This window comes from Myodes glareolus, chromosome 20, assembly GCF_982192425.1.
Source record: "Myodes glareolus chromosome 20, mMyoGla1.1, whole genome shotgun sequence".
Taxonomy (NCBI): Eukaryota; Metazoa; Chordata; class Mammalia; order Rodentia; family Cricetidae; genus Myodes; species Myodes glareolus.
Window position 1 is genome coordinate 36,177,575 of NC_142045.1, and position 1,153,433 is coordinate 37,331,007.

Genomic DNA, 1,153,433 nt, shown 5'->3' on the forward strand with positions numbered 1-1,153,433 from the left:
TAAAGATTCAGACTTGCTAATGGTACTTCATCGGAATTGAACAATGAAGGGAAGTAGCAGAGAGAATGGAGCTAGCACCTCCTGTGAAGTGTGTAGTAATCACATCCAAAGCTTGGGTTCAGATGCCTTTCTCAGGGACCAGCCTTCACAAGGATGCCACTTACCAGGGAAGGAGCATGGGATTTGGGAAAATAAGTGATGAGAATGAAGATGCAAGTGAAAATAATAAAACCAAAGCATGTTAGTATCAGGATGGAATTCAAATGAGTACGGAAAATCTCCTGCATTCAATTCCCTTTTACTTAAACATCCTGACCCCGAAAGGTAGGTATAAGAAAACTGCACTAACATGATACAAAGAAAAAACAGAATGCTTGCCGGATTATGGACCACATTCTTAGTTAAACATATGCTTGCTAAAACAAGACAAATAGCGCTCACACTGTAGACGAAAACATTGTGAAGGCAAATCACTCCCTCGGTGGAATCCATAGTTATCTTCCTAACAGAGTAGGAATCTAGTTGGATCCTTAGATTTTGCTTGAGATAGAAGCAGTTCTACTTCTTAATACCTGAAATACCATGTCTGGATATTAGTCACACCTGTTGCCCAAACTGTTGATAATAACCTTGAAGGAAAAGAAGTTCGCACTCTAACCTTTAGTTAAGTTGAAGTGAACCCATACATATGGCACCTGTCAGCTCTTTCTTATTGCTCAAGATTGGTGTCAGTTGCCGTTTCTGTCATTGTGGAGAATAAGATCTTCCGATTAATGCATAGGTATCGCTTAGACAAAATAGACTTTTAAATATGGGGCATGGGTACTAATTCAACTCTCATTTACCTTCTTTACTTGAAAGGATATGGAAATTAGTTTGCTTATTTTGAAAAGTACAAGCTTCAATATATTTTGTTGGCTTGAATGTCAATTTTTTTTTATTTTTATTTTTCTTCCATTATGTTTCCCTTTACACAGTGTAAACTTAAAATGTCATAAATTCCTGATATCTGAATGAAATAATAAAATAAATATGTTAGTGATAGCTAATATTAAAACTCTTTTAAACTTAACTCATGCCTTTATATTTCAAAGACATTTACATTTCACATCAGGTCTTCTATATCTTGCCCATTGTCTCTAAAAAAACCAAAATCTGTCAACAGAAAGTTCAGTGTTAAATGTACCACTTCACTTATCTATTTGTTAGCTAATGGTATGTTTTGACAGATGCCAAATCCTGTATCTATACAGTCAAAAAATTCAAAAACATATTGATGAGATATTAATATCATTTAATTTTCAACTTCTAAGTACCTAAAACTCACATGTATATTTATTTTTGTTAATTTAAAATTGCTTTCTACCTCACTTTGCTCCACAAGAATTGAATTATGTATATAAACATGGCAAATTAGTCATAAAATATTATACATCTTAAAGCCAGAGCATTATAATCTGAAATACTGTGAGTTGCATTTTACTTTTATACATTAAAGTGTCATTCACATTTAAAGATGTTGGAATACATTATTCTAATAAGTAAAAATGATCAAATGAGATAAAATGGAAAAGTGATATGATATAACCTAGCAAAAAAGGAATAGTCGAGCAAACCTGAAGAGAAAATAAAAATTGAAAAGAAGAGAGTAGCCGTTGTGGCTTTCTACAAACTGTTGTCTACGGAGAGGTGATGGCTTGCCTAACACGGTTTCACTCTCCATGGGGTGAAGAGGTACAAGAAGAAACGCAAGCCATGGATGTTCTTACCAGTGAAACAATGACAGCTTTTACCTCTAATTTTCCATGTCATTGACTACACTAACATTCAAACTGAACTAATTAGACACATGCAAGCACGAAACAACCTAGTAAAATGCTGAAAATAGGTGACAATACAGTTCTCTCTAAAAATGTCCCTGCACTTACATTGCTGGCACAAATTTTACTAAGATACTGACTCGTGAGGTCTTAGATCAAGAAGTTTCCTATAAAATCTCCACAGTGTGAAATTAAATTAATGGAATTTTAAAACAAAACCAACAACACAACTCAGCAACTTCCTCTTTTTAGAGGTGGGTTGGCAGCAGATTGAACATCCTTAAACTGCAGACCTACGACCTATACCATGATTATTTGCTAGCCAGAGTATCTTAATTCTTTATAGTAGAGTACATAAGCTTGCAGGAGTAAAAACTGAGAAAAACTCATGTTGGAAACAGACAGTATATCATGAATTCACAAAGCCTTTGTAGCTAAGATACTAAAGTGCAGAAATTAGTAACTAGGTATCTAAAATTAAATTCAGAGCTAAAGTGACAAAAGGTAAGCATAATTTTCACAACCTAAACAAAGAAAGATTCTTAAATGAAATGAACTGACTCACTAAGCAATAAAATGTCCTTAGAAATGAAAGTAGAGCAAGAATATTTTTAGGCAAAATTACACAGTAATAGTAAAAGTATAAAGGGTGGTTTTTTTTTTTTTCAGGAAAAAGAAAATTATTCCCAGTGGGAGCCTTGAGGATACAGAAAGTGATAAATAGTTGTGACTAGGTCAAATTGTAACTATGTCTTTGCTAAAATAAGACATATTCTGAGTTTAAAATAAATGATGAATACAATTTGTTGGCACAGTTTTATGAAAACAAGAAGATAGAGAGTATGAATTCAAGTTAAATTAGATATTGCTAATTTAGGAAGCTAAATTAACATTTTCCTAACAATGTAAGAGTAGACCCACAACTAGTTTTTACCAATGTAGCAAAAGAAAAAAAAATGAAGTTAAAAAACATAATTAAAATTACAGAAAACAAGCAATCCTTGAAAGAAATGCTATGTATCATGTTAAGTTAAATGTAAGCTGATTATTGGTTTACTAGACAACAAATCTTACCAGTTGAGTCTAATGAGTGGCGCACATGAGTCGGAGGTATTAGGATTATGGATTTGAGGCCCGCTTCTCAAACAGTGAAAGGAAAAGGTTGTGCCACTTGCTTAAATCTCCTAAGCATATCCAATTACTTAATATTTAAAGGATGAGGAGGATCAAAATTGCACCTAGTAAATGAGACTCAGGGAATGATTACAAACCAAATATACATTGAGTTTAGTTGGAAGAAATTTGGGAATATTAAAAACATCAAATGAGATATCTGCATGAATTCAAGACATGGCATCTGAGATATGAAAACTGAAAGTGCAAACATGATATGAAAGGATAATGGGATAAAGAAAATAAGGCAAAAGTTCATATAATTGCATTAACCTACAGCAATGATAACTTCTGTGATCATGCTCTGGAGATAATGCTATCAAGACCTAAGTATATCTCATAAGGGAAATACTATGTATTTTCTCCTAAGATGTTTGGCTTGAATTATATCTGCAATGACTTGCATTTGTATTGGAAATGTTTAGCTGATCATTATTCTCACACATTCTTTCCCTGATTAATATGACCAGCGAAGTGAGACCTTAAATGTCAACAATGTAAATGATAGACTAAATGGCAAAAGATTAGAATAAGATACTTCAATTCCAAGTGAAATATGGACTTGAAATAATATGGAAAACAGTTTGATCAGACCTCTCTTATCTTAATGGAACTGCCAGCACCCAGTTTCCTCACACTGTTTAAGACAGAGCAATTAGGAAATGCAAAAATGTTCAATAAGTTAGATAAAGAAGTGACAGCTTAGATCTATGATAACTACCTTTCAGAAGAGTGGCTTTCAGAGTTAAGGACCCTAAAATTGGACAGAAGCATTCTATGAACACTTAACACAAGCATTTGCTGCCAACGAGTTTCTCTTGGGAGTAAAGGTGTCATGTCTGAGGAATTTATCATGTTTTTCCCTCTGTCTATTTCCCTGTTGAAAGGGGGACAGTATTTTAGTGGGTTCTCTGAATTCAGTGTGTATCCTGGAATCGTATGAATAAGCTATGTAAAGTGAAAATTGAAACACAAATCCATAAATATTGTTTTCATGTCGAGAAGGGTTGCAGGTAATTTTACAAGTAACAGATATAGGTGGATAAAGCATCCAAGAACAGAATATAAAAATGTGACTGACAGGAAGAAAAATCTGTAATTGCTATGAGACCATTAATCATATGCAACTTTCCCTTTTATAAAACTTAAGAAAGGAACAATTTTCATCTATGTATTAAGATTTTTACCATCTCATAAATGAGAATCAGTTTAATATAATACCACACTACTATGCCATAGATTATTTTAGATTGATTGTATATTAAATATAAACTTCATTACAATTATATTTAATATTGATATATTTCTTATATTTAAACTAATTCAATGTAGGCATTAATATGCATTATGATTTTTACATGAGTCAGTGCAAATACTGTCCTACGGAATGCAAAAAATAAAAGTAGATTATTTCACATAATATCTTTGCTGTACATTTTTGGTAAAACTTACCCTTCAAAATCTGATTAATATACTCCTAAATCTAAGCATGTCTATATCTGATGCATGTAAACTCTTGGATATCTTTTTTTTAACTTTTTTTATTTGTTGACTTTTTAAAACAATCTTTCCTCATTTTACTGTCCAAACCAGTTTCCTCTTCCTCCGTTCATCTCCCTCCACCCCACCTTCCCGCAGCCTACCTCTTACCCTCACATCAGAGGCTTCTCATGTGGAGTCAACAGAGTCTGTCACATCACTTTGAGGCAGGACCAAGGCCATCCCCACTATCTAGGCTGAGTAAAGTATTTCACCAAAGAAAATGGGTTCCAAAATGCCAGTTCAAGCTTTAGGGATAAATTCTAGTTCCTCTGCCAGTGGACCCACAGATTGCCCCAGCCATACAACTGCCACCCACATTCAGAGGGCCTAACTTGGGCGTGTGCAGTTAAGGCTCCCTCTCAGTCCAGAATCTATGAGCCCCACTAGCCAGATCAGGTGTTTCTGTGAGTATCATCATCATTGTCTTCACCTTTTTGCTCATAATATTGCTCCTTCCTCCTTTTGACTGAAATTTGGGAGCTCAGCCCAGTGCTAACTGTGGATCTCTGCATCTGCTTTCTTGGATACTTTTTATGTTGAATACACACACACACACACACACACACACACACACACACACCTTACTATCATCTAATTTATTTAAAATTTCATTTAACATTAAGAAATGAATCATTATTTTCTGTCTAACACATAATCTGGCAGAATTTTGAATGTGGAATAAAATGAGTATGAATTACAAGAACAATTTAGTGCTTTCCTTTGAACACTTTATGTTAATTACTAGTCTTACTGTTATTTGTGCGGAAGGAATTTTTTTGTGGTTACAGAAATGTTGCATTAGTTTATTTTAGTGAAACTAGATAAACATAAAATAAAACTAATAAGCTTTCCAGCAACAGCAAGAGACAATGACTTATTTTTGTTTCATTTTTATTTTTGAAAAAAAGTTAGAGACTTTATTCTGATCACAGTTTTTCCACCACAAACTCCTGCCAGATCCTTCCACCTCCCCAGCTACCCAACTTTATGTCCTTTCCCTTTCTTTTTGAAAACAAGTAGGCAAGTAAACAATATAAGAACTGTAAAATATAATTAGCAAAATAGGAAAAAACCACAAGAAAATTTGGGGGTGCTGCCCGACTCATTCATTTGTAGTTGGAAAGGAGGAGTGGGGATTAAGAAAGAAGTAAACAAGAGACAACAAGAGGGCAAACAAGAGGGCAAACAGTTAATGCTGTGATCTGCCCGAAGTTTCTTACTCAAAGTTCTCATATATACCAATCCAATAGAGAGGGGAAGGTAAAAGACTTCTTTACCATGATACAAAGAATAAGCAAAATAATTTCCTTCTCACTTTTCCAAACATCAAATAGACACACCCTAGGCCAAAATATCCTTCTGTCTAGGCAAAACATCCTATAGCCACATCTTAGGTCAAACATTCTGTTGTATAACCCTGAGGGAGCAAGAACAGGTCTGAACTTTCTGACCTTTAGTCAAGGTTGAACAGATTCATTCCTGTGGGCTCCTATGAGAAACACAAACACAAACAAATCTCATAAAAGCACAGAATTTGAAGCTATAACACACAAGCAGAAGATCAGTACGATAAATAATGTACAAACAAAGCAATATGAGACATAATGTATCTAGAATTCAGTTGGGTTCATTTTGTCTTAGCCATCTACTGCTGGTCATAGGACCTTTTTTTATCTTTTTTTCTTTTTTCTTTCAGTTGAGAAAAATAGCATTTATTATTATTATTATTTATATTTATTTTTTATTAATTTGTAAACGTTTCCACTTCCGCCCCTCCTCCCAAACCCTCCCATTTCCCCCACTCCCTCTCCTCCTCCCTCTCCAGCCCTAAGAGCAGTCAGTGTTTCCTGCCTGTGGGAAGTTCAAGTTCCTCCCCCCTCCCTCCAGGTTTAGTAAGGTGAGCATCCAAACTGACTAGGATCCCAAAAAACCAATACATGCAGAGGAAACAAGTCCCAGTGCCATTATCAATGGCTTCTCAGACAGTCCCCGTGCCAGCCACATTCAGAGAATCCAGCCACATTCAGAGAATTCGGTTTGATCATGTACTCTTTCAGACCCAGTCCAGCTGGCCTTAGTGAGCTCTCATTAGATCAGTCCCCTTGTATCAGAGGGTGAACACACCCCTCGCGGTCCTGACTTCCTTGTTCATATTCTCCCTCCTTCTGCTCCTCATTTGGACCTTGGGGGCTCAGTCCAGTGCTCCAATGTGAGTCTCTGTCTCAATCTCCATCCATCTTCGGATGAAGGACCTTGGGTGCACGGGGAGTGGGGGGTGGAAGGAAGGGGAGATGGTTAGAGAGAAGGGAGCAGGGGAGGATTGGGGATTGCTTGGGGGAATGGGATGTGGGGGGAGGATGGAAGGATGGATATGGGAGCAGGGAAGTATATATCTCAACTAAGGGAGCCATTTTAGGGTTTGCAAGAGAATTGATTCTGGAGGGGTTCCCAGGCCCAAGGAGAGGTCCCCAGAGTGTTCTCTGGACAGAGGAGAGGGTGCCTGAACCGGCCTTGGCCCATAACCATACTGATGAATATTTTGCATATCACCATAGAACCTTCATCTGGCGATGGATGGAGATAGAGACAGAGACACACATTGGAACACTGGACTTAACTCCCTAGGTCCAAATGAGAAGCAGAAGGAGGGAGAATGTGAGCAAGGAAGTCAGGATCAGAGGTCATAGGACTTTCTTAATTGTAGTTTATAAAACCAGTGAGATTCCCTTGGAGAAAAGCAATGTTTCCTTTTCAAATAGTTTCTTGGTTAGACATGGTAGCCTGTGTTCACTTCTCCAGTCAGTGCAGGAACTCTGTCTGCAATGGGTCCTTTGTGTATGTATTATAGTTTCCAGCTTAGTATTTTCAAGGGGTTTCTAACAGTGTCAACAAATGAGTCTCTGAATCCTTTACCTCCTCTTGGACTCTTTCCCCTATGTTGCTTGTTTTATTTAATTCTGATTAGTTTTCACCTTATTCTACTATCTTATATTTATTATATTATATTCCTTTACAAACTATTTTTTTATTTTCTAATGAGAGAGAGAATGTGAATGGATCCAGATCGCAAGGGAAGTGGAAAGGAATGGAGGGAACATAAAGAGGGAAACCATAATCAGAATAAGTCATGTAATAAAAAAATCAATTTTCAATTTAAAAAACAGTGATGAACTGTGCGTGCTGTCCAGTCTCTCTGACTTCATAAGTTCATCAGTCCTGCTGTGTCTGCAGACATTGTCTCCTTATGTCATCCGTCTCCTCTGGATCCTACAATCTTTCTGTCTCTTTGTCAGTTTAGATCCCTGAACCCTGAGGGGAAATGTTTCAGGACATCCTAGTTAGGACTGAACAGAAAATATGTTTCCACTTTTTTCCTTTTTTTGCATTTGCAGTATGATCATTACCACACATAAATTTTCTGAAACATGATCCACTTCTCAGCAGAACATCTTGCCCAGTGTTCAGTTTGGAATAGCAGTTCTTCCTAAGAAGTCAGATTCACTGCTTCCAGGTAATTCAAATTTTTAATAATGCCAGACTAATACTTTTCTTTCTGGCTCTAGAGAGTGTCTCTTCCACTGGCAGTGTCACCTCTGTGCTTTTGTCGTATTTATGGTTTTCCTTGCTTATTTATTATTTATTATTTATTTGTTTGTTGATTGATTGATTTGTGTTGGGAAAGCAAAATGTCACAGCACTTGTATACAGGTCAAATGACCACATTTATGAATCAGTACTTTCTGCCTCACTTGTGAGTCCCAGGAATTGAACTCAGATCATTGGGTTTAATGGCAATTGCCTTTCTCTACTGTGCCGTCTCCTAAATCCACACTGTTATATTTCTCTTCAGTTTTGTTAACTATCTTGCTTAAGTCATGTAACTGGATCAAAAGTTGACTTTTTTAGCTTCAGTATAATCCCTCATTACCCCTCCTCTAAGTGGGAGCATAGCTAATTTGTCATCACTGTGTCTCAAAACACTTACCAAACACTCACAATAAATAAACAAGAACACTCAACGTGAAAGATAGTTGGGTTCATTCAGCATTATACTTACCATCATAAAGCCTTTAAACAGAAAATACAGTTAAGATGTCAAGAACTAGAAAGAGACAGTCAATTCTGGGCCTGTAGCAACAGAGTCCATTGCCATGTGGTCAGAAGGCAAAAAGAAACAGCAACAGGTGTGACTTCAAGTGCTCAGCTACAATAATAAGCAAAATGCCCCTCATTCATGTTTACAGAATTGTTACTGTTGTCAAATATCATCAATCTAAGAATTAAACCTTTAACACATAGACTTTGGGCAGACATTCCAATTCAACTATAGCAAAATGATATGATGTTATGATTTTATAACTGATTCATTATTAAAACATTGTAGGTTCTGTCTTTCTGTGTTTAGCTTTAGAAAACAAGCTGCAGATACTGTTTACACTTCTTTGTGTCAGATAAGACTCATCAGTAGTCAGTCCAACTTATAATGCATGGTATAATGAATTATATGACTCCTTTATCTCTGAGAATAAATGATGGTTTAATCTTGGGATAACCTGTTCTAATTACAGATCCCAAAAGAGGAAGTTAAAGAAACATTGTTTGAGAAGTTAAAGAGTTAAGTTCAGATGCACTCACTGTCCCTGACATATTTTTGTAGATTTTGATGCAATAGACACCAGACATAAATTATATTTATCTATTAGTTAAGATAATATATAATAGACAATATGTTTTATTGTGCATAGGGTAGTATTTTTTTTGAAAACACATGTGCTTTCTGCCCAGAATATGGTGTTTTGAAAAGTGATCCAGATTTGCAAATATATTTGTCTCCATCCAAATTAAGAAATCAATTCATGATATTCTGTGTTTGCCTGCATTCTTGCTGTTATGTGGTGGTGTCACATTATAATTTTTATTACCATTGTCCTGTCAACTAACTTGGCTGGAAACGTTGTCAAAAATTTCTTGGGCTATTATTTATATTCTTTTGAGAGAAATGTACTCATATACATTTTTTTTACTTCTTTTTAAGTGCTAAGGCTATAACACAAGGTTTCATGTATGCTAGTAAGCATTCTACCAATCATCTATATTTCAGTTTTCTTTTCTCTTTTTCTTTCTTTTGTTCTTTCTTTCTTTCTTTCTTTCTTTCTTTCTTTCTTTCTTTCTTTCTTTCTTTCTTTCTTTCTTTGAGACATGGTTTCTCTGTGTAAATAGCCCTGGCTGTTCTGGAACATGCTCTGTAGACTAGGCTGGTCTCAAAAATCACCTGCCTCTGCTTCCAGAATGCTGAGATTAAAGGCATGCAGTACCATTCTTGCCTTCTTTTTATTTTTTTCTGAAACAACATCTTATTAAGTTTCCCCTGCTGGCCTTGAACATGAGATTGTCCAGATTTGGTTCTCTAAGTAACAAGGAATACAAACATGCAGTACCAGGCTGAAATCCTTATACATTTTAAAAATGTTATTATTTATCATGTTACTATTAGGTTCTATGTGACCGTTGTACATCAATCTGTTATCAAGCATGTGGTGCTGAAACGGTTTGGACATCTCTATATATTGCATCTCCTTTCTTGATGTGGCATTCCCCATTGTATGCTATGATATCATTGGTGAATAAAGAAATTTCTTAGAGCCAATAGCAGATCAGGGTAGAACAGAGACAGACAGGGAAAACTAAATTGAATGCTGGAAGAAAGAAGGATGGTGTCAGAGAGAATCTATGTAGTCCCACCAGAGACAGATGCTGTAGCTTTACACAGTAAGCCAAAGCCACATGGTGATACGCAGATTAATATAAATGGGTTAAATTAATATGTAAGAGTTAGCCAATAAAAAGTTAGAGCTAATGGGACAAGCAGTGATTTAATTAATACAGTTTATGTGTAGTTATTTTGGGGCTGAGCAGGTGGGAACCAATAAACAGTCTCCTTCAACACTTTCTATTGATTTTTTATTTTGCTTTTATGATTTTTCATTTTGGTATATTCCAATTTGGTTGTTTTCATTTATTGTCTATTATTTTAAGAATCTTTCACAACACAAAGCACAGTGTTTGAGAACAAAGACACAGAGCTTATCATGCATACTTTCATGTAATGTTTTGAGACTTCCAAGTCTTAGATTTTCATATTCAATCCATTTATTACAACTATTATGGAAAAAAATTGGAAATGCTATTAAGTACTGTTGACTATGTAGAGAAAAAGAAACACTTGCATATTACTGTCAGGGTTATGCATGTAGAAAAGACAATGGGGATTTCTCAGAAATTTCAGGTTAGAAGTGCAAATAATTCAGCAATTTCTAGTGATAGCCATCCTTCTGATGGAAACTATGATTTATATATCAGAAATAAATGTAAACTATAATGCTCAGGGAGTTGATAATTACAATAATCAGATATGAAATCCACTTAGACGTTCACCAATGACAGTATGCATGTGTATATGTAGCTGCATATTTTTTGTGAATATCTGTGTTTCTGTGTATGGAGTGAGTGGAGTTTATTCTGGTAACTTAAGATAAATTGCTAAACTTTGGGGAAATTATGGTAAATTAACAAAATAGTCTCAAAAGGCAAAATCAAGCATAACTTACTTCTCTGTAGATCCAGATATGCATGTCCTTAGGAAAAAAAACAGAGTGATGGAATAGGAAGTCATTATAAGTACATTCACCACTTGGTACAAAATTTCAGGTACAAAAGAAGATTTAGTTCAGAGAAACATTATATACTATGATGATTATAGCTAATAATAACACCTCATATTTAAATATTGCTGACATTAATTTCATTTTTCTGCAAATTAAATGTTAGATATTCCAAGTAATATATGTTTTGGTTATCCTTATTTGATCATTCTATTATGCAGAGCTATATATGGAATTATCCTGTAAATCATAGAAATAATAATGCAATTATTATTGGGCATAATTGCCCATAATATTGGGCAATTATATGTGGCAAACACAACTGTGGTCCCTTAGAGTTATATTGTATAAATAAAGGTACAGTTAACTTAATTATTATAATTTTATGGTACTTATGATGTACATAATGGTGTATTTTTGGAAATTATTTCCATCATTAAGAAATACATGAATATATAAATTAATTTATAAGAATTTTAAAGTGAGGCAGGGAGATTTCTGGCCAGCAAGGGGCACTGATCCTGTACCAGAAGATACAATGGAGGGGTAGGACTGCAGTCAGGGAGATTCCTGGACAGCAAGGGGCACTGATCCTGTAGCAGAAGATCCAGCAGAGAGAAGAGCCATTGGAGAGCATCTGAAGGAAGAAATGGGCAAGCGCCAAGTCAAGAATTCCTCAAACAATCTGAAAAACAACATGAAAACACCAGATCCCAGCAATCTTACTACAAAAGGACTTGAACACCCTATTCTGGAAGAAGTGGAAAACAGTGTCATTATGAAAGCAATAGAGTCCCTTAAACAGGGTATGAATAACTCACTTAAAGAAATGGAAGAGATATATAACAAAAAGATTGAAGAAATGAGTGAAAAAAGGAAGAGAAGTATAACAAAAAGTTTGAAGAAATGAGTAAACTCGTAAACAACACCCTGAGAAACCAAGAAAAAATAATCAAACAGTTAATGGAAACAGTTCAAGAATTGGAAACTGAAATGGAGGCAATGAAGAAAACACAAAACAAGGGCCGGCTGGATATGGAAAATCTAGGTAAACAAACAGAGACTTCAGGAACAAATAGAGAACTTGCAAATTAATAAGATCAGAAATGAAAAGGGGGACATAACCACAGACACAGAGGAAATTCCGAAAATCATTAGATCTTACTACAAAAGCCTGTATGCCACAAAATTGGAAAATGTTAAAGAAATGGAATTTTTTTAGATAAGAACCATATACCAAAGTTGATCCAAGACCAGGTTAAAAATCTAAATAGACCTGTCAGTCGTGAAGAATTAGAAGCTGTTATCAAAAATCTCCCTACCAAAAAAAGCCCAGGGCCAGATGGTTTCAATGCAGAATTCTACCAGAACTTCCAGGAAGAGCTAATACCTACACTCCTTAATGTATTTCACAATATAGAAACAGAAGAGTCATTGCCAAATTCTTTTTACAAAGCTACAGTTACCCTGATACCAAAACCACACAAAGACACAACCAAGAAAGAGAATTACAGGCCAATCTCACTCATGAACATCGACACAAAAATTCTCAATAAAATACTGGCAAACCGAATCCAAGAACACATTAGGAAAATTATCCATTATGATCAAGTGGGCTTCATCCCAGAGATGCAGGGCTGGTTCAACAGATGCAAATCTATCAATGTAATCCATCATATAAATAAACTGAAAGAAAAAAACCATACGATCATTTCATTGGATGCTGAAAAAGCATTTGACAAAATTCAACAATCCTTTATGATAAAAGTGTTGGAGCGATTGGGGATACAAGGATCATACCTAAATACAATAAAAGCTATTTACAGCAAGCCGACAGCTAACATCAAATTGAATGGAGAGAAACTCAAAACCATTCCACTAAAATCAGGAACACGACAAGGCTGTCCACTCTCTCCATACCTCTTCAATATAGTGCTTGTAGTTCTAGCAATAGCAATAAGACAACATAAGGGGATCAAGGGGATTCGAATTGGAAATGATGAAGTTAATCTTTTGTTATTTGTAGATGATATGATAGTGTACATAAGCAATGCCAAAAACTCTACCAAAGAACTCCTACAGCTGATAAACACCTTTAGTAATGTGGCAGGATACAAGATCAACTGCAAAATATCGGTTGTCCTCCTATACACAAAGGATAAAGAAGTAGAGAGGGAAATCAGAGAAACATCACCTTTTACGATAGCCACAAATAGCATAAAATATCTTGGGGTAACTCTAACCAAGGAAGTGAAAGACCTATTTGACAAGAACTTTAAGTCTTTGAAGAAAGAAATTGAGGAGGATACCAGAAAATGGAAAGACCTCCCTTGCTCTTGGATTGGGAGAATCAACATAGTAGAAATGGCAGTTCTACCAAAAGCAATCTATAGATTCAATGCAATCCCCATCAAAATCCCATCAAACTTCTTCACAGACCTTGAGAAAACAATAATCAAGTTTATATGGAAAAACAAAAAACTCAGGATAGCCAAAACAAACTTATACAATAAAGGAACTTCTGGAGGCATTACCATCCTGGAATTCAAACGCTATTACAGAGCTACAGTCTTGAAATCAACTTGGTATTGGCATAAGAACAAAGAAGTCTACCTATGGAATCGAATAGAAGGCCCAGATATTAACCCACAAATCTATGAACACCTGATTTTCGACAAGGGAGCTAAAGGTATACAATGGAAGAGGGAAAGTATCTTTAACAAATGTTGCTGGCATAACTGGATGTCAACCTGGAGAAGAATGAAAGTAGAGCCATATCTATCACCATGCACAAAACTCAAGTCCAAATGGATTAAAGACATCAACGTTAATCTGACCACTTTGAACCTGATAGAAGAGAAAGTGGGAAGTATTCTACAAGATATAGGCACAGGAGACCACTTCCTAAGTAGAACCCCAGTAGCACAGACAATAAGAGTATCAATGAATAAATGGGACCTCCTGAAACTGAGAAGCTTCTGTAAAGCAAAGGACACTGTCAGTAAGACAAAAAAGCTCCCTTCGGCCTGGGTAGAAGATCTTCACCAACCCCTCATCAGACAAAGGTCTGATCTCCAAAATATACAAAGAACTCAAGAAAATAGACACTAAAACTCTAATTAACCCAATTAAAAAATGGGGTACTGAACTGAACAGAGAATTCCCAACAGATGAACTTCTATGGCCAAAAGACACTTAAGGTCATGCTCAACCTTCTTAGTGATCAGAGAACTGCAAATCAAAACAACTTTGAGATACCATCTTACACCTGTCAGAATAGCTAAACTCAAAAACACCAATAAGAGCCTATGCTGGAGAGGATGTGGAGGGAGGGGAACACTCATCCATTGTTGGTGGGAATGCAAACTTGTGCAGCCACTATGGAAATCAGTGTGGCGGTTTCTCAGGAAACTGGGAGTCAACCTCCCTCAGGACCCAGCAATTCCACTCTTGGGAATATACCCAAGAGATGTCCTATCATACTACAAAAGCATTTGTTCAACTATGTTCATAGCTGCGCTATTTGTAAAAGCCAGAACCTGGAAACAACCTAGGTGCCCCTCAATAGAAGAATGGTTAAAGAAGGTGTGGAACATATACACATTAAAGTTTTACTCAGCAGTAAAAAACAATGACATTTTGAATTTTGCATGCAAATGGATAGAAATAGAAAACTCTTTACTGAGTGAGGTAACCCAGACCCAAAAAGAGGAATATGGTATGTACTCACTCATAAGTGGATTCTAGCCATAGTTAAAGGTCTTTGAGCCTTTAATTCGTGATCCTAGAGAAGCTAAATAAATAAGAAGGTGAACCTGAAGAAAATCATATAGTTATCCCCCTGAATATTGGAAGTAGACAAGATTGCCAGGCAAACTTGTGTGCACGGGGGGGATGGGTGGGTTGAAGTAAGGGGAGATGATGAGAGAGAAGGGAGGGGAGAGGAATTTATGGTGGGGAGGGAGGAAGGATGATATGGAAGCCATTTTAGGGTTTGCAAGAGACTTGATTCTGGTGTGGCTCCCAGGCCCAAGGAGAGGTCCCCAGATTGTTCCCTGGGCAGCAGAGGAGAGGGTTCTTGAACTGGCCTTGGCCCATAACTATACTGTTGAATATTTTGCATATCACCATAGACCCTTCATCTGGCAATAAATGGAGTTAGAGACAGAGACACATATTGGAACACTGGACTTAACTCCCTAGGTTCAAATGAGAAGCATAAGGAGGGAGAACGTGAGCAAGGAAGGCAAGACCAGAGGGAAACTTCATCCGAGAATGGATGGAGATAGAGACGGAGACCCACATTGGAGCACTGGACTGAGACCCCAAGGTCCAAATGAGGAGCAGAAGAAGGGAGAACATGAAAAAGAAAGTCAGTACCGCCAGGGATATGTTCACCCTCTGATACAAGGGGACTGATCTAATGAGAGCTCACCAAGGCCAGCTAGACTGGGCCTGAATGAGCATGTGATCAAACCGGATTCTCTGAATGCGGCTGGCATGGGGACTGTCTGTGAAGCCATTGATAATAACACTGGGACTTGTTTCCTCTGCATGTACTGGCTTTTTGGGATCCTAGTCTGTTTGGATGCTCACCTTCCTAGACCTGGAGGGAGGGGGGAGGAACTTGAACTTCCCACAGGGCAGGAAACCCTGACAGCTCTTAGGACTGGAGAGGGAGGAGGAAAGGGAGTGGGGCGAATGGTAGTGTATGGGCAGGAGGGGAGGATGTGGAAATTTTTATAAATAAATAAATAAGTAAATAAAAAAATTTAAAGCATACATACTACTGTTAATGACTTCATTTTGATTTTAGATGAATAATTATAAATAATATTTTATTGAAGAGAAATGTAAACATTTGATGATCTCATCTATATACTACAAAGTATTAAGAATCTTTGAAAATTATTCACATGTATTTGGATAAAAATTAAAGATTTAGTGATTGTCAGTGTAATGTCACAGAAGATCTGAGGCTTCACCAAGTCTTGATATATTATATGCAGCACATTGGACTGGGATATTTTTAAGTTGCTTTAAAATGAAAATTATTTTGTACCTCGTACTGTATTTCTTTCAGATCTTGAGTATTTGGTCAATGCAATATTCTGTTCAAAGTAAGAGAGTTTCAAATTGCAGCACTCTCTCTCTGACAAGAAAGATAACCTTTCTCTCCTCTTAAACAGTTACTCGCAATTGTTTGATAGCATTTATCTACTATCCACAGTGTTCAGACAGCTCTGGCATTTTGCCATGTTCACTGTACTTTTCACTAAGATGATATGTTAGTGGAAAACTTAGAGTCGGTGCCCCGAACTATGATGCTTAAAAAGAATACTGAAAACTATTATCGCTAATGAAATATATCAGAATAGACTTCAAATTATTTTGACTGATATAATTTTATTGAAATAATATTGAATTCCCAATTGACCAATAACATAACAATACTTAATATTAATTTAAATTGACATTATTGTTACTCAAATATTAATGGTATAGAATAAATATTTTTATACATAGTTTATATCCAATTTTTTAAACAATTTAAAAATTCAGTTTAAACTACTTTAAACTGATGAATTTATTTGTTTCTTTCACATATATATTATAAGCTGTACACAGTGAGCTTCATATGTACCTATATAACTATCCATGTAATATTGTAATACAGTGAATTTTGAAGCATGAAAATGCCTTCAAACATTTTATTTGATCTTTTAATTGTTTTAAAAATGTATCTATAATATCTTTTACGTACCTTATTCAATAATTTGAGTTTCATTTTTTAAAAATATTTATTTATTTATTATGTATACAATATTCTGTCTGTGTGTATGCCTGCAGGCCAGAAGAGGGCACTAGACCCTATTACAGATGGTTGTGAGCCCCCATGTGGTTGCTGGGAATTGAACACAGGACCTTTGGAAGAGCAGGCAGTGCTCTTAACCTCTGAGCCATCTCTCCAGCCCATTGAGTTTCATTTTTGTAGAATATTAAAGAATTGTTAGTTTTTAAAATAACGTTGTAAAATCGTAAGAAACATTATGGAAGCTTTGGAAGAAGATGACCCCCAACGGGAGAAGCACTACGAAGAGGTGTGGCTCTGCTGAAGCAAGTGTGTCACCCTTGGGGTGGTCTTTAAGGTCCCTTTTGCTCAAGCTTTCTTCAGTGTCAATTGATTTCCTGTTTTCTGCAAGATGTAGCACTCTCAGCTCCAGCACCCATCTTCCTGCACAACTTCAGACTCTGTGCCATGTTGATATCGAACTGAACCTCTGAAACTGTAAGTGAGGCACCCCAACTAAATGTTTTCTTTGACAGAGTTGCTGTGGTCATAGTGTCTTTTCACAAGCAATAAACACCCTAACTAAGACAATCTTATTTGCTTATGGGAGCAATTCCTTTTCTATCAGATCTTTGAATCCACAAACATGGATCTTGCCTTTGATTTTGTTAATGATCCCAGCTTACTAGTCATAGGACAAGTATAGTTAGAATAATCACATGTTGGGAAAGTTACTAAAGATTATAATCTAATTTGGAATGACTATTGTTAAGGAAAGGTAAACATATGTCTGTCAATCCTGCCTCATAGTCCATAACTAAACAGGAGGTTGTAAGGACATAAGACTTAGGGAGACTGGATCGAATTAGGGTCTTCTGAGCATATTAGGACCAACGCACTTAGAAACACACAGCCTCTGTCACTGCCTACCCAAGACCTGCTCCAGGTTAAGCCAAACACTATTCTAGCAGGCCTCCTGGATGAGCTTTCATGGCCCTGTCCTAAAGAAGGAGATTTTGACAGTTGATGGCTTCAGATAGGTGGCGGCTTCCTTTGTTTAACAGTTTGACCTCGGAAAGTTCGACATCAATACCGTAAATGGGCACACATTCATGTGTATGGGTATGGGTAGCAACTTATATGTATGTGTGTGTGTGTGTGCGTGTGCGTGAGTGTGTGTATTTTAATTCTTGGTGAGTCTACAAGGAAGAACTCGAAAATGGCACTTTTCCCCATGGACACAGCTGAGTTCTGAGTAAGTGTAGCATCTGTGGCTGATCTCTTTTATCTTCTGTTGCAGTTGGCTTCATTTTAAGAGCAATTTTTTTTTTTAGAATACAAGATGTTTTAGGCCAATTGGTTCATTTCACCGATTCTAACTATTATAAAATATATACAAAGTGTTCTATTATTTATACTGTATACTTTCTAAATTCATATATATTAATAGCATCAAAATTCTATTCCTATAAGGAAAAAACAGATAAAATTTTAATTTATGATTATATTATATTTATATAATTTCTTTTATATTTAAAAATTAATGAAAATTATATTATATTTATATAATTTATATGAAGTTTATGTGGTGATTACATGATCAAGCTATTACAAAAGCCATGGCAAATTTCATTACAAAATTTATATTTTCATGCATAATTGAGATATAGCATCAGTATGTTAATATAAATATTTAAATTAACAATTTTTGACATATAAATTATGCCAGATTTAAAACAAAGGAAAAATGTATTTATGTTTAATACAAGCATACATACATACATATATTAAACAAAAATAAATATAGTGGTTAAGTTTATGTGATTAATTCTTCCATCGAAAATTTCTGACTGGGAATTTATGTCTGGTTCCATCACTAAATCCTGCTAGTCTGACAGCTGCCTGGGCTTTGGTCCATGCTTGCTGTGATGTACAGCACTGCTCAGCACCTCTTACTGGCAAGATTAGTGAGATTGTGGTCCAAGATTTGTTGGAAGTTTTTAGGATGTAAGATAGATGGGGTAGACAAATCTACCCCTTCTATTACCTTAGTACATTATTTTCCGTCAGTTGAAGTCATCACATTTTCCAAGAGGCTGGCTTCTTTTATGAACGCTGATCTGACAAGGTACAGAAGTTCCTGAGATGGTAGACGTCCTGCTCCGGAAACATGCACGGGTGGATTTTATTAGATTTTTATTCTCTTCATTGTTAAGATAAATATCAATCTAATATTAACAAGCTTTAATTTTTATACTAAGGGCTTATCTGGAGAGATGATTGCTAGCATTTTCTGTCTTTTTAAGTAAGTGTGTGTGTGCACATACACATGTGCAAATATAATGTTATAGCAATTGTATCCACTTTATTGTTTCTCTTCAATGAGACTGACCTCAATATTTATGTTGATAACTCTAGGTACAAAGTTTCTGAGGTTCTCATTTTCTCTCTCTTGTCCAACTTTCTTAAGTTGCTTTTTTGCATATTTTCTTAATTAAGTTTGCATTTGAAAGTAAACACATTATTCTTTTACTTCTATATTTCTTTCACAAAATATCTTCTCCCTTGAATCCCCAAATTATTTGCTTTAGACTTTGACCCTACCATTTCCTGTTTCTTTTGGCATTTTTGGAGTTCTTTTCCCTGGTGTTACTTCTTGAGCTGTATCTCATGTGCTCTTCTCTGTGAAGTGTCTCCCAAAAAAACTGGCTTCCCAGTGATGCTCACATTTCACAGATTCTCCTGTCTATTCTACATAAATAATCCATATGGAAAATATTGCTGTAGGTACTGAGGAATGGTTAATGAGTGGGAGTCTTTTCTCTGAATGCATATGAATTTGAATTCCTGGCACACATATGAAAAGACAGTTAGTGCTGAACACAAACACTGGGGAGACAACGTAAGACCTGGAGATCACTTTCTAACTTGTTCAGCCGAAATGGAAGTTTCCAAGATGGTGAGAGACTTCTTGAAGTAATATTACAGAAAATTTTTGAGGTGGACACTCTTTCCTATGCCTGTACATGAATGGGAATACACATATTAACTAGCCAAAACCCACATGTTCATATGCATATACCATGCAAACACTGATACACATACATACACCTATTTAAGGAATTTTTGATTGAACTGACATGAACAGAAAAAAAAGTTATCTTTATTGTCACTATTATTTGATCACCAGAATCTGTTATCAATTTAATCTCCATGATTTTAGAAATTCATTAAATATTAAATAATTGAAAGGCAATTTTTTTTCTCATCAGACTTTTATGTGTTCTCCAAGACATTTCTGTATCTTAGCATAGCCCTGCTCAACCTACCATGATTATTTTTCCATGCAGGATTTCCTGTTTGTGTTGTATATTCTACATGGTAGATTTCAAATGAATACCATTAATGATATTTCATCATTTAGTGTTTATCAATGAAACTAGATCATGAAAATGCAACATGTTTGCTTAAAAATGTGGACTTTTTCCATTAAAAAAATGGACTTTTTCCATTACACATAAGCATAGTGTTTCTAAAAATATGTGTACCTACCTCCTCTATTATAATCTTTAAAAATAATTTATTAAAAGAATTTAACATTTATAAACACAGAGGTTCTTAATTTAATACAAAATATTTCTGGTTTTAGGATTTATCATTTTTCCTACAATCCTCTTCTTGACAATGTGGAGTCTAACATGATAAATATTATTGTTATTGTTTTATGTATATATGTGAGGTGTGTGTGTATGGTATTATATGATATTGTTGAAATTATAGACATATTTAAAATAACATGATCCTTCACCATAAAATACTTAAGCTGTTTTCACCTAAATGAAGGGTGAGTTTGTTCATGATATATCATGCTATTTTTTGACTTTTACAATTGAGATCTCTGCCAATTTTTACCTTGAAATTTATACTAACATTCTGTAATGTGTCAAAACCCTTTCCTTCATAGTGGAAAAAGCATTCTAAGTTAGATGTTGTTTAAAAAAAAAACTTAGTTTAAAGAACTATATCCAGCCTGGGGGTGGAGTTTCATGACATATAATTTGCCCAGTAGGCATTCATCCTGAATTAAGTCTTAAAGCAAATATATATATATATATATATATATATATATATATATATATATATATATATATATATATTCTGTAATGTGTTCCCATTAGTTCTTATTTTTTTATGAAATGCAAATGACTATCTACTGAAGTATGAAGAGACAATGTTTTTCAAAACTGTTTCCTATTGCATAACCATTTGTTCATGCGAGTAAAAATTTGAAACATCACATTTTAAACTGCATTGTTCTTTACGTATATTTGAAATGTTATAACACATATATTCCTGTTGAGTTATAAAAATATAAATAATAATGATAACCAACTTTGTAAGATATGATGTGTTACTTAAAACCTATTTTATCATCTCTTTTATAAAATTTAATGAAGGGAATCATAACTATATTTTTTCCTGCTCCAAATTTGAGAAATAATTTGAAAACCAAGAATGTCAAATAAGGAATAATGCATTCTGAAAGTTGATATTTGTTTTCTGACAAACTTGAAGTCACACTGAACAGTATAGGCACACACACACACTCAAAGCAATGAAGCAAGGACTTCAATTTCAGCTGTAGCAAACATTTTAAACAGTTTCCTTTTTGCTAAGGGCATAAAGGTAACATTTTGAAACAACGTACTCCTGTTTCCTTTGTGAACCCAATTAAATGTTTTCTCTTGAATATAAGCATCATTGGTAGAGAAATGGATAGTTTGGATAGTCTGGTGAATAATAAAGATGTACTAAATCTTGATAAACAAATGCCTTGTTTTGAAATTAAATTGTAATAAATTGATTTTTAAATATGAAGATCACTAATTCTTTAAAAAAGAAAAAAATCATTTTAATTGAGAATGTCAAATAAATAAAAACAGGAGCAACTAACTTGGTAGTGTGAATACCCCCACTTAGACTATGATGTCCATCTCTTTGACTTTCAGAATATTAATTGCTCATAAATGTTCATGGATGCTTGTGTCATATTAATGGGCTGGTTTAAATACACACAAGTTACTGATTATTCAACTGCCAGTAATTACACTCCAGGCTCTTCCTTCTGTACTTCTCCATATTATGTAAACCAGCCAATTTGGTGCCTTATCACTGATTTAGAATTCAGCTTTGAATCTAAAAGGAATAGTTGCTACTATAATTATAATTCAGTATTCACTTATTTTTGAAAACAAGAAGTGTGAGAGATATATTGGAATATTTAGATTCAGCCAGTGATGAGCATGAATATTTATTAGTTTTCTCTGTTTGTATAAATTGTCCAAAAATATGTATTGTTATTCATTGAAGTTATTGTATAATTACTGTGAGCCCTTAAAGGGTAGATTCAAAAAATATTGTTGCTCCATATTCACATAAAAAAATTAACCTGAACTTTTAATGAGGATATTTGTTACAGTGTTATTTTCATCATATATATATATATATATATATATATATATTGAAAAATTTCAAAATTATTCTCATTTAAATATACATTCTCAGTTAAATATAATATATATATATTTCCATTAATATTTTGATAAAAATAGCTTTGGAGTGAGATGTAAGTGTATTTGTATTATTATTTCTTTTATATTTCATTTCCAAATAATATTTAAAACAAAAAAGCAATGAGTTGCTAGGTCCTCCTGTGGCATTATTTTAACATATCAACCAGTGATATGCATGAATTACCTGAGTTTTTCTTATATGTTTGGTGTTTTCATGGAGTAATATGATTTTTTTAGTTTTTATTTTTCATATCTTTTATTTTAGTTGCATGCATTATACTTTGGGTATTTTTTTATTTTACCCAGAGTCACTTCAACTCCCATCCACTAAACCCCTCTTTCCAAATCCTCTATCCTTTTCCTATCTTCAATGTGTATGAATCACTTTGGTTAATTCAAGTTTCTTGCTACAGAGTGGGTGGAAGTTAGAGCAGGAACAACTTATGATTTTAAGGAAGGTTGCTCAATTTAAAAATATTGGAAAATTTCATGCACGTGTGCAATGTACTTTGTTCAAATACATTCCTCACCATCTCATCTCCCTCTAAATCACAACACTTTATTGCTATCTGAGAAGCTGTGGGCCCTCGATGATGGCCTAGATGGAGGGTCACTTTTCCTTGAGGGGATGGTCATTTATATGTTCCTCATGACTGAGAGGACTTCTCCATCCTTGGGGCATTCATTGGATTGAGAGGGGTAAAAGTGTTTCAACTGATTGGTTAATACTTTTAATGAACTTTAAGTTATTCTTTAGTAAATTAAATTTGAAAAACACATAACCACAGCATGAAGGTAGTAAATAATATTTCCTTATCTCTATTTAAAGGAACCATGAGAAACAAAATTTTTCTCTGAATCATTATATTATAGCTTGATGTTTATGAAGGTTCCTTCTGTAGGCCTCAGAATACTAGAAGCCACTACTGGGTGTGTATTTGTTGTTGTTTTTTTTTAATCTCTCTGGTTTTGTGTGTTTTTCTGTACATCAAGGTAAAGCCTGGGAATTCTGGTTTGTTTTATGCAGCATTTATTTAGAAATGAAGGCATATCATTAAGGAAATCATTTGATTTGGATCTTTATATTTATTCTCCCTAAGGAAATAGCAAGTATTTTAATTAATTAATGTTAAAAATCATTATGAGATTTATATGACAATTTGATCTAGATTATGCAAGCCCTGTCCCTCTTAACAAAGACTTTTTAGCAAGGATTTTCCACGTATCTATCATCTGAGCCCAGCTACAGCACATAAAGTAACTTTTTGTAATTTCTAATATTTGCTTCAGTGTTTATTAATCATTTAACTATAAAACACCATTGAGCATTGATTATTTGAAATAAGTAAAATCAAAATCACTTGTATTTGGATCAGTCAAGTCTTAGAAATGTTTATACACTCATAGTATATATCATGGTTATTATAGTGTTTGACGGAAAAGCTCATGTTTCTTACATACATGAGGACACAGAAAGGGTCACCATCTTAGACAGTCTGTTCTGAAATACTTATCACACTCCCTCTGCTAAAAGATTGAACTAGGATTTCTTGTCATAGAGAAATATGAGAAGAATACTTATTTTATATAACTTACATGTACATGGTATTTTGTTATAGTATCAAGAACATTCCAATTTCTTATTTAAATCACACATATGTTATTCTGTACTCAAACATTTGCACCACAATATCTGTAGTCAAGTAATGTTGGGTATAGGCTATCCTGAACAGAAATGAACCCCACAGCACCTAGGCAGAATCATCTTCTGCTTGATAGTTTATAAATAATTCCCAACATTCAGGTGACTCAATTTAACTGATTCAGCTTTGTTAATCTTATTATCTGTGATATCTAATTTAAAAAGAGACAGAAGGTTTATTTCGTTTTTGTTCAAATTGAAAATACAATTCAAAAGACAACTAAGTGATTACTATTGATTTTTGCAATCATATTTCGGAGTTAGATGAAAACAAATTTCAATCATACATACATAATCCCATAATGTGCCATGATCTTCCTATGAGAAAATGTTGATCACTAGAAACGAGTGTCCATGTATTCAATATTTAATAATTTAAATAACGGATAAGACAGTGTTTTATTCTATTATTATCTGATTAATGGTTCCGAGTGCTTAAGCAGCTAAACTGAGAAAATAATCTCAATGCAGGTACCTGAATGCTGGTTAGATTAAAATTTCTGTTTTATGGAGTTGCAGTTTTGCACTGGAACAGATTAATAGTATGTAACTCCTTTAATATTAATTCATATCTAACAATCTCCCACTGTATCTAAATTATACCTCCCAATATATGTCAGGAGATTTGTCAATTCATCAAAATCATATCAAATCTCTAACATTTCACCTTAGTCTGTTATAGGACTCAGTCAATGTGATCCATGAGTGCTCACCCCTACCAGTAGCTTTACTGTATTTGCTGACCACAGTTTCTTCAGTGCAAAAATGCAAGTCTTCCTATTATAGTCTATTACATATCTGTTAGAATATTATTGAATGAGTTGTTTCTATTGTGATTTAAATGTGCAACCCCTCCCCCAACACTCACATGTTGGAATACTTAGACCCCAACTGATGGTGCTATTCAGAAAGGCTGTAAAACCTTTAGTATATGGTATCTTTATGGGTTACATGAGTCACTAGGAACAGCCCTTGTTGATGCTGTATACACTGGCCACATCTCTTGCTTTGAACCTGCTTCATGAGTAGAGGTACAATGTGAAGAGCCAGTGCCTGACTCCTGTTTTTATGACTTCTCAGACTGATATTATATTTTCCCTGACACAGTGGATTATATACTCCTCTAATTTTAAGTCAAAACAAATTCTTCCTACCCTTCATCTCATTAGTATGAATATGTTTTATCACAGTAGTGAGAAATTTACTAAATTTATAATTTCTATTTTTTCATTACTCAAAGGTTTCATTATGGTATGGCTGAACAATATGATATTTTACAAATCTATATTTCTTAATCTTTACATTTCTTTCTTTACATAAGTTCAAGGAGGTGTTGAGACTTCAGTTTTTCAGAGTTATCAAATATTCAATCAAATTATTTTACACACAGTAATAGAACATTAATAACATTTCAAGGTGTTCAGTCAAATATAAAAATAAAGATGCTGGGTGATAAACATTAGTTTCTCCATAGTAACAAACAAATACAAAGTCTTTGGCATTAAAAGGTAATTCGCATTTCAAAACTTTTGTGAGTCAAAAGCTACTGAATGTTTTAACTAAGGCATCTATTCTCCAGGTGTCTGCAGGCTGATACTTAGATTACAGATATCCACGTCTTCTGGAGTAGTGAATGATTTCACAAAAGTATACTGCCTTATGTATTCTCTTATACATACATACATACATATATATGAAGTATATAAAAGTTACTTCCATTTATAAACAAAATGCATAGTTTCAACAATATATTTTTAAATCTGTGTCTATTATAATAGGCTAATAGTCTCAGGGAATTACATTTTTGTCTTATTTTCTCACATTTATCTACCGCATATAAAATGTGAAAACAAAAACAGCCGTTAGTGAACTCTGTCATATCTTTTTCATTATGCACTCCACTCTCAGTCTTCTCCAGGCTCTGACATGCACTTCATTTCCATCCTGAAGTGTGACACATTCCAGCACAGTTTAAAATAGTTATCTTCCAGCTAGAATGCAGGCAGTGATGGATGCAAGTTGTTTCCCTAGGGACCTTGTTAGAGAACATCACTCATATGTTCCGGGAGCGTTTGAACAAATGGACCTGCTGTACTACCTAATGCTGGTATAATTCCTTGATACATGGTCACTGCATGTGACAATTCAGACTGTCACTTAGAACATAAGCACATTTCTAAACTCATGATAAATGTTGCACGTTAATTCTTCTCAGAGAGTTTTTCATAAATAGAAAATACTTGGGTCTTGACAATCACTAAGTTAAAGTTGCGTATTATAGAGTTTCAGAAATCGAGACAATATTTTGGGTATAAATGCAAGTACATTTATGTGATCAGGGCATTATAGAAAACTCTACTTGAATGAGAAATACATTTTTTTACATTTATTGGTTTTCTACTAGAGGGCTATTTTCTGTTTATAGAACTGTATAAACATAAGAAAGAAACCAATTTTAACTTGATATCAAAGTATCTTAGATCATATTAATTTGGTCTTCATGTCCTACAAGTAAATAATCTGGATGACTTCTATAAAGAAAAGCATAAAAAGTTCTGGAAACCATCTCCATGATTAAAATTGTTATACAAACAACTGTGTATTTGTGTGTGTGTGTGTGTGTGTGTGTGTGTGTGTGTGTGTGTGTATTTAATACAGAGGTGTAACAAAAAAATCAGAGAGGGTATAACATATAGAATATGTTATAGACAGTTCGTATAAATAAACCCTACTAGCAAGCAGTTAATTTGATTTAAAAATTAGACCCTACTAGCAAGAAGTTAATTTGATTTAAAAATCCACTCTCTTAGGAAAAAGATGTGTCGGAAACAATTGTCAGACATTTGAAGACATGTTTAACACTCATGAAAGATGAACTTCACAGTGAACAACAATTGCTGCTCTTGAAGAAGACCTTGATCCAGTAAGTACATCTGGTGGTGCACAACCACCTGTAACTTCACTTCCAAGGTTAACAATATCCTCTTCTGGTTTCCAGATACTACATGAATGTGGTGTACATACATGCAAGCAGACACACACAGTTTGTTTATTTATACTATAAATTAAACTAATGTTAAACGATATACAATATTTTAATCAATACTAATGTAAGAGCATTATCAGTTATGTACATTTAAATTTGATACAAAATTCAATTGTTCTTGGCATTAGAACATCATTTGTTCAAGTTTGAGCAAGCATTTCTTTACTTGGAAACATCAAGTACATTACCATAAATTGGAGTTAATCTATAAACATAGTAAATGGCTTAAGGTGATGGGCAAAGAAATCAGTAGAAAATCATGAAGTAAAAAGACATAGATATTTTCAAGGAAGTCATAATAAAAGCATAATATTTAGAAACTTTAATTAATCATATGAATCATGAATAAATTAAAATTCTCAACTCAGGAAAATAGATTTTTTCAACTGTAAAACATCCATGTTTTTGAAGAGTCAATTTCAAAACTAACTATGTAAGTCTATTCTCCACCCCACTTTTTTAAGCCTCTTGTACCCCAAATTTTAGCAAAGCAAAATTGAGATTTAAAGGAGTATAGGATATGTGATCTTGTTATACGTAATACTCTCTAATATGTCCTCTAGAATACTAAAAGATGAAATCTGAATATGTAGTATGAGTTATGTGAGGTTCAATGGCAGCACTTAACAATGATGGAGCAGTGCCTTCCTTGTCATCACTCCTGTGACTTACGTTGTAGAGCGTGAAGTTTCAGAAGGATACGTGAGAGCACATAAGCTTTTGTAATAAGTTAAGGGTATAATTTTAATAGCAAATATTTTGGGAAGCTTGAAGGCTGTGTTATTTGAGAAATTTCTAAAAGCATTATCAATGACATGCAACAAATACATCCTACAAATGCTTGCATTTTGCCACTAAATTATAATAAATATGTCTATCACGCATGTATTGACCTCTTTGATAAAGTGATACAGGAATTCTACAAATAAATTTTGTGTTTGACTATAACCTATGACTTTAACTTATAATCACTCATTTTTCTAAACTTTGAAGACATTTTTGGTAATATAGCAAGTGATTTTCATCAGTGATTTCATCTCAAAGCATCTTACAGTCATGTTGACTGAAATCTGGTGTTCATATTTATTGTGCACACAACCTTAGAAGATATGGAGAATAATGTGGGATTCTCCTTTGTTTGCTGTGATTATAATTAATGAATAAAAAAACTTCTTTGGACCTATATCAGGACAGAACATATCTAGGCGGGGAAAACTAAACCGAATGCTGGGAGAAAGAAGCCAGAATCAGAGAAAAGCAATGTAACCCCATCAGAGACAGAAGCCAGAGCTTTACCTGGTAAGTCACTTCCACATGGTGATACACAGATTAATGAAGATAGGTTAAATTTATATGAAAAAGTTAGCCAATAAAAATCTAGAGCTCATGGGCCAAGGAGTGACTTAATTAATATAGTTTCTGTGTGATTATTATGGGGCTGAGCTGCCAGGAACCAACAAGTTCCTCTTATTACAACAAATTGGTGTGTCAATGTGGACTACTAAGATCCACTTTAAACCTTAGAGAGCCTGAAAAAAAATTCTAGACACTAAAAAACAAAGTTTAGATGTATTTATTTATTTGAATGGGCTTTGCTTACTGGTGGCATACTGTGGCTCCTTTAAGAGAGGCTTTCCTGATTCAGGATTAGCAGAAAAAAAGCCACACTGGTTTGAAACTGCAGCTTCCTGGGCTGTGCTGCCAGAGAACTCTGACAAGATCTGATTGGTTCAGTTAAGTGGGTTTTGTCAGCAGAGTGCTACAACCTACTTAATGGCATGGCATAGACCTGCCGTATTCCTGAAACTGGGGCAATATGCACAGCTTGCAGAGGTGGTGAATGGGCTTCCACCATGTTAAACTGGGCAGAGCAAGCAGGAAATCCATATTTGTACTAGCAGTGTCACAAATTAAGTTTTAAAGAAGTACTTAGCATTTTAAGAAGTGCTCCTGAACAGTAAAGAATTAAAGATATACAATAGGACTGATTCAGACATAAAAGACCTGTAAATGGGTCACAGTGTATTTAAAAAATGTACGTAGGCTTGGGAGAGAGATGATAAAGAATAGAGAGAATCATAAAAAAAAGTAAATGGCTTTTTTAAAAGGGCAAAGTCTTTAAAGAAACAGTACAGAAATATTAAAAAGTAATAGAGTAAAAAATAATAAACCACTTAAATATGGAAAAGACATAAAGAGTCTGTATTATGTATATTATTATGTTTTCTTTGGATTTCTTGACTGCAGAGAGACATTTGGTTCTGGGAACTGCTAAGATAAACCAAAATATATACACTTAAAAGGTTTCTTGATTTCAAAATATGGATCTAAGGATATGTTGCTGTAGAAAAGAGGTTCTTCTTTTGTTTCCACAGAGGATAGGAACCTGTGGAATCATTCCTGACTAATGTGGTTTGATGGTCCAAGATGTCCTGAAGGGTTGCCATGAATACCCCCCAAAACACTTCACTTAAAAAAAAAAAACAGGAGGCAGTTTGGAGAGAACTACACCCATATTCCCAAATATTGTTTGTAAATGTTTCTTTACATTTAAAGGGGGATATGCCATAGAGATTTGAGTGGGTATGGATCTTGGTCTATTGATACAAATTTAAGATCAATTATGTTATATTGTGTGTGTATATATATACATATATATATTTCTTCTCTTGATTAAGGTATTGTGATTGTGCAGCTCATTTAAAATGTAATATATGATTAATAAATATAGTTAAATAGAGTCATCTATAATAGTCAAGCTTGTAGTAATGTTAGTTAGGTTTTATAGATGTACAGAGATATATTTCAGATGGATAGACATTCTTCAAACCTTTCAAAGACTACAGAATAAGGCATTCAAAATGTTTTCAGGTCTTAGGACTTTCATGACAAAGAGACACATCTGCTCCTGGCAGCACCAATTAATTCAAGAAGAAGATGGGCATCGAAGAGGCTCCATATGGTGTTTGCTATCCATTTGGGGAAGAAATTGTTCTTTCCTGGACTTCTTGATGAACTGGACATGCAGGACTTGCAGTGAAATGACTGCTGAACTTGCCTAAAGATGAGACGATCCTTCTGGGTTCCTACTTCATGAAAGAGTTTGCCAGATAATTTGCAGGATAAGGAGGAAAGTTACTGACAAACTGTCAAAATAGGCAGACCTGTCTTTGAAATTTCCTGCTTCATGAAAAAGTCTGCCGGATATTATGGGCCTGGAGGCTGAAGATGGATGCAACAATGGCACAGAAGAACTTTGGGTGACTGTCTAGGCAGTAAGATGTCTCTGTCAATTTCAGAGTTTTGGAAGTTGCTTACAATACCTTTCCTATTTACTTAGGTAACATTATATCCTTCTGGAGTCTTTGATGGAGTTGAAGAGTAAATGGTTGTAGCTATAGTTTTGCTTAGTTATCATAAAAGATAAAGTAGATATAATTATTGTAACTATAATTCTTGCTTGTAAACCTTCCTTTTTATTTTAACAGAAAAGGGGAGGTGATGTGAGACTCCCCTCTATATGCTGCAGTTACCATTAATGAATAAAGAAACTTCTTTGGACAGATAGCTGGGCAGAACTTAACTAGGCAGTGAAAACTAAACTGAATGCTAGGAGAAATGAGACAGAGTCAGAGAGAAGCCATGCTGAAGATAGACACTGGAACTTTTTCTGGTAAGCCACTGCCACGTGGTGATACACAGATTAATGGAGATAGGTTAAATTTTTATGAAAAAGTTAACCAATAAAAAGCTAGAGCTAATAGGTCAAGCAGCAATTTAATTAATTTTGTTTCTGTATGATTATTATAGGGCTGAGCAGCCAGGAACCAACAAGCTATCCTATTACAACAGAAGAATTCCCCTTCATGGCAAAGATTGCATCTTTTTACATATTTTTCAATAAGTATACTATGTTCTTGCTAGGCAATAATTGGGAAGTCTTGCCTGTTATTCACTATGAAAGTCTAAAACCCATACAGTCAAGACTGGTTAATATATAATAATAGTAATAGTAATAAGAGATAGAAAAAGTGTCATTTAAAAGGTAACAGATAATTTAAATATTTTTCTCCAGATATTAATACCTAATTACACTTAAATATGACTGTTCTGAACCTCAAACAACAAAAACTTGAGGAATAATTTAAAACATATTGCTCATCAAAGCTCTCAAAACTCTCAATGTGAATTTGCTATTGAGACTAAGGTATCTGATACGATAAAAAACTCCTAGTCTGTGCCATGAGGAATTCAAGTTCTAAGATGGCCTAGGCTACAAAGAAAGGTTCTCTTGAAAAATAAAAGAACTTATGTTTAAATATTAAAAGGTGAGAAAATAAATAGAAGAAAAGAAAATATTTTTCACAGGCTTCCACTAGATACTGAAGGATGATAGTAATTTGTAGAACTTTTGTATTAACTTACTCTTAATATTAACAAGTGAATTGTAGCAGACAACAGTGTTTACTAATCTGTTCTTTTTTATATTTTATGCACTTTTCAAAAAATTAGTTGATTCCATTTCTATAACTTTTTAAATTATAAAATTATGTGAAAAAATAATGCCTTTTCCAAAAGGTAAGCATATAGTATTAAAGATTTGCCTGTTTGTTTTTGGTTTTCCTTTTATTGTTCTTTTTGGTTTTTGGTTTTCTGAGACAAGATATTTCTAGCTTTGGAGCTTCTCCTAGAACTCACTCTGTAGACCAGACTGACCTTGCACTCACAGAGATCTGCCTGCCTCTGCTTCCCAAGTTCTAGAATTAAAGGCATATACCATCACCGCCTGACACATTATTAAAGTTTGGAATGTATGCACAAACTATTTGGCAAAGTGCCATCGAGCCATTTCCACTTTAGAGAATAAAAATAATTTTTGTTCCTACAAAAATGTGAATGAAGAATTTCACAATGTAGTGATTATTATAACTTGTATGTTTGTATTTTCATTGCTGCACGTGTTAAAATTAGTGACAGTTTAATGCTATGTCTTTGTGTTATTAAATGTTTTATAAATGGGAAAATTACAGGAATAAAAGATGAGCTGCTCTGACAAACTTCTGATAAACATTGTTGAATTGTTTGCCAGAAACTTCGCTAATTTACAATGCTTCAACTATTTTGGAGGCAAGCTTATTTCAGTGCACAATTTTGTTATAAAAATCATTCAAGTACATAAAATGCAGCTTTTTTTGTCTTAAATTGCATTCCTTTGATTATCTGGAAGCTTGCTGTTTTACGAATACATATTTACAAATTTTCTCTTGTAAATTTTTCAGTTCACTGTAGCAGTCTACAGTTTAAGTGTGTAGTCACATAGATGGGGTGATGGGCAGGATTTTGTTAATGGTTTTAGTTTTCATTAACTCCATCTCTGTAATGAGAAGCATATGGGAAAGCAGCTACAGCTTATTGTAATAGTTAATTTACAGAATGAATATGTATTGAGGAACGACTGCTGTTACAATGATTCGAGAGCTCATAGCCATCTAAACATTTTCTAACTTTAACAACCTGCTAGCTAGTACCAAGGCTCTCCTGTACTAGAGAGCTGTGGGAAAGAAGAAAACTCAGCTGGCAAATCCACTTTCCTCAGAGAATCTCCAGTCAAAGGAGAAAGAGTCAAAGGTAAGAAAGGGATATGAAGTATCAAAAAAAAAAAAAAAGATCTTTCTTCCTGCTACTGATGGAAAGTCCTTTCTTCTCTCACCTTCCTTTGGAATCTAAATCCTGATACTATGAAGATGGACAAGAATATGTTTCTCCCTCCCAACTGAACTGTTTGTTTTCCAATGCTGATATGCCATTTGCCGTAGGATTTTAGAGAACACTGGTAGTAACGAAAGCACTATGACAATGACAACAGGGCTTATTGCTAAGAGTTTATCATCTGGAGCAATCAATGACATCAGATCCTATCATACTGATCAATGCATCAGCTAGTAGACTGGGGCTGCATTTAGTGCATATGACACACTGTGGTTTGTGCGTTTTGTGCATAGGTGGTGAAGTGTCAGATAGCCCAGATTAAGCTGTCTCAGTGAGTACTGTGGGATAAGGAACTGTAAATTTGCATAAAATGTGACATTAATAATATAATACATTTCTTTTAAAATCATGAATTGTTAGTTTCTCTCACTATAATGATTTTCTTTTCTTTTTTATTGTTTGTAAATCCACCCCCATAGAAGAATATTTCACCTGCTTTGTTTTACTCTTATTTTCTAATAGTTTTCCACTGATTTCTTTCATTTTTGTTATGTCATGAAATGCAATTTATTCTTCTTGGGAAAAAAAATAATTGAATATGTTATATATTTAGGCCATGTTCTGCAACTGTGGTTTTTCTTCTTTTTTTCTCTTTTTATTTTATATTTTTTTGGTTGTGTTTTTGTTGTTGTTGATTTTCTTTGGGATTTTTTTTTTTAAAGTTTCTGTTTGTGTTTTATGTGTGGGGGCAGTATATGACAGGATTTCTCTGTGTAGTCCTGGCTGTACTTGAACTTACTTGTCCTATCATCTTGGCCTAGAACCCAGAGAGATCTACCTGTCTCCATATCATCATCATTATTTACAACCTCTACCTTCTACAAGCCTACAGGACATTTTTCATCTATGTTATCTTACACTAACTCTCAGAATTTTCCTATTCTTAATAGCAGGAGCCTCATTTCTCCCACAACTTTAGTGAGCAAGACTTTAGCAGTCATGTATCATCACCAGGCTACTTACTTGGTATAACTGCTTTAATTTTTAATAGGGTGAGTTTTCCTAAAATACTCCTTACTGCTGAGTTCTCCCTAGCATACTCTCCAATATTTATGTTTAGAAAGTTTGTTAAACATTTCATAAGATTTCTTCTATTATGCTTTAAAAAAAGCACTTTGCCTTGTGCTTGTCACCAAATCTACACCCATTTCCACATAAGCAGAAGCTTCTTATAGATATGTGCTAACATTCATCCACATTTAGTAACTGGGAAAAAATGCAAGAAATAAGAGCTGAAAACATAGAATATGGTCAGTATATAAAACTACTATGTGTTGTGATATGGCAGTGATATTAAATGATCAAGAGCTACTGCCTTTCTTTTTTACATTTAAAAAAAATGTTTAAGGTAATGTCACTAGAAATCTGACCTGTTCTTTCTGCCTAATTAATTGTTACATGTCATGTATCTTGCTTATTGGGATATTTAGAGTTTCCCACATCAGCAGAATGTTAAAAAACAAAGTTGTGCTTCACTGACTACTTAATGTTATGTGCCAGGAGTATGCAAAGATGGCTAAAGTGTTCCTTTATTGTGGTATTTGATGGAATCGAAAGTGCTAAGGAATCAGTCCCAACAAGGGACATGTCATAGTTTGATGGCATTAATATGCAAACAAATGGGAGCCAGAATGTTCTTGGAGCTGACTGAAGCTCTCCTCTCTTCACAGATGGCAGCTACATCAGCACTTGTGGCTTTGGAAGACACATTCCTCAGAGCTTTCACTTTTGTCATTGGTAAACTGAATGATGAAGGGTACACCAAGGACTTTGATGTCTGGAACCAAACAGACCTTTGTATGATTGCCAATGCAACACGAACACCCACAATTCTTCACACATATATATCTGAAAACACACTCACGCATGCTAACACACACGTACACACATGCACACAAACATAAAAAGAAAAAGTCATTTTTCTCTTGTCTAATTGAGTTATGCAAAACATTTTAGCCAATGGTTTGTTCTGGCAAGGAAAGAAAATCTAATTCAGGTTAATTCCATAAAAGTAAATATTTACATTCATAAGAAATTATAAAATATAAATAGTAGAATAACTTCCACTGAAATACAGGAAATTAGTTTTAACTTCTTGTCAAAAATCTCTAATATTTGTAGTCTTTGCTTCCTGGTCATCACAAATTTACATATTGAATATTTCCTGACTTGACCCTCAGGTTCACAGTTAGCAGTCAACACTGCTATACCCAGCAAAAACATGTCCTAATTGAGTGAGAGAAAAAAGCTTTCCATGATATATATAGACAAAGGGACTTTTATGAGGCATAAAGCATTCTCAAAGATTGCATACAAATCCTATAGAATAAAGCAAAAAATGCATGATCTCTAGGAAAGAGAAAGTAGGTGGAAACAGTAGTAAGAAGTTGAGGATAAAGAAAATACTAAACACCATAAATTTATCAAAATGTTGGAATTCTAGTGATCTAAATCCTCAATCAAAAGACAGTTTAGCATACTGGTTTAGCAGGCAAGTCTTGGGGACATATTAATAGCTGAGCCCTCAGGAGCACTTGCTCTTTGCGCATAAAGTCACGATCAGTGTCCAACATCCACCTGGTTCCTCACCACTGTCTGTAAACCCAACTCACACAAGACAGTGCAAAGGTCCCTTCATCTTGTGTCCTTGCAGGGATAATGCCATACTTACCTAGAATCTGAACTTGATGAAAATCCCTTGGAAAACCACCCAACTCTATTTGAGGAACCCAAGGTCAAGATGTCCTAGCTAACTTAGCTTTTATTAAAGCTGCCTGTTAATGCAGAACACCACTTATCTAAGCTGCCTGGTTGTGAGCAACCAGATGCAACTAGTTTCTTATACTAGCTGTCTGTGTGCAACCCCCTCCAACTAATCACACTAGCCGTCTGTTTATGTACGACCCCCTCCAACTAACTAGTAATCATAGTTTCTATTAAAACTGCTTACTTCAAACTGCATAGCTTTGCAAAGCTCTTCATACAGCTGTAGAGCAAAATGTCATGACTTGATTTCTGCCTTTAAAATCCTCTTCTGGACACTTGGGGCTGCGCACAGGTACGTGAGCACTTGGGTGTGACCCCATCCAGTTGTCATAAAGACTTTAGTTGTTTATTTCTGATCGGAGTGGTGAGGTCCCTGGAACACCTGTGCCTTCACACAGACAAGTACAGACACCCATACATACATATACACACACACACATACATACATACATACACACATACATCCATAACAACAATGCACAGGATCCATCCATATCTGCCCCCACAAAACAGAAAATGTATAAGAACTACAATGAGGACAATATAAATAAAAGGAGGCAAACCTTTTCATTTTAAAATGGTAGTCTCAGTTAATAGATCCTGATTCTATAATTAAATGAATTTTTAGTAGTTATCTAACCTTGAATATTCTTGTATATTTTTCTTTTCTAAAACTTCTAATAGGAAAAAAGTGGGAAAAATAAAAATGAAACAATACCAGAGATAATATGATACACTTTGATTTACCATCCATCTCTATGGATCACTGTGAATTACCTATTAGAAAAAAAATGATTCCTTACATATGCAAAATACTAGTTATCCATCAAATCCATAATCTTATATTGACTATATGTTCAGTCTTCATTTCAGGGAGAAAAAAAACAATAGCCTACATACTCATATAATAATATCTTAAAGTAAAAAGGTTTCTCATAGCACATTACATAATAGACTAGGTGTGAAATTAGTTTTCTGGTGAGTGGATACCCGGAAGGTTTTTAGTTTCTTATTACATACACCTTTTTGTAAATGAATGCATTAGCATTCCCCTACAGATGAAATTAATGTGTTTAAATTAATGGCTAGCTCTGAATAGTCACTTAATACTTTTTCTGGACTGAAATATTTACTCCACTTTTTTGTTGCAATGATGTAGAGTGCTTTTCTCTGGGTTTTGGCTCTACTCACCTTAAGGATTAAAGTCAAAATAGGATACAGCACATTTACAAGGGAAAGATGCTGAGGAAAATGAGTTAGTGCACAATTGTAGTAGGATGTTTGCATGATCTACAGGAGAGTCACAACAGCCACATTTAATGCATGCCTGGTGATGTGTGCTTTCAAACTCAGTATTGGGAAGGCAGAGATAGGATAGAGTCACTGGTTGGCCAGATCAGACTAAGGCTAAGTATACAAACACATAAGCATGTGCATGCACAGAAACACACACATAGGAAAGTGAATGAGCACATGGGTGAATATATGAATAAGATGTTTATTTCCAATTCTGTAACTACTTTTATCTTATATAGAGTAATTTTAAAATACTGCTAAATTTTATCCATTTTTTTGTTGTGTGGGAGGGTAGGGCACAAGGAAAATTTTATTAACTGGTTAAAGAAAAACACAGAGCAAGCCAGGTGACAGTGGCTCTTTAGAAGAGGAGAGTGGTGAAGAGATGAAAAACAGCTAAGACCATTGATGCCAACGTAGACAACATGGATGGCAGACACACGAAGGGCTATTTGGCATGGAAGGAAACTTCCTGGATAGTCAAGAACTTCTAAGTATTACAGGAAAACTCCAGTTGCTTTTCTGAGTAACTTGGAAAAGCAGGAAAAGTTATAACTTCTGCCTGCTGATGGCCTGGAGCTTCTTTACTGGTGGCTGTGGTGCCAGTACAGAAAACTACAGTATCTCGTTCAGGAAATGAGTATTCTGCTCTGTCTCCCCGAGGGTGGTCTTAGCTGCAGTAACTGAATCATCACAGTTGGAATGGAAGAATTCCTCCCAAACAAGGAATTCTGTGCTCTTGACTATAGCTTTTATTTTGTTTCCTTTTGGTTTATTCTGTTTTTTATTTTTGTTTGTTTGCTCTTTGGTTGTTGCTGGTGTTGTTGCTAATTTGTTTGTTTGTTCTATTTTAACATACCTTCTTTGAGAAGGTAATTCTAAAATTATTTAGCGACCAACTTACAACTGCGAAGACTATTTGGTATCTTTTCTTCTGCATGAGACGTGTTGCAGGGATAACCCTTCTCTGTGCTGTAATATATATTGCTTCCATTGGTTAACAACACAAGCTGTTGACCAGTAGCCTGGCAGGATAGGATTAGACTGAACAATCAAACTGAGGACTCGCGTGAGGAGGTTGTGAAGTCAGGGGAGATGGTTGTGAAGTTGGGGGAGATGCAAGACAGCTCTCAAGGAAGCAACAAGCCAGCAGGGAGATAAAAGGCATGGCTACATGGCAATACATAGATTAATAGAAATGGATTAATTTAGAAGAGCTAGTTAGTAATAAGCCTGAGCAATAAACCAAACAGTTTACAATTAGTATAAGTTTCTGTGTGATTATTTGGAACCATGTGACTGGGACACAAAAGCTCTGTCTCTGTTTAAAGTGTGTTCATTCATTTATTATTGTTTTACATGTTTTATTTATAATTATTGTGTATCTTAGTTAGGGTTTATTATTCCTATGAAGAAACACCATGACCAGAACAACAGTAATACAGAAAATATTTAATTGAGTGTAGTCCATTTCTGGTCTCAGAGGTTCAGTCTATTATGGTTATGAAAGGAAGTATGGAAGCACAGATGCAGATGTGGTGCCAGAGGCGAAAGTGCTACATCTTACAGGCAACAGAAATTTGACTGACTGTCACACTGAGTGAAGTTTCAGAAAAGAGACCTTAAAGTCCATGCCACAATGACATACTTCCTCCAAAAAGGCCACACCTCCTCACAGTGCCACTCTCTTTGGAGACCATCATCGTTTAAAACACCACATTCTATTCGCTAAAACAAAAGCTTGTAGTCAAATCAAAATACAAAAACCCACATTCAATTCATCTTCAAAAATCCACATAGACTATAACAGTCTCAAACTTATTTCAAAATCTAAAGTTTAACGTCTCTTCTGAGACACATGACAGTCTTCTAACTATAATCATGTGAAAAAATCAAAATCAAAAAAGCAGATCTCATATTTCTAACATATAATGTCAAAAGATATACATTACAATTTCAAAACACAGGAAAGGGAGTATAGCAAGAAAACATTTGGACCACAGTAAGAACAAAAACCAGCTGGGCAGTCTCCAAATTTTGCATCTCCATATCTGATGTTAAAATTCTCTTTTAAGGTGTCCAATTCTGTTCAGATTTTTTGGCTGGAACATATTTCTTTCAGTTAGGCTGGTTCCTCTCCTTGTTAGCAGCACTCCTTGGCAGTTTTCTCACAACTCTGGCAACTCTAACATCTTGGGTTCTCCAAGGCAATCCAGACTGCAACTTCACAGCTTCGGACAGATATTGGAATTCAGTCTGAAGATAAGGAATGCAAAGCAGTCAGTCACTTGCTCTTACCTCTACCTCACATTGAAATGGTGATCCTGCCTCCACAAGTCTTCAGAATGAGAGTGAGTAGAGACCTGTCTCCTCCCGTTTTATATTCCTCTCTAGTGCTGGGATTAAAGGCATGTGATTACCTTGGACTTAGATTAAAAATGTGATCTACTAGAACCGGTATCTCTTTCTGCAGTGATCTTGTGTAGCCCAGGGTGCCCTTGAACTCACAGAGCGCCATCTACCTCTGTCTCTCAAGTCCTGGGATGAAAAGTGTGTGACAGCACTGCCTGGCCTCTAGTGGCTTATCTTTACCTCCAAATCTCAGGAAAACTTTATTTAGAAAACATAAATAAAATATCACTATATTTCCCTTTTTGTCTAAAAAAATCTGTAGCTAATATTAGAAAGGTATATGCAGTATGCACAATAACAATATACAACATATACAGGCTAGTCTAGTCTAGTCCATTTGCATTTGACAAATTCAGAAAATATACTTCATATCTATCTTATCTTGGTGAGTTCAAAGTCTTGTACCTAATTTACTTACTAACTAATTACTTTTGACCTTGAGAATATTTATTTGATTAGTACGGTAATTCGACTTCATTTACCCAGCAAATGAACAGGTTCACAAACATGCTTTATCTAAACGATTAAAATTCTCCCTGCAGCTAACTGAAACCTCCATTGTGACTGTTCACTGAGAAAGCTTCAATAACTTATGACACACTTTTCTGACTCATTTTATACTATAGTGAATAAGATTTAGCTTTTCCTCATTGATTCCATCAATCATTGTAGATGACACTCGTTTATCCATCAAACGTTTGCTAAATGTTCATTCTTTCAAAACTGCATAAACAACTGAAATTATACAGATAGACCTTGAATTCTAATTGTCAACGTATAGCCACTCTTGCCACAGACTGATTAAGAGTCTTGTTTTCTTTCATGAGGAATCCTCTTACAATAGACTGGAGGTTTTACTTCTTTTTTTTTCCGTTTATTTATTTATTTATTATTTATTTATTTAAAATTTATTTATTTATAAAAATTTCCACTTCCTCCCCTCCTCCCAATAACCTCCCACTCCCCCCATTCCCTCTCCTCCTTCCTCTCCAGTCCTAAGAGCAGTCAGGGTTTCCTGCCCTGTGTGAAGTTCAAGTTCCTCCCCCCTCCCTGCGGGTCTAGGGAAGGTGAGCATCCAAACAGACTAGGATCCCAAAAAGCCAGTACATGCAGACGAAACCCAGTGCCATTACCAATGGCGTCTCAGTCAGCCCCCATGTCAGCCACATTCAGAGAATCAGGTTTGATCACATGCTCGTTCAGTCCCAGTCCAGCTGGTCTTGGTGAGCTCTCATTCCATCGGTCTCCTTGTATCAGTGGGTGAACGCACTCCTCGCGGTCCTGACTTTCTTGTTCATGTTCTCCCTCCTTTTACTCCTCATTTGGACCTTGGGGGCTCAGTCTAGTGCTCCAGTGTGGGTCTCTGTCTCTATCTCCATCTATCGTCGGATGAAGGTTCCCTCTGCTCCTGCCTTCCTTGCTCACGTTCTCCCTCCTTCTGCTTCTCATTTGGACCTAGGGAATTAAGCCCAGTGTTCCAATGTGTGTCTCTGTCTCTATCTCCATCCATCGCCAAATGAAGATTCTATGGTGATATGCAAAATATTCATCAGTATGGTTGTGGATCAAGGCCAGTTCAGGCACCCTGTCCTCTGCTGCCCAGGGAACAGGTTTTGCTTCTAAGTTCTTCAAGAGTCTGACAAAGCTCAGAATGAAAATTCTACCTTCAGAGTCAGTGTACAGGCCCTTTTTGTGAGTGGATGCGTTACCTGGATTCCAGAGCTGAGAGCCCTTGCCTTTTCCCATGGACACTTTGGCTATAAAAACAGTATTATAACGTGTCAAGAATGATAGTATTAAAACTTAATGTGATTTACTCTCTATTTTTTAAAATCTTATTCATCTTGAATTTGGATATTTAATTTTTAAAGGATTTTCCCCTAATATTAGAGTCATTATTCTTTATATTTTGTAATGTTAAAAATTTAAGAAAGCTTCCTAACATTCTATTATACCTATTCCTAAACCCTACAAAGGAGAAAATCAAAAATAGTTCATGGACACCCCTCTGGAAATAAGTACTGAAACGTGCAGGCATTATGTCAGTAAAACACTTCTCATGGGCAGTTTCATTAGCTTCCACAATTGGATGTTTAAGAATAAATTATTTAAACCGGGTGTGGTGGCAGACAGATCTCTGTGAGTTCAAGTCAGCCTGGTCTACAAATAGCATTCCCTTAGAGAAAGGATGGTTACATTGAAAAACTGTTTCTGAAAACAGACAAGCAAAAAGTTATCTCCAAGAGCTCCCACCTTTAGCTGATGTACTAATGACATTTAATAGCTGACATAGGAGGGAGAGTTAGTATTCTTTAAAGAAGTAGGCCCAAGTAGGTCACCCATGCTCCAGTGGGTGACCCCAGACCCAGAAGGATATGGAGAGTGAAAACTATACTTAGTGTCTTATTTTAAAAAAAGATAAAGAAAATATGAATTTTGGGGGTTTGGACATTTGGGGATAGATCTGGAGGAAGCTAGGCATAAAAAGTAGGTGTGGGAGAATGTAATCAAGATAATTGATATTTTTTGGGGGGGAAATGAAAGTTAATGCTTCCCAGTTATCATTTAAAAGGAAAGGTTTCTGAAATAATTAATACACAGTATAGATGACTACGATCTTAAGAGAAATAATTTCCTTGTAATCCATGTAATTTCATGATTATGTGTTTCTTTATTCTATTCACTCTATTGTGTGATATATTATACTATAAGTGGATAAAACAGGCAGCATTGAAACTTTGGTTCTAAATAAATAGATACTGAAAGCAAATGGAAACATTGAGTTTTCTGAGACATTTAGGAACTACTTTGTGTAAGAAATATTGACCCTTTGCTTAATCGCATAAAAGAAGTAAATTTGAAATCTGTGCTTCCCTTCTTTGTTTACCTCTTTTATTTTGGGTCACACTGCTACTTGTGCATGTATGGCTGTATGTGGTACATGTGTAATGGTGTTGACATGTGTGAGTATATGTGTATGCAATGCTCTTGCTCATAATTGTTCCTGTGGAAGTCAGAGGTGAATGTCCAGGCAATTCCTCTCTCATTCTTAACTTTTTCTATCTAAAGTCAGCAAAACCCAGAGATTTTTCTCAGCCCCCCAAGTACTGGTGCTATATGGATGTTAGGAATTCAAACCGATATCCTCACAATTCTGTGATAAGTATTTTAAGCACCGAGTCAGCTTACCAGTCACAGAACATATCTCTTCATGCTGTATAGAGGCATGATAATTATTAAGATGTTTCAGTCTCCCTAACTGATCTAATATCTTTATGGCTGAATAAAAAGATAATCACTAATCTGAACCTATGGTTCTCTTAGATTCTAGCTACGTGGATTTCTCTTGGGTAGGCTACCGTCAGGATGAGATCAGTTGGCTAAATTGGAGAGGCTGTGACTCGAAGATAGTCATCTCATAGAAATTAGATTGACCAACCCCCCTCTTGTGATTAATAGATTAACAACTTCCTTGCCCATCTTAGAGAATATATTCAATAAAATAATGATTAGGAAAGTATCTTAATGAAAACTATAAGCTGCCCATAATTAATACATCGATTCTCTATTTGCTCCTATAGCTTATATCAGTACCCCAAAGACAAGCTCATAATAACTGACCCTTAATTTGTTCATTTTCTCGGAGCATGACTTAATTCCAGAGTTCTGTTTAACCAATACTAGTTTCTTCATGGGAATGAGAAAGCAATGACCAGCAATAGTTTATTGAGTTCCCAAAAGTTGAGATTTCTCTTGGAAAATACTATTCACCAAAGGAAATGCTTCTGGCTTCTATAAAAGAAAGGGAAAAAAAAATTAAGTGCATTTCAGCAGATGTTTCAATGAAAGGCTGAAGTTCTGCCCTTCTTCCATAGTTGAAATCTCCATCCTAGGAGATTTCCTAGTCATAGGAAAAGTGAAACATCATGAGTAAAGAGTAGCAAGAACAAACGTCAGATGGGCCGAAAATGAACAAAGGAAGCATGTTTCAAAGGCTTCGCTGAAACTCCATATCAATTGGAACCATGTTGAAAAGTCTACATACCTCTTTCTCTTCTGTTTGTAAGAAATAAAAAACAAATTTATTTGCAGCTGAAAGTTGACCAAATTGACCTAACATCAGTACTAGTATATTTTTGTGTCTAACAGCAGGCATTAGAACTGTTTTCCTTTAAGAAGATGACCCCTAGGAGAAAGACTTTCAATTAGAGACGATCCCAGAAACTTGAAATTGTCTGTTAAGATTAATTTGAGGTTAGGGAAGAGAAATGCTTATACAGTGATGAAAAGTGCTTAGTTATTTTTTCAGAAGTCACAGAGATGAGTTTATGGAGAAACAAGATGCCTAAAGAGCATCATTTTTCTTTGATTCTGTCTGTCTTCAATATTTCTGACTTAATCACAAACTTGGGATTTCTAACAGACCAAGTTTGTTTGGTATCCAGTTTTACTTTCTCTTGAGAAATTTTAAAGTTATTAGAAGTCATATGTTTAAATTGTCTAAGACCTTTTATTCCTTTTCTTTGTCCCTTCATATGATTAAGAATAAAAATCCCAATTAAGTGCTTCCTTCTGTATAAAAAAAAAAAAACAAAACACACAGGCAAATGTGATACATTCTAGGAAAGGCAAGTGCAGAGAAATATCTATTCTTATCCATTTTCAGTGTTTGGTATCACATTGGTGTGTTCCTTTTAGCTTTCTGCTAACTGAAGTCTAATAAAAAGGTCGTCATCTAATAAATTTATATTTCAATACTTTCATCAAAGGCTGATTTCTTATCATTTTCTTCCTCACAAAACTTTTACTTAAATAACATTAATATGGAAATACATTGCCCAAATCAGTGAAGGAGTAATATCTAAGGCAGAACCTTGAACTCTGTGGTTTTCACTGGCTCGAAGCTTTGGCTGATACCTTTTAAAGTATCATTTGACACTGGCAGAGGTTTGATTTGAAATCAGGAGAATAACACTGGAAATGTATGCCTGCAAATAAAAGCTTGGAACTTAATTATATTCACATATTAGGAAAAAGAATGAAGTCAATGAACAAATATGAGTCTGTTACTGAATGTCTGTGAACCTGGCCCCATCCATGAGCTTATTTTCTCATAAATATTTTACTGTAATTGGATATAGTGAATGGAAAGAATCTATGCTGCAGGGGAGATATGAATTAGAAACAACCCGAAAGTCCCAACATCTACATTCAGCAATAAATTTCAATGCTGGGAGAAATACACACACACACACACACACACACACATATAATTAAATATGTTTCATATATATATATTGAAAACGAAAGCAAAGGGGGAGCGCAATGCTGAGCAAAAACAATTAGCATTTCTGTTTTATTTAATTTACATATTAGTATGCAAAGTACTTCAGAGGCTATTTCACCTCAGCATCTTCTGTTTTTTGTGTCCATATGTGAAACTTTGCTATAAAGTCAAAGAAGTTTAGAAGGTTCTTTCTTTAAAGCCGGCATAAAGTATAGATTATTACCATCGCACAGGGGTCAAGGCAGTGAAAGAAATTGGAATATACAGAGAAAATACCAGATGGGAATGCAGCAAATTTTCAAACTTAATAATTATCATATCCGTATTCTATCCTTTCTTCCTTCCTTCCTTCCTTCCTTCCTTCCTTCCTTCCTTCCTTCCTTCCTTCCTTCCTTCCTTCTTCCTTTCCTTCTTTTCTTTCTTCTTTTCTTCCTTCCTTTCTTTCCCTTACTCAATTCCCTGTTCAACCCTCCCTTCCTCCCTCCCTCCCATGCCCTTGTACCTCCCTTTCTACCTTTGTATTGTTAGGAATGAAACCAGGGCTTCTAGAATGCTAAGGAAATAGGCCTTTATAAGAAATATCAGGCCAATCTCTAAACGTTATTTTCTTCTTTAGAGTACAGTTAAGAAAAAGCTTCTGTAAACATTTAATTGCAAATTAGATTTAATGTACCAAAGAATATTTTGTCCAACCACTAGGATTTGTGGATCTCTACATACAAAAAACCAAAAATTTCTAAAATTATCTTAACATCTAAATTTTGATCAATATGAGTAAGATTCTAAGCTGTCCTTTACACACAAAAGAAAAGTTTTTAGGTCAAAGTCAAGAACAGGCAGACATTTTGCTAGTTATTCATGATTTTTCCTGCAAATATTTTAGTCCTCACTATCATTCAATATAGGTATGTTCTCTCTGAGGAATGTAGTACATTGGCAAAAGACAGATGGAGAGTGGTGCCACAAGCTGAGGTGTGAATCGCATTTGTGATAATAAATTTGTATTTTCAGTATTTACTTAAAGCCCTTAGTACAGAGGCAGCTTTGAACATCAACTTAATGCTTGCAGAATCAGGGTATAAATTTCTGGGTAAGCTAGACGACACTTTGTCTAGCAGGCTTTCAAAATTAATTTTGCAGGATCGTAAACTGTAAAGGAAGGGATTTGTTACATGATAAGTACATTGTTAATTTCTAATTCCAATCATTAAAAAAGGAGTTTATTTTAATCCCATAAAGTGTGTTCTGAAGTGAAAACTTAGATTAAGTGGACAAGCAGTGACGGTACATGCTTCTAATCTGACCACTCAGAAGCAGAGGCATGTGAATCTTTTAGTTTGAGGCAAGCCTGGTCTTAAGAGTAAGAGGAGAGCCAGGACTACATAGAGAAAACATGTCTTGAAAACAACAACAACAACAACAAAAAAGACAAAGAAAAATGGTTAGATTAGTAGTCTTTGTTATCTATTAAAAAGAACATGATTTCAAATATAACCCCAGCAGCACAGACACTGAGATAAACAATAAATGCGACCTTTTGAAACTGAAAAGCTTCTGTAAAGCAAAGGACATGGTCAACAAGACAAAACGATAGCCTACAGAATGGGAAAAGATCTTCACTAACCCCACATCAGACAGAAGTCTGATCTCCAAAATATACAAAAAACTCAAGAAATTGTTCATCAAAACAACAAATAATCCAAATAAATGGAGTATAGACCTAAACAGAGAACTCTCAACAGAGGAATCTAAAACAGCTGAAAGACATTTAAGGAACTGTTCAACTTCCTTAGTCTTCAGATAAATGTAAATCAAAACAACTCTGAGATTCCATCTTTTTACGGGTGTAAAAATGGCCAAGATCAAAAACACTGTTGACAACTTATGCTGGAGAGGTTGTGGGGAAAAGGGAACACTACTGCATTGCTGGTGGGAATGCAAGCTGGTACAGCCCCTTTGAATGTCAGTGTGGTGATTTCTCAGAAAATTAGGAAACAACCTTCCTCAAGACCCAGTAATACCACTTTGGGGTATATATTTAAAAGATGCTCAGTCATGCCATAAGGACATGTGATCAACTATGTTCATAGCATCATTGTTTGTCATAGCCAGAACCTGGAAACAACCTAAATGTCCCTCAACCAAAGAATTGACAAGAAAAATGTGGTACATTTACACAATGGAGTACTACACAGAAGAAAAAAATGACATCTTGAATTTTGCAGGACAATGGATGGAACTAGAAAACATTATTTTGAGTGAGGTAAGCCAGACACATAAAGACAATTATCACATGTACTCACTCATAAGTGGTTTCTAATCATAAAGCAATGAAAACCAGTCTACAAATCACAATCCCAGAGAACTTAGAAAACAATGAGGGCACTAAGAGAAACACGTAGATCTAATCTACATGGAAAGTAGAAAAAGACAAGATCTCCTGAGTAAATTGAGTGCATGGGGACTTTGAGGGAGGATTAAAGGGGAGAGGGGAGAGGCAGGGAGGGGAGCAGAGAAAACTGTACAGGTCAATAAAAATCAACAAAATAAAAAAGAACATGATTAACTAAAGTCAATTGTTTTATTTGACCTTCAGAGAATATGTTCCTTTTTTTAAAAAAAGATTTATTCATTTATTATGTATACAACATTCCTTTTATGTATGCTTGCATGCCAGTAGAGGGCACCAGATTTCATTATAGATGGCTGTGAGCCACCATGTGGTTGCTGGGAATTGAACTCAGGGCCTCTGGAAGAACAGTCATTGCTCTTAATCTCTGAGCCATCTCTCCAGCCCCCAGAGAATATTTTCTACACAGACTGTCATTTGAATCTCAGAACCTCTACTACTTTCAGGGGCCATTGGATAGTTCTTATATTTGGTTTTACTTAACATCATCTATAAGATGAAAATATAAAAAACTGCCAGTAAAGATGAAAATTAATTGCAATATTGAAATATTAACAATATCCATCATCATTACGCATTTTGAGTTTTCTGTACTTATTACTCATTTTCTTCCAGTTTTAATTATTAAATTGATAAGTATAAGTCCAATATAATTTTAAATTATTTGAGATGATTTCTTGTTTTCTCAGTGTTTTTACCTATGTACTTGATAGATTTAATACAATAAATTTCTGTGCTTCAATAATTAATTTTGAAAGATACCTTGAAGTATTTTCAAGTGGTGTTGCATTTTATTTCTGCTTTTGGAAATCAAGATCAAATACACTCTATGTCCATTTCTCAAATTATATGAGTACCTTTTTAATAGTAAAATTTATACTATTGTATTTTGAGAAAAATTTCTCATGAAGTATTAACAGTCTTTTACATGTGAATATCTTGATATTCCACTGCCATTTGTTGAAGATGCTTTCTTTTACCACACTGCATAATTTTGTCAAAAATCAGGAGTTCATAAGTGTGTGGATTAATATCAGGGTATTTGTTTTGATTCCATTGACACATGTGACTGTTTTTATGCCAATACCAAGTTGTTTTCATTACTATAGCTCTTTAGTAGAATGTGATGTCAGGGATTGTGATGCTTCTGGAAGTTCCTTTATTGTACAAGATTGTTTTTGACTGTCCTGGGCTTTTTTGCTTTTCCATATGAAATTGAATATTGTTCTTTTGAGGTCTGTGAAGAATTGTATAGGGATTTTGATGGGGATTGCATTGAATGTGTAGATTATTTTGCTAAGATTGACATGTTATTATGTTGATCCTACATATCCAAAAGCATGGGAGCTCTTCCATTTCCTGATATCTTCTTCAATTTCTTTTTAAAAAGACTTAAAGTTCTTTTCATATAGGTCTTTCACTTCCTTGGTTAGTAATGTCCCTGAAGGACTGTCTCATCTTCTTTAGACAAGTTCATCAGTCATTTTTCTATGGGTCTTGCATATCCATTTCATACAGCATACCATCAAGCAGTCCAGGAAAAGCAGTACCTTTCTCAAATGGCTAGCCTTGTCACATTGAAGGCAAATTCCATAACATGTTTCTACAATGCCCATCAACCTCTTTGAAGTATTTGGTGCTGCTGGAAGAAGACATGTCTCACTTTTCAGAAAATTCTAAGTACATAAAACATTTTAAATGCCATATTCTCTAGGTCTTTCAAAGATTTGAAAACTATCCATACATCTTAAATATATCTCTATGCATCTAAAATGCCCAAATAACATGGCTGTAAGTTTGACTATTATAGATGACTATGTACTAATCCATATTTTTAAATTATACATTACAGTTTAAATGAGCTATATAAACATAATACATTAAGCAAGAACAGGAATACATATAACAATACTGACCTTAAATTAGTATCAATAGGCCAAGATTCATACCAATGCAAAGTATTCACTTCTATATCATACTTCCCTTTTTTTTAAAAAAAAAAAAGAGATTGACTGTGGCCATCAACAATTCATACTCAACCCATTTTATAATTAAAACAAAATTTATAAACAATAATTTTGATAATTTGGTGTAGTTTTCTATAAACTTATTCCTGCTTTTTGTTGGGTGAAATATTTCTAATGTTCATGGAGACCTTTCAGGGAATCATGCTCCATGAAACCAAATTAGCCTGGAATGGATTCCCAGGTTCTCATCTTCTGTGGAAACAATAGCAGAACCTCTTTTCCAAAAGTAACATATCCTTAGACTCAAATTTTGAAGTCAAGATAATGTTCTGTTAGCTTAACTTGGCAGTCCCCAGAATCAAATATCTCTCTGCAGTCAAAAAATTCAAAGAAAAACAATAATATACATAATCCAGACTCTCTGAGTATATTACATGGCTTACTTTTCTTTACTCCTTTAAACTACAACTGTCTCTTTAAAGAGACAGTTTTATTTTTTAAAAATTGATTCTTTTTATACCTATCTATACTCTTTTTATTCTCTCTCCCAAGGATACATAATGTTTTTAAAATATACTGTGACCTGTTTAGAATTTTTTTTGTCTGAATATGTCTTTGTTGCAGATCTGTAATCATTTCTTTAAATACTAAGCAGGCATAGCTAGGACCAACCCTGTGGCTCTCCTTGCTTGTTCCAGCCAGTTCATCATGACAGAGGGATGTTCACTGTCTCTGTGCGTTATGCTTATGCTTACTGACCCACCTCCAGGGATATAGCAGGGGTATGTTACTGTAAAGCAATTTGTAACACACTGCCCAGATCCTATTTAAGTGTAAGACCTCTGGAAAGAGCCAGAGTTCATTCTGCCATCATGAACCAGGAAGTTATTTCTTAATGAAGCCATGCAATACTTTGCACTAACATTGAGTCAGGAAGACTTTTCTTAAAGGAACCATGCCTCTGTTTGCAACCAGCATACAGAGTCTATCTGAAGAAAAATATGGCTCCAAGAAGCTGTGCTTAACTCTGTTCTTTTGTGTCCAGAATTTCTTCCCAAGCTCTCTTAGTTTTTATGTGGATGTAGTTGCCCACACTGACACCATTATGTAAACAGAGACTTCTTGTTTGTTTACCCACTGCTCTGACCCAAAAATCACACAAAAACTATATTAATTAAAACATTGTTAGGCTAATGACTCACACAGATTTTTAGTTAGCTCTCATGTCTTAAGCTAACCCATTTCTATTAATCTGTGTATTACACCAAGGCTGTGGCTCACCAGTTAAAGTTCTGGACATTTGTCTCCTTTGGCAGCTGCATGGCATCTTCTTCATTCTGCCTACTATCTTTTTACATCTCTGTTCAGATTTCCTGCCTGGCTTTATTCTACTAAGCCATTGGTGAAAACAATTTCCTTATTAACCTGTGGTAATAAAACATATTCACAGCTTACAGAGGGTAATCCTACATCAAACCATTGAGACTGCATTTTAAATTTTAATTTTCTTCTGCTTAGGTTTGACTTGATCTTCACTCATGTTTCAATTAATGAAGAGAAATATTTGTTCAAAGCACCTGTGGTGCTATGTACTTTCTTCAGCCACTGGTAAGCTCTTGAGTGTTGAAACTATTAAGTTATATATTGAACTACTCTGGTACTTAGGGACTTTGCCTTTGGAGTTTTTCTGTATATACTGAGCATTCCTTCCCAGAATGTTTTCTTTACCCAAGCCATATATTGGGTATTTTGTCTGTCTGTGTTTGGAAAAAGTCATAATGACAGTCATAATGACATCTCTAACTATAAATATTTTGCTAAGGTCTGATTGGTGAGGTTGGGCCACTTAACACTTTATGTCTATTTCAATGGAAACATTTCCAGACACTGATTAAGTTATATTTAGAGACTCTGTGGGCATGTCAAAGCACTTCCTTTTCTGTTGTGCTTAGCTGCTAGTGTTTGCTGTCAAATATCTTTCTCCAGCATACTTTCATTTATGTTTCTGGGTATTTATAGTAAATATCATGATAACTTCCTGTTATGCAAAGCATCTCAGAAAATGAAAAGAAGGAAATCAATCCCAAGGAAACAGCAACAGGAGTTAAAATGGTATTTTATTAAAATTAAAATAATAGTTGTAAGCAACAGAAAACATTTTTTTGTTCAACATAGAACAATAAGGTTATAGAAAAATTCTCCTATCTACATGAACAAACAACTGTTGTAAGTTTCTTTACCCATGACTAGAATGAAATCAAAGCTATCTTCCTTTTCATTTAAGATCATTGGTTGATTTGACAAAAGAAATCACATTTCTAATTATTCATATCCCATGCATGTAGCCTTATTGTTTCAAGGAGTATTAATTTTTCATATGACACTTGATTAAATATATGTCTGGCATGATTCGAATTAAAAATTTGCTCACATACTTAATCAAATAAAATCATTAATCAAATCTAAGTTCCATTTCAGTGCTATTTAGTGCTAAAATTTAAATTCTACCTAATACAAGTTTGCAGTAATTCTCAGAAGAAATGGATTTTGAGATAATTGTGTTTGTGAACTTATGTCACAATAGAAAATAAAATGAACAGAATCAATTGAAATTACATTAGTGTCGAATTATTATAATTCATCTGCTAAAGAAGAAAGGCAAGTGACTGTTCAAAATGATGGTTCTTTTGCTACATTCACAAGATTGTATTCATCAGGGTTCTAGGTAAACTTAGAATGTAACAAGTGATTATTAGTTAAGAACTCAAAGTATTCTTATTGAGAAGATGGTTCAGTTTGTAAAGCATATGTCAAAGAAGCATAAGGAAAGGAGTCTGGATCATCAGAGTCCACGTAATAATTGCACATGGTAACGCAGAACTTTAATCCCAGCACTGAGTGTGTGAAGGCACCCATGCAGATAAGGAACTGGGTCTAGTTGGCAAGGGGTTTAGCTCAAGCAAGTTTCAGTTTCAGTGAGAGACCATGTCTCTAAAAAAACAAGGTAGACAGCAACAGAGGAAGATATCCAGATGTCAATCTTGAACATAGTTGTTTTATGGGTGAGTGAGCTATACATATGCAAAACCATGTATCACTTACATACATAACAAATAAATAACAAAATAAATAATCTGCATATATATACATAACTGTATACTTAAATGTATTAATGTACATTATATGTATTTCAAGACTCAGGTGAATGAATACTGAAACGATACATATTCAGTTTTAAAATTATTTTTATGATAAAATTCATTTTAGTAGACAAATTTAAATAATTGACAAACATAACACAGAATGATTATTTTTCTCTTATTGAATGGCAGACATTGCTGAATATTTCTTAGTAATATATGCATGTATTTGAAAAAGCAAAACAGAAAGACTGAGAAAGTACACAAAGATTTATTATAAGAACATTGTTGAGGGTCTTTCATCTGTGTGTGTATGTGTGTGTGAGTGTCTGTGTGTGTGTATTAGTGTGTGTGTGTGAGAGAGAGAGAAACAGGCAGAAAGACATAGACAGAGAGAAACAAAAAAAGAGGGAAACAGAGAAAGAAAGACAAAGACAATGTAGGCACACGTGTGTAGAACAGAGAGTGACTGAGAATGTCAGTCTTCACTTCCCACCTTTGTTTGGCAAGGCGTCTTTTTTGTTCACTACTGGATTCAGCAGACTGGCTGGGTGTTTACTTCACTCTCAGTCTACTGCCTCTGCTTCTAATTCCCAATGGGGCAATGTGAGGACTACAGACACTTGTGCTGCTACATCATGCTTTTTTATGACATTAATTCTAGAGATACTTACTTGGGTCATCAGGTTTGATGGGTAAGTGCTTTGCCATTTAACCCTCCCTGAGTTCCAACATTACACATTTATAGGAAAGATGCTTCATAAGTTTGCATGGCACAAGAAAGAATAAAACATGGTAGTGTCAAAACCTTCATGGAAAGATTTCTGTCCCCCGCTCTGTGTCTTCTGATTCAGTTTTCCTTTAGGAACACAAGATTATAGATCATTTTTTTGTGTTTCATTTGAATCTAGCAAGTATTTTAGTTTTAATACTTTTAAGAGTTTCACTATTAGTTTACTTCACAAAGCAAAAGCTTTGTTTTGCTTTTAGTTTCTGAAGTGACAATAGATGATGCATAAGGAAGACAATAGCTTCTGATGAAGTAATTAAACACTTTATTATTAAACAGTCTATAAATTCTAAAAACATTCAAGTAATGTAGAACTCTTCATAATAATTAGAGGTAAAAGAAAGAGGTATCATGTATGATATTATCAGTGAGGGACTGTTCAGTGCTTCATTGGTCCAAAAGTTTTTATATAACCTATGATGGAAATTATATTATATTCATTTGATCTAATTTTTCCCTATTTTAAAGAAATGGCAGTGAGTTTTATGCCCTTAGATCTATGTCCTTCTTCTAGTTTTTAAGAGTGGTGATTACTCTGTGAGCCTCTTAAAGAATAAAATGTAAAATGTACTCAATTGCGATAATATGTAACTAATTTACGACTTGAAAACAAAAATACTTAATCTAGGAGAAGTAATACTATACTAAAAGAGAGGCAATGACTTAAGTAGGTAAATGGATAAATTGACATTAGACAGGGAGCATAGCATTTTCAGTTAGAAAAAAAATTATCTCTGTGTGTTAATGAAAAAATTATATTCTCAACCCTATTGCAAACTAAGTATTAGACAACTGTAATTTGTTTTTATGTCATATCTTATCTGATTTTAACTAATTTGATAATTTTAAGGTATAATTATTACATGCCAACCATAGTCATAAGTAGAATATTTTCCATCAAGATTTTGGTATTTTCACCAATCTATGAATCCTACCTTATAACTCTTCAATGAGTAACATGGTTTGTAAATAAGTGAAATCCCATGAAAAGGTGACCTTTAAGAGCTTTCAACAGCTTTAATTCAGTGAAAGTACAATTTATTTAACCTTTTAAAAAATGCTCATTTTTGACAGATTTACTTTTCAAAGTTATAAAATGATATGTTAGAAGAAGTGCTTTATATTTATTATTCATAACTTGCTGATAGAGTGAAGATTTTTAACCATCAACTTTTATTTAAAAATTTGGAATACATTTCATCTAAAAACTACTAATTTAGATTATATTGTCACTTAAACCTTATGTCTTATTATATGTCATATATATTCATATAATTGGGTATTTAAAATATTCTAGAATTTGGATCGTAATAAAATACATAAACAAGTTATTATAAAAGTATGTGTAAATAACTTATGCATAAATTTTAATAGTTACTTTGATCACAATGATTAATTATGGTACATAAACTTTTTCTTGATATTTATTTTAATTTCAGGAATTTTCAGACTCAGAGTTCACCAGTTAAGAACACTTTTTGCTCTTGATGAGGACCCAACTTTACTTTCCAGCACCCATGTGGGAGGATCAAAATCACTTTCAAAATAACCTGAAGCCTCTGGGCTCCTAGGCATTCATTTTCCTAGACACATAACACTGTACAAATACACAAAAACACATATAATTAAAAAGTTTAAATATATATGTCATGTATGTAATTCAAAACAATTTTAAAAACAATTTAAAAATTAAAAGTAAATTTCTAAAATATAGGAATTGTCAAATGTTTTTTTATTCTTAAATATTGACAATATAACATTAAATTTTTAGAGTCCTGTAAGCTACATGATTGTTTTGTATCCACAACTCATTCATAAAATTGATAAATGCAATGTTTTGATGTTGAAGTTTTCTCCTATTGCTGTTTAGTTTTTTCAGCTGATAGTCTTCGGTTATCATCACTAAATATAAACATTTTAACTATGATTAAAATGGCAGTATAATTTTTAATGAAGAGAAAGGAAAAAGATAAGCTTAAAACATACAGAATAGCATCCCAATATACACATATCACAAGGTACAGTAATACATATCTTAAAAATTATATAATAAATATCTTCCTTTATAAAATAATAAAGAATACTATCAATAATTATTTATCATGAATCTTTGACTTTAATGAGTCATGAAGTTGGATAAATGTCCATAGACTTGTGGTAGAGAAGAAATAGTTATACAAAGAAATAAATTGCTTTTTTAAAAAACTAAATAAAACAAAGTGTTTAAAAAGACAGAGTACCCCCCCATACTATTCTGTTATCTGTTTTATTATTTTCGCGTCTTCGTACTCTTTATTTATATTTCTAATCCCCATGTCCCTACCCTGGCAAGTGGTATTATTGTCGAGGCTGGTCCACCAGGTGGTAAAAATGTTACCACCAGAGCTCAGCTATTCTAGTTCAGTAAAACATGAATATACCAACATAGCTGATACACAAGGAAATGACCTTGTGTATCATTGAAATCTTTGAAAGATTTCAAAGGTCGTCAAAGAAGAAATTTGTAAATCCTTTAAAGAAATCTAGGAAAAGGAAAATAGGAAATGAATAATTAATTCTCCTTTTAAACACCAAGGAAAAACATCTGAAAGTAAAATAAATAAATATATAAATAAATAAATTTTTTTTCAAGACCTAAAAGTGAAAACAGAAGTAATAAAAAAAGCACAAACTGAGGAAATTTGGGAAATTCATTATCTAGGTAAGTGAAAAGAAGCTACAGATGCAAGAATCATCAGCAAGAGATGGAAGATAGGGTCTCAGGCACTGACATGATTGAAAAAATTACATCAGTCAAAGAAAAACTTAAGTCTAAAAAAATTCCTGACACAAAATAAGCAGAAAATATTTGACACTATAAAAAGAGAAAACTTAGCAATAATAAGAATAGTAGAAGAGAAATTCTTGATCAAAGCCAAGAAAGATTTTCCACAAAATTGTAGAAGTATTTTCTAACCAAAACAAGGAAATACCTTTAAAGGTAGAAGAAGTTTATAGAACATCAAATAGATTGGACCAGAAAAGAAAATCCCTTCACTACTTAATAATCAAAACACTAAACATAAGGAACAAATATTTAATGTCCTAGAAAAAAGATCAAGTGACACATAAAAGCAGAGCTATTAGAGTAACACTTGACTTTTTAATGGAGACTCTAAAAGTCAGAAGGGTCTAAATAGATGTTCTACTGACTCTAAGAAAGCAGTCTAAATTACTATATTCAGCTAAACTTTCGATCACCATAGATGATGAAAATACGATATTCTGTGGAAAGCAAAATTCAAACAGTATCTATATATAAATCTAGCCTTACACAAGATAATAGAAAGAAACTACAACCATGAAAACACAGGAAATAACTTCATACCAGTAAAACCAAAAGAAGGGAAGTACACACACACACACACACACACACACACACACACACACAAAGAGAGACACATACACACACACAAACACATACACGCTCCCCCACCACTGCCACCACCAACAGCAACAACAACAGAAGAGCAAGAATTAATACACTTTGATCATTGATTTCTCTCAATATCAACTGACTCAATTCCTGAATAAAAAGATACAGCATACCAGAATGGCTGGAAAAAACAGGCTTCATATTTATGTTGCATCTAAGAAACATGTCTCAACATCAAAGATAGACATAACCTCACAGTAAAGCGGTGGAAAAATATTTTCCAATCAAAGAGACAAAAGACACAAGCTGAGAATAGCCATTGTAATACCTTACACAAAAGACTTCAAACCAAAATTAAGCAAAAGAGATGGGGAAGGACATTTTCTTCTCATCAAGGGAAAAAAAAATCTACCAAGTTCACATTTCAATTCTTAACATCTATGCCCCAAACACAAAGCCATCCACACTTATGAAGAAAACAATACTAAAGTTTAAAGCACTCATGTACCCTCACATATTAATAATGGGAGACTTCAATACCCCATTCTCACCAATTGACAGATCATTCAGACAAAAATTAAAAAGACTATTACTGGATCTAATATATGGTATGAATCAAAGGAACTTGGCTCATATCTATAGAACATTTCACCTAAACAAAAAATAAAATACTTGCTTCTCAGAGACTCATGGAACACTCTTCAAAATTAATCACATTAGTCCTGAAGCAAATATCAGCAAATGTAAGAAAATGAAACATCCCTAATATATGGTATGAATCACTGAATCCGAAGCAGCAGAGACTCTGTAAGTGTCCAACCTGGGTCCTCTGCATAGATGTTATGGTTGTGCAGCTTCCTGTTACTGTGAGACTCCTAGTAACTTGTGCGGGAATGCCTTTGACTCTTTTGAATGGACTTGGGCCCCTTTTCCTCTTAGAAGGTTGTTTTGTACAACCTTAAAATGAGATATATGCCTAGTGTAATTGTAACATTTTGTGACATGTTTAGTTGATATCCCTAGGAGGCCTGTTCTTTTCTGAAGGGAAACACTAAAAGTGGATCTGGGAGAGAGGGAAAGGTGGATTGAGGAAAGACTTGGTGGAGAGAAAGTAGGAGAAAATGTGGTCAGAAATATTATATAAAACAATAATAAATTTAAAAAATATTCCACTAAATAGCCACAGAAGGAACCAGCAAATTTATCTTATGAGGCCACAGTAACCCTGATACCCAAACCACACAGTCCTTCAGTAAGGACAGAGAATTACAGATCAATTACCCTCCTGAACATATATACAAAAATATTCAATAAAATACTTGGAAACCAAATCTAAAAACACATCAAAAGGATCATATGATTAAGTAGGCTTCATTCCAGAGATGCAGGGATGGTTCAACATATAAAAGTCAGTCAATGTTATCCACTATATAAAAAAAACTGAAAGAAAAGGGTGATCATCTCATCAGATGCTGAAAAGCTTTTTAAAAAAATCCAACACCCCTTCCTGATATAAGTCTTGGAGAGATTAGGGCTACAAGGGAGATATCTAAACATACTAAAGACAATTTAGAACAATCCTATAGCCCACAACAAATGAAATGGAGAGAAGCTCAAAGCAATTTTACTAAAATCAGATATAAGACAAGATTGTCGACTCCACATCACTTCAATAAAATATTTAAAGTTCTATCTATAAGAATAATATAGCTAAAGGAGTTCAAGGGGATAAATTAGCAAAGTAGATGTCAAAGTATTATTATTTGCAGATAATATAACAGTATACATGAGTAAACCCAAGAATTCTACCAGAGCACTCTTACAACTGATAAACATCTTCAGCTTCAGCAAAGTAGCTGGGCATAAGACTAACTCGAAAATTAATACAGTTGCTCTCCTCTACACAAATGACAAATGGACTACTAAAGAAATCAGGGAAATGATACCATTCCAAATAGCCACAAATAATATAAAATAACTTGCAGTAATGTTAAACAAGCAGGTGAAAGACTTGTTTGATAACTTGTAGAAGAAAGAACTGCTTGTTTGGTTGCCCACTGCCCTGCTAGCTTAGAAATGAAATAATCACACAGAAACTGTATTAATAAAATCACCATTTGGCCCCTTTAGCTCTAGCTTCATATTGGCTAACTTTTACATCTTACTTTGACCCATTTCTATTAACCTATATATCACCACAAGGTTGTGGCCTACCAGCAAAGTGTCAGCTCATTTACCTCCTGCCATGGATCCATGGCGTCTCTCTCTGACTATGCCTTCTTCCTTGCAGTATTCCATTTAGTTTTCTCCACCTACCTTTGTTCCCCTACAGCTCTGCTATTGGCCCAAAGCAGTTTCTTTATTAACCAATGAAAGCAACACATAGACAGAAGGATCTTCTATACCAGTAACTTCAAGACTTTGAAGATAGAAGTTAAATATGATATCAGCAGACTGAAATATATCCCATGCTTACGGATTGGAAAGATTAACATTGAAAGTAAATCTATTGGCACAGGGCCCCAAGACCAAGTTCTCAGTGCAAAGGAGATTATCTGCCCCAGAGGGACAGAGGCCAGTGACAAAGAAAGAAGATAGAGGAAGAGGGAGAAGGGAAGGGATCAGGGAAAGGCACAAGATATATTTGTCCAGGAGGCACAAAAGACTGCCTCTGAATAGAGGAGAGAGACAATGAGGCACAAAGGAAAATGGCAGTTTATAAAGGTAAGAGTGGATGTAGGATGTTAGGATGAGGTGTTTAATTTTAATTGAGCATATTAGTTAATTGAGCAAAGGAGGCTTTTGATTGCTGGATTTCAACAGTTTGATACCTAGACCTTGGTAAGCAGTCTCAGGTGAGTGATTGACCAAATAAAGGAATGAACCTTGAGGACTTGCTTCTAACAGTTCTTTATAGAAAAGCAGAGGGAATTGGGGAGAAGGTCGATGTGGGTTAGTGTTCTCTCAAACAGTGTAAAAATGGCCATTCTACTCAAAGCAATCTACACATTTAATGAAATCCCCATTAAAATACCCACACAATTCTTTACAGATCTTAAAAGGACAATATTCAATTTCATATAGAGAAAGAAAACACTTTTAAGGACATTAGCTGTTATGTAAATGATAATCATGTTATAATCTACAAATCCAAAGATCTTGAGTAAACTGGAAGGCTCAAAGGAAGACAAATGAATCTCCCTGGGAAGGGGAAATTGAATAGATTTGGCAGGTAGACTGGAGACAGGTGGGATTAGGAGAGGGTGAGAGTCAAGAAGGTAGAAATGATTAAATTCAAGGGTCAGTCATAGAGACATGTGAAAGCCTAGTGCAGTGGAAACTAGCGGAAATCTAGGAGAGTGACCCTAACCAAGTCTCCTACACGGGCATATGTTTTTATTGTTTGATTTTTTGTTTTACTTTTTGTTTTTGGCGGTTCTTTTTGAAGGGAAACAGAAGGCGAGAATCTGAGGGAGAGGGGAAGTATGAGGAGTGAAGGGAGGGGAATTGCAGTCAGGATGTGATGCATGAGAGAATAATAAAATAAAAATAGTAATAAGATTAACAATGGTAGAACAGTATTAATTGGTTATGGGAAAGTCCCCAGGAAGTGCATTAAATGGAGAGAAACTATTTAAAATGCAGATGATTAACATTCTTCATACATTGCTTATCTCTGCTTCTCCATTATAGGCAGGAGGTCTTATCTTCAAGACTTAACTAGCATTTCAAATGCTAACTACACTCAGAGTACAGTTTTGCTTTACTAAACTACTGAGTAATCATCAGTTGCAAGACAAATTAACTCCTAATCAATTGAATGTTAGTATTTTATTTCTTGGCACACAATCATCTATTTAAAATATGGGACTGGGTCTGCTTTATATTTTAAAAATTAACCCCTGTCCTGTTAAATTGTCAGATTTTTTTTAAAAAAAAAAACATATTGTCTTTGCTATTATATAAGCTGTAGGAATTTCCTAAAACCATGCAGTTGGGAGTTATTTTCTGGTCTTACCTCTTCTTGAAAGAGCTTGCTATTCTCTCAATTGACTGAAGATAAGTCAATAATCAGCAGAGACACATACTGATTACAGGTGTTACTTATCAGCAAGAGATAAAAAAAGTAAATGGATCATTTTGGGAAATAATGAGTGTGAATGCATTCACCATATACAATGCGAACTTTGACCCGAGTCAACCGTGCCAAGTGATCTGAAAAGTTCAGGGTCTTGGAACCCAGGAGGAAATGGTTGCATCAGGAACAGCTGTAAGCTTTCACAATCAGAAAACAGAGGTCTAACTCCTGCAATATTCCCTCTCGATCCTATTTTCAAACAGACAGTCATGGTTATCATCAGAATTACATCAGCCTCATTTTCTGAATTTAAAATGATCCATTAAAAATGTACTTTGTTTATCGTACAAATTTGCTCTGAGTAATGATTTGATCAGACACACTGAAATAATTGCACAAGTAATTTCTATTGCAATCACTAAAGAATATGAAAATGAAGTTATTTCTGCTCAGTTTGTTAATCATCATCTGCTTAATTACATATTTGCACTTTAAATAATTATTGAACCTACTATGTACCAAGAAGTGCATAAAAGTAGTAGGGTTTTGCTTACTAAAATTTTATAAAACATATTTTTTTTCTGGGAAAAGGCACAAATGAGTGTACATATCAAAAAAGGAAATGCATTCTAAACTAAGTACGTATTACACATGGGAAGATGCATGAAGGTGGACTGTACATTTTATTTCACAAAAAAACATTCCACCACTGTCAATCAACTTGTCGGGAAAAAGCCTGACATTTCCCAAGAGTTGTAAAAGAAGAGAAATGATTGATGCTGACTATGTGTGGCCCCATACCATTGCTCTAGCATGGAATAATCTATCAGAATACCATCTATATCTGCCTCTGCTCTCTGATTGGTGACTCAGTGCACTATGCTTCCTCATGCAGTACAGTGGGTGCTGCTCCCTGGCTGTAACCAGACTACTTTTGTCTGGCATTTTGTTACATTAGTGAGAAAAGTAGTTAATCCAAGGAACTCATTGAATAAATGATTCCTAATCTAAGAATTTAAGAATGAGAAGGATTTAGATACACATTTGGTTGTTGAGGAGGAAACCACTCTACCTGCATTTCCCTAAAAGTATACAATTATGATTCCATTTTCCAGACTCGGAAACCATTTCAGGCAGCCATATCGCTATCTTTCCAAATGAATCAAGACATTATGGGAGAAGGTAGTATGGACAAATGGTATCAGAATGACATTAGAAACTATAACTTCTTGTCAAATATGAATCAATCTCTCCACACTTACACCTTCCAAAAATCTCCAAGATAAAAATAAAATTGTCAGATGCAGTTGTGCCAGGAAAATCCTGGAAGCGAGCCATCCTATTTTATAGCCCTGAAGAAGAAATCACTAGTGGGCAAGGGAAGGCTTACTTACTCCACATGGACAAAATGAGACCAATAAAAGTTGGGAGTCTTCACGCTCTACTTTGGATGACTGCGTTTCCCTGCTGTGGCGCTCTGAGGACCTATAACCAGATGTATCTCTGCTCCAGAGCCTGCATTTTCTCATAGAACTTTTACTACTGCTCCAGATGTTTAATTATGCTGGCTCTGACCACAAGACAGATTATACTGATAAAAACTCTGAGTTATTTCATAGTAACATCTATGATCTGTTTGTTTAATCTAATCTCAGGCAGTTCATCCATTGGTTAAAATTACTTCAAAACTTTATTCATGGACAAAGGTAAATTTTAGTCAATAAGAGGGATAGAAAGACATAAAGAATTAGGAATAAATGTTCGTCAGTGTTCTGAAATGTTAGTGACACAGAAAGTTTAGAGGTATAATAAGAAAATGGAAATTTGTTAAATCATAAAATCATTCCTTTCTGTGAAATAAGTCAAAATTTCAACATAGGAGGAACAAGATTAAACCAAGCTTTCTTCTGTTACCAGTGCTGAGTAATTTGTATTACATTGATGTAGTAGGAGATTTATCTCCCGCTTCTCAGCTCCTGAATAACCACCTGAGGCTTAACATTAATTATAAATATTTGGACAATGACACAGAGTTATTACTAGTTAGCTCTTGCATCTTAAACTGATCCATTTTTATAAATCTATGTATTACCACATGGCCATGCTCTTACAAGTTGCTTCTTGGGCGAATGGTTGATGTCTTCCAGATTTTGCCCTTCTTCTGTATCTCTGCTTGGCTTTCCCACCTGGCTCTGTCTTGCCTTGCCATAAGACAAAGCAGCATTATTTATAAGAACAAAATATATTCAGAGCATATAGAAAGATATTTCACAGTACACTGAAACAACTATTTCACCACATGATTCATAAAAACTATTGTCAATGAGGCAAACTTCTGCCTAAGTTCATACACTGTTTTATGAGAGAACAGTCATACCTATTTATGCTTATTGTTTCACCTACTTTCTGTTGTTGTTTTCCAGTAGAAACATGGCTATCCACTAGACATTATAGTTTGGAAATCCTGAAATATTTAGTGTCAGACTTTTATATAAAGTTTTATGACTCCTTTTAAAACTCATATTATATACATAATAGTCTTCACTTTCATCTTCTCAGGGATATGTTTAAAATTTGGTGTACCTGAGTAATTATTTTGGATTTTGATGTTTATTAAAATTGCAAACTCTTATGATTGGAAAGGGCTATACAGTACGTTTAGTACAACACCCCTTTCATGAAAAGTGTCTTTTGTTTCAGTTTGTTCCATTTCTGATAGATGCACATTAATGCTTTGCTTGAGTAACTCTTTGTCAGGGAATTAGATTACCTCCTGGTATATAATGTTGAATAGATGGACAATGCTATTTGGTGATAGATAAACTTTCTTGTTTTCAAACTGCATTTTTATTTATAAAACTTATTGATTATTTTAGTCTGCATAGACGTGGAAGAATAAAGATGCAGCTTCTATACCTTGGCCTTTAGCAATATCCTGACAAATGGCCTCTAGAGTCTAGATACATGCAGTAAACCAGTTGACATCCTCTTCACTGTTCCTGGATATTGACTCTATTTGTGTGATATGTAAATATGACTATAAAATTGTCAAAATGTGTATCTAAATAAAATATATCATTTCATTGATATAGGACAAGTGTTTAATTTCTTTTTTTTTTTAGTAATTTTATTAAATTATAAAAGATTCCATTTACGCCCCTCTTCCCAACACCCTCCCACTCTCCCCTCTCCCTCTCCTCCTCCCTCTTTGTCCCTAAGGGCAGTCAGGGTTTCAAGCCCTGTGGGAAGTTCAAGTTCCTCCCCCCTCCCTCCAGGTCCAGGAAGGTGAGTATCCAAACAGACTGGATCCCAAAAATCCAGTATATGCAGAGGAAACTAGTCCCAGTGTCATTGTCAATGGCTTCTCAGAAAGACTCCGGGCCAGCCACATTCAGAGAATCCGGCCACATTCAGAGAATCTGGTTGGATCACATGCTCGTTCAGTCGCAGTCCAACTGCCCTTGGTAAACTCTCATTAGATCCGTTCCCTTGTATCAGTGGGTGATAGCATCCCTCGCAGTCCTTCGTCATTTTCTTCCTCTTCTGCTCCTGATTTGGACCTTGGGGGGCTCAGTCCGGTGCTCCAATGTGGGACTCCGTCTGTATCGCCATCCATCGCCAGATGAAGAATCTATGGTGAAAAGCAAAATATTCATCAGTATGGTTATGGGCCAAGGCCGGTTCAGGCACCCTCTCCTCTGTCCAGAGAACAATCTGGGGATCTCTCCTTGTACCTGGGATCCCATATATAATCAAGTTTCCTATAAACCCTAAAATGACTCCCTTAGTTGAAATATATTCTTCCCTGATCCCATATTCATCCTTCCTCCCTTCCCCTCATCCCGGTCAACCGAGCTTTCTCCATTCCTCCCCTACTCCCTTCTCTCTAACCCTCTCCCCTTCCAACAACCCTCCCACCCACCCCCCATGCACCCAAGGTTACCTGGGACTCTTGACTATTTCCTACCTCCTGGCGGATAGCTAAATAATCTTCATCAGGTTCGTCTTCTTATTTAGCTTCTCTAGGATCACGAATAATAGGCTCAAAGACCTTTAAAATTATGGTTAGAATCCACTTATGAGTGAATACATACCGTGTTCCTCTTTTTGGGTCTGGCTTACCTCATTTCTAAATATTAAAACTTTAATAGCATGGAATGTTCTAAAAGTGAAATACACTGGCAACTTACAGGCTCAATGTAGAAGCAAAGACAGGAACTTGCATTAAGCCTTGGTTTTAGTTTTCTTGATTCTATGTTTCCATCCTGCCTTGCTCTTTCATTTCAGGTAGTGAGTTATATGTGAAAAATTATTTTGGCGTATTCTTTTCTTGAACATAGCTCATGGGTGAGCCCACACACTTCTAGTAATAATTTATATGTAACCAAAATAATACAAGGCAACAAATTCATTGTTTATACTTCATAGTCTATGAAAATATATGAAAACAATTGAGGGTATGATAATTATGAATAAATTTATGAATGAGTTTAGGTTTAATAATTTATAGTGTTTTCAATTCCCAAACAAGGTAGCTGAAAGATTCATTACATAAACTATTTCACTTAAAAAATTCAGTCTTTTTCAGTCATGTTCAATAAATATTTTGTTGCCTGTGGGGCCTAATGAAAATTATGCATTATAATTGTTTGTCTGATGGTGGTATAAGCACAGCTTAAGGCACAAAATGGCTTTTTGATGTGGCTTCCAGCAGCTTTTGAACTCATTCATACAATAATTAAATACCTTTTAAAGTGATTATAGATCTTTCTGATTACAACTATTCTTCAGACAAATAGAATTATTTGCTCAGTTTCCAGGATCTTCAAAAGCTGACGATTTTTTCAAATATACCAAACATCTTCTTAGTGTTATGTCTTGCAGTGAAATAAATTATCTGATTGACGTGTCATTCCATTATTATTTAAAATTATAACTTCTTCAGTTCAATTTAGCTTTTTTTAAAATTCATTTTGAATTCTTTTCAGATAATTAACTTGCCAGAAAGGGAGCCAGAGTGATGACTCAGGAGGTAAGAGAGCATGTTGCTCTTCCAGAAGACCAAGTACCATATACCAATGTCAGATGGCTTACAACTGCTTGTAACTTCAGCTCCAGGGAATCTAATGCTTTCTAGATACCACAGGAACAATGTATTCACTTGATAACACACTCATACACACACACACACACATGAACACACACAAGCCCACACACACAGACAAACACACACACACACAATTTGATCAGTTTCTAGTAACTTAAAAAAAAGCAAACAAGAAATGATAGAACTTTGAAACATAATTACTGTAATGGAGAGGAGCATGATTGAATTATAATCATTGCACCATTTCTTCTACTTTAAAGTCTTTCTCTTATGTAAGGACAGATTAAGATTTAGTATACTTCTAGAAAATAAATCAACTCAAAAAATAGGAGGTCTATGGTAGAAAGTATTTCTCTTTAATAGTCATAACTTCCAAATATAATAATGTATTAATAATGAAAAACAAAATTCTGACATCCTTTCAAAACAGTTGAAATTAAATAATGTGTAATTAGTATTACTAATTATAATGCATTAATTTATATAACACATTATAAATTATGTATATATAAAACAAAAAATGTCACAAAATCATTAGTGGTTATTTTTATTAGTGTATACTGCTAACTTAGAAAGTCAGATATATTTGAAAGTTAATTTACTCTTCTACTGCTTCTCCATGATCATCAAGGTCCATACTAAAGTAAGGGTCAAAGTTAGGAAATTTGTAAGTTGAATTTATTGCCTCTTATAACCTACTGACAAAACAGACTTTTCCTCTCAGTGGCCATGCATTGTTAAAAAATTGCCATTAAGATATTTAAGTGTACTTGTTTTCTTAGAATGAGAAAGAGAGAGAGAGAGAGAGGGGGAGAGAGAGAGAGAGAGAGAGAGAGAGAGAGAGAGAGAGAGAGAGGAGAGAGAGAGAGAGAGAATGCAAATATTTCACCTGTAATATTTTCAAGGCAGTGAAAGACGAGTTTCTTGAAGGCATATAAAGAAATGCTCTAAGGCAGGGATTCTCAACTTTACTAATTCTTCAATTCTTTAAGGCATTTCCTTATGTGATCTCCCCCAACCTTAAAATTATTTTGTTGCTACTTCATAACTGTAATACTGCTACTGCTATGACTTGTAAATATCTGTGTTTTATGGTGGTCTTAGGGAATCCCTGTGAAAGGGTGATTCAAACCCCCAAAGGGACATGGCCACAGGTTAAGAACCATTGCTTTGTTGCTTATAGAGTTGAGTCTCTATCTTATCCATAATTATAAATTCTTTTATATTTATTTATTTATTTATTATGTATACAATATTCTGTCTGTGTGTATGTCTGCAGACCAGAAGAGGGCACCAGACCTCATTACAGATGGTTGTGAGCCACCATGTGGTTGCTGGGAATTGAACTCAGTACCTTTGGAAGAGCAGGCAATGCTCTTAACCACTGAGCCATCTCTCCAGCCCCTATAAATTCTTATTTAGTATTTTCACTGTCCAGTGTTCCGGTATTTGTTACCTGTATGTTTTTATAAGAAATTGTTTGGCATGAAAGTCCTCTTATTGTTTTTATTTACTATCTGAAAATTTAATACAATATATTTTTTCATATGTTGACCCCTCACTAAACTCTTCTCAGATTCTCTTTCACTCCCTACTCACTCAAGTTCATGTTCATGAAAGTCATTCTTGCTGTACACAAGATGGACTCTTGAATCTTTTGAACTGCAAGTGCTACTCCTATTTAGAGTTCTTATTTCCTGTTTAATAGATTGTCATTGAATGTTTTCATAATTCAGAACTATCAACAGGGGTGCATGTGAATGCAAGAATGAATAAAAGTATAAGTAAACATATGACAATGAATAAATAAATATGAGTGAATGAATGATTGCTGCGGGAGCTCCTTCCGCTCCTTCAGCCAATCGCCGCTGAGTTACCAGCCCATTGGGGTGTGGTCTCTCTCTCTTTAAAAAATAGCAGCGGCTGTCCTCCACTCCCTCTCTGGCTTCCGGCTCCGCTTCAGGCTCCTAGACTCCTTTCCTGTGCCCGCGGAGGGACTGTTGTCTGGGACGATAATCTGTAAGTTTTTTCCCCTTTGAATAAATAACCATTCTACTAATCATAATTCCTAACTGGTGTGGGATTGTCTGTGACTTACTCCACCAAATGATGATTATCATTTATATAATTCCGATATATAGAAGAAACCTTCAGGGAAATGGATAGGATATACTTACGTTACAAGTATGTTACTGAGAAAATTTATTTAGATCTAGAAAATGAATTAGTGAACTTGAAACATCTGTGCAATTTTCTAATAATGAGACTATGTCTCACTTTTTCGAAGAAAGTAGATTGAAGAAACTATTTTGTTCTTTAGGGAAATTGAGTACAAGCCCTAGAAAGAAGGTAGAGTTAAACTAATAATAATAATTCTTGCTAATATATTACCACTTTTCATGTAGATAGAGCGAAACAACATTATTGTATGCTAACAACCCTGATAAAAATGAGCATCTACACTGTGATGTCTACCAAAGAGAGTCTTTTGTTTTTTAAATTTCAGATGCCAGGATGTAAAATTTATATTGCATTTTCTTGTCCCCTCATTTATCTTGTTTAATTACTTCTTTTCTTGTACACACACACACACACACGCACACACACACATATATATATATGCATAAATTCAGCTATAAATAAAGAACATTAAAAATCTGAAATGTACTTTTAAATATATTCCACCATACTTTCTCTACAGTCATTCATCATAAAAACATATGTAGACATATGTATTTATTTATTCATATCTACAAATAAAAATAAATAAGAGTAGTGGTTACTGGTGATTGGTAATTTGAGAAAATTTAAAAGGACCTGTGGTGAGGACTTTTGGACATGTCTATGAGATATATCCTGATTAGGTTAATGTTGTGCTATAAACTCATTATAATATTGGTGTGACTATCATTGACACTGACATTTAAAATTTTCTGTTTTATTTTCTTTTTTGGTTTCTATTAATTACTGTTTGTTTGAGTATTATCATAATCCTTATTGTTATTATTAATTATTATTATTCTCTCATACAACCCATTGTTACTGAAGTTTTCTGTCCCTTCACTCTTCTCAGCCTCCCTACCACATATCATCACCCCCAAATTTAGGCCTCCGTTTAGGCAACTCTGTCCAATTGTAGATGTGGCTTGAATTGGTATAATGCCCTGAAAAACTTGACTTCTCTGCCATTCATAATATTTTCAATTCAAAGTAAAGTTACAACTGAGATTACGTCAATGGGTTAGATTTCATAAATAAAAGCAAACCAAACAACAAAATTCTAGGATAAGAATTAGTTTATATAAAAACAATATTTATGGGATTAAAGTATGACTCAATGTTTGAATAGTTACCTGTGGGGTCCAGAGTTTAATTCCCAGAACTACAGAATTTGCAATAATTTTGAGTACATATACTGAACCATTTTATCTCTCCAAAGTGGAATGCTGTGTTGTTTTCTACTTAGTAAATTCCAACATTCTATGTTAAATTTTAGGAACTTGACTTGAATTTTTAAGTTCTTGGAATTAATAAATATTTACATTATTAATATAAGAATGTGATTTTCTTTTCAATTAACTAATCTCAATTTCAGGTTGGAGATAATCAGTTGTATTTACAGACATCTACTTTGTCTTTAGAAGCAAACATCCAAGAAATAGATACAGACTTGAGGCCACTTTATGGGATCTACATAGGTATATGATGCTCTGACATAAAACAGTAAATTCATCAGCCCACAAAATTAATCAAAATATGAAGAGAATTTCAATATTTAATATAATATTTATGTATACGAGCTTCTTTTATCTTAGTTTTGAGATGCGTTATGGTTATCTTGCTTGTTAACCAATTTATTTTTCAATGAAGCTTTTCTTGAAAGTCCTACATTTTCCAAACATCTGCATCGAACATTAAGACTATTAAAATGTATTATATCTATTTGCTTCTAACTACATGTATTTTATCAACTGAATTTTAAGATAACTCTATAAGTCAAGATTTCATTAGCTTGATCCTTGTTTCTTATTAGCTGTGTTTCTGTCTGTTCCAGAGAATGATCTCATATGCATACTTTTCGTTTTAAAGAGTGAGTTTACTAAGTGTATAGCTATCAAAAAAGAAAAAAAAAAGAACAAGCAGATAGGCAGACAAATTGATGAATAGAGAGACATATAGAGAGAAAAACTTCATGAACAGGAGTCCTCAGAAGCATCCAACAGAAACCAGTTAGGAAGCACACTGATATAGTCATCTGAAGTTATCTATAGAACTCATTTCTATAGTGAAGCTGCCATTACTGAGTTGTCTACATGTTATACTTGTATCTCTGTAATTAACTATTAAATTAATGTAAAATAATCTTTAAATATAAATTTTATCAAAACTGTCATTGTTTAAAAATCAAAATTTACCTCATTGATTAACCTCATTGACTGGTATAACACATGGTTATGAGGAATATAGAAAGTATGCTAATATAATAATAGGAGTTAAATGTCCTCTCATTCGAGAATCAGAACACATAAAGAGGTAAGGTAAACTCATGCAAAAATTCACATTGCAACTATAATCCATCACAACCATGTGAATGGCTTCTAATTCCATTCAGGTTTTGACAATAATATGATCTGGCAAGCAGGAAAAAGATTATTTTTCTCTACCCAGCGGCTATTGTCTTCAAACACATGCTACTTCCAAAGGCTTCCCAGACACATTTCAATTTAAAATTTCAGTAACTCTTTAATTTAAAGCTAGTGTCATTTAAACATTTAAATTCTCACTACATGCTACTCAATCAAGTCAACAACTAAAGTCACAAAGGAATCTCACAGAAGTTGAAACATAGCACTGCTACAGTGCCTACCTGATTTTCAAATCATGCCTTGATCATAATCCATTTATCAAGACTGGAAGCTCATGGGATGGCTTGCTTCAGGGCTATCACTACAGTCTCAGTATTAAAAACAAGCCATGGTGCTTTAGGGATATCTCTACAGTATCGATATTAAACACAAAGCCATGAAGCTTCAGATGAGTGAGAAATTCAACTCATATTCTAAATGTTATAAATAAAATATAAAACTATATTACTTCATTATAGTTATTTATTTGTGTGTGTGTGTGTGTGTGTGTGTGTGTGTGTGTATGTGCCTTTTCACATAAGCATTTATGCCAAGGTCTGCATATGCAGTTCAGATGACCAGTTGGCGGAACTGGTTCTCTATTTCCACTATATGATGTATGTCCTGAGAATTGAATGTTGGTTTTCAGAATTAGTGACATGCATCTTTCACCACTGAGCTATTTCCCCAGATCAATTTCCACTTTCCTTTATTCCCTCCTTCCCTCTCCTCCCTTCTTTCTTTCGTTCCTTTCCCTTTGTGAATATTTATTTTCTAATTTGGGGGTTGTGATGCATTGAGATGAAAACAAACAAAAACAAAAAACAGGTTGCAATAGTTGGTCCTTTCCTTTCACTGCAAGTGTACCAGCAATAAAACTCAGGTCACTGTTTTCCTCACAAAGACGAAACTTTTCTGTCTGTTCAAAGGCTGGGGACATAACTCAGTGGTGGAGAACTTGCATCCATGAAGTCTCTACATAGGAAAAGAACAATATGTGAGTTATACAAATCCTCGGAGTCCCCCAAAAACCAGCAAGGAAACAATGAACTCAAACTCTCAGTGTGTCCAAATACTGGAATAATCAGAGACTATCAAGCTCAGTTAGAGTTGGGCTTTTTATAGTAATAAAAGTAGGGGTGAGGGATTTCTAAGGTTCAGGATCCCTGATTGGCTGACATTTGTCTAGGGGTATCCTGGTGAATGTGTGCTGGCAGGTGATCCTATCTGCAATGGTTGAAACATTAGGAATTCCCTTTGAAGGGTCTGTTCCTGAGCAGTCTCAGTTTGCAGTCCTTCCTGCAACCAGGTATTACCTCAGGGTAAACTACTGAGACTCAGGCCTCAATTAAGCTTATCATGGTTGGATCCTACACTGGCAGGTGGTAATGGTTGGAACGTTAAAAACTTCCTTTCTATGGTCTATTATTATTAACCATGTTCCAACCCATGGTTGGATCCTATAAAGTGCTGTTAATATTTTTCACAAAGATCCTTGTTGGATAGGCCTTACTGGAGACTGAAATCTGCTCGTATATCCACACTTTTCAGGGGAAAATCGAGTATATCAAATACTTTGGGAAATCCTCAGACATCGCTATCTTTCGTCTACTCTAATAAACACATCCTTGTGGTCAACAACTTCAGGAAAGTTTAGAGTCACACATGTCATAGGAAATTATTTTACAAGATGACTTTTGAAGACAGTTCCAGTTAGTAATTGATGAAAATTTTCAAAGAAAAAGATTGTCTTCCCTTGAAGTGCCTTAATAAAGAAATGTCCTCTCCAGTGATGCTAATATACAATGACATGACTTTCCATTTCTTTGGGTTACTTTTACTTGGAGACTGCAAAAAAAAAAAATCATAAAGTAACATAGAACTAACCACTCACCAAAAGAGTGTCCTGAGACTCCCATGTCACATGTCACAGGATGATTATGATCCCTCAAGGAGCCCGTTTTACTATTCCTTCTTCTTTGATTTCCAGTCTTCCAGGTATTTCTATTTCTCCTTCTGAAACCTAACAAAGAATAAGTTGCTTAAGGAGGTGTGGTGGCACTTGACTTTGGTGCCAGCACTCAGAAGAGAAAGGCAGAAGGATCTTTGAGTTCAAAGTCAGCCTGGTCTACGGTAAGAGTGCCCAGACAGGATGGATACAGAGAGAAACCCTGTCTCAAAACAACAACAGCAGAAAACAGTACAGTAGTAGGCTGTGCTGATTTTTCTGGATCAGCATTTACAATCTGTTCATTTTGACTTACTAATGACTACAAAGTTCATTTTCTGAGAATTAGGTGCTAAATAAAACAGAATTATTTTTACTTAAAGTGAGGAATTGACTTGGCTAGATTATTAATTAGCTGGAAACTTTGTTTAAAGTAATATTTAGATCACAAGTACAAAATATATTCTTATCATGGTCAGGAAAACTAAAATAGGAGAATGCTAACAATTGAGAAATTGTCTAGAACATAAGGCAAATATGTTGATTGCTATATATCAAGGGCACACATACACACAAACATACAAAATACAAAAATATTTTCAAATACAACTATTAATTTGGAGGAATAAAATTACTTTTATGAGAGTATGACATGTTAGGGATTATGTGGGATGCATTCATGTATTGGTAACTCTAGTCTCCAAACATAACATTTTTTTCAAGAATTTGAAAATGAGACTAAAGGAAGCAGACAGATTTTGTCACTTAGAGTTGGGAGTTAACAAAGTTGACATTTCTTCCAGTCTGGGCCTGTGTCATTTTTACCTATTGGGCCTGACCTCAAAGCACTTGTTTCTCTAAAAAGTAGCCTGTCTTCTTGTTTTTGTCCCAGGCACACCAGTACAGTATCCAGCTGAGGCATATATAAGAGGCCTCTAATTTCATCGCATATGCAAAGCCTTTCTAGCAGGAGAGATGTCCCAGCTTGAACAGAGCATTCGCATTTCTCCTCATATTTATATCATTATCCAGTAAAATAACAATAATAACGTTAATAACAATATGCTTAGATAATCTTACACATGACACACTAAGAAGCTTCTTATGTTATTAGAACAATCTTTCACGTATAATAAACTTAGCTAAATTCTATGGGCATTATTTTGTCTTTTAACCTAATCAATAGCTTTTAAGTAAAGAAAAATTAATGCTTCTCAAATAGTTTGTTTATACTTATATCTTATCAATACCCAGTCTATTTTTCTAAATTTCCATTTCCTAATACTTATCACACTGTGTTGGTAAATTCTAATTGTTAATTTAGCATAATGGATAATCCCCTTTGAGATCAGCCTCTACACAACGCTATGGGGATTATTTAATTACACAGAATGAGGTAGGAAGACCAGTTCACTATGGGCAGCACCACTCCCTCACTAGGATACTGGATTAAGTAAATAAACCACAATCAGTGACAACTTGAAGCAAGCTCTCTTCCTTTGCAGATGTGAGCACCCTACTGCTTCCAGCTCCTATTTTCTTGACTTCCCTGACATTGTGAACTGGACCTTGAAAAGTAGGTTAACTCTATTGAGTTGCTCTTTTCAGGCTATAATATCACAACGTGGGAAAACAAAAATAAAGGCGTGTGGATTGAAAATAGAGCTCAAATGATTCTTTAAGAGAATGAAATACATGAAGTGTGAAGACAAATGGAAAATAAATTTGGCTTTCTACCTTTGCAGATTTACTGAGGTATTATTTTATAATTATTTTTTTTTATCAGTGATATAAACCTGAATCTACACCCTACCAGGAAACTGGTCCTTCTTCCAGCAGAGCAGTTACAGATCCATAAGCTATTGCAAGGTGATTTCAGTGATAAACACCATTATGAAAAACATAGCGAAATTCTATGGGCATGATTAGCTTCTCCCTTACAATCTTTTCAGCTCTCTATTCTCATCAAGAAGAACTGATTTATTGTGGGAATTGTGATAAGATGATCCAATGAAAGCATCTGTTTTCTGTCATAGACCACCATCTTTCTTCATCTGTTTAAATGTTGCATGTGCATCATTGTTCATTTTAGTTTTTACTTCTTTAACCTTGAAAAATATTATAATAGCAAAAAATTAGTCAATATTCACATTTAACTCTGAGATCATAAATATTTGATGCAGCCTTCTCTGCTGATTATAATAGACATACTGGCCATGAAGAAAGACTATTTAATATCACCTATGTATATTAAACATATATGCATTTAGATAGCTGTTAACTAGATAATTCTTTATTGTAGGACAAGCTTATTTAACTACAATTTATACCTCTTGCTAGTTCAATTTTATTATAATTAAATGAGTGGAATCAGGAGGGTATAGCTGGTATATTACTTTAAAAATATACATGAATAGATCTACATATGTATACAGGTATTGGTATATACATACACATGCAATCTTATTTAATTTTACCTAGACTCAACTATAATAAAAGGAAATTTCACATCAAATTACCCAGTGCCATAATTTCAGATGGCACATCTGGCTGATTGTCCTCGCTCTGTGCTATTATGGGATTCAGCACCTGGTCTGACTAATTCAGAGAAATACCAGGTAGTGGGAGAAGAAAGGAGTCCAGCAGGTGTTGGTAATTTGACGCAAAGGACACTAATCTTATGCTCAATTGTGGGCTGTCTCCTCACAGTGGGAGGGCTGTGCATAGGGGGCAATTCTACCCTCTTCGCCTTTACATTCAGTGTGCTCTTTTGTTTCCATGATTCTTTCTATTTTCAAGTATTTTTTTCCAATTTCTATTTACTCTTTTTCAATTCTTATTTCGTTCATTGGAAGAAGACAGATAAAGCACAGCCCTAAGAAACATGTAAGATACCAAATGAAATGCTTTCCAGTTAAATAAAGTCTTCAGGTCAGTTCAATAGTACAGTTGGGTTATGCATCTTGTCTCGAATTTGTTCTTTGGACTCCAAATTATTTGGTATATTTGTCGCTTCATTACATTTGACAATAACATGATGAAGTCAGAAAATAGATGCATCATAGATTCTAAGATATTTTTGATCTTCAGTTTCATCTTGACAACACAGAAGCCTCAACACAGGGGTACTTTTTTGCCTCAAATTTTCATTATCTATGTTCAAATCTGTGACTGTGACTATCTTGATAATAAAAAATTTGAAAACTTGTGTATTTCTAAAAAGATTCTTAAAAAAACTTTATATGCTAATCATTCTTAAAAAACTTTATATGCTAATTAATTGGCCTTTTAAAGATACAATTCTGTATTAAATTTCAGTCACATTATAAATGTTCATTATAATCAGGTTCTCTTCTAAACAATAGTACCTCAAGATTTCTTGGGAGCACATTGATATAATTTTCTATTTTACCTGTAAATATTCCAAAAGGAAATATCACAAGTTGTTCCAACCTTGAAAGTCTATCAAGTCTCTGTTCTGGTTTGTTGAATGCTGGTTCTAGTTAAGAAACAGAGGGTTTGATTTTAGCATGATTGGGATAGGGGTACTATAGAGAATACACTTTTCTTGATGCTGGTAAATACATCAGACACACAGCAACTTAAAGAAGGAAGAAATTTATTTTATTTTATTAACTTTTCTTCATTTATTTTACATATTGACCACATTTTCCCCTCTCTTCTCTCTTCTCATTTTTCCCTACCCTCTCTCCATCTCCATCCACTTCTCCTCCATCACCATTCAGAAAGTTGCAGTACTCCCACAGGCCCACAGACTGACCACTTCAAACGGTGGTAGGACACCCCCCCACACACACACACACACATAAAGGCTGAGCAAGGTAATCCAGCATGGGAAACAGGTTTCCAAAAGCCAGCTAAGCACCTGTGACAGGTCCTGATCTCACTGCTAGGAGCATTATAAACAGACCAAGCTACACAGTTGCCTCTCCTTCTACTCCCCCAGCCACACCCCACCTCACTCCTTTTACCCCCTCCCACCCATTCTTCCTCAATTTCTCTTCAGAAAGGGGCATGTCTCCCATGGATATCAACTTGTCATAGTATCAAGTTGCAGTGAAACTATTCAGCTCTTCTCTTACTCAGGCTGCACAAGGCAGCCCAGTAAAAGAAAAGGGTCTCTAAATCAGGTAACAGAGTCAGAGCAAGCCCCTGCTCCCACTGTTAGAAGTCCCTCATGAAGATCAATCTACATAACTGTAACATATATGCTGATTAGTTTGGGAAATAAATAAATAAATAAATTACCCCAAAAAAAGGAAAGAAAAGAAAAAATTCTATGTATTCTTTAAAATCTTCATTTACTTAACATGTTTGACACATTCAAATTAGAAATATTATTTATGGAAAGATACCCTTTATCTTAGTATGAATTGATGAAAATGACTACTACAATATTTTTGAATATGTGGTGGGATTTCTTTGGTACATTCTCTTTATCATATAAACAACAGCTGGACTCAGCAGAGTCATTAGCTACAGGAAAAGGATATGTGCAGCCTAGCTCTAGGCATTCCGGGATGTAAGAAACAGCCCATGGATGGAGAAGCTGTTCATGTAGAAGAGAGAATGGATTTGATGTGGACAGATTGTTTATAAATCTTCACAGTACAACAATACTTGTATTCTTTATAAGGTTTAAAAGTTTGCAAATGAAACAAACAAAAATTCAATAATAAGAAAATAGTGAAACAAGACAAACAAACAGAAAGCAAAAGTCCCCAACCTCTCTGAATCAAATAATTCATTTTGTTTTGGCCAATTACCTCTGACATTTGACATGTCTGTAGTGTGGTTGATATATAGCTAGATAGACTCATCTGAAGAAAATTTATTTTCCCTTTCCCAACAGGCATCAATTTCAAATATCTCATAATTAGGAATTTTTTGTTGAGATAGAGAAAGAGAGAGAGAAAGGAAAGAGAGAAAGGCAGAGAGAGAGAGAGACAGAGACAGAGACAGAGACAGAGACAGAGACAGACAGAGACAGAGAAAAGTTGGGTGAGTAGGTGGGTAGGTAAGTGGAGACATCATAAAGTGTGTAGGGGAGGGAAATAGGATTGAAGGGCTGGAGAGATGGCCAAGGGGTTAGAGTATGAACTGCTATTCCAGAAGTCCTGAGTTCAAATCCCAGCAACCACATGGTGGCTCACATGTAATTTAAAAAAATATGGTGCCCTCTTCAGGTGAGCATGTATATATATGTTCCAGCAGAACACTGTATATATAATAAATAAATTAAACAAAAAATAAGTCAAAAAACAGAAAATATGATCAAATATATTATTTAAAAAGTAAATAAATGAAGAAAACTATGATTTAAAAGCAATTATTCTAATTGAAAAAAATTTATATTCACATCATTATTTTAAAAATTAAACGATCACTATATAAGAAGTTAACACTCTAAATATCAACTAAATTAAGAGGACATTAATTATAATCAGTACATACATTTCTGTTTTAGTTACTTTTTATAGCCTACTTAATGTACAAATCAGATTGTTTCTGTACTAGAAATTTATTATAATATTTATTGAGTTAGGAATAAACTAAACTTACTTCTTTGTCTCTGTCATATCACTGAAGTATATTAATAGTATAATGGAAAGACAATTGTATACAGTGAGAAAATTTAATAATAGATTATATTTAAAATAATATCTGCTGATGGGACAAGCAGCCCTGTAATATTAAGAAGATGAAAATGAAATCTGCATATATTACAGCATATGATATTATAGAATAACAAATTATACATGATGTATAGTTTCCCTGAATATAACGATATATGCAAATGAGCTACCATAAAACAAGAACAATTTAAAGTTAAAAATAATATGTTTCCTTAATCGAGGTCAAGTTATAAGTGGGAGCTGACTTCATACCCTGATTCCAAATGTATACACAAGCGACTGGCAATGATTCCTGTCAGCTTTAAAACTAGTAGCATTAACTATCATATCACAAAATCATAAAAAGGGCAAAGTTGGAGGAATATGCAACTGTCACAAAATAAATGAATACATAAATAAATTTAGGATATAATGCATTTATAACTGTGAAAATATTCAGTATAAAAAAGAATCCTATGCCATGAACATATTTACACTGCACTTTCACAGAACTCACAAATTGAATAGGAAATTTATCTATTTGCCAGTCTTCTACTCATTATTATTTATCTATCAGCTACCTATCTAAAATCTATCTGTCATCTATGTATTACATATCTATTCTATATTATCCTTAATCAACCCTATAATTACCATGTGTCTGACAATCAACTACAAATCTCACATCTAGAGATTATCATTCATCTATCCTGTCCCCATCATTTACCTACTATTTGTTTATTAATCTATTTTCTATCTATTATCTATCAGTCTATTTTCTATCACCTGATATCTGTGTAGTTATCACCTATTTAGAATCTATTTTCTATCTAATATCCTTTTCCTACTATTTTCTATTGAGTATTTATCATCTATACATCTCTCTGTCTCTCTGTATGTCTGTCTACCATTTTTTATTATTTTGAGAAACCAGAAAAAATATACTGGACTTAGAGCATGTATAATGATGAACATGACATTAAATATATCAAACTTATTAAAATAATATGAATGTGTGATTCATCCCAAACTTTATGAAAATTTCAAACTATTCATTCTTCTAATAGAGGAATATTCTGGGATCAATTATTCAATAATCATCATATTTTTCTAAGGCAAAAATTACAATGGCCAATGTTAAGTGAGGAGTGATGATTTACTTAAGCCTGTGCTATCAACGAGAGAAAGTCAGAATTTTCAGAATGATACTGCAAGTTAAGGAAGTAGTAACTTCAAAGGTTACAGTGTGAGAGAATTCATATGCTAATGAATTTGTTAATTTGTCTCACAAAATAAAACACTGGTATAAACAAAAAGGAAAAAACAAAGCAAAACACACACACACACATACACACATATGCTTACACACACACACACATACACACGTACACACATACGCTTACACACACACACACTCACACACATACACACGTACACACATACGCTTACACACACACACACACACACACACACACATTTTCCCATACTTCTTACAGGAAGTAGTTTTATAACATACTCTGATGTCCTCCGATGTCAAGTTGCTCCTCTCATACAAAAACGTTATCTTTTAAATGATAAGACTGTACCTTCTTTCATTTTTCAGAATTATTTACACAAAGCTCGTATTCTGCAAATGAAAATCATTGTTACTCTCTATGCTCTTGAAAATTACTTTTAAAAGGTCTGACAGTTTCTCGGTGGAAATAACAACAACAACAACAACAAAACAAATCCAACAGTGATTTCCAACTGGAAAGAAGTCGAGTAAAATCTTGATTTCTAGAGTGTAAGAAACACTAGAGTGTAAGAGTGTAACTAGAATTTTTAGTTAGTATTTTTATAGAGTAAATATTGTAAGACTTAGCCACTGATTTACTTTTTATAGGGTCTGATGGAGACAACTTTGTCCCCACCCAGACAGCAAGAAGAAATTCAATGAACACAACATCCCTTTTTTCCAAAAGGTGGAATCCATGATTTTGTTTTTTTCTCAGGGCCATAAATAATTGTCATCGTAGGGGGTTGAATATAAGTTGTTATAAGTTTTGGGAAAAAAACTATAGATAGACTGAGGGATATTTTTTAAATAGAAATATGAGAATAGATATTATAGGATATAAGGTAAATTATTAAATATACTCAGAAACTAAAAAAGCAGCTATCAGTTTTAAATAATTTACATTGGTATGGAATCTTATATATTGATACAAATTAAAAGTTATTTTTGCTATTATATATATATATATATATATATATATATATATATATATATATGGGTGTGTGTGTGTATGTTTCTATTCCTGTTTAAGATACTTTTGAATATTGACACAATTTCTAAATTATTTTGTTTTATTGAATATATGTTTCCACTTATATTTAAGATATTTTATATATTAATACAAATGTTAATTTATTTTTATAATATTACACATATGTTTATACTTCTGTCAAAGATATCTTTGTACATTGTTACAAATTGAGGTTATTTTTGTCATATTACATTATACATGTCTACCTCTTGTTAAGATATTTTTGTATATTGTTACAATTTTGAAGTTATTACTCTTATATAGTCTTTCAGTTTCTATTTTCACATAAGTTATTACACCTACAGCTTATTTATTGTTATATGTGATGCTTTGATTCTTATGTTTTACAGGTCAATCAGAATTAGAAGTTAATTGTCACACATGTTTGTCAAACTTATAGTCATGTTAGTTAGATTTTCTAGGTGTGCAGAGAAATATTTGAAATAGACAGGTAATCTTCAAATAGTTCAAAGTCCTACAGAATATGTCATTTAAACAGTTTTAATAACTTGGATTTTTTTTTTTGTCATGAGATATGACTGCCCCCGATAGTACCAATCTTTTCCCGAGAAGATGATGGGCACATCCATATTGATGAAGATATTCAATATGAAATTTATTTTCTCTTGTCAAAACTGGCTATTGTGCATAAAAATCACACTTTCCTTGACTGCTGACAGTATGTTGTCCAATTTGGACCAACAGAGCATAAAGAAAAGCAACTGTTGAACTTTACCAAGACAGGGATGGACAGTCCTCCAGATTTTTCTACTTCTGGAAATAGTCTGTTAGATATTCTAGTCCTGAAAGCCAAAGTTAAATACCCCAACATTACAGAAGCACTTCTGGTGACTGTGCAGGCTGTCTGCTGCTTCTGTCATTTCTCATCCTTGGGAACTTCCTTCACAGGAAATGTTATTTCCCTTCTTAGGTCTTTGTTGAGCTTGAAAACTAGACAGTTATAATTAGATTTCTCCCAAATCTTAGCAAATGCATGTTAGGTATGACACTTAGAATCTTCAGTAAAGGACAAATAATAGAATATCTCTATAGTTTGCTAATTACCAATGGTCTGGACTTCCAGAATATTTCTTACTTAATATCATTCTTGTTGTTTGTAATTTCATTTTATTTAGATTATTGCCTTTTTTCTTCTTTTGGACAATGCTTGGTAGTAGTTCTTAATGTATGTAGCATTATTTTATTAGGATTAGAATCTTTTTAATTAGGCAAAAAGGGGAAAATGTTGCAGAAATTTTGTCAATGTTCTGCTAATCAATTGTAAGGAGTGGGTTGGCCCAAAGGGCAGTTTTCATTAGAGGGTACATTATGACAGATATTTTCAACTGAAGAGAAGGGAGGCTGAAGTAGTTAGTATATCAAATCTAGAGAAGTCTGGGTTATTAAAGTGTCAACAAAAACATATAGGCAAATTATACAGAAAATTTTAATATAAATGCATATGTATATATTATCTACTATATAATTAATATTAATATCAAAACAAAAATATTAGAATTTCAGCATTAAAATTTAGATGAATAATTTCAGCCTACTCTTTTGATTCTTTGATTCCAGAAAGCTCCTAAATGTTCAATAATTTGCTAATCTTAATGCTGTTTTGAGTAATACAATATTAAGAAATATAATTTATAACTTAAATTATTATTTTCATACCTACTAAACTATTAACAGTGGTTGAGCATGTTGTTTGCATACTGTAAGAATATTTCACCTGATGATTTTCCCATATAAAAGCTTGAATAGAATAATTTTCTCTTGAAAATGAGGACAGTGAAGACATGAAGATTAGATGTTAATACAGAGCCAGAGACATGTAAGCAGCAGGCCAGATTCCTGTCATACAGTGACTTTAGAATATGCATCTGCATATAATCTATCAGTAATAGTAATATTTTGCTCCTTTAGTTAGATAGATGCTCCAAAATCATCACCAATTACTCAGCATGCATTTTTCCTTGCAAAGACAGAACAGACTCATTACAATAAGAACAAACAAAGTTGCCATGTGTTCAGTGAAAACTACATTAGCTGGAAACTGCACCAAACAAATCATTATGAAGCATATGCAAGCAAGATAAATGCACACAGAGGGCAATTTGCAAGCATAAAGAAAAGACAGTCAGTCCAATCTTAAAAGTAAAGGAGGAAAATAAAAATAAAATCTGTCATGAAAGGGATGAAAACTTAGGCTTCAAAAGAGTGGGCTCCACGATCAGGAAGGAAAAGAACATTCACAGAAGAGAGATGGTAATACCAAAATACTCATAGCATCATGTTCTTATAACTGAAATAGTGTATTGAATGCTCAGTAATTATCACAATGAATTGAACTCACTAAAATCCAAAAAGCTACAACAGACAAATTTAAAAGTAAATTAAAACTTTAATGATTCACGAATGTTTGCTCATTTAACTTTCAAAATATGAATTTCACCCCTTTTGAAATTAATTTTTTACTTACTGCTTGATTTTGTTATATTTCATATGTAATTGCTGTCTGGCTGTATCAATACACTGTGAAAATTGTCTTAATGAGTGCAAATGAAACAAACCAATAAAATCATCTTGATTTTTAAAGGGAACTTAGGAGTCAAAAAATTAACTATAACTTATTCACTCGAGACATGTCAGCAGAAACATTACAGTGTTATAAAGTTTCAGTTTACACCCATAGGTCCACTGTTTTTGTTTTTATGTCATTCCCGGTCTAAACATTAAATTTTCTGTTCTTGATTTCAGAATGTCCCTTAAAACTGTGAGATGGACATTTCTCTTAGTTCTTACTCATTTTGTTTTCAGTTTATTAAATCTTGTCTATTCAAAACATACATATTTAAACTTTTATTTGTTTTCAAAAGGAAGACATTAAGCTTCCAAACTCTCAGAATACTGGAAGTCAGAAGCCTGCTTTTTTTTTTTTTTTTTACCATTACCAGACTTTACAAAATAGATAATCTTATAGAATTCACCAGGACACCAAGATTACAGACATAGTTTGCAGATTTTTTCAGGTAATCATTTAACCTATGCTCTCCAGGAAAGACAACAGCATTACCTGTGTTTCATTTTGTGGTCAGAGTCAGTAGCAAGGACCACATCTCCATTGAGCAATGAAGACTGATATCTTAGCAAATGGAAAACATTTCCTGTTCTGCTTTTGTTGGATTGTCCAAAGATTCTTAATGCAATTGCATGTAAATTGTCTCATCATTTTCCTTTTATGTAGGCTGCCTGGTTCCTTGCAGAAGAAAAGACACCAGCAATACATGAAACACTAAGCATGTATGTTGGTTGGAATAAATTTTCTGAAGATTTAATAGATTTTTTGGCTTTATTCATTGTACTTAAAACTAATTTTAAACAAATTTTAAATTAGTATTGCTTAACTGGTGCTTAACCTGTCTTAATTTTGGGAAAATGAGAGTCTGGATTAGATGTCTGACCATTTATCCTCTCAAAATTGAAAGTGATTGCTTATATATTCATTTTTGGAATATTTTATAATTTGTCGAAAATGAATCACCCATGTGATTAATAATGATACAAATGAATTGCAGAGTACCTTAGCGTAGAATCTGGTAGACATAAGATTCAGCATGAGATTAGATTTTTTTCTTTGATTTTTGTACTGGTTACTATCTTTTAAATTTTATCTTTACTTTTTATTAAAAATATTTTCTCATACAATATTTCCTGATTAGGGTTTCCTCTTCTTTTTCTCCCAATTCTCTTTCACATCCCCTCCACTTTGGTATCTAACCCCTGCTGTTTCTAATTGCAAAAAAAAACAGATTCTAAGAGATATCAGCAAAACAAAACAAAATATAATAAGACAAAACAAAAACCTCACCTTGAAGTCAGGTAGTGCAAACCAATAGAAGGAACAAAAAGCCTCAGGTAAAGGCAAAAGAATCAGAGACCCGCTTGCTCACACATTCAGTACTCTTGTAGAAATACTAAACAGAAAGCTACACACAGAGGACCTGCTTCAGATCAATGTAGGCACTGTGTTTGTTGCTTCTGTTTCTGTGAGTTCATTGGATCTTTGCTTGGGTGATTTAGAGTGGCTTGTTCTCCTGGTGCCTTGCATCTATCCTGGATCTTACACTCTCTCTGCTTCCTCTTCTGTGTGGTTCCATCAGATGGGAGGGAGGTATTTGATGGAGACATCCAACTTAGATGTCTATTTGCTCTCTCTCTCTTTCCCTCTTTCTCTCTCTTTCTCTCTCTCTCTGTCTCTCTCTCTGTGTCTCTGTCTCTCTGTGTGTGTGTGTGTGTGTGTGTAATATGCTGCAGTAGGTCTCTGTATTTGTACCTATCTGCTGTACGAAGATACTTCTCTGACAAACACTGAACAAAACACTGACCTCTGAGTATGACAGAATAGCATGACGTGCCATTTTATTGTTAAATTTTGCTTTATTTTGTTTCTTAGATCAGTAGCAGTTTGACCCGAGGTCACTTACCTTGCTCTGGTTCTTGGTAACCCAAGTAGTATCAGGTATGGGGTTCCATCTCATAGAGTGGGCACTAAGTTAAATCGGGCATTGGTTAGTCACTCCCCAGAGGGTCCATCTCATAGAGTTACACAGGTAACTCATAGACTTACACAGGTTCCTTCACATTGAGTGTACCCTAAGTTAAAGGAGGCGTTGGTTAGTTACTCCCACAGGTTTTTGTGCCGTATTTGTCTTAGCATGTTTTGCAGGCAGGACAGATTATAGATCAAAGGTTTTATGACTTGAATTGTGCTTATGTGTCATTTTTGGTAGTCTTCAGAGTATCTTACTATACCAAAGACACTGAATGAAGGAGATAAAGGTCTATGTAGGTACCAACTCGACTTCTCCATGTTGAATGAGTTGTGTACCCCAGCAATTCACCTTGCTATCAATTTCTGGAGAGCTTTGGAGATTTTTTTACATAGGACTCTTTTGACCAACGGCTGAATTGGATTTAACCCAGTCACTGTATTGGTAGTATCACTTGGTAACGAGAGGTGGCCAATTGGTACTCCATGTCCCTTATTTGGAGACTTCGTTAGGACTATCTTTATTTATTTTAAAGAATATTCACTAAACTTGGTTTCCATACTACTCCTCAAATACCCCCCTAATTCTAGCTGTCTCTCCCTATATTCTGTCCCTCAGCCCCATCTCCCCTTCTTCTACCTACTTGATTTTCCCATTCCCATCCTTCATTCCCTAACCACCCATACAATCTATTCTATTTTCACCTCCCAGAAAGATCCATGTGACCCCTGCTAGTCCCTCCTTCAATATCTAACCTCTTAGGATCTAGAGATTGTAGCTTGGTTATCATTTGCTTAATGGTTAACATCTTCATTTTAGTAAGTGAATCCATACCATATTTATCTTTCTGGGTCTGGGTTATTTTTCTCAGAATGATATCTTTTCAGTTCCATCATTTTGCTTGAAAATTTCATGATGTTATTTTTTTTATCAACTGAGTAATGCCCATTGTGTAAATGCACCGTATTTTCTTCCTTTCAGGCACATTTATGCTATTTCCAATTTCTGCTTATTATGAATAGTGCAGATATAAACATGGTTGATCAAGTATCTTTTTGGTATATGCCCAAAAATTTGGTATAGCTAGATCTTGTAGGTCTGCTCCCAAATTGTTGAGGAAAGAGCATCAATTTTCCCATACTGGTTATATGTCCATCAGAAATGTATGAACTTCTTCCTTATTCCACATCCTACCAACAGATTATGTCACAAAAATCAGTAATAAACCTATATACAAATGATAGGCAGACTGAGAAAGAAATAATGGAAATATAGCCTTATAAATCAAAATTAGAATTGTAAGGAACGACATTTGAAATGGTACAACAAAGGTAAAACTCACTGAACCATAATTCTGTAAACTGCAAGTAGTTACCCTTGGAGGTGAAAGCCTCAGAAGTTTTATGATTAACTCAGCTAAGAATTAAGAACGTAGTGGCTGGCATGGGGCTTAAGAACAGGGAAAATTTCATAATGAATGATGATGTTTTGATTTCAAAGAATCTCTAACTTCTTGTGAACTGCTTTGCCTAGATAATGATTAACTCATAACGAAAAAAATAAAAATAATTTTCCTTGTGTAAAATTTACAATAAAAAAGTAAGGTTTGAAGCTTAGGGCAGAAGCAGCAGCAGCAGCAGCAGCAGAAGAAGAAGAAGAAGAAGAAGAAGAAGAAGAAGAAGAAGAAGAAGAAGGAGAAGGAGAAGGAGAAGGAGAAGGAGAAGGAGAAGGAGAAGGAGAAGGAGAAGGAGAAGGAGAAGGAGAAGAAGAAGCAGCAGAAGGAGAAGGAGGAGGAGAAGAAAGAGGAGGAGGAGAAGAAGAGGAAGAAGAAGAAGAAGAAGAAGAAGAAGGAGGAGGAGGAGGAGGAGGAGGAGGAGGAGGAGGAGAAGAAGAAGAAGAAGAAGAAGAAGAAGAAGAAGAAGAAGAAGAAGAAGAAGAAGAAGAAGAAGAAGAAGAAGAAGAAGAAGAAAATGCCTGCAGCAGATAGTCCGTCAGCATGCTTCAGAATCCTGGATTAGTGTAGTCATTTAGACTTCCAGATATTCCAGATTTGAGACCCACTTCTCTGCTGAGGCTGGTCCCCAGAAAAACTGTAATAATCCTCTACATCCTATTAGACAACCAAGATTAAAGCTTGATTTCAACAACAACAGAAACAACAGAAAGCCTATGAACTCATGGAAACTGAACAACTTTCTTCTGAATAACTATTGGGTCAAGGAAAATAAAGAAATTAAAGATTTCCTAGAATTCAAATGAAAATGCTCTCACAGCATCACAAACTTATTAAACACTATGAAAGCAATGCTACTAGAAAAGTTCATAGCACTTCTATTATCCATAAAAAGAAAGGTTGGTGGTGCATGCTTTTCAATGCAGCACTCAGGAGGCAAAGGCAGGCAGATCTTTGTGAGTTTGAGGCCAGTCTAGTCTTCTAGAGCTAGTTCCAGGATTCACTCAAAAGTTACAGAGACACCCTGTTTCTGAAAAAAATTATTTTGAAAAAACAAAATAAATATTAAAAAAACCACACAAATAGAAGAGGTATGGAGACCCTGACTGCTCTTTGGAATGGTGAGGGAGAAGGAGAGGGACTGGGGGGAGCGGGAGGGTATTGGGAGGAGGGGAGGAAGTGGAAAGAGTATTTTCGGATACTTGAATAAACAAGTCTAACTGAACAAAAAATATTATAACTTAAACAAAAAAAAACCCCACACAACTAAGCAAGTTCATCCAAGAGGAGTAGGCACTAGGAAATAAAGTGAGGGCTAAAATCAAGAAAAGAGAAACAAAGAAAAGAATACAAAGAATCAATGAAATAAAGAGTTGTTTTTTGAGAAAGTCAAAAATATACATAAACCCTTACCCAAAAAACTAAAAAACTAACCAACCAAACCAACTAAAAGAGAGAATATTAAAATTAACAAAACTGGGAATGAAAGGGGAGCATAAAAACCAATTGATAGGTATCACCAAACTAAAACCGAGATCATATAAGCAACTTAAATGAACCAATAACCCTTAAGGAATAGTAGCAGTCATCGAAAGTATCCCAGCCATAAAGAAGCCCTGGGTCAGATGGTTTTAAAACAGGATTCTAGCAGACTTTCAAAGCAAAGCTAATGCCAATGTTCCTCAAATTATTCCACAAAATAGAAATTTCTCTGTGGCACACCACCCACAAACAACAAAAAGCTGTGTTAAACTATCTCTCCCTTTTAAGCCCTCTCAGGTTTTTAAGTGGATTTAGTTACCATGTTGGGTGCCACTCTGAAGTAAAAGGAGCCTCAGGCTGTGTTCCCGTTGCCCGGCTAACTTTATCCAAAATAATTAAATGGAAACTGTATTCATTTCAAACCATTTTTAATAATCTGTATGTCACTACAAGTTTGCGGCTTATCGGGAAAGATTTAGCATGTCTGACCTGGCAGCTTTATGGCAGGCAGCTCTCTCTAATTGCCTCCTTTCTCCCAGCATTCTGTTCTGTCTACTCTGCGTATCTAAGCTACTGTCCTATCAAAAGGCCAAAGCAGTCTCTAATGAAAGCAACATATAAAAAAAAGACTCTCCTACACCACAGAAGGAACTGCCAAGTTAATTTTATTCATCCATAGTAATCCTGATACCTAAACCACATAAAGGTTCAAAAAAAAAAGAATTATACACCAGTTTTCCTTATGAACATAGATACAAAAGTAATCAATAAAATACTTAAAAACCAAATCTAAGAACACATCAAAAGGATCATCCATCATGATCAAGAAGGCTTCTTTGCCGGAAAAGGAAGGCTCAAAGTAGCAAAATCAGTAAATATAATCCACAATATAATGAAACTGAAAGAAAAAAATACAAACATCTCACAAGATACTGAAAAGTCTTTAATATAATCACAAACAGTCTTCCATGATTAAAATCTTGGCGAGATTATGGTTAAAATGGACACATAAAACAAAATGAAGACAATTTACAGCAAAAGTATAGTCACCATCAAGTGAAATGGAGAGAAACGTAAAGCAAATACACTAAAGTCAGATATAAGGCATGGATAACTACTCTGTCTATATCTATTCAATATAGTACTTGAAGTTCTTTATTTTTAATGTTCTTTTTTTATTTAACTATCACCTTTTTCATTTATTTTACATACCAACTAGTTTTCCCCTCTTCCTCTCCTCCTGTACACTCCCCTTTCTCATCTTCCCCCTTCCCCATCCACTCTTCCCCCATCTCCATTCAGAAAGGGGCAGGTATCCCAAGGGCTTGCACAAAGCATGCCAAATCAAATTGAAGTAGGACTGATCTACTCCCCTTATGTCGAGGCCACGTTGTGCCATGTAATCTAGAATGGAGAACAGATTTCCAAATCAGTACATGGCAGGTAGAGGTACTGTTCTCAGTTAGAAGCCTTACTAAGAGACTAAGGTACATGATTGCCACATACATGCAGAGGACCTAGGTTGGTCCCATGTAGGCTCCCTGACTTTCCATTCAGTGTCCACGAGCTCCTGAGAGAACTGCCTCTGTGAGCTCCCCCATCCTGACCCCCCTCCCTTTCTTCAGCTAAACTCTTGGAGTTCAATGCAGTGCATGTCTGAGGACCTCTGCCTGTGCTTCTATCACTTACTGGATAGAGTCACCAATCTTCTTACAGTAGATGATGTGTTCAGGGTCCCTTTCCACTATTTCCAGCCATGAGACAACTGAAGGAGTTTAAGGGTGTACAAATTGGAATAGAAGGAGTTAAAGTATTGGTACTTGCAGATGATACGATGGTATACAAAAGCAACCTCCAAATTTCTATCAAGAAACTCCTACAGCTGATAAGCACTTTCAACAGAGTACTTGAATACAAGGCTAGCGAAAAAAAAAAAAAAAGCAATAGCTTTGGTATTTTTCTCATGACAAACAGCCTGAGAAAAAATAAAATATAAAATAAATAATACCCTTTATAACCTTTACACTGGCCACAAACAATATAAAATATCTTGTGATAACCCTAAGGAAGCAAGTGAAAAACTTGTAAGTCTTTCATGTCTTTAAAGAAAGGAGTTGAAGAATTTATCAAAGAGAGAAAGATCTCCCATGTTTCTGGAATGGTTGGATTAATCTAGTAAAAGTGTGCAACCTACCAAAAGCAATCTACAGACTTACCACAATCTCCATAAAAATTCAAACATAATTCTTTATAGACCTTGAGAGGAAATACTCAACTTGCAAAAATGAAAAACAAACAAACTAACAAGCAAACAAAGACCAGGATAGGTAAAATAATCCTGAACAGTAAAAAATGTTCCTGATTTAAAGCAGCAATACAGAGCTTTCATAGTAATAAAATTACTTTTATAGTAATAAAAGTCTTATGGTTTGGGCATAAAAGCAGACTCATTGATCAAGGAAATGATTTCAAGTACCAGACATAAATTTACACACCTATGAACATCTAATTGTTGAAGGAGGAGCCAGAAATATATACTAAAAAAAAGAGCATATTCATCAAATGGTGTTGGTCTAAGAGGATGTTGGCATGCAGAAGAATGCAAATGGAGGCATATTCATTATCCTGCACAAAACTCTAATACATGTGGATCAACATAAAACCAGATACACTGACCTTGATAGAAAAGGAATTAAGGAGTATCCTTGAACATATTAGGGTATGAGACAATTTCCAAACAGAATGCTGTTAGCACACAAGCTAACATCAACAATTAGTAAATGGGGCGTCATGAAACTGAAAACCTGCTGTAAAGCAAAGGGCCACATAAATAGGAAAAAATGACAGTCTACAGAATAGGAACAAGATTTTTAATAGCTCCATATCTGATAGGGGCCTAATATTCAAAATATATAAAGAACTCAAAAAACTGGGCAACAAAACTAAAACAATCCAATTAAAGTTAGGATACTGATCTAAACAGAATTCTCATTGAGATATCTCAACTGACTAAGGAACAGTGAAAGAAATGTTCAACATTCTTAACCATCAGGGAAATGTAAATCAAGATTACACAGAGATTCCATTTTTCCCCATCAGAATGGCTAAGATCAATAACACAAATGATAACTTATTCTGGTAAGGATTTTTGATGTATGTACAAGTTTGTACAGCTTCTATGGAAATCATTATGTTATTTAGAAAACTGAGAATAAGAATACCTCAAGTTCCAAATATACTATACTTGTGCATATAGCCAAAATATACCCCATCCTATGAGAAGGACACTTGATCAACTATGTTCATAGTAGTTTTTTGTTTCATAATAGCCAGAAACTGTAAACATCTTAGATTTCCCTCAACTGAAGAATGGATAAAGAAAATCTATTTATACAATGATTGGTACATTTATACAATGAGTATTACTCTACTGTTAGGAAAAAAAATCACTTCATGAAATTTGCATCCAAATGAATGGAACTGGAAAATAAATTTTCTTTAGTGAGGCAACACAGACTTAGACAAATCAGATGAGTACTCACATATTAGTAAATATTATCTGGTAATTACACTTCCAGAAAAGATTCTTGAGTTTGATATTAAATGCATGTATATTCAACATTAAAAATATATTTATACATACACTAATCACAATACTGTTAAAGCTGAACTAACCATTAAGTTCGCTTTTTCTTAAACATTTTACATGACAAGCACAGCATTGGATTTGATTGTGTAACTTTAAAACAAAATTTGTCTTTTTGCATCTTAATCCACCATTCTCTTCCAAATTTACTCCTTTCTCTCTATTGTGTATATTCATATGACAAGTTATATCTTTATATTTTATATATCTATAAAAACTCTAGGTTTTATATTTTGTTTTGATGATTTAATAGCTTCCCTATTTAAGTTTTCTAGTAATGTAAAGAAACACTACAATTAAAAGCAACTGAGGAAGAAAAGGGTTTATTTGGCTTATGCATTGATAGTCACAGTCCGTTGAGGGAACCCTGGGCAAGAACTCAAACTAGATAGGAACCTTCAAGCAGAGAACCCATGCACGGGCCATATAGGGTGAGCTCCTTATTGGCTTGCTTCTCAAGGTTTGCTAAGACTGCTTTCTTTTTTTTTTTTCTAGTGGTGTGATCTCTGGAATGTTTTTTTTAAGTAATTTTATTAAATTATAAAAGATTCCATTTACGCTCCTCTTCCCAACACCCTCCCACTGCCCCCCTCCCTCTCCTCCTCCCTCTTTGTCCCTAAGGGCAGTCAGGGTTTCAAGCCCTGTGGGAAGTTCAAGTTCGTCCCCCCTCCCTCCAGGTCCAGGAAGGTGAGTATCCAAACAGACTGGATCCCAAAAATCCAGTATATGCAGAGGAAACTAGTCCCAGTGTCATTGTCAATGGCTTCTCAGAAAGACTCTGGGCCAGCCACATTCAGAGAATCCGGCCACATTCAGAGAATCTGGTTGGATCACGTGCTCGTTCAGTCGCAGTCCAACTGCCCTTAGTAAACTCTCATTAGATCCGACCCCTTGTATCAGTGGGTGATAGCATCCCTCGCAGTCCTTCGTCATTTTCTTCCTCTTCTGCTCCTGATTTGGACCTTGGGGGGCTCAGTCTGGTGCTCCAATGTGGGACTCCGTCTGTATCGCCATCCATCGCCAGATGAAGGATCTATGGTGATAAGCAAAATATTCATCAGTATGGTTATGGGCCAAGGCCGGTTCAGGCACCCTCTCCTCTGTCCAGAGAACAATCTGGGGATCTCTCCTTGGACCTGGGATCCCATATATAATCAAGTTTCCTATAAACCCTAAAATGACTCCCTTAGTTGAAATATATTCTTCCCTGATCCCATATTCATCCTTCCTCCCTTCCTCCCATCCCGGTCTACCGAGCTTTCTCCATTCCTCCCCTACTCCCTTCTCTCTAACCCTCTCCCCTTCCAACAACCCTCCACCCACCCCCCATGCACCGAAGGTTACCTGGGACTCTTGACTATTTCCTACCTCCTGGCGGATAGCTAAATAATCTTCATCAGGATCGTCTTCTTATTTAGCTTCTCTAGGATCACGAATAATAGGCTCAAAGACCTTTAAAATTATGGTTAGAATCCCCAGCTGCACAGACAATAAGAGAAACAATGAATAAATGGGATCTACTGAAACTGAGAAGCTTCTGTAAAGCAAAGGACACTGTCAGTAAGACAAAAAGGCTGCCTTCTGACTGGGAGAAGATCTTTACCAACCCCTCATCAGACAAAGGTCTGATCTCCAAAATATACAAAGAACTCAAGAAACTAGGCACTAAAACTCTAATTAACCCAATTAAAAAATGGGGTACTGAACTGAACAGAGAATTCACAACAGATGAACTTAGAATGGCCAGAAGACACTTAAGGTCATGCTCAACCTCCTTAGCGATCAGGGAAATGCAAATCAAAACCACTTTGAGATACCATCTTACACCTGTCAGAATAGCTAAAGTCAAAAACACCAATGATAGTAAGACTGCTTTCTTACAGGACCCAGGACAACCAGACCCAGGCTAACACCACCCACAGTGGATTGGGGTCTCTCACATCTTTCACCAATAAAGAAAGTGCCTTACAGACTTTCATACAGAGCCTTATCCTGTGGAGTCATTTTCCCATTTTCTGTTCCCTCCCTCTGACTCTAGCTGGTGCAAAATTAGCCATCACAGTATTGTATCAAAGTTGTGAATTTGCATATAAATACTGTAGTATTAGAACAGTTTAAATTTGTGTACTTATGTTACCCTGAAATTTTAAGCTTTAATATGTTTTCATATAACCTATGTACTATGTTTGTCCTTTCTAGATCATAAATATTAATTAGAACTAATTATTTGTCAGTATAAAATATCCTTACAAAAATGAAATGGTCAGAATCTTTGACTTAAAACACCTTACCACAAATAAGTCTGGAAAAATTATTTTACAAATCTGTCTAACGTTGTTTTAGAACAATGTTCCAGATACTGACTATATAAGTGAGAAAGCATCACCATATGCATTGATGAAATTGTGATTTCTCTAGAAGAAGGGGCACATCAGTATGTAGAAGCATACTTTAATTCATGTATAAAGAATTATGTAAGCAAAGAGGTGCTCATGAGAGCACATGGCCACATAAGTAGCTTTTGGAATTTAACTAAAAGAATCACTTTTGTAATTCTTTCATATGTCTTCTTCAGTGGTTCCTACGGTATGGTGTTGAGTATTAACTGGAATCGTCTGGCTTCCTCAGCACCTACTGAGTCATCAATGTTAGAAGGGCTTCAAAAGTATCTATATCAATAAATTCTCTGCAGGATCAACTGACATGTGTTACATATAATGAATATAAATGAACCTTCCTCATTCCCACTCGGGGCTGGATCAGGATTATGGTCCTAGGAGACATAGTGGTGGGAAAGAGGAAGACTACTGGAGACTAGAATGCACCCCTATTCTGTCCCAAGAACTGTGAAAACTTAACCGAGAAATGCTCAAATTTGTTTGCGAGGGAGCTATTTTAACTAAGATTTGAGGAGATTGTAATATAAACCTGGGGGCTGAGCAACCAGGCCAGATTTAGAATGTCTAGAGAAATATTCTGAAGGAAAAATAAATAATTAAAAGAACCAAAGAGGGAAGGCTAGCTTTAACGTTCTTGAAAAAAAATCATGATAGAAATCTAGGTCATGCGGAAGAAAATGCAACTGATAGAGAAGACGTAGTGTGGAAGCCTTTTACAAGTTTGACCCACCTTGGCCCAGCACTTGCCTTTCTGAGCATTTGGTCTCTTCTTCAGTGTTCTGCATCAGCTGGATCCTGGCCACAGCACTTCTTAAAGGAAGGTTTGTCCCAGCTGGTGAAGGCAAGGCAGCAGATTCTTTTCTTGTCTGACTTTTGGCTCCAGATACAAAAATAAAAGAAGTGATGATTTCCATAGCAACTTTTTTTTTTTTTTAAAAAAAAAAAAGCTTAATATGCACTTGAATAATGGTGTTCTCAGGAATTGAAGATAAAGGTGCCGTGGAAACCGCGGTAGATGAACAACAGGAGAAATAGCTGTATAAGGCCAAATCTCTACCACTTCAGGAAGAGAGTAAAATATTCATTTATTAAGAGAAAAGTAGATGATCTTGATTGGGGGCCGGGGTATGTAAGTTATACCTATTTGTTTATCTGGGAAGAGTTGCTTCTGACTTGTTTGCCTAATGCCAGAAGGAAAGATCTCAGCATAAGTGTGAGACAAGGTGGAGCTCCTAGGGATGGAGAGGGACAGCAAAAGACATTTGTGACTTCATCACCAAGCTCTGCATTATAGAACAATGGTCACACAAAGAGCAGAAGCTACATTATAAGAGGGTAAATCAAACCAAATACTGCATCTTTCAGCTTAAGGTGAAATAATGCAGTTTAATGTCCTTGTCCTCAGCACACCATGTTTCTGAGAAACGAAACAACAAAAAACAAATCGAAAAATCAAGAGTTGTGGACATTGTAGAAGAAAAGATAGATGTTTACATGTTTGTGAATTCCTCTGCATAAATATGTATGTAATATATCTTTATGTATATATGGCCAGGAAAAGAAATTATTAATCCTCGATTATTTAAAAATGATGAGAAATTGAAAGAGTCTCAATAATACTTACTTTCCTTGGAAAACACAAAAAATATTGGTGTCTTTAATTTTATTTTTGAAAATTTGGTTTCTAGATAAATTTTTCATTTAACAGAATAATATTTAGCCATGTTTTATAAAAACTAATTTAGTTGCAGTGTTCAAAAAATCAAAGTGCTTTTCAATTCCTTCACTATTGTACTTATATTTTCATGTATATTTTTAAACAGTTGTCTGGATAACTCAGATTAGATTATTGAAAGTCTTTGGATGTTGTCTAGTTTCCCTTTTAAATTGAAAAAGCCATCTCTGATATGTTTATAAGAAGTTGGATCTACAGGTCTCACAAGTTTTATCATTATATATCTTGTGTTTTTATACTATAAAATATGGAAATTAATGATGACCTTAGGCAACTTTCTAGAGTGACAAGGAAACAAATTGACCTGGATATATTATTTCTGGGTATCTGAGTGAATTGGTTAATAAAATATTATAAATGTTTGTTATTTATTTTCAGCTTTGTGCTCTCAATGACTCATTTCTGAAACAACTATTTCTTTTGAATAATGAAAGATTATTGATTTTAACTCATTTTATGTCACTATACTATATGTTATTCAGAATATATAAAAAAGGCCGCAGTTTCTCACAAAATACTATTAATTGAAGGATTTGCTGAAGAATAATTTAAGTTTTCTGTTACTATGAATTCAAAAAAGTAAAACTATTGCGCGAATAGCTGCCATTAAACATTCTAGAAAATTCTTTACAAAGAACACTGATATTGTGGCTAAATTTGGCTTTTTTTGATTAATTCTTTCATTTTATAAGATGATAGCAGTACATTGTACAAGAAGTGCATTAAGATGCAAAAAATGTATGTGATATGATACATGTTAATATAAGAAATGGAAAATGCTAGGTGTTAACCTAAACTTTCTAGTATATATGTTTATACATAAAAGTGCCAAGCAGGAAAACCAGATGAGTCAGCCATACAGAGGGAATGAATAGCAGACCGTTGAGTTGGATTTAATTTGGGATTGATGTAGCCAGAGGAAGACAGAGAATAGATAAGGCCCAGGCCTGTTCAAAACAGAGAATTGGAAATGAGACTGCAGCATTAAATTAGATCTCTAGAAATCACGTACCTGAAGGGAATCCATTAGTTGAGAAAAAGCTTAGCTATCTAAAGAGATAAAGAAGAAACTTTTCTCTTTCATAACCTACATTCAGATAGGTAGAGAAGCGCTCCGAAAATGTATAAGCTAGGATGTATCTTAAGAGAAAAGATGAATAACTTTTGTTATTCTCTCTCCTTTATTATTTATTTTTATCTTATGTACATTGGTGTTTTGCCTGCATGGATGTCTGCATGAGGTTGTCAGATCTTGAAGTTACAAACAGTTGTGAGCTACTTTGTGGGTACTAGGAGTTGAACCCAGGTCCTCTGGAAGAACAGCCAGTGTTCTTACCTGTTGAGCCTTGTCTAGAAGTCTGCAACCATATTAATCAATTTAAAATTAATTTTATATGACAATACTACACAGAAAAATTGCAAAATTAACTTTTATACGTTATAAGAAAATTGTTTCAACTAAAATTAATTAAGAATCCCACTGGAATCCAAGATACCAATATAAGCATTGGATTTTCATTGAAAAAACATGACAATCTACAGCTATTTGTACATGGAGTTTGAAAGCAGATAGGATCTTTGGCAGTAATGTCAATATCAGGGGTGAGTTCTGATCCTAGACAGTGATAAAATTGCAATATATAAGGATATCATTAATTATACTATATATACAGAGTTACAATATTGAACTCTATGAGTGCATATGTGTTACATGCTCTCATAGTGACTTGCTGGAGGAGGAGAGGAGGAAAATGAAAAGGAGAGTGTGATCAGGGGAGATGAGAAGGGAGGACACAGACTAAGAAAAATTGACAGTTTGACTCACAAAAATATTCAGTAGAGAAACAGTATTTTATTGAACATGTAACTAGCTAAGTATTCAAAATTACTTCAGAATAAATTACTGAATTATAAATCTATGATTTTTCTGTCTCAAAGCTACATTTAAGGAAATCATATCTACTCATGGTATGGTAAGTACAGTGTGGGTTGCTCACAATGCTTGGTGTCTTGATTCATCTTAGTTACATAGTTATATTCAATGTGAACATGTGTCAGTGTGAAAATGTGTTCATAATTAGAGTGATTAGCAACAAACATTATAGATTAAATATGTGAAAAATTCTATTTTATGTTCTCAGCTTAAATTAAAGAAAAATTTTATACTAAGATTTCTTTTTACCTTAATGATTTCAAGTTTCACTGCTTACATTTTAATGTTTTATATTATATTTTATTTAACATATCTCGGAATTTTATATGTAGTTAAACATTCATTAGCTTCTATGGGAGCTAGTGAGGCATACTTTGCATTTGGGAAGTATTTAAAGAGTGGATAAAGAATTTGCTCTCAACATCTATACAGTAACCTTTTTCTGAAGAAGAATCAATTGGTATATAAAACATGAAAGCATGAAATTTAGTATGTGTTGCACAATGTGTAGTGACTTGGTTAGTTTTAATAAGTTTTCAGATAAGTGAGAAGGCATCCTGTTTCTATAATCTTACACTTGGCCATTCATTCAGAGTATGGATAACATGAAGCATCACATTTAATGCCAAACAGAAGAGTTATATGTGACAATAATGACTTCTCAAAATAACCGTATAGAAACCTACTAAAATAGAAGTTTCCTAAAGCATGAACATACATAGAGATAAAAAGAATTTGACGACAAAGTAGCAAAGCTGCCACTACACTCTCAGGCTAACAAATAAAATGCCTTAAATTGATAGCCTCTTTTAGAGTTGTTGGCCATTGAGAAGTCATAGACCCACAGATTATAAATTATTGCCAATGTTCTTGGTTACCCTCAAGAATTTAACAATTTAACTGTATACCTGAGTCACAGAACAGAGAAATCAAGTTGATACTGACCTAGAACCATCATTTCCATTGGGTATACTTGATAGAACTATGTGGTTCATTTCATACTACCAAAAGCATTAATAATTGGTTTTAAAATCTTTCAAATGACATTAAAATAAATTATAATTTTGATAGGTAATTAAAAACTTTAATAAAAAATTAAATCCCTTCTCCTTGTATAGGTTTCAAACCTAAACCATAATCACATGTGAACAGTGATTTTCTTATTATTAGATTTACTTAAGCTTGCAATTTTCTTGTATAGATGAGCACCTTCCTTATATTACATTTCAAAGTTTTTCTGTTCTAAGTTGTTTAGTTTTCTTAAAGTAGGATTTTTTTGTGCATGCACATTTGTTTAATTTCCATAAAGATGTCCATAAGAAATTATTCTGCATATATGTATATATATTCTGTTTTATATATACTGTAATATATATACACATACATATATGCATATATATGTATATATAATTGTTTCTAAGACAGAGTTTCTCTGTGTAACAATCCTGACTGTCCTAGAACTACCTTTGTAAGATCAGGGTAGTCTTGAATTCACAGAGATCCTCCTGCTTATGCCTCCCAAGTGCTGGGATTAAAGGTGTGCACCACCACTGCCTGACATATGTTCTATATTTTAAAGAGGGTACTCATTATAAGTTTTATCAGTAATGTTGATCAAGTGTCTATAAATATTATAGCTCCTTAAATTGCTAAATTAAATTCATAAATTTTTTCTTTTTCTGAAGTTGAAATAGTGCTATCCAGTTGTTCCGTCACTAACACCCATGGGAATATAATGGGAATAGAAAAAACATTGCAAAAATGTAGGAGAAATCAAATCAGACAGTGAAGGATCTGTGAGCTAATGCTAGGACTTTCATGTAAAATGTGGTTGTCCAGATATAAACGATTAAAGAATGTTGTGCACAATTTCATTGGGTACACTTGACAAGAGACTACTAACCACTGAGTGGTATAACTCCTAGAGCCAAATTTGATTTAGCAGCAATGCATAAATCATATCTGTGGCTAAAACATCTTATAGCATTATGTCTAAGATTAAATAGATATCCTAGATCACGTCTCAAATAAAACAATTTAGATTCAACATTTATCTGGTGCAAGATGTCCTGTTTCCAATTCTAAAGTGATTTGGCCTCTACTATGTATATGTGATATATCTTAAGATATAAGTTAATTCGTTCACTAATGTAATTAGGATTATTTTGTTGCATTTTAATATTTACTCTTAGCTAATACTCAGTGGTAAGTATAACAGACATCTTATGATTCAAATCATTTTCCTGTTAAAACTAAGATGTATTTTTTTGTTTTAAAGTTCAGAAAAAAACATATTTTATGCAAATGGGTAACTCATGTCAGAATGATTGGAGAGAAAATCCAAGTCAAGATAATTGTATTTTTAAAGGTGCCCCTGGGAATTTTTTTCCCTTTCATCTACACTGGGATAAAGATTAAAATAAAATCCTCTAAGTTCAGCGTAGTTCTCCCTCATAGCAAATTTCTGCTTCTGTGACAGGCAGTTATCATTCTAGTAAATTATTTTTTGCTTCTTGTTTTCAGTGGGTGCACCTGTCTTGTATGTGTCTTCTAAAGACAATGAAAACGACATGATTTCAGGACTGCTGGTTAGAATATTTTCTCCAATTACTGCTGTCAGCACAGAAATGGATAATGTTAATTTTGACCTAAAGATACGGTTCACAGATCTGTTCTTCATGAAGTCTCACTTATGATTCTTATTGATCTTTTTAAGTGAAGGCTAGATGCTGAAGGTTTGTTTCCAGGAAATCTATAATTGTTTAAGTTTTCAAATTCTTGCTGTGTCTTCTACCAAAAGTGATATTACACATAGCAGGAAATTGGTGTTGTTGCCCTATTCCTCATTATCAATGTGGATTTGGAAAACAACTGAGGATAAGTACAAGATTTCAAGTTAACTGTCAATTATATTCTCACTGAAAAGAATGAACATCTGGCTCTTACAACTGATTACACTCTAAGCCTCAGATAAATGTTTTAAAATTCAGTCTGGATTCATAGTTTTCAGTTACAAACATTAGATGTAGGCACAATACCAATTTGTAACCCTTATAAAAATGCTTGGTGGGGGAATGATAGTAACTTTTATTTATAGATAATCATTATTAGGTACAAATGTCAGCATCTAAATGATACCTAACCTACTTTAAGTTTTTCAGATAGCATAGAAGTTACTAATACCATGGTTTATTTTTTTGTTTTTCTTCAATCTCTGAACATTGAACTGAAATATTCTCCTAAATTGGAGCATTACAGAAGGAAAAAAAAATAAAATAAGACTTGAAAATTACCATATTTTCTAATCTTAAACAGAAAAGAATGAGTAGCAAGATGGTCTGCAAGATGCTTTATAACATCATTTGTAAAGTAATGATTACACACTCTCATAATTTACAACAACAAATTATGTCATACAAATTTTATCATGTATCTGAAATAAAATTTAGAGCCTTCATGAAGGACAGCATTATTTATTTTGTAAAAGAGACTTTCTTGTAAAATAGCTTAATGACTTTTTAGATTATGTGTAAAAAGTTACAAAATGTTATATCTAGGAAAGATCAATATAAAGTACAGGAGAACTGCACAGAAAATATGTTTATTGAAGAAGAATTAATATTGGGTTCCATCTATGTTCTGGTTGTGTGCAATAATAAGCATATGATGTTGCCAGAAAATGCAGTAATAATGATGATTGCAATGGTAATAGTAACAATCGCCTTTACATAGATACAATGTTTAGGTATAAGGTTGGCCACCTTGTTTTCGTGATCTCCATTTCTGTATTTTCCTAATTCTCTTTCCTGAAAGGCATACATGAAAACAAAAATAATTGATAAAACCTGGGTTTCAGATTAGAGAAATATGGACATGAATATACACCAGTACAAAACTTACTAGGAAAGATTAATTTAGCACATAATTTAGAAAATAAATGAAATGCTAATTTTGCATGTAACCTAAAATATTTTAAATCAAAAGATCACATATCAACCTAAATTTACAAAAATTATAAACCTATCATATTGTTGGATATTGACTGCACCCATCTGCATCCTACTACTTTTTTTTAAAAAAGTTCTTTGACAACTTCACCTCTTGGTGCTATAATATGGTATTTGCCAGCCTCAGGCAAGGGGCCCTGGAGATTTAAGCATACAGACAAACACAAGAACAAGGGTCATCCTTGAAACAAGATAGCCTCTTTTATTGTGTTCCTGGGGCAGCTTACATAGGGATAGCCACACCCCAGCCAAACCCACCAGAAACCACTCCCTTGTCATCAGGAACTCCTGAGGGTCTCGTTCTCAGATCAGCTGCAAGCATTGGAAAAACAAGTTGTTTACAAAAAATTCAGGGTCTGGAGGTCCACAGCCCTCAGCAGGAATTAAAGCAGGAACAGAAGCCAAATAATGGAAGAATGAACAAATTAATACTTCATTTCTGGCTTGTTTTCGGCTAGCTTTTATGTGTAGTCCAAACCTGTTCATTTAAGTAGGGGTGCCACCCACATTGGTCTGGACCCACCCATACTATTCATCAAGTGAGATAACTATCAGATATGGCCACATACCAATCTTATCTAGAGAATCCTCCACTGAAGTTCCATTTTCTAAGGGGACTCTCGGTTGTTTCAAGTTGACCATAAAACCTAATCAGGAAAGGGAATAGTTGGGGTTCTTTCTTCATATAAGCATCACCTAGAAGGAATTATTCACATTTGATGAAATGCCATGACTGTACCCAAGTCATTTGGATATGTTAGTCATTTTAAGGGACACCAGGTATCTGCCTTATCTTCTGTGGTGAATGACTTCATGGGGACTAAGAAAGTACTTTCAAAATCTATCTTCAGGGACAACAGATAAAAGGAGGTCTGTAATGCCCAGAGTCAGTAGCAGTGTCCAAAACAGTCCCACTCAGATTGTCCCCAGTGTGGGCAGAGAGGATCTGGCCATTCAGCTCTTGAGTCAGAAAGAGCATTTTACGAATCTGAGACTGAGAAGTCCCTATTCTTCAAGGAAGTATGTTGTATTATAAATGAAGGCTGCATCCTGTCCCTGTTCAAGTTTTTAGTTTCTACACTGTAGAGCCAAAGCAGATGTAGCCAGATATAATGTTTGATTACACAATCTGCTGATGTGGGATGTCCCTCTGTATGCTGTGATTACCATTAATGAATAAAGAAACTGCTTTGGATTTACAGCAGGGTAGAACTTAGCTAAACAGGGAAAAATAAACTGAATGCTGGGAGGAATTAATATGGAGTCCGGGAGAGGCCATGGAGCAGTGGGAAACAAACATGCTGAGATTTTGCTGGTAGGCCACGACCTCATGGTGATGCACAGATTAATGAAGATGGGTTAAATTGAGATGTAAGAGTTAGCAAATAAGAAGCTAAAGCTAATGGGCCAAGCAGTGTCTTAAATAATATGATTTCTGTGTGATTATTTCAGTGCTGAGCAGCCAGGACCCAACAAGCAGCCTCCTTTTACAACAATCTGCCAATCACACACCAGACTTTTCAAGGGAGGTTGAATGCTGCATTACATTTTATGAAAATAAGTCTCACATTCTAAGAGAGTGGAGCTCTTTTTGGGTCTCAATGGCATGTTAATGTTAAATCTTGAAGTCACTGAAAGTTTAAGTCTGGTATTGCTGTGTGCTTTTTCTCTTTCTCTTTTTTTAAACCTGTCCTTAAGCAAACAATGTAACAGACAATCTTTTCTTTGGCTCCCCCTTATAGTCAACTTGTATAACCTAAACTTGAGAAATCTTAAAAGCATTATGTGTGCGTGTGTGTGTGTGTGTGTGTGTGTGTGTATCTATGCATAGTATGGAAACTGAATATTTAAAAACAGCAAATAGGTAAATGTGACTTAAAATAATAATAATTCACCATACATATTAGAAACAGCATATGGACATTGCTTGTCATGATGTATTCACAATACTATTTCTCATCTGGATCTGTGTGGTCACTTTGAGTCAGTGATTAAAACACTAGGAAAATGCAGATAAGATTTCAATGAAGTGTTCCACATTCCTTCCGATATAATATTTTTATATACTGTTCAAAGAGAGAACAAAACCCTTTGTTAGGGACAGAAAGACTACAGGCAGGCAAACAGAGATATAGCATAATACAGACAAGCCCACACTTTTAAGTTTCAGACAGACAAAAGACATGGGGTGAGAGGGTGTTAAAACTTGATTTTACTCTTGGTCCAGCTAATTCAAGTGGAAGTGAATTGTTTTCTTTCTGAATGTGATGCTTATGAATGAGGTTTCTCTGAGGTTATTTCTAATGCATTTAACAGATGCAGTTGAGCAATTGACTGTGGTTCCCATGAAACTGTTCAGAGTTTAATCTTCTTAGTATTTTATATCTTGGCATGTTTACTTGATTTTTATTATTGATTGTCTTTGGTTTTAGAGGCAGCTTTATTATGTGATTTGAGCTGATCTCTTTTTATGAATATCGAGTTACAAACTATGGATTCCTGTGGCCATCTGTAGTGCACATTATGACCAGGTTGGTGGAAGGTTTAGCACTGGGCCATTTTAGAGGTGATATCTATACACATTGGATTTTTTTTTGATAGAATTTTTTTAAAGATACAATTGCTTAATTTTAGAATGCACTATAAAACTGAAGTCCTATTAATTTAAAAAATTGTATCTTTTAATTTTTGTTCCTCATTACTTATTCCCACCCTTTCTTCCTCCCTTCCTTTTTCCTTCCTTCCTTCCTTCCTTCCTTTCTTTTTTTCCCTTTCTTCCTCTCTCCTTCTCTTTCTCCCTTTTTTCCTTTCTTCTTCTTTTCCTCCTTCTATTCTTTCTTTCATTTTAAAATTTTATATAGATCCTAAGTGAGTTTCCCAGAGTCCTTTTGAACTTGACTATCCTGTTTTTTCATTCTGTGTGCTAGGATAGCAAGCATGAGCCCTCCATCCTGGTAGGGAAGGTAGATTCCAAAGATAGATTGTGCACAGGTTCAATGACTGGGAATATTTGAAGTTTAGTTTATTTAGTAGAACTTGAAACGATACAGTTGATAATAATGGCATACTATTAGGGTGGACAACTGTTGTGCTCTGAAGGACACGCCAAAATTAAAAACAGTCATTTTCTCTAATAAACTGTAGTATAAGTAGCAATGTGGGACACCTGAACTATACGGCAAGTGAGTGTGCCTCTGTATCGTTAATACTAATTATTAATACATTCTCCTAAACAAAGCAAGCATGTTGGTGAAGACATTCAATCCCAAGATTCAGGAGGCAGAAGTAAGAGGATGAGGAACTGATGGTCATTCTCAGATGAGGAGAAAGTCCAGGGCCAGCCTGGGATACATGAGGGTCTGTCTCATAGCAACAAGAGAGACAAAAAATAAATTAAATTGAAAAACAAATCCCCCAAAACACTAAAAAAGGCAACAAAACTGGATTATGTATGGGTGTTTAAAATGTAGGTATATTGACATATTCCAAAATAAGATTATGTATTATTTAATTTAAAATTTGTTATTTCTGAAATTTACAATTAAAATTAAAATCACTACTTAGAGTGAAAATATAGCCTAAGGATGTGTAAAATATTTAAAAGTTTATTTTTCTTGATGAAGAGTGAGAGTTACAGTTATCTGAAGATACAAGGGTAGGCATTTAGGAATAATTAGAAATTATGTTTGTTCAGGAAAATGACATTCAATGGCTTTCCTCTAAGGTATATTGTCTTCTTTGGCCATGGGTAGTTAACTAGGTTAGCAATATCAGGCATAAATTCCCTCTTATTGAATGGGCCTTAGGACCAGTTAGACTGTTCTAGATTGCTCCCAATAGAATGCCAGTATTTCTCAGTCAGAGATATAATACCATTCTACTTAAATTCCTAAATGCCTAAAGCCTACTGAAATATTTGAGTGGCATAATTGTTTAAATAACTTATCTGAATTTATTTCAAATATCTTATTTAAAGTAACAAATAATAAATTTTGGCTCTTTAATATGATAAAGTTATTAATTTGTTAATATATTTAATGACTGAAGAAATCAACAATTGAATATTTCCTTACAGAGAAATTTTAGATCTGCTAGAAACACTAGCCCTAACTATGTCATAAAAACTAGTAACAAATATCCTATTATGCAGTTCAGTTTTTAATCTTATGATTACTTAATCAATATTTGCTCCCAGATTAGAAAAAAAGACTGAAAATTAAGAATGAGTAGAATGGTTTAATATTGTAGATTAATGAAATATAATGACAGAGAAAAAATTTAGCCATTTCCCTGTTGTTGGTCATTCCTGATCCTAATTTCCCATCATAATCTTAGGTTAAGTATTGTAAAAAATCAATTTTAGGAGCAGCAGTGCTGCAGATTACTGATTTAGAAGTTCTGTAGTGGGGTTACCTACTGAGAGGTAATATTTCTTAGGTCATTAACATAGTTTTAAGAGCTATAGATAATATTTTTTTATTGTGACTTTTTTTTTTTCCGAGAAAGGGCCTCAAACTCACGCACCTGTGCCTCCCGAGTGCTGGGATTAAAAGGCGTGCGCTACCATTACCTGGTCATTGGACATTTTTTAAGGTCCCAACCACTGCTGTCTAGTCATACAGAGGCCCACGTTTTAGGTCAGCATTTCTTGGAGTAGAGTATCTCAGCCTCTTTATGAGATTATATCACTTAATCATTCTAGATAGGAAATCCTGGAGGAAATTCATGAAACAGATTATCTTCTCGTACATTTGTATTGGGACTCAAATTAACTGTCACACAACTTCCACTTGTGGATATGAACTATATGTCTATCAGAAAATATTTGATACACTTTCTCATCTTTGTATAGATACGAATAAATATTATTTTAACATAATCTTGCTGTAAAACTCAGATACACCTGGAACTTGCTATGTTCCAATGGTGGTGCTTTTACCTCAGTTTCCCAAAACCTCAGAGCAGAAATAATGAACTAGAATAAAGTATTTGAATACATCTGAGACATAAAGTTCTTATTCTTAAGGTATAAGTAGCCCTAGCAATTAAATGGTAACTATTGACTATTTTTTTAAACTGAGACAATGCTTCAATAAGATTTTTTCAAGCTTTTAATACATAAAATGACAGATTTTTGTTAAAATCATGCTCAAAACCAGTTCATGAGAGACTTAAAAATACTTGCAAAGGAGTCCACTGATATATATATATATACATATATATACACACATATATATATATATGTATATATATATATATCATAGAATTATACACTTCAAGAGCTGATAGATCAAAAGCTGTTTAAGCTATGGCTCTCACCAGAAAACTTTCTAATTGATATGGCAATAATACACTAGAGTTTGGAAGTTTCTCCGATCAATTGGTCTGTTTATTAGCCAAATGGACTGTTAGCTATCCAAATTTATTTATATCAAAACTTATTTATATCAAAACGTTATTTCTATAACGTTTCTTTGTATTTTTTCAATACTTTGGAAACCACTAATATGTAATTCGGTAGGTGAGTGTGTGAGTAAGTAAATAGGTAGATACCATGCATCCTGTCAGCGGGATACTATTATTGCAGATAAAGCATGGTACTCTACACCTGTGATTCCAGTATTTTGTCAAAGTGAGAATAAGAAAAAGTTCAAGGACAGTCCGGTTTACAAAGTGAGAGATTATCTCAAAAACAAGAGAAAATAGTCTCTTGCAAAAACTATAATAGTACATAATTAGTGGGAAAGGGTGAATTCAAAACATTTTTTCATTCAAATTCTGACATCACCTAAATGATTTAGAAAAACATATTTTAGAATGAAAGCCATTCAATATTAACATTCTGTTTCTGTCTTGGTGTCTTCTTTGTTGCTGTGATAAAAAAAATATCCTAATGAAAACATAATAAAGGAGAACGTACTTTCTTGGCGTTGAATTCCATGTTCAAGTCTGCGACGGTGGAGAAGCTGGGAGTTCGGAGAGAGCTTGAGAGAACTTAATTCTCTGACTGCTTTCCATCTCTTGGGCTGCTCTGGATGGTTGGAACTGGCTGCCTTTACTATGCCTTTCTGTGTACTCCAGCAATGCCACTGTCTCTCTGTTTCCTAATTTCGTCCTATAGGAATATTGGTGACTCTGCACCATGGTCTACACTAAAGCTTCGTTTTAATACCACTTAAGGGACTCATTTCCAAAATAGCTACATTCTATGTAAATGTCAAGGGTTGGATCTTACACACTCGAATGGGGGGCGGTTGCAGGCAAAGTTCAGTTTTCTAATTTAAGATTGCTCATTGTCATATCTTAGACAATAAGGTGAAATTTTTATAGTAAATGAGCTCATTTTATCCAGGTCATTTTAGATCAACTATATTATTTTATAATCCTTACGTTAAAACTCACAGCAGGGACGCTTACAGAGAAAGGGGATATGGAAATAAAAGGCTCATGGTTTTAACCTCCTAACAAAACTTTTAACCTGAAAATGCTGGTGTGCCATCAATTTTACTCAGCTCAGTGGCTGACATGAAAGTTATAGAAAATGATAATGGCCTTTGGAATGTTCTGCTGCGGCTCCTGTTAAAAATTAATCTGTTAAAGAAAAAAGCCTCTTTACAGAGTTTAAACAAACAAAAGGAATGATGGATCTTTGTCTTAATTCTGTCAGTTTTAGAGAACAAACACATGACCCACAGCCCACAAAACGTGGAGGCTGCAGTGACATTCTTTGGGCTTGCCTTTTCTATACTTTTCAATGCAATGCAGCAAAAGGTAGTGTCCTCATCGCACAGCCTGACTTGACCCATCTCATAGGACGTGGCAATATTAGTGTTTCAAAGGAACGTTTGTCATTTCAGATCACATATTGAGAAAGAAGTATAATTTGTAAAGGTTAGGCACCTTCTGCGATGTTTAAGCAGTAATCCTGAGTTTATATAATTGACAGTCTGAACGTTATTACAATGGGTTCACATATGGCTATTTTGTTCTTCCTGTGCTGTTGAAATTATTCCTTATAAAATAACTGAAACAGTTTCTAATATTAACTGAAATAGTGCTCATATTCCAATTAAAATAAGAATAAAATACTCTCATCTAACAGTTTCAACGTATAATCCCATATTAAGAAGAAACTTTTATTACTGATGATATATTAATAGCTAGTAACTTACATATTAATAAATTCCCTCCTCCATATGCTCTCAATGGCTTATTTGGCTATCAGTTTCAAGTGTTGAACATTTACTAGATTTCACAAAATAGCACAACAAAATTTTCGTGATAAATCTTGTTACTTTAAACATTTTAATGGATTCTGTATGGGTTCACAAATTCTATTAAAAGTAGTTAAAATTCCCTGTGCTTTATCTTAGTAAACTATTATTTGATCGAAGTATGTTCTCTGTTGCATTCCTAATAGACATAATCTCCTTCAGCAGTTACTGTAATCATTCTTTTACAGGGTGTTTTATACATTTAAGAAATAGTTCCAGTGCTAGCAGGGAATTAGATTTGCTCTTTTTGCAGAATATCCATAAATACAACTTCAGATTTTTTTATTTTATTGTTGTTATTGAACTATACATTTTTCTCCTTTTCCCTCTCCTCCTCTCCTCTCCCCTTCTACTTGCCTCTCTGATTCCTATGCTCCCAATTTACTTAGGAAGTTTTGGTTTTTTTTTTTCCTCCTTCCTATTTGAATCCATGTATATTTCTCTGAGGGTCTTCTTTGTTGTCTAGGTTCTCTGGGGTTGTGGATTGTAGTATGGTTTTTCTTTGCTTTATGTTTAAAAGTCACTAATTATTGAATACATGTTATATTTGTCTTTCTGGGTCTGGGTTACCTTACTCAATATGGTTTTTTTCTATATTCATTTATTTTCCTGCAAATTAAAATATCATTTTATTTTTGTTGTTGAGTAGTACTTCAGTGTATAAATGAATCACATTTTCTTTATTCATTCTTCAGTTGAGGGGCATCTAGGCAGTTTTCAGGTTCTGGCTATTAGAAACAATGCTGCTATGAATATTGTTGAGCACATGTCTTTATGGTATGACTGCAGCATTGAAAAGTGATATTTCTGGGTCTTTGGGGTAAGGAGAACACTTCTCCATTGCTGTTGGGAGTGCAGACTTGTACAACCCCTTTGGAAATCATTATGGCGATTTCTCAGAAAATCAGGAAACTGTGTACCTCAGCTTTAACTTCTGAACAGTAAAATTTAGTGGGTATGTTTTAAAATAGCCTTACAATTTTATAATTCTAATATATCCTAATAATAGCCTAATTATTTCCTTGATACTATACTTATAATAATCATCATGTCTAACAAGTAAAAAAGTATATCCTGAAATTTTCAGACCATAGTGTGTGTGTGTGTGTGTGTGTGTGTGTGTGTGTGTGTGTGTGTGTGTTCTGAGTGAGAGAGAGAATTTGACATGTGAATCTGTACTAGAATCTCCAATGGTAATATGTAAGCTGTTACTCTGGTATTATGATAAATAACAAGTCTGATTTTACCTGTATCACTAATATTCATTCTAAAATAAGCCTGCCTCATTAATTAAGGAAACTTCATATTCTCAATATTAATATAAGACAGCAATCAGCACAGATTCAGATTGAGACAAGTCTTCTCTAAGGAACTGGACCCTTCCTACTCTATCCCATGTTTCTTAGTATGGAACTGGACTTCTCCTTCCTCCATCCCATGTATTTTATTACAGAGCTGAACCTCTCCCCCCTTTATCTCAAGTATGTCATTATGGAAGTGAACCTCTCCCCTCTTTATACTATTTGTCTCATTATGGAGCTGAATCTTTCTCTCCAATATCTCATATATCTTGCCCTTTGTTTCATGACTGCATTGGGTTTTATTTTCAGTTATTTTCCAATTTCAATTTGCTTTTTCTCATAGACTGTGTCTCCTCAGAGAAAATATGTTATGTTGGCATATTTCCCCTGTGTGTCTCTGCCAGGTTTTCTTGCTGTCTCATTTGAGGAAGCTGAGTTTTTCCCCTGGGCACCCATATCCTCATTACACTTGGGCAAGTCATCCTTTGCTCTTTCTTTAGAGTCTAAGGAGAGACAGGCTTTTAACCCATTTTGATTTATTTAACTCGAAACAAATATGAACAAAAAGTTTTTAGCCACTCTAAGATATTCAAATAAGATTGTCACCTTGGGGATCAGAGGAAGTATTTTCTCAGTCCAAGTCAATATACTGCTTGACTCCTTAGAGAATGTTACATCAGTCTGAAATAATGGAATATTCCCCCACCCTTTTTATCACATACTTTACTTTCTGCAGATTTCCAAAAGCATAATTTTGCTTTGTGTTTGTGTGCTCCCTATATAAGATGCAGGTATAACCCAAGAGTAAAGGTTAAATCTCAGGGACAATATAATAAAAGATATCAAATACAGAGGTACATCATTTTGCAAAGTTGTTATAACTGATTCTGTCACTTGAAGATGTTGAAAATGATTATTGTTTTAAAATGACACATATTAGAATACAAATGGGATTTTCTTAGTTTTTCATTAAATATCTTTCCACTTTAACCAACTGTACCAATACTGGAAGGTCAATCATTTGTATGAATGAAACAGATACACCCTGATATGAGTTTTTCAAAGCAGAAGAGAGGAGGTTATAGAAGTCTTTCCCACAAAATCAAAGACCCTTTTCCAATTTTAGATCTTTCATAATGATTTGCCACACCATTACAAAAAAATTGTTGAGAACAAATACAGATTTTTCTTAGTTGCTACTCAGCCCTTTAAAGTTGAAAATGCGATTTCTGAGCTCATTAAGTTTTCTTCCATGTTCTTTAAAGAACCCAGAAACTACCCATTATTTATTAATTGCTTATCTTAAAATATTTATTGTCATTTTTATTCCATTTGCACAAGACCACTTCTCAAACAAAATATAACCAAAGGTAATAAGGTTAAGATGTTAAATGTCACAGAGGACAGTGTATTAAGTGCTGGGCCCACCGGTCTCTGCAAGTTTGGATAAGTAATGAAAAATTTTGAAGTTGACCCATAATGAAAAGAAGTTGAACTTTTATGGCTGAATCCTACAAGGGGATATTAGGTGCTAGCACCTGTACAATCCCTCTCCTTTCTCCTTCTCTCTCTCCTTCCTTCCCTTTTTCTCCCTCTCTCCATCCTTCCTTTATCCAACAATACAGGGAACACTCTTACCCATCAAGAGGTATTTATTTCCTATCAAGAGGCTATGCTATAACACAGGTCCAAAAGAACAGAACTAACATATCATAAACTGAAATATTTAAAACAATGAATATAGATAAATCTTTCCTTTTTCTAGCATTTTACCCAGGTATTTTTCAGATATAAAGATGAATAAATCAATACGTGTGCATAGGTTCTCAGCAGAGATAAAATACCCATTGAAATTGAGTCATCAATGAACTACAAAGGCCCAACCCTATTGAAATTTCCAAATCAGAGGTAATAAAAGTAACAATTCTACCTAAATTAGAATCAATAAAGTGAACTCAAATTTAGGATGCTGTTCACCTAGAACAAACTCTTTGTGAACATTTATTTACATCATAATTCTATAGCTATTTTAGAAGGGGAATGAGTAATAGATAAGGCATAAACATATAATGGAAAATGCAGGCTGCAGTAACAACTCTTGCAACAGGTATATCAGACATGTAGAGTTCTTTATGTGATTCTGTTGTTCATCTTATTTCCATTGACAAAGGTGGTTTGAATGAGACTAACCCTTATAGGTTCACGTATTTGAATTGGTAGTTCTGTTTGGAGAGGTGATAGAACCTTCAATATGTAGAGGTTTGCTGGAGGAAATACATCATCAGGCAAGGATTTAGACAGTTTTTAACCCTCTCCCCATTTTAGTTTGTCCTGCTTCTTGTTTCCAGTTGAGGTTCTTGCTTTCTGCTCCAGAAGCATGCTGCCATGTTTTCCCAGGATCAAGGACTCTCTCTAGATCTGCTAGCCAACATAAACTCTTACTTGCTAAATCACCTTTGTTAAATTGTTTCAACAAAGCAGGAAAAGTAACTAATGCATGATATTAACACAAAGAAGAAAACTATTTCCAACTCATTTCAGTTGTTATTACTGCTGGCTTCTACCTATGACAGGCAATATGACCTCTAACTTTTCGCTTAGTGGAACTTTGATTTGATTAATATCTATACTGCCTCCACTAGGGATTATTTCTCTGACAATAATTGTCCATTAGGTCCACATTTCCACAAAAATGTTTCCTTATTGATTTTACTTATCACGTGATGAAATAAATCCATATTCTCCAAAGCTGTCATAAGAAAGTTAGAGATCACTAACACAACTTTTTTGTTCTATGTATTTACCTTTTGTAGGTTTACTTTTCTTTACAGTTCACAGATTGCTTCAGAACAATTTACTGTACACACTATATCTGAACTTCTTTAAATAAAACAGAGGAATGGATCAAAGGCTTTAGTCCTTTTAGCCAGTTACCTACAGTAATCACCCCATTGGTATGTCAGATATCCTATTAAAACCACAAGCAGTAACATAAGCTAATTTAACTATAGTTGCTCATATTTTATATTTCCATATTTATACATTTAATCATATATACATATCTGAAAATGAAGGAAAACTGCTTAGGCATTGTGATTTGAGGCTCAAAATTGAAGAATGAAAATTTGATTAATTAGCTATAACTAACCTGTGGAATTTGAAAGAACCATATGCCTTGAATTAATGACACGATGATCACTTCATTATATGGATGGAAAAAAAAAGCCACATATTGAAAATGATTCCCCAGTGTTTCCAAGCAATGCCATGATCAGATAACTCTTTGATGCCTAGATGGTGGTGGTATTCACTGACAACTGATTACACCTTTCTAATTACACAGAATAATGATGCGGCTAGACATTCACATACAGTACCAGATGGAGTGAAGAGGGTTATCTTTAATTGACAGGAAAATAGTCTGTTCAGTCATTTGAAATCAGACAAATTATATTTTAGGAGACACCAATGAAATGCTTGAAGTTTCCTAAATTTATTTTATTAATCTTCCTGTAATGAATCCACTTGTTACTTCATACCCCATTTGAGATTTATATTGGAAGCACAGCCTTACATATTTCTGAATTTCAATTAATTAGTTATTAAAATCATTCATTTCCAATGTCCCAAATGTATCACTACATTTTTGAAGACAGTAAAAGGAATAAATGTGTAATAAATCCTATATCTGGCTGTGCCCATGGGGGAACTTATGTAAGTTTGTAGAGCATCTTCTACCTCTAAGGATAAAAGTTTTTATCTTATTTTCATAGTTGGTCATTATCCTCTAAAGCTTTCAATGATACACAGCCTCACAGCTATTGAGAGTCCAATTCCAACCTTTCAGATGATATAATTCTTAACAACTGGAGCCCGGAGAAACAGCCATTAGTTACTTTTAACACCACATAAAACTGAAATGTGCATTTTCCTGATGTCTGAGCTTTGTCTGCTGATATTTATTTATATATTTTTATGCAGCCTCAGTCTGTTGTTATTACTGATGAGCCACTTGTTTGTGAGAATGAAAAATGGAGCCCAGTTCCTAAATTATAGCACAGCATAAAAAGACTGTGAAAACACATTAAAATGGGAGAAATGAAGGATTTGTGCTACCCGACATTCTATCTATGATCTGTGAATAAAGACTGTGCTATTTAAGTATAAGCCAGTTAGCATCCAACCATTTGCTACACTGTTAAAAAAATAAGCAGTTTTCTGTGCAGAAGTTGAGCAGATTCATATAACTGTCACTTCAATTATTCTTGCCTTCAGCCTTCAAAATCAAATCGTTTTGGAAGCCTCTCTCATTCATATTTCTTCTTTTAAAATATGCTTTGTGTTTTTGGTAAAGATCTATATTTTTAATATTTAAAAAAATATTTGGGTACACTTCAGCTCCTCTAGATTTTCTTGGCAGATGCAAAATACCCTGTACTTGTCAGTGGAGACCACCACAAAATTTCATGGGTCCTCATTTGTTTTAAATGAGGTTTTTTGTTAGCAATTGAGTGTTACAGAATATTTTACATACAAATGAGCCTACTCCTAAGAGAAATCAGGGATCCTGTCACTCAAGGGTGGGGTGAATGGAAGAACTCTCAATGTGCTGGATACCCTCCACTGAATTATATAATAAGTGGTTGCTGAATTTGAGAGGAAGTAATGACAGCCTGAATGGAAGCCAGTGGTAGGTAACAGGGTGATTTGTGACTTTATCTGTGAATGACAGTGAACAGATTGGCTCACGTCATGAATAAAATGTTGATGTGGAATGCCTGGTGTTTATTTCTTAAGTCACTCAAAATCACCAGTGTAAATTACAGTAGAAATGTACCTCAATGTGTTATTAAAACCCAATATATGGTGAAAACATACAAGCATATACTTTTCACAACCCATAATTGAAATAACAGTAATAGTCTAAGCAATACATAGCCTTCAATTTTCAAATGCAAATTGCTAGTGGAAATTTGTGACATTAATAGACTATAACCATTCTATATATTTAATTGTGATGTATTGTTATGAAATGATAAGATTAATATAAGTGTGAATGATACAAATACTTAAATCATAAAAGAATATTTTAATATAATTCACATCATAGTTGAAAATATGCCATTAATTAGTAATAAGGGTTGTTTTCAAGAATTCCTTAACAAACAGAAACACTGTAATAAGTACGATAAGGGAAATAAAATGTGGTGTCCTCTTTTTTATTTTACATTGGAATATGTTTATGGGGAACTACTATCATATAAAAGAGAGAAGATAAGGATATGTACTCATAGAGGCCTTTTTGGAGCCCATCACAAGATGTATCAGAGCTGATTAAAAGTTGTAATATAGTTGCCCTTTTGCTATTTGTAGTAGTCTTGCAAAATGATTCATAATTTGAGTGGTACAGGCTTAAGATAACTGATCCACTTGTTTTACAGCAATTTCCATTCACCTTTGAGCCACACTGTAATGTTCTAACCATTCTTGACATCACAGGCATTACAGAAATTGGTAAACACTATGTGATGTTCACACCTAATGCACACCTCTGAAAAGGTTTAATTTGCAAGTGAAGCATACCAAGGGGACAGTAACAGTAAGGATAAGGTAGGGTAATAATAATAATATTCCACAATAACATCATTTGAAGCATATGAATTATTTATTTCAGATGTTTTACTTGTTTTTCCGGGCAGGATTTCTCTGTGTAGCCTTGTCTGTCCTGGAAGGCTCTCTGTAGACAAGGCTAGACTAGAAGTCTACTTGGATCTGTCTCCCAATTGTTGGGATTAAAAGAATGTGCTCCCATGATAGGCTATTTTTGATATTTTTGGACTGAAATTGACATCATGTACATCAAAAGACAGATCGTGAGATTAAAAGATAAGGGGGAGAATGTGTGTGTGTGTGTATAATTTTTGGTTGGCAGTCGGCTTTCTCTCATTTTCTTTCCTCTGTCTTCCTAATATTTCCTACTGATTAGCTGGCATTTGGTGAAAAGGACTTGAGGCTATATCTGAATAAATGAAAATCTGTGGAAAATATGTATCTACCCTATAAATTCATTCGCAAATGAAAATTACATTTTTAATGTGTGATTTATTAAAGTTAAGTGCTTTAATTTTTTTTAAAGTGACACATGGTTTTATAAAGAAACAAAGAAGTAAATGGCCATCCTTCAATTCTTTTGCACCATAACAATTGAGATATGGTGGACAGTAAAAAAAGTATTTTAAATTTCAGCTGAGTATCTCATTGTTCATGAAGGCCAGGGGATAAACAAGCCACCCTTGTTCTAATTGAATTTTACGGTGGATTACCATCATTAACAATAAAAAAGAACATTACAAAAAGCTAGCTTACTAATAGATGAAGCTTTAATAATTTTCATGTTTTTCCATAATCTATGTAATTATCTAGAAAACTTTTGTGAGGTGCTAAGGGAGCCAGAGAGGAGCCAGGAATACAGAGCAGAGTGAGACAATGTTCCAGTTATTTACACCACGGAAGGGAACCCTTGCAGGCTGCTTCACAATGGGGCATCCAGGGCAAGAGTGATGACATTGTAATGAATAGGAAGAAATGATCAGCTACTGTCCGGACACAGGTAATGGTGTTCTGGGAAAGAATTTTCTAAAATCATAGGAGAGGAGATCTTCAGAATAAACCTTCAAGAAAGAAGATGAAATAGAAGGGAACAAAGAGTCTGAACTAGAGGCTAATATGTTGTCTTTTTCAAAATCAAGTAGGGACTTTCTATGAGTTTCCTCGACATAATGACATGATGAATCTTGTTGATAGAATAACTTTCTTAATGAAAACACTGGATAATGCAAGTATTCTTTGCTTTCTAAGTTGTATACGTACATTTGGGATGCAGGATTTTCCTTTTCCATTGCATATAATCTGCTCCTTTCTGTTCTGCAATATCTTTTATTTCAATATTAACTCGATAAACACTTTTCTTTATAAAGAAAGAAATAAGTTTAGATAGAAATATATAATTTCAAAAATTATAGAACAATGGTTGATGATTCAATATGGAAAAAAGTTGTCCTAAGCAAGTCCAAAATAGAGTTGGCATGATCCTTAACAGAGTAAGAAGACCATTAAGTCATGAAATTCACTTGAAGTAATTTAGTCTTTATTTTACATGAATAGATTAGTTACTCAAACTATTAAGGTAAATTATTTTAGATTCTGCTCTATTTGTTACTTCAGTATAAATCATTAGCTAACACACTGGATGTGCATTTATTGGCTAGTATTTATTTTCCTAGGCCAACTTCATGTTAACAATAACACTTAAAGAAAAAATTACAATATAATGTAAATTATTTTTAAGCATAGTTAAATGCTTAAATATTAAAGGTAAGCAGCTTTTACTTCAGGATCTGAACATTTCAAAGTCAAATGCAGGGAAAATTGCCAAAGATGGGAAAGAACTCTTCCTAGAAGTGATAAAATATTCAAGGATACATTTTGCATAACCCATATCCTTGTGAAATTACTTCCTCAGCCAATGCTGCTTAATCATCACTTCATATTATAGCATATAAACTTGGTCGCATAACCAGAGGTGAATCAATATTGCATTTCTAGCATTTGGCACATATGATCAGATAATCTAAAACGTAGCCAATATCTCAAGCATAATCCCAAGTGCTATTTTCAAAACAGATATTCATCAAGTACTCAAGAATATTTTAGTGTTGTAATAAAGCAATTCTGCATATATACCTTATATTAATTATTCTATGAAATAAAACAATATCTAATAGAAACATTGAAAGTAATATCTTTTAATTCTTATATTTTGGATAAGATATTTGTGGGATGTGAAGAAAGAAGAAAGCTATTTTTCAGGAAATTAACATATTTAACAAAAATTCCAAATACCCAATTTATTTTGTAGGTTTTTCCCTTGGTCCCTTGGAGTCATAGCATGAACAACAAGAGGCTAGGTGTGTATTAACTGATGATACTAAAGTTGTTAGTAAATTTAGATGCCATGTTCCATAATATTTCTCTCTCTCTCTCTCTCTCTCTCTCTCTCTCTCTCTGTGTGTGTGTGTGTGTGTGTGTGTGTGTGTGTTAAAAATAAGAGTGAGACAGAGTTATGGATACACACAACTCTGTAATAAATGATTTTCAATCCAATAATCACCATTATCTCTTTCTTGAAAGTATCAGTCAAAAGCTGTCCCACTAGCTAAGCTCAGTTTTATAAGACTTGATAAGACTGACACAGAAAACACCCCATTATGGAGTAGGAGGGCTGCAAAATTTCCTCTTCTCCCTGAGCGTCTGTGCTTACTGCAGGGGGAAGACATATTTTTCTCTTGTGATGTCGCCCTTGTTCAGGTCCCGTTGCTCTATAACTATCCTTGCACCCACACTGTTCTCAGCAACCCTAAGGAAGCACTTTCAGACAAGCACAGTCATTCCAAATATAGACAGAATTATACGAGAGCGAGTTGAGGAGAGAAAGTAGGAGGGAGGAAACCATCAGTGATGAGGACTAGCATCAAAATACACTGTTTAATGTTAATATTTCATAATGAACACCATTAATTTTTCTAAATTATAAGTGCAGACTGATCAATGGTTTAAAAAGAGAGAGGTTAAATATGGTAGGTACTTAATTCTTTCTTATTGTAATCTTTCAAATGTGTAAACTATTTGCCTATTTAAATTAAGGAGAAAATATTTTGCTGTGTGGCAATGAGCATTGTTTTTCCCTACAGAACCTTGGAAAATATATAGATAGCTGGAAATATATTAAATTTGACTTAAACTAATCTTTATTTGTGAATAATATAAGAATAATCCTATAAACTGATGAATACATACATACATGTGAAAGATAATTACATACATTTGATTATAAAGATTCATATTTTATTTTAATTAAACAAAAATAAATAGAGCTTGTTATTTTTAAGTAAGTCCTAGTAAAATAAAATTCAAAGGGAGACCATTAAAGCAAACTTTCATGTCTTTAGGAAACAGAGGTGAACTGGTACTGCCCTTGCTTCTATGAATGTGGTTTTTCATGCAGCCTTCAGAGCCTTGCTGTGGTCTTATATTCACATGCTATATTTTTAAAGATTCTGGCTCATCCTTGACTTTCTGACAGAGTTTTCAAGCTTACTGTACTGCAATAAATACAAAATAGAATAGAATGGAGGCTAGAATAAAGATAGCATGCAGAAAAAATGTTATTCTGAGAATTCACTTAGACCTTAGAGATAACCATTTTTCTGCAATCACAGTAAAGCAATTATTTAATAATATTTTGACTGATATATAAATAATAATAAAACACTGTCATTGAACCTCAAGAAGGAAATTTGTTTTATCTTTTTGTATCACAATTGCTTTATACTTTTAAAAATAGATTACGAGATCAACTCCAAAAAATCAGTTGCCCTTCTATACACAAAGGATAAAGAAGCAGGGAGGGAAATCAGAGAAACATCACCTTTCACGATAGCCACAAATAGCATAAAATATCTTGGGGTAACTCTAACCAAGAAAGTGAAAGACCTATTTGACAAGAACTTTAAGTCTTTGAAGAAAGAAATTGAAGAGGATACCAGAATATGGAAGAATCTCTCTTGCTCTTGGATTGAGAGGATCAACATAGTAAAAATGGCAATTCTACCAAAAGCAATCTATAGATTCAATGCAATCCCCATCAAAATCCCATCAATGGGTGAATGCACTCCTCGCGGTACTGACTTCCTTGTTCATGTTCTCCCTTCTTCTGCTCCTCATTTGGATCTTGGGGCTCAGTCCAGAGCTCCAATGTGGGTCTCTGTCTCTATCTCCAACCATCCTTAGGACTGGAGAGGGAGGAGGAGAGGAAGTGGGGGGAGTGAGAGGGTATTGGGAAGAGGGGCAGAAGTGGAAATTTTTATAAATTAATAAAAAAATCGCATCAAAATTCTTCATGGACCTTGAGAGAACAATAATAAACTTTATATAGAAAAACAAAACAAAAAAAACCAGGATAGACAAAACAATCTTATACAATAAAGGAACTTCTGGAGGCATTAACATCCCTGACTTCAAACTCTATTACAGAGCTACAGTATTGCAAATAGCTTGGTATTGGCATACAAACAGAGAAGTCGACCTATGGAATCGAATAGAATAGAAGACCCGGATATTAACCCACAAACCTATGAACACCTGATTTTTGACAAGGGAGCTAAAAGTATATAATGGTGGAACTGATCTAATGGGAGCTCACCAAGGCCAGCTGGACTGGGAGTGATGGAGCATGTGATCAAAATGGACACTCTGACCGTGGCTGGCAATGAAGGCTGACTGAGAAGCCAAGGACAATAACACTGGGTTTTTATTCTACTGAATGGACTGACTTTATGGGAGCCTGGTTTGTTTAGATGCTTACCTTTATAGAACTGTATGGAGGGGGGAGGACCTTGGACTTCCCACTGGGCAGGGAACCCTATTGCTCTTAAGAATAGAGAGGGAAGGGAAGGTGGGGAGGGGGAGGGAAAAGGGAGGCGGGGAAGAGATGGAAATTTTTAATAAGGAAATAATTTAAAAAAAAAAAAAACAGACTGGGCAAGACAAGGGAAGCAAGTCAGTAACTCAGCTCCTGCCTCCTGCTTCCTGTCTTGAGTTCCTGCCCTCACTTTCCTTAGTGATGGACTATAAACTGTAAGGTGAAATAAACCTTCCTTCACAAAAAAAAATAAAATAAAAAAATAAAAATATACAATGAAAGAAAGAAAGCATCTTTAACAAATGGTGCTGGCATAACTGGATGTCAACCTGTAAAAGAATGAAAGTAGATCCATATCTATCACCATGCACAAAACTCAAGTCCAAATAGATTAAAGACCTCACATTAATCGGAACACATTGAACCTGATAGAAGAGAAAGTGGGAAGTAGTCTACAAGACATAGGCACAGGAGACCACTTCCTAAGTAGAACCCTAGTAGCACAGACAATAAGAGAAACAATGAATAAATGAGACCTCCTGAAACTGAGAAGCTTCTGTAAAGCAAAGGACACTATCATTAAGACAAAAAGGCTACCTTCTGATTGGGAGAAGATCTTCACCAACCCTTCATCAGACAAAGGTCTGATCTCCAAAATATACAAAGAACTCAAGAAACTAAACACTAAATCTCTAATTAACCCAATTAAAAAATGGGGTACTGAACTGAACAGAGAATTCTCAACAGAAGAAGTTCGAATGGCCAAAAGACACTTAAGGTCATGCTCAACCTCCTCATCAGGGAAATGCAAATCAAAACAACTTTGAGATACCATCTTACACCTGTCAGAATAGCTAAACTCAAAAACACCAACGATAGCCTATGCTGGAGAGGATGTGGAGTGAGGGGAAAACTCATCCACTGTTGGTGGGAATGCAAACTTGTGCAGTCACTTTGGAAATCAGTGTGGCGGTTTCTCAGGAAACTGGGAGTCAACCTCCCTCAGGACCCAGCAATTCCACTCTTGGGAATATACCCAAGAGATGCCCTATCATACTACAAAAGCATTTGTTCAACTATGTTCATAGCTGCACTATTTGTAATAGCCAGAACCTGGAAACAACCTAGGTGCCCCTCAATAGAAGAATGGTTAAAAAAGGTGTGGAACATATATACATTAGAGTTTTACTCGGCGGTAAAAAACAATGACATCTTGAATTTTGCATGCAAATGGATGGAAATAGAAAACGCTTTACTGAGTGAGGTAAACCAGACCCAAAAAGAGGAACACGGTATGTATTCACTCATAAGTGGATTCTAACCATAATTAAAGGTCTTTGAGCCTATTATTCGTGATCCTAGAGAAGCTAAATAAGAAGATGAACCTGATGAAGATTATTTAGCTATCCACCATGAGGTAGGAAATAGACAAGAGTCCCAGGTAACCTCGGGTGCATGGGGGGGGTGGGAGGGTCGATGGAGGGGGAGAGGGCTAGAGAGAAGGGAGTAGGGGAGGAATGGGGAAAGCTTGGTGGCCGGGGATGGGGGTGGGGGGAGGTAGGATGAATATGGGATCAGGGAACAATATATTTCAACTAAGGGAGCCATTTTAGGGTTTACAGGAGACTTGATTATATATGGGATCCCAGGTCCAAGGAGAAATCCCCCTAATTGCTCTCTGGACAGAGGAGAGGGTGCCTGAATCGGCCATGGCCCATGACCATACTGATGTATATTTTGCTTATCACCATAGATCCTTCGTCTGGCGAAGGACGGCTATGCAGTCGGAGGCCCACATTGGAGCACCGGATTGAGCCCCCCGAGGTCCGGAGGGGGAGCGGAAGGAGGAGGAACATGAAAGACGAAATCAGTACTGCGAGGGATGCTATCACCCACTGATACAAGGGAAAGGATCTGATGAGAGTTTACCAGGGCCAGTGGGACTGGGACTGAACGAGGAGGTGATCTAGCCAGATTCTCGGAATGTGGCCGGATTCTCTGACTGTGGCTGGCCCGGGGTCTTTCTGAAAAGCCATTGACTATGACACTGGAACCTGTTTCCTCTGCATATGCTGGATTTTGGGGATCCAGTCTGTTTGGACGCTCGCCTTCCTGGACCTGGAGGGAGGGAGAGGGAGCTGGAGCTTCCCACAGGGCAGGAAACCCTGACTGCCCTGGGGGACGGGAGGGGAAGGAGGGGGGGAGTGGGGGGAGTGGGAGGGTGTTGGGAGGGGGGGCGGAAATGGAAACTTTTATAATTTAATAAAATTTACTAATAAATAAATAAATAAATAAATTTATTTAAAAAAATAACGACTTAACTATTTGGAAAGAAAAATCAATCTAATCAGACCATAAACCAAAATAAGTACAGGTGGATTAAAGCACAAAAAATATGAAAATCATTGTATTATTTCACATATCACAATTGCATAAGAGTTATTTAACAAGTCTATGCCTGAGAAGATCCCCTACACAAAGCCTGTGCCATATCTATAGCATTAATAATTATAGATTTCAAAAATTTCCAAGTCTGCCATATTAACGATTCTCACACTGTAGGATAGTATTCTTTTAAAAAATAATTTGAAATTTATTTCATATTTATTTAGCATGGTGTTTTCAGAAATCAAAAGTTACTGCCACTAGTAAGACTATTACCCTTGCTAACGCTATGTGTGTCCTAAGGAATAAACTCAGGTCTTCAGTCTGAGCAATAAACACCCTTACCTATGAGCCATCTCTTTGACCCTTGCTGAAATATATTACATTTTAAAATATATTATTTGACAAATATTTTAATTTGTTTTCTTTCCTTCTAGTGTAAAATTACAGATTTATTATCAGCAAACATGATTTTAGGCTTTAGAATACTGTCATGTATTCTTTCTTCAATGCAACTTCTCTATTCTTAGTAGTCATTCCCATTTAATGAAACAGAAAAGTGATGACTGTCTTGCGGTTGGCCAATCTCTTCTCTGGTACCAACAAAGAACTGAGCTATCAGAAAAAGAAGACCAAGCCACAGAGAAATAGAAATAAATAGCTTCATTCTATAAGGATGAGAAAGGCCTAAGGCTAAAACCCGATGAATGGTTAATGTCTTAAACATTTTATGTTGCCCCCTGAGCCCTCTCCTTTCCACACCATCTTATTTAGGAAATATAACCTCCTCCATGTTTTCCCTCCTTTCTCTTTACAAAGCCTTCAGAGAACAATAAGCTCTTATCGCAGGAAGCCCACATCGTCTTTTCTATTCTAAGACCTTCTAATTCTCCTTTATTTATTATGATCAAGATATATAAACATTATTCCACAGTTATGTATCTATGCCCCAGGTATATTAACATGTTTAAGAATGCATTTGCATAAGTAGATACCTGTTTGTGCATCTTTAATCAATTAAAAGTTTGTAAACACGTCTATAAGCATATATAGGTATGCTGGAAGGCAGTAAGTTATAAACACACATTATGACAATTGATATTTTCAATTTCTGATAGATTAAGATAAATATTATTCATACATTAAAAATACTTTTAAGTGATGGTGATTTATTAGATACCTGTTCAGCTTTATTTTATTTCTTCCTCCATGTCTTAGTTGGCATAACCTAGGCATTTAAAAACAACCCAGATTTGTCTTGCTCTTTCTGATGGTGAGAGAGCTGTACAAGGATTAACTAGGTTATTCTTTCAAGCTCTTGCCATAACCTTTCAGGGTGTTTACTGGTGTGGAGTCCTGTTGCAATCCTAGCAGATGTTGGTGTTTGTGGCCGTAGGAATGCAGTCCTATTCCTATTAGAGCTAGGAATGTCTCTCGTTCCCAGTGTCCACCTTAAATTCCAAATAAATGACTGTGTCACACACAGTTCATTTCTTCAAAGCCCAAAAGGCAACATCTTTGTTCTCTAGTTTGACAGACAGGAGACTTTGAAAAGCAGTCATGGTAGTATCCATATCATCATTTTACAGTATGAGGCACCATCAATGGAGCTGCCATCCCACTAGATTACAAGGACACCCAATGTGAAAACCGGAGATTTTTATGTGTATTCTAGAGGTAACGGCCATCAAAGACCACCTCTCATGTGTCTGCTCTTTCAAATGGCTGAGGATAAAGTGAGCCTCCTTGCAGGAGTGGGACAAATGTTTTTTTTTTTTTTCTGTATCAACAAGATACTATTTAAAATTATTCCCTGGAAAATTAAATCCCCCATATAAATGCTGGTTTGCACAGTATTTGGCTATGCCATTCTATTTCCATCTATTAAAAGTGTACACAGGAGGGAATGAATGACCATGCAGAAACAAGTACTGCATTTCCTCATTTTGAATGGCTTTTCCTAGGTAGCTAAAATGATTTTGAGAAAAAAAAATGAACAGGAGTGTTTTCTCTGCTTCTTATATGAGGGGAACTTGCTTTGTCAAATTCTCATAGCAGAATCTCACTGTGTATTCCTCTATGTCCTCCACACTGGGGCAGATTTAAAATTCTTTTATGGCGTTGAATTCCAGTATCCTGAAAGCACCTGCCATTCTAAAGGAGGAGAGCTGAGGATAATGGGGATATGCCTGAAAGGGATGTTTTGTTATGAAAATGCCAATAATTTCAATGTGAAAAGATCAAAAGCTGCGTAGATCAATGGTATCATATAGAATTTTTAAAAATCAAAACTTCTTATTAATATGTAGATATCACCCCTTGTATTTCAGCCATAAAATAGGACACACTCTGACTTTTTGGCACTTCAATAATAAGTCAATCGTATTTTCTTTATGCCTAAAATTAATGGAAAATGGTTTATTCTCAAATAAGTTGTGTATTTATAATTTCAAATCTAATAAAATAGAAGATATGTTAGAAAGCACTAGACCTACTAACCATAATCTTATTGTTGCATTTTCAACTTGAGTCTTAAAGAAGTAATTTGCTATAGCAAACCTGCCGGACCTGTGAATGTCAGGAAACTGAGGACAGAGTCCACCAGTTTGCAAAATTCAAGGAGAATTCAGAATTCCAAGCATGTAATTTGTCTCCTTGACTATGCACTTACGTGTTATGAAGACTAACAAGATAGGTGAGAGAGAAAGAGTTTGAGACATGTGATTAGAATTAAGGCCAGTAGCCACTCAGCATTTCTCCTCAACTAACCAGAGTTTATTTTGAACCTGTATAAACTGTACACATGATGGCTTCATAAACACATGTTGCTTGAATTTACTAGTCTATCCTGCAGACACCATCGCATTGATCATGATCAAGAAGTATCTCATTAAAGAATGACAGCGCTTCACATTAGTTGCAGTCAAAGCTTCAGTGAGCACTGTACGAAAAAAAAAAACTCAAAAGACACTGGGTGTCAACACTAAAAAGCTTAGGGCAAAGAATTTTCTACAGACCTATGCAATTTAATTGAAATGTTGTAATTCATGAATATTAGAAACTAGATATTATTAAAACAGCATCAACAAGCAAATGCATGCCTTATAGAGTAACGAGCAATACAAATTTATTCATTCAAAACAACACTGAATTATTTAGAACTCTTCCTAAGCACAAGGTCATGGAATAATTTTGGCAAGTAGGCATTTTGTGCAATGTATTTCCATAATTCCCTTGAATCTATAAAGCTAATCACAACTTTGGCATGGTAACCTTTTCATGTACTCACAACTCTAGATAAAGACTTAGACTTAATATTAGAACTGAATTAAGTTAGAAACATAACATCCAACATAGAAAAAATGTGTGTATAAATGAAGAAAACCTATAGTAAATAGTAATTTAATAATTATAAATAAAATAAAAATCTATTGATTTCTTTGAAACTCCAATGCTAAATTCATTCCAAATTGAAGACAGTGTTTAGAAAATTGTATTAAATCCTGAGACTTCCACAAACTTCATGTTCAATTCTGAAACAGGCAATGGCTACTGTTCTGTTTGGAGAAAGAATGTGTGTGTGTGTGTGTGTGTGTGTGTGTGTGTACCTCTATATTCCATTTTTATGCTGACCTTATTCACTTGATTTGATGATGAGCACCTTTTTACATTAACTACCTCAATATACTAACCACATACATTTTAAATTTCAAGTTGAAAATTTGAATATATCAGATATACCTTGTTTATTGGGTCTATTCTTCTTCTGTCTCTTCAAAAAGTATTTTCTGTTTCTTTTAATGCCTTGTGTAAGTTTATTGAAAGTGTGATATCCTGGGTTAAAGGATCATAGGCTGAAGTAATAGAAACATTTCTCTGAAGTTCTATTTATGATTGCCATTCTTTGTTGTTTCTTTTTTTTTTCTTTATTTTTAATTTTTTTCCAGGACAGAGTTTCTCTTTGTAGTCCTGGATGTAGCTCTGTAGACCAAGCTGGCCTCAAACTCACTGAGATCCCCCTGCCTCTGCCTCCTGAGAGCTCAAATTTCATCTGTGTGCCATCATGCCCAGACAGTTTGCATTTTTTTTTATAGGTGTCACACACTCCATTTTGGTTTTCTACATTTTTTTTCCTCCAGAACTTAGTGACTTCCCCTAGAAACACCTAAACAAAGAACAAGCATGATTATCCCAATTATATTTCTGAGGGATGACTTCCTGATGTCACTATAAAATGCAGGGAGGGCTGCTCTTGAGCCCTGGGGTTAGGTCTATCTTTTTGAGATATCTTTATCTCTTGTTTTTTTGATATGAGGAAACACTTGTCAGCTTTGTTCCAATCCCTTCACTATATTCACAGAGCCAGGAATCATTTGATTAAAGAAGTAATGACTTAGTGGCCATAAAGTTTAAAAGAATTCAATTAAAATATAGAAATGGTAAGAAATAAAAATAAATCCATTCTTTCTATTTCCTGAGCTAAGTTTTTAATTCAGTTTACATGTTTACTGTTTATCACTAAGGTTGCCACTGAAGTAACTGAAACACCCCACCCCACCCTCAGCAGCATTGCAACCACAGCTGGATACCTGAGTTCATGTGCTTGATCTGCATGATAGAAGGAGAGAAATGATTTCTACAAGCTTTCCTCTGCTTTCAAATGCATATCTTTTCAAGTGTTCATGTGTGAAACACAAACAATAAAGACATATGTAGATAAATAAATAAATGCATGCAAAATAATATTTTTACTTACATTAAATGCAGTCATTCTTACTGACTATCAGCACAGCCTAACCTACTTTATACCTCTTAGCGCTTACATTTATATCCAGTTGGGCCAAGTTGTCTAAAATGGTGGTGTGTTTATTTAGTCTCTCACAAATTGTAATACTGTATCATGCAAAGAAGAAAATTAATTATCTAAAGCATGATTTCAACTGAATGTATGCCATTTCTGATTCATACTATGGAAAATATTCAGAGGTAGATTTCTTGTAAGCCAGAGACAATTTATGAACTCATTTCAAGGTTACAGGCTGCATTATAGTATTCAAACAAAGCAATTTAAATGAAATTGACAATATACATATAGTTTTCTTAGTAAACATATTCGAATATTTGTTATTTAGTTTTTATTTAACCAAATCTAAAAGAAATGGGAACTTCTGGAGACCAACAGAACCCTTGAGTCAGGTTAGCTTTGGTGGAATGTACACAGCTTGCTATGGTTTGGTGTTATTTTTAATCAGAGTGTAGTGATATTTTATTTGCATTTTAATAAGTAAAGCTTTCATGAAGGTCAGTGCAAAGCAGCCATACTAGTTAGCCCTACAAGTCAGGCAGTGGTTGCATACACCCTTAATCACAGAAGCCATATTAGTTTACCGAAGAGGCCAGGTGGTAATGGTGCCCAGCTTTAATCCCAGCATAAGAGAGGAATATAAGGCAGGATAAGAAAGGAATTCATATTCTTTCAGTCTGAAGATTTCAAAGAGGTAAGAGTTCTTTAGTGTCTTAGCTGCTTTGTTTTTGTGATCTTCAGATTGAACCCCAATATCATTCTCTGGATGTATATTATTTGTGCTACATTTGGGGCCCAGTATTTGATGTACAAATTCATGGAAAAGCCGCCAGCACAGGTCGGAGCTGCAAACGGGCTCCTGCTGGAGCTTCACGTGGAACTCTACAGTCTCACCTGGCTAGGCTTTCTTTCGCTTTTTCCTCAAGCCGCTGAAGGAGTTTGGCATTTTCATGTTGTAGCCTCTCTGAATCAGTCTCCAGCTGCCACCCAAACTCCAGAAACACCTGGACTCCTAACCCTACAGGACTCACTGACCCTAGACTAACTGGTTCTGCCTCCAGGAAGTCCTCCATCACACATGCCTTTTCCAAATCCCTGTGCATTTTTCAGACAGCTCTCTACCACCACCACCCCAACTCCATCATGGATTGCAGTCTCTCTGTGAACCCACTTCGTGGGCTGATTCAAACTAGGTATCTGCCTTGAAATCCAGTCAGGCTTTTACTGCTCTGTGCAGCAGCAGTAAGTCTAACATCTTTATCAATATCATCAGTAGATTTGATAAGAAAATTGGGAATTCTTAAAGGGAGGAATTAGTTAAAAGAGTTTTTTTTTTCCTACATTAAAAAAAATGAAAAAAAATGTTGGAGACATCTGCCTCTCTGTAGGATAATACACTAGACAGTTTGAAAATAATGGAATGATTAAATGAGGGGATAACTAATTTAGATGGCGTTATGTAATGCCAATTGTAAACATAATCAGCTTTATCATTTTTGTCTTATCACTTTTTGTCTTATCACTAAAAGTGTTGGTTAATCTGAGTGTTAAAATACAGGCCTGAGTAGACACTAATAAAACAGATCACAGAGAGATGCAGATCCAGACAGTGGAATTTAATGGAGAGCCAATTTCACAATTACATTATAAGAATAGAGAACAGCCTAAGGTTTTCAGATAATAAAACATAATATATCCAATAACCTTAAAGGAATTGCCAAATGGCAGAGGATCTGGTACAGATTACTGAACTTCTGTGGTAGTGTTAGCTTTAAGAGATTCAAGGAAACAATATTCTCATAAGGCATACATTCACCTTTGTGAAGCAAAGGTTAAACTTATGGTGAGTATGTAATAGTATTATCTCTAAAGACTGAATAGAATTGGTTAAAAGTGTTTCGGAGTCAGGTCCAAAATTATAATGGAGCATATGGTTCAGAGATGTGGCTAAGATTATTGAACAACAGAGTAAAGCTAGAGGAATCTTGCACAATATAATTCTTGGAGAAACTATGGAACTATAGAAAGGCAAGTTTTATATGATTACCACACCCTGGAGTAATGCAATGCAGCGGCTTTGACATTCTTGGGACAGATTTAGAGAAATAGCAAAGAATATTGAGTCATTTATTTAAGTTATCCAGGGCCCAAAGGATACCTTTAATGATTTCTTTCAATGGTTGACTTATGCAGTAGAGAGAATGATGACAAATTCAGAAGTGAGACAAATAATAATTGAAACTTTGGCTTTTGAAAATTCTAGTTATCTATGCAAATGATAATTAGGTCATTAAAGACAAGGTCAACACCTTTTGAGGAATGGACTCAATATACAATTAATATTGAATCTCATGAACATGATGATGCATAGATAGAAGTGCTTTCCAGAGGTTTCAGGAAAATCGAAATGTCAATTGCTATAATTGCTGCAAACAGTCACCTTAAAAGGACTTGTAAACAGGATTGTAAAATTTTAGAATCAATTTTTTTCTAAGAATAATCCAACATGAATGTCCCTTCCTTCTGGATTATGAGGAAGGTGTGACAAAGGAAGGCATAATAATGAATACAGGTCAATGAGGAATTCTCAGTGTAATCCTTTTCTAATGGGAAACATTTTGAGGGATGCTTCACAGGCCCCTATGAATCTTGTTCAGTAGTTTCCCGCAATCACACAGGAAATTCCTTCTCAATGCAATTAAAGAAGCTAATGCCTATAGTAAGAAACTTTATTGCTTTGGATAATAGAAAAGCTATAGAGGAGAGAAAAATGTCAGGAGAAACGATAAAGCCAGTATTTTGGCAAACTTTTATAAAAGAACAAAGACCAAAATTAAAATTGTGAATAAATGACTTTGTCACTGAAGGTCTGATAAACAAAAGTGAAGATGTAACAATATTTTCATAAGAATTTTGGCATTCAAATTGGCCTCTTCAGAATGTAAATGGTCAATTTTTAGGGAACAGAACTTCATCTCTGATACAGCATGGTGTGAAATGGGTTAAATGTATAGCGCCAGAAGGACAGAGGAGTATTAAAACAATATGTGGCCAAAATAGTAATGAATTTGTGGAGGTGTGAACAGTTACAGCAATGGAATACTAATCTTAGGATTCCCCCAATCTTAAATTATTGAATGTTTCTGGGAAAAATATTACATGATGTTATAAAAGACAGTCACCAGCCATTCAGACTGTGTAAGAACAGGCCACAACAGCTGCTGATACTCAAAGGCACCAACAGCCCTATCTTTAAAATGGTTGACAGACAAACCTGTATGGGTTAAACAAAATGACCTTTAACAATAGAGAAATAGCTGATACAGTAGCAAGTAGATGCTCAGCATATTGAAGAATCCACCAGCTCTTGGAATTTTCCTGTATTTGTTGTTAAAAAGAAATATGGAAAATGGAAAATGGTAAAACATCTAAGACCTATTAATAAGGTGATTCATCCAATGAGCTCTCTACAGTCTGGTATTCCTTTGCCCTTTCTGGTATTTCTGTTGCCTAAGGGATGTCCATTTATATTTAATGATTTAAAAGAGTGTTTCTTTACTAAATGTTTAAAAGAAAAAGACAGAGAAAAAATTATCTTCATAGTGTCCACTTACAGTAATTCTCAACCTGTGCAAGCATATCAATGTAAATTCTCTAACAAAGAATCTTAAAGAGTCCTACACTGAGCCAATGTTTTGTAAGTCGGCTATTGGAAATGATATGTAAGCAATTTCTTCAACTGATAGTTTGCTATTTCATGGATGACATTTTATTCTCTGATTCAAATGTAGATACTTTAGAAAGAATGTTTGAAGGACATTGAATCCCCTTGTTGGGAATTATAAATTATTCCTGAGAAAATACAAAGAGAAGATTTTATTAATTATATAGGACATATAATTAACTAACTGCTACTAACTACAGGAAGTAATGAAAAGGATACTAAAAGAAATGAATTTGACAGTTGGATGTGTTCAATTTTGTAGAATTTGGAAAACTATAACATGTGCATCACACCACTGATACCTATTCAGGTTTTCAATGGGCAACTGTTTTGAGTTCATAAAGGCTGATTCAGTAATCGCACATTTGCTAGAAGTTATGATCATCACAAGTATACCTGAACAAATAAAGACTGACAATACTCTAGCATATGTCACTAAGAAAAGGATTTTTCATTATAATATAAAACATATTACATGCATATCACACAATACTGGGCAGTCAGATATAGAAATCAAATTGGATGCGAAAGAATATGTTAAGTTAACAGAAAGGGGCAATAAATACTCTAGAAATCGATTGCATAATGCATTATTCACTTTAAATTTTCTAAATGCTGATGAGAAGGAAACAGCAGCTGTGGAGAGGTGATGAACAGGAGAAAAAACTACAAAATTAAGTCAGCCAATATTCTTTAAATGTGTACTGATCCCAGAATGGAAACAAGGACATGTGTTATGTTGGGGAAAGGGTTTTTGCTTTTGTTTCCACAGGAGAAGAAGAGCTGTGCATGTCATCAAATTGATAAAGATTGAATTTTAACAGGAGACATCTCTTAATTAGAAGAGATGATAGTTCATCAAATAGCAAGCCTGTTCAATCTAAACCTACACATAAGACTAATAAATGTTTTTTCTTTGATCAGATACAACTTGACAAAAGAGAATGTCCTCAATGTTAGAATTGGGGAATGGTTTTCATTTTGTATTTGCAGGAGAAGTAACACATTTACTTAAGGAATTTGAATACTACTGGACAAATGAGACATCTGTAAAAAAAGGTCAAATTATCCAGAAAAAAAATCTCAAGAAATAGTAAATTGACTTATTAGTATATCATATTTCCAACAGGATAAAATTTCATAGATCTTCTGAGATGTTTGTTTCTGCTGTTCTCTACAGACATATAATGCAAACAGTCTTTTCGTAGTTTCAGTCTAATTAAACATTAAATTTGGGTTTGGAGTTGGAGTGTGGCTCTCTCTTTAAATACAAACGTGTTTATTAAAGTGAAATGCAAAATCTGTGTCACATGTCAGAAGAGCCACTTGATACGGGACAGAAGAAAAATAAAAATTTAAGGGCTATTTTATTAATAGTAATCTCATAATTTTTTGATTTTATATTGACTTTTTAACAGCTTTTCTCAAGGTATAAGATTAATATACACTCATTAATTATTATATATTCAAACTTTCTCTCATGATATTAATGGTTATATACAGTACTAACTAATTCTAGAGAAAGGTTTCATCTATCTTCCTTTATATGATTTCAGGTTTTAGTCTTTATCAGTTTTCTGCAGTGAACCATGAGCATGCCTACCAATGAGTTTTGAAGCCTCCTTAAGTAGGATAGGGCTCCAGAAGGACAATTTCTTCAGGACTATGATAATATTACTAAGCTTAAAAATAACACCCAAATATCTGCTTTGGACTACAAATTCTCAGAATAATTTTGAGGTGGCTAGTTGAAATGATCTAGTCTAACAGACTACTCTAGCGTGGAACTTGAGACAAGTCCTGCACATTCACATTTCATAGAGACTGGACAAAAAAAATGATACATCTATTTCTCCCAGGACTTCAGAATTAATGCAGATTTTTCTTTTCAGGATCCTATAAAGATCCCATCACCACTAGACATCAGGAAGTAAATTTAAGAATATAATACCCACATTCCCAAGAATGGGGTGAGTGATTTTTGGTCGTTAAATGGGTTAGGAATATTTGCCATTGTTTACGAAGATTGGTTACTGTAGCATGACACCTACCGTACAAGCTACATGCTACCATATGGTTCAATAGTTAGGCAAGGGCCTGGAGATGAAACACACAGAGATACAGACACAGGTAATGCCAAGAATGCCTAAATGTTTCATTTATTGTGTTCCAGGGCAGCTTATATAGGATCTCCTTCCACACTCTAACTCTCAGCTGCAAGCCCACTAGAAATCACTCCCCTGCCATCAGGAACTCCTGAGGGTCTTGTGCTCAGAGCAGCTGCAAAACAAGTTGTTTGCTCAGAACAGCTGCAAGCATAGAAAAATAAGTTGTTTACTCTGGCATGCAAGGGGGGCGGGATCACAGGAAATTCAAGGTTTGTGCATCCACAATCCCCAGCACCTTGCTCTTTTCTATATAATTAGATCAAGGTTCTGACTGTCTTGGGTGTAGCACAAATGTGATGGAAGGAACTAGAGCAACCAACCACATGCAAATTCTCCAAAAAATCCAATTGCTTTTGTTCCCAAAGTCTCGGCCAGGATGGCTAGGCAGTTGTCCTCAATATCCGGATCCTCCTGCCTTTGCTTCCTTCAGCAAATGCTACTGGCATGCACCACCACAACCAGCCCGGGTGGCTCCACCAGTCTGGGCATTGACTGGCCAGGGTGAGATGCCTCCCACCAATGCTGGGAGCAGCGGCAGCAGGCAGACTCAGGTACCTTCCATGGCTTGTGTGGGTCATTCAGTCCCTACAACAAAGCCTGCCACTGGTGCCACAAACTGTTGGGTAAAGCCGGAGACTGCTGCCACCTCCCTGCCCTGCCACCATCTTCTTCATAAACCACATGTGAATGGGCAGCCTGTGGGGTCTGGGCAGTTCCGGCTCTCCAAGTTTCCATTACTTGTTGCCATGGTTGCTGTATCTCCTGGCACCGCCTCTGCCTACGGCATCCTCCTCAGTCCCACAACCTCCAGTAAACAATCATTTAGGAAATTTGGACATTGTTCTTTCTAAACTACTTTCTGCTGTTAGTGAAGTTATTATTTTGTGGTATTCACAACAACCTTGCAGGGGGTCTTAGTCCATCAAACCACATTAGCCTGAAATGATTCCACAGGTTCTCATCTTCTGTGGAAACAAAAGCAGAAAGTCTATTCCAAAGTAACAAATCCTTAGCCTCATATTTGGAAATCAAGACACCTTTCTTATACCCAGAATCATATGTCTGTCTGCAGTCAAAAAAAAAAAAAAACAAAAAACAAAAAAACAAAAGAAGACACATTAATATACATAATCCAGATTCTCTGTGCATATTACATCTATTCAAGGCCTTCAATTCACCCTCCCAGATCATCTTTACCAATTTCCTGCTGGCAGTTCTTCCGGAGGGTGTACCTTAGAGTGTCTCTAGTTCCTGATTAAAACAGTTGGTTTTGGGCAAGAGTCTGGGGAGGAAAAAGACATGAACACATACCCACCTACAATTCACTATCACCATTTCTGAGGATGATCTCTCAGGTATCCCTGGGTCCCGATCTTTTTGGGGGCCTCCTGCTCTACATGCTATGCGCTACGGTTCAGTTTGCGAGTAGGGCAAGGGCCTAGAGATTGAAACGTACGCAAATGCACAGAGACACGGGTAATGCCAAGAATGCCTAGAATGTTTCCTTTATTGTGTTCCAGGGAAGCTTATACAGGATCTCCTTCCATGCACTAACTCTCAGCTGCAAGCCCACCAGAAACCACTCCCCTGCCATCAGGAACTCCTGAGGGTCTCATACTCAGAGCAGTCGCAAAGCAAGTTGTTTGCTCAGAGCAGCTGCAAGCATAGGGAAACAAGTTGTTTACTTCACCAGGCAGGGGGTTCACAGGAAATTAAGGATTTGGGGTCCACGGTCCTCAACAGGTCACTGGTTTTATTGGTAATGGTCACGAAAAAAGCTAAACATGGGGAATTAGAATCAAAGTTTTTGTTTTGAAAATATAAAAGGAAATATAAATATATTTTGAAAATATAAAATATAAAATAGATATGATGGATAAAAGGGTAGATTACTGAATCTACTTTTATAAAGAAACTACTGATTTTAAATGTTTTACATTGGATTGGACGTTTGTATACTGTGTACAAATTTTGTATATTGATACAGATTTGAGATTCATTTTGTTGAAACCCACTGCACATATATTTTTACTCTTCTTAAGGTATTGTACTTATACACTCCATTTAACAATGTAATGCAAATTTCTTTTTAAATCAACTATTTTTTGTTGTTGGTCTTTTCTTTTCTTAATGCATACTTAATCCCCATAAAAACTGTTCTTTAGAACTCTGATATAGTAAAATTAAAACATTATATAAAGACTTAAATTGGCTGATGGAAGCAGGGGAGCTTTATGCAAGCTAATGTTTTTAAAAATAACAGGCTGGAAAAATGGTATAAAATTTCTTTAATCAAGCCCATGTCCAATCAAGTATACCTTGAATTGGAAGAGGTGTCTGCATATTTAGTTTTGTGTAGACAGGTGAAGAAATCTGCAACTTTTCAATAATGGAGAAGTATTCTCCATCAGGGTCTCTAGGATGTTATGGGAGTACAAAAACGAGAAAACTATTTCTGAGTTTATATGATGTTAATTTAGTGATTATCTTAATAATATTTGTCCAGTAAACTATGTTATTAAAGTTAGGTGGTGTTCACTGCTGATAAAAAAAGAAATAGTGATCATTTGAAATAGGGGTTCCCTGTGAGGTGTTTTGGTTGTATTTCATGCTTATTTTTCTATAGGACTAATTGCTACGTTTGATGAAAAAAAGAAAAATGTATTGACTACTCAAATTCATAGCAGGTTTGGTTTTGTAAAGCAGCCAGGTCAGAATTCTGCCTCTTGGTGTCATAAGAGTGAGATATTGAAAAAAAGAATGTGTTTAATCTAAAGTGGGCTTGTTGTCAAATGAAGACACAAATATAAATGGGTTAGCAAAGCCTAAAACATTGACAAGATAAACTATTTACCAGAGACAAAAATGAAAATGGGAAGCATCTGCTCTGACAGCACATAAGTTAAATCCAAGGTTTGGTGTAACATGCTGGCAATATGCATGGGAGAATAAGTTGCAGGGAATAATTTCCTGGTTCCAACACACAAACAGTGGGAACACTTTTGCCTGTTAGGTAGGTATATTCTAATTGATACTGAAATGAAATGGGGAAGCAAATGAGACAGTGTGGAATTTTAATTGAGTTGTCCACACAGGAGACAATCACTAAGTAATTTCATGACTGACAGAGGCTAAGGGATTGTCAGCACAGTTAAGAAGTACTGAAAACAAACAAGAAGTCTGTGAGGAACTTTACCATCTCAAGAAAGCCTTAGCAAAACAAAACAAAAAAAAAAAAAACAATGATGATAAGAGTACCTTAGTTTTGATCCTGGGCAGCTTGTAAAGAACACTAGTGAAACAGTTGACAAAATTTGTAGAAAATGATCCTAAACATTTACAAATAATATTGAAGCTGAATTCCTATTTGTCACTGAACTGTGATCAAATAACAGAATGCCCTTCAGACAAGCACACGTGTACAAAATCGATGCCAAGAAATAACTTACAATCTGCCATGGAGTGTCTGACAGTGTACGAGCTTGCTTAATTGCTAAAATGCATAAAAATAGGACTTAGAAAAGTTGTAAGAGTTTTCTTATATATATATTAAAATAATTTTTAAAATTTTAAAGACAACATAATCTGAGAGTTTATAGTGTATAATACAATGATATAAGCCTCCATAACACAGATGTCTTTTCACACAAAAGTGAAAGATTGCACTTTGGAAATAACATCACAACAGCAGGGACAATGCAGGGAGCCCACACTTTTATTTTATTTATTTATTTTCATTCTAAATCTCAATATAGGGAGGTGTCGAAAGTGATCAACTTTCTTCTGCGAGAGCTTAACCCAAAGTGTTGGATCCAAGAAAATATTGAGTTGAAATGATTTATTTTACAATTAAGTATGTTGCTACTTTTATGAATGGAAGAGGAACTGGCGTCTCAAAAGATAAAGGTAACCTTGTATGTGGATGAAATGAGTTTTCCCAGTTAGTACTAAAATTAAAGATACATTATACAGTAACCGCTCCTACGTGAAATTAAGTGGCTCCTATTGGGACTGGGCACATATCCTTGGCAACTGTAGAGAAATGTTCCTACCAATTGAGCCAAATGCCCAAGCCCCATAAGCCTGTAGTTCACAAACAGGGTGATTTATAATGTGCAACTGGGGAAGGGAAATTGATAGATTAGGACTTACATCTCTGTTTGGAAAACATAGCTAACTGAAAAACAAAGTGAATATTATACTTACATTTCACTGAAATGGTTTTTTTTTTAGATTTTACTCGCATACTGATGATGATATATTTTTTTTGTGTTTTCCCACTTTAAAAAAAAACAAAAACAAAAACAAAAAAAAACTAGATCTCATTACCATTTGCCAGTGGCCTCAACCACTAAGGCGCAAGAGATCTTTCTAACTTAGCATCCTTTATAGCTAGGAATACAGGTGTATGTCACCATGCCCGGCTATGAAATTTGTTTTAGTACTTTATTTGTATTAAATAATTGTAAAAGATAAATACTTGGCTGATAGTTATTTTAGTGAGTGTGTGTGCCCACTTATGATATTTGCTTATGGTTGGCAGACTAAAGATAATTTTTTGAGGTTAGTTTTCTCCTTCAACCATGTTAACCTGGGAATTGGACTCAGGTCATCAAAATCTGAGAAAAGTGTTTTATCCACTGAGTCATATCACCAGTCTTTCTTTTTAGATTGTTTTGAAATTTAATTACTAGACTTTTATTTTCATGTTATTTTTCTATCTTATTTGCCATAACAAATAAATTGAAGCTTGATGTTTAACGATTAAATGTAAACTCAACTGTACAAAGATAACAATGGGAAAAATATTTTTAAAATGTTTTTATTTGTTGCTAGTTAGAATACTTGATCATGGAAATAAACATTTGTCATTCAATACATTATTCCTGTTGATAAATCCCATTAATATTGATGTAACTTGAACAATGTATTTTCTGTTACTTGTTGATAAACAACAATTCTTGATGTTTTCATTTGTGTGTCATATTCGGGGGAAAATTCATGTTGGTAGTTGTTAACACATTCCTGCGTGGTTTCATGGACAGGTCCTTAGGTGCCTGCTGATATTGACTTAGATGTTCATTATGTCCATGTGTCCTCTAGAACATACTGCTAAATAAAGCATATGAGAGTTATGAAGGTGCAACAATAAACTCCCCAACAAGAGAAAGATGATATATCAGTGCCAAGTTGAAGAGGTTTCATTTACTTTGAAATTCACTATAAAGAATTGAAGGAGGTACCATGAAAACTCATGTTGCTTTGTAGATTCCTTGGAGATTAGACTATAAGAGACTAAAAAGAAGAAGTTAGGGAAGCTGGAAAATTCTCTGTGAATTTGTCATATTCATTCAAGCAGCAAAGCCAACCACTGTGACCTTGCTGGGCAGCGGTTAGAAGAAATTTCTTGCAACTTGCCACTTTTTGACCTTTTGGGTTCTTAGCTGAGACCCTTTCCTGGTGAAGCTCAACTGAAAGCCTAGGGGGCCAGGATTCCTGTGACGTGACCCTCAGAGGTGAGCATCCTGAGTCAAGAATAGTGCTAGCATGGGGAGAAAGCAAATGTAGGGGAGCAAGCAAGAAGGCTAAATTTAGACAGGTTTGAAGCAGATGCCATGTGTGCTGACTCACAACATGGTGAGAGTAGTATTGCTACAAAGCTGAGTTTAAAATTAATTTGGAAAAGGCATGCAAATGAGGGAGAGTTCAGCTACATGTTTTCCTAATACTGTCATTATAACAGAAATAACAGTTGGATTCTAAAACAGAAAAATGTATAGTACATGAATTTACATTTCAATGTATGATGAGTAAATTATCATAAGATGCATGGGATCTTTTTATTCATATTCTTTTCTGGGGACACTGAGAAGGTACACAGAGTGCGCAAAATGCACAGTGTGGATTTGTCCTCTTTGTATCTCACTAAGCTGCAGTGAGTTTCTGAATACGTCACAAAGGGCTACAGCAATTAATCTTTTTGGATGAGGTCACTACAACAAATGTTCCAGTTAGTATTGGTTGTCTTTGTTACCCTGAGGGTGTAGCTGTAGATGTTAGCAATTTTATTTAAGACAGAGACAGTCACCCTTGCCTGTAACTAGGTTAGAGAATTCATAAGTACATAAGTTACTGCTTAGGAAAACATTCTTATTACATAGCTTGCTATGGTTGATGCTAAATAAGTTATAGCAGTATTTGCTTAGGTCACCAAAAATAATCACAAAGCTTCAGATTTAACATAACTTCTATGACAGTACTTTTGAAACCACATACATGATTAATTAAGGTGATTCTTCACCTTATAGTAGGGTTCATATTAAAAATTTAATTTGGCTATGGAATGATTTTACAAGGAGTAATAAATTTATGATTAATTTATAAAATTTAAAATGCAAAAAAGTAATACATAGAAAAGAATTCAATTCAACAAATAGCAATTTTTTAAAGGTTGAAGAAAGTATGTTTATGCTATTGAAAATCTAGAAAAATTATTGTACAATTTAAGCGTAATGGCGAATATCATTTGTATAGAACTAACGTGGTTTAACTAAAGTGATCAGTTTCAAAATTTCTTAAAGTTTTAAATAAAAATTATTTCCAAGAAGTTTTGAATTTTGTTCTCAGTTTAAACTGAATACAAGCTTCTACCTACAAGCCATCTACCTATAAAAAACCTGTACATAGTCAACCTATTCACCAACCCAGTTTTTAAAAATGTAATATTTCAGCTTGTGGATTTAAATTTGCCATGGGAATTCCAACGTTTTTGCTCTTTATTAGACTCACAGTAGTACTTAGAGGAATGAAAAAACCTTTTCACTGTTTATATTTTTTATATTCAATCTTTTTAAATGATTCAAATTAAAAAAGCACCCAAATTATTAAATAGCTCAAAACTATCCATGAAATACAACTACAGAAAAATTATCCAAAGTCTAAAATATGAAAAGATGTACAGATGCATAATAAGAAAATGTTCTAGCAATATACGTTATAGCTGAGTAACAGTGACAGAGAAAGTTCTTCAAATTGCAATTTTTGCTACATTATCTCAAATGACCAACTTAGCTTATTGTATTTCATAGACTAGGAAGTGTAAAAACTCCAACAGCAACGGAGAAATTCTTATAATGAGGACAGTAGAACATATTGTATAATCATAAGTCCCTTTTGTTTATATTTTCTCTCACTTAAAGTAAAGTTAAATTCTATGTAATAGCTACTATGTATTTTAATACTAATCCCAGATTTCCTGTGCATTTTTGTGGCATTTGCTTATCCTGAGAGGTAGTTCAGTATTCGATTTATAGAAATTATCAGACACACGAAAAAATTAAATCCTTATTGGTCTTTAAATAGATCATATCTTGTCATAGAAAGAGATAATTTTACATGAATCACCTTCAAATGTATTTAAACTATAACTCTCACAAACTGTTTTGTTATCCAACCAAAAGAAAAAGAAATAGGATAAGACAGTGGCTTTTAAACAGAAGAGTGAAGAGAAGTGCTAGGTAAGTATCAGAAGTTCATAGCAATTTTCACATCACTTTTAAGATTGTGTCTGTTCAATACTTTGAGACATTCTGTTTTTTTTCCATGTTGTCTGTTTAGAGTTCTGTATAATTCATTATGAATATATACTCTTTCCAGGAAAAGTAAAATTCAAAAATGACTATATTAGGAATTGTAGCAAAAATATTTAACTATGTATGCTTTAAGTAAAGAAGTTGAAAAGTAAAATCATATTAAGCATAACTTATAAATGTCAATTTTTTTCATGACTTCACCTATCATAGCATGTGGAAATTAATCCATAAACATTTCCAAAAGAAAGATAATAAAAGACACAAATATTCTTACTTACAGACTTTTCAGTGGAAAGTCTATAAATTGGAGATTTAAGACTGGAAATAAAGTTTGAATGTAGGAATCCAAGCATTAGTAGGTGATCCATTTTGAGAAATGAGGAAACATTATATATGTATCATGAGTTTGTGAAAATCATTAAAATCATCTGCCTGAAACAAATCTTAATAGACTTTATTAATTGGCTTTGCCTGGCTAATTTGTTTCAATTTCATGAGCTGGTAAATCTTCTTTAGAAGTTGGTGATGTGCCGAACGTTACAGCATTTTATTTTCTTATTCATCTATAGTTTGACGGAAGTTTCTTTGAAACTTCACATGTTTACATCAGTGCTGGTTGCTCACAATCATTCATAGTCTTATTTGTCTTCAAATTATGTATTTTAATACCTTTAGACAGTTTTCTTTAGTTTCTTTTTTTTACTTTATTTCTTTTATTTTTATTTTTTTTATTTTTATTTTTTCAGATAGGATTTCTTTGTGTATCTTTAGCTGTCCTGTATCTCACTCTGTAGACCAAACTGGCCTTGAACTCATAGAGATCCACCTGTCTCTGCTGCCCAACTCCAGGGATTAAATGCATGTGCCACCATGCCTAGCTTAATTTCTTACTTTTGCAGTGAGTTTTTAAAATTGCACTTCCATTCTTTGAAACTTTCATATGTTCTATAGTGTACATCAACCATATCCATCCAAGATATCCATTCTCTCACACAGCCTACTGCCTCCCATCCTATTTCACTCCCAGTCTAATATCAATTTTAACTTTTTGATATTAATAGCATAGTGAGTTCAATTAATGCTACATATGTGTGTGTGTGTGTGTGTGTGTGTGTGTGTGTGTGTGTGTGTGTGTGTGTGTACAGGTTGGTTCCAGCACCTGTAGTCATAGAAACTTGTGGGGTGTAATGTGGAAACCAAATCTAAGACCTCCATTGATATGTTCTTAACTACCAAGCCATTTTTCTGGCCCCAGTTGTTTGTTTTTTAACTGTCATGCATTTGCAAACCAATATTATAAGGAGGAATCTTCAGAAATGATTAATGACCACAGCTGAAGAAATACTGTTTGAACTACATATTCTAATGAAGATTAACACAAAGAGAAAAAAAGTCCAGAGTCTATTGACACCTGAGGTCATAGTGCAGTTTCTAGAGTCTTTAATATTATATATATTTTTCATGGTAAAGTAATATTAGATGCATTTAATAGCAAAGAGGGGGTAAAGTAAATACATGAGCTCTAACTACTTGAGTGTTAGGCCATTTGTTCTCAATTTTATTAGACACAGTGTCAACATATTGTAATAAGCTTATTGTTGTAAAAACAACAAGTATAACTAACTTCACATTCAACTACAAAAGGTTATTTAATGGCTTTTTTAAATGAGTAGAAATAACAAGTTAGGCAAATATATTTTAAATTTCCAATTAACTATGAGCAACTAAGGAATATGAGAGCAACAGAAATAGCCTTCCCCATGAAAGAACACTCCAATTAGTTATGCAATACCAAATTATTGGCCCTGAAAACCTATATAAGAGTAACTTTATGCATACTGAGCAGTATGTGTCTGTGAACATATATGTATATACATATATGCATGTAAAAACAATCAGAGAAAAAAGAAACCATAAATTTAATAGAAAGCAAAGAAGGGCATCTGGGGTTAAACAGAGGAAAGGCTAGCAAGGTATAATGTAATTTTATTATAATCATAGATTTAAAGAAATAAAATTAGTAAGAATGTAGGTAATCAAATTCACATATGTAAATTTATGAGATTCCAGGTTGATATATTAAAAGCACAACTGCAACTGACCAGGTAGTTTAATGTTGACAACAACTGGAGAAATGAGTTTATAGAATTTTTTAAGACTTCTTTAGCATGTACTTTCAAAAAAGAGACTTTTCTCTATATAGTTATTTCCATGACTGAGAAAGTATATATGTTCTAATTGTGTTACCAACACTTATGATATTTATGTTAAAGTTTTATTTCTGGATTGAAGCAGTTATAAACAAATCATTATCTTATACAAATCTCTATCAGATAGTTCAAAACATGCACATAATGATAAAACCATTACAGGAATTTAAGTAGAACATTAAAATATACAAAACAGCCTAACAGAAGCAAAGAAAGAAGATAAATAATATTGAAATGTAAATAAATGAGAATAGACAGAAATATGGTAACCGTAGGGACCATAACAGCCTGCTTTTGCATAGTACAGATTATCTAGTATCTCCTATACACTTAAAAGCCTTTAGTCTTCCACCCCCGTGGGGCACCAAAATGCTCATGCAGATTTTTAAATGCCTCATTAGCTAATGTTTTGCTTCATTATGATAGTTCTTTCTGTATAATACCTTTCTGATGACTCAGCAGAGAACAGTTTTTATTGATGTTGTTCAAGATGTCTCCAAAGAGGGAAACTAAAATTTAACTAAGCATTTCAAGCCTCTTTTCCTGAGCAGGGACTCAAAAGAGCACAAGTCTTCTCTTTTCTCCCCTTCTTTCTTTTCTACCATCATTGTTTTCAACCCTTTCTTTCTATTAAATATTAGATAAAGTTGTTTCTATTTTATCATTTAGTTCTTCATAGTAGAAAGAAAAATAAAACAACTTCTAACAATTTTAAATCTTGTTTTAGGTGAAAGACTCCTTGTGGGGCCAAAATTATCTCAGGGCCTGTACCTCGAGGCCTATAGGACAGAAAAAGGCCTGACTTGAGTTCAAGGCCCAGACTTTGAGGCCTGTAGGACAAAGAAAAGCCAGGCTTGAGTTTAAGTGAGGATGAGACAGCAAAAATTAGATAGATGCCCCTCCAGTCAGAGGGAGGGTTGGGCTGCCTCTCATTGGGTGGAGGTGCTCACACATCATACCATGTCATTTAAGCTATATAAGCTGACATTCACATTAATAAACTGAGTTCCTGATTTGACTTGACTCCCTACCATGTTTGATCGTATTGCTTTGTGGGACTGGGGATCTGATTGTCCAGATTCATGGGGCTGCAGAATGGGCAGATAGTGCACTCACCTTTCTCTGAGGAGTAAGAGAGGCTAAGGAAGCCTAGCACTCCTAATAAAAGAAAGCATTTTAAACGTAAGTTCACATTTTTGTTATTTGCATTTGTGGTGTGTGTGTGTGTGTGTGTGTGTGTGTGTGTGTACTAACAATTCAACGAGTGAATCTATGACAACGAGAGTAAGGACAAGCAACAAAGAAAAACTAATGATGACAGGAGAGACAAACATGTCTGATAAATATTTTTATGGACAAGCTCTGAAGAATTTCTTAAAGAAGTGCTACTTAAAAGTTATGATGGCAGAGAGTAGATCTGAGGAAAGAGCTTTTTGGTTCTGAAAATCTCAGGTGAACTACCCTATGTGATATAGAAGCATGCCTGAGGATCAGAATACAAGTTGAGCTAAGGTGAGGTAAGTGGTGTGAAGAGCATTCAGAGATTAATTTGTCAAGGTCGTGAAACCCAGTTCACACAGGATATTGCAGGAGAGGATGCTGTACTTGAGAGCTTTAAGAAGCGGTGTTAGACTGTCGTATTTCAAAAGGATCACTCCAGATGAAGAGGTGAATGGAACTCTCTGAAATAGGAGATCACACTATTCAGGCTACATCTTGAAAGAAGAACAGACAGGATTTGATGATGTATTGGAGTGGCAGGAAGGGGAAAATCAAAAACTGTCGTGTTTGAAATGAGAGTCTGAGTGACTAATGGTGCCATTCCTTACAGGTCAAAAGTCAGGAGAGAGACTTGGCATAGGTCAGGGACATCTGGAGGAGAACCTAGGCATTTAGGGACATCACGCTTGAATTTTATATTAGCTATCCAAGAAAAAAAAATCAGGCATGAGGTAAAATTAAGTAGAACTCATTGATTTTGAGCTTGGACAAGGGTCATATCTAAAGATATAAATCTGCTTGTCATCTATAGGTTTTCTGTGTCACTTGGGAAATATGAGTGGGAACTAGAAAATAGCATTGGGTAAACAATAAAACCTTTTAGGAAATGGAAAATATTCAAAGGACTTTAATTTTGAAATTATGCAAGATTAAAAAAGGTATTCTATTTGTTTTTGGTATTGATTTGTCTAAGTAATAATAAACAATAATACTTGCCACTCAAAAATAGTTCGTTTAAGATAATAATTTAAAAAATTGTAAAAAGCATATAAAGAAAGTAAAATAGTTTTTTTAGATCTCATAGTTAGATAGAAAAAGAGCTTTCCTATGTCTTTAGTTCATCTATAAATGAAGTGTGCATTGCCTCCAATTGAACACAGCGCATTATAAAGGCTAGTCTATCAAAGACAGAATACCTGTCTAGAGGTATACACATTAGTAAGGCTGTTTATCAGTAGGACCATTGCACACAGAAGCATGTCCACCATCACAAGAGGTTAAAGACTTTCACAAGATCATGTCAAAAGCAAACAACCCCAATGTGAGTGTGATGGAACTTACTGTCTCACCCTAGCTGAGGAGCTTTAGGCAGTTGATGGATGCTGTTTCTAAGGAGAATCTGCTTTCCTCAGAGTCAGGATATGGGCAATGAAAGGGAGCTCACACCCTAGTTGAAAGTCCTACATGCCCAACACCTGGGGAGAACAAAAATGGGGAGGAAAAAAAAATGGAAGAATTTGAGGGGAAGAAATGGAAGTGGTTTTGATCAAAACAATGAAGATAAATGAAATCATCAAACAATAAAATAATTAATTGAAAATAATTGAATGTTTACTTTCTATTTGGGAACTCACATTTTGTATTTCTCTTTTTAGAATTTTATAAAATAATTAATAAATAAATCACAAATTAAAAGTTTTAAAGAAAACGAGTCTCCATTATATTTTCAGTAAATACAAAGCAGAAATACATAATGTCAAAGACTGAATAAATGATTTTCAACATAGACTAATAGTTGAATAAAGAACTCAGGAAAGAGAATGGAACAAACAGTTCTGAAATTCACAGTGGCCAAATATTCACTGGGTAATTTCATGAGCAGAGATATGCTTTATAACTTTCTAATTAATATAAAATCTGTTCATAACTTTAAAAATACATATGACAATAATTTGAAATAATAATACTTAGATAACAAAGCTGATAAATTTATATTATAAAAATTTTGTGTGTTCACTAACTGATGGGACCTATAGAGGTATACTCATAAATAATTATATTATGGTTATTACTGACAAATCCATTAAACAAACATTTTGGTAATTTAAATATTATTAAATATTTGCCTAATATTATGCAAAATTAAGAAGCTGTATGCCAATATTACCCAAGTTACCTTCTGCAATTGAACCCAGAACTTTCTAAATATTTAGGTTTCCATACATTTGCAGAGAGCCATCTGTGTAACACTCCCTTGTTTTTATTTAATTACTTACCAATAAACAGTTTTTAGAATACATGTGCTTAAATTGATATCTTTTATAAATGAATCTATTTTAATAGATATTTATTTTTATTCATATCTAATAGTATTTTTAACATGGAAAACCAGAGAAATTCATGAGCTAGCTGGTAAAATGTGATCAGCTTAAAATATAGTGTGTTATTAAACTATAAATATAAACTATAATTTTACATTTGAAAGAATTAAATAGTTTTAAACTTTAGTCGACTTATGACACTGTGGGAAAACAGAATTCTTATAAAGTGTGATCTGTAGATTCCAGGAGATAGCCATTGTAATTCCAATGGCATTTGTCACAGAATAGAAACAAAATAAAGAGGAAATGAGGCAAATGGCAAACTAAGTGGCCCAAGTAATCTTGATCAAAAGTAACACTAAAGGTGTTACAAGACCTGCTTTTAAATGACAGTATAGAACCACTGTAACAAAAAAAGTGTTTAGCTTCTATAGTGATAAACAGAATAGATGACCTAGAAATCAGACTGTGGCATCATTTGATTCTTGACAAAGGTACCAAACATTGGTTGGGAAACACTCTTCACTAAAATGTACTGTGATATGCATATGCAAAAAAATTGATCTTTCATATTATCTATAAATACCACAGCTCTCATATATTTCCTATATTTGTTACTCTGAATGTTTTAAAGCTTTATAAAGCTAAAATTTAACATAATATACTGAAAATGTAGTGATATTAAAAATTGCTAACATTCCCTAGCCTCAGAAAAACATATCCCAGCTACCTTTCAGTATTAAGGAGGAAGACAGGTTGGATTACATTAGCATCCTAATACGTGTGATATGTAATACAGTTAGCTACTGACACAGTCATTTAAGGGCATCAAAACTAGGTATATCAGTAAAATTTAAAATTAATTCCTCTTTGGCTTATGAAAACATAAAAAAGCACAAAAATTGTAAAACTTAAAAAATTGGTCTAGTAGCACTTGTTTGTTAAAGTGTCTCAATTACAGACTATCATATTTGTATTGTCGTTTGTTTCAAATAAAAAAAAATGAGCCGTGTTCTCAAAAAAAAAATAAAATGGTCCCGTAATTTTTTAAGTTCAGATATCATGTTTTCATGTGTCATTATAGAATGTAAACTGCTCCCAGATCTTCCTGTGCACAGGTAAGTCATACATCATGTAACATTGAGAAGGGTTTCAATTGGCAGGTATCACATGGAAGATGGAACACATACTGCTGATGGAGGCCTTTCTCTAATACCTCTTGCTGTTCTATTGAAAGCTTGAAGTAGAGAGACTTTTTCTAATACCAAAATCATGACAATGAAGCAATCACATTACTGTTTGCCACACATTACCCAAAAAAAGCAGTATAATCCCTGGCACTATTACAAGATTTTTTCCCTTCTGCATTCCTTTGTAAACATGACAATAATGGTTTATGAATGCATTGGAACACAGTTCAAAACAATAAAAAGCCACAGCTTTAAAAACTGTCTTTAGCATTTACTTCATGCGTATTTATGTATTTATGCATGTATGAATGTGCATCACTTCCATGACTAATGTCTGCAGAGGTCAGAAAAGGTCAGCAGATCTCCAGGAACTGGAGTTACAGGTAGATGTGAGACACCATGCTGCTTTTGGGAACAGAATCTGGGGTCTCTGCAAGAGTAGGCAGTGCTCTTATCTGCTGATCCATGTCTTCAGACTCTTAAGATATGCTTTTTAAATTTGGATTATGATTTATAGAACCAAGCAGTACTTGGAAGTGGCTAGAGGAGCTTTGGGGATATTAGTAATACTTTCTGTACTTGAACAGTAGTCAGAGGGTGTTTATAATAATCTATTATACATTCTAATTATATTAAATTATTTTATGATTTTTGTTATATTTCAATATTTAATATTAATAATTTATAAATCTTCTGGTCTGACATTTTAGTCTATCCTGTAAAGACAAAACTTGGAGAGTGGAGGCAGTTGGATCATTATTTACAATAATGAGACTCTAACCGAAAAGCAAGGCTATAGATTTTCTCACTTGAAGAGTACTTGCTTAACATATACAGGGCTCTGACATTTATCCCCAGTATTGGGATGGGGAGCTCCTCCAGGACACTTACACCTGCTTTTCCTGCCAGCTTGTCAAACAGATCTGTTAACTGTTAATTTGTATCTTTCATGTCAGCCTATCCCTCCTTTGGTTCATTATTCTAATCCTAAGATTCCCATAGAGACTAACCTAAGTATGTGGCAACTGTTCTCCAGATTTTCTTCATTCACCTGCTATATTATCAATTCTTTCTTCCGTTTCATTTTTTTTATAATTGGAAATACATTGCTTTTTTTTGTTTTGTTTTGTTTTTTTAGAATATACAAAGAACTCAAGAAACTGGTCATCAAAGGAACAAATAGCCCCATTAAAAAAAAAAAATGGAGTACAGACCTAAACAGAGAGCTCTCAATGGAGGAATCTAAAATGACTGAGAGACTTAAGGAAATGCTCAACATCCTTAGATCAGAGAAATGCAAATCAAAACTCTGAGATTCCATCTTAAACCTCTAAAAATGGTTAAGATTAAAAAAAATAAACACTGATGACAACTTATGCTGGAGAGGTTGTGGGGTATAGCGAACACTCCTACATTGCTGGTGGGAGTGCAAATGGTACAGCCTCTTTGGATATCAGTATGATGATTTCTCAGAAAATTAGAAAACAACCTTCCTCAAGACCCAACAATATCAGTTTTGAGTATATGTCCTAAGGACGCTCAATCATACCACAAGGACATGTGCTCAACTATGTCAACTGTGCTCACATCAGCATTGTTTGTCATAGTCATAACCCAGAAACAACCTGAATGCCCCTCGACCGAAGAATTGATAAGGAAAATGTGGTACATTAACACAGTGGAGTACTACACAGCAGAAAAAAATAACGACATTTGAATTTTTCAGGAAAATGGATGAAGCTAGAAAACATCATATTGAGTGAGGATACTTTCTCTCTCTCTCTCTCTCTCTCTCTCTCTCTCTCTCTTTCTCTCATTTCTGTCTGGTTGTGGGTCTTGGTGTTTTTTTCCCATCTGCTGCAGCCAGAATCTTTTATGATGATGACCACATAATAGACTGATCTATGATTATAACAGAATATCATTAGGAGTTATTTTATTGATGCTGCTTTTTTTTTCTTTAAACAGTAGTACTTAGACTTAACCTGGGTCTCTTAGATATCTAATCTCTGGTTCTTCATCACCCAAGCTGTATCAGGTATGGATTCCATCTCCTAGAGTAAACCTACAATCAGGCATGGGTTGTTTACTCCTACAACTTCCATGCAGCCATTGCACTAACATATCTTGCAGTCAGAACTGATTGAAGATGGAATATTTTGTGTTTGAAATGGTGTTTACTTTCTAATGTGGTAGCCTGCAGAGTATCTTCAAGCACCAAAGATACCAGAACGTAAGAGACAAAACTAAATTTTCATATTATCACTCCAAACCCATCAATTTCATCTGATTCTCCTGCATTTTCTTCCTCAAGCATATTTTCTCTCCCCGCCAACCTGATCCACATTCACCCATACAAGCCTACCCATTATATTTATTTTACTTCCTCAGGGAGATAGATGTGGCCTGCCCCCAGCCCCTCCCTCTATACCTGATCTCCCCAGGTTTACAGTTTCCAGCATGGCTATCATTTATTTAATGGCTAATAATCAACACTTAAGTGAAAAAATACAATATTTATCTTTATAGGTCTAGGTTACTTCACTCAGAAAGGTTTTTTTCTAGTTCTATCCGTTTTCCTGAAAATTTGATGATGTTATTTTTTAAAGATATGACTAACATTCTCCTGAGTAAATGTACCATATTTTAATCATCCCATCTTTTATTGAGGGGCATCTAGGTTGTTTCTAGTTTCTGGCTATAATACTAATCTAAGGATCATGGTTGTGTAACTGTCCCTGTGGTAGGATGAAAAATCCGTTGGGCATATGCCTAAGAGTGCTATAGTTGGATTTAGAGATAGATTGATTCTTAACGTTCTGAGGAAACACCATATTGATTTTAGTAGTGTCTGTATATGTTTTCAGTCCCACTAGCAATGGAAGAGTGTTCCCCTGCTTCCCATCCTCACCAGCACATGCTCTCCTCTGTCATATAAATCTTAGATATTCTGACAGATATAAGACAGAATTTCAAAAGACTTTTGATATGTATTTCCCCGATGACTAAGAATATTGAATATTCTTTTGAATGTTTCTCAGCCATCTGAGCTTTCTTCTACTGAGGATTCTCTGTTTAGATCTGTAGCCTATTTTTTAGTTGGATTATTTTTTTATATCAAGGTTTCTTAGGTCTTTATATATTTTGGATATTAGGCCTTTATCAGATGTGGTGTTGCTAAATTTTTTCCCATTTTCTAGCCTGCCACTTTGTCCAAATGACAATATCCTTTGCCTTACAGAAGGTTCTCAGTTTCATTAGTTCCTATTCACTAATTGTTGACTTTAATGTCTGTGCTACTACTGTCTTGTTCAGAAAGTCTTCCTCTATGCTCATGAGTTCAAGACTGTTCCCCATTCTTTCTTCTATGAGATTTTGTGTACCTGGTTTTATTTTGAGATTCTTGTTTGGAGCTAAATTTTGTGAGATTGATGGGTATGGATCTATTTTCATTCTTCTACATGTATATATCTATTTTTATTTATACCATTTGTTGAAGATGCTTTGTTCTAGGCTGTATGTCTCATTTCTTTATCAAATCTAAGGTGTCCATAATTATGTGGGTTTGTGTCTAGATCTTCAATTTGATTCCCTTGATCAACATGTTTGTTTTTGTGCCAATACCCTGTTGATTTTGCTGCTGTTGTTTTATCACTCTAGCTTTGTTATACAGCTTGAAATATGAAATGATGAGACCTTCAGCAGTTCTTTTATTGTTCAGGATTGTTTCTGCTACCCTATTTATTTTTTTTTAATTTTCTATGTAGAGTTGTGAATTGCCATTTTAAGGACTGTGAAAATGTGTTGGAATTTTGTGGGCTTGCGTTGAATCTGTGTATTGTTTTTGGTAGATAGCATGTTTTTACTCTGTTAAATCTTACTACTCCATAAGCAAGGGAGATCTTTGTGTTTTCTGATATTTTTCCATTTGTGTCTTAAAAAATTAAAATTTTTATCATACAAGTCCTTCATTTGTTCAGTTAGTTACCCAATCCTTGTGAAATTTCATCAAAGATCTACACCACTTTTGACTTTAAAGTTAGTGTGACAGTCTTCATTTCCTTCTCCAATCTTTGAATTGAGTGCTAATTTCAAGTGTTCTGGATTGTCTGTCTTACTCTGACGCATACCATGACCAAAAGTAACTTGAAGGACAAAATGTTTTATTTCAGCTTAAATTTGTAAGTCACATTCTATTACTGAGGAAAGCTGTGGCGAGAGTTCAAGCTGTAAACTCAAAAAGAGCTCATTGAGCAATGCTGTTTCCTCCGTTGTTTTTTGGCTATTCTGCAGCTTTCTAATCAGTCCAGGCTTACTTACATAGGACGGTTACTGCCCTCAATGGACTGGGTTCTCCCACCTCAAGCATCAATCAAGACAACTCCTCATATATATGGCCAAATAAAAAATCTCTCCTTAGTAATACCCTCGTTGACTCCGAATCAAATAAAGAAGCTAGAGTAGAATCGTTGTATATAGTATTATCACCAGAAAAATAACGAATGCTTTAGACCTGCATATAATGTTTGTTCTGCTGAATTGGCATTAGTGGGCATTGATATTGTTCAATAAATCTTTATGACTGTAGATTCAAATTTAATTGCTTCCTGTACTAGCAGAGTATCAATTCTGACAAAGCAGTTTTTAAATTTATTAAAACTTTCAATTAAATACTAGAGAAATTTGTAATTTCATAATATATATTTATATCCTTATTGGTTAATATATAGATTTTTAGATAAACATTATACAAGATTTTATAATGATTTTGTTAATACAATCCAGTCCTTTTAAACATGAATTATTTATGGTATTTGTATTTATAATATTTATACATACAGTAAACGCACCATTAAGGGTATCTTCTTTTCTCTTTGAAACTTCCATTATTTTCATCCTGAAGAATTTGTAAGTGCAGTTAAGAAAAAAGCTACAGTTTAAAAATCAAATTTGATTATCTTAGTAGCTCATATATACACATGACTGACCCACCATGTAACACAAATAAGATGAGAAAGGAGCCAAGAGAGATGAAATATAGATGCCAAATGGCTGCAAGTTTGTTCAAAATGTCAAATCTTTCAAGAAGATGAGAATGCATGCATGAGCTTCAGCTTACAACGCAGGTGGACCTTGAATTGCCCTGCCTCTGTAAGCTCTCATCAGGCCATCTTTGAATTATATCCATTTTCTTTGAACTCTTCATATGAAATATGCATACTGAATGTAAAATGAGAGCTAAAATCATCTTTCTTACCAGAAGCATGATGAATAACTTTGTTATTCTCTCGTTTCCAAACTTGGAGCATATGTTAATAGGAATAATCAAATTGACTTTGACCAAAACACAATTTTGTTGGGAGATAGAGGACAATGTCATGTTTATTCTCATCTGTACAAATCTAAAGAACCAGAAACAATATGTGATTTCTGCCCTCTGCCTGTAGAGTACTCCATTAAAATATAATTGTTTCAAACAGCTCCTTTGCTTCATCTTCAGGTTATCCTTTCTCATTTCATAACTAAGACAAATACCTAAGTAACAGCACTAGAAATAGATGTCATTAACTGAGACTGCTACCTAGAATGTCTATGGATTTCCTAGGGAAACATGTACAATGAAAACAAAATCAATCTATAGCTACTCTCACATTGTTCTACTACTCATAATTACCGCGGATTTGTTCTTTGGTTGTTTTCAGTACCCTTCACAGTAATATGTTCTCTGAGAAACAAGAGTACCAGGACTATAATTAGACTTGAGTAAAGTCGAATCCTGAGAAGGAGAAGCATACAAAGGAAAGTCGATACAAATCAACCTCATCACAGGAGAAAAATCATTTTACAAAACAATGAAATCAATGGGAATATCTTAATCCTGTAAGTTTATGTAAGTAAAAACATCATATAAAATGTATACACAACACTTTGTATAATTTAGAGGAATTTGAAATGTTGTATTGTTACTGTTATATTTGTTTGTTTTGCATTTTAGTCTCAAAAGATAAAGATCAATACAATAAAGGAAAGTATGTACAAAATTTTAAAAATTGCCATTTTGTAAAACAAAATAAAAATTCTCCCAAACGTATTTGAATCTTATGTTACACAATAAAATATTTTCTGAAAAAAATCTTCCAAATGGTAATTATTTACAGTTTTTTTATTTTTTCATTTTCTTTTCTTATTTATTTAAAAAGAAAATGAACTATTTTTTTACTTTTACATATTAGTCTCAGTTCCCACTCTCTCCCTTTCTCTCCTTCCCTCCACTTAAGGTCCCCACCCTACCGCCAACTGCTCCTCAGAGAGGATAAGGCACATAGCTTTGGGGGAGGTCCAAGACCCTCTCTACTATATCTACGCTGAGCAAGGTATCCATCCAAAAATGATAGGTTCAAAAAACGTCAGTGCCAGCAGTAGGGATAAATCCTGGTGTCACTGCCAGTGACCCAATAATCTGCCCCAGCCATACAACTGTCACCCACATTCAGAGGAACTAGTTTGGACCTATGCTGGTTCCTCCCCAGTCTGGCTTGAGTTGGTGAGTTCCCATTAGCGCAGGCAATCTGTTTCAGTGGTTCTATACATCATGATACTGACTTCTTTGAAAATATTCTCACTCCTCCCACTCTTCAACTGGACTTTGGGAACTCAGTCCAGTACTCCAATGTAGGTCTCTGTCTCTGTTTCCATCAGTTGCTGGATGAAGGTTCTATGGTGATATTTAAAATATTAATCAGTCTGACTACAGGGCAAGGCAAGTTTGGACACCCTTTCCTCTAAAGCTTAGGGTCTTAGCTAGTGTCATCTTGCGGATTTCTGGGAATTTCTCTAGTGCCAGGTTTCTTGTTAGCCCAATAATGGCTCCATCAATCAAAGTATCTTTCTTTGCTCTCATCTTTGTCTTTCCTCAATTTCGACTATTCTATTCTTTCGAATTGTCCTCCCTCTCCCTTTCTCCCTCATATTCCCTTTCCACCCTCCCCACTCCTCCCTCCCCTTTGTTCTCAATTTTTTCAGGTGATCTTATCTCTTTCTCCTTTCCAGGTGGATCTATGTATGCTTCTCTTAGCATTCACCTTGTTACTTAGCTTCTCTATGATCATGAACTTTGAAAATCAGTGTAGTGGTATCTCAGAAAATTGGGAATCAACTTACCTCAGGACCCAGTAATATCACTCTTGGGCATATAACTAAAAGGTGCTCAATCATACTACAGGGACATTTGTTCAACTATGTTCATAGAAGCATTATTTGTGATAGCGAGATCCTTGAAAGAACCTAGATGCCCCTCAACCAAAACTTGGATAAAGAAAATGTGGCACATTTACACATTAGAGTACTACTCAGTGGTAAAAGAAATGACATCTTAAAATTTGCATGTAAATGGATGGAACTAGTGAGGTAACCCAAACCCTGAAAAATGAACATGGTATGTACTCATTCTTAAGTGGGTACTTTCAGTAATTACTTACATTTATGTGTATTTGCCTCCATCCAGCATTTATCAAGCATTAATTATGTAGTTAAGCCTGTGGTTTATCCAGGGCCTGTGATTCCACTTACAGTAAGAGAGGAAGAAAGAAAATAAAAGCCACATGAACAAATTGAAGAAAGACTTTTTATATTAATAAAAGAAACAGACAAGAAAGCAGGAAGATAAAGAGATCATAAGACCAAAAGGTATTAATTTATGCTGATATGTTTTTTCAGTAAAATGAAAAATCATGTTGATTCTTAAAATGAACACATAATGATAAAGAAATAAAAGACCATGTCTTAAACCAGAAATTTAATGCAAAAAGCAGTCATGAAAAAGTTGAAAAATATTTTCTAATATGATGAACTATAAAGTGACAGATATATACACATGAAATTTGATGTATATGTATATGTGTGCATGCAAATTTGTGTGTGTGTATGCAGTAATAAATAAACAGGTTCTGATATTCTGATAAACACCTAAACTGGTAACTGTAATATATATTATGATAACTTTTTAAAGACTCAACGTTATACCAGGGACAATCACAAGGAATTAATACTTGCTGTTGGGAGATAGCTCAACAATTAATAGCACCTGATATTCTTGAAGAGGACCTAGGCTCAATTCCAAGCACCCACATAGTGGATTACAATTGCATAAATCTAGTTTATGTGTATGAATTAGTTTTCTGGAATCCATATGCACCATAAACATATATAGTACATATGCATACATGTAATCAAATATTCATATGCATAAAATGAAAAATATCCCCTGAAATGCTATTTTTTATATTCATCTTCTACCTCTGGTCCTTACATTCATTCTACTTGCACTTCTGTAATGACCCTTACTTTGCCTGCAAAGTGTAATTTTGATATAACTCTCTCATTTTGTGCTGCGCACTTTGACGTTTATTAATCTCTCCATGTTATATTGATCATTGATGAATCTCTGTGCTAATCACCATCTACTGCAAAAAAGAAGCTTCTATGAGTAGGAATGAGAAGTGTACTCATCTACGATAAATCATTATGTGTCTGTTTAAAACTGTTCATTTAACAGAATAATAGTAAGTTTTTTTTCTTAATGTCTATAACTTATTAACCACATGTTCTTGGTGTTAATATATGTTCTATCTTGTAGAGTGAGATTTAATTCAATCTAAAATTTTTGAATATTTCAAAATATTCTTGTCACTGTTTTGTTAGTGGCATATCTTGCTGGGATAGTTTTTACTGTAGGGCTCAGTGTTTATGGCTGTGTTAGACTGATGATTGCTTTTCTTCCATAATAGTTAGCTAATATGCATAGCATTGCTAGAACCATGAAATCTAGCTAGTAGGGAAGAAACTTCCAAGTTAGAAACAGTTTAGTTTTGCATGTGCTATGATTCATTAATATGGTCTTACCAAAAAGTAATAAAGGGTAACCAAGAGCACTGGCAATAACACGTAATGACTACAATATTATCTCATAGCCATGGTTCTAACATGCTCAAAACCTAAGCAGGAATTAAATCAGTCCAAATTCCAGGAAGGGTATGTGGACATGTAAGGTCATCCTTTCCTGATGATCTAGCTGGTCAGATAGATAGACTTTTATTTTAAAGATTATAGCCTTTTGCATATCAAATATACTGTAATGAATAGTCATACACTGAAGAGTATATGGCTTACATAAATTGGACTCAATGGGTTTAGAATAAATAAACAAGGAGATACAAAATTGAGGATATAGGGAGGTAGGGTCAGGTATGGAAGGAGATAGAATAAGGGATGCAGGTCCATATGGTCAAAATACATTACTGGAAATCTCATAAAATTAATTTTACAAACTACAAGTAACATCAGATTCTATGGTATTGTCACAGTACAATTATATTCTTCATCCCATAGAAGGAACAACAGAAAGAAAGAAAGAAAGAAAGAAAGAAAGAAAGAAAGAAAGAAAGAAAGAAAGAGAGAAAGAAAGAGAGAAGATGGAAGGAAGGAGGTGAAAGAAGAAAGAAGGAATGAAGGAAGAAAACAGAAAATAAAACTTTCAAGCACATCTCATCATTTTGTATGACGGTCAAGGAGATTGTTAAACTTTGAAGACAAATCATCTCTGTTGAGCTTACTCATCTCTGTACTTTAAGAATTAAAGCATCGGAGTGTAATTAATTAAATGAATAGGTCTTGTTTCAACAGAATCTTATGGATACAGATGGAAGCTGCATTTGTTATTTTCTGATTTAGAACCCAGAAAAGTCATGAAACCACATTATGCATATGAGTATGATTATATTTATGAAGAAAACCGCCCCAGTGCAAAAGGAAAGGCATCCTCATTATGTGGGGAACTAAGGCATGGAAAACACTTGGGAGACCAAGAAACTATTTCAGAACAAGCTACTTGCTGAAAGTGGTACAGGAGCAATGGGCAAGGACAAATGTAAATGTCTTACTGTAGTGAATTAGGTTGGTATGATAAATAATCAGGCTAGCTCAAGAACAGTAGTTATATTTTAATAGTTAAAAAGGGGAAATTCACACTATAAGAGTGGGAGGTCCAAATTTTAATAGATCCGGTGGGTACTGCATAGAGAGGGTGCATACCTGGATTCTCCCAGTATTTCTACCTGGGCCCCAGGTAGCCACACCCTAAATAGATGTGATTGGTTGATAGAATTTCCCCATCATCTCCCCATTTTGTCTAAACAAGATCGATCCAAACCCAATACAACTATATACAATAGGAACAGATACCAAATATAAAATTACAAATAATAAGCAATATTAAGCAAGGAACACATAACAAAAGTTTTACTGAACATTTTATTCCAATGAGTCTAAATATTGCGTTGAAATTAAGCTTGGCTAAATCATGAGGAAGGTAAGTACAATTATCTATTCTTTAACTCCATCAAAGAACTGAGAAGGGAAACAATATTACTTGAGTAAACAGGAAGTGTAATCAAGAAACTTTCAAAATGTGCAACAAATGACAGAGATAACTGACTACCTGGGCAATCACCCAAAGACTCATTTGCAATGTTTAAGCAACCAACTTTGGCTAAGGCCTAATATAACTGACATACCATTTTCAAAGGCAAGAAATTATTTTAAAAACTATCTTACTCTGTCTTGGCAGGATATGACAGCCCTGTTTTATCCATTTATGGATACTCTTTATCTCTGCTAGTGGTTGAGGTATGGGCATTTCTTTGCCCAAAGGCCAGTTCTGCCAAGAAGAAAGGCTCCAAGTGGAGTGTTTTTGGTGCTCTACATTTTCTCAGAAATAGATCAGTGTTGCCAGGAGCGATTGTGTCTCACTACCACGGAACTCTAAATTAGATTAAAGGTCATTTTTTACAGCTCTTTGAAGTGGTTGAAGATTATACTATCTGTACTGAATATAATCTCTATGTATCTAAAGAACCTGATTAGCCTGATTATAAATATGACAAACATAGATGACTATTAATCTATAATTCTCAATACCTATCTAACTTAAAGACTAAGACAATAAACAATTGTACAATAAATGAGGGCAATGACCTTCAAATGTAAACAGTATAAAAGTATCTTGATTAGAGGTAGTAATGTACACTGCAATATAGTAAATATATGTATCAATACATAAACAATGTTTTAAACAGAGTTAGAAGCATACATGTATACAATATTCAATATAATTTAACTTTGTATCAATATACAAGAATCGATACCAATATAATTGTCTAAAAACAATAACTCACAAATACCAATCTATTATCCCATAATCCAATTATCCCTCTTTTTAAAATAAAGATCCCTGAATCTATAAGATTCCTCCCCCATCCCTCAACAGTATACCAATTATAATCAACCCCTAAATGATGTCCCTAAGCCTGAGGGTAAACTTTCCTGGGAGACTGGACGTCGTCCTCTAATTGCTTCTAGCTGTCATGGGGCAACGTTCTTTCTAGGGTATCCTGTTAAAGTAAATGATGGTTAAATTCCGAGATAAATATTTGGTCTGGTAAAACTGCAAATAGTCTCTGAGTATTTTGTCGAAGTCTGGCCAGAATGTTGTAAAAGATGTGCACCATTTCAGCTAAATGGGCACCAAGTGTAGTGAATTAGGTCCGTACGATAAATAACCAGGCTAGCTCAAGAACAACAGTTATATTATAATAGTTAAAGAGGGAAAACTCACATTGTAAGAGTGGGAGGTTCGAATTCCAATCGGTCTGGCAAACACTTCATAGAGAGGGCGCGCACCTGGATTCTCCCAGTATTTCTACCTGGGCCCCAGGTAGCCACACCCTAATTAGATGTGATTTGTTGATAGAGTTTCCCCATCATCTTACAAGGTTCAAAAGAATGAAATCTACAGAATATTTTAATGGGTGGAGATGGGGTCAAGGAGAAGGTGGATCAGATTCCCTCTAAGATCTTTCTCATAAAAGAAGTAAAGAAGAGGGAACCTATTGACTTAATGTGCATGCATGCTAGTAGCTATGGTGTGGTAAAAACAATGGCACTATCATTTGAAACTTTTTTTACACTTTGATAAATTTTTCTGGTGATGAATTTTGACTCTGAGGAAAAAATTTGCCTGAAAAACGCAGTAAGCATTCTTTTGTATCCAGGAAACATTTGGTGGTGGTTGAAGTCACTTTCAGATGAACTGAAAAATGTAAGAGTTGAAAATGAAGATAGACAAGATGCTACATGGGCAAAACTATCTAAGGCATAACAGAGGAGGTATTGCCCAACAGACGGTGGAAGAAAATTGGCAGTCAAAGGTGTTTATGAATTACAAAGGGAATCATTAGTCATAAAACAGATGAATGGGTTGCTGTTAGCGTCTGGCAAAGTCACATAAAACACAGACCATTATTCTCCCTGAAGAAATGAACTCTGAAATCTTTACCTAAATAATGTTATGAGTTGCAGTAGGTTCAAAATATAGGTTGTTATCACTGACATTACACTTTAGGCGGGACATTATTTTTTGATTGTTAACTTAAATACAATAAAATCTAAACACTCATTGTAAAATGTTTGCATGATAGAAAAATGGCCCAAATACAATAATTAGAAATGATTGTGTCATTTGAACATACCTCATTGACTTGAGAATTAATCTAATTGTGTGGTGGGTATTTTGAAATACTGAAGAGAATAAAATAGGAATGTGTACTGACTTTCCAATTTCTACAAGTACACTTTAGGTTCCTCTTTCTCATTTCACCTTCTTCTGTCCAGGAGATCAAAGACTTTTGAAATGTTTATTTGTCACTTGGCTATAATTGTACTTTTGAAATATATGAAGTATGGTCCATTTTAACATTCTTGTGGTTAGATTAAATACTATCTTTTCCAAGTAACGATTTCTTTTTTTATTTTCCTAAGGATCATTCTTGTTCGTGCCAACACTAAAACATACATCTCCTTACGTTTTTCAGGAGTCCCTGCAGTGAATTAGAAGATGTATCCTTTTGAAGGTTTTTATTCTGTTGCCTTAAGAAAGATGCTTTCAAGTACTCAATGCAGAGCTGAAAGGATGCTTGTTTTCTGTCTGCCTCCTACATAAGGTGGGTTCCCCCTTCTGTCATTAGGGTACTAACTAGTCAAAGAGACACTGCAAGACATTCAGCTTCATCGTTGAATCTTCCCCACCCCAAACAACCAGGCTGAATTCAACAAGGCTGAATTGACCTTGTTGTCAATTCAAATTTTTTTCCTACAACAGCTTCACTATCTCAACCTCTCTCTCTCTCTCTCTCTCTCTCTCTCTCTCACACACACACACACACACACACACACACACACACACACACAAACACACACACACACACACACACATGTCCACACATACACTCATGTACATGCAAACAAGGAAAGGTAGAGAAAGACATAAATATAGAGAGATAGAGAGATACACATATGTGTCTTAAATGTCTTGACATAGAGAACAAATTTCAAAATCTTGCCCCTTGTATCCAGTGGAATACTTCATAACAATTTTTGCTGAGAACTGTTAGCAATACTGTTCAGTTGAGATTCTTCAAGACTGGATAGGGAAAGTGGTAAACATTGACAAAGCTACCTCACTGAACCCCACAGTCACAGCATGAGGGTAGACAGAGTTTACCTTAAAGACAATAATGAGACCATTACCAATTTGTTTTAGGGTTCAACCTTCTTCTTGCTGTTATGAACAAGTGATTTTAGTCATTTTCTGATGCAAGGCTATAAAAATTAATACTAAAATTTATTTTTTGTATTAGTAGTCAAAAGTGTAAAGGCAAACATTTCATATATGATGATTTATTTCATTTTAAAAATTATAGTTATTATGTGTGTGTGTGTATGGAATACAGAATTATTCCATTGTGTGTGATGGAAAACATCTGATATGTGAGATTCAGTCACCGCCTGCCAACTTGTATCTACACTTCATTTATCTAGTGGTACCCATTATTTTCAGGCCCAGAAGCTCTATCCAAGACTCTACCTTCTGCCAAATGACACTATTGCTTTAATGTAAATGGATATGACATCCATGGTTCTTGCATGTGTATTTCATTTGACTGTTCCTGCTATCAAGCTGTCAATATTGCTGTTTTACCAAATTGGCTTTGTGAGAGAAAAGAGAAACATACATTTAAGTTTAATTTCCTTTATTATTAAGACTAGCATTGAACTAAATATGTATATAATTTCATATAAAATTAAATTTTCTTATTTCATTTTGTTGATTGCAATGTTATGCATATCTACACAACTTACTTCCAAGGACAGCAGATACAAAGGAATACCACTTGGTCATGAAAGGCTATTAGCCTTGATACTCAGGAGTGAGGGCAGCTGCTCCCCTTTGCCGGTCCACTGTTTTTACATGTTTTCTAAAAGAACAAGCAATTATTACTAACAGAGTTGATATTAATGAAATTAATCAGTGTATTTCTAGGAATAAATCTCATCTATAAAGAAGTTTACATAAAAGTAATCTTTACCCTAGACTGCATTATTTATTAGAATGAGTTGGAAACTTAAAATTCTTCATAGAAATAAAAGTCTACTTTTAATATAAAGATAATCACACATAAAATTTAAGGCTTATTCTGCTTATGAAAAATAAGAGAAGAGATTCCCCCAAAAAAGCTACCTTGCTCAGCCTAGACATAAAAGGGAAGGCCTTGGACCTTCCCCAAAGCAATGTTCCTTACCTTCTCTGTGGAGTGGATGGGGGTGGGGTGGGGTATGTGGAGGGAATGGGAGGAGGGTAGGAAGTGGAAACTTGGATTGGTATGTGTAAGGAAAAAAAGATAGTTTGCATTCCTTTTTAAAAAATTAAAATAGAATAAAATTAAAGAAAAAGAAAAATGAGAGAGGAGCCAGGTGGTGGTGGCATATACCTTTAATTCCAGTCCTTTGGAGCCAGATCTCTGGGACACAGTTTGAGAGCAACCTGATCTACACACTGAGTTTCAGAGGAGCCAGAGCTGTTGCACAGAGAAACCCCATCTAAATAAAAGTAAACAAAAAGAAAAAAACAAAAGAAACAAACAAAAAATAAGAAAAGCAACAACTCAACAAGGCTCTTTCTGTCAGTAAGTTCTCTCTTCAAACATTGAAATAGAAGGACAGAAATATCTCCATAAAGTAGTCCTCTGAGCTTCAATAACACACCATGGCATATGTACAAACAGATCACAGACACTAAGCATCACACACACACACACACACACACACACACACACACACACACACACGAGAAAAGATGTTTAAAAGGAAAAGAAAAAAGAAGAGACATTTCCCTGATTTATCATTATAAATTGAAGTCATTTCTCTGTCATTTTGAAATGTATGACAATATTTTATTTTAATAGAACTAAGTTACCTTTTTCCAAAATGTCTTTCTCAAAGATAGGGAGCTACATCTTTGAAAATTAATCACCAAGGAAGATAATTTCTTGTCTCCTAGTTCCTTGTGGAGGAAGCACTCCACCTTCAGTGGAAATCCTATTTCTACAAAATTATATCTTTTTATAAGGCAATGAAAAAATATTTCTTCTTTGGATTAAGGTAATTAGCAAATATACAGGGCTGGATATTCAATTATCAGGTACATATATGATTAAGTATTCACGACAAATGGTGCTGTCATCTGTCTTGAGTGCTACTCCTTGTTCATCTTGGGGACACATGTGGCTAGTTTGTATCTATCTGGCTTTACATAAGGAGCATTTCTTTGTGTCTTGGCAGGCTCGGATAATGTCTCTGATACACTTAACATTCTGGTTTATTGCCTACTCATAATAATTATTTTCTTACAGCTCTGCATTTATGAAGAATTTTGCTGGGCCTCCATCAATTTTGTTAGCAATTATATTTTCTAGATGGGAATCATCTCATAAAAGATAAAATTCATCGTCCTTATTTTATAAAGACATCATAAGTATAAATTCAAATGTATGCTATAGCTATTTCATTCATTCTAATTCTTGGGCCATCTTCTTACACCGCTTAAAATTATTCTCCATTGTTTTTAAGTAGCTACTTCAAAGAGGTATTTATCTTTCATTGAACATTTAGATTAATATTGCTTTTGGTTATTTCCTATAAAAATGCATTGCATCTGCTGTTTTAAACATGATAGCAAGAACATCTCCCTCTCTCTCTCTCACCCCTTACACTTGATCAGCAGTTGACCGTGAATTGTTTGATGTGTGCACCGTGAAATGCTGGTATCTTCCCTAGGTCAAGACAGGAAGCAATGAAGCAGAGAAGAGGGAGAAGTTTCCACGAGCAAATTCTGCCCTGCTGCACATTTCCTCTGACATGCTTCACTGTGAGTGAGGGATGGACAGGGACGTGCGTGCAGGTCGTTTGTGGCAGGGAAAACTATAACACCGAATAACTGAAGTTAGAGTCAACTCCAAATCAATGACATTTATGCCACACATATTCATACTGATAATAGTCAATAAAGTTTTGTATAAAAGGCAGAATTCATATTTATCCACTCCTTTCCTGTAAAACATTGCGCATTACCCTGTATATTCTAAGAGCGATACCTGAAGAAATTTTTCACCTTTTCAGGTATATTTATGTACTTTTGGCTGCTTCATATAGTGAAAAGATAAAATAGAATATTTGTTACAGAATACTATTTCTGTTTATTTGATAAATTAATATTAGCTTTTCTATTGGATTGAATACTTGTTTATTGGCCTCCAAGGGAGAACAAAACAAAACAATGACATAAAGGCTAGGAATATAGAAAATAGGAGACTAGGAAACTAAATAATGCACTTAAAAAACACTGGATGAAATATTTATTTTCACTCTACTCTTACAAATAATGTTATAAACATTCAGTAAAAATAGGGATGGTTGAAATTTGCTTCTTCATCTTTACTTAAAATTAACATTACACAATAATTCTGACACCGTGATTCAGCTAAAAGTATCAGAGTTAATTTGAACAATATTTGCATCCTAAGACATAGAAAACCAGAAAATAATTAACAGTTTAATTATGATCCTGTTCTTGGGTCTTGAAATCAGCAATCTATCCGTCGAACCTAATGTAGCTCAATGTGTTGACATACCATGGGTGCTTGAGAGGTTATTCACCTCCCTGAATTCTAAATCCTACAGTCTTGAGGTAAGGAGACAACTCTCACTACTCTTTAGCCTGTAATTATTCTTTCTTTTGTTCTCACTGAAAGCCAAATGGGATAGTCTTGTATTTAAAACATTTGTGTGTGTGTGTGTGTGTGTGTGTGTGTGTGTGTGTGTGTTATGTATGCACATCAACGTTAGACATCAGTTTTCCTCAGTTGCTGTCCAACCTAAATTTGAGACAGGGTCTCTCACTTAAACTAGAATACTCTGGTTTTCTACACTAGCTGGCTAGTCCCTCCAGTTACCACCTTATCCACCATCCAACAATGTGAAGATTACAGGTGTCTTGCACTACAGCAACTTTTTATTTGAGTTCTGGAGATGAAAACTTCATTCCTAATGCTTCTATAGCAAGTCCTTTACCAAATCAGTCTTCACCTCAGCTGATATTGTCTTGGAGACTATGCTGAAATGTATAGCTGACCTCTACTCTCCTCTACAGCTGAAAGTATTGGGGCTTGTCCCTCTCTTTCCCCAGTAGGTACCTTATATTTCTAGACCTCTATCCATATAGATGGTTTTCTCAGAACCCCAACATTTTGTTGAGTTAAACATGAAAAAGGATAAAAACAAACAAAAAAACATAAGAGTTCACATTTATTACTTTACAATAAAAAAAGATATTTGGTACTTTTGGGATCTATAACAAATGCCTTCCTCATTCCTTCCAGTTTTTTTTTTTAGGTTTCAAAACTCTTCATGAGAATTTTCATATTTAAGCACAAGAACAATGTTTATACCCAGTCATATACAAATCAATTCTAGCAGGACACCTCAGACATGAAAGATTTCATTTATTTCAAAAGTACTGACCCCTCTCACCATGTGTGCTTGTGTGTGTGTGTGTGTGTGTGTGTGTGTGAGAGAGAGAGAGAGAGAGAGAGAGAGAGAGAGAGAGAGAGAGAGAGAGAGAGAGAGAGGAGAGAGCATGCCTTCTCTCTCAGCATTTAGCATAGAATAAGTGCTAAATTAATTTTGAATGGGAAAATGAAGACAGTGAACTGGTCATGATAACAGGCATTGTTGTCTACCATATTTAGTCAGTGTGAATTTCTATAAAAATTATCCTGTACTGGGTAGTCCACTGGTTAAAAGAACTTGTGACCTCTTCACTGTGTCCTCACATGGAAAAAGCTATAACCTTATACTCCTCAGTTCCTTTAGAAACAATCAGTTCCATTCTCAAGGGCTCCACACAACCACAACATACCCTTCCTGATACATCACAGTAGAAATTGGGTTCCAACACACCAATTCGGGTGTCACAAATTCAGATGATTGCACACACAAGCTTGTAGGAGAACCTGCACAGACCTCTTGACTAAGTCCCTTCAACAACTATGTCAGTGAATCTGCATAATGTGCAATGCTGCATCTGTGCTTTCTATTCCCAGAATCCATTGTGATAGTTTCAGAGTATAATAAAAAGGAAAAAGAAAAACCAAGTTAAAGCACTAAGTTTAAATATAAGCAAGAGAATGAGGACGAAATGGACAGCACATACTCATCTGTCATGGATGAATTTCTAATAATATTTTTGTTTTAGTTTTCCACGGGGAAGCGGAGAGGGTGACACATGATCCCTTATGAAACTGCTGTCTCTGGAAGAAGCTAGAATACTGTCTCCTCAGGGAAAGTGCATTATGCCCTACATATTTCTTCCAAAAAGTAAACAACCCAGAATCTTTACCTCAGGGTCTATCTGAGAAGTCTAGAGAAATAACATGTTTGGACAGCTTTTCTGCAGGTAATACAATCCCAAATTACAAATGGCCTTATTGTAGTAGAACTTTTTAGACAAAAACAAAGGGTTTAATACTATAACATATCTTAATAATTATATACGATGTTTTCTGAATTGTAGGTGTAAAAAAGAATTTTCTATAAAAGTAACTAGACTGGTTATTATCTAGATTAGTTAACATCCTAAGCTTTTGGAACATGAATAATTTCTTTAATTCAAAGTATTTTTTTTAAACTGAAGAGCAGCCAAGAATAGAATATACTCTGATGGAATCCTGTTACACTGACTTCCTGGGAAGCCAATAGAAAGTTCATTTGTGTAAAGTAGAATTTAGACACTGATTAAGTATAATCAAGATTTTACTGTGGATTGACAACTGATTCAACTTCAGCCCATTAGTGAAACCAAGGGGATCAGACTTTATGTCATGTTCACCTTTTTTTTTGTAAATGGACTTATTTTAAATCCCACTAGCTCTCAAGGAAAGTCACCTCGTCACATGAGAATGTTTCTGTCTGAACTCTGATTTTCCTATCCAAGTTGTCATACTGAACAACAACTGTTTTCTATGCTGAGCTTGTAGTTCCCTCTTTTGGAACTATGTGCTTATTAGGAAGTAAATGCTTAAACTAGTGCTTATTAGCAAATAAATATTTAAATTAGTGCTTTTCGAAAATAAACTAAAAACTGTATAAGCCAACAGAAACAATAATTGAATTCATCAAAGCACAATAATCCTGTTTGAAGGAGGAGACATAGTACTTTTGCTGTCTACAGAGTAGAATGATTTCACAATTGGAAAATACACAGTGGACAGGGACATTAGAGCATCATTTCTTTTAATGTCCTTTTTAATCATTAGTAATAGAGGTCACATGTTTAACACATATCAACATAAGGACAGGAGAAGTAACTGATACAACTTGTAGACAGGAAAGAAATGTATATATTCACCATTATCAAAGCAGGCTTCCCTGTGTCACCCAGGTGGTTAGGTTTAGGCAGCCTGCCTCCAAGTTGCATGCTGGAGGTGCAAGTCCATGATATTTGAATCTTCAGTTAGCCCAAACAACACAACACTTATCCAGACTTTAGGATGTCTTTAATTTCTTCCTTTATTTCTTCCTTGACACTTTGATGATTCAGGTGAGCACTGTTTAATTTCCATGTGTCTGTGGGTTTCTGAAATTAGCGTTGCTCTTGAATTCTAATTTTAATCCATGGTGATCTGATAAGATACATGATGTAATTCCAATGTTTTTTGTATCTGTGGAGGTTTCCTTGTTACCTAGTATATGGTCAATTTTTTGAGAAGGTTCAATAATGAAGTGCTGAGAAATACTTTTATATTTGGAAGTAATATTCTATAGATGTCTGTAGAGTCCATTTAATTCATAACATGTGTTAGTTCCCTTATTTCTCTGTTAATTTTCTATCTGATAGACCTGTCCAGTGGTGAGAATGGTATGTTGCAGTCTCCCACTCTTAGTGTGTGGGGTTTAATATGTGATTTAAGCTTCGGTAGTGTTTCTTTTACATATGAGGGTTCCTACCTATTTGGGGCATAGATTTTCAGTATTGAGATTTCCACTTGATGGGTTTTTCCTTTGACTAATATGAAATGTCTCTTTTGATTGATCTTGATACGAAGTCTATTCTCTTAGATATTATGATAACTCTACCACCTTCTTTCTTAGACCCATTTGATTAGAAAAAATTTCTCCAACCCTGTACTCTGAAGCAATGTCTGTCTTTGAGGTTGAGGTATGTTTCTTGTATGCAGAAGAGGGATAGATTGTGTTTCTATATACAATCTGTTAATCTGTGTCTTTTTATAGGTGAATTGAATCCATTTATATTAAGGAATATTAATGCACAGTTATTGCTAATTCTTGTTATTTTAGTTTTTGCTGTTGATGATATTATTGTGCGCGTTTTTCTGTTCTTTTGGATTTGCTGCTATGAGATCATCTATTTTCTGTGTTTTTGTGGATATAGCTAACTTCCTAGGTTTGGAGTTTTCCTTCTACTTTGTGTAGAACTGGGTTTATGACTAGGTATTGGTTAACTCTGGTTCTGTCATTGAATATCTTATTTTGTCCCTGTATGGTGATTGAAAGTTTTGGTGAGTATAGTTTTCTGTGCTGTCACCAATAGTCTCTTGATGTATGCATAACGCTTTACCAAGACCATCTAGCTGTCATTGTTTTAATTGAGAAGTCAGGTGTGATTCTGATAGCTTTGCCTTTATATGTTTCTTGACCTTTCTCTTTAGCAGCTCTTAATATTCTTTCTTTATTCTGTATATTTAGTGTTTTGATTATTATGTGGTGAGAGGAACTTTTCTTTGATCCAGCTTATTTAGTGTTCTGTATGCTTCCTGTATCTTCTTATCCTTATCTTCTTTAGGTTAGGAAAGTATTTTTTATGATTTTGTTGAATATAATTTCTGTGCTTTTGAGTTTGACTTCTATCCCTATTATTTTTAGGTTTGGTCTTTTCATGGTGTCCCATATATCCCAGATATTTTGTCATAAGCTTTTGTTAGATTTAATGTTTTCTTTTACAGATGAGTCTATTTCCTCTACTGCATCTTCAGCGCTTGAGATTCTCTCTTCTGTCTTTTGTATTCTGCCATTTATGCTTGTTCCTGGTAGTTTTCTCAAAATTTTCTTTTCTATAATTGCTGTCACTTGTGTTTTCTTTATTGTCTCTATTTTGGCTTTCAAGTCTTGAATCATTTCTTTCATCTGTTTGATTGCTTTTTTTTTTAGTTTTCTTTAAGGAATTTGTTGATTTTTACCAGTTTTTTGTTTGTCTTTTCCTCCATTTATTTTAGGGATTTTTCATTTCCTCCTTAAAGGCTTCAAAAATTCTCTTGAAGTTATTTTTAGGCCATTTTCTTCTCTCACTGGGGTGTTTGACTCAGACCTGTTCCCATAGATGTCCGTGGCTTGAGTCTGCTCCTACTGAAGACTCTGGCTTATGCCTCATTGGTGAACTATTCAGAAGCCATATAATTCCACCTCTTTTCCACTTCCCAAATAGGACATGGTAACTTTTGGGCTAATACAAAGATGAGCTTAGATTTATGTTGTCACTGTTCTTCCCTATCCTCTGAATGACTTTCGGCTTTCTTATCTTTCACATTAGCTCATTGCCACCTATGAGAAAGTTCTTTCTCACATTAGTAAAGAAAGCTATTTTTTTTTTACTATTTCTACATCATTGTTGCAGTTACCACTCTTGTACTTTTGCTTCGTAGTTTCTGTGCTGTGTGTGCATGAGTGTCTGCATGCTTCTCTTCCTCTTGATCCGGTCTTCGAAATGATAGTGAAGTAACAGTTGATTTTCCTGATTAATAGGTGTATCTTATTAGGAGTTTCTTAAAATTATTTTCTAATCACTATATGTGCTACTTTTTCATGTAGAATAAAGATGAAGATTATATAGTTACAACAATGATCCCAAAAATTATGAGAACTAATACAAACAAAGGAGTATGAATTATAAAGAAAGATAAGGTAGACCTCTACCTACCTATCCTTTTACCTAATCTTTTATGCTCCATCCTTTGAATCATACACATTAACAATTTATTAAACATCTTGCACTTCAAAGTGAAATGACATTGGATAAGACAAACAAAAAAAATCAGGGTCCAGTACTCATTGAAGTGGTAGTTTATGTAACAAAATCAATACCTCAATTAAGAAGTCACAGAATATTCATTCTTAAATAAATAACATGTCTTTTATATGTTTTAAAGTTTATAAAACACACGGAAACATATATTGATTCACTTAGCAATAGAGAAAATACATATAATGGCATTTACTTGATTCTTCTAAAAGTGTTATTAAACTTTCTGCTTCACAGGAAGTGTCTGTAAGAGCAGTATGTATGATTTAAAGGTCTGTGGTCTCAGCACTAAGACAGTCGCAAGTTGACTGGGAGAATAGGGTAAGTTTGACTCCATGTGAAGATAAAGCTGAATCAGGACAACATGGGCAGGTCCTGTATCAAAATTAGAGACCCAACAGGAAGCAAATAAACAAATATATATCTCAAATAGCTGTCTTTTGGAAAGAATACTATTTAGTTAAAGAAAGCTAGTCCAAACTATTGTATTTAACACAAGAAACTGTTTTAATCAGATGAATTATTCAACTTACCATTGCAAATTCCAAGATGATTTCATTACTGAAAAAAAAATTCCCAAATCAGCTCAAGAACTTTCCTGATGAGATTCATTATTTTTTAGAACTCTTTTCTGTCATAAAATATTTTCTTGTTTCCATATTTACATTATATTGAGTAAAAATGAGCAAAATTTACTTTTCAAACTGTAAATATGTTCATTTACAAATGTCACAACTTCTATTTTTTAATTGTTCCAGTTTTTAATGATTTTATTGAGCTATATGTTTTTCTCTGCTCTCCTTTCTTCCTCTTTCCTCCCCTCCAACCCCCTCCCATGGTATCAATCCTTCCATTTTAATTAGGAGATCTTGTTTTTTCCTACTTTGAGCATTATTTGAATATATACCCAAAAGTGGCATTGCTGAGTCTTGAGGATGGTTGTTTCCTAATTTTCTGAGAAATCACCATACTCATATCCAAAGGTGCTGCACCAGGTTTTACTCCCACCAGCAATGCAGGAGTGTTCTCTTTTCTTCATATCCTCTACAGGATAAGTTGTCATTAGTGTGTTTGATCTTGACCATTCTTATAGGTGTGAGATGAAATCTCAGAGTTGTTTTAATTTGCATTTTTCTGATGGCTAAGAATGTTGAACATTTCTTTATGTGTTTTTCAGTCGTTTTATATTACTCTGTTGAGAGTTCTTTGTTTAGGTCTGTTCCCCATTTTTTTATTGGATTATGTGTTCTTTTGATGACCAATTTCTTGAGTTCTTTGCATATTTTGGAGATCATCCCTCTGTGTGATGTGGGGTTGGTGAAGATATTTTCCCATTCTGTAGGCTGCCATTTTGTCTTTCTAAAATGTCACTTAATAATTGTTGAACACTGCAAAATACATGCTAAATAGTGACAGTTTATAAGTGTAAACATTGTTAATTCAAATATTTCTAAACTTCAATTGATTTCCTACCAATGTTAGTATCTAAAAATGAATTGTTGTTTCATAGATGTTATTTTAAAACTCCTCAGAATTATTTATGATCTATTAAACATCATCTATATTCCTTCTCAGAGAAAGTACCAGAATATTCAATTATTGATTCACTCAAACAAGGATTTCTGCTGCCTAGAAAAGCAGATGTCCCACGCTAGTGACTATGTATGTATGCATGTATGTATGAGTAAACTGAGTGAGTGCAGTTGACAATGGAGAATAAACTTGCGGAGAGTTTGGAGGTATGTTTAGGAGTGTATCCAAGGGTGTAAACCAGTGAACATGTGCTGATAATTTCAGTTCTCACTGAAAGAAGGAATGGACTGGTCTAACAGGACAATGAGAAAATGGCCAAGAAGACAGTGTAGACACCACAAAGGGCATTAGTATCTTAAGGGGAAAGAGTCAGGGAAGAAATTTTTAAAAGTTCAGTATTAGTGTTGTCAGCATCACCTCTCTACTCCTGCTTTTTATTGGCTTTAGGAAAAGCTAATGTAGTCATAGTTCAAACAAGTCAATATGATTCTCATTCCTCTAAATAGAGTCGTGATAAACCTTGATAATAATAACACGGTGTTGATTTTATAAACACACATACTTTATAGCCACACAAAGAACCACAATTGTCTTTAAAGTGTCCTACATAGTCCAGTTTCCTAGTGGTTTATGACAGGATAAGAAACATACAGTTCATTTCATGTAAATGACATAATGCATAAAATTAACTTGGACGAGATCTAACTATACATGAAAGGGGGACATTACAAACCTTCCCAAGATAAGAAGCATGTAGCAACTTTAGTCAGAGAAAATTTTATTCTCAAGACTGTAATAGTAAAGTCTAGGTGAGCCAAGTCCAGAAAATGTACAGAGGAGAGTTGATTGCCTCCCATCATGGCTTTGCAGCATGTGGGCTATGCAGTCCACGGAGACTATGCTGCAGTTGTAAGATCTTTGTTTGGAACTATAGGTCAGCTGATAGAGCGCTTGTTTCACATTCAGGAAGTCCTCTATTTATTCTCCTGTTTACCATAAAAATGTTTCTTGAGGTCAGTGGTTGGAGTACCAGCATTCAGGAAGGGAGATGGATAGAGAAAAATCAGAACTTGAAGCTTTTTAAAAAATTAATGAATTAGTTAAAAGAGTTTATGTTAACTTCCTGTCTAGCTTTGTGAAAGAATCTTTACTTTGAGGGGACATTATAATTAAACTCTTTCATATATAATTTTGTTTAATTTAATTGTAAACTTGAAGTTGATCCTGGAAAACATTAAGGTCGAAAGATCATGAACTTGAAACAAAGCCATGATAGGAACACTATTGATAAATAAAACTCTGCCTTGATTGGTTGCCTCCTGAACGACATGTGCATTCCCCAAAAATAGTTAAATCCACCCTACTTCTCCCTAACTTGAATTAAGGTCCCTCTCACATTTGGCTTCAGAGTTAGACTTCCTAATTTTAGGTTAATATATTTTTTCTGTGTATTAATTACTATGTACTTCCTATGACAGCAGGGTAAAGCCTATGCAGATGCAATATAATATAACAAAAGTAATAAACTGATTATTAAATTTAGTGAAACTAAAATCTCTGTCAGCACAAAGACTAGGCTTAGCTAAATTATTTAATAATAATTCAATGAACTTATTTCAGTGCACATATGCACACAAACGCATACACAAACACACATGCTTTTACTAGGTCTATTTTATTAATAATGTCTCTCAGAGGAAGAACTTAGAATGCAGATACAGTGATTGGCTCGCTCAAGGTCTTTGACACGAGAGCTCAGGATTAAACTCTGTTCCTGGCAGAATGCTCACCTTGTCATTCAGATGCCTAAACGTGCTTTCATATAGGTAGAAAATAACTTCATAATTTAATCATATAAAACATAAATATTATATTTATGCCAATGTATTTTCATTTGCGAGAATCTAAACATACTTAGATTTGTGACTGTATATGTCATCAAATGAGAACTTTTAACATCTTGCCCACCTCTCTACCACTTCCTGCTTTCTTGCTTGTTATGATTAGAGCCAGATAAATAACTCTCCTAGGACTGGAGCTAATGCTAGATCCAAACAAATACAAATCTAGCTTCTTCTTTGAAATTCTTATTGTAATGTAGGGCCCTTTTCTCTGTTTGTCACTGCAGCTGAGACTTGATTTTCTACTCTTGGGAGAATAATTCAAAAGATGGAAATATAAGTTTATCTAACACTTATATCTCTGTTTATGAGGCCAATCTATTTTAAAGTGTAGTATAACAAGAATATTGCTACATATAGGATTATAACATAAACATATATATTTTAAACTTACAGACAATTAAAATTTATAAAATTCCACATTCTATTTAAATGTATTACTATTTCTTTATACATTTCTATATTAAAGCTATGAAGAAAAATTAGAGTGCTAAGCATCAGAATATATCATATAATTATTTATTTCCTGGAAATAAAAATACTTTTGAACATATAAGCGCTTGAAAGAAATAAATTAATGTCATTCTCTTTGACATTATGCTTATGTTTTCAATTTATACTTGGAAGTTTGGAAACAGAGAAATAAATTATGTGCCTGCTTCACATTAGTGTGAAAACTCCTTTGACACTGTAAAAAATAACAACAGCATTAAGTTACTTAAATAATTTGTGGTGTTTGAAGAAAGCTCATTAGCACCTTGTAAATTTTCACATAGCTTGTGTTATAACTTCTTTTCCAGAAGAGCTATCATAGTGCAAAGCAAATCCCATGTGCAATTAATAACTGAAAGAATCGCTGAATGATTTTGAATAGAAGACAGTTCATAATAATGATTAAATTCTCAACTCGGAATGTAGGGTTGGAACACTTAATAGGAGTTATGCTTATCAAAGTTATTCTACTCTCTTTCTTACTTGTCAACCCACTTGAAAGTTGAGCTCTATACTGCAATTTGACACATTATTCTATTGGAAAACAATGCTGTTATTTTATGATTTCAGGTTATTTTTTTAATGTCAAGGCACTATTTTTGAGCAAGTACTTCTATCAGTTTTTGAATTAAGTAGTATAATATGTACCAAGATTCATTATTTGTCATCTATGGCATTTTTATTTAAAATTCAACATCTAAACTATGATGGAGTAGAGAGTTCTTTTTTTTCTTTTTTTTTACTTATGAGAGGGTTTGCAGAACTTCTGTATAAAAATTTGGACTCAATGTTGACTAATAGATGTTTTTAGTGATCCAAAAAGGACCATGGCTCAGTAAAGATGTAATAAATTTATTTCTTTCAATAACTCCATAACTCTGGCTCTCCATATTTCATGCCCACACATTTTAGAAAATTGATTGGAGAAGACAAACACGTGTTGTGGTTGAGAATTATTAACATAGTAACTGTAAATGTTTGAGGGAAAGGTGGTTTTCTACCATGCTGACAAGACAGGTGGTACAGAGATGACTGGGATTCCCTCCCTTAGCAGGGAGTTTTCGAAACTCCAGTCTTCAGTGGGAGTAGCAGATAATTTTACAGCTGAGAAAAACATAGTGTAGAAATCTCATCAGAACGAAGCCCTTCAAACTTAGAATCAAGAAAGATGAATGGCATCTAATAATTTTAGAGAAAATTCACAAGGACCACAATTATCTCCATAGGTCATGTAGGCTCAGATGGTGACACAACCACAAAGAATTAGTATGTGTCAAGGACACGGAGACGCAAGGGCTATTTAGACTGAAGCAAGTCATAGTCGTAGAGCAATTCGGGACGACTGCTATGAAGAAATCAGGCCACATCAATTTAGGAAAAAAATTCTGCTGAAAGAAAAACTTTAAATCCCCAAAGAAATTGTTATAAAATTCTTCAAAAATATCAATAAAATCGTATTGTATAGATGTAAGCTATATATCTATCAGGTATAGATCCATAGGATTTTAGCATGCCATATTTATGATATTGCTGTGTTGATCTTTATTGCTACACTAGTCACACTAGGCAATATATTGAACTAGGATGCCTATCTAGCCACACATGAATTTAATAAAATACATTTACACAGTAAAATTTTGTTCAAGACAAAAAATAAAACAAAGGTATGGCAGCTGAAGTAAATGGAGATAATCTTGTTAACAAAATATGACGTAGAGAAGAAAAATATTTTTTCTAACATGTTAATTATGGATCTCAGTATCTAATAGTGGATGTTGAGGTCTCAGAAAAGAATAATGGGTGTTCACCATTGGGTATAGAAAAAGCTAATGAATACACATCAGGGAGGCACCAGGGGAGACAGTCTGGGGAGTTTGAACAACTTAACAGTGGGAGAGGGGAAACAGGTGATAAAATTGTGATAGAAAACACAGGAATTCTATCCAAATATGTGCATGAAATGCAATAATGAAGTTCAATGTTTTGCTAACAAAATGGTGAATAAAAATTAGACTAATAAAACTGAAGTTTGAGCTGAAATTTTGCCACTTAACTGAAGCCTAATATATATTTTTAAAGCACTTATCATCTGCTCTTTTAAGCCAGGGAATAAATTCCTCATTGACTATTTATGCTTTAACTTTACAATTTTTTTTGTAATTTTATTAAATTATAAAAGTTTCCATTTCTGCCCCTCCTCCCAACACCCTCCCACTCCCCCCACTCCCTCTCCTCCTCCCTCTCCATCCCTAAGAGCAGTCAGGTGGGAAGTTCAAGTTCCTCCCGCCTCCCTCCAGGTCCAGGAAAGTGAGTGTCCAGATGGACTAGATCCTCAAGATCCAGTATATGCAGAGGAAACAAGTCCCAGTGTCATTGTCAATGGCTTTTCAGAAAGACTCTGGGTCAGCCACATTCAGAGAATCTGGCCGCATTCAGAGAATCTGGTTGGATTGCGTCCTCGTTCAGGCCCAGTCCAACTGGCCTTGGTAAACTCTCATTAGATCCATCCCCTTGTATCAGTGGGTGATCGCATCCCTTGCAGTCCTTATTTCCTTTTTCATTTTCTTCCTCCTTCTGCTCCTCATTTGGACCGTGGAGGGCTCCGTCCGGTGCTCCAATATGGGTCTCAGTCTGTATCCCCATCCATCGTGGGATGAAGGTTCTCTCTGCTCTTGCCTTCTTTGCTCACGTTCTCTTTCCTTCTGCTTCTCGTTTGGACCTAGGGAGTTAAGTCCAGTGTTCCCATGTGGGTCTCTGTCTCTATCTCCATCCATCACCAGATGAAGGTTCTATGGTGATAAGCAAAATATTCATCAGTATGGTTATGGGCCTAGGCCGTTTCAGGCACCCTCTCTTCTGTCCAGAGAACAATCTGGGGATCTCCTTGGACCTGGGATCCCATTTATAATCAAGTCTCCTGTAAACCCTAAAATGACTCCCTTAGTTGAAATATATTCTTCCCTGATCTCACATCCATCCTTCCTCCCTCCCCCATCCCAGTCCACCTAGCTTTCCCCATTCCTCCCCTACTCCCTTCTCTCTAACCCTCTCCCCTTCCAACAACCCTCCCACCTCCCCATGCACCCGAGGATACCTGGGACTCTTGTCTATTTACAATCTCCAGGCAGATAGCTACATGATTTTCATCAGGTTCACCTTCTTATTTAGCTTCTCTAGGATCACGAATAATAGGCTCAAACCTTTAATTATGGTTAGAATCCACATATGAGTGAATACATACCATATTCCTCTCTTTGAGTCTGGCTTACCTCACTCAGTAAAGCGTTTTCTATTTCCATCCATTTGCATGCAAAATTCAAGATGTAATTGTTTTTTACCGCTGAGTAGAACTCTGATGTGTATATGTTCCACACCTTTATTAACCATTCTTCTATTGAGGGGCACCTAGGTTGTTTCCAGGTTCTGGCTATTACAAATAGTGCTGCTATGAACATAGTAGAACAAATGCTTTTGTAGTATGATAGGGCATCTCTTGGGTATATTCCCAAGAGTGGAATTGCTGGGTCCTGAGGGAGGTTGACTCCCAGTTTCCTGAGAAACCGCCACACTGATTTCCACAATGGCTGCACAAGTTTGCATTCCCACCAACAATGGATGAGTGTTCCCCTCATTCCACATCCTTTCCAGCATAGGCTATCATTGGTGTTTTTGAGTTTGGCTATTCTGACAGGTGTAAGATGATATCTCAAAGTTGTTTTGATGTGCATTTCCCTGATTGCTAAGGAGGTTGAGCATGACCTTAAGTGCCTTTTGGCCATTCGGAGTTCATCTGTTGTGAATTCTCTGTTCAGTTCAGTACCCCATTTTTTAACTGGGTTAATTAGAGTTTTAGTGTCTAGTTTCTTGAGTTCTTTGTATATTTTGGAGATCAGACCTTTGTCTGATGAGGGTTTTGTATTGGCATAACAACAGAGAAGTCGACCTATGGAATCGAATAGAAGACCCGGGTATTAACCCACAAACGTATGAACACCTGATATTTGACAAGGGAGCTAAAGGTATACAATGGAAGAAGGAAAGCATCTTTAACAAATGGTGCTGGCATAACTGGATGTCAACCTGTAGAAGAATGAAAGTAGATCCATATCTATCACCATGCACAAAACTCAGGTCCAAATGGATTAAAGACATCAACATTAATCCGACCCCTTTGAACCTGATAAAAGAGAAAGTGGGAAGTATTCTACAAGATATAGGCACAGGAGACCAGTTCCTAAGCAGGACCCCAGGAGCGCAGACAATAAGAGAAGCAATGAATAAATGGGACCTACTGAAACTGAGAAGCTTCTGTAAAGCAAAGGACACTGTCATTAAGACCAAAAGGCTACCTTCCGACTGGGAGAAGATCTTCACAAAACCCTTAACTTTACAATTTTAATGATTTGGTTCATGGCTTCTCATTTTAAACCAGGTAAAGGTCATAGGGCTTTCTGGTTTTGCTCAAAATGTTTTCATCCATCTTAGGTCAAACATCATTGAGTTGACACTCATTCATTTATTAAGCAAGTGATTGATCACATTAAAGAGTAAAAAAAAATGTAGGCAATATTCAATGACAATAACTGTATAGAATAATTTCTTCCTATTTGAAACTCAAACAAAATATTATCTTATGTGTATTTTGTCTCTTGTATAGGAAACTTTGGTACAATTAAAGCCAATTTTATTTATTTATAATAAATATTAGTAGCATGGATTATATTTAATATTCATTGGTGCAGACTAACATTTATATCAGGAAGGCAATGCTGGTTTTTCATTTAGAAGTGCATAGTATCACAAATATTAACAGATATCATAATATAAACAAAGGATATTTTACTAACCATTCTTTTAATTCAGGTTTGTGGGTGATTTCAGAGATATTTGTTATAAGTATACTAGAATAAAATTCTGTAAGTTCTAGTTGGAATAAAACAATACATGTCAAAGATATTAGTAGTATAGACTACTTTTGGTTAAATCTCTAGAACAATAATACTATTGAAATAACACCACAAAGCAAAAATATTGCATATATTTAAATGTATTATTTCATGTACTTTGCTTATGAAGTGAGTTGGTGAAGAATATTTTCTAAGGAAAGTAATTATTTCTCAAGAAATGTGCAATTTGGGTGTGAAAAGAATTACACAGTTTTGTAGAAAGGTATGAGCAACACTTAACACTCAGAGAGTAGGTTATGTTTTTTATTTTTTTATTTCCTGCTTACATGAAAATCAAGATTTTATCACATGTGGATAATAAGATAATGTGAAGATCATTGGGAAAAATAGTATTCTAACTTAGTCAATGTAGCCATTGCCAAATGAAGAAAGACTTAGTCACAAAAACATGAACAAATATATGGTTCAATTTGTCATTTACCTTTGCAATTGATATGTGTTCTACTTAAAAGTTGTAACTGGACCTTAATGGTGATTCTGCATGGATAGTTGTAAACAGAGATTTTGCACTGGTTTCCCAATCATCCAGACCCAAATAATCACACAGAAACTGTATTAATTACAACATTGTTTGACCAGTGGCTCAAGCATATTCCTGGCTAACTCCTATTCTTAAGTTAACCCATTTCTATTAATCTGTGTGTCACCTACCAGCAAGATTCTGGCATCTTTCTCCTTCAGCAGCTACATGGCATCTCTCTGACTGCCTTTTTTCCTCCTCTATCTCCTCTTGGAAATCCTGCTTTGCTATATTCTCACTTGCCATAGGCCAAAGCAGCTTCTTTATTAACTTATAATAATAAAACCTTTTCACAACATACAGAGGGGAATGCTACATCATCTCCCCCTTTCTGTCTAAATAAAAAGAAAAGTTTTAACTTTAACATAGTAATATTACATATGATGAAACAGGTATCAAGCAAGAATTACAGTTACAATATTTCTTTGTTTGTCTAATGTTTTATAGCTATTTTTTTGTCTTTTATCATTACTAAGAAAAACTCTAAATACAACTCTCTGTCTTCAACTTCATCAAAGACCCCAGAAGGAAATAATACTTCCTAAGTAAACAGGAAAAGCAACTTGGAAAATTCAAGAACTGACAAAAACAACTTGCTGCCTGGACAGTCACCCAAACTTCTTCTATAACTTTGGGGCATCCATCTTCAACCTACAGGCCCAAAGTATCTGTCAGACATTTCCATCAAACAGAAAATTTGAAAGACTATTTCTCCTATCTTGGCAGGTTTTTTTTTCAGTCACTTTATCTGAGTCCTGTACAAAGTCTGGCAGTCACTTTCAAGAAGGAGGAAACCTGAAAGACTGTTTCACCTTCTTTAGACAAGTTCAGCAGTCACTTTCCTGTGGGTCTATGAAATTCTATGAATTTCTTAAATGCTCATCAACCCCTCTGAAGTAATTGATGCTCCAGGAGCAGATAATTCTTACAGTAGAGAATAGTCTAAGTTCTTAATATATGTTAAATGCCATATTATATAGGTCTTTGAAGTGTTAAATTTATGTATCTAATTGAAATAAAACTGTATATCTAGATAATCTAACTAATATGACTAAAAGTTTGATTATTATACATGATTACCTATTAATCTACATGTATTAATTATACATTTCATATTTAAAGGAGCTGCACAAACACAACTTAAACAAGAGTAGAAATATATATATATATATATACAGAGTGTAACAAAATTGACCTTAAATCTGTATCGATACACCAAAATCCATACCAATGTATTCATCTCTATATCATATCCCCCCTTTTAAAAAAATATTGAACCAGTATAGCCAACACTTTTAAAATAAAAGTAAATATTTACAAATAATCATTTTAAAAATTTGGGCATAATTTTCTCCAAACTGCTTCCTGCTGTTTTAGATGAAGAATTTTTAGGGTTCATAGAGATCTTTCAGGGGATCTTGTTCCATCAAACCACATTAATCTGGAAGAAATACATAGGCTCTCATCTTCTGCGGAAACAAAAGTAGAATCTCTTTTCCAAAGTAGCATATTCTTTGACTCAAATTTTGAAGTCTAGATACCTTTAAAATGAATATGTTGTTTTAGTTTAGCAGTCTCCAGAATCAAATATCTCAATGCAATAAAAAATCCAAAGAATACACAATAATATGCATAATGCAGACTCCCCATGTATTTTTCATCTCAATATGGCTTATTTTTAACTCTGGTACTTTTTAATATTTACTTTATTATCTTTTCTCCTTTAATCTATAATTGTCTGAACTCTTGTCTATAGTCTCTTTCCTCTCTTTCCCAAGTCTGCATACATTTTTTAAACACACTGTGACTCATTATGAGGTTCATTTTTGTCTGAATTTGTCTTTTTTGTGTATCTATAATAATTTTCTGACCAGGAGTGCTTTTATTTTTAATGCTTAGTGGGTGTAGCTAGGATCAACTCTATGGCCCTGCCTGTTGGTTCTTTTCCATCCATCATGGTGGAGGTACATTCACTGCCTCTGTGAGCCATGCTCACTCCCCAGCTCCAGGGACACAGTGGGTCTATATCACCATTAAGCAACTATTAGAACATTGTTCACAAACCCTGTGTCTTGTGTGGATTGATTTCCCAGAAGGTAGGGCCATTATGTAAATGGAGACTGTACATTGGTTTCTCAGGTGCTCAGACCCGAATAATCACACAGAAACTATATTAATTACAACTCTGTTTGGCCAATGGCTCAGGTATATTTTTTGCTAACTCTTATGTCTTAATTAACCCATTTCTATTAATCTGTGTATCACCACAAAGCTGTTACCTACTAGTAAGGTTCCAGCATCTGTCTCCTTTGGCAACTACAATACATTTCTCTGACTCTGCCTTTTTTCCTCCTATATCTCTGCTTGGAATTCCTATCTTGCTATATTCTGACCTGCCAAAGAACAAAGCAGCTTCTTTATCAACCAATCATAATACAGAGCATTATGTATTCACAGCATACAGAGGGTAATCCCACATCAGATAGTGGTTTAACCTCAAGGTTATAAAGTAAACAGTCTTTAGTGTTTTCTAATATCTCAAAGTCCCAAATTCTTTTTTAAATTCTCCAGTTTATGGGATGTATTGGGAAAAGTAGCTAAGATATTTTTTGTACAGTATCTAGCGTGAATCTTAACTACTTAGAACCCAACTTTCTTCAGGCCTCTTTCGGTGTTCAGTATTTCTCTATTTAGAAGAAAATATACTCCAGTTGCTTTCTGAGAAGGGATGGTCGTGGATGCTTTGCTTCTGTCTGCCTCATTACCCTACTGATGTAATATACAAAAGCTACTGTCGACTCCCCTGGAGATATTGGATACATACTGACTTTCCTTAACTATATGTATTTTGATCCAGGAATATGCTGTAACTGACATACAAATTGAAAAGAAATCTCTTAAAATAAGGAAGTTCACCTTTGAGTATCTAGTAAAGGATACCACAAGTGAGAGAGAAATATAGAGCTGAAAGTTGAAGTCATTTCAGAGATTATCTCTGTTTATGACATACACACACACACACACACACACACACACACACATATATATATGTATATATATATACATATATATATATATATATATATATAGAGAGAGAGAGAGAGAGAGAGAGAGAGAGAGAGGGAGGGAGGGAGAGAGAGAGAGAGAGTAAGGTTCGAAAAGATGGAGAGATGGATCAGTGCTTAAGAGCAAACAAAGTTCTAGTAGGAGACCTGATTTTGGTTCTCATCAAATACATTGGGTAATTCATAGCCACCAGTAAATACAGCTCCTGTGACCCTAGACCCTCTTCTAGCTTTCACACAGATCTCAGTCTTGTACAATTATCACATACAGACACATGTAATTAAAAGTAACCTTAGAAAAAGAAAAGAAAGGGTTTCACCTTTCTTTTATTTTTCTTAATGGTTTTTATTATTATTGTAATTTTGTATCCTGACCACATATTCCAACCCCCCCCCCAACAGATCCACTAGTTACACTCTGCCCTTTCCCTATCCACATCTCCTCCATTTCTATTTCTCATGGATATCAACCAAACATGGAATGTCAAGTTGTAGTCAGTTGAATGTACTTCATTTTTATCATTTTGAGGATAAAATAAATGTGAAGCATTAAATTAAAATAGGTTAAGAAAATTTTGAAGTGAAAGGGGAAGGAAAGAAATAGTCAAAGGAGAACTTACACCTCAATGGCCATTGTAAGGGTTGTGTGGAAATCTAATACAATAGAAGCTGCCTAACTGCCCCCCCCAGACATGATCTAAAGGAAATTGACAAATTATGGGGGAGATATAGAACCAATTGGCCGTCTCTTGTCACCAAATGAAACTTCCTGTCTCAGGATTGAGTTACATCTAAATGAGTTGATCAAAGCGGTATCATGGGAACCATCAAAGAAGAAAGGCTCTTTCAAAGACTATAGGATGCTGTAATGACTGGTCTTGACTTTCAACGTGATTATACCTGGAATGACTGTAGTCTCGAATTGGAAGGCACACTTGTGATCCAGGTCTTTAAGCAGAAAGACAACACACAGAAAGATCTATATTTTAAGCCTGAAATACACAAGCTTTTGATCCAGATCTTGAGGCAAGAAGGCACAAAATTTAATCTGGGCCACACCATCTATTGGAAGCCTATATAAGCACAGTAGAAAAAGGAAGAGTTGTGTATTGTAGGGTGCCTGTGCGTGTTCATGTATATAGAATACTAAATATATCACAGAGGAAATATACCCTCCTTTGGATTTGCCAAGTCAGTAGAAAAAACTCTGACCTGATATATTTTCAAGCTGTTTTGATTCCTTTTCAAAGCCATATGAATTAGCAGCCCAGAAGAGGTAATTGATATCTACTGAAATGATTCACATGTTTTCACCCAAAAAGGAACCGTCGAAAAATGTTTGAGACACTTTATGTATAACTGCCAAAACTTAAAATAAATAAAGATGTCATTTGATAGATTTGCAAATTAAAAACAGACTAGGAAGCAAACAACAAACAGCTCTGCAGCTGTGTGATATATGTGGTCAGTGATAGAGAAAAATCACTATCACACTACCATTTAAAAGACACTTTAAAACACCGATGACCTGTTCAGAGCTAAAATTATTTCAACTATAAAGTTTTGAATAAAAACATAAACTGGTTCTGAACATGTGAACACACACATATCAGGTTAAATTGTGCTTCGAGTGCAATTACTGGTCGTTGAGTATTCACACATACCTACATGGAATTGATTAATGGAGTTTAACTCAAAAAACTCATCATGCCCAAAGTAGAAACCACTTTTAGATATATGGCATACCTTAAAGCAATCTTGATTATTGCATATGTGTGTAACATTTCTGGTCTCATTACCCTCATCTCATTAAGCCACCTTCCATTTGTGATCTTTTCATTTTTCAAAGTGCCAGGAGAGCCAGATACCAAGATATCAGTCTGTTTTCATCTTTCTTCCCTTCACCTCCAAAGTCACAGGGAGTTGGGAGTCACTTCTCATTTGAAATAGTCTCAGTCCGTCCAGTTTCACTAGTGAACTCTGTGTCAACATAAGAGTTCATTTTTAACTCATGAATAAATGTAACATCACATTTTGGTCAACAAATTAAAATGGTACATTAACTTATTGAAATTTAGAACTCCTAATCTGGTACCAGTAGATGATAGAACAAACAGAAGCTCTCTGGTGCCTGTGTTCCTGCCTGTGCAGCACTAGATCTCAGGACATCAAACTGAGCACTTTCTTACAGCAAATTTGGTCATAGGCAAATGAGATTCAGAGAAACTGCCAATATCTATAATCATAAGTGATACTGAATTAATCGAGTTATTAATTTGTGACTAGCAATGTAAAACCATTAACTAATTAACATTATTTTCACTGACAGTGAAGCCACCAGCCCTTTGTTTCTTAATTTTCCCTCTTACTTCATCTCTGAAAAAGTGATTAAATAACTACATGCATATATCTACATAGACAAGCTTTAAAAAATGAAGAAATTAAGATATTATATTAACTCATTAGAATTAGATCTAGAACACACTTCCCCAAATCCCAAAAATCTTATTTTATAAAATTTCCCAGAACTTTAAATATATATATATTGATCCGAATCTCCTCATTCTTCCTCTTATGTCACTTAAAGAAAGCATTATGTTGACATTATTAACATTGAACTGTGTTAGTAAATTATAATTAAATCTATTTTAATTTTGAACTTCTGTAATATGTTAGAAAATTAAAAAGCTCAATTTGTTAAAAAAGCAAACTCACATTTAGAACAATAGCTGTATTACATAAAAATATGAATTCTCTCATTTGAGATGGAAACAAATTTCCCCTTCCTCTACATTAAGTGGAAATGAGAATGTAGCCATTAATTATCAAAGGTAAGTTGTAATAAAATGTGGCAGAAATGAAAATTAGTCTAAGGCTCTAATTTTAAACATGATTATTTTTCTCGAGGAAGTGAACATTCCATTAAAATTCATTACTCAATATTAATTATGTTTACATTTTTACTATGATGTTTCCAATCTGATGTGGCATTTGCACATTGGAATTTATGAAAAACTCTTCAATTTGAATAATACTTTATATCGAAGAATGGAAAATCATGGAACAATTTCTAATGTAATATAGTTTAGACCTAAGTTAAAGTAAATTAATTTTCCTGTTTCAAAAAGAAGAAGTAATTTTCTTCTAATTGCTAATAAATAAGTTAAAAATATATCAGCCTGATGTATGCATGAGGAAGAAGGTGACGAGAGACACTTGAGGTTGTCCTGTGACATCAGCATGCACATCACTGTCTGTGTGTCCAGAATTATGTGCACACACATGCACACACACACACGGGGTTTTTAAAAAAGTCTCTCAGTGAAAAGCTTCTTGAAAATGCTTGCAAGTAACCTACTCTATCATGTTATGAATTTGGTAAAATTAAACTACTATCAGCTTTTAGTGGATCTCATTCCCAAGAAACAATGACTCATAACATTTCATATGTGTACTATAAAGCAAGCACAAAATAGTCATCTAAGTTTTAAGAAGATTAGAAAATGTGATCCAACATGCAGAGAACAACAGAGGATTTATTGTTAAAACTAAGCAAGCTCTTTCTCTTCACGGTCTCCCTAACTTGTCTTCCTGTAAGTCATGAGCACCAGACAGGATGTTAAGCACTGTATGCCCAGTGATCTACTTGAACTTGAATCAAAATTTTGGATTGGCTTTCATTCCTTTCTACTTATCAGAAATATATTTTTTTTTCGTCATAAAACTCCTCCGCCAAGGTTGGAAATCTTATAATCTACTGGGGTTCATATTGAAGCACACTGACATAAGGAATGCTTCCATATGAACGTGGGGCATAACTATGCATAGCTATGCTTATAAAATTCCACAGGGGAATTTTCTTCTTCATGTGACTCGGAGAACACATTTGGGTCTCACAGGCCATCATTTCTCTTTCACCTGCTCATTTCGCTCTAACAAGTCCGTTAGTCTTATCTAGGTGAGGGATTTTGTAGTGTACTGCCTGACTCAAGTAGACTTTTTTAAAATCCTGTGTTAGAATTCATATTGATCTGATACAAAGATTCAAAACAATATATTTTCATTTTTAATTATTTCTTATTTTTAAATTATAGTTACTACATTTCTACCTTTCCTCCTCAAACCCTCCCATGTATGTATGTACTCATCCTCATTATCTTTCAAATTAATGAATACACACACACACAAACACACACACACAGAGACACACACAGACACACACACAGACACACACACAGAGACACACACACAGAGACACACACAGAAACACAGACACACACACAGACACACACACACAGACACACACAGACACACAGACACACACACACACACACACACACATATATATATATATATATATATTCCATATATATTCCTAAATGCATAAACACAACCTTCTCAGTCTATATAATGTTCATTGGTCATATGTTTTCAGGGCAGACCATTGAGCATTTGATAACCAACTACTGTGTTATTTCCTGGGAAAGACTATTTTTTCCTGTTTTCTATTTTGTATATAAAATATTCAAACTTGATTTTATGTTAGTAAGTTCTAAACTCTAATTGTAACAATATCTATTGACAATATTGCCAGTGTCTTGTTAACTTTCTAGGTGCCCATGAAGACCACAGTCATTTGCATCACAGTTTAAAAGGGTTATTTATGCTTTCTAATCCGTGTCTCTCTTGAACGCTGCTAGAAACAACACAACACCTTAAGTTACAGAACATGTTATGTGCTAGAAGTTTCATTTAGTGTTAAAGATAGGCAACTGTCTATCACCTGCTGAAACAGCTAGATATCAAAGCTACTCTCACATAAGCAAAATGTAGTCTTTTCATGAGTAAGCATAATTTGTAAAGAAAACATCTTTTATTTGAATCTTATTATATGTTTAATAATTTATAATAAATTATTTAAAGAGTAAAGTGAGTTATCTTTTCCCTGGAGTTTGGGTAACATCTTTCCTTGGTAAAATGTTACTAGAATTTTAACTTGTAATCATAAGCATCCATTAACCCACACATGAGAAGTGCTGTAATTTAATCTTCTCAGTCCTTACTACCAAAATGCTAAATACTGAAATCAATGCATATAAACTGTTATTTTTTGTTACTGATATGTTAAATTATTTAAGTTAATAAAATATAACTAATATTTAATGTTTAGTGTTAATGTATTAAAATTGTATTACCTTTCTTAATATGTTAAAGTGTTAAATGTCTTTTATAATAAATACAGTGTAATTAATGCCAAGTCACACATTTAGCAATGTTTATAATTTGAAACATTTAACACAATAGAATTCACTAGTTTTTTTCTCTACAGGAATTTTACAAAAGGGAACTTTTCAATTTGAAGTCAGGAGTGTTGTACCTTTAATTGTCTCGTTTTAAGACTATATATCTAAGCCCTTTCAGAGCATTGAGATACATCCACTAGGCTTCACTTTGTCAACTAAACCTGTTATTAAGAAAATTTGCAAGAAAGAGTATATTTTTTAAAGTGTATGTCACAGGCACTGTCAAAATTTAATAGTGCTGTGGACCTCTGTGCACACTGTCTGCCTGTTTACCCTCAAATTATAAAATTAAACCAGAAATAGAACTATAAAATTTGAAATATTACAACAGTGGAGTGTAATTAAAAATTTCAAAGGCACTAATCCTTTGAAAACAGTAAAATGTAGTGGAATAATTAATAGCGTTATTACTGAGTTGAACAACTTAAGTGGTCTTTACGTCAAAGCCTAGATTTTCATGTAGTATTAGAGAAATTTAATCATCATTTCCATAAAGGGTGTTACTAATATTCTCAAGAATATTGTAAGAAATTCTACACATTCATAAACACCAGATGGACAGTATAGATTTTGTAGACTTCCTGGAGTTTTGAGTTATAAAATGAAGAATGAAAACAAGTCAATATAACTCCAAATTCAACACACTTAATAGACAGGGACTATAGTATCTGGAAAAAAAAAACTGTCTCTGCTGAGAAAAAAAATCCTAGCTATTTGTCATTCAGCTATTACTTAAAAGCAATCATTGTGACACACTTTTACACAGTGTAAACAAATGCAACAATTGGATATCCTCCATTGGTGAGTGAGTTTGGGAAGAAAGACAGGTACTCTAAAAGTCAGAACAATCTAAGAGTCTTTGAATAGTTTTTATCAAACTGTAATAATAGGAATCCAGCCTTCAACCATCTTCTGAAAGCTCAAGAGGGTCAGCTACTACTGCATTTAATAAGAATAAAAGAGCTTAAAATAATTTGAAATTAGTAAAATGAAGGCTGCAAAATGTCATTTGTACAGAAGTGGGAGAGAGATGCTTTGACATTATTACTCTCAGCATAAACTACTGTGAAACTTGTTCCAGGATTCATTGTATTAAATGGTTCTCCATTTATGTTACATCCCTTCCAGCAATTCTTGAAACGAAATGATTCTAGCCTTATTATAAAAGAGTGTCATTAGGTCAAGTCACTGAATATCAAAAACTACTTCTGTGATAAAATAAACTATGTAGATACTAACTGGTAAATATATGATATCTATATACATATACACTATAAAATACTAAAATAATAATGTGCTCATATATTTAATAACAATATAAAATTGGAGAAAATACCTATTAGAGTTACAAAACTCAAGTTTACAATCAATAGCAAAGACAAAGCAAATATCTACAATTAGATTTGCCCACTTTTTTTCTGAATTAATCTCATTTCAATGAGCTTCTCAAAGTGTTCTGGCTATTTTCTTGGTGATGGAAACACAAACCACATTGATCCTGTGTGGATTATATTACTCTTGTTTTTCACTAATTTTAAAAAGATTAATGGTTCGGAAAATTATTGCTACCAAGAGATCTACAAACTGACTTTTTACACTCTAAACATATCACCATTTTTCAGCATGTATGTAGAATTAATTACCCGTGAAAGGTATATTGTTTACTCTATCCAGCAAAATCAACTTCTTCCTTTGTATACTGATACACACAAGAGGAGTTCCCATAGGTTTAGTGATTTTAGAACTTTCAATTCAGTAGAATAGTTGCTCTGTCTCACATTGAAGCATCATATACTCTGATTGTGTGATTTCTAAGGAAGATAGCACGTGGTGAAGGAAACAGATTGATACACTTTTGCAACACAACTATGATTTTGAACATTAAGCTATGTGTTATTCAATTTTAGATGTTGTCTCTTGGATCCATCACATTACAATGCCTATTAAGATAAATTTGATGAAAGATCTTGACCAGAATAAAGAATGCATTGATAGTTATAAAACCTCATGTCCCAGTGTGTCTGTCAGGTTATTTCTTAGGTGATTTTCCCTCAACCATGTAGATAGATCATCAAATTATTTGATAGCTGGAGGAGAAAGTAGAACCAAAGAAAAGGTTTTGTCTGTTATCCCCTTCTGAGAGAGAACAATCCCCATAAGATCTCAACTTTCTTCATAATGGAAACGTACTCTCCTTCATATCACCTGGGTATCCAGGTCAACAGAGATATAACTCATCAAACTGCCTGAGAGGATGGACATTTTGTGGTGCAGGATAATTGTCTGTAATCTGTCAATCATATTTTAAACAAACGCTGATTGGCCAGGCAGGAAATATAGGCGGGAACACCAGACAGGAAATAGAAATGATGCAATGAGAACAGAAGAATTCTGGGAAGGAGGAAGCTGATTCCTCCCACTCCTGCCCAGAGCACCAAATAAGCAGAATGTGATCTGCTCCATTGAAAAAGGTACTGAGCCACATGGCTACCATAGATCAGAATAATGGGTTAATATAAGCTATAAGCTCTAATAAGTAGCCTGACCTAATGGGCCAATCAGTTTTATAACTTATGGAGACCTCTGTGTGATTGTCTTTGGGGCTTGCTCACTGTGGGTTACCGGGTGGGACAGAAAACACAAACAAGCCGGCCCTCATGTTACAGTTCTGGAGATGGTTAACTGAGAGAGCAGCAATGGCACTTAAGGTGTTCTCATCATGGAATGTTTGAGTCTCTAGAAATCAATGACAGTTCTCAGACAAGGCCTACTATTGCAGGAAAATATTCAAATTATTTCATTTTCCCCAAAATATACTTCCATGGCAAATTGTATAGATAGTTATGAAAATCCCAAACAAAACACTGAGTTTCAGGAGTTCTCTCGAGAAAATCAAGCTTTGACTTCCTTCAAGAGATTTTGTGTTCCTAATTTGAGTCTGAGACTGAGTGTCTAGGTTGTATGAATGTAGTATTATTTAGGCAGGCTTTTGTTAACTGCCTGGAATTACGATGATGCTCCACTTTAAGGAACACTTTTATAGATTTCTTATTTCTTTCATTTCTCTCTGGTGTCATTCCTCTAGATGCTTTAATTTTGTTGTAACTAACATGTTTTCGATGCCCAGAGTTGAGGGAGGTCAATGCCATTGTGCTACACCCACTTTAGGATTCAGTTCCTCCTACACAATTAGGTTTTTCAGATCAGTGTATCAGCCTCCACTCAAAGTTCTAATCATATAATCATCTCTAACTGATAAATAGTGTCAATGTGTTGGATGATGGATTAAAATTCATTGATCTGAAATCTGTAAATAATTATAGAATAATGATTCTTGAGACTATTTCTTGACTTGTTTGAATGACTCAGTGGTTAAAGCACTTTTTATGTCCAGTTTTTCAAGACAGGGTTTCTCTGTAGTTTTGGAGCTTGTTCTGGAACTAGCTCTTGTAAACCAAGCTATCCTTGAACTCACAGAGATCTGCCTGTCTTTGCCTCTAGAGTGCTGGTGTTAAAGGCACATGCCACCATTGTTCAACTAAAGCGTTTTTTGTGAAAGCATGCTGGCTATAAATTGAATGCTTGGAGCCAAGTTAAAGCCAGGCTTACCTCTGTAAACCTCAGAATTCCTGTGTCAAGAATGGAGGTGGAGCAGGAGATTTTCCCATAGATGTTGAAGCAGAAAACTGGACATATGCAATAGTGACCACCAAATCAAAAACTAAAAACAACAAAATAGACACTGTCCCAACAAGGCAGAGGTGAGTTTTCAAAACGGATTTGATTTCCATATATACTATAGTATATGATGTGCCTACACTTAGACATGTGATACAAACACAGTCACTTACACAAAAAACCCATTTCTGTTAAAAAATATCTTCTGCCATTCTGTGTTCTCTGAAAAAGAAAAGCAAACTCGCAATTCAGAAATTGTGAATAAGGATAAATAAAAATAACTACAGCCCTTGTACTTTCTTTGGAAAATTAACAGAGACTTTCAATGTAAAAGGTAGAAATACATAAGTTTATTTTGGTACCATATGGCTTTTGGTAGAGGGGGCAAACACAAGGAGATATTTTTATCAAAAACCCTGAAATTGGGGAAAGAAACCTGGCAATAATTGAAATATCAGCATATTTTCTCATTAAACTCAGGGACTCAGAAGCAGGTTTGAAACTAGGTCTCTTCTTTTGAATATTATATTCACAGAACATTTATAGACCGGTAATTTAAGTGAATCATAAATTTTACTGTGGGTAATTACATCCTTATTTGAAGGACGTGGTCTGAATGAAATATGTTTATCAAGAATAATACAATAAAATCCAGAAGAACTAGGATATGCACCCGTTGTTACCCATCTATTTTCTACTTAAATTCGTGACATTTATTATAAACAGCAACTATTATTTAATATAAGCTTATGTGTTTGTCAGTTTTATGTAGATTTTAAATTGTATTTTTTAGTCTTCTGGACTTTTAAAACAGAAAAAAAGAAAGAGGTGAAAAGAGGACTATTAAAGAGAAAGAAAACCTCTCTGGTATTTTGTCAGCTTGGCATTCAGAAATCCTTGGGGGAAACCTGCCTTTTGAATTCAACTTAATAGAAAAGCCCCTATGAACTCTGTCATGAGAATAACTATTACAGAATTTGACACCAGAGTAGACAAGCAGAATCACTGCAGCAGAAAATCCTATGGCAATAAACCTAAAGTTTTCTGGACATGGAAGTGTAAGTTTGGTAACTAATTAAGCAGCTACATCTAGCTGATGGCAACATAAGCTTGACAAACAATTCTCCCCATGATAGAGAGAGTGGTAAAGTATCTCCACTCATGGTGAATGATTTCAATCACAAAAAAATAAAGCTATAATTGAAGTGTTACAGTCATTTCTGGAGTACTGCAAGTAAGATTTGCACGATAAAATATTGTGCCAGTTGCAATGTATTTATTTAAAATGCTCAGTAGTTATGGAATTACATGTGGATAACCCATCCCATTTAAAATCCAAAAATTGTTTACTAATGTTTCAATGTTAAAAGAACAAATAACCCTTACAGTGTGTATATTATGAAAATCAATAGATATTGAAGGAGAACAAACAGTAAGTTCCTATTCTAGTTAAACTTGAGAAAAATATGTTGAGTTCTGTGTTAGATTGAATAAATTTCTTTTCTGTAACAAATACAAGCTACGTCATTTGTTTTGTTTTTCTCACTACATGATTAGAAAAAAAATGAAGACAAAATATTTGAATTTGAACAAGAATTAAAGTGCCTGAAATTTTATTCTCCAAATGAGCTAAGTCATTGTGCTCCAGGTGCATAGATGCTGAAGAGGACTCCAGACTCACAGAGTAGGAACTTCAGTGCTCAGAGCAGTGACAGTAGCCATGAGATCAGTAATTTCCTAAATGGTCCCAATTTTCTCAGACTTTGTATCCACAGAGAAACATTAAAATGTCCAGGTGTCACCTGCAGGAATGTAGGTGGAATGAAAAGACGGGGACTCTAATTTTAGCCAAACTGGAAATTTTATTCAGAACTGAGGAAACCGTGCTTTGTTGCTTTGAAAGAAGACACTTTATGTATTGGGATGCTACTCATTTACTAAACACAGGTGGGAAAACGTGACAATGCATCCCTTCCCACAAGTATGTAAGAAACAGAGAGGCCTATAGAGAACTTGTCTGATGGCGAATGCATGATGCTCACCAGTTTATCCTTTGGCTGGATTGACGCTGAAATACATTTGAATTAATAATATAAAATACTGTGTTTTATATGGGTATTCCTGTCTTCCTAATGGTTCTGACCCATCTTTTCATCCCTGCATTGTTCTCAAAGTTAATTTTGAAGAATTGATTTCTATATTTGACTTCATAAAATTTTAACAACAAAGGTAATACACATGGGCTAAAATAACATGTATACCTAAATATAGGCACACTTTGTACATAAATGAGTATGTCACACTTGAATTATGTATATCCTTGTGGGGGGTGTGATGACTATAAATTGTGTTACATTGAATCAGGTATTATTTGTCTTGTTTCTATCTAGCAGAAACTAATAATAGTAAAGAAATTCTATGTAATCTCCAGATTAACTATATGACCAAATATTTAGATAACTAGCTAAGGAGGACTGAAAACTCTTCAGTGAATGGATATTATTGTCCTTATTTAATGGATGGAGGAAATGTAGTTAAGAAACTACCTTTTCCTATTCCTTAACCCTAGCAAGAAGAAAAGCAAAGTGAGGATCCAGCCTGGGAATTCACATTGAGTTTCTGTTGTCCTTAAACTAAACGACTCATACTCCAAGCTGGTTGAATACTTTCACTGACTCTGAAGCTCTAATTGACATTGACACAGAAGTAGAAAACCACATAAACCATTTCTCATTTGTGTGTGTGTTCACTCCTGACTGTGAAAAATAAAGGCACTTGTGAGCCAGAGTTCAAATTTTGTTATACTATTTCAGGTACCATCTGTCTTGTTTGCTGAAACAAGGCTTTTCACAGACGAAGCTCATAGATTAGTCTAGAGTGGAAAGCCAAGGAGACCCTGGGATCCACCCATTTCTGAATGCTCAGTGATGGAAATAGAAAAAAAAAATAATGGTTTCCCTTCTGGCTTTTATTTTTTCAAGACCTGGTTTTTCTGCAACTTTGGAACTAGTTCTTGTAAACCTGGCTGGCCTTGAACTCAGAGAGGTTCGCCTGCCTCTGCTACCTGAGTTCTGAGATTAAAGGAAAGCACCACCACTGTCTGGCATTTCTGGTTTTATGTAGATTAAAGGCATCAAACTCTAGTTGAAAATAAGGCAAGCCCTTCACTGACTGTGCTTCCTCTCCAGGCAAGTATAGATCCACCTAATTATCTGTCTGCCTGTCTGCCTGTCTGCCTGTCTTTCTCTCATTTCTTGGAATTGAGACAAGGACCTTATTCTTATTAGGGAATCACTCTATCACCGACTTTTATCCTAGAACTTAAAATGTTAAATTTTATTTCCTTCCTATCTTTGATTTTAAACAATATTTTGAGGATACATTGAAATAAAAATGTCTGTAAAAGAAGTGAACTATGTGGAGAAATTCGAGTAGAAAACCAGATTTAGATGTTTTTGGCTTATTATCAGATTATTTTAATATGGTAACATTTATGCCTTTTGTTTTAGCAACATCTCTAAGAAACACATTTTAATAAAACTATTGCTTTTGACAACATGCATAATCTTTGAACAAATGAACCTCTCATTGCAAATCGTGATTCCTTGAGTATTGTCCACTCTGTATGTTTTTACCAGAAAAACTAAGATTAGCTTAGTAAACACAGGATACTATATATTCTGTGGCAGAGGACATCATCCAGAAAGTTGTTAACAAATGAACAAAAATCACTATTTTGTCACTTTATACAGAGCTCAAAGCCTGTCACTGTATCATTAGGAAAGATTAATCATGATTCCAAAATACAGAAACAGTGTGAATCCTGAGAGGGGCTTACCGCCAATTGTTCTCCTATAATTTCCTCCACACTACAAAAAGCAGAAATCTGCATGGCATCACGCAGGTCCCTGCTTGTGCTCAGATGAATGTACATATTTTTGTATGGTAGTTGTTCTTCCCTACTGGTATTACTTTATGTTTTATTGTTTTAAGATGTAAGAGAAGAGTCATAAAAAAACCAATTTAAACATGAAATCAACATAAAAAAAGGATGAGAAAAAACATGAAAGACAATCTCAGGAAGTTCTGTTAGGGAATGTCGGAGCTGTCAGGGCTGACAGCATGGAGAATCCCCTCGGAGCTCTGCATTCTCTGGAATGTATAATAAAGAGAATGGTAGTGGTCACATCCAGAATGCAGAGCATTTCTCCATGGCACTACACCTAGTTATTGTCCAACCTTAAAATAAGAACTGATTTTAATTTCTCTCAAAATGTAAAGTTATTATGTACAGAAAGGTTTAATCATACATACTAACAAAGAAAACAAAACATATACTAATGTATTTACCCTGACTCCCATAAAGAATTAAAACACGGTTTCTCTCCTAGAAGTCCTGTTGGATTGTTACACCCTAACCAACAACTAGGAGGAAGTTGTAGGAAAACTATCATGCCACTTGTCAAACTATTCTGATTCTATTGATTACTTTTAAGTCTCAATTTCACAGGTTTGGAATTTAATTGATTTTAATAAATATAATTTTGAAAATATTGCATAAACCTTTTAAGAGATGGAAGGAAGTTTTGCCAGCTATTAGATGGAAGCTTTCAGACAACATACAGTTACTGTTTTATTGGGTCTGATATTCATACCAAATATGTCTCAGCTATGTAAAGGAACACGATCTTACCTATTTTTCTTTTGCTGTACTAAAACACCATAACCATGGCAACATACATGTAAGAAAGCCTCATTTATATCACAAGTCAAGAGAGATAAGAGATTCATGATGATGGGATGAACATAGCTGGCAGCAGATTACTGGGCAAACAGTTAAAAGCTCACATCCTGAACTATGAACAGGAATCAGGGACACATGTTTGTCTCTGCAAATGGTACATGACATTAGAAACCTCAAAGCTGGCCAGTTGTGACCTACTTCCTCAAACAAAACTAACACCCACTAAACTTTCTCAAACAGCACCACCAACAGTGGTCAAGTTTTCAGGTGCTTAAGAATATGAGGCAAATTTTATTCAAACCATACACAAAAACACATCAGTGTTACATCCCATGAAAACTGCTCTTAGAATACCTAATTTGATAAAATGAGGGCAAAAGAAATTCTTAATGGAGGTGATGAGACAAAAAATTCAGGTTGTTAGATAAAGGCATCAGCTGAGATCACAATGCACTAAGGAGGGAAAATACATCTCAAAGATACTTTTCTTTACAAATATATATTAAAAAAACAAAAGGTAAAGAAAGAAAGGTAATGTGAGCCAAGAAACAACTGATTTCTATGTAAGAGAAGGTTGCAGGCTTGTTGCCTTAGGTATAATGTGGAAGAGATCAATATTCTAGAGAATAGGCTTAGATAGATACACACACAGAGAAGGGGGTGATATCTTGCAGTCAGAAATATAAGAGAGTGGACTAATGTAAGGAACCGTCTGGATATCGCCATTACGAAATGGCGCTGGCGGTCCTGCAGCTTGGAGGTAAACAAATTCTTTTGATGTTGCTGCGTGGGCTGAGCACCCTTTGCCTGCATTTGCACAACTGAGCCTTGTCCCTGGCCAATCCTGAGGCCCTGATCACCAGCAGAATGGTATTCACCAATCAGGACAGTATCCGAGTCCCTCCACCCTAGAAATGCAGCTGCTGCTTGGTTTTTCGCCCCTCTCTCTCGCTTCCTCTCTCTCGTCTGCTCTTTCGCCTTTTCCCTCTTGCTTTCTCTCTCCCTCTCTCGCTCCCCGCTCTCCTTTCAACCAAGGGGCTCCAATAAAGTGTGATTTGGGAAGGATCCTCAACTTCATGGCCATTCTTCCTTGCTGGTCAAGGAGCGCGCCACAACTATCAGCCAATATGCTGCTGCAAAGGGTGACTCTCTGTGCCTCTAGGGGCTAGTTCCTTGCTTGTGCCTTGGTTCCAGAACATTGATACAAATATTTCACATTTGCCTCTAAATATGTGAGAAAATATTATGCTCATTGAAAGCCAATGAGCTTGTAATTTACTATAACATCTGCTATAAAAAATGCTAATGTTGATATTGACTTACCTGCAGGATAGCATATTTCTTCAACTTGGTATATTTACAACTCAGTATACTACCATGGAGAAGGCCCACACTACCATGACCAAACATGATCAAACATGACCAAAATTGATATTAATCTGTTCTATAGATATTTAAGACCAAAGGCTGTGGATAAATGTCCTTTTGATTGCAATAGTTATATACTATCAAGCAGATCAAATGTAGAAGGATGATTTTTGGGTGAAATTTTAGTGATTAAAAGGTCATTTCTGAAACAAAAATTCTATAATGGCTAGAGTCTTGGTTTGGTTAACATTAGAAGTGTTTCATTGAAAACCCTGTGTTCCTATCATCAATGAATAAGCATTAAGAGAATCTAACTTAAAATGAGGACAAAATCAGACATGAAGTGATGGGTATTATCAAATGAAAGGAGTGTTTGCAATTGTGATACGTATAAGTAGAATGATGTATTCCAAAACAGAATGGCGTTAGATGTATTTCAGAGATGGAACAGGAGACAATATAGAATGGACACAAGCACTATTGAACTCATACAGCCTAGAAACGGTGAAAATATTACTATAGCCTGTAATTTAATTCTAGTTGTATCTTTCAGGTCCAAGGAAGATTCTTCTGATATGAATAAAAATGTTCTTTTGTCAGTTTGGGATCCTCTAAGAAAACTTCCAAAGGCAGGTGAATTTACAGCAGATATTTATTTCTGAAAATTCTGGAACAAGCAAAGCCCCATGCCAACCCTCCCATTAACTCAATCTCACATGAAGTCTCTTATTTTTAGCAAACAAATGCCACCTCATATATTTACAATTCTAGGGAACAGAGGGAAAGATTGGAGCTTCTTCTACCCTCTCTGGTAATAAGGTTTCTCATCCAAGGCTTCCTGTCTCTACTTTCATGACCTGACTCCAGAAATTCCTTGTCTAAATGTTGTTTCATTTTCAATTGACATTTGCTCTGAGTTAGATCACTAAATATTCACTCCATAGCCAATGTATGTTCATTTTTAAAAGATATTTCCTACCTTTGCCTTAGTTTGTAGAATACAGAAAGATTATGCTTATCATGTCTGAAGCTATCTTTGACAATGTACGCTTAAAGCCACTGGGTTTATGTCTTCCAATTCATTGTGAGTTTTTATTTCTTGTTTTGTGTTGTATCTAATACTGAGCTTTTGCATTTTTTAATATAATAGGCAATAAGGAAGCATCCATTTGAGCAGTGAGTGGTTTTGGTTTAATAAGAATCTTGAGACCTGACTGTTCTATTATGTCACTCAGAATGGATTAGTCATAAAACACACCTAAGTCACCTACATAAATAAGTCTGGTAGAAATAAACAGCATGTAATAAAGGAAATAGTTTAACAGAGTACTGTGTGTGTTTAGTGTTACTTTAGAAATAGGGTTCACATACTTAAACAAAAGAGGGTATCATGGTGACTCACAGTTTCAGTCCCTAGCTATCTGGCTGATTGTGGGGTCAGTAGATGCACAGTGTATCGTGGTTCAGACATATTGATGGAGGATAACATTCTCAGTATCTGAGGTTGGAAAGCAGAAAATAAAGAGAAGGGTTCTTGATCCAATATTTATTTCTAAAATAGCTTTCATAACCCAAAGTTCTTCTAACAATCCTTACCGACCAAAAATCACATGTTTCCCAAAAGTGCTCTGTCCATGCCCAAAGCCTTCAACATATGGACTTTCTACAACATTCAAAGCCCAAAAAAGCAAAAGGAGATGAGGAAACTAAGGTGGAAACAGGGACCAATAGTGTTGCTTTCTACAGAGTGCACAGAAAACACTTTAAGGGGCAATTTAGCACATTCCATTATTGTGAAGATACTCTCATCAGAGTGAGTAGTCCCTGGGACAGACAATCTCAGTAAGGAAGCTCATGAGGCATTGGTTGGCAAACTGTGGGTATATGGGGAACTAGGGTGAGTAAGAGGGCAAGTCTGACTTGAGAGGAGGGAAGAGGTAGCAAATGAATGCACATAAGTGAAAGAAACCACAATCTGTTAATACTGTGCAGATTTTTATTGAAGTTCACGTGGATCAGCTATCAGATGGCTTGAGTAGAGGAGAGACTTGATTTATCCCTCGAAGAAACCACTGTGGTTTTTTTTTTAGAGCAGATTGAGACAAATCCTCAACAAAATAAAACCCAATTCAAATAAAAATAACAGTAAAACAGCAGTGTGCTATCTTCATCAGTATCATTCATTCATTCATTCATTCATTTAAGTGTTTACTTATTGAGACAGTGTTTTTTATTGGCCTGGAATTCCTCACTTAAGATAGAAGGCTGACCAGGAATTTTATTGTGCTTATCTCCCTATCTTTTGAATTCCATGTGTGTATACCAGTCTTTAGCTTTCTTTGTTGGCTCTATTGATAATATTCAGATAATAACTCAAGCACTTCATGGGCTGAGAAATATTCCTAGCTTTCATAAATTGTTTTGGACTTCTAGGAATGAAACTAATTGGTAGAGTATTAGGGGTCTTTGATTAACTCCCCAACACAAATTATCAAACAAGCAAGCAAACAAACAAGCCTCAATAATTTTTGTATTCCTTTCTTCTCATGTTTTATCAGTTGTTATTCATGCTTAACTTTCTTTCATAGACTCTACTGGTCTTATTTTATTCACTGATACTTTATATTAAATAAATAGAATGCAATCTAGGTATAAAACTCACCTCATGTCATTTTATTATAAGAAAATGGGTATCTCACACCATTTTACAATAAATAACATTTCTACACAAAACACAAACACACACAAACAAATATTAAAATTATGAGTACATGTTTTAATAATCCAATACTAAAACTACAATATTTAACCTTGCCCTCAGAGTTTTTATTCTAAAAGATTCACTACTTATATAGTAAATAAAGTGAGGGTAGCATGGGAGGTCCTTCTGTTTATGTGTTGCATTTATTGGTTAAAGAATAAAGAAATAGCTTGGCCTATCATGTGGGAGGAGGAAGACAGATTTAGGGAGACACCACGGAGCTGCTGCCAGAATCAGACATGCCAAAACTTTGCCACAAGTCACTGCCACGTGGTGATACACAGATTAATAGAAATGGGTTAAATTAATATAAGAGTTAGTTAATAAAAAACTAGAGCTAATGGGCCAAGCAATAATTTAAATAACATGGTTTCTGTGTGATTATTTGGGTCTAAGCTAGCTGGGCAGCTGGGAACTAACAATCGGCAGCTCGTCCAACAAACGTGGTGGGGGAAAGGACCAAGTTCCTTATCAACACACACACATATGCACATACACATGTTATTGGTTGTTTTTCTCTTTTTACACTAAGCTCTTTTGGATTTCTTGGGGGACTGTCATCCATTTCCCAAATACATCACAAACAGACTCTTTTTATTTTTTTATATCTGTGTGGCCTTTGTTTGACTTGTTTCTTGCCAGTTTGTCTGAACTTAAATTACCCCAAACACCTTTTGTCTCTGGTATTTTTTTTCTTACTTTTGTATGTCTTACTTTCACTCTTAATCTGTCGCTGACTGGGTGGTTGACTCCTGATATCTTCCTTTCATTCTTCTTTTGTTCCTTCATCTTTTCTTCCAGGTTTTTATCTATTTGTACTCACTGCCTGCCAGACCTGCCTATCCTTTCTCCTGCCTCGATATTGGCCATTCAGATCTTTATTAGATATTGGGCATTTTAGATAGTGAAAGAATCACAGTTTTACAAAGTTAAACAAATGCAACATAAACAAAAGCACCAAATATTTACAACATTAAACAAATGTTCCAGAGCATAAAAAAAAGTAACAAATAACATGCCTTAAAATAATATACAACAACACACACACACAAACAACAACAACAACACACACACACACACACACACACACACACACTGCTTTCCTGTTATCCTGGTATTTCCATGTCTTTTTGACTAGATACTATATGTAGTCAAGGAAATAGGCACATAATACTTGAGAGTCATATGTATTTCATGCTGACAAATTCTGATTTCATTTAGAGAAAAGAATCATAAAAATTATCAAGAATATGATGCATTTTGTGTAGAAATTGACCTTGTTTGAGGTTCTCTGAGATTTTTTTTTATATTTTATGATTTATTTTTAGTAAATAAACTTTTCTAAGAAAACAAATCCCCAGGGAAAAATAAAACCTAGCATTCACTTGTCAAAAAGAATTCCTTTCCTGAGGGAAAAACTGCTGAATTTTCAATGTGCTTGATTGGACTGTTTTCAGATCACACATTGACGTGCATTTCTCCGGGAGGATAGGATGGTCACGGGACTTTAAAATTCATAGATATTTTTCTCCTTCACTAGATGAAAAGCTCAGCATTGAACATTCCATGGCGGTCCATCCATCACCTCACCCTATCCCCAAATTTAAACATTCCTGTCTCCTTTCTTATAATGCAACTTGTACAACTTTGACAACTATTTTTTCACTTACTAGAATCTTATTACTATGAGACATGTCATACCATTTAATTTTAGTTCTGAAAAGAGTGTTGTTTTCTTGCATGCAAAACCTCTTTTTTTCCTGTGAATTTATGTAGTGGGAGGTGTCAAGCTGGAATTAATCTTTTGTGCTTCATGTAAATAAATACAGAATTTAAAGTATTGATACAAAATATTGATGTTTCAGTATCTATATATTTATGCAATTTATTCTTCATCATGTATATAATGGTGCCTTCTGGATTAATTAGATATGTTTGAATTTAGAACTAAATATTAAAGATTTGCAAGAAGTTATTTAGTAAGGTAAGATGTTTTTTGGTGGTACCTCTGAAGGGGTCACTATTTAAGAATTGTCTCTACCATATTTCTCTGAAACAGTTTGAAGAACAAATATAGCACTTATATATTAGAAAACACATGTCTGAAATTTAGTCCTCTGAGTCTTAGACCTGGTCTAACTGTATCTCACTCAAGTCTACTACAAGACTGCCTGATGCTGTTTTATTATGCATTTATCGCACCTAGTTTTACAGTGTGCATATGTTGTGGTATCATTTGCTTTTCAGAACAACATCTTTTCTTCATAATATCTATATCTCCCATTATAATTTATAATGTTTCCCATTCATCAGATTTAAGTATACATTTACAATAATATGAGAATAATCTTATATAGTAGTCCATTAATTGTTTGTTTGTATCAATTTTTGTGTTAAGAACTCTCACACATTTATTCAAACTGAATCCTGGCAGTTATATAGAAAAGCCCAGATTGATGCTATACTAACTTTCAAATATGCCGAATTGAAAATATGTGCAATGGAAACTGGATCAACACAGTTCAGAAAAACGTGAACACCATGATTCCTTTTAGGTCATATTCAGGTAGTTGGATTAGTAAAATATCTACTTGTTTTCATTATGGGTTGGCTTCTTGTATGAACAAGTGCTATGTAGAAACTTGTATGACAGCTTTGAAATCTGACTCTTGTGTTCTTTTAATGTGTTGAAAACCTCTGCGGGGATCATTTCTTCAGAAACATTGCTTTTGTCTTGTATGATGCAAGCATAGTTAACCTTCCTCTTTGAAAGTCTTCAAATGTGACTCAAACAATCACGCCAATCTCCTTTAGAGATGTGTATTGCTTTCCAGTGAGTCTCTATGAAATATTAAAGAACACAGAACAATATTTCATGTCCAAATAATAAACTCTGAAAAATTTTAGCTAAAATAAATATGGTACAGATTTTAGGAAAATGGAAAAAAGGAAGCTGTGGTAACTATAGGGTGAGAATCTTGAATGAGCAGCCCAGTGCTATCCCTCAAATGCCATAGGGATGCTCTCTTCTTTTGAAATGAGATGTCTCTGATTATCTTGAGACCATCAGAGAATGGTAAAACTAGAGATTCCGAATTTAGAATAATAAATAATAAGATACCTGTAGTGTTGAATTTAATTTTGTAAATCTAAAGAAAATATTTTCTACAAGCCTAAATGTCATCTAAAGATATGAGCTATCTATATAAATTAATATTTTATAGTTTTTTATTGTCTATTTTGTGTTATAATTTAAAAATTGCAAATTACCATTTTCTCCATAGAAAACATATATTCAGGTGTCACCTCTTAATTTCTATCTTTATAAACGTGATAAAGTTTGGATGTACAAGGATGTACAATTTACATGTGGGAAGATTATAAAATAAGCAATAGGATTCAGGAGAATGCAATAAAATAGTATATAAATCATGAACTGGAGATTAAAACAACATAACATGTCACTTTGAATTCTTGCCATGTTCTAGAATGTCTCACTACTACATTTTCACACCCTCATAGCAGGGTGAGGAGAAAAAGAGCCTGAAAGGTTTTTTTTTTTTTTATCTTCAGGAAAGCGCTGTAAAATCATATTTTTTTGGCCTTTAGTTTAGAATATTCTACAGAAAGAAAGATGAGGAAAGAACATTAATTCATTTGTAATAAACAGCCCAGTAACTTTTGGAATATTACTGTTAGAAATGTAAAAGAAAGATGATGAATAGATATTTGGGAACATCTTAAAAAAATTGCACAGGTGACACATGAGCTAAATATGTCTATATATCACATATTAATAATTATGGGAAATGTTTCTGTCTTTGCTCTACCAGCAACAATCTCTGATTTAATGAGCAAAACCATGTACTTGAGACACATTAGTTCTGTGTGTTGAGTGCTTGACTGACTAGAAAATATCCCATCATAGGACAGAACAAAGGTAAGATCGACATCTTGAGTGGTGCTGGGAATGCCTAATGTCAACACCCACCTCGTCTGTGGACACCAATGTCAGAGAGCCATCATATTGAATTCTGTTAATCAGAATGCAGAGAGTGATCCTCTGTAACTTCCCTATGTACACCTTTTTATGGAATAAAGTTTTGATGGGATGTCCTTCTGTATATGTGTTGCTTTGATCGGTTAATAAAGAAGCTACTTTGGCCTACCAGTAAGGTTTTGGTAGGCGGCTTGCATCTTTTTCTGTTGGCAACTACATGGTAGCATTTCCCTGATTCCACCTACTCTCTCTGCATCTCTGTTTGGATTTTCTGTCTGCATTTACTCTGTTAAGTCATTAGCCAAAATCAGCTCCTTTATTAACCAATAAATGCAACACATATACAGAAGGACGTCCAATATAAAAGTTTTAAAACTTTACTGGTATGATCACTTTGCAACACAATTCCTTGAGATAAAGGAGTGTTGTGTAAACAATAAGATGTTCAGTATATGTCCTGGTCTTCAGGTCCTAAATGACAGCATCACCAGCTCTTGGAAACAAACGTCCTTACATATGTCCTCTTGGTCTAAATCCTCTGAACCTCAGTTTCCCTTTCTCCCTCACAATGTTTCTTTGGTTTCCTTAGACAATTTCACTTCTTTTGAATACATGCATACCCCAATGAAAGAAGTACTTACTTCTTGAAGTTGGTTTAATATATTATCCCAAGTTTCACTTTCAACAAAAGATACTTTATTTTTTATTGACTGAACAATCACCATTTACATACCTACCAGATTTTCTTTGTTACGCTTAAATAAGTATGTATGACCTTAAATAAGTTTTAAAGTTAGTTAAGGCTCAGCTGGACGATAGTGGCATACATCTTTAATTCCAGCATTTGAGAGGCAGAAGCAGGTGGATTTTTGTGAGTTTGAGGCCAGCCTTGTCTACATAGCAAGATCCATGACAGATTCCAAAGCTACATAGAAAAACCTATCTCAAAAAACTATGAAACAAAAAAGTTACCTCAGACTCATAGTCCATGCATTGGGTATCAAATATACAAAGAAATCTCACTGCACTTGTTTTAATGTCTGTAAATACTTCAATCAACACTCATGTGCCTGAATAGAAGTCAGTCAACTTTCAGTAGTGTAGCTATAGCCAGTTCACCCCTCTTTGAAGTGACAAATTTGTTCATGTTTGTTCAGAAGCATTTTGTGCATCTTAAGTATGAGAATTTAGGTTTTGAGATGGAGTACTTCAAATTGATCAATTGTACAATATTGGGTTATGTGTAATAAACTAATATTATGTAGCATAAATCAAATAATAATTATGGTTTTGATTGAAAATAGTTATAACATTTAAGACATTTGTGTCATCGATATACAATGTTTCAAGAATTGCTTTTATTAGGTCATTTTGTCTATACATTAATTTAAACCAACAAATGTCAGTTTCTTTAAACTGTTACATTTGTATTTAACAAAAGGGACAAAAATGATAAATGTCTACAGATACTTAAACATTCAACAAAACTGTGTTTTTAAAAAAAATCTTTTAAATAAAGGCTTAAGAGATATATTAAATATAATACAATAGTAATAGCATTGGTCTTAATAAATTAATAAGTACAGTTTAACTGGTTGTGATAAATTTGAAGAAATTTTCCAGGATGTAGAGACTTATGTATAAATCACAAAAGTCCTGTATTTTGAATAGTTATCAATACAGAATGAAATTTAGTTATTTGAAAAAAAGGTGACTAATAGAAACATATGATTAGAATACCAAAAAAGTGAGATGAATTTAAACACAGATTTTTGACAGTCCCAGGAAAACAGAATAATATCAGTTTACAATTTGAAAAGTCATTAATCATAAGGGATTTCCCAGAATACATACATGTCTGTTTTTGGAAATGATTTTGATAATTCTATCCATATGTGGAGATACAGTTCATACCCACATACCACATTTTATCTAAATAGATAGAAAAAAAGGGAAAAGGAAAGAAAAGACAATGACATTATAATTGGTTTCTAGGGGACACTGAATATAGTTTGTAAGGTTGTTGGATTTTTTTATCTAAGTAATACTGAGTTAGAGAAAGTTATTAGGAAAAGAGTTTTGAAATAGGAACCACCTTGGTTTACATTATTACATTACTCTAGAAATTGAACTGATGTAAATGGAGGCTAAGGATGAAAGACCAAGTTAGTGAAATGAGACCTCATTCATTGTGTGTTTTGGCATATGAGAACTCTCTGGCAAACAAATAGACATTTAATTATTTATTGTTTATATGCAATTCAAAAGCTTTTGACTCACATCCTACTAGCTTCCTTCCCTGTGTCCATGACCAGACTATTGTTAGTGATGGGCTTTTAAAGTAAAATATAGTCTTTGTTTCTCAAATTGCTTTTGATCATACAGTTTGATCACAGCTATTAAAACCCAAAGATGGGAGGTATCTGGAATCTATTTAATTATTAATTTATGTATTTTTACATGTGTATAGCAATTAGCAAATTAAATTTTGTGTGTTCAAAATTTATTCCTGGTATTTTAAGCTTTCTTGGGATTCTACCAAACTCTACTGACCCAAGGCTTCAGAAACTGTACTAAAAGCCTTTGGGAAGAATGCACATTGTGAATGGCAAGCACCTGGGCAGATGACCTTAATACCCACGGAGATTCTGCCTCTGAACCAGTCATAACACTAGCTTGCACTCTGGGGTTGCTTCCAGGGAAGAACTGTTGCTCTTTGGATATAGATTAGAGCATCGAGCAGTAACAACTATAGAAGCTGATTATCGCACTGTGTGGGGATTTCTTCTTCAGATAAACAAGTTAGCTCCTTTTGAATTAAGTCTCACTCAAGTTCATAGACCATGAGCAGAGTATAGCCCGGACTTTGTCTGTATGTGTGGCATTGCTATGCTTTGACCCAGTTCTTGATAAAATCTGCACTCCCAGATATCTCACTAGCCTAGCTTCCACTTGCAATATTTTCTCTCTCATTGCATTTAGTCTAATTCCTGACTTTCTGTTCTGCCAAAATCCCACCTAAGTCGGCAAGTTGCAATATAAGCTTTTTATATATAATCTTCTATGCTTTTCTAACTTCTTCAGCAATTCTTGGTTCAAACCAATTCCAAGCCCTAATAACTACACAGTCAAGTTTATGTATTAATGGACACACCTGTGGTAGCAAATTTCTGAGCTAGGTACCATTGTGGTTTGAAAGAAAATGGCCCCCAAAGGGAGTGCCCTTGTCGGAATTGGTGAGGTCTTGTTGGAAGAAGTGTATCACTGTGGATATGGGCCTTGTAGTCTCATATGCTTAAGGAACACTCAGTGTTGTAGACCATTCCTGTTGCCTGTGAGAGACCTCTCAATTACAGTATCTGTATGCCTTTTGCCTTGCTTACTGTCATTAAGATAGTGAACTAATCATCTCCACTGTAAGTGAGCCACCACAATTAAATGTTTTTATTTTAATAAAAGCAGCTATATTCACAATGTCTTTTCAAAGCAGCAGAAACCCTAAGTAAGACAGGTACTCTCTCATTGATGTGATAAAATACTTCACCAAAATAGCTGCAGAAAGAAGGGTTTGTTTTGGTGTACTGTTTGATGTCATAGATGAGATGGCAACAGGAGCCAAAGAACTTGTCATTGCACCTACAGTCAGGAAACAGACATGATTGAATGCTGAGGATGACCTTGTAGTGTTGATTTTATTCAGTTACAGACATTAGTCTATGAAATGAGCAGATTTCATTTAGGATGGATCTTCCTATCTTCACGAACTCAATCTAAAATGTATCAGAGACATGTGCTTAGTGGTTTCTATCCTGGATAATTCTTGATTATTTTTAAAGTTGACGATCTGTATTAGCTATCACAAATATATGTGGACATGTTGGAAAGAGTAACAATATTTTCTCATAAACCATTTAAATCTTAACTTTGCATTTATCATTTTAATTTTAAGTGTAGAATTCATGACAGATACTAATATATTTAGACTCTACTTTTAGACTGAAGAATTTCAAGGCAAGAGTTCTGAATCAAAAACAGCTCTACAGTAGAAATATGACCTGTATAAAATCTCTCTAATGTTCTACATCAGTAGTAATATCAGTTCTTCAAAGCTGCATTTGAAAAGCCTACTAAAATCTTCAGGGATTGCTTTCCACCCAATTGGACAATTTAAAGAGTACCAATCATTTTAAGTTTGAATTTCCATCACCAAAACACTGAAACTATTTTAAATAATATATTTATATAATCTATAATTTATTTAGCTCCTGGTATAGTCTTAATGGTATATTTTAAAAGCTAAAGTCTATGTAAAAAATGTAACCTTAGATATCTGTCTATATTTTTGTCAAATGCTCTCTTGAGAGATAGTTACAAACAGTGTTTAAAGGATATCTTCAACCATTCTTTTGTTTAACCAAATTTTGTTTATAATTCTGAGAACAATTTAGAATCCCACAAGGTAAAACATGATTACATTATTCTGAATACCTTTTGTACATACCTCTTCCCAAATATGTGACATTTTTGAGTCATATTTGACATTTTAAACCCAGGTTACTAAATTTAAAAATGCAAAATAAATACCTTTATAAAAATAATCTATTATTTAAGTAGATTACTGGCGACACTAACATTTTACTTTTCTATATGAATTTTTTAAAGATTTTTGAGATGCTTATTGTTTATTATATTCATTGTCTAACTATTACTGATTTATCAGTTATTATTTATAACTATTTTATATCTAGTGAATCTACTGTACTCTATGGAGAAATAATTCCTGATGGAATGAGGTTAAGTTAATAGCAATGAAAAAAGCATATATTTAATAACATAGCAACTTCCATTACTGTCAATATCTGTGTGACTGTGTAGGAGTTAAAATAAGGCAAGGAGATAGAAATGGAAGAAGAAAGAGATAGAGGGGGAGAGAGATATTGTATTTTTGCTTATATTTATCAATGTAATTATTCATTATTTATATATGCATTTATTTAATTTGTGTGTGGGATGGACTGTATTGTGGTACATCAACGAAGGTCAGAGGACCACCTCTGGAGATGGGTTCTCTTCTTCTGCTTTGTGATTCCTGGTAATCAAACTAAGGTCTCCAGACTGATTGACAAATATGTTATCCACTTAGCCATCTCTTTAGCCCTTATTCTTTAATAAAAAGGATTATGGCCAAAAATAAATAAGTAAAACTTTAAGTAATAGGATAATAAATATTTCTTATTTCTGAAAAGTTTGAAAGTTAAGTCCTTGATTTTGGAGCTCCTGCAAGAAATGGACCAAAGATGTCAAATTCAGTAGTCCACTGGAATGTTGAACACCCACTTAACCACAACAATTACATATTTTTCAGGCTAAGACTTTCATATTCTATTCTATTTGGATGTTTAAAAATACATTTTCTCAGATTTCAGTGAGATGACATGTCATTTACAGAAGAATACTTAACAGAAAAAAGCCCAGTCTAACAAGATGACTTAGGAGAAATATTTTATTCTTGGTAGCACACCCAGAGACTTGATATTGAAGCCTTGACTCGCATAGCAGATGCAGAAAACAAACTCCCAAAAGTTGTCTTCTGACATAATTATGTAGGACTTACCCCAACAATACAAGAATCATTCAACATATTCAAAGCAAAATGAGAGTTAGCACATTAACAGAAGCTAGGTAAATCATATAATCATGGCATTAACATGTCCAGTCAAAAAGAGTTGATGATTTCTACAAATATTCACAATAAAACTATTCATAAATAATCTTCCAAAGGAAACACATATAAATCCAAATAAGAGAATTTAAGAAAAATAAAATCGCTTTTATACCACAGAGTGAAACAAAATAGAACACTTGTCCCTTAATATAGGAAACAAGTCCAGAAAGTCTACCCCCACTATTTTTTATATAGTGAAGTGTTGGAAGTCTGTGTCACACCAATTAGGCAATAGAAAGTATGCATTATACAAATTAGAAAAGTGTAAGCCTCATTTTGTCTCATTTCAGGTGACATGGTGTTATACATAAACCAAAATATTTATTAAAAAATTCTTAGGTTTTATTAGCAAGCATAAGATGTTACATGGCAGTATCCAGTTTTCATTACTTGTTGCTGTGATAAAAATCCCTTGACTAAAGAGTTTAGATAGAAATGGGCTTACTATCACTAAAGATTCCAGGTTATAATGCATCACAACAGGCAGGCTGAAGCAGCAGGGAGAGAATTATTTATCCCTGTGCTCAGATTATTTTATTAGCAGCTCAAGATAGCCTGAGTAGGGAATGGAAGACCACAAAGGGTGGGTTTTCCTACTTCAGTAAAAGTAATTTGGATAATCTCTCACAGGTATGCCTACAAGTCAACCTGATCTAGATAATCATACTCTTTAGTGTTGAATTACAGAAGATTCAATGTTGTGTTCAGTTGAAAATTTAAACTAATAGAGACACATACTAAAGAAAAATGCAGTTCTTGGTTAAAGCTACAGTGAGCTCAGAAAGCAATTAAAAAGTGTAGGCTGAAATTTCTGTCCAACCTGCTTCTACAGCCATTCAGTTCCAAAGAAACACACAGAGAATTATATTAATTATAAACCGTTTGAATTATTAGCTCAGGCTTATTATTAACTACCTCTTACGATTTAAAGTAACCTATAATTCTTATCTATGTGTGGATACATGTCTTGGCACCTTTTCTCAGTGCAGCATCTTGCTTCCTCTGTGTCTGGGTGGTGATTACATACTTAGTCCTCTTCCTAAAATTCTCCTAATCTGGTAACCCTATCTATATTTCCTGCCTGGCTACAGGCCAATCAGTGTTTTAATAAACAAACGTAAGCAACAAATCTTCTCAGGGTACAAGAGAATTATCCCACATCAAAAAAGGAATCTTAAATTCAATAATTACAAAAATTTCCTTTTTCATGTTCTCCCTCCTTCTGCTCCACATTTGGACCTTGGGAGGATCAGTCCCGTGCTCCAATGTGGGTCTCCATCTCTATCTCCATCCATCGTTGGATGAAGGTTCCCTCTGGTCCTGTCTATCTTGCTCATGATTTCCCTCCTTCTGCTTCTCATTTGGATCTAGGGAGTTAAGTCCAGTGTTCCAATATGTGTCTCTGTCTCTATCTTCATCCATCGCCAGATGAAGGTTCTATGATGATATGCAAAATATTCATCAGTATGGTTATGGGACAAGGCCAGTTCAGGCACCCTCTCCTCTGCTGCCCAGGGAACAATCTGGGGACCTCTCCTTGGGCCTGAGAACCCCTCCAGAAACAAGTCTCTTTCCAACCCTAAAATGGCTCCCTTACTTGAGATATATACTTGCCTGCTCCCATATCCATCCTTCCTCCCCCCATCTCATTCCCCCACGCCATCCCCAATCCTCCCCATCTCCCTTTTCTCTAACCATCTCCCCTTACATCCACCCCCCCACACACACACCCTCTGCCCCGTGCACCCAAAATTGCGTTGCAATCTTGACTACTTCCAATATTCAGGAGGATAACTATATGATTTTTTTCAGGTTCACCTTCTTATTTAGCTTCTCTAGGATCACGAATAATAGGCTCAAAGACCTTTAACTATGGCTAGAATTCACTTATGAGTGAGTACATACCATATTCCTCTTTTGGGGTCTGGGTTACCTCACTCAGTAAAACGTTTTCTATTTCCATCCATTTGCATGCAAAATTCAAGATGTCATTGTTTTTTACCACTGAGTAAAACTCTAATGTGTATATGTTCCACACCTTCTTTAACCATTTTTCTATTGAGGGGTACCTAGGTTGTTTCCATGTTCTGGCTATTACAAATAGTGCAGCTATGAACATAGTTGAACAAATGCTTTTGTAGTATGATAGGGCATCTCTTGGGTATATTCCCAAGAGTGGAAATGCTGGGTCCTGAGGGAGGTTGACTCCCAGTTTCCTGAGAAATCGCCACACTGATTTCCACAGTGGCTGCACAAGTTTGCATTCCCACCAACAATGGATGAGTGTTCCCCTCACTCCACATCCTCTCCAGCATAGGCTATCATTGGTGTTTTTAAGTTTAGCTATTCTGACAGGTGTAAGATGGTAAAAAGGAAATCAGGACCACCAGGGGTGCGTTCACCCACTGATACAAGGGGACTGATCGAATGAGAGCTCACCAAGGCCAGCTGGACTGGGTCTGAATGAGCATGTGATCAAACCGGATTCTCTGAATGTGGCTGACATGGGTGCTGACTGAGAAGCCATTTACAATGGCACTGGGTCTTGTTTCGTCTGCATGTACTGGCTGTTTGGGATCCAAGTTTTTTTGGATGCTCACCTTCCTAGAGCTGGAGGGAGGGAGGAGGAACTTGAACTTCCCACAGGGCAGGAAACCCTGACTGCTCTTTGGACTGGAGAGGGAGGAGGAGAGGGGGTGGGGGGGAGAGGGATTGGGGGGAATGGGAGGGTATTGGGAGGAGGGGAGGAAGTGGAAATTGTTATAAACAAATTAATTAATTAATTAATTAAAAAATAATTACAAAAATATATAAATAATCTTAAATAAGGAGATAAAAATGTCCTGCATAAAAATTATTAAACATTGGTTTAAAAAGTGAGATGAACTGAAAAAGAATAGCTCCCTCTGCCCAATGATTGGAGGAATATTATTGGTAGTTTGCCATAATGCTAACAGAGACATATGCAATTATGTTTCTTTAAAATATTAATGATATACCTTTCATATGAGTAGAAAAATCATGATAAAGAAAACCTCTGAATAACCACTATCAATTTGAACAATGATAACTGGAATATTATAATAGTTAATTTAAAATATCATACAAAGCAGTAAATATACAAACAACAAGGTATTCTCATAAAAAATTGCATATAGATTAATAAAACATAACAGAAACCTAATAAACAAACCATCCATTCATACGTAACTTGTTTACTTCAAAGCACAAAGGACATAAACAGGGAATATTTTATTATAAATTGGAATATGAATAAAACTTTTATATAAATTTGGGATTATAAAAAGCATATCTACGTAAAAAGATATGAAAGATGACCATTAGGTCTCATATATATCTCAAAATGGATTAAAAGATTTCAAATAAAACTGCAATTATAAAACCTCCATGGGATACTAATCTTATGGAGGCATTTTCTCAATAAAGATCTCATCTTCCCATATAGTCTATGGTTGCATCAAACTAACAATATGCAAAATGACAATTGACTTTTGGTCAACTCGACATACCAAAATATTACTAGTCAACCATAACCTTTATTTTCTGTTTTGTCTAAGGTGTTATTTTAATATTACAATATAAAACATTTCAACTTTTAAAATTTTCATGCTCTTTACAATTTAAAACATTAAGTGTTCAATCTCTTTTAAACATCCCATGTTTCTTTCAAATATAAAAGCATTTCAAAAATATCTAGAGTTTCTCTACTACATGCAGGCTTTCTAAGATTGTGTATCTCCAAATTTTTATAAGTATCTTAATGGTGGGTTCCTATAAATTCAAAAATAATTAATTTGTTACTTTAATCTAGAAGAATGGGTCTATAGTTACAAGCTAATCAAAGCAAAGTTGAAATTTAGTCTTACCAGAAGAAGATATTCCCATCATCATCAAAAAAACCTATTTATTGGGAATTTACAAAGGATAACAATTACATAGCAAAGTTAAAACCCAAAAGAAGTGCTAAAAACATAACAGACCTTTTTAGTGAGATTCTTCAAAAATCTCATTGTATGATCATGCTAGAAACACAAGACAAAATCCCATAGTCCTCTTCTTATATGTTCAAACCATGTGTTACCAACAGAGCAGAGTGATCACCTTGTCATATTGAAATGGATGAGACTCCTGGTTCCTCAGAAGAAACACAGGATAAGGCTGAGGAACATCTTGATGACATCACACACCATGACTACTTCTTATCTACCTTATACATATAGAAATACTTTCTTCTGGGGGGGGGAGTTGTTGACCTTTCTGAACACCAGAAGCATATTTTTAAGATGAGGTGACAAAAGCTTGCAGATTAGAATATAGCTGAAAGAATGAATATTAAAATTCAGAGGAATACTTCGAAAGTGGGGTAGGAGTGTGTAAAAAATAAGAGGTAATGTATGAAGATAATGACCAGCTCTCTAATGAATTCTGAAGATGGGGGTTGGGAGATCTCTGATTCTGACTGTTGAGATGTCATTATCGCAAAGCAAACTTTGTAACAAGTATCAACAGAAGTGTCAGACATTATTGACAGAGAAAAGTATACAAAAAAAACTGGTTTATCTTTCAGCAAATGATTCTATATCCTTGAAAAGTTTAATGTTTGAATATTGTGTTTGATATAATTGTATCAAAGTTCACAGTATATTGTATATCACATATTTTCATGTGGAGTGGAGCACACTGTTTTCTTTGTAAGATAAATGCTTTAATTTTCCTTACTCTTGCCTTAATCAAATAGTTTTGATGAAATCCCTATCTGTGACAGGACCATTAACAGAATTAGGAAGATTTATCTCCATCTTTTGAATGATAAAGGAAGCAATCTAGAGGCTGGTACACATGCTTACATGAAGGTACCGAGATGTAGGATAGGCAATACCTTGGGGACCCTAAACGATTCAAGAAGTGATTTCTTTTTACTGCTCCTGTAATCTGGAGAACCCTCTTATTTTCCTTTGACTAAAACAAGGAATGTTTTGAGAGGTCTTGGGAGGTGGAGGATCTTGCTGAAGAAACGGCAATATGCAAACCATCTGGCTAGATTTGAAGAGATCATAGGATCCTTGAATTTACCATTTGTTCACACATAACTAAGAGACATATATGACAGTCCTTTAGATCCCTAAGAATGGCAATGATCAATAACAGCCATAATAATTACACGATACATAGTAGAGGAGTTTTTATAGAGCAACAAGCACTATATCTGGCATGGTACTGTGTACCCCAGTGGAAGTATCATGATTACTGCCTATCTACTTACCCAAATAACCAGGAAATCGTTGGTGGAAGGTCACCTGGGAAAGTTAGGTTCATAACAGAATATGATTTCATCGAAGTTCTCTTCTGATGCAATATAAGTTAGATGTAAGAGGAGACATTCAGTAAGGGAACACTGTGTTAAACAGAAATATCATGCTTTTAGGAAGCTGCCACAACAGTGGCTCCAAAATTTTGGTGGTCATAACTGAGTTTGGGAAATTTCTTCCAGTACAAAGGCTACATAGAGATACTTAGAGCAAAGCACAACCATATCAATATCAAACAATCTGTTTTTCAAGTCAGTACATTTTCCAAGCATTTGGACTTGTGCAACTCAACCAAATGTGAGCACATCGCTAAAGAGGGTATTTCTATCAGAAAAAGTCATGGAATACCACTGAAGCTTTGTAAGAGAATGTCTTTCTTAAGAAGAAAGTTAAACACTTTTTTCTATTTTAAAATTCTTTACAAAATATTCTCAAACTACAGATCTCAACTTAAAAAATAAGTATAAAATTATCATTGATTCCATAAAAATACAAGGAAAGTAATAATTTAGAAGAGCTAGCAGAACAAATATGCAGGACCCAGTATGAAAAAGAAGACATAGAATAGCCTCCAAAGGAGTCCAGGTTCTGCAATGTAAACTACAGCTACCTCAGGAGGCTAATAATGGCACTTTTTCCAATCCAGAAGAGGGCTGCTCAAGTAATGAGTCCAGAGAAAATCAATTTAACATAAAACAGGATTATCTCATAAAACAGCACAGTGCCTTGAAAATGTGATGCAGTTGGCAATGAATAAGTTTGTTAGACACACAGCAAATACATTTTCTTACATGAATGAAGAGAAGATTAACAGTATAAACCAGACCATAGAAGCAATGACCATATCCACAGGATCCAATAACTATGTGACATAAATTCCAAGTACAAAGTACATTGTAGATCAAGAAAGCAACAGCCAAAGTAAAATTTAAAACAAAATAACGTTCTGAAAGGAAATAAAAGGTTCCACAACAAAGAGATCAATGAACAATAGTGTTAAGACAATGAAAGCAACTGGGTAGTGGTGGCACATGCCTTTAATGCAGCTCTCAGAAGGCAGACAGATCTCTGTGAGTTCAAGGGCAGCCTAGTCTACAAGATCTACTTCCAGGACAGGCTCCAAAGCTACAGAGAAACCAACTTTTTAAAAAATAAAATGAGAGTGAAAGCAAATAGCATTGTGTACATTATTCCAGCATACACACCACAAACACACACAAACACATACTTGCATTCATACTCTCACATCCACTTGTACACACAACACACATAAACATACTCTCATGATGACCACACACACACAGTCACTCAAACACATATATGTGCACTTATATAACTAAAAATACCCAGAGACACAAATACATAAACACCAAAACACAGCACACACACATGCATTTGAAATTCTCGCTCCTTGTGTTTAAAGAAAAATAAAGTCTCCATATGTCAAAAATGAATGTGATGACATTTTCAGTTTCTGTACTGAGTATTATTGATGAATTTATTCAAACTTGTCTCTATAACACTGTCTTTTTCATAAAAGAAAAAGCCAGAATCCAGGAAGGCTTTGTTTTTGTTTTTGTCAATTTGTTTTTGGTTTAATTAGTCTTATATTTGAGGAATTAGACAATATTTTACAACTTTTAAATAGATTAATAGAGGCAGACAAATATGGAGATCAAATATTTTTCATTAAAAACAAACTGATAATTGAGATTGTATACTTTATAGTTGTTCAGACTTTTTAAGTCTTTATTAGTTCAACTAAGAAAAATGGCACACAAACATGTAAAGAATATCCTTTGAGAGATATTAGATTTATTCCTATAAAGACAGAATATTTGACATAATTGCTGGGTCATCAGTACATAGTATTAAAAATTCATGTTTAATAATTTTCAGATATGTACATAATAAAAATATGTGACAAGTGAATGCATTATGTTTTACATTATTAAATATATTACCTAGAATTAATCAAACTATAATAATCATTAATGCAATAACATGAATCTCATCAACTAATGATGGTCTAAGGTCTAATTTGGCTCAAGACACTTATTTATTCTCCTCATGCCTAACCTTATTCCATGGAAGAACATTACAAATCTCCGGAATTTGTAATGTTCATGGGAATTTAGGTGTTTTTAGTTGAGACTTCAGTGACCAATTCACCTCACATTTCAATTTACCTCTCTCAATTAATGTGAGAAATCTCTGCCTCAGAGGAGACATATCTGCTTATCGCTAGCTCTGTCTACCCAACAGACCATTTATCTGCTCAAGTGAATAGATAATGCAAAAGTCACCAATGCTTATCTATTATTATGATTTCTGTTAATTTTCAAGGAAAGTAATCACCCCTTCCTAAATCTGTGTACTTCCAGACTTTCTATTTGGATTTTCAGATGTGTATATCAATGCGTGTTTGACAAGAATGACATTTAACAAGAAAAAATAATGTAGATATCATCAAAATAAGTTGTAGGGAATGTAACTGCCATTAATGAAAAAATCTTTTTTATTTTTGACTTCTCTAGAGTCTTATTTGCTCATACAAATTGGGTCATAAGAACTTAATAGTCCTGTTATTTTATTTGAAAATATACTAAGAAATTTGGGTTGCACTTCCACACTAATGCTAGTACTAACTCAAAACAGTTAAAAATTCAATTTACTAAACAATTTACATTACAAGTATACAGTTCATTTTTGTTGTATTTTGCAACATATATCACTAATTTCAGTAAATTTATATCTTCCATTTAAGACATATTTTCACTTTTCTAACTCCTGTGCTCACAATGATAGCTCCAGATAACCATTTATCTATGGTGTTTTGTGTATTTCAGATAATTGTGTCTGACTTCTTACACTGAGCATAGGTATACAGGGTTCATTGGTTCATTCACATATATGTGTACATTGTTCTTTTTTTTCTTTTACAAGTACATTGTTAGCTACTTTTTGTCTATGTATTGAAACGTCTGAGTAAAACTCTTTAAAACTAAGAATGGTTTATTGTTATTCTCAGGTTCCATGCTGAGCTGAGTCTTAAGAGAGGCAGAACAATGAGGACTTTGGAGTTTTTAGCATAGAAGTCAGGATGCAAAGACAGGGAGAGAAAGAGTTTGCTGATAAGGTTTGTCATTCAGACCCACACCTTCAGTGAGTCCTCCACCTCAGTAGTATCTGTTTCTATTTAACCCTGACATGCCTAGAACTCAGTATGTAGAGCAGATTGGTTGTGATGAACATGTTACAATCTTCATGCCTCTGTCTCTCAAGTAATATGATGATGGCAGAAGAAACAAAATAATCTCACACTAGTTCAGAATTACATATAATAAAGGGTCAATTATTTAGGGGAGACAAACAGATCATTGTCTTAGATCAAAATTCTCTGAATTAATGGGGAACAGGAACAGAGTCTAGCAGACAGAAGCAAGAGCTAGAAGCAAGACAGAGAGAATACACTTTACAGCTACATTTTTAGTATAAAACACCATGCCTAATTGGCCTGATATCTTAAAGGCTATTGGCTGAAAGAACAGAAGGAGCTCCCACAGCATTTCTGCCTTTTGTTTAAATAAGAGAGTTTCAAGCCTTATACAAAACTATGCACACTAGGAACAGATATCAAGTATAAGATTAGAATTACAACCAGCATAAACTATATTAAGAAAGGAACGTAAGCTAAATATTTTAGTAAACATTCTGTCATAAGGAATCTAAGTCTTGTAATAGAAATGGGTTGGCTAGATCATAAGAGGATAGTAACTATATCTGCTCTTCATCCCATAAAATGCCTGAGAAGGGAGATAATATTACTGGAGCAGACAGAAAGTGTAATCAAACAGCTTTCAAAATGTGTAGTAGATGACAGAGACAACGGGCTACCTGAACAATCACCCAAAGTCTTATTAGTAATGTTGATGCAATCAACTTTGGTTAAGGTCAAGAGTAACTGACAGACCATTTTCAGAGGCAAGAAAAATTTCAAAACTGTTTTACCCAGTTTTGGCAAGATTTGACAGTTTTTTTTTCTTGTATCCTGCTTGTCCAGTCAGACATCAGGTACTTTGTCAGTGGTGTGGCATGGGAAGTTTGTGAAAGGGCAGTTGTGCCAAGAAGAAGACAAACTCCAAGTGGAGTACCCTTGGTGCTCAAAACTCTCTCGGGAATAGATTGCTGTTGCCAGGAGCAATAGTGTCTCACATCTACAGAATAGTAAGTTATGTAAATGCCACATTCTACAGATCTTTGAAATGGTTGAAGGTTACCTATTTATGTAGAATACAATGTTGATGTATCTAAAGAACCTAATTAGTCTGACTAAAAGTATAGCAAACATGAATGACTATTGATCTATAATACTTAATATCTACATAACTTAAAAATTAGAACATCATATCACACTATTAAACAACCTTTAAACAACTGTGCAGACAATGACCTAAAAATGTAAACAATGTATAAATATCTTGATCAGAAGTAGAAATACACAAAGCAATATGATAACTATATGCTAAAATTGTATCAGTATACAAAATGTCTTAAACAGAGGTAGAAACATGCACACATACAATCTGACAAAGTAACATTGCATAGGTATACAACTTTGTAAACAGAAATAGGCACATACTCAATATAACAAATATTATTTGAACTTGTATCAATATACAAAAATCTATATCAATGAAAATTGTCCATAAGTAATATTTCACAAGTATTCACTCCTATATTACTCACTATTAATATTAGTGTGAGTAAGTTCACACTAATCTACCTATTATCCCACTCAGTTTTTCTTTTTTTTTTAATCTCTGGGATTACATAATTTCCACTCCAATCCCCAATGCTTTGTGAGTAATAATTGACCCCTAGACTTGAGGACAAACTTTGTTGGGAGAGGGTATGTCATCTTCTAGAATTGCTTCCTGCTGTCATGGGGTGATTTTTTTAATATGGGTTCCTGTAAAAGTAATATGACGGTTAAATTTCAAGATTGCTGTTTTATATAATTGCAAATGGTCTCTGAACTATTGCATTACTTTAAACACTGCTGTAATATTTTTCTATTCTTTTCAGAAATTTATGAGTATTTTGTTATTTTACATGCATGCCAATCATATTGGTGCTGTGAGTGTGGAATTACTAGTGTGGCAAGGTGACATCTCACAGCAGTTTGATTTACATTATCCTCATTTTATTGCTTTTAACCAATTTTCAGTCTTAATTTTCAGTACAGTATCTGAATCTTTGTCTAAAAAATATCTAAATATATCTTTGGTCCACATTTTATTTAGATCACTTAAATTGGTAACTACCTAACTTTTAGAATAAATTTTTACATCTACATATTTATTGCATGTAGCTGTGAGAATCACAAAGTTACATTTATATATGTATATCATGTTCTGTGATCTTATTAATTCCACTGAAGTTTCTATTTCCCCTTCTTATCTCTCTTACTACTCCCTATAATTTCCCCCAATCAGTCTTGCGTCTACTTCCACATCAAAAATATGCAAATAAATTTTTGGATTTTTTTTTAAATTGGTATGGGATTCCCCTCTATGTGCTATGAACATACTTTATTACCATTGGTTAATAAAGAAGCTGCTTCTGCCTATGGCAGGGCAAAATATTACCAGGCTGGAAAAAATAGAGAGAGAGAATTTGCAGAGTCAAAGGAAGCCCATGTTGCCAAGGTAGACAGACCTTGGAACATTTAACAGCAAGCTACAGCCTCATGGCAACACATAGATTAATAGAAATGTGTTAATTTAAGATGCAATAACTAGCTAGAATTGTTCCTAAGTCAATGGCTGAGAAGTATTGTAATTAGAATAGTTTTTATGTGATTATTTTGGTCTGAAGAGTTGGGAAATAAATAAACAATCAATTCACAATTTAGAAAAATAGAGTGCCAGCTTTTCATTTTGTCTATTTTTTAAAAAAAAACATTGAGATTTGTAATTGTACATATATTTTTCAGCATATGACAGTTTTTTCTTCTATATGATGGAATGAAACTACATTGAATTTATGTACCATATTACCTTTATCCTTTCAGCATGACAGATAACTAGGCTTATTTTGTAGCCTATCTCTTGTCAATAGTGCAAGCAATGAGCATAGATGGCAAGAATGTTAGTGTTCAGTTATTATAGAATTTTAAGTTTTCTGTAGATATAATTAGGCACTATTTGCTTATCAAATATTATGATTTGAAAACTGTTTTTTCCTCATTTTCTAGTTTTGACTTTTCTTTCTTAATTGATATTCTGTGACCTGAAGGTTTTGCTTTTAAAAAATCTCAATCATGCTTTTAAAAATTACTTTTATAACGGTGTAAGCATATGTATCTGTACGATGATCTGTCATATATGTGTTAGTGCCTGCCAAGACTAGAAGAAAACATTAGTTCTCCTACTGCTGAAGTTAGAGAATTTGTGAGCTATTAAAACTTAGTTGAAGCTAACTTCATATTTTCCTCAAGGGCAGTCCTTTCTTTTAAATGTTGAGCCATTTTCCAGCTCCGTTTGTACAATTAACTGTTTATTTTTTGGAGATTGTTTCCCTAAAGGTCTTCACTTGGTGTAACAAAGATGTATTTCTATATTTCATATTAAGAATTTTACAGCTTTAGCTCTTCTCTTTTATTATATGATTAATTTTATTAAATTATTACATGGTGTAATTTAGTGGCCCCAAGTCTCTCTTGTTCCAGAATAATATACTCCAAATTATATTTTCCATTATTGAAGTGTTTTGGAACATGGTCAAATATTAATTGACCATAAATGTAAGAATTTACTCCTGAACTTTCAGTTCTATGCAGTAAATTCATATTTCTCTTCTTGGTCCATTAACACACTGTCTAGGATACTGGTAGCATATTAAAATTGAAAGTGTGAGGGATATTCCTTTAGGTCATAATTTATTTCTGGGGTCCTTGCATTAGAGAATATACATTAGAATTTTCTTGTCAATTTCTTCAAAATATCTTCATAATATTTCTACAGTGATAGGGGTGATTCCTGTTTTGTTTTATGTAATTTTACTATATTAAATAAAACAACTTTCCTTTTTATTAAACAGAAAAAGAAAGGTGGTGTGGGATTTCCCTCTATATACTATGAATATGTTTTATTACCATTAGTTAATAAAGAAGCTGCATTGGGCCTGCACAAGGCAGAATAGAGATATGAAAGGAAAACTAAAATGAATGCTGGAAGAAAGTAGGCAGAGTCGGGGAGACAACATTTAGTTGCTACCAGGGACAGATCTCTCTGGTGAAGCCTGCAGAACTTTGCCAGCAGGCCATGACCTCATGGTGATGTACAGAATTATAGAGATGGCTGAGCTTAGGTTATAATAGCTAGCTAGCAATATCCTTAAGCTATTGGCCAAACACTGTTCTAAACAATATAGTTTCTGAGTGATTATTTCAGGTCCAAGCGGCTAGGAACAAAGGAACAAACTCCCCTAATACTACCCAGTGCTGAACTGTAGATCTCTGCATCTGTTTCCATCAGTAACTGTAGGAAGACTATCTGATGACAATTAGGATAGTTAACAATTTGATTACAGGAGCAGGCTAGTTCAGACACTCTCTCCACTATTGCTCAGGGTCTTAGCTGATATCAAACTTGTATATTCCTGGGAGTTTTCCTGGAACCAGGTTTCTCTCTTCTTACCCAACTGTGGCACTTTGTTGGCAGAAATCATTGTAAGAGGTAGACACCATGAAAGAAGCAATTCAATGGCATATCAGATAATTTTCATTGAAACAATTATTACTAATAATTATCTATCAATAATTTCTAGTGTATTCCACTTCAAAGAGAATACATATTTTCTCACAAGCGATTCCAGATATATTCTCATTTAGCCTGGCAGCCACTCACATTGATTACTTAGTTTATTTGGTTTTCCCAGGTGAGCCATAATAGAATAAAACACAGATTTAGAGAGTGTATATTAGAAAGTGCATTTTAAAAATATGTTAACTATAACTCTTTTAAAGGTATAATTGAAAATCCTAATATAAGAGTTTTAACATCAAGAGGTACAAACTGCAAGTTTCAATGGTTGTTGATGCATAGTAGTACATTTACAAAGCAGGAAGTTAAAAATAATTTAACTTCATGTAGTAAAATTTCCTTAAACACACATTTGAAAAAAGAATTTAGGATGTAATCTGACAAATTGAAATCCCAAAATGGTGTTACAATTTGTTTATCACTATCCAATATTTCATTTTGTTTCTGACTGGTAATCCTGCACAAGGAAGTTTTATTTAAGGATAATGCATGTAGATAGTTCAAACCCAACTCTTTCACTTATGAAATGCACCAAAATATAGGAAGCTCACAAGATTTAATGTGATTAACTGGACTCATGTCATACCACATATTCTTTTTCAGATAAGTCACACTTGTGTAAGCAACCTCAGGTGAACATTATTATCAAGACAATCTATTGATTCTTTCAATTTAGGATAAAGGAAATTTTAAACTTTGATAGCTGACCTTAAAGAATCTGGCAACATTGTGATTTCAAGCCATGTAAGATTGATACCTGGGTTACAAGTTTCATTTTTATTATTAGTGTTAGTATAAATTCACTGCAAGTTTGGAGAGTAAATAGCAATTTTGTTTTTAGAAATATCGGGAGTTATTTTTCAAAACATAAAATAGCTTTCTTTATATTTGCTTATCTATTTACTGACAAACTTAATGAATTCAATTCTATATAGAATGAATATCAAATATCACTTTTAAATCTGTTTGTGTGCCAGGCACTCTTTAAATAGTCTTTAAGTTCTGCATTTGACTTATGCCAATGAGGTGGTTATCATCAAGGTCCTCAAAGTATATAAGGGAAATTGAAGTGAGGATCAATGACCAAGGAAAAAATTGCTGTACTTTAATACAGGGATTATCACCTTTGAGTGACACAGGCTACTGCTGTGAACACTCATAAGTGTTGCTCTCTCTGTGGTTGCATTCCCATGCACAACCCTGATCTTCTGACCACTTAAGCCCTTAATTGTTTCTTTCTTCCAAATATTACTCACGTACATTTTATCTGTCTCAACTCTTATTCTTAATGAATTATTTTCCTTCAGTCCATTATAATTAGAGAATATCAATGATATATTAATGGTTTATCTTTACTATTGAGTTCTCCTTTACAGCAATAGAGCTGATTTGACTTATGTGATATACCAATCATTAAAACAGAATAGGCAAATCATAAGAATATATTGATAAGAAATTGCAACGTTATTCATTCTTCCCTTCTTCACTGGACACAGGCCAACTGGTCATTTATATATTGTCAACTGTAGAATAATGGAATTTACTTAATAATATATAGAACTGAAGGAATGGCAACAGGAATTTTTTTTTCTGAGAAGGAAATTAAGTTTAACCATAGAAAAATCTTGCCTGGTAATGTTACATACTGCAACACTGGGGGTACAAGAATAAATGAAAAGTTTTCTGAATGCATACAATTTAGCACATTATACAATAGGCCTACTTGTGGCAATGAAAGTAATAATGCCACATAAGTTACTTTTTATTATGTGCCTAAATTGTTCTAAGCTATAAATGAAGCTCTTGGGAATATTTAATGTTTGTTGAAAAGATGTGAAATTTTTCCATATAGATAATGATTTCCACATGATACCTCTTAGATCTCCCACCATGGATCCCTGACAATAGATGATCTCCAGATATGTTACATAAGAAGGAAAGAAAACAATCCTTTGATAGAATCTAACCTGTTTCCTTTTCTTATTCCCTGAACAATCAGTCCACTGAATACCTGGCAGAGTGAAGAAAAGCCAGGGATTCTTTCCCTTCCATATGCCTATAACTAGTTTAAAATACAGTAAGCTGAGATCTCAGGCACAGTCTCTCCATTTCAGAACCATTAGCACAGCTATAAAAAAGAATAGGGAATATCTGACTTTTCTGGAATGCTGCTTGCTGTCAAATGTTGACAACTGTTTTCTTTGAAATATGTTGAAAACTTTTCAGGATCGTTTTTTTTTTAACAATTTTATATAATGGTGACTCATATTATGGCACTTAAAACATTAAAGCTTGACTATTAAGAAACTAGTAATTTGCTCTCAGGTTCTGTGGCTTCAGTCCTTCCTGGAAGGGAGATTGGGGAAGCACAGCAGCATGTGTGGCCAAAGTCAGAGACAGAGAGAGAATGTGACAGCTGCTTTATGGCTGCATTCCCCCATTTATTTCCTCTGGCTGCACATAATTAAACCTTACCTTCCCTCCTTGTTTCATTCTCTCTGTGAAATACAGGGTTGAGCTTTAAGAGTGTCATAGGTGTTTTTCAAGTCAGTCTAGATTTCAACCAGTCAAAAAATGCCACAATACTAATTGCTAATTCAACTATGACTTCTAACAAAACCAAATTGTCAATAATAGAATATCATGTCAGATTTTGTCACTGATCTGACTGATGAAGATACAGTTGATTTAAAGGAGATAGTTATAGTGTATTTCCAAAAGTTGGATATTGATTAGCAAGTGGCATAGAGTTGAGATATATATCTACATTATCATCATTATCCCTCCATGATTCTGTTTGATGTATCACCTATATATCTCTAACTATATATTTATAGAGCTATATCTAGAACTACATATAAATAAATAAGTGTAAAGTTTTTTGAAAGTATTCATTATTTAATATGCCTACCAGTGACAATGATAGAGATAATACAACTTAAGTCCCTTTTAATCATGTGCTTACATCACTCACAGGAATATTTAATATTTGTCTAAAAACTATGAAACCTTTGTGTAGATATAATTGTTTCCACGTTAAAAAAAAGTTCTTACTTTCTCCAGCAATGCTCTCCAGTTATATTTCATAAGAAGAAAAGATAGAAATTCTGTGTCCTATATAATTATCATATACATATATAAATCTATAGATGGACATAGGTACTGGTTGATAGATATCAAGCAGAAACATGTAGGAAAATGAAGATAAATTATACAAAAATGTTTACATTATACTACATATTATATTTAATTATCACAAAACAAGAATATAAGATAGGATACTATACCCAAACTAAAACCCAAATTAGGGAGACAGATGTATTCAGTGTAACCTTTGTTGTTCCTCCAAAGTTGAAACCCCTTCTCAATATTCCATTTACCATTGCATATATATATATATATATATATATATATATGTGTGTGTGTGTGTGTGTGTGTGTGTGTGTGTGTGTGTACCAACAAAAACACACTCATAGACAGGAGAAACTTTCTTTTCTTTTGAATGCTTGTTCACAATTGTAGTAAAAGGAGCAGCGGGCCGCTTCCTGCCGCTCGGCTCCTGGCTAGCTTTACCCGAAATAATTACACGGAAACTGTATTCATTTAAACACTGCTTGGCCTCTTATTATTAGTTCTAGCCTCTTATTGGCTAACTATCACATCTTGATTTAACCCATATCTAATAATCTGTATATCATCACGTGACTGTGGCTTAACAGGAGAGATGCTGAAAATATGTGACCTGAAATTTTCTTTCCTGTGGTTTAGCTCTCATGGATTGATGTAAATATATTGTAAGAGAGTAGTGAAGAAAAGCAATTAAATAATCCTACCTACCTACCCACATACCCACCTGCAATACCTCTGAACCATGACAATTATCAGCCTAGAAAGATATACATAAAAGTGTCAGAATAGCCATTCACATGTTGGTTTCAAGCAATAGTTGTCTACTTGTCTAAGTTGGGAAGGAAATGGTTTACTTGGCTTACACAGCTACATCATTCTTCATCATCGAAGGAAGTCAAGACAGAAAATAAAAAGGCAAGGAACGTGGAGGGAGAAGCTGATGCAGAGTTTATGGATGGGTACTCACTACTTGTTTTATGATTCACTGACCTGCTTTATTACAGAACTCAAAAATCAGCCCATATATGGTACCACCAACATGGGCTAGGCCCTCCTCCATCAGTCACCAAATAAGAAAATGCCCTATGGACCTCCCTACAGCTGCAGCTCTTCTTCTTCTTCTTCTTCTTCTTCTTCTTCTTCTTCTTCTTCTTCTTCTTCTTCTTCTTCTTCTTCTTCTTCTTCTTCCTCCTCCTCCTCCTCCTCCTCCTCCTCCTCCTCCTTCTTCTTTTTCCTTCTTCTTCTCCTCCTCCTCCTCCTCCTCCTCCTTCTCCTCCTCCTCCTCCTTCTCCTCCTCCTCCTCCTTCTCCTGGACAGGTATCCCACGAATATCAATAAAACATGGTATATAATGTTGCAGTAAGACTAAGCATGTCCCCATGTATTTAAGCTGGGCAAATTGACCCAGTATGAGGAGTAGGGCCACAAGTCAGTAAAAGGGCCATAGGCAGCCCCTGCTCCACTGTTAGGAGTCCAACAAGAGTACCAAGTTACAGAACCATAACATAAATGCAGAGGGCCTAGTTCAGTCTCATGATGGCACCCTGATTGCCAATTCAGTCTCTGTGAGTTCCTATGAGATCATGTTAGTTGATTTTGTGTTTTGGGGGGTGTCCTTGACCACTATTGCTTCTAGAATCCTTTCATCCCCTCTGCTGCAAGATTCCCTGAACTCTGCCTAGTGGTTGGCTGTATGTATCCATCTGTTTCCATCAATTAGTCCATGAAGTCTCCCTGATGACAACTGTACAAGGTACCAATCTGTGAGTATCACAGAATATTATCAGGTATCATTATTTTGACTTATTTTCCCCTCTAGTCGTATCTGATTATATCCGCGTTCTCTGGGTCATTTAGTCAGTGGGTCCATTTGTTAGGAATGTGGGCATAGTATTTCAGGCTACTTCCTGCTGCTTGGGGGTGCAAATGGACTATGGGTATTTTCCTTTGTTTAAAAAAAAAGAGGGAAATGGTGCGGGAGAATTATCTGTATTCTGTCAATCATATTTTAATAAAACGCTGATTGGCCAGGCAGGCAGTATAGGCGAGAAAGCCAGACAGGAAGTAGAGGTAGAGCAAAGAGACTGGGAATATTCTGTCAAGCAGGAAGCTCCCTCCGCAGTTCTGCCCAGACCACTGGAGAGGAAAGATGTAAGCTGCCCTGCTGGAAAAGGTACAGAGCCATGTGGCTAATGTAGATAAGGATAATGGGGTAACATAAGTTATAAGAGCTAATAAGTAGCCTGAGCTAATGGGCAAATCAGCTTTATAACTTATAGAGATCTCTGTGTGATTGATTTTTTTCTTTGGGGTTTGCCGGTTGTAGGGTACCGGGAGGGACAGAAACCCCAACAAGCCGGCCCCTCATGTTACATATGGCGCCCAGACATGGATAACTGAATCCACAGAAAGCTTGAGAAAGCTTGGGAAAGAATAGAGTACTGCATGTTTCGTTGTTAGCAGCAATTTCTCACGTCTGTTCTTCTTGCTAGTGGAAAGCAAGTGCTCTCATTTAAGAGAGGCTTCCTGACTCAGCTTTAGCTGCAAGACCTTGCAGCTCTTTTCAAAGGTCCTGCTAAGAAACACTAAAATAGTATTGATAAAAAGTTGAACACATGCTTTTCAGTTTTCAGCCGTAGCAGGAAAGAAGCTGTGCTGTTTTAAAATGCCGGCTTTCTGGGCTGTCCTGCCAGGGCAATCTCTGACTCTTTCAGGCAGGCAGTCTGACTGAGTGTGGTCTGTGAGCAGATTGCTGCAGCTTGCTTGCTGACATGGACTTTGAAACGCCATAGAGTTGTGGCAAGAAAAATGTCTGCAGCCGGTACATCAGCCCCGAGGCTGGAAAGCTAAGGAATGGGCTGGATCTAACTGTCAAAGCCACGGCTTTAGTCCTACCCATTAAAGACTCATGTGGTCATAAAAAGAGAGATATACAGTAAAGAGAGATTCAAAGAGGAAGAAAACCTCTAAATGGTTTACTATGTGCTAAAAATATATGCAGGCCGAAGGTTAAAGTTCTTAAAAGTAAAAAAAGGAAAAAAAAAGGAGTAGTTGGGTGTGGTGGTACACACCTTTAATCACAACACAAGGGAGGCAGAGGTAGATTGACCTCTGTGACCTCAAGGTGTGGTAGTACACGCCTTTAATCCCAATGCCTGGGAGGCAGAGACAGATCTCTGTGAGTTCAAGGTGTGGTAGCACATGCCTTTAATCCCAGCACTGGGGAGGTAGAGACAGGCAGATTTCTGTGAGGTCAAGGACAGCCTGGTCTACAGAGTTATTCCAGGAGAAAGATGTGTACAGAGAACCTGTCTCAAAAAGCCAAAGTTAAAAGTAAAAATAAAAGAAATAGAGGTTAAAATAAAGCCGCATAAAGATGGAAAATAAACAGAGAATCTTGATACTATATGCTATTATGCTCTCTTTGAATTGTTTGAATGCTGAGGAAGGAGCAACAGCTGCTAAAAGACTTTTGTTTATAAATGCCGCTGAACTAACCCAAGATAGGTATTTTGAAAATACCTTGGCTTCAAAACTGAAGTCAAAAGGTATGTTACTTTGGAGAAGAGATTTTGCTTTTGTTTCCACAGAAAATGAGAGGTTATGGATTCATTCTGAATTAAGAAAAATCAGGTTCAACTAAGGGAGACCACCTGAACAATCTCTGGTAGGAACAGATGGCCCAGATGTCTTAGTTCTTCATCCAGAACAGGTTCAAGACTGCTGCCTGAGATGATCAAGACTCACATGATACTTCAGTCAGGACTTGATTATAACTCTAAATTTTCTTTAGGTCCCCATAAGATTATCAGCGCCCCCAACCAGCAGGAAGTAGCCTGGAATACTACACCCACATTTCCAACAAATGGACTATGGGTATTTTCCTTTGTTTTTTTAAAAAAAAGAGTGAAATGGTGTGGGAGAATTATCTGTATTCTGTCAATCATATTTTAATAAAACGCTGATTGGTCAGGCAGGCAGTATAGGCGGGAAAGCCAAACAGGAAGTAGAGGTAGAGCAAAGAGACTGGGAATATTCTGTCAAGCAGGAAGCTCCCTCCGCAGTTCTGCCCAGACCACTGGAGAGGAAAGATGTAAGCTGCCCTGCTGGAAAAGGTACGGAGCCATGTGGCTAATGTAGATAAGGATAATGGGGTAACATAAGTTATAAGAGCTAATAAGTAGCCTGAGCTAATGGGCAAATCAGCTTTATAACTTATAGAGATCTCTGTGTGATTGATTTTTTCTGGGACTTGCCGGCTGTGGGGTACCGGGTGGGAACAGAAACCCCAACGAGCCGGCCCTCATGCTAGAAGGCACTGTGTGTATTCCTGAGGCTTTCCCCTGTTCTGTGTACTCTCCTTTCCAGGACTGCAAGACATAGCCAATGTTTCAAGTGTTGTTTTCTCCGATATACCTAAATGTCTCTATTGAGTACAGAAAAGTTCCCAGGATGAGGAGTTGGAGCTAGTTATTCTAGATAAGGAAATTGAGAAGCATTTGCCCCTTGCTGAATCTTAGAGGATAATTTTGAAAAAAAAAAAAAAGTTCTGGGTAAAATTACAGCTGCTTCACACGTGACCAACAAAGTAAAACTAGAAATCATCCAAAGAATCAACAATATAATAATAGAGAAAAGAAACTGCAAGTTGCATGAATTATTCAAACTCCTCTGTTACCCATGGTCTACTGCTCCTTTGCAAAGTGAGCATCCATTTTGATGGTGCTGTGTACCTGTTGGGGAGGTAGTCATATGCTGATCCAAGACAAGGTTGCATAACTCCCAACAAGGTTCTCTCATACCAGAGGACTTCAACTTCTGTCAAATTTACATAAAACTATCCAACACATGTACTTAGTAAGTTCTTTTGTATAGTTTTTCTGAATTTATTGAGATCAATTTATGATGGAATGATAAAAGTCATTTGTCTTTAATTATAACCCTTTGAAAGAGTCCAGGTCATTAATGCTTGCACACATGTAACTTCAGCAAACAGTGTTCACCTTCTCAAGGAGGATACAATGTCTGAGGCTGAGTCAGGTATTGCCATCCACTAAGAAATTCACATGAAATGTATCCTTGTCTGTGGATTCTTGAAACAATTCATCATTCTTGAAGCAATTCATCTCAAATAGGTTAGAAAATGGTGTTCTTAAAGCCTCTTAATATTACCACACTTGAAGTCCCAACATGGAATCAGATTATTATAGAATTTACCCACATAAACAATCAAAAAGTTTAATTTATTTTTGTAATAGCTGTCAAAGGATTAAAGATTTTTTTTCCAAACAGTATAAACGTCAATGTTTCAGATACCTCAAACATCTATTCAGATACTTAAAATCTTTTGTTTTTCTGAATGTATTAATATTATAAAAATGTAAAATAAATCTAAGTTAGATTATTAATACTTCATGCATATGGTAATGCCAGGAGCTATTTTTAAGAAGAGAGACTTGATAGAATTTATTAGGGCTCAATTACAGGAAAAAAATTGCAGTAACCTATTATTCCTGTATCCTGATGACTGCCACGAGAATATGTGCAGTTAAGTGTTCTGTAGTATGGTGTGGAAGTGTTGCTGGACCCATGGTCGTTAGAGATCACCAGTCAGGAAACACTAATTTCCAGCAGAAAATATAATTAAAATCTTACATTTGACTTTTACTTCACAATGTATAGTTGTCCAACCACTTTCATAGTTAATTTACTTGACTATATATGATATTAGCATTCATTCTTGCTGGAAGAGATGAACACTATTTTGCCAATACATAAATTGCAAAATTTTAGTGTGAGAGAAAAAAGTGACTGAAGGAGGGAGAGCTGTACGTGTGTTCTGTTTTGATATTTAAAGACAGGGTTTCTCTGTGTAATGGCTCTAGCTGTCCTGGAACTAGCTCTTGTAGACCAGAATAGCCTTGACCATACATAGTTCTGCCTATCTCTGACCCTCGAGTGCTAGGATTTAAGGTCTGCACCACCACCACCTGGGCTGCACATGGAATTTCATGAAGTGAATTTTATGTTATATTGAGCTATAAATTGATTCTGAATTTTCAGAATAAACAAAAATTAAAGTTTAAATGTATTTTTCAAAAGAGAACATGATTCAAAACTTTTCATAAATCAGTTGAAACATCAATAACCTTAAAAAGCTAGAAAATATTTTTTGCACAAAACAGATTGTGAATAATATGCTCAAAACTAAAAGGAGAGCAAAAATTGTCTTCATATTGTGTGTCATTGCCTTAACATAGCTGTACAGTATAGAGAACAGAGATACCTTCGAGATCACGTGGAAGAAGAGGGGAGCCTAACTGGGACCAGGCTGAGGCCTTTTGCAACATAGGATCAAGGATTCTAGCACAATTAACAACTGTTTCATGTCTTTTTCCTTCTGTAGCAATAAACTTGCACTCTTCTCGAATTCTCACCACAAGCCCCACTGAAGGGGAAGAACGTAGAGTAAGTCTTTCCACAGGAGGCACAGCTTCTGCTCTCATCTAACTGGATTATAAATCCACACAAAGCTTGTGCAGGGCCAAACTACATTCTCTCTTATCGTTTGAGAAAAAGAAAAAGACCATAGCAACCCTTTAAGTATTAGTACTGTTTGACAGATGGCCAATGCTAAATCTTTCATTATTAATAATATTTAATTAATCTTTAAGAATTTTGTACAGTGTAATTTAAACATATTAATCCATCCTTCAACTCTTCTCGGATCTACCTTCTGGACTCTGACCTCTCTGCTTACTTGATTCTGAATCTTCTTCAGTTTGAAAATCATTGAATTCACTTTGTACTTCTCAACTACTCTATCGGAAGAGGGGCCTGCCATAATGTGTGCTTGAAATATCAGGTGTTATCCCATTAAAGAAATCTGATTCCTCCATGCCAAGAGGCAATCACATACCAATATCTCCTCAGTTAGTGGTAGGATATTATGCAAACCTACCCTTCCCACTCTAAACTTTGATTTTCAACCTAGTCATCATCTGGAAGCTTCATCACTATTGCTTAACTTTCATAGTAAAGGAAGGTGCTTGTAAAGCACTGGAGGAGAAAAGGAATCTTTATTTTCACCGAGTTGTGAACTTTGTGATCTACCACCAAGACTGACTTGACAAAATACCAATCTTGGTGGAGTAATGGAATTATTGTTATGAGAGTAACTAACCACTTTCTGTCTGGATCTAAGGCCTACTCCATGAGTTGAACCTCATTCATAGCATTGTTAACAGGAAGAAGGATCTAAGGATACATAAGTTGTAGGTCTTATGAGAGAGCCTAACATGATTATTACACTAAATGAGTGAAGTATTAAAATGGCTTGTAATAACTTCTTTTTCTGTTTGCAGATTATTCCATTTCCCAGCTCTCAACAGCTAAGTTTCATATTGTAGTAGAAGGGAACCAATTGGTCAATGTGCAGAGAATAACTGAATGGGATGCTCGGACCTAAAAAGAAGCAGCACCAAGCACCACATAGAGTCTGGACATCTTCATGAAAAGATGGGCAAGGAGATTGTAACAGTCTGAGGTAGTGAATACTTTAAGGGTTTTTCTGATACCACTGGGAAGTTTTTCATATGAACACAGTGAGTGATGTAACATTTTCACAAGATTTATGTATGCTTAAACTTAAGAACTTTTGAAATTTAATTTGAAGGTCACCCAAATTGTGTAACAGGCTAATAGTAAGAGAATTAATTGCATATTTTCCATTAGAGAGCTATGATCCAAACTTTGGTATTTCCTGCACCCTGCTCTTGGGGAGAAAGTGTTCCCATTTTGGTGAGTCTTATTTGCATTTGAGCATCCAGAGACCTCCTGGGTAAACTGGGGAAGGTTTGGGGTGGGAGTGGGGAATGAGAGATCCTGGGTTTGGTGTGCTGTGGCCTGGACAGAGGGGAGATGAAATAGAAATAATGAGAAATGTCTTAATGGGGAGAGGCATTTTGGAGTTAGGGAGAAATGTGGTCACGGGGAAACTCCTAGGAATCCTCAAGGATGATCCCAAATAAGGCTCTAGCAATAGCAGAGACGGTGCCTAATTTTGCCATCTCCTGTAGTCAAATTGGTGACTGTCACAATTGTCATCAGAGAACCTTCATTCAGTTACTGATGGAAATAGATGCAAAGATCCACAGCAAAACAATAGGCAGAGAACTCTAAACATCCTGCTGAAGAGAGGGAAAAAGGATTTTATGGGTCAGGGATGTCAAAGTTATCACAGGGGAACTCACAGAAGCAACTAACCTGGGTTCTTAGAAGCTCATGGACTACGGATCACCAGCTATGGAGCCTGCATGGCATTGACCAAGGACCTCTGTATTTGTGGGACTTGTATACTTGATTTGTTTGTAAGTTTCCTATCAATGGGATCAGGTCCTGTACCTAAAACTGTGTTTGGTAAGCTATACCCCATACTGGTTTGTCTCATTTAGCATTAATGCAAAGAATGAGGTTTAACCTACCTCAGCTTGATAGGCCACGCTTTGTTGACTCCCCTAGGAGGCCTACCCATTTCTCAACAGACACAGAGGAGGAGCGGATGTGGTGCATGTGTGGCAGAGGGGAGGTGGATGAGGGAACAGGAGCAGAGGAGAGTGGTGAAACTGCAGTCAAAATGTAAAATAACTGAAAATTTTAAATAATTTAAAAAAGCTATCATTAGTAAGAATCTCGCAATCTGTGTCATTAACTTTCTAGATTGTTCTAATTGGAGATTCCTAAATGTCTCAAGGAATTTCTCATGAATTCCATAGGATTGCACCATGGAGCTGAGTCTCTGTTCTCTCACAGTTCCCATAATGAAAATACAAAAATTTAGCAGTGAACTTATGAAAATAATTTGCTCATTCTGGCAGAAAAGTAAAGTTTTTGTTTGAAAATGTGAAGAAGAAAAAATATAAAAAATGTCTACATGACGTTTTTGAATAGACCACTATTTTTTTTTTATTTTAAGAAGCATTAGCTGGTTTTAAAATGGAAAGAAATCATTTCACTTTTGCCATATAGTTGGGCCTAGATAACAGTATAAGTGAGATCAATGTACCCAAAAGGACAAAGGCTACATAATAATGTGTACTTAAATATTCAACTCAAGAAGCAGAGCACATTAGTAATTTTCAGGGCAAGGAGAGGGACAATACTGAATTCTTCTCAAAGTGCTTGGATTTTCATCAGGAACGATGGAGTAGGCACACAGAGCCAAGCTAGGGCATCTTCCCTATCCTGAGTGATCATTTGTACTGTACATTAGACACTTTCCATGATGGCAGAACTCATATCTTTATAAGAAAAAATGTCATCATTGCAACAATAAAAGAAGAATATTAAGGAAAAAAATGTGGAGTTGGTAAATCACTACATGGCATGGATTATGATGATGGTTCTGTGGTGTGTGCCTATTTACAAATACATTGAGTTGTACACTTTAAATATGTAAAGATTTTTATGATGCTTATATTTCAATAAAGTCTTTCTCAAAATATATATAGAAAACCATAAACATATATAAGTAAATTACTACTTAAAGGAAGAACGGCTGATAAAAATTCAGGTGTTATGAAATTCATTTCTGCTTATCAGCTATGTTGTATGTACTTATAATAAGAAATAAGGCTTAACTTTCTATGACTCTTGCTGTCTTTGGTTGGTTTTATATCCTGTCAATGAACTTTCAATTGGTTTTCTTTTTCACTAGTGTAAAATTTGTCTTAGTTACCCAACTTTATAAATAGTCACTCACCTATTCACCATTTTTTTTTAACTTAAATTGCAGTTTAAGGCTCACTACTGCAAAAAACAAATCCACCATGGAAATGAATACAAACATGCTGTCTCTATGAACTATTATGGATTTTTTTAAAAAATAATAGAAATAATAATAATTTTTATTATTATTAATAAAATAATAATAATAAAAAAATAATAAATATTTTTTTAGAAATAAAAAAAATAATAGAAGGGTACTATGAAAATAAGAAAATATTTGTGTGTATTTCCTTTTCTTTTTAAAATATGGAATGCTTCTCAAATTTGTGTGAAATCCTTGCACAGTGGCCAAGTTAATCTCATCTGTATTGTTCCAAATTTTAGGATAAGTGCTGTTGAAGCAAAGATCTGTATGTATTTGTAATAAACTATTGAAGGAAAAAAAATAAGAAATAAGGCACTATGTATTATGTTAAATGTCTTGGAATCAGAAGGATTCATCCAGAAACAACTTCAACTGAAGATGAGCAGAGGCTGTAGTTTTGTCAAGGGTCAGGTTTATCAGTAAGAATAAAAGATAGCTGCCATCACAGAAAAAATATGATTACTGGGAACATCGTGAAAAGATGGGTTGAGAAAAACCATGGCCTTCAGTTTGATATATACAAGGGAGAAATGTGATATTTTTAGTTTCCAATTAATGTAAGTTGGAAAAGTTAAATTAACACATTATATAGATATTTAATTTAGCTATATATACATATATACATATGTATATATGGACATAGATAGATTTTCATACATCAAGTATAAGAGGCCTAAGTATATTATTACTTTTATATTCCCAACCAAATATATTGTTTGTGGATTTGTATGTTGGAGGGGAAAGGGATAAGATAAGAAGCTTTTGAAAATTACCTGAAGATGCAGAAAAAGCTCCTTCTTTATGTTCTTAGGAAAATTGATGATGGTTGTGTCAAATAAAATAATTTTTGGACAGAGGAAATTATAATTCTGTGCAATAATGATGTCCAGTTAAAGGAAAATTGGCCAAACATACTTGCTCAGATCATCCCTGCCTCTTCAGAGGTAAGCACATTCCTTTCATAAGGTACAGGACAAACACTTCCGGCAGAGAGTCTCATTAACTGGCATGGAGTAAGGTCAACACAAAATCTGACCTTTTTGTATGGAAGTAGATCTGAGGCAGGTGGAAATGAATTCAGCTGTTGCTGTCTTTTCTTTTTGTTTTTTTTTTTCTGAGTGCTAAACTGTCATAATTTGAGATTGTATGTTCTGAATTTCAACATTTTGGAGACTATTAATGACAGGTTTTTATATACATTCAGATGAACAGTACAGAGTAGATTTCTGTGTTATTTGCAATGGATAAATCTAAAGAAAGTTGGGAATATGTACATCACCCATAAAGAGAGCTTGTGTTTTCTTAGAAAGTGAGATTAATTTATACATATTAGCATAATTACAATTTCAAGTGGAACAAGAGCTATCTGATTTCACAGAAGGTAGAGTAACCACATATTAATGCATATAAAATTTGTCTGAGCAGTTAGGATAAAAATGTATGATTTCCATAGTCACATAGATCATATAGACCAACTTCAAATGTATTACTACTATCTTTTTCTGCACATGACCAAGAGCTAACAGATTATTTTCTAGAGATATAATTATAGCTACAGCATATTCTATTTCCATAGATATTGTAAAAATATTTTTGTTATCTCAGTTCTACCTATATATTGGTTTAATTTAATTATTTAAGGCATGGGATAATGAACATGCATTAAATCAACATTTTCTAATCCTACAAAGTAAAAACAGTTTTAAAATTTTTCTTCCTGACTGATGATTGAACAATATTTGGATGTCATGGGATGTCCACCAGAGAAGACTATATGGACATGTGTTTAAGCCAATAGATAGTCTTAGAAATTCAGCTACTACATTTGGGTGTTTGAAAACCCAATGTAGCTCAGAGCCTTTCTCAGAGTAAGTTTTAAGTAAAAAGATAGATAGAGAGAGGGAGGTGGGGGAGAGAGGAAGTAATATCATAGTTTTGCATATTTCACTTAGCAACAATCGATAGAAAAGCTGGAATTATAGAAGCGACAAGAACATTTAGCCAAAAGTGGGACTATAGAAGCCAAAAATCAAGACTAAGAACCAGTCCCTAGTGCATTAAGGGACTTTCTCAGAGCACTAGGCTTTGATGGAGCAAGTCTTTCTTTTCCTTCTGGAAGGTGTTGCTTCCTATGTGCTGGTTTTCAAGGCCTAAATGTAATTTCCATCATGGTGTCAGATGTGCTAGGATCTGAAGACCTTCTAAGGTCTACGTCTGTTATTAAATGGCTCTTAGTAAGAGCATAAATCACTGTCTTCAAATGAAAGACTAGATGAAAATTCTTTTATTACATGGGATACTGTAGAGTTTTTAAGGAGTCTCAAACTTGTTTATCCTTTTTAATTTCGTTTCTTTGAGATATTTGCATATGTACATCACACAAACACGTCTCTATCCCCAATCTAATCTTGTTTATCCACAAGAACATGCAGTCTAATGATGATAGTTTTGTATCAGACAGGCTAACCGATACTAGTTAGACAATCTATGGCACCTGCCACCGTAATAGCTAGAGAACTGGAATTTCATTATGATCTTGTTTTCAGAGTAACTGATACAAGTTACTAAGACCTAAAATGAAACACCCCCCCGACACACACACAAGACCAGCTCAGTTGCCACCCAGACACACATCCTGGGCCTTTGGGTGGCTTAACCTAACATCCACCTCATCTATGATCTGATGAAGTTTGTGAGGAGATTGATCCTAATGATAACCACAGGCTATCCAAGTCTCAGAACATCCGAAGGATATCTCAGAGAAGTTTCAGTGAGGCTTCAGAGATGACGGGGTGCCAGAGGCCTTGAGCCAGACCAATGATTCATTGCAACGACCAGTTTGAGTATGGAGCTGATTGGAAATATTTGCAGATGATATGATAGCATATATAAAAGACCCTTAAATTTCCACAGGTCCACTCCTCCATTGATAAACCCTCTCAGCAGAGTATCTGGGTGCAAAGTTAACTCACAAAATCAGTAACCTTGCTATATATAAATGACAAATGTACAGAGAAAATAATAACAAAATAACACCTTTCACAAATAGCCTCAAATAATATAAAATATCTTAGGTTAACTTGAACCATGCAAGTGAAAGACTTGTACGATACAAACTTCAAGACATTGAAGAACTAAATTGGAGAAGGTAGCAGAAGATGGAAGGATCTTCTATGCGCATGGATCAGTCAGATTAATATAGCTGAATGGCCATCCTACAAAAGGAATCTACAGACTCAATGCAATCCTCATTAAAATTCCAACTCAGTTTTTCCCAGAACTTAAAAGCATAGTTTTCAGCTTCTCATGGAAACACAAAAACCTAGTTGTATAGCTAAAACAGTCCTGAATTAGAACAATCACTCTTAGAGGTCTCGGCATTCCTGATTCAAGTTGTGCTGCAGAGTTATAGTAGTAAACAAACAAATAAACAAAAATAGTAATAAACAAACAAAAAAATTAAATACCCAAACATAAATCCTCACACCTATGAACACTGGATTTTAGACAAAGAAGCCAGAAATACACATCTTCAAAAAAGCAGTGATAGTCAAAGTGAGTGGCTATTATGAAGAAGAATTCAAATAGACCCATACTAATTGCCCTGTACAAAAGAAATTCTAAATAGATCGAAGACTTCCATATAAGGTCAGGTACATTTGAAAATGAAGGAAGAGAAAGGGAGAAATAACCTTGTACTCACTGGCACAAATTCTCTATTTCCATCTGTTGACAGAGGAGCCTCTGCCCCCAAACCAGGATCTGTGAATATGTGACTTTTTTGTTCTGTTCTGTTTCAATTGCATTTTAATACAAAATGTCAAACTGTGGGCTGGGAGCATAGCTCAGCTCATAGAGTGCTTGTCTAGCATGTGTGACCCTTGGATACGACCACTAGAACCACCCATAAATTGGGTGAGGTGTACATGTATGAAATCCCAGTACATAAGAGGTACAGTCAGGAAGATTAAAAATAAAAAAAAAAGACCAATCTTTTATTTCACATACCACTGCTCTCAAATTTAATGGCTCACACTTCTCTTTTTTCTTTTTTGGCAGTATAAGGAAATTAGCTCTGTTTCCTGGCAATTAGTTAGAAGTCCTTCATTTTCACTCTGTTGAAGACTGAAGGACAAATCAGTGATAATAGAATCTAGCACTTGGGTAGTCAGCTAAGATTCCTGTCTAGGAGTCATTTATCATGGAAATGGTGCCTGCTCTTTAAAAATAATGCAAATTCAAAAACAGCTTTCTGCATGATTGAAGCCTTTGTCAATAGCCTACTCAGCGTAAGACAAACGTTAACGTTATTCTGAAGTGATATATTACTTTGGGAATGGTATAATTAGCTGAATGTATGTATCTGTATATATTCCAAATCTTCTTTTCCCCATTTACATCTCATATGCATCTTATATTCACACTCTTGAAAGCTTAGTAGACTGAAAAAATTCATTAATTTCCTTTTCTGTGAAAAAACAAACTAGAAAGAATCTACAAAGTATATATGTTTTTGATTTTTTTAACTTACAATTTCATCAATGTCTTAAGAAAGTATTAGCACTCTAGCACACAGTCTACATTAAATATATTTATTAACCAAACTCAGAAATATAGGGCTGATTACATGTTGAAAGATAGGTGAATGGATACTCTAAAACAGAAAACGAACTTATTATTATTAGGGACAATTTCAAAACCTTTACATTTTTAAAAGTCCAAAAATGTAGTACATGAGTTTCAATGCAAACAATATTAAAAAATGTGGGCATACTCCTGTCAATGCTATTTCTAATCAAGCAAAAAGAAAAAAATGAAAGAAAGAAACTAAAATTCTATGAAAGGGTCAAGCGTTGGTAGCACATGTTTTTAATCCCAGGCAGATCTCTGTAAGTTTGAGGCTAGCCTGGTCTATGGAGCCAGTTCCACAGAGCTAGTTCCAGAACAGGCCCCAAAACTGTGGAGAAACCCTGTCTCAAAAAAAAAAAAATCTATTAAAGGGATACTGAACTTGTTTAAATGATGGCAAGACATCAAGAGTTACTGATTAATTATAATTAGGAAAACTATTTATGTTCACCGATAAAATATAGTTGGTATTTAAAATATTGTGATAAATTTTACATGATTTGCTATTTTACTTTGTCGTTATTTAATTTCTCATCAAGTTATTCGAATACTCTATTTCATTAAACCTAAATATAGAGCTGATCATAGAATACTATTATGTAGTTCTCAGGGTAATTAATTCTTTTTCTGTTAACCCTAAAATAAGCTAAATATTTATAAAATCATGTCAATAAGCATGTACTTGAGATGTCCCACCAGGTATTGAATGTGTGTCAGCTTCAAAACCTTCCTGGCGTCTCAGCTGGCCTCGCAGTTTGCTCATGCACATTTACTTCCCTCTTTCCTGAGTACTGCTTACTCTCCTGCTGGGACAATTGTACCCTTTATCCTTTGAGGCTCTCGCTGGCTAAGACCACACCTCTGAGAAGATATTTTTCTTTCTGTGTCAGTGGAGAGTCAACTTTTAGAGCTGACTTACCTTCAGGAATCTCCTCAGCTGTCACAAACATTTCACTCAAGGGGATGAAACACAGAACAGCAGAACAGCTTCACCGAGCTTCTCTGTGGATCCAACAATCCCCACTTAACAATGGTCAATGAGACTTTTGTTTTTCCACGGTTCTTTATGAGAACGCTACGCACACACCACTTCTTTCAAGTATTCACTCAAAGAGTTAAAGCATTCGCAGATTTTAAAAGAAGTTAGCTATTTTCCATAAACTGGTAGGTTGAGTTAATTATTGCCCTTCATATATTGGTTAGGAACACGTGGTATTTGTTCAGCGAATTTAGTGAATAGGCCAATTTCTTCCTCATTTACTGGGCATCTGTTACATTCATGGTATCTTTCCCAGTGTTGCTGATATGGATATTAGTGATATGCTAAAGGTGTAGGATTCATGCATTTGCTCTAAGTTCACAGTGGAATATTTTAGAATGTAGAAATGGAACAAGCAGTACTTGTACTGTTGTGACCTTACCTGCTATGGACGTTATTTAAACTGTGAGGGAGCGATGAGGTCTATAATAGGAAAAAATCTTTAATATGAACAGAGGGTGTTTGTCTGTTTGCTGTGATTCATGGAGAAAACCAAAGAAGGGAAGAAAAACAAGTTTGGTCTGTAGCGAAGCATCAGTGAGATGCTTTGATGTTCTTGCATTTGGATCATAACTGACTTCAGGCCACGCTGAGAAGGTAAGGTGGAGAGGTGAAAAGCCTTAGGGCAGGAAAGCGATGCCGAAGTTTTCAGAAATTCATTAATTGGCTTATCTACCCACATCCTGGAATATGATTTACTCCGCAGCAAAACACAGCTCATCCCTCAGTTTAACCGCTGAGCCTCAGCAACTGCAGCTGCCTTCGCTCCCGCAGCAAAGAGTGATAAGCAATGTGGCTGAGTACTCTGGGTATCTTAATATTCAGTTCACCTCTTTCACCCTTTGCCTCGGGGCAGCTCACATACTTTGCACAACCCAAACTTTAGCAGAATTTGGAAGAATTCACCTCCGGGAAATTAAAACTGCAGATCTAGTCAAGGGACCTATGATTACAAATAACTTACACTCTTCTGTTATTTGGTAATCGTTAGCTACAGTGGTGTAGCAGTACAGATTGGAACGACAAGGTTTTCTGGTAGCCATGCACACTGCAGTAAATTTAAGTGTGTCAACTCTTTAGCCCAAATCAAGCTCAATATGACACAAATAGATTTGCAACATGAGTACGGCATATTTTTATTATTTTCTTCCTTCTATCCTCCCTCTCTCCTTCTTCTCTTTTCTCACCATAGACAGGATCTCATTATTTTTCCCATGCTGGGCTTGAACTTGCCATGCTTCAGTTTTTAAAGGAGCTAAAATATTACAGATGTGTAGCACATACCCATTTGAGGGCATAGTTCTAAGAGATGGCATCCAATGTTCACATAATTTTCTTCCAAGCATGAGTATACTCATACACACACACACACACACACACACACACACACACACACACTCATATCACATTGGCGGATTTTTCTTCATCTATGTTAAAGCAAGGTAGATAGACCATTCTCAGAATGTATTTCTCTAGGTTCGGAACTCTTGACTTCTAGTAACTCTCAGGGGAGACGTGTCAGGGGACAATAGAGCACACTGGCTTGCTCAGGGCTATTTTTCACCTCACCTTTTTGTTTTGCTGTTTACACCCACAGACTGCACCTAAGAATTGATGTCCCCAGGGATCAACGATCATTTCGTTTGTGTAGGTTCTGGAGGGGAAACAGGCTTATATCCTATTTTTTCCTTTGTACAACAGTCCCTTCCTAGACCTCACAAGGTTTAGTCCTAAAATCCTTTTTTTTTGAAACAGATTAAAAACAAATTTCTGTTTTAGAATTTCATTCTCAGAAAGCCTAAACTATGTCACATAATCTGGTTTCCAAAACTCATCCTTGGAGTAAGGAAAAAGCAAATCCAAGTTCAGCCCTTTGTCAATCTTGTTCTATTTACCAAATTCATAATTTCTTTTGATGAAAAGAAGCAAAGATCTGGAAATAGACAGATTTCTTGAAGACTGGTCCTAAACAAGATTGTAAATAGATTAAAGCTTCCTAGCTATTCTTTCGCCTTAGTTATTGAACAATATATGGATTTTCATCAATTAAAAACAAAATAAATTATATATGTAATTTCTTTCAGAACATTTTCTTTTATTGTTTGTTGGGCCACTAATTTGCAAATTATAACATCTTGCAGAGTTGTAGCCTCTTGAAAGTACACATAACTTTCCTTACCTCAAAGCAATGACAGGCTCTTCAGTTTTCTGATATCTAGGACCTCAGAAGACCCTTAAGAGTGTAACATAGAACTCCAGGTACTTGCCTCCTAAAAATCTCTTACCCTTTGTGTGATCTGGATCAAGTGAAGATGACATACTGGCGACACTTCATCATTTCAAGACGAACACTAATACCCTGTGTTTTTTTTTTTTTATCTTTTACTATTCAGTGAGGATTAGGTCATAGTTTTTCATCACCCTACTTGGCAACTTTTTCCCAAACTTCTCTTTCTAAATTTCCTGTCAGAACTACTCTTCAAAGGAGCACGTGTATATAATAGCTAAGAGTATGAACTTGGAAATCAGTCATCCTCATTTACATTCCTCTTATACCACTTGCAAAATTAAAATTAGCATAAATTTTCTGTGAATTCTAAGAGCCCATATGTTCGTTTATGTAATAAAAAAGTCATGATTTGACCTAGTAGCCGAGTCTGACATAATGCTTCAACAATGAGACCTCCTAAAACCTTAAGTTTAATATTTAACATAGAACCACTATTTAAACAGCGAGCTACATGAACAAGAAAACAATGGCCATATTTATCTGTTTTCTTATATATTTTGACATGATTTATTATTTCTTTACATTTTCATTATGTGATACTATTTTCTCTTCCAAGGTAACATGTGAAACTTCATAGAATATTTTTTGTTAATTTAAGCCCCTTAAAATACTGGTTTTGTTTCCCTGTAACTCCTCCAGTTTTTCCTGGAGGAAATACATGAATAGGTCCTTCATGTATTCGGACCTATTATTAGTTTTCTCACGTCTCTTTTGTACAACACCCCTGCCAGACCATTCCATATCCAAATTGTTATGTAATTATGAATGTTCAATGTTCTTTCTGTTACAAACAATCCATACAACATAACTTTAGAGATTAACTGTCATTTCACATTGGTCAAATATTTAATGTGTCATCCTTTCATAAAGATTAAAATATTACTCAAATATGTTGCTACATATATTTTTCACAGTCAAATCATAGCAGGACAGGCTGTCAGTCTGTTTGCTCATCATTAATACAATAGAAAACTCAGTGATTGAGAATGTAAATTGATCCTTAAAAAAACTCAGTGGATCTTATGCTTCCAGTGTTATCAGCACACACTAAGGAGTGCTCTGGTGCTCTCCATAACTTATTTGTAAACTACTAGTGTTCATTTTCAGAAATGTCTGGTCATTATATAGGGTTCAGAATATTACTTACAAAAACCCAGGGATACAAATCAGTTTCATTTCCACTCACTCAAGTTTGATTTTTTTTTTTTTACTATGATGCCTTTGTCTACAACAAATCACAGTCAGATAAATATTCTGTTTACACGAGTGAAGCAAAGACTGTTTTGTGTATATGTTTATTTGTGGTACCCATCACATTTGGTGCATTAATTCATGTTAATCATCAGAATTGAAGAAGTCTAACACTTTATGCGGAGTCACAAATCCTTCTGCATACCTCTGCATGTGATTTGTGATTCTGCAATCCCTTTATCACTAGAAATATCTAATGATGCTATTGTACATGCAGCACTTCAGTGACCTGAGCAGATAACTTACGTTTATAAAATTTGATGCTATGTCAATGTCAAATTATATTGCTTTCATCTAAATTTATGTTCATTCAGATCAATACTATTGAAAAGTTTAGCACCAGTGACCTAGATCAGTGTACAAAGACACTTGCTGAAAAGTCTGAGAGCCTGAGTATCAACACTAGGACCTATGGTAGAGAGATTGATTGATTGATTGCTGCATATTTTAGATACAAACTCACACGCACACACACGCACACACACAAACACATGTGAGTTTAACAAATAAATACATGTAATTTAAAAATTTTCTGGTTATCTATTCACAAGCTGACACTGATAATCATATTTTAAAGTTTGATGTCTTTGGAAGAAGAAAGGAACCCTAAAAGTAAAATAACTAATAATAAGTAAATGAGTAATGATATGTAACTAATGATAAATAACTAATAAAAATAATTAATTTCATCAGCTAGTTACCCTCTCTTCATGATATTAGCATTCTAAAATAGACAAAATTAATATTTTTAATGAGTTCACCCAATTTGCAGAGGATGCATCAAAATTGTAGTGACTTATGCTTTCAGTGTTATCAGTCTTATTTAGCAAATAAACTCCACACACACACTTATACACACACACACACACAGAGAGAGAGAGAGAGAGAGAGAGAGAGAGAGAGAAAGAGAGAGAGAGAGAGAGAGAGAGAGAGAGAGAGAGAGCACATACCTTATAGACAATGCAAGTTGTATAAATAAGTTAGCATAACATTGTAACATGAGGGTCTGGCTTGTTGGGGTTTCTGTCCTGCCTGGTACCCCACAACCGGCAAGTCAAAAAGAAAATCACACACAGGACTCCATAAGGTTATAAACTGATTGGCCCATTAAGTCAGGCTTCTTATTAGTCCTTGTAACTTATATGAATCCATTATCATTATCTATGTTTGCCACATGGCTCAGTACCATTCTCAGGGTGGCAGCTCACATGTTACCTCTTCGGTAGTCTGGGCAGGAATGGCAGAGGGAGCTTCCTGCTTCCCAGAATACTCCCAGTCTCTTTGCTCCACCCCTACTTCCTGTCTGATTTTCCCGCCTATACTGCCTGCCTGGCCAATCAGTGTTTTATTAAAATATGATTGACAGAATACAGACAATTCTCCTGCATCATAACATGAAGAAAAAGATATAAGAAAATAAATGCAAGGAGCAGAGCATTTTAATGGAGGAATGTGTTCTGGGCTTATTACTGCCCTTATGGTTTTTATGTGTTATCCATGAATATTTCTCCATGCTCTCTCACAGTCATCACGCTGAATGCATACCACAAGTTGGATTTTGTCATGAAGCCCGAATTTTGAGACACGTTTCCTGGAGAATTGTAAATAAATGTTAATTCACTTCAGACAGGAAACTGGCAACATACTAATGTGACAATTCCACCAAAGTTCAAAAGCTATCGGAGAACCATTACTTACAAAAGTATGGATGATGTCTTTTTTTACAGTATTAAATGACTCATGGCAGCTGTGTCTCTAAAGGCCCCCAGCCCAGATGACATCTCATGAGAGCTAGAATCCTGGAGCTCTCTGCATGACTTTTAGAGAGCTAGACAGCTTGGAGAAACTTCTCTCCTTAGTTATTCTTACTGCTTATATAGCTTTAGAAGGTAAGAGACCTTGTAAATCCAGCACATTTCAGGAAATTCCTGAGAGCTGTGAATTTGTTACTTCTTGATTCTTAGTTAGAATCCTTTTAGAGCTTCCTGAGACTCAAGGAATGTTGCTCTAAGATGGAAACTTTCGGTTTGAAGACTATGGCTACAAACATGGTATTTTTAAAAAGGTAGAAACAAAATCCTTCTCATTAATTATCCTCTGGAGGCTTGCTGATAATAGACTGAAAATAGACAGAAATACAGGTCTCAATACTTGAATGTAGTGAAATATAAATCAAGATTAAACATGAATTAACAAACTAGAGAAAGTAATGGTAACAAAACATAGAAATCTATAGTTGGTTAAAAATGCGCTTAAGCCTACAAATTATAAGAAAAATTTATAGAAAATTTGGAAAATAAAATGTTTTCATTCAGGGACTAGAATAGAACAAAATTTGGAATGAAGTAGTAAGATGTAGAACATAATTAAACTTCTTTTAATCCAGTATAGTGAAGGGATTGTGGTATACATGTGTTTCAGGTCATTCACTTCCTTTTTTGAGACAGGGTCTCTCATTGAAAATCAAGCTTGCTAATTCAGCAAGACTCACTGACTAACATTCCCCAGGGGTCTTCCTGTCTTTGCTACTGTTAAGAGAGTTGGTCCATGCCCATGGTCTGTCTATTCAAATAAGTGCTGTGTCCAAAACCAGGTTTTCATGATTGCATGGCAGTCACTCAGCTGACTGAACCATCTACACAGCCCCACAATATAGTTGAATAAGAATTTCTATGGTTTTTTAATATAGTTTAAGAGAATTTAAAAAATAAAAACATGTGCAACATCAAAAATATATTTTGTTTATCCCTGAGGTCTTTGGTAACAAAAAGAAATACAGTTATGATTCAGATTTGACAGGTTTTCTTTTAACTTGAAAATAATGATGCACAGAATATGCTTAGATAACTTTCTGTTTGTGCCTTAAGCACTGTCTGATCACCCTTTGATTTCAGTGTCTCCAGCGAATGCTTCTTAGGAACCCATTTTATAGTTTAATTAATTAACTTAACTCATCTTGATAAAAATCCTGGATGAGAGATATTGGACATATTTTGGCACTCTTAATGTTACTGTGATCCTTAAAAGATGTAATAAATATCACAATTCATTCTATGAAAATTGTTTTATCTAGAAACACATGAAAAGACTTATTAGATTGTTTCAGTCTTAATTATATTTGTAAGCTAAATATAATGATTCTATTTGAACTATAAAGAAACATTCAAAACACAAACAAGATTTCCTTTATTGTTCTGTTTAATCTTTTATTTAGATTTATCTCATCTATTACTCATTCTATAGGTACTCTTGAGAAAATAGTGATACATGTGGTAGAAATACTTCTTAACAAATACAGAGTTCTAATTCCAAATGCACTTTAGAATGCAAGCAGATAAGTCAACAGATAATGCCTGGAGGAAAATGTAAAAATCACATTAATGCATTTCAAATTTTGATAGAAAAATAAGATGCCCAAAGCCTGATTTATTCATCCTCATAGCATTTCAGCATCATTATCAATCAGTATATACTTAACAGTGCTGTTTTTAAATGAATTACATTTATTATTTTGTTTTTTATTTTGGTGATACCCATCTAAAATGTTAGACTACATATCATCTATGTCTTCCCATTTAATGATCATTAGCAATTGGGAATGAAAAAGAGAATGTGTGAAAGGAAGGAAGGATTTCACTTGAAAAAGAACACACTCTATTAGAAGTGCCGAAATGGATAAAATAGTGGGTCAAAAAAGAAACGTACTTAAAAGATGATGTCATATCAGAATTAGAGACTGAGTTTTCAAATATACTGAGTAAGAATTATGAAAATCCAGTTTAAAATCCTCAAAAAGAATAAACAAATTGAGAAGAATAGAAACCAATTAGTCAAGGATGACACTATAAAGTGTGTGACCATTGGTTTTATAATATATTACTTTAGTATTCAGGAGGTCTCAAAAGATGACTCAGTGAGTATAGGCATCTGCTACCAAATCTGTGGACCTGAGTTCAACTCTAGAATATACACAGTTGAAGAAGGGAACTAATGTTCATGTGTTGTCCTCTGATCTCCACATGCATTGTGTGGCACATGCAAGCTCCATGATCATCCTCTTTCTAAATAAATAAATGTAAAAAATAGTTTGCAGTATTTTCTTTTCTAAAATTGCATTAAAATTTGAAACAAAACACTTGACTACAAAGCTGTAACATAATGCATAATTTAGAACATGCACAGGGGGAGAGATTGATATTCAACAAAAATCATAAATTTAGTTTGCTAAGACAAAGGTTAATTAGTGAGTATAGAAAATAAAAATTAATAATGGGTAGAAAATTAAATCTGTGATGGAAAGATCTATAAATGGTTAATAATTGCAATTTGAACGTTTTTATTACAGAGGGAAATCTGCCCCTATCATCCAGTGATATATCATTTTGGACATTATTAAAAAATATGAATGTATTTTTCAAGAGTTTCCTTCAAATACAAGATTGGTTTGGATTTGCCCTCCTTTGTTATTGTCAAATGTTATTGGCAAAATAAAGTTGCACTATGAGGTTTGAGAATAACAAAATAGAAGTAACATTGTATTGGCTGATAAGGATTGATTTTTTTTAATATATATGTGTTGTTTTTGAATTTGCATATTTTGCCTTTAGTAAAATAATACTCAAAATTATCAGTTTTTAATTCGTCTATTTGCTATTTTGTGTTATAATTTTTTTCTATCTTCTGGCATAGTTTTTTTTTGGATAAATTACTCAACTACTTGTACAGATCTTGATTTTTTTATTTCCTCAGTACTGTCTTTTGAAAATAAAGATTTTAATTTTGATGGTATTGAATTCTTCAATTTTGTGTTGTTTCTTTTTATTTTATATTGTATTAAGAAATATTTATTCAAGAAAAAAAATCAGCCAGATTTATTATCAGTTAGGAAAACAGGTTTTTTATTAGCGTTTTATTAAGTTAGCAGTGACACATAGGATATGATATTTTATGATTTGTTTTTCTTTATAGTGAATTAGACTATATTTCTTCTTCCAACAATATAAAATTTTCTAAAGATTACATTTTTAAAATGCTGTGCTTTCCCAGTATGTATTTTGTCAATATGTCGATGATCAGTATAAATTTTGTTTTTTTAATTATTAATTAAATTCATTCATTTCTTTTAAAAACATCCCCTCCCTCCTTGCCTCACATTCTCCCTTCCTGCCATCCATTTCTCTTCTGCTTACATTAAAAAGTGAGCAGGCCTCCCATGGATATCAACAAAGCATAACATATCAAGTTGAAGTAGGACCAAGCTCGTCCTCTTGTTCTAAGCTGGACATAGCAGCCCAGTATGCAGAAAACTTCCTAGAAGTCAGCTAAAGCATTAACAACAGGTCCCGTTTCCACCACTATGAGTCCCACAAATCAATCAAACTAGACAACTGTCCCACATATGTAGAAGGCCTAGGTCAGTCCGATGCAGGTTTTCCAGCTGAAGTTCAGAGTCGGTGAGCTATCATGAATCCAGATTAGTTATTTATGAGCATTCCCTAACAAGGACCTTGACATCCTTGGTTCTTAAATCTTTCCTCTCTCTTCAACAAGGGTCCTAGCTGGGTGGTGGTGGCACAGGTCTTTAATCCCAGCACTCGGAGGCAGAGGCAGACGCATCTCTGTGAGTTCAAGTCCAGCCTGGTCTAAAAGAGCTAGATCCAGGACAGGCTCTAAAGATACAGAGAAAACCGGTGTCAAAGATCAAAACCAAATCAAAACAAAACAACAGCAATAATAACAACAAAAACAAGATTCCTGGAGTTTGGCCCAGTGTCTGTTGATCTCTGTATCTGTGTCTATCAGTAACTGGATGAAGTCTCTCTAATCAGAACTGGGTTAGTCACCAGTCTGACTACAGGAGAAGGTCTTTTCAGGTACCCTCGTCACGGATGCTAGGAGTCTTACCTGTGTTCATCCTTATAAATTCAGGAGGATTTCCCTGCTACCAGTTTCTACCTCACCCCCAAATGAACCCCCATCAAGATGTCTCTTTCGTTACTCTTCCTTTCCCCCTTGCCCTTACCCAATACCTCATGTTCCCATCCCAATTGGGCCCCAGTCTACCCAGGAGATCTCTTCTATTTCTCCTTTCTAGAAAAATCCTTGTGTCCCTGTACCACTTTGGGCCCTCTTTGTTACCTAGAAATGAGAACTGATTCTTTTAGTATGATAAACACATTGAGTGTAAAGGGTTTAAGTATTTTTCTGATATTCTAAATTACCCAAAATGTATATGATTTTGATAATATGTGAAAATGACTTCATACTTAGCCAATGATTGGCCCAAGGTCATACTGATAACTAGAGTCTCAAGATTTGACTTTTTGATTAATTAATACTGAAGATGGTTTCAATTGAGGAGAAGAAAAAGTCGGTCTAGTGTTCAGCCGATGACGTGCATTCACTGTTTTCTGTGCTGACCTCTGAAAAGACGCAGTCTTGGCCATTTGACTTCCAAAAAATGCTATTAGAAATGGACTTTGATTTTAGGAGAACTGCCTTTGGCTGAATCTATTTCTGGCTTTCATCGTCAAATATGTGTCTACTGTGCCACTTTCTTGTTCCCACTTAACATCACTAGATGATCAATTGGCCAATTCTGCTTTCTGTGAGCTGGGCTAAGAAACAGATTCCTTCACACTCCATGTAAATTTAGCTGTCTCAAGTGACACCGTGGGTAGAATTTCCTCTATAAAAATTCAGGCCACGAGAATGTGGCGACCCGCCTATTCTCAAATCTACCCATAATGTAATCTCTGGGTCATCGAATGAGAAGTCAGGGTAAACATGAGTGGAAATAAAGCCACCATTGTTCACAGTGTTAGCGTCACACACAAAAAAATCTAGATTCTCTATGTCACAGAATCAGAATGATGTCTCAAGAAGAATTGAGGGCTCTTTCTGGACCTAATTTCTCCTACAGAGCCTAAGAGTAGGTGCAACAGACCTTCAGCTGTAAAAGAAGAACTCCCTTTATATATATACATACATATATATATATATATATATATATATATATATATATATATATAAAGGATCAGTGTATTTTCTAGTATGTTAGTTTCAAATCATGGTCTTTGAAGTCGATTTCCATTGGCCCTGCATTGGTACTTTTATATTTCTTGATTGACTTTTGTGACTTTATTATTGTGATGAGAATAATTAAGTTCTGATCATGTGTCATTTTAAAATAATTGTTATTTTATGAAAATATAACCCATGATCCAAAACAAAAAGACTGTCTCTCAAAGATTTGCTTATTAACAAACTGGAACTAGAAAATGGAACGAACGTCAGTGTTTCAGTCTAAAATGAATCTTAATTCAAGAGATCATGACTATTTATATAACTATTCTAATCCAATCTATGTCTTATGAGGTATACACATATTTCCCTCAAAACTCTGTCACATATCTTGATTACATATATGTTCTCATAATATTCTTGACATATTTCTCACACTATCTTCTTATGTATTCATCATAATTTGAAGAACTATGGAAAAAATCTTAACACTGCATAACCTTATACTCAGAGTAGCATTTGATGTCAGAAAACTGGTTACATTTCAAAGCAACAGAGAAGTTAAATATTAAAAGGAGAGAAATTGAATATATTTATGCTAGCAGAAGTTTCTGACATTCAGGCTACTCCAAAGTAGCCACTCAGAGGCTTAATATTAATTATAAATGCTTGGCCAATAGCTTAGACTTATTATGACCTAACTCTTGCAATTAAATTAGCCCATATTACTTATCTATGCTTTGTTTCACTGCTTGGTACCTTTTTTTTCAGTACCCATTTTACTTCTCTCTTAGTCTGCTGATGACTCCCTAGTTCCACCCTTCTTTCTCTTAGGATTATCAGTTTGGCTCTCCTGCTTAACCTTATCCTGTTCGACTATTGGCCAGTCAGTTTCTTTTCTAAACCAAAAACAGTGATGCATATTCATACAATATAAAAGAATATTGAACATATTTACTATCTAAAATCCTTCAGCAGTTTTTAGCATATATACACTAAATTATAAATACATGTAATTTTTTTGTAAAACTAACTAAATAAGAAAAACAATGACATAAGTATTAAGGAATCTTGAAAAAGTTAAAGAATATAAGCATTTACATAAATAAAGTTATAACAAAATCAATAGACATGCAAAAATATTTAAAAGCTTCAATTGAATATAAACATATGAAAATGAAAAAGTTCACAAACATTTAAAGAGAAAAAGAATCATAACATAAAATAGAATTCCGATATGTTGTGTTTTTAATATGCATGTGTATTCAATTCATGATATATAAATATCCAGTAGAGGATTTACAAAGCTTTATATCGATTCCTAACATAGGCCTTCCTAATTTTAATTTATTCCCTCTCTTTTTCACAAATGTAAATTCTAATAAACATAAGCCATCGTCAAATACTTCTGCTGGGAACATATGCCTCATTTGTAGGTGTTATTTAAGTGTTTTCTTTTCTTTTCTGGTGATGGTTTTACTATATGAAATAAGACCCATAAATTCAAGGAATTTTTAAAATTATGAATAATGTTAACTTTTAAGTATCTCAGGATATCTTGTTTGCTTTCATTCTCTTCTATACCAGGGAGTAAAAGTCAAAGAATTTCTCAGATTTGCTGTAACGATGCCAATTTCTTGTTCTTCTATGCATGGCTTTCTCCAGGGCTCGGAGCTCCCAGCTGTTCACCCATTTGGCCCATACTAAAAGCAAGTAGGAATTCATACCTCAACCCTGCCAAAATACTTCCCACTGCCAGTCCTTCTCAGCCAGTGATGCTGGGGATAGCATACGGTGCTTTTGGAAGACATAATTCAGAATATGCTCTGTTTTCTGGTGTGTATGCTGATACTTCACATAAGAAGAAAAATGTATGTGAGAGAGAGAAATATAAGAAGTGAAATTTTCCTGTGGAGTTTAATTTCCAAGGCCTTTAAAAATCCATTATGAATAGCAGATTCCCATTGAGAGACTATCTGGACCCTAGTGTGGAAAATAAATATAAACTATAGTATTCTGAGCTTTTAAAAACTTTTTCCCTACACAGTAAGTGTGTATAGAAAGTGACATCATTTTGAAAATTGTAAAAATGAAGAAGCCATTCCACCAAAACATTATAGAAATCACAGTTGAGGGGTGGTTACTGAACTAGTTAAGTGGGTCTTCAGAATGTTCTCAATGTTCAACGTTGAGAAGTGTGACTTGGGATACTGTAGAAACCACGGAAGTCCTTTGCTGAGGAGATAAAAAAATAACATTGAAAGGAAGTATTGAATAAGCGACCCCAAAATCTCTACCAAAGAACTCCTACAGCTGATAAACACCTCTAGTAATGTGGCAGGATACAAGATCAACTCCAAAAAATCAGTGGCCCTCCTATACACAAAGGATAAAGAAGCAGAGAGGGAAATCAGAGAAACATCACCTTTCACAATAGCCACAAACAGCATAAAATATCTTGGGGTAACTCTAACCAAGGAAGTGAAAGACCTATTTGACAAGAACTTTAAGTCTTTGAAGAAAGAAATTGAGGAGGACACCAGAAAATGGAAAGACCTCCCCTGCTCTTGAATTGGGAGAATCAACATAGTAAAAATGGCAATTCTACCAAAAGCAATCTATAGATTCAATGCAATCCCCATCAAAATCCCATCAAACTTCTTCGCAGACCTTGAGAGAACAATAGTCAAGTTTATAAGGATAAACAAAAAACCCAGGATAGCCAAAACAATCTTACACAATAAAGGAACTTCTGGAGGCATTACCATCCCTGACTTCAAACTCTATTACAGAGCGAAAGTATTGAAAACAGCTTGGTATTGGCATAAGAACAGAGAAGTCGACCTATGGAATCGAATATTAGACCTGGATATTAACCCACAAACCTATGAACACCTTATTTTTGACCAGGGAGCTAAAGGTATACAATGGAAGAAGGAAAGCATCTTTAACAAATTGTGCTGGCATAACGGGATGTCAACCTGTAGAAGAATGAAAGTAGATCCATATCTATCACCATGCACAAAATTCAAGGCCAAATGGATTAAAGACATTAACATTAATCTGACCACTTTGAACCTAATTGAAGAGAAAGTGGGGAGTAGTCTACAAGATATAGGCACAGGAGACCACTTCCTAAGTAGAACCCCAGTAGCACAGACAATAAGAGAATCAATGAAAAAATGGGATCTACTGAAACTGAGAAGCTTCTGTAAAGCAAAGGCACTGTCAGTAAGACAAAAAAGACTACCTTCTGACTGGGAGAAGATCTTCACCAACCCCTCAACAGACAAAGGTCTGATCTCCAAAATATACAAAGAACTCAAGAAACTAGAAACTAAAACTCTAATTAACCCAATTAAAAAATGGGGTCCTGAACTGAACAGAAAATTCACAACAGATGAACTTAGAATGGCCAAAATACACTTAAGGTCATGCTCAACCTCCTTAGAGATCAGGGAAATGCAAATCAAAACAACTTTGAGATACCATCTTACACCTGTCAGAATAGCTAAACTTAAAAACACCAATGATAGCCTATGCTGGAGAGGATGTGGAGGGAGGGGAACACTCATCCATTGTTGGTGGGAATGCAAACTTGTGCAGCCACTGTGGAAATCAGTGTGGTGGTTTCTCAGGAAACTGGGAGTCAACCTCCCTCAGGACCCAGCAATTCCACTCTTGGGAATATACCCAACAGATGTCCTATCATACTACAAAAGCATTTGTTCAACTATGTTCATAGCTGAGCTATTTGTAATAGCCAGAACCTGGAAACAACCTAGGTGCCCCTCAATAGAAGAATGGTTAAAAAAAGGTGTGGAACATATACACATTAGAGTTTTACTCAGCAGTAAAAAACAATGACATCTTGAATTTTGCTTGCAAATGGATGGAAATAGAAAACGCTTTACTGAGTGAGGTAACCCAGACCCAAAAAGAGGAATATGGTATGTATTCACTCATAAGTGGATTCTAGCCATAGTTAAAGATCTTTGAGCCTATAATTCGTGATCCTAGAGAAGCTAAATAAGAAAGTGAACCTGAAGAAAATCATATAGTTATCCTCCTGGATATTGGAAGTAGTCAAGATTGCAAGGCAAACTTGGGTGCACGGTGGGGGGGGTTGTGGGGGTGGAAGTAAGGGGAGATGGTTAGAGAGAAGGGAGAGGGGAAGGATTGGGGATGGCATGGGGAATGAGATGGGAGGGAGGAAGGATGGATATGGCATCAGGCAAGTATATATCTCAACTAAGGGAGCCATTTTAGGGTTGACAAGAGACTTGTTTCTGGAGGGGTTCTCAGACCCAAGGAGAGGTCCCCAGATTGATCCCTGGGCAGCAGAGGAGAGGGTGCCTGAACTGGCCTTGGCCCATAACCATACTGATGAATATTTTGCATATCACCATAGAACTTTCATCTAGCGATGTATGGAGATAGAGACAGAGACACATATTGGAACACTGGATTTAACTCCCTAGATCCAAATGAGAAGCAGAAGGAGGGAAAACATGAGCAAGATAGGCAGGCCAGAGGAAACCTTCATCCGATGATGGATGGCGATACAGATGGAGACCCACATTGGAGCACTGGACTGAGCCCCCAAGATCCAAATGTGGTGCAGAAGGAAGGAGAACATGAACAAGGAAATCAGGACCGCGATTGGTGCGTTCACCCACTGATACAAGGGGACTGATCTAATGAGAGTTCACCAAGGTCTGGGGACTTGAAGGAGCATGTGATCAAACCGGAGTCTCTGAATGTGGCTGACATGGGGGCTGACTGAGAAGCCATTGACAATGGCACTGGGTTTTGTTTCCTCTGCATGTACTGGCTGTTTGGGATCCTAGTCTGATTGGATTCTCACCTTCCTAGACCTGGAGGAAGGGGGGAGGAACTTGAACTTCCCGCAGGGCAGGAAACCCTGACTGCTCTTTGGACTGGAGAGGGAGGAGGAGAGGTAGTGGGGGGTAGGAGAGGGAGTGGGGGGAATGGGAGGGTATGGGGAGGAGGGGAGGAAGTGGAAATTTGTATAAACAAACAAATTAATTAATTAATTAAAAAAAAGAAAGGAAGTATTGATTCACTAACATCGCCTTTCTTTATTACAAGTCAATGCACTAAACTTTTTCTTGGTTTCCTTGGATATTCCAAGTGTGTTGTATTTCCATCTTGACTCTGCCTTGCTTGGAATTTTCTTGTAATCTGTTGGTGACATTTTACTTCCCTTCTTGTGGTTTTGCTCAGACCTCTCCTTGAAAATGTGGTGTCAACTAATTTTTCTGTTTATTATTTTAAACTACTTCACTATCTATTCCTGTGTGAATGAAAATTTTTTAAAAGATGCATCAACTACAGAGACTTACTGACTGATCACAATTTGGAATGTTGCAGGTCCAGAGCCTAATTACCTTATCTGGGGCTATGTTATGGCCCGCCAGAATAGCCAATCTTTGACTCCCTATGTGAAATGGAGGATCTGATATCTTTTGACTAAAAGATTTAAATCTTTTGAATCTATTAGCTTAGCAGATCCCTAACTTTTACCAAGTCAAATCCTGAGTGTTATCAAATAGAATCTTCACCCCACAGAAATCCCTCTGCTGTAACTGCCTCTCTGAGGTAGCCACACACGTATTTTTATCTTGTTCTTGTTTATGATTTTATTTGTACTGTAAAACTATGAAATTGCTTCCACATTGGAAAAAAGAATTTGAGGTCACCTAAATCTGTGATCCTGGCATATGTTTCTCCAAAGTGCTATCTCCTGCACCCTTTAAAATTAAGAGTTGTGACTTTCTAGTTGACCCCAGTTATGTTATTAACTGTATTCAACTTTTCATTCTACATGTGTAGTTTTCTTGTCATGTACCTGTTTTCTACATAGATATTATTTGTAATATTATTGTTTATGGATTCTAAAATCACCTAAGTTTTATAATACAAAGAACTCAACATAAAACAATTCCTGACAATAAGAAATTTATCTCTACTGGTCAAGTAACTAAAATGTCTCTCTTATAAAGTGACTTTATCTGATTTAATAGAAACTTTTTTCTTCAAATTAATTTGCTTTCTGTCTGTGGCTTAGTGGAAGCCACTTAATCCATCATGTCTATTGTTTTCCTGTATTTAGACTGATGAAAATCACCCAAATCATGTTTAGAACCGTTTCAGTTTATCTCAACAGCATCGTAAGCTAACAATTGTTTAAAGCAATACACAGATCTATTCAAATGCCTTTTATTTAATTTGTTTTAAATTCAATTAATGTTAAAATTGTAGTCTGACATAGTAATTTTAACTGAACCCCAATTGTGGTTCAGTCTCCCCTTTCTTAATTTTCTCTCTTTATATATTTTTAGACATTCTACATCCTTACATTTTTTGTTTTTAGTCCTTTCTTTCTTATTTGATGTTATTACTCAAGGGACTTGTCTCATATATTTGGAATAAATTAAAGCATCATTACTTGTAGGAATATTCATTGACTTTATTAGTTGGTTACTTTTGTGATTTTCATAGGCTTCTCTCTTATATAATTGGCCAAAATTAAAAATGGTAAAACACTCTCTTATATAAGGACAACGACATTTTTCAGGGTTATGATATAAGAGCATTATCGATGTCAGTGTCACTAGTTAGGACAAAAGTGATTTGGGCAGATCCAGAACTGAGTACGTTTTCACTTTGCTAATTTTATCTTAAAACCCTAAACTGACAGTATCTACAATATTTGGAACAGTTCCTTGCTATCTTTGTCATAACTCCTCTCTCTACTGTGGTGTCTCAGATTGAACCCAGAAGTACTGCTTATTTGTTCCTGAAGATGTTCATGCAGACAGCACTCCATGTTATTCAGTGTTTTAGGAGATTTGCTGCTGGTTAAAAAGGTTAGCAAGATTAAATGCAAACTTTTCCTTTAATTTGATCTGCTGTCTCTCTGGAACTTACCTTAGGCCACTTAATTCATTATTTATTTGCCTTTCCTCTACTAATCTGGAAGTATTTAACTTAGGTAGTCTTTAAAAGCTTATCCATCTATCTATTGTCTTTCACTCCAAAAATTTTTATTTTTTTAAAAATTTTTATTGAAAATATATATATTTTCACATAATATATCCTGATTGCTGTTTCTCCTCTTAATGTCCTCCTAGTTCCCCTACACTTCCTCTTCGTCAGTTCCAACCTCTTTCTATCTCTACCAGAAGACAAATAGGCTTCTGAGGGATAAAAATGCAATATTATAAGATAAAAAGTCTAACACTTCAGAATAGGATAAAACAAACAAAGAGAAGAAAAACATCCCATGAAAAAAGGAAATTAAACAGATATAGACACAGAGACCCACTTCTTTGCACACTTAGGAATTCCATAAAACACTGCACTAGAAGTCATAATAAATATGTGCAAAGGAACTGCAGAGTAAAAAGAGAGAAGATAAATATATGCATGTATGCATAATAATTTTAATATAAATGATAGCATTTAAAAATAAAGAATATCCCTGACATATTAAGACAAATAACATCAAATACGCCATTCAGTTCATTTTTCTGTTGGTCATATACTGCTGGACTTGCAGCCTAATCTTAAGAGTAGTTTGTTTCCCCAGTAAAGTTCAATTTTCAGTTTCAAGTGATTATGAATTGGAGGTGACTTCTGCTTACAGGATATGGCCATGTGTCTACTTTTTCTTTTACCTTTAGGATTCCACTGGTGCAGACTGTACAGGCCTTTAGCATGTTTCCTTAGTTTCTGTGAGTTTAAATGTGAATCTATCATGTTGATTTACACACAGCAATTCTCAATCTCTGGGTCATTACCTGGGTTACATATCAGATATTCTGTATATCAAATATTTATGTCACTACAATTATGATGTAGCAAAATGAATTTGTAGTTGGGGTCACCAAAACTGTATTACAGGATCACAGCCTTAGGAAGGTTAAGGATCACTGATGGAGAGTCACGTTTTCTTGATGTTCTCCATTTCCTCTGGCTCTTACACTATTTCTGTCTCCTCTTCCAAAGGCTACCCTGAGAACTGAGGGGTGGGATTTGTTAGACACATCCTGTTTAGGGATACATAGTCTAAGATCTTTACACTCTAGAGATTGTCTGACTAAGGGTCTATGTATTTATTCCCATATGCTATAGGAAAAAGTGTCTGTGATGATGGATGAGCAAGGTATTAATATATTAGTGTTATTAGAAGGCATGCTATTCCACTTTTTACAACCATATATATAAAATCATATGTGTTTATGTATATATGATTTTACCCAAGATTAGGGTAAAATCTAGTCTCAGGTTCTTTGTCACCCACTTTCAAATGTGTCTTACTATTATGAAAAGACTTAGGTTATTAAACATACTAAATGCCCTATTATGTCTGTCTTTGAAGCTCATCTACTATCTAAATATATCTATTTAACCTTGAAACCATGCCTAATATGACTATAAGTCTGGTTACTATAGATGACTAGCTCCCAACTTGTATACTTTAATTATACAACATATTTTAAATGAATTATAAAAGCATAATACCCAAACCTGAATAGAAACATACATATAGTCTAGCAAAAATAATTTTAAATTTGTATCAATACACCAAAATTCATACTGATGTAAAATATTATGAGGTTAATAGCTGCTTTTTGAATTAAAGTAGATTCAATAATCTACCCTTTTCATTGATCATGTTCTCTCTTTTTCCTTAAGGAAGAGATCTTTGATTGTAACTTTTCTGTTTAGCTTTTATTTTGTTGACTATGACCAATGGCAACATGTGTCCAACTCCTATAAACAATGAAAACATCCATAGTCTATTGAATCATCAAAGCTCACCAATACTTCATCTCTTGAAATAGTAGGAAATATTCTCTAAACTACCTCCTGTTGTATGTGGGTGCTGGTATCTTTGGGGGAACTTTTAAAAACTCAGGCTAGTTGTTGCTTTGACTGGAATATTCTGTTATGTTAAGTCATCAATCATCAGCCTCGAAAGCTGTTCCAGATGCTGGATCACCCCTCATTTTTATTGGGGTTTCGTGTTTGGTCCCCTTGCTCTGAATAAACATAAAACGTTAAAGGTAGCATACAGATCTTTATTATCCAAGTACTGACTGTGTATTGTGGACAAATTAATTATGGAATTTTTTTATGTTTGAGCAGGTAAAATATATGTTGCATGTTTTGTAGTATGCATAGGTTTATTTTTTTATGTCTGTAGTCAGTATTTTCAGGGGTCTTCCCTTATCACACCTGATTCATATCAACTGAGAATTAATCTATAGCCTCTCGTTTCCCGTGGAAATAAAAGCATAAGTTCTTCCCCGAAGTAACATATCTTTTGACTTCCATTTTGATGTCAAGACGTTTTTAAACTATGATTATTAGTTTAATCCAGCAATTTTCATAATCCAATGAGCCTTAGCAGCTCTTGTTTATTAGCAATCAAAATCCAAACATGACATTATAAAATAATATACAATATCTAGACTCCCCATGAATTTTCCATCTTTGTGTGGATTTTTCTTTTATCTTGCTTTATTCTTCCATTAAAGACTTCATTATTTTTTATTTTATCTCCCAAGCATATGTACATTTTAAAACATGCTGTGACCCTTTTAGAGGGTTTTTGTTTTCATTTTTCATCTGAATCTGTCTTTATTAAGGATCTATAACCTTTCCTGCATATATGAGCAAAACTTAAACCCACTATTTGGCTTAGTTCATGGCGGATTGACCGGGCTCACTCTAGTGGTGCTCAGACTGGCAGCTCAAACCCACAGGCAGCAGCTGGGAGATGCATCTCTGTATTGCTGCTGACATGAGAAGTATCAGTCTCCAAATAGATTTAAAACAATGGATATGTTGTATAAAGTAAACATGGAGAAATACTTAGAAATCAGGAATAACAAAGCAGCTATGAATTTTCAAAATGAGATTGAAAATGAAAGCATGTGGTTATTGAGAAATGCAAAGACATATTTATAGAAGTTGACACAAAGGACAGTATGGCAAGGGTTATTATAAAACTATAAATTCTTGGAAACACTATCACATTGTCTATCTTTTCTTCTTCCTTACTTTCTTGCTGTTTTCTTTTCTAGCTTTCTTTTTTTCCTTCCATTTTGAGACTGTATCTTTTTGTGTAACCCGTCGGACCTTTAAGAGTTCTCCCTGCCCCTGCCTCCTGAGTGCTAGGATTAAAGCCAGGCAAGATCACACCTGGTCTAATCAGTTTTTAAATATGATAAAGTAAAACTGTTTAGTTTCCTTCTCCAGCTGCCAAAACGGATAACATTAAATCTAGAGTTAAATTTTCTATTCCAGTTACAATACTGTCTTGTAGGTATGAAGAAATTGGAGAGGCACTAGTTTAAAAGGGAATAGCTAAAAGAATTTTCATTTTCAGCTCCAAGATGTAAAATATCTTGGGCATTAACAGAAAAAAAATGTTGGACACACTCAAAGTCAGTGTTTTTCTTGACACCATCCAGAAATTGAAGTTGTATGGCAAGCTGCCACTCTGCTATTTGGCTAACTTAGGCACACACAGAAATAGAGCAGCCAAGATCTGCTTGCCTGGAACTGACACGGCTGTTTCTGATAAGCATCTGAATTACTCTTGGCTGGAATATCCTGTTCAGAATGTAAATACTGCTTCCTTTTCTTCACTCAGTCAAGACATTCATCATCCCAACCTAGCATATAAGGAGCAGGCAAGGCTCACACCTTTCCTGCTGCATCCAATATGCTGAAAAGACGGACTACTGATTGATCAGCAAAATCTAGCAAATGTTAAAATCTTTTCATCCCAGATTAGAATTAGCAGCCTGACTTTAGACTTTTTTCTTTCTATAAGTAAAGTGGGGTCATGTGTATATGAAAATGAAGATCCCAACTGCCAGGTTCGTTAACCTTTGCTGCTAAGAGTGAGACTGCAAACAACAGTTTCTCAAAATCAGTTCCTCAAAGTGCAAATGATAGATGAGATCATGCTGTGATCAGGACATGCCAAAACATCTTAGACAGAAACATCTAAGACATGTGGTCATGTCTAAACTCAAATAACATAATTCTAACCTCTGTCCTACATGAAGAACTGCAAGCAAATAAGGAATGCTGAAAGTGTGAAAAATAGCCTTCCCATGGGAGGATCATACCAATTGGTTGTCCAATACCATATGATCAGCTCCCCAAAACATAGAAACATTTACCATCATATCTGTATGAAATAATCAACACCGAAATCATCCATGCAAGAAACATTACAAAGACTGAACAGATTATAGTCAGCAATATACCTGCATTTATATAATTGTATACATATGTAATTGGTACAACTAATGAAAAGAGAGCAAGAAGTTACAGAAGGGAGTGTTTGGAGGGAGAAATGGGAAGAAAGGAATGGGTTAACTATAATCTTAAAAATAAAAGAAATACAGAAGAAACAATGACAACATAAACATAGAGTGGATAGGGAGAGGGCTCCATGGGTAAAATAGTACTTTCTACCTCGCCCTATGGTAAGAGTTCAGTGGTTGAAAAAGAGAGTCACTTTTTGCAAAATGTCTTCTGACTACATATATGACATAGCACACACACACACTTCACACTGTCACACGCTTAACATAGACAGTAAGATTTCAAAATTTAAAAATTAATTTAAAATATTTCTGACTAGTTTGTTCAAGACATTCTTTCAGTATATGAAATATGTCAGTATGAAAAGTGAAAAAAAATAAGATTATTGATTTAGAGGTGTCAAAACATTAGTAATTAGAGAGAATCAATAAAAAGTAAATGATATAAGTAGTAATTGATGAATTGTTTTAAAATATGATTAATGAAATAAAATAAAGAAAAGTATTTCAGGGCAAATCTAAATTAAATGTATATGGTGGTATGAAAGGAAACGAAAGCGACAGACTCAAATAGACTTGGGAGACTTTACTCAAAAGGATTGCAGCAGAGAAGACAGAATTTACTCAATTGTACTTGAGAAAAAGTAGAATACTTATAAGTCCTCTAATAACCTTGGAGAAAGTTCTGGGCAATGATAAATGTGAATATGAGCCTGTGGTGTGGTTCTGTCTCCTTGGTAGGGTATTCTTAGTGAAGTTTTAGGTGTCGTCTCTCTCAAGTAGACTGAAGATAGAAAGTGTCATTCCAGATCATTACATTTCAAAGAGATTGCCCCCAGGTCTTTGAAAAAAAATGTCCTTGGAATTAGACACTTGAAGAAACTTTATGTCACAAGACAACAGAGAGAGAAAAAAATCTCAGTTGCATATTTTGTAAAATAAATGCACCAAAAAATGGCCTGGAGTCAGGTAGGAAGCTGTGTGATTTAGTATAGCTGACGGGAACTTTCAGGACATCTTGGTGGGTGTTATGGAGGTAGGATGCTTTGTATAATATTAAATGTGGCATTTGATGTAGTCCACACTGAGAAGACATATTGAACAAATAAAACATTGGGACAAGGGGAAATGTAGTGTAAGTGGGAGGGGAGAGAAAGGAGTTTCTAAGACAATGTATTGCCTGTCGTTTCAAGGAAAGCATGTGAGCTTACGGACAGCAGTAGACTGTGAAGCCAGAAAGCATTTGGAAAATGTAATCAAGAACATTTTGGGACTTTTCAGTTCTGCAAATGCATCATTTATATCTGCAAATGTTGAAAAATTTATACAATATCATTATTGCAGAATAAATAAAAAGAAAAAGAAAAAAGGAAAGAACAAAACAATCAATATATACAACAAAGCACGCTGTAATACTTAAGAACACTGGTCAAATAATAAAGAACAATAAAAGCATAAAATGTGCGTGAATAAGAAATGTGAATTTAAGAATTAGAAACCAAAGTGTTCTGAGTTCAAGGCCAGCTTAATCTGTGTAGGAAGTGAAAAGGCAGTATAAGATACACAGCAAGACCTTATCTCAGAGAAATGAGGGTTATATGTACAGTTTGCTTTAGCTGGCAGGACACTGGGTTCTGCACTGACCACATTCCAGCCCAAACAGAAAAAGGAATAAAATGTAAAACAAAAAATTAAGGACATAAAACCAAGAAATATTTATCTATAAATTATATTAAGCTTATCCAGCAGCCATGATAAAATAGAAAAATACATTTCCATAGACAACATTTAATTATTTACCTTAACCCAGATGAGGAATGATCATGATAATATACTCCTTTTAATGATATTTTATTTATTTTTCATGTTTTATATGAGAATTGGTTTGCATGTAATTCTCTGTGGAGGCCACAAAAGAATGTCCTCAAGTAATGTTCTAGAAATGAGCTAGTGCGTACATGATTGCTTTTAAAATGTTTTAGCTCTCTTTGGTTAACAAAAAAATTAAACAAAAATATTTGTTCCTATGGAAGAAGACTGAGAAAGACAAAACTTGGTAACTGAATATTAAACAAAATCTCGTGTTCTCTGGAATAAAAGAAAGCTTGATTTTCAAAAGGTATTTATGCATGAAGACATCTGCATTCATTAAATAATCATATGCATCTCACTTATAAACTTATTGTATTATTGATTTCATAGAAATTATAATTATATTATATGGTTGCACATACACACATATACACATATTCTATCCTATTTCTAATCATAAATTTTTATGTAATGTACTTTTAAAATTATTTTTAACTTTATGTGTAAGTTTTTTGCCCTATTGTTTGATTTTTTTGTGTAAGTTTATGTCTAACACCTACAGAGACCAGAAGATACCCCTGGGCCCTTAGGTAATGAAATAATGGATGATTGTTAACTGCTATGTGGGTGCTCGAAACTAACCCAGGTCCTCTGTAAGAACTACAAGTACTCTTAACTACTGAGCACTCTTCAAGTCCCCATAATGTGCTTTGTAATTTTAATGCATATTATAACATATAGAAGAAAAATTCAGAAATGTGCACAAGGGCACAGACCACCAACTCACTTACAGACACACACCACATATACTGCACAGAGACACACACACAGATAAACACATATATACCAATATAAAAGGTACAGGAGGGGCGTAAATGGAAACTTTTTATAATTTAATAAAATTACTAAAAAAAAAATAAAAATAAATAAATAAATAAATAGATAGATAGATAGATAAATAAATAAATAAAAGAAAGCTTGAAAAAAAAGGTACAGCAATTATTTTAATAATAAAATATGTTGCTAAATAGTTAAATTATATTGTGAATTTAACTTGATGTTACAATGTTTAATTAATGGTTAGGGCATTTTTAGTATCATCTTGCACTTTTAGATTCATTCTTATGATCAAACTCTTGATTTTTTGGCTTAATGCTATTTTACAAAATCTCTGGAATTAATACATTAGTGTTTATTTAATTTGCTTAATGGACACTTGAGTATTTAATTATAATACTTCTTAGTAAATACAGATATAATTCCCTGTGAATTGCAACTAAAGTATGTATGAAGATAAATACTCTAGATTATTTTAAGTTTAAATTGTTTTAATTAACCAATAGATGAGAAAAATAAGGATGGTATGTATTTAGATATGTATTTATGATGCCAACACACTCACTCTCAAAGTTCTCAATCCTCCTGACAAATAATTTCTGAATGCTAAAGTTGCAATCTGAGCCTGCATGTCGATTTAAAAACCTTTCATTGTGATCCCTTCTAATGATTGCCTTTTCTTTGTTGAGACAAATTTGTGCTGCTCAAATTTTCTTGGATGAGTGGTCAGCTTTCAAGTGGCTTGATACAGTTTTACAGAAAAGTTTCCTTCCCTTTCCCAACAGCAAACAAATGTTAATAGATCCATTGCCAAGAATGTAACTGTGTGTCCAGCTCCTCTCTTCTTGCTGAATTCTAGGTCAGGCTTGCACAGACCTTGGGCATGCTGTCAACCTGCTGCAAGTTCAAGACTGTAGTTGTCCTGATGCTCCCAGAACCACTGTTTCATGGTAGTAATTCACTGTCTCTGGCTATTCTGCTTGTTCCAACCATTGTCAACTATGATCCCCAGCCTCCGGAGGAGGGGTGCTGCTATAGAGACGCTATGATTTCACTTAGGGCTCAGAATTTTATTGTCCCTTATTACAGTTCTGTTACACTTCAGTCAGCTGTTAGTCTCTGCTTTAACCACTGTCTACTGCAAATCGAAGCTTCTACGATGAGAGCTAAGAGATGCATTGATCTGTGAGAATAATAAGTCATTACGAGTCAGTTTAATTAGTCTACTTGGCAAACTAATAAGAAAGATTATAGACTGTCTAGTCGTAGGTACTTGGCTAGATAATGTTGTCAGCTAAGGGTTTTATCTTGTAGGGCAATATTTCAGTGAAATCAGAACATGGTTTGTTAGTGCAATGATACTCATGCAATTATAGCACAAATAGGAGTGTATTGCTAGGACAGCCATTATTTTAGCATCCAGTGTTTCATACATAGATATAAGTGATGACAATTTTCATCCACTAGTAGCAATATGGATCCTTCCAGCACTCTGTAAGCTAACCAGTAGGATAAAGGTTCTGGTTCAGGACCAACCTGGTTCCTAAATTTTCTATAATTCAAATATGTAATGCCTTCAGAAATAAGATATTATTATCAAGTTCTTTACTGTAGCCAAGAACAATGGATATAGTTTGTAATGTGATCTTGGTGGGCTCATTTGTCAACTCTGAAAGAAAAATATCCCATTACTAAGAACTATTTTGTTCCATTTCTTGTGTGTCACTGTTGTCTAATGACAGCTTTATTGCCTCATTCGATTACTACATTTAGAAACTTGTTAGCAATTATGAATAGATGTATGGGTATATACAAGTACATATCTATCTGGAAGCTTCTAAGTAGTCGGTTTCCATATGACTTTTTCAGAAGTCTTTATTATTTTTGATGCCTATCTATTTTATCTCCTCAACTCTGCCCTCTACTTCTCTATCCATTTTACATTACTAATCCCCAATTCCACACTACATCTTTAGAATAGTGGATTCCATTTCATCTTTCAAAGTCCCTCCTCATGGCATTTTAACAATTTCCTACATCAGTTGTTCTTCCAAATGAAGCACACTTTTTGATGACTAAACTGTAATATGTAAATATGAGAGAGCATAAGTGATGATTGCATTTTTCGGTTTAATAATTGTTTCCAGCTCTGTCCATTTACCTGTGACTTATGTAGTTTCATTATTTTTCATGGAAAAGTAGCATTTCATTGTGGATATATACCACAGTATTATTATTCATTCTTCACTTGATGGACATCTAGGCTCTTAAAGATCTGTCTGTTGTGACTAGGCCAACAACAAACTTTGATGTGCAAGTATCTTTATAAGAGGAGATAGACTCTTTGGGGTAAATTCATAAGAATGATATAGTTGAATTATGCAGCAAACTATTTCCAGCTTAACTTTTAGAGGAAGTTTCACACTGGTTTCCATGATGGCTGAACCAGTTTCACTTCAGCTCACAAGAATAAGTGTTCCTCCAACTCCTTATCTGTAGACAGAGATGGCTTGTTTGTTTCCTGGCTACACAGACCCAAAATAATCACACTGAAACTATCCTAATTGTGACACTGTTTGGCCAAGGATTCTGGTGTATTTCTAGCTAGCTCTCACATCTTAAATTAACCCATTTCTATTAATCTGTGTATTGTCATGTGGTTGTGGCTTACCACTAAGGTTTTGCCCGGTGCCTGGTATCTGTCTCCTGCAGCAGCTACATGGCATCTCTGTGATTCTGCCTACTCTCTCTTCCTTATCTGCTTGGAATTCCTGCCTTGCCCTATTCTGCACTGCAATAGGTCCAAAGTAGATTCTTTCTTAACCATTGGTATTCACAGCATACAGAGGGAAATCCCCATATCATTTTTCCATGTCAGTATCTTGTTCTGCTGCTGCCCCAATAAACTATTCTGACTGGGATGAGATAAAGCCTTGTATGAGCTTTGATTTTCATTTCACTGATGATGAAATTAAACAAAAATAGTTATCGGTCAGTGTATTTCATTTTTTGACAACTGTCTGGTCATTTTACAGTCCTTCTTGAAAAATTAACTTATTTTCTTTGTGTTTAAGTTTTCAATTCTTTGTTTATTCTATATACTGAGCCTCTGTTAGATATATAAATATAATAAATGATATTTTTTCTTGATCTTTCAGCTACCTCTTTACTAGAGCAATGGTACCCAATACTGTCGTGAAACATTTTAAATTCATGAGGTCTTATTTATCAACTGTTGGTCTTAATGACTGCATAGCTGGTGGTGTGTCATTCAGAAAGTCCTCTTCTATGCCAGTGTATTAAGCATATTCCCTACATGGTCTTCTAGCATACTCAGAGTATCAGGCCTTTGTGGAGTGCTTGATTCATTTGAAGATGAGTTGTACAAGATGAGAGATCAGGATGGAAATTTATTTTTCAAAATAGATTTATCTAGTTTGATCAGTCACATTTCTGAAGATGCTGTCCTTTCCCCCCATGTGTATTGTTTGCCACTTTGTAAACTAAGGTGATGTAGGAGTGTGAATTCTATATGTGGGTCTTCATTTCTACTTCGTTGACTATTGAGTTTGTCCTCATGCTAGTACCATTCTGTTTTGATTTCTATAGTTGTATACTAATTTGAAATATCGGATACTATTTCTTGCAGTCATTTTGTTTTTCAAGATTGTTTTGACAGTTCTGGGTCTTTTGTATTCTAACATAGAATTATTTTTTTTTCAATTTCTGTTAAGAACTGTGGTGGAAAAGTTAAGGAGATTATGTTAAATTATGTTGACTGCTTTTGCTAAAATAACATTTTTACAATATTAATCCTCCTAAGCCATGAGCATGGGTGGTCTTTCCATTTTCTAGCATAGTCTTCAATTATTTTCTTTATGTTTTAAAGTCTTCAGTGTACCTGGTATTCATGCACTTAGTTATATTTACACCAAAATATTTTATTTTATTCTTTGAAGCTATTGTACATGAAGCTTTCATTAATTTCTATCTTGCTACATTTTGACATTTGTGTATGTGAAGGCTACCATTTGTGTGTGTTAATTTTGTTTCATCATAATTTTCTGGATATGTTTATCATGTCTATCATTTAAGAAAAGAAGGGTAAAGGAGGTTTTTTTTTTGAGAAGGGAGTTTTGTTTAAATATAATTGTCAGGGGAGAGCCCTTCATGGAGTTATGTCTATGTATGCACAGGAATTGAGCTTCAGGAATGTCCAGCGATTTAGTTATTTGGTAGTGCATTTGAAACATATTTCCTGTTATCAGTGACGACATATGCAGATGCAGGTTGTATTGCCATTAAGTCCAAGAAGTGCAAGGAGAAAGCCAAGCAGTACCTGGAGAGAAGAGTGCTAGGTAGCAAACACAAATGTAAGGTGTTTGAAAGAAGCAAATTAGATTCTTCCTTCTACCACACTGAACAGTCCAATATAAAGTATGTTCACAAAAAATATCAATTGACCTGAGAACACTATTCATTGACTACCATCTACTTATTATTCTCTTTTTTACATCTGAGAAAAAAAAATTCTATGCATTAATTGGTCTTACTATGTGGCTACATGTGTGTACTGCACAAAGAAGTTTTCTAAGAATGATTTATTAAGATAGGCTTGCTGAAATAGCCTAAGAACACATCTCTTGCAAATAACAGTAGCTTGTTCCTCTTCCTACTTACTTATGCTGTGAAACAGCCTATTAAAATGTGTCTGCAGTCTGGGCAGGGACGATCATCCTCAGAAGAAATTCAAACACATCTGTGTAGTGATTGAAAAATAAATAGAGCTGAGGTTTCTTTTGAGTTGCTGCCTGATTTTTTTTTCCCATCTGGGACTTTTAGCTCAATCAAAACAAAAGGGATGTTTTGGACAGAGAATTAAAGGAACCATCTGAGCTGTCTCAGATACACTGTCTGATTTTAACCCTTTTCAACTTTAAAGTTTCAGTCTTCTTCCACAACCTCAAAAATGTTCGAGGAGAATTCTAATTCCTTTTTTTTTTTTAATCTCGGTTTTTCTGAAAGTGTGTTTGAAATGTCAACAACCTTAACTAAGCTGCCAATTTTCAGGCAAAAATAACAGCAAGTTTTCTTTTGTCTACACTTTGCGGTGTTAGAGTCTAAGTGCATTTTGAGTAACTCTTTTCAGTGACCAATTACTGTTCAGAGACACAAGGAAGACTAAGTAAGAAAGCATCCTCCTCCTCATGTTATGAAAAACACGTGCTCTGTGTGAGCAAACCCCATGAAGTGCTGAAGCAAACAAGCACAGCAGACTCCTATCCTCTTGGTTATTCTGCATTAATTTCTTAATGCTTGGTTGGGTTTGCTGATGAGTGGCCTGTATCTCTCAGGTATTTTGGAACATTGATTTCCAAGCTAGCAGTGAATTATTTGTTCGTTTTCCCTTTGCGTGATTTCACAGTCAGGATGTTATGAAGAGATGGAGAGGAGGGGGAACCTCTTGAATAGATTTGGCCTATTTAAGATTTCTTATTTAATAATATTTTTGTGAATAGATTGTTTATTGAGGAAGACTTTTATTTAAGATCACTTTAATAAGATATTTTCAGTGAATATATAGTCTATACAGACAAATATTTCTAATTCGTTTGTAATCACTAGCCCAAATAACTCTGGTGCATTTTTGAAGAGCATTTCCTAAGTTGAGACAGGATTTCATATGAATGTTTGCTGCTTTATACCTCAAAACAATTCCTGAAAGTGACAGGGCTATGTTTTCAGTTCTGTCTGTGTTCTTATGGAACACATTAGTGAATATGTACTCAGCACTATTGCCTAACAGGCCAGAATAGAATGAAAGAACCATTTTATTTTAATATCTCCAAAATAATATCACATTTATTCAGACATAAGTTCAAGACACAAAGAACATAGTATCTACTTATAAGTCATGGCCCATTTTCAAAGGAATATTTATGTCACTTTGTTTAATCATGTATGAACCGAAACATTTTTCTTATAAAATCATCGATTTGTAAATCATACTTTAAAAATGTTCATCAATGATTTTGGGATCTCTGTCCAAATCATATAACATTTACCTATAAAAATCTCAAATATTTTAAAATGTTATTTGCTCTTAAATAGTGTTTCTAGAATATATAATCAATTTTGTATCACTATTCAATTTGTAATGTCACATTATCTTCTAATATAGCATGTCTTTTTAACATCAAATGTAGAATGAAATCTTCACTTATATCTCAAAACATCAATGGTGTGATAAAACATATGTGATATTTAAAGGAGACACATTTTCAGACTCAGAATAAAAAAAAATGAAAGACTTTTAACTTAATAAATGTGTAAGTGATGTGATTGGTTTAGATACATTTCTCCTTTATCTGAACATCTCTTGATAATGCAGTTTTCCTCAAATATTTTGTATATCTATAAAATTTCAAACCCCTTCTGACACAGAAAACTAACAAATTTATGCTTTGTATCAAAGATTCAGAAATCAGATAAAGTTGCATATTAATTTAAAAAGTGGTTAGCTATCCTGGATAGCTTTTTTTTTTTTTTTTTTTTTTGCCAACTTGACAGAAACTGACGTCAATTGAGAGGAGGAAACCTCAGTTAAGAAAATGCCTCCAGCAGGTAGTGGTGGTATGCACTTTTAATCCCAGCTGAGCTCGAGCCAAGTCTGGTCTACAGAATGACGTTAGAACAGCCAGAGCTACTCAGAAAAACTCTTGTCTCAGAAAACAAACAAACACACAAAAGGGAAAATAAAAGTAAAGAAAGAGAGAAAAGAAGGAAAGAAGGCAGGAAGGAATAAGGAAGAAATAGAAAGAAAGAAAGAAAGAAAGAAAGGAAGGAAGGAAGGAAGAAAGGAAGGAAGGAAGGAAGAAAGAAAGAAAGAAAAAGAAAATGATTCCTTAATGGTTTAATAAGTCTGTAAGGCATTTACTTAATTAGTGTTTATTATATACTACTGTGTGATGCCCCCCACAGGCTTCTATAAGAAAGCAGACTGAGCAAGCCATAAAGAGTGAAGGCAGTAAGCAGCACCCATCCTTGATCTTTTTATCAGCTCTTGCCTCCAGGTTCCTGTCCTGAAGTTTCTGTCCTAACTTTCTTCGATGATGAACAGTGAGATGGAAGTGTAAACCAAATAAACCCTGTCCTCCCCAATTTACTTTGGTCGTGATGTCTCATTAGAGGAATAGAAACCATAACTAAGATATCAGAAAGTTTATTTCAATTTCATAGAAAGCAGTAAAACGTAAAAAAGGAAGGGAATACTTTATATTTTGGTGAAGACCTTAAACATAAGAAATTTATCCTAAAGAAAAATATCATTGCAATTTTCCAGTACTATTGTCACCATAGATTTGATATTAAATTAAATGTCTAAACATTTAAAACTTCTGAAATTTTACCTAGTCTCTGCCAAATATTTCTGCCACTTGAATTTATTATATGCAAAAGGTAAATGTTTATGTTTATTACCTTTAAATAGTCAACTCATACTGGGAATTAATATTGATTTTAAAAAATGTTTGTAGATATTCTTATTATTTCAGCTCATGCTTCAAATTTTCTCACAACAATGAGGACATAGACATCAACAACAGCGGCTTCAGTTGTCAGGAAAAGTAGAATCACCTGTGCTTTTTGCTCTCTGTTGAGGACATGGGTAAATGGGTGTGGAGATGCAAAAGAGGCTGCTCAAAAACAAATTTATCATAGCACAGTTTCATAATTATAGATTTATTAAAATGAATTTCGTTTTTAATGGCCAGCCAATATGCCAAAGAGTATTTCTAATTATCCTGTAAATTGTTTGCATCTGTGACTAATTCTACTGCAATGAATCTTTGCCAATCAACTCATCCTTCCTGAAAAAGGCTTATTTACATTTTTTTGCCAGTTATAGCTGACATTTTACCACACACATAAAATTTTTTTAATTTTCATTAATTTTAATCTACCCTATCTTGTGTTACAATTGCTTTCTTCTAAAAGGTAAAACATAATTTTAATAACATTTATAACATCAGAAATTAAGAGCCATTCTAAGGTTTTTTTAATATATATTTTCAGGCTAGCAATTCTGCAATAATTTTCCATTGTAGGTGTTCATTTGCTGAAGCAGCATACAGAGACAGAAGTCTGACATTTAATAGATGTTTCTTTATTTGCTTGGCAACCTCTTTCTAGTGGGCATTTGAGGGGTCTGCCAGGGAAAAAGCTGGTTGTGACCTTATTTGGGGATGGTGTGAGGAGTTTGAGACTGGGGAGATCTTGCAGCATGTAGCCCACATTTTTCTTCTGCAGTCTCTCCTTCCTGAAATTGTTTCCTGAAGGTGTGAGAAGCTACCTTGGGAAACAAGTTATTTCTTCAAACATCCTTCTCTTGCCTGAAAAACAAAGGTCATCTGTCATCGTGTTAGAATCCTGTTCTGCTGTCTAGGCAATCTATCATTCTAAACCTGGAGGAATGAAACAAGAGGGATCTGGGGACATAGGTCCTTTCTTAGCTCCTTCCTTCAGGGGAGGGTTGTTGATCAAAGAACTGGTTCTGGATCTACTGAATAGAAACCTTTAAGTCACTTAACAGGAGGAGAGTTTTAACTTGGTCAGCTGCCATGGACCATCCTAAATTCCTGGAGATATTCTGGAAAAATAATCCTTAGAGGGCTGTAAACATAAAATTTAGTCACAGAGTAAAACGAAAAGAATTGCCCAGGAAGGTAGGGAGAAAGAAAAGTATGGAAGTGGGAGAGAAAGAATAAGTAGGTGCAATGATGGGTATATAGAGTTGATTCAGAGTCACAGTGACTAGTCCCTCTGCAGGGGTGTTCACCAAAATGGGCTACAGAAACAACATGGAGGTACAAAGAATTGATGGAAGGAAACAGAGAAAAATAGAGCCCAAATTTAAAGAATTGTATCTGGCCTGGGGTGAAAGTTGCTAGTAGCCAGAATTTCTCCACAGCATCTAAAATTCTTTGTACAGATGTATCAGAAGCAACTGGAACTTTACTGTGAGTGTCTCTATGCTAATCACCATCTGCTCAAAAATTGACACTCTTCTGTTCAAGTTTGATGGGTATAATTATAAGTTCTTCAGGAGTCATTTATTTACTACATCCATTTAGCAAAATACTAATAGTAGTATGTAATGAGCTAGGTCTTATAATCTGCCTACCACAGGTTCTTGATCTGATAATGGCACAAGGAATAGGCTTTTTCTCATATAAAGGGACTACAATCCAAGTTAAAAATACATGGTTACTAAAATAATGTCTGTGTCATTTTTTCATGTCACTATTGTTGGCATGTACAACCAGGCCAATATGCATTGTATTGCTGAGTTTACAGAAGGGCAAGACTAGTGATTACTTTTCTCCTCTAGGAACATGCATAGGACGTTGCTGTCTGAGATACTGGCATTTAAAATTACAACAGAATTTCCAATAATTTCTAAAATGATTACAAAAATATAATTCCACCATTTTAAAATGTGAAGAGTTATTTTTAGTCCTGATTGCTTTCATGTCAAAATATTGACTAACTCTGAAAGGCATTGAAGTTTATTTTCTGCAAAATCTAGCATTTATTCCTTTAATAAAATAATAAATAAACATGCCCATTTCATTAGTATATAAAGCTGCTTTAATCTTGAATAAATTGTCAAAGTTATGTAACAGAAGAAATGTTTTAAAATAAATCTGTAACATGAGGGCCTGCTGCTGGGTTTTCTGTCCTGCCCAGTTTCCACAGCTGGAAAGTCCCAAAGAAAATAACAGAAAGGTCTCCATAAGTTAAAACTGAATGGCCCATTAGCTCAGGCTTCTTATTATCTCTTATCACTTATATTAACCGATTATTATTATTTATGTTAGACACATGGCTCGATACCTTTCTCAGTGGGGCAGTCACATATTGCTTCTTCTGTGGTCTGCACAGGACTGGAGGAAATGGACTTCCTCATTCCTAGCATTCTCCTGTTCTCATTGCCCCACCTCTACTTCCTGCCTGGTTGACCTATTTATACTTTCTGCCTGGCCAACCAGCGTTTATTTAAAACATGACTGACAGAATACAGATAATTATCTCTCACCATAAATCAACTTATTATTAGTCATCAGCAAATGTATACATATTTATTATACCTATTCTTGAAGAGTTGGTCAAACTTTATATAGAAGAGAAAGTGGGAAGTAGTCTACAAGACATAGGCACAGGAGACCACTTCCTAAGTAGAACCCCAGTAGCACAGACAATAAGAGAATCAATGAATAAATGGTACCTCCTGAAACTGAGAAGTTTCTGTAAAGCAAAGGACACTGTCAGTAAGACAAAAAGACTCCCTTCTGACTGGGAGAAGATCTTCACCAACCCCTCAACAGACAAAGGTCTGATCTCCAAAATATACAAAGAACTCAAGAAACTAGATACTAAAACTCTAATTAACCCAATTAAAAAATGGGGTCCTGAACTGAACAGAGAATTCACAACAGATGAACTTAGAATGGCCAAAAGACACTTAAGGTCATGCTCAACCTCCTTAGCGATCAGGGAAATGCAAATCAAAACAACTTTGAGATATCATCTTACACCTGTCAGAATAGCTAAACTTAAAAACACCAATGATAGCCTATGCTGGAGAGGATGTGGAGGGAGGGGAACTCTCATCCATTGTTGGTGGGAATGCAAACTTGTGCAGCCACTGTGGAAATCAGTGTAGTGGTTTCTCAGGAAACTGAGAGTCAACCTCCCTCAGGACCCAGCAATTCCACTCTTGGGAATAGACCCAAGAGATGCCCTATCATACTACAAAAGTATTTGTTCAACTATGCTCATAGCTGCATTATTTGTAATAGCCAGAACATGGAAACAACCTAGGTGCCCCTCAATAGAAGAATGGTTAAAAAAAGGTGTGGAACATATACACATTAGAGTTCCACTCAGCGGTAAAAAACAATGACATCTTGAATTTTGCATGCAAATGGATGGAAATAGAAAACGCTTTACTGAGTGAGGTAACCCAGACCCAAAAAGAGGAATATGGTATGTACTCATTCATAAGTGGATTCTAGCCTTAGTTAAAGGTCTTTGAGCCTATAATTCGTGATCCTAGAGAAGCTAAATAAGAAAGTGAACCTGAAGAAAATCATATAGTTATCCTCTTGGATATAGGAAGTAGTCAAGATTGCAAGGCAAACTTGGGTGCACGGGGGAGGGGGTGGAAGTAAAGGGAGATGGTTAGAGAGAAGGGAGAGGGGGAGGATTAGGGATGGCGTGGGGGAATGAGATGGGGGGGAGGAAGGTTGGGTATGGGAGCAGGCAAGTATATATCTCAACTAAGGGAGCCATTTTAGAGTTGGAAAGAGACTTGTTTCTGGAGGGGTTCTCAGGTCCAAGGAGAGGTCCCCAGATCGTTCCTTTGGCAGCAGAGGAGAGGGTGCCTGAACTGGCCTTGGCCCATAACCATACTGATGAATATTTTGCATATCACCGTAGAACCTTCATCTGGCGATGGATGGAGATAGAGACAGAGACACATATTGGAACACTGGACTTAACTCCCTAGATCCAAATGAGAAGCAGAAGGAGGGAAAACATGAGCAAGATAGGCAGGACCAGAGAGAACCTTCATCTGATGATGGATGGCGATACAGATGGAGACCCACATTGGAGCTCCGGACTGATCCCCCCAAGGTCCAAATGAGAAGCAGAAGGAGGGAGAGCATGAACAAGGAAATCAGGACCATGAGGGGTGCGTTCACCCACTGATACAAGGGGACTGATCTAATGAGAGCTCACCAAGGCCAGCTGGACTGGGACTGAACGAGCATGTGACCAAACTGGATTCTCTGAATGTGACTGACATGGGGACTGACTGAGAAGCCATTGACAATGGCACTGAGTCTTGTTTTGTCTGACTGCTCTTTGGACTGGAGAGGGAGAAGAAGAGGGAGGAGGGGGGTAGGAGAGGGAGTGGGGGGAATGGGAAGGTATGGGGAGGAGGGGAGGAAGTGGAAATTTTTATAAACAAATAAATAAAAAAGGAAAAATATATAAGGAATCATCATGGGATAATAAAAGGAGAAAATAAAGAAACAAAGGGAAAATCCTGATTATGTAAGTTGATAATGTCTAGCCACAGAAAATGAGACAACTACTTACAATTGAATAGCCAAAGGAGTCAGTGATAAAGTCTTGTAAAAACTGCTTGTAAAACAGAAATACAGCCTGGGAACATTTCAGAAGTAACAGCAAAGATGTCAGAGATGCTATTTAAGGCAGCAATTTGGTTTCTTGATTTAACATCATTCTTGGAATAAAAGTAGCATGTCAACTATCTGTAAAAATACAGTTCATACAATATGTAGAAGAATGCAAAAAAAACCCATAAAACTAGCTTAGTATTAGAATAATGACACCTCAGAAAATATCAGTGTTTGGCTAGAAAAATGCATTCCTTACAGATGTGAATACTTGCCTTTAAAAATGAATAGTATCTCTTAATTTGTAAATGATCCTAATGGTCATATAAAAGATAGTATTTCCAGTACTTATAATAATTAAGAAAAATACATAATGAATATTTAAAGTAGGAGCAAGGAATAAGATCTTATGATTAGGTATAGAATACATAGCATTATTACAGAAATAGTTCCCAGCATTTTGAATAAAGTCTTGTTTCATTGCCGTTCATTCAGTAAACCCAACTTTAATTTCAGCCTTGTCTTCTGGATATGGTTACATGCAATGGCTGTCATCCGACAGATAAGCTGTTTCTAGAATCCATGTAGCTTTGAGCTTTCTACTTTCTCTTTCAAAGACTTCTGGAACAAAGTGAGAGATTATATGATCATCAGACAAATTAATTTCAGAAATGAGAGGTAATTATAGTTGAAATTTGAAAAATTCTGATGTCAAGTAGTATTTTTTAATGATACTAGAGATACTAGAGGAAATGACTTTTTATCATCTGGATGGCCACTTTGATAACTGCAACATTATACAAAATTTTCCACTGCTATGTTTCAGTCTACTCAATAATTGCTTCCCAAGGACACACTCCAAATTTTTGGCTCTGCTGATGTTTTAGGAAGACCAAATATAAATTAGTATAATGAGAGTTTTTCTAATAACCCACTGAGTTTTGTGTTATAAAAATGCGTTTATTTCTAGTTTCTATATAAAATTCATAAAATAATGAGTATATAAAAATTATGTTTCATTTAAATAAATACATGAAATAAGAATACAAAACAGGCTTGGCAGTGATTTCACACACCCTTATTCCCAGCACTCAGGAAGCAGAGGAAGGAAGATCACTGTGAGTTCAAAACCCACTTGGTTTGCACACTGAGTTCCATATAGTACAGGCTCTAAAGCAACATAGAAACCCTCTCTCAAAAAGCCAAAAAAAAAAAAGGAAAAGAAAAAAGAAAACAAATGACAAATAAACTGAGATAAAATCAGGGAAATAAAACCCTTCATAATAGACACAAACAATATAAACATTATAATATATATTTGGAAAACTCTATTCAAATAAGTAAAGGACTTCTTTGACAAAAACCCTAAGTCTCTGAAGAAATAAATTAGAGAATTTATCAAAAAATTGAAAGATGCCGCATGCTCATATATCAGTAGGATCAACATAGTAAAAAATGACCATCCTATGAAAAGAAATCTATAGATGAAGGTAATTCAAAACAATTCTTTAAAGACCTTGAAATGACAAGATTCAATATCATATGGAAAAAATATGCAAGTCAGATTATACAATCCTGAACAATAAAACAATTTCCAAATATATCACCATCCCTGATTTTAACTGCAAAAGAGAACTATAGCAAGAAAGACCATACCATATTGGTAAAAAAAAAAACCCAGACATGTTAATCAATGGAATTGAACAAAGACCTAGCTATGAATCTACACCTATGGAAACCTGTATATATATATATATATATATATATATATATATATATACATACATACATACATACATACATACATACAGGTATATATACAGGTATATACACACACACACACACACACACACACACACATATATATATATATGTGTGTGTGTGTGTGTGGTGTGTGTGTGTGTGTGTGTGTGTGTGTGTGTGTGTATACTGTAGAAGAAAAGGTATCTTCAACAAATAGTGGTGATCTAATAATATGTCTCCATATAGAAGAATGCAAATAGATCTATATCTATTACCCAGGACATAACTCAAATACAAGCATATCAAAGTTCTCAACATAAAACCATACACACTGAACTTGATAGAAGAGAAAGTAGGGAACTGAACACATTGGCACAGGAGAGACTTTCTGGAGAGAACACTGACAGTTCAGGGACTAAGATCAGCAATTAATAAATGGGGCCTCATGATACCATCATTTGGGAAAAGCAAGAGGTTCTTTAATGGGAAAATCTTTTACCAACTTCACATCTGATAGATGGCTAATACCCAAATATATAAAAATGAACTCAAAAACCTAGGTATCAGGAAACCAAATAATCTAATTAAAAATTGGGTACAGATCTCAACAGAGAATTCTCAACAGATGAATCCCAAATGGCCAAGAAACACTTAGAGAAATGTTCAACATCCTTAATCATCAGGAAAATGCAAACCAAAACTATTTTGAAATTCCATCTTGCATCTCTCAGAATAAATAAAACCAAAACTCAAGTGACAACTCATGATGCTCTGGAGGATGTGGAGCAAGAGAAAAATCTCCTCCATTGCTGGTGGGAGTGAAAACTTGTACAATTACTTTGGCAATCAATATTGCAGTGCCTTAGAAAGCTGGAAATCAATCTACCTCAAGACACAGCTATACCACTCTTGAGTATATACCCAATGGATGCTTTATCCTATGATAAAGACACTTGCTCAACTATGTTCATAGAAGCATACTTCATAATAGTCAGAAAATAGAATCAACCTAGATGTTCCTCAACCAAAGAATGTATTAAAAATATGGTGTGTATTCCCACACTGAGTATTATTCAATTGTTAAAAATGATCTTATGATAATCTTCAGGTAAATGGATAGAACTAGGAAAGATCATCCTGAAGTAACATAGACCTAGAACTGGACATTAGCTGTTTATTAAATTATAACGATGCTACAATACACTGAGCGAGAGAGGCTAAGTAACAAAAAGGGTTCTAGGGGGATACATGGGTCTCCCTGGAAAGAAAAAGTAGCTTAGATTTTAAAGGTGATGGTAAGCATGTTGGAATGGGGAGAAGAGGGGTCGGGTGAGAGGGAAGAGATGGAAGAAAAGAGTACAGTAAGATAGGACTAGAATTGAAGGGCATTGGGAGCCAATGTAGAAACCCAGTACAGTAGAAATTTTCAGGATTATATGAAGGTAAGCCCATAAAAAATGCTAGTAATTGAAGACATGAAGCCAGAACTGGCCATCTTCTGTAACCAACCAACTTCCAGTGGTGGAATTGGGTCACCAGGTCAATCATAAAATCTTTGACCTGTAATCTATTCTGCCCGCAGTTTCTTCTGGGGCAGTAGAGTTGCATAACTTGTGTTAGTGGTCAACTGATGACTGGTCTAATTTTTGGCCTATGCCATGAGCAGTAGCCAGTGTCTGACATTGCCTTGATGATCAAGAGCCTGAGGTTAGATAGCCCAGAGACCATAGGAAACAAACCAATAAAATGATTCCTGGAAATATTCTGCTATAGTCATAGATCAGCGTCTAGCCTAATCATCATCCAAGAGGCTTTCTCTTGCAGTTGTGTGTGGGGAGATCAGGTACAGAGATCCACAGCTAAACATTAGGAGAACAGAAAGCCCAAATTGGAGATCTTTCTTGGATCTTTCCACTTGGAACTAGGGGAGTGCCACAGAAAAAGAGGGAAGAAGAATTGCTGGAGCCAGCAGGGTGTAGGACACTAGAAGATCATGGCCTAAAAAAAACAACTAAGCAAGGCTCATAGAGGTTCAAAGAGACTGTAGCAACAATTATGGAGGCTGCATGGGTCTGTACTAGTTCATCTAGGTTTGTGTTACAGTTGTTAGCTTGATGTTTTGTGGAATTTTTAACAGTGGGAGTGTCTCTGAGTCTTTTATCTGTTTCTGAGAACCTTTCCTCCTACTGGGTTGCCTTGTGCAACCCTACTATGAGGGTTTATGATTAGTCTTAATGTATATTGATATGCTGTGTTTGGTGGATATCACTGGGATGTCTTTTCCTTTCTGAAGGGAAATGGAGGAGGATTATATCTGAGGATGATTGCTAGTAAGGGAAGAGGTTCTGGGATGATTGGAGAGAGGGGAAATTGTGGTCAGGATGCATTTTATGAGAAAAGAATAAACTTTTAAAAAGCAATACACCGAGCAGTGGTGTTATATGCCTTCAATCCTATTACTCAGGAGGCAGACACAGGCAGATCTCTGAGTTCAAGGCCAGCTGGTCTACAGAAGGAGTTCCTGGATATGCTCCAAAGCTACAGAGAGACCATGTCGTAAAAACTCCAAAAACAAAACAAAACAACAATACAAAAAACGAATAGAAAATATTAAGATAACCACTAAATTGTCTTTTCTCCTCTCTCTTTCATTAGCTCTTAATTTGCTTAGTGCTTCATCAAACTAAAATTGTAATAGAGCTTTATCTAAAGTTTATGCAGCCATGAAGCACAAAAGTGATAGCGTATACATGGACAGTAGATGTGACTAGGTATAAAGAGGTCTACTTCTGCAGAAAGTATTGTAACTTGTCAAAGAAAATGGAAAATTTCATAGTTTATGTTCTGTACAGCTTTCAATTATAACTGTTAGTTGCTGGTCAGTTTCTTTCACTAACCACAGAAAAAGGCAAGGAAAAATACATTAAGCATTCACAAAATATTTTACATTACAAGTCAGAAACCTTGGTACTTGGACCATATTCTGCTCCCATTGATTGCAAAAACTTTAGTGAAATTACCTGAACATTAGTCTGCGTCTTCTGTGTGGTTATTATTTGAGTTACTTTCTTTGTTAAAGTGACTGTTTACCAGAGAAAAGTATCTCAGGGATGGAAAGATGCTGGCTTGTTGTTTGAGGCTATCAAGACAAGAAAGGTATGGTGGTAGAAGAATGAGGTCTTGTTGAGTCCACAGTTAGGAAGCATGGACATGTGCAGATGATGGCGATAATTTCTCTTTCTCCTCTTTTATTGAGCACAGGTTCTAGTCATATCTGCTCAAAGAGGAACAAATTCAGTCTCCAAACCAAGGCTCAGAGGGTCTCATTGAATACCCGAGGAGAGCTTGTGAACTAAAATGGGCTTTCTCCCTCAGATGATCACTGTTCTGGAGACTGTTGTGGTGAGACTCTTTCCTCAGATTTTCTTCCCCAAATTAGACAAGTGTTGCTCAGATCTCTGTTATCTGAGTATCTTACTAGCCAGGTCTCTTTTCTTCAACAGAGCCTGCCCTGCATTGATTTCTGCAAGGAAAACCTCTTGTTTCCTTTTATCTACAAACTGAATTTATCTCAACCAATTTTATCTTGGAATCTTTTGGAGGACCAGCATATTTGCGTTTGTTCTAATCCTGGTTCACTTGCTGTATCTTATTACTCACTATGGAAAACCCAAGAAAATTGAAGCAAAAAGAGAATTATATGCAACACCAAGTGAAAATGCATGAGTAGTGATAGCTTAATTTATCAGGTTAATTTTTAATAAATTTATAAATCATGAACTCTACTTAGAAACATTTTTCTATAAATCTTGAATTACCATAACATTAATACGTAATGCAGGTTTATCTCTTCTGGATAGTATTCATTGGTGGAAAAATATTTTTTTTCTTTAAGTGTGAAAGATGGAAAAATTATTTGAACTAGTGACTAAAGAAAATGTCTCTGATGTGAACGTTGGGTAATTTTTCAAATATTCATTTGAAAGATCTTTTGGTTTCTACAATATTCATACTGTAATAATAGTGAAAAACAGTGTGTGTGCAAATGCATTTTTACTAAAGCAATGACTTAAATATCTTTTCAAAACAGTACATTATGGAACCCACCAGTAGTTCTAGGGCTTGAAAGTAAGTGAGGCATATCAGAAATCAAAGACATCTTCTACCTTGTAAGTTTAGAACAATGAGGTTCTTTCCAGATAAACAAATAAACAAAATTACAGTATTAAACTTGGAAAACTATTCATAAGACTTTTGTTCCATTGATACAATGTTTCCTATTATATCTCTGTGATGAGTAAATCTTTTGAATTTAATTATTCTTCGCAATTCAACTTCATGTATTGAATGTTGCTTTCTGGTTGCTTCTTTGAATTTAGAGAGACAGAATCATATTGATCACTGTGTCATCCAAACCCTGGCAGTTACACAAGAGCTAGCATTCCTCTGTAACTTGTGAAGCCAGTTCCACTCCACCAACAGAGTCAACTCCTTATCACTTGTAGAAGGGACAAATGGCTATCTGTGGTATATATCGGCATAGTAAAGTGCATGCTGATCTGCAGGATCGCTGAATATCACAAGCACACATCACACATTTCAGAGCCCATGCTGGCATCTTGACTTTTCCCATCGGCCCCTTTACCCTAATCTTCTCCAACTCATTCCCCGGTCATGCATCAACTTCACATTATCCCCATAACCCCACTCTTTCTGCCATCCTTCCATTTTTATTAATTTTCTTTCTCTCGTATTCCTCTTTCTGTCTTTCTCTCACTCTCTCTTACCGATTTCTCTAATGGCCAAGTCCTGTTGGGTGGTCATGCTCAGTCTACTACTTTCTGTCTCTGTTCTGCACTCTTTCAGATGCCTGTGGCTGGATTCTCCCTCGTATCCGCAGCAAAAACTTTTTCCTCAGCCATACCTTAGAGTCGTCTTGTTCTCAGTTTATATTACTGGTGTTGAGAACATCAGTTTATTCACCTGGTGCCCAAATCCTTAATTTATAGAATTAACAAACATGAACATTACTGAGTAATGCTGTTCTTATTTATGTATATATATATACATATAAGTGTGTGTGTATATATATATATATATATATAAACATATATATATGATTTTGACACCCTCCATTGTCATGATTCCCTAATCCCCTAGCTGAAATCTGGCTCCTTCTTAGCAGTCCCCTCATCCTCAAAGTCTTTCTTTCTGACCCAGTGAGTTCAATCATAGTTGCATGCAGGAGTATCAGCATGGGTTAATTTTTCTCCTTCCTCTTCCAGTGTTTCGTGAATCTTGGAGAGGGTGAAAAAGATTTTTCTTTGGGGACTTGCAGTTTCCGTTGGCTCTTGTTAGTAATGAATCTCTCTTAACTGTAAACCACTGCAAAATGAAGCTTCCCCGAAGTTGGCTGAACGCAGGGCTATTTTATGGTTTGAACATATGTGTTTTGAGTGCAGTTTGACCCATGTCCACTTAGCAACGGAACAGTAGTAAATGCTCCATTAGCACTTTGACCAGGTTTACAGTTTCAGGCAGGAGTTCTCTCCTGTGGAACAAATTAGCTGTTTCCTTGCCGTCATAGTCATGCTACTGTTGTTAGCATTAACTTGGTGGTCATGTCTTGCCAGATAGCTTTCTATTATAGCTCCTGGCATGCACAACCAGTTATAGTTTACTATCATAGCTCCTAGCTTCCACAGTCAGGTAGGACTGATGAAGGCTTTTGACCCTAAATTGCTTGTCTGGCACCTTCTGGCACTATTAAAGGTATCTAGGAGACAGAAAACTTCCATCTCACATCTTTTTTCTTTTTTCTTTTTTTTTTTTTTTTGGTTGCTCAATGCCATGTAACCCAAGTGTGAGCTGTCTTTAGCAACACAATCTTTCAATGCATTTCTATTCCATGACCACAGGCATTAATCATGACCTACAAGATTAACAGTTCTTACGGAGGCATCCCACCACTGGCACCGAGGGTTTCATGTAATAATCTTGTCTTCTGTGACAAAATTGTCTAACCATGTACAGTACCTCTATTCAGAAAGTTTTCTAACTTATATAAAGGAATCGTATATAGATTATATGATTTATATCTATATATCGTATATAGATTATAGATTATAGAGATTTTTAATACAACCCTTAATTTAGGTTAACCCTTTCAGTTATGTTTCGAAAATATTTTTCACTCTGTCATTTATATAATAAATAAACATATCGTTTAAGTTTCCTACATGTATACACCACATAACTTTGCTTTAGATGGATGCCAATTTGTAGTTAAAATCATGGCTCTATCAGAGACGACCGAATTGAGTGACTGAATTTAATACCTCATCGAGGAATGTTCTCCATTACCCTTCAGCACTTTAACCGCCTGTATGTGAAGCTCATGTTCAGTATGATGATTGCTTATGCTAATATAGCAATATAACGCAGTTTTCAGCAAGACAGGAAACAGCAAAATGAGTCTGGAGAGGACTCTGCAGCTGTGTGGATTGACTGTATGTGATCCTTGGGGGATGCGATTAGCAGACAACTGAACCATCATTAGGATAATTAGTGTGCCAGGCAACTGCATTAGTGGAATTATTGTCATTGCTCACAGCTTGTCAGCACTAGGTTTTTTTTTTTTTTTTTGGATTTGGTACGACTTGTTTCTACAAATGCAGCGAACTGTGTGGTTGAAATCAAAAGACGTAAATATTTCTACTGTCTTGATGCAGTCTCCTCCTTGAGAACCAATAAATGGCAGATGAAAACAGTCAAGCAAAGAGGAATCTTTTCTGCAAGTAAGTAGTTAAATTGAAACTGGCCTGGAGATAAATTTGGCGAATTTAAATGAAATATATTATTATGCACAAATTAATTATTTGAGTCATTTTCCCTACTGAGTGAGTTCCTAGTAGAGAACTACCAAGGCCTCCTTAATTCCTTCTTAAAGGTACTTTGAACTACCAGTGTTCCTATAGTGACAACTCACAAAGGGTTCTCATTCTCCAGGTTTCCATTTATAAAACAGTCTGCCTTCAAAAAGACAACATAAATTACCATGTGATGCTAATGCTCAGCAAGGCTGTTTTGCTTGTTTTGTAAGTGGAGATTCTGATTGAGGTTAGGTGATCTTTGATGATTCAGATGACAGAGTTGCAAGGGCACTTTACCTATCCTACCCTTGTAAAACTCACCAGACCTATCCTGGGAGAAAAAAGCCTTGATCTCCATGACATTCATTATTGTTTTCAGCAAAATAAACCTTGAAGCAAAACATTCTCCTGTTTATTTACAGTTTTGCTTCTTTTTTGGAATTAACAGTTCTGTCTGCTTCATACGCTGTGTAGGAAAAGACTTTTCTGCTCCTAGTCAAACCTCATCGCCTGTTTGAAGAAATTCTGTGCCTTCTCTCTTTGCCATGTTTGTATTTAGTTATTTTCTGTCAGACTTCGCTTTTCCCCCTTTTTTATTTTCGTTTACGGCTGCTGTGTTTGCTGTGTTTCCCTGAACTTCAGTGATTCACGGCATACGTGAGTGTCCACATGCCTGAGAATTAGGACGATTTTCATAGAAGTCTATGATAGTGAACTTCCTTCATCAACTTGGAGAGACTTAAAATGATGCAGGAGACTCACCTTTTGTATGTCTGTGAGGCTATCTCCAGTGGTTTTTCTATGGCAAGGAATCACACTGCGGTAACGTACAGCTTCATCTCATGGGCGGCTGTGGTCTTAGAGTCAATAAAAGAGAAAATGACTGGACCCAACATCTGCCTCTGCTTATGGACTGTGGATCCATGAGAGCAGTTGCCTCCAGTTGTCACCGTCCTGCCTTCCCGTCATGATGCACTGTACTATCAAACTGTGAACCAGAATAAACTACAAGCCTCTTCAGACAACTTTACACATCATTTTTCCTTAACAAGGAGAAAAGAAAAATAAAAAGGTTAAAAAGAGTACCCATTGACTTCCCATATTTAGAATATCTTCTAATACATGTAAGCTGCAAACTATTTAAATGTTAATATTTTACTCCTTCCTAAGGAAGGTCACAACAAACTAATTAATAAAGGATTACATGTTTACATCTTTAGGCTTTAAACTTTTGGCATCTCTAAGAACTTGCAATATGATACCCACTGAAACAACTTACCTGAGCTAATGGGAGTTCACCAACTGGGGAGAAGGGGGATGGAATTGAAGGAAGGGAGGGAGTGGGAACTGGGATTGATGTGTAAAATGAAGAAAAAGGTAGTTTTGAAAAAATAAAATTAAAAATAAAAAAGAAAAAGACAGACATGAAAACAAACAAACAAAAGAGTCTGCTTTACAAGAAAAATGTGAGTTTTTTTCTTTCCTTCTTCTTTAGGAATAATTCATCCTCTTGAGAAATCTCTCCTGTGCATGGACCTTGTAATTTTTATCCCATCCATTCTTTCCTTTGTTCTGACTGTAATGGGTAATGAATGAAGGTGGAAACTTATTTAACTTTAGTTCAAGTCCAAGCCTACAGAGAATGTGAAAAACTCATTGAACTGATATTATATATTGTGATTTAATGTATATAAATTGGAATTTGTAAACACTTGACTAAGTACATAATGTAATTAACAGAGTATCAATATATTATGAGCTAAACTTTCTAATTCATGTTATTATAATTTGATATTTTCTAACCGTAGTATTTTCTCTATTTCTTTTTCTTTTATTCTTATTTTTATTTTATTTCTTTCATTATTTATTAGTCTTATTCTTTGCATTTTGATTTATTTTGCTTGATTGTTCTTTTTTTAGTTCATGGTGACTTGGAATTCAGTCTGTTTCTCAATTTGTAATATCTAAGAAGGAATTAAACATGGTAACAGAATCAAAAGTACTTTACAATTTACTAAATGCTCATTGTCTGGTCAGTATTTGAATTATTTAGCTTTATGACTTCCGTGTCTGTTTGTAGTAAAAACATTTTCTCATCAATGAATTCTTATTGCATATAGAAGATCACTATATGTCCCTGAAGCTTGTTTTTCTAATTGTAGAATCTACACTCTGTAGAACCAGTCACTCAGGAAAATGAACACTTCTGTTATAGCTGAATATGCTTTCTCAGAAGACCAACATGTACCAGGTAGTAAGATGACCATAAGATATCGTACTTGTCTTAGATGGGCTAGCATTTTATTCTGATCTGGGATTTTGTTAATTTCTTACCACACCTTTTAAAAGGTTTTTACTCAAGAAACACATAAGTGAATCATCTAGAAACACAGACTTTTATAGAACATTGTATATTACCCGGAAACCCTGCCCCCTCTAGTAGTAAAGGAAATAAGAAAATGTACTCATGTAAATTAACTCTATGGGTTGTGCAGTATGTAAGATCTTCTAAGTTTTAGCCACTTCCTGAAATGAAGAAGTGATTTTTAAGAGATAAAATCTTAACAGCAAGTCAGAAAAAGACTGAAGGAAGGATGTCATTTTAAATGATATAATATATTTGTTGAATCGTTACTTCTGTCTGGCACTGTGATTCTAGAGTGCTTGGTGCACATGTCTAGGAAATAGATAGAAGCAAGGATGGCTCACTTAAATCCTCTCACCAGGGACTTCTTAAGCTTTCATCCTAACAACTCTATGTCTGTATCATGCAAGACCTTGATCTCCATGAAGGACTGAATCCAAGCAGAGCACAGAAAAGAAAGGCACTGAAGTATAATTTATGGATTTTACTTGGGTGCTTTGGATGTCTTATGTCCACATAAGAGAGGTAGAACAATTCAACTCTCAAGGGAATTTGTTCTGAGCAGCAGAGAGCCTAGAGCTCAGAATACACAATGGTGTCATAGAGAGTTGTAAGCTTTTCCCTGCTGATCAATCTACTTTTGTGAATTCTGGCATCTTTTATATCCCCTTTTAACTGACATTGATGTATTTAGTGGCACCTCTCCCGAAATAAGGAATCACTATCAGTATGCCATTTATAGATGAGTAAATATAGATGAATAAAAGACTGGTAAGTAAATGACAGGTAGATTAATGTATGTAATTAGATAGAAAATGAGACCAGTGAAGAATTCTATTTGAATATTTATATTGTCTAAATCACAGGACTGTAGTTTGAATGAGTATATTAATGCAACTCCAAAATATTTTTTTCAATTATTAGTATGTATTTTATAATCAGAATAAGTCAGAAAAAATTTGTAAACTGCTATGCAAACTCTAATTGTCCTCTTGGGATTTCATAATACTATAGTTTCAAACTTCAATAAATTAATTTCACATCACAATTAAATGTTTAAATCTATGTATCTTCCTTGATTATTAGTTTTGGTTAATAGAAGAATTTTTAATTACTATTTTTCTTATTTTTGAGATTATAATACAGTAGCTTATTCCCCCCTCCACTTTTCTTTCTCCAGACTCTCCCACCAACAAACAATTCTTACCGCTACATGTAAGACTCCCAGAACATTGTGGGAGAGGAGGAAGGAAGATTTAAAAGTCAGAGGATCAACAAGCTTTCTTTGAGAAAATGTTTTCTAGTAACATCAGAAGCTACACCCACAAAGTGTCATCACCATGACTGCCTTGACCTGAGCTGAACAAGGATGTCAACAGACATGGCAAACTGGATGGGGTTGAGAGAATATGAGTAGACCTCAACAAAGAATGACACAAAGACAACTAAAGAATGCAGAGAGTGGGAGAAACATACTTCCCTCAGGATCATCACACTAACATGTTGAGAGAGGATTCTGTCCCACCCAGTCCCACAGTCATTAAGTACCAAAGTTACACACAGAGGTCTACATTAACTGTAAACTGATTGACCTATTAGCTCTGGCTTCTTAACTCATAACTTATATTAGCCCATAATTATTGTCTGTGTTGCCACATGGCTTGGTAACTTTTCTGGCCAGGGAGTCATATCTTGCTTCCTCTGTGTCTGGATGATGACTGCAGATGCCTCTTTCCTCTTCCCAGATTTCTCTTGTTCTCATTGCTCCACCTCTATTTACTGCCTGGTCACCCCACCTATACTTCCTGCCTGACTACTGTCCAATCAGCACTTTATTAAAAATAATACAAGTGACAGGATAAAAGACCATTGTCCCACAGCACTCCCCCCTCTAAAAAAAAAAGAAAAGAAAAAAAGAAAAAAAAACAAGAACTCTGAATCTAATATCTTTTGTTTAGCTTTTTTTCCAGACCATTATTCATAACATCTTGTAACCAATATTCTAAACAAAGACAAACATATATAATCCATTTTTTGGGAATGTTGGTGTAGTTTTCTTGGCTACTTCCTGCTGATTGGGTGTACTGATAATCTTATGGGGACCTAAAGAAAATTTAGAATTATGATCAAGTCTAGACTGGAGTATTCTAGTAGGCTTGATCATCTCAGTTCTGGTAATAGAACTCAGACATCTGAGCCATTTGCTCCTATCAGAGATTGCTCAAGGGAGTCTTCCTTGATCAAACCTGATTTTTATTAACCCAAAATGTATTCACAGCTTCTCATTTTCAGTGGAAACAAAAGCAAAACCCCTTTTCCAAAGTAACATACCTTTTGAGTAATACTTTGAAGCCAAATCATTATCAAAATATGTATGTTGGATTTATCCAGCAATATTTATAACCAAATATCTTTTAGCAACTTTTTCTCCTTCCTCAGTCATCAAACAATTTAAAAACAACAAAATAACATACAGTATCTAGACTTTATGTGTATTTTTCATCTTTACATGGCTTTATTTTAAACTCTATCCCTTTTATTTTTAATTTTTGGCTTTTTGAGACAGGGTTTCTCGGTGTATCTTTGTCCTCAAACTTACTCTGTTGACGAGGCTGTCCTTAATCTCACAAAGATCTGCTTGCCTCTGCCTCCCAAGTGCTGGGATTAATGATGTGTTTCACCACAACTTTTACTCACAGAAATCCACCTGCCTCTGCCTTTTAAGTGTTGGGATTAAAGGCATGTGCCACCAGACCCAACTACTCTCTTTCTTTTTTTATTTTAAGGACTTTATCCTTTTCCTTTTCTTTCCCAATCTTACATATATTTTTTAAACAAGCTATAAACCATTTAGTGGGTTTCTTCATCAAAATATATATTTACTGTATCTCTCTCTTTTTCTGGCCACATGAGTCTTTAGTTTGCTAAATGATATGGCTAGGATAAAAGCCGGGGTTTGAAAGCTGGATGTAGCCCATTTTTTTAGCTTTCTGAAAGTCTAGCCTCATGGCAGAGGTACGGTCTGGAGCCATGTGTATAGTCAGAACTCTATGGAGTTTCAAGGTCCCTGCCACCACTGAGAAGCATGCTATCAGCTACTCATCAATACCATTTAAGTATTTGGTAGTGGGGCCTCTAAAAAGAGCTGCAATGTTTTTGCAGCTAAAGCTGAACCAGGAAGACTCTCTTAAATGAGATGCACTTGCCTCTAGCAAACAGAGCTTACCCAAGAAAATGCTGCTATCAATAAGCCATGCTTAACTATATTCTTTTCTGTCTAGAATTACTTCCCAAGCTCTCTTAGGCTTTATGTAGATGTAGTTGTCCACATGGGCACTATTTGTTGACTGAGATTTCTGTCCCACCCAGTCCCGCAACCATAGGTCCCATAGGTCCCACAGAGGTCTACATTAATTATAAATTGATTAGCCTATTAGCTCATGTTTTTTATTAACTCTTATAACTTACATTAGCCCATAATTCTTATCTGTGTTAGCCATGTGGCTTTGTACCTTTTTCAGCAAGGCAGTCACATCATGCTTTCTTTGTGGCAGGATGACAGCTGCAGATTGCCTGTTTCCTCTTCCCAGAATTCTCCTGTTCTCATTGCCCTGCCTCTACTTCCTGCCTGACTACTGGCCAATCCACATTTTATTAAAAATAAAATAAGTGACAGGATAAAAGACCATTGTTCCACAGCACCAAGTGATTATTCAATACCATTTTTTCAGTCCCCAAAACATACATATGCATAACTTAAACAGGTTTCAAAAGTAGGTGTGCACTCATGTGAAAGTCAGAGTTTGCAAATAAACTTAAAAAAAAACTGTCACGAAGCTGTTTGTTTAATAAGCATTTCTACAAGAGTAGTACAAGAATCTAATGTGCAAAGCTGTATTTTAGTAGTTTATTGATATGGTTGTTAAGAACTTATGTTCCCCAGTGTCATCTCTGCTTCATGAAAGTGTTTTCTGTTCTGTTTTGCAGAAAACGGCAAACATTTCCTAGTAAAATCATATGTGGGTCTGGGTAAATAATCAAAAGAACAAATAAATTAATATCTCATAACAAAGTATATACACTTCCCACTACCTTCACCCAACATCTGTCTCTACTCAGTGTGCTTAGAAAGAGAAAAGTCAACTTAGACACATAATGGATATATCAAAATGAATCTGCTCAAAACAGTCATTGTTTTTTTGTACTAATTATTATTTGAGCATTCAAAATGAGTTTCCAATATTAAATCAATTATGAAATGGCCATGAAAGCAGGATTAATTTGTTTTTATACATAAAAATGTGAGAATATACAGGTTTGTTTTAAAACTCTGATGAGGATGTAGAATAATGGTAAAAGTGTTTTCCTCCAAGCCTGAAGACACGAGTTTGATAACCAAAACTCACATAGTGGAAAAGGAGAATTTTGACTACTAATTGCTGTAATAGGATCTTAATATGTGTTGTGTGGTATACATACACACACACACACACACACATACACACACATACACACACACAGACATACACACACACACATACACACACACACATACACACACACACATACACACACACACATACACACACACACATACACACACACACATACACACACACACATATACACACACATACACACACACATACACACACACACACATACACACGAGAGAGAGAGAGAAAGAAAAATAGAGAGAGAGAGAGAGAAGCAAATATCCTCTAGTTCAGTGGTTCTCAACCTTCCTAATGCTATGACCCTTTCATACAATTCCTCATGTTGTGGTGACCCATTCAATAAAATTATTTCATTGCTTACTTCGTAATCTTATTTTTTTACCTTTATGAATCATAATGTAGCCTCAAAGGAGTCATGAACCACAGGCTGAGAACCACTTCTCTAGTTAAAGTTACTCAGACTTCTAAACCTGGTAACAAGAAAATATAAATATATTCCTTGGCTTTGATATGTTTTAATAATATATGTGAATTATGTTTACAACAATGAAGGAAAAATACGCTTTTGTAGTTTATAAAATTAAAATAACATTTTTTAAAAGTTGTTTAGATAATTTAATGTTATGATATACAAGTGGTAGTAATGTGACTACACTGCCTTAATAATATGATAAAAATATTGCAATGTGTAAAATAGTGTAATGTTTGGCATAGCTTATAGTCTCCTTAACTCCTTTGGTAACAGTTATTTACATTGTGTTTCTAAAAATGAAAAATTCAATAAATTCCTTCAAAGGTAACTAAATTTGATGTAATTAAGAGATTTATCCTTTAGTATTTTATATCATGAAGCTGGTTCTATATTCTATTGTGCACTTAGGCACTCAGGTTCCAGGTGATTTAAAATGCTTTATAAAGCCATGTGTATTGATGCTTTGAGAATGTCTTGGCAAGTGTAATGAATCCTGAACAACCTAAGCATGAGACATATACATTTAACTTCATTAAAATATGCTTTTAATCATTATTTATTTAAAAATATAAATACTGATGTTTCTGTGTGTGCCACTAGAGGCCATCATATGCTTTCTTAAAATAATAAGAGTATATGTAAGTAAAAGCCTTAATTTGAACAGCATTTACAAGCAGTGCAGAAATCATACATTCTATGAAGAGTATGCCCCATAGGGAGTAAGGGTGCAATGATCTTTCCTTGAGCTAGTTCACATGCTTGACTAGGCTGTTGTAAACAAAGTTAAGCTGGTTTTTTGTACACATTCTTCTAACAGCTAATTAAAATGAATGGGTAAGTAAACAAAGTGAAGTTAACAGTCAAACCACGATTCTGTCATTCAAACAATTTCATTTCTCACAACACATGGTAGAACAAGATATTGATTAAGAAATTAAACATTAGGTTCTGGAAGTAGCTTGTGTTTTCTTGATATGTTGGTATATTAATCGATAAGGTGGCATTTTTTGTTTTACATAGCAACAACCTCTTAGAATATTTTTAAAGACACACACAATACGTCTGCTCCTAATGGGAGAAAGATGAAAATATTTTAATACCAGAGGTTAGAACCAGTCTTTGTCTCAGAAAACTCATTTTTGAATCAATTTCTTTAGTGAGCTTATATTTTTTTCGTTGTTGTTCTTTTGTTTATTTATTTATTTATGGATACCACTCCCAGTTCCCTCTATCTCCTCTCCTCCTTTTCTCCCCACCTTTCCCCACCCCATCCCCAGCCACTATTCGCAGAGAGTAAGGCTTCCCCTGGGATGTCAATTAAGTCAGTCCCATCACCTCATTGAGGTAGGGCCAACCCCTGTCACCTGTGCCTAGGCTGAGTAAGGTATCTCTCCATAGAGAAGAGCTCCACAAAGTCAGTTTATGAGCTAGGGTTAGATTCTGGTCCCACTGTTGGTGGTTCTGAATACTGCCCAAGTTATATCATTGTCACTGGTACTCAGGGACCTATTTTGGTCCTGTAAAGATTCCCCAATAGTGAATCTGGAATCAGTGAGATCCCACTATTTTGGACCAGCTGATACTGTGAGTTTCCCCATCAAGGTTTTGGCCCTTTTGTTAATAGTATTGCTCCTCCCTCTCTTTGATTGCATTTTAAAACTCAGCATAGTGGTTAGTTATGGATTACTGCATCTGCTTTTATGCTCAGTATCCTTAGCCATTAGAGAAATACAAATCAAAACAACTCTGAGATTTCATCTTACACCAGTAGGATTGGCTAAGATCAAAAACTTTTATGACAGCTTATGCTTGAGAGAATGTGAAGTAAAGGGAAGACTCTTACATTGATGGCGGTAGTGCAAATTTGTACAGTGGAAATCAGTACTGTGATTTCTTAGAAAAGTAAGAATCATTATACCTCAAGACCCATCAATACCACCTTTTGACATATATCCAAAGGAGGCATACTCACACCACAAGGACGTTTGCTCAACGATGTTCCTAGCAATGTTATTCAAAGCCAGAACCTGGAAACAACCTAGATGCCCTTAGCCGAAGGATGGATAGAGAATATGTGGTTCATTTACACAATGGAGTACTACTTAGTGCAAAAAAAAAAAGACATCTTGAAATTTGCAGATAAATGGACGGAACTAGAAAAAGGCATCTTGAGTGAGGTAACCCAGTCTCCCAAAAGGCAAATATAGTTTTTATTCAGTCATAAGTAGATAACAGGCATAAAGTAAAGGATAACCAGCCTACAGCACACAACTCCAGGGAAATCAAAACCCTCATGCAGTAAGGTTTGCTTTTTATGGCTTGCATAATGGTCTAAGACAGGTTTCTACAGTTGATCTTAAAGTCTAAAGAGTTTTACTCTTGTATCTTGTTATTCAATGCTTGTCTATAGCTAATATTTAAGTAATTCACATGAATAGGTTCTCATCATACTTCATAATATTGTTTGTACTATGATGTCTGATTAACCCATATACTCTAATGAAAAAATTATAGCATTAAAAGCAGTACTCATTGTAATAAAATAAATAAGGAGTAGAATTTCATGGTCAGATTTAAAGAAATTATCAAATAATACAATAATAACTATCTTCAACATGATTAAAATGTTGTTGCAAAATATGAAATATAACTTGAAAACATGTAATTATTCTATACATTTGTAAACAAAGATGTATCACAATGCCCTTGATTAAGACTGAAAAAATAGTTGTCGCCATCATGATAATTTTATATCATAGGGATTTTGAAATAATAAATGGGAAAAATAATAGAGCCCATTTAGATAATTACAGGGGTTAGGGATTCAGAGTCCAAAGCTTACTCTTTTATTTGGGTGAATAGATCCAAGCAATTTAAAAGTAAAAGCTGAATTATATGAAGGAAAGAGGTCTCATAAGCTATTTTGTAACCTAATGTCAGAAGAAAAAAGACGAAAACTCTTCTCTATAAAATTATAAATCCATAAGAAATAAGCTTTACACCTGAACACAGTACTGAAGGTTTAGCTCCTTGGTAGAGCACTTGCCTAGAATCTGCATTATCATACATATCAAGCATTAAATATTCTGTCCCACAAAAAGTAAAAAATAAACAACAAACTTAAAGAGAATACATGTAAAATCTAATGCATTCATTGAGTTATGTAATATCTCTAATCATATATATATATATTCATAGTTAATGTGTATTAGCTTTATTAGATATTATTATATACTGTATTAAATATATTTATATTTTATAGCTTTTATATATGTTTATACACACAGACACACACATATGAAAAGAAGCCTGTAGTTCTTTATGTAGGGTTGAGGCCTTGTTCCATTTCCTTCTCCTATTTGCTATGTTCATTGGTGTAATTGGTGTCATAATTGCTCATCTTCTATTTCGAGAGTCATATTGATGAGATTTTACGTGCATAGTTTCTGATGTTACTGAGAGTTGCAATTTCATAGCAAACTCCCTGATTCTTTGACTCTTGCACTCTTTTTCTGCCTTCTCTTCTGCAATGTTCCCTGGGTATATTTAAAATTTGAACATCATATTGTATTCCATTTTTTTCTGATATAAACTTTAATATTCATAATGGTTTGGTACAGGAAATCAAGTTCACAATAGATCTTGTTGAATTTGAGTAAGAGCTGAAATATCAGATAAATACAATCATTTAAGTTATTTAACTTACATGAATAAACATCAATTTCTCTGTGATGCAACAGGCCTTTATATAAATCCATTTTTTGTATAAGCAGAATAAATTAACATAAGAAGCAGGCCATATTAAAGGAAATATTTTAGTCATATAAAAATGCAAATGCACCTGGATTATAATATGGTTAATCTTCATAAAGTACTCTCTGAGATGCATACCAGTGCACTAAATTTGTAAATTCTCAACTTTATGCTGTCTGAAATTTCATTGTCCATGAACATTCATGTATGCATAATATTTAGAAACATTTAAATCATTATCATTATTGATATATTTTAAAAGTCTAAAATCAATCTTAAATACCAAAACAGAGATGAAAAGAAAACATAAAAGTATCTTTTGTTTTATCTTGTTTCCATTTTGAACAATATTATCATTTTTTTCTGATAGTTTTCAGACAAATACTAAATAAAGTGAGAACATAGGTAGAGGATACTGAGTTTAACTCTATGGAGTACTCTTTATGTCAATTTTTTTTTGGTAAACTTTAATTTTAGTGACAAAATTCTTCCTCATTTGTCATATTTTATTATTTTAATGAAATAGTCCACCTGATTAATGAAATAGATGTTTATCATTTATATTAAAACATAAACCTTAATACAAGCAATTGCATACATAAACATTTTCTCTCCAGCTTATGGACTTCGATATGTAAATGAAATTTCCAAAATCAAAGTAATAATTTCGTACTTCCAAATATGTACTTTTTGAGAAACCATGCATTTCTTGGGGAACATGATCTGTATGTGACTTAGTATGGCAGTAAAATACATGGAACAAAATATTCTGTAAAGGCAGGAACAGCTGTACTCTCTGGAAATCTTACAGAACCAAATCTTGGTTCCGAACCAGTTTTTTCCTTCTTGTGCAACACCTTAACTTTTCCTGATAACCCATTTACCTCAGTTCTTAGAAAAGTTCTCCACCTGGTACCAGTGGGCACAACAACCTGGGACTCAGATAGGGGATTTTTACTCTCCTTTGTTTCTTCCATTAAGATGTCTCCAGTAGAACACTTGCGTATATCACTACACCAGCAGCACAAATTTTGTGGGTGCATTGGGGATGCGTGATACAGGAAGAATCAAGCAGAGGAGGGGAGAATAGAGAGAGAGAGTGCAGGGAGAAATGCCAGGCATAGGTGTGCATTTCGGGGCACTGTGGAAACATAATGCAGTGGACAGTTCCTGGAACCTATGCTTTTGCCTCTAGTAAGGACTCCCAGTAAAGCAGAATGTGGTGCCTGAACAGGCTGGACATCTTCTGTAAGAAGGCTAGGCTCCCAGTAGTGGGACTGGGACATTAACTCAGCCCTAAAACCCACAATCCATAACCTGGAAGATTCAATGGGGCAATGGTGGCTCACAGCTAGTAGGAGTGGTGAAACAATGACAGGTCAAACTTGAGGCCTGAGCCATAAGAGGAAGGCCATGGTAACACTTCCTGAATAGCCAAGATCCAGGGTCCAGAAGATAGCCTGGAGACGTATAGTAGAACCACAAAGGGGAAAAAAATAATTAATCAATTAATTAATTTAAAAAGTCATTGCAATAAATCCTTATGACGCTCTCTCTTTGCTATAATCAGATTTGTTAGTGATTAGCCCAACTGTCATCACAGAGGCTTCCTCCAGCGTCTGAAGGGAGCAGATACAGAGACTCAGAGCCCAACATTAGGTGGAGCTCGAGAAAACCTGCAGAAAATCGGGAAGAAGAATTGTAGGAGCCAGAGTGATCAAGAACACTAGGACAACAAGGCCCTATGCATACACACTATGGTTGTTTAACTTGGAGCTTTTGTTGGATTTCTAACACTGGGAGTGGGGGTATCTCTGACTCTTACCTAATTGTGGGGCCCTTTTCCTCCTACCCTTTCCCTAGCTTTGATATGGTGGTTTGTGCCTAGGCTTATTGTAAATTGTCATACTGTGTTCAGCTGCTATCGCTGAGATGTTTGTTCTTTTCTGAACGGTAATGGAGAGCAAGTGGATCTGTGGAAGCGGGAGGAAGTGGTAGGGGTAAGATGGAGTGGCAGTACTGCGAGAAGGGTATAGTGAGGAGACTGTGGTCAGGGTTGTTATATGAGAGAAGAAAAAAGGAAAGAAAGAAGATCTCAGTGTCACTGCAGGCCATTAACAGTCTGCTTACACCTCTCCTCTCAGCTCTACTCCACTCACAAGAGGCTCTGACTCTTGGCTCTTACCCAGACTCTGCTGAGACCTTTCATTCCTGTCTGTCCAGATAACTCTTTGTCTCATTGTAGTATACTTGCAGGAGCCTCTCCTCCCACTACATCTTAAACTCCCTAAGGAACCTCTGTCTTTGTGAGGACAGATCCCTTTAGTTCTTTCCTGGAAGCTCTTTCAGACTTTCCTACTAGCCTATCTCTATTTTTCTCTTCCAGTCACTGATCTGTAGAAGTGTACAGAAATCAGCAGCCACCACAATCTTATGAGATTCAGCGAGGGCCACAAAAATTAAGTAATGGAACACCCACACAAATTAAACAAGACATCAGACATCGACAACTAGAATCACCTCAATCATCATAACTTCAAATGCCTAGAAACTAACTCAAAACACAAATACTAACAGCCAAATCAATATGCCTCCACCAGAATCTGATGTTTCTACAATGGTAGGTCCTGGAAAATATAAATGAAGTCCAAGTCAGAGACTTCAAATAACAATTAAGGTTATGTGCAAATGTTTTAAAGAGAATATGAATACATTCCTTATTTGAGTCTGTGAATATACAAACAGTGGAATAAAATGAGGAAAACAGTTTAAGACATAAAACTGAATTATGAAAGAAAACCCAAACTGAGATAAAACTGGGAATGATAAATTTGAGGAAGTTAAAGAAAAGGTAAGACTCACCAACAGAATACAAGATATGATACCAAAGTCAAAGAAAATATATAAAAAATTCAGTCAAAAAGCATATAGGAAATCTAGAAACTCTGAAAAGACCAAAATTATGAATAGTAGGACTAGAGGAAGGAAAAGAATCCCTGGTTTAAGGTATAGAAAATATTGTCAACAATCATAGAAGAAAATTTCTCTAACCTAAAGAAGGTGCCTATGAAGGGCAAGGAACATATTGAACATCATATAGACTGGATCAGAAAAGAAAATCTCTTCTACAATTACCAATAAGAGAGTAAACACAGAGAACAAAAAAATGTTAGCAGTTACAAGGAGCGAAAACCAAGTAATTATAAAGACAGATAAATTAGAATAATTACCTAAGTTCAGAATGGATACTCTTAAAGGCAGAAAGGCTTGGATAGAAAGAAATTCAACAAACTCTATGTGATCACAGATACTAGTCTAACATAATATATCCAGCCCTAGATTGACTTGTTTATAGCCAGATTTTTTTCAGTTTTTTTAATTATTATTCTAGCCAGATTTTTTTAAACTTAAATTGTCCCATCTACCTTTAGTCTCTGGGCTTTTACCTTTCTCTATTCTATATATCTTTCTTTCCTTCATACTCCATGTCTGGCTGTGTGGCTGGCCCCTGGCATCCTCTCTCCTCCTTCTCTTGTTTGTCATTCTTCTTTCTGCTCCTATTCATTCTCTATGCCTTGCTTCCCTGCCTATCCCTCTCTCCGACCTAGCTACTGGCCATTTTACTCTTTTTTACCCCAATCAGGTGTTTTAGACAGGCTAAGTAACACAGTATCACGGTTAAGCAAGTGCAACATAAAAGAAGCAACACATATTCTCACCACTAAACACATTTTCCACAGCATAAACAGATGCAACACATAGTTAACTAATATTCCACAATGAACAATGGTAATTTTCTGCATCACCCGGAAGTGGACCTTAGTGTCACAGCATGAAAACGGGTTTAATTTTCTCTCATGCTACTACTTCCTCTAGTGCAGTTGGAATGACTCTTTGGCAACTTCAGAAAGCCTCCATTTGCATTCTTCAAACTTAACTCTGATAATGATGGATCTGCATGAAAATCAATTTCTGTCTCAGAAATTAAGTAAGAAAGGAAATACGAAAGTAAACATTAAGGATTTAGACCAACTGCAAGTTTTTATGGGAGGACACATTACAAAAGACCTAACTTGAAATTTCCTTTGTTTCATTTAAGATTGCCATTACTCTTGGATATATTACAGTAAAATAGTTTCAATACATGTAATAAAAAAAAACATTATTACATCTACACAATGACAAATGAAAGATGTGTCAACAAATTTTTATCGTTGTGTGTTATAAGAGGACCACTTGTTAGTTTCCTGGCTGCCCAGACTCCAGAAATAATCACACAAATAATAAAATAATAATATTATTTAAATCACTACTTGGCCCAGTAGCTCTAGCTTCTTATTGGCTAACTCTTATATCTTAATTTAACCCATTTCTAGTAATCTGTGTATCACCATGTGCCTGTGGCTGACCGGGCAAAGTTCTGGCGTCTGTCTCCAGTGGTGATACATGGCATATCTCTTGACTCTGCCTCCTTTCTCCCAACATTCAGTTTAGTTTTTCCCACCTAGCTCTGCTCTATCCTATCAACAGGCCCAGAAAGTTACTTTATTAACTAATGATATTTACAGCAAACAGAGGAGAATCCCACATCAACTCTGTGTCATAAAACACAGTGGAGATAGGAATATTTCAGGGATAAAACAATTTTATAAATGGAGAATATGAGCTAGGCAATACCAGTAGATGATCAAGTAATCCTAAAATTATACAAGAAAGCAACAGATCTGAACATTTAAAAACTAATTATGGATGAATATATTTTTTGGTTGTCATATTAACTATATCTGGAAATTTCCATCCAGGAATGGAGGATAAACCTGTGAGAGATTTTTTTTGTTTCATTTGAAATGGGTAAATCCATTTCTAGTCTGAACTTTAAGATAAGAAGACACACACCTTTAATCCATATCTTGAGGCATGAAGATTCAGTTCTTTATTTGGATCTTGAAGTGGGAAGACACACCATTAATCTGGACAACCCTTTTTACTGAAAACCTATACAAGGAAATGGAGGAAGGAAGCTTTTGTTATTTTTCTATTTGCTCTCTGCTTGATAGCAAGTCCATTTTTTATTGGCATTAAAACCTCCTTCTTCAGAATTCCAGAGTCTACCGACATCCAGATGAGAAAATCAGCCTTGTGGATTGAGAAACATCTATAGTCCTTGATTTTCACTCATAGTTCATCATTGCTGGGTTAGTTGGATCATAACCTAAAAGTGATTCTAATAAATTCCATTTATGTTCTGTAAAGTCTCCTACTCTAGAAAACTGAAATTCAGAATTATTATGCATTTTTTATCATAGTCTATTTTTCTTAAATATTTGTAATACTTAAAGCAAATCCCAAGCCATGATTCAACTTTAATAATGGCACTGAAATATTTTATCTTATTTTGAAGCTATTTTACTGTTAGTTAATTTTTCACATTAAAGTAGTTCCATTACAGAAGAAGGAAAGCGTCTTTAACAAATGGTGCTGGCATAACTGGATGTCAACCTGTAGAAGAATGAAAATAGATCCATATCTATCACCATGCACAAAACTCAAGTCCAAATGGATTAAAGACATCAACATCAATCTGTCCACTCTGAACCTGATAGAAGAGAAAGTGGGAAGTAGTCTATAAGATATAGGCACAGGAGGCCACTTCCTAAGTAGGACCCCAGTAGTACAGACAATAAGAGAAACAATGAATAAATGGGACCTGCTGAAACTGAGAAGCTTCTGTAAAGCAATGGACACTGTCAGTAAGACAAAAAGGCTGCCTTCTGACTGGGAGAAGATCGTCACCAACCCCTCATCAGACAAAGGTCTGATCTCCAGAATATACAAAGAACTCAAGAAACTAGACACTAAAACTCTAATTAACCCAATTAAAAAATGGGGTACTGATCTGAACAGAGAATTCACAACAGATGATCTTTGAATTGCCAGAAGACACTTAAGGTCATGCTCAACCTCCTTAGCGATCAGGGAAATGCAAATCAAAACCACATTGAGATACCATCTTACACCTGTCAGAATAGCTAAAGTCAAAAACACCAATGATAGCCTATGCTGGAGAGGATGTGGAATGAGGGGAACACTCATCCATTGTTGGAGGGAATGCAGACTTGTGCAGCCACTGTGGAAATCAGTGTGGCGGTTTCTCAGGAAACTGGGAGTCAACCTCCCTCAGGACCCAGCAATTCCACTCTTGGGAATATACCCAAGAGATGCCCTATCATACTACAAAAGTATTTGTTCAACTATGTTCATAGCTGCACTATTTGTAATAGCCAGAACCTGGAAACAACCTAGGTGCCCCTCAATAGAAGAATGGTTAAAGAAGGTGTGGAACATACATACGTTAGAGTTTTACTCAGCGGTAAAGAACAATGACATCTTGAATTTTGCATGCAAATGGATGGAAATAGAAAACACTTTACTGAGTGAGGTAAGCCAGACCCAAAAAGAGGAATATGGTATGTATTCACTCATAAGTGAATTCTAGCCATAGTTAAAGGTCTTTGGGTCTATAATTTGTGATCCTAGAGAAGCTAGATAAGAAGGTGAACCTGAAGAAAACTTATATAGTTATCCTCCTGGATAACAGAACTAGGCAAGACTGCCAAGCAAAGTCGGGTGCATGGGGGTTGGGGGGGTGGAAGTAAGGGAAGATGGTTAGGGAGAGGGGAGAGGGCGAGAATTGGGGATGGCTGGGGGGAATGGGAGGGGGGAGGGAGGAAGGATGGTTATGGGAGCAGGGATGTTTATATCGCAACTAAGAGAGCCATTCTAGGGTTTGCAAGAGACTTGATTCTTGAGGGGTTTCCAGTAAAAATTAAATAAAAAAAATAAATAAAAAGAAATATAAAAAAAAGAAAAAGAAAACGCTTTACTGAGTCAGGTAAGCCAGACCCAAAAAGAGGAATAAGGTATGTATTCACTCATAAGTGGATTCTAGCCATAATTAAAGGTCTTTGAGCCTATTATTCGTGATCCTAGAGAAGCTAAATAAGAAGGTGAACCTGAAGAAAATTCAGGTAGTTTTCCTCCTGGAGATTGGAAATAGACAAGAGTTCCAGGTAACCAAGGGGGCATGGGGGGTAAGGAGGGTAGTTGGAAGGGGAGGAGGTTAGAGAGAAGGGAGCAGGGGAGGAATGGGAAATGCTCGGGGGACTTGAAGGGGGGGTGGGAGGAAGGATAGATATGGATTCAGGGAAGAATAAATCTCAACTATGGAAGTCAGTTTAGGGTTTACTAGAGACTTGACTGTAAATGGGATCCCAGGTCCAAGGAGAGATCCCCCAGATTGTTCTCTGTACAGAGGAGAGGGTGCCTGATCTGGCCTTGGCCCATAACCATACTGATGAATATTTTGCTTATCACCAAAGATCCTTCATCTGGCAATAGATGGAGATAGAGACAGGGACCCACGTTGGAACACTGGACTTAACTCCCTAGGTCCAACCGAGAAGCAGAAGGAAGAAGAACGTGAGCAGGGAGGGCAAGATTAAAGGGAACCTTCATCCGGCGATGGATGGCGATGCAGACGGAGACCCACATTGGAGCACCGGACTGAGCCCCCCAAGGTCCAAAGGAGGAGCAGAAGGAGGAAGAACATGAAAAAGGAAATTAGAACCGCCAGGGGAGCGATCACCCACTGATATAAGGCGACTGATCTAATGAGAGTTCACCAAGGCCAGTTGACTGAGACTGAAGGAGTGCTTGATCCAACCCAATTCTCTGGAGGAGGCTGGATTCTCTGAATGTGACTGGCCCGAAGTCTTTCTAAAAAGCCACTGACAATGACTCTGGGACTTGTTTCCTCTACATATTCTGGATTTTTGGGGATCCAGTCTGATTGGATACTCACCTTCCTGGTACTGGAGGGAGCGGGGAGGAACTTGAACTACCCACAGGACAGGAAACCCTGACTGCTCTTAGGGATGGAGAGAGAGGAGGAGAGGGAGTGGGGGGAGTGGGAGGGTGTTGGGATGAGGGGCGAAAATGGAAACTTTTATATTTTAATAAACTTAAAAAAAAAGTAGTTCCATTACATTTCTCTTGACACTATCTCGAATCTAACTATTTGTCAGGTAATAGAGAATATAATTTATTGGCTTTCTGATTTATTGTTGATTACATGATCATAGAATAAGTATAAAAATTCCTAGAATTTTAAAATTGTATTTTATTTTATATTTTAGAACTTACCTTTTAAAACTCTTTTTGTTAAATGCTCCCTATATCAGTGTCTAACGCTACTTCTCTTCAAAATATTTTGACAATCCACTTCCTGTTTATAATCCCAATGTCTAATTTATAATCCTGCACCTTTAAAGATGACTCATTAACTGTTGCGTAGGAATAATATAGATTTCAGGAATTGCCAACTCCATGTAGTTTTAATATTAATCAATATTTGGGGCATATTCTTAATGTTTCTAGACTGTAAATTTTATGAACAGAAGCTCTAACGGGCTCTCTGCTGCAGTCTACCCATCGTGTTAGCAAACAGCTTCATACTCCAGCAACTGTTTTTAATGCGATAATATGCAATACTGTCTTCAAATACAGTCTTTATATCATCACTTTTGGGAGGATATGTGATACTGAAAACAATGTAAGGTGTGACAGCAGGATTCAAATGATGCCCTGACATGTGGCTTTCAGGCATATAATACAATGTTTTCAGCCTAGGCTTGTGTGACAATGACATCCACTTCTGGAGCTAAATGGTATCCCTACTCACTATCAGGAGATTTATCCCATCACGAGTCTAACTCAAATTCTTGATTTTAAAAATAATGGAATTAAACTTTTGAACTGTGTAATAATGCTTCTAAAATATATACTTTCAAATTTAAAGACTTTCAGGGATTATAATAAAAACATAATGTAATATTATGCCCTAAATACCCAATTTTCTATGAGAAAATAGTTTCTAATACATATTATTTCCATGTCTATAAGCAGTAAATTCAAAAATAGGGAGAGATAGATAGATAGATAGATAGATACCAAGAAAAAATAAAGAGAAGTAAGAAAAGCAAGGAAAAAAAAACAGTTCAAACAAAATCGTGCAAAAAGATATTGGGCAGGTCACTCTTGAGTTCATGGTGTCAACCACATTCTAACAGTATGCTCTTCCTTCATCTTATGTATTCTAACTAACTGCAACCCTGAAATAAGATATATTTTACAAGGCAATCATTTCCTTATGTGGCACTACTAGTAACAAACACTTTTTACGTGTTTATTATGAACAAATGGACTTCATAGCTGGTTGGTGCTAGTCCTTAGGAGTTGCCTGGGACTTGAACTAGGATTCTTTTGAGGTGCTCAAGAAGCCTCAGTGCCTTTCCCATTTTAAGAATATATCTTTGTTACCTAGAGTTGGGAAAATCTAGTATTGTGTCCCTACTATTCAGGGACCTTCAGAAGTCACCCCTCCTGTGGAAAAATCAGTGTCTTTCCTTGTCTGACTAACTTACGCAAGACTGCTTTTGGCAAATTGGGAATTCCATAGTTTGATTGTTTTCAACTGCTTAAAGTTTAGTTAAAAGATTATGATTCCTGAGCAGCATCATGCAGCTTTAGTCACACTAAAATTCTGAAGGGAAAATGTATTAGATACTTTATTAACTTTAATAGATGTGATCAGCCTGTTGAGAAAATCACTATCTTGATGCCTGGATCAAAAAATTAGAGCAAATCTACTCATAATCTAGGATTAAAAATCACTTGGTATAATGATTCTTCATATTCAGGATTAGAGAAATGTACATAGAATATAGAGCAGTGTTTGTTATCTTTCCTATTTTTCGGCGTGATATCTGGATGCATATGAAATAGGTATTTTTGAGCATTTGATTTTAAAGAGATGAGTAAAATATTTCCTCATGTAACCACCTGCATTTATACTGCTGTTTGCCAAACTCTGAATCACGTCTGATCTTACTCAGTGAGCTATCTGGAAGTTAGGGTTAAGCCATCAACAAATCTCAGGATAAACTAATCTGAAATGTATAGTGATATAGTAACCTCTGACAGGGGACCATGGACTTCTAATATGGGTGGCATGTCTGTCTTTTGCCCAGGGCAAGGGACTTACTGCCTATTCATAAACTCTGTGTGTAACAAAGTAACCAAGAAAGACGAAAGAGAAAACACAAAGCTATCTTTCTGCCTGGTTACACACATATGGGGTAATGTCTGAAACTAGCCTGGCCAGCAGTTTCTCACCCAAGTGAGAAGTGACTCCTCTAACTCTTGCAAATTACACTTTCAGATTACCACTGTGTCATCAAATCCACAGAGCAAGAGATTCTGTCCCTGCTGCTTTTCTCTTTATACATACCAAACTATCTTTTTTAGGGAAACAACTAAGCATTCTTAGTATCATTTGATATTCCCAAATCTCTTATCTTTTAATGCAAATTCTCATATTAGTATGTGAACAAAGCACCACTAATATCATGAAGGACTAACATTCTATATTCTGGAAACAAAAGGAGAAAAAGTAGGAAGTAAACCTGAAACTGATTTTCCTTTGGTAGAACTGTTCATTACAAGAGAAGAGAACTTAAAGAAAACATCATTTTATCACAGTAAAATTGCCATACCTAATAGGGCGGCTCCATGGACATAGTTGGCAGTCATGCAATATACATTCTTTTGAACATAGTTTAAGGTTTATTCTCTGACTTTCCAACATTCTCTAGGGGATGTGCTTCTGTGAATTTCTAATATTCAAAGACACCTGGACTTAGTGACTTATATACATAACTTTGGCAAAGTTTTATCTGTATGTTTCCCTAAGGCACACACTTCAGATTTGAGTACACTCGTGACAGTCTATGAGATATCCTTGCATAGAAATATCAAGACCATGTTCTAGAAAAAAAAAATCCACACACTGAATGCAATGGTAAATTATCAAGTTAATGGAAGTTTTATTATGGAAAATTAATCAACAAAGGAATCCTTAGTGTCTTGTTGAGACAGCAAAACTGTAGATCTTTTCTGATATGAAAAACTTTTTTCCAAACCAGTAACATAAACAAAGAAAATAATCATACCCTTATCATTTTTGAGAAATTATTTAGCATTTTATGGAAAATATTAAAATTATAAAAATGATGTGCAGTTAATTAAAATATATATATATATATACTTGAGGGTTTCTTTATGTTTTATTTTTATTTATTTTTTATGAAATAAATTTTGATCATATTAGTTTCTTTACAGTTACTGCATATTTAATTACATTACTTGTAAATTCTTAAGCATTAAACTGTCATTACCTAGTTATCTTTTATATTTAAAATAAAAACTGTATGAACTGCTACAATAGAACTAAACAAACATCATGTATTTCTATTGCTTGAGATATCATTTGATTCTGTATTCAACATATTCATTATTCTCTTATTGCTTCTCAGAGCCACTTAAGTTCATAATTGTCTCATTTGGACTCAGCATGGTTACCTTTTAAAAGTTTTTCCTTCAAGGTGTCCATAACGCTCGGTATAGCAAGCTGTTTGCAACTCGATGAAATGGAATGGCTTCTCCTTGAGTGGGGAGAGAGCGAACCTCAGCTCAATACAGAGCTTTAGGATGCCTGACTTTGCAAAGAAAAGACAACAGAGGAGATTAGCGACTGAAATTGTAGTTGTAATTTCAGCTTTTAAACCTTGTGTCCCAGGTATCTTAGATAGAAACTGTTAAGGCCGGTTGATTCCATGAAGTTAAACAATGACATAATGGGAGAATGCCTTTCATTAATAAATTGGTTATTTGTGAAGTCATAAAGTCAGATTAATTGTTTTGTATTAAGTGTTGCTCTGGTTATTCAGTTAGCTATATTTGAAGTGTGAACTACAGTTCTAGGGAACTTTAACCTTCTTCTCATGGAATTTCAAACATTTATTAAACCAAAAATGAGAAGTGAACTGTGGTAGTAAGGATAATTATACAATAGTTTTATGCTGTCATTTAGTACTCAGACTACATACAGTTTCTGTGTGCTTAATATATATTTTAAAGAACTCTAATTTTATACTTGAACATGATTTTTAAAGCAACAAAATGTACATTGTATTTACTTTAGAGATAGGAAACTTCATTTTCTGTACAGGCAAGTGTCCAGAGGACGTGAGAGATGGGCTATGGGAATGAAGGCCATTCTTGTTTCTGTGTTGACACTCATCTCTACTATTGTAGATGACTATATGTTATCTGTAAACATTTTTGCTGAATAGTGGCAAGTCAAGGTTATACCTGATATTACACTTAGAATGCAGCCATTCAGACCACAAACAGATAAAGGAAATTTAGAGGATATATCTTCATGTGTTCCTTTTAGATCTTGAAACTATAAGTAAATTTGAGGCATCTATGTAGATTCCCTGGTTCTCCAGAATATAAACCTCTCAAAATGAACAACATAAATCACACAGTGTCAGCTCATGCTGGCAATGATGTGGCACAAGGGGAAAACTTTTCCATTCCTGGTGGGAGTAGAAACTTGTACAACCAATATAGAAATCAAAATGGCTGTTCCTCAAGAAATTGGAAATCAATCTACCTCAAGACCCAACTACCACTTTAGGACATTGACCCAAAGAACATTTCAACCTTCTACAAGGACACTTGTCATCTACATTCATTGCAGCTTTATGCATGATAGCAAGAAACTGGAAACCACCTAAATGTCCCTCAAGTGAAGAATGAATAAGTAAGATGTGGTCCATTTACATAATGCAGTAATATTCAATTATTAAAAAAAATGGGACATCATGAAATTTGCAGGCAAATGCACGAAACTAGAAAAAGAACACATCCTGAGTGAAGTAACTCTGACACAGAGTGACAAACATGGCAAGTACTTCCTTATAAGTGGATATCAGCTAATAAATAAACGGTAACCAACTACAGTCCGCAGACCCAGAGAGGTTATGTGAAAAGCACGGCTCTAGGAGGATGAGTAGATTTCCCAGGGAAGGGGAAGTAGAATATAGATTCTGTGGGTTGACTGAGGTAGGTGGAGTCAAGAGTCAGAAGTATCAGGTGTGGAGGATGGAGAGAGTAAAGGAAGAGACAACTGAAATTCAGGGGGACATTGGGGGTGGAAACAAAGTGTTGTAAAAGCTTCCCATAACATATAAGGGTAATCTTAATGAGGACCCCTAATAATGGAGGATGCAGAGTTTTAGCTGGGCATCATTTGTATCCTGGCAAGCATTCCAGTGCTGTGCCAGGATTGCATTCAGTTGCGTTGTGGGCTAATGGGTTCCCTTGAAGATCTCCAAACAACATAGGATGATGCTAGCACAGAGGATTACTCTCAAAAAGCCAACAGTTGGCATTCAATTTCAGAAGACAATATCCATACAGCTCACTAAATGTAGAGAGATTGAGCTGGTGCCTGTATGGAGGCTTTACACCTATGATCTAGTATCTTTGGGACTGAACGATACTCTACATGCTGCCAAAAGAGAAACCTGGACAGGCACACAAACCCTGCCACAAAACCTTTGGTCTGCAATCTCTCCAACCTTAACAGATGTGATCAGGCCATGGTGGTGCTGAACTTGTGGGACTGGCCCACCAATTATCTGGTTTAACTTGAGACCCATACCAGAAGAGGACGCCTGCACCCTACACTGCCAGGATGATTAAAAACCAGAGACTGATTTCCTGCATTCACGTTCTCAGGGTCCATTCTCCCACTCCTACCACTTTAGGGCAAGCGATACTGTGTTGACTATGTGTAGTATAGATGCCACACTCCCAAGTGCTACAGCTGGTAATAGAGAGAAATGGATCTTGTGGTCTTATGACCTCAGGGCTAGTTCTCCCACCTGCTTCAGGCATTGATGAGCAGAAGGCATGGGTACTGCAGGGCATCTCTTCCCTGCCTATGCTGCCACATGACGGATGATTAATGGAGATAGCTCCCCCCATGCTCACAACTTGGGGGGGGCTGGCATGGTGTAAAAGACACAAAGAATAAATAAAAGAAAGTTAGAACAGACAAATAAAAAAATCTAAACAAAAGAAACAGAGATTGGGTAGAACCAAATATGACAGTCTAAATTGGAGGTCTACCTTGAGAGAATCCCCCGGAATATGGCGAAGAAAGATTGTGGGTGTTAAAGGGAATGGGGGAAACCAGGAGAATCAACAAAGTTTGGGCTTAAAGAGAATGAAGCAACAAGCACAGGGCGTACATGAGTCTGTACCAGGTTCTCCACATATGTGTTATAGCTGTTAGCTTGGTATTTTTGTGGAATTTCTAACAGTAAGAACAGGTAACTCTGATTCTTTTGCATCTCCTTGGGATTCTTTATTCCTTGTTGGTTGCCTTGTCTAATTAACTCACAATAATCTGTCTGCCTCTGCTTCCCAAGCACTGGGATTAAAGGCATGTGCCATTACCTCCCAGCTTTGGGTTACTGCATTTTGTTTTATAGTGTTTGATTGTTGCCTCTTGGAAGTCTGCTTTTTTTCTGATGGGAAATGGAAGTGAAGTGAATCTGGGAAAGAGGCGAGGTGGGGCAGAGGTAGGAGGAGTGGAAGGAAGGGAAACTGTGGTGGAGATGTATTATGGAATGAAGAATCTATTTTTAATAATAGTAAAAATTCCTGAGGCCAAATTTTGGTACGCTGGTATAGAATTAAAATGTAATCATCAGTGTGGAATAATGTGATAGAGGGTAGCACTTAGATTCAACTTCTACAGAGGGGAAAAAAAAAGAAAATCAGGGATGAACTTGCATTTGGAGAGCTTAAAATGGCCTGTGAAAACAGACTGTATAAGTAAGAGAGGACTCTGTCTTTCAACCAATTTAATTAGAAAAGAATTTCAAAAAAAGTAATAAAATAGACAGTTCAGGCTGTGGGTTTGTAGGCTATAACCTGTCACAATTTGGGCATGAGTTTGTAGGCTGGGAGAGCAGACGGGATCAATCTGAATGCTTTAGAGGAGGAAAACGGAGTCATGTATTCACTTCAATCTCTTTAGAATAAACACCACACAATCAAAAAAAAATACATAAACTTTCAAATTATAAATTTTGTGTACCAGGTTTGCCAAATGTTCCACTTCATTTATTTAAACAAAAGTATTGCATTTTCTACTTTAAAATATGATAGTTTGGAATGAACTCCGTAACACTTTATTTTATCTCTTAGTTGTCTCATTTTTATAAAATTTTCATAATTAATGACTCAATCATGACTGATTCTTCCTGATTTTCAGGTCTTGAAGAACGTACTATAGTTTCTGCTTCTTTTCAAAAAGTAAAATGTTAACAATGGTTATCAGAGTTATCTTTCCACGTTAGTATCTTAATACTCAGAACTAAAGGCAGTGAATAATATATGAAAAGTCATCAAAACATAAACTAAAATACTGAAATGAATTTTTAAGAAGATTTATTTTAGATTTTCATAATATCTACAGTAATTAATGGAAGTTATTTTTGTTGTGGAATAATCCTTCTGTACAACATGAAGCTGTGTTGCTTCATTGTTAGTAAAAAGTTAATTGTTTGATGTGTAGGCAGAATTTTCAGTGTAGAGATAATACTAGAAAGAACATGGTGGAGTCTGAGCAAATGCCATCAGACACAGAACAAGTAGAATGTAGAGTACATGCATGTGGTAAACTTTTCTCCAGGTAGCACATATATTAATAGAAATGGGTTAATTTAAAATATAGGACCTAGCTAAAAATGAACCTGCATTATCTTCTGAGAATTTAAAATTATTATTAATTAGAGTTTTAGTGTCTAGTTTCTTGAGTTCTTTGTATATTCTGGAGATCAGACCTTTGTCTGATGAGGGGTTGGTGAAGATCTTCTCCCAGTCAGAAGGCAGCCTTTTTGTCTTACTGACAGTGTCCTTTGCTTTACAGAAGCTTCTCAGTTTCAGCAGGTCCGATTTATTCATTGTTTCTCTTATTGTCTGTGCTGCTGGGGTCCTACTTAGGAAGTGGCCTCCTGTGCCTATATCTTGTAGACTACTTCCCACTTTCTCTTCTATCAGGTTCAAAGTGGACAGATTGATGTTGATGTCTTTAATCCATTTGGACTTGAGTTTTGTGCATGGTGATAGATATGGATCTATTTTCATTCTTCTACATGTTGACATCCAGTTATGCCAGCACCATTTGTTAAAGACGCTTTCCTTCTTCCATTGTATACCTTTAGCTCCCTTGTCAAAAATTAGGTGTTCGTAGGTTTGAGGGTTAGTATCTGGGTCTTCTATTCGATTCCATAGGTCGACTTCTCTGTTCTTATGCCAATACCAAGCTGTTTTCAATACTGTAGCTCTGTAATAGAGTTTGAAGTCAGGGATAGTAATGCCTCCAGAAGTTCCTTTATTGTATAAGATTGTTTTGGCTATCCTGGGTTTTTTGTTTTTCCATATAAACTTGATTATTGTTCTCTCAAGGTCTGTGAAGAAGTTTGATGGGATTTTGATGGGGATTGCATTGAATCTGTAGATTGCTTTTGGTAGAATTGCCATTTTTACTATGTTGATTCTCCCAATCCAAGAGCAGGGGAGGTCTTTCCATTTTCTGGTATCCTCCTCAATTTCTCTTTTCAAAGGCTTAAAGTTCTTGTCAAATAGGTCTTTCACATCCTTGGTTAGAGTAACCCCAAGATATTTTATGGTGTTTGTGGCTATCGTGAAAGGTGATGTTTCTCTGATTTCCCTCTCCGTTTCTTTATCCTTTGTGTATAGGAGTGCCACTGATTTTTTGGAGTTGATCTTGTATCCTGCCACGTTACTAAAGGTGTTTATCAGCTGTAGGAGTTCTTTGGTAGAGTTTTTGGGGTCGCTTATGTACACTATCATATCGTCTGCAAATAACGAAAGTTTCACTTCATCCTTTCCAATTCGAATCCCCTTGATCCCCTTATGTTGTCTTATTGCTATTGCTAGAACTTCAAGCACTATATTGAAGAGGTATGGAGAGAGTGGACAGCCTTGTCGTGTTCCTGATTTTAGTGGAAAGGCTTTGAGTTTCTCTCCATTCAATTTGATGTTAGCTGTTGGCTTGCTGTATATTGCTTTTATTATATTTAGGTATGATCCTTGTATCCCCAGTCTCTCCAACACCTTTATCATAAATGGGTGTTGAATTTTGTCAATTAAAAGATGGGGTACTGATCTGAACAGAGAATTCACAACAGATGAACTTCAAATGGCCAGAAGACACTTAAGGTCATGCTCAACCTCCTTAGCGATCAGGGAAATGCAAATCAAAACCACTTTGAGATACCATCTTACACCTGTCAGAATAGCTAAAGTTAAAAACACCAATGATAACCTATGCTGGAGGGGATGTGGAATGAGGGGAACACTCATCCATTGTTGGTGGGAATGCAAACTTGTGCAGCCACTTTGGAAATCAGTGTGGAGGTTTCTCAGGAAACTGGGAGTCAACCTCCCTCAGGACCCAGCAATTCCTCTCTTGGGAATATACCCTAGAGATGCCCAAACATACTACAAAAGCGTTTGTTCAACTATGTTCATAGCAGCACTATTTGTAATAGCCAGAACCTGGAAACAGCCTAGGTGCCCCTCAATAGAAGAATGGTTAAAAAAGGTGTGGAACATATACACATTAGAGTTTTACTCAGCGGTAAAAAATAATGACATCTTGAATTTTGCATGCAAATGGATGGACATAGAAAACGCTTTACTGAGTGAGGTAAGCCAGACCCAAAAAGAGGAACACGGTATGTATTCACTCATAAGTGGATTCTAACCATAATTAAAGGTCTTTGAGCCTATTATTCGTGATCCTAGAGAAGCTAAATAAGAAGACGAACCTGATGAAGATTATTTACCTATCCGCCAGGAGGTAGGAAATAGTCAAGAGTCCCAGGTAACCTTGGGTGCATGGGGGGAGGGTGGGAGGGTTGATGGAAGGGGAGAGGGTTAGAGAGAAGGGAGTAGGGGAGGAATGGAGAAAGCTCGGTTGACCGGGATGGGGGGAAGGGAGGAAGGATGAATGTGGGATCAGGGAAGAATATATTTCAACTAAGGGAGTCATATTAGAGTTTACAGGAAACTTGATTATATACGGGATCCCAGGTCCAAGGAGAGATCCCCAGATTGTTCTCTGGACAGAGGAGGGGGTGCCTGAACCGGCCTTGGCCCGTGACCATACTGATGAATATTTTGCTTATCACCATAGATCCCTCATCTGGCGTTGGATGACAATACAGATGGAGGCCCGCGTTGGAGCACCGAACTGAGCCCCCCAAGATCCAAACGAGGAGCAAAAGGAGGAAGAAAATGACGAAGGACTGCGAGGGATACTATCACCCACTGATACAAGGGGTGGGATCTAATGAGAATTTACCAAGGCCAGATGGACCGTGACTGAACGAGCATGTGATCCAACCAGATTCTCTGAATGTGGCCGGATTTTCTGAATGTGGCTGGCCTGCAGTCTTTCCGAGAAGCCATTGACAATGACACTGGGACTGGTTTCCTCTGCATATACTGGATTTTTGGGATCCAGTCTGTTTGGATGCTCACCTTCCTGGACCTGGAGTGAGGGGGGAGGAACTTGGACTTCCCACAGGGCAGGAGACCCTGACTTCCCTTGGGGACAAAGAGGGAGGAGGAGAGGGAGGGGGGAGTGGGAGGGCGTTGGGAGGAGGGGCGTAAATGGAAACTTTTTATAATTTAATAAAATTACAAAAAAAAAGAAAAAAAAATAAAATTATTATTAAGTCTCTATGTGGTTATTTGGGGAATGACTAGCAGGAGAGAGAAGTCTACCTACACATTTTGACACTTATATTAATAGGAATATATATCAGCTAATTAATGAATAGCAACAATTTCTGTTTCTTTTTTAACAAAATGCACATTACTATCTTATTACAAAAATCTCTGTTATGTTTTATCAATACTATTGTAAAAGTGATGTATTTAAAGTCTCTTAGCCATATTGTCTTAGCATATAAGCTATCAATTTGGAAAGCAAACTTCCAGCAATTAACCATATAAATATGCTTCAAGCTGAGAGAGGCAAATAAATTCCGTGTAACTCTTTCCCTTTCTCATTGGTCTACACAGAAAACTTACCTGATTTTGAAGTGAGAGACATTCTTATGATAAATGAACAATACTTACAGTTAAATGTATTGCTCAGTAAATTATTTCAGTCTCATAAAAAGTTGAAGCTTTTAAAATATATTTTGAAAATGATTTATATGATTTAGGAGATTTGCAGCTATCTGGTTTGAATGTATTAAAAGTAAAACCACATAAAAAATAATATCACTTGTAACCATGCACCCTATTCAGTTTAATTTTAATCCATGAGTAGTGTGGTGCTTCTAAGTATGTAGAATTCAAGATTAAACTATATATCATGTCACAGATATAAAATGGTATTTTCCACAATAATTCATAGTTTATATGTAGATTTATTTCTTGATGAATGGAATGCCTACATTATTATGCATAATTTCTGTATTGTCTGCAATTGCATTATTAAATTTTAACTTAGTATAATTCTACTTTATGGTTAAAATAAAATATTACTCAGTAATACCATTGGGAAAAATTAAACTTTACATATCATGTAAAATGTATTTCAGGATGAGTGAGTTACACAGTCATATAAAATCACAGTTCTATCTAAATTCATCTGAAATATAAATTTCTTTCCTTTTTAGACACATATGTGTTTAAAGTAATCAATATATTCTTTTTTCTATTTAAAGGTAAGTACTACTATTTCCAATCAGATCTTTTTTTTTTGAAAGTAAATTTTATTAAATTATAAAAGTTTCCATTTCCGCCCCTCTTCCCAACACCCTCCCACTCCCCCCACTCCCTCTCCTCCTCCCTCTTCGTCCCTTAGGGCAGTCAGGGTTTCCTGCCCTGTGGGAAGTTCAAGTTCCTCCCCCCTCCCTCCAGGTCCAGGAAGGTGAGTATCCAAACAGACTGGATCCCCAAAATCCAGTATATGCAGAGGAAACAGGTCCCAGTATCATAGTCAATGGCTTTTCAGAAAGACTTCGGGCCAGCCACATTCAGAGAATCCGGTCAAATTCCGAGAAACTGGTTAGATCACGTGCTCGTTCAGTCCCAGTCCAACTGGCCTTGGTAAACTCTCATTAGATCCGTTCCCTTGTATCAGTGGGTGATAGCATCCCTCGCACCACTGATTTCAAAGTAATATTTTTCTTTTTTTACATGACACAGATTCAAAAAGCACCAATGCTCCTTGAGCAAATGATGCCATTGACTATTGAGTGATTTTTGCCTGTTGCATAATTAGTATATATTATTTAACTACATAAAAAGAGCAATCGTTTAGTCAAGTGGAAAACTGAACTCTTGAAAACTGCTGCCTTGAAGTTAAGTCTGTCATACTTGATAGCTCTTTTGTTTTGAAAATAAATGAGTTTAAAGCAAACTAAATATTGTAGCAACTTCTGCCAGTGACTTCTAGAAGATGATTTCCATCTACAATTCTGAGTTATGTAGTTCATCTTTTCCGTACCAAGGCAATACTAACAAATTTTCTTCAGTATGAAATTATCTATTTCTTTGTTTTTGAGGACATTGCTTCTACCTGTATTATTTCCTTCTCAGTGTTGTATACCATTTCTATCATTAAAGTGGGGGAACACCTCATATATGATTTGTACTTTTCATTTTCTGCTTCTGACAAAGACTGCTCAAAGGAGTGACAATTGTGCCAAACTCAACCTGAACATTACAGTTTCTAAACAACGAGAGCTCTCTGTGGACTTCCTCCTGCCTCCTTAATAGGTTCTGATGGTTTAGAAAGGAACATCTTTGATACAGAATGCTTTATCTCCTAATGCATAGAAAGGCCATGAGGGTTTCTTTTAATTATAAGATTCCATGTGTCAACTACAAACATCTGGTTTTAGCATAATGATTAGGTTTTCATTTACTTGGGGGAGGGGATTTCATTCATGATCACTGTACTTACATCATTTCCACCTCTCAATTTCTCCTCTAATTATTCCTGTGTTTCTTCTCTCTCATACACACATGATCTCTTCTTCTAAAGTATTATTGGTGACACACACATACAGATTTTCCTAGATTTATCTGAACAGAATCCAAGTGGACCAATGCAATCATATGAGTCTGGTACTTGTAAGAAGGATTCAGGGGCTTTAGGTATGAGATGAAAAGCAATTGAATGTATATGTCAGTGGTGTTATTGATTGCTGACAGGATTCCATGAGGAGGGAAACAAACTCAAGAAGCTGATAGAAGCTAGAAAATATATTTTTCTCTAAGATATCACAAGCAATATCTCTATGAACAATTTGGTTGCACATTTTGACCTACTGAGCCTCGTGGTGCTACAGATTATTAGAAATGGGTTAATATCAAGATATGAGAGTTAGTCAGTAACTAACTCTCTAGAGATAATGGGCCAGGCAGTGCTTAAATGAATACAATTTGTGTGTTGTATTTTCGGGGCTAAGCTAGCCACAAAACAACTGAGTTACTAGACAGTAAACAAGTTGGTTAAAGCTGAAGAAAAAGACAAGGACAGAGAGACCAAGAAAGGAAGTTATACCTAAAACTGATTGCTTGACCAAGAATCTGAGACTAGTTACTTCATGGACCTATAGTAAAGCCAAAAAAAATATTATTGTCTAAAATCAACAAAAATCATATATACATACGTAATGATAAAATGACTCTGAATGATAGTCTACTATACTCATAAGCTGGAACCTCTTCACTCATTATCAGAGAAGTTTCCTCCTGCAGCAGATGGGGACAAATATAAAGACCTACTGCTACACAGTTTACAGACTCAAGATGTTAGAACACCAGTCCTAAATGAGATGACTCTTTCAAGTCCCTCCACCAGAGCTCAGAGTACCCTGCAAGAGAAGGCTGAAAGAATGTATTAGCCAGTGATTTAGCAGACATCAAACAAGCAAGGCCAACTAAATCAACCTGGGAAGAAGTCATATGAATTCACAGAGATTGAAGCAGCATGCACAGGACCTGAATGGGTTTTCACCAGATCCTCTGTGTGTATGTTATGGGCTCTAGTTCAGTGTTTTTATGGGGTTGCTGAATGTGGGAATAAATGGTTCTCTGATTCTCATGTCCTCTCTTGAACTTTTTTCTGTTGATTTGTCTTGTCCAACTTTGATATGTTAGTTTGTTCTAACTTATTATATTTTGTTTGGTTGCTTATTTTCTAAATGTATGAATGAAAACCCAAACAATTGGGTAAAGATAATGATTGAACTATCACTAATACCTCCTGGAATAGGGAAAACCAGCTTTTTTCAGTGGATTCACACTGGATATGCCAAGCACTCTAGGACAGGACTCCACAGTTTTTTTTTTCTTTTGTGTGTGTGAGAGAGTGTGGGTGGGTGGTGTGTTTTTATTTGATTACAGTTCTTTTGGGGGGATATGATATTGTTGTCACGCTTTGAAGAATTTTGTTGGGGGCTTTCTTTTTTGAGAGAGTGTTTAGTTTAAAGAAGGGAAAGAGAATCTGGAAGAACTTGAGGGAGGGAGGAATATGATCAAAATATATTTAAATTTAAAAATTAATTTAAATAATAAAACTGATTTAAAGAGAAAGGAATGGAGGAGGATAGCGTCTTCCTTGAGAAGGAACAAACTCATTTTACAGGGTAGGTATGCAAGTTTAGAATATTATATCCACAAATTCACATTAAAGTTTTGAAAATAGAAATTTTCTTTCTTTTGTGTTTTCTACCTGGGGTGAGTTCATCAGCATAGGACTTATTCATGAAATAAATGGCCCTCAAATAAATATTACATCATAAAAATTCTGATTCCTAATAATAAAATTTTTCACTAAACTATCTTTCATTTACAATTTGCAAGTTTTTGGTGTGTGAATGTGACTATATGGCTGTTCTCTTTCATATAACTGCTGGTAAGCTTCTGGTCTTATGCCAGGTATTCATCCTCACATGTTTCATTTAACATGTTTTCTACGTTCCATGCACTTTATGTATAGTGTCTTCTAAAACATTTTCTATATTCCCTAAGCATTTTTCTGAAAGAATTATTTCTTACCATTTCTTATTCTTAGAATTAATTTTTAAGGGTGATTCATATACTTGGACTTACTATGTCACTGCTCTAAAGCCTGAGTTTTATATATTTTAATAGCCCTTAGTTTCATAAACTGCAAAATTGAACATTTTAATTTAATATTTCTGATGTGTATTGTTCATCAACATATCATCATACACCAAACATATTAAGTAAAATTTGTGAAATTAATCATATCTTTCTAATTTACAATTACTTTGTTCAGCAATAGATTTTGACACAATTTTATAATGGAGATGACTACAACCAGTATATTTCATATTGCTTTGTAACACGGTTATGTCTCTTCATGAGAGAAAAGGGAAGGATGTGGTTAAAGTCCTTGATTGGGAGCTAAAGCACACTTCAGGAATAAATTCTTCTTCCTGCTGAATTCACGTTTCTATAAACTTTTTTCTGTTCCTCAACTCACTGTTTTCTATTTACTTTTGATACAAATTATTTATTTAGAAGTATAAGCTATTATATTATATGCTAATAATAATCAATTTGAACTATTATAAACTTCCCTAGTATATTCCCAGGATTTTATCTCTGTGTTCAGCAAAGAAAGGTCAAATATTGCTTCTTTTAAAAAGCTTATCATCATTTATAATATGTAGTGAAAGAATAGAACATTTGCATTATAACTGTGTCAAGAATCATGAAACTAAATGTAAATTAAATGCAGCATCAGGAAATAAATAGAAGATTGAAAATAAAAAAAATATTATAGACTTCCACATTTTCATTAACATACAGAATGAACATTGTGAAATGTTATAGTGTAAAATTAGGGTGACACATTAATGCGTTTAGTGCAAGTCACTATAAATATTTACATAATTAATATGTATCAATGGAAACAGTTTTATTTAACAAATTATAAGCTACTTATTAAAATACCATTGGATAAAGAGATCATTTGGACTTGCATTCAATCAGGTTAAGCAGGGTAAACTGTTTTGTATATCTGACAGAGTTAAATAATTAAATTGAATATCCATTAATATTGTAGGTTGAAGTTAGTTACATAAAGATACTAATTTCTACATTAAAACAACCAACAAACATTCTTAATTAAAAGCGCATTTAATTTGTGTTTGAAAATGAAGAAGTTAGCAAAAAATGATATTGCATATATCAAGAATTTAGAGCACTCAGTGGTATTTAGATGGTGCTACTCTGGTCAGAAGGGTCGTGAACGTGTATCCACCTATACTTGATGGGAATAAGTAGAGGAATAGGGTCAGATGGGTTCTGCCTTAGTCTGCGCAAAGCTAAATATATCTTCATCAACTGTCTCTTATTGCTGATGTGACAAATGATAGTTAGCAAGTCTACCATCTAGACACTAAAACCCCACTTCCATGTTCAATTGGAAAAGCAAGACCTTTCTAATTCCAGACTTGGGATAAAGAAATTATCAAACTTGTGGAAGACATGCCATCCAGGAAAAACATGTAGCAGGCATCCTTGTGAAACACTTCATTTCAGTCACAGAAAAGCGCCCCCAACTAATCCTCCAAAAATTATCCTAAATATTGTGATTGTCATATAGCTTCCTTAAGTTTTAAAGTATAGCCATATATTCTACCAGTATTGCTGAATATTTATAGCTATATTATATTCACCATGTCTTCTCTTAATGAAAACTGCACAGAAAAAGCGATTGCAAATTTTTTTAAAAAAGAGTATTTTTTAAAATTTCATCACATCAAGTATAATCTGTGTATACTGAAGTTTCCAAGTTTTGCTAAGGAGTTCCAGTTATTGCAGAAAAAATTGCTGCAACTTATACTTTTTGTTTTGCTTTGTTTGGGCTTTTCTATTTTCTATTTTTATTCTTTAAAAATATCTTTTCTCATTTTCCATACCAATTCCGGTACCAGGATGTTTTCTCCTAGTTCCATCCATTAGCCTGCAAATTTCAAGATGTCATTGAGTAGTACTCTGTTGTGTAAATTTACGACATTTTCTTTATCCATTCTTCAGTTGAAGGATTCTAGGTTGTTTCCAGGTTCTGGTTCTTGTGAAATAATTCTTCTAGGAGCACAGGTGAGCAAGTCTCCTTGTGGTATGAGTGTGCATTCTTTGATTTTATGCCCAAGAGTGCTATTGGTCGATATTAACTGAGAAACTGCCATACTGATTTCCAAAATAGCAGTACAAATTTGCACTCCTACCAGCAATGACAGAGTGTTCCCTTACTCCACATCCTCTCCAGCATAAACTATTATTATTGCTTTTGATTTTAGCTATTCTGACAGGTGTAAGATGGTATCTCAGAGTCATTTTGAGTTGCATTTACCTGAGGGGTCTCTGAAGAATTGTGTGGGTATTTTGGTGGGGATTGCATTGAATTTGTAGGTTGCTTTTGGTAGGATTGCCATTTTTGTTATGTTGACCCACCTATTCAAGAGCATGGGAGATCTGCTATTTTCTGACATCTTCTTCAATTTCTTTCTTTAAACACTTAATGTTCTTGTTGTAAAGATTTCCCACTTTTTTAGTTAATATTATTCCTAGATATTTTATGTTTTACTTGTTAACAACAAGTAAAATAACTTGTTGTTATTTTAAAGGGTGACAATTCTCTGATTTCTTTCTCAACCTTGTTATCATTTGTATATAGGAAGGCTATTTTTTTTGAGTTGATCTTGTATCCTACCACATTACTGAAGGTATTTCCCTGGTAGAACTTTTGGGGTCACTTATGCATACTATCATATCATCTGCAAATAGCAGAAGTTTGACTTCTTCCTTTCCAATTTGTATCCCCTTGATCTCCTTTTTTTTTGCTCTTATTGTTATAGTTAGAACTTTGAATACTAAAGTGAAGAGATATGGAGCAAGTGAACAGCCTCATCTTATTCTTATTTTAGTGGAATCATGTTGAATTTTTATCTATTTAATTTGATGTTTGCTATTGGCTTGCTGTATAATGTTTTTATTATGATTAGATATGTTCCTTGTATCGCTGACATCTCCAAAACTTTTATCAAAAAGGAGTATTGGATTTTGTCAAAGACCTTTTCAGCATCTAATGAGGAAATCATATGGGATTTTTTTCTTTCAGTTTATTTATTTGGTGGATTACATTGACAGCTTTTCATATGTTGAACCATCCCTGAATCTCAGGGATGAAGTCAATTTGATCATGGTGGATGATTTTTTGATGGGTTCTTGAATTTGGTTTGCCAGTATTTCATTGAGTATATTTGCATCTATGTTCAAGAGGGAGTTTGGTTTGTAATTCCGTTTCTTAGTTGCATCTTTGTGTGGTTTCACTATCAGGGTATCTGTAGCTTCTTTAAAAAAAGCGTTTGACAATTTTCCTTCTGTTTTTATTCTGTGAAACAATTTGAAAAGTATAGGTATTAGCTTTTCTCCAAAGTTCTGGTGGAATGTGGCACTGAATCCTTCTAGCCCTTAGCTATTTTGATGACAGCTTCTATTTCCTTAGGTGTTATAGGTCTATTGAAATTGTTTATTCAGTTTTGATTTAATTTGTTGATACCTGTTGGTAAAATTGTTCATTTCTTTAGATTTTTTATAATTTTGGTGAGTACAGATCTTTTGAAGTATTACCTAATGAATCTATGGATTTCCTCAGTGTCTCTGTTGTTATGTCTGCCTTTTATTTTTTGATTTGGTTAATTTGAATACTGTCTCTCTGTCTTTTGGTTAGTTTGGATAAGAGTTTCTCTGTCTTGTTGATTTTATTGAAGAACTACCTCTTTGTTTCATTGATTCTTTGTATCTTTGTTTCTATTTTATTAATTTCAGTCCTCAATTTGATTATTTCCTGTCATCTACTCCTCTTGTGTGAGTCTGCTTCTTCTTGTCCTAGAGTTTTCAGGTGTGCTTTTAAATCACTAGAGTGAGATTTCTCTACTTTCTTTATGTAGGCACCTAGTGCTTTGAACTTTCCCCTTAGCACTGCTTTTATAGTGTTTCATAGGTTTGGAAGTATTGCATACACAATTTCAATGAGTTCTAGGAAGTCTTTAATTTGTATATTTCTTCCTTGACCTAGGGGTGATTTAATTGAGCATTGTTCAATTTCATGAGATTGTAGACTTTCTGCAATTACTGCTGTTGTTAAATTCTAACTTTAATTCATGGTAATCTGATAAATTACAGTAAGTTATTTTGGTTTATTTTTTCTTTGTATCTGTTGAGGTTTGCTTTGCTATCAAGTATGTGGTCAGTTTCAGAGAAGTTCCATGAGATGCTGAGAAAAGGTTCTTCTGTATTTGTGTGAAATGTCTATAGATGACTGTTAAGTCCATTTGAGACATGACATCTATTAGTTCTCTTATCTCTTTGTTAAGTTTCTGTCTGGCATACCTGTACATTGTGGAGTGTTGAAGTCTCCTACTATTAGTGTTTGGGTTTTTATATTCAATTTAAGCTTTCATAATACTCTTTTAATGTGGGTGCTCTTGTATTTGGGGCATAGATGTTCAGGAATTGAGACTTCATCTTGACGGATTTTTCTGGGATGAGTATGAAGTGTCCTCCTCCATCTCTTTTAATTGATTTTAGTTTGAAGTCTGTTTTGTTAGATGTTAGTATTGCTGTAACCACTTGTTTCTTAGGTCCATTTGATTGGAAAATCTTTCCTTTACTCTTTACTCTATGGTAATGTCTGTCTTTGAAGTTGAGGTGTTTTTTACAGTATGTAGCAGAAGGATGGATCCTCTTTGTGTGTCCATTCTGTTAGCCTGTGTCCTTTTTATTGGTGAATTGAGTCCATTGATATTAAGCGATATTAATGACCAGTTATTATTAAATACTGTCATTTTTCATTGGTAGTGTTTGTTTCCCTTCATTGGGGTTTGCTGGTGTGCAGTTATCTGTTGCTTGTATTTTTGTGGGCGCAGCTCACTTTTTAGGTGGGAGTTTTCCTTCTTGTACTTTCTGCAAGGCTGGATTTGTGGGCAGGTATTGTTTAAAGATGTCTTTGTAATGGACTATCTTGTTTTCTCAATCTACGGTGATTGGAAGCTTTGTTATTTACAATTACCTAAGATTACATCCATGATCTCTTATTGTCTGCTGCACATCTGTCCAGGACTCTAGGTTTCTGAGTTCTCATTGAGAAGTCGGGTGTAATTATGATAGATATGCAATAATATTTTACTTGACCATTTTCCTTTGTGACTCTTAATATTCTTTCTTTATTCTGTATGTTTCATAATTTGAATATTATATCATGAGGTTTATTTATTTATTTATTTGTCCAATCTATTTGGCATTCTGCAAATTTCTTGTACCAACATAAGCATATCTTTATTTAAGTTGGGGAAGCTTTCTTCTATGATCATATTGAATATATTTTTGTACCTTTGAGCTGGAGTACTCCTCCTTCTATATCTATTTTACATAGGTTTGATCATTTTATGGTGTACCAGACTTCCCAAATGTTTTGTGTTAAAGATTTATTGGATTTAATATTTTCTTAGACTGATGAATCTATCATATTTTCAACTCCTGTGAGTCTCTCTTCCATCTCTTGTATTCTGTTTGTTAAGCTTGCATCTGTAGCTGTGTTCATTTACCCAGATTTTCTATTTCCAGAATTCCCTTGGCTTGTGTTTTCATTATTGCCTCTATTTCAGTTTTCAAGTCTTGAACTGTTTGAAGTGTTTGCTTCACCTGTTTGATTGTTTTCCTGATTTTCTTGGCTTTTATTAATATGTTTACTGATTTCTTCCAATTTCTGTTTGTCTTTTTTTCATTACTTTAAGTGTCTGGATCATCTTCAGAAAGTTATATTTAAGGTCGTTTTATTCTGCTTTTTCTGTGTTAGAATGTTCGGATCTTCCTGTAGCTGTACTTGCTTCTGGTTTTGCCATATTGCTCTGAGGTTGTTGAATGTATTCTTACCCCTCTTTCTCTGTGGGATGCAGGCAGTGCCTCTGCCTCTTGTTCCAATCTTTGCAGTCAGTGTCTATGTCTCAGGGATCCTGTCTTGAACTGATCATTGCTGTTGCTGTCTGTGTTTCAGGGAATTACTATTGGTCTAGTCTTTCCAGCCGCTGACTTTTTCTAGGAGAGCAGCTGAGGTTGTGATGGAAGAGACGGGTTTGGGGGCCGAGTGGGACTTGGAGATTACAGAGTCTTATGGGAGCTGTTAGATCACCCTGCATGCAGGAAACTTGACTGCTGACTGGCTAGTAGGTGGATGCGGAAAGTGCCCAGTGTTTTGCTTTAGGGCCTAGGGTCTATAGATTGGGCTGTTCAGCTGGGAGGTTGGTCACTTACTTCTTGGTCTGCTCTGTGCAGTCACAGTCAGCATCGCAGACAGCAAGTTATTCTTACAGACTTCACTGCTCAAGTTTTAGGAGCAACAATTTGTTATTTTTCTTTTTAGTTCAGAGTGTTAGTACACTTCAGATATAGAACAGAAGTACAAATGGTTGTATCTATATCATTATTCTTTTTTTCTTTTGAAAATAAAGTTTTTTTGTTTTATTTTTTATTAATTTATAAAAGTTTCCACTTCCGCCCCTCCTCCCAATACCCTCCCACTCCCCCCACTCCCTCTCCTGCTCTCTCTCCAGCCCTAAGAGCAGTCAGGGTTTCCTGCCCTGTGGGAAGTTCAAGTTCCTCCCCCCTCCCTCCAGGTCTAGGAAGTGAGCATCCAAACAGACTAGGATCCCAAAAAGCCAGTACATGCAGACGAAACAAGTCCCAGTGCCATTGTCAATGGCTTCACAGACAGTCCCCTTGCCAGCCACATTCAGAGACTCTGGTTTGAAAAAAACAATGACATCTTGAATTTTGCATGCAAATGGATGGAAATAGAAAATGCTTTACTGAGTGAGGTAACCCAGACACAAAAGAGTAATATGGTATGTACTTACTCATAAGTGGATTCTAGCCATAATTAAAGGTCTTGGAGCCCATTATTCGTGATCCTAGAGAAGCTAAATAAGAAGGTGAATCTGAAGAAAATCATATAGTTATCCTCCTGGATATTGGAAGTAGACAAGATTGAAAGGCAACCTTGGGGGAATGGGGAACGGGGGTGGGGAATGGAAGGGGAGAGTGTTAGAGAGAAGGGATTAGGGGAGGATTGGGGAAAGCTTGGGGGATTGAGATGGGGGAGGGAAGAAGGATGGATATGGGAGCAGGGAAGTATATATCTCAACTAAGGGAGCCATTTTAGAGTTTACAAGAGATTTGATTCTAGAGGGGTTCCCAGGTCCAAGGAGAGATCCCCAGATTGTTCCCTGGACAGCAGAGGAGAGGGTGCCTGAACTGGCCTTGGCCCATAACCATACTGATGAATATTTTGCATATTTCATTATTCTTTATATGAAAATTCTTTGATCAAAGTATTAGTCAATAAAGAGTATTACAACACTATAGTTGCTCTTAAAACCTGTGTTTTCTTCATGTTTCAGAAACTATACGTTTACCACATTGCCTAACATTATTGCTATTTAAATTTCAGGCCCTGTTCTCAAATCTACTTCCAACTCATACTTGGCCCTAGAAATTCCATTGTTTGATAATTTACAAAAATATAAATTCATATTTTATGTAGTTTATATTTATGATCAATGAAGTATAACAAAGTATTAAATTAAGTATAGTTCCTCATTCATAACTTGTTTCAGAAAAATATTGATGTCTGCTCTATTTTATATTAGGGATTCGCTGTGACAAACTAATAGCCAGAGGTTCTTTTTTTTAATATTGGCATCCTTACTACATTATAAAACATCATTGAAACAGGACTATTTTTTGTATGAATATCTACTATAATAAACTTGTGATGCAGTCTTAAAATAAAATCAGCTGGGCCAACATTTCTTTCTTTTCTTATTTTAAACAATGTTGAGTTTGCTGTTAAAATTGTTTAGAATTTTATGTTTTATTGAAAATAGATTTTTTATATATTTGACTGCAATACAGTCTTCTAAATTGTATATTTCCTGTAGACTTTGTAAGTTTATACTATACTAATATCTTTTAAATATTCTCTTTATGTTTCTTGAAATCTAAAATGTATTCACATAATTTTATATATATAGTCAATGTCCAGAGTCTCTATTAATTCTCAAATTTTTACATAGAGATGATATAGTATTTTAAATTTTGTTTTCAGGTTGATAATTCTTCAAGATTGTGTCTCAATAATGTATATTTTAATGGAAATTACCCATCTTTTCAAAAATGATGAATAGGGAAAAAATTGCAGATAACAGGATGAATATTGTTAGAAACTAAAAGAGTAGAGCACAATTATTCATCTTTAGAATGTGAACATTCCTGAAATTTTAAGGCTGCTTTCTCTCTTTATTTTTAATTATACCTCCTATACTTGTACAGATATTATGGCAAATATAGTTATATCACTGCATTTTTACATAGTCTTTTGTATATATATATATATATATTCACATGAAATAACTTCCTTTGTTTTGCCTGTTTGAAGATACAATATTACTTAGATTGTATAAATTACATGAAGTTGGTTAAATGCAAAAAAATGATATTGATTTTGTGATGGGATGAATAGTACCAATGTTCAATAATTAATTTACTTTCTAATATCTTTCAATGGTTAGTATGTTGGTTAGTATGTTAGTATGGGTGTTTTGCAATTATAATTAAATATATAGTCTTTGAAATGGTGAGATTATACACCTATCAATTGGTCCCAGCAGAATTATGAAAGTCCTTAACAACTGAGAAATTTCTTTGACTGCAGTCTGAGCTAAATGGTTATGGAAGTCAAAGTTAAGAGAGAATATCTAATGTACTCTTACTGGTTTGAGGATATCAGTGTAGGATATTTGTGTGGAAGCCACGAGAAGAGAATGAATGGATAGTACCAAACTCATTTTCTTGGGACTACTTTGAACAGTAGAAGAGCTACAGTACTATTCTTGTCTCAATTTTAGTTCTCTGAGTCCTTCAGCTAAATCCCAGCCCCCTTTACTACTTTTCTGACCTCTGACTCTTGTCAGATAATTCATGAGTATTCTTTTACATCGTGAAGATGAAATGATAAAGCGAAACAAGAGAAAATGAATGCAAATTGATTCCTTGCAACATGTTTTATTTTTCCTGCACATAATTCATTTAAGTAGTTGATAACAACACTCTGGCACTTCTATAGCTAATCATCAATCCTTAGTGAGTATGTACAAACCTCTCATTTATTTGATCCTAGGAGCAGTTCATCTGTTAATAGTAACAGTTCAACATCCACTTACAAAGAGAGGAGGTGTTTGGTGTAAGAATAGTAAAGATACAATGAATAGCAGATTTTTGTTCAGTTAAAGGTTATGCTATATTTCTTGTTCTTTGAGATGTTATACAACAATTAATTCCATTTTTCATCAATTACTTTACTTGTTTCTTCACATTTTGATATAATCAATTCTGTTTCTTGACCTCATTATTATGAGTTTTATGTCTATATTAGTATCTGGTTCTGATTTCAGTTTAATTTTCTTGATTACTAGTGAAGCTCTGAGTCTTTCTAGGAAGTGCTTTCACTGACACATTATAGAAATCCCTTTGGTTTAGTTATTTTTTATAATTATTTATATGTGTTTCTGCATATTCTAAGAATATTTGCTTTCCAGGTGTTGTAATTATTTCATTCTAATTTGTGGTTTTTATTTTAAATTTCATTATGAAATGTTTAACAGAGAAGGAAAGATAGATTAATTTTGAAAATACAGAATTAATTGTTACCTTTTCATACAGTTAGCTTTCATGATTCTCTTCAAAAAGTTGTCACTAAACTACCCTTATAAAAATAATCTTAGACATTATGTATTTTTATATATAAATACTGGTAACTCAGAGGAAACCAGTTTACATACCTGAATACTAATCTTTGGTCAGGTATGTTTATTTTCTGTTGATTTAATGTTATCAAATAATACTTTATAACATATATGTGAATTTACATTGCTTTTACATTTTGAGGCTGGTATTAACATAACAAGTTACAATAATTATCAATTGTTTTCATACTTAAGATTAAACACAATTACTATATGAACATGATTTCATAAATACAATAAATTCTATAATGTGTTTTTTCTGAATCATAAAATATTGATTCTGTTTATAATTCAAAGACATACTTATATTTAAAATTTTAAATACATTTTATATATTTTACATTTATTTTCAATTTTTATAAAGCATTTCTGCTTTTATTATAACCCTATCTATTCTATGCATGTGCATTTGAGAATATATACACATACATGTACATTTATACATATGTTTGTATTTGCACAACAAGGATTTTTCTTAATATGCCTATTCTAAGTAAAATAGTTTGAAATGAAATTTGATTCAAATATGTTCTCCCATATATTACACTGTTGTGCAAAAGTCTCACTTGTATTTATTTTCTATACATGTAGAAATTTATAATCTTCCCTTAGTCAATATTTCTAGTTTATCAATGGATTTCTGGTTTTATTTCCTTCTTATTCACATTTGTACCTCAGAACTTCCTTTATGATCAGTCTTATCATCTAAAATGTATCCTAGCACTCCGCTTGTGGAGACTTTGTTGTTGGAACCTACTGAGAAATTTTGAACTATAGTGTATCTTGGAACACCCAATTACTGTCAATAAAACACCATTCTATGGCGCCTTGGGAGACAACCCAGTATCTCATAGATTTTCATGCTGAAGCTGTGCTCTTGTCTCACTGTCTGACAAATGATATTTCTTGCAAACCACCTGTCCTGTTTGGCTGCTTTACATTTCCCCTTCTCCTCCTGGCAACACGTCAGTGATGGATGGATGCACTTTTCTTAGTGTTTTTCCAGGAAACTAAGCCTCCCAAGAAATGCCTTACTTATGCTATTCTCCTGAATTGATCATACAGTATTATCACCATGGCCAATTCAAGTTGTAAATGTTTCAAAAATCAGCCTTAAAATTTCTAAACATCTAACAATTAACCCTTGTAAGACATTGTAGCCTGGCCCCACACTTCAGTGACAACCATAGTATTTTTATATGAAGGATTCTTTAACTACCAGATTCCAAGACTTTGTGGGTTCTGCTTACATCTTAAAATCTTTCCCTTCCTTTTGCATTGTGTATGCTTATATCCTTACGAAAGGCACCAAGACAGTCAATAATGCTTTTAATTCTAGTCTCTATGTTTACTCTGTGACCAGTCATTTTTATCACATTCTGAATAATTAACTCAGAGCACATAATCTGCTGAATAGCCTGTTCATCTACTAGTCTGCATTTCATAGTTGTTATAAGGAGTCAATAGAGAATTTTCGCATCTTTATTTCACTTTCGGTATTTTTTGTGTGTGTCTTGTGTGTGTGTGCCAGTGTGTGTGTGTGTGTGTGTGTGTGTGTGTGTGTGTGTGTGTCTGCACTTGTATGGGAATTCTATAGTAGAGTGTGAAGTGCTGTTCCTCTAGTGTTGTCTTTTTTTGTTTGTTTATGTTTTCATTTTCTTTCTGCTTTGACTTGGGATTTTTCTTTGACTTGCACTTCACCACATAGGATAAGTCAAATTGCTAAGAACGTTCTGAGAATATGTTTGTCTTTTCTCTGAATCCTCACTCTGGGCAGGTGTGTATGCATGTGCATACACTTGGTTGTGTTTTCAAAGGGTTGTGAAAATTGACTCAGGTCCCCACCCTCTCAATACATGTGCTTTAAAAATGAACTACTTACTTCAGGTTCCCCTTCTTATTTAGGTTCTCTAGGATCTCAAATAATAGGCTCAAAGACCTTTAATTATGGCTAGAATCCACTTATGAGTGAATACATACCATATTCCTCTTTTTGGGTCTGGCTTACCTCACTCAGGAAAGCGTTTTCTATGTCCATCCATTTGCATGCAAAATTCAAGATGTCATTGATTTTTACCGCTGAGTAAAACTCTAGTGTATACATGTTCCACACCTTCTTTAACCATTCTTCTATTGAGGGGCACTTAGGTTGTTTCCAGGTTCTGGCTATTACAAATAGTGCAGCTATGAACATAGTTGAACAAATGCTTTTGTGGTATGATAGGGCATCTCTTGGGTATATTCCCAAGAGTGGAATTGCTGGGTCTTGAGGGAGGTTGACTCCCAGTTTCCTGAGAAACCGCCACACTGATTTCCACAGTGGCTGCACAAGTTTGCATTCCCACTAACAATGGATGAGTGTTCCCCTCATTCCACATCCTCTCCAGCATAGGCTATCATTGGTGTTTTTGACTTTAGCTAATCTGACTTTTATAATTTAATAAACTTTGAATTTAAATATAAAAAAATGAACTACTTCCCTAGGCATGGAATACCAGGTTGACATTCTCAAACATTGAACCTATGTTTATTCATAATTTTAATTTTATGTTTTATGTATACACAAAGAATTTAGATAGGGAAAGCTTAACTGTTTTTTATTACTTCATGTGTACAAGTTCAGATGTTTTGCCTGTGACCTTGCATGGGTGGCGCCAAGGGGAACCAAAAGGAAGCCACTTGTTTCCCGGGAACTGTAACAACAGACAGTTATGAGCAATCCTTTGGGTGAGGGAGTGGAAACAGTGTCATTTGGAAGAACAGACACTGTACTTGACCTCTGAGTCATCTCTCCAGCCTCTGAGTCATACATGCAATAAAATTATTTCCTTAAGTATTTGATAGTTTTTGAATACTGTCATTCTCTACTTATTATTGTATGGTTTATGTCCATTTTGATGTAAGCGTCATATTTGACAAACTTAAATTGAAGAAATTTATATGTAGATCTCCAAGCTGTTTTTCTCTGTAGAATTTTTTTTGCATTTATTTCTCCCAGGTAGTCAAAGATTAAACAGGAATCTGCAAATTGTTTACATGGAATTTGGGATTCTTGAATCATTTACATAAAGAAAAATAGGCATTCAACACATATGTGGTTAAGCTTGTATTTGCAAACCTTTAGAAGAAATCCTTTCATTAAACCCTAACAATTTTAAAATTGATGGTGCAAGATTCATTTAATATTTGTCTTATGCCAATTGCTTTTCCTTATATATTTTCAACTTTGGCAGTAATCTGGTTACATTCCTGAATGTTGTACACATTATCTGAATGCTGAGGGAACTCCTTCAGTCAACAGTCTTTAAGATACTCACACACTCTGGGCATGGCCACATGTACTATATAAACAGATGTAAAACAGTGCTTAGCCTCTTGGCCGCTTGATTCATTTTCTGTTCCCTCCTTGTGCAGAGGATAGTCGATGTGTGAGTCTACCCCTAAGTAAAGAACCCTTTATTGTACTCCATTCTGAGCTAGTGTGGGACTACTTTATTGTAATCATCTTCACCCGACTATCTTTCCAATAACAGTTAAATCTTTTGTTTTAATAGATCTTTACAATCAATATCCTGATTTATATCAGTATAACACTCCAGAACATCCTTTGGTGGCTGATATCCTTTGAACCCATTTATCCATCTCTTAACTGGCTTGTTGCTCAATGATTCTTGCTTTATTATTAATTTCAGGAAAGAAATGCACTTAAAAACATGTTTTAAATGCATTCAGCATTTCTAAGCATTTATAGTTGGATAGTCTTCAGAATATTTATTCAAATGCATTGCTATGAGTGGAAATAAATGCAAATCAGTGAGAGCGGAAATGAATTTGAAGATTACGCAGACAGTGACACAGCCAGTAAGTGATGGCGATGACAAGCTGACATGACAGAGATACATGGGAAGTTGGAATTGTTCATTTCAGCTGATCTTTCCATTATAGATCATGTCCTTGTAATGTTATAGTTAGAAATTTGACAGGTTACTTGACGACAGGCTACATTTATTTATTCAGAATGAAACACCCAAGTTATTGTCCATCTCAAAATGTTTCTGATGCCAACCACAGCAGACAAAAATAAATGGATTCATTTTTAAATCAGTGACAAAATTGATAGCTTGACAAACATGTTTGAGTTATGGTAAATATTTCCAAGAAAAAAATGTATATAATTATAAAATGTTCTATATTTTAAGAGTTTATTTTGCAGATATTTCATTTATGAATTTTTATTCCTTGCCTTTATATTTATATCAATCTCACAAACAACTTTCAATAAAAGTAGTCACAGTAATGTGTTATTCTAAATTAATGATATTTTGAACAAAAAAGTATCAAGTAGAAGCTAGATTATCAATTGCCAGTTTAAAATAAACACCATATTTGTATCTGGCAATATCTTAATGTATGTCTTAAAACTAACATTCAAAGAGATGATCTAATGAGGTAAAATAACTTTCTTCTGTTTGATATTTATCTTTCCTCATGGTATCTAATACAGCAGGACCAAAACAATGATGTGATTTTAAAATAAACTTAATGTTTGTTGAGCTGTTTGTGAATACTACTTGAAGATAATCCAAGACTATTTTAAAAGTCATCCACCAAGACACTACTTAGTCTTATTTTCACAGACTATATAATATTGGAACATAATGGTTCTCAAGAAAAATTCAATAAATTTTCTATATTTTAATTTAGTCTTCCTTGTTGCTCTTACTATTATTTTGATATCATGACTAGTATAAAATATTTTAAAATAAAAATAAAATATAGTACATTATGAACAAATTAAAATTATACACCAGATAACTATAGAAACAATAATATTATGATTTCACTGTAAATAGCAGAATGTACTGAAAAACCACGATTTTGTAATTTTAATAATATTTTACCTGAAATAGAATTATATAATTTTATTTCTTCAGTTTCCTCCCCATAACTTCTTCCTGCCATGTCCCCCCCCAAGCCCTTCTAATAGCAAGACTACCTCAAGTTGATTATTTCTTTTTCCTTTCTTATTATTGATATGTTTTCGTGTGTAAATATATGTATAGGTACTAACAAATATATTCTGCTCAATTGGTTTTTGTTGCTGGTGTGTACGAGCTTTCAGACATGTCATTTTTCAGGGAATCATAGAGCTATCTTGGTTTAGATGCTTTGAGAGGAATGTGTCAGCATAACAGGAAATATGCTGTGAAACCATCTCTTTTGGAAATAGCTGCAAAACAGAACTGAAGAAATTGGAATTTTCATTGATAAGTTAATGTAGAAGGGGGAAAATCATTACTTCTATTTCTGTACAAGAACTAAATGGACCTTTTGTAATTTTTCTGCCTCTTATTCTTTTTTTTTTATTTTGACCACTTCCTAATAAAAACTTCAACCAGGGTTTAACAAGGGCTCAATCACTGTTCTTTGAGAGACAGTTTTAAGTACGTCAGGATGCATAGGAATAGAGGTGAGAGTTGTGTATATGCCATTAATTGTGTTAAAAGAGTTCCTTGTGTTTCTGGTGCTCTGACTCCTTTCACCATAGAGAGCACTATCCATAAGCAACTTTGGCCAGTGATATTATATTTTAATTGACAAAACCATAGTTTGCACTCTCTTAATTGGAATTACCCTGGTTTATTTTACTTTATCCAACTTCTATTCTATGAATTTAAAAATCCTAACTGAATCATAAAATAGTTTGGATGAATTCTTTAATTTGTTCTGTTAATGGTTTCTTGAGTACATTTGTCTTATTGTTTTTAAGAAACAGTGTTGCAAGGGTCTCATATCTGCTGTTTTCAATGTCATCTCAATTTTTTTTTGGTAATCTATTTATTGGCCTCACATCTTCAATACTTCACTCTTATGAATTTAACTTTTGCTCGCATTGTGGTATTTATTCATTTAATTTTTGTATCTTTAAAATGCTCTCTTAATAGTTTGCATCCTTATCAAAATTAAGACTTTATATATATAACAGCACCTTGAATGAAATCTACTTCGCTTTAGTGTCACGTTCTCATCTCTTTGATGGTGCCTTGGAGACTAAAGTTGTCCAGTGTATACTAAATGCAAGGATTCTGTAACAAGCTTCACAACTGGTCAAGGCATAGAGAATAAGAGACAGAATTTAGCCTCAATGAAAATAAAATTTATCACAGCCCCTCCTTCATAGGCTCAGGGCCCATTGATCAAAAAGGGCTTAGGTTGATTGTAGGGAGCACAGACAGTGAATGACTACCAGGAAGCTCTTGTGAACGCGTCAGGGCCACTAAACATACGATCACAGTGACGGTGACAGAATACGAAGAACTCTAGACATCCAAAAGCCTTAATCCCAGCATGAAGGTGGGATTGGGCATGAAATGCTAACTCTAACTATTAATTTTAATTTCTTAATTTAGAATAGCAGTCAAAGAAAGTTGGATCCCTGGAAGTCATAGGGTCCTGATTTAGCTCACATAGGAAAGTTTCAAGCCAGTAAAAGATCCTGCTTTACACACCAACCGAAAGAAGTGTATCTCCTACGTGTAATCTCCTATCTAATCTGAGATTTTCCCTGGGATTTCCACTAGCACATGCATACAAATGCATAAGCCTCTCTTTTCACAGCTACATGAAATATCACAAATACAAAGAAATAACACAAAATTTAATGGGTTAATACATTACTATGACTGCATTAATAAAGAAGAGGAATGTTATATTTTTTGGGAGACAGAGTGTAGTTCTATTCTCTGTTTTTACACTTTTGCTATTGAGTCTACTTTTTATTGAAATTGCATATATATAATGTGAAAACTATGGAGAATGGATTTAAATATCAAACTTTTAATCTGATAGAGAATAGTGTATCATTTTCTTCTTGTGCAGGGAAGCCCAATTCTTTAAAATTCAATCAATAACTTGTAAATTTATTGAATTACTTAACAATTCACTGAAAATATTCAATCTAAATGAATTTAAGACAAGAATATAATATAATTAATGCTACATGGCAGTGACTTCATGTGTAATTAATTTAGTATCAATAAATTTTAATTGTAAGAAACACATATTTGACATTTACCATCTAAGTTACCATGCTATTTATATCAATTAACTCACTTATCAAGTGTCAATTAGCAGATTATGGATTAATTGCTGTGAAATTAATTTGTCACAGACTTCTTTTTAAATGTTAAAATATTAAAATTCATTAAAATTACAAGCCAAGTATAAAATTATTCATGTATAAATTATGTTATATTATTTGAGAAAAAAATCATTGGCAATTAATTTTTAACACAATGACTAGGTAACAGAAGTTGTTTTAAATAAAATATGATATACAGAATGATGTAACTTAAGAACTCAATAGATAATTAGTATTTTTAAAATTTTAAACTATTTGTTCTAGTGTATATGAAAATTACTATAGTTGCTATAAGAATGCACAAGGCAACATTTAAAAAAAATCAAAGATGCAGCCAGTGTTAAGATTAGATATTTTAAAAAGGTATTGATACGCAAAAGACAATTTTGATTTCAATTAGTAATGCTGTCATTGCATTTCACTTACCAGATGAGTGAATTTTATTTAAATCATCTGAATTTTTGTGAGAAAAACCTAATTCAGACTAGAAACTTTGCCAGACACCAGCGTCTGTGAATCTTCTTTTTTTGTAGTCAGTGTTGCCTCTACCTGTCTGACATCAAAACATCCTTATGGGGTTGGATTTACTTTTCTATTTCTCCATTTTCTCTTTCTCCACCCATTTTTTTTTTACCTCCTTGTACCTTTCATAGAAGTTTTGCTTCCTTTTGTTTTGTCATCACTCTTAACAAGTCTGTCTATGTGGTTTTTCTCTGATTCTACTTTTTACTTTCTTGAGAGTTCAAATATTTATTAATCTCATAAAATGAGCTACTATTCTACAAACTGAAGTTCCAAGAATATGAAGCATCATGCTAGTGTCCATCTATGAACATATCCCTGGGGCAGATAATAAAATAGTCTCATTCTGGAATGAAGTCCATTATTGCAATTACAGCAGAAGAAAGAAAGTGAGTCAAGAAAAAGAAGCTCCTTACAACAATAAAAAAAAATGCAACCTCATTTACAGATTTACCTCTTCACTATTTCTTTGTTCTCAACATTTAAATGGTTTATAATTCATATTGTAAATAGCCATACCAGTGTAGACTCATATTGAAGATTTTTCTGAATACTTTCCTGAAATAAGTATGTACACTAAGAAAACAAAAATGATTCTTGTCCACTACAAAAAATAGGTCATTCTGAGACATTTCTAAAGCCATATTCTAGAAACAATAAAGGATTCTTTGAGAAACAATAATATAAAAGATATCCTGTGGACTGCAAGACATAGCTACAGCCTACAAGCTGCATATTGCCTGCCAGTTTAAAATATGTCACAGACACTCCAAAGGAACAATAGTCATGAATTCACTTTTAAAATGTGCTGTGATATCTCTTGAGAACTATTGAAACGGGAACAGTGATCTTTGCCTCTGGCAATCGTCAGGCATAATTGACTGACAGCAGCCTTCAGAAGGTATGTCCATTAATTAGATAGCTCTGTTTAATATTACAACTCTTTTTCTCTGTTTATGTAGCAATCCACCAATTTAGGTTTTCAATTTTGTAATAGAAAAATATTTATAAATGTTTGTTTTTATCAAAAGAAGATAGAATGGGTCTGGAGAGATGGCTCAGCGACATAGAGCACTTGCTGATTTTCAGTTCTCAGCAAACAAATTGACTGATACACAGGCTCCCGTAACTTCACCACTGAGAGGTTCAACACCCTCCTCATATCTCTGCAGATTTTCACACACCTATTGCGTACCCACACACATACACACATATACACATGAATAAGATGAAAAAAGATATAAGGAGAATAGAAGAATATTTATTGCCTTTATGTGATATGGATTCAAATGTGGACTCTTTTCTACCAACATTTTAGGCTCTAACTTCGAATTGTATTTGGAGTTGGGCTTCAAAGTAAGTAATTAGGTTCACTGAGGTCATAAGAGCGGGACCTTCCCAAGGACCAGGTCTTAGAAACATTGTAGATGACTCTTAGTTCTTCCGGTCTCCATGACACAGAGAAAAGCTGGGACATGGAGAGGTGATTTCATTAGCAGGTTAATGAAAGAGACTCAGCAGAAATCAACAAGGACCCCTTTTCTTCAACTTCAGATTCCAGGACTAAGAAAATATGTGGCTTAAGCCATGAAAGACAAGGGCCGTAAGGTTTCTTTAATTTGTCAGAGAGTGGCTTGTGACACCATATGAGAGCCAGAGGATTTCATGTCCTACTTAAAACTGCTCTGTTGTAGTCTTTTGTGGTTATTTAAAACTATTGATAGTAAAGCTTTTAAATCGAGTGAGGTGAGTTTCTGCACCCATATTGTGAGTTCATTTCCTTTTCTATTTTTTCTGTTGATGGAGTTAATACCTAACATGTCTTTGGAGATTGTAAATATTTTGCTTGGGAGAAGCTGATTGTGTGTCTTTATATATAAGACCATTTTTATCCCCACAGTCATTTTTTGTATGTCTTCCCTGAAATCATGAAATGCATGTGATTTCTATAGTTCCTTTGATAATTGTTCTTAATATTAATCCCCATATGAGAGTATTTATCAATTTTCTTCTGTTTAAATTTCTTTTATGAGATTCCATATGAAATTATCCCCATTAAATTTTGTAAATTTATCTTGTCAATGCTTCAAGTTTATAAAGAGAGAAAATTGGTTCCTGCATGTCATTAAGTTATTTTTGAAAAAGGGAAAATAGAATCATTTGGGGACAAATTCTATTTTCAACAGAAAACCAAAAAAAGTATCATAACTGTGATCTAATCAGATCTACATATAAATTTACAAATCTCTCAAAGAATTTAATATTTGATTTGAAAAAACAAAGGCAACTTTGTCTGTTATTTAATAATCCTAGCACCGAGAGACAGAGGCAGGTGGATTCTATGAGTTATACATTATCCTGGTCTACAGAGTGAATTCAAAGATAGTCCAGGGTATATAGAGAAACACTGTCTCAAAATACAGCAAAAAAACCCAAAGAAAGCCAAAATGAACAATCAAAAAATGAGTATTTCAATACATGAGGAAATAGCTGAAACTATAATTTCACTTACACAGAAGTAAAATTTTTTCTTTGAGAAGTACTTAGAGACTGAAACAACAGTTCAAAATGTATAAACAATGTTATTTGGCAAGTATAAAAAAAAGAATTGATGAAAACCGTCACAAGTAGAATGCAAAATCAATATGTTGTAGAAGAAAGAAAACTCAAAAATCTAAGTATGTTTAAAAATTGAACTCCCATAAAAAGCATCAATAGTTTAGTTTGACAGAGATAATCATTAAACTCATATTCATTGTAGAGTATCCACAGGTCGTCAGAATTCCATAGAAATCATGGTTAACTAATGCTCATTTGAAATCAAATTTCAGAACCAAACAATATTGACCACATTGATCTATTGGATAATGATTGATGATAGTGGACCCTAGATTGATTGAATCCTTCATGTAATTAAAATTACATTGTATTGGAGTTTGTTCACTTATTTTTTAAGAGGGTTTTATATTTTTAGTTCATCCCAATTAAAGAAAATATGCAAAACACAAAATGAAAATGTAATCAAAGCAAAGAATTCACCACTAGATAGGTACGTAATTGATCAGCCAGACCAAGTAGTGAAAAAGTGAAAAAGGCCTTCATGACATAAAGCATGTAAAGTATAGAAGAAAGAATTCCAGGGCATCCAGAGGATTCTTTTTAGTGAAAATAATAGAAAGGTTTTTATTGGGGAAAACTGGGCATATTGGTATAGAAAATATTCCCTCCCTCCCCATCCTGTGTGGAGCAGTGCACATTCTCGTACGTGGTGAGTTCCAGGTTATATTTTTAACAGACTTGAATGACACTGTTGGAGAATTTAGAATTTTATTTAATTAAACTTGATATTGATTACCTGAAAAGAGGTAGTTGCCATGACCCAATAATTTCAATTGGTTTTTAGAAAGTTTATTTGAACAGTCTATGAAGGAAATGATTAACTTAAAGAAAGATAAAAATAACTTTGAAGAAAGATCATGAACATCATTGAATCAGATAAAGATTTTCCTACTCTGCCAGTAATGGTCACTTCCCTAGTATTCCTTCCAAAAGAGAAAAATTGGAAGTCAGATGTAGAAATCAATGTTAAGTCCTAGAAAATCAGGAGAAAAGAATGAACAAGAGTTAAGTAGGACAAATAGTTTTGGAGAATGACCAGAATTGGTAACAAACATAAGAAAAGAAGAGGAGATCCATAGCGTTGGTACTCTAAGAAAAGAGACCTCAGGTGTTTCTTAGAGAGCAGGCATATGGTTTTGTTTTTGTTTTGTTTACTTTTTAAATATTTGTATACATATATTGACTGGAAGAGTGGAAGATCTGAGTAAGGTTCATGTTTTATACACCACATACACACACCACACATACACACACACACACCACACATACACACACATATGCACACACAATATTTTTCTTTGTAGGGAAAATACAGTCTATAGTAAGTTTGTTAATTTTAGATATTTAAAGTTAAGAAGCTTGGACATTAACAAGTCGACCTGACTAGCTTTAGTTAACTACCACGTGTGCGGATGACTGTCATACTAGAATTATGAGAATAGTCAGCAAGAAACACAATGTACCCTGAAGATGAAAACAAGGAGGCGGCTACTGGCGGGAAATTGTAGGTTTTAACACAGATGGTATAATTATCTCATATACTATCTGTTCATTTACTGCCCCATTTAGTCCCACATCGTGGCATATTATTATTTAAACTAAACATGGCTTAGCTTTTTAATGTTCAGTAACATTTTTATAATGAAATTAGAAATTAACCTTGCCAGGAAAAAGAAGTTTACATTTTAATTTTATAATAATGTGTTTATATATAGAAAAATAGACTAATATCTTCATATTAATTTTATATATATTTTAAAAGTGAAGGGCTATTTTATATAGACCTTTTTCATAAATTCCTATTAAATTAAATTGTTTTTGTATAATGATAAAAATATATTGTAAGAAAAATATTTTTTAATGTTATACCAGAGACCACATATTATATCTTAAGAACAACTATAACCCTGTGAACATGCACATTTTAAATCCAGTGTGTAGGATGTGTGACTTGAACTTAGACACTCATGAGAAACACTTGCTATCTAGCTTTGACAACCCTCACAGCCTCTATGGTACAAAAATATTCCTAAGTGTTTCATAACAAGGGCAGTTAATTTTTTATCTTGTCTTATAGACAGGACAAGAGAGATATAAAGACAAAGACTGAGAGGGCAGAGGGTTCAATACGGAGGAAATGAAGATAACGTACATGCAGATATAGATGCAGATATGAACACTAGGTGACAGCTTGTAAGCCTTATTCTTATACTCAAAAGAGACAAACTGTCTTCATTAGAACTATTCCTCACAGACTTACCTTCTTTTTACAAGTTTCTAATTGACAATCTAAAGTACTTCATGCTTTGTCCATGTAAATAATCCCTACGCAATCAGTGCTTTATTAAATCAAATTGCTACATTCCAGAAATCCAATACAAGGTTACAATGAAGAAAGTACTACGATCATAGAATCTTCCAAAGAACAATTTTATTCAGTATTTGGAAATTGATAGGCACTAGAGTAAATAATGTAGTATTAGATAACTTAACAGGTCTTTGGGTTGTGTGCTACAATCTTCAATAAATAACACTTGTCATTGAAACTAGAATGTCTTCTTTCTGCCAGGAACAATCTATGTTTTATTCCTGTCAGAATCATTTCCACATCTCATAAATACCCACAAAAGAAATGAAATAGATTCATTTTCCTCCTTTTATATCTGTGCATTCCTGGAAACAGTTTCATCCTCGGTTTCCAGGCACTGGCTCCACCTGTCAGTTGTTTGTCATCTCCTTTTTATCAAAGCCCCTGGTTATTGGTGCCAAAACATAGATGCCTCAAATGCAAGTGACTCTAAAAACTTTGAACATTGTTTTTCTATCACAAAAACTGAACACACAGAACACGCAGTACCAATATATGTTTCCATTTATTTTACTTTTAGACTCGTCAGGGATTGTATGAATACAAATATTGACTTCCAAAACTGAGATTAAAGGAAACAGTTTAAATGTTTTCAAATTGTAGTATGATAGTATAAATTCTTTAATGTAAAGTGAACAACTAACATTCGAAATAGCGGATGTAAGTTGAAAGATCATTGCTGATAACCTTACATCAACACCAATTATATATTCATCATTTCAGTGGAGAAATGTCAGTAGTTTTGCTATTTGTTCTAACTTTTGTATCATTGGTATGCCACTCCACAGTTTTATATATAAGAAAGTTTAAAACCATTACTGAATTTTGTGGAAATGGTTGTATTTAATTTTTTTTAAAAAAATATTAAACGCTGATTAAAAGGGAAGATACCACAATTGCTTCACCCTCGGTGAAATTCCCTTTACCATATAGCTGTAAGGCATGTGTTTTAGGCAAGAATTGATGTGGGAGGATCCTCTGTATGCTGTGAATATATTTTATGGCTTATGGAGGAATATAGCAAGGTAAGAAATTCAAGCAGAGATATAGGAGGAAAGAAGGTATATATTGGCAGATGCTACAAAGCTGCCCAAGAAGCAAGAGGTAACAAACCACAAGCATCGTGGTAAAATATGAAATAATAGAAAAGGATTCATTTACGAGATAAAAGCTAGCTAGGAATATGCCTGAGCCATTGTTTCAAACAGTGTTATAATAATGAAGTTTCTGTGTGATTATTTGGGTCTGGGTGACCAGGAAATGAAAGTAGAGCTTCATAAAGGCACCCAATCATTTGGGACTAATCTACATAGCTAGCCTTCCACTTCAGTCTGGGTGCTTGTATACCGACTCAGGATTTGGATGGAAGTAGTTGAAAGCAGGCCAGAGGCTCAGCCCTTCCTGCCTGGGCTACTGACCAGATTGGGTATGCTAGGCATGCAAAGGCAAGAGAGCATTGTGAATTTCCGCCATCATACACAGCGACATTTCCAGAACATAAACCTACTGCATCGGCGAAATGGACTTTATTCAGGCAAAAAGGGTTTATATGCTGCATGCTGCTGACAAGACTTGAGGTGCTGAGCATGACTCCCACCCAGAAGTCCCAGAGCTGCTGGTGAATGTACCTCCCCCATGTAAAAAGGCCAAGAAAAGAAGAGACAGCATTCAGGGCTGTGGGGACCACACTGTTTACCATTTCAAAAGTACTCCATGTAAGAAAAGAATTTCAGATACACAAAAAGATAGATTCAGGCAGAAATAAACTTCTGAATAGATCATAGTGTGTTTTAAAAAACGTACATAGGCTTAAGAAATAGAGAAAATGGGTATAGGGAGTTATTGAAAGAAATAGTTTTAAAAACAAAACAAGGTTTTTAGGAGACAGTAAAAGTAATGTAAAATAGTACAGATAGTCATAGATTAAAGAAGTAAAGAATAATGTAAATATTAAAAAGTAATAGAGCTTACAAATCATGTACAGATGAAAATATACAAAGTATCTGGTTTATATTTACTATTATGCTTTTTTTTGTATTTTTTTGGCTGTGAATGAGCTAAGTACAGAGAGACATTTCCTTGGATGGGCTGCTAAGTTAAGTCAAAATATATTACATTTATCTTGACTTCAAAATTTAAATCTAAGGAAAGTACTTTTTAAAAGAGGTTCTGCTTTGTTTCCACAGAGAATAGAAAGCTACCAATTCTTTTCAGATGATGGGGTTTGATGCAAAAAGAAGCCCTGAAATGTCTCTGTGAACCCTAAAAATACTTCACCCAATAAATGACAGGAAGTAGTTTGGAAAAAACTATGTTCAAGTTCCTAAAATAATTGTTTATAAATGTTTGTTTTCATTTTTGAAAAGTTGATTATGAATGTGTAATGGTCATAGTTAATTTATTTAAAAAATTAAAAAGGATATGATACAAAGATGAATACTTTGCATTGGTATGGGTCTTGGTCTATTGATACAAATTTAAGATCAATTTTGTTACATTGTGTATATGTATTTCTGTTCTTGGTTAAGGTACTGTGTTGTACATCTCATTTAAAATATAATATAGAGTTATGAAATTATGATTAATAAATAATAACCCACAATAATCAAAGTTTTAATTATGTTAAAATTATATGTTAGGTTTTCTAGATATACAAAGATATATTTCAGTTACATAGATAATCTTCAGCACTTCAAAAAACTATAGAGTATGGCATTTAAAATTTTTTAAGAACTTAGAATTTTCTCTGCACTGATTCATGTCTACTTCTTGCAGCACCAATTATCTTAAAGATGTTGATAGGCATTGAAGAAACTCGTTATGAAATTTGCATTTGATGTGACAAGCCTAGCCATTTGGGCAAGAAACTGCTCTTACCTGGGACGATTGATCGCAGGCGATATAAGCTAGACATGCAGGACTCACAGGAAAATGCTTGCTGAACTTGCGTAAAAAAGTGAGACAGTCCTTCAGATTTCCTGCTTCATGAAAGTCTACCAGACATTCTGCAGGGCACAGAAAACTGTGACTAACGAACTTTCAATATAGGTGAAACAAGTTTGCCTGGCAATCTTGCCTACTTCTAATATCCAGGAGGATAACTATATGATTTTCTTCAGGTTCACCTTCTTATTTAGATTCTCTAGGATCACAAATTATAGACTCAAAGACCTTTAACTATGGATAGAATCCACTTATGAGTGAGTACATACCATATTCCTCTTTTTGGGTCTGGCTTACCTCACTCAGTAAAGCGTTTTCTATTTCCATCCATTTGCATGCAAAATTCAAGATGTCACTGCTTTTTACCGTTGAGTAAAACTCTAATGTGTATATGTTCCACACCTTTTTTTAACCATTCTTCTATTGAGGGGCACCTAGGTTGTTTCCAGGTTCTGGCTATTACAAATAGTGCTGCTATGAACATAGTTGAACAAATGCTTTTGTAGTATGTTAGGGAATCTCTAGGGTATATTCCCAAGAGTGGAATTGCTGGGTCCTGAGGGAGGTTGACTCCCAGTTTCCTGAGAAACCGCCACACTGATTTCCACAGTGGCTGCACAAGTTTGCATTTCCACCAACAATGAATGAGTGTTCCCCTCACTCCACATCCTCTCCAGCATAGGCCATCATTGGTGTTTTTGATTTAGCTAATCTGACAGGTGTAAGATGGTATCTCAGTGTGGTTTTGATTTGCATTTCCCTGATCGCTAAGGAGGTTGAGCATGTCCTTAAGTGTCTTCTGACCATTCGAAGTTCATGTCTTGTGAATTCTCTGTTCAGTTCAGTACCCCCATTTTTCAATTGGATTAATTAGAGTTTTAGCGTCTAGTTTCTTGAGTTCTTTGTATATTTTGGAGATCAGACCTTTGTCTGATGAGGGGTTGGTGAAGATCTTCTCCCATTCGGAAGGTAGCCTTTTTGTCTTACTGACAGTGTCCTTTGCTTTATAGAAGCTCTCAGTTTCAGTATCTTTCAGGTGTCTGCTTTATGGAAAAGTCTCTCAGATACTATGGGCCAATAGGCTGAAGATGGATGCCCCAACATTACAGAAGAACTTTGGGTGACTGTCCAGGCAGTAAGACGTCTCTGTCAATACTAGAGTTTTGGAAGTTTTTACAGTGCACTTCCAGTTTCCCTAGGTAATATTAAATCCCTCTGGGTTGTTTAATGGAGTTGAAGATGGATAGCCATAATTATAGTATTCTTTAGTTATGATAGAAGATGAATTCTATATGAAGCTTTAGACTCACTAAAAATATTGTAACTGTACTTATTCCCTGACACCTCTTTTGTTATATGCAATTTTACTATATTAAATTAAAACCTTTCTTTTTATTTAGACAGAAAATGGGAGATGATGTAGGAGTCCCTCTATATGTTGAGAATATGTTAAATTACCATTGGTTAATAGAGAATCCTTTTGTCCTATGGCAGAGCAGAATATAACAAGGTTGGAAATCCAAGCAGAGATAGGGGAGGAAAAAAAACAAAGCTAAAAAGACATCATGTAGCTGCCCAAGAAACAAGAGATAATAATAGAAATGGATTAACTTAAGATATGAGATAGCTAGAAATATGCCTGAGCCATTGGATAAACAGTGTTGTAATTAATATAGATTTTTGTGATTATTCAAGTCTGGACAGCCAAAAAACAAAAGGAGAGTTTTGATTACAGTTATTATATTTATTTCTCTTTTATCCTGTATTTGAATGGTGCATACCACATTATTCTCAGTACTCAGGGTATCTTGAGAAACATAACATCAAGGGATCTCACTTAGGGAAGTTTCTAATAATCATTTTTCATGTACATGTTAATATATACTTTGAGAAACATTCTTCCTCATATAGAAAACTTGGCACAATCAGGTGACTTTTGTTTGGAAAAAATTGAAGCATCCTCATCTGTACATGTTATGCCCTAGTGATCAAGTTTTTATTTTCCCATTGATCTTCTATTTTTTGAATTATTTTATCTATCTATAAAACCTTCACACAGGAATGGGTCTGTATGAGAACCCAATGCTTAACTGGAAAAGTGGTATGCAACTTTTTAATGCCATAATTATAGAAATATATTCAAATTATTTAAAATGTAATTTATTAGCATGTAAATATTGGGCAAATCGTGAATTTCATAAAGTTGTTTTTGTTCAAGTAAAATATGTACTTTGATTAGATTTATTCTCTGTTTGTTGTCCTTCCCTGAAATGCATAACATTCTCATTTCAATAATTCTCTGTTATATTTCTGTTTTATATTTTTTTAGGTTACACTTTTTTTTATTCTGAGTTTATTTCACAACCTAGCTTCAGTGAGCAACATGTAAGCAGTTGTTGTTGGTTATTGTAGCTATGTAATCAGGAATGGAATAACTGGATAATATGTAGTTTTAATATTTAGTATTGCACCAAATGAATATATAAATTTCATTTTTGAGTTAGCATTAGATATATGGCATGTTCATGTATATATATTTCATTGTACTTGCTTTAAGTATTTCCTCTTTTCTCCTACAAGTCCATTTGTCTCTCATATTTGTTCTGCATCCACATTGTCACCAAATAGTCATTCTTCCTTCATGGTCTTCTTTGATCATTTATGTTATAAGCGTATTTGATTTAACAATAGATTCCATATGTAAAGGATAACATATATTATTTAACTTTTTTAGTCTAGTTATATTGATTAACATTGTAATCTCTTTGTTTCATTCACTTTCATGAAAATGTTATAGGTTCATTTCCGTTGTGGATGTAAAGTATCCATATTTTATTTATCCATGATAGGACATATATCTAGGCTGTGAATATGGTAAATCTTGGAATCTTCAAGTAATTCACTCAGTTTTTCCTTCAATAATTAAAAATTTTCAATTTCAGGGTTTTACTGTTCTAGTTTATTGGCAGTTGGTATTTTTATATTAAATAGATTTGTTTTCTTGAGTTATTTCTCAGCTTGTTCATTTTGCTACATACAAATTGTTGATTTTTGAAGACTGGTTTTATATATTGCCAGTGTGATAGAAGAATATTCTAATCTAGTTTGTTAGTCATATCTTAGGGTTGTTAAACATAGGAATACAGGAACATTCATAATTAATGATTTTCTTTAGTATAACGGTTCAAAAAGCTTCACAGATCTTGAAAAGTTTGTTATAAATAAGGTCTGTTATTTGCCATTTTTAAGATTTTATTTGGTAATGTAGAAGATGGTTATTAAGAAATAATTATTTTTTATCTTTTCATCAGGTAATGTAAAAGTTTCTCAGTGATACTCATAAAAATCACATCAGTATCATTTAATACAATCACAAACATGATTTATCAATCTAGAGAATGGATAATTCTTATTAAATAATCAAGGTACAATAAAATACAATGGAACATATTAACTTTCCAATATGAAAAGGATAGACTATGAAACAAAATATAAGATAGATAGCACACATCTAAAAATCAAATTACTGTGTTGGACTCCTTTATTATGTCACTTAATGAGTGAGACAATCAATGTAAATTACAGTTCGTTATTTCTGAATTTTTAGAATGGGTTGACTTTTATCTGTTATTTAAGATGTGCTTGTATATACTCATATCTAAATTTCAAATGTTTTCAAATTTACCATATTGACATCAAATTGAAATAGAAGTCATTAAAGTAGATTTATGATGTAGGAGGTCCTTTTGCCTTTGTGTTGCTTTCATTGGTTAATAAAAAACTGCTTTGGACCTGTTGATAGGGAAGAATTTAGGTAGATAGGGAAGACAGAGCTGAATGCTGGGAGAAAGAAGGGTGGAGTTGGAGATAAGCCATGAATCTGCCAGAGACAGATGCTGGGAATTTTTCCCAGGTAAGCAATTGCCACGTGGCAATACACAGATTAATAGAAATGGGCTAAATTAAGATGTAAGAATTAGCCAATAAGAAACTAGAGCTACACCTTTAGCCCCCTTGTCTAAAATCAAGTGTTCATGGGTTTGTGGGTTAATATCTGGGTCTTCTATTCGATTCCATAGGTCGACTTCTCTGTTCTTATGCCAGTACCAAGCTGTTTTCAATACTGTAGCTGTGTAATAGATTTTGAAGTCAGGGATGGTTATACCTCCAGACGTTCCTTTATTATATAAGATTGTTTTGGCTATCCTGGGTTTTTTGTTTTTCCATATAAAATTAATTATTATTTTCTCAAGGTCTGTGAAGAAGTTTGATGGGATGTTGATGGGGATTGCATTGAATATATAGATTGCTCTTGGTAGAATTGCCATTTTTACTATGTTGATCCTCCCAATCCAAGAGCAAGGGAGATCTTTCCATTTTCTGGTATCCTCCTCAATTTCTTTCATCAAAGACTTAAAGTTCTTGTCAAATAGGTCTTTCACTTCCTTGGTCAGAGTTATCCCAAGATATTTTATGCTATTTGTGGCTATCGTGAAAGGTGAAGTTTCTCTGATTTCCCTCCTTGCTTCTTTATCTTTTGTGTATATAAGGGCAACTGATTTTTTGGAGTAGATCTTGTATCCTGCCACATTACTAAAGGTGTGCAATGGAAGAAGGAAAGCATCTTTAACAAATGGTGCTGGCATAACTGGATGTCAACCTGTAGAAGAATGAAAGTAGATCCATATCTATCACCAAGCACAAAATTCAAGTCCAAATGGATTAAAGACCTCAACATTAATCTGACCACTTTGAACCAGATAGAAGAGAAAGTGGAAATAGTCTACAAGACATAGGGACAGGAGACCACTTCCTAGGTAGAACCTCAGTAGCACAGACAATAAGAGAATCAATGAATAAATGGGACCTCCTGAAACTGAGAAGCTTCTGTAAAGCAAAGGACACCGTCAGTAAGACAAAAAGGCTACCTTCGGACTGGGAGAAGATCTTCATCAACTCCTCATCAGACAAAGGTCTGATCTCCAAAATATACAAAGAACTCAAGAAACTAGACAATAAAACTCTAATTAACCCAGTTAAAAAATGGGGTGCTGATCTTAACAGAGAATTCTCAACAGAAGAACTCTGAATGGCCAAAAGACACTAAAGGTCATGCTCAATATCCTTAGGATCAGGGAAATGCAAATCAAAACAACTATGAGATACCATTTTACACCGGTCAGATTAGCTAATATCAAAAACACCAATGATAGCCTATGCTGGAGAGGATATGGAGAGAGGGGAGCTCTCATCCCTTGTTGGTGGGAATGCAAACTTGTGCAGTCACTGTGGAAGTCAGTGTGGCGGTTTCTCAGGAAACTGGGAGTCAACCTCCCTCAAGACCCAGCAATTCCACTCTTGGGAATATACCCAAGAGATGCCCTATCATACTACAAAAAGTATTTGTTCAACTATGTTCATAGCTGCACTATTTGTAATAGCCAGAACCTGGAAACAACCTAGGTGCCCCTCAATAGAAGAATGGTTAAAAAAGGTGTGGAACATATATACACTAGAGTTTTACTCAGCGGTAAAAAAAAAATGACATCTTGAATTTTGCATGCAAATGGATGGACATAGAAAACGCTTTACTGAGTGAGGTAAGCCAGACCCAAAAAGAGGAATATGGTATGTATTCACTCATAAGTGGATTCTAGCCATAATTAAAGGTCTTTGAGCCTATTATTCGTGATCCTCGAGAAGCTAAATAAGAAGGTGAACCTGAAGAAAATCATGTACTTATCCTCCTGGGGAGAAATAGATAAGAGTCCCAGGTAACCTCGGTTGCATGGGGGGGGAGGGTTGTTGGAAGGGGAGAGGGTTAGAGAGAAGGGAGTAGGGGAGGAATGGGGAAAACTCGGGGGATTGGGATGGAGGGAGGGAGGAAGGATGGATATGGGATCAGGGAAGAATATATCTCAACTAAGGGAGTCATTTTAGGGTTTACATGACACTTGATTATAAATGGGATCCCAGGTCCAAGGAGAGATCCCTCGATTGTTCTAGGAGAGGAGTGCCTGAACCGGCCTTGGCCTATAACCATACTGATGAATATTTTGCTTATCACCATAGCACCTGCATCTGGTGATGGATGGAGATAGAGACAGAGACCCACATTGGAACACTGGACTTAACTCCCTAGGTCCAAACGAGAAGCAGAAGGAAAGAGAACGTGAGCAAAGAAGGCAAGACCAGAGGGAACCTTCATCCGAGGATGGATGGCGATACAGAGGGAGACCCACATTGGAGCACCGGACTGAGCCCTCCATGGTCCAAATGAGGAGTAGAAGGAGGAAGAACATGAAAAAGGAAATCAGGACCGCGAGGGGTGTGATCACCCACTGATACAAGGGGACTCATCTAATGAGAGTTCACCAAGGCCAGTTGGACTGGGACTGAACGAGCATGTGATCCAACCAGATTCTCTGAATGTGGCTGGCCTGGAGTCTTTCTGAAAAGCCATTGACAATGACACTGGGACTTGTTTCCTCTGCATATACTGGATTTTTGGGATCCAGTCTGTTTGGATACTCACCTTCCTGGACCTGGAGGGAGGAGGGAGGAATTTGAACTTCCCACAGGGCAGGAAGCCCTGACTGCTCTTAGGGATGGGGAGGGAGGAGGAGGGGGAGTGGGGGGAGTGGGAGGGTATTGGGAGGAGGGGCGGAAATGGAAACTTTTATAATTTAATAAACTTTGAAAAAAGAAACTAGAGCTAAGGGTCAAGCACTGATTTAATTAATACAGTTGCTATGTGGTTATTTCGGGACTAATCTAGCCAGGTAATTGGGACAAACAAGCACCCTTTTTTGTGCAATGAATGTACAAACAGATGTTTACATCCAGACATATAAAAATAGACAGGGAGAGATATTTGATTTTAACCTGATTTTTTATTTGCTAGCCGCTACAGTTTATCAAAAACATTACCTTTTAATCACAACTAGCAAAATAGTTCATCGGCTTTGTTTAGAATAGATCTTGCAACCCTCAATATACTAATTCAACTGGTTTATTTTGATCTTCATTAACTTTTAAAAAGCAACTATTTCAAGAGAAAATATCTAAGATTAAAGTCAAGATGAAAAATAAGATTTTGTTCCATATTCTCTTTGGATCAGGAAGAAGGCTCACTGTTCTTTTATGTAGAAACATTAGATTTAGAGGAAGATTGACTCTTCAAAGAGACAGGTGTAAAGGGCTTACAACATGACAATGAGGAGTCAACAAAGACTTGAGGAAGGAAAACCTGCTTTATCATTTCACTTTCCAAGCATTTTTCCTTTCTTCAGTTTGATGTTTTTCTTTTATCTTGTTTTTTTTTCTGGAAATTGTTCATCTCCCACTACTTTTACTATTTAAATTAATTTCCATCTCTTTGTGTGCTAAACATTTACAATGATATCACATTCAATTCTGTTAAGATTTTAAACTTTTATTCCAGAAAAAGGATTATTTCACAACTAAATGTTTCCATTGATTGTCACTACTAGTCAGTTCATTCTTATCTTTGAGATTTGATGAGAGTATCATACTGAATCTCTTTTACAGATTAACTATAACTTAAAATATTTTTACTTCCAAATTCTGGTCCTCTTTAACTATGTCTTTGCAGCTTTCCAAGTTATTTATGTATAATTGATTAACTTCAGGAATTTAGCTACAAATGAACAAATCTTTATGAGTAACTACTGTAAGTGAATATAAGGAAAAGAAAGGGTGTGGTATTTGAAGAAAGGTGAAAGAAAGAAACAGAGAGGGTGTCCATTCTTTACTGACATATGGGTTGCAAGAAATATTTCATGGTTTTAGAGTGGTTTTAGAGTGCTAACAGCTGGTTTATGCTGCTATATTAACTGAGCACAGTGTATTAGTAAATATTAACACTAAAAGAAAAGTCCCAAATCCAAGGATTATAAATAATTATTTCCATTTCTATGTGTGTGCTTTGTATGCCTACCACTCCCCCACAATCTTACTACACATTTTAGGCTTTAGTCTTTCCAAGAATAATTTTCTTATTGGTTGTCGTCAATTCTGAATCCATATGAACACAAACAACAAAAACAAACTCATTGGCTTCCATATTATTTCCTATATCTTCATTTATATATTCATAGATATACATAATTTTATATGTATGTATATATGAATATATAATAATAATTTAAAAGATATCAACTTCAGAAGGAGGTATTGGAAGTAATTAATGGAGAACAGTTGAAGTGATTGGATGTAGGCAAAGGGGACGAGAGAGTGATGCAATTCTATTTCAATTAAAACATATTGGAAAACAAAATAAATAATTAAGAAGAATCAATTTTGTATTACTTTGGGAAATATAAATGTGCATACACATAAAAAGGAAGAGATACATAAATTTTTGACAAATTTCACAGATTCTTGACCTAAAGCTATACCTATCTTATTGAACATGTTGCAAATTTAGCAAACATACTTCAGAACTGTAAGTCAATTTTGTCTTACAGTTACCCATTAAATGAAAAATCTCTGACTATTAACTAAATGTGAATGTATTTGATTTGGATGTTATTATATTGACAAAATTATACAGAAATTCATTTAGCATCAATCAGTCATAAAATTGCTACATTTCTTCAGTTTTCCTGTGTAGGAATTGCTTTATTCCCATGTGCTAGAATCTGTGGATAAAGTTAATGTGCCTTTTATTTTCTAAAGCCTCCAGACCTATACATAAAATTTTGTACATAATCTTTGGATGAAAGTTTTATTATTATGCTTATATCAAATAAGTAATGAATATAATACACTGTACATGTATAAAGATAAAATAAAAACAGAAAACATAAAATAAAAAAAAGTTTTCAAGTACGCCAAATTCCAACATGTTTGATATCTACTCTTGCTTACTTTTGGAGGGAATAATCTTTTTTAGTAAATGTGTATGTGTTGTTTTGTGTGCAAATGCAAACTGGTATGTCAGGGTAGGCATGTGGAGGTCAGAGCAGAAATACGGGGAATCAGTTCTCATTTTTTGTCATGAAGGAACTGAGATACAAACTCAGATGTGAGGTTGTATATGTGTTTCTCAAGGAGGCATCTTATCAGCATGGTTTTGAAACTTTTCATCTCATTAGTGAGTATGAGTAAATTGAAATCATGTTCAATAACAGATAGAGGATAGCTTTTTGACTAAATCACAAAATTTCACCAAAATTCATGCAGTTTTGAATAAAGTATGATTTGTCTTATTCTTTCATTCAAATGGTGGTGACAATACTAATAGAAGGCTAATATCCAGGGGGAAATGTCCAATTTGAAGGAATGAGCTCTAGATCTGAACTCTCCAGCTGTTTTGGGGAACTTTCAAAAAGCTTTAAACAAATCTGCTGCATGATTCAGCTATACCATCCTTGGCTTATGCTCAGTTTGCTCAACATCCTATTTCACAATTATTCAGTCAGTCATGCTCATTGCTGCTCTGTTCACAAGAGTTAGGAAGTAAAAGATCCTAAATGTCCTTTAGAGGATGAATAGATAATTAGTATGTGGTTTACATACACTGTGGAATTACAGGTAACTGTAAAGAAAAGTAAAATTATGAAATTTGCATTAAGGTTGATACAAGTAGAGAATGTAATAGTGAGAGAGAAAACCCAGGTGCAGAAAGACACACACCACACAAACTATCATCCAAGATTTCTAGCTCTATATCTCCAGATGTGAGAATATAACCTATAGTTACCACCAAAACCAGAAAAGTAAAAAGGTATCATTGATGCAGTGGGGCCATAAAACTTGGGAACAGCAAGGTATAATAAAATGAAAGGGGAAATGAAAAACTGGAGAGTTTTAGTTGTGGAGAATGGTGGAAGTTCAACAAAGAAGAGGGAGAAAGAAAGGAAAAATAATACTATGGATTCTTAAAAAGATTTATTGGCTCTCCTATTATTTTCCATATGAAGTTGAGTATTGTCCTTTCAAGGTCTGCGAAGAATTGTGTTGGGTTTTTGATGGGGATGGAATTGAAATCTATAGATTGTTTTTGGTAGAATTGCCATTTTTATTATGTTGATTCTACCTATGGGATACCATGGGAGAGCTTTTCATTTTCTGATATCTTCCTCAGTTTTTTTTCTTCAAAGACTTAAAGTTCTTGTTGAACAGGTCTTTCACTTCTCTGGTTAGTGTCATTCCAAGATATTTTGTGTTATTTGTGGCTACCATGAACAGTGATATTTTTCTGATTTCTTTCTCAGCTTCTTTATCATATGTATATGGGAAGGTTACACATTTTTTGAGTTGATCTTGTATCCTGTCACATGACTTAAGATATTTACCAGCTTTAGAAGTTCCCTAGTAGAGATTTTGGGGTGACTTTTGTGTACTATCATATCATCTGCAAATAATAAAAATTTGTCGCTTCCTTTTGAATTTGAATCCTCTTGATCTTTTGTTGTCATATTGCTCTAGGCAGAACTTCAAAAACTATGTCAGCTTGCTGTATATTGTTTTTATTTTGTTTATATGTGTTACTTGTATCCCTGATCTCTCCAAGATCTTTACCATGAAGTGGTATTAAATTTTGTCAAAAGATTTTTAAGCATCTAATGAGATGATCATATTTTTCAGTTTATTTATATTTATATATAAATATCATAAATTATATGTTTATATTTATTTGCATTGCCTCCCAAACAAGAAAAGCCCAGGGTCAGATGGTTTTAGTGCAGAATTCTACCAGAATTTCCAAGAAGAACTAATACCTATACTCCTCAAAAGTGTTCCACATCATAGAAACCGAAGGAATATTGTCAAATTCTTTTTGTGGGACTGCAGTTACCCTGATACCAAAACCACACAAAGGCTCAACCAAGAAAATGAATTACAGATAAACCTCACTCATTAACTAGATGAAAAATTCTCAATAAAATACTGGCAAACCAAATTCAAGAACACATTAAAAAAATTATCCACCATGATCAAGTCGGCTTCATCTCAGAGATGTAGGAATAGTTTAATAGATAAAAATCTATCAAAGTAATCCATCATATAAATAAACTGAAATAAAAGATATATGATAATCTCATTAGGTGCTGAAAAAGCTTTTGACAAAATCCAACACCCCTTCAAGATTAAGTTCTTGTAGAAATTACAGATACAAGAAACATATCTATACATAATAAAGGCAATATATAGCAAGTTGACAGCCAACATCAAATTAAATGGACAGAAACTCAAAGTAATTCCACTAAAATCAAGAACAGGAAAAGGCTTCCCACTCTCTCTGAATCTCTTCAACATAGTTTTTGAAGTTATGCCCAGAGCAATAATACAACAAAAGGAGATCAAATAGATTCAATTTCAAAAGAAAGAAAGCAAATTTTTGCTTTTTGCAGATGATATGATTTTATATATAATGTGTGTGTGTGTGTGTGTGTGTGTGTGTGTGTGTGTGTGTGCAAAAACTCTACAAGGGAACTCCTACAGCTAATAAATCCCTCCAGTGATGCAGCAGGAAACAAGATCAACTCAAAAAAATCATTAGTCCTCTTATATACAAATAATAAATGGATGAGTAAGAAATCAGAGAAACATCACCCATCTCAATAGCAAAAAATAATATAAAATATCTTTGAGTAACACTAACCAAAGAAATGAAAGACACATTCAACAAGAACTTTAAGTGTCTTAAGAAAGAAATTAAAGAAGATACCAGAAAATGGAAAGATCTTCCATGTTCTTGAATAAGTAGAATAAATATAATAAAATGGTAATCCTACCAAAAGCAATCTACAGGTTCAATGCAATCCCCATCAAAATCCCAACACAATTTTTCAAAGACCTTGAAAGTGCAATAATCAACTTCATATAGAAAAACAAGAATCAAAGAATCACCAAAGCAATCATGGACAATAAAGAGATACAAGAGATCACCATCCCTGATATCAAACCCTATTATAGAACTAAAAGTAATGAAAATACCTTGGTATTGGTATAGAATCAGAGAGATTGACCAGGAAAATTCAATTAAACAAGGATATTAATCCACCCACCTCAGAAAACCTGATTTTTGACAAAGAAGCTAAAATTATACAATGAAAAAAAAGAAAGTATCTTCGTAAATGGTAGTGGCATAACTGGATGTCAATATGTATAAAGAATGAAAATAGATCCATATCTATCCCCATGCACCAAACTGAAGTTCAAATGGATTAAAGACCTCAATATGTATACAACCACACTGAACCTGAAAGAAGAGAAAGTGGGAAATTGCCTTCAATGCATGGGCACAAGAGACCACTTCCTAAATATAACACCAGTAGCACAGACATTAAGTGCAACAATAAATAAACAGAACCTCCTAAAACTGAGAACCTTCTGTAAAGCAAAGGACAGAGTCAATAAGACAGGAAGGTAGCCTACTGAATGGGAAAAGATCTTCACCAACCCCACATCAGACAGAGGACTGATCTCCAAAATATATTTTAAAAAACTCAAAAAATTAGACATCAAAATTTCAAATAATCCAGTTAAAAATAGGGCACAGAACTAAACAAAGAATTCTCTACTGAAGAATCTCAAATAGCTGAAAGACACTTAAGGAAATGTTCAACATCCTTAGCCATGATCAAAACAACTCTGAGATACCATCTTACACCAGTCAGAATGACTAAAATTAAAACCATCAATGATAGCTTATGCTGGAGAGGATGTGGAATAGGGGGAGCACTCCTCAATTTCTGGTGGGAATGCAAACTTATGCAACCACTTTGCAAATCAGTATGGCAGTTTCTCAGAAAATTGGGAATCAACCTACCTCAGGATCCAGCAATACCACTCTTGGGCATATAGCATACTGTAAGGACATATGTTCAACTATGCTCATAGCAGCATTATTTGTAATAGCCAGAACCTGGAAACAACCTATCTTCCCTCAACCAAAAATGGTTAAAGAAAATGTGACACTTTTACACATTTGAGTACTACTCAGCAGTAAAAGAAAATGACATCTTGAAATATGCCTGCAATGATGGAACTAGAAAACTCTATCCTGAGTGAGGTAAGCCAAACCCAAAAAGATGAACATGGTATGCACTCATTCATAAGTGAATACTAGTTGTATTGTATGTATAGTTCGTGATCCTAGAGAAACTAAGTAACAAGGTGAACCCTAAGAAAAACATACATAGATCCATCTGGAAAGGCCACATAGACATGATCTCCTGTCAAAATTGAGAGCATGGGGGTAGGGAAAGTAGGGAGGGCAGAAAGAGAAGACAATGGCAGAAGGGGAGGCAGGGAGGAGAACTTGAGGGAATGGGATTATCAAGCTGAGAGGAAGGAAAGTGATAGTTAAATTGAAGGAGCCATTTTGGGTCTATCAAGAAACCTGGCACTAGAGAAATTCTCAGGAATCCACAAGGATGACCCCAACTAAGACCTTAAGCAATAGAAGAGAGGGTGCCCCAACTGGCCTTGCCCTGAAGACAGACTGATAAATATATTAAATATCGCCATTGAACCTTTATTCAGATACTGATGGAAACAGAAACGAGACCTGCATTGGAGCACTGACTGAGTTCCCAAAGTCCAGTTGAAGAGTGAGTGGGAAGAGTGAGAATATGAGCAAAGAGGTCAAGATCATGATGGGTACACCCACTGAAACAGCTCACCTGAACTAATGGGAGCTCACCAGTACCTGTCAGACACGGAACCAAACAGCTTAGGTCCAAACTAGTTCCTCTGAATGTGAGTGACAGTTGTATGGCTGGGGCAGACTGCAGGACCACTTGCAGTGGCACTAGGATTTTTCTCTACTGCTTGTACTGGCTTTTTGGAAACCTAATTTCTTTGTATAGATACCTTGCTCAGCCTAGATATAGAAGGGAGGGCCTTGGACCTTCCACAAAGCAATGTGCCTTACCTTCTCTGAGGAGTGGATGGGGTGGGATGGAGAAATAGGTGGAAGGAATGGGAGGAGGTGAGTAGGAACTGGGATTAGTATTTGAAATGAAATAAAAAGATAGTTAGTCTTTAGCTTTATTATTTTTTAAAAAGAAAACAAACTATCTTTTTATTTCATTTCAAATACTAATCCCAGTTCCTACTCACCTCCTCCCATTCCTTCCACCTATTTCTCCATCCCACCCCATCCACTCCTCAGAGAAGGTAAGGCACATTGCTTTGTGGAAGGTCCAAGGCCCTCCCTTCTATATCTAGGCTGAGCAAGGTATCTATACAAAGAAATTAGGTTTCCAAAAAGCCAGTACAAGCAGTAGAGAAAAATCCTAGTGCCACTGCAAGTGGTCCTGCAGTCTGCCCCAGCCATACAACTGTCACTCACATTCAGAGGAACTAGTTTGGACCTAAGCTGTTTGGTTCCGTGTCTGACAGGTACTGGTGAGCTCCCATTAGTTCAGGTGAGCTGTTTCAGTGGGTGTACCCATCATGATCTTGACCTCTTTGCTCATATTCTCACTCTTCCCACTCACTCTTCAACTGGACTTTGGGAACTCAGTCAGTGCTCCAATGCAGGTCTCGTTTCTGTTTCCATCAGTATCTGAATAAAGGTTCAATGGCGATATTTAATATATTTATCAGTCTGTCTTCAGGGCAAGGCCAGTTGGGGCACCCTCTCTTCTATTGCTTAAGGTCTTAGTTGGGGTCATCCTTGTGGATTCCTGAGAATTTCTCTAGTGCCAGGTTTCTTGATAGACCCAAAATGGCTCCTTCAATTTAACTATCACTTTCCTTCCTCTCAGCTTGATAATCCCATTCCCTCAAGTTCTCCTCCCTGCCTCCCCTTCTGCCATTGTCTTCTCTTTCTGCCCTCCCTACTTTCCCTACCCCCATGCTCTCAATTTTGACAGGAGATCATGTCTATGTGGCCTTTCCAGATGGATCTATGTATGTTTTTCTTAGGGTTCACCTTGTTACTTAGTTTCTCTAGGATCACGAACTATACATACAATACAACTAGTATTCACTTATGAATGAGTGCATACCATGTTCATCTTTTTGGGTTTGGCTTACTTCACTCAGGATAGAGTTTTCTAGTTCCATCATTGCAGGCATATTTCAAGATGTCATTTTCTTTTACTGCTGAGTAGTACTCAAATGTGTAAAAGTGTCACATTTTCTTTAACCATTTTTGGTTGAGGGAAGATAGGTTGTTTCCAGGTTCTGGCTATTACAAATAATGCTGCTATGAGCATAGTTGAACATATGTCCTTACAGTATGCTATATGCCCAAGAGTGGTATTGCTGGATCCTGAGGTAGGTTGATTCCCAATTTTCTGAGAAACTGCCATACTGATTTGCAAAGTGGTTGCATAAGTTTGCATTCCCACCAGAAATTGAGGAGTGCTCCCCCTATTCCACATCCTCTCCAGCATAAGCTATCATTGATGGTTTTAATTTTAGTCATTCTGACTGGTGTAAGATGGTATCTCAGAGTTGTTTTGATCATGGCTAAGGATGTTGAACATTTCCTTAAGTGTCTTTCAGCTATTTGAGATTCTTCAGTAGAGAATTCTTTGTTTAGTTCTGTGCCCTATTTTTAACTGGATTATTTGAAATTTTGATGTCTAATTTTTTGAGTTTTTTAAAATATATTTTGGAGATCAGTCCTCTGTCTGATGTGGGGTTGGTGAAGATCTTTTCCCATTCAGTAGGCTACCTTCCTGTCTTATTGACTCTGTCCTTTGCTTTACAGAAGGTTCTCAGTTTTAGGAGGTTCTGTTTATTTATTGTTGCACTTAATGTCTGTGCTACTGGTGTTATATTTAGGAAGTGGTCTCTTGTGCCCATGCATTGAAGGCAATTTCCCACTTTCTCTTCTTTCAGGTTCAGTGTGGTTGTATACATATTGAGGTCTTTAATCCATTTGAACTTCAGTTTGGTGCATGGGGATAGATATGGATCTATTTTCATTCTTTATACATATTGACATCCAGTTATGCCACTACCATTTACGAAGATACTTTCTTTTTTTTCATTGTATAATTTTAGCTTCTTTGTCAAAAATCAGGTTTTCTGAGGTGGGTGGATTAATATCCTTGTTTAATTGAATTTTCCTGGTCAATCTCTCTGATTCTATACCAATACCAAGGTATTTTCATTACTTTTAGTTCTATAATAGGGTTTGATATCAGGGATGGTGATCTCTTGTATCTCTTTATTGTCCATGATTGCTTTGGTGATTCTTTGATTCTTGTTTTTCTATATGAAGTTGATTATTGCACTTTCAAGGTCTTTGAAAAATTGTGTTGGGATTTTGATGGGGATTGCATTGAACCTGTAGATTGCTTTTGGTAGGATTACCATTTTATTATATTTATTCTACTTATTCAAGAACATGGAAGATCTTTCCATTTTCTGGTATCTTCTTTAATTTCTTTCTTAAGACACTTAAAGTTCTTAAAAAATAATAAAGCTAAAGAGGTAAAGAATTGTTTTTTTCATTTCCCCAAATGTATGCATACAACTTTATACAATATAAGTAACTGATTCTATATATGTTCACATACAGTTTAAATGAAGTTAAACCAGTTTGATTAACACTCTTCTCCTAAAAGCCATAATTTACCTATGAAAAATTCAAATATTAGGTCTGAAGATTACCCTCTTTTGTCGCTTGTGACCCTAAAAGCACTTTGATTTGTTCTCAAATTAAACTGCAATAACATATGCAGAACATTTAACACACGGCTATTTAAAAACCAAATAGCCTATCAACATTTCTGCATAAAACCCTAACAGGAAAATTAAAACAATAACCTGAATTTGTTCTCAAACAACAACAAATTCATTTTTTCCTTTTTTCAAAGTATTAAAACAATAATTCTTGGAACAATAGATGTAATATTGATTATTATATTTCTCACTGAAAGTCTTCACTTCTTAAATATCAAAATTTGCTTCTTTGTTAACTGTAAAATTTGAAGTAAAGATACAAGGTTCAACATCAATTCATCATTTTACTTTGTTTAGCTCATGGAGAAAAACAGACACATTAATGAGCATCCAATTTTTCACTAAGCATCACTTTAAAAGCCTGTGTTCTATTAAACCTATTCTCCGTAAATACACATTTTCTTTCATGACTTTGTAGTATATTGAGCACAGTTTTATCATTGTCTTCTATTATAGTTTTTAAAATCCACCGGTTATATTCTCACATATTGATATTGCTAAGGTTAGTGATCACAATGACACATATACTGCATGTTGAACAGGATATATGTATATAATTTTGCCTTAAAGTTTGTCCAGTAACATTTTAGAAGTATCATTGTTCATGAGTATAGCTGCTCTGATTTCCCACTAAACACAATGAGAGGCAGGGACACTGAAGCAGATCGCTGTGGAGTTCCTAGTGGCAACTTTCACATTACTGATTACTGGTCTACACAAGTTATAAGTATTGATCTTCTTAAAAAACAGCACCACATTCTTCAGGACAGTGGAGAATTTTGAAACCCCTGAAACCACATTACCTCAGCTTTATTTCTGTTGACTTTCAGTAGCAATTTCGCTCTCAGGTAGAGGTGGCCCTACTTTCCATCTCCTCCTCCTCACTCTAGCCACATGTGAAAAATGAATGAATTTGGAAAAACTCTTTAAATATACCCATGACTACACATGAAATTTCAACACATGCGACAAAACTGTGCAAAAGGAAAACTGCTGAAAAATGCTGAGAGAAACCAGGTTAATGTCAAAAATTCAAGCAGAAATTGATTTTGATTTTCTAGCATGTAACGTCCTAAAATTCCTCTTCTTGTATATCTGGTTTGTAAAGGACATTGAATATGCTACGAATTTGGGAGAAATACTAAATAGTTGTACAGCTTCACAAATAAGACCTGATGAAATATCAGTAAATAGTTTTTAAAAATAATAAAAATCAGATTCTGAATATCATGAGAGTAAATATTTATCTTTATATTTCTTTTATATAAAATGCTCCCAAAAATCTTGCTCATATTAAAAAACCCTCGGATATTGTCCCATTCTTCTAATCCTAGCACAAAGAAGTAAAGTCAGGAAAACTGTGTATAGAAATTAACCTTGGCAGAAACTTCCAAAAGTCTACAAGGGTGACCCTAGCTAAGACTTTGGCAGCAGTGGAGGCGTAGCTGAAACTGGCCATCTCATGTGATTTGAGTGATGATTGCCTGGCTTGTCATCAGAGAGCCTTCAGTCAGCGACTTCTGGAGGCAGATTCAGAGAGCCAAGGTTAAATACTGGACCTAACTAAAGGAGTTCCTCTGAGGAGAGCAAGGAGGATTATAGGAGCCAGGGGGTCAGGAACATAGAAGTAAATTCCACAGAAATGGCTAACCTTGTTCATGGGCATCCACAGAGTCTGAACCAACAATCAGGGAGCCTGCATGGTACTAACTTATGCCCTCTACATACATAAGACAGTTGTACAGCTTGGTCTATTTGTGAGACTCTTTGTAATTTGAGCAGGGGCTGTCTTTAGTGCTCTGACTGGCTCTTGGGAATGTATTCCTAGTTCTGGAATGTCGTTCCCAGCCTAAATGCATGGGGAGGTACTTCATCTTATGGCAGTTTGATATGACATGCTTTGCAACATTGCATGGAACACCTGCCCCTTTCTGAGCTATTAAGGAGTAGGGATGGATGACGGTGGTGCAGAGGGGGAGGGACTAGGAGGAGCAGAGGGAGGGGAGAGTGCAGTCAAGATGTAAAATAAATAAATATGTTAATAATTAAAAAACGAAATCAACCTTGGCTAAATAGCATGTTCAGAGCAAGACTTACCTACCTGTGACTGTCTCAACAATCTAAAACAAAATAAAAGTGAAACAAATTGTCAGATTATATATTAATAAAAAAATAAATTTTGGTTCAGAAGTTATAGTGTAGGTTGTTACAATATTCCAGCTACCATAAAAAATGATTTTGGAAGAGTATTTTATGACAATATAATTAAAATTTAAGTCACTGGGAAGAGGAACTTTAAGTTGAGAACAAAAACAAAACAAAAATACCAAAAGAAGTATATTCTATAAGACTGACATGTAGGTAAGTCTGTAATGCATAGTTTATATAGTGATTCGGGTAGGAATGCCCAAGACATGTATGGCATTGCTAAGGACAGGTCATGCGGTAAGAAAGAAGGCTGAGATAGACATAGTGAACAATTCAGGAAGCAGAGCTCCTCCATAGACACTGATTAAGCTTCTGCCTCTAAGTCCTTGCCCAGTTTGAAAACATGCTCTGACTTCCTACAGTGATATAGTGTGATATGTAATTGAAGTCTGAAACAAACACATTCCAATCCAAGTAGATTTTGGTTTGGAGATTTTTACAATTAACACTTTCTGAGAGTTTCTGAACACTATAGGATATTAAAGAATTATATATCAGAGACAGAAGATGGACATCAATAGATGTCCTTAATATTCTTTTTATTGATATTCTGAGAGTAATAAAAAATGTATATGCAATAAAAGAAAAGGTTTTGTGCTCAGCAAAAGAAAAGGAACTGGATATAATTCTATTTTGCATAAAAGTTAAGCTATGAGAGATAATAATTATTTTTCAATTTGAAAACTAATCACTGTGGTTGCAGATCATTGAATACAATGTTTATTATCCTTTTAATAATAAATTTTCAATGTATTTTATAACTAATTTATATATTAATAATTAGCAAAATTTGTATCTCTGTTTTAAGGGGATAATGTTAATATTTCTATTTTATTGAAAATACTTAAATATATCTTTAAAAGATATACTTTAGTTTAATTATGTTCTTACAGTATCCATTTTTGCTCTGATTAATGGGCAACCTCTATAACCTGGTATGACCTTAAATCCCTGACTCTCCCACCTTTACTTGATAAATGGGGCATTACAGATATGAATTTTTATTTACTGTATAATTAAGAAAAACTTTAGAAGTTGGCTGTGGTGACTCATGCTCATAACCCTGGTATTGAGGAGGTTAGGCGTGAAGATTGCTCTGAATATGTTGCTAGTCTGTGACACATAGTGAATCATAGAGCTTCAGTGCTAGAATATAAGACCCATTTTTTTAACAACTAGCCTTTAGACTTCTCACTTCTGAATGCCAATGTAGTATGTGCATAATTTTTCAAGTAATTCTTAAACTGCATGTGAAACATTCAAGTGTTTCAATTCTTTGATAAGAACAAATGGGAGAATATTTACTGGTAGATGACATTATTACAAAAACAAAAGTATATGGCTAATTATTTTTGCACATCTCAAGTTTCTCTCTTTTTATATAACCTGAAACTGTATTAAATCTTTATAGTCCCATGTTTTAGCTATGTGTACCAACCACAAACCCCAACAGCCAGACTTTCAGATATTCAGTGGCAACAAAGCCCAGGCTTAAATATCATTTCTTGTAGTCTTTGCAGCAACATGATCATGTATAGTGCCTGAGGCTCTTTGCAGGATTAGTTTGTTCAAATATGAGAAAGCCGAAGACTAAAACTTACAGTCTTGCTAAGAGCAAGTTTCAGTTGCTAACATAAGTACTGCCCTATGCTTCTATTAGCTCTGGACAAGAAGATCTTTCTAAATAACAGTCATTTATGCCACAGAGCCTGCTCTCTGACTAGAGAAGAGAGGAAGGAACTTCAGGGAATTCTGCAATAGAACAGCAGGAATAAAAGTCAATAAAGCCTTCAGTGATAACAGCAGGGTATCCTGTGAGTCCTGTGACCCAGATATCAGAATATGGCTGCAGAACTTACCCATGAATGTTAGCAGTTCTGCTTTATGGATATTGATGTGGCATTGGATGTGAAATTCTAAGGTGTCTTACTTATTTTCTTATTGCTATGATAAAATGCCAAGACCAAGAGAACTTACAGTAAGACTTAAGAGCTCAACAGGAATAGAGATACTTCATCACCAAGCTACAAAGGCATTGATGTTTAAGTTGTTGCTGAAAATTCACATCTCAGTCTACAAAAAAAGAAAACAGAGAAAGCAAACTTGAAATGGTTTGAGACTTTTGAAATCTCAATACCTGTCCCCAGCGACACACTTCTAGAAAGGGCATACTTACTAATCTTCCTCCAAATAGCTACCAACTGAGTGAGGCTCATGTGAGATTTCTGAGACTTTGTTGTAGTGGAATATCACATTAAACCACCAAGGTCAGAAAGTATTTTTGAGAGGCACATTTTATTTTATTTTAGAATGAAATGTGGGTCAAGTTTATTTGATTTCAATGACTATGATAATAAGCATTTAGCTTGTTTTGATATTTTAAGAAGCAGTCTTCAGTTCTTGCGAAGACTAGAGAAACTTCAGTGACATTTTCATCTTCTTAAGAAACCTCTAAATTTGAATTCACATCATTTCCATAAAATAAATTTTGTATATTTATTTATAGTTGTCTGACAGAAACACTTATAGTTCTCCTTTGAACTGTGCATAGATTTAGACATTAGCTAAACATATTGGTATGGAAAGCACACTCCATGACTACTTGTGGATCAGGAGAATATCTACCCAAAAATATATAACACCACAGGATAATCATATTTAGCTGAAATAATCTGAAAGTGCAAATGAAGTACTAGTCATCCCTTCGATGAATGTGCAAACTATATATTCATAAATGTTAAAAAGACTCAGACTGGTAACAGTGATGGGCAGCGAAGTCAGAATTCAATTTGAACACCATCAGGAAAAGATAGCCTACGTAAGCAAAACAAAAATGAAGAGTCTAAGTGTTTTTGGGGGCTTAACTAAAAGAAGAGGAGGCTCTAGTGCTAGACCGGGAATACTGCTGGTTATAAACTAATGTTGAATTTTTCAGAATTGCATCTAGTTAGTTGCCATGATGTCTCAAAAATTGATGTCAATATTAATGAAATGTAAAAGAATTAAAAGAGAATACTTAAAACTTTATAACAATTATTTCAATATATTGTATACTAATGTTATTGACCTTTATTCCACCAAGATGTGGAAAGTAAATCCCTAATGCTGAAGACACCATAAATTTCAGATACATGAAGTAGGTACCCATGAGCTGGAACTGATCTAGATGCCCCCTCTCTGACGACAGGTTTGTATGGTATGGATGGCACATTCAAGCTTCCAAAGGAGTGAAGAAACCAACAGTCCTTTTCAGTTATGTTGCCTATGAACCACAACAAATGCCATGGCACAATGACCCTATGGCATAGCAGTGGGACACATACATTGTTGTTAACCAAACATCTCACTAATTGGACCTAAATTCTGCTCATCAAGAGGGAAATCATGCCCTCTAATGGAAACCTAGCCTGCTACCCTGGGCTCAATAAATAAATTTATGATATTTTCCATTTAACTTTGTAATTATGAAATCACTGTGAATATTTATAGCTATTGAGCTTAAGACATTGCTAGAGTCATTATGCATTTTAAGAATTTCTTAACATTGTGCCAGCCACTCTGTATTTCAATGTAGCCATATGTTCCTTCCTCAGATTTTTTTTATTAACAGAAATTTAAAATGCATACTTTATCTAACCATAATTTTGCTCTAAAGCTTATTAAGATAAAGCTTATTTAAGTTTAATTTAATTAAAAAATAACTGATTGCAAATCCCCCGCACAAATACTATCAGTTAAAGATGCTGATTATTCAAATTCAGTGGTAAAATGGAACATAGATTTAACTATTACAAAAAAAATGAAAGCAAACACTCCCTGCAAGCTTTGCTTTTTGTGAAATATGCAAGAATACAAATGGATCTGAAACAGGAAAGTATAATATTAAAAGACAAAAACCCAACCAAGAAAGACAAAAACTGTGTGTTCTCTCTTACCCACATAAACTGACACACAAAAAGTCACACATGTGCACACTTGCTCAAATGTGGATAAAATCTAAGAAACTAAAAAGAAACTATGAGCAGATAGAAAAAAGTAACATTAGGTTTGACCTATAAACTGTACACCATATTTTCCAATTTTTGTGTATCAGAAAAAGACATTTAAAATTGTCCTCAAAAATTTAAGTAGAAAAATCATTTTGACAAAATACCAAAACCAGTTATTTTAGATAAATGCTGATTGGCCAGGCAGGAAGTATAGTAGGCAAAACCAGACAGGAAGTAGAGGTGATGCAATGAGAAATGGAGAATTTTGGGAAGGAGGAAGCTGATTCCTCCCAGTTCTGCACAGATCATCGAGGGAGCAGGATGTTACCTGCCAGCTGAAAAAGGTACTGAGCCATTTGTCTAAATTAGATCAGAATAATGGGTTAATATAAGCTACAAGAGTTAACAAGAAGCCTGAGCTAATGGGTCAATCAGTTTTATAACTTATGGAGATCACTATGTGATTTTCTTTGGAGCTTTCCAGCTGTGAGGAACTGGGCAGGACAGAAACCCTCAACAATCCAGCCCATTCATGTTACACAGTTATGAGACAAAAAGGGCAAAAAATTGTGTGAATCCAGGCTTTATTTTATGATCACGAGCCTTTCATTCCATGTTCATCACCACAGACTCGTTAACTTAACTCACTGTTTCAGAGCACATTGAAAAGATAGAGCCCAGGTTCCTGACTATTTCCATTCAGAGCTTGCTCTGGTGATCCAACATCATGTTTCCATCCTCCTCTCCAAAAGATTTAACTAGGTCCCACCATGCTATCACCTGGTCACCAGGCTTTTGTAACTTAAGTAACTCTGGGAGAGCACTCCAGATGCAGTCCATGACAGGCACAGGAGAAGTTAAATGTCTGTATTTCATGCACTCTTTTCTGTATTTCATATGTTTGTGTGCTTCTGTGTAATAAATGATAATAAAGAAAAAAATGAGAACACAGATTAGAGAAAGCTGGGAGAAGTTGAAAAGTGGGCAAAGGAGCAGAGGAAGTGAGGCATTGCAACATTCACTCATATACAGCTCAAAATATAAAAACCAATTAAATTTTAAAATTCATGAAAGAAAATGATAAACAAAAAGGAAAATATGTAACAACTGCTAACAACATGATATAAATGTAACTAAAATGAATATGAGCTAGGAAATAATAAACTTGAGACTTTAAAAATGCATACACCTAGACATTGTTAGTTAAATATGAAAACATAAAAATAGTTACATAATCAAATCCTCAGATGGAAGTTACTAATATATTTGTTTTAAATATATTACCTAAGAATTCAGAGTGTAAATTTTTATTGATCAAAATAATACACTAAAAATGAAAGTCATATTCTTAGAAAATAGATAAAATACTATAAGTATTTATGTTAATAATTTGTTTTATAACAAGTATACATTAACCTATTATCAACTTATGGAAATACATTGGAATTATGATATATATTATTTATCAATAACATCTGTTCTTCAGCTATCCTGACAGATAACACATTTGTAGTTGGAGCCAATGAAATTTAACCAGTTCACTCATGGTACATAAGGAGAAGTCCTGTAATTTCAGCTGAGGTAGACACTGAAATTGCTGAAGATGGTTATTAGAAACATGGATGATGTTATTACATGTATTAGCATAGGCAACACTTTTGTAATCATTATGCTTACATATTGGTATATGCTCATTGAATGTTTCAGAACATAAGTTACTACATTGTTAAGTAAAAATAAAATGTGAAGCATTTCCTATCGGAAAATATGATTATGACCTACTGTCTCTAAAGGGAGATGCAATACTTTCAACTAGAAAGTACTTCAAATACTCTAAAGATAATAGCAAAAAGATCTGAAATGATAGAGAAAATTACTGGAGCTGATGAGCAGCGAAAGAAGGTACAAGGAAAGGATTTAACATTGCCAGTAGCTACCAGAGATGAATTACTCAGGGCTTTAGCTTCCTACCCTGTAATCTACTCTGACATAGCATCAAGTTCTAAAGGCCCAAAATGATCCAAAGAAGGTAGATAAATACCTATAGGACTGAATAATCTAAAAGAAATTAAGCAACTTGTTTTAACTTATGGCTTGCTTTCTGCATTTGTTAGGGAGATGGTAAAGACGTGGGCTTTTAGCATTAAAGTGATGCCACATGACTGACTTCAGTTAATTTTAGCAGTCCTGGATGATGGGCCTCAACTCATGCTTAAATATTCTTTCAGGAAAGAGGCTAAATTTTAGAATAAGAGGGAAAAGCAAAAGGACTTGAGACTTCCCAAGATCAAATTCTTGGTGAGGGCACTGATGCTGACCCACAGGCTCAAGCTCTTTACAATGAACAAATCTTGTCCCTATGCCACAGAGCAGCCTTAAATGCTTGGGACAGGATTCAAGAACTAGGAAAACTCATTAAATTATATGCCAGGTTTAAACAGAGTCAAAGAGATCCTATTAGTGACTTTTAACAAAGATTAACTAAGGCTATACAAATAGGAGTAACAGACTCAGATGATAGACAACTACTTATTGAATTTCTGGCTTTTGAAAATGCCAACTTGGAATGTAAAAAGATAAAAAGGCCTTTAAAGGTTAGATCAGCACCTATGGAGGAATGGATCCTACATACAGTGAACATTTAGACATTTGACTATAACTCTGAATCTTGGGTAGGAGAAGCAATTCCCAAAGGAATGAGAAGACATCAAAATGTGAAATGTTTTAATTATAGTAGAATATGACATATGAGAAGGGATTGTAGATAAAGAATTCCTAGAAATAATGTCTGCTCTGGGAATGGCAAGAATAGGAGAACTCAGCTCTCAGGTATATATAGAAGGTGTGGCAAAGACTAATATTGAACCAATGAATGCAGATCAACAAAAGACAAACAAGGAAACCCGATATCTTTGGGAAACTCTAACAGACCCCCAAGTCAAAAGTGGTCCAGTCATTCCCAGTAACTCATGAGGAAAACTAAAAAAATTTAGAGCCTTCTGTAGAAAACACTACTGTTCTAGATGATGGAATAAACATGGAGGATAAATAAAAATTTCCAATAGGAAATAAGAAATGTATATTCTGACTGACTTCTATAAATGATCAAACACCAAAGCTAAGAATGTATATAAATTTCATTGTAATTGTGGTTTGATAGACATGGTGTGGACATGGGTATCATTACTCCAGAATCTATAATTTACCATTAAATGGATGACATTTTGCTATCTGATTCAAACATAGATACTTTAGAAAGAATGTTTGAAGAAATAAAATTTTGCCAAAATAGGAATTACAAATTCTTCCTGAAAAATTACAGAGGACATTCTGTCAGTTACCTAGGTTATAAAACAGGCTTACAGAAAATTAGAACACAAAAGGCACAAATAAGGAGAGACCAACAGCAGACTTCTAATGACTTTCAAAGATTGTTAGGAGACATTTCCAATCTCTCACCAGCTGTTGAGATAGCAAATGATCTAATAATTTATTTTAACAATACCTTAGATGGTGATAAAGGTTTGAATAGTCCCAGAGAGTTAAGAGCTGAGGCTGAAAAGGAATTGATAATTGTTGAGGAAAAATTACAGGAGTCACATGTGGAAGAGTGAATACAAATCTTAATTGTATTATAGTCATATTGCCCCCCAGAATTTCTCCTACAGAAATTGTAATAAAAAGGGATGAAATTATTTTAGAATGGATTTTATACCACATAAGGCAAGTAAAAAATTAAAAACTTATGTTAAAAAAAGTCTAAATTAATTATAAAAGGAAAACTGAGACTTTGTGAATTAACAGGTATAGACCCAACAAAGATTATAGTGCCTTATAGAAACAGAGAAAACAATCCAAAGAATCAATGAATCAAAAAGCTGGTTCTTGGAGAAAATCAACAAGATTGACAAACCCCTATCCAAGTTAATCAAACGGCAGAGAGAGAACATGCAAATTAATAAGATCAGAAATGAAAAGGGGGACATAACCACAGACACAGAGGAAATTCAGAGAATCATTAGATCTTACTATGAAAGTTTATATGCCACAAAGTTGGAAAATGTAAAAGAAATGGACATTTTTTTAGATAAATACCATATACCAAAGTTGAACCAAGAACAGGTGAACAATCTAAATAGACCTGTTAGTCGCGAAGAGTTAGAAGCTGTTATCAAAAATCTCCCTACCAAAAAAAGCCCAGGACCAGATGGTTTCAATGCAGAATTCTACCAGAACTTCCAGGAAGAGCTAATACCTATACTCCTTAACGTATTCCACAATATAGAAACAGAAGAGTCACTGCCTAACTCCTTTTATGAAGCTACAGTTACCCTAATACCAAAACCACACAAAGACACAACCAAGAAAGAGAATTACAGGCCAATCTCACTCATGAACATCGACGCGAAAATTCTCAATAAAATACTGGCAAACCGAATCCAAGAGCACATTAGAAAAATTATCCATTATGATCAAGTCGGCTTCATTCCAGAGATGCAGGGCTGGTTCAACATACGCAAATCTATCAATGTAATCCATCATATAAATAAACTGAAAGAAAAAAACCATATGATCATCTCACTAGATGCTGAAAAAGCATTTGACAAAATTCAACACCCATTTATGATAAAGGTGTTGGAGAGACTGGGGATACAAGGATCATACCTAAATATAATAAAAGCAATATACACCAAGCCGACAGCTAACATCAAACTGAATGGAGAGAAACTCAAAGCCTTTCCACTAAAATCAGGAACGCGACAAGGCTGTCCACTCTCTCCATACCTCTTCAATATAGTGCTTGAAGTTCTAGCAATAGCAATAAGACAACATAAGGGGATCACAGGGATTCGAATTGGAAAGGATGAAGTTAAACTTTCGTTATTTGCTGACGATATGATAGTGTACATAAGCGACCCCAAAAACTCTACCAAAGAACTCCTACAGCTGATAAACACCTTTAGTAACGTGGCAGGATACAAGATCAACTCCAAAAAATCAGTGGCCCTCCTATACACAAAGGATAAAGAAGCAGAGAGGGAAATCAGAGAAGCATCACCTTTCATGATAGCCACAAATAGCATAAAATATCTTGGGGTTACTCTAACCAAGGAAGTGAAAGACCTATTTGACAAAAACTTTAAGTCTTTGAAGAAAGAAATTGAGGAGGATACCAGAAAATGGAAAGACCTCCCCTGCTCTTGGATTGGGAGAATCAACATAGTAAAAATGGCAATTCTACCAAAAGCAATCTATAGATTCAATGCAATCCCCATCAAAATCCCATCAAACTTCTTCACAGACCTTGAGAGAACAATAATCAAGTTTATATGGCAAAACAAAAAACCCAGGATAGCCAAAACAATCTTATACAATAAAAGAACTTCTGGAGGCATTACCATCCCTGACTTCAAACTCTATTATAGAGCTACAGTATTGAAAACAGCTTGGTATTGGCATAAGAACAGAGAAGTCGACCTATGGAATCGAAGAGAAGACCCAGATATTAACCCACAAACTTATGAACATCTAATTTTCGACAAGGGAGCTAAGGGTATACAATGGAAGAAGGAAAGCATCTTTAACAAATGGTGCTGGCATAACTGGATGTCAACCTGTAAAAAAATGAAAGTAGATCCATATCTATCACCATGCACAAAAATCAAGTCCAAATGGATTAAAGACATCAACATTAATCCGTCCACTTTGAACCTGATAGAAGAGAAAGTGGGAAGTAGTCTACAAGATTTAGGCACAGGAGGCCTCTTCCTAAGTAGGACCCCAGCAGCACAGACAATAAGAGAAACAATGAATAAATGGGATCTACTGAAACTGGGAAGCTTCTGTAAAGCAAAGGACACTGTCAGTAGGACAAAAAGGCTGCCTTCTGACTGGGAGAAGATCTTCACCAACCCCTCATCAGACAAAGGTCTGATCTCCAAAATATACAAAGAACTCAAGAAACTAGGCACTAAAACTCTAATTAACCCAATTAAAAAATGGGGTACTGAACTTAACAGAGAATTCACAACAGATGAACTTCGAATGGCCAGAAGACACTTAAGGTCATGCTCAACATCCCTAGCGATCAGGGAAATGCAAATCAAAACCACTTTGAGATACCATCTTACACCTGTCAGAATAGCTAAAGTCAAAAACACCAACGATAGCCTATGCTGGAGAGGATGTGGGGTGAGGGGAACACTCATCCATTGTTGGTGGGAATGCAAACTCGTGCAGCCACTGTGGAAATCAGTGTGGCGGTTTCTCAGGAAACTGGGAGTCAACCTCCCTCAGGACCCAGCAATACCACTCTTGGGAATATACCCTAAAGATTCCCTAACATACTACAAAAGCATTTGTTCAACTATGTTCATAGCTGCACTATTTGTAATAGCCAGAACATGGAAACAACCTAGGTGCCCCTCAATAGAAGAATGGTTAAAAAAGGTGTGGAACATATATACATTAGAGTTTTACTCGGCGGTAAAGAACAATGACATCTTGAATTTTGCATGCAAATGGATGGAAATAGAAAACACTTTACTGAGCGAGGTAAGCCAGACCCAAAAAGAGGAACACGCTATGTATTCACTCATAAGTGGATTCTAACCATAATTAAAGGTCTTTGAGCCTATTATTCGTGATCCTAGAGAAGCTAAATAAGAAGATGAACCTGATGAAGATTATTTAGCTATCCGCCAGGAGGTAGGAAATAGACAAGAGTCCCAGGTAACCTCGGGTGCATGGGGGGGTGGGAGGGTCGATGGAGGGGGAGAGGGCTAGAGAGAAGGGAGTAGGGGAGGAACGGGGAAAGCTTGGTGGCCGGGGATGGGGGGGGGAGGGAGGTAGGATGAATATGGGATCAGGGAACAATATATTTCAACTAAGGGAGCCATTTTAGGGTTTACAGGAGACTTGATTATATATGGGATCCCAGGTCCAAGGAGAAATCCCCCAGATTGCTCTCTGGACAGAGGAGAGGGTGCCTGAATCGGCCGTGGCCCATGACCATACTGATGTATATTTTGCTTATCACCATAGATCCTTCGTCTGGCGAAGGACGGCTATGCAGTCGGAGGCCCACATTGGAGCAACGGATTGAGCCCCCCGAGGTCCAGAGGGGGAGCGGAAGGAGGAGGAACATGAAAGACGAAATCAGTACTGCGAGGGATGCTATCACCCACTGATACAAGGGAACGGATCTGATGAGAATTTACCAGGGCCAGTCGGACTGGGACTGAACGAGGAGGTGATCTAGCCAGATTCTCGGAATTTGGCCGGATTCTCTGACTGTGGCTGGCCCGGGGTCTTTCTGAAAAGCCATTGACTATGACACTGGGACCTGTTTCCTCTGCATATGCTGGATTTTGGGGATCCAGTCTGTTTGGATGCTCGCCTTCCTGGACTTGGAGGGAGGGGGAGGGAGCTGGAGCTTCCCACAGGGCAGGAAACCCTGACTGCCCTAGGGGACGGAGGGGAAGGAGGGGGGGAGTGGGGGGAGTGGGAGGGTGTTGGGAGGGGGGGCAGAAATGGAAACTTTTATAATTTAATAAAATTTACAAAAAAAAAAAAAGATTATAGTGCCTTTTACTACTGATTGTACTTCCTGCTTACTCAAGTAATTTTATTTCCCTTCTTGGGTCTTTGATATGGTTAAAGACTAGATAGTTGTAATTGCTTTACTCTCATGATTTGGCAAAGTTATTTATTTTACAAGACTTAAGCTACACTAGGATTGGATAATTATTGAAGCATGTATTACATGTTTCTTCCTTGATATTATTTATGCTGCCTGTAATTCTAATTTTTTATCTGATGTTTGTTTTTATTGTATATAATTTTGTATTAGACTTAGAATTTTCTTATTCAAACAAAATAGAGAGACACTATAGGAATTCCTATCGCCAGTAGCCTTTAAGTTACCTGTCCACGTGTGCAGGACCCATTATACTATATATGCCGATCTAAAGCATGCGCCCAGGCTCTTTTCCAGCTGTGAGATTTGGTTGTTGTTCCCCATTCCAGCAGAGGATTGTGATCTGTGATCTACCACTAAATAAATAACCCTCATAATACTCAATTCTGAGCTAGTGTCGGATTTCTTTTAAGCGTCCATCTTCATCCTCCAACGCTAAACTTCTGTCAGATTACACACAAACATATTATTTTCGAACTACAAATTAACAAAGAAGTAAAAGTGAATTTTCTTAATAAAAAAAATCTACTTGGGAACTAGAGAACAATAGCCATATTTAGCAGCAACAAATTGAAAAAGAGGTGTTGACATTTTTAAAAAGATAAACTGCCTGCGAAGTGGAGAACAATAACCTATGACTTTATTTTACTAACACCTTCAATAAGTTTATGCATATTTCCTTATTCTTAGGTTTTTAAATTGTTTTTGATAATTTAATATTTTTTGTACTTGTGAAATAATATAGCTACTTAAGTTTTTTCAGTTCAAATAATGAAAAAGAGTTCAGAGTAAAACCGTTATATTTATCTTCTTAATATATATATATATATATATATATATATATATATAATTTTCATCTAATTCAGAATAGTCAAAACAAACATTACTATACATACTTAGACAGTTCATTCTACATTCTCCTAAACACAAGAGTGGAATGGGCATCACTCAAAGATGACAATGAAAGGGAAATATATATAAAATCAAATATTCTTTCTTGTTAACACTATAGTGAAAAATTGAAGGATAATCAATAACTAAGGAGGATATATTTCTAAGAACTACTGAAAACAAAAAAGAAACAATAGAATGTATATATTTGAATACTACCCATGTCAGTAAGTGGATACAATTGTGGCTCTTGTGACATTGAAGACCAATATACAATTTTAATATATTAATTTTCATATAAATTACTTTATTTTTGAGTATTAATATATATATACATACATATATATATATGTATCTTGTACATATCAAGTGTCTACAGAGTGCAGAAGATACAGTTAGATTCTCTGAGATTAGACTTGTAGAAGGTTCTTAATCACAGTCCTCTGAAAAAAATGACAAGTGTTTTTAACCACGAGATCCATCTCTCTGGTCTTTATGCATGAAATTTAAGACGGAAATGTCAATAACATTATTAAAATTGTCAAGGAATACCAGTGTGACTAAACAAAAGTAGGACACATAAACAGACATGAGTATGCCTGTTGTATAGAAAATAGTTAAAAAGAATCAGAATCAAGCAAGAGAAGAAGATACATATATATCTGTTTATGTATAAAATCGAAATTAAAGTGAGTCACTTGCTTAAAATTTATATTGTTTAAATGAATCATATGCCTTTTCACTTTTTGTAAATAATAAACTTAGTTCATTCTTTTGAAAATACTGCTTTTCATTCAATAAACTTTTTATCCCATTCCACTTACAACTACTCTTAGATTCTTTCAATAGTAAATTGCTTCTAGAAAGGGATTTATGTCCTTTCTAATGTTAAGTCGAAACATATCTATCATACTTTCAGAAGTGAATATATATTGTGCCTGAACAAGAAAAGGTGCAAGTGAAATAAGTATGCTAAGAATACATGATTAACCTAAAATACATACTCAGATTACAGTCTATTGTATGATCTTCACATAATAAAATTTTCTTTTATACTCTCTGGTAGATTTGTATAATTCCATTTATTGTCAGGAGAAATATTGTAAAACAACAGGTTCCATACAATTTCTAGTAGATAAATACAGGAAACCAGAGTAAAATAGTTAATCTCAAACCATAGAAACAAACAAACAAACAAAAAAACTAGTTTTTGTTCTTGGATTTGCTTTGACATATTTTCTTCACCAATTCCCTAAGGTTTTCGTTATCATTAATGAGTACATTTCATTTTAAAAAAAAATGCAGAAAGTTCTTTTGGGGGAAGGGACATGAAGTTTTGTGACTGATATCAGATAGCATGCATGATTGATGTCAAACAGTTTGCAATGCAATCAGTCTCTCCATAATTTTCCATAGCTCTCTTAGATTTTTTCATTCCAGAAAATTAAACAGGAACAGTAATATTCTTCCACATGTGTCACAGTAAATTGATATTAAAATATTCCATTAATGGGGGTTGGGTAGAGAGCTCAATGTTTAGTACACTTGTGTCACAGTGTCTAGAAACCTACGTAATTGATGATCAGTATTGGAGGCACCTTCAATTCTAGCCAGAGAAGGCAGAGACGAAGGATCCCTAGATGAAGTTTATGAGCAAGCAAGAATAGGGATATATGAAGGAGTTTTGGGTTTGATGGAGAGGCACTTCTATCAATGAAGAAGATAGAAAGTCCTTTCAGATGATTCCTTAAGTTTCAAGTGCACACAGTGATATGCAGACCTACCTAGGTGAGGGGCAAACTGAATCAGGAAAAAGGAATCCAACATGCCCAGGACTAAAGACTTGAGCATGAGCAGTATTAACCTTCCATGGCCCATCCTAGGTCTGCCCAGAGGCTCCAACAGCTGCAACTGAGTCATAAGAGAAGATGGACTGGACCAGTCAGAGGCAGCCACAATGGTGACCTGACTTTAGAGCTGCTGTTCCCCTTCTTTGGTTGGTGAAGTGTATATAGAGATTTCCTTCTTCCTAAAATAAATGGATCATGTTGTTTGTCAGCCTGACCACCTGTGTCTACATAATTGACTCTGAGTCTACTTGCAACCTACATGGGAATCCTAAAGGAGCACAACAGCATCTGGTGCCCAATGACCTGAGACTGAAAGTCTCATTCTCTACCAATGGACCTAGCTCCATTAAGGGAATTGAGCCTTGTTGGGTCAGAATTATTGTAGTTTTGTGTGCTGTGTTCTTTCGGAGATTTATTTTTGCTTGTTTTTTCCACTGCTGTTTGCTATGCAAATAAGCTTTTTCACTTTTGATTTCTGATTTACTCTTGCTGGATTCTTTGCAGCAGTACAGAACAGTACCCCAACACTAAGTAGCAACCAGTAAGTAGGCCCCTCTATAGTCTTATGCTTTCTTGGTCTTCTGTTAGACCAAGTAGAATCCTTCTCTTTAACTCTATTGTCTATCTTGTCTGTGAATACATGTAGGCAGAAAGGCATACTCTCTTGCTCAACTGCTTGGCCTGACACTCCCAAATAAAGACTGACATCCCCCTGTCTCAGCAAAACCTAAAGATGATTTCCAATAGTCAAAAGACCGGATCCCCCTCTCCCCACTGCATGAGACATAAGGGTCCTTCACACAGTTTTGTTCCTGTTCTCTGTCCCCTTGGCTTGATCTAATCATGAGAAACTTGCCTTCCCATGCCAATGAGGCCCATATTGGGAATCTTAAGTCATTTTTGAAAGGTCAGGGCCTTAAGAATTAGTCTTCTGACCTTGAGAATTTTTGCATGCATGCTGCTAATATAGCCCCAGAAAATATGTGGAAACCTGGTCTATGGATGTGGGTTCTGTTTCTGGCCAGGAAAGGGGATGTATCTACAGGAACATTGCCTCCTCTTCATATTATTCCCATTCTGTTGGTTATAATTGCATGGTTGAAGTTCTCTCCAGAGGAAGTAATTGCAGATCATAACCAGTACTGCCAAGAACAACATAATATTAACCTGTCCATTACTGCAGTCATTACTTTGGCCACTGAAGGTGATAGGGTTGCAGAAACAAAGCTAATAAATTGTACTAAAGAAGGAAAGGCAGCAGACAACAGTAGAGAATGTCCTCACCCTATGGCCATTACCCATTAAGCCCCCTTTTGTACCCATCCCGTGAACCATGTCTTCCACTTCACTAGTCTTGAAATGAGCTACATTTTTGCATACCACCTGTTATTAATAACCGTTTCAGAGTTTTTCCTGAAACCAGGACCTCATCCTTTGGGTACAGACCAGGATGGAGGCATTCCCAGTTAGTGTGGGACACAATGGTACTAATCAACATTGGATTTCCACCCTGCTGATGGGATTTTCTTTAATACAAAGGTGGCCAATAAGTTGGACCCTGATTCTTCCAACTTTGAGCCGGCTTTGAGACAACGGTCAATGCAGTTATAAACCCGTTTTTCTTGGTACAATCTATTAAAAGCAGTGCTAGAACCTACTCTATCCCTTGACTGGAGATTAGAGTATGATGATCAAGCAGAGGCCCGATTACATCTTAATTTATAATATGTGATGTAGAACAGCTTCTACAAAAATATCACTTACCGGAATAGGGACATAGGGATCAGAAAAATATCAAAGAGGAGAAGATATGAATGAAATATATCAACAGGGCAGTATTGGGAAGCAGTTTCAGTGAACACAGAAATTCACCTGTGTTTAATTTTCCATGCAGGTTTATGCCCAAATATAACAGGGGGAAGAAGACAAAAGACTACTTTAACATGAGACAAAGAACAACTAGAATAGTTAGTTACTTGCTTCAATACTTAGCCATGACAAGTCATTCTGCTGTTTAGGCAGTGAAACCATGCTAAACCAAATAAACAAGTATCCTACAGGTAATGATTGTCAAGTTCAAAACTTCTATTTCAAAATAAGAAAGAGAAGTTTTCTTGCATATCCTGACAATTTGTCAGGCTGAAGTGTGTTGTGCCCGCCTCGACCAGCAAGGAAGACACAATACTTGACTCTTCTTTCTGTGGTTTATTCAGGAACCTTGAACAACCTTCTGACCCTGGGGAAATCCAGCCCACAGTTTAAAGAGCCTCTGGGTAGCCAACCCCAGCTTGCTATGTGGGAACTGCAGATAGGTCCAGAAACGCGGAAGCAAGCCAGATCCTTAGCCTTAGCCATATATGGAGTTGTTTACGACTGAGAGCACTCACCATCAGGGAGGTAGAAGGCGGAAACCAGTGCCATCTTTGAGGTGTGGCACTACAGCAGCTCTCTACAGGAGTGAAACTCCACATATGGGCCATCTTAATGTCAAAGGAACCAAGTAACCACATCCTGGGTCACGATGGATAGCCCTAGATTTGGTCAACAATTTTGAGACACCTCAAACTCTCTGGCCATCAGACAAGGTAGAAGTAGCCTTACATTTTTGGGCCTCCACAAACATTGTCAATCACCCTAGAGGTACTGACAGGTCTATGCTTATTACCAACAAGTATCTCAGATGGCATTCTTGTCACTCAGGTCCTGCACCCTGTTTAACTCTACAGTCTACTTTATAAACTTAGTTCAACAAGCAGGAGAGACTTTTACATACTTTCTAGCTCTAGTCACTGAGGCGGTAGAAAGGAAGGTGGAAAATGGCCCAGCTAAAGACATGCCCATAGAACAACTTACTTGGGAAGGCCTTAACACCATTATGCATAATTCAGTGGCAGCAGTCAGACATGATTGCAGCCACAAATGGGGAATTGCCACCAGAGATTAGACCCAAGGGTCAGTTCTACTGTAGCCCTTTCTATCTCCCTGGATGCCTTACTTATGACCCAACACAAAATTATCATTAGGGAAGGAATAGCCCCTTACAGAACATGTTGGGGATGTGAGAAAACAGGACACTTTGAGGAGGGACTACCCTTGAGCAAAGCCTAAGGCTAGGTGCCATAAATGCAATAAAGGCTTTCATTGGGCCAAAGACTACAGGTCTGCTCGGAAAGGCACAGAAGCTCATTAAACTCCAGGCAGGGCACTCCTCAGATATTAGGAAAAATATCTAATTCAAAAATATATTGAACATTGATAGTTCTTCCCCGCAATCACATGATAACTTTATTTTTGGATGTTAGCCCATAAAGAGCTGGTAGATATGGGTGTGAATGCCACTATACTTACTAAAAATGAGGCTCTTGGCTTTTCACACTGGCAATTCAAACCAGACCCGCCAATTAGTGTTTTTGGAGGCCAACAAAACTCAAAACTGACTACTTGCCCTGTACACTAAAAGTATTTGGACAGAAATATGGGTGTATTTCCACCTATTATAGCCAATATACTCTGTAACCTGTGAGAAAGAAATATCCTGGAAGACATGGGTGTTGTCCTCACAACAGATGACTATGTCTTTCATGATGATACCATGGTTTATAGGAAGGTGGGCATGGTAGATTGCAACCCTACTCATGACCCATTACCAAAATTCTAAGAACAATTGTTTTCCAAGATTTCTTGACATTCCACCTCTCAGTTCTATTGCTATTAAATGTCTCTCAGATCAAGACATCTGGGTGGAACAGTGGCCTATTATTGAACCCAATCTCTCTATATTAAAAAACTTGTTGACTAAGCAGCTAGAGCTAGGTCACACAGAACCATCCACTAGAAGAACCAACACTCCTATCTTTGCAATACCAAAGAAGTTGGGAAAATATCAACTGTTAGAATACCTGTGAGCAATTAATGCCCAAATGGATAAAATGGGATCATTACAGAACAGTCTGCCTCACCCAAGTGCCACCGCCCATCACATAGTTATCTTAAATATTGAAGGCTTCTTCTTTCAAATCCCCTTAATGCACAGGATATTGATTGCTTTGCCTTTACAGTTTGGAAACCTAACATGCATAAGCCTGCGCAGAGGTTTCAATGGATTATCCTACCTTAAGGAATAGTCCTTCCATATGTCAGCTATATGTCATCCAAGTTGATAAATATCCAAAGAATATTATCCTAGTCCATTACTGGGGTGACTTGGTGTTGGCTCACCCTAATAAAAATATTGACAAAAGACAGTTGATCTGCTCCTCCAGGACCTCGCCTTTATTAAGTTAATGGTAGCACTAGAAAAGATCCAAAAGATATCACCTTTCTCCTTCTTAGGATTTTCCATTACTAAGAATAGTCAGCTTTTTACCTTCAAATTTAATGTAAAGGATAAATATACCATCACAAAATTAAAACAATAATGTGTCACAATTATTGGCTTAAACCATTTCTCCTCATCCCTGAGCGAGAGATGTGACACTCTTTTCCCTTCTTGAGGACCAAATGTGCCCCTCAAAAAAAAAAAAAAAAAAAGATGACCCTATCTCAGGAAGCAAAAATTGTTCTGCAAAAAAATACTTTGTTAGCAACATCCAATTTGCAATGGCATAAACCAGAACACTGTCTCCTGGCACTGGTTCTTTGGATGCCTAAAGGATTCTTGGACACATTGTGGCAGGAAGGCCCCTTAATGTGATTTCATCAAGTCTACACTGATCTGTACAGTCTCTTCTAAATTTGACCTGACCTCCTAACTCAGGCTCAAGATGTGAATACTGTTCTAGAGAAATCATAGCAGGGAACCAGATAAATTAGTATTTTCCATTTCACAAAAGAAGGTTCAGGAATTATGGGCATATACTATATCATTACAGGAGATGGTCTCTGAGTTTACAGGAAGAATAAATAACCATTTTCCAAAGGATAAAATCCTGGCTGAACTCCCCTCACTCCTGATTGAGATCCCAATATATTCATTACTGTCATCCAAGTCCATCCCATACGTGACTTTGGCTTTCTCAGATGCAAAAAAATCTAAATATGGAATATTAATTAGAAGACACAATAAAAAGCACACAATTTATATAATACTGTATCCTAGGTCTGTACAATTAGGAAAATTGCTGGCATGCTTATAATTTTTGGTTGAATTTGATTGAAATGAGCCTGTTAACATATTCTCTGACTGTACAAGCAGCCTATGCCCTTGCTTTCTGAAGGATTAACGATTCTTTTTACACAATTGCAAGTACAATTAATACAAGATGTGTTAGATCAAAGTAATCAACCATAGTATTTGTCTCATATTTGATCACATGCAAAATTGCCACGAATCTTAGCCAAATATAATGAAAAGATCATAAGCTATAATAATGACAGCATTTAATGAACTACTAGAACAAACAAATTAACAATTTTGTCTCTATCCTATCCTCAGAAATTACACAAGCTCCTCCCTGAATTAGTGGTCTCCCAATGCAAATATATATACAAGTCTTGCACAAATTGCACACCACTTGTCCCTCTGGGGCCCCTCAAAAGGGCAGTGATTAACTCCCATGACCTGCTGCCTAAGGTGATCTGTCAAATGAATTTCACTCACCATGTACCCTTTGGCAACCTCAGATGACTTCATGTTGTGATTGATGCTTGTTTGGGCTTTATCTATGCCCTTGCACTGTCAGGGGAAAAGGCAATTAATTGATGTGGGATTCCACTCTGTATGCTGTGATTGCCATGTAAAATAAAGAACTGCTTTGAGTCTATTGCAAGGCAGAACAGAACTAGGTAGGAAACGTTAGACTGAATGCTGGGAGAAAGAGCACAGAATCAGAGAGATGCCATGTAGTTGCCAGAGGAAAAAAAACTCGAGCTGCCAGATAGAATCTTGCATGTAGGCCACAATCCTCATGGTAAAATATAAAAGAATGCAAATGGATTAATTCTAGACATAAGAGCTAGCTATCATTTACCAAGCAGTGATTTAAATAATATAGTTTTTGTGTGGTTATTTTGTGGTCTGGGCAGCCCAGAAAGAAGGAACAGCCTCCTATAATAATTAATGTTATTAAAGCATTAAAATTGGCAATGTTAATAATGGGCATTCCATGGGCCATAAAAATAGATAATGGCCCTGCATACACATCACAACAGTTCAATGATTTTGTGGGTCCTTGGAAACTCACTCATACTATAGGTACTCTCTATAATTCCCAGGACCAATCAATTGTTGAACATGCAAAATGCACCATTTATAATTGCTTGGCTTGGGAATCTCTCCAGACAAAAATAAGACAAAACAAAACAAAACATAAAACAAGGCTCTAATCTGCCTTGGTAGAAGTACTTTTCTTATAAAGTACCTCAGGTTTTTTTTTTTTTTTTTTTTTTGCCAAGACATATACCTCTGCCATGGATGAGATGGAAGATGGAAGGACCTCATCACCTTCAATGGCAACCCCTCGCTTCACTCCTGACTCAAGAGTAAGGGTATGCTTGTGCCTTTCCACAAGACACCATCAAACCAGTATGGGTACCTTCAACAGATATTCAGCTCACCACAGACAAGATATCCCTAAAGGAGAAAAAAGTGGAGGCCAGAGAATAGTAATGTACATGGTCTTGCCTCCTAATTATTCCTGCTTCAGCAGAAGAGCTGTGAGACAATGGTTTTACCCTCTAAACATTTGTTTCTTGTACTTGTTTAATAAAATGCTGATTGGCCAGTAGCCAGGCAGGAAGTATAGGTGGGGCGACCATGCAGGAAGTAGAGGCAGGTCAATGAGAACCTGCTTCATTGGGAAAAAGATTCTGCAATCTGCAGTCGTGACCCAGTCACAGAGGAGCAAGATGTGACCACCTTACCAAAAAAAGGTACCAAACCACACGGCTAACATAAACAAGAATTATGGCCCAAAGTAAGGTATAAGAATTAGTTAATAAGATACCTGAGCTCATAGGCCAATCAGTTTATAACTAATGTAGACCTCTGTGTGATTCTTTGAGACTTAACAACTACAGGAACTGGGCAGGACAGAAATCTCAGTCAACATACCCCCATCCTTCTACCTATAGCTCATGATACTCTAACCTTACCAGGCTTATATATAGCTAATATTACATTGGAGCTATGCTATGCATCCATGGTTAATAGTAAAGCCCCAATAAATTGAACTTGGTAGTTTAATCAGACACTTTACTTTGATGTTCAAATTCAAAAGAATTTGAATGCTTCTTCATGCATACTGCTATTAGGGATTTGTTCTGGGGACTGTCAGGGAAATGAAAGTGTGGGAACAATGAGAGGACTTAATGGTACCGCTGTTCTGTCAGATGGTATAGGAGAAGCAAAGGGAACATCGACTTCTTTACAAAACATAAATTGTCTCTCCTACAGCCTATTGTGTGGGATCACTGTGATCCAGTAACTCAAGCATTCCAGGTCTTTAATGCTACCAAATTATGATTATGTGAGAATCCTTTGGACTACCTTTTCCAAGGACTGGAAACTATGTGGAACTAATGCTTGTTTGGATTGTAAATCAATGTTATTTCTACAAGTTATGCAATATTACACTGATAGTTATACTAGTGAAAGTTCTTTTGAATCAACATGAAAATTATCTCTGAAAGTAAGTTAAACTATTCTACCTTCCCTGGTATGTCTCAAATGCCCATTATTGTTTATTATAACTAATGGTCTTTAGCCCATGCTACCATGTGGATCGATCATTATTAAATCACACTGTTATTTAACAGCCTATTGGCAGAGACAGGTGGATCTCTGTGAGTTCGAAGCAAGTGTGATCTATAAGAGCTAGTTCCAAGACAAACTCCAAAGCTACAGAGAAACTCTGTCTCAAAACAAACAAACAAACAAAAACAAAAAAATAAACAAAAACCCAAAAGCAAACAAACAAAAACAGGCTTATTGGAGGGCAAAAGATGCTTACTGGGTTGTACTGCTTCACATAACCCCCTACAAAGAAACAAGATCACAGAGTTCCTTTATTACTTTTCACATCTGAGCCAACAAATACTAAATTTAAATCAAACCCACGTTACCCCCAACAACTGTATCATTCATTTAATTTATGGGTTAAGTCTGGCAAAACATAAAAGTGTTACTTAACTCTTCATGGATATTAACATATGCCTTTCTGGGTGTGGTGGCACTCATACTTTGGGTTCTATTTAAGTGCCTCCTACAGCATATCAGGAATCAACAGGCAGCTTTTAAGGTGACCTTACAGGCATTAATGACTCTTAGACATCCTGAACACAACCCTCCAAAGGAGGTGATTCATTCATGCTTCACAAAAATTCAAAAGGCTATGGCCTGAGACCCCTGAGCCCCAGACTAGTACCAAGGTATGAGACTCTTAAGGAATGATAGTCAATGATGAATCAGAGATTGTCCATCAAGCCAACCAAAGAAAGGCACAGTTCATAAGGTTGACTCCTCCTGAGTTGGGTACAACAAGGTCAAAGCAAAGCACCATGAATCCCACTGAGTGTCCCATAATAATAAAATTAAAAGTGGTGTCTATGTTGGACAAAAATGATCAAACAAAAGGAGTCTGGACATGCCTGGATATGAATACTTGAGAATGTGCAATATTAACCTCCTGCATTAGCCAGTCGGGTTCTGCCCAAAGTCCACAACTGCATCTGAGTGATAAGAGAAGATGGCCTGGACCAGTTAAAGACAGCCACAATGATGACCTCAATATAAAGCTGCTGCTCTCCATCCCATGATGGGTGGGGTGCACAGAAAACTTTCTTCCTTCCTAAAATAAATGAAGCTTGTTGCTTTTCAATCTGATCCCTAGTGATTGTACCATTGACTCTGCATCTACTTGCCCCTGGGGATCCTAAAGGAGCCCAGAAACACCTAAGTACATGCTTACAAAACACATACCCATCACACACACATGAAAAATGGTGAAAGGAAAAACAATAATTTATTTGGTTAGTAAAAATAGTATGTAACTGAAATTTTAATTATTCCTAATGATGAATAAATATGTACAAGAGGCCCCCAGCTTGTCTATTGAGGTTATCGCCCAATATGTAAGGCAACTTGTATAAATAAAGTAGCCATATTAAAATAATAATTTTAATTATTTTAATAATTTTAAACACAGAAAAATGTAAGAAATATTATATGAAATCATTTACAATTTTAATTAGTTTTGCAATTTTCTGTATAATGTGTTTGTCTAAAGTTTGTAGGTTATTGAAAACAAGTTAAATCAAAGTGTGTACAATATGGAAATCTAAATTTTTAAAGGAAAAGGTGAATAGAAGCAAAAATGAGATAAGTTTTTACTTTTGTGTATACTATAAGGATCTTTGCAACTGTGAACATCCAATATTCTTTAATGTTTTTTAGGTTGATGAAACATTATTATTCTAATTTTATTGAAAAGCAAATAAGGTACAAATTCATTGTTTTCTACCAAATATCCTCATCTTACTGAAATTAGTGCATTTGTAACTGAAAATGATCTAAATGTTCAAATGCAATGTTTTCTTATGAAATCAATGTAAGTGACAGAATTTTATATGAGATTTAAATATTTCCAAAACTTTTTAGATACTAGCTCTATACAAGTTCCAGTTTTGACTTTTGAAAGCACGGCTTTAATCACTCATCAATAACATGTGAAGAGCTGAAGACCAGAAAGAGAATCAACTTCAAATTACCAAGAACATGGAAGATCACCAATACAGTTTTTGAGTGCTTTTAAATTATTATGTATACTTGAAAACTACCAAAAGTCATGAAAATTAGCCCCATAACACATAAAGCATGAATTGGTATAATACATATGTGGCATATAATACATATGTGGCATATATATACATATATATATATATATGTATATGGAACAACTCCTTATGTTGTATATCCAGGAACATCTTTTCTTTAATCCCTACTTCATTCCATGCTAATTACATCTTAATGTGAAGGGTTTATGGATGATTTTCCTTATCCTTTTAAATGTGCTTAGGGTACATTTTAACACTCTATGCTGAGTGTATATTATTACACAAAACCTAATTAGAACAGTGAGTCTAAGTTGGACATATGCACAGCTCCCCCACTTGTCTTTACAATTCTTCATTTTTTAAATAAAATAGCTATTAACAATTATATTTTTAATTAGTAGTTCAGCATTGATGTACCAAATAAAATTTTATTATGTTTTTTGTCCTGCTTTTTGTTAAATAAGAGATGGAAGAAATATCAAAGAGCATAGAAGATATTATAGTAATTTTTGATTGGAACTGAGTCATTGTCTTTATGGTGTGATGTTTCTAGAAGAAGCCTCCATACATTAATCCTCAATAAGTTTTAAATAGAGACCCACTGTGAGGTCTCGCTTTCCTCATAATTTATTATAACAGTCCATGAATTAAGTCATTTAAAATACAAATTTTGTTATGAAAACATATTTTATTTTTAAATAGTATTTTAAAGGTTCACAAGTAACTTTAATTTTTAAGTGTTTTATTTGTGTGCGTATATGTGTTTATGTCTATATGTTTATCTGTGATTTTTGTGTGTGTTTTCACAAGCAAGTGTTCACATTTGTGATATTTTGTGCATACCAAACATGGGCCATTGAAGTTCTGAAAGGGCATCAGATTCCTTAGAGCTGGAATTAGAGTTTTGAGAGATTCCCTGAATCTGAGTGCTAGACCCAACCTGTGTTCCCATGATTGAACAGAAATCATTCTTAAAATGATTCTTAATCTTCATAGGACTTGCAAAAGGGGGAACCCAACAGACTTGCTAATATGAAAGGGAGAATTGTTCATAGGAATAAATCTAAACAAATAATGAAAGAAAACTAAAGAATGTTGAAAGTAGAAGAAAATGATCCTCTACAAGGAAGAATCCCCAACTAGATATCTAATACCAAATCTTATATCTGAAATAACATTGGATTGTACAGATTATATTTAAGTATATTAGAAATATATTACAATTGTGAATATTTGCAACAAAAAAATTAAAGACAATTAGACATCAGGCTATGCATTTGAGAGAGAGCAAACAAGGGATCGGTACATAGGAGTGGTTGGAGGGAAGATTAAGAGTAAAATGATGAAAATACATTTTGGATTAAAACTAAAAATAGTAAATTTGGTTTTTTTGTTTTTTTATTTTATTAAATTATAAAAGTTTCCATTTCTACCCCTCCTCCCACCACCCTCCCACCTCCCCCACTCCCTCTCCTCCTCCCTCTCCATCCCTAAGAGCAGTCAGGGTTTCCTGCCCTGTGGGATGTTCAAGTTCCTCCTCCCTCCCTCCAGGACCAGGGAAGGTGAGAATCCAAACAGACTGGATCGCCAAAATCCAGTATATGAAGAGGAAGCAATTTCCAGTGTCATTGTCAATGGCTTTTCAGAAAGGCTCCGGGCCAGCCACATTCAGAGAATCCAGCCACATTCAGAAAACCTGGTTGGATCACGTCCTCGTGATCCAATTTAATTGAACTGAGAATCAACATGAGACAAGTCTCTTGTAAAAGAGTAAGTCACAAAACAACCCCACACCAGTTTGAAATTATGTGATCTAATTTAATTGAACTGAGAATCAACATAAAACAAGTCTCTTGTAAAAGAGTAAGTCACAAAACAACCCCACACCAGTTTGAAATTATGATTCACAAAAGGGTTATTTATTTAAAAGGAAAAACTTACAGATCACTGTCCTAGACAACAGCCTCCTGCACAACCAGGAAAAGTATCTGGTATCCAGAAGCGTCCAAAGCAATAGAGAGCAGAGGGCTGCTGCTGCTTTTTTAAAGTGAAAGATACCATGTCCCAGTGGACTGGTATCTCAAAGGCTATTGGTTGAAGGGGCAGAAGGAGCTCCCGCAGCACCTCCCCCTTTTGTTTAAGTAAGAGATTTCTAAACCTACTACAAAATTCTATACAATAAGAACAAATATCCTAACTAGCTTAAGTCTTGTATAATAAATAACTTGGCCAAGTCATGAGAGGAAAGTGACTACATTTATCTTGTTTTCAACCCCATTGAAGATCCGAGAAGGGAAATAACTTTACCTGAGTAATTAAGAAGTGCAAACAAACAACTTCCAAAACATGCAACAAATCACAGAGACAACTGGCTACCTGGGCAATCACCCAAAGTCACGTTTGCAGCATTTAAGCAACCAACTTTGGCTAAGGCCTAGAGTAACTGACAGATAATTTTTAAGGCAAGAAATTTTTCAAAACTGTCTTACCCTGTCTTGGCAAGATTTGACAGTTCTGTTTATCCATTTCCCGATACTATGTATTTTTTCAGTAGTTGAGGTATGGACAGTTCCTTGCCCAGAGGTCTGTTTTGCCAAGAAGAAGACAAGCTCCATGTGGAGAGTCTTTAGTCCTCAACAATATCTCAGGAATAGATCGGTGTTGCTAGGAGTGATTGTGTCTCACTATCACAGAACTGTAAGATTAAATTAAATGCCATTTTTTACAGCTATTTGAAGAGGTTGGAGATTATATATTTATACAGAATATAATCTCTACCTATCTAAAATCCCGTTTAGTCTAACTATAAATATGACAAACATTGATGACTATTAATCTATAATTCTCAATACCTATCTAACTTAAACACTAAGACAATAAACAAATGTGCAATAAATGAGGACAATAACCTCCAAATGTAAACAATGTACAAGTATACATTGCAATAAGGTGTATATGTGTGTGTGTGTATGTGTGTATTATGTATTAATACCTAAACAATATATAAGTATCTTAATCAGAGGTAGAAATGTACACTGCAATATGGTAAATGTTTTAAACGAAGGTAGAAGCATGCATGCATACAATATTCAATATAATTTAACTTTGTAGCCATATACAAGAATCTATGCCAATGTAATTATTCATAAACAATAACTCAAAAATACCAATCTATTATCCCATCATCCAATTTTCCTTTTTTTTTTTTCAAAAAGATCCCTGAGCTTATAAAATTCCTCCCCCAAACCTCAACTGTATACAAATTATAATCAACCCCTAAATGATGTTCCTGAGTCTGAGGATAAACTGTACTGGGAGTGGTGGAGTCATCCTCTAGAATTACTTTCAGCTATCACGGGGGCGATGTTCCTTCTAGGGGATCCTATGTAAGTAGAATGATGGTTAAATTTCAAGATTAATGTCTGGTAAAATTGCAAATAGTCTCTGAGTATTTTGTGGTGGTCTAGCCAGATGTTGTGAAAGATGTACACCATTTCAGCTAACCAAGTTGGAACTATCTCATGCAGCTGTTACCCAAAACAGGTCTTTTAGTAGCGCTATCAGTATCATGACATCATATCAACCTGGTAGATCGAGCCCAGCCACCATGGAACCAGCCACTAGGTCAGACATGCTGAATCTTTCCTGGTAAGCCACGACCTCGTGGTGACATACAGATTATTAGAAATTGGTTGAAACAAGATGTGAGAGTTAGCCAATAAGAGGCTAGAACTAATTGGCCAGGCAGTAATTTAATTAATACAATTTCTGTGTGGCTATTTCGGGGGTTAAGCTAGCCGGGTGGCAGGACGTGGCCCGCTCCTCCTAATACTACACTCTTGATATGTCTGTGAGGGAATTTCTAGATTAGGTTATTATAAGAGTGGGAGACACACACTAATTGTACTTTATATTGTTCCACCACGTGAAAACTTGGACTGAATAAAAAAGAAGGCAGGCTGAACACGAATTCGTTCATGTTTCCATAATTCAATACATTGGCCACTCTATGACCAACCTCATAATGGAATGATCACTTCAACTGTGAGCAAAGACAGTTCTACCTTTCTTTAGGTTGCTTCTGTAAGACATTTCATTTTAGCTGTATGTAAAACAAACAGCAAAAACATAGGAGATAATGTTTAAAGGGAAGGATTGCTCTAGCTGTTTAACTCCTCTTTTTTTTTTTAAGAACATGTTTTCTTCACTCCTGTTTAATTCATAGCAGGTTCAACTTCAAACACGGTCACATAGAAAAGGTCGGTGAACCCTTTACTTGTTCTTTTTTATCAGCAGGTTACTGTAGTAAACAAACATAAATAATGTAGCACATTGAAGAGCAAGTATAAGGCTGTGGGTCTTTCTAGACTTAACCAAAGGTGGAGATCGGTAAACTCGAAAAAGTCATTTGTAGTACTGATAAATTACAGGAATGTCAGGAGGTCAGGATAGAACACAGACATGTTATGCATTCTATGCATGTTGTGTTAATGGAAAATAATGTAAATGTCTCTTTCAGCTTCCAATAATTCCTGAATTTTTTCCCTGTAGAACATAATTTCTAATTTTATATGTAATTTGGTAAAATATGTATTTAAGTTTTTTAAAAGTACAAAACAGTTTTTATAATTTCTATGTACATTTATTTGTTTCTGATTGTATATAATATATATTATATATAAAATATGTATATTTTTGAGATATACATATATTTATAGTTTGGGATTCTAGAGAAACTAAGTAATAAGGTGAACCCAAAGAAAAACATATATAGACCCACCTAGAAATTGGAATCAGACAAAAATTTGGGATTAGGAGATGGGGGGAGTTAGAAGGGAGGGGAGAGGGGGTTGAGGAGAACTTGAGGAAATGGGATAGTCGAGATGGAGGAATGACAGATATAAGAGAAAACAAAGAAATATCTTGATTGAGGGAGCCATTATGGAGTTAGCAAGAAACCTGGCTCTAGAAAAATAGCCAAGAACCCACAGGGATGAACCCAGCTGAGACCCTAAGCAATAGAGAAGAAAGTGTCTGAACTGACCTTACCCTGTAGTCAGACTGATAATTATCTCAAATAACACCATAGAACCTTCGTTCAACAACAGAGGGGAACAGAGGCAATGACCCACATTGGAGCACTGTATAGAACTATCAAGATTCAGTTGAAGAGTTGAGGAAGTGAGAGTATGAGGAAGGAATTCAAGATCATGAGGGGGGTCATTCACTGAGACAGTTTGTTTGAGCTAATTGCAGCTCACCAACTCCAACTGGACTGGGAGTGAATGAAAATGGGAACAACCAAGCCCTTCTGAAGGGGGTTGACAGCTGGGATAGACTGAAGGGCCACTGATAGTGACACTGGGATGTGTCTATACTGCATATACCTGCTTCATGGGATCCTATTCTCTTTGGATGTAATCCTTGCTCAACCAAGATGTAGTAGGGAGGACTTGGACTTTCCACAGAACCAGGTGCATGGCACTTCCTTAGGCTTGGAGAGGTGGGGGAAGGGTCTGTGGAGGGAGAAGGAGGAGACTGGGAGGAAGGGAGGGAGTGAAAATTTGGATTGATATTTTTTTAAGTAATAAAAAAAGGTAGAAAAAAACAAATTTGGAATAACAACAACAAAAAAGAAAATCAGTGTGAGCATGGGCATAATGCAGTGAGCTTGTGGAGGTCAGAGAGCAACTTGCAGGGGCTGGTTCTCTCCAGCATTTGGGTCCCAGGGATCAAATTCAGGTCATTGGGCTTGGTGGCACCTACCCTTGCTGCAAGGCCCTCTCACTGGCCCCTGGGCATATTTTTTTTAAAGTCACTTAGAAGAAGTTTAGGGGAAAAGTAGCTATTTTAGTAGGCTGTTAGTAGTGAGAATGTTCGATAGTAAAAAAGTGAATATCTGGGATGAATTTAATCAAAATCCATTATACGCAAGTGTGAAAATGTCACAAGAAACCACATTGTTTTGTATGACTAATATACACTAAACCCAGGAAAAAATATGAATATTTTTGAGAAAATACCTTGACTGAATCATTGTTCTCTGCTTAGTCAGAAACCATTGTGAATGTAGGTATCAAATAGAAAAAGCAAAGAGTGCATTATTTTGCAAACTCTGAAAGAAGAAATTTAATTCTAGTCAAAGTATATAGAAATAATTACTAGCTGGGTTTACTTGCTAATAATGGATTAGTAACCAACATATGCATTCATAATGTGGATTTCTCTATAATCTTATATTATAATTTTATCATATTTATATAGTAGTGATCAACTCATTGTTTTATATAAGACATGTTTAATATGTGGTTTTTGTCTTAGGGGAATTTAATTGCTCTAGGAGGACAATTATCAACAATAGGATAAAAGCTTAATTTTTACAGAATTTTTAATAAAGGTGTGACTCACAGCAACAAAAAACTTCACTCAACTTTACATGTTTGACAACTATCATCAAAAAACATATTCTTAAGTAAAGCATGTAGAGCAAGGACTGAAGTCAAATGAACTATTAGGTTAAGGTCATCAACACCATTATGGAAGTCATTAGACTCTACAAATGGCAGGGAGTGTTTCTGTTTCAAAGCTTTTCTGATATATGAAACTAGAAAACAATAGAAGATTGTCAATGTACAGTTAAATTTTGATTTGATGGTATTTAAAAAATCTGTTGTTCGAGCACTAGCTGAGAGCAAAATTGAGAAAGGTTCTGGCACAAATGATTATGCCTTCAGTGAGAGTGACAGTAGTTTTGGTGGGATTTGCTACAATTTAAGGTTAGAAATAAGAGAATGTATGATTCTGTGACTGTAGTATTGACAGATGACATCTCAGTTTCTATATGTTCTACTATGTAAAGATAATAACTTCACATCAACAACAAATACTATAATAAATGTTTTATTGAAAATTTTTTTCTTTTGTCTTATGTTTATTTTAGAGCTCACAGGCAACTCAGTATTATAAATTATATAAAGATTGTCAAATTTTTTCTTTACCTTAATTTTGTCATAGGAGTGGAAAATTCTTACAAGATTATTCTACTAGTAATTAGTGTTTTAAAACACATTCAGAAACACACACTGTCTTTTAATAAATGTAGCATTATGAGAAAGATGAGGACTTGTAGCTTTTATGTCTGGAGAACAAAATGGATGTAGACCTCACATGCTTTCTTAAGTTTGGTTTATCAATTTCACACAGTATATCTCATAACATAGTGGAAAGTGATTGTACTCTTTATAGAATGAAAAATGTATGACTCCAGAATAAACCAATATAGATAATAAGGAGGTAAACATACATTCATGCACCTACTCATTCTCTCTCTCTCTCTCTCTCTCTCTCTCTCTCTCTCTCTCTCTCTTTCTCTCTCTATTAGTGAATCAATCCCACACCAGTTATGTTTTAAGGGGTTATTTATTAGGCGGGGGTAAAACTTACATACACCATAAACCGTCAGGAAGGGAGCCTAGTCACTGGAGCAGGAGCCGGGAGCAGCAGCCGAGACCAAGCACCGGAACCAAGAGCCGGAACCAAGAGAGCCTTATCCGGAACTGCTTCTCTTTTTAAAAGAGAAATATACCACGCCCCAGTGGGCTGGTATTTCAGCAGCTATTGGCTGACGGAGCGGAAGTCGCTCCCCGCTGCACTGTGGGCTCCTGCTTCAGTGATTATTGGTTGAGGCAGTGGAAGTTACTCCCACAACATCTCTCTCTCTCTCTCTCTCTCTCTCTCTCTCTCTCTCTCTCTCTCTCTCTGTGTGTGTGTGTGTGTGTGTGTGTGTGTGTGTGTGTGTGTGCAAGTTTCTGTGTATGCAAGGACTGAGCCATCCTACGAACCTATGCAATAATAATCTTGTTCAAATTATACCAGAAATTCTGAAGTACATCTAATATTTTCCAACAAATATCATGATATAAGTAGATGTCAGTTACTAAGGTTAGAAATTTGATTTTTTTTTCATTTTTTTAAAAATTTTTTTAAGGTTAGAAATTTGAATCATTGTTGTAGTTAGGACTACCAATATCATTGTAACATAAATCCATAAACTAAAGTTTCTAGACAAAAGCTACCTCTGTTAAAGTTTAAAAAAATATGTTTGACTCATTTATCTATGCTCTCTGATTGTGGATTAGATTGTTAGAAGATTACATATCTTAAACCAATTACTCTAGCTCAGTTCTATCTTACAAAATTATTGTAGTTTGTTTGGTCAGTGTTTTATGTAAACTCTAGGAATATACTAACAGACCACCGGATTTCATTGACTTGGAAGTAACAATGCATAACATGTTGAAGGTAGAACTTCATGAGTGTTTTCCTGCTTTCCTGTAACCCAGCATTCTGATTCCCCACGAGTACATTCTCAGTGCTTTGAGTTCTGAATTTCTTTTGCTCTCTGACTTTGAAAGTTCACAAAAATTCCTCCATGTTTATTCAAAATAACCTGGATTTTTCTTCTGGGTAGTCACTAATATTTGGATCAAAGTAAAATCTGTCCTTCCCCTTTGACACCTGCTGAGTTTTGCTATATGGACATACCAGCGTGCAATTATTTAAAGCATTGCCACAGTATCACTATCTATATAGTAAGCTGAGATGTAAAAACGACACAAAAACTTACTTTTAAACTGTCTCCCCTTTGAAATTGAGAAAATAAAATTTAGATTGCCAATTAAATGAAACTAAGTTACAAAAGCAAAAGCAGACATCCAGGGTAGGCCAGAAATATGATTTCAAAAGGAAGAAGATAGTTAATGTTTTAAAAATTGTTAATAACCAAAAAAGAGAACATAGAAAGCCAGACATTTGATACTTTTGATACAACAGGCTAGAGGTCACTGAAGACTTTGATAAAACCTCTTTCAGTCGTATGCTTTAAAAAAATATACTATCTCTTAAGTACAAACTTCTGGGTAAAAAGACTGATTTGCAGCTTTTGGCTTGTGACACAGTGAAGAAATGTTAAAATAAGTATGATCATGTTGGGTTTTGTGTATCTGTGTGTGTTTTGCTGTTGTTTTGTTTTCTTTTGATTATGTTTTTGGTTTTTGGTGGGTTTTGTGTTTTTGAAAAATCTCAGGTAAAAAGAAAAGAGCCCACAGCTTGTACAAGCCTCAAAAGGAATTGTAGGTTTTTGTTTCCAGCAGGGACACCTGTCTTTGTCTAGCTATTTATTGCAATTATAAAATACCATGAATGTAAATAGCAACTTGGAGAGGAAATGGTTTTTGTTTATCTGTTTCTTCATCTTATAGCTCTCAGGCCATATTGCACTGCAATAGTAAATCAGAGCAAGAATTTAAGGCAGGAACACGGAGGTACTGATAATTATGCTAAAATGAGCTACAATGGTGATCAGAAAATAAGGAATAATTATAGTCATAGAATGATCATGAATTTATCCTGAAGCAAGTTAAGTTATCCTTGGAGAAAGTTATGGAGAACTGGAAGAAAAAGGACAAGTTGAAGTATGAAGCCTTGCCTCAGAGCCTTGGAGCAGTCTCTGTCAACTGAGAAAGCTCTGGATATTGAAGGCTAGATTATCCTTTGGAGACATCTGTGTGCCATAGAATTCAATGGTAACACAGAAGCTACAGTGGGATGCTAGATATCATCGAAGCACAGGGATTTATAGGTAATGAGTTTTGAAATGCAAAGAAGTGACCGCCTGGAAAGATCTCAGCATACTCATATTGCCCTTCCTTCATATATCCTTCAAAGACACCAGAGTCTGGAACAGTAGCCCCCAGGAAGTACAACCCTGGGAGTCTGGAAAGGGTGGAAAGTCTTGCCCATCTTAAAGCTGCAAAGCTAACTTTAGTCTGCAGAGGCTGTGTTTGCAAATAAGGATAGATACTAAAGTTCTTGCCAAATACAGACATATTTCCACAACAAAACAGAAAGGAAAACATCCCACACATTAAGCAAATCTTCCCTCCCACCTTAGTATATAATCTACAGTCTCTAACTTTTGAAATCCAAAAATAAGTTGATATGACATTTTTTGAATACGTGTATGATTTTTATTTCCACTTCACCAGTAGGTCTTCTTTCCTTTACCTTTACAATGCTTTCAATGGTATATTTATCTCATTAAATTTTTATATTCACTTTTTATTACCTTTCTTATGTTTACCTGAATTTATTTATTTACCTGAAATATTTATTCAGCATTAAGCAATCTACTTTCTTTTCTTGTTCTTGTTTCGTTTAGTGATTTTTTTCCTCACAAACTTATATATGAGCACTATATCTACATCCCACATACCTCCCATAACTTTATTCTTTCAACTCTTATCAGGTTCCCTCACAAATTTATCACCTTTTTATTATAATTTCATGTGCATATACATATGTCAATTTGAAAATGAGAAATTTCCCATGACCCTACCATTATGTGAGGAGATAGAGGCAGACAGTGGCTGCTGAGAAAGGGATAATCAGTATCTTCCTAGAATGAGTTCCCACTTAAGTTGTCGAATTTCAGGTGGTCTGCCCTGGATACATGGAAATATGAGCTATCTTACATGAGTTGCTCATATAGGATACATGTGTGCTCATATAGGATATATATATGAAACATTAATTTAAACATATACAAGTTCATATAAGTTTGAATGCATATGTATATATTCCAGTATATAGGGTATGTGTGTTTATATATGTTTGGGTATATGTGTATATATCCTACATGAGCAGTTCATATAAGATATATATGATGTATATCTTATATATAAAATGTATATGTACATTCAAACATATCAAACAAAATAAAGTTCAGAAAAATTTTTTGAAAATGTCCAATTATTATTTGTAAAAAGAAAGTGTTCTATATATTTTGCAATCTGGGATATGCAAATTACTGCTACATTTACCCTCTCTTTCCCTCGTCAGAATGGTAAATATCAATAAAGAGACAGGAAAAGCTGATGGATATTTTATTAATTATTGGAGAATAAGATAAAGTATATTGCTTTTCAGGTTGTTGGAGAGTAAAACAATAACCATTACATTCTGCTAGAGACCATACATCTACAAAACTGAATGTCTAACAAGAGGTGCCCACAGACTCAATAGTGGCATGACTGCCCCTGAGATCCCCAAAGTTTTCAGGTTAGAACTGAGGGCCCACTCAACTACTGTTGTCTTGTGCCATGAACATGGTCAAAATCCTATGGTGCAAGGCAGACATGGAGGAAGAGGAAGAATACTGTGAATAACACCTTCTGATTATGATGTGACCATTTTTTCTCTGAAGACAGTATATCTCTAAACTCCTAAAAATGACCAACAAAAATAAGAGAGGGTGGATCCATTAAAGGAATAGGGATGGAGCTAAGAAGCAGGAGTCAGAATGTGTATGAAGAACAAAGTGAAGGTAATGGAGCTGGATGTGGATATGATCACAACACATCATATACAAATGTAATATGGTCCAAAATAAACATGTACATACTCCCACACATATACACATACCTCAAGATCTCCTAGAAATAAAAATTATTTTCAGTAATTAATTTATTAACAAAAGTAAAGCAGAATGGAACAATTGTTATATACTAATAAACTACACCTGACAGTGATGGTGTAACCTCGCACTGTATTTACTTTAAATGTACATTTTTATGGTAGTTCTGCATGTTTCCTTTTATGAAATAGCAACATAAACAGGAACAAAATGTAAGTTAAGCACAGTTTGATTATGTAAAAGACACTAATTGACAGAGAGTGATACAAGGGGTTCATGCAGTTAGTAGTCACAGAGGACTACCATTGTGTATTGGTTGTACCCAGAGGGAAGTGACAAAGTACAGTGGGATATGGTCCAGACAGCTGCTGCTGATGTTACTTTTCTGGTGTAAATTATGAAACAATATATGGGAGAAAAAGAAATAGGCTTTTTGAAATGATAATGAAGGACAGGGACCAGGCATTTGTTAGTGAAGGCTGCATAAGTTGATATGAGTTATGAAATGGATTTCTCTTTGGAAATGATGGATCCTGTGAACATCAGAGCTAAAACCTATAATTAAGGAGGATACATGGATGGACATTGGTGGGAAGTAAATGAATGTGGGGAGTCACAACTGAAGTCACTTGTCAATCCACAAGGCTGAAATTTGTAGAAAAAAGAGAAACAATCAAACTAGGCTAAACTTTAAATGTTTGCAGCAGGTCAGGATTTACATCAATGCATCTAAACTTAAGGTAAGATTAAAATGAATATAAAATAGTTTTGTTTATGGCCTCCTATAAATTACAGAGTATGGTTGAAATACTTGGACATTATTAGGTTATAACTCAAAGTTGATAAAAAGAAAAGAAACTGTTCATCTGTGGGGTAGTCTGCTAAAGATAACTGACCTTCACTTGTATCAATTCGGGGATTTGAATTTTGAATGAAGAGAAGGGAATGTAATGAAAAACTTCAATTTTTGTAGGATGTTGGCATAAATTCTAAGTCTGTCCTAGTTTTATATGTTTTATGAAACAAACAAAGAATAAATATAATGGGGAGATGGTACCCAGAGTCTTCAGGCCACTTCTTCTAAACAAAACCCTCAAAACTGGAAATTCACTATCTGCTTCACTAACCAAGAATTATCTTGACCCTCAATCTCTTTAACCTGCCCATATTCAGCTTCTCATATTTTCTGTCATTCGCTGGTGGGATCTTTCCCATTCCCTCCTCATTCCTAGTTTTTGGTTAGTGTCAAAAGATGATTATGTAAACAAGATTTGATTTCATTTTCAAGTTTTAATTTAGCACTTTCTGTTTCTCAATCATTCTTACATGATATCCATCAGTTCCAACTGAGCTTTCAGTGTCTATGCAATGGCTAATTCATGACTGGCTTTAAATAATTATACATTGATTATGTGAGTATTTACTTTACATAGCTATTAATATTTGTTAAGTAAGGCAGAGTACTAATCTATGGCCATGAATAATAAAAAGGCCAAGGGATTTTAAATATCTGATGTGGAAAGTCATTGCTTAGACAGAAGGACTATTTTACATCAAAACATACAGTTTTTTTATAGCATAAAAATGTAATGCTTCGTTGGAAGTGTCAGCTTCATGCTCCTTTTGGTATAACATAAGTTCCCCAGAGTATTTGAATTATCTTGAGAGATATCGTCTTACTGCATATTGTTTCTGAAAGCATGAAACTTATGCTGTTGTTTGGATATGAAATATATTTTACAACAGAGTTCATTATCATGAAGAAAACATTTTAAAATAATATATAATATCCTCACAAATACTAGCAATAATGCCTATCTGTGGTCTTCTGGGAGCTCAAAAGATTTCTAATTTGTTTTATTAGGTATCTAGTTTTTGTTTAGCTATTGTTTTTTATGTCACATAAATTAGATTTTAATGAGAACACTACTTATTTTATAGTCACAATTTTGAGCATGGCAAATAATTTTGAAAATCAATGTACTTTTATATTACAGAATAAAGGAAATATACAAAAACTTAAAAATTCATATATTTTAGTTGACCAAATTATTTCATACACTTGATACACTGATAATTTGAAACTTTTCTACACAAAAGTCTAAGAGTATGATTTCTATGTTGTCAGTTAATCACCATTCTACAAAATGTCAAGCAAAGTACTAACAGTTTTGCAATATTGTATTATCTTCAAATATATTTTATATTCAGACTTCATATTCATATACCATTATTCAACAGAGAAATAAAAAACATTAAATTCTTCAGCTATCCTCTTCTTATGAAATATATTTGCAATAGTCCTACAATCCCTAAGCTGCTTAGGCCAGTGTAGATTCTCATCAATCAAAGTTTATTAAATCTTTTGAGTGAGTGGCATTGGTGCATACACTATAGATTAAGGGAAGGTGGCAAGTAGATTCTAGAATACCACTGTCTCTACTATACCCAAAAGAAATGCCTCAGGGTCACATACTTCAGCTGTCCCTGTTCTGTAATGTTCCAAAAATATAGTACTTAGTTATTTTTATGTTTATTTAAATAGCATTTTTTTCATTTATAATACATAAAAACCAGTTGCCCTCCCTCCTTTCTTCCCATTCTGCTTCCCCCTCTTTTCCATCTGTTCCTTTCCCCATCCACTCCTCCTCCATCTCAATTCAGAAAGGGACAGGCCTCCCATGGGCTTGCACAAACCATGGCATCTCAAGTTGAGACAGAATCAAGTTTCTCCTCTTTCATGGTGGTGGGCCATGTAATCTAGCTTGGGGAACACGGTACCAAAAGGCAGCTAAGTTCCAGGCAGAGGTCCTGCTCTCAAGGGTGGAAGCCTTATTAAGATGCCATACCATGCCATACAAGATTGTCATACACATGTAGATTACCTAAGTTGGTTCCATGCAGGTTTGCTGAATGTTGGTCCAGTGTCCATGATCTGAAGGGAGCTCAGGTCAGCTGTCTTTGTGGGTTTTCTCATCATGATCCACCCTGGATAGTACAACAACTCCTCCATTTTTTCCTTCCGCAAGAATCTTGAAGTTCAGCACAGTGCTTGTCTATGTATCTCTGCCTCTGCTTCCATCAGTTACTGGACAGAGTATCTCTGATGGCAATTATGGAAGTCACCAATCTGCTTACAATAGATGACCAGTTCAGGCACCCTCTTCAGCATTGCTAGGAGTCTTAGTTGGAGTCATCCTTGTGGGTTCCTGGGGGTATTCCTGGCATCAGGTTTCCTCATAACCCCAAAATGGCTCCCCCATCAAGGAATTTTTTTTTTCTGTTATTCTCCCCTTCCCTTCTAGCTCCAACCTGCCTCCCATACCCAGCCCGCCTAACCCACTGCCTCTAGATTATATCCTTTCATTTCCCCAGTCCTGGTATCGGTCCCACTCTCCAGTTTACCTGGGAGAATTTTTCTGCTTACCCTTCTAAGGGGAGTTCTTGCATCCCTCTTAGGGCCCCTTTTGCTCCTAATAACCACCTATGAGTGAGTACATACCTTGCTTGTCTTTCCAGGTCTGGGTTACCTCACACAGAATGACTTTTTATTTTCTAGTTCCATCCATTAACATGAAAATTTCATGAAGTCATTCATTTTTTTACAGTTGGGCAGTACTCCATTGTTTAAATGTACCACATTTTCCTTATTCATTCTTTGAATTGAGGGGCATCTAGGTTATTTGTACATTCTAACTATTATATATAATGTTGCTGTGAACATAGTTGAGACAGTGTCCTTGTGGTATAATTGTGCAATCTTTGGGTATATGCCTAAAATTGGTATACCTGGATTTGACATAGATTGATTCCCAATTTTCTAAGAAACTGCCATACTGATTTCCAAGTGACTGTATAAGTTTGCACTTCCATCAGCAGAGTGTTCCCCTTATGTCACATCCCCTCCAACATTAGCTGCCCTCAGTGTTTTTGTCTCTTAGCCATTCTGACAGGTATAAGATGATTCCTCTTGTCCTTGTGTTATGTTTGTCTTTTTTGGTATCTACCCAAAAGTGGTATTTCTGGGTCCTGAGGTAATTTGTTTACTAATTTTCTGAGAAATCACCACACTGATTTTATTGAAAACAGTCTGGTATTGAAATAAAAGCAGACAGGGGGACAAATGGAAATGAATTGAAGATCCAGATATCAATTCAAACACCTGGAAACATCTGATATTTGACAAAGAAGCAAAAAATATAAAACGAAAAAGGAAAACACAAATAATGCTGGCATAACTGGATATTAACATGTAGAAGAATGAAAATAGATCCATATCTATCACCACACAAAAAAAACCCTCAAGTTCAAGTGGATCAAAGACCTCAACATAAAATCAATCACATTGAACCTCCTAGAAGAGAAAGTAGGAAGTACACTTGATTGCATTGGCACAGAGGAACACTTCCTACATATAAACCCAGTAGCACAGACACTAAGAGAAACAATTAATAAATGGTACCTCCTGAAACTGAGACGCTTCTGTAAAGCAAAGGACATTGTCATTAAGACAAAAAGGCAACCTACTGATGGGGAGAAGATCTTCACCAACATTCACATGTGGAACAGAGACCGAATAAATATCCTTCAGTTTGAATGGCAACATTTTTACACACTGAGCTATCTCTCTACCTCTCACTGTTATTTTTAAAATTCCCCTGTTCTGTATCTGTCCACTTTTTCCTGGTGCAACAAAGAAGGGGCATAAAGTGAAGTCCACTTTGAGATTTGTCTGAAAAATCAAGTTCACCAAGCAAGCCAATGGAAAGAAAGCAATAAGTAGCATTCCTCCCATTTCTCTGCTTGCGTTCTACCTTGAAAACCCTCCATGGTGAGCTGCATAGCGAAACAACCCATTTCTTTCCAGTTGATTCTTGTGTGTGTTTTATGACAGCAACAGAAAGTAACTAAGACAGATTGCGGATTTCTCTTTTTTTTTCCTTTTTTTTTTCGTTGTTTTCTTCATTTTATATACCAACCCCAGTTCCCGCTCCCTCTCCTACTACCAAACCCCTATATTCCCAATTCCACACCCATCCACTTTTTAGAGGGGGCAACACCTCCTTATCTGACATACCAAGTTGAGGCAGGACCAGGCCCCTACCCTCTGCATCCAGGTTGATGAAGGTATCCCACCACAGTTAATGAGTTCCAAAAAGCCAATTATTGCTCCTAGGATAAGTCCTGGTCCTACTGTCAGGGGCCCGGCAAATAGCTTAAGCCATACAACTGTCACACACACTCAGAAGGCTTTTTTTGCTCCATGAAAGCTCCACAACTGTCTGTCCAGAGTCCTTGAGCTCCCGAGAATATCGAAGTTTATTTGGGGATTAAGCCCCATTAAACCCTCAGGTCCAGTTAAGATTCGTTATAGCAAGCAAAAATCTGACCCCTACAATCTGAGGGTAAATAAATTTACTTACTTACCTTATTTCTACATGTTATTAGGCAAAGAAGCAGAGAAAGAAGGACAATCTATAGTCAGGTTTCTTGCTAACCCCATAATAGCTCTCTCAATCAAGATATCCCTTTCCTGCCGGGTGGTGGTGGCGCACGCCTTTAAACCCAGCACTTGGGAGGCAGAGGCAGGTGGATCTCTGTGAGTTCGAGGCCAGCCTGGTCTACAAGAGCTAGTTCCAGGACAGGCACCAAAAACTACAGAGAAACCCTGTCTCAAAAATCAAAAAAAAAAAAAAAAAGATATCCCTTTCCTTGCTCTCATATCTGTCCTTCCTCCATCTCGACTGTCCCATTCCCTCAAGTTTTCCACAACCTTCCTCTTATCCCCTCCTCTTCCCTTTCTCCCCTTCCTTCTAAGTCCCTGCCCCCATGCTCCCAATTTTGTCAGGTGATCTTATCTGTTTCCAGTTTCCAGGTGGGTTTATATATGTTTTCCTTTGGATTCACCTTATTATTTAACTTCTCTAGGATCATGAACTATAGGCTCAATGTCCTTTAGGATGACCCAGCTAAGACCCTAAACAATAGAGGAGAGGATGCCCAAACTGGCCTTGCCCTGTACTCAGATTGATGATCATCTTAAATATCACCATAGAACCTTTGTCCAAAAACAGGTGAGAACAGAGGCATAGACCCACATCAGGGCACTTAACTGAGCTCCCAAGGCCCACTTGAAGAGTAGAAGGAATGAGAATATGAGCAAAATGGTCAAGACCATGAAGGGTTCATTCACTGAAACAGTTTACCTGAGCTATGAGAACTTACCAACTTCCTAGACTAGGAAGGAACAAGCATAGGACCAAACTAGTCTCTCGAATGTGGTCGACAATTGTACGGCTGGGGCAGACTGAGGGGCACTGGCAGTGGGATTTATCGCTAGTGCTTGTACTGGCTTTTTGGGATCTTATTCTCTTTGGATGTTTAACCTGCTCAGTCTAGATGTAGGGAGGGCCTTGGACCTTCCACAAAACAAAGTTCCTTACCCTCTCTTAGGATTAGAGGTGGGTTGAGTAGGAGGTTAAATGGAGGGAATGGGAGGAGGGTGTGGGAATTTGAATTGGTATTTTTTTAAAATCTCATAAAAATAAAAAATAATAAAATAAAAACAAAGCAGATGAAGAAGAAGAAGAAGAAGAAGAAGAAGAAGAAGAAGAAGAAGAAGAAGAAGAAGAAGAAGAAGAAGGGCAATCTTCAATAGGTTTTTAGTTTTTACAGAATGGTTAAAGAAATCCATGGGAAAATTAATGATATCTATTGATTCAAAATCACAAAAAAAGCAGGTGGAATCTGGCAAAGCAGTTCTCCAGGAACAGGTGACAACATCCAGGAAGGGCCAGCATTCAAGGGGAATATCTGACATTCTAAACCATTAGATAAAAATTACTAAATGTACCTGAACCCTGGACTCACATGTATACAGATCTGTTCCTCTGGTAAGGGAGCAGCTGTCTTCCTATCTTTTTGAAATTCCTAAAGTGTTAGAACCCGCCTTCCAGTGGATACCCACACCCGATTCAGGCGCGCCTTCCCGAACTCGGGTCCACGAGAATGGACGATTGTCCTAAGGGTTAAAAACAGACACACACAAAAAAGAGTCCTTTGCTCATTTACCAAGAGTAAATGGCAACTTTATTAAACTCAAGTCGGGTATTTATACCAATGGGCAACCGGGATCAAAAGGGCAAGGCCTCCTCCCATCCAGGAGCAGGAGGAGAAGATTAAAGGCCCCAGTAAAGGAAAACTCCTCCCACCCAGAGGGGGCTGGGGAAACTGGCCTCTGTGGGAGTTTTTCCCCAGGCAGGTGGTCGAGGGTTCAAGGCAATGTCAGACAGGTTAGATGGGCCTTGGCACCTGAGCTTCTTTGAGGCAGGTTGAGAAATTACCATTTTAAAGTAAAATAGATCCCTCGGGCTAATGTATCAGGCTGTAGCAGAACCAAGGATGGAACTAGCAGGAAGCTTAGCTGGTTAGTGTAAACATTATTTGCATCCAGTATTTTGGTCTCAAGGATCAGGGAGGACAGGGTCCCACACTAAAGGGTTTGTAAACAAAGGCAATTGTGGTGGACTGACTTTATGTCAATTGGACTATTAGAACAAAGAGTGAGTGTGCTCACTGTAAGGCTTCATGGAAGGTCATTCCTTTGTCCAAGCAGAAGGAGGAAGTTAAGTCACTTAGTATTTTAGGAATGAATCCCATTTTGAAAGGAGAAATGCCATGATTTCTCAATGTTGCAGAATTGACAGTGACTTATCCAAAAGACAAGTGTTTCTACAGCTCTGCTGAACATGTTCTCCCTGTTGAGTGTCCATTCTTTTGTGGCTTGGTCTAATAGATCTGTCAGCTGTACATTTACTATATAATACTTGTAGGCTTGCCACACAAGAGTCCGGGTCAGCTGTCTCTCTGGTTTTCCCCATAATGGTCTTAATGCTTTGCTTGTATTATCCTTCTTCCCTCCCTGAACTGAACTGCAGGAGCTCAGTCTAGTGCTTGGCTATAGATCACTGCCTCTGGTTCAATCAGTTATTGGATGTAGGTTCTATGATGACAGGTCAGGGGGAACCATTATGAGGCTAGGGAGAAACCTGGTGCTAAGAAAATTCCCAGGAATCCACAAGGATGACCACATCTAACAACATTAACAATAGTGAAGAAGGTATCTGAACTGACCTACCACTGCAATCATATTAGTGACAAGCAGATTGAGAATTATTGAGAAAAGTAGAAAGGTGAGAATATTTTATTTCAATTCATATTGATAAAATTGCTTTCTAAATAATTTTATTTATTCTATACACACAAAATTTTGGGATACAACCCACACAAAAACCAAATACATTTCTAACAATGTATTTTTAGTATCTGTTAATGGATTTGAAAGCCTTAAAAGCAGGTATGTAACTTTTGTGACAGCTTTGAATCATTCTTGCAGATTTTACTCTGTCTAGTTTTTACATAGTCCTTGACTAAAGGCCAATTTTCAGATTTTCAAAGCATTCAGAAAGCCCACAAGAATAAAATCCTCCAGTTGCACACTAACATACACATATATAAACTACTACATGCCTTCACACACAAACACACATGCTTGCACACAGAAAATTAATACAAATTCCTATGAATATCCATAGCATATATTATAGTGAAATGCCATTTTAAAAATAACTTTCTATTTTGTGTTGTTTTTACCTCTGCATCTACTTACATACACACACACACACACACACATATGATTATCCATTCATGAACATCTACTCTCATGAATATGTAATATGTTAACTAGTATATAGTGTAGGAGATCCTTCTGTCTATGTGTTGCTTTCATTGTTTGAATAAAGAAATTGCCTTAGCATTTTGATAGTGCAGAACTTAGGTAGGCAGAAAAGACAGAACTGAATTCTGGGAAAAAGAAAGCAGAGTGAGAGAACCGCCATGGAGCTGCCGGAATCAGACAAGCTGAATCTTTCCCGGTAAGCAACAACCTCGTGGTAATACACAGATTAAGAGAAAGGGGTTAGTTAAATCAAGATGTAAGAGTTCGCCAATAAGAGGCTAGAGATAATGGGCCATGCAGCATTTAAATGGGTACAGTTTCTGTGTGATCATTTCGGGTGTAAGTTAACAGGACGGCCAGGACAAATAAAGGGACCCTCTCTCTTTACAACAAATATACATGATCTTTTGTATATAAAATATTAAATTAAGGTAAATATAAAGTATCTTGTGTAATCCCTTTAAAACTTAAATTATCACTCATTAATTCATAAAAATTGCAAAATACACAAATATTCTTTCATGTCATATATTTTGACATATGTTTGACTTTAACATATGTCAAAGTTTCACTTTAACTTAATTTATAACAAACCAAAGAAAACATGCCTAAATGACAAATAAATGACAATAAATGACAAATTAAACATCTTAAATTCTTTTTCTCAACAGAAATGGTTTCAAAATATTTAATTATCTTTTTTTGTGTATGTGTGTATATGTTGTTATATAAGTGTGTGATATCTGCATAGGTCAGAAGAAATCTCAGATCCTTTAGATTTGAAACAACAGAGTTGTTGCCTTCTGATTTGGATGTTGTGGAGCTAACTACTGTTTGATGCAACAGTAACACATGCTTATATCCCCAGATGTGTCCCTAGCCCAGAACAGTAACATCTGGTTTTTACACATACACAGGGCATCATCACATTTGATAACCTATGTCTTCAGTCAAATAGTAAAATATTTTTAAAATTATAGCCTTTGATATTGGAAACCACCTGAATACAAATTTAAGATTTTAATATAATTTGTTAAGTATGAAATGGTAAACTTTAGCATGATAGAAATTGTAATTTTGAACATTTTATATAAAACAACTATGTTTGGATAAGAGCAGATTATTGTGCATATAAATATCTGTAATATTCATTTGCATAATTGTTATTCATATTTTATAGAATATTTTATTGCTTTGTTTTTTTGGTTTGCTGATGTTTCTCTATCCAACCTGGTCTGTCCTGAAGCTGATTATGTAGCTCAGGGTCATCTTAAATTTAAAATTTTATATCTCAAGATCTGGAGTTACAAATATATACTCATGCCAAGCTTTGGGGTAATAAATATTTTTTAGTCAACATGTCACTAGGAAAATCAAGGATCTTATTCACAAAGGAGTGTTTCAGCAAAGGAGGAAACATGTTCTTTCCGTGCAGAGGGCAGGAGATAGATATTAATGCAATGGGTATGGTCTTCCTATCTGTAGAAACAGACCTCATCCACTTTGTGCAGAGGCAGAACACACCCAGAATTTTTATCCCAAGCTCTTCCTTCTCTAGACATTTATCTTTAGCTCACGGTTAATAGAACCTATTCTTAGGGGAGATTTTAGGTATTTTAAAGACTGTTGACCTCTATGATATTGGTTAGAGACCACCCTATCAAGCCTGTTTAAAGCTATAGACCAAACCCTCATGGTCATATGTACTTTGTGAAGGAGTTTTTAAGTTGTTATACTTTAAGTATTATTCTACATCTAAAATTTGAAAACTTGTGTGTCTGGAAACCTGGAATCAGAATGGTAGTTGCCTGAAAACTTTTTCTCAAGTTGTGCTGTGTTTTAAAAATCCTGAAAATAAACAGTCTAGCATCAGAATTCCCAAGTCGGATGTAGGTTGATGAAGTCAATCTTAGCAGTTTTCATCCTCATCTCTTTGCAGTTTATTTCCTGCCTGGTCACCTGCAGGGTGCCCTCACCAAGCCATATGTCCTTTTATATCATGAAATTATCTGTCGTGTTTGAATATAAATAGCAATGATATAAGCCAAGAATGAGAACAGTAACCTGTGTAACACAGATTAAAGAAACCAGTGGATATCCTCTGTCTAAATACAACTCAATTCCCCACTAAATGTCTGAGTTAAAAAGTGGAAATTTATCATAATATATAAGTTCATTATTACAGAGTATAAATAGTGAGTAATACTTTAGAAAATAGGAGCACAATTTCCCATTTTAAAATGTATTCTGAGATTCACATAGTAACTGACCTAGAAACTTGCTGGATTTGAAAGTTGAAGTACGATGGACAGGGTTTTAAGGCAGTTGAAAAAGAACAGGATGTCAACCCTCCTTGTCAGCCACGTTCAGAGAATGGCACTGGGTTTTGATTCTACTGCATGTACTGGCTTTGGGAGAACCTAGTCTGTTTGGATGTTCACCTTCCTAGACCTGGATGTGGGGTAGGACCTTGGACTTCCCACAGGGTAGGGAACCCTGACTGCTCTTTGGACTGCAGAGGAAGGGGGGTATGGAGGGAGGGGGAAGAAAATAAATGGAGGGGAGGAGGTGAAAATTTTTAATAATAATGATAATAATAATAATAATAACTGAAAGGAAAGAACAGCGAGTTAAATCAAACAGTAAAAAACATTTCAGACTTTACTCAATTTGATTTATACTTTTAGGGACATATATTGAAAACATTCAACAAGAGTGACTCAATGCTTTTTAACAGGCTATTGACACCATGTCAATAGTAGATCAATAGTAGGTCTTGACCTTAGGGTAACACACATCATTTGATTCAAATGATTTCAGAAAGGCAAGAGTGAAATTTACATACACATAAGGAGGACTGAACCGATGAATGGTGCCCCAAATAGAATAAGTAAATGATAAATGTTTCATTTCATATATTACTTTTAAATACTAATCTTTCTTCCTGAAGCAATATTAATTCAATTTATGAAAAATATTTTTCTGAAATCATCTACTTCTTCTGGTAAAGGTTAAACAGTTTCTTGTCAAATAAAAGCATGCTATTTCTTAAATAAAAGGGCAGGTATGTTAATATAACTTGGATTTACTTGCATATATGTCTTAAGTCTTACAGGATGATTGGAGGAGATGACCTTTATGACCATCAGACTTGAGATTTAGGATTGTATGATTAGATATTTTATATATTTTACCATATATTAAAGCAAATGTCATATAGCACCATTTATTCTAATTAATAAAGTTTTGTATTTTTATAGGAGTTAGTGGGTAAATAGGAATAACCACTTCCTACAGGATTGCATTCACTGCTAATAAGCAACATAATTTGAATATAACTTATTAGCATCAGAAGTTTCAAACTGAGAAGGATTAGATTCAAAAGTCCTTCAACAAATAGATAGACATAGATCAATATCCTATCATTCTTTACCAATTAATAATTCTGCATAATATAAATTATTAATTTTCTTCCTGCAGACAGTAATCAATACAGAGACCTATAATTAGTTGAAGTGTAAAGAATATGAGATTGTGGAGTGCTCAGCACTAAGTATGACATTTTTATCACACTCTTCAAAGGTATAGAAATGATTGCAGTAGAGAGGGTAGAAAGAGTGTTGAAAGCAGACACTCTGGACATTGCAGGGCAACTGCACATATGAGCTCACAATGATTTTGATAACATGAACAAAACCATTACAACCTCAAGCCAGAGAAAAATCCCTGAATGAAGCGGGGGGGGGGGGGGGGACAGGTACAAAGGCATACTCCTTAAGTTCCTCTAGGGAAAGTCAGTTTTCTTTAAGAGTATGATCTCTGCTCCAGTGAAAAATAACACATAATGGTTTTATTGGATATTTATACACTGTGTGAAGATATATTTGTTGTAATTGGTTCAATAAAAATCTGAACAGTCAATAGGTAAGCAAGAGGTAGGATTGGCAATAGGTATAGGTAGGATTTCTGGGAAAAGAACTGAAAATGAGAGAATTGGGGCAGGCAGGCTAGGCCAGTGGGACTCTAGAGAAGCTGAACATATGGTACAGATCAAAGGTGGGTTATGAAACCACATGACAAAAACAGGATAAAATAAATGAATTAAAAGCTAGGTAGGAACAAGCCTAAGCTAAAGGCTGGGCTTTTATAACTAACAAAAAGTCTGCATGACATTATTTGGCATCCTGTTGGCAGGACAGAAACTGACACCTTACATTTGTTGTCCAATATACCAACATGTATATCCACTTAGGACCTGAGAAAGTTTTTTGAAAAGTTTCAAATATACAAACACAAAGCCAAACATGGTTTTCCAGTCAAGCAATAGCTGCGGTGAGACACTTGATTATGAAAACTGATAAATTAAGCATATATATGCTTAATTTTATATATATATATATATAATGTGATCATTATTCCAAATTTCACAGGGTCTTGCAAAGATACTGTTTTACCAAGACAACAGGAAGCCTTCTAGAGAACACTATGCTCACATTCCCAAGAGGTGGGGTGGGTTATGGATATTTGTCATTGTTACAAAAGTTGGTTACAAGCTTATATTGGTAAGAGCTAGCTAGAAATATGCCTGAGCCATTGGTCAAACAGTGTTTTAATTGATATAGTTTCTATGTGATTATTTGGGTGTGAATGACAGGGAATGAAACCTTAGTTTTGTTTTACAAAATGGAACCCATCATCTGGAGCATGGGTCCACATAAGACCTAAAAAAAACTTTAAAAAAAAAAAGAAAAGGAAGAGGGTTTCTAAAGCCATAAAACCAGGAGCCAAGCTTAGCTTCTTATTAGTTGTATTTATTTTTTCCGATAGGCTGTGTTAGCTGCCTCTTCCAGGAAGTCCTGCTATGGAGCACTCATGGGGTTTGTGAGCAACATGTGGCTAGCTGATTAATGGTGGCAACATAGAACCACTGTATCGCTGGAGCTGGGTTGGTGAACATGGTTCTCATAACAGGCAATGTACTTACCTTGGCCATATTGAAAGGGTGAAATGGTGGAAGCAGAATCCAGGGCCTCATCAACCACACCACTTATCATTTTAAAATGTTCCTCCTCAGAAAAGGATTTCAGATATGCAATAGGAAAAATTTAGACATAAAAACCTCTAAACAAAATCCAGTTTATTTAAAAAATGTACATAGCTTTGGGAGAAAGATTTTAAAAAGGGTAGTAAATATGAAAAATAATACAGTAAAAAAATAAGACATATAAAGATGGACTATACACAGAGAGTCTAGATTATGCATATTGTGTTTTCTTTGAATTTTTTGACTATAGAGAGACATTTGCATCTGGGTACTACTAAGCAAAATCAATATAAAGGTATCCTGACTTCAAAATTTGAAAAGAGGTTCTGCTTTTGTGTCCAGAGAATAAGAGAACCTGTAGACTCCTTCTGGGCAAATGTGGTTTGATGGAACAAGCCCCCTGAAAGATCTCTGTGAACCCTAAAAATATTTCATCCAACAAACAGAAGAAAACATTTTGGAGAAAACAATGCCCGAATTCCCAAATTTATTGTTTATAAATGTTTCTTTTCATTTAAAGGGGGATATGATACACAGATGAATACTTCTCATTGGTATGGATCTTGGTCTATTGATAAAGATTTAAGGTAGATTTTGTTACGCTGTGTATATGTGTTTCTGCTTTTATTTAAGTTATTGTGTTGTGCAGCTCATTTAAAAATATACTGTATAGTTAAGAAGTACAGATTAATAGATAGTCATCAATGATAATTCAACTTTTAATTATATTCATTAAGTTTTCTAGATATATAGTAATATATTTTAGTTAAATAGATGATCTTCAACACTTCAAAGATCTACAAATTATGATATTTATTAGGTTTTAAGAATGTTGAATTTTCTTGTCAGTGTGATCTGTCTGCTTCTGGCAGCACCAATTACTTCAGAGAAGTTGATGGGTGTCAAAGAAACTTGTTATGGAATTTGATTTCAATGTGATAAGGCTAGCCATTTGGATAAGAAACTGTCCTTGCCTGGACTGCTTTATGGTACGCTGTATGAAATGGACATGGAGAACCCAAAGAAAAGTGACTGCTGAACTTTCAAAAAGATAGGATCGTCCTTCAGGGTTCCTACTTCACAGCCAAAACTACCAGAAATTCTGCAGGATACAGAAAAGAACGAATGATGAACTTTGACAGTACAAAGCAGAACACATCTTCAACTTTCATACTTCACTGAAATGTCTGTCAGATTTTATGGGCCTGTAGGTTGAGGATGGATGGCCTAAAATTATAGAAGAAATCTGGTTGTCTCTCCAGGCAGCAAGATGTCTCTGCCAATTCTAGAGTTTTTAAAGTTGCTTACAATGCACTTCCTGTTTGCTTAGGTAATATATCCTTCTGCGGTCTTCCATGGAGTTGAAGACAGATAGTTATAGTTATAGTTTTCCTTTGTTATGATAAAGGATAAACTATATTTGAAGCTTTAGACTCACAAAAATACATTGTAACTGTAATTCTTGCTTGATACCTGTTTTGTTATATGTAATTTTACTTTGCTAAAGTTAAAATCTTCCTTCTTAATTAGACAGAAAAGGAGAGTAGATGTGGGACATCCTTCTGTATTTGTGCTGTTTATATTGGTTGATAAATAAAGCTGATTTGGCTAATGGCTTAGCCCAGTAAAGCTAGGTGGAAAACTTGAACAGAGACGTAGATAGAGAGTAGGCAGAGTCAAATGACACCATGTTGCTGACAAAGGACACAGGTGCAGGAAACTTACCAGTAGGCCACAGTCTTGTGGCAATACACAGATTAATAAAGGTGGGTTAATTTAAAATATAGGTGCTAGATAGTAATATGCCTGAGTCATTGGCCAAGGAGTGTTGGAATTAATATAGATTATGTGTGATTATTAGGGCCCGGGTGGCCAGGAAATGAATGTGTAATTATCATCTACAGAAAGGTAAATTAAGTTGCCTCATACTTGTAACTCCAGTAACTAAGACACCAAATGAAAATGGAATTTTATTTATTTGTGGCCAGTGAGTACTACCTAGTTATTATTAAAAGGTTTGATTCAGAAGTTATGTTTGTTCCAGAGATGATAAAATCCTAAAATATAGTAAAAAAAGTGTTTTCAAAATTTTAACAAAATATATTTATTTATTTATTTCACATTCCAACCAGAGCCTCCCTCATCAAATATCCTTTTATTCTCTCCCTCCGCCTCTGCTCTGTGCCCCCTTAATCCACACTTCCTCCATAATATATGAGAAAGAGGCAGGCTTACCCTGGGAATCAGAAAATTATTGCTTGTCAAGCTGCCTTAAGACCAAATTCCTCCTATATTCAGTCTGGGGAAGGCAATCCAACACTAGGTACAGGTTCACAGGAGCCAGCCAAAGCAGTAAGGACAACCCTTCATCCCATCATCCAAAGACCTACAAATAGACCATGCTATACAACTGTCCCATATATGCAGAGGGTGTAGATTAGTTCCATAGAGGACCCCTGCTTTTTGATTCAGACTCTGTAAATTTCCATTAGCCAGGCTAGCCAGGCTAGCAAATTCTACGGGTTTGTCTCCAATGTCCCTGACCCCCTGGCTCCTATAATCTTTCCTCCCTCTCCTCAGAAAGACTCCCAGACCTGGGCCCAATATTTGGCACTGGGTCTCTGACTCTGCCTCCATCCATCGCTGAAGACTTTGATGGCAACCGGGGTCGTCACCAATCCTATCACAGGGGAAGGCCAGCTTAGGCTATGAAGCCACTGCAGCCAGGAGTCTTAACTGGAGCCATTCTTGTAGACTCCTGGGAATTTCCTTTGCATCAGGCTTCTATCAGAATCCAAAAAGCTCCCCTTTCCAGTCATCCCTCTCGGCACACTCCCTTCCATCTACCTCCCATCTGATCTCTCAAGTCTCATTCCACTTGCCAAGAGGCAACCAAAGAGATCTCCTTTTCTCCTACCCAGAGAGATCCATATGTTCTTCCTTAGGTCCTCTTTGTTGCCTAGTCTCTCTAGGAGTGTGGATTGTAGGATGTTTGTCCTTTATAGTTAATATCCACTAATGAGTGAATGCAAACTATGTCTTTCTGTGTTGGATTACCTCATTCAAGATGATTTTTTCCAGTTCCATCCATTTGCCTTCAAATTTCCTGATGTCATTGTTTTTGACAGCTGAGTAATATTCCATCGTGCAAATGTAACATATTTTCTTTATCAATTTTCACTTAACAATATTTTCCAGTTCTGGCTATTACAAATAAAATTGCCATGAATATTGTTGAGCAAACATTTTGTGGTGTGGTGCAACATCCTTTGTGTATATGTTTAAGAGTGCTATAGCTGGGTCTTTGTGGTAGATTTATTCTAATTTTTCTGAGAAAGAACCATATTGATTTTCAAAGAGTCTATAAATGTTTGCACTACCACCAGCAATAGAGAAGTGTTCCTCTTTCTCCACATCCCAACCAACATAAGTATCATTTGTGTTTTTATCTGACAGTTGTAAGATGGAATCTCAGAGCTGTTTTGATTTGCAATTCCCTGATGAGTAAGGATGAGAAATATTTCTTTAAGAATTTCTCTGCCTTTTAGATACTTCTGTTGAGAATTCTCTATTTAGGTCTGTACATAACTTTCTGAATAATTTTTCTTTTTTGGAATTTTTGATGTCTAGTTTCTTTAGTTCTTTATATATTTGGAATATTTGGAAGATAAGTCCTTTATCTGATGTGGGGTTGAAAATCATTTTCCATTCTGTAGGCTGACATTTTGTTTTATGGACAGTGTCCTTTGCGTTACAAAAACTTTTTAGTTTCATGAGGTCCTGTTTATTAATTGTTGATTAGTGTCTGTGTTACTGGAGTTCTATTCAGGAAATTGTGTCCTGTGCCAATGTGTTCAAGGCTGTTCTCTGATTTCTCTTTTATGAAGCTCAGTGTGACTATATTTACATTGTGGTGTTTGACCCACTTAGTGGTAAGAGTAAAACATCTTTTATAGCATAGAATTAGTCATAATAAAATAGTGAGCTGATTTCTACACTCAACTATTGCATTGTTACATGATGATCAGTCACCTCATTTTAAGAACCTTAAATGTTATTTTTATACATACATGTGGAACAACTATGTTATGGCACAGAAAACAAATAATGGTGACCAAGGAGATTCATAGTCTCTTTGTTTTATTTTAAAATGTTATAGAGTATTATCTTACATTAGTATATAAACAACAACTATTTTGTTCATAATATTTATGGAAGTTGAAAAGTATATAGTCAAAACGCTGGGACATTAACTTTTTCATAATGGCTAGGCAAAAGTATGCTTATCCTTACATAGTTAGACTATATTGCTAAAGACACTGTTTTCTGTGGATATAAAACAGAGGCATCAGCTTCAAACTGATCAGGAGACTCTGTCCTTATTTACTAGCTTACCCAGTGCCATACGGGCTAGTAGGGGAGAAAAGAATATATTTAATTAGACAGTTGTTCATGGGAATTTGATCACAAGGTCATAGAAATCAAGAAGTCTGTTGACTGCAGGTTGAAGGGCAGGAGAAGGCAATGGTACAACTGTGTATGTCTCTTTGACCGGGAAAGTGGGGAGTGAGTTTAGTGAAGTTATATTAGTCCAGTGCTGAAAACCTGAGAGCTTGGTTTTCTTATGCCTGCGGGGAAATAATATGAGAAAAGCAAGCTTCAAACCTTGTAGTGAATTCACTATGGCCTCCTGTATTCTGAGCAAGTCTCTGCCAGAATTGATGCATATTCACTCATACTGATAGGTATATGTCTTCCCATCTAATCTAGAGATATAGATTTCAGACTAACTTAAGGCTCCCACACTGGATTCTAAAAAAAAAATACTTTATCAATTATCTGACTGTTAAGTTAGTTGTGGCTTTAACATCTGGCCTTAACTAGTCCTATTGCTATTTGAAGTCAGCCTTTTCTTTGTCAGAGTTATTACATTGAATTAGAGAGACAGTCATCCATAGAAGTCATTAACTGTCATAATATCTGTTGTTAAACTTTTATCAATACGGCAATCATGATAGCATTTTGGGAATAATTATACTCAGCTGGACTTTTCTACATGTAACAATAAAATTCAAAGGCAATTGCTATCTATGCAAATGCCTCAGTATATATTAGATTTAGTAATAGTACCTTGAAATTCTTCTATTGAAGCTTAGATTTTTAAAAAAACTACTGAATATTTGATCATCCCAGATATGTTTCATTTTCTTAATTTTCCTATTTATAGTTCCACATTATGTAAAATCCATTCATTCTTTGTTTTATAATTTCTCCTTAATGTTTACCTTTATCTTTAAAAAATGAACCCCACTATTCTTGTGTCATACATTACATCCCAGTTGTAGTTTCCCCTCCTTCCAGGTGTCCTTGTCACACTCTAACTTTTTCTCTCACCCTATCCCATTTGCCTCCCCTCCAAAAAAATAGAAGGTCTCCCAAAGACATCCACCAGTCATTCCCTAAGTAGGTACTCTAAGACTATGTACCAACACTCATATCAAGACTGAGCAGGGCTGCCCAGTAAAAGGAAGGATCAGTCTCAGGTAAAAGATTACAGACACCTCTGCTCCCAAAGTTAGGAGTCCCACAAGGACAGCAAGCTACACAACCATAACACTTATGCAAATGACCTAGCTCAGATCCATATAGAGTCAGTGTTTGTCGCTTCAGACTCTAGGAGTCCCTATGAGTCCTTCTTAGCTGATTCTGTGGATTGTCTTCTCCTGGTGGATTATACGCCTCTCATAACAACATGAGCATAACAGAATATCATTAGCTATTATTTCATTTCATTTCACTGCATTTTTTTTTCAGTGATGTTTGGTTCTATCCTGTATCTCTGGGCTGTCCTGTGTCTAGTACCTAGCTATTCAGGCAGCATCAGGAATGATCTCCCTCTGGTGGCATGGGCCTCAAGTTGTACTTGTAATATGTTGGCCATCCCTACAAGTTCTGTGCTATCTTTACCCCAGCACATCTTGTATGCAGAAAAGAATGTAGATAAAACATTTTGTGGCTAGTTTGATGTCCCAGTACTATTACTAGGAGTCTTGCAAGGTTATAGAAGATGTCCACTTTGGACTCTGTATCCCCCATTATTATCAGACTTTTTTAGGGTCACTCTCAGAGATTCCAGAGAGTTTGCACTATACTAGGTATCTACATTGCATCCCAAATATTCCACAATTTCAGGGTGCCCTGTACTCTCTCCCTTATTTCCTCCATCCCCCTACCAGATCCCTTTACCAAATCCCACCTGTCCCCAATCCACCTGCAAATTATATTATAGTCCCCTTTCCAGGGAGAGCCATACACTGAGGTTGATTTGTTATTTAGCCTCTCTTTGTCTGTGAATTATCCTTTATTTAATAGCCAATGTACACTTAGGAATGAGTATATACCATGTTTGTCCTTCCAGGTGTGGGTTACCTCACTCAGGAAGATATTTTCTAGCTCCAGCTGTTTGTATGTAAATTTCATGATGTCAGTGTTTTTAACAGCTAACTAACATTCCTTTGCGTAAATGCACCACATTTGCTTTTTCCATTTTTTTGAAGGGCACCTAAGATGTTTTAAGTTTCCAGTGTTTATGAATAAAGCTGCAATGAACATGGTTAAGCAAGTGTTCATATAGTATGATGAAGCATCCTTTGGGTATATACCCAAGAGTGGAATAGCTGGGTTTGATGTAGGTTAATTACCAGTTTTCTGAGGAAGCACCATTTTGATTTTCATAGCAGCAGTGCAAATTTGCACTTCCATCACCAACGGAGAAGTGTTCTCCTTGCTCCACATATTTACCAGTATGAGCTGTCACTTGCGGTTTTGACCTAGCCATTCTGGTAGATGTAGGGTAGAATCTCCAAATAGTTTTGATTTTATCCTGATAGTTAAGGATGTTGAACATTTCTTTAAGTGTTTTTCAGCCTTTTGAGATTCCTCTGTTGAGAATTCCCTCTTGAGATCCATACTGTACTGGATATTTGGTTTGTTGAGTTCTACTTTCTTGAGTTCTTTATATATATTAGATAATAACTATTTGTCAGATATACATTTGATGAAAACCTTTTGCAGTTACGTAGGCTGCTGTATAATCTAACATATACCGTGTTTGGTGTCCTGTGTAAGAACCATTACAGATTATGTGTGTGTGCTTGGCTTACAGCTGTAGAGGAATTGTTCAATAAACATCTGTTGTGTGAGACTGACAGCATCATTAGTTTCCAATAAACATTGCATTGATATTTAGATCCATATATAAATTCATTGTTTATCATACTACATAGCAAGTGAATTTTTTTCTGACACGTTATAAAACCTAACAGAACATCAAAGATGTTACACTATTTCACTTGAGTATTGTTGCATGTTAGAAGCAAAGGCTTCTAAAAAAAACTCACCACCACTCCAGAGAAATATATATGCACTCTAAAAATCCTAATGAATAAATCATTCTATAAGAAATTTATTATATCTAGTTACTTTCTAAGTAGTAACATGCAGTAGATGAAGCTAGAATTGGTCTAAATCCCATGAATTAGTTTTACTTTAACAATCCAGAAAATTAAGACTTTCTAAAGATTTTGAGGAAATCTGAGTTTTTAAGCCATTGAGAATGACTCAATATACTTAATAATATTTTTTTACATTCAAGAGATAATTATTTGCTTTTTTGCAGACTTTGTTTTGTAAGATTCTTAATAAACATTTGGATTCAGGTGACCTACCTTTTTAGCACTAAAAAGTACTCTTATTGTACATTTTTAACTGTATAACAGATCTAGTGAAAAGTACAAACTCTTAATTAATTTTTTAAAAAATAAGCAAATTATGTTGCTTCTGTTACACATTCCTTTAGATAGGTCAGTCTATCTTAATTATAATCTAAGTATAGTGACACAAATTTCAGGAGATTGATAACCATCACTAATATTAATTAACAAACACAGTGGAAGGCAACTTACTACAACATTTCCTGCTAAAGTTTTACTCAAATGTAATTTCTTTTCTCAGTCAAATATTTGTTGAACTCCATCATGTATCAACTACTATTCTAGGCAATGCAACTTAGTAAGTTGAATGTGTAATTTTATAAAAAATATGATGAGCAAGCAATGAAGTGTATGACATTTACTTATTATAGAAGTGTTGGGACTATACGTTGTGAGATTATATTTACCATGTATTGGCTGAAAGAGGACACTAAGCAAATTATGCAATGGTGAAGAAGTCATTTGAATGCTGTTTACATATCTTAGAAACAGAGGCATGAGAGCATATAAAAAGGCAAGGTGAGAAACAACATCAAACACAAGATTTTCTTTAATATGGCATGTGCTATCCAAAAAGAAAGAAAGAATGAAACACATAAATTAGCTGCTTGTCAATGAGACGACTCTGATAAACTTTAGTTTGTGTGTGTATAGAGTATATAACACTTTCCCATTTAATAGGAATAACATCACAAACAACATATCTATATATAAATAATAAACACATAACAGGTTTTCTTCATTTCCTATCAAAATAATTCAAAGTGCTCCACAAAATAAAAATGGACCTTTTGTAACAATTCTAAGGATTAAAATGTTAGTCACTTCATATTCCCAACTGTTAGCAAAGCTTATTATTTTAAAATATGGAGCAGCTCAAACTTCTTAAAGTTTGTGTTTCAGCATAGTTTTTAGTCATCTACACATATTTGGACATGGGAAGAAATCATCTTTATAGATAAAGGAATATTTGTGCATGCCCACATGTGTGCATGCATACACATACATAAACACACTGTTTTATGTAATTTCTTAGAATGTAGACGAAGTTTATATGTCTGTGGCACTTTGGAATTTTACTTGTGGAAGGAAAAGACTACTGTCTATTTCTATGTACATTCATATGGCTCTACAGTCATATGAGATACTGCAATATCATAAAAGATATGGGAATACCCCATGCAAAAACAGCTACAGGACATCTACTCATACAAGAAGGGTACAAACACTGTCATCTCTGTTCTCTGGGATTCCTAGAGACATCCTGCCAGCTGTTAACATACGAACATGGCAGCAGTATCCTAGACTAGCAGGATGAAAGAGAAGGATGGATCATAGCAGGTGCTGTAGCTGACACAGGGAGACCCAGGTGCCACACTGGTGAGTGCTCATGCAAAGCACGATTGTGTCATGTGCATGTCATATCCCTGTGTCTAGACCACATCAAAAATAAAATTAAGAACTCTTTTATCTGTATTTTTTCCCAGTAGGGTCTGCTCCTTTGGAGCAGGTGGTAGATGGGAACAAGTAAACAAGCTTGAAATAAAGGCTTGTTCTGAGATAACATGATGATGGAATATTTGACAGCAGTCAGCATTTTAATTAAAAGTTATACATTGCAGCAACCGAACTGCTCTGAGAAAATGTTTGTTTGCATTTATTTATCAAAGTAGAACCCAAGACAAATTCCACTATTGGTAGGGAGAGAATATAAGAGGAAAGTGACTAGCAGGGAGGGTTATTGAAACAGCCATCTCTCTAGTTTACTGTTCTCTAAAATCACTGAGAGTAACATCAGCAACAATCATCAGCATATCAGAATTATTTTGGCTAAGCAGAGAGAAAATTGAATTACTTATAAATTAATGTGGATTAGTTTCCTGGGTGTCTGCTTTAATGTAGGTGCTAGGGAGTTGTAAGTTTTATAACAAATACATCCTGCTGTATGAGTGCAACAGTGATAGAGTCAAGAAAGCCCCGAGAAATTAATGCAAAAGGCCTTGGAAGTGAAGTTGGTTTTCCCTGTGTATCCCTGTCTGTCACTGCCATCAGATGGCATCAGGAAACTCAGTGGAAAGTGTGACTATACCAGGCAAATATCAGTTGGCTCATTCTCGAGAAAAATATGAGGCTAAATTCATAGAATAATGTATAGTTTTCATATAGATGGATGTATGTGTTTTGTCTATTGTTATGATTAACTACACAGATTCTATTTGAGATAGGGTTAAAAAATAGTTATGCATTCTTAGGATTAAAATATGTACTAAGAATACAAATTACGCTGGGTGGTTGTGGTACATACCTTTAAACCCAGCACTTGGGAAACAGAGGCAGGCAGATCTGTGAGTTGGAGAATAGTCCAGTCTACAAGAGCAAGTTCCAGGACAGACACCAAGGCTACAGAGAAACATTGTCTCAAATAAAACAAAACAAAACAAAACAAAATCAAAACAAATAAAAAAATACAAATTACTTAAAGTTATTTCATTATTCTGTTTAAGGCCTTGTTATCCCTACTTAAAAAAGACACACATATAAAATCTAAGTTTCTAATTTTTGTATCTAGCATGTAAGAATGACAATTAATATGAAATTTTCAATAACATCTGTTGTTATATTTACAACCATCTTAATTTATAAATATATTATATGTTCAACAACAAAGATGAGAAGTTAAAAATGATTTGAATGATGACTATTTTAAGAAATATACTTGCTATAAATGTAACATTTTGAAATATTCTCTTTTATGGGTTCATTAGTTTCCTCCAGCCATAGTGGGTTGATATGTCGTATTTTAATCTTTTTTAACATAAAACACCATTCAGAAATTTACACAGAATTTTTCTGCTAGCGTTCTTTAGATGTGCTTTTTGTTTCCCCATCTTATGACCTTTTCAAATAGGATTCTCTCTTTAAAGATAAAAACATTATGTATACATTCAAACTAGCCCCAAAAGGGATACTTCATCTGTTTCTTTAGGTAACAAAACCTAAGTTTAATATTTCCCTTTATCAGGCATCAAACGCAATAAAAATTTTAAATATACTTGTTAAGAGTAAATCTCTTATTTCAATATCATTGTCTAATTTGTAAGTCAGCTTCTCAAATTCTGTGAAATTTGCTTCATTATCCATGCATAACTGATACTCTTTGTGTGTCACAGATGAATCTGACAATCTGACAGTTTTATATTTTTTGTAAGTTTACCATCAACACATTTCATGGTGTCAGGGCACTGAAGGGCAAATATTGCAATAGATTAAGCGATTGTTGAAAAATCTTAGCAAAACATGAGTTGAAACAAAAACTTTAACCATGTACTGATAATTTCTGGATCTAGAATTTCTCAAATGTGTTCTGCATGCCAGATATTGCTAGTACATTAATATAGAACTAAGCTAATTTAATCTTGAAAACAACTTATTCATTCAAAATAATTATTCATTATAAATGATCATTAGATGGCAATACTTTGTGACTTTTAAGTAAGCATACCATCAATATAGTCAAAAAAGGTCCTGAGTGTAAGTCTGATAGGTTTACCTTTATAAGTTACTTGACCTTTTTTCCTTTGCAGCTCTTAATATTCTTTCTTTAATCTGTATGTTTTGCATTTTGATTATTATATGGCGAGGGGATGTTTTATTTTGATCCAGTCTATTCGGTGTTCTGTATGCTTCTTGAACCTTCATAGGAATATTGTTCTTTAGGTTGGGAAAGTTTTCTTCTATAATTTTGTTGAATAGATTTTCTGGGCCTTTGATCCGCAATTCTTCTACTCCTATTATTCTTAGGTTTGATCTTTGTATTATTTGTCCCAGATTTTTTGAATGTTTTGTGACAAGAATTTGTTGGATTTGTCGTTTTCTTTGATCAGAGCATTTATTTTCTCTAAATTAAATTAACCAATTATTTTTATTTTATATTTTAGCATGAGGCTTGTGGTTTGTTATCTCACACCTTCTGCTTTTTTTTCTTTTTTGCATGTAAATTTTGTTTTGTTTTTGTTGTTGGTTTTTGAGATAGGTTTTATCTGCAGCTTTGTAGCTGTCCTGGTACTAGCTCTTGTAGACCAAGCTGGCCTCAAACTCACAGAGATGTGCCTGCCTCTGCCTCCCAAGTGCTGGTTTAAAAGGTATGCACTGCCACTACTAGATTACATCTTGATTCTTGGATGGCTACATAACATTTGCCTGACTCCACCATTTTTCTCCCTGTATTCAGTTTAGTTTTTCCACTTAGATATATTCTGCTCTTCCATGGGCCAAAGCAGTTTCTTTATTAACCAATAGTGATAAAACATATTCACAACATACAGAGGGAAATTCCACATCATCTTTGTCTGTATAAAAAGGAAGGTTTATAATTTTAACATAGTAAAATTACATATAAAAACAGGTATCATGCATGAACTATGGTTATAATTTTAAAATATTTGTGTTTGGCAAAATTAAAATATTTTATCATCTATCCAATCTTTGTAAGTCTAAAAATTTTATATTTAATTTATCTTTTCTCATAGCTAAGGAAAACAATAATTAAAACTATCTTGTCTTTAATTTAATCAATGACCCCCCAAAGGATATATTACCTCAGTAAACAGAAAGTACATTGCAAGCAGCATCCAATACTTAAGAATTTACATAGATATCTCATTGCCTTTAAAGTCACCCAAAGGTATTCTGTAATGTTGGGACATCCATCTTCAGCCTACAGGTCCATAGCATGTAGCAGACTTATCAATGAAGCAGGAAATTCAAAGATCTATTCTGCCTTGTACTGACAAGTTGAATTATTTTGTGTCCAGAAGAATGTCTGACACTTTACTCTGTGAAACACAGATCCTGAAGGACCTACCTGTCTTATCTTGGCGAGTTTAGCAATAACTCTCCTGTAGGCAATGTATGTCCAGTTTATACAGCACACGTTCAAACTGTCCAGGCAAGAGTAGTTTCTTGCCCAAATGGCTACTGAACTCCATAAGGAGCCTTTTCAATGCCCATAATCCTCTTAAAGTAATTGTTGCCAGGAGCAGATGTGTCTCACTGTTATAAATTGCGTAAGTTCTTAAAACAGTAACACTAATGACAACTTATATTGGAGAGGACATGTGAAAAAGAGAATATTCCTTTATTCACTGCTGGTGGGAGAGCAAACTGGCCATGTTGGAAATCAGTATGGCAATTTCTCAGAAAATGAGGAAACAACCTACCTCAAGACACAGCAGTGCCATTTCTTGGTATATCTAAGGATGCTCAAGGACACCACAAGGACATGTACTCAACCATGTTCATAGCAACATTATTAGTCATAGTCAGAAAATGGAAACAACCTAAATGTTCCAAATTGGGAGTGTGGTGTTGATGGCAGAGGGTAGAAGAGGAGGGGGAGAAAGGGACAGGAGTGGAGAAAAATATATAGCTCAACAAAAACAATAAAAAATTTTTAAATGTCACATTGTACAGGACTTTGAAATCTTTAAAGATTATCTATCTAACTGAAATGTATTTCTATATATCTAGAAGGCCTAACAGGACAACAAATTTGATTATTATAGATGACTATCTATCAACCTGTATTGTAAATTACACATTACATTTTAAATTAAGTTGTATATAAATAATTTCTTAAATAAGAATTGAAATGCACATATAAAAATTGGCCTTAATTTTATATAAATAAACTGAAGTCCATACCAATGTAAAGTATTCATTTTTATAACATATCACACTTTTGTATTTATTTTTATATTTATTTAGAAAAAGTTTGACTGTGACCATTAACCATTAATCATCAATTCCTTTTATATAAAAACACTTATAAATAAGAACTTTTTGGGAATATGGGTGTAGTTGACATTTTTTGAAGTGCTTTTTGTTGTTTGTTTGCAAAGAATTTTAAGGGTTTATGGAAACCTTTTAGTGGGTCTTGTTCCATTAAACCTTATTAGTCTGGAAGGAATTCACAGGTTTTCATCCTCTGTGGATAAAAAAGCAGAATCTCTTTTTTAAAGTAACATATCCTTAGACTCAAATTTTGAAGTCAAGATACCTTTGAAATATATATGTAGATTAGGCTTAGCAGCACCCAGAATCAAATATCTCTCTTCAGTCAAAAACTTTCAAGAAAGCACGATAATATACACAATCCAGACTCTGCGTGTGTTTTTTTATTTTTATGAAGTTTTATATGCATATATTTTATTATTTTTAAAGATTTTTAAAATTATTTTAATATATGACTATTTTTACTCTTCTCTTTTTTGTAAGCATATGCATATTTACCAAACATGTTGTGGCCCACTTAGAGACCTTTTTGACTGAACCTGTCTTTACTGTGCATTTGTGAAGGATTTTTTGACCAGGAGTACTTTTAAAAATGTTTAGAAGCATGACTAGGACTAATGCTTCACCTTTGCCTATTGGCTCCACCATCCAACACGGCAGACATATATATATATATGTTGTATATATATGTGTTGTATATATATATGGTTGTATATATACAACCAGCTCTGCAAGCTATGGTCACTGCCCACGCTCCAGGGATGCAGTGGGTCTATGTCACCATAAAGTAACTTTTAGTGTTTTGCTCACAAACCCCATGTAAGTGCTCTGTAGCAGGACCTCCTAAAAGAATCAGAGTCATTCATGCCACCAGTATGAACCAGGAATCTGGCTCTGAAAGAAGTCATGCCTCTGCTTGTTTCTAGCAAGCAGAACCTAACTGAAAAAAAAAAATGAGGCTAATAAGAAACTCCAATTTTTGTGGGACTAGAAGCCCTAAAAACAAAACAAAACAAAACAAAAACTTCCTTAGGTTTTGTGGGGATGTACTTTGCCATATGGTGGGTGTCAGATAAAGCTACAAGTATTCTCCATTGCACTGGTCCCCCTGGACCAGTTTCTCAGTCTGCCTGTTCCCAAAGCTGTTTATAAAATAGTCACTCTGAAGCTAAATATTAATTACATGCCCTTTGACCTATTAGCTCAGGATTCTTATTAACTAATACGTACATCTTCTATTAACTCGTTTTTATTATTTTATATTTTACCGTGAGGCTCATGGTTTGTTACCTCATATCTTGCTTCTTGGGTGGTTGCATGCCATCTTTCTGACTCTGCTATTTTTCTCTCTGTGTTCTGTTTAGTTTTCCTGTCTAGCTAAATTCTTTCTTGTCATAGGACAAAGCAGGTTTTTTATTAGCCAATACTAATAAAACATTTTTCCTGAATACAGAAAGGAATCCCTCACCATGCAACAATCGAAAAACATTTCCTCTCATACATTCTCTAATATTTATTGGCATAACTTTTTTTAACCTAGACAACAAAGATGACACTAAGAGTCTTACATGGATCTAGCAAGCAGAAAAAGGCAAGATCTCCTAAGAAAATTTGGGTGTAGGGATCACAGGGATCATGGGAGATCTTAGAAGAAAAGGAGGTGGAAGGAAGGGGAGTGGAGAAAATTATATAGCTCAACAAAAAACAATTAAAAATAAACAGTTATTTTTGTTGCCAAAAATTAAATAAATCAAAGGGGAAAATTAAATATTAATAACTGACTCAGAATTTAAGAAAAATAGTGAATTTAATGCAGTAGAAATCTATGTACAATGTTTATTATTAATAAAGTCTGAACATCTATATTATGATTGTATAATATTTATCATTTAGAATATGAGGAATTTTTCTAATTTGAAAAATTAAATGCTTTGGAAATTCCATGACCTGGAAACTGTACAATTCAAATTATAGTCTGTAATATTTACATGCTAATTTAAAACATCCTGTGATCAAGGATGAGACAATCTCTATGTTATAAGAGTCTACTTGTAATTTACAACATTTGTGTTTATAACTCTGAATAAACATGTTCAGAACAGTATCAAAAGGAGCCTCACTGTGTTTAATCTAGTAGGGATTGATTATTTCACTTTTGTTTTGCATCAAAAATCAATCTACATACAATGGGCACATATTTATAAATATTGGCTATCCAATCTGGCATGGTCATAAAACCAATGACCTATGTATATACATATACTTTTACAGTGTATTGCCTTTATTATTACATTTTTTTATCTTTGAGCATCTCCATACTCTTGCTCTCATTATTGTAACATAGTAACCACAGCAGACATCTGTTCAAATACAATTCATTTTTTGTAACATTGAAAATGGTGCCACTGAGAGCTAAAACAAAGGTATGAATGAAAAAGAACTTCTGTATTAATCTTGAATTGGAGTAAGCAAGATTTTTGAGTGCAGAGTTAAAGGAGGATTACTTTAAGGCACAAGTTGTAGGCTATAGATTAAAATCAGTGGCAGAGTATTTGTCAAGAGTGAACAAGGCTTGGGGCTCAAGTCTGAACAACACAAATAAATTAATCAATAACCAAATATACACAGTGATGTTTAACCCTTATCTTGGTGAAATCTGGAAGACACTAAAGTCAACTTCCTGTGGTAGGTAGAGATATATTGTCATGAGGAAGAAGGAATGCTAAATCATCACTATCACTTCTTGTTGGTATTTATCCCTGTTACTATTACTGTTGCTGCTAGCCTCCAACATATGTATAAACCTATACATGCATACATAAAACAAGCTTTCTAGCTCAGGAAAACAAAGGAGAAAAGCTTAGTGTCATTTTGGGCTGGTCACCAAATGCCTCTCTGGTCACTGGAGATGGGTGAGTGTGAAGTGTGTGGCAGTGCTCCAGCCTTAGGGACTCCAGAGAGAAGTTTTATCTAGATTTCTGTTTCTGTTTAATAGAAATTTTTGAAACATATTCGACCCTATGCAGTATAAGAGATAAAGATTAGGTAGGGCAATGGCGAAGTTCATAGGTTTCAATGTGTCATATATAACATTTTTTTTGGGTACTTTAACACACTCTACTATCATTGTTGCTGACATTACCATTTATGTTAATGACAACTTCAAGACTTAACTAATTTGATCTCTTTCAACTAATCTTTACTTTTCAGGAAGGCAAAACTTAAAAGCTAATTTTGTGATTAATTGTTTTCTCAACATCTGTAACAGTTTGAACGATAGAAGTATTTCAAATGAGGTTTTTCTGACTTGTTTTAATTTGTAGTAACTTGCAGTTTTAACTCCACATTTTCAAATTTAGTTTCATATTTTCCTTTTAAATTTGAATTTATATTTTCATTGCCATTTATGAATCTTCACTGGAAAAAATGACTTGCTGGTATTTAGAACTTGTAGAAAACCTTTATATGCAGTCACTTTCCATTCAATATTCTTAATCTAATTCATGGCAAATATGTATCTAAAATAAAACATAAAAGTATTAGCCATAATCTAGATTTAGGCTATAGCAATGTATTGATTTGCTAAGCCTGAAGTCCTTTCTGCCCAGTGGACTTAGTTCTTATTGGGGACAGTCATAAATAACTTTAACATATTCCAATGTGATAAGAGGAACTGTGGATTGGGTCATTGTGGAATTACAGTCCCCTGCTTAATGATTGCAGAAAATTGCCTGGCAGTAGAACAAAGAGAAAGAGGGCGATGTGGTGAATGCTGGCTAATTAAACCAGTAATTGCTTCTTGTTGTGCACCCAGATAATGTGCCCCTGATAATTTTAAACTGAGTCTTGGAGCAGCGCTCTTGAATGAAAGACTGTGCCAGTTACAGCTTTTCTACATACAATTCTCCTTGTGCTTAGAGGTGGCCTACTTATCAGACTTTCGTGTCCTGCATGATTAAAAACAAAAACACAACAACAACAACAACAAAAAAAACTGTGGCAGGGGAGACATCTGTTCTTAGGTGTGAGGCTATCAGACAATAATCTTTGTTTGGCTGTTTTATTCCTTAAATTTAGTCATATTATTCATTTGAATTTGGAAAGTAATTTCTCTAACAGAAGAAATCTCACATGCATAAGTTTTGAAGAAAATTTTAGAATATTAAAATGTATTTATTTCAAATATCATATTATTCAACCTTATTTTATATGCATTCTATCCTGATATTGGACTTTTAGAGTCATAATTAACATTTAATTTTACATGCTTACACTTCTATAATATTTATGCTATTTTCAGACTACATAATTATTTATTTTCAATTTTAGTTAAATGCCAAAACTACATTCAAGTACTTGCATGTTTTGTTTATTTAATACTTATATTTTATTATAAAGCTTCTGAGTTCATTTTTCTAGACATATTTTCCACAAAATTTAAAATTTCAGTTTTATAGTACCAACACTAGTAACAGACTTTCTTAAGAAATAAAATTTTACAGTTCTAAATGGATGAAGAATGCTTTCATCTAGTGATTTCCCACATCTCATAAGGAATTATAGACATTCATTGTTTTCTATTTGGTTAGTATCTCACTCTGCTAAGAACTCAATGAAATATTTCAATTAATTCCTTATCAGTAAACTTTAAAATATTGATTATGATGAGGAAAAATCACCATATTTTATTTGCTTTCTCTACAAATATGGTTATTGTTTGAGTAAAAATTAAATATTATAGGCACATGATTCTATTTCATATGTTGCAGTTTTGTTGAAATATTAGATTCAAAAAATATTTCTTTATCATTATCACATTAAATTAAAGCATATGCTGTACATAAAAATGCAATTTTCTTAACAGTCATCTAAAATTACTTAAAATATCTTACTCAGGTAAAACACATTTAAAGTTCAAGTCCCCAAGTCTATTTACATTATAAAATTATTAGAAGTAATACTCATATATAATCCACATTATATCAATTCTCTGTTCATTTGTTAAGACAAGATCTGACATGTAACACTGTGATCCCCTCAAATTCTGGAATTACTGGTATTTGCTACCACATATTTTTTCCTAAGAAAATGGTTTTTAAGGTCTGCACATATTAATGTTTTATTATCTATGAAAGTAATCCTGAAACTCTATGCATTTTTAATTTTGACATGAAAATATATCAATGACATATTTTTGGAACGATAAGGTAGTCTTTTTGGAAAACAGAAAAATACTAGTATTTCATCAGTAGTTTACAGATCTGTTTTGTGTAGTGCAAAGCACAGCAGATGCTGTAACTTTAACCTTTAAAAGTCCCCCAAACGGTCTCAGGCCATACCATTAAGGTGGCCTAATGTTTAGTTTGCTCTATTATGTATTCTGTCATAAATAAAAAATGTAAGAAAATGTTTTTGTGAAGTGGAGAAACTGTAAACTGCATATACTTGTGTTTGCAATTTTACACAGAATTTCTATAAATTTAGAATAAAGTAAAATTGGATCAATGTAAAAAGGCAAATTTTTAATTTTATTAATACACAATATGTGGTTTTACTAATAGAATTTGTTTTGCAGATTTTTATCTGAGCTCTCTGAAAACCTATTTGATTAGAAATATTAGAAAATCTGACGATAAAAGGAACAGAATTAATTTTGTGTAACAAGGATTTATACATAATTTGGCAATGCAAAATACTTATTAAGGACTGACAGCTATTACACATAACTTACACTTAGTGTCTTGTTGCTCCCATTATCTGTTTTTCAGAGTGAAATCTCCTTGATGTTCTCCTGTTAATGTCATGGTGGCCTGAACTTCAAGCTTATATCCTATTTTACCGTAACTCGACCGATACGTCAATCCCATATTTTCTATCTGAGTTAAAACTGAGTGTAAGTGATTCTACATGACTTGACAATGTGGAATAGCCATTATACTGTGCATCTCACTATTCCATATATAGCATATATTTTTGTTATTGTGTATCAATGGCAACTTCTGCATTGATGTACTGTACAGGATATACAAGAAGTAACATATATTTGTGTACATATGTATGCATGTAAACATGCATATCATAGTCCACATATACATGAACGCCTATATGTCACTCCTTATATACATATTTTACATGAGTCCCATATATATGTTTATAAATATTCATATATATGGAGAGAGAGACAGAGAGAGAGAGAGAGAGGTTGAGAGATGTTACTCCATATTCATCATGTAGAATACACCAATGAATACATTGCCATTGATACACGATAGCAATAAATCCACTATATATCAAATTGGTATCTATGCATTTTCCTGCTTGTGAATTTTTCTCCGTTAAATTTCTTGTGAGAATTAACATTTTTAATGTTGTAATTATAAAAATGGGAAAGACCTGCATCTTGTATATTTTATTTGCACTATTATAATTTAGCTATATTGTATTCAAGCTTTAGAAATTCAGTTTATTGTTATTGTCATTTATTTTGACAAGTTAGATCTTCAGACTACACTGCAAGAATATTTATCTGAGAATACTATTTCTTACTATGCATTTGAACCATTTCATCAATGCTTATTTTAACAATTAAAAAATATGAAGCACATTATTAAGTAGAGTGAGGGCTTTCTTAGAAATAAACCATAATCTTTCTATACAGTTGAATATTCTTTAGAAACCTTTTTGCAGTAAGGCTGAAATATTTAAAATTATTCAAACCTTGCTTTTATATTTTTGTGATAAAGGTCACTTAAATTTTCTATGGGTATTTGTTTAACCAGAACATCAACAAGACTTGAATTTCCTAGTTCAAAATATGATCTCTAATTAAGATACCTTAATCTGCCCATTTTATGCCAGCATTTCTATGGTCTAAGCTTATTCCATTCAAGTTCTAGCTACAGTACACTCAAGTGGAATTTAATTTATTGTTCAGAATAATTCATTTTACTAGATCAATCGATAATTCAGAGAATGAAAGTGAGCCTTGAATACAGATTTCAGCCAAGAAGAGTTATAGCAATCTATAAATAGTATTATTGTTATTATTATTATTAGCAATAGTCTTTAAACTAAAATTCATATAAAATATTACCAAATAGATTTTCACAAAAACCAAAATTTTAAAATGTGCATTTGGATTTCAGGCTTTGAAAATACATATATATCTTTTAAGTCAGTAGATAATATTTCAGAAAAAAATACATTCAATATGCTTGAGTTCTCAGAATCTCACACAATGAAAGGCAATTTGGCCATGTAAAAAACATATTTCTATTTGTTCTCTGTCTTAAGCCATCTGTTTAAACCTGTAAAAATGGTCTGCCAATGCGTGTAATTCTTACCACCATAAATTACTTTAATACTCAAATTTTGGAGTATTGTGCTGATATAGATGATTCTAAGTGATGAATGAGTACACAGAATTACACAGTATGTCTGTTTGCAGTGAATAACTGAATATCATTAGTGTTCAGTGTAAAAGTATTCCACGTGCTCATTTCAGTTCCAGTTTCTACTATAAACATTTGAGTTTATTGGAGAACGTTTATCTTTACCTAAATCACTGTGTTTTGTTACATTTGTAGCATAAAATCTCAATATAATGAAATTTTAAGTTACTGTCAGAGGCATGAAAAATAAAAAAACACTTACCTGAGAATGCAAACTTTACTAAACATGATTTGACTTCTTTTCTACATTGTTTAACAAAATAATGCACAGAAGATTAATGATACAGTCAAAACAAACAACGCAATGATCATAACTCAGTAGTTCAGAAATATTCAAAATATCATGCAGAAGTAGTAAAATGTTTAAAATATCTAAAAGTCAAAGTGTCTAGCAATTCTCTTTTAAAAGGTCAAGTGATAATAGTAGTAATATTTGGTAGCAATCACTAATAGGAACAAATTTCCTGTTGAATTTGAATTAGATGATAACCTGGGTATTAATCATACAAGGAACTAATAACAAGAACTCTAAATAAAAGCTATTGGCATATGCAAAACTCAGGGATTTTACATACATAAATGTGTGGGTATGCATGTATGTATGTATGTATGTATGTGTATTTTTTTAAACAGTTTCTCTGAATAGCTTTTGTGCCTGTCCTAAAACTAGCTCTTTTTGACTAGATTCACCTTAAACTTAAAGAGATCCACCTGCCTCTGCCTCCCAAGTTCTGGGATTAAAGGCCTGCACCACCACCACCTGGCTTTTTCTCTTAAAATAGTAAATAGTGCCGGGTGTGGTACCACACGTGTTTAATCCCAGGGCTGGGGGGTCAGAGGCAGACCAATCTTTATGAGTTCTAGGCCAGCCTGGTTCTAGGACAGAGTTAGTTTCAGGATAACCAGAAACCCTTGTCTAGAAAAAAAAAAAGAGAATAAACAGTGTCCATATAAGTTCAAAAATTAGTAAACAAAATTAGTGTTACTGCTAAACTAAATTTACTCTCTGGGTCACAGTGAGTAAATACTAACGTATCTATGATAAATGATTAGAAACAAGAAATAGAAACTATTTAGAAAACATGAAAACACCATTTGTCTAAAGGCTGATGATGCTGTGTTGTCTGAGTGAAAGATAATAACTACAATACTTCAGTATTACTAAGTATAAGTCTTTATGTTTTAAAATTTTAAAAAGGCTTGAATTATTTCAGTGTATTGTGTGTGTATGTGTGTGTCTGTGTCTCTTTGTCTGTATATGTGTTGTTTGTGTTTCCCTGTCTCTGTGTCCATGACTGTATATGTATGTTGTGTGTGTGTGTGTGTGATTTGTGTGTTTGTAAGGTAATTGTCGGTGTTTCAGAAACATTGAACTTTACTTGGTTATAGCCCATGAAGCAGCTCCTAACCAGAAAAGAGCTTTTATGCCTACCCATCAGTAAAAACTTGGCTTTAAGCTGGAGCTTGTGAAATATAGCCAGATCATCATTTTCACTACTCTCCGTCCATGCTAAAGGCCAGCCAGTTCCTTAACATTATATTAAATCCACAAAAATCCTAAATTCTACTAGGTTTCAAAATGCTATTGTTTTTCTAAACTTTTTTAAAAGACATTGTTTTCTACATATATAAATTTCTGTGAAAGGTATTTATACATTATTTTAAAGAATTGTACATAGTATTCAAATATGCAGGAGCTGTGGTGTCTTTTCCCAATAACAAACAATACATTTCTGGAAATTACTTTTACAAAATGATAATAATCAACTATGCAAACATAAAAAATGTATTAATTATTAATCATAACTCTTCACTTATTCATTTGTAATTCAGAGCTATTAGAACTTCAATATAGAAGCCACTAGAATTACATGAATGGCTTAGAACACTTTTAGAATACATGTGAGATAAGGTTGTGATATTATCTTGAAGAGGAAGCTCCAAAGAAGAAAAGACAACAAAATATACTACTTTAGGCAAAATAATACTTTGGAGATTCAACAGGTATTTTGATTATTCCAAACTATACCTTTAAGTTGGAAAGGGCTTCAGTTTTGTATGAGCTTAGGTGGAAGCACATACAAGGTAAGATTTGTTATCATTCTGTTATAGTAACAGATATCGTAATGTTATCATTCTTCAGGTTATATGCCATTCCTAGACACACACCTTTGAAAATGAAGTTCTATAATTTCCAATTTTACATTGTCATATGTAATCCAGTTACAACACATGACACAGATTTCTCACTGATTCTCACATGCACATTTACTCAAGGAAAAATATTATTTTCTAATATATATCTTAAAATATTAACTCTTTTAAAGATTTGATGATAATTACTTAGTACTTTATTTGTGAATTATACAGGTGATCATGTTTAATGACAATGAATGAGTTGTCACATGTTTAGTAATCCCGCATCATTTCTCTAGTGAAATGTCTGCCAATATTTCCATAGGTGATATTAATTTGGAATGCTGGCTATTAGCTTTCTGTATATTTTAGAAACAGTTCTTTATCAAAAGTATACTTTAAACATATTTTCTGCTAGTTAAGTGTTGGGACCAATTGGAGTCCAGGCCTTCAGCTGCTCTTCCCTGCTAGAGCCTTCTAATTAAAGTTACTAAAAGCTGTGCCTTGCCTAGAGGATCAGAGGATGGGATTTTCACCTGTTGGCCATTGACTGCTACATAAAGAAATAGCTATAGGCTATCAAAACAGCTATGTGAGGGAGAATCAGTTTACTCCAAGGCTAAGCTCCCTAATAGTTCATGCATGCCAAGTAGATAGTACTGAACACATGGACATGCTTTTGTATTTTTTTTTTGAGAGAGGGTCTTACGTAAATATGAATGATCTCCAAGTAAGAGTATAGTTGAAAATTACCTTGAGCTCCCATAATCACCTTAGAGGCATTGGGATTACAGAGTTTGCTCACCTATACTCTCATCTTTTCTTAATGTATAAGTAAAATGTTACTTCAGAGCCATAGAAAAAAAAAGTCAAGTGAATATACATTTAATAGTTTACCTGTACTGATGACAGAAGGCTGATATAATCTTTAACATAAAGCCCAACATAATGACAAGTAAAATTAGAGCTATACAAATTTCAAATATGTATTATAGTGTTCATGAAAGATTACTTCAGAAAAAAAAAGCTCACCTTTTCAGTCACCTCCTGTTATTAAAGAAGCAGTATTTACTTGGGAGGTTCCCTAGATCAATTATGGCTCTCCTATCCTTATGTTTTATGATGTTAATTTATTATCTGAACTCTCATTCTTACTAGTAAAACAGAGATCCAATTTCATCATTTTCATAGGGCTATTTTAGAATTAAATGATAATATAAAATAAATTTAAGCTTACTATATTTGTCAATATATGTAAAAATTCATTGCCTTTATTCATTAACTAAATTATCTGTCCCTAAAATCCTAACATTATAAACTATTCTTTCCTTTTTTTATGAAATGCATCTCAAATATTGGATTTATTTTGTTTTTCAAATAATGAAAATGATAATACTGGTAAATCTATCCAATATGCCAAAACAAATCATGATACATGAGTTATTATACATGAGAAGTGAAATTCAAGTATCAGTTCCAAAAGTTTGTAAAACCATGAATATTGTAATAATTTCTTTAAAATTAAAATGCAACAATAATGCATATGGCCTTTCTATGTAAAAACAAAGAAAATTACCCATTAACTTGAAGAAACAGGGGAAAGGAAATCATAAGACGATGGTAAAATACTCAAGAGAAATATTGCCCAATATGGTGACTAAATAAATGGAATTATTTACTTACGAATGGAAATTCTCACTTAAAGTTGCAAAACTTAATTTTTATCATCTTTAACAAGAACAACAAAAAAAAAAAACCCTTTTTACTCCCTAAATGATTTTCTTCCATGAGCACATTCCAGCACCTTATCTTTATGAGGGTCATCTGTAAGTGATGGGTGTATTTGTAGCTCATGGGAAAAAAGCTTGGGAATCTGATTCCAGATCACTGAGGACCACATTCCTCTACTCACAGGTGAAAATTCCTGGCATATCCGAATGGGACCTAACCACTGACACACACAGACAGATATCAAACTGCACTGCTTTAGGAAAGATGGCACCAGCAAAATCTCTGTTCACTATTAAACATCAGCTTAAAAGCAAGTATCTAGAAAGTTCCATCTAAAACATAAGCATCAGAATTTGGAATATGTAGTTTTTAGCAAGTTGTGCTAAGCAATCCAGAAGTCATTTTTCACAGATGTTGATGTAAACATGTTTCTTAATGCCTAATCCCCTGTAAAAATTTTTATTAAAAATTTTGTCATTTGGCTTTTTACATTGTTTTCATTTTACTTCCATGAAATTTGTGTATCATACATATTATGTGAAGGGTTTTTTTTTCAATTTTTTATTTGTTTAGAATATTGACAAGCAGAAAATGATGATTTGGAGGGCTTTATAGTTTAAAAATATGTGTTTATATAAGAAAAGTTTGATGTGAAATTGACTCGCTTGCTCAGAAGCAGCTGTGATAAATTGTAAGGACGCTCCCAGTGTGCTTCTGCTTTCTCTACACTAGCATGTAAGTCTTAGACATTGTTATAACTTCCCAAGTTATTCTGACTCCAAATGAGTGTAATAGCATGGCCAACATGTCTTTTCTCTCACTGTAAAGAATTTATGATTATGTATATTTATGTGTATATGTATATAAATATATGCTTTCATAAAATGTTATTTAAGTGAACATTAATTTGTAAATTACCACCCTTTAAACTAGGCAATCTCTTATGATTGATTAAAATACAGTCCTCTTAATTTTGTTAATAAATCACTGGGCTATCACACTTTTTCTTTGTTACTCCTGTAGAATTGAATACCATAAATTGAGTCAGTAAACCTGCTTTGCCTGTGTGGGTTTAGATATGATATTATGCAGTACATCCTGGTCCAATAATCCAGATATAACTTTTTTTGTCACCTCCAGGCTGCTTTAACCACATCAAAGCAAGCAGTCTCCTTCCCCCTGCTGGGAGTGACTCCTGCTCTCCTGTTGTTCTGAGGCATAATCCCTGGTGTTACTTCACACTGAGTTAATCAGCGCTGATTTTGAGTGACTGTAGATTCCTCCCTTGTCTAGTCATCAGAGCTTTCATTTTTAATCCATCAAAGCTAGAATAGCTGGAGTGACTCTCTTCTCAACTTTTTAGATTATAAGGAATTTGGTTCCAGCAGATCACCTCATCTCCTACAGCCATTAAAACTGCAAAAGCAGTTGCAAATTCCTTATACTCTTTTAGTCATTTGAATACTTCTACCATCGTAGTTGCTTAGAAATGTCTCATTTTCAAAATTTTTATTTTTTCTTGATTATTTTGCAAAGCAACAATATCTTGGCTCTTTCAAATATGCAGGTCTCTTCAGTTTCCTTGGTTCAGACTGTGTCCCCATTTTTCATATCATGCCCACTGCATAAGTGTCTCCATGATGAATCCTAGAATTAGGATACCTTCTGAATCATACCACCAATTATCATTTGAATTAAAGACATCCAACTGATAAGAACTTGAACAAAGGTAAAACAACTAACATTTTAGCATCTTCAACTTTTATTTATCTGATAAAGATACTGAGGCATCTTTTCCAGTTCTTTGTAAAGTAACCATTTCATCTTATTTTATCTGTATCCTGTACTTTACACTCTTGAGATCATTCATTTCAAGTCATTTTGTTAATATATACACATTTGCTAATGAAATTTATCATTCTTGACATTTTTGCCATTTCAAATGAGAATGCACTCTTTTATATATCATTGTACTTTAGATGACAGATGTAATCAAGCTTTAAGTTAAAATATAACTATATAATTCCCACCTTTCCATGTTCTCTATTCAGCCTCTTCTATGTTCATTTTACCCAGCCTTCTGATGTCTTCCTCTTTCTTTCTATCAAACTGACGCTATCTTTTTTATTATTATTGCTACATATGTAAACATAAATATGTACATACACCCTACTGGTAGTACTGCTCCTATGTATATGTTTTCAGGGCTGATCAGTTGATTTTAAATAACCAAGCAGCAGACTCCTTCCTTGGAAAAATGAATTTTGTCCCTCCCAGTCATCATTAGCTACCTGCATTAAGTTCTATATATTCATAGAGGGGTGGCTCATGATATGTCTTCCTTCCGTAGTAATTTGTCACTTGATGCTATTAGTGCTTGGGTCTCATTTAGGCAGGCAAATAATTGAATCATTGTGTAGCTTCCCTGTAATTTTTAGAAGACACACTCTTATAGCAAATGTTCTAGTCCTCTGGCTACTATAATCCTTCATCACAGTCTTCCTTGATGTTCCCTAAATCTTAAGTGCAGGCGTTGTGTTATGAATATATCTACTGGGATATTTTTTCAGACTAAATATCTACGGATTTCCTCAAGCTTTTGTAACATTAAATATTAAATTTATTTGTCACTTCTAGTATGTAGAGATAGGGAATTAATTAAAAACTTAATGAAATTTATTATTATTATTATTATTATTTATCTCCAGACTGCACTTTTTCCTTTCTTCTCACTTCCCAGTCCCTCCCCCACCTCCACCCTGCCCCCATTCACTCCTCCTCCATTTCTACTGAGAGTCCCTGCCTCTCAAGGTTATAAACCAAACATGACTCATCGAGCTGCTGTTAGACTAGATATCTCCCCTCGTATTTAGACTGACAAGAAAACACAGTATGAGGAATAGGATCCCAAAAGCCCAGCAAAAGAGGCAGAGATAGCCCCTGCTCCCATTGTTAGGAGTCCCACATAAAAAACTAATTGTAACATCTATTCAGGGAACATAGGTCACTCTGATGCAGGCTCCTTGTTTGTCAGTTTAGTCTCCCCTACGAGCCCAAGTTAGTTCATTCTGTGGGTTTTCTTGTTTTGTCCTTGATCTCTCTGGCTCCTAGAATCCTTCCTCCCCATCTTTCGCAGGATTCACCAAGGAGCTCCACCTAATATTTGGCTATGGGTCTGGGCATCTGATTCCATCAGTTGTTAAATGAAGCCTTTTTGATGACAACTGGGCTAGGTACCAATCTATGGTCATAGCCAAATATCATTAGTCTTCATTACATTGTCGCCTTCTTCTTCTTCTTCTTCTTCTTCTTCTTCTTCTTCTTCTTCTTCTTCTTCTTCTTCTTCTTCTTCTTCTTCTTCTTCTTCTTCTTCTTCTTCTTTTCTTCTTCTTCTTTATACCAATTGTTTTTTATTCTATCCTAATCTCTGGAACACACAGCTTCTGGGTCCTGATACTCCAGGCAGTTTCAAATGTGGGTTCTCTCTTGTGGCATTGGTCCCAGGCTAGACCAGACATTATTGGGCCACTCCTACAATTTATCTGCTGCCTTTTCCCCATCACATCTTTCTTATAGAAAAGACAGATTGCAGGTCAAAGGTTATATGGCTGGGTTGGTGTCCTAATCCTTCCATTAGAAGTCTTGCTTGGTCATATGAGATGGCTTGTTCAGGCTATGCACCCCCTATTGATAGGAGTCTTAGGTAGGGTTACCCTTGTGGATTCCTTGAAATTTCCATTGTATTAGGATTCTACCTCACTCTGAAATAATCCCCCTCATTTCCCATAATCTCTTCCAGTACTCTTTCCTTCCATCTTCCTCCACCTGGTTCCTCCTATTCCTGTCCCTATCTGTCCCCAGTCCACCTATGACATCTATTATATTTCTCCTTTCCAGAGAGATCCAAGAGTATCCCCTGAACCCTTTTTGTTACTTAATTTTTCTGGTTCTGTATATTACAGCATGGGTATCCTTTATTTTACAGTTAATACCCACTTAAGAATGAGTAAATGCAAAGGTTGTCTTTTTGGGTCTGGTTACCTCACTCAGGATCTATTTGTCTGCAAATTTCATGATGTTACTATTTTTACCAGCTGAGTAATACTTCATTGTGCAAATTTATCAATTGTTTTTTCAATTTTTCAGTTGAGGGACATCTCCAGTTTGTTTCCAGATTCTGGTTATTATGAATAAACCTGCTATGAATATAACTGAACAAGTGTCCTTGGGGTATGATGGTGTACCTTTGGGTATATGCCTAAGAGTGGTATGGCTAAGTCTTGAGGTAGATCAATGTCCAGTTTTCTGAGAAATATCCATGTTTATTTCCAAAGTGTCTGTATAAATGTGCACCCCCACCAGCAATGCAGGAGTGTTTTCTTGGTTCCGTATCTTTGGCATCATGAGCTGTCCCTTGTATTTTACATTTTGGCCATTGTTACAGGCATAAAGTGGAATTTCAGAGTCATTCTAATTTGCATTTCCCTAATGGCTAAGCATGAAAAACAGTTCTATAAGTCTTTCTTGCAGATTTGAGTTTTCTCTGTTGAGGATTCTGTGCTTGAGTTTGTGTTCCATTTTTTTGATTGGATTATTAAGCTTGCTGATGTCTAGTTTCTTGAATGTTCTGCATATTTTGGATATTAGTCCTCTAATAGGTTGGAATTGGTGAAAATGTTTCCCCATTCTGTGGATGCCTTAGTGTCCCATTAATAGTCTCCTTTCCCTTACAGAAACATTTCAGTTTTATCAGTCCTATTTATTAATTGTTGATATTTTGCATAGGAAATAATGTTATTTTGAAACATAGGTAATTTCCTTCATTGTCATTCATATGTGTTTAATTTTCTTGTTTTTAAATAATCTGGGTATATGAACTTTAATGAATAATATTGGTGAGAATTATTATCAATATCTTTTCCTAGATCTGAAGGAAAACACTTTCAAGTTTTCTACAGTCAGAGTAATACTGACTGTGTTTGCCATAAACAAAATTTTCTTTTTTGGAAAATTGTTCCTTTCACATTTAGGATGCGATTTTTAACACTAGGGTTGTACAAAAATGTTACCAAATACCAATTTTGAATTTCTTGGGATTATATGTACCTGCTCTTTATTTAATTGTGTTGGATTAACTTTTATAAATTTATGCTCACTGAACCATTTTGTCATCATTCTGATAAGTGTCATAAACCATGCTTTATCATACTGCAGTAGATTCCTGGCATGATGTTTGGTTGTCTTTTGAGTTTTCTGTATAACTCTGCTCATTGGGGATGCACTCTCTGTTTTGTTTTGTTCTTTAAAGTAAAAACTCATGGAAAATATTTTCTCCACAATTTGAATTGATATCTTGCCTCTGTTTTTACATGACTCTATAATTAATGAGTTCCTATCATTTATTCAGTGATTCACTTATTTAAATGTTTATTCCTCAAGAGCATATGAGATGTCTCAGTGCTTAAGATACTTCTCACTAAGCTAGATGACCTGAGTTCAAGCCTCAAAATCTACGTGGTAGAACAAAATAATTGACTCTTGCCAGTCCTCTGATTTCCATGTATATGTCATAGCAATATGTATCCATCTGTGCACATATATGGGTATGGATATATGCACAGAGCCGCATACATCCAAACTCACACAGATAAATAAATAAAGGTATGAAACACAAACACACACACACATACACATTTACATTTATTTTTTCAAGACTGGGTTTCTCTGTATAACAGTTTTAGCTGTCCTGGAACTCTGTTTGGAGACCAGGCTGACCTCAAATTCACAGAGATCTGTCTTCCTCTGACTTCCAAGTGCTGGGAGTAAAGGGGTGCATGACCTCACCAGGTGCAAAGTATATTTTACTCATATATTTCCTTTTTGTTGTTGTTGTTTTGTTTTTCAAAACAGGTTTTCTCAATAGCTTTTGAACTTGTCCTGGAACACACTCTGTAGACCACACTAGCCTGGGATTCACAGAGATTTGTCTGTCTCTGCCTATTGAGTGCTGAGATTAAAGGTGTGTGCCACCACCGCCTGGCAAGGAAGGAAATAGATGAATAAATAGGCATTGAAAAGTATACTTCTCACCTGGCAAGGTCATGCATACTTTTAATCCTAGCGCTTATCTAATATTGATATTTTGTTTTATTCCACTGTGACCTGAGAATATAAAGAAATTATTTTGATTATTTTTCTTTGTTCTGATATATTTTAAAGCTTTAATTGTGTACTGTTTTAGAGAATACATGGAATGCTGAGAAGACTATGTTGTCTGCACTTTTTTGATAAAAGAGTTTGAAAGTGTCTGCTAGCTATATTTGGTGGATGATAAAGCTGGATAATAAAGTTTTTGTGGATAATTTAGTCTGAATGCCCTATCCACTAATGAGAGTGGGACACTGATGTCACTTGCTATTATTAAATTTTGATCTGTCTGGCCCTTTGTGTCCAAAGCGTTTCATTATATCTTTTCCAGGGGTTGTCCTCTTTAGTAACATGTAATGATATTCTTAGTTCCAACCCAGTTCTCATTAATTATCCTTCTGGTAAAATGAGGCTGCAGAGATCAGTTGTTAGCCTTTGTGTTAGACAACTTCAGACCATGAGCTCAATGCTGTATGGTCCTACAGCTATCATCAGGAGGTGCTCAAGAATGAGATTTTCCACACACTATCATTTTACTCGCCAAGCCATGCATTCTACCACTTGAACTATACCTGTTCCTACTCTTCCCAATAGCACCCATTACTCTTAAGCTGTTGCATGTTAATTCTAGTGTCCTTGAGTGTTAGCATTTCCCTGCACTAAGACCCCTGTGTAGTTTATCTTAAACAGTAAGTTCACTTCAAGATGTTAGGGTTTACAGGAGACTTGATTATATATGGGATCCCAGGTCCAAGGAGAGATCCCCCAGATTGTTCTCTGGACAGAGGAGAGGGTGCCTGAATCGGCCGTGGCCCATAACCATACTGATGTATATTTTGCTTATCACCATAGATCCTTCATCTGGCGAAGGATGGCGATACAGACGGAGACCCACATTGGAGCACCGGACTGAGCCCCCCAAGGTCCAAATGAGGAGCAGAAGGAGGAAGAACATGAAAAAGGAAATCAGGACTGTGAGGGATGCTATCACCCACTGATACATGGGAACGGATCTAATGAGAGTTTACCAAGGCCAGTTGGACTGGGACTGAACGAGGACGTGATCTAACCAGATTCTCGGAATTTGGCCGGATTCTCTGAATGTGGCTGGCCCGAAGTCTTTCTGAAAAGCCATTGACTATGATACTGGGACTTGTTTCCTCTGCATATACTGGATTTGGGGGATCCAGTCTGTTTGGATACTCACCTTCCTGGACCTGGAGGGAGGGGGGAGGAACTTGAACTTCCCACAGGGTAGGAAACCCTGACTGCCCTAAGGGACGAAGACGGAGGAGGAGAGGGAGTGGAGGGAGTTTGAGGGTGTTGGGAAGAGGGGCGGAAATGGAAACTTTTATAATTTAATAAAATTTACTTTCAAAAAAAAAAAAGATGTTAGGAAACCACAACATTACAATCTCTGAATGGTGGTGAAGTAAATGTCCTTCTACTGCTAAAATGTCATAATGGCAGTCAGATTCTGATGGCTGGATTGCACGAATTGTAGGCTATCAGCAGGACCCAAGTCTCTTTTAAACATGGATACCTGGGTACCTTTATGTGATTCTCCATTCTTTCCACCTACATTGACCTGCAATTTTAAGACATTTCTGTATCTTCCTGTTCTCTGTATCACCTTTCTTTCCTGCTCATTTCTGATGTCTCTAAGACCCTACATTTTCTGACATTCTTCCAGTCTTTTCCATTGCAGAAGAGCCTGTCTTTGTTTGACTGACTAGCTTGGTTACCACATCACTTGGCTCCTATCATACTCTCTTTTTATTGAATTTTTATTTCATAAAATATACTCTCATCATGTTCTCCTCTTTATCTCCCCAAATCCAGCCACTAAAAATGCTCTTTCTCTGTCTTTTTAGAAAATGGACAGGAAATAAATAATAAAAAATCTCCTCTATCACTCCCTTTCTGTATTTTTCACACACAAACACACACACACAAACACACACACACACACACACACACACACACACCACTCCACTTAGAGTTACACAAGAAACTCTACATCTGAAAGCATACTATACAAGCAAAGGACCAATATGACAAAAATAGCCAAAGTAATAAAAGACAAAGAAAAAAGTCTACGAAATGGATACACAGTCTTATTTCAGCTGCCCTCCTCTTATTGTTTTTCTGTTAAATGTCTTCACTATATCTTATTCTGTGTTTCATACTTTCATGGAATTTAGCTCTAAGTATTTTGTAGAACATAACTATATTTCAGTTTGATTATGCAATCAAAATTGGCTCGAATTGAAATACCTTCCTCAAAGAGGATCCACCAAGAATCTAGAGGAGAGAAAGGGCCTCTGGGAAACACTGTCTTGAAAACATGAGAGGTCCCTTGTACCCATGAAGTCACAGTAGCTATAGTTACACCCACAATATGTGCACAACAAAGTTTCATACAGAAAATATTTTAGCCTGGAGAGAGGAAGAACTCAGAACTCTATTCCCCTAACTGAGGGGCTATTGAATGTTGATGAGTAATGGAGAGTCAATTTTCCTAGAGGTGTTGCTCATTAAGGTTTCCAGTACTCTAGGGGATGGCCACACATATAAGGAAATAATTGGTTCTAGTACGTTATAAAGAGAATAATAGAATGTTGAATGTTGGTGGGGCTGTGAGGAGGAAGGACATAAAAAAAGTAGCAGGATGCAATAAGAAGTAGATATGACCAAAATGTATTGTGTACCAATATAGAAGTCCTCCAAAGAAATGTTTTCAAAGAGGCCTATACTGGCCCTTAAGATAATGAAAAAGAAAAAAAAAAAAGAAAAAGGAATAGGAAGGTGATTCCTTTATTTCCACTTGATAATCAAAACTTCATCTATATTCTGTTCTCAGATAGAATGTTCTTCCTCTAACAGTTCTATAAGTTTGTTGAATTGACAAGTATTTCTTTTTATGAACTGGAAACAGTGATAGTATTTCCAACACCCTCCCAACTTACATGGTTGAGAACCAGTTCCACTTTCCTTACAGACACAAGGATGTTGCTGACTGCATTTCGGAATGTATTTCTGTCCTTGCAAACTTGACAGTAAGGGTACATTTTACCCATGTGGAGCAAGTTGAATGTCTTTGGCCATGATTTTAGTTTCATTTTCCCTCTAAATTCTCTCAGCATCTGTAAGCATTTACTAGTTTGGAATGCATATTCACCTGCCTGAAGCCTTGACACTTGCATATCTGATAGTTTTTAAATTTCACATTTGATTATATTTTTGTAATACATTACTGCTGCCATTGAGTCACCCTTTATTCTGTGTTGGCATTTTGAAAAGAGACTTGCAAATTCTTCAGCGGAATTCACTAACTAAATAAATGAGTAAGCATAATAGCAATGATTATGTTTAACATCATCTAAGAATTATGAGAACTCAAGTCATTAAAAAGTGTTTTCACATAAAATTCTATTAACTATAAATTATACCCTAAGACATTGATTATAATATAGTCTATTATATTCTAATACATTTATCTCTAAGTTTATAATCAAACAAAATGTCATAAAATCTATCCCCTAATATTAGGAAAAAAGTAAGACAATGGAAAATGATTACCAATTTCAATGTCGAGAACATTATGGGTTTTATAAAGTGATGGAAATTTCCTGAGAAGGAAAGATGAATGAATATTAGACACATTAAAACCTGATCAATAAATTGTTTTCAGTGATGCGTTGCTGAAATCCATTTTCCCTGACTACTTAATCATGGCCTCAAACACAGAACAGTGGTATTTGGGAAGGATACATAATCAGTAATCATTATCAAAGCTGTATTATTTCTCCCACAACCACTTTACCATTTCGTAAAGTGGATTGTTACTTTAGATTCGCTAAGGTCAGAAAGCTCTGGGTTTGGCTGTCAGTATACTGTTTGACACTTAACATCTTGACATTCTTTCTCGCTCAAATTTGGTTGGTTTTGATATTCTTAATGTAGTGAAAATGATAGTCTTTCTTCTGTATTTCAATTATAAAATAAAATTTACTTTCTAAAGTTCTTGGCATTTAGTGATTGTGAAGTAACTGCTAATTCTGTCTCTGTTTTGCTCTATCTCTTTGAACTGTCAGAAGGAAATGTCACTGTTTTTTTTTTAAACAGCATTTCTCCCTCTTATGTTTTCATTAGTTTGATGATTATCAGTCAAGGTGTCTTTCTTTAATTTCCTACTTATATGTTAAAAACAGACAAAAGCAACTTAAGAGAGAAGAACTACTATAGACCAAAATTCGAGGTTCCAGTCCATCACTGAAGGAATGTGAGACAAGCTAGTCCCAGAGACAGCTTGAAAAATAACATCCATAATAAAAAAAGAGAGAATACCTTTACGCACTTCATGCAGGCTTACATTTAGTTCTCTCTTCCTTGCCCTCTATATCTCTATTCAGAAGTAAAAAAAAAAACATGGAATAATGGTGCATACTATAAGACAGATCTTCTGCTATCAATTATGCAATAAAATCATGTCCATAGATCATAGAACAGCCTAATCTACTTCTTTCTCAAGTGATTATACACTATACCAAGATGCAACTAGAAATAACATTCTCATAGAGTCTCATACATCTAATGTTGGCAAAAATTTCATATTAAAGACAAAATGAACTTGAACTTTTATTCTTTCCATTGCCACAATCTTTGGTTTACAAATGACACTGTGTATTCTAGGGGCGTATCTTTCAAATTGACCCATTCTTTAGACATGATGATTCGCATTACATTATTACTTTAGTAATAGTAGAATTTCTATTTTTAATGAAATATAGACATGCTTATATTATTTTTCTATTTAAGGAAGTATAAGATGGATGTGCCTAGTATCTGGAATTGTGGATAAACAGAGCTACAGAGAATTTCTTGGAGAAGGAAAACACTGAAATATAGTAGACCCATAAAAATCATATGGGGAAACTGAAATGGAAAAATTTATCCAAAAATATTTTATTAAAGTGCTTGCACACTCTTCATTTCTCAGACATTAATTATTGAAGGACATTATGAAAGAAAAATTCCAAATTGACAAATAAGAGCATTAGTGATAGAAAGCACAAAAATGCACTGAAAATTTAAATTACAGCATTCTTCTTTGTCTCATAAATGTTTAGGTTAGGTTCTCCTAGTTTATCTGGTGTGTGTGTGTGTGTGTGTGTGTGTGTGTGTGTGTGTGTATGATTGATTGATAAGGCTTAGGGTTCACTAATGCATCCCTATAAAACAAAAATAAAAACAAACAAACAAACAAAAAACCAGAGACAGATGCTGTGGTTCAACCCTGAAAACAAGAAAAGCAAAACTTCTCTTCCCACTAGAGAAGTTCTACCTCTACACAGGCTGGGTGACTGCACACTAAGTAGACTAATCAGACTAAACAGGATAAGCCTCTCTCTCTTCCCATTTTATATTCCTTCTAGCGCTGGGATTAAAAGTAGGAGCTACCACCACCAGAATTTGTTTCTGCATCAATCTTGTCAAGGTCACCAGAGTGACCTTGAACTCACAGAGATCCATTGACCTCTCTCTCTCAAATCCTGGGATTAAAGGTGTGTGTCACCACTGCCTGACCTCTAATTGCTTAGCTTTGCCCTTCTGATATGCAGGCAAGTTTTATTTATTAAAAACATAAATAAATATCACTATAGATTTCACTCCTAACTCCCAAGTTTCTGATTAATTGCTTTCTCTAAGTACTTTGTTTTCTGGGTTCTTTGAATATATGCTGTCTCTTTCTACCTCATGAACATTAACCTTGCTTTTCTCTCTTAAATATTCTTATATCCTTACTGTTACGGACCCTTGGGTCTTATTTCACTCATCATTTCTCATATAGCAATAGAGTTACTATCTCTCTAAAACTGTCCGTAGTCACATCAATATCTTCACTACTTTTATTTTTCATAAACACTAGCCATCATCAGTTACTATTTCTAAAGAAAATTTGTCAGCACTTTGAAGTAATTTCAATTTTATTAAAATGATATTTGGGGGCCAGTAAAATGGCAAAGCTTACAGAGATGCTTGCATCCAGGCCTTCTGTCCAGAATTCAATTTCTGGAATACTCATGGTGGCAAAAGAGAATTAGCAACTTCTCTGACATCCATACATATGACACACTTTAAGCTCTCTCTCTCTCTCTCTCTCTCTCTCTCTCTCTCTCTCTCTCTCTCTCTTTCCCTTGCCCCCCATCTCTTTTCCCCATTGTCTTTCTCCCCCAATAAAAATTTAAGTGTAGATATAAAGAATTTGGTTTTGCCCAGAGAAGCCAGGAAAAAGGAGAACCCTAAGTTAAACATACATGGACCCCTCTGGAAAAGAAGAAATAGGAAAAAAAAATCTCCTTAGTAAATTGGGAATATAGGGGAGGTTGGAAGGGGAGTGGAGTGGGAAGACATGGGGAGGAGAATACGAGGCATCAGGAAGGTTCAGCTGGGGGAAGGCCAGAGAGGGAGAGTAAGGAAAGAGATATCTTGAGAGAGGAAGTCAATATGGGGTTATCGAAAAACATGGCAAAAGGGAAAATTCCCAGGAATCCAAAATAAATAAATAAATAAACCCATATAAGAACCTAATAAATAATGGAGAGATTAAATAAACTGCTCTTTCCCTGTAATCAAATTGATGACTACTTTAATTGTGATCATAGAACCTTCATCCAGCAACTAATGGAAGCAGAGGCAGAAGTCCACAGCTAAGCACTGGGCTGAGCACCTGGAGTACAGTCAAAGAGAGGGAGGAGCAATAATATGAGCAAAAAGGTCAAAATCATGATGGGGAAACCCACAGAAATAGATGACCTAAACTAGTGGGAGTTCATTAAACTAGACCGACAGATGGGGAACCTGTCTGAGACCAAATTATGCCCTCTAAATGTGGGTGACAATTGTGTGGCTTGAGCAGTTTTGTCGGGCCACAGGCAGTGTAATTAGTATTTATCCCTTGTGCATGAACTGAATTTTTGGAGCCCATTCCCTATGAAATGGAGGAAAACCTTGCTCAACCTAGATACAGGGGGATGGCTTTGACCTGCCTCAAGTGATTTGACAGGCTTTGTTGCCTCCCTTTGGGAGGCTTCACCTCTCTGAGGAATGAATGGTGGGAAGGTGGGGATAGTGGAACTAGGGGAGAGAAAGGGAACTGGGATTGCTATGTAAAATAAAAAAGATATTGTTTTAAAACAAAATAAAGAAAGGGCTTTTGACTTGTAAACACTGATATGTGAATGCAATGCAAGAACTTGAGGAGACAGAGGACTGTGGAGTGTCAGTTTGAGCAGATCATGGATAAAAAGTAAAGTTTAAGTATTTTATGGACTGTAAACCGAGCCCTTACATCGACAAAATATAATGGCAACAATAACAAAAATAAGCTAAAGAGATTAGATACAAATTATTTGTCCAATACAAATGCGTCGAATTCCTGACCAGGTTTTCTCAATTAAGGCTTTATGGCATACCAGAAAGAAGCATCCCAAGTACTCTGAAAATAGGGTTACAGTTGAAATAAATAAATTAAGCAGATAAAGAACTCTGCTTCTCAATCAATTATTTATTCCCTTTTCTCACATTCTCAAGTTGGTCATTGACATATTTACTCAGAAATAATGAACTGAAAGGTTGAAAAAGAACTTATTTATTTCATTATGTGTTAAAGGCCAGTGTTCTGCAGAATACACGGAAGAACAGAGTTGCCAACTGCATTCAGTAAACATAATAATAATATCAGCAACATGTTAGCTCATTCTTTATTCTCTCCAAATTAAAAGAAACATTTGATGAAGGAGGAAATACACAGAGATTCCCCTAAGATCATTGGGAAAATTAGGAAGGTTAGCACTCCAGAAAGTATAACATTTACTTTTTTATCTCTGAAAAATTTTAAATGCATTTTTCAACTTTTTCAAGTTAAAGAACAGGATTTTCTTTAGTTCTCTAGGACATATTTTCAATTGAAAATAAAGTGTATCTGCATGAAAAACTAATGTACCATTAGTCAAAGTAGTGTTGTATTTATTGATAAGGCCTTGCTTTTCAATGAAATAAATTATATGTACTTCAATTACTGTATGTTCAATTTTAATTCTGTGCACAATGGTAAACTGTATTTCATGTTTGGAATAGAGAAGGAAGTAGAAACTTACTTGCTTATTGTAATGTATATTCATATACCTTTAAAGAAATCAAAGAGGAAATACTATGACAACCCCAAAAAACTAAATAAAATCCAGACATGATATTATGAAACATGGAATATGTAAAGATGTTATTGAGATTATTTTCTGAAAGCTGTCTCCTGCTGGGTGTGAAGTCTACCCTTAAGAGTGATTTCTTTCACTAGTGCAATAGAAATGTCCTTATATATATATGAAGGAGATTCTAATGAAACCTCCAAGTAATGAGGAAGCAAGTCATAACTGGCCATGACTTGTCACCCAACAAAATTTCTAGTAATAGGGTGTGACTTATCCATAGAGTTGCTGGCCCAAGGGGTTGCATGGAAATCTCCAAATAACCCAGTCTCAAGTCAAGACAACAGGCTACTCTTCACAAACTGACAGCAAGGCTCCTTTGCTGAAGATAACACCCACCCACCTCTTCAATATAGACAGATAAAGCTGGTGTCTACACTGATTCTTTGCCAATCCATCCTAGCTTCTTTTGAACTGGAAGGTAATCTGCAAATTATCTAAATTGAAATGTAAACACCAACCCAGTCACATATCCTTTGATATACAATACTGTCCTGACTGCAAAATATACACTTGTATATCCAGTATGGAAATCAGTACTGAACCTCTTTAGAAACCTAAAAATAGAAAAAAAAATTAACCTATGATTTAGCTTTAAAACTCCTGGGCGTTTATCTAAGGGAATCCACATTGTGCTACAGAGATACAATGGTGACTACTCTCAGCTTAACTTCATTTGGAATTAGCTAAAATTAAAAATGGAGGAACATGACCGATCTTTGGTTAATTTTACTCGGGAAGATAGATCCACTTCTAATCTCTATCTTTGAGGTGGAAAAACATACCTTTAATGCAGACTATATAGGTGGGAAAGTATATTTTCATTTATATCTTTTGAGTTGAACATATCCACCTCTAGTCTTGTGCATACTTTATAATAGAAGCCTACAGAAAGACATGGAAGAATGAAGTTTTTGCTCTTTGACTGCCTATTTTTACATAGCTAACGAGTCTATTATTTCACTGCCATTTGGTCCTACTTGTTCAGGATTCTTGCCTATTCAGACCAGCTGGGCCATCTAGTTTCATGGATGAAGCAACTTTTATATTCTTAGACTTTCTGTTCTTAGACATGACCACACCCTGTAAGTTGCATTCATACATATATGTTACCCTAGAGAATGTTTATTAATACACTTGTTCATATCTGTTATTGCAGCTATATTCATTATGTCTAGGAACTGAATATAGCCTAGATATTTACAATGAAAATGTGGTACATTTGCACAATGTGGTATTATTTAGCTAGAAAAAATTATATAGTAAATGGATGACAGACTAATGTTGCATGTTTCATTTCATTGTGAAGAATGGTTTTAGATTTTCAGATATGTATTTTTGCATTTGGAATACCCATAGATATCAAGAAAGAGGCCATGGAAGAATTGCAGTAAAGGAGAGAGAGAGAAAACACAATGATATTAAATGTCAAAAGGAAGAAGAACAGTTAAGTTTTTTTAACTTAAAATTTTCTTATTGTATTTTCTTCTTTTAGGCACTTGTGTATGCCTTTGTGTATATCTCTGTGTTTGTTGGGTTCACATGCCATGGTTTCTAAACATGGAAGGAGAAGGAATATATATAGGAGTCAGTTCTGTTTCTCCATCACATGAGATTTATGCATTGAATTCTGATCATCAAGCTTGGGAGGAAATAATGCAACCCAATGAATCACCTTGCTGGCCCTCTCTTCTATTTCTACTCTATTTCACTGACTTTTATTCTTATTACCCTCCTTCTCTTTGTTTGGGATTATTTTATCCTGATTTTTATAGTTCCTTGAAGCTTTTTATTCATTATAATAACATTTCATTTAAATATATATTTGGTCTATCAACTACAATATACATATTATATTATCTACTAATTGGAAAAATAAAAGATAACATTTTCCCCCAATATGATTCCATAAAAAAAGAAAACTATGTACTTATTTGCAAGTGCTTGTCAGTCAGATATTGCTTCTGCATTAAGAAGGAGGGCATCCAAAAATTCTATCAAGGAACTTCTACATCTGATAAATTCCTTTAATGAAGAGGTTGAACGTAAGATCAAGTCAAAAAAAAATAATAGGCCTCCTTTACATGGATGAAAAATGAGCCGAAAAAGAAATCATGGAAACAACAGCATTCACAACAGCCACAAATAATAAGATATGTTGGTGTAATTCTCAACTAAGCAAATGAAAGCTCTGCATGCCAGGAACTTAAAATCTTGGAAGAAAGAAATTACAAAAGATATTATAAGATGAAAAGATCTCACATGTTTATGGATTGGATTGGTAGGATTAACATAGAAAACTGGCTGTACTACCAAAAGCAATTTACACATTCAGTGTAAAATTCCAACACAAAATCCTTAATGAACCTTGAAAGGCCTAACAAGTTACAATAAGACCTGCTACAAACCGTCATATCAAGGTTGTATAAACAATGAAGCAGGCAGAAAAGTGTACCCAAGAATAAACAACAAAAGTCAGACACCTTTAGATACAGAGTTGAGTCTTATAAAAGCCCCAAAATAAACAACCACAGCAATGTATACAGAGGATCTAGGTCAGAACATGAGGTGGGGCAAGAGGAACTCAGAAGAGGAGGTAGAAGAGGAGGTTCTAGAGGGCTCAAGAACATCAAGAGAACTGGGCCCACAAAATCAAATAACCAGAGCTCATTGGGATTCAGAGAAAGTGAATCAAGAAACATTGAACCTTGTTAGGCCTTGTTCAGTGGATATCCCTGTGAGGCATTCTCTTTTTTGAAGGGAAACAGAGAAGGAGTGGATCTGGTGGAGAGGGGAGGAGACAAGGGTGATTGGGAGTATTAGAGTGAATGGAAACTGTGATTACTATATACTTTATAAAAGAGACAACAAAATGGGTCATCTGTCCACTTCTTTCAGCCCTAAGATTCCCTCTGGTACAGACCTCTGATGTAGGTGCCAATGCTATGTCAGTCCTTATAAATTCATGTGTGTCGATCCTATTGATGTAGAAGGGCTGCTTTCTTGGTGTCCTCCATTTCCTATGATTCTTAGACTCTTTCTGCCACGGCTGTCCCTTCAGCAGTGTTCATTGTGCCGTGATGGGAGAGGTTTGACAGAGATATCCCATTTATGTCTGAGTGTTCTGAGGTGTTTCATTCTATGTAATGTCTGGTTCCTGGTGTTTGTATTTCCTCCCATATATTTCAGGGGGAAGCTTTTCTGATAATGACTGAGCAAGGCAATGATTTGCCTCTCTCATGGTAGTGATCAGTATTTTTCAATATATCATTGATCACCTAATAATGAGGCTGAGAAATACTCAATAGAATGTGACAAGATTTAGAAATTATACTTTTGAGTTGAAATAGTGGCATGAGAAAAATCTGTGCAAACATGGTCCTAACATTCAGGGAAAACAAATTCCTATAGCCAAAGATGAGGCTCACAAACAATAAACTGACCTATTTTCAGAGATGTGAAGGGCGTAGAGTAATGACTTATGCAAAAGGAAATTTATACTGACTTTTATAGTATAAAATCCTATAAGAAACCCCATGTGAACTCAATACTAAGAATAAATAGCAATTATCATTCAAAAAGCCAACAGATGCACTCTTATGCAAAGAGTTTACTTAATGTGTGAGCATTGCAATTGAAGAGTGTTGAATTGACTACAAATGTACATAGAAGTTACTTTTAAGTGGGAAAAGGGGACATGTAATTTCTTATTCCTTTCTCCACAAATTATTATTAGTGACAGCTCACTATTCCAGACCACTGTCTCACTATCTCAGACCACCTTAGAGTACTATGAGAGAGCTTCTTTTATGATACTCAAAATCCTTCACAGTTCAGAGAATCATCCTAGTAAACTATAGAGTCTGGATCATAGGGAATTGTAGGTGTTATCAGTATTCCCCCACAACTTAAAATAGCCAAATTGTAATTCATTCTCTTCCTGTTTGCATTTACCAAAGTATTTTCTATCACAGTGGTAGCAGGTTTGGTGGAAAAAAGATGAGATTTTTCTGAAGGACTAGGCATTGCCATGACAATCCCTTTTCTAGAAGAATGTAATGTAAACTGGCCAGAGACAGGTCTTCAAGAGCACTGGGTAGGCACATATTTCTTGCATTAGTGAGACCCTTAAGGAAAAGCATAAGTAAAATATGCAGCATTTCAAAAACAACTTTAATTATGTGTATCCTTTGTGGGGATGATTCAAATAAAGTTAAATATTATTCTAAATGCATGTAACAGGCCAGTGTCCAAGTTTTTAAAAAGTATTAGGCTATCAATTGTTTGGTTTATGGGCATGGGTTCCATTTTCCTTCATTGTCTCAATATTTAGTTTTAGGAAATTTGCTATGTTATGGTTCTGAATTAATAGTTGCACATTGTGTTCTCAGAAATAAAAACTTACCGAGGAAGAAGTAATGACTACCTTAAGTGGGGAAGGGGGAACAGTAGCTTGCTAATAACATTTTCTGTACTAATGCACTGACCTGGATTTATATCTTTTATCTAGTGGGTAAATTTGCTCTGCCTGTAGGAACAGCTATTATGTCCCTTAGTGATGCCATTCAACCATGCAGAATTGCAGAGACCTTGAATCTGACTGCTTTCTCCACAGAGTCTATATTTAACCCACATCTCAGGAGCAAGCTGCACAGTTTCTCGCAAAAGCACCTGATTTCTACCTTTCTGGCTACCAGAAGCTCTGTAACCACACAGATTCACTCAAGAAAAATAAAGGAGAATTACAAAGCAAAAATAATAAAGCCACATAATTGAAAATTTAAATTGATCTAAACTCAATAGTAAATATTCATATTATAAGTTTTCGCCTTTTGTATTATATAAAATTATAGCCTATAACTTAGTGAGATTTGGTTGCAAGGTGATTCAGTTTTGTGTGTATGAAATATAAACTTGCAAATACATTGAATCAAAATGAACAATTTCTTTTAACATTATAGAATTGATCATTAGTTCATAAATGCCAATATAAATGTATTGACACAAACTTTTAAATTCTGTCATTCACTTATATTGGGATTTTAAAAATTATACTCACTTTCTTAATCTTTATTGTAAAGTAGTTTATGAGCAGTGCTGCTCTTATTGAAAACAAACAATAAATGTCCCTAAAGATTTCTCCTCATGATTCTGTCACTTATCAATGACAATCATTCAGTGTAAGATCAATATCAATGGAAAATTATAATATCTCAAGTTGGAAATGTAAGTCACCTCATGCACAGTCTCCTGAGCCTCTTATAGCAAGTGTCACTCCATGTATCCCAAGAAGGAAAGAAATAATGGAACATCTAGTCATATTAATTTTGAATAAAGTACTTTAGTCAATCACTTCTCTTATGGCTAGTGGAAATTCACTCATAGTTTATATAAATTCTATCATTTGATTACACGGATTTATCAAAATAGGTATTTACCTGGTTCATTGTTTGTAAGGTTTTGATGGTAGTAAAATGCTGATGGGAGAATGTTTTAACTGTTATCATTATATGTTATTGATCCATTAAAATCTAAATCAAACTTAATTGTTGTAGAATATTATTTAAAGGTGTACTAATTTTACTTATGCTGTGGAACATTGTTTTAATAATGTCTTTAAATATAAAGAGGTATTACTTTCATTTTTGCTTCATTTCTTTGCCTATCTAAAATACCTGATGGTCTAATAAAGAGCTGAACAGTTAATAGTAAGGCAGGAGAAAGGATAGGTGGGACTGGCAGACAGAGAGTATAAATAAAAGGAGAAATATTAAAAAGACAGGGGAGTGCTATAGGAACGAATCACCCAGCAACCAGCAAACCACAAAGTAAAACCTAAAGAAAAGGTATACAGAAATATAGAAAAACAAAAGATAGATGGAAAAATATAAGTTAGGAAAAGCAGGCTAGAAATAAGCCAAGCTAAGGCTGGGCATTTATAAGTAACAATATGCCTCCTCCATGTGTATTATTTATTTGGGAGCTGAATGTGGGTCCCTCTAAAATCCAGAAGAGTAAAGAGAGTAAAAAAAAACATTTAGGTACCCAATGTGTGGCATATTTCCACATGAGCCCTGAAAATGCTGAGAAAGAAAAAAAAATAAAAGGGAAGGGCTTCTTTTAAGAAATTCTGCCTGCTTGCAAGACCTTGAACAGCTAGTGTGTGAAGATGGAACAAAAATCAAAGTAATGATGCCTTCCACAGCACAGACACCAGAATTCTAGAGCTCTCGAAAGGTTGAATGCAGTTCCTCCTCATGCATCTCCCAACAGGCCCTGGAAGTGTTAGGCTTTACTTTCAGGACTTGACTGGAAAGCTGGAAGAGCCAATCTATAGAGCAGGAGAAGGACTGAAGTATGGTTTAAGAGCTTATGTTGGTTTAAAGTTTGTGAATTCTGGTAAACAAACAACAGCTTCTAAGAGACATGGGATTGAAAGAGAGACTGATAAAATAAACCAGCCTAGATACTTTAAGACTTTAGTAATTTTTAAAAAGTCAAAAAATATACTTATCAAATGGAAATCAAAAATACTTTGGAGGTTTGTTTCCATGGGAAAAAAAAGAAGTTGTGGATTTGTTCCACGCTGATCAAGGAAGACATCCTGAAACTTGACAGGTGATATCTATCAACAAAGATATTATTATCTCAAAATGTTCTCAGGGACACTTAAAGATGTTTTACCCACATTCAGCAGTAAAAGGTCTAGAGAAAACAATGTCCACATTCCCAAGAAATAATAAGCTTCTGTGTGTTTTATTAATTTCGGAGCTGAATGGCAGGCCACCCAAAAAGCCAAAAGATTTAAAAGAGTAAAACAAACATCATTAAATGGCCTTATTTTTCTATAGACATTATCTCCCAAACATGTGGCAAGTTATTTTTCAGATATAAATAATGAAAAAAGATTCATTAACCTTTCATTGGCACTTAAATAATGTCTTCATTTGACAAAGGCTAAAACTTTATTTTCAAAATCATGACAGATATAATATATTCTATTAAATTATTAATTAGAAAGAGAGTGGACTTCATATTTTTCATCATTAACCAGAAAGCAATTCCCTATACCATATTTCATATTAGCCTAGTAAAATAACAATCTAGTCCTTTTATGTTCAAACAACATTACCAAATTTAAAATAAAGGAATCCCCAAATATGAATAATTTAAAAGTTGATGGTTAATGTGAACACAGCAATTATTTTATTCATTTGATTTCCCTTATAACCAGAGAAAGGAAATGAAGGACAAAACACATGTTTGTATTTCCAGTATGAAGACTTGTCATATGGCAAGAAGAGGGGAGGAGGGAGGGAGGTGATATTAGAGTGAGAGAGAGGAAGGCAACGACAGCAGCCTCAGGATCTGGCCAGCATTTGAAAGAGACAGACAGAAAGCAAGAAGAAAAGTTATTTTCTGAGTTTGAACTGAGGGACCAGAGAAGACCAAATGAAGGAAATGGCAAATTTGTGGTAGCCTGAAGGGCCTGAGTTAGGGGCAGGAATTCTGGGAAGCAAAACCACATAGGGTCTCACTAGAGGAACAATTATTTTCCTGTGACTTTAGCAGGGCTTAAGGTAAACCTGTCTTCCTTGTGATGTTTCCTTGGCTGGATAATTTACCAGACCCAGAAGGAAGGTTAAGTCATTACTCAGGGCAGAGACTCTGTTCACTTTACCTGAAGGAATTTGTTTTACTTGTTTTTTTTCTTTTTTCTTTAATTTAGGGACTTTTTTCTTAATGATCCTTTATTATTGCTCTAACAAGATATAGTAAAGCTCTTCTGCGTTCACTTCTGAATAAAAGCTAAGCATCATTATAGGATTCATTTACTGATTTGTAAACTGTTAATCTTCTCAGTAAAATGAAATGTGTTCGGTTATTGCTCTCCTTCCTCAAATTTACCAATACTTACAAAAATTATGTTATAAAGATATTAATAAAAATGAATTTTTAAAACTTCTAGTGATGCAATAATTATTCATGCCATTATGCAGTCACTAACTTGGACTCAGATTTCAATAGAACACCTCAAGAAAAACAATATTTATGTTTCAATTTTATATATGGAAAACTGAGCTAAAATATCATAACTTTCAAATAAAGGTTTGAATGAGCTCTGAGGGATAAAAGTGATGTTTATAATTGACAAAGAATGCTATCATAAAAATTAGTTCTCATAATATTTTAAAAATTTCTCAAAGCATTTAATGAATATATGTTAGAGTTTATTCAAGAGATCATATAATATATCACAACTAAGAATATGCACATTAATATTTTACATACTAGAATGTGATGAATGTGTACATGTAAATATTTAACATATTTACTGAGATTTTGGACAGTATATTATAATTCTTGGCAGGAAAGAAACTTATTACATTTCATAATATCTTAAATATACTTCAGACCAGATTTAACTTTTAAGTCTGAAAATTTTATATGAAATATTAGACTTTTTTCACCATTTCCCTAAGTGTGACAATCTGAAATACTTTGCTTTATTTCAGAAGAATTGGCATCACAATGAATAAATATATCCAATAATTCAGTAGTACTATGAGATAAATTATTAGTTAAAAGGTTATCTTTGTAACTTTCTAAAGTGTACATTTTAATTGCAGTATACTAGATAAATAATGACTCAAATATAATTAATTTGTGTATTTTTATATCTCCCTATGCATAGAATTGATTAAAAGCCAACAATATATATTTAGATAAGGTTTTATCTAAATATTCAGAAGTTCTAAAAGACATTATTGCAATTCTTGCTAATTTGTATATATTATAGTTAGTGTTATTTTTACATGCACACAGCCCTACTTTCATGAAGTCACTTTCCTACTCCCCATATCTTTGAAAGATGATATTTTTCATATTGAATTATTCATAAAATCCTAAGGCTAATTTATACAAGAAAGAAAAGGAAATGCTACTCTTGCTTATAAATCTTTGTTTATGGACAGAGATCTAAAAAAATTTATAATCACTCTTTTATGGCAAGTTTCTATCCTATGGTGTATTAACATGGGAACATACCCTTAAGTCAAAAAGCAATGTAATCAGAGATGGATCTCAGGATATTTGGTTTAAAATAGTTCACAGAGTAAGAGCATGAACAACTCTTTAGACAGAGTGTGGTGTTTCTCTTTCAAGCTTCATGACGAGCTTAATGAGTTTTATGTTGTTGTGAGAGAATAGCATGCCTTTTTCCATTGATAGAGACTATGTGCACAAACCTTGTGTAAACTTAGGCAATTTGTACATGTGAGAGATGAAATCGACTATTCAAAGACAATGCTAGTAAATGAGGAAATTCTTCTTGATAACAAAATCTAAGAAAGACAGGCCAGGCCTTTATTAGTCTAATAAAATTAGATTTTATTAGCCAGTTATTCATGAATTCTATTGCAAGTTGGTGTGATTATGGTGTCGCACATTGTCAAGGTGGACTGAAAAAGACCATGTTACTCGGTGTTACTGAGTTACATGAATGTACTTAATCTGCTGCTTTTACATCAGCATGGTGTAACCTCTCTGCTTCTCATTCCATAACTATAGAGAAGATAATCATGACTGTTATGTTCCAGAGATGGAAAATGACAAAGTAATGGAGACTTGAGAATGGAGGTTTCACATTTGAAAGTTTCAAGGAAGGGCGGGTAGGAAATGCTGGAGAGAGACAAAGGGAAGAAAGGATGTAATTATATTAAAATTTAAAACAATGCAATTTTTGGAAAGTCATGTGAAATATATAGATAAAATCAAATTCTTGAAATTTACAAGTGATAAAATAACATTAAAAATGGACCTTTTATTTAACATAATAGAGAGCACACAACTCTTCAAATTTATGAAGTAGAATAAGTCATGACTTCAGGCAAGAGTATCAATATATCCTCAAAAGATATAATGCGTATACCATGTTTAGTGTGAGACAGTTAGTTCAAAGAGAATAGAGATAATGAATTATACTGATGACACAATATTTTTTTAAAAAAATGTTTTATTTTTCTTTTGTGAAGGCAAGGGAGATTTATTTCCTTCTCTCCTGGTGTTCCAGTGTGCTTAATAAGTTGAATAGGACAAAAAGATAGTAATGATTAGCATTCAAAGATAGGTGGGAAGCAGAGATGTATGGTTAGTCATAAATTAATGAGATCAGGGAAATAAAAACTCGGTTTTACAGATGGCAGGGGAAAGAAAGACACAGGCCCCTTACAATGATATTAGATCATTGTTAGAGAACACTCATGGACCAAAAACAAGACAAGCATTTGGTTTAAATTTCCCCTGGCATATGAGAAAGTGAGTATAGATTATTCTGAGAGCTAAGATCCCTTAGTCATGAGGTTCCCCTGCTGCTCAGAGTTTCACAAGTAGATGTGAAAGTAGGTTTAGGCATAACAGTACCTTTAAGGTTATTCTTGTTCCAGTGTATAGCTTCCCTGGGTTATGTGGGAAAAAAAAAACTCAGGGAAGGGTCTGGAGATGTTGTAGGTGGCAGCTAGTTTATTCCCAGCAGCTCAGACCAGAAATAGCCGCACAGAAAATGTATTCATTAAATCATTTCTTGGACTATTAGCTCTAGCTTCTAATTGGCTAGTTCTTAATTTAACCCTTTTCTATTAATCTGTGTACCACCACATGACTGTGGCTTACTGGAAAGTTTCCATCTGGCATCTGTCTTTGGTGGGCTTACATAGCTTCTCTCTGACTCTGCCTTCTTTCTCCCAGCATTCAGTTTAGTTTTTCCTGCCTAGCTATATTCTATTAAGCCACTGGTCAAAATAGCTTCTTCATTTTTTAACGAATAAAAGCAGTGCATATACAGACGAACTTGCCACACCATTTTCCATTTTCTGTTTAAATAAAAAGAAAGATTTTAACTTTTACATAGTAAAATTGCATATAACAAAACAGGTATCAAGTAATTATAGTTACAATATTTATGTCTACTTTATCCTTTTATCACAACTAAGGAAAACTATAACTACAACTCTCCATTCTTCAGTTCCATCAAAAACTGCAGAAGGATATAATATTACCTAAGCAAACAGGAAGTGCATTGTAATTAACTTTCAAAACTCTAGAATGGATAGAGATATCTTGCTGCCTAGGCAGTCACCCAAAGTTCTTCTTTACCATTCGTTCAACTATCTTCAGCCCAGTATAGAGCAGATTTTTCCATGATTCAGGAAATTTAAAAGGCAGTTCCATCTATAGTGACAGTTTGTAGTCCTTTTTTTCTGTGTTCTGCAGAATGTCTGGCAGACAGACTCATTTTATTCTTTGATGAAGCAGGAACCACAAAAAACTGTCTCACCATCTTTAGGCAACTTCAGTAGTCATTTTTCTGTGGGCGCTGCGTGTCCAGTTCATACAGCATAGCATCAAATAGTTTAGGCAAGAGCAGTTTCTTGCCCCAATAGCTATCAAACTCCGTGAGGATCCTCTTTGATGCTCATCATCCTCTTGAAGTTGACTGGTACTTCCAGGAGCAAATGTGTCTAATCAAGGAGATAACAGAAAAAAAAATGTGACCTTACCCTATATCACATTTGTAGATATAAAAAAAGTACAAAAATAGTTGAGAAAGATACCGGTATACTTCATACTTGATGGAATTTGATGAAGGCAGTCATTTCATTTAGGTCATGAAATCTAACAACAACAGCAAAAGGATCATTGCTTTAGAAATAGACTCAAGAGGTCAGAGAGATCTTTCATCACAACTTTGGGCTATATTTTATTTGTGGATGAATTCCACATAGTGTGAATCAAGATTATAAAAGATATTCAGATGTTATCATTATCTTCTAATATCTTCATTCTTTATTTTATCTTATAGTAAAAAATATATCTCCTTATTTTTTTATTCTGTTTGATTTCTGTCCATCTTTTCCTTCTTAAGGGCACAGATATTCTCTTGTTGTTGATTAATTCCAAAGTTTTTGAAGAATTTTAATAAAATTCATAGAAAAATATTCACATTGCTTCTGCCCTTTTGTGGATTAAATCCATAGTCAAACATGTGTGTACGTATTTTACAGGAAAATTGAAATGTAATATGCAATCATACCTCAATCATAATAAACACATTCTTTTCTTATTTTAATTAATAGATATCTATCCAAAATAATTTTTATTATTAAATGTACTACTTGATTTCTTCAAAAAACTGTGATAAAATGAATATAAAGATCATAATCTGATATTCATTGCAACCTATATCAAAACACATTGTTAAATGCTAGAGAAAACATACCTTCATTTTTCTTAAAATACAAATTTGTAGACAGAGGCTGCTTGGTCATTTCCCAGTTTCCCTGACCAGAAATAATTGCACAGTAGTTGTATTGATTGCAATTCTGTATTGTCAATAGCTTAAGCATATTTGTAGCCAGCTCTTACATCTTAAATTAACCTATTTCTATCATTTGAAATTTTCCAGGAGGCTCGTGCTTTACTGGTAAGATTCTGGCTGGCATCCAGCATCTTTCTCCTCTGTAGACTACATTGCATTGCTTTGACTCTGCCTACTCTCTCCTCTATCTGCTTGGAATTCCCACCTTGCCCTATTATGCACTGTAATAGGCCCAAAGCAGATTCTTTATTAACCAATAAAAGCAACACATATACAGAAGAACTTCCCATGCCACAAATTAGTCAATAGTAACTGAGAAACATTACCTTTAAATTCTTTAGGTAAATAAGAATAATAAAACCAGATGAATGCTGCACATAATATTCAGACACACAAATACTATGAAAGAAATATTATGCAAAGATTTTCTCTCATAAAACATACCTACATAATACTCACTTCAGCAGCACATATACTAAAATCAAACTATACTGAAAGTGTCCTTCTATGACTGTAGAGTCATAGCAATCACTATTGCAGAGTAACTTCATTCTTTTATGAAATAACAAAAAAGTTTATCTAGTATACTGAAATGAGAGCAGTGGGCATGGAAGTATCTAAAAAGACACCTGTCCCAAAGGTTGATATTTTTCTGTCTTTCTTTGCAGTTCTGGGTATTGATTCCAGGGTCTTATAAGAGTACTGTAAGAATTCTTAAACTGAGATATTATACCTTCTAAAGTAACTATATTTTAAGTATTTTCTTTCTCCCGTTAATAAATCCATACAAATCAACATTAGTAAAATATTAGAGTATGTAAAACACTGAATTCCACTTCTTGCCTAATTCTAGGATTATTTCTCTTTGACTCAAACCTCTTCCTATACACATGTTCTGTGCTGTCTTAGATGTCATATAAGGAAGACATGATGCCACAATATTGGTCCTAAACTAGGTGGTGCCTAATCCATTAATTGATGGGTAACAACTTTAGAAAAATATGAACATAATTATTTGTAACTTAATTTTTCAATCAATTTCTATTTTACCAATATAGCTAGTTCTTCTCAGTAATAATTACTTTAAAATTGTATGTCTTAATTTTTTTCCGTTTTTTTTGAAAGTAATTTTATTAAATTATAAAAGTTTCCATTTACGCCCCTCTTCCCAATACCCTCCCACTCCCCCCCCTCCTCCTCCCTCTTTGTCCCTAAGGGCAGTCAGGGTTTCAAGTCCTGTGGGAAGTTCAAGTTCGTCCCCCCTCCCTCCAGGTCCAGGAATGTGAGTATACAAACAGACTGGATCCCAAAAATCCAGTATATGCAGAGGAAACTAGTCCCAGTGTCATTGTCAATGGCTTCTCAGAAAGACTCCGGGCCAGCCCCATTCAGAGAATCCGGCCACATTCAGAGAATCTGGTTGGATCATGTGCTCGTTCAGTCGCAGTCCAACTGCCCTTGGTAAACTCTCATTAGATCCGACCCCTTGTATCAGTGGGTGATAGTATCCCTCGCAGTCCTTCGTCATTTTCTTCGTCCTTCTGCTCCTCATTTGGATCTTGGGGGGCTCAGTTCGGTGCTCCAATGTGGGTCTCCGTCTGTATCGCCATCCATCGCCAGATGAATGATCTATGGTGATAAGCAAAATATTCATCAGTATGGTTATGGGCCAAGGCCGGTTCAGGCACCCTCTCCTCTGTCCAGAGAACAATCTGGGGATCTCTCCTTGGACCTGGGATCCCATATATAATCAAGTTTCCTATAAACCCTAAAACGACTCCCTTAGTTGAAATATATTCTTCCCTGATCCCATATTCATCCTTCCTCCCTTCCCCCCATCTCGGTCAACCAAGCTTTCTCCATTCCTCCCCTACTCCCTTCTCTCTAACCCTCTCCCCTTCCAACAACCCTCCCACCCCCCCCATGCACCCAAGGTTACCTGGGACTCTTGACTATTTCCTACCTCCTGGCGGATAGCTAAATAATCTTCATCAGGTTCGTCTTCTTATTTAGCTTCTCTAGGATCACGAATAATAGGCTCAAAGACCTTTAAATTATGGTTAGAATCTACTTATGAGTGAATACATACCGTGTTCCTCTTTTTGGGTCTGGCTTACCTCACTCAGTAAAGCGTTTTCTATGTCCATCCATTTGCATGCAAAATTCAAGATGTCATTTTTTTTTTTTTTTTACCGCTGAGTAAAATTCTAATGTGTATATGTTCCACACCTTTTTTAATCATTCTTCTATTGAGGGGCACCTAGGCTGTTTCCAGGTTCTGGCTCTTACAAATAGTGCTGCTATGAACATAGTTGAACAAATGCTTTTGTAGTATGCTAGGGAATCTCTAGGGTATATTCCCAAGAGTGGAATTGCTGGGTCCTGAGGGAGGTTGACTCCCAGTTTCCTGAGAAACCGCCACACTGATTTCCACAGTGGCTGCACAAGTTTGCATTCCCTCCAACAATGGATGACAGTTCCCCTCTCTCCACATCCTCTCCAGCATAGAATATCATTGGTGTTTTTGAGTTTAGCTATTCTGACAGGTGTAAGATGGTATCTCAATGTTGTTTTGATTTGCATTTCCCTGTTCGCTAAGGATGTTGAGCATGACCTTAAGTGTCTTTTGGCCATTCGAAGTTCTTCTGTTGTGAATTCTCTGTTCAGTTCAGTATCCCATTTTTTAATTGGGTTAATTAGAGTTTTAGTGTCTAGTTTCTTGAGTTCTTTGTATATTTTGGGGATCAGGCCTTTATCTGATGAGGGGTTGGTGAAGATCTTCTTCCAGTCAGAAGGTAGCCTTTTTGTGTTAGTGATGGTGTCCTTTGCTTTACAGAAGCTTCTCAGTTTCAGGAGGTCCCATATATTCATTGTTTCTCTTATTGTCTGTGCTACTGGGGTTCTACCTAGGAAGTGGTCTCCTGTGCCTATGTCTTGTAGACTACTTCCCACTTTCTCTTCGATGAGGTTCAAAGTGGTCAAATTAATGTTGATATCTTTAATCCATTTGGACTTGATTTTTGTGCATGGTGATAGATATGGATCTATTTTCATTCTTCTACAGGTTGACATCGAGTTATGCCAGCACCATTTGTTAAAGATGCTATCCTTTTTCCATTGTATACCTTTAGCTCCCTTGTCGAAAATCAGGTGTTCATAGGTTTGTGGGTTAATATCCGGGTCTTCTATTCGATTCCATAGATCGACTTCTCTGTTCTTATGCCAGTACCAAGCTGTTTTCAATACTGTAGCTCTGTAGTAGATTTTAAAGTCAGGTATGGTTATACCTCCAGAAGTTCCTTTATTATATAAGATTGTTTTGGCTATCCTGGGTGTTTTGTTTTGCCATATAATATTAATTATTGTTCTCTCAAGGTCTGTGAAGAAGTTTGATGGGATTTTGATGGGGATTGCATTGAATATATAGATCGCTCTTGGTAGAATTGCCATTTTTACTATGTTGATCCTCCGAATTCAAGAGCAAGGGAGATGTTTCCATTTTCTGGTATCCTCCTCAATTTCTTTCTTCAAAGACTTAAAGTTCTTGTCAAATAGCACTTTCACTTCCTTGGTCAGAGTTACCCCCCAGATATTTTATGCATTTTTGGCTATCATGAAAGGTGAAGTTTCTCTAATTTCCCTCCCTGCTTCTTTATCCTTTATGTATAGAAGGGCAACTGATTTTTTGGAGTTGATCTTGTATCCTGCCATATTACTAAAGGTGTTTATCAGCTATAGGAGTTCTTTGGTAGAGTTTTTGGGGTCGGTCATGTATACTATCATATCATCTGCAAATAACGAGAGTTTAACTTCTTCCTTTCCAATTCGAATTCCCTTGATCCCCTTATGTTGTCATATTGCTATTGCTAGAACTTTTAGCACTATATTGAAGAGGTATGGGGAGAGTGGACAGCCTTGTCTTGTTCCAGATTTCAATGGAATGCATTTGAGCTTCTCTCCGTTCAGTTTGATGTTAGCTGTTGGCTTGCTGTAAATAGCTTTTATTATATTTTGGTATGATCCTTGAATCCCCAATCTCTTCAACTCCTTTATCATAAAAGGATGTTGGATTTTGTCAAATGCTTTTTCAGCATCTAACGAGATGATCATATGGTTTTTTTCTTTCATGTTTTTTTATATGATGGATTACATTGATAGATTTGCGTATGTGGAACCAGCCCTGCATCTCTGGAATGAAGCCTACCTGATCATAATGGATAATTTTTCTAATGTGTTCTTGGAATCGATTTGCCAGGATTTTGTTGAGAATTTTTGGCGTCAATGTTCATGAGTGAGATTGGCCTATAATTCTCTTTCTTGGTTGTGTCTTTATGTGGTTTTGGTATCAGGGTAAATGTAGCTTCATAAAAAGAGTTTGACAATGACTCTTCTGTTTCTATATTGTGAAATACCTTAAGGAGTATAGGTATCAGCTCTTCTTGGAAGTTCTGGTAGAATTCTGCATTGAAACCATCTGGTCCTGGGCTTTTTTTTGGTCGGGAGATTTTTGATTACAGCTTCTAATTCTTCACAACTAACAGGTCTATTTACATTGTTCACCTGGTCTTGCTTTAACTTTGGTAAATGGTATTTATCTAAAAACAAATCCATTTCTTGTACATTTTCCAACTTTATGGCATATAAACTTTCATAGTAAGATCTAATGATTCTCTGAATTTCCTCTGTGTCTGTGGTTATGTCCCCCTTTTCATTTCTGATCTTATTAATTTGAGTGTTCTCTCCCTGCCGTTTGATTAGTTTGGCTAGTGGTTTGTCAATCTTGTTGATTTTCTCCAAGAACCAACTTTTTGTTTTGGTGATTTTTTGGATTGTTTTCTGTGTTCCTATTTTGTTGATTTCAGCCCTCAGTTTGATTATTTCCAGTCTTTTACTCCTCCTGCGAGAATCTGCTTCTTTTTTTTTTCCAGAGCTTTCTGGTGTGCTGTTAAGTCTCCAGTATGTGCCTTCTCTGTTTTCTTTAATTGGGCACTTAGTGCTATGAACTTTCCTCTTAGCACTGCTTTCATTGTGTCCCATAGGTTTGAGTATGTTGTGTCTTTATTTTCATTAAATTCAAGGAAGACTTTAATTTCTTTCTTTGTTTCTTCTTTGACCCAGGGGTGATTCAGTAGTTGACCATTCAGCTTCCATGATTTTGTTGGCTTCCTGGAGGTAACGTTGTTGAATTCTAACTTTAATCCATGGTGATCTGACAAGATACAGGTGGTTACTAATATTTTTTTGTATCCGTGGAAGTTTGCTTTTTTACCAAGTATGTGGACAATTTTCGAGAAGGTTCCATGAGCTGTAGAGAAGAAGGTATATTCTTTCCTATTTGGGTGGAATGTTCTATAGATATTTGTTAAGTCTATTTCATTCAGTACCTCCAATAATTCTCTTATTTCTCTGTTAGTTTTCTGTCTGATTGATCTGTCCATTGGTGAGAGAGGTGTGTTGAAGTCTCCTATTATTAGTGTGTGTGGTTTGATGACTGCCTTGAGTTCTAGAAGTGTTTCTTTCACATACGTGGGTGCCTTTATATTAGGGGAATAGATATTCAGGATTGAGACTTCCTCCTAATGAATTGTTCCTGTTATGAGTATGAAATGTCCATCTCCATCTTCGGATTGATTTTAGTTTGAAGTCAATTTTGTTAGATATTAGAATGACCACACCTGCTTGTTTCTTAGGTCCGTTTGCTTGGAAAACCTTTTCCCAACCCTTTACTCTGAGTAGATGTCTATCTTTTTGGTTGAAGTGTTTTTTCTTGTAAACAGCAAAATGTTGGATCCTGTTTTCGTATCCAGTCTCTTAGTCTGTTCCTTTTTATAGGTGAGTTGAGTCCATTAATATTAAGTGATATTAATGACCAGTGGTTGTTGATTCCGGTTAATATTTTTTTGTGTGTATGTGTTTAGTAGAGTTTGTGTGTTTCTCTTCTTTGAGTTGAGGTTGTGAAGGGTTGCTAGATGTCTGGGTTATTGTAGGCAGTGATGGCAATGTTGGATTCCTTGAGTTGCGATTTTCCTTCTATTACTTACTGTAAGGCTGGATTTGTGGCTGCAAATTGTTTAAATTTATTTTTATCCTGGAATATTTTGTTTTCTCCGTTGATAGTGATCGATAGCTTGGCTGTGTATAGTAGTCTGGGCTTGCATCCATGGTTTCTTAGTTTCTGCAGTACCTCTATCCAGGACCTTCTGGCTTTCATGGTTTCCATAGAGAAGTCTGGTGTAAGCCTGAAAGGTTTACCTTTATAAGTTACTTGACCTTTTTCCTTTGCAGCTCTTAATATTTTTTCTTTAATCTGTATGTTTTGTGTTTTGATTATTATATGGCAAGGGGATGGTTTTTTTTTTGATCCAGTATATTCGGTGTTCTGTATGCTTCTTGGACCTTCATAGGGATATTGTTCTTTAGATTGGGAACGTTTTCTTCTATAATTTTGTTGAATATATTTTCTGAGCCTTTGATCTGCAATTCTCCTTCTTCAATCCCTATTATTCTTAGATTTTTTTTTATTGTGTCCCAGATTTCTTGAATGTTTTGTGATGAGAATTTGTTGGATTTGCCGTTTTCTTTGACCAGAGCATTTATTTTCTCTATGGTATCTTCAGAATCTGAGGTTCGTTCTCCTATCTCTTGTATTCTATTGGTCATGCTTGATTCTGTAGTCTCTGTTCGTTTACCTAGGTTTTCCATATCCAGCTGGTTCTCGGTTTGTGTTTTCTTCATTGCCTTCATTTCTGTTTTCAATTCTTGAACTGTTTCTTTTACCTGTTTGAATGTTTTTTCTTGGTTTCTCAGTGTATCATTCACAGATTTACTTATTTCCTTAAACTTTTTGCTATACTTCTCATCCAATTCTTTAAGGGAGTTATTCATATCCTGTTTAAGGGACTCTATTGCTTTCATGATGGCACTTTTTTCCACTTCTTCTGGATTAAGGTGTTGAAGTCCTTCTCTTTTAGGGTCATTGGGATCTGGTGTTTTCATGCTGTTTTTCAGATTGTTGGACGAGGTCTTGCCTTGGCATCTGCCCATCTCTTCCTTCAAATTCTCTCTATTGGATCTTCTGGTACCGGTTCAGGTTCCCTTGTTGGGCAGGGACTTCACTGACAGAATGCCCACCTTTCCTCAGGCAGGCTATTGAAGCACAGGCACTCCCTTCTTCCGGGATGCACCTACAGCCCAGGCCCAGTGCACAAGGCAGCTAAGCTGGGGAAATTTTATGGCCCCACGGGGAAGGGAGAAATATAGGAATTTGTACCTGGATGGAAGCTGGGATGGCAGGTGGGCTATTGAAAATTTTCACATAGATGTTCATTAGTGAGTTTGGCTTGTAATTCTCTTTCTTGGTTGGGTCTTTGTGTGGTTATGGTATCAGGGTAACTGTACCTTCATAAAAAGAGTTTGGCAATGACTCTTTTGTTTCTATATTGCAAAATACATTAAGGAATATAGGTATTAGCTCCTCCTGGAAGTTCTGGTAGAATTCTGCATTGAAACCATCTGGTCCTGGGCTTTTTTTGGTAGGGAGACTTTTTATAACAGCTTCTAATTCTTCACGACTAACAGGTCTATTTAGATTGTTCACCTGTTCTTGGTTCAACTTTGGTATATGGTATTTATCTACAAAAAATGTCCAGTACTTTTACATTTTCCAATTTTGTGGCATACAGGATTTTGTAGTAAGATCTAATGATTCTCTGAATTTCCTCAGTGTCTGTGGTTATGTCCCCCTTTACATTTCTGATCTTATTAATTTGCATGTTCTCTGTCTGCCCTTTGATTAGTTTGTATACGGGTTTGTCGATCTTGTTGATTTTCTCCAAGAACCAGCTTTTTGTTTCATTGATTCTTTGGATTGTTTTCTGTATTTCTATTTTGTTGATTTCAGCCCTCAGTCTGATTATTTCACGTCTTCTACTACTCCTGGGTGAGTCTGCTTCTTTTTTTTCCAGAGCTTTCTGGTGTGCTGTTAAGTCTCCAATGTGTGCTTTCTCCGTTTTCTTTAATTGGGCACTTAGAGCTATGAACTTTCCTCTTAGCACTGCTTTCATTGTGTCCCATAGGTTTGAGTATGTTGTGTCTTTATTTTCATTAAATTCAAGGAAGACTTTAATTTCTTTCTTTGTTTCTTCTTTGACCCAGGGGTGATTCAGTAGTTGACCATTCAGCTTCCATGATTTTGTTGGCTTCCTGGAGGTAACGTTGTTGAATTCTAACTTTAATCCATGGTGATCTGACAAGATACAGGTGGTTACTAATATTTTTTTGTATCCGTGGAAGTTTGCTTTTTTACCAAGTATGTGGACAATTTTCGAGAAGGTTCCATGAGCTGTAGAGAAGAAGGTATATTCTTTCCTATTTGGGTGGAATGTTCTATAGATATTTGTTAAGTCTATTTCATTCAGTACCTCCAATAATTCTCTTATTTCTCTGTTAGTTTTCTGTCTGATTGATCTGTCCATTGGTGAGAGAGGTGTGTTGAAGTCTCCTATTATTAGTGTGTGTGGTTTGATGACTGCCTTGAGTTCTAGAAGTGTTTCTTTCACATACGTGGGTGCCTTTATATTAGGGGAATAGATATTCAGGATTGAGACTTCCTCCTAATGAATTGTTCCTGTTATGAGTATGAAATGTCCATCTCCATCTTCGGATTGATTTTAGTTTGAAGTCAATTTTGTTAGATATTAGAATGGCCACACCTGCTTGTTTCTTAGGTCCTTTTGCTTCAAAAGGTGTGTTGAGTCTGTTGATATTAAGTGATAATAATGACCAGTTGTTGTTTACTCTGGTTATTTTCCTTTTTGTGTGGGGATGTAGTTGAGTCTGTTTTTCCCTTCTTTGAGTTGTACTTGTGAAGGGTTGCTAGAGGTCTGAGGTATTGTAGACAGTGTTGGCAATGTTGGATTCCTTGGGTTGTGATTTTCCTTCTATTATGTTCTATAAGCCTGGATTTGTGGCTACGCATTGTTTAAATTTTTTTATTAAACTGGAATATTTTTTTCTCCATTGATAATGAACGATAGCTTGGCTGGGTATAGTAGTCTGGGCTTGCATCCATGGTCTCTTAGTTTCTGCAGTATCTCTATCCAGGACCTTCTGGCTTTCATGGTTTACATAGAGAAGTCCAGTATAAGTCTGATTGGTTTACCTTTATAAGTTACTTGAACTTTTTCCTTTGCAGCTCTTAATATCTTTATTTAATCTGAACGTTTTGTGTTTTGATTATTATCTGGCAAGGGGATTTTTTTTTTGATCCAGTCTATTCGGTGTTCTAGATGCTTCTTCAACCTTCATAAGGATATCGTTCTTTAGGTTGGGAAAATTTTCTTCTATAATTTTGTTGAATATATTTTCTGGGCCTTTGATCTTCAATACTTTTCCTTCTTCTACCCCTATTATTCTTAGATTTGGTTTTTATATTGTTTCCAAGATTTCCTGATTGTTTTGTGATGAGAATTTGTTCGATTTGTTTTTTTCTTTGGTCAGAGCGTTTATTTTCTCTATGGTGTCTTCAGAATCTGAGATTCTTTCTTCTATCTCTTGTATACCTCTTCAATATAGTGCTTGGAGTTCCAGCAATAGTGGTAAGACAACATAAGGGGATCAAGGGAATTCGAAATGTAAAGGAAGTAGTTAAACTTTGGTTATTTGCAGATGATATGATAGTGTACAGAAGCGACCACAAAAGCTCTACCAAAGAACTCCTACAGCTGATAAACACCTTTAGTAATGTGGCAGGATACAAGATCAACTCGAAAAAAAATCAGTCGTCCTCCTATACACAAAGGATAAAGAATAAGGGAGGGAAATCAGAGAAACATCACCTTTCACGAGAGCCACAAATAGCATAAAATATCTTGGGAGTAACTCTGACCAAGGAAGTGAAAGTGCTATTTGACAAGAACTTTAAGTCTTTGAAGAAAGAAATTGAGGAGGATACCAGAAAATGGAAACATCTCCCTTGCTCTTGGATTGGGAGAATCAACATAGTAAATATGACATTTCTATCAAAAGCAATCTATAGATTCAATGCAATCCCCATCAAAATCTCATCAAAATTCTTCACAGACCTTGAGAGAACAATAATCAAGTTTATATGGCAAAACAAAAAACCCAGGATAGCCAAAACAATCTTATACAATAAAGGAACTTCTGGAGTCATTACCATCCCTGACTTCAAACTCTATTACAGAGCTACAGTATTGAAAACAGCTTGGTACTGGCATAAGAACAGAGAAGTCGACCTATGGAATCGAATAGAAGACCTGGATATTAACCCACAAACCTATGAACACCTGATTTTCGACAAGGGAGCTAAAAGTATACAATGGAAGGAGGAAAGCATCTTTAACCAATGGTGCTGGCACAACTCGATGTCAACCTGTCGAATAATGAAAGTAGATTCATATCTATCACCATGCACAAAACTCAATTCCAAATGGATTAAAGACCTCAATATTAATCTGACCACATTGAACCTGATAGATGAGAAAGTGGGAAGTAGTCTACAAGACATGGGCACAGGAGACCACTTCCTAGGTAGAACCCAAATAGCACAGACAATAAGAGACACAATGAATAAAGGGGACTTCCTGAAACTGAGAAGCTTCTTTAAAGCAAAGGACACTGTCACTAAGACAAAAAGGCTGCCTTCTGACTGGGAGAAGATCTTTACCAACCCCTCATCAGACAAAGGTCTGTTCTCCAAAATGTACAAAGAACTCAAGAAACTAGACACTAAAACTCTAATCAACCCAATTAAAAAATGGGTTACTGAACTGAACAGAGAATTCACAACAGATGAATTTCGAGTGGCCAAAAGACACTTAAGGTCATGCTCAACCTCCTTAGTTATCAGGGAAATGCAAATCAAAACAACATTGAGATACCATCTTACACCTGTCAGAATAGCTAAATCAAAAACACCAATGATAGCCTATGCTGGAGAGGATATGGAATGAGGGGAACACTCATTCATTGTTGGTGGGAATGCAAACTTGTGCAGCCAATGTGGAAATCAGTGTGGTGGCTTCTCAGGAAACTGGGTGTCAACCTTCCTCAGGACCCAGCAATTACACTCTTGGGTATATTCCCAAGAGATTCCCTAGCATACTACAAAAGCATTTGTTCAACTATATTCATAGCAGCACTATTTGTAATAGCCAGAACCTGGAAACAACCTAGGTGCCCCTCAATAGAATAGTGGTTAAAGAAGGTGTGGAACATATATACATTAGAGTTTTACTCAGCGGTAAAAAACAATGACATCTTGAATTTTATATGCAAATGGATGGAAATGGAAAATGCTTTACTGAGTGAGGTAACCCAGTCCCAAAAAGAGGAATATGGTTTGTACTCACTCATAAGTGGTTTCTAGCCCTAATTAAAGGTCTTTGAGCCTATAATTCGTGATCCTAGAAAAGCTAAATATGGAAGTGAACCTGAAGAAAATCAAATAGGTATCCTCCTGGATATTGGAAGAAGACAAGATTGCCAGGCAAACTTGAGGGCAAGGGGCGGTGGGTTGGGGGGTTGGTTGGGGTGGATGCAAGGGGAGTTTGGTAGAGAGAAGGGAGAAGGGGAGGATTGGGGAAGTTTGGGGTAATGGGATGGTTGGGATGTAGGAAGGATTGGTATGGGAGCAGGGAAGTAAATATCTCAACTAAGGGAGCCATTTTAGGGTTTGTAAGAGACTTGATTCTAGAGGAGGGTCCCAGATCCAAGGAGAGATCTCCAGATTGTTCCCTGGGCATCAGAGGAGAGGGTGCATGAACTGTCCTCGTTCCATAACCATACTGATGAACGTTTTGCATATAACCATAGAACCTTCATCTGACGATGAATGGAGATAGAGAAAGAGTCCCACATTGGAGCACTGGACTTAGCTCCCTAGGTCCAAATGAGGAGCAGATGGAGGGAGAACGTGAGCAAGGAAGAAAGGATCACAAGGGGTGCGTCCACGCACTGAGACGGTGGGACTGATCTAATGGGAGCTCACCAAGACCAGCTAGACTGGGAGCGATGGAGCATGTGATCAAAATGGACAATCTGAACGTGGCAGGCAATGAAGGCTGACTGAGAAGCCAAGGACAATGGCATTGGGATTTAATTCTGCTGCATGGTTTAACTTTGTGGGAGCCTGTTCACCTTTAATGATCTGTATGGATGGGGGAGGACCTTGGACTTCCCGTGGGACAGGGAACCCTGACTGTTCTTAATACTAGAGAGGTAGGGGGAGGTTGGGAGGGGAATCTGGGGAGAGGGAGGTGAGGTGGGGGAGGGAAAAGGTAGGCGGGGATGAGGTGGAAATTTTTAATAAATAAATAAATAAATAAATAAATAAATAAATAAATAAAATAATGCCTAGTAGTCTGATCTCCAATTTTAGATGGTGAAAAAAGCCACCAACTGCCAATGAGCAAATATGGAATCACTGTCATTATTGCATTACAGTTGTTACATATAATGTAATTTTACATAAGCATTTTTTGTTGAATTATAGGGAATGCTAATAAAATAGAAATTAGAGACATATACTTTCTAAAATGTTTGCTGAAAGTGGAAAATGATATATTACTTTTACATGTATCACAAATTTAGAAAAATTTTATAGCATATTTTGTCACCCTCCCCTCCCCTCAAGTTTGCCCTTTTGTCTGTGGGTTCCTTGGACTTTCCAGAGTCCTATCATTATACACAGAGGAATTTCTACTGAATTACATGGTGAAAGAAACCGGAAGGAAAGAACTTTGCTGATACTTCCTTTGGCACCTATGACAAAGCATTAAATACTTGATTATATATGAGGACATGCTAAAGAAATTTATCTACTAGTCTTAGAAGCCAGCTTAGGAGACTTGAGCCAGGGTCTAAACAGAAAGCTAGCGTTTTCGTTGTTTGTTCTGAGTCACAATATTGAAAAGATCTGCAAAGAAGAAATCATAGTCAGAGCTTATCCTCTGTTCTTCCATCACCCCTGTCCAGAAAGAAACAGACACCACTAATCTTTGCACCACCTTAACTTTTCAGATCCTCTCCACCCATACAAGGCCCAAAACAAAACGCTATATCTGGTAATGTCAAAAACAAACGTACATGAATGATGAATACATTATTTAGAGTGAACTGCACAATATTTCCTCAGCCTGCTCAGAAATGTTCTTTGTTTTGTCTTGCCAAAAATGAAGTTATTCTTGGTTGTATTCTACAAACAATGTTATATCTCAAATTCTTTGTGTTGTTTGCATTTTATTATCCAAAGGGACAACTGGTATCAGAAAATAGGTGAGAATACTAGACATAGAGTAAAGACATCTCCCATGAGTAAGTTTGGCTGTAGATATGTGTGAGAAGCTCCCTTTTCTCTTTTGGACTAGTTCTTTTCAGAGAGCGTGCAGAAAAGTGGAATCTTAGAATAGTTAAGAATTCTCCCCTCAATTCTTGCAATGACTGAACTCTCAGAACACATGTAAGTCTATTTTGAATAGTGAAAATTCAGAGTTTTAGAGAACTGAAAAGTAGTTAATGATATAAGAAAAATAACAAATTTGAATACAATAGTGACAAAATCTATATGTAAATAAATATTAAAATTGACACTTGATGATGATATCTCACTGTTTTGAAAGTATCAACAAACTTATCCATAAATTATTATGTGTGTATTGTCACATCGCTATTTTTGAAAAGCCCTATTATAGAAAGAGGGTTTGAGTTATTTATGAACATCTTCGTTATATGCGCTAAAGATGAAAGTGCATATTCATAATAAGTGTGAAAACCTGGAGACAAATTTTCATGTTTGACATTGGCATAAATCTTTGATTTCCAGTGATGCCAAGCATTCAGTCATTTTAAGGAAAGATTGTATGTTTGTATATGAAAAAATTATTGAAAATAAATGGTATTCTACATGTCATAAATAGCATACCTCTACATCACTTTTATTTTTTAAACAAATTTTAAAGTGAATATTTTATTATAACTTGTAAAGCACAATACAAACTGTATGGTATAGACCCATTTCCAGTTGTAAATTACTTCATCTAGGCCTAACTTGCTTCAGATTTTTATGATTAGTTTTTCTGAACTGTAGAACTATTCACACATGATATATTTGATTATAAATATGGATTTTCTTTGTAGAAAAATGTTGTTTTCATGTTACTTACTATTTCTTGAAGAACAGGCATTGTCATTTATACGATTTATATGAAATAATATCAGCCAAACTTACAAACCTTAAGTTCTTGTACACATTTACTCCCCTCAAGACAATTTATTTTTGATTCACGGTTTTCATTAAGTTTTCTTCCAGCAATAGTGTTTAACTTTAATACCATTTATTTTTTACTTTGTCTCCTCTCAAAGGAGTCAATTCTATTTGGTGTCTGGCATATAGTCCTTTGACAGCTTTTCTTTGTTTTGTTTCAATTCTCTAGAACATGTTTCTTTTTCCTTCAGTTCTGTTCTGACAAAAAAATTTCCATAAATGTATTCTATTACCCACTGGACAAAAATACTGAAGTAAACATAACAGTAATATACAGAAATTTCAATGCAAAAATTTGACTTTATATGAAATTATTAGAACACACGCTTTAATTATGAGCAATGTTTCTCTACTTTTTAAGCAAGATAACAAGATAGAAAAACTTTTTAATCATTCTACTGACTTATAGAAGGATATTTTTGCTTGTAACATTTTGTTTCTATGTATATTTAAACAATTGAACTTCTTTTAGAATAGAAGAAAGAAATCACAGAAAAAATGAGTCATTAGGAGCAAATAAAATAATATGTATAAGCTATATAGTTATAAAAATGCTGTTTTGCAAATATCTACAAAAATTTCCTATTATGTCATAATATGTTTTATAAATCTATTTATCCTGGAATAATACCTATCAAAGTTAAATTAATATAATACAATCAAACTTAAACAGATATATAACCCCTAGTGAAAGAGAAGTTGTAATTAAAATTCTTCCAACTCCCAAAAGTTGAGGTGCTACAAGGATTCAATGCAGAATTTATTATATTTTTCAAAGAAAATTTATCACAATAATCTTCAAATTTTTATGTAAAATAGAAACAGAAAGAACATTGTCCAATTGTTTTTTTGAGACAAAAGTTACCCTGATATTCAAACCATATAAAATCCACCAAAGATAATTACAGACTATTACCCTTTTGAACACAAATGCAATCATTCTCAATAAATACATGCATACTGAATTCAACAAAATATAATGAATATCATTCTAACAGGATCAAGAATGTTTCATCCAAATGATACATGGGTGCTTCAAAATATGCTGTCAATAAATAAAACCTATCATATAAAGAGTTTGAAAGCCAAAACCAGCAGACATTTTGTCAGATGTTGAAAAATTCTTTGACAAAATCCAATAATCCTTGATGATAAACATTCTTAAGAGAGAAAGATACATATGGCATACCTATGAATAATAAAGGTGATTTACAGCAAGCCAACATTAACCTACATGGAAAGAAACTTGAAACATTTCTTCTAAAGTCAGGAGCAATTGAAGATTATCTGATCTTTCCATAACTGTTACTTATAGTATTTGTAATTTTAGCTAGAGCAAGAATATAACTGCATAAATGAATACTTTTCTCCTGGCTACTTTTTTTCAAATAGTTGACTGAGAGGCTAATATTGCAAATAAATGCTAGGTCAATAGCTCACTCTTATATTATCTCTTAATTCTTATCTATACTCAGTCATGTGTCAGTACCTTTATTAGCATGGCACATTCATCTCCTGCTACCTCTGAATCTGGCTGGACACTCCTCTGTCCTTCCCCTTCCTGTAATTCTTAGTTTGAACACCCTACCTCTAATTCCTGCCTGGCTTCTGGTCAATCAGCAGTTTTTAAACATATTTGAGTGACAAATCTTTACAGTGTACAAGAGGATTTTGTTCCACAGCCTTTTCCCCTTTCTGTCTAAATGAAAATGGAAGTCTTAACTGTAACATAATAAGATTAACAAAAACAGTTATCAAGATTTACAGTTGCAATATCCAGTCATTTGCATTTGGCTAAATTAGAGAAAAATCTCTATTATCTATCTTATTTTTGTGAATCCAAAGTTTTGTACATAATTTATCTTCCATTATAGCCAAAGAAAACAGTAATATCTAGTGTTCAACACCATCAAATACTCAAGAAGGGTGAAATGTTACCTAATGACAGAAACATCAGACTGCCTGGACCATCACCCAAAGTTCTTCTGTAACATTGGTACATCCAACTCTGGCCTAAAGGCCTGGTATATCTCACAGACTTTCCTATGAAGTAGGGAATTTTTGAAGGACTGTTCTACCTTGTCTGCAAAGTTTGGCAGTCAAATTTTTCCATGTTGGTCAGTAACTGTCAGCAAAAAAGGTTTCTTAGCCAATATAACCAACTTTACATGGTTTATTACGTTTTTTCTTACTCTATTTTTCAAGAACTTTATCTACCTTTTTTCTTTTCTCTCCCAAACCTACATATATTTTTAAATATAATATAAACCATTAACAGATTTTTTTGAATCTGCATCTGTTTATACTTCTTATCTCTATCTTTTTTTGACCACATGAGTAAGGATGGCTGAGACCAAAGTGTCTATATCCTCCCTATGTCTTTGGCAGAGATATGTTTATTGACAGCTGTTGGAGTGATGTTTTCTGATACAACTCTGGGAAGTTTCTAGGTTCATAATGCCAGCTACTGCTCATAAACTCCATTAAAGTTTTGATAATTGGTCCTCATGAAAAAGATGCCCATTTACTGGTCTCTAGTCAGGAAGTCTTCTCTAGAAGGAGCCATGCCTATGCTTGCTGACAGCAAATAGAAACTACTGGAGAAAAGGTGGTTACTAATATGTCACATTTGATTCTGTTTGTTTTTGTTGTTGTTGTGTGTGTGTTTAAAATCTTTTTTTATAAGCTTTCTCGGGTTTTATGTGGAAGTATGTGTCCCTGACCACTTGATGCCATATGTAATTTTCAAGATGTTATTTTTTTTCCTGCTGAATAGTACTCTAATATGTAAATGTGCCACATTTTCGTTATCCATTCTTTGGTTGAGGGGCATCTAGATTGTTTCTAATTCTGACTTTTACAAATAATGTTGCTATGAACATAGTTGAACAAATGTTCTTGTGGTACAATTTAGCATCCTTTGTGTATATATCTAAAAGTGGTATTGCTGAATCTTGAGGAAGGTTGAATTCCAATTTTCTGAGAAACTGCCATACTTATTTGCAAAGTGGTTGCACAAGTTTACATTCACACCCACATTGGAGGAGTGTTCCTCTTGCTCCACATCCTCTCCAGCATAAGCTATCATTGGTGTTTTTGATCTAAGACATTTCTGACTGGTGTAAGATTATATCTCAGAGTTGTTTTTATTTGCATTTTTCTGATGGCAATGAATAATGAACATTTCATTAAGTGTCTTTCGGCCATTTGAGATTTTTCTCTTGAGAATTCTTTGTTTAGCTCTGTAGCCCATCTTTTAATTGGATTATTTAGAATTTTGATATATAATTTCTTGGGTTCTTTTTATATTTTGGAGATCAGACCTCTGTCTGATGGGGGGTTGGCAAAGAACTTTTTCGATTCAGTAGCTGCTGTTTTGTCTTATTAACTATGTCCTTTGCTTTACAGAAGCTTCTCAGTTTCAAGAGGTCAAATTATTTATTGTTGTATTCATTGTCTATGATACTGTGGTTACATTTAGGAAATGGTCTCCTGTGCCCATGTCTTGTAGACTACTTCCCACTTTCTCTTCTATCAGGTTTAGTGTAGTCTGATTTATATTGAGGTCTTTAATTCATTTGCATTTGAGTTTTGTGCATGAGGATAGATATGGATCTATTTTCATTCTTCTATACGCTGACATCCAGTCATACCAGCACCATTGGTTGAAGATGCTTTCTTTTTACTGTTGTATAATTTCTGCTGTTTTTTAAAATCAGGTATTAATAGATGTGAGGATGAATATCTGGGTCTTTATTTGATTCTATTGGTCATCCTCTCTCTTTTTATGCCAATACCTGTCTGTTTTCATTACTGTAGTTCTATAATAGAGTTTGATGTCAGGGATAGTGATACTTCCAGAAATTTCTTATTGTACAGGATTCTTTTGGCTATTCTGGTTTTCTTTCTGTTTTTTCCATATGAATTTGAGTTTTGTTCTTTCAAGGTCTTTGAAGAATTGTGTTGGGATTTTGATTGGGATTGCATTGAATCTATAGATTGCTTTTGGTTGGATTGCCATTTTTATTATGTTTATCCTACCAAACCAAGGGCATGGAAGATCTTTCCATTTTCTGGTATTTTCTTTAATTTCTTCCTTCAAACACATAAAGTTTTTGTCAAACAGGTCTTTCACTTCTTTGATTAGACTTACCCCAAGACATTTTATGTTATTTGTGGTTACTGTGAAGGATGATGTTTCTCTGAGTTCTTTTTTTACTTATTTCTTGTATATAGGAGGACTACAGATTTTTTGAGTTGATCTTGTAGATAAGGTCTTAACATTAAAGACACCTACATAATATACAGTAATCATGGTGAAGCAGGTACCTGTATAAAGTCTTTGCCTGTACTGATTAGTGTTCATGGAAAGTACTCTGCAAATTAACAGAAAAGAAATTTAAACATGAATACAGCTACAAACCTTTCAGTCTATAATACTGACATGCATGGAGGTTTCCATGATGAAATAATGGCACAGATATCATGGTATCAGTTATTGTTCTCTGATTTAATTTAAGATCCAATTCATGAGATAGAACCCATTTCTGATACTACTTAAATGGTTAAGAACCTGAGATTCAGAGGCCGTAAACCTAGAGGAAAGCTAAATATTACTGTACTTTTCAATGAATAAAGCAACAAAATGTCTCCTGGTAACATCTGTTATACTCATAGATCAGCCATCATTAGAGAAGCTTCCTACTGCAGGAGATGGGAAAAATACCGACACCCAACTGGACATTATGCAGAGAGTGAGAGAAGTGCTAACACTTTGGTCTAAATGTGATGTCTCTATAAAATCTACCCCCAAACAGTTCGGTAAACTCTATGGAAGAGAAAGCAGAAAGATTTTAAAAGCTGTCTGGGATAGAAGACAATAAGAAAACCGGACTAGTATGGTGGCGATGCCATATGTATTTAATTTCAGCATTCAGGAGGAAGAGAAAGGCAGATCTCTGTGAGTGCAAGGCCAGCCTAATCTACAAGAGAGAGTTCCAAGACAGACTCCAAAGCTACAGAGAAACCCTGTTTCGAAAAAAACAAAATAAACAAGGCCTCCAGGACACAACAACTGATGCACACACAAACTCACAGAGACATGTCTGTATGCACAAGGCCTGCAAAGGGGTCAGCCATCTTGGGAGCACCCTAACGAGGGAAGTATGCAAAAAGGCACACTCCCAAAACAAAAACTATCTACAATTGATAACTGCTCCCAGAGGAAAAGCTAGTTTAAATCAAATGGTGTCTCACTGGTGTATGCAAATAACATGGTCATGGCCCATTGCCAAGTAATAGATAGTCGACACAAAATGAACTCAATAGTATTTTTAGAAGATTTTTTTTTGCCTCAGAATACATATTCCTGACCTTTTTTTTTGTTGATTTTTATTTTGTTTTGTTTGGGTTTCAACTGATAAGAATTTTGGCTATGAATTAAATATTCTGATTTTTGTTTTTGTTGTGGTACTTTTGTGTGTGCAATTGCATGTTTTTCTTGCATGTGTATGTATTTCAATCTTTATTTTATGTATCTTTTTTCTGTTGTTTATTTTAGTGTTCTAGTGTTTTTTCTCTTTTGAAAAATTATTTTATTTTTATTTTTTGATGTCTGTTTAATGATGAAAGACAGGAAAAGTATAAATTTGTGTGGGTTGAGTTATGAGGATGAAATGAGGGGAGCAGTGAATATATTGTATGAAACCTATCATTTCAAAAAAGTACTTCTCTTCTAATTTCAAAAAAGTTAGATTTGTTGACTTTCTTTTATAATATTTTAGAATTGACAAACTTTAAATCTAAGATTAAAAAATGTTGTAATATATATTAAATGTTTTAAATCTGTGTAAATCCTTTCTTGTGGACTTTTGAAAGGCAAATAATTTTTAAAGAATTTTTAGAATATTTTTGGTCTAACTATGTTCCTATTGTTTTGGAATTTGGAGCTACCTTCATGGTACAATACGTATGCTGGCTAATTTTAGGTCAACTTGACACAGGCTAGAGTTAACTTAGAAAAGTGTCACTCCATGGAGAAAATGTTTCCTTAAGATCAGGATTAAGTTGGGTTTTTATTATTATTATTATTATTAATGATTAATGAGGAAGGTCCAGTGAGCTGTGGGTGATGCCCACCCTGTGTTGCTTGTCCTACATTCTATAAGAAGTCAGGCTGAGGAAGCCATGAGGAATAAGGCAGTAAGCAGTAGCCTTCGATGACCACTGCATCAACTCCTACCTCTAGGCTACAGCCCTGCTTGAGTTTTATGTCCTAACTTCTCTAATTGATGGACTATGATGTGGAAAATAAACATTTTTCTCCCCAACTTGTTTTGCTCATGGTATTTCATCATAGCAATCATAACCAACATGAAGTCAAGTTGGTACCTGGGTAGACGGATATTGCTATGAGAGACCTGACAATGTTGCTTTGGGGAAGATTATGGAAGAAATTTGTAATAATGGACTAGAATTGCCATTGAGTGTTGAGAGCTCAGTAAGCCATTATGTAGGACCTTGAGAGATAAGAATGTTGAAACCAGATGAGGGGTTGTGAAGTTTCAGAGGGTAAGGATTCTACTTGGGATTTTGTGTGAAGAATGTATGGTGTATGGTGAGGTAGAACTGAAGACTCACCTGTGATTAACAAGAGTCCAAAACCACTAAATGGAAATCTTTGTTTTGATAGGACAATGGATGCTGGTTAACTGGGGCTGAGGAATGAGTTGTAATTAAGGTAGGACTGAGGTGAAATCTTCTGAGAAATGTGTTCTGAGAGTCAGCCCCCAGAAGCTGTGTTCCAGATGCAGCAAAGGTTTTACTTCATTAATGCAGTTGAATGTGTTAGTGTAACAGTCACCCAGGGGTACTGGTTTTGAAGACCTGAAGGGAAAATGAAAAGGAGCAGAGGGTTGACACTTTCAGAGGCCAGGAGAGGCCATTATTGAAGGGGTAGTCTCAGTACCATTGGGAGGCCTAGTATAAAGAGGTCACGCAGAGAAGTTGAGGCTTGAAACCATTAAGAGTCTGTAGATGAAAGTGTAACACAGCTGCAGCAGAAGACCCCAGCGTTAAAATACCAGTATCATGAGATGTCTGACTGCCAATCACAGCTCCAGATGTGAAGTAGAGGTAGCCGAAAACTAGGAGACAATCTGGTCTATGTGAAGCCGGAAGGCAGATCCAGAGAAGTGACCCAAGCACTTTGGGGGAGCCCAAAAGATCATTAACAAATCTAGATACTGGTTATTAAGATTTTATCTTTATAGTTTTTGTTTGATTTTGCTTTGTTAAAATTGTGAATCTGGGCTGTTTTTTTCTCACCTGAAGGAAAAAAAAATGTATTTAACTTGTTTGATTGTTTGTTTAATAGGATTTCCTAGTTTAGAGACATTGGATTTTAGAAGGGAGTGGATTTTTTTTTAAGAGAATGACTACTTTAGTGCTTGAATATTTAAAGCCTGTTGTGCTTTTTAATTTTATAGTATATGTTTTATTTAAATGTCAATGTGTGATCTTGGAGATGGACAAGAAATAAGAACTATGGTATGTCTTAACAATAAGGTATTTGTGTGTCAATTTTACAAGGGGACATTTTACTGTTTAATTTTTATGTCAACTAGACACAGGTTAGAGTTATCTGAGAGAAGGGAATGTCAACCAAAAAAGTCTCCATCATATTTGGATGTAAGACATTTTTTCTGGTTGTCTTTTTTTTTTTTAAATATGAATGCAGGATGAGCAAGTCATGGGGAGCAAGCCAGTAAGCAGAAGTCCTCCGTGGCCTCTGCATCAGCTCCTGCCTGTAGGATCGAGTCTTTCTTGACTTCCTGCACTAACTTCCTTTAGTGATTATTTTGATGGAGAAATGAAGTCAAACAAATCTTTTCCTTGTCAACTTGCTTTGGTCATAATGTTCCAGCATAGCAATAGTGATCTAAACTAAGACAATATGGATGTTTCTATGAACTAACAGATTATATTTTTTCTACCATGGATAAAGTCATATTTTTCCTCTAGATAAAACAGATATTCTGAGTTTGATGATGACACAAATTCCCCCTTTCTACTCTCTAGAATGAACTTAATTTATAAATGTGGTCAAATACAGGAAAGAACTCAGGATTTCTAACCACTCTGAAAGAACTCATGCTTGAAATCACTGTGTTTTCTTTAGTCTTTCTCCTAGATCTAGGCCTTTTCACATTCCAATCCTTTCACTGAGGAGGTCTGAAATGATTTTACACTCATGATGAAAGAAATGGATATTCACTCCATTCTTGCTACTTTTTTCACTTCCTTTGAAGAGTTGCTATAGTTACAAAGCCATGGTATAACATACAAAAATAAAACGTGAGTCATAGAAATCGATAGATTTAGGACTGAACTGTCAATTCTAAGATAATAGACCAGAGTATTTGATGAAGTCATCATATTTTTAATTAAAAAACAGGACAACCATTTTCATTATGTCATGAAATTTGGGGACAATTGCAGTGTTAACTAGATAAAAATATTTTTGTTAATTTCATGGTGTCTAGTAAGTTGATGAAACACCCACAACCTGAAGTATCTCAGAAAGTGACATATAGTAGAAATTTAAGCTAACATCATCACGGAGGCAATCTATTTTTACAATGTTGTCTATAACTTGTACTCTGATATAAAGTAAGTGACGCCATGCAAGACACGGAAAATTTGAAATACATAGGTGTGTGTAGACAGAAGTGGGACCGAAGGCTAGAGTTAGTAATCACAACCCAAGACAGTCCCAGAGTCTGAGTGACATTGAGAGCAGAGTCTTTCCTGTCATTCTAAGAAGGACCATCAATTGATTGATACCTTCTCCAGAGTCCAACCTCCCCAATGTCAAGACGATGTATTTATTTTGTCCTGAGTCACACAATCTGTGCTGCTTTATTGCAGCAGCAATGACTTTTATAGAGTTATGTTTAAGATTTTAAATATAATTAGTCACCTAGTTGGTAGCATAGGTAGTTTTGGAAAGAAAGCATACTAATAAAATGTGTATAGTTCAGCAAACCACTGCAGGTACAAGGGGGGCAATAAATGTACTAGGTTTTCTTAAACGAGGTTCACATAAATTCTCAGCTGTGATAGAAAATCACCGTTTGCTCATTAGATTCCCATAGAGTCATGTAGAAAAGAAATATGTTCAAAATGTATCCCATTCATAGTATACCCTTCAGCTTAGTTTACTTTGATGTCTTTATAATGCATTCATCTAATCTATTTGCAATCCAGGCTTTCTCCTTCATTCAGCATAACAATGCCAAATGATTTATCTTTGGGAATAGGGTGATTTGTTCCTCAAACTGGATATGATTGCTTTATTCAAGAGAGAGAAATGTGAGCTCATTTCCTGTCAAATAAAGTAGGTACATAAAAAAAGAAAGAAAGAAAGAAAAAGAGACACTTAAATAGGTGTCACCAACTATCTTTATAGAAGAGAATATGTCTTCCAAGCTGGTTTTGTTATGAAGGTTGAAAGGCAAAGGACTTTTGTTCATCTGCTCCTTAGGACAGTCTAACAGGTAAACATTGAGATAAGATTGACATTGTGCTCTATATCATTCTGGTTAGAATAACTGTGAAAGGATTTAACTTCAAATCATACTATTCTACATGAATCAAAATTGCATAGCCTTATTATTTTGTTAAACAAGTTTTCTTGAGAGTAAAATTACTACAGTATCATACTTGGATGCATAGCATACTAAATGGTGACATTCAATTTGGAGATACATTTTTATAAGACATCAAAGAAAGGGTACATAGCCAGACACTGTCCAAAATTAGGATTATAAAAATAATGACTATAATCAAGATACTTAAGAGTTTTACTAATGAGTGAATTTCTGTTCCTGACTGAAAAGTATGGAAGATTTTTTTTATGAGAAAGTAATTTAAGAATGGAAGATTTTTAAGGATCTTAATTATCATACAATTTTGTTTTTGATGTAAAAGTTTCTGAAATAGATTAAACATAACATAACAAAAGGTTGTGGGGAAGAGTTAGAAAGGCTAAGTAAAACTTGCCCATTCATATGACAAAAATGACAACAAAAAAATCCAAGCCAGCTCTCTCTTCCCCCCCTCCCCTCTGGAGACACAAGATCTCCCCAGAGCTGCTCCCTTGCACGCTGGGCCTGGACTGTGGGCTCGGTCCGGCAGGGGCAGCTCAGGTGCTTTGAGAGCCTGTCTGAGGACAGGCAAGCCCTGTCTCAGCTCAATCACATTCCTGGCCAGCAAGAGAGAGTGAACTTCTAGCAGACTTCCATTGGAGGAGGAGTGAGTTTTCCCCTGGCGAGAGGGCTCCCTCTAGGAGGAATTCAGCCTTTCCCCGCCCCCCTCGACAATCTGGTCACCAGGCAGAGGCGACTCCTCCCTGCGGAGCTCTCCTGAATCCCCTTCCAGCCTTTATCCAGGTACACCTTCCTCTCTTCCCCCCTTCCCTCTGGGGCCACAAAATCTCCCCAGAGCAACTCCCTTGCTCGCTGGACCTGGGTTGTGAGTACAACCCGGTAGTAGAGGAGTGCCTGTGTGTCAATAGACTGCCTGAGGAAAGGTAGGCCTTCTGTCAGTGAATTCCCTGCCCAACAAGGGAACCTGACCTGGTACTAGAAGATCCAGTAGAGAGCATTTGAAGGAAGAGATGGGCAGACGCCAAGGCAAGAACTCCTCCAACAATCTAAAAAACAACATGAAAACACCAGAACCCAATGACCCTACAATAGAAGGACTTGAACCTCTTAATTCAGAAGAAGCGGGAAAAAGTGCCATTATGAAAGCAATAGAGTCCCTTAAACAGGATATGAATAACTCCCTTAAAGAACTGGATGAGAAGTATAACAAAAAGATTGAAGAAATGAGTAAAGAAATGGATGAAAAATATAAAAAAAACATTGAAGAAATGAGTAAATTCATGAATGATATATTGGGAAACCAAGAAAAAACAATCAAACAGGTAATGGAAACAGTTCAAGAATTGAAAACTGAAATGGAGGCAATGAAGAAAACACAAAACGAGGGCCGGCTGGATATGGAAAATCTAGGTAAACGAACAGAGACTACAGAATCAAGCATAACCAATAGGATACAAAAGATGGAAGAACAAATCTCAGAGTCTGGAGATACCATAGAGAAAATAAATGCTCTGATCAAAGAAAACAGCAAATCCAATAAATTCTCATCACAAAACATTCAAGAAATCTGGGACACAATAAAAAAACCAAATCTAAGAATAATAGGGATTGAAGAAGGAGAAGAACTGCAGATGAAAGGCCCAGAAAATATATTCAACAAAATTAAAGAAGAAAACTTTCCCAATCTAAAGAATGATATTTCTATGAAGGTTCAAGAAGCATACAGAACACCGAATAGGCTTGATCAAAAAAAAACATCCCCTCGCCATATAATAATCAAAACACAAAACATACAGATTAAAGAAAGAATATTAAGAGCTGCAAGGGAAAAAGGGCAAGTAACTTATAAAGGTAAACCTATCAGACTCATACCGGACTTCTCTATGGAAACCATGAAAGCCAGAAGGTCCTGGATAGAGGTACTGCAGAAACTAAGAGTCCATGGATGCAAGCCCAGACTAATATACCCAGCCAAGCTATCAGTCACTATCGATGGGGAAAACAAAATATTCCAGGATAAGAACAAATTTAAACAATTTGCAGCCACAAACCCAGCCTTACAGAAAGTAATAGAAGGAAAATTGCAACCAAAGGAGTCCAACATTGCCAGCACTGCTTACAATAACTCAGACATCTAGCGACCCTTCAAGAGCTTGACTCAAAGAAGGGACACATACAAACTCTATTAATCAAACAAAAAATAATAATAACCGGAGCCAACAACCACTGGTCATTAATATCACTTAATATTAATGGACTCAATTCACCTATAAAAAGGCACAGACTAAGAGACTGGATACGAAAACAGGATCCAACATTCTGCTGTTTACAAGAAACACACCTCAACCACAAAGACAGACATTTACTCAGAGTAAAGGGTTGGGAAAAGGTTTTTCAAGCAAACGGACCTAAGAAACAAGCAGGCGTGGCCATTCTAATCTCCAACAAAATTGACTTCAAACTAAAATCAATCAGAAGAGATGGAGATGGACATTTTATACTCATAACAGGAACAATTCATCAGGAGGAAGTCTCAATCCTGAATATCTACGCCCCTAATATAAAGCCTCCTACTTATGTAAAAGAAACACTTCTAGAACTCAAGGCAGTCATCAAACCACACACACTAATAGTAGGAGACTTCAACACTCCTCTCTCTCCAATGGATAGGTCAATCAGACAGAAACCTAACAGAGAATTAAGAGAATTACTGGAGGTATTGAATCAAATGGACTTAACAGACATCTATAAAACATTCCACCCAAATAGGAAAGAATATACCTTCTTCTCTGCAGCTCATGGAATGTTCTCGAAAATTGACCACATACTGGGTAACAAAGCAAACTTCCACAGATACAAAAAAATATTAGTAACCACTTGTGTCTTGTCAGACCACCATGGATTAAAGTTAGAATTCAAGAACAGTGCTACCCCCAAGGAAGCCAACAAATTCATGGAAGTTGAACAGTCAACTACTGAATCACCCCTGGGTCAAGGAAGAAATAAAGAAAGAAATTAAAGTCTTCCTTGAATTTAATGAAAATAAAGACACAACATACTCAAACCTATGGGACACTATGAAAGCAGTGCTAAGAGGAAAGTTCATAGCACTAAGTGCCCAATTAAAGAAAACAGAGAAAGCACACATTGGAGACTTAACAGCACACTTGAAAGCTCTAGAAAAAAAAGAAGCTGATTCACCCAGGAGGAGTAGAAGACTGGAAATAATCAAACTGAGGGCTGAAATCAACAAAATAGAAACACAGAAAACAATCCAAAGAATCAATGAATCAAAAAGCTGGTTCTTGGAGAAAATCAACAAGATCGACAAACCCCTATCCAAATTAATCAAACGGCAGAGAGAGAACATGCAAAGTAATAAGATCAGAAATGAAAAGGGGGACATAACCACAGACACAGAGGAAATTCAGAGAATCATTAGATCTTACTACGAAAATTTATATGCCACAAAGTTGGAAAATGTAAAAGAAATGGACATTTTTTTAGATAAGTACCATATACCAAAGTTGAACCAAGAACAGGTGAACAATCTAAATAGACCTGTCAGTCGTGAAGAATTAGAAGCTGTTATTAAAAATCTCCCTACCAAAAAAAGCCCAGGACCAGATGGTTTCAATGCAGAATTCTACCAGAACTTCCAGGAAGAGCTAATACCTATACTCCTTAATGTATTTCACAATATAGAAACAGAAGAATCACTGCCAAACTCTTTTTATGAAGCTACAGTAACCCTGATACCAAAACCACACAAAGACACAACCAGGAAAGAGAATTACAGACCAATATCACTCATGAACATTGACGCAAAAATACTCAATAAAATACTGGCAAACCGAATCCAAGAATACATTAGAAAAATTATCCATTATGATCAAGTGGGCTTCATCCCAGAGATGGAGGGCTGGTTCAACATACGCAAATCTATCAATGTAATCCATCATATAAATAAACTGAAAGAAAAAAACCATATGATCATTTCATTGGATGCGGAAAAAGCATTTGACAAAATTCAACACCCATTTATGATAAAGGTGCTGGAGAGACTGGGGATACAAGGATCATACCTAAATATAATAAAAGCAATATACAGCAAACCGTCAGCTAACATCAAATTGAACGGAGAGAAACTCAAAGCCTTTCCACTAAAATCAGGAACACGACAAGGCTGTCCACTCTCACCATTCCTCTTCAATATAGTGCTTGAAGTTCTAGCAATAGCAATAAGACAACATAAGGGGATCAAGGGGATTCGAATTGGAAAAGATGAAGTTAAACTTTCGTTATTTGCAGACGATATGATAGTGTACATAAGTGACCCCATAAACTCTTCCAAAGAACTCCTACAGTTGATAAACACCTTTAGTAATGTGGCAGGATACAAGATCAACTCCAAAAAATCGGTTGCCCTCCTATATACAAAGGATAAAGAAGCAGAGAGGGAAATTAGAGAAACATCACCTTTCATGATAGCCACAAATAGCATAAAATATCTTGGGGTAACTCTAACCAAGGAAGTGAAAGACCTATTTGACAAAAACTTTAAGTCTTTGAAGAAAGACATTGAGGAGGATACCAGAAAATGGAAAGACCTTCCCTGCTCTTGGATAGGGAGAATCAACATAGTAAAAATGGCAATTCTACCAAAAGCAATCTATAGATTCAATGCAATTCCCATCAAAATCCCATCAAACTTCTTTACAAACCTTGAGACAACAATAATCAAGTTTATATGGCAAAACAAAAAACCCAGGATAGCCAAAACAATCTTATACAATAAAGGAACCTCTGGAGGCATTACCATCCCTGACTTCAAACTGTATTACAGAGCAACAGTATTGAAAACAGCTTGGTATTGGCATAACAACAGAGAAGTCGACCTATGGAATCGAATAGAAGAACCGGGTATTAACCCACAAACTTATGAACACCTGATTTTTGACAAGGGAGCTAAAGCTATACAATGGAAGAAAGATAACATCTTTAACAAATGGTGCTGGCATAACTGGATGTCCACCTGTAGAAGAATGAAAATAGATCCATATCTATCACCATGCACAAAACTCAGGTCCAAATGGATAAAAGACATCAACATTAATCCGACCACTTTGAACCTGATAGAAGAGAAAGTGGGAAGTAGTCTACAAGATATAGGCACAGGAGACCACTTCCTAAGCAGAACCCCAGGAGCGCAGACAATAAGAGAAACAATAAATAAATGGGACCTACTGAAACTGAGAAGCTTCTGTAAAGCAAAGGACACTGTCAGTAAGACAAAAAGGCTACCTTCTGACTGGGAAAAGATCTTCACAAACCCTGCAACAGATAAAGGTCTGATCTCCAAAATATACAAAGAACTCAAGAAACTAGACACTAAAACTCTAATTAACCCAATTAAAAAATGGGGTACTGAACTGAACAGAGAATTCACTACAGATGAACTTCGAAGGGCTAAAAAGCACTTAAGGTCATGCTCAACCTCCTTAGCAATCAGGGAAATGCAAATCAAAACCACTTTGAGATATCATCTTACACCTGTCAGAATAGCCAAACTCAAAAACACCAATGATAGCCTATGCTGGAGAGGATGTGGAATGAGGGGAACACTCATCCATTGTTGGTGGGAATGCAAACTTGTGCAGCCACTGTGGAAATCAGTGTGGCGGTTTCTCAGGAAACTGGGAGTCAACCTCCCTCAGGACCCAGCAATTCCACTCTTGGGATTATACCCTAGAGATTCCTTAACATACTACAAAAGCATTTGTTCTACTATGTTCATAGCAGCACTATTTGTAATAGCCAGAACCTGGAAACAGCCTAGGTGCCCCTCAATAGAAGAATGGTTAAAAAAGGTGTGGAACATATACACATTAGAGTTTTACTCAGCGGTAAAAAACAATGACATCTTGAATTTTGCATGCAAATGGATGGAAATAGAAAACGCTTTACTGAGTGAGGTATGCCAGACCCAAAATGAGGAACATGGTATGTATTCACTCATAAGTGGATTCTAACCATAATTAAAGGTCTTTGAGCCTATTATTCGTGATCCTAGAGAAGCTAAATAAGAAGATGAACCTGATGAAGATTATTTAGCTATCCGCCATGAGGTAGGAAATAGACAAGAGTCCCAGGTAACCTCGGGTGCATGGGGGGGGGTGGGAGGGTTGTCGGAAAGGGAGAGGGTTAGAGAGAAGGGAGTAGGGGAGGATTGGGGAAAGATCGGGGGACTGGGATGGGGGGGAGGGAGGAAGGATGGATATGGGATCAGGCAAGTATATACCTCAACTAAGGGAATCATTTTAGGGTTTACAAGAGACTTGATTATAAAGGGGATCCCCGGTCCAAGGAGAGATCCCCAGATGGTGCTCTGGACAGAGGAGAGGGTGCCTGAACCGGCCTTGGCCCACAACCATACTGATGAATATTTTGCATGTCACCATAGAACCCTCATCTGGCGATGGATGGAGATGGAGGCAGAGAACCACGTTGGAACACTGGACCTAGCTCCCTAGGTTCAAATAAGAGGCAGAAGGAAAGAGATCGTGAGCAAAGAAGGCAAGGGCAGAGGTAACCTTCATCCGACGTTGGATGGTGATACAGATGGAGACCCATATTGGAACACCGAACTGAGCACTCCACGGTCCAAATGAGGAACAGAAAGATGAAGAAAATTAAAAAAGTAATCAGGACTGCGAGGGATGCGAGCACCCACTGATACAAGGGAACTGATATAATGAGAGTTCACCAAGGCCTGTTGGACTGGGACTGAACGAGGACGTGATCCAACCAGATTCTCTGAATGTGGCTGGCCCGGAGCCTTTTTGAAAAGCCATTGACAATGACACTGGGACTTGCTTCCTCTGCATATACTGGATTTTGGCGCTCCAGTCTGTTTGGACTCTCACCTTTCCTGGACCTGGAGGGAGGGGGGAGGAACTTGAACTTCCCACAGGGCAGGAAACCCTTACTGCTCTAGGGGATGGAGAGGGAGGAGGAGAGGGAGTGGGGGGAGTGGGAGGGTGTTGGGAAGAGGGGCTGAAATGGAAACTTTTATAATTTAATAAAAAAAATAAAGTTAAAAAAAATCCAAGCCAAAAAACAAACAAGCAAAATCATGGAAGCATTATTTTTAATGAAAACTTTTATAGTTTTACCTAACTCTTATTTTTTCAATCCCACCCCACTTAGAATATTTTTTATGAATCACCAGCGACTCTAGTGAGTAATTAGCATCTAAAGCAGAGTATGGAGAATCAAAGTTCTAAATAACCATGTATGTGCATCTTACTGAGAAACCATAGATATTGCCCTCTTTATTTATGGAGTTCCAGAAAGCAAATATAAACTAAATTAACAAAATGAAAGCAAAAATAATGTGTGTGAATGTGTGTATAGAATAATTTTTGCGAATCATATATATATATATATATATATATATATATATATATATATATATATAATTCCTATTCTCCATTCTTTCACCTCTGGAATACTTGAAATATTGACATATACTACTGCTACACCTTCTTAATTACTTCAGTTTTATAGATAATTATGAACAAACTAATACCAGATTTGTTTTTTGGAATTTATTTGACATTTCTGTTTTCTTTACTTATTGTCTTGTTTCTTTATAAAGTTTTGAATTCCTTTCCTGATACCTGCAAAATAACTTTGGATTAGGATTAATAGTGTACTCAAAATATATAATTTGTGAAAAGTTGTCATCAACAGTGTAGAGTATTCTTTGAAAAGAAAATATTTGTATGATTTAGGGAATAGTGTTTAAATTTTTACATGTAATTTATTTCATTGTAAAAGTCAACTATAGCACATTCTACTTATGATTTTTTCTGTTTTCTAATATTAAAACTCAATATACTGTGAAAATTCCTGTACATAGTTTGGTGAGAAAGAAACATATTCGATTGGCTACACGCCAAAAAGAACACATTCTGGTTTAATATTATGATACAACATAATCTTTAGTTCAGGTTTCCAAAAATTTTGTAAAATAATAAATGTTCAAATATGTAATTCCTAAATATAGTACAGTATGTGTGTTCTATACATACCTCAATGATTATAAATTCTTTATTTTTATTCTTAGTTACTTTTATGGCTTTACATTAATATTTTGTAGTCATATCCTGCATTTTTTTTTCGTTCTAATGTCTCAGTTTTTTTTTCAAAGTTTATTAAATTATAAAAGCTTCCATTTCCGCCCCTCCTCCCAACACCCTCCCATTCCCCCCACTCCCTCTTCTCCTCCCTCTCCATCCCTAAGAGCAGTCAGGGTTTCCTGTCCTGTGGGAAGTTCAAGTTCCTCCCCCCTCCCTCCAGGTCCAGGAATGTGAGCATCCAAACAGACTGGATCCCAAAAATCCAGTATATGCAGAGGAAAAAAGTCCAGGAATCATTGTCAATGGCTTTTCAGAAAGACTCCTGGCCAGCCACTTTCAGAGAATCTGGTTGGATCATGTGCTTGTTCAGTCCCAGTCCAGCTGGCCTTGGTGAACTCTCATTAGATCAGTCCCCTTGTATCAGTGGATGATCGCACCCCTCGCGGTCCTGATTTCCTTTTTCATATTCTTCCTCCTTCTGCTCCTCATTTGGACCTTGGGGAGCTCAGTCCGGTGCTCCAATGTGGGTCTCCGTCTGTATCGCCATCCATCGTGGGTTGAAGGTTCCCTCTGGTCTTGCCTTCTTTGCTCACGTTCTCTTTCTTTCTGCTTCTCATTTGGACCTAGGGAGTGCATTTTTGATGATGAAAATACAAGTACTCATAAATCTTACGGTTTTATAATGGTGACATATTTTTATTGGTTTGCAAGAGTTTGTCTGTTTTCTGTGTATGATTAAGTTATCCCCAGCATGAAAAAGAAAAAAAAAACTTATCAAGATTTATTTGCTTCAAGTCCTAGCTAATTCTTTTTCTTTTCTTTTTTGTTTATATTCTGTGTTAAGTTTAGGAAAATATGCAAGGATATTACTTAGAAACCCAATTGATTTTAAACCCACATTTCAAGCTGTGAACATTTTGTATCACAATTTCCTATTTTGATTGACTTTATGAGTAGATAGTAGACTCTGAATTTTTTGTTGTTGTTGTTGTTTAAGTACTAACTGTTACGTTTGCATACTGGATTGACACTGTAAACTGATTGAGACTCCACTTTAGTAAAATATTTCTCAGATACATTTATTTCATTTTGCAAGTAATCAACAGCTGTGTGGATTAACACAAGAAAGAATGCAAATATTTTTTGATACTTTACTAAAGCAAAATATCTGTTTTTAAATGAAATATTGGCAACTCTTTGCCCACCCTATTAACTAATCATTTAATCTTAAAATTTAGTCATAAAACAACCACAAATGGACATCGATTCTAAAATAATTAAAAACCTAAAAAATTTAAAACACACATACACAGGCACACACAAACACACACACTCATACACACACAAAGAGATTATACCTTGAAATGCTTAAATCTCATTTTATGAATAGTTTCTGAGCTCAGTAATATGGCTTTTGGAATTAGTGATTAAACATGTGCTTCTGTACAATGAAAGCGTCTTCTAGTTCTGAGAAATCACCCTCATGATTTCCATAGTTCCCTGGGTTTGCATTGGAAACACAAATGCAAAAGGGTGATTAAATTCACAGTGAGAATTAGATCAGGCCCAGCAGACAAGAAATCATGAGAGGACAAGATAATGTGAATATCAATAGCATTTACCCTAGAAAAAGTAATTTAATTTGGTTAAGTTATTATGATCATGAAACATTTTGAGTTTATTCAAAATTTTGTACCTTAAAATATTTAAAACCAATTGAATACCAGGTAAATTATTTTTGTAGGACAAGCATATAAACATGCCTCCAAGCCCACTGTTTTCAAAAAACGCAATTATTGATTAAAATAATGATATAAACAAAATGGGAAATGTCTATGTATACATTTTATTATAGCTATTTGGAAGTTGTTATTATATTGCTTAAATTCACAAAAAATCACAATCCACTGAAGATTTGGATTCTGCAATTATTTTCTTCTATATTTTTCCATTGGTTGGATTTAAAAGTAAGATCACTGTTAGTGGAATGCTGAGAGGGGAAGATTGCCGGAGGTACCTAGTGTGATTATGCTTTAGTTAAATGGACACAGCTTACATTATTTCTGCAGAATACATACAAAAAGGACAGATCCATGCTGCTTCTAAAAGAACTTTTCTTCAGTAAAACTGTAAAATAACCCACCAATTGATATGATTGAAATAAATTATGAGAATGTAGATATAAGAGACATCATGTTGATTTTTATCTAAGATATTTTCTCTAACAATCTTAGTCTTATTGAAATATTTCTATTTGTAAAATATAGTAAATATGACAGAGAAAATCTCTTATATGCACCTTGATCATCATCCTCATTAGGATAGAGTTTAAAAATTAACCTCTATACCCTTCAACAATTCTTTATAAAACTGATTTTAACAATTGTATTTCCAAACTGGAAGCAACCACAAATCTATCAATAGTGAAACTGTTTAAAAAGGAGTATAATAGGTGTTACTCATATGATGGAATGTTCAATAATAATATGCAATAATTTAAATAATTGAATGAGCCTCCAGTTATGCTGATGGAATAAAATAAGAAATACTTATTTTCTGAATATACATATTTCTTTGAAAATAAACAAATAAAAAAGCCAAATAAGACATTAAAATTTGGAGAATTGGAAAGGAAAGTACTTGACTTCCAATTAAAAGATGCTCAACTTGGGGTACCAATTGGTGTGTCTGGTGAAAAATAATATTAAGCAATCTTAATTTGGTGTGAATGTCCTACTCTCTATTGTGTCAAGATTCACACCCTGATTCTTTAGTTGGATGTAATTTGGCGCCAATAGGTTAATCTGCTTTAAATTTAATCTCAAATGTGACAGTGTTGGAAGGTAGTGTCACTTTTAAGAGACAAGTATACATTGAAGCTACTCTGCCATTGGACTTGCTCCCTTCTGAAGACACTAAGTTTTTACTGAGAATTTTTAAGTCCTTGAATTAGGATGATTGTCAGAAAGAAAGGCAACCTCCCTTTCACTCAGTCTGGATTTTTCTTACATAATGTGCTCTTTCATAAATGTCCCATCCCTGAGGACATTTGCTATGATGTGACATTACCAGAATTCAATGAACATTAATTTTGTTAAGGAAGAGAAACTGAAACTAGACCATATGCCTGTCTCAACATTATGCAACATAAAATAGCTTGTCTTTCTCATTATGGTAGTATGCAAGAATTTGGGAAGTCACATGGCTATTGATTTTAATCTATCTATCCATCATCTATCTATCTATCTATCTATCTATCTATCTATCTATCTATCTATCTATCTATCTATCTATCTATCTCCTATCTACCTACCTGCCTACTTACCTACCTATCTATGGTTGTGAAATTCTGTTGTTTCTTACACATACATGTGATTCAATAATTGTATTCAAATAGTTTTTTTTTTCAAATCTAAAAGGTGGAAGGAAATGAAATGAATGTGTTACTTTGTCCGTTATAGAATAAGTCTAAGAATCTTGACATGACAATGATCTATCACCCTGACAACTACAGAGTCCTCAGACTTCAGCGACTGGTCTACCAACTGCTGTGGCCATCTTTGGTGTTTAGTGCCAATTTCATGTTCAGTAAAAGGTTTTCCATTCCTGGCTACATTGTAAAGGTATTTCTTGATAAGTAGTTTTGATTCTCATGATAGAACAATCATATGAGAAATTAATCTGTGTTGATTCTTCCAGATCATGTAAACTAATTAGCTCATTAGTGGCTTCATCAAAATCTACCCATGTTAGCAGTATTCAGTACCTACCCCAAAATAAACACAGTTATCATGGTAAGGGAGGTATGTTCTAGGTTACACAGGATAATGGTGTATGAAAATCTATAAAATTATTTGTTCCAAATGGTTATTTTGTGCTTTATCTAATTTATTTACCCACCATGTCCACAAAGCTTTGTTGGAAACTGGCCAAACTTCTACCGCAAACCTAAGAAGTCGGTGGTTTTCAGGAAATTGTTATTGTTTCCATATATTATGCTCTTTAGAATATATTTTCTAATATTTAATAGTTTTTCAAATGTTCCTTTCACAGATTTCTACTCCTAACTTGCCAGTCCTGCCTATCCTTTCTCTTGCCTATTGGCCATTCAGTTCCTTATTAGACATCAGGTATTTTATACAGGCAAAGTATCACAGCTTCAGAGCTAAACAAATATAACATAAAAGAATGAAACACATCTTTGCATCACTAAACCAAATGTTCCACAGCATAAACAAATGTAACACATCTTTAAATAGTGTCCCACAACAATTGCATATGCATTTGAAATTATCAAAGAATGAATTCCATATAAGAAGAATAAAGAAAGAATGAAACTTAATGCTCCCAAATGATTGTTTCTCAAGAACACTTTTGATAACATCAGAAATCTTGATAAAAGGGCATATTTTTAACTAGCTGGCTAGATAATTGGAAAACAGAATCCTCATTGTGGTTAGTTGTATGAGATGCACATTGTGGATTTACTAAAGGTGCAATTCTCCAAACTTAAGCTCTCCTGAGCAATCGCTGATGTGACATTCTAGTACAAAATGAAGGACAATGGAATATGAATTTTATTAAGTCAGGCAATATTCCTATATTATTCGTTTTTAAAAGATCATTACATGTAGTTATTTAAGTGAAATACAAAACATTTAACTACTTTTCTTAGTATTGAAGATAATGGAAGTAAAGAAAACAGAAAATTTATTATTTAACTAAATAGAGGGAAGAAATATTTAAACACAGGACTTTCTAAAAATATCATGTCTTTAAAATATACACTATGGTCATTCTAAACACTCACCAATCTTAAGAAAGAACAGTCTATGGCTATTAATGGCCATTAGAAAGTGTGAATCCCATAACTTAGTTCAGTATGGGTTTTGTTGAGACACGTCTAAAATGGCTTGAGTTGTGTCTGGATGATAAAGATGCCTAAGTCCTCTTCTCTTCTGGAGCAGGATAAAGTAGGTCTTACCAAAAGTATTTCCAACTACAATGAAAAGCAAAATAACAGAGTTACTTGATTCTCTTTCTAGCTGTTATAGGAAGTTTAAGACAAATATGTCATCCCTCAGAGTTACCTGTGGATAAGTAACTATGTGAACATAGTACTAAAACCAACTCTGCTTACAAGTGGATTCTCCTGGGTCCTAGCTGGGGTCATCCCCATGGATTCCTGGGAACCGCTCCAGAGCCAAACCTCTTGCCAACCCCAAAATGACTCCCTCAAGAGGGCACCTGAATTGGCCTTGTCCCGTGGTCAGACTGATCTTGAATATCACCATAGAACCTTTGTCCGGCAATGGATGGAGATAGTCAGAGACCCACATTGGAGCACTGGACTGAGCTCCCAAGGTCCAGATGAAGAGCACAAGGAGGGAGAAGATGAGCAAGGAAGTCAGGACAAGAAGGGGGATGGTCCACCAGCTAAGACAGTGTGCCTGGGCTAATGCAAGCTCACCAAATCCAGCTGAACTGGTACTGCACGAGCATGCGATCAGACTGGACCCTCTGAATGTGGCTGACAATTGGGGCAGATGGAGAAACCAATGATGATGGCACTGGGATTTGTCTCTACTGCATGTACTGGCTTTTTGGGATCCTATTGTATTTGGATGCACAGCTTCCTAGGCCTAAGTGGAGAGGGGAAGGGCTTTGGACTTCCCATAGGGCAGGGTGACATGCCCTCTTTTAGGACTAGAAGGGAAGAGGGAGGGGGAGGGGGGAGCTGGAGGGAAGTGGGGGGGAGGAAGTGAAAATTGTTTTGATTGGTATTATTTGTAAAGTAATAAAAAATATAAAAATTTTTAAAAAAGAATTGCCGTATTTGTGGTGTCTCTCTTGTTTTTTACATGCCCAGTAATTTAATTCCACCTTGTTTGTATCTTTCAAAACTCTCATTTGTTGTTGTTATTATTGATGATGCTTATTTCCAGTTACCATGAGAGTGCTAATTTGGTTTTCTTTTTACTTTTTTATTGCTTTACAATGAAGCAATAAAAAAGTAACTGATTCTTCCAAAGCTACAAAAGGAACTTATCTAAATCTCTGTCTCTCTAAAGATCTCAAGATTCTAAGGTTTAGGTCGAATCTAGCTCCCAAGAAAGACTGAATAGCAAGCAGCTCACCTAGCTCACCTGGTTGTGTCTCTCAAGAAGAGCTTGAGCTTCTCCTCCCCTCCTTAAAAACCCTTCTCCACCTTGCTACTCCCTACAACTACTTGTCAGTTAAGTGCTGACTCAGTCTCCTGACTGCAGGCGAATTTTATTTAAACATACATTGCTCTGTGCCATTACAAAGGTTTCAAAGAATAAACAAAAGTAATGCACCTTAAAATAATATTCTGCAACAACAAATATTTATTCACGTAACCAGAATCCATAGCTTTTGATCTGTGATATTAATCAGGACTCTATAAGATCCTTGGGGTAGAAATGAGATTTATTCTGTTCTTTGAAGAATATGGACAGGACAAGGCCTTATTCCATTTCCACAGTTTTCTTCTCCAAATGATCTGACATTTTTTTGTGGTTTGAAAGTATGCAAATTGACCTCTATCCAATGATACTGTGCAGTATAATTAAATTTGACAAAAACCTACTACACTCCCAAGTTAATTTCTTTTAAAAATATTATATTTAATTGTTTAGATAAAAATAATCACTCACTGAAACTCAGGTTCTTAAAAATTTGTGCAGTGGGATATCTTTGATGGCTATAGTCAACACATGAGGACCAGTGTCACTAGACCATCAGAGTCACAATTAATTTGTGGAGTGCAGGTAGTTGTCAAATTTACATTCTTGTCTTTCATGAAAGGATGTGATTCTGAATACTTTCTTTTCTCTTGTTAATGTCCCTGAAGATTCTCTATAATTAGAGCTTAGAGTTTCTCGAATATTCAATATGGTGTGTGAAGAGTTTTATGACAGTATTTCCATTAATCTTTCATTTTCATGAAGATGTAAAATTTAGAAGTCATATTTAGACTAGTTTGCATTCAATTAACTATGTATCAGGTTCTTTTTCAACTGATGTGGGAAGTCCTTCTGTATATGTGTTGCTTTTATTGACTAATGAATAGAGCTGTTTCAGTCAATGTTTTTGAAGAGTCAAATCAGGTGAGAAATCCAAACAGAGATAGAGACAGAAAGTAGGCAGAGTCAAAGAGATGCCATGTAGCAACTGAAGGAGGCAGACACAGGAACCTTACCTGGTAAGCCACAGCCTTGTGGTGATACACAGAAGAATATAAATGAGTTAATTTAGCAAGCTAGGAATATGCCTAAGCTATTTGCCAGTGTTGTAATTAATGTAGTTTCTATGTGATTATTCGGGACTGAACAGCTGGGAAATAAATGAGCAGTCTTTACTTACATTCAACCCTGCATATCACTGAGTACTTTTGTAGCCTCCCTCTATGTCACTTGCAGCCTGGTGTTATTGGATGTGGTATAGACAACAATCTATGTATATGTAAAGGTTGGAAGTCACTCGCATAATCCAGCCTTCTGATGAAACAGAGAGCAGGCAGATTATAAAGAGTGTGATCAGTAAATGGTAAGAATATGAAATATGGCCGTCTTTGGGTAAGGATCAGTCCATAGTTCCACGGGAAGTGACAGAAATTTTCCATGTGCCCATGCTGTGCCTATCATGGGTGTAGAAACATGGCAAAAGGAAGGAGAAAGTCTGTGCATGATCATTATTATCACAGCTTGGATCATTGTTATCAGAATGTAGAAACAACTCACATATTAAACTTATGAATGAAAACAACAATACCTAGCATTAACATGATATTGTCAAAATATTAACAATGATTAGCTCAAAATAAGCTACTAGCAAATTCATTAGTGTATTGTGTATTTTTATTGTATTTGAACAGATCCATTGATGAAGTCACACAGGGTTACAGTAAGCACTTTAAAGTCCCATTATTCACTGAGGACATCCCAAGCTATGCCAGTGTATGTGGATATAATGACATTCCAAGTTCAGGACCTGAGAATGACAGGAAGTTTGTAGAGCAATGGAAGATGTGGACATAAGAAGAAGGTGGAAGAAAGAGAGTTTGAGAATTTAGGCAGTGTTTTCTGGAAAGGGTATATGTCATGCTTACATATGTCTTTCTTAGGGGATATGTTGAAAGCAACACAAAGGAAGATAGGTCCACATTAGCCACAGTTTCAAAACAAAAGAATTCATTTTTGATTAAATGACTGAAAATTGAGTCAGATAGTTCAAACAACATATCAACATAAATTTTTATTCTAAGTCTTTTTGCTGGAATTATTTTTTCCCATTCCTTATTGGTTACAAATAGACTTATATGTTGTTTCTACTATTTCTTACTTATTTTAAAATTATTTGTCTAATAATTAATAATTTTCATTATAGAAGATTATCATGAACAAATTTTAAGCAAAGTATTATCAAAAATTATTTTTGTCTGTTTGGTGCCATTTTACATCTTTAAATCTGTTTCCTGCTTCTTCTCTTTTTTTTAATCACTGTGCATTGTCACACCTGGTTCTTAAAAACAGTTACATAACCTCATATCCATGTGAATCTCATAGGCAGAAGGATAGCCTTTCATGGAACTTCTGTTTGTAATTCACCTTTAGAATCTTTACATGTGTGTGAGTGAGAGAGGAAAAGAAAAAGACAGAGACATGCAGAGATAGAGACAAGGAGACACAGAGATCATCATGACCTCATACATTCTAGACCATTGTTCTCTCATTGAGCTACATCCCTGTCTATTAAAAAATGTTATTCTAATTCTTCTATTATTGTTCCTATTCTACATAATGGTTACATTGTTGATCTTCAGTGAATCCAGAATTCTGAGCACTGAAAAAAAAACCTTTTCTACTATAAAAACAGGAAGGAATCTAACATTTCTCGCTTTTACAAAGCTAATGGGTAGGTTGAAGGGGAGGGGAGAGGTAGGGAAGAGAGCAGAGAAAAACATAGAGCTCAATAAAAATAAAAAATAATAAAAAACAAATGCTATTGGGTATAAAACACATATCGAATCAATATTTTAATGTGTTATGCCTGAAAGTAAACTAATGTAACCAAGGTATGTTTGAAGAAGAAGAAGATAGTTTAGATCAGCAATTTTCTCTGACAACTTGGTCTAGTTTATACAAAACAATATTTAAGGAGAAAAGCATGTAAAAGTAACTTTAAGCCAGTAACACAAATCATGATGATGTTCTAGCTAGCTTTGCAGGACAGACAAGAGCAGAATGTACCCATCCTTTTTCTTTCTCCATGTTTTCCAGTGAGTAGACAGTCATAATCCTTCAAACATCTTTTGACTTACTTCTTTAATAGTTTTCTTTGATTTTCTTTCTTTTTTTTGAAAGTAAATTTTATTAAATTATAAAAGTTTCCATTTCCGCCCCTCTTCCCAACACCCTCCCACTCCCCCCACTCCCTCTCCTCCTCCCTCTTCGTCCCTTAGGGCAGTCAGGGTTTCCTGCCCTGTGGGAAGTTCAAGTTCCTCCCCCCTCCCTCCAGGTCCAGGAAGGTGAGTATCCAAACAGACTGGATCGCCAAAATCCAGTATATGCAGAGGAAACAGGTCCCAGTATCATAGTCAATGGCTTTTCAGAAAGACTTCGGGCCAGCCACATTCAGAGAATCCGGCCACATTCAGAGAATCTGGTTAGATCACGTCCTCGTTCAGTCCCAGTCCAACTGGCCTTGGTAAACTCTCATTAGATCCGTTCCCTTGTATCAGTGGGTGATAGCATCCCTCGCAGTACTGATTTCCTTTTTCATGTTCTTCCTCCTTCTGCTCCTCATTTGGACCTTGGGGGGCTCAGTCCGGTGCTCCAATGTATTTGTAATTTGACGTTTTGGGTTCTAACAATGCTTTGAATCACCTGTGTATTTCATTACACTTAACTAAGCCTGAAATTTTTGATTTGGACAAATTTGGGAAAATTTTTAGCTTTTCTCATTTTGGGATTAGTTTTCCTCACTTTCTCCTTTTTCCTTATTAAATTTTTAGGTTTAAACATAAACCCTTCAGACTATTTTTATTTTTAAACACATAGATGCATATGACTTCAGAAATAATCAGATAATTTTATACAAGTATACAAACCCACTGCAAACTCAATTGCACCACTCCCAAGACTCCTGTTAATTCCTTCCTATCTTCATGTTCTCTTTCTCTTCAATTGATTTCAATTACAGATATGTAAAAAGTTGTCTTTTTTTACTTAATTTTGTGTAGATAACTGTTGAGAGTAATGTTCTAATGAGTCAATGGCTATGCTATGCCTGGAAAAAAGCAGTTCACTGCCTGCATGCATAGATGATTTTAAATTACTATGTTTTGAAAGCCATACCTTGTTAGTGATATCAACTATAATATTTTAACTGATCACTGTTTTTCATTAATTTCTTTAATGTTTATTTCATGCTTTCTATTTCTATCTGAGGCTATACATATTTTTTACATTAAACATAATTTCTTTCAATCACTGAGCATAATTATAAAAACTTACAATTTCTTAGAGTTTCAAAATCAAGTCATATAGTTTCAACATGTGATCTACTCTGACGTTCTTCACTCCTGAGTATTTTTAACAAAGCCCTAGTTCATCATGTGTCAAGAAGTTTTCCAAAGTATATGGAAAAACTGTTATGTTTTAACTTTTAATTCCCCAATAAACATTATTTTTAGAAATGTTTTTTTTTAAAACTTGTCTCTTGAAATGTGTCTTTTTTTATAAACAAAATCATCATCAAGAAAAGTTGTACACATTTTGCAATCATTATTTAGATCTTAATATGCTCCAAATGCTGTGAAAAAATCTTAAAATGATGTGAAATAAATGCTATTAGCCCTATCACACTTTTTTTTCTCTAAAAATGCTTCACAGTTTTAAAATTATAGAGACGAGTTTTCACACAATCATCAAAATACCAGAAACTTTTCTTATCATTAAATGTATTATCCTCCTCTCTCTCTCTCTCTTCTCTCTCTCTCTCTCTCTCTCTCTCTCTCTCTCTCTCTCTCTCTCTGTGTCTCTGTGTGTGAATATGCGTGTGTTGTGTGTGAGTATGATAATGTTGTCTCCAAGTGCACATGTGGAAGTAGGAAGAATACTTAGAGTTGTTTTATAATTCTTTCCATCTTGTGTGTTTTGGGAGTCCTGCGCTGTCTTTCTGACCAGAGATGGTGAACTCCACATTCTGTGCAGAAACACCTTGGCACCTTCCTAGTCACATTAGCACCACAAAACCAGAGCTCTGCTTTCAGACTTTGAGGTGCTTTTTTATAATTCTTAGCCTGTGGTTAGCAATCAGAGAGTGGTGAAATCAGAGAGTGGAATGGGTCCTTGTTCATAAAATTCAATTAACCTGGTTTGTTACAGTAGGGTGTTACATCCTTCAGTCTACAGTACTGTACACACCCTTCATTTCCAAGGTAATTGATCGTGCCTAGCAGTTAAAGGATGATAAATAAAAATGCTGGAAAGAAGTGACTTATGAAGAGTTTTCCCAACTGGTTTATGTTATTTTCTACACAGTGTCTTCCTAAGTCTCTGGAGCAGAATTGAAATGTTAGGGACCGCAGAACATAATGCTATAAGCATCCTCTTTGTTTGTAAAAGTATTAAAGGTGGGGTTTCATTTAAAAAATTCATTTTGAACTTCTAGATCTATCATCTCAACATATTTCTACACTGAATATCATCTAACTATTTACAAAGGCTGACATGGAGACAGTGTTCATCCATATTATCCAAAAGATAAATTACAGCCAGTAGTTCTTACCTGTCTCCTATACCTGCACACATGCTCTGCGTGATACTAAAGCTGTAACCTGATGGAAGCACAGCTGGGGTAGAAGGAAAGGCCTCAGCCCTCTTTTGAACTTCCCATAAGAAAAGAAGACTTAGAATGCCGATCTCTGGCACCCATGGTTCAGTTGCCCTTGATCAGATACAAACAGTTATCTGTTATGGTTGAGTACCGAGTACTGAAGAATTTTTATCTAAGATAAATCCATTAGACTGACAGTATTTCAGGGTTATGTTATATAAAGGGAAAAAACAGGTATTTATTGTTCATTATATTTGTCATTATGGTTTGTTGATTATAAGTGATAATTAGGAAATAGCTAAGTGTGCAGTCATGTGCTTTCAAGTTATTTAATAGCATTTTCTCTGCATTTTTATAGCCTTTATGTCTAACAACAACAGACTTAAAAACAAAGAATGATATTGTCCAAAAGTGACTACAAAGATAGGAATGCCTGTAGGTTACTTTTAAATTACATTAAAATAAAAATTAGTTTTAATTTTTGAAATCCACATAAGTGCAAATGTGCACATAAATGTATATAGAGGATACTGATAAATTTGTGAAAGATCATGATAAATTTATGAAATAAATTTTAAAATCTCCTTTTGGAAATGAAGTCATCTAAGATATAATGATATTCTTTAATAGTACTTTTTCTTAAATATTTGTCTAAGGTTCATGTGAAATGAAACTCATAGCCCAACGATGTTTAGCTATACTTTAGTCTCACTAGACAATTATTGTAAAAATATTTGAGATTATTTGGTCATAAGCACCACCAGGTTTAAAGACTGCAAATTTGAGAAAGAATGTTGTTTTCTTGTTGATTATACTATACCTTATATTTAGTATATAATTTCCTTCTCTTCAATTTCCTTTTTTCATTGTTGTGTGTGTGGATTTGTAGGTTTATGTGTTTAGGTGTGTTCTTTTTTATTTTAACCTTTATGTATATGTGTCTGTGTCCACCTATCTCTGTTCTGTTCTTTTTTCTGCATACCTATTTTTGTATAGCTTTGCCTTTGTGTTTAAATGTACATGTGTGCTTATGTATGTCTATGTCTCTTTGTGTGTATTGTTCTCTGTATATATCTCTCTCTATCACCTTTTGTAAGTTTGTATGATTTCTTTCTCTGCTCCGTCTTATCTCTGTCATTCTCTCTTTCTCTCTCCCTCTCTCTCACTCTCTTTTTATCTCCAAGTCTATGTCCTAACGGACTTTCTTTCCCATCCACTGTGTGTGCTTGAGGTGGCAGAGGTAATGTTATGATTGTCTGCTTAAAGTGTGTATGTGTACTAGTTTTAGTGATTAAGACTTTTTCTGGGCAATGCCATTTTCTTCAATCAGGAATCAACAAAAAAGTACAATAGATGATAACTCCAGTTAGAATGTATTTTCACATTACCCTGTAGAATGCTAAGAATATTTCATTTAAATTGTTATTTCTAGGATTCATAGCAACATGTTTAATAATTATATTGGGGTGCTCATATTCTGCATCTGGCCTATTTTCTAGGTTAGAAACATATTCTTCCTCACTGCCAATTGGACATCTTGGTATGAAAACCAAAAGTTGTTTTTACTGCAAAACAAACTCAAAGCTTCTCTGATTTTCTGAATTTTGTCTGGTGTTGCTTACATTATCATATCTTTCAAAAGATTCTTTGCTCAAGTCATCATAGCCACTGTGGGTGTATGGCATTTTGGGTACCAGGTTGTGTGGGCATTTTGAGCCAAAGTTAAATATTCCACAAACAGTGTTGAGAAACAGCTGTAACAGATCTATGAATAACACTTGACACTTGAGAAGTGATGATGGGTGAATGTAATTTTTTATCCCATGGTCATTCAAATCATCCAGATCCTATTTTGGATCAAAAAAAAAAAAAAGTCTAGGCTTCATCTGAAAGACAAGTACCCAAGAGTTTTCTCCTGAAACCATCCCAAATGATTCAAGCAACTAGTCAGAAGACACATCATTAATACTGATCCTAATAATTTTGCTAGTAGAGAGCTGGGAATGGTAAGAAAAGGTATTCTTCAAGAGTTCACTGTAACAGATTATGATGATTGGTTCTTTTTGTCCACCAGAGTGCTCAAGATTATCAACTGTGATTCTGTCACTGCTGTGAAGAAGCCTCAAGCCTACTCTAAGGTAAGTTAACAGAGAAATCTAAAGAGTGACTGAGTTCAATGTTTTTACCCTGAATTCTTAACATTTTCAACATTCATTTTGTTTATTTATTAGATTTTTTAAAAAAGATACCAATCCAAATTCCCACTCTCTCCCCTCCTCATCTTTCATTTTTGAGATTAAATGCACATCAAAATACAATAACGTAAACATTATATAATTCATTTTATTCACAGTTGCCAACTATATAATATAACCCAGACAAATGATCACATCTTTTTATGGAACAGTTTATGATTCTGTAAAAAAAAAAAGATAACAGGAATTTTCTTGTTCATGTCTACTTGAGAAACAGATTTTTTTTAAAAAAGGCAAGCAAAGTAAGACTTTACATGCCTTGTTTCTGAGAAAAAAAACAGTAAAAATTATTTATTTGTGCAAGATTAAAGACAATCCTAGGGGCTAGACAAATGTCTCTATGGTTAAGAGTACTTGTTGACTTGCTGCTCTTGCAGAAGACCTGTTTCCAATTTCCAAACCCCACAGACATCCAAAACTCCAGTTTCAGGGAAGAAAAAAAAAAAACCCTCCAGTTTCAGAGGATTTGATTCCCTCCTTTAACCTGATCAGGCACCAGCACAACATGGTGCACAGATATACATATAAGGAAAACACATTCATAAATATGTCTAAAAAAAATTTTAAAATTTAAAAAATATTCTTTTTTTTTTCTCCAAACTATGTAGCTTTTCTTTGGTAATGAAAATGGAAAATCTAGCCATTTCTTTGAATTCATGTAAATATATGCAGCTCACATCTCTATATGACCAGTATTTTACTTCATTGCATGAGAAATTTTCATGTTCAAGCTTCTGGAGCCTTCCTAGTTGAATCATCTGCGATTTCTTATATTTCATTTTTCTGGAATTTTTCACAAGATTATTAACATGTACATAGGAGTAATAGAAGATTCATCAGAAGTATTTGAATAAGAATTAAAAATCTGGAATTACCAAGTCTGTTCATGAGACTGACGTTTCAATAGCTATTGGAAAGATAATGTTCTAAGACAAGAAGTGACCCACAGACGAGTAGCAGTAAGGATGTCTATAAGAGATCAGAGAATACTGCCTTGGTCCTCAAAACTTTCTCATGTATCCTGAGAAAAATCTGAGGTATATTTTTGGTTTTTCAAGGTAAAGTGAAATTCGACTACTATTTTTATACAATATGTGTTTTCAGGGTTTTAATACATTGGGCAGTATCAGGGGAATAATCCACCCACAACTAGCTATTTTTTATGGCACAGGATATTGATATTGAGCCCAAGTAGGAAAGGGGCTCACAATTCACACTGTCACAATCAAATGAGTGCTGGGAATACAGGAATGCGCTAAAAACGTCTGGTGTTTTTGATTTTTAAAAGTGGATACAATTGCAATTCTCAGATAAGAAAAATGTGGGTACAATCTAAACTTAATTAGTGAAATGTGTCACCTTGCTATTTTAATTCTGAAATTTGCAAGAAATTTGTACATCATGAATGCTTCAAAAATCCAAAGAATGCAACAATCTGGCTAATTTTTCAGCAGTCATTTTGAATATGTATTTCTTTTTTAACTTTTATTTGTTGATTTTATTGAATATACATTTTCTCTGCTCTCCTCCCTTCCTTTCCACTCCTCTTCTACCCTCTTCCAATGTACTCAGAAGATTTTGTCTTTTTCTACTTCCCATGTAGATTTGATCCATGTATGTCTTTCTTAGTATCATCATTATTGTCTAAGTTCTCTGGGATTGTTAATTGTAAGCTGGTTTTCTTTGCTTGATGTCTACAAGCCACTTATGGGTGAGTACATATGATATTTGTATTTCTGGGTCTCAGTTACATCACTCAATATAATGATCTTTAGATCTGTCCATTTGACTGCAATTCTCAAGATGTCAGTATTTTTTTTGGCTGTGTAATACTCCACTGTGTAAATGTACCACATTTTCCTGATTCATTCTTTGCTCGAGAGGCATTTAGGTTGTTTTCAGGTTCTGGCTATGACAGACAATTCTGCTATGAACATAGTTGAGCACATGTCCTTGAACAATTAAACATCCTTTGGGTATATACTGTTATTGCTGGATCATAAGAAAGGATGTTTCCTAATTATCTGAGAAATTGCAATACTGATATGCAAAGGGGCTATACCAGCTTGCACTCCTACCATCAATACAGGAATATTCCCTTTGCCCACATCCTACACTGGTGAGAATGGACAATATCAAAAACACTAATGACAAAACACTTATGTTGGTGAGGATGTGATTTGCATTTCTCTGATGTCTAAGTATGTTGAACATTCCCTTATGGGTCTTTCACTCATTTTAGATTGCTCTGTTGTGAGTTCTCTGTTTAGTTCTGTACCCCTTTTTTGTTTTTTTACTGAATTATTTGTTCTTTTGATGACCAATATTTTAAGTTCTTTGTATATGTTGGAGTTCAGTCCTCTTTCTAATGTGCGCTTGGTGAAGATCTTTTCCCATTTTGTAGGCTGCTGCTTTGTCTTGTTGACAATGTCCTTTGCTTACAGAAGCTTCTCCGTTTCAGGAGGTCCCATGTATTAACTGTTTCTCTCAGTGTGTGCTACTGGGGTTATATTTAGGAAGTGGTGTCCTGTGCCAATGCATTGAATCAGAGTTCCCACTTTCTCTTCTATGAGGTTCAGTGTGATTGGCTTTATGTTGAGGTCTTTGATCCATCTGGACTTGAGTTTTGTGCATGGTGATAGATACTGTTCTATTTTCATTCTTCTACATGTTGATGTCCAATTATGGCAGCACCATTTGTTGAATAAGCTTTATTTTTCTATATTATATTTTTGCTTAGTTGCCAAAAATCAGGTGTTCATAGGTATGTGGATTAATATCTGTGACTTTGATTTTCTTCCATTGGTCCTGTTTGTTTTATATCAATACAAGGCTGTTCTTAGTATTGTAGCTCTGTAGTTGAGTTTGAAGTCAGGGATGTTTGAAGTTTGTGATGCCTCCAGAAATTCCTTTACTGTGTAGGATGCTTTTGGCTATCCTGGGTGTTTTGCCCTCCATATGTAGCTGAGTACTGTTCATTCAAGGTATGTGAAAAAAAATATTGGAATTTTAATGAGGATTGCATTGAATGTGTAGATTGCTTTTGGTAAGATTGCAGTTTTTACTATGTTAATTCTACCTACCCAAGAGCATGGAAGACATTTCCATTTTCTGTTGTCTTCTTCAATTTCTTTCTTCAAAGATTTAAAGTTCTTATCATACAGGTCTTCCATTTGTTTGGTAAGAGTTACTCAGAGATATTTTATGCTATTTGTGGCTATTATTAAAGGTGATGTTTCTTTGATTTCTTTCTCAACCAATTTATTATCTGTGTAAAGTAGGGCTACTGATTTTTTATAGCTAATCTTTTATCCTGCTACATTACTGAAAGTGTTTATGAGATGTAGAAGCTTTTTGGTAGAAATTTTTGGGGTCACTTACATAAACTATCATATTATCAGCAAATAATTAGAGTTTATTTCTTTTTTAATTTATATCCCCTTGATCTCCTGTTGTCTTATTGCTCTAGCTAGAACCTCATGAACTATATGAGTAGATATGGAGAGAGTGGACAACATTGTCTTGCTATTAATTTCAGTGAGATCACTTTGAGTTTCTCTCCATTTAGTTTGATGTTGGCTGTTGGCTTGCTGTATATTGCCTTTATTATGTTTACGTATCTTCCTTGTATCCCTATATTTTAACCCACAGGCAATACTCAGGTAACTATACTCATGTCTATATTGTTTCATACCGATCCCTTGGATACATCTAGATTCTACTAATTTAGATGTTATTGTATCTTTTGAGTTGAATCTAGCACTGACATTGTTTCTGTGTCAGAAGTAAAAACAAGAGGTTAATCACATTGGTGATTAATCAGACCTGAACAAGGGCAAGGTTTCATTCTTCCCAGAACACCATATCCACACCATAGCACTAACTTTTTAAGCTTCCTTTGGAGAAGAAAATATTTAAACTGTGGGAGAACAAATAAGTTCCCTGGACATACATTCCAGCTTTGTAGTTGTAATTCTGGTCCTCAGACACTGCTTGTGCAAGAATGAAGTTGTATTAGGACAATTCTGAGTACTAGTGAGAAACTCCAAGAAAACAAGACAAAAGATTTGTTACTTCAGTACCCTCAAAAACATGGAAATGTTTTAGAATGTGTGTTTGTGCTGTCTCCAGTTATAGCAGATAGGAATGAGTTTACTACAGCTGTTGCTATATGTTGTATGTAAACATGTTTGCCATATGCAGCTTCCCCTTGTGATTGTATGCTGTATTCACATGACTGTTCTTAACCTTCATAGTATAAATTTTGTGATGCTCTTAATAAATGGCTACTGCATTAAACTTTAGTTTGCCTCAGTTTAAGGACCCCCTATCCCAGACTCATGCCCCCCTGGAGTGATAATCAACTGCTGTGTGTCTAGGAGGGTTCTGCATTTTTAACACCCTACAGCATCAACCTGACCATCATCAGGTAGAGCAGCAATGGGAGGCAGCTGAAGTCAAACACCACTGCTTCTGAGAACCATGTCCTTATACAGTGTGTGGAAATGGATTCTCTGTAATTGTGGCACACATCATGAGGGAGAAAAAAATTAACAGAGCAGTGTGGGACATGGTTAACAGAATTACTCAAAGAGTATGAGCCCCCGAACCATATACACATCATTCTCTTGTTATAAATATTAATTATGGAATGAGAAATATTTAAGTTGGTTAATATTACTCTAGACAAGTGAAGTAAGATCCTTTATTCCATTTTTATTGATTTTTATTGAGCTCTACATTTTCTCTGCTCCCTTCCCTGCCTCTCTCCTCCCCTCATCAACCCTTCTCCAAGATCCCCTTGCTTCCAATTTACTCAGGAGATCTTATCTTTTTCTACTTCCCATGTATATTAAATCTATTTAAATCTCTCTTAATATCCCCATTGTTGTCTAAGTTCTCTGGGATTGTGGTTTGTAGGCTGGTTTTCTTTGCTTTGTTTAAAAATCATATATGAGTGAGTATATGTAATACTTGTCTTTATGTGTCCACAAGCTGGTACAGCCCCTTTGGATGTCAGTGTGGCATTATCTCAGAAAAGTAGGAAACAACCTTCTTCAAGACCCAGTAATACCACTTTTGGGTATATATCCAAAGGATGCTCAGTCGTATCACAAGGACTTGTGCTCAACGCAGCATTGTTTGTCATAGCCAGAACCTGGATGCAAGCTAAATGCCCCTTGAGTGAAGAATGGATGAGGAAAATGTGGTACATTTACATGGAGTACTACACAGCAAAAGAAAAAGAAAAAAAATTACATCTTGAATTTTTCAGGAAAATTGATGGAGCTAGAAAACATTATTTTGAGTGAAGTAAGATTCTAATGATGAAAAAAATCAAGACATCAACCAGCAGTCCTTGAAACTGTCACTGGGGACCACAGCTAAAGTTACCCTACACAGTGTACTGATAGGCCTGTGTCCTTCAAACCAAGTAACAAGTAAAACTTTTTTATCTCTCTCTCTCTCTCTCTCTCTTTTTTTTTTTTTTTTGAATTCTCAGCTTACACCTACTTCCCTGATGAGAGTATTCCAGTGAGGCTCCTGATGCTCTATGGTATCCTGTCTTCTTTGACAAGAGCACAAGAAGAAATAAAATAGTCCATACAAAAGCGGATTAATTGGCCGGCTTATTCACATTCATTACTATTAGTGTCAACTAATATTTATGTTTTCTACTCATCAAGAATGAGCATTCTTATAACATTATAATGAACAACATTTAAAATACCTTCAGTCTGTGGGAATCAAGAAATTACACAGCTTTTCCTGCTCTGCCTGGCTTGAATGTGGTACAACGAGGTATACAAGGGTGATTCATCCTAAAGCCCTAAGATCCAGAGAGAAGCCAGAGGCACAGCAGTGAGTACCTGGTCTTCCTTCAAGTGACCTTTCTCAGATCCAATTTCTATTTTGCATAAAATATAAATACATAATGTCATTTCTTGTGTGGAAATTGATCACAATAGAGAAAAAACAACAACAACAAAAACAATATGCCTCAAGTCATGCTTAAGAGAATTCTAATTACTGCAAGATTCAGCTTGTCTATAGGGAGAATGTTTCTTTCTTCCAGGCAGATAGTTATCATAATCTGATATGTCAAGGCTCCGAATACACATAATCATGTGTGCACACATCTTTGGTTCTATTAGAATATGATTTTTAAGACCTGGATTCTCATATGTTCTCCATCATGTGCTTTCCTGAGAAGACCAGAAAATGACCTAGTAGCTTCACTTAGACAAACTACTAATGGACTATACAGAAAAGTTGTATGTATGTATCTGGAGATAATTTATTCTGGGTTTGAGTAGAATTGACCTTAGGCTTCTAATCTAGTCTCTAACTTAATTTCAATTCACAAAGCAACTGTGTTTTATGTGTGTTTTTATTCTTGAGTCTGGACTAGAAATGGACTTGATATTTATGTATTGAGACTTCAAATTTGTTAAAATATTTTCTTCAAATTATACAATACTTTCATCATTTTTCCTCTTCCTCTCTTTTCTTAAAAACCTCCTATTATCTCCTTTGATTACTTTCAAATTATTGTATTTTTTAAAAAGTTGTTATGTATATTTATACATAAACACATGTGCACATGAACACCACCCCCTGCAAACACACTTACTCATTTACTCATACATTTTGCTCATTTTGTATATTATTTTTGTTTTCAGGTCTGACTATTTTGGTATTGGACAGCGAACCAGTGTATTATATACTGAGAAAGACTGTTTATTTTGTTATGTTACTTCTTTGTTGACTTTTAATGCTTTGATCTTAAGTAATATATTTAAGATTTCATTATGGTTCGATGCTATACAAGCAATCTTAGAAAAAGGAACTTTGATCTCACCTTTGAACTAACACTGTAAGGACAAGAATCCAAAGTCTGACTGACAAGCACAGTCATGTATGCTTTCTTATGAGGGCATATATTGACTAAAGAAATTTGACAGTGGTTCCTCAAAAAGCTCAACAAGAAAGCAAACAATGGGAAGAGACACACTATGACATTTGAGGACAATAGAACACTGTTTGATCTGAATAACAGTGATGGTGGCTATGAAAAAGTATATGACCATTAAAGCCTCTTACTGCACATAATTCAGGTTATTTCACAACTAGGTATCAAGCACCTCATGATGTAATATGGGCTTAGAAAGCATTGAGTTGTGAAATTCCAATTGGAGAATACTCAGTTAAAGTCTCTAAGATTAACAACAGTGTAGGGCATATGGAAAAAGAACATACACAAAGACAGGATAAATAATCAAGTTTTGTAGGGAATTTTATATTATAAATGATTACCTCTTTGTTTGTATGTATTGAAATATGTCCATTATATAACTGAAAAATCTGTGGCAAAGTTTGCATAAATTAAACTACTCAATGCAATGATCTCACCTTCTCTTTAGATACAGAGGAAGCAAGAGCTAAGAAAAATGGGTTTTCATACACCAGTTGTTCCATAGGGGCTCTGTGCCTCACCTGGACCTAGAATGCACAGCCCCTCCAGTTGCTAAGACAGGAGAACTCTTTGGAAATGATCTGACTACCATTTGTGAGGATGGCAACCTGCCCACAGCAATTCTGGTAGGTCTCACATGATTTTCTCTGGATGTCCTAAAAACAAAGTCATGTTTCTCTTAAATACTTCTCTTTAAGTCTATCATCATGTGGTGAAACAGTTCTGTCAAATATTTGGTCTAAGAATAGGAAGAAAGGCGAGAACTATTCACCAGAAACCGTGTACTAGAAAAGTTGCAATCAATCACGTTACTGTAATAGAAATTCTGATAAAAATAAATGCCTGAGATTTCAGGACTAACATTAGTGTTTGGATAGGCACCACAGATGATAGAAGGAGGAAATCTGGTTCAAGGTTCTCTTCATCAATGAGAGCTCTTTCATTGGCCCAGTTCTCAAGAAGAAGGAAATTATGCTCTGTGCTGCAGACAGAGTTACAGGTGCTTTCCTTTCTTCCTCTCAGAACACATCATCCATTATTAGTAAAAAAGGGCTAATCACTGAAGGGACCTTCAGAACATGAGGTTATATAAGAACCATTCCAAGCCCTAAAAGAAAAATTGGATTCTGGGACAGAAGTGAACTTCAACAATGAAAGTGTCTTTGTTGTGACATTTATCGTAAAGTTAGAGAGAGTCCTCGCATTCTCTACACTCAGGATTCCTCTGAATCTGTGTGATTAGTTGCCTTCATTGTGTTTACTTCTGAAGGAACTAGACATGAATGATAGAAATCTAATAATCCAAAAAGTTCCTCTGATGTGCATAACAGGATTCAAGGTAAACCACTCACAAGGAATGATAATGGGGTCCTAACTGGTAGTAAGAGCTCAAAGCTCCTCTGGTACCTACAAAATCATTCTATGGAGTATTGCACAGGAAAATGTTTCAAAGAAGTCAAAGTTGAACATAACCTAGTCTTTAGCTTGGTTGAAATCAGTAACAATTTTATATATCAATCAATGTCAAATACTCAACATGTGAAGTATCATTAACTATTAAATGGTAATATGAAGATAGAAATAACTCACATCGTTTCTCTCTCTCTCTCTCTCTCTTTCTCTCTTTCTCTCTTTCTCTCTCACACACACGCACACACACATACACTTCTTTTAATTTGTCTCAGGTAGGCACACAAACTGTATTCTATCTAGCCTGGACCCAACTATTTAGCCAAGGCTGTCTGTCAAATCATGACAATTATAATGTTGTAGACTCTCTATGGTGAGATTACATGTGTGAGGCAGCACACATGACTAAGAAATGTGTCTGTTTATAAAAGCACTCTACATGTGTGAGAAAAAGAAACCTCTTGGCATGGATCATCCTTTCAGTGGATAATACAAGCTAATATACCTCTAATAATAAAACGCTTCTAACGTTTTGTTCCCCAAGTAATTAATTAATCATTCTCTTTGGATAGAAGAAATTGTTTTATTCAGAAATCCTTTAACATGGACATCAAGCCATGTTTTATGTAGATCAGAGCAAACTAAGCTTCCTTGTCTATCGAACAAATTCCCTCATATTTTTAAAAAAGAGAAAAACAGGAATTGCAATGGTCAATATTCATTGGGGAAATTAATGAGAAACATTTTTGTTGAAAAATATCCAGGGCTGGAGACATTGATCAACAGTTAAGAGCATTGACTATTCTTCTATAGGACTCAAGTTCAATTCCAAGTACCCCACATGCCTCAGTTAAGTTTTTCTTTTTTACTGACATCGGAGAACTATTTCAAGCAATATCTATAGGATACATTCCTCCATTCATTTTATTCTCAGAACACCATGAATAAGATACAATTACTCTGTTTCCTTTCTTCATATATAATTTTATGAGTAAAATTTCTTGTTTTAAAATAGCTTTTTTTCTATGATCTCTTCTAATTTAGCTGTTGGCATAACCTTGAGGATTCTATGCTTGCCTAGCTCCTGTAACTCACAGTTGGCAAATGTCTTCAAAATGGCAATTAGACAAATATTTTATGCCTAGTGTAAAGAAGTCTTGACAATGAGACCAGAATATAGGAATATAGACTGATTTTTGTTTGTTTGTTCATTTCTGTTTTTGTTTTTAAAGTAGTACCTCCTTGATTTTCATTCTTCTGGAGGGGAACAGTCATTTTTGCATTTTGAGTAAGTAGAATTTAAATGAGCATTTGAGCTCAACTCTTTGTCAACTGTGATTTAGAGTGTTGTTATATTAGCCTTCTGAGCGCAAGTGTTGAGAAATGATAAGAAAACATGAGTGCTGGATTCAGAAATCAAGACTGAACCCTTGATGTCATCAATGAAGATTATATGCATTTCTACTTGTTTTCAAGGTGTTTTTCCAACTAGAAAAAGACAATATGGGTTGCTTTTATCAAATATGGCTTTTCTGAGGACTGGTGAGTGTGATTAAATATGTCCTTGGCCTCTTGTTGCTAATTATGATTGGATCATAGAAGTTTTTGAGTGTGCGTTTCTATGTAGAATTTTGCAATTCTTTAATAAAATATCATAATTAACTCTGTAAAAGGTTGAAATGATTATTTTGACTATCAGTATTTGAGTTTCAGATTTATTATTAATTGAGCAATTGTTTTGGGACCAGAAAGAAGCACATTATAAGAAGACCTAACTGAGAATATCTTTTCCTCATCTTGTGTAGAATCAATGAAAAGAACAGAGAGATAGCATTCCAAACAACCTGTCATTGCAGACCCACAACTATCTACTATCATCCAAATAGGCCAATATAATAAACCTGTGAATCAAGATGTTTACATTGCTTGTACACTAAGTAATGAGAGGCACATAGATGGCGCTGCTCAGTGGGCTTTACAATTAGTCACCCAACAGGAACTTTCAACACGATGGTACCCACATTCAGGGGTAGTCCTCTCTCCTTAATTGTGCCTTCCTGTAAGCATTATTACAAGCATGCTCAGCCATGTCTGTCATAAATGGAAGGAAAGTTAGTCGAGTTAACAATATATTCTACCCATCACCGCAGGAACACTGGAAATTATCTTTATATGATATTGCACTGTGATAATCGCATTTTAATATTTGATCTCTAAAATCTTTCAAATTTCTAACAGAAAACTCCCCTCTACTTTAAAGAAGCTGACTTTTTCTCAGAATTATGAACTGCATACTTTTATCCTGAAGGCTCTTATATCAAATGTGATTTATAACCATGCAAATGACAGAGACCTCTGTGTTTGCCTCCTTTTGTCACAGGTTTGTTTGTTCAATTTCCTTATTGATCATTATCCAAAAATATTTGGAGAAGACATTTCATTTCATTATTGGAGCTCCTTGTTTTGTTTTCATGGGGAGAACACTTAGGGACAATTCCCTGAACACTCTAACTGACAATGCTGAGATGGAAGAAAAAAAAAAAACAAAACACGAAGACAATCCCTGTTCCAGTGGGAACACATGCCCCACAGGCATACAGTGTCCAGATCCAATAACTTCTCTTCACAATGAAGGAGTTATACTTAAGTATAGATGTTCTATTATCTTAACTTAAATTATTTAGCACCTGAAAACATCATTTGCAAGAAACAGTAATTCTGAGTTTACCAGAACCATTGTTGAGTGAAACTTTACCTGTGCATCACATGTGGTTTCCTGTTGGTGGAAACTGCCTGTAAATTCTCATTCCTTCTCCAAAGTGCTCCTGAATTTATGTAAGAGATAAATACTAAAAGTGCCAAGTATATAACTAATTAAGAATATATGGAGAAACATCACTTCCCTTGATTTCTTGACTTCTGAATTGTTTTTACAATACTGTGAATAGACACTTAATTTTGCCAGTCAGGCTTTCTCTGTGTAACAACCATAGCTGTCATGGATCTTTCATTGTAAACCAGGCTGTTCACAAACTCGCAGACATCCTCTGGGCTCTGCCACCTGAGCACTGGGGTTAAAGGCTAAAGGTATGCACCACCATGCCTATCTCTTTTGCAAGTCTTAATATAGCATGTGACGTCCATAGGGAAGAAGTAGACACTATGATCTCAGATTTGATCAAATAGTTCAAGGAGCAGAGTCAAAGGTTGTCAGAGAAATGCAGTTATGTAAGTTATGTGACGAAGTACAGTCACTGCTGTCCAATTGGAGTTGCCCATGAAATTTTAGTCAAGAAATCACAGAGGAGGGCTCAAAGATTGTAAACTTGATTCTAATGACCCTATGCATCGCTTTCAAGACAAACACCAGAATTTCCTGATTATGCCTAGAAGTATGGACCATATAAAACTAGATATTGTGTTCCTTGTGATGCAGTCTCATTACTACAAATATAGTATTGATTATTTTCTGTGTATTATGGTGATGCAGAAGGTGTGTGTGCTATAAAATGAGAAGGGTGTGCAAGGGTTAAGTGAGTTCAGTAAGAACATGCAATGATTTCCCTTCTGTTTTAGTTTATGAGAAACCTGTCAAAACATGTTCTTTTAAAAATCCAAAGATTACATGGCTCTGTTACCAACCAAGACAACATGGCATAACTCTATATTGCCAAAGGAGGAAAACGTTTTTGGAAAGACTAAGACCCCATCACCATCAATAAAGAGACACTTCTTCAGAATGTCTCTACTGAGTGTTTGTGAGGATAACAATCTGCATGCTTCAATATTGATTAGGTTCTCTTTGTTTCTATAATTCTCCTTTTCAATATAATTTCTGGAAACTCTGTTTTCAATGAATTGTAAAACTGATGAATGTATAGAGAACGTATTCATGGGGGTGAGAAATATGTATATCTCTCTTAGGGTCCTCATTGTCTCATTTTAAAATAGTGCCTCAAGGAAATTAATCCCATTTAAGTTAGAGTCATGTTATTCAAGTAAATTGAAAAAAACCATAGTAACAAAACCTGTAGTATCAGTATTCCCATATCTTGCATTAATTTCCACAAAGGCCCAAACCTGCCAGTTTCCTGGAGGAAATGGGTCTATGGGTGAAACCCTCTTAGTTCCCATACCTCAAATCTTCCAGCTTTTTCCATGACTCCATATTACTCTAGGTCTTCCTTAATATCATTGCCTTGGAGATTATTCCACCTTTAACTAAAGCTATCTTTGTTTCATTTATAAAGGAATTATGCATAAGCATTGTTCTATGCTATACATTAACCATTTTATCTTGATAGAGTATATTTAAAAGCCTCCTAATATATCATGAGATATTTAAATTGTACTAAATTACCATTGGAAAGGTATTTTTACTGTGTGGTAATCATTTTAGCATTCAGTGTCAGGAATTTATGCTGCATGTGGAAAACTTTATCATATCAGATACATAAAAATTACTGCCCATCACTTGTGTATTTTACAAAATTTTCTGGTTACCATGATTGTAATCATCCAAAATTAGATTATAGAGAAAATATTCAGTAAGGTTATGCATGGCAGTTATTTTTACATACTGAAACCTTGGAAGAGAGATTGAAATTCCCTTGAATTCTTGATTATGAAAGCATGTTATGACATTGATAGTTGAAAATAAGAAGTCATAAAGAAAGAAATGAAAGATCTGTAAAAGGATGTATAATGAAATAAAGCTTTCTTTTTTCATATTTTTATTAAAACTATTTTTATTTTACATATGAACCCCAGTTCGCCAATTACCCCTCCTTCTTTGTCTCCTACTTCCTTACCTCCTCCCAGTTCTAATCCCCCATGAACTCCTCAGAGGTAGTAAGGCCTTCCCTGGGGAGTCAACAAGGTCTGGCATATCAATTTGGGATAGGACTAAGCCTCCCCACCATCAAGGCTGAGCAAGGAATCCCATCATAGTTAAAGGGCTCCAAAAGCCAATTCTTGCACCTGAGATAGATTCTGGTGCCACTGCCAGGGACCACCCAACAGATCAAGCCCCACAATAGCCATCCACATTCAGAGGGTCTAGTTTTTTCCCAAGCAGGTTCACTAGGGGTCAATCCATAGTCCATGATCTCCCACTAGCTCAGGTTAGCTGTCTCTGTGGTTTTCCTCATCATGCTCTTGACAACCCCTTTGTACGTCAAGTGCCATTTAATAGTTCTTGAAAGAAAACAATAATTATTTCACAAAATTTACCCTGAGATACTCATAGATATCACTTGTCAGATACATTTCATCCCTTTGAAAGACACTGCATGGTAATCACACAAACATGAAGTTAAGTGGAGATGATAGAACTTGTGAAGCTGAAAAGAATAAAGCAGACAGTGTCGAGGTTGAACAAGGACTACATGGCTATAGAGATACAAATACCAAGAGTTCTTAATGTTTTGTTGCCAGGAAATAGAAACACCTGACCCTTCTGATAAATCCACTTTGACCACCAACATGGACTGTAGAGTCACTGTCTCCAACAGCAGGTTGGGCATATCTGCTGTCAGCAATTGCAGGAAATAATGCAGAATAAGCAGGGATTTGCTATCTCCAGATAAAGATATTCTCAGAAGATGAGTCTTGAATTGTTAAATCACTATTCTCATTATCATCACAATTATCAAAATTATTATCAAAATCCTCCTCCTCATCACAACCAACGTCATAATCACCATCATCATCAATATCATCATCATCAACACCATCATCTACCTTCAGGCTTGTGTCATATATATAGACTGAAATTTAGTTCTTCCAGTGATTAAATCTTCTGAACTGTTAGGTCCATTATTAAACACTTTGCTTAGAGCATTTCATTTGGTAAATTTTAACTGAATTTTATAGATAGGAAATTTTTTTTGAGTTGTAAGTTACAGAATCCCCAATAATAATGGAATATAATGTATTGTGTAAATAACAATCCTTGCAACTCTTTGCGTGTGTGCAGAAGAAAAAAATTTGAGGGAGAAATGATGAAAACAGTACTTATGTATGAAATTATTAAAATAATAAAATGCAAAAGTGCTTCTAGCAGTTCTTACATGCTTTATACATATGTGTATATATGATATAACAGATTTCTATCACTCTTACTAAAAATGTAAGTTTCTTCAGAATGTGAAATATGTCGAAATATGAACTGATGATTATCTGTATTTCCTCTGTGTCTGTTGTTATGTCCCTCTTTTCATGTCTGATTTTGTTAATTTGGATATTCTCTCTCTGCCTTTTGGTTAGTTTGGATAAAAATTTGTGTATTTTATTGATTTTCTCAAAGAACCAACTCTTTGTCTCTTTGGTTCTTTGGATTATTTTCTTTGTTTCTACTCTCTTGATTTCAGCTCTCAATTTGATTATTTCCTGATGTCTAGCTCTCTTAGGTTAGTTTGCTTCTTATGTTCTAAAGTTTTCAAATGTTCCATAATAATTCTTAATGTGTTCTCACACTTATAAAAGTTCCTGTCAAACTCATTAAACACTGTTGAAAAACATGAATAAGTTCTCAGATAATTACCTAATCTTGGAAATTATATTACTATAAAATTCAAATTCATATATACCCTGTTTAATAAACATCACCCGCCTTCTTGTCATGTGTGTATTGCTATTTTCTTATTTAGAATTTCTACCCCAAACCCTGATAGTCTCTTTTAGTTTCAAGATTTCTGTAATATCTCCTGGTTTTAACCTTACATCTGAAGATTTGAAGCTATGAATCATACATGAGAGGAAACATTTAGTGTTTGTCTTTATTTATTTGGTTTACCTCACTCAACATAATGTTTTATAGATCTGTTTATTTTGAAACTTTATAATTTCAATTTTCAAAAGCTAAATAGCTTACCACTATATATGTATTATATTTTTATTTTTTCATCAGTAAAAGGACCGTTATACTGTTTTAATATCCTAGATATTGTGAACAGTCAGTGAGCAGTCTTGAGTAAATATTAAGGTTAAAACCAGTAATTTTTCTAACGAGTGATACAAAATGAAATCTGGTCAGAGAGATAGGGAGATGATTTTATTTTTTAAAGAACTGCATTCTAAAGATTTTTTCCACTTTAGGTTAATTTTATCCATTTATTCCTAAGCACAAAGAATGTTTTATACAAGAACAGAGGAAGTATGAAGACCATAGAGTGCTGAAAAACCAAAGAAGACTTCCCTGTTCATTTACAACTATAGTCAACAGCAGTCAACTCTATTCAGAGCATCAGACAATTTATCCTCTTTTGATTAAGTATAGTCACATGAGTAACTTGCTAAATCTCAATGGCAAGCAACACATAGCGAATATGCTTTTTCATGGAGGCATATGAATAAAAACATCTGAAGTCAACTCATTTCTATCTCGTCCATCTGTGTGAATCATGAAAAACAACATTCTAAAAATAATTATGCGCTTTGACGAAATCGAGGTCACAAAACTCATGTTTTGTTCTTAGAATTTTCTCACAAGCATTCAGAATTCTCTCAATACTCCATTCTTGGACTGTATTCTGACAAATATAATGGATTCCATTTTTGGAACTTGCCTCCCTTACCATGAAGTTAAACTGAGTAGTTTACTGCACATTGTTCAAGAGAAACTAATAGATTCAACAACATTGCAATTTGAATTCCATTCAAATTTATAATTACAGTTGGAGAAATAATGTTAGAAAACTAAGTACTTAATTATTTGCTTACATAGTTGTAGTAAGGAAGTAAGTAGAATGAAATTTAAAAACAAATGGAGATTAAAAAAGTCTGTACAATCGTAATCACCATTAACCTACTGAAATACTAAAACCTTACATAAATGGATTTGTTGGTCATTTATCTCATTTGTAGATTCCCATATTGCTAAATTTATAAATATTTTAATTTTATTTTGATGACATTCTAAACTGTAATGGATAATTGTAGTGTTCTCCTACTGTAATTAATATTTAAGAACTGTTTTTCTATTCTGATAGTAAAAAAGACAGAGGAGTTAGAAGATACTTAAAGAATGAGGCCTGTAAGACAAAGAAATGTTCAACATCCTTAGCTATCAGAGAAATGCAAATCAAAACAACTCTGAGTTGTTGGTTGAGTATATAAGAGAAATCCATAAAGATATTCTCAAAGTGGTTTCTTTGGTCATCCTCATGACTTTGATGGTCTACAAGTCAAAATGACCAAATTTCAAAATCTGTATGGATAATAGATAATCACTATTCTAAAAGGTACTGTGAATGTGAAGCTTCCCACAATACCCTGTATTTAACAATTGTGAAGCTGTTTCTACTTCACACACTTATTAACTTTTTTTCTCCAATATTATGTTTGGAACTGTTGCCAATAAACACAAAACCAGCTCTGCATTATCTATTACTAGCAATATGCATTTCAGAGAAGCTTTTATTATTCATTGTAAATTGTACTTAAACCAAGAAAACAATTTTTTCAGTGCTATGTCTAGTCGTCATTACACATGATCAAACTTATGAAGCTCTTCTTACTTCTGAGACTTTTTTTTTAAAAAAAAATGGTACTTGTTTTGTAAGACATGCTACATTATGTCTTGACACTCTTATTATAATTTTATAGAAATGATAAACATTTTCAAGTGGCTAAAGAAATTACTAAAGAAAGTTTAAATATCTTCATCCTTTGTACATTCTTCCTTCAGCCTTTTACAAACTTTCCCTGTAAGTTTCTAAGAAGGCCCCAAATATTGGTGTAGATAACATTTCAAATGAAAGTCCAGGCAAGAATCTTGACTGGGTGAACAGAAATTAATATCAGATAAACATAAATCAAACATCAACATGCCTCAGAAAATGTATGAAGCAGATTTCTGTTTACCTGGAAATTCACTCCTTCCCTCATTCAACCCCAGTGTGCCTCTAGTTCTTGATTAACCCAACATCCTACAAAAGATCAAATTCAATGTGCTAATCCCTAGGCTGTCTTGGCCTGCATTCCACCTCCCACTTCTACCTGTCCCCTCAACACTGACAAAACTTTTTCTGCCATCTGGTATTCTCTGCTCCCTGAGAGACTGCCAGGAGCTTGTTTTCACAAATGAAATTCTCTTTCTACCTGTGGAGTGGTCTGGGTCTGGTTTCACAACACATCCGTTACATTCTCTATTGCCTAGAAAAATATCTTTTTGCCCAGGCATACTATCAAGAAATCTGGCTAGAGAATGCTGGCATATATCTAACAAGTTCATGATCCAGTATAGTTCTTTCCAGATATCTGGAAAGAACTGAGCTTTTTTTTAAATTTACTTGCTTATTTATTTATAAAAATTTCCACTTCCTCCCCTCCTCTCCATACCCTCCCACTCCCCCTCCTCCCTCTCCTCCTCCCTCTCCAGTCCTAAGAGCAGTCAGGGTTTCCTGCCCTGTGGGAAGTTCAAGTTCCTCCCCCCTCCCTTCAGGTCTAGGAAGGTGAGCATCCAAACAGACTAGGATCCCAAAAAGCCAGTACATGCAGACGAAACAAGACCCAGTGCCATTGTCAATGGCTTCTCAGTCAGCCCCCATGTCAGCCACATTCAGAGAATCCGGTTTGATCACATGCTCGTTCAGTCCCAGTCCAGCTGGCCTTGGTGAGCTCTCATTAGATCAGTCCCATCTTATCAGTGGGGGAACGCACCCCTCGCGGTCCTGATTTCCTTTTTCATGTTCTCCCTTGTTCTGCTCCTCATTTGGACCTTGGGGTCTCAGTCCAGTGCTCCAGTGTGGGTCTCCGTCTCTATCTCCATCCATCCTCGGATGAAGGTTCCCTCTGGTCTTGCCTTCCTTGCTCACGTTCTCCCTCCTTCTGCTTCTCATTTGGACCCAGGGAGTTAAGTCCAGTGTTCCAATATGTGTCTCTGTCTCTATCTCCATCCATCGCCAGATGAAGGTTCTATGGTGATATGCAAAATACTCATCAGTATGGTTATGGGCCAAGGCCAGTTCAGGCACCCTCTCCTCTGCTGCTCAGGGAGCAATCTGGGGATCTCTCCTTGGGCCTGTGTACTCCTCCAGAATCAAGTCTCTTGCAAACCCTAAAATGGCTCCCTTAGTTGAGATATATACCTCCCTGAGAGGAATATGGTATGTACTCACTCATAAGTGAATTCTAGCCTTAATTAAAGGTCTTTGAGCCTATTATTCGTGATCCTAGAGAAACTAATTAAGAAGGTGAACCTGAAGAAAATTATATAGTTATCCTCCTGGATATTGGAAGTAGACAAGATTGCCAAGAACTGTTTTTGTTTAGGTGATTCAGATAAAGACCAAGGCCTGGGTTATCCCATTTAGAAAGCCTTATGTTCTAGTTAAAAAGCACAGTGAAAGGACTGAACTATCTAATATTTCTTCAAACCAATACTTTGATTGCATTGTAAATTGGTTGTGGCCTATGTCTTGGATTAGGACAGGTCTAATCATCAGTAAAACCAACATTAATGGTCTACAATTCACCCATCATGCTCCATGAGTTCCCAGTGGTCAGTCTGCAAAGGTAGAGCTGTTGGGCTGTAAAACCAGGTTCACTGTCATGGCCAGACCAGTCTGGCATTTAGATTACCTTAACATTCACTTTGGAAATACTAGTCAGGAAGAATTTCTTATTCTGTACCTAAAGACCCAGAAAGAATGGTACAGCTCAAAAGTTCTTGCCTTAAACATAGACTGACCAAAAAAAAAAAAACAAAAAAACAAACAAAAACAAAGGTCTTCCCTATGCCAGGTACCAATGTACCACACTAGTATGAGAAACTGCAGTTTGAGTACGACCTTATTTTCTGGTCTTAGTCTGTACTATTATTAAATTTATCCTCATTGGTGAATCTTTATTGTACTATTTTCATTTGAATGTGTATCTTTTACTGCTGATTAGATTTTGTATGTCTCCATAGTTTAGCTGTTGTTTCTCTGGAATCCATAACTATGAGTTCAATTGCCAGCCTGTGAGGTGTTTTCAAAGGTCCCGAATTACTCTTAATACTTAGTAAGAATGCTCTCAGTGTTCTTAAAAGTCATTGTTTTATGCTACTGTTTTAAAACATGTTATTTACATAGACAAGAGTTTTTCAGGTCTGGGTCTATTCTGGTATTTTTCTATCTCAGTTTTCCTTAAAGAGTTCAAGAAAATATCAAAAATGGGAAATCTTTATTTATTTTTTAAAAAGAAAACAAACTATCTTTTCATTTTACATATCAATTCCATTTCCCACTGCCTTCCTTTTCCCATTCCCTCCACTTCCCCCAACCCCATAAACTCTCTATAAAGAGCAATGCAAAGGAGGTTGAGCATGACCTTAAGTGTCTTTTGGTCATTTGAACTTCTTCTGTTGAGAATTCTCTGTTCAATTGAGTACCCCCATTTTTAAATTGGGTTAATTGTAGTTTTAATGACTAGTTTCATGAGTTCTTTATATATTTTGGAGAACAGACCTCTGTCTGATGCAGGGTTGGTGATGATCTTCTCCCATTCAGTATGTTGCCTTTTTGTCTTAATGACAAGGTCCTTTACATTACAGAAGCTTCTCAGTTTCAGGTGGTCCCATTTATTCATTGTTGTTCCTATTGTCTGTGCTACTGGGGTTATAAGTAGGAAGTGGCCTCCTGTGCCCATGTGTTGCAAACTATTTCACACTTTCTCTTCTCTCAGGTTCAGTGTGGTCAGATTTATACTGAGGTCTTTAATCCATTTGGACTTGAGTTTTGTGCATGATGATAGATATGGATCTATTTCATTCGTCTACAGGTTGAAATCCAGTTATGCCAGCACAATTTGTTAAAGATGTTTTTTTCCTTCCATTGTATAATTTTAGCTCCTTTGTCGAAAATCAGGTGTTCATAGGTTTGTGGGTTAATATCCGGGTCTTCGATTCAATCCCATTGGTCAACATTTCTGTTTTTATGCCAATACCAAGCTGTTTTCATTACTGTAGCTCTGTAATAGACTTTGAAGTCAGGGATGCAAATATATGGAAATAGAAAACACTTTTCTGAGTGAGATAACCCAGACCGAAAAAGAGGAATATGGTATGTACTCACTCGTAAGTGAATCTAGCCATAAACAAAAGACATGGAACCTATAGTTTGTGATCCTAGAGAATCTAAATAAGGAGGTGAACCCAAAGAAAAACATATGTTTATCCTCTGGGATATTGGAATTTGACAGGATTGTCAGACAAAAGTTGGGAGCAGGGGGGTCGGGGTAAATTGCTGGGAAGGCGAGATGGGGAGAGTGAAGGGAGAAGGGGAGGATAGGAAAGAGCATGGGGGAATGGGATAACTGAGATGGAGGAAAGGTGAATATGGGAGCAGGGAAGAAATTATTCTAACCAAGGGAGCCATTTTAGGGTTGGCTAGAGTCTTGGCCCTAGAGGGGTTCTCAGGTTTCCAAGGGGATTTTCCCAACTAGTTCCATGGGCAGCAGAGCAGAGGGTGCCTGAACTGACCTTACCCTATAGCCATACTGATGAATATCTTGCATATCACCATAGAACCTTCATCCGGCAATGGATGGGGATAGAGACAGAGACCCACATTGGAGCACTGGACTGAACCCCCAAGGTCCAAATGAGGAGCAGAAGGAGGGAGAACATGAAAAAGGAAGTCAGGACCACGAGGGGTGCATCCACCCACTGAGACAATGGGACTGATCTAATGAGAGCTCACCAAGGCAAGCTAGACTGGGACTGATGGAGCATGTGATCAAACTGAACCCTCTGAATGTGGCTGACAATGAGGGCTAACAGAGTAACCAAGAAAAATGGCACTGAGTTTTGATTCTACTGCATGGACTGGCCTTGTGGAATCCTAGTTTGTTTGGACGCTCACCTTCCTAGACCTGGAGGGAGGGGGAGGACCTTAGACTTCTCACAGGGCAGGAAAACCTGACTGCTCTTAGGACTGGAGAGGGAGGGAGAGAGGGAGTGGGGGGAGTGGGAGTGTATTGGGAGGAGGGGAGGAAGTGGAAATTTTTATATATAAATAAATAAATAAGTAAATAAATAAATAAATAAATAAAGAGATCAACGCATATTGCTCTAAATGAGTAAGGACCAAGTCCCTCCCAACTCTATCCAGGCTAAGCTATGTACCCATCCAAAGAGCTGGGTTACAGAAACCAAGTACAAAATGCAGGGACAAATACTGGTGCCACTGCAAGTGGCCCTGCAGTCTGTCCCAGCCATACAAGTGGCACCCACATTCAGAGGGTCTAACTCGGTCCTATGCTTGCTTTTATTCTATTTGGCCAGAATTGATGAGCTCCTAGTCACTCAGGTCTTGACATCTTCGCTCATATTCACACTTCTCCAACTCTTCTACTGGTAGGAAGTAACCTTCAATGCATGGGCACAGGAGACCATTTACTAAACCAGTAGCACAGAAACTGAGAGCAAAAATAAATAGATGGCACCTCCTGAAACTGAGAAGCTCTGTAAAGCAAAGGACACAGTCAATAAGACAAAAAGGTTAAAAGGTTGCTACTGAATGGCAAAAGATCTTCACCAACCCCACATCAGATGACTGATCTCCAAAATATATAAAGAGCTCAAGAAACTAGACATTAAAATCCTAACTAATCCAATTAAAAATGGGGTACAGATCTAAACAGACAATTCTGTAAAGAAGAATCTCAAATGGCTGAAAGATGCTTAAGGAAATGTTCAACATCCTTAGCCACTAGGAAAATTCAAGTCAAAACAACTTTGAGATACCATCTTACAGAAGTCAAAATGGCTAAGATCAAAAACAGCAATGAGAGCTTATGCTAGAGAGGATGTGGAGTAAGGGCAACACTGCTCAATTGCTGGTAGGAATACAAACTTGTACCACCACTCTGGAAATCAGGCAGTTTCTCATATTATTGGGAATCAACCAACCTCAGTATCCAGCAATACCACTCCTGGGCATATACCCAAAAGATGCTCAATCATACTAAAAAGACAGTTGTTCAACTGTGTTCATAGCAGCATTATTTGTAATAGTCTAAACCTGGAAACAATCTAGATACCCCTCAATCAAAGAATGAATAAAGAAATTATGGTACGTTTGCTTAATGGAGTACTACTCAGTGATAGAAAGCATGACATCTTGAAATTTGCATGCAAATGAAATGGGAAATCTTAATAGTACTTACTAGACTTAGTTTGAAACCTAGATTTTTCTTTCTTTCTTTCTTTCTTTCTTTCTTTCTTTCTTTCTTTCTTTCTTTCTTTCTTCCTTCCTTCCTTTCTTTCTTTTTTTCTTTCTTTTGCTTGCATCTATTCCAATACCTTTCCTCTTCGTACATATCTTCTTTTTGTCTTGTAAGTGATGCTCTTTATTATCCAGGGTCTCACTAAAGATCTTTGGCAATGGTCCAGGGAATTGGCTTTCATAAATAGATTCACCAGTACCATCACTAAATATTGGGAACTGTTTTTCCAACTCTGAGATGATTGTAAGTTCCCATCTTTTCTCTTAGCACAGACTGGAAAACATAAAATGATTTACAATGTTGTGACACATTTAAGTGAGCCCAAGAAGCCACTTTCTGGAACTTCAATCAAAATTTTCTATCTTTTTTAAGACTTGAAGGTTCAGAAAGTACCAGGACCACACTTCATTCTGCTGACAGTGTGTACTCTGGATAAGGAACATTAACTGAGCCTGAGAATTTATTACAGGAATGTATTATTTACAAATCACAGGCTAAACAAGCCAACACATAAACATAATGATATCTAATTACAATGTTTATTAAATGTATTACAGTATTAGGAAAGATTTAGAATGGAGGTTAAAAATTTTTCAGGTCTTAAATCATTATTTTAAGAGTAGTTGAGACATTAATAGAACCAATATCGCTGTAAGAATAATGTAAAGGCAAAGAATGAGCCGGTTGTTCAAGTTCATATGTCAGAGGAAGCAGGTTAAAATAAGACAGAGTGCACAGGTTTTACAATCCAATATGTTAAGTACTTGTATATTTAATATTTGCTTCACAATGACTTATTAATAAATCAGAGTTAAGTAAAATACATTCATCATGTAAATTCAGTCTATCCTCTACATCACTATAAAACCTTTAAAATAAATGCAAAACAAGATTCGATTTTATTTTATTGCTATTATTTAAAGCTTGATGTTTAGATAAAGCATTTTCTGCCAAATCATATTTTCTTCTTTCCTCTTCTTATATTTTTTTTCTCATTCAATATAATCTGAATATAGTTTCACCTTCCTGTACTCTTCCCAGTTCTCTCATACACACACCTCCTTTCCCATCTGGGACCAGTCCCTGTCTGTCCCTCACTCAAAAAGAATAGGCTTCTAAGAAATAACATAACAGATTGAAATAAAACATGAGATATAATAAAAACCATAGTATTGAAGTTGGGTATGGTAAGTTAACATAAAAATTGAAAAGCCCAAAGAAATGCAGACGATTCTCTGCCCACTCATTTACACGTTTATAGTTTATTTACAAGAGACCTGGTGCAGATCTGTGTAGGCCCTGTATCTTCTGCTTTAGTCTCTGTGCAGTTATATGAGCTTTGGAATCCAAACGGGTGATTAGAGCTTTAAAGCAAGATAAGCACTCATAGATTAATGGTTCTAGAATCAAGCTGATATTGGAAGTCAAACTTATGATGTTGCTTTGATAAGAGAAGCAATTTCTAGAAATTTTAAGAAAAATATTAATATATCAAACGATTTAACTGTAGTAAAGAAGGTCCTTTGAAAAAATATTGTAGGCAACATGTTTCTAGGAACAATATTTATTTATTTTTATTCTAGAGATAATCCAAACAAAAGGTCCCAGTCTTCTGGAGTATAGAAAAGGTGTGGCGGGTGATAGCATCCCTCGCAGTCCTTATTTTTTTTTTTTCATTTTGATCTAATGAGAGCTTACCAACGCCAGTTGGACTGGGACTGAACGAGCACGTGATCCAACCAGATTCTCTGAATGTGGCCGGATTCTCTGAATGTGACTAGCCCGGAGTCTTTCTGAAAAGCCATTGACAATGACACTGGGACTTGTTTCCTCTGCATATACTGGATTTTGGGGATCCAGTCTGTTTGGATTCTCACCTTCCTGGACCTGGAGGGAGGGGGAGGAGCTTGAACTTCCCACAGGGCAGGAAACCCTGTCTGCCCTTAGGGACGAAGAGGGAGGAGGAGAGGGAGTGGGGGGAGTGGGAGGGTGTTGGGAGGTGGGGCGGAAATGGAAACTTTTATAATTTAATAAAATTACTTTAAAAAAACAAAACAAAACAAAAACAAAACAAAACAAACAAACAAACAAAAAATAACAAAAGGTGTGGCGGAGGGCCCATTGAACCAATGAGTGCAGATCAACAAGAAACAGACAAAGTAAATATTTATCATTGAAAATGCTCTGAGGGCTCTCCCACAGGCCCCAATATAAATTTAACTCAATCATTCCCTGTAAGAATTAGGGAAACTCACCCAAAGAGCAATTAAAAGAATTAATGCCTGTTGTAACAAACATACTGAAAATGATAAAAGACAGAATTTAGCAAGATAAAATAAAAAGTTAAGGAAAGATCAGAAGACAAGGAATTTGGCAAACTGCTATAAGTGATCAGAGATCAAATCTTAAATAACATGCAAATGGTATTGACATTGAGGATTTGGTAGACACAGGTGACAATAATTTCACCAATATCTTGGAATTCAGTTTGGTCTCTTCAGGAGATAAATGTTAAACTTCTTGCATTTGGAAATTTGTCTCAGGGATATCAAAGTGTAAAATGGATCAAATGTATAATTCCAGAAAGGCAAATAGAAAAGTTAAAACCATATGTGTTCACCATAGTAATAAACTAAGGGGTATGTGATTTGTTGTGGCAATGGAAAACACAGATTAACATTCCTCTAATCTCAAAACAAACTGCAAAAATAAAGAGTGCTTCTGAGAGAAATATTAAAAGATATTGTCAAGAATGGTCCCAGACTGTTCAGGTTGTACATAAACAGAGGACCAACAGCTGTTTGTCTTTCAAAAGTATGGGTTGAATGGAAGGGGAGAAACAGGGAGGGGAGCAGAGAAAAATGTAGAGCTCAATAAAAATCAATAAAAGAGAACACTAACTTTAAAATAGTTCACTGACAAACCTGTCTGGATGGAACAGTTCCCTTTGACATCAGAAGAATTACAAACATTGGAATGACTAGTACAGTAGCAACTAAATAAATTTTCAACATGTTGAAGATTCAACCAGTCTTTGGAATTCTATATTTGTCACTGAAAAGAAATGGACAATGTTAACAGATTTAAGAACCATAATAAAGGTAATTCAGCCTGGAATTCCCTTGCCTCTTCTATTACCTATAGTGATTGATTTAAGAGCCTGCTTTTTAACTATACCTTTACAATAACAGGATAGAGGGGAAAAAATGCCTTCACAGTGCATATTGCCTTACTCATAATTCTGAGCCTGTTAAAAGCAACAGTGGAAATTTCTTCCCCCAAAGAGGTTAAACAGCCTTTCCTTAGGCCAATATTTTCTCAATAGACAGTTCCACCAATCTATAATTTACCATTATTTTGATATGTTATTGACTGAATCAGATGCAGATACCTTAGAAAAAAATATTTGAAGAGGGGGGGAAATCTGCCTTGTGGGAGTTAGAAACTGTTCCTGAAAAAAAATACAGGAAGGTGATTGTATTAGTTACCTATTTGTAGTGGTATTTTGTTTGTATTTTAACAAACAAAGCTTGCCTGAAGATCAGCATGCAGAGCTAAATCAATAGAGGTTAGGCAGTGTTGGCATACACCTTTAATCCCAGATGAGTTCTCAGGAGACAAAGGCACACAATTAGTTAGTTCTAGTTAGTTAGTTAGTTAGTTAGTTAGTTAGTTTGTTAGTTAGTTGAACTAACTCTGTTAGTTGAAGGACATTCTGGGATAAATGAAATTAACCCAATCTAAAAGAGAAACAGAGTTTAAACAAAGGCAATCCCAGAATTTGGAATCCCACGCCTTTAATCCCAGTACTATGGGGCTGGAGGCAGGAGTGGTATGGCTTGGTGCAGAAAGCAATAAAGGTGGAGGAGACAGGAGCTCACTGCTGTTTGAGGATGCATTCTGAGGACACACTCTGAGGACATATTTGTTCTTTTGTTCTGAGCCTTAGTAAGGTAAAAGTTCTCTCTGAAATCAGCGGCTGGCCGTACTGATTGTTTGATCCTTCAGCCTTCAACCACTAATATCTGACACTGGGTTGGTTTTGTTCATTTATTAAGACCAATTAAAGTTTGCGCTGCACTTAGGATACAACACAGACTTACAAAGATTCAGCCACAGAAAGTACAAATCAGGAGATATCAAGTACAAACTCTTAATGGTTTTCCAAAATTGCTTGGAGATATTACCTAGCTACTGCCTATGATTGGATTGACAATTCAAAAACCAAGTATTGTATTGCAAACCTTACAAGGTGAAAAGGACTTAAACATTCAAGAAAATTATCAGCTGAGGCAGAAACAGAATTGACTTTGGTAGAAAAGAAAAGAAATTATAGGATGCGCATGTAGTTTATTTGTATCCAGAACTTGATTGTATTCTGGTTATTTTACATTCTCTGAATTCTTGGGATCTTGGGATTTTTGTTTGATTGTTTTGTTTGTTTGTTTGTTTGTTTGTTTTTGAGACAGAGTTTCTCTGTGTTATTGTCTTGCTGTCCTGAAAATACCTTTGTAAACCAGGTCGGTCCAAACCTCACAGAGTTTCTCCTGCCTCTCCCTCGTGAGTGCTGATTTTAAAGGCATATGCCAGCACAGCCTGGCCTTTTTTGCATACTTTACTGAAATTCTTAGACAGAGAGAAGATAGCATTTTATAATGGGTATTTTTGTCATACAGAGTAAAATGTTAAAGGCCCATGTACACAAGATTTCTGAATTGATTCCTAAAAGAAAATGAAGACTATTCAATCAATATGCATAGGTCCAGTAGAAATTGTAGTAACTTTCTAAAGCTGAAACTTTCTCATTATGGATGAAAATGGAGATTGACAATGAGCTTGCAGTAATTTCTGGAGAAAGATTAGCAACAAATATCCCAAAAGCAAGACTTCAGTATATGTATTAGATTCTTCCTTACATTCTGGGAGGAATACCAATTTCTGAAACCCATGCATTGTCTACTTATGCAAATAAATCACTAAAGGCATATTACAAGTCAAAAAATTTAAGTAAAGTAGTTCAAACCCCTTGTAATTTCAATCAAAATTCCGAATTATATGCTCTCCTCATGATATTATTAGTTTCTCAGAACCTCTTCATATAGTTGCTGACTCTCAATATGCAGAAATTATTTTACATATTGAAACCACTCAACTTATTCCAGTTGACTAAGAATTTATTCTAATATTTATTCAGTTGCAATAAATATTCAGAAATATAAGTAATCCCTTGTATCTAATAAATGTAATATCCCACATGGACCCAGTATGCCCTCTAGGTATTGATTACATACAAGGTAATGATGAAACTGAATGGCTATTCATTGGAAAAGTGCTAGAAGCCTCAGAATTTCATAAGAAGCATCATGTTAACAGCAAAGGTATGACAAAAGATTTTTCTGTTACTTGGCAACCAGACAAGGAAAGAATAATAAAATGTCCTAATTGTTCATTGTTTAAAAAAATTCCATTAACTACAGGAAAGAATTCAAAAGGTACTCATAGAAATGATACTTGGCAAATGGGTGAGTTGCATGTTTCAGAGTGTGGAAAATTAAAGTATATGCACAATATCATAGATATTTATTCAGTATTTCAATGGGTAACTGCTTTAAGTTATGAAAAGGAGATTCTGCAAGTACACACTTATTAGAAGTTATGGCCATCATGGGGATCCCTGTACAAATTAAGACCAACAATCCTCCACCCTATGTCTTTAGTCAATATTAAGCAGTATTTTTTTATATTTCAACATAAAATATATTACAGTTATACCATGCAATTCTACAAGAAAAGCAGTTTTAGAAAGATCTAATCATACTTTAAAAGATATGATTAATAAATAGAAAGAGGTAATAAAGACCCTCATATTTCAATTATATAATACTTTATTAACTTAAAGTATTTTAAATGCTAACGAGAAAGGAATGATAGCTGGAGAGAGATACAGGTTAATAGAAGAGACTGCAGAATTGAATCAGCCTGTACCTTTCAAAGTAGTGTTGACTTCAGAATGGAAACCACAATATGTGTTGAATTGGGGGAGAGGTTGGGCTTTAGTTTCCAAAGGAAATGAAAACAATGGATTCCTTCGAGGTTAATCAAGAATAGATTTGATTGGGATAAACCTCCTGAAAATCTTGGCTAGAAACAATAACAACAACAACAACAACAAAAAACAAAACCCAAAGAACAAAATTACAAGGTAGGTGATGTATAAGCTGATCCTTTGACATGGGAACAGCTCTTAGACTGGATGAGACATGGCAAATCTATTTAGCTAGAGAGTCCTTATGGTTTATTATTACATGCCATTCTTTGATAGATAGAGATTTATATTAAAGTGTGGTTATGCAGTCTAATCAAGCATAGGTTAACAGATGCCTTTTATCTGCTCAAAGATAAAGAAACACCTTATTTAACTGATTTGGGCACATGTTAATGCAGAGATATATGCTACCTTTAAAAGTTCATGAGTTTAAGAAAAAAAAAAGGACCAATAAAGACACATAGCCAAGGTAATCAACCCTCTCATAATGCAACTCTTTCAGTTTTCTTGAAATTCTGCATCCATAACACCTTCAAGGTTACTAGCTGAGATGGCCCAGCTTCACATATTACTCTCAGCAGGAATTCAGATAAGTCCTGTAGTTTCCCATTACAAAGAGTTTCACAACAAATGATACATCTATGGGACAAGGCCAGTTCAGGCACCCTCTCGTCTGCTGCTCAAGGAACAATCTGGGGACCTCTCCTTGGACCTGGAAACCCCTCTAGAATCAAGTCTCTTGCAAACCCTAAAATGCCCCCCTTAATTAAGATATTTACTTCCCTGCTCCCATATTCATCCTTTCTCCATCCCATAGCCATACTGATGAAAATCTTGAATGTCACCATAGAACCTTCATCTGGCGATGGATGGAGATAGAGACAGAGACCCACACTGGAGCATTGAACTTAGCTCCCTAGGTTCAAATGAGGATCAGAAAGAGGGAGAACGTGAACAAGGAAGTCAGGATCAACGAGGGGTGAGTCCACCCACTGAGACGGTGGGATTGATCTAATGGGAGCTTACCAAGGCCAGCTGGACTGGGAGTGATGGAGTACGTGATCAAAATGAACACTCTGAACGTGGCTGGCAATGAAGGCTAACTGAGAAGCCAAGGACAATGGCACTGGGTTTTTATTCTACTGCATGGATTGACTTTGTGGGAGCCTGGTTTGTTTGGATGCTCACCTTTATAGACCTGGATGGAGGGGAGAGGACCTTGGACTTCCCACGGGGCAGGGAACTCTGACTGCTCTTAAGACTAGAGAAAGAGGGGGAGGTGGGGGGGGAGGGAAAAGGGAGGCGGGAAAGAGGTGGAAATTTTTAATAAATAAATTAATTAATTTAGAAAAATGATACATCTAATTATCTCAAGACTTCATTATTACCCCAATTTTATCAGGGACCTTTAGAGATTCCATCAGACAAGAGGAAGCAGTCTAGAGAACACAATACCCATATTGCTAAGAGGTGTGGTAGGTGTTCTATTGATCATTTGGTGAGTTATGGATATTTTTTTCCTTTGAGGGACTTGGTTGCAAGTTATTATAGTTATGATGTAGAAAAAAACTGTATTTCTGGGAGAGGTGGCTTGAGAAAAACATGCAGAGTGGCTTGTCCAATGGACTCTCCACTCTCCTTGGATTTATCAGGTGTTTATCTCTATTTCTGATTCCTCAGTGTTTATTATCATAGAGCAATTTAGATATTCACTACAAGCCATCTTGCTAGTCCTAGTTTTGGCACTAAATTGTTTGACAGTGTTCACTGATGGAGAATCCACTGTAACTTAGTACAAAAATTTCAGATATGTTTATAATTTTCTTGTTACATGTAAATAAAAGCTATATTGGTTCACATATGCAAACTCTTTTTCTGTTCCATTACTGAAACAAAAATGATATCCATTATAGTATTTAGTTGTCTTTTATTATTAAGACAATAATATAATTCATCTTTTCCCTCTTCCCTTGGTATAAATCCAACAATGTACTTCTTCTTGTTGTTCTCTTTAAAACTATAGCCTCTTATTCATTAATTGTTGTTGCATATTCACATATATTAGTAAATATATGTGAATATATATCCCATTTTGTCTGTATAATGTTACTTGTATGTATGTTTTCAGGAGTTTTATTTGTCATGTAGAAAATATTTTTCTTGAGGTGCTTTTCTGGGCACTCTGGTCTACTTAATGTCTACTTATTTGATCATCTATCGATACCTGCTTTCCAAACAACTTTATAATGAGGCCTATAGCTTGGCATTTGACAAAAGTTTGCTCTTTTTCTAAAATAGAGATAAGTGCAATCTCAAATGTGGTGTGCTCTTTTAGAAATGGTTAGTATCTCATGACACTTTTTAATGTTCAAATTTCAAAACTAAGGTTTAGAAACAAGATTTATAAAAACTTGTAGTTTCAAACTTCAAGAAAGGTGATTTCTTATGAATAAAATATTATCGCTTCTTTTGCTGTGCATTCACTTGTGTGCAGGTGAGTGTGTGTTGTGAGAAAGTGTGTATGGAGGTCTCCACATCTGTGCACATACATGTTGATGTTGGAGGTTTACATTTGATCATCTTTCACATTATTTACTTATTTAGAAAATACTATTTTTGTTTTTGATGATACTTTGCAATTACAACTACAACACTATTCCCTTTCTTTTTCCTCCCTGCAATCCTTTATGTATACTCTCTCCTCAAATTCATGGGCTCTTTCTACACTCATTGATAGTGCCTTAATATATGTGTATACATATATATTTCTAAATATAACTTGCTCAGTCTTATGTCACTTGTATACATGTTTTCATGGATGATTGAAATTTTGCAATGAAGAACCAATCAGTGTGTTCTATTCTCGGAAGATCACCTCTCTTCCACTCAACATCTCTCAGTTGCTAATTATTTGTATAAGGTTGAGGTGATTCCATCCCCACCAAAATCTTTATAATTTTTATTGGTGTGATCCTGATCCTGGGCAATACGGTAGGTGACATTTAAGGGGTGAAACTTCTGATGTTAGTTGGAAACACAGGCTTACAGAAAATTCTCTAAATTCTCTGATCCTTTGACTCTTACAATCTTTCCACCTGCTCTTTCACAGTTTTTCCTGAGTTTTCACAAAGGGTCTTTTCCCTTATCCTTGTGTTAAGACTGGTAGACAAATAATCTACAAGCAATTGACTTTTCCATGAGTACTTGGATCTGAACTCAAGATGCTCTGAGTCCTTTGTTAGGATTGTGCTCATTGAGACATTTACTTTACTTACAGTTACAGTATTCCAATACTAAACCACAATCCCAGTGCAACCTGAATCAATCAAACTCTTTGCTTCTATGATTCATTAAAGTGATGCCTACTCATTTAGTATTCAGAGACACAAATGTCAAATGCTTGTACAAAAATAAGCTGCTTTTTGAGAGCTGACTCTTCTCTGAGGGTTGCAACAAAGCAATGACCCTTTGACTTCACATGCATAAGAACAAAGAGAAGTCAAAAAGAAACAGATTAGGAAGGGTGTGAACACAAACTAATGTTCTCTGTGCATTGTTAGAACTCTATAGTTCAGTTGACATAGGACAGATAGTGTGGGCTTTTGAGCAAGGGGAGAGATCGAAGGGTTACTACTTAAAACAGCAAAGTGTGTTTTTGTGTGGGGGCGGTTTAAGGATATAAATGAAATTTAGAAGGTAGTGAAATGTTTTAATTGTTTCTTTCTAATCATGGTCTACTTAAAAGAACTCAGCAAGAAAAGCCTCTAAACTTTCTTGGTGTAAATTTTAATCTTAAAAATCTATTTATTGTATAACCACAAATTAAGAACATCACAAAATGAGTTAATCATCTTCAAAATTATTTTGATAATTTTCTTGTTTTGAATTATAATAACATTCTATTTTTAAATTCTCCTTTTTCCAAAGCAATTTTCTCTTTATAAAGGCTTATGTGTGTACTGGCATGTTCATTTAAGCCAAAAGGGAATTAAATCAATTTGTGCTTAGCTTAGGTAATTATTTCATTTACTTTATAATTATTATTCTGAATATGAAATATTCATCATCCAAGAAAAAGTTAAAGCCCATGAAATTCAATTATCATTTGAATTCAGACATAAGTCTTGAAAGTGTTCTCTGTCTGAGGTGTGTATATATTTAACTTTGAATTTCATAGACTGCAAAAACTAACTTAATGCACATGGCTAATTCTCTTTGTCTAATGTTTTTAATGATAGCAAATAATTGCCTCAAAGAAAGCTTATTGAAAATACCAAACCTTTAAAATAGAAAAAAAACAGTAAGCATTTACATACAAAATCAAATCATTTTTTATTATGTTGTTTATATGTGTTAAAAAAAACTGAAGTTTATGAAAAGAAAAGTTCCAGAAAGTGATGTCAATGTTCAGCATAGAGAGGGACATTTTCCCGAAAAATTTCACACACTGTATATACAGTTCCAGATGAATTAAGCTACAACAAGATGAGGTTTACATCCTACTGACCCTTCTTCATAGTGCTAGAAGCTTCTGTACAGCCCACTCAGGGTGAAAGAGCATCAATGAAGGAGGCGTTTTGTACTAGGATACTGATCTGCCAGACAGGTGGTTCCACTTTTATAATAGTGAAATTACTGTTTGGGGGGATGACCAATGAGTTTCTGGTTTGATTTGCAGCATTCTCTGGGAGATGAAATGCATAACTTGACAAATTAAGAACTTGCTACTGATGTTAGACTTCTTGGAAATGTAAAAAAAATTGTTTTTGAATTTTGTGCATTTAATAACACAAATATTAGCATAAACCCACATTTGAGATAGAGAAACATAGATCTCTATGAGATATTTTATAATGCTAATAAATACTTTGAAATCATACTCTGTATTAATCGCTTTGTTGCTAGTAATCTTGTTCCAGATGGGCTTGATAAACTAGGATGAAAGTGTGAAGTCAGTGAAAAGAAGAAACTGAGACCACCTGTTGTTCAAACTTGCAGCTGCGGATAGCCTGGGCTGTTTTTGTTTACACAATTTCAGTGGTATGCGTGAACTGTTTTACCATCAGGTTTTACTTCTTAAAGTTTCTAAAAATGATTACAATATTTACCAGTTCGTTCCTTCCTTCTTTCCTCTTCCTTCCCCCACCTTTCCCACCAGTAGCCATTACCTTTCTGTTCTATATCTCTACTGTTAGAAGTGTAAGCATTGTTGCGAGCTACTAAGGAAGTTTTCTAACCAGGTTAGAACAATCTGCCGGTTGGCATCACTTGCGGATACAGTGTCATGCAGGTTGAGAGACATTTTGGTCTCTAGTGGTTAACATTTACACCTGGTAGTGTCTGGGTTCTCCCAATCAATTCACTAGTCAAAGCTGGATCAATCCATTCTACTTTCGGTACTACTCCATCTCCTCTAGATATATACCAGGTTTCTTTCTTTCCTTTTATATTATAAGCAACATAATTTGGAAGCTTGCTCTTAATGGCTGACACTGTTTATCCCTTGTTCTTGTGTCCTTCTCCCTTAACTTCTTGGTGCATTGTCAGAGTTATTAGAAATGAAACTGCTGTGGAATTCTATGATTCTGCTTCATTCCCTGACCCAAGACTGTTTGCATTAACTTTTGATATTATCTATTTATTAGCATTTCTCCAAGACTCTTGTGAATAAAATCATTCTTCTGAGAGCAATTATACAATTATGTAATATAAACTTCATGACCTATTGTGACTCATTCAGATCATCAGTATGACTAGCATGGTGAAAGCAAGGAGACCGTGTAACACATAAGCTCCTGGAGTCATGCCCAGAAGTCGGTAGGTAGCAAACTGTCCACAGATTCTTATCAAATGGGTCAAGTTCTCCAGGTTCTTGCCACAAGGAAAGTCATTCATGGTATTCTCAAGCCTTGCTTTCCAAAGAAGTCACAGACCTACAGCTACATTGTGGTCATGTTAAAAAGTTTCTTATGAATAACTTTATCAATGAATGCAAATTTTACTGTTAGCAAAAAATATTGAAATGTGAAAATTAAAAGTTTTATTTTCAAACTTTTCAAAAAGAGTACACTTATAGAAAACATTCAACCTTTTAAACAAAAAATAAAGTACATTATTGTTACACAAAACTGAATTAAGTGATATTTTTAAAAAATCTTATTATAATAATTAAATACAGCCATTTATGTATCAAAAAGTGTTTGATATAGGAGAAGTAATTTAAAACAAGAAACAGAAAATCAATCCAGTGGGAAAATAAAACACAAAAGAAACATAATCTTTTTATACAGCTAAGAAATCTAATCTTTTCATACAGTATACTAGGGTTCTCTGATGTATAAATATTTTTGTTGCCCAATACTGTACAACTTTCACTCAGCTTATTATTATTTATAGTTTAGTTGGTTGAGACCCCATTCTTAAAGATGCTCAATCAAATCAGTAGAAAAATACTGTATATTTTAAATGGAAAAAACCAATATAAATTAAGAATTTCAGCTATAGTTTAGGGTCAGACTTAAGAAGTTCTCAATATAGGCAAATTTTTTACAGAAACAATATAACAGACAAAAATAAAGGCAACAGGTCTTCCGGGAGAATGGTCAGGCTAGCAAGTTTAATTCCCTGTGATTGCATTCCCCAGTTTAATTTTTTATAAAACTTATTTCATTTCTTTCCTCTATTTGGAAGGAAAATGTCAAACTTGCTATACATTTCCTAGTAAGAGAAATGTACTAAAAAAAAAGGGCAAATAAACAAAGATAAGTGCAATACTACAGACAAGTGCTTATACTGCTTAAAACTGTAAATTTAAGATCATTCTGATCTATTCTATGTTTTCCTTATACCCTGTAATACTAATGTAAATCTTTTATAGTGTGTGTGGGAGGAGATGTATGCATAAATGTGTATTGTATATAAGCAAGGAAAAAGCATGAATTAGATAATAATAATTTGGTTTTAAATTTATAACTGTAATGGCAGTCTTTGATAGGTCAGGGCAAATCACAGATTTTATTCTTAGTTCCTAATACATTTAGCATAATGTGAAAGATCTGCAATCAAGGTGGGCCACTTTGCCAATTAGGCCCCCCTTTGAATCTTTCTTGGAGAAAGAGTTTTTTTTTTCTGCTCTCTTTATACCTGGCAAGGTCATGCAATGTGCCTTTATTCTGGAGCAATTATCTATGAATTCAATCATTCCATCATGGATAGAGACTCAGTAAAACAAAATTAAATAACTTACAAATCTCAGTAAATTCCTGAAACTTACAAGCACCAGAAGATCCATTTGCAAGGGATGATAGGCAGAGGAGACTCTCTAAAGAGTTGGTTTAACTGTAAGTCCTATAAAAATTTGCATAAGAAAAATGTTGAGTCATTACTTATGCTAGCAGAGAATTCATAGCTCCTGGAATAGGGTCAGTGAATTTTTATTAATGATATGATCCCTAGTAAGTCAATTACACACAAGTCCAGACTTTGTTCCTAAGATTATTTGAGAAACACAAATTATGTTCAATGAAGAAAGAAAAAGAAGATAAAAAATATCAGAACTGGGTAGGAATGAATGGGGAGGGGTGAAAAGTGATCAAGAGGGGAGTTGGGGAAATGATCTTATCAAATAATAAATTAAATATTGTTAAAATAAAATTAGGTAGGTTTTTAAATACTTTTACAAATTTTTGAACATTAAATACAACAAATGAATTATAAGCTGAGCTACCTATCTGAAGTGTTGAAGGTACATCTGTAGTTGGACATTTTTCTCTTTGCACTTTTAGGGCCTCATCATCCAGTCCCAATAAATTACAAATGAAGGCTTATTCTTTTTTATAAATGTAAGGCCTCAGTTTAGTCTGTTTTTGGAAATCTTTCTTAAATTGTCACATCTACCGTTTCCCTCTGGCCTTTTTTTCTTTTCTTATTTTTATATTCTTACTCCATGACTGGCTATGTGTCTGGGTGACTGACCTCTTCTTTTCTAAATTTTTGATCTCTCTTGCTTCTTAATCCCTCTTTTTCTTCTGTTTATTCTCTCTATTTGCCAGTCATGCCTATTATATCTCCTGCCTTGCTATTGGTTGTATAGCTCTTCAGTAGACCATCATGTGTTTTAGACAAGTAACATAGCACAGCTTCACAGAGTTAAACAAATCCAACATAAAAGAATGCAACACATCTTTGCATCCTTAAACAAATATTCCATATCATAAACAAATGTAACACATATTAAATTCCATAACATACATCATTATGGTTTTTTATGTTACTTTGTGTTCTACATATTTTTATGGCACATGGCTGGCTGTATATATGATATAAATTAGTGTTTTATGTCCAACTTACACATATTCCCTACACAGGAAGGTATAAAAACTATTTAGATCCTGGAATTTCCAGAATAATAGAATACAGTCTTTTGTGAAAAAAGAAAAAAAAATGGAGTATGTTCTTGTTTGTCTGGAGATGTTCTGTAGGAACTGTAGTTATGGGACAGGACAGAAAATGTTGGGCAATAATCACCGCTATTTAGACAATGCAGGCAGGATAAGGGTACATCATTCATGTAGAATTAGCCACATGTGATGAGTTCACTGTGTATGCCCAACACTGATTTCTCAGCAGCTTAACTTTATGGTGTTTTTGTTTGAACTCCACAGGGGGAAAATACATAGAAGGCATGCTATGAATTCCACGTTGTCAAGTGGAAATATCAATGGGTTTAGAACATAGGACCCTGAATTTCAGTTTGAACTGTCCCTGGGTGATGTAAAGCCTGGACTTTATTGATTCTGAATTTGTTTCTCCTTTATTTATTTAGTATGCGGTAAATACAAATGAGAGGTAAAGAGGAAAGAAATATTAAGGAAAGGTAAAGGAAGTAAATGTAGAATGTGGGACAAAGAAGATTTGAAAGCAGAGTCAGTTGGCCAAAGAAAGAAATTATTCAGATAATACATCAATCTGAAATTAAACTTTGGATATTGTAGGGAGAGAAGGAACCAGTAGGCTAATGGAAAGAATCAAACATGGATTTATCTATTTGAAATTCAAATTTTCTAAGTGAGTCCTAGTATGTTAGATTTTTTCATATTTATTAAATGAAAAATATTTTTATTACTCAAACAAGCATTTGAAATATTTATATCCCAGATTCTATTTCAGGATAGATGCTTACTTTGGAAAATTTATTGTTCTGAAAGCTACATATTTATTAATTCCCATACTAAAAAGAAAACAACAACAAACAAAAGCAAACAAAATGAACTTCACTTATTTAGTCAATTGTAAATCCAAACTACAGTATTATTTAGTATAAATGTATCTTGATTCTCTTAAAATGTTTGCTAATATCCTCAATACTCTTCAAATAGTAAGACATTCCATTAACATTTCATAAAATAATCAAGAATATAAAGTTAAACAATGAAATCACTTAGTGAACTATAAAACAAGAAGGCAAGTTAAAGTGTGTGTATTGCCACCTCCCTTGCTGAATGAAGTAACATGCTTTGCATAGTATTGACTAGACAATTGAGCTTGCTGATTTTTTGTTACTATCAAATGATTCTACATGTTCCTAAAAATGTAATGAAATATCTGAAAAATTCATACAAATATTATATAAAATTTGAAATACTTGATAACCTAACTACTTAGTATTCATTATTTCTTATTATATATGTATATACTTCACATAACACAATTGAATTATTGTTCATTATACTATTAATAAAAAATTTAACCTCTTTATCTGTAAATGAGCAAAATAAAATTCTGGAGGGGAGAAGGGATTTTCCTGTCTCTCCTAAAAGACAGCTGCTATTAATATTTTCTCAAGTACGGATGCACTTGTCACATAAGTATTTGCAAATAAGTCGCAGGGTTTTTTTTGTATCTGTACTTACTATGTAATGAAAAAGTTCCATCAGAAAGATTTTACTATCAGAAATCTATATACGCATGAAAATATTTATCCTTAAAATAATAATGGTAAATATTAAAATTAAAAATTGTGTATAACATTAATTATAACAATAGTCTAAGTTTGCAAATAAAATTAAACATTTTATATACCTTATGTCAATAAAATTATAAAATATTGTACTTCAAAAACCAAGGAAATTAAGGACAATTCATAAACTTGAAAATTAATTGCAAGGCAACAGTTTGATGAAGACCATCTTAAAGTAAATTGAGTGATTAAACAAACCTGTGACTGAATATTTGAATAGGGAAAAACATACTATTTGTTTTTTAATGCCTTTGTACTATGTGCTCTATAGGTTTATCGAACTTTCTTTGCCTGAAGAAGGACCACAACAATTACAATTGTTGAGATGTTTCCTGTCAATTCAGATCATCAAGGGAATCGCTTATGTCTTGAGGTGCTGTGAATTCTAGTATTTGCCTAGTTATGTGATGCGAATTGTATATGGAAAGAATTGAAATCTAAAATAAACAAATCATTGTTTATAACTTCCTAGTATTAAAAAAAAATGTTTTGTTTGAAACTTAAGCAACTTGGGTAGCGAAATGAATCTTACAGTATTTGACAACATGTGTAACTTTAAAACAATCATGTTTTAGGAAGGGAAAAACGGCTCTACAGTTAAAAGCACTAGCTGTTCTTGCAGATAACCACTTCAGTACACAGCATTCTCATCATGTGGTTCACAATCACCGGAACTCCAATCCCACAGGATCTGACACCTTCCTGTAGCCTCCATAAGCACCTGTACACACACCCTCTCTCTTTCCTCGCCCTCTCCCCCCCAACACATACACTCACACCACACACATGGTGAGAGGGAATCAAATAAAGAATATTATATTTAATTTTTAATTGAGAAATCTCTCATTCCAGTACTTATAAATAGTTCAGCTCTGTTATGCTTGCATTTATTATAATAAGATGATTTCAGTATATCTTTCCTCTTTTCAACTGAAGGAGATCTGTTTCTCTCACCCTTAACATTGACGTGGTTATATATTCTTAAAGCAGTGAACTAGAGGTCTTTCAAATCTTCACAGCCACAGTGACAGGCCCCGGAAAAGAGTCCAAACTAATCTAGCAAGTTAGCTATTTTTCGGGTTCTGAGTAGAAAGGGCTTTGTTCCTTTATTTCATGGTGCTAGGAGAATTCTCGTCTCAAACAGCACAACAGGGGCCCCATTATATGGACTTAGGCCTTTTACAGCGATGCCCTAGGCAACGGGTAATTGCTCATAAGATAAAGAGCTACATTATGAATGCTACATAAATCCTTTGTGTCATAGTTTTACAAATTATATTTTTGCAGTGTATTACCTGTGAGCACCCTACAGATATTTTTCAAAACATTTACCTCCCCTTATATTTTCAGGGACCTAAAGACATAAAGGCTTCTCTGTTGGATTTCCACTGCACAATTCTCATTTAAAAATATTTTCCAATCCTGGTGTTGATTTATTTCAAGTCACCTGTGTATCAAATGACTAGCCAGCTGGTTGCTGACCTTTAAAAATTCCCAGAACTTTAAGAGAAAACCATGGGAAACCTGTTCAACATGTTGCTCATTTCATAATAAGACCATAATGCTTTTACTCCCACAAATCTAAGTATAGTTGTGAGAATTTTTAATAATATGTAAATAGAACACATATTATTTTGTTAAGTTAAATGCTCAATGATTGCATCAATGCCTTTTAAAGGGAATTCTTTATTGTTCTATCCTTATGAAATAAGGAAAGCCATCTTATAAATTCTCAAGAAATAAATTATGCTGATTTTGAGGGGTTTTGAAGATTTGTTTTTAATTGCATTTGAGTGTGCCTGTCTGTGACCACATGTGCATATAGACCAGCAGAATGCAGTGTGATAGTTCTCCTGGAGCTGGAATTTCAGACAGTTGAGAGCCACTTAATACAGATTCTGGAAATCAGAAAGAGGTCCTCTGGAAAATCGATACAATATATTAAGTATCCTCTCTCTAGTTTTAGAAGTGTTCATTTATTATTTTATTTTTATATATATATAAGAGACCAAATTCAGGTCTTTGTATTTGCTATTCCTTGAGGTTAAACCCTCAATCTTGATGCCTGGGCATACACAAATGAACCCATTACTTCTGGGTTCTGGAGTATGAACTTTAATAGATGCCTGTTACATATACCAAATGGCCAAATAGTGTCAAAACAACTAGCAGTAATTATATTGGAAGTCCAGAAACTAAGTCATAGAGGACATAACTGTAGCAATTGTCACTCCAATAGAAAAATATCTTAATAAGAAAGTGGGGTCTAGTTTTATTTCATTTGGGATCATCAACATCTTTTTGTTGTGGTAAGAATGAAATCTAGTAATATTAGATAGTAACAATATTAGCCATAAAGATAGAAGGCTAAAAGGACCTTCTTTGAACTCCATTTGACACATCATTCATGTCTTTATAGTATGTGCATTTCTACACATTTCAGGAAATATTTATTTGTGGTAAGTTGAAGCAAACAGATTTTATTCAGGGCTCATGTTAGACACTGAAGAAATTGGGAAATTCTGCTCTCAAGGTGGATGTCTCAGCTGCACATTAACGAGGCAGCCTACCAGTAACATTCCAGCCAGGTAAGGGAGGGGCTTAGCTTTGATGTAGGTCAACAAGAACATACTGAGAGGTTTAAAAGGCAATCTTAAGCACAGGGGATTTTACAGCCTCTGAATTGCTTCTATAGACCTTAATGTTTCTTTTATAGTCTCTGAGATGATTCTGTAGGAATCTGAGTGCACGGCCAAGATCACACACATGCCATGGAAGAGCAGGCAAAAAAAGATGAGACTCTTAATTTGCCTGATTTTGTAGCTCTGAGGAAAACCAAGACAAAGAGTGTAAAGTAACTGCTTTATTATTTTCTTCACTGATAATAAATACTAGAAAATTATACAGGATTGTAATTAATATATAGTGTTAGATATTACTATGATGTTGTGAACAAAATGTATTTTAGTTATAACCTTTTCCATATATACATCATACCCATTGTACTCAGTATGCCCCTCCAGCCTGCTTCATGGAATTTTCTATTTTCATGCCGCACACAAAATGCATAAATTTTGAAAACATGTTTTCTTATAAAGATCTTGGAAATTGTACAAGATACAGACAAGGATCTGATGAAAATGTGCCCTGAATCTTTATATATATTTCGAAAATGTTATACTATGTGCCAAAAAGAGGACATAAGAAAATGCAGGCCTATTTTAGGAAAGTAAGCAGCAGCGAAGAATTACAATGGCAACAAAAGCCACAATGTCTGGAAGCCAAGGCCCTTGCAAATGTCTTGATGCCTGCTTTATTTTTTTCAGCTATTTATTTATATAATTTTTTCATGTATTTTACATGCCAAACAACTTCCCCTCACCCCTCTCCTCTTCTTCCCTCATTTTCTATCTACTTCCTCCCCCATCTGCTCCTCCTCCATGTCCATTCAGAAAGGGGAAGGCCTCTCATGGACTTGCCCAAAGCATTGCAAACAAAGTTGCAGCAGGAGTGAACACCTCCCCTTAAGTACAGCCAGGGCCAGGTATTCCAGCAAGGTGGACAGGTTACCAAACAAACTAAGTGCCAGGGATATGTCCTGCCCCCACTATTAGTAATCTTACAAACAACACAGTTGTCACACAGGAGCAGAGGGCCTAGGTTGGTCCCACGCAGGCTCTCTGACTCTTGGTCCACTGTTCATGAGCTGATGCAAGCTCACATCAGCTGTCTCTGTGGGATCCCTCATCATGACCTCCCTGGCAGGTACAATCTCTCCTCCCTTTCTTCCATAAGAGTCTCAGAGCTCAGCACAGTGTTTGTATCAGATGGGATCTCTTTCTCTGCTCCCTTCAGTTACTGGAAAGAATATCTCTGATGACAATAAAGTAAGTCACCAATTTGCTTACAGTGGATGGCCAGTTCAGGCATCTTCTCCAAAATTGCTAGGAGTCTTAGCTGGTAGCCATCCTTGTGGGTACTTGGGAGTTTCCTTATCACCAGGTTTCTCCCTAACCCCAAAATGCCCCCACCAAGACATTTCTTTATCATTATCCCCCACTTTCTGCCTCCAACTAACCTGTCTCCCACATCCAACGCACCCAACCTGCTCCCTAAAGTTCCCATCCCTCCATCACCCCAACACCTGCCCACAATTCACCCAGGAGATCTTTTCTACTTTCTCTTCCAAGGGAATTCCTTGAATGGCTCTTTGGGCTCTTTTGGTTATCTATCCTCTCTGAGGATATGAATTTTAGCTTAGTAACCCTATCATTTACTCCTAGTAACCACCAATGAGTGAGTATATACCTAATGTTTGTCTTTCTCAGTCTGGGTTACCTCACTAAGAATGATTTTTTTAGTTCATTGATTTGCCTGCAAATTTCATGAGGTCATCGATTTTTTACATCTGAATAGTACTCCACTGTGCAAATATGCCATATTTTCCTACTTTGATTTTGATACCTCTAGGTTGTTTACAGGTTCTGGCTATTATGATAAATGTTGCTATGAAAATAGTTGAGCAAATGTCCTCGCAGGCAGGTTGAGTAATCTTTGAGAATAGGCCCAAAATTGGTGTAGCTGATCTTGACATAGATTGATTCCCAATTTTCTAAGAAAGTACTATACTGATTTCCAAAGTGGCTGTACATGTTTACACCCCACCAGCAGTGGAGGAGTGTTCCCCTTATTCCACACCCGCTTTAACATAAGCTGTCCTGAGTGTTTTTGATCTTAGCCTCTCTAACAGGTGTAAGATGGTATCTCAGAGCCATTGATTTGCATTTTCTTCATGACTAAGAATTTCGAGCAATTCTTTAAGTGTATTTTAATCATTTGAGATGTTTTTTGTTGAAAATTGTTTAGATATGTACCCCATTTTTAAATTGGATTAGTTGGTATTTTGATGTTTAGCTTCTTGAGTTCTTTACGTATTTTGAAGTTTAACTGTCCATCAAAAGTGGGTTTGCTGAGTATCTTTCTCACTCTGTAAGCTGCCATTTTGCCTTTTGACCACGTCCTTTGCCTATAGAAGCTTTTCAGTTTCAGGAGGTCCCATTTAGTAATTGTTGATCTCAGTGTCTTGCAATGGATGGATGTTATATTCAGGAAATAGTCTCCTGTGCCAATGCGTTCAAGGCTACTTCTCATTTTCTCTTCTATCAGGTTCAGTGTAACTGGATTTATGTTGAGGTCTTTTGATCCACATGGAATTGAATTTTGTGCAGGGCAATAGATATGGATCTATTTGTAGTCATCTTGTGTCAACATCCAGTTCTGTCAGCACCGTTTGTTGAAGATGCCTTTTTTTTTGTCATTGCACAATTTTGGTTTCTTTGTCCAAAATCAGGTATTTATAGGTGTGTGAATTTAAGTCATGATCTTTAATTCAATTCCATTGTCCAATGCGTCTGTTTTTTTATGCCAATACCAAGCTGTTTTCATTACTATAGTTCTATAGTACAGCTTGAAGTCAGGGATGGTGATGCCTCAGAAAGTTCCTTTATTATACAGGATTGTTTTAGCTATTTTTTTTATAAAATCAAGTACTGTTCTGTCAAGGTCTGTGAATGTGAAGAATTGTGTTGGGATTTTGATGGTGATTGCATTAAAATTGTAGATCTCTTTTAGTAAGATTGCAATTTTTACTAGGTTAAATTTACCTTAGTATGAACTTGAAGTTTTTGTCATACAAGTCTTTCACTTGTTTGGTTCAGATTAACCTAAGATATTTTATATTATTTGTGCCTATTGTAAAGGGTGATGTTTCTCTGATTTCTTTCTCAACCTTCTTATCATCTCTTTATATGAGGGATAGTGATTTTTTTGAGTTAATCTTATACCATGAAACATCACTGAAGGTGTTTATTAGCTGCAGGAGTTCCCTAGTAGAATTTTTGGGGTCACTTGTATATATTACCTTATCATCTGCAAATAACAAATATTTGACTTCTTCCTTTCCAATTTCATCCCCTTGATCTCTAGTTGTCATATTGCTGTAACTAGCACTTTAAGTACTATACTGAATAGATGTAGAAAGAGTGGGCTGCCATGTCTTGTTCCTGATATTAATGGAATCACTTTGAGTTTCTTTCCATTTAATTTGATGTTGGCTGTTGACTTGATATATTTAGCTTTGTTTATGTTTAGACATGTTCCTGGTATTCTTAATCTCTCCAAGACTTTTTTTTTATCTTATTGATTTTTATTGAGCTCTACACCTTTTCTCTGCTCTGCTCCCTGCCTTTTCCCTCCCCTTCAACCCTCTCCCAAGGTTCCCATGCTCCCAATTTTACTCAGGAGATCTTGTCTTTTTCTACTTCCCATGTTGATTAGATCTATGTATGTCTCTCTTAGGGTCCACATTGCTGTCTAGGTTCTCTGGGATTGTGACTTGTAGGTTGGTTTTCTTTGCTTTATGTTTAAAAACCAGTTATGAGTGATTACATTTAATAATTGTCTTTCTGGGTCTGGGTTATCATGAAGGGGTATTGGATTTTGTCCCAGATTTTTCCAGCATCTAATGTGATTATCTTGTGGGCCTTTTTCTTTCAGTCTGTTTATATGGTGGATTACATTGATGAATTTTCATATAGTGGGTCGTCCCTACATCTTTGGGATGAAGTCTTCTTGGTCATGGTGAATGATTTTTCATTTGATCTTGGCTTAGATTTGCAAGTATTTTATTGATTACTTTGCATCAATGTTCAGGAAAGAGATTGGTCTATAATTCACTTTTGGTTTTGTTGTTGTTGTTACATCTTTGTATTGTTTTATTATCAGGATATCTGTTTTGATTTAATTTTGGTGTTTGATAGCTATCCAGAAAATTATCCATTTCTTTTAGATTTTCCAATTTTATGGAATACAGGTTTTTGAAGTATGACCTGATGATTTTCTGGATTTTCTCAGTGTCTGCTGTTATTGACCTGATGATTTTCTGGATTTTCTCAGTGTCTGTTGTTATGTTCCCCTTTTCATTTCTGATTTTGTTAATTTGGATATTATCTCTCTGTCTTTTGTGTAGTTTGGATAGGGCTTTTTCAATTCTCTTGATTTTTCTCAAAGAACCAAGTTTTATTTTGTTGATTTTCTTGTATTGTTCTTTTTCCTTTTTTTATATTTTATTGATTGCAGCTCTGAGTTTGATTATTTTCTGGTATCTACTCCCCCTAGGTTAGTTTGCTTCTTTTTATTCTAGAATTTTGAGGTGTGCTGTTAAGTTACTAATGTGAGATTTTTTTCCAAATTCTTTATGTGGGCACTTAGTACTATGAACTTTCCTTTTAGTGTTGGTTTAATAGTGTCCTATAAGTTTTGTTATGTTGTTCAATCATTTTGGTTGAAATCTATGAAGTCTTTAATTTCTTTATTTTTTGCTTGACCCAATGGTAATTAAGATTAGAATTTTTCCATTTCCGCTGGGCAGTGGAGGCACATGTCTTTAATCCCAACACTTGGGAGACAGAGGTTGGGGGATCTCCATGAGTTCAAGGCCATCCTGGTCTATAAGAGCTAGTTCCAGGACAGGCACCAAAACCTACAGAGAAACCCTGTCTTGAAAATTGAAAAAAAAAAGTCCTTCTCCATAAGTTTGTAGACTTTTTGTAGTTTGTATTGTCGTTGAATTTTGACTTTAACTCATGGTGATCTGATAAAGATACAGGGGCTATTTCTAATTTTTGGTATCTGCTGAGATTTGTCTTGTGACCAAGTATGGACCAAGCAGTGATTTAATTAATACAGTTTTTGTTTGATTATATTGGGGCTGAGCATCCAGGAAACAAACAAGCAGCCTTCCCCAACACACTTTATTCCTGAAAGATAGGAGTATTAAAACTCTTCACCGAATTTAAATAAATAGCACACTCCCATCATAAGGCTCCTAGTACAATTCTTACTTTTTATATTGATAAGGATTAGATTCTCTGGTTACTGCATCCCTCTACTCATGAAGCAATAAGTCAAATCAAACTGAATTAATAAATCCAGATTTAGTAAACAGGGCAATACAAAGCAGAGCACTCCCGGATGGCCCTCAGGTCCAGGACGGCAAGGAACAAAACAAAGAGCACATTCAACAGATCTATGGTCCGGGTCTTAAATATCAGATAGATGTGGTCCTGGGCATCTTCAGGGGAGGAAGAGTTTGGGGAGTGAGAAATGGGGGAGGGGGATTGAGGTGATGCTTCCACCAGGACATTCCAGAATCTTTGAGTGTATGGATGCCAGTGGCTGGGGTGGAATTTTCACCAGAACACACATGTGGAAGTGTGGTCCCATTGTGAAGCTCCTAGCACAGTGACTAATTAATTACCACATGGGCAGCCAAGGGTGGGGGTGGGGTGGGGTGGGGTGTGGTCAGAAGCACTAGCAGGGAGCAATGTCAAGGGTCATGCTATAGATAAGTCAAGAGTACAGACTTAGACAAAGGTTTCAGACAAGGACAGGCCTCCAGGCGTAAAGACCTTCTCCAAATAATAAAGAGCAGGTAGAGAGAAAAAAATCTTGTTGGGAGGGAGTCCTCCACTTTCTGGTTTCTTGGGTAGAGCTGCCAGGCCGTGGTAGACTGCAACAGCTGATCAGCAAGGCCTCACAGCTGACTATGTAGATAAATCTTTCACAAGTGATTCTAGATTTACATATATTTCTAATAACATGTTTCAAATGAAATTGGAAAACATTTTAAAACATGCACTTCCAAAACATCTAAACATACTGCAATTAAAGTGAATTATGACTCTTAGGAAAAGAAATACCCAAATCACCAAATATATCTCAACCTGGCATTAGTGCAAGAGTTGACAACCTTAGAAATTTTAAAACGCAAATTTGCAGATTTAGGAAATATTGTCAGTAAGTGGATTCAAGAGTTCTTGATTTTTTAAGATTGAAGAGGTAAGTTTAATTTTCCTAACTTTAATATAGAGCTGGTGCTTTAGTGGGAGAGAACACAAAATACAATTCACTTTACTTGGATATAAAATTCAAATAGCAAAACAAATTACAACACTTGAATATCTTTTTTCATTTTTCCTTCCACACAGCAATTCCTTCTGAGTGATGAGGGAAAGGCCAGAATTACTTAAGCTCTTTATTCTATTTGCTTTCTAATTTTGAAATATATTCTATATACCTATACAGCTCCTCCTTCCACACTTGTTTATTTATGCTGAATGTTCTCGACCACGGCATATTGTAAACTCCCTGACTCTCACATTTTTGCAGGCTCCATATTATTTTATTATTTTCCTCCATCCTTCTGTGGTCAAAGTATTATGGCCTTGCAACAGCTCGATACTAAAAGAAATATTTATTTGCTTTCTTATTTCTTTTATTGAAAATGGACTTTTTATATTATATTTTTTCTGATTAAGGTTTCTCCTCTGTTTCTCTTCCCACTTCCTCCCAATTCCCCTTCCATTCAGATTTACACCTTTTCTCAGGATCATAATAAAATAAAGATAAATCAATATCAAGCAAATAGGAATATAACAAAACAAACAAATAAGAAAATTTGCCAAAGAAAAATCACAAGGAACACATATAGGCGCATTGACACATGTTTTCACAGAGGAATCCCATAAAACCCACAATCTAACATAGCACTTGATTGATCTTTTTTTGCTTGAACTGCGCTTAATGAATGTTTCTCCCCCCCCCCGTGTGTGTGTGTGTGCGTCTGTGTGTATTGTTGCTGTTTCCATTTGATCTTTATCTTTTTATATCCAAAACTTCCTGCCTGAGCTGAATTTTTTATTGTCAAATTATTCAAACACTAGGTCTTCACTCCTTTCCTTTCTGTTTGTCTTTGTTTTACTTCTTTTTAAACTGTCAGCTCAATAATCATTTTTTCTGTTATTCAAATCGTCACAGGTACTGATTTAAAAATTATTTTCCTCAATATAAGAATAAAGAACTAAATTATACATTTATATTTTGGCCACTTCCATGATCTTATTTGGATCTTTATTTTTTTAAAAAAAATCACATTTATCAAGAGAAATTAGAGATTTGTGCAGTGAGAGCATTATGTGATGTGTGGAGCCTCATTTGGGAAAGGGAAGCGTGAAGAAAAATAATTAAACATATAATTTAATATAATGCTTACTACTATTGAGTGGTGGAAAGCCAGTAGAGCAGTTCAGAAAACAAGACTCGGGGAAACAGAGCAAGCTGTGTTGCCCCAGTCTCCCCCTAATCATTAATCTATTTTTAAATTAAAGATGTTCTTTTGCTCTCTGTACAGAAGGGCACCACTCATGGAGTTCTCACCGCACCGAGCAATTGAAAGTGAATTTCATTGTTTTGCATGCTTACATTCTGTATGTTAGGATTTGAGTTTATGCTAGAGTCACTATATGGAAACCACTATAAATGTCTGAAAATGAAAACTTGTGCATTAAAGAATGGAGATCACCTCTACAGTCTAGGGTTCCTTCGAGATGCTCCAATATTTTTGGGGAGCTGTCACTGACCCAAATTGGAGTTACATGAGGGGCACTCATTCAGAGGCACTAAAATTATTTTTTGGTGGGTTTATTTGGCTTACACTTCCATATAAAATATTTTTTAAATCATAATGATATTCTAACTCTTATGAAATTTCTTTGATCATATAGTCTATTTGGCAAGTAATGCAAAAATGTAAAAATTTAAGGTTTTATTCAATTTCTTCCCATAACTGTTAAAAATAAAGGAGTTTAAAAAGTTAAAACCACACTTATGAGAACTTGTGACTCTTGCAGAGGATCAGTGTTCTGCTCTCAGCATCTATTTGGCTGCTCAAAGATTGTTGCAATTACCATTCTAGGGTTGTTGATACTCTCTTCTGGCTTCTGTAGATACTGTATTCATGCATTGCACAAACAGATAAGATGATATACACATAAATAACAGCAAATTATCTTAAATAAACCAAGATAAATAATTTGAAAAATTCACAGTGTTGACAAATATAAAATATGTTACATTTGGAATATCATGGAAGCAAATAGTACTGTAAAGTAGAATACACTTAAGCAATAATTATTTATTTAGCACCCACAGACGTCCAGGCCTGGCATTAAATTCCAACAATCTGGAGTTGAAGATAGTTGTGTGCCATCTATTGTGGGAACTGGCAACTGAACTCTGCAAAACAGAACACACTCTAACCACTGAGCAATGTCTCTAGCCTAAATATTGTGAAATTGCCATTAATCTTAGAGAACTTTATCGTTTCTATTAAATCACCAGAATAGAGATATATATTATGAGGATACTAATTCTATCCCTTTTAGTAATCTGCTTTCCAAGCTCAGTGGTTTACCTCTCAGGTATACATTCCATGGCAGTTTTAGAATAAGAACAAGAATGAGGAAACATTTCATTACATTATCAGAGTTCTCTACATTATCAGAGTTCATAACTGGCTTTAATCCTTTGTAAATTCTCTTCCCTTACTATTCGTTTATGGTAAATCAGCAAAATAGTAAAGAGCCCTCAACTCTTGCTAGTTATTGGATAACTCCTATCATATCTGTCTGTATCTTATTTCCAAATATAGCTCTGGGAAGATTAATATGAATGTGACATGTTTTTGCTACACATTTTTAATTTTTTATTGATTTTTATTGAGGCCTACATTTTTCTCTGCTCCTCTCCCTGCCTCTCCCCTCCCCTTCAACCCTCTGTCAAGCTCCCCATGCTCCCAATTAACTCAGGAGATTTTGTCTCTTTCTACTTCCCATGTATATTAGATTTATTTTATTGCCTTTTATCATTCAACAAAAGTTTATTTTAATATTATGATATCAAATCTCTTTATGTTCTTACCAAATATAACACTGAAACTGCATTTTCTACTCTCTCTTCACTCATCTGAAACAGCTGATCAAACACATATAAAACCAGGTATAGTAAATTACCTAGAGAATTTCAAATGAAAATTCTTTGAACTCTTCTGCTTTACTAGAGAAAAAAAAAAAAAGGACTCTCCATTAGGTAGCTGCAAGAAAATTATAGTTATAAGACACTTTTCAAATACTCTTCTCTCCTATTTATTAAGATTAAATGACACAAATTGCTATTTTAAAATTGTTATTATTATTAACTTTATTTTGCTTATGAATTTATAACATAGTTACATCAGTTTCCCCTCCACTTACTTCTAAACACCCCCATTCCCATATACTATTCTTTTGTTCCTTTCAAATTCATAGCCTGTTTTTACACAATTGTTGCTATGTGCAAATATGTATGTGCATTTTTCTTTGTACATGTGTGTGTATATGTATGTGATGTATTTATATGTATGTGCTATATAGGTATAGAATGAATAATATATATGTGTATGTACACACACACATATTTCCAAACATTTGCTCCTCAGTGTGACCAGTGCCACTCACACATAAATCCTGAGCATTTGGTATATGACAACCAATTTTACACTTCCCTAGAGAAGGCTGTTTTTCCCACACTCTGCATTCTTTGGCTGCCCGAAGCCCTTTGTGCATGTCTGAAGTCCTTTGGGTTTTTGCCATTCAGTTTGGCATGTCCATTCTTGTTGCCCTTGTTCAGATCACATTTAGACTGTCTTGTTCGTGAGTTTTATGGGTGCAGTTTTATCATTAAACAGATCACATATGAAGAAAACAGAACAAATAATTTCTTATTCAAATACATGAGGCCACCAATTTATACTATCTCTTTGCATAATTACTGGCTGTGGATATCTGTACCCAATTCCACTTGCTGCCAGAGACTGCCCCTCTGATGATGACTGGACATGGAAAAAATCTGTGAGTATAATGATTCTATAATAATTATCTATGGGTATAAATGATTCATTGGGGATTGTATCATTGATTTTATTTTTCAGTTGCATGTAAATGGAAGTTTCTGTCTCAGCTGGTCCAGCAGCCGTTCAGTCCCAAAGAAACACACAGAGACTTTTATATTAATTATACACTGTTTGACCTTTGCCTTTCTTCTTCCCAGAATTCTCTTTGTCTGGTTGCCATGCCTATGCCTCCCACATTGCTACTGGCCAATCTGCCTTTTATTAAACCATTTTGAGTGACAAATCTTTACAGTTTATAAGAGAATTATCCCACACCTGTTCTGTTTGGTTTTATCCCAGGTTTCTAGGCTATCCTGTGTCTGGTTCCTGGCCATTTTGGCAATATAGGGCATGGGCTCTCTTTCATGGCATGGCTTTGGCTTCAATTTAAACCAAATATTAATGGGACATTACCACACTTTCTGTTTCACCATTGCTCCAGCACATTGTGAAGACAGGGCATACAGTAGATAGAGGGTTTGTGGTTGGTTTGGTGTCCATGTTTCTCTTTCTGTAGCTTGTAGTACATCTTCCAGCCCCAAAACCTGGATTATCAGGGTCAAGAGTCCATTCAGTCACTAGCGTGACCTTGTCACTTTAAATGAACAGCAATATTCTGTTGGCAGTTTTCAGAGAGTAGCCTTGTGTCTTAATATTAACCTGCCTTGTCGAAGAATCTCCATGGAACCCCCTCTGCCCCCAACTCAACCAAATGCAATTTTTCCATGTCTACAAAAAATATCCAGTTCAAAGTCTGTATCCCCCTTAACTAGGAGTCCTCGCTAGGGTCACTCTCATTGATTCCAGGTTGTTAATGCAGTAGGTTTCCACATGCCCTCCCCAGTATTACCCAGTTCTAGCTGTCTCTCCCAACACTTGCTCCCTTCTTCCCTCCCCCTATTCTCCCTATTCCCATTCCTCCCACTCCTAGTTCTACTGCAAATTTTATTCTATTTCTTCTTCCCAGGGAGTTCCATACAACCCCCATAGATCCTTCCATTTTACCTAACTTCTCTGGGTATGTGTTTTGTAGACTGATTATCATTTACTTAACTGCTAATATCCACTTATTAGTTAATACACAGACAGTGCCATCAGAAAGAGGGAGAGGAACGATCGTGGGAGTCAGAGGGGACAGAGGGCTCCAGAATATGGTCCACATAATCAACTAAGCAGTACTCAATTGCGCTCACAGAGACTGAGGCAGAAAACATGGAGCCTTCATGTGTCTACAGTAGATTCTCCGCATATACTTTATGGCTATTAGCTTGCTGATTTTGTGGGACTCCAAACCATGGGAGCAGGTGTATATCCCTGACTTGCCTGCCGGTTCATAGAACTCTTTTCCTATTATTGGGTTGCCTTGTCCAGCCTTAATATTAGGATATTTTTCTCATCTTGTTTTGTCTTATTTTTTCTGTTTGACTGCTGTGTCTTGGAGACCTGCTCTTTTCTGAGGAGGAAACAGATATGCAGTAGATCTAGGGGAGGTGGGAGAACTGGCAAGAGTCGTTGGAGGGGAAATTACAGTGGGGGTGTATTGCATGAAAGAAAAATCTATTTTCAATTAAAACGTAAAGCTTTGATGCCTAGCTGAAGATTTGTCATATGGAGACTCTTGCTCTATGAAGAATTTCTGAAATAACAGGTTAAATGAACTGGTCTTATCTATTGTTCAATAATAAACAAACAAACTTGGATGTCAAAATCTTGACCGAGTAAGACACTGAGAAAACAGCCTCAAAATCCTTCAATAAACATTTTGTATTATTCAATTTCTAAAAAAAAAAAAAAACCTCTCAAATATTTGCTTACATTTTTTTTCTTACACACTGGAAGGAATTGCATAACTTTTCAGATAACTCATGTCAACGTAATTATACTCTCTCTATTTTGTCTACAGTATATTATGTAAAATGCCAACAAATCGATTTTTACAGAATTTGAAGACTGTATTTGGAATTATTCAACTTTATTTATGAACTAATTTATAAAAACTTAATTTTGACTATTTGATTATAATCAACCATTATTTTATAATGAATCCTGATTATCATTAATGGATAGCCACTATTCATTCAATCTTTTGTAATCTCCCTTCTGAATGTCAATGTTCTATAGGTCCTCAGTGGCATTCCTTTGCCAGATGACATGCAGTTTTTACTCAATACACAGTTCTCTTATTCACATTCTATGCTACATCTCTCTGAAATTTGCTTCTATTTGTATCTAAGTCATTATTTAAAAAATTAAAAATTTAAAGTATAATATATAGTAATTTAGTGTAGTGTCTCTTTGCGAATGTGTATGTTTGTAGCGAATAATACATTTTGTGTTCATTGTATTAAATCATAACGTACATGTGGTAGAACACCATTCATTATCACTTGACTTTCTGGTGTTTTAAACTTTAGCTATTCTATGAGCATCCAATAATGTACAAATGTTAGAAATATCCATGCTTCATAACCTGAATATTATAAAATAGGATCTTATTAAGGACATGTTTGAGCTAATTCAGAGCCTAGACAATGAAGTTCATGCATTATCAGAAAAAAATCATGGAATTTAAAACTGCTGCCCATGATACTATGATTGCTTTGAAATATTATTTGTAAAGAAAACCACACCAATAAAAACAACATTTCTGACAGAGAAAATTCCTTAAACAGTGCAACTGTCTTTCTGAGAATGACAGAACTTAAACACTATGAGATCTGGAAGGACAGAAATTGGGAACACTGGAATGACAGAGCCTCAGGAAGAGCTGTTTTGAAAAGAGGGTTGGATCAAGGTCATGTCTTCTTCAACTAAAGATTCTAATTTCATTTTGGAATTGAATAAAAATGGATCCAGAGGGAAATTTGATTACCAGGTAGCTGGTAATCGTAGTAGACCAAGAAATAAGCAGTATTAATTTTTGAATTAGTTCATGGGTAGTAAATATAGACATTCACGGATGTATAAGAAAGATATTTAAAATGTAATATCTGTTCCAGTGAAATGGCTCAGTGGGTAAGGGTGCTTGCCATTAAGCCTCACAACAAGAACTAGTTTTCCATTCATTAATTGGATGTAGATAATAAAAAATAGATAATACTAAATTCTGAAAGAAAACATAACTAGAAGAGAGAAATCCTAAGGTTTAGTTATGGTTACTATGAATGTAAGCATTATATTGGAGAAAAAATCCTTAATTTTAAGCAACATCATTAACAGGGTTTTTCTTTGAAATATTGGACTCACAACCTCAAATAACAAATATTGGTGAGGGAGAATTGTCTGTATTCCGGCAATCATATTTTAAATAAACTTTGATTGACCAATAGCCAGGCAGGAAGTGTTGGCAGGCAAACCAGACAAGAATTTGAGGTGGAGCAATGAGAACAGGAGAATTCTAGGAAGGAGGAAGCCCATTCCTCTCAGTCCTGCCTAGATTACCGAAGAAGCTGGATGTGATCTTCACCACTGAAAAAGGTACCAAGCTATGTGCCTAACATAGATAAGGATAATGGGTTAATATAAGTTATAAGAGTTAGAAAGAAGCCTGAACTAATGTGCCAATCAGTTTATCATTAATATAGACCTCTGTGTGATTTTCTTTGGGGGCTCACCTGCTGTGGGAACTGGGCAGGACAGAAACCCCAACAAGCCACCCCTCTGTTACAGAATATGTTTATGGTGGGGTGGAGAGGTGACTCAGTGATTAAGAGCATATTCTCTTCTTGCAGAGCACCTTAATTAAGTCCCTAGCATTGACATCAAGTGTCCCACAATTATTTACAACTTCAGCTCCAGGGAAAGAGCACCTTGTGACCTCAGCACACATCTGTACTCATATGCTTATACCCTCTACATATAAACATAAACCAATATTTAAAAGAAAACTATTAAAAATATGTTTGATTTTCTTTCTCATGAAATTGAAGTGCTTGGAGATTATTATCAAAATATGAAGTGACCTTCTTTTGATATTCAAACGAACCAAGAAAAATGCACGAGGTCCATTATAAATGAAATTCAAATGTTAATGAAAGGATAACAATGTGAATATCTGATTTCCTCATTTAGTCTTTACTATGCCCATCTCATTCTGATTCTGGTTTAGAATAATGACTTGTTTTCTCTCTTCACTTTCATGCATATTCATTTTCATTAAAAATCTGTAATAGATTTGGAAATAAGTAATTTTGCACTTGATCTTAGCCCAAAGGCTGAGAGCAATGGAAATAAGTAATTTTAAAGAGTTAAAATAAAAAAGATTTTATAAACCTCATAAAATACCATGAACTTACAAATTTCAAACTAATTCAACTTAAATGCATACCTCATATGAAATCTGCTTTCTAAAATTCGTGAATATAATAAGACAGTGAGTGTCTTAATTTGGGGGTGAAATTTTACTGAGTGTATTGTCATATGAATTAGATGTGTTGATGACTGCGGTAAAAATGTGTTTTGATATAGCTTTAGAGATAAAGAAAAAAGTAACATTTTTCAGGAAAGGGAAAACTCGTAAAATCATCTCATCTTTCAAAATTTATCTTGATATTCTTCAAGTAGGACCATTATGGAATTAACCAACATAATTAACAGATGAATGGAACCAGGGACTATCTCTCCTCCTCTTTATCTTTGTGCTTTTCTCTTTATTACTCTCTCTCCCTCTCATACACACATACACCACACCCAAACAAAAACACAAGGATGATGGAGTCCATTCAGTTCAATGTTAAGTATAGTGATATGTCTGCATGAAAGTATATGCACATTGAGATTATTACGGTGAACAAATTACCCATATTTAGAAAGACATTTTTGATAATATTTAGTGTGAATTTTTTTAAAGGATAAATTAGGATAGAAACAGAGGAAATGTGGAAGATAAAGGGATGTCAGTTGACATGGACAGGGAGATAAAGAAATATGAATTTGTCAAATGGTATTATAGACAAGAATGGAGATCATTTTTGCATGAAATAATAAAAGCTATTAACAACCAGCATGTGGTCCTTTGGATGCGTAACTTTGGGTTTCAGATGCATTATTTCTCTTTCAGCTATATAATACCAAACCTGAGGGTAGCAATAGGAAACATGTAAAGTCATGCTAGGTGGTTTAATAAAAGAAAACCATATTCCAGTTAAACTAGAGGTCACTGTATCCTGCTGTATTCAGTCCTGCAGAACCACACAGAAATAAAGTCCTTACAATATTCATCACTACAATTACTTTGTCAGAGCATCAAAAAATAAGAGTCCTAAGCTAAAAATTTAGAATGTTCAAAAATTGTACAAATCTCTCCTTTTGGCCAATGAAACCTTCAAAATTTACTAAAATGTCTTAATCTGAGGAAAGAGAACTATAATGAGAATGTAAATAAAACCTCCAACTTCGCCAATAATAGAAACTCATAAAGATTTTGCATTCTATTGATGATTACACAGAAAATAGCAAAAGTCTGTCTGTCTTTACAGACAAATTCACATTTTAGTAAGAACAGAATCACTCTAGGACAAGCTCTAAAATCTTGAGAAGATCTTATGACTTGTTCAGATTGCATGGAATTTGGTTTTACGTGATCTTTATAAAGTAACATGAAATCGAGGTCAAATGATGCATAGTAAAACAGAAATATGAAAAATGCTATTTTCCAATAGATATAGAGAAAAATCTATATTTCCCATTACATATGCTTAAGAGTTTCCTCACTTGCATTTAATGAGAAGTATTGGTGATGTTGTCTTTTGCTGTGAATATTAATTCTAATACAATAAGTGAAATTTTCAATATTTGATTTCAAATCATTTTTCAGCATTGATCTTCATTTTAGTATTCAGAATAGACTTGGGTTAAAATAAAAATATGTAATTTTGGTCTACTCTGTAACAAGAACATTATTTTCTGAAATTGACAGTTCTAAATTTCAATATTCATTCTAAATATCTTTAAACATTAGCAACATTATTTTTTTTTAAATTAAAAAATACAAGTTTAGTGTTTTCACATGTTTTTAATATGTCACTATTATTTGTTTATATGATCTATTTACAAAATAGAACATTGTGTGTCAACAGTTAAATTGTTTTCTTTTAAATCATAGGGCCGGAATTTTAAATGTATACTTTCTACTTCTTTAACACTCTCTAACTCAGCACTCCGAACTTAACTTTTCCTGGTTTCATTTTCTTCCTCAAATGATTGTAAATGCTGGCATACAAAACTTTGTATATGTCTACACTGCACTTCCTATTCTCTTTTTAAAGCTGTCTTGTACACAGTTGCTATTGTTATAGTTGTTATTAGTGCTATTAGTCAATGTACCAATGAAAACTGCTTGATACAAACACACACATAATGACCAGTGATTTTCCACTCAAAGCAATTGAGCTGATATTTTGTATTCAAAATAACAATGCTGACAATGTTCCCATAATGTTTTCACATGAGTATAATTAGGGGCAAAAGTACTCATACATAAATCCAGTTATATCCCAAGTACACTGTTTTTCAATAGCAGAAACATATAATTTTTGATGATGATAATAATAACTATAATAACTATGGCAACAACTATGAAAAATAGATATCAACAAAGAGAATGGTGGAGTGGCCTGAACTGAGCAGCAAAAGTTTCTACTCAGGCAGTGATTCTGTAATGCTCAGAGCTTGGCCAGGAGGTGGGAATGAGAAAGGAGGTTTATCTTGGCAAGGAATTGGTAATATATAACACTCAGAAAATCATAGGTGGGTGATGTTGTGGTTAAAGATGTGAAGTAAGCAGATGAGACAGAAGTAAAATGCTTTCTATTGCATACATCTAGAGGACTACATGCCTGAAATGTACTGAGTGTGGGCCTGTATGGAGGATGTCGTAAAGACCTGATAACCAAAGGTATTAAAATAATTATATTTTTAAAATGTTAGAAAAGACTAGATATTTTCTCCATTTTAACATAATTAAAATATTTAGATTGCTAGCTATACCGGGTATTTGGAAAGATGAAACTGATGTTAAAAGGTGTAGATGAAATATTCAACATTGTGGTAGTGCATTCTTGTGAGCCTAGCACTTGTGAAATGGTAGCAAGAAAAATGGAAGTTCAAAGTTCACCGCTATGTACACCGTGAGTGGGAGGTCAGTCTTGAGTACTTTATACTCTATGTTGGCAAGCAAACATAAAGCAACCAAACAAACATACATATTAAAAAAAGAAAGAAAGAAAACTAGCAAAACACGATTGTTTCTAATTTGCCAACATTAATGTTTAATGAATTGCTCGTAATTCTTATTTCTAAAATGCCTCCTAAGTACGCAATCTGTACCATTATGTCATGCATTGGTGACACTTCATTTCTGCTGCTTCTTGTGATATTTAATGCTGGACTCCCAACTGCTTATATATGTTGAGTAATTGTTGTTGCCACCACCAACAAGTCACCTGACACAGAACTCATTTTTTTGAATATGTGCAATCCACTTCATGTTTGATGATATTTATTTGAAAGAAGCTTTGATGAAAGAAGAAAATAACTTTTGACTTAAAATATATAAATTTCACTTTATTAGATAGATCAGTATGGTTAATAATTACAAAAATACATTGATTTGGATTTCTTATAATATCTATGTTTTAACTGACTCATCAAGAGCAACACATTAGCAAGTACAACATTCTCCAACTCTCCCTGTCCTCACAATGATTTTCCTTTGTATTATTCTTTAGAATTATAGATAATATACAGATTAAATTCTGTTTTATATATGGTAATGCATTTTTGGCAACACCTTTGGTTTTCATCCAGTAGATATAATGTAGTCTATGTTCTTATAACTCCTTTTATATTTTTAAACCTTCTATCAGAATGTGTTATATTTTCATTTAGAAAGACTTCTAGATCCTGTATTTGTATATTTCCTTTGAAAAGAAATGTCTGAGGATGTGTTTGCTGCTCTGTTTTTTCCTTAATGATGTGATGATGAAGCATACTATGCAAATATCTTTTTGGTATGGATTCATAAAATCCAGAAAGCTTAATAACAAAACATGAAAAGGAGGGGCATCAAATTGTGAACATGTAGATACTATCTGACAGCGATGTTCTTGTTTACTCTGGAAATCTGTCTCTCCTCCTGAAAGGAATCTAATAACTGAATTATAAGTACCTGCAAATGTGTTGGACAATAAGCCACACCACCTGCATCTGCAATAGGATGCCTTTTCATTGTAGTTTCCAAGAATTGCAAAGGAAACATGACATGCTGACCTGTGCAGCTGAGGCTGGGCCCCTCACAACTGGCTTCTCTTCAGAGGCTAGAGGGAAAGGAATCCACAGAAGTCTGCATAAAGGAAAGCCCTATGACAACACCTTCAGCACAGATTCTTATAGTTTCACAATTTTCTTCAGAAATTTCAATAGCTAACTTTTTTTTTCCCTGAAATTTCAGTACCTGACTAAGTACAGTCAATTACCATGCCATTCATTACAAAGACCTTTTGCTTATATGCTGTGTAATCCACAAGAAATATTTTAGGAATGATTCTTTAATACTTCATAATTAAGAAAAATTGTGCTGAATGGGTTGTTTGTTCTGGACCCAGAAATTTCATATATCTACAAATTATCCTTCTAACAATACACAGGAAATTATATTGAAGTACAAATCTTTAAATATACTTTTTTCCCCCACTCATTGATTCTGAAACAGTCTCAACTGTGGGTGTTCTTTTTATATTAGATGTTATTTTCATATTGGTGTATGTGTTTACTTTGTTTATATCATTTTTCTTATGTGATTCCATTACAGAAGTGGTAATAGTTAATTTAATAATTGCCTAGGCAAAAAAATTTGACCTTATATTATTTCATTTGAACTCTCTTGTGGAATATTACTTTAACTATGTAAAAATGTGTTATTTCTTTTGCTGCATTTGTTTAATGATGTAAAGATGTGTTGCTTTGTTAGCCTATGACACCTGATTGGTCTAATAAAATGCTGAACAGCCAATAACTAGGCAGTAGAGGGATAGGCATGCCTGGTGGGCAGAGTGAACATGTAGGAGGAGGAATCCAGGCTTCAGAAAAGAGAAAGAAAAAGAGAGAAGAGAAAACTAGGAAGAAAGAGAAGGAGACCCCTGGGGCCAGTTAGACAGCCACCAGACAGACAGAAATGGAAGTAGCAGGAAATGTAGGACATATATAATTAAACAAAGGTTAGAAAAAAATGCAAGCAAAACATCACTGAAGAGACACAGGTTAAAAGTTATAACAGCTACAGGAGACTTGATTATATATGGGATCCCAGGTCCAAGGAGATATCCCCAGATTGTTCTCTGGACAGAGGAGAGGGTGCCTGAACCGACCTTGGCCTATAACCATACTGATGAATATTTTGCTTATCATCATAGATCCTTCATCTGGGGATGGATGGAGATTGAGACAGAGACCCACATTGGAACACTGGACTTAACTCCCTAGGTCCAAACGAGAAGCTGAAGGAAAGAGAACGTAAGCAAAGAAGGCAAGACCAGAGGGAACCTTCATCCGACCATGGATGGCGATACAGACGGAGACCCACGTTGGAGAACCGGACTGAGCCCCCCAAGGTCCAAATGAGGAGCAGAAGGAGAAAGAACATGAAAAAAGAAATCAGGACTGCGAGGGATGCGATCACCCACTGATACAAGGGGACTGATCGAATGAGAGTTCACCAAGGCCAGTTGGACTGAGACTGAACGAGGACGTGATCCAACCAGATTCTCTGAATGTGGCTGGATTCTCTGAATGTGGCTGGCCCGGAGTCTTTCCGAAAAGCCATTGACAATGATTCTGGGACTTGTTTCCTCTGCATATACTGGATTTTGGGGAGCCAGTCTGTTTGGATACTCACCTTCCTGGACCTGGAGGGAGGGGGGAGGAACTTGAACTTCCCACAGGGCAGGAAACCCTGACTGCTCTTAGGGATGGAGAGTGAGGAGGAGAGGGAGTGGGGGGAGTGGGAGGGTGTTGGGAGGAGGGGCGGAAATGGAAACTTTTATAATTTAATAAAATTACTTTCTCATAAAAAATGTTATAACAGCTAACGGGACAGGCATAAGATAAAGTGGTGCATTCATACCTAATAATAAATCTTTATATCAGGGTTTAAGAACTGGTGGTCCAAGAAAGCCTGCTACATTTGGCGTTCCAATGTAGGGACTGAATTTCCATATAGGGCCTCAGAAAGCTAAAAAACAAAAAGAAAATGCTACTTTCCTTTAACTGCCTCTGCCACACAGTGAGCACTTGAGTACCCAGCATGTGAAGTAGAAACAACAGGCTTAGTAAGAACACCAGAGTCACAGAGGAGAACTCAGCTACTGCTTAAGGGTATAAGATTTTCCTCTCACAATCAGGAAAGGTTGCTTATGTGAAGCCAAGCAGATCCAGATGGAAATAAAAACTCCGAACAGGTTACGATTTGTTTAAAGTGTTCATAGTCTTAAGAAAAAAAGAAAATGGGTATAGATAGTCATGGTAAATAAAAATAGCATAAAAATAATAAGATCTTTGAAGAGAGAGTAAAGAAACATAAAGGAAAAAAAGCTACATAAAGATGAAAAATAGACTGGTGGTCTGCATCCTGTGGTATAGTTGGACTGTAAAAATTATTGCTAAATTAAACCAACCTAGATATTTTACAGTTATCTTAACTTTACAATGGAAGTAAGAAAATGTATTGTTTTGGGGGAAGGTTATGCTTTATTTCTCCTGGAAAGGCTGTGGATTTCTTAAGGGTTAAACGAGATCAGATTTGATTGGGGAGAACCTCTTGAAAAATGTTGGCTATAGACATAAAGAAATAAATGAAGAAGAACTACTAGATAGGTTATGGATATGTTTATGCCTCTGCATGGCAACACTTCTAAAACTGGATAACAAATATTACATCTAGTTTTTCCAGGAGTTATTATATCAATTTTTTCAAGGTCCCCGTAAAGATTCCATTACCCCAAGACAGCACTAAGTATACAATACCCACATTCCCAAGAGATGGGATGGGTAGTTTTTTTTATCATTTGGTGCTTTCTAGTTGTATGACATAATTCAGTGGAAATATAGTTTATAGGATAAAAATTCAACAATTAACCTCAAAGATTTTACATTGGTAAGAATTTTGGTATACTAATACAAATTAAAGTCATTTTGTTATGCTGTATGAATGTTTCTATTGTTTAAGTTATGGTGCTTATGTAGCTCATTTAAAAATGTACTGTATAATTAAGAAATTCAGGCTAGTAGTTAGTCATCTAAAAGAATCATGCTTGTAATCATTAGGTATGCATTTAAGGTTAAACATATATATTTTCTATAGATATGTGGTCTTCAAATGTTTTAGAGACCTACAGAATATAACATCTAAGATGTTTAATAATATAAAGCTTTTCATGACAGTGATACATGTCTGCTCCTGGCAGCACCAGTATACTCCATAAAAGGATGGTTGACATCAAAGAACCTCCATCCGTATGGAATTTGCTTTCATTGCGGCAAAGCTAGTCACTGGGTCCAAAAACTACACTTGTCTCAACTTTAGACAGTATACAAGACAAACCGGATAAACAGGACACAAAGGAAAAAGACTGCCAAACTTTGCAAATATAAGAATGGACATTCCTTAAAAAATACTACATATAGAAATGTATGAAAAATATTCTTGACCTCTAGGCTGAAGCTGAGTTCCACAACATAGCAGAGGAATTTTAGGTGACTCTCCAAGAGACTAAGGGGTTCTATCATTTCTAAAGTTATGGCAATGGCTTACACTGCAATTCCTATTTACTCACATAATATATCTTTATGAGGTCTTTGATATCAGTGAAAATTGGGTAGGTATAGCTATAGTTTTCCTTAGTTTATGATAGAGCATAAATTAGACATAAAACTTTGGACTCATCAAGATAGTACGGATAATAGTATGATTTCTCTGAATTTGCCAAATGCAAATGGATTAAATTTTGTAAATGTAACTCTTGCTTGATAACTTCTCATATGTTTTTCTTATATTTATTTATAGTTTTACTATGTTAAGGTTAATACCCTTCCTTTATATTGAAACAAAAAAGTCAAAAATGTTGTGGAATATTACTTTAAGTATATGAGGATGTGTTACTTTGGTTTGCATTGCGAAAATATTACTTTAACTATGTAAAGGTGTGTCCAACTTTTCTCTTGTGCAGTTGTGATCTGACAGATGTGTGTTCTGAGTTCTAAATTTCAATTGTTTGCATAAAGAATATGTACTGAGACATATCTCTAGCTTTCAAATGCATGTATTCCAACATTTTCTCATGTAAATAACCAAAGGCATTTCTAATGGGAAAATGTATCTGCATGATTAGCAGATTTTAAACTTTTCCTTGCTTTCATGGTTATCTTGAGAGAAAATTAAAATAACCAGATGGACTCTGCTATGTCACTGTGACCTCCTGGAACATTCCATAGCCAAATTCAGGAAACCACCAGAGAGATAAATGGAGTTGATTGTCATATTTTCTGAAGGCAAGGCCTTAGTTAGAACTATATCAAGAAAATTACTGCAGATGCTTTTTAGCAGTTTCCATAAATCTAGATGCCCACAGAATCATTTTCACCTAGATCAGAAGGACGGCACTTACCCAACTGATCCAGCAGAAAGAAGACTGTGACCAAGGCTAAGAATCAATATCATTTTTGAACAAACACAAGGCCTATGGATGTGATTTTATCTTAATATTTTATCCTGAGCATCAAAGTTGTTATTTGCCCAAATTGCAATTTGTTATGATTTTGCTGTATGAGTATATTCTGCTGTATACTTGTGATTATATATGTATATTTATAATTTACTTATATACTAGAAGTTTACTAATTTGGAGATAATACTCCCTTCAAATTCACAGACTAACAAAATCTAAAAGGCAGGAATGGAAAATATCCTTTGCACTCGTTGGTAAGCAGAGCATAAGAGACCCTAGAAGCAGTAGAGGCTATTTCTCTTTCTCTTAGGGTCTGATGCTGAGGATGCTACATACTTACATCACAGGAAAATATCTCTTGGATTTGCTGGTCAGCAGAGTATAAGAGACCCTAGAAACAGTAGAGGCTATTTCTCTATCTCTTAGGGTCTGATGTTGAGGATGCAACATACTTACATCACAGGACTTTGAGTTGAGCTGGGGCTGATGTCAAAACCTCCACTCTGCTCTGAGGAATACTTTCCCTGATATTTGGTAGAGCCCTTTAAGTTTCCAGTAGAGAAAAGCAATCTTTATTTCTAGACTTCTGTAAAGCCTACAGACCACAACAATGACCAGCAGTACCAAAAGTGTAATCATTTCAATTGCATTTTGAAATGATTGAGTATAGCTAGCAACCCCCTGATTGAATTTTAGGCATGCTCATTGGGAGGGAATTCATATCTTGGTTTATTAATTTAGCCAATTTCCTGTGTCTGGTGTGGTGATCAAAAACTACAATAAAACCCTACTGCTGGCTATTTCTTTAACCAGTGTATCTCTTAATTGATGTAGTATGACCATCTGTATGCCGTGGATATATTTTATTGCAATTGGTTAATAAAGAAGATACTTTGTTTCATGGGAGGGAAGACTATAGCTAGGGAGGAAACCCAAATATATACAGGGAGAACAATAGTAGAGTTGGGGAGATACCAGCAGCCTCCATAGAAGCAACATATGAGGTAACAAGTCATGGGCCTTGTGATAAATTACAGAATAAAAGAAATGGACTAATATAAGTTGTAAGAGCTATTTAATAATGAAACTGAGCTAATGTGCATACACTTTGTAACTAATATTAAGCCTCAGAGTGGTTATTCAGGAACTGGCAGGGAGGAGAAAAATCTCTAGTTGTAAATATTGTCAACATCAGGCATAGATCCACATAAGACCTAAAAAAGCTTTAAAAAGGTTCTAAGCACAAAGAAATGTAGCCACAAGGATCTTCCCAGTCTCAAAATCTTGTGCCAGCATCTCCTGACAGCCGCCTGCAAAGTAGAGCAGGCTACCCACTACCATGAACTAAGCAGCACGGCAGGTTTCAGCAGTCTCATATAGGCCTCTGTATAGAGAAGCTAATCAGCCCTTGCTGTGCACTGAATTTAGCTTTTGCTCATACAGACAAAAATGTTTTGGGGCCAAGTGCATGCTACCTGATGGAGCTGTGTGGAGGAGGGCAAGCATGATGCTCATTGTTGTTTTCACCTTGTTGAAAAGTCAAGCAAGGTAGAGCCAAAGCAGTATCTCTGCTCCTAGCCATGCCCACCCAAAGTTTAAAGCAGTGATCAAAATAATATTAGAGATGTACTGTGAAGACATTTGGACATCATGTGATGTCCAGCTTCACTTAATATATTGCAATACATCACCTAGACTTAAGCTCAGACAACATCAAAGATGGGACAGAAATATTGTAAAAACCTAGAATGTTAAGGCACCTATTTCCTGATTCTTTTTCAAAAAATGAAAAAACAAAAGCAAACAAAAAAAGAGATGAAGATAGGGGTGATGTAGAAGACAAGATGGATCTGGTGGGAAGAGTTGGAGAAGGTATGTGGTCTGAATATTAGGAGGCATTTTATGACATTTTCAAGAGGTCAATATTATGACTGAGAAATCTACAGAGACAGCCGAACCAAGCTTGTGAAAGCTTAGGAATTCTCGACCTACAGCTGTGGAGCCTCCTTGGAAACAAACTAAGCCCTCCACATGTGGAAGATAATGGTGAAACTTGTACTATTTGAGGGGCCACTGGCATTAGAACTAGTATCTATTCCTGGTTCACGAGCTGCCTTGTTGGAGCCAATTTTTTTAAGGTGATATGCCATGCTTAGTTTAATGCAGGGGGAAGTGGCTTGATACTTCTCCAACTTAATGTGCCAGTCTTTGCTGACTCCACATGGAAGCCCTCATCCATAGGGTGGACTGGATGGAGGGTGAGATGGAGGGGGGGAGAGAAGGTTCAGGAGGAGGAGAAGGAGGAACTGTGTTTATATATAAAATCAAGAAAAAAATTAAAAAGAAAAAGGATTTATTTCCTTATTGTTGTTATTGTTTAAAAATAAGTAGGCTAAAATATTTTCTAGACCTGTCTTTCAAAAACAAGATACTAAAACTGTTATTTATGAAGCGCATTGTTGCAAATTCCCAAAGAACTAGTAATTTTAATTTAAAATTTAGTTAAGTTTAAAATCCAGGGTTTCACTAAATTTCCATGGATCAAAGTTAGTGTGACTGACATCATCCCTATTGCACATCTCCAGATGATATGAAAGTGAGAAAAATAAAAGATGTGTTATATTATTTTCTGTATCTTTTAATTGGATATTAAGTTTTTGTATTATGTTCTAACACTGGAAAGAGTCATGTTGCTGTTCATTTAATTTTTCTTTTTTACTTTCAAAGAGGCTTTCTATTTTTAATATCCTACCCTGAATCATAGGCTAAACCCACTCTTCCAAAATAAAAATCACTCCAAAGTTTTGACTCTTTTTCTGGTATCTATATTAAAGCTACACAGAAAAATACCTAATAGTAGTCATAGCGTTTTCAACCAGATCAGTTGCACATTTATGTGAGAGGTTGTTCTCAAATATGTGAAAATGCCACAGTTAGATGTAATCTTTGCTCTACTGACTGGGAAAAAGAAAAAAAAAACCTTTTTATACGATTTTAAAGCTTGGCTATAATTATGCACATATAGATGTCAGACAGAATAACCCTTGTAAGTAACAATAAATGTCTGGGAATCATTTTATTAACCTTTTTTATTTGCCATTTATTGGAAAAGTGACCTTTGAAAGCTGGTTAATTCATTTAAGTTATTAAAACTTTGAACAATACTCAGGAAATAGAATCATTTTATTACCATGAGATGCTCCTGTTAATAGTCCACACAGTTCTCAGGAGAAGCAGGTTAGGACTGGAAGCTTCAACTGCAACTCTTCTGACTTTTAGCTCCATTAAGCTAATAGCAATAATTTCTAAAGATGATCAGGGATTCTCATACCATACTGTCAGTGAGTGATACAATCATAAATGACCCTAGAGATAATCTAAGACGTATGCCTTTGTTTCCAATTAAAAGAGATGATATCTAAATATGACAAATCAGTGGGTTAATGTAAGAAGACTGAGGAACTATTTCAAAAGTTATTATAACTAGAATGTGACTTGCTACTCACTTTTAACTTCATTATATCCTTCCCCATTATACAAAGTTGGGAAAATGTTTGAAAATTCTAATAAAATAAAAATATAAAACTCACGTAAAGTATCTAGTCCTTGCCATCTATGAAACATCTGGAGAGTTACACTAATACCTCACAACTCAATTCATTTGTTCGAAAAGGAGACAATTACCAGATGTATTTTACTTTAACTTTAAGAATAAATACATTTTTTTTAAATTTCTGGTAGGTCAACATAAATGCCATATTCCTAGAGTGCTTGCCTTCTCTTTACTTCACAATCCTGTCAGCTATGGAGAACATGATCTGAGATTTCTAGTGACACGGCCTAAAAAAACTGAAATTTTCCGTTTTTCTTTATTGTTCTTCTTTGGTACATTTCAATGTCACGTATGAATCTATTTTGCCAGGACTTTTATGTGTGCACCATGGGTGTGCTGATTATCCACAAAAAATCAGCATGGGGCTTTGAATCTCTAGGGACAAGAATTACAGAAGCCTGTTAGCTGGCATGTGGGTGCTGGGGATTGAAGCCTTGCCCTATGCAAGAACAGCAAGTGAGTGCTGAGATAACTACTCAGTCTTGATTTTAATCTTTTAATTAAACAAGAATTAGTATCAGTTACAGAAGATGTGCTGTAAATTATTCATTTTTAGGACTAATTTATCTTTTTAATCATAATGTATATTTTGTTATAGTCCATTTATGGTATGAGTGATAAAGTTTGAATTTGTTCAGGGTCCATGCGCTGAAACAATTTTTCTGTCTCGTTTTATTCAATATACTAGAGATACATGAATTTTTAGTGTCTTGTGTTTGCTTAGTCTCTTTAGTCTTTTATTTGTAACGGTATATTTAAAACTGGTAACCTAAATTCAATTGCAGATCAAACTCCATAGTCTGAAATTTTAGTGCTACAGCATATTATGTGTGTTATTGATACTGCAAATTATTTTTATTTATACTGTTTTCATGACCATATTTTATACTTCCTTTTTCTTTTGTATTTTCAATTCTGTCTGATGAAATGATTTACACATCACTGTAACAATACTGTAACAGTTATTTCACTGTGTATTTATCATTAAAAGCTGTTTTATTTCTAGTACACTTTTCGACTTCATTTTGGAACCCTGTAGTTTCAGCCTAAAGGGCTTCCTTTGTCATTTATTCCAAGGTCACCGTAGTGTTGACAAACACCCTGAAATTTTTGTTTTTCTCAAGAAGTATCCATCAATTCATGTTTAATACAGGTTTTACAGAGTATTACTGCTCAGACCTTGAAGCTTCTTGTTTTCTGTTCCTTTCTTTTCTTTCACTATCTGAGCATATTATTCACTCCCTTGTGATTTATAACTCCTTTTCTGAGATACCCACTGCTATATCCTTATGGAGATCCCTGTGTAAACAAATACAAAAATTAGCTTTCTCTATTTACTTCAGTTATCTGACTTTAACTTTCTTGGATTTGATTATTATGCCTACCTATGTAAAGTTGCAATAAATTAAGGAATTTTATGTTCTTTTCTAATACTTTTATTTTTTAAAAAAGAAAACAAACTACCATTTTCATTAAACATACCAATCCAAGCACCTACTTCCTTCCCTCCTCCCAGCCCCTCCACATAACTGCCATGCCACCTGCATCCACTCCTCAGATAGGGTAAGGAACATTGCTTTGTGGAATGTCCAAGGCCCTCCCTACTATATCTAGACTGAGTAAGGTATCCATTTAAAGAGAACAGTTTCCCAAAAAGCCAGTAGAAGCAGTAGGGATAAATCCTGGTGCCACTGTCAGTAGCCACTTAGTCTGCCCTAGCCGTACAACTGCCAACCACATTCTGAGGGACTAGTTTGATCCTATGCTTGGTCCTTCCCAGTTCAGTTGGTGTTTGTGAGCTCCCATTAGCTTATGTAGACTGTCTCAGTGGGTTACCCTTCATGGTCTTGACCTCTTTGTTCATATTCTCATTCTTCCCAATTCTTCAACTGGACTTTGGGAGCTCAGTCCAGTGCTCTAATGCAGGTCTCTGCCTCTGTTTCCATTAGTTGCTAGATGAAAGTTCTAGGTTATTTTTAAGATATTAACCAATCAAACTACAGGGCAAGAGCAATTCAGGCCCTCTCTCCTCTACTGCATAGTGACTTCACTGGGGTTATACTTGTGGATTCTTGAGAATTCCTCTAGGGCTATGTGAAGTGGGAGGTCCATCTGTCTTTGTGTTGCTTTTATTGATTAATAAATAAAAAACTATCTTGGCCTGTATGGTAAAGTAGGGTAGAGGTAATTCAGGAAAAGTAAACTGAATTCTGGGAGAAAGAAGACAAAATCAGAAGAGAAGCAATGTAACCCCACCAGGAGAAAGACAATGCAACTTTACCTAGTAAGCCATATCCTCATGGCAATACACAGATTAATGGAGATGAATTAATTTAAGGTATGAGTTAGCCATAAATACATGTAAGCTATTGGTCAAACAGTATTGCAAATAATATGGTTTCTGTATGATTATTTCGGGCCTGAGCAGCCATGAACAAACAAGCAGCCTACTACAACAGCCAGGTTTCCTGCTAAACCCATAATGACTCCCTCAATCAAGATATTTCTTTCCTTTCTCTCATCTCTGTCCTTCCGCCATCTTGAATATCCTATTACCTCAAGTTCTCCTCAACCCTCTCCTCTGCCTATCCTCATCTCCTTCCATCCTTCCTTCTCTCTCACCCTCAAACCCCTTATTTTGTCAGGCAATCTTATCTATTCCCCCCAACCCAGTGAATCTATATATATTTTCCTTAGATTTTACCTTAGTAGTTAGCTTCTCTAGGATCATGGGACAATAGGATCAATATCCTTTGGTTATAGCTAGTATCAACTAATGAGTGAATAATAGAATACTGATCTTTTAGGGTCTGGGTTACCTCACTGGATGGTGTTTTCTAGCTCCATCCATTTGCATGCAAAACTCAAGATATCTTTATTTTTAACTGTAGAGTAGTACTCTAAAAAATCCAATACCCCTTCATGATTAAGGTCTTGGAGATATCAGGGAGACAAGGAACATATCTAAACATAATGAAAACCATATACATCAGGCAGACAACCAATATCAAATTAACTGAAGAGAAACTCAAAGCAATTTCACTAAAATCAAGAAAAAAGACAAGCCTGGCCACTTTCTCCATATGTCTTCAACATAGTTTTTGAAGTTCTGACTATAGCAATGAGATAACAAAAAGAAGATCAAGGGAATTCAAATTAGAAAGGAAGAAGTCAAACTTCTATTATTTGCAGATGATATGATAGTATATACCAGTGACCCAAAAAACTCTACCTAGGAACTCCTATAACTGATAATTACCTTCAGTAACATGGCAGGATACAAGATCAACTCAACAAAATCAGTAGTCCTACTATATACAAATGATAAAGAAATTGTAAAAGAAATCAGAGAAATATCACCTTTTAAAATAGCCACAAATAACAAAATATTTTGGTGTAATGCTAATCAAGGAGGTAAAGGATCTATTCAATAAGAAATTTGTCTTTGAAGAAAGAAATTGAAGAAGATACCAGAAAATGGAAAGATCTCCCATGCTTTTGGGTAAGTAGGATCAACATAATAAAATTGGCAATCCTACCAAAGCCAATCTTTAGATTCAATGCAATCCCCAACAAAATACCAGCACAATTCTTCACATACATTGAAAGAACAATAATAAACTTCATATGAAAAACAATAAACTCAGAATAGCCAAAACAGTCCTCTACAATAAACATACTTCTAGAATAATCCTCATCCCTGACATCAAGCTCTATTACATAGCTACAGTAATGAAAAACACCTTGGTATGGCATAAAAATTGAAAGGTTGACCAATGGAATTCAATGGAAGATCTGTATATTAATCCACATACATATGTACACCTGATTTTTGACAAAGTAACTAAAATTATATAATGAAAAAAGAATCTTAAACAAATTGGGCTGACATTACTGGATATCAACCTGTAGAATAATGAAAATAAATCTATATCGGTCCCCTAGCCTCTTTTTCAAAGCACCATATCTTTAGACAAAAATTCTGAAGTCAAGATACCTTTATAATATACATGCTGGTTTAGCTTAGCAGCCCATACAATGAAATGTCTCTCTGTACTTAGCTCCTTTACAGTCAAAGGATTAAAAGAAAACATAATAATATACATAACCCAGACTCTCTGTGTGGTCCATCTTTACATAGCTTATTTTTTTATATAATGAAAAAAGAAAGAATCTTCAGCAAATGTGGCTGGCATAACTGGATATCAACATCTAGAATAATGAAAATAAATCTATACCTAACCCCATGCACAAAATCCAAGTCCATATGGATTTAAGACCTCAATAGAAATCTGATCACACTGACTCTAATAGGAGAGAAAGTGGGAAGTAGCCTTCAATGCATGGACACATGAGATTACTTTCTAAATATAACCCCAGTAATATGGACACTGAGAGTAACAATAAATAAATAAGACCTTCTGAAACTGAGAAGTTTCTATAAAAGAAAGGACACAGTCAATAAGAAAAAAAAAGGCATCTTACTGAATTGAAAAAGATCTTCACAAACCTCACTTCAGACAGAGGTCTGATCTCCAAAATATATAAAGAACTTAAGAAATTAGATATCAAAGTTCTAAGCAACCCAATTAAAATGGAGAACAGAACTAAACAGAGAATTCTCAACAGAAGAATCTCAAATGGCCAAAATATATTTAAAATCCTTAGCCATCGGGGAAATGCAAATCAAAATGACTCTGAGATACCATCTTACACATTTTAGAATGTCTTAGATAAAAATCAGCAGTGATAGCTTATGCTAGAGAGGATGTGGATAAAGGGGAACACTCATCCTTTGCTGGTGGGAATGTAAACTTGTGCAGCCACTTTGGAATGGCAGTTTCTCAGAAAACTGGTAATCAACTTACCAAGGGATCCACGCTTGGGCGTATTCCCAAAAGATGCTCAGTCATACTACAAAGACTTTTGTTCAACTGTTTTCATAGCAACATTATTTACAATAGGCCAAACTTGGAAACAATCAAGATGCCCCTCAACCAAAGAATGGATAAAGATAATGTGGGACCTTTTATGCTCTTTAATCAGAATTTCTACTGCTTCTCACATAATTGAGAGTTTTCCACTCATTGTTATTTAAACAATAGGGTTTTTTTGTCCTTTGTACATTTCTGTCTTTAGATGTTCATCAGGACCATCATCCTGAAACATGTTGTCTTAGAAGGTCCATAGGATTTTCTTACTTTGTCATTGGTTGCTTTTTTTTTCATGGTTCTTCCTGGGTTGTGTAAAATGACCTGCCTCTATTATTATTAATATAATAGATATTATAACTATCTTATTAGTAACTATCTTTTTTAATATTAATAACTATCTTTATTAGTTGTCACTTCTACATCCTCAGGTCCTCATAATTCTGGGGATTTTTTTTTAGGTAAAGGTATTATATTTTTTAGTTCCCAAATTTTCTTTTTGTTTGAATAGTTTCCACTTTATTTTGGAATCCTTTATTTTGTATATTTATCATCATTTTCATGAACTCACTCTGCCTTTTTAAGATGGTTGTTTTTGAACTACTATAAAATAATGTATCTGTGTCTTTATATACATAGATATGTTTGTGAGGATTTATTACATTTCTATAATTATATGACTATTCTTTATTTAAGCTATTTTTTCATGTCTTTGGTTACACTGTGAGATATATGAGCATTAGGAACCCATTTACACACAGAGAGAGAGAGAGAAAGAGAGAGAGAGGCAGTGATAGGGACAGGGAGACACTAGGTGTGCTATAGCTTCTAAGCTTTCAAAGCCAGTTGATACAGAAAAATACTCTTCCTCGAGTATCCTGGCTAGGTAGTCATGAATTTCTCAAGATGTTTTTGAATATATGTTTTCTGTATTTGCTTATAGAGATTGATAGATGATGTAATTTCCTATCTTATTTCATTCTCTCTCTCTCTCTCTCTCTCTCTCTCTCTCTCTCTCTCTCTCTCTCTGTCTCTCTCTCTCTCTCTCTTTCTTTTACCCTCTCCCTCCATTCACCCTTTCTATTTTCTAGGGATCACCATCTTATGTTCAGTTTGTTGCCATTGTGCTGTAACAAGTTTCTCTGAAGTGATGCTCAGCTCCCTTCTATAGTCTGCCAGGTGTTCCCCTTGCTCTGCCAGGTGTCATAATGAGCTTGATTTGGAGCAAAGGGAAATGGTTCCCTGAAGAAATAATCTCAAATAACCAGAAAATTGGATGCACTTCCTCTCTCTGCCCTAGCAAGAGACAGCTGAGTTTTAATGACCTCTGTTTGATAGATCAGTATCCCTGTGTAGCAACAGGAAATTGCAGTAGATACGCAAGTAAACCACAGGCTAAACTGTTGTAAATACTGCTATTTTCTTATAAGGATTTAAGATGAAAAGGGTTAGAAATTGGGAAACAACTCAATACTTAGAACAATGTTTCTGTATATTCCAACTGAACATCGCTGAAGTAAATAAGGCAGGACAACACCTCACCTCAACAGTTGATTCACATTGTTATATTTTAGTTGGTTTGTGTTTACAATAAATCTTATTTTCTTGGCGATGATTCTTTTAAAATAAATATTAGCCAATACCTCACCATAGTCTGATGTTCTTACAAATTTGTGGGTTGGGGAAATGTAAGAAATTGGTGTTATGAACACTCAAGAAGGTGGCTGAAATTATGTACTACTGATTTAGGTCAGATGCTCTCATGAGCTCTTTCCTCATTTTCTTTCTTTCTAAGAAAAATCTCAGACTGACTGTCATATGAGAGTGATTGAATGTCACTTAAGTTCCCAGAGAGCTGCAACCCTTATGTTCTGTAGACTTTCAGGCAGTGGATTTTTCATAGACTGTCCTTAAGTTACTAGGGCACATTCTCAAAGGAAATATATGACTCTCACCCATATTTTCTATGCTTTCTGATCATGAAGCAGACTGTTGGTTCATGCCTACTCACTAAATGTATGCAATACTTTACAGAACACAGTGGTGTGGGAGAATTGTCTCTATTCTGTCAATCGTGTTTTAAATAAATGATGATTGGTCAGGCAGGAAGTATAGGTGGGTCAGCCAGACAGGAAGTAGAGGTGAGACGATGAGAACAGGATTATTCTGGGAAGAAGAAAGCCCATTCCTCCCATTCCTGCCCAGATCACTGAAGAATCAAAATGTGACCTGCCCCCCTGAGAAAGGTACCTAGCCATGTGGCTAACATAGATAGGAATAATGGGTTAATATAAGCTACAAGAGCTAATAAGTAGCCTGAGTTAATGGGCCAGTTTTATAACTTATGTAGATCTCTGTGTGATTTTCTTTGGGGCTCCCCGGTCCTGGGGAATTGGGCAGGACATAAACCCCAATGAGCAGGCTCCTCATATTACAACATATTTTTGCAATGTATGGTGGTCAGGCTCTCAAATCACAGTTTCCAACAGTGGTGGTCATGTAATTCTTACAGATAAGCTAATGTTGTGCTGCTCCTTTCTTAGAAATTACGTAAATCACCTGGGAAGAGGTGTTAATTCAAGCTAGTGACAGTGCAGCCATAGTTGCAGACATGACTTTAGTCCTGCTACCCCAGAGACAGAATGCCAATGAACTTCCCCCTCAGTTTACCTTTGCATATAATAGCTGTTTTGAGAATAAACACGGGTGATCTTCAGGATTATGAAAAAGAGTCTTGAATTATTCTGAAATTATTAGAAATAATTGATTTCACTTTATTTCTCTCCGAATGAAACTGAGGAAAAGACACTCTATCTCTTAATGCACAGATATCTGCACAGACTAATTTAAGCTGCTAGGTAAACAAAGTCTATTATATTTTATAAGACTCTGATCATCTTGATGATGTGGTTTTAGTCTATCAAAGAACATATCTGAAGCTTTGATTAACTTTTGGAAATATATAAAATGAGAGTATGTTTCAAACACAATTTGTCCAGAAAAGGGCAAAGAATCATTCTCTCAAGTGAGGCATTGAGTCGTTTCTAAATACCTTCTGGTTGAAAAGATTCAAACTAAAACTAAATTAAGACTGAAACATAAAGAACCATTCCTTCATTAGAGTGAATTTCAGCATTATGTAATTATATATAACATTTAAGAAAGTATTTATTTTGCCTGTGATGCTTTTCCCTCAATCTGTGAGATAAACAGGAAAGGGTAAAAATCGCTGCTTTTATTGAGTAACATCATTCTAATTCTGAATTTATTCCCATTGCATCTTAATTAAAATGCCTCTTTTATCTTCAAAGGAAGATGAAATCAGAAAAAAAAGGAAAGAGTAATAAAATATTGAAAACATCATTCTGGCATTTGATTGAATTATTTTTGATGTAAAGAGGAATAGTTAATGATAATGAATATTTGAGAATAAAATATTAGATTTTTAAAACTTATTTTCTTTCTTCCTGCTTTAGTTTCTGTTCTTTGAGAGGAAATGATAGTTTATATCCTTCAGATTATGAATTATTTGGTTTTGATATGTCCCTACTTAGTCCTCTCCACTGTCATCTTAGAACTGCCAGGAAGGAAGAGTTTGTTAAATGAAGAAAATATAATAAAAATATGAGTCGTAAGCACAAATGTATTTTAATGCACTCTTCACATTCAAGCTTGTGTGTAAGTTTTCATAACTGAGTAATGACCAGTTTTATGTAATCATGATGATAATAAGGAAAAAAAGGAGTCAAACTTATGATAAACACCAGAACTACTTGTTCGTAAATGATTTCAAATCAAATAGATAATTCCAAAACTTGTATATTCATGAATCAAAATTTTGACATCCATGAAATTTTTAGTATTTTGTTTGTAGATAAATTTTTATAGTAGTTGCAAGTTTTATTTGTCTGTATTCTTTTTAAAAATTATTTTAAATATATTTAGAAGAATATAGAAATCTTAAATTGACCAATTAAAAGAAAAAGCAAGCATATTTTCATATCAGACATTTTTAGTTCATATAAATAATATTCTCTAAACTTTGGATATTCATTGATTTTTTTTATTATTTCTTCAGGATGATGTTTGTCACATGTGAAAAACCCCCATGATCTCTTGTAGGCTTGGCATAATTTAATTGCAATTTTCTTCTTTTGAGAATGTTATCATACCAGTCCTACTGTGCATGAAATTGCATATGTCAGTTTAGAAGATTTCTCCTTAACCAGTTATAATAGAAGGTGATTGGTAATTTTTCCTCCAGTCCTTGCCATGGATGCAGGCAATACCTCAATAGTTACTGAGTGATTTTAATTTCGAATGAGGCTGATGAGAGTCTTGTTATTTAAGAAAATTACACTGCAATATGATGGTGCTTTATCAGTCCAGACCTCCTTTATTATCTCGTTTTCCTCAGCTCAAATCTGATGTCATTTCTCCATGCAAATCAGCTTTGAAAGACAAGGTGATTATATAATGGATTGCTTTGGTTGCTAAGTTTCTTCCATTAATTGTTTTCAAATACTGCTAATGTATTCAGCATTTTCCTCATTTGAAAATGTACTCTATTAGCCATGTGTATTCTCCAGATATTGTGTCTATTGTCATGGTAAAAATAATGATAAATGTTGTTCAAAGATTCTCACGTACATAATATTTAAGATGACCTGTTTAAAATAAGGGTAATAAACTTAAAAAAAAATCATGGGATGTAGATGCTTCTTAGAATGTTTGATAAATGAATTGGTGAATGCATAAAATGATTTCTAGATGAATTGATATCTTAATGGATGAATAATTTAATAAAAAAAATAAAACACATAAGCAGAGATGGGGGATTAATAATAATGAGAGATGTTGTACATATCAGTTCTCTACTGGTAAAAGACATTACAGAAACTGTCAATCAGAAGAGTGGATGCTTTACTTTTGAAGATGAATTTACTGTTTTAAAAAAAAGTAACGTTTTATTGTTCTGGTTATATACAGGTCCTTGTGGAACTCAGCAGTGTTGCTTGGCTAATTCACTAGATTATTTTCTATAAACAGTATTTTGACTCCTCTATGATATAATGAAATTACAGTCAAGTACAGAAATTAGTTGAAGTCTTAGTAAGATGAAAATTATCAATCGAAAGCTTTGAGAAAAAATATACAAGCTGTACAGATTAGGAACTAGTAAAACAAAGAAATTTTGGGAGAACAAAAGAAAACCTTACTGAAGACATAAATGGTGTTATCCATCACTCAAAGAACCAAAAAAAAAGACCATATTTAAAGTAAAGAATTTTGAGGATACTAAAATAATTGTTTTCAGTTTTATTCATTTTTTAGGAATAAAATGAATTTTTTGGACAAAGTGGAAATATAGTTTTTTTTTCTTATTTATTGCCAGTAAGAGTACAAATGTTTCTGTTCTAGCTATTCAGAACTAGGCAGACTTTTAAATGTCTCTAAGAGTGTATAAACACTACATTAGGTAGACAGGAAGTCAACCCCAGGACTGCATCAGATGCCTGATTGTTTTTTTCTCCACTAGATTTAAATCTTCCATCAGGAATGCCATGACAATTTTCATTTGATATGCCATATGTTTACTTTAATTTTGTCATCAGTTTTCCATAGTAAATATTTCATTGAGAGTTTTTCTTAAGCCATGTATTAACAATGCAGCAAATTTTTGAGCACTTTTACGTTTTTTTGATTTCTCAGTTTTTTGAATTTAGAAAATCATTTGAAATATTTCATGACAATTTAACCTTTAGGATGACTCAATAGATAATCTAGTTTCAAAATATTTCATAACGATTTAAGGGGTCTGTGTTTGATGTCTGCATTGAGAAACTCGGTAGCATGTTCACATATCTCTAAGTCTCAGCATTTACAAACAGTGTAGGAGTCTCAGTAAGACTACTAGATGCCTTGGGGTACAGAATAGCAATCCCTAATGCAAAAAAGTGTAAATCAACTATTAAAAGTGCCATTTTACCTGCAATTTTAGAAGCGGTCTAACCCAAAGTAAATACTTTGACACGTTGGTGGCAGTAGTGCTCCAACATTTTGAATACATTGACAATCTTTGTTTCAAGATTTATTCATTACTATTACTTGGCTGTCTGTTCAGGAGATGAATTTATTTCCCCTAGATTCTTTTATAATTACTATGAGCAGTGATTTCATCACATACCCTTCACTCTCAAGCCTCGGTACCCATCCTCAGGGTGTCTTAAGACACTAAAGATTACAGGTAGGTGATTATAAAATGCATAATCACAGAAATCCATTTATAAAACCCATAAGCACGTTTGACCATTTTGATAGTACTGAATTTTTTTGTACACTGATTATGTCTGCTTATTTTCTGTGTACACTAATAAATTTAAGGAGATATGTTTGATACAGTAAATATATTCCTAATTAAGTTTTTTCCAATATAAAAGGGATTATTGCTCCAGAAAATTTAGATATATTTCACTTTCTGTAATACATACAAGTAAGGAAACATCTGTTGTTTTGATCTACTGTTCTATTTAATGTTCCTGTAAAGCCTGAGAATCACACAACTATTGGATCTATTGACCACTCATTAGAAAATGGTCTCATCAAGTTTTATATTTTTATTCTGAAAAACTTCATTTACAAGTTTCTCTAAAGGAAAATATTTTAGACACAAAGCATGCACATCCAAATTATTCAAATTGTTATGGTAAAGTTGAAACCGTATGTTTATGTAAACAAAAGTATCACTTGTATGTTACGTGCATGATTAGAAGAAGCAGGCATGTTATGAACGAGGAGACAAGGGCAGGCAATAAGAAAAAGGAGAAGCTGCACACATTTTCTAATTTAATTTCTTCGACCCCTGCAACCACAGAAAATAAATTAGGCCCCAAGACAGATCTCCTCCTTGTCCATGTGTCTACAGACCATGGCTCAGAGGATTATACTACTTGTTGGAAGAGGTCATCTTCTAGGTTACTGTACCACAAGACCAAGATAGATGAGGCTGCTGCCCTAGACAGTTTTGCTATGTTCTGTGTCATCTATGGAATCCTCCCTGCTGCCCACAACGTTTCCTGCTGAAAACCTACACACAAAAAAATTGCTAGACTGAAAATCTGGATCAGAAATTTGGCTGGAAGTACCAGGCAGTTTCAGCTGGAGAAGAGGTCACCATCCACTACCATAAGAACCAGTGGCTACTTAGTTTGCAGAAACTTATAGAAAAGAAGTTGCAGAGAAAAATCCAGTTGTTCGACTGAATTCCAGGAGCTCAGCCCAGTGTTTGGCTGTAGTTCACTGCATCTTAATGTAAGTTCTATGATGACATTGGTGTAGGCACTAATTTGATCAAAGGGAAAGATCCTTTCAGATACCCTCTCCACTATTGCTAAAACTCTTAGCTGGCGTCCTCCTTGGAGGTTCCTGAGAATTTCTCTAACAAAAGATTTCTCCCTAACCCGTAATGACATTCTCTATCAAGATATCTCTTTCATTGTTTTCCCTTTTACATCTCTCCCAATTCAATTTTCTTGAGTCCTCATTTTCTTATCCCCCATCCCCTCCCTTCTATCCCTGTTCCCAATTTTCTCAGGTGATTTATTCTTTGTTTTAAAAAGAAAACAAACTATCTTTTAACATTTTGCATACCAATCCCAGTTCTCACTTCTTTCCCTCCTCCCATTCCCTCCACAATGAATAAATATACCCCACTTTTCTTTTACCACTCTTCAGTTGATGGACATCTAGGTTGTTTTTTGGTTATGGCTATTGCAAATATTGCTGCAATGAAGATAGTTGAAGATAGAGAGGAGGGATCAGATGAGCAAGGGAGATCAAGAGCATGATGGGGAATATCACAGAGACAGTTGATCCAAGCTAGTAGAAGCTCAGGGACCGTGGACTGACAGCTGTGGAACCTTCATAGGACCAAAGTAGACACTCTGAATGTGGATGATAGTCGTTTGGCTTGATTTCTTAGTAGGGGGCTGGACCTGGCAGTAACATCAGGACCTATCCCAGTTGCACAAATTATCTTTTTGGAGCCGATTACCTATGGTGGGATAACTTGCTAAGCCTTGATTGGTGGTGGTGGTGGGGTCTTAGTTCTGTCTCAAGTTGATATCTCAGACCTTGTTGACGCCTCAAAAAAGGCCTTATCCTGTCTGAGGAGCAGATAGGGGAGATGGGGTGGGAGAAGGGGAGGGAGGGTCAACTGAGGTCGGTATGTAAAGTGAGAAGTAATTTTTTAGATGAAGCTTAAAGAAAGAAAGAATGGAAGAAAAAAGAAAAAGAAAGAAGGAAGGAAGGAAGAAAGGAAGGAAAAGAAAAGAAAATACAAGGAGAATAATTTTATTACCACTATAGCTTTTGGCTAATTGTTTAAACACTAAATAAACACTATGAGATATTTATAACAAAAAGGAAAAGAAAAGAAAAAGAAAATCAAATTCACAGATGACCACAATGTCAGTGAACTTGTTGTGAATCCAAAAAGGTTTTGTGTACCGCATGCCTGCCTGATATGCCATTTCTCTATTACCATCCTACATAGTTATTGTTCCCATAGGAGGATGGCTCTTGAAACATCTTGAAGAGCTGTGCAAACTTAGCTTTCAATCGTGCTTTGCTATGAGTTATGGCAGCAGATGAAGATAGAGACAAAGTCCCTCAACAGAACAACGGACTGAGCCCCCAAGGTCCAGTTGAAGAGCAGAAGGAGGGAGAAGATGAACAAGAAAGTCTGGACCGCAAGTGGTTGGTCCACCCACTGAGACAGTGTGACTGATATAATGGGAGCTCACCAAATTCAGCTGGCCTGGGACTGAATGAGCATCCATTGATAAAGGCACTGGGACTTGTTTCTATTGCATGCACTGGCTTTTGGAATCCTAGTCTACTTGAATGCAAAGCTTCCTAGGCCTGGATTTGGGGGTGGGTGACTTGTCCTCTCTTAAGGAGGGAGTGGGAAGAGGGTGAGTGGGGGAGCAGGAGGGGAATGGGCGGAGGGGAAGAAGGGTAAATTTTTGAATGGAAAAATAATAAAAAGTAATAAAAAAAAGATGTAGCCATCAGTTATGTTGGTCTCAGTAACTGAAACATTATGCTGGTGTCTGAAGAAAGGAATACCCTGACTGCTTGACTCATACCTCTTTTCATTCTGTGAGAATGAGGGCCACACTCCTGGGCTGTGCTGGTTATTCGAAATACATGAAAATCACATCCCAAATTATAAGGCACTGCTTTTACTCCTTCCCAAGAATGTGTTATATATTGTTATAACACTAAGTACTACAAAAAAAAAGTGATGATTTGAAAGAATGTGGACCACGTAATCCACATAATCGTATATATTTGAAAGCTTTGTCTCTAGTTGGTAGAACTGTCTGGTAGAACTGTCTGGGAGATATTAAGATGTGTGACTGCTGGAGGAAGTTTGTCACTGCAGGCAAGCCTTGCGAATTAAAAATTCCTGTCATTCCAATTTGTTTTCCTCTCTCTCTCTTTTTCTCTCTCTCTCTCTCATCTCTGTCTCTGACTGCTGCCTGTGGACACAATGTAAGTTCTTAGCTATTTCATTAACAACCTGCCTGCCTAGTGCTGCCTGGCCATGCGCCCAGCCATGATGATCCTATGTTCACCCTGTAAAACAGCAAGCCACAAGAAACTTTTTCTACTATAAATTTCCAAGGTTATGGCAAATCTCCTCCACAATAGAAAGCGTAACTAATATAAACATTATTTTACTTTGAGAGAAAAAAACAGATATTATGATCGTGATAAAGTCTTATTACTAAGTGAAAAAATAACTTCTAAGTGACAAATAATTTCTTCTGTTTATATCAGATTAAGAAGAACCAATATAATTGGTTGATGAGGAAAAACTGTGAAATTCACAGAAGTATTTACTATATATATACCCCAAATAACTATTTTCTATGTTCAATAGTAATAAAAACATTTGAGATAAAATGACAATGTTTAGAGTCATTATTGTTTGGTAACTCACTATAGAAGCAAATACTTTTAAAATTATTTTTATTTGAAAAGGTGTTTTTCATGCAGTATATTTTGATTCCATTTTTCCCCTGACTTCCCAAATCCACTCCACACAAAAATTTTCCACCTCCCAACTCAACCTACTCGTGTTTCCTCTCCCTTTTTCTCTGTCTCCACAAACAATAACAAAAGTCAATCCAAACATAAAACAAGTAAGGCATATAGTACCAAGCCCAGGACCTCCCACCCACAGTCATACACAGAAGTGGAGAATCTCTTTGTTACTGTCCAACTAATCCCAGATATGGTGACTGTCCTGGAATACGGTTTATATACTTCTTTATCACTCCCTTGGAGAAAACTTACTTTCCTTTCCGAATGGGTATCAATTGCACATAGCTTCTTGGTTATGGGTGGAACCAGTGTCTTGTTTGGTCTCTCAGTATGGGACTTCATCTGTCTTGGAGAGGTGAAGTTATAAAGGTCTGTGAATCATATATACATCTATCCTTTTGTGTCTGGAAGACGCTGTTTTCTTGGAATCATCCAACACCTCTCGTTCTTATGATCCTTCTGACTTGTCATCTCTGAGTCTTCAACTGTGTATGTGGGGGATGACTGGGCATTGGAAAAGACAACCCATATAGGATTGATTGCTCCAAGGTTTTTTTAATCGCTGCACATTGTCCAGTTGTGGTCTCTGAGTTAATCCCCATCTATTGCAAGACATTCATATTAGAGCACCATCCCGTGCGGGGGTCAAAATTAGTATCTCTAAAAAATTTCTATTTTACATTCCATTTTACATGTAATAAAATCTATTGTTAGTTAATTATAATCAGTAAAATATGTTGATTAATTTTCCTTTTAATAATTACACCACGTGACACGTGTATCTTGAATATATCTCAGGTAAAGCAATTATGTGATTGTCTACATAGACACTACATTGAAAAAATGGTAGTGAAATTCATTGTTTACTTTGAAAACAGCCAATTACTATTCTTTGACTGACAGCCATTTTTATATAATTAGCTGCTTAGTTAAGCACAAGGTGTTTTTATGTAAATTGGTATTCTGTAAAGAATCAGGAGAAACAATGCATTTCATAAGGCTGAAAACAGCCAATAACAGAAATAACGAACTGTGAGTTGGGTCAATAATCAGGATTATTATTTATTCTGGTTCAAGTCCCTTGCTCCTTAATATAATCTCTTTCCATTATTTACACTTTATAGGAATACATAGTGGTTAAAGCCTCTGAGATACTGCAACCTCTAGATGTACTTAGAAGCATATTTCATATGCCAGTTATGCGAAAGCAAGGGTTTCCCTAGATATATGTTTGAGAAAATTTCTATTTGAATTTATATTTTCAATAGATTTTGTTCTAATTTACCAATGAAAGAGTTTTAAATAAAAGTTTTTTTAAAAAAAGCAAGCATTTAAATAAACTCTGATTTGATTAAAAGCCCCAATACTTTAGAGAGTATACTGGCATTTGTACCCCAGCATCATCAGTTTCTGCTTGTCTCCTTGATTACAAGTGCAAATATAAATGAAGTAAAATGAAATAAACATGGAAGATTACCAATTGCTGTTTGCCTCCAACTATGTGCTTAAAGATGTTCTCATTTATTATCAAATTATTACATCCTGCCAACATCCAAAACGAGATGAAATGATACACGAAATCACAGCGTTTATCGCTGAGAGCCAAGCGGGCTTCCTCTACTGCCTAGAGTGTGCTTGTATACATTACAAATCCGATGTGATTGGTGAACTTAAGTTGCTTCAAGTGGGAAATTTTGCCTTCTTATCATTTTCTCCATCTGCGCTTCCTGCTCTGTGATTCAGAATCATAAAGTTTTCAAATAACAGTGCAATTGTAACAGTTTTTATGAGATTTTCCAGGTGGTACATTCTAATTTAGTTTATGCCGCTGTTCTTCATGTTTCACAGATTCTAACACGGTCTTTATGTTACAAAACGTATTTAATATTACCTAAATTTTAGCAGGTTATTCTATGACCTGATATTATTCATCTTCCTATTTAATTGTCTTTTCATAATCCAGAAGCTCTTTACATAAACCAACATTCATTTTTCTTGTATAATTCAATACTTTTCAGTAATTTTGCTCTTGCAGATGGATCAATTCTAAAAAGAAATCTAGCTGAGATTTAAGGTAAAAGTAATGAGATGCATTTTTTGATTTAATATGTTCATTATCATCTCATGGTTACATTGTATAAAGTTCTCAGATTTTTCAGCTTGTTTCAGTTTATATTACATATGCCTTTCCTCATTATCTGACTCATACTCCTCTAACCACTGTTGTGGAATCAACTACTTTACATGTATTTTTATGAAATATATAGCAGTTAATATGTATGAGGATTAGTAAGTACTTTGCAAGTTCTAGTAGGTTTAATACCCATTCCACTTAATACTTTGAAAGTTATCTTATTATTTTCTTTTCCAATTATTTGTGTATTTCCCCACTAAGTAAAACCTCTCTCCCACATCCTGTTAAGAAGCTAGCAGCTTTCTAGCAAGGTATGGAAAAGTGCCTTTAACCACAGTGCAAGGTAGAAACATCTTTAAGTTGGAACCCACCCTGCTTGGCAGAGTGATACCCAGGGCTACACAAAGAATCCTGTCATTAAAGGATGATGACATGTAGGGCACATGGAAGAAGGAGGAAGAGGAGGAGAAGTAGAAGAAGAGTCAGCTGCAGCAAACTTGTTTCATGTCATGTTTCCGTGGTTTTACACTGACCACCACATTTTATGTGTTAGCACAAGATCCTTGTAAAGCTTAACCACAGAAATATTCAAATCTGTTTTATTGAATGATTAAAATCAACATTCTATATTTATATGCTTACCAAGGAAACAAATTAATATATACAATAGAAGATAACATACTAACAACTTATCTTTGGAAATAGTTCATAAAATATAGTTTGAATATTATATGTAACTGTCTAATTTCATACAACTTATTTCTATAAATACAAGTCCAGGAATATCTTCAATTTTAAATCAACATTCAACAACTTCTAAAAATGTAATTAATATTCGTGCACAATTATACCAATGCACACACACAGGAAGAGAAAAAAGAGACAATTTTTACTCTTTGTGATATGAATATTTTATGTCTGTTCATCATGTGTAAATGAATTGACAGAAGCATCTTATAGAGAGGAAATAATTTTCCATATTAAATGTAATGTAATTTTCTTTACCTTCCTTTCTTTTTTTAAATAGTAATAAATGACTGTTTGCAAGATATTAGTTTAAACAAAGCTATTATTTAGCAAGTTTACCACAAATACATTAGATGTAGCACATTAGTATGCATTAGTGAACAAAATGTTTTAAATATTTGTACAAAGTTTCACACACAATGATACACATCATTTTAATAATCTGAATAATTAAATGACTGTTCTACATTTTTGTTAATGCATTAGAGAAATGAATTTTAATGCTTTTCAAAGCAGTTTCACTTTGAGCAACCTGACAACTGTTATTTTGAAACATTTGGCAATCATACTTGACATGCAAGGAAGTAACACAGATGTTATATCATCCTATGATAAAATACAATATTTTCTAAGTATTTGAAACAATTATGTTTAGGTGTGAATTGCATTTGACCAGTTTTCACGACTTTAATTGTTGAACATTTTATAACTCATGCCAAATGAGTAAATAGAGAATAAAATGCAACTCAGTCTGTAAAAAGGAATGAGGAGACTTGTTTTCTGGCTTACTCGTGCGTTCTCAATTATATTCTTTTATGCACTCCACATATTATATTATTAAATTTATGTAATTAAAAATTAAGTTGTCTAGAAATTAGCATAATCTTCAATATAGTTTCTGATACTTTTCATCAAAATTACTTTTTGTGGAGTCAAGGAAAGAAATTGGAATTGTCTGTCAACACCATGTTCTTTCCTGGCAGGCACAGGCAGATGCGCTGTGTCTGCTTGGAGCCCACATGGTCAGCTCCCACGTTAAAGTACTTAGGATAATCATCCAAAAGTTGCATAATATTAGGAAGCAGTTGGATTTATGGGTCATCCTACCTTCCCTGGATGTCAAGACCTTTCCACAAAGGGTTTAAAGGTGATACATTTTAATGAAGACCTGGTAATAGAGCAATCAAGTTCTGGGAAACTATTCCCTCATATCTGGGGGAATGTGAGATTTGTGTTCACCACATAGAACCTCACCAAGATGAAGAACACGCTGCGGGCCAATAATGTGCATGCTTCCTCTAGTGCTGATGCCGTCTCCACATTCGATGTGATGTTCCCGATCAATGGTATGAGGTCTGAGAATTACTCTTTCTTCTAGGCTCTAGGCCTAAATGCAAACTAACAATTTTATGATGTCAAGGTTTAATAATCACATATATTGAGTTATAGAATTAAAGAGATAATGGAATAATGCACAGTTTCCCAATAGTCTTGTAGTTTTTATTTGTAAATAACGATAAGTTAAGAGAAGAAGAACAATGGCAAAATAGCTCTTTTGGGTAAATGAATATAGTTTTCATTGATACTACTTCCAAACACCTAGTTTGTTTTTCCAAGCAATTATCCCTGCTACCAATACCTGCAATAAAATTCACCAAATACTTGTGTTCTAAAATTATTTGTAGGATTCTTATCATTTTACTATTTTGGAGTGTGTTATTCATTGTTGTTTTCATTTGACTATACACAGAAGATGAATAGAGGTATGATTTGGCTGTATTATTTAGACAGATTACCTATCTCTCTCTTTCTGTCTCTAGCTACCTACATATCCATCTATCTATCTATCTATCTATCTATCTATCTATCTATCTATCTATCTATCTATCTATACACATATTATTTCCCTGAGTGTAACTCTTTCCCTAGCGTTTTCTCTCTCACACACATATGTAACTCACGCACATGTAAGCATTTGTGTATCCACACACACAGACACATACACACACGCACAGCTATTTCATGACATCAGATATTTACAGCAGCTGAGCATTAGCTAAGGTTTCAAAACATTTGAGAAGCAGGTTGGAACATTTAATTTAACTTGCGCTTCATAACTGAGAGAAGTAAGTCCTAATGATATGCTAGATCGGGCTCTGAGGTAATGGGAAAAGAAATATGTTTATCCTTTAATGGAGGAGATACAAACAAACAAAAAACAAAACAAAACAAACAAACAAACAACAACAACAACAACAAAACCCCTGATGGCTGTAGTGGCTTTTTTTGGATGATATTAAAACTAGCTTTTCGAGTAGTGATATTCCATTTGGGGTCTTACTTGGCTTGTACATTTGCAAACTGAACATCCATAAAGTTACAAATAAAATTACAAACAAAATGAAAGTAATATTAGTGAGTTAATAAATGAGTAATTTTATCTCAGCATCTCTAATATTCAGAGGTATTAAATGAATCAAATCCTTCTGAGTTCCTCCTATGAATAAATTAATACAAAGCCTAAAGTGTCACAATATCTGTGTTCCTTTCTATTCTGATGTTTGCCCACAGCTTTCTGGGTCCATAGAAATTATAATCATCAAATACACATGGAATGAACTACCAAATTTTCTTGTAAGAGTAAGATCTGCCTTTACATGAAAATCTAAAAACAGGTGTGAGGTTGATTTTTCAATAACTTTAAAATGTTTTTTTAACCCAATAGCAATACCCTAATTTGCTGAAGAATTCCAAGAATATTGCACATGTTCTCAAAATAAGTACATGATTCACAATTTACTTACAAATTTTAAATAAGAATCTAAGTGAATATTTATAACTTATAAGTGCAGTCTTCAAATAAATAGGCCTAAACCTCATCTATAGTCTCAACTCAACTCTACAGCACATCTTTTCTATGAACTCTAACACTGAATCAAGTTGTTAAAATTTTAATGAGTCCTGAGTCATTACCTTCCTAGCTCTGTGTTAATTATGATAGTTGTGGTTGAGTCTGACTAAATTCTCTCAAAGTTTATTCTGGATTTTGTTGCTGATAATGAAGACTGTAACTTTATTCAGACTTTCAGTATTTATTACAGTTTATTTTCTCATCTGGAAAGAGTTATTTTTCTAGCAAAAGTCATGTCATTACCAAACAAATATGAATGTATCTGGATACCAGGGTCGGAGATGCTTCAGTTTGGGGCTAATTTCACTACCACAGATTTGTCCTCTAGGTTGTGTCCAGAATTGTAGCTTGTCTATTTCTTGACTTCCAGAATCTTTCTTCTTTGAAAACGGTTATATAGATATTTTCCCCATACTCTCTGAGAGTATAGTAAGCAATCTTAAGTCTTTGTTTCCTTCATCCATCATCATCTTCATTTAAAAGAACTATATCAGGCATTTTAACTTCAAACTGTTGCATTTTTCACAGACTAGTATCTCAGTAAACAATTAAGGTGGAAATTACCTTATTAGTATTCTATTTATTATTTTAATTGTCCTATTTAAAATAATGTTTCAGTCAATGTTTTTTTTAAGTTTATTAAAATACGAAAATCTCCATTTCCGCCCCTCTTCCCAACACCCTCCCACTCCCCCCACTCCCTCTCCTCCTCCCTCTCCATCCCCAATAACAGTCAGGGTCTCCTGCCCTCTGGGTAGTTCAAGCTCCTCCCCCCTCCCTCCAGGTCCAGGAAGGTGAGCATCCAAACAGACTGGATCCCAAAAATCCAGTATATGCAGAGGAAACAAGTCCCAGTGTCATTGTCAATGACTTTTCAGGAAGACTCCAGGCCAGCCACATTCAGAGAATCCTGCTTCCATCAGAGAATCTGGCTGGATTACATGCTCGCTCAGTCCCAGACAACCGGCCTTGGTGAACTCTCATTAGATCTGTCCCCTTGTATCAGTGGGTGATCGCACCCTTCGCGGGAGTGATTTCTTTTTTCATGTTCTTCCTCCTTCTGCTCCTCGTTTGGACCTTTGGGGACTCAGTCCAGTGCTCCAATGTGGGTCTCCGTCTGTATCGCCATCCCTCGTCGAATGAAGGTTCCCTCTGATCTTGCCTTCCTTGCTCACGTTTTCTTTCCTTCTGCTTCTCCTTTGTACCTAGCGAGTTAAGTCCAGTGTTCCAATGTGGATCGCCGTCTCCAACTCCATCCATCACCAGATGAAGGATCTATGGTGATATGCAAAATATTCATCAGTATGATTATGGGCCAAGGCCAGTTCAGGTACCCTCTCCTCTGTCTAGAGAACAATCTGAGGATCTCTCCTTGGACCTGGGATCCCATTTATAATCAAGTCTCTAGTAAACCCTAAAATGACTCCCTTAGTTGAGGTATATTCTTCCCTGATCCCATATCTAGCCTTCCTCCCTCCCCCCATCCCAGTCCCCTGAGCATTCCCCATTCCTCCCCTGCTCCCTTTTCCCAAACCCTCTTCCCTTCCAGCAACACCCCCCCCCAAGCACCCGAGGTTACCTGGGACTCTTGTCTATTTCCAAACTCCAGGAGGAAAACTACCTGAATTTTCTTCAGGTTCACCCTCCTATCCAGCTTCTCTAGGATCACGAATAATAGGCTCAAAGACCTTTAATTATGACTAGAATCCACTTATGAGTGAATACATACCATATTCCTCTTTTTGGGTCTGGCTTACCTGACTCAGTAAAGAGTTTTCTTTTCTTTTCTTTTTTTTAATTACTTTTTTAAATTTATTTTTAATTTTTTATTTTATTTTTTTATTTTTTTATTTAATTTTTACTGGGAACCCCTCCAGATTCAAGTCTCTTGCAAATACTAAAATGTCTCCCTTAGCTGAGATATAAATCTCCCTGCTCCCACAACCATTCTTCCTCCCTCCCCCCTCCCATTCCCCCAAGCAATCCCCAATCCTCCCTCTTTCCCCTCTTCCTGACCATCTTCCCTTACTTCCACTCCCCCTACCCCCCATGCACCCAAGTTGGCCTGGCAATCTTGCCTAGTTCCACTATCCAGGAGGATAACTATATGATTTTCTTCAGGTTCACCTTCTTATTTAGCTTCTCTAGGATCACAAATTCTATACTCAAAGACCTTTAACTATGGCTAGAAACCACTTATGAGTGAATACATACCATATTCCTCTTTTTGGGTCTGGGTTACCTCACTCAGTAAAGCGTTTTCTATTTCCATCCATTTGAATGCAAAATTCAAGATGTCATTGTTTTTTACCGCTGAGTAAAACTCTAGTGTATATATGTTCCACACTTTCTTTAACCATTGTTCTATTGAGGGGCACCTAGGTTGTTTCCATGTTCTGGCTATTACAAATAGTGCAGCTATGAACATAGTTGAACAAATATTTTTGTAGTATGATAGGGCATCTCTTGGGTATATTCCCAAGAGTGGAATTGCTGGGTCCTGAGGGAGGTTGACTCCCAGTTTCCTGAGAAACCGCCACACTGATTTCCACAGTGGCTGCACAAGTTTGCATTCCCACCAACAATGGATGAGTGTTCCCCTCACTCCACATCCTCTCCAGGATAGGCTATCATTGGTGTTTTTGAGTTTAGCTATTCTGACAGGTGTAAGATGGTATCTCAAAGTGGTTTTGATTTGCATTTCCCTGATTGCTAAGGAGGTTGAGCATGACCTTAAGTGTCTTCTGGCCATTCTAAGTTCATCTGTTGTGAATTCTCTGTTCAGTTCAGTACCCCATTATTTAATTGGGTTAATTAGAGTTTTAGTGTCTAGTTTCTTGAGTTCTTTGTATATTTTAGAGATCAGACCTTTGTCTGATGAGGGGTTGGTGAAGATCTTCTCCCAGTCAGAAGGCAGCCTTTTTGTCTTACTGACGGTGTCCTTTGCTTTACAGAAGCTTCTCAGTTTCAGGAGGTCCCATTTATTCATTGTTTCTCTTACTGTCTGTGCTACTGGGGTCCTACTTAGGAAGTGGCTTCCTGTGCCTATATCTTGTAGACTACTTCCCACTTTCTCTTCTATCAGTTTCAAAGTGGACAGATTAATGTTGGTGTGTTTAATCCATTTGGACTTGATTTTTGTGCATGGTGATAGATATGGATCTACTTTCATTCTTTTACAGGTTGACATCCAGTTATGCCAGCACCATTTGTTAAAGATGCTTTCCTTCTTCCATTGTATACCTTTAGCTCCCTTGTTGAAAATTAGGTGTTCATAGGTTTGTGGGTTAATATCTGGGTCTTCTATTCGATTCCATAGGTCGACTTCTCTGTTCTTATGCCAATACCAAGCTGTTTTCAATACTGTAGCTCTGTAATAAAGTTTGAAGTCAGGGATGGTAATGTCTCCAGAAGCTCTTTTATTGTATAAGATTGTTTTGGCTATCCTGGGTTTTTTGTTTTGCCATATAAACTTGATTATTGTTCTCTCAAGGTCTGTGAAGAAGTTTGATGGGATTTTGATGGGGATTGCATTGAATCTATAAATTGCTTTTGGTAGAATTGCCATTTTTACTATGTTGATTCTCCCAATCCAAGAGCAGGGGAGGTCTTTCCATTTTCTGGTATCCTCCTCAATTTCTTTCTTCAAAGACTTTAAGTTCTTGTCAAATAGGTCTTTCACTTCCTTGGTTAGAGTAACCCCAAGATATTTTATGCTTTTTGTGGCTATCATGAAAGGTGATGTTTCTCTGATTTCCCTCTCTGCTTCTTTATCCTTTGTGTATAGGAGGGCCACTGATTTCTTTTTGGAGTTGATCTTGTATCCTGCCACGTTACTAAAGGTGTTTATCAGCTGTAGGAGTTCTTTGGTAGAGTTTTTGGGGTCACTTATGTATACTATCATATCGTCAGCAAATAACGAAAGTTTAACTTCATCTTTTCCAATTCGAATCCCCTTGATCTCCTTATGTTGTCTTATTGCTATTGCTAGAACTTCAAGCACTATATTGAAGAGGTATGGAGAGAGTGGACAGTCTTGTCGTGTTCCTGATTTTAGTGGAAAGGCTTTGAGTTTCTCTCCATTCAGTTTGATGTTAGCTGTCGGCTTGCTGTATATTGCTTTTATTATATTTAGGTATGATCCTTGTATCCCCAGTCTCTCCAACACCTTTATCATAAAGGGGTGTTGAATTTTGTCAAATGCTTTTTCAGCATCTAGTGAGATGATCATATGGTTTTTTTCTTTCAGTTTATTTATATGATGGATTACATTGATAGATTTGCGTATGTTGAACCAGCCCTGCATCTCTGGAATGAAGCCGACTTGATCATAATGGATAATTTTTCTAATGTATTCTTGGATTTGGTTTGCCAGTATTTTATTGAGAATTTTCGCATCGATGTTCATGAGTGAGATTGGCCTGTAATTCTCTTTCTTGGTTGTGTCTTTGTGTGGTTTTGGTATTAGGGTAACTGTAGCTTCATAAAAGGAGTTTGGCAATGACTCTTCTGTTTCTATATTGTGGAATACGTTAAAGAGTATAGGTATTAGCTCTTCCTGCAAGTTCTGGTAGAATTCTGCATTGAAACCATCTGGTCCTGGGCTTTTTTTGGTAGGGAGATTTTTGATAACAGCTTCTAATTCTTCGCGACTAACAGGTCTATTTAGATTGTTCACCTGTTCTTGGTTAAACTTTGGTATATGGTACTTATCTAAAAAAAGTCCATTTCTTTTACATTTTTCCAACTTTGTGGCATACAAACTTTCATAGTAAGATCTAATGATTCTCTGAATTTCCTCTGTGTCTGTGGTTATGTCCCCCTTTTCATTTCTGACCTTATTAATTTACATGTTCTCTCTCTGCCGTTTGATTAATTTGGATAGGGGTTTGTCAATCTTGTTGATTTTCTCCAAGAACCAGCTTTTTGATTCATTGATTCTTTGGATTGTTTTCTGTGTTTCTATTTTGTTGATTTCAAGTGTGCTGTTAAGTCTCCTATGTGTGCTTTCTCCGTTTTCTTTAATTGGGCACTTAGTGCTATGAACTCTTAGCACTGCTTTCATAGTGTCCCATAGGTTTGAGTATGTTGTGTCTTTGTTTTCATTAAATTCAAGGAAGAGTTTAATTTCTTTCTTTATTTCTTCCTTGACCCAGGGGTGACTTAGTAGTTGACTGTTCAGCTTCCATGAGTTTGTTGGCTTCCTGGGGGAAGCATTGTTGTTGAATTCTAATTTTAGTCCATGGTGATCTGACAAGACACAGATAGTTACTAATATTTTTTTGTATCTGTGGAAGTTTGCTTTGTTACCGAGTATGTGGTCAATTTTCGAGAAGGTTCCATGAGCTGCAGAGAAAAAGGTATATTCTTTCCTCTTTGGGTGGAGTGTTCTATAGATGTCTGTTAAGTCCATTTGATTCAATACCTCCAATAAATCTCTCAATTCTCTGTTTGGTTTCTGTCTGTTTGACCTGTCCATTGGTGAGAGAGGAGTGTTGAAGTCTCCTACTATTATTGTGTGTGGTTTGATGACTTCCTTGAGTTCTAGAAGAGTTTCTTTTACATATGTGGGTGCCTTTATATTAGGAGCATAGATATTCAGGATTGAGACTTCCTCCTGATGAATTGTCCCAGTTATGAGTATGAAATGTCCATCTCCATTTCTTCTGATTGATTTTAGTTTGAAGTCGATTTTGTTAGATATTAGAATGGCCACACCCGCTTGTTTCTTAGGTCCATTTGCTTGGAAAACCTTTTCCCAACCCTTTACTCTGAGTAGGTGTCTGTCTTTGTGGTTGAGGTGTGTTTCTTGTAAACAGAAGAATGTTGGATCCTGTTTTCGTATCCAATCTCTAAGTCTGTGCCTCTTTATAGGTGAATTGAGTCCATTGATATTAAGTGATATTAATGACCAGTGGTTGTTGACTCCGGTCATTTTTTCATTTCTTTTTTTTAGGTAGTAGAGTGTATGTGTTTTCCTTCTTTGATTTGTGCTTTTGAGTGGTCGCTAGATGTTTGAGTTATTGTAGGCAGCGTTGGGAATGTTGGATTCCTTCGGTTGTGATTTTCCTTCTAATATTCTCTGTAAGGCTGGATTAGTAGCTACGTATTGTTTAAATTTGTTTTTATCATGGAATATTTTGTTTTCTCTGTTGATAGTGAACGATAGCTTGGCTGGGTATAGTAGTCTGGGTTTGCATCCATGGTCTCTTAGTTTCTGCAGTACCTCTATCCAGGATCTTCTGGCTTTCATGGTTTCCATAGAGAAGTCCGGTGTAAGCCTGATAGGTTTACCTTTATAAGTTACTTGACCTTTTTCCTTTGCAGCTCTTAAAATCTTTCTTTGATCTGTATGTTTTGTGTTTTGATTATTATATGGCGAGGGGATGTTTTTTTCTGATCCAGTCTATTCGGTGTTCTGTATGTTTCTTGAACCTTCATAGGAATATCGTTCTTTAGGTATGGAAAGTTTTCTTCTATAATTTTGTTGAATATATTTTCTGGGCCTTTGATCTTCAGTTCTTCTCCTTCTTCAATCCCTATTATTCTTAAATTTGGTTTTTTTATTGTTTCCCAGATTTCCTGAATGTTTTGTGAAGAGAATTTGTTAGATTTGCCGTTTTCTTTGACCAGAGCATTTATTTTCTCTATGGTATCTTCATATTCTGAGATTCGTTCTTCTATCTCTTGTATTCTATTGGTTATGCTTGATTCTGTAGTCTCCGTTCATTTACCTAGGTTTTCCATATCCAGCCGGATCTCGGTTTGTGTTTTCTTCATTGCCTCCATTTCAGTTTTCAATTCTTGAACTGTTTTCTTTACCTGTTTGTTTTTTCTTGGTTTCTCAGGGTCTCATTCACGGATTTACTTATTTCTTCAAACTTTTTGTTATATTTCTCATCCAATTCTTTAAGGGAGTTATTCATATCCTGTTTAAGGGACTCTATTGCTTTCATAATGGCACTTTTTTCCACTTCTTCTGGGATAAGGTGTTCAAGTCCTTCTATTGTAGGGTCCTTGGGATCTGGTGTTTTCATGTTGTTTTTCAGATTGTTAGATGAGGTCTTGCCTTGGCGTCTGCCCATCTCTTACTTCAAATGCTCTCTATTGGAACTTCTGGTACTGGGTCAGGTTCCCTTCTTGGGCAGGAACTTCACTGACAGAATGCCCACCTTTCCTCAGGCAGGCTATTGAAGCACAGGCACTCTCTCTTTCCGGGATGTGCTTACAATGCAGACCCAGCTCGCAAGGCAGCTGAGCTGGGGAAATTTTATGGCCCCAGGGGGGAGGGAGAAATATAGGAATTCGTACCTGGATGGGAGCTGGGATAGCAGGCAGGAGGGGGGAGCCAGCACTGCAGGGTGACCTGAACGTCTATGGGGTTGGGGAATGCCTAAGCTCCTCCTCACTGGGACCCTGCCATGGCCCGAAGCAAACTCACCCCTCCTATGGCCCTCTGCTAGAAGTCAGGGCCCCTGCTGGTCAGAAATGTGGCTGAGCTGGCACCTGGTCCACCTGTTCTCAGGGAGGGCTTTTTTCTCAGTCAATGTTTTTATCTTTCAGATTTCATTTAAATGAGTAGAGAAGCATTTCACTAATCCCAATCTGAATAATGGAATTCTTTCTTAGAATAAGATGCAAGTCATTACAAAGAACGCCAATAGTTATATGCTAAACTTGGTTGAGGAATATTTGCTACTCTTGAAAAGTATCTGAAAATATTTTGTTAGAAATTGGGTCCTGGAATTTATAATTTAGCTAAACTCCCAGGTTCAATAGGAAAGTGTATTATAGTAGCAATATCATAACCTTTTCTATCAAAAGTAGAATTGTTAATTCCAGGATTTCTACTGTCATCCATTTCCACTACTGATGTAGTCAGGCAATTATGTTGTTTCCACAAGTTTGACAGTTAAATAAATATGAGTTCTTATGATAACCAAACAAAATATGTTAACTCAAAAATACAGAATAAAGTGTTTCTAAAATATTATTCTAATCAATAAACTATAAGTCAATGTAAAATAAAATAAATTTATTTAGATTCTTTTGTATAAACTTTAATTTTCTATAATATCTTCATGATGTGAGTATCCAATCAGCTTTTAGACATAAAACAAAGAAAACTAGGCTACAATTCAAATTCCAGAGAACCTAGACAACAATGAGGAACCCAAGAGAAATTTGCATGGGTCTAATTTACATGGTAAATAGAAAAAGGCAAGATCTTCTGAGTAAATTGGGAGCATGGGGACCATGGGAGAGAGTAGAAGGGGAGAAGAGAGGAAAAGAGGGGAGCATGGAAAAATGTATAACTCAATAAAATAAACTAAAAAGTTTATAAAAGAATCCAATCAGTACTTTTCTTAAGCATCTGATATTCCTTCCAAAAATTATTGCATTTTCCCCAAAGAATGGGAAAACTGGTGAAATTTTTTTTCCATGGTGTATTTCCAGACATACAATAAAGTGTGAAGGATAACACTGTGGCAATCTTTATGTTGAATGATGACTTAAACTTGACCAGCTATTTGAACTGAGACTATCTGTTTTACAGTGTCTCAATCAGAATTAAATTTAAATTATACAGAGTCCTCGCATGTCTTTGAACACTGGCATGTGCATGTGTGTTTTGGATTTGTCTGTCCTGAAAGAGGAAGCTGTTCTTGGTATCCACTGTAGGAAACTAGCTGCTGCAGCTTCTTTCATGTCTGCCATCTTTGTCTCCATCTCCATTACAGAGTTATATGTAAAAACGAAACTGTATAATTTGGATAGATTCTGTGTGTCTGTCTCTTTCTATCTGTCCCTCTCTCTCTCTCTCTCCCTCTCCCTCTCCCTCTCCCTCTCTCTCTCTCTCTCTCTCTCTCTCTCTCTGTGTGTGTGTGTGTGTGTGTGTGTGTGTGTGTGTGTGTATTCCTCTGAGCATGTCTCTCCAAATAATACAGAACTCAGAGTTTCTGAAAGAAGATTCCAAGGAACTTGGGCTTTGCAGTAACTTGCCCATTCTACTTGTTTTACCTTCCCTTTTTTGTCCTAGGCAGATGGTATACATGAAGAAAAAGATGCAGAAGCGTACAGTGTTAAGTGCTGGATTGTGTCCCCGAATCTTCATGTAAAACTTGAGCTCCATTGCATCACTACATGAGAACAGGTGGGTATGGGGCACAAAAGAGGAAAATCAACTTAAATAATGCCCTTCATATGGTTCTATCCTAATGGGAAATCTTTCTCATAAAAATGCATTGTGATTCTTGATGACGTTAGTCATTCCCTCGCACATGGAAAAGTAATGTGAAGACATAAGGAAAGAGACAACAGGGGAAAGCAAAGCTACAGAACAAATCTTCATGTTTGGCTTCTACCTTCAGAACAAAAGGAAATGCATTTATACTATCAACGGTGGAATTACATGCAAGCCCTAGTAAACACAAACAGATGTATTTTCTTTTTGTCATATTATATAAATCTGAAAATTCTAGATAACTCCATAATTCCAAAATTCAGAAACCCTAAAACATTTTTTTTCTGGATTTTAAACATAAGATTATGCTGAATTAATTCTTGTGCTCTTGTGGTAAACAACCTTCCTTGCATCACCAAGGGACAACTAATCAGATCCATCAATGGACATGGACATCTCCTCAGCAATATTCAGTTTCTTATCTATGCTTTATTGATATTTTCTACATCTTAGAAGAATATTGACATTGTTGCTGCTACAGATATCTTATTCAGGATATTGTATTTCTGTAGAAAAGTGTGATATGGAATATTGACAAGCACAATAAACTATGAAGAGTACTTGAACTGCATAGCAAATGATAAGATTTACAAATGTTTAGCATTTAGTTATAAGCAGCAGTGTAGTTACATATAACTCCAGAACCAAAAGTCTGATTTTTATCCATAGTAAATAGGAAGAATTTTCAAATTAAGTCTAATCCTATTCCAGGTCCTGTTTACTATAAAAGCATCCTTTTATAGATATCTGACTGAAATCTGCAGTTTCTGAAAAGGATTTTCATGCTTTCCTAAGATTTCTGAGGAAGTTTTAGAAGGATAAAGGAAATTAAACATATTTCTCAGTAGTTTATGTGTGTTCCTGTGTGAGTGTGTTGTGTCCTATTTGTATTTCTATAGAGGAAACTGCATACACCTATGTGCATATGCAAGACAAGGTCAGATATCAATATTGAGAATCTATCCTCTGTAGCGCCTCACCCATATTTTTGAGACAAAGTATTCATTGAACTTGGGTTTGCCAATTTGGCTGGACAGGATGAGGAAAACCCCCACAAATTCTTGCAGTGAAACCCCTAGGTATTAGGACTAGGCTTAAAGGAACATGTCATCGGTTTGGCTTTGTTTCTGAGCAAAGTGTAAGAAATTGAACTTACATGTTTATATTTGGAGAGCAAACACTTGACTGAATCAAGCATTTCTCATTTCTTTCTTTCTTTTTTTTTAATGAAGAAAACTCACTCTATTTTCAGTCATATTTCTTTGTCTTTACACAGTTAAGAGCCTTGACTGTCAGTTTTCTCATGTGATTGGAAATCTTAATGTTTCTTTTACCTTTTCCTCAGATCTTTCCTTAGCTTTAACTGAACATTCTGCAAATTTTTCTTTGACCTTAATTTTCTCAGATAATATCCAAGCATGGTAGAATTTTGAAGACCATATTCATTCCCATATTGGAGACACTATTGGAGATTCAAATTCTGAAATACACTGTTATATATCTATACAATTAAGAAATATTTGCTATTGTTTTCTCCTGACACTAAATGAAGATTTCCATCTGAATGCTAGATTAGGCAGAGGTTTGTAAACATAACGTAATTAGGACAGCTTTCATTTTAGCCAATTAGGTTAGTGAGAGGAACAAAATTCTCTGTATAGGAAGCAATTAAAATAATTTGCATTACCTACTTGTTGAGGAAAAGGGGGCTATTTACCTAAGGGAAATATTAGACTGACACGCAGATCTATGATTGGATTATGTATCAATAAACTCAGTGTAAATTGAAAAGGCCTTTAATATTGCTAACCTACTGAGTATCACAGTTTAACAGAGCAATACACACTGGAATTTGCTGCAGAAAATGATCCTGTTTGTTTACCTGATATAACAGTGGTTCGCATGGAGCTACAGAAGGCTACTGTTCTACCCAGAGCTTAAGACAATAGTGCATGGGGACTTTAGCCTGGGAAGATGTAGATTGGACATTAGAAGTACAGTTCCATTTTAGTTTATTTGATCCTAAAAATTGCAAGTAAAAGCATAAAATAGTGGAAGAGGATTGTCTATGATCCATTTAAAAATTGATGCAAAGGAATATTTGAAAAACAGGAAAAGCAGTATATTTGTAATAGTTTTCTAAGAAACCACCAATGATTTTTATTAGAAAGAAACATAAAATTTAATCAGTAATATTGTTTAAACTTTTTCTTAAAAAATAAAGTTTAAAGAGTGTTAATAGAAATTGGAGCAATGTCATTGATCAAGAGACATTTGTTTCATTTATAGAATAATGTTACTTAGTATTTTAGCTGTACTATATATGGAAATTAATATTTACATAGCAGTTTCAATTTTTCCTAAAAAATTGCTTTTATACCTGAAAGTATCATTTGAAGACACCTATTCCATAACCTAACATGTGAACTTATTCAAATTTATATTAGTGTTTTAATTAATTCATAAAACATAAATGTAGTTAGATCCTTAATGTTATTTCTCATGAATAATTTCAGTCACATTCCTGTCACCATTACTATATTTGCACTCCCTCCAGTGACCTTCTGGGCGGGCCCACACTCACCCCTCTGGAAGGATCTCCTCAGCACTATGAACAAGAACTCCTGGTGTGTCAAAGACCCCTCAGACAAAAGGGCCAACTTGGAGTGGGGAAGGCAGGGTCCTGTGGAACAAAGAAGCCCCTGCAGCAGAAGCAGGAGGTGCCCTGTACTCCCTTCCGGGGATCTTCCGGCCCAGAGGGCACAGACTCACAACTCTGGGTGGATCTCTTCAGTGCAGGAGCAGGAACTATTCCTGGGCCAAGGACCTCGCAGACAGAGTAGTACAGTTACTTGAATTCCAAAAAAAAAGAATAAATTTCAAATCACTCATATTAATTTATGGCATTTCCCTTTTCAAATGTATTAGTATAGTTTAGAGGGTCAATATTCATACATGGTTGTAAACAAACAAAACCTGTACTAAAAAGAAGAGTGAACATTGCCTAATTTGTTTTTAGTCTCATAGTTGTCCGTGTTTTGCAGAAATTGCTTTGCTCTTCCCAGGACTACTCCCTTTTCTTCCTGGAACTGTCGGTCTCTGTCTTCAGTTGAGCTGCTTCTCCTATGACTCTCATTTGCATTTACTTTCTACACTATCATTTTAGAAATCATGACGTGCTTCTTATATCAGCTATCTTGTTGATTGGGGAAAGAAATTTATTTCTCAATAACCAACATATTAAAGAAACGAATTTCTGTCCTCGTTGTTACATTCAGGTTCAAATTACATGACCATTCTTGACATAAACAGATTGTGAAGATTTTAAAGAGGAAAGCAGGAAGCATCTCCACAACATGATCTTATGGAAAGACAAACAGCTTTTTATCCAAAACATCTCAAAGATAGACGTGATGTTGAGTGAAATGAAGCTATATAAATTACAGATATTATCAAGTGTATGGGATATACCAAAACATTCATGGTGGGTACTCAATTATCTGGTCATACTTTGAAATATAAATAACTACACTCAAACTTTGAGTTATTCTCCAGTATATGTGGTTGGCATGTTTTCACAATGAAGAAACTATTGTACTTTGGGGCATACAGTGCACGTGACTGCCACGATTTCTATTATGTTCAGTAATTGAGTATATAGTTCATTTTTCTTTTGAAAAATTTGTTGCCATATTAGAATATGAAGTAGATGTTGCTGCTCTGTTCTTCACTTCATACACAGGACCTCATTCAGTAGAAAAGTATAATTAATGATTAATTTACTCGTCTGTTACCAACCTTTCTTTTTCAGAGCTATCTTTTGTTTCTCTCAGTTTATCTTAATTTCCCAAATTGCAAGTCATATAGAAAAGCATTCTACAAAGCAAATAAAGGCATCCCTACCCCTGTGTGATAACTGCTTTGGCACTAATATTACTCTATGGCCAGGAATGTACATTCAATCCCTGACTTTTGACTTCTCTCAGTGTAAAGTCTGCTGTTTCCATCATAACTGAATCTTAGCAAATATCTAGTGGCTCTGCTGTAATTCAAGCTCCTTTTCCTGATTCTGCATCAGTGTTCCTGTCTATTTTTCTAGGCATGTGACCAGTCCAGGACTTTATGACCTCCATAGTGTGCTCTCTGCCCAGAAATTACAATTGCACATTGTAACAGCAAATCAATAAATATTTAAATAAAATTTGCCATTTGTATGATAAAATGATATAACTAAGTGTAAGTATCATGCCACAATGATTATGAGCACTACTTTAAAAATAAAGGAGAAATTTCAGTGATTAATAACTATATGCTCTAATTTTCTTGTTAAATGTTATTAAAGGGCTAGAAAGATGGCTGGAGTTTAACTTTTCTAGTTCTCCTGTAAAGGTGTTGAGGTAGGTCCCAAGTATCATCGGATGGTTCACAATAACTTATTACTCCAAATTCAGGGGGTCCTACACCCAGTGGGGCATCACAGATATGTGCACTAACATGCACATACTATCATAGACACTGACAGACAAGTAAATTAATCATTAATTATATTATTCTACTGTATGAAGCCCTGCGTGTGAATTGACAATACCCATAATCAAAATTAAAATAAACCCTAAAAATGTTATGAATATTTTCCAGAAGAATTCTATTCGTGTGTTTGAATATCAACAACTATTGCATACATTTCTGAAGCAGAAATTTATAATAAAATTAACATAAATACTCTTGAATTTTCAAAGATTTTCTCCTAACAGTTTTAGCTTTATAATATGAGCGGTTATGATACAATATTTAAAATTCATACACATATTCTCCTTCATTAATTAAAAGCAGAAAGAGAAGGAGCAATGAAACACTTTGCTTAATGAGATGAATGTAGACACACGCAGGGCTTCAATCAAAGGGGGCAGTGGAATTTCCCACTGTCTCTTTTAATGACCTGCAGTTTCTATACCTCAGAGCAATGTGACAGGGTAAGATTCCAAAGTGGTGAGGTGTATTAAATTCTCCTTTAATGTGAATAAGAGGAAATTAAGAAACTGGACTAATTTTAGGAATGAGTACTTTAAGGGGAGTCAGTGTCAGGAAATTGTTTCCTGGCTAAGATTCCCTTCAATTGCTTTCATGCTTTCTTCAGGGTTACCCAGTGTGAAGATTACTATTATAATGACCTCAATTAGTTAGGTGAGGAAACAGAGGAAGAATGTAGGAACATTTCCCAAGGCCACAAAACATTTGAGCACTAGAGCCAACGCTGAAATTGAGGTCAATGTGGCTCTCTGTCCTTGAATGAAGTTGGTAAAATACAAGAATACAAGCTTATTTTACAAAAGTAATACTGCTAATGTAACGTTGATTCATTGCTAAAAGTGTTAAAGGTTTTTAACACCAGAGAAACAATTTGAAAAAAACACTCCATAAATTGCTTCTAATATGAAAAACAGAAACAAAAAATAAATGGAAGCAGCATTTAATAGAAATAAGAACAATTTGGCAGTGACAAGAGCCAGCATTACCTTTCCCTAGAACTTGTTTCTCTTATCCTCTAATACTGATTATTACACCAAAAAACATGTTCACACACACACACACACACACACACACACACACACTCACACAGACTCATAAAGTTGCAATATTCATGCACTGACAAAGTAACACTGGAAATGTGCAATTTCATATTCATGTGTATGTGTATATGTACATTCTCTAGTGTCTAAGTAGGGAGATCAGAATGTGAAATTGTCTAATGTTTCTCTGTAATCACTTTTAATTCAGTATTTAATTAATTGTCATGAAATATTGAATGGCCACCGTGGCCATGTTGATTACTCGTCTGAGTGGTCACAGGGTTCTGTAAATCCACTTAATGTATCCAGAGTGAAAGGTACATATCTTTGCAGCAATCTGGTCAGGGAGCACTCCTTGGAAGATCATTAATGTGAAGAGTGAGGTAATTAAATATGTGGTTCTATGTCAAAGGTTAAATTCCACAAAGCTCTGAGAATTATTAATGAGGAGTTGGAAAAATTTACAATCCAACATTGAGACAAGGAGACACAGGGTGATGTATCAGTCTCACCAGTATTGGCCACATGGCAGGAAGGACTTGAAGGCTTGGGATACTCATGGAAATAAAGTGGACTATTTAACCCACAAAAAGGTTACAGCTAGAGAAGAATGATGAAAAACATCAGTGTAATTCACACAGTCACATGAAGTTATCGAAGACTACCATATAGAAAAGATGATGTAGCGAGAAGAGCTGCAAGCCAATCGATACAAAGGCCTTATTTTCAAAGTAGAGCTAACGTCATAAGCCATAAAATAGATACTCCAGCAACTTTAAAACATACTTCAGATGGGTTAAAGGACTGTACACTCCTCTTTTAGGATGGGGTTGCTTTTTGTGTCCCTTCATGTATATTAGCAGAACCATGAATCACAGGATATCTTTATTATGAGGAATTTTATATGAATGTCCACAAATGTCAAAGACCATGGCATACATGCAAAATCCTAAATCTTTTGGTGTGATTTAAATAAAAATGAATTCATTGAATTGACAACATTGTCTAACAAATTAGCTAATAAAAGATGAATTTTATTAGTTTCTTACTGATCTCTTGAGACACGGAATCTTGCAAAAATTTTCTCTAGGATAACCAAAGTGATATCTCTGTTTCAATAATCACATCGTACTTCACAATGTTTAAATGTGTGCAGTACATGGAGATGTGGACTTAATTGGACAGGATTATTATTGTTTCCTAAATCATATTCAAAAATCAAAGGCTTCATAGTTCTTTTTGTTTGATTGTTTGTCTTGAGGAGATGGATGTTTGTAGACTCTGAGTTGATGGGATTTACTTGAAGTAGGTCAGACAATTCATCTGTCTCTAACACATTTGTCTTTCCATCTTTTCTCAGTTATAACAAAAGTTAAAGGAAGAAAACATAAAATTGTTGTCTACAATCTTAAATATTATTTCACATGTTAATATTTTTACATAAAAATAAATAAACATAAAGAAAACCACACATAGAAAGCCTTGCAACTCCTGGATTGTGATCAGATTGAAGCATACATATTGGAATTGTCAAATAAGCAACTGTTTCTCTCCACATTCCCCTTGAGATGGCAGTAGATACATCCAAAGGAAAATGTTTACTACAGCCAAGAACAAAAGCAAACATGATGCAGAGATAAGTTTTTATAGGTCTCTGAAGGAAACTTTATTCCAGACTAGAACTGGAAAAATACACACATAGATACATTTCAGTCATTTAGAAAAACTTGATGCCCAAGAGATGACCAAGATATGAATCAATGATAATTAAGAAAACATATTTTTAAATAAAATCATAATCAATATTCCAAGCAAGATTAAAGAATATAGTCCTCTAGTAGTATACCATACAATGAAGACAGAATAATTTTTAAATTATTTTTCTTTAATGTATATAGATGCATTGCCTGTGTGTTTGTCTGTGCACTTTTTGCATGGCTGATGCCCACCATGCTGTAGAATTGCACCTATCAGATCTTCTAGAACCTGGATTACAGATGGATGATTTCGACCATGTGGTTGATGAGGACTACCTTGGATCTTCTAGAAGAGCAGCTGATAAGGCTTTAAAAATAAAACAAAATAAAAATGATAATCAAATGAAAGAGAGAAATTGGGCTTTAGCATGTATCTTAGATTTAACACACATTTTCAATATTTTTAAAAGTTGTAGAAGGGAAATATGATACAGACTATGTGGTGAGGAAATTTCATACTGTCAAATTCATGGTGGGCTTGGTAGGTAATATACCCAAGGAGAACATTGAAGTTACATGGCCATTCTCTCTTTACTGTGTCCTGTATTTGTTTATCTCTATCTTTTGCAATGTCATTGATTTTAAAATGGTTAATATTTATTCTAAGTTGTTTAATAATTACCTTGCTATAAAATATTAACCAAAATCAACATTGTTATGAACATCTGATTTTATAGCTAATTTGCCAGAGAAGAGGTGACAAAACCAAGTGTTCACAATCAGACTACAATATAGGGACAGCTTTGACCACTGGTCAGTGACTTACAAATTACAAAATGTTTCGCTGAAATGTGGGACAAGACATCAATGAAGAAATTACTGTTTTCTGATTTATATGGGATAAAGCAAATATATGTAATGTGCTAGCAGTACTCTCAATACTAGATAGAAGGAAAGTTAATTAGGATATTTCTCTAGTTGTTATCTTTTCTCTTTCACCTATTAAGAATAATGTTCAAATGTCTGGATTCCTAGGTACTGAATAAACAATTCGGAATTAGACTTTGGGAAAGACAAATACCTTTTCTCAGTCATTATTAAGTTCATACAACTTTTTAATATCAAATGATTAGCTAATTAGCCCAAATATATATATATATATATAATTTATTATATATTACACATATAATATATGGATATATTATATACAGAAAACATTAAATTAAATAATCAGGCTGCATTTCTATAATTATATGATGTATATATTATCAATAATAGTTAAAGAAAAAGATAAAAACTTCCTAATCTCACCAAGTCACTGGGTAATCACTTGCAGAGTTGTTTTCCTATAGAACTATCCATCCATCTATCTATCTATCTATCTATCTATCTATCTATCTATCTATCTATCTATCTCTAGTCTTTTCACTTCAGACAATTCACAGAAGAAGGAGGGCATATATATTTTCTGTCTGTATTATCTTGATGTTTAGTCATCTATTCTTTTAAGATGTTTTGATATTGTTGTCCTAATAGTCATATTCAGATAACTTTTAATTATTAGTTGTATAAAACATATGTTTCAGTTAGATGATTTCTGGAAACAGATATAAGAAACAAAACAAACCTGTCTCCTAACTAATAGAATTGCATAAAGGTTTAAAAATGTTAACCATCAAAACACAGAAGTCTTAAGCATATATTTTGATTTTGATGCCTATAAGACTGTCAACCTAGGAATAATTAAATATGCTTGGGAACTGAGAAACTCCAGGGACAGTTACAAAGAATTGTCTCTTAAGAGATGCAAATACCCAGAACCTTGAGGTACAAGCAGCACTACTGCCAAAGTTAAATTGTTCATCTAAAAGGGAGATCAGGAATTCAAACATCAAAAGGAGAGTGATCAGAGATAGCAAACAAGAAAATGCAAAAACGATAAAGAAACAGCAACACATGACAAAAGATACAAAAAACAACATGGATACAATGCTCACTTAGTATTCTTGTAATAATTTGTATTATAATTTAATCTTATTTATCATTCAGGAAGAAAAGGCATAATTATCATCCTCAATCAGGTAGAATCCTCTTGAAAATGCATATTTCTTATTCGAGAATGCTAATACAATAGCATAATTATAAAAAGTTCGAAAAGATGTTTTCAATTTTCTTTTGAAGTAAGAGAAAAGCAACTTTATATCACAAACTGTGTTAGCCACAAATGAATTCAAAAACAACACATTAAGTTTATAATTTCAGAATTTCATTTTGCTTTTAAACCTACTTTCTAGTAACTTTAATGTTTAATGACTTATAAAATACCTGCACATATTTTGAACTGGTAAACAAAAGGATTGAGAGCTGTCATTCAGAAATGTCATATTGGTTGTCAGAGGTTCATGAATAATTGACATTGAGATTACCCAGGGAAATTTGCAATTAGCCTCCTCATTAACATAAGAACGAACAGTAGGCTGCTCAGTGAATGTTAGATTTTCACTTAGGTATTTGCTCAGGAGATAAAACGTTTATAATAGGACCTCTAATGAAAAATTCATTAGCTCAGTGTGATATCCCAGGGGTTCCAAAGCTGCTTCATGAATCAGTCATTGAAAAAAGGAACACATCTTCAGTTATCAATTTATGCATTCAAGTAGCTGTGGATGTCCATATAATAAAGAGAACCACCACGGTGTAGCACGATGAAATGACTGTAGAAACAGGAAAGGAAAACAAGCTGCACAGGCTTTACTAATCTACAGTTGGTCAGTAGATTTGCAAATTAATCTCTAGAAATATGATTAATATTGTAAAAACAACAATTTCAGTAATAACTCATTTGGAATCAATTTAGCACATGTGAATCACTTAATGAAAAACATCATTAAGATCCAACTTATCCAACTTATTTCTCTAAAAGTTAGTTCTTTTTCTTCAAGGCCTCATGTGTACATACAGAGAAAGAGGACCTTGACTTCAGTTTAATTATAGAATTATAGAAATGGTACGATAAAACATCTCATGTTGCAAAATATTTCTTCCTATTTATTTTTACTGTGATATATTGACCAGGTTAATTGTACTTCACTTTAGAGTCATTATAATAAAGCTGCTTAGATATAAGTAAATAACGCAAATGATTTAAGCATTTATTGGTTTTAGATCAAATTAACATCTTAATTTATAATCAGTGTAAAATGAGTTTTAGCTCTTGTAAAGTTTTATGATATGTCTTATGGAATTTTAAAAAGAGAATTAGCATAAGAGGAGAAAAATAGGTAAATTGTATTTCTAGAAACAGGCAGGGGTTCTTGTGAGAGGCCTTTAACCAAGCCCACTGGTGAAATCAAAGACATGATACTCCACAGAACTGCCTAGTCAGCCAGCCAAACCAAACTGTAAGTACTGTGATTCAGGGAGTGACTATATCTCAAAAGAAAGATGGATGCTGTGGTTAGAGATACTTAACATCTATATCTGGCCTCCACAAGTACACATATGCATGCAGGTTCTCTCATGCATGCATGCACATGAACACTGGAGAGAGAGAGAGAGAGAGAGAGAGAGAGAGAGAGAGAGAGAGCTAGACAATGACAATTGATAATGAATATCTATCAAGACTTTTTTTTAAAAGACAACTCAGGATAACTTAACTCTAGATTTGCTAAATTTCATCCCATTCCTTCATAAATCTCTAATCATTCAATCACGTACAATCTTTAACTAGTCCTGTATTTTTTATTTCTGGAAATTCACTTCACAGTGTCAATCTGTAGCACCTCGTTTTAATAATCCCTGTATAGTACTAGGAATCAAGATAGCTATATAAGAAATATAAAATGTAGGAAAAAACTAAAAATATAAAAACTGTAAAACAGTAGAATTATGTACCCAAGACAAAAACATTTTAGTATTCTTACACATTTATTAATAATTTTATTTTTTTCTATAACTGAAAATAGATTTTTTATATAATATAATCTGGTTGTAGTTTCCCATCCTCTCTCTCCTCCCAATTCTTCACCTCCTGTCCTCTCATACAGATCTACATCTTTTTTATTTCTTGTTTAAAAAAAATAGGCCTCTCATGAATAATTTTAAAATAAATTCAAATAAATCTAAAACAAAAAAGTCAGAATATGATCAAATGACCAAACAGGAAGAACCAAAGAAAAAGCATGAGAAACAAAAAGAGTTCTATAGATATGGCCATTTACACAGTCAAACATCCAAAACAATTCAAAATCAGGAAGCTTTCTATTTCCCTTCATTTGCATGCAAAATTTAAGATGTCATTGTTTTTTACCGCTGAGTAAAACTCCAATGTGTATAGGTCCCACACCTTCTTTAGCCATTCTTTTATTGAGGGGCACCAAGGTTGTTTCCATGTTCTGGCTATTACAAATAGTGCAGCTATGAACATAGTTAAAAAACGCTTTTGTAGTATGATAGGGCATCTCTTGGGTATATTCCCAAGAGTGGAATTGCTGGGTCCTGAGGGAGGCTTACTCCCAGTTTCCTGAGAAACCACCACACTGATTTCCAATGTGGCTGCACAAGTTTGCATTCCCACCAACAATGGATGAGTATTCCCCTTATTCCACATCCTCTCCAGCATAGGCTATCATTGGTGTTTTTGAGTTTAGCTATTCTGACAGGTGTAAGATGGTATCTCAAAGTTGTTTTGATTTGCATTTCCCTGATTGCTAAGGAGGTTGAGCATGACCTTAAGTGTCTTTTGGCCATTTAAAGTTCTTCTGTTGTGAATTCTCTGTTAAGTTCAGTACCCCATTTTTTAATTGGGTTAATTAGAGTTTTAGTGTCCAGTTTCTTGAGTTCTTTATATATTTTCAAGATCCAGACCCCAAAAGAGGAATATGGTATGTTCTCTCTCATAAGTGGATTTTAGCCATAATTAAAGGTCTTTGAGCCTATTATTCGTGATCCTAGAGAAGATAAATATGAAGGTGAACCTAAAAAAAAAAATCATATAGTTATCCTCCTGGATATTAAAAGTAGACAAGATTGCCAGGCAAAACTTGGGTGCATGGAGGGGGGATGTAAGGGGAGATGGGTAGAGAGAAAGGAGAAGGGGAGGATTCAGGAAAACTGGGGGAATGGGATGAGTGGGATGGAGGACGGATGAATGTGGGAACAGGGAAGTAAATATCTTAATTAAGGGAGCCATTTTAGGGTTTGCAAGAGATTTGACTCTAGAGGGGTTCCCAGGTCCAAAGAGAGGTCCCCAGATTGTTCCTTAGGCAGCAGAGGAGAGGGTGCCTGAACTGGCCTAGTCCCATAGCCACACTGATGAATATCTTGCATATCACCATAGAACCTTCATCTGGCGATGGATGAAGATAGAGACAGAGACCCATATTGGAGCACTGGACTTAGCTCCCTAGGTCCAAATGAGGAGCAGAAGGAGGGAGAACATGAGCAAGGAAGTCAGGACCACGAGGGGAGCATCCACCCACTGAGACGGTGGGACTGATCTAATGGGAGCTCACCAAGGCCAGCTGGACTGGGAGTGATGGAGCATGTGATCAAAATGGACACTGAATGTAGCTGGCAATGAAGACTGACTGAAAAGCCAAGGACAAAGGGACTGGGTTTTGATTCTACTGCATGGACTGACTTTGTGGGAGCCTGGTTTGTTTGGATGCTCACCTTTATAGACCTGGATGGAGAGAAGAGGACCTTGGACTTCCCCCAGGGCAGGGAACCATGACTACTCTTAGGATTAGAGGGGGAGGGGTGTTGGGGAGGGGGAGGGAAAAGGGAGGCTGGGAGGAGGTGGAAATTTTTAATAAATAAATTAATAAATTAAAAAAAAACAAAATCAGGAAGCTTTAATATATACACAATGGGCATGTAAAGTAAAAAAAAAAATTAAAATTACCTGCCTAACATTATGACACAAAAAACCTCCAAAATTCAATTGTGTTCATTTTGTTTTGGCCATCTATTGCTGGACATTCAGTCTACTCTTTAGAATAAAAGAATTAGTCAGGCGGTGGTGGCACACACTTTTAATCATAGAACTCAGGAGGCAGAAGCAGATGAATCTCCCAGTTTAAAGCCAGAATATTTTACAGAGTAAGTTCTAGGAAAGCCAGGGCTATAGCAAGTTTGTCTCAAAATACAAAAATAAACAAAGGAAAAAGAGTAATAGAATTTCAGAATTCAAACCCCCTTTATTCTAAACAGAATAGAATCTCCTAGTGGTCATATATATGTAAAAACGAAGACTGCACATTCATTTTATGACAACCTAGACCCAAATAATTACACAGAAACTGTGTTAATTACAACACTATTGACGAATAGCTTTGACAACTTTCTAACTAGCTCTTAAATTTTAAATTAATAGATTTCTATTTGTCTGTGTATTGTCATGAGTCTGAAGCTTACCAATAAAGGTTCTGGGCACCTTTCTTCTTTGGAAGCTACATTGAGTCTCTTAGACTCTGGGTACTCTCTCTAAATATCTCTATTTGGATTTTCTTCCTGACTTTTGTCTGCTAAGCCATTGTTTGAAACAGTTTTATTCATTAGCCAATAAAAGCAACACATATACAGAAGGACATCTCACATCATCTCCCCTTTTCTGTTTAATTAAAAAGGAAGGTTTTAACTTTAACATACTAAAATTATGCATCACAAAACAGGTATCAAGAGAGAATTATAGTTTTAAAATTCAGTTTATTTTCATTTAGCAAATGAATGGAAAATACTCTATCATCTCTCCTATTTTTATGAATTGAAAGTATTATATTTATTTTTTATTATATCTAAGAAAAGCTATAATTTTCTGTCTTCAACTCCATCAAAGACTCCATAAGGATATAATATTGCTTAAATGAACAGAAAGTTCAGTATAAACAACTTCCTAAACTCTAGAATTTACAGAGACATCTTCCTACTTCTACAGTCACCCAGAGTTCTTTAGTAACATTGGGACATAAATCTTCATCTTAGATGCCCATAATATCTGGAAAACTTTTCTGTAAAGCATGAAATTTGAAGATTTGTTCTTCTTTGTTCTGACAAAATTTGTCAGATGCTTTCTTCTTTTTTCCTTAAAATGTCTGGCAGTTTCTTCAGTGAAGCAGAAATCTTGAAAGACCATGGCACCCCATCTTTTAGAAAGTTCAGCAATCACCTTTCTATGTGTCTATAGAAAACTATCAAGCAGTTCAGGGAAGAGCAATTTCTTGCCCAAATGATTAACCTTGTCACATTGCAGGCAAATTTCATAATGAGTTTTGTCAATGCCCATCAACCTCTTTGAATTGATATTATCAGAGGCAGACATGTCTCACAGTCAAGAAAAGTCTATGTTTCTAAAACATTGTAAATGATATATTCTGTAGGTCTTTGAAAAATTGGAAGAATATCTCTCTATCAGAAATATATCCCTTTAAATATAAAACCTAACTAACATGACTACAAGTTTGACTATTACAGATTATTACCAATGAATCCATGATTTTAATTATACATTATATTTTTAAATGAGCTGTATAAACATAATATCTTAAACAAGAGTAGATTATACCTATAACAAAATTGACCTTAAATTTGCATCAATAAACCAAAGTCCATACCAATGTAAAGTATTCATTTCCACATTATATTCTGCTTTATATGAAAACAAACAGTTGTATGCAATCATTTTGGGAATTTGGGTATAATTTTTCTCAACTGCTTCCTGCTGTTTGTTGAACAAAGTATTTTTAGGTTCACAGAAAACTTTTATCGGGTCTTATTCCATCAAATCACATGAGCTTGTAAGAAATCCACAAGTTCTTATCCTCTGTGAAAACAAAAGCAGAACCTCTTTTCCAATATAGTATATTTATAGAGTCAAATTTTGATGTCAAAATATCCCTATGTTGATCTAACTTACCATCCCCTAGAATCAAATATCTCTCTTTAGTTAAATAATTCAAATAAAATACAATAATATACATAATTCAGCCTCTTTATCTTTTTTCTGTCTTTAAGTGGCTTATTTTTCTTTATTCTCTAATCTATGACTGTAGTACTCTTTTATATTACTTTTACTGCCTTTTAAAGACTGTTTTATTTTTAAAACCTTTTTTCTATAACTCTCTATACATTTTTCCCCCAAGCCTATATACATTTATCCAAAACTCATTCAGAGGGTTTTTTCATCTGAATCTGTCTTTTTATTTTGTATCTGTAACCATTTTCTAATCAGGAGTGCTTTTTTTTCTTTTGTTTTTGTTTTGTTTCATTTTGTTGTGCTGAGAAAGCATGCCTAGGACTAACTTTGTGGTCTTGCTAGTTGGCTTTGATTCCATGCAACATGGTAGAGGTATGTTCATCATCTCTGCAGGGCAAGCTCACTGCCTCAGCTCCAGGAACATAGCAGGTCTATATTTAAGTGCTCTGTTAAAGGACCTGGCTACCTTTATTCTGCTAAACCATTGAATGAATAAAGAGCTTTATTCATTGGGCAATAAAAGCAACATGTATACAGAAGGACATCACACATCATGTGTATTCATAAAACCTTCTATGATCTTACATTTCATTTATTTAGCAATTAAAGTCTAATAATGCATAAAGGGAACCATAGTATTTGATCAAATTATTGTAAAATTGATAACTTTATTTTTTAAAAATTAATAACTTTATATTAAGAATAAAATTAAAATATTTCAGACTCAGAGTGGAAATGATAAAGTTATTTTAAAGTTGAGGCATGATTTCTTTCATTGTCTAAGTAGTCTCAGGTTTCCCAGGAAAATATATTTTTCTAAATAGCATATATATTCTCACATGCTTCAAAGAATTAACTATGAAATTTAAATCAGTTTTAATCTCTGAAAATAACATGTGTACCAATCATCTGTCAAAATTACTAATAGAGACATGCTAAGCTGTTCGGTGGTTATGTATGGCACTTCACTCATTTCCCTATTAGAAAATTCAGTGTGATAGGGGACTCAAATGCGGTTTCATGGTAATATACTTTCAAGCAATTTATTTTAATCTTCTGGCTGAGATTGACTCAATATTTTTTCCTCTCTACTGGAAAAGCTAACCCCTGCGGGTTTTCTTTCAGACCAAGTTGAATCACTTTTCCCCTATAGGAGAAAAACCTGAACTTTAAGCAAAGTCTACTATGAAATACTGTTGAATGTCTTCAGCTAAAGCCTCTGAATTGAGGATCTCAACACTCAGTTTGTAATTTGGGACTAATTAAATTATTTTGCCATACTGTATAAAAATATATTTTTCATACTGTTCTAGTCACTCATTGTGACTGGTATCATAGGACTTCTCACTCTATTTAAGCCACTTAATATGAGGGAAGATTCATCTATCTATTTCTAAATCCAGAGACAAAACTATTCCTTCTCATTTGAGTAATAAATGTTCCACCTGATGTCTTTGTGTATAATCTTATTTGTATATGTTAAGTTTTCCTTTTCAACTGAAATCATTAGTATTTGTGATCACATGTTTAGTCAATAATCAGTAAAAAGTAAACAATTGGAATTATTCAAAAGCATATAACATACCACCATTATAAAGCTGATTAATACTGTTTCAGTTATCTTTTATTGATAAATTTTATGATTAAATTGAGGAATACTAAGTACTCTTTTCTGATAATTCTTTCAAATATATTTGAAGTATGATTTTATATTTTAATTACAACCTTTTGCACTCTGATTTCATTTCTTAAATAGTAATAATGAATATTAAATGTAAGTGTGTGTGTGTGTGTGTGTGTGTGTGTGTGTGTGTGTGTGTATCAAAGAATGGGTTCCAGATTATATATGTGGATATCACTGGGCCCCTCGTGGCAGTGAGTTATTTTTCCACATTGTTGGGTCCAAAGAATGAATTCATGTTTGTCGATGGGAGCAGGTATAATTTACTGTCAATACCACTTAACTGATTCTGGATTTTATTTTTAATATATGAAAAATTGACAATAGGAAACGATTTTCATAATTTAATATTATGAATAAGAGCATCAAAACTAAAGACTACCTTAGCGTCATTTTATTTCTAAAGTGACAGTTTATGAATTAAACTTTTTCCTCAGTCTCGATCCGATTATTAGTAACTCTCAGCTGCATGATTGGAGTTATTGTGCTCATACTCCATTTTAACCATTTCTGTTCAGAAGAAACACAGAATTTTTAAATAAAATGGTCTAATTTTCTCACTTAACATTCTTCAGTTTATTTTCATTGCATCTGTAAGGCAATATAAATCTTTAGCTGAGCTTCTATGTCCCAACAACGGTAGACTGTTCAGGATGTGCCACATTATGGCCATTTGTTCTGTGTGTAAGCATCCAGGTTTCATTGACTGGTGGTCCATTGAGAACTTGTCTTCCTTGCTGCAGAGACCATAGCTCCGTTTACATATTCTTTTTTTTTTCTATTTTGCTCTGTTAATATATCATGTCATATACCAGCTGGCTCTGTACTAGCTCATGTACCTGTCTTTTCTCCCAGATTATCTTTAGGATCATTTAACTATTTATTAAACTAACATGATGACTTTTTCATAATCCAGATATTCTTTTATTTTTCACATAAAAGGCCAGCTCCAAAGCAATATTGCAAAAATTTCTAAATATTTCAGCTGTGTTAAAGCACCTGGAACACTGTTGACCTTCAGTATGATTCAAAATGATAAAAATTGGGGCACTAATGAAACAATATTTAAGAAATGTTAACAAATGCAATGTCAATTTATTTTTAAAACATTTAATTGGATAGAAAAATTACACAACATAAAGTTTAAAAGAACATTTTAATGAGAATTATGTATGTATCTTACACATTCATTAATATTATACATTCAAAAATTTTCAACATTAAATTAGTTTCATATTTCCTTAGGTCAAGACAAAGTCAGTTTTTTTTTTTTTTTTTCATTAGTGGATAAAAGCACACCAATAGTCCCCTTTACTTCTTTTCTTCTGGAAGATTCTCTGAGTTGTCTCTTGAATTTTTACCGTTAATATGTGATACATTACTTGGACAATTGTCGTGAATATTTTTTTCTTTTCCCTCCTCGGCATCTTTCAGTGTGGCCAAGAAACCAAGGTGAATCAGTTGACACGATTCTGATGCCACAAAGACACGTGAAAACTGTGAGAGGTGAAACACCTTGAGACTTGTTTCCGGAGTGGAAACAAAGAATACCCGTCTCTTCCAGTCCAGGGGATTGTGAAGAACAGCCCTGTAAAGAAAGGGGCCACAAATGGTTTGTGTGTTCCAAGGTTTTACATCATTTGGCTTTGGTTCTAACAGCCGCAGAGTAAAGAATACGAGCTGGCAAAGGGCACCTTTTTTTGTTAAAATTAATTATCTATTTTATTTTTGCATCCTGATTGCAGTTTCCCTCCCTTCTCTCCTGTCAGTTACCTCCCGCATACACCCATCTCCCAGTCCACTCAGGTCCCTTAGAACCGTCTGAACCTGCTTACATCATGAACTGCTCCGTTCATTACTCAGGCATAGAGGCAAGCTGTGGATTGGATTCTCCCAGCATTTCTTGATCCACAGGGCATGATATCTGCACCTTCCCCAGAACAGCGAAGTGATATTGGAGAAGTGTCTGTGCACCTTTATCCAAGGGGCTCTGGACACTTACAGAAGTGTTGTTTGTATTAGTAAATAAATCAGACCAGATTTGGTTGTTTTGGTTTGTTTTGTTTTGCTCTGTGTGTGTGTGTTTTGAACATATTTATTGTGGTAACTTCCACTACTCCTATATGACAATTTACTTCAATTTCATTGAATGAAGACAGGCATTTCTTTTCTAACGTACAGTAGTACTTTTAGTACTGACAAAAGAAAAAAGTTTCAAATCTTATGACAAATGGATTCTTATGCCAAGGATAGTGGCAGTATGACAAGTCAAGCAGAACACTTCAGGCCTTACTTTTCATTTCTTCAGGGACTTATTTAGCCAAAAAAATACCTGAACCAAGTGGCATAAAGATCAAAAAGACAAAAAATATATATGAAATTATGACTCCATGTACAATAGAATTTATTGAGCTGGTCCAAATTTTTAGGTGTTCTATATAGCAAATATTTTATTTTTGTTGTAATTTCTATTGTGGTAATTAACTGAAAGCAGTATTATGGCCATTTTGTCCAATAACACTCCAAAACAAACAGTTAAAATAATCCTTTGCTTCTTTCTATAGTACTATTAAACATTTCTTTATGAGATAATGTTGAATTAACATGCAGCTCAGCCTTCATAAAGAAAAAAATTAGTTTTCATTCATCTTTGTTCAACAATAATGTAATCCAAGAAAGCCATAGCACACTATCACACAAAGGCAGCCAAGAATAGATAACAATTTTAGTCAGAAAATAAGAGTTTCACACAATCTTTGCATGTTCACGTGTGTTAATTATATGGAATTTTAGGTGCAGATGAACCATGGCATTTTTCTATAAGGAGCTTATTAAAGCTGAAGTCACCTGTTTAGCTGTACTCATCCCTAAGAAATTCAAATTTTGTTGCAGTTCTAAACCTTTATTAATCTGAGAGTTTAGCACATGTAAAATCATATGTTCTATAACACTATTAGTTGAGATTTCAGCACGTGCAAAGTCATATGTTCTATAACTTTATCAGTTTGAGAGTCTAGCACGTGTGAAGTCATATGTTGATAGGGGAGTTCAGCCAATCACATTCTGTTCGTGGGGCGTGTCGCCCTTAGGCAAAAGTTTACCTATAAACCTGGCGAGTGCGCTTCCCCTATCTCTCTCTAGCCTGGCTCTTGCGTCCGGACGGATTGTGAAGATTCTGATATAAGTCTTCCTTCTGTTTATTAAAGCTGTATATTTTGTTAAGCTAGTCTGGGGGATCTTTTATCACCGATCGCACTGCGTCCCTTCAATATATTCTATAACTTTATCAGTTTGAGAGTCTAGCATGTGTGAAGTCATATGTTCTATAACTTATCAGTTTGGGATTTTAGCAAGCATAAAGTCATACGTTCTATAAACTTGTTGAATAACATTTTCTACATTCCCATGAGATCTTTCCCAGAGAGATAAGTTCATTTCTTACCAAATAAAGCTCCTCTGTTGTGTGAATATAAGGTGCACATTGTTAATTTCTCACTAATAAATGGTCCTACATAGTGTGAATATAGGGGATACATGCTAATGTCTCAAGAATAAATGGTACTTCACGGTGTGAGAAAACTGTTCATTTCTTCATGCATCTGCTGGAGTTCTTTAATCCTGTTCAATGTTTTCTTTTTCTTTTTAGCTTCTATGACCCTACATCAAAGACTAGTTCTAATTACTTGAGAATAAATACCTTAGGTGTGATTTCTGATTCAGATGGTAGGTGTTTGCTTAGATTTATATGAATTCTACTTGTGTTTCTTAAGCAGCTTGTAATTGTACAGTCTTGTCAGGAGTGTATGAATCAGAAAGTATCTCTGAATAGCAATCATACTATTTCAAAAATATGCCAAGGTTCATAAAATATGGTTAAATTTCACTTTAACATTTTAAAATAACCAAAAAAGATCTCGAAATAGTTAAATGTAAGCAATGTTTGGTAGGTGGGAAAAAAAACTCTCAAAAACAACACTAATGTCTACATGTAGAGCTTCAAAAATCCTAACATTGCCTTTTAATATGTGGGGTTATATATGACAATGTAAGAAATAGATGTATCACAATTTATCACTTATATGACTTGGGTTGTGTTAGTTGACCAGCTTCATGTGACAGAATTTATCCATTGGTTCATTTCAGGCAGAAGATGTTTTTAGAGACCTTATAATGTTCATGAAGTTTGTCATGGAAACAGTGTTACAAGGGAGACAGTGACAGCAGAGCAGAAGTCGGAGACAAGTATAGTAAGAGCTGGGAGGCTCACTTCTGGGGAAGTCTCCATCACAAATTTAAGAACATTGTTCATACTGTTGCAACTCTCTCTCTCTCTCTCTCTCTCTCTCTCTCTCTCTCTCTCTCTCTCTCTCTCTCTCTTCCCTTCCTAAGAGGAGATTCTATCTAGAGAGGCCATACAAGACTTAAGAAAAAAATTATTTCCTTTCGTTATTCCTATATCCATTCTAGAACAACTGGTATTTTTTTTTAATTAGAAGCGTTAAAGCTATCCTTATAAATATTTGTATTGCAACATCCACAGAAATTGTCTCAGAACTAGGGTAGTCTTTCCTCTATAACACAAAGATTTTTAGATATCACTGCCATAACTAGAAATCCTAAGATAAGTTTATATCATTTTGCTAGTAGTAAAATATGTAGAACTAGACAATGTATAAGTTGAATATGTTTTAATTCTTAAAAATCACAACCAGATGGTGGTGGCACACACCTATAATCTCAGCACTCAGAAGGCAGAGGCAGGTGAATCTTTGTGAGTTTGAGTTTAACCTGGTATTCAAAAGCCAGTTTCAGGATAGCCAGGACTGTAACACAGAGAAACTCTATCTTGCAAAATAACTAAACAAAAACCAGAAAAAACATTATAATATATCATTTATAGAATGTTGCATAAGGAGTATAGCAATTCTCTGAGGTTTAACGTAAATAAACTAACTAAATAAATAAATGGGGGATAAGTAGGATGACATATTACACTATCATTCTCACTTTAAGGGTTGATATGTAAAAAAAAAAGTATTAAGAGAAAATTAAAATAATGAATTTTCCAGAAAACATATAGTATTCCTGGTATATTTAGATAAAGTTTTTGAGTATGTCTCTTCTGGAGATTTTAGATAATTTATTGACCAATACTTACAGTTTTATTTGATATGAATATGTATGGGATATAAACGCATAAACAAAAGGAAAAATAGATAAGAAGGCAACACGTATAAAAAATCTAAAAAGAAAAATATGAAATTGTAGGTACAATTGACTTAAGGATTGAGTTCGTATTTCGTATTGTTGTTTCAGAATTTTCTTTGAGACTAACATCTGTTTCTAAACTTTTACTGCTTTCTTATTAGTTCAATTTTCTTTGTTTTCTCTGCTTCAGATACGTTTAGGATCTAATCTCTTACTTTTTTCAGTTAAAATATAATCATATTATCTTCTTTCCTTTCCAACCTTTTCCAATCTTAAATGTTTGAATTTGAGCTAAGACTGAGTGAATGAAATAACCTCCATGAAACCTTGAATAACAAATCTATCTTAATATGGTCAATATTTCAATAGACAAGATCCTTGGATAGACAGTTCCATGAAATTGCATGTTAACTGTATAATTGCAGTTTAAACATACCTTAATGGAGAGTCTGGAGAAATGACTCAGTGATTAAGAGGACATGTTCTATTGCAGAAGAACTGGGCTCAGATCCAGCATCTATACCAAGCATCTCACAAAGCCTACAACTATAGTTCCAGGGAACTGTATGGACTCTTATGACCTCTACAGGTACCAGGCACACATATGATACACATATATACATGCAAGCAAACACACAAACATGAAAGAGGATGATAATATTTAAAATATCTGAATAGATTTTACAAAAAATAAGTAGGACCTCTGCATGAAATGAAATTTCAAAGAGACAAACAAAACTAATGCATTAAATATTTAGATAACTTTAAAAAGAATTATTATAAGCCTAATGGGAAAGGCCAAAAAATTGAGCAAACAAAAATATACCACAAGAGTGGAACAGAAACAAAAGCACTTAAAAGCTATTCATTGAAATTCTGGAAGTGATTTTTTTAGTTGTTGAACAGCTGTCAGGTTATCAATCAACAATGATGGCGGTCTCTGCTCTGCTATGGCTACCTGTTGTCCTTTCCACCTACCTAAGAGCTGGCGAAAACATCAAAGTCTAAACACAAGTCATACAACTCTGTATTCAGGTCCATTTTTAATATTTGGTATATCTTCAAATAAGCCTATACTATTAAAACCAAAAATTCTACAACTACAGAAGTGATTTCTATGTCTCTGCAAATAGGAGAGTGGTATCCCACTGGAGATACACTGGCTGATTTCATTTATGACTGAGACCTTACAGTTTTCCAGGCTGCTGTACAGTCTGTATTCTATGATCAGGTCGTACCTACAATAACAATCTAGAACATTCTTCAGTCTCTCACAGTCCTCAGTTACTAAATTGCAGTAACTAACATCACTTAGTGGTACATGAGTAGCTTTTGAATGAGAGGGACACAGAATAATGGTTAGTCATCTTCACCATCTGGAAGCAAAGTCAGTTCACACATCTTAAAAGCAAGCTCTTTATCAGAGGCAGTGATTTTTGCAGGGAATTCAAGTATTTTTCATATTGATAAGATAGAGGCTAAGAAGAACAGAGGAAGATGAACCAATGAACAAGTTTTTGTTTTTTTTTATGGTCAGTTAGGAGAATGCTGAAGATAATCCTCACAGCAATGCCTCTTCAAAGAAATTGAAAGGTTGTAATGCAAAAAGATCTATAAATATCCAAATATTCATTTATGAAAGTTAAATCATCATATGCAGAAGTCTCTCTTTTCTGGGTCTACCCAGGTTGAGGTCATATATCACAGGTTTAATAAAAGAGATGTGAGGGTATAATTCTGGGAAGGGAATGCAATGTTCAATGGATACATTATTTTAGATCTTGGGGGTGGGAGAGAGAGAGAGCGAGAGAGAGAGAGAGAGAGCGAGAGACAGGAGAGAGAATTAGAGAGCAAGAAAATACTTTGTTTCTAATATTACCCCTTTAGTTATTGTTTATACTACTCTATACTAGCATATACACCTATAAGCTATTAAGATTGCTTTTAAAAATACAAAAAAAATGTATAAATATAAAGGCATAGTAAGTTTGAATATTTCACTTAAAGAGGGACATTCTATCACTTTTCAGGTAAACAAAAAATTCATTAACTTTTATAAATCCCACATATATTCAAATAGAACGTTTGCTAAGGTTTATTAAAATTCCTTGCAATCTGATAGTGATTTGTTTTTGACTAACCAAACATAAATCATTGAGTTCCGAAATGATTTTATATCCTAAGACACGACATTTCGATTTTTACTTCAATTTTACTGATGGTGACTCCTTTATTAATCTAGGGCCAATATTCTTTGACTAGAAATATTTGTTTTGTACTGAGTGCAAAGAAAGCTATGAAAATTAAAATTTATCCTTCCTTTAAATTATAGGTTTCTTAGATGTTCAAATAATTAAGACATATAATTCTGAATCAAAATAGAATGAATAAAATCAGTTAATTAAATATCTTTGAGACTAAGGAAAGGATGAATGTTGTAGCATTTTTGCACTGTGTTCTATATAGATGAGACAGTAGAATTTTTAACCTGATTCACTCATCAGCAGGTTAGTACTCTATTATGGTAAGATTTACAGAGAAAAGATGATTTATCAGCTTCAAAAGAGACTTCAGCAGTTGCAGATCAGAGGACATTTGAAAATTTTTCCCATTCTGAGTCATTTTTTCTGAGTCACAACTTCTTATGTTACAACATAAATGAATTTGAAAGACCAAGCTTTCTATATCTATTAATCAACAGCCTTTTGAAAGTTCTTTACAACCTAACAAGTTTTAATTTTTGTCAAGTTAACACAAGCCTGGTATATCCAAGAACAGAGAGCCTCACTAGAGAAAATATCTGCGTTAGATTGCTTGTTGTCAAGTCCACAGTTCCTTCTCTTGATCAATGATGGATGTGGGAAAGCCTAACTCACCCTACTGAAGATAGTACCCTTTATGGGCAGATGGTTCTGAAGTGAACAAGAAAGCAAAGCAAGTAAGTTGTAGGGACATCCCAGTAAACAGCACTCCTTCATGGCTTTGGTTTTAGTTCCTTCACACTTCCTTTTAATTTTTGTTCTGACTTTCCTTGGTGATGGAGGGTAGTCTGCGAACTGTGTAAAAGGAGCAGCGGTCCCGCCACCTGGCTCCCAGCTAGCTTTATCCGAAATAATTACACAGAAACTGTATTCTTTTAAACACTGCTTGGCCAATTAGTTTCAGCCTCTTATTGGCTAACTCTCATATCTTGATTAACCCATTTCTAATAATCTGTGTAGCACCACGAGGTGGTGATTTACCGGGAAGGATCTTAACCTGTGTCTGTCTTGGAAAGGAGAGTCATGGTGACTGCCTGCCTCTGCTTTCTTTCTCCCACAATTCTATTCTGTCTACTCCATCCACCTAAGGGCTGGCCTATCAAAAAGGCCAAAGCAGTCTCTTTATTAACCAATGAAAGTAACAATAGACAGATGACCCTCCTCCATCAGAACTGTAAGCTGAAATAAAACCTTTAGCTCCCAAATTGCTTCTGGTGTGTTTTTTCCAAAGAAGGTAGTCCTAACTAAGAGAAAAGGTGGTCCTGGAATGCTTCCTACACAATCTAATTCTCTGAATGAACTCTGATTCGTAGAAAATATACATCTCAAAAGTTAATTATAGACTTTAGTAAAAATACATTCTCTGAGAAATATCTGCATTGCTAAAGAGAGAAGAATTTGTAAAAATATTCATTTGTGTGTTGTCCTTTTTCTCTGTCAACTTTGGTCAAAATTTCATACTTAGTTACCTTAAAATAACATATAGACTAACAACTACCTTTTTAGAATAGCAAAATCAAGTTTACAAGATTAATCTTCACCTAAACACATGGTTTAAGAAAGCAATCTTCTAAGAGGGGTACCATGAGATTTTATTATCCATCCACTATGCCTGTATTATGAAAAAATTTTGAATATATAACTAAGATGACCTAGAGAAAAATACATCAAGTTTTAAATATATTATTAAGCACAATTCAAGGTTTATATTAAACTATTATAGGAAAGCATGATTATTTTGAATGTGATAATAACGCTGGTGCTTGACAGTCCCTTTTTCATAAAAGCCAGTATGTATTTTAAGGAAAACACAATAGTGCCTTAAGAAAATGTATATATGTGAAGCAACAGTATTGGCAGATTATTTTCATTGATTACTTATTTCTTGGGATTACTCATTTACTTGGACAAGTAAGTAGTTTACCTTTTCTCTCATCATTTACTTCTCAGTTTTCCTTTCAGAAACTTTCCTGTCAGGTTCTGGTCTAAAGGGGCTTGGAGAGACAAAGCAAAGTCCTTCAATTCTTTTCTGGACACTATTATCTGTGCCAACCCTCAAGAGTCCATTGTTCAGTGTTGGAACTCAAGATCTGCCTTTAGAATTGGATTCAAAAGAAGAATAGGGCCCCGCACTGCAGGCGAACTAGTGGCTGTTTAAAAACCTAGTTCTTAAGAGGAAAATGGAGACAAGGTGAACGAAACAGTTAACCCAGCAATCAGAGGGGACACTACTCCAACTTCACATTTGTAAAAGGAAAATAACTTCTTAAGAAACTGATTTTTAAAGTGATGTTTTTAGGAGACTAATAAGAATAACATTCTCATGCTGAACTCTGTCTACAAGAAGGTGACCAATTGGTCCTTTTCTCCTGTAAAATAAAATTTCTCTCACCATTTGCGGAAAAAAGTAGTAAACAATGCTGACTTAGTGTTATATAAAAGAGTATAAAAAAACAAGGTTTTAAGAAACAAGAGCATTATAATTGGGATAAGAATGGCAGGGGAAATTTAATTTTTCTACCATTAAAATATCCACTTAAGAAATAAAGGTAAATATTGATCATTTACACTGATACAAACCTGTAACTTTTTTGTGAATGTTCTGATTTATATCAATCTATGTCAATTTGAAATGACATCACTGGGGAAATCAGTCACCTACTTCTGTATAGCAAGAGTTAATCTGGAAAGTTAAAATAGTGCAAGTGAGAGCTAGCCCTGTTGCCCTGCTGAGCAGTTCTTCCCAGAGAGGTGAGTGGGTGCTAGCCTGGGCAGCCTGCCTGCCTCTCCGGGAAGGGAGGACAGCCCTTCCCCCCTCAGCTTCTGCTGCAGGGTCTTCGGTGTTCCAAGGGACCCCTCCCCTCCCCCCACTGCTGCGGGCCCTTTGTCTCCTGGGTCCTGGGAAGACCAGCTAGCCCTGTTGCCCTGCTGAGGAGTTCTTCCCAGAGAGGGCTGAGGAGCTCTATCCAGAGAGTGCTGTGAAGTCCTACCCAGAGAGTGCTGAGGAGTTCTATCCAGAAAGTGCTGAGGAGTTTCATCCAGAGTGGGGGAGATGGGCAGGCGCCAATGCAAGAATTCCTCCAACAACCTGAAAGGCAACATGACATCGCCAGAATCTAGGGAGCTCGAAACTAGAAGAATTGAACACCCTACGCCAGAAGAAATAGAAGAAATCGACTCTAAGCGCTTCTTTATGAAAATAATAGAGGAACTTAAACAGGAGGTGAAAATCTGCCGTAAAGAAATGGAAGATAAGTATAACAAAAAAATTGAGGAAATGAGTAAAGAATTGGAAGAGAAATATACCAAAAAGTTTGAAGAAATGAGTAAATCCGTAAATGAAATTCTGGGAAACCAAGAAAAAACAATCAAACAGGTAATGGAAACAGTCCAAGATTTGAAAACTGAAATGGAGTCAATGAAGAAATCACAAACCGAGGGCCGGCTGGCTATGGAAAATCTGGGTAAACGAACAGAGACTTCAGAAACAAGCTTAACCAATAGAATACAAGAGATAGAAGAGAGAATCTCAGACTCTGAGGACACCATAGAGAAATTAAACACTCTGTCCAAAGAAAACAGCAAATCCAACAAATTCTCATCACAAAACATTCAGGAACTGTGGGACACAATAAAAAAACCAAATCTAAGAATAATAGGAGTAGAAGAAGGAGAATAATTGCATTTCAAAGGTCCAGAAAATATACTCAACAAAATTATAGAAGAAAACTTTCCCATCCTAAAGAACGATATTCCTATGAAGGTTCAAGAAGCATACAGAACACCGAATAGACTGGATCAGAAAAAAACATCCCCTCATCATATAATAATCAAAACACAAAGCATTCAGACTAAAGAAAGGATATTGAGAGCTGCAAAGGAAAAAGGTCAAGTAACTTATAAAGGTAAACCTATCAGACTTACACCAGACTTCTCGATGGAAACCATGAAAGCCAGAAGGTCCTGGATAGAGGTACTGCAGAAACTAAGAGACAATGGATGCAAACCCAGACTACTTTACCCAGCCAAGCTATTGTTCACTATCAACGGAGAAAACAAAATATTCCAGGATAAAAACAAATTTAAACAATACGTAGCTACTAATCCAGCCTTACAGAGAATACTAGAAGGAAAATCACAACCCAAGGAATCCAACATTCCCAACACTGCCTACATTAACTCAGACATCTAGCGACCCTTCACAAGCACAACTCAAAGAAGGAAAACACATACACGCTACTACCCAAAAAAATGACCGGATTCATCGATCACTGGTCATTAATATCACTTAATATCAATGGTCTCAACTCACCTATAAAGAGGCACAGACTTAGAGATTGGATACGAAAACAGGATCCAACATTCTGCTGTCTACAAGAAACACACCTCAACCACAAAGACAGACACCTACTCAGAGTAAAGGGTTGGGAAAAGGTTTTCCAAGCAAATGGACCTAAGAAACAAGCGGGTGTGGCCATTCTAATATCTAACAAAATCGACTTCAAACTAAAATCAATCAGAAGAGATGGAGATGGACATTTCATACTCATAACAGGAACAATTCATCAGGAAGAAGTCTCAATCTTGAATATCTATGCCCCTAATATAAAGGCACCCACATATGTAAAAGAAACTCTTCTAGAACTCAAGGCAGCCATCAAACCACACACACTAATAGTAGGAGACTTCAACACTCCTCTCTCACCAATGGACAGGTCAAACAGACAGAAACCTAACAGAGAAATAAGAGATTTACTGGAGGTACTGAATCAAATGGACTTAACAGACATCTATAGAACACTCCACCCAAATAGGAAAGAGTATACCTTCTTCTCTGCAGCTCATGGAACCTTCTCGAAAATTGACCACATACTTGGTAACAAAGCAAACTTCCACAGATACAAAAAAATATTAGTGACCACCTGTGTCTTGTCAGATCACCATGGATTAAAATTAGAATTCAACAACAATGGTACCCCCAGGAAGCCAACAAACTCATGGAAGTTGAACAGTCAACTACTAAATCACCCCTGGGTCAAGGAAGAAATAAAGAAAGAAATTAAAGTCTTCCTTGAATATAATGAAAACAAAGACACAACGTATTCAAACCTATGGGACACTATGAAAGCAGTGCTAAGAGGAAAGTTCATAGCACTAAGTGCCCACCTAAAGAAAACAGAGAAAGCACACATTGGAGACTTAACAACACACTTGAAAGCTCTAGAAAAAAAAGAAGCTGATTTACCCAGGAGGAGTAGAAGACTGGAAATAATCAAACTGAGGGCTGAAATCAACAAAATAGAAACACAGAAAACAATTCAAAGAATCAATGAAGCAAAAAGCTGGTTCTTGGAGAAAATTAACAAGATTGACAAACCCCTATCCAAACTAATCAAACGGCAGAGAGAGAACTTGCAAATTAATAGGATCAGAAATGAAAAGGGGGACATAACCACAGACACAGAGGAAATTCAGAGAATCATTAGATCTTACTACGAAAGTTTATATGCCACAAAGTTGGAAAATGTAAAAGAAATGGACATTTTTTTAGATAAGTACCATATACCAAAGTTGAACCAAGACCAGGTGAACAATCTAAATAGACCTGGTAGTCGTGAAGAACTAGAAGCTGTTATCAAAAATCTTCCTACCAAAAAAAGCCCAGGACCAGATGGTTTCAATGCAGAATTCTACCAGAACTTTCAGGAAGAGCTAATACCTATACTCCTTAATGTATTCCACAATATAGAAACAGAAGAGTCACTGCCTAACTCCTTTTATGAAGCTACAGTTACCCTAATACCAAAACCACACAAAGACACAACCAAGAAAGAGAATTACAGGCCAATCTCACTCATGAACATCGACGCGAAAATTCTCAATAAAATACTGGCAAACCGAATCCAAGAGCACATTAGAAAAATTATCCATTATGATCAAGTCGGCTTCATTCCAGAGATGCAGGGCTGGTTCAACATACGCAAATCTATCAATGTAATCCATCATATAAATAAACTGAAAGAAAAAAACCATATGATCATCTCACTAGATGCTGAAAAAGCATTTGACAAAATTCAACACCCATTTATGATAAAGGTGTTGGAGAGACTGGGGATACAAGGATCATACCTAAATATAATAAAAGCAATATACAGCAAGCCGACAGCTAACATCAAACTGAATGGAGAGAAACTCAAAGCCTTTCCACTAAAATCAGGAACACGACAAGGCTGTCCACTCTCTCCATACCTCTTCAATATAGTGCTTGAAGTTCTAGCAATAGCAATAAGACAACATAAGGGGATCAAGGGGATTCGAATTGGAAAGGATGAAGTTAAACTTTCGTTATTTGCAGACGATATGATAGTGTACATAAGCGACCCCAAAAACTCTACCAAAGAACTCCTACAGCTGATAAACACCTTTAGTAACGTGGCAGGATACAAGATCAACTCCAAAAAATCATTGGCCCTCCTATACACAAAGGATAAAGAAGCAGAGAGGGAAATCAGAGAAGCATCACCCTTCATGATAGCCACAAATAGCATAAAATATCTTGGGGTTACTCTAACCAAGGAAGTGAAAGACCTATTTGACAAAAACTTTAAGTCTTTGAAGAAAGAAATTGAGGAGGATACCAGAAAATGGAAAGACCTCCCCTGCTCTTGGATTGGGAGAATCAACATAGTAAAAATGGCAATTCTACCAAAAGCAATCTATAGATTCAATGCAATCCCCATCAAAATCCCATCAAACTTCTTCACAGACCTTGAGAGAACAATCATCAAGTTTATATGGCAAAACAAAAAACCCAGGATAGCCAAAACAATCTTATACAATAAAAGAACTTCTGGAGGCATTACCATCCCTGACTTCAAACTCTATTATAGAGCTACAGTATTGAAAACAGCTTGGTATTGGCATAAGAACAGAGAAGTCGACTTATGGAATCGAATAGAAGACCCAGATATTAACCCACAAACTTATGAACACCTAATTTTCGACAAGGGAGCTAAAGGTATACAATGGAAGAAGGAAAGCATCTTTAACAAATGGTGCTGGCATAACTGGATGTCAACCTGTAAAAAAATGAAAGTAGATCCATATCTATCACCATGCACAAAAATCAAGTCCAAATGGATTAAAGACATCAACATTAATCCGTCCACTTTGAACCTGATAGAAGAGAAAGTGGGAAGTAGTCTACAAGATATAGGCACAGGAGGCCTCTTCCTAAGTAGGACCCCAGCAGCACAGACAATAAGAGAAACATTGAATAAATGGGATCTACTGAAACTGGGAAGCTTCTGTAAAGCAAAGGACACTGTCAGTAGGACAAAAAGGCTGTCTTCTGACTGGGAGAAGATCTTCACCAACCCCTCATCAGACAAAGGTCTGATCTCCAAAATATACAAAGAACTCAAGAAACTAGGCACTAAAACTCTAATTAACCCAATTAAAAAATGGGGTACTGAACTTAACAGAGAATTCACAACAGATGAACTTCGAATGGCCAGAAGACACTTAAGGTCATGCTCAACCTCCCTAGCGATCAGGGAAATGCAAATCAAAACCACTTTGAGATACCATCTTACACCTGTCAGAATAGCTAAAGTCAAAAACACCAACGATAGCCTATGCTGGAGAGGATGTGGGGTGAGGGGAACACTCATCCATTGTTGGTGGGAATGCAAACTCGTGCAGCCACTGTGGAAATCAGTGTGGCGGTTTCTCAGGAAACTGGGAGTCAACCTCCCTCAGGACCCAGCAATACCACTCTTGGGAATATACCCTAAAGATTCCCTAACATACTACAAAAGCATTTGTTCAACTATGTTCATAGCTGCACTATTTGTAATAGCCAGATCATGGAAACAACCTAGGTGCCCCTCAATAGAAGAATGGTTAAAAAAGGTGTGGAACATATATACATTAGAGTTTTACTCGGCGGTAAAAAACAATGACATCTTGAAGTTTGCATGCAAATGGATGGAAATAGAAAACGCTTTACTGAGTGAGGTAAGCCAGACCCAAAAAGAGGAACACGGTATGTATTCACTCATACATATTCACTCATAGAATAAGTGGATTCTAACCATAATTAAAGGTCTTTGAGCCTATTATTCGTGATCCTAGAGAAGCTAAATAAGAAGATGAACCTGATGAAGATTATTTAGCTATCCACCAGGAGGTAGGAAATATACATGAGTCCCAGGTAACCTCGGGTGCATGGGGGGTGGGAGGGTCGATGGAGGGGGAGAGGACTAGAGAGAAGGGAGTAGGGGAGGAACGGGGAAAGCTTGGTGGCCGGGGATGGGGGGGGGGGAGGGAGGTAGGATGAATATGGGATCAGGGAACAATATATTTCAACTAAGGGAGCCATTTTAGGGTTTACAGGAGACTTGATTATATATGGGATCCCAGGTCCAAGGAGAAATCCCCCTGATTGCTCTCTGGACAGAGGAGAGGGTGCCTGAATCGGCCGTGGCCCATGACCATACTGATGTATATTTTGCTTATCACCATAGATCCTTCCTCTGGCGAAGGACGGCTATGCAGTCGGAGGCCCACATTGGAGCACTGGATTGAGCCCCCCGAGGTCCGGAGGGGGAGCGGAAGGAGGAGGAACATGAAAAACGAAATCAGTACTGCGAGGGATGTTATCACCCACTGATACAAGGGAATGGATCTGATGAGAGTTTACCAGGGCCAGCCGGACTGGGACTGAACGAGGACGTGATCTAGCCAGATTCTCGGAATTTGGCCGGATTCTCTGACTGTGGCTGGCCCGGGGTCTTTCTGAAAAGCCATTGACTATGACACTGGGACCTGTTTCCTCTGCATATGCTGGATTTTGGGGATCCAGTCTGTTTGGACGCTAGCCTTCCTGGACCTGGAGGGAGGGGGAGGGAGCTGGAACTTCCCACAGGGCAGGAAACCCTGACTGCCCTTGGGGACGGAGGGGAAGGAAGGGGGGGAGTGGGGGGAGTGGGAGGGTGTTGGGAGGGGGGGCGGAAATGGAAACTTTTATAATTTAATAAAATTTACTAAAAAAAAACAAATTAAATCTTTCAGAAAAAAAAAATAGTGCAAGTGAGACCATGTTTACTTGAATTCAATTTAGGATAATTTTCAAATTAAAATTACATGCCAAAGGAAAAAAATCACAAAAAACCAATGATAGGCTATGCTGGAGAGGATGTGGAGTAATGGAACACTCATCCGCTGCTGGTGGGAATGCAAACTTGTGCAACCTCTTTGGAAATCAGTGTGATGGTTTCTCAGGAAATTGGGAATCAATCTACCTTAGGATCCAGCAATACCACTCTTGGAAATATACCCAAGAGATGTCCAATCAAAGTACAAAAGCATCTGTTCAACTATGTTCATAGCAGCATTATTTGTAATAGCCAGAAACTGGAAACAACCTAGATGCCCCTCATTGGAAAAATGTATAAAGAAAGTGTGAAATATATACACATTAGAGTACTACTCAGCGGAAAAAATGACAATTTGAATTTTGCATGTGAATGGATGGAAATGAAAACACTTTAATGAGTGAGATAACCCAGACCCAAAACAATGAATATGGTATGTACCCACTTATTAGTGGACTCTAGCCTTAAACAAAGGACATTAAGCCTATAGTTCACAAGCCTAGAGAAGCCACATAAGAAAGTGAACTCAATTTTCTAAAAAGAAAAAGAAATTCCATTTTTATTTATAAAATTTAAGTACATATCATTTACCATAGCAATTTCTCTTTAGAGACCATAATTACTAAATTATATGGGTTTTGCTCAAAGGGCAAATATGTATAAAATTATTATTATAAGAACTATAGAATACTTAGCAGGTGTTAAAAGAAATGGATGATAATTTATGCCTTCTTATTTTGCTTTAGCATGGTTTAAAGAGGTTAAAAAATACACGTTACACTTAATAGTGTTTTGTTTGGAAGTTAAATGAAAAGATGGAGGTTTGGGAACTTGAATTAAAAACCCATTAGCTGTGTATAAGCACATATTTTTAAATTGCTATTACTAGACTGCATTAGATAAAAATTCAGGAATTCATTACAAATTATATAGAAAAGAAAAATATTTAAATTAGTAAATTCTTTCCTGATTTTGAATGGGAAACATTTTGAAAAAATTATTGAAAGACTTTGCATCTAATCAAAACTATGATTTTGCCTCAATTTCTTAATTTGAGCTGTAGGGAATGAAGAATGTATTAGTATGGTACCATGTTTTCTAAGAAGTGTGTGATTGTGTGTGTATGTGTGTATATATATATATATGCATTATTCATGTATATACATACACAAAATGTGCATACATATATACATACATATATAAGTCTTTAAACTATAAGCATATTCATCACATTCATCTCTATACTTTCATTATTTCATGGAGATACATATGTATTCAACCCACCAGTGTAATGAAAGAAGTATTTAATTAACTTAATGTTGTAACTTATTATGATTGGTCATTAGAAGAGCAGCAATATCTACCAGCTTAAATGTTCCAGACATGTACATGAAACCAAATTCAAAATGAAGTTCATGTACAAAGGAATAGAGAATTATGAAAACATGCTGCATAATCTTTTGTCAACCAATGGACATCTTTCTTCTACGACAATAATCTGACGAGAAAATATTAGACACATTACAATTATTATCAGAAACTGAATTTTCCATACATAATTCCTACAAATCTGTGAAAGCTTCTAAGGGAACATCACAAAGTAAAACTTTGTGCATCCCTCATTTTCTTTCTGTATAATTAAAGTTGTCAATATCTAATGTATATTAGGCTATGGCCCTTTAAGTTTCAGAAATTACTACACAAAGAAGCTCTTCATGATAGCACAGCTTATTTACATGATAACACAGTTTATTTCAAGAGAGCAAATATACTCTCTTGAAACAAGAAGAAAACTCAGATTCATGTAACTAATCTTTTTTTGTAATTTTCCCATTCTTTTATAAGTCATTCTTAACTTTGATAATGTAAACATTTTGTTATACTTGATTAACTTGCCTAGTCACTTCAAATCACCAATATATAAATTTAACATTCATTTCCTTAAATAAAATCATGGGTTGGTTTATTTAGTCCAGCACTTCTATTGTAATAGCTCCTCCTGTGTCTAAATAATACTATTTTTAGATTATTTTCCTTCAATATCAGAAAACTAACACTGAGATTGAAGGAAGGATTTAAGATGATGTAGAATGAGAGGCTGAACTGGTAGCTGGAAAAAGTCTTTTCTTCCAATACTTTCTCTGGATCACACGTTGATCTCTTCTTATACCTGGTTTTCACCTTTATGGATAGGCTTCAAGCAGGGTATCTTTTGAAGCCAAGTAAATCTGGCCTTCTTATGAGGGGTGCCGGGCAACTGGTATACCTATGAGCCAGTTAACTTTTGCTACAATGATTTTGAAATTCTTAGAAGTTCTGTAAGCCTCTGCATTACGTATTAGGATGTGTGCAACTGAAGACAATTCAAAGTTAGCTCAGAAAGCAGTTTAAAGTTCAGCTGTTCAGAGAGACAATGGAGAGTCAGCAGGAAACGGAGAAATAGTAGAGGAGAACAGTACAAATATCACCTAGATGGAACTTTTCAAAGTAAGCATAACTTACGTTTTATAATATCTTGGTCATCTTTGGGCCAGTATCACAATTTATCAAGCAATAATGTTGATGTCTATCAAAGTGAAAATTCATATTAAGACCTTTGGACCAGGCATGTTCATTTTCTTAAACTGCAGAAACCTTCTTAGTTTTACCTCACACTCCAGATATACTTGGGAAAGAAACCTCAGCTGGAACATTAACCAGCCCAGAAAGTACCAAGAAAGGCATCTCAGGACGGTGAAAAAACCTGTTCAGCTTGTACTTTTGAAAGATAAGTGCAGATTCAAAGTTCCTTGCTTTGCAAAAAATGCAAACAGAGGAGATGGAGACACCTCTGATGCACATCAGATAAGGTGTAAGAAAGAGTCCATAAGTCCAATGAACTTCCCTCTCCTACACATGTATCTGTATAGCTGTAGGCTGCTACTATTCAGAAACACATTGCTACAACATCTCACTCTTTCAAACTTTATTTCTTTTTAATTTGTTGTAATTATTTACACTTCACTGTAAAGGAGTAAGATTTAAAAATAACCTTTTTCTCTTATTGTTTTCACATTTCCACATGATGGTCAGATATTACTGCTATCATCAGAGAAATAACGATTTATGTTTAAAGAGCATGAACTGGGTTAACACATGAAATACAAACATCGACTGTCAGTAAGGAATACAAGGAATTGTGATTTGTTCTATGTATTAATGTTACCCATGTTCAATTGCTTTTCTAAAATTAGTTTTTTAATATTTCACAGATTTATAGTATCTCGTATTATTGCCATCCTCCCAAACCCAGTCTGAATCCTCCCACCAAAATACATAATAAATGAAAAGCATATTTGTATACAAACTCACCTCATTATATAGTTACCACTTGAAATATATCTAACTTACTTTGTATTCATGAGTGATGTAACGTAAAAACAAGTAATTGAGCAAATTACCTAAAATGCAACAACATAAATATAGATACCTTAGCAAATTTTATAAAATTCAACTGTATTAGGAATGAGGTAAACATGGAAGAATAGATGACCTAAATTAAAGAAAACTTTAATAACAATAGATAAGAAATTTCTGAAATTGAAATTGGCTAAGGTTGTTGCAAGATATAAAATTATGTAAGATTTAAAGGAGAACCAAAAAATAAAAAATATCTTGTTTCGTGTTATAACTATGGTTCATAAAATGCTTGTAGTCATTTAAATTGTTCCTGGTAATGATAAGCAACAATATTCTCATAGGAGCAAAATTTCCTGAAGTCCTATTTAAGGAAATATATCTTTATAGTTAAGTTACACATGACTACAGGTGAACTTGTATTTCTTAACAAGTCATGAACTATAGTAGAAAACTATGTTCTGTTAATAAAACTTTCTTCACTTAACAGCAACAATTCAAATTTCACTTTCTTGCCATCTGTTCACAGCAGACTCTTTGAGAAGCATAGATTTCTGTCACTCACAGAGTAGTAATTGTGCCATGACCTAATTAGATTTTACAAATATGAAATAATAGGCTAGTTACTATTTTAGGGTAGACTGTGCTTTATACATGTGTTATGCCCTTGATGATTTAATTTTAAATGGTTACTTTAAAAATCATGTTGACATATTTTCATGTAAAGTTTATTCTATAATAATTGGAAAATTTCTGAGAAAGGTTATTTTGCAGTTGGGTTATATCTTTTATTGGTTTGCTATAAAGATTCAGTAAAAATAAAATTTTATTATTATGTTAGAAAAGTTATATTTACCCTGTGCAGTTACAAATGCATGAACCTTATCAAGCTTTCAAATAGACCAAAGTAGCAAGAATATGCTTTAACCCACAAATTAATGTCTATTGTCTTTAATGCTGCATTTTCAATATCTTCAATTTATACAAGCCAACAATTACTGCTTTTCCATGTTGAACACTGCACTTGACCTTGATTTTGTGTTGAAAGAAGGAAAAAAAAACTTTCAAGATCATTATTTTTAAGAAGTGACAAAGAAAAAGCAAGAACAAAACAGGTAAATCAGCAAATGAACTTCACTAAATTTTTTTTGTTTTCTTTCTGTGCTGAAAAACATGCATAATATCCTCCTGTAAGCTGTTTCATTATGTTGCCGATTTTACACCATCCCTGAGATTTATTTAGCCATAGATGACTTCATGAATTATAATACATTGATAGAAAGCTCATAGGAACCTACATGATATAATGCCTCTCTCTTAAAGTAGGTGGCCTAATGTCATCTCACAGATGGATGATAATTACTGCAGGGAATTATCACAGTATGAATTTATCAATTAAACATTGTATACTATATTCCATCAAAGATCTGTTTTCCAACTCTTCTCTCTGTTTTTCAGCATCAGGTTTGGAATTTTATCAACTCATAAAATGCCTATCTGACTCTTCACTGATTTTTTTTTTATCTAATTTAGGTTGCTCAGTCTTAATGAAGATATCTATAACATTTCTTCAACGACTGAAGGAACATCAAAGAGGTGGAATAGAGCCAAAAAACAGCAACGAATGCACAAAATTCTCACTTTTTGTCATGGCATGACTGCTGAATGTGATTATACATTAACTATGGTTACCTATAAAAGAACTGAATATGAATGCACAAGCACATTTACATGTACATGCATGTGTGTGTCTATACATCACACACACAGACAGAGAGGTAGCAGAAAGAGAGGAAGAGAGACAGAAAGGATAGGAGAGAGACTAATTTTAAAGAAGGTAACCACCAAGAAGGGATGACGAGGCTAGAGAGAAGGTTCAGTGGCTTAGTGAACTGGTTGCCCTCACAGGGGATCAAAGTCTGATTTCCAACAGTCATATGGCATCTTACAACAATCTACAGCACAAGTTTTAAATGTTTCAATGTCCCTTTCTGATCTTCATATATGCTAGCATGCCTGTGTTGCAAGACATATACATAAGCAAAATACCCATGCACATAAATTAAAAATAAAAGGAGAAGAGAAGTAATGATGGGGGACTTGTCACAATACGTTAATACACATTTATGTTTGTGCAGCACTGAGAAGGAAACACACACACACAAGTTTAATATGATATGAAACAACCTGTGGACTACCAAATACTATGTCCACATTTCAATTGGTCATCACATTACCTGCAATGTTGTTTAGATTTTTATAAATATTTTTTACACTTATCAATTTGCTCAGGTGCAATATTATTCTATTTCTTTCATATTTATGAATGTTGGTGTTTTGTAGAATATGTTTTCAAATGCAAACAGAACTCCTGTTTCTTTATTGGAACTTTTAGCAGATGAAAGAAATGAAATATGGATGGTACTTCCACCTAAAAACATTAGTGTTTCACGAGTGCCTGCAGCAAGTGAATGACTTTTTCTTTTCTTTTCTTTTCTTTTCTTTTTTCTTTTCTTTTCTCTTCTCTTCTCTTCTCTTCTCTTCTCTTCTCTTCTCTTCTTTTTAAATATGGGAAATGATTGAGATGCTCAAAACCTTTTTTCTTAACTGGATCTCTCCAGAGCTTACAGGTAGGTTTTTGAGTTATTAACATGATATCTCTCCAGATTTTTTCAAACACTTAATGTTATGACACTCACTTCAAGATGTCCCATTATTCAAAATTTTCACAGTTTCATTTTTTTTTTATTTTTATTTTTTTATTTTTTATTTTTAGTAAATTTTATTAAATTATAAAAGTTTCCATTTCCGCCACCCCTCCCAACACCCTCCCACTCCCCCCACTCCCCCCCCTCCTTCCCCTCCGTCCCCCAGGGCAGTCAGGGTTTCCTGCCCTGTGGGAAGCTCCAGCTCCCTCCCCCTCCCTCCAGGTCCAGGAAGGCTAGCGTCCAAACAGACTGGATCCCCAAAATCCAGCATATACATCAGTATGGTCATGGGCCACGGCCGATTCAGGCACCCTCTCCTCTGTCCAGAGAGCAATCAGGGGGATTTCTCCTTGGACCTGGGATCCCATATATAATCAAGTCTCCTGTAAACCCTAAAATGGCTCCCTTAGTTGAAATATATTGTTCCCTGATCCCATATTCATCCTACCTCCCTCCCCCCCCATCCCCGGCCACCAAGCTTTCCCCGTTCCTCCCCTACTCCCTTCTCTCTAGTCCTCTCCCCCTCCATCGACCCTCCCACCCCCCCATGCACCCGAGGTTACCTGGGACTCATGTATATTTCCTACCTCCTGGTGGATAGCTAAATAATCTTCATCAGGTTCATCTTCTTATTTAGCTTCTCTAGGATCACGAATAATAGGCTCAAAGACCTTTAATTATGGTTAGAATCCACTTATGAGTGAATACATACCGTGTTCCTCTTTTTGGGTCTGGCTTACCTCACTCAGTAAAGCGTTTTCTATTTCCATCCATTTGCATGCAAACTTCAAGATGTCATTGTTTTTTACCGCCGAGTAAAACTCTAATGTATATATGTTCCACACCTTTTTTAACCATTCTTCTATTGAGGGGCACCTAGGTTGTTTCCATGATCTGGCTATTACAAATAGTGCAGCTATGAACATAGTTGAACAAATGCTTTTGTAGTATGTTAGGGAATCTTTAGGGTATATTCCCAAGAGTGGTATTGCTGGGTCCTGAGGGAGGTTGACTCCCAGTTTCCTGAGAAACCGCCACACTGATTTCCACAGTGGCTGCACGAGTTTGCATTCCCACCAACAATGGATGAGTGTTCCCCTCACCCCACATCCTCTCCAGCATAGGCTATCGTTGGTGTTTTTGACTTTAGCTATTCTGACAGGTGTAAGATGGTATCTCAAAGTGGTTTTGATTTGCATTTCCCTGATCGCTAGGGAGGTTGAGCATGACCTTAAGTGTCTTCTGGCCATTCGAAGTTCATCTGTTGTGAATTCTCTGTTAAGTTCAGTACCCCATTTTTTAATTGGGTTAATTAGAGTTTTAGTGCCTAGTTTCTTGAGTTCTTTGTATATTTTGGAGATCAGACCTTTGTCTGATGAGGGGTTGGTGAAGATCTTCTCCCAGTCAGAAGACAGCCTTTTTGTCCTACTGACAGTGTCCTTTGCTTTACAGAAGCTTCCCAGTTTCAGTAGATCCCATTTATTCATTGTTTCTCTTATTGTCTGTGCTGCTGGGGTCCTACTTAGGAAGAGGCCTCCTGTGCCTAAATCTTGTAGACTACTTCCCACTTTCTCTTCTATCAGGTTCAAAGTGGACGGATTAATGTTGATGTCTTTAATCCATTTGGACTTGATTTTTGTGCATGGTGATAGATATGGATCTACTTTCATTTTTTTACAGGTTGACATCCAGTTATGCCAGCACCATTTGTTAAAGATGCTTTCCTTCTTCCATTGTATACCTTTAGCTCCCTTGTCGAAAATTAGGTGTTCATAAGTTTGTGGGTTAATATCTGGGTCTTCTATTCGATTCCATAAGTCGACTTCTCTGTTCTTATGCCAATACCAAGCTGTTTTCAATACTGTAGCTCTATAATAGAGTTTGAAGTCAGGGATGGTAATGCCTCCAGAAGTTCTTTTATTGTATAAGATTGTTTTGGCTATCCTGGGTTTTTTGTTTTGCCATATAAACTTGATGATTGTTCTCTCAAGGTCTGTGAAGAAGTTTGATGGGATTTTGATGGGGATTGCATTGAATCTATAGATTGCTTTTGGTAGAATTGCCATTTTTACTATGTTGATTCTCCCAATCCAAGAGCAGGGGAGGTCTTTCCATTTTCTGGTATCCTCCTCAATTTCTTTCTTCAAAGACTTAAAGTTTTTGTCAAATAGGTCTTTCACTTCCTTGGTTAGAGTAACCCCAAGATATTTTATGCTATTTGTGGCTATCATGAAGGGTGGTGCTTCTCTGATTTCCCTCTCTGCTTCTTTATCCTTTGTGTATAGGAGGGCCACTGATTTTTTGGAGTTGATCTTGTATCCTGCCACGTTACTAAAGGTGTTTATCAGCTGTAGGAGTTCTTTGGTAGAGTTTTTGGGGTCGCTTATGTACACTATCATATCGTCAGCAAATAACGAAAGTTTAACTTCATCCTTTCCAATTCGAATCCCCTTGATCCCCTTATGTTGTCTTATTGCTATTGCTAGAACTTCAAGCACTATATTGAAGAGGTATGGAGAGAGTGGACAGCCTTGTCGTGTTCCTGATTTTAGTGGAAAGGCTTTGAGTTTCTCTCCATTCAGTTTGATGTTAGCTGTCGGCTTGCTGTATATTGCTTTTATTATATTTAGGTATGATCCTTGTATCCCCAGTCTCTCCAACACCTTTATCATAAATGGGTGTTGAATTTTGTCAAATGCTTTTTCAGCATCTAGTGAGATGATCATATGGTTTTTTTCTTTCAGTTTATTTATATGATGGATTACATTGATAGATTTGCGTATGTTGAACCAGCCCTGCATCTCTGGAATGAAGCCGACTTGATCATAATGGATAATTTTTCTAATGTGCTCTTGGATTCGGTTTGCCAGTATTTTATTGAGAATTTTCGCGTCGATGTTCATGAGTGAGATTGGCCTGTAATTCTCTTTCTTGGTTGTGTCTTTGTGTGGTTTTGGTATTAGGGTAACTGTAGCTTCATAAAAGGAGTTAGGCAGTGACTCTTCTGTTTCTATATTGTGGAATACATTAAGGAGTATAGGTATTAGCTCTTCCTGAAAGTTCTGGTAGAATTCTGCATTGAAACCATCTGGTCCTGGGCTTTTTTTGGTAGGAAGATTTTTGATAACAGCTTCTAGTTCTTCACGACTACCAGGTCTATTTAGATTGTTCACCTGGTCTTGGTTCAACTTTGGTATATGGTACTTATCTAAAAAAATGTCCATTTCTTTTACATTTTCCAACTTTGTGGCATATAAACTTTCGTAGTAAGATCTAATGATTCTCTGAATTTCCTCTGTGTCTGTGGTTATGTCCCCCTTTTCATTTCTGATCCTATTAATTTGCAAGTTCTCTCTCTGCCGTTTGATTAGTTTGGATAGGGGTTTGTCAATCTTGTTAATTTTCTCCAAGAACCAGCTTTTTGCTTCATTGATTCTTTGAATTGTTTTCTGTGTTTCTATTTTGTTGATTTCAGCCCTCAGTTTGATTATTTCCAGTCTTCTACTCCTCCTGGGTAAATCAGCTTCTTTTTTTTCTAGAGCTTTCAAGTGTGTTGTTAAGTCTCCAATGTGTGCTTTCTCTGTTTTCTTTAGGTGGGCACTTAGTGCTATGAACTTTCCTCTTAGCACTGCTTTCATAGTGTCCCATAGGTTTGAATACGTTGTGTCTTTGTTTTCATTATATTCAAGGAAGACTTTAATTTCTTTCTTTATTTCTTCCTTGACCCAGGGGTGATTTAGTAGTTGACTGTTCAACTTCCATGAGTTTGTTGGCTTCCTGGGGGTACCATTGTTGTTGAATTCTAATTTTAATCCATGGTGATCTGACAAGACACAGGTGGTCACTAATATTTTTTTGTATCTGTGGAAGTTTGCTTTGTTACCAAGTATGTGGTCAATTTTCGAGAAGGTTCCATGAGCTGCAGAGAAGAAGGTATACTCTTTCCTATTTGGGTGGAGTGTTCTATAGATGTCTGTTAAGTCCATTTGATTCAGTACCTCCAGTAAATCTCTTATTTCTCTGTTAGGTTTCTGTCTGTTTGACCTGTCCATTGGTGAGAGAGGAGTGTTGAAGTCTCCTACTATTAGTGTGTGTGGTTTGATGGCTGCCTTGAGTTCTAGAAGAGTTTCTTTTACATATGTGGGTGCCTTTATATTAGGGGCATAGATATTCAAGATTGAGACTTCTTCCTGATGAATTGTTCCTGTTATGAGTATGAAATGTCCATCTCCATCTCTTCTGATTGATTTTAGTTTGAAGTCGATTTTGTTAGATATTAGAATGGCCACACCCGCTTGTTTCTTAGGTCCATTTGCTTGGAAAACCTTTTCCCAACCCTTTACTCTGAGTAGGTGTCTGTCTTTGTGGTTGAGGTGTGTTTCTTGTAGACAGCAGAATGTTGGATCCTGTTTTCGTATCCAATCTCTAAGTCTGTGCCTCTTTATAGGTGAGTTGAGACCATTGATATTAAGTGATATTAATGACCAGTGATCGATGAATCCGGTCATTTTTTTGGGTAGTAGCGTGTATGTGTTTTCCTTCTTTGAGTTGTGCTTGTGAAGGGTCGCTAGATGTCTGAGTTAATGTAGGCAGTGTTGGGAATGTTGGATTCCTTGGGTTGTGATTTTCCTTCTAGTATTCTCTGTAAGGCTGGATTAGTAGCTACGTATTGTTTAAATTTGTTTTTATCCTGGAATATTTTGTTTTCTCCGTTGATAGTGAACAATAGCTTGGCTGGGTAAAGTAGTCTGGGTTTGCATCCATTGTCTCTTAGTTTCTGCAGTACCTCTATCCAGGACCTTCTGGCTTTCATGGTTTCCATCGAGAAGTCTGGTGTAAGTCTGATAGGTTTACCTTTATAAGTTACTTGACCTTTTTCCTTTGCAGCTCTCAATATCCTTTCTTTAGTCTGAATGCTTTGTGTTTTGATTATTATATGATGAGGGGATGTTTTTTTCTGATCCAGTCTATTCGGTGTTCTGTATGCTTCTTGAACCTTCATAGGAATATCGTTCTTTAGGATGGGAAAGTTTTCTTCTATAATTTTGTTGAGTATATTTTCTGGACCTTTGAAATGCAATTATTCTCCTTCTTCTACTCCTATTATTCTTAGATTTGGTTTTTTTATTGTGTCCCACAGTTCCTGAATGTTTTGTGATGAGAATTTGTTGGATTTGCTGTTTTCTTTGGACAGAGTGTTTAATTTCTCTATGGTGTCCTCAGAGTCTGAGATTCTCTCTTCTATCTCTTGTATTCTATTGGTTAAGCTTGTTTCTGAAGTCTCTGTTCGTTTACCCAGATTTTCCATAGCCAGCCGGCCCTCGGTTTGTGATTTCTTCATTGACTCCATTTCAGTTTTCAAATCTTGGACTGTTTCCATTACCTGTTTGATTGTTTTTTCTTGGTTTCCCAGAATTTCATTTACGGATTTACTCATTTCTTCAAACTTTTTGGTATATTTCTCTTCCAATTCTTTACTCATTTCCTCAATTTTTTTGTTATACTTATCTTCCATTTCTTTACGGCAGATTTTCACCTCCTGTTTAAGTTCCTCTATTATTTTCATAAAGAAGCGCTTAGAGTCGATTTCTTCTATTTCTTCTGGCGTAGGGTGTTCAATTCTTCTAGTTTCGAGCTCCCTAGATTCTGGCGATGTCATGTTGCCTTTCAGGTTGTTGGAGGAATTCTTGCATTGGCGCCTGCCCATCTCCCCCACTCTGGATGAAACTCCTCAGCACTTTCTGGATAGAACTCCTCAGCACTCTCTGGGTAGGACTTCACAGCACTCTCTGGATAGAGCTCCTCAGCCCTCTCTGGGAAGAACTCCTCAGCAGGGCAACAGGGCTAGCTGGTCTTCCCAGGACCCAGGAGACAAAGGGCCCGCAGCAGTGGGGGGAGGGGAGGGGTCCCTTGGAACACCGAAGACCCTGCTGCAGAAGCTGAGGGGGGAAGGGCTGTCCTCCCTTCCCGGAGAGGCAGGCAGGCTGCCCAGGCTAGCTCCCACTCACCTCTCTGGGAAGAACTGCTCAGCAGGGCAACAGGGCTAGCTGGTCTTCCCAGGACTCAGGAGACAAAGGGCCCGCAGCCCACAGTTTCATTTTTAATAAATTTATTTTACATACTGAATATAGTTTCTCTTTTATCCTCTCCTCTTAACCCCTTTCTTCCCCATCCTACCCTTGTCAACTCCTCCTCTATTTTTGTTCAAAAGGAGGCAGGCCTCCCAAGGATATCAACAAAGCAAGCAAATAAAGTTGTAGTAGGACTAAGCAACTGCCCTTGAATTAAGTCTAGGCATTGCAACCCAGTATGAGGAATAGATTCCTAAAAGCCAGCCCTAAGAGATGGGCAGTTACTGCAACGTATCCACTATTTGTGGATTTTTAGCTGGGATGGGATCACCCCTGTAGATTCCTGAGAGTTTCCTTTCCAACAGGTTTTTACCTGATCACAAAATTGCCCTACCCAGTCATCTGCTTTAGCATTCTCCCTCTCCATCCAACACTGTGGCCCTGCCTGATCTCTTATGTACCCATCCCCACTCTCACTTAGTCCACTCACAAGACCATCTTTTATTTTTCCTTTCTGTCTTGGCTCATTTTTCATTTTGGAGTGAGTTGTTCAGTTTCCCTGAGTTTGTAAGTCTTCTGTTGTCTCTGAAACAATTTACAGTAGTCAAATAAGATGATGGGTGCTATTTCAGTTGTCCTATACCTGGTTGAAAATTTCTTTTTGACCTAATATGTGGTAAATTTTGGAGAAAGTACCATGGATGCTGAGAAGATAGCATGTTCCCCAATGTTTTAGCTGGACTTTACTGGAGATGTCTGTTCTGCATCATTTAAGATGTTATTTAACTCCAGCATTTCTCTGGTTTGTTTTTGCTTGGATGATTTGTCTATTGATGAGAGTAGGATACTGAAGTCAGGCACTCACTATCACTGTTTAAGGTACAATATGTTGCTTCAGCTGCTCTAATGCTTTTATTATCTTCAGTGGCCTTGTATTTGGAATAAGTTTAGAAATTTAGTATCCTCTTGGTGGATTTTTCCTTAGGTTTCTCTTCTATATCACTTCTGATATTCTGGTTTGAGGTCTATCCAGTCAGATATTCAAATATTTATGCCTGCTTCCTTCTCGGTTCCATTTTTTTTAGGGGGGGAACTTTCCAAGTTTTTTACTCTAAGGTAATATTTGTTCTTGATTTTGATGTGTGTTTCTTGGGTGCAACAGAAAAATGTATTCTATTTTGTCATATGGTATATTAGTCTTGACTTCTTCTTAGGGAATGAGGTGTTTAATATTGAGAGGTACAATGAACACAGTATATTCATTCCTGATATTTTGTTCCCAAGTGCATTTTTCTGTCTCTTTTGATTTACTATTCTGGAATCATTTACTTCTTATGCCCTCTTGGTTGTTTTTCTTCCATTTTCTGCAGTAGAGTTGGTTTGGTGGACAGAACCTGCGCAAATTTGTTTTTATTGTGAAACATTTGTTTTTCCTTTCCTATCAATTGTGATTGATAGGGTTTTTTGGGGGGTGGGTGGGAAGGGGTACAGTAGTCTGGACTGGCATCTGTGGCTTTAGAACTCATAGAACCAGGCCTGTCTGGCTCTCAGTGTCTCCACTGAAACATTAGGTGTTTTTATAAAGGTTATGCTTTCATATGTTACTTGATTTTATTTTTACTTGATTGCACCTTTTAAAATTATTGCTTTAGTCTGTACTTTTACTGTTTTGATTATTGTATGCCATGGGAAACTTCTTTTCTGGCCCTATCCTTTTCATGTTTTCTCTACGTTTTACACTTTGATAACCATCTTCTTTAGGTTCGAGAAATTTTCTTCTATTGCTTTTTTAAAAAATAATTCTGTGCTTTGACCTGAACTGATTCTACTTCTTCTATACCTATTGTTCATAGGTTTGTTCTTTTCATAGTGTACAAAATTTCCTGGAGATTTTGGCTTCCTGGATGAGTTTAGTTTTAATTTCATCTTTTCTGATCTATCGGTATCTTCTACCTTGTCTTCAGGACTTGAAATTCTCTCTTTCATGTCTTTCAATCTGTGAGGCTTACCTCCGAGTTCTCTTGGATTTCTGAGTTTTCCATGTTATTTCATTTAAGTTTGGATTTTTGTTAGTGTGTTACTTGAGGGCCTGCTAGTTGGGGTTTCCCTCCTGCCCAGTTCCCACAGTCGGTAAGCTCCAAAGAAAACCACACAGAGATTCTGAATTAATTACTGAATCAATAAGCTGATTTGTGGGACCCTGTCCTCCCTGATCCTTGAGACCAAAATACTGGATGCAAATAATGTTTACGCTTACCAGCTAAGCTTCCTGCTAGTTCCGTCCTTGGTTCTGCTACAGCCTGGTACATTAGCCTGAGGGATCTATTTTACTTTAAAATGGTAATTTCTCAACCTACCTCAAAGAAGCTCAGGCGCCAAGGCCCATCTAACCTGTCTGACATTGCCTTGAACCCTCAACCACCTGCCTGGGGAAAAACTCCCACAGAGGCCAGTTTCCCCAGCCCCCTCTGGGTGGGAGGAGTTTTCCTTTACCGGGGCCTTTAATCTTCTCCTCCTGCTCTTGGATGGGAGGAGGCCTTGCCCTTTTGATCCCGGTTGCCCACTGGTATAAATACCCGACTTGAGTTTAATAAAGTTGCCATTTACTCTTGGTAAATGAGCAAAGGTCTCTTTTTGTGTGTGTCTGTTTCAAACCCTCAGGACAATCGTCCATTCTCGTGGGCCCGAGTTCGGGAAGGCGCGCGCCTGATTCGGGTGTGGGTATCCACTGGAAGGCGGGGTCTAACACTGATTGGCCCACTAACCCAGGCTTCGTATTAGCTCTTATAATGCATATTAACCCATTATCCTTATCTATGTTAGCCACATGGCTCAGTACCTTTTTCTGCAGGGCAGGTCACATCCTGCTTCTTCCATGGTCTGGTTATAACTGGAGGAAATCTTCCTTCTTCCCAGAATTTTCCTGTTCTATTCACCCCACCTCTACTCCCAGTCTGGATGACTCACCTATACTTCCTGCCTGGCCAATCAGAATTTATTTAAAATATGATTGACAGAATACAGACAATTCTCCCACACCATTAGTGACTCTAGTTCTTTGCTAAATTCTATGTTCATATTTTGAATTGTTTTCATTGTTTAGCTCAACTGTTTTTACTTTTATCATCTCCACTGAGGCATTTATTCATAAACCCTTTTCAAACTTTAAACATATACATAATTGGTATTCTGAAGCCCTTCTCTTGTGTTTCAGTTAAATTATTCTTCTTAATTTCCAATATAGAGATTTTTTAACTTCTCAAGGAGGTATATTGCCTTGGTTGTTCATATTTGTATTTTAGTGACATGATCTAAGTGTACAGAATTATGTCCTTTAAGACGCTCCCTGGTGCAAACATCTGAACTCATCTTTTGCAAATGGGTGTTATATTCTTTGATTTGTGTTACCAAGTATATATGTCCTACATACATGTGATGCCTATGGATTCCCTGGGAAAGAATGGCTTGGGGTCCCTACCAAGTATTTCTACAGTATTTCTCTGGTAGAGAGTGATTCTAGATAGAAGGAATATAACAAAGAAACAAAGAAATGAAATCGGACTATCATTAAAGGTGGAAAGGTACATTAGGGAAGAATTAAGGTAACTCTGTGGGAGCCTGGCTTTTGTTCCCATCTGCCCAGACTCAAAGAAAAATCACACAGAAAATATATTAATAGGAAAGCTGTTTGGCCAATGCCTTAGGCATATTCCTAGCTAGCTCTTATATCTTAAATTAACCCACTTCTTAATCTATGTGTCGCCACAAGACTCTGGCTTACCAGAAAGGGGCTGGCATCCTTTACTTTCAGCAGCTATATGGCGTCTTCCTGACTCTGCCTACTCTCTCTCTATATGTCTGTTCAGATTTCCCACATGGCTTTATTCAACCCTGCTACAAGTCAAAGCAGATTCTTTATTAGACAATAATAATAAAACATATTCACAGCATACAAGGGGTGAGTCCCAAGTTGTTAGAGGTGAACTGGTAGGAGCCTTCAATCTTACAGACAGCAGTAGATCTACTCGTATGCTTAAGATACAGAGGTGGGAAAGAAGAAAAAGATAGTCACCTGATTCACAGTTGCATGTGGCAGATGTGTAGAGAATGTGTGTGACTCCTCTAGGAGTCACAAAGCAATGTGTATTGGCTGAAAGTAAAGTCTGAAATGGGTAGTAGGAAAGAACTAGTATCTTTATCTGCCCCAAGTGCCTAATTCTCAGTTGATGGAGGTGGAGCAGAAGGAAGGGCTCTTGCCTACAGGATTCAGCAGGTCTTTAGTAACAAAAGTCTGTGTTCTGGGTTAGCTATTACTATTTCCATGTTAGTCTCTCTGCCATTTCTGAATATTTTATCCTTCCCTTGGCCACAATCCAGACGGGATAATTATGTTCGCCTAAATTTTTAATGTAGTTTCAATTGGATCTAGCTTGCTTCTTTACTTTTTATTATGTGCACTTGTGTAGTGTTGAGCATATTTACCTCTGAATGTGTCATAGTAATCCTTTGTTTGCTTTGTCATTTAGTGTATACTTGAGAAATGTTGTCAAGCTTGAGGGAATCTTCAGAATGAGAGGTTATGAGACCATGAATGTCAATGTCAGAAGCTATTATCTAGCAACTTAAGCGGATTATGTTTATTGTTGATAGGTTTAGTTTAGTTTCTATCGAGCCATACAAGAACCAGTGTTTGGTTAAACATATGCTTTGCAATCAGTTTGTCAATAAGCAAGCATATTTTTTGTTGACACTGGACTATAATGAATTGGTAGATTTTCTTATTTTATTTTTCTCCTCTATCTCTAATGATTGAAGTAAGTGGGAAGAATATTGAAGTCAACAAATATGTGCTTAGATGATTTTACTGCTGAATATAGTCAATTTAAAGCTCCTTAACAAAATGAGAAAATGATTCATGAAGAAAGAATTTGAATGTTACCCCCCAGGTTTACCTGACAGGGAATGGCAATGAGGCTTATGAAGCAAGATCAATTTTCCTAGTCTGATTTTGTTCCCTAGACACACACAGATTACTTCTACCATGAGAAAGAAAGAAAGTAATATCCCACTGGAATAGAGAAGAATAAGTAGATGTCCTTGGATGTGATTACTAAGAAATCAGAGAAATTAAGGTAGTTAAATAAAATTTTCTTAGAAATTGGGAAATCAAAGCCAAAGGTTAAGGTCAAACTAAATCATTTATGTGTTCCAAGTAGAGTGAGTAGTGGTTACTACAGTCTGGTTATATTACTGTTGAATTATCTTTTGTTTGTGTCCTAAATCAGTTCTTAGTAGTTCATTGCAAGGTTGTAAGACAATATCAAAGAAATCTAAATTCTACTTTTGTTTTTTGTCTATTTATTTATTTATTTTTGACACAAGAAATTTTATAGCCCAGGTTTGCTTTGTAACACTCATGCTGAACTCTTGATGCTCCTTCCTCTACATTCCATGCGATGTTATAGGTGTGTGATAGCACACCAGTTTATATAAGAAATAGTAATAAGAGAATAAAATATCTGGCACATTTAACAATTCACAAATTAAAGAACAGATTAAAATTAGGAAAATAATGTGGGCATTAACAATGAAATGAATTTTGATGTACTTGGTTGATTTCCCAATGATACACGTATGTATATTGTGGTAAGTATACCATTTTTAAATGGAAGGGGTTAAAACATATTAACACTGACTGACCACTGACTACTTAATATAATGTGTATGCTGCAAACTACTAATATTGACAAGACTATGATTAAAAATTGCTTGTGAGAAAGCTTTTCATACTTCAAAATATTATAAACCTGTGGATAAAAATTTTAAAAAGTTAATAAAACCAATTACGTTTGACTTGCCACATACTGTCAAAGTTGGTATACATGTGTACATTAAGTTCAAATCTTAATTTTACATTTTATTCTTTATTTCTGATATCAACTTGTGAGTTTGCTGGTATTCTATTTTAGAAACTTTAGTGATTGAAATACACAAAAATATTAATATTGAGTTATACTCTATATGAAATTTTGTATAGTCCTTGGCTAGAATAGAAAGACAAAGGAGCATGGGAAAATATAATATAAGATTCTTCAATGTACCTAGGATAATGCTGGCAATATAGGAAAAATTAATTTCTTTAAATTTTACCATAAAATATTGATTATCTATATATGTACATGAAATTGAATGTGTACATGTTTTGTGGTGTAAATATTCAGGAGTATGAGAGTTTTCTGGGTGGTGTGCACATATGTATTTATTGTACACCTGTGCATTATTATCTTGGGTCACTGGGATGTAAACATGTGCATTTTGAATGATATTGTTTTGTGTAATATTGGAAGCCATCATATGAACCATGATTTCTTTTTCTCTCCCTAAAAACAGCATCTATGAATAGATGGAATTTTAAAAACTCTGTCAACTTAGGTAAGATTTCACATCTATAATACATGTTAAAAGTATTCCATTCTCTCTTTATAAGATGTCAGGAAGCCTATGAAATAAAAGTGAAAAGCACACTGCTCAGAAAGAATTCTTTGCTGATTAGAACTGTTGGCCAAACTTCACTACAGTTTAAAAGAAGCTTAAGATCAATCAAGGAGACGTATCTATAACTTCAAAGAGTGGTTTGCAAGCCTGAATGCCAAGTAGAAAACAGAAACAAACGAAGGACCTTGGAAGGATAAAGGAGGGCTTGATTCACCTGTCGATGTGGCTCAGCCAATGATTGGAATAGTATTCTCAGTTCCAAATCCCACAGATTGTGTTCCCAAATGATCTACATCATCCCGAAAAATTGATTTTGCTATATTTACTAGAAATTTATGTGTTGAAATAAAACATATATAAAGTATGAATACCCATTTTAGCAATAGATATGAACTTCATAAATATTCCTATTTTAAAAATTGGTGTGTTCAAACGTGTAGACTAAAGCCTTTTGCTTATACTATATTTCTTTACTTATAGCAGACCATTTTCTGTATGATTTAGGTGATTCCTCCATTTAAGTACTAGAAGTCAGTTACACAGAAAATATTATCATTATCTTACAAATGAGGACATTAAGTCTTACTGAAATTAGGCAATTATCTAAAGATCAAAGGAGTACTCATTCCACTGTCCAGATTCAAGTAGTTCCTCCCTAATTCTAATGATAAGATATGCTTTATCATATGGAGAACTTCTATGGAATGATACATGCTAAGAACCATAAATAACACTCTCTTTGCATACAGTGTTCTGAAGAGAAAGTCTTGAAAACCACTTAAACTACTTCCTTTATTTTAGCATCCTGAAAAATAGTGGTGAGAGACTGAGAAGTTGGATCAATGAGTAAGCACTCGTCAGGGTAAGCCTGAGACCTGGAACCTAGAACAAAAGGAAGTTGGAGATACTCACCTGTAATTTCAGCTCCACTAAGGAAAGATGGGAGATCAGATGCAGATGCAGAGCTCTCCGCCCAACAAAAAAAAATAAATAAAAATACTTGAGTATACTGCAAGGCAGAAACAAAAGAGACCATCCTTTAAGAAGATAAAAGGACAGAACAACTCTTAAAAGTTGTTTTTTGACATTCTTACCAAGACATGAACACACACACACTCACCCCCCCACATGCTGTAATACATCCAACCACCCAACTTACTCTTACACATACAATAAATGATGGGAGCATTCACTAATCATTGTGTTTGGAAAAATAAATATATACCTTCTAAAATAACATTGAAGTCTTGCTCTATATTTATAAAGGTGATGATGTTTTTTTCCCTTCTTAAACCTTATAATGCATTTTATTTTTTAATGACTTTTACTCCGACCTGAATATGTGCTTTGCCTATGTTCAGTTTTCTGTGATCTACATATCTCACATCTTCTTAACACAGAAAACAATAATACCCCACTTCATTTAAAGAATAATCATTACTATTTGAAGATGGAAAAGGAAAATTCCTCATCCACTGGTACAACTTGCATGGACTTTGTTCCTTACATAGCTCAGAGCTGCTTTGGATACCAGATCTCATTACTTATTATTCCAACCCACTCTATTATGAGCCTCCAAGCACGGCAATATAACTTAACATGATAGAATGTGAATTAGATTTAAGGTGATGTAAGATAACAACCCTGCAATAACACACTTATGGTAAATATTTTTAAAATGTCATAAATCATTGAAAGAAACAATTGATTTAAAACCATAAAATACTGAAGCTATAGAAATGTGGTTTGTAACACTGCCATCTGTGGTAAAAATGTTTGTTCAGTTTGCAGTCAGTAAAAATATGTGTCATCATTAACGACTGTAGTGACAGAGTTATTTTTATTATATGATTAATTTAATTTGATATACATTCAAATAATCCCCTTGGTTGATAGCTATTAGGCAGCACCACATGTATATATTTACACATTACATCTCACTCTCAGTATGAGAATGTTGTGTATTTGTACTCCAAATTGTTCTCAATTATACTTACAGCTCTGATTTCTCCAAGAATCTTCCAGCCGTAACCATATTTGGAAAGAGTCTTTAAAGACATGACAGACATTTTTATTGAATGTTCAAATGAGACCAATAAAATAGAATCCAATATAGTATCTACAGTTGTCCTTATTAATAGGAAATTTTGACATAAAACAAACATGCAGAAAAGACAATATAAAGAAATGGAGAATATCATCAATATCATTTAATATCACTTTTAAGGCAAAAATGTCCTGCCCAGATTGAATCAAGTGCGTATGACTTATTTTCAAGCATCTGTGACTAGAATTAACTATACATTCTGAAGGAACAAAAAAATGTTCTACTAGAAAGAAAAATATTCTTACCTCACAGAGACTATGAAAACAAAAGTAAAACAGACTTTGGGACTTCAACAAATAGGCAATGGCTTAATGTAATCAGTAAAATATACATCTTATTGAGTAATATATCTCCAACTATTAAGAGAAATATAAGACTAATATTGCTATTGCTAGAACACTATGAGTACATGAAAAAAATATATTAGGCACCAGTATAGTTTAAGATTGAAAAAGTATCCAGATACTCACTCACACATACATGCACACAGACACACAGAGAGACAGACAGACAGACAGACACACCTTCTAATTTCAACTTTGACAGGGTGATACAAGGAATCAAAAAAACAAGTTGGCTAACAAGTCTAATTAAGAGAAAATTCTGAGTTTAACTGATAGACCTTGCCTGAAAGAAAGAGGTGGAAGAGCAATTAAGGAAAGTTCTTGATATCAAACTTTGACATACCTATACTATGCACCCAAACATTTGTGAATATGTATACATATGTGTACAAATACCATATTGCCATACACAGGAAGATGAAAACAAAAAAGTGTTATATTCAATATTAAAGAAAAATTATGGATAGTTCATCTTTCATGTAACAATGAATAAATCTAATCAAACCACAATTTTTACTATTTCTACAAATTTTTTTTACTATAATTAAAGACAAATTCGGCACAACTTGTAAAAAATATATGTCCTGAAATAAATATTTTGGCAATCATTTTCTTATGCTCTTCCTTGAGATTACTGAATGTCTCACAGCCTTCACTGTGACCTTAATTCTTCTCATTTTATACACTCAAATTGACCCTCTGCAACACTTATTCTAATAAGCTCTCAGCGAACATCCTGATACAGAATTCCCTCTTTCTTCCTCCAAAGCTTTACTCTCCTTTTACATAATTCATATGTCTCTTCATCTGTGCAGATTTGCAATATATTTAAATATCAATGTCATCTTCCAGTTAAAATGAGAGTAGTATAACCAACTTCATACTTTTAATAATCACATGTATGCAAAACAAACTGGATACTTGTCATATTCCTGAATTATTTTCTTATTGAGGTACATGAAAAAAGATGCATTTTTGAAAGTCATTATGTTTTTGTGGTGTCTTAATTATGGTTTCAATTATTGTGATAAAACGCTATGAAAAAAGTAACTTGTTGGGGTGACTTGTTTTAGTTTTGAACCCTTAGATCATACTTCATAACCAAGAGGGATATCATGGCAAGAACTCAAGAAAGGCATGAATCTGGAGGCAAGATCTGAAGGAGAAGCAACAGTGAGGTGTTGTTTATTGGCTTCTTATACATAATTTGCTGACCTTATTTTATTTGGAACTACTTGCTCAGGTGTAACAATGCACAACAATCAGTAATAAAGGAAAGCCCAACACTCTTTTGAACAGGCCAATCTGTAGAATTTTCTCAGTTGAAGTTCGTTCTTTCTAAATGACCTCAAATGACAAATTTAGTGTTTGTCAGCACAATTTAGACATTTCCAGCTTTCACAAAGAATATCACTATAACCTTTCCTTTCTCATTTGTCCCTAAGATAATATATTAGTATTACATGTAAAACCTTCCATATTTCAGCATCCTACTGACGTTAAAAATTTAAACACATTAACAATTCAGTTTCTTTAGAATATCCAGTTCCTTTCAAAGTACAAGTCACCTTTAAATTTTCAAAGACTCTCAAATAGCCAATCACTTTAAAAACTGAAGTTTTATAACTGTTGGTTTCTATAAAATCAAAAATAACTTGAAGAAGTAAAAATCAGAACACAGTCCCATCAGATTAAAACAAACCATAGTTCAACAGGTAAAAGCCCAGGGTCAGACTTCTAGGTGATGTCTTATAGGCTCAGGTCATCTCCAACTCCAAAGTTCCTGTGACAATCCCAAAGTTCTGGCATTTTTCAAAAGGTTAGAATTTCCTGGGAAACTAACTGGGCCCTTTGAACAGTAACTTCTTGTTGGATCCCTCCAGGGTCTCTGACTCTTCAATCTCGTGACAATCTTTAACTTTTTTCATAATCCCTACAATCCTGGGGCTTCTTCTGCAACTGGACTTGTGTCTTTACCGATGGCTTTCCGTGGCCTCTCCTATTCCAAACTCAGCTGCTCTCCATTCATGCCTTCAAAACAAGTACCAGCTTGAAATATTCTGCCTTTTTACCAAGTCCAACTGCCCAAACAAGACATACCACTGGTTCAACTAGATCACAATATTTGTGGGCTATTATTGAGGAAACATTTATAATATTATACCTTGATGATGATTACCAAGCATTAATCATAATGACCTCTTCAACCCAGTCGACCACCAATTTAGAATTCAAAATATCAAACATCTGTAGGTTACTCAGTCTACATTACATTTTCTTGTATGTGTGCTTTCAGGTCTGATCATTTGGCATTGAACAATCAATTGATGTGCTCTTCCATGCAGAAAGCCAACTCTTCCACTCTGAGCTTTCTTCAGGTTCCTATATTTCTTTGAATGGCTGACCCTGTAGCCTTTTGCATTACTTTTGCATATATATGAGTGTTGTCTCTATTCAGCTTACATTTGGACACTCCAATTAGTGAGGCATTTGTTTGTAACTCTGACATTACTAGGAGACAAAATCTCACACAAAACTTCCAGATCCTCTGCTTCTTGTCATCTTGGAAACCTCTCTTGCACCATGTTTCCAGAGACTTGGGTGTTAGAATGTTGTATGAATACATCCTTTGCAACTCTCCATTTTGATAGATTGTGGTTTTCGGTAGTGGCATGCATCTGTTTGTTACATAGAATTTTTCTTCACGAGAGGTGAAGACTACATGTGTTTGTGGGTATAACACCGATATTTAGTTGTTGTTGTGGGAATTATGATAATTTAGTGGATATAGATTTTTCTTCAATGGTCAAGACTCACTATCATTATCACTGAGTAGTTATTTAAGAATTCAGTAACAATCATGTTTTCTCTGTTGTTAAGCAATCTCTATCCATATTTAATAACATATTTAACATGTTAAATAACAACATATTTAATAAATTAAATTCTATATTGCATTTGAAATTCAAAATTCTTGACTATTAACTTAGGTTTCTTTGCCAGAGATGTCTCTGAACATTTTTTCACTTCTTGCACATAAATGTAGATATTTAGTCCCCCAAATATTCTGTATGATCTGTGACTGTTGGAAATAGCAATTATGTAAAAAGAGTACTATACAAAAGAAACAAACATTATATGGAGCTAACACCTGTGCTAGAAACCTTATCTAAGGCAAATTTAGAACAGAGTGTAAAAATTGGAGGTCAGTTTTATAAACAAAAGTCACGTGGAGGCCTGGAAGTCAGTTCCTTTTGAGCTCTGTAATACAGGGATTTAACCTTGCAGCTGCTGCTGTTTGGGTTATGCAATTAAATTCTCCAGAGTAGACACATTCACATTGGTATGTATATAAGGCGTTTAAATGCAGACTAAACCCAGGAACTTCAGCCTGCTCCTGCTGCTCTCTGGATAGTTAATGCAGGATAGAAGCAAATCAAGTAGACCTCCACTTACTGGGTACAGTCTTAGGGGAAAACAGTTAGTCGTAGCTTCTAAAGGTGGAGGGAGTTAAAACAAACAAGCAGAAGTATGTTACCTTTAAAATCATCTCAGGAAAACAAAACACATACTTAGAGCTTTACTGCTACTTTTTAAATCAGAGGAAATAAATAGAAAATACACCACTAAAGAAGATAACTGGGAAATCCAAATGCTGTATTAAAACTAACTTTCAATCTGTAAATCTTTAAATGTTCTACAAATCATATTATACACTATCAAAAATTTTAAATAAAACTTATAGTTGGAATTACATTTCCTCAGCTTATTTTGTAAACTTGCGGGTTGGTAACATTAATGTTTACATTGAAAAGTAATTGTGGAATGGCGCAATTTAGAGTATCATTTACCCTCTGATATTTTCCTGATTTTGAAAATTATTAGCTCCTCTCAATTATTCACTCCCCAAATAAGAAAAAAAACTTATATTTTCTTATAGCTCAGATAGTTCTGTTCATTCTAAACATATTTTGAGAAACTGTGAAAGAGTAACTTTTACATGGTAAACTTTAATGTATACAAAAAGTTTCTGCACCCTGATAAGCCTCTCTGCCAACTCAATAATCCAAATCAGACTAAATAAAAAAGAACTAGTAAAACCCCAGGTTTAATGGATCTCAATGCCCAAGGATGTCTTTCCAGCCTTCCAGAGAAGGATGTTAGGGGAGATAGATGGGAAAACCATGTGTTTGTTTTCTGGGATGCACCTTAAGTATCTTCTGCAGGTGGTCTTGAACATCTTTAGGGAGGGGTGCTTTTTCAGGGGTGCAGTCTGGACTGAAGGAACTCACAGCGAAGGGGACAAGGATAGTATTTCCATATGAACATTCCAGACATTTTAGATATATGGATGCCAGGGGCTATGATATGGCCTTAACCCAAGCATTCTCGATTGTTTGTGTATATAAATGCCAGGGGCTGGAGTGACGCTTCCACCCAAACAGTATGATTTAAGTTAAACCAAAGCTTTGTAATTAGAGGCTAAGGCTTTATTGACTTCTTTCATGTCAAAAATAAGAGTTTATCTTCCTTGCTCTCCTCTAAATAATAGTGATTCCCCACATCAGTTTTCTTTGAATTTTGTGTTCTCTGAGAACATACGTCAATAGTGATAATTCGCTTATTATGTTACCAAAGTGTGTTCCATATCAATCTTAGGAACCACAGACCAGCACACCTAACACCACCCTGACCCTCTTCAAATTTCAAACTGTGATTATCCAATTGATCACCTTGTTACTTGCGTGGTTTTATCTTGCTCTTCTCTTTTCCACTGTCTTATACCTTGCCCGGCTCCATCAAGCAATGCCGCGATGATGTCTCTGAGCTCACTGCTTCATATTCTCTTTAATTTTCTCTTAGACTTTGTCTCTACTATGATCACAGAGGCTTCAACAGTGTTCTTTACATTCCAAGAGCACCCCAATATGATATCAAAACAAAATGATGTCTACATAGTAAATTCTTCATGCTTCTTACCTGAAGCCATCTCAATTTGTTCATATGTCCTTTGAGACTTTCTTTCTATCCTTTTCCTTGACTTTCCATCGTCCTCAACAAAAATTTGGGGAAAGTTAAAATTCAAATGAGTTTATATCTGAACAAAAGTCCCAGAGCTCTTGTGTTGAGCTACAAATCCTCTTATTATCTGCTTCTAGAGCTTCTCTGAGATCCTTTACCGCACTACCACACATCATGATGTTTGCTGTCAAAACCTCATTGTTTCCTGAGGTCTTACAATTTTTAGCATAACATGTATGCTAATTAATAATATTAAAGAAAATATATAATATATAAAATGGTGAGTTATGTTAAAGAGAAGAAGGAAAATAATATGTAAAAACACATACAAATACACGAATGTAAGTATGAACATTCATATTAAGGTAGTTTTTATTTAACTGTAATTTATGGAATTTTCTTTCCCAAAGCATAATAATTCTACAGTAAAGACTCAATTGGCAGATATTCAAAGTTTACAGTTTTCATGTTCTTAGCATTTTTGTTGGCAATGTAAGTTTTATGTGTATGTGAACATTTACAATTGCTTTTTAAATAGCATGCAAAATAAAATATATTTTTTTCTCTCCTACAAATGTATCATATTGATCTTACTTTGCTAAACCATTACTAGGGAGTACTGTTTTTGAACCATTAATTTAAAATTTTGTTATAAAATCTGTGTCTTCATATCTGAAAGATATGATGTAAGGCTAGTGCCTCACTCCAAGAAATTCAGAACCAAACTGTTGCTATTCAGTAGATTTAATTAACATTTGATAATATGAGAATCAGCAGAAAAGTTTGGATAAAAATATCATTTATAAAGTGCAGAAGAAATAATTTTCTTCTTCCCCTTAATCATTTCTGAGAAATATAGCTCACAACAATGACCTTTCATTGTTTATGCTTTATATCTGTGTAGAAATGGTTTAGGAAATATGGACAGAGAAGAATGTTGAAAAGGTCAGAAAGGCACGCCAACATCGTTGCTGCAGAATTAGCAGAGAATTCTCTTAGCATCATGTTGGCTACTAGTTGGTAATTAAAACCTAACAAGATTAGGAAATGATGTTAAAAATAACATATTTCTACCAAAGACACAATAGATCATTTGGTTATATTAATCGGACTGTACTAATTAGAAGTTGACAATGGTTTGATGCCATAAAGGTATTAACAATTACAAAACTGCAGAGAAAACCATGCTAACTAAATAATAAATGGTTGAATACAAGTGTGCAAATGGTTTCAGCAGAGACCCAAGCACTATAGAGATTTTCCTCATGAAACCAGGGAGTAATCTTCCCTTTGAGCTATACTCTTCTTGAAATTTAGAAATCTGTGTTTAAGAAAAGTATGACCAAGGATGGGGATATAGCTCAGTTGGGAAATGACAGCTTAACATGTGGGGAAACCTGGAAGTGCTTCTCAGCATCACATGAAACGGTGTGAGGTAGCACAGGCCTCTGATCTCAGCAGAAAAATTAGGAGATCAACTTATCTCCACCTACATGGTGACGGGGAGGTAAGTTTGCTTGTATAAGAACTCATCTCAGTTATTCAACAAGATGAAATAATTAAGAAAAACAGTGATAATAGAAAAAAGGAAGGAATAATAGAAGGAAAAATGATGTACTAAAATCAGATTATAGATGTGTTATCAATCTCAAATGTTTATACTAAATACAATGAAGGGCAGATTGGTTAATTAATCATGTAAGTAATTAAGCTTTCTCTACATATATTCTATATAATATATATATATATATATATATATATATATATATATATATATTTACATAGCTATTCTAACTTAATGAGGAAAGGCACTGTCTAAAGTGTTATCAAATCTCAAGTAAGATACAGAGAGACACAAATGGCATAAAATTGGAAGAACATTTCTGTAGAATGTAGACAAGAGAACTCTTCAAGAATTTCCTGGACAAGGAAATGTAATATTGACTATATACACACAGAATCAAGTTTGAATATCACACCAAATTTATAGTTAAAAAACACACACTATTAATAGCAATACTTAAATAAACTAGAACTCATTACCAAAGTTTTAGGAATGGGGACATTTTTCAACTTTGAAAGGCAATTAGAAAGACTACAATTTCATAAAATAAGTATATTTTGGTATTTATCCAGTTTTAGGCTTAAAATTTCATGAAAGAATCTTGTAAAAATAGATTAGGGAGAGTTGTTAATATTGAAATTAATGATACTAATGGGTAAGTTGTATCTTCTTTTTAAGGTAAAAGTAAAATATTTTTTTGTATTGTACAATTATTCTAGTAAAGAATTATTAAGGAAATAGTTATCAAAAGCTATAATATCAAATGATAACAGGGTAGAAAGTTATAAGCATGCCCATTAGCAGAAATAATAATGTTAGTTTCTCTTATAGGACCTATCATCTGTGCATACCTGGGAAATACAAGCAAAAAGTGGTTGGTTGCTCCCATAATATTCATACCAGTGTTGCTCTATTTGATATCCTGCCAGGCCAGGTTTTATTATAGTGTTAAGGTTTCACAACTCTATAAAGCTGTCTGTTAAGTTTATCTCCAATTAGCATGTACAACATTAATTAGTACTATAGATTCTACACAGAAGGAATAAAGTGTCCAGATTTGTACTTGAATCAAATGTATGTTGCGGGATTTACTTTCAAGTTCTGGTTTCTGATAAGAGAGATGATGATATGCTATAACATTTAAGAGAACACACAGAAAACTCTATGATGACCATCTCAAGAAATTATCAGTTAGTCATATACTAAAGAAATGCCAAGAAATCAATAAGACTGTAGACATCTTGAACAAATACATAACTTGATTTGACTTTATTTCCATTTATGAATAATCATATCTATCAATAAAATTAATGGTTTTTTATTGTAAGCAGTTTTATTATGACATCTGCAGAAATTTATTTGACACGAAATGTAGAGTAGAGCAAGTCCAATGGAAAAATAGATAATGAGTTTCTTGGAAGACGAAATATCTTCCTTAAAATCATTAAACTGGATACTGGTATAAAATTTTATGCAGGAATGGATGCATAAAGCTGGAAAGTACTAAAGAACATTTCTTTGGAAAATGAGTTGTGAAGCAAAGTAATTTTCTAAGCAGATATATTAATGTATAGCAGAAGTAAAACCTCATCATGAAAATAACAGAAAAACAAAAGCTCTCTTCCTTTTACTGGAAAACTAAGGAAATAAATTCAACTTTCCTATAATAGTTAAGTCTACCTCTTTATCTCATCAAAACACTAATTGAAAGCATTTAGAGTAAGGAGCTGTTAAATAAGAAAGGATCAGAAATAGCTTAGGAGAAAAACCAAGAAGGAACTAGTTTTAAGGAGTATTGTATCCATAATATTGTAATCTACTTTGACAGCCAGTCTAATTATATTTTCTTGAAGGTTTGCCAATTTAATATACTTATCACAATCCTCATAGCGTCATAACAATGTTTTTTCTTTGGTATAAACTTTTTTAATAAACAACTTTGTGTTTCTTTGGATTGTCTTCAGTATTCCTTCTACCATTTTTCCATAATAAAAGACTTAGTGATTTCTGGTTATATGAAATGCCAGCAAAAGGATAAGCCATGAGTTCAGCTATATTCTGAATAATTTCTGTGACTACTTCCTGACAATAGGACATGGAAAATGAATTGTATGCAATTTCTTTTGCACATTCATTTTTTTTCTGTCACTTTAATAGCTCCTGTTTCTTTAGTCTGAAATCATTTTAAGATATAGGAACCTGCATATGTTATAGTACAAAAGATAAATTTTAAGTTAGAGATCATTTGTGTTGTGGTTATCCCTTACTACCATAAATGCTCTTTCTAGTTTATGTTATAAAAGAAAGAGAATAAATTAAAATGTTTTATAGATGTTTTCATCTGTAATTTTTTACTAGAATAAAAATAAGTGGTTAAAAATGTAACCGTCCTTGAAGTATATTTCACTCTGTGATTGTTTAAAATTAAATTATTTCTATTACTAAAAAGGTAAATATAAAAATTTTATAAAATTATTAAATATTCCCATAGGATTTTTTTTTGTAAATCATCTATCCTTTGGGAGACAGCATGATCTTATTTTGAAAATTCATTTAAAGGAAGTTGGAAGTAGAGATAAATTATATTTTCTTAGCAGTGAACATCTTGTTATTCTATGATGCTTCTTATATTATCTCAGTTGCAATCTATATACTTGTACAGTCTTAATATTACTTTGCTGATATCAGTTAGAATACAATACTTTTGAAACACAAACTGAGCCTGTGAAGTGTTGTATTTCATTTGAAATTAATCAGTCATAATATGCTCTATTGCACGAGCTTTTAGAAATTCAAAGTTGCATTAATAACACCACTTTCATATCAAATAGAAATGTCATAATTTGCAAATTAAAAGTCAAACAAGAAACACACACCACTTAAATAAGTCGTGTAACTCAGTACCATCATAATGACACGTGTGCATTTTACTGAACAAATGGCCTCAGTTATGTGGGACAGCAGATGCTTAGGATGATCTTAAATCTTGTTTAGCATTTAATCCATTGTGTTGGCCTTTTGGCCAATATATGCTAGCTCTTCAAAATCAACTTAAACTGGAATACTCAGGTCAGTAATATTTTAATAAATATGATTTTATTTATCACATATATACAGATATTTTTGAAAGATATAGTGTACTCGAATTTTCCTTAGATTTTATTTTGCCATGGCTGTGAGTTTTTTTTAGTCACTTAGTTCATTTGAATATTTTACATTTAATTTTAGTTCTTAATTTTAAAACTGAAAAAAAGAAAGGATTTAAGGGAGGGGATAGTCAAAGATTAACATTTCTGGTTTCTTGTACCTATCAACTATCTCTAGTATGAAGCTGTATCTTCTCTATAACATTTCAGTCTTTTAATAGACATTAAACATTAACAGTATCAATTTTAATTTTTATATGTCTTATGAATATACTTATTTCATTGATGAATAGATTTTGGAGATATTATTCTTTATATTGCTTTAAATTATGCTTACAGTAAGGAACTTTTCACTTAAGTTTTCATTACAAGTGTGTCTTTATAAATTTTTTGCAAACTATTGAAATTAATCCTGGCTTGAACTCCTCCAGAGATAATTTCTTACAATAGCAAAATACCTAAACTTATATTTTGTGTCATCAAACCCCACACACTAATAATAAAAGATTTCAACACTCCTCTCTCACCAATGGACAAGCCAACCAGGCAGAAACTTAACAGAGAAATAACAGAGCTAACAGATGTAATGAATCAAATGGACTTAACAGACATCTATAGAACATTTCACCCAAACAGGAAAAATATCTTCTTCTCAGAACCTCATGGAACTTTCTCTAAAATTGATCACATACTCGGTAACAAAGCAAACATCCACATATACAAAAAAATTGGAGTAAGCACCTGTGTCTTATTGGATCATCATGTAGTAAAGTTAGAATTCAACAACAATACCACCCCCAGAAACTTAACAGTCAACTACTGAACTACACATAGTTAAAGGAAGAAATAAAGAAAGAAGTTAAAGTCTTCCTTGAATTCAACAAAAATGAAGACACAACCTACCCAAACCTATGGGACACAATGAAAGCAATGCTAAGAAGAAAGTTCATAGCACTAAGTGCCCACATAATGAAAACAGAGAAAGCTCACCTTACAAACTCAAGAGCACACTGGAAATCTCTAGAAAAAAAAAAAGAAGAAGAAGAAGCAGACTCACCCAGGAGGAGTAGAAGACTGGAAATAATCAAACTGAGAACTGAAATCAACAAAATAGAGACACAGAAAATAATACAAAGAATCAACGAAACAAAAAGCACGTTCAGGAGAAAAACAACAAGATTGACAAACCCCTATCGAAACTAATCCAAAGGCTGAGAGAGAACACTCAAATTAATGAGATCAGAAAGGAAAAGGGCGACATAACAACAGACACTGAGGACATTCAGAGATTCATTAGGTCTTACTACATTTTGGGGTTGGCAAAAGGCTTGGCTCTGGAGGGGTTCCCAGTTCATGGGGATGGCCCCAGCTAGGATCCTGGGCAGTGGAGGAGAGGGTGCCTGAATTGGCATTGTTCTGTAGTCAGACTGATGACTATCTTGAATATCACCATAGAACCTTTGTCCGGCGATGGATGGAGATAAAGATAGAGACCCACGTCAGAGCACTGGACTGAGCTCCCAAGGTCCAGCTGAAGAGCGAAAGGAGGGAGAATATGAGCAAGGAAGTAAGGACCAAGAGGGCTTGGTACAGCCACTTAGACAGAAGGCCTGCGCTAATGGGAGCTCACCAAAGTCAGCAGGACTGGGGTTGAACGAGCATTGGATCAAACCGGATTCTCTGAATGTGGCTGACAAATGGGGCAGACTGAAAAGTCAAGGATAATGGCACTGGAATTTGTCTCTATTGCATGTACTGGCTCTTTGGGATCCTATTCTATTTGGATGCATAGCTTTCTAGCCCTGGATGGAGGAGGAAAGGCCTTGGACTTCCCACAGGACAGGGTACCCTCTTAGGATTGGAGGGAGAGGAGTGGTGGGGAAGTGGGGGGGCTGAAGGGAATTGGGAGGGAAAGAGGAAGTGGAAATTTTTATTGGTATTATTTATAAAGTAATAAAAAATTTAACAAAATCAAAGCCAAAACAACAAAATAATAATTTTGAAACCTACATTTCAGAATGGACACAATGAAGACTCTACTTTTTCTGGTCGTTGTCTCAAATCTGGTTCCCTGATACCAAATAATGTGATTTCTGCAGCAATTGCATGAAACAATTTTATGTCTGTTAATCATAAAACCTAAATTGTTCCTTAGTATCCATTCAATATGCAGCTTTCTCCCCTTCTTCTGAATTATCAGGTCGGTCCACTGGATTTTAGCTAGCTTCTGAGTTGACTTGGTAGAGAATACAATAAATCTTTTTGCAAAACTTGGGCTACCCATTATTAATGGCTTCTGTAGGTTTGAGGCAAGGATTTCTTGCTTATTATCAGTGCAATGAATAATTTTACATGTGCTTTGGGCAAAGGTGTAAATTCCAGGAGATGTGATGGATTATTTGCAAGTGTTGTCAAATATTCCACAAAAACTGACAGTATCTTTTTTTAAAAATTTCTACTATTGATATATAGACTGTTCAATTTTCCTAGATAAGTTTTCTATAGTATTTTATTGTTTGAGGTTAAATAAAATCAATTAAATAACTTTAGATAATTTTTGTTTGTGTTTATAAAGTATTACTTTCCAGATCTGAAAACTAATTTTTTTTTGTAAATTTTATTAAATTATAAAAGTTTCCATTTCCCCCCCCCCTCCCAACACCTTCCCACTCCCCCCACTCCCCCCCTCCTTCCCCTCCGTCCCCAGGGCAGTCAGGGTTTCCTGCCCTGTGGGAAGCTCCAGCTCCCTCCTCCTCCCTCCAGGTCCAGGAAGGCGAGCGTCCAAACAGAAAACTAATTTTAAAACCTTAATCTTTCTGCCTTAAAATACTTAGCAAACAGCTGTGAGTACGAGTGCACACCTGTAATTCAGAGACCGTGAAGATAGAGTTAGGGAATCCTATCTATGTAGTTAGCTATATGCCAGTGAGGGCTACAGAAATAAATCTTGCCTAAATTACAAGTAAACTAAAGGCCAAATTTTAAGAATATACATTAATATTTATTTGTGTTCTAATCATTTTAGTTATTATTGTTGTAATTGTGTTTTTGCTTTTCTATAAAATGCATTTTTAAATATTTTTGTATAACAAATAACTATGATAACACAAAAATTCATGATACCTTTAATATTTCCATATGTGTGCTTAGAGGCATATTTACTCCTGTTTTCACTTTTCCTAATTATTTAATATTCTTTCATAGGTATTGCATTTGTTTGAATGATAAAGTAAGTCTTAAAAATTGGGAAATTATTTTATTAAAAACAATCTATTTTTTTCTATTCTTTCTTATTTGCTATTGCTATTGTGAGGGCCAAATTTGAACTGAACTAGACTATCCATCTTATACCTTCTCCAGAATCCCAACTTTCTCAAAGGAGTTGAACTTCACACTGGGTGTGACTGAGGAGGATATGATTGATGATAGTCACTAACCACATGGCTAATGACAACTACTAACCACATGCCTCAATGATGACTGATGGGTTTTTCACCAGAGTCGGGTTTGATCACATGCTCCATCAGTCCCAGTCCAGCTGGCCTTGATGAGCTCCCATTAGATAAGCCTAGCTGTCTCAGTGGGTGGGTTCCGGAGTGGTGGCTTATGCCTTTAATCCCAGTAGGAAGAGACAGTACAATTCCTGAGTTCAAGGTCAGCCAGATATACAGAGTCAAGGAACCAGGGCTATAAAAAGAAACCCTGTCTCAGGGGGAAAATTAGAGCTAGATGAATTTATTATTTATTTATTCATTAAATGTGAATCAGTATTTACCTGTATGTATGTATGTGTACCACAAACATAACTTGTGAGCAATTAAGATAGAAGAGGGTACTAAACGCCCGGAACTAAAGTTATAGATTGTTGTGATATGGGGTTATGGATTGTTGTGAGACATAATGTGGGTGCTGGACACTGAATCTGGGTTGTTTGCAAGAGGAATAGTTGCCCTTAAACGCGGGTACCATTTATCCAGTCACTTGACCAACATGATAGGTTTAAGCATAAAAACTGTGTGGTGGGATAGAAGTTTACATAGTTTTGCTATCTTGGAGGGGGTATTTGGTTTGTATTAAATCCATTATCAATCTCGTAGGTCATGCAAAATATTTTTATTATTTACAAGGATAGCCCGGTTTCTAGAGCATGATTATTCATGTGTGGTACAATGTACAAGCATGTGAGTGCTTGAGCTTATGAGTATGTATGTGTTTCTCCAGGGATAATTTGGAAACCTGTTTTACTCTTAAAATGCAATTTTGGAACAATAACTAGAGAGATATGCACAACTTTCCTTGAGTTGGGAGGATACTGTAAAAGCACACAGGCAGTGGCATCATTTGCTTTTACTCTTGAGCCCTTAGCCTTAAAGCCTTAAGTATCATCGGCATTGAGTAAGTCAGATTGGATGATTGACATGTCTACACCATCAAGCAGAAGTCTGGCTTAATGCAGAGAAGTAGATGAAAAGCAAGACTGATATATCTGACTTTTATCTTGGATTTACTCAGAAGAGCACACAAAGAGGAATCAGTGCTTTTCAGCAAATTTCTGAAGTACTTGATATGGGAGAGACAAACTCTTACCCTGCTAGAAACAACACTCTCATTAATGGGCCTGTGGAAACCTTATAGGTCTTGACCTCTTAACTTTAAGATATTTTACTCAAATTCCACATGATTTTAGGTACAAAAGGGATGACAGAAAAAGTAAGGAAAAATACCCTTCAATGAATTCAGTTGTCAACGGGATCAAATAGCCAGCATAAATTGCCTTACCAGACAGGAAATCTTTGACAGAATATAAATATCAGGACCCTCATATCATTTTTTTCAACAAAGAAAGAATATTTCAATTAAGACCATGCTCTAATTATTGCTTTGAGGTCTGAAGACATCCAAAGCAAGGTTATAAATATGAAACTTCAAAAATGTCTACCACTGGGAGTATATGAATATACATTTAATTTTCAAGTGTCTGTGCATTGCATACATGCACTTCTGCATTCATGCACACACATTCATCCCTTTATATATAAACACATATTGAAAACAACTATTTGCTCCTTTCTTCAAATAATCTGTAGTTGACTGTCATTTTCTTAAATGTCATTTACCATTAGTATACACTTGGTCTTTACTGAGAATTATGAGTTATTTATAATATTACATAGTAGGATTGATGCATTTATTTGTGTATTGAAGAGAGTAATCAAAGTTATGGGATTGTCATATGTACTTTGTTCTTAATCATGTTGCTTTCCTTTTCTTGTTGGTTACAATAATGTTTCTTTTAACCTAACTACCTCCCTCTGCTTTCATGACACATATAATCCATCATGCTGCCTCTCTCTTCCTATTTTTTTTTTTTTTTACTGTTACCATGATGTCACGTATTTCAAGCAGGGAAGTTTCTTCTTTCCTTTAGATCTTGAATTTTTTATTATATATACTTTTTTATTTATTTTAGTTTTATATCCCAACCAATAAAACCCTTTCTTTCTATCCTTCAATTCCCTCAACTGCATTTCCTCCCCATCCACTTCCTCTACTCCTTTTCTCTTCAGAAAAGAACAGGCCTCCCGTGGCTACGCGATAGCTATAGTATATCAAACTGCAGTGAGACTAAGCACCCCCTATCCTAATAAAGCAATCCAGTAGGATAAAAATATCTCCAAAGCAGACAGCAGAGTAAGAGACAACCCCTACTCTATATTAGTAATCCCACAAGAAGACCAAGCTACAGAACTCTAAGATAAATGCAGAGGACTTAGATCAATCCCATGCAGGTTCCCTGGTTGTTGATTCAGTCTCTGTGACATGCTTTCTCTTTTGAACTCTTTTTTAAATAAGATTTCTTCCCTTTTCTGACCCATTTCTTGTACCCCCTCTTTCCTTTTCTTTCTTACATACCCAGGGAGTTATAATCTAAGTTTCACATATGGGAATTATCTAGTGTGATTTGGGATTTCCCTTTGTATGCTGTGAATATGTTTTATTACCTTTGCTTAATAAAGAATCTTGTTTGGGCCTATGGCAGCACAGAATAGAGCAACACAGGAATTCTAAGCACAGAGAGAGGAGAAAAAAAAGTGGAGTCAGAGAAATGCCATATAGTTGCCAAACGAGACAGAGGCCCAGAAACATACCAGTAAACTATTAGACACTTGGTAAAATATAAAATTATAGAAATGTGTTAATTTAAGATGTAAGAGTTAGTTAATAAGAAGCCTGAGTTAACATACAAAAAAAATGTTGTAATTAATATGGCTTCTGTGTGATTATTCGGGCAGCAAGAAAACAAATAAGCGATCTCCTCCTACAAATTGGAATGCCAGTGTGGGCTGACTACATCCACATAAAAGCTGAAAGAGCTTTAAAAAGGAACTCTACACACACACACACACACACACACACACACACACACACACACACACCAGAGTTTAGTGCAGCCTCTGGGTAGCCACATTATTTTTTGGATGGTCTCTGTTTGCTGGTGGTGAGCAGGGGTGCTGTGGCTTCTTTAAGAGTGGTCTCTTGACTCAACACTGGTGTCAAAGACTGTGGCTTCTTTTGGGGAAAGCTTCCTGGTTCATGGTAGTCACACAAACAACCCTGTCTTTCTCAGGAGGTCAGACACTTAAATGGGGTCTATGAGCAGTGTGTTATAAACTGCTTGATGGTGCCATATACCCACTGCAACCCTGGAGCTAGGGCAGAAAGCATAGCTCTCAGAGGCAGTGAACATGCCTCTGCCATATTTGATGGGGGGAGTCGTCAGAGAGAGCTGCAGAGTTGGCTATAGTCATGTTTACTTAGTATTTAACAGAAAAAAGCACTCCTGTTCAGATATACATGCAATAAAGACAGGTTCAGATTTTTTTTTTTCTTTTTAAAAAAGGACTCTTAATGGGTCATAGTGCTGAATAAGAGTATGTAGGCTTAGGAGAGAGAGGGAAAAGAATATAGACATTTATAATATAAGAAGGAACTTCTGGAGGCATTACTATCCCTGACTTCAAACTCTATTATAGAGCTACAGCATTGAAAACAGCTTGGTATTGGCATAAGAACAGAGAAGTCGACCTATGGAATCGAATAGAAGACCCAGATATTAACCCACAAACTTATGAACACCTAATTTTCGACAAGGGAGCTAAAGGTATACAATGGAAGAAGGAAAGTGTCTTTAACAAATGGTGCTGGCATAACTGGATGTCAACCTGTAAAAAAATGAAAGTAGATCCATATCTATCACCATGCACAAAAATCAAGTCCAAATGGATTAAAGACATCAACATTAATCCGTCCACTTTGAACCTGATAGAAGAGAAAGTGGGAAGTAGTCTACAAGATATAGGCACAGGAGGCCTCTTCCTAAGTAGGACCCTAGCAGCACAGACAATAAGAGAAACAATGAATAAATGGGATCTACTGAAACTGAGAAGCTTCTGTAAAGCAAAGGACACTGTCAGTAGGACAAAAAGAACAGGTTTTAGGATTAAAGCTGTTTTACATTTCAGCCCCACGTTCCTGCCTCCTTCCTGCTAGAGATATAAAAAGTTATTCTGCTAGCTCCTACGTCCACTAATAGTCCACACTTCCATGCACTCTTAACCATGATGCAGAATATTCCTTCAAAATTTTACTTATAATAAAACCTTCTTTTAAATTGTCTTTTGAGGATTCTGTCCACATTGACAAGAACAGGAAGTAGAGCATGGTGCCTGAGAAAGGTCACATTATAAGGCAGTGTTTCCCATAGAAGAAGAAATCAAAGACTACAATATATGAAGTGCTCTCTTACAGAAGCATGGCAAACATGACTTGGACAGGTTTTGCCCTTTACCCTTCTTTCTTATTCTAATCTCCTCAAAACTCTAGAAAACATCATTCATGGCTAATTTCCTTGTCTACACACTCTTGCTTCTATCTCTCTGCTCATTCCTAAATCCGACAAATTGGCTCTGAGATCTTCCCCTCAAAAACTATTCCCACAGCTCTCTCTGTATCAACTCCTAATGTAAAAAAACACCCAAATCCCTTCCACAATCTTAGAACGCAACCCTTAAGACTTCTGTGAACAAAAACTCAGCACTTAAATTCTTCATGTATCCTCCCTTCAAACTATTTGCACTATTCCTTTACTGCAACATTCCCTAGGCCTTCTTCACTCCTGTCCGAAGACTCTGAAAAACCTCCTCCCCTATTCCTTTAGCTACTTGTTCCTACACTTTTTATGAAGATGACGGGTCCTTCCTGTCAGATGACCATCACTTTGTGAGATGATGGTCTCAAAACCATACAAAGAGCAGATAATGCTATCATTGAGGCGATCTCCTTACCCCCACTCACTAGCAATCAACAGGCAAAATCGATGTCTCTCCAGAGCATTCCAAATCACTAAAATTACACCATTAACAATGTATCCAAACTCCAAATACACACTCCATATGTTTCTAACACACTTGACAACCTAAAATGAAAAAGGATTTCTGAACATAAAAGACAACTCAATCATGAATTCTTCATGTATCTACAATCACCACCACAATCCACATCTACCTGAATATTCATTTACCCTCCCTAATTGGCTTAGTTCATTTAAAGACATATCAGGCTAACCCCTCTGTTGTTAATAAAGGCAATAATTGAGCCAACAAGACAGCCAATCATGTTGCCATTTCATCCCTTATGACTTTCATTTCACTACTTTATCTGCTTTATAGAAAACAACATAAATGACACTCGAAAACACAGGACATTATTCCATACATACATCAAATATTTCACTCAAATGCTAAATACTGTGTATTCTTTTTCCATTCTCACCAGCATACAAGACATGTTTACAGGACCTAGCCCAAACCAACAATGTATGCCAACAAACTAACACCACTTCCACTATTTTATTCCTCTACCTTTCCCACACATCAAATGATATAGGTCTGATTTATGACAGTTTAAGAAAATTTTTTAAGTATATAAATACAAGTTATGAAGGACTGAGGATGTAAAAGCTTAGTTGTAAAAGTCTGTGAATACAGAATATAAAAATATTTTTTAAGGCCTGAAGATATGAAAGCCTAAGTAAGTTATAAGGGTCTGAGAAAGTGATATATCGATCTGAGAAAGTGATTTACGGTATATGAAAAGTTTTTTCAGAATCCTTTCCTTCTCTCTTTGCTATTGTTTGGGTCCCTAAAATTTTACTCTTACTCAAAGACATAAATAGACTTCTGTGTCTACAGTATGAATTTCAGTACAGGTTACAAAGAATGATATCACTAATATATCTAAAACTTTCATCTCTTTTATAAGCTTAAAAAATCCTTTTACACGTCAGGAAATCAGCTTGAATCCACCTGTCACAGGTAAACAGACTCCAGATAAACACTCCCACCAACCCACAGCCTAAGATTTTCATCTGTCTCTTCCTGAGGGTGGGATCTCTCCACCTTAACTTGACCCCCTCCCCTTTCTCTGGTCTTGGGAGTCTCCTTCCTTAACTACGAGCACCAAGATCCTGAAAGTTTCAAATGTACATCAAAGATAAAAAATTTTCCCTAAATTCAACTTTACTTTCTGTTGCTAGTCCATTTATCCCAGCAGATGTCAAACCAACTACTACACTGCTCAGAACAACTTGCTAGCCCCAGGTGATACCTCAGTCTTCATCTGAGGCCGATTCTGAAGCAGTCAGCCACACAGACTACTCCATCACGACCTACACTTCCTTCCAATGCTGCCTATACTTCCTTAGTATCAGATGGTCCAGCAGTGGCCAGATGTTAACTGACAAGACTACTCTTCCAGGCCTTTGCCAACAGTCGAGCTTCCTTAGATCCCCACCAATGGTGCCCCTGCATCAGCAGAAAGCAGCCAGAAAGAATGAAGCCCACTTATTCAACACCCTGTTACACAATAATAAAACAAAGAGACAGAAGTGAAGGGTTCTCTGACAAGGCAAACACAGTGCTATAAGGTTTTGCCCTTTCATCTTATCTTTCCCTGCCTAAATGTTAGATTATGCTCCTAAAGCTAGATCCCAAGTTCAATTCCCTTATTTGGCCACTGACTCATTCCTGAGGAAAAAAAAACCATCAAGGCCCAACAATAAAAATTCATTATTAGGCTAACATGTCCATTCAGGATTTATCAACTCACCCTAGTCAGACTCCCCATTTTTATCCTTAAAAATCCTACTCCTGCAAAACAAAAAAAAATGACACAACAACCTAACTAAGCAAAAAATACATAAAATCACCTGCTACTGCTCTGCTGCTGCTACTGCTGCTGACTGTCTACCTTTGCCTGATCCAGAGGGAGACCTTAACCCCAGCTTTCCGCTCTGGGTTAATAGAACTTCTCAGAGGTGAGAATTAGATGTCTAGAAATCTGCTTATTACAGAAAATATGTTATCAGTATTCAAAATGTATTTTTTTTGCAGGGGAGGTAATAAAATATTTTCATTAAAAGGTATCAAAGAGTCTTATTCACTGTCATATTTTTTTACTTAAACAACATGCATGCAGAGGAGAAATTTGTTTGACAGAGGAGGATAAATAAGAGAACACACACACAGAGGTGTTATGTCATGTGTTTCCTAATTTAAAAGCAGCCAGTTTCACAGAATTATGTGATGACCCAAGGAAGGCTCCATTTCAATGCCAGCTGCCTGACAACTTGCGACAAGATTGTATAAGACTGTCATACTTTCAGAAATGATTCAGATCATAATGTAACCAGTGGCCATGATGTGGTGATGTCACTCCCTTAACCGAAATATGCTGTCACAAATCAAAGCTCATGAAGAAAAGATGATCCCTCTCTCTACTGTGTTAAATAATCTACTATCCATCATAGGTTGAGAATTTCTATTCTGTCAGGGGAAATTATTTCCACTGCAGAATACCATTCATTTGAGAATTGAGACAACTGTCAGGGCATACAAGACTCCTTCTGCCATTGAATAAATGAAGACAGAATGAGCAATTACATTGGGTAACTACTTAGTCAAAATCTCCGTGAAGACAGCTGAAGAGTTGAGGCAGTGGCTAAGCACTTGCCCCTTCATCATCAGAACCCAAGCTTGAATCCTCACAAAAACTTGTGACATTGAGTATGATAATAAGTATCTGTAGTCTTGACGCCACTATGGCTATGCGAGAAGCAAAGAACGGAGGCTCTCTAGAAGTTCTCTGAGCATCTAACCTGATGTCTACAGCAGGAAAAAGTGAGGGAAGGATGAAGGGTTGTCTTTCGCAAGAAGGAAAGTAAGGATTAACATGAAAAGTGCCAAGCTCAATCTCTCACCTTCACGTCCTTGCCATTCTGTTGGCATGGACAAACATATGGGCAGAAAATAAATTTTGAGTAGAAGTTTTTGCTAATATTTTTGTTACTGGAAATATGTGAACTATATTTAGGAAGAATATATAAAGATAATGTTTTAGGCACCAGCAAGTCATATAATTTTGGTGATTTAAGTATGTAAATGTGTCAAGTTCATCCTGCTAACTTACAGAGTCTAGGAATGGATTAAGATTGTACAATACAAAAACGGAGGAGGGTGAAAGGCCAATAAGGATGACTAAAAAAGTCTTAAGAAATCATACTTATAATATCTACCTGAAAATTAAAAAAGTATTTAACACATGTAAGTCTGAATAATATGCATACATTGGATAAATGGAATTAGATCATCTGGGATTTCAGTGCTCCATGTAAGAATTGACGATCACCTAGCAAATACTAATAACAGAGATGAGAAATATACCCTGAGGTACTGTTCAGGGTGCTCAAAGAGGTTTCCAGCATATTGCAAGCTACTGATACTGCCCTTGGTTGTCACCTCAAAGGTAGAGGCAAGTTCCTCTTGCGGAAGACAAAATGTACTACAGACCCATGGTCCATACTGATGTGTTCTGGAACTGACCTGAATGCCTCTTCCCAGAGGATTACCTTTCATGGAACCAGAAGATACCACAGAATCTTTTAAAGGAACAAAGCAACCAATAGTCTTATGCAGCTAAGGCATCTATGAACCACAATTATGAACAGCGTAGCAGGATAACCCAAAACTTCCACAGCAGTAAAAATACCTTGGCAGTAACCAACAGCTCTCTGATTAGACTTAAAGACCTGCTCCAAACCAGGGGAGTCATGCTTGGTACTAAAATTCTAGCCAAATACTCTGGATTAGTGAAGTTATGAATCTTGTGGACAGACTCTATAACTACCACTTTATTAAAACAATAAAATCCCTAATTATACTCCAAATATTCATTATACATTTAAAAATATAATCCTCTGTTTTCGTCAAGGACACTTCTATTTGCAATAGGTTAAGAAAAATACAGAAAATAACAGCCAAAGCTAAGTTGTACAATCCCGTCCTAAGAGACACATTTACAAAATGATTCCCACACCTAAAGTTCAAGGACCATTTCAGCAGAGGGTGCAGAAAAATAGAGTCAAAGAATGAAAGTTTGTTGTGTGATTGTGTCTTTTGAGCATGTCATAGAAGCTATCTATGCCCATAAAGGTTCATCAGCATGATTGTGTAAATATGAGCTGAACAAACACAGCAATAGAATTATCAAGATGAATAGGAGAAATATCACAGGATCTCTGCCTTAATTAAGACCTCCAGTGAGCTATGGAAAAATGGGAGTTGAACAAACAGTAGAGAAGAGCACAACACTTGTCTAACTAATACGAAATTGTTAGTACTGACAACATACATACAGGTAACTTTATACAGACTGAGCAGGTTATATTCAGGAGTAGATATGTATATACATTTGTACATACAATAACAACTAATAAAAGTGTCATGAATTTGAAGGAGAACAAGGCAGGCTATATAGCATGGTATAGAGGGAATAAAGAGAAAGGGGAATTATGAAATTAAAATCTCAAAAATGAAAGACAAAAGCCCAAAACACTAAAAATAAAAATAAATCTAAAAAATGCATAATACAAAAAGAAGGTATGTATCTCCATCATTTTACAATTAGATAATGTTTTTAAATTTAAAATTGTACCATTTCTTTTCTCTTTTTTAAACACTTTCTATAGAGATAATAATACATGAAAAACCTTCCTTCAGTTGAGATTGTTATGGTACAAACAAGTCTGTTTTAAATGTAGTGAACAATAGACACAGAAATGTGTTTGTCTGTTTTGATATAGGTACAAAATCCACACTTAAAGAAGAAAACTATTTTAATATGAAATTATTGGAATGAAAAAGCTCCCTCTTGTTGACAATTACTTTGGTGGAAAGTGTCAAAATGGAAAGGGAAATTCAGTATCTCCCTCCTCAGGGATGATGCGTTGGAATAAATGGCTACAGAAATTATAGATGATGAGACATAAACTAAAGTTTATTAATAATATAACTCTTTTGTCTTTTGTCATAGATCTGTATTGTTTGTATCAATTTCATTCAGGTTGCGATGGTGTGCTGAGGTCAGCGTCAGGCCCCTTTTCTATCTCTCTGTTCCCTTGGCTACTCACTCCTTAAGTCCTTCTTTCTCCCTCTCTGTGTACATTCACACTGTCTCATCACTCTGTTATTTCTTTACTTCTGTTTCATAAATTTGTCTTATAAATTCTACTCATACCTTTCAAATACGTTTTAGCTCCCTTTATGTAATCTAGTTAATTAATCAGCTGTGGTGCTGAAGTAGATAGATCCATGGCTTCTCAGATGCTAAACAATCTCTTTGCCATTGATTTACATCTCAAACCCATCCATTTATTCCTTTTGTAATTGAAAACTATTTATTAAAATAAACTTTATTAACAATATAAATGTAGTATTATTAATTAAAATGATGGAATTTTTGCTTTCTAACTTTTTTGTTTTGTGTGTTGCTACCATTGCAACAACTTTTGAGATACTCATTAATGATTTCATTTATCAAGGAAAACTAAAAAAGCCATTACTGCTCAGGAGTATATTCTGCTATACTTGAAAAGTAATGTGGTAAAGAACCAAACATGACATAAATATACTTGATAACCTTTGAGAACCTATCCTTTATTCTTTTCTCTCTGAGAGTCATACATTTTAACTCAAGGTTGCTTATGCACAAAATAACTATTATTGTCCCAATCTCTACACACAAATAGGAGAGGCAAAACCAGGAGACACTTCTCACCATGTAATGTCACCTTTCTTCTTTTCTTTGACTTTAAAACTGTATTAATCCTTCCAATTATGTCTAATTGTTTTTTTAATAAATCTATTTATTTATTATGTCACCCTTCTTTAGAGAGCACCTGCCCACATGTCCCAGATTATGTCTTCATCTTATGACCTGTAATGAGCATAAGTTTTTGTTTTTATTTTTAATGTCTACATGGTTACCAAGAATAAGTTGTGAATCTCTTAAATCTACCCCCCCAATAGTTTCTTGGGTCTGGATCTAAGAAGGAGAACATGAATCAGTGAAAGAGAGTGGAATCTGCTTCAACTTTTTATATGGTTACTCTAAAGTATATAAATATTTATTAAAATATTAGACATAAACACAAATGCACACATAGTGCAATGAGTGGAGTATGCAATGATTGCAGTTAATGAAGAGATAAAAAATAAAATGATGTATTAGAGCATCCTCAATCAATAATGTTTGTTAAGGCACTACTACAGTATAGACTCTTAAATGTTTATTTTGGAAAATAATAAGATATCTCACAATTTAGGAAATTTTGACATCAGAAAAGAAGTCGAGGAAAGGGCAGTTTGGATGTTTTAATTGGCTGCTAAAGTGAGGTTAACAAAGCCCATATGCTTTCTATACAGAATATTTTGAGTTTCCAATTTCTGTCCTTAATTATAAGATTGTCACTTTCATTTATGTAAAAGGACACATGAATTCAGTTGGAAATTTTTATCTTTCTTGTCTAGAAAAGAAGAAAGAAAGGAATGTTTTATTGCATCTACTGTTTCTCAAGTTTCTTTTACCTCAAAGTAGTCACTACGCCAGAGTGTCATATTTGAGGGTGGTGAGTTCTGACACACTCATTAAGAGTTTCAGCAGAGGAGCAAACATGGTTTTCACACGAAAGTCAGTTGATGTTTTCTTTACATTAACAAACAAGAAAAAAAAATGAAATAGCAAAGCCATATGTTAAGATTTTACTTGTCATTGAATGTATGTGACTTCTTTGTTGAAAGAGATTATGGTTTTCAAATACGGGAAAGATCTCATTTCCCATCTTGTGATATTTAAAATGTAATAGTTACAGGCAGCCACAGTGTTGATTTTAATTTGTGTTACTAACACATTTTTTAGACCTGATTTGCAGCATTTTCCAATTTCAATCTGCTAAATGAATGTTAGTATCAGTAAGACAGAAAAATTTGTAGAGCCCAGTTTTCTAGTAGTGGCTCAGGTGATGTCACAGAAGGAAAAAGAGCAAAAACTTTCCAAAAAAAAAATGAATGACAGTCAACCAGATTGCTCAATGGTGCTTCATACTCTTGTGAAGGAATACCTGTTGCCTAAAAGATATAAAAGTGTTTTTTGTCCAGTTCAGTGACTGCTCTAAAATAAATATTGCACCCCTATCTATTACAGTATTTAACATATAGTTGTATTCATTATATCCTATAAGGAAATAAGTTAAATGCACAGTTAACCAAAGAATCTGAGCTTCGGGTAGGATAGAGTAAGGAAATGAGGACCTGTACTCTTTCTTGTTGAGATGAGAGAAGGTTATAATTTTTATGGATGTCTATGTGCAAGTAAATATTTCTTGTATTTTGTTTCATAATTAATTCAGTCTAAAATTTTAAGTGCTCTTGTTTCTCTTAGCATTGTTATATTTTCAGCAATGTGACTAAATTCATTTAAAAGGGAGGAGATGTATGTAAGTTCTCGGAAGTGGATTCTCTTCCGTATGTTCTCAGTATTGGAGAAAGAGCCCAGCCTTTTACTCTTTGAAGAGTTCTAAGAAGCAGATCACTATGGCCTCTGTGGATGAACATACCTTCTTAAAGTTGTCTCACATTTCAACTGAGGAGCAGCAAAAAGAGAAAGATGCATATAGCACATGCATCCAGAAGTCTGAAGCCAGAGCACCTGAGGGAATCTGGTCATTAAATATGATCTTCAGTCTCTCATCTGCTCATAGGTTTAGTATTGCATTGATCTTATCTATAGGAAATCTGCAAATCTTGTCAGGGTAAGCTTGGGGAACTGAGAAGAGACTCCGTTTTAAAAGTTTTATTCCAATTCATTCTCTTAAGTGTGTCCCTGGAATCACATTTATCTCTGCGGTAGCAACTCAATACCCACACATATATTAATTCAAAAACAGTCTTTATTATCCATAGGAATTTCTCAAGATTTTGCATGCTGCCCAAGTTCCTGGAATTCATTTATATTCTCACTCTTGAGTCCTGTTTTTCTTTTGTACTAATATTTAGAGAAGGAGTCAGCAGCCTATATTAGTCTTGCATCATCTCCAGTGAAAGCAAATCTAGAACTTTGTATATTTTATCTTTCTCTAAAAGATAAAGTGGTGGTGGTGGTGGGGTGGGAGAATTACTTAGTTTAAAAACATAAGAGAGTTTCATGTGTACATCAAAACGAAATTTATTTCTGTTCCCAGACTTATGAGAAATATCACAATTGATCTAATTTGTACAATTGCCTAATTATCATATTTCTCACTTATACCTAATTCTTACAAATCTATCTGTACCTACAAATATTGTAAACATTCATGTCAAATTTGATATTAGTAAGATATATTTCAGTTATAAAAACAGAAAAGATTGAGGATTATGAGGATGAAGAAAGAGTTAATTTAGTTATGTGGTCAATGTTCAAGATGAAGACTGGTGTTCTGTTCTCAGAACCCTTACAAAAGACAATCAAGAAAATGCCTTTTGGTACCTCTTCTGTGTAGGAGATGAAGACAGGAGGCCCTGTTGCCTTCCCTTGGCCAGCCATGTTAGCCTAATAGGGAATATTCACATCCCACTGAGAGATCCTCTCTCAAATGACTCAAAAAAGTAAGTGAATATTTGAAGAACATCCAAGTGATTGGCCTACAGCTTGAAAACATTTACTCACACAGCACATGTGCATTCACAGAAATATGCACATATACCAATTATATTTTTTTTAAAAAAGAAGAGTGGATGGAAAGATTGCTGAGTAATTCGCAGCACTTGATACCCATGCAGAAGATGTGTAGCAGTTATCAACACCCACATGGAATCCCACAACCAACTCTGAATATAGTTCATGGCAATTAAAAAACATACACATGGTTCACATAGCATATGCAGGAAAAGCACTCCCGCACATAAAATGAAAGACATCAACTTTATAATAAAAATTAAAGTGCTATTTATTTAGTTATACCTGCTACAGTTTCATTAATATAAAAATTATTAGTGTCATAAAGACCATATATTTCCTGGTTGTCTAAAATGTAAATGCAAGGTCAAGATTATTTAGCTTGTTTTTACACAATAATAAATTTATTTTTAACTTTCTATTAAAAATAAGTAAATCTTTGAGTCCATTGTTCAAATATGCTAATTTTAAATGATTTTCCAATAGTTTATGATTCCATAAAATATTTATTATTCTATTTTTCCCATTTTAAAAATCCATAGGTATTTTATTCCTTATAACATATTTTAGAGTCTTTATGTACAGAAAGCAGATCTCTATATTAATAATAATAATAAAATCATTGCATGTGTCTAAGTATTTCTACTGCGTTTGGAATTATTGTGCTTTACAAGGATGTAGGTAGTTATCTTAATATATAAGAAAACTAGTTTTCTGATCACAAGTCTATGATGGAGATAGAAAACCCACTCACCTTGTGAATGGATTTGAAATTTGGCAATCTTTCTGTTCTGTTGAAATCAGGAGTTTATTTTTATGTATAAATATTATTGGGTCAAAAAAAAATATTATTGGGTCAAAATGTTTAATCAGAAGTCCCTGAACTCATGTAGATGCTTAAAACAATTTATCATTTCTTTTTCCATTTGAAAAAGAAAACTTGCTAAGTGAAAGCTAATTTAATGTAGCGAATATTATTTGGCAGGGCCTGAACTTTTGCCCATGAGTTAGTTAATAATATAGTTTTATTCATGTATCTTTCAGTTCCATATTCATTGCTCAATTGCATTTTAAAATGAATATTTAAGTAAATAAACTACTTGACTGCCTGAATTACACAGAAAAAAAAAGCTCTAGAATACCTGTTTATATTCATAATCATTCTGGCAGTCATTTATTGTATAAAGTGAGAAATTCCTGAATAAATAAGTTGTATGAATTAATGAGTGTAGCTCAGCCTGAATAAAGAATCAGGAAATATCTTTTTGATTTTATGGTATTATAAATAATGGTTAAGAAGCAAAATAAATATTTAGACTTCTTAGTAACAATCTTTGTTTATTGTTGTTTCCTTTTTTATGTTTAGCATCATTTATAAATCTGTTAACAATGGCAAATCTTGCACACAACTGACCTAATTTAAAGAAAAACTTAAAAGCCTCCACTTAGCCCATCATAGCATCTAAAGACCATTGATAAAGAAGCCATGTAAAATTGCTCACTATTGCTGCTTCTCTGCAATCACCATGTCCACTTCCCATGTGAAATATAGTAGTAAAGGTTTAGTGTGTGCAAGGAGATGCTGACAAAGCTACAGGGATTACAGTTAAGGGTATGTATCTAAGCCCTTTAGATACAACAAGGGCAACATTATGAAGCTGTCCATCGAGGGAAACAATTGATATCTCTAGTAATTATGATACCTATGAACCACATCGATTAAGAGCACATGGTGAAGCCATTGTAAATGTAATTCCATGGCAACTGAAGCTGCCTTTGATGCAAGATTGTATGCGAATTAGGTCATTGTGTATGAGTAATACTAAAGAGGTGATCACAATGTGAAACTTAAACAGAACCAAAAAATGTAGTGAGGAGTGGTCTGCTTGGAATTTCATGAAATGTGTGCCTATGTAGATTTCATTGTTTTATGTCAGTGTTTTAGTGTCTCGGTTGAAAAATAATTTTAAAAAATCAAAAACAACAACAAAAGAACAAAACAGAAAAACAAGTGTAAGGGGATGAATAATGAGAGAATGTGCCTGCAAGTCCATAAATAAGCAGACAAGATTATATATCAGAAAGATCTCGGGATTCTGGACTAGAAAATGCATATCAAAGCTCTACTTTGTCCAGGTATCTCACACTCATTTTTCCCCCAGATTTACAAAAGTAGTATAAAATTCAATTTAACCTGCTCAATAAGAAAAAAGAATGATCTGTGCCCTGCTCATTTGTATGGATACCATAATTCTTCCAGATCGAAACATCTGCATCAATTGATGTGCGATTTAATTTAAAACTGTGTAGATTTTTTAAGTTTGAATTAGAATCAAACCTATAGCTCATTACTATTGGACAATCAAGCAAGTTAGATATAGAATAACAAGGTAACCTTGTTAATTTCCCCTTCCCAGGGAGATGCATGTATGTCTATCTTACGGTCCTCTTTCTTACCTAGCTTCACTTCGGTTATGAACTGTAGACTGGCTATCCTTTGCTTTTGTCTAATATCCATCCATTTATGAGTGAGTACAAATAGTATTTGACTGTTTGCATCTGGGTTTCGTCACTCAGGATATTTTTTTCTTGTTCTGAACATTTGCCTGCAGACTTCAAGCTATCATTGTTTTATTTTACTGCTTTGTTTGAGGGGCATCTAGGTTGTTTCCATATTCTTGCTGTTACAGATCATGTCGCTATGAACATAAGTTGACCAAATGTCCTTGTGGTATTAGTGTTGAACTCTTCGGTATATGCCCAAGAGTCAGGGGATTGGAGAGTGGAGAAGTGAAGCGGGGAGGAGATCATGAGGGAATGGATGGTCAAATAGGGGTAAGGACAAAGATGGAGAGCAAGGAGATACCTTAATAGAGGGAGCCACTATTGGGTGAGTGAGAAACCTAGCAATAGGGACGTTCCCAGGAATATATAAGGATGACTCGAGATAAGACTCTAAGCGATAGTGGAAAAGATGCCTGAACTGGTCTCATCTTGTAATCAGGTTGATGATTACCTGAGTTCTCATCATGCAACCTTCATGACGTAATTGATAGAAACAGATTCAGAGACTGCCTTGCTAGCCACTAGGAAGAGCTCCTAGAGTCTAGTCAAAGATAGGGAGGAGTGATAATGTGAGCAAAACGGTCAAGACCATGATGGGGATACCCAGAGAAACAGCTAACCCAAGCTAGTGGAAGCTCATGAAATCCAGACTGACAGCTTGGAAACATGCATAGGACTGAACTAGGGCCTCTGAATGTGGGTGACAGTTATGTAGCTTGAAAGAGTTATGTGACCACTGACAGTGGGACCAGGATTTATCCCTATTGCACGAACTGGCTTTTGGAGTCCATTCCCTGTGGAGGGATATCTTGCTCAGTGTAGATATAGGGAGGAGGACCTTGGTCCTACTTCAAATGATGTGACAGACTTTGTTTATTCCCCATGGGAAGACTTACTCTTCCTGAGGAGAAGATGGGAAGGGGGAAAGTTGGAGGAAGAGAGGGGGTAGGAACTGAGATTGGTATTTAAAATAAAAAAGATTGTTTTAAAAAGAAATCAAAAGAAAAACAAAATAAATCTGGGCCACAATGTCAACCCACTGTGCTGTTAGGAAATCAATTCTGTGCTTAATATTTTTAAAAAACAAATTAATGAGCAATTTCAAAATAAACAAATCTTAGGAGTTTCTTAAATTAGAAATTTTCATGGCTCTTGCATGTACTTGCAAGATAGATTTAAAGTTCACCAGTGTGAAGTGCATTTTACATTTGGATTAGGCCAACCTATGAACAGCAAAATTCAGAGAATATTCAGATTACAAGCATTGCAGTCAGATCTACAAATGTTATGTATGAGTACTTGAAACAGGGGAAAGCAGAATGAAGAGTGGTTTCTTAAGCTGTAGGTACCTGGTCTAGTCTATAAGAGGTCAATTACAAAGCAGTATGGTTCTCCTGTAATCAGAGGTGGACAAGTGTCAGATGGCACTGCATTTGCATTTGACCAGAATGGACTTCAGAAATTAAAAAACCAACATTTTAAAGATATTTCTATAAATTTTAAAGAGAAACTGGCAGTTTTGCCTCTCCATCATATTAATTTTAGAGACAGAACTCCAGGACTCCGGTTTGGCAGCCTTCTCTTGCTAAGAAATCTTACTGTCCCTAAAATGGCACCTTTTCAGCACGGGGCATTTAAAAAGCCATTTATATGCCAATCTGTAAATACTTAAGGCTTTGTTTATTCCTTATGAATCTTTACATGACCAGCAAAATATTAGTAAATGTTTTAATTAGTTAGAATAAAAGCAATAAGAAAATATGACATTATTTATAGATCATGCCATGGGTTGCATGAATGCATGAAATCACTATTACCTTTTCACAGGCATTATCACATGTCTTTTCTCTTCTTTTCCTATTCAATTGCCAATTATTTACAGAGTTCTGATTCTTAACCGTGTAATACCTTCATTTTTTACACTGCATTTTATCCAGACTTTAACTGCCAGTGCTTTTAATTAGATCACCAGCTCCTGCCAGATCCATTCTTCCAGGGTTATGTGAGAAGTGTCTAATCTATGCCAAGACTCTCAAACAAAATTCATATCTTCAACACCATCCACCTAGCCAATACTTCATTTTCATAGACTCCTTTCACTTACAATGTCATACTATTCAGTAGAAAATGAGATAAAAACACCATCTGTGTCCCTAAATACACTCAGTTCGCTAGACAGAACATCTATTTATTTTAGCATGAATCAGAGGACGATGTAACCTGATACGCTTGATATCTCTTGCCATGCCTTTTTGCTTTCAGGAGATCAAGCCACTTCCATAATAGATTCTTGAAGTTTTGGTAGGAAAAAAATCTTTGGTGTTTAAAACAAACAAACCAAACCAAACCTAATCTCTAAGAAACTACCACCAAATTTTCCATTGAACTTTAGGAAATGATACTGTGATTTGCAATCAATATATTAATTTATCTTGGTCTTATTGATGATCCTTTCTTTCTTCTATTCCTTCCTCCACCTTATTCTCTTCTTCTATAATGCCTTCCTCTACTTCTTCTTGTTTTCCGTTAAGATTTTCATTCATGCTGCCCTCAATCTCTAGATTCTTTTGCTTTTGCTTCCTTTATACTGGTTGGTGATACTAGTGGAATTTATTTAATACTTTTTCTCTGTTGTTCCCAGGAAATAATTAAAAAGGTAATTTTGGAATTATGTTTGTATGTGGTGTGCATGCATCTATGCTTGCTTGCATTAATATGGCTCCATGTATGATGGAAGATGCATATGTTCACCTTAGCATTTATGTGTGTGTAGGACTGCGGATGATGTCAGTAGTCCTTTTGTATTTCTCCCTACATTATTAATCAAGTTAGTATCTCAGATTTGAATGTAAAACTCACCCAAATGGCTATCTTGGTTAACCAATTTGACACTGGTAACCAATGTCTCTGCCTTATGAATGCTGGTTTTCTAAAGGGCCACAATGCCCACTCAAGGATTACATCAGTGCTAGGAGTTTCAATCAATATCTTCATAATGTATGTGCTTTATCCATTGAACCATCTTTTTGGCTTCATAATCAATTTTGATAACTATTTAACTGCCATAGATCTCTGCCAGTGCAGATTAATGGAATTCCTAGCTAAATAAAAAAGTTTTAAAACTATTCTAAATTGATAATAATTAACAATCATAAATATATTGTTATCATATTATACTCAAATAGAAACTGGCACCACACTAATGAATTGTCACTTACTGTGAAATACTAAAGTTCACTTAGATATGGACCGTATAATCCTAAACAAATCTTTAATATTTTGGTTAGAACTACTAATCAAAAAAGGCCTGAAAGTCTCAGTTTGCTTCAAAGGAATAAATATACATATATGAGCATTTACTGATATTAAAATAATTTTATGAATAAACTATAGGAAGAAATAATAATTTTCTTCATCAAATTCTCAAGAAATTATTTCTTTAATGATCTCCTAAGTTTTAAATTTTTTACTACAGTTTGTTCAATTTCAGAACTACTTTATATATAAATATTTGATAGCTAATTTCACTATTTAAGAGGCAATAACCAATAGTTTACATGTTATATAAAAATGTAGAAAACACCACATTCAATATGGTGTTAGATGTATATCCCATGTATACCCAGAGAATCAATTTCAATCAAGAAACTGTTGAAAACAAATAAAAGACAGAAAAAATGACATTTTCATATTAAAAATTGTTACATAGGAAGCTAAAAGTAGAGCACATTCAAGTATTTAACATAAGATACTATTGTATTTTTTGTTTGTTTGTTTTTTCAAGACAGGGTTTCTCTGTGGCTTTGGAGTCGGTTCTGGAACTACCTCTTGTAGACCAGGCTGGTCTCGAACTCACAAAGATATGCCTGTCTCTGCCTCCCGAGTGCAGGGATTAAAGGCGTGTGCCACCACAGCCCAGTCCATAAGATACTATTGTAAATGATTTACATATGACCAATAATTTTCTTAAAGAATGAGACATATCAAAAAAGGAAATCAGTGCACTTACCCCAGCACATTCTACATATGGAGAGAAATTTATTCGAAGGGAATGGAAGCCCCAGAAGTCAAAATATTTGGGAGCAAATGGAAGATGTAAAGATGTAGCTGTCTGATTTCTCTTGACCTAGCTTATTTTCCAGTAAATTTCTGCCTAATGTTCATTTAAATAAGATATTTTCATTAGCAGATAAAACAATATGTTGTTTTGAATTTTAGAAATCTGACTCCTCCAATATTTATGACTAGTTATGCCTGGAAGTGTTTGATAATCAGTTGAATTATCATTTTAACATGACATTACTTTTTTTATTTTTATTGAGCTCTACATTTTTCTATGCATCCCTCCCTGCCTCTCCCCTCCCCCCTTTAACGCTCTCCCAAGGTCCCATGCTCCCAATTTACTCAGGAGATCTTGTCTTTTTCTACTTCCCATGTAGGTTAGATCTATGTACGTCTCTCTTGTTGTCCTCATTGTTGTCTAAGTTCTCTGGGATGGTGGTTTGTAGGCTGATTTTCGTTGATTTATGTTTAAAAATCACCTATGAGTGAGTACATGTGATAATTGTCTTTCTGTGTCTGGGTTACCTCACTCAAAATAGTGTTTTCTAGCTCTATCCATTTTTCTGTAGAATTAAAGATGTCATTATTTTAGGGTATTTCCAGGTTCTGACTATGACAAACAGTGCTGCTGTGAACATAGTTGAGCACAAGGCCTTGTGGCTGGATTAAGCATCCTTTGGACATACCCAAAAGTGGTATTACTGAGTATTGCAGAAGAGTGTTTGCTAATTTTCTGAGAAGTAGCCACACTGACATCCCAAGGGACTGTACCAGCTTGTATTCCCACCAGGAGTGAGAAGTGTTCACTTTTCCCCACAGCCTCTCCAGCATAAGTTGTCATCAGTGTTTTAGATCTTGGCCATTCTTACAGGTCTAACATGGAATCTCAGAGTTGTTTTGATTTTCATTTATTTCATGACTAAGAATGTTGAACATTTTCTTAAGTGTCTTTCAGCCATTTTAGTTTCCTCTATTGAGAGTACTCTGTCTATGTCTGTACTCCATTTTTTATTGGATTATTTGTCCTTTTGATGACCAATTTCTTGAGTTTTTTGTATACTTTGAAGATCAGTCTTCTGTCTGTTGTGGGGTTAGTGAAGATCTTTTCATATTCTGTAGGTTGTTGTTATGTCTTGTTGACCATGTCCTTTGCTTTACAGAAGCTTTTCAGTCTCAGGAGTTCCCATTTATTAATTGTTTCTCTCAGTTGTGCTACTGGGGTTATATTTAGGAAGTGGTCTCCTGTGCCAATGTATTCAAGTGTATTTCCCACATTCTCTTCTAGGAAGGTTCAGTGTGGCTGGTTTTATGTTGAGGTCTTTGTTCCATTTGGACTTGAGTTTTGTCCATTGTTATATATATGGGTCTATTTTCATACTTCTATATGTTGATATCCAGTTATGGCAGCACCATTTGTTAAATATGCTTTCTTTTTCCCATTTGATATTTTTCTTTTGCTTCTTTGTCAAAAATCAGATGTTCAAAGTTGTATGGATTAATATCCAGGTCTTTTATTCAGTTCCATTGATCCTCCTGTCTGTTCTTATGCCAATACCAGGCTGTTTTCAGTACTGTAGTTCCATAGTAGAGTTTGAAGTCAGGGATTGTGATGCTTTCAGAAGATCTTTCAATGTACAGGATTATTTGGCTATGCTGGGTTTTTGCTTTTCCTTATGGAGTTGAGTACTGTTCTTTCAAGGTCTGTGAAGAATTTTGCTAGTATTTTGATGGGCATTGCACTGAATCTGTAGATTGTTTTTGGTGAGATTGCCATTTTCACTATATTAATTCTACCTACACAAGAGAATGGGAGATCTTTCCACTTTCTGATGTCTTCTTCAATTTCTTTCTTCAAAGATTTAAAGTTCTTGTCATACAAGTCTTCCACTTGTTTGGTTAGAGTTATTCTGAGATATTTTTTGCTATTTGTGTCTATTGTGAAGGGTGTTATTTCTCTTATTTCTTTGCTATCCCTTTTATCATCTGTGTACAGGAGGGCTACTGACTTTTTTGAGTTAATCTTGTATCCCGCAACATTATTGAAAGTGTTTATAAGTTGTAGAAGTTCCTTGGTGGAATTTTTGTGATCTCTTATGTAAACTATCATATTATCAGCAAACAGTGAGTGTTTGACTTCTTCTTTTTTGATTTGTAGCTCCTTGATCTCCTTTTACTATTTTATTATTCTAGCTAGGACCTCAAGAATTATATTGAATAGACATGGAAAAAGAGGACAACCTTGTCTTGTTCCTGATTTCAGTGGGTATGTTTCTTGTATCCCTGCTCTCTCCAAGACCATTTTCATAAAGGGATGTTGTATTTTTTTAAAGTATTTTTGGCATCTAATGAGATGATTATGTAGTTTTTATTTTTCATTTTGTTTATATAGTGGAAGACATTGACAGATTTTCATATGTTGAACCATCCCTGCATCTCTGGGATGAAGTGGAGTTGATCATGGTGAATGATGGTTCTGATGTGTTCTTGGATTCGATTTGTCAGTATTTTATTTGGTATTTTTGCATCAAAGTTCATGAGTGAGATTGGTTTGTAATTCTCTTGCTTGGTAATGCCTTTCTGTCGTTTGGGTTTCTGGGCAATTGTAACCTCATAAAAAGAGTTTGGCAGTGTTCCTTCTGTTTCTATTGTGTGGAATAATTTGAGGAGTATTGGAAATAGCTCTTCTTTGAAAGTCTTGCAGAATTCTGAGCTGAAACCATCTGGTCCTGGACTTTTATTGGTTGGGAGACTTTTGATGACTTTTTCCATTTCTTCAGCAGTTATAGGTCTGTTTGATTTGCTTAACTGGTCTTGATTTAATTTTGGTAAGTGATATTTATCCAGAAAGTTGTCCATTTCCTTTAAGTTTTCAATTTTGTGAAATACAGGTTTTCAAAATATGATCTGATGATTCTCTGCATTTTCTCCATGTCTGTTGTTATGCCCCCTTTTCATTGCTGATTTTTTTTTTAAATTTGGATATTTTCTCCCTGCCTTTTGGTTAGTTTGGATAGAGGTTTGTCTATTTGCTGATTTTCTCAAAGAACCCACTCTTTGCCTCATTGATCCTTTGTATTATTTTCTTTGTTTCTATTTTGTTGATTTCAGCTCTCAATTTTATTAATTCCTGCCATATAGTTCTCTTAGGTGTGTTTGCTTCTTTTTGTTCTAAAGTTTACAAATGTTTTGTTAATTCACTAGAGTGGATTTTTTTTTAGCTTCTTTATGTAGGCATTTAGTACTATGAACTTTCCTCTTAATACTGCTTTCATTGTGTTCCATAAATTTGGGTAAAATGTGTGGTCATTTTTATCAAATTTTAGTTAGTTTTTAATTTATCTCTTTATTTCTTTCTTAACCATTGATGATTCAGGTGAGTATTTTTTAATTTCCGTGTGTTTTGGAATAAGTATTGCTGTTGACTTACAGTTTTCAACCATGATGATCTGATAAGGTTTTGGGGTAATTTCATTTTTTTTTGTATTTGTTGAGGTTTGTTTTGTTAACAAGTATGTGGTCAATTTTTGAGAAGGTACCATGAGGTGCTGAGAACAAGGGATATTCTTTTCTGTTTGGATGCAATAGTCTATAGATGTCTGTTAAGTACATTTGAGTCATAACATCTGTTATTTCCCTTATTTCTCTGTTCATTTTTTGTCTGACAGACCTTTTCAGTAGTGAGAGGGGAGTGTTGAAGTGTCCCACTATTAGTGTGTGTGGTTTAAATTGTGATTTTAGCTTTAGAATTGTTTCTTTTATATATGAGAGTGCCCTTGTATTTGGGGCATAGATGTTCAGCATTGAGATTTCCTCTTGATGGACATTTCCTATGACTAATATGAAATGACATTCTTTGTCTCTTTTGATTGAATTTAGCTTAAAGACTATTTTGTTAGATATTAGAATAGCTACACCAGCTTGTTTCTTAGGTCCATTTGTTTGGAATATTTTTTCCCAACACTTAATTCTCAGAAAATGTCTGTCTTTGAAGTTAAGAAGTGTTTCTTCTATTCAGAAGAAGGATGGATTCTGTTTTTGTATCCAGTGTTAGCCTGTTCCTTTTTATAGGTGAGTTGAGTCCATTTATATTAAGGGATATTAATGACCAGTGATTGCTATCTCCTGTTAATTTTGTTTTCATTGTTGGTGATATTAATCTGTGTGTTTTCCCCTCTCTTTGGGATTTTCTGCTACGAGACCAACAATTGCCTATTTTTTTGTTGGTACAGCCAACTTCCTTTGGTTGGAGTTTTCCTCCTTGCATTTTGTGTAGGGCAGGGTTTGTGGCTAAGTATTTGTAAAATCTAATTATGTCATGAAATATTGTTTTGTACTTCTATGGTGATCAAAAGGTTTTCTGTGTACAGTAGTCTGGGCTGGCATCCATGTTTTCTTCATTGTCTTCAATTGGAAGGCAGATGTAATTCTGATAGGTCTACCTTTATTTGTTACTTGGCCTTTTTCCTTTGCTGCTCTTAGTACTTTTTTCTTAAATCTGTATGTTTAGTGTTTTGATTATTATGTGGCAAGGGGACTATTTTTAGATCCAGTCTAATTGGTATTCTGCAAGCTTCTTGTATCTTCGTAGGCATATCTTTCTTTAGTTGGAAAAGTTTTCTTCTATGATTTTTGCTAAATATATATTCTGTGCTTTTAGTTTAACTTCTTCTCCTTCTATACCTATTATTCTTAGGTTTGGCCCTTTCATAGTGTCCCATATTTCCTGGATATTTTGGCTTAAGTTTTTGTTAGATTTAATATTTTCTTTAACTGATGAGAGTTTTTCCTCTATTGTGTCTTCAGCACTTGAAATTCTTTCATCTCTTGTATTCTGCTGTTCATTCTTGCATTTGTGGTTCCTGATAGTTTTCTCATGATTTCTGTTTCTATAATTCCCTCAGCTTGTGTTTTCTTTATTGTCTCTATTTCAGTGGTTCAAGTCTTGAATAGTTTCTTACATATGTTTGATTGCTTTTTCTTGTTTTCCTTTATGGAATTTGCTGAGGTCTTACAATTTTTTGTTTGTCTCTTCATCCATTTCTTTGAGGGAATTTCTAATTTCCTCTTTAAGAGTTTTAAACCTTCTCCTGAAATTATTTCTTAGATCATTTTCTTTTGTTTCATCTATATTTGGTTGTTCAAGTCAGGCTGTTCTATGATCTTTCAGTTTTATTGGTTTTGTGTTGCTCTTTGTGGTGTTGTGTGTGTTCCTACCTTTTCTACTCATCTTTTCCTCTAATAGGTGTGATTGGGGCAGTCTGAGACTCTGTTGATTAATCTTCTAGGTGTCAGTGAATCCAAAGCTCAGAAGGTTGCTCCTTGTGGTACAGTCAGTGCCACGGTTCTAATTACTTCATTGGTTACTCTGTGTTCCTGGAGATAGCTCAGTGGCCCTGGGCTTTGCTAGGCTACCTTGGAGTTTGCTGTCTCAGGTCTACTTTGGCCTCGGTTATTGGCTTTGACCTGTTTCTGTAAATCCTGGTCTGGATCCCCTCCTACAGAAGTCCTGGCTTGGAATTGGTCCTCCAAATGTCTCAGGCTCCTGTCTTCTGCCTCAGAGTTCCCAGGCTCGTGTGTGCCCAGAACCACAGAGGGCCTGGCTCAGGCTTATTTCCTCAGAGGTCCCAGACTCCATATAGTTTAATATTCTTTATTTCTACTTATGTTATTAAAATGACACTTGAGATGCTCTAGGATGGGATAGATTATGGCAGATTGTTTCAACAGTTCAATATAGCCAATTCCTTCCACATAGTTGTGGTGGGAGGACATCAAAGTGCTGATGTGGGTGTCACAAGCTCCTTGCTTTAAGCCTGTTCTGTGGCCTATACAAGAGCTTATAGGATGTCAATGTGTGATAGAAAGAAAAAATAAATAAGAGATCGGGAAAATATATAATGTATGCAAAGCATAGACAGGTAGAATGGCCAGAAAGTTAGATTCCATGTGACACAAGTAACAATTAGATGGAACTGTTTGCTTTAAAACAAATAAAAAGCTACTATTGAACATATATATTTATTTTAAAAGGAGAGGTACTTGCTTAACTACCAAATGTTTATTTCTTAAGAAGGTTGATTATTCCTTGCAATTTGCCCAAAATATTTACTGACATTTGTTACCTAACCAGAGAATCCACAGACATTACATGATTATATAATTGGTTCATGATGAAAGTGTGTCTACTTTCAAACCTCCTGCCAGTCCCATGAAAGTTTAGTTAGCACTATTGTTCAAAGTGAACTGCTGCTGAAATGTAGTTAAATATATTTCTGTAAAACATGCTGCTATTTATGTTGAAGATCATTTAGCTGTAAGATTGCTTCTTGTAGCTGAGACAGGGAAACTGAAAAGTATACCCATGCAATCTCAGCAAGGAGGCTGCCTATCAGAACATGAACAATCAATTGAGTTATCATTTTAAGTGAGGAAAATCTTATAGGACTCTCCCCTTAGATCAAAATCTATCAGTAGCTGAAGTCTGGTGAGGAAGAACAACCAGGTTTCTCCAGGGATACGTCCCCTGACTGATTATCCAAACTCAAGTGTGTAGTGCAATACCTGCTCTATGTGCTGTGTGCTGTGGTATGGTTTGTGAGTCAAGCAAGGGGCTGGAGATTGAAACACACACAGACAAACAGAGACATGGGTAACACCAAAAATTCTCTTACCAAGAATGTCCATTTTGTTGTGTCCCAGGGCAGCTTATATAGGGTCTCCTTGACTATATGGTCACACTCTAACGCTCACCTGCAAGCCAACCAGAAACCAGTTCCCTGCCACCAGGAACTCCTGAGGGTCTCGTGCTTGTATCTGCTCTGATAAAACAACATATCTTTTGTTGTTTTATCAGAGCAGCTACAAGCAGAGGAAAACAAATTGTTTTCTCTGGTTGGCAGGGAACACAGAAAGTTCATGATCAGGTGGTCCTCAGTCCCCAGCACAAGTGTTTAGCTCTAAATGAACTCAGTAAGTTGTATGTGTAAATATGTAAGTGTACATGTTTCTTTGTTTCTTTGTGTGTATATCTGTTTAAACGAAATAATAACCATTAAAGAAAAAGAAGTCATGACATTGAGAAGAGATGAAGAAGACAGGACATAGGAAGGGTTGAAGGGAAGAGAGGAATGTTGGTAAGATTCTAATTATATTGTAGTTAACACCCCTTTGAACAACAAGATTTATTTTGTCTCAGTTGCCAAAGCTGGAAGTCCAAATTGACAAGATGTGCAGGAATTCATGCCGTGGAAATTGCTCTTCTCAAGAGCCTACTTACTGTGATGACACAAGGTCTTTTTTTCTACTATAAGTATATATTCCTTACAGTAGTTATGCTATGCTCTTGTTTAACAGAAAGCTATTTTAGTCACCTCTTCAGATATTTTGCCTTCAAAGCATTACACTTTGCGGTACTGTTTGTTAGAGCATTGTCATTGGGATACCTGATGCAGTTCTTAATATAAGAAGGAGGGAATTGTACAGAGTGAGAGATTTTAATTTATATCTGTCAAAAATCATAGAAGAAACAATTGTCCAGAATAATGATTGACCAAAAGAGGAATCTCAGTTTTGCAGTTATCAACAAATGTGCGAATCTAGTGCTAGGTGACACACTTTATGTCTGCCTGGAAAGGTAGACCTTTTTCTCAACTTTTGAGGGGACAAAGACCAAAAATGTGCTGCATTCCAAAGTGTCCACTGGTCAAGCTGTCATCTGACTATTCTTGTGGAAGACACGTACTTTTTTCATTTGATACAGACCAAAATGACTCATCTTCATGCTATGTGCAATTAAATTTTCTTTTAAAATTCCCGTTGACTTCTGCTAACACAGTATGTGGGCAATAGCCATAAACATTCGGTATCACCAGGAGAATATGTTGTTAGTTTTATAGCAGGTTGTATAACATTTTCTTCAGATAGAAAACAAGTTGATTCCAATAATAACTAAGTACTGTTATGGAAGTCCATAAGGCAAGTTCTAGAAGCTCTTTCTTCACGTATTAAACACTTTTTATTACTCTATGTTTCTCTGAAAACTCAGATAAAAGGTATAACTTTGAAGGCCACAGTGCTAGCCTTTGATAACACAGTTAGATAACATTGATCAAATTCAACAGTAGCATATATTCCCACATCTTAATAATTTAAAAAATTCTTTAAAAGAGTAATATACTTAAAATTAAATGCAATAGCTATTTAAGTGTGAAACACTAAGTTTTAACTACTAAATTAAGGGTACTGTTGTTAAAACACCTATAGTTCAGTTCAAAAAAGGAATTAGTAACCTAAAAAATTTAGGACAAGGCTAAAGTTTAATATTAAAGTAACTTTCTTTTATATTACTGTCACTGTTGACCTTCCAAGATTCAAACATTTTACTAATTATTTGTTAATAAGAAATAGATGTGTTTACTAAATATTAATGAGTCCCGAAATTTAGACTTTTTGTTCAAAATCACTTAGATGTTTTAAAACAACATAGTTAATAGAATCACCCATTCTATGTCCTTTTGCATTTCAGAGAATGCCAGTCATTGAAAATAAAGCTTCTAAAACAAGACATTAAGGTTTGTTTATATTGAAGGACGAAAGAAACTGAATATAATAAATGAGAAAATCTGCAATGAGATTCATGACTTTCTTCTGAAATTGCATGCTTATTTTAATTAGTTTCTTAACCTTTGGAAAAAAATCACTGGAAGAAGCTTCCGTTTGCACTAGAAACATTTACATTATGGAGTAAAATGGAATTAAATTCAGAAAACCTATGATTGTGGAACATTTTAGTTTGGCAAATATTCAAACTATTTTAAATATAGACAAAAGTTTTAATGAGCTCTTGGTATGGAAATAAAGAGTTATATAAAATTTTAAGAAATACAGGGAAAAAAGTACCCAGAAAAATGTTTAGTTTATTATACTTTATATTATAATAATAAAAATTAAAAAACAACTGCTAGTATTGATCAACTACAGTTAACAGAAGTTCCTCTCTTACTAACATTTAAGGGTGAGATTGTTTCCTCAAAGTGTTAACTTCAGATAGAAATGAGTCAATTAAAGTCTTTGTAATTAGTAATGAAATGTAACTTTAAATAGCATTACAGGCAAAATAAGTTTTAAAGGGAATTTGTACAAAAATATGGTCTTTAAAAATGTTAGTAATGGAGTAGACAAAAGGAGCATACTACTCAGAGGCTAAAAATGACAGTGACATTCTAAAATTCGCATGTAAATGGATGGAACTAATAAAAAACATCCTTAGTGAGAAAACCTAGACCCAGGAACATGAGCATTGTGCATACTCATTCATAAGTGGATGCTAGCTATGAAACAAAGGGTAACAAGCCTATAGTTGTTACCAGAAGAAGTAAGTAACAAGGAGAACCCTAAGAGACACATATCTAGAACCCCCTGGGAAGGGGAAATAAAGAATATCTTCTGATAAGATTGGGAGTAAGCAGGTGAGGGGAAAAGGTAGGACAGAAGGGGAGGATGATTAGAGAAGAACTTGAGGAAACAGGGTATTAAAGATAGGGGAAGGACAGAGATGGAGAGCAAGGAAAAGGATATCTTGATTGATTTAGCCATTATGGGGCTAGTAAGAAACCTGGCCATAGAGAAATTCTTAGGAATTCACAAGGATGATACCAGTTAAACTCCAAGCAATAGTGGGCTAGTGAGAAACCTGGCCATAGAGAAATTCCTAGGAATCCACAAGGATGACAGCAGTTAAACTCCAAGCTATGCCCTGTCGACAGATGGATCACTGACTCTTAAATGTCACCATAGAGCAGTTCATCCAGCAACTGATGGAAGCAGAGGCAGAGAACCATAAGAGAGCACTGGGCTGAGATTCCAAAATCAGTCAAAGAGTGGGAGAAGTGAGAATATGAACAAAGAGATCAAGACCATGATTGGGATACCCACTGAAACAGCTTACCTGAGCTAATGGGAGCCCACCAACTCTAGCCTGACAGGAAAGGAACAAGCACAGGACCAAACTAGTCCCTCTGAATGTATGTGACAGTTATATGGATGGGGCAGACTACAGGGCCACTGGCAGTGGAACCAAGATTTTTCCTTACTGCTTGTACTGACATTTAGAATCCTTTCTCTTTGGAGGGATACTTTTCTCAGCCTAGACATAGTAGGGAGGACCTTAGTCCTTCCTCAAAGCAACATGCTCGACTTTGTTGACTTCCCATGGGACACCTTAACTTCTCTGAGGAGTGGATGGGGGGTAAGATAGGGCAAATGTTCAAAGGAGTGGGACGAGGTAACAGAGTGGAAACTGGGATTGGTATGTAAAATATGACGAGATAGTTTTTTAAAAAAAGATATTAGTAACAAAGCCATATATAAAAATATAGACAGGTGAAGTGGGATTTCTTTCTGTAGGTTATTAAAGAAACTGTCTTTGTCCTGGCAGGGCAGAATAGAGGTATGTAGGGAAAACTATACTCTGGGAGAAAGAAGGCAGAGTCAGGAAGAAGCCATATAGCCCCACCAGGAGAAAGATGCCAGAACTTTACCCGGTAAGCTACAGTCACATGGAGATACACAGATTAGTGGAGACTGGATAATTTAGGATATGAGTTAGCCAGAAATACTCTTTAAGCTTTTGGCCAAACAGCATTGCCAATAAAATGGTTTCTGTATGATTATTTTTGGGTATGAGCAGCTGGGAACAAACAAGCCACCTCCTACAACAGACAGCAAATACATGAAAATACTTATAAAAGGATAATAATTCAGTTTTATTGTATCTTAATTTTGAAAAATGTTATCTATGTTTGAATTTTACTTTCTTTGAATTTATAGTATACACCTCTGTGATATAAAAGATTATGAGGTGACTCAAATTGTACATAATTTCACAAGAATGTATATATCTCACAATGATAGTTCACAGCCACATAAACCAAATAATTATTTAGAATACTATGAAATTGAAAGCAACTTTTGTTCTCCACTCTCAAAAGTAGCGAACTATAAAAGATAATTCATATGATTTTACCACATGTAAGAGTTGGTCAAGTCTGGGACTGAATGAACATGTGATCAAACTGGACTCTCTGAATGTGGCTGAAAATGGGGACTGACTGAGAAGCCATTGGTAAAGGCACTGGGACTTGTTTTTACTGCATGTACTGGCTTTTGGGGACCCTAGTCTATTTATATGCAAAGCTTCCTAGGCCTGGATGTAGGGGGGAGGGCCTTGGACTACCCACAGGGCATGCTTCCCTGCCCCCTCTTAGGAAAGGAGGGGGAGGCAGAAGGGTGAGTAGGGGAGCAGGAGGGGAAAGGGAGGAGGAGAGGAAGTGTAAATTTTTGAATGGAAATATAAGTAAATAAATAAAGTTATGTAGACATTTAAAATGTTAAAAATAAATGATGCTAGAAATAATTATCTAATGACATAAAATTACTTTATAAAATATAAAGTGAATAAAGATTATAAAATTTTTTAAAAAAAGAGTTGGTCAAGTGTTGTGTTGATGAGTGTAGTTGAATAATTTTAAAGACCTAGGTCAGATTTAATTAAAATTAAAATGTACTTAAATATGTGCTCTAAATAGGTCTTCTTTTTATAAAGCAAAACATAAGGGAAAATTGAGTATAACAAAGTAATAACAAAAGAAACATACTGTATCAAATAAACAAAACAGGCAACCACAAATTATTGATTCAGTGATGACTTCTGGAGCCCTGAGGTTTTGAAGAATGTTCATGTAACTATACTGGTTTTGGAGATACTTGTATTAGGTGTCTAACATGAACCTTAGGCTTTTTATGCTATAAAAACAATGTGAAGAAAAAATAGCCATGACAGGCAAGCTTCAGTCCCTAACGGGTTGTGTCTACCAGCGAAGAAGTCTCCAAGGACCAAGAATTCAAGACCACCCACTTAGAAAGCAATGGTCACAGGTGGGAGATCAGATATGTGATCACAGCTTTATCATTCCTGCATTCAAATCCGTGCCCTCCTTCTACTTTAGGAGTCCAGCAGAAAGGATATTGAATGTAATGAGTTTGTGTATATGGTAGGTCATAGAACATGAAAGCATATCCCCTCTCTTCCAAACCTCACTTACCTTCATAAGTTTAGGCTGAAGAAATTCTGCCTTGCGAAAATCATATAAAATAATGATAGAATAAAGAGAAAGATTTAGAAATAACAACAAATACTTCAAAGCCTTACTGAAGATAGTTATGCTGCTGGACATAGTGCACGGGGAATGGAATCACTTGGAAATTGCTGTCAAGATGGGTTGCCCTCAGAGAAATCAAGGAAATGAAACAATGACATACATTTTTCCTGTATCTTTTCCATATATTCAATTGTTTCATTATAGCCCAGCTAATGGTCTCTTGGCTGATAGTGTGGTTTTATCAAAAATATAAATATATCCCAGTGCTTTTCTCATACTCTGATATTTTCTGTTGTTGGGAGAACAACAATTTTTGATAGATAATACATTTTACAATGTTCTTATATTATTAATGAAAGGACTGGAAATTTATGATGATTTAGAGTCAATATATATTAAAATATGAAAATAGTGTTGGTATTTTTCTGACTAGATGTAGAGTTGAATTGGAAATCAATAACAGAATAAATTGATTATGTTAACTATGTAACAATTGAACACTGCTTATCCTCTTAGTGCATGAATTTGTAATTGACGTTAAAGAATATTTCAGACCAAAAAGGTCATGAAAATATTGCGGATACATGATTAAAGAATGTATTTTTTTCAATGTGAAATATTCAAGAGTACATACAAATGCTGAAAAATACCATGTATATGAATAATTTGAATGGTTTATGTAGAACTGGAGCACAGAAGTCAGCCAATATTATAAATAATAGATTTAATAGAAGTAGTTGTGGTGATACATATGATCACAGACTAGATAATGTAGTATCAGAAGCGTTGGAAGCATGAGGAACAGGAAAAGACCAATGACAACACAGACACAGTAGGCTCAGAAAGGAAAAGAAAAAAAGGGATAAATGTCTTACTTCTGCAATCATCAAACTAAGGAAAGATTGCCGAGATTAATATATGATGATAAAACATAAATTTTACCAAAAACGATAGAATTGAAAAATGTGATTTTTTTCCCAAGGGGAATGAAAATGTTAATTACATACTTACTATTCCACAAAGAGGGCACCAGACTGTTTAAAAAATCAAAGTTTTCAAATCTTTTAGAAATAACTACTATTTCTTCTACTTCTCCTGCTTCTGAGTCTGTAATAGCTAATATCTTTGGAGTTTTTATAAAATATGCATAAACCTTTAATCAAAATATGCAAAAATCTTGCATTATTTATTTAATTAATGAAACTGAAGGATGTTGTTGGCTAATAAACTAAATTTACATAATAAAATTGAAGCAGTACATTTACAAATATCAAAATATTTCAGTCATGTAAGTTTGAAATGTTTCTACAAAGTCAAAGCCTAAATTGCAATTGAATCTTACTTCGTTCAATTCTTTCTGAGGTAAGATGTGTAAGCTAAGTTGGCAGATGGATACATCCCTGCTTCATGCACAATATATAGAAAACCATATCAAATGGCTCATTCATCCGACTTTGGGCAGAGATTCTTTGGCAAGAGAAATACAATATTGTGAGTAATTTTGTTTTACATACATTGGACACAAGTCACAACAAATTACTCCAATTTTCATCCTGAGTTTTTCCATAACACCATGAACTTCCAAAACTGTTTTAGTGAGGAACACTGTAAAATACAACAGTAACCCGGCTGGCAAAGCATGCATGCTTGTATAACCATGGCTCAGCTATCTCGGTAAGAGACCAACTATTCTCTGATTGGACTTAAGACCTTCTCCAGTGAAGGGAATCCCTGCATGGTAGTGTAAATCTATTAAAAATCCCGTGCCAAAGATGTCAGGAGGCCTATAGTGGAACTTAGTGCTTTCATTTATCCAAATAATCATAGCATAATGCTGCCTATTATACCTGCATGTTTATTTTTTTAGATCAACGCTACTCTGAGACTTGCCGTTTTTCTGATGAATGGAGGTGAATTCATGTCTGTTCATTCAGCTAATAGTGAAAAAAAAAATTCATTGGGCTTATCCCTAAAAACGGGCTTACAAATTCACCTCTAAAGCTCAAGGAACAATTGGGAAGAGGGAGTCTGGTGCGGGATAATTGTCTGTATTCTGTCAATCATGTTTTAAATAAACGCTGATTAGTCAGGCAGGAGGTGTAGGTGGGAAAACCAGACAGGAAGTGGAAATAATGCAAGGAGAGCAGGAGAATTCTGGGGAGGAGGAAGTTGATTCCTCCCACTCCTGCCCAGATCACCAAAGCAGCAGGATGTGATCTGCCAGCTGAAAAAAGTACTGAGCCTCATGGCTAACATAAATCAGAAAAATGGGTTAATCAATATATGAGCATTAGCTAACAAGGAGCCTGACCTAATGTGCCAATCAGCTTTATAACTAATAGAGATCTTTGTGTGATTTTCTTTGGGCTTGCTGGCTATGGGGTACTGGGCAGGACAGAAACTCCCAAGAAACAAACAACCCCTCATGTTACAGGAATCAAAAGAATGTAAGAACAGGAAGTTGACAGCCGAGTTACAAAAGCCATTTTCTAAGAAAGAGACAAGGATTGCAGTTGTAATCTCAAACAAACTCTAATTTTATGCACTTTGTCCTCAAAAGGATGGTACCTTAACAGTCCAGGATAGATGATGGTTGAGTAGGATCGCAGGAAATCCTACCATAAGTCATTGGATATTGATCATGGTAGATGGGGTCTAATTCCCTTCAGTTGGCCACCTGAGTCAATCCAAAAATGGATTGAATTTTATGTGTTGATGTAGTTAAATTTATTTAAAGTGTGTGTGTGTGTGTGTATGTGTGTGTGTGTGTGTATGTGTGTGTTTGTATTTTCAGATTTAAGACTTAATCCAGGATCTTATGAATACTAGGTAAATATCAAAACCAAATTATGCCACCACTCTTAAATTTATATTTTCAAACTCTCATATTAATTCTCATATTTTGGAGAGTCAACCATGTAGACAAGGTTAAAACTAATTTGTTCACTCTTTGAAAGGTTCCATATGCTCTATATTTTACCAGTGTACTAGTTTATCTACTATTTTAAAGTTAAGGAAATTTTAATAATATTCAGCAATGATTTATTGATAAAGTTGTATTTGCTTTTAAACTACTGCATTCTTTGGCTATAAGAATTTATAAATAAAAATGTGACTCTCTAGGTAACAGTTACTAAAATATTTTTTAATGTTATTTATTTATTTTTGAGATTATAATATATTTGTAACATATCTTCATTCTTTTCATACCCCTCTACAGTCCCATATACTTCATTTCTGTTCTATGTCAGATTTGTGTCCTTCACCCACTTCCTCCCTTTACTACATACTAACATGTACACGTGTATACATATATTTCAAAATATTACTTGTTTCTTCTATATAGCATTGCTCATATGAATGCTTTTAAAACTGATCATTTGTTATTAGATAATCAACTTTTTATATTGCGTTTAAAATAAAGTTTCAATAAGTCAATAACTCTGACTTATCTGTAACTTAGCAAGGTCCCTCTGCATCTGCCACAAAAGTGCTCAAACAGCCATGTGGCATTAGACTGAATTCACAACTTCATAATTTATAACATTTAAAACACACTGTCTAAATACTTCTTATGTGAATATGCATAGTTTACACAGTAGTTTCAAAAACTTCTTTTTAGAGGTGATTTTAGGTTTATTTAATTAACTACCTTTTTTTTTTACCAATGATATTGTAAGTCCATATGTCTACTTTACCTAAAAAAGTGTATTAACTTTCGTTAAGAAGGTTTTAAGGTATTAACTTTCTTTAAGAAGATACCATTTCTGTAATTTAGCTATCAGAATGAAACTTGTTTTTTGTTTCTTTTTGCTTTTTCTCTTCATGAGTTTTATAATTGAATGGTGATTAATGATTCATAATGCTTTTTACTTGCTTTGTTTTTTAAGCTTTGATGCAAATACTTTTATACTTGTGCTTTTTTTGGGGGGGGTACTTATTCACTTGAGTTTCAGAGACACCCATGGTTCTCAATTATTTGATGTGATTCTTTTGCTACCCAAGTCTCAAAGCGATCAGTTTGCTTCAGCTCTCTGTTCTTAGTTCTTCAGGGCACACACATTTTTGTAGAGATTCATTTTCACCTTCTTCCTCTCAAAGTTTGCTGCAAGCAGCTCAGTGTTCAGGCGTGACTCTAACCCCTAGCTTCACTGTTTGAATTTAATAACTGTTAAATGCTCTGTGTTTCCATTTCTTGCTTCGGGAACTTTTTCTTTCTTTTTCTTACTGTGAGCTTGTGTGCATGCTGTAAAATATTTTGAGCTATTTTATCCATTATTACATTGTTTTCGAAATGAGGGATGAACCTCTGAAACTCAGATCTAAGTTAGAAAACTAAATAATTGTTTTGTAGTGAAGGTTATAAAGAGTAATTAAATGATAACTAGCTATCATGAATCTACCTTATAGTTGATACATATTACTCCTCAGACAGAGAAGAAAATCCAAAAATAATAACAATAAGTATTTTGATACATGTTCATTTTTAGAATGTCAGGGGAAATATTAGCGACATATTTTGAAGAAAAATGAATGTTCAGAGGAATCCATTTCTGAACTGACTTGTTAGAAAATGTATTTGCAACCATGGAGACATAAGTGACTAAGAATTGGCAACACTAGCAAAAATAGATGTCTATGAAGACAGAAATGAAGGTAAAAGAGAAATTATTCTATTTGTTAAAAATCATCATTTAAATAACAGCAATCCCTCTACTCATGCTATCATTTGTAAAATTTGGAGTATGTGACATATATTAATGACATATATTAAAGGCTTAAGCTACCAGTTAGCATATAGAATATAGCATCATGTCTTACTCATTAAGAATTCTTGGTTACATTTGCAGTGTATTAAAGTTAATTTCAAAACAAATCTATCATGCATATTTACTAAGACTTAAATGTTAATTGATTAGTTAGAAGACATTCTCTTTTCAATGAATAAAATTTAACATGTTTACTTACATATTTCCTTTCCTTCTATGCTAATATTCAGTAATTGATTGAAGATATACATACTTACAGATTCATGTATAGATCAAGATTAACACATGTGTAAATCAATATGATTATGCAAGTGCATATTATTACTCATTAAAAATATATTAAGATAGATGCATTATTCAACCCCATGTGCATATGAAGCCACATCTGTGTTTAGACTACTAAACAACAAGAAGCTCTGCTATTAATCCATCTCATTCTTGAGTGAATCTTGGGTTAACCTACTTCAATTTCCTCCTTGTAACAGATGGCAATGATTGCTATATTCCTCAGTCCTTTTTTCTCAGAGAAGTACAACAAATGTGGCTATGTCATTTAGAAAATGCAAATAAGAAAATTTCTGTTGTGATATGTAGACTGTTTTAATTAATTTTGATTATGTAATGGCTTTTTATTATTTATTTATTGATTAATTAAAAATTTCCACCTCCTCCCATTCTCACATTTCCCTCCCACTTCCCCCACTCCCCCTCCCTCTCCAGTCCTAATAGAAATCAGGGTGCCCTGCCCTGTGGGATGTCCAAGGCCCTCCACCTTCCATCCGTGTTTAGGAATGTATGCATCAAAACAGACTAGGCTCCCCCAAAAGTCAGTACATGCAGTAGAATCAAAACCAGGTATCATTATCATTGGTTTCTCAGTCTGCCCTCATGTCAGCCTCGTTCAGAGAGTCTGGTTTGATTACATGCTTGTTCAGTTCCAGTCCAGCTGGCCTTGAGTTGGAGTTTTCCTTCTAGTACTTTCTGTAAGGCTGGATTTATAGATAGGCTTTGTTTAATTAAGGTTTTGAGATGAAATAACTTACCTTCCCTGTCTGTGGTTATTGTTGTCAAAGGTGTGGACTGCTTTTCATCACCTGGCTCCTGGCCGCCTGGCTAGCTTATACCCTGAGATAATAACGCACAAATCATATTCATTTAAACACTTCCTAGCCCATTAGTTCTAACCTCATATTTGCTTACTCTAACATATTCGTTTAACCCATCTCCATTAATGCAAATTGCCACTTAACTGTGGCTTACCGGCATGACTCTAACCAGCATCCATCTTGGAGAGGAGAGCCATGACAACTGACTGTCTCTGCTTTCTTCCTCCCAGACTCCAGTTCTCTTTTTCCTGTCTATCTAATTTTGTCCTATCAAAAATCCAAGGCAGTTTTCTTTATTCAACCAATGAAAACAACACATAGAAAGAAGACCCTCCTACACCATTTCCCCTTTTTCTGTTTAAACAAAAAAGAAAGACTTTCACTTTAACATAGTAAAATTACATATAACAAAACAGTTATGAAGCAAAAATTACAATTACAATATTTATATCAAATTTATCTTTTATCACAACAAAGGAAAACAATAACTATGACTATCCATTCTTCAACTTCATCAAAGACTACAGAAGGATATAACATTACCTAAGTAAACAAGAAGTAAATAACTTCCAAAACTCTAAAAATGACAAAGACATCTCGCTGCCTGAACAGTCACCCAAAGTTTTTCTGTACTGTTGGGGCATCCATCCTCACCCTACAGGCCCATAGTATCCACCAGACATTTCCATGAAGTAAGAAAATTCAAAGACAGTTCAGTCACTTTCTTCTGTATCCTGCAGAATGTCTCGCAGGCTCTTTCATGAAACAGGAACCCTGAAGGGTGATCTCACCTTTAGGCAAATTCAGTAGTCCTCTCTCTGCAGGTTCTTTATGTCCAGTTCATGCTACAGTCCAAGTAAGAGTAGTTTCTTGCCAAAATGGCTAATCAGCTCCTTAAGGAGCCTCTTCAATGCCCATCTTCCTCTTGAAGTAGATTGGTGCTGCCAGGAGCAGACTTGTCTCATGTCATAAAATGCCCTAAGTTATTAAAACATTAAATGCTATATTTTGTAGTCTTTAAAAGATATGGAGATTGTCTATGTAACTGAAATATATCTCTGTATATCTAGAAAATCTTACTAACATGACTACAAGCTTGACTATTATTGATGATTATCCATTAACAACCTATATTTCCTAATTATACATTTTTCAGAGCGTCATATATCAATCAGTTTCAGATGTTCATATAAAATTATATGGCTTTGTGTTTTTAGGATAGTAACAGTGGATAGTTAAGCATCCACTTATAGTCAAAGAACAGCTAAGCAAAGCAGTTGTTGCTAACCATAAGCCTTAGTATTCCCAATATTTCACACTCGTTATTACTGATTACACCATATATGTCAATAGAGACTCCCAAAAATTTTAATGTGAACTTGAAGTGCAAAATAATTTGCTTTATCTACTGAATATTTCAACTTTGGGAGTTCAGATTAACATGGAATTCATTCTCCATTCCCCAAATTGTGCTCCTCATTGATTTCAAGGTTGGTGGAGTCCTGTCTTTAAATATTTTCCTTCACATTATTCTTGACAATTAAGAGAAGTTCACTGTTTTATGGGTTTCACAGTGGACATCTACCAGATTTCATATTAGGAAAAAAATATAGAAAAAAAAGGGCCTCGAAGCAGGTATCATCTCTTCATGTTATGATTTTACAACCTACTGCACAATACTGAAAAATGAATTTTTTTTGAGTTTTTTTGAGACAGGGTTTCTCTGTAGTTTTTGGTGCCTGTCCTGGAACTAGCTCTTGTAGACCAGGCTGGCCTCGAACTCACAGACATCCACCTGCCTCTGCCTCCCGAGTGCTGGGATTAAAGGCGTGCACCACCATTGCCCAGCTGAAAAATGAATTTTTGATTACCTTAGGCAATTTAATATTCATTATTCAATAAGTAATTGATTTATTTCTAAGGTACATCAATGTCAAATTTGTAATTGAGTTTTTGAAATATTGTTGGTCAAGAAGAGTGGGAATGAAAGCTTGTATTTTTAACCTACTAAAACAAATATAGTTGATAGAGTATTTTAAATTTTAAAAAACTGACTAATAACACATTAACATTATGTGTTTGCTGACAATGTGATCACAAGAAGTAAATGAACTATGTTTCAATTCCAGGCACTGGGGGATCTTTGATACAGCATTGTCATTTATTTTTACTTGACTGTCTATTTATTTATATATTTAGATAATCAATTATGGATAAAGAAAAGAAACATAGTGATATAAAGAAATAGGAGGCATAAATTTGATGATAGTGTTTTTGGCAGATATTTTTTAAGCAGATTTTAGAATGATCAGAAAAAAAGAAACAAAACAACTAAAGTGAAGTTTATTTGATTATCTCATTTTTCACCTAAATAATGTCTAGTAGAGAATATGACACACTGCTGATTATCTACCCAAGGGCAGACAAATTCCACCCTGTTACTCAGACAAAAATTGGGTGATTTTCTGTGTTCCTTTCTTTGTTTACCTTAGTGCTTTGAATTTTTTAAAAACTATATAGATGTGACTGACCTGAAAAGCTCTAAGTAGCTCAAACTGATCATAAATGCACACTCTTGTGACCTTCTTTCCAATTCTGAGATTGGAGCCATGTACCACAACAACCAACATTAATCATCTGATACTACCTAGCTTAAGGTCATAACTAAATTTTGACAAGAAAGTATTCTTAGTATGACATAAGTATACACCTTATAAACATTCATTAAAATAATTACCAAAATAAAAATAAAAACAAAACAATAACTAAATGAATGTACTGTAGGTTAAATTGTATATAAATAAGAACGGAATGTACAATTACATTAGAGTTAATAGCTATAATTTCTTCCTGATATGCATATAAGTAATTCTATACATAGAGTATCTTGGATAATGAGAAATTAAAATAAAAGAGATGCATTATGTGCATGGAAGAGAAAGTGCATCAAGAAAAATGCAAGATATGATTGGGTTATTTTATTAGAGCAAAGTATTGTGTTGGCCTTTCACATTCTTGAAACATATATAAATACAGTACAACTAGCAATTCATATGTGTTGAGTACTTAAGTTACTTGTTGTGTTTTTGTTCATATCTCCAATTTGACTTTTAACTTAACATGTAGTTTGTAACCATAATTACTAAAATATTTTTATTTATGTGCCAGTTGAGAGTTTGCAGATGAAGTTACAATTCCCTTTTCCCCTTGAAGTAAAACAGTGACAAATATATTTTTAAAGGTAAACCTAGTCTTTACTTCTCACCCAGCAGACTTCTTTCTATAACAGAGAACTACAGAAAAATACAACCAAACAAAATGCAAAGCTGTGAATCACAGTCCTAGTGGTTACATCTCCAAAACAAATTGTGCATTCTAACCCTCAAGAAATGTTACAGAAGAGAAAATTTAAGAGATTGTAGGAGCCAAAGGATAAGGGAGTTTGCTGACAGATTATATCTCCTACTAATAACAGATGCTCTACTCATGTAGTCTAACCAACATCAACATCTAATCTCATGTTTGAACAAGAATATTACCAGTGAATATGCCAAACATCACAGGGAAACATCAAACCTACCAGAGAACTACAGGCAACTGAGAAAAGCTGGAGAAAGGGAGGTAGTCTTCTCCAGGAAAGAGTTCAACAACTGATTGTCCAGCACTAAACAGTAAGTCCTGAAAACATTCATACAAGAAAATTTATATAGACTGAAGAGGTTATATTTATGGATATAAATGTATACACACACACATAAACATACACAGACACACACACATATATAACAAAGAGCGAAAAAAGAGACTATGAAGTTGAAAGAGAGCAGGCAGGGGCATGTAAGAGGCTTAGAGGGAGAAATGTTGCAACAAAATTATAACCTCCAAATGAATTATGAAAAAGTATGTGTGGTAGATAAAGAAGAAAATAAAAAGTAATATGGGTCACAATAAAATGATTCATAGCTTAAGAAGCAGGACTTCATCCTACATTCATTAGCTAAGGTATGGGCTATTTTAATTCAATATCAGATTCTTTGAGTTGTTTAGTATTTTGAATCATGTTAGACTTTCCATGTATAATTTATTTATTTTTTCCAAATTTATTTATTTATTTGTTTATAAAAGTTTCCACTTCCTCCCCTCCTCCCCATACCCTCCCATTCCCCCCACTCCCTCACCTTCTCCCACCCACTTCCTCTCCTCCTCCCTCTCCAGTCCTAAGAGCAGTCAGGGTTTCCTGGCCTCTGGGAAGTTCAAGTTCCTCCCCTCTCCCTCCAGGTCTAGGAAGGTGAGCATCCAACCAGACTAGGATTCCAAAAAGCCAGTACATGCAGACAAAACAAGACCCAGTACCATTGTCAATGGCTTCTCAGTCAGCCCCCGTGTCAGCCACATTCACAGACTCCGGTTTGATCACATGCTCGTTCAGTCCCAGTCCAGCTGGCCTTGCTGAGCTCTCATTCGATCAGTCCCCTTGTATCAGAGGGTGAGCATATTCCTCAAGGTCCTGATTTCCTTTTTCATGTTCTCCCTCCTTCTGATCCTCATTTGGACCTTGAGGGCTTAGTGCAGTGCTCCAGTGTGGGTCTCCGTCTCAATCTCCATCTATCGTTAGATGAAGGTTCCCTCTGGTTCTGCTTTTCTTGCTCACGTTCTCCCTCCTTCTGCTTCTCATTTGGACCTAGGGAGTTAAGTCCAGTGTTCCAATATGTGACTCTGCCTCTATCTCCATCCATCGCCAGATGAAGGTTCTATGGTGATATGCAAAATATTCATCAGTATGGTTATGGGCCAAGGCCAGTTCAGGCACCCTCTCCTCTGCTGCCCAGGGAACAATCTGGGAACCTCTCCTTGGGCGTGGGAACACCTCCAGAATCAAGTCTCTTGCAGATCCTAAAATGGCTCGCTAGTTGAGATATATACTTCCCTGCTGCCATATCCATCCTCCTCCCTTCCCGCTATTGCATTCCCCCAAGCCATCCCCTATCCTCCCCCTCTACCTTCTCTCTAAACATCTCCCATTACTTCCACACCCCACCCACCCCGTGCACTAAGTTTGCCTGGCAATCTTGTCTACTTCCAATATCCAGGAGGATAACCATATGATTTTCTTCAGGTTCAACTTCTTATTTAGCTTTTCTAGGATCACAAATTATAGTTTCAAAGACCTTTAACTATGGCTAGAATCCACTTATGAGTAAGTACATACCATATACCTCTTTTTGGGTCTGGGTTACCTCACTCAGTAAAGCATTTTCTATTTCCATCCATTTGCATGCAAAATTCAAGATGTCATTGTTTTTTTATCGCTGAGTAAAACTCTAATGTGTATATGTTCCATACCTTTCTTAACCATTCTTCTATTGAGGGGCACCTAGGCTGTTTCCATGTTCTGGCTATTACAAATAGTGCAGCTATGAACATAGTTGAACAAATGTTTTTGTAGTATGATAGGGCATCTCTTGGGTATATTCCCAAGAGTGGAATTGCTGGGTCCTGAGGGAGGTTGACTCCCTGTTTCTTGAGAAACCTCCACACTGATTTCCACAGTGGCTGCACAAGTTTGCATTCCCACCAACAATGAATGAGTGTTCCCCCCTCACTCCACATCCTCTCCAGCATAGGCTATCATTGGTGTTTTTGAGTTTGGCTATTCTGACAGGTATAAGATGGTATCTCAAATTGGTTTTGATTTGCATTTCCCTGATTGCTGAGGAGGTAGAGCATGACCTTAAGTGTCTTTTGGCCATTTGAAGTTCATCTGTTGTGAATTCTCTGTTCAGTTCAGTACCCCAATTCTTAATTGGGTTAATTAGAGTTTTAGTGTCTAGTTTCTTGAGTTCTTTGTATATTTTGGAGATCAGACCTTTGTATGATGAGGGGTTGGTGAAGATCTTCTCCGAGTTGGAAGGTATTCTTTTTGTCTTAGTGACAGTATCCTTTGCTTTACAGAAGCTTCTCAGTTTCAGGAGGTCCCATTTATTCATTGATGCCCTTATTGTCTGTGCTACTGGAGTTCTACTTAGGAAGTGATCTCCTGTGCCTATGTCTTGTAGACTACTTCCCTCTTTCTCTTCTATCAGGTTCAAAGTAGTCAGATTAATGTTGATGTCTTCAATCCATTTGGACTTGAGTTTTGTGCATGGTGATAGATATGGATCTACATTCATTCTTCTACAGGTTGACATCCAGTTATGCCAGCACCATTTGTTGAAGATGCTTTCCTTTCTCCATTGTGTACATTTAGCTCCCTGCTCGAAAATCAGGTGTTCATAGGTTTGTGGGTTAATATTCGAGTCTTCTATTCGATTCCATAGGTCGACTTCTCTGTTCTTATGCCAATACCAAGCTGTTTTCAATACTGTAGCTCTGTAATAGAGTTTGAAGTCAGGGATGGTAATGCCTCCAGAAGTTCCTTTACTGTATACAATTGTTTTGGCTATCCTGGCATTTTTGTTTTGCCATATAAACATGATTGTTGTTCTCTCAAGGATTGTGAAGAAGTTTGATGCAATTTTGATGGGGATTGCATTGAATCTATAGATTGCTTTTGGTAGATTTGCCATTTTTACTATGTTGATTCTCCCAATCCAAGTGCAGGGGAGGTCTTTCCATTTTCTGGTATCCTCCTCAATTTCTTTCTTCAAAGATTTAAAGTTCTTGTCAAATAGGTCTTTCACTTCCTTCGTTAGAGTTACCCCAAGATATTTTATGCTATTTGTGGCTATCGTGAAAGGTGATGTTTCTCTGATTTCCCTCTCTGCTTCTTTATCCTTTGTGTATAGGAGGGCAACCCTTTTTTTTGGAGTTAATCTTGTATCCTGTCACATTACTAAAGGTGTTTATCAGCTGTTGGAGTTCTTTGGTAGAGTTTTTGGGGTCACTTATGTACACTATCATATCGTCTGCAAATAACGAACCGAATCCAAGAACACATTAGAAAAATTATCCATTATGATCAAGTGTGCTTCATCCCAGAGATGAACGGCTGGTTCAACATACGCAAATATATCAATGCAATCCATCATATAAATAAACGGAAAGAAAAAAACCATATAATCATTTCATTGGATGCTTAAAAAGCATTTGACATAATTCAACACCCCTTTATGATAAAGGTGTTGGAGAGATTGGGGATACAAGGATCAGACCTAAACATAATAAAAGCAATATATAGCAAACCAACAGCTAATATCAAATTGAATGGAGAGAAACTCAAAGCCAGTCCACTAAAATCAGGAACACGACAAGGCTGTCCACTCTCTCCATACCTCTTCAATATAGTGCTTGAAGTTCTAGCAATAGCAATAAGACAACATAAGGGGATCAAGGGGATTCGAATTGGAAAGGATGAAGTTAAACTTTCATTATAATTTATTTTTTATTAAAAAATATATGTATATATAATTATTTTTCAGTTTTATTAATTTAAAGAAGTTACATAAAACTTACATCATTTGTGTGGATTATATTTACTTGATTACAGATAGAAACGATAATCAGATTAAAAATTACTCCCTGAATCCTTTTGAAATTTTCTAAGATTATTAATGCATTTGAACTTCATGAGAGAGTTGAAACAAACAAAGACTGGGATTAATTGGCCATAATATTGTATTATTAGTTCATGATAACGTGGAAAGTTGACTAGCAGTTTCATAAAATTTAAAAGCATTATCCTACAGATTTAATCAAATATTTCCACTTAAATATTTATATGCAAATAAACATTACATGATATATTAATTGTTATATTGAATCAGCACCAAGGCTTCAAAATTATCTCCATCAAATTGGATAATGAAATTATTATATTGTATATTGTATTTTTAAGTTTTCATTAGCAAGCAGGTTTACAGTAAGTATGTTTTCAAAAATTCTTTATTATTTTTAGTTCAATTATTTACTGAGAAATTTATTTGAAATGCAGAAAATCATGTATCGTATTTTTATTGTTTGTAATAGTAAGAGAAAAATAGGTGAACATATTTGACTTTACAGATCTAAGACTTCATATTTGAGCTTCAACATATGCAAAGATCTTAATAAGTGTGATCTGAGGGAGAAGATAAAATTGAAGAAAAAGTAGGCCTCACATTTTCTACATGTCTGCAATGTTATAACAATGAGAACAAGAAGGTAAATTGAAAAAGCTAAGATAGAATCTCAGTGTCTTTGCTGTCATTGTAGTACTAGAAAAAAGCTAGACAATTGACCTGAAATTTATCCAAACTCTCCTTTGATTTTATCCAACTTTACTGGACATTTCTAAATCAGGCATTGTACTTTTGTGCCAACAATTTTGTTTCTCTCATTCCCACTTATTGTTTCTTCTAGTACTACAGGGACAGAAGTAGTAATGTCTCATGTAAACTTGGAACTTTAGCAATTAGAGGAGACATGTTTATGTAAAATCCCACTAAAGATATGATAAAGAAAGAAAGAAAAATAAATCAAGAAAACAAAAAACAAATTAAAACAAACAAACAAAAAAACCTAAGTATAGAAGTCTTTATAGCATTGAGTAGTTATCTGATTTAACTTTGAGATAATTGTTTAGGCAGTACACATATTCTGAATCTCAGTTGATTATGATTAAGATAAAATGTATAATTAAAATCAAAATTTTGTATTCTTAAATGATTTTTGTTTTACATTGGGTTGAAATTTTTTTTACTTATGGAAAATGGACCCTGCATTTGATGAGAAAGACAGTACATAAGTTTACAAAAGATATTATTAATTTTTGGCTGTATTAGTTTAGGGTTAGACATGGACACATTACTGAAAATCTCACTACTTTTATAGAATAATTTTGTTATCTAGTTCTTTGAATATCAAACTAAAGTTGATGAAAAATTTTACAGAACATATAAAAGACTTCTGTCATAAAGTAAATATGCGGTTCTAATTAGGTATTAATATTGTGTTTACATTTTAAACTATTCAATATATTTAGTCACCAAATACAAAAATGAGCTAATGAACAGAATATTCTTTGAAGAAGTGTTTTTCTACTTGAAATGGTATAGCAATCTTTTCACATTTTATGTTTCAAATACATTATATTCTTATATATTCATAATTATATATTTATATATGCCTACATACATCTTAAATTTCAGGTTTGGGTCATATTTTTGAGCAATGGAAGGAGACAGTGACTGTTCAGATTATCTAGTTTGATTCCTATGTCATTTTTTGATGGAAAAACTGAAGATAAACTAAATGTTGCAGATTGTCATGAAAGTTGGATTAGTTTTTTAGTTAGATGAAATCCATGTCTGTTATACACTTTTGAATAATATGAGGTAGGTAGCAGACATTCTCACAAAATAGTGAGGGAGTAAAGACAGCTTGTTGATTGGCAAGACCTTAGAGACTGCTGTTTTCTAGAATATTTTCACATAGTGTTTAAGTTACACTCTAAATATGTGCATGGAGTGGATTCTCAGGATCTTTCTAAAGCCAGGGAGAAGCTTATCTATAAATTAACCATACATATAATAGAGAAAGACTGTTAATAGATCTTCTAGGCAAGAAAATAAAAGCAGAAACAGAGCTCTTGTATAGACCCTGATTTCAATAGCCATGTTGGTATTCCCATAGGTTGAAAATTGAAAGAAGATATATGACTTATGAACTGAATTAAGTGTAGAAGTAGATAACTTTAAAATATATGTGTTATTTGGGGTCGGGGAGAGATAGTACAGGCTAAAGAAGCACACTTTTCTTGAAGAGAACTGGAGTTGAGTTATCAGGATGCGCAAGGTGGCTCACAACTGCCTGCTACTCTAGCTCCAGGTCATTGTCTAGTCTCTCCAAACTCTGCATGCATATCCCCACACAGACAAGAACACAAAGACACACATGAATACACACACTCCCCCACATACGAACAAAATTTTAAAAATACAATTTTAATTAATAAAAATACATGTGATGTATTTTATTAAGCAAAATTATCTGACCACCAGCGAAGTTTATGAAGGAGATAGATCAGATAATGCAACAAAAAATACCCACCATCAAGATAGTGGTTTATTTATTTAAATCACAAAACACGCCTATGTCTAGTAAAGAAAGAATCACTAATTACACTGTTAGACAGAGCTTTATTGTGCCGTCCTTATATTCACATATTTGAATTTTTCAGAAAATATTGGCTTCACTGACTAAAGTTAAACAGACACGGTCTAAGGATGCTGAAAACCCATGTGAAGCAGGTAGCACATGTCTCTTTATGGTCCCTCCTGAGAGATCTGATTTCCTGGAGCAACCTGCAGCTGAGAGGAAAATTAGATTGACTCCTTTGGAGTAATTCAACACTAGCTGTAAAGCAGTTCAGTTCTCTTCAATACAGAATGCCATGATGCTCATTAACCAAACTGTGGGCCTATGAGGGTCAGGCGATCGCTTTTCTTAAGTTATTCTGTCGTCAATGTGTATACATATCCAGTTCAAGTTATAATTGAAAGGCTCAGGAGCAGACAATCTCTCCATAGCACTTCCCTATGGAGTGAGGCATGATAATGGCGAGACTTAGCAAACGTAGTGAACAGACACTGAAACAAAGTAGCTAGAGGCTACACATAAAAAAGAATTATTTTGTATTCCAAACTATATTAAGGATCAACTCTCAAGTTAAGTTTCGGTATTATCATTTTTATTGTGGTAAATGATCACAGATTCTCGTAGTCATTATGCAGGAATTGTTCTAGCAACTGTAATGCTCTTTTTCTCCCTCTCCATAGCCAGAAAAACATCAAAAGCAGTTATTCCCTAAACCAATGGGACAATAAATCTCTCTTGGCAGGAATAGGACCAGGTTTCTGGGACCTAACTTATAACCAGAGAATGTAAAGAATCACCAGGACATGATAGTGCTGCATGGTGTACTTTAGATGGTGTGTCCTGTATACAGCCGAGAAACAGCTCGCCTGAGCCAGAATGAGAGCCATATTTCACACCGACTGGATACTGAAACCTGGCAACCGTAGGTCTAGCTGTGATAGGATTCTCTTGCCAGAAAGAAAAGAAGTTGCTGCAATGTCATTTTTCTTCCTCTAAGAAAGATTCAGCATGGTTTCTGATCTCTGGATGCTGATAGGAGCACACGATATACTTGGTTATATTGCGCTGACACACTTATTAAGTGTCTTGTCAAACCGCCAGTTCTGAGTCCGATGAAGAGGCAAAAGGGCTTCCAGCTGGCTCCAACTAGAAAATCTCAAGGACCACTTCTTGCCTTCTCCTTATTAGTCACTGAATATGATGATTCCTAAACTGCTGCTCTAATCAGAATGATTGATGAAGACTATTGAAGGCTTAGTGGGCAACTCAGAGCTCAAGCTGCTTCAGTTTGGAAGAAAAGTTTAATACTTCAGTTTGCCATAAGAAACTACTAGCTTGTTGTTGAACCAGGATAAAGATAGAACACACGATACCATGTAGTGAGAGCAGAAACTTGTATTCACCCAGAAATGGTACCAACAATTGACTCAAAGAAAGCATTACACTCAAATGTAGCTTACTAAGAACTTTCTTGCAGCTGGTACAGTGTAATGAATTCTAATAGAAAAGACTTCCACTTCCCATATATTTATTGTTGCCACCTCCCTGTCAGCCACCAGTTATAGTCTCACTAGAATTGCTTTCTGATAGTCATTAAAAAAAACCCTTTGATTCAAAAGTAGGCTGTCTACTCAACTTGAATTCAGAGAGGAAAGGAAAATATCTTTACAAAACAAAAATAATTAAGATTTGCATTCTATGATTAGAGATTACTAATTTGTATTACAGTACAAATAGGTGGTGGTTCTTTAGAGGTAGCCAATGGTTTATATAAATGAAGAGAGCAGGGACACTTTAAATTTTTTTCATTTACTTATTTATTTATTTATAAAAATGTCCCCTTCCTCCTCCCCTCCCAATACCCTCCCATTCCCCCCACACCCTCTCGGCCTCCCTCTCCAGTCCTAAGAGCAGTCAGAGTTTCCTGACCTCTGGGAAGTTCAAGTTCCTCCCCATTCCCTTCAGGTATAGGAAGGTGAGCATCCAAACAGACTAGGATCCCAAAAAGCCAGTACATGCATACAAAACAAGACCCAGTGCCATTGCCAAAGGCTTCTCAGTCAGCCCCCATGTCAGCCACATTCAGAGAATCCAGTTTGATCACATACTCGTTCAGTCCCAGTCCAGTTGGCCTTGGTGAGCTCTCATTAGATCAGTCCCCTTGTATCAGTGGGTGAGCGCACCCCTCACGGTCCTGACTTCCTTTTTCATGTTCTCCCTCCTTCTGATCCTCATTTGGACCTTGGGGGCTCAGTCCAGTGCTCCAATGTGGGTCTCTGTCTCAATCTCCATTAATCATCAGGTGAAGGTTCACTCTGATCCTGCCTTCCTTGCTCACATTGTCCCTCCTTCTGCTTCTCATTTTGACCTAGGGAGTTAAGTCCTGTGTTCCAATGTGGGTCTCTGTCTCTATCTCCATCCATCACCAGATGAAGGTTCTATGGTGATATGCAAAATATTCATCAGTATGGTTATGGGCCAAGGCCAGTTCAGGCACCCTCTCCTCTGCTGCTCAGGGAACAATCTGGGGACCTCTCCTTGGGCCAGGGAACCCCTCAGGAATCAAGTCTCTTGCATACCCTAAAATGGCTCCCTTAGTTGAGATATATACCTCCCTGCTCCCATATCCATCCTTCCTCCCTCCCCCTATCCCATTCCCCCAAGCCATCCCCAATCCTCCCCATCTCCCTTCTCTCTTACTATCTCCCTTTACTTCCAGCCCACCACACCACCCTCCCCATGCACCAAAGGCTGCCTGGCAATCTTGTCTATTTACAATATCCAGGAGGATAACCATATGATTTTCTTCAGGCTCATCGTCTTACTTATCTTCTCTAGGATCACGAATTGTAGGCTCAAAAACCTTTAATGGGTACATACCATATTCCTCTTTTTGGTTCTGGGTTACCTCACTCAGTAGAGCATTTCCTATTTCCATACATTTGCATGCAAAACTCAAGATGTCATTGTTTTTTACTGCTGAGTAAAACTCTAATGTGTATATGTTCCACACCTTTCTTAACCATTCTTCTATTAGGGGCACCTAGGTTGTTTCCAGGTTCTGGCTATTACAAATAGTGCTGTTATGAACATAGTTGAACAAATGCTTTTGTAGTATGATAGGGCCTCTCTTGGGTATATTCTCAACAGTGGAATTGCTGAGTCCTGAGGGAGGTTGACACCCAGTTTCCTGAGAAACCGCAACACTGATTTCCACAGTGGCTGCACAAGTTTGCATTCCCACCAACAATGGTGGTGTTTCCCTCACTCCACACCTCTCCATCATAGGCTATCATTGGTGTTTTTCAGTTTGGCTATTTTGATAGGTTTAAGATGGTATCTCAAAGTTGTTTTGATTTGCATTTTCCTGATCGCTAAGGAGGTTGAGCATGACCTTAAGTGTCTTTTGGCCATTCGAAGTTCATCTGTTGCGAATTCTCTGTTCAGTTCAGTACTCTATTTTCTAATTGGGTTAATTAGTATTTTAGTGTCTAGTTTCTTGAGTTCTTTGTATATTTTGGAGATCAGACCTTTGTCTGATGAGGGGTTGGTGAAGATCTTCTCCCAGTTGGAAGGTCTTAGTGACTGTGTCCTTTGCTTTACAGAAGCTTCTCAATTTCAGGAGGTCCCATTTATTCATTGATTCTCTTATTGTGGTCTCCTGTGCCTATGTCTTGTAGACTACTTCCCACTTTCTCTTCAATCAGGTTCAAAGTGGTCAGATTAATGTTGGTGTCTTTAATCCATTTGGACTTGAGTTTTGTGCGTGGTGATAGATATGAATATACATTCATTCTTGTACAGGTTGACATCCAGATATGCCAGCACCATTTGTTGAAGATGCTTTCCTCCTTCCATTGTATACCTTTAGCTCCCTGGTCGAAATTCAGGTATTCATAGGTTTGTGGGTTAATATCGAGTCTTCTATTCGATTCCATAGGTCGACTTCTCTGTTCTTATGCCAATAACAAGCTGTTTTCAATACTGTAGCTCTGTAATAGCGTTTGTAGTCAGGGATGGTAATGCCTCCAGAAGTTCCTTTATTGTATAAGATTGTTTGGCTATCATGGGATTTTTGTTTTGCCATATAAACTTGATTATTGTTCTCTCAATGTCTGTGAAGAAGTTTGATGGGATTTTGGGATTTTGATGGGGATTGCATTGAATCTATAGATTGCTTTTGGCAGAATCGCCATTTTACTATGTTGATCCTCTGAATCCAAGAGCAAGGGAGGTCTTTCCATTTTCTGGTAACCTCCTCAATTTCTTTCTTCAAAGACTTAAAGTTCTTGTCAAATAGGTTTTTCACTTCCTTGTTTAGAGTTACCCCAAGATATTTTATGCTATTTGTGGCTATCGTGAATGGTGATGTTTCTCTGATTTCCCTCTATGCTTCTTTATCCTTTGTGTATGGGAGAGCAACTGATTTTTTGAATTTGATCTTGTATCCTGCCACATTACTAAAGGTGTTTATCAGCTGTATGATTTCTTTGGTAGAGTTTTGGGTGTCACTTATGTACACTATCATATCATCTGCAAAGAACGAAAGTTTACCTTCATCCTTTCCAATTTTAATTCCCTTGATCCCCTTATGTTGTCTTATTGCTATTGCTAGAACTTCAAGCACTATATTGAAGAGTTATGGAGACAGTGGACAGCCTTGTCGTGTTCCTGATTTTAGTGGAATGGCTTTGAGTTTCTCTCCATTCAATTTGATGGTAGCTGTCAGCTTGCTGTATATTGCTTTTATTATATTTAGGTATGATCCTTGTATCCCTAATCGCTCCAACACCTTTACCATAAAAGTGTGTTGAATTTTGTCAAATGCTTTTTCAGTGTCCAATATAATGATCATATGTTTTTTTTCTTTCAGTTTATTTATATGATGGATTACATTGATAGATTTGCGTATGTTGAACCAGTCCGAGCAGCAACACTTTAAATTCAAGGCTTATTCTAGTTCTAGCAAGATGAGGAAAGGACTATAGAAGACTTCAATGAATATGAACAGAAGTTAAAGTCTCTGGATTCTCTGAATGTGGCTGGCCTGGAATCTTTCTGAAAAGCCATTGACAATGACACTGGGACTTGTTTCCTCTGCATATACTGGATTTTGCGGATCCAGTCTGTCTGAACACTCACCTTTCTGGACCTGGAGGGAGGGGGGAGGAATTTGAACTTCCCACAGGACAGGAAACCCTGACTGCTCTTAGGGATGGAGAGGGAGGAGGAGAGGGAGTGGGGGGAGTGAGAGGGTGGTGGGAGGAGGGGCGGAAATGGAAACTTTTATAATTTAATAAAATTACCTTCAAAAAAAATAAAGTCTTATTGAATAATGTGAATGTTTGTCAGGCAGTCTTAATGACTGGATAAACCTTGGACTCTGGTTAGTATCTCTCAGATAATGTATGCAACACCCATCAAAACATATTACATTCAGACATAGAATGGTCATAGTGGTCAAGTTAAACCAGACTCAACCGTTTTGATTGTACCACTATAAGACTTGTAGAATTATGCCGATGTCAAGGGCTCCACGTGTAAACTGCAAAGATATTGCAATACCGAACCTTGTGGGACAGTAAGCACTCGCCCCTCCCCATTTTTAGATTGCACTGTTTCTACTTTGGAATTCAGGGTCCTGTAGTCCTTTCTGACTGCCATAAACAATTGTTTTGATATTACTGGTTCTTTCCTATCTAGTTTATTGTTGTCACCATTCGTTCAATAAGTTTGCTAAACTATTTGCCATTTAGTTTTCACAGACATTTATTTTGTTATTGAGATTTGTTTGTTTGAAAAAATTAAGAAGACTGTTACTGATACAGGATCTGGGGCACTAAAAAATATTCTTTGTGGAAGTAGAAGAATGGACTTTGAGGGACTGATTGTCCTGAGATTCAGGATAAAAATTTGAAACTTTTATATTGTGTGTACTTACTATTATTATTTTCTGTATTCGTATTGGGAACAACTAGGATCCTTGGTTTTTTATAATGAAAATATCACTAAATGCCTCTGTATCCTATGTTGACATGATGAAGTGCTCAGAAAGGGCAAAAGAAAAATTTTTAAAAAATGAGTGTTGACGTGATCCAACCAGATTCTCTGAATGTGGCCGGATTCTCTGAATGTGGCTGGCCCGGAGTCTTTCTGAAAAGCCATTGACAATGACACTGGGACTTGTTTCCTCTGCATATACTGGATTTTGGGGATCCAGTCTGTTTGGATACTCACCTTCCTGGACCTGGAGGGAGGGGGGAGGAACTTGAACTTCCCACAGGGCAGGAAACCCTGACTGCTCTTAGGGATGGAGAGGGAGGAGGAGAGGGAGTGGGGGGAGTGGGAGGGTGTTGGGAGAAGGGGCGGAAATGGAAACTTTTATATTTTAATAAATTTCAGACAGTTAAAAAAAAATGAATGTTGAAAAAAAACAGTCTTGAGAACACTGAAAAAGACAAGAATTATTTAGATGACCAAATTTTCTTTCCTAATTTAGTAATCAGCTATCATAAATACTAGCTATATGTACAGGAATAGATATTTTAACCATATAGTTCCTTTTACTCAGTTCAAATTCATTATATTTAAACTGACTTATAAAATATGTATTTGTAACATGGTTATATATAATGTTTTGGTATATGTGTATCTAAATCACATATACACACACATATACATATTCAATAATTTTTATTTAATTTTGAAATAATTTTTTTTTGAAAATTTCTCACATGTATCAAATATATTTTGACTATGTCCAGTCCTGTTTTAGACCTCCAACTCCACTTGAACTCCCTTCTACTCTTTCACAACTTTATATCTTTTTTAAATAGCTCACGCTATACTTGGTGCATGAGCAAGGTTTTTTGGAGCCCATTTCCTGTGTTGGGATGCCTTACTCAGCCTGGATGAAGTGGGGAATAACTTAGTCCCACCTCAAGTTAATGTGCCAGGCTTTGTGGACTCCTTATGGGAGGCCCTATGCTTTGGGAGAGTAGATGGGCAGGTAATGGGAAGAAAAAAGTGTTAGGAGGAAGGGAGAAGGAAGAACTGGTATTGTAAGGCAAAATGAGTAAGATAAAAACAAATAACTTAGAGAGAAATAAATAAATAAAATACTATAAAAAATAAATAATATAACGTAACAACATATATGCAGTGACATTTGAGAACTTATTTTTGGGGAGAGCAGAAGAGGAACCACATTTTACCAGGAGTGAACACAAACAAGTGAGAAAATATTTTTGCAGTAATATATGTTTTGAAATATTATTATGGAAAATAATCTGTTATATGTTTTAGATATTTAAAATATTTGTATTGAGACATGGAATTATTCCATTAAACTGCAACTGTCTTTGGGGATGGTGAATACTTATCAGAAGTGATACTATGAGATTTCGGGGCTGTATGTCACGAAGGGACAGAATGTAGATCTAGGGTGATGGCTCTGTGGGTAAAACAGCTGCTGTGCAAGGGAGAGGGCTTGAAATTGGATCTCTAGAACATGAACATATTGGATTGCTATCACTGATCTCCGGAGATTTCAGTGGATTAGAAGTAGACACAAGAAATCAACCATGAACTTCATTTGACAAAAATACAAACAACCTGCTACTTCTACAAAAGCTCTACCTTTAGAAAGCATAATTTATGAAAGTAAAATATTATGAATAAATATGCCTATTTCCTGTACTTCTAAGGCAGTTTTAATAACACTGGTAACTGTAAGATTAAAATCAAAAGCAGTTGCCTTTTCTACTTAATAAGAATGTCATAACCTCTTTTCTTCTTTTATTACTAAGGTTTATCTTTCATAATCATGTTCAATCCTATGGGTACAGAATAAAGGATTTGAAGCAGCCAGCACAGGGAAATTCATTACAGGAGGGAACAGATCGCTAGTATTGGAAAAGTAATCTAATATTAGATTACCATCTTGCATTTTAATTTAAATTGACTAAGTAGACAAATAGGTCTAAGGACAAGCAAATACCTTTAATATTTGAGAAGGAAATAATTTGAAGTTAAATAATGTCATCTTTTTGTTCAAAATTTAATGATAAAATTCTCTTTTATAGTACAAGTTTAGCTCTTCCTAGTGAGCAGATAAATGTTACTCAGTTTCTTATGAGTTTTAATATGCTAACAACGTTTTTCTTTTGCTTCCTGTGAGCATTTTAAAGAAATACTAGGAAAAATACATTTTTTACTAAATTTAATGGACAAAATAAAATCAAATATAGGAACTACAGCTGGATTACTGAATATACAAATAAAAAAGTCATTATAATTACTAAGTGCTGTGTATAATGAAGCAACGATGCAACAATAATTTAGAAATGACATTTTACATTACTATGAATGTTGTAAATTAATCTTCACAAAAAATTACATATACTATTGTTAATTTTTAAAAATTGTCTTTGGTATATCTGAGTATCTTGCCTTCATGTTCCCAGTGTCTCAGGAGACTAGAAGAAGATGACTTCAGGATGTTTTGAGCCTCAAGGTGGGCACTTGGGAATGGAATTTGTGTCATGTGCAAAAGTGAGAAGAATTTTAAATGACAGAGTCAATTCTCCAGCCATATTATTAGTTTTTTAAGAATGCATGTAATATGTATTATGAACTATAGTGCACAAAAAATCAGGAAATTTCTGTAAGGTCATATCATAATGTATTCATTTCAACCTAATCTTAACTTTAAGTGACATCGTACTAATATTGTGTATTTATTTTTGAAATCCAGATACTGCAATGAGAATGTAATTATTATTCCTCCAGTGAATGAATGGTAAAATACTGCAACATTACAGAAATTGTCAAAAGTAAACATAATTTGAAAAACTTCAATAAATCATTTTTCCTGAATTTTCTTTAAAATGTTTATATCTCATAAAATTGATGATTTGGATTGAAATATTGACACAGCTCTATGTAGAATCAGCCACTATCACCATCCACTATTAAACATCTGCATCTGGCAATTGAAAGAAGAAATTATTGAACATAACAGGAATGAATAAAGAGTCTTACGAAAAATAAAACCAAAGACTATTTCTTAGCAGCAATAATAGTAGTATGAGTGATGAAAAAATTTTTATTTCATTAAGAAAAATATCAACAATTCCTAGGAGGTGATGTCAAAATAAACTTGTTTTAAAATAATGAAAACTAAATTGAAAAGTAATCTAATTATATACTTCTGTATTACTTGATGTAGATGGAAAAAATTAAGAAAGCAAGGAGAGAGAGAGAGAGAGAAGAAGAAGAAATAAAGAATAGATGGTCTGTTGTGAAACAATGTTTACTGTAACTAACCAATTTAACAGTTAATATTGACTATAAATCCTACCTTTTTGTGAAGGCTGAAACAGTGAAAATAAATACCCAGATATCTATATTATACATGAAATAATGAGAGGAAATTATAAGCATTGTTTTAATTTAATTGTTTTAATAACAAGAAAAATAGAATTCAAAATATAATAGTTTTTACAAACAAAAATATAAATCTATTTATGATTTGTTATTCAATTGTCTCTGTGACTAAATGTCCCAGAAGTATTTCCAGAGAGATGGGGCAGCTTTTGCAACTCAATACTGCTGAACCATCTTCTGAAGGCAGAAGCAAGATAGAGAAAAAGTATGAATTCAAGTTTTGACTGGGACAGAAAAAAAGAAAGAAATGAGTAAAATATTATATCATTTTTTCACCTTTAAAGACTCACTCTTGTTCCATATCTAGTACCATGCCCAAAACTACAGAAGACCAGGTTTATAGGATTGAGGCTCCATAGCTATGTGACAGTGACCTTGTTCTACCAGTTGACATTTCAGCACTAATTTTTCAAAATAAAACTGCAATTGAGATGAACTATTATAATACAATGATTAAGGAGTTGGTAAGCTTATATATTATCTATACGCTATCCAAGGATTCTTTACTTTGGGAGACAAATGAGCAGTTCATTTGTTTAACCTGCTTTTGATTTTCCACTACTTTACAAAAACATTATGTTCTTTGTTTACTCTGTAACTGTATAATGGATAAACATATTGAGCGGGATAGGCTAAAGTGTACTAAGTTTTCAAGTACACATGTTCATTTTGTAGTTCAATGGTATAATGATATAAATAATATTTTCTTTACATTTGGAAAATATAACTTGAAACTTTAAATAAAAGTTAGGTTTCTTATGAATTATTTGCCAACTTAAACTTCAGTAACTCTTAAAGGTGTGAAGAAATTAATCTCTAGATCATATTCTCAAATTTTTAACTCCAATTTTTAATTAATAGATATTATACCAGCCTGTACTTGAGAAAGTTATTTGGTGCTAATTAAGTCGAAATTGATAGGACACCATATTTAACCAGAGATTATTAGGTGGGACAGAAAATTAGGAATTTATGGCAACTCACTTACTAGAAGAATGCACAGAATCTTCAAAACCAATTGATTTTTAAAATAGAACTATCTTACCTAAAAAGCAAAAATTCCAAAAATAGATCAATTGGATTTAGATTCACAATACAAAGTGAATTCTAGACAAAAGTACATGCTATTATGTGTCATACACAAAACTTTTTCTTCACTTTTTTTTCCCTTTCTTACTAAGCATGTTCTTAAACAAAGATGGTGTTTTGATAGAAGATCAAGTATTCAGTAGCCTTGGGTTATTCCAGTTTTTAACACTAAGCTCGAAAATTTCTTTATTGTGTAAGTTTTAAGTGTAGTTTGGAAACTGTTGACTATCACCATGGTATTCATGGCTCCATTGCATTCTTTGCATTCTCATAACATCCTGACTCTTTTTATGGTTCATATGTATCAAAACTCAGAGTCCAAAACATATCCATGAACTACAGGCAAATAAGGCATAGTGGGAGTAGGAAGAGCTTTACCAGGGAAGAGCATTTCCAGTGATTACTCAATACAAGTTATAAACCCTGAAAATGTACATCCAAATAACAATGAACAGAATGACTATGCTATATTTATTTATTTAGGAATACTGTATGTTTATACTTATGCAAACATGCAGCTAACCAAAATTAATGGTTAATTAATGGTTAAGAAAGAGAGATATTTGATAGGATTTGAAGGAGAAAAGGAGGAGTGATGTAATTATATTGTAATCTCAGAAAAATAATAAAAATTATGAACTATGCATTTCAACTTTTATAACTAATGTTATAGTTACATTCCTTAAAATTCCAAGTTCATAACACCATTTCCACTTACAAAATTAAATAAATAATTGCATTTCACAAACCAAATACACATTGTAAACTTGGAATGAATAAAGCCAGCAAAATAATAAAGGTGTTGAAAATTTCCTCTCTGTTGACTTTCTCCTCCTATACATATTTTAACGTTAAAATTAATGTCTTTAAAGGAAATCGGCTAAAATTTTTGGTAAAGACTGTAAGTGTTCTATAGTAATAACTTAACATCTTTGTGTTAGCATTGTAACAGCAGACAGAAGCACAACATATCATATAATGTAACTAAAATAATTAGAGTTACAGGAAATATAATTATTCAATGCAAATAATCTTCTGAAGTAATGAAAAAGCATTATATGTGTGTGTATATGTATGTATGCAAGTATGTATCTATAAGCATTAAACATATAAATCAGTGAATAACCAAGACACTCAAAGAGTTTTCTAGACTAGTATTATACTAATGAAGAATAAGCCAAAAATTTTCTTCCCTCCTTACTTATCAGTATATCTGTAGGTAGATACCTTAGGTCTAGGCAGTCATTGTATCCACAAGTCCTTTATATTATTCTTGTAAAAGGAATACTTAGAAATCCATTTATCCTGTGACCTTTAGTAATTATCTATTTCTTGAATTAATTATTTATTGCATTGAAATTCAAGATTCCCTGAGAAATAAAACATTTATTTGTGAACTGAGAGGCATGCAAACATTAACCTTTAACTATATCCATCTATTCTGATCCCTTTGTTGGCACCATGACAGAATTTATTAAAGAAAGTTCAGGACCTCATGTTTAAATCTTATGAATTAAGAAGTCCTAATGTTGTGAAAGTACCTTCCAGTCTCCATGCTTTCTGGTAATAGCCATGGTATTTATAGAGTCCACTGTCATACATGGTCTTCTGACCTATTAATCAAAAAAATATAATCATAGTGGTTTTGATTTCCATTTAAATGACAGAGCTACAGCTCTAATAAATGCAATGTTTGCTTTAAGGAAGGATTTGAAAAGTATATTTAGAAATGATTCAATTTTTAAAAAAATCATCTCAGGGGCTGGTGCTACAGGGAAATGTTCATGCTCCAGTTAAAGTTGCTATGGTTTCTTCTCCTCCAACCATGTTGAATTTTTCATAATGGACACCCACATGAAGATAATAAAGTTAATTAGCCACATTACTATGTATAAAAAGTTGGAAGACACTAAAAACAATAACTGAAAACCTATCAGAGATATTTGAAAATACTTGGTCTTAGAAGGACTCTATTCCAATGAAACTATCATTAGTTGGAATATATCAAAAGTGAAAATGCACTTAGCATATTCACCATGCATTATGTACTAGCCTAGACAACCTTTAAGGCGCTCAGGAGAATTCTATTCTTCAGTTGAGCATAATTACTCAATACCTTGTTTGCTTGATTTTCACCACCATTACAAATATCTAAGAAATTCAGTTGAAAAAGGAAACAATTTATCTGGGATTGGGACTTTGTGAGTTTCAGTCCATGTTTTTCTGGTTTCATCACTTCCTATTTGATGTAAGATTAGATATAAAAACTATGCCAGCATGTGACTAAAAGGATTATTCATTTCAGGATGGGCACACAGCAAAGAAGAACATAAAGAGAATGTCTAGAACAAGATACAGGTCTACAGGTATTCCCCAATAAGCCCCTTCCCTATCAACAAAAACCATTTTCTGAAGTTTCCAGAATTTCTAAATTAAAGAAACACAGGCTGGGAAACAAGACATCAGGACATGAGCATGGAGAATCTTTCATATTTATGCAATAAATAAAAATAAATCTATGTCCTAAAGAAATATTGAATGTATCATACATACATACAGATTGACTTTTTGTAGATATGAATTATAATCTCAATCAAATTAATTTACAGAAGCTTTTGGCAGTACAAGTCCATGGAAAGAATCATTTGAAAGAAAAGTAATATTGATAAATGGAAATAAGAATTTTGAAACTAAAATACTGAATAAGAGTAAGGTAAAAAGACTAGTGTATTAGATACGAGATTCTGAGTCATGTGGCCTGCATTAAAACAAGCATAGACATTTCAGATGTTATTAAGTAGTAATGTAAAGTATTGAGGGTCATTGTTTTCCAGTGTGTGCTGTTGAGAGGAAGGAGCAGGCTGCGTTCCCGCCAGAATGCTGGCTAGCTTACTCCCAAAATAATTACACAGAAACTGTATTCTTTTAAACACTGCCTGGCCCATTATCTCCAGCCTCTTATTTGCTAACTCTCACATCTTGACTAACCCATATCTATTAATCTGTCTAGCACCAGGAGGTCGTGGCTTACCGGGAGGATTCTTACCCATGTCCATCTTGGGCTGTAGAAGCATGGCGTCCAACTGACTTCCCTTCTTCCCAGCATTCTGTTCTGTCTACTCTGCCTACCTATGTTCTGGCCTCTCAGGCCAAGCAGTTTCTTTATTAATTAACCAATGAAAGCAACACCTAGAAAGAATATCCACCTATATCAGTGTGCTACCTCACAGAAGTCTAATAACAATAATCTCACTAACATCTGCCCACTACTCATTTAAGACATCTAATTTTTAATATTCCTTTGAATTTATTATCTTATTTGTGTCCTTTGATACTTGACAGCTATGACTAAAATTAAATTACAGTCTTACCTTTTGAAAAGTTCAATACACGTACTGGTTATTAACTGGTAACTAAACTTCAGAATGCTGTTGCTGCTTGTATAAAGCCCAAACTTTAGAAGGTTCCAGTGTCTTTCTGTGAAAAAGGAAGGCTTGCAGAAGTAAAGTTTCTTCACAATGATATGTCTTTTTCTCTCTCCTTGGAGTTCTAGCTCTTTTTGCACACAGTTAATTTCAAGAGCATATTAACAAAATATAAAAATATGGAAGATATCGGATAAAGACAAATATATCAGGTCAAAACTATGAATCGAGTAATAAACTTATTTGAATTATGTACTAATGGTTGACTCTCAGTTTACAGGCTGGTAGTATTTGTCAGACCACATATAAGATTGGGTCCATGATTTTTTTTTTGTATCCATAAAAACTGGAAAATGTCAATGACTGTGACTTGTAAATATATCATTTAATTTACTAAATGAGTTAATTGAAAATATTCATTATTTCAAAAATATTCAATGACTCTTTAGAATCAACATTTAATAGTACATAGCATGTAATAAGAATCATGTGTGCTCTCTCTCTTTCTCTATAAATATATGTATGTAAAAACTTGCATATTTTAACATTATTAATAATTATTCAAAGTAGATATCTTACTAAGCTTTCAAAACCACATTCACATGCTAATCTTATATAACTTCTCCATTCACAGTTTGTTTTGCCTTTAAAATTTCTAACTCTAATTCCAATAATTTCATAATTCATATTTCAATTGTGTTTTATTTACAATACTTCTCTAAGTTCTCTCTCTTTTGGACATGTCAGCACATATACTTTTAAGCCTGCTACGTGTTTATTTAACACATAGTACACTAAATTCAGAATACTAATGTATGTATATTTCCCAAGACATCATAAGCTTCATGAAAGAATGGAATATATGATATAAACAAATATAAAATTCTATGCCTGTTAACATGTACTTTTTATATCATAGATTTTAAAGTATGAAAAATAATTTTTTATTGATTTTATTGAACTACATATTTTTCTCTGTTTCTCATCCTTCCTCTCTTCTCCCTTTCAATCCTGCCAGAAAGACAATTATCATATGTACTCACTCATAAGTGATTTTTAAACATGAATCAAAGAAAACCAGTTGGCTTACAAATTACAATCCCAGAGAACACAGACAACAATGAGGACGCTAAGAGAGACATACGTGGATCTGATGTACATTGGAAGTAGGAAGAGACAAGATCTCCTGAGGCTTGAAAGACAATTGATGGATACTATTGCCTTCTTACTGCCTAAAACATGAGCCCTGAGTCAAGATAATATTTCAAATATAAGCAAATACTGTGTTGAGAAATAAAGGGACATTGGGTTTCAACTAGTTGTTTTTAACTTCACTGCCCACATGAATAATTGCCCATGATAAGATGACTGAAACTCAAACATTTCCTCCATTTCAATGTCAAGAATCTAAGTGAGAAGTCATATTCAGATTGTGGGTCACAACTGGCTGTCCATAATCCCTTGCCACGGATGACTTACAGTTTAGAATGACAATCTAAACCAGGAATGAGACTTTAAACCAGGAAACATCTCCATCTATGATTTATCACACTTATGTATCGGCCCTGATTATCAGCAAGCAACCACCTCCTGCATTCTATACTTTACTTGCAGAGTCTATGTAGTTAAGGTTTATTCGATATTATAATACAACTCACCATAGTGAAAACGTACAATTATCACAATCCAAATACAAATGAATTTGCCCGTGTAAGGGAAAATATCATTACTCTTTGGACCTGTGATATATTTTAATTCACTTTTTAAGTTACATAACTTCATCTACTGTTAAATATTCTTTTTCTTTTAAATTTTGTTTTTTAAATATGTTCATGTTGTTAAAATAGATTTCATAATACACTTTCTGTAATCTTTCTCCAAAGGATAAAGGTCCCTATGTGCAATGTCATGGAACCTTTTTCTCCAAAGTAAACTTTTCAGTTACCCTTTAGTCTGTATCCTAAATCTGTATACCCCTAACATTCTCAAATGTGGCATAAAATATTTCTAATAATTTTATATAACAGACAAGTCAAAAGACTTGAGGTTAATTTAAAATTATTAATAAAAGATATTACAGAACATGGTTATCTCTATATTTTGAAGCTTGACCTCATAACATTTTGTTCTTTTTGTAAACCTGGTTCTATCATTTTTAATATTTCATGTGTTGCTTTTGAGTCATGTGTTTTATAGAAGCCTATTGAGCTTGAATTGAATTTGCCTCCAAAATTTTACTATATAGAAAATTACCGTCTTCCATTCTAGGAGACACAGATGATCAATTGTCCTTTATATAAAAGGACAATTGGGGATTGAACTTTCCTTCCTCAGTCCCAGAGCTCCTGCCTCCAACCAGGCCTTTACATCAAACACAAATCTCTCATTATGATGAATGGATAAAGCCTGGCTGTCGCTGACCGAGAAGCTGTCAATGGAGTGTAAATAGCTGAGGCTTTTTTTTTTCAAGAAGAAATATAATTTCTCCACAGGAGAGCAACGGGACAGGGCACTGCTGGACAGCAGCAGTAGCTTTGCCCCTAATTTGTCCCAGGCTGTGCTGCCTGTCACGGCAGGCCCAGGCTCAGAAAAAATTAGGCGAATTCTTATCATTTCTATGCCTTGTAGCAGGAACCCTCTTTCCCTTCTCCCGCTTCACAAATGAGCTTTCACATCTGCCTAATTAATTTTGGTGGGGGCTGTAATCAAAGGGAGATGAGCGAAAACTATTTTACAACACATTTTCTAGAAGTTACAATGGTACTCATTTGGAATTCCCAATATTATCGATACTATATCTTAAACTTAGTTTTCAATTAACATATCTAGCTGCTGCTATAATTGACAAAGCAGCATACATGTATAAAATCATTATAAAACTTCAGCATTACATATTTCAAGGTATATTAGTTTTCATATTATACACTCAAACAAAATGAATTGATTTTAAACTTTTATATAGTTTGATATAGTGTGAAATCTATCATAAATCAAAAAGAGCTGCATGCAGAGAGACAGACTTATGTTAATAGGGTCAACATGATGACTTAAAAGGAAGAAGCAATTTATAGAGGCTTGAGATACTGAGCCCAATTTCCACAACCTAGAATGTGGCAAAAAAAAAAGGGATAGATTTCAGAAGGAGAATAGTCCTCTGACCTCCACAGGACAGTGTAGCACCATGCACTCAATGAGCAAAAATACATGCACATACACACACACACACACACACACACACACACACACACACACACACACGCGGCAAGAGAAACAGTAATAAGTAAATTTTATAAAAAGCAGTCAAATTAAGAAATATGATGTTATTATTTTATTGTCAGAACCGTGGGCCTATCCAATTTAATTCTAAAATCAAGAATATAGTATAAAATTAAAATACTTTGAAAGACAATTTTTTTCATACATGTAGTTAAATCATTAGCACCTAAAATTGTTGTAGCACAGGACCTATAAAAAGTCTGGCAATTACTTGCGAGTACAAACTTTTCCAGACTCCTATAATTTGACAAATCTTTAAGATGAAATGTTAATTATCCTTATGACAGCTCTTTATTCTAAACAGATGTGGGGATGGATAACTTATTTTTTTTACATTGAAGCATTGTAATTCCTTCTAAATCAGACCTTTCTATTATCACGTAATAACTATTCTTAGCAGTATTTCACAATGATATTTACAAAGCACAGCCTGAGCCCTAGCTCCAAATATATATCTCTGTCAGCGGTGAAAGCAAATATAACTCTTTGGATGAAGCAGGTGAGTGGGGCCCTGTTATCTTAGCAGAGTGAAGAGGCAGTGACCTACTTTCCTTTTCCATTCTGCCTACCAGCGGTATTAAATCAAATGGAGTACATTAAAACCATCATGAAAGGCAGACAATAGTTTCCCTCTGATTGCCTGCCTCAGCCTGGTAGCCCTGTGAAAGTTGCAAAAGTCATTTGTATCAACTCATTACCATGTCACCTCATTTCATGCCCCCGCTGGATAAGTGGCAATAAGCTCTGTGTTGGCGTATTCCACATTGTCACCATTGGAACAAATCCTAATAACACCCAGCTGTTGGAGATTACCCCAGACAGTTACTGAGATTTCGAAGGGGCATCTTGCTACTGACTCAGGATACCTTCCTTAGACAGGTCTATCATTTCTTCTGGAATGGCAAAATTAAGCTAATTTCAAAAAGAATTCAGTACTCAAATTTTTCTCGTCATGTAGGTCGCCACACAGCTCCAACCAGAGCACACTTCTTACGCTATGAAACAAGTTATGGATGCTATGACTTATTAAACAGGCACATACAATTAAGTTTAACGTTGCAGCCATAGTTCACTACTTGTATGAATTCTTAGAGTTCCTTCTGAAAATTTAGAATTTGAAGTGAATTGATGGTTACATTATTTCTTCTTTTTAAAAATTTAGCACCAAGAAAAAATATCATCCCCCCAAATCACTAGGGCACCAATTTATACTAGATACATATCAGTATTCTAACAGGTAAAAAAGAAGAAAGAATTGCAGAAGTGTGTTTGACTGGTACCACCAGCCTGCATCTAAGGACTCCTAAAGAGCAAAACAATCAGCATTCTTTGTAATCTACCTACTGTGTAGGCAGTTTATTGCAAATAGACCCACAGGTTTACCTTATATTTTAAAATCAGAGCATTTATCTTGTTGTGTTAATAAGCAACAATCCTACGATTTATCCCATTTTCTACACAGCAGCTTTATATCTATTTAGCAGGATGGAGTGGGAAAAATTAAAGCAAACTGTGTCAGTAATTAGGCTCGTTGTCAAGTTTACTCTAGGCTAAGTCACTGTGTAATTAATACATAAATAACAAACGCTTAATTTGTGCAGTATGAGGGGCAAAAAAAAGTAAAGTGAGCCTCATACAATGTATGATTTTCATTGTGGCTCTCTGTTAAAATTACAGAATATTACATATAATTAGTTATTAATAAGTGAAGATACTAGGTGTGTGTGGTTGTCAGAGAAAATAAAAGAAGTTAGAAATTTATTTGATTTCTGTAACTTCTAAAAGTATCAACAAAGGTAGATCTTTCTTCACAAAGGTTTTGTGATGATTATTCCATAGAAATTACTTCATGGAGAAATATTACTTGAAACATTTGTTGACACTTGTTGAAAGAAAAAAAGTATTAAAAAGCCTTTAAAAATTGAAATCAAGAATTTAAGATGTAAATGGATGAAACTCAATAAAAAAAAAATCGTCCAGAATGAGGTTTCCCAGACCCGGAGAGATAAATATGACGTGTATTCTCCTATGTGTCGATGTTAACTGTTAAATTAATGGTCACCAAGATGCAATCCATAAAACCACAGAGTTTAGATATAGGGTAGGATGGAAACAGATAAAACTTCCTAAAAAAGGAAATCGAATGGATTAATGGCATGGGTGAGAAGAGAAGGAACAAGTGGAGATGAGGAGGAAGAATAAAGAGGGATTATGGGAAGAGACAGTTAGAATAAAGGTCCTTTGAGAGTAGTATAGAAACGCAATTCTGTAGAAGTATATATATATATATATATATATATATATATATATAATTTATAAGATATATAATTTATATATATATAATTTATATTCTTAAATATATTTTCATATATATGTATATGAAATATAAATAAATTGCCAAATTAAGTGACAGACAGAGCCCCAACTAGACATCTTTTATAACCAAGAAAATATTTTGCTACCAGAATTGGGTTATAAATTATTGAAATGTTGGCCAAAGGGGTCCCATAAATTCTCCTAACAACCAAGGTTGTTGCCAAGATTATAGGTTGCTCCCAAATAAATGACAATAAGGCCCTACTGCTGAATACAACACCCACAGAATTCGTTGAATATGAAAAACTCAAGCTGATGCCTACATTGTGCTGGAACCCTTCTGTTCTAACATTTTTGTTACAGGAACGTACTCTGGACTCTAACAAAAGAAAAGCGTGAATGAACCAAGCCAAAAGACCTTTGACTACACTGGTGTTTTGCATGTGATACACATATGCTAGGCTAATGGTGGCACAATGATTGTAGGAGTAACCAAATCTGATTTGACTTAAGGCCCACTTCATGAGATGGAACCCATACACAACACTGCTTGGGTGATCAAGACCAGGGACTAGATAGCTCAAGGGCTCAGGATAAAATCAAACAGTACTGTTTTACAAAACTAACAAACAGAAGCACAGAGCAATGTAATGACTTCTAATGATATTCTGTTATATTCATGGATTAGTTCATTCCTTATCCATAATCAAAAATGCTCCCTGCTGTCACATATGGGAACACAAACAGAAATTCAGAGCTAGACATTATGAAGAGAGTCTGAAACCTTAGAGCAATCAGACCTAAAAGGCACGTCTTTATCAAATCCCTTCCCTCTGATCTCAGAGAACCCTGTTTAAAGAAGAGACAGAGAAACTGTAGGAATCAGTGGAGATGGTGCACATCAAGAGTGCAAGGCCTTGTAAATCATTATGACCATATGAACTCACAGAGACAGGGGCAGCAAACATTGGGTCTGAATGGCCCTATACCAGATTCTCTGTGTATCCATAATGGCTAGTTTAGTTTACTGATTTATGGAATTCCTGAGTGTTGAAAGTAGATCTCTGATTACTGTCCTTTTTCTTATCTTCTTTTGGTTCTGTTTGTTTTTTGTTTTGTTCAATTCTGATGTTTTATCTCAGTACTATTTTGTTATAATCTATTTTATTAGTATCCTTTTGAAGCCTATTTGTTGTCTAATGAGAGAAGAAAGAGAGCAGTTCTCGATGTCTCGATGCAATAGATGTGGTTAAAACTTGGAGGGGTTGATGGAAAAGAAACAAGTCACAATCAAGATTTATTATGTGAGAACAATATCTACTTTCAATAGAAAGAAAAAAGAAAAGAAAGAGAACTATATTCAATATCTCCGAACATCTGATAAAAAACTTTTCCTAATGCCATTTGTGCTTATAGATTAGCAAAGTAAAAGACAAAATTATTTGCAATGTTTTCAACTGTGAAAAATATCCTATTTAGTCTTATAATATTTGATTTTCAGTGAACTTAAAGTTTCAGCATCTTCAGAATCATGGATGACGTTGCTTATAGGAATTAATGCTTCCTACGAAATGTATAAATTAATTTATAGGTCTAATTTTCACTAAAGGCAATATAATAAGTAAAGGTACAATATATTAATTAGACAAATTAGAAACTATGAAAACTGGAATATGTGTGAAAATATATGTAGGTGAGAAAATCATCTCCCACTTATTTATTTGCTTATTTAGTCATTTAAAAGCAAGCTAATTAATTGTTTTATCCACACATCAAGAGTTCAGACACAAATCCTAGAGTCCTTCTGCCCACCATAATTTTAACAGTAATCCTGTCACCTAAAAGTTAGTGTGTAAAAATCATAATCAAAATAATTAAGACCTCCAAATTAAAAAAAATATCCTCAAAATTGATTCATTTCAAGCCATCATGTGTTCTAGAACAAACAACAAATGCTCATTAGGATTGTAATCAGTTTTCTTCATGTAAAAGCTGCCTAAAGAAATCGTTCAGGTTCCAGATAATTTGCTTTTGAAGCTCATTAGCATCATACACCACTTTGTAAATGAGGGAACTGCCCTTTATATCTGTATCTATCAACACAGCATCTCTCCTCCACAAACAAAGTTAAGCTTGAGTGTGATAAGCAGTCAGATTCCTTAGCCCGGAGATATTCATAATACTACAACTGAATCTGAGTCTCTCATGCTTCCTAATAATAATGAAAAAAAAACTATTGAAAATGTGAAAGGATACAGAATCTATTTGTGTTTGAGTGTAGAACAACCTTTCCCAATTTTATAAAAATATACTGAATATTGTTAAATATTTTATAAAAGCTTCCCCATAAACTGGCAGTTTGAGATATATATTTTTCAGTAAATTTCAATAAGTGGGTGATATAAATATATGACAATAATTAATAAATTATCAAGTGAGGAAAGAACATATATACATTTTTACAAATATACATGCATAAGTTTGCACAAACATTTTCTATGTGAGTGTGTATGGTTATATGATAAAAGCAATTATTTTCAGAAGAATTTTAAATACTTCTTAATCTTTTAAAACATATATCATTTTATATAATAAGAAATGGCAATGTAAAGGTAAAAGTCTTCAGAGGTTTAAAAATATTGCTACATCTAGTAACAAGTATATTTTAAAAGGTTCATATCTGAAATTATGAAAGCCAAAATCAGGATTATTAAAGTGTTAGTGGACACTTTCTATGAAACCATGGGTCTAAAACAACACTGTAAAAAGACCTGCTACATAATTTAAATTTTATTTGTACCCTGTCAAGCTCTAAGAAAGTTAAAACTTCATTCTCTGTGATTATTTGGGAGGAAATATGTACTTTTAACTTTAGCTACCCTATTTCTACAGCAACTTTTACTAAGTGTTTGTAAAATGGCTCATTTTGAACAACACATAAGAAAAAATGCTGATCACTTTTTTTTAATAAATACTATGAAATTGAAGTTTTGGCCATCAATATAAAAAAGTACACCTTTCAAACCAAAGAGAATAAGAATTTATTCTGGAGACAAGTATTTTCCACCATGGATCAGGAACACGGATTTAGGTCACCTTAAAACATGCTCTGGTGTGGAAAGTAGCTTTATGAGGTTTTAATAATAGAACAAACAGTTTTCTGAAACAAAATAGTTTTAAAATACATCAGTGGACCTTGGGGGCTCAGTCCAGTGCTCCAATGTAGGTCTCTGTCTCAGCCTCCATCCATCAACGAGTGAAGGTTCCCTCTGGTCTTGCCTTCTTTGCTCACGTTCTCTTTCCTTCTGCTTCTGGTTTGGACCTAGGGAGCTAAGTCCAGTGTTCCAATGTGGGTCTCTGTCTCAATCTCCATCCATCGCCAGAGGAAGGTTCTATGGTGATATGCAAAATATTCATCAGTATGGTTATGGGCCAAGGCCGGTTCAGGCACCCTCTCTTCTGTCCAGAGAACAATCTGGGGATCTCTCCTTGGACCTGGGATCCCCTTTATAATCAAGTCTCTTGTAAACCCTAAAATGACTCCCTTAGTTGAGGTATATACTTCCCTGATCACATATCCATCCTTCCTCCCTCTGCCCCCCACCCCGATCCCAATCCCTGGAGTTTTCCCCATTCCTCCCCTACTCCCGTCTCTCTAACCCTCTCCCCTTCCAACAACCCTCCCACCCCACCATGCACCCGAGGTTACCTGGCACTCTTGTCTATTTCCAATCTCCAGGCAGATAGCTACATGATTTTCATCAGGTTCACCTTATTTAGCTTCTCTAGGATCACGAATAATAGGCTCAAAGACCTTTAATTACGACTAGAATCCACTTATGAGTGAATACATACCATATTCCTCTTTTTGGGTCTGGGTTACCTCACTCAGTAAAGCGTTTTCTATTTCCATCCATTTGCATGCAAAATTCAAGATGTCATTGTTTTTTACCGCTGTGTAAAACTCTAATGTGTATATGTTCCACACCTTTTTTAACCATTCTTCTATTGAGGGGCACCTAGGCTGTTTCCAGGTTCTGGCTATTACAAATAGTGCTGCTATGAACATAGTTGAACAAGGAGCAGAAGGAAGGAGAACATGAACAAGAAAGGCAGGACTGTGAAGAGTGCGTTCACCCACTGATAGAAGGGGACTGATCAAATGAGAATTCACCAAGGCCAGTTGGACTGGGACTGAACGAGCACGTGATCCAACCAGATTCTCTGAATGTGGCCGAATTCTCTGAATGTGGCTGGCTCGGGGTCTCTCTGAAAAGCCATTGACAATGACACTGGAACTTGTTTCCTCTGCATATACTGGATTTTTGGGATCCAGTCTGTTTGGATGCTCAACTTCCTGGACCTGGAGGGAGGGGGAGGAACTTGAACTTCCCACAGGGCAGGAAACCCTGACTGCTCTTAGGGATGGAGAGGGAGGAGGAGAGGGAGTGGGGGGAGTGGGAGGGTGTTGGGAGGAGGGGCCGAAATGGAAACTTTTATAAATTAATAAACTTTTATAAATTAAAAAAAGGAAAAAAATACATTAGTGGGATTTTTGGTAAGTGGCTTAAAGCGACTTGGGGGCACTTATGTTATAAGTGCTATTTGATGTCATTTTACAGTACTCTTAGGTTTGGGGTTGGTTGGTAAGTTGGCATCTGTGCATTCCAAATGATTTATCTAGTGGTCACAGACATGTGAGATTAGGAACAGAAGATGACAATGTATGACCATTAAGAAGGTTAAATATGTTCCAAGATTATTAGGCTCAGCACTTGAAATTTTCTATCTCCAAGCAGTGAAACCCTAATCAGTTGATCAGCCTCACAGAAGGTTCAGTGCAAACTGCAACTGTTTTGCAGAATTTTTTTTCCCATGGTACAGTCATAAACTCTTTTTTCCCACACATGATGAAAAGAGAAATATATATTAATCACAATCTGATGAGTGTGTCAAGAAGAAGGATGATGGGGTCATATGATTTAAGTAGAGCTTGGCAGCCTCAACACAGATTTACTGTCACTGGGTTGTCCGTTAGTGTGCATGCTGTATTTATATCCTAAGGACTCCAAGGCTTCAATATATACATGGCATTAACAAAAGGTTTTCTCATGCATGCATTCTGTCATAAATATTACAAACAAGTTTAATGAGAATTCACATAGCTGCCAAGCTTTGGAAAGGGCAATTTTCAAACTGTGTTCTACAATTCATATTCTTGAGTACTTGCAGAAATGGAAGCCAAATAGCTATATGTCAACATTTATGATCTGATAGTTTAAAAGTTATCTCTAGCCAGATATACACGGAGCTGTGTGAAAACAAGGATACAAGGGGTTCAAAAGAATGGGAATTATGGCCAGTGAGATGGTTCAGTAGGTGAATCTGCCCACTGCCAAAACATGACTTGAGATCCATCCAGTGGACATATACTGTAGAAGAGAGCAGGCTTGCACAGGATGTCTGGTGACCACGTATATATTTATATAACACATGTTATAATTCTCCACACAAACACATAAACTAATTAATTTAAAAATCAATATTCAAAAAATTACTCAACTTCATATGGATAAACAAGAAACCCAGCCAAAACAATCCTGTACAATAAATGAACTGCCGAAGGAATTAGCATCCCTGACATCAAGCTCTATTACAGAGCTACAATAATGAAAACAGCTTGGTATTGGATAAAAACAGAGACATTTACCAAAGGAATTGAATTGGAAACCTGAATATTACTTCACACACCTATGAACACCTGATTTTGGACAAAGAAGCAAAAAAGATACAATGGACAAAAGAAAGCACCTTCAACAAATGGTGTTGGCATAATTAGATGTCAACCTGTAGAATAATGGAAATATCAGTCACCATGCACAAAAATAAGTCCAAATGGATTAAAGACCTCAACATTAATCTGACCACATTGAACTTAATAGAGGAGGAAGTAGGAAGTAACCTTCAATGCGAGGGTACAGAAGATTTCTTCCTAAATACAGCCCCAGTAGCACAGACAATAAGAGCATCAATAAATAAATGGGACATCCTGAAACCGAGAAGCTTCTTTAAAACGAAGGACATAGTCAATAAGACAAAAAAGCAGCCTACTGAGTAGGAGAAGATCTTCACCAACCCCACATAAGACAGAGGACTGATCTCTAAAATATATAAAGAACTCAAGAAATTAGACATTAAAATTCTAAATATCCCAATTAAAAAGTGGTGTACTGAATTAAACAGAGAATTCTCATCAGAAGAATTTCAAATGGTCAAAAGATACTTAAGGACATGTTCTTCTCCCTTAGCTATCAGAGAAATTCAAATAAAAACAATTTTGAGATATCATCTTACATCTGTCAGAATGACTAAGATCAAAAGTACTAATGATAGCTTATGATGGAGAGGTTGTGGAGCAAGGGAAACACTCATCCATTGCTGATGGGAATGCAAACTTGTGCTATCACTTTGGATATCAGTGTGCCAGTTTCTTAGAACACTGGTAATCAACCTACATTAGGATACTGCAATTCCATCTTGGGAATATATCCAAAAGCCACTCAATCATACTACAAGGACATTTGTTCAACTATGTTCATAGCAGCATTGTTTGTAAGAATCAGAACCTGGAAACAACCTAAATGCCTCTCAACTGAAGAATGGATGAAGAAAATGTGACACATCTATACATTAGAGTACTACTCATCAGTAAAAAATAATGACATCTTAAATTTTGCATGCAAATGGATGGAATTAGAAAACATTATATTGAGTGAGGTAACCCAGACCCCCCCGAAAAAAAACCAAATATGGTATATGCTTCCTGAAAGTATGGAGAGATTTTGTTTTATTATATTAAAAGTTTCAAGATTATTGTCATACAACATATTTAAAAGTAAATATAGGTGAAACAATTGAGAGTCTGCATATCCATGACAACACTGTCAATTTATGCAGATCAGGAAGTGTGAATAGGTCTGAACTTCAGACAAGAGATAGAGTTGCTGTGTGCTACATGAGAAAGGAAAGGGGAAGGGGAAATGGAAAGTAGATAGTGACACATGTACTTTATAACATAAACCCTTTAACATACTTCATAAAGATGATTTCAATTTATCTAAATTTCTCCAAAACAAGGAATAGAATTATAAGTTATGGAAGAGTAAAAAGGAAAATACCTAGTTATTTAAGATTCGGAAAAGCTTTCTAAATTCTAATAAATATAAAACTGTGATTGGAGGGAAGGCTTATTTCAATTAAAAAGCATGCTAAGGAATCATGCGAGTCTAGAAGACAACGGGCACATCTGTTTGACCCAAAGCACTTTACTAATAGTAAACTGAGCACTTTTTCTAGTACTTTTGCTTCATAATGGTAAACTGGTGCTTAGGCTAGCAAGATGCTCAGCAGGTGAAAGCACTCATGCTACTAGCCTGAGTTCAGTTTCTGTTTCCCAAAAACAGATGAAAAGAAACATACAGCTTCACAAATCTTACCTCCAAACACAAGTTCTCTCTCTCTCTCTCTCTCTCTCTCTCTCTCTCTCTCTCTCTCTCTCTCTCTCCCTCCCTCCCTCCCTCCCTCTCTCTCTCTCTCTCTCTCTCTCTCTCTCTCTCTCATACATACACACAGAGAGGGGGGAGAGATCATAAATTCACTACATTCACATACATTGAGAATAGTAAGTAAACTAGTTCAACATCAATATATGATAAATTGAAGCACTCTTAATATTGCAAAACAACAATATATCTTCTATATATCTTCTTTCTTGAACACCTGGAATTGTGCATTCTTATCAACCACCAATAGCTGTATAAGTAGCAGTAAACAAAAACTATTCAAAGCTATTTGTGTCATAGCTAAATCTCAGAAACTGAATGAAAATTAACTCTGTGGGATTTCTATTTGCTTTAATAAGTATGGATAATTTGGTGAACAAAAGAGTTGTTACAGAAGTATCTCTGGTTGTAGCACAGCACTACGTGTTACAGATATAATATAATATACAGATTTACTATAATTGAGAAAGACAGTCATTAAAAATTCAATTGGAGAAATCTGGATTGCAGTTTTCAGTTTGGACAGGCAAAACTGCACAACTTATCCACAGGTTAACATTCCTCATTCTTGAGCCTGATGAAGACCAGAGACAACAGCAAAAGTACTTAGAGGGAAGCAAGTTCTCTAAAGCACTCCCCAGGGAAATATCAGGCAAGTGGAGATATTTCTAATTTTCACGTAGGTGCTAAGCTCTGAGATGATTTCCCTTCATGAAACTATTTATTATACCTTATTGAATAGCCTTGGCAACTAGTTAGTTAGTAAATACTTCAAATATCATATATATATATTGATATCACATAATCGAACCACAAGTATTGATTAGAGAATATAAAATGCATTTGCAATGACTATAATGAAAAACCGTATAGCTATTTTTAATGATTTTCTTCAGTATCTGAATTTTTATTTAAATGTATATGTGTAGATATACAACTTATATGCATATATGTCTGTGTATGTATGTGTGTGAATGCAACTTTTAAGAGTTGGTTCTCTCTTTCCACCACATGAAAACTAGGGATCAAATCCAGGTCTTCAGACTTGGAGAGAAGTGCCCTGGCCTGCTGACCAATCAAATGACCTTGTTTTGCTTTGCTTTGCTTGATTTTCTGCATAATAAAACCAGTTATATGCCAAAGTGAGAGTGAATGTGGGAGTTAAGTGTGAGAAAAAAGTTCATATATTAGAACAGCTCAATGGTGTGAAGAAAAGGAAGGAAAGCATTTCCTCAAGTGATACAGACACCAGCATAAGGCAGGAGTGAATTCTAAATGAGCAGTGTGTGCATTTGCTTGTGTTATATTTAACTTATACCACATAGATAAGTATGTCTTCATGAACTGGCATTTTAAACCTAGAACTCTAATGAATAGACATCATAATTGATTTTAAGGGAAATTATCCCTGATAGGTCATAATTTCTATTGGTCAAATTTTGCCTTGAGCAGATCTACTCTAGGGAGCTACGGTTTGCCATCCCATTAAGCTATATTCACAAGCAAATTTAAGTTAATATTTAATTATGTATTTTCTATAGTTGTTAAGCAAAGATATAATGAACATATTATTTAGAATAATATCTACTTCATATTCCAAATTGATTCTAAGTTGTCCTAAAAAAGCCTTGAGAAATTATATTCATTATTTAACCAGTACTATTTTTTAATCAAGAAACACACAGCAATGCACTGAAGGAAGGTCATAATTTCTGGAACATTCTTCTAAGATCCAGAATAATTATAAAATGGTCCATTGTTGAACTCTATCAGAGTCACATGCTCTACGACTCTGTAAATATTTCTAGAGAGTTAAGTTATGCAATCTCTATGAGCTACCTTTTATACCTGTTTCTCTACCTGCTAGCTGTGCAACTTTGGCCACATTGTTTAATGTCCACTCTTCTAAATTTTATTCTTTTCAAACAAAAAAGAACTACTAGCTAGGCTTACAACTTATAGACATCTAATTGTATTTTTAGAAAATATAATTTAAAAATTGAGCATAATACACATAAACACTGGAATGAGAGATTGCACCAGAAATGCCTTATATTTGCGTTTACCATTGTCTTTTAATCATTTTGTAATTTCATTGGTGAGGTGTCTCCACTATCATTTCAAGACTGTTGAGTGAAGCCTAGAAGAAACTGTCATGGTTTACAGAATAAAAACGAGAAAGCTGCATGCCATTCCCAACTCTCTCTAAGTTATCGGTGCCTGTTGTCTTTCTTCTGCCGCCAATCATTCACACATGTCTTCAAAGTATCCTTCTTAATTACAATTTTTTTTTATTCCCATTTCAGATTAAGTAAAAATCTTTTTCAGTTGTGCACAATATAGTGATTTTAAAGAAACTACATTCTGCAAACTGGACTGAGTTCTTAGCTCTAGACCTTTCTTTTGTAAAGTTATTGAGCTAATTATATGATGTTAAAATGTCAAAATTAACCAAACCCTGAATAGTGCGTATTTAAGAATTAAGATTACATAACCATTAAAATGTCACCTTTATCTGGAACCCAAGTATATCTACTTTTCTAGGCTAGCACTGACTCCTGGTATACGGGGGAAAAAAGTCAATGACACATATTCTCCTCCGGAATACTGTGAACACAGATAAAAATAAAGCATCAGTACATTCTTTGCTACTGTTCTGCATTACTTTTAAATAGATAACTGGGTCAATGCCATTTATAAGCTGTTTTTTTCTGAATTAGGCTTCAAAGATGCACAGTTTTTAATGTCTCCTGTTTCACACACATCTTGTCCAATTTCTGCTGCAAACATTTTCACCCAAGAAAGTGGCTCAATTCTTTTGAAAGTCACTTTAGTCACTGCCTAGGAAGCAATAATATTGAGTTACCATTTAGGAAATGTTTCTGTAATGTATTTCATGAATATTCCATCACAAACAGTAATGAGTAAAGTGCATTATATGGTGTTAAACAGTATAATCTCAAAAAATCTTGGAACAGTAAACCAGGCCAAGGCTTTTTATTACAAAGAATAAATACATCTTTCTTCCTCTTCTGTCATCAGAGTCAATTCCCTGTATAAATGCTTGAAAGGACAGACGAACATGCAGGAGATCCAGGCTTCCTGTTATGATAGACAGAAGTGGAGAGACAAACAGAGAAGTGTCTTATAATACCAACCGCAGCATCAAGAACATTACTGTATCTGGCATTCTGTTTGGAGAAAGGCAAAGCCATTTCAGATGAAAAAAAATCAATAATAAAAAGGCTTTCAACATTCAGCAATGTTCCAAATATTATTCACATATTGTTTGTATTATACAAATATTATCTGCAGCAGGAGAGCTAATGCATCTTTTTATGAAAATATTAAAATATTATGAAGTATAACATGCTATAGAAAGATAAACTCATTTAAAATAACCATTGAAGAAGATACTGCTTGTATCCTCCCTAACATTCAGGGAACCTGTGTCTTGTTGCTGAACCTGTCGGTAGTTAAGTCAAGTCCGCAGTCGTAACTGTTGCAGCCAGAATCTTGGGTCTTAGTTGCACTTCTTCACTAGCTGTACAGCAACATTTGGAGCATCAAATGATAAACTGCAATCTCTGCTTTTCTTTTACCACTTGTTTTATTTTTAAAATGTGACCTATTCTATGTATATACCCTAACATAGACTCCTTTTTAACTCTAAATGAAATAAGTTTACTTAGGGTGATGAAAATAACATACAGAATAAGAAGTATTTTTATATTCTGGAATGAAAATGATACAAAAAGAGTATTCTTTGGGTTATTTTAATAGATACTTTTTTCTAAAAAGAGTCATTTGCCTTTAAAACTTCAACATAGATGGGGCATAATATACTTAGTTGATTCAAACAACTCCATGGAATATCTTCTCTGTAACAAATGTGAAATACAGAACCAAATCCAATTAACACTCAGTCATATTCCCTTTAACTCAGTAGTAAAGTATAGAGGAAAGAAGAAGAAATTCAGCAAGAATGGCTTTCAATCTCAGCCCAATTTGTGTGGCCTCCATACACCTCATAAGCTCTGCTCCTAGCTGAGCAAATGATCTAATATTAATATCTGTCATACAGAAAGGCAATCTTGTCTTTTAACGATGCCCTTTCTAGCTCCAGAGTTCAATTCTTCCTTCACACATTAAGACAGTGTCAAAAAATTATAATGACTAATGCAAGGTTGAATTTTAGCACTCCTTGTTAAATCTGAGTTTCCAAGCATGTAGCTTCAATCTCATTTTATTGCAACACCCTTTCAGTCACAGAGGGACAAAAAATGTACCCAGGTTTTAGTAGTTTAAAAATTAAAGTTATCTGATATTCTCCCAGGGAACACACATTCAATTATATAAAACCTTATTCTTAGTATATTACATCAGGTTCTTATTAAAAATATTCAGGCATGCCATTTAGTTTGAATGATATTTAATAAAATTAACTTTGCTATTTGACAATTAAAAAATGATTTCTCTCCAATGCCTGCTTGAGAAAGGAATATGAAGACACTGTCTTGAGGACTGAAGGATTGTCCCTTCCTCATGGCAAGGAACCTTGAGAATAACCAAGGTATATAGACTATGATTAAGAAGTTTCTTGAAAGAGCAGAGTCTATCTTTTATAATGTATAAGTTACTTTGCTGTGAGTTCTGTCATGTTCTTTTCTTCTTCTGTTAGTGAAATTAATTTTCAGAGGAATTTTCATTGAATTAGAGAGATTTCCAGATGGCACTAATCTTAGAAATTGCCTCACCTCTCCTCACGTCCAACCTTGTAATTTTGCAGTTGTAATTGAATTGATTAAGTAGGATTTGAAATGAGTTGGAATAAAATTTGAATTGAGTGGAATTGAAATGTTCCTCAAGAAGGGAGGACAGAGTTTAAATCCCCAGCTTATCCTTAATGTTGCCTTTTGCACATACCATATAGTAGACCTCACAAACTGTGTTCAAGTAATCTAAGCTAAGGTATGTTTTAGATTTTGGAAAAAAAAATGGAGGCTATATTTGCAACATTAATAATCATAAGAAGAATGTACACACAAGACTTCCACGACCTCAAGATTGAAAAACATCCCAATATGAAGAAGGTGGGTTGGCATGAGAATCCACTCCCTTGTTGAAGGGTTCTGCAAAACAGCTGTTGGAAGATGGAAGGACAGATTGCTTTAAGAGTGTGACCTTGGGTATGTTTGCAAAGCTCCAGGGGAAGGTCTTGTGCCTAAAGATATCTAAAGATAGCTATTTTTTTGTTGCTGTAACGTGTCCTCATGAGTATAACTTCACAACTCTCTTTTTAAAAATAAACAGGAATCTCAGATGTGTTATCAATCCTGAGTTATATATCTCAAAAAATACATTTTAGTTTTTGTATTAAAATGATTCATCAAATTAGAAACTCTATTTAAATTTATATTTTTAATTGGGTGTATAATTATGCTTCTGTGTAATGCATAGGACTGCAAATGCCTGAAAGAGGCCAGGAACATTAGATGTTTGTACAGATGAAGTTCAGGTGGTTGTGAGCTGCCCTTTGTGGGTGAGAAGACCTGAAGAAGGGTCTCCTAAAAAGTAGCCTACACTCTTAAACACTGAGCCATCCCTCCTGTCCTAACATTCTGTAATGATTCATCCTGATAATATGTCATCATATATACAGGCTGTTATATATGTTATATATATAATATAGCTGTTACCAATATATGACAAAGCTGTTTAGCATACGGAGCATAATTTTACACAATGATTTTAAATAAAAAAATTCTACATTCCTGTGTATAGTCTCTATGTGTTCACAAATGCTTTATTCTGCTAAGAATGTCCTCCATCATCTCTTTTGGCATGCTAAATTATTGCTAACTTTTAAAATGAAAAAAAAACAAAAATATCATGACTCATAAGCATACCCATGATTGACATTCTTTGAATAATAGGTAAATCTCAATTTCTTCTTCTTTCCTGTTTAGTATTTGTAGATAGAATCAGGATACTTTATTATTGAAGATCTGATTCAGGATTAAAGAAATGGTTGTGACATTTCTGAGGTCTTCTGTCACTGCCTACGCTACTGAACTTTGATTCTCATTTTATTAGGAAGATCAGATCAAGGAACAAACAAGAAAAATTATCAGTGATTAACAAACTCATGAATACATCAATGTTCTGCAAGCTATCAGGTTGTTATAGCAACAACCATTCAAGAGATCTACTACTACAGGATAAAAACAGCAGGTGAGGCTAACTTAGCTACTGAAAATCTGCAGACAATTACATTCTATTCTATTTTATGATTCTCAGGAGATAATTTTTTGAAGAAAAAAGTACTTAGTTTATAAACTTAGAAATGTGTGAATGCCCTTACTATTATGTACCTGGTAATGTTAAAATGAGAATTTTCTTGCACTTTTAACCTTAGTAAATGTGTTAAGATACTTTATGTGCTTACATCCTCTCTTGAGAAATTGGAAGAGGTTGTTATTTCTGTTTTTAAAAATCAAACATCGATTTCCAAGAGCTTATATTTTTAAGCCCAGGATTTAAACAGCAGCCTTTTTATTCTCTGTCAATAATTCCAAAATTTACATGAAGCCCCAATCTAATTTGATAGCCCTGACTTCTAGGATTCATAGTGTTTGCTTTATGTTCAATAAAGCCACCCTTATCTGGAAAGGAATGTAGCATAATCTCTAAATAAACTGCAGATTTCTCCCTTATTCTGAGGAACAGGAGTTTCAAATTTGTATATTGATTTCCTGTTCCACCTGTCTGCTCATAAAGTACAAAGTTTTATGGAAGGGCTAAAATGTTTATTCTGACTTGCTTACAATTTTTGTAAATGTATGCATTATGTGTTTTCTTCTCAGTACACAAACTTGCAGTGCACAAAGAAACCTACCAATTCACAGATATCTAAATGTAATATTAGAACAGTGGAAATTTACAAAAGTAAGGAATTTTCTTCTGTATTATATATATATATATATATATATATATATATATATATATATGTTTGAGGTTGAAACATGATTGTTTTAGTTTAATGACTATGATCACCATCAGCTTAACTTTGTGAATATTGATGTGTGCTGGGGTTGGGGCTCAAATTTGCCTTTAATATGCCAAGATGAGAATTATGCTTTCTTAATTGCATCTAAGGACAACAGAGTTAATAAAAATGAGACTCTATGAACTATTTATAAGTGATCAGTTTATTTCAATATTTTTTATCTGCAGAAAAATGACGTCTTAAAGGTAATAGCAGTAGGTCATGCTCTTGAACCTGTAACCTCTTTAACCCAATAACTGTACCATCTATGACTATCATTTTTTTTTTTTTTGCTTCTTTATCCGTTGTGTATAGGAGAGCAACCGATTTTTTGGAGTTGATCTTGTATCCTGCCACATTACTAAAGTTGTTTATCAGCTGTAGGAGTTCTTTGGTAGAGTTTTTGGGGTCACTTATGTACACTATCATATCATCTGCAAATAACGAAAGTTTAACTTCATCTTTTCCAATCCGAATCCCCTTGATCCCCTTATGTTATCTTATTGCTATTGCTAGAACTTCAAGCACTATATTGAAGAGGTAAGGAGAGAGTGGACAGCCTTGTCGTATTCCTGATTTTAGTGGAATGGCTTTGAGTTTCTCTCCATTCAATTTGATGTTAGCTGTCGGCTTGCTAGATATTGCTTTTATTATATTTCGGTATGATCTTCGTATACCCAATCTCTCCAACACCTTTATCATAAAGGGGTGTTGAATTTTGTCAAATGCTTTTTCAGCATCCAATGAAATGATCATATGGTTTTTTTCTTTCAGTTTATTTATATGATGGATTACATTGATGGATTTGCGTATGTTGAACCAGCCCTGCATCTCTGGAATGAAGCCCACTTGTTCATAATGGATAATTTTTCTAATGTATTCTTGGATTCGGTTTGCCAGTATTTTATTGAGTATTTTTGCGTCAATGTTCATGAGTGAGATTGGTCTGTAATTCTCTTTCTTGGTTATGTTTTTGTGTGGTTTTGGTATCAGGGTAACTGTAGCTTCATAAAAAGAGTTTGGCAATGATTCTTCTGTTTCTGTATTGTGAAATACATTAAGGAGTATAGGTATTAGCTCTTCTTGGAAGTTCTCATAGAATTCTGCATTGAAACCATCTGGTCCTGGGCTTTTTTTGGTAGGGAGATTTTTGATAACAGCTTCTAATTCTTCACGACTAACAGGTCTATTTAGATTGTTCACCTGGTCTTGGTTCAACTTTGGTTATGGTACTTATCTAAAAAAATGTCCATTTCTTTAACATTTTCCAACTTTGTGGCATATAAACTTTCGTAGTAAGATCTAATGATTCTCTGAATTTCCTCTATGTCTGTGGTTATGTCCACCTTTTCATTTCTGATCTTATAAATTTGCATGTTCTCTCTCTGCCATTTGATTAATTTGGAGAGGGGTTTGTCGATCTTGTTGATTTTCTCCAAGAACCAGCTTTTTGATTCATTGATTTTTTGGATTGTTTTCTGTGTTTCTATTTTGTTGATTTCAGCCCTCAGTTTGATTATTTCTAGTCTTCTAGACCTCCTGGGTGAATCAGCTTCTTTTTTTTTCTAGAGTTTTCAAGTGTGCTGTTAAGTCTCCAATGTGTGCTTTCTCCGTTTTCTTTAATTGGGCATTTAGTGCTATGAACTTTTCTCTTAGCACTGCTTTCATAGTGTCCTATTTTGATGTGTGGATCTTAAATCTATTAGAAAAGTGTGTGTGTTCCCCTGTTATGCTCAGGCCACTATTGCTCCAGTGGTCAAGCTGTGCCAAGAAGATGTTTTCAACTCACAGTGTTCACAGATAGATAAGATTCATCATTACTTTCTCCACCAGTGTCTGAAGTTGCTAGAGCACACACAGCACCTTCAAATACTGTAATAGATTGTCAGGTGAGGAGGGTTGGTGTTTACAGGCCAGTACCATCTTCATTTCTCTATGTTCTTTGACTCAAATTTGTGATGTTCACAGAAATAGAGTTCTATTTTCAATTTCTGAATGGTAATCAAGAGCAATGGTAGTACCCTTTAATATTTATGCACATGTGAAAACACAACATATGCTAAAAATTTCAAGAGAAGTGACTCTTTCCTTGTAATATTCTATATTTGTTTGTTTGCCTGTTTGTTTTTTGGCATGCAATGTCTAAGTAGAGCACTGTTGCCTCTTATCTGGTAGCTTAATTTCTGCTTTATTTATATTTATGTACTCTGCATTTTAGAAAGATTCTGTAACAATAGACAGCAAACAGTTTCTTCAGAAGGTCTTTAGCATTGGTTATTCTTCCCATAATTCCCTCCTCTACTAGGCCCTCTCACCTTTACCCCATTTAATTCTTTATGTTTCATTGTTCCTCTTTTTACCTTTTTACTTCAATTAACTGACTGTATTCTATTTTCCCTCCCTTGAAATCTCCCTTCCCCTTGTCGCTTATTAATTTCTTGACAAATGAGACACATATATGAAAAGATTTGAAGCTAACATCTGAAAAGTATAAAAACATGTAGTATTTGTATTCCTTGATCTGGGTTTCTTCAATCTGAATGATCTTCAGCTCTATCTTTACCCATGAATTTCCCAATTTTATTTTTTCTATTAACTGATTAATAGTCTCAATCATAAGATAACAAGTGAGTCCATATAATGACTCCATTTACAGAGGTTTTGTACATGCTCACTAGCTACTAAAATGTTTATTTTTTTAAAATTTCCTGTGAACCATTTGTATAACATTTATAAAGCATGTCTTCAGAAAGGTCCTTTCTAGAGATGTTGCCATTACCAGAATTATATGACTGTCTTACAAATGCAAACATACATTAGTGGTAATTTAAAATAGTATTTGAGAATATATATATATATATATATATATATATATATATATATATATAATAAATGAAATAGGATTGTATCTGTAGAATTTTGCAATCTGCAATCTTTTCCCTCTGTTTCTGTTTCTTCTTCAAAACCCACTTCAGTGCTGTCCATATATGCAAGTTTCTGATATCTTGCACTTTATCATTGGAAACCCACTGTTTAGTTCCTTGTGAGCCCCTTCACCACCCATACTAGAATGGCAGCTAACTTGATCTTGTGCCAGTAACGGCGACCTTTAAGTACTTTTGGACTTTGACATTTAAAATGCAACACTTGCTTATAACGTGTAAGGTATTGTACCATCTCCTCAGCTGCAGAAATAAGAAGGTGATTAAGGGGAACTTAAAACAGTAATACAACAAATTAAATATGTATCAGCTTTTTATTAGCACAGTATTCCAGTACTAGTTTAATGATATATTTTCCTGCTATGTAATGCTTGTCAATGACAAAGTTGTAAGATATTGCTGTGGACTCTATTGTACTTTATTAAGATCTGTGTAACCTTTAAATAAGTAGTGATTTACTCAAATAGATTTCACTGTATGTAATACTCTATGCTTTCAGATAATGTGGTAGAATGAAAAAAAGCACAGTCATAAATAACAGTTAACAATATCTGACTTATTTACTTTTCAGTTTAGTGACCACTTAGAATTCTTAATGAAAAATTAATATTTTCACTTATTTATAAAGATGATGATTTAATTTAAATATACTGTCACTTTTCCCCCTTATATTTTTATGTAAGATAAATAATTTTATTATATAAACAAATTTTAAAAAGAAAAATTCATATTCTATTTTGGGGTGCCTTAATGAATATTATTAACTTAGCCCTGTTATTAAAATCTAATTTTGTCTGTAGATTCATAAATTCTAAAATGTGATTTGTCTCCAATTTCATTGTTCTTAATCCTTGAAAAGCTGTCTATTTTTTGTCCTCATAATATCTCTGTTATCTTTCATGGCTATTATATTGTTTATAGAAACATGTGTCTTACTTAATTATACATTCAAAGCCATTTATGTTTTAACTAAATGTAATTATGTCATGTCTATCACCATATTCTTCCTCCAATCAGTTCCCTTTCCACCTTTACTCTATTCATTTCATAATCTTTTACAATTTAATTATTTTTGTTATATATACATATATAGTGTGTGTGTGTGTGTATATATGCACAATATGCACAAATTTCTTTGTATTGCCTTACATTCTTTAAAAACATCCATCAACTCTTTGATCATTATTCTTTTAAATTAGTATTAAATATCAGATTAAAATGAATAATTTGTCCTAATTATTTTGACCTTGCCATAATAAAACTCTTTAGACTGATTATTATAAAGGAATTGTTTCCCGGTTGAACTCTTCCCCTGCATGGGTTATGAGTCTCGGCCCCAGTGCACTGGTCCCCGTCTTGTCATCTTGTCGTCTTGTCATTAAACCTCATGTGATTGCAGCAAGGACGGTCTCTCGTGAGTTACTGGGGGGGTTTGCATCATCCCGAGGCTCGAGTGAGAGTCTCCCCAAATTGGGGGTCTTTCATTTTGGGGGCTCGTTCCGGGATTACCGACCACCCTCGTCTCCGAAGACCCACTTGGAGGTGAGACATTGTCTATGTATCTTTGTCTTTGTATGCAGGCAGGTTCTTTGTGTTTTTGTGTGCCGGCTGAATTCAGGTTCGAGTTTGTACATTAGAGGTTACAGTTGTGCCTTTGTGTTTCCATGCCGTTCAGGATCTGTACAGTCGTGCCTTTGTGTTTTTGTGCTGGTTGAATTCAAGTTCAGTACATTCGGGTTTACAGTTGTGCCTTTGTGTTTCTGTTGAGTTCAGGTTCAGGTTCTGTATTTTCGGTTTTGCAGTCGCCCGTGTCTCGGGAGGAGACAGAGGGAGTGATCAGCAGGCAAGCTAGATCACCGACTGCTGCCCTGGGAGACGTCCCTGGAGGTGAGAAGGAACCCAGGGAGATTCCCGTCTGGGTGCTGATGAGGATATGGAAGTTCTCCTGGATTGGAGGAACTATGTCCTCTCAGCCGTCTGTATTTCTGGAATGGTTTTGTCTGTCTCAGTGGAGACGGACATCTGCTTGCATGTCTTGTGTGCCATTTGTTTTGTCTTACTTGTTACTTTGATGACTGGAACAGACTGTGACATTGACTCTTGAGTCAGTGGTTTTGTCTTTCTAAAGCTTTGTTAGCCCTTGTGTATCTTCGATCTCTATTTTGTCTTACATGCAGGTAGCATGCTCTGTTCTCTGGTGAGATACGCGGGTGGCGTTTCTCAGTTCTGTGGTATGATACATGAATGGCATGGTCAGTTCTCTGTAGAGACTGCATGAATAGCGGTCTCATTTCAAAAGTGGAGCTGTTCACACCCGTGAAGCAGCTTGAAGTTTTTAGTTTGTTTGGCGCCTTTGTCCTGTATGTCTATGTAATGTGTGTTGTGCTTTTGTCCTGACTTAGACTGACGCTGACTACTCAAATAATGACTTCTTTGACTTTGATATTGTGACCACTTACAAGACTTTAGAGATACAGCCATAAGCATAGGGGTATATTTCATAAAAAAACGAGTCAGCCTCAGCCCCAAGCACGTGGCTGCGGGGCAGCATGCTTGTGTGGATGGCTGTTACATTCAGCTTTGCTGTTAGAAGGTATTGAGGCTGCCAGACACAGTTGTAGAAGGTGGATGTACCCCAACAGGATTTCAAACACCAAACAAAAAAATCTGAGGGTAATTGCTATGACCTAAAGAGGTTAACAATCTTTTTTCCTCAGTGCTGTGTACCACCCTGCCTCCCCCCCCCCCCATGCTGATGGATGAGTTCCCTCTGTCTGCCCTGGGAGCTGTGCACCTCAAACCTTTGGTCAAAGCTGACCAAAGCTTAACTCCACCTGTGAAGAACTCTTTCAGATCCTATGGGTTATAAGTATTATAAGTATCTGTCATCATTTATAGAGGCTGGTTACAAATTATTGTTGGTTAATGCTAAAAAAATTGCTGGTCTCAAATGTTTCACACTGGTAAAGGATTTTATGTGCTGTTCTTGTTTAAAAATTATCATTGGTTAATGTTTTATCTTTAAAAAAAGAGCCTATTGTTGATCTCAAATGTTTCACACTGGTATAGGATATTATATGCTGTTCTTGTTTAAAATATAACCATATATCCCCACTGAGAAAAACCACAAGAAAGACTTTGGTAAGAGTTTTTATGTTGTCTAAAAAGCAAGAGAAATTTTTGCTGTGTTGTCTAAAAAGCAAGAGAGATTTTGGTTAAAAAATATGTAAACAGATGGGCCTTATCTAGTTCCCTGTGTATGTTTTTAAGGTCAAACTTAAAGCAGGTAGGGAGCAGCTGACAGTCTATCACCGCAGGGCTCTGCCATCTATGTTTCTTGAGCATTTAAAGGAGGCTTACAGGCATTATACTCCCTTTGACCCAACCTCTGAGGGTCAGTGGTAGCTATGGCCTTTATAGGACAGTCAGCATCAAATATTAAGAAAAGTTACAATGGTTAAAAGGGTTGCAGGATTATATCTTGCAGGATTTGGTTAAGGAGGCAGAGAAAATGTTTCATAAGTGAGAAACTGAGAAAGAGAAGACACACACACACACAGAGAGAGAGAGAGAGAGAGAGAGAGAGAGAGAGAGAGATGGGAGGCAGAAGAAAGAGGACTGGAGGGATCATAGACTAGAGAGAAATTTGATAGAATTTTGGCCGCAGTGGTAGGAGAGAAAGGGAAGATAGGACCTAGACAGATAGGGAACCTGGGCAACAGAAGATCAAAGATGAATGAAGATGGACAGAGGCACCCCTTGGACAAAGAATGATGTGCTTATTGCAAAGAAAAAGGACATTGGGCAAGAGAATGCCCAAAGAAGAAAGGAAGGGTCTCTAAGGTACTGGCCCAAGAAGAAGATGATTAGAGGGGACAGGGCTTGGACCCCCTCCCCTGTGCCTAGGGTAACTCTGACTATGGAGGGGACCCCTATGGATTTTCTAATGGACATAGGGGCTGAGCACTCTGTGCTGTAACAACCATTGGGAAAGCTAAATAATGAAAAGACTATAGTAATTGGAGCAACTGAACAGAAACAGTATCTGTGGACCACCTTACAAACTGTAGATTTGGGGAGAGGACAAGTGACTCATTCCTTCCTGGTTATCCCCAAGTGTCCTATGTCTTTATTAAAAAGAGACTTATTAACAAAGTTAAAGGCCCAGATCAGGTTTACTCGAACCAGGCTGGAGGTGATTAAAGCCTTTCCTTGACTGAACCAGTGACCTTCGCTCCCCCTATTGTCCTCAATTCCGCTACCCTACTGCCTGAGACTGATGACGCCTCATCTACTCATCATTGCGCTGACATTTTGGCAGAAGAAGCTGGTACCCAAAATGATCTGAAGGATCAGCCTTGGCCTGGAAGTCCGAGCTGGTATACGGATGGCAGCTGTTTCGTGGTTGAAGGTAAGCGGAAGGCGGGGACAGCAGTGGTGGATGGGAAGCAAGTAGTCTGGACATAGCCTCCCTGAAGGACGTTGGTGCAGAAAGCCGAACTTGTGGCTTTGATACCAGCTCTACGAATGGCAGAGGGAAAAGTCTCAGCATCTACATTGACAGCAGGTATGCTTTTGCCACTGCCCATATTCATGGAGCAATATACAGATGAAGAGGACTATTAACATCTGCAGGAAAAGACATATATTTGTCCAAGACACCAAAAAGCTTGAGATGCTGTGGCTGAAGGAAATCAGATGGCAGACTCTCTGTCTTGGCAGAAGAAGTAGTCAAAAACTGCAAGGCTTGTGCTATGATTAATGCAGGATACTCCATATATGCTCCTGGGAAGAGGCTCAGGGGCGATCGGCCTGGAGCCTACTGGGAAGTATATTTTACAGAAATTAAGCCAGCCAGAAATGGCAACAAGTACTTATTAGTTTTTATCGATACCTTTTCAGGCTGGGTAGAAGCTTTTCCTACCAGGACTGAGACAGCCAATGCGGTGGCTAAGAAGATCATAGAAGAAATCTTCCCAAGGTTTGGGATACCCAAGGTAATTGGGTCTGATAATGGACCTGCCTTTGTTGCCCAGGTAAGTCAGGGACTGACCACCCAACTGGGGATCAATTGGAAATTACATTGTGCTTACCGACCCCAGAGTCAGGACAGGTAGAAAGGATGAATAGAATTCAAAAAGAGACCTGCGGGAATGACTGGACAGCCCTCCTTCCCTTTGCCCTGTTCCGGGTTTGGAATACCCCAGGGCAATTTAAACTCATCCCTTATGAGATCCTATGTGGAGGACCGCCACTGCTCACTGAGTCGGGTGAAATGTATAATCCTGATGCTATTCTTTCTAGACCTTTATTTTCCCCATCTAAAGGCCCTTGAAGTGGTGAGATGCCAGATCTGGGAACAACTGAAAGAAGTATGCATCTCTGCCTGGATCCACGCCTCCCACATGAAGCGAGCTCCTGAACTACCTGAATTGCAGTATCTGGGGCTTTTGACAACTCTACCAGTCAAGAGGCTTGTGTTTGGAGGACTAATCATAGACGGACTCTTACTGAGGTTATGTAATGAGACTCTTAAGAGCCCTAAGACTCCTGACACTAGGTACTTGGTTCCTGGTTTAGGTAGATGATGGGCTGGTAGTACAGGCTTGATGCCTTGCGTGTCAACGTTAGTTTTTGATGATACAAAAGATTACTGTGTGTTTGTACAACTAGTATGAGTTTGACAGGCACTCAACTTGCTTTCGACAAGAACCTATTTCTTTGACACTAGCAGTAATCCTGGGCCTTGGAGTAGCTGCCGGTGTTGGGACAGGTACTGCTGCCCTAATACAGGCCCCTCAGTACCTCAATGAATTAAGAATAGCCATGGATAAAGATTTGAGGGCTTTAGAACAATCTGTTTCCAAACTCAAATAGTCACTGACTTCCCTCTCAGAAATGGTCTTACAGAATAGAAGGGGATTAGATTTGTTATTCTTAAAGGATGGAGGATTATGCGCTGCTCTCAAAGAGGAATGTTGTTTCTATGTGGACCATTCAGGAGTAATTAAAGATTCCATGAGCAAACTTAGAGAAAGATTAGACAAAAGACAGAAAGACAGAGAAGTACATCAGGGATGGTTTGAGAGCTGGTTTAATAGATCTCCCTGGATGACTACTTTGTTATCCTCCTTATGGGACCACTCCTAATTTTGCTTCTGCTACTGATATTAGGTCCATGTATATTAAACAGACTAATTACCTTCATTAGAGAAAGAAGAAGTGCTGTTCTTATTTTGATGTTATGTCACCAATATAGTGCTTTACAACGTCAAAAAGATACTGAAATCTAGTTCTATGATTAGAACTAGGCAGTAGAAGAAGTGGGGAGATGAAAGACCTGGATAAATCCAGATCCCCCTAGCAGGAAAACAGAGCCAAAAATCTAACAGGAAGAGAAGAATCAGAAATCTACGATTAACCAATTTCAGGGTTTCAGGAACTAGCTGAAGATAAAAGTAGATTGTAATCTTGAGAGTAATCTTGAGAAACAGAGAGATTCCCCCTAGTAATTATCACCCCCTAGTAATTATCATTGGTATAGGAAGGAACTAGCTGATTACGACCTTGAGAATGATCTTGAGAGGCAGGGAGTTGCCCCCTTGTAATCATCACAGGAATTTTCGGAATCTTCTGTGACAACCTCCCTGCCCCCCTTTCGGATTACTGGGCTGTGTGGTTTCTTCCTATAAAAACTACTTCTCCCGGTCACTCGAGGTCAAACTCTTCCCCTGCATGGGTTATGAGTCTCGGCCCCAGTGTACTGGTCCCCATCTTGTCGTCTTGTCATTAAACCTCGTGTGATTGCAAAAAGAAAAAAAAAAGAAAAAAAAGAAATTGTTTCCCAATTTTTTAAAATTTATTTATTTATTTATCTATTAAAAATTTCCACCTCCTCCCCACCTCCCTTTCCCCTCCCCGTCCCCACCTCCCTCTCCCTCTCTAGTCCCAAAAGCAATCAAGTTTCCCTGTCCCATGGGAAGTCCAAGGTCTTCCCCCCTCCATACAAGTCTATAAAGGTGAGCATCCAAACAAACCAGGCTCCCACAAAGTCAGTCCATGCAGTAGAATAAAAACCTAGTGCCATTGTCCTTGGCTTCTCAGTCAGCCTTCATTGCCAGCCACGTTCAGAGTGTCCATTTTGATCACATGCTCCATCACTCCCAGTCCAGCTTGCCTTGCTGAGCTCCCATTAGATCAATACCACTGTCTCAGTGGGTGGACACACCCCTTGTGATCCTGATTCCTTGCTCACATTCTCCCTCCTTCTGCTCCTCATTTGGACCTTGGTAGCTAATTCCAGTGCTCCAGTGTGGGTCTCTTTCTCTATCTCCATCCATCGCCAGATGAAGGTTCTATGATGATATGCAAGATATTCATCAGTGTGACCATGGGACAAGGCCAGTTCAGGCACCCTCTCCTCAGCTGCCCAAGGAACAATCTGGGGACCTCTCCTTGGACCTGGGAACCCCTCTAGAGACAAGTCTCTTGCAAACCCTAAAATGGCTCCCTTAAGATATTTACTTTGCTGCTCCCATACCCCCCCCCCACCTTTATCCCACCCATCCCATTACCCCAAGCTCTCCTGAATCATCCCCTTCTCCTTTCTCTTTACCCATCTACCCTTACATCCACCCTCCACACCCCCGTTCACCCAAGTTTTTCCTGGCAATCTTATTACTTCCAATACCCATGAGGATAACTATATGATTTTCTTTGGGTTCACCTTCTTATTTAGCTTCTCTCGGATCACTAATTATATTCTCAATGACCTTTAATTATGACTAGAATCCACTTATGAGTGAGTACATACCATATTCCTCTTTTTGGGTCTGGGTTACCTCACTCAGTAAAAATGGCAAAGTTAAAACTCACAAAGGATCTGAGTTAGGTCCAGAAACACAAGATTGCTTACAGCTATTAATAACTAAGGGATCCAACACACACACACTGCTAACTACGTGTGTGTGTGTATGTGTGTGTGCAAACACTGATGTGCATACAGTTAACACTAACAATGGCAATGATTAGCAACAAATGAAAAACTTTTTAATAAATGGAGAAATTTTCCCTTTGAAATTTGGAGAAGCCTAATCAAAGAGTAAAACTAACTTGATTTATGAAGAAGCAAATTCCTTAGATTTCCAGTATATTCCAGAGAAGAACTAATAGTGCTAACTTAATAACAATATGATGATCAGGTCATCACATTTAAAACAGTAATGACATTTTCTGTTAGGAAAAAGTAAAAAAAAAATTCAAATGTATTAAGCAGAGTAAGGTAGTATTATAATATTGGAAAAACCAAAGTGATGTGTCAAAGAGCAGTAAAAATATATTTTGATCCTATAAATATATACATAAACACTATGCCACTAAATTAATTTCAATTTACTTTTGTGATTTCCCATTTTGTAAAGAAAGGCAGTGTACATATCTTTGGCTTATAATATTTACAATTTTTCAAATATCTTCTAATTAGGATTTGATGAAAGATGAATATTTGGCTATTCATATAGTCAAAGGGTTAAAGTCTATGATGATTTAAGTACAGTTCAACTTGACTTTGTATGGAATAATGTATTCATCCACTGATAACTGCATTGTGTTTATACAGATCTAGTAACCACAATATGTGTGTGCTGCAGGTATTCTATAAGAGCTAAGAATACAATGGTACTAAAAAGTAATTTCTGTTCACAGGTAGCTTAAATACAACATTTGAAAAAATTTTATGTCTATGTATATAAATAGTATGAGGTTTATCAGAAAGTGGAGAGATGATACCATATGGGATCTATGAACAGAAGAAGACAAGCAAGTAGAAACTTCTCGATAAAGATAAATGCTGGTGTTTTCTGTTTAGAGTGGGAAGGGCCCCTCCATTTTCTAAACATGCAGTTTCATGATGAGGCTTGAGTCTAAAAATCATTCTGAACTAACGTGCAGATTTGGAATTATATTCATTAATTTCAACCCTAAATGTCAATATATCAATGGTGGGTTTTATCAAGAGAAACAAGGGAATTTCTTTACTCATGCTCAAACTAATTTAAATGGGATTATACCACTTTGAAGGGAAATAAAATAAAAATAAGAAATAAAACTTCTATCCATGATGTTATGTATTTAGGGGTGAAAATATAAGACAGCTATAAGATAACGTAACCAGAAAAAATTAATCAAACAGCATTCAATTTTGAGAACTGGGGAAAGGCATTTTTATATACATTTTTATAACAGTGCAAAGGATAAAATAAAACAAAAGATCTGAGCCAACATAATCAAGGGCAGTTACATATTGAAAAAGAAAGAATAGCAGGATATGTCTTTGAAAACGTCATTGAGTGGAGGGATTCTCTGAGAATACAAAATTAAAACCACACCCTGAACATTAAAGAAAATAACTGAACATCAAGTAGGAGTTACACTAAATTAATTCATAATAATCTATGGGTAGAGAAAAGGTAGAACAGAGTTCTCAAGTCAATATCAAGTTTAAATTTTCAAATAGTACTAGCCATTCTTACCTGGTTTTATATAGGATGTAGGGGAACAGGATAATTACAGGCAATAAAACAAAGTGGAAAGATGATGGTTAGAATATTAGAGAAGAGCCAAACATTTTTAGTATAAAGGACATATATTGTTGTGATCTGCTACTTGTTTTAAAATAAATATTTGAACACACACAAGCATATACATATATAAAATCTAAATATATATGGAAACAGAGAGAGAGAGAAGTCTGGTATTGTTTATATGCATAAATGTTTAGGAATGACTACTACTTGGAATGTGATAACTAATTAAGGTGCTCTTCGATGGAAAAGAAAGTTTCTATTAGTCATTGATTGCTTGAAACTCTTCATTTAGGGATGGATCTTCATGAATCTGACAGGGGACAAATGACAGTTATAAATGATGTAATTGCACCAGTATTGTATGAAATCCTCAAAAAATAATGAAGTGTAAGTACAGATATATTAAATAATTATTAAAACAAAATACATATTTGACCACTGTTTAATAACATTACATGGACAGGTCATCTTTGAAGCAAAATTGTAGCGATCCTTTAGAAGTTAATGTGTCAGTATGATAAAGACGAGCCAGATGAATAGAAAAGGTACAGCCAGAACATCTGAAACGTTTTTAGATGATTCATACATAGAGCATGTTCATACAACCAAAACATTTGCAGGTAAATTGTATGTTGTATTTTAAGTCATGTCTTGACCATACTTGTTCAAATTTCTGCAGTCATGACCTACTAAAGTGAAGAAATTGCTAGTAGAGGGTTCCTTTGATCATAAAAAAGTTCTGTATACAAAAATGATAGAAAATTTGGAGAAAATAGCATAAAAAATAAAATTTAAATATCTAGATCACACACATAGAGAAGGAAGGACTATATGAAAGAAGTATAATGAGCTAGCTGCTGTACAAATTATAATAGCTAAAAAGGATTAAAAAGACTTTTGGAAAGTTTAAAGGTTATCATCAACTTTGAAAAAGCCAAGTTTAATCAAATGCTAAGAAGAAACTTTAAAATTTAAGAGGTCAGAATTGATTCAAAGATAGCTCTTCAGAAATACTGAATTATAGTTAGAAATTATGGAATTAAGGATAACATCTTTGAGGTAAAGAAAATGGTGTTTACTATTTTATTTAGATTTCAAATATATTTCTTGTATTTTCAGTCAATTGATAGGAACAGGGAGATCTTTTCCAATCCAGCAAACTGTTTATCAAAATACATAATAATAATGTGAAAGTCTTTACTATATTTGTTCATTTATTCATTGATAAAATTTAAAAACATTATGCTTATGAAACTATTTCAAATAGAGTGAATAGCATACATTTGCAAACTCGATGGATATCTTGGAAACACCGAAGAAATTAAAATATTTTATTTTTAATTTTAATGAACATAGAACAAATTTAATACTTATAATTGTGAATAAATTCAAATTAAAAGCTTTCAAGGTTTTGTACCAAAATGAGATTTTAAAAATGCTGAGTTGATACACATTCTTTAATACAAGCAGGATATTTATTACAAAACACTTGACCTAACTTATATGTAATATTACACCTCTCATGATTGCAAAAGTTTATTTTTTTCTGAAACTGTACTAAAGGGTCCTATAAGCATAAATGTCAGATCAAGGTCTTGCTTATTTATTTTATTGCTATCTCCTAAATATTGAAGAACAGATGGGTTGGAAGGATTTTATTACTGACAAATAATTAATGACATATTCAAAACACATTTTTTCCTTTTGCTTCAATTATTATTTTAAACTTTCAAGAAATTAATTTCTTAAGTTTTTCCTAGTTTTTCTTGTGATTCATCCGATATATTCTCCCTTGTTACTGAAAACACTACCTTCTGTGTACCCTCTCTACAGGCTACTTATTTACAAATCAATGAAAATAAATATTTTGAATGTAGCAAATATGTAGATGACCTCTACTCCTTGAGTAATATAAATGCCTATATTTTGAATGATTACAATGCTCAGTGATAGTTTTTAGTGAAGAAGAAAATATGTTTGAGTTCTTCACAGTCTGTTTGCCACTTTTATGTCCCTCCCAATCAAGGCATAGTTCATTAAGACCAAAGCCATCAATCACATTAAACTGCTGCTAATACTCACAACACTTTCTTGAGATAAATTTATCGAGGTAGTTATGCACATGTTATTATGTATTTTTGTAATTTTCACTCAGTACCAGAAAACAAATCATTTGAAACTAAAAGTTTCCATGAATAAAAATATGCTTTTTTCCCTGTAGAACAAAGAGATTGCAAAAATGTTCATTTCTTATCAAATATTCCTTCCCTTTTCCTAATGAGAGTGAATAATTGCCTTCTACCATAACCAAAAATTAAATAATCTGGGATGAATATGAAGAAATCGACATCATGAATGTACACTGGTCTGCAATTTCTCCAATGTTACATTCCCTCTGTATATTTTTTGGCTGCATACTATGGAAAATAAGGTTAACATATTTGTAGACATTTAGTTTTCCTGTGGAGTCATTTGCCACTAATTTATCATTTATGAGAGTTTAAATTCATGTCATATTTGTGACAGGAAGAAAGTAAGTGGAAATTTTCAAGGATTTCTCAATAATCATTGGTAAGTAGAAACAAATGCAGAAGACTGAAACTTTACTTAGTGGTTACATATGAGAGAATATATTTTGATGTAATTTTATGAATGTTTGCAAATGCATTTGTCATATAGCCTGGTACTCATCCATGAGGCTGTCTTGATGTGAAGAGATGTTTGGCTTCTGATGTTTTGGAGTAGAGAAGAATTAATATTTTATTCTCATTCCTTTATGAAAAAGAAAATAATTAAACAATATTTTCTTTGCAAAATTACAATAATTCTTTATGATATGAACCTAATCAGATTGCAAAGATATTTCTACATTAACTGGCTGTCCAGGAGTCAAATAAAAACACCCAGTATTTTATCAAAAGCAATTAATCTTTTTTCAAACAGTGTATGACATTTCACTGTGTAATTGCACAGGAAATTAAAACTCTTTTCATAGGTTTAATAATGTATGAGAGATGGGCTTTGGAATGATTGTTTTATTAAGCTTTATCTTCCTAGGGCGTGGTGTACAAGCTGTGGCTTGCCACTTTGCCTCTGTCATCTCCAAGATGAATTAGAGGAAAACACTACAGGGACTCTGTTCTGGCTCTCCAGGACACAAGCAGGCAATGAAATTCAAACAAGCATCTATCACTTTTATTTTTTCTTTCTGCTGGCACTATCATGCTTTGATTGCATGTGTGACATTTTCACCATAATGCGCTTTCCTATGCCCACATTTCCATGTAGAGTAGGGTTGCTTTCTGTGTACATCTTGATACAATGTTGACAACTTAAAGTAGCTTTAGAATTTGATTTATTTGTCTATAATGTAAATTTTGAGTATTCCACTAAACGGCTAAACAATTTGTGTGTGTGTGTGTGTGTGTGTGTGTGTGTGTGTGTTGTGTCACAGCACAAATGCAGGTAGTGTGTGCACTTGCACCTAGAAGACAATGATTTGCCTTGGTGGGATTACTTAATTGCTGTCTGCCATGATTAATGAGACATTGTCTTTCTTTGATCTAGTGCCTGATGCTTAGTGTAGGCTGCCTGGCTAGCAAAAACCAAGGACCTCCCTGTTTCTGTCTTCTCAGTGTTTAGAGCACAAACATGTTCGACCAAGATTGGCTTTTGTAAAACTCTTTGAACGGTGTTTGGAGCAAAGATTCACATATTGCATATTATAAAAGCTGTCATATTTAATATTTACTTAGGAAAATAGAGGGGATAGATGTTATTTAAATGTCATAAGCAAGATATTTAAGTGGTAAATAATCTGAAAGATATAGAATCTGTATTTTTCATTTGGTGGTGAAAAAATCTTTAGTCCATATTTTAATTTGTTAATTTTATTACCTAAATCTATAGTATACAAGAAGCATTTATAAGCAAATACAGAAGATAAAATAATTTCAGTAACATTTTAAGAAAAAAAAAGCAAGATGAGGTGACAGAAAATGACAATGTTCAATATCAAAGCCGAATAGTTATCTACAACCCACACATTTTGCAAATACAAAAAATAGATATTACTTTTAAGTTAAATTTGGTTATAATATTAAACATAGTTTTTATCAATAAAGAGAATCAAACTTATTTTTCTAACTATGACAGTTCTATGATTTGTAGCAATTGTGCAACTCATGTTTTGTAACCAAATTTCAATAATAATCATTTCTCTTGGAATGTTATTGGAAACAATACATGAGTTGGAAAAGTCTATGATACATTATTGGAATGAATAAAGTAACCTTATACATACATACATACATAGATATCTTATAGCCACACTGTAAGGAATGCCAATATTTCCAAATATGATTTTGTGTAGAAATGTACAGGAGATGTGAAAACTCATTCCAGAAGAGATTTAGGTGAAATTCTGTTCTTAAAAGGAAAAGTGCGTCAACAAAGTCTGGCATACCAAGTTGAGGAAGAATCAAGCCCCTCCCTACTGCAACAAAGCTTAACAGGGTACCCCACTACAGGGAATGGGCTCCACAAAGCCAGCTCATGAACCCAGAATAAGTCCTGGACCCACTGCCAAGGTCCCTCCCCTAACAGATCAAGCCATATAACTGTCAATCATATTCAGAGAACTTCGTTTGGTCACCATGCAGGATCCCTGGTTGTCAGTCCGGAGTTTTTGAGCCCTTACTAGCTTGTGTCAGCTGTCCCTGTGGTTTTCCCAATCTAGCTCATATGATTCCCCACTCTCTTTCTTCAACTAAGGTCCAGGAGCTCAGCCCAGTGCTTGACTGTTGACTTACCCCATTTGAAGAGTGGATGGGGGAAGGAGGGGTGTGGGAGAAGGGGAGAGAGGGGAACTGGGGCTAGTATGTAAAAATTTAAGAAAAGCATTTAAATAAAAAAAAGCTCAAGGAAAAATGGAAAAATGAGGATTTGGAAGAGGAAAACGTAACAAATCCAGGTTAGTAAGAGGAAATGTGGAAACTAATAAAACAGAGAGACTGAAAGAAGATGGGGAAAAGAGGCAGAAAGATGAGGTATGAAAGGAGTTCCAGGGAAATGAATGGTGGTAAGAAGCTGCTCATGCATATGGGTGGTGGTGAATATTGATAGTCAGCTTGGCATAGATTCAGATGAGAAGGAATTCTCAATTGCTAATTGTCCTGATTAGTTTGGCACCTCTTCCCATACTCCCTTTTCCCTCCCGCTCCGCACCTCCCCCTCTTCACCTTCCCCTCCCCACCTCCCCTCCCTCTCTAGTCTTAAGAGCAGTCAGGGTTCCCTGCCCCTTGGGAAGTCCAAGGTCCTCCCCCATCCATACAGGTCGATAAAGGTGAACATCAAAACAAACCAGGCTCCCACAAAGTCAGACCATGCAGTAAAATTAAATCCCAATACCATTGTCATTGGCTTCTCAGTCAGCCTTCATTGACAGCCAGTTCAGAGTGTCCATTTTGATCACATGCTCCATTGCTTCCAGTCCAGCTGGCCTTGGTGAGCTCCCATTAGATCAGTCCAATGGACGCACCCCTTGTGATCCTGACTTCCTTGCTCACATTCTCCCTCCTTCTGCTCCTCATTTGGACCTAAGGAGCTAAGTCCAGTGCTCCAATGTGAGACTCTCTCTCTATCTCCAGCCATCACCAGATAAAGGTTCTATGGTGATATGCAAAATATTCATCAGTATGGTTATGGGACGAGACCAGTTCATGCACCCTCTCCTCTACTGCCCAGGGAACAATCTGGGGATCTCTCCTTGGACCTGGGACCCCCTCTAGAATCAAGTCTCTTACAAATCCTAAAATGGCTCCCTTAGTTGAGATATTTACTTCCCTGCTCCCATATCAATCCTTCCTCCATTCCCACCCATACTATTACCCCAAACAATCCCGAATCCTAACCTCCTCCTTTCTATCTATCCAACTCCCTTTACATCCACCCCCAAATCCCCACCCACAAACCCCCATACCCCCAAGTTTGCCTGGCAATCTTGTCTACTTCCAATATCCAGGAGGATAACTATATAATTTTCTATAGGTTCACTTTCTTATTCAGCTTCTCTAGGAACACGAATTATAGGCTCAAAGACCTTGAACTATGGCTGGAATCCACTTATGAGTGAGTACATAACATCTTCCTCTTTTTTTTTTGAAAGTAATTTTATTAAATTATAAAAGTTTCCATTTACGCCCCTCTTCCCAACACCCTCCCACTCCCCCCCTCCCTCTCCTCCTCCCTCTTTGTCCCTAAGGGCAGTCAGGGTTTCCTGCCCTGTGGGAGGTTCAAGTTCCTCCCCCCTCCCTCCAGGTCCAGGAAGGTGAGAATCCAAACAGACTGGATCCCAAAAATCCAGTATATGCAGAGGAAACTAGTCCCAGTGTCATTGTCAATGGCTTCTCAGAAAGACTCCAGGCCAGCCACATTCAGAGAATCCGGTCACATTCAGAGAATCTGGTTGGATCACCTGCTCGTTCAGTCGATTACCTCATTAGGTAAAGCGTTTTCTATTTCCATCTATTTGCATGCAAAACTCAAGATGTCATTGTTTTTTTAACCGCTGAGTAAAACTCTAATGTGTATATGTTCCACACCTTCTTTAACCATTCTTCTATTGAGGGGCACCTAGGTTGTTTCCAGGTTCTGGCTATTACAAATAGTGCAGCTATGAACATAGTTGAACAAATGCCTTTGTAGTATGATAGGGCATCTCTTGGGTATATTCCCAAGACTGGAATTGCTGGGTCCTGAGGGAGGTTGACTCCCAGTTTCCTGAGAAACCACCACACTGATTTCCACAGTGGCTGTACAAGTTTGCATTCCCACCAACAATGGATGAGTGTTCCCCTCACTCTACATCCTCTCCAGCATAGGCTATCATTGGTGTTTTTGAGTTTAGCTATTCTGACAGGTGTAAGATGGTATCTCAAAGTGGTTTTGATTTGCATTTCCCTGATTGCTAAGGATGTTGAGCATGACCTTAAGTGTCTTTTGGCCATTCGAAGTTCTTCTGTTGAGAATTCTCTGTTCAGTTCAGTACCCCATTTTTAATTGGGTTAATTAGAGTTTTAGTGTCTAGTTTCTTGAGTTCTTTGTATATTTTAGAGATCAGACCTTTGTCTGATGAGGGGTTGGTGAAGATCTTCTCCCAGTCAGATAGTAGCCTTTTTGTCTTAGTGACAGTGTCCTTTGCTTTACAGAAGCTTCTCAGTTTCAGGAGGTCCCATTTATTCATTGTTTCTCTTAGTGTCTGTGCTACTGGGATTCTACCTAGGAAGTGATCTCCTGTGCCCATGTCTTGTACACTACTTCCAACTTTCTCTTCTATCAGGTTCAATGTGGTCGGATTAATATTGAGGTCTTTAATCCATTTGGACTTGAGTTTTGTGCATGGTGATACATATGAATCTACTTTCATTCTTCTACAAGTTGACATCCAGTTATGCCAGCACCATTTGTTAAAGATGGTTTCCTTTTTCCATTCTATACATTTAGATCCCTTGTCGAAAATCAGGTGATCATAGGTTTGTGGGTTAATATCCGGGTCTTTTATTCGATTCCATAGGTCGACTTCTCTCTTCTTATGCCAGTGCCAAGCTGTTTTCAATACTGTAGCTCTGTAATAGAGTTTGAAGTCAGGGATGGTAATGCCTCCAGAAGTTCCTTTATTGTATCTGATTGTTTTGGCTATCATGGGATTTTCTTTTGCCATATAAACTTGATTATTGTTCTCTCAATGTCTGTGAAGAAGTTTGATGGGATTTTGATGGGGATTGCATTGAATCTATAGATTGCTTTTGGTAGAATTTCCATTTTTACTATGTTGATCCTTCCAATCCAAGAGCAAGGGAGATCTTTCCATTTTCTGGTATCCTCCTTAATTTCTTTCTTCAAAGACTTAAAGTTCTTGTCAAATAGGTCTTTCACTTCCTTGGTTAGAGTTACCCGAAGATATTTTGATAACAGCTTCTAATTCTTTGCGACTAACAGGTCTATTTAGATTGTTCACCTGGTCTTGGTTCAACTTTAGTATATGGTACTAATCTAAAAAAATGTTCATTTCTTTTACATTTTCCAATTTTGTGTCATACAGGCTTTTGTAGTAAGATCTAATGATTCTCTGAATTTCCTCTGTGTCTGTGGTTACATCCCTCTTTTCATTTCTGATCTTATTAATTTGCATGTTCTCTCTCTGCCATTGGATTAGTTTGGATAGGAGTTTGTAGATCTTGTTGATTTTCTCCAAGAACCAGCTTTTTGTTTCATTGATTCTTTGGATTGTTTTCTGTGTTTCTATTTTGTTGATTTTAGCTCTCAGTCTGATTATTTCCAGTCTTTTACTCCTCCTTGGTGAATCTGCTTCTTTTTTTTTCTAGAGCTTTCAGGTGTGCTGCTAAGTCTCTAATGTGTGCTTTCTCCATTTCTTTTAATTGGGCACTTAGTTCTATGAACTTTCCTCTTAGCACTGCTTTCATAGTATCCCATCGGTTTGAGTATTTTGTGTCTTTATTTTCATTAAATTCAAGGAAGACTTTAATTTCTTTCTTTATTTCTTCCTTGACCCAGGGGTGTTTTATTAGTTGACAGTTCAACTTCAATGAGTTTGTTGGCTTCCTGGGTGTAGCATTGTTGTTGAATTTTAACTTTAATCCATGGTGATCTGACAAGACACTGGTGGTTACTAATATTTTTTTGTATCTGTGGAAGTTTGCTTTGTTATCAAGTATGTGGTCAATTTTTGAGAAGGTTCCATGAGCTGCAGAGAAGAAGGTATATTCTCTCCTGTTTGGGTGAAATGTTCAATACATGTCTGTTAAGTTCATTTGATTCAATACCTCCAATAATTCTCTTATTTCTCTGTTAGATTTCTGTCTGATTGACCTGTCCATTGGTGAGAGAGGTGTGTTGAAGTCTCCTACTATTATTGTATGTGGTTTGATGACTGCCTTGAGTTCTAGAAGTGTTTCTTTTACATAAGTGGGTGCCTTTATATTAGGGGCTTAGATATTCAGGATTCAGACTTCCTTCTGATGTATTGTTCCTTTTATGAGTATGAAATGTCCTTTTCTGTCTCTTCTGATTGATTTTAGTTTGAAGTCAATTTTCTTAGGTATTAGAATGGCCACACCAGCTTGTTTCTTAGGTCCGTTTGCTTAGAAAACCTTTTCCCAACCCTTTACTCTGAGTAGGTGTCTTGTCTTTGTGGTTGAGGTGTGTTTCTTGTAAACAGCAGAATGTTGGATCCTGTTTTTGTATCCAATCTCTAAGTCTGTGCCTCTTTATAGGTGAATTGAGTCCAATTGATATTAAGTGATATTAATGACCAGTGGTTGTTGACTCCGGTTTTTTTTTTTCCTTTTTTGGGTGGTGGGGTAGTAGAGTGTGTGTTTCCCTTCTTTGAGTTGTGCTTGTGAAGGGTTGCTAGATGTCTTAGGTATTGTAGGCAGTGTTGGCAATGTTGGATTCCTTGGGTTGTGATTTTCCTTCTAATACTTTCAGCAAGGCTGGATTTGTGGCTTCATATTGTTTAAATTTGTTTTTATCCTGGAATATTTTGTTTTTTCCGTTGATAGTGAACGATAGCTTGGCTGGGTATAGTAGTCTGGGCTTGCATCAATGATCTCTTTGTTTCTGCAGTACCTCTATCCAGGACCTTCTGGCTTTCTTGGTTTCCATAAAGAAGTCTGGTGTAAGTCTGATTGGTTTACCTTTATAAGTTACTTGACCTTTTTCCTTTGCAGCTCTTAATGTTCTTTCCTTAATCTGAATGTTTTGTGTTTTGATTATTCTATGGCGAGGGGATTTTTTTTTGATCCAGTCTATTAGGTGTTCTGTATGCTTCTTGAACCTTCATAGGGATATTGTTCTTTAGGTTAGGAAAGTTTTCTTCTATAATTTTGTTGAATATATTTTTTGGGCCTTTGATCTGCAATTCTTCTCCTTCTTCTACTTCAGTTATTCTTAGATTTGTTGGTTTTTATTGTGTCCCAGATTTCCTGAATGTTTTGTGATGAGAATTTGTTGGATTTGCTGTTTTCTTTGGTCAGAGCGTTTATTTTCTCTATGGTGTCTTCAGAATCTGAGATTCATTATTCTTTCTCTTGTATTGTATTGGTTATGCTTGTTTCTGAATTCTTTTTTCATTTACTTAGATTTTCCATATCCAGCCGGTCCTCGTTTTGTGTTTTCTTCATTGCCTCCATTTTAGTTTTCAATTCTTGAATTGTTTCTATTACCTGTTTGATTGTTTTTTCTTGGTATCCCAGGGTTTCATTTATAGATTTACTCATTTCTTCAAACTTTTTGTTATGCTTCTCTTTCATTTCTTTATTCATTTCTTCAATCTTTTTGCTATACTTCTCTTCCATTTCTTTACAGAAGATTTTCACCTCCTGTTTAAGTTCCTCTATTATTTTCATATAGTTCTGCTTAGAGTCAATTTTTTCTATTTCTTCTGTAGTGGGGTGTTCAATTCTTCTAGTTTCATGATCCCTGGATTCTGGTGATGTCATGTTGCCTTTCAGGTTGTTGGAGGAATTCTTGCATTGGCACCTGCCCATCTCTTCCTTCAAATTTAGCCAGGAGAGTCTTGGTGTCTTGGTTCAGTATTTGCTTTACTCACTCTCTGGGTGGATCTCTTCAGTGCAGGGGCAGAAACTGTTCCTGTCCCTCTAGATGGTACTCCTCAGCACCCTCTGGATGGTACTCCTCAGCACAGCCAGAGGAATAGCCCTCTGGATGGAATTCCTCAGCACCCTCTGGGTGGAACTCCTCAGCATTGAAATAGGAGTAGCTGGTATTCCAAGGACACAGGAGACAAAAGGGTGACCATGGGGGTAGGGAAGAATCCAGTGGAACACCGAAGACCCTGTCGCAGAAGCTGAGGGTGGGGGGCTGTGCTCTCTTCTGAGACAGTCTGCCCCGGCTAGGACACACTCACCTCTCTGGATAGAACTCCTCAGCACTGAGATAGGAATAGTTGGTATTCCAAGGACACAAGAGACAAAGGGCAACTGTGGTGGCAGGGTAGGGTCGAGTGGAACACAGAATACCCTGCAGCATAAGCTGTGGGGGGGACTGTGCTCTTTTCCGGGACAGTCCACCCTGGATAGCACAGACTCACCTCTCTGGATAGAACTCCTCAGCACTGAAATAAGGATAGTTGGTATTCCAAGGACACAGGAGACAAAAGAGTGACCATGGGGGCAGGGTAGGATCAAGTGGAACACAGAAGACCCTGAAGCATAAGCTGAGGTGGGTGGGTCTGTGCTCTCTTCTGGGACAGTCCACCCTGGATAGCCCAGACTCACTCCTCTGGATAGAACTCCTCAGCACTGAAATAGGGACAGCTGGTATTCCAAGGATGCAGGAGATAAAAGGGTGACCGTGGGGGCAGGGTAGAGTCCAGTGGAACACTGAAGACCCTGATGCAGAAGCTGAGGGGGGGGGGCTGTGCTCTCTTCCAGGACAGTCCACCCTGGATAGCACAGACTCACCTCTCTGGATAGAACTCCTCAGCACTAAAATAGGGAAAGTTGGTATTCCAAGGACACAGGAGAAAAAGGGTGACAGTGGTGGCAGGGTAGGGTCGAATGGAACACAGAAGATCCTTCAGCATAAGCTGGGGGGGACTGTGCTCTTTTCCGGGACAGTCTGCCCCGGATAGCCCAGACTCACCCCTCTGGTTGGAACTCCTCAGCACTGAAATAGGGACAGCTGGTATTCCAAGGACACAGGAGACAAAAGGGCCTTATGATTTAATTCTGTAGTGTTTTTCTATTACCCAATTTTTCTCCACAGCACTTGTTCCTTTCTCTTCAGCATTTAGAAAATTCAAAGTTAATAAAGCATTTTACAATCTATTTCTTGGGTACTTATCATCCTTTCTGTTTATTTAATATATCCTTTAGAGTTTGATTTGATCTTTCTATAGCTGTCTCCCCTGTAGGATTGTATGGTATACCTGTAACATGTTTTATATTAAAATCAGCCAAAAATCCCATTTCATTTTCTTAGAGACATATGCTGGATCATTGTTTGTCTTAATTTGTACAGGTATACCCACGATGGCCATAACTTCTAGCAAATGTATAATTACCAAATCAGCCTTTTCCAAACTCAAAACATTTGACAATTGAAAACCTGAATAGGTATCAATGGTGTAGTGAAAATATTAGTTTTCTAAATTTTTAAAAAAAATAGAACACATTCATATACCCGATTTCTCTCCTAAGAGTACCTTTGGATTACTTCATGCAGGTAGTGGTATTTGGTTCCACAAAGAACAAGTAGAAAATTTCTTTATAATTTACCTGGCTTGTTGTCACATGATGGAAAGTGGATTTTTTTTAACTGTTACTAATGACATGTTTTTAATGAAATTTTGAGACCTTCAGCACATTTTCAATCAATAATTGATCAATTTCCCCATTATTTTTTGCTTGAGGACCTGACAGACATGTATGGGACCAAATGTGTGTTATTTATATGGAATTATAGTTATTCCTGATTGTGTTGTATTATTTCATAAATAATAAAGTCAATCCTCTCAATTCTATATTGTTTGGTATAAATTCAGTGGTTTCAATGTGCAAAACATCACCTTTGGCATATTGAGAATCAGTAACTATGTTGAGAGGATCTGTAAAACTCCACTTCCAGGATTTAAGGATTCCATTGATTTCCAATGAAAATCAATTGGATTTAAGTCTAGTTAAACCTCTAGACTTGAAGTTACCAAAATATGAAAATATATTGGTTTCATTTCATTCAGAAATCTAAGCTGTAATCACATTTCAGAATTAATATGAAGACTCATAGGCAATATATGGATCAATAGAAGACATGGTGATTTTTTGCTTGGAATAAAGAAAATGGGTCTCTGTTATGATTAGGCTAAGTTTAGATTTACAAGAATTTTCAGGTCAATGAACAGATTATAGTTCCGTATCAGTGACCAAAGAGCATCAAAATACCCACACTCCTTTAAGACTTAGCTGGGTGGGTTTTTTGTTTGTTTGTTGTTTTATTCTGTTTTGTTTCTAATGTGTTGAGTTTTCATATACTTAGATGAATATTAAAAGTTCAATTCATAGTTGAACAAATGCTTTTGTGGTATGATAGGGCATCTCTTGGGTATATTCCCAAGAGTGGAATTGCTGGGTCCTGAGGGAGGTTGACTCCCAGTTTCTTTAGAAACCGCCACACTGATTTCCACAGTGGCTGTACAAGTTTGCATTCCCACCAACAATGGATGAGTGTTCCCCTCACTCTACATCCTCTCCAGCATAGGCTATCATTGGTGTTTTTGAGTTTAGCTATTCTGACAGGTGTAAGATGGTATCTCAAACTGGTTTTGATTTGCATTTCCCTGATTGCTAAGGATGTTGAGCATGACCTTAAGTGTCTTCTGGCCATTCGAAATTCATCTGTTGAGAATTCTCTGTTCAGATCAGCACCCCATTTTTTAATTGGGTTAATTAGAGTTTTATTGTTCAACTATGTTCATAACATCACTATTTGCAATAGCCAGAACCTGGAAACAACCTAGGTGCCCCTCAATAGAAGAATGGTTAAAGAAGGTGTGGAACATATATACACTAGAGTTTTACTCAGCGGTAAAAAACAATGACATCTTGAATTTTGCATGCAAATGGATGGACATAGAAAACACTTTACTGAGTGAGGTAAGCCAGACCCAAAAAGAGGAATATGGTATGTATTCACTCATAAGTGGATTCTAGCCATAATTAAAGGTCTTTGAGCCTATTATTCAAGATCCTAGAGAAGCTAAATAAGAAGGTAAACCTGAAGAAAATCATGTACTTATCCTCTTGGAGATTGGAAATAGACAAGAGTCCCAGGTAACCTCGGGTGCATGGGAGGGTTGGTGGGAGGGTTGTTGGAAGGGGAGAGTGTTAGAGAGAAGGGAGTAGGGGAGGAATGGGGAAAACTTGGGGGACTGAGATGGGGGGAGGGAGGAAGGATGGATATGGGATCAGGGAAGAATATATCTCAACTAAGGGAGTCATTTTAGGGTTTACAAGAGACTTGATTATAAATGGGATCCCAGGTCCAAGAAGAGATCCCCAGATTGCTCTCTGGACAGAGGAGAGAGTGCCTGAACCGACCTTGGCCTATAACCATACTGATGAAGATTTTGCTAATCACCATAGATCCTTCATCCGACGATGGATGGCAATACAGACGGAGACCCACATTGGAGCACCGGACTGAGCCCCCCATGGTCCAAATGAGGAGCAGAAGAAGGAAGAACATGAAAAAAAAAAACTCAGGACCGCGAGGGGTGCGATCACCCACTGATACAAGGGGACTGATCTAATGAGAGTTCATTAAGGCCAATTGGAGTGGGACTGAACGAGCACATGACCCAACCAGATTTTCTGAATGTGGCCGGATTCTCTGAATGTGGCTGGCCCGGAGCCTTTCTGAAATGCCATTGACAATGACACTGGGACTTGTTTCCTCTGCATATACTGAATTTTTGGATCCAGTCTGTTTGGATACTCACCTTCCTGGACCTGGAGGGATGGGGGAGGAACTTCAACTTCCCACAGGGCTGGAAGCCCTGACTGCTCTTAGGGATGGAGAGGGAGGAGGAGGGGGAGGATGGGAGTGGGAGGGTGTTGGGAGCAGGGGCGGAAATGGAAACTTTCATAATTTAATAAACTTTGAAAAAAAAAAAGTTCAATTCAATGTATCTGGAAGGATTAGAATATTTTAAATTGGAAGTACCACTTCTCATTAGCTGCCTTAAGTAAAATAACCAGCATGAAGGAATGTTGAAGAAAGCTAACTCTTTGGAAATTGATACCTCACTTCATGGTGGCCCTGTTTTAAGATTCCATGATGGCCTTTTCAAATCTACTTTATACTTGGTTTTTTTGTTCAAAATTGCTTGTAGCTAAATGTCCTGCCTTTGTGCGTCATCAGACGGTTCAGCTTGGTATATTTTGTTTGTTTGTTTCTGTTTTTGTTTGGTTTTGTGTTGTTTTGTAACAATTTACCAAAAGCTAGAGTTAACAATTGATAAAATACCTCGATAATACTTGCTTGTAGACAACCCTATAGGACACTGTCTTGACTGATAATTGATTTGAGAGCATCCAGCCTATTGTGGGTGGTGTCACCCCTGGAGAGGTAGTCCTGGGTTTTATAAAAATGCAAATTAAGCAGGCCAGGAACCTGCAAGCCATTAAACTGCATTCATCCATGGTTTTTGCATGAGTTTTTTTCCTTCAGATTCCTGCCTTGAGTTCCTGCACTGACTTCCTTAGTGATTGAGTGTGTTATGAGTCTTGTGAAATAAAATATTTCTGTTTCCCTCAACACCCCCAAAAATTGTTATTAAAATAAATAAATTTACGTTTTCAAAATGATAAGCATTAAAATATTCATTCACATCTACTTGTACCTCTTTCCCTTCTGACCTGTGTGATGACATTTTCAGTTACTGAATTACTGACTTCTCACATGATTCAGATTTATAATTAATTTTCACAGAAAAGTCTTTCTTTACCATATTAACAGAATGAAGTTATTGAGAGCTTTTATTTCTTTTGAGAATGTGACTGAAATGGCAAAAGTGTATAACTGATACATTATAAGAATGTGAGGTATAATATCTTTATGTTTCACAAAAAAAAGATTTAGACAAAATAAAATATACCTACTTTGCATGAATGGAGTTTACGAAAGTTTAAACCAAATGTGAGGATAATGTTTATATATGGTGATCACAAATAGAAAGCAAAGGTTATATAGTCTTTGCTGTTGTTTCTCACGAGCACACAGACAGAAATGCCTTCTTCATTGCCCCAGAATCACCAGATGACTTTGTTTTAAATTTATACAGTAGTTTGAAAATAACTACTTTTGTGATTTTACTCAGCAACTATTTCTATTATGGAAAAAGCTACTTTTCTTTCCACCTAGAATGCCCAAAACTGCTTCATATATCTATGAAAATAATCAGAGTGTTGAATATTCAGTGAAGCAAATCAGTGAGGAATTGAGAATTTCAAAGTACCTTTATTATTTAAGAATTAGGATCTGGGTTAGAATTTAAAATATTTTCCTGTATACCCAAATGTTCCAAAGCCAATAAGGTCATTGTTTGCTTTAAATTCTTATAGGATATTTAGTAAAATCAGAAAGTTAAGTAGCTAGAAATTCCTTCAGAAGAAGTATATATGTAAAGGTACATACATGGACATGATTATTCATACATATGCATCTAAATATTATATAAGCGTTATTTATAATATAACATTTATTTACAGAGCCACTGTGATTGCTAATATGAACATAAACAAAATGCAAATATTTGAAAATTAGAAGCTAGTTTTCAATTATTTTACTTAAAACCACAATAATTCTAATTTCAAAATAATATTTTTGTGTTTAGTTTCAATATCAGCAAACAAATCATTCTATTAAGCACAAAGTCAGCTGCAGTTGTAAACATCTCAATAGAAATGTATGCCTTTAGTTAAATGAGAAAATAGTGTGGGTTCATATATTTATGCCAGTATTTATAAAACTTTCACACGCTCTTACTGGTTTCACACATAGATGCTTGTAAGATCAGAGAGTTTTGATATTTCATTGAACTTGTCTATATAAAATGATCTGATGTTAATTATTAGTTCTCATAGGAGCTCAAAGTCTTGTTAAAATATTCTTGTTTTCTGATTTTAAATTTTAAATAGTTACATATTTTGGCAACTGGACTCAGTGAAAAAAAATCAGAATAAAGTATACATTACTTACAACGAAATAATTATCATTGCTATTACAATGTGAATTTAGTAAATATTTCACTTCGACCCTCTCTTTTATGTTCCCCTTGAGTTTGAATGGCCATATATCTAGAGAAAAGTTGAAAAGCCTGTTCTCAAAGAAAGGTCCAAACTTCAGTCAGAAGCGCTCCCTGAAGCCCTCCATGACAGCTTCATGACCCGAGTTAGTCCTCTGCAGAAGAAGAAGACTTCAAATAACCGAGGAAAGGTTGTGGTACAAAAAAGGCTTTATAAATGTTATAAATGTAAAGGGTAAAACAGCATGAGAAACGGCAGAGGTGAAGTTCACACTGGTTGTCGACTATGGAAGTGAAAAAACATTCAATTTGTCAAGGACGACAAGCAAACCCATGGCAGTGTAAAGCGACACTGGCTATGAGAGTAGAAGGGAAGCAGCACTCTGTCAGCCAAAAAATAAACTGAGCATGCTTTCACACAGCTCATGGTCCCATTCGGAGGAAGGAAAGACAGAGGGTCTTGTGATTGGCAGGCTTACACTCATCTTGCATTAAGGGAGAGCACAATGAGACTCTGGAATTAGAACTTCTCTCTCTTTTTTTCTGCTTCCATCTTATTTAATGTAAATTTTGAGAGAGTCACATACTTTGAAGGGAACTATGACTGAGGAAGTCAAACCAATGACATAGCTGATTAGAAAGCATAATGAAAAAGAAGAATTTCAAAGAAAGTTAAAGAATACTGATAGTTTCCAAAAACAAATCACCTGTCAAAATCTGATTGCAAAGAAGATCAAACACAGGCCTGAAGATTTGGTTCAGCGTTGAAGAACACTGGCTGCTCTTACAGAGAATCAACATTCAAACCCCGGCACTCCCATGGCAGCTCACAACTGTCTCTAACTCGTTTGAGGGGATCTGACACCTTCACACAGACATACATGCAGGCAAAATACCAATGCACATAAAATAAAAATAAATTTCAAAAAGAAGATCAAATACAAGTTGCATGTACTGAAAGCACAAAATGAGGAAAAAATGTACAAATTATGCAATACCAATGAAGTGAGAACTTTGGTTACTTTAAAAAAAAACTTGGATTATATGGTATAGTAATGAAATGTGTTATTGCATTAGGAAAAGAAATGCAAAATAATTTATGTGAAGTATCTTTTAAAGTAAATTCCTACTCTATTGCCTTGAGAAGATAATAGTAAAATTATAATGTGTATTTGGTCTTGAGTTTTGATAGTGCTGACCAGTTAATTATTGTTGAATGCATCTTATGGGCTATCCATGGTTATAATGGTCAGAGAGGATAATAACTTTGGGATATATATAGTGTGCTGTTGAATACCCTAAGTAGAAGAGTCTCAACTAGGAAACAAAATTAAGGTAATAAATTTAAGCTTAATAATTTGTTTTAGCGCATGTTGACAACATTGAGCAAAAATTCTGCCTCAAGAGGGCATTATAATTTAAAAACAAACAAAAATAGGCAATGAATAACATAAATTATGTCACCATGTTCACATTAAGTCCTGGCAGGATAATAGTACATACTTAACAAGCTGTGTTTGCCCTGATATGGATATCTGTGGCTTCTGCAAGTGTAGTGTAGGAATCTGAGGTTACAGATTTGGACTCTTCACTTCCCCTAAACAAACTTGAGCCTATGTAATTTTCCTAAAATGTTCACTGGAGTAAATTTAATTAACGTTAACCAAAAGTAAAAAATATCTGGAAAGAAGTTTTTGGTATTGTGACTGTTATTTGCTTGTTGGTTTTCCAATCCTGCTCCCTTGAGAGTAAAGTAAAAATAGTACAGTGCAGAATAATATAAGACAAAAATTTCTGGTCTTGTTTTTTTTTTATTTTCATTTGAAATACTTTGAGAGCATGTTTACTATTTAGAATTCATGAGGTTTGCTCTTCTGGTCAGTACAAGTGAGTTTCAGAGGACTACTTGTTGAACAAACATCGCTTGGCCAGTGAATTGCAGAGGTGTGAACCTTAGAGGCTGCTATTTTGCTATTTTCTCTGTTCTTTGAAAAACTGTTGAGAAAAAAAAATATAATGAGAATAGGTCACAAATCATCCAGTGAGGCCCTTGCACGGCAATGTAACTGGCCTGGCAGAAATCATTATATTCTAAAGACACATTCGTTCTCAGACTACTAAAACCATGCTTCCCAGAAACTGGATTTTCACCCCCAGAATCTCATGCTGTAGGAATAAAACTGCAGAAAAGCCATAGCAGAACCTTTTTAACTCAGAGAGAGATTTACCTCTGAAAGAGACAATGATGGGTCAGTCTTGGACAAGACCATGTCTAGACTGGACCTGCTTACATGTTCTTACTTGTGGCCCCCTTTTTTCCCCATATTTCAACCTCACCTTAGGAAATTTACAATGTACTGATGAAGTTATTGTGTCTCATTGTCCTGCTTCACAGTGTGATCATAAAAATATACATTTCATTTTCCTGTTTTTATTCTTAATTTGTCTGTTTCAATTTTCTTACTGGTCATATAGACTATACCCTTAAGTTGATCACCAGCACCACTGACAGGGTTGTTTCTAATAGGACAGGGCAAGTCTCAAGACAATGAAACTTTCCAATAGAAAAAATGTTGACACTGGAGAGTAACAAACTCCTGATCAAGAGGACAGTTTCCGGCCTGGGTGGACACTATTCATTCCAGTTGGAACAGGTCATTTGCTTGCAAAAGTAAGCATACCTAGACAGGGGCACTTAATTTTAAGTTAAGTAATAGAGTTAGGCAGAATAATTAGTCTTTCAATGAGGTCTTCCCATTCCCAGTAAAGTAGCTTACAACCTATCCTTCCATCTGCCCATTTTTGGAAGGGTTCAGAATTATTTAGAAACAAACAAAGAAGCAAACCTCCCACACAGCAATGAAAAATGCCCCTAAAACATAATTTCTCTTATTCTTTCTATCTTTTCTTCAAAGCTATATATCCTTCTATTTTGATGCCCCCCTGTGACGTCTGTATTCAGGAACTCTGATTAGCAGTAGAAAAACTGATGAAGATATTTTTATTATAATCCAATGAACTTTATCAGCAACCTGGTTATAGATGGTCTCCTCTGCCGTAAGAAAACAGACTTGAACTTTTAAAAAGGCTGCGATTTTTCTCTCTTAGAACCCCTTACGTAATTGATCTTATTTTCTTACTGAACATTGCAATCATTTTTGTTTCTTATCAAATACTATGCTTTGCACAAGGTTGATCATTATGACAAAATAGTTCATATTTCCTTCCATATAATGATGTACAAATAGATGTGTCAAGATTATTCCCCAAGTGTCTCTTTTCCCACAGCCATCCAGAGCTAGTCAAGAGAGAAGTTAGTTTCATGCAGTAACAACAAAATGTAGTTGTTAGTCAGAACTTTACATTGACCTTCAGTGTATGCTACACTTCTCTTCAAACCATGGTAGACTTGAAAGAGAGTGAGCAGAACTAACTGTTGAATATACCCTTTGAAACTGTCCCATAGTGACCTGCTTCTGCAAGTAGTCCCTACACACTAAAGGTTAATCATACCAAATATTACACACACACACACACACACACGCACACACACACACACACAAGCACACGCACACGCACATGCACACACACACACACAAAAGCTAGGAAACAAATCTTCAAATCTTTACCTTGTGTGAGATATATCAGTCATATCTGATTTAATCTATGATATTGAATATTGCCCAACATGTCTCAGGGTCATCTCATACCTTAATGTTTAAACCAAATTCAAGCATATTTATAGTCAACATTTTTTGTAGTATTCAAAGGCTAAATTTCAAAAACTCTTAAATGTGAAAAAAGAAAAAAGTTAGATAATCTATACTTTCAATATACCATGAAATAGAGCAAACATCTCCATTCTAAAAGGGAGAAATGGGAGGATAGAAAGAAAAAAAGAACTGGGCAAAACAATTCCTAAATTCATCCGGGCTAACATTAAGTACTATAATCTCATGCCTTGTATCAGAGTCAAGAGAGAGCATCACTAATGTCCAATGGACTTGGGCAACCCTGTCTGGATGGTCCTGCTACCAGAGCACAGATGAGTATTACTCATACTCGCTCTATTTAGCACAACTTTATTCAGCAGATGTGTCAGATATCCCATGTTACTTGGCATCTTTAACATACTCAGGACTTCAATAGTGTCCAAATTTCAGCCTCAAGATTTTATGTATAACCTTCTAGGTAGTATAGTCTGTGTGATCAGAGAACATATTGCCTGACCCCTGAGCTCTTCCCACAGATCTCAGAGCAGCTCATAGCTGTGTCTCTTCCCTTCTATGCATCTTCAAACAAGCACCATGTAACTTATTTGGTTGTGATGTAAAATAAGTTTTGAGTAAATTTATGTTGTTAAGTATTTACAATTTGTATTATAAAAGACTATTTGTTTATAAATTTAAACTTTAATAACAAATTATATTTAAGAGTTTATACACCAGTGAAAAAAGCAATTATATAAACACTTATGCTCATGTTTTTATATAAATAGATAAAAATATTGCTTCATTATGTTATCAAAAAGTAAAAATTGTTATAAATGACACTTTCAACATAAAAAATACAAGAACCAATTGAATTTACTTACAGTATATTAATTTTACCATTATGATTACTAAATGTAGCCAATTCATTGAAAATACTTGCCTTTTTTGATAAATTAGGTGGATTTTTTTGAGATTTTAAATATTTACAGCATTTCTATTTTCTTTCCTCTCTCTAAAACCTCCTATATACCCTTCCTTGCTTTCCTTCAAATTCATGGACTCATTGCAGTACATGTTTGCATATATTTGTATGTAGGTTTGAGGGCTAAACATTTGATATTGAACATTTGGTGCTCAACTGGGACAGCCCACCCCTTCTGCTCCTACCTTTCCTCAGTTACCTTCAGTTTCTTGTATAGTTGAGAACTTGTGGGCTTTTCTCCATACGGTTTTCTTTTTAAAACATCTGTAAATTCCCTGAAATTTCATTATACAATCTAATTCTTTGCTGTTTCCTGCTTTCAGAATCTCAGTCATGTGCTTTCATAGATCACTTCAATTTGGAGACAGTAATGTCTAATTGCATAACTTGAATTTGGTCATATGGTAAGACTTAACCACATCAGAAAACAGAAAAAAAAACCCTTCTGGTATTGCCTTTCTGAAATAAGGAAACAATACTTCCATTACTCTAATAGGCAATTGAGAAAATGAATGAATTACTTAGTAGAGAAAGTTTATTCTCTTTCTCAGGTCTAGAGGTTTCAAGTCTGAACTAATTTTACATGATTATTTTATAAAATAGTTAATATGGTTTATAAATCTAAAATCCTCCTTGTCCTTATTATTGTAATATATTTGATACTCTTGTTAATTCCTGCCAGACTATTTGAACTAAAATGTTGTAACTGCCCATAATTAAGTGTTTTTCTCTGTGTCTATGTGTGACAAGGGTCAATGTATATAGTCATTGGCAAAAAAGAAAAAAATACAAATTAAAAATTGAAGGTAATTCACTAGATATAAAGAAACCTGACAGATATAATGGAAACAACAGAAAAATATATAATAAAATAAGGAAAATATAGTATTTTAATGGTAAAATTATGAAATATTTACACATGAATTAAACCTGTTGATAGTGGTGTTAATTGAAACTAGTGGGCAACATTTCTTTACATCTATAGACAAGTTTTGTTTGGTTTGGTTTTAGCTATGTGCAACTCAATGATTTGTAAAATATCCCAAAGACAACTGTGTTATTGGATGACCAACATGGCTAAGTGTCATTAACACTTGCTCTTTTTGTGATAGTTTTTAATGCTCAATAATCCTGTTTTATTCATTTCAATTTTTAGTATAATGTTTTCATTTATATCCACATAATTTTAAAGAAAGAATATTGCTCATTAAAAATAGAGGACAAACACACACACACACACACACGTGTGTGTGTTTCATGGTTGAATGTGTGTGTGTGTGTGTGTGTGTGTGTGTGATGATATATATGATATCATGGTTGGACATGCTGAGAAGTTTACTGTCATTGATCCAAGCAATCCACATGTTCAGGTGCTCCATGTTCCTTGTAATTTAAAATAGTACATTTACACTATGCACTCCCGTGGTGGAAGAGACAGCAGGAGTACTTCTCTTTAAAGGATATTAATATCAGTTGTGAGGGTTCTCAAATTGTCTGGCTGTCAGAATTAATTAAGTTTTTTTGATCAGAGCAAAAAAGAATAAGGCAGAAGACAAAACACAGACACAAAAGTGTAGGAAGAGCGATCAGTGGTCCAGTTGTGTAGGAAGGGGATAGGAGAGGGTGTTGGTGCTTAGAAATGATAAAATGTACATTTCAAACATATAGTAGTTTTATTTTATACGTTAAAATGTAACCTGTGGAAACGTGACTACTTTTGGTAATTAGCATTATATTTCACAGTTCCAATGAATAAAAACATATGATGATGGTGGAGAGATCAGACTCTTAAAAGAAATCCCACAGTAGCTCAGAACTGAGAGAAACATTAGGGGGAAAACTTACAAATCAGAATTTTCCATTTGAATCGCGGATAGAGATGTGATGGGGGTGTCGGGGAGGAGAGATGGGGCTGGACTCTCCAGCAGTGTCCAGGTATATAGTATAGAGGCCATGCCCCAGTAGGCGGGTAATTACTAGCTGTTAACCTTCATGCAGCAATATGACACAAGCCCTAGTTATTTGTAGTGTTGGGGACTGCAGACCCACAGACCCTGAACTTCCTATGACACCTTGCCTGCCGGAGTAAACAGCTTGTTTTTCTGTGCTTGCAACTTCTCTGAGCACGAGACCCTCATGAGTTTCTGGTGGCAGGGGAGTGATTTCTGGTGGGTGTGTAACTGAAAATCCCAAGAATTAGGATGTGGCCATTAGTTAAGGAGAACCCTATATAAGCTGCCCTGGAGCACAATCAAATTTGCATTCTTGTTTCAAGAGTGACCCATGTCATTGTGTGTTTTTCAATCTCCAGCCCTTTGACTGACTCGAGAACTGTCCCATAGTGCAGGTGCTACATGTAGTACCTCTAGTTGACAGGGCATGTTCTTCTGTCTTGGTCATTCCAGAGATAGTCTTAGCTTCTGATGTTCATTACATTGTTATGTCAAGATACTAACCTTTATTTCTTAGGACATATTGAAAATAGAGAAGACTGATAATAACTGAGATGTGGTTGTCTGTGTTTTCCAGAATTGTAGATGAAGAAAAAAAAATATCCAAATATACACAGTCTTAAACTGCAGGCAGAAAATACTATATAACATTTCTTAATGTGGCAAATTAAAGGGCTTTTTAATTAGTATCTACAAAATGCATACTATGAATAATTTTCCAGGACATACCAAATAAAGACCATTATGGGTCAGTAGAATAACAACAGTACTGTATCAACAGGAGGAGATGGAAGCCAGTGGTACAGAGAAAAGGACAGCCACAGCTTCCAGACAATGTGAATGACTTTACAAGAGTTTAACTTGGCCATAAGATAGTTTACTCTCTTTTTAGGTATTGTGCTTTTGGACACTCAGTCATGTTTTAACCTGAACCTCATTTTATTATTGAGTGTGTTACAGTGATCCAGCAAAAACTAACCTCACGTTCTTTCTTCCTTGGACAGGGACCCAGTCCTGTCCCCATAGCACATGCTGTTCATGCTTGGCTCTTGAGTTTCGTCACTTCAGCTCTGAGACACTCTTGGTTGTTTTAGTTAGAAAGCACTGGGATTCAGCTATCTTTGTCCATGACAACCATTGAATATTAAAGTGTTGAAAAAAATCAGAAGATGCCTTTCAAAAGAAAATAATGATTAAAAATAAATATTCTCATTTTATAGTGAATTATTAAAGGGTGAAAGGATTGTACTGCCTTCTCAAGATATCTAGAATTCCAAAATATGAGGTATAATTGGATGACATAGTTGTTTATATGCTATTATCAAAAGGGTCATTGCTTATTAAGACTACCCCTCTTCCTAAAAATCCATGTATCCCTGTCTCTTGGTTTGAAAGTACAAAGGCAGTATAACATTGTCAGCAAAGCTTAAAGCCCACAAATAGTACTGGGAGTAGGTATTTACAAAATGTAATTTATTGGCTTCAAATATATATTGAGGGTAAGGTTGTTATACATAATAAAAGATAAGTTCTGTGGATAGAACACATTTTATTTTTAAGCTTCCAGATTCAAAGAACATAAATCCCTATGTGTGTATATGGAAGGCAAATCCCTTAAATCTATTTTGGCATTGATTTTTCACTATACTTCTCATTGCTGTTCTTAAAGGGAAATCATTTTCTCACAGAGTACATACAAAATGACTCTTGAAATGTCACAGTTAAAAAAAGAGTTATGATTACTTGAAGCATTTAAAATTTCAGTAGCTAAATGTACCAGATACTTCCAAGAAGAAAGATAAAATGTAAACATTTCATCAAAAATCTTTCTTTTGTGTGTGTATCCATTAACTGGATAACAGAAGTTTTTAATGTAATTTAGTTCAGAATTTTGGCACAAACACTAATGGAGTGATTATGTAAAATCTTCCTCAGTTTCTCATCTTATGAATTGTGAATGAAATTAGTACTGTGTGCAAGTACAATGGTAGAGTTAAAGAATTCACACTTACAAGATCTATAGAAACATACCTGGTATATATCAGACATTAGAAATATGAATATTCTTATTATTCTGACATTAATAGGAAGTATGAGAAGGCGTGCATACAAGAAAATTTTACGCAAATAAACTATAGAAGAACTACCAAGCATTTAGAGACAATTTTATGTGTACATGTCAAAATCTGTTCTTCTATGTACATTCTCAATATATAAAGAATTATGAGGGAATAATATTCAGAACCTTGTAGGTGTTAGTTATTTGGGACACGAAGGTTATATTATTCAATATGCTCTAAAATAGGAGTCATAATAAAGAAAAACAGTCATTATAATGTGTTTCAGTAAGGGCATGTTTTGTTTAAGTTGAATAAAAGCTATTTAAAACTTTAAAGTGTGAAATTACCCTTGGCTTTTGAAGTGGGAGTTTAATGTAAATGTAAAAATTAAAAGGTGACTAGCCATGTATTACTTTTTCACATTCGTCAGCTTAATCCAGCTGGGTGGTTTAGAAATTCTGTCACAGATGTCTGAAATTGTTAAAATTAGCATGTTTTATCTGCAGAATGCAGAATGTTCATTTCCATAAAATTGGATCATTTCTGACACAATGTAACTATAAAATATGGTTTTATAAAATACAGTTAAGGTAGTTAAAACAGTTTAGGGTGGAAATTGTTTAAGAGAAAGCATAGTAACATTACACATGAATTCCCATGATAACTCCCTGGCCAGAATGTCCACTTTCATAGTTATTTATGTCCATTGAATTTTGTTTTGAAGGAAAATGTAATCATTATTATAATAATTTTTTGAAATTCAGAAGCTTAATAGCAATGAAGTATTTCTGTTGAGTTGATTTCATGTATTACTAGATTGTAGATTATCCTGGCTGTACAATGGGCTCCAAACATTAAACATGCAGATCATTTTGAACAGTTTTGCACTTAAGTCAAATAATTAAGTCAGCCTCTTTAAAAAAAAATCATGTCCCCTATTTGTGTCTGTTTGATTAAAATAATCAAGTTAAAAACTAATACTTCAAAGATAACAATTCTATTGGTAGAAAGGGGAAAGAAAATAATGGAAAGAAAACAGGCATCGATCAAAGAAAAGGAGGTGATTCCAATCTAAAAAAAATGACAACTGGAAATGCATTTTTAGCAATATACAGCGGAAGAAATAAAGTGTGTACATATATTCACAAATGCTTGTTTTTCCTTTTTAATATTGAAAATCAGAATATACAGTCAGACAAATAGCTATTATTTTACTTTTACAGAATGCTTGAATAAATGAATAAAAATCTATCCTCTTGGGTAAAGGTTAACAACAGGACTGTCATTTATACCAGCTAGGAGAGTGAATTTCATTTTGCCCCAATAGAGTGACACCAGAATATCAACCACTACAGGGCAGGTCTCATGTTCAGGAGTAGATAACCAGATACAAAATGGATTCAACAGGTATTTTATTTTTTTTAACTTTTAGTTTTTATACTTTTATTTGGTTACAGTTTGATGGGGCTTTTATTTGGCGGGAGACATGGTGTAATTTTAATTTATTGGTTTTGTGGTGTTTGATATGGTATTAAGTTTTTATTTTATGTAAAAGTATTAAAGTTGGGTGAAAAGAGATGGGGGATTATCTGGAAGTACTTGGGAGAGAAAAACATAATCAAGATATATTTATATTAAAATGATGAAACATTTATAAAAAACAAAATTAGTACTGATTCTCATAAAAAAAAGAATATTCATGATATTAAAAAAAAAACACAGTGGTCTTTCACTGAAGACCAATAGCTATAATATATTTTATTCTGAGGTTACATATGACATAACACCTGTTGCTACTAACATTGCTTATCAGGTGATGTGCGGAGGCACGGATTTGATATTTTTGCCATAGCAGTGACATTTGAATCACATCTTAATATATATTAATGTGCCTGATAGTGGTGACACACACATCTTTAATCCCAGCACTCTGGAGGAAGAGGCAGGCAGATCTCTGTGAGGTTGAGGCTGGCCTGGTCTACAGAGTGAGTTATAGGACAGCCAGAACTGTTTCACAAAGAAACCCTGTCTCGAAAAACCAAACACACACACACACACACACACACACACACACACACACACACACACACCAGAGTTCTGCTAATGGAGAAGTTTAGGGGCTGTGATTTTGAGATTAGTAAGTAGATATGAAGCATCAGCCACTTTAATCAGACACTTTAACTTGACAGTAGCAGAAATGATTTGTTAGGGTCCTCTTTCCCTCTAGGCATTTTGGACACCAGGTTGAGAGGGAAAAAGGCAGAAGAGGTAAGAAAAAGCATTGTCTGCAGCCCATGAGCAAGATTGGAGACAGCTCTCCAGGAGAAAAGTTTCATTGATTCAAGTCAATTTTATTCAAGACTATCATGAATATATAGGACTATAGAGCCTGGGGACAAACCCTAATTAGCTTTAAGTGCCACCGTACTATCACAGGGCTTAGCCTGGGGCAGTAGGGTTCTAGAGTGGAGCTCCTAAGGCAAGTCTTTCCATCTGTGATCTGTGCCAAGCTTCACACTAAAGATAAATCTTCTGTCTGGAAAGAGCCAGCTTTCAGATAAGGTCAGTCCTCCAGGCCTCGTGACATTCCCTAGATAAGGCCAGATAGAGGTAGGAAATTCTCCTGGAGGGAGAGAACTCCAAGTTGTTGAGTATTTTGAGATAAACTGCAAGACCACTGGGAGATCGCTAACAGCAATGTCTTCCAACAATGATTTTATAAAGAAAATTCTTAACAGCAATGGTCTTGGTGGTTGTGACTATACAGAGCCGTGAGTTTAGATCTCAGTGTATTCTGAGCATTTTCTCTGAGCTCTACAGTTCATCCTCTGATTAATTTTGTGTTCTTTTTTGAGAGTTTATTTTTTCACACACACCTGTACCACTATCTAGTGTTCCTACAGTGTCAGGAGAGTTCATTTCAGATGTCTAAGTGAAATTTATTTATTACTTATGTCCATGTAAATATAATGGCAAACCACCTTCAGTCTCAAATTCCTTTTTGTTTCGTTTAGATATTATTGACTAACTTTCCATCAGATCTCCCTTATGATGTAGCATTGTAAGAGTTTTAATTTCGCAAAAGTAGATAAGTTTCACTTTTAGTTTTTCAATTTAGCAATTTTCTATTGTAATTGGCATGGCTAATATTATAACCACTGTTTGGACTCTAAAATAAATATACTGATTTCATATACTAGTAAAATAGGAAGCTGAGAAAATGGTAAGCAAAATTAGATTTCTAAGGTCAAAACAACACATCAATGAGTAGGGTACTCAGAATCAAACCTGATACCTGAGTTCAATACCTGTAACCCATATGACTGAAATAGAGATCTCTCAAAAGTTATTCTCTTCGTCTATGTACGTTCGGTGGTATCTGCTTGTTCACAATCTTTTCCATGATCACAAATTCTAAACACTTAATAAATAGGCAAAATGCATAAATATATAAATAAAAACCATTTAATTAAATTCATAAATTAGAAAAAAACAGAAACTAAATTCCAGTGGTTTTAATGGGTGTAGTTGGAGTTGTCAAATGGTGGGAGTGCCACTCCCCAGACCTCTTCTCATTTGCTTATACTGTGCCTATAATCATTTGTGTGACACATTTCTGACATATTTATGTTGAAAAATGAAGACTCTGAAGTCATGATTATAAAACTATTGATTAATCTATTCAAATAATACACAGTAGTTAAGTATGAGTTACCTATTTTTTGCAATCAACTTATGCTATTCCTTTTGGAATTTAGTATATATCGAATCATAAATTTAGAGCAAAACTATGTTGGAGATTCTGAAAGCTAAAAGTAGAAAACGTATTCAAAACGTATTGCAGATACAATTAATTTGATTAAATCCATAGTAAACTTGGAATGTAATTATAATTTTTAGATATAGTTAAGGTTCTCTAAAGAAATTGCATGCATAGCCATGACAGAGAACACAGCTTGGCCTGGGCTGAAACAAGCTACAGTAGGATGATTGTGGACACATCAGATGTTCTAAGCTGAGAGCATCCATTATCTAAAGCTGCATTAACTTCCTGAATTCCATCTCCCTTAACTATTTCACACGATCACAGTCTCATGATTTAATAGACCTTGACTCTATACCAAACATATAGGTAAGCAAGCAGCCCAGTGCATCAGAAGTCCACAGAAAATATTGTCCTGTCTTTCATGGTGCCACACTAAGGTGTTCAGTAAATACACTGATTTAAGAGAAGAGTTTTCTGTAATTCTAAAGTTTACAGACTATGGTATGGAGGAAGCTTATTTAGCATAGCTTGAATGTGTTCTTGAGGACTCAATGGCTTATGTTTCTCCCAAATTAACATTTGCTCCTGACGCTTTTGAAGAGAAAGTCATTATTTTAAAACTCTTTTTTTCTAAACATGATATTGAATTTCCTTAACTTCCTCAACTTCTCAATACTGATACAAGCATTTTCACACTCAAGACATTTCATTATTAGCTCCAAGAAATCAAATTCTGACTTTCAATCTTGTCTTTATGTAATTCAAATTCCTTAAAGAAATATTTGAGAATTTTGTGAGTAGAGAAGAGAAAAACAAGTTTCGTATATAATTTTAGGACCCTAAGCCATATGTGTTCATCTTACTGAGCCAAACTAACTTCTAAAACATCCCTCACCACAAATGGTTCAGAAAGGCAGGCTGAGCACTGCTCACTTTGTACTCTTTGAAAGGGTCTTTCTGAGCAGAAGATTTCGGTTTGGTTACATTTGATCCCATAGGTGGGAGCCTGTGTAAGAAAGCTGTGAACGTTTTGTGAACTGTAGGTGAACCATAGTGCAGAATATTCTTCCCGCAAGGTAGCATACTAGAAAACAGCACATAAATTCTATTTAGTGAATACACTTGAAAGCAATGACATGAAGTGGATGCCCTGGTGCGCACACATTGTCTCTGTGGGAATGGCAAAGGCGTGGAAAGAATAGTCTTAGCTCTTTCACATCGATCATAAGGCATAATACCAGGTATTTCTCCCTCTTGTATGTCTTTACTTTAGCTAAATGTAATTGTCACTTCATGTTTTGATTGCTTTAAAATAATAAAATTGAAGAGTGCTTTGTCTACACTACTCTTGAGCTCAAAATCCTAGAAACTCGTGGTGCCCCATTCAGGTCTTTGCACTATATCTTTTGGTCTGCAAAACTCAAACTCGCCTGCCATGGGGTGGGATGACACAAATACTTTATTTGTTACCAAGTAGAGACTCATTTTAAGTAATACTTTAAAAGATAGATTTATACTTAGTTAATATTTTTAGATTTTCTTGAGAAATTAGAGGCTGTGATAAATTGTCGGGGTATTAGTTAATTCCCTCTTAGTCTAAGGAAAAACACAATTCCTAGAGTACCCACTGATAACTTCACCCAACAAGTGAAACACTTTCAGGCATTACCCTCAGTACATGGGAATTTGAAATATCACTGACATGGACAAATCCTGTTGAGTTATATATTCCTTTTTTCCCAAATGGAATTACTTTTCATTTCATCTTTTATGTTTAAAACCTACAAATACTTTGTACAAAATTGTGTATACTGTTTGTTCTGCTCATTTTTATTATGTGAACTAGGAAATTTATTTTAACTTAATATTTATGGGGAACACTAGTAGTTTTATAAGGGACTCTTTCAGTGTCTCTCTTCATCTTTAACAGACATGTGACATTTGTAATTCAAATGTAGTTTATGAGATATACAAATATTTTAATACCCTAAAAAGATCAGGTCTTATTTCCATGTATTATGAAGGAATTTCATAGCAGATTTTATTGATTGTTTTCTAATTTTTAGTAAAATTTAAAACTTTAACAGCACTAACAAGAAAGGATGTCTCATAACCATTTAACATTGCCCTAATGGTATGCCAGGCTTCTTTGTTCTCATTATTCCTAACTCAAGTTCTCCTCATGTCAGGAGAATTATAATGAGATGCTAATGGAAGCATTGTTCTTTCTCTTTCTCAACCTCACTCACACATTAACATGCAAATATATTGAACCAATGAAAGAAAATTACATAATTACAAAAGAAAAACTACAAAAATTTTGCTAATGTGATAAAAGATTAGCATTTCGACTTTTTTTAATTAGTAAGTATATGTGGATATGTTGGATAAAAAGAATCGGAATTTCATTGGAATATGAATTATACCTGGGACAGTAGTTTCCAGTTTTCTTAAAAACATGATGGATTTCTTCATTTTTAAGTCTAAAAATCTCTAAAATATTTAAAAAGTGATGCTCTTACTTTTAATGTATCATTATAGTTAAAAAAATCTAACTCACGTTCTATTGATGCCTAGTACTTTCAGATCCAAGAAAATATAAAATTTATTAGATGATGCAGTCCTTTTAGTGTTTGTATATGTATGTGTGTGTATATATGTGTGTTTGTATGTATTTACTATGTATACATAGATATGTGTATATAAATATATATTTAGATAATTAAACATTTATGTTTGTCTTCTTTATATCTTTACAGATGTTATTTTCTTAAATTTCTGTTCTTGGATATCACTAAAAATTACAAAGATTGAATTAGTATAATTATTTAAATCATCAAATGCTTTGAAGAAGTGATGGGAACTTCTTAAAGGACTTGAAGTGATGTTCAGTCTTGCTGAAAGCGCCAGCTCTTTGTTCAGTTCCTGGAGGGTGCTTTGCTCCCACACCTGGACCAGGACTTGAGGGTGAGATGCAGAGAACCTGAGAGGTGTGAGCTGCATGTGTGAACACAATATGAAGTGTTCATAAGGAGAAAGATGCTTCACTAAAAACCGAGATATCCCCTTTCTTTAAAATTTGTCTTTCATTATATGCTGTAATTTGTTCTTTAATTCTTATATCTAAAGCATTTTTACTGATATAGTTTTCTGCTGTGGCATATCTACAGGTCTGTCATGATAGATATAAAGATACCTAATGGTTATCTTATTTTCCAGTTATTTGCATCTCTCCTTTATGCATTTGTTGTATGAGAAAATTGTGCATTAAATCCTTAACTATATCTCTGAAAACTTGATAATAAAATATCAATAATTCAAAATATATAGATGAGTATATACGTTATTAAGATGAAAGATAATTAAAATAGTGTAAAATTGGAGCTAAATAATTCCTTGTTCATAATGTAAAATTGCAGACTAAGAATAAATTATAGTGGAACTTTTGGCAATATTAGTTATAATGTTTTTTTTGTTGTTAACAAAACACATAATCAAAAAACATTTTTCTAGAAATGTAATCTGAATTTTAGTGATTAATAAAAATAACTAATTGAAGTGTATTGGCTACTCTTCGATACTACAAATTAGGTCAATGCTTCACGATGTCTTACATTAAATGGAAATGGGGCCAAGAATGTGATGTTTTACTTACTGCCTAAACACGCAGAAGATAAAAATTGGAGATTTGCAGAACAGCAAGTTCATAAAAAGTCTGTACATTTATCAACTTCCTCAAAATACCATCCACCCACTTCCCCTCTCCATAGTATGCACTGGCCCTCCATTTGCCTTCACAAATGAGCAGGCCTTCCAGCGATATCTGCTGAAATGGCATAAGAAATGCAATAAAAGTAGACACAAACCTTTGTATCCAGACTGGAAAAGGCTACTTATGAAGAGGAAAGGGTTTCAGTGGACAAGGAAAAGAGACAGAGACACCCTCATTAGCACAAAAAAAAAAGAAAGAAAGAAAAAGAAAAACCTAAGCTTCATAACCACAAAATGTATGCAGATGACCTTGGGCAGGGCCATACACCAGCTAAGCAGTGCTTATAGGGGCTCACAGAGACTGAAAAGCAACCATAAGCTCGCTAATTTTTAATATGCCCTGAGTCACTGGAGAAAGAATATATATATATATATATATATATATATATATATGTATATGTATATATACATAAATATATGTGTGTATATAGATGTCCAAGTAAATAAAAATATAAATGAATTACTCTGACCAATTCTTTGGATAGGCTGGTGAAGTTAGGAACCTGTTTTACGAACTTAGAGAAGTTGTCTGAGAAAGATAGCAGAAGTCCCCTCTACCCTGATAGCAATGCTACTGGTGAGATGTTGTAGGGATCTCCATTCACTTGAAAGATACAAAGGGAAAGATTTATTGGCAAGTTGAGTAAATGAATTGCTGATGCAGATACACATACTTTTAAGTTATCGGGGAAATGTACCCTGGTAAACATAAACCTCCTGGGGTCCATCGATTATCTTTACCAGTTAGTTTTGTTCTTTAGCATACCTGATAAGTAATTACGGACATTAAGTCCTTGTCAGGTGTTCTGTGGGCACCAAGGGTGTAGCGTAAATAAAATTGATTTTTAACTCACCTGCTCATGTGATTTCATTATAGTAGAAGAAGAAATAAAATACAAACATTGGACATAGCAACTGTTTGAAGATGGGTGAACATAGCCTGAAACTCAGTCATGTTCTAGACTTCTGAAAAAAGTGCTTTAAAACTATGAAAAAAATGTGTGATTGTTTGATAAAGATAAAACACTTTGACTAGTTCCTTCCCATCTAGAACACCCCACACCAAAAAGAAAGAAATCAGCTAACTTACAGCAAACTTTAACTGACTTAAAAGAAGGTCACAGAAACTTAAAAAGTAAACAGATGAAAATGTTATAGAAATTTTTGGAAGCAAAAGAAAATCGGATTCATTCCAGTAAAAAGTTTCACAGAGCTAAACATTCTGTGAGCTTATCTCAAGATCCTTCATCAATGGGGAAATGTTTCATTGCATGAGATAGAAGTAAATTGAAACTTGCCAATCCTTCAAACATCAGTTTCATAATTTTTCTTCTTTCTGATGCCTCGGGTTCAAAATATTTTGTTTTTCTTTCTTGAAAAAAAAGTTGACCGTCTATGTGCTATGGTTTCTATGGAATCTCTCAACGTTTTAAAATAAATACAGATGGTATTAGTTACCTTGTGACTGTGTTCAAATATTTGACAAGGAATAAGTTAAGGGAAGAGATTTCGTTGGGTTGAATTTTGAGATGATATGCTATTCTTGCTTAGAAGAGATGGTAGCCATGGTCATAGACGTGTATAGTGGCAGATTAGTCTGATTGCATCAGACAATTAACAGGGCAAGGGAACTCCCTGGATTCCATTCTGGTATTTCATTTCCCTTTCCTTCTTCACTCTGGAACCTCAACCAGTGGATGATGCCACATATATTCGGAGTATGCAGGTCCTTATCACTTAGTTAATGCCCTGTAGAGAAATTCCTCACAGGCACATGCTAAAATGTGATTTGCTAAATGCCTATATATTTCTTAGTTCAACCAAATTAAGTATAAGGTTCTAGATAAGTCATCAATGAATCTAAACTTTTTAATTTCCAGTAATCATGAGATTACTTGCCACTGGGTATTGTTGTAATAATGATTACAACCAGAACACCAGCTCACATTTACTTTATAAAAATTCATCATATTTCATTAAATTAGCCTAATCCCATACTATGTGTACCCACAACACCTATTGTAGCCTGCACTCTTTGAACAGTGTCTACAGCTACAAGTGGCGAATTGAGTGGTGGTAACCAGGTTATAAAGATATGCATAATTCTCCATAGTCATCAATAGCAACTTTGATAAAAAGAAGTATTTTTCATGACATAAAATTTATGTTAGAGTGATTTCAACATATTTTTAATATTCTAATTATCCAATTGTCTGGTAACAAGTGAACAACATGGACATGTTGTAATAAAGATATTAGTGTATTCCATGAACCAATGAAATTATTTGGAAAAATATTTGTAGTAGTTCCTATTGTTATTATAACAGCGTACTAAAATTAGAGTGGTGTGAAGAATAGAAATTCATTGTCTCATTTCTGGAAGGATCATATGACTCAGATAGAGTTGGTTTCTTCTGAGACCATTAAGGGCATAGCTTCAGCCTGTTTAGCATTGTCGTTTGAATCCTCTCCATGCACATTTATATCCTTCACTCTGTGAGTTATCCTTATCTATCATTGGGTTGTCTGGGGCAGTGTGTGTTTCACAAGAACTTCAACCATAATCAATCAGAACTCACTCTAATTACCGTATTTTAACATGGTTTTCTCCATATGGAGACTTTGTCACCCAATAAAGTCACATGAGGAGATAATAGAACCTAGAACTTCAGTTCATCTGGAATCCAACACATATGATTTTATAGCGTGTATATTCATTGTATATATAATGAAATATTACTTTATTATTTTAAATGTCTGTACATGTGTACATGTATGTTTCTGTGTGTAATTGTGTCTCTGTGAGTATGTGTGCACGGTAGCTATCTCTGTGTGAGCACATGTACATATATAGGTACAAATGCCTGTGTATGTGTGTGTAGGGTTTGGAGAAGGATGTCAGGTGTTACGTTCTGTTACTATACACCATCCTTCTTCTTCCTTTGAGAAAGGTTCTCACACTGTATCTAGAGTTAGTAAACTCCTTGATCTTCCCATCTCTGGGACATACGAACATGTGTGCTACATTCTCCATTATATCTTGAGCTAGTAAACTCCTTGATCTTCCCATCTCTGAAAACTGCTATGGCTATGGTGTGTGAAGTCATACCAGGTTTTTTACATAGGTGCTGCATGAGCTGAGAATACTGGTTCTCATGCCAAGCTCCTATAACAGGATCTTAGTTTCATTAGACAAAGGAGGATACAACTGTTTGAAAGAGTCTCCTGCACAATTATTCATGCTAAAGATTTTCATCTAAACATTTGTTTAAATATTTGTAAACTAAGAACTAGGAAACTTAACTTTTGGTCCTGCTTCACAAATTTATAGAAATGACTGAAAAATGATTACTCTTATCCTCAAATTTAGACATTTATTGGAAAGAACAAATACTTATAACCAGTACTGAAGGAATTCAGCAGGTAGTATTTTATATACATATGCATATACATAATATGAAATATAATAATTAAAGAAAAAGAGGCAATTAATATCAGAGGGAGTACGGGTGCACAAGTAAAAATGGAGGGGACACTAAGGTGGAAATCATGCAAATTATGTGAAATACTATTCAATTATAAACTTCAAAATTAATAAATTAAGAAAAACAAATATAAGGAATTTATAATTTATACAAGTAAATTTATTCTATTGGTATTTTTGCATGATTTTTACACTTAATTATTTTCCAGTAACATATATTTGCTAAAATTAGATTTGTAATATTCTTTTCATTAACTAACTTGGTCACTTAAATATAAATATTTTTCCTTTAGAAAATACTATTCAGATACTGAGAACTCTGTGGTTATAAGTCATACATTTTCCCCTATACTTACTGAGATGCATCAGTTTAAGATGCTAATGAGATGAAAGAAATAGAAATTTTGTGAGTAAAAATCAATGTCCTAAGATATTATAGTCAGTAATATGGTAATTATAGGCAAGAGGAATGTATCAATGAAAATTGAAAATGTGACAGCTGTATTGATTCAATAACTTTAGCTTCTTTAGCAAAGATGAATGAGATATGTTGGTTATTCAAGACTTCCTTCCAGCAGTCACTTCCTGATATTCAGTTAAGAAAATGAATAATCGGACAGTGGTGGCATGTAACTTTAATCCCAATACTCAGGAGGCAGAGGCAGGCAGATCTGTGTGAATTCGAGATCAGCCTAGTCTACAAAGAGAATTTCAGGACAGTCAGAAGTGTTACACGGAGTAACTCTTTCTTAATAAAACAAAAATAAAAATGACCAAAAAGAAAATTAAATAAAACAGACTCAATTTCTTGCTTTGTGTCATTTCCTTTACCTTCTTCATGATTAGTTACAAAACAATATTAGGACCTATATGAAAATGGTTGATATGCGTTTTATTTATTTTGACATATTTTTTAGAAATATATTTTATACTAGATGCACACAATTTATCTTTGGATGTAGCAATATGGAAATTTGTTCTAAACATTTCAGGGATACTTTTGATTTATGTGGGCAAACTTATGTCCTTACTTAAAAGAACTTTAATTCAAATGAATCATACAGACAGAAAAACATGTATAATATTTCTATATTTTTATGCTTTATTGAGCTAAATACAAATAATATTACATTAGATATTAAGCATAAATCTATTTTCATAACTTTCAATAAATATGCAATAATTATTATATAGTCTAATCTCCATAGCTGGCGTTACAGGAAATTTATGAAAAATATTTTTTCTGTGCTTAATTCTTTTAATATGCTGTAGGCACTTAGTATGTGTGCATAGGTACTTGATTTTCCACTTTATGGAAAAACATTTGAAAAGTGAAACATGAGCTAAAATGCAGCCTGTTTCCTTCTGAAATTTTTCTCAGACATTTCTGTTTTTTATCTTTTCTCTTTTAAAATGACTTGAATAATTGAGCTATTGTAACATGAGAGGGCCGGGCCACTTGTTTGTGTTTTCCATTCTGCCCGGTCCCCCAGCTGTTTAGCCCCAAAGAAAAATAACACACGAGATCTCTATAAGTTATGAAGCTGATTGGCCCATTAGGTCAGGCTACTTATTAGCTAACTCTCACATCTTGATTAACCCATTATTCTGATCTATTTTAGCCATGTGACTCAGTACCTCTTTCAGTACCTCTTTCAGCTTACATCCTGCTGCTTCAGTGGTCTGGGCAGGAGTGGGAGGAATCAACTTCCTCCTCCCCAGAATTCTCCTGCTCTTCTTGCATCATTTCCACTTCCTGTCTTGTTTTCCCACCTATACCTCCTGCCTGGCCAATCAGCATTTATTTAAAACATGATTGACAGAATACAGACAATTCTCCCGCACCAAGCTATAATTGTTTAGAATATATTTGAAGATTCCACAGATATGATTACTGAAAGTACATTTTTATAATAACATGTTTCAAAAATTTCATTTGCTTCAGTATGAAGTGAAAACAGGAGTATGTCCCAGACACAAAAGAAGGGTATTATTTGAAAATCAAGTATTTTTCTTGTTGCTGTAGATACATTTGTTTCTTTTTGTTTGGTAGTTTGTTTTAATTGAAACTGGTTTTTCATCAGTACATAAATCTTTTATGCTACTACATTTAAAAATATCTACTCATCAGAATGCTGTATAATAACCATAAATCAAATAAAAGTAACAATATTTTTATCCATTTGAATAATGGAGCTTTCCAATGATAACTTATAAATCAAATTGCAGGGATTTTTTGTAATAAAACAAAATCCAACTAAGATAATTACCTACTTCCATTCCTTATTATATTAAAAGAATTTAAATATATGTCTGCCTGTATGTGAGTATATACATATCAGTGTAGGTGTCCACAGAGAGTGGAAGAGTTTGACATATTTCTAGAAACTGGAGGTAGTAGAAATTGTGAGCAACGCTGTGTTGATGCTGAGAACCAAACTCATGCTCTCTGTAAAGAAAGTATACATCCTTAGCCAAGGAGCATTAATCCAGTCTTTGTTCCAATTTTAATATTGTTGAAATTCTTCTGGAATTGGACATGTCAATGTTGATTAATTTTACTATTTTAAACAAATGAATTAAACGAAGGGACAATTTCTTCTAAACACTAAATACATCTGTTTCAATCTGTGATGTTATATTGATTTTAGCTGTATTTTGTATTTCTTTCATGATAGATATAAAGCCAGGAACTTATTTGTACTATATAATGTAAGTATTCCAACTCAATTGCAAATAAGTTTGTAAGCAATTATTATATACTTTGCTAAGTATTTCTTCCTAATATGCTGAACACACAATAGCTACTTAATATTAGGAAATCATTTCACATATTTGAACCATGTTTTCAGGTTTAATTCATATTTTCATATTCATTAACCTCCTCTTTCTGTACATCCTCTTTCTGTAATCTTGGCAAATACACTTTATAGTCATTTCTAATTTATTGCTCCAAATTAAAGGAAGGAAGTGAGCCTCCTTATTTAATCAAGAAGGAATCTCATCACAGATGTACATTTTGTATAATTTGATCCTGGTTTACTTTCCTGAAACCTGACCATCAAACTCAACTGAGGATTGTCAAGGAGGTGAGGTGATCTATATCAAAGCTATTTCTGAGCAGTTCCACCAGAGGACATTTTCAAGGCAGCAGATGAATCAAAGCACTTATTTTTCTCCGAATTCTAACACAAAGCAACATCAAATAACTTAGCTGTGCAGAATTGGCTCCCTTGCATGCTTTGAACTAGCGGTATAATAGTTTCACTAAGGCTTTATGTCCTGGAGTAGAAGTATGAGTGGTTCCCCAGGATTCCGCTGAAGAGACTCATGAATAGTTGGCGAAACATAGATGAAAGTACTTTTCTTTCATTACTTTTTAGTGACTTGAGGCTTTTAGGTTTGGGCATATATTCAAAGCATTTCAATTCTCAGGTTTATGTAAGCAATATATCTTTGACTTATTCAAACAGCGACAATTTTACATTAAATATATTTATATGTGGCTTAGTTGGTTAGTACATTGAAATAAATATTACAACAATAGTTAGCGTGTTGACTCAAGACATGTCTAAACATTCCAATGGAAGGGAGTTTTCATTTAAATTATAAAGAGAAGACATATCTAAATATTTGTTTCATGCAAAGCATTAAAATGATCAGTTTTCTGATTCACTGTTGTATTGTAAATGCTACTGATTAACTTAATTTTATGAATAAGGGAATTACTTGTATGACTATTTAAGATACTTGTATTATTGTTTGTGTTATCATCCTGTCCTACATAAGACCTTGATTCAACAAACAAAGAAAAAATTTCAGTTCTCTAATAGAAGTGATTCTAATAATACCAAACCCAGACAATGAAACTGTTAAGGACAGAAAAACTAAACAAAGCAATAAAAAAAGAAAATTTTAAAAATGGCAGGAGAATATTCTTATTGATAACTGATGCAAAATTCTCTACAATTTACCATATGAGGTGGGAAATTGGTTGTTTGCAAAATATTATCCCTGCTTGACTAGAATTGGTAGAAGAATTGGCCCCATTTTCATAAATTTTACAGAAGTATTTTTATCCTTTATTGCTATCTGTGCATAAAATGTTTGTGTTTATGAAATTAAAATATATTTTAACTTATTTGGTAAATAAAAAAAAATATTTGATTATTATTAGGAACTTATGTGGGATTCCCCTTGGAGGGCTGTAAATACCATTGGTTAATAAAGAAACTACTTTGATTCTATATCAGAGCAGGTCAGAACAGATCAAGTTGGGGAAAACTAAACTGAATAAAGGAAGAAAGAAGTCAGAGTCAGGAGAAGCCACGTACTCCTGCCAGATACAGAGTTGGTGGAACTTTTCTGGTAGGCCATGAGCCTCGTGTTATAATATAAAAAATAGAAATGGGTTAAATTAAGATGTAAAAGTTAGCCAAAAAGAAGTTAGAGGTAATAGGCCAAACTGTGGTTTAATTAATACCGTTTCTGTGTAGTTATTTCGGGAGTTTGGGCATCTGGATTGTCCAGACTCAAATAAGCCAATACCCTACAAATTTTGGTGCTCCAATGTGGTCAACTAAGTTCATGTAAAATCTTAAAGGGCTTGGAAAGGAACTCTAGACACTAAAAAACATAATTTAGCTTCCTTTTTGGGAAGGAGATGGGTTCTTCTTGTTGTAGTATGCTGCAGCTCTTTTAAGAGAGATTTCCCTGATTCAGTGGTAGCAAAATAAAATAAAATAAAATAAAATGAAATAAAATAAAAAGTCATGTGGCTTTGAAACAGTGGCTTTCTGTACTGTGCTTTGAGTGCAAACCGGCTCTTTCAGGAAGCCGAGCATTTAAACGCAGTTTATAGGCAGTATGCTGCAAGTTACTTGGTGGCAGCATGGGCCAACTGCTTATTAGAGTTGAGGTGATGAGGATGGCTCCTACCCTGCAGTCTCAGAGGCAGCGAACAGATTTCCACCATGTTGGACTGGGAAGCAAGAAGACAGGGCGTATTTGCTTTACCAATGCTGAAGCTTAGATTTTTTTAAGAAGCGCTTAACATTCTAAGAAGTCCTGGCCATATGAGGGTGACAGATGCATAATATAAACAGATTCAGATAGAAAAAAAAAAGATCTCTAAATGGGTCATAGTGTTGGATAAATATGCATAGGCTTGGGAGAGAAAAGAAAAAGAATATAGACAGTTATAAAAAGAAGTAAATGGTTTATGAGTAAATGTTTTAGTGAAGTGTACAACAGTAACTCATGGCAAGGGGCTTCTCTGGAAATGTCACTAAAGAAGTAGGCATGATGTTGTCCTTGGTACTTCTTATCATAATCATGTATTATCATATATTTTTACATCTTTACAATTCAAAAAAGAGTTCAAAAGGAAACACATACCTAGATCATCAGTATAAGTTTGATACAAAATATGAATCATGATATGTGAATATATCATTAAAGAATTAAAGAAATAGATACTAATTATTCTGTACTTATTTCACAGTCTAAATTTTTGAGATATAACAGTTTATAAAACCAGAGACAAGTGATGAAAACTCTGATATATTCAGAAAACTTGTGGAGGTTTCAATAAACCTCTTAGTGAACTTTTAAAATATCTTCAGAACTAATATATGCTAAAATTTACATTTCTTTTATAAATATTTAATTGGTTATTTTTCTGTCTTACTCAGATGAAAAAGAACAGAGAACTCTGTGAAAAAAATCTGAAATAAAACCCTGACATTCTTTTAATAACAGTGCTCTAAGGAATAAGATGGTGAAGAAGAAAGAAATCTGATGCAGTTTACTATAATTTCTCAATCTAATTCATTTTCACTTGACCACCCACATCTCATTTTCAATTTTATATATTTATGGGAATGCTAACCACTACCCATTCTATCCAATATTTATTTGGTAAATATTTTCACTTTTCCTCCCTTGGATACCCTTTTGTAAACTCATAACTACTTTTTATAAATGAGTTGGATACCAGAAAATCATAACTAAAGCCATAAGTCTGACTTGCAACCTGTTTAGTTTTGCAGATCCTAATTTATTTACATAAGATATTTATGTAATTCTTTCTCATTACTTAAAAGGTACAAATGGTTAGGACAAATATGAGGTTCTTTAAGAAAATGTGATTTTGAATGACACTATACAGAAACATTTACTGAAATCAGTTCTGTTCATTCTCACATGTACGTAATACTATATTTAATACAGCTTAACAATAAATCTTATAAATATAATTAACACATTGGCAAGGAAACAATTTACGTATTTATCAATAATAAGCCATGAGGTATATGTGAAATGTATTTCTATTTCCCTAGGTTTCTATTTGATTGAATCAATTACATTTTTGTTGCCAATCCTTCATAATCTGCCAATACAGGCATCTGTTGCTATAAACACTCATCTCACTGTGGTTCATTTGCACGTATCAGAGTATGAAGACAGTGTCTTTTCCTGTTTCCACTGCCCTGCTACCACCTCACATCTCTAAACCATGAACTCATTCTTTTCTAATATATGAAAATATTAAGTTTTTGTTTCATCTCTTGATTTGTTTTTTAAAATAAACTTCAAAGACTTCATTTATGAGTACTCATTTGATGTTATTAGCCTATTTTTATTTTGGCATGTGTCTTGTGACTTTGAGTTTTTATTTTTCTTATTTTGCCACTCTTTCATTTTTTGTGCTGAGACATTATCCAGAATTTATTCTTAGTTCATAATTTCTTATTTATAATACTGGATATTTCATATCTAAATCATCCTAAAAAAAAGTAATAATCATCTGGCCCAAGTTTTAGCAACACTGAAGTTAGGAAATCTTGATCTAGATCTTTAGAACACTACCTCTTTTTAAGTTGTTAATGTATAATAATGATCTTATAAAAACATATTTAAACTGAAATTTTAAAATTGTAATCCCTGTTAAGAGAAGCCACTTCCAATTCAAACATCATGGTAGATTACTAAAAGTCAAGATGGCTAACATGCTATATAATACAAAATGTAGTGTTTTTATTCATGATTACTAAACAATCTTTTATGATAGACAAGAAAATAATTTAAGACTGAATAATAGATGCATTTTAACATTAACTTTAAAATTTGCTTAAAGATCCAAAGATTTCAGTGTAAGAGCACCTGCTTCAAGCCATTAACATCATAATTTGCAGGCTTTAATCTTACTTGACATTTCTCAACTTCTCCCCTCTTGCAAAACGTAGGTCGTTAATGAAGTTAACCTTTTATACATGTTGCAGATTTGACTCATAGATTGTTCAACTGTTTTCAAGCCCAAGCACAAGACTGTCAATCCCTCATTGCTAGCAATAGAAAATGCTGCATTAAGAACATAAAAAAAGAAAAGCATGCAGAAAACAATTTTTAACATTTTGCTAAGAAGCTACACATATCAGCACCTGTTATTATACATATCATCTTGTAAAGGAATGATGATTTTTACTAAATGTAGCAAAATTTCTAAAACTATATTTGAAGACTTCAAGATGAAAATTTTCTTCATGAGGTGGAATTTTGGGAGGGCTTGTTTTGGGGAGTGATAGCAGAATTTGAAGGGAAAAAATGGTAGGAAATGGTCACAATACATTTTATATACATTTGAAGATTTAAAAATAAATTAAAATAATAATCATACTTAAGGAGTGTAAAGTTGTACAAAATATTATGATTTTGCAAAGCATTTGGTGCAATGTTCATCTAATCTTAAGTTACCCTACCTGAGCAGCTCAGGGCGCAGGAGTTCCCATGTTGATAAAGTGAACAGAGCAGGTGAGAACGTATGTCATCTCCTGATTAAATACGAAGACTTAATTACTTTGATTTGCAAAATATATTCTTTATAAAATAGGATATAAAACACCAAGGACAAGAAAACGAAATAAAGCTGTTATTTAAAGGAAACTTTGATGACTATTTTGCCTTTTTTTTCTTGTAAATGTACATATTTGTGTGTGTGTTTTTGTGTGTGTGTGTGTGTGTGTGTGTGTGTGTGTGTGTATCTGTAAATCTATCTACCATCTATCTGTCTGTCTGTCTGCCTGTCTGTCTGAAAATGGAGATTGTTCATTTTATTTCCTGACTGCCCAGACCTGAATAAGCACAGAGAAACTATATTAATTACAATACTGTTTGCTCAATAGCTTAGGTGTATTCCTAGCTAGCTTTTACATCTTAAATTAACCCAGTTCTATTAATCCATGTATTACCACGAGGCTGTGACTTACTGGAAAAGTTTAGACAGTGTCCTTCTTCTTCAGCAGCAATGAGCACCAATTTGTAGTCATTTTAACAAGTGCCACAATAGCCCAGAATGGAGTATAACAAAGGTTTATTTATTTGAGGATAAACTCACAGTTATGGTAGCGATCCGCAATCCTCTCCATGTGCTGGAATCTGGAAATGAATCCAGCAGCACAGAGGCCCATGCATAATTTTGTCTGCATTTATATCTTATGAGACCAAGTTCAAAGTGTGCTGGTATCTTAAAGTCTATTGGCTGAAGGAGTTCCTATCTTCATCTACCTATCAACAGCTTCTACCTCTCATCTATCTCTACATATGATAATAATGATATGTGTCATCATTATCACTCTTTAAAAATTAATGATTAACAAATATGTTTTCCTTTAACTTTATCAGGACAAAAGTACACATATAATTTTGTTTCTTAATATAAAGTGTTTAATTGCATGTTAGATAAGATGATACACTGAGTTTACTTTAAGCAGAGAATATAGTCTGCCCTGAAGAAAATGGAATGCATATGTAACAAGAATATAAGTTACAAGGTTGGAAAATAACAGCATTATGTAAAGCTAGTACACAAAGAGACAAGGCAGGAAACAAATTGCGGGTGATGCTAAATTTTTAATAATTATTGGAGGAGAATGTCTTTGCCTTAGGAAAGATATTGGAATCATATAGACTAAGATTGAGAACTACTTTGAAGAATTTAGAAACATAAATTTTAAAAAAATGAGCAATATATGATAGGGATAAGTTATGAAATTATAAATATTTGAAAATGCAGTTGGGTGCACTGCAAGTCAGTGTGTTGAAGAGAAACTCACTTTCATATTCTTATAAGAAAAATTCTTAAGAAACACATGGGATTAAGATGATTGATTTATGTTTTATTTATCCATCTTAACAAATTCGCCTAGACATATTTGGTATGTAATAATGAGGCAACCATTCTCTAGGAAATATTATCCTTGTAGTATAAGAGTTTTCAGAGATAAAAAGAGAGTCAGTTGCTAATTTGAATTTTAAAATGTTTTTTTCTAAATAGTGCGCGTGTATATCCATTTACCTATAACCTTACTTTTTAAGTATAAAAAATTTTGAAGCTTAATTATATTTTTACCTTCTGTGAAATTTCTACCTTCTGTGAGTCAGTACACAGTAATGTTTCATCTGAATTCAGCAATTGATGTTTACTTTTTGACTTTCCCAGATCCACAGCCTTTCAATTTTCTTATTCTCTGTACATGCTGCTAGACTCACTGTAAATATCAGAAATATTTGAATCTCTTTTGCTAATCATAAAGGGTTAAAACATACCTGATTTGAGAGCCTAGCATCTTTTGCCTATAAATTTCTCAGAGTGATTATAGAAAATCTGCTCTTCCATTAAGTGTGGAAAAGTATGCAGACAACCGGCTGATGCTGGCCAGAGATAAGAGGAATTTCAGAGGTATTAATCAGTTTGCTCCAAAGGACAAGGGATAGAAGTGATCAACGATGGGTGAGATTGGTCAGTGAGAAAGGTTAGGGAGGAAAGAGCAAAGGATAAGTAACAGTCCAGAATATATGTGAAAAATTATCCTCAAATTTCTTAATGAGCACATTATTGTCCTTATGAATTACCCTCCTGGAACAAAGGTTTGCATGACTCCTAAATCTGTCCCTATTTTCTGTAGCTAATATAGTAAAAAGTAGACAATTGAAAGTTATTTATTGAGAAATGTGCTTGTAATCTCAGTGCTGGAGAAGCAAAGACAGGCAGAACTCTGGGTCATGAAGACTAGACTATTGGATAACTCCAGGGTACTGAAGAACTTAACTAGAAGAAAGGAAGAGAGAAAGAAAGAGAGAATGAGAAATAAATAAACAAAAGAAAGAAAAAGAAAAAAGTCAGAGAGGGAGGGAAGAAAGAAAAAAGAAGGAAAAGCACTAATTCATGCCTTGTTGGCAGAGGTTTCTGGTTAAGGCCTCAGCAATGGCTCCATTATACCTGTTCCTATGGAGTTTGCTACCTCAGGCCTGCTCTGGTCAAAGTTGCTGTTTCAGGCTTGTTTCAATAGATATCTTTGGCCTGGTCCTGCTACTGAGAGGTCCCTGGTTTGGACCCAGTCCCACAGAGGTCTCTGGCTCAGACCTATTCCCTTGGAGGTCCCAGCATAATGCCAGGATAAAGTGTTTGTTTGACCATTTTTATACACACACCCACAATTCCAGAGATTACAAGGTAATTGAATGGCAAGTCAAGATAGCCTGAACCAATAAGAGAATTAAAGGCCAAAGTGAATTATTTAATAATATGACATTTTTAAAAATTAAGTGTGGAGGAGTGGTGATGTATCTCAGAGGCAAATTAAAAATATAGAATGTAAAAGGTCTGGCTTCAAGATACAGAACTACAAAAGTAAATTTAAAAGGCCTACAGTTTTGGTGAAAAAATAATAAAGGAAGGAGGCAGAAATTTTCCTAAAAAGTTATTCAAATATTTTAAAAATTAATAAATTAGCAAATTGTATCTTAAATGGAGAATTCCATGTGAATGGTAGCAAAGAAATGAAAAATTATAGTGAACAGAAATGTTCAAGGGCTTAGGACAAATTTCCATTAATAAATGGCTTGTTTTGCAAGCTTAAGAAACTGCATTCAACTCCAACACCATGCAAATTCTGGGTTTCAAGCAAAAATCAAAAACTTTCAATTATATTGCTATAGAAGTTGAGACAGGAGGATCCAGCTGTCTTTTGGACAAACTTACCTGAATCTGCACCCTCTAGGTTCAGTTAGACACATATATGACTTTAACCTCTGAAACCCTCACAGTTATACCCACATGAACACATACAGAAAAGAATATATAGGTATACACATATTAATAATTTTTATATATACATATATGAAGGCATGTGTGTGTATTAGTTGTCAGAATCAAAACTCAAAGTCATTAACTTACTAGGTAAGAAACAGCCACTGAGTTATCTCTCCAGTCAAAAATATAGGGAATTTAGTTTGAAAGAAAATTTTGAATTTTCTGTTACTAAGGAAAATTTTTAGGGATGTTTGAGTATTTAACATTTTTACCATTGAAAGTTTATAATATTTAGATGTATCAATTATCAGTATATTTATCAATGTGAAGAATCATAATCTTCAGAAATTGTATAACTGTGAATATCTTTTGAAAATGAATGGAAAATTTTTATGTTGCTTTGTCACAGTGGTGGTTATTTCGAATTTCTGGAGTATAAACTAATTTGTTTTATGTACAATGAAAAAATCAAGAGCATTTTTAATATATTTTAATTCAAATCCCTTTCATAATCCATCTATTACAAATAATCTGTCATGTAGTAGTTTGTTTCTCTGCTCTTAAAACACATTAAGATGTCTCCTAAATTATTCATACATACAAACACTCATCAAACACATACACACACATATATACATTCAATGCACTATACACAGACTCCACACATACATACATGCATACACATAGACACATACTCACACGTATCTTAAAGCAAGCATACATTCAACATCAACACACACATGCACATATACATGCACACATATAATATACAAAAACATGCACACACTGACACACACATATACATTCATACATGTTGGAGAAGGAGGGCTGCTTGTTCCTCCAGGTCACCCAGAACTGAAATAATCACACAGAAACTCTACTAATTAAATTACTGCTTGGCCCATTAGCTCTAACTTCTTGTTTCCTAACTCTTACTTCTTAATTTCACCCTTCTCCGTTGATCTGTTCATCACTGTAGTAGTAAGAGTGGGGCTCCTTGTTCCAGCCGCCCTGCTAGCTTACACCTGAAATAACCACACAAAAATTGTATTAATTAAATTACTGCCTGGCCCACTATCTCTAGACTCTTATTGGATAACTCTCACATTTTAGTTTAACCCATTTCTAATAATCTGTATCTCCACTTGACTGTGGCTTACTGGCATGAGTCTAAACTGCGTCCATTGGGAAGGAGAATCATGGCATCTGCCTGTCTCTGCTTTCTTCCTCCCAGAATTATTTTCTGTCTTCCCGCCTTCCTGAGTTCTACCCTATCAACTAGGCCAAGGCAGTTACTTTAATAACCAATGAAAGCAACACAAATACAGAAGGGCCGCCTACACCACATCACCACAAGGTCATGATCTACCAGCAACATTTCAGCACCTCTGTCTCCAGCAACAGATCCATGGCATCTCTCTTTTTGCCTTCTCCCAACATTCAATACAGTTTTCCCCACCTACCTAAGTTCTGCCCTATCAACAGGCCAAGGCAGTCTTTATTCATTAACCAATAAAAGCAACACATTGGCAGAAGGACCTCCCACACCACACACACACGAACATAAACACACCCACATGCATACATGCACCTGCTCACATATACATTATAAAATTTTAACCTTGGGCATTTTTAAATTAAACTTCCCATCAATAGTATATTTTAACTGTCTTAAGCATTCATTTATTGGTTTGTATCAGATGCGTCCTGAACCGTAGAGACACAAAGAGAGGAAATAACCTCCTCACAGAGTAGTTTTTATTGACTATTGGAAGTGACAAAAAGATGGTAGTGACCATATTTGTAACAGGTTCAAGAAGAAATATTTGATTAATTATGTCAAAGTTGAGACATGGTTGCCTGTTTTTAAATCTATATTTTAGACTATAAAATATTTAATGATTTTTGAATAAAAACTCAAGAAGAGAGTAGTCTTTAAAAATTAAAAGAGGGTACAGTATAATGAAAGAAATTCATGCACACAGAGAAATAAATCTGCCTTAAAAGAAATAATAATATAACAGAAATGTTTTCTTTTTATGCATTTCAAGATTTTTAATGAATTTTTAATATTTTGCCAATTTTCCCTTCCTTCAATATATCTGTGGTAGTGTGAATGAAAATAGGACCAAAGAAAGTAGTATTATTAGGAGATTTTGGCTCTTTGGAGTAGGTGTGGCTTTTTTTGGAGCAAGTGTGTCACAGGGAATGGTCCTCAAGGTTCTAGAAGTCCCATCCAAAACAGTATCACTCTTTCTGTCTTCATGCTGTGGATTCAGATGTAGAACTCTCAGCTACCTCTCCAGCATTATATCTGTCTCTGTGGCATCATACTTCTTGCCATGAAAATAATGAACTAAACCTCTGATCTATAAGCTAGCCGCAATTAAATGTTTTTCTTTATGAGTTACAAACATGTGAAGACTTACAGTTTAAGAGCGACAGAGATTCCAAGACACCCTTTTATTGACTGTGTTTTATGGGTGTTTGTGGTCATGCTTATGAAGATCTGGTTTGAAATGGAACAAGCTGGGAAAGGAAAAATATAAAATGTACAGTTTGATGGAAAAAAAGGGCACCAGCGCAAGTAAAGAAACTAAATTCTGTGTTTAAGTTAGATGAGCAGATTGAAGAAAACCCTGGTGCTAAATGGAATAAAAAAGTGGTGACTTCAGATCAAGACTTTACCAAGCTAAACTTTCAATTTGTAAAAAGGAATTAAAGAAAAGGGTAGATCTAGGTAGTGCCACATACCTTTAAAGCCAGCACTTGGGAGGCAGGGCCAGGGACTTTTCAAGTTCTAGACCAGCGTGATCTACATGGTCAGTTCCAGAAAAGCCGAGCTTAGACAGCGAAGGAAACTTCTCAAAACAGCAAAAGGTTATTTCGTCCCCCAGATGCCTAAGGAAAGCTACTAAGAACAGGTGTGTGGCAGGAGTGTTCAGAGAGATGATTGTGTGCAGCTGTAAAGGTGGACCTAAAATTGCCTTGGAGACCTCAAGAAATTGGATATGACAAAGGCATCCCTGTCTAGGAAAGCAGAAAACAGAGAATGGAACTAATGGAAAGAAAAGAGTTGAATTGGAGTCATGAAAGATGAAATGAGCTGCAGATTTAAAAAGCTCCATCAGGCATGGAGATGCAGAGTTTGGAATTGGCCAAGATGGTTTTCAGTTGTTTTGTTGTTGTTGTTGTGTTTATTTTTGTTGTTGTTGTTGTTCAGTATTTTCCTCATTATATTCTTATTCCCTTTATTTGGTACTGTAATACATATTCTGTTCCATTATATGTTGGAAGTGTATGATCCATTTCTTTATTTTGATTTTAAAGGTGATTATAGTTCAGAGATTGAATAAGTCTCAGGAGACACTTTGAACTTTTAAACAGTGCTGATACTATGATAGATTGTGGGACTGTTGAAATTGGACTTAATGCACTTTTCATTGTGCTATGGCTACAAGCCTATAGATAATAGAATGTGGTAGTTTGAATGGAAATGGCCCCCACAGGCCCATAGGAACTGGCACTATTCAGAGTGTGGCATGTTTTGTGTAAGAGTGGTATTGTTTAAGTTGGAAAAGTGTGTCATGGACTTTAAGATTTGAGAAGCTCAAAGCATGCTCGGTGTTACTATTTTCCTGCTGCCTGAGTATTTGCATGTAGAACTCTCAGCTATTCTCTAACACCATGTCTGTGTGAGTCCCACCATGATTCCCATTATGAAAATAATGGACCAAATCTCTGTCAGCCAACATCAATTAAATGGTTTCCTTTATAAAAGGCATGGTCATGGTGCTTCTTCAAGCAACGGAAACCCTAACTAATTCAATTGCAATGCCGCTGTGCATCTTCAGTCCCAGATACTGAGGAAGTTGATACAGAAGGGTTATGAGTTTGAGGTCAGCACAGGCTAAACAGATAGCTATGCCAACATAAACCTGGCATATAGAGAATCTATCATACTGTCAAAGGAAAAAATACAATAAAATAATAATAAATACCTCATTATGAGTTCAGAAGTTAAAGGTTAGCTTTCTTTTTATCAAACTTTTTATAAATACAATTTTTAAAGAACTTATTCTTATCCTAGTTTTTCTCTTCCCAATCTCTTCCCTGACTCTTCCTACCTCCCCATTCATGACTTACTTTCTTTAACTCTTTAGAAATCAATCAGGCAAACAAACAAAAAAAGATGTAAGAAATATATACAATACAAACAAAAGAAAATAAATCTTAAATCAGAAAACATCACACACAAGCATTAGATCAAAAAGACAAAGAAAAACAAACAAAAACAGTGCACAAACAACATAATATTAGAGAAAATATTAAACGAGACACTTGAGTTCATATTGTGTTTGCCATCTACTTCTGGGCTTGGGGCCAACCCTTAAATGTGGTTAATATATTTAGTGAGCTCTATTGGAGAAAACTGTCCTTTTCCTTTGCAAGTAGGTGCGAATTGCAGATAGCTGCTTGACTAGTCCTGGGATCTCAAGGCCACTCATTGCCTTCTCAGCCCCAGGAAAGTCAAGAAGACAGGGAAGAAAGATAAGAACCAGATGGTCAGGAATTTTGCTTTGAGATTCTGTCTCATAGCAAAACAGGAAAGTGACAGCTGTGTTATCACAACAAGATCTAAACATGCATAACACCAGTAGATATGCTAATGTGAATAAAAGAAATATCCTGTGGCCCTATTCCTTGACAAAGGACTACAAGCACCAATGAGTGCTGAAAATGGGAAGATTAATCTATCTCAGGCCTGCTTCCATTAATTTAATATCCAAGACAGAGTGGTCAGTCTTGAAATATTATAAATTCATTCATCTTCAAAGTGACTTATGAGAGTATATAATCAAATATACATATGGTTTTATAGATATTATATAAATAATATATAATATATTTATATATATTATATATAAATAATATGTATATTCAGCAATAATAACCAAAAATGTGTCATGAATTTGAGAGGAAGTAAGGGATGGATTATTGGGGAGCTTGGAGGGAGAAGATGGAAGAAAGAAATGGTCTGAAAAATTATAACCATAATTAATTAATTAATTTTAGCCAAAATACTTAAAAATAAGAAGCAAACAAGGACTGAAAGTCTCCAAGGTGCTAGGGAGTCAGTGGTGTTGATCTGTATTTGAAGACCGAATTCCTGGTGCCATGTATCAGTAGAGTAAAGCAGAACTGGTGGGAGGCTCTAATATAAATAGAACAAGAAATTAGAGCAGTCCAGTAACTTTTCATTTTTCTTGGATTTCTTCATATACCTTCTACTTTTGGGTGGCTCCCAAGTAAACTCAAATTCAGCAAGCTTCACAGTCAGGATAATGTGCAATAGAAATCATCTTACATTTTTTTTTGTTTTTCTGTGGAAGGGCAGGTTTTTCAAGGCTTTTTCTGAAGTTGATGCAGAAGGAATGTAGTTCTGTCTCTAAAACCAGGAATATGTTTGGGAGAATCAGTAAAGACCTGGGTCAGAGCCTTGGTAAAGCTGTAGCATCAGATTCTCAGAAAAAAATTCTTCCCATCCAAAGAGGCTGTGGTTGGCAGTACCTAGGCCTCTGTGTACTTGTTCTGTGAAGCACTTGAGATATCTTGTCTTCTCTTTGTGCAACATTGTTCCATTAGTTTCCTGTTAATTTCATCCAATCTATAATATATTTTTGTTTCCTTTTTTATGACTAATTATATCATTTTTAGTTCAGAAAACTTTATGTGTTACATATTAATAATCTTTCTTCATCTAGGATATAGTTTCTGGAGGACATCCTGATCCCAAACATTCCCATGTTCTAAATAATCGACACCTTTGCCCTTCTTCCAAGGAACCTGTCACTGAAGAAGAACTCGATAGGTTAGGTGAATTTGAGAAGAGTGACAGACTATAATATAACATCATCCATGCATACAGACTATACTTTCCAATTAATACATTGACTTTGATGCTGTTCATCAGAGTTTTATGGTTTTTTTCATATTGTACTAGTTCAAATGTAAAATTATAGTATATATTTCATCTTTGATAATGTCAAACAAGCATTGTCATTTAAATACAATATTGGAATTAAAAATGTTAACAAAAAAGGGTAATATTTATGTTGTTTCTGAAAGGATATATTTCAAATAATTTAAATAACACATGAAAGAATATTCATAAATTCATAAATTTATTACTATCAAAAATCATAAACAAAATCATAAAATGGTATTTGTCATATTTTCCATATTGGTAGGCACTGAATGTATTAGATTGCCTTTCTTAACTCTTTATCCTTGTTAAATGCAGAAGTGGAAATGGAAGGACAAACTGCTATTTTCTTGAACTCTGATCTTGTTAGGATTTTTATTGCTATGATAAAATACCATGACTAAAAGGCAAGTTGTGGGTGGGTGCACCCCTCCTGGTCCTGACTTCCTTGCTCATGTTCTCCCTCGTTCTGCTCCTCATTTGGACCTTGGGAGCTAAGTCCAGTGCTCCAATGTGGGTCTCTGTCTCTATCTCCATCCATCATCACATGAAGGTTCTATGGTGATATGCAAGATATTCATCAGTGTGGCTATGGGACAAGGTCAGTTCAGGCATCCTCTCTTCTGCTGCCCAAGGAACAATCTGGGGACCTTTCCTTGGAACTGGGAACCCCTCTAGAATCAAATCTCTTGCAAACCCTAAAATGGCTCCCTTAATTAAGATTTTTACTCCCTTATCCACCCTTCCTCCATCCCACCCATCCCAGGCCCCCAAGCTCTCCCGAATCCTCCCCTTCTCCCTTCTCTCTACCCATCTCCCATTCCATCCACCCCCCAAAACCCCGTGCACCCAAGTTTTGCTTGGCAATCTTGTCTACTTCCAATATCCAGGAGGATAACTATATGATTTTCTTTGGGTTCACCTTCTTATTTAGATTCTCTAGAATCACGAATTATAGGCTCAATGTCCTTTAATTAGAATCCACTTATGAGTGAATATATACCATATGACTGATCTAATGGGAGCTCACCAAGGCCAGCTGGACTGGGATTGATGGAGCATGTGATCAAAATGGACACTCTGAATGCGGCTGGCAATGAAGGCTGACTGAGAAGCCAAGGACAATGGCACTGGGTTTTGATTCTACTGCATGTACTGACTTTTGTGAAAGCCTGGTTTGTTTGGATGCTCACCTTTATAGAACTGGATGGAGACAGGAGGACCCTGAACTACCTACAGGGCAGGGAACCCTGACTACTCTTAGGACTAGAAAGGGAGGGGAGGTGGGGAGGAGTAGGAAAAGGGAGGAGGGAGGAAAAGTAGGGAGGAGGTGGAAATTTTTAATAAATAAATAAGAAAAGACAAGTTGTGGACTTATAATTTATAAGTTTTATATTTCCACGTCATAGTTCACCATTGAAAGGAGTTAGTACAGAAACTCAAACGGGGCAAAAACCTGGAGGTTGGAGCTAACACAGAGGCCATGGAGGAGTGTTAACTTCTGGATTTTTCAGCATGGCTTGCTCGGTCTGCTTTCTTATAGAACCCAGGACCATCATCACTGGAATACCACCACCCACAAAGGGTTGGGACTTTACCATCAATAACCAATTAAGAAAATTCCTTAAGAATTTCCCTCCTCTTAGATGATTTCAGCTTTTATTACGTTGACATAATTCTATCCAGAACTTATCAAATTGTTTTATTTTTCTATTTTATTCCTCCACTCCTGACACATCTCTAACATTAACAGAAGTCATGACTTTTCCCCATGTTATTTAGATTCAGAAGCCAGAAGGACAATGCGAGGGGGAAAAATTAAGAGAAAAGAAAAATAATAATGATTTGTCCTTATTAAAAATTTAAATGCATAATCCATGTACTATACCATTGGGTAAAAATTAATGGCATAAATTTAAAATAATCACAAAACTAGTATTTCGTTAGGATGATATATACAAAATATAGAAGAACATTTAAAAATCTATCCATACAATCAACATATTAAATATGAAAAATGTAAACCTCATTCAAGAAGATATGCAAATAGTAACTGAGAATGTAAAAAACTTATTGACATGTTTTGAAATCAGCTAATTTTAATCAAACAGATTAACTATTACTGCAAATAAGAGGGAAAATTAAACAGAAAGATAAAGGAAGACCAAAATGTATCGAATAATCCAACATCAACATAAACCTAGGATCTTTATGAACCAATATTTAAAAGAGAAACATCTCTTCTTATTGTATTATTGGCTGGTATATAACATGCTATATAACATGCTGCAATGGAAATAAGATTCTTACAAGTTTAATTATTTACTTATGTATTTATTCTTCGTGTGTGTGTGTGTGTGTGTGTGTGTGTGTGTGTGTGTGTGTGTGTGTGTGTGTGTTGAGTTCAGAAGAGCATCAGATATCCTGGAACTGGAGTTAAGGTGGTTGTAAGGTGTTGGAAACAAAACCAGGTTACTCTGCAAGAACAGTAATCACTGTTAATCTTTCAGACTTCTCCACAGTCTCAAATGCATCTCCTTGATGTTTTGGCAGTTAATCTTAATGTGGTATAACCAAATGTGGGCTATAATAAGAGATCTCTGAGAATATAACAAATACAATTTATTTCTAACAATAATTGTTGTCAATAATTGAAATATCCTTGAATGTTCTTCTGTTGTTGTATTATATATTTTTTATAAAGCAGATATGTATGTTATATACCTACTTAAGCAATTTCATATGAAAATTTCTCAGATGTCAAGGGATCTTTATTGACAAGGTTTCAGCAGTCCTCTTGAGAACAAAATTTGACAGCATTTTCCTAATTTAAATAAAGTTTAAGAATCCTATGTAAAAATCATGGTCTTTCCTATTATATGTGCAAGTGATTTGAAAATGTATGTCTTCAAAACTTACTTTATGTTTCTAGTAAAAGCTTTGTTTGCGACACCCAAATTGGAAACAATCAAAATGTCCTGCAATAAGTGAGTAGATAAACACCCTCTGATTTATCCCTATGATGGACTATATTCTCCAATAAAATTTAATGAGCTCTGAGGAACAAGTGACATGTACCTTAAACACAATTGATAAGAGAAAGAAGACAATCTCAGCAGGTCACATACCATTTGAATCCAAATTATCAATATTCTGTAAAAGCTAACAGAATGGAGAACAGTGTTTGTCAGGACATGATGGGAAAGGAAAAGGTGAATGGAGGAAATGGAGCCGTGATTTAGAGAACGCAGATACTCCTTTATAGTATCATGATAGCCAATTACTAACAATGTATACACGCGAAAATTATGAAATATCACAATCTGAACATGCGAAAAGTAAACCAAAGTCATTAAGACTGCAAGAATTATAGAGATGGAGGGCGGAAAACCTGGTTGAGACAGCCTCCATTTGCAAACCTGGGTATCATTTGCACTTGAGGAGTTGGCATGACTTTCTGTCTTGATTCTATTGGAAAGCGAAACTAAACTTGCAGATTAAAAGCAATAAAACTAAGTAAAATCGATATTTACATAACAAAGAAAACACTAGTCTGTAAAGTGTTTTCTATATGATGTGTTGCAGTTCTAGTAGTGATTTTCCTCTAGTGATTTCACACACATGGATACACACACATAACATCCCTCAGCAATTATACAAATGACTGCTGTAGGCCTGGTGGGCAGTTTTCTCATTCTTGTAGTGGAGATTTGTACATAGAAAAAAGAACGATTCCTGGGGAAACTGATTGATTGGGACTTGGCGCCATCATAATCAACATGTGCTTTGCTCAATATAGAAACAAGAGGTAGCATGTAGAAATTGTATGGATGTGAACATCTTGGGACCTGTATGCATCCTTATGTTTTTTACTCTATTTAAAAGATCTAAATAAATAACACCTAATAAGCCATGAGCTTGCTTTGACTTTTATTTTCAGTGTTACTAGTAAATGAGAGAGCTACAGAGATTCACATCGAAACGGATCTTGGTTTATTAATATAAATTTAAGATAAATTTTTTATATGTATATTTCTGCTCTTGATTAAGGTATTGTGTTTGTGCAGCTCATTTAATAATATAATGTATAATAAAGAAATAAAGGTTAATAGATGGTCATCTATAGTGCAATGAGTCCAACTAGTGCAAATAGGATATCAATAAATACATGAATGTGGTTAGGTAGAGATATCTGTGGAGAAAATCACTAAGGTCTTTACTTAAATACTTTGCCATTAAAGTTATAGAGTCTTGGATTTTGTTATTTAGTCCTGTATAGTGACCACTGTTCAAAGAGAATAGTATGGGAATTAGAAAAAACATATTCTTAACAGAGATATTTGAGAAATACTACCACTTTTATGAAATCAGCATTAATATTAATAGTGGCAGGCTAAGATTATTGCTATTTCACTTGCCAGAATGGTATTTTATCTGTCGGATGCCATCTTCAATATCAAAACATTCTAATGCAGTAGCAAGAGAACCAGACCAAAGCTATCTGCACGCATTTCACATTATACTTAAGCTATCCTCTTTAAATATCTAAAACGGATTACCACCTACAAAGTCAGAAACTGACATAGCTTGGGGAAATCGAGGAAAAAGTAAAATTAAAAGGTTGCGTATTGTTATGGTTCGGATCCACACACAACATGACTCCATTACAAAAAGTGTTTTCCAAATAGTTATGAATTTTCATAAGTCATCAATATTGATCCATTAATTATTAGAACTTTAATATATTATATGGCAGAGTAAGGCCAGAGAAAGACTCTTGTGAGGTATCTCAACATTCCTCCTATCTCCATGATAAATATGTTCCAATATGAAGTTCTAGTATTTGGAGATTATTTAAGTTTTGTTATAGGGATATCACAATAATAGTGAAGTTTTTCCATATTTTAATTTCGATTTATATACTTGATTTTGAATTTAGGAATCGAATTGAATTGTAAAGCCACACAAATGAAGGAAGGTTCAGATAACTTTAAGCTTTCAAATAAGCAATCCAGTACCACACTTTTTCACAAACTGAAGAACACATGTACATGGATATATAAATACTTGTAACAAATACTCTTGAAAATTAATAATGTATTTTAAGTTGCATAGTATAAAACAGTTTACACAAATTACCTATACTTTTGGTTACACACATAGACACAGTACCTATCTAGGTGTGTCTACCAAGTATATAAAATATGTTCAAATTTTCCTCATCACATGGTACAGTTCCTGGCTGATAAGAGTTGTTATATTAGTATTTGTTTAGATTTTGAATGTCTTTTTTTCTTTATAACAGGTGGTCCTTTGAGTTTCTTTGTTGTAAAGCTTAATATTGTTTATATGTTTATTAATTATTTAATGAATGAAACTAATAATTTATTCTAATTGGTACTGGGAGGTGTACAAACATGTTTTGGAGAGTTCTTTTCTAATGAAAGATTCCAGTGTTATATAAGTGTAAAGAGTTAAACTATATAAATTCTTTCGAGTATGTACAGGAACCTGACCTGCCTCTCTCTCTCTCTCTCTCTCTCTCTCTCTCTCTCTCTCTCTCTCTCTTTCTCTCTCTCTCTCTCTCTCTCTCTCTCTCTCACACACACACACACACACACACAAACACACACACACACAGAGCGAGAGAGAGAAATGTGTACATTTTTTCTAAATTTTTGTTTAAGACTGCTTTCCAGTAAAAGTTTTGCACATCTAAATTTATTGATGCCTTGGAAGTTTAGTGAATGTCAATTTTGTAGACAGGTTAAATTTGTTTTCTTGAATGGTTGCCAAGAAAAATCTTGTTCAAGAGTCTATTTAATAGGAAGTAGTTGAGATTGCTTCCCCTGTATTGGTAAGGGTTGTTATTTATAACTGGTTGCAAAGAACAAAAAGGGAGAATGAATCTGTCTGCATATCCATACTGAAATTTCTGAAGTATTTGTTATGATGATTGACAGCATGATTATATGATCTCTTAAGTAGCCATGATTACATTGTGAATCCTCATGTTTAAATTTGCAAGTGTTTTATACTGATGATAGCCTTCAAATTAGTGAGTACTTACTCCAAAAAGCCACTAGAATAAATTTGTAAGTTTGAAAGACTCTTCAATATTTTTCCAGAATGTGTCACATCATAGTTGGTTATTTTTGCTTTATTTAACTACAATAATACTCCTAGATATAATATTTCTATATTGTGTTATAATACATTTAATGGCAAAAGGCTTAAATTATAATATATTTTAAATTTTTTGTTGTGGACAAATGTAGTATAAACTCTGCAGCAGCTAATAAAACACATTTAAAAACCTGATTATAAAGGCCCAGATTTACATCTTGCATCAATATCCCAAAGTCACTAATGGATACATAATATAATGCAACAAGATGTTAACAGGACTCAGAATCAATAAATTAATTAATCACAACAACATTCTATATTAAACTATAAGAATTTGGTCTCTCAGAATACCTTATAACACTCTAAGTATAAGTACATATACTTGTACTTTTGTGATTATGTTGGATGATATAATACCTGCATGATGATAAGAAGTAATGTCAATGACCTTGGGGTTATGATTGTATTACCATTAGTACTATGATAATGGCACTATTATTTGGGATTTTTATTAAATGCTTGGTCCAGTAACATATACTACATAGATATACTGGCAAATGCTTCATATTTTCAGTATCACAGGACAATGTGGAACATGATTTTTCCACATTTTCATGATGGTACATAATTTAAAATCTCTTAATTTTTGCTAATAGAATTTTTTTCTATTTTTATTTGTGCATATTACACTGATGACAAATATAAAAAATTCTTAGACATACTTGATATACTTTCATCATATTCCACTTGATGTTCTCATATTTGTTTAACTACAGGTAATTGAATCACAAACAACATAACTACCTTTTTATATTTCTTGTTATAAATATTATTTTATTTTGATGTATTATATTATTTTTTTCAAAATTGTGACTTAATTTTTAACAATATATTTCATGAATTTATTATAAACATGATCCTCATTATTAGACTCATCTTGCTGTATGCTTCATATATTTAGAATGCAGTCACACTTGAAATGTAAACATTTTACTTTAATAAAGGAACAACTGTGTATTATGTTCACGTGTGTGTGTATGTTTGTAGGTGTGTACCTGAGTATGTTTTGTGTGCATTTAATTTTGTATCTATAGCTGTGATTATGGATTTTTAATTTGTAATTATAAGTATTGCCTGTAGACATCTTCAGAACTACTAATGATTGTTGCAGTGATTCAGGAAGCAATCCTGTCTTGGAAACAAATGATTTCCTGGACTGAAGATAAACTTCAAGTCATCCTGGCACCACTGAAAGCTCATAATCAGACAGTAATGACTCAACTTCTCCTACAAAAATGAATTATATATAATTGTGGTTAGATTATGTGATTAATCATGGATTCCTCAATTTTTGTTTTCTTGGATTTTCACAATCGTGCTTTCCTGTCAATCCTCTAATGGGTTCTTTCTTCATTTTCATTATAATTTTGTTTTTCTCTCTTATGATTGCTAGGGAGTTCGTTCTATGTTTTCTGTAGCTAGGATATTACAGAATTAAGGCAGTAAGTAACTGCTTTTAATATTTTTATCTAATCATGCAGAATATTTTTATCATTATATAATATTTTAAATTGTGTTTTGGTTGTTTTAGGGCAAATGCAGTTCATGTCTACATTCTTTTTCCATACTAAATTAATCTTCATCTAAAAGCATTCTTCTAGATTTTCTATAAATTTACCAACTTTCTGTATTATCTTTGCAATATGCATCTCACATTTACCCTTCAACATTAATGTTTCTAGGATCTGTTTCTTGACTTACCAATCAAACAATTTGCACAATATTGTTTTTTAGTTAGCTTTATACTTTCTCCTCATAAAATTTTCACACTTTATGACTTTTAGCTTCTTAATAGTTTCTTCCCCAGAATGCTCTAAACATTTTAAGGACAGGAGCTATTCATGTCTTCTTCAATATGTATTCTGACTGTACAGTATAGGAACTTGTGAGAGAAGTGAGATAAATATTTATGAGGAATAAATGAATTACTGATGCTGAGTTATGTCAGATTGAAAGACTTGAATTCTTTCAGTTGATCAGAAGAATAGTCAAAGTACAAAAACTGAAAAAATGGTTTAAGGAAATATACCCATATATGAGCTAAGAAATTTCATAATCTAAAGGAAGAGAGCCAATACCCAAAGTCCTGAGTCCAGAAGTGACTTGAATATTAGTCTTTACTGCTTCCACATACTAATATGTATAGATAGGGGCTGGAGAGATGGCTCAGTGGTTAAGAGCATTGCCTGCTCTTCCAAAGGTCCTGAGTTCAATTCCCAGCAACCACATGGTGGCTCACAACCATCTGTAATGAGATTTGGTGCCCTCTTTTGGTCTGCAGGCATACTTGCAGACAGAATCCTGAGAATACTGTATACATAATAAATAAATAGATCTTTAAAAAATATGTGTAGATATAATCTTAATCGACTACAAAATAATTACACAAGACATAAAGTTAAACAATTTGGAGAAAATCTTATGCAAACATTCACAATGCTTAATATCTTAACTTTAACATAAAGATACACATTATAACATTGGTTTATCATTTAAATATATTATCCTGCTTCTACAGTCTATTTCCTTTAATGTAAGGTTCATTCACTGTACAGGAAACTATTAAGGGGAACACACACAAAGAAGGGGAATACAAATAAAGTAATCCCAGAATAGCTCCAAATAGGTCATAATAAGGGATTCTTTATTTAAAAGGGAGTTCACAGATCACAACAAAAAACAGGAATGGAATCCAGCATCCAAGTGTGAGAGCTGGGACAGAAAAAGAGAAAGAGCAGTGAGTGAACAGCTTTTGGTACCCAAAGCCATGCACAACTTGGTCCAGCCTCTCAAAGGCCATTGACTGAAGAAGGTTCCCAATCACCTCCCTCTTTTGTCTAAACAAATAAAAGTGTTCCAAATCCAATACAAAGCTATAGACAATAAGAACAATTAATTATCAAGTTTAAACATTAGAATTACCAACTGCATAAACAATATAAAGTAAAAAACATATTCTTTTTTTTTAAATATTTATTTATTTATTATGCATACAATATTCTGTGTGTGCCTGAAGGCCAGAAGAGGGCACCAGACCTAATTACAGATGGTTGTGAGCCACCATGTGGTTGCTGGGAATTGAACTCAGGACCTTTGGAAGAGCAGACAATGCTCTTAACCTCTTAGCCATCTCTCTAGCCCCCTAAAAAACATATTCTAAATATTTCAATAATTATTCTATCCTAAGAAGTTTAAGTCTTGAAGTAGAAATGGCTTGCCTAAGTCATATGAAGAAAGCAATTATGACTATCTAGTCTTTAACCCCATTGAAGACCTGAGAAGGAAGGTAATATTACCTGAGTAGGCAGGAAGTACATTCAAGGTGCTTCTAAAATGTGCAAAAGGTGACATAGACAACTGACTACCTTGGTAACCCAAAGTCTCATTTGCAATGTTGGAGCAACCAACTTTGGTTAAAGCCTAGAGTAACTGACAGACCATTTTTAGAGGCAGGAAAAATTTTAAAACTGTCTTATCCTATCTTGGCAAGGCTTTGCAGTCTTTTCTCTTGTATCTGCTTGTCCAGTCAAGCACTGTGCATTTTGTCAGTGGTTGAGGCATGGGTAGTTCCTTACCCAAAGGCCAGTTTTGCCAAGAAGAAAGCAAGCTCCATGTGGAGTGTCTTCAGTACTCAACATTTTCTTGGGAATATATAGGTGTTTCCAGGAGCAAATTTGTCTCATGTCAACAGAACTTCAAGTTATTTAAATGTTATATTCTACAGTTTTTTGAAGTGGTTGAAGATTACCTATTTATGCAAAATACAATCTCTATGTATCTAAAGAACCTGATTAGTCTAACCGTAAGTATGACAAGCATGGATGACTACTGTTCTATAGTATTTCATATCTGTATAACTTAAAGACTAAAACTTCATATTAGAATATTAAACAATCTTTAAACAACTCTGCCACAAATGAGAACAATGACCTCAAAATGTAAACAATGTAATAATATGTTGATGAGGGTAGAAATGTATAATGCAATATAATAAATATATCCAAAAAATTGTATCAATATACAAAATGTCTTAAACAGAGGTAGAAACGTGCATGCCTACAATCTGACAAAATAACTTTGCATTAGTGTACAATTATTATAAACAGAAATAGGACGTATTCAACAAAACAAATATAATTTGAATTTGTATCAATATACAAGAATCTATACTACTATAAGTTATCTATAAATAATAACTCATAAGTATTCACTCTCAATTTCTTATTTTTTGTGAGATTCTTGAGCATACAAAATTTTCACCTCAACCTTATACCAGTTACAATTAACACCTAATTGATGTCTCTAACCCTGAGGACAAACATTGTTGGGAGAAGGGCCTTCATCTTCTAAAATTACTTTCAACTGTCTTGGGGGTGATGTTCTTTCTATGGGATCCTGTCAGACTAAAATGATAGTTAAGTTTCAAGATTACTGTCTGGTATCATTCAAATACTATCTGAGTAGTTGATAGGGTTTTTCTTTGAAGTTCTTATTTGAAGTTCTGTCCAGAACACTGTAAGAATGTGCAACATTTCAGCTAACCAAGTTGGAATTATCTTGAGCAGGTGGTACCCAAAATCAGTCTTAAAGTAGCGCTATTAACAGTATGATGTCATATAAACCAGGTGGATTCATTGTTGTGGAGCCCCATCTCCTTCCTGGACACTTCAAAGATTATTGTAGGAAAATCTATTTTTCATTGTGGAAAACTTAAACAGTATTCAAAAGACCTATATTTAATGAAAGGTACAATATAGACAACAAAGGAATGGAGGCAAATACAATTTTTATAACATCTTTCTTATTTATGTCCCATACCAGATGTATTCTGACATTAGACAGAAACTCTAAATTCTTCTTTTTTTAATATATTTTAATTGATTTTTATTGAACTCTCCATTTTTTTTTTCTCTGCTCCCCTCCTTTTCAACTGAATTTTTCTTTTAACATCATGTTTGGATTTAGAAATGGATAGCCATTTTCCAGCTCCAAAGGCAGATTTGGCTTTTAAGTGACTGGGGAACTCACAAGATGAACCTCTGTCATGTGCCTTATAGTAACGATGGCTTGGGATTTGGATATCAGATCAATATATAAGGTATCTCCTGAGAAAAACAAACTGTGATCACAGAATCTATTACTCTGCCTCTTATATTCTTGCTCTTTCCTATACTTTATTAGGGTAACACTTCATCTAACCCTTCAAAATTTCCTTTATATTTTGTCTGTAGAAATATTTCTTTGATTCCTATGAGGCATTTTATCCTATTAATCAGATACTAATGGGAATATTAAGTCCAACTCCTAGAGATTAGATCAGAAGACAGGCATGGCAGTTTGAAGCCTGTGCATGGCTTAAGCAGAGAGAGAGTATTGAGAGAGTGACTGCTCAGTTTGCATATGATGAGAACTTCATTAAAATACTGAACAACATGTATGAGACTGAGAGATAACCATGTACTGTCTGTCACAGAGCAAATTCTTGAGTAAATGTAGAGGGGGAGACAATTACACACAGCTGGTTTTCAAAATATTCTTTTCTGCCAACATTGAGTATAAGATGTTCAGTCTCTATAATTTTTTTCTATAAAATTCCATGCAGTTTTCTCTTTAGTGCTGATTGTCATATTTGGAGTAAGGCAAGCATGTGCACATGTGCCTGTGTGCTGTGTGTATGTGTGTTCTAATGCCATATGAAAATGGAAGGTTTTAAGAGTAGAGATGTCTGACATCCATCATTTCCTAAACAAATCTCAGTATCTGAAATATAAAATGCATAAATATAAGGAAGCATGGATTGAAAAGAAAACAAGCATCAAAAAAACACAAGCTAACAGGTGAGTGAAATCTCAGATCATGTGTTCATCATATTGTACTTGCAACACACAAATGTAGTAGATTTTTCAAGTCTAGCAAGAAATATTTCATAGTAAAGTCATTTTGAAGTTTAAAGACAATTACATGGAATTTATTGCTGTGAGAGGTTGTCTTCTTTAGTGTTTTCATTTCTGTGAAGAGACACCCTGACCAAAGGCAACTCTTTATAAAGAAACCAATTGGGGTGGCCATTTAAATTTTAGAGCCTCAATTCATTACCATTCTGATGGGGTCATGGCAGCATGTAGGAAGATGTGCTACTAGAGCTGAGAGGGCTACATCTTACAGGTAGCAGGGAGTCAAGCAAGACACTTAGAGATATCCTGAGCATAGGAAACCTCGAACCTTGACCCAGAATTAGACACTTCCTCCCACAAAGCAATATCTATTTCAAAACGCCATACCTCCTTTGAGATTATGGGGGCCAATTACATCCAACTACCACGTTCCACTTTCTGATCACCATATGTTTGTAACAATATCATAATGCAAAATGCTTTTGGTTCATCTTCAAAAGTTCCCATAGTCTGACACAGTCTCAATAGTGTTTTAAAGTCCAAATCAAAGTTTCTTCTGTGATTCATACAATCTCTAAACTCTAATGCCTAGTAAAATTAAAATGAAAAGTCAGATCATAAACTTTCAACATGTATTTTCACAGGATATACATTACTATTTCAAAGTATATGGAAAAGAACATAGTGAAGAAATGCCGGACCAAAGCAAGACCAAAAACAAGCTGGATAGACTTCAACCTCTGAATCTCCATGTCTGATGTCAAAACACTGTAAAGATCTCTATCTAACTCTGTTTACCTTTGTTGACTGCAACTCAAGTCTTTCCCTTGGGCTGTTTCCACTTCCATTACCAGCTCTACTTGGCAGGTATCCAAGAACTCTGCTATTTCTTTGGTTCTCCAAGGCAATCCATGCTTCAACTTCACGGCTTCTTGTGATGATCTCTCTACTAAGTTTCTAGTTAGAGAAATTTCCCACACATGCCTGGTAACAGTGGCTTACTTAAAGCATGGAAACAACTTTCATATCCAATTTCTTCTATCCTTAACTCTAAAGCAAGAACTGCCAAATGCTGCTGCATACTTGGGCTGGAACATTGTACACTTGTTCAGTTACATATTCACCAGCTTTATGTCTTTCACTGCCTAAGCTTGGCTGTCCCAAAACATGATCTGTAGATCTGGCTAGCATCAGAATAAAGATCTTCCTGCCTCTGACTTTCCAGTGCTGGGAGTAAATGTGTGCACCCCACAATCAGATCTAAGCTTTTTGTTAGTTTCTTTCTGCAAGTTGGAATCTTAGCTGGGTTGAATCTAGCCCTGGGTTTACCACTCCCTTTATTCCATTTTTTAATCTGTTGATCTCCCTGAGCACATGGTTAAGCTTTATTCTACTTCCTGCTACTCCTTTTTGTTGCTTTTACTGGTTGATGAATAAGCCTGTTTCTGTCAATGACTTTGCAGAGTAAAGTCAGGCAGAAAATCCAAACAGAGATATATAGAGTAGAGTCAAGGAGAAATCATCTAGCTGCTGAAGGAGAAAGATGTCAGAATTTTACCAGTAAGCCACAGCCTCACGGTGTCATATAGATTAACAGAAATGTATTCATTTAAAATGTAAGAGCTAACTAGAAATATGCCTGAGCCATTGGCCAAAGAGTGTTGTAATTAATATAGTTTCTGTGTGATTATTTTGGCATCATTGGCAGGGAAACAAAAGCATAATCCCTTTCTACAAATGATGCCCAAACATTTTGCAAGAATTTCCACATAAAGCTTGAAATGGTTTTTATTTTTCTTATACAAAAAATATTCTAGAGAGAAAACAGTGCTAAGCATGGCATCTTGGTAGCTGTGCTGTCTTGTATGGGTTCTGTCAGCTAGAGAGCAAAGTCATGGTTCCTTTAAGAAAGGCTTCCTGACTCAGTGTTAATGGCAAAACCTTGTAGCTCTTTTAAGAGGCTCTGGCACCAAACAACTAAAGAGTGTTTATGAATAACTGGTGGCAAGCCTTTTGTTGGTGGCATGGACCGAAAAATTCCACAAATTTGTAGCAATAAATCTGGCTTAAACCAGTACCTCCACCATGAGGCTAGCCTCTCAAAAAGATAAGGAATGGTGCCGAGCCAGTTGCCAAAGCTACAGCTTCATTTCTAGTCATAGCACTTAACAAAGACTCATGTGGTCATAAAAAATAGATATATACATAAAGAAATATTCAGATTTTAAAAAACCTCTAAATGCTTTACAGTGTGTTTAAAAATATACATAGGCTTGGCAGAGAAAAGAAAATGGATAGAGAAAATTCTTTAAAAAAAAGAAATATAACTGCTTGGTATGATGACACATACCTTTAATCCTAGTACTTCGAAGGCAAAGACAGTCAGATCTCTGTGAGTTCAAGGCAAATCTGTTCTACAGAGTGAGATCCTTGACAAACAGGATACACAGAGAAACTATGTCTCAAAAAATCAAAAATTGAAAATAAATGAAAAGAAATAGAGTTATTTATTTATTAATAAAAATTTCGACTTCCTCCCCTCCTTCCAATACCCTCCCACTCCCCCATCCTCTCTCCCTCTCCCTCTCCAGTTCTAAGAGCAGTCAGGGTTCCCTGCCCTGTGGGAAGTCCAAGGTCCTCCTCCATCCCTCCAGGTCTAGGAAGGTGAGCATCCACACAGATTAGGCTCCCACATGCCCAGTCCATGCAGTACAGTCAAAACTCAGTGCCATTGTCCTTCGCTTCTCAGTCAGCCCTCATGTCAGCCACATTCAGAGAGTCCAGTTTGATCACATGCTTCTTCAGTTCCAGTCCAGCTGGCCTTGGTGAGCTCTCATTAGATCAGTCCCCATGTATCAGTGGGTGAACACACTCCTCGCGGTCCTGACTTCGTTCCTCATGTTCTCCCTCCTTCTGTTCCTCATTTGGACCTTGGGTGCTCAGTCCAGTACTCCAATGTGGGTCTCTGTCTCTATCTCCATCAATCGCCAGATGAAGGTTCTATGGTGATATGCAAGATATTCCTTAGTGTAGCTATAGGATAAGGCCAGTTTAGGCACCCTCTCCTCTGCTGCCCACAAAACTAGTTGGGGAAATCCTCTTGGACACCTGGGAATCCCTACAAAGCCAAGACTCTAGCCAACCCTAAAATGTCTCCCTTGGTTAGGGTAACTTCTTCCCTGTTTCCATATCCACCCTTCCTACATCTCAATTATCCCATTCCCCCAAGCTCTCCCCAATGCTCCCCTTCTCCCTTCTCTCTCCCCATCTTCCCTTCCCCCCAATCCACCTCCATCCCCCTGCTCCCAACTTTTGCCCGGCGATCTTGTCTACTTCCAAAATCCAGGAGGATAACTATATGTTTTCCCTTGGGTCCACCTTCTTATTTAGCTTCTCTAGGATCAGGAACTGTAGGCTCAATGTCCTTTGTTTATGGCTACAATCCACTTATGAGTGAGTACATACCATATTCAACTTTTTGGGTCTGGGTTATGTCACTCAGTAAAGTATTTTTTTTATTTCCATCCATTTGCATGCAAAATTCAAGATATCATTGTCTTTTACCGCTGAATAGAACTCTAAAGTATGTATGTGCCACATCTTCTTTATCCATTCTTCTCTTTAGACGCACCTAGGTTGTTTCCAGGTTCTGGCTATTACAAATAGTGCTGTTAAGAACATAGGTGAACAAATGCTTTTGTAGTATGATTGGGAAATAGAGTTTTAAAAAAAGCAACAGAAAGATGAAAAATATACAAAGCATCTGGATTATGTATACTACTGTGTTTCTTTAAATTTTGTGACTGTGAATGAACTAGCAACAGAGAGACACTTTATTGAACAAATTGATAAGCTAAACCAACATATATATTTTAAAGCTACCTTAACTTCAAAATTAAAGTCTAAGGATATGTTACTTTGGAAAATCATAGAAGATATCACATGAAAAACCTGTTTAACAGCACCCCCAATCAGGAGAAAATAGTATAGAGAAATATGCCCAAATTCCCAAATACTGTTTATAAGTATTTGTTTCTACCTAAAGGAGATTGATTATAAATGATTAATGGTCACAGTCAAGGTCTTTCTAAAGAAATAAAAGGGAATGTCATATAGAAATGAAAACTTTACATTGGTATGGTCTTTGGTTTATTGATACAAATTTAAGGTCAATTTTGTTATATGTACATTTATACTCTTTTTAAGGTATTATGTTTATACAGCTCATTTAAAAATGTAAAATATAATTTAAAATTATGGATTAATTGATAGTCATATATAATAGTCAAATGTAGTCATGTTGATTAGGTTTTCTAAATGCACAGAGACATATTTCAGATGGATAAGTTTTCGTCAAACCTACATAGAATATGGCACTTGAAATATTTTAAGAACCTAATGTTTTCTCAACAGTGATATATGTATCCTTCTGACAACACCAATTACTTCAGAGAGGTTGTTGGACATTAAAAAATCTTATCACGGTATTTTCTTTCAATGTGGCAGGGCTAGTCATTTAGACAAGAATCTACTCTTGCCTGAACTGCTTGATGGTATCCTCTATGAACTGAACGTTCAGGACCCACAGAAAAGTACCTGCTGAACTTTTCAAAAGACTGGTTGGCATTCAAAGTTCCCGCTTCACAGAAGACACTGCCAGACATTCTGCAGGACACAGAAGAAAGCAATTGACAAACTTTGCCAGTATAATCAGGATAATTCTTCAAATTCCTGGCTTCACACAAATGTCTGCCAGGTATTAAGGACCTATAGGCTGAAAATGAATGCCCCAACGTTACAAAAGAATTTCAAGTGACTGTCCAGGCAGTGAGATGTCTCTGTAATTTCTAGAAGTTATTTACACTGCACTTTGTTTTTACTTAGTTAATATTATATCTTCTGGTGTCTTTGATGGCATTGAAGGCAAGATAGTCATAATTATAATTTTCCTAAATTATGACAAAAGATAAATTAAACATAAAATTTTAGACTCATAAAGATAGGATAGAGGATAGAATATTTTCCTTAATTTGCCAAGTGTAAATGTACTAAGTATTATAATTATTATTCTTGCTTAAAAACTTTTTGCATATGTAATTTTACTATATGTTTTGCATATATAATTTTACTTTCCTTTTAATTAGACAGAGAAAGGGAGGTCATATGTGATGTCCTTCTGTGTATGTGATGGTTTTATTAGTTAACATAGAAAGCTGTTTTGGTCAATGACTTAGCAGAGTAAAATCAGGCAGAAAATTCAAATAGAGATACACAGAGAGAGAGAGTAGGCAGAGTCAAGGAGATGCCATGTTGTTGCTGAAGGAGAAAGATACCAGAATATTACTGGAAGGCCACAGTCTCATGGTGTTACATAGATTAATAGAAATATATTAAGATGTAAGAGCTAGCTAGGAATGTGTCTGATACATTGGAAAATAGTGTTGCAATTAATATTGTTCTGTGTAATTATTCAGGTCTGGGTTGTTGGAAACTAAAAGATCAGTCTCTTTCAACACTTTTTCTATTCAAAATTTACTTTTTGCAATTTAGCCTGCTCAGCTTTTCCCTTTGCCTTATAAATCTTCATTAGAGTAACCATTAATAACCACATGACATAGTCTATACTAGGCTGTTTTAAGGTTTCTTCTGCCAACAAAATTGTTCCAAAACTCTTCAGTTTAGCCTCAGGCAAACTCTTCAGAAAAAGGCAAAACACAGCCACTTTCTTCCTCAAAATATCACAAGAATGATCTCTAGGCAATATTGTAAAATTTTTTCCTCTGAATCCTATTGAGTGAGACCCCCGGCATTTCAAATAACTCTTAACAACTCTGTCCTCCATCTTTCTATGAGTATGGGCTGTTAAGCAGTGCCTTGGTGAACTCTCATTAGATCAGTTCCCTTGTATCAATGGGTGATCGCATCCTTCGCAGTCCTGATTTACTAGGTGCCCCTCAATAGAAGAATGGTTAAAAAAGGTGTGGAACATATACACATTAGAGTTTTACTCAGTGGAAAAAAACAATGACATCTTGAATTTTGCATGCAAATGGATGGAAATAGAAAATGCTTTACTGAGTGAGGTAAGCCAGACCCAAATAGAGGAACACGGTATGTATTTACTCATAAGTGGATTCTAACCATAATTAAAGGTCTTTGAGCCTATTATTCGTGATCTTTTAATTTTTTGACTGTGAGGGAAGTAAGTACAGAGAGACATTTCATTGTATGGGCTGCTAAACTAAACCAGCATATATGTTCGAAAGGTATCTTAACTTCAACATTTAGGTCTAAGGATATGTTTCTTTGAAAAATAGATTCTTCTTTTTTTCCACAGAGGATGAGAACCTGTGGAAACCTCCCAGACTAATGTGGTTTGATGAACCAACATCCCATAAAAGGTTATGAAAACCCCCCAAAATTACTTTGCCCAACAAAAAGCAGGCAGCAGTTTGGAGAGAACTACGCCCAAATTCCCTAAATGATTATTTATAAATGTTTGTTTACCTTTAAAGGGGAATATGCTATAGAGATTTGCATTGGTATGGATCTTGCTCTATGATACAAATTTTAGGTCAATCTTGTTATATGTATCTTTTTGCTCTTGATTAAGGTATTGTGTGTGCAGCTCACTTAAAATTGCAATGTATAATTAAGAAATATAGGTTAATAGGTAATCATCTATAATAGTCAAGCTTAAAGTCGTGTTAGTTAGGTTTTCTAGATATATAAAGGTATATTTCAGTTAGATAGGTGTTCTTCAAACTACTCAAAGACTAACAAATATGGCATTTAAAATGTTTTAAGAACTTAAGACTTTTCATGACAATGAGATATATCTGCTCCTGGAAGCACCAATCTACTTCAAGATGAAGATGGGCATCAAAGAGGCTCCTTGTGGAGTTTACTAGCTATTGGTACAAGAAACTGCTCTTACCTGTACTACCTGATGCTATGTTATATGAACTGAATATGCAGGACCCACAGAGAGATGACTGTTGAACTTGCATAAAGGTAAGCTGATCCCTTCAGGGTTACTGATTCATGAAAGAGTCTGCTAGACATTCTGCAGGACACAGAAAAGTGTGACTGACAAACTGCCAATATAGGCAGAACTGTCTTTGAAATTTCTTGCTTCGTGGAAAAGTCTGCTATATCCTATGTGCCTGTGGGCTGAAGATTTGATGTCCCAATGATACACAAGAACTTTGGGTGATTATCCAGGCAATTCTAGAGTTTTGTAAGTTGCTTACAATGCACTTCCAGTATACTTAGGTAATATTGTATCCTTCTGGAGTCTTTGAGGGAGATGAAGATTAAATAATGTTTTCTTTAGTCATGATAAAAGATAATATATATATATATATATAAATATTGTAGCTATAATTCTTGCTTGATAGCTGTTTTGTTATATGTAATTTTAATATTTTAAAATTAAAAGTTCACTTTATTTAAACAGAAAAGAGGAGGTGATGTGGGATTCCTCTCTGTGCTGTGAACATCACTGGTTAATGAATAAGGAAAACTGTCTTGGCCTGTGGTAGGAAAAATATTAGAGCTAGGTGGGAGAAACTAAGCTTAATTCTGGGAGAAGAAAGGCAGAGGTTAGCTAGAAGCCATGTAGTCCCATAAAAAACAGATTCTGGTACTTTAACAGGTAAGCCACAGCCTCATTGCAATACACACATTAATAGAGATGGGTTATTTTAGATATGATTTAGTCATATATGTGCTTAAACTATGGGTCAAGCAGTGATTTAATTAATACAGTTTCTGTGTGGTTATTTTGAGAATCCGGGTGACCAGGAAATGGGCAAGCAGCCAGGCAGCCTCCTATAACACCCCACATCAGGTCTGAGTCCCTCCTTTATTTGAGATAGCAGACTGAAGCTCACAAATACATACCTTCTCTCACTGATAACTATTTTGACTTTCTGATATATTTTATCATGGTAATTTGTGGCTCACATTTCCTTTGGTCAATTTCAGTCATGTTGGTGTGATGGAACCCCCACTGAGTTGATACAGCTTTGTTCCTTATATGCAATTAATCTCCTTCACCTGAGGCTCAAAAAGCTGAAATGAAGAGGCAACAACCAAGCCCTTGGCAAAAAAGAACCTCAGTGGATTGTCTAATGAGAAAAAAAAAACACTTTCATTCATGTGGATAATCACACATTAAAAACATGAAACTGATCTCTCAGTTAAATGTGTAGAAGACTGTCAACCATCATTTGGTATTGAGAAAACATTTTTTGTGGCCAATAAAAAGATGCAATTCATTTACCTCTTAAATGTATACAGTGTTCTTAGACATTGCTTCTTGCCAGATTTAAGACCCCAGAATAGTTGTCAGACCAGCGGCGACACAGAAGTTGTGCTCAGTCTTCCTGATTCTATTGTAGAAAAGGCATCTAGCATGTGTATGTATCCATGCCAAGGCCGACAGTAGCATCTTATCATAAATATTTAATCTGTGAGCTATTTGTAAAAAGCTTAGCTAACATGGATGAACATTCAATTAATACATGACTTTATAAACTTTACCTTAAAAAATAAATTAAAATGTAAAAATAAGGGAGATTAAACAAAAATTCACAGGAGTAAAATTGAAAATCAGCAAACTGCAGGAAAAATAAACACCAATATTTATTATGTCTATTTTACTTCCATGTATTTTAAAATTCTGTTTTGCTAAAAAATATTTTTAAAACCATTCTGTTTTGCTGAGGATGGAAGCTAGGTTGTGACCTACACTCAGCACCAAATGTAGCACTGCCCCTTTCCAAGCTGTCACATCACATTTTTTGTTGTTGTTGCTTGTTATGATGAGCATTATGGTTAAAAGAATTTTGAGTAAATAACAACAACAAAAGAAAATACTGCAAACAAAAATCATTAGATTAAAATAGGAAAGGTAAACTAAAGAGTATAGCTAATAAACAAACAAATAAACAAATCCCATCTTTTTCAATCACCTAAAAACTACAATCAACAAATTTTATAACCTCAAGTACAGTGACAGTTTTTATAACCAATTTCCCACTGTTTCATACTTTCCAAACAAGGCCTGAAGTGTGATCTTTTATCATACAATTCAATTAGCTGTCTTAAATTAAGACATAGACCTTAATTTAATGAACATTCCTCTCAAAATTGCATTTCTAACTCTGATATTTCAAAGATGATACTTACTTAGAAAGCCTAGTTGTTTACCTTCAGGCTTATTATATGTCACCCTGTAGGCCTAAAGCAAATTAGAATTCCGACTCTGAGTTAGTTAGGGACTTTGATTAGCCTGAGGGAGTCAGGCAAAAGAGGAAAAAGAAATATTTATTGAATATCAGCTACATATCAGAAAGCTTTTTAATATACGCCTTTCATAATCATTCTTTTAATTCTCATTGCTGATTAACACTATAACATACCATTTTCTTTTTCTTTTCACAAAATGACAGCTTTTCAGAATACTTTTTTTAAATCACAGAATAAACAGTGCTGAAATGTAAACGTGTAATGAGAGATGGCAAAAAGACATATCTCCTTGTGTGGTTTTACAACTCACCAAGTTTAGGAAAACATTTATGATTAACTCATCCACTTCATATCTTATTTCACCTTGCAAATTTTCTTCTTAAAACAGTTTCAACGTAATCATTCATTCATGCATAGTATTTGAAAAGAGAAAATACTGCAGCAAGGAAAGTGAGATGTGTAAACATGCATTTTGAAGGTTTTGTGGAGTATTTGTCCATGTATTTGTCATTCAAAAGTGAAGGCATGTGATCATAAACTAAAAAGATATTAGTTATGTGAGAGAAAACAATAAGAAAGTCTTTAAGGTAATAAAAAATTATGTAACTTTGCATAGAGTTTAATATTCAAAGTGCAGAATGTAATCAGATGAGAATTAGGAAAGATAACTCATGGTTGGAATAAGATTTCTATGCTGAGCTGACTTCTGATTTGAGAAAGAACTGCTTCCGCAGATGCCCGAGAACCAGAGAGTTCAAGGATAAACTGCAAAGGAAATAAAAGGTATGACTGACCAAGAGCCCATGAGATGACAGCAGGCTAGACGGTGCCTCATTAGAATCACCAGCATGTTCAGGTGTGGACGTGCTGGACTGACACACTGAGTGGACAAGGCGGTTCTCCATTCAGTATGTAATTATCTTCAGGTACTTCAAACAAATGTACTTCCGGTATGAATTCGATTGTTCTGCTGTGAAGTTCAAATATATATTTGCTAACTACAAGGGTATTCAAGAGTCATGGATGGCTGATTCTTTGCTTGGATAATTCGATTGCCTCTATTTTTTTTTTTTTTGTGTGTGAGCTGATTCAGATTCTCATAGCAAAATAAAAGTCCGTTAATATTCAAAACAGAACTTTTCAGCTTGTGCTTCTCTTCCAGGTGGTCATTTTTCCTACCGTATTTTACAATTACTAGAATTGTTCTAAATAATTCATTACATGCACGATGAGTGCCTCAGACTTCTAACAGTTCTTCCAATGTATCCCTCTAAACCAATGGAGTCCTTGGTGTAAAGATCTCATAATTAGATATGGGCTTTCCTTATATTTTTATACATTTATTTATTTCCTGTGTCTCTCCCCCATCTCTCCGTCTCTCTGTCTCTCTCTGTCTCTCTCTCTTTTTCCGTGTGTGTTTGTGTGTGCATATCATAGTACAACTTGCAAGAGTCAGTTCTTTCTGCCTTGTGAATCACAAGGATTGAACTCATGGTGTCAGGCTTGGCAGCAAGCATCCTTTCCTATCCTTTCTTCCTGCAGACCCTAAGAATAGACTTTCTTGTGCTACTTGTGGGGCTTTGCAGCACATGATTCTTTTGATGCCTAAAGTTTGGTTCTAAAGATAAGTTAAACTGTTCTGCTTGATGACTGACAGGTAGGTTCTGCCTCAGAGATCACCATGCTGTGATAAGTTACGGCTTGTGGTATCCATAAAACAGGTTTAGTTTTGGAGTGAAATTTTCACTTTCATTTAAGGTCCACAGTGCACATTGCAGAATCACTTTGTTGCCGTAATGAAAACCTGCAAGTTGCTAGGTATAGGGAGACAAAAGATATTTACCATGACTGTCAGCTCTGCGTGTCACGCTGCAGATTAAAGTGAAGTATCAGTCAAGATAGTCATTGGCTGGTCTTATTTCTCTTTATAGTCTTGAAGATTATTTAACATCACAATATAATTATATAATTTGTCCTAGGAAATAAAGTGCAAATAAAAAGTGTCTCTGTTCTCAAGTAAGTCCCATCTGCAGAGGGTCCGTGTGCAGTGTTGGTAGACCATAAATTTATCTTCATTGCAACCAAAAGCATGCGTAATTCTTGGCAAGTCAGCACGGATCACTTGGATCACAAATCGTGCCAGCCAGTAATTTGCTGCTGTTACTAAACATTAGACCAGGATTTGCCTGCTATTATCACTGTCCTCAGCATGATAATGGAATTAGGATGATCGGCTGTCACTTCAATTTACCTTATGCCAGTAGATGTTTTAAGAGGAGAGGGAATTCATAGTCACCTTGATAGACAAAAGAAAAGACAACAGAATAAAAATCTCTGCTTGATTACTAAAATTGTGAGAAACATGCCTTTATGGATTATTGAAATATAAAATGAATGAAATATTTAACTACAAGTTATTAATAAGGTCGTAAGAGAATAGTGACATGGTCAGATATCAGAACTCAGTGAGCCTTCCAGGTTCATCTGTTCCCAAACAAACAGTTGAGATTCATCCGAGGTAGAAAGTATTTATTAGAATGTACAAAGAAAGAAGTTGATAGGAGAAAAGGTAGCTGTAGCATTTTTAGGTCACATAAGGTATATTTTTGGCACATTTGTTTTTTCAAATATATTCTTAGGTGTAAATCCATACACAACTTATTACATTCTGTATACCATTAGTGCCTTATCCCTCCACCCATGCTGTGGGTGTTAGCATTACAAGAGTCAGAGGTCATCTTTCCACACCCTGGACTTCCACTGCTCCCTTGTCCACAGTCAGTTTTATTTAGTTTTGGCAGAAAGCTTCCCATTTCCTTCTCGGACAGTTTCTTTAGATTTGTTTTTGTCTTTACCAAATTCTAATTTGGTAAGGGACTATGGGAATCCTTACTTAATTAGGATATGGTAAAACCAGTATAGTCTGCACCACATTCTCCTCTCTGTTCTTTTACCTCAGTTACAGTATTTTTCTTAAAGAAATGTCAGTATAAACTCAGGCTGTTAGTAACAGTGGGAATAAATCATATAAAGGAGAGAGCAGTGAGCTCATAATAGAGTGGTCATTCTTTGTCCTGTACCTTATTCCACCAAGTAGTGCGATTCAAAAGTATTGCCCAGTGAAAGTCACGCCCTTTTTTTCTGCATAGAACACCAGTGTTCTCCTTCTTCCCTGAAATATCAGCTTTAGGGAAGGATCAGTTTACATAGTCACACAACAAAATCACTTTCATTATTTCCTTCACATTTTACTAGTTTTCATTGCTAGTTTTGGCAATGTCTCCAGCATGATTGCTTTAAGCATTGTTTGAGTACTTCAGAGGGAATAGCACTTACGCCTTGGCACAAACTTCCTCCAAAGAGTTTTCTGTGCACCTTGTGTTGTAGGTCTTCACAGAAGCTGAAGGAATGTTAATTCACTAGGTGAGTACAATCTTTCCCTAATTATATTTATATCAATTGTCTGTTCATGGTTGCTTTTCACTTCCCTTTATTCTGGTGGATTACTCCTTCCATCCTTTGTGTCTTAAAAACATGGCATTTTTCTGTCACTTTCTGAACAAGAGGAGTGGAGGGGGGAGGGGGCAGTGGATCTTTGGGGAATGGAATGGGAAGAGTTGAGGGAGGAAAAAATGTGGTCAGGATGTAAAATAATTAAATAAGTTAACTAAAAAAAACTAACAAACATCACAATAGCCCATCCTTAGGATTTAAATTATTATTCAAAAAGGTAGAGATATCAGGTTTTTGATGAAGCCCATTAAGCAAAACCAAGTTCCACTGATTAAAAAATATATATAATCTGAGTTTTACCTCTAAGCCTATGGAGCGATGACGTTATGATTTGCTTTAGAGATTAGAATATTGCAAACTACAGTTTCAATCCTTAAGAATCAGTACAGCTGGGTCTGTCAATCAGCTGCCCAGTATATCATATATGATTACTTAAGATAGCAAAATTACTTGAAGTCATGTAAAGGGAGTGAGAGGACTAAGTACTCTCTTAATGAAATATATATATATATATATATATATATATATATATGTATATATATATATATATATTCATATCTTCTAGAATCCCCTTCATGATAGATCTGCTAGCAAGGGTTCTACCATGAGGTATTGCTAACCTTGCCCATTTTTTCATAGTTTAGTTTTTCTTTGTTCTCATTTGTATCTGGTGTTTAAATCCCTCCCCCAAGCCCCAGTGACCAGACCTTTTCCTTAAACTCTGGGATTTCTCATTCTTTCTCTAAGGCTCACACCTCCCTTCTTTCCGCCATTAATCTGCTTGATGAACACATTGGCTGAGGTGCCATCTCTGTTGGACTATAACTTACCAAGGCATGCCTTTCTCTCTTCCTCCTGTCCATGTCCTTCCTCACTAAAGCTGCTGATAATCTTGAGATTCTCCCAGGAAAACCCAGTTCTATAATTATGAGCCAAGTTTGAAGCAAGTTTTAGTTAAATACTAGTCACAATGGACTTTGGTTAGGACCACTCCCTTGGATTTCCAGCTTAGTGGCAGCAAAACACAACAGGTATTGGAGGAGCTATTTAGAGAAAAATTCATATGGCCACCATATTTTCCATGATCTTGGCTTTTATTTTTCAAGAACTTTAACTCCCAGCATCCTAGGAAGTTACCTGGTCCTCAGGGAGGTGGAAGTTACAGGTTAACTATGGGTCTTACACTGCCAAAATTTATTAGTGGATTATCTGCTGTTTTTTTCTTCAAAGTTTAATAAAATTATATTTAAGCTTCCTTCTAAGAAAACATATTATTAACTTTATTTTTATATTGCTAATGGTGGGATAATTCATAAAAGTATGGAATGAATTTTCTCTCCACCAATTTCAAAATGACTACTAATATCAACATAAATTTTAAAAATAGCATATCCAAACAAAGATGTAAACCTATTGTCTTCAGTAGAATGATTTTAAAACACTTAATTATAAATACTTCTAGAGAGATTTTTAATATGGTTCACAAGTGATTTGAAACAACACAAAGATTCTGCATGGAAACAATTATTCTTATAATGCTTTAAGAAAACAGCTTATACACATGAGTTTATGTTTTTATACAGCTTCTTTATTCAAAAAAAAGTTTTGGGGATTGAAACCCAATAACATATTAAAAAAAAACTAAAGCAGCCTTTTAGTTATAAATAAAATTACACTAACATTAAAATTTTTAGCATACACTTCATTCTATTTCTCATCTTTACCCTTTAATTTGAAGTCATATTCTCAGGTTGAAGCAATTGAAATTCACTGAAGAAATTAAATTCTTATGTCAAATGACAAGATTTCTTGGTTTGAAACATAGAAGTGCAGGAATCTTGTTCAGGGAAATATAAATGGTGTCAAATTACCATTATTATTGCCAAAGCATTTATAAAATATATTTTTACTAAAATATATTCAAATTTGACACTGCTTTGGTAGATTTGAACATGTGAAAAAACCTAATGTGGATAATGTAGCATGATTAACAAAACCCAGGGATGGAAATTGGGGTTCAACTTGAAGCTCAGAAAAGCAATACAGCCAGCCACTGGCTTTTACCTTATTCTCAGTTGAAAATGGTGATCCTGCCTCCAGGATTCTAAGAATGAGACTATCCAAGAGCTGTCTCCTCCTGTTTTATAATCTTCTCTAGTTCTGGGATTAAGGGTGTGCATCACTACCACCTGGTTTCTATGGTAAACTAGTGTGGCTACTGGGATTAAAGGTGTGTGTCATCACTTCCTTGTCTGATGGCCATTGTAGTTGTTTTACTTTTCTGATCTTCAGGCAAACTTTTCTTATTAAAATACAAATGAAATGCTGCTACAGATATGCATTATAATAAACAAACTTCAATCATTAGTGCCTATGTTTGCAGGAAAATCATAGTGGAGACTGAGTTGAAGTTTTAGATTCTAAGTAGAAACTGGCATGGAGCAATGATCTGACGTTTTCATCCTCAGCACAGAAAGGACCCATTTTGTGGCAGCCAACGATTCTGAGATTCTATCTTACTTCTGTAAGCATGGACAAGATCAAAAACACTAATGAAAGCTTATGCTGGAGAGTATGTGAGATAAAGGGAACACTCCTGCATTGGTGGGAGTGCAGACTGGTACAGCCCCTTTAGATATCAGTATGATGATTTCTCAGAAAATTAGGAAACAACCTTCTTTAAGACCCAGTAATATCACTTTTGGGTATATATCCAAAGGATGCTCAATCGTATCACAAAGACATGTGCTCAACTATGTTTATAGCAGCACTGTTTGTCATAGCCAGATCCTGGAAACAACCTAAATGCCCCTTGACTAAAGAATGGATAAGGAAAATATGGTACATTTACATGGAGTACTCCACAGCAGAAAATAATAATGACTTTTTGAAATTTGCAGGCAAATGTATGGATCTAGAAAACATCATATTGAGTGAGGTAAGCAAGACCCGGAAAGACAAATATCATGTACTCACGCATAAGTGGCTTTTAGACATAAAGTCCGAAAAAGGCAGTTTACAATTTATAATCCCAGAGAACCTAGACAACAATGAGGACCCTAAGAGAGACATACATGGATGTTGTAGAAAAAGACAAATCTCCTGAGTAAATTGAGGGCATCGTGATCATGGGAGAGGGTTGAAGGGGAGGGAACACAAAGGAAGGGGAGCAGAGAATAAATGTATAGCTCAATAAAATTAATAAAAAATACTAAAATTTTCAAAAATAATACCAAGACTAAGATTAGGTGGAAACAGCCTATATAATATTGTTTGCTATAATATTTTCATTCTGGTTTATTAAATGTGTGTGTGTGTGTGTGTGTGTGTGTGTGTGTGCGTGTGTGTGTGCAATGTGTGCTGTAATAATATTCTGTGCAGTGCTGGTAAAGGCCAGAAATAACTTTGTGGGTTCAGTTTTCTTCTTTCACTTACATTTGTATGAGTTTTAAGGATCAGAATGAGTCATCAAACTTGCCAAAAATTGCCTGTACCTCTTAAGTTGTCTTCCCAGTTCTAAAATTATGCTATTAATTTCAATAAAAAAACAAATACTAAATTCAAAATTTCAAGTATGTGGTCTGTTTGATTCTCCAGCATAAATAATTTTTGATGTGCTTTATAGTTTATATAAAATTTTAGAGATATATATTATAAATATTATGAAAATAATTTTTCTAAAAGCGAATCAGTAAACACATCTGGCATCACTGATATTATGCCAATATTTTAGGTGACTTTATATCAGAATTTAAGTCTTTGACTTTATAATGCACTCATTTGGTGCGAGACCAAGGATGACAGTCTATCAGTAAAGGCACATGATAGAACTCCTCTTTGAAGGCAAAGTAGACAGAGTAGTTTCTGATTTCTTCTTACGGTAAAATTTCACTCTCACTTACTTTGGAATGTTAATTTTGTCAATGTTTCACCAGTTTTTAAACAATGAACCAGATATTTCAAATAAAATTTCTTCTGAATCAAATTGCAGCATTCTTATGTTTGTTTAATCTCAAAATTAAATCAGTTGTAATGAAAAATAAACATCCAAAATGACATTAAGCATGATTTTCAAATTAAAAAAAGACACTATAAAAAGAAACTATTTAATTGGCTGTATTATTTATAGAACTTTTTTTACTCATGTTCTAATTCTAAAATGGAAGCACAGATTTATAAAAGGAAAGTTTTGATCTGAAGATGTCTATCAAGTTAGCTTTTTTCCTAGTTAATCTTTCATTTCCTAGGCAAGCTGTTGCATGGTGTGGAAATTTTCAAACAATTTGCTTGCCCAAAATCTATTTTATTCATTTATATGAAGATTGAAAACTGAACGTTGGCTACAATAAATATACTTACAGTTAACATATTGATGAAAAAGTTGTGTTTACATTTTAGTCAAATATGTATACGTACATGTTTGTGGAATAAAAATCACAGAAACAGAGGCCATGAATTTCAGAGAGAGAAGAATGTGGGAAGTATTAAATTAAGGAAAGGGAATGTTGGAAGTAATATAATCACATCATCATTAAAAAATAAAAGAATAAAGATATCCATGTGAAACTTACCATTTACTTTTTATTAAAAGCTTTTGAGAATTTACCTAAGTTAAAATAGTAGTGTAATTTGATATGATGTTTGTAATAGCTGCTTTTCAGTTTTAAAGATGACGATACAAAATGAACTAGATGCCTTAATCTCAAATTGTATAGTTGAGTGATATCTTAGTTTGTATAGAATCATTTGTACATAGCATATTAGTACTGTTTTCCAATGTACTTAGGCAACTTAGAACTCTTTCTCCATAAAATTATTTGTTAGTAATCTATACTTGTTCTATGGCAGAACATAGTCTTAGCTCAAAATCTATGTGCTAGAATGAACCTATATTTTTTATGAAACTCATGGGTGTACTGACATTGTTTATGTCTCCTTTTACTGAGACAACGATTTTTTTTATATACAAAAGAAACATTGTTTTCCCTGAGCATGTATATTAAGAACGCAGCTTAAGACATATTTAACTATAGACAGATGTTTGCTTTAACTTTCAGAAAAAAAAAGTAAATTCATCTTATAAGAGAGACAAATTTCAGAAGAATAAGTAGTCTAAGAAGAATACCCAGGGTTTCCTAAGCATGGGCTTGGCAATGAGTTCACACCGTATTTTAGAACTGCTTCAGGATTGACAAGGGAAGGCGAATTTGTCCTTCTCAATAGGGAGTGGGACAAAATATGCTGGTCATCACATTTGTGCCTGTTAGCACAAAGTTTTAAAGCTTGTCAATCATTCATACCTCATTTCCTACTGAAAGGTATATCCAGTGAGAATATTCAATGTCAACCACAGTATTTGCTCAGAGTACAGTTTCCCAGTGTCAAATTAAGAACAGGTTCAGTTGCAAGTGCTCTGCTTGTACTCCAGGATCTCAACATTCAGCAGAGTTAATACAATCATGTTACACTTCATATCTTCTGGGTTCAAGCCTAGACTCTGTGCTATTTTATATATATATATATATATATATATATATATATATATATATATATATATGAAAACTACTGTTTGCTTTGATTTTAAAAATAAAACCGTAGATAGTCATTTATCTACAATAATTCCTGTAATTCTAACTCCAATTTGATTCACAGAATCAGAAGTAGGTGTTTTCTAATGTTTCCCCTTTCTCTTAATTTTACTTTGATTAATATTTTAGATACATATTTATTTTATTCTCTCTCTCTCTCTCTATGTGTGTGTGTGTGTGTGTGTGTGTGTGTGTGTGTGTGTGTGTGAGTGAGTGCATGCTTGAGTGTGTGCATTCATTCCTGTGTTCACAGAATCCAGAAGGCAATACTAGATCTCCTGGAGCTCATGAACTGTGAGACACCCACAGATGCTGGGAAATAAATATCAGTCTTCTTCAAAATTAACATGTGCTTTTAATTAAGAAGTCATCTCCAGTCAAACAATATTTTTAAAACTTCAATTTAAACATATGTATGCGGGGACACCAAAAGTCGTTCCCTTGGTAGCTTTATCTATTTTCATTGATTCCTGGAACTATTGGATTATGATAACTGAATTAAAACATAAGATGCCCACTCACTCTGAGAGACATGCAAAGTCACTTTTAGATGTGTTTTCCCAACCTCCATCATTCCACACTCCAAGTGAGGTTAGCTTCATCACCTTCTATGGGAGGGCAATATACCCACGTTGTCCAGGTTTGCAAACAAGCAGTTTGTATTGAGTGGAAGGTGGTCATTGATAGAAATGGAAATAAGACTGCCACAGCCCAGAGCAATGATTCACGAATACAAACAGGCAGGAAAAATAATCTGTTTAAAATCTTGCATTTTCAGGCAGATAGTTGGAAATTAAGAAACACTGAGTCAGAGAGTTTCGAGCAGTAGGGATTTAATGGCTTTCTTTATAAATTTCTTTTTCCAAGACTGTAACTAAATTTATACCAGCATATGGGGCTCAAATATAAAGCTTAGAATTATAAATTAGACCTAATAAGATCAAGTTTGGAAAATTAAGATACAGTTAAGATACATTTTTCTGAGGATAACTTGATTTTAATAAAAATCTATTCTGCCTCTCATAGAAAGTTCAATTCACAAATTATCTTGTAAAATCAGAAACATCTGTGGTATGAGCATAAAGCATATTAATTATGGATAAATAGTAAAAATTACAAATATGGAGAACAAATAGTTACTTAACAACAACAAAAATATTGGTCAGGAAGTGCCCAGCAATATTACTCTAACAAAATTCACATTGATGAATTTCTATGAAAAGAAAACATGTATGGAGAAATAATTAAGATTGAGATGTAATGCATTAGATACTGACGGTGACATTTCAACAATTAGAAATAAAATTTGGAAATTTGAATCATTCTTCCAGTAGATCATAGAGATGAAAATGATGTAAGGGCTTCATCACAGAAACTGACAATAATATGCAATTTAATTATCTTAGTTTGAGGAATGAGAGCTAAGAGAAATTATCAAGAATGTGAAACACTGAATGCTTTATTCTTCTAAAACAGTGTAAGCAAATTGTATTTGACTTCATATATTTTATCTTCTTGAGCTATCTATTTTATATTCTTAAGTTATTTATTGGTATCCATGTAATAGCAATTCAAAACTCAGCATTAAATTATTTGATATTAGTTGTACTTTTTGAACCTTATTGTTGCATGGAGAAAGCCTGCTTGTTTGTTCCAGCTGCCTGACTTCTTATCCCTGAAATAACCACACAGAAACTGTATTAACTAAAACACTGCTTTGCCCATTAGCTCTAACTTCGCATTGGCCAACTCTTACATCTCAGTTTAAGCCATTTTTATTAATCTGTGTATCACCACAAGGCTGTGGTTTACTGGGAAAGATTTGTCATGTCTGACCCTGGTGGCTCCAAGGTATCCCTCCATCTCTCCGCCTTCTTTCTCTCAGCGTTCAGTTCTGTTTTCCTCACCTACCTACGTTCTGCCCTATCAAAAAGCCAAGGCAGTTTCTTTATTAACCAGTGAAAGCAACACAAAGACAAAAGGCCCTCCTGCATCACTTTATGTATGTTCTTTTAAAAAAGTTGTTATCTTTTACTTTGGAACTTCATGTTTATTTAAATATTTTCAAAATGTTACACATGTGTGTCTCACTTATTTGCTTTTTTTAATCTTGGTACTTACAGTATTGCTTACTGTGCAGAAGATTAACAGGAAAAAGCCTCGAGTAAAAAGTTTCCCCCTGTGAGAAAGTTGTAACTTCTCCACTTCAGATGAGATAATTACCAAAAATCACTGGTAAACTCTCCTTCCATTCCTTTGGTGTGTATTCTGTGTCTTATTGTTTCCAAGTCCACAATATCTGCACATCTGTTTTACTTTCACAAATACACAGAATCCTACTCACTCAAGAAACTTTATTTCTATTCCTTATGCCTGGTGCAACTGCAGGTTTAGGAAGCAGAGAAAAAAACCAGATGAATGCATAACGAGGAAACAAGGGTATCTGCAGCTGTATAATATTTAAACTTTATCATTCATGAGAACAGTCCTTGGGCTCCTGCAGGATGTCTAAACACCTGGTAGATGAGAAAGAAATGCAAATCAGTTTAAATATTTTAATTCACTTTGCTCAGAGAGTCAAAATATTCAACTGTATAGTCATAAACTAAATATATGGTCTGCATTAGATATTTTCTCCTAACATCTTCTTCAGTAAATGGTCCCAAAGCAGTTTTAAATACCTAACATCCTAATTTGGAGGTACTTATGAAGATATATCTAGTGGTGTTACCCAAAGCTGCACAAGAATTGTCTAAAACGTCTTTCAATCTTGTATGAAAACGGAAATCTAAAGAGATTGTGTGTTGGAGAGACTGTAAAGAGCTGAAACACGCATTACATAAGGAAAATTATTTTCAGAAGAAATTCTCAGGATGATTAAAAACCAGCATTGTGTCTAGGCAGAAAGCAGTAGTAAGCAAATCACCAACTACTTCTCTTTCTTTTTCTGCATCAGATATTAAAGCAAGAATGTTGGATTAGATAAACCATCAAATCTCCAAATTTTCTGTTTGCTGATTGTGTTGTTCACCCTTCTTTAATATATTTGGTTCTAAAATGTTTCTACAAAATCTCCCCTTCTATGAAAATCAAACCATGAGAGAAAACAAAAAAAGTATGTTAAAAACACCTATATTAAATAAATGAAAAAATCTGATTATTAAAAATTCCTTTTTATTTAGAGCAGCCATGCCCCATTTAAGAAAGTAGAATCTATGATGGAGGGTAAAATATACTAAAAGTTTAATATTTTAGCAACAATATAAAAATAAATTAGAATACATGTTACTAAGGTGTAGAAAAATGAGAATTCATATTGTATTAGTTAAGAATTATATTGTGTAAAGATCGACTAATATAGGAATGAAATAATTTAGCTTTTCTGCTTTAATTCTACAGTGATTTACAAAGCAAAACTAAACATAAAATGGAAAAGGAAGAATAACAGGCTCAATATATCTGTGTTCCATGGATGATACAACATACAAATGATTTTATATTACATGCTTGCATTATGCCAATGCATAACATAAAATATGCATCACTTTATTATATATACATTACCAAATAGTCACAAAATGAACAATCCATAAATGAAAACCAACATCATATTAAATTTTTATGCAGACCTAGTGCATTTTTGTGCGTTGAACTATTGGGAGGTCAATGACCTCACACTCTGCCAAAATCTCTGAGATCATGAGAAATTCATAATGAGTTGGTTGGAAGCAGCACAGAAAAGAGAGTACACAAATTTATTCTTTTCATGGTGGTCTGCAGTGAGACAATTTTCCTGCCACCTTACCAAAGATTTTCTTATAGCATACACAATGAAAGAGACTTTATTGGTACCTTCTGATGATAAAATAATTATAGATAATATTTTTCAATAATTTCATCTTTGAATATTTCATTATATTCATATAGTATGAATATAATGTATCTTGACAAATCATATATTATATTGTCTCCCATGGTCTCAAGACTTCTTCCCATCACATCTGCCATCCAGCTTTGTTCACTTCTTTACAATTTATAAATATTACTTTTACCTTTTGACCCATTGAGTCCAATTGAATTTTTTACTGGTAGTATTATCTAAGTGACTTCTCAGTATTTATGCTTGTATCCACAAGTTGGCGAGGCTTTCTTCCTTGGTGAGAGAAGCTTCTTTTGTACTTCACACAGGTTAATGAAGAGGGGCATTGTTTCTCAAAGTGCTGAAAACTTAGGGCACATTATTTTCAGGAAGAAATGCATTTGGAAGTCCACACAAGGATTTCACACTCACATGGGACAATGACGTCTAAATTTTTCATTAGTATGTTAAAAAATAAGCACAAATATTCTGTCTCATAGATGCCATTACAATTTCAGAAACAAATAATCAAATCATATCCTCAAGTGAAAATCATCATCATACTTTATTTTTGAATTGCTAACCAAAATGTTCTCACTGATTCCACAGCCTCAAGTCTAACTGATGGATAAGATGGGTACAATTATTACCTTATGGTTATTGATATAGAAAGTTAAATGAAGCATGATTAATAAAATTTGGAGAGAGAAATTGGGATTCAATCTGAAGGTCAGAAAAGCAAACAGCCAGCCATTGGCTCTTAAGCTTACTTCAATCTAAAATGGTGATACTGCCTCCAAGCATCTCAGAATGAGACCGAGAGTGAGAACTGTCTCCTCCCGTTTTGCCATAAAATCCTTTCTAGTTCTGGAATTGAACACTGGCAAGACTGGAATTAAAGGCATGCACTGCCCAGTTTCTTTGGCAAACTAGTGTGATTACTGGGATTACAGGTGTGTGTCACCACTGCCTGGTCTGTAAGGCTGACCGGTGGAGTCGTTTTACTCTCTGATCTTCAACCAAGCTTTATTTATTAAAGAACAAATGAAATGTCACTGCACTTAAATGATATAAATGTGATGTTTATTACTTTATACCTAATTAAATTACAAAAGATTCTAAGCCTGTCTTCTGTGATACTAATATAAATTTTTGATATTTCATGAGTAATAATTGCATTTTTGAGTATCTAGTGAGAAAAAGCACCTAATTTTTCTTGTGGATATGGGGCAAGATAGAGAATAAAATCTGGGTGAAGTAATGGGAGAGAAATCACTTTTCTCTTGTATGCAACCTAAGTTTGTTTTACAAAGTTTTCTCCCACTTGCAGGTGGCCATTGTTGCCAGGCTGTGCATCATGATTGTTGAGTAAGGGGCTACAGTGCTGAATTACACTCCTTGGCACTGAACTAACAGCTCTTAGTCAAGACTATAAGATTATATTGGTCAGTTGGAATGGTACTGAATGAGCAAGTAATCAAATCAGACTCTCTGAATATGGCTTACAATGAGGGCGAACTGAGAAACCAATGATAATGACACAGGATTTTGATTCTACTGCCTGTACTGGCTTTTTGAGAGCCTAGTCTGTTTGCATGCACACCTTCCTAGACCTGGATGGGGGTGGGGGTTGGTCTTTCTACAGGGAAGAGCATCCTGACTTCTCTTAGGACTGGAGAGGGAGGGGGAGAGGGAGTGGGGAGAGTGGGAGATTGGGAGGGTATTGGGAGGAGGAGAGGAAGTGGAAAATTTTAATAAATAAATAAATGGATTATATTGGAAGCTTAAATGCAAACCCCCAACTCCAAAAATGTCTGAAAAGCAGTTGATCAAGTACTTTTATTTGGAGAAGACACAATGACCACATGGATATCTAGAAAGTGAAGAAAAAAAACTCAAGAACATGTAACCACTTCCTTATCATAATCATCACATTGGATTGAGAAAGTGATGACTTGGAACAGAAAAAATATTCTGTTGCTTAAAGGCCTACATGCACTGGCAGAATGTTTTAGAAAAAAAATTTGAAAATAACAGAGTGTAAAAAATGCTTCCTTGGTATTCTGAACTGTATGTCTCCTAAATTTGACTGAGGCAGAAGTAGCAGACTCTGTTCACATTAGCAGGCTTTTTGTACAGGCATTCACCAACATCAATTTTGTTCTTCTGTCTAGAACAGATATAAGTTGAAACCCAAGGCTTTCCCTAACCTCAGACCTGGAGGACAAACACTGCTTTATCTCTAGGGAAACTGAACCCATCAATGTATGTGGTGTGAGGCACAGGAATGTAGCAGTCAGGATTTTATCACAGTGGAACACAAAGTTATGAATACCAGCAGCAAGTGGAGGACTGGTTGCAGAGCAGTCCTCCCCTAGTGAAAAGATGTGACTGACTTCTGGAAGCTTCTGGCTTCTTTCATTTTGCTCTTCCTATTTACAATTCATTTCTGATCTTTCTCTCCTGTTGCTTTAAGTTCAACCTATGACTATCCTAGAAAAATCCTAGTAATAAATACTATATAATTGCAAATATTATGTGACAAATGCAACAGCTGACTACTAGCATAAACTCCTCTGAAGGGGGTAGATTTTAAGCCATTTTAAATATGATATGATTGAGCCCTATAACTCTAAATAACTTTCTCAAGCATAATAGCTTAAAATTTATGGTTTCCAGTTTATGCCAAGACTTCTGAATAAAGAGCCAGACAAAGTTTTAAATTCTTTATGAGATGCTGAGAAGACGATCTGGTTATTCATATGCTTGGCTTGCATGTGTGGGAACCTGAATTTGATCCCCAGCATGATCCACATAGGAACTGGGTATGGGAATGTGCATTTGGAATACTCATCCTGTACTGGCAACAGACACAGTAGAATTTCTATTGTTCATTGGACAACCAGTCTATTAAAATCACTGGTTTCCATGTTCAGTGAGAGAGCCTGTCTCAAAAATAAAGGTGAAGGAGCTGGAGAGATAGCTCAAAGGTTAAGAGCAACTGATTGCTTTTCCAAAGGTCCTGAGTTCAATTCCTGGCAACCACATGGTGGCTCACGACCATCTGTAATGAGATATGATGCTCTCTTCTGGTGTGCAGGAAAACATGTTGCATATAACCAATAAATAAATCTTTAATAAAAATAAAGGTGAAGAAACAGTTGGTAACCAGTGATGACCTCTGGCCTCCACACACACTCATATGTGTGTGGGTACACACATATTGTGCTGGGTGAACACATACACAAGCACATACACATATACACATACTGCTTACTAATATATTAAGATGCCTTTAGTGTAAGAATTTGAATCATTTAAAAGAGGTAAGAAACAGCTTTTAGTTGTCAGTTTGGGGATATTATTCAAAGTCTAATTTGAGCAAAAATTAAAAAATAGAGAAGGAGGAGAAAAACAGGGAGAAAACAAATAATTTAATCTTTTAAATTAGAGATTTATTAATTTTTTAGTTAATGTAGAGGCAGATTTAAGATGTAGAGGCAGATCCTGGAGGACATGGGAATGGGACTGGGAATGTATATGATAAACTTATTGTATGAAAATATCAAAAGATAAAACAAGATGTTTTGAAAAAACAAATGCTCAAATTAAATAAAGTTAAATAATATTAAATTTATTGTACTTAAATTGTGATATCTACCAATACTTAAGTAAATTCTAGCAATTTGTGTTTGACACATCTGTCTCTCTACTTGAATTTTATGAAGAGATTTCTTATTGCATTAAAGAGAGAGTCAGTAAGTGGGACAGAAATGACATTATTAAATTATAATTCTTTTCTGGTAAATAGGTGACATTCAGAGAGACAGCATGTATAAAAGTAACTGCCCCTCTGATTAGGAGGAGTTACAATTGTAATTAAGGATAAAACACTTCAGATAAGTGTTAGTTGCTAATGGTTTTGTTCTTCACAGTGTCAATATCATTTGCTTTGCTTTATATTTTGAAGGATGATGAGATAATTTTTTCCTGATGGATGAAATTATAGTATGGTATGTGAGCATTAAGGTCATGCTAGTTCTTTTTCACAAAGCAGCACAGAACATTTCATCCACAAGTATTCCTCTTATTGGGAGATTGGAATAAGGGACCATTAAAATGGTGAAAGCAATTTCCAAGAGCACAACAGAATCTTTTTATGCACAATTTCTGCTCATTGCCTTTCAATCTGAGAGCAACCAGAGAAAAAAAATCCATCATATAATGGTTATTAAAATGATGAAGAGGTTGTGTGAGTTGCCTTGATTTTAGAAAATATCAAAATCAGTGGTCATTTGCTTGCTTATTGTATATTCCCAGGTTATTCAGGGATACTATGCAAATAGAACTTGACAAAAGAAAACCACTTTCTCAGTATGTCTAATGTGACCTCCATGAGTATTTTCAGGGCAAACTGTTTAGCACTGGTCAACCAAGTACTGTATTCTTCTCTGTGGAGGAACATGCCTCCCATTCCCAGGCTTATTCCACTGTGGATTATTCTTTGTGTATGGTTGAGGACTTGTGTGTTTTTCCCTGCCCAGTTGGTTTCATTCTTCTTCAGCTAACTTATGAGCAGTCATGTTGGTAAGACTTTAATGGGTGTGGATTCTGATATTCCTAAGAGATGCAATACACACATATATGTGTGTATATCTATTCATATATATTCATATATTCATGCTAAAAAATTTTTAAAAGGCCATTATTTTGGAGGAAAGTGGAGAGGGTATACTAAAGGGTTTGGAGAGAGTAAAGGAAATAATATAGATTTGTTGAAAATAAATTCATAATCCCCTAGTAAACAATCCAACATTATAAATAAAGTGAAAACTTAAATTGCCTCTGTAATCAATTATATCCAATAACTAATAGACTAATCTTTCTAAAAGTATCTAGTATTATAAATTATGTACTAGTGGCTGTTCAAATCGTTTGCATCAATTTTGTTAAATGGCACAAATATTTCTACTCCACTCCTTGCAAAATCACAGATGACTGTGTTCATCTAACAAAATAATTACTGTGATTGTATAAAATATTAGAAGGCAAAAAAACCACAATAGGAATTGTGACAGTAAAAATGATGCTCTGAGTCATAGTCTTTTAAGTAAAAATTAAATATTCTAAACAGTAATAGGAGAGACCCATGAACAAATAAATAGGTTATGTCAAAGCTCATCTCTAAATACTTGTGTGCTTTCTTCCTAAATATACACAAAATCTCCACACATCCGTCAGTTCACATGGTAGTAAAAGTCATTCAGTAGTTAAAATCAATTTTATTTTATTTTGTTTAAAATAAATTCAATAGCTATGTAAAATATTAGCGATGTCAGAAGTTTTGATTAACTAAGCAGGTACGTTTATCATGTACTAAGTGTCAAATAAAACTTTGATTATATAAATACAATGACGATAACTCTAACTACTTCGTATTCTGTCCTTGGGAACTGCATTCCCCTCAGTGTTGTCAGTGTGACTTGGATGTGCTCTCTCAAGAAGCCAGTCATTTCCTCACAGAAATGAATTTTTCACCCAGTCACATCATCTTCAGAGTCAATGCATTCTGGAAAAGTATGTGTATTAATGTAAAAATTGTTAGACACAAAATGAAAATGATTAGAACAAAAGTAGGGATAAAGATGTTTAATACTAATTGTGAAAAAAAATTGTCATGTTAGAACTTTAGAAAAACAATTTTATACTTTCAAGAACATAGAAGAGAAGTAATTAAAAGAAGATAGTACTAAGCTATAATTATTGGGTATTGTGTATTTGAAATTATATTGGTAAAAGATCTGCTTAGATATACATTATAATAATTAATGGTATCCCTTTGATTTGAAAGTGGAAAACAGTAAAATATAAATTACTTGCTGATGGATGAACATGATTTTTATTTCGTTGAACAATGTATACATGCATAAATAACACAAAGCTTTAGTCCCTATGCAATATTCATAAATCAACATTAAGTAATTGTTACAACTAAATTCAATTTGTTAAAAATTAATTCCCTGAAAAAAAGTAATCAGTACCTCATAAGTGTTTAAAATTCTGGACATTTAGCATGTATATTTGGTGTTTGCAATTATGTGGCATAAATAAAGAAATTTAATAGGATTTTCTGCCTAAAATTAAGATGTCATTGATATTTAAATTTTAAGAGAGTAAAAGTATTACTTGTTTTTTTCACTTTTTAAAAGGATTTACTTATTATGTATATAGTGCTTACCCTGCTTATATGCCTACATGCCAGAAGAGGGCAACACATCTCATTTTAGATGCTTGCAAGCCTCTATGTGACTGTTGGACATTGAACTCAGGACCTCTGGAAAAACAGTAAGTACCCTTAACCTCAGAGCCATCTCTCCAGCCACTTTACTTCAATTTTTAATTGTGTGATAAACTGAAACCTACTTTATTTGTATCATAAACATATGTACCACAAATAGAAACAAAATGGCAAGTTTGAGAGCACAATAACATCTTGCTAGTTCTCAATGAAGGCTTTGCTTTTTAAGTGTGTATTTATGTTTAGAATAAAACCACTGTGTTTTTCATTTGTCAATCAGAGAACTCTACTGGCCTCCTCTGAAACTTAATGTGCCATCCAGTTTTTAGTTCACATGGCTATGAAACTGAATTACATGAGAAGAGGCCACAGTCCTAAGATCCTCGAGAAACCTGAAACTCTTCCACTAGTTTAGAGATAACACCTTCTTCCTTATATGTATTTATTGTATCTTAAATGTAAGCACAAGGAAAGGATGTTTCTGGTGTATGTTAGAAAATACTCAGGGACAATTTAGAAAAAAAAAAGGTATTACTCTTAAATTCACTTGATTTTATATGATTCATTTTCGTTTGAGTTACCCATTTGTAACACAGCAAGCATCTCATGAAATGGCCATTTCATAGCACCAACTTACATTTCATTATATGGTATAGTTACTTTTATGCTAAAGAATAGTAACAATAAATGTCAATAATAGTCTAGCAATTCAAACCAAATGTATAAACAGAGTAGAGGCAAAATTTATAAGAAATGTAAAATTTCAAAAATAATATATTGTGGTGTTGGATAGTTTCTAAATGATACATAGCATAAACAAACAACCATTACCATCATTAATTCTGCCCAATATTGTATTTAAACATGTATTACCCTATAAAAATGTATTTTGCCAAATGTTGGTAAAGAGAATATATCTTCAATATGTAGAATTTGAGTAAGTTAAGACAAGTACTTTTAAGACTGATACAAAATACAGTTTACCCCCTCCTTATCATTTAATTTATAGTGGAATCCTGCAACATTTATTTCCTCTTAAGGTGAGAAAAATTCTGTTAAGAGGTAAACAATAATAGAAACTATAAATAGAGAAGCAAACATTTTAATGAAAATCCAATACAACTTTTCAGTGAATAAAAATAAAGGTTTAAGATGAGACTAATTGAACTAGTTTTTAAAAGTTTTAAATTTTAAACAATTATAGCAAAGTAAAAATGTTTCATTCACTGTAAGTTGGAAATAAATAAAATATCGATAAATGTAAAAGTAATCCTTTTAACTTGATTTTATTTACTAATTAGCAATGCCTTTATGAATATAAAATTACTTGATTAATTAAAGCACACATCTATCCACACATGTAGTTACTAAAAGGTCACAAAATATATTTTGAACTAGTCAAAACATGAAATGCCTAGTTTTATATCTACAAGCTTGCAACTTCAAAAAAAATTTAAAATACTTTTAATCTTAATATCTACTAAATAAAAACCTCCTTTGTCCTTCACATTTTTATCATTTCTATGTATTAAATGTACTATTTACGTTTTAAGTATACTTAGATTTTATTTGAAAACTATTCCTTCCCATACAAATCAGGATGCAGAAACAAAGCAAAGAAAAATAAAATAAAATAAAACAGCATCATCAAAACATCTGTAAACAACAGCAAATTCTGGTGAAGATGCATGTGTGTAGTTTAAATAAATCTTATATACTTCGTAGGGAATTATAAACTTGTTCAGCCACTATGGAAATAACTAGACAGCTTTCTCAAAAACCTTGAGCTAAAACTACCATATGACCCAGCTGCACCATTTCCTCTTCATACCCAAAGAATCTCAGTCAGCACCTGACAGGCATAATTTATTGCTGCTCTCTCGCAGTAACTTTTAGATAAAATTTCACATGATGAATGACCATAAAGAAATGACTGAATTAGTTGTAGTTCAGTGAAAAAGGAAAAGTAAAATTCTCCATTTGGTAGAAATAAACTGTTGAGTAGATAACGGAAAGCAAAGACAAATATCCTTTAAAATATTTCTGTGTTGTTTGTATGCATATACTGTCTTAAAGATGAATACTTCACCCCTAAGTTATATATGTAATTTATATATATAATATTTTCATAACCTTAATTGTTATATATTTATATGCTTACTTTCTAGAATACAGTATAAAATGAGGCTATAGGTAGGGCCAAGCTGAGAAGCTATCAGTGATAATTGAAACCTTGCAAGGACTATATACAGAATCATTTAAAAAATGGCAACTATGGAAGTTATTACTCTTAATAAGAAAGGAATCTCACAAGATATAGTAAAAGACAAAATTACTCCATATGAAAAAGAACATGTAAAAATTTTATCTTCATATTTCTTTGTCATTCATTTTAGTAGGCAGGACAACAGTGTCTACCTGGAAACTTTGGTTGAAATTCATTGCAATCACTCATCAAAGGAAAAAAAAAGGAATGGTTTGCAATAATGTTTTTAAAATCACGCATGACTTGAAGGATGAAATGTTAGACAGGTGATTCAAATAGTCAATCTTAAAGACTTTCCAAAAAAAAAAAAGTTCTTTTGCATTGAAAATACAATCAGTTGAGACCTTTTCACAGTTCTATATAATTTATGTTGTTATACCAAAAAAGCAGCATGTTTTGAAATGAAATTGCCCAGAAAGGCTAGATATGCTCACTAGTGTAATAGTCATAAGAATCCACTTGCCATTTTGTGACTAGATTTAAAACTTGATTTTTATGGGAATTGATACATATCTTACATTGCAAACTTGGTCCAAAGCTATTGCACAAAGGTTGTAAATAGTAAGAAGGAATCTATGATCCATGGCTTACTCTATGGACATGTTGTCAAACTGCCTTTTAAAATACTCATGCAAGTCCCACATACTATTGCTGATCTCAGCTTTGGTCAGATAAACATCTTTGTATAATGAGTAATGCTTAAAGCAGAAATAGATAACTACTTAAAATGCTGATGAACAGAGAAATTTGAGTCCTCATCTCTAAACAGGACATCAATATAAACCATTACTACTCATGAAGCACTGCACCATAAAATGTACCAAGATAACAAAAGACAGGGAATGGGAACCTATAACATGCTAACATTTGTATTTGGCATTATCTTTATAATGATGAATGCATAGCAGTCCTAAACATATATAGAAGAACAAAAGCATACACGTTTATGTGCACATACAGAGTAAATATAATTTTTTTAATAATGGCTTGATAAAATAAAATTATGTGTCTCATTAAACTGTCTTTTTACTGTTTTACTATATTATTAATTTGATCCAATGTAACTTTAAGATATTACACACCTTCTGTAAAATCTACACTTAACAGTAATTAGTATGTCTTAGTGTGGCCAGCCTAAGTCCACACCTTACCAAATAGTCTCTGTGATATTGCTAAATATAGCTGGATATTGCAGAACGCAAATTATATTTAAAAGAATCATTTAAATTTCCTTAGCTCATGAGTGTGTGTATGTGTGTGTGTGCACATGCGTGCATGCACTCACATCTATTAACCTTAGTTTGAAGAACTAAATGTAAAGGAAAAATGAGAATACCTGAAAAACTCTCCCTTCATGGAATTTAAAATCAAATAATTCCAAGAAGTTAATTTTAGTATTGTGTTTTGACTACAGTAAAGTTTTTAAATTCCTGAAAATTCTAGTCCAAAGTTTTGTTACCTGTAGTTACTTCTCGACTTCCCCAGAGCAAAGATCAGCCTGACATACAGTTATGGTTGACTAAGCATAACAATGAAATTGAGTAGAAGTAGGCTGCCCTCATGGTTATGAACAAGAATGGCCCACCTTTCCTGACATTTACTGCCTTCTGTGGCTTCACAAGCCTTTCTTCTCTGCTGGGTTTCTTTGCAACAGACACAGAGTAAAATTTCCCAAGTGATTATTTCTTTTTTGAACTGGCACTACAAAAGAGCAGCTTTCATTTTTTTTTAACTGCTATGAGTTTCAACCCGCAGTCAATGCCACAAACATAAATGTCTCCGCAGAAGCCATCCTTCCCTGCCCTTTATTGATATATATCGGAATCCCAGAAAACATAAAAAAAATAGGAAGACAGTAAAGACCTAGACATTGTCAAAGTGAAATCGCACCCTGCTGGAAACTTGTTTTCAATGTTATCGAAAAATGAGACTAAGTGGAGAAAAGTCATGCAGAGATATGACTCTGGTAGAATTTAATGTGGGGCAAATTTGCACAGTATCATAGGAAGATAAAGTTTCATAGACATGCTTAGAACTTGCCACTCATTTTTAAATAAGAACTCATTATTTTCTCCAATTGTTACACTAGTAACTAGAATTGTTTCTCCTCTCACATTTGCAGAATATTAAGGTATATATGAGAGCAATTAGAATTAAACATTATTAATTATAAATTGTATATGAGATTAAAAATAATATTTGTTATATACAACATTCTCTTACATATTTTCGTATTATTTTATTTACTTAGGTTTCATTCAAATTTTGAAATAGAGAAATTAATTGATTATTATATCCAAAGCAACTTTCATGAACATTATTTTAGTGTTACTACTGAGAAATAGTAGGATTTCACATACACCTCTTTTTCTAATTATTTAATTTTCACTATATCTTTAAGCAGAGTACCTTTTCATTTTAAACAAGTAGATAAAGACTATTGATGCTATTTATAGCAGTATTCATGTTGTCACTTTTTCACTCTTTGTTTTGTCTTGGCTGTTTTTATTTCTTTTGAAGATCAATGACATGCAAAATTTTGAATATTGAATGTATATAATTTGATGAGGTTTGAGGTTATACATACCCACGAGCTCATCACAACAATCAATGCCATAAATACATGTTTCAACTCCAAGAGTTTCTTTTCTGTCTTATTTTTTATTATAACTTTTGAAGGTAAGATCATATAAGAGAATGTTATTATTTAAAATAAAGTACAGAATGAATGCTTTGTCCTCATTTTGTAAAAATGAAATAACTGTTTCTCTTTATTATACCCTTTTTCTGCCTCTGATTATTCTGCCAGTTAATGATAAATAGGAAAAAAAAGTACATCCTTGAGAATCTAACAATAAATGTACATGATTATGATTAATCATTGCATGATATATTTTAATGATACGAAGTTTAATCCAATATACAACTAAACAGCATTCATGAAATAGGATTCAATTCTAGATCAATTAATTTCTTCTGACCGCATTGCATTCTCAAAGGATCTAAAGAAACACACTCAAAAAAGTGTTTTCCACTTGCCAGGCAAGGTTGATAGTTTTTTCTTATATCCCTCTTATTACTTAAAATTATGCTATGACTTCATTTGTTTACACAATAGCCACGCCTCTTGCATGTAGCTTATCTATTTCTCTTTCTTCCTTTCTGTTTTCTTTTATAATTTATTTATCATATTTATTTATTTATTGCTCTGGATATTTCTTTTTCATTCATCCTCCCAATTTAAAAATTCTCACCCTGTTTTTCATGTTACTTTTTCTAGTACCAAATTATTTATCTTCTGGCCTCTATTATTGAGATTCAAAATAGGTACTTCATACTGCAGGCTATATTGAAACTTTTCATCTAGAGAATTTCTTTGTTGTTTAATATCATTTCATGGTTCTGCTGTTTTCTGGATCCATCAATTTATCTTTTAAGTTTGTCTTTGGACTGACCCTTTATTTCACATCCTAAGCTGGGAAAATTGCTTAGATGGTTTACTTTGCACTTCTCAGACTTTGTGTGCTTATGATATCATTATGGTATCATTATACATATCTGAATAAATTGGGTGGATTCTTCTGTATAAAGATGAAAACATTTTCTTTGTGTTCTGAGTGGTAACATTTCTTCTTCAGTTTGCGTACAAAGGTCTCATAGTAATTATATTTTGTCAGCAAATACTGAAAAATCACATACATTCAACATAACCATACCTGTTCCAATGAGATGTTAAGGACCTTTCTCATTCTTCTTCCTGCTCCACTGTTGACTTCACAACTACTCTTTACTGTGGCTCAAAGATGCCTCTCAATTTCCTTGATGTGGGATTCCCTTCTGTATGCTGTGAATACCATCGGTTAACAAAGAAATTGTCTTGGGCCTGTGCAGGGAATAGAGATAAGTGGGGAAAACTAAATAGAATGCTGGGAGAAAGAAGGGGGAGTTAAGGAGAAGCCATGTAGCCCCCAGCCAGAGAAAGATGCTGGACAGAACTTTACCTGGGAAGTCATTGCAAAGTGGCGATACACAGATTAATAGAAATATTTTAAATTTAGATGTAAGTGTTAGCCAATAAAAAGTTAGAGCTAATGGGCCAAGCATTGTTTTAAATACTATAATTTCTGTGTGATTATTTCAGGTCTGAGCTGCTATGAAAACAGTTGACTAAATGTCCTGGTCATATGAGTGTGCATCCTTTGGGTATAAGACCAAGAGTGATGCTGCTCGGTCCTGAGGTAGATTGATTCCCAATTTTCTGAGAAATTGCCATTCTGGTTTTCAAGGTGGCTGCATAAGTGATCACTCCCACCTGCAATGGTGGAGTGTTCACATCCTCTCCAGGATAAGCTATCATCAGGGTTTTGATCTTGACCATTCTTACAGATGTAAGATGGTATCTCAGAGTAGTTTTGACTTGTATTTCACTGATGGCTAAGGATGTTGAACATTTGCTAAGTATGTTTCAGACATTTGAGATTCTTCTATTGAGAATTCTCTGTTTAGACATGTACCTCATTTTTAATTGAATTACTTGGTATTTTGATGCCTAGTTTCTTGAGAATTTGTATATTTTGGAGATCAGTTGTCTGTCTAATGTGGGGTTAGTGAAAATCTTTTCAATTCTGTTCATTGCCATTTTGTCTTGTTGACTGTTTCTGTTTCCTTAAAGAAGCTTCTAAGTTATATAAGGTCCCATTTATTAATTGTTGCTCTCAGTGTCTGTACTTCTGGTATATTTAGGAAGTGGTCTCCTGTGCTATGCATTAAAGTATACTTTCCACTTTTTCTTTTTTGAGGTTCAGTTTGCTGGATTTACGTTGAGATCTTTTTGTCCATTTTGACTGGAGGTTTGTACATAAGGATAGATTTGGATCTATCTACATTCTTTTATATGTTGACAACAAGCTAGTCAAGCAACACTTATTGAAGATGCTTTCTTTTTCCATTGTATAATTTTAGCCTCTTTGTCAAAAGTCAGGTGTTTTTAGATGTGTGGATTAATATAAGGGTTTTCTATTCAATTCTGGGTATAATTCTTATAGATTATATGTTATATAGCCTTTTCCTTTGCAGCTCTTAATAATCTTTATTTTTATGTTTGTTTAATGTTTTTGTTATTATATGGTGAAGTGATCTGTTTTTTGGTCCTGTCTTGTGGGGTTCTGTATCTTCATAGGCATATCCTTCTTTTGTTTGGGAAAGGTTTCTTCTGTGATTTTTTTGAATATATTGTCTGTGCCTTTGAGTTAGACTTCATTATTCTTAGGTTTGGTCTTTTCATGGTGTCCTAACTTCCTAAACACAAATTTTTGCATTTAGAATTTGTTGGATTTAACATGTTCTTTGACTGATAAATCTATTTCCTCTATTGTATCTTCAACTCCTGAGGTTCTTTCTTCCATCTCTTGAATCTACTGATTATGCTTGCATCTATAGATCCTGTTCATTTACTGAGATTTTCCATTTCCAAAATTTCTTCCATTTGTGTTTCCTTTATTCCCACTATTTCACTTTCCAAGTCTTGAACTGTTTGATTCACCCATTTGATTGATTTTTCTCGGTTTTATTTTTACAGATGTATTGATTTCTTCCATTTTTTAAGATATTTTCCTCCATTTTTTAAGGAACTTTTTTCCTCCATAATATTCTTTGTCATCTTCATAAAGTTATGTTTGATGTTGTTTTCTTCTGCTGTTTCTGGGTTGGGATGGTCTGGTCTTCATGTTGAAGGATCATTAGTTTCTGGTGTTGCCATATTGCCCTTTAGGTTGTTGAATGCATTCTCGCTTTGGTGCCTATTTATCTCTTCCTCTGGGTGGTGTAGACAGTATCTTTGGCTCTTGGTCCAATCCTTGTAATCAGTGTCTGTGTCTCAGGAAGCCTCTCTTGGACAGTTTCTGCCTGTGTCTAAGGAAGCCTCTAAAGTCTCTTGGGAATGAGTGGATTTGGGGAGCAGGTGGGATTTGTAGGTTACAAGGTCTGATGGGGAATATTGGAGCAGCCTACCTACAGGATGCTTGTGCATTGGTTGCTATGGCAGCTCAGGTGAGTGTGGGAAGGGCCCATGGTTTTACCCTGGGACTTAAGGCCCAGAGACTGGGCTTTCCAGCTGTGGGGGCTGGACCCTCATCTCTTGATCTACTCTGTGTGATTACAATACCTGTCTGAGAATGTCTTTTAAACAATTTTTAATCAATTTATAACATTTATTTGACTTTATGTATACTAATATTCTGTGCCTTAGGAAGCTTTTACCTTATTGATGGACAATTTGTTTGCTATATTTTGTGATTCAAAAACAAATTCCTGGTTGCAGGTGTGTAAGTTCAGAATAGATTACTAGATGTAGAAATTATAAACGTTTATATATAGAAAGATGATCTTGTGATATGTCAAATTTGGCTGTGCAGGAGCTATGTGACTTCATCTTCCATAGACTTTCGAAGAACATTTATTGTCCAGTTTTTAGATTTATGGCAATTTCATGAGCAAGGAAGGTGTTTCATAACATAGGATTGAATTTTTAGAAGTCCAGTTATTTTCATATTTTCAGAATCAATAAAGAAGGCCAGGGACATAGGTCTTTGTGTTTCCTTAGTACCCTTAATGCCCTCATTTTGATCTCCAGCATGCAACATTTCATAAAAATATTAACTAAAAATCTATTGAAAATAAGCAACTAGTAATCACATTAACACACGTTATGGAGAGATATCTACTTGGTTTTCTATTCAGATGCCAAAAGCCTCCATTACATCACAGTTTCAATTGCAATGAAGGTGCTTTGAGGCACAGATGATGGGAAAAGGCCACAGACTATCATGGTTTTACAGCTTTATCCAAAGTTCAATGACTTAGGGACTTCCTCCCCACCAGTGATACCTCTTGCACTCTCCCTACCATTATCTGAAAAAAGTCCCTGGTCCCTGGAAACTGACCTTATTTCAAAGTTATCTCTAAGCCTGGATGCCTTATTTATCTTTGACACAGTTTCCTGCTCGAAGCTTCCCCTTCTCGATATATGGTAACTAATATTTGTACTAGCAGCTCTACTTTAAGAAGATTCTGCTGCTACATATGAAGCCTTTTTGTTTCTCCCTATGCTACATATACTGTGTATTTCTTATTATTTTCTATATTCTGAAATAAAACTGAGCTGTTTCACCAGTGTTATCTCCCAGAGGGCTTTCAATCATACCCACAGTCATTCGAACCCTGTTTCCTGCTTCTGCTCCCTCTATCCTTGTGGACCAATGCACCAAAAATCCCAAGGAGGAAGTAAAACCAAATAAAGACCAGCTTGTATAAGTATAGTTTCTGTGGGATGTTGAGAAGTATAAAGTACTTGAGTGATGATTTGTTCTGACAGCCAGTTTTTTATGGGTTTCAGCATTTTAATGAAACAAACTTACTCAAAACCCAGTAATATCACTTTTAGGCGTACATACAAAGGATGTTCAATCATATCAGAAGGACATGCGCTCAACTATGTTCATAGCAACATTGTTTGTCATAGCCAGATCCTGGAAACAACCTAACTGCCCCTCAACTGAAGACTGGATATGGAAAATTTGGTACATTTATGCACTGGAGAGCTACACAGCAGAAAAAAAATAATGGCATCTTGAATTTTGCAGTCAAATGGGTGGAGCTAGAAAACATCATATTGAGTGAGGTAACCAAGACCCAGAAAAGCAAATATTATATACTCACTCATAAGTGGCTTTTAGTCATAAAGCGAGGAAAACCAGACTACAATTCACAATCCCAGAGAACCTAGACAGCAGTGAGGACCCTAAGAGAGACACACTTGGATTTAATCTACATGAGAAGTAGAAAAAGACAAGATCTCCTGAGTAAATTGGGAGCATAGGGACCATGGGAGAGGGCTGAAAGGTAAGGGAGAGAAATGGAAGGAGAAGAGAAAAATGTAGAGCTAAATAAAATCAATGAAAGACTATGCATGAAAAAAGAAAGATTTCAAAAATGGGGGTCAGTACTCACGTGAAAGAACTCCAGATTCACACATGTGTAATTCCCTGGGGAAAATAGAATATAGAGAGATTAGGCAGGGTATGGATCCTCTTTTAATAATAGACGAGGAGAAGGCAACAGTGGTTTTATACTTCCTAAAAGAGAAAGTATGATGTGTAGATATAGGTGTGTGATTAGATCTGAAGTTAGAAAACTTAACGCAGGGAAGAAATAAGAACTTCTCAAAGGAACACCCAGTTGGTCATTGTGTGTGTGTCTGTGTGTGTGTAGGTTTACTTTATCAGAGAGAGAGAAAGGGAGAGGTACAACATGAGCTTAGAACTATAGAGAAAGTATTCAAATTTAAGTTCTTACTGAGAAGTCAGAAGTAAAGAATATTCTGAAATCCCTGTTTTTGAAGAAAAATTCTTGTTTTTTGCACTTTGAAATGCAAAATCGCCTTTATATTACCCATACTATAACTTTACAAGATTATAAAATCATTTGATGAGATGTAAGTGAAAAAAATCTCTCATATAGAGGTTTATTGTAACTATATGAAGTATCAACATATAAATATAAGTATATAACTTTAAATTTTGATTTTAAAAGCTGGAAATGCGGACATGGAAGTTCAATATATACAAGAGCATAAAACCATTTTTTCAAGCATTTACTATAAAGATATGCATGTATCTTATGCACAATTTAGGTTTCCGGGAGTTGTGGTAAGAAATTTTTAACCACTTTAAAAACTGTCATTTTTGCTTCACATACACAAATTGCTAAAATAGTCAAGAGTCTTCCATTGTGAAGAACACTGTGTGATTCATTTTGGAAAGTTGAGCCTTTGAATATGCAGATCTAATTTGCATTAAAATGCAGTTATCTACATTGCTATTTTTGAAAGTCTGACTGTCAAAAGTGCATCTTACTGAATGGCTATTCTTTTTTAAATGACAGTTTGAGTGCATCAACTTTCAAAAATGGATTTATAATTATTGTCTCAAAGTCCAACATTAGAATTCATGGCACTGGTGATCAATCTATCTGAGTGTAGTTGTGTGAACTTACAAGGATATTTTTTGAAATTAATGAATTCATTTACAACTGCTATGAAATCTATGTGGAAATTAAGGAGCACCCAAATGAAATAGAAGGATGTATACATGGATCAGTATTTAGTTCTCTATAAATAATTTTTCAAGGAATATTGGCAGCTTATATGGTTTCACACATGATAGCACAACTTGTCAGCATACAGATTTAACCTCATTATGTCACTAGTACACATATTACTAACTAAATTGCTTCCATCAAGTGAACACACAGACTTACAGAAGCAATTCCTTCATAATGAAGTCATGGACACTGAAGATACAAAAGGGAAACAGATAAATAAAATACAATGGAAAAGTATGGAAATATAAACTTGAAAAGTATGTGAAGCTCATAATAAATTACCTTAAAATATCTGGGACTTGGATATTACACACACATGTACATTTAGTGTGTGGAAAATCATATGCTCATCTTTTGAGCACCTACTGTATTCTTGCCAGTGTAGGCATTTGACATAGTGAACAAGAGACAGATCGTCTTTTATTTTGTGGACCTTTTAATCTAGAGTGACAGTCAGGTAATGAAACAACAAATACATCTCTCAGATGATGACAGGTGATAGGAGGGTGGTAGCAGCTACAGTGACTAGAGTGACATAGGAACACATCAATCAAGTGCTTAACAGCATGCCAACAAACCATACAGCTGGAAACTGTGGGGTGCCGTTCATGGATTCCTTTCTTGAGCTGGACTGCCTCACCATATTAAATGAATGGCTGAGATATGAAGCTCAGGCTCATCAAAAAAGCAAGCAATAAAGAATACGGAAAGCTAGATCACTACAGTTGAAGAAGCAGAATTCAGATACCATTCAATTTATTTTTAAAATTATCTTCTTTATGCCACCAATGATCCCTATAACTTATATGAAGTTTATAATTGTTAAAAAATTTAGAGTAACCAATGATAGACTCCCTTGGTCTTAATGGGACATAAGCCATAATAAATGAAGTATGTTCTGAAAGTATTTACTCCATTTTGTTCAGTTTGGTGAGCCCATAGGATTAAAGTGTATCAGTCACAGTCTAGTCACAGATAATTAAAATACTCTATGTCAATTGTGGGAAAGGTAGGATATTATAATATGTGTTTAAGGAAAAATTGAAATGAAGTGCATTATATGTAAGGCTATAAAATTTGTAAGAATACCATCTCTGAATTTTGATGAAGTATCAAAATTAACAAACATGATTATATACATGTATGTATGCATATATGGAAGATAGATGATATAATCATATATAAATATTTATGGTAGATACATAGGTGATAGAGGAAAGATAGATGATAGACATATAGATACATGATAGATAGATAGATAGACAGACAGACAGACAGATAGATTAAAGGAATAAGTAATAGGAAAGGAGACAATGAGGAGAGAGTATGCGAGAGGAAGAGAAGCATAAATGGAAAAATGAAAAGGATAAAAAAGAAGGACTGAATATTTTTAGTATTACAGTAATTCCTGCTCCCATTTTATAAGTAATTATAAAATGTATCTATCAGATTTTTATAAATCTTAAACTTCCTAAGGGACTGTTTATTATTTATGAATCTTTGTTTATTTCAGTAATATCCAATATAGCACTGAAGTATGTATAGAAACTTGAGAAATGGTATTATTCTGGATTATTTGACTGCTCAAAGGCTGAGAATATTGTCAATGGTGATAATGAATACTGGCCAAGCACTCATAGTATCGTGACCCTGAAGATGTGGATTTGCAGCCAGAAGGTAGTCTCTGAAATTTGATGTGTTCTTGCTTATAACCTTAACAACTCTTTCAGTTACTTGGGTAACTAAAAGAGTTGGGTTTGTGGCCTGCCTGGACTAAAATGAGACCTTGTTTCAAAAAAAAAAATAGAAATAGGTAACCCTCCATAAGATTAAACCAAACACACTAAGAAAAGCATCATCTATGAAACAAAAGACTGATAAATTTGGATTCCATTTTTCTCACCATTCCTAAACTGGTTGTTAGTTCATTCTTGGTAATATGCTCTGGTAAGATATGTGTGAGGGAAATTCAATGTACTAAAAAATAAAAAGCAAAGAACATTTCAATGTGACTGTTTAGTGCCCAAGAAAGGACTAAGAGTTGACAAATTGTGCATTTTACATCATTGAGCAATTAGAGATTCTTTTGTTAGGTGGACAAAAACATGTTAAGGAAATAAGGCAAAAAAGCGAAATGTAACCAAGAATGATAAATGAATAGACAAATTGTTTTTAATCAAATCTGTTAAAACACACACAAAAACAATGAAGGTCAGCTATTTTCTCAGAACGGATTAATCTGAACAGTAAGCACAAACATAATAGCATTACAGTTATTTTTTTTTTTAGTTTTGGTAGTCAAGTTCTTATGGCATGGGTAAGAGATAGAGGCACATGAAAGGACTTCTTTACTCTCCAGAGTGCAAGTGTGGGCTGAAACATCCAGACACAAAGAAACTAACTAGTGAGAATTAAAGAAAACACACAATTGCTACAATTCCTCAGCTAACAGTGTGAATAATTTTGCTCTTGAGAATCCAAGAAATTATAGTAAGTAATGAGCATGTACTCAAGTATCCACAAGGCTTTCCTAAAATCAGATATAAAATTATTATGATTTTTATTCTTTTAATTTTATGATTTTGTGCTGGCTCTAGTACATAGTGATTGATGGATAAGATTGCTCTTTAAAAACTGTTGGCCTTGAAGACAGTTGATGAACTAAACTTTATTTCACACAAGAAAGGGACAGAGATTACCACTGAGGAACAACTTAAAATAATGAGTTGTCTGTATAAAAAGAGAGCGTAAATTTGCAGGAGACTAGCAGAAATATAAAAGATACATAAAACCAGAGAGAATAATGTTTTCTGTTGGTGTCACAGATGAAATTTTTGGAAAGGAAAATGTTTATAAAATATGTCTGAATCCTTGAGGAAAACATTTCTGTTCACAGTGCTGTGCATATATCCAAAAATCTAAAAGATGACAGACAGACAGGAGGTTTCATTTCTATTCCAGGTGTAGTTTATATGGTTCTCTTGAAAAGTCTGTGCGAGCACTATATATTTTAGACTATACTATATTGAATTTCTGAAAAATTATATATTGTAAGTTCTATATTATATCTATATTGCATGGAAATTGTAAGATTTTTATTTTGTGTCATTTTGGTTAGAATAAATTATCTGACAAACTAGATTCTTTTATTCTTATGCAGAGTAAATCCAAGTGTGCCCTTTAAATCCTCCATCTCCCCACCCTCAAATCTTTGCCTGTCTTGGAACTCAGAAGTAATGTCAAAAGTGAGCACCAAACAACTGACAAACTCTTGGTATTGCCTCGTGCCTTTCACATTATTAATGTACAGTGAATTCATTTTAAATTACCAATAAATGTCTCCACTATACCTTTATTCTTAAAATTAACAGTCCCAGTTCTCTTGTTTATTTCTAAGACTCATAGTTAATACACTTCTTCCTCCTCGTTGAAAATTAACTTATCCATCCTTACCTGCAACTGTTTATTTTAGTTTGGTAGAATGTTTCTATGAAAACATGGGTAACTTTGAATTGGCTCACTCATATTCATGTTGTCTTTTACCTTTCTTGTGACTGAAACACCAAAGAAAGTATTACTGATCTTGTGGGTAGCAGATGCTTCCAGATAATTCTTTCTCCTTTACTCTTGACATTGTGGAAAGAAATGTCTCCATTGTAACAGCCAATCTCTATCATAATATAGTTACTTAACTGCTTCTCAAACAAGTCGTGATAATTGATGTTAATATTTAAGCATGTTCACTTTGGGTGACAGAAATGTTTGGGCATACTACAAGTATAGGGTTAAGCATAAACCTTGGTCATGATCAATATGGATGAAAGTATATAATAACTAAATATTTTAGCTGCTGAAAAGTGCTATATCATCTTCCTGTCTATCATGAATCTATTAACCAGAATATAAATCAATCTATCAATACTTTATCCACATAATTTTTTTCCTTACTTAACTGCTTTTCCCTAAATAAGTGAATGTTTCTGAAATCAGGTTGAAAGTAGTGATTTTGCTATTTTAAACTTTTTGAAAAATAAAACTGCTTCAATATCTACTTGGAAGCAGACATCTTTAAGAACATCTGCAATTTTCTTATAAATGGGATTGTAATTTGATCACTGCAATTTGAAAAGTCAAAAAGTTTGATCCCAATCATCAGAGGATGATGCCTTGGGGGACTTCATGGGATGTTTCTGCTTTGCCCTAAAGCATGCTATCATATGGAGGTGGATTTCTGCTGTCCGTTTCTTTTCCTTTCAGTTTCCTGTTCCACAAATACTAGCAGAGGAAAGCACTTGACTTTACTGGAATAGACATTTTCGATATTTACACCTGATTCAAACTCTTATTATAGAGCTTGCTATGCAGTAATGTAGTTAATTATTTAGTCCCTTGCTTTTTCTCTTAGAAGGAAGATTACTAGAATACATCACAAGTACCTATATCTACAGCACATTGCAAGTATATTTTATCTGGAGCACTGGTATTTATATTGAGTCCATTACATTTCTCTAAAAACCAATCTGTGAGAGCTTTACCTGTGTACACATCATCTGCTCACAACACTGGGAGCTACTTACTTTTGCTTTGTTCTCTTTTATTTTTTATTTATTCTTCTCTGATATTATACATCCCAGCCAACCAGAGTCTACCCTCTTTCTGCTATTTTGAGAAAAGCCCCAATCTCTTCCACCCCTTAATTCACTGTTCCTCTGTTTTTCATCAGAAAATAGCAGAATTCTTAGCAATATCAACTGGTGGCATCTGCTTTTTTACATAAGTAATTTTTCATTTGAAATAATTTACTTGAATATTAAGAAATGGCTTCCATTGATTCTTAACCTGTGGGTCATGACCCCTTCAGGGGGGGGTGTCAAATGACCTTATATAAGGGTCACCTAAGACCATCAGAAAGCACATGTATTTACATTAGAATTCATAGAAATATCAGAATTACAGCCATGGAATAACAATGAATATATTTTTCTGCCTGTAGATCACCACAATATGAGGAACTGTATTAAAGAATTACAGCATTAAGAAGGTTGAGATTCACTGGTCAGGGGGTAAAATATGTTTCCTCCAAATCAATGGATCTGGTATGAATCCACTCTATCCAAAATATTGAAAGTGAGAAACAAGTCCTACAAAATGTCTTATGACATCTATGTGCACCATGGCATAGCCATGTTCCACCCTTCTATGATTATATAAATAAAAATAGATAAATAATTATAAATTTGAAATTATAAAAGATTACTTACATAGATTTTTCATATATATATGTACTGCTTAAACATGAAAATAGAAATGTTTATAATATGTCTATGTGCAAATTTTTTTATTATATGTGAAATTATGTATATTATATGCATTAATATGCAGGCAAAATATAAATATAATAAAGCAATTATATATTGATGAGATATGACTGAGAAAAAATTAATAAAGTCTTTAAATAAAATGCAGACAGTGGATATTGTAGTTCAAATTAAAGTATGTTTGAAAACATGTAGTTTAATGTATGTGAAAGGTTTCAGTTAAATCAGCAAAGTGTCACAGTGATGTGTGTATTTCTTCCATGTTCTGTCTTTCATCTTTTTCTTTTCTACACATATGGAAAGATTCTAGCACTTTTCTTCTGCATATGAGAAACAATAAAGGCAGGAACCCCTTCCAGGTGCCAATGCTTCACAGAGATCACACATACACCAAAAAAAAAAAAATGTTTGTTGGGTCGGATAGGCTTCTGGCCAGGGCTCTGGGTGTCTAGGTTTCCCATGATGTCTGTGTGGATGAATTGTTGAATCCCAAGTTATCATAGTATGCAAGAGAACATATGATTGACAGCAGGATGTTTGCACATGTTGGTCTTCAACTCAGCAACCTGGAATCCTTTTTACAAAGCAGGCATGTTGTGAAAGTTTAAGGACTTTGTTGTAGGCATATATTTCATTCTTGCTGAATTGCCTAAAAATCTGAAGAAAAAAAATTCTGCTCAAGTAGGTGATTATGAACCACTGGGAAGTATTCTGCCATAGTATGAAATTGTTATTCAATCTAGAAAAAAAATCTGTACCCGTTCTTTCCTCCTCCTCTAAGAAGGGTGCATTAAGTACTCGCAAAACATATTTTTTAATTAATTCAATTTTGTTTACAACCAGAAATTTTTCTAATCATTAATGGATTTTCCCCCAATTAAACATAGAGAAAATTTCTCTTGTGGGTATGTTCTATGTAAATTCCAGGTATATTCTACTGAAACAAGTGAGATTTCTTTCTACAGACACCAAGGTAAAGCTGAAAAATATCCTTGCCTCAATCTTCTAATGAAGCCATCTTTTAAAATATACTAAAAGATAGGATTTTACCCTCTCAAATATAGAAGCTAGTTGCCAAAGTGAACCAAACTAACATGTTCTTTAATTTAAAACCATGCTCTGAATTGAAAAAAAACCTTCATAGTGATTGCATCAAGAAATACTCTCAATACTTTAAAATTGTTAATAGGCCTATCTTGTCAACAAGCCTTATATTTTCCAGTTGTTCTGGCATGTATGGTAGAGGACAAACATTGTCTTCGTTATAACATCTGCCTCACATCACACACCTATCTGTAATGTGTGTAAGTCTATGATGAGTTTTGGAACTCTTTCATTCCATATTCCTTAATTAATATTCTATTTGAAGGTTTGCAAATACTGAGAAACAGAGAAAATGTGTGATATGAAGCAATAAATATGTGCCAAATACAGTTAAAATAGCCACAAAATATTCAGAAATCATTTTGGATAAAACATCAGAAGTGTTATAAATAATAATAATAAAGTTAGAATTGAAATTTATTTATTATAAACACTGTGCATAGAAATTTAATACTTAGTTAGAGGCCACAAAGTGATTATTTTGGAGTTACTGGTGTGCACTTTGCCAAGATATTATTTGGTTGTAAAAAAAAATGAATATTCTAATTTTCTTCCTATTTGAAGATTTGAAGTTTCCATACGAACAAAGTCTTATTAATACCAAGTTAGCAATTGACTGCATCTTCTTTCAGGTTGCTGGAGACTTCTTTCTCCATGACAACAAAAGTATTGCTATCCTGGCTGGCCTAATATTATTCCCAGAAAGTGAAAATGCTAGATATTGGAAAGTTTCTCATATCTGACTATCTATGTGTTCCATAATTCTTTAGCAGCCCCACCTGTGCTTATATATTCCTCAGAACTATATCCTACTGTTTTGAAACTATGTGATATTTATGTTAAATAAAGCCACTCTGTGTCACATGCAGCAAGGCCTGCAACAGCAGGGACCCAACATCTCACAGAAGTCACCTTCAGCCAATGTATAAAAGCAGCCTGCCCATTAATTCCACTCAAGTATCTATTTTCTGGGTCATTTTACTAGATCTTAGAGCAGCTCTTTGATACAAATACCAGATTCATTGTCATTTGATCTGTCTCTGTTCTCTGTGTCCATGTTCTTTCCCATTTTTGCTTGGAATTCATGGATACTCTGATTAAGCAACTGACATTCAAATCTTAACTCATACACTGCTGCATACTAAACCAATGCATTTTTATGCTTACCACGGGAATTTTCTTCTTCTATGAGTTCGTCATCCTGAGAAGCTGACCAGTCATTGTGAGAATTTCCACTCTCTATAGTATTTCTGTGGTTCACGGTCAGATGGAAGAAATTTGATTAACTCCAAACTGGCAGCAGTTGAACACTAACATTCCCAACACACAGACACACAGAACACACAGACACACAGACACACAGACACACAGACACACACTCCTATATATATATATATATATATATATATATATATATATATATATATATATTCGATTCTGAAGTTTGTACACATGCTGCACTGTTTTATTTTCAACCTTCTGGGGAGTGGACAGTACAGAATCATTCAGTGTACAAAAGAAGATGTCTGGTGATTAGACATGTTTTTTTAAGACTGCTTCACTCCATAGATTTGTGTCACAATTTACCTAAGATGGTTTCATTCTACAATCAATCTCAAATATTATATTTGGTTGTCTTGTTGATGAAGTCATAAAATAACTTGGGTTTTACTTCCAGACTGGACAATATAACAATGTTATCTTTAGATAGATACATACATCCAGTTCCTGACCATAGGTGAAGAGTTTGATTTAAATGAAGTTCTTGAGAGGTCTGAAAAGTTGTGCATAGGGTACAAAAATCCTTACACTTCCTTACACTTCCTAGTAAATTTCTTCAGCTGATTATATTCCAAAACAGTAAAGAGTAATGCAAAGAGTGGAATTTCCATATCAGAATTAGGGTCATTATCAGGTTGCACCACAGAGTTCTTTTCCATGCTGCCCTTAGCATTTAATTAGAACTTCAACACTGATGTTCAGGTGTTATAGTCTACATAACCCAGATAGTCAATGACTGAATGCAAGAGGATGCGAACAGACAAGAGAAATAAAAACAGTGACTTCTATTGATTTGGAGAATTTCAAAAATCAGAAAGAATATTATAATTTTAAAAACCTAAAAATATCCTTATTAGTCTATTATAGCATCTTTGCATGATAGTAAACTATCTTGCTTAACTTTATATGTGTGTCTTTTATTTTTAAATATGTTCATTTAATACATCTTTTGATGCTATATTTCAAACTCAAGCCAAATTATCTTCACAAGATAAGAACAATTTCACGGAAAGTTTTTATTAAGCCTACAAATTATACATATAGGTATATACGAAAAATCTGGTTTCAATTTCAATACTTGCAATAAAGTGAACAAAGAAAGGATTTGAAAGCAAAGATGGTCACTCAGTGTGGTTTAACTTGCACACTTGTGGCAGATGGTAAGTCAATATATCCTTTGTTCAATTGAGGATTGGATCAGGTAAGGAATGCACTTTTGAATAAGTCACACTACAAGTTTGCTAGTTAATGAAATACTTAAGACAGTTTCCTACTTTTTTAATTAATTAATTTTTATTCATTTACTAAAAATTTCCACCTCCTCCCCGCCTCCCTTTTCCCTCCCTCTCCCTCTCTAGTCCTAAAAGCAGTCAGGATTTCCTGCCCCGTGGGAAGTCCATAGTCCTCCCCCCTCCATCCAAGTCTATAAAGGTGAGCATCCAAACAAATCAAGCACCCACAAAGTCAGTCCAAGCAGTAGAATAAAAACCCAGTACCATTGTCCTTGGCCTCTCAGTCCTTATTCCTTGGGCATCAGAAGAAAGGGTGACTGAACTGGCCTTGTCCCATACCCACACTGATGAATATCTTGCATATCACCATAGAACCTTCATCTGGCGATGAATGGAGATAGAGACAGAGACCCACATTGGAGCACTGGACTTAGCTCCCAAGGTCCAAATGAGGAGCAGAAGGAGGGAGAACATGAGCAAGGAAGTCAGGATCACGAGGGGTCCGTCCACCCACTGAGAGGGTGGGACTGATCTAATGGGAGCTCACCAAGGCCAGCTGGACTGGGAGTGATGGAACATGTGATTAAAATGGACACTCTGAACATAGCTGGCAGTTTCCTATTTTTAAAATAAAACCATAACCCAAGTTTTATTAACAGTAAGAATATTTTTCTGCATGAAAATTACAAATGCAAACTCATTCAAAAAACATTTTAAGGCATTTTCTAAAATATTCTTAAAAATAGCCATCATTCAATCTTCACATCTGTTTTTTGTGAACTACCATTTACCACATTAAGAGAAAAATATTCATTTAGTGTATGTAAAATCATATAGTGCTCTAAATGTTCTTTGCAATATTATTAAATAGAATTTGAAATTACTATTTTGAAGGATGAATATAGATGACTCTGTACCGAATCATGTATATTTTATCAAAATATGATGATGTAATCAAGTCATTAGGATGAGAACTACTATTTTTCCTTTATCTTATCAATAAATCTAGAATACAGACAGGGATTAAACTTCCTAGTACCACCCAATAAAATACTGACTCTATTTAAATAGGTTTACATTCTTTTTTTTTTACACCACTTTTGAAATCAGGTTGTTAAGGTCAACTAGTGGTCATAGATGTTCAATTAAAGTTTATTTTTCTCGTTCATAGATAGGTTTTAGTAAACACAGAAGAAAAGTTCCATGCTCATGGAGATAAATGTTGACAGGGACAAGAATACTAGATTATGAAAATCAGAAAAGAAGGCACAGTAGAAAAAGGTATTTGCTTACTTTTTCCTTTGCTAAGACAAAGAATTTTATTTTTTAAAAATGAGATACAGTTCATCAGTCAGGGGAATCATGGTGGCAAGAGCAGAAGGCATCAGGATACCTAACCTCTAGAATCAAAACATGGATACTGGTGCTCAGTTCAATTTCTGTTTCCTATATTCAGTTCTGAAACCATTTCATGGAATGTTGATATCTAATTTAGAGTATGTTTTCCTACCACATTTAACCTTGTTTCAATACTCCCTCAGAGAGAAGATCAACTATAGACAACCACTGATGTTCTACATCTAATCGAATTGAAAATCAAGATTATCCATAAAAGGATATTTGCATTGGAATATTCAAGACCTTTAATTATGGCTAGAATCCACTTATGAGTGAATACATACCATATTCCTCTTTTTGAGTCTGGGTTACCTCACTCAGTAAAGCGTTTTCTATGTCCATCCATTTGCATGCAAAATTTAAGATGTCATTGTTTTTTACCGCTGAGTAAAACTCTAATGTATATATGTTCCACACCTTTTTTTAACCATTCTTCTATTGAGGGGCACCTAGGTTGTTTCCAGGTTCTGGCTATTACAAATAGTGCTGCTATGAACATAGTTGAACAAATGCTTTTGTGGTATGATAGGACATCTCTTGGGTATATTCCGAAGAGTGGAATTGCTGGGTCTTGAGGAAGGTTGACTCCCAGTTTCCTGAGAAACCGCCACACTGATTTCCACAGTGGCTGCACAAGTTTGCATTCCCACCAACAATGGATGAGAGTTCCCCTCTCTCCACATCCTCTCCAGCATAGGCTATCATTGGCGTTTTTGACTTTAGCCAATCTGACCGGTATAAAATGGTATCTCATAGTTGTTTTGATTTGCATTTCCCTGATTGCTAAGGATGTTGAGCATGACCTTAAGTGTCTTTTGGCCATTCAAAGTTCTTCTGTTGAGAATTCTCTGTTCAGACCAGCACCTTATATTTTAATTGGGTTAATTAGAGTTTTAGTGTCTAGTTTCTTGAGTTCTTTGTATATTTTGGAGATCAGGCCTTTATCTGATGAGGGGTTGGTGAAGATCTTCTCCCAGTCAGAAGGTAGCCTTTTTGTCTTACTGATGGTGTCCTTTGCTTTACAGAAGCTTCTCAGTTTCAGGAGGCCCCATTTATTCATTGATTCTCTTATTGTCTGTGCTACTGGGGTTCTACCTAGGAAGTGGTCTCCTGTGCATATGTCTTGTAGACTACTTCCCACTTTCTCTTCTATCAGGTTCAAAGTGGTCAGATTAATGTTAATGTCTTTAATCCATTTGGACTTAAGTTTTGTGCATGGTGATAGATATGGATCTATTTTCATTCTTCTACGGGTTGACATCCAGTTATGCCAGCACCATTTGATAAAGATGCTTTTCTTCTTCCATTGCATACCTTTGAATATCAACAAGATTGACAAACCCCTAGCCAAACTAACCAAACGGCAGAGAGAGAACACTCAAATTAATAAGATCAGAAATGAAAAGGGGGACATAACAACAGACACAGAGGAAATTCAGAGAATCACTTGATTTTTTTCTTGCATATTTTAGTAAGGAATTTCAAGTTCAGTTGACAACAAGAGTAAGGAGAAAGAAACTTTGGCCATGAAGGTGAAAGTTTGTCATGTGTTTGGTTTACGAAAATGTACCTTTAAATTATTTTGAAGACAATCTTCTTTTTTTCCCCTTATTTATTCATTTAAAGAATTTCCACTTCCTCCCCTCCTCCCAATACCCTCCTAGTCCTGCTCCCCCCCCCTCTCCTCCTCCCTTCCTATTCCCAAGAGCAGTCAGGGTTTCCTGCCCTGTGGGAAATCCAAGTTCCTCCCACCTCCCTCCAGGCCTAGGAAGGTGAGCATCCAAACAGACCAGGATCCCGAAAAGCCAATCCATGCAAAGAATCAAGACCCAGTACCAGTGTCAATGGCTTCTCAGTCAGCCCCCATTTCAGTCACACTCAGAGAATCTGGTTTGATCAGATGTTCATTCAGTCCCAGTTCAGTTGGCCTTGGTGAACTCTCATTAGCTAAGTCCCCTTGTATCAGTGGGTGAATGCACCCTTCGCGGGCGGTCCTGACTTCCTTTTTCATGTTCTTCTTCCTTCTGCTCTTCATTTGGACCTTGGGGACTCAGTCCAGTGCTCCAATGGGAGTCTCTGTCTCTATCTCCATCCATCGTCGGATGAAGGTTCCCTCTGGTTCTGCTTTCATTGCTCACGATCTCCCTCCCTCTGCTTCTCATTTGGACCTAGGGAGTTAAGTCCAGTGTTCCAATATGTGTCTCTGTCTCTGTCTCTATCTCCATCCTTCGCCATATGAAGGTTCTGTGGTGACATGCAAAATATTCATCAGTATGGTTATGGACCCAAGCCAGTTCAGGTACCCTCTCTTCTGCTGCCCAGGGAACAATCTGGGGACCTCTCCTTGGGTCTGGGAACCCCTCCAGAATCGAGTCTCTTGCAAACCCTAAAATGGCTCCCTTAGTTGAGGTATAAACTTCCGTGCTCCCATATCCATCCTTCCTCCCTCCCCCCTCCCATTCCCCCAAGCCATCCCCACTCCTCCCCATCTCTCCTCTCCCTAACCATCTCCCCTTACTTCTACCCCCCCACCTCCCATGCACCCAAGTTTGCCTGGCAATATTATGAAGACAATCTTCTTGACAAAATTTTGTTGAAGCATCTGATTAATAAAATCAAATAGCCAACAAATAGCTAGCAATGTACATGAATTACAATACATCTATTTCTCTATTCTGCCACCTGTCAGAGCCTATAACTTTTATACTGTAGTTGCAACAAATGCACCCAACATCTAGTTCTTGGTTTATTATGAAATAGGAGCCAAAGCTCCTTGGGGCAGGTTTGCTTCAAGATGATCTTAGAATTGTGTAAAAGAAGGCAAGGGTCTCATATAGGACCAATATAAACTTGCGAACAAAAGTACATACACATATGACAACAAAGCATAAGAGTCTACTTGATGACCTACCAGTGGAAAAAACTAAAAAATATAAGAACTAAAAAAAGTTGGTGTCTAGTCCAAAGCATCAAATTAATATAAAGTGACCCCAAATTTTTATAAATAATTAAACTCATAAGCATGAATGGCAGAGAAGAGATATGCATCTTAAATAAAATAAATTTATGAATTTAAACAATGTATGCAGATCCTCTACTCCAAAGGATAAGTTTGTATTTTGATGTCTATGTGGCCATTTGTTTTATGACATTGCTCTTCATGGTCAATTTGATATGATTTAGAATTACCTAGCAGATTAGTGAGGTATACCTCCATATATGGGGGATATTTCCAAAGAAAATTAACAAGAGTAGGAAGGTGGGGAGTGACATGGACTAATATGGTAAGGGTATAGACAAATAAAATGCAATAAAAGCGGAAAGCTAGATAAATGCTCATGTCCCTATGTTTTCTGCTGTCTGGTGCTATGTGACATCAACTTTTCTAATCCCTGATACTTTCTCCATCCTTATAGACTGAACCTTCTACACACATGATTCAAAATAATTCCATTTTAATTATTTCTGCCAAGCATTTTTGAGAAAAAAATAGCTGGAAAAAATATAATTCCCTATGAGATCTAAGTGAAAAAAATGAAGATTATTTACAATCAAGGAAGCTAAGAAAACAAGGAGGCTCCAGGTGTACTCTGACCATTCTGGTACTATGTAGTCTAAGGTGTTGCAGCTAACAAACATGGTGTTTGACACATGGGAAAGTTTCAGAACTTTGAGCTTATAGTCATGAAATTTACAAAGTGTAAAGTAGAATCCATTATAAAGTTCTATAATAAGAATATCATTAGTATAATTCCAAATAAACTCTTTCACTTTCTTGCCATCCTTCCCTTCCCTTCCCCGCCCTGCACTGCCATGCTCTGCCCTGCCTTTCCCTTCCCTGCCCTGCCCTTTCCTTTTCTTTCCTTCCCTTCTCTGCCATTCTCCTTAGCTTTGCCTTTCTCAAAAGTGCATATATGATAAGAAAATATAAAGAAAACTGGGGAAAGGATACAAAGTTGTGTCAGAGATCAGGGGAGGATAGAAAATGAGTATGAAGGAGAATTTATGACATGTGATATAGTCAGCATCCTTTTGCTGTGAGGAGACACCATGGCCAGGGCAGTTCATATATAAACATGTTTACTTGGGGCTGGGTTTCAGTTTCAGAGGATTACTCCCTCATCACTAAGATGGGGAACATGACAGGATGTAGGCAGACATGTTTCTGGAGAAGTAGTTGAGAACATTGTATCCAGCAAGACGAGAAAGACACTAGTCCTGATTTGGGCTTTTTAAACCTTGAAGCCCAATTCCAGTGACAACGTCCTCTGACAAGGTCACAGGATCTTATCCTTCTCAAACAATTAGAATACCTGATGAATAAGCCCTCAAAGAGATGAGCCTTTGAGGGCCTTCCATATTCAACACACTAATTTCAAAATGCCCTGAGTAGATCTAATGCTTGATATCTTAAATTACTAATTAGTAATTAAAATATAAAATAAAATTCTGTGCATTCCAGTAGTGTATTGTATGAGCCTTGGTGCATAATTAAGCCAGTATAAAATCTAATAAATCTTTACAATTACTAGATACTTCCTAATAGCAGATTGCTATGCCCAAATCTGTGAAGTTCCCACAAAAGCCAAAAAGGAGATGGAGTCCCATATGTAAACGCAAAGTGCCTTTATTTTAATTAAGTTTTCAAACTCTGTCTCTACTCATGTCCAACGTATTGGAATATCCGGAGAGTCCTGAACTCAATTAGAATATGGTTTTTATAAGTAGTAGAGGTGGGGGTGAGGGGTCTCTGAGGTTTAGGGCCCCTGATTGGCTGACATTTGTCTAGGGCTGTCCTCTTGAGGCGCACTGGCAGGTGTCAGCTCTTAGAATGCCAGGCATTTCCTATGAATGGTCTGCTCTTGGGTGGGGGGTCCAGCAATCTCAGCCTGCCAGACATTGTCTCAGTGTAAACTTTTGAGACTCCAGACTCCATTTAAATTCATCGATGGCAACAGTCCCAGGGGATAATGGTTGGAAGTACAGAACTTCCTTTGGGTGACCTGTCCAGACTTGACTTATCATGGGTGGCCCCCACATAGATCAGTGTAAATATAATATTTACTTTATTATCTAAGAGCCATGGATAATCAACATTGTAATTTAGAAGCAAAATAGCAAAATTGTTGTGTATATATTTCATAATAAATTATAAGATTATTTGTCATTTTTGACATTTTTACATAGAAGATAGAGGGTGATATAATATAGATACAGTAAACTGTTCATTTGAAACTATTGCTAGAATTTGAGAAAAATTATCATTAAACTATGAGAAAATATGGAAAAATCGATTGTATTTTGTTATTCTACTTATTAAATTTTTGAAATTATCAGGTGTTTTATGATTATCTTTCTTGCATTAATGTATATGAATATAAAGAACATGGTCATAGTAACTTCGTGCATTTTAAAAATTAAATTCATGTTTAATAATTACAGGCACCGTGCCCCCACTCCTTTTTTCCCTACCCAGGCAGCAGCTAAGTGCTTTTTAGACATTTTAGACATAAGACAAAGATATCCAGCCTACAATTCTCACAATTCCAGAGTGTAAAAGGAGCAGCTGCGTTTCTGCCCAGATCCCAGCTAGCTTACCCTCAAATTAATTACATGGAAACTGTATTCTTTTAAACACTGCCTGGCCCATTATTTTCAGCCTCTTATTGGCTAATTCTCACATCTTGCTTTAACCCATATTTAGTAATCTGTGTAGCACCACGAGGTGGTGGTTTACCGGGAAAGATCCTAACCTGTGTCTGTCTCGGAGAGGAGAGTCATGGCAACCGCTTGCCTCTGCTTTTTTTCTCCCACAATTCTGTTCTGTCTACTCCACCCACCCAAGGGATGGCCTATCAAAAAGGTCAAGGTAGTCTCTTTATTAACCAATGAAAGTAACACATGGACAGAAGACCCTCCTCCATCACCAGAGAACCTAGACAACAATGAGGACCCTAACAAAGACACACATGAATCTAATTCACATGGGAAGCAGAAAAAGACAAGATCTCCTGAGTAAATTGGTAGCATGGGGCCATGGAAGAGGGTTGAAGGGGAGGGGAGGAGAGAAGAGGGACGGGAGCAGAAAAAAAATGTAAAGCTCAAAAAAATCAATATATAATAAACAGAAAACCTGCGACGTGCTTCCTGACCAGCAGGAATGAACGCCACTAAAAACGAGAATTCCTTCCCTGGTCACGTCTTTATTTGGAGCGTTTGGTTGAGGAAAATTGGGGGAAGGGAAGATAGAGCAGGGACAAGAGAAAGCTTAGAGAGAGCAAGTAGAGCCCAGAGGCAGCTGCTTTTAAACAGTGGAGAGGCTTGAACGCTGTCCTGATTGGTTAATGCCATTCTGCTGGTCTGAGCATGTGCAAGCAAGGGTGCAGGCAAGGGTGCTCAGCCCCACGTGGCTAAGCCAGGTATGGACTTGTATACCTCCAAACTGCAGGACCACCTGTGCCTCCAGGTGGCTTCCTACAAAAACCCGAGAGAAAAAATACAAGACTAACTTAAGAAAAGCTCAAGGATGGTGAGAGTAGCTCAAGGCAGCAAATTACTCCTTTTTTGATGAATAGAACATAGTCCACTTTAATATATTTAGAAATTTGATAGAGTAACAGCCCATGTTTATTGATATAGGTCTTTATATAGAGGTGGCAATGTTATATGTGAAATTCAACTGAACAGAGTCACATCTCTGAAGACTGTCCAGACCACAGACAAAACATGTCAGTGTCCTTAAATGATCTAATCTTTCACATTTCAGAAACCTTTTCTTATAAGACACAGGCTGAATTCCACAAGATAATGGGCCACTAGAAGACTAATTTTTCCCTTCTTGTCTTCTATTTGTCTTATACCTGTACTTCGAGAAGTTGAAGATTTGACTTCTGGAAGAAGCAAAGTAGCATTTAAAATAACAAGAGACAAAGAGAACCTCTTGAAGAGGAGAAGCTTCTGAACAGAACCTGCTCCTCTTCCAGCCACTTCAGTGACTAAAAGTCTGTGTCATTATGATCATTCTGCTGTATTTGAAGTGCAGAAGAAATTATGGGGCTCCAGTGGCTTATCCAGGGCATAAACCCACACTATATAAACTCTGAAGGTAAAAATCAGTTCAGTATTTACCTCATGACTTATAATAAAATTAATTTATAGTTCTATTTTCCAAATTAGACAATGTACAACAAAAATGATAATTCATGTAAATATAAAGGCCAGAAGCAAACATAACAGAGAGAAAGGAATATGGAATTAAACTACTGTAAATTACCAGCGGAAATGCCACATTTTTTTTATGGTGATTTATACCTTGAAGTTCAAACCTTGTAACTTAAATTTCAGCGGTAAAACCAATAACTGTATTTCATTTGACTAAGAAAAAAACAAGTACAAAACTGAATGGCAACCATTATCTTTTCTTATCTTTTCCTCTCCTCTTTCTTTCTTTTCTTTCTTTTTCTTTCTATTGAATCAGAGAGTTTTCCTGAGGTTACTTACAGGAGTGGAAATGACTGAAAAACAGCTGCATCATCAAAATCCCACCATAGAATGGGTGACAGCTCATGAATTATTCATCAGGAATAAAATACATTAAGCAGTCTCCCATTTACAATCTTTTTATTTTAGATTATATTTTTATTTTTTAAAATAATCTGAAATTTGAATATTTTTTGATCTTATTCTTCCCCTCCCTGAATTCCTTCCATATATTCTCTACCTCCCTATCACAGAACATCAGGTTCTTTCTTTAAAAATAAACAAAAAATCAAAGCAGTAACAAAATTCACAAAAACCAAGAAAACAAAATACAACAACACCCAACAAACACCAAACAGTAACCAAATTAAAGTACAAAAGAAAAAGAACCAAAAAGAAAGTGATTCTATTATTTGTTGAACATCAGGCATGAATCACTCCCTGGAGTGGTTGATGTAGCCAGGGTCACTCCAGTGAAGAAATCTGACTTTCCTTCTCCTATCTTGCACAAATGATGGTCCAACTATTAACACCACTATTAACTAGACTTGCATTCACTTACTAATTCTTTTATTTTTAAAATATAATAAAATAAAATATAATGACATAAAACAAAAACTACCATATCCAAGTTGGATAGGAAAAAACAATAGAAGGAAAGAGTCCATGAAAAGGCATAAGATTTAATGATCCAATCCTTTGCACACTTAGAAATTACACAAATCCTGTTTAAAAACTGAATTAGTGCTTATCCATTTTTGTCTCTGTGAGTTCAGATGAGTTTTGATCAAGTAGACATAGAAGGCTATGTTTTCTTGGTGTCCTCCATCCTCTCTGGCTCTTGTAATCATCTAGGCTTCGCTTCCATGAGTTTCTTAGCCTCTTAGGAGAAGGATTTTATGGAGACATCACATTTAGGGCTGTCTCAACTTATCTCACATTGTTTGATGTGAGGTTATGGGTCTGTATATTTGTTGTCATCTGTCATAGAAAGGAGCTGTTCTGATGATGGCTGGACAAGCCATTGGGCCTATAGGATTAGCAAATATAATTAGGAATAATTATTCTCATTATGTTTTCTTTCTTTCTTTTCTTCCTTCCCTCTTCCCTCCTTCCCTCCCTTCTCCCTCCCTCCCTCCTTTCTTTTTTCATTCATTCATTCTTTCTTTAATCAGTATTATTTGGTTTTACCCTAGCTCCCTAGACTATATCATCTCTTGTTCTGGGTCACTCAAGTACTTTCAGGTATGGGTTCTATCTTCTGTAGTGGGTCTCAAATCAGTTATTGGTCGAATACTCACACAAGCTTTTTCCCATCATACACTGGTATATTTGTCAGGCATGACACTATTGTAGACTGGGTTTTATGTCAAGTTTATGTTTATGTTTCTTTTTTAATAGCACATAAAGTACTTATTTTTACTAAAGACACGAGATTGTAGGAGTTAAGGCAGTTTGAAGGCAGTAGCTCAACATCTGCATGTTCAATGTTTAGGTATTGTCTTCAGTAATGGGGCTTTGCTGGCCCATTTGTGGCAAGCAATCTAGAGTTTTGACAACAGTTTGGATTGTTTTAGGTTACCAAAGATTTTCCATGGCCCTATAACCTGATTCCAATACTGGAAACTTTGGTGACAAAAGGTAGCCAGTTGGTACTCATTCTCCTTCATTATTTGGCCTTTATTTTAGATTGCCTTAATACATGTGCATATTTTAGGAAGTTCTGACTATATTAGACTTCCATACTATCCCTCAAATGCTTCTAAATTTTTGCTGTATCTTCCCTTATTCCATTTCATATTGCCCTTTCCCCCTCTCTACTTGCTTATCCTGTTTGAGCCACCCAACCCTTGTCAATCCATAAATGTTTATTTCATTTTCAATTTCTAAAAAAATATATTCATTCTCTCTATCCCCTTCCTCTCTGTCTTCTTTAATTCTACAGATTGTAGCTTGGTCACCATTGAATTAAGATCTAATTTTCACAGATAAACATATACATTCCGTATTTGTCTTTCTGGATCTTGGATACCTTACCTGCTTGAATTTTATTCTAATTCCATACATTTGCCTACAAATTTTATTATGTCATTTATTTTTAATGAATGAGTAATACTTTTTGATTATATGTGTCATATTTTATGTATTCAGTCTTCTCTTGAGGGACATCTAGGTATCGCCCTGAGTTTCTAGCTACTATGAAAACAGCAGCAATGAACATAATGGAGCAAATGTCTTTGTGAGAGGGTGAAGCAAATCTTACCTGTATGCCCAACAGAGATATATCTGAATTTTGAGGTAGATTAATTCCAATCTCCTTGAGAAATCATCATTTCCAATGTGGCTGTAATGGCAAATCAATCTGAAACCAGTTATGTTTTAAAGGGGTATTTATTGGGGGGGGTAAAACTTACATATACCATAAACCATCAGGAAGGGAGCCTAGTAGCTGGAGCAGGAGCCAGGAGCAGGAGCCGGAACCAAGTGCCGGAACAAAGAGGCCGAGCCGAGCTTGCCGCTCTTCTTTTAAAGAGAAATATACAACACCCCAGTGGGCTGGTATTTCAGCGGCTATTGGCTGATGGAGTGAAAGGCGCTCCCACAACACTGTGGGTTCATGCTTCAGCGACTATTGGCTGAAGCAGCGGAAGGTACTCCCGCAGCACCTCCCCCTTTTGTTTAAGTAAGAGAGTTTTAAGCCTACTACGAAATTATATATAGTAAGTACAAACCTACACAATTATATACGATAAATACAAATATCCTATTCCAACTAGCTAAAGTCTTGTATAATAAATAACTTGGCCATGTCATGAGAGAAAAGTAGCTACATTTATCTAGTCTTCAACCTCATAGAAGATCCGAGAAGGGAAATAATGTTACCTGAGTAATTAGGAAGTACAATCAAAGAACTTCCAAAACATGCAACAAATCACAGAGACAACTGGCTACTTGGGCAATCACCAAAGACCTGTTTCCAGTGTTGAAGCAACCAACTTTGACTAAGGCATAGAATAACTGACAGATTATTTTTAATAGGCAAGAGATTTTTCAAAACCATCTTACTGTCTTGGCAAGATTTAACAATTCTATTTATCCATTTTTGGATTTTATCCATTTCCAGATTTTAACAGGCAAGAGATTTTTCAAAACTGTCTTACCCTGTCTTGGCAAGATTTGACATTTCTGTTTATCCATTTCTGGATACCGTGTATTTGTCAGTAGTTGAGGAATGGGCAGTTCCTTGCCCAGAGGCCAGTTTTGTCAAGAAGACAAGCTCCAAGTGGAGTGTCTTTGGTGCTCAACAATCTCTCGGGAATAGGTCGGTGTTGCCAGGAGTGATTGTGTCTCACTACACAGAACTCTAAGATTAAATTAAATGCCATTTTCTACAGCTCTTCGAAGAGGTTGAAGACTATTTATATATAATCTCTATGTATCCAAAGAACCTGATTAGTCTGACCATAAATATGATAGACATAGATGACTATTGATCTACAATTCTTAACATGTATCTAACTTAAAGACTAAGAGAATAAACAACTGTGCAATAAATGAGGACAATGACCTCCAAATGTAAACAATAAATATCAATACATAAACAATATATGAGAGAGGGGACATCGTCCTCTAGAATTACTTCCAGCTGTCATGGGGGTATGGTTCTTTCTGGAGGATCCTGTGAAAGTAAAATGATGGTTAAATTTCAAGGTCAATGTCTTTTAAAATTGCAAACAGTCTCTGAGTATCTTGTGGATGTCTGGCCAGAATGTTGTACAAGATGTGCTTCATTTCAGCTAAACAAGTTGGAATCATCTGTTCAGCTGATACCCGAAAGAGGACTTGTAGTAGCACTATCAGTATCATAACGTCATATCAACCGAGTGGAGTTGTTGTTATGGGGGTCCCATCTTCTTCCTGGAAACTTCAAATATCAGTGCAGAAAGAACTCATTGTTCATTGTGGAAAACTTAAACATTAATTATATAGACATATACAAACATTTATTCAATGAAAGTTATGATAGACATATTTAATGAAAAGTATGATAGATATGAAGAAAAGCAAAGATGTTTTCTAAACTCATACTTCTTTCTGTTTCATATCATGGCTCTTGACAAAAGACAGAAACTCCAGAAACTCTGGGTTTTTCTCCTAACAACAGGCTTGGAATTAGAGAGGGACTGAGCCAAGAATCCAACTCCAAAACCAGCTCTATAAATTCAGAAAAATGATTTAGTATATTCCAGAGCGTCATACTCACAGAATCTATTCAGTTCTCTTGATAATCCATATTTGGTAGTTATTTTTTCATCTATCAGTATTCAAACATACAGGGTCCTTTGAATTTTTCAAAGACGAGTGTTTTCCTGTGGAGACAAGAACAGAACCCTGCCCCCATTCTATGTTTTTCTTACTACATGTATGGTCATCATTATTGTAGATGCTGTCATTTCTCCTTTCCAAGAGGTTTCTTCTCTTCAGATCTAACCTTTATTAATTTTGATGGTATTCACAATTTTTCTTCTCCTGTGGAAACAAGAGCAAAACCCCTTCCCTAATGTAGCACATCTCCTGGCTTCCACTGAGAGGTCAGCACATCCTTGATATAAACCGGTTGATTTAGTTCAGCAGACTTTTCCATTTTCCAATGTCTTTCTGCCACTGTTGTTCCCTTCTCATTAATGTTAAGAAAATTCAAGGTTAATAAGACATTATGTAATCTATTTCTGGGGGCATTTTCCACCCCTTTCTGTTTATTTGACATATCCTTTATAGTTCGATTTGATCTTTCTATGGCTGCTTGACCTGTAGGATTGTATGGTATGCCTGTAACATACTTAATATTATAATAAGCAAAAAACTGTTTCATTTTCCTAGAGACATAAGGTGGAGCATTATCCATTTTTATTTGTGCAGTTATACCCACAATGGCCATAACTTCTAATAAATGTGTGATTACTGAGTCAGCTTTTTCTGAGCTTAAAGCAGTTGCCCACTGAAAGCCTGAATAAGTGTCAATGGTGTGATGTACACATTTTAATTTTCCAGATTCTGCAAAGTGGAACACATCCATCTGCCAAATTTCATTCCTTTTAATACCCTTTGGATTAGTCCCTGCAGGCAATGGTGTTTGGTTATAAAAAGAGCAAGTAGGGCATTTCTTTACAATCTCCTTAGCTTGTTGCCATGTAATAGAAAACTCTTTTTTCAAGCTTTTGCTATTGACATGATGTTTTTTATGAAATTTAGATGCCTGCAGCACACTATCAATCAATCATTGATCAATATCTGCATTACCTTGTGCTAGAGGACCTGGCAGACCCATATGGGATCGAATACATGTTATATACATAGGGCAGAGCCTGTTCCTGATCATGTCTTGTACCTGGATAAGCAATGAGGTCAGTTCTGTATCATCAGGTATAAATTCAGCAGTTATGCAAAATAACTCTTTCTGCATATTGTGAGTCAGTAATTATATTAAGAGGTTCTTTAAAATCCCTGAGCACCATAAGGATGGCATATAATTCTGCCTTCTGGACAGAATCTTAAGGACTTTGTTCCACTTTACTCAATTCTTCTGATTTGTAACCTGCTTTCCCTGATTTATTAGCATCAGTATAAAATGTACGGGCTCCAGTTATTGAAGCATCATGGACAATTCAAGGAAGGATCCAAGAAGTTCTCTTTATAAAGTTAAGTCTCTTGCTTTTTGGGTAATTGTTATTGATTTCTCCCAAAAAATTAGCACAAACTCTTTGCCATGGTTCATTGTCTTCCCATAACTTTTTTTTATTTCATCAGTAGTGAAAAGCACTATAATTTCTGCTGGATCTATATCTGCTAGTTGATGAAGTCTCTATAAAAGTCTGACTTTTATAATTAATTCAGAGACCTTTTCTACATACGTTTTCAATTTTTTACTTGGTTTGTGTGGTAAAAAGATCCATTATAAAATAGTATCTTCCCTCTGCATCAAAATTCCCGTAGGAGAAATTCTGGAAGGCAATATGACTAGAATGCAACTAAGATTTGGATCCACCCTATCTATATATGCCTCCTGTAATTTTTCCTCAACCATCGTCAGTTCCTTTTCTGCTTCAGCTGTTAACTCTCTGGGACTATTCAAATCTTTGTCACCATCTAAGGTTTTCTTTAAATAAATTATTAGATCAGGTGTTATCCCAACAGCTGGTTGTAGACTGGAAATGTCTCCTAATAATCTTTGAAAGTCATTAAGAGTTCGTAACCGGTCTCTCTTTATTTGTGCCTTTTGAGTCTTAATTCTTTGCAAACGTATTTTATAACCTAAATAATTAACAGAATCTCCTCTCTGAATTTTTTCAGGAGCAATTTGCAATCCCCATTTAGGTAATACTATTTTTACTTCTTCAAACAGCCTTTCTAAGGTGTCTTTGTTTTGATCAGATATCAGGATATCATCCATATAGTGGTATATTATGGACTTAGGAAATTGTTTGCATATAATTTTCAATGGTTGGCTTACAAAATATTGGCACAGGGTAGGAGAGTTTAACATTCCCTGTGAGAGAACGGTCCATTGGTACCTCCTTGCAGGCTGAAAGTTATTGTAAGTAGGCACTGTGAAGGCAAACTTTTCTCTATCTTTTTCTTGTAATGGTATAGTGTAGAAACAATCTTTCAGATCAATAACTATAAGAGGCCATCCTTTTGGTAACAGGGAGGGCAGAGGAATTCCAGATTGCAGAGGGCCCATAGGTTTAATAACCTTGTTGATAGCTCTAAGATCTGTCACCATTCTCCATTTACCAGATTTTTTCTTAACAACAAATACAGGAGAGTTCCAAGGGCTGGTAGATTCTTCTGTATGTCCAGCATCTAATTGCTCTTGTACCAGCTCTTCTAAAGCCTGTAACTTTTCCTCAGCTAAAGGCCACTGTTTAGTCCATATTGGTTTCTCAGTCAACCATTGTAGAGGCATGGCTGTTGGAACCTCTGAAGGGCCATCAATTGTGTTGTGTTCTTGTATAGCTCTAATGGCTGGTTCTGCCATCTGTAATATCTTGTAAAATTGTCCTCAGAAATATAGGCTCTGGAAGCAGCAGGAATGTTAATTTGGGTATTCCATTGCTGCAATAGGTCACGGCCCCATAAATTCAGTGCAATATTTACTACATATGGCCTTAGTTTTCCTATTTGTCCGTTTTGACCTATACAATTGACCCATCTCATGCTTTGTCTTACTCGAGATAGGGTTCCAATTCCTAAGAACTGAATATCTACCTCCTGAAGAGGCCAATGTGGATGCCAAGATTCTGGTGTAATGATACTTACATCCGCACCTGTGTCCAGTAAGCCAGTAATAAATTTGCCATTTACACACACTCTTAGCTGTGGTCTTTGTTCATTTATAGAAGTCTGCCTGCCAGAATATTTGTTTACTTTGTCCTCTTAGATTTCTTGATTCATTCACCACATTTAACTCATCCTTCAGGCCGTTATTGCTTTTAACAGCAGGCATGGGGCATTCTAATTTCCCTGAAGAGGCATGTTCTCTGCAGTGACCAGAAATGACTGGACCACATTCGCCATGGGGGCCTGCGAGAGGCCCCTCATTGGGTTTCCTGATGACAATGGGTTGCCTTGTTTATCTCTTGTTGACCTATACTCATTCGTCCAATGCCTGCCCTTTCCACATCTCCTACATAAACCTGAAGGCTGATTCCCCCTATTCCTGTTATTCCTAGAAGATGCATTATTCCTGGAATTCCATTGTCTGCAGTCCCTTTTCATGTGTCCCATTTTGCAACAATGAAAGCATTTTGTAATCTGATGTCTCCTTTTACCTTTGAAAATTGCTTCTTGCACCCATGTTTCATTGCCATAATCAAATGTATCAACATTCATTGTATGTAAAACCCATTCATCCAAAGGCACTGATCTGATCTTTAAAGGCCCCGGGATTCTTTTGCATTCTACATTGGCATTCTTATAAGCCAAAGACTCAATTGCTATATTGTTTGCTTCTGGATCAGGTATCCCTATTTGTACAGCCTTAGTTAGTCTTTGTAAAAAGTCACTAAAGGGTTCTCTCTGACCATGTTTGACCCTGATATACGATTCTACTCTCTAACCTGAGTCTTGAACCCTGTCCCAGGCCCTTAGAGCTGCTGCAGCACATATGGATAAAATGTTTTCATCATAAAGAGCTTGTTCCTGAGGATCAGAATAAAGTCCTTCACCTAGAATTTGATCTAGAGAAACCTCAATTCCTTTCGCTGATTCTTGTTGTTGTAAAAGTCTGGCCTCTTGCTTGAATAGGCATTTGAAATGCCATAAAGGTTCATTCTCGAGGACAGCTGAAGTTAACTGATTCCAATCTTGAGGGGTGGCCCTGCTGCTCAGAGCCAAGGATTTTAACATCTCCCTAACAAAGGATGAATGTAGTCCATAATTCACAATTGCTTGTTTAAATTCTTTCAGATCATTCATATGCGTAGGCTCCCATGTATGTTCTTTAATGACCTTAGGGTTTTTGGAGTCGGTTATCTTTTCTGATGTTATTACTGAAAAGGTGGGTATAACTCTATGTAGACTGAAAGTTTTTTGAGGTGAATGTTGCCTTCCTACATTTTGCTTCTGTTCATCAGAGTCTATGATTTCCTCAATCTTATTAAATCTGCTCACCATTGCCTTCTGTAAGTCCTGAATCTCCTGTCCAGTATTATGCTCCAAAGCCTTCATTAACAATTCTAAGGCATGGAGCTTGTCCATCAGAGACACCATTTCCTCCTTGGACACAATCGCCTTCATTGATAATTCTAAGGGGTGGAGCTTGTCTGTTAGAGATACCATATCCTCCTTGGACATAATCCTCATGGCATGCACTGTGCCTTCTTGTATGGAAATCCTGTTAATTAATCTATCATACCCTTTTGATAAAGTCCAATTTTCACATTCAATGGTTATAATCCTCTCAGCTAATGTTTCAGCACTTACAGTCATGGACTGGAGGTTATGAGTCATTTTGCTTGTCCCCTCCTCCAGAACAGTGAAGCTCCCTTCTAAAGAAGCAATATCAGACTATACCTTCTTGATATTTTGGTCAGTCGACCGAGTCATATCAGACAAAGATCTAGTCTCCTCCTTGAGAACTCCAAACTCTGTTTTGAGGAGGTTGGTGTCAGTCCGAATTGTCCTTAAGGTTTTAATCTCTGCCCTCAGCATTGTAGATTCAGTCTGTAAGGACTGTATCTTCCTTATAAAATAGCCAAACCCAAGAAAAGCGACAGATCCCAGGAATAGCCAAGTAAGAGGAATATGAGAGACATCCTTCAGAATATCCTCCATAGCGCAATTAAAAAAACCACTGAACTTTTGGATAGTAATATTTTCTGACATTTTCAATCAAAAGAAATTGCACTTGTATGTATGTATATATGTATGTATTTATTTTCAACCAAAAAGAAAAATCTTACCTGTAATGACCGTTGCCTGCCAGTAGAAGGCGGGGGCGTACCTGAATCCATGTGGCAATGGTGTCAATTCAGGAAGTAAACTCTAGAATATATACATTCAAATCCAGAGGTTAAATTTAGGCTTGCAGCGCAGGCCAAATTCAGTCGGGCCACAGGGAATACACTGCCCATGGGGGGTAGAGCTGCCGCGCGTTTGCAGAGGCGGGAAAGTCCCCTCCCCGATCCGCCTGAGGTTTGGAGGGGGCTAGTTGTCAGCGGTGTGTAACTCTGGAAAGAAGTTCCCCGGCCTAATTCTATTGAACTGGGATCCAGTGCAGGCTTTATGGAGTGCCTAAGGAAGCTGTAGTTAGCCGCCTACTGTTTTGGTGGCCATGCGAATATGGTTTGCACTTAAGCTAGGAGCTGGCTAGTCAGGGTAAAGGCCATGGGGCCGCCAACAGACCCCAGGTGCTGTGTGCGACAGTGAAAGCCCCACGTTCGGCGCCAGATAATGGCGAATCAATCCCACACCAGTTATGTTTTAAAGGGGTATTTATTTTGGGGGGTAAAACTTACATATACCATAAACCGTCAGGAAGGGAGCCTAGTTGCTGGAGCAGGAGCCGGAACCAAGTGCCGTAACCAAGAGGCCAAGCCGAGCTTGCCGCTCTTCTTTTAAAGAGAAATATACCACACCCCAGTGGGCTGGTATTTCAGCGGCTATTGGCTGATTGAGCGGAAGGCGCTCCCGCAATACTGTGGGCTTGTGCTTCAGCGACTATTGGCTGAAGCAGCGCAAGGTACTCCCGCAGCATGGCTGCATAAGTTTGCTCTCCCACCAGCAATGTATAAGTTTTCTTCTTACGCCAAACCTTTCCTAGTGTGAGCTGTCACTTTTTGTTGTTCATAGCCATTTTGACAGATGTGAGATGAATTTCAACAGAGTTTTGCTTTGTATTTCCCTCTTGACTAATAATATTGAAAATTTTTAACTTTTCTCAGAGATTTCACTTTCTTCTACTGAGAATTCTTTTTATATTTTGGAAGCTAGTCCTCTATATGATAGGTAGTTGTTAAAACTATTTCTCCAAATGAGGGTGTCCTTAGATTTGTAGAAGCCTCTCAGCATAATGAGTCTCATGACTTGTTGATCTTGATGCCTCTCTTAACAGTGTGTTGTTAAAAAAAATTTACATTGTGTCAACGAAGAAAAAGCCATTCCTTACTTTCTCTTCTATCAGGTTCAGTGTGTGTAACAAGGAGAGGCCCCTTGTTTGCCGCGGCAGCACACTTAGTTTATTCCTGAAATAACCACACAGAAACTGTATTAATTAAAACACTGCTTGGCCATTAGCTCTAATGTTTTATTGGCTAACTCTTACATATTAGTTTAACCCATCCTCATTAATCTGTGTATCACCATGTTGCTGTGGCTTACTGGCAACATTCTAACAGACATCTGTCTGTGGAGGAGGATCCATGGCTTCTCCCCTTGCCCTTCTTCCTCCCAGCATTCAGTTCTGTTTTTTCCACCTACTCAAGTTCTGCCCCTATCAGCTAGGCCAAGGCAGATTTTTTTTTCATTAACCAATGAAAGCAACACATGAACAGAAAAACCTCCTACACCAAGTTTGTCTGGTTTTATGTTGAAGTCTTTGATCCATTTAGAGTTTAGTTTTGTACATACCATAGCAACATAAATGTTTAAGGTATATGTTGAATTATGAGTATCTATGTTTATATATACCCACTGACATTACCTATAAGCAAAGAACATTCTTTACATTTAAATATTGGTTTCTCAATATCAGTATTAAGTGATAAAGGTAAATTCATGTAGGGAAACTGAAGTGTTTAGCCAAAGTTAGACATAAGACAAAACAAGAGTACACAGATGCTAAACTGAAAAGGAATCAGATACTCAGAGCTGGATCTGTTTAGTGAGACAGCAATGATAACATTGAACTGTAAGTCTTAGGAAATTAAGCATGCTTGGTACCTCCACAACTGTAGAAGAGAAGCTCACTTGAATATTGGTCAGAGTATGTTTATAGCTCTGTTACTTATTCAAAACTTTCCCCCTAAAAAATTGACTGAAGTCTCCATTCTTGTTAAAGGTCAAGGTGCTACATTTTGATCCACTTTCCCCACTATAAGTCACAGCATTGCACAATCTTTTCCAGCAATCGTCACTCTAAATCACATTACAGCCTGCTGTAGTAGGGCAGTTCACATTGTAAATCACGTTACTATATTACCTAGTGTGTTCTCCTGTAAATCACATCACTCGACAGTCCATTATATCCCAAGTCTCTTTGATGAACAGGGCACTTCTATCATCTAGAAGACTCAGAGATTGTCTTTTAGAAAATGAAGAACAACTGGACCTCTTCTTGGACAAAAATAATAGTGTTGCTAAATATCTGGCACTGAGAAAGGTACTTAGTGTATTATTAATTTAATAGTGGCTTTATAGTTCCCAATTTCATCCTATGATAGTAAGTGGGATTGTTTATTGAGAAAAATGTATAGCTTCTGGCTACCTATTTATTCCATTGCGAACCAGTACAGGGGTAATACCTTTTCCTCTTTTAATATTATTACCTTAATGATCATACTCTATCCAGGTTTAGAATAATTTGGCAATCCATTTCTTTAATATATGGAATCTGAATGTGTAATTTAATATATGCTCTTTTTGGTTTTATTTTATTTTTCCAATTGATAGTTCTTTAAAATCAAAAAAAGTCATATATACTCATCCCCCATTTTTAAATATATTTATTTTACATATTGACATTAGTTTCTCCTTCCTCCAGTCCTCCCATTCTTACCCCACACCTCCCTTCTGCCCCGAAATCCACTCCCTCTGTCTTTTGAGAATAGTTCAGTCCTCCCACAGATGTCAAAACATGCCATATTAAGCTGCAGTTAAGGCTAAGTACTTACTCTTGCATTAAGACTTTCCAAGGTAACCAGGTATGAGGAATAGGGTCCACCCCCGCCAAAAAATAAAATGAGTTAGAGACAGCCCCTTCTCCCAATGTTAGGAGGCCACAAAAAAGACAAAGTTAAACAACTATTCCATATATGCAGAAAGCCTAGGTCAGTCCCATGAATACTCCGTGGTTGTCAATCAAGGCTCTGTGAACCCCTATGAGCCCATACTTGTGTGGTTTCTATGGGTTTCCCGTGATGCCCTTGATTCCTCTCTGGCTCATAAAATCCTTCCTCAAAATCTTTAGCAGAATTCACCAAAGCTCAGCCTAATGTTTAACTGTGGGTCTCTGCACCTGTTTCCACCAGTTGCTGGATGAAGTGTCTCTGATGACAACTGGGCTAGGCACCAATCTGTGAGTATAGCGGAATATCATTAGTTATCATTACACTGATTTTTTTCTCCAGTCGTGTTTTATTCTATCCTAGGTATCTGAGGCATCCTACCTCTAGGTTCTAGGGCTCCAGAAAATGTTGGGTATGGGATTGCTTTCATGGCATGGGTCTCCAGCTGGACTAGTCAATTGTTTGCCTCTCCCTCAATCTCTGTTGACCCCTTACCCTAGTCAATTCCATAGGCAGGACAGATGGTAAGTTGAAGGTTTTGTGCCTAGATTGATCTTCCAATGCACTAGAAGTCTTACCTGTTCACAGTAGATAGCCAGTTCAGGATATATTCTGTTATTGCTGGGCCATTCTTGCAGCTTTCTGGGAGTTTCCCTGACCCAGAAATGAGCCCCTTCCTAGGCTTCTCTTTCAATACCCTCTCCCTCCACCCCCTAACGATATCCCTTATATTCCCATACCCACCTGCCCTCATTTAACCAATGAAATATTTTCTATTTTCCCTTCCCAGGGAGATTCAAGCATCTCTGCCACCACTTGAGCCCTCTTGCTATCTAGCCTGTCTGGGTCTGTATATTATAGCATGATTATACTAAATTTACAGAAAATATCAACTTATAAGTGAGTACATAATACCATGTTTGTCTTTCTGGGTCCAGGTTACTTCATATGGGAGGATTTTTGTCTAGTTCCATTCACTTAAAATTTTTCAATGTCATTGTTTTAACAGCTGAGTAATACTCCAATATATAAATGTACCACAATATTTTTATCTGTTCTTCAACTGATGGGACAACTAATGTCCTGGTTCTTGATGTAGTGAATAAATATTCTATGAAAAATAATTGAGCAAGCATCCTTGTTGTGCTTTAAGTATCCATTGTTTATATGTTTAAGAGTGGGATAGCTGGGTCTTCAGGTATATCAATTCCCAATTTTCTGAGAACCCATCGTGGAATCTCAGATTTTTTTTATTTGCTATCCAGAAGGATTTAGCCAAGGATATTGAACATTTCTTTAAGTATTTTTCAGTCATTTGAGATTCTTGTGCTGAGAATTCTTTTTAGATATATACCCTATTTTTAATTGAATTATTTGGATTTTGATGTCTAGTTTTTTCATATATTTATGAAATTAGTCCTCTGTCAGATGTGCATTTAGTAAAGATCTTTTCCCAATATGTAGGTTTCTTTTTGTCATATTGATGATATCTTACAGAAATTTTTAATTACATGAAGTCTCATTATTTTATTTGTTGAGTTTGGTAAGTATACTATTGGTTTTCTATTCAAGAACTCGTTGGCATAGGAGAACATACTGTTCATAGGTTTGATCTCTTCATGATGTTCCAGAACTCCTGGATGTTTTATGTTAGAAAATTTTAGATTGAACATCATTTTCTTTGACTGAGGAAAATATATCTTTTATTGTGTCTTCAACTCCTGAGATCTCTTTTCCATTTTTCTTTGTATTCTGTTGTTGATATTTTTATTTGTAGTTCTTGTTTGCTTTCCCAGATTTTGCATTTTCAGATTTTTCCTGTTTTTTTTTTTAATTGAATCTATTTTCATTTTCAGGTTTCAACTGTTTTGCTTGTTTCCCTCAACTGTTTGTTTGATTTTCTTGGTCTTTATTTTCTTTCTTTAAGATATTTATTCATTTCCTCCAATATTTTGTTTGTCTTTTTCTTGAGTTTTTGAAGTATTAAATTACATATTTTTAAAGAACTTCTATAGTCCTCATAATGTTGGTTTTAAGATCCTGCTCTTGTGCTTCAGTTGTGTTAGAATGTTCACTTCTTGCTGTTTTAGGATAGTTGTTGTCTGGTGTTCCCATATTGCTCTAGCTGTTGTTTATTATATTCTTATTCTGGCATCTAGTCATCTTTGGTGATTATAGATCTAGATGCTGTTTTCTGAGTTTGCCTTTGGGGGTAGTTTTTTTTCTCATATGTTTGAGTTTCCTTTTTGGTATTCTAGTCTTTGTGACTTGAAATTCTAGTGGTCAGCATATCTTCTTATTTGCTAAGGGTACTCTGCCCAAGTTGGACACTGGCATTCTTCTGACTATAGCAGCCTGTTTTTGTGACTTTTGGGGTTGACACCTGCTCTTTTTTTTATTATAAAATAATCTTTTTCATTTTACATACCAATCCCAGTACCTACTCGCTCCCCTGTTTCATCTTTCCTCACCTTTCTTCCACCCCACTCCAAGCCATTCCTCAGAGCAGATAAGGCTTTCCATGGGGAATCAACAAAGTCTAGTATATCACTTTGAGGCAGGACCAAGGCCCTCCCACCTTTATCGAGGCTGAGCAAGACATCCTTCCAAAGAGAATGGGCTCCAAAAGACAATTCAAGCACTAAAGATAAGGCTTGATCCCACTGACAGTGACTGTATAGACTAGCCCAGCCATACAACTTAAACCCACATTCAAAGGGCCTAGTTTGGTCCTATGCAGGTCCCCTTGGTGTCAGTCCAGAGTTAGTGATCTCCCACTAGCTTAGGTCAGGTGCTTCTGTGGATTTCTCCATCATGGTCTTAACCTCTTTTCTCATATTATTATTCCTCCCTCTCTTCAATTGGACTCTGGATGTTTGGCTTAGTTCTTAGCTGTGTGTCATCTCTGCATCTGCTGGATGAAGGTTCTATGATAACAATTAAGGTAATCATTATTCTGACTACAAGGGAAGGCCATTTCAGGTACCCTCTCCTCTATTGCTTAATGGTGTCTTAAATGGGATATTAAATGAGGTCATCCTTCTGGATTCCTGAAAATTTCCTGGTGCCAGGTTTCTTACTAGCCCTATAATGACTTCCTTAATTAAGGTATCTCTTTTCTTGCTCTCTTTCTCTATCCTTTCCCCTTCTTGTTCATTCCTTTCCCTCATGTTCTCTTCCATTTCCCTTCTCCCTTCTTCCTCTCCTTCTGCCCTCAGGTCTTCCTCCCCCTACACTTCTAATTTTCTCAGGAGATCTTGTCAGTTTCTTCTTCCCAGAGGAATCCACGCATATCTCTTTTAGGGTTCTCCTTGTTACCTAGCTTCTATAGGATCATTTATTATAGGCTCTTTATCCTTTGCTTTATGTGTAATATACACTTATGGGTGAGTACATACTGTGTTTGTGTTTCTGTATCTGAATTACCTCATTCAGGACTTTTTCCTCTAATTTTATCCATTTGCATGTAAAATTGAAGATGTCTTTGTGTTTTACTGCTGAGTAGTGCTCCACTGTATGAATGTACCACATTTTCTTTATCAGTTGTTCAGTTGAGGGACATGTACTTTGTTTCCATGTTCCTACTATTTTGAATAATATTGCTATGAACACAGTTGAGCAAAAGTTCCTGTGGTCTGAGCTTTTATTCTTTGGATATATGCCCAAGAGTGGTATTGCTGGGTCATGGGATAGATAGATTTCTAATTTTTTTAGAGTTTGTCATTCTGGTTTTCAAAGTGGCTGTATGAGTTTGTACTCCTACCAGCAATAGAGTACTCCACATTCTCTCCAACATTAGTTATAACCTGTGCTTTTGATCTTAGCCATTCATGCTGGTATCTAAGAGACATTTTGATTTGCATATCTTTAAAGGTTAAGGATGTTGAGCAACTACTTAAGGGTCTCTCAGCCATTTGAAATTCTTCTGTTGAAAATTCTCTGTTTAGATCAGTACTCCATTTTTTAAATTGGACTGTTTGATATTTTGATGTTCTTGAGATCTTTATATAATTTGAAGATCAGTTCTCTGACCGATGTGAGGTGGGTGAAGATCTTTTCCCATTCAGTTGACTGCCGTTTTGTCATATTGACTGTCCTTTGCCTTAAAGAAGCTTCTTTGCTTCAGGAAGTCTCATTTATTAATTGTTGCTTTCAGTGTCTGTGATACTGGTATTATACTTAGGAAATAGTCTCCTTTGTGGTCTGTACTGGTTCTTCTTATTGGTGTGTTCTGTACATGAGTAACTAAAGTCTTCTCCTCACATTGTGAGTTCTATCCTTGAGCAGTGGTATTCCAGATTAGTCAGGGCCAACATTCAAAAGAGTTGTGCATGATAAAGAAGGAGGAGTGGGACCATGGGATGAATTCCGGGAATCAGAATCAGGAGAGTGGATAGCTTTGCTAGCATTCAGTTCACTCACCTGTTTTCATATTGGTATGGACGGTAACTAGATCTATTAAATATGCTGGAGTTGCAGGGAAGGGCTAGAGTTGGGAGAATGAGGAGGTATATGGCTAAGACAAGATAACCAGTCTTGGGGAAACAGCAGCCAGGGAGTGGAGCAGTCCAGCTAGCAGAGGGGGTGATTCATTCACTCATCAGACTGGTATCTGCTTGTATAGACTCTTAAATTGCCTAAAAGGAAAATATAATATTTCAAAAAATGTTGATCAATGTGTTCATTTCTTTGTATTTTGTTCTGCTTTTTAAAATGTAAATTTGAGAGTAAATCTTAAATTAATAGATCTAACTTACTCTTTTTCTTAAAGCAATCTGTTACATTTCACAGTAAGAAAGCAAGCAAGCAAACCAAAGACTTTGTCAAAATTTTAATGCCCAACATGAAGAGTGACAGTTTGTTAAGCCAGAGTTTATTGATTCATTGAAAGTAAATACTATGCACCCAATACATAAAGTGCTGGTTAAGAGCACTTTAGGTATGAAGTTGGTTGCCAAGCCCTACATCCAATGATTTCCTTTGAATTGCTGTTGACTGTTGAAATGTCAACTTTTCTTCCAAATGACTAATTCTCTACTATAGTTATAGGTATAAATAAAAAAAGTTTGCTCACATTTAGATAAAATATTACCATAGCTGGAAAGAAATATATAGCACAGGTTTGTGTAAAACAGCCTTCTTAAGGGGCATGTTATTTGGCAAACCTGAGTAATTTAATCTGGATGAATAAAAGCCTTAAGTGCTGTTTATAGCACAGAATCAATACATTGAAATCAATTCTGGCAAGTAAAAACCTTCCATACCTGATGCATGACATTACAAGCGATCTGAAGCTTGAGTTTGTGTAGTCATATCTGCATTTTCTCTATTAAACTGAAGCATCAAGGAGATTTATAACTAAATGCATGTAAACTGAAGTTCAGGGTGCATCTTCTTGAAAGCGTGTTTGCCTTACCTTCGTTATCAGTCACTTCATAACATTTCCCTCCACTTTATAAAGTGTCCTTGATATTTCAAAACCTAGCCCTTTTTCTGTTCTCGCTGACAGACAAGCACATTGGGATTGCAGTGGAATTTGCAACCTCTCTGTCAGCTTAGTTCTTCAAACTTAATTTAATAGGTAAGCCTTAATTTAGCTGTCTATATTCGTAGCAATAAGTTTACACAACTGCTTAGACTGTGCATTAACACTTAAGATTCTTTTATACTGATGCAGTAATTACTAAAATCACCCAGAAGCATTATAAAAAATATATTTATCCATTTCTTATAGAATTATATTGCAAATTTTTCAGTCAAAATTTAAATGTGTAAGTGTTAAATATACAGTATAACAAAGCATTTTTCAGCAAATGAGAGCATGTCAATTTAAATATAAAAAGTTCTAATTATTAAACAAGTTTGAAAAAGTGTTACAAAGATGAACTTGTGTTGATCCTCCTGTCTCAGCTTGTCAAGTGTAAACTCACAAGTGGATAGCATAGTGTCTAGTAAACTAACTTGACTTGAATGATTTCAATTTATTTTTTGTTCTATTTTCCTGATTTGCTTTTATTCACTGTAAGTCCAATTGTACTCACAGCAGTATGTTTTCCACGCTACCCTTTTAGTAGGCATGATACTGAAAAGCAGTACTCTCTCTTTAAAAAGCAAGAATGCTAAGATTCTGCTTTTAAAAAGATTTGTCCAAGTGCCCCAAAAATTAACAAAATCTGGTTTAACCATTTCACGTTATTGCTCTGTGCTAGCATTAATTATCTGCAAACTTTCTATCACTTCCCTTAAAATTATGCATCTGAGGTATACGCAGGTATGCGTTGATTCATGATCAAATAAATGCTTATTCCTTTCAGCATATCTGACAGTTTCACAGATTTTCAAGAAAAATACCCAATTTTGTGATGATGTAGTATTGTTGGAGGCATGTAACTGAACTACTGAATACAACAGTCAAGTTACCGCAAGTGAACTAACAAGTAAATTGAAATAAATTGGATAATGCAATCAACTGTTGAAAAATATACTTATTAAAAATAAGAGCACTCAAAGTGACGTGCAGGGAAGATGATTTATCTCACACAAAACAAGAGAAGTTACTTAACTAAGGTATTATTCACTAAGTTATATGCATTATGCATAGTTTCTAATGAATTTTAAAGAAGTAATTGACATAAAATATGCATATTTATAGATTAGAGTGTGATAATTCCATATTTAAATGTATGTAATGTATTATGCTAAGATCAGTTTAATTGGCATATATGTCAGCTTAAACATTTACAGTCTCTTTGTGCTAGAAGTGCACTCTTTGCTGTAAGCTATTTTAAGATATATAGTGAATTACTCCAAGCATAACTAGTTGATTGTGCAATACCACATCATAAGTTATTCCTCCTGGTAGGAGTATCATTATGTATACTAACCATCCTTTCATCATTCATACTTCTCACAACTTGTCATCATCTAATACATGGTATCCTACTGCCCATCTTTGCAATATCAGAATTTCATACTTCTACATACACATTAGGATATGTAATATTTGTTTCTCTTGGTTTGACTTTCTTCACTCCTCAAAATGCTGTTGAGATTCCCTCTTGTACACTCATGAGAGAATGCCAAGTTTAATGACTTAAGAATGCTCCATTTTGCATGGATACTACATTTTCTTTACATATGCATTCATCAGTTGTCTTATTTGTACCTTAAGAAGAGGAGAGTAATGTATACAGAGCTAAGAGACAATCTATATAGTAAAAAGAAATACCTACAAATCACATATGTAGCAAAAGACTTAATATCTAGGATACATAAGCTACTCAGAAAATTCAACTTTAAAATTAAGTTATGTGGTTTAGAAAATGTTGAAGTGGACAGCACAGATACATTTTTTTTTAAAAAGGTGGACATATAGACATTGAACATACACAAGTCCCCAGCATTACCAATGGTTTGGGGACACCCACAGTGGACATCTCCTCTCCCAACTTAGAAAAGCATAACCCATAGAGCAGACCCAAAAGTTCAGGTTCAAATGCAGAATGTGGAAAAATCTTGATAAGGGTAAACGGGGAGTCAATATGGAAAACTGGAATTTTCCTCAAAATATAGGACTAGAATCTCCATCTGATCACAAATGCCACAATTCCCTGTGTGTCCCTTCCCCAAATAAATCAATGAACCTAAAAGGTAAATGTCTAAGATATATGTGAAATATAAATGCTTCTAAGGGAGGTAGTTACAGGAGAGATGAAAATGAATGCAGTTAGAAAACCTGAGGTGGCAATAAGCTAATGGGTGTATTGTAAGTTCCTGAAAGGCCACAGCTGTTTACTTTCTATGGCTCTATTATTTTCCCTTAATGTGATATCAGCGCTGTTACTTTCTTGACAAGGTCTCACTTTACATCCCAGGCTGTACTGGAACTCATTGTGTTGTGCAGAGTGGCTACAAACTGCAGTTCTACAGTCAAATCTCTCAGAGTGCTGTGGGTACGTGCATTATGCCATCTTACCTCATTTTTAAAAATACTTACTATTTTAAAACATGGTGGGAGACAGTGGAGATTCAGGACCAGGCCTTGACTTGGCTCAGTTAGTGTAGTTAACGAGAGCAATTCTTTTTCTAAAGTTTTGAAACTAGCATGGAAACTGAGCAGTTCCAAAAGGAAAGAGTGAAAACATTATTTAACATATAATTTTACCCTATTTCTCATTTTGGCATATTGAGAAATATTTGTTCATCAAACACCAGCCACTTCTTTATAAGTGAGACTAAAAACACACAATGGCACAGAATACATCAAACAATAATTTAATTACGGTATGCGTCTCATCAAATCATTATTATTCACTTGTTATAGGAAGTAGCTACACAAGAAAGACACAGAACCTCTTTGCCAATTCCCTTTTAAACTCGGGAGTCCAAAGACTGTTTTATACTTGTTCTTCTATAAATCATGGAATGTTAAAGTAGAATGAGACTTAATATAGGATATATTCCAAAATGTCTGAATGACATAATAAGGTCTAACTTGTGTCTGGATACACAAGACAAGTTCCAAGACATTTTGATATTGTCTTGAAATTGGGGCTGAGAAAGAAGTGTTGAAATTGTGAAGTCATACTGAAAGTGGGACATTTCTTGACTTATGCTGCACATGAGTCCATAGCAGTGCAGTATCTCAGGAAGAACTCAGCACTGAGAGGTCTTCTGCTCTGTTGACGTGCTCCAAAGGCCTGTAGTCAAGCAACATCCTAGGAAAATAATTCATAAACACATCCCTTCAGACAATAACCAAGATAGACTTGTTCAAATTCATATAAGACAGAGACTGTAGCCTTGTATTGACTTATCCTACTACTATTTCAATGTTTTAATTATTTATTTGGGGGGACATATTAATAATTCATGAAAATTTCAATCAATTTATTTTAGTGTTTTCAGTTTAATGTTTTTAGCGTGAAACTATAAGTTATTAGAAGTGTTTGAAATCAGTTTCTGTTTAGTTATTCATTTTGAAAATCTTGTACACTGACATTCCTGCTACACTTAGGAATTTTTCCATATGCAGAATATGTGATTAATTTGATAATTCAAGTGCAAGTAAGACAAGGCTGGTTCTTCCTGAATCCTTTTAATGTTTCTAGTGTTTTTACTCTGTTTATCTTTACATTTGTTCTTTGAACTTGGAGCTTTGTTCCTCAGTGTGTGTGTGTGTGTGTGTGTGTGTGTGTGTGTATTCTGTATTGTATAGATGTCTAAAAGTCACTGGTCACTGGAAATACATATGGGATGCATAATTGCTTATTACCTGACTTTTTTTGTAAGTTGTATTTTTCAAGCGTAATTTTACTGCTTTTTTTGATATCTTAGATTTCACTTTCACCAATAAATAGTAAAAATTAGAGCAAACATTCTGAAGACTATTAGATTATAGAGGGTTCAAACTTCAAAAATCATATCTTCTGTAGAAGCAGACATTGTACTTAGAATCCCATTACTCTGCTACTGGTGGATATTTTCAATTTCCTGTAAATACGTTATTCTATTTACTGCTTATCTGACTCTCCAATTATGGGAACTTATTAATCATAAGTCAAATGCGGGCATTCATTTCATTTTCCTCTGTGTGTTTCCCTTTTCAGTTGCCAAGCCTGGAGACAGACAGAGAGCAGCCTGTGGCTCTCGCCAGGCTCACTAACTGTAACCCTATCTGGTCTGACTTAGTGCTCAGCAGGGACCATGTGTTCCTACAAACTTTTTGAAATATTAATACACAAATTGTCCTGAGGTTTCTGATAGCAGAAGACCGACTCCTCTGCGGTTTTCTGATTAGGGTTCTATTGGTGATTCCGAGAAGTCACTGGCGCCTAAATAGGTTAACTCTAATGAGCTTTCGAAAGATGATAGGGTAATTTATGATGACTTTCAGACTTCAAACTACAGACCTGGCCAAACCCCAAAAATTACAGCTTTGTTAATGCTGTGCTAGAGACATCTTTGAATCAACCCGAACTAGATATATTAAGTGAAAAATTGAGTTGTGGTTCTTTAAAAGAAGCTGCTACTTCATTCTGACAGATCTACCTTCTTAAGGGCAACTGTTACTTGCAGATTTTTGTGGGAATGTAGTCTTAAGTAAACATGTAAGGGCAGGGCAGTGGTGGAGGATGCCTTTAATTCCAGCACAGGGGAGACAGATATAGGTGGATCATTGTAGTTCGAGGCCAGCCTGGTCTACAAGAGCTGATTCCAGGAACCACTCTAAAATTACACAGAAACCCTGTCTCATAAAACCAAAATAAAACCAGCCAACCAAACAAACAAAAATTTACATTGCAATCCAACAGAAAAGTGCCTGCACAGAGAGACATAGGCAGAGAGGGCAGGTGGGGGAGATGGAGATCGATACAGACACAGGGACACAGAAACAGAAACAGAGAGACAAAGAAACACACACACACACACACACACACACACAGAGAGAGAGAGAGAGAGAGAGAGAGAGAGAGAGACAGACAGACAGACAGACAGACAGACAGACAGACAGACAAAATAGAGACAGAGGATCAGTTTACTCCTACTAGAGCAGCAATCCACAAACGTTATTTTTCAATCTTCCTTGTTCAGCTTATTTTTCACAGAAGATCTGAAGTCATTTTAAGCATCACTATGCAGAAACAAAAAAAATAACAAATATCCCATTTCAAAAGGCTTAGTAAGCAAACTAAAAGATAAAAACATGTTTAAAAGACATTAGAATGAGAAGGTTGTGATTTTTTTAAAAAAAGGTAATATGAAAATGTATGTTTCAAGAAATATATAAGCCTAAAGAACTCAGGAAAGAGGATATTTTAGCCCTGAACACTCTCATTATGCCAAATAAAAATGATATACCTTGTGAAGGAAGAAATTGTATGCAATTATCTTTGAAATCATGATATTTTAGTTATACCTTAAGGCATTTATCACTATAATTCTGAGCAGATTTCCAACATACAAGAAATAGACAAAAACAAAAATTTAGAAACTTGGTTAATTCACCATTTCTGTGTTAATGATGGCAGGCTTTTTTAAAGTACAAAAATAAAAAACGAAAAGTTTTTGGTTTTTCTGTTGATTTATAAAGTGAAGTCTGTTCTGACAGAAGAGTTTTTTCATGAGAGTCTTATAACTGTGTTCTCATGAATTGGACTTGAAACAGTTTTTCTTTCACAAAGTTTAATTTTGCAATTATTATAAATAAAGTGCTTAAGGAAAATGTTGTTTCCTTATTCCAAAGCTTATAATATAATATATTATAGAAAATGAGTAAAGTCATGTGTTATTACAAGTTTTAGCATTACTAGTGATCTTAACTTTATATACATTTTATCAATTAAACCAAATTTATGAAATTCTGGTCACCAAGGATTGATGCTTTATTTAAAAGAGGTAATTGAAAATGAGAGAGAAAATGGTCAATAATTTAGAATTAAAGATAGTTTTAACAATGCACATCATTTTAAAGAGAAACATATTTTATTTAGAGACTTCATTCAATTGAAAACTATTTACTTATACTTTTAAATTGGGATATGATGTTGGCAGACAACTCCCACAAACTTGACATATAGAAAACATTATAAATAAAAAGAAAAGAAAATTATTCTTCAGTAGTAACATCCACTATAACTTAATGTGTTCATGTTTAAATAAATATATAACAGATTTTGTCTTCTGACATTCATCATCCGTATTACTACAGATAGCTACAGTTGGAATTCCATCATAAAGTTCATACCTTCAATGCAGATATTCCTGTTAGAAACTGCTCTTGTTTTATTTACAATGCACAAAACCAGATACTCAGAAATATGTTCTTGATTTTATTTGGAAATTTTTTAGCAAATTAGATTCTTCACTTACGTTAACAAATTTTCTCTAAAGATAAAGTCTTTTGAACTACTTCAAAGGAACAAAAGTTCAAAAGTTGAGACTGAGAATTTCATTTTGAGGGTTTATAAATTGAAGCACAAATATTGTTACTTACATTGTATCTCATGTTTGCTAATATTTATAATCTCCAAAAGCCATCTAGTAAGTGTTTATATAGATACTTTGCACTTAAAATGAATCTAGAATTTTTATTCTTGTAAAATATTACCTGGCATTAATTTTTCAAGTAATTTAGTATCAACAAAGCAATTATATCCTTGTCAATTAAAATAGAAAAATGGTACGTTTTATATCTAAATTGTGATTACATGATGAAATCACTAGCATTAATTCCATATCAATTTAAGTTTCTGTTTTCTCATTCTTTCTTGCTTATGTTGCCGTGCAGTTACTTTTGCTGTCATTCACGGATTAATTACCTGTGACTCTTCCGTTTAATTACTTTATATTTATTTACTCAACAAGTTCCTGGAACCAGTATGACTTAAAATGAAAGAAGAGATCAGTTAAGGACATTTGTCAGGAGGACTGGTCCAGAGGGCAAGAAACACTTCAAATCTGTAATGGGGCTTAGGCCATTAACCAACATCTCAACAGAACACTTTTATGAAAGAAAGGGAAATGAATGCAGTTGACTTTCCTCTCCATTTATTTTTTATGGTTAGTTATTCACAGATGATGTGGGCAGACTGTGTGAGAGATAAAGTTTGGGTAATTTACAGGCAAATGTGGCTCTCTATGTTGGCCAGGCTATTCACATACTCTAAGGAGTTAAAAGGAAAATAGGTCATCTGAATTATAAACTTGCTAAACATTTATCTTATAAGTGAAGCTAATATTTTATTCTGCAAGTACAGGAAGGAAAAGGGTTTTGAATAGAATAAAGAAGAGAGTTAAACAAAACAGAATTATTAAAGCACCCAGTTTCTGCACCTCTATAAGCTTCGGTGGGTGGTCTGCTACCAACAGTGTACAAACCAGCAGGAGAGTTTGCTAATGAAAGAAAAGATACATGTGTTAACATAACGTTAAATGACTGGCTTATCACTCCCCCTGGATCTGAACTGCGGATTCCATGCAGGAATAGGACAAAAGAATGGCTTTTATCCTCTTTCATTCTTAACTTTAGCATCTCACACAAATTAAGAGTTTTCCGTTTGCCATCTTGATGTTTATTCCTGCCATGCTCAGTTAAAATTAAAATTGGCCCACAAGTTACACACTTCAAAAATTTAGTCCTTCTTCAAAGACCTGTAGCTTGACTTAATGAGTGTGGAGTGAAGCTCTCTTCTTTAAATCAAATTAAATAAAAGCTCTCCATGTTCAATACAGCAGAAGGACATTGTGTGTGCTATAAATTGAGAATACTCAATATAAAGAGATAGTTTTATGTCTTCTTTGCCCAAAATTATGCAGTTTGATAGGGGAGATATGGATTTTTACTCCTGGTTTATAGCCACAGGGGATATTTAAGTTATAACTCTACAAATCTGTGACTTTGTGTCCTCAACACACAGAGCAGTAGAACTGAAGATCAAAACTCAAACTTTTCTCTTGAAAGGAGTTTATTGTAAGAAAACAATTTTCTCCCTGTTATCACCATGGGACACATCGAGGGGCTTGAGAGGTCATATTGTCATTCGGCTACTTGGAAGTCAGTATTTCAGAGTGAGAGAATTATCAAAAGTGAAGCACCCACTGGAGAGTCATGCAATATAGTGACCCGGACAATGACATTACCAGGAGGAACACAGGCCGAGGGAAATAGCTCCAGACCCTACAAACTACATGAGAGGGAATGGAAAGGTCTTGGAGTCTAAAAATTATTACAGCATCACAAGAATGCTCACACATGATCCACGATCTAATGTCTGTGTTTCAGAGATGTTATGCAATAATAACTTTTGCATGAGAGTGACTTGTCTTTTTTATTGTTTGCATTTCTGTTATGGATGCTGATGAGGATAAATTTATTAAGCTTCATTTGTAAATTATTGGGAAAACCCCTACAAAAACTATCTTGTATATTCAATTAATAAATTTTGTTCAGTTTTTAAAAGGATCTAAACCTTAGAAAAATATTAAATTTAAATATTATTTAAATATAATTTAATTTATTATTAATAATATTATTAATATTATTTAAATATAATTTAATATTAAATAATAACTATTATTTAAAAATAATTTAAATATTATTTAAATATAATATTATTTAAATATAAAGATGTTTTAAGATCACATATCAGTTCCTAGGTCTTATAAATATTGTTTATTGAATACATTATTTTGGATTATAGCAAAGTTGATAATCACTTATATCAACGTTTTGCAATCAGCATAACTAAACTATATAAAATGCCAGAAGAACTCCATGAAGTAAACACAGTGATACACATTTCAACTAGAGTCATGGTAGGAAGAAGAAAGTATATAGTATCTAATTAAAGAGGCTATAGCCTGATAGGCTTGAAAATACTGAATATTGAATTTTTTTATTTACTTATTTATTTATTTATAAAAATTTCCACATCCTCCCCTCCTCCCCATACCCTCCCATTCTCCCCACTCCTTCTCCTCCTCCCTCTCCTGTCCTAAGAGCCCTCAGGGTTTCCTGCTCTGTGGGAAGTTCAAGTTCCTCTCCCCTCCCTCCAGGTCTAGGAACGTGAGCATCCAAGCAGACTAGGATCCCAAAAAGCCAGTACATGCAGACGAAACAAGACCCGGTGCAATTGTCAATGGCTTCTCAGTCAGCCCCCATGTCAGGCACATTCAGAGAATCCGGTTTGATCACATGCTCGTTCAGTCCCAGTCCAGCTGGTCTTGGTGAGCTCTCATTAGATCAGTCCCCTTGTATCAGTGGGTGAACGTACCCTTCGCGGTCCTGACTTCCATTTTCATGTTCTCCCTCCTTCTGCTCCTCATTTGGACCTTGGGGGCTCAGTCCAGTGCTCCAATGTGGGTCTCTGTCTCTATCTCCATCCATCGTCTGATGAAGGTTCCCTCTGGTCTTGCTTTCCTTGCTCACGTTCTCCCTCCGTCTGCTTCTCATTTGGACCTAGGGAGTTAAGTCCAGTGTTCCATTGTTTGTCTCTGTCTCTATCTCCATCCATCACCAGATGAAGGTTCTATGGTGACATGCAAAATATTCATAAGTATGGTTATGGACCAAGACCAGTTCAGGCACCCTCTCCTCTGCTGCCCAGGGGACAATCAGGGTCCTCTCCTTGGGTCTGGGAACCCCTCCAGAATCAAGTATCTTGCAAACCCTAAAATGGCTCCCTTAGTTGAGATATATACTTCTCTGCTCCCATATCTATCCTTCCTCCCTCCCCCCATCCCATTCCCCCAAGTCATCCCGAATCCTCCCCCTCTCCTTTCTCTCTAATCATCTTCCCTTACTTCCAAAAGTGTCTTTTGGCCATTCGAAGTTCTTCTGTTGTGAATTCTCTGTTCAGTTCTGTACCCCATTTTTTAATTGGGTTAATTAGAGTTTTAGTGTCCAGTTTCTTGAGTTCTTTGCATAGTTTGGAGATCAGACCTTTGTCTGATGAGGGGTTGGTGAAGATCTTCTCCCAGTCAGAAGGTAGCTTTTTTTGTCTTACTGACGGTGTCCTTTGCTTTACAGAAGCTTCTCAGTTTCAGTAGGTCCCATTTATTCATTGATTCTCTTATTGTCTGTGCTACTGGGGTTCTACTTAGGAAGTGGTCTCCTGTGCCTATATATTAATGTTGGTTATGATGATATCAAATTGTAGTCATGATATAAATGTGTGTAGATGCACATATGTGTGTATACCAGAACATTCATACTTTTACCTTGTCATTTTGTATTATTAATATAGTTCTAATAAAACATAATCCCTTAAAGCTTAGATTTTTGCCACAAATTGACTTTGCATTCATATATGCTTATTCCTTCATTCCTTTTAAAATTCTCCCTATGCTCATTTCAGTGTGAGTTTGATCCAAGCCTTTAGGATGAGCTGGATAATGACCAAACACACAACTTAAACAAGACTATTAAGTCATTTAACTTTTAATAAAAACAGTTATTCTACTTTCTCTTTCTGTTTTGTAATCCTCTATATTTATATGCGGTGTAAGAACAGAAACTGATGGATGCTAATCTTCTTTTGTAAAGAATGTTAAAGTCTTCTAGTATACCCAGAATAATAAGATACAAAACAGAAGTTTTTTCCTATAGGTCCAGAAATTCTAATGTCAACATTCTAAATTATCTTTAGCATGAATCATAAAAATCTAATTTGATATTTTCCTAAATATATTTTCCAGATCACTACTTCAATGGCTATTTCTCAAAATATGTCATTTTAGCCAAATAATCATGTGTCATGCTATATACCATATGTGTGGTTTGAATTTTTATATTCAAATTAGAATATCAAAGATCTCCAAAGCCTTGCTGAAAAAAAATCTTTCATATTTTATTAGTAATAGTTTCTTCACAGATAAACAGATCTGACTTGGTAAGCACTTGGCCTTTTTTGGTTGAGTGAGTTTTATTTGAGATAAGGTATAAGATTTAAAGTACTATCAGCATTGCTATTTTTTTACTTATAGCATTTAATATCTGGATTATTTAGAGATATACAAAAGATGGAGGATCCTCTGGAAAATCTTCTAGATATCCAGACAGGCTGAAATTTGTGAATTCTTGGTTTAAGGAGAAACCTCAAAAAATGAGATAGAGAGTGATTTCAAATGACAAATGTCAGTTTCAGTATTTAAATGCACATTCACACATAGTCTCACATGCAACTACATATATGCAAATACACTTAACTATACAAATATACACCACAGGCACATGGAAGTAAGTTAAGACATTTCTACACACAGGACTGCCTGAAAATGTGCACACAATTTACCTACTGATTGCAGTACCCTTAGGTTGCATTGATTATTATTTTCACAAAAATATATTATTTTGTTGTTGTTGTTCTGTTGCTTCTGACTTTTCTTGCACTGTTTTGGTTCCCGTATGGAAGGTTCTTTAGTTGGCATGTCTTGAAGATAAGTAGGCAAACATTTAAATGTGAATCATATACCATTTTGTTATTCATATTATTATTTTAGAAAGGTCTTTCTATGTAACCTAGGTCATCTTAGAATCCTGAATGTTGGAGTTGCAGTTTGGGGCCACCATACCTGGTTATAGTAAGCATGTAGAAATGAGAAACTGTCCCCATGTTGACAACTATTCAAGAAATTGCCTCACAGTTCTAATAATGTCCATCCTTCATATTAGCCCTCAGGGACATTCAGTGATATACATGACAAACCTTCATGAAAATTTAAAAAAATAACATGTATTCTTTTAAGAAAGGACACATAACACAGAGAGATCCTAATTATTGTAAACAGATTACATTTTCCTATTGGCACTGAAATTGAGTAATAGAAAAGAATATTAACCAATAAAACAAATGAAGAAAGAAATACAGAAGTGATATTGAATGCTACCATAATATTCAAACAAATGAAAATAAATAATTCTCATGTGCTATGAGAAATATGCACTCAGAGTTTGAGCACAAATATTCTTTTACCTGGCTAAAGTTATAAGACAAGTGGTCACCAAAGTATGCAGTATATTTATTTGTGTCCAATAAAGAGAATGGGTATGAGCTATTCTTGCAAAGACCAGAGTAGGGATTTGTAGATTTACCCTTCTTGTTTGAAAGAATGGGGCAATTCGTGTAAGTTAGGAGGCTTTAAGAAAAATACACCTCTACAATACTATAGGTTCTGTCCCAGATTGTCTCTTCACAGTGGGATATATTGTGAATCACCTAAAGAACTTAGTTCACACAAAAGCTATCTTACACATTACTGTATCCTGTTAAATATATATTATCTTTGATGCTGAAAGATTTTTGAAAAATTCAATAATTTTTGGGTGACTGCAGACATAGATGACTCTACACTCTATACTTGTTAGCTCCTTGGTTCTTGCAAAAGACGTGGGTATAGTTCTCAACACTCATGTCAGGCAGCTCAGACCTACCTATTGTTCCATATCACAGGGATATGATGTTCGGCTCTGGCATCTGTTGTCAGACGTATTAACACAGAGAGAGTAAGTCAGACATGCGGACTACACAGAATTAATAATATGATCAATCAAATCCTTTTGTTTAATAATCATAGCAAACATTGAAGTCATTGGTTGATAGTTATCAGTTAGCTGTTGGAAATTTTTGTCTCTGGGTTGATAGCTGATGGATGAGTCAGAGTTTGAAGGTCACTGAAGGATAATGAGTAGTGGGGGAAATTTTAGAAGCAATAAGCAACTTATACATGTAAACTCTTCCTTTCAATAAATATTTCTCAAGAACTAAGTTTAAATTTGGATTTTTGTTGTCTGTGATTATATGATTATTGTATCATTTATACTAGCAGAATATTTTATGTTTTTCTTGTTGCCAACATTTTTTTCTAGGAATATATTTGAATTTAATTCATGTCCTCTTCTTATTCATAAAAACAAGTAGTGACCGACTAAATTGGGACCTGAAATTTTAGCAGCTCAGCCTCATCTGGTCTCTTGCTGTTTCTAAGATGACTCCAGTAGTTTCCTCCCCTGAAGTCAAGGACCATTCAAAATTCTCCAAGAGAGCTGGAGTTTATGTCTTTCAGACTGTTGTGATCCTGACAGGTTAACTAACATTCCCCCATTAATTATCACTACTCTTAACCACATCTAAAATGATTTATTCTCTCTAGATGGTTTATTAAATAAAATGATTTATTCTTCTACTTTATTTAAGTAGAAGAACTTTGTACTTAGCCTGGACCTTTACAAAACATATTTTCAAAATGAATTTAAAACCTGAAATGATTATTATATTTATGGTATAAAAGAGAGAATGCATGTTAGGAGGCACAAAGTCAGCATCTCTATCACATTTGTACTTTGTACTACATGTTACCATGGCAGCTGCTTTCCTTAAACCTTATGAAACTTCCCTCAGTTTCAGTTTCCTTTTGCATACTACTTATTCTACCATTTTCACACTGAGTGAAAAGTGCAAAAAGAAATGTTATTCCATGTAGTTTGCTTTTTTAAAGGGTGATGTGTGACACCTAAAACAATCAGTCATTTAGGTGTACCTGATCATGGGTCTTCGTAAAAGATGTTGAAATAGTGAAAATTACTTGAAATATTTCCATAAATATCCAATGTGACACAGAAATTCAGTAAGTGCAGGCTATAAGGCACATCATGCCTATAGATATGTGTGCGCCGATGTGCAAAGTGCTCACAAACCTCAAATTTACTTAAAAATTGATTTTAAAAATATTTAGATGGTAAGTACTTTCTTAGTTTAAGATAATTTTATGTTTATTTTTTTACAATGGAACCTGCACACAATATTTTAATCGCGTCGTTGTATGATAGTGTTTTGGTTTTAGAAGGTAAATGACTACACATATGGATTTGAGTGGGAAAAAGGAATTATATGACTATTTTGAGTCTATTTTACTCCTTAATGAGAATATATTTTGCTGTTTAAATACATATATAGGAACAACATTTTTGAAATGTATTGCTAGAAATTATTGCTACAGAATTGGAAAGTGACTCTTCAAATATAGTATCTATATTCTTCCTGGATATTTTAAAATGTTTGTACAGAGTGGTTCCTTTTGAAGAAAAGGATGGAAAATAGAGACATGCTGATTTGGGGAACTGCCAGTTTGAGCTATATTCTAAAAAATATGCTAAATATGACAAAAATTATAGCTAAATAGAAAATGCAAGTTGTTGTCTTACATAGAGTAAATTAAAGTCCTCATACATACAAGACGCACTAGTGTGAGTGGTGGTGGAACATATCTCAAAATTGCCCTAAATGTGAAAACATATTTGCAAAGAAAATAGATTCATGAGAGAGGAAACTAGCAGTGTTGTGTGTCAATAAAGTCACAAGATGGCAGATCAATGAAGGAGAAAGAACCACAATTTACCTCTATCAAGCAATATAGAAGCTAGTAAAGTGAAGAAATAAGAGGAGAGAAGGGGGTCAGTATCAGAGAGAAAGTAAAACATGTTTGGGTGGTTAATTTTTTTATTAATGTATCATAGTGAAAAAACTCGATATTGGTGTATGCAATAAAATCTTGTCATATGTATTCTTGATTAAGTACAATATCTTGCACTTGGTTTATTCATCAGTAAAAGAAACAAACTGAATAAAACAAGACAGAGGCATAGAAGAATTTTCTAAACTCAATTAAAAGAAGGAAAAATTAAAAACAAATTTAGTTTCATAACATGAATGGCAACTCATTGATAAGAATCTAACAGCATTTTTACAGAAAGTGCTTATATGTGTGGGGATTGAAAGAAAATACTCTGATTTTAAATTTTATAATTTCTAAAATTTTAAATTTTTGAAAATTCAGAGCAAGTGTTTGTTTCTCAAAGATGAGATGTGGGATTCCCCTCTGTATGTTGTGAATACCATTGGTTAATAAAGAAACTGCATTGAGCCTATAGCAGAGCAGGGCAGAACAGAGCTAGGTGGGACCATTTTAGGGCCTAGCAGTTAGGAACTAACAAATGGCCTCCTACTACAAACTGGCACCAATGTGGCCAATTAAAATCCACTTAAAGTCTGATAGAGTTTGGGAAGGAATTCTATATAAAGAAAAAAAATCTCCTTTAAGAGAGAGGTTTTCCTGATTCAATAGAATCAGAAAATGTAGTACAGATTTGAAACGGTTGGTGGATTTCTGGGCTGTGCTGTCAGCATAATCTCTGGCTCTTTCAGGAGGCTGAGCAGTTAAATGGGGTTTATGGACAGCATGTTGAAAGTTACTTGGTGGCAGCATGGGCCAATGGGTTACCAGAATTGAGCTATCACCCTGCAGTCTTAGAGGCAGTGAATGAACTTCCCCCATGTTGGATTGGGTGGAGCAAGAAGGCAGGGCCTTGATTGCCTTAGCAATGTTGCCACTTAGGTTTTTAAGAAGTGCTTAGCATTTTAAGAAGCCATCCTGGTCATAAAAGGGTTACAGATTAGCAATAAGGACAGATTCAGACATAAAAGACCTCTAATTAAGACACAGTTTGTTGAAAAATGTACATAGAGTTAGGAGAGAAAAAGAAAAGAGAACAGAGACAGTAAATGTAATATGAAAGAGTACGGACAGTCAGTCATAGATCAAAGGAGTAAAGATAATAAAATAAATATTAAATTTGTGAGAAAAGTAGTAGATTAAAAAAATAAACCATGTAGAATGAAAAATACACAGAGAGTCTGGATATGTATATTATTGTGTTTTCTTTGAATACTTTGACTGTGAAGTATATAAATAACCAACATATATACTTTAAAGTTATCTTGTCTTCAAAGTTTTGGTCTAAAGATATGTCAATTTGAAAAAGGAACCAACATATATACTTTAAAGTTATCTTGTCTTCAAAGTTTTGGTCTAAAGATATGTCAATTTGAAAAAGGGGTTCTTTTGTTTCCACAGAAAATGAGAACCTATAGATTAATTCCAGACTACTTTGGTTTGATGGATCAAGACTCCGGAAAGGTTGTCGTGAGCACTCCCAAAATTTACTTTTCCCAGTAAACAGCAGGAAGCAGTTTGGAGAAAAACTACGCCCATATCCAAAATATTGTATATAAATGTTTATTTGCATTTAAAGAGGGATATGCTTTAGAGATTTGCATTGGTATGGATCTTGATATATTGATATAAATGTTAAGATCAATTTTGTTTATAAAAACAAGAAACTGCTCTTGATAAAGGTATTATGTTTATGCAGCTCATTTAAAATGTAATGAAATATTTAAAAATATATGTTAATAATCATCTATAATAGTCAAGCTTGTAGTCATGTTATTTAGATTTTCTAGATGTACAAAGATGTATTTCAGATGGATAGGCATTCTTCAAACCTTTCAAAGACTACAAAATATGGCATTTAAAATGTTTTAAGAGCTTAGGACTTTTCATGGCAATAAGACACATCTGTTCCTGGAAGCACCAATCTACTTCAAGAAGATTATGGGTATGAAATAGCCTTCTTATGGAGTTTGCTTGCCATTTGGGCAATAAACTGCTTTTACCTGGACTGCTTTGATGGTATGTTGTGTGAACTGGACATTTAGGATTGACAGAAAAATAACTGCTGAATTTTCCTAAAGGTGAGATCATCCTTTGGGGTTCTTGCTTCAAGAAGATGTCTGTGAGACATCCTGTAGGACTCAGAAGAAAATGACTGACAAACTACCAATATAGGTGGAAATAGTCCTGAAATAGAATTTTGAAAGTTGCTTACAATGCACTTCCTGTTTACTAAGGTAATAATATATCCTTCTTAAATGTTTGACAGAGTTGAAGACTAGATGGTTATAATTATATCTTTCTTTAGTTATGACAAAAGATAAAGTAGATATAAATATTTTAACTGCAATTCTTGTTTGATAACTCTCTTTTTATATGTAATTTTACTACATTAAAGTTAAAACCTCCTTTTTTATTTAAATAGAAAAAAGGAAGTGACATGGGATTCCCCTCTGTATGCTGTGAATACCCTTGGTTTTTAAAAAAAACTGTTTTGAGCCTACAGCCGAGCAAGGCAGAACAGAGCTAAGCAGGGAAAAGTAAAGTGAATGCTGGGAAAAAGAAGGCGGAGTTTAGAGAAACCATGGAGCAATCAACAGAGACAGACATGCTGAGAATTTGCCACTAAGCCAAGCCATGTGGTGATGCACATATTAATGGAGATGGGTTAGTTTAGGATATAAGTATTAGCCAGAAATATGCTTAAGCTATTGGCCAAACAGTATTGCAAACAATATGGTTTCTGTGTAGTTAGTTTGAGTTTGAGCGCCCAGGCGGTTTGGAAGTTAAGAAGTGGCCTTCATACAACAGAGAAGTTACTGGAAACCCTTCCAATCACAAATGAGAGAATAGCAGGCTTGAGGCTGCTGTGTTGCTCTCTCACTATCATTGTCCTCCTCTGTTGCCTGATTTCAAGGTTTCTCTTGTATCCATTTGCCCATGTGTGGCTCTGGTTGTCTTTCCAAGGTTGGTGGTGAACCTGGTTCCTGATATCTTGCTATATCTGAAAACAGAAGGATATCTAATAAATTAAAATTACATATTAAAAAAACAAAACCCATGAACAGCTTCAGAGTTTAGTCCATATAGTACATGTTTTTTAGTAGTTATTTTTGGGCTACAGAAGACTCCATTAAAGAGTTCCTCTGAGGGTATTCATTTCCTTTATTTTGAATTTCCCAAATTGGATTACAAATAAGTGCACATGGTGAATAGCTCTGCATATATCGTAACCTACTGTCAAGAACAGTCATTTAAAATGTAATGTTGGTACTCCTTTTTTAAGAAATATTTTATTAATAAATTGCTGCCATAGGTGAAAAACAGAGCTATGTCATATTACCTCACTTTAACATACTTATGAGTTACTCAGTGACCTAACAACTTTCAGTTTATTAATTTTGTCATTATGACAAACACAGTATTCTAGTGATACTCTAAAGGCAATCTAATACTGTGGGATGCAATTTTCATAGTGAGGTATGAAACTTAAATTCAGTGGCTCTTACAGAGTATAGGTAAATCCAATATGGCATGTAAATATTTATGTTAGTTATTTCTATTAAATATGCATAATATTTTCATAGTTGATAACATTTGGTAAACATCTAGTTAACAAGATTATAGAAACATCTTTACTGCAGAATTTTTTTATCAAAAAGACTTTCCTAAAGTCACTTGCTACCAAATCCCATTTTCATGGAGCATATTTATAGGATTAAATATTATAAATTTAGATCCTACACTAATTCCAAAGTTGGGCAATCTGCAAATAATCTCTGTGACTTAAAAGCTTAAATTTTTACTGAATCATCTACTTAACCATTCTGCTTCTAGTTTCCTATTATGATACATCATATGATGATCCAAATTTATTTGCAAATACTTGGATTTATAAAAGACAAATTAATAATATTTTGATTGTCAAGTAATTAAATTTCACAAGTATATTTATTTGTTTATAATTTAAGAATGTTGGAAAATGGTTAATATTTTAATTTATTTAGTTATATAGAATTTTCCTAGACTTTTAAATTATTTTATTGGCATACTGTTTCATGCTTTATTACCTCTTACTACCATCTAATACCAGTTGCCTAAACAGGGTCTGCTGGAGCGTGCATGTGGTCGTGATGGGTTCAGATGCAGATTGGTCCTATGAAGATGATGGAAGATAATATTTGTAAGAACTAAGATCATTTTATACTCTTATAGTTTATTTCATATAAGTATATTGTTGTAATTCCTGCTTTACTATCATCATACTATGTTAGGAAACTCTTGTCCTGAAAATTTAAACTTTCTAAATAATTTACATCTTTCTGGAATATTTTCTTTGGTAGAAAATATCGAAGTCTAGTTTACAATTCAGAGTCATTTGAATTACCTGCCTCTTAAAGATTAAGTCATTGTTTTTTTTAAAAAAATATTTCTTTATTTTTAAATAAAACTATCATTTCTCATTTTAAATATCAATCTCAGCTCCCACTCCCTCCCCCCCTCCTACTCCCTTTACCTTCCCCCATTTTACCCCCATTCATATCTCAGAGAGGGAAGGCTTTCCATGGGATCTCAGCAATGTCTAGCACACTGCTTTGAGGCAGGATCAAGTCCCTCCCTACTATATCTAGACTGAGCAAGGTATCCCTCCAGAGGATGGTTTTCAAAAAGCCAGTACAAGCTGTAGGGATAAATTCTGATCTCACTGCTACTGGCCCCACAGTCTGCCTCAGCCATACATCTATCGTCCACATTCAGAGGGTCTAGTTTGGTTCTATGCTGTTTGATGTGCTGTAAGACTGAGTCGTCGAGCTTCTGTTAGCGGAGGTAAACTTTTTCAGTGGGTATTCCCATCCTGATCTGCACCTCTATGCTCGTATTCTTGCTCCTCCTTATCTTCAGCTGGACTTTGGGAGCTCCACCCATTGCTCCACTGTGTGTCTCTGGCATCTGCTTCCACCAGTTCCTGGATGAAGGGTTTATGATGACATTTAAGGTTTTCATCAATCTGACTACAGCACAAAGTTATTTCAGGCACTCTCTTCACAACTGGTCTTAGTTGGGGTCATCTTTGTGGATTCCTGAAAAATTCTCTAGTGCCAAGTTTCTTGCTAGGCCTATAATGGCTCCCTCAATCAAGATATCTCTTTCCTTGCTCTCCTTATCTGTCATTAAGTCATTCCTAACCAGTCATATCATGCTTTTTAATCTAGCTTTACTATGCCTCTCCCTCCATTAAATGATTCCCTGTAAATCCAACCTTTGAGTCTTAATACATGTATAAAGTTTACTATTTACCTTCAGTAATATGACTAAGATTCTCTCTGTAGGTATATTATCTTATTGGAATGGCTGTATTTTCATTTAAAATGGGTTTTAAATCAATTTTAAAATAGTCTTACATTATACTCATTTCATTTTTATAATCCCTCCTAGATGCCCTCTCTTGTACCTCCAACTTGTAAGTTGATAAAGTCTTTTGAATATTATTGCTTCTATAACATATATAAGTATACATATGTGTGTGGTCACAAATATTTATGTGTGTGCTAAAAATATGTATTGTGTATGTGCATGTTTGTGTGTTTCTTCATGTATACAGATAAATGAATACTTTTGTGTTACTGGTAATGTATATGGTTTCAATACTAAATATTGTGCATTTTACAACCATTAAGGGAGAGGCTAATTCTCCTTCTCTCAGTAGTCATTAGTTGCCTGTAGATTTTAATCATAGGGGATACCCTGTGAAATTTTGCCTCCTTTATGTCAACATGACCATTGACGATGCTATTGTTCCAGCCTTGTTAATGAAGCTATTTCTAGGGGAGACTATTTTTGGCAGAATTTCTGACCTTTTGGTTCTACAATTTTTATTTTCTACATCACAGATACAGGAGAATTCTCCATATTCTGTTGGTACCTATTGAATGTGGGAGTGCTATTTTATATTTATCTAATGTTACAATTAACACAGAGAACTGTATAAGAGTACTTTCACTATTCATGCACATATAAAAATTGACAGAATGAAATGATGATGACTTCTTTGCCCTAAAACCTGGATTGGTCACTTAATTTCAAAGATTTGGGAGCTCTTAGGAGGTTTGATATTATTGTTTGGCAAAGCAGGAACATGAGCAATTTTATGGAAATAATATATCCATCAATAGTTATTTTTTCTCTGATGTTTGCTATTCTCATTTACTATAAACAAAGTTATATATGTTTGTGTATGTCTTTATTATGATAAAACAAACATAATGATATTTTAATAATAGTTTTTTTCATGAATTTTATGAAATAGTGAGTGGGGGTAAACTTGGCCATAGTTTCATGAAGTGAAACAGTTCATGTCATCACCTGATTTTTCAATGGAAGCTCACAGATGATTATTTTTAAATTTATGAGTGCTCTATCCTCATGAATACCTTTATCCCAAAAATGGGCATTAGATTCCACTATGTATGGTTGGGAGCCTCCATGTGGTTCCTGGGAATTCAACTCAGGATCTCTAGAAGAACAGCCAGTACTCTTACACACTAAATCATATCTCCAGCCCTCATTGAAGCTTTTTGATGACAGTGAAATTTCAGAAAATGCCACTCCTTACCTGTCACACTTTTCTTTTATGCGATGAAACAAAACATTAAAAATTTTTAAGATGTTGAAAAAAAACCCATCTAAACAGGAAAACAAAATACATATCAACCCTTGAAGATAAATTTGTCAGAAGGATTAATGGCCTGATCTGTTTCCTGAAACATTAACTGGGGGACTCACTGAAGACATGTGACTCCAAATTCCAGTTGGAGAATTTTTACTGAATTTAAGAAATAACATCCCTTTTTTCCCATTTTTGACATAATATCATATTGGTACCAGACTGGTCTTAAACTTTTGGTAATCCACCTAAGTTAGTCTCTTGAGTGTTGTTAAGACAAGTCACAGAACTTGCTGTTAGAAAACAAATGAAAAAAACATTCTACGACACAGTAAGTTATTACTGAACAAAATATAGAAACCACAAAATTATAACCTGAGATTATATCTCAAAGGGAAATAAATGACAGACATAAACAAAATATTTTCATATTTCCTCTTCTTTCCTTCTACTTATTCCCTCTTTCTCTTTCGTTTATGCCTGACATGTATTTTCATTCCTACATTGATTCTTGTTTTCTCTTTTTCTGCTCAACACAGGTACTAAACATCATTTTTTTCATAAATTTAGATGATCTTAATTCACCAACCACCTAGCTCACTCATACTTTAAATGAATATTAAAGTAAGTGGCTACCAACATAGAACTGTCATTTTAGAAGGATAATCACAAGCTTATGGCAGAAAGGACTCCATTGGATAAAAATGATGTCCCTCTTTAGCCCTCACATATCTTGTGCCTTGCTGTGAATTTATATTGCCACTACAATCTGTATCTAGAATATGTTTTTTTCGTATAATCTTCCACTTCTACCACCTTGGGCACTTGAATTCTTTTCAGTACTTCTATACTGATACCCGAGGAGGATGTGTAATATAGATGTCGCATTTAGGGTTGTGTTTCCCAAAGTTTTTTTATTCTTTATACCTTTGGAGGATGTGATTATGGTCAAAATATATTGTGAGAAATTCCCAAAAAAATAATAAATACCAACAGAGAAGAAAAAACATCTCTTTTAATTATCATATTCTCAAAAGTACCTTACCAATTTTATGGTATTTAATTATTCTAATTTGCCTCTTATTAATCAATATATTTAATATGCATACAAAATAATTATTAGATTACTGATATTCCAGTAATTTTATAATAATTTATTTGTGCATCCTTTGTCCATATGTAATGGTGGTGGTCAAATTAGAACATTTACTTTGTGGAACTAGATTGGTTTTTAAAAAATAAATCAAAATTGAATATTGTAATTCTTTTTCCTGGTAAAATGGGTCAGGTGATGAGAGTATATTGGATGGAAAATAGATTTCATAGTCCACAAAAGCAAATTTTCTTATTTCAGCTTTCTCTTGCTCCAATGATTTACATGAAGAAAATGTAGGCATATTAGAAACAAAATGAGCTATGGGAATTGTGAGAATAAATCTACAAATTAAAATACATTAAGTTGAAACTTGAAAAATAATAAATACTTAAAGAAAAGTAATATATCTTTTTTTGATATTTTAGAATCTCTAACTTTCTTGAACTAGAAAAATTATACATAATTTATTTTTCACATTACTGTTAAATATTTTTTAGGTTTCTTGGTCTTCTATCCAATTAATAAATTTGGACACTACTCAAAATACAAAAACCTAGTATACTGTAGAGAATTTGGTCCTTTGAAATTGGGATTGATATGTATTGCTTCACTGAGTTTAAAATCAACCAAATATTATTTTGTGAGGCTTCAGTAACTGTGGTATACCTGAGAGTCAAGTAAACTCAATCAAGCATTTTCTATACCATCAGCGATACTAAAAATTGAACCCCAGTGTCCTGGAAAAAGATGTATGAGTCTTATGAGTATTCAGGGTAATTTTAGCACAAAAAGTTGAGTGCTGCAGATTTACCTTCAATTCTCTTTTATGAAAAGTACATGATTAGAAAACTACAAATTCTATGCTTAAGAAAAATAATACCTTAATATGAAAGGAAAATAAATAAATATTAATTAAGAAATTCAAATAAAATATATAGGGAAACTTTAATTCTGTTAGTGTTCTGATTTGTATACCTTTAAACATTCAATGAATAATCAAGTATTTGAAATTTCTCTTTGTGGTGTTATGGTTCTTTTAATATTTAAATTACAAAAAAATGTGGATCATGCAAATAAGTAACCAGTGTCCGAGTAAGACAGAGCCTTCTCAAAGAGACAGAAGGCAAGGAAAAATAATGTCTATGGTGTCTCATGATGACTCCTAATTGACAGCTACAAATGTTATTGGAACATAATCCTTCAAAGCAACCTAAATGAACTTGGGATAGGATTTTTTTCATAACCTTAGTACAAATTTCTATGCTGGCTTACACCTATACTTATAAAATCAAACAAAGAATTTCACCATGTTCATATGTCCTTCCTTACAAATAACCAAAGTAAATAACCAGTTTCACTTAATGATGATTAACCATGGTAAAATACTAGAAAGAGAAAACTGAGTATTGTGTGACTTGAAGAACTGGAATGCAATTGAGGAGGAAAACATTTCATAGCAATTGCTCTTGTAGGTCCTCAGCATGGGAAGAGGAGATGACTCACTTTTATAGGGGAAGGACTGAATGGAGAGTCTCAAAAAAGAGTCACTCATGGGATCAGGGAAGAATATATTTCAACTAAGGGAGTCATTTTAGGGTTTACAGGAGACTTGATTATATATGGGATCCCAGGTCCAAGGTGAGATCCCCAGATTGTTCTCTGGACAGAGGAGAGGGTGCCTGAACCGGCCTTGGCCCATAACCATACTGATGAATATTTTGCTTATCACCATAGATCCTTCATTTGGAGATGGATGGCGATACAGACGGAGACCCACATTGGAGCACCGGACTGAGCCCCCCAATGTCCAAATGAGGAGCAGAAGGACGAAGAAAATGAAAAAGGAAATAAGGACTGCGAGGGATGGTATCACCCACTGATACAAGGGGACGGATCTAATGAGAGTTTACCAAGGCCAGTTGGACTGCGACTGAATGAGGAAGTGATCCAACCAGATTCTCTGAATGTGGCCGGATTCTCTGAATGTGGCTGACCTGGAGTCTTTCTGAAAAGCCATTGACAATGACACTGAGACTTGTTTCCTCTGCATATACCGGATTTTGGGGATCCAGTCTGTTTGGATACTCACCTTCCTGGACCTGGAGGAAGGGGGGAGGAACTTGAACTTCCCACAGGGCAGGAAACCCTGACTGCCCTTAGGGACGAAGAGGGAGGAGGAGAGGGAGTGGGGGGAGTGGGAGGGTGTTGGGAAGAGGGGCGTAAATGGAAACTTTTACAATTTAATAAAATTACTTTCAAAAAAAAGAGTCACTCATATGGACTATAATAATATTACATACTGAAATTATTCAAACATCACAAATTTGTAGGCCAGTTTTAAATGCAACTTTGGGTCTGCAGAGTAGCTCTCCTCTGGAAAAGGATGAAACATGTCCCTTGAACTCTCAGAGCCATGGCAGCCACAACTAGGTGCCATTCTGGATGTGAAATATTGTCCAAATTCTTATTTTTCTAAGAGTAAAACCTTCCTATGTGTGTTACCAAATCCACATTCCTTTAGAGGGGTTTGAAATATTATAAGCACTACAAAGCAGTCTAATGTGAATCAGCATCTAAGTTACATAGCATTAACTATAGGACTCTAGAAATACAGCATAGCGGAAAAAGAAGAAATTAACTTCAAGAATCATGAGAACATGGCTCTTATTTGGGGACAGTAATATGGCCAAATGCATGTATCCTTCAGTCACTTATAATACTGAAGATCCAGGATCCATTGCTGATACCTCTGGGTTTATTACACTGACAGGGTATAGGCCTGAATGCATCCCTACCTATGCATAGGTTTACTGTTGAAAATGTCTCAATCAAAGACAAAATTTCCTACTATATTCCTGAGTTCTTAGTAGGTCCTTCTTTGCACCCCTGATGTATGTCTAGGCATCCACTTGTGTTGGCACTAGATGTGAATGTCCCATTTTTACCTCTGCACATTCACCCTTGATGATGTGCTCCCCTTAAAGCTCACTTTGAGTAACAATGGTTGTTCTGCATTGCATGCTATTGCCTCTCCCTACAGAATATCTGAGCCTAAAACAGTGTTTAGTGTGAAGCAAATGCTTCAAGGTTTTCCTCTGATGTCAGTGTTGCTATGAGAAGATAGTATTTTAGACAACATATCTCAGTAAAAACACGCCTGTTGAAACAGGTCTGTCTTGTGTGGTGAATCCTTTTACACTAAGTAATGGCATAGTGAGTATTCTATCCCCACTCAAAACTGTACACTGCCTCAGTTATAAGATTTTTCACAGATGCCTCCACTTCCAAACTGACTCTTCCACAGAGTAGACTGTTACCAGATAATTAATTACATCCCCAGGAAAATAAAAACTAAAAGATTAAAATCCAAGATAACTATACTGTATTGCTCATTTGGAACTAAAACCAACAGTTCATATGACATCTCTTGGGATGTCCCATGGAGATAGAAACATTCTATACAGACTATCCAGAAAATGTAAGGGATAGTGGATGCAAAAGGTGCAAGTATCATAAGTATCAATGTATTATCACAGCAATGTAAATATAGATATCATTGTACCTCCAGGGAATATTATCAGGTTGTATAATATAAAAGTTAAAAGAATGGTTATATATAAGCCCAAAGAGTAAGATACAATGACTTACCTATCATCCCAGCACTATGAAGACAGAGAGAGGAAAATAAGAAAATATGGGTCTTTCTTAGACACAGAACAGGCTCAGTGATGGCTTGAGTTACCCAGCATCCTGCTAGATCCTACTTCCTAGATGTAAGCAAACCAAGATATATGAATATATATATATTTATAACCCTTAAATTTAGTGTAGGAAAATAGATGTAAAAAAGCTCTAAATTGCAAAAGATATCAAGTATATGCAAAGAAACCAGACAGAAACATTCACAATAAATTTCAATAAGTTTAACTGAAAAAAAATTCATTGAAAACCACAAAATACGAAGTAGTTCCATTTGTGATGAACTGTTAGGACTTCGAGCCAGACAAGGTCAGATATTCTATTAGATATTTTTAAAAGGAGGACAAATTACAAATTGTAATGAACTTTTGAGGTTCACAATAGTCCACCAAACATATCAACATCTGTATTTTCTAAGCAACTGCAGGAAGAGATAAAGGCAGCATTATAGAAAGCATTTCACAGAAAATACTAGTTGAACGTGGCCATAAAATTGGGGAAAATATCAAAATCTAGAAAGAGAAGACTCATAAAACTCAATATACAGAAGATGAAAAAAGATTGTGAACCAAACAGAAGCATGAAGAAGTATTATTTGATTTAGAGTGAAACGCTATGAAGCAGGAATGTTAGGGAGAAGGGAGTGTATGGAAGGAGTTGGGAAAAGAAAAGGATTTCAATCAAAAACATTGCATGAAAATTTTAAAATACCTAAATAAACTAAAAAAGAAAATAAAAAAGGTAAGAAACTCCTCACTTTCAAAATCAAACTATCCAAATTATAGACTAGAAATTGACTTAACGGCTATACCAGCACTGGACACTGTATGGTATTTCACACAAAGGACCAGAACACCAGGCAGCAGGGTAAATGCTACAAGGAGTGATCAAAGAAGACTATTGGAACTCAATAGTAGAAAAAGTTCCAATGTATAAAGTTCATAGAACTAACAAAGCAGCATAATAAAAATAAATAAAAAATCCCAATACTTGTCAACTATTCCTTATCTTTGGGAAGGATAGAGTTTCAATTCACTACAGGTAGAGATAATAGAGAGTTCCTAAACACATTACCAGAGCATAAAATTGCTGTGCCCGGTATGGAACAATTTTCATCTCTTGAAGTTTTACACTGTAAATATGTAGAAGCTGGACTATTCTTTGTATGTTGGAATTTGAAACAGCATTCACTACCTCATCCAATGAGCCTTCCTAGAGATCTCTAGCTTAGAGCTATCTTAAGAAGGAAATGGCTGTTTGAATTGAGAATGCTCAAGTATTCAGAAATCTCTGTTTATTTCTATGCAATAATTTAGTTAGAGGATACTTCCATGTCTCCTAGATTTGTCTGTGTGTCCTTACTCTTATACTTCCCCCAACTTTATGGCCACGTTCAATGAGTATTTCCTGTGAAATACAAACTAATTAACAGTTTCACTTTCTTAAATTGTAGTGAAACATGACACAAAATAAGAGCACTTTATCATCAAGAACAAGAGACCAGGAAGTCTGCTTCTGAGAACCCTAGTTGCTTTTTGTTTGTTGTGTGTGTCGGGAATGAGGCAATCTTCTCTCATGACCCTTACCAAGTGTTTATCAGCATTGCTCATATGTGCCAAACACTTATAAGATGAAGGAACACACAAGTTCTTTTATTACCTCACCAACAGAGGCATCCAAAAACATAACAAGAAAATACCATTACCTCACATCTACAGATTAGTAGTTAAAGAAAGGAGAAAGAATTTAAAATGTGCAGAAGTGAATGAAGGACTAAGTCACACTTAAGGACAATCATGTTAGATTAAAAAGAGATTTCTCAGCAGAAAATTACAGGCCTGGAAGTTTGGATGACATTCTCAAGACCTGATGGAAAATAGCTGCCAATCAAGGCTTCTTTCTCCTCAGAGGTATCTTTCATAAATGAAAACTAGAGCTTCCAAAATAAAAAAAAGAATTCATAAGCAGTGTAATAGCATCACCAAGGTGTTAGAAGAAAATTTACTAAAACTGTAAGAAGTATAAATCCTATGCAAGTATAAATCCTATGAGGATCATATATATTTAAATAATAAGGAACAAAAAATTCGATTTATCAATAAAATGAACCTTTGCATTACAAAGATTAATAAGAAATGAATAAATGATCAAAGATCATTAGTTATTTGGAATGAAATGAATAATAAGGACATTGGTCCACACATTTAAATGACAATATCCTGAAGTTTAGAGTGATGATATTGGACAGGACTGTCAAGGTCAGACTGGTCTCACATGTTACTTGATGACCACCGTGATCTAAGTACCAAGAACACAGCTGATGAATAAACGATCAAATAAATAAGTATATAACCAATAGATTTGGAGTCACTTAATAAATTATAAACAGGATCTTCAGTATTCTGCCTGTACAAATCTTTAGTTTGACTTTGTAAGACTGGAAATGATAGGATACATAAAAACTCACTGCAAGAAAAATCTCAAACTAAGTTTTAATAGTTACACATGAATAGGATGAAATAGACATTAAGAAAAAAGCAAATTAGTATGACAATAAAGGTTATTCTATAATGCATATGTAATAATGATATCAATCTATGCACTCCTAAAGATGGACCAGTCAATTATATAAAACTGATGCTTCTGGGCCAAATGAGAGAAGTAGTCAGCAATGTAAGAGCAGGCAATACTATACTTTCACAGTCTACTCTTATAATTAATAGACCAAACAAAACTTCAATCAATAAACCTCAAAGTTCTTGTAGTCTATCGGTTAAATGGAGTGAACTAATCTTTCTAGATTATTTCATTCAACATCTGCAAAATGCACAATCATTTTATGTCTACATAAAGTATTTTCTAGAGTATATTATACAGTATATTACCATAGGGTCAATATCTTTCACTTGTGTTGCTAAACACAAGTTTTTCCTGTAGAAATAACAACTAATAGAAGCAATGGGATCTTGTTACTGTAAGACCCAGTCTCTGGCCTCCATCTTTGGAGACCCCATTCCTGTTCCCCTCAAGTCTTTATTATTATTATTATTATTATTATTATTATTATTATTATTATATTTATTAAAAATTTCCACCTCCTCCTCACTTCCCATTCCCTTCCCACTCCCCCCTTCCCTCCTCCTCCCTCTCCAGTCCTAAGAGCAGTCAGGGTTCCCTGCCTCATGGGAAGTCCAAGGTCCTCCCCACTCCATCCAGGTCTAAGAAAGTGAGCATCCAAACAAACCAGGCTTCCACAAAGCCAGTCCATGCAGTAGAATCAAAACCCAGTGCCATGGTCCTTGGCTTCTCAGTCAGTCCTCATTGACAACCACATTCAAAGAATCCATTTTGATCACATGCTCCATCACTCCCAGTCCAGCTGGCCTTGGTGAGTTCCCATTAGAGCAGCCCCACCATCACAGTGGGTGGACCCACCCCTCGTGGTCCTGACTTCCTTGCTCATGTTCTCCCTCCTGCTCCTCATTTGCACCTTGGGAGCCCTCCCCAGAGGAGGGTAAAGATGAGCTCGTCAAAATCTTGACCACACCCTCAGTCTATTTTATACTGCTTCCGTGGAAAGTTTCCTCGTGATCTCTTTTCCTTTCTCCTGGTGATCTCGAGAGTGGCCTCCTGGTACCCTCTCAGGGCCACCCAAGGGCACAGGAATTCCATTAAACCTGCATATTTTTTTAATTTGGCTTGTTGAGATTTTGCTTGATTGGGATTTTTGCGTCGGCAGAGAGCTTGTATTAGGACAAATTGCTAACATCTTGGAGGTCCCAACGGGTAGAGCGGCATTCCGTGTGGCTCTAGGCGATGCTTCAAAAGCCCCCTAGTCTACAATCCGAGCTCTCCATGCCATGCTAAAACCAGCTCCGGGGCTATAGAGGCTGCATCTTGGTGAGTCCCTTTTTCTTGTCTATGCTATAGGGTTTTGTGGAGAACCTATTTGTACTTACTTTTGTCTATTGATTATCAGACTCTTGTTGAAGTTGCATGCTCGACCCAAGAATTTGATCTCAGCAGTGGCTAGACTGGCAAGACTGGGACTAGCTGATATGGACTTTGTTTGCTACAGGGATGCCTAACATTCACTTTCCACAACCCCGTTAGGCCAAAGAGCTATGTTAGCAGACGTGCTAGAATAGACTTAGGCCACATGGATGGGCATGGACTTTATATGGGCACTTGCAGTTCAAAGCCAGATCCGCTGTCACCCCTAGGGATGGCTCTTACAAAAATATTTATAAATTAGCCTGTCCAATGCAATCTGCCAAACGGCTAATTTCCCCATGTACCACCATCCTCCAGGACCTAAAAAATTTTCTTGCCATAAGGATAAATGGGCAGAGCTTACACATGTTCATGGTTTTTGGGTTTTGCGCTCTCGCCCTTCCGTTAGTAGCCAGTGTCTCGCAGCATCAGTATGGTCCCTAAGGCCACAATGCCTCCAAATTTCTGGTCATCTGGGAATTGGGATCCCAACAATTCCAGCTGGACCATGCAGCCAGAGGCACTGGCCCCTCCCCCACTCCCTCAAGCCCACACTACCCTGTGGAGCAAAATTCTCCACATTCCTCTCCTTCCCTGTCAACCCCCTCCCTTCATAATCCCAGAGGTTCAACGTCAACTTTCACCTTACCCACCTCCCCTCCCTACCTCATCTCCCTGGGGATTCTTAGACCCCTTCTGTGTACTGGGCTAGGCTAGCCCCTTCCAACCCTCCCTAGTCTCCTCCTGTACCAGATCCCATCATAACTCCGCCCTTCTCTGTCCTCTCCAGGAGGTGGTGGGAGTTGATGGCGGCATTATGAAAGTTCATGTTCCCTTGTCTCTTCCAGATCTTTCTCAGGTAGAAAAGCAGCTACGTTCCTTTTCTACTAATTCTTCTGCTTGCCTTGCCCATTCCAACATGGTGGAGTTGCTTGCAGCTTCCGAGAGCCATTCATACCACCACACTTCAAGGCACACAGTCAGTCCAAGTTTCCATAAATCAAGACACAGCATTCTTCGCAGAAATGTCATCCAAATGCTTAGTCTCCCAAAAGAGCCAGAGTTCGCATTGGCAGCATGGCCCAGAAAGCCTGCATTTTAGAACTGCAGCTGTTTTTTTCTGTCACTGAGTCAGGAAATCTTCTCTTAAAGGAGCTGGGGCACAACACCAGCAAAAAACAAGAAGCTGTGTTAAACCCTGTACTTTTGTGTCTAGAATTCCTTTCCAAGTTCTCTCAGGTTTTAAGTGGATTTTACTCAACCACGTTGGTGCCAATTTTTAGTAAGGATGCATCTTGTTCATTCCTGGCTCCTCAGCCTGAAATAACCGCACAGATACTGTATTAATTAAATTACTGCCTAACCCATTAGCTCTACCTTCTTATTTGCTACCTCTTACATCTTAATTTATCCCATCTCCATTAAGCTGTGCATCACCATGAGGCTGTGGCTTACCGGGAAAAGTTCTGGCCTCTGTCTAGCAGGGATACATGGCTTCTCTCTAACTCCGCCCTTCTTTCTCCCAGCAATCCATTTATCTTTTCCTGCCTACCTAAGTTCTGCACTATCAACAGTCCCAAAGCAGCTTCTTTATTCATTAATGGTAATCACAGCATACCAGGAGAATCCCACATCAGTCAGCGATATCTATAATGAGATACCGTCCCAAACAAAACAACAAAAGCAGCAAATAGATATAAGAAGAGATTAAAAGAACATCATATTGCTTTTATTTTCTGTTTCTTTCAAAATTTTTGAAATATGCAATACATTGAATCATAAAAAAATAGTTATTTTGTTAATAATGATTCCAATTAAGTTGTTTTTGGTAAGAGTCAGAATATGAGTTCTTAAGTCTTACAGTCTTACATGTGTCCATTTTCTGAACAAGTTTTCTGTGTTTTTGATATTGGTCCTTAGCTACCATAGAGCGTTAACATTAATCCATGACATGTAGAAGTCTGTGAAATGAAGTGAACATTTCAAGTACTCTTCATGACTTAACAATATCTTTTCATGTTACACGTCTGTGTTTTGCCTAGATGCTTTTTCTTTAAACCCACAGAAAATTTCCTTATTATTTCTTGGAGAATCCCACACCAGGGAAAATGTATATTTATTGTACAGGACAAAAGTTAATTCACCATGTATAATTTTTTTCTCTTCTACATTCAAAATGTATTCAAAATTAACTACAGTGAAATTATGAGATGAACTGGAAAAATACATTCAGCAAATACTGAATACACACAATTCAACCCTTCCTCAATACTAGGCCTACAGATACTTGCTTTCGCACTGTACTTAAATGTTGCTGGTCAGTAATCAAACTCTTGTTCTTACTCCAGCAAAGAAAAACTTTACCAACAGCCATATTCCTGTCTCCAAATTTACAGCTACTATTGCTGCATGTATGTAATTGTTACTCTCTAGCTATATATGATCTATCTGTGTATCTATTTATCTCCTATATTTTATGGAAGAATTCTAAATATGATACATATGTGTTATCACTTAATATTATGATTAATCGTAGCTCATAATAGAATTATTATTTTAAAAATTGATTTGCACCTTTAAAAATTAGGTGTATTCTGCTTGAGTGGATGATAACATTTTGATTGTTGATATATTCTCATTTTTCCAGCAGATGGTAGTACAGATGTTCTTAACAGAACATTTGGTAGACTAGGTTTCAAAACAGATATCTCCAAACTTGAAGAAGCTATATTCAATAAAATTAAACATATGAATTGTGAGGGTCGGCAGAAATGTAGGAAATGATATATATTAAAAGAGTTGTAGTTTCAAAAATATATTTTGGTAAAAATATTTTTTCATGGTGAAATAAATTTTAATACAAAATCAAAGTACCAGTACACTGAACAATTCCTGTATTTATATGGTCACCACTGTAAAATTAATTCTAAACTTTTAAACAATGCTTTATTCAGAATGCTCACCCACTTTTACAACTCAATATATAATCTTAAATTACATACTGCCAATTTTCAATCATTTCAAATTAATCACATTGTGGATATAAAAATTTTAAAACTACACAATAAAGTTAAATATATAAATAATACATAAATATAATATATATAGTAGAGAAATTAAATAGAACACAATCAAACAAAAATTCTCCTACCCATTCATGTTGAAATAGAAAGTAAGAATTTGATGTTGTTGTTGTTGGTGGTGGTATTTGTTTTTACTATGTTATGGTTGCAAAATTCTGCTACAACAGACACTCCTTGTTAATAAAAAATCATCTTGGCACACTTTAAATCCAAGGAAAATGAAGTAAGCAGATTTCTTTCAGTTCAAGGCCAGATTGCTCCACATGGAGAGTCATGAGCCAGTCTGGGCTACATAGTGAGACACTGTTTCAAAAGGAAGAAAGAAAGAAAGACAGAGAGAGAGAGAGAGAGAGGGAGAGAGAGAGAGAGAGAGAAAGAAAGAGAAAAAAGTAAAAAGGCCACTTAACACCAAATGTTAACTCTGACTTCCTACAGTTTTGTCATCATTTAAAATTAAACTTTTCTATTCTAGGTAGTCCCAGAATTTATTTACTTTACATTGAGAATATCAAATGATCAGCTTTGAAATATATATATATATACATATATATATATTTGTATAATGTTATATATATAACATTATACAAATTAAGGATGTTATATTTAGTAACATATATGTATATATGTTTATAAATGCAACAATTAAAAAAAAGAGACTGTGGATATTTATTTGCCTTTTTGTTTCTTTGTTTGTTTTAAAGACAGGGTCTCACTGTGTAGTCTCAACTGCCCTGGAACTTGCTACATAGACCAGTTTGCCTTCAAGCTTATAGATATCTATGTACCTCTGCCTTCCTGTGCTCGGATTAAAGGCATGCATCACCACATCTGGTGTGGTCATAAATTTTAAATGAAGCAGTGGCATTAGGGAGGATTTAGATGGAAGAAGGGGAAGTGGAAAATGACATAATTATATGATAATCTCAATTTTTTAAAAATAATAAAAATGTTCAAACTTTTAAGTAAGTAAATAAATAAAATATTGATATTTTATATTATTGGGGATGTCTGAAAGTTACTACTTTTTCTCTTGGCCTGCTACTGTTTACAATTTGTCCTATTAACATTGATCTCTATTTAAATAAAATGAAAGGTTATAATTAGTCTTACGTGAAAGATTAGAATACTCTGAAATTATCTGGGTTTTGATAGTGAATTAAAAAATAACTATATATATAGTTATTTCTTAATTTTATATATATACATAATTTTATATTTTAATTTTATAATATAATTTTTATAATTTTAATTATATATATACATGTGTGTGTGCTTAATGTAATTTTAATAATGAAGAACTGTTTTATTGGGTAGATTACAAAAAGAAAGAGAATTCTTTAATATTTTGAATGCTATGGAAAACTTTCAGATAACAAGTCATGTGGTTTATATAAATATCACAGTGTGTTTTCTTCTTTCTCTCTTTCATTCATTCTTTTTTTTTCTCTTTCTCCCGTTTTTCCTCATTAGTTGGTTGGTTTTTATGTAGTATTTATACAAATAGCATAAGATTTGACATTTTTTCTTTGTGTAGTATGTTCTTTGTAGAGTAATTGATGTTTAATTAGGACCCAGCAGGAGTATATATTAAAATTACTTTACAAAAATTACTGTGATTCAACTCTGCACTGTGACACAAACCTGATTGCCCTGGATTAATTATGAGCAAGTAGCCTGCTTGAAATATGGTGCACACAAAGCAATTTGGCTGAGTAACCTGCTGTGGGTACAGTACAACAGCACCTCTGGGACAAGATAGCATAAATATCACAAGGACAGCATATTCTGCTGACCATACTCTGATAATGTGGGCTTAGAAAAGGGCTCAGAATCCTCTTTAGTCTTACTCCAACATTGCGAAGACCACTTCAACACTTTTGTGTCCGCATATAGAAGTCTGGTAATATATTTAAAAATACAGTATTTTCCTATTACTCTTTTACTCACTGCATGTTTCTTTACATTTTAATACGTCTGAATAATAAAGGTCACATTATCTAATGTTGTGAGGTCTTTAATTCATTGTATGCCTAATACTTTTTAATATTTTGATACTTTTAAACATTACTTGAAAGAAACAGTAATAAAATATTTCATTTGTCAATGATTTTATTACTTATTACTCTTTGATTGAATCCATGTATTGGCTTTAATTTCCAAAACTTATTCTCAAATAACTTCAGAATCACAATATTAGTCCATAACGTTTGTAAATTCTTGTTTGCATAATGAAATGTCTTCCACTACTTGTAGGAAATTTTCTACAAATCAGATTGTTTAGATAAACTATTATTGTTGCTTGTAAATTTTAGTGCACATGTGTGCTATTCTTTCTACTGGGTTCATTTATTTCTTATAATTATGTGGATATGTATATACCAATATATACGAATGCCCTATTTTTACAAAATGTTAAATTCTATAACATGGTCCAACAATTTAGATACTTTCATACGTTTTGGAATTTATTCCAAAGATCATCAGTGTTACGTATTTCAACCTTCTTAGTATTCTCAATGCAGGATTTCCCTCTGTTGCTATGAATATGTTTTATTACCATTGATTAATAAAGAATATGCTTTGGCATATGGCAGTGTAGAATATAACTAGGTGAGAAAACTAAACTGAATGCAAGGAGAGAGATGACAGAGTCAGGGAGATGCCATGAAGTTGCCCAAGAAGCAAGATACAAGGTAACAAACCGTGTGCCTTCTGGTAAAATATAAGATAATAGAAAAAGGATTAATTTATGATGCAAGAATTATCTAAGAATATGCCTGAGTCATTAGTCAAACAGTATTGTAATTAATATAGTATCTGTGTGACTACTTGGGTTTGGGATGCCAGGAAACAAAAGCACTGTCTTTGCCTACATAATGATGCCCAGTGTTCTGTAATGTACATGTAAAGCCTAAGAAAGTGTACAAAAAAGGGTTTGTAGACCCACAAAAATGGGAGTCAATTGGAACTTCTTGATAACTGAAATTTTTGACTGCAGAGAGACATTTGATTCTGCGGGCTGCTAGACTAAACCAGCATACATTCTTTAAAGGTATCTAAACTTCAAAATATGAGTCTAAGGATATGTCACTTTGGAAAAAAGGTACTGCTTTTTTTCCATAGAAAATGAGAACCTTTGAATTTTTTCCAGGCTATTGTGGATTGATATAACAAGATCCCCTGAAAGAACAACATGAATCCTAAAAATACTTTGCCAAACAAACAGCAGGAAAGAGTTTGGAGAAACAATGGCCAAATTCTCAAGTCTGTTATTTATGAACGTTTGTTTTCATTTAAAACGGGTTAATTGTAAGTCATTAATGTTCACAGTCAATCTCTTTCTAAAAAGAGGGGGATATTATATAGAAATGAATATTTTACTTTGGTAAGAATTTTGGTTTATTGATACAAATTTAAGGTCAATTTTGTTAAATTTACACTTCTACTCTTATTTAAGGTATGTTTATATGACTCATTTATAATGTAATGTATAATTAAAAATTACAAATTAACAAATAGCCATTTATAATAGTCAAACTTGTAGTCGTGTTAGCTAGGCTTTCTAGATATACATAGATATATTGTAGATAGATAATTTTCAATAATTCAAGGACCGTCAGAATATGACATTTAAAAGGTTTTAAGAACTTGGACTTTTCTCAACAGTGGATTACGTCTGCTTTGAGCAGAACCAATGACCTAAGAGAAGTTGATGGGCATTGAAGATATTTATTATGGAATTTGTCTTCAATGTGACAAGGCTATCTATTTGAGCAAGAAACTGCTTTTGACTTGCCTGCCTGATGGTATGCTGTATGACTTGAACATGCAGGACCAACAGAAAAGTGACTGCTGAACTTTTCAAAAGATGGAATGATCATTCAGTGTTCTTGCTTCACAGATGAACCTGATAGATCTTCGGCATGATACAGAAGAAAGAAAGTGACATACTTTATCAGTAAAAGACAAAACATATCTTCAAATTTCCTGCTTCTCTAAAAAAGTTTATCAGATTCTATGGACCTATAGGCCGAAGATGGATGCCCCAATGTTATAGAATAAATTTGATTAACTGTACAGGAAGCAAGATGTTCCTGTCAATTCTAGACTTATGAAAGCTGCTTACAATGTATTTCCTGTTTATCTAGCTAATATTATGTCTTTCTGAGATATCTGATGGAGATGAGGACAAATAGTTATAGTTTTCTGTAGTTTAGATAAACAATAATTAGATATAAAACATTAGACTCACAAATTAAAATAGATGATAGAATATTTTCTTTAATTTTTCCAGATACAAATAGACTAAATAGTGTAACCAAAATTCTTCCTTGATACCTTTTTTGTGTATGTAATTTTAGTATGTTAAAGTCAAAATCCCCTCTTTCAATAAGACAGAAAAGAGGAGATGATATGGGATTCTCCTCTGGATGCTATGAATATGTTTTATTACCATTGGTTAATAAAGAAGCTTCTTTGGTCTATGGCATGGCAGAATATACATAGGCAGAAAAACTAAAATGAATGTAGGGAGAAAGAACGTGGAGCCAGGTAGGTGCCATGTAGCTTCCCAAGAAGCAAGATGTGAGGTAACAAACCATTAGGCTCACTGTAAAATATAAAATAATATAAATTTGTTAATTTAAAAATATTGGAGTTAGTTAGGCACATGCTTGAGCCATTGGCCAAATTGTCATAATTAATATAGATTTCTGTGATTATTTGGGTCTGGGAATAAGAGAAACCAAAGAGCAATCTCTGCTTACATATTCCTCAGCCAATTCTAACATATTTGCTTTTCTCTAACTATACATACCCTATATATTCTGCCTGTAAACCACAATCTCCTCTGGATAAAATGTAATCTATACTTTTTGTCATAATAAAAAACTGTCCTTCAATGTACCCCTTCACCAAACACCTGTCTTGCACAAATATTTATTATCTTTAATTTATGAAATTACACTGGGTTCCATAGATGTGTGTAGGTATGAACTTAATATAGTGTTGTAGTTTTAACACTTATAATTATTTTATTTCCACAGCAGTTTGTGATTATGAATAACTCATGCATATATTCTGTATTTCCTCACAAAAGATTAATGAGAAACTATTTGTTTACTAAAATAAACAATGATATTCACTATTATAACATTATAAATTGGGTAAGTCATTTCAGTTGGATGCATAAATAGTCCAAGTGGTTCTAGAAAAGTAGATAAAGCATATTTTAATTATAAACTAAAATTTGATAAAATATGTTACCCCTATAAAAATATAAATCCTATTTCAGCCCATGTATGTATTCTTACTTATCTTTATGTATAATATAAAGAAATATCATGATTAAAATTTATTTAATTTTTATTGTATTATTATATTAACAGCAACCCTTTTTATTATTTCTTTATCAAAACAACAACAAACACAGATTTGCATTAATACTGGAGTTTAGAATAGGAAGTGGGTGGTAATAAAAAAAGATGTAGTTGATACACCAATTCCCTTCCATTGAAACCTATAAAATTAAATATTTACTTTCTCCTTTGTTGTATTTTATTATTATTATTTTTTCTGAATGGTATACATGTGTTTTCTTGATCTTTTGGGCATGAATTTGTGATTTAAAAGTCACACTTATGATTCTCTGAATTAATTTCTAGAAACATGTTTTAATTCCACTGCATGACAGAAACACAGTAGGGGATATTAATCAAATTCATGATTATATATATAAAAGAGGAACTTCATCTTTATGAATAATTGCCTGTTTTAATGCTGGTTTACTTCAAAATATGAGTTATGTTTCCTGATGGAATAACAGTCTAATTCAAATTATTTATAAAACATACTATTGTTCTGTGGCATTTTTATTGCATTATATCCAGAATTACAGTGTTGGCCTCAGTCAATTTAGTTCTGTCAATGCATGGGCTAACAAGTCACTGGCCAAACCACAGTTATTTTTGAACATATCTTATGTCAAAACAATCAGAATTTAGGAGTTTAGAAAATATCATAATGATTTATTTAAAATTATAAATCCTGAAGTTAAAAGGGAGGTGAGCAATTGAGGCTACTGAGAATTCTCAACAGTAAAGAACACTTAGTGGATTTTTAGAACTGTCAGTTACTCCAATTCTAAAGGGTCATTTGGCCTCTGCACACAGATGGCAACCATATGGTACCATGTATACATACAGGCATACACTCACATACATAGATTGAAATAAATATATAAATGAACAATATTGTAAGATGGAAAAAGCAAACAAAGGACAAATGAAAGTTAGGCACTATGCTGAGCAGTCAATTTATTTTTATCAGTTAACTTTGGGTGGTTTGGAGAGACTCCATCATTTTGTCCTTTGACCTCTTTATGTGTACCATGGAGTGCTTGTACACGTGCCCTCTCTCACACACACACATGCACACAATAAATATACATATTCTTCTTTAAAGAGCTTGTTCTCATTTGCTTTAACAGTTCAGCCCTAGTGCAACCTGGGGGAACAGGAACAGTGTAGCATTTGTTTACGGGTTGATTATCTCTGGAGGGCTTAGCTTTGTATCTTTTACAGGCCACATCCACCAACCCATGCAAGGTTCTTCCTACAGTAGATGGCTTCTATCACATTAATCATCAACCAAGTCAATGCCTCATGGACTTGCCTGAGATTACTCACCTGAGATTTCCTCTTTGAAGATGACACTACTTTGTTTCAAGTGGACAAAAAGAACTAAAGAGGATAAAGATTGGGCTTGATATATGGAAAGTTTGATCTATTAATCTCTTAATCAAAAACATAAATACATAGAAACATTTTTGCTTTTTCAAAAGTTGAAGAACATTATATTTTTTCATATACAGCTTCATCCTTATGCTGTGCTGAATATAGGAGAGGGAACTGCATATAAATGTCACAGTGTCTTGACTATGGTGAGGCACTAGCTTATAGAATGTGCTTCATAGATAGGACTGTGTGTTTGAAATGTTATAATCTTTAAGAGGCCTCCAGTAGACAACCCCACTTTTCAGTGCCTAGCATTTTCACATAGAGCAAGTGAAAACACCTCACTCTTCTTTCAATCTACTAACCTTATGATAATTTGTTATGCCACATAAAACATGAATTTTCACCCTTTCTATTGAGAGTGTTCCATTGACAGTTCATGTCAAGAAGTATCACTGCTTTAAGCTTTGAATGAAACACAAACTAAGACAATGTATTTTTTTTTATTTCTCCTCTGAGACTTCTTCTGCTTTCCAGGGCCCCTCTGTGACCAGGAGACATGGTACCTATTCCCAGCTACCAGCTTCTATACTGTTGATACAAGTCATTCTGCCAATCTCAATCTCAAACAGGACAAATAAACATACAGAGAGACAGAAGAATGTGTTTTCATGGACACACACAGGTAGGAGACAAGGCTGATGTGAAGGCCCAGATATTTTTCCCAAGACACTGAAAACAAAATTCAAAGGACAATAGTCTTTAAAACAATTAGAAATTATCAGTATCTACTTAAACTCATACATATCTAAACAGGGATAGCCTTGATTTAGGATATTACTGAATTTTATGGGGGAATATGAGCTACATCTATGTTAAAATATAGCTTATAAAACTCCTACTACATTAGGGATCCATGTGAAGATCAATCACAGAGACAACTGTCTGGTACTATATTCTATTTAACTTCTGTGTTTCTGTAGATCAACTCAAGCCCTATTTCATGGTAGGAAAACACTCTGTTCGAGCTATGTCCTCCCTCACCCTGAGGTTCAATATTTCTCTATTTAGCAAGAGTCTGAACATTATAAGTCAAGCTGTTGTATGTCAGGGTTCCTCCAGTAAATTAGTGTCTTGCACTGACTTTCCGGGTTCTGTGACATTCAGGTAACCTCAAAGTCAATCCTCTTTCATCTTTAGAGATTGTACATTCCTCACTAAACACTCAGTATGAAAAAATAACTACTTGTAAATGTCAATCACATTTACAGTATTGATAGTAGTTGAAAATAAGAACAACTACTTACTTTCAAATAGGGTTTCTTTTTGTAGTCTGGTGTTTGAGATGATCTATAGGTGTTCAATTTTGTCTCTTTTCTCCTGTTACCTGTCTAACTCTTCTGTTACCTAGACACATGGCCTCACAGTGCCTTCTGAGCTACCTCTCACACAGGAAGCAACCCTGCACAAACTGCTTCATGAACTCTCAAATTTGCAGTCTGTCTGATCTTCACAGAAATTTCTTTATTCCTAACTTCCATACCCATTTTTCTATCAATTCCTGACTGTGGACCAATATGAATTATATTGAAATGCTGACTTGTATCTTAGAGACTATGTCCTGTACTTGAAATCATGCGATAAATACTCATTGACGTCTTGCAGCATTTGTCAAAGACAGCATATAATATAAATATAAACACACATATAATATATATTATATAATTATATATAAATGATGTATATATTACATTTATACCTACTCTTTTTTCCCCACTAAAGAGTCCTGTATACTGTTCCCTGCTTTATCTTCAATTTCAAAGATTCCCTCTTCATTATATATTCTTTCTGTCACAGGCATAATCCTTTAGCCTATGAACATCCTCCTATTATCTTTCCATAACTGTATACTTGATCCACTAGTTGTCACTTCTTCCTTACTCCCTGGAATCACAATTTCCATACTAAGACATTTTTTCAAGTCTGAGACGAGGATAGGCTGGGAGTTCCATGCTAGTACTAAAATACTGCATGGCTCACAACACAGGCCAGACGGCTGCCACTGCTTTCTTGCGATGCTAGAACATACGTGTTTTTCCCCAAATTTCTCCACACTGTTCCAGATTTTGCATATGCAGGGAGCAAATGTAAAAGCAACAAGCAGAGTATGTTACTTATATGATCATGTGACCACTTGAAGTGGAAGTGGAACTAAGCATAGGCTAGAGGCTGAGAAGAGAACATTCTGGAACAATGAGTAGGAAATAAAACAGTCAAGAACATTCTGCCAAAAATATAGTAAGATATTGGAATGTAGAGACAGTGTTATCCTTATTGGCAAAATTCTGATGCATGTTCTGCTGGTTTCTTATACTTTTGCTACAGAACATAGACTCCAAAAAGAAAAGACTTTGAGAAGAAGCTTTCTTCTCCTTGGGTGTAGAAATCAAATTTCCATGCACAGGTTCAACATGAATAGGGCCTTATAAACTTATCTGTGAGCACAGGGTGAGGATGAATGATAGATTTTTCAATAGTTGAAGTCCAGGAGAGGTAAATAAACATTAAGTTATTGAAGGTCAATGCATTAATTTAGTGGCTAATAGACAGAGCCAATGCAAATGTGCTTACTTTCAAAGTAGGTATCTTTCAATCATCTGCCTGTTGTCAAGACCAATTTCTAAGATAATTAGACACGACTGTAACAAAACACATATCCATATCATTCCAAGTCAAAAAAAATCACAGAAATGTGAATATAATATTGCATTTGAATTCTGCCAAATTCTTAGTAACTAGTCTCCATTCTGTGTCAGTCTGGACTATTTAGCAGGAAGTTAACGTCACGTCTCAGGATTCTGTCTTTGTATAAGCCACTTTGACAAAGATTTAGGGAGGAGCACACATCCATTAGGTGAGGCAGAGAAAAGCTCATTTAAGACGATCAATCAGGAAATAATTAGCCGGAGGGTGTTTGAAAGTGAAATAGCCTGTTTGGGATTAGAGCAGAGAAGACAAAGAGAGGGTCAAGGTCTCTTATAACGTGATCATCTCTAACAATCCTGATTTATTTTGCAAAGAATATGGCCCATCTATCATCCTAAAATGGAAAAGTCTTCATTATATGCAAAATTTTACATTCTTTTTGTCAGGAAAGCAAAAATGTGCTCTTTTTATGTTCTGAATTATGTCAATAAGTAGCATGACATGTTATGAGGACTATCATTTTTCAAGAGAAAAAAAAACTAGAAAATAAAAAGATCAATAGTTTAAATTTTATATGACATTTACAAATAGTAAGTGAACTTGTTTAAGAAATGGTTTAAGTTTAACTTTATGTTACCTAAACAAAGACTGTAGCAAAAGTTTAGATACGTGTATATATATATGCTATATATTTATATAATTTCTTTATATTCAGAACTTTTCAACATCTAAACGAAATCACTTCAAAATAAACACATATGGCATCATTGCAAGTTATGATCCCTCAGCACTCCTGAAGTCATGTTTTTATCCTATCGTTTGATAGTTCAGTTTTATTCTTTATATTTGGTTTTTTTGTACTTTTTTCCTAACACATTTTTCTTGAGTTCTTTATTAACTTGATTTATTATGTCATCATTCCATATTTTTTAAACAGGTGCAGATTTAATTGCTATTTAATACACTATAGATAATACCACTTTGACATTCAGCGGTTCTGGTCCCACTGCTACTCCCCAACAATAGGTCAAGCCACACTCAGAGGATCTAGTTCAATTTCAGGCAGGTTCTCCAGCTGCCAGCCCAGAGTCTCAGAGCTAGCTCTGGCTTTCTGCCTCTGTGGTATCTTTCAAATTAGAGTTGTAATAGAAGCGACAAAGTAAGGAAGAATGGTGACAATGTATTGAGTGATGAATTTTGTTCCTAACTTCTGATGTATCTGAACAACCCTGCGCATCCTCTCTAACACATTTGCAGACATTTTTTAGTCTCTATTGATTGTAACATTTATCATCTTCTAGACTGAATGAAAAAATTAAATTGTCGTAGTTTGCTCTTTTTTCATTCAGTAATTAAATGGTGATACATTTAATGGATAAACACATTGGATATATTTACCTTTATTGTTTGCATACTGTAAAAGAAACATATATTTCTTAACTTTCTACATTATTGAGGCAAGAATTCACCATACTCAGGTACCAATATTGAAAGAAATACATAAACATGTGTACATTGTATTACTATGTACTACTATCTACAGTAGTATAATAAAATGGAATCCTTGTTTTTGCTTAAAGAATCATAGATGGAACAAAGACAGAAAAAAATGGAATCTGAAAATAGTTATGAAGTATGTGTTGGAGTTATCCATATGAAGATGGATACATTGAAATTCATAAAAAAATGTATTAATTAAGGTTTCTATTGCTGTGAAGAGACACCATGGCCACTGCATCTCTTTAAAAGGAACAACATTTAATTAGGGGGGAGTTACGTTTTCAGAGGTTTAATGCATTATCATCACGGTGGGACATGGTGTCATGCAGACAGACATGGTGCTAGAGAAGTAGCTGAGGGGCCTACATCTGATTTCACAAGCAACAGGACGTGGTCTTTCACAATGGGTGTGGCTTGAGCATATATGCGTCCTAAAGCCTGCATCCATACAAAGAAAGTTCCTGCAAAACGACCGCACCAACTCCAACTAGACCACACCTCCTAATAGTGCCACTCCATTTGGGAACCATTTACTTTCTGACTACCACAGAAAGCAAAGTATGAACATATGCCAGGGATTGTGCAGAGCAAAAATAAAGACAAGGGAAAACTAACAGAAAGAAAAACTCAAAGAACGATATACAAAAACAAAAATCAATTACCTACCAGAGACAAGCCTTAAAACACAACACTGTGTTCCTTTTTTGATGGAAATACAATATAAAAATGCAATAAAAAACAATGTTATATAAAATTAAGCTATGAAACTATTGTCTCTACGGAACAATTCCCTCTTCTGTGTTTTGCTCTGTGGTGTGCTTGGCTCAGATTGTGCAAACTGCTTTTCTATGAGCTACATGCTTGTCTAAAACAGAATCTGGAGTTATTCACAACTCAAAGGAAAGGACAATTTTTTCTTTGCTTTCCCTGTAACTCCCCAAAGACCTCAACACTCTGCCCTTTAGTGCCATCTCCTTTCTCCTCTTCTTTCCCCTTCTCTTTCTCCCCCAGTTTTCTCCCGCTTTATTGTATCTAGCTTACATCGTCCCTCAAACGATCTGATCCTGACAGAATCCCAATGATGCAGTAGGTTTCCCCCTTTACCATAAAATCTTCCTTCGTGCTGATGCCACCTACACTTGTGTCTCTCAGCTTCATAGTTTGTAGCTGGAATCTCCTGCTACATCTCATGTCCACCCCTGTAGCGGCATCGTAGCTTAAACTCAAAGGAAATTTATGTTGTAAAAATGCCTGATATGACAGTTAACAGTCAAATAAAAAAGGAAAATAAAGTATGTAGTGCTATTTTTTTAAAGAAATTGGAATCAGAATTTTTGTTTTGTTTCGCTGTTGTTGTCTTGCTTTTGAAATATTAATTTTATAATTGTTTATTTTATTTAGAGCCAGAATTTATTCTTGGATTATTTAATTGGAACAGAACTTTTCAACTGTTTAATATTGTTTGTCTTGTATATTGCTTACCATGGTTTCATAATTTCTAAAATTTTAAAAAATCTATTGAAAAATATTTCTGAAAACACAAATAGCCCTGAGCTCCATATCAAAATATTTTCAGTGACATAGATTATGGTAACAAGATGCTAGAAAACAAAAATATTATAATAACTTTTTGAAATAAGTTTATTGCAACAGGTTGCAATAATTTATTAAGTTTATTTAATAGACTTACTAATAAAATATCATATAAAAAGTTATTAATTAGTTTTGAATACCAAGCTCTCAGTTTGATTGATACCTCATTCATACAACATTATATCTCATTAGGTTTCAAAAATAATGCGGAATTGAGAAGTTGAGCTTTATTTGAAAAAGCTTAAATATCTGCTTGATAAAAAACAAAGCACAGTTGTATTCTTATTAAAGTAAGTAATAAAATTTTATTTGATAAGATAGATCTGTTTTTCTTTATTTCAAACTAAAATAGTATTATAATTAATTGATCATATTATTAATTAAGATAATAATATGAAATAATTTATATTTGCATTAAACTATTATACTAGGGTTTTAGCAAATTATAGTAACCTTTAAACTATACTTCAATTATCAGTTTGAAAAAAATTAAAAATGACTTCTTATGGTGAAATTATTTAGAATAGTGAGGCTAGACTAATTCATTAGCATAATATATCATTGTTTAAAGCATGAACTGTGTAGGTAGGAATGCACACACATACTCATAGGTATATTGTGTGCATTTATTCATTTACAGATATAAGAAGGCTAATGATGCCTGCTTTATATCTGTGTCACGGTAGCGTGATGACAGGACATGATGGCATTAAGCATTAGGAATAAAAAACTAAGAGAATAAAACACTTTCTAGTGATTAATTGGAGACACTTGCCTGAAACAAATTATGTGCTGACTTTACACCTGGACTGTCTCCTGGAAAACCATTTCCTTCCATTATAATGTTTCCATTAATACCTTGCTTTGACTTTCCCAGCTTTCATATTTTTACCTAAAAAGTGTAACAAAACAAATTGGCACTTCTTTCTTGAGTTATTCCAACTGACTTCTCAGATTTCTTCTTGAAGTAACTCTTAGATGTATGCAAGCGGGGAAAGAGTAGAAACAGTCCAAGGCATTAGAGTTAATAATGACAAAAGCTTTACTAACAGTGGAATGTTATACAATTGCCCACTCTATTAGTGTATGAGAGAGGAGGAGGGCATTGCTAGAGTTACATAATTGAATATTATTTCTTTATGCATCTGGTTACAAGCTATGGATGTATGGTATAAATATAATATTAGAGAGGTCCAATTTTTTCTTGGTTTGGAGTGTAAACAACCATGGAGGAACTGTTTGTGGGTGGAGAACCTTTTACCTGTGAAAGAAAGCAAAGGGACTACTTGGCCCCAACTGGATTTATCTTGAGAGAGATAAATAAAAGTAGAGAAAGATCCAGAACACTTGGAGGCTGGAGGGCCTTGGACTGCCCACAGGGCAGGAAATCCTGACTGTTCTTTGGTCTGGAAAGGGAGTGGGAGGAAGAGTGGGGGACGGGGAGAGAAATGGTAAGAGGTGGAAATTTAACAACAACAACAAGAAAGATCCAGAACACTTTCTTGTCCAGAAGACATGTTCGTAATACAGTTTACTATGGCCTTCCTTAACATCTGGCTATTACAAACTTCTTCCTGCTTTTCTTCCATTACCTCTGGTTCTTAAATGAATATTGTTTTAGAGATGTGTCATTACTGACTGAATAGTCAGTGGAAACTTAAATTCTCTGCATTTTGACTGGTTGATAGTTTCTGAGTTTATCAGCATCCACTTCTCAAAGAAACTTCTCTGATGAGATATGAGAACTAAATCTCTTCATGGCTTTAACAGCCTCTTGAAATGCTGAAAATAGGTGATGAAGTTTTCCAACAAGTGAGCCTGTAAAAGTCACTTGACATACACACTGCAAATGAAGGGTGCTGTAGGAAGTCATAGAAATAAGTGCTGAACAAACGAAAGAATACTAAAAACTTTTATCCAGTCAATGAGACCTGAAAACAATTATTATTTTAGGTATAAATTTTTATATGTTAAGCATTTTATCTTTTCAAAACTGTGATTTCAAATTTTGAGGCCTATTTTCTTATTAAGGTTTCAAACTTATGTTCATCTAAATATTCTATAATTTTTCTTTATTTTTTATATTCATGGAACAATGACAAAAGTATTTAAATGTACAGAATATCACTTACAATTTGAAATTTTGTATAGGATAAAATACCAACCTATGTCTGATTATTAAGACAGTATTAAAAATAATTCATATTATTTTGTCAGTCTATCTAATTTTATTTTTCATGTTACCTGAAAGAATATCACAATTCTCAAAAGATGAACTATAAAAGGCCCATAAATGGATGAAAATATTTAATAACATTAGTCGTTATGGGAACATAAACATACATTCATGTCAATTTAAAATCTAGAATTAATTCTAAACTGTACAAGTACAAATAATTGAAATATCTTTTTACCTCTTGGAATACGTATTGTTTTCATAGCATATTACAAGTATAAAGTTTTTCAAATAAATAAATTAGTAAATAATTTATAAACCTTTTCTCAGCATAACATTTATATATTCAAAGTTGGAGTTGGATAGCAAATGGCTCAAGAGGTTTCTAAAATGTTGTTAGCATCTTTAAGAGTATAAAACTTTTGGCCAGGGGTGGTAGTGCATAGATCTCTGGAGGACTTCTTTGGGCTTGGTTATTCCTTCTGTTTGTTTTGCAAATAGACCTAGAGACCTGGTGATTAATCATTGTCAGTGTCTTCCCATGGATATCTGTTTTCTACTTTGTTGAGAAGATCTTCAGGTCTCTGTCTTCTGTTACTCCAATTTATTGAGTTCAACTCCAGCATAAAAATACTTGGGATTCAGTCTTGGGGTAACTGAATGGTGATGTATGGATGTAATCTTACAGAAATGATTCTTCTTGCAATAATTTTCTCTGAGGAAAAACAACTTTGATGATACACAAGACAATTACTTCAAAGGGGCAATCATAAATGTGCCAGTACTACTTTTTCAAGTGAATCAACTCAATGTTTGAACTATTTTTGTTTGTCATGTTTTTGGTAAAATATAGATGCTAACTTTCCTCAAGTAAAATTATAAATTACAAGGCAATTATTTTTTCTGTCTACAAGGAACCTTTCTTCTTATGATGATCCCTAAAGCCATCTTCCTTTCATGGAATCATCCTGTTGAGAAACCAGAATCTGAGAGTTGATGAAATGATGTTTCAGTGCATTAGTTTACCTACTAGTGGCTTCTTTATGGTGGGATAGGACCTCATGTCTTGAGAAGATAAAAATCACATGCTCTGGAAAACACTCTGGATATCTCATCATCAGAATATTTTTTAGGATCATGGTCCTACTTATAAAAGAAATATGACATAAAGTATACAAAAATTATCTTATTCCAGTAAATCCTAGTGAAGGCTAACACTCTGATCATAAGGAGTATCACTGAGAGATAGACGTTGGGATATTCATTACCTAAATGTCTTTCATTGTGTTTTCCAAATATATCAAATTAGTAAAATTCTCTATATTTCCACCTGTTATTCATAATTGTACGATATCGATGATATTCTTAAGCTATATAAGAAAATTTTCTGGTTTCTAAGGACTGGAGAGATGATAGAGCACTGACTACTTTGCCATAGAACACAGGTAAGATTCACAGAAGCCACAAACCTGTTAACAGCAATACTTACTCTAGTATGCAGGTAATCTGATGCCCACTTTTGGCTTCTGTGGGTTTCATGCACACATAAGGTACACTGATCTATATACAGGCAAAACATCCTCTCCACCCCCACACAGACAAAAGAGCAACAGCAAAAAAATAAGTTGCACTTTTTATTTCCAAGTCAATAATGTTGAGCCTCTGATTCCCTCAATACACATTTTATACTGCATTTTATATTGTCTCAAACACCAAGTGACTAATGCTATTTTGAGCCATGTCTTATTTTCATTATAATTAGCATTCTCTTTACACTGTTAACTAAAATCCACAGAGCAAATGTAAAATTTGAAGGTGAATCTTATTGTACTAGAAAATTTTTGAATTGTATTTAAAATGATATGCAAATGAACTATCACAATAGAACATGAAATAAGTAAAAAATATTATACATATTTCTAGCAGCAGATCTTATGTAGGGACAGGTAATTCCAACATATTGTAGCCTAGAACATGGCAGCTGTCAGCAAGAGTGGGAACAAAGAACACTAGTTTTATTGAATGAATTTTAATGCTATTCTTGAGAAAACCCATTTAAATATAAGTGCTTTGAGAATTTTTTTTCCTCCTAGTGAACTTCCTGCAGTTAAACCTCTTATGCATTGGAATGTTTCCAGGTCTTTTTATTATGACTAATAAAATCATAGAACACTATACACTAGTGCTTTGGAATTAGGCTTGATTTCTTTCTTTCAAGGTTTGTAATTTTTTACCTCAAATTTTGGAAGCCATTAAAAATGAATAAAATCAATGACAGAAAACCTAGGATATAGTACTCCCTTGTTATCCCTCAAAAAAGAACAAATTCAAAGCCCCAATAAAGACTAAAGATACAATTTAATCTATTAATAAAGAAGAAACTATTAAATATTTCTTGCCCCTATGTAAATGTTAGCAAACTTTAAATATCATGTTACAGTGAAGAGCAAGAGGGCAAATGCTTAAACAATTCTAGGGAATTTTGTCCATTAAGAAATTAATTGTTTATTAAAATATTATTTCTAAATCCCTAATATCACATATTATTATGTGAATGAAATATACTTATGTAAATTTATCAATTTCTATAGATAAAAGTATTCAAATCTAAATCCAAATACACCATTATTTCTTACTAAGCACCTTGTGAAGACCTTTGACTTAAACAATATACTATAGAAAACTGACTTTTTTGGTTCTGTTATGTATATTATACATACACATGTGCACGCACACAAAACAAGAAGCCATTACAAGCTGATTATTTAAATATAGTTATGGGTGATATAAAAGCTGTAAGAGATAAGTAACGAGACTTACATTGACAAACTAAGTTCTTTTGTAAGTAGATGCTCATAAAAAGAACATTGGCATTTGTATTTTCAATTGCAGGAGTCTGAGAAGAATGGAGTGCTGTTAAAATGGACAGTATGACTTTGTAGAAGCAATAAGCTCTTTTCTGTAGAGAAATATATGTCAGTTTTTCACAAGTAACCATTCATTATATACATCCAGTGACTACACAGAGAAGCTTGAAACACCTAAAACAATGATACATAAAAATACTAGGTTCGATGGTCTGATTATTTTCCATGATTAATAATTTCATAAATTTAATTTTCTCATAATGTTACTTAAAATATATTGTAAAATAATCTAAGAGATTAAACATGTCCTTTTCCTTTCTTTATTTGGCTGTGTGACACAGTAGAAAAGGTGGGTAAAGCAAAAGATATCTCAGTGTTGATAGTGTGTCGATATCTTCATTATAATATATCAACATTTGATTTTTACTTGTATGCTAAATGTGATATTACAAAAAGATTTCGGGATAGTGTAAATACACCTGCGAGAATTCTGTTTAGTTTACGTGCCAGTTTACACTTGCTCTAAAGCTACATACAATACTAATGTATGTTCAATGATTCATAATGGCACTCTCTTTCAAATGTTCCACATTCATTCAACCTATCATGCTTTAAATACCCTAATTTTCCACTTTCTTTCTTTTCAAATAACCCTCCCACAATGTTCATAACATCTAGATTCTATGTATGAGTGAAAATACCAGATACTTGTCATATTGTGTCTTGGTAACTCTTCTTACTGTAATTGAAAGTAGAGTTTTAGCAACATGGTCATGTTTCCCATATCTATACTGGAGATACTTGATACCCTAATGTACCATGTCTTGCAACCATGACCTATCTGTCTTAAGGTGATGAACTGGTGTTAATACAAGTAGACATATTAAAGAGATGCATATTCAACAAATGACAGTATTTTCACAGTTTATTTATTTATTTATTTATTTATTTATTTATTTATTTTGAAGTATATATATTTAGAAGTATAACATGCCACTGATTTAACACTACTGCTTATATTAGCTTTGTGGGAACATATTTTCTTTGAACAGATACCTTGCTCATCTTAGATATAGTAGGGAGGGCCTTGGACCTTCCCCAAAGCAATGTGCCTTACCATCTCAGAAGAGTGGATAGGGATCAGGAGGAAGGGTTTGTAGAGGGAATGGGAGGAGGGAAGGGAGTGGGAACTTAGATTGGCATGTATAATGAAAAAGATAGTTTTTTTAATTAAATGATGAAAAAGAAGTATAACATGTCTCCCTTCCCTTTCCTTTCCCCAAACCCTCTCACCTGGATTTCTTTCAAAATCTTGAACTCTAGATTTTATGTGTAAAATGTTATTCTCAAAATTGTAAGCACAGACCTCAAACTTTATCCATGTGGCACTATTTAAAATACTGTGTTCTTAGCATGTGTTTACAGACACCACTCACATCATGTGCATAACTTTCTTGTGCTGTATTACATGCTTATTCTTGTCAGTTACCTTGACTTTCTTTGGGAATTCTGTCACTTTTTCACTTCTTTAGTTTTTATCTTTGTTTGCTATCATTATGTTACTCCTCAGAAGGCACTTTACTGAGGGATATCTCATAGCATTTGGTGGTTAGTCTGGCTACTTATTAAGAAAAAATGATTTATGATTGATATACCTTTTACCAGAATATGTATATATATACATATATATTCTGATATATATATATATATATATATATATATATCACATCACATAAGATTACCAAATTATAAGGTATGTGGGACACCATTATGACTAAGTACAAGCTGTCAAAAATCAGTCCTTACAGATGAATTGCTATGGGACAATGCTCTCATACACTGTAAAGATTTGTCACTCATATTGGTTTAATTAAACACTGATTGTAGCCAGGAAAAAGGTATAAATTGGGCAATCAGACTAGAAGAATTCTGGAGGAGAAAATAAAGAGACACAGTCATTATCCAGATGCAGAAGAAGCAAGAAAGGAATGTCTTACTGAGAAAAGAACAGCTGTGGGACTGGGTGGAACAGAAAGCTCCATCTATAAATGGTGCTTAATATGGACCAAGAATTTCTACATAAAATCTGAGAGAGCTTTAACTAAAAGGATTATAGACATACAAGAACAGATTAAAGTGTAATTTCTTGGTAACAATGTTTTCTCCAACAGTCTCTGTTTTCTGGCAGCAAGCAGAGGCGTGGCTCCCTTACATAAGGCTTCCTGACTCAGTATTCATAGCAAAAACCTCACAACTATTTTAAGAGACTCTGCCACCAAATACTTTAAAGGCATTTTTGAGCAGTAAGCCTCATACTTCTTCATGGTGGCATGAACCTAGAAATCCCACAGTTATAACCATAAATCTGGCTCCTTCCTGCACCTCTGCCATGAAATTAGACTAAACGCTTAGGAATGGGGTGGAGCAAGCTTCCAAAATTTTAGCTTTAATCTTCGCTATATCACTTAGCAGATTAAAGACTTATGTGGTCATAAAAAATAAAGATATACAGTAAAGAAAGAATCTGGTGAAAACATCCTCTAAATGGCTTACAGTGTGATTAAAAATATACATAGGCTTTGGAGAGAAAATATAAAGGATAGAGAAAGTCTTTTTAAAATAGAAGAAATAAAATAGGTGCGGTTGCACAGGCCTTTAATCCTAATACTTGGGAGGCTCACACACCTTCAGTTTCAGGATTCGAGAGACAGAGGCAGATGCGGTGACTTCTAAGCCAGTCTGGTGTGCAGAGTGAATTCCATAACAGTCAAAGATACAGATAGAAACCCTATCTCAAAAAAAAAACAAAACGAAAATTTAAGATAAAAATAAAAGAAATCGAATAAATAAAAAGACATGAAAAGACGGAAAATGTACAAAGAGTCTGGACACTTTATCCATTGTGTTATATTTGAATTGTTTGACTGTTAAGAAAGGAATAGCAGCCACTAAACCACATTTGATTATAATACTGCTAGATTAATCTAACCTATATATTTTGGAAATGCCTTGAATTCAAAAATTAAGTAAAAAGATATGTTACCTTGAAGATGAGGTTTTAGTTTTGTTTCCATGGGAAATGAGAGGATATAGATTCATTGTGGGTTAAAAATATAATGTTTGTTCAAGGGCGATACCATGAAAAATCTCCAATAGGAATAGATGGCCCAGATGATTCAATATTTCAGGATACCTCTGTTGCAGTTTCCTTTGAGTTCTACATCCAGAACAACCTCAAAACTGCTGGCTGAGATGATCCAGCCCTAAAGAATATTTCAGTCAGGACTTGACCATAATCCTAAATTTTCTTTGAGTCTGTATAAGATTAATAACAGCTCCAATCAGCAGAAAGTAGTCCAGAAAACTAAGCCCACTTTCCTAAAAAGTGGATTATGGATGTTTGTCTTTATTTATCATATTGGTTAGAAGTTGTTATGGATAATGAATAGAATAAAAGCAGAACAAAGGAAATTAGATTCAGGGTTCTTTGTTTGAATTGAAAAAATAAGGAAATGTTATGAGATAATGCTCTTGTACACTGTAAAGATTTGTCCCTTGTTAGTTTAATAAAACATTGATTGGTCAGTAGCCAAGAAGGCAGTATAGGTGAGGCAACCAGACTAATTGAAGTCTGGGAAGAGAAAAGGGAGAGACACCACATCACTAACCAGATGCAGAGGAAGAAGGATGAGAATGCCTCATTGAGAAAAAAGTGGCTGAGAGATCAGGTGGAACAGAAACCTCTATATACAATCAATGAGTAATGTCACAATGGGTATTCAAGTGTGGTCATTAAGTACATTGTACTTAGGCAAACATTAAAAAAGTAAGTCAGATAAAGTATGAAATTAGGGGTCTATATTTAGAATTCATTATTATAAAATTCATATATAATTGTGCTATGTCTATTAAAATAGATCACCTAGTTTTTGAAAAAATAACTTCATAGATATGTTATGACAATTTTATGAATGATATTTTCTTGTATTTATAATTTTATTTTCAGAAATGCACTTGTATTGTTTTATTGACGTTTAAAAAGCCATATTTATTTTTCATAGGGATTGTCCAGTAAAATGGATGTATCTTTCTGTTGAAAATAGGTTTTTCCATGACAGATTTTTATTAATTATTTGAAAATGTCCATTTCCCCACTTATTTCTGTTCCACTGTAGCTCTTGGAAAATGTATTCCAACTGTGCTGGCTTTCAATTCCTCCCTGGTCTACACTTCCATGTTTGCGTCTCTCCAACCAAAAAAGGTAAAGAAAAAAAAAGAAAAGCACCAAGTCCAACTTGGATTGCCCATATAGTCATTGGAATATGGTCAAATTCCCAGGGCCGGACCTTTAAATAAAACTCTGTCCTTCCCTATCTCCTGCCAAAAACCAACAATTGGGAGCAGCTGCACTTCAGCATAGTTATCACCATTTCAAAGACTTTCTTCAATGACTGGGATTTTATGGAAAATTAACACAGAATCCTTCAATGTCTTTTGTGCTCAGTTATCAGTCTGTAGTTATCAATAGCACCACAATAGAAGCTTCATTGCCCATAGCAGTCAGTGGCAGCACAGATCACAGACTGCCATAATGAACCAACTTGTCAAAATGGTCTCCAGGCTACAGTATGGTTACAGGAAGCAAGCAACATTCTCTGGTGGCATCTTATGGAAATCTTTCCAGAAGACTTAATTCCACCTTTTGCAACAAATTGGTGCCAACGTGGTGGACTAAATTCATGAAAAATCAGAGAGGGCTTGGAAAGAAATTCTAGACACTAAAAATAAAGTTTAGTCACATTTCTGATCTTGATTAAGGTATTATGTTTGTGCAGCTCATTTAAAAATATAATGTATAATTTAAAAATATAGGTTAATAGATAATTATCTGTAATTGTCAAGTTTGTGGTTATGTTAGATTTTTCTAGATGTACAGATATATATTTCAGGTGGATAGGCATTCTTCAAACCTTTCAAATACTAAAGAATAGAGCATTTAGAATGTTTTAAGAGCTTAAGACTTTTCATGACAGTGAGACACATCTGATCCTGGCAGCACCAATTATTTCATGAGGACGATGGGCATCAAGAGGCTCCTTATGGAGTTGGTTAGCCATTTGGGCAAGAAATTGCCCTTGCCTGAATTGCCTGATAAACTGGACATTCAGGACCCACAGAGAAATGAATGCTGAACTTGCCTAAAGGTGAGGTCATCCTTCAGGGTTCCTGCTTCATGAAAAAGTCTACTAGACATTCTACAGATACAGAAGAAAGTGACTGACAAACTGTCAACACAGGTGTACCTGTCTTTGAAATTCCCCGCTTCATGGAAAAGTCTGCTGTATGTTATGGGCCTGTAGGTTAAAGATGGATGCTCCAATGGTACAGAAGAACTTTGGGTGACTGTCCAGGCAGTGGGATGTCTCTGTCAATTCTACATTTTTGGAAGTTGCTTACAATGTACTTCCTGTTCTCTAAGGTAATATTATATCCTTCTGGAATCTTTGATGAAGTTGAAGAATATATAGTGATAATATTTCTTAGTTATGATAAAAGATAAAATAGATATAAATATTGCAATTATTGCTTGATATATGTTTTGTTATATGTAATCCTACTATGTTAATGTGAAAACCTTCCTTTTCATTTAAACAGAAAAGGGGAGGTGATGTGGAATTCCCCTCTGTATGCTGTGAATATTATTGGTTAATAAAGAAAGTGCTTTGGGCCTATAGCAGAGCTATAGAGGAACAGAACTAGGTGGGGAAAAATAAACAGAATGCTGGGAGAAAGGAGGTGGAATCAGAGAGAAGCCATGTAGCCCCAACCAGAGACAGTTGTGAGATGGAACTTTAGCCAGTAAGCCACAGCCACGTGTCAATACACAGATTAATAGAAATGGATTAATTAATTAATTAATTAAATTAATTAATATGTAAGAGTTATCCAATAAGAGCTAATTAGCCAAGCAATGATTTAATTAATAGAGTTTTGTGATTATTTTTTGTTTTGGGCAGCTGGGAGGAAAAAATGATCTTCTCCTACATAATTTCAAAAATAAAACCCATTTGATCTGGTACATCCTGTTGCTGCACAGAGTCAAGGTTATTACTCACTTGACTAGGGACAGGGTATGTGAGCTACAGATTGCTATATACCACCCTGCCCTATATGCCCACTCCCTGCTGGTCCTGGGTATAATAATTGTGTTTAGAGCTGTAGCTTTGTGCTCTCCTCACACAAGCAGTGTGAGCAACAGGAGAGACAGCACTAGCTGCAAATGAACGAAACCACTTGTTAAATTCATCTTCCCATAAGATCTGCCTTTTAAAAAATTGTTCTGGAAATACTGTTTGCTTTGCAGACATATCCTCTACCTCCATGCAAAGCCCCCATTGGTCTCTCAGGCTCCTCAAAAAGGCCCCAATGCCTTGTGGGTCCTGTTGACCACCACAATCTTGAATCAAAAATAATATTATAATTTTAATGTATTTCATATTTATTTCAAAATTTGCATATGTGTTTTGATACACATATTTGACTATTCTAATTTATCACATAAAAATTAATGTCCATTCAAATAATGACAATCATGTAGTTGAATATTTTTTTAAGAGTAGAAAATACTCCCTTTTGGATAATTGTGCTCCTGTATTAACACAATTTATCACATTGTTTTTCAAAGTAAGTAAAATATGGTGTCCTTTAAGTAAAACATAAGAACAAATTTTCATGTGCTCTCTCTCTATCTCATGGAGTGAGAAATGTCCCCAGCACCACAGCAGTGAAATACTAATGAATGAATGTTGCCTGAAGCTCTGTGTTGACCGGATCAGCAAGGAGAGAATATGTGTGTGTGTGTATACATTAAAATACTACTTGTAGTTACAAAGACTTTCTCTGAAGGGCGAAAGAATTATTCACTGATAGTTAGGTGACATTGTCGGAATAGGAAAATAAATAAATCAAGCAAACCCTGACTTGAGTCTTTGGTGATAAAAAGCATCTTTAAAATTACCTACTCAGAAGACATTTAGATTAATACAAATTAAATACTCTCTAAAATGAAGAATTTTGTACTTGATGGTCAATGCATTTAAAACACTGGAGATGCTTACTATGATATAAGAACATGTGAGCAGGCATGTATAAAGTTGGAGAGGTCTTTCTTCCATCTGACCACCTGGGCATTGGGACGGGAAAATGTCATTAACTGGCAGCTTTCAATCTGAAGTTATTTCTGCTGTCCTGTAATTGTGCTCTTTTGCTGTCAAACATTCAGTAGCTATTTGTCACATACACCAGTCATTGTCAGAGATGCTCCAGGCCATGTAGCAGTTAACACATTGGGCCAGCATTTCTCCTGTTAGTTTAGTCTAAAGGGAGATTTAACTTCACTACTCAGGTTGGCCAGGCTCTCCTAACAACAAAACAAAATAAAACAAAACAAAACAGAGTAATACTGACTATCCTGGATAAATAAATGCTTTTCTTATAACAATAAAAAGGGGGGGATGGCAAACCCTATCTATAACAATAACTGAACCATTTTCTAGTGTTTATCACAGTTTGCAAAAACTGATATGGATATAGTTTTATATCATTGAAGATCATGTTTTTTATTTTCTAAGAAAATATTTATAGAGGGTTTTGTGACCAACTGAGATTTACCAAGATATTGCTTGTATATATATATATATATATATATATATATATATATATATATATATATATGTGTGTGTGTGTGTGTGTGTGTGTGTGTGTGTGTGTGCGTGTGTGTGTGTGTATCTATATCTATAACTATATCTTTCCTCCGATTAGTTGAACGATGAATTTAAAACAAAATTACAAGCATGTATATGACTCTTTATAATAAAAATGGGCATACTGAAAATGTGTTTTGTTTTAAGAGCTCTTTCATGTAAGCACAATGGTATACTTTTGCAGGCCACATTCACCACAGTATTAACTAATCTAACACACTTTCAATTTAACTTTTCAGAAAACTAATCACTTTAAAGCATTTTATGTGATGAAATGTCATGTTTTTATGATGTAATTACTGGGCATGCCAGGGTGAAGTAATTTGTTCACGTTCATGACTCTCATGTGAACAATAGACTGGAGGTCTACAGAAAATCACCAATGAGAAATCAATATGGATTTCTTTTTTCCTTTTCTCTGTAAAATCTCCGCAGTTTTACTCTGCAAAATCTTTTGAGCTTATAAGAGTGCTTGGATGACATCATTAATAATACCAATAATAATGTTTATTGATCTTTGTCTATAATCACTGTAATCTAAATTGTAAAAGGGATGTAAGCATTCACTTATAAACTAGAGGGCTACTTTATACAATAAAAACTGAGACTATTATAATAGTCACATAAAATATAAATAAATCTTTGTTATGCACAAAACAAATTGGGATTCTTAAGCTCCTGTCATGATTATTTTTAATAGCACTATTGTGATTGAAACTTATAATGGAATGATAACTATTAACCATATGCTTTATATTAAGCACAAAGCATTAACATTTAGCGTTTTATCTCTTTTCACTTCAATTTTTGCAAAATTATAGCTACCTTGTATAGACAAATGGAAGGTTAAATGAACTTTATGCTCTGATGATTCTTGCTAGTGACAGATAAACTAATAACTGGAACCATAGTTAGCTAAGATGGGGAGCCTTTCCAAAACTAAAACTCTCTAACATGAATATTCTAGCAAAAATGTTCAGCCACAGAAATGCCTTTTGCAGTGAAGTGTCTGGATTATGCAGTCATGCATATACCCAGGAAACAGGGAGATCACAAGGCTAGCAACTAACTAAAACCTGAAATCTAAAGACTATGGAGAATAAAGAAAAAGAAAAGAGTTTATTGACTATAATTTGCATTCATGTTTTACAAGAAGATAATTTTAAGGGTTGATTTTATTTTAGAATTTCTAGTATTATTCCATTTATTGAAAATTTGTGATAGTGGAAACATTTAATAATCAAAGTAATTAGCAAGTAGCATGCATAACTACAAATTTGGTTTATGTTAAAAGAGTCGACTATATTTGTATTTAGAAATTTTATTTCAAAAATTATTTATACATAATTGTAGTTTCTATGTGTGTTAAATATCATTTAACCCTCTTTGTAACAGGGGAAATCAGATTAACAGACACATCTTCATTAGCAAATTAAGGGACAAGGGACCATCACGTAAAACTAGGAAAAGCAATACACAATGAGCTTGCCACATGATGAATGTGTGTGCAGCAGACAGCAATGAGAAGGAACAGAAAACATGAGAGAGAAGATCAAGAGCCAATTGTTAATGTCTGAAGACTGGCACACATTGATGGTTAACAGGCAATAAAACTTTAAGAAGGGTTCTCCCATTTTAGTGATATCGATTTTCATACTTTTCATATTTTTATTACATGACAAGAGACATCAAAATTATATTGCCAGCACTTATGCCACTTAAATATCCACACTTTGCTGGAAGAAAATAGGTAATTAATGGTAGACTTACTTCTACCTTGGACTTAAGTCATTCTTCACAAAAATATTAAGTGATAAAGAATATCTTTAGACCGTCAGACCATACTCTTTCTGAGAAGTGACATTGACACATTCAGCTGATTGTTTTATTTCATGAATACTACTAAATATTTGTAAAACCTCAAAAATATTTTCTGCAGGGTTGATTTTTCTTTGTTTTATGGTTATTGGGTTTGAATTCCAATATCTACATAAATTTTACTGTTTAGCATTGTCAGAACCACTACCAATAACTAATGGGGATAAAAACAATGCAAACTTTCCTGAATGACTTTATTAGGTATTTCCATTGGGTTTATGTAGCACTAGATAACATAAAATTATTCACATAGGACAAAACATTAAATACTGTCCATAAAACTTAGCATATAGTATCTTTATTTGAATTCTGTAGAGTTTCTTGGTGATAGTTAGCACTATATAATAGTATTGTCTTATTTTAGATACAACCTTAGTCATAGAAATAAATTATGCACATCAATATGTCTGCAAATTAAATGAATATATTTTATCGATCACTTTTTCATTCTGTAATATTATCACAAAATATTTCAATTATCCAACAATCTGTCCTATAATAACATTAACACAGAGCATATAGTTGAATATTATTTGCAGAACTACATATTATATATTTATGTCTTTAAAATAAATATAATATTTATCATAAATAACTTACTTAAATGTATGCATATTGTGTAAGAGATTAAAATTTTCATTTACTACTGATAACAGATTCTTCAAGGAACAAATATATGATGAATTTTATCTCATATACTTTGAGCATTTTCTTATTTGTACAGACATTTCAAGGATAAAAAAATAAAACAAATGCAGAATTTAAGGCTACTGAGGTTCTCCAACTTTCTTTTCATAGCATTCTTTTACTCTATATATGTATATATAGAGAGAATAATTTTAAACAATGCATTTTGATCTCCTCCATATTCTTAATGCTCAATATAAACTGCCTGTGCCCATCAAAATAATGTTAACCTTCTCATGTAGTGGAATTATACAAACTAACTGTTATGAACTGAAAACTACCGTTCATCTTGTATTAAGGGCCTCTCCTATGTTGATAGCTAATTTGTCTAAATTGAAATTCTTAGCACTTTCTGAAAACCTCTTTTTGATGAGTTTATTGGCAATCTCAGTACATTTCAAATTAAGTCACTATAAGATGGGAACTTTTACTTTCTCTCCTGTATCTGTCAGAACACATTTAGAATACGTTATATTCTGTGCAATGCCTATCCTCAGAAACCTGCAAGCTAGAGGAAGACAATAGTCTCAGAGAAAAGAATTACATTCTCCCACCATTTGACCTGAAAGCCTCCCCTATAAAGTGCATACAAAAATATCACTGTTGCCCTTCTCACAGGGTCTCTGTGAACACCAGACAAGATGTCTACTCCCCGTAGCCAATGTATATTTAGAAAGTAAAGCTGCCTTTAAGTTAAGGTTAACTTTCTAGAGATAAAAATCATTTGTGGTACTATATACAGGAAGACAAAAACTTTCTTCCTACCTAAGATTTTATCTGAAACTTATTAATTTGAAACTTGATTATCCTAGAATAAGTTGCTTCTTTTTTATTAGAAAGCGTTGAAATAGTAGCTTCTTCGGAGTACTGTTATCAGAAAAAAATTCACAATTGTTTATTTTAAAGTGATAGCAGATACATTAAAGTTTATATGAAATTCCTATGTAGTCCATTTAAATAATGCCAGTATATTCTACTGAATTATTTCCCATGAAGACAATAAATGAGGTAATCGCATTTATTGTCTGCTAACTTTCACATTTTACTAAACTGTTTACAAAAGGTTTTATATTTCTACAGTAAGAAAGCCACATTAAACAGGTGTTTATTGAGTTTCTGTCATGAAAACCACTTACACAGTCATACCCTTATTGGTTTGATCTGAAAATGCAAATGACTATTCTTTGTAACACTCAGATTATTCTAGACCACATTTTTCCTTTGTGAGTTTTCACTCGATTGCCACTGTGGCAATGCCCAAATGCAGGGCTTCTGGAAAAGTGTAGCTGAATAAACTCACGCCGGCCTCCCCATAAATGTGAGTTGAAAGCACTTCTAAAATATTATGAAAAGTTTTTGCATGCTAATGTATTTGAAATGCCTACAATCCTAAGAACCTAATGAATGTTCCCTTTTCTTTGATATTATTTTCCTGTGCCTACGTACTAAGAGTATCACAGTCTTATGAGTTGAAGGTAACATTTCTTATTGATACATTTACTTCTAAACTTCAGATGCCATTTTGTAATGTTCAAAAAGACTTTTAGAATATTTAGGTACATTGAAACAATGGAAATAAACTACATAAATAAATTCTTTTACTGTAAATTTGCAGAACTTGGTGCTCATCGAGTGACTGTCTGCTGCTTAATTCATTACAGGATTATCTCTCATGGGTAGTTCTTTAAATATTTTTCTTTTAATTTGCTTTCAGTCCCAAGAAAGATTATTTCCACATGAGATGTACAAATTTCATCCTCACCCTGCATGAAATTAGAGTTACCACTAGGGATGGGTAAGCTTTACTCTAAAGAAAATTAGCTTCATTAAAACTAAGCTTTCTTCCAAAAAACGTAATAAACTCTTAAACATTTTCTCAATGAATAGGCAAAGAAGTTCAGATAGCAATGTTCATTTTTGTAGTATATTTTCCAGGTTGCACCCATGGCAAGGTTTAGATCCATCTATCAAGCAGCAAAGGATTAGATTCATCTCTAAAACACCTCTGTGAAGGTAGCAGCACATAGTCAAATTGCTGAGTGAGAAGAAGAAGAACATATTAACTTAGGAACATGAGAAATGAAACATCAAATATTTGTAGTATGGATAAAAATCCTTTGTAAGGCTAGAGGATGAGATTTCAAGGAAAAGAGTATGAAACAAAAAGCCACCATTGTAATATTTCTCTCACTTTCAGCATTCTTTGGGTGTCTGTAGTATTTTGTCTAAGTTTGAGGCTTCTGGAAACTTCCTCCTTCTATACTAGCATGCCTATTAGTGACATCCATGTTGAGGACATACTTAGGCAGGCATGTTGCTGAGACTTCATGGATGAAGATTCTTTTTCACATTCAGGAACCACAATCTCACAGCACACCTTCTGATCCTGTAAGTTTTACAACCTTTTCAGTTCCTCTTTCTGCATTGTTTCCTGGGTATCAGCCGTGGAAATTGCATTGGAGATACATCGGTTCTACGTGGATTTCACAGCTTTGCATTTTGGTCAGCTGTTTTTTAATTGATTCCACCTATGGCAAGAGTAGTTTTCTTGAATGATGAGAATGACAATTCATTGTGGGTGTAAGGATAAATATGTATAATACAGTTAAGGATTCTTTTGGTTTAGCAAAGTGGTATTTTTAGAGTTTTTTTTAGGATTCATGACTTCTGCAGCCCTGGGTAACTGGTTAGGTTTCCGGTACCAGTCATTTTTTCCCCTTGCTTAACAGGTATCATAGCCCAATTAGAGAGCTGTTGGCTATGTATGTCATTACTGTATACTTATGATTACCATGCCCTGTCAGTCATTGCTATGATTCATAGACATCATAGTTTGGTAGGAATATTGATTGTTTTCCTCCTTCAGAAGGTTAAATGTATACCATGTATACAGCTCCTCAATGACAATGCTTTCATATTAGATCTAACTTAGGTCCTTTGGATCTTATGTAAGGAGTTGATTGTGTCTTCCAGGGAAGAGGATAACATTTGGTTATATGATACAAATTATTAGACTTCAAAATTGATACATGTACGTAATATTACAGGGACTGAGCCAGACGTGTGTGTCTGTACATGCATGTTTGTACACACACATGTACACACACACACAACTAAAGTATTAAAGCCATAGTTTTGGGAGAGATCAAGGGAACATTTATGGAAGTAGATGGGGAAAGAAAAACAAAGGGAAGAATGTGTAATTATGCTGTAATTTCAAACACATATATAATAAAAAGCCACTTAGGTAATATAGGACAAGGGTTTAATACTGATTACTCTGTATTGGTTTATGACTTGTGGTTCTTTAGAATTTCTGGAATTCAAGCAGGATGAAAATATGCAGGAAAGGGTATGAGAAAAGCAGGGAAAATGGAGACATTAACATGGAGAGATGGAGGTGAGTAAGATGCCATGTGGAGTGGAAGAAAGGAAGGATGAGGGAAGGAATGTTAAAGTCTATAGGTGAAAGCATACATGGCTTCAGCATTTCACAAAGTATTATAGGCATGGAAGGAATGCTGATATCAGAATAAAGAGTCTTCCCTAGGGAAGAACAGACCAATTTATTATAAAATACAAAATTCATATTTCTGAAAACAAACATATGAATAAAAATATACAGACAGAATATGTCAAAGTTATTTATTGTAAGTATATAAATACATATATGTATATAGGTATGCAATGACAATTAATAAAAATAAGAAACAATCAATTTGAAAATGAGCAATAAGGGGTATATGAAAGGGCTTGGAGGGAGGAAATGGGAGTATTATGTAATTATAGTCTCAAAAATACGATAGGTATTTCTATTGATTGACTGGAAAAATTTATTGGTTAAACTTCTTGTACCCCTTAGACAAATTAGAACATAGCATTTTATCAATTTTATTGAACATATGGAGGGAAGAATTTTTCTCACTTTGATGGAGCCTTGCTTGACAAGGCATCAATAATCAGCAATGAAATTATCTATAGCTTGCTATATCTGCGGGAGCATAGACAGTTGCTGCAGATTCCAAGCTGAACAAGTTGGGACAGTGACAGATTCCATGCATGGTATCTTGTGCTTGTAGCATAGGGCAGAGAGAATGGGCAATGGGAATTCATCAAAGCAGTATGGAGCCAAACAAACTGGTCCTTGGGAAGCACTATCTCTACACGACAATGGGTAACTGTCCAAATATCAAAGATTAAGCAAAAAATGATCAAGTTAGGCTAATATTTAATGCAGTCTTATTTGCATTGATTTTCCCTACAGTCTCATACAATACATAAATATTTTATACATTTCAGTCCAAATCCTATGAACTTGAAACATATACAATCCTCCAAAATGACTATCTATGCATTATATGGCAATTGTATTGCCTCTAACAGAAAACTATTTTAAAGAATGCTAAATTTAATATAGATTAGGATTGTTAATAGGTAAGATATATGAAAATTAATTACATCCTTATATAATGCAGTTGATTCAAAGTGTTGTGCTATAACATTTGAAAATCAACAGTTTATCACAGTGGCTATTTCTTACTTACTAGAAGGTCTGTGAAGATATTCGTATCTGGCTGGAATTTCTTTCAGAGTACATGGAGATCAGCCTTCTGCAGATCTTCAAAATGGTCTACATTGAAAACGTGGTTGATAAAAGTAAATAGCAGAATAAGCATTCTTGATTTACAAGTTCCATCTTCTGGGACCTTTGTACACTGCTCCCCACAAATACGTTATGAGACCATGAAACCATAGAGAGTGAAATGAGAGAGACAGGGCATTAGGTAAATTCCAAGCAAAGAGCAAATATTCCATAATAAATAAGTTAGAAAATGCATCTTTCTGAAGTCATCAGGATATATTTTCATGTATTATTTCAACTGATCACTAAACTAAACACAGAAACAAACTTAGTGAATTAAATATTTCATATAATATCAGAAAACTGGGACTACATTCATTTTATTATTTTTATGTCACAGTTCAAAGTTTTCTTTCTGAAGCAAATTTCTATGAGAAACTTCAGAAAATACCTCGTGGAATACCTTGATTATTTACTTCTGAAATAAATATCCTTGACATGAATTCTATTCCTTTTATGTTCATAAATCTAAATTTCAGGCATGTAATTATAACGGAGAGACATCGCTATTTTTTGTGCTTCAAAGTAGATTGTTTTGAGTTAATAATCACTTAACCAAAACACAAAAAGGGATAATAACTAGAATATTACCTTTAATTAAAAGTAATTTTAGATAATAGTTACAATAGAGAGAGCAGTTGTCAGTAGTTTGGATTGCACTATCCGAATATAACACGATGTAGCATATTTCTACCAACAGTAACTGTATTGTAAAAGATTGTAATGATTTATGAAAAGTTGAAATTATATAAATTGATTAGTTATTCATTTTTTAAAAAATTTTCCATGTAGGTTCTTTGTCATGAATTTTTAAAAGTCTATGACATGGTGTAAGAAATTGAGGAGATGGGATTCTAGCATAAAAATTGTTGTACATTTTCTACTCATGTCAAGAACTGGTAGCTAATGAAAGATAGATTTTCAGCCTAAAGTGCCAATGAAAGTGCTTACCTTTGACGGTGTCTTCCCTTCTCCTCCAGCTGTCTACAGAAGCTATTCTTCTGTTATTATAAACATTTCACAATGACATTCTCAGTGATTCTGAATCTGCCATCTATTATTAGTCTCTGCAAGACTCAGAATCCCAGCAGATCTGTGTCTCATCTATCATGTACCCAGTACAAGAAGCCTTTCTCAGACAGAAGAGTTCTTACCCTTGAATTTAGCAAGAGTACAGAAAAAAAAAATTGGAAAATGCAACAAGGTATCCCCTAGTCTTTGCATTTAAATAAGCATTCAGACTTTAGGAGATGTATTCACTAAGTGATCCTAACAGAGACTAACATTCAACATACCACAGAAATAATACTCAGTGTTTCCAGGGTACAGTGTTCTGGCTCAATACAGACACACAACACAAAAAGAGATATAGGCTGTTCCCTCCAGGATGTTATAGTCCAGGGGATAGGTTGTAGGTAATGAACTTTAAATGTATGGTACATGTATGTGTGATATTTGCTGTATTTAAGCCTACAGTAGGCAACTCTCCATGGGAAGAACATTTATTCTAGTAAACACCCTGAATGAAGGAAACGAAATCCTCTGAAGAAAAGCACAGATCCTCAATTTTAAAGATATCACACTGTTTTTCAAGGCAAACCTTAAATTGTTCCATCTTCTGCGATTAGAATTACCCAAAACCAGCTGAATCATAGGTCTTCAAATAGTAACAGAAAATTGAGGCCTCTCAGACATAAAACATGCGTTTCATAGGGTCAGCCATGATTCTCAGAGGGTAAATACACTTGCTGCCAAGCCTACACACAGTCTCTCTCTCTCTCTCTCTCTCTCTCTCTCTCTCTCTCTCTCTCTCTCTCTCTCTCTCTCTCTCATACACACGCATATTCCTCCTCATATTTCATATTTTAATAAATATATTTCCTTAATAATTATAATGAGTTTTCTCAACCAGTAGACTGAGGTTTATTGAAACTGTTCTGGAAAATGTAAGGTGCTTTAAATATAAGAGGTGCTTATAGCACACACAGAATCTGTTATTCTTACCACTAGGGCACAAGAATACAACTAGGTTCTTGAAGTGATTCTCTAGAATTAAGCGCACACATATACAAGCTTATGTCTGTACATAAACAAATAAACACACACATACATATATTGACAAATATTGTTAGATATATTTCTCTGCATTTAGTACACTGATTTTTAATTTCCTTTTAAATTTTTCCACATTTATTTTAAATGTATTCATATATAGGGCAGGGAAAATTTGAGTAAGTTGGTTCTGCTCCTTTGCATTGCAGGATCCAGGGGTGGATAACAGTTCACCAAACATGGTGTCCAGTGTCTTTATCACTAAGGCTTCTAGACAGTTAGTATACTTATTGTGTCTAAGACTCAACCATTTTCATGATATCCTTTGAAAAGTGATATTTTGACCAATTTGGGGTACTGCTAATCATAGGTGACTTTTGCTGTGAGACTAAGAAAATTCATTATCTGTCTGGCCTCATCCAGTCATATATTGGAGGCATATTTTAGTTTTTTGGGTTAGCTATAGGAAATAATTCTTCTTTTTTAAGTTTTTTGAGACAGGACTTCCTGGAGCTTTGACGCTTGTCCTGGAATTAGCTCTCGTTGTTCAGGCTGGCCTCAAACTCACAGAGATCCGCGTGCTTTTGCCTCACGAGTACTGGGATTAAAGGTGTGCACCACGATTGCCGGACTTATAGGAAATGATTCTTAGTAGCTAACAATACCATCCAAATTGCTTCCAAACAATTGCATCCAAATTACTTCTTAACCATTTTAGGGTTAAAGAGTTCCAAGTGTCTTACAAAGATTGAGATTTTAACAAGGATGTAAACACTTCGTGAGGGTCAGGAAAACCAAATCTAGTTTGTTGTTGCTGTTGTCAGTCTTACAATGCTGCCCTCATTCCCTGGTTTGTGGCCTTTTTCTATTCAAAGACAACAGTGTTCTGTATTAGCACTTTCCTCACATCCTCTCTTGTTCTTTCCCTGACTCTTCAAAATCTCTATTCTACATTAAAGAGCTCTGTGTTTCCCTTGGCCCTACATGGATTACATTTTCAAAAGTCAACTGGTTAACAAGTTTAACACAAACTGAATTGTTATTTCCTTTCTATTGCATGCTAACACACTCAGATCCTAGGGAATAGAATGTGGATATTTGTGTGAGAGAGTTCTGCATACCATATAAATAATTTTCTAATGTGGTAGAATTATTCTTGTAGACATTTGAGATTTGTCTCAGGCTGGCAATCTTCCAACAAACAAGCAAGGTTGTTATTATTTCTCAATTTCTAAGAGGAATTGAGCCAGAATTTTGAAGGGTATTGAATTGAATCAGTGTATTGTATTAGTGGGATGACCATGTTTACAATTTTCAGCCTATTGTTCTGTGGTAGTCTCTGTTCTTTGCTGTGAAGAGACATCGTGACCATAACAACTCTTGTAAAGAAAAACACTTAATTGAGGCTCAATTAGTGTTTCAGAGGTTTAATCCATCATTGCATATCAGAAAGCATGGCTAGAAGCAGGAGTTAGAAGCATGACAGCACATGGGCAGATATGGTACTGGGAGGTAGCTAAGAGTTGTACATCTAGACCCATGAGCATCAGAAAGAGAAAGAGCCTGTGGACCTGCTTTGAGCTTCTTGAAACCCGAAAACCCATATCCAGTGACAAACTTTATCTAATGGGCCCACATTTATTACAATAAGGCTATACCCCGATAAAGCCTCATCTCCCAACCTACCTAAATTTAAGTAACCTCATGATGACCAAGCATTCATATATTTGAGCCTATGGGGGCCATTCCTATTTTTAAAAAAAGCCCTCCACACATTTCATAAACATGGGAGTTGTTTTCATTTTCCAATGTCTTCTCTTAATTCTTTATTTAATATCTTAAAATTTTATTGCACAAGTCTTTTATTTGTTTGGTTAGAGTTACCCTAAGATTTATTTTGTGGTTATTATGAAGAAGTTTTCACTAATTTCTTTCTCAGTATGCTTGTCATTTATGTATAAAAATATTGTTGAATTTTGTGTTTTAATATTGTATCCTAATACATTGTTGAAAGTTTTAAACAGATGTAGAAATTTATTGGCAGAAATTTTTAGTGTCCATTTGTTTATAGAATCATAATTGCAAATAAATACACTTTGGTTCTCTTTTCATTCTTCTACATTTTGATGTCCAGCTATATCACTTTTGGGTATATATCCAAAGGATGCTCAACAGTGCCATGAGGACATGTGCTCAACTTTGTTCATAGCAACATTGTTAGTCATAGCAAAAACCTGGAAACCACCTAAATGCCTCTTGACTGAAGAATGGATAAGCAAAATGTGGTACATTTACATAATGAAGTACTCCACAACAGAAAACAATGACATCTTGAATTTTGCAGGAAAATTAATGGAGCTAGAAAATATCATTTTGATTGAGGTAACCCAGACTCAGTAAGACAATTATCATATAGACTCACTCATAAGTGGTTTTTAAACATAAGACATAGAAAACCAGCCTACAAATCACAATCCCAGAGAACCTAGACAACAATGATGACTCTGAGAGAGACATACATGGATCTAATCTACATGGAAAGTAGAAAAAGACAAAATCTCCTGAGTATATTGGGAGCATGAGGACCTTGGGAGAGGGTTGAAGGGATGGGGAGAGACAGGGAAGGAAGCAGAGAAAATGTAGAGCTCAATAATATATATATATATATATATATGTATTTAAAGATATAAATATATATATTTAAAAATACTTTGAATTTTCCTTTCTCATTTGTATGCTCTTGATCTCCTTGAGTTGTCTTATCGCCTTATTGCTGACAAGTAAGCCATAATACTTCAAGCACTACATTGCAGAGATATGGAGACTGGAGATACCCTTGTCTTGTACCTAATTTTAGTAGAAATGCTTGAGTACACTCCCTGGTTTATATGATATTATTGGTGGGCTTGCTGTAAATTGCCACTATTATGATATATTATTTCTCTAGTATTAATATTCTTACCAGGATTATTTTTTATATATTTTGAGATAGGAATATTCTGTGTAATGGTCCTGGATGTCCTGGAACTCACTATGTAGACCAGGGTGTCCTCAAACACACAGAAATCCACCTGTCTTTGACTTCTGAGTGCTAGGTTTAAAGGCATGCACCATTGTAACATGAGAGGCTGTTTGTTGGGGGTTTCTGTCCTGCCCGGTCCCCCAGCTGTTTAGTCCCAGAGAAAAATCACACACAGATCTCTGTAAGTTATAATGCTGAGTGGCCCGTTAGGTCAGGCTACTTATTAGCTAATTCTTACATCTTGATTAACCCATTTTTCTGATCTATGTTAGCCATGTGGCTAAGTACCTTTTTCAGTGGAGCAGCTCACATCCTGCTGCTTCAGTGATCTGGGCAGGAGTGGGAGGAATCAACTTCCTCCTCCCCAGAATTCTCCTGCTCTCCTTGCATCATTTCCACTTCCTGTCTGTTTTTCCCACCTACACCTCCTGCCTGGCCAATCAGCATTTATTTAAAACATGATTGACAGAATACAGACAATTTTCCCGCAACACACCATCACTGCATGGTTACTAGAGTTAGTTACCTTTTAGGTGTAAAAAATTTTATTAAAAAATTTTGTAAATCAAAACAAAATAGTAAAGACAAAATAAATTAGATATTATACAAAGGCATCACCAGGAATAATAAATATCTGAAGTAATAAAGTCTGTGCATTTGACCTAAAGCCCTATTCATCCTGATCCAAATTTGTATCCCTGGGTAATTATTATCTGCTGGGCACACCTGTGATGGATTTAATTGAATTATTTTAAGGATGATACATCCTAAATACAGACCACACATTATGGTAGTGCCCCACATAAAATGAAATGGAAAAATTATTTTTTCTTTATTATTGCTACTCATATTTCTGACTGACAAGTTCCGCTATCTTATTGTTGAGACTGGTATTAAATCAGACCCTTTCCAATATAGATTAAGATCTGATAACTTTCTAATAATCTAATCCTCCCAGACTTTTCACCAGATTGGGACTGCAGAGATTTCCACCCTCATGGACTGAACCACTGTTAGATTCTCATTCTTTCTGTTGTGAGACAGTCATTCTTGGAATACCCATACTGTACTCCATAAGCTAGTCAAATGAATCCATATATACTAGGCAATTTTTGGATCAGTTCTTTTCTTTTTGAGAAGTCTAATACACTTATAGTCACATTGACTTTTAGCAAAGGAGATCAAAAATAGTTAAATCATTATTTTTTCCTCTATGCAGATGTGTTACTCATTGTTAAAATTTTAATGTGTACTTCTTTGTGTATAAATTAATTTTTTCTATTATTATTATTACACTAAGGAGCACTGCAAGCATACTTAATCACCTTAAGCAAATTCTATCTGTAGCAAAGAGGGATTCAGCTTAGCCTATGTTAATTGAAATATTGTTCAGAAGAAATAGAATACTGTGATCACAGATGAAAATCCCTGTTGCAAGTTTTCACGAAAACTGATCATCTTTTCTTCCTTTTTAATTTGACCCTTATATATTGCATACTGTTTTCTCTCCCTCTACTCCTGCCTAGCCTCCAGTCCTCTCATCCAGATCCATTGTCCCTCATATCCCCCCCCAACAAACCAGAATGCCCAGTTACATGAACAGAACACAACATAATTAGTGGTAGTACATCGTACGACTAGGCACTATCCCTCATATCAAGTCTGGATGAGACAATCCAGTAGGTTAGCAAAATGAGGCAAAAGAGTCATGAGCACCTCCACCCCAATATTAGGAGTCCTACAAGATTTTCAACCTTACAACCATAAGATATATTCAGAGGATCCATCTCTGATCCATATGAGGTTCTGTGATTGCCACTTCAGTTTCTGTGATTCCCTTATCAGCCTGATTAGTTGATTCTGTTGAGAATATTCTTGTGGTGTCCTCAGATTCCATGCTTTCCATAATCCTTTCTCCACCTCTTCCCTGGCATCCTCCCAATGCTGTCTAACAACTGCTGTGGATCTCTGTATATGACTTCTGTTCCCAACAGTTGCTGAAAGATGCTTCTCTGATAGCAACTGGACTAAGTACTGATGATCTATGAGAGTAGCAGAATGTCATTGGAATTATTTCATTTTTCCCCTTTGTCTAGACCTGTTCAGTTCTATCCTAGGACTCTAGGCTAGTCAGCCTCTGGTTCTTGTCATATAGGTAGTTCCAGTAGCAGGCTCTCTCTCTCTCTGGGCATAGAAGTAAAGTTAGGCAAGATATAGGTTGGCCATACCCAAAAGTTCTTTGCTACCATTACCCCAGTGCATTTTACAAGGCAGGAAAAATCGTAGGTTGAAATTTTTGTGGGTATATTGGTTTCCTAGTCCCAGCACTTAATTAAAGACCTGTCTGGTTACAGAAGATGACCGGTTCACAAGCCATAACCACTTTTACTAGAAGTCTTCCCTAAGACAACCCTCATTGATTCCAGTGAGTTTCCACTGTACTAGGTTTCTGTATCACTCCTGAAATGCCCCTCAGTTCCACCTTACTCTCTGTATTTGATCTACCCTGTTCATATTCCTATTGGTCCACATTCTACCAGCTAATCTATTCCACTTCCCCTTCACAAGGAGATCCATGCATCCCACTTTGAGAACTACTTGTTATTCAGACACTCTGGGCCTGTGGATTATTCTTTACTTAACAGTAAATATCTATATAGAATTGAGTATATATTATATTTGTCTTGCTGGCTCACAATTTCCTCACTCAGTGATTTACTTCTAGTTTCATCTATTTCCCTACAAATTTCACGATGTAATTTTGTTTGTTTGTTTCGAGACATGGTTTCTCTATGTAGCTTTGAAGCCTGTCCTCGCACTAACTCTATAGACCAGACTGGCCTTGAACTCAAAGGGATCCATCTGTCTCTGAATTCTGAGTGCTGGGATTAAAGAATTGCACCACCACTGCCTGGTCATGATATAATTTATTAACAGCTGATAAATGTACCATTGTGTAAATGTACCACATTTTTGTTATCTATTCTTCAGTTAAGGGTTATATATGCTATTTCTAGCTTCTGCATATTATGAATGACACTGTTATGAACATAGTTGAGCAAGTGTCACTTTGTTAGGATAAAGCATCCACTGGGTATATATCCACAAGTGATATAATTGTGTCTTTTTGTAGATAAATTTCCAATCTTGGGAAGAACCATCATATTGATTTTCATTCGGTATACAAGACTGCACACCAGCAGCAATGGAAGAGTGTTCTCCTTGATCCACATTCTCACCACTGTGAGTTGTTACTTTTTTTTCTTTATTTCTGTCTTGACACTGGGGTAAGAGGCCCTTCTGTTGTGTCCATTGGTTATTAAAGAAACTGTCTTGTCCTAATTGATAAGGTGGAACTCAGGTAGGCAGGGAAGACAGAACAGAATTCTGGGAGGAAAAAAGCGGAGACAGAGAGATGCCATAATTTTCCTGCCTGAGAGGCACACTGGTTAGACTCATGCCAGTAAGCCACAGTCAAGAGGTGATACACATTAATGGAGATGGGTTAAACTAATATGTGAGAGTTAGCCAATAAGGGACTGGAGATAATGGGCCAGGCAGTATTTGAATGAATACAATTTCTGTGTGATTATTTCGGGGGTTAAGCTAGCCGGTCAGCAGGACACAGCCTGCCACTCCTCTTACTACATGACACAGTAGTAAATCAAGAAAGATTTGTTCAGTTTTCATACTGTATAGACTTTCTGTAGTTTCTGTTGTTGAAAGTTAGCTTATTTTTGGTGGTCTGATATGGCACAGGGGTTATTTAAATTTTCTTTTATTTCTTGAGACTTTCTTTGTGACTGAGTATTTTGTCAGTTTTACAGAAAATTTCATAAGGTACTGAGACGAATGCATATTCTTTTGTGTTTGGTTGAAATGTTTGGTTGATATCTGTTCATTCCATTTGATTCAAAATGTCTGTTAACTCCATTATTTCTCTGTTTAGTTTTGTCTGAATTGCCAGTCCATTGATGAGAGTGGGGTACTGGAGTGTCCCATTATCATTGTGTGAGGATCATGATTTGATTTAAACTTTAATAGTGTTTCTTTTACAAATGAGGGTGCCCTTGCATTTGGGCATAGATGTTAATAATTCAAATGTCATCTTGGTGCATTTTTCCTTTGATGAGTATTATGTGTCCTTCCCTGTCTCTTTTGATTAATTTTAGTATGCAGTCTATTTTGCTAGATATTAGAATGCATATAGTGGCTTGCTTCTTAGGTCTACTTGCTAGGGAAATCTTTTTCCAACACTTTACTTTGAAGTAATGTCATTCTCTGATGTTGAGATGTGTTTCGTTATACAACTGATGGATGAACCATACTTTTGCATCCTTTGGGGGGGGTTCTTCCCATTTTTTGGTTTTGCTCTTGTAAGATTATTTATTTCCTATTTTTCATGGGTATAGTTAACCTCCCTGTGTTAGAGTTTTCTTTCTAGTATTTTCTGTAGGACTGGATTTGTAGGTGTTGTAGTAGGCTGCTTGTTCATTTCCCGGCTGCCCAGACTCCTGAAATAACCACACAGAATCTTTATTAATTAAATTACTGCTTGGTCTATTAATTCTAACTTCTTATTGGCTAGCTTTTTCATCAAAATTTAACCTTTAACCCATTTCCATTATTTTATAATTTACCATAAAGCTCATGCCTACCAACAAGTTTCTGGCATGTCTGTCTCTAGTGGTGGCTCGAAAGCTTCTCTTTGACTCTGTCTTCTTTCTCCCAGCATTCAGTTTAGATTTCCCCTCCTAGCTTCACTGTACCCTATCACAAGCCCAAGACAGTTTCTTTAGTAACCAATGGTATTCACAGCATACAGAGGGGAATCCCACACCATGAGGGTAGATACTGTTTGAATTGGGCTTTGTCATAGAATTCTAAGGTAATTTTATTTATGTTATTTTCCTATTTTATTTTTGTTTCCTTTCCTCTAAGCATTTACAGAATGGGTAGTAACTTTTTTTTTTTAAAATTTGCATTTTCTCTGCTGTTTGAAGACAAACACTTAACAAAACCTACAAAATACAAACTGCCAAACTCAGGACAAACCTAGTAATGTCTTTGTGATAATATCACAAGGCTGATATCTCACTTTAGTACTGGCATCTTGCCCACATATTTTTATACTAAAATGCCAATTTAAACAATGACTTTAAGGTGTGGGAGCTGAGAAAATACTTTTTGATTAATTTCAATAATATCATGAATTCAATTTAGTTTTCTGAAAGTTAGAATTGGATATAGTGTGAACCCTGTACGTGATTTACTAATAATCAAGAAAACGAGAATTAAAGAGTTGTGTGAGTTGTGAAAGCACTCTCTGCCCATCTAAGGACGAGGTTTGCTTCCCAGCATTGACATGGTGTCTGACATTTCTCTGAACCTACAGTCCCAGAGGATCCCTCTGCTGATCTCCAATCACTATATGAATCTGGTACATAGATATACATGCAAACAAAACATCAAAGTACATAAAAATAAATAAATTTAAAAACAAATATGAAATCATGGAAAACACAGCAAATCAAGGTTGTGGGGTACACACACACACACACACACACACACACACACGTGTGTGTGTGTGTGTGTGCGTGTGTGTGTGTGTATATATATATATATATATATATATATATATATATATATATATGTTACATGGTTAGGTGCAGATAAATGCAGTGTGTTTGTATGAACATGCATATGGAAATAAGAGGTCAATGTTGGATATATCCCCTATTTGTCTCCAACTTAGTTTTTGAAGTAGGATCTATCTCTCTTTCAATTTGGTGGTCATAGTCTTTCAAGCAAAGTTGAACAAACAAGGTCCACGGATATATCTGTCTTCTGACCAGACTTGTGATTCAATTTATGGCCTGGAAAGAGAAGTTCTTTAAGTGCAAACCACGTACCCATACTTAGGTATACATATTTGTCGTATAGGTGGTTGATTTATTGCGTAGTTTCCTTAATTCTTCAAAGTGGTCTTTGAGGAGAGGTCAACACAAAGTCCTTATACACTAGATAACTCCATTGTCTCTTACAAATGTCTGGGCCTCAGAATCCCTACTCTGCTTACTGAGTGACTTCTTCTAGTGGTAATAATTATGATCTTTCTACCTATACCTATGGTATCCTATAGTAAGTAATCATGATCTTTATTAAATCATGTTTCTATAGTCATCTACACTGCACATCATAACATCTCAACTCTCAACATTTATGATGCAGGTATCCTGGTGTATGTACACCAGTAAATATAAATAGAACCTGATGAGGAAGAGTTTGGAAGCATAAGAGAGCTGAAGTGATGTTGTTAGTGATGGGAAGGAAGGAGGAAATAGTGAAGGAAAGTGTTTTAATTAAATTAAAAATGGGATTTTATTCAGTTTTTTCCCTTCTGCTATTTATGCCCCACTCTCTTTTCTTCTGATGCAAAGATGTGAGCAACTCTCTCAAGACAAGGTATCTTTTCAAGTCATCCTTCTGTAAGGATTAGGTCATACTCAGCTCCAATGATAAGAATGTGATCCCATTAGAAAAAAAGCCATATGAACTTGAGTCCAGCATCTCTCAGAATCTGTTTTTGCTGGAGATTAACTCAGATATCAAGGCATAACAGCAGGAACACAATATTGTAGCAGCCAATGAAATTGCAATTGGTGATTCTATAACTATTACAACATTTGTACCAATTACTCAGCTAAAATCTTTCCAGAAAACCCATGTCTGGATAATTCATGAATTGAGAAAGTTTTAGTGAGAGTACGCGGTCCTCACTGATGAGAATTCTACCCAAGCTCACTCAAGAAAACTACTCAATTAAAAAAAAAACACGAGTGACCCAGAAGACATTCCCACACCAGCACTGCTCAGTGCCAGTCACCTTTAAACATTGGTCTTCCCATGTGAAACTGTGAGTCAGAGGGTCCCTGTTGACATTCATGAAGGCTCATTTAGAGAGTGCACAGAAAAACAATGCAGAACACAAGTTCAAAAATTGTTCTAATAAGAAGCATAAGGAGGGAGAACGTCAGCAAGGAAGGCAAGACCAGAGGGAACCTTCATCAGATGATGAATGGAGATAGAGACAGAGACTCACATTGGAGCACTGCACTGAGCCCACAAGGTCCAAATGAGGAGCAGAAGGAGGGAGAACATGAAAAAGGAAGTCAGGACTGCAAGGGGTGCGTTTACCCACTGATACAAGGGGACTGATCTAATGAGAGCTCACCAAGGCCAGCTGGACTGGGATTGAACGAGCATGTGATCAAACCGGATTCTCTGAATGTGGCTGACATGGGGGCTGACTGAGAAGCTATTGACAATGGCACTGGATCTTGTTTCGTCTGCATGTACTGGCTTTTTGGGGATACTAGTCTGCTTGGATGCTCACCTTCCTAGACCTGGAGGGAGCGGGGAGGAACTTGAACTTCTCACAGGGCAGGAAACCCTGACTGCTCTTAGGACTGGAGAGGGAGGAGGAGAAGGAGTGGGGGGAGTGGGAGGGTATTGGGAGGAGGGGAAGAAGTTGAAATTTTTATAAATAAATAAATAAATTGTTCTGGATGATAAGTATCACAGAGATCATAAAGTGGAAGGTTTTATAAATTATATGCTTAAGTAATATTTTTGTTAAAGGAATTTCCACAAAGATAACTGAGACAAGTTTGGGAAAAATACTGCAGTCATGGATAAGAATTTTTTTTAGTGTTTGTAAACCTATGGCTAAGAAGGTGGCAATTTGGGATAGTGACTTGCTATGAAGCTAGAAGACTTTTGTTGGACTCCTGGGACCCACATGGTTGAATTAAATATTAAAATCCAAGTGTCAATACTGGGTTCAGACTAATACAATTTCAAAAGAATATTGGATACTTGGAAATCGATATGTGAGGTCTGTTATAAGTTTTGTTTCATTTTCTTGTCTTGATTTTCTCTTCTTCCCCTTTAAAGAAATGAAATCTTTCTCTTACTCAGATTCTTTAAGAATGTAATTGAGATAGGTAGCAAGTTTCTAGAGCCATAGATCAGGACCATAGAAGTGAATGTAGTCATATGGCTCTAAGAGAGGCAAGTACCAAAATTTCCACAATTATCTTACTGATATTATTTTTCTTAATGGTAAGAGTAGAGGATTTTAAATTGGATCTAAATTGTACTTTTTGTCATAGGGATAAAATATGTGAACTCAACAAACTCTTGCTTTCCCCCTTTTCTGCTCTTATCACTTTAGCCTCCTCTGTGTATCTGGAATCATTAATTCTTCTTCATGTGTTCTGTGTTATACATGAAGGGAAAATTCATTGAAAGGATTATAAACTCTTTGCAACTATATTTTACACTTACTTGGTCATAGTGTTTTGTTCACCTTAGCCATTGGTGATAATCTAGATTCTGGAAGTAAGCATTCTTTCCATTACTACAGCAATTATTTCTGATATTACTTTAAATAATATGCAACCCCCACACTCACTTTTCTATTAGGAAACATATTAGCAATTTTTTATTTCTTCAATAAATTTTCTTTTGATAAATATTAGAACAATTCAATCATGCTGATTTACTTGTTCATGTTTTTATAATTCATCTTTTTAAAATAGAATATAAGTGATAGGGGCAATGCTTCATGTGTGTATGTTTGTGTGTGGATGTGTGTATATATGTGTGTGTGTGTGTGTGTGTGCTTGTGTGACTGCAAGTGTATTTATGTATGTGTGCTTGTGGTGTGTGTGTGTAAGTGTATGAATTTTCTCACTACGTATGACTTAATTTAGTTAAATCAAAATCAGACAAACAATTTTTATAGTTCTATATATAACCCCAAGTGAAATAGAAACAGCCAATAAATGTTTCTCAACCAAAAAACAAAACAAAACAGGATGAAGTTGTTTTATTGCAGACGTCTACCAAACTTTCAAAGAAGAATAAACACCAATACTCCTTAAGTTATTCCACAAAAAGAACACATAAGCATCTTTTCTAGTTCATTTTTGTAAGGCCATAGCTACCCTGACAGGCAAACCAAATAGCCTGGTTTGTTTGGGTATTTCCATGGTACCCCCATTGGCCAAATATTCAACTATTGAATTGAAGTCAGTTCCACCATTAGAAGATTTGACTTGTGCCAAGAAGTACCCAGTTGAGATTCATTATCTCCCATTACAAGACATCCTAATAAGGGTCACCTTCAAACATTCTAGAAAATTTCCTCTGAACTAGGTTTCCATATCACACAACAAATGCCCCCTAATTCCAACCAACATTCCTTTCATTCTCTCCCTCCACTTCATCTCCCTGTCACTCCGGTCCCAACCTATACCCAGATATTCATAAAATCTATTCTATTTCTCATTTGAGCAGAATATATACTTGCCTCCATCTATTTACCTAACATCTCTAGGTCTACAAATTTTAGTTTCATTATCATTTAGTAAACTGCTAATATCTTATAAGTAAGCACATACCATATTTACCTTTCTGGGCCTAGCTTACCTCAGTCAGGTGTTTTTTTTCTAGTTCCATCAATTTGCCTACAAATTTTATGATGCCTTTTTAAAACTAAAAATAAAAAAGTGGGGACATCTCCTTGGACACCTGGGAACCCTTCTAGAGTCCAGTCTCTTGCCAACCCTAAAATGGCCCCCTTAATTAAGATCTATACTTCCCTGCTCCCATATCCACTCTTCCTCCCGCCAAACCATCCCATTTCCCCCAAGGTCTCCCCATCCTCCCCTTTTCACTTCTCTCTACCCATCTTTCCTTATCCCCACCCCACCCCCACCTCCACCCCGAAGGCTCTCAATATTTGACTAGCAATCTTGTCTACTTCCAATATCCAGGAGGATAACTACATGTTTTTCTTTGGATTCATCTTCCTATTTAGCTTCTCTAAGATCAAGAATTATAGGCTCAATGTCCTTTATTAATGGCTAGAATCCACTAATGAGTGAGTACATACCATATTCACCTTTTTGGGTCTGGGTTACCTCACTCAGGGTAGTGTTTTCTATTTCTATCCATTTGCATGCAAAATTCAAGTTGTCATTGTTTTTTACCACTGAGTAGTACTTTAATGCCTATATATTCCACACTTTCTTTATCCATTCTTCCATTGAGGGGCATCTAGGTTGCTTCCAGGTTCTGGTTATTACAAATAATGTTGCTATGAACATAGTTGAACAAATGCTTTTGTAGTATGATAGGGTATTTCTTGGGTATATTCCCAAGAGTAGTATTGCTGGATCCTGGTTTAAGTTGATCCCGAATTTCCTGAGAAACTACCACACTGATTTCCAAAGTGGTTGCACAAGTTTGGATTCCCACCAGCAATGTTCCTTGAGCAGCTGAGGAGAGGGCACCTGAACTGGCCCTATCCTATAGCCACACTGATCAATATCTTGCATATCACCATAGAACCCTCATCTGGTGATGGATGGAGAAAGAGACAGAGACCCACATTGGAGCACTGGACTGAGCTCCCAAGGTCCAAATGAGAAGCAGAAGGAGAGAGAACATGAGCAAGGAGGTCAGGACTACGAGGGGTGTGCCCACCCACTGTGATGGTGGGGCTGATCTAATGGGAACTCACCAACGCCAGCTGGACTGGGAATGATGGAGCATGTGATCAAACCGGACTTTCTGAACGTGGCTGACAAGGAGGACTGACTGAGAAGTCAAGGACAATGGCACTGGGTTTTGATTCTACTGCATGTACTGACTTTGGGAGAACCTAGTCTGTTTGGATACTCACCTTCCTAGAACTGGATGGGAGGGGAGGACCTTGGACTTCCCACTGGGTAGGGAACTCTGACTGCTCTTTGGACTGAAGGGGGGGGAATGACTCCTATTAGTATTCTCTTGTACTCGTAGATCAATGTTTTAGCCAATCAATATCAGAGAAACTTCCACTAGCTGCAGATGGAAACAAATACAGACATATACAACAAAACATTTCACTGAGTAGTAGTCTAAATAGGAGTTCTTCATCAAATCCCTCCCCTCAGAGTTCAGGAAATCTGGGGAAGCATAAGCAAAAAGACAATAAGAGTTAGAGGATGTGAAGGACAAAAGAAATAAAGGCACATATGAGCTCAAAGAGACAGAAACAGAAAGCACATATACTGCTTTTTCTTGCACCAGGCTTCAATATATGTATATATATATATATATATATATATATATATATATATATATATATAATAACTTACATTAAACATTTTTATATGACTTATGACTATGAGAATGAGTGAGTCTCTGAATTTCTGAATTATGTTCCTGTTTCAAAAACTCTTTTCCTCTTGCTGGGTTTCCATGCCAACTTCAACGTAGTGATTTTGCTTCATCTTACTATATTTAATTTTGTCATGTTTGGCTATTATTCCTCAGAAATATGTTCTTTTCTTTTTCTTTTTGGAATCTATACTGACGGGTGGGGAAGTTTGAAGGAACTGGGGGGAACAGAGGAAGGTGAAACTAGAATCACCACATATTGTATAAAAAATTATTTTCAAAAAAAGGAAAAGAATAAAATCAGATTCATTGAATATGCAATAATACATTAAAACAACCCCCCACCCAATTTCAAAGAAGAAAAGTGGTAACATTTAAAAAAATATTAGATAAAAACAAGAATAAATGCAACTGGACAAGCAGTAAGCTTTGCTGGTTCGTGTTCAACATCAAGAGTTTGTGATGTCATCACCCAAGATTCACTCATCCCGATTGGTAGCTCTGCCCCTTCAGCTCAGGTGTCTACGGCATATTTAATCTTTGTATACTGACTTCATTTGTCATAAAGATTTCTATACCATCATGGCTTTGCCAGTACCATGGGGTTTTCTGAAATAGGCTTCACTTTTATAACTTCATGTACTAGCTTCTCAAGAAGAACAAGACCACACATTGTCTTGTCCATTGCCATCTGGAATCTGGGTGTCTGTCTTCATGATCACATATATTTTACGGTGTTTTATATTTGTAAAAAACATCACCACGTAGAATCATTGCTGTGTTCATTTGCCACCACCTTTCATGACATGACTCACTTTGACTAACTTCTCTGGCCTGTGTATACTGGTGGCTAAACATTAAAAAATATCTCCTCAGCAGTTGGTTTCTTCAGGTGTTTCAGTTTACTCTCTATTCTTTTGAACAAATTTCATTTTATAAGCAAGAGCCTTTTATATGTTGGATATAATACTCAAGGCACTTTTTGTACAAAGTGAAAAGGTTATTCTCAGTTTTGTTAATGCCCTCAATAATTTTAGTTGTTTTATTTGGAACCCCAGGCCATGACATAGTTCATGACCATTTAAGATGCACTCATAGTCCTTTCTGAACAAATAGAACACAAATCCTTAGACTGAATGGAGTAAGCTCCTGTCACCTCTCACCTTATATTTCTCTCTATGCCCAGCCATATCTCTTCTTGTCTCCACCTCTCTAGTCCTGGGATAAAAGGTGTGTGAATTCCAAGTGATGGAATTAAAGGTGTGGCTGGCCTCTATGGCTAAGTAGTGACTACCTCTGCCTTCTGATATTCATGCAAGCTTCATTTATCAAAGCACAAAAAATTTCACAACATGTAATGTTGAGACTGTATTAGCAGAAATAGCAATTAAATTAGATATTTTTATATTGATATAGTTGTGTATTCTAACTATAACTAGGTCTCTCTGTATTATAGAATTAAATATCACTTGTGTGTATCTGACTGTTTATTCATGTTTCTAAATTATGAAGTTTAAGTGAGATAATGAGTTCTTAGTTCTTCCAGATGAAAAATAAATTTGACAACATTACAAGACTCCCACATGCTAACCATTGTTATTGTTTGATTTTACTAAACAGAAGTAATGCTATTTTCAATCAGTTTTATTTCATTTCTACTCTGACAAACCATCTCACTGGTGAGATTTAATTAGACTGCAATGGTAGACAGCCCTTGCTGGGAGCGATGGGCTTTCTGTGGATCATTTGGCAGGGATTGTGGCGAATACTTACTCATTATAAGTATTTTCTTAGTTACTCAAAGCCTTCTAAAACTTATCAAATTTTGTGAGATAAACCTAGTACAAATTCTTCAGTAGAAGCCTTGTGAAAATGTCTGCACATAAACGTGTAGTAGTAGGAAACAAATGTGTTGAACAAAAGTGTATGTGTATGCTCAAATCATTCAGATTGTAAGTGAACACGTCACTGGAAAAGAGAGCATTTTGAAAATGTTCACATTTTGACCCTTTCCATTTCTACCATCAAGGAGTCACTAGAGAGAAACATTCTGATGGACACCAAGGAGTACGTTTATAGCTGTTCTTATTGAAGAATAATATACATTAGGTCAAGTTTAAACAATGGAATCACACTTACATTTTTCTTCTTGTATCTTGGACTCACTCATCCATTTCTCCTTCAGTGCCTGCTAAACCAAGCACTTTTAGAATAGAGAGGATCATTCACAAATTGTGGCAGGTATTCAGTCTGCACATTTCAGAGCTGTCAAGGGTGAGTGTTTCAATCATTTTTGACATCTCCTGGTATTTCCTTTCATATTCCAGGTTCTATAAATAATATCCTTTTTTAGATACAATTTTTGGCTCTCCGGCTTGTTTCAACGCACAATATAAAGCAAAGTTGTATTTCATCTCTTAGGATGTCCTTGCCTTTTTACCTTCAGTTTGAAATAGAATATGATTGTACAGAACAGCAATGCATAGAAATTAATAGCAGGTACACTAAAAACATACTATTTAGCCCTTGGAAAAGATGTTTCCATTGATGATTTTGGAATGTTTTAATAACGTTATGATAATGTCTGTTATAAAGTAAGATGTATATTTTGAAACAAATGCCTTATGAAGATTATCAATAATTGTCACATTAATATAAATATTTAAGTATGACAGTTAATATGATTACATTATTAAAACTTTAAACACTACATTCTATACAAATTTCTTACATTTGAGATTGAAGACTTATAAACTTTTCTACCCTAAGGATGATATTCTTACACTATTTTTTAGTATACAAATAATAAAAGATGGATCTTAAAAAGAACTTGAAGATCATTTTTTACATTGTTTTATGCAATGTAACCTCTTTCTACTCAATTATAGTCTCCATTTTGTTATAAGTAAAATGTAAATAAGTAATTTGAAATAACATCAAGCAATGCAGCAGCAATATTGTTTGACATAGAAAACTTTGACATTATTTATCAAGAATTCTTAGGCTGAAACATTGACCTTGGAAAGCTGAATTTTTTTTATAAGACTCTCAAAAAGTTGAGTGACAGAAGTAGAAGAATGAGCAGGGCTATTCACAGTGTAGAATGTCTTTTGAAAGGCCCGTTTTTATGCTTGAAGTCCTGAAACCCCAACCAGTGTTAAAGGATTGTATCTGTTATGGTCAAAGAAATAACGGAGGAATTTTTCTGAGTTATGAGGACTTTCATAATGTGTAAGACATTATTTCATGTGCTTAATGTCTTTACTGATAATGGTCTATTACATTGTTTTTACTTTCTGCTTTTTTTTTCTATTTTAACAGAAAATCATGAATTTTCCAACTCCTCATGTATTTTATTACAAGTATATTTATCCTCTTTGCTTTTGAGTGCATGTGTGTGTGTGTGCATGTGTGTGTGTGTGTTTGTGTGTGCACGCACGCATGTGTGTTTATTTAGGGAATACTGTAATCGTAAAATGTGAAGCTTATTGTTGCACGTTGAATATTTAAGTTTTTGTTTTGTCTTGTTTTTCACCAGTTTTGAGGAGAATCCTATTCTCTGGTAGTATTTCTTGTTTTCTTGCTGAAAATAGATCTGGGGGAAACATGTAACTTCTGGGCTCTGTGTTTTGTTTTTTCCAGTAGTTTTTAAGGTATCATTATGAGGTTATATGGGTAGTTGAACTTTACAGTATGTCTTGAAATCACTTCCTGTGACATTTCTAACTCTGTTCTTTCTTGTAAAAAGTGGCTGAGTTTGTTTGGGATACTTTATGATCAGATTAAATATCAGCTTTTATAATTTGTTTAAAGAATAATATTAATATTATGTAAGTATTTCTGTTCTTAGCTTCTTTTTATAAACACCACACAAATAAATAAAAATTCTGTGCATCAAAATTAATCCGATCCAAGTCCTATAGAACTCAGTGAACTTTTTTAAGGTTTGAATAGACAATAGGAGCAGAGACAGTGAAGGTCTACATTAGAATTTATACTTTCCGTACTGAATATATTTTTGTAAACTTACTCTTCAACATCCTCCTTCAAAATAAATCATGAAAAAATTTTAACTAGAAAAACTATTAGCTTTATATTTTCTTTTAGCAACTCATGTCCATTACCTGACTTCATTCCTCCCATATCTCCCTATCGTCTGATCCTTTGATCATTAGGATTCTTGTTTGATTTGTTCTGTAGAACTCCACTGCGTCCATCGAATCATCCATTGTGTTTCTTTATTTTTCATGTAATTTTTAAATGTCTTTATAATTGTTTCCCTTTCATAGTATCAATTTTAATGACTGATTTTGAAATGCAGAGTTTGTTTCCTCATTTTCACATTTTATTTAGGATACCTCCAATGGTAAACAGCATCTTTACTCTTCCGAAGAGCACCTTTACTCTTCCGCAGTGCCGCATGTCTTTACCATGACAATGGATACTTTGTATCATCTGAAAAACCTCAGCATATAGATCTTCATAGTCACTCAAAGAGGAGTTTGTTTACATGTATAGAAATGTTTCATAAGAAGCATCTCAGTGAGGTTTCTGGCCCTAAAATATGCCCATATGAATCATGCAAAGACATGGTCCAGAGATAATGAAATTGTTTTTATGACTCATAAATTCCATGAAACTTTCTAGGGTTGGGAGCCTGAAGAAGCTATGATTCACAGGTCCTCCTCCTCAAAATTCCAAATGCAGACAGTGCCTGCTGAAGAAAAGAACTGTCTCCATTGGCGACGACTATAAACTCTGCTAGAAGCTACAGGACTGTAGCTCTCATACAACATTTTCCAGCTACAGTGTGGTTTTCAGTGATGAAGCAGGCTTTAAGTTCCCCATACATTGTGTGCCACACCTTTCCCAAGATCCCTCAAGTGACCCATAAAGTCAGTGGTTCCCATACTCTGCATGTGAAGGATTCTTAGATCTCTTGTGGTTTACTAACTAAGATGAAGAGACATTTGTTCATATCTTCCCAGGAAATTGCACGCAATAGAAAGAAATCACATAAGACACAGTAAAACACTTTTTAAAATTATTGATTTTTTTTGAGATTATAATTTAATAAAGATTTTTTTTTAGTGATTGTTTTCAGGAAGGTAACATGGGGTCTCCAGCATCTGCCAGTAGGGGGCGACCATGCACAGGGCAAAATCATGACTACTTTGGTTCATTGCTTTATAAACTGGATAACACATCTGTGAAACCATACAGAGTTGAAGAAAATACAAAACTTATAATTAAAAATATGTAAATATCTATCTTACATTTATTATACCATTTTTTATATAAGAATAAACGGTTTTTCATAGACGGGCCACTTAAATATTAACTATACTTAATTTAATTTGGATATAAGTCACAATAAAATTAAGCTATGCTCAAAAATGTATATTATAATTTATGAAGTCTTAGCATTTCTATATGTGACTTCAATCTATAGAATAAGTTGTGAGGTCAACTTGATATCACAGTGAGTTTTCTGTTCTTTATTACTGTATAGCACATTCACTTTTGCTGTAGGATTTTTCTAAAAAGAACATTGTTGGAGTCCATCAAGGTAGATCCATTCCACCTTGAACAAAACTCATAGAGTTCTTGCCTTTTCTTCCTCCAACAAGATTGTGAAGGATGGTTTGTCCCACGGAAAGGCTTTTTACTGAACGCTTGGCCTAAGTAAGATATGGTCGCTGCATGTCTGCCTAAACAGCAGAATACTTAGCTCAAGATATAGTTATTTGATGTTCCAGGTATTGAAGAGATAATTGGTTTGTTTGTTCTTTGTATCATGGTAAAACAGACTTTTGCCTTCTTACCCCCACTTTTGGATTGGAGTATGTAAAGTGATGCAAAATAAACACGGGCGATTTTAGTATTCACTGAGTTGCCTTCCCAACTCTATTCTCTGTCTTTATCTATTTCTTTTGTTTCTCTATATTATATGCCTAGCACTCCTAATCTACATGTCTCTACCCTGGAGCATATGAATCTGTTGAGACTGAACATCTACAGATATTGCCCCAACGTGGGACCACGACAGATGTCTCCTCAATGTGCGGCCTCTGACAGAATAGTCATAAAATATTAGCTTTATTAAAAATAATTTACTTGTTTATCAGTCTTTCCAATGTTATTTATTTACTCAACAATTCTTGCATGTGCTTATTATTCATTTTATAGATGGAATTTATTTATTTCAACGTTAAACTTCTATGGAGATTAATGGGAAAGGTTGGAGAGAGGAGATGGAAAGTGATGTAATTATGCTTTAATTTACAAACTTTCTTCTGAAGAATATTTAAAAACTAAACTTTCCTACATGGAAATAATCTCTCTCAAACTTGTGGTTTTCAGTCAACTGATGAATAGTGATATGAAGAAATATTCTGAAATCAAATCTGCAGACACATGGAAGGGGCAGAGAGACAGAGACAGAGGCAGACTGATAGAGACAGGGAGAAAGAGGAGACAGAAAAAAGGGATGAATAGGAATATTCTTATCTGGAATAAATAGAAACTTATCATTTTTGGAAATGTGTCTGATACCACAATCTTCATGTACTGCCCGATTGTGGACTTGCAAACCACATAAAGGGTTCAATCCCAACTGAGCTCAAGAGACCAAATAAATCGATTGGTTTACTTTTCTTCTTCCCACTCATTTAAGCCTGTACACTCATTGTCATAAACAGGAAATGGCTTTGCTCCTTGGAAGCAGCTCTCTGAGTTGTTCCCATGTTTTAGTAATCTGTTATTGATTTCTTCTTAATTTTCGTTTACCCATCTGTTCCCTTGGCAGTCACCATTTGGGATAAAATCATTGCCTTTGAAGGTCTGATTTCTTACCTAATAAATCAATTTTCTATTATTGACAGACACACAAACTTATGTTGCTTATTACATCTTATTTTCAGTGTGTATTAATAACACTGAAATTTCTTGGTAATCTGTAGCAAAACCTTAGGGTTCCTCTCTTCATTTTAATTGTTTGTGCTGGAATTTTCTGTGCAAAATAGAACAGCTCTCTAAACAAACCCACACGAGCACTAGACTAGCTTCTCATACAATGGAATATCAAAGGGATGTAGTCATATTTATTGACATACTTTCTAGCAGATATTTTAATTTTAACATAAAAACATTACTATAGGAATTCTGGTTTTCTTGATTGGGTTTATTATCATGCAACTAATGAATACAAAGATATACCATCTGAAACCTTTGAAAATCTAGTATATAGAGGCAAAATAAAAAGGCATATTTTTAGTTCTGGAAGTTATTTTTAAAGAACTGTATCAACTCCTTTGAAATCATCAGAGCAGTTGGTTAATAGCAAGATAAACGGAAAAATAAATGGTAGCTTAATTAAATTCATCTTTATTATGTAGAAAGGCACTGGACTCTAGGCTAATAATGAGTTGCTAATTCTTTGAATGCCCCACGTACATCCTAATCAACTGCCTTTTTTTTTTTCATTTGTTCTGCTTATCGCAAGTGTGGTTAACTTCACATTTGCTTCACTGATGGAATTCACTCAGAGTGCTCTGACCTTTTAGTCAATTTCGAATGCTTTTTGCTGCTTTGCCACAGTTGGGAGCAATTGATCAGTGGCTGTGTAGGACTCCTCCACGAGAAAGCTGCTCCATGGATCTGGGTCAAGACAGTTCAGAAGCGGCAGAACACACATTTTAGTGGTTTAATATTGCAGGTGGTTGTATCACTCCCATAAAAGGGGTTTTATGTTCTTTAATTTCAATGGAGAATCTGGCATGTGGACTGATAATCAATCTTATTTGTTCTTGTGCTTTTTAAAAGCTCAAATGTGCTATGGAAAGCTGCTGTGTGGACACACAGTGGGGTTTCCTGGGGGTTTTATTAGCGGATCCTACATGGCCTTAAAAAATGATTTAATTTTCAATGTGCACATAGCACAGATATTACCACTGCTGAAGAACCTGTGTGGTACAAAGTACCAATTTACTTTTTTTTTTCAAGATCTAATCTATTGAAATAGGTGTTGTGTCTGTGGGCCCATTCACTGGGGAGACGGAAAATAGGGTGATACAAACAGGTGCAGCAAGTGGATTCATCTTGCCTGAATATTTGAAATCATGAAATTCAAGTGGCATTTACTGTTCCCTTTTATTCCTACAGCTGTGTGTTGTAATGGAAAGTTCACTTCCCTGGGACTCAAGAGTCTTGAATTCTATACATTGTTCTATGGTGAAAGAGAACCCAAATTAAGCTCTTAGGCACTATACTAGTTTACATGACTTGATGTTACACAAAATGACTGCAGTAGTCCAGACAAATGACAGAGATCTTTGGGTACGCCCCGGTTAGCCTGGAGTCCACCAAAACTATCCTGATTAAATCATAAACTAATCTCTATTGAAAAAGGCTCTAAGTTTGGGGCAGTTCTTAGTAATGTTTATAATATATTGCTGGCATATGACAATGGAGATCCACTTTGGGAATCTCCATGAATTTTGCTATTTGTTACATACAGTGATCTTTTAATTCTAATTTCCACACAAGACACTTGCTATATATCTGTTTCCCTTTTCATTTTTCTGAACAGTTGAGACTGAGGTGCCTGATCTAGAGCAAGTGGGCCTCAGATGTGCTTAATATTGTGATACAGAGAACCTATTAAAATTAATAACATTTACTTAGGGACTATTTTTTGAAAAACAGTTATTTGAAGCAATTGTCTTACTTTGAGTTTAATGATTGTCTGAATTATTGACTATGATTTGTATTAAGGAAGAAGTAAGCGCAATATGGACTTAGTGATTTCACAAAGTTCACATGACAGGCCTTGGTAGAACATGGATTCAAATGTGTCTTTTTCACTAGGATGAACTTGAGTTTAACTAAGTCCTTCAGTAACCCCTGGGGGATAATATAGCTTTTCCTATCATGATCAACATGTTGAATGTTTAGGCTTCATTGTAAAAGTATTGAAAATTGATACGACCTTGACACGTGGGGTTTACAACATAGAAATTAGTCGGGGATACCACCCAGGAAGGAGGAAGTGTAGTTGCCACACCCAAATTATCATACTTAGAATAATACCCTACTTTCTTTTCAGATAATCTTGCTTTACTTTAGGATAGATTGAAATTTCAGATTCTCCTTTATCTATTTTAGACTTGAAAGATCATTTCTTTTCAGAACTTAATAATATCACATTTCTTGGATATACCACTGCATTTGATCACTTTCCGAATGACATTTTGTTTCCTTGAAGACTTGACAATCACATCTGAGGCTGTTATAAAAGCCCATGTACAAGCTTTTTGTGTACCTACGTGTTATGTTATTTACTTAGGCAGAGGTTTCTAAGATCCAGTGATCTTCTTCACCCTTGAAAGGCTAGTTGCTCCGTCCATGGAGCAGACTTTATCCACAGCAGTCATCTACCTCTCCTGTGGGTCTGAAAGATTGCTGACAGGGTTCTGGACTTAGTCCATTTTGCAAAGCCCCTGACAGTGCAATCTCTTGCAGTGAGGAATGGCAGGCTGAAGAGCAGTGAGTCGCACCGCAGCTGCAGTAGAAGAAAGATGAAATGACCTGCAAGCAATAAAGACACAGGCAAGCAAAACTGAATTTTCATCAGAACTTTTGATATCTATGGTGCCTGTAGGCTGAGTCCACCCACGCTTGAGAGGGTATCTTCTTCTCAGGAAATCTATTCTGTAATTTCTCACATAGAGGGTTGCTGATTTGTTAATTTCAAAGAAGAGCCCACCAATTGATTATACAATATCAAATGGTATTAAAAACATCTTAATACATACAAGTAACATTATACAGACTGAGTAGATTACATAGGCAGGTGTGTGTGTGTGTGTGTGTGTGTGTGTGTGTGTGTGTGTGTTGGTCTGGGTGAATGTGTTAATGTTCTATTGCAATGATCAGACATCATGACCAAGGCAGCTCTCATGGGGCTTGCTTTCAGTTTTGGAGGTTTGATTCATTATTATCATGAAAGAATGGGGCCTGTGGGCTGAGCGGTGGTGGAGCATGACTTTTATCCCAGCACTCAGGAGGCAGAGGCAGGCAGATCTCTGTGAGTTTGAGGTCGGCCTGGTCTACAAGACCTGGTCCAGGACAGGTTCTAAAGTCACAGAGAAGCCTGGCTCGAAAAATCAGAAAAATAAATATGGGTTTTAGGGCTTGCTTACAGTTTGGCAGGTTTAGTTCATTTTCATCATGGTTGGAAGCCTAGTGGCACTTAGAATAGAGTGCTGGATAAGGACCTGAGAGTTCCATACCCAGATCTGCAGACGTCAGGAAGAGAGAACCACTGGTTTTTCAAACTTCAAAGCCTACCTCTAGTGTCATACTTCACCCAACGCCACAGTTGCCTCAACAATGGCACACCTCCTAATCCTTGTAAGTAGTACCACTTCATTGTTTTTAAGTACTCAAATATATGAGCCTATGAGGGCTATTCTTTTTCAGTCCATCACTATGTCTGCATACATATACACCACACATGCATGCAGAAATAATAAATAAAAAAGAGACTGGAATTTGAAAAAGAATACGAGTGAGATTATAGGAGATGGAGGGAAGTGAATGGGGAAATGGTGTAACTATATTATTTAAAAATTAAAAGAAATAATTATTTTAGAATTGCATTTAATTCTGGAATACACTACAAACATGTTAACCATTGAATTGACTGAGTCCTTTTAAGGTAAACCTGTGAATTCTGTTGCTCCATAAAACTTTGTGGAAGTTAAGTATTGACAGAATAGAAGATTTTCAATATTCTGATAAGTGTGCAACAGTATCTCACTGCTTTCCTGTGACTTCCTAATGATATAGGATGTGGAACAGGTTTTGTATGTCATTTCCAAGTTTTCTATCTTTCTTGAGGTATTCTGCTGGACTTTTAGCCATTTCCAAATGAGCTGCCTTATTTCTTTTGAGTTTTACTACAGATGACAGTCTTCATTGGATATAGTTATTTCAAGTATCTTCTATCTGTCTGCAGACACTTCAGAGTGTCTTTTCGCTGCAGAGATTTATGATGAAATGAAGCTGATCAATCACATGTTCCCTCAGTTCCAGTACTTTTGATGTTACAACATGTTTGTCCCATACCCCGGGGCAAGCATTTTGTGCTATGCTTTCATCTTCTATTTGACTCAGTATATAATGAGTTCTTCATAAGCCTGAAGAATATAGACATGATTCTTACTATACCTTACTAACATTCAATGAAGTATATTGAAGTATATAACATGCAGAATATTTTTGAAAATATCAAATAGATACAACAGTTTCACTTGCTCTCATTGAATAAACAATAAAATATGAGCTCTTATATTCATTCTTTCTAAATTTAGTTTCTAAGAAGAAATAAAACTAAAACTGAAAAGATATAGAATATGTTAAGAAAAATTATTTTTCTAAAGTAAGCAATAAAACAATAAACTTCATCAATATGTTGAAGGTCTTATATGCATGTTTTTATAAAGAGAATGAGAGATATAGAGTTATTATTACTATTATTATTTATTCAGTAGGATTCTTTGAGTCAGATTTTCATTCTTTTTCCCACTCTGAAAGGCATATTGTTTGGTTCATTTCTTTTGCCTTCCTGGAAAATTTTTTTAAAAAGTCATTAAAGAACTGTCTGTATCATATCCAAAAGAAATCTGGAACATGACTGAAAAAGAATTTATTATTGAGTTCATCCTCTTCCTTACCATAAGTGCATTGGATCTTAGGAACCACAGATTATGAACATGAAGAGAGAGGGTTTCAGAGACCTAGCCTGCTTATTTTGTTGAAAGACTGAGTACCAGAAATTTCCCATGCAGAAGAGATAACAAAAAATACAGTTTCTGACAGGCAAGATCCTGGTGGAAGTTTATAAAATGCACCAAATTATAAATACTTTTTCTTAGCTCTTTTTTTGTAAAATTCAAATTTGATGTATCTTATTTCTGGGCTGTATTTGTTTATAATGTAAAGTTCTAACTGTACTTTAAAAGTGTATCACGACCTCGGCTATTTCCAATTAAAAAAGTTCTCTTGGTTTTGAATTCACAATAGAGGTTGAACATCTGGCAATGTGGTTCATATGTCCTCCAACTTTGCACCCCTGAGATTCAGAAAGATTGTCTGTTCTTTGTATTTTGATACTAATTGACATCTGTTTCTTTTATTTTGCTGCAATATGTGCTAGGGGATTAGGCATGCTTGAATCTGCTACATTCTTCAAGGTAGATAGTTCTCCCAACTCTCAAAGTATTAACAGTAAATTAAACAGTTTTTTTAAAAATACATATATCAAGTACATTACCAGAAAAATGGTATTGATAATAAAACTCTTTTTTTCTAAATTACAGACAAATATAGTCCAATAAAAATAATGTTAAGAATAAGGACATTAATTTAATAGCTACAGTAAATTGCAGCAAAAGAAACATAATAAATAGTTATCTAAAGTAAATAAGTATATTTTGTTAATTTTGTTTGTTTGTGAACAATAGTTTAAGTCTTCTGAATCCAGCATGCTTGGGCAATTGCTTCAGCCCATGTGACATCCCAGAGATGCCATCTATAATAAACTGTACTAGGTGGCATACATGGAAATCCTTATCGCATGATCTTTGCACTGGAAGCTAATGTTGTGAGCTTTTTGTAAACACATTGGAATTTGGTGAGTCAATTGAGAACAAGACTACAGTTTGAATTTCACCATGGTTGATTAGGAATGTTTGCATTTTAGAATTTGCTTGATTAGTTGATTTAGTTCTGTTCTTCAATATACTTGCTGAGAAACTTTTAGCAACACATACATTTTAGTTTGGCACCTGAATTTTTAAAACAGAATTGTAATTCTAAATGTCTCTGGCATTATTTGTTATGTTCTAAATTAACATTTTTAAAAAATTTAATAAAATAACTGATATATATATATACATACATATAAACATATTTATCCATCCATATATATATATATACATGAATCTATTAAATTTTATATGATATATCTTACCTAATAAATTTACAGTATGCAATTCAATACTGATTAATACAAGTTAATCAAGTCCGAGATAAATATTCCTTGAGTGTTTTCTAGAGTTAGATCTGATGTTAGACTGTATTTGTGCCAGTGACCAAAGCAAACTCTAATCTCTGTTATCTCAGACTGCATGTGGAAGGTAGCAAAAATAGGCACAATGTCAGAAACGTGATAAATTATTACTTTAGTTACCTGATTGTATATACTTGCAAAATAAAATCCAAGAGAGTAGAATCAGAAAATAGTGAAAGAAAATCTGAAGAGTATTCAAAGATCAATGTCATGTGAGTATTCTGAACATTTGTGGTGAAAACAAGTTGAAATGAGCTTACAAATTCTTTTTTGTTCCCCAAAGTTTATTAAATTATAAAAGTTTCCATTTCTGCCCCCCTCCCAACACCCTCCCACTCCCCCCACTCCCTCTCCTCCTCCCTCTCCATCCCTATGAACAGTCAGGGTTTCCTGCCCTGTGGGTAGTTCAAGTTCCTCCCCCCTCCCTCCAGGTCCAAGAAGGTGAGTATCCAAACAGACTGGATCCCAAAAAATCCAGTATATGCAGAGGAAGCAAGCCCCAGTGTCATTGTCAATGGCTTTTCAGAAAGACTCCTGGCCAGCCACGTTCAGAGAATCCGGCCACATTCAGAAAGTCTGGTTGGATCATGTGCTCGTTCAGTCCCAACTAGATAATTTCTAAAATTACAGGAGCATCTATTGCATGGATGTAACTATGTCTCTGTCTTCTTGGTTCTCTACAAGGCCAAGAGAAATTAATCCAGACTTTAATCTTAAACTTAAAATCTAGTTTCTATTACCCACTTCTGATTTCTTTTTAATTTGTATTCAACATTAATCTGAATATCAAAGTCATTAATTGTGAGTAGATAAGAGAACCTTAGCAATTCTTATGTTCATCCAGTAGGAGGCACTCACTGTAAAGAAAACAGATTCCTAGTCCCTGACTCATACCCTTGGAGTCACTGAGAAGATCCTGTGGGAATACTGCCACCTCTCTCCTAATTAACCATTCCCACTTAGAAATTAGCTGCTATGCAACCAGCAAAACTTACAGCAGTATGGACTGTAATGTTAGCTGAAAACGCTGAAGAAAAGTCCTTCCTTTCTTTCTAAGCCAAGGAAAGACATGACTTGCCATGTATCTCTAAAGCAAGTCTTAATGATTTGACATTCTAATGCAATGAAGGAAAGGAGCACAGAGTTGCCAAGGTTCATGTTACAAAAAGAAGAAATTTTGCAAAACATGGAAGAAGGTGTCATTCATTGGTTTTGTATGAAAACAATGGGGGTTTGTTCTCTAATAAAATGTCTATATAATATCATTGACAGTTATTCTTTTAATACAATAATTAGAAGTATAAGGATTTCCACTTTAAATGTTCAAAATGTTTAAAAATGTTCACTTTGGTAACACACAAGTACCAGATTTTGCTTTTCCTTATTTTATCAAAAAAACCCCAGAATCTATAAATAATAATTTCCTATAAATATTTACTCCTTATTTATTTAGTACACCTATTTGGGTAATATACTTTTAGTTATATATGTGCTGCTAAACATAACATAAAATGATTGAACTCAAAGCAGCACTATTTTCTTTTTGAAGTTTTTTCAATAATATCTGGTTTTGCTCCAGCAGTTATGGAACTTATGACATTCTTCCTGCCTCTGTCTCCAGGAAACAGATATTTATGAATATTCTTCCACTTCCTGGAACAAATTAAAGGATGTCTAAGAACAATAGAATCTGATGTTCTAGCTACATCTGTTTGACTGCAATTTTCAAGATGTCATTATTTTTCTCTGCTGAGTAGTACTCCATTGTGTAAATGTACCATATTTTTCTTATCCATTCTTAGTTGAAGGGCATTTAGGTTGTTTTCAAGTTCTTGCTATGACAAACAATGCTGATATGTACATGTTAAGTACATGTCCTTGTGATACAATTGAGCATCATATTGAGTGAGGTAACTCAGATACAGAAAGACAATTATCATATGTAATCACTCAGAAGTGTTTTTTAAACATAAAGCAGAGAAAACCAGCTTGCAAATCACAATCTTGGAGAGCATAGAAAATAATGAAGACCCTAAGAGAGACATACATGGATCTAATCTACATTGAAAGGAGTAAAAAACAGGATCTCCTGAGTAAATTGGGAGCATGAAGATCATGAGAGAAGACTGAAGGAGAGGGGAGAGGAAGAGGAAGAAGCCAGGAAAAATGTAGAACTCAATAAAATCAATTTAAAAAATTAAAAGAAGAATAGAATTGAGTAGAAAGAGCAGAGAGTCTCTCAGGAGGGTCTGCTTAGGAAAAAATGAGAAAGTTTCAACTTTTATTTGAGACATATGAACAGTTGCCAGTCTGCTATGAATTACAAGCCATGAAGACATTGTGAATGAAATTACCCAAGACTTCGAACATGATAAGGTTTTTCAAGTGGCACCACACCTAGTTTATGATAAAGCAATTACTGTTCTGATTCCTGACCAACACAAGGCCAAGCATGGGAGTGAAATACAATACTTAAAGTAGTGGAAATGATTCTAGTGAGTGTAAAAAAAAATTGAATGATTTTCACATTGCATTAGCTTTGGGAATATTGTGGAAAAGAGTGATTTAATCATTATACTCTTTTACATCTTTCTGTGGAAATATAGCTTTTACATTCTGTCTACTTAAAAGATATTAGTAACTAAGTCAGATTGTTTTAAGATTTTTAAATTATTTTTATTGTACAAATAAAATATTTGTAATTTTATTTTATGAATCATTTAATTGTTAATGTTCTTACTATAAAAGTCATATATTAAGGTATTTTACATAATTGCATATTAGCTTCCTTAGGTAATAACGAGAACAAACAGAAGCATAGAGATGGATGGAGTAGAAGTGAAAGAAAAAGTAGTAATATTTCCAGAATTGTCTGAAGAACATCATATATTGGGTGGCATGAACAGAATCACAGTCTTGCACTCAACAGTTTAAGTCCACAATAATCTGAGCAGGGCTTCCCCTGAGACTGGGAATGATAACTGATCCCTTGCCTCCCCCAGCATCTGGGACCACCAGACATTTTTGGACTGGCAAATGTTATTTTCCTGGTGTTTTTTCACTATTTTCCAGCAATATATATTGGTCTCTGTGTACAAAATTCACATTTTTAAAGGACAGGATCAAAATAACTTTAAGTCCATCTAATAATCCAAGGTAACTTGATTATATTCAACAGTTTTATACTGAGGAGAAGTCATAATCACAAATTTGTCAAGTTAAATGTCACTGCTTTAAAGAGGTGGATTCAGTCTGTGATTTTCAATACACATTAATACTCAAAAATGTGTAAATTTAAAATTAAAGCATCCATGGTACCAGTTCAAAAAATATCAAGGATTTTGGAAATGATTTTTCTCAGATCCGCAATGTCAACTACTTTAATTAAACAGCATAAATTTTACGATGTATACTATTTATATTACATATTTATGTAATGTAGTTTATTATTTAAAATTATGATCATTGTATTTGTTTTGCCTTAATTCTTATCAATATCTATATTTCTACTTACTTTTGTGATGTGTGTGTATGAATGTGTACACTTACAGTTATACTCATCTGGTTACACACCTGTGCACTAGCATGTGAGGGTCCAAGATTGACAACTGAAATCTTCAACAATTTTTCACTTTGGAATTCATGTAGAGTGTTTCATATAAACGCAGAGCTCATCAATACTATCCTGGCCTGCCAGCTTGCTCTGAAAACCCATTTCCAACTTCAGAGCACTGGCATTCAGGTCCAGCACCACAATACCTCTTTTGTTCACGAAGTGAGTTCTGAGTATCTGAATTCAGCAATTTAGACTTCTGTCCCATCGGCTTTACACACTTCTTATATAAAAAATAAGATAACCTTAAGATTCAGCTGACAGGAGGGACATTTTGATGTTTTATCAGAATTTTTATTTTTCCAGTTCAAGTTAAAGATCACCTGCTGAACTTTGCATGTACAACCCATATCATTTTCACAACATGGAAAACTTGGTTTAGTAATTTGTGGTATTGAGGGACTGAATTTTCTTTCTTTGAAAAGTGATATTGGGCCAGGTGTGTCAGGCAGAGAAAAAATACTGGATGTATTTTTTCATTATGTTCTTATTTGCACTTGAAATATTTTCTTGTATTTTCTATATATTCACCTTTAAGAACAAACCTGTTCAGATTTTTGTACAATTCATAATGGCTACTTCAGGTACTATTGGAAAGCACAACGTCAGTTGCAGAGCATAAACAGTGCACATTAAACACATATCTGTGTATTTTTCAGACGCATAATAGTGTAGTAAAATATATCATAGTAGTTTATGTATAATGGGCAGTATCATCAAGACGCCTGGTACTGAAAGGTACAGATGAACTTTAGAACTTACCTTTCTATATGTGAAGTAGCTCAACTATATACAACATCCTGTGAAATTAGTGTAAGTTTGTGAACAGCAACATTAACAGTCACAGTGTTTGCATGAACTGCAGACAAATCAGCCATAAAACTGTTTAGAATGGATGGAACGGACATGGGAGTGCTTTGAAGTACGTGCCAAGCTTAAATACACCTGAGTACCTATATTTTTCTCATTCTTTCACTCCAATAGCTTCTGTTTGCTAATCTAAAATAAAGAGTGGAAAATGAATCCCTTGAACACATCTCCTCAGGCACACAGCATGCGGGAATTCCTCAGAGGTTTTCTGAGCACAGTAAACAGATTTCCCCACGTTCACTTGCCTCACAAACAGCTATTTTTAATCATTGCTGGAGTCCTAAGGCACTGAGGGAATAATTTAATTCTAATTGTTTTGTTTTCAGCTCTGGTGGGTGCAGATTTAAAGCCAGAATGCTTTTTATGCTTGTGTCCATGAATCCAGTTTGAAACGATCAGAAAATATAAGGTTTGATGAAATGTTAAAAAAAAAATAATTCTGTATTCTTAACATGATGATGTGCTGAACAAATTTAAAAGCCTCCTTCAATCAGTCATAAAATTCGAAGATCATACCTGACTTCTCATTGCCTTCCTTAAGATGTGGCCCAGACACACACACACACACACACACACACACACACACACACACACACACGCTCGAAGACTTTATAGGACACTGAGACTTGTATAGGAAGAAAAAGCATTATGGCTTATGGAACATTAATCATTCTTACTGCATGCAAGGTTAAGGCCCCAGTTTTCTTATGATGGTTCTAGTTGAGTGGCGTAAGAATAAATGTATCTCCCTGCTCCTTCAGCCTCAGAGTTATGCCTTTTGCTGCAAGAGATTTTCTGCAAAAGGCACTCTTCATCCAGGCAGAAATGAAATATATGGAGTATAGCAACATGGCCTCTTCTATGGTAGGTTTCCTTAATCTATGCGCAATGTGCAGGGTGATACTTTATATAATATCTAAACCATAACTCCTTATGTTTTCACAGGTCCCTCTGGTCACATTAATATTTGTGGAAACTCTCAAGCTGACTTTAGCAAATGCATCAAACTAAAGTCTGGGAGCATTCGATATGATGGCTGGGCTAGGGAATTATTATATACTATTAGTAATGATCCAGGGACATTAAATCCCATTGTAGGAAAAAAAAAACAGAGGAAACAAGAATCATTTTTCTCTAGAACGGCTGGAACAAAGCAGCGACAATTGTTTCCATCTTTGTTAAGCTGCCTGTTTTGTTTCTGGTCTTCCCCAGTGAGGCATTTTTCCACAAATCCCTTAGGGTCATGGGGAATCCTTGCATACAGTGCTTACGCAAGGTTGCCAAGGGAAATCTCCACCTTTCTAGTCCCCTAAGAAGGGAGTTCCCATTCCATAGTTTGATAGAAAGTTCTCTATAATTTGTGCATGGTCTTTAATATGTAATCTCTTATGCAGTCTCTTGAGATTCGTTTTGTTTTCCATTTGATTAATAAGAAATACATGTGTAAATGACGTAACTGCTGTTATCACAGGCATTTGTAAGCAATTCTACTTTAATGCTTTGAATTCTTTGACTGATATAAATGTATTAATGAAGTCAAAGGCATTATACATGTTGGAAAAATGATCTTTCAACCAGACATTTTTTAACTGATATTAAAGACTTTCATGCAACTAATTGAAAGCAACAGTAGAGAGAAACTAGGCATTTTGGAAGAACTGTGAACTTGTTATTTGGAAGAACCGTGAACATAGATCTCAGATTAGAGGAACTGATCTACTTACTTTAGCAACAGCAAAATTTAATTTATTTGACAAGGTAAAATAAATATATGATTTTATGTTTAGCCATTGCTGCTGAGTGCCTGTCTCATAAAGCAGGCTGGCAGCACTTCCTGGTATATTTAACATGTAATGCAATCAAGAGCTCCTCCGAAAAAGTTTTAAATAAAGCAATTTTACTGACCGCAAAGTATTTTAATTCTGTACACTTTGTATAACAATGGTGTGTTGGGTTAGATCATGGAATACAAATTGAACACAATAAAGTCTTGATAATATTAGTATGTGCTGCTTAAAACATCCCACTTTTATTTAAAATTTTTAAATTATTTATCTAACCATAATTTTATCAAAGTATTGAACCTCAGAAGGGAAGTATGTAACAAGCCTACCTGTAGACACATATATTTCTTTTATTCTTTTGGTGGATATTAAGTATATAAGTATAATGTAGTGTACCTATGATCTTTTACAAAAATATTAATCTGAAAATATCATTACCTCACAAGGAATCAATTTCAGAGTCATTTTCAAAAAATACTTGTGAGATTAATCGACACAATATATTTATTTAGCAGACATTGATTTTTTTGCAATCTATTATCCCATTTTCTCCTTAATTCATGATAAAAGCAAAATTTGACATAAAATATAATAATAAATTAAGAATCATCTATTTTATTGAAATATACAATAAAGTAATATAAGATCTTCAAATGTATATATTTTTGAGATGTTTGCATATAATTTCAAAATAATAATTTTAATGTCTTCAAGAGGGACATACGGCAATTTTTTTTAAATTTTGTACTTGTCTGGATCAAATTTTAAAATCAGTCTGCTATACTTATTCCCTGCTACATGTGGAACATTAATTGTGCCCTCACTCTTCTTTCTCCCCTCAGTAAACTTGATATTAACCATTTAGTATCAGCTCATGTTAATACTCACATGTCTTGGCCTAATTGGTTTGCACCCTGGCATCTTTGTGATAGTTCTATACTCTTAAAAGAAAAAAAGGATTTTAAATTCCTCATAGACAATATATTTACATACTTTATTGTGTTTTAGAGGACAGGAAAATGAATATACTATTTTATACATTTCTTCACAGAATTTTAAGGGCTCTATGGAATTTTTTTTTGCACCAACATTTTTTTTAATTTTTAATTTTTTTTCAAAGTTTATTAAATTATGAAAGTTTCCATTTCCGCCCCTCCTCCCAACACCCTCCCACTCCTCATCCCTCTCCATCCCTAAGAGCAGTCAGGGCTTCCAGCCCTGTGGGAAGTTCAAGTTCATCCCCCCTCCCTCCAGGTCCAGGAAGGTGAGTATCCAAACAGACTGGATCCCAAAAATCCAGTATATGCAGAGGAAACAAGTCCCAGTGTCATTGTCAGTGACTTTTCAGAAAGGCTCCGGGCCAGCCACATTCAGAGAATCCGGCCACATTCAGAAAATCTGGTTGGATCACATGCTTGTTCAATCCCAGTCCAACTGGCCTTGGTGAACTCTCATTAGATCAGTCCCCTTGTATCAGTGGGTGATCGCACCCCTCGCGGTCCTGAGTTTTTTTTTTTTTTTCATGTTCTTCCTCCTTCTCCCCCTCATTTGGACCATGGGGGGCTCAGTCCGGTGCTCCAATGTGGGTCTCCGTCTGTTTCGCCATCCATCGTCAGATGAAGGATCTATGGTGATAAGCAAAATCTTCATCAGTATGGTTATAGGCCAAGGCGGGTTCAGGCACCCTCTCCTCTGTCTAGAGAACATTCTGGGGATCTCTCCTTGGACCTGGGATCCCATTTATAATCAAGTATACCTGTATTAATGATTTTCCTTAAAGTTCTCTGTCTCTCTCTCTCTTTGTCTCTCTGTCTCTCTCTCTGTCTCTGTCTCTCTCTCTCTCTCTCTCTCTCTCTCTCTCTCTCTCATCTATCTATTTATCTATCCTATCTTTTCTTTCTAAGACTTTGCCCAGTGCCGTAGCACTTAGACTGCTCAGTTAGTTTTCTGGGGATGTCCCAGGAATTTCTAAGGCTGCCTTTCATTTATTCTATTTCTAGCCTATATTTCTACAATTTCAAAGACTATTTGTATCCAAGACATTAAGCACATAGGGAATACCTCACTCTAAATTACAGCAAATGGAGTTAAGACAAACTTACTGAAGCAAATAATAGGGAAGTTTAAATTGCTGGTTTCCAACCAGAAAAGACCAGAAAGAGGGTGATGACAGGGTTGAACAGCGTGCTTGGCCATTGACTGTGCTATCTGGTGCTCAGCATTGCAGACTTTCAACCTTCCTTAGTGACTGGGAGAGAAAGACAATGTATCCAGAGGGATGCTTCATAGGTCTGTGAGTTATATGTCTTTAGTTAAGAAAAGTAACTAGAGGTTTGAATGCAATTTTCATATTGAAGAAGGAAAATAATTTATAAATTTGTTTTTTTCAAAAGTCAATAGTCTGATAGAATGATATCAAAAAGGAAAAAGAAAAAAAAAGAAAGGCAGATATGAAATTGGGGAGGTCATGAACTAGAGGCATTTGAAGGAGTTGAAGGGTGATAATGGTGAATGAATATGATAATAATATTCTGTTTAAATGTACAAACTTTTCATAGAATAAAGAATACATTATTTAAAAAGAAATAGGGTGTAGGTGAGAGAATACATCAAATATATAAAGTTCAAAAAACAGAGAAGAAAAGCATGTAAATAAGCAGACATAGGTCTTTTAAAGAAACTAGTGCATCTGATGCGTTAGCACATTCTTTTATGGAAATGAATGAGAAGTGAAAGATTCTAACTTGACTTGTTAGGAAATTTCAATATTCTGCTAATGTGACTATGTGAGGAAATTTCAATATTCTGCCTTCCTAAGTAACAGTTATACAGTTCTGACCAAATCGTTGACATTTATAATGAAAATTGTTTAATTTCTCATTTCCATTGAATTCTTCATGGAGTGGTAAAGGCCTTTACTAGTATCCTAGCAATTTGGGGGTGGAACACATATAGTAATGAGATACAACAACCAAAAGTGATAACTTTTGTTAGTGGAAAGAACTTTATTGTTTGTGCATATGTTTGGAGTGAGTAGTAAAATTTATATGATTTTACTGTCATGCCAATGAAATAATTTCTTCCACTCTCACAGTAAAATGACAATATTAAAGACAGAGATGAGACAAGTGAAACACAGAAGATTTAATTCCAGTAGTTGTGATGCCAACAATTCTTCATGATTCTTCTTCTCCCAAGTCCCTACATGGACAGTAGGTATTTGTAAATGTAACCTAGAATCATGATAGAGAATTAGAATCCTCTCATGTTCATATCCCATGACCATTCCTAAAAATGTCCACCACTGCATTCAGATACCATCGTGCATTGCAACACATCTTAGCAACCATCACGTTCAGAGGCATCATTGCTTTTCAAGAAGCTCATCTTTCTTGATCCTTATTTTGTACTTAGTGATGTTTATATCATTGATGGACTCAGAAAGCAATGGAAACATTATTTTAAAGGAAAGAAAATGCAGTCACATTCCTCTTGCTATGCTAGCTTCCAGTCAGCCTACCAGCTGACCCAGCACCTCAGAATTCAAGCATCAGCAACAACAACTTTGTAGGGTGAATATAGACATTTTGAAGTAATTGTTTTTTATTTAACCGTGGCATTTGCAGCAAATGTTTTTATGCAAATATTTTCTTTCTAGTCACTAAAAATTTGAAACGATATTTTGTTCGTTTGTTGTTGTTGTTTTTTTTTTTCCAAATCCCCTTCCATGCAACAATCTTCTTGTTCGGTATTCTGAAATTTTCTTTTTAAAAATAATAAACATTACAAGAAGGATGATAGGTAAATTAAAGTTGTTTGTGTATTGAGTACTTTCCATTTGTTGATATACTCTGGTTTTGCATGTATCACTGTGGAGAAAGATTGACAACAGGAGTGTAAAATAATCACACTTTCTTCTTTTAATTTCCGATATCTCATTCCTTTGAGAAGCAAAGCTTTAATTTATTTATCACATCAGCAATGAGATTTTCTCAGTCTATGTTAGAAGAATATGCCCTAGGATAAAAGTCTAGCCCAGAAATCACTTTCTGGGCTCAGGAGGACTTCTAAGGCAAATGATTCGTTCAACATTTGGCACAAACCCTTCAAGTGGTTTAGACCTACAATAAAGGCAATGCCATGCTGTCACCCCAACTCTAAAAAGAGTAAATTTACAATGATTGCTGTCAGAGATAGTCCCACCCAGTTAATTCCCAGTTTCTTTGTGACGTAAAAAGTATTAGAGAAAGATATAGAAAAATCCTGAATTATTGGGTTTTAAATTATCCATCCATATCCTTGAGGACTTTTGTGACATGTCTTCTGAATAAAATCAACATCATTATTTACCTTTTATGGAATCATTTCTTATTTTCAAAATATTTTTTGTTGTTAGAGTTAAGTAAAAATTTCCAATAATTATTGTAAATACATCTTTCCTTCATTCCAATGTTAATTTTTAAAATTACACATAATATGTTATTTTATAATGGTTAGGTTTCTCAGGATAGGGAATCTATTTCTATGTGGCCTCTATGTTCCTAGTCCAAACATTTATTACTGAATAACACCATTAGCACTGACAAAGAATCCTTAAATTTATGGATCACAAAACATGGGGTCATAAATGTGACCATTACATATATTGAAATTATTTTCAGAAAGATGTACACTTGTTACTTTAAAGGTACTAAATTACTTTAAAGTGCATTTAAGTCATAGTTATTTAAAGACCCTTTTCATCAATGATGCAAGTATTCTCCTATATTTTAAATTCATGTTGAACTGTAAGCAGCGACGTGATGGGAGGAAAGTTGACTGACAGAGCCACCTTGACTACCAATAATAGGATATGTAGTACTAACAGAGTGCTGAACAACACCACTTTATGCCTGTGTAATATTTTCCTTTAATTCACGCAAATATTCACACGTTCTTGGTGATCAGATTGATTGAATGGTTCCTAGAAACCGCTTAATAATAAGTTGAGAACATTGGCTCACAAAGCTTCTATCTACGTGATAGCCCTTCTCCACCTATGCCTTGCTGTTCAGGCTGCCTCAGCTACACAGAAAGATGCCTGGCAGGAAACCATTTCTTCTCCTTTAAAAGAGCACCTGGCAGTGCATATCATCATGCCAGAGGCAGCGATTGAGTCCTAAAAGAGTACATGGTCTTTGCAGATGTAGGCAGCAGAATTATAATTGGAACCATATCTCAGGGCATTTGTGGCTTTCTCTTCCTTTTCGTGCCGCAATGAATAAAGGGAGGAGGAAATGACCATGCCATTATCTCCTAGTCAGTATGTCATGAGCATCTGCCCTATTGCTTCATTTGAAGATGATCCCTATGTAAAAGGAAGAACAAATTGAGATGCAAGTGAAGCCTGGAAGATTTCAAGAAAAGATAATGAACTTTTCTGGTTTTACTTCCTTCCTATCATAGCTTTCTCCCTACGTAAATCAGCTGTGACAGATCAAGCACACATTTAGTGTGATTCGGGTTAAATTGGCAATACCTGCACCGTCATGGGAACGATCTGCTTGAGGGGAAAGATGAGGGCAGGGGTAATTTTCACTGTGTAAGATGGAACCTGGTCAAGAATCTGTGAGTAGTTGGAGAGGGAGGTAATATTACTTCAAGCAATTGGATGCAGGTGCCTGTGCTGACAATTGAACTATTGTAGTTCTTGGCAAGCATCATCTCTGGCTAATAACACATTAGCACCTCGGCATAACCCTTAGCAGTAAGATGTGCCATCGTGTGTTTTCCAATTTCACAGAAACTGCAGATTTTATTCTTGAGTTATACAACAACTTGAGTGGGGCCTAGGCGGCATCAGGAAGTTCACATATTTTACTGAGATGTCTGGTAGAAAGCAATAATCTGTACAGAAATAAAAGGAATTCATTAAACCCTAGAATCGCCTTGCAGTTCTAATGACACTGGAAACATCAATTTACCCCACTGTTCATAGGTGAATTTAAAACAGAGCTTTGGTTTTCTTCTATACACCTAACAATATCATCTTAATGAAAATAAAAGTAATAACATGATTTTTCTTAAATGCAAAAAAGGCAGACACAAAACACAGACAGTTTGGTGTTAGGTAATAGGCTAAGTTAATATATTTTATGAAACTCAATTATTAGGTGCTGGAATTCTCATATCGTGTATTTAAACATTCCTGGTAATTAGAATTGAAAGTGTGGAGCTACGTTTACTGGGTCCATATTATTGCTATCAATATCCCCCTTCCCTTCCCTTCTTTCCCTTCCCTTCCCTTTTCTTCCTTCCTTCCTCCCTTTCTTTTTCTTTCTCCTCCCTCTCTCCTTTGACTCCACTCTGCCTCTTTCTATATTTTTATTTCTCCTTCTCTTCCTTCATTGTGTTAGTGATCAAATAGCCTTGTAAGTGCCAAGGAATACTTTGCAAGCTGAGTGATTCCTACAGTCTGATAGAATTTCACATGGAGCCTGTATGGATTTGAGCTAGGTCTTCTGAATATACATTTTGGTTGTTAGTTTGGCGTTTTGTGGGATTCCTAATGATGGGAGTGGGAGATTATGCGAATGTTTTGCCTGCTTGTGGGACTTTTTTCTTCCTACTGAGTTGCCATGTCCAGCCTGGATATAAGGGTTTGTACCTGTTTTTATTGCATCTTCTTATGAAGTGTTTGGTTCACATCCCTAGGATGTTTGCTCTTTTTTGAAAGAAAAAAAGGAGTGGGAGGTGAGGTTGTTGGGAACTTGGAGGAGTGGAGGGAAGGAAGAATGTGGTAGAAATGTATTGTATAAGAGAAGAATAAACTAAAAATGAAAGAAAGAAAAGTACAATAACTGTATTTTAGCATTTCGCTAACATGTCTGTCCCTGTACTCAATAGTGGTGAAACAATATTGTCACATTCCATTTTCCTACATTATACCATGCATAGATTCAAGTTTGAGTGACTTCTGAATGGGTCTGAATGTTTGCAAAAGTTAGATTCTCTAACCAAAGAGAAAATACATACATATATAATTTAAATTTTTATAAAAGGGTAGTTGTAATGTGTTTGTGTAACATATTTCTTAGTAATGTTTGTAACACAAACTATTTGAAATCATGACTTACTCTTAGAGCATGAGCTCCTTACTCAGAAAGGAGCAGTGTGCTCTACAGTATAAAACACACTCAACAGGCGATCTTGTTGTTTCCAATTTCCAGGTGGGTCTATATATGTTTTTCTTTGAGTTCACCTTATTACTTAATTTCTCTAGGATCATGAACTATAGGCTCAATATTATTTGTTTTTAGCTAGTATCCACTTATGAGTGAGCACATACCTTATTCATCTTTTTGGGTCTGGGTTACCTCACTCAGGACAGTGTTTACTAATTCCATTTTCTCTATCCTTTCTTTGGTTGAGGGCCATTTGGGTTGTTTCCAGGGTTTGTCTATTAAAATAATGCTGCTATGCTTTTGTAGTATTATTGAGCATCTTTTGGGCATATGCCCAAGAATGGTATTGCTAGATCCTGCGGTAGCTTGATTCCCAATTTACCATACAGATTTTCAAAGTGGTTATAAAAGTTTGCATTACCACCAGCAATGGATGAGTGTTCCCATTTCTCCACATCCTCTCCAGCATAAGCTATCATTGGTGGTTTTTATCTTAGCCATTCTGACAGGTGGGGAGAAGGGACCATAGAAAGGGAAGAGGAGGGGAGCAGGGAAAGTTTGCAGAGAACTTGAGGAAATGGAATAGTTAAGATGAAGGAAGGATAGAGATGAGAGCAAGGAAAGAAATATCTTGATTGGGGGAGCCAATATAGGTTTAGCAAAAGCCTGGCTCTAGAGAAATTTCTAGGAATCCACAGGATGATCCCTGCTAAGACCCTAAGCAATAGAAGAGTGGGGTCCCAATCTTGATTTGCCTTGTAGTCAGACTGATAAATATTTTTCCCATTGTTCTGTTAGCTTTATTTTTTTGACTTTTTATTAAGATTTTTTAATACAATCTTTTTCCATTTTACATAGTTATCCCCATCCCCCCTCCACCTCCCACTTCCCCCACTTTTCCCTCACCCCAATCCCCTATCCACTCCTCAGAAAGGGTAAGGCTTCCCATGGGGAGTCAACAAAGTCTGACACTTCACTTTTAGGCATGACCAAGGCCCTCCCCCTATATCTAGACTGAGCAAGGTATCTCGCCAAAAAGAATAAGCTACTAGATGCCAGTTCAAAATAAAACATGGTTCCACTACCATTGGTCCCACAGACTGCCCAACCCTCACAACTGACACATATTCAGTGGGCTTAATTTGGTCCTATGCAGGTTCCTGTGCTATTACTTGACAGTCAGTGAGCTTTCACTAGCTCAGGCCAGCTGGTTCTGTGAGAATCACCATCATGGTCTTGATTCCTATGCTCTTATTACCGCTTCTCCTGCTCTTAGACTTGTCTTAGCCCATTGCTTAGCCCATTGCTTCTCTGTAGATCTCTGCATCTGCTTCCATCAGTTGCTAGTTGAGGGTTCTGTGATGACAATTAAGGTAGTCATCAACGTGATTATAGGGAAAGGACAGTTTATGCATCCTCTCCACTGTTGCTTAACGTCTTTGCTGAGGTCATCCTTGAGGATTCCTGGGAATTTTCCTAGCACTATGTTTCTCGATAACTCTTTTTTTTTCCATTCAAAAATTTACATTTCCTCCTCACCTCCCGTTCCCGTTCCCCTCCCCCTCCTCTACTCTCCCTCCTGCCTTCCCCTCCCTCCAAAAGAGAGGGCAGGGAAACATGTCCTGTGGGAAGTTCAAGGCCCTCCCCACTACATCCAGGCCTAGTACGCTGTGAATCCACATAGACTAGGGTCCCAAAAAGCCAGTACATGCAGTAGAAACAAGTCCCAGTGCTTTTATCAATGGCTTCTCAGTCATCCCCCATTGTCAACCACATTCAGAGAGTCTGGTTTGATCACATGCTCATTCAGTCCAGGTACAGTTGGATTTGGTGCACTCCCATTAGAACAGGCACACTGCATCAGTAGGTGGACCAACAGCTAATGGTCCTAACTTCCTTGCTCATCTTCTCCCTCCTTCTGCTCTTCAACTGGACCTTGGGAACTCAGTTTGTTGCTCTGATGAGAGTCTCTGTCTCTATCTCCATCTATGGTGATATTCGAGATAATCATCAGTGTGATAGTGGGGCAAGGGCAGTTCAGGCACCCTCTCCTCTGCTGCCCAAGGACCTAGCTGGGGATATCCCCGTGGACTCCTGGGATCCCCTCTAGAGCCAAGTCTTTTGCCAACGCTAAAATGAATCCCTTAATGTAGATATCTTCTTCCCTGCTCCTATAGCCGCCCTTTCTCCACCTCCACCCTCCCACTCCCCCAAGCTCTCCCCAGTCTTTCCCTTCTCCCTTCTCTCTCCCCTTCTCTCCTTCCTCCAAACTCACCCCCACCGCTACCCCCACCCCATGCTCCCAAATTCTTGAATTAACCACAACCCAAGATTATTGTTTTGTTATTTTATTTATTTATTTTGTATACCAACCAGAGTTTTTCCTCCCTCCTCTTCTCCCATTTCCTCCCTCACCTTACTTCTACCTGCCACACATCCACTCCTCCTCCATCTCTATTCAGAAGGGAAGGATCTTGGTTCTGCTCAACTTGATATGCCAAGATCGTTTAAGATGCACCCTCAGTCAGTTGAGCACAACAAAAATGTTAGGAACAAGTCTGTTTTTCTTTCCTGTGGACCCAGAAGTTGGAACCTGAAGTAGGCTTGCCCTGTGTGGGTAACTTGGGAGCTGGGAATAGCATGAGGTGGACAAGGGCCTGTACTCTCAAGAGAATTTTGTATTTAAGATAAAGATTTAGACTGAATAAAGTGGGTAATGTATCCGGTGAGAGGGAATTAGAAACATTTTCATACACAGAAATTCGAAGCACTTAAAAAAAAACAAAGTCAGGTACAGAAGACACATTTAGCAAGAAACTCAGATGCTGATCACACTTGGAGTGCCAGGTTTTTAAATCAGTGATCCTTTAAAGACATGTAGTACCAGTAGACAGTTATGTCCAGCAAAGCTCAATGTTTACATTGCAAAATTTAATGCCAAAAGGAAGAAAGAAAAACAGAGAGAAAGAAAGAAGAGAAAAAGAACAAAAGAAGAAGCAAACACATAGCATGAAGTTCATTCTGGATCTCAACTACAAAGTTGCCTTTGAGAGTCTGAGAAAAGTCACTCTATAGACAGCAGAGGTGGCTAGTCATGATTTAACATATACATTGTTCATTTTCTACTTGTTGTAAAGGACACTCAAAGTAAGTGTAACAGTATCTTCTGGCAATAATCTAACTATGCAGCTTCCTTGGAGCATATTGCTGAATGACTGACCTGAATTCAGTAAAGCCACCTGGGTTGTTAATCAGATAATTGCTTTATTTTCTTGGATAGCAATTATTTTCTATGTCCTGGGGTGGAGGAAAAGAAATATGAGAAAATAGAAATTTTGCTTTTTTTAACACATGCTTGAAATCCTTTTCAGAGTATAGTTTCCTTACTAATGAGAATTATTTTAACCCCAAGGCCATATGAGGTATCGCTAATGTGTGTTTGTTCAAGAGAATTTGGTTACACTCCTGATGTTTTAGTGTCCCACATCCCCATATTTAAGTACCAATATAGCATTTCAGATTATATCAAAAACATATCCAACTGTTCTCTTGTTTTCCTGCCCTGTGTTTCTGACCAATGGATCTGTCGATTTTCATGGCCTGTCATCTTTCTTTCCTCTAGTTTATGCCTTCACATGAAAGTAGCAAAGTAACTGTTTCCTTATTTGTTCAGAGGCAGAGACTTCAAATCATGTACACTAATATGCCCCTACCTCACATCCAAATTACTACAAAATTGCACACAACTCAACTTGCAAATAAAATTCAGAGTGGGAATCATTGACTTCTGGGATATGACAGTTAATTTGGTGAATCTACAAAACTGGATTATGGCTGATCAATGAGAAGTTATCCATTATTTCTGAGTGAGGAGCATATTCCAACATTTAGATGAGTTTAATGAGAAAAGAAACTCACGTCATTGATCTTGCCAAGGCCAGATGAAACATACCAGTGGAAACAGGAAAAGCTCATTCTCTCTTCTTTGAGTCTGAACAATAGCATCTTTGTTCTGACTTTGTGTAACGGTGCTTCTGTTTCTAGAACTTTCTGATAAAAAAAGGAGGTTTGCAGTTCAGGTCCCGGGCCAAACATTTTGATTTACGATTATTATTAACATTTTCATAGTTTTTTAAGACTATTATTTCACTAGTTTTTTCTCATCTTTTGATTTTATGTGTTATAAAATGCAATCTACGTGGGACACTGTGGTCTTAATAAACTTCAGTTAATTTCCTGTGAATTTTTCCCTTAATTATCTGTTAATCTATCTACCAAGTACCACACACACATATGGTAGATACATTGCATATATATCAATCTTATCTCAATTACTTACCACTTATCTATAATTTATTTATATATCTCCCTCTTTTACTCTCTTCCTCTTTTAATATCTATTTATTTGACTATGTATTTTGTTTTTCTGAAAACCACTAACACATACTACAATAATATAGAAAGTTATTTTTAATGAATATATTTTATAAGGTATGTTAACACTATCTTTCATGCATAGTAATATCAAGTGATAATTTTTTAAAAAGTGATAATTTTAAAAATTTAAAAATTAAAATTAGAATTTTTAATTAAGATTGTATCTTAGCATATATGTAGTGTTTATAAATTGGATGTGTGTTTAGGCATTGTCTATCAATGTTTCATTAGTGAAATCTATGTTCAAGGCAGATTTTCAATGTTTATTTCACTTGTCATTTTTAATATCACCTTCTCTGGAATTTTCACCTCCTGTTTTTCTCCATTTTTCTCTCTAGTTTCTGAGCATATTCCTGTCATTTGAAACTGGACCTTTCTTTTCTTATGCTTTATGAGGTCCTTATGTGCCTTTGTCCCCTTAGCACTGAAATTCATTTCCTCTCGGACAACACTTTCTGTTTATTGTTTAGTCCATCAGATTTTGAGCTTTGGAATCTCAAGATATTGTCTGTTTCTTTATCATAGACTCCTTATTTTTAGGTCTTCTAAAGTGAATATTTCATTATTAATTTTCTCCAATCAGAAACTTTAATATTTTAGCATTATTGAAATCAAATTAGATTTGCTAATACAATTGTGTAAAATAATAGAAAGGAAACAAAGTTTAAGTTAATAAGTAATAGTAAAATGGTGTAATTGTTTTTAGTGTATCGTTATTATGTGGTTAGATACTTGATATTGACATAGACATTTTTGAAGACAATAGCATAGAAAAACAGGGAGACAGAAAACCAGGAAGATAGAAGAAAGGGAAGATTTCTAAAATTTAATCAAATATGATAGTGTTCTCTTAATTGATATGAAACTCACATATTTTAAAGTAATATGAAATCACTTGGTGAAATATTATAAGGCACTTTGTAATAAATAAAAACAAAGAAATTACAGAATCGAGCCATAGCCATAGTATAAAAAGTAACTCTGAATTTTATAGTTCTTCCTATTTACAACCCATTACAAGACAGTAGAAAATTTAGATGTATGTGGTTGTAAAGTTCCAGAATGAGGGAGGAAGTCAGGAGTATCACCTCAAGTTTGAGGTCAAATTGGTCAGCATTGAAGCCAAAAGTCCTGAATGGTTGCATGGTATCCTGTTACAAAATCAATACAAAATAGAAACAAACTACAGGAAAATTCTTTTTTTTTTTCCATTCAAAAAATTTACACTTCCTCCCCTCCTCCTATTCCCCTCCTGCTCCCCCACTCCCCTTCCTCCCTCCCCTTACCTCCTTAAGAGAGGGCAGGGAACCCTGCCCTGTAAATATAATTCCAAATACAATCAAACCAATACATATCTATAGGAGTGATAATAAAAATTTAGATACATGTTTAATAATTTGGCAAATATTGAAAACATTAGAGACGGTAGGGACATTATTGTGTACTAAATTCTCTTTCAGGGAAAGAATACCATTCATACAAATCTTCATGGGAACTAATGAAACTGAGCTCTTCTGTTTTTAATTTTTAAGTAGTCATTTTCATTAAAATGAGTACACATCAATTCCAAGTATGTCATTATAATCATGAGTAAGAAGAGAAAACATGCAAGAATCAAATAAAACAGAATGGATTGCCTTAGCGTATTTGTCACATTTTATTAATATTATTAAAAATCTAAATGAGACATTCTTTTCAAAATCAGATATATGACACTGCAAATGTAAATTGTTGCTTAAAGGAATTTGCCTGAATAGATGATGTCCTTAAGGGACATTTCAGGGTCAATGTAAGATATAAATTAAATCAAATAAACCTTTCAGATTCTGTAAAAGTCCACATTCCAAGAAAATGTATGACTTCACTACTGTTTATAACTGTGAGGTATCCACATGACTCTTGAATTCTAAATTGCTCTCCATTTTTAAAAGTACTTTATTTTCTTTTCTGAGTGTAAAGCATGGATTTATGGGTAGGATAGTCAAAGGAATATACCATATTCTTCTAAACATTCTCTATCCTCTTAAAATATGTTGCTATATTGTGAGCCCTGAAATTTACACGAGTGAGTGGTTCATGAGTCTGTAATTAGCTCTATACGAATACTTACACTGAAAAAAAAATCATTCATGATTTTATATTGCTTGCTTTAGTATCTGAATTACACGTATATGCAATATTTCTGTGGATTTTGTGTTCACTAATACACACCCCTCTTTTCTTTTTCATTAGAAGCCCTTTAGACATGCGTTTTTAACTCCTACTATTTGAGAAATTGCTGTTCTGCCAGGGGCTTGAAAACACAGGTGTGGGGAAAGGCTAACATGAAAACTACATGCATTCTGTCCTTTTGCTCTTCTTTTCCACAAATAAAGATTTGTGATGCGTATTCTAGCTCCATTTGCGCTTTGTCGAAATTAACTGGAGAATGAATAATAATTTACACACACACACACACATATATACACACATATATGTATATCTATACACACACGTATATGTATATTCACACATACAATGAATATTAAGGAAAATAACTTGTTCCTACATCTGTATACCTGTAACATGAAAAGGTAAAGTCAATTTCACTGAAATTTTTGCATGTAAATTCTGTCATTGCAATAATTCTAAAAGCTAGCTAAGCTTCTTGAACATGCTTATGCAAGTAGGCGTTTCAGGTGCACTTTGTGGTGTGTTTGGGAAAAGCACAGTTTCAAGGTCTGCCTAAGTTACAGAGGGAGTTCAAGGTCATTTAAGGCCCCTTAGTGACAGTGTCTCAAATTAAGAGACAAGAGAGGGATTTGTGGTCTATATCAGTGTGGAGTCTTGATTTATGGATGTGGCTTGATATCAATATCATAAGTGCCATCAACATATTTTTATTAAGATAATATAGAAGTAGGTTTACTATCTAGAAATGATATAAAGTTTGGAAAATATGTAATAAAGATCAAAAATCTAGAATTTATAAAAAATGCTATCTATGTCAATTTAAATAACAGTCATTTGAGTTTATTAGAAATATTTTAAAGAATGAATTTAACTACAAAAGAATAAACCACTTAAAATTAAGAGTATTTTTATATAATATATTATTAAAGCAAATGTCAAATAGGAGGATAATTATTTAAAAACTATTCAATGTAAGAATCATGTTTAAATTAGTAAATTTTAGTATTGTGCCTTTTGACACAGAAAAGATCTATATTTCTTTTTTCAAATGCATTTAACTTTTTGTAATAATGCAAATGTGGATTAATAATTACAAACTGGATATCTGCATATAAAAGATGTAAATAGACACATATTTATCATCCTACACAAACTACTTAAAGACTTATTCAACATCTTTAGTCATCAGTGAATGGCAAATCAAGACTACTTTCAGATTCCATTTTTCACCTGTCAGGATAACTAAGATCAAAAATAAACGTGACAGGTCATGTTGGTGAGGATGTGGAGCAAGGACAACACTTCTCTATTGCTGGTGGGATTGCAAACTTGTGGAAATCAATTCGGCAGTGCCTCAGAAAACTGGGAACTGATCCACCTCTAGACACAGCGATCTCTCTCAGGCAAATACCTAATGAATGCTCTAACCTAACACAAAGATACTTGCTCAGCTATGTTCATATCTGATTTTTCATAATAGTCAGAAACTGAAAGTCTAGATGGTCCCTAATTAGAAAATGGATAAAGAAAATGCTGTCAATTTACACAATTGAGTGTTAATCAGCTCTTAAATGCAGATGCCTAGAGGCGAGCATAAGAATGCAATGAGCAGCAGGCAAGGCAACGTGTCACCACCAGGACCCAGCATTCTAATACAGCAAATCTGAAATATACCAACAAGCAGACAGAAGATAACAACCTTAGCCTGGTGGTGGTGGCTCTCACCTTTAATCCCAGCACTCAGGAGGCAGAGGCAGGCAGATCTTTGTGAGTTTGAGACCAGCCTGGTCTACAAGAGCTAGTTCCAGGACAGGCTCCAAAGCAAACCAAAAAAAAAAAAAAAAAAAAAAAAAAAACCGAAATGAATGAATCCCTTAAAAAATTTCAGGAAATCATAAACAAACAATGAAGGAAATGATAAAATCCCAGAAAAATAAAGATAAGAAAAAACAAACACACAGACAGCTGAAGGAAGCAAATGAAACTGATGAAACTGAAAGATCCAAAAATGGAAATAAAAGCAGTAAAAGAAATAAAAACTGAAGAAAAATTTGGAAATTAAGTGTAAATAAAATAAATCTAAGCAAGCGAACAGGAACCACAGATTCACGCATCACAAAATGAATATTAAAAAAGTGGAAAAAAAGAATCTCAGTCATTGATTTACAGTGAAGATAAAGATGCATCTACCAAAGAAAATGTTAAATTTAAAATGTTTCTGGCACAAAACATCTAGGGAATCTGGGACATTGTGAAAAGACCAAACATAAGAATAATAGGAACACCGGAAAGAGAAGAAAGCCAGCTCAAAGGCCCAAATGTTTTTTTTTTTTTTTTTTTTTGCCAAATCATAGAAAAAAATTCCTAACTTAAAGAAGGACATGCATATAAAAGTACAAGAAGATTAAAGAAGGTGTATATAATGGATTGGATAAGAAAGTCCCCTTACCGTGTTATACTCAAAACACTGAATATTCAGAGCAAAGAATGAATACTAAAAGATTCCGGGATAAAACCAAGTAACATGTAAATGCAGACCTATTAAAATTACTTCCAACTTCTCAGTGGTGACTCTAGAAATCAGAAGGGCCTGAAAAGAATTCCTGTAGCCTTTAAGAAAATACATATTCCAGCCCAAACTGCTAGGCCCAACAAAACCATCAATCACCAAAGAATGAGAAAACAAGATCATAAAGTCAACTTGAAATCATGTATTATCATAAATTCTCCCCTGGGGGAAATACTAGAAGAGAAATTCTACCCCAAGAATGTTAGTTATACCCATGAAATCACAGGAAATAATAACAAAACAGAAGAAACAATATAAGGGAAACAAATACACACTCACACACACAAACACACACACACACCACTACCACTACTATCACCACCACCAACAGCAAAAAAAATAAAGCATATTAGGAAATAACTGTCATTGATCCTGGATATCACTCAGTATCAATGAATCTAATTCCCCAATAAAAAGACACAAACTAGCAGAATAGAAATAAAAATAGGATCTCTCCTTCTGCTTCACCTAAGAGTCATACCTCAATATAAAAGATAAACATTATCAAAGTGTAAAAGGGTTAGAAACAGACTCTTCAAGAAAACAGACATAAGAAACAAGCTGGTATAGCCATTAAAATATATAACAAAATAAACTTCAAACTACAATTAATCAACAAGGATGGGGAAGGACAATTCATCCCCATCAAATGAAAACTTCATCAAGTTCATATTTCAATTCTTAATAATGTACATGTCTCAAACGTAAGGGCATCAAGATTTGTAAAAACAATGTTATTGAAGCTTAAATCACACATTAATCACACATATTGATAACTAAGACTTCAATACTCAACTCTCACCAACAGATAAGTCTTCCAGAACAAAATATAAACATAACAGTACTAGAGCTACTTTATATAGTAAATCATTTTGACATAGCATATATCTATAGAGTATTTCAACCAAACACAAGAGTACAAACTCTTCTCAGGGTCACACATAGCTATCTCCAACACTAAGCATGTTCTCAGTCATAAGGCAAGTTTCAACATATACAAGAAAACTGAAATAACCCCATCTGTTCTATCAGACAATATGGATTAAAGTTACTTCAATAATAGCAGAAATGATAGAAAGCCTATTAACATATGAGAACTGTACAACTCTCTATTGAATGACTACTGAACTAAAACATGAAAAAATAAAGAAATAGACTTCCTAGAATTCAGTGAAAATGACTGCACAATATACCCACCCTTATGGGATATGATGAAATTGATGCTAAAACAAAGTTGATAGCACTCAATGCATATATAGTGATACTGTAGAGATCTCATATGAGCTCTTGAAGAGTCCCCCTGACAGATCTACAACAAAAAAGAAGCAAGAGCACCCAAAAGGAGGAGATTGCCAGAAATAATCAACCTGAGATCTGAAATTAATAAAATAGAAACAAAGAATTAGTGAACTAAGAGTTGGTGCTTTGAGAAAATCAACAAGATAGAAGAACTCTATCCAAATAAATTAATAGACACACAGAGAGACACTATCAAAATTAACAAAATCAGAATTGTGAAGTGGGGAGTGAATAACAAGAAACTCTAAAGAAACCCAAAAAATCATTAAGTCATATTTTAAAAACGTATATCCACAAAATTGAAATATATAAAAGATATAGGCCATTTTCTCAATAGATACCACTTACCAAGGTAATCTATATCAGTAAAAACATTTAATTAGACCTATAATCCCTAAGTGAATATAAACAATCATTATAAGTCTCTAAACTGAAAAATCCTGGGACCAGGCAGTTTTATTTCAGAAATTTATCATTCTTTTATAGAAATCTAACAAATTCCAAAACACTAAAGAGTAAATCCCACAAAATTGTAATATAAGGAACATTGCAAAATTCATATTATGAGACCACAGTCTTCCTGAAACCTAATGCAAACAAAGAATCAACAATGTAAGAAAATTCCAGAACTATTTCCCTTATGGACATAAATGCAAAAATCCTAGAAAATAGAATCACAGAACATCTTTAAAAGGTCATTCACCGTGACCAAGGAGGTTTCGTGTCAGAAATGTAGGGATGGCTCAACATACAAAAATTAATTAATGTAATTCACCCTATAAACGAACTGAAAAAGAATGATCATTATGTAACATGTTCATCTCTTTGAATGCTACATCCCTTCCTGAAACTTTGGAAAGAGTAGAGACACAAGGAATATGCCTCCACATAATGAAATCACCTTACATCAAGACTAAAGTCAATGTCAAATTAAATGAAAAGAAACTGAAAGCAATCCAACTAAGATCATGAAAAAGACAATGTTGTCCATTCTTTCAGTACCTATTTAACACAATACTTGAAGTTCTATCTAGAGTAATTAGGTAAATAAGGAGATCTAGGGTATACAAATTAGAAAGGAAGAAGTCAAATTATTTCTATTCACTGATGATATGACAATTTAAATAAGTGTTCCCCCAAATTCTAGCAAATTGATAAACTGATAAAAATCTTAAGCAAAGTGGCTGAATACAAGATCAGTATCCCTCCTATATATGAATGACAAATGAATTGAGAAAGAAACCAAGGAAACAACACACTTAACAATAGCATCAAACAATATCTTGTGGTAACTGTAAAAGATTTACATGATAAAAACTTCAAGTGTTGAAAGAAATACATTGCAGAAGACATCAGCAGTTGGAAAGATCTTCCATGCTCATGCATCAGTAGAACCAAAAGAATAAAAATAGTTATTCTAAAAACACAATCTGCAGATTCAACACAATCCTCATCAAAAAACTCCAATGAAATTCCTTAAATGCCTTGAATGGGCAATAGTGAACTTCATACAAAAAACAACAATAACAAAAAAGAGGATAGCTAAAATAATACTTAACCATAAAAGAACTTCCAAAAGTATCACCATCCCTGATTTCATGATATAAAAACCAGCTATAATAATATAAGCTGCATGGTAGGCACATAGACCAAATGAATCTAATCAAAGACCCAGATATAAATCCACACATATATTGACACCTGATTTTCTATAAAGAAAAAGAAATACACAATGGAAAAAAAAGTATCTTCAATAAATGGTGCTGGTATAAGTGAATATTTACATGTAGAGTGATGCAAATAGATCCATATTTTTCATCCTTCACAAAAATCACTTTCAAGTGAAACAAAGACCTGAACATAAAACACAAGATGTTATGGACCTTAAGGAAGTGAAAGTGGGGCACAGCCTTGAGCACTTTGGCACAGGAGACAACTTTCTAAACAGAACACTGACAGCATGGGCATTAAAATCAACAATTAATAAATGAGACCCCATGAAACTGAAAAGCTTCTGTAAGGCAAAGGAAGCCATCAATAGGACAAAAAATATAAATGGGAAAAGATATTCACCAACTGCACGTCAGACAAAGGTCTAATATCCAAAATATATACAGTACTTAGGAAATTGGATCTGAAGAAAACAAACAATCCAATTAAAAATTGTGCACAGATCTAGACATTTTTCTCAGTACAAGGAACAAAATAGCCAAGAAACACCTAAAATATATTCAACTTCTTTAGCCATCAGCAAATCAAAATAATTCTGAGATTGTATCTTATACCTGCCAGAATAGCTAAAATCAATAACACAATCGATAGTTGGCATTGGCTAAGATGTAGAGCAAAGCGAACACTCCTCCATTGCTGGTGGGAGTGTGAACTTGTACAGTCATTTTGGAAATCAATATGGAAGTTCCTGGGAAAATAGGGAATCAATCTACTACAAGACTTGGCTATACCACTTTTGGGAATATACCTAAAGGACACTCCATGCTGCCACATGGACACTTGCTCAACTATGCTCTTAGCAACTTTATAAATAATAGTCAGAAACAGAAAACAACCTAAATATCCCTCAACTGAAAAATGGGAAAAAAATGATGTGAAATTTACACAACATCACTCAACTATTAGATCCAAGGACAATGACACTGGGCTTTGATTCTACTGCATGGACTGCCTTTGTGGGACCCTGGTTTGTTTGGATGCTCACCTTCATAGACCTGGATGGAGGGGGGAGGACCTTGGACTTCCCACGGGGCAGAGTACCCTGACTGATTTTAGGACGGTTGAGGGAGGGGGAAGAGGGGTGGGTGAAAGAAAAGGGAGGTGGGGAGGAGGTGGAAATTTTTAATAAGTAAATAAATTAAAAGAAATGATATCATAAAATTTGCAAGCAAATGGATGGAACTACAAAAACCTTCCTGAGTGAGGTAACCTGGACCCCAAACTACAAACATGATATGTACTTACTTAGAAGTGGATATTAAAAAGTAAAGGATTTTCATACTACAATCCACAAACCCAGAGAGGCAAAGTAACAAGGAGGTCTCAAAGGATAATGCATGAATGTCCCTGGGAAGGAGGAATAGAATAGGCTTTGCAGATAGATTGGTAGCATCTGGGGATGGAAACAGGAGGGATCAGGTTGGGGGAGTGGGGAAACAATGGAGGGAACAGTACTGGAAGAGATGACTGGAATTCTAGTGCATTTGGGAGAGGAGGTGATACGGGAACTTAATCCAGAATAATCTCCCAGAATTCTGATAGTGACCCTATCCAGGACTCATAGTAATTGAGGACTTGAAACTTGAAATGACCAGGCTCTGGAACTATGCAATGTTCCAGGTAAGACTGGAAAACATCATGATCATCATTTTTCTAGTATTCTTAGGATTTTCTCTGGGTACCTGTAGAACCTCATTGTTTTACAAAATTCTTTCCTGCAAATGCTGTTGAATGCCTTCCTGTCATTGTCTTTATATTTTACCGCCAGTTGCCTCAAATTGTAGAGCTGATCAATTGTGCTCCTGTTAATATTCTAAACCACACTGGGTCTCTGCTAGGATTTCCTCCATTCTGCTGTTGATCCTTTGTAGGATAATGGAGGAGAAGATCTTGCTGCTATGGCACAACAAACTAACACCTCTATAATTTGAGCAGTCCAGCTCTCCTTCTTCATGCAGATGGGAATTATGTGTGAGTGCTTCCATTCCATGGGAATTACTACATTTTTCCATGTCTCTCTAAAGAGCCTGAGAAGCACCTTGTCCCCTGAGCTTATTATAGCTGGTCTGTAGCTCCTCCACTGTGATGTTATCCACTCCTAAAGTCTTTCTGCATTTCACTCTTTCAATAGCTCCCTTTATCTCTTGATAAATGTTTCCTTGATGGAAAGACTGGTAACAATCAGCTAGGTCCTCCAAAAACCTGGAAAGTTTAGGATGTGTGCAGAAATATGTCCAGCTGGTTGGCTAAAAGCTACCACATGAAGAGTCCTCATTAACTCAGACCAAGAAACTCAATATGGACAAGTTTCCCAATATGGACTGGAACACCTACCCAACCACAAAATCTTTGCCTTATAATCTCTGCTTCCTGTAAGATGTACTGCAGCAATGGAGGCACAGAAATTGTGGGGGTGTCTAAACATTAATGGAATATATTTTCTGAGCTGACTGGGACCATGGAAATGACAAAGGAGGAATCAGGTGTTGGGGAAGAGTGGAGGGAAAGAGTACGAAAGACATTTTGGGGAGTGATATGGAAACCCTAGTGAGAACACCTAGCAATGGAAGATATGGAGAATTAAAAGTACATCTTCTCTAATCAGGCAATTCTAGTAGTGATTCTGGGACAACAACCCAGACAAAAATCTTTGAACTACCATCCATTCTGTCTATAAAACATGCTAGGGCAACGGAGGCTCCGAATTTGTGGGAATGATCTACCAATGATTCCTCCGGTTTGAGACTGATGCCAAGAGTGAGAGGACATGCCCAACACTGCCTGGATGACATAGAACTGCCAAGTGGATAGCCTAGATATCTAGGATAGAAATGTAAATTAATAACATAATTCCTAATGATATTCTCTTATTCCAGTGGATCGGTGTCTATTCCAATCGTCATCAGAGAGGTTTCCTCAGGCAGGTGATGTGAGAAGATGTAGAGATTCACAGAGAGACATTAGAAAGAGATACAGTATAAATTGGAGATCTCTATTATGTTGTACCTCTAGGAGCTTATGAAACTGCCTGGAAAAGAGCGATGAAGAATTATAGGAGACAAAGGAGAAAAGAGCCTGGAGAATCATCAAAGAATGACTCACAAGGGCTCTCAGAGACTGAAGAAGCTAACACAGAGCCTGCATGGTTCTTCTTCAAGTCTCCTGCCTATCTATGTATCTACGTATCATCTATGTATGTATGTATGTATGTATCTATCTATCTATCTATCTATCCATCCATCTATCTAACTATCTATATTGTTATTTTTGTTACCTTGCTGTTTTTGTGGTTTTTCTAACAGTGGGGGTTGCGGTGTCACTGACTCTTTTGCTTGTTCTGAGGACCCTTATTCTCTCACTAGTTTGCCTTGCAACCTTTGAGGGTTTATGACTAATCTACTTGTAACTTGCTATGTTGTGTTCAGCAGTTATATCCTTGGTGGTCCACTCTGTACTGACGGGAAACGGAAAAGGAAAAGATCTAGGGAGAGGAGAGGTGTGGGTGGAACCAGAAAGACTGCAGTGAACAAAGGATGATTTCAGGATGCATTTCAAGAAAGAAGAATAAAAAATTTAAAGAAAAGGTAAAATTGAAAGTAAATAGCTGACTTGGGGCAGATAAAAACTGATAGAAATTATAATTTGCCACTCTGATGATTACTGCTGTTGAACCTTTAAAATATGGTTCTTAGCCACTTGAGTTTCATTTCTTTGAGAATTTTCTATGTTTAGGACGATATTTCATTTTTAATTGGGTTATTTGTTTTCTTGGTGTTAATTTTTTAATTTCTTTATTGTAACCATCTGTCAGCTGATAATTGGTAGTTTTTTTTTTCTATTTCTATTGGCTACTTCTTTGTTGAAATGATGGTGTTGTTGGCTGTACAGAAGTTTTCTAGTGTCATGAGGTCTTACTTATTAATTTTTGATCTTACAATAAGTAGAAGAAGGGAATAATAAGTACAAAAAAAGATATAAGGCATTTTCAACTACTGGTAGAATGGAAAATCTTGATAAATAAATGCAGTCAGACAACATCAGCAATGTTAACACTCGGGAGAGCAAAGCAGGGCATCCTCAGACAAAGGAGAACCATGCTTTTTGGGAAACTGTAACTTTAAAAATACACAAAATGGGCAAAAAAAGAGCTCAGAGGGAAAAAGTAGCTGTGGTTTTTACCTGCAGATGTGGGATTGAGCCAAGAAATCCATGTTGGAATGAGAGAAACAACTCCCAAAAGAATGTGTCATTTCTACACAGCAACAAGATTATGACATTAACATACCTTTAATGTTAGCTGTACACTGGCGTACAGCATGCAGTAATTAATAATATAATAATGTTAATAATAATAAGCAATTAAAAATAAAAATTACAACAAGACAGAGAGTTGAGAATACAATGAAGCTTTCCTGCAATAACTAAAACCAGATATTAGATAATAAAAGGAAGGGACAAAGTGATACAATTTCATATTAAATAAAAGTAAAAAATAAAATGTATAACCTTTACTAAGTAAATAAATTCAAGTAAAAGAAACAGAGTCCATGTCTACATAAACACTTGGCAGCGTATATAGTGTGTCTCCCTGTGATCATCACTCATGAACAAGCACAATTTGTGTGCATGTGCAACCCTCTGTATATTGTCAATTGTATGGGTGTCTCTACAATATGACCTTATTATTTCTTATTATTTCTTATCATTCTTTGCTTAACTGACTCACTCTTCTATGAGAATAGACACTTTCTAGTGTTCCATTTATAGACTATGTAAGTCTCAAATCAGAATAATTTAGACTAAATTACCACGATATAAACACTATTTAGTTAAATTCATGGATTTAAATATAAGATATATTTGATTCAATTAGCAACAAGCTAATTGAAAGTGTTATGATATGGTTTACATATACTCTGCACAGTCTCATCATTATTCAGGTACAAGAGTTGGAAACTAATTATGTTTTATTTATTTTTTGTACATGTTTTTATTATTAAAATTTATATTATTTCAAACATTTTTAAATTTAAATAAAATTGTTCATATTATACATCTCCCAAAAGTTCTTTCCAGATATGCTCCTCATCCTTACCCATCCAACTTTAAATTCTTTCTAAAAAGAAACAAACAGCAAATAAAACAACAAAGCCAAAAAAGCAAAATAAAAGCCACCCAAAAGAAACAAGCAAACAAATAAAATGACAAAAATACCACTAAACTGTAACCCCTAAAAAAGCCAGCAAAAGTAAAACAAAAACATATGGAGTCCATTTTATGTAGGTCATTTATTCCGAATAGAAACCAAATTATTAACTTACACACACACACACACACACACACACACACACACACACACATGCACACACGCTTCTGTGTGCACTTAATTTCTCAGAAAATGTAGTTTAATACAGTTCTTTAAGTATCTCAGTAAGTGATCTTGATCCACTAATCTCACCTCAATGGGCAGCAATTCATTATTTGATCATTAATATCCTTGAATAAGTGTTCAAAGCTACTTTGTCAACATGTAGAGATGACCAATGATGTTCATTGAACTCTTGTAATTTAGGCTCTAGAAGAGTGAAGAATAATAGATCCTGTCACTGTCAGTTACTGTCCAATATTATCACAGAGGAATGAGGAAAAACCTCCATCTAGGGGTACATGACTGTCCTAGGCTTTCTTTCAGTACTGACAACTGTATTTCAGAATGTCCCAGAAATCTTCAGGTATCAATCATGCAGTGACGTCAGCACAGTGATTAGAAAATTTCTCCCAGGAGCCCACAGTACTCAGAAAACCTGCTGCACAATGCTGTAAGAATTGAGAAAATTTATTAACTCCCTACATTAACATAAACACTAAATGAAGTGTAATTTTGAACTTACACATCTAATTTGCTCTTTCAGAGCATTTTCTTCCAAAAACTGCTGCAGAGCTTGAAAGAATAGAAAAAGAATTAGCTTTATTTATAATGAATGCAATCACATGGGGGAAACAAAATTAATTTCATGCATTTATTCTTTTAATAGACCTAGACTGTCAATCTTTTGCTCCTATTGCAACAAGATCAGAAAGCTTCTGCAGAATGGAAAATAAAATCTTAACCAATGTGATTAATGCATGATTGTGCTAGTGTATTTTAATTATAACAAAGATTCTTTTTATTATGGTGGACCAGGCACATACTGACAATGGCTCTGAGAGCACTGAAACAGAATGACTTCATATACAATAAAGGAAACAAAGTGATCACAACATTTGCTGTTGTATATAGGTTCTTTTGCCCTTATTACTTAAAATCTTTTACTTGATGCTATGCAGGGTATGCAAAATTATTCATATTAACAATTTTCCATTGCATCCCCATTTCTCATATTATAATTATTATTTTTTGTTTGCTTTAAGTGATAGGTGGAATCAATTTATTAATAGATCTTCTTCCATGAGAACTAACTCAAATGCCAAATTGCATCAAAGCTCTCAAGTTTGGCCAAAGGACTTTGTCTTTCAGTTAATCTTCTTGGGAACAAAGGTCAAACTGGAAGTCATGGGAAGCCATGGCTTTTGGAAGCTGCCTTCAGCTCATGACACATTAGGCAATGAGAAAAGATCACCCTTATGTCAATGAAGGCTGACTGAGAAGCCAAGGACAATGTCACTGGGTTTTGATTCTACTGCATGGACTGGCTTTGTGAGAGTCTGATTTGTTTGGATGCTCACCTTCCTAGACCTTGATGGAGAGGGGAGGCCTTGGACTTCCCACAGGGCAGGGAACCCTGACTTCTCTTAGGACTGGAGAGGGAGGGGAAGAGGGGAGAGGGAGGAAAAAGGGAGGCAGGGAGTAGGTGGAAATTTTTAATAAATAAATAATTTTTTTAAAAAAAAGAAAAAAATCACCCTTTACCCACACTGTGATCAGTCAGGCTTATATTTTAACTTTTCAGAAATTCTCAAGTAGAGCTGAACTCTGGTGATGTGATCCACAATGGTATTTTACTTATGCATGTCTTGCTTTCCTGATTCATTCCCCTATTGCCCTAGCAATGTTCGTAGGCTCATGTTCCAAGTGAGATATTTGCCACACATTATTTGTCTCAGCTTGTACTTCTGGGGAAGTGAAGAACGATGAACCCATTACATTCACAAAAGACTCATTGAACTGTTTCTATTAGCAGACAGTTTAAACTGTTCTGTGTCATTTCTTTTCTACTATTCTTCAAGGATTTTCACAATCATCACCACTTGTTCCTTTTAAAATGTAGCTCAGGTAAGGAATGAAGTTCTCAATGACAGTTTTAGATTGCATGCAGATAATACTGTTTCAAGTACTCTAGATTTAAGTTCACAAAATGAATGTGTTGATAAATGGAGTTATATTATGGACAAAATTTGAATCAATGGGTTTTAAGATGCATGTGTGTGTTTGTGTGTATGTGTGTGTGTGTACATGTATCTTAAAAACTATTAATTCATAATTTTTCATGTGCATGTCTTTTAGGTTAACAAGGTTTCATTGACATAGGAAAACTCTACTTTGTAAATATGGACTTTGAAACTTAAAATACACTAAAACTTTATTATGATATCTCCAAGTATAAATTTGCTACATAGGGCAGAATAAGACCAATGAATTCTGTAACATCACATTTTAAGAAAAGGTATACATTGGATATGAAAATAGATTATTAACTAATGTCATTGTACTATAAAGAGATGCTGGTTTTAAGGAACTATCCCCAGTCATCTAGGACATAGGTGTATCATATTCGGGGTTCAATCACAATTCCAGAGAAGCTTAATATGTTGAAAAAGAGCAGTGCAGACAGAAAATAATGAGCAATGTTTGTCTTTGATCAAAAAGAACAAAAAAGATGGTGGAGACTCAATAAAGTGATAGATATGGGCACCAATCATCTCCCTTATTAGTCTTCAGAAGCCTTGAAATTTATTTACTATTAGTTTAAGGATAAGTAATTCAAATTTAGGTGAGCATGAGTTTGTTACAGTGGGATAAATTGCAAAGAAGAGTATACTTCCATAAAACCAGTCATCTTTAGAAAGGTAATTGACACAGGATGACAGTCACAGATAGGACACACAGTAGAAAGACACAAAGTGGTCAGGAAGAAATGCACAAAGCCAGCATTTTGAAGAACTTATATAAAATATAAACAGAATGGAAGTAAAGAATGAAAATAAAACACAGTGAAATATAAAAATAATGATATTTGAGTTAGGACAATATTTTTTTTCATAAAGTAAAACTTTAAAGATCTATCCCCTCCAAAATAAGATTATTAGACCTAATGACTAAGACAGATGTAAAAATGTACCATTACACCATTCTGGTAGTACGTGGCAAAAGGCCAATGTAATGATGTCATGGGCAAAGTTTAAAACTCATGCAAGAGATATACTTCTGCGTTTTAAATCTCATCTGTGTGTGCCACAGAAAAAGTGACCTTATGACAGTAAGCATCTTTCCCTAATTATGTGGCTATAAGTAGAAGTATACAAATAAAAATACTAATGCAGAGATACTAATATCAATTCCTACTAGCTAAAATAGAAACAGGAATCACAATAGAAAAAAATAATTTATTATATTGTCTATGAAAGAAACTATTCCAAATGAAAACAGGAGATAAGTCTGTGAAGAAGGTTTAGAATAAACTTATTTCAGAGTTTTGTGATAGAAATTACTGATAAAGCTAAGGTTCAAAGATGACTCAGTATAAGAAGTGTTTTGGGCACGCTAGTTGCTGAGGCATGAATAGATAATGCCAATACTCCTGTGAGAGTAAATAAGAGAAACAGGAATGGAGATGTTAGCTGGGCCTGGGAAGCTCTGGTGAAAGCCAATAAACAGTATGGTTCCATGGTTCCTATCTGGTTTCTTCCAAAAAACTGATTGTAGCCTGGAATTATAGAATGAAACAAACACTTTTCTTACCCAAGTTTACTCAAGCAGTAATTCATTATAGTAACAGAAAGCAAACTGGAATTACACACACACACACACACATACACACACACACACACACACACACACACACACACACACGGTGGAGGGGTGGTGCATAAAAATTTATTGTACTAAAACCACAAGATATTGGTGTCTTTCTGATCAAGAAGTATACGAGAAGGAATAACAAAATTCCACATTTCAAACACATCAATGACACCTGTTAGTTACAGGAAACCCACTCAACTCTTACACTCTTAGGTAATAATTGTAATGTGTGATGTACGTAGTAATTTACTTCAAATATACTATGTCAAGAGTTATAGATACCCCTTCCAAGAGTTATGAGTACAATGACATTATTCTTAACAGAATATTGTCCATGAACACTGTTTGCTATTTCCTTTGAAGTTTTGAACTGTTCTGTTGAAGGAAGAAAAATATATTTTGAAGCTGGCTCTCAGTCAATAAGCAGCTAGGAACTATACATCTCAGTAAAAGAACTTACAAGTACATAGATTTTTTTCATGTACCCATAAGTGAGATTAAAGTACAACCTCTGTGGGACTCTGAGGTTACAGTGTCTCTGACCATGAAAGCTGTCTGTCAGGGACAACCTAGTGGGAGTTCCCCTGAATGTGTTTTCCTGATCTACAGCACTACTGTAGAAATGAATAGGGTTCTTCCAAACTTTAAGTTTTGAAATTTTTTAGTTATTGGCAGTAAAAAGTCAACTCAGCAGATCCAGGTTGCTCAGATCTGGCAGATTCCCAAGATAGGCTTATTTTCCGAACTAACCCTTGGAGAGTTGGATTTACAAATCTGTTTCTGCATGACTGAGATATTGAACAGGTCAGTGTGACTTTGGTCATATAGGTCAAATTTCCAATGTGTTTGATGTTGAATATGAACTTTGCATATTGTTTTTTGAAGTCTATATCTGACTACTTCAAAAATGTTCTGTAGATGCTGACTTGACTTAAGTAGAAACTTAGGACTTAGAAAACATTAACAAAATATTTGAAGTGAGTATATGAGTGTATGTGTGCGTGTGTGTGTGTGTATGCGTGTGTTGCATTTTTTTGTCAGAGGAATTAACTATGCCCATTTAACCTAAATAAATAAATAAGCAAACAAATAAATAAAGCAAGACAGTGCATGCCTTAATTTCAGCACTCGGGAGGTAGAGGCAGGTAGATTTCTGTGAGTACAAGGTCAGGCTGATCTACAAGAGTTAGTTCCAGCACAGCTAGGACTGTTACACAGAAAAACCCTGTCTCAAAAATAATATAAATAAAAAGAAAGAAAGAAAAAGAAAAAAAAACACTGCAAACTTGAGATGTTTTCTTCAGAAAGTTGAAATTTGTTGGTAACAATATAGTTCTTCCAACACAACTGTGAGTTTACCAGCATTCCTGTATTTTGTGGATGTTTGTATTTTTGCCTTATTTTATTCTCAGTGCAAAAAATATACTTGACAAATGTCACTTTAAAAAACAAGGGTTTTCTATTCAATTCCATAGGTCGACTTCTCTGTTCTTATGCCAATACCAAGCTGTTTTCAATACTGTAGCTCTGTAATAGAGTTTGAAGTCAGGGATGGTAATGCCTCCAGAAGTTCCTTTATTGTATAATATTGTTTTGGCTATCCTGGGTTTTTTGTTTTGCCATATAAACTTGATTATTGTTCTCTCAAAGTCTGTGAAGAAGTTTGATGGGATTTTGATGGGGATTGCATTGAATCTATAGATTGCTTTTGGTAGAATTGCCATTTTTATTATGTTGATTCTCCCAATCCAAGAGCAAGGGAGATCTTTCCATTTTCTGGTATTCTCCTCAATTTCTTTCTTCAAAGACTTAAAGTTCTTGTCAAATAGGTCTTTCACTTCCTTGGTTAGAGTTACCCCAAGATATTTTATGCTATTTGTGGCTATCGTGAAAGGTGATGTTTCTCTGATTTCCCTCTCTGCTTCTTTATCCTTTTTGTATAGGGGGGCAACCGATTTTTTGGAGTTGATCTTGTATACAGCCACATTACTAAAGGTGTTTATCGGCTGTAGGAGTTATTTGGTACAGATGAACTTCGAATGGCCAAAAGACACTTAAGGTTATGCTCAACCTCCTTAGCGATCAGGGAAATGCAAATCAAAACCACTTTGAGATACCATCCTACACCTGTCAGAATAGCCAAACTCAAAAACACCAATGATAGCTTATGCTGAAGAGGACGTGGAGTGAGGGGAACACTCATCCATTGTTGGTGTGAATGCAAACTTGTGCAGCCACTGTGGAAATCAGTGTGGTGGTTTCTCAGGAAACTGGGTGTCAACTTCCCTCAGGACCCAGCAACTCCACTATTGGGAATATTCCCAAGAGATGCCCTATCATACTACAGAAGTATTTGTTCAACTATGTTCATAGATGCACTATTTGTAATAGCCAGAACATGGAAACAACCTAGGTGCCTCTCAATAGAAGAATGGTTAAAAAAGGTGTGGAACATATAAACATTAGAGTTTTACTCAGCGGTAAAAAACAATGACATCTTGAATTTTGAATGCAAATGGATGGAAATAGAAAATGCTTTACTGAGTGAGGTAACCCAGACCCAAAAAGAGGAATATGGTATGTACTCACTCATAAGTGGATTATAGCCATAGTTAAAGGTCTTTGAGTCTATAATTTGTGATCCTAGAGAAGCTAAATAAGAAGGTGAACCTGAAGAAAATCATATAGTTATCCTCCTAGATATTAGAATTAGACAAGATTGCCAGGCAAACTTGGGTGCACGGGGGGTGGGGTGGAAGTAAAGGGAGATGGTTAGGGAGAGGGGAGAGAGCGAGTTTTGGGGGAATGGGGGGGAGGGTGAAGGATGATTATGGGAGCAGGGAAGTTTATATCTCAACTAAGGGAGCCATTTTAGGGTTTGCAAGAGACTTGATTCTGGAGGGGTTCCCAGGCCCAAGGAGAGGTCCCCAGATTGTTCCCTGGACAGTAGAGGAGAGGGTGCCTGAACTGGTCTTGGCCCATAACCATACTGATGAATATTTTGCATGTCACCACAGAACCTTCATCGGCGATGGATGGAGATAGAGACAGAGACACATATTGGAACACTGGACTTAACTCCCTAGGTCCAAATGAGAAGCAGAGGGAGGGGGAACGTGAGTAAGGAAGGCAGAACCAGAGGGAACCTTCATCCGACGATGGATGTAGATTGAGATGGAGACCCACATTGGAGCACTGGACTGAGCCCCTAAGGTCCAAATGAAGAGCAGAAGGAGGGAGAACATGAAAAAGGAAATCAGGACTGCGAAGGGTGCGTTCACCCACTGATACAAGGGGACTGATTGAATGAGAGTTCACCAAGGTCAGCTGGACTGGGACTGAATGAGCATGTGATCAAACCGGATTCTCTGAATGTGTCTGACATGGGGGCTGACTGAGAAGCCAATGACAATGGGACTGGGTCTTGCTTCATCTGCATGTACTGGCTTTTTGGGATCCTGGTCTGTTTGGATGCTCACCTTCCAAGACCTGGAGGGAGGAGGGAGGAACTTGGAAACCCTGACTGCTCTTGGGACTGGAGAGGGAGGAGGAGAGGGAGTGGGGGGGAGTGGGAGGGTATTGGGAGGACGGGAGGAAGTGGAAATTCTTATAAATAAATAAATAAGAAAAAAATAAAAATAAAAAAAACAAGGGTTTGAGAAAATTTTTTATCATAGGAGTAAAAACATAACATCACAGATGTTCTAGTGGTGGCACCAAGAGTATGAGGGAGGTGATCACTTGAATGCATTCAGGAAAGTGCGGAAAATAAAGAGTGCTGGGCTTGGCTTAGTTTGTCCTTTTGATTTACATTGAAACCTAAGACCATAAGAATGCAGCTGCCCAAATTTAGTGTTGCATTTTTTTACTCAGTTAAACCTCTCATATCCAGATGTATGGGTTGTTCTAAATCTCTGTAACTCTACAAAGAAAACATATAATGAAACAAATAATTGAACTGAGAAAACTCTTAAGGTGACAAGTATTGTTGAATGGCAAAGTCAGGGGTTGAGTGACCAGGATCTTTGGCTTTTAAACATGATTTCCTAGAGGCTATAATAAACACAGAGTAAACAATAGTACTACAATAACCACAGAAGCAGTATAGTTCCCCTACCCCTACTCCTTCTTGAACACCTGGAAAACTTTGTAGCAGGAACTTCTTATAGGCTCACATTTTATTCATTGATTATTTATTTATTTATTTATTTATTTATTTATTTATTCATTTATTCATTTATTTATTTGTTTTAGTCTGTGTCCTCTAAAGAATCCCTTGAAAGAACATATGATTTTCAAGAGATAACAAACAGAGTAGAGCTCAGCATTCTTAGGCCAAATGAAGCATTTAAAAAAATATTTAAAAAAAACCTCAGTGATTGTCAAGCTTAATGAACCATAAGTTAGATATAGAAATGGACACGGGAAAATATAGGTGAAATATGTCTTGTTTCAAGAAGACCAATGAACAGATTCTGGGGTGTATTTTAATTTGTGATTTTAAATTTTTAAGATTACTTAATATGTCTTAATTTTTTTTAAATTAAATGAAACTTTATATTCTCTACCTACCTATATTGAAGTCAGTTTTCAATGTTTATGTATACATACTTGTATCTATGTGTTTGTTTCACAGGAGTGTAGGTATTGACCAAGGACAAAACAGGGCCTTTGATCTCCCAGAACTGGAACCATTATGAATTATAAGAAAGTTTACATGGGTGCTGGGAACTGAGGATCCATCATTTGCATTAGCAACAAATACTCTTATCCTCTGAATCATCTCTTCAGGGCCATTACAGTGACTGGCTTTGGGTCAAGTTGACAAAAGCCAGTGTCATCAGAGAGGAAGGAACCGCAGTTGAGGAAATGCCTCTATGAGATCCAGCTGTAAAGCATTGTCTAGATTAGTGATCAATTGGGGAAAGCCCAGACCGTGGTGGGTGGTGCCATCCTGAGCTGGTAGGCCTAGGTTCTGCAAGAAAACAGCTTGAGCCAACCATGGGGAGCAGGCCAGTAAGCAGCACTCTTCAGCGACTCTGCATCAGCACCTACCTCCAGATTCCTGTCCTGTGTGAGTTCCTGTCCTGACTTTTGTTGATGAACAACAATATAGAAGTATAAGCTGAATAAGCCCTTTCTTCCCCACTTGCTTTTTGGTCATGGTGTTTTGTTATAGCAATAGAAATCCTAACTAAGAACGTCATCTTTCTCATGATCAAACACTTTCTGAAAATTTATAAAATCGCATGACTGTTCTACAAATTTTATTTTTGTTTTTGTATCATTATCTGCTGATATATAATGTTATTACATGTGATATTTTGTATGTTAAAATAACATTAAGTAATTGATGCAGGAATTAATTGAACCAGACACACAGAGAACAAAGCAAAACAAAACGAAAAACAAAAACTGGCAAAATGCAACAAAAATTTGATGATAAAACTCTTACTTTAATAAGATGTTTATCCCTTAGATAAAGTAACAAAATTAATGCTTTGTCTATCATACTAAATGGTAAAAACTGCAAGTGACAAAAATGAATCTACCTAATAAACAAAATGAACCATTATTGAGGTGAAAATATGTCTTTTCCCCTATATATGTTCATTGTATGTGTAAGCATAAATATACATTAAGTAAGCATTCATACAGACTCATCCTCTTCCTGATGTTGTGATAAAATGCCCTTATAAAGACAATGGGGGGACAATGTATTAGGTCACAGGTCCAGATAAAGTCTGTCATGGAGGGGTAGACAATGCATTATGTGCTGAAGCAGCTGGTTTTATTACCTGTATTCAGAAGAAGAGTAGCAAATCGCTGTTCTCATCTCTGTAGTGGTATATTACTTGTATTTTGATAAATAAATCTTCCCTGATGACCAGAGGCAAAGCTAAAGCCACTAGAGATTATTCAATGGCGACACAAACCTTTAATCCCAAGATTTGGGACACAAAGACGGATCTCTGTGACTTCAAAGCTACTCTGGGCTGTGGTGGCATTTCATTTGTATTTTAATAAATAAAGCTTTCCCAAGAATCAGAAAAGTAAAGCATACACACTGGCCAGTCTTACAGACTAGGCAGCAATAACACATACCTGTAATCCCAATAACCACACTAGCTTGCTATAGAAACCAGGAAGAAATGCTGCTATGAACACTGTTGAGCTCAGGTCTTTGTGATGTGATTGAGCATCCTTTGGGCATAAACCCAAAAGTGGTATTGCTGTTTTCTAACGTTCTGATTTACAAAGTGACTATACCAGTTTTTATTTCCATTAGCAATGGACGAGTGCTCTCTTTACACCAATCATCTCCAGCATTAGCTGTCATCAGTTTTTTTTTTAAACTTGACCACCATTATTTGTCATAACAAGAACCTAGAAACACTCTAAATTTCCCTCAACTGAAGACGATGTCCAATTACACAATGGCGTACTACATAGTGAAAAAAAAAGCTGTGAGCAAATAGAGGGATCAATGAAACATCATTATTGAGTGAATAACCCAGACCCAAAAAGACAAATACAACATGTACTCCCTAATAAGTTGCTTTTAGTCATAAAGCAAAGAAAAACAGACTATAATTAACAATCACAGAGAACCTAGGCAACAAAGAGGACCATAAGAGAGACATACATGAATCTAATCTACCTGCATGGGAAGTAGAAAAAGACAAAATGTCCTGAGTAAATTGGCAGTGTGGAGATCATGGAGAAGGATAGAAAGGGTGAGGGAAGGAATGGAAGAGAACAAAGAAAAACATATAGTTAAATAAAAGCAACAAATAAACTAACTAATGAAGGAATAGATAAATGAATGCAAAAAAGTGAAAGAAAAAGGAAGAAAGAAAGAGAAAGAAAGAAAAAGAAAGAAAGAAACAAACAAACAAACAACAAACAGACAAACCAGGCAGGTGTGATGCCTGATGCCCTTAATCCCAGAAGTAGAGAAGATTATAAGCTCGAGAAACAATATAGATCTTCGTGCATCTATGAAAATAGTAAAGAGAAGAAGGTTCTGTATCCTCAGAGGCCCATGTGCCAGTGACTCTACCTCTAAATGGAAATAACCAATAAACATAAAAAAATATTTTGTAAGATCAGAAACATGAGAAGGTGAATGTCAGAATTCACTCTGGCATTGGACACCACAGCAACTGGACAACATTACAAATATGTGATCCTTCAAACGAAACTATAACTGAGTTAAATTTCCAATATCTCTCTTGTTCCTCTACAGAACCTTGGTTTAAGAATACAGAACTTACTTAGGAAGTGGACTCTTGTGCCATGTACTGCAGGCTACTTTCCACTATCTCTTCTATCAGGTTTAGTGTAGTCAGATTAATGTTGAGGTCTTTAATCCATTTGGACTTGAGTTTTGTGCATGGTGATAGATATGGATCTACATTCATTCTTCTACAGGTTGACATCCAGTTATGCCACCACCATTTGTTAAAGATGCTTTCCTTCTTCCATTGTATACCTTTAGCTCCCTTGTCGAAAATCAAGTGTTCATAGGTTTGTGGGTTAATACCCGGGTCTTCTATTCGATTCAATAGGTCGACTTCTCTGCTCTTATGCCAATACCAAGCTGTTTTCATTACTGTGGCTCAGTAATAGAGTTTTATATCAGGGATGGTAATGCCTCTGAAACTTCCATTATTGTATAGGATTGTTTTGGCTATCCTGGGTTTTTTGGTTTTTCATATAAAGTTGACTATTGTTCTCTCAAGGTCCGTGATGGGAATTTGATGGGGATTGCATTGAATCTATAGATTGCTTTTGGGAGAATTGCCATTTTTACTATGTTGATCCTTCCAATCCAAGAGCAAGGGAGATTCTTCCATTCTCTGGTATCCTCTTCAATTTCTTTCTTCAAAGACTTAAAGTTCTTGTCAAATAATCTTTAACTTCCTTTATTGTTGACCCAGTAGCACAGATAATAAGAGCAACAATGAATAAATGGGACCTTCTGAAACTGAGAAGCTTCTGTAAAGCAAAGGACACTGTCAGTAAGACAAAAAAGGCAACCTACTGAATGGGAGAAGATCTTCACCAACACCACATCAGACAAAGGTCTTATTTCCAAAATATATAAAGACCTCAAGAAACTAGACATTAAAATTCTAAATAATCCAATTAAAACATGAGGTACTGAAATGAACAGAGAATTCTCAACAGAAGAATTTCAAATGGCCAAAAGATACTTAAGGACATGTTCAACTTCCTTAGCTATCAGGGAAAGGCAAATCAAAACAACTTTGAAATTCCATCTTATACCTGTCAGAATGGCTAAAAAGAAATTCACTGATGATAGCCTATGCTGGAGAGGATGTGGAGTGATGGGAACACTCATCCATTGTTGGTGGGAATGCAAACTTGTGCAACCACTCTGGAAATCAGTATGGTGGTTTCTCAGAAAATTGGGACACAACCTATCTCAAGATCCAGAAATACCCCTCTTGGGAATATACCCAAGAGATGCCCAATCACACTACAAAATCACTTGTTCAACTAAGTTAATAACAGCATTATTTATAATAGCCGGAACCTGGAAAAAACCTAGATGACCCTCAATGGAAAAACGGATAAAGAAAGTGTGGCACAGCTACACATTAGAGTATTACTCAGCGGTCAAATGCAATAAAATCTTTTTTTTTTTACTTTTGAAGTATGAATTTATTTATTTTTTTAAAGTTTATTAAATTATGAAAGTTTTCATTTCTGCCCCTCCTCCCAACACCCTCCCACTCCCCCCTCCCCCTCCTCCAATGCAATAAAATCTTAAATTTTTAGTGCAAAGGGATGGAAATAGAAAACACTATCTGGAGTGAGATAACCCACACCCAAAAATATGAATATGGTATGTACTCACTTATTAGTGGATCCTAGCCATAAACAAAAGACATTGAGCCTATATTTTGTGATCCTAGAGAACCTAAGTAATAAGGTGAACCCAAAGAAAAACATATATAGATCCTCCTGGAAATTGTAAGCATGGGTTGGGTGGGGAAAGGGGAGAGCAAAAGAGAGAAGGGAAATGGGGAGAGTTGGGGAGAGCTTGGGGGAGTGGGATGGTTGAGATGGAGGAAGGACGGATACGGGAGCAGGGAAGAAGATATCTTAATTAAGGGAGGCATTGTGGGGTTGGCAAGAAGCTTGACTCTAGAGAGGATCCCAGGTGTCCACGAGGTTGTTCCCAGGTGGGAACCTGGGCAATGGAGGAGAGGGTGCTTGAACTGGCCTTGTTCCATAGTCAGACTGATGACTGTCTTTAATATCTCCATAGAACCTTCGACCGGTGACAGATATAGAGAAAGAGACCCAAATAGAAACACTGGACTGAGCTCCCAAGGTACAGTTGAAGAGCAGAAGGAGGGAGAATATGAGCAATGAAGTCAGGACTGCAAGTGTTTGGTCTACCCACTGAGACAGTATGCCTGAGTTAATGGGAGATCACCAAATCCAGCTGGATTGGGACTGAATGAGCATGGGATCAAGCTGGGCCATTTGAATGTGGCTGATAATTGAGGCAGACTGAGAAGCCAATGATAATGGCACTGGGATTTGTCTCTACTGCATGTATGGTCTTTTTGGGATCCTATTCTATTTGGATGCATACCATCCTAAGCCTGGATGAAGGAGGGAGGGTCTTGGACTTTCCATAGAGCAGGGTACCCTGCCCTCTTTTAGGAATAGAGGGGTAGGGGGAGAGTGAGTGGGGAAGCAGGATGGAAGTGGGAAGAGTGGAGGAAGTGGAAATTTTGAATGGTATTATTTATAAAGTAATAAAAGATTATTAGAAAAAAAAAGAATACAGAACTTGCTTTTCCTTGCCATTTTGTGGGTCTGGCCATCTCTAAGATGTTTCTTGTTTCTGTCACTACAGGCAACATTATTACTAAAGATGGAAAACAATTTATTTCACCACTTTAAAAATCATAATTGTATCTTTGCTGAGACAAGATTACCAAAAAAAAATGTGACAGCAAGACTCTCTCTACATGGATTATTTATGAACCTTCTTTGGGATTATTTGGCCATGAGTAGAAACTTGTATTTCTGCAAAAGTATAGTTACCATAGTGACTAAGGTACTCAGCTGTGGGCTATGAAATAGGAAAATACAAGATAAGTAGTTTGTAGCAAAATAAATATATGCCTCTCTTTACAGATCCTGTGTCTTGAGTTTCGTATTACCAATATGCTATATTGATTTTTTTCTTCCAAATGTTTTTTTAAGTTTGTAAAGAAATTATTTATAAAGAATATTTTTAATAAGACATATAAATGAAGAATATTAATAATTGTTTTCCAGATTTGAGAAATATGTTCTCTAATATATTAAAGAGTTAGTTAAATATTAAATAATTTATTTTACTTGATATTTAGTCTCAAGCTGCCATAGCATTTATGTTGTTTCTATAAATAATGAGCTAGATGTTATAAAGTCTTATGAACCTGATATCATATAGTTTTCATCTTCAGGAGACCTCAAACTGATACAGTCTTAAAACTCCCAAATTCCTATTAAGTACACCAATTTCTTGAGTTCTTCATATACTTTGGAGATCAGATGTCTGTCTGAAATATGGTTAGTGAAGATCTTTTCCCATTCTGTATGATGCCATTTTTTCTTGTTGACTATGTCCTTTGCTTTACAGAAGCTTTTCGGTTACAGAAAGTCCCATTTTTTGATTGTTTCTGTCAGAGTCTGTACTGCTGGGGCTATATTTAGGAAGTCATCTCCTGTGTCAATGCGTTCAAGTGTACTTCCCACTTTCTCTTCTATAAGGTTCAGTGTAGCTGGCTTTATGGTGAGGTCTTTGATCCATTTGGACTTATGTCTTGTGCATGGTGATAGATGTGGGTCTATTTTCATTCATCTACATGTTGATATCCAGTTATGCCAGCACCATTTGTTAAATATACTTTCTTTTTTCCATTTGATATTTTTTTTTGTTTCCTTGTCAAAACTCAAGTATTCCAAGGTTTGTGGATCAATTACCAGGTCTTCCTCCAGTTTCTTCAATCCTCCTGTCTGTTCTTATGACAATAGCAGGATGTTTTCAGTACTGTAGCTCTGTAGTAGAGTTTGAAGTCAGGAATTGTGATGCATCCAGAGGAAAAAAAAAAGGAATACAGGCCTAAACAGAGAAGTCTCAACAGAGGAATCTAAAATGCCTGAAAGACACTTAAGGAAATGTTCAACATCCTTAGTCATCAGTAAAATGCAAATCAAAACAACTCTGAGATTCTATCTTGCACCTGTAAGAATGGCCAAGATCAAAAACACTGATGACAACTTATGTTGGAGAAGTTGTGGGGGATTGCTTTGCTTGTGGAAATGCAAGCTGGTACAGCCCCTTGGATTGTCAGTATGGCAATTTCTCAGAAAATTAGGAAACAACCTTTCTTAAGACCCAGTAATACCACTTTTGGGTATATATCCAAAGGATGCTCAATCGTGCCACAAGGACATGTGCTCAACTATATTCATAGCAGCTTTGTTTGTCATAGCCAGAATCTGGAAACAACCTAATGCCCCTCGACCAAAGAATGGATAATGAAAATGTGGTACATTTAGACAATGGAGTACTACACAAAAGAAACAAACAATAACATCTTGAATTCTTTAGGAAAATGGATGGAGCTAGAAAACATTATTTTGAGTGAGTAACCCAGACCCAGAAAGACAATTATCATGTGTACTCACTCATATGTGGTTTTTAAACAGAAAACAAAGAAAACCAGCCTGCAAGTTACAAACCCAATGATCTTAGACAATATGGACACTAAGAGAGACTTACTTTGATCTAACATACATGGAAAGTAGAAAAAGAAAAGATCTCCTGAGTAAACTGGGAGCATGGGGACCTTGTGGGGAGGTTTGAAGGGGTAAAGAAGAAGGACAGAGAAGGAATAAGGGCAGAGATGGAGAAAGTAAAGAGATAATTTAATTGAGAAAGTCATTATGGGGCTCACAAGAAATCTGGCACTAGTGAAATTCCCAGGAATCCACAAGAATGAATTCAGCTAAGATCATAAGCAATAGTGGAGATTGTGCCTGACCTGGCCTTGCCCTATATTCAGATTGGTGACTATCTTAATATGAACATAGAACCTTCATCCAGTAATTTATTCAAACAGAGGCAGAGACCCACACTGGGCTGAGATTCCATAGTCCAGCTAAAGAGTGGTAGGAGTGAGAATATGAGCAAAGATGTCAAGGCCATAATGGGCACACCCACTAAAAAAGTTTATCTGAGCTAATGGGAGCTCACCAACTCCTTCAGGACAGGAGAGAAACCAGAATAGAACCAAACTAGATCCTCTGACTATCGGTGACAGTTATATGTCTGAGGCAGACTGCAGGGCCACTGGGAGCAACAGTACCATGATTTACCCCTACTGCTTGTACTGGTTTTTGGTAAAACATTTTCTTTTGATGAATACCTTGCTCAACCTAGATATCGTAGGAGAAGCCTTGAACCTTCGCCAAATCAATGTGCCTTACCCACTCTGAGGGGTGGACGGGGGTCAGGTGGATTGAATGCGAGGAAGGGATGGAGTGGAAACTGGGATTGGTGTAAAATTAAAAAAGTATGTTTACTTGTTAAAAAACAATAAAATAAAACCAATAGTTATTTTCAATCCATATCCTGAATAAGACATTTTTTTTTACTAGTTCTTGATGATAGTCAAATACAGAGTGTAGAAGACATGGACAATACCAAGTATGTTGAAACTGATTTGATTTCCATAGCCCATATGATTGGTTGAGGGAGATGACCACCAAAAAATTATCCTCTGAAATTCACCTTCAATGCTATAATAATGAATACAATTAAAACTTGGTGGAAATGTCCTTCAGTACTCTAAAAAAGTTGTTTCTTGAAGAAGCTTCTTCTGTTACCTATATCCTCTATTATTGGGACATTCAAAATTCTATGCTTTTATTATTTGGACAAATTTAACCTTTTTTCTAAAAATAATTAAACAAACCTTTTAATTTCTGCTTAAAGAAGATATGTATTTTTGACCTAGCTTGTTTTCATCTTTGCTGATTCTTTTCAGATATAAAGACCCTAAACTGTAAATATTAGTCTCTTAGCAAAATTGGAATACCTGGAATAATAGCACACGTTACTTGGTCATTTGGAATCAACTTTAATTTACTTTTCCGTCTTAAAAAAGTTCCAATTTGTATATAGTATGTCTTGAAAATGACTAACATAATTGCTCTAAAATTGTGTTAATATTTCATGAATTATTACGAGGTTAACTGATTTAAAAATTCTATTTACTTTCTAGGTATTTATAAACTTTACCTTTTCTTTTCCTTTTTTAAATACTTTATTATTTTTGAGATTGCAATGTAATTACGAGATTCTTCTGGTCTTTTGTTCCCCCAGAAAATCCTCCCATAAATTGTTCTTAGCCTTAAATCCATGGCCTCTTTTTATTCCTAAATTTAAACTACTCAATTTGTATGATGTTACTTGTATGTATGTATTCAGCACTGAGCAGCTGGTATTGGATAATTAATTAGCAAGCTCTTCACAGTTGGAGACTATTTTCTCTCTTTCAGCATTCCTAACTCTAAACTATAGTTCTTTGTATACTCTTGAGGCCTACTGGGATTTTCTTTGTCCACTTTGTCATGTATATTGGTGTAGCTCTTCTTTGGATCATGTTAAGGCAGTTATATGGGTAAGACATTGTCGGTGTAATTTCTGATATTCTAGAACACACCATCTGATAGGAAACGCCCTAATATTCTGCCTTTTAAATTCTTTCTGCTCTGCCCTCTGCAATATGCTCTGAGTTTTGGTTGTGAGTGTTCTGGAAGGGTTGTAGATGTAGATACTAGTGTTAAGCTTCAATTGCAACATTTGATTTACACAGCACCTCTAAGATTTTAGTAGCAGAATGTGGACCTCATTAGTGACCAACAGCTCTCTAGTTGTACTGAAGGTTTACTTGACGAGAAGCAAACAAAATCAGGTATGAGAAACCTACCAAACTACTCAGTTGTAATATGTTATGGATATTGGAGAAGAACCTTCAGTTACTATTTTTCTAAAATGTCTTTGGATTCCTGCTGTAGTCTCTGTCTGTTAAGTAGAGTTCACTTGATGCGGGTGATGACACTTCTAATATTTCTCTTAAAAAGTATTGAGTGCTATTTTAAGGAAAAAATTAAGATTGAAGTATAATAAAAGGAGTATAAATCAATAAATCAATAGACCCCAAATTCAAAAGTTAATCTCTATGTAATATCTTTAAAACATGCATAAATTATATATTTTCAATTCTTATCTATTTACTCTTTTAGGTCAGCCAATAGATATTCCGTTTTTATCTATTTCTCATGTATCTTCAACAATATAAAACAGTAGATTAATGACTAATGCAAGGTAGCTGGCTTGAAAAAGTATGTACTTTGGTTGAAGAGTTATGGGAACTTCATACATTTAATATGTGAACTAGCTAAAGCAGAATATAATGTGAAGCAGATAACCCCCACAGGACTGCCAGAAAATGTGGTTTAATATATAATTAAAACCTCATGGTGATCATTGTCCAAATGCTTTAATTATCTCTTCCTGCATTTTCTGACTATTAAGGAATTGCTGTGAGTCTATAACAGAAATTCTTCAATGTTGCTGAAATAAAAATGATTGGCAATATCATCATACTGCAATGGAAAGCTCATTTTTTTTGAGAAGTGTAAATTACAGTGTTACCATTTTGATTATATTAAATATATTTTTATAATAAAGAGATCTTGTAAAGAAAGAATATTCAATTAGAAATTGTATTTAAACATCTTCATGACAAGCATAGAATATTGTCTTTTTAATCAAAGAATACACATAACTAACCAAAGCATGAGCAAAATGCTAGCATTTACTGTCCTTGTTTTTGTAACTTCATCTATTTGTAACAGTAGTTACATAAACATGCCTTTAACACAGATACAAAATATTTTATACAGATAATTTCATATTAATTGAATAAACTTTATGTATACAATGCCTACCATATTTTTTCATTCAATATATACTAGAATTTAATTGTCACAAAGGTAAATATCTCTTGTTTCGTAATGTGTCTCCATTACCCAGAACTTTGCAAGTCTTGTATCAGGCATGCACTGTGCATATATGGAATTGATAAATGCATCAAAATATCTTGATGAGTATTGATTGTCTATAGTATTTTAATGGTAACACCATCTTAAATGGTATAGGTGCACCAAGGTTTATTTTACAGGTTCTCAGGTGAATTTTTCTTATTTTTGTTTCTATTTCATAATCTATCATCCCGAGAAATATGCATTGTTATATAAAACTACACAAAGATATATTTCACTTGTTTAGAATACATCGTCAAAATGAAATGACTGAACTATTATTACATTTTCATAACTCCAATCAAAATGCCTTCTTCAGGAGTTGTAAGTAGCGAATTCTACCAGTTATGTGCCTTATTTCCTTACATCTTCTCTACTCCAGAGTTTTGATTGTTTCAAACATTTCAAGTATATTCTATGCAAAATGGGACAAATTTTATTTTTCCATAAATTAGCACTTTTGCTTAAGTTTCTTTTGCCATTTATGCAGTTTTATACTTTATTTATTCTCAAATTTATAGTTTTTCATTTTCAATGAATTTTTATTTACTGATGAATTTATGTGTTGTTTGTTATTATTTGTTTGAATTGTCACATAAATATATGGAAATAATGTAAAGCTTCATAATATATAATTTATTTAGAAGCTATTCATTTAAGGAGTATGCTTCAAAAAAACAATCACTGGACAGTGGTTTTTCAATCAAATTGGCAGTCAGTTGTGTTGGTACCCGGTCATGAAAGCTGCATTTTTTTATACTTACAGGTTATTGGGCACTGGACAGTCAGTTGTGTTTATGCTAAGTTGTAAAGAGTGCACAAACTTAGCTTAAGCACAGAAACACACTATTAGGGACTGGGGTGATGAGACGCTTCTCCTGAAAAAGAGCATGCAACATGAAAGTGAGGACTTGAGCTCAGATCTCTAGACCCTTGAGAAATCCAGACATGGCAGTATGTTATTTGTAATCTCCAAGTTCTGGTGACAGAGTCAAACAGGGTCCTAGGAGTTGGAGTGGGGAGGTTCATAGGCCAACCAGTCTACTATAAACAGTGAATATGTGGTTCTTTAGGATGGTTTTTTCCAAACATAAGATGAAAAAATTGTAAACCTAATGATTTCACCTGTTTTGTCTCTACAGATGCCTGATATGTTAGTGCACCTTCACTCACGTGTACACACACATGCACATATTTGAAGAGCATGGTCGATCGGTAGTTATAATTAACCAGACGAGCTTAATATAAAATATTTAGCTTTAATAAACAGAAGGGAACTTACAAAACCAGAGTTCCGTCGATCCAGAACCGCACGGAACAAAAGTGGCAGAGGCAAGCACACCTGGATTTTTATTTGTTTTCCTGGGACCCAGGGAGATACACCCTAAACAGAACATGATTGTCTGAGCTTCCCCATCACATATTCTTTAAAATCTGTGCCAAATGTTACTAAATCATATTTTGTTGTGTAGTTATTGATCATTCATGATGATAAGCGAAGTTTAATTTCAACATTTCCCATACAATAAATATATGAACTACTTTCATATAGTTTGACAATCGTGTCTATGAAGATTTGTAAATGACTCATCACAATAAAATCATTTCAGACTTCATTTTAGTTTAAACATTTTATGCCTATGGAAGAGAACATTCTGCCATGCTTTATAACATCAGATAACCTTTCTGACCATATATAGTTAACATCTAACTGACTTTAAAATTCAATTTGATTAAATTTTTTATAATGGAACAAAAAAGAAAATATAAAATTTAAATTTAAGTTTAAATGAAAAAATTAAATCACTATTGAGCATTTGCTATAGGATTTGCTGAGGATCATTGTTGCTTGATTATCAGTAATACAGCTTTCATAGAAATTCTTAACTAATGGGAAGATATACTAGTATGGGCTTATATTGTCCAATAGTGCAGGGATATTTTTTTATTTTAGTTTATGTGAGAATGACCAAGAATTTTTAAAAAATAATTTTCTTTAAGATGCTTAATTTTGTCGAGTATTCTAGAGATTTAATCAAATGTAAAAATACAAGTTAACAATGGTGACAGTAACTTTGATTTTGATTGGCTTGAAATGTTTTCACACCCTACTTGTTAGAAAAGTATCTGTTTTGATGAAGAAGAAGTATAATGGGCTTTGGGTCCAAGGAATGTCTTTTTATAAATGTGAAAGATTAAGTTGACGAATTTGTATCTTACTGTGATTTGGAATATTATTTGTAGCAGAATTATAGTAATGATTTTAGTTTCCTCTTTAACTACCCCTCCAGACAATATGAAGGCAGGAGTATTATCTTCCCAATTAGAGATTGTCCAAAGTGCAGGAAGTAGTCCCCAGGGCTGTCTTGCTGTAGAGCCTCAGGCAAATGTGAGTTGCCTGGGTTTTTCCTGTCAATGTTGGTTAGCAGCTATGTACTTTAAATTAATCCCCAGTCAAAAGAAAAAGAAAAATTGTGGAAGCATCTCACTAAGTGTAAGAAAAGAATATGGTCAAGGCTTTCTCTCTCTCTCTCTTTCTCTCTCTCTCTCTCTCTCTCTTTCTCTTTCTTTCTTTCTTCCTTTCTTCCTTTCTTTCTTTCTCTTAAGTGTTGCTCATGAGTCTTCCCCTGGAAACAAAAGTTTCATAGTCTCCTCTGTTGTTGGTTGCTCTGAGTAAAAGTGACAACTATTTCAATTAACTATTGGATTTTTTTATCTTGAAAAATTCTCATCTACATTCCCATTTCTTTTATCTTTTTAAAGAATTTATTTATGTACTTTTTATCCCAGTTGTAGTTTCCCAAGTCTCCTCTTCTCCCAGTCATTCTTCCATACCCTTTTTGTCCCCACTCTCACCCCCTATCCACTTTTCCTTCATTTCTGTTTAGGAAAGGGCAGATCATCCATAAGCATCAACTGACAAGACAGTTCAGTATGATGAATAGAATCTCAAAAGGCAAGTAAAGAGTCGGAGACAGTTGCTGCTCTCATTGTTGAGTCCAAAATGGTGACCAAGTTACACAGCTGTCACATATATACAGGGGGACAAGGTCATTCCCATACAGAGTCCCTGGTTTAGTCTCTGTGAGTCCCTGTGAGTTCAGATTAATTAATTCTGTAAGTTTTGTTGTGGTGTCCTTGACTCCTTTGTCTCCTAAAATACCTTTTCCCCTTCTACTGCAGGATTCCATAAATTATGCTTAATATTTGTCTGTGGATCTTCATCTGTTTCTACCAGTTGCTGGGTGAAGCCTCTCTGATGATGACTGGCCTACTCACCAATCTGTGTGCACAGTAGAATATAGTTAGGCATCATTACATGTCATTTTTTCCTCCAGTCATATAAGTTTCTGGGTCATCCAACCTGTTGGTCTTGGTGCTACTGGCAGTGTCAAGTGTTGGCTTATTCTCTTGGTATAGGTTTTAGTTTAGATCGGTCATTGGTTGGCCACTCCTTCAATCTCTTGGTCACTCTTACCCCCAGCACATCCCATAGATAGGACAGACTGTAGGTCAAAGGTTATGTGGCAGGGTTAGTGTCCCATTTCCTCACCTGGAAGTTTTGACTAGTCACATAGATGGCCAATTATTACTAGGCGTCTTAGCTGAGGTCAACCTGTAGTTTCTTGGCATATTCCCTTGCACCAGATTTTTGTTGACCTACAAAATAACCACTGTTTCTAGTACTTTCTTTCAGTACTCTGTAGCCCCACCCTGCTAACCTGATTTTTTTCATGTTTTCATCCCTACCTGCCTACAGTCCACTCACAAAATCTCTTCTATGTCAGCTTCCCAAGGAGATCCATTAGTCTCCCTGTGAACCCTCCTTTTTACCTAGTATTTTTAGGGGTCTGGAGATTGTAGCATAGATATCCTTTATTTTACTACTAATGTCCACTTGTGAGTGAGGATGTACTATGTTTTTCTTGATCTGCATTGCCGTACTCAGAATGATTTTTTTTTTCTAGTGGCATCCACTTATCTTCAAAGTCCCTGGTGTCTTTGTTTTTAATGTGTAAATGTACCACATTTTCCTTATCCATTCCTGAGTTGAGGGGCATCTAGGTTGTTTGCATGTTCTGGCTATTCTAAGTAAAACTGGAAAAGGTTGAAGAAGTGTTCTTGTGGTATGACTGATGAGCAACCTTTGGTTATATGCCCAAGAGTGGTATAGCTGTGTCTTGTGGTAGACTCATTCCCAGCTTTCTGAAAACTGTCACACCAATTTCCAAAGTGGCTATACAAGTTTGTACTCTCACCAGCAGTAGAGCAATCTTCCCATTGTTTCACATCCTCTCCAGCATGAGCTATCACTTGTGTTTTTGATTTTAGCCCTTCTAACAGGTGTAAAATGGAATCTCAGGTTAGTTTTAATTTGCATTTTCCAGGTGCCCAAGAATGTTGAACATCTCCTCAAGTATTTCTCAGCCATTTTAGATTCTTCTGTTGAGAGTTCTCTATTTAGATCTGTACCTCATTTTTATTTGTATTATTTGGTTTGCTAATGGCTAGTCTCTTCAGATTTTTTTTTACATTTTGAAAATCAACCCTCTATCAGATGTGAGGTTCCAAGGATCTGTTCCCATTGAAGAGGCTGTCAATTTGTCCCTTTGATGGTGTCCTTTACCTTACAGAAACTTTTCAGTTTCATTAGGTCACATTTATTAAGTGTTGATTTTAGTGTCTGTGCTATTGGTATCCTGTTTTGGAAGTTGCTTCCTATGACAATGTACTTAGGGCCATTTCACACATTTCATGATTCTATTTGCATTCTTCAACATGTTAACATTCAGGTATTATGGCACCATTTATTGAAGTTGCTTTTATTTCTTAGAAGTTCGTGTCATATAAGTTTTTCACTTGCTTGGTTAGAATTAAAACAATATATTTTATGTTGTTTGAGGCTATTATAAAGACTATTGATGCCTTGATTTCTTTCCAGTGTGTTTTCCATTTATGTATAAGCGGGCTACTGATTTTTTTCAATTAATCTTGTATTCAGCCACTTTACTAAAGTTGTTTACCAGCTGTAGGACTTTCCTTGTAGAGTGTTTGTAGTCTCATATATATATATATATATATATATATATATATATATATATATATATATATATATATTATATCATATGAGAATAGTGACATTTTGATTTTGGTTTCTCTTTCCTCCCTGGTCTTCTGGCCTAAATGGCCAAGGATTCTAGAAATCAGTGAGTCTTCAGGTTCAGTAGGTTTCACCTCCTTGAATTTTTGTGACCTGGTTTCACTTGATATGGCCTGTTTTCTAGTTAAGGCAAAGTCTTCTATGAAGTTGTAGACCAGAATTTGGAGCCCACAGTAGGGATTGCAGTCTGAGTTTCCTAGATCCAACCTGACATCTGGAAAATAAAAAATCTTCTTCCATATGTATCAAGGCGAGGAGTGCAATCTGTGGAATCTGTGGTTGTTGGACAGTCTTATTGTGGTTCAGTGGTAGTTCCAAGTATCTTACTTGGGATACCTAGCTCCTTCCTAGTCCTCTGTAAGGCAGAAGGGACAGTGGGTCCTAGTGAGAAGCCCAGGGATGGGGATATAGTCTGGTGTTGTTAGACAGATTTTAAGGAATGTTAGTGGTCAGTGAGCTGTGTCTTACCTAGGATCTCTAGACCTTACCTGGTCTCTGGTAAAACCAAAGTCTTGTTCAGAAGATGTAGGTAAGGATATGGAGCCCATGGGAGGTAGTGCAGTCTGGGTTTGTTGGTCAGGATTAATGGGGTTAAGGGGGCTGTAGGCAGTGTCCTCTCTGGGGTTCCTGGGACCAACCTGTACTATAGTACAGCTACTAAGGTTGGGGTTCCTCGAAATGACTTTAGTCTCCTCTGTATTCCCATTTTAATTTTTTAAGACATTGTTTTGAAAGTCTTTTAAGGTTAATAAGTATAGCATGTCAGATTTTATGTAACCTGAGGGACTCAATATTGGGGTGTAATGGTCTTTTAACTTGTTTTGAAAGACAAGAGGCAATGCTGGCATAAGAAACATGCCTCTCTTATCAAAAGGCATCAGACAGATTTCTTGTTAATTGTCTTACTTCCTGACTTGGAATTTATTTTACTACATCATTAAGTAGAGAAATATATGAATTTAATTCCTTTCTCCATTGACATTATGTTGAAAAAGATATGTTGAAGAAATCACATTACTATTTTATTTTTAATTTACTTTTTTTCCATTTTTGAAATGTTATTGATTATACCCAAAGTCTTGGCCATAATAAGCAAGTAATCATCCATTGAACCTCATCTCCAAGCAATTTTTAAAAATGTTTTCTTTTTAGTTATTAATAATTATGAATTCTTCAACAACATTGCTTAAGCATTATAATAAATGTAGACCTGGATAGAAAACTGTACCAACCACTACACTCAGATGACGGGGATGAGAAACTTAAAAGTAAAAAAGCACAGAATATAGTATCTGATGTTTAAAATGAAAGATCATACAAAATATGATAATATATCACCATATAATTTGAAATTAATAAGCATAACTATTATTTCATACAAAATATAATTATTTGATCTCAAATCATTTATTTAAAGGCATTTTTATACTCCTTAAGTATGTCACAAATATTTAAATATTTGAATTCTATAGAATAGATTTTAAAAATTTTTCTTGGATGTCTTTTTCATAAAAGTTTAAAACAAACTACGTAATTGCAAATAGGTATATAAGTGACACATTGATGTCCAACTGTATCACATTTGGAAACAGCATTTCCTTAAATCAATTAGAAAGACATGTACTTTTAAAAATTCACTGGAGGCAAAGATCAATACATATTATAATAGGGTACTTACATATGTTTTGTTAAAAGTTTATAGAAATAATAGAGGATGGTTTGAAAATTGAGCAGTCATTCATTCAAAATTAAGTATTGCTTGTCCATCCTCTGAATCTCATGAAAAAGGCTATGGTTGAGCAAGGATGGTGCATTTAACATTTCATCAGGAATGAAAGAGGATCACATTCGCTTAGGGACTCACTATTTATCAGTTGTTGGTGGAGAGGGCTCCTTTTCCATAATGACGTAGCAGAGATATACATTTTTTGCTCCAATAAATAGCCTTCTACACATTAGCCTATTACAGGTAATGTATATTTTTGTTGCACTCATTATAGAAAGATTGATATTAATTAAGCCCAAGTATCATGTCAGTTTAGATTGTGTAAATTTTCCATAGGATTAGGAAGAATTAACTTGTATGCTTTGCTCAGGCAGATATTTGAATTGAATTGTTTAATGACTTATTTCTCTAATTGTTATAGAATAGAAAAATATATTTAATATATATAATAATACTGTAGTGAACATCATGGTAGAAGGTTATTTTCTTGATGTTTTTAAACTGACTAAGGAAACAAGGACTCTACACTGGACCAAATTCCTCTAGAATGCATGTTTCACTGATCATTCAATTGGCCTAATTTTAGTAGATATTACTGACTTTCACTTCAATTGAATGTCAGAAACATAGATTAAACAAATTTTCGTGGTATTTTTTTATATACAGAGTAAATAGCTGTCTATGTTCTGTTATAACATGCATCATTGGCAAACAATTTCACATTTTTGTGCATAATGGAACATTCATGCTCAAATTTGAATTTTTATTTCTATTCGCAAGCATTTGCAAGCAACTCCCACAAATTATTGAAATACAGGATATAAATATTAAATAATGTCTTGAATTTATGAAATAGTTTGCAAAAAAACATTACAGCCACATATGACATTAAAAATTCTAGAAGACATGAAGCTCAGAAGAGACTCTTTGTAATAATTCAGAGGAATTTCAGGGTCATAGAGGAAGCAGAATTGAACTACATATATTGTATACCTATATGGAATTACCAAAAAAATCATTAAAATAGACAAAAGACATTATAATTAGAAAACACTTGACTGATTGAGCATAAACCTTTATACACAAGTGCAAACTGATAATTTAATTGTTTACATAGCTCAATTATAGCCGTGGTTTTTATCGAGTGTTGCAAATGAAATCTGTTAAGTCTCTTAATTATTTTTTTATGAAAAACTTTCTGTAGGATCTGTGTTCTAGCAAGAAATCTGGTGTCTGTTTATGAAGTGCGCTGTTTCCAACTAGTTTAAATGATTCTGAAACCAAATGGAAAATCTAATTTTTCAATAGCATGGCCTTAGATGATATTTTGTTGGCCTTTAGCAGTAAGATATCAGCCTAATGAGGCAGCAGAAAATGTTGGGCATGTGTGGAGCAATCTGTTTCTAAAACACTGCTAGCTCTGTCTGTTTCAATAAATGGTCTTGTGTGAAGCAAAATATTTGACATTCAGTTTGTGTTCCAGATAGGTAGAGAATGCACTCTCTACAGTGACCTTCTATTGTATGAAGGAAAGTCATTTGTGTTGTGAGTGACAGAATCAAGGTGTTATTGATGGCTGAGTAAAGACCCTGATAACCCATAATCTTTACCTTTCTGCTTTCTGTTTGCTCTTCTCTTCTTGTCCTGCAGTGGACTGACTCAGAAAACCATAGTTCAATCACTGGCTGTAAATATAAAGTGACTTGGTGTTGACACCTTCTATGTATTGTGTGTCTACTTATGGTATATAATATGTTAGTTTGCTGCTTCGATAAATATAGCCATTAGGGTTACATTTTCTTGATATAGAAAAAATAATGTTATAATGAACATATAGGTTCTGGATCTCTACTCAAAGCTAGATAAGTAGGAATATAGTGGAACTTATGTTTCTTATGTCAGTAATTGCTCCTGTAAGAATTCAAGGAAGAGAGTATATTAATTACTTAGGGTATAAAATAGATTTTCAAAAAATACAGCCTCAAAGATTCAAATTAGAGTCTTTAGTAGAAGACTCTAAATGGTTTTCAAAGATTACTAGAAGATTATTTGCATATATTGTCCCATATGTGATAAAACCCTAATGAACTGATTAACTTAAAGAAAACCTTGAAAGGTAATAAGCAAATTATCAGCTAAGCTTAGAGACAATTGGCTTAGTGAAAGAGAAATTACAGAAGGCACTTGGATTATGTGGATCTGAAGTTTAACTGAAATCTGGTCATAAGATATTCCAAGCACTCTCCTGTAGTTATTTTAATGTAGAGTAAAGATGTGATCTTAGAATGGGTCTTTTTACCACATGAACTGAGTAAAAATTAAAAACTTATGCATAAAAGGTTTGTAAGTTAAATCTAAAAGAAAATTAAGACTTTGTCAATTACCAGAAATTATTTTACTTTTGATAATGATGAAATTGACAAATTATGGGCATAAAGTCAACTCTGGCAAAAATCTTACAGTAAATTTTTGGGAGAGATTAACAACAAATATCCCCAACACAAGTGAATGAATTCAACTTATAAAAAGAACTAGCTGGATTCTTCCTCACAGTATATGGGAACCAATAATACATGGAGACGTTGCATTCAGTACTGAGGCAAATTAATCAGATAAGGCAGGTTACAAATGAGTAAATTTAAGCAAAGTGGATCTAAGACCTTATTATTCTGTCAAAATTCAGAATTATATACTATTCTCACGGAACTAAAAGATTTTAAAGAACCTTTCAACATAGTTACAGAATTGAGATATACAGAAGAGCTATTTTGCATATTGAAAATGCTAAATTTACAACAGATTATACAATATTAACTCATTTATTTAGTTACAGATATAATCAATAATATGAATCATCCCTTGTACAAAATATGCATCTGGTGACCATATGGGTTTACCATGTCCTCTAGAACAAGGTAATTCAGAAATTGATCAATTATTTATTGGAAATATGTTGGGGGCCTCAGCATTACTTTAAAAAATTATGTCAATAGCAAAGGTTTGTAAAAAAAGACTTTTCAATTGCATGGCAACAAATCAAGAAAACTATAAGAAAATGTCCTACTTGTTCTTTATACAACCAAATACCACTAGCTGCAGTAAGTAACCCAAAGGGTACTCAAAGGAATGAAATCTGGCAGATGGATGTGTTCCCTTTTTAGAGTTTGGAAAACTGAAATTTTCATTGCACCATGCCAATGAAATCTATTCAGGTTTACAATGACAACTACATTGAGTTCAGAAAAGACTGACTTGGTAATCACATTATTACAATATCGCATTGTACATTACAACACCACTAAGCTGAAAAACACCATCTTTGGACTACAAAATGTTCAGAACAATTTCAAGGTGGCTAGCTGAGATGACCTAGTCTCACAGACTATGCTAGCCAGGATTTGAGTCAAGTCCTGCCTTTTCATGATGTAGAGACTGGACAACAAATGATAAAGCTATCTCTTCAAGCCTTGACATTTAATCCAAGGTTTTCCTTTCAGCATCCCCTAAAGGCATCAGAACCCCCAAACAGTAGGACACAAACTTAAGAATATAATACCCACATTCCCACGAGTTGGGCTGTACAGTTTTTGGTTATTCAATGGATTACAGATATCTGTCACTGTCCAGGGGTTTGGTTACAAGTTTTTATTGGTTCGGACCAGAAGGAAAGTTGAACAAAAGAGATTAGATTCAGAATTCTAATTTTCAAAAGAAAAAAAAAGGAAGATACAGATATGATAGAGTAAAATGGTTGATGATTAAATCTACTCTGAGAAGATAAAAGGAAGGATATAGATGTGATAACATAAAACGATAGGTTATTGAAACTGCTATTAAAAAGTGAATGCTAGTTTAAAATATTTTACATTTGCTTTCACTTTTGTATATTGAATATAAATTTTGAATATTGATACACATCTAGATTATTTTGTTAGAACACACTGTACATACACTTCATGGTATCATATCTATACAGCTCATGTAACAATACAATATAAATTTCTAGTTCTTGAAAGCTGCTATTACCAAATATTTAGAAAAATAAAAAAAAATGCAAGTTAGCAATTATTCTCCGATTACAATTAAACTTGTAGTCATATTGGGTATGCTTTCAAGGTCAAATAGAGATATATTTTAGATATACGGCTCATCTTTAATCACTTCAGAAATCTACAGATTATGGCACTTAAAATGTTTTAATAACATAGGCTCTGTTTTAGGACAATGACACATGTCTTCTCCTGGCAGCACCAATCTATTTCTAAGAAGATAATGGACATCAAAGTAACTTCAAGTAGAGTTTACTTTCTTTAAGACAAAAGTAAGAAACTGGCCAAAAAAATGTTTTTGTCTCATCTTCTAACATTATACTCTTCAAATTTCACAAGCAGAAACAAAAGTGTGACTTTCAGACTTTGTCAAGAAAAGACAGGACAGTCCTTCAAAAATCCTGATTAATAAAAAAGTCTGTTGAATATTCTAGGCCTTTAGGCTGAAGATGGCCTAACGTTGCAGAGGAACTTTGAATGATTTTCCCGGCAGCCAGCTCTTTCTGTCATTTCTCACATTCCTTTGGAAGTGACTTGCTTGTGCTTCCTGCTTACTCAGTTAATATTATTTCCTTCTTGGGTTTCTGAGGGAGTTGAAAACTTGATTTTTATAGTTGTAGTTTTCCTTGTTTATGAGACTCAGAAAAAAATCACTGAAGAAGTGTAAAGTGTATAAGGTTGAGATATTGTAAAAGATAGTTTTGAAAAATAATGCAATTATGATAGAAAACAAATTAGGTACAAGACTTAGGACTCACCAATATAGGATCAAGAATGGAGCATTTTCTCTGATTTTGTCAAATGCAAATGGATTAGACATTGTTGATGCACTTATTGCCTCTATTTATTGTATAGTCATTGTACTCATTGTATAAAGTTTTTCTTATATTAGCTATAGCCTTCTTTTTATTTTAGACTAAAGGGGAAATATAGTGTTATTTTATTTGTATTATTATAATTAAAGCTTGCCTTAAGATCAGAGTACAAAGCTAAACCACTAAAAGTCAAGGAATGATGGCACACACCTTTTATCTCAAGGCCACTCTGGCTACACAAGATTCCATCTGTGTAAAAAGAGAAATAGAACTCACACAAAGGTTTGCTAAGAATTTGGGAGTTCCAAGCCTTTAATCCCAGCACTAGGGAGGTAGAAACAGGATTGATATGGCTTGGTGGAGAGTGGTATTTAAAGCAGAAGGAGAAAACAACTCATTAAAGTTTGAGGTTTGGTGGGTGACTTTGCAGTCCACAGCCATGCTTAGGACAGAATCACCCCTTTGTTTTTCTGAAGTTTGCTAGAATTAAGAACCCTCTAGCGGCTTTACTGGTTTGCTTTTTAAATATTCAGTTTGAGCTCTTACATCTGACTTTGTGTTGTTGTTCTTTGTGCTACAGATAGCAAAATAAAATGCAATAGATAAAACAAGTAGGATCACATGGCAGTTGTACAAACCAAAAGAGAGAAGAGAATAAAAAAGAAAAATGGAAGGAAAAGAGCGTAAGAGAAAGGACAAGAATCAGAGACCAAATCATTTGTACACTCATAGAAAACACTAAACCAGAATTCATAACTTCTAGGCAAAGACAGTGGTATCAGTAAACTTATGCAGATCCTCTACAAAGAATTTCAGTTTCTGTGAGTTCATATACTTTGATAATGATGATTTAGAAGCTCTTGCATTTTTGATGACCTTGATTCCCTCTGGCTCTTATAATCTTCTGAAGTTCCCTGATGTCTAAGGGAGAAATTTTGTGGAGACATCCCATTTAGGTATGTTAATCTCGCACTCTCTGTATAATGTCTATTTGTGATTTTCTGTGTTTGTTCCCATCTTTTTAACATGATGGCTGGGCAAGGCACTGATCTGTGAGTATTATGGGATGTCTTTAGGAGTCATTTTATCACTGGTTTATTTGTATTTCTTTTTTCTTATGTTTTAATTTTTTACTTCAATAGTTTGTTTTACATACTGAGTACATTTTCCTCTCCCTTCTCTCTCTCCCACTCCCATCCTCTCTTCCTCTGTTTCTACATAGTTAGTAGCATGCCTCCTATGTGTGTCAAATAAGCATGACATTTGGTTTTACCATAGGGCACCATGATATCTAGTCTCTGGTTCTAGTTAACTAAAACTGTGTCTGCTATAGGTTCCATCATATTGGAACTGGAATTATGTCAAACAATTTATTGGTTGGCTATTCATATAAGTTTTGTACAGCCATTTCCCCATCATATTTTGCAGGCAGTACATCACTGTACATAAAAGCATTTGTGGATGGCTTGCTGTTTATGTTTCTCTTTTGGTAGCACACAAATATCTTCAAGTCCAAAGATCCTAAAATGTAGGTGTAAAGGCTCTATGTAGGCAGCAGCACGGCATCTCCATCTTTAATGAGTTCTGTAGGTGTTGTCTTCAGCATGGAGTCTTGCTTTTCATTTGCTATGAGCAACTTAGTGTCTTGGCAACAGTCTGGGTTGTTTGGGGTTTCTCATTGGACCCCTTTGGTCAACAACTCAATTAGAAGTAATTCAATCCTGGCACTGAAATCTTCATTTGATGACAGGAGATGGCCTGTTGGGACCTTTGTCTTATCATTATTTGGCAATTTCATTTAGATTGCCATCATGTATGTATATATTTTAGGAAAATTTTTACTGTGTTAGTTTTTGATACCATCCCTGAAGCCATCTTAATTTTAGCTGATTCTCCTCTTATTTTCTTCTTCAATTTCCATCTTCGTCCCCTCCCCAATTAATCTACTAGTATTATGGTTTGGAATAACTTTAGAGAATCCATAATGAAGAAAAAAGAGAAGTGAGATTTTATTGTTTTGCAAGAAATGACATTCAGGAGTTCTCCATCTTTGCCAACTCAAGAGAGTTTTATTAGAAAATTGAGAAAAACATTAACCATGCTATTTCCCCATGACAGTTTGGAAACTTGGTGACTTAATATATTCTTTTCTCTAGTCTACTATTTATTAGTGTTCAGAACACTGAAGAAATTAACCTTGGATATAAATGTATCATGTGAGGACACTCACAATTCATTATTTCCAAACATTAGAAGTTGGGGTGTTTCTTCAGTAGATGGATTTATTTTCTTTAATTAATGAAGTCTGTTTTATTTGAAATGATTTCTCCAGAACATAATTTTACCTCGAGGGATTGCTAGTAAATTCACTTTTCCATGCGTGATTTCTAAATTACTTTTTAAAATTTATTATATGCAGAGGGAAACCATCTGAAAACATTATAATAAATTTGATGTATGCCAAAATATCTTCTTGTGAGAGTTAACATGTCTGTTTTGCAGCCATAGAGACAATTCATTTAGAATCTCCATAAATTCATGGTTTCTTTTCTAACTTTCAAAAATAAGAATGAAGAAGTAAATATTAGACTATTAAAGTTGAAAATTGAATCTGAAAAAATGGGCATATAAACCAATTGAAAATATACTTTTTATCTTCATCATTTTCTAATCTCCAAGAAGGTATATCTTTTACTTCTTTAAACATTATTTATAAATTTTCTACACTTGAATCAGATAGTAAAATGTTATCCATGTAATTATAGGGTATAGATTGAGGAAATTAATTATGTATTATTTTCAATAGGTGCCATACAAAATATTGGCACTTAGTGAGGTTATTTAACATTCACTGTGGGAGAAATCTTCTATTGATATCTCTTAGCAGGCTGAGAATTATTATAGTAGATATTGTGAAGGCACATATTCCTCTGTCATTTTCTTATAAAAGCATAGTGAAAAAACAATCTCTTAAGTCAATAACTATTAAGAGGCCTTCATTTAGGCAATAGAGAAGGCAAAGGAATGTCAGATTATAAAAAGTCCATTTGCAGAATTACCTTATTAACAGTTCTTAGCTATGTTACCATTCTCCATTTTCCAGGCTTCTTTTAAATAACAAATAGAGGAGAATTCCCAGGGCTAGTTTATTCTTAAATATGCTGAGCATTTAGTTGTGCTTCTATCAGCTATTCGAAATCCTGCAGTTTCTCTGTTGTTAAAAGACACTGAGCAACCAATGAATGTTTGCCTTTCACCCATTTATTGATGCTTTTCGAAGATCAGCAGCTGTTGTGCCCTTATCTTGCACAACCAAAATTGTCGGCGACTGTTCTCTCAAATAGATCCTTGCATTTTCCAAGAAACCTATGACAATTTATTTTTGTTTCTAAAATTGTGGAAATATAAATCTGAGTATTCCATTGTTGTAGCAAAACTTGTTCCCAGCTGGGGGGTGGTGGTGCACACCTTTAATTCCAGCTCTCGGGAGGAGGAGGCAGGCAGATCTTTGTGAGTTTGAGGCCAGCCTTGTCTACAAGAACTAGTTTCAGAATAGGCTCCAAAGCTACAGAGAAACCCTATCTCGAAAAACAAAAAACAACAACAACAACAAAAATTTTCCCATAAATTCATTGCGATGCTAACCACATACAGCTTTAACTTTCTTCTCTGTCCTTCTGGCTATACACATTTGACCCATTTCTGTTTTAACTGAGTTGAAGTTCTAGTCTCTAAAAGCTGAACATTTAACTCCAGAGGAGATGAATATTCTTTTGAAATTATTATTACATCTGCACCTGTGTCTACTAGATTTTCCATGACAATGCCATTTATTCATGTTTCCAATTTTGGTCTTTATTTATAGAAATTTTCCAAAATAATTGCTTTATGATTTCTCCTAAAGTCTTTGCTCTCTCTTATTTAGGTGTTTTATTCTTCCTTATAATAGACATTGGGTTCTTTAATTGCTCTGGGAAGGAGTCTTCTCAGTGAAATGACTGGTCCAGATTTGGTATAAGGGCTGGCAGGAGGCCCCACAGGAAATTATCTGAAGGCAAAGGACTACTTTGAATGTTTCTTGTTATCCACATTCATTATTCCAGTGCCTCCCTTTGCCCACCATCTGCATAATCCAGAAAAGAGGGGCATTCTGTTTGGATTATGTTTATAAAAAAACTCTTGTCTATTTCTCTTTTATATACTTCTCTCCATCCAGGCATATCACTTCTGTCTTTACCTCCATAGTGCTCGGATGAAAGGTGTGCAACTACAAAGTGCTGGGAGCATCTTTGTGTGAGTTCAGTTTTTTTTTTCTCTTTTAAACAGATTCAATCTCATGTAGCATAGGATAGCCTTGAATTCTGGGATAAAATGTGTGTGGAACTATTCCCTGTTCTCTAGTGATTTAGCTGTGCACTCTGTTCTTCAAGCAAGCTTTATTTATTAAAACACAAGCAAATATCATGATAGTTCTACTTTATTTTATTTTTATTGAACTCTACATTTCTCTCTGCTCCCCTCACTGCCTCTCTCCTCGCTTTCAGTCCTCCCCCAAGGTCCCCATGCTCCCTACTTATTCAGAAGTTTTTGTCATTTTCTACTTCCTACATAGATTAGATCTATGTATGCCTCACTTAGTGTCCTCATTGTTGTCTAAATTCTCTGGGCTTTCTTTGCTTTATATTCAAAAACCACTTTTGAGTGAGTACATGTTATAATTGTCTTTCTGTGCCTGGGTTACCTACTCAAAATGATGTTTTCTAGCTCCATCAATTTTCCTGAAAAAATTGAAGATGTCATTATTTTTTTTCTGCTGTGAAGAACTCCATTTTCTAAATATACCACATTTTCATTATCCATTCTTCGGTCAAAGGGAATTAGATTTTTCCAGGTTCTGGCTATGACAAATAATGCTTCTATAAACATAGATGAGCATATGTCCTTGTGGCACGACTGAGCATCCTTTGGATCTATACCCAAAAGTGGTATTACTGGGTCTTGAGGAAAGTTGTTTCCTAATTTTCTGAGAAATCGCCAAACTGACATCCAAAAGGGCTGTACCAGCTTGCATTCTCACCAGCAATGCATAAATGTTCCCTTTTCTCCACAACCTCCCCAGTGTAAGTTGTCATCAGTGCTTTTGAACCTCGCCATTCTTACAGGTGTAAGATGAAATCTCAGATTTGTTTTGAATTGTATTTCTTTGATGATTAAGGTTGCTGAACATTTCCTTAAGGGTCTTTTAGCCATTTTAGATTCCTCTGTTGAGAGTTTTCTGTTTAAATCTGTACTCCATTTTTTAATGTATTATTTGTTCTTTTGTTGAGGAATTTTTTAATTTCTTTGTATATTTTAAAGAACAGACCTCTGTCTGATGTGGGGTTAGTGAAGATCTTTTACCATTCTGTAGTCTATCATTTGTCTTGTTGAAAGTGTCTTTTGCTTTACAGAAGCTTTTCAGTTTCAGAAGGTCCTATGTATTAATTGTTTCTCACAGTGTCTGTGCTGCTGGGGTTATATTTAGGAAATGGTCTCCTGTGCCAACGCATTCAAGTGTACTTTCCACCTTCTATCCTGTAAGTTTTGGTGTGGCTGGCTTCATATTTGTCTTTAATCCATTTAGACTTGAGATTTGTGCATGGTTGTAGATATGGGTCTATTTTCATTAAACTACATGTTGATGTCCAGTTATGCCAAGACCATTTGTTAAATATGCTTTCGTTTTTTCCATTTGATATCTTTTGCTTCTTTGTCAAAAATCATGTATTCGAAGATGTGTGGATTAATATCTGGGTCTTTTATTAGGTTCCTACATCTCATGGATGAAGTCGACTTGATCATAGTGGTTGATGCTTCTGATGTGTTCTTGGATTTGATTTGAGAGTATTTTCTTTAGTATTTTTGCATCAATGTTCATGAGTGAGATTGGTCTGTAATTCTCTTTCTTAGTAATGTCATTCTTTGGTTTGGGTATCAGTGCAATTGTTACCTCAAAAAAAGAGTTTGGCAATGTTCCTTCTGTTTCTACTGTGTATAATAGTTTGAGGAATGTTGGTATTATTTCTGAGCTGAATTCATCTGATCCTGGGCCTTTTTTTTGGGGGGGGGGAATTTTGATGAATATTTCTATTTCTTCAGCAGTTATTGGTCTGTTTAATTTGTTTATTTGGTATTCATTTAATTTTTGTAGGTGATATTTATCCATCCAAACAGAAAAGGATATGCCTTCTTCTCAGCACCTCATGGAACCTTCTCAAAAATTGACCACATATTCAGTAGCAAAACAAACCTCAACAAATACAAAAAAAATGGAATAATTCAATATATCTTATCAGATCACCATGGTTTAAAATGAGAAGTCAACAGCAATACTAATTCCAGAAAGCACACAGACATATGGAAATTAAACAATGCTCAACTGAATCGTCAATGAGTCAAGGAAGAAATAAAGAGAGAAACTAAAGGCTTCCTAAAATTCAATGAAAATGACCACACCACATATCCAAATTTATGGAACACAATGAAAGCAGTGTTAAGAGGAAAGTTCATAACACTAAATACCTACATAAAGAAGCTGGAAAATTCCACACTAGTGGATTAAGAGAACATTTGAAAACTTTAGAACAAAAAGAAGCAATTTCACCTGAGGGAACTAGATGGCAGGAAGTAATCAAATTGAGAGCTCTATTTTATTATTACTTCTTAGAAGCTTTTTCTTTTCTAATGGAGACAAGAAGGGAGTAGATTCAGATGGGAGATAAGATAGGGATAAACTGGATGGAATATGGGGAGGGGAAAGCATAATCAATATTCTATGTGGGAAAATATGCTATATTTAGTAAGAAATGATAGAAAATTAAATAGAATAAAGTACCCATATACTCTCTACCATACCATAGATATATTAAATTAAAAGAAACAAAAATGAGCTAATGAAATATGAAATACTATGTATTTTAATATTTATTTTTTGTTTTGCTTGTTTGAGGGTTTTGCCTGAATGTATGTATATATACTACATGCATAGAGAATGTGCAGAATCCTGAAACTAGGATCTTAACTCTGAAAACACAAATGGTTTAGGGAAAAAAATCTATAATGATAATCATTTATCCATTGATGATGATCTAGACTATTTTCAGTGACTTGTTATATGAAGAGAGGTACTGCATTCACAAGTATGCAAATATCTCCTTGAAAGAAAATGGTTATGTACACACATATAACCAAAAAAGAGACTGTATAATGAATGTTTCTGGTGTGAGAATATAGTTAACAAAATATTTAGAAAACTCCTATGAAGAAATAATAAGATTTAAGCTGATAAGTATGCTCATTTATTCTAAACTAAATATGCTTATGTAGATGTTAAAATGTGATACATATACACAATGAAATTAAGAAACTGTACAGAAAAATAAAGAGTTGAAAATCTTAAACAAAGTGACCTAAATTTCATTGTTTCTCTTATCTTTTAATCTTAGCCTATATTGCATATATGGTCACGAATGTAGATAAACTCAAAAGATTAGAATTTGTTCTAGATTATCCATCCTTTAAAGAAAATATGGGATTTGGAAGATGTAAACAAATAGGCTGGAGGGATAATAGACATGATTGGGGATAGTGAATTTAAAGAAGCACACTTTGTTTAGAAAATGCTATAATGATAACTGATCCACTCTATTCCAATATAAAAACATGGCTTTAAAATGACTCTGACTGCTGACTGAAGGGAAGCACAATGAGGACAGTGAGCTCCTGGGATGTTTCTCTTTTTGAAAGTTTGGAAATATATTTAGCATGAATGACTTGACTATTCCACTACAAATAATCCACAGAGCAAAAGGTGATCGTGTAGACTACAGACCATTTTTATTAGTAAGAAAATAAAGAATCACATAAATCTTATCTAGGATTTTAAGAAATCCAAGTGTTAAGGTTAAATATTTTTGGATCTCCATTTCTCACAAAAAAGTTCAAAAGTAGAGACCAGTTATAGATGTACAATTCTGTTTCTCTGGTGACTGTTATCAGTAAAACACAAATCCTTCAAAACCAATTTCTAGATAAAGGTCTGTTCAGAGATTAAGATTTGGGCTGCCAATATTCTTAAAGAAATAATGAATACCTAAAAATAATTTAGCGATTTCAAACCTAGAAGATACTGTATCTTGAAATGTACTATTCCTATTATTCAATATTTTACTTAAAAACTCAACTATTCCACATTTTTTAATATTAAGACTTAAATTTAAGATATTTTTATTTTGACTTTTTCTTCTTTTTGTTGTTCTTTGAAAATTTTATGCATGTAGACAACAAAGCTTGGCTATATTTACACCCACTCCAACCCACTGATTCATTTACAAACTTTCACAACAGATCTATCTACCAAATTATTGGCCTTTTCTCCCCTTAGCATACAGACTTCACTAACAATATTCATGTGATAATGGTTCTGAAGTCATACAATGAGACATTGTTAAGTTAATGGTGGTCACCCCCCAAAGAAGAGTGACTCTCTCTCTCCTCAGGCATCCATATAGTGCCAACAGCTCCTCAGCTCTTAGGGTCTCTAAACCCTTTCCTACTTCTATGCTAGAAACTTTAACTGCTTTGACATTGTAAAGATTCTGTGACGGCAATCCCATTTTCAGTATTTTTATACATGCCATGCCAAGTCCAAAGCAATCCCTAGTTCCCCTAAAGATAGTTGATCACACCAAGAAGACAGCCTGGGCTCAGTAAGCTAGATCAAAGCTACAACATTCCTCAGGAACCTGTGAGACTGATCAGCCTTTCAGAAGAGTCCACTTCCCTTGGAGTATACTGGTGATTACATATCAAAGTCCAAAGCTAACCTCTAGGGTCCTCAGGTCTCTAGTTACATGTACCTTTGATGAACATCAAAGCCCCCCAGTAGCTTCCTGACCCTTCGCATCTCCCAAGTTCCTTCTTCTCCCTTTCACCATGGTGCCACTCAGGCTGTTTCTAATTAGTTCTCACTTTCCTAGAAAGAGCTTCTGTTTTCTTATAATGGCAAGGTCCTCATGCCCTACCCCTATCTGGCTAGTCTCACCCCCTCTTATTCTCTGCTTTTCTCTCTCTCCTAGTCTCTTCTATGGTTTTTTCTCCAATATTTTTTCCACTGGTAATTTTTCTTTCTGAGAGATATCCCTTGCCATGACCAGGCTGATTTTGACTCTTTCAGATGCCTCTGCCTGTCCTCCCTGTCATGCCTACAATAAAAACCTTCTCCCCAATTATGGAGTAGTATTTCTGTGGTTATTTTACACTACGCTTCGCTTACATTCTCTTTCCATAGCACGCACAAAAGAAAGAATTTCATAACATTTTTATTATATAACACATCCTCTGGCTATTACAATCTTCCAATCCTCTTTGCCAAATATATAATCTTCTTGTTAAGACTGAGTAATTATACAACTTTTTCTCAGTCCTGGAAACAGTTATGCACTTCTATAATAACTGCAAACCACTATAACAGGTAGATTCTCTGGACAATCTGAAAGTAACCCAGATCAATGTATTTCAACATAATATGAAGAGAGCATTTTGAAAAAAAATAGAACTGTTATACAACTAGACCATTAAGAAAATATCTTTAATAGCTTTGCCTTAAGAATTTGTGACTCCCCTACTCATGGTGTTTGCCTATGTTTACAAGTACCAGACTTTAACAGCCTCCTCAATAGACCTCAGATCCACAAAACAGAGTACTTAGCTACCCCATAAACAGTTGAAACTGCTTTAACAGTAGGTATATCTTGCTTGTCATGACGTTATAGCATTTACGATCTTGCATTGGTGAAGACCTCTAAGGTATATTATCTCCTGCAACCTTCATAGTGCCTTGAAAACTAGTGAAAGCACTATGAAAACTTTTGTATAAAAAATGAGTTTTCTGGACATTTCCAGATTGATGTATCTGTCCTTCAATTAAAGTGTTTATTATATTCATCGAAAGAGTTGTGTCATCTAGTTATAGCCATCTTTCTGTACGTCATTTACCTGTCACCATCACTTCATTCCATGTCTGGACCTTCCTGCACAAAATATTCTCCATTTTCTGTTTTCATTCAACCTCTGTTTCACTCTTTCCCCTCCATGAATTCACCTCAATGGCAAATTTCTAGTTTCCCTATTTCCACGTATTTGTCTTTGGAAGCTTGGTTGACTTCAATCAGTGTAAGGTTTTCCAGTTCCATTCACTTTCAAATTTCATGATTTGGTATTGCTTACAACTTTTAATAAGTAAGAAGCCATTGTGAGAATGTGATATATTCTCATTATGTAATTATTAGTTCGGTAGTCTCTTAGGTTGGTTCCAATTTGTTTTAGAACTTCTGATGAATAAATCAACCATTCATCTACTTATGAAAATAGTAATTGTTTAAAAAATCTCAACTCCCATGGAAGACCTTACCCCTTCTAAATGGAGACAAAGAGGGATAGGTTGGAGGACAGAAGGGAGATGGGGGAATGGGAAGAGATGAGAGAGGGTAAACTGTTTCTGGTATGCAAAATTAATTAATTAATTAATTAATTAATTTTAATTAATTAATTAATTAATTAAAACACGTTGAGTATCGGAGATGGCTCACTGAATAAGGTGCTTGCTACATAAGTCAGAGAATCTGAGTTCAGATCCCCAGTCCCATGAATAAAGCAGGACATGTGTATAGGACTCAGTGACTCCAAACACTTTTGAGTAAGTTAGGCACAGTGATGGATATCACTGACTAATTCGCTACGATGCACTGAGCATGAGTTCTAGTGTGAGACTCTGACACTAAAAATAAGGTAGATAATGATAGACAAAGATTCCCAACATCGACCACAGAACACCACACATGCATAGAGACATGTGAGCACATGAATAGCTCATACATAAACCCATATACAAATTGCCTTTAGATTAGATCATATCTGATACAATAACATCCAAATAATTATGCATAGTATTTCTCCTGTTAAATCTATTTACAATAGACTTACCACTACATTGCTATGACCTCACATATAAGAAAATACTGGAATAGTGTAAAATATATTTCTACATGAAAACACATCCATTGTTCTTTGGAGAAAATGAATAGATTTCTCATATAAATATAGGTGCATAAAGTACCATCCTTCTTTGCTCTCATTAAAATTTCATTATATATGTTTAAATGGTTACATAAGCAAAACTTTTAGTTTCAGATTCTTAATATTGAAAAACTTCATTTTCGTTCAGACTGTTATATGTTATCTTGAAATTCTATGGCCAAAACAAGTTGGGGAAGAAAGGGTTTATTTGGCTTGCACTTTTACAACATCCTCCATCAGCAAAGGAAGTCAGGACAGAAACTTAAATCTGGAGGCAGAAGTTTATTCAGTGGCCATGGAGGAGTGTTTGTTATTATCTTGTTCTCCATGGCGTTCTCAGCCTGCTTTCTTACAGAATCTAGGAACAACAGCTCAAAGATGGCATCCCCTACAAAAGGCTGAATCCTCCCTGCTCAATCAATAATTTAGAAATATCCTGTAGGCCTACCTACAGCCTAATCTTTTGGAGGCATTTTCTCAACTGAAGTTCCCTCCTCTCAGATGACTCCAGCTTGTGTCAAGTTGACATCAAACTAGGCATGGAAGGACAGAAAAGCAAGTTGTGTATATTGTTTATCTTCCTCTATTTATTCGTATGTAAATTTCAAGCAAATTTTCATTTATCCTTCATATTTCTAATTTCTCTCCCTTCCTTTGATCAATTTGTTTTTGTTTTCATTATTATTATTTAGATACAATTTCATAGTTTCTGAACATGAGCAATCTTTTACTTTTTCAATAAACCTGCAACTATATCAAATCAACGACCCAGTGCCTCAAAGTTTCTTTTTAATTACTGAGATAAAGACCCGGTACTACTTTGTAGACAATTCTTAATTTGAGTTTGTTTTCTTTTTTTAAATTTAAGATGAATCATACTGGGAACAGTTGATATTTTCCAATATATAAGAGCTATTTTTTTAATCATTTGCAAGAATGGAGAAAAGGTTTATTTACCCGATCCTTTTCTATATCCAAGATGATCCTGGACACACTCAATGATTCACTAAAATGACAGAATTGAAATTAAGTTTTATTAGTCATTCTATCTTTAGCTGCCTTGAGTTACAACTTGATAATTTAATTGGGTATTGAAGTAATGGCTTTTTTTTGAAAGTAATTTTATTAAATTATAAAAGTTTCCATTTCTGCCCCTCCTCCCAACACCCTCCCACTCCCCCCACTCCCTCTCCTCCTCCCTCTTAGTTCCTAAGGGCAGTCAGGGTTTCCTGACCTGTGGGAAGTTCAAGTTCCTCCCCCCTCCCTCCAGGTCAAGGAAGTTGAGTATCCAAACAGACTGGATCCCCAAAATCCAGTATATGCAGAGGAAACAAGTCCCAGTGTCATTGTCAATGGCTTTTCAGAAAGTCTCCGGGCCAGCCACATTCAGAGAATCCGGCCACATTCAGAGAATCTGGTTGGATCACATGCCCGTTCAGTCCCAGTCCAAATGGCCTTGGTAAGCTCTCATTAGATCCGTCCCCTTCTATCAGTGGGTGATAGCATCCCTTGCAGTCCTTATTTCCTTTTTCATTTTCTTCGTCCTTCTGCTCCTCATTTGGACCTTGGTGGGCTCAGTCTGGTGCTCCAATGTGGGTCTCCGTCTGTATCGCCATCCATTGCCAGAAGAAGGATCTATGGTGATAAGCAAACTATTCATCAGTATGATTATGGGCCAAGGCCGGTTCAGGCACCCTCTCCTCTGTCCAGAGAACAATCTGGGGATCTCTCCTTGGACCTGGGATCCCATATATAATCAAGTCTCCTGTAAACCCTAATATGACTCCCTTAGTTGAAATATATTCTTCCCTGATCCCATATTCATCCTTCCTCCCTCCCCGCCATCCCAGTCCACCGAGCTTTCCCCATTCCTCCCCTACTCCCTTCTCTCTAATCGTCTCCCCTTCCAACAACCCTCCCCCCCATGCACCCGAGGTTACCTGGGACTCTTGTCTATTTCCTACCTCCTGGCGGATAGCTAAACAATCTTCATCAGGTTCATCTTCTTATTTAGCTTCTCTAGGATCTCGAATAATAGGCTCAAAGACCTTTAACTATGGTTAGAATCCACTTATGAGTGAATACATACCGTGCTCCTCTTTTTGGGTCTGGCTTACCTCACTCAGTAAAGCGTTTTCTATTTCCATTCATTTGCATGCAAAATTCAAGATGTCATTGTTTTTTACCGCTGAGTAAAACTCTAATGTGTATATGTTCCACACCTTTTTTAACCATTCTTCTATTGAGGGGCACCTAGGCTGCTTCTAAGTTCTGGCTATTACAAATAGTGCTGCTATGAACATCGTTGAACAAATGCTTTTGTAGTATGTTAGGGAATCTCTAGGGTATATTCCCAAGAGTGGAATTGCTGGGTCCTGAGGGAGGTTGACTCCCAGTTTTCTGAGAAACCGCCATACTGATTTCCACAGTGGCTGCACAAGTTTGCATTCCCACCAACAATGGATGAGTGTTCCCCTCACTCCACATCCTCTCTAGCATAGGCTATCGTTGGTGTTTTTGAGTTTAGCTATTCTGACAGGTGTAAGATGGTATCTCAAAGTGGTTTTGATTTGCATTTCCCTGATCGCTAAGAAGGTTGAGCATGACCTTAAGTGTCTTCTGGCCATTTGAAGTTCATCTGTTGTGAATTCTCTGTTCAGTTCAGTACCCCATTTTTTAATTGGGTTAATTAGGGTTTTAGTGTCTAGTTTCTTGAGTTCTTTGTATATTTTGGAGATCAGATCTTTGTCTGATGAGGGGTTTGTGAAGATCTTCTCCCAGTCGGAAGGTAGCCTTTTTGTATTACTGACAGTGTCCTTTGCTTTACAGAAGCTTCTCAGTTTCAGTAGGTCCCATTTATTCATTGTTTCTCTTATTGTCTCCTGGGGTTCTGCTTAGGAAGTGGTCTCCTGTGCCTATATCTTGTAGACTACTTCCCACTTTTTCTTCTATCAGGTTCAAAGTGGTCGGATTGATGTTGATGTCTTTAATCCATTTGGACCTGAGTTTTGTGCATGGTGATAGATATGGATCTATTTTCATTTTTATACATGTTGACATCCAGTTATGCCAGCACCATTTGTTAAAGATGCTATCCTTCTTCCATTGTATACCTTTAGCTCCCTTGTCAAAAATCAGGTGTTCATAAGTTTGTGGGTTAATACCCGGGTCTTCTATTCGTTGATAAACACCTTTAGTTATGTGGCAGGATACAAGATCAACTCCAAAAAATCGGTTGCCCTCGTATACACAAAGGACAAAGAAGCAGAGAGGGAAATCAGAGAAACATCACCTTTCATGATAGCCACAAATAGCATAAAATATCTTGGGGTTACTCTAATCAAGGAAGTGAAAGACCTATTTGACAAGAACTTTAAGTCCTTGAAGAAAGAAATTGAGGAGGATACCAGAAAATGGAAAGACCTCCCTTGCTCTTGGATTGGGAGAATCAACATAGTAAAAATGGCAATTCTACCAATAGCAATCTATAGATTCAATGCAATTCCCATCAAAATCCCACCAATCTTCTTCACAGACCTTCAGAGAACAATAATCAACTTTATATGGCAAAACAAAAAACCCAGGATAGCCAAAACAGTCTTACACAATAAAGGAACTTCTGGAGGCATTACTATCCCTGACTTCAAACTCTATTACAGAGCAACAGTGTTGAAAACAGCTTGGTATTGGCATAACAACAGAGAAGTCGACCTATGGAATCGAATTGAAGTAATGGCTTTTTAACATTTAATAAATTCCAGACCTTTTAGGACTTTTGACTGTAGAGACAGCCTTCAGCATTAGCTCTCTGGAAGATGAAATACCAAACTGAAAACATCTTATGTCATTTGTACACTTCTGTGCTAGAATGGAGTATAGAATATACATTAAATACCCAGTATTTGAACAATTGAGTAGAAAGTAAACTCGAAAATGTAACTTCTAAGCTTAAATTATGTACAGTCATTCAAATCCACAACTCAGAACCCAAAGTTCTTAAACAACATGTAAGCTGTCCCTTTCAAAATATAGGAGTCACAACCCTTTGACAGATTATTGTTTGTGAAATTCAATAGATAAATTTTATGTAACCCAGAAAGTTATTTCTGAACACATCTTTATATATATATATATATATATATATATATATATATATATATATATATATAGTTTATCTGGCCTTCCATTTAAGATAGCTATAGACCATTTATAATTCAAACTGTAGCACAGTGCAAAAAGGATTACCATGAATCACATGCTTTAATGTAGGTACGCTTTTCTACACTGCGGTAGCATATTTCTTTCAAAACACTTTGTTCACTGAGCTGCAATGGATCTCTTCTTCTGTTCCCTTAAAATAAGAACAATTTGATTATTATCTTGGTATCTCTGACCTGTACTTGAGTACATTCTGTACTTAGAGTCAGTTTCTTTTTGTATTTAGTGGTGAATGTTGAGAACCCTCTAAATAACCCTTCCAAACCTTTTTCTTTCTTTAATACTTAAGATTCTCTGATACTTCATAACTCAGTATCATAATCTAATTTCTATCCAATACACCAATAAAATTTCTTCGTACTCATTTTTTTAGTCCTTGTCAATTTAAGTTATAACTTAGTTTGATTAGCATGAATAGATGTACATCTTGCTCATCTTCTTTATTGACTTTAAAGCCACCAGCAAAATTCTAAGTAACCATTCCTTTCACATGTGCTATAAAATTATCAAAGAGTATTTTATTCCAAAATTAAAGTTTCTATTATATAATTTCTTTCTTTAATCATTTTTTCTATTTTGATCTAAAATTGTTTTTTTGGTACGATATTTGCATAGTACTTGTTTTCTTTGAATTTCATTTTTAGGAAAATTTGACATATACACTTTTACTTCTATTTTATTCAGAATCCTCCCAGTAAATTTGGTTTTTAATAAAAGTTTAATATTTCATCAATATCTCCTTAATATTTCTACAGTGGTATGGTTTCCAACAATACTCAGATCAAGCATTAAAATGTAATTCTAGAAAATCATTTCTCTTTTTTTCTATGAGGTATAGTGTGTGTGTGTGTGTGTGCGTGTGTGTGTGTGTACTAAAAGATCTGTAAGGCATACTTTTGTTAATGTTCTTCTGTTTGATATTATTTTCAGGTTGGACTTATAATTTTCTAAAAGGGAAAATAATAAATTTTTAATTTGGAAAAATGATATCAGTAAGAGACTATTTGATAAGTAATTTTACTCATATTCCTTTATAATTTGCTTTACAGATTTAAAAAGTGACACCAAGTGAATTACCAAGATTGAAAGCTTAATGGATTAATCTAGTGATTCATTCAATTCCTACATATATTCTTGTGCTTAAAAATATAAATGGTTCAAATATTTATAGTTTTCATTATTTTCCCATAGTTCAGTAATACACCCATTTAACAAACAAATGAGTCATAAATACTTTTTAAATATTCATCATCTAGTACTTCCTTGGTGATTCATACTGAACTTTACAATATCTGTTACAGAGCTACTAGTGACGTTGGTTTAAAATGCTTAAAATCTATGTTCTTTACAGTTATTCAAATATCAGAAACTTCTTTCCATATCCTAAATGAAAACTGATTGATTATATTGTAATATTACAATTTGTTTCATATAAATCATTACATAAAAATTGATATTTACATAAATATGACAGTTGTTGAAACTGGATAATGAAAATATATATTTATTTTAGGAAGTACAAACACATTGGGATGGAACTCCATCTGTCCCAAGAACTTAGTCATGTCAAAATAATTTTAATTCTTGACCATTAATTTTAAGAGTATTGAACATAATTTATGGTATTTCTAAATTTGTATCCTCAGGTTTGTTGTTATTTTTCTCCTTTAACTGAAATAAGCAAGACTCTTTAGATAATTTAGCATTTAGTGAAACTACAGTCTCATGACCCGGAAAGTTCAGTAAATGTTTTGATGTATCCTGTTACTACCGGGAAAGAAGAAATCATATGTTAATTTCTATTACAGTTAATTTCAAGTATGAATAAAATATTAATATAGTAATGCACTGTAATGAAATAATACATGACAAGAAAGTTCAGAAGATAAACCTATTCATTTCTCTGTAAGAACAACTTATAAGTAGCTATTTGGTATTACAAGTAACTGAAACTTATCTTGATCATATAAACTGTAATAAAACATGACTCAAAAATTTCTATTAAGACAAAAGTATAGGATAAATATGTGTCAAAATCAAGAAGAGACAAATAAAATAAACATAGAACCTTAAAATGTCTTGTAGAATCCTTTAAACTAACCACTATTAATATACATTTAATTAAGTCGTGGTGCCTTATATTTTCTGCCTGTAATTCATGTTTTACTTGTCCAAAATAATGCCATTTATAAGGCATTAATATATAATTCATATATCATTATGTAATAATGTGCAAATATAAAGTCAGAAAAATGATTAGAAGTTGGTCATGTAGGGAGTATATGTGGTCAAGAAACATTGTAATAATGAACACAAATCTTATAATAAATCCAGTACTTGGTACAATTAATATCAGAGAGAGAGAGAGAGAGAGAGAGAGAGAGAGAGAGAGAGAGAAAGAAAGAAAGAAAGAAAGAAAGAAAGAAAGAAAGAAGCAGGGAGAAAAGGTAGCTGTAGTTGGACTTTCTTGTATGTTAATCCAGTATTTGACGATATAGATTATGGCTTCTGAAAATATAGCACAGAAAAAAAGCTTAAGTCAAACTCTTTGAATTGATTTTTATTGAGCTCTACATTTTTTTCTGCTCCCCTCCCTGTCTCTCCCCTTCCCTTCAACCCTCCTCCAAGGTCCCCATGCTCCCAGTTTTCTCAGGAGATCTTGTCTTTTTCTACTTCCCATGTAGATTAGATCTATGTATGTCTCAGAGTATTCATTGTTGTCTAGGTTCTCTGGGATTGTGATTTGTAGGCTGGTTTTCTTTGCTTTATGATTAAAAACCCTTATGAGTGAGTACAAGTGATAATTGTTTTTCTGTGTCTGTGTTTCCTCACTCAAAGTTGTGTTTTCTTGCTCTGTCCATTTTCCTGAAAAATTCAAGGTTTCATTACTTTTTTTCTGCTGTGAAGAACTCCATCCTGTAAATGTACCATATTTTCCTTATCCATTCTTTGGTCAAGGGGAATTTCGTTTGTTTCCAGGTTCTGGCTATGACAAACAATGATGCTATGAACATAGTTGAGCACATGTCCTTGTGGCACAACTGAGCATCCTTTGGATATATACACCAAAGTAGTACAAATGGGTCTTGAGGAAAGTTGTTTCCCAATTTTCTGAGAAATCACCACACTGACATCCAAATGGACTATACCAGCTTGCATTACCACCAGCAATGCGAAAGTGTTTCCTTCTCCCCACAACATCTCCAGCATAAATTGTCATCAGTGTTTTTGATCTTGGCAATCTTACAGGTGTAAAATGGAATCTCAAAGTTGTTTTGATTTGCATTTCTCTGATGACTAAGGAGGCTGAACATTTCTTTAAGTGTTTTCCAGTCATTTTAGATTTCTCTGTTGAGACTTCTCTGTTTAGGTCTGTATTCCATTTTTTAATTGGATTATTTATTCTTATGATGACCAATTTCTATAGTTCTTTGTATGTTTGGGAAATCATACCTCTGTCTGAAGTGGGATTAGTAAAGATCTTTTCCCATTCTGTAGGCTGTAGTTTTGTCTTGTTGGCTGTGTCGTTTGCTTTACAGAAGCTTTTCAGATTCAGGAGGTCCCATTTATTAATTGTTTCTCTCAGTGTCTGTGCTGCAGGGGTTATATTTAGGAAGTAGTCTCTTTTGCCAATGTGTTCAACTGTATTTCCCGCTTTCTATTCTATAAGGTTCAGTGTGGCTGGCTTTTTGTTGAGGTCTTTGATCCATTTGGACTTTAGTTTTGTGATGATAGATATGGATCTGTTTTCATTCTTCTACATGTTTATATCTGGTTATGCCAGCATCATCTTTAAATAGGCTTTTTTCATTTGATATCATTGCTTCTTTGTCAAAAATCAGGTGTCTGAAGGTGTGTGAATTAATATCTGGTTCTTTTATTCGGTTACAATAGTCCTCCTTTCTGTTCTTATACCAATACCAGGCTGTTTTCAGTACTATAGCTCTGTAGTAGAGTTTGAAATCAGTGATTGTGATGCCTCCAGAAGTTCTTTTATAGTACACTATTGTTTTGGTTCTCTTGGGATTTTGCTTTTCCATATGAAGTTGAGTACTGTTCTTTCAAAGTCTGTGAAGAATTTTGGTGGGATTACATTGAATCTGTAGATTGTTTTTGGTAATTGCCATCTTTACTATGTTAATTCTATATATCCAAGAGCATGGGAGATCTTTCCACTTTCTGTTGTCTTCTTCAATTTCTTCTTAATTATTTTAATTCTTGTCATACAAGCCTTCTACTTGCTTGGTTAGAGTTACTCTGATTTATTTTATGCTATCTGTGGCTATTGAGGATCAGAGTAGCAAATTAAACAAACCTATAACTTCTGAGTAAATAGAAATATTCTTCAAAAGTCTCCCAACCAAAAAAAAATTCCAGGACCGGATCATTTCAGCTCAGAATTCTACAAGGTTTTCAAAGAAGAGATATTACCAATACTCCTCAAATTATTCCACACAATAGAAACAGAAGGAACATTGCCAAATTATTTTTATGAGGCAACAATTACCCTGATACCTAAACCACAGAAAGACATTACTAAGAAAGAGAATTACAGACCAATCTCATTCATGAACATTGATTCAAAAATACTAAATAAAATACTGCTAAATCAAATCCAAGAATACATCAGAACCAAAATCCACCATGATCAATTCGACTTCATCCCTGAGATGCAGTGGTGGTTCAACAAACAAAAATCTTTCAACCTAATCCATCATATAAACAAAACGAAAATTAAAAACCACATCATCTCCTTAGGTGGCAAAAAAGCTTTCTACAAAATACAACATCTGTTCATGATAAAGGACTTGAAGAGAGCAGAGATACAAGGAACATGCCTGAACATAATAAAGGCAATATACAGCAATCCAACAGCCAACATCAAACTAAATGGAGAGAAATTCCGAGTTTCCCCACTGAAATCAGGAACAAGACATCTGGAGTTATTCGAAAGTGCACTTGGTGAAGATTGAGAAATTTTAGATGTGTAAATTAGCCAGAATAATAAGACAACAAAAGGAGATCAAGGGGTACATATTGGAAGAAGTCAAACTCTCACTATTTACATAAGCAGCCCCAAAATTTCTACCAAGGAACTTCCACAACTCATAAACAACACATTCAGTAATGTAGCAGAATACAAGATTAACTCAAAAAAAAAAAAAAAAAAAAAAAAAAAAACAGTAGCCTTCCTGTACACAGATGATAAAAGGGCTGGGAAAAAAATCAGAATATTCTCCTTTTGTATCTGTGTTACCTCATTCAAAATGATGTTTTCTAGCTCCATCCAAGTAAAGTTTAAACCGTTAAAATCTCACAATATTGCATTGCTAAGTGAAAAGCAAAGCTAATTTACACATCTAAAATTTCTAAATCTTCACCAAGTGCACTTTCAAATAACTCCAGATGTCTTGTCTGAAGTACAAGCATTTAAATTAAGAAGTGATCAGGAGAATTTCACTTATGGTGTGGTAAATTTCTGTACAAATGAGCGCTCAATGTTATGTGAATGTAATGAGAAAAGAAAGTAACATCATGTATCTTCTCTGTGTTATCTATAAAAACATTTAATGGAGTTTTATACGCTATTAGTTAAAAGTTAGAAACTATAATATATATCATTAGTTATATGAATGTATGTTCTATATAAACAGTTTAATCTAAAAGGCAATAAGCCTCCACCACATTGCTTTTCATTATTTAGCAGTGGTTCTCAAACTTCCTAATGCTGCAACCCTTTAATACAGTTCTTAATGCTGTGGTGACCTCTCCCAACCATAAAATTATTTTTTTTGCTTCTTCATTACATTAATTTTGCTATTGTTATGACCTGTAATTTAAATACTGGTGGTTTCTAATTGTCTTAGGAGCTCCTGTATAAAGATGCTGACATAGAGCATATTCTGGCTCCTCATATATGTATCTGTCCAGAGGAGCCAGAATATGCTCTATGTCAGCATATATATATATATATATATATATATATATATATATATATATATATGTGGATCAATGAGACTTTGATGATCCTTCTCTGATGTTGTGAGTAGAAAACCTCTTTTTGATTCATAAAAACAAAGAACACTAGTCAGAAAGATTCTGCTTTTTGATTTATTTGTTGGTTTAATTTCACAAGAAAGAACCATCACCCCCAGACCTTTTTTCCCATTTGTTCCACACCACAAAATTTTTTCTTGTCAAATTAGACCTTTCTTGTGAACTCTTAACCCACAAAATATAAGAGGGAAGAGAGAAAAGCAGCATTTTCTAATTAATGTATCATTTGAATCAGGAATGACAGTGACAGTCACCACTTCCTGCTCTAGTTTTCTAGTGCATGAATCAAGATTTCAGCAAAGAATGTCACTAAATGTTGCCTCTGCTGTAACAGAGATGCTATATCTTACAAAATTACTCTAAGCTTGCAGGTGTTTCCACCATAAATCCTGATTTACCTCATTGTACTTTAATATAAGTGATCAGACTTCTTCTGAACAATAAAACTTATGACAATAATAAAACTTTTATGTATTCAAGAATCCATTGTCACAATTTATTATGCAAAGAACCTTGGTTAAGAGTTTAATAGTTGTAGCTGAAATAAGCATCATTTTTTAAAAAATAATTTATGTGGTAAATTATGCAAAAGAAATGTACAGTCAAAGAACGAAAACCAGCTAAGCAAAGGTGTATTGTGGAATTTTTATTTCAGGTTGCTCACATAGGAAAGAATTTAAGCAATAGATCCAAAGTTTCATCATTAAAGACAAGAAAGTGGCATGTTGTTATTACATAAAAGTGTATCAGTGTGTGCTGAGCTACATACTCGAGATAATGGGTGAAAAGTCAGTCACCATTTGGAGACCAACATACTGCAAATGAAGGTTATTGAAAATATCAACAGTATGGTCCAGTGCAGAGGAGTGTGGAGAACTGCAGAGCCCTATAAAGGACACTAAAGTCTTGCCAACATAACACTGGCACTAAAGCAATTACCTTAACTATTTATTCTCTTCCTTTATGAGGACAATGTAGAAATATTCTTTAATGTAATGCTATGTAATTAGACACTTTCTATTTTGCTGTTTGAATTGTTACTAAGGAGTCAATTTTGATCTCTGATGCTCACAGCTGTGGCTATAACACTATCTTTACTTTAGCAAACTTCCCTGGGCAATTTGAAACTATTTCCAGACTTCAGTTGCCTTTGTCACAGTATAACTCATCTTTGATGTATGTGGGTCTTCTGTGTATGTGTACTTTCATTGGTCAAATAAAGAGACTGCCTTAGCTTTTGATAGGACAACAGCTTAAATAGGTGAAGTAGACAGAACAGAATGCTGGGAGAAAGAAGCAGAGTCAGGCAGACGCCATGAAGCTCCTCACCGTGGTGGATGCTTGTTAAACTCATGCCGGTAAGCCACAGTCAAGTGGCGATACAGATTATTAGAAATGGGTTAAAAGAATATGTAAGAGTTAGCCAATAAGAGGATAGAGCTAATGGGCCAAGCAGTGTTTAAATGAATACAATTTGTGTGTTGTTATTTCAGGGTATAAGTTAGCTAACCAGGCGGCTAAGAGCCGGGCTGAGGGAAGAAGCCTGCCACTCCTTTTACAACACAAATTCTCAATATTCATTAAACCAGACATGTTATTTTGTGTCAAGACACAAAATTAAATATGTAACTATAGATTATGATGAACTTTGAAAAGAAGTAGAGGTACAGAGAAGAAAAACTAACAGATAATAATAACTAGACTAAAATACAGGTGAACACACATATGTATAACAGCATTATAATTTGGTGCCTCAATGTCTGCAGGGCTAAATGATTGTTTATTGCAGAGTGCTGTATCTCAGGAAGAATTAAAGTCATCTGACCATTGGAAAATTCTGAGAGTGAAGAAAATGCAAAGTTTGGTAAACGCAAGGGGAAAAAAATTAGATGTTAAATGCAGGAAAACTGTGGTAGGTGGATACTACAAAAAAAGAATGTTTTACTTTTAATCATTTATAGACTTATTAATGGTGTTGGCATTTGGGTCTTTCATATAAATAAGGATAAATATGGTTTTCAAATGACAACACACATCACTTCTCCAAAATATTATTTAAATGATTGTGAATGGAATGAAAGGGGCAAGAGCAGAAATGTGTAGGAGGCACATTAATAGACTACTGAAGTCAGGAGATTAAATTACTTGGACATTGAAAGAATAAATAGAGGAAAAAAAAACTTGCAGAGTCAAGGAATAAAAGAAGTACAGAGATGATCTCTCAATTTTACATTTCAAATAATCAGTCTTTTAAAAAAGCAATGAGGCAAGGACTAGGAATTTTGGGTTTATCTTTGCTTGTGAGCCTAACCTTTAATGGTTGAGCCATTTCTTTTCTTCTGCATATTATATTTTAATTTATCAATGAAGAAAAATATAAGAATTATAAGAGTTTTTTAAAAGCAACGATTTCATTTAAATCAACCAGAAATATGTAAAAATCACATATATTACTAAATCACCTAGATTTACACATGTAAATATACATGTGGTGTATGCAAAAAGCTAGTCCATGTTAATTGTGTTTTATCTAACTAAATGTAAACACAAGTTTACTAATTGGAAGTTGGTGAGGGAGGTCCTTTTGTCTGTGTGTTGCTTTTCTTGGTTAATGAATAAAGAAACTGCCTTGGCTTGTAGAAAGGTCAGAACTGACTTAGGTAGGTGGGGAAGACAGAGCTGAATTCTGGGAGGAAGAAGGCAGAGTCAGAGAGACTTCATGAATCCACAATTGGAGGTAGATGTGCTGAAAATTTGCTGGTAGGAACTCTTGATGATACACAGATTAATACAAATTGGTTAACATAGGTTGTAAGAGTTAGTAAAAAAGAAGCTAGAACTAATGGGCCAAGCAGTGATTTAAATAATATGGTTTTTATGTGATTATTTCATTTCTGTGAGGCCTGGAAGAACAAGCGGCTCTCCCCTGCAACAAGAAGTATTTATAACATTAAGAAATAACTGTTAACCTTTACATTTAAGCTTCTGTGTGTATTTCCTGATTTTTCCCTGGTTATTTTTCTTCTTTTTGTTTATTTTGTCCTATTTTAGTATGTTTGTTTCTACTTTATTTTATTATAATTCTTTATAGGTATATCCATTTTTCAGAAGGGTGTATTCTAATGAGAGAGAAATTGGGAAAGGTAATCTAGGGGGAATTTGGGAAGGGGTAACCATATTCAGAATATATAATATGAAATATCTATTTTTAAAAAAATAATTTTTTTTATTTTACATATCAATCTCTGTTTCTACTCTCTCCCATCCTCCCAAAATCCCAAACTTCTACCCACTCTACTTCCCATCCAAAAAGAAACTACAATTACATTTAAAAGACATTGAAAACTATGTTTAACAAAATAATTATGTTCAGGCAAAGGGTGGTGGCAAACATCTTTAATCCCAGAACCCCAGAGACATGGGCAGGTAGATCTCAATGAGTTACAGGCAAGCCTGGTGTATAGAGCTTATTCCAAGCCAGCCAGAATTACAGGAAGAAATTCTGTCTAGAATAACAAGGAAAAAAAACATATTCATTTTCTAATGCAAGAGAACAAGCACAAAACATTTTAGATTTGCTGTCATCAGAAAACAAAAGTAATCCAATCTGTTATTGACAAGTATTGATCTTTCATGTGAGGCTATGACTGCCTGGTGAAATAAGGCACATTGAAAATAAGTATAATTACATTTTTGGGCATGAGATTACACATAAGTTAAGAAAACAATTATTGACAAAACGGATCATCATTTAATTTTTAAGTAGATACTGAAAAATATTTAAACCTCGGGAAACAGTCCTTACAACATGGATTTTTTTTTGTTAGATTCTCATAGATGTTGCTTACTCTGAGGATTTCTCTATTTACTGTGGTAAAAAAATGAATACTAAACTTTTCATTTTCAATTTTCTGGAAAGGATGAAATTTTACAAGTGAATTGTTGATAGTGAGATATATTACCTTTTGAAAACAAATGTATAAAGGTCCTAGGAGAAAGTTAACTACCTCTTTCTAACGAGTTTGTATTTACTGAGGGCTGTACTCTACTACTATAAAATAGATTGTAATGAAAAAAATTATTTCTCTCTATTTTTAGCCTTAATACCTGATGCACGGAAGTGTATGCATGGCAGATCTGGTACAAACCCTCAACCAGCCTGCAGTTCTCTCACTGGTAATGGAGTCTCCATATCATGGAAAGAAATTTAAAAAGTTTGGGAGGTCTCTTTCTTGGGATTATGATGATATAATAATACAATTATTAGGAAGTCAAAAGAACTGAATGGGCAAAAGCACTTGCCACAGGTCTGATGACCGGGGTTTGAGCCCCAAAACCTATGTAATTTTTAATGAGACAATCAACCCCACAGAGTTATACTCTGCCATTCAGTTGCATGACATAGCACACAAAATCACCACTACCACACAGGTACACACATATATACACATATGTGTACCAAACACACACTCAATAATATCAAAATAAAATAATGGTGCTCTCCCCTCAAATGACATGGTAAATTATTCTAAAACCATATAGAGACCACAATGAGCCAGGATAACACATCCAGTTTCTCTTAACCCATATTTCAAAATGAGAGTCATTTTATGAAGTTTTCATGACATAATAAAGAAATTCATGAATCAAAACTCTTTCTAAACATAAGTGAGAACTTTTCAAACTCTGTAGAATACCATGCCAATTAAAATTCTAGCATGGATGTTGGAGGAGTTTCTTGTGGTCCTACCATTGGCTGGGAATCTATTAGCAATTGTTGCCTTCAGAAAAAGGGAGGGTCTCTCATTTGGAAATATGATTTGTAAAAGGGTGTCTATATTCTCATGGATGGCCCCACACATATATGGAAATGGTATTACTTACTGTATTTACTGTGCTGAATAATTACTAATCACAAAAATAAAGGACATTAATTTGGACAAGAGAAAGCATAGGAGACATTAGTGAGAAGTAACTGTGAACTGATATAGTTGAAACATATTGAGTAAATATATGACACTTTCAAAGAATAAGGTAAAACTATACAATCACAAGCTTTATAAAATGCTTTATTTAGAGAAATTAAATGTATTTTATAGCCAGTATCATGTGTGTGTAATTTATATTACCTATGATGAACAAAAACATGGTGTTAGAAACATATGTTAGGAATCCCCATGACATTTTATTTGCTTTTCCTCGTAGTCTATGCCCTATTCCTCAGCAACTATTCATAGTTATAAAATGATCCTTCATAATTCTAATATATTTCTTCCATGAAAGCATTCATACCATAAAGGTCAAATAAAACAGAAAATTTCTCTACAGGAAACTTAATGTGAAGTTAAAAGAATGAATTCTAAGTTGAGTTTACATCACCAGTGGTACATATTTATAACTCTGCTACGTGCATAAGCAGTTAAAAGCAGAATTCAACACAAACACAATAGCTAGTCCCTGTATTCCTACTGAGACTTTGCTGGAAGATTATTTTGTACTTAATTTTTATGTGTCAAAATTGTCGTTAGCTACCACTCTAGTACACATCACAATTTTCATTCTTATTGAATGTTTCTTAATAATTTCACTTGCCAAACTTTAGCAATTTGTGTCATTTAAAATAATCTAAAAGTGACCACTGATAGAACTTTAAATTCTACTGATAGACATCTCTAAATATTTTCTATATATTTACTTCTTCAATTATACCTGTAGTGACCAAATCCAAATGTGGATATTTGCACCTAGAAAGCACTGAGAATATTAATTATGATATTCAAATTGACTCCAAAATAGAAGTGAGTATAACTTATAAGGAGAATCATGGAAATATAATTTTTTACTGTTCATGGTGTGTGTGTGTGTGTGTGTGTTTTCATTAGGGTGGATGCATGCATGCATGTGCATGTGGGCCATGAAGTTAAGTGTACAAGTTTCATCAAGAATGTGGAAGCCTGAGGTTTATATCACAGGATACCCTGTTTTCTCTTCCATCCTATGCTTTGAAGCAGGTACTCTCCTCTTAGAGTCTACTTAAATACCCTGTGGGATTTGCAGCCAAGACCAATGCAACTCCCAGACCTGGGGGCTGGGATGGATGCCAGGGGCTAAGGTTATGCTCCTGACTTAACATGTCTGTCTTTTTTTCCATCAATACCAGGTTGTTTTCAGCACTGTAGCTCTGTATTAGAGTTTAAAGTTAGGAATTGTGATGCCTCCAAAAGTTCATTTGTTGTACAGGATTGTTTTGGCTATACTGGATTTTTGATTTTTTCATAAGACGTTGATTACCGTTCTTTTGAGGTCTGTGAAGAATGTTGCTGGAATTTTGATTGGCATTGCATTAAATTTGTAGATTGTTTTTGGTAAGGTTGACATTTTTACTAGGTTAATTCTATCTACCCAAGAGCATTGGAGATCTTTGCACTTTCTGGTGTCTTCTTCAATTATTTTCCTCAAAGATTTAAAGTTCTTATCATACAAGACTTCCACTTGTTTGGTTAGAGTTTATGCTATTTGTGGCTATTGTGAGGGGTAATGTTTCTCTGATTTCTTTCTCTGGCCACTTATCATCTGTGTATAAGAGGACTACTGATTTTTTTCTTTTTGAGTAAATATTTTTTTTTCTTTTTTATGTTTATTTATTTATTTATTAACAATTTCCACCTCCTCCCCGCCTCCCTTTTCCCTCTCCCTCCCCATCTCCTCCTCCCTCTCTAGTCCTAAGAGCAGTCAGTGTTCCCTGCCCCTTGGGAAGTACAAGATCCTCCCAGCTACATCCAGGTCTATAAAGGTGAGCATCCAAACAAACCAGGCTCTCACAAAGTCAGTCCATGCAGTAGAATCTAAACCCAGTGTCATTGTCCTTGGCTTCCTTTTTGAGTAAATCTTATATCCTGCTACATTACTGAAAGTGTTTATGAGTTGTAGAAGTTCCTTGGTAGAATTTTGGGGGCTCCTTATGTAAACTATCATATCATCAACAAATAGTCAGAATTTGACTTCTTTTCTGATTTGTATCCGCTGTATCTCCTTTTGTTGTCTTATTGCTCTAACTAGGAACATTGAGTTTGACAATGTTCTTTCTGTTTCTATTGTGTGAAACAATTTGAGGAGTATTTGTATTTAGTTCTTCTTCGAAAATCTTGTAAAATTCTTAGCAGAAACCATGTTGTTCTGGGCACTTTTTTTTTGGTTGGGAGAATTTTGAAGACTGTTTATATTTCTTTAGCAGTTATAGGTCTTTAATTTGCTTATCTGATCTTGATTTAATTTTGGTAAGTGATATTTACCCAGAAAGTTGTCTATTTTCTTTACGATCTCCAATTTTGTGGAGTACATGTTTTCGAATTATGACCTGATGTTTCTCTGGATATCCTCTGTGTCTGTTGTTATGTTGCCCTTTTCATTTCTAATTTTGTTAATTTGGATATTCTCTGTCAGCCTTTTGGTTGGTTTGGGTAAACTTTTTTTCTATTTTGTTGATTTTCTCCAAAACCAACTATTTGTCTCATTGATTCCTTATATTGTTTTCTTTTTTCCATTTTGATGATTTCAGTTCTCAATTAATTATTTCCTGCTGTGAAGTTTTTGGGGCAAGTTTATTTCTTTTTGTTCTAAAGTTTTCAAATGTTCTGTTAATTCACTAGTGTGAGATTTTTCTAGCTTATTTATGTAGGCATTTAGTGCTATGAAATTTTTTCTTAACAATGCTTTCATTTTTTCCCATGGATTTGGGTATGTTGTTTGGTCATTTTCATTGAATTTTAGGAAGTCTTTAAATTTCTCCCTTTTCTTTTTCATTAGCTATTGATGTTTCAGGTGAGCACTGCTTAATTTTCACGTATTTGTTTGCTTTCTGGAATCAGTGCTGCTGTTGACTTCTAATTTTAGACTATGGTGATCTGATAAAATACAGGGGATTATTATTTTTTTAATCTGGGGAGGTTTGTTTTTTTTACCAACTATGTGGTCGATATTTGAGAAGGTTCCCTGAGATGTTGAGTAGAAGGTTTGGATGGAATATTCTATTGATGCCTATTAAGTCTATTTAAGTCATAACATCTCTTAGTTCCCTTATTTCTTCTTTAATTTTTTTTGTCTGACTGACCTGTCCAGTGGTGAGAGTGGAGTGTTGAAATCTCCCACTATCAGTATGTGGGTTTTAATGTATGATTTAAGCTTAGAAATGTTTCTTTTACATATGAGGGTGCCCTTATATTTGGGACATAGATGTTCAGTACTGACATTTCCTCTTAATTCATTTTTCCTGTGACTAAAATGAAATGTCTTTCTTTGTCTCTTTTGATTGATTTTAGTTTGAAGTCTATTTTGTTAGATTTTAAGATAACTACACCAGCATGTTTCTTAGGTCCATTTGATTGTAGATATTTTTCCCAACCCTTTACTCTGTGGCAATGTCTGTCTTTGATGTTAAGGTTGTTTTTTTTTTTTTTTGAAGCAGAAGGATGGATTCTCATATACATATATATATATATATATATATATATATATATATATATATATATATACATATATATAATCTGTTAGCCTGTCTCTTGTTAGAAATGATTTGAGTCTGTTCATATTAAGGGATATTAATTACCAATGATTGCACAGATGTCAACTTAGTAGGACTCATACATGTGAGGTGGTCACAAAGACTGAAGTGACAATCAACAGCCTGCTGGGATCTTCAATAAGTTATCTGCACATATGCTATGGCTATTAGCTTGTTTCTTTGGGGGACTACTAACAGTGGGAGTGGGAATGCCTCTAACTTTTTCATCTGCTCTTGGGAAACTTTATCTTCTACTCGGTTGGTTTTCCATTTTGTAGCCTTGCTAGTGATTCCACATTGATTCTCTGGGTGCCCTCCAATTTGAGTCTTCTTTCCCCATACTCTCCTCTCCTTTCTTACTCCCAACCTGATACCTCCTGTTACCATTCCCACTGCCTCAAAGCTTCTCAAAATATATATTCTATTCCCCCTTTCCAAGGAGATACAAGTGTCTCTCTTAGCAATTGTCTTTCTTCCGAGCCTTTCTGGATCTGTGGATTGGGGAGTAACAGGCTTTCTTTTGGTTTAGTAACCAACTCACATCATGACATAGAAACTTAATGATTGTCTTGATATTTTGTACAGAGCCTTATTGTATTTTGCTATGCTGTGCTCAGTGGATATCTTTGGAAGACCTGCTCCTTTCTGAAGGTAATGGAGGAAAAGCAAATCTGGATAGAGAAGAGGTGGAGAACTGAGAAGAGTGTGGAGGATACTTGAAGAGTAGAGGAAGGGGAAAATATGATCAAAGTATATTGAAAAAATGATTTCTTACAACTCTGACAGAAGAGCTGGATTTGATTCCAAGTACCCACACTGACAGTTTGCAAACATCTGTAAACTCCAGTTCCTGGAAGTTTGACACCATTTTATAATCTTCATTTTCTCTACACACACACACACACACACACACACTAAGATGTTGGAGGAGGGGGATGCTCATTCATCTCAGTCACCCAGCCAACTAAGACCCTGAATAATCACACAGTAATTGTACTAATTAAATCATTGTTTGGCCCATTAGCTCTAGCTTCTTATTGGCTAACTCCTAAATATTAATTTCACCCATTTCTATTAATTTGTTTAACACCACGTGGCAGTGGCTTATTGGCAAAATTTCAGCATGGCTGACTCTGGCAACAGCTCCATAGAGTCTCCCTCTCTGCCTTCCTCCTACCAGCATTCAGTCCAGTTTTTCCTGCCTACCTAAGTTCTCCAGTTTCTTTATTCATTAACTAATAAGAGCAACACATAGAAGGACCTCTCACACCTTAAGACAAATACTTATAGACATAAAATTAATGGAAATAAATATTTTTTAAATATGAAAAACATAATAAAAGAAAGAAAGTAAACAATCCACTTCTGTAAGTAGAATAAATCCAATAGTGTACAATTATATGAAAAACCAAGAATAAATAAATAAATAAATAATTGATAGATAGAGATAGATAGATAGATAGATAGATAGATAGATAGATAGATAGATAGATATAGATATATAGATAGACAGATAAATAAAAGCGCAGCATAAAAACAGATACTGACAAATTCAGGGAACCATCAGGTAACAATTTAAAAGCCTGTACTCCACAAAACTGAGAAATCTAAAAGAAATGAATAGATAGTTACCCCTTTCCAAATTTTAGATCAACAAAAAATAAACTATTAAATGGATCTAAATCCCCCAAGGAAACAGAAGCAGTAATTAAATGTCTTCCAACCAGAAAAACAAAACAAAACAAAACAAAGCAAAACAAAACAATAACCTGAGAGTCAGATTGTTATAGTTTAGAATCTACCAGATTTTCAAAGAAGAGCTATTACCAAATCCTTAAACTATTCCACAAAATATGAGTAGAAGCAATATTGACAATTTTATATTAATATGCCACAGTCACCCTGATATTGAATCTACAAAAACATTCAAGAAAGAGACTTACTTATTCCAAGAACTTTTAACCAATAAGGCTTCTCTCCATCCTATTACAATTTGTAACACAGACATAAGCATTTTACATTTGAATGATTGGTATTTTAAAATAAAACATGAGCAGCCTTGCTGAGTTTTTATTTAGTCTAATTAGCCAACATGTAACAGTTCACATGTTCATGCCATCAGAATAATAAAAACTACATAATTTCTGGACTTTATTATTTTAATGGACAATAGAGACATACCTTGTTAAGAAAACTAAACTGACATAGTTCAAGCAATATGAGAAAGACAAAACATTTCTTCATAGGGACAGTTCAACTTTGATGTTGTTTCTATGACTTTTTCATGGACACGTAAGAAATGTTTGCATTTAAATTGGAGGAAGAAGCATCATTTCTGCACTTTTCCTTCATTTTTGACCTTTAGTGTGTCTTAAATTGGATATTTACCACAAAAGTACTTTTAGTGAATAACAGTAATCCCAAACTTAACATTATTGAATTCCAAGAAAAGGACATTTTACATATATATGTCTCTTCTTACGAATTTCCTTTACTATCCCAAGTAAAACAAGTTTAAACGGTAAAAATCCAATGATAATTTATCTTTGCTAACTCATTAAGCCAGAAATATTACTCTATAAAATTAGAATCCTAAGTATTAGTGTTTGAAAACATATTCTGGATTCACTCTGATCATGTGCTTTTACTCTATCAAAATGAAATGCTTTTATTTTGTGTGTGTAATTTATTAACAATACTAATAATTTAACTATTTTATAAAATTAGTTAAGCCAGCTGTGTACAATTAAATTATTCAGTATGTGGCTAAGGAGCATTTGTCATTATTTGTGTAGTTACATTTTACTGTTTGCAATATATGAAAAATCTGCTTTTCAGAACGGTACACAGTAGCACGTGGCAATGCCAAGCTGAGATTGCAATAGAAAATTCAGTTATGTGGTGCTGATTATGTAACCATCCTAATTTTTACTTTATACTGCTATTTTAGGCACATGGCTCATTGAACATCAGACTATTTCTTGGAATGTCTCTTCTTGAGTTTTCCACTTCCACTGACAATGTTTATAGAATTTTGTCTCTCACTCAGTTTCTTCATTCTGAATAGGCCATGTCAGTCATTGCTGTGCATGGGAAGCTCCATTATCTAGTTTTCAAATGTATCCCACATTTTCTATCAATCATTCCCACATACTCTCCAGGGTTAAAAGTAGTCAACAGTACATAACCTCTCCTTTGTATTCAATTGTTTATCAGGCTCCTACATTTCCTTAGTCACTATCATTAAGGTATTTGGGGTTTTCCATTAATGGAGTTTGACACCATGTGTAGTCACCTGTTAACAGACTCTTAATAGAAAAAGTGGGACTATTCAAAATGAGGCTTTAAAAGTTCTGATGTGATTAAGAGATGTGGTAAATATGAGACATATGCTGCACCTGCTCATGAAATGTGATAGGTATCCACAGTTGAAAATGCCAATAATTCTGAAACTATTTTCAGTATCATGTTTAGACTTGTGATATAAAAATTAGATGAGAATGTAGCCTAAATGAAGAATTGACCATTATTAAAAATAATAGTAATATGAATCTAGACTACCTTTTTGTTTCCTGAAACCCTGTACTGAGTAAACACACAGAAACTATATTAATTACATTACTGTTTGGCCAACGCTCAGACATATTCTTAGTCATCTCTTACAGCTTGAATTAACCCATTTCTCTTATTTTACATTTTACCATGAGGCTTGTGGTTTGTTACCTCAGATCTTGCTGCCTGACTCTGCCTTCTCTTTCCCTGCATTCAGTTCAATTTTCTTGTCGAGGCTTATCCTCCCCTGCCACAGACCAAAGCAGCTTCTTTATTAACTAACAGTAATAAAACATATTCATAGCATACAGAGGGGAATACTTCATAACAGTAATTCATTAGTGTTAACTATATTTATGAGTATCCTATAGACTCCAACAATGAAAACATCAAAATCTTGTAAAACCATATTATTATTAAAATTAAGTTATTATTCAGATACATACATTGATTTTCCTTGCATCATGGTTTCAAATTTTAGATATAAAAACATAATGTTTTCATAAAATTTTAATATTGGTACCCTCTTGTAGCACCTGGCACACACATGGTGCACAGATACACATGCAAAACACCAATCCATGTTTTAAAAAAAACAAACACTTTAATGCGCTTTAAGTTTATTTATTTGATAATATTTCACTGGTGTTTAGAATCCCTTGCGTTTCTCTTTTTGTCTTTCATTACAACTCTAGCTACACTTAAAATAGTTGAAATACAAAAGCTGCATGTGTAAATGTTGTGAGACATCCCATTTTAAAATTTAAAACTATTTTCAAATTTTATGCTTTAAAGCAGATGTATAGACACTAGCTAGGTGGATTCATAGATAACAGAAAATAAGTAGATGGTATATAGACAGATAAATAGATGTAGATAGATAGAAATAGATATCTGATAGACAAATGATAGTTGAATAAAGTATTTAGTTTCACTATGCCATGTCCATATATGTGTACAAGAGTCTTTGTTCATAATGCAATTACTGAAATAAATACTTATTTCATCTCTGCACCACTGCTGATCTCCTTTCTAGCCCTTCAATCTGATTTTATTCCTCTTTTTTTTTTGTTTTATTTCATATATTAAAATAATCAATGAAACATTTGTCATTCTGTGTCTGGGTTATTTCACTTAACATTATGTACTTCCATTCTACCTATTTTCCTTCAAGCATCATGGCTTTTGTTCTTTTAAGCAACTGAGTAATAGCCTTTTTTAGCCCACACTTTCTCTATTTATTAATCTGTTGAAAGAAGCTAAGATGAATCCATGGTTTGGGTATTGTGAATTTTCTTTGGACAAGTAAAAATAAAATGTGTCTGACAATATTTGATTATTCTGTAAACTTCCCTGTAAGGTATTTAGTCAAACAATTTAATATACTGTAAATTTAGAAAAATATGATTTGGGACAACTAAATCTTTAAATCTATATTTAGATATATTTTATATTGCTAATAAGGAGGATACAGTGATAAAATTATAACTATACTATAAATATCAGTTTGACATATATCAATTTGATATTTATTTAGTGGTGTAGAAATTAACAAAATGCTTATTTTATGCATAGCATAAAATAATGGATCCAAGAATTTTATCAACACCGCATAGCTTATTAAAGAGATGATTGCACTCATTTAATTAACAAGAATAAATAAAACTCAGAGACTTGATGTCTTATTTGGAAGAGTCAGAAATATCAAAAAATCTTCAGTACTTCTATATAATAAAGTTTTCCTGGAAATTCACTGTTAATGTTATTTAATGAAATAACTAGTATCAACAAAATGAAAAATGGCAAACACCCTGAGCTAAATGATGTACAGGCCAAGAACATAGCTAAGTGATTCAGTGATTATCTCACACAAGCAAAATGGCAGTAATGATGAATATAGCAAAAGAAATAAAAATAAAATACAAAGCAAAATAAAGAACAAATTCTTCAAATATAAAATTATCAAAATTTGTGTAGAATGCACTTGGTTGTTTTATGAGGACAACAATTATATTTTATATTTTGAAAAGCAGATCTAACATTTGTTTTCTTTTTGGCATTTATTTTGTTTGTTGATGGTCTTTGCTACCTTTTAATCCTGAAGTATGTTTTTACTGTAGCATTAGCTGTCTGATGGAAATGAAAGTGCACCTATGTATATTGTTATTTTTGTAGGTTCATGTGTGGTAAGAAATGGATGATAGAATTTGTTCTACTTCCTCACACAGACTTTAGCTTAACTTTATGACATATCTGATTAATATTACAGAAATATGATGATGTATGCCATCATTCTAATTAAATAAGAAATTACTACTTCATCTGTTAAAATTTTCCTATAATAAGAAGAAAATGATAATCTATAAAATGTTTGAATAATGACGTGAGTGGAAAAAAATCTACCCAATACTAAATGTGTCACATTGATTCAAATAATTACCATAAATTATTCTATGTAAATAAATTTGACTAATTAATGTAGCTGTTGTTTCACTTTAAATATAGTTTTACTTTGAATGAATGCATATTAATTCATAAAGTTATGTTTCTAGTAGGATACTTTTGTTTATATTTATCATATACTTTGACCAGATTCACCCATGGTCAAACCCTCCTGCTCTTCATATCAATTCACAATAACTTGATTATTTTCATTAATGTTTCCCTCTTTATGTTCATGTGTGTATATTTGCTATATAAGCATATATATACATATATATTATTTATAATTTAATTTTATTATTTCAACTTCTATCACTTTGAAAATTAAAAATATATTTATAATGCATTTCAATGATGTATATATAGTTCAAAAATATCAGCCAGCTATAGGTTGTGAGTACTATTTTCATAGTGTGATTTTCAAACAATTTCAAATTCTTATGAAAAGTAGATTTATTTTATTGTTTTATTGATAATCTGAATTGAAGGTAAAATGCTAGCTTTTACTTTGTAAATATTTTATCTATGTGAAACGAATACCATATTTGACAAATTTAAGAGGCTCTATCAAAGTATTTCAGTACCAACTAAAGGTAGCATCTTAGAGTTACTTTTCTATAGGAATCTATCACTCTGTGACATGTTGTTGATGCCTTAAGGTTACTAACTACAGTGTGCTTAATACATTATTCCTTTATGAAAATGAATAAAAGCCAAACATCCTATCAATTTTATATTTTTTGTTTGTTTGTTTTAGTAGAAATAGATTCTACAAAAAGAAATTAGAACACATAGGAATTGTTTTATGTCCTTTATTGGTTGCATTCTAATAATAAGCTCTCTACCATTATTGAGTCATAAAAATAATTAAATACTATCCTAAATGGTATGGGCATTCTTCTATCTATGTGTTTCTTTGATTGGTTAATGAATATAGAAACTGCCTTAGCCTGTTGATAGGGTCAGAGAGATGCTATGGACATGCCACTTGAAATAGATGTGCTGAGACTCACTTGTAGGCCACAACCTTGTTGTGTTAAACAAATTAGTAGAAATAGGTTAAATTAATATGTAAGAGTTAGCCAATAAGAAGTTTGAGCTAATAGGCAAAGCAGTGATTCAATTAATACTGTTTCTATGTGATTATTTCAGTTCTGGGCAGTTGGGACAAACAAACAGCCTTCCTATTACAAATGGCACACCAGCATGACCAACTAAGTCCATGTAAAACCTGAGAGGGCTTGAAAAGTATTTCTAGAAAAGAAATAGAGTTTAACACAGCTTCTTACTGCTTGATATACAGTAGGACAGATTCAGACAAAATAGACCTATCAATGGGTCATAGTGTTGGATAAATGTACATAGGCTTGAAAGAGAGAAAAAAGAAGTATAGAGAGTCATAAAATAATGTTAATGCTTTAAAAAAAGGGTAAACTCTTTAAAGAGGCCAAGTACAGACAGTTATATATAAAAGACATAAAAATAATAAAATAAATATTAAAAAGTAATAGAGTAAAAACTGCCATGGACTGGCTCAGGTGAGCCACTCAGACCGTGGGAGAACAGGGTGAAGGCTCAGAAGATTTCAGAAATTCGGCGAGTAAATGACAGTCAGAGACTCTCAATGTAGTTGAATATGCTGCTGCAATTTTACTTTTTTCAGTGCAGGATTATATATTTTTTTTTTTTACAATCAAAGAACTTGACAAAGGTATACATCATCAAATCATAGAACAGAAAAGAAGAGCATAAAACAGTTTACAAAAAGAATCTTTGAAGATGCTTTGGCATGGGTACAAGGACTTTTGCTCTCCCATATTTTGATTCTTTTTCTTGCCTTTAGAGAGGCTATTGCCCTTGAGCTAGGCTATCTTTATCAGCTTGCACCAGGTGGCTGGCTGGTTTGAGCTAAGTGACCTTGTGCTCCTGGTTGGGAAAGAAGAAGGCTACTATCTCCCTGGGAAAACTTTCTGCTAGGAAATTTCAAAGACAGTCTCGAACCTCTCTGAAACTCACTCCATATCACTAACTTCAACTTTCTTCCCTTCTCAATTCTCAGGCTCAGATGTTGTCAGCTTAGGTTAAGTCTTTTTCTTCCCACAAGAAAGGTTTCATAGGCCTTCTGTTTACAACTGCACATATTTCCCAGGCAAATGCCTACTGCTGTTTTCCTGTAGAAGGCTTCTAAGGTTTTTCCTAGTAAAATTAACTCCTTTTGTTCCACATCATCAAGGAATTATCCTAATGATGACCCTGCTAATTCCAAGAACTGGCTACTTCTTTTAAGGCTTTAATGAATGGTGGGGCAGAGCTCAAAAATGTCCTCAGCAATCTTGTTTGTATTTGTAACTGCCTGGAATAGTCTGATGTGTTAGCAATATGCAAGGATCACAAAGAACACAAAGACAAGGAAAAAGACAGACATATGGTGCCAAGGAGACCAAAGTCAAGTCAGTGCAGGTAGCAACTTCAGGTGGCATCATGACCACAACTGATTGCCAAGGGACAGCCAGGGACATAGCTCCATGAAGCGCAAATCCCATTCCTGCGGCAACAGTCCGTCCAGTCAGCATTTCTGCTACACTGGCGTGACAGCTGTGGATGTAGCAAAAAACAAGTCACGTAAAGGTGGAAATTTCACAGAGAGTCAGGGTTATGTATATCATTGTGTTTTTCTTTGAATTTTTTGTCTGTGAAGGAGCTAAGTACAGAGAAAAATTTCGTTGTATAGGCTGCTAGGCTAAACCAGCATGTATATTATAAAGGTATCATGACTTTCAAATTTGGATCTAGAAATGTGTTGCTTTGGAAAAGTTCTTCACTTGTTTCCACAGAAGATGAGAACCTGTGGATTGATTCAAGACCAGTATGGTTTCATAGAACAAGACCCCCTGAAAGGTTGTTGTAGACACCCACACAAAATATTCGTCACCCAATAAACAGCAGGAAGCATTTGGAGAGAAATAACTATGCCCATATATTATCTATAAATGTTTGTTTACATTTAAAGTGGGATATGCTATAGAGATTTTCATTGGTATGCATCTTTGCTTGTTGATACAAATTTAAGGTCAATTTGTTTATACTGTTTATTATTTCTGGTCTTGATTGGGGTATTGTGATTATGTAGCTCATTTGAAAATGTAATGTATAATTAAGAAATATAGGTTAATAGATAGTCATCTGTATTAATCAAGCTTGTAGTTATTTTAGTTAGATTTTCTAGCAGTATAGAGATATATTTCAGTTAGATATATATTCTTCAAATCTTTCAGATATCTTCAGAACATGGCATTTAAAATGTTTAAGAACTTAAGACTATTCATGATAGTGAGACATGTTTGCTTCTGGCAGCACCAGTTAATTCAAGAGAAAGATGGGCATCAAAGAGGCTCATTATGGAGTTGGTTAGTCATTTGGGCAAGAACCTGCCTGGACTGCTTAACTGAACATGAGAACCCACAGAGAAATGACTGTTGAACTTCCCTAAAGGTGAGATTATTCTTTGGGTTTCCTGCTTCATGAAAGAATCTGCAAGACATTCTGCAGAATACAAAAGAAAGTGACTAAATTGTCTTTAAGATTCCCTGCTTCACATTAAGGTCTGCTGGATATTATGGGCCTGTAGGCTAAAGATGGAGGCCCCAATAGTACAGAAAACTTTAGGTGACTGTCCAGGCAATGAGATGTCTCTGTCAATTCTTGAGTTTTGAAAGTTGCTTACAATGTACTTACCATTAACTTAGGAAATAATATATCATTCTGAAGTCTTTGATGAAGTTGAAGAATTTATAATTATAGTTAGAGTTTTCCTTTGTTATGATAAAATATAAAGTAGATATAAATATTGTAACTGTAATTCTTGCTTAATACTGTTTTGTTGTATGAAATTTTACTATTTTAAAGCCTTCCTTTCTGTTTAAACAGAAAAGGGGAGGTGATATAGGAGTCCCTTTTGTGTGTTGTGATTTCCATTAATGAATAAAAAAAACTGCCTTTGCCTGTTAATATTGCAGAACTTAGGTAGGCAGGAAAAATAGAACTAAATGCTGGGAGAAAGAAGGGCAGAGTGAGGAAGCCACCAGAGTATGACATGGTAAATCTTTGCCACTAAACCACTGCCACATGTCAATATACAGATTAACAGAAATGGGTTAAACTAAGGTATAAGAGCAAGCCCATAAGAAGTTGAAGCTAATAAGCCAAGGAGTGATTTAATTAATACAATTTCTGTGAGGTTATTTCGGGCTAAGGTAGCTAGGAAGCTGGAACAAACAAGGAGTCTCTCCTTGCAACACTGATTTATGTCTGGACCCAAAATGGGGGATACAAAATGGAGTCAAACTGTAAGATTAATTAGACATGAGGATCCTGTATTCAAAATTAAATTCAAGTCACATCTGCACATATTATTTTCCATGTTATTAAGTACAATAGCGATCTATTGCATTGTTGTGCAAATATCTAACATTTCAGTCAATAATTCTTAGAAATGAAAAATAAAAATGTTGTATGAATTCTAATAGTTCTTAATAATAAAAGACCAGAGACAGATACAAGGAAAAAATACTGAAAGATCAGAAAGACAAAGGAGAAAAACTACACCCACCTTTTCTATTCAATTTCCCAAACAAAAAAGATGGATTCCTACTTCCTCCTGTCATCATTTTTTCTATCTGCCCAGCCTGTTTGTCTGTATGAGTCTCTGAACCTTTATGGTTAGTTAGTAGCTATCTATGCCCACTGATCTTCAAGAACAATTTATTTGTACAAGCAAAAAATATCACCACATTTCCCCTTTTGTCTAAAAATTTAAAAAGAAGGTTATAATGAAGAAAAACTATATACAATAAGGAAAATAACTATATATAGCACATATAGGCACTCACTATATCAACAATGTCTAGTTTATTAATATTGACAAGAACAGAAAAATACTCTATATATTTGTCATATATTGATGAGTCTAAAAAGTCATACTTTATTCACTTTGTATTTTAACTTGCATTATCAAAATTATCTTTATATGTCTCTCAACCTTATACATTTTATATTTCTTTAGTGAATTTCTTTTCTTAATATGGTAACTAGAAAAACTATAACTATAAAATCTTCAACTACATCAGAGACCAAGAAAGAAATAATTCCTGAGAAAGCAGGAAGTACAAACAAGTTACTTCAAAATATGTGAGAAAGTATAGAAACAACTGGATTTTTGAATGTTACCCAATATTCTTCTGGAATGTTGGGGCATCTATCTTAAGCATATGGGCCTACCATATTTTCAGACTTTTCTGTAAAAAGAGTATTGTGAATTTCTGCCCTATCTTGTCCTGGGAATGTTCAACAGTCCTTTATTTTTTGCGTGTCTTGTTTCACCAATTCATACAGGATGCTGTCAGTAGTCAAGACAAGTACACTATCTTATGCAGTAGCTAATCTTTGTCACAAAGGATGTAAAATTCATGTGGAGTTTCTTTGATTCCCATCATCTCTGAAGTATATTGGTACTGCCAGGAACAGACATGTCATACTTTATAAAAAAAGAGCCTATGTTATTAAAACATCTTAAATGTCATATTCTGTAGAATTCTGAAGTGTTTGAAGATGACCTGTCTATCTAAAATATATCTCCATTTGACCTTGAAAACATACCTATTATGACTAGAAGTCCAGTTGTAATAGGTGACTAATTGCTACATGAATTTCCTTGTTTTCCTAAACAGTTGGTAATAATAAAGTTCAAGGATTGAAATTTGCATAACATTGTTAAATGATTTGTATAGATTTGTATAGATTAGAAATATATATATATATATATATATATGTATGTATGTATATATATATACAATATGCAAAAAATAACAAGCTAATGCAAAATATTTAAAACTAGTAGTTACTTTTTTTGTTTAAAATAGAATCAATAATTTACTTTTTCATACTATTTCTATATCCTCAATTATTTCTTTCAGAGTAAATTCAATGATCTACCCTTATATCCTATGAGAATATTATCCCTCACTTTTTATTTCCAAACAAGAATTCTGAATCTAATCTAGGAGAAAAACTAAAGAATGAGAAATAATTTGAAAACAAGTTTAGCAGGGTATAAGAAGCTGGTGTCCATGTGACTTCTAAGCAGTTTCATCTACAAAGTTGGTAAGTTTGCCTGACACACTGCTATAGATTCAGCCAGGAAGGGGAAAAAACATGAGATGCAGTAGCTAATCAGCTTCTTTTTTTTAATAATAAAAGCAAGAAGAGCATAATTAGTAAATGAGTGAGGTCTGATACCTGAAAGAATAAGGCATCATTGAAATGAATAAACTATGCTCCTGTAATTCTGGGAAAATGTTAACTATTGGAATGATACAAGACCCAGCTATGTTCTTATATATGAAAAAGTAGATACACCAGGTGGTGGTGACACATGCCTTTAATCCTAGCACTCGGGAGGCAGAAGGAGGTGGTTCACTGTGAGTTCTAGAACAGCCTGATCTACATGAGCTAGTTCCAAGACAGACATCAAAGCTACAGAGAAACCTTATCGCAAACAAGCAAACAAACAAACAAAACAAAAAAGAGTGGATGCAATGTGTAAAAATAAAACAAAACAAAAAGGCCTCTTTTTAATTATAAAAATAACCAAATAATGTAGTGAGAAGTTACAATTAATGCTTAAAAAGTAAATGGGTAGACTTGATTGAATATAATAGTAACTGCTTTGAGGGTATAAAGAGATGTAATTAGCAATAAAATATTCTTAGGACACCCAAAGTTAGAATTATTGAGGACCTTTTGAAAAATGTCTATAGAATTTACTAGGGAATATAGTATATATGTGTATAAAGATTAATATATATGTATTACAGATTAATACAAACATATTAAAGGATGTAATATATAGTAAAATAAAATGTAGCATCTATCATGATGAACCTCTGAATGACCTAGAATAAATCTCATAAGAGAAAGCATATTTTAAATATTAAAAAGCCAGGAATAATAAAATATACAACATAAATCAAATTCAGAAAACAAAATGTCGTCATATGATAACATATCATTTCATATGCTTCACATATGCTCAAAAACCACATGTTCATATAATATTGTGAGAATATTAACATGCATCATATCTGTCAAGCTTGCTCATCTTCATCTTTTAAATATGAAGGAAATTCATTTAAAATAAAATATGTCTATGATAAAAAAAATTAAAAAAATCCACATTCAACTTTATCTCTCGTTTCCATTTCTGTTGAATACTAGTGAAAGAAATTCAAATTTCATTTTCTAAATACCTTCCTTTGTGTATGATATTTCTTACTCTAAGGTTAAAATTCCTATTTATTCTAAAAGTATATTCATTTTATTAGCACCATAATGACACTATACTTTTTGTTAAAGCATGAGTAAAACTAAAAATGCAGTGAAATATAAAATAATTTGTAGCATCATGAGTCAATGTACTGCCTATAACTTTCAGAGTAGTTATGGGAGAATACAGAAACTGTAGGAGAATAAACTACTATATAAAACCAGCCATGGGGCCATGTTTTCAAACTCTTGTTCGGGGGCTCTTCCCAAATCTCCACCATGGTTTCCTTGTGATGAATAATGCTGACGATGGCTACTCACTCACTTGAAATCAATTCAGGCAACTTTTTTTTTTTTTCTGGTGGTGGTGGAGGATTTTATTTAGAATAACCAAGCATCCCTTCAACCTGAACAATTGTGTTGCAACAATGAGTTTAGAAGGCCAAGTTTAAGAAGTAATTGTACTTCCTGAAACTTTCTTCATATTTTCTGTCTCCAATTCCACATACTCAAACTAGTTACAAAGAAATTTTAATGATAAGATAAACCATCAGGCAACTTTTTAAACATGAGCCAGCATAATTCTTCCCTATTTTAAGTTACTTTGGCTTTTTATTTGGCAAAGTGAAGAGAAATGTAGCCAGCTAAAGGTGTCAACTTCTTTTATTTGCCTGAAATTATGAGTCTCTTGTATGAAAGATTGATTTCTTATTAAGAAGGATAGGCTCTAAGGCTACAGAGAAACCCTGTCTTGAAATACAAGCAAACAAACAAAAATACAAAAAAAAATTACATAAGGGTGTGGGAGAATTGTCTGTATTCTGTCTATCATGTTTTAAATAAACGCTGATTGGCCACACAGGAAGTTTACCTGGGTCAACCAGACAGAAAGTAGAGGTGGGGCAATGAGAACAGGAGTATTCTGGAAGCAGGAAGCTCCCTCTGCAGTTCTGCCCAGATCACCGAAGAAACAAGATGTGAGTTGGCCCACTGAGAGAGGTACCGAGTCATGTGGCTAACATAGATAAGAATAATGGGTTAATATATGTTGCAAGAGATAATAAGTAACCTGAGCTAATGGGACAATCAGTTTTATAACTTATGGAGATCTCTGTGTGATTTTCTTTTGAGCTTTTCAGCTGTGGGGAACTGGGAGGGACAGAAACCACAACAAGCAAGCCAGGCCCTCATGTTACAACATAATATTCCAGGTGGTGGAGGCACATGCTTTTAATCTCAGCACTGGGGAGGCAGAGGCAGTCAGATTTCTATGAGTCAAAGTCGAGCCTTGTGTACAAGAGCTTATTCCAGGATAGACTCCAAAGTTACAGAGAAATCCTGTCTCAAACTCCCCCCCCCTTAAAAAATAAGAATTCTATAATAATCTCCTGGTTTTTAAAATCAAAATAGATGCTCTGTGTTTTGCTATTTTGTCAGCAATTTCTGATAAATAACAACAACAAGAGTCATATATCCTCCACTAATAATCTGTATTTGCAAACTACTAGTAACCCCTTCCTCCTATTCTGATACACGAAGCAAAAGCTTTGCACTTCCTATTCTACTTCAGATTTTATTTGCCACAGGGGGAAAAAATGCCAATCACTGATGAACATACTGGTAGGTACCTGTGGTTTTTCACGTAAACATTATTAACTAGAAAATGCTTCCACAGTATGCCAATAGACAGGGGACATCCTTGACCTATTAATTGCAGCTATGGGATTCCTCAGATAATGTATTCCACCGGTTGCAGCTCCAGGTAAATTCAAGAGACTAATTTGGTTCCTCTTCAAATTGCATTCAATCAATGGCTCAGTCCATTTGGAAAATCAATATCCACAACTATCATCTTTGAAGAAGCACATTATTCAGCAAAACCTAATTATCATAAATACTCCCTCTATTATTACAGCTCTCCACTATTGTGTTAAAAACATGAAATAGGATTGTCTTGACATTTTTAGTGAGTGAATCTGTAACAGCAACAGGAAATTAGATTTCTGTACTATAATATGCCATTACAATTTTTTGTATTGCGATACTTTTTTCAGTTTGGATATTTGACTGTTCAAAATTAATCTGGAGCTGTACTAATCATCACCTCTCTCAACTTTGTGAATTCATAAAAAGTAATGGACGAAAGGCTGAAAATCAGCTTCCCAGTTTCAAAGGCTGCTGAGATACAGCTACAAATTAAAAGCTAATTTGAAACCAAGCTACATAAGCAACTATTTATGAGATAAATATATCACAAAGTTCAAGAATTTTGCATCCAAAATCCAAATAAACAGGTATACCAAATTTGTATGAAAAAATCAATTACTATACTTACTATAAATATCATCCAAATGTGTTTTCCAGCTGTGAATACTTCTACAGAGTCTGTTAACCATGATATTATTGACTCCAGAATCTATGCCCAGGTGCTAGAAGTGTTAACTTTTATGAAGCACATAGGAGTTATTTTTCTGACAACAAGAAGACATCAGACTATTCAATATATATATATATAAATTACAGAATTGGGGACAATTTCTGCCATTACACTGAAGACTGCTAGTGAAACATCTCACCCTGCACATTTAAAATATGCACAGATTGAATGAATAGTAAGGAAATCAAGAGGGCATACTGAAAACATAATTTGAAATTGTTAAAAAATGTAAAGCAAAATAAAATATATGTTGCAAAGTATAACCATGAGGTTTACTAGTAGATTCAGTAGTTAGAATAAAGTCAATATAGAAAGTATTGATGTATGTCTAATTGTAATTCCATCAATATTTAATGATTATTTTGGTGGATTTTTTTCTCATGTTGCCCAGGTTGGAGTCCTTCTGTGTCAGTATCCCCAATCCTGGAATCACTGTTACATGTCATTATTACATGTTATATTATTATTTTTATAACTTTCTCATTTTGTAATTTGTCATGAGTAGGCTGACAGTTTTGCCAGAATAATATTTTGGTACTAAAAAATATAAATGAAGAAACTGAGTTTTAGTTATCATCACAGAGTATAGACATGCTAGTTTGATATTCTTTTACTATAATTAAAATTATTAATTATTATTTTATTTCATAATCATCTTTGTGTTGCTTGTGTAAGAATTTGTTGTGTTTGTGAAAGCACACACATGCCATTGTGTATGTGCAGAATTCAGAAGATGATGTAGAACTGAGTCTCTCTTTTTATCCACTTACTAGCTCCAAAGATTAAACTTAGTTCATTGGACTTATAAGGAAGCAGTTTTAGCCACTGAGCTATTTCATAGAAATTCATGGGGTTTAAAAATAAATTAAGAACAATTTCTTACAATCTAAGATTCAGCCTGTATGCTGAACTATTTTTATTTAATAAATAATAAAAACAATATGAAAAAAATGGGAGTCCAATCTTACTGAACTCATACAAACAACAAGAAATATTTGTGCTGGACTGGAAAGATGGTCAGTGAATAAGAACACACACAGCTGTGGCAAAGTACCATCGTTTTCTTCTTATCATCCTTGATTGTGTCATATAACTAATGTAATTCCAGTTCCAGAGGCACCCAACATATCTAGCCAGCACCCACAATGTACACATACAAAAGTTCAAACACACACGTGTGTGTGTGTGTGTGTGTGTGTGTGTGTGTGTGTGTGTGTGTGTGTGCCTGCCTAGTTCTACCCTGTCTGAAGGTCAGAGAGTTGAAGTTTGCTCAAAGTGTCTGGCAAGAATAGTTACACATCCCAACTCAGGGTGTAATTATTTGATTATTTTGCCATTAAGATAGCTCATGCAAGTAGGTCCATGCCATCCTGACAGGTGGTCAGAATATGAAAATTTACTTCTGCTCCTTCTTTGTAACTATGATGTCACCTGGGGAATGGCTATCTTCAGGAAATCGGGTCTTCTATCCTCCAGCTTCACTGCCTAAACAACAAAATGCTAATGGATTTGATGTCAAAAGTGTTAAAATTATTAACTGGTTGAGTTGCCCTTTGTATCCTGTTAATTAATTCTTTTTTCATATTCTGCCACCCCTTGTTTGTCTTTGGGTATAAGAATGCATGGAAAAATAAACACGGGTGATTTCAGTTTTCACTAGAATGCCCTTCCAGTATTTTTTTTTCTTGGAATCTGTTCTTATTATTTTTCACGTATCTTCATATTCTTTACTTAAATTTATAAAACCTCACACCCCTACACTGGTAAGAGGCATTTTTGTTGAGGCTGGTACAAAACAGTTATTTTAGTGCACTATTTAATAGCTGTGTGCTGGAACCAAAAGGTAGGTGTGTGTGTGTGTGTGTGTGTGTGTGTGTGTGTGTGGTGTGTTCCCTCTGAAAAACTTAGGTTGTCCCTAAACTCCAGGGTGTGAAGGATTAGAATTTTGAAAATATTTTTTTATTTTGACATTCTCATTGGGTATTTAGTGACATGTGATTTTTGTGACATTCAAGAAATAAATAGAAAATTTTATGTGCATGGTCTTGTCCAGAAGTATATATTTTCAAAATACATTTATTGTATATTTCTGATATGCAACTTACATGAAAAAGGTAATTTAATGAGTAGATACATGACAATTAGATATATTTTTTCAATATAAAGGAAAATCTTGAATTTAGCTCATTACTGAGCAAAGTAGTAAAATATAACCAGAAATGTGATATTGGAATTACCACAAGTTTCCATAAAAGAACATTAAACTTCATCTTTATATCTGATAAAAACTTTTACCTCCTTTGTTGTAGGTTGCACCTACTCAAAAAGAATAGAAAATCTTGTCTTGTTACTTGTTAGATTACAATTCATATTAAATTCTGTGAAATGGGATTTTTCCCTATTATTGTAAAAGCATTTGTGCTATAGTATGTAGACCTATAACATGGAATAGAAAAGACTGGAGATATTGAGCCCCTAAATTTTTATGACGATTCATTACCAATATGATTTGTCTCCTACTCCAATAGCCTCCCAAGCCCAGTGATAAGAGCTTCTCCATCCCTCTCCAACAACCTTTGCCTGTGGCGATTACAATGGCCTCTTCTGAAGTAGTAACAGAGTGAGAAACTACAAATTATCCTGTGTTTCACTTCACCAATATACCCTTGTCCTGACTAATAATGAAACAGAATATAAAATGCTGGCTGATCTCTAATGGAGGATTTCTTCTGTAGAGGTACACAATACAGAAAACTCAATCTTTAACATGTGCTAAGGAAGATTTAGGCCATATGAGGATAAAGATATTAATGTTTGAAGTGAAACTGGACTTGTGTTCTGTTGGGGAAGGCATATTTCTGAAAAAAACGATGGCTCATAGAAAATAATAACCTGTGATACGGTCAATAGAGAGCAACCTTATCTAGCCGGAAGTATAAATGACACAGGGCCCTCAAATTTGAATTCTTCCTGCTAAACATTCAGAAATATCTGATATGGCAGTATGGACAAAAGGAAGATAAAATGAAAAATCAAAGGAGGTAATCACAGATATTAACACCAACTACATGACTGCTTAAAGAAATAACGCTTCTAATCGACATTAAAAATAAACATTAGCAAGGAGATACTTTTAGTTATTTTTAGTTATGAGGTTAATAATACTATGACTTATATATATACTCACATACAAATATGGAAAAATTAATATTAGAGCTGATAATTACATATATCAAAATAATTTCACTGAAATGTATTAACAAATTCCAAAAAGAATTCACAAATGTAAATTACAAATATCGGAATTGAGTGAGTTTTCTGTATGCAAGCACAGGCTTGGTATAGCAAGAAATGTAGAAAGGGAAAAAATGATTGCAACAGATTTAATCTGAGGGTTAGAACTTGTGTAACATGTAGAAAACTCACATGTTGGTCCTGTAATCACTTCAGGAAGAAGGGTGCTGTTGAGTTGGCAACGGTAGACAAAGCATAGGAATATGTAGTACAACGCTGTGATGGGATTTAAATTTCAGGAAATCTAAATCACTCACACATGTGATGATTCAAAGACTGTCATCTCCCCTTCAACTGGAACTCCAGGTGCTTGTGGGCTTCCAGATGTGGAGCTATACTCTAGTCCTCTGAAAGCATAGAGAGTGCTCTTAACCACTAAGTAATATCCAGCTTCACCATTTATACTGTGATAAGACTAATCCAAAAGGGCTAGAAAAGGGCAAAGAGAACACTAAGATTTTAGGTGCCACTACCTATGGAAAATAGATGATACTTTGGGCAATATTTCAGCAATGGACATGAGAAACAGTGAATATTTGAAAATATTCTTGAGAAACAAAGAATGTTAGTTGTACAATGGGAATTAAGAAAATGGTTATTAATATTAATGATAATTCATAAAAATAATATCATTCATCAGCTATGTTTCAAATACATTGGCTTTATTTTGATAGGAATCATTTCCTTCTGAAGAGATACACAGAAGAAGTTAATAACTATACAATTTGAAAAAAGTATGTGACAGAGGATATAAATACATAATATAAAAAGTGATATGATATGGAAATAAAGATGTGTTTTAAAGAATAAGTCTCCATGGGACTATATCTTATGAAGATTTGATATAGTCACAAAATGTTTATTTTGTACCCATTGTTGGAGTTTATATTGCAGAAAGCCATATGGAGCACTTCATGCTTTTTGAAGTTTAAAAGTCAAAAAAAGACCATGTACATTGAGTGATATATGCAAGACTTTGGGATGTTAAACTAATTATGAACTGAAACAGGGGCTGGAGAGGAGGCTCCATGTGTAACTGCTTGTTTTTCTTGTAGAGACCTGGGTTCAATCCCTAGCATCAGAGAGGAGATCTCAAAATTGCCTGTTAAGAATGAATTTGCCAGTATCCTTTGGCCTCTAAGGCATACCTGCATGCATGTAGAATATAAAGTACATCTTAGACTCAATACATATGCTCAGAATAAAAATATTTAAGGTAAATAAATTTATATTGGTTATATAAATACTTGGGCTATTGTCTAAGATTAATGGGAGTTCACAGAAATATTTATTTTAGTAAAGGGGGAATATTATTTTCTTCCTATTGTGAAGAAGAAAGCTATTTATGCTTTGAAGCTATTCTGAAAGGAAAATACTTTAATTAAAAAAATAAGATGTCTGGAAATTTTTATCATGCAATTAAAATGAACAGAGGCTTTAATATCCTTTAATATATACACACATACACACACATTACAAATTAGATAATGTTTGAAAATTACCTATACAGTGGCAATGATTTGATTCATAAAATAATAAAAACATAACTTAGAAAATATTAACAGTTATTTTTCAGAGATCAGTGTGTATTGGTTCAAAAACTGAGTCCAAGGATAAAGGCCAAGTAAATACATAGTTTAGAAAGTGTCAATATATAAGCTGGATGGCAGTGACCATACCCCTTTAGTCCCAGCACTCAGGAGGCAGAGGCAGGTGGATCTCTGTGAGTCCAAGGCCATCCTGATCTACAAGAGCTAGTTCCAGGACAGACCCTAAAGCTACAGAGAAACTGTATCTCAAAAAACAAAACAAACAAACAAAAAAGAAAGTATCAATATCTAATCTATTTCAATCAAAGGACCTCATTTGTCAAGCTGTCATTTACAATACATCTTTCCAATTGGGTCCTAGAATTCTGCAAAAATGTTGAACTTAAAAAATAAGGAGATCAGTTATTGATTCTCATTTTGCAATGATAAGTAAATCAATTATCTGAGAACTAATATCATCAGAGGAGTCACAAAGTGGATTGAATAAGAATGGCTGAATAATTATGCAAATAGTAGAGGGGAAATAAATTATGCACTTAGAATCAGCTATTTACTTATTAATGTGGAAGTCATTAGCATCTTTGTCAAAATGCATAACATTGCAGTGGTAAGAGGCATAAGTAATCACAGTCATGTATTCCAGGGAGAATAGAAGTAGAGGAATAGGATGCAAGAAGTAAAATGAGTTCATTTATTTTTATTTTTCAACGAATGAGACTAGAAAATGGATATCAGAATAAAAACTGGTAAGGACGCAATTCGGGGGAAATTCAGCTTCACTGGTTGTAGACATGGGATGACTTGAACATGAATATTCTTCTATATGAATGATCCAGTAGAGAGTCTCTGCTAATGATGTACCATAAAAGATAGATGCTTGAAAATTCATCCAGTTCATCAGGAAAGTGTGACACAGGTAAGGCATAAGGCAAGGTCTGCAATGATTATTTTAATTTTTTTCAATGAAATATAGATTATATTTATCTGAAAAGACTGAAAGTGGTTAGGAGGCTTTGATGTTAAATAAAAGAGTTAAAATAAGCAAAATGATCTTTTAAAATATTATTGGGTCAGTCACATATAATTAATTTTATAAGTTTATAAATTAGAATTAAATATGTTTTATTTATTTACTTTTTTATCTATTGAAACATTAGGGATCAATATAAACACCTTGGAAATGTTAGACAAGTTCTCTCCCTACAAGCTAAACACACAGTTAGTAGAGCTACATCCTAAATTAATAGCCAGAAATTTATAGTGACATTTCTGAAAATAACATTTTATTGTCCTCAGTAATAATATCACTTTGGTAGGTAAGGAGAGGGGAGTAAAGAAGGAAATAGAATATAGTGAAGATTAACTAATGCTAAAGGCCTTTTAAAAATATACATGGATACCTACTATCAAAGAACTTTACACCCCCCACACACACATACACTCCCCCACAACACACAGAAAGAGAATGAGGGGAGGTGGGGGTTAATGTCTGTAGTCTGATTGGTAAGACCCTATTGCTAAAGATACCTCAGAATTATATCATCAGTTATGGAGAAATAAAGAAAGTACCCAAATGAACCTTCAACCACCTTGATTACTATTTATTATGCTGGAAAGTGCTATACATGCTATTGGAAATGAAAAGTAATTATCAATTTCATCCAGCTGTGAACTAAAAGAGTGTTGTGCCTACAAAATATGATGACTGGTATAATAGTGGCACAAATGTTATGGGAGTAATAATATCTTTTATTGGATTTAATGCCTACTCCATAGGATAGAAACCATAGCTGATGCAGTTTATGAGCTCAAAAAACTGAGTCTAGATAGGTCATGGGCACAGGGAGAAAACATGCTATTGAACTGAATAAACAAAGCAACTCAACATCTGGTGACATATTGCTATACCCATAGTTCAGTGCATCACTCAACCCTCATCATAGAAGTGTTCTTTCTCTTGAAGTATGTGGTATTTAACAAAGTAGGAGTTTTTGGAGATTTCAGACTTGTATGGGATGTCTTTATCACCATGTCCCACCCCTTCAAGGCTTATGTATATATAGAAGAGACTGATTAAGTTGTAAGATCCAGAGATGGAAGACAGTTTCTAAGCACAACAGGGTTGATGCACATGAGTTTACAGAGACTACGGTCACAACCAAATGTTCAAACCAGGCAATTTCCAAGGGAAGGGGAAGTGGACATGTTCAAACTTGGCACAACTCAAAGCTTCTTAGAGGGAAGTTTTGTTTTTTGTTCTGATTTTGTTTTGTTTTGTTTCTTTTTAGTGCACTTGGATATATCAATTACATCCCAGAGAACGAACAAAAGCTCAGGAGTTATTTTCCAAGTCAAACTGGACTCAATAATTGATTGGGCTTTTTGGATAGGGGTGAATTTATTATTGTTAAGAGTGAGAAAGAAATGAAGTTTGAGGGTCTGGAAACATGGAGGACCTGGGAGGGATTGGGTAAGGAGAAAGAATATGAACAAAATGTATTGCATCATATTCTCAAAAGTTAAACAAAACACAGAAAAAGAAATATGTCAAATTTAGAGATGTGAACTTTGCTAGAATTTAACTATTCATGAAGTGATATGGGATTCCCCTCTGTATGCTGTGATTACCAGTAATAAATGAAGAAAACTGCTTTGCTCTGGTAGGGTAGAATAGAGGTAGGCAGGAAACACTAAACTTAAATCAATCTTGTTATATGTATATTTCTGCTTTTGATTAGGGTCTTGTGATTGTGTAATTCACTTTAAAATGTAATGTATTATTAAGAAATATAAGTTAATAGATAATCACCTATAATAGTCAAGCTTGTAGTCATGTTTGCTAGATTTTCTAGATGTAGTGATATATATTTCAGATGGATTAACATACTTCAAATCTTTCAGATTTGTCCTTATGAACTTTGTTAGCCATTTGGGCAAGGAACTGTACTTGCCTGGACAGCTTCGTGGTATGATGTAAAAGCTGGACATGTTGAATCCACAGAGAGATGACTGCTGAACATAACCTAAAGGTGAGATGGTCCATCCATGTCCCTGCTACAAGTAAGAGTTTGCCAGATGTTCTGCATGACAAAGAAGAAAGTGACTGACAAACTTCCAATATAGGTGAAACTGTCTTTGAAATTTCTTGCTTCATGGAAAAGTCTGATGGTTATCATGGACCAGTAGGCTGAACATGGATGCCTCGATGGTACAGAAAAACTTTGTGTGACTGTCCAGGAAGCAAGATGTCTGTCAATTCTAGAGTTCTGGAAGTTGCTTACAATGCACTTCCTGTTTACTTAGGTAATATTATATCCTTATGGAGTTAAGTGCTCCTATCAGGGCTCAACAAAGTCTGGCACATTTTTGGGGGTTAGAACAAATCCTCTACCCCCAGCATTAACGCTGAGCATGATATCCCACTGTAGGAGATGTGCTCCAATAAGCTAGGTAATGCACCACAGATAGATCCTGGTCCTAATGTCAGTTCCTTCCAGACAGTCCAAGCTTCACCACAGTTTCTCACATCTGGAGTATTTAGTTCAGTCCCATGGAGGCTACCCAGTTGTCTGTCTAGAGTACATTAGTTTCTACAAACTTGTGTCAGCTGTCTCTGTAGATTTTTCTATCATGCTCATATAAAAATCTATCATTTTTCTATCCCTTGCTCATATAATCCCTTTTCCCTCTCTTCAATTGAATTCCCAAAGCTCGACCTGGTGCTTGGTTGTTGGTCTCTGCATCTGGTTCAATCATTTGCTGAATGATTCACCAACACCACATCTGACAGAGGGCTGATCTCCAAAAATATATAAAGAAATCAAGAAACTACATCAAAGTGCAAAATAATCCAATTTTAAAAATGGGTACAGAGCTAAGCAATGACTTATCAACAGTAGAATCTGCAGAGGCTAAATGACATTTATGGAATTTCTCAATATCCTTGATCATCAAGAAAATGTAGATCAAAATGAGTCTGAGATACCATATTACACCTGTCAGAATGACTAAGATCAGAAGTACTGAGGACAACTTATGCTGGAGAGGATGTGGAGTCAGAGGGATCACTCCTCCACTGCTGGTGGGAGTGTAAACTTTCACAGCTACTTTGGAAATTAGTATTACAGTTTCTCAAAAAAAAAACCCACTAGAAATTAAACTTTCCCATGAGCCTGCAGTACCATTCCTGGGCATATACATAAGGGATACTCAATCATACCACAAGACATTTGCTCAACAATGCTCATAGCATCATTATTCATAAAAGCAAGAATATGGAAACAATCGAAATGCCCGTCAACTGAAGAATGGGTAAAGAAAATGTGGTATATTTACACGATAGAGCAGTAATACTCGGCTATAAAAAGTAACAACAACTTGAAATTTGCAAAAAATAAAAATGGATGGAACTAGAAAAAACTATCCTGAGTGAAAAACACGTTATGTACTCTCTCATAAGTGGATATTAGGTGAAAAGCAAAGGATAACCAGACTACAATCCACAACTCCAAAGAAAGTAAATAACAAGGAAGGCTCTAACATGTATTGCCCAGGGAAGGATAATTAGATGAGATCTCTTTGGAAAACTAGGGTCAAAGGGGCATGGTAAAAGAGAGGCAATGGGATGTGAGAACATGAGGAAACAGACTGTGCAAGTGGGGAAGGTAGAGTGGAAAAGCAATGAAAGGGAAATCTTGATAGAGACAGCCACTATGTGTTTAGAGAGAAACCTGATGCTAGGGAAAGTCCCAGTAATCCATAACGATGACCCCATCTAAGACTCCTAGCAATAAGGAGAGGACTCCCTCGCTGGTCTTCCCCTGTAATCAGATTGGTAAATACTGCAACTATCGTATGTAGTCTTAGAAATCTTTAAGTAAATACTCATATTTACAAGATGTACACTGATGACTGAGGAATGGCTACTACTAAGAAAGATGCATGTCAGGAATTGACCAAGTTGGGCAAATAAAATACATAAATGAAATCACAATAATGTATCTAAAAAGAGAGTTATGTTAAATACAATCAACATCCCTGTGCTTCCTGAAAAATCAGTAAGTGATCTTTAACACTATGCCAAAACTCCAGTTCTATGTCATAAAATACTTTGTGACAAGACTTTTTAACCAGTTTCTAAATCCAAATCTTAATTTTCATTTCTGTAGGCAGAGGGGAGGGCAGTTGCTGTTAGGTTCTAAAGTTGATAGGTGAGTTTACCAAAAGGCGTAACTGAGAAAGGATGTCACTCTCTGAGGTAAAGTTAATAGACCGTTTTAATGCAAAGCAGACAATTATGCTTTCCCCAAATGATTACAGAGCCAGCAAGATGGATGGTATCTTTTGGGATAAGTGTGCTATTATTGCTTTCACATAATAGCATTTACAGAAAATTAACAGAAAAAAATATGATGATGTCAATGATATGTTCCAATTCATTATTCGTTTCAAAGAAATATGAAAAAACATTAATATGATAATCTCTACATCTGTAGTATCAGATATTAAGGACACTGGATTTTCTAGCAAGTTTTTAAAGCTCTAAGAAAACATGTGTTTGTAGGATAGCAGAGGGAGAATGTTTTAATTATTTTATAGCCTATACCCATAGCACGCTTACTTAATCTTCCCAAATGATGAGCAGTTAATATATTACAGTGCATACGCCTTTTGTGAATACCTCTATAAACTGATTCCATTGTCATTTACTTTGGAATATGCTACTTACATGCAGTAGTTAGTTACTTAAGTACAGAAATATCATCTATAGAGATACCTGATTATAAAATCTACTGAATTAAAAGAAAGATTTAAGAACATAACCTAAATCTAGATTACTAGATAACATTTCTTGATAGTCATTAACACTAAATGCTACTTCTCAACTTATTTTTTCCAAATTTATTTTGCTAATCCAACATTAAAATTATAATTAAATTAATTATTAGGCTTGAATTTAACTTTTTTTAAGTCCCTTTGACATGCCAAATAAAATTTTAAAGTTTAAGAATTTGCTGAAATATATAATGAATAGTTTTTCTTCATACATTAGTACCATTATCTGTTTTCTCTTTCTCTTTTTCTTTTTTTTTGTCTTTTTTTTTATTAAAATATAAAAGTTTCCATTTTCGCGCCTCCTCCCAACACCCTCCCACTCCCCCCACTCCCTCTCCTCTTCCCTCTCCATCCCTAAGAGCAGTCAGGGTTTCCTGCCCTGTGGGTAGTTCAAGTTCCTCCCTGCTCCCTCCAGGTCCAGGAAGGTGAGTATCCAAACAGACTGGATCTCCAAAAATCCAGAATATGCAGAGGAAACAAGTCCCAGAGTAATTGTCAATGGCTTTTTAGAAAGACTTCGGGCCAGCCACATTCAGGGAATCCAGCCTCCTCCAGAGAATCTGGTTGGATCAAGTGCTCCTTCAGTCCCAGTCAACTGGCCTTGGTGAACTCTCATTAGATCAGTCCCCTTGTATCAGTGGGTGATCGTTCCCATTGCGGTTCTGATTTTCTTTTTCATGTTCTTCCTCCTTCTGCTCCTCATTTGGACCTTGGGGGGCTCAGTCCGGTGCTCCAATGTGGGTCTCTGTCTGGATCGCCATCCATCGCCGGATGAAGGTTCCCTCTGATCTTGCCCTCCCTGCTCACGTTCTTCTTCCTTCTGTTTCTCGCTTGGACCTAGGGAGTTAAGTCCAGTGCTCCAACGTGGGTCCCTGTTCCTATCTCCATCCATTGCCAGATGAAGGATCTATGGTGATAAGCAAAATATTCATCAGTATGGTTATATATTGCTTTGAACTGCCATTTGTGATTTTTGCTTTCTTTTCAAAATACATTCTATTCTAGGGTTGTTGAGATGATTAATAAGATGAAGTTTATGCCATACAATTATGATGACTTGAGGCTTTTGTTCCCAGAAACCCATATAAAGACAGGCTCACAGGACTCACACTGGTAACCCCCCATTCTACATGACTAAAAGAGAAGTGATGCAGATAAAACACCATTAGTTCACAGGACAGCTAGTTGGCACACACATGAACAAACCAAAAGATCCTGCTTTAAACAAGCTGGAAGCCTGGAACCTCTACTCACATCATGACAATTAAATTTTGAGCAGAAGAAAATAAGCAGCATGTTTTTCCTTATATTCATAAAATTTTTTGGAAGATGAATTGGACCCTTGCTACACCTTTAGCAAGTATTATGATTGTTGCTTCTTTCCTGGTCTACTTTCTTGGGTTTCATGTATCAATGAAGGTTAGGCTTATTATTATCTATATTCTGATGTAAAAAAACAGAATTTATTCTAATCAGACACCATAACCTGAGGGTGCTGATTTCTTTAAACCACTGTTAATTTTTATTTATATTCATATGTGGGAAAATGGATCTATATTGGTTTCTGTATATGGAATATTTAATTTATTATTGATAAAGAAATTATTATTTTTATAGCAGTCAAATCACATCATATCTGGAGCCTTCCATTAGGAAAAAAATTTTTAAAAAATATAGTTGTTGACAGAGATTCAAATAGAGGAAATAGAAACAACAGAGCATAATATGAGTATATTGCCATAATGCAGATTGTTCCCGAGCACATAATAATGCTTTATTTGTACCATGCTATAATTGGCACTTATGCATTCCTTTCTCTGAAAGCCCATTAGAAATACAATTATGCCTAAACATGATGATATATTTCAGCATCATGGAATTGAACCTTTGCCTTTGGCTGCCGTCCCATGAGGTAAACATAGCTCTCTGAGCAAAATATTTAACAGAAAAACATAGAGAGTCAAAGCTCATTTTATTACTCTGGTAGATCAGATTTGCCTCTTCCCTTAGAATAGGTTTTAAAAAGTAAAGGGCAAAAAAGGTCCACCAGTTCTGTCTGGTTCCTCCCTGCAGAAAGTGCTCAGTCGGTTACTGATACGATCATATTAGCAGCTGGGCAGTCTGTGATACCAAGCAGCTTGTGATCTTATCTGCTCCAGATAATTATTTTGCAATAGAAAGCAAACAGTAAGCAATAACATCAGCTCCTGCTGCTGCTAGGTGGAGCAGAACCTGTTTCTCCTGCCATCTTTAGTTTGAGCCATTTTCATTATTATTAGTATTAGTAGTAGTGTACAGGAGATGATTCTGTTGTTAGCCATTTGAAACGCTCCACAATACTAGTTGATTCATTTCACTAATAAGAGTGCCTGCAGATCCAGCCAAAGTGATTACGCACACGAGAACAGACACCTGAAGAGGATTCAGCGATGCTCCTGTCAATAAGCACATCCTGGCAAACCAAGTGTTCTACCATTATTTATCTCTACCCGATAGGAACTTTACTAGTACAGTATCTTTATTTTAACTTGATAATACACTCATGAAAAGGTTTACTTTACATACTGTGAGAAAAGGACAGATTAATTTTTTAAATAAAAGAAAATTTACAGATAAGTTATAACAGAATATCAAGTTTTGAGATGAGTATCTATATTTGTCTTCCATAGACCTTATAGACATTAATTTTTTTTACTTGTGTCAATGAACCAAGGATAGATACAAAGACTATATGATGATGGAGTTAATCTCACTGTGACAAAAACTCAGAATGATTGAAGAAAGTCTTCAAAGAATAGCAATGAACCTTTTCCATGGACATTATATTATTTATGCCATTTTATCACAAATGTAAACAAATGTATTTTAAATCTTGCTATTTGTGCAAACACTAAAATTAACTATTTTGGTGATAGCAAGATGGAGATAATATTAAATTTATAAATTTAAAGTGAACTTTTAATTTACATAAGATTAGCTAATATATATGAAAAGAAAATTGCCGGTTCAAAACAATATAATTACTTATGATGAAAATTGTAGAAAATTTCAGTGTAGTTTATAGAGAATTTCATTACAATGTGTATAAATTCACCCTCAAGATTATCTCTCTTTTCTTTCTTAAATAGAAACAGGCGATTTGCATTAATTTTAATGATTCAACTGCTTCATTTCTCTCCGCATGAAATTGCATGCTTCAGTACTTCGTACCTGCTGATATAATAATTCATAGAATTGCAAGAGTTGTCAAGAAGTGAATTAAAGTGAAAGTAAAAAAAATATGAACTAAAATTAATTGACAGTCTCCTCCCACTTCCTGATTATCAAAAGAACAAGGTCACCTATTAGAAAGCAGAGGTCCTGGCTTTTCTTTCGATTGCCCCTGGTGGCCAAGACTGTGAAGATGTTATTACATGGTCCTTTGGCACTGCTTGGCAGCAATTAATAAAACAAAAAAACTAAGCTGTCCTTTAAAGGTAGCCAAACATGCTACAAACTATGTTGTAATTTACTTCATCAGAATACTATTACTGCTTTACATATCAAAACTATTCCTAATGTGTTAAAAAAACAAATTACTTAGATCCTACCAGAAACAAATGACTACAAAAATATGTGAGACATACTCAGTTGATTAGAGAAGGACCTAATTCCTTTTTTAAATTTTTTTGTTTACTTTTCTTTATGTATATCTCCAAAAATATTCTCTAACAATGCTTACAGATATATAGAATATTTGTCATAATCTCCAGGGGATCACTTGTTGAGTTTAACAGGAACAACGTTGGATGCATTTTTGTAACTGTTTTTATCATCGGTGTAGATGTGTCAGAGATCACGAAGTTGTATCTCCTGGCCCAGCTGTTCTCACTGATGGACAGATAGTAGTAACACATGAAAGGAATGCATTATCTTATTGCTGATAGTTCTACCTTTGTTAGATAATCTCTATCAAATGTAGGTTGTAGAGCATCTGATTTTGCAATTGTGATATTTGTAAATCCTGTGATATTTGTAAATAAAAGCAAATATTGTATGTTTTAACATGACTTATTCATGATGTAATAGCAATTCAAACCAAGTGCATGTAAAATGAGTGAGCATTAGAACACCTTTACATTTTTAAAACCTGTCATTTGACACTTAACTGTCACTAAGCATGTATGTTGTAGAGAAAGAGGAATCAAAATTGCAAATCCATTCTGAGCTACATAACACATTCCAGCTCATATTTAGTTGCATGAGACTGTATCTCTAAAAACTAGACAAAACAAACATACAAGCAAAAATCATCAAATAGAAACAAAACCAGAAACAAAATAATATGATTGAAGAAAAAAACATTATTCAGTCTCCACGGGAAAAAAATTGAAATTTTAGAGATTATGACACTAACATCTTGGAAAAGAGAGAAGCCAGTCAACACCCTGCATCTCACATGGTTAGACACTCATGACACAATAGATGAACAGACTCCCTTACCAAAGTACTGTTGCAGTACACATAGAAAAACATGGATATTTCTCTCTTTTCTTAATGTCATCTTTTAAACTCTATTTGTCAGCTTTCCCACTAAATGAACTTAGTGCCTGATTAAGAATGCCATTTTTCACTTTTGATATGAACACAATTCATCTGCTGACTCACTAAGTTCACATTATTCTTGATAACATGTAAATGTATTCATGATACATTTTGTGGAATGGAAAGGAAAAAATTATCATGGCATATAATTGTCAGTGTAATGAAATGGATCTCCTTACCCAATTAATAATTTTTTATTTCACATTTCAAACATAATTTCAGTTGGCATCCAATATTTATGTATATATACATCTTGCTACGGAATCCTGACTGGTCCTCCATCAAATTAACTCTAATCTATCATAAGTCTTTATCTTGTCCATTCCTATGTTTTAAAATCATGACTAGAATTTGTCAAAATGTCGTCATCTTAAACTGTTTCAGAGCCAGTAGCTAACAGTGATGCTTTGTTTCAAGCCACAGTGAAATTCCTTCCACTTGACCATCTTTCAATGCCAGGAACAAACATTATTCCACAAACTTTATTTATTACATTTTTCACATCTAAGATTGTACATCAAAGAATCATATTGCCATATTTGGAATTTACTCTGTATTTATTATTAATTAATTTTTCTTTAGTTTTATTTTTTCTTACTTTGGACAGGATCTCATGTAGTCTAATCTGTCCTTAGCATTTTAATGTAGTAGAGGATGACCTTGAATTTCTAATCTTTCTGCGTCCAATTCTCTAGTTCTAGGTTCCACATCATTAGTTTCAATACTTCCTGATGGTTAAGTTCATTCTTCCTAATGCTGGACAAGCCCTGTAACCCACGGGACATATCCAGACTTTATTTTATAAAACTTTACTTTGAACAATATCATTCTGTATGACTGGACAACTAGTTATAAGAATGTTCATGTATTAGAGAAATTGTAGGATTATTTTATAATTACATTCCATTCAGCATAATGGATTATCAAACAATTCTTAGAAATGCATAAAGTTATATTTCATAACCATAGAATGAGAATCCATTTATTCACAGCTATCTTTGATAGTTATGAACGTTTTAGTCCATTGGTATTAACACTCTGCCTTGTGTCATAGTTATGATTTGTATTTACTCATGTCCAATAATATCTAATTGCACCATATAATGAATGCTCATTTTGGTGTTTCTTAAAGTGTATGTACAAGATACAGACAGGAGAGAGAGAATGAAAGAGAGAGAGAAAGAGAGAGGGAGAGAGAGATGGATGGAGACAGAAGGAGATATTAACATTTCGGCTATCTTTACTTGACTATGGTAAAAATCATTATTTACTTCCCCTTTCAATAGAAACATTAATAACTCAAATGTAATTCTGTGCAATACTGTGTGGAATTTATTTTATGATCTATAATGAATTACTCTGATTTTCTATTTATTTAAATGACAGTTTACTTCTGTTATATGTTGTATCAACAATGAAGATGTATTTTTATTTATTTGATAATAGGATCATACTATTAGATTTCACATCATTGTCATAGCTATAACAGAGCAATAAGAATATTGGAACAGACAGATCCTGTATAACATTTGGAGAGACCAGCGCTGGTGCAGGGCTTCTCTAGTCACAATCATTTCAGCCTTTCATCTTGTTTTGTTAAAATGAGCTTGTAATTCTCCCTCTGCTCTCCTTCCTTCTCTACGCTAGGTTAAGTCTGTATTTTCTTTCCATTTCTTCCTTCCACTTTGTGTATATTCTGTGCTTATAAAATTCTATGTTCCTTCTCCTAGAATTTAGCAATTTAATAGATATTTTATGATTTATGTAAGTATTTAATATATTTTCTGTTTGCTTTCTTTTAATAAATAGGCTCTCATTTTACAGCACTGAATTGCCAAGTATTTAAAGCTGGCTACAAACCTTAGGTGATTCTTCTGCCTCTAGTCTCCATAGTTCAAAGAAATCTGAGAATATGCATCTTGTTTGATTCAAAACATAATGTAGCTTTATAATTCTGCCTGTGATCCGTTAATAATTATATTTAATGTCGGGTAAGAATTTAAACATGCACTATAACTTTTGCTTTAGTTTGTATATCGAATGTTTCCCAGGGCCGTGTGATTAAGGATGGTCTTCATCCCATTTGGGTGGTGTTGAACACTTAAAGAGCTGATATCTAGTGAGAAGCTACCTAGAGGCATGGCTTTAAGGGATCTCAGAGACTCCAGTTCTTTTTCCTCATTCAATCTGAAACTTGAAGAAAGTTTTTATGAGACATATTTTCACTAGGACAGTCAAAACTCAATGCCAATGAGTGTTATAAATAAGAGACAGAATGCCTACCAAATCATCAACTTTGTCTGCTTAGATGCTGGTGACTGAGAAATGATATTATTACTGTGATTCAACTCAGGAAAACTAGACCTACAGCTGTGGAGCCTCTGGTTATAACTAGGCCCTCAATATATGGGAGAAAGTGGGGATACATGGAATGTCTTTGATGAACCCGGCAGTAGAAACAGCATCCATTCCTGGTGCATGAGCTAGCTAATTGGAGAAGCTTATTTCCAATGATGGGATGCCATGCTCAGCCTTAAGGCAGGGGAGTGGTGTTTTGTACTGCCCCAACTTAATATACAAGACTTCCTTGACTTTCCATGGGAGTCCTTTCCCATTGCGAGGAGTGACTGCGGAGTGGGCTGGGGTGCAGGCAGGAGAGGGGAGGAGAAGAGTTTGGGGAAAGAATAGTGAATGGAATGTAAAATAAAATTTAAAAAAATAAATTAAAATAAAAAAAGCATCATTATAGTATACCAAAATCCCAAAGACATTAACAAAAATAAAAAGTTCAGTTCTATGTTTCAATTTTGGGCCTAGAGAGATGGCTCAGTGGTCAAGAGCAGTTAAGACTTTTGCCCAGGATCTGAGTTTATTCTCAGTACCAACAGTGACATCTCAAACCCCTATAGAAACATCACACTAAAATACACATGCACACATACACAGACCTAATTAAATATAATAAAAATTAAAATTTTGTTTTAAGAAATAAAACATAGAAATAAGCACATAATGGGATTTTAAAAACATCTTAATATGAGAATGACACGCTACCAACTGTGAGAACAAGGCTCCTAAAAATCCATAAAAACATAAAAAATGACATCAATTATATGGGATGGCAGAAATAACAAAAACTCATATAGCACCTACACTTTAAAAGTCCATGTATGTCAAAGTTAACAAGGGTGTAAACAAACTGGTAACTTAGCTGTGGATAGAGAGTGGTTGTTTCTGAAAAAAATATAGACAAGAGCCTAGAGACAGGACTATTCCATAAAGAGATTCTGCTCCACAATCATAAGAATAGCAAATTTGATCCCACACAGTGAAGTTTTGTCTGGTACTGGAAATTCAACCAACTACCCAAGTCAAGTGAGCCATGGATCTTGAACAACTTCCAAACACCACTTTTCTAAAAAACAGTTTACTCTCTAACTATGCTTTAAATATTGATCTTGATATTCACAGATAAGTGTTGTCTTAATCCCTCATCAAAGAAATTTCTCTTTCCTAAAGATAATGGAGACAATTTCAGAAAACCACAACCAATTAAAATGCAGAACTGTGGAGCCTAGTTCTCATGTATACATGTACAAAACAACTCCTTCATCTGATATCAGGGATCATTTCAGAAGAGAGTACAGAAAAATTGTAAGAGCCAGAGAATCAGAGAGTGTGCTGCAAGACCGTGTCTCCTAAGGATGTTATAGAAGCTATAGCTATAAAGTCTCTCCAACATGACTGTCTAACCACGAGCTGGACAAGGACAATGACAGATAAGACAAAGTCAACAGGAGATAGACAACAGAGCCTCAACTCTACACCAAGAACTACAGACAACTAAGCTGAGAGTTTAGGAAACAGTCTACCCCAGGGATGAGTACATGCATTGATTATCCAATATTAAAAGATCAGTCCTGAAAACATACACACAAATAACATACACAGCGAGTGGGTTATGTTTAAGAAACTGTGTGTGTGTGTGCACGCGCACACATTCACACATGTGCGTGTGCACATGCACACATATGCACATATTTGTATTTGCAATGTACACTCTGTGTAGCTGCCAGATAACTGGAGTGTTATTACCTCAAAGGCAGTCCATCTAAAATTGTTTATAAGTCATTATGTCTCTTTGAATTTAAATAATTAACACAGGCTTGGTTATCCAGATAGAGAGGAGGGGCCATAGATCTCCCTGTGTCACCCTTCCCATCACCGAGATCACAGACAGATATCTTCATGCTCAGCTTTGTCATTGAAAATCTTCAAAGTAAATTTGCCCTTTGCACTCTTACACTTATGATGGGCAGTCTTGAAGAGTTCTGAGATGTTCTCAGGACTACTTTAAACCATCTTAGTATAAAGTATTTACATTACCTTTTAGAAACTAGTCTTCGCCATGACTGTACATTCCTGACCAGACCTTTACATACACACTGACTTTTTCCTGTGGTGCAAAATTCCCAACTCATTTTGTCTCCCATTTTTTGGGGGGTGGGGTGGGGTTGATTTTCATTACAAATTTTAATTGAAAAAGAATCCTTCATCATGCCATCTTCAATTTACTTCTACCATGAAAATCTTATTCACCAACAAATTCTCAAATTAGGAACAGAATATAATCAAATTAACTACTAAGTAGGGAGACAAATGATTTTAATGCAAATTCCAATAGAATTCTCATTCTTGTCTGAAACCTCGCAGCTTAATCATTGCTGTTTCCTTTACTGCAGCATTCTGATCCTTTACCCTCAGTATCACCAATTGCTCAGATTAGATAGAAACTCTGCTGCTCCTGTGGCCTTCCTCTTTAGATTATTCAACCTCTCCCAACAAATTAATTCTCCATTCTCTTCCACACCATCCCTAGAGTAGAATTCCATGTAGAATTCTCCATCATAATCTTGATCTTCCTTGCTCATTTATTTCCCCCTCCATTTATTCAACTGAATTCCAGGAGCCGGCCTGGTGCTTGGCTGTGGATCTCAGCATTTGGTTCTGTCAGTTGCTAGATGAAAGCTCTTTGATGAAAACTGGGGCATTCACCAATCTGATTTCAGGGGAAATTTAGCTTGGGCTCCCTCTCTAGTAATCTTATGACTCTTAGAGCAATGAAAGAGAGATCTTGATTGAGAGAGACACTATGGGGTTAGGGAGAAACCTGGTGCTAAGAAAATTCCCAAGAATCCACAACAATGACCTTAGGACTCCTAGCAATAGTTGGTACCTAGCTTATGCTTTCATAAATAATCACAGTACACAAAATCTTAAGTTTTCATTTCGTCCTTTAATTATCAGAGATACTTCATCTTATATAAAATTTTCAAGAAAGATACTATTTATTCTCATTTATCTATTTATTAAAAATTTCCACCTCCTCTCCTCCTCCCATTTCCTTTCCACTCCCCCCCCAATTCCCCTCTCGCTCCCTCTCCAGTCCTAAGAGCAGTTAGGGTTCTGTGCCCTGTAGGATGTCCAAGGTCCTCCCCCTTCCATCCAGGTCTAGGAAGGTGAGAATCCTAACAGACCAGGCTCCCACAAAGCCAGTGCATGCAGTAGAATTAAAACCCAGTGCCATTGTCCTTGGCTTCTTAGTTAGCCCTCAATGTTAGGGCAGCCACATTCAGAGACTCCAGTTTGGTCACAGGCTCCATCAGTCTCAGTTCAGCTGGCCATGGTGAGCTTCCATTATAACAATCCCACCATCTCAGTGGGTGGACACACCCCTCATGGTCCTGACTTCCTTGCTCATGTTCTCCCTTCTTCTGCTCCTCATTTGGACCTTGGGGGCTCAGTCCAATGCTCCAATGTGGGTCTCTGTCTCTATCTCCATCCATCGCCAGATGAAGGGTCTATGGTGATATACAAGATATTCATCAGTGTGGCTATGGGATAAGGCCAGTTCAGGCACCCTCTCCTCTGCTGTCCAAGGAACAAGCTGGGGACATCTCCTTAGACACCTGGGCACCCCTCTAGAGTCAAGTCTCTTGCCAACCTTAAAAGGTACCCCTCAATAGAAGAATGGATAAAGAAGATGTGGCACATATACAATTTAGAGTTTTACTCAGCAGTAAAAAACAATGACATCTTGAATTTTGCATGCAAATGGATGGAAATAGAAAACACTTTACTGAGTGAGATAACCCAGACCTGAAAAGATGAATATGGTATGTACTAACTCATAAGTGGTTTCTAGCCATAAATAAAGGACATTCAGCCTATAATTCATCATCCTAGAGAAGCTAAATAGGAAGGTGAACCCAAATAAAAACACATAGTTATCCTCCTGGATATTGGAAGTAGACAAGATTGCCAGGAAAAAGTTGGGAGCACGGGGGTGGGGGTGGGGTAATGGGAGATGGGGAGAGAGGAGAGAGAAGAGAAAGATTGGGGAGAGCTTGGGGGAATGGGATGGTTGAGATGGAGGAAGGGTGGATATGGGAGCAGGGAAGAAGGTATCTTAATTAAGGGAGCCGTTTTAGGGTTGGCAAGAGAAAGACAGTATTTAATTTTGAAGTATAGGATTTCTTTTCTTTGATTCAAAAACATAAAATGTTCCCTTGACTGAAAATTTAGAAATCTTTCTGTATTTTGATTATCATAATTAAACATTAGATTTTCTTACTGGCAAATTTTTATAAAAGGTTGCCATAGGAGGCCTCAACCTCTCTGAGTAATAGTTGGGGGACAGGGATGTGGGGGAGGCAGGAGGAGGGGAGAGAGAGGAATGTTATGTAAAATAAAAAAGGTCATTTAAAAATTTAAAAAGTGGGTAGTCGATTATAATTTTTCATATAACTTTAAATACTTTAAAGTGTTGTACTCCCATTATAGACAACAAATGTGTAGTATATTGCAAATGATGTTTGCTCTATTGTGACAAAGATTAAAACAGAATTCTCACTTTGTTAAGAGTGAATAATACTTATTATTCCTTTTTAATGCATTATATTTTTGCTTAATATAGAATATAGACTATCTAGACAACCTTCCATATATCATTTTCAACATTACCTCAGCATCCTACGTGAACTAGATTTATAATAATTGATTTATATTGAAAATGAATTGTTGGACTGGGGAGATAGCTCAGCAGTTAAGAGCTCTGGCTACTCTTCTAGATGTCATGTGTTCAATTCCCAGCACCCACATGGTGGCTCACATCTCTAGTGTGATCTGACCCTATTCTGCCATAAAGGTGTATATGCAGATAGAGCACTCACAATTATACATTAAATAAAAGAAGAAAAAAGAAAATGAATTGTTAAGTACATCTGTCTTGTATATACAAATGTATATACCTAAATATGTTCATTGATTTATATGTGTGTTTTTCTGAATACTTTCAGTTTGAACTAAAAACATTAAAACGGTGACATGTGTATTAGATTCTTCTTGATGCTGGACATATTTTATTCACGAAGTCAACATATTTTATAAAGATGAAAATTCTAGAAACTAAAATCTGGACAAAAGGTAACAGAATTCTGTATTTACCTATGGTGTGAATGTTAAAGCTTCAAAAGGCTTTTGGTGGACATACAATTCACATTATAATACATAAAAACAGGTTTTAATCAAAGGCAACTATAATCTCATTTGTTTGAGCAATCTGAAATGCATTTAATACAAATGACATTAAAGTGTATCTGTATGATAAAAATCTTACAAATAAAATCTGAAACATAAATGAAAGATACAGTGCTGCTGTGTAGTGAATGAATAAGTTAAAACTGACAAAATTGGGCAAAATTATGTGTTGGTTAAATATGCTTGGCCTGCACATGATCTAGAGGATACCTCTTCAATCAGCAAATTAAGACTGAGACATTTTGTGAATCATGTTTGCTATTTAAAATTATTCAAAGCGGTAAAGTAGAAATTAGGAAAACGCAGAAATCACCAATCATGAAATAATTTTAAAATGATCCTCTTATATATTCCTATTTTAAGGCATTATCCCAATTGAAACATTTTGTTTCAAAATGTTCATTATGTATACACTGACTAGGAGTCAGGAAATGGAAATGCTGACAAAACTGAAAAGACATAGAACACTTTGAAATCTTACTTCACAGTGACTCAATTGCTTTAGACTAGATAAAGTTGTGCCCGTGCAACAAAAGATTACCACAGCTCCTAAACAGCTGGAAAAAAATGGTGCTCTCTCTATAAAGGGATTCTAATCTTTTCAGTACCCAGGTATGGATAGCAGCATCATAATATTCAGTGACAACAATCAGAGATTTCTCAACTTTGAGCCTTAAACTATCATTCATACTTAGCAATACTATAGTTAGAAAATTTACATTCTTTTGTAGTGATCCTTATCCACTAGCAGCTGTGCAATAAATCTAGGTATGTTTAACAGGGAAGTAGGAGAAATAAAGAAGAGAGAATTAACTGTGCATGGTGGGAAACAGAGAGAGAGAGAGGGAGGGGGAGAAAGTTGAGCAAAACAACACTAATGATGCTTGAAAGAGCCCTGACAAAACTATACTCTTTGATGTTTACCTCAATTTACATGCATATATGTACATGTCTGTGTAAGCATGCACATCTTAATAAAAGTTATGGCATTTAGACATGATGGTATCACCTGCAAGAGCCACAGACTATCTAGCAATAACCCTATGCCAGACATAGAAAACTTGCTTTGGAGTAGTGTTCAGGGAAATGCAAGAGACTTCAAAAACATTATAGGTTCTTGATATTGCACTTATTCGTCTCTAAGATGGTGGAGGTGGCAATCTATTGCTGAAGGAGACACTGCAGACTTATGACAGAACTTGGGAACATCAAACCAAAAATTGGCCTGAGATACTCCTTCATCAGGTCTACATTTTATAGTATTAGAATTAGTTTTGCCAGTTCCCAAAGAAGAAAAGCAATTGACAGTCCTCCATACCTGTAATGTCTATGAATAACAAGGATAGTCATAATGGATCAAATAATAACGGATGCAATAATCACTATCATGAATGTCACAGTAGCCTTTATAATCTTAGAGTAACTAGTAGGTTTTTGATTAGACATAAGGCCCATTTAATATGTGGAAATTTATGTCTGATACTGGAAACACAGTTTCTAATATAAATGCATATATAATGCATTTGTATTATATATGCCTAAAAAACTATTTTCAAGAATGCAGTAGCAGAAATAGACAAGTTTTTAAAGGGAGAGAACAACTGATTATGAGATTTTTATACTTAGGTAATACACCTGTAACATAAACCCTAAAATGAATAGTTTGGGAATATAAACTAGGTTAAGTTAATGTTTCAGAGCTAAGCCCAGAGGCCCAGAGTCTACCTGTGTTGACAAACTCTTCACCCATTGAACCCAACAGATTAGGTACAGATTTCAAAGTTGATGATTTAAACCTTTGCCATCTACTCAACATTTTATGAAATTATATTCAATGTTTATGGCTGGGATCAATTAAAATCCATATATAACATTTATATGCAGCTTAGCTATAGAAGCATTGAACTTAGCATTCAAAGCAGACGAAGTTTAATTAAAAAAATATTTGCCAGTGAGTACTCCAGTTTAATCAATGAATACCACATAAAACTACGTTTGATTTTCTTCTTTGTTAGGACATTATGCATTAAAGAATACTTGGATATTTTACATTTTAAAACTAAAACATTTTGGAGTGTTTATGTTCATTGATACTGGTGTATTTTTGTCTTCACTCATTCACTCTTTCTACTATTTATCTCTCCTTCCCCCTCCCTTTCTTTTGCTCACTTTTCCAGTTTCATTCTTTCATTTTTTCCTCCCTCAATACAATATGCTTCCTTCACTGTTTCTTTTCTAAGAAAATTAAGTATCCCTTCCCTGGAATCACATTGAGTCTTCTAATCTTCCTATAAGACAAGTTCATTTGGAAAGCGCGTGTACGCACACACAGACACAGACACACACACAGACACACACACACACACTTTCAGGCAACATATTTAATTTTCAATTTTCTTTCCCACTTCATTTTTATTCATTCTTCCTTTTTAAAAATTCAAGTAATGAAGAAGAACAGGGCTTCTCTTTTCAAAACACCTTTATTTAATTGCAGTATTTTACACAACCCATACGAATATATGAATAAGAATATTAAAATGTACTCTGATTGAAGAGGGCAGGAATGAAGATGAGAGCTGTGGAGAGAGGAGATACACAGACACACACACACACACTAATGTGTGTTTCTATATATGTGTGTATTTCCTTTATAACTATCTCTTTATATAATACATAATATATATAAACTATACATATACACTCTACATATGCACATATATATGTATATAAATACATATATGTGTATTTGTATATATATATATATATATATATATATATATAGAGAGAGAGAGAGAGAGAGAGAGAGAGAGAGAGAGGGTGGCAGAGAGAGAGAAAGTGATTTCGCTAGTTTGAGGGGAGAAAAAAACAAATCAAATTAGAATCTCTGAACTAAATAACTTAGGTGTTTGGGATTCTCTGTGATTTTATTTTTGCCTCCTTCTTCCTATGACTCCATCATGTTAACACTCTGAACTAAAAGCATTATAATCAAAAAGTCAATATACTGAGAAGTATCTATTAGAGCCTCACCTTGGAGGAAAAATACTATACTTGACTGAACGTTAAGTCTCGGGTTTGTTTATTCAAGGAAAGATTTCCCATACAGTCTTGGCAGCTGTTCAAAGTCCACATCTAAATGCAAATAATTCAATAGGATCAAAGCACTGTCTCTTTTAGGAATGGTTTACATGGAATATAAATTTGGACTAGTTATGGCTTTAAATATGTTTTTCATCCTGCTGTCTATAAAAAGTTTTAATTGGTTACTTATGAAGGATTATGAAGCTCAGAAATACAATAGGGATGCTTCCCTGAATCCACATTCTAAATCTTGTAATAACTGTTTTCAATTTTTACAGGAATGTCTTATGGAATAGAAACTATAACCAGAACATTAAATATGCCACTGCAAAAGTGGCTTTCTCCCACCATTTATATTTAATGCTCTTACTACCCAAAATAGCATAAGAAAAGATAATAGAAGTGACAATATAGTCACAACTTAAACATCACGGCTATGTCTTTGTTTCTTGCTAAATAATCAAAGCAAATATGCCTGTATCTTACTCTTATGATAGGACTTTGCTTCTTCACAGTGTGATAATATCTTTTACACTTTGTGTTCCAAATAGAAGATAACATAACATGTTTACAGCCCAAAGCTTAGGAACTGCAAAACATCTTTTATTAGTATGGTATGGTTTATGACTATGATAGCATAGAAAAGCCAGGGCAAGCTAGACATTAGGGGTGACTGTGAGAGGAAACCCATTGGTCATCACATATAAGGTGTCAGAATCTGGTACCATCTCGATTGAGATGAACAGGGCAAGAATATCTGGGAAAAGAAGAGCATATCAGCATTTAAAAGAAGAGTGTTGTAAAGAAATTAAGATAGCTCCCTGAAATGAAATGAGAGTGTATGGGTTAAAATCAACAAGCAAGTGACAAGACTCTGAAGGGTTGTGATAAGACCAGTTAGGCTCTCTGATGATTTTCCAGCTAATTTCTTTCAGTTTTATCCATAGATGTGACTTTTGTCAAAGAGATACTTACTTCACCGGCATTCATTTAAGGATAACACATAATCCTACTGTAATTATTCAGTCACAAATAAGGCTGCACTTCCAGGTTCTAGAGCCATGCATGTGCAGGCAAGCCCTCAGGCAATTGCCTGAATGTTAAAGGGCCCCACGTGACCCACGTGTACATATGTGTGGTTCCATCCACGTATGACTCAGGTAAACCATGGGTGAGCCCATCATATTCATCATCAGCATATGACGTATTCATGCCAGGTCTCTGTGAACATGCAGTAGGCAACTTTTAAAAAGCTGAATGTGCTATCTTCCTTTCTCTGCACAGGGATTACTCAGGCCTGTACTGCACCCCCTCTAATAAACTCCTAAGCGGGTTTGTTGCCTGTTCCATGTTTCCTTCTCACTTGCACCAGGTAATTTCATCTACTATACACAGAGTTAATATCTAGGTAAAAATTTAAAGCATCAATTGATAGTTCAACTCAGGAAACATGATCCAATTTACCAACACTCCTATTACCGTTAAAGTCATCTTAACTTCAAGAGAATGACCTTAAGTCATTCTCAAATTCTTCTAAATATTTGGTGTTGTACTATACATATATACTACTAGGTTTTTAATAACTATAAAGAAAGATGAATTACCTAAATGCATAACAAAGACATGGAAGGATTTAGAATAACATATTCTCACTGATCACTGTGCAAATAAATGTTTTTAACTTTTTGATCATCTTTGTTTACAGAAGGGTTGAAAAAGTTAAGATATATACAGTGTCTTGTTACATTGATTCAGAAAAACAAAGAGGCTAATAAACGCCTCAAAAGTCAAGTACTAGGGTTCCAAAACTTAAACAAAGACATTTCCTTGGGACGTTCAATTACTTTTCATTACAAAAAATATTTTTAATCTCAAGTTATTTATAAAAATTCAGTGAATTAGGTCACATAGCAGTGGTACAAATAGTACAACATATAGTTTCTTCTAGGTAATTTACATTCACAAATGGATGCAATATGGATGCTCTTATCTATGTAAATAAGTTTCCTATCCTCAAATAAAAAATATTAGTCAAAACAGTGTGGTGATTAATGTAATATAATAATGGTCATGATTAGTGATAAAATATTTACTGACAATTATTTTTAGTGCTTTTGAACCAATTTCATCATCATTGTCAATATAGTTTGATAAGTTCTTTTCATTATAAAATATGGAAGCTTGTATTGAAAGTAAAGTATTATTTCATTATTATTGTTTTCAACCAAGATTTTCATAAAAGTACAAATTCAATTTTCTGTTAAAAGAAGAATTTAATTGGTTTCTTGTCAGTTACTGAACATTTTTGGAATTCCATTCCATTTTACTATGAGAGGAATTTTATTACAGATAAGTTCACAAATAAGATCCAATCTGAAGTTTGCAGTGGCTGAGCACAGCTTCTTCTTAGACAAACAGGCATTTTAAAAGCCTCATAATAAAAACTGAGCTATCTAAACAGAGCCTGATGCATCTATGGAACTATGGCCTGTTCTCTGCTGCCCATCAAGCATTAATTCAATGTGGAGCTAAAACCTTATACTACACTTTAGTCCTTGCAGACATCGATGATGTAAATATGTTTATCAAATTTTCTGCCTACTACAGTATGGCATATGCAATTAGCTTCCTACATTTTTAAAATGTTTTGTATGCTTACAAATGCTTTCTTTTTTTGAGATTGTTTCCTTTTTTAATTTTATTTTTTAATAATAAACAATAAAATAGAGAGCTTTCTACATTTTTCAACAAATATGTATTTGTTAGTTAATCATCCTATGATTGAAAAATATACATAAAATGCACACTGTTTTATCTTAAATCCAAAATAGATGGCTATTTCATCATGAACTTCTAAGGCAGGACATTATTCTATATGAGCACTACAAAAGCAGCAATAAATTAAAAAGTAAAATCTTTTGTAATTTTGTTACATTAACAGTTTGTATGATGAATTTGAAGTCTTTACATTTATCGTTCTTCTTTCTTTCTTTTTTCCTAGATTATACTTCTCAGACTTGGATTTTACCTTATGACAATTATTGCTGTTTTACTCAACAAAAACTTTGCTTTGTGTCAAGGAATAAAGAATGACAGTTAATGAAGCACAGACAAACTGGGACCAAATCTGCTTCTTCTTTGTCATATATCCTCCCATGAGCAATAAATGCAGTTGTGGACATTTCTCTCCAAGAGAAAACTCCTAAGTCCATGAGGGTGCATACATTTAATTCTCCTGTCATGGGGATTCCAAGACTTTGATTACTCATTACCAAGTGTTCTGCTGTAAAATTATACATTATGAGTAACCCTAAACAGAAAAAAAAGATTCATATATTTTGGTGTGTATGTGCGTGTGTGTGTCTGTGTGTGTGTAAGAAAAAGAGAAAGACAGAGACAAAAACAAAAAAACATAGATGAGACCGAAATAGTGACAGAGTGAGACATGGAGATATGAAAGAGGGTTCAACAATAGCAATAAATAACCATGCCATGATTTTATTGTAGGGAAGTGATAGCACATGTCTTAAATTCCAGCACTCAGGAGGCAGAAGCAGCCAGTCAAATCTCCTTGAGTCAAAGGCCAGTCTGGTAACCAAGAGTTAGTTCCAGGACAAGTTCCAAAGCTACAGAGAATCCCTGACAAAAAAACAAACAAACAAAAAAAAAACAGAAAAGAAAAGAAAAGCTCCCACTGTGATTTGTAGAGACAGCAAGATGTTAGTTATATTGAAGGGTTTTCAAGGACGAAAGAGAAGGAGAATTTCCGAAATTATATTTTAACTTAATAATAATAAAAAATTTAGAGAATGATGTCATGAGTTAATTAGGTGCATGCATTTAAAATTACACATAACTGTCTCAGACTCAAACATTGCCAAATGTCAATGTAAATTATTGATAAATTATTTGGCTACTCAATGCCTGAAATTTCAACACTGGGTATAGACTAATATATAACTCAAAATAGATTCAGAAAAATCAAAGTATGTAAAGCATATCTACTGCTATGTTCTTGGGTACTTAGGCTATTTGATGGATAAAACAATGAATAAATATGCAAAGTTTAGGATTATAATAATTATACCTGTAATATCATTATGAAGATTAAACAATAAATGAATAGGACACACGTTTTATACATTGATATTTGTGTTCCATATTACAGGAGTGTTTTCTTCAAAGCCTTGTATGGCTATAGTTTATCGGTCTATACTTAGGAAGCCTATTTGAGTATAGCACTGTGGATACTTGTATGAATGGGAGGGAGAATGCAGAATCAGATGTGGTCATTAAAAATATGAGAATAATACTTTAAACCTTGAATTTCATAATAATGTATACCTGAGACATTTTAACATCTAAGAATTACCCTTTGTAAAACACATTTGACTACTTTGGTTAAAAAAGAACTTGAGTCAATTACAAGAAAATTGTACATTGTAAGGGGACAGTAGAAAGAATAAGACCTCTCCATGGCATTCTTGAAGAACATTGTGTACTGTCAGCTCAAATATGTTACTGCATAGACTCACACTGGTTTAGTTTTTAAAACAGTTTGTTCTTCCCTATCTACACTTCAGCTGTCCTTTCCAATATTGAATGTTGTATTTGTGTACAACCTGAAACTATGGATATTTTTTAGAAGAAGATTTTTTTGTAGACCCTTGTTATTCTTTTGGTTTCCTTATAGGATCACTACCTCACTCTAAAGTTCATCTCACAATTAGTCAATTATGATTTTTATTCATTGCAAGAAATAATGTAGCATTTCTGTTTCTATTTCTTTCTGAATGTAGCACCACAAAATAACATTTTTTTAATCAATACTTGGTATGTTATTTGATTCATGTCATGCTGTATTGCATTTTTTCTGTTGTTACCCTTTTATTTAGCATTTTAAAAATTCATTTCTCTATTTTCAAGTACTATCATTTTCCCTCTTAGGTAGTTTCTAAACTTCTTGAAGCTGTAAAGGTATTTCCATAAATATATTATACCCACTTACACATTAAACAAGAGCCAGTTGAAACAGAGAACAAAATATTAAAAGTGGAAACAGACATTGAACATTAGTTAGAAGTCTTATTTATGAGATTTGAATTGATCAATAAAATACAACTAACCAGATAAAATATTTGGGGAAAAGGTGAAAGTTTATGCACATGCCTTAAATATCTTATAATGTAATATGTATATACATTAACACTATTTTTAGTGGTATAATCAAAAGATGGCTAAAATTATAAAAGAGGATGTACTCAAAATAAATGCAAACAGGAATAAATTTTACATAAACATTTTCTGCATTTGTGTGTTTTGATAAATGTGAAGGTTCTCAACAAACACCCTGTGCTTTGGACAGTCGATGGTAGCTTTTGCAGAGACAGCTGCTAAAAAAAAAAAATCTAAGTTTCAAGAAAACGAGACATTTTATAATGATCAAATTGCAATTCAATTAATTTTATATTTACATTGGTCTCATATTTTTATAATAAAATTATGTAAAATAAAAAAGATAAAATAATAACTACCACATCAGAGTTAGATAACACTAAAAGACAGAAAAGAGCCCAAGAGAGTGTATAGAGAATTATCTTTTGTACACTCAGGAATTCCACAAAAACACTAAACTGGAAACCATAATATATATTCAGCGGCATGATGTTGACCTGTGTAAGGCCTGTGATTATTTCTCAGTCACTGCAAAATCATATGAGTTTTGATTATGCTGATTTAAAGGGCCTTGTCTTCTTGATATCCTCCATCCCCTTTGGTTCTTACACTCTTCCACAGGATTGCCTGAGTACTGAAGGGAAAGGATTTGATGGATATATCTCATTTAGGTATGAGAGTTCCAATATCCTTCTCTCATTCTTTTAATAATATATGGCTATGTGTCTCTATATTTGTTAACATCTCCTGAAAGAGGAAGCTTCTCTGGTTATGACTGAACAAGACATCTACCTATAAGTATAATATAATGTCATTAGTAGTCACTTATACAAACATATTTTGTATTTTAGAACAGTCAATCATATTTGTTTTACCCTAACTTCCAGGATTATCTACTTTTTGATGTTGAGTATGAATTCCATCTCATAGAATTCATCTTAAGAGTCAAATCAGATCTTGATGAATTACTCTCACAAGCCTGTGACACCCTTGTTCTAATATATATTGCAGACAGTATAACATTGTAGATCAAAAGGTTTCATTGTCTCATAATAAAAAAAAATGAGTGAAGACTTTCTGTGGGCACCAGATCAACTTCTCAATGTATGTGTTGAATTCAGCAAATGGCTTTGCTGTTTGTGTAGAACAATCAACAGTCTTGGTGATAGGCTGGGTTGTTTGGGGATTACCATGCCTGTACCTTCAGGCAACAACTCAAATTTTTGTAACCGAGTTCTGTTACTAAGAACTTCATTTGTTGACAAGAAATGGCCATTTGGGACTGTATGCCCTATTGTTTGGTGATTACATTTTGACCAATTCTCTATATGTATATGTTTTAGGAAGCTTCTAGTATATTATGCTTCCATTCTACCCCACAAATTCTGAAATGTCACTTAATTTTGCTGTCTTACCTCATATTCCCTCTGCCATTCCTCTGTCACCTCCCATTTTCTACTTGATCCTCCCATTTTAGGTTCCATCCATCCAAAACTGTCTGTTCTATTTTCCTTTCTTAATGAGATTTAAAATAATCATGTTTTCAGCATTGTTAATTTACATATTCTCAAACAACATCTATAGACTAAATTGAATGCATTTCCCCTTTATTTCTTAGGAGAAATAAGAAGACACATAGCAACCAGTTCAAGTTAATTTTAAGCTCTTGCTAGGGATGTGCCTATTCTACACAGTGACAAGATGAGGACTCTAAAGGAACGCAAAGATCAGACATTTGTATTTAATTAAACAAGTTACAAAATATTGCACCCTCCTGACCCCCACATTCCTCCAGTTTTACCATCCTTGACATCCAGACACATCATTTTTCTGACCCTTTCCAGAAGAGAATCACGCTTCTCACATCTCACTTCTGCTTTTCAGATCTTTGCAGTGGAGATGGGTTTTTGCACCACTAAGAGGAATTCCAGTTCAGTCCTAATGAAAGGCTTGCTGAAAAAAGTGCTGCGTATCAGATCTTTGCAATGGAGAGGGAAGAGGAGAGGGAGTGGGGGGAGTGGGAGGGTATTGGAAGAAGGGCAGGAAGTGGAAATATTTGTAAATAAATAAATAAATAAACAAACAAACAAACAAATAAATAAATAAATAAAAGAAAAAATAAAAAAATATACTATCCTTTTAAGTATTTCTAAAGTGTCAGCATTACTGAGACAAACCAACTGTGCAATCCTCTCTTTCCTGAAGTCTCATTTATTTTCTTTTTTAATGGTGATACTGCAATTATTTTCCCACTGATGAAGAACTCATAAAATTTTTATCATAAACACAATTTGAGTCTGAAGATAGATCAATGTGAGATTCCAGTTATGTTTTCTTTCTGTATTTGCATCCAACATTTATACGCAATAAGAAATGTATATAGGATGTAATTAAGAATAACACAGACAACGAAAAACAAGAAGAAAAAGGATTGTGAAATATGGACAGATAATGAGTAAAACTAGGAAGTGAAAACTGAGAGAGGAAGAGAGTGAAGGAGAAGAGAATGAACAAGAAAGATAGGCAGTGGGAGGGAGGAAGAAAGTTGAAGGAAGGAAGTAAAGAAAAAAGAAGGAAGGACGTATGGATGGAAAAAAAAGAAAAAAGGAAGGAAGGAAAAGAAACACATTTTATTTGCTAGTACAATTACATTTCAACAATTTGTTTTAATTTAATTTAATTGTTTAATTTACAATGTGCATTCTCACTGAAACATTAGGTTCTAACAAATACCACTCAAAGAATACACACATTGAAAAGCACAGAATTATGTGTACATTATGATATTGCAAACCAAATAGTTCAATTAAGCGATTGTTATTAAATACGAAACATGAGTATCTCTTTCTGTTTTTTCTTTGAGTCTCTCTTTTTTGACATCAGATATTTCAGATTATTTATCATGATATTTTGACACCCCATATTTTCACACCTCTGTATGTGAATGTTTTCAAATGATTATAAGTCTAGACTTGACAGGTAAGGCATACTCATGAAACTCAAGGATAAGACTGTCGAAATAAGACATATATAATGACTATTCTAGTCAACAAACTCACAAGGACCAGAGAATTTTCAAAGTCCCACAAAGAAAGGAAGAGCTGATATAAAATGGACTCACTGGACTGAGCCCCCAAGGTCCAAATGAAGAGCAGAAGGAAGGAGAACATGAAAAAGGAAGTCAGGAACGCGAAGGGTGCGTTCACCCACTGATACAAGGGGACTGATCTAATGAGAGTTCACCAAGGCCAGTTGGACTGGGACTGAACGAGCACGTGATCCAACCAGATTCACTGAATGTGGCCGGATTCTCTGAATGTGGCTGGCCTGGAGTCTTTCTGAAAAGCCATTGACAATGACACTGGGACTTGTTTCCTCTGCATATACTGGATTTTTGGGATCCAGTCTGTTTGGATACTCACCTTCCTGGACCTGGAGGGAGGGGGGAGGAACTTGAACTTCCCACAGGGCAGGAAACCCTGACTGCTCTTAGGGATGGAGAGGAAGGAGAAGAGGGAGTGGGGGAGTGGGAGGGTGTTGGGAGTAGGGGCGGAAATGGAAACTTTTATAATTTAATAAACTTTAAAAAAAAGAAAGAAATTGAAAAAGATAAATTATTTTAAGCAAATTAAAAAAAAAAGAAAGAGAGAATTGTTTTTTCTCCACAGTAAGTTTCTATATAGGTTTTCAAAGCTCAAGTTTCCAGTCCCAGACACACGTACTTATAAGAAATGAAATGCTAAATGAACTCAGATGTTTATATAAAATCATACCTACGCACACCCACCCACACGCATACATGCATGCACCCATGCACACATACACATACTAATAATATTTTAATAAGTTGGAAAAGAGCTAAACTACATACCCTAAGCATGGTGGAGTCTCTATCAGCTAGCTTCATA

At 35.1% G+C, this 1,153,433-nt stretch overlaps 1 non-coding gene across 1 annotated transcript; it reads right to left on the reverse strand.

Moving 5' to 3' along the window:
* Positions 1-237,059: 237,059 nt before the first annotated feature.
* LOC125394236 (U6 spliceosomal RNA) lies at positions 237,060-237,163 on the reverse strand. Its single transcript, XR_007230141.3, has one exon. It is a non-coding gene; the product is annotated as a U6 spliceosomal RNA (small nuclear RNA).
* Between the last annotated feature and the right edge of the window lie 916,270 nt (positions 237,164-1,153,433).